This window comes from Hemitrygon akajei, chromosome 5, assembly GCF_048418815.1.
Source record: "Hemitrygon akajei chromosome 5, sHemAka1.3, whole genome shotgun sequence".
Lineage (NCBI taxonomy): Eukaryota > Metazoa > Chordata > Chondrichthyes > Myliobatiformes > Dasyatidae > Hemitrygon > Hemitrygon akajei.
Genome location: NC_133128.1, coordinates 53333408 through 54486840, shown reverse-complemented (window position 1 = coordinate 54486840; position 1153433 = coordinate 53333408). Strand labels below are relative to the sequence as shown.

Below are 1153433 nucleotides of genomic sequence, written 5' to 3'. Positions count from 1 at the left end.
GAAAGCCTAAGAGAGTGGTCCTGCTCCTCCAGGTTTGGGGGTTCAGTTCAGGGCTAACAACTTTGACTGGTAAAACAAAACTATAATGGAAACAGCAATGAAGAATCCTACATCTGAGTGCAATTGTATTCCTCAGTCTTCACCCAGGAATTGCATGACTGACAGTAGTGAGAACTGAGAAGAAGCGACTGACATGATGGAGGAAGCCCAGAACTCCAGCTGAGATGGAGGACCTTCATTGCTGCCCTAAACACCAGCAGTGTAACAGGCAGTAAGTAAGTATGTAAATTTCAAAGTGCTGATAATAGCATGGAAATCACAAGGCAAAATTACCCAAGCTGACTGAGTGCACCCTAAGCATTAGCTCAACTTTATGTTACCTTAACTGGCACCAGTATGATTAGAGGCTACCACTGGCTAAGATCTGCACCTTAAAAGGGAGATGCAGTGTGGTGGAACAACTTCTAATAAGGGTTCCATAGGGGAAATTGAACTGGGTAAAGCAAACAATGACACAATTGAATTAAAAAACAAAAGAAGAACAAATCAAGCAAGGAACTAGTACAATTGAAACACCATTGTGGCTTAAGGATGTGGAACTACATCACAGGAACAGGCGCTTTGGCCCACAATGTCTGTGCTGAACATGATGCCAATTTAAATTAATCCCATCTACTTGTATATCATCTATATTTCTTTATCCCTTCCCTGTTCATATGCTTGTCTGAATACCTCCTAAAATTACTATTATTTCCACTGAATTCCCCAGTAATACTTTGCAGGATTCAACCACTCTCTGTGTAAGAAACTTGCAATGTTGATTTCATTAAAACTTCCCTTGCCCCCACCCCACCCATCTCTCATATGTTTCAGTAACTCAGTCAATGATGCCTTTGAGCTTGGCATGGATACTTGGACGTATCACCTGCACACTGCCATTCAACTACTGAAGTTTGAGTAACCATGGTTCCTAAATGTATTCACCATAAATTGTGAGGATTGCATTAGCTCTGAAGATTAGCTCCACTCCGATTGGGAAGTTTGTTTGAAGGGAGATGCAGCGTTGCAACAAGAAAGACTGGGGCAATGAAGCGGCTTTGTTTCTGCGGCAAACCCGTTTTTTTACTATTAAGGTTTCTATGTCATGTAAAAATTCCTGTGGGCATCCAAGTTGGAGGAGGGTGCTTTATAAACCTTCCCAAAAGATGAAGTCAAAAGCTTTGGTAAGGCCGAAGAAGATCATGTATAGTGGTTGGTGCTGTATTCTGCATTTTACTTGGTGTTTCACATAATGAAGGTCAAGGTCAAGACAGAAAGACATCACAGAAGTATCAAAGACCAATGGCCTCAGTATAATGTGAAGAGTGAGAGGTTTAGAGGGGATCCAAGGAAGAATCGTATTTTTGCCCATTGGCTGTTTGCATTCTGGAACACTTTGCTGAGAAACATTTGGCTGAACACTCAGTCGAGACATAGTAGGTCGTGGACCAAGTGTTGGTAAATGTGATTAGCACAGACAACTATTTGATGGTCAGCATGGATATGGTGAATCAAAGTGCCTGGTTCTATGTTCAATTAATCCATGACAGAATTCATCCTTTGACTCAGGAAGCAGCTCTTCAGTCACTGGGAGGAGGCAGTTGAGGAGAGTCTGGTCATTGTAATCTCTCCAATACATCCACAGTGACTCCCATCTTCACAGTGGCAGATCAAAATGCTCCAAGCTTTCAAAAATCTGCATTAACAGAAGAAATCTTTGCCAAAATTTTCCCAGATAAAATTCAGCTGCTTTTGGTTTTGTTGAGAGTTTTTATTCTGATGGGGCTTTCACAACTTTTAATAGCCACATGAGCCAAGGCTGAATCTCACCTCCACTTTATTAACAAGACATACAAGCCTATGTCAAATTTAAATATTAGGAAATATAATCTAAAAGGTCCTTATTATCACCTCAGGATTGAGCCTCAGATAGTATCCTCCTATCTGTATTAATTAATGCCCTGACTTTCTCTTTAGACAAACTGTACCCAAGAAGTGGATGTATTGGAGATGGCTCCATCTGGTACAGAAACTACCCACGTGACCCTAATCTACACACCACTGATGTTGAAGTCTCCCCTTCTCTGGCAGGGATGTCAGCAGAGCAGCAATAGTATGTGTTTCTGGGAAAAAATGAGGAAGGTGCAGGACATGTGTATTCCAAAAATGAAGAAATACTCAATTGGCAAAATAATACAACAGTAGCCAACGAGGGAAGTCAAAGGTAATGTAAAAACAAAAGAGAGGGCATACAATAAAGCAAAAATTAGTGGGAAGACAGACGTTAGGGAAGTTTTTAAAAACCTACAGAAAGCAACAAAAAGAATCATTAGAAGGGAAAAGATGAAATATGAAAGTAAGCTAGCAAATAATATCAAAGTGGATAGTAAAAGTTTTTACAAGTATGTACAAAATAAAAGAAAGTGGTGAGAGTGGATATAGGACTACTAGAGAATAAGACAGGAGAAATAATAACAGGGAACAAGGAGATGGCAGATGAACTAAATGAGTGTTTTGCATCAGTCTTTACTGTGGAAGACACAAGCAGTGTGCCAGATGTTATAATGTATGAAGAAAAGAAGTGGGTGCAGTTACTATTACAAGGGAGAAGGTGCTCAAAAAGCTGAAAGACCTGAAGGTACGTAAGTCACCTGGACTAGATGAACTGCATCCTAGGGTTCTGAAAGAAGTAGCGTTAGAAATTGTGGTGGCATTAGCATTGATCTTCCAAAAATCATTGGACTCTAGCATGGTGCCAGAGGACTGGAAAATTGCAAATGTTACTCCACTTTTTAAGAAAGGAGGAAGGCAGCAGAAAGGAAATTGTAGGCCAGTTAGCCTGACCTCAGTGGATGGGAAGATGTTAGAGTCAATTGTTAAGGATGAGGTGATGGAGTACCTGGTGACTCAGGACAAGATAGGATAAAGTCAGCATGGTTTCCTTAAGGGAAAATCTTGCTTGATGAACCTGTTGGAATTCTTTGAGGAGATCACAAGTAGGATAGATAAAGGGGATGCAGTGGATGTTGTATATCTGGACTTTCAGAAGGCCTTTGTCAAGGTGCCACACATGAGGCTGCTTACCAAGTTAAGAGCCCATAATATTAAAGGGAAGTTACTAACATGGTTAGAGCTTTGGCTGATTGGGAGGAGGCAGCGCTTTGGAATAAAAGGATCCTTGTCTGGTTGGCTGCCAGTGACTAGAGGGTCGGTGTTGGGACCACTTCTTTTTATGCTGTATATCAATGACTTAGATGATGGAATAGGTGGCGTTGTTGCCAAGTTTGCAGATGATACAAAGATTGGTGGAAGGTCTGGTAGTGTTGAGGAAACAGGTAGGATGCAGAAAGACTTAGACAGATTAGGAGAATGGGCATGAAAATGGCAAATAAAATAGAATGTTGGAAAATGCATGGTCATGCACTTTGGTAGTAGAAATAAATCTGCAGACTATTTTCTAAATGGGGAAAAAAAATCCAAAAATCTGAGATGCAAAGGGACTTGGCAGTCCTTGTGCAGAACACGCTAAAGATAAACTTGCAGGGTGAGTTGGTGGTGAGGAAGGCAAATACAAAGTTAGCATTCATTTCAAGTCTAGAATGCAAGAGCAGGGATGTGATGCTGAGGTTTTATAAGGCACTGGTGAGGCCTCACCTTGAGTATCGTGAACAAGTTTTGGGCTCCTTGTCTTAGAAAAGATGTGCTGACATTTGAGCGAGTCCAGTGGAGGTTCACAAAGGTGACTCCAGGAATTAATAGGTTATCATATGAGGAATGCTTGATGGCTCTGGGTCTGATCTCGCTGGAATTTAGAAGAATGAGGGAGGATCTCATTGAAACCTTTTGGATGTTGAAAGACCTAGACAGAGTTAATGTGCAAAGGATGTTTTCCATGGTGGGAGAGTCTAGGACAAGAGGGCACAGCATCAAGATAGAGGGACGTCCAGTCAAAACAGAGATGTGGAGAAATTTCTTAGCCAGAGGGTGGTGAATTTGTGGAATTTTTCACCACGTGTAGCTGTGGAGGCCAGGTATTTGGGTGTATTTAAGGCAAAGATTGATAGGTTCTTGGTTGGACATGGCATCAAATGTTACAGGGAGAAGGCTGAAAATGGAGTTGAGGAGAAGATAAAAAACAGGATCAGCCATGATTGAATGGTGGAGCAGACTCGATTGGCCAGGTGGCCTAATTTCTGCTCCTATGTCTTATGGTCTTCTCCACCTCACCCAGTTTTGCTCTTACAAGCAAACTGCCTGGCCTCATAATGAAGCTTCCCCTGAGAATCACTTGGATTATGTTGTGAAAGATTTTCAGTAAAACATATCAGGAAATCAACATTTCACATGATTTTCTGCCTAATAGTCTCACTTATCAGAAGATTGTTTAGTGAGGAAAGACAGGAACTTCTGCCTTCATTCTTGATGTGTTCCTGGACAGGTAATGTTAAAGACAAGAGAGATTATTCTTCACCCATAATTGCAAGCCCCACTTACTCACTGCTTTGTTATCAGCAGTGGACTGGCATCACAAGGGATGATGAATTTGTTTCTATCTCTGCATCCTCAGGGAAACTGAGTTTTTTTAAAAAAACAGAACATGCAGTGGTTTGTACTATTTGCAGAACTTTTCTCTAGGCCTACTTACACCTAGAATGAGTGATCCACTGAATTTTTGCATTAAATGAATGTGATTATACTAACTTCTATCTTCAAAAAAAAAAGAAATACATTGTTAAGTTCTTCATTTCTTAGATGATTCTTGCATTCTTTGAAAAATGTATTTGTTCCAACATCTGGTGGTGTTTCTGCTGGGAGACAATTAGAACAATAAATAAACATTTGATCAGCGTTAATATCTGTGCAACTGGATCTACTTTCAGCGTTGATGCACAATTGCTAAGCACATTTAGTTCACCACTCAGCATTGATTGAACGTTGTTACTGAGGCCTTGCACAATTTCTGAATATAATCATACATATACAACTAAGCTGATTATTGCATAATTATTCTACTAAACCAAAACTGAGTTTACCTTATCACCTCCTTTAACAGAACGTTGTGTGTCCAGGTCCTATTGCATGTTTAATCACACCAGATATTTTGGTACAGTGCTGCAAAATCAAAGGTGCAATTTCTAAAATGCGAAAAACAAAGCCCTCTCTCTGCCTGTAATGATTACAGGTGGCCCCCGTTTGTCGAACGTTCGCTTTACGACAGCTCGCTGTTACGAAAGACCTACATTAGTACCTGTTTTCGCTAATGATGCACCATCAATAACTCTCGGAGACTGGAAGTGAATGATAGGCTTTTATTAACAACAAAAAGGGAGCACGACATCTCGGAGACTGAGGGAGGAGCAGTGCCCCAATCGCCTTTATACAGGGGTCTGTGGGAGGAGCCACAGGAGCAGTCAGCAGAGGGGCATGTCCAGACAGGTATACATAGTTTACCACAGCTAACCAAAGAGGATTTTCACTTTTACGAAAAAAAGATGCCCGCTTTATACGTGCGTTTACCCCAAGAAAAACTACCATGACCATGAAGCCTTGTGCGGGCAGTTGTGTGCGCATGCATGTATGTGCGTAGGTGTGTACGTGCCGACTTTTTTTCTCCAAATCGATTTTGGCTCACTGTCTTCCCGATTTTGATAAGTGAAACTACACCATACATACAATATTTCTACTTTATATAGGCTGTATATTTATCATATCATTCCTGCTTTTACTATATGTCTGTGTTATTTTAGGTTTTATGTGTTATTTGGTAGGTTATTTTTTGGTTCTGGAAACACTCAAAAATTTTTCCCATATAAATTAATGGTAATTGCTTCTTAGCTTTACGACATTTCGGCTTACGAACGGTTTCATAGGAATGCTCTCCCTTCGGATCGCAGGGGAAACCTGTATATTTCATTTCAATAGCTTCATTTGCAGAAAGCAAGCAAATTCTTCTCACGCTTGGCCCGAAACTTACCCTGCAAGTAACTCTGAGATCGATCAACTGGAAAGTTACCGCAATGTTACATGACTTAGCTGCATGCAAACTGGTTGTCAAGTGCCTACACTACTTACATTTCAATACTAATCTATTAGTTGCAAACCATTCTTCCATATTCAAGGTATGTAAAAGGCACAATTTAAATTTAAACTCGTTTAATCCCCTAGGAAGTAATAATCACAAAAGGATCTTTTGTTTTATATTTCATTTTTTAGGGTATAGGCAAAGCTTGAATTTTTTCTCATCACTAATCACCCTTGAGAAGGTGGTGATGAGCAACCTTGTTAAGACACTGCTGAAGGATATATTCTGCACATGCAGATTCATGTACAGAGATTTTTTTCCTCTCTAACAGGTCATTTTCTACAGCATTAATTACTTGTTTAATTTCTTCCACAACATTTATAGATCTTTAAAAAATAGTCAATGCAATGTAACTTCTACAATCCCCAACAAATGAAGCATATATTACAGATATAAATACAAGTCACTATTGCCACTTACACTGATGCAATTTGATGTCCTCACTTGCACAAGTCGTTCATAATGTGCTGTGTCATAAGATGTAGGTGATCATGGTCTTGGCACTGTCATGATTGTTCTTGGCAAATTTTTCTACAAACTGGTTTGACATTGCCTTCTTCTGAGCAGATGCCTTTTCAAGATGGGTGACCCCAGCCACTATCTATAGTCTTCAAAGTTTGTCTGCCTGGTGTCAGTCGTCGCATACTAGGACATGTGATATGCACCAGCTGCTCATACGACCATCCACCACCAGCTTTCATGGCTTCACGTGACCCTGATCAGGGGCCTAAGCAGGTGCTACACCTTGCCTAAGGGTGACCTGCAGGCTTGCAGAGGGAGGGAGTGGCTTACACCGCCTTTCCGCCCCGCCACCCTACTTGCACAATACTAAACTGACAAAACCGTATGTATGCTCAGGCTTTGTTTCTGAGAATTTCAATGCTGCAATAATCTAACTTTGATGAAGCTGATGACCCTATATAGTTTGACAAGGTGAGTGAGTTGTCATGATATTAAGAAACACAGGAACACAGAAAGTGACTTTGCCTTGCATTATTTCTGCTTATGACCTGTATAAGGAAATGAATTCAAATATAGCCAGCAGGTATGCAGCAGAAACATGGTGGTCTTTCATTGCCCTTATTATATTAACACAGCCATTCAGGATGGATGCAATGACCTGTTAACAATTATATTGTCTGCAAAACCAAGACACACTTGTCTTGAAAGTGGTGTGCCTTGCAGCCAGATGATTTTGTTTAAATAAAAATCATTCAAGTGTAAATATGCACTTTAGTTAATTCAGGTTCAACCAATATTCAGTGGTTCATTGGCTGAAAGAACCTGGCCCTGTGAATTGATTTTAGTAACACCAATATTTAAAGCTGGCACTTGCATTTGAGATGCCCCTCCTCCTTCCCTTTCTCCCATGATCTACTCTCCTCTCCTATCAGATTCCTTCTTCTCCAGTCCTTTGTTTTTCCACTTATCACCTCCTAGCTTCTTACTTCATCCCCCCTTCCACACCCACCTGGCTTTACCTGTCATCTTCTAGCTTGTTCTCCTTCCACTCCCATCCACCTTTCTATTCTGGCATCTTCCCCCATCCTTTCCAGCCCTGATGAAGGGTCTCAGCCTGAAACATTGATAGTCTATTCACTTCCATAGGTGCTGCCTGACCTGCTGAGTTCCTCCAGCATTTTGTATCTGTTGACTTGCACTTGAAAGCTTTTTGTAAAATTTCCCATTTTTGAGTTCTTAATTATTATTTGATATGATGGTTATGTTTCATCCAGTAACACTTGCTTTCAATAAGAGCTAAGAAAAAAGGAAAATAAAAGAAATCCATTAACATTGAAGAGATTCAAATAATAGCTGTTGGTGAAAAGTTTAGTCCTTAAAATATTTAACCTACTTCGCACTTCACACACTGTATTTGCTACATACAACAGAGGCATTTTGAGTGAGAACATCATGACAAATGCACCAATACACAGACCCCCTTTATAGTCTGGACACTTTGATCCTTTTTTCACCATCAAACTGCATGATCAATCACACTTACTGGCACTCAGACCCATGGACTAATCTAACACAGCTCTGCCCCACTTTCTTAAAGTAGCATACTGAGTTAATCCAAATGGTCAGTGCTTCTGAACATCTGAATTGATTCAATTTACAGATTGGCCCATGTGTAGAAATGAATTAACCATGATTTGTTTGCTGAATGCAAAACACATTCAGTTTTTTTGTATTTTTTTTATGTACAAGATATTTCAAATTCACATAGGAGACTGAAATTTATTTTAATAATGCGCAAAAGGAATACAATCTATGGGTTTGGTGCAAATTTGTTGATTTCAATTTAATTATATCGAGAACTCCAAAAATAAATGAACAGGTCTATACTAATAGTAATAATATAATTTGTGATATTATAAATTGTGATACCAAATTAGTCAGCCATTAAACATCTCACTTGATTATCCTTTCCACTGAAATCAAAGGTCAAAGTGTAAATAGCAATTCAAGATTTCATCACTTATCAAAGTTCAAAATACAGCTTAAGTTTAAATAAGAACTTATGTTTGGCTACAAGCACTATAATTACACCTACTTCTATTGATATTTATTCTTTTGCCTAGATTCATGATGGTTGCAAAGAAATACAGCATCTGTGTAATTTGAGGCAACCTGATCTGCCATGATGGATTGTGTTTCTAACTGATGTAGGGGAGTTGACAGGTTCACTCTGTCTTCACCATAGAGTAAGAAGTGACTAAAACTTGGCTCTGCAGCTGATTCAGTTGTCCGCTTCACTGCCAAATGCTCTAGGGAGAGAACTTTGAAATCCTTCCTCTGTCTTTGGAAAACTGCATACGACTGTCACAAACACTAGCTCATACTTAATAACATCAGCAAAGCTCAATATATCACATTGATCTAAGCCAATGCACCGTTACAGACCAGCTAAGTATGATGAGATACAAATTTGTTGTCAGATCAACATTTTAAATGAAATAACAAATATCTAAGTTTCTCCTCTCAAAGACTAAATATAATATCTTCAAATTTCAAATCTTCCAAAGCTTGCGCAAATTGTCTACCATGTTTGCCTAAAAGTTGTGACTATTTAATATAACATAGTTATACATAGCTTTAGGTGTTTTGATGCTGTGATAAAGTGTTATGTAAATATTAAACAACCTTTAGATGACATTTGGAATTCATCCTTGGGAAATAATTGAGAACTTAAATGTTTTAAAGTGGAGTTCAGGTTAGCAGAGTTTTAACTAGATGTTAAACATCTCAACTAAACCCAACCAAATACTGATACATGCTCACCTCAATCTGCAATTCATCGAATGACTTAAGGTGAATGCAACATCATCTGCCAAGAACAAATTTGGAATTGTAAGTTGGGTGACAAGTCTTTTGCTGTGAAATCGTTGAATACTAAACAAGGAAGCAGTTCACCTTTAAGTAAGTTAACAGGATGGATTGATCATTTTAAAAACAATACCTGAGACAAAAATGGAAACAAGCATAGATTTAAGATGCAGCTCTGCTACAAATGAGTATCAGTGCCAAACACAGATGATGTTTCATTCCCATAATATATTGCTGCCTTCATTCTTTCAAGGAAGCTTTTGAATAGAGAGGACATGGCAATCAGTATCAGGATTGTCATGCTACAGAGAATCAATATCCCACCTAAGATTCATGTCAGTAATGAAGCTCTGTAAAATATGCTATCTTCAATTAACTCTTATCATTTCACCGAGCTTTGACTGATAACAGTGTAAAGATCGGCAAAGCATCTGTCACCTTCAGCAGACTTACTCCATGTGTGTGGAACAAAAATCTGCTAACCCTGAACATAAAGGTCATTCCATTCAGTTTTATCCTTCTTTACAGCAACGCAAGCTTGGTCACGTACACCAGGTAAGAATGAAGATTGACCAGCTGCCACCTTCAAAGTTTCAGTAAAATCCTTGCAGTCCCTTGGGACTAATGATTCACCAACAAGCCAAGAGGGCTATTTAGATAATGCTGAGTTCCTGCAGATTTCCCTGACCGAAGTATGTGTCAGCATAAACCAAAAGTTCCAGTTACTGGTAAACTCATGAATTGTCAGAGGCAGAAATGAAAGCAAGCCTGACCTTGAAGTACAGGTGCAGTCATCTTGGCAAAACAACAGAGAGGTGAGACTGAGACTGACTGACAATCTAGCAAGTGAAGTATGTACCAACCTCCATCTGTCATGTGAAGCACTGGCCACGATGGGGAGGTTTTCCATCCAAGCATCAGCATCTCCTCCATCACAGCCAAAGCTCTATTGACTGACTGCTTGTCTTCTTTCGGCTGTCAAGGCATTGGACACCCATCTTCTTTAACCCAGTGTTTAGCCTAATGGAAACTGAAAAATAACATACTCTACTAAGTATGTCAGAACTTTAATTAATTGCTTAAAATACTGAAAAAAAAATTACAATACAGAGCCAGGACTGTCTTGCAATGGAAATTCAAGATGTCTTAGTCTTGAAAGTTCAAGTGGGATTTTTCAAAAGAGCATACATACATTACCAGCTTGTTCCGTATGGGTGCACAAAGAAGACTAGGGGCGCTGTAGATCTAACTAAAATCTTCTAAATTCTTACTAGAAAATCTATTAAATAGTTATAATAATATTAATTCTACTTTACTTTCTGACATGTTTGTCTACGGTCTTCTCTGCTGCCGCAGTGAAGTCACTCACCAGTTGGAGCAGCAAAACCTAATATTTCATTTGGGTAGCTTCCAATCTGAAGGCATGAACTTCAATTTTTCTAATTTCTTCCCCTCGCCCTTCTCTCTTTCTTCATTCCATATTCTGGCTCTTCTCTTACCCCTTCTCGTCTCCTCACCTGCTATTCACCTCCATCTGATGCCCCTCCTTCTTCGCTTTCTCCCATGGTCCACTCTCCTCTCCGATCAGGTTCCACCTTCTTCAGCCTTTACCTCTTCTACCTATTGCCCACTAGTTTCTCACTTCATCCCCACCTTCCGCCTCACCTAGTTTCACCTATCACTTGACAACTTGTACTCCTTCCCCTCTCCCACCTACTTATTCTGGCTTTTTCCTCCATCCTTTCCAGCATGATGAAGGATCTTGGCCCAAAATGTTGACTGTTTATTCTTCTGCATAGATGCTGCCTGACCTACAGAGTTCCTCCAGCACTTTATGTGTGTTGCTCTGGATTTCCAGCACTTTCAGAATCTCTTATGTTTAAAGGATAACTACTGCTGCCCGAGTGAATAAGGTTCTGTAAGAGAATTGTAATTTCCCTTTGGGTCTACCCAAGGAGGAAGATTCAGGAGAAAAATATATTAGCAGTGAAGGTGGAGTAGCACTATTTTTCTTAATGGTCTACTATTGAGAATTTATTTTGAGCATGAGGCATAAAACAAAAAAACGTAATGGACCTGGCCTTACACAGTTAAAGACCATTGGCATATGTATGCCAGATGCAGAACAGATAGGCCGTAAATCCAGGTTAAGTGAAGGGAATCGGAAAGAGATTTTCAGAAGTGAAGGATGTGCTTATAGTGGCACAGTCAGAACCTACATTGAGAATAAGAGCAAAATGCCCACTTCCGAGTGGACGTCAGGTTTGGGGAGGGGGGATGCTTTCTTATGACCTATTGCTGATGTGGCACCAAAGGTGAAATTAGATTGGGGTTGAAGGTCACAACCACAGGGGGTATTGTGTGAGCTGAGGCAGTTATTGTGATCAGTAAGTTTTTAACTGAAAGAAGATCTGAGGTCATAGAACATAGAATGTGACACACAGTACAAGCCATTCAGCCTGCAATGTTGTGCATTTAACCTACTCAAAGATCAACTTAACCCTTTCAACCTACAGCGCAGGAGGCTGAAAGCAGGCTTTGCCAAAGCGGCTGTTGAGTTTGATGGTTTCCGCATGAAAGGTCCAAACAAGCTGCAACATGCAGAAACTTCACAAGAAAGTGGCTTTCAGCTGTGAAATGCTAATGCGTATGTCTGGTCGCTCCGTATGTTAATGAGCCAACACATGGAGGATCATGAAGGTGTTGGACCAATGGGAAGAAGACTGAGAAAATGAAAATCTGAGGCACAGGACCAGAGTAACAAGAAACCAGACATCAAAATACGAGCAGCAGAGGTCCAAGAACAGAGTGGAAGCCTAGGTGCAGAGGTTCAGGAAGAGAGCTGTGAGAGAGAAGACTATGGAGCCAGATGGGCGGAAGTACGTCCATGAACCAGACCAGCGACCAGAAGCAGAGGAATAGGATGGAGGCAGACTGTAGGCCAAAGAAGCTAAGGAGCAGAGCCTTAGGAACAGTGTGGTGAACTACATATACCTGTCTGGACACGCCCCCCCCCCCACCCCCCCCCCCCGCTGACTGCTCCTGTGGCTCCCCCCCACGGACCCCGGTATAAAGGCGATTGGAGCCTGAGCCCTGGTCTCAGTCTCCAGGATGTAGTGTAGTGGTCAATTGCTGCTTGTTCTTTCTTCCAGTCAATAAAAGCCTATACCTCGCCTCACGTCTCAGAGAGTTATTGATGGTTCATCAAACAGAAAACCAAGAGTAGAGCAGAGGGGTGTTAAAGATCAAAAACAACAACAGAAATTAAGGTGTGATGCCACCAGAAAAGAGGCAAGTATTACCCTGTACTTCACTAACCATTTGGCTTAAACAAAGAGCCAGTGGACTTTAAAAGATGGTAAGTGTGGTTAAGCAAAACAGCGCATAAGCTAACAAGAAAAACATTCTGCTTATTTCATATGGCCCTTTCTCCTGTACTGACTCTCCCATCATGATTCATCTGCTTCACTGTCCTTTTAGAAGTCAAAGACCAGATAAAGATCTAATCCAGAGATTATCACCTTTAAAATATTTCTTCTTAATCTCCTTCCTAACTCCTAAAAGTGCCTGCCTAACCTCATGTCACCGATAAAGAGAATTTCAGGGCATAAATCCTCATGGATCCTATGGCATTGAGGGAAGCAGGGCCACTGCCAGAAAGCTTGTATCTTCTTTAGGCATGTATGAGGTGCCTAAAGACTGGAGAGTGGCTAATGTTGTGCCTGTGTTTATGATGGGCTGCACAGGCTAGCAACATACAGAATTATAATATATCTTATATTTCATTTATAGAATAAGCACTTGCTTTGAAGCATTAAGACAAAGTCTAGAGATTCAAAGTGTATTTACTATTAAGAAATGTATAAATTATACAACTTTGAGATTTGTTTGCTTAACAGGTAGTCGCAAAACAATGAGCCAGAAAAAAAACAATTTAAAAATAAGACCAACCCTCAGTGCCCACAGAGAAGAAAAAAACAAATCATGCAAAAAATAGAAGTGAACAACAACAACAACAACAGACTTCTAAACCAAATTGAGTCCTTTGATCCTCCTTTGATCCAAATCCCTGGAGCAGCTCGGAGTAGGCCCAAATCTTCAGTATTCAGTTCATTCATATTAGCAAGGTAAGTCGCTGCATAGTTTGCAGACGCAAACCACAGCAGCTGGGAGCAGTCTCACATCACAGAAAAAGGAGCACTCAGATCATCTGGGCCAGTGTTTTTAAACTCTCCAAACCTCGCACTAGGAACCAGGCACCACCATGGCGACTCGCTCCAGGCCTAGATTTAGCTGCCAGAGACGCTGTTCTCAACCTTTCCAAATTGGCTCAGTGCTTAGAGCAATCCAGCCTTGCCCGACTCTGAACATCTTGCCTTTCCAGTCTATCTGAGCTGGTGTTTAGATTGTCCAAACAACATATGGTATTGTACCTCGCATTAAGACCTGGGCTTTGCTGAGGTGAATCGATCCGAGCCTAGACCATGCTACCCAGTGATTTGCTTTGGACCTGGATTAAGCTGAAGAATCCGTTCTTGACCTCACCAAATTGGCTCGGTGCTACTGTGATCCACCCTCACACCAGACCAGCATCAGAACTCCTCTATCCCATCTTCTCCCCTGTGAATCATTCACTCTAACCAGCACAGCTCCAACTCCAAGTGCAGTGCACCAGCAGGGCACATCTCTCAATTTTGCTTTTCCCTCACTCACCTCTTCCTTGCTTGCAGTGATAGTTTACCACTATTGACTTTAAAAAAGTGTTACTAATAATGTTTTTAATCAAATTCCTTTGCTTTTGGACCACAAGTAAGCTGTCACACTTCTTCAATAGTGCCACCTTAAGTCAGAAGTGTTTAAAGAAGGAGATGTAGAACTTGCACATAATGGGGGGGGGGGGGGGGGATGCCTTTTTTGGAAAGATAATAGTAATATTTTCATTCATTTACCATCTTTCTATCAGTTTGTTTAATAAAAGCATGCAATTTAATATAATTAGTAAGGAACTAACTAATAGTTAGTTTCAGAACATCTCTCCACTTAAGGAAAGAAGGACAACATGTGTTATCCTTTTTTTAATCACAGTTACCAAGAAGGAGATCCCATTTTGTATACACCAAGGACAACAGTGAGCAGAGAGATTCTAATTTGCTGCTTACTTTACACACCCTCTGGGCACAGAATTATGTCTGTACCAAAAGAGATGATTCATCACAAACAGAAATAAATTATTTCAGGACTAGAAAGGAAAATCAGTGCTGGATTTTAAGTTTATAAACTTCAGTAATTGAAATATTTAGACTCTTCAATTGCTATCGAATGATTGGGATGAGCAAAGATGTTGGTATGCCAGAATTAATCACTTAGATTTTATTCTCATTGCTATGATAATTGCTTTGTAATAGGAGTACTAATGAGATGCACAGATGACCAGTGGTGTGGTGGTATCCACATCAGAGGCGAGAGATCCTGGGTTCAAATCCAGCCAGCTTCTTGCATGCTTTCCATTTTTGCTGGGTGGTCCGACAAGCTAGCAACTCAGCCTGGTGAAACACAGACAAAGAAGAATGCTAAAGAAATAACAAGGTTGCCGCCCAATGCACCACAAGATACAGAAAGGAACAACAAACAATGAGGTGCATGTATAGAATAGGAAACAATTTATGGATGGAAACGAGGAAAGTAAGGACTTAGCAACACACACAAAATGCTGGAGGAACTCAGCAGGCCAGGCAGCATCTATGGAAAAGAGTAACAGTTGACATTTCAGGCTGAGTTCCTCCAGCATTTTGTGTGTGTTGCTTGGATTTCCAGCAGCTGCAGATTTGCTCTTGAACGTAAATACTTAACTTACTCAGAAGCATTGGGAAGTACGTATATCTTACAATTGGAATAAAACAGTTAAACCATGAATAGTGTTTAGTCAGATGCATTAGTCAGAGATTAAAGACTGTGAAGAACATCAAAATAGATGTGATTGTGTTACAATAAGAGGAGCATTGAATCTCAAGATGTTTTGGCAAAAGTAAATGTAGAAGTGTTTATCCAGTCTAATTTTATTGATGAACATGGGGACAGTTAAGGGTAGGTGGAAGTAACAGCTCAGATAAATTGGTGGAGGGAGACACTCGGATTCAACCATGTGCAATGGATCAAGAAAGTTGTAAGAGAAAAGAATGGTGGATCGTGAGTTAACTTTTCTACAGAAGATGAAAGACATATGGCTGTATTAGTGTGCCCATTTTAAAAAGAGTGCTTGGCTTTGTACTGAGAGATACATGATACAAGACGACATGGTGAATTAACTTCTAAGAAGACAATGCCAAGTTTGCCTTGTTGCCTTGTTAAATGTAGGGCTAGAAATGAATGAAGTAGAAAGGCTAACTGCTTTAGTCAGATCTTCTCTGCTGATTAGACAGAAGAGAAATTATTCAGTTGCAATTGTACTAATTGCTTGTAAAACTGTATGAGAGAGTATTTCTCTTTGTGTTTGGGATTGGAAAATCAAGCTTTCAGTTTTCATGAAAAAAATACAAAAGCTGATCTATAAGCTGTGCAGCATTTCAGTAGGTTTCAAAGATATATTTAATGTCAGAGAAATGTATACAATATACATCCTGAAATTCTTTTTCTTTGCAAACATTCATGAAAACAGAGGAGTGTCCCAAAGGATGAATGACAGTTAAATATTAGAACCCCAAAGCCCCCCCAACTCCCCCTCCCATGCATAAACAGCAGCAAAGCAACGATACCCTCCTCCCACCAGCAAAAAAGCATCTGCACCCCCCACCGAGCACTCAATCATGCATCAATAAAGACACAGGCTTGCAGTACCCCAAAGACTACTCATTCGTCAAGTATTCGACATACGACAGGTTCTCTCTCTCTCCCTAATAACGAAAAAAGGAGTGCCCCAGTTTCACAGCAAGAGGGGAGACATAACAAAACAACTTACTGATTTAGGGTGGTAAAAGTCTGTTGCGTCACTTTCTCTCAGCTCTGTGCCCAAAGCACTCGGGTCCCTGGGCTGACAGCTCAATGCTTTCGATTTTCCGTGTACTCCCACAACACAGCAGGCAGCAGCACTGGCTTTGAATCAGCCCATCTCCAGAGCCATGAAGATCTGGCACCCTGAAGGTGCGGTAATCTTCCAGGCTGTGTTCTCGGCGTATCGAAAAGCTGCCAGCTGTGAGGCCCTGAGGGTAGGTCCCATTTCCACAAAGAACCAAAGTAACTCCAGATCTGGATCTTCAAAAGAACCTTGAAAGGGAAGGAAAGAGATATCAAAGATAGAAATAAAGCTGTTTCTGAAGATGCAAGCAAAGGAGTTGCTGTTAGAAGCCATCATCCTCCGAAGTTCAACTCACAAAGTGTGACTTCCAGTATCAGAGGTAGATCCATGTGTTTAAGTTAATTTGAACAAGTAAGTTCATCAAAGGTAAACAGAATTCATTAGAACCCAAATCAGATGGAGGACAACTACTTTGTTGCTAACGGTTTTGCAGATGGACCTTCATACAGGTTTCCCTATTAGACCATAAGACATAGGAGCAGAATTAGGCCATTCAGCCCATTGACTGCACTGCCATTCCACCATGGCCGATCCCAGATCCCACTTAACTTATACACCTGCCTTCTCGCCATATCGTTTGATGCCCTGACCAATTAGGAAACCATCAACTTCCGCTTTAAATATACCCATGGACTTGGCCTCCACTGCAGTCTGTGGAAGAGCATTTGCAGAGTCATTTCTCTCCGACTGAAAAAATTCCTCCTTACCTCTGTTCTAAAAGGTTGTCCCTGAATTTCGAGGCTGTGCCCTCCACATGTGGATTCCTCAACCTGTAATAGCAATGGCACACACTCCTTCTCCCTCACGGGTTTCCGGCACAACGTTAGTGTGTTCCACGGTACCCATTAAGTTCATCTGCCATTTCTTTGTTTCCCCATTACTACCTCACCAGCATCATTTTCCAATGGTTCAATATAAATTCTCACCTCCCTTTTACACTTTACATAACTGAAAAAACTTTCAGTATCAAGCTTTATCTTATTGGCTAGTTTCCCCTCATATTTCATCTTTTCCCTTCCTAAAATTTTTTTAGCTGCCTTTTGTTGGATTTTTAAAACTTCCCAATTATTCAACTTCTCACTCATTTCTGCTACATTAAATGCCCTTTCCTTGGCTTTTATGCAGTCCTTAACTTCTCTTGTCAGCCACGGTTGCCTACCTGCCATTTAAGAACTTTTTCTGTGGGATATATCTATCCTGCATCTTGTGAACTATTCCCAGAAACTTCAGCCATCTTGGCTCCACTATCATCCCTGCCAGTATTCTCCTTCAATCCACCAGGGCAAGCTTCTCTCTCATGCCTCTGTAATTCCCTTTATTCCATTGTGATACTGATAAATATGACTTGTGCTTCTCCCTCTCAAATTGCAGTATGAATTCAATCATATTATGATCATTGCCTTCTAAGGGTTCCTTTACATTAAGCTCTCTAACAAGATCTGGATTATTACACAACAGCAATCTAAGAAAGCTTTTCCCAAGTAGGCTCAAGCATAAGCTGTAATAAAAAGCCACCTCATGGGCATTCAACAAATTTCCTCTCTTGCAATCGGACACCAACCTGATTTTCCCAATCCCCTTGTATATTGAAGTCCCCCATACAATTGTGGCATTACTTTATTAACATCCCTTTGCCAGTTCCTTTTGCAATCTCAATCCCACGTATTGACTACTATTAGTATATGATTCCCATAATCTATATATGATTCCCATAATGTTTTTTTTACCCTTACAGTTTCTTAACTCCACCCACAAAGATTCAACATTCTCTGACTCTATGTCACCTTTTTCTGAAGATGTAATTCCATCTCTTACCAACAGAGCCACACCACCGCCTGTGCCTTTGTGTCCATCCTTGCGATACAAAGTATATCCTTTGATATTAAGCGCCCAACTATGGCCTTCTTCCAGCCACGACTTAGTGATGCCCACAATGTCATACCAACCAATCTCTACTTGCTCCATGAGTTCATCCACCTATTCCGAATGCTATATGTATTTAAATACTGCACCTTCGGTCCTGCATTCATATCTGCTAAACATATTTGTATATGCTTAACAGATACTTCAGCATTAGGCCCTTTACTAATATGTCTGGCATGCACTTTCAGCAGTCCTTCAGCCCAGTGCGACGAGTGGCTGAAGGCCCATGAATTGATGGATTTTAAATGTCTCTAGCTGTGAATTGTTTGCATGTACACCTGAAACAATAAATGATTTTTATTCTTTTAGCTTTCAGATGCCTGCTAACTTACCATCCATTTGCACTGTTCTCTGCTTATAATTTGGTGAAATCCTTCATTGTCATGGATACAGTTAACATAATAATTGTGTCTAAGCATACTCACACTGAATTAGCAGGTGTTGTAAAGCAGTGACTCTACTAGTTGCTCCATTGTATTGTCCAACGATAGTATTGGCCTGTTATGAAGCAGAAGTTGCTGAAATTACATGAAGGTTGTAGTACGTATCAGAAGATGGGTCACTTCTGCCCAACTGTGCTCAAGCAGCAAGATGGGAAAACTCACAGCAGCAGCTACAGCTGCTCCAAAGGAGACTAGCACTCTGGCCTACCAGGTCACATCACTTGAGAGCATCACACTGAGGAAAAGGTGAGAAATGATACAGGGCAACAGAACACTGTGGAAGGAGAATATAACTGAGCACAGTTCAGTGGCTGCAAAGGAGATGTGTAACCCAGAGCCTGGGAAGGGTGCACCACTCACAGGAAGTGTCCAGAGGTGCCAATGTTCTAGTCATCAAATACAGTAAGGCCCCTATCAACAATTACCTCGACCCTACTGACAATTAAAGAAATCAGCAAAAGAAACAATATAACAAATGAAAAAATATGATATGGTTAACACACCACAAAAAAAAAAGAAGAGCGAAACAGACTCCAAAGTGCCAGGATCAAGAGGTTTGCTTCACCCCACCTTTGAGTACGAGAATCAGCTGCACAAACAATAAAATATATTTACCCTGAAAAACTGGGTTCAGTGCTGCGTATAATGCATTCCGGCTCCCAGAAATCATTGAAAAGAAGACATCACAATGCTGGGAAACAGGGAGTACCACAATACTAAATGCACGCCATCTCCTAGAAAATAGGAGGATCAGATTCCTCTCGATCATCGTCTAATCCAGAGTCCACTCCAGTGCTAATGCTTCTTCCTCTGACTCACAAAGGAGCTTCTGTGATCAGTAAGCTTAAGGTAGAAGATGGCCCAGTAACATCCTCGCAGCATGGAGCTACAGTATTAATGATTAACAAATCATTCAGTCCTGTCTCTACACTTTGAAGGTCATGAGTAGACTTTACCAGAATAACTTGTCCTTCATCGAATGCTTTATATGACAGCAAGTAGGAGAGCCTGGACCATTTGTTAACTCTGACATTGTCAATCCATCCCTTAGTTGCAAATAAAACTCCTAGAATCAAAGGCATGCTCACTATGTTGCATGTGGTTCAGTGGGTTTGAATTGGCCCAGACCAGATAAAAGCGTATGCTTGTAGCTGGCAGTATATTAGAACCCATGAAAGAGGGGCTCACCACTCTCACCTGCAAGCAAAGGTGAAGAGGAATGAAACCAATAATTGTTAAAGCAAATTTCAAAATTGGATCCAAGGTGAATGCCACTAAAATTTGTTCCAAAGTTCTAAGTGTATATACCATAGATAGCCTTGAGAGTTGTCTCCTTACAGGCAGCCACAAAACAACAGAACCTGTTAAAAAAGACCATCAAACACCCAAGGTGCAGAAAAAGGACAAATCACACAAACAATAAAAAGTAAACAAATGACACTCAGATCTAAAATTAGAACATAGAACACAGAAAACCTACAGCACAATACAGGCCCTTCAGCCCACAATGCTGTGCCAAACATGTACTTACTTTATAAATTACCTCAGGTTACCCATAGCCCTCTATTTTTCTAAGCTCCATGAACCTACCCAGGAGTCTCTTAAAAGACCCTATTGTATTTGCCAACGTCGCCGGCAGCCCATTCCACACACTCACCACTCTCTGCGTAAAAAACCTACCCCAGACATCTCCTCTGTACCTACTTCCAAGCACCTTAAAACTGTGCCCTCTCATGTTAGCCATTTCAGCCCTGGGAGAAAGCCTCTATCTACACGATCAACACCTCTCATCACCTTGCACATCTCTATCAGGTCACCTCTCATCCTCCGCCGCTCCAAGGAGAAAAGGCTGAGTTCACTCAACCTGTTCTCATAAGGCATGCTCCCCAATCCAGACAACATCCTTGTAAATCTCCTCTGCACCCTTTCTATGGTTTCCACGTCCTTCCTGTAGTGAGGTGACCAGAACTGGGCACAGTACTCCAAGTGGGGTCTGACCAGGGTCTGACCACAGTCCTTTATAGCTGTAACATTACCTCTCAGCTCTTGAACTCAATCCCACAGTTGATGAAGGCCAATGCACCGTATGCCGTCTTAACCACAGAGTCAACCTGCACAGCAGCTTTGAGTGTCCTATGGACTCGGACCCCAAGATCCCTCTGATCCTCCACTCTGCCAAGAGTCTTACCATTAATACTATATTCTGCCATCATATTTGACCTACCAAATTGAACTACCTCACAGTTATCTGGGTTGAACTCCATCTGCTACTTTTCAGCCCAGTTTTGTACGCTATCAATGTCCCACTGTAACATCTGACAGCCCTCCACACTATCCACAACACCTCCAACCTTTGAGTCATCAGCAAATTTACTAACCCATCCCTCCACTTTTTCATCCAGGTCATTTATAAAGATCACGAAGAGAAGAGGTCCCAGAACACATCCCTGAGGCACACCACTGGTCACCGACCTCCATGTAGAATTTGACCCATCTACAACTATTCTTTGCCTTCTGTGGGCAAACCAATTTTGGATCCACGAAGCAAGGTCTCCTTGGATCCCTTGCCTCCTTACTTTCTCAATAAGCCTTGCATGGGGTACCTTATCAAATGCCTTGCTGAAATCCATATAGACTATATCTACTGCTCTACCTTCATCAACGCGTTTAGTCACATCCTCAAAAAATTCATTCAGGCTCATAAGACATGACCTGCCTTTGACAAAGCCATGCTGATTATTCCTAATAATTTTATGCCTCTCCAAATGTTCATAAATCCTTCCTCTCAGGATCTTCTCTATCAACCTACCAACCACTGAAGTAAGACTCACTGGTCTATAATTTCCTGAGCTATCTCTACTCCCTGTCTTGAACAAGGGAACAACATCTGCAACACTCCAATCCTCTGAAACCTCTCCCATCCCCATTCATGATCCAAAGATCATTGCTAGAGGCTCAGCAATTTCCTCCCTTACCTCCACAGTAGACTGGGATACATCTCCTCTGGTCCCTGATGAAAGCTCACAAAAGTGAGTCCAGAGCCATGAAGCCAATTCATCACTGTAGATGGCCCAGGAGCTCGTTAGTTGCAGGCCACAGCCTCAGTTCTACACAGAGACAAGTATGTCTCATGGAGCATCAAGCTGAACAATGGCCTGTCCCTCAACCTCTTCAATCTGATCCGGTGCTTAAACCAGCCAACTATCAGCTCATTCCTCACTCTTGGGCCCTGGCTCTGCTGTTGCGATTTGGCCCCCAGTCCACTCTAGCAATAGCCAAACAATGGCTTGTTCCGCACTCCCAGCCCTGCCACCTCAATACAGTCTGCATGCACCCCGCCCCAACCCTTGAGATTCTAGTTCACACTGCAAAAATATCAGGTTGTACAGGCGGTTCAAAAACACAACTCCAAAAGGAGAGTTCCTGGCTATTGATAGCAGTGATCATTGTCCAGAAGAAGTATGATTAATGGGGAAGTTATAGATTTGTTTGCTGCCAGTAAAATGTTGCTGTATCTCATCAGTGCCACCTCAAACCAGGGCTGGTGATTTACCAGGACCAGGAGACTTGGCATTACAGCTACCTGCCCTTGAGACAGCTGTAATGTCATTAGGATCATCATCCATCTCTTTCTGGAATATCTATTGCCAAGAAGAATGCAAAAGGTGCAGTGGCCTTTGCTTAGGTTCATTCCAAACAGGGCTCTGTGTTTGTATGCATTGTTCTCAGGAACACACACTGGGTCAAACATCAGCTGGTGTTGGAAGATTACCGACTGAACAAAAGATATCCTCAGTGTGCCCATGTGAGGAACGGTTCATGACCAAACGTAAACGATTTTCACTTTCAAGGTCCAGGGCTGTGTACAGAGGACAACACAAAGGCTCAGAGCAGCCTCTACAAAACCTCTACAGTGAAAGAGCCTGCAGTCATTGAAGGTATTACACATTGAGGGCTAAATTTGTGTAAAACCCTTCAGTTTCCTTAAGGAATCTATATAACACATGTCAATTCACAAAACACTAACTATCCTTAATATAATTTTTCCTCAAAGACTTCATTAACAGTCTAAGTGCGGTTGTTTCTATAATGTAAAATGAAGCTGAACAAAATGGCTGGATCAGCCCTGCTTAATAGAAATGCCTTTGTGTCATGCAGAAGCAAAGGAGTCAGCCTAAGCCTTTTCACCCGGCGCATCGCTGTCTTTTATTTTTAGCCTGAGGAATTTGTCTAGCTTGCGGGTTGATGTTAGACCTTGATTGTGTTTTGATGTTTCTGCAGACCTATGATTGAGTCCAATTCTCGGCAGCCAAAACAGACATTTGTCATCCTTATGCAGTCAATTCCTGTGGCACTCTTTCTGCAAGTCACGCAAACCAAAAGCTTCTGTAGAGCATGAGAATGATTCCAACCCACTGTGACCTGCAGAGAGCAGTGTCACATATAATTACCGTTATTTATAAGGATCAGTCAAAGCTTACTGGTATTACCACACCGGTTTTATCGCACTGAAGCATTTAAGTAAATATTTGCACGCGAAGGAGAACTGTTGAGAATTTCTTCGGTAGCAAGTGGTTCCACCACATGAAATATTAAACCGTGAAGTGTCTCTGGTGATGTGGAGTGGCGGATTTTATTCTGATTTGATTATCAGTGATGATTTTTTCATGAGCTGTGACTGTCCTTTTAAATTACTATCAGCACAGAATCTTTCTTCCAGTCACGAAAAAGGCAAACAGGGAGAAATTCACTCATAAGCACATTTATAACCTTGCATTTACCAAGCCTTCCCTGTGCAGAATTCATATCACAGGCCACAAAGGTGCAGATGGTCTGCTTTTATATTAACATGAAGGAGGCCAGAGCCTATTATATATATTGATTGCAAAGGCGTTTCTTAATCTTTGGAAAGATACATGTTAGAGCAGTAGGTTGTTCCATACATAGTATATGTACTTCTGCTTTCAGTTTTGAGAAGTTGTGCCTTTTCATTAAACAGCATATTGTTTGCAAAACAATAGAGGTTTGTGTACATTTACCAGCAAATAACAAAGTAAAACCAGTCATGAGAAAAAAAACGACTCTCTCTTGCCACTCTGTGTAACATTTCCAATGAGCTGCATTACATATCCGAGCAAAAATAACTTGTGTTTTTTCAAAGATGTTCCCTAACTACAGATTCTATCCTACTCCGGCAAATGGTAGAGTTTGAACGAGACTGCACAGTCATGGTGTCATTTTTGATCTGGATATGAGATTTTTGATCACATGTATCCAACATAACAGCACCCAAATTCACATCTGAACATTTCATCTGCTGCTGGAGTCCTTATTACCTTTAGTCCTGCTTATTCCTCCCACCTTTCTCTTTCATAAACTTAAGCTAATCAAAAACTGTAAATACTGTAATTTGTACCTATGCTTGTTAACCTGTGTTGGGTCCTTGCTAAAGAGTGTCTCACTTTAAATAACCCTTTGGTAGTTTTCAAATCCTTCCTCTTCCTAACTTTGTAACCTCCAGATGTTTGACCTTGATTGTGCTTCAATATTTTTGTGAAGACTGGCTTTCCTGCAAGACATTAGTCATCCTCAAATCTGGTCCTTTGCTTAAAAACAACCTTAACTGGTCCACCAGTGGGGGTCAGAGCTCTAGGTGTGTGCAGGGGCCATAGACTTCTGCTCCAGAATTTTCTCCTAATCCCTCTTTATTCTTCCTTTAAGATGCTTCTTAAACCTGACCCGCTTTGACCACCAGTCCTTATAAAGCCATGTATGACAGTGTAAATGTAACATGGTAACACATTCTGACACTATTTAACTTCAAGTTGTTACACAAGAACAAGTAAATGTTATTGCTTTTGTATTGCTATTGTATTCAAGATGATTTTTGATAGTGTAAAGCCATGTTCACTGACAATTGTTACATGTAGAATATGGTTTTGTTTATTGGTGATAAAATTGCCAAATTGTCATCAACTTGAGTATTCATTGTAATTCAAAAAAATTGGAAAGACTTATTAAAAACCATATATTTCAATAATGTCGCTAGACATTAAATCTACTGCTGACTCCAGATAAATTTGAGTAAAGAGATTATAATTTCTTAGTTTCAAATGAAGAAAGTGGGATTCTATATTTAACTATAAGAATCAGAAATTTAAATATGATTTAATGAATTAAGAAGGTGTAGTTCTATTCTTACATTAGAATTATATTTGAATCAGATATACTTTGATCTAAGGTAGGTTGAATAACAGAACTTTGTAAGCATTGTTTAGGTCTAGGATATAAATGTAAAGCATATATAAACATATTTAATTTTTTAAAATAATGAATTTTATTAAATAATGTGCTGCTTTTAAGTTTTGGGGAACAGAGTTCTCATATCTGAATTCGATCATCATGGTAAAACAAGGATGATAGATCTGGATGAAAACTGTACAATAGCTTCAAAAGTATTTTGTAGAATTATAGAAAAAATACAGTACAAAAGGGGACCTTAGGCTCACGATGTCCATGCTGCTTCTTTACAAGAGCAACTGTCTAGTTCCAACAACCAGTCTACACTCCATAAGTCTGCAAATTTTTCTCCACATACTGTGCATTTCTCCCAATCCCTCTTGAAGGCTCAATGGAACCTGCTTCCACCTCATCTGAAGGCAATGTTTTCCCATTTCTAACCACATGCAATGTAAACAAATAATCCTTATATCATTTCTAATTCACTCTCCCATTCACTCCTGGGACTTCTTGTCTTTGACTCCTCAACATGAAAGAATATTAATCATTCTGTCCAGATCTCTCAGCATTTTATATATTTCTGTCAAATCTCCCCTTGGCCTTTTCTTCTCCAAACAAAATAGTCTATCCTTATATTCCTCTCCAATCTATCCTTATAACTGATTTCTCTTGGTCTAGAAACCATTCTTCTAAGTCATTTCTGGACCTTCTCAAATGTTTTTTTTTCATCCTTCCTATGATGTGGCAATCTGGCTGGACGAGTGTTTTACAGTGATTCAGCATGACTTTCATGATTTTATAGACTATTCCTCATTTGATAAAGCTTTTGTGCAAATTATTAACTGTTTTCATAATTTGTCCTTACAATTATAATAACTTGTGCACTCCTGCATTCATGCTAGGACAGCATCCCTTATTCCATATTGCCTCTCCTCATTTTACTAAAGTGCATTAGCTTAGAGTTCCCCACAGTAAATTTCATTTGTAATGTGTCTTTTCATTCCATAAGGCTGTTTATTTCTTGCTCTAATCCAAGGGATTCCCAACCATTTTTAGACCATGGACCCCTATCATTAACCAAGGGGTTTGGGAACCCCAGCTCTAATCTATCACAAATCCCTTCGCAGTTTGAAACAATGACAAGTTTTGTTTCAGCTGCAAATTTAGAAATTCTCAACTGTACTTTCAAGTCTAGGTCATTAATACAAACTATAAAAGCAAAGACCCTGACAATAAACCTGGGGAATGCCATTCAGAACTTCAATCAATCTGGAAAAATTCACAAAAATTTACCAGAATCCTCTATGTCTGTTCCTTACCTAACTTCATACATGTGCCACCAATGTCCCTTTTATGCCATGAAATTCCAATTTGTTAAGCCTATTATGTGGCACTTCATCAAAAGCCTTCTGGAATTCCTTGTACATCACATCAACCGTGTGAGACTCATTAACTCTATTCATTAACTCATAATAAAATTCTATTAAACTGGTTAATTATGATCTCCCCTTAACAAATCTCTGCTGACATGCCTTAATTAATCTATTTCCCTCCAGGTAACTATTAATCCTATTGCAGATCAATACTTCTAAAAGCTTTTTCACTGCTGAGTTTAAAATGATTCTTCAATTAGTAGCATTTGCTACTCTCCAATTATCTGGCATCAATTGCCATATTCCCACCCTTGTTTCCACTCACCTCATAAAAAGAACATTGGAAAATGATTGTCAGTACCCCCCATGGTTACCTTCCAATTTTCTCTCAAAGTCCTAGAATATGTTGCATTAAGTCCTTGTGGAGTGCTAACATTAAATTCAAACATTGTTTTTTTTAAATTTACCAATTTTAGAACAATTTACCAATTGTTATCAATTTTAGTAATTCAATTACATTATCCTTCACCATTACCATGGACACACTTTCTTCCCTGGTGAAGACAGCTGTAAAGTACTCATTTAATAATCCATGTGCAAGTTTTCATTATGTCCTTACAGGTTGTTTTTTTTTCCTTTTTTCAATTTTGCACCTATACAATACTGAATGAATTTTTTTTTTAAATACTGCAGCTGTTTCAAGTTTAAAATAAAAGCTGACAGCACCAGAGACACTCAGCAAGTCAGGCAGTATCTGTGGAAAGAGAAACAGAATTCATCATTCAGATTGAAGACTCTTTGTCCAATCTGAAGCATTAACTCCATACTCCCGTCCACTGATGCTGCCTGACTTCTTGAATTGTTTTCCGCATATTTTGTTGACACTTGTTTAGAACACTTCTGGATTTACATTTATTTTGGCAGCTAATAGTTTTTAATATGCACTCTTTGCCTCTCCTATTTTATTTTTACTTTCCTTAATTCTCTTAGCTCTCACTGGTATTTAGAAGCTAAATTTTAGGACATGCACCCTTTTTTTGTCTTAATCTTCCTTTGCATCTCTTTCACCTTCCAGGGAGCTCAGAATTTGTTTGTTTTTTCTTTGTCCCTGATGGGAGGGTGCATCAACTATACCCAAATAATTTATTTTCTAAAGGTTACTATTATTTTTGTTACATGGAACACAGAACAGAACCTTCAGCTCATGATGTTTAAGCCAATGATTATTATTTTGTATGACTCTTGATTCCTTAAGTCTACTAAGAAATGAGACTCTAAAATTATTTACAAGCTCATTGAACAGCATGAAAATCAAAAATATGGCAAAGCTGGAAATCTCCAACAAAAACAAAATATGCTACAAATACTCAGCAGGTGGCCTGACTTGCAGAGCATTTCCTGCAGTTCTGTTTTGTGTCAGTATAAAATTTGGCCAAAACTGGCTGCAGTGAATTGGATGGAATAAAAAAAAAGCACTCACATTTGAACCATCCCGAGACAATAGAATCAGCTTCCTCCATGAAATCAATCTCTACTATTATAGATTCAAATTAAAGCAATAATTTGGAGACCATCTCTAACTAGCTATGTGCAGCTTCAGAAATTATTCCAGTCTAACACAAAACTAATTGAAGGCAGTGTTTGGAATTTTGAATATGCTAAATTATACGATGAATAAATGCACTTTGGCTGAGGCCTGAAACTGAAGTGCTTTACCTGGATGAGCACATACACAGCTAAGAAAAACAATTGAAAGTTACCTTTGTTCAGACAATGTCATTTGCACAGTCTTCATTTTTCAAAATACCAGTCATAGACAGACAAGCAAAGTGTCCCTTTGCTACATGTCATAATCTTTGGCCATCATTTTTCAGATGCTGTTGACATTCTGAATTCCAACCAGCAATGGTAATGGGCTGGAATCCATCACATCAACAACCAACACTTACTACTGCGCTGCTTCAAGCACAATCAGCAGTGCAATATAGATGGAGTTTAAGATGCTGTATGGAGTTTTAATATGCATCAGTGGGACTAGTGCTGCTTTTCCTAAAGCTCTGAAAGTGCTCTCACATACTAATAATAATCCTCTTCAACATTGCTGGCAGCAAGGTTAGACCAGTCATGATAAACCCAATGCAAGTTTTACAACCATTCATCACATGACAAATATTGTTCAAGTTTGTCCAATCAATAAATAACTTCCTGTAATCACCATAATGCTGACAAATCACTTGGATTCTTTTAAGAAACATTTCCCTGTCAATATATGTTTTATGGAACATGGTGTTTCAAGTCATGAATAACCACGTTTTTTTCCAAACAGTATTTTAAATGCAATGTAATGATAATTATTTTTCTATTTTCTTGATAATTGTTTACTTCAAAAATACTGAATGTGGAATATTTCTCCCTTTTTAGGTGCAAGTGTGACAAGCTAATAAAAAACACTTCATCCAGATGAGAAGCCAATGAGTCTGATGTGAGCAGCAAGGAGAAAGGATATCTTTCTTGAGAGGCAACCGTGATTTGCTCCACTCCAGTTCTCATGGAATCACAGCACAGGAGCAGCCTTTTCAGCCCAGCATGTCCGTCAAGTTCCATCAATACAATCCTACTAATCAGTTCTTGGCCTACTGCCTCCTCTATAATGGGTATTCATGTGGTTATCTGCATACTCCTTAAATATTGTCAGAGTACCCACCTTCAGCACTCACCCAGTCAATGTATTTCAGGTTCCAATCTCTGAGCTAAAATCCCTTGTCACTTAACCTAAACTTACGCTTTCCAGTTGTAGGTAGCTGTGCTGTAGGGAAAAGTTTCCAACTGTCTTTCCTATCTATGCCTTTAAAATCTTGTATATCTCTAACTTGTCACCTCAGCCTCCTCCACTCTAAGGATATTAAAGCCAAGCCTTCAGGATGTTGTCTGGAATGGAACATTTCATTTGTGAGGAGTCCAGCTTCCATCCCAGACAACATCAAGCCGTATCTCCCTTGTACCCTCTCCAGCACAATTGCATTATTTCTATAGATGTGATGTGGTCCTCTAGCTGTAAACTAACAAGTTGAGTTGAACCATAGATTAACTTTATTTGTCACATGCACATTAAAACATCCAAACATACCATAACATACTATAAAATGTGCCGCTTGCATTGGGGATGTGCAGGGGGACAAGCCCACAAGAGTTGCAATCATAGCGTATCCATACCTAAACCATATATCTTTGGAATGTGGAAGGAAACTAGAGCACCTAGAGGAAACACATGCAGTCACAGGGAGAACGATCAGACAGCGGCAGGAAATTGGCGCTGATCTTGCAGCTGCCACACTGTAAAGCATTGTGCAAACCAGTAAGCTACCGTGCCACTCTGTCTCATTGTTTTTATATCCTATTGCCCAGCCAGTGCAGGCAAAACCCCTTATCTGTTCCCACTATGTTGTCTACCTATGCCGCCCCATTCAGGTATCCTTAGCTTTGTATTTTGAGGTCTTCTCTTCCTGAATATTCCATAAAACTTTACTTTCATTGAAATCTGTGAGCTCTAAAGTACTGAGATTTCTTACATCCTTCACATACATGAGGAGTAAAAATCTTTACGTCTCCATCTGAATGTGCAATGTGCAAATTATTGTGATTTGTAATAAATCGTATGTACAGTAAGATATACGACAGCACAGTCAATATAGCTTAGAAATACAGTTGTGTCAGCATGGATTAATCAGTCTGATGGCCTGGTGGAAGAAGCTGGCCTGGAGCCTGTTGGACCTGGTTTTAATGCTGTGGTACCATTTCACTGATGGCAGCAGCTGGAACAGTTTGTGGTTGGGGTAACTCAGGTCCCCAATAACCCTTCAGGCCCTTTTTATGCACCTATTGCTATAAATGTCCTGAATAGTGGGAAGTTCACATCCACAAATGCATTGGCTGTCCGCACCACTCTCTGCAGAGTCCTGCGATTAAGGGAAGAACAGTTCCCATACCAGGCAGTAATGCAGTCAGTCAGGATACTCTCAATTGTGCCCCTGTAGGAAGTCCTTAGGATTTGGGGACTCGTGCCGAATTTCTTCAACCATCTGAGGTGAAAGAGTCACTGTTGTGCTTTTTTCACCACACAGCCAGTACATACAGGCCAGGTGAGGTCCTCGGTGATGTGTATACTGAGGAACTTAAAGCTGTTCGCCCTCTCAACCCCAGATTCATTGATGTCTATAGGGGTGAGCCTGTCTCTGTTCCTCCTGTAGTCCACAACCAGCTCTTTAGTTTTTGCAACATTGGGGGAGAGCTGGCTTTCTTCACACCGCTGTGTCAGGGTGATGACTTCTTCTCTGTAGGCTGCCTCAATTCAGTTGAGATAAGGCCAATCAATGTAGTATCATCAGCAAATTTAATTTGTGGGTGGTGACACAGTCATAGGTATACAGAGAGTAAAGGAAAGGGCTTAGGACACAACCCTGGGGGGGCTCCTGTGCTGAAGAAAAGAGGGACAGAGGCAAGGGAGCCCACTCTGACCACCTACCAGTGATCTGACAGGAAGTCCAGGATCCAGCTACACAAGGCAGGGTGAAGGCCAAGGTCACTGAGCTTCTTGTCAAGCCTGGAGGGAATTATGGTTTTGAATGCTGAACTGTAGGCCAAGAACAGAGTTGTCACATAAGCAACCCTCTTCTCCAGGTGTGTAAGGATGGTTATTATGTCATCTGTCCAGTGTGGGTGGCAGCACACTGCAGTTGTAATCCTTGACCAGCCTCTCAAAGCATTTGCTTATTATTGAGGTGAGTGCGACAGGACACCATTCAGTCAGACATATTACCTTGGTCTTTTTAGGTACAGGAACAATGGTGGATGTTTTGAAGCAGGAGGGCACTATACCCTGGGAGAGGGGAGGTTAATAATGTCTGTAAACACACCAGCTAGTTGTGCCATGCACCTCCTGAGTACTTGCCCTGGGATGCCGTCTAATCCTGCAGCCTTGCGGCAGTCCACGTGTTGGAAACGCCCGCTTACTTCAGTCTCAGAGGTGACCAAGGTGAGGGTCGGACCAGCAGCTCTCTTCTGGGGGCTCAGTGTTGGCGACATCAAACCGAGCGTAAAAAAAAGGAAGACTTATCTCATCTGGGAGAAAAGCAATGATGTTGGCAGCACCACTGCATTTAGCTTTGAAGCCTGCGATGGTATGCACACCTTGACATAAGCTGCATGTGTTGTTGGTGGAGAGCTGTGTTTGGATCTTGACCCTGTATTGTCGTTTCACTGCCTTGATGTATATAATTTAAGAACATGAGGGTATCATAAGTTCTCCTACAGATGAGTCAGGTTTTGCCAATGTAGGTAGTTTTCTGCACTTAGGTGAACAGATGTGTTCCTTCTGCGGAACCTCTGTGTTTTTGAAAGACGTGACCTCAGGATCCTCAAAGTTCAAAGTCAATTTATTATCAAAGTACATATACGTCACCATATACAACTGTGAGATTTATTTTCATGTGGTGTGAGAGGTATTCACTTCTTTGTTGTCGCTTATCTCGGCTTTCTATACAAAGCAGCTGACATTCTTAAGATCAAACAGATTTAAGTAAATTTCCAACTACTATATATTGTTTAACTTCTGATCATAAATGGGAGCCTGTCTTCATCTCTTGAAATTTAATTGGAAAGCAGTAATCAGCTTGAAATTAAAAACACAGCTTTGCAGACAAGCTCAGTTTATAGCACAGATGATATATCTGTGAGAAATAAGATGTATCTCATAGCATCTTGTATTACTGTTCGAGAGTAAAGTATAAGAGAGTGAGTTGTTTAATTTCTGGTGTCTGAAACAGACAAGCTGACTCTAAATTGCTTAGTTCAAGGAAGCTTGCAAATCTGATGGATAGTATTATTTAGCATATCAATCTGATGTATTTAGATTTGGAAGGTTTCATGTATTTGAGGATGCTAGCTTCACAGCATTTTCAGCATTAATTGTGGAACTATGTCTCAAGATGCATTTAAACCATCTCTGTTCAAAGGATATTACATATATGAAGTCACCAAAGTGGAGAAAAAGGGGTATAAATATCGAGAGCAGTTAGGAATTGTCTAAGGAACATCTGGAATCTATGGAAGAAACACAGGCTGGACTAGAATCCATTTCTCTAGCTTCAATTTCTGCGATAGATGACTTGTTCGTCTGCAACATGTTGGCATGACTTTTTGGTTTATATGAACTATACCTGTGTTTAAGAAATCCTTTGTCCTTGGTGTTTTTAGAAATGTTTTGTGTTTTAGAATCATTTGTAATTTGGAACTGTTTAAGACATAATTCCTCTTCAAGTTAAAATGTGTTTTAAGAATGTTTGGATTTAGATGTGTTATCACTGTAAATAAATGAACTGCTTTGTTAGCCGGAAGTATCTTCTCCTTGGCTGCGAGGGAGGACTCACTGCTTGAATAGTGGGCAGCTAAACTGGCCATGGAGAATAAGCAGGGAAGTGAACTAATCTGTTAGTTACAGTACAAACTCCCTTCAGTGAGAGTACTCACATATCGGAGAGGGCTTAAGGTCTTTGAGTTTAGAACTTTGCAGTCAGCAGACCCATTATCATCATAGTCGGTGCCCAATGTACCAGAAGTATTATTTCAGAAAGAATTATTATTTAGTAGTAGCCCAACTCAGAGAGTTCTCGACAAGTGCTCCAACACCCCCACCTAGTACTATGAAATGGTCAACATCCTGATTTCCAGCAGTGGTACTGGTCGATATGATGAATGTGATAACAATATATCAGGAATATGGGATAATGCCCTGACTGTTCCTCAAATAGAACATGATGAATATTTTATTCCTCAAGTCAGAGACTGGAGTGCTGAAGGATCCAGGTTAAACAGGTCAAACCCACACTGTACGATCTGCCAGACTCAGATCATCACAATTTCTACCAGCTACCACCAATGTAGCAATAATTTGTGCTTGCAGACAACAAATTGGCCCCTTTGTAGATAGAAACCAAGCTCCTGGGTGGAGACCACATGCTTATCTGATAGAACCTGGAGACCCATATCTTAATTCCATGCATGGGGATATCACGTACTCCTATCAAGCACACATGAAGCAGCACCCACACCAGTAAACCCAAGAGGTGCTAATGAAGCCTGGAGGGAAGCTGCTTGGGAACATGCACTAGAATTACTAAAAAGATGGACTACAGCCAGCTTATAAAATCAAAGAACAAATGGCAAGTGCAGACTGGGACTTAGTTCATTCTCTAATGTTACCCCTTTATCCCGGTGAAAACCTCCGCACTATGTAAGGAATAGCCCTTAATCAACACCAAATACATTAAGAATTTCAGGTTATTGATAAGATCCTGCACACACCCACGTGGTGGTAGCAGAATTACCATTCCTTCTCACACAAGGCAATGAGGTGCCAGCACAGAGTCCGCCCCTTTTCCCTTTAAAGCAGGGATTCCCAAACTATTTTTATGCTATGGACCCCTACCACTTTCCGAAGGGATCCCCGGACCCCTACCATTAGCCGAGGGATCCATCAACCTCAGGTTGAGAACCCCTGCTTTATAGGCAATGTAGGGAAGATGTAATTAACAAACCAACAAGCTCCCTGGGGTTTGCCTACCTTAGGAAGTGATATTCACCCACAACGTAAATGGCTAGACGCCAGATATAGGTCACAGGATTTTGCTCCATCCTTTTCTTTGTGGAAGAAAGTCTTAGACCAAGATACTCCTTCTGGGACAGAGGGAACATTGGAGGTTCCATCGATATTCTGGAGAAGAGAATGAAACTGAGCACACACCACGAGGCTTGCCTCATCTTTCACCCTCTAAATATACAAAGGGACAAGGCCCATCCCAAGCGTCCACTCCCTCCGCTGCAGCTCAAGGAAAACAAAACGTAAAGAAGGAGAAGGCTAACATTAATGAAATGAAAACTGCACAGACGTATCTTAACAGCAATTCTAATCAAAATGCTCCATCTGGCCAATGGGAAAAGGCATGCCTAATCTTGCCAAGCTCATATTTTTTGGCAAAATTCAACCACACCGTTTCGATGCAGCAATAGCCATTATAACAAATGCTGCAAAGATTGACTTGTAAAAATATATAAATCTTACACAGATCAAGTCAATGTCTTCTGCTTTCATTCCTTCTTGAAAGTAACAGATGGAAGATATGTGATTAACAGTAAAAAGTTGCAGTTCCGTCATAAAGAAGTAAATTTCTTTAAGTGTGACAATTGGCAATCAAGGACATGGTTTAATCCCTGAATTTGGAAATCAAGGGACTAGAGTAGGATATCGAAAGACCATAAAAGCTTTACAATCAACACTAGACATTGAATTAAACTAGAGCTTCCATACCTGCTGATGCTTAATTGTGAATATCATTATAAAACAGATGTAAACAGGAAAAATGCAGAGTCCGTGAAGAAGATGAGGCATTAGAGAAATTGAAATTTCTTCCCTGTACTAAAGGAGCAGTCAGAAGGCCACCCCTGATAAGACAAACAAAACCAACTACACCAAGGTAGGTGTGAAAATTGATTATATAGGCCTATTTCTGGCAACCTACCTTAACAGAAACCTAATAAGTATATTCCTGTGATAATTGATCTCTGTACAGGATACACATGGTTAGTCTCCATCACTTCTTGTAGTGAGACCACAACTGTCTCAGCTCTTCAAAACTCCATATTCCCATATGTTGGCACCTCTGTTTGCATAGGTACTGACCAATGGTCTTCCTTCACTGTTAAAGGCTTTCAAGCCATGTGTGAACTAACAGGCAAACAAATGGAGTACAGCACTCCATTCCAACTGCAATCGAATGGCATGGTCCAGTGAAGGAATCTAGAGATAATAAGAGGCCTGGCAAAACTTGTCTACTCTAAAGGGAAAGTAGGCTTTACTCCTCCTTGAAGTGCAACTTTCCATAAACAAAATGCCAATTGCAAAAATAGGAGTACATGTCGGGAACTACATATACCTGTCTGGACACCCCCCCCCCCCCCCCCGCTGACTGCTCCTGTGGCTCCTCCCACTGACCGTGGTTCCTCTCACGGAACCCGGTATAAAGGCGATTGGGGACACCGCCCCGGCCTCAGTCTCCAGGATGCAGTGTGGTGGTCAATTTCTGCTTTTTCTTTCTTCCAGCCAATAAAAGCCTATATCTCACCTCACGTCTCAAAGAGTTATTGATGGTGCATCAGTACACAAAAATTTTACACCTTATTTCTTAGTGCTCAACTTCCACATAAAAACACCCCTAACTGCTAACTCAGGCCAACCATCACCGACACGTAATACAACTCTCCTCAAGGAATTGAGAGAGTTTACGGGAATTAGGAGAAAGCAAAAGAACTTGACAAGGAAGTTTGGAGACCACAAAAAGAAATTCCATAAAGATAATTCTGACCCTATTTTCCGTCCACAATGGAGACCTCCTTTTCTCATTACTGAGGTTAACAATGATAGAACTGTAGTAATCAAGGCAGGGAGGAGAAATAAGACTGTAAGTAAAACTGTTTCCATACATAATGTCAAATCTACCCCAGCCAGATTTATTCCTGCATTTGAGTGGAACCCTTATATTAGACCAATGCATGGGTCCACCACAGACCCCCTACACCCTGACAAGAATGGTGGGGGGAACAGTGAGATGTATTGAAAGAGAAAACATGTTTAGATCTGCAAAACAGTGAAGCAATTCCTGCTCACTTAAGGAAGATCTCACAGATATATTGCATCCAATGTATATATCCTGAATGTGTTGTCGTTTTCTGAGTAAGCCACACACAAACTCCAGGATGCCCTCACCCCATCCTCCTGCCACCTCACCAGGGAGAGGGTTCCTCTTGTCCTCACCTACTACCCCATCAGTCCAGCACATAATCCCCTGCAACTTCCGGCATGTCCAACGGGATCCCACCACCAAGTACGTCTTTCCCACTTTTCATTTTCCGCAGGGATCCCTCTCTACGCTACTTCCTTGTCCATTCGTCCCTCCTGGCACTTATCCTTGCAAGCAGAACAAGTGCTACACCTGCCCCTACATCTCCTCCCTCAATACCATTCAGGGCCCTAAACAGTACTGCCAGGTGAGGTGAAGCTTCACCTGTGAATCTATTGTAGTCACCTACTGTATCTGGTACTCCTGGTGAGACCTCTTGTATATCAGTGAGACCCGACGTTGATTGAGGGATCACTTCGCCAAGTACCAATACTTCATCCTTCACACAAAGCCGGATCTCCCGGAAGCCATCCATTTCAATTCTACTTCCTATTCCCATTCCGATATGTCACTCCATGGCCTCCTCTACTGCTGTGATGAGCCCACCTACTCAGGTTGGAAGAGCAACACCTTTTGTTCCATTTGGGTAGCCTCCAACCTGATGGCATGACCATTGATTTCTCTAGCTTCCAGTAATTTCAAGTCAAGTCTCATACTAAGTCCCTGACTGGCTTAATGCTCTAGCAGAAACTATAGCTAAGACCTTTCCAACTGTTGCACATTTAGCTTCCGTAACAGTGAATACAGCTTCCAAATGGATTGGCACTGCTTTAAATTGGGTTGAAGATTTTTTTTTGTAATTTTCCAATGGACAATTACCCTCATAACCATTATTTGTGTACTGCTCTTTCCATTGAGACATCAAAATCTACAAGGAAGGAAGTTTGGTGACATATGTTTCTTGTATAACAGCTCCACTCTTTGGACTTGGTTAACTCCCATACCTAATCTGCACTACTATGGGTTATGTCTCATATGTTTACTATGCTACACTGTATACTGCAACAAACTCACCTCTTTACCTATTCCTCTGGTTCGTCCTTCACTCCAGAAGAGTGAAGAGCAGGGACTGCTCTGATTCTTTTATCCTTGCTCCTCTCCTTTCTGTAGTCCTAATCACTAACGGTTAGGGGCATACATGTTTCTCAACTCATCTTGATGGGGGGTTGGGATGTGTCTGTTGTGAATAATTCATCTAATAACACAATCCCATGGAAAGATAAGTAAACAAAATTATTTTTCACTTACCTATTTGGATGTTACATATTTACCTAACATGGATACTTTTTTATATGTATGGTTCTTCAGATTTCATGTAGTGTACTTTCTAAACTGCTAATGATAATATTATACTATCATGGTTTACACCTATGACTTTAAAACCATTTAATTTATTATATTTTTTGTGTTGTATTATAGAATGGTGGAAGACGTACCAGGAGGAGAAAGATAGCCACCCCTGAGGAATGCTATACGCTGATAACCTCTTTAACTATTCCATTGTGAGTTCTTCAGAAATCGAGATGCAATCCTGGGGCCTCCGAGGTCTATAAACCGTTATATTGTTACAAGGTAGAAGTATTTGTATGTGCTTTACTTACCATTTAGGTATAAACATATATTGCACATGTGGTACTCCTACAATGCAACAAGCAGGATCACTGAGCCTAATATTATTGTTATTTGTTTTATATTTAAATGTAACTAGAACAATTTGTGTACTTAGTGGATAAAATCCCATGGTTTGACAGAACAGACCGAGTAGCCTTGCTCAGTTAAAGTTTTCTGCAAAAAAACACAGAAGTTGGGAAAATGTGTCAATTCTCCTCAGTTAGGCCCAATCCTTAACAACGTAAAGGGGGAAATCTGAAAAATTATACCCAGACTTCAGAATCACAAAAATGGGAAGAAACTTGTGTACATGGTATGGATGGTATGAGAGTATTATTGCAGCAGACCAATGTGTGTTCATGGGAGGGACATAACCAACCCCTATGTTTTGACATCTTTTTTCTTCTGGGACCTCAGAACTAAAGATATAGATAGAATCCCAAACAAGAGAACTGTATTCTTCCTTACTCTTGTGAATGTTTCAGTTTTTATGTATATTATTTTATTGTGAAATCATTGGTAATGGGGACAAGCTCCACTACCTAAAAGTGCTCCTCACGGCATGCACCTCAAATAGCCTCTGACAACCGAGTCCAATTCCTGGCCTTCTCGTCTGGCTTAGACTCTAAGTCCAGCGGAACCATTTCTACTAACAGGAGAAGGGGCGAAGGCGAGTCCTGGCGCCTTAAAACTAGTGCTTCGGGTAGATGGAGCTCATCAGCCTGGGAAGACAGTCCATGTAAGAGAGGGAAAACTCTGATTTCAAACCTCCACTGCCTTGCGGCCATACCCACTTATGGGAAAGGCTTCGGGAGTAAACCCTGAGGACAAATCCGGAGCTGGAGTCCCTAAGGCAGTCCGACGTTGCCTTCAACCTCGTTCTGGCAACTCCTGCGACATCACTGGTGCCAACCTGTATCGGCCCTTACCCTTTCCTTGGACAACATCGGTGGTGTGGAGAGGGGAGACTCGCTGCATGGGCAACTGCCAGTCTCCCATACAACCTTGCCCAGGCCTGCACCCTGGAGAGGACACTCCAGCGTCGCCTCACCGTGTCGCTGCTCTAGCACAAGACTGTCCAGGCACAGATCCATGGTCTCACAAGACTCACGGATGCCACAAAAAAATTGATGTAATTCTCTGTGATTAATACATGAGATATCTATGGCTGCTCATGATTTTTTAAATTTTTTATTGTATCTGAAGTCATTTTAAACCTTCGTATATAATGTGTCTCCCTTTGACTTGTGTATTACTTTTATCTCCAAGTAGTTATTGAATTTCAAAAGGAAACATGCTTAAAGAATGTAATTGTAAAAACCTATTTGTTCCAATGTGGCCCCCCAGCATTGCCTTGTAACTGCAGGCCAGGTCTCTGCTGTTTGGTGTCACCCTGTGCAGTGCAGGGCCTGCATGCTTTCAGCTTGGTGCTGCCTCATACCCAGACTCATGGGGCCTCAGTACAATCTGCACCACTGAATGCTGGGTATCAGGGTATGTTACAGCAATAAATTATTATTGAAAGAATTTTAAATGTATACTTTTCGACATCTATTGTAGACATTTAAAAACACAAATACATAAACTAAAGTCCAATAACATCTTTTATAATTAATTTAACTAAACAATAAAATCATATATATGTACACCCAGGAGGCAATCTGCCTTACATTTGAATGGGAACTACCATGCTTATTCTATACCTAATCCAGCATCAGCTGGGGGCTGAATTCCCAGCCTGATTGCTGAGACAATTGTGAAAGATTGCTCTAACCTGCTGTTGTCCTTGAAATATACACCAGGGCAGTACAAGGCAATCACAGCTGACAAGGACTGGGTCAAAGGTTCTGATTCAGATTTAGACTGACATCAATGCTACAAAAGAGGATTTCTGCACAAGTGCCCAGTAATGCTCCAGCCTTCACACAAGCATTAAGGAGGAAGGTCTGATCAGGCTGAGTTGTAGGAAGGTTGTAGAGTCCACATGTAGTATTCCAGGTATTATCCTGCACTGCTCCTGAAACATAAACCAAATCTCCTTTTCCTTTTACTGGACTGATTACACTTGGATTGTTAAGGTATTAAATACAATCAAACTTTAGAGTTCACGCTAAATAACGATCGCTGTTTACTGTAGCTTCAAACTTCATTGAGTTTACAAATTGCTTATCCATTCATTAATCTATCAAAGTTTATGCCAATATAAACCTTCAGCCATCTCTGTATTCTGAGACTTTGTAACTGTGCAGATATTAGATTTAATCCTACAGCTATAGTGCAATGGCATTGACAAATATATTTCCCACAGAAATTCATCTGGGATATTACGATATTAAACTTAAATAAACCATTTGTATATAATGATGTCTTGATTGAGATAGCCTGAAATAGAAAGAAGCTTTTTTGAGTTAAATCAAGTGTTTCTTCATGGACTGAAATTGTTCTGATTTTCTTTTTTTTTCCTTTCATCTCCATGTAATCCCGCATCCTATTTAAGATTCAAATAATTATGTGTAGAACTACTGCTGCCAGTTATGAAGAACACTGCAGTACAAATTCTTTGTGGTAATATATTGGCATTATTCTCAGACATGTTAAAGAACAATGCTGGCATTTTAAAGAAGGTTTAAAATATTAAAAAATATTTTCCAACAACATTCTTCACATAAGGGAAGGGATAAAGGGAGGATAAGTTTACCTAAATTAGCTAAATTTTGCAGATTTGGTTTCCTGTACATTTTATCACTCCAAAAGACAGTAGTCTTTTTTATCTGTACATCAAAGACAGCACTTTAATTGAACCTTACTAATAAATCAATCACGCCAGTCCAGGGCATAACAGTTCCACTGAATTATCTGTGAATGTCAAGCAGACTGGCTGTATTATCTGCACAATTCCAGGCCACTTACTCCTTTCTCTGTTTTTCTTGGAGTCTTAATTAAGGACAAATGATTGATTGATTATGTTTAGAATCTACTCTGGTTGTAATCTATTGGATAAATTATTGAATGTTTCTTCTCACTGTCTAATAGGTTTCAGGTTAACTGCGTAATTGTGCCCAACATCCACCTCAACAAACAAGAGGCAATAAATAATTAATGCATATACAATATTGATGCTTACCATATGTTATACTCTGCTGTAAATACTGGTGTTCCACGGGTTCATATTCATTTCTCTTACTATCATTGTGCAGAAATTCTTTAAAATCCAGCAAAACTCATTCATCCCATAAATAATTTTAAAAAGTTGTGCTCCTTGACACCCACTTTCTGACAACACCATCACTTAGAGTACAACCTGATACACAGCAGAGTCCCTGGCAAACTGCGCAGGACGTGGTGCATGTAGGTGTGACACAATTCCTACAGTATGCACTGCGCATGCAATGGTTGGTGCTGTCTGGTCCAGTGCAGCCAATCCTTTTCTGGAAACAGCCATAAAAGGGATTACGAACAGCATCAAACTTTTAAAATCAATAACCCAGTTATATCTATTGAACAATATTTAACAATAGAACAATCATTATAACTGCTTCCCTGCCTGCTGATTTATTCCAAAAATAAACAAATGTCTAGAAATTCAATACTGAACTTGCTTTTTAGCCGCATTGGCATATTGTCTCTGATATTCACTCCAGGGTGTCCCTATATAACACACTTAGCACAGCTAAATGGGAATGGATTTCCAGATCAAAATAATCCCCATAACTTCTTTGAAGGAAGACTACTAAACATTCAGTGGGGGCACTTCAGAAGGCCATGACGGTTGACCATGAGAAGCTCAGGATGAAAGCATTCGTTTTTCTGGAGCTGATTATTTAGTTTCACTTGAACAGAGTAGCTATATGTTCTTGTAATTTATTTTTTTATTGAAGTTCATCAAACAAACATTTCCATAAGATGTATTTCAGACATTGTACATATATATCATATAATCATATATATCACAAAATCTGCACAAAGTATTTATCTGGGGTATACACTTATAGAAAAGAGTGGAAAGAAAAAACAAGCAAAAGGAAAGAACTATGTACAAGTAGGGAGTGATGTTTTTTACAAGATTCATTGATTTGTGAGAATAAAATCAGGCCTATGAGGCATTATGTAGTTAAACCATTTTTCCCAGTATGAATCAAATTGTTCCAGCTTATGATTAACAGATGCTGTTATCTTCTCCATTTTGTAAATGTCCATTGTAATTTCCATCCATGTATTTAAAGTTGGGCTCTCCTGTGATAATCATTTCCTAGTAAGAGTCTTTTTACCAGCCACCAACAGTATATTCATTAAATATTTATCTCTTTTCAACCATTCTTGAGGTATATATCCTAAATATACTGTCTTACTCTCCAAGGGTAATTCACATTTAAAGATGTCTTGTAGGGCATTGTGTATCCCCCTCCAATAGTTTTTGAAAACAGGGCAGTCCCAAAAAAAATGATAATGATTTGCATTTTGATTTCCACAATTTCTCCAGCAAACAGGGAGGTTACTATCATAAAGGGATTTCTGAGAGGGTGTAATAAAATATCTTATCAAGATTTTCCATCCAAACTCCCTCCATTTCTGTGAATTGGTACACTTCCATTGATATCTCCATATTGTTGTCCATTCTTCCTCAGATATAATTATCCCTCCTTCCTTCTCCCATTTTGTTTTAATGTATGAAGTCGAATGTATTTTAAGATTTGACAACCCCTTATACATGCTTGAAATGATTCTACTACCATTATCTGAATTATATGCTTTTCTAAAGAGCTCTATCAAGCATGTATTTGCTTTGGTTACATTTTTAAGCATCTTATTAACATATTGTCGCATCTGTAAATATCGATAAAAATCTTGTTTTTCTAATAAGTGTTTCTCTTTAAGCATTTCAAAACTGAATAGTGTTCCTTCTTTCATTATCTTGCAAAGAACTGTTATTCCTTTAGCTGTCCAGTCCTTAAATCTAGCATCCAATTTATTTGGTATAAAATCAAAGGCATATGCACACCATTTAAGAACTGCAATATCTCCCTCTAGATTATATTCTCTTATAGTAGTTTTCCATATTTTAAGAGTCAATTTCACCCATGGGCTATCAATAGTATTTATGTACCTTTGCAGGTTGTTATCAGCCAAAATTGCTTGTATGGGGATGGGAAGTACCCGCTCCTCAATGTTTTTCCATTGAGCGTCATTGGAAAGCAGCCAGTGAGTGAGTGGGCCAGTGAAGGAGTGGAGATTTGAGGCTTTGACTCGAAAGGCTTTGGCGAGAAGCGGCTGAGGACGAGCTTCACTCCAAGTGAGGTAAGGCCGGGTAAGTTCCTTTCAAAGGAGAAAGTTTCAAAAGTTGAGGCAAGTATTGGGTAGGTCATGGCAGCTGAGATCGGCCCCGTGGTTTGTTCATCCTGCAGCATGTGGGAAATTAGGGATACTTCCAGTGTCCCTGACGACTATGTGTGCAGGAGGTGTGTCCAACTGCAGTTTCTGGCAGACCGCATTGAGCGTCTGGAGCTGCGATTGGATTCATACTGAAGCATCCACGATGCTGAGAAAGTCGTGAATAGCACATTCAGTGAGTTGGCCACACCACGGGTAAAGGCTACACAGGCGGAAAGGGGAGGGGTGGCCACTAGACAGCGTAGCAGTAGGCAGGTAGTGCAGGAGTCCCCTGGGGTCATCTCCCTCCTAAACAGATATACTGTTTTGGATACTGTTTGGGGAGATGTCTCATCAGGGGAAGGCAGCAGCAGCCGAGTTCATTGTACCATGGGTGGCTCTGCGGCACAGGAGGGAAGGAAAAGGAGTGGGAGAGCTATAGTGATAGGGGATACGATTGTAAGGGGAATAGATAGGCGTTTCTGCGGCCGCAAACAAGACTCCAGGATGGTATGTTGCCTCCCTGGTGCAAGGGTCAAGGATGTCTCTGAGCAGCTGCGGGACATTCTGGAATGGGAGGGTGAACAGCCAGTGGTCATGGTGCACATAGCTACCAACGATATAGGTAAAAAAACAGGATGAGGTCCTACAAGGTGAATTTAGGGAGTTAGGAGATAAACTAAAAAGTAGGACCACAAAGGTAATAATCTCTGGATTACTACCAGTGCCACATGCTAGTCAGAGTAGAAATAGGAGGATATTTCAGGTGAATACGTGGCTTGAAAAATGGTGCAAGGGGGAGGGATTCAAATTTCTGGGGCATTGGAACCAGTTCTGGGGGAGGTGGGACCGGTATAAACAGGGCAGTCTGCACCTGGGCTGGACTGGAACCAATGTCCTAGGGGGAGCGTTTGCTACTGCTGTTCAAGAGGCTTTAGACTAATGTGGCAGGGGGATGGGAACAAGTGCAGAGAGACAGAGGGGTGTAAAATGAGGGTAGAAGCAAAAAGTAGTAAACTGAAAAGTAAAAGTGGCAGGCAGGCAGGCAAATCCAGGGAAAAAAGCAAGAAGAGCCACTTTTCAACATAATTGTATAAGGGCTAAGAGTGTTGTAAAAACAAGCCTGAAGGCTTTGTGTGTCAATGCGAGGAGCATTCATAACAAGGTGGATGAATTGAATGTGCAGATAGTTATTAATGAATATGATATAGTTGGGATCACAGAGACAAGGCTCCAGGGTGACCAAGGATGGTAGCTCAACATCCAGGGATATTCAATATTCAGGAGGGATAGACAGGAAAGAAAAGGAGGTGGGGTAGCATTGCTGGTTAGAGAGGAGATTAATGCAATAGAAAGGAAGGACATTAGCCTGGAGGATGTGGAATCGATATGGGTAGAGCTGCATAACACTAAGGGGCAGAAAATGCTGGTGGGAGTTGTGTACAGGCCACCTAACAGTAGTAGTGAGGTTGGGGATGGCATTAAACAGGAAATTAGAAATGCGTGCAATAAAGGAACAGTAATTATAATGGGTGACTTCAATCTACATATAGATTGGGTGAACCAAATTGGTAAGGGTGCTGAGGAAGAGGATTTCGTGGAATGTATGTGCGATGGTTTTCTGAACCAACATGTCGAGGAACCAACTAGAGAGCAGGCCATTCTAGATTGGGTATTGAGCAATGAGGAAGGGTTAGTTAGCAATCTTGTCGTGTGAGGCCCCTTGGGTAAGAGTGACCATAATATGGTGGAATTCTTCATTAAGATGGAGAGTGACATAGTTAATTCAGAAACAAAGGTTCTGAACTTAAAGAAGGGTAGCTTTGAAGGTATGAAACGTGAATTAGCTAAGATAGACTGGCAAATGATACTTAAAGGGTTGACAGTGGATATGCAATGGCAAGCATTTAAAGATCGCATGGATGAACTACAACAATTGTTCATCCCAGTTTGGCAAAAGAATAAAGCAGGGAAGGTAATGCACCCGTGGCTGACAAGGGAAATTAGGGATAGTGTCAAGTCCAAAGAAGAAACATATAAATTAGCAAAAAAAAGCGGCACACCTGAGGACTGGGAGAAATTCAGAGACCAGCAGAGGAGGACAAAGGACTTAATTAGGAAAGGGGAAAAAGATTATGAGAGAAAACCAGCAGGGAACATAAAAACTGACTGTAAAAGCTTTTATAGATACGTGAAAAGAAAAAGATCGGTCAAGACAAATGTAGGTCCTTTACAGTCAGAAACAGGTGAATTGATCATAGGGAACAAAGACATGGCAGACCAATTGAATAAGTACTTTGGTTCTATCTTCACTAAGGAGGACATAAATAATCTTCCGCAAATAGTAAGGGACCGAGGGTCTAGTGAGATGGAGGAACTGAGGGAAATACATGTTAGTAGGGAAGTGGTGTTAGGTAAATTGAAGGGATTAAAGGCAGATAAATCCCCAGAGCCAGATGGTCTGCATCCCAGAGTGCTTAAGGAAGTAGCCCAAGAAATAGTGGATGCATTAGTGATAATTTTTCAAAACTCTTTAGATTCTGGATTAGTTCCTGAGGATTGGAGGGTGGCTAATGTAACCCCACTTTTTAAAAAAGTAGGGAGAGAGAAACTGGGGAATTATAGACCGGTTAGTCTGACATCGGTGGTGGGGAAAATGCTAGAGTCAGTTATCAAGGATGTGATAACAGCACATTTGGAAAGAGGTGAAATCATCAAACAAAGTCAGCATGGATTTGTGAAAGGAAAATCATGTTTGATGAATCTTATAGAATTTTTTGAAGATGTAACTAGTAGAGTGGATTGGGGAGAGCCAGTGGATGTGGTATATTTAGATTTTCAAAAGGCTTTTGACAAGGTCCCACACAGGAGATTAGTGTGCAAACTTAAAGCACATGGTATTGGGGGCATGGTGTTGATGTGGATAGAGAATTGGTCGGCAGACAGGAAGCAAAGAGTGGGAGTAAACGGGACCTTTTCAGAATGGCAGGCAGTGACTAGTGGGGTACCACAAGGCTCAGTGCTGGGACCCCAGTTGTTTGCAATATATATTAATGATTTAGATGAGGGAATTAAATGCAGCATCTCCAAGTTTGCGGATGACACAAAGCTGGGCGGCGGTGTTAGCTGTGAGGAGGATGCTAAAAGGATGCAGGGTGACTTGGATAGGTTAGGTGAGTGGGCAAATTCATGGCAGATGCAATTTAATGTGGATAAATGTGAGGTTATCCACTTTGGTTGCCAGAACAGGAAAACAGATTATTATCTGAGCGGTGGCCGATTCGGAAAAGGGGAGATGCAACGAGACCTGGGTATCATTGTACACCAGTCATTAAAGGTGGGCATGCAGGTACAGCAGGCGGTGAAAAAGGCAAATGGTATTTTGGCATTCATAACAAAAGGATTTGAGTACAGGAGCAGGGAGGTTCTACTGCAGTTGTACAAGGCCTTGGTGAGACCGCACTTAGAATATTGTGTGCAGTTTTGGTCCCCTAATCTGAGGAAAGACATTCTTGCCATAGAGGGAGTACAGAGAAGGTTCACCAGATTGATTCCTGGGATGGCAGGACTTTCATATGAAGAAAGACTGGATTGACTAGGCTTATACTCACTGGAATTTAGAAGATTGAGGGGGATCTTATCGAAACGTATAAAATTCTAAAGGGATTGGACAGGCTAGATGCAGGAAGATTGTTTCCGATGTTGGGGAAGTCCAGAATGAGGGGTCACAGTTTAAGGATAAAGGGGAAGCCTTTTAGGACCGAGATGAGGAAAAACTTCTTCACACAGAGAGTGGTGAATCTGTGGAATTTTCTGCCACAGGAAACAGTTGAGGCCGGTTCATTGGCTATATTTAAGAGGAAGTTAGATATGGCCCTTGTGGCTAAAGGAATCAGGGGATATGGAGAGAAAGCAGGTACAGGGTTCTGAGTTGGATGATCAGCCATGATCATACTGAATGGTGGTGCAGGCTCGAAGGGTCGAATGGCCTACTCCTGCACCTATTTTCTACGTTTCTATGTTTCTATGTCATATGATGGGTTGCACCAACATATCACAGCTCTCAACTGTGCTGCAAAATAATAATCTCTAAGAAAAGGCAAGCCCCATCCCCCCTTTTCCTTTGCTAATTGCAAAGTTTTGAGACAAACTCTAGGCCTTTTACCCTGCCAAATATACCTTGATAGCATCTTGTTCCATTCATTGAATTGATTTTGATTAATCTCTATTGGTAGGGTCTGAAAGAGATATAACAGTCTGGGCAGTACATTCATTTTAATAGACTCAATCCTTGAACTGAGATTGAAAAGAGGAATCAAGCTCCATCTTGCCACATCTTCCTTAATTTTTTTATATGAAGGCTGATAATTACATTCTGATAATTTTGCCAAATCTTTTGGCATAATGATGCCCAAATATTTGAAAGACTCCGTGTGCCATGCCCAGCGGTATCAACTTTCAATTTCTCTTGGTGGGATATAGTAATATGAAAGTAATTGGGTTTTATCTATGTTAATCTTGTATCCTGATAATTGACCATATTGTTCAAAGGATTGCATTGATTTAGGTAAAGAGTATGTTGGTTGCCCTAGATAGATCAAAATGTCATCTGCATAACAAGCCAATTTATGCTCTGTCCCTCTAATAGTAATTCCCCTGATATCTTCATTTTGTCTGATGTATTGAGCTAATGGTTCCAGATATAACGCGAAGACTAGTGGTGACCATGCACAACCCTGTCTCGTGCCCCTTTCTAGGGTAAGACTATTTGATAAATATCCATTGATTTTAATCCTAGCAGTAGGATTGTCATATAGTGTCTGTATAGGTTTAATAATTGTGTCTTGGAAACCAAATCTATGTAAAACTCAGTAAAGAAAATTCCAATTAACCAAATCAAAAGCTTTTTCAGCATCCATGCTTATCACTATTGCTTCGATTTTATTTTTTTGTATATGATCCTTAATTGAAGTGTCCTTTGTAAATTGTCTTGAATCTGGCGTTGTCATATAAAACCTGTCTGATCATTACGTATCAGTATGGGTAGAAACTCCTCTAATCATTTGGCAATGATGGAGGTAAATAACCTATAATCTACATTAAGAACGGATATTGGTCTAAATGACCCGCATTCCATTTTATCCTTGCCTTCTTTCGGTATAGCTGAGATTATCGCTTCCTTCCAACTGGGTGGCATTTGTGCCTTTTTTAGAGCCCAGTTCAGTGTGGGGAGTAAAACAGGAATTAACTCATTTTTAAATTCTTTGTACCGCTCTGCCGTATACCCATCTGATCCTGGTGACTTGCTTAATTTAAGCCTACTAATTGCAGCTTTTAATTCAACTTCAGTTATGTCAGCAGTCATCCTTCTATTTTGTTCTTCACTTAAAGTGGGTAACTCTAGATAATTCAAGAAGGTGTCAATTTGGGTTATGCTTCCCCCTGGAACTTTGGAATATAGCGTTTTGTAAAACACTTCAAAAGCTTCTTGAATTTCACTTAGCTTATTTTAGTATCATTTTCATTCTTGGGTCCCTAATTCTATGAATTGTATTTTCTGCAATCTTTTTTTTCAGTTTCCACGCCAGTACTTTCATAGATTTCGAACCACTTTCATAATGTTTCTGTTTCAGAAACATTAAGTTTTTCCTGATTTCTTGCGCAGTCAAATTATTTATTTCATTCCTAATTCTTTTAATTTCCCCTAATGTATCCTGTGCCAAATTCAATTTGTATTTTTTCTCTAGTTCCTTCAGCCTATTTTGTAATTCCTCTAATGTTTTATTCCTTATTTTTTTCTTATATGAAGATATTGCTATAATTTTCCCTCTTAAGACCGCCTTCAGAGTATCCCATAAAATGGGAGGTGAAACCTCTCCATTATCATTAAATTCTAAGTAGAGGCCAATTTCTTTTTTAATTTGTTCCTTAAAATACAGATCATTGAGTAGACTTGAATGTAGTTTCCAAATAGTATTCTTTGGTTGTAGGTCAAAATCAACAGATAAATATATAGGTGCATGGTCACTTACATCTATTGTCCCAATTCCACAGGTGTTTATTTTGTCTTTGTCTTTTCCAAATGTTATGAAATAGTCTATTCTTGTATATACAGAATGTGGAGCAGAATAATGAGTGTTATCCCTTCTGTCAGGGAAAAGGTCCCTCCATATATCAATTAAACCAACATCCTCAAAAAGTGTATTAACTTTCTTATGTGAAGATTTTGTTTCATAGGTTTTTCTATTGGAAGAGTTTAAGTTTGGTTGTAATTGTAAATTTAAGTCTGCCCCACATATCAGGAGACCTTTTGTTTCCGTTACCATAATATCAGTAATTTTCTGAAAGAAACCAATATCACTTCCCAGGGGTGCATATATATTCAATAGAGTAACTGAATTGCTGTCTATATTCCCCCTTCCCAGAATATATCTGCCTTCTTTATATCCCATTTCGAATATTTTTTCAAAATTTAGCTTACATGAGATAAAAATAGCAACTCCTCTCCTATGTCCTGATTTATATGAGGAGAAAAAAAGATTAGTGAAGCCCATTCGCTTTAGTTTTTTATACTCATTATCAGTTAAATGAGTTTCCTGTAAATATACTACATGGGCTTGTTCTTTTTTTTCATTTTGGATAAAATTCTCTTACGTTTGATTGGATTTAATAGCCCATTACATTAAAAGAAATGAATTTTACCTTGTCCTTAGCCAGCTGTATTTATCTGTCAATGTATCATTGAAATTAGAATAAAACTTAATCGATCTACTCCCTGAACAAATAAGAACCAAGAAACTCAAAAAATAACAAAAATGGCAACAAACGTGTGATTCCAAGGCTGAGGTCTCTAGTAAATGACCCTGTGTTGAGCTAGAGGAAATGTCTAGCTGTGGGGGATAACCCCTCCTACTTGTGAGTTGAGGGCCCCCATTGCAGTATTCATAAAAGTCAGTGAACAAATCCATTACACAGAAAAGATTTCCCTGTGTATTCCTCCTATATATATACACATACACACGCACATATATATATGTATAAATATATATATAAATATACTGTATATATATATTATATATATATATACAGTAGCTATATGTTCTATGTAGAGCCCTAATGCAAGATAGAGCTGTGCTTCCAGATCCTTGAAACCATCACATGAAAACTCACCTACAGACTAACATTGGTCTATCCCCTTCTCAGTAGACTGGAACTCAAAGTCTCTTCTGTGTCTCCTGCAGGAGAACAATTTTATAATATCACTATCAAAGCCGAACAGAATTGCTCACATTAACATATTTAATGCATCTTTAATACCTGATAATAATTACACTGTCTGGATGAGGAATAGCCCTTTAAACTTCCTTAGTAGGCTAAATCCCCAAAGCCCCACACCCTCCTGCTCACATCCCCTTCTTCTCTCTCTTTCTCCCTCCTTTCCATCCGGGTAGTCCAGAACAGAAAAGGTTAGTAATGAATAGAGAGTCACTGTGTCAGAGAGTGAGAAGGGCAGCATTTAACACCAATAGGCTTGGCCAAAAAACTGCAGTGAATGCACAGTGTAGTGTAGATAGAGATAGTTAATCACTGTTACATCACAGGGAACATAGGTTTTCAAGCCTAACCAGAATAATCTTCAGAAAAACCATAAGGCCATAAGATATCGGAGCAGAATTAGGCCATTTGGCCTATTGAGTTTGCACTGCCATTTTATCATGGCTGATCCATTATTTCTCTCAGTCCCAATCTCCTGCTTTCCTTCCATATCCCTTCATGCCCTTACCAAAAAGAATCTATTAGACTAGATTAGATTCAACTTTATTGTCATTGTGCCAAGTACAGATACAAAGCCAATGAAATGCAGTTAGCATCTAACCAGAAATGCAATGAATTGTTTTATTTACAAACTTCTACCAATCTCTGCCTTAAATAAACACATTGCTTGTGGCAATGAATTTCACAGATTCACTATAGCTAAATAAATTCTTATCTCCATTCTAAAAGGACGATATCCCTATTCTGAGGCAGTGTCCTCTGATCTTAGACTCTCCCACCATAGGAAACATCATCTCCACATCCCCTCTATCAAGGTCTTTCACCATTCAATAGCTTTCAATTAGTTCTCCTCTAATTCTTGTAAATTCTGGTGAATATAGGCCCAGAATCCATATACCAAGCCATTCAATCCTTTCTGTGATACCCCTTTGAACCCTCTCCAGTTTCAGCACATCCTTTCTAAGATAAGGGGACCAAAACTGCACACTATACTCCAAGCAAGGCCTCACTACTGCTTTATAAAGCATTAACATTACATCCTTGTTTTTAAATACTAGTTGTCTTGAAATGAATGCTAACATCAGATTTGCCTTCTGCACCATAGACTCAACCTGCAAATTAACCTTCAGGGAATCATGCACAAGGACTCCCAAGTCACCTTGTGCCTCAAGTTTTTGAATTTCCTCTCCATTTAGAAAGTAGTCAACCCTTTCATTTCTTCTACTAAAGTGCATGACCATACACTTCCCAACACTGTATTCCATCGACCACATATTTGCCCATTCCCCTAATCTCTCTAGGTGCTTCTGTAGCTTCCCTATTTCCTCAGAACTACCTGCCCCTCCACTTATCTTCGTATCATCTACAAACTTTGTAACAAAGTTATCAATTCCATCATTCAAATCATTGTTATAGAATGTAAAAGAAATGGGTCCCAACACAGATCCCTGTAAAACATCACTAGTCACCAGCAGACAACCAAAATGACTTCCTTTATTCTCACTCTTTGCCTCCTGCTAATCAACCACTGCTTCATCTATGATAGAATCTTTCCCGTAATACCATGGGCTCGTAGCTTGTTAAGGAGCCTCATGCGTGTCACCTTAAGACTTCTGAAAATTCAAGTACACAACCTCAACCTATTCTCCTTTGTCTATTCTGCTTATTATTTCTTCAAAGAATTCTAACAGATTTGTCAGGCAAGATTTTCCCTTGAAGAGACCATGATGGCTACGGCCTATTTTATCATGTGCCTTTGAGTAAACCAAAGCCACATCCTTAACATTTGCTTCAACATCTTCCCAACCATTGAGGTCAGACTAACTGGCCTATAATTTCCATTCTTCTGCCTCTCTCCCTTCTTAAAGAGTGAAGTGACTTTTTGCAATTTTCCAGTCTTCTGGAACCATTCCAGAATCTAGTGATTCTTGAAAAATCATTACTAATGCCTCCACAATCTCTTCAGCCACCTCTTTCAGAATCCTGGCTTGTACACCATCTGGTCCAGGTGACTTATCTACCTTCAGATAAGTCACCTTTCCTTTCCTAAAAACCTCCTCTCTGGTTATGGTAACTTAACACACTTCACGACTCCTGAAACCTGAAACTTCTACCATACTACTAGTGTCTTCCACAGTGAAGACTGGTGCAAAATACTTATTCAGTTCATTCTCCATTTTTGTCTCCCATTACTGCCTCTCCAGCATAATTCTCTTGCCTCTCTTTTACACTTTTATGTATCTGAAGAAACTTTTGGTACCCTCTTTAATATTGTTGGCTAGCTTACTTCCGTGTTTCAGCCTTTATCTTCTTAATGCTTTTTTTGGTTGCATTTTGTTGGTATTTGAAGCTTCCAATTTCCTGACTTCCCACTAATTTTTCCTCTATTTTATGCCCTCTCTTCAGCTTTTATATTGGCTTTGACTGCTCATGTTAGCCATGGTTGTGTCATCTTGTCTTCAGAATACTTCTTCCTCTTTGGGATATATATATCCTGTGCCTTCCGAAATGCTTCTAGAAATTCCAAGCGTTGCTGCTCTGGATTCATTCCTGCCAGTGATCTTTTCCAATCTATTCTGGCCAATGCATCTTTCATGCCTCTGTAATTTCCTTTACTCCACTGTAATACTGATATATCTGAATTTTGCTTCTCCTTCTCAAAATTCAGAGTCATTTTAACTATATTACGATCACTAGCCTCTTAGTCCCACTTGTTAGGGCAATAATATCAGTGCCGGACTCCCGAGCAAAGGTTCCCGAGTTAGAATCCAAGTCAGGTTGAGCATCGAGCTAGCAACTCGACCTCGTAAAAACAAGAGTAGCTTGCTACAGAAACACCGTCATGATGGTGCCCCAATAACTCCACTGCCAAGTTATGAGCTATTCTTCTTCTTCTTCTTCTTCTTCTTCTTCTTCTTCTTCTTCTTCTTCTTCTTCTTCTTCTTCTTCTTCTTCTTCTTCTTCTTCTTCTAGCCTCTTAGGGTTCTTTTACCTTAAACTCTCTAATCAATTCTGGTTCATTTCACAACTCTCAATCCCGAATAGCTAATCCTCTAATGTGCTCAAAGATTAACTGCTCTAAAAAGCCATCTCATATGTATTCTTGAAACTCCCCCTCGTTGAATCCGGCACCAACCTAATTTGCCCAATGTGCCTGCATGTTGAAAATGTCCATGACAGTTGTAACATTGCCTTTTCTATTTCCTGTTGTAACTTGTAACCCACATCATTACTACTGTTTGGGGGTCATTTATAACCCCATCAGGATCTTTTTACCCTTGCAGTTCCTTAGCTCTACCCACAATGATTCAACACCTTCCCAACCTATGTCACCTCCTTCTAATGATTTCGTTTCAACTTTACCAACAGAGCCATGCCACTCCTCTCCGTTCCTGCCTTTCTTTCTTTACAAGTTGTGTCCTTGGACATTAAGTTCCTAGCTATATTCTTCTTTCAGCCATGATTTAGTGATCATTTTGCCCTGTCATCAGCCTCTCCTTGCTAGGAGTCTCGCTACACATCGCCTCTGTCTGTAAACCAACTCACATCTTCCTCACTATCACTCTGGTTCCTAGCAATCTTTTTATGTATAATGACAATAAGAATATCTTTAATATCTGAGCACACCATGAGGCCTGACCTTGAGACACAGCTTGAGATTAGTTATTTTCCATGAAGATATTCTGTTGTTAACTCTGTCTATTCAAGAGCAGGAACAATACTTGTGGTAATATCAAGAAAAATAAACAGACTCAAGAAGAAATTTGCATGTGTATAACAATCCTCCCGGTAAAAATTTCAGAATATATTAAGTGTTTTATTGTGTAGTTATTGCTGTAATTACTGCTCAGGAACATCACTAGCTCTATCAAATGTAATTTATATCCATTAGTTGTTCCTTCCTGAGATAAATATTTCATCATTTGACATTTTAATATACTAAAAATATATTTACTTTTATTCTTTAATCATATTCTTGTGATATTTTAGCTGCATATTTAACCACACAACTATGTTTCAATCTTTGACCTGTAAACTTTTTTTTCAAATGTCAGTCAAAAGTTATACTATTACTTTCTGGTTTTGTGCCTGTAAATATTCTTCAATTTTATAGTCTGCTCGATGTCGCCACTATTGTTGAATGCCAGAAATCCCTTGGAGATCACTAAATCTTCCTGGGCAATTTTATTTAGGTCAGTGGCCAGCACTGTTACTTCTACAAAATCTAAGCTGTTAAATTCACTTCAATGATGAGGAGTTCTTTTTGTTTTATCCATGTACGTCATGTGATGTCTTTACTTTAACTGATATATGAGTGAAAGGCATTGGAACTGCAAAGTCAGGGCTGATGCAAGCACTAGTCTTTAATCAGAACTACTTACCCAATACAACGCACACTCGGTAACTTCTGTATAGGCTACCACATGCCAATGACTAATTTCATAGTATTTATCAGGAGAATTTTCATTAGCTTTGCTTTTCCACGCCTGTTACTGATCAATTCAGAGTGAATTACACTAAATTCTGAAAGCCTCAGAGGTGACTTGGATCTGTTTCGTTTTGCCTCCTGCCACAACAGGTCCACAGCAGTTGTTATTTCTCTGGGCCTCACTTTACTCTGCAACATCTGGACAACAAGAAGTCATATGTCAGGCTGCTGCTCTACATTGACTACAACTTGGTGTTGAACATAATCAATCTATCCAAACTCATCATCAAGCTTCAAGACCTGGGCCTCTGTACCTCCCTCTGAAACTGGATACTCAACTTCCTCATCCATAGACCTCAGTCAGTAAGGACTGGTAACATCATCTCCTTCTCGCTGATCATCAACACAGGTACACATCAAAGCAGCGTGCTTAGCCCTCTACTCTACTCTGTACACACATGATCATATAGCTAAGAATAGCTCCAATACCAAATTCAAATTCACCAACAACACTGCTGTTGTTGGGCAAATCACAGGTGGCAATGACTCAAGTTACTTGAGTGAGATTCGACACCTGGTTGAGTGATGCCACAACAACAACCTCTCATAAATAACATCACCAAAACTAAAGAGCTGACTGATGGCTTCAGGAGAGGAAGGAGAGAAAACATGCACCCCTCAGCATTGGAGAATCAGCCAGTGAAGAGAATCAGCAATTTTTAAATTCTTAGGTGTTAACGTATCCGATTACCTGTCCTGGGCTGTGCACATAGATGCAATTATAAGGAAAATGTGCCAGCGTCTTTACTTTCTTAGGAGGTAAAGGAGGATTGGCTTGACGTCAAACCCTCTAACAAACCTCTATAGGTGTACTTTTGACAATATGGTGACTGGATGAGTCATGGTCTAATACAGCAACTTAAATATAGAGAAATATTAAATAGCTGCAGAGCATGGACGCTACCCAATGGATCACAGGCATAACCCTCCTCACTATTGGTGATATTTTTCAGGAGGTGCTACCTCAAGAGGACAACACCTATCATCAATGATCCTCACCATCTGGATCACGCTGTCTTTCTGTAGCTACCATCAGGCAGAAGATAAGAAGTCTGAAGTCCAGCCACTAGGTACAAAAATGACTATTTCCCTTCAACCATTTGGTTCTTGAACCAAACAGCAAACCTTCACCATGACAACAGTTTAGGAACACCATGAACACTCCGATTACTTTGTACTAAAACACTCATTGTGTCTTTTGTTTCAATTGAGTTTTTTTCTGCTTGTAAACATTCCATTAATTCATGTTTAATTCACATTTTCCTTATCGATGCTGCTTATTTTGATAATGATGTGTGCTTGTGATATTGCTGTAAGAAAGGTTTTCATTACATCTGTGCATACATGTATTTGTACATGACAATAAACTTGACTTTGACTTTGAAGTAGGTTACTTTTCACAGTAAATATTAGTATGAAACAGAATATTAAAATCAAATTATGTCAAAAGTGACAAAGTGGATAATGTATGGGATTTTTAATTATAATCTTAAAACTGGCTGAACTTCTTAATATTTTAAATTAATAAAAAGAAATCTTTGAGCTCTAAACATAGGAAAGCTATGGATAATGAACTGGTTCCATTTCTACTGACATCCTGAAGTCAATTTTACCCATAAGTCAGAAAATACACAAAGATCATGCAATGTGGTAATCATACCTACACATTTTAATGAATGGCATCAAAAGCACTTAAATTGATAAGAAACAACAGTCACTAAAAATGAAGAGAGAAAGAACTAATTCAGCCATTCATAGAAATTAAGGTATGTATCTACATCAGACTATTGAATTTAATATTATTATAGGATCTCATTTATATGTAGATGTTCTCCAATAGTCAGGGGTTTTTAACCTGGAGATGGCCTGTAGTCATAAATAAATAGATATCACATTTTTCTAATTATAGTAATGCTTCTTAATGTTACGCATTTAATGTATTATCAAGATATTTCCATGAATTCCCATTGCATCCAATTCTTCCTAAAGGACTAATTTAATTGTGCTCAGCAAATTCGGAGCTAAAATAAAAACAGAAAATACTGGACAGACTAAGACAGGTACTGTGGAAAGAGAAACAGGGTTAAAATTTCAGGTTCAAGACTCATCGATACAGGGATGGAAAGAAAGCAATCTCATTTCAGTCGCATCATAGGCGGGGTAAGGATGGGTAGAACAAAGAAATTGTCAAAGCTAATAGAAAGAGACAGACTGAGATTTGAACCTACCCTTATACTGTGATTTGGTCTCCGTTTTTTTTCCTTCTTCTGTATACTCTGGCCTGCTTGGTATGCCCACAGTCCTGCAGGTTAGCGTCACATCACCTGGACAAAGAAGTACTAAATTTCAACTGGCATGTTAGCTCATACGGTCAAACCCTTTCAGAGAAATACTCTTTGGTGTGCACATTCCTCCCCAACTTCTCTGCAACTAATAACTACACCATTTCCACTTTTCCTCAGACTGATCATCTGTTTCCCATATCAGACCTGCCTGACCTGTGAGAATTTCTAGTATTTTCTTTTTTTTCTATAAGATTTCCATCCAGCATCTGCATTTTTTTCTTTGATAGATTTATATTTAAAATCAAAATTTGCTCCCTTTTCGGTTAAAACAATTTAAGAATAAAAGCGTTGTTATTTTATTTTGAGCGTTTTTTTTTTAACCAAAAGGCACACAGCTTTGTTCATATCACTAAATAATCATAAATGATTATTGTAGTGTTTGCTTAATCACCTTGATTAATGATAATGGATTAACTTATACAGGAAAGCTATCTGCAATGTGCATCTTTATTTTGCGTCAAGAATTCATCAAAGAGCTTTTGCACCTCACTGCCAGAAAATCATTGCCATAGTTAAAACTGATTAAGTGCATGTTAAAAACGTTTGGAAATAATAAGCACAAGCATTTAAAAAACTTAATTTACAATTAAACCTATAATCCCACCTTTACATATCATTTAAGAATGAAAATTTATTTTTAAAACTGGTGGTAAAAATCAGTCTAGATTCTATTAATCTAACACATATGCTCCCCTGAAAATCTGTTTTGATCACTGCTACTCTTGTCAATATTTCTGTTTACAGCATCAATTAATATGGCACAGCTTCAAAACTTAAATAGCTATTATTGTCTAAAATGCTTAACACTGCATGAAAGTTGGCCTTTGTGCAAGTGCATTTGATTAATTCACAACAGTGAAACAATAAAAGCACTGAGAAGATTAAGCTTAAACTAGAACATGAAATAGATTTGATATCTGTTGGTGAAAAACTCTTAAAATGCATTGCAATATATTATGCTTAATGATATATAATACTCCACCTCTGTCTATAAAAGCACTTAAGATATCACTTATCTCATTAATTCTTTTCAAACTATTGCACTGTACACTTTACCTCCTACACACAATGTTTCTCTGCCCCTTCAACAAATATTCATTCCATGAACTCCCTGAAAACTCTGTGACGTCAATTATGGGGTGCTCACACCTGCAGATCGGAGACTTGATAGAGATATTTAAAATTATGAGGGGGATAGATATTGACGTGGATAGGCTTTTTCCATTGAGAGCAGGGGAGATTCAAACAAGAGGACATGAGTTGAGAGTTAGGGGGCAAAAGTTTAGGGGTAACACGAGGGGGAACTTCTTTACTCAGAGGGTGGTAGCTGTGTGGAATGAGCTTCCAGTAGAAGTAGTAGAGGCAGGTTCGATATTGTCATTTAAAGTAAAATTGGATCAGTATATGGACAGGAAAGGAATGGAGGGTTATGGGCTGAGTGAAGGTCGGTGGGACTAGGTGAGAGTAAACGTTCGGCACGGACTAGAAGGGCCGAGATGGCCTGTTTCCGTGCTGTAATTGTTATATGGTTATATGATTGGAAAGGCAACACAAGAAACTACAGTTACTGCAACCTGGAGCAAAACAAAAGTGTGGTTAAAAGGTCAGCGGATCAAGTAGCTTCAGTGGATCGCTGTCTGTGGTCGAAACTCTGCATTAGCACTGAGAGTATAGAAAGAATGCAGCCAGTGTAAAACGGTGAGATGGAGGTGATAGCTGGAACCAGTTGAGGGAAGGTTGATGGGCAGATGGAACCTGGTGGGGGAGGGGATAGCAAAGCTGAACCAAGAGAAAAAAATCCAGGTAGATAATCATCATCTCACCCATATCTGGTTCTGTCTACTGTGCACCAGTTTCTACTTCTACCCTTCCTGTAACCAGCTCAATCTTTCCTTACATCTCCACCTATCACTTATGAGCTTTTGTCTCAACACTGTATCTTCTCTCTCTCCTACCTGGCTCCATCTGCCTATCATCACCCCCTCATCTACCTCTACTCACCCATCCCTCTCACTTATATATATCTTCCCTCTTTTCTCTTGGTCCTGATGTGGGGTCTTGACCCAAAACGTCAAGCATCCCATTGTCTCCGCTGATGCTGCTTGATCCACTGAGTCCCTCCAGCAATTTGTTTTTCTCAACAGAACAGGAAGGTCTTGCTTTTGGTTGTGTTTCTGTGCTAACTGAATTAGTATCTTCCTGGTAACACACTGTAATTGGAAGGAGTTGGAGAATAAAAGCAATAACAACTTGAAGAAATTGTACAGGGTACTGCTGAGGCCACATTGGGGTACTGCATTCAATATTGCTCTCTGCACAGGAGGAATGGTATTCCTTGAGTTGCATGATTGATTCCTGGGAAGTGGAGGATGTGTGAGGTGATACTGAGTACAATAAGCTTTTGTTCACTAGAGTTTCGAGAAGCAGAAGATTAACTCATTGAAACATACAAGATTTTGAAAGGCTTTCACAGAATAGAGACTAAGAACACAATGCTGGAAGAACTCAGCAGATCAGGCAGCATCCTTGAGAAAAGAGTAGCCAACGTTTCGGGCTGAGACCCTTCATCATTATCATCATTCTGTCGTTTTCATGGCTGGCTGAGACTGGGTCGAATCCAGAGCCTGTTATGTGCAGTTTCTGGGTTGAGTCGAGAGCCTGCTGTTCGCAGTTTCTGGATCAAGTTGAGAGTCTGTCGTCCCCTGCTCCCAGGTTCAGTTGAGAGCCTAACGTCTGCAGTTTCTGGGTTGAGTCGAGAGCCCGCTGTCCTAGTCCTTCCAGCTGAGTAGATCAGGCAGTTGGCCGCTACTCTGAGTTGGGTAGTCTGTGTCCTCGTTGTCCAAGTCCTTCCAGCTGAGTAGGTCCGGCCATTTGCCGCTACTCCGAGTTGGGTAATCTGTGTCCTCGTCGTCCTGGTCCTTCATGTCTAGGCTCGTGGTCCATGTCCAAGTCCAAGCTCGTGGTCTGTGTCCAAGTGTAGGTTCCAAGCCGTGGTCTAATTTCTGGCTCCAAGCCGTGTTCCAGTTCCAAACTCCAAGCCTTGTTCCAGTTTTAGGTTCTGTGTTCCACTTCCAGCTTTGTGTTTCAATTCTAGGCTCTGAGTCCAGTTCCAAGTCCAGGCTGAGTCCCTGTTAAGTTCCAAATCCGAGTCGAGGTCCAAGTTCCGAGTTCAAGTCAAGATCCAAGTTCGAGTCAAGTTCCGAGTCCGAGTCATCCGCATCTGAGTCAAGTCCGAGTCCAGGTTTTACCAGTTTGTTCCAACGTTTATGCCCATGTTGACCTTTTTGTCCTCACTCCCTGGCCTTCCTAGTAACTATCAATAAACACTGTTCTGTTTATACTACCCGTGTGTCTGTGTCCTGCACTTGGGTCGGCTCCCAACGCCTCCTCCTTGTAACAATACCAGCACATTTTTGACATGTGGCTGAAAACAAGAGCACCTAGGGAAAATCTGTGCAGTCACAGGGAGAATGGCCAACTCCACACAGACAGCACTCAGGATCAGAATTGAGCCTGGGGTCCCAGAGCTGTGAGTCAGCGGCACTCACCATTATGCCACTCTTGGGTGAGATATTGGAGAACAGCTAGTGCCTGTAGCTGATACAGAAAGGAGGAGTGAACATATTGCAGCAGGAGGTGAAGATGGCAGAGATTAATGAAAATAAACAGGAATTTTGATTTAACTATGCAGTAAGTCTGTTTTATTCCCTGCGACTGTGACATGCAGTATTTAACGTCCAATCAAGGTAAGATTTTTTCATGCCCATTTAGAAATGTAACAGTTTCAAATACGTTCAATCATCACCTGTGTATGAATGTCAAACAATATTAGCCTCTCTTTCCCCTAAATGGAAAACCTCTTTCCCATTTTGATGTGTCATGTTACAGTACAGTCTATTATAAACACAGATGAAAAAAGAAAGAACTACTCTTTGAAAACACAGATAAGGAGGTGGAAATGTCTAAAGCCCCTTTCAGATAATTAATCCCTGATATTTAACTGTTGGAGATTCTTGTTCAGCAGGGGCCTGGCATCTAACTGCCGTCTGTACCCTGTCCAACAGCAACAGTTCTCATGTGTGTCTTCATAATTAATGTTGGCCAGCCAGTGATTCATGGAGACCACACAATCACATAAACCCAGAGGCATCTGAAAAATCAGTGCTGCTAATATGGAGCTAACTGTGTTTCAGACAATCGTAAAGAGCCAGGCATGATCTTCAGAAATCAGAGCTACTAGAATCTGCTCCCTGATTCCCTCTTATTTGGAGCTTCCATTCGTGCTCGAGGTATATATTTTATGGTTAGTATATAACACCGAGCGATCAGAAGAGGAACATTCCACCAAATACTATCTCTCATCTTGTCATTTCCAAGGGTAGCTGCATCACATTTTTTTCTTTGATGTCAAAGGAAACTTCTTTTGCATTGAAGTAGAAATTCCAGATGTATTGGTGCTGCTCTTCTACGGTGAGCCCGCTGCATATATAAAACAGTAAATAGTTTAGTTTTTGGCATTGGCAGTGGACTGATCAATTAGGAGAGAGCGAGAGCTTCGCACACGTCATGAGTTTAAAAAATGGAGCGTTTCGTGGGGATTGGTGCATTAGCAGTGGACCAATTGATTTGTGATTCATTAGCAGGAACAAATAAAAGTAAAGCAGGGTCAAAGGACATGACTTTCACTCCCGGGGTAGCAACGCTCTCCCACTCTTCGTCCCTGTCCAGCCCTTTATGCACACTTCGGGACAAAACACCTGATTCATTGTTCCTGCTTCCCGGCCGGTACTTCAAGCTGGAATCATAGGCAGACAACACTGCCAACCACCAATGGCCTGCGACATCCAATTTCGCCGAGGTCAGGATATAAGTTAGGGGAAAAGCTAGCACAGGTGCCTGGGTCAGCATCTCCTTCAGTGACTGAAAGACCTCTTCACATTTTCACATCCCACCTTGGCCCAACAGGCTCCAAAGGGCTAAGATACTCTTTACTCTCCTCTCCTTTTGTCCTCCTCCCTTTCTCCCCAAGGGAGGCTAACCACACGGAAGCTAATTCACAGGTGACTCACTTTCGCATAGCACTTCACGAACTTCTGATAGTAACCACTGAACCCAAGGAACGAACGCAAAGCGTTCACAGTCTGGGGTCTTGGCCAAGTGGTCACCGCCTCTATTTTAGACGGATCCGTAGCAACTCCATCCCGTGAAACTATGTGCTCAATATAGGTAACAGACGTCTTGCAGAACTGGCACTTGTCTAGGAAAAGTTTTAACCCTTCAGCTTTCAGGCAATCCAGCACCTTCAGCAGCCTCACCATGTTCCTCCAAGTTGGACCTACACACTATAAGGTCATCCAGATACACCAATACCTCAAGCAAGTTCATATTCTCCATGACACACTGGAAGGTTTCAGGGGCTCCCAATATGCCCTGGGGCATCCTTTCACACTAGAAGAATCCCAGTGGACATATAAATGCTGTCTTCTCTTTGTCAGCCTCACTCATGATCTGAGTGAATGCCACTTCTCAAATTCAGTGCACTGAACCACTTCACTCCACTCAGACAGGCTAGTGTGTCTTCAATCCTTGGGACCGTATACTGGTCGTGGACGGTGCACCTGTTCAGATTCCTATAGTCCAAACACATCCATATCCTCTTATTCTTCTTCCTGGCCACTACTATTGGGGACGCTAAGGGGCTTTGGGACTTGGTAATGATCCCAGCTTCCTTCAACTTATGCAAATGCTGCCGAACGCTTCCTACCTCTGCAGGGGCCAGTCGCCGCGACCTCTCTCGGAATGGCGTGTCCTCAGTCACCCTGATAGTGTGACGAGTGCTCTTGGAACAACCCACATCAAGCTCATCAGTGGAAAAGACACCTTCCAGCTTCAACATCTTCTCCATCAACCTCCTTTTCCAACCCACAGGTACCGTGGAGTCCCCAAAATTGAAATACTCAGCGGTCAACTTTCCCCCTTTTTTCAGATAGTTTCTCCCCGGCTTGTCTCACAGGGACACTAGACACTACTGTCATTGGGAAAAGATGCGCCAGGGGCATCGCCTGCTTGAAGGTAAGTCCCTCTTCGTAGTGTTCCTGACAATCACTGCCATCCTGCTCGCCTGTACAACCCACTGCTTCTGCAGTTCAGGCCTCACCAGTACCCCAGCAGGAAGTCCCAACTCCTCCTCGTGGTCTTCCGAAGCGTCCACTGAGGACCCCGCCCTCAGGCAATCCGGGAAATTTGGGGTTTCCCATCACTCTCGCTACTTCCCAGGGCCATAACACAATTGCCTTGGACTGGGTGAACGACATAGTCCCTCATCTAAACTTGTTATCTGGCCCAATGCAGACACGCACTTCCTCAAAAGCAGCTCGAAACACCGGGTGAACGGACAATGTTTTCAGAAAGCTCTCTGCAGCTTTCTGCTTGCATGAGCCTCCTCACTATAGGAGTGTTAGTCCACACCAGAATTGAAACAACGCCCTTCTCAACAGGGTCTGGACAAACTAGCGCTAATGTATCAATTACCACAGCCACTCCCACATCAGCCTCCGAGAACTCCAGCTTCACTGACAAATAACCACGATATGGATAATCACCCGCACTAAGACCCCAGATCTCTAGTTGCGCAGAACAGCGTCAATGGTAAATACATTAAATACTGGTTGTAAAATGAATGGTACCTGTATCAATTATGGTTCTAGCATGAATACCCTCTATCTGTAGCGATACACTGGAGCTTGGCCCCACTAAGTCTTCAGGAATATGTTTTTTTGTTTTAGAGTGTTCCTTGATATATTGCTGGGAATGTGCTCCCCCTGATACGGCAGGCCATCCCCTCACTGGGTCTCTTTTAAGTTTTCCCAACGACTCTCTCTGCTTAAGTACCCAGGGGCTCACTCTCCGAGGGGTTTCCCATCATCCACAAACTCACCTGAAGGGTCTTTCTTCACCACAGTTATAACAGATAATACCGGCCGCTCCCCTTCTCACGTGACACCGGCTGCAAACAGCCCTCCACATAGCCGGTTCCTTAAAGGATCCACCTCCCTATCAACTCCATCATACGGAGGGGGGACACACCCGCTGATAACAACCGGTTCTCAACTCTACCACAATCTCCTCTACCACTCCCCGAGGCAGGCTACCTCTGGTCACTACTGAGGACTGTACCCTGCTGACGGAGGCCTCCTGCGCCTCTGACACATTCTCCTCCTCTTATACCTCTTTGATCAGCTCAACAAACGAGGGAGGGGGGCACATCTTACAAGACAGTCAGAGACCCCAAGCGATCAGGTTCTGGAACTGGGCTCCGTTTGCTCTTTGGTCCATTCTTAACTGATCCACCTCAGCTGTACGAATGTTCCCTCTACACTGCCTCTCTAGCAGAAAGATGTAGGCAGAAACCTTCTTCCCCCTTCTCCAAAACCCTGTCATGAGCGCCATTGGGCTTTCCGTCACACCTAACACCTTTTCTAGTGCTTGCATGTAGGCCGCAGAAGTGGCAAGGGGGTTCTGTGCCTTTACGGCTCTCACTACATCAGTAGCCCGCCCTCTCAAACTCTCAACCAATCGCTGTCGTTTTATGTCATCAGAACACTGCCACTCGTCTAACAACTGAGAGGTCTGCTCCGCCCAAGTCTCATACTCCTCTCCCCCTTTAGAGGTGGGCTTCGTTCCTGAGAATAGGCGGAGCTCACGATAGCTGAAACTTTGAACCTGGGCATTTTTCCATTTATTCACTAGAGAGGTACTAACTCAAAATTCTCACTCTTCACTGGGGGATGGGGACTCAGTAGACATTCCAAATCAGACCACTCCTTGCCCTCGCTCCGCAGAAACGTTCCATGGTCCTTTCGGCAATTTGCTCACTTTGAGTGCACAGGCCTAAATTGATTGCCTGGATATCCTATCCAGGGAGGGGATGTAGCAAAACAATCATTGGTAATTCCCACCCGAGCCCTCACAAAAGGTTGAGAGCACTGAATAAAATGGAATTTACATTTTTCAGCAGAAACGGATGTTAGGAAAGATCTGCAAGGAAAAGCTCCACAGTGCAAAGTTTCCCACACAATACAGCCTTTGAGAGGAAGCCCTCACCTTTGACGAGTCTCGTGGGGCATGGGCATCTGTCAATCCCAGCTAATATCGAGTATGGCCTTTGACCCTGAGGACGCTGCCAGGATTGTCTTTGTTGCATTCCAGCAGGTGGCACAGCGCTGATGATAGATCTTTAGCATCTCTATCTCTTTGTATCATTGCTCTAGGGAGATATTATCATCAACATTTAACAAAATCATTTCCTTCTAATCACTTATTTGAGCATTCCAAAAACAAGTCCATCAAGATCAGTAAAAACAAAAGCCAGGTTCATAACTTGGGTTTAAAATTTTGACCCAAAATACACTTTTTTTTAATATCAGTAACTATTCATTCATCATCATCATCATCATCATCATCATCATCATCATCATGTGCTGTGTCATATGACTTCAGCAACCATGATCGTTTTTCTGCAGAAGTGGTTTGCCACTGCCTTCTTTTGAGCAGTGTCTTTACAAGGGGGGTGACGCCAGCCATCATCAATACTCTTCAGAGAGATTCTGCCTGACAACAGTGTTTGGATAACCAGGACTTGTGAGGTACACCAGCCGCTCATACAACTATCCATCACCTGTTCCCATGGCTTCATGTGACCATGACTGGGGGGGGGGGGCTAAACAGGTGCTACACCTCGCCCAAGGGTGACCTGCAGGTTAGCAGAGGGAAGGAGCACCTTTCACCTCCTTTGGTAGAGACGTATCTCCCCACACCCCCCGCCACCCACTTCTCATTAAGTAGCTTAAATCAAGAGCGGACATCTCCCCTGCAGAATATCTCGCCTGCTGCACACCTCCCTAAAACTCATCCTTCCATCCTACTAAACTCATGCCCACTTCAATGAACAGTGGATGTCAGATTTCTGAATGTGGATTGTTGGTACACATGTCCCCAGCTAAAGTCACAATTTCAGACTACACGACATCCTAGCCTTTGTATGCCAAGTGCTCCCTCGAGCACCGAAAACCCCATCTATCTCCTGACGGTAAATTGCTATCAGACTTTCATCACTGTAGCAGAAGGTACAAACAGATTTATTCCTCTCAGCTCCATAAGACACTGGCTTCTTTTTGAACTGCTGAATCTATGCAGCAAAAGTCAACAGTTCATCAGTCTTTGTAGTCCATTGTGTGGTCCGAGGATTTTTCATCTATTTGTATGACTGCATGCCAACACAGAATGTGAGGGGGTAGGGAGAGGTGAGAGAGAGTGGCAAAGAAATGACATTTTAGAATAATGACATTTTTGTATGCAAGTGGAAGGCTGAAAATGTGAAAGGATTACACTTATTGATCTGTGTCATGCAGTATCTATTTTGTGTTCTGTGTTGTGTTGTACCTGCTAGCTATTCTTACATGGATTTTATTATAAACAATTGTTTAACCTGAATAGAGATGCCTTATCTCTCTGTAATATATGCATAATCTCCTTTTGCTCAGCAGAGCACTTTTTTTTCTTTTTTTTGCTCATGCACTGGGGCTTCTATTTTAAGTGAACAGATGAGAGATTTATTTGTGCCTTAGTTGATTTGTCTCATAACAAAGTTTACAATAATTGATACATGCAATCTTTCATTGAATCTGGCACTAATACAATATGTTGACAATTTGATAACAGACAAAATCGACAAGACATTTTTGAACAACCCTTTGTCAATTAAGGATATCAGGTACAAGATTTACATTCAGTGGCCATTTTATTAGGTATGTTTGTACACCTGCTTATTGGTGCAAATATCTAATGAGCCAATCATGCGGCAGCAACTCAATGTATAAAAGCATGCAGACATGGTCAAGAGGTTCAGTCGTTGCTCAGAACAAACATCAGAATGGGGAAGATATGTCAACTAAGTGACTTTGACTGTGGAATAATTATTGGTGCCAAATGGGTGGTTTGAGTATCTCAGAAACTGCTGATCTCCTGGGATTTTCACCCACCACCACCTCTAGAGTTTTCAGAGAATGGTGCGATAAAGCAAAACCACCCAGTGAGTGGCAGCTCTGTGAGTAAAACCACCTTGTTAATGAGAGCGGTTAGATGAAAACAGCAAGACTGCTTCAAGCTGACAGGGATGTGACAGTAACTCAAAGATCCACGTGTTGCAACAGTGGTGTGAAGAAGAGCATCTCTGAATGCACAACACATGAGATCTTGAAGTGGTTGGGCTACAGTAGCAGAAAACCACAAGCATGCACACAGTGGCCAATTTAATATGTACAGCAAGTACCTAATAAAGTGATGATGTCTGATTGGTGCCAAGGTAGGGAATGAGATTGGACCAGACAAGAGAAAGATGCTGCTAATTGTTATATTGCTAAATAATTGTCATTGTTCTGTTGTTTTATCTCAGAATCAGAAGCAGGTTTAATATTACTGGCATGCTGTAAGTCATGAAATTCATTGATTTGCAGCAGCGGTAAATTGCAATCCATTATAATAAAAAAAACTAAATTACAATAAGAAATACAGGTATATATACATAAATTAAATTAAATAAGTAGTGCAAAAAGAGATCAAAAGAAAATAGTGAGGTAGTATACATGAGTTCATTGTCCATTCAGAAATTTGATGGTGGAGGGTAAGAAGCTGTTCCTAAAAAGCTGAGTGTGTCTTCAAGTTCCTGTACCTCCTCCTTGATGGTAGTGTAACCCTCAGGTTCGGCTGGCATTGTTAGTCTAGGGAAGACATGTGAAATCTCGTTTGTGTGGATGCTGTGTGATAGGTTACCCTATTACAAATCACTAACACGAAATATCAGACAGTACACCATATGCAATTAAGTGATTGAGCTTTATAATTCTTAATTTGACTATATGGTTAGTAAAGAAAACAGAAAGAAAAAAAGGCCCATTTTAATGACAGTCTAATGTGCACGTTGGAGCTCACGGTTTTCCGTCCATTAGTCCTCCATCGATTTCCTCCGAGCATCATTGACTCCCGGACCCTCACTTCAAGTCCACTCCGTCCTGAGGTCTAGGAGCTGTCCTTTTTGAGGCATCGCCTTTTGAAGATATCCTCGCTGCTGGGAACTAGTGCCCATGATGGCGCTGGCTGAATTTACAACTTTCTATAGCTTGTTCAGATCCTTCCTCCATATTAGTCAGTGATGTATGTTCTACACAGTATATCTGTAGAAATTATGAGAGTCTTTGGTGACTCCCGGTCCCACTCTAAGTCTACTCTTTTCTGGCATCTCCTCTCTCCATCTTCAAGAGACTCAGTTCACCTTGGTCTCAGGCACACAACAAGAAAAAAAAACACTCCCCTCATTGGACGGCACACATTCCAAAGCCCTGTAATCTCTGGTCATAACCCAAACACTGCTGCTACAGAGAAACCATAACATTAACCATGAAACCTCTCCCAGGGTATTACACTCTCCCCCCACCAAATTTAGTCATGTCCTCATGACCTTGAGATAATTTTCCAACCCTTCCTGCAATGCCCAAAGTCCAACCCAGGTTTGAAAAGCAGTGACATAGCTCCCCACAGCAGAAGGGGACACACTCTGTTCCCCCAGTGCTACATAGGCCAGTCTATCTGGTGGTCTTCTAATTCTCTGAGACCTCTGTACCCCCTCATCTGCCTCTTCATGTTCCCACACTACTGGGGATGCTTTTGGTCTACCTGGCAAGGCCTCACCTGGTCTATCACTCATGGCCACCTGCAACTCGGACCTCTCTGTCTCTTGGCTAAGCCCTGCTACATCCCTTGCAGGGTCCCGCTGAAACCCAGGCTGTCCACAAATAATCCCCGCCCCCCCCGATTTCACCTGACTCAGCATGAGAAGGGTTAGGAGTCTCTTCCTCAGTCAGTGGGAGTTAGCAAAAGGCAGCATACACCACACCACCATTTCCTCATCGTCCAGATCAGTATCCCACTCAGGGGCAGGGGCCGGCCTAATCTCTCCTGCTGTTGGTTCTGCAGTCAGCCCATGTCACTACAGAGTCCTCTTACTAGATATAGGCTCCATGTCTGGCTCTGGGTCAACCCACAACTCTTGTCACAGAGGCAGAAGATAGTTCCGATGGAGAATCTTGACAGGTCAATTCCCCTCCTCTGGTTTCACCCAGAAAACTGGTACGTTTGGCATCTGACTCTCCACCACATAGAGTGAAGCTGCCCACTGGTCAGCCAACTTATGCTTTCCAGGTAGCCCCAAATTCCTTAAGAGGACTCGGTCTCCCGGCAGAAGTTGGGAGAACCTCACCTTTTGATCATACCTCCTCTTATTCCCTTGATTCTGCTTGGCAGCTGTGACCCCAGCTAATCCATTAGCCTTTTTCAGCTCCCTTCTCATATCAGACACATACTTCAGATAAGTCTGTGGTGGTAAGTCACCCCTGTCAGTCCCAAAACAAAGGTCAATGGGCAATCTCGCCTCGTGCACAAACATCAAATAATATGGCGAGTACCCAGTAGCTTCATTTTATATACAGTTACAGCAGCGGACAAATAACATATTGGAGCAGATGTCTAATATGTTGACTCCACCTGCTCTTCTTGCCGACCTGGTCCCAGGCATGTCCAGCAAACCTCTCAGGCTGGGGATCACCCTGTGGATGACAGGAAGTACTCCTTGACTTATCGACTCCGAGCATGCTCAGTAACTCATGGATGAGCCTACTGTCAAAATCCCATCCCTGATCACTATGTATCCGACGGGGGAAGCCATAATAAATGAAACACTTCTCCCATAACACCTTGGCCACTGTGGACGCCCTCTGCTCCTTGGTAGGAAAAGCCTGCGCATATCTGGTGTGGTGATCAGTGATGATTAAGTCATTCGCCATGTTGCTGGCATCTGGTTCTATTGACTGGAAATCCATACACACCAGGTGTAGGGGCCCTGCACTCTGCAAGTGGGACAAGGGAACTACCCATGTAGGCAGCGTCTTCCCCCGTCTGCATTGAATGCATGACTTACAGCACTCTTTGACCTCCAGCTTCATTTGGGGCCAGTAGAACCGGTCTGTGGGCAATCCACAGGTCTTTTCAATCCTAAAATATCCAGAATCATCATGAAGTGACTTCAATACAATCCTCCGATACTTCTCAGGCAGAACCAGCTGGGAACGCTGAGGTCGGTCTGGAAGTGACGTGATCCAGTATAGGATCTGGTTCCGCAACTCCAACCTGGGTCCTTCTCTCAGTAACGGAGGCACTGCAATGTGTTTTATCTCCTCCCCTGAGCCATGTCTCCCTTTTCGACCACTGACCACATGGTACTAATGCCCGGATCATCTCACTGAGCAGTTGCCGCTTCCCCAGGACACAATTTTGGCAACTGGTTTGTCTTCAGAGCAGCCAGGTTACAGTAAGCTTGTGGAATAGCGACATCAGAAGCTCCCAATTGATCTACTGCTCGATCCTACCCCTGCTTTCCACCTGCCTTCACCGTGATGGCAAACTGACACATGGCTTTCACTCTCAGGGCAGGAATGCAGAAACTCCAACCTGTGCAAGGGATAGTTTTTCTCAGAGGACAACAGACTCTGGCTGACAAGCATAATGGGTCTCAACCCGATGCCCTGATCCTGATACAGGACACCCCCTAAGACCTCTCTGCTGGCATCCATGTGCAGTACATACGGCAATCAGGAGTCTGAGAAAGCTATCAGAGGTGCCTGGGTCAGCAGCTCCTTCAGTAACTGAAAGGCCTCTTCACATTTTGCATCCCACCTCAGTCCAACAGGCTCTGAAGGGCTAAGATACTCTCCACCCTCCTCTCCTTCTGTCCTCCTCCCTTTCTTCCCCAAGGGAGGGTAACCACACAGAAGCTGATTCATGGGTGACTCACTTTCCTGTAGCCCTTCATGAACTTCCAACAGTAATCACAGAACCTGAGGAACGAGAGCAAAGTGCTCACAGTCTGGGGCCTTGACCATGTGGTCAACATCTCTATCTTAGACAGATCTGTATCTACTCCATCGTGTGAGATTATGTGCCCAACATAGCTAACAGTTGTCTTGCAGAACTGGCACTTGTCCAGGGAAAGCTTTAACCCTTCAGCTTTCAGGCATCCCAGCACCTTCAGTAGCATCGCGTCATGTTCCTCCAATGTGGACCCAAACACTATGAGGTCATCCAGATACACCAACACCTCAAGCAAGTTCATATCTCCCACCGTTTTCACCATGACAGACTGGAAGGTCGCAGGAGCTCCTGATGTGCCCTGGGGCATCCTTTCGAACTAGAAGGATCCCAGTGGACATATAAATGTCATCTTCTCTTTGTCAGCCTCACTCATGGGGACCTGGTAATATCCACTCCTCAAGTCCAACACACTGAACCACTTCGGCCCACTCAGACAGGCTAGCGCGTCTTCAATCCTTGGGACCGTATACTGGTCGGGGATGGTACACCTGTTCAGAGTCCTATAGTCCACACACATTCGTACATTTCCACTCTTCTTTTGGGCCGTTACTATTGGGGACACATAGGGGCTTCTGGAATCAGTGATGACCTCAGTCTCCTTCAACTTTCACAAATGCTGCTGAATGTCTTCCGTGTCTGCAGGGACCAATTGCCACAACCTCTCTCTGAATGGGGTGCCCTCAGTCACCTGGATAATGCGACAAGTGCTCTTGGAACAACCCACATCAATGGTTTTGCCTCGTCAGTGGAAAAGACACCTTCCAGCATCAGTACCTTCTCTATCAACCTCCTTTCCCAACCCACAGGTACCGGGGAATCCCTGAAGTTGAATAACTCAGTGGTCAAATGCTCCCCTTTACAGAGGGTTTCTCCCCGGTTTGTCTCACAGGGACACCAGACATTACCGTCCCCGGGAACAGATGCACTAGGGGCATCGCCCGCTTGAAGGTGACCTCCCCCTTTGCAGTGTTCCTGACAATCACTGCCATCCTGCTCGCCTGTACAACCAAGGGCTTCTGCAGCTCAGGCCTCACTAATACCACATCACCAAGTCCTGACTCTTCCTCGTGGTCTTTCGAAGCGTCCGCTAAAAGGGCCTTGCCCTCAGGCCATTCGAGAAATTTGGGGGTTCTCATCACTCTCGCTACTTCCCTGGGCGTAACACAATTGGCTTTGACTGGGTGATCCACACAGTCCCTCGTCTGAATCTGGTGTCCGACCCAATGCAGCCACACACTTCCTCAAAAGCAGCTCGAAACACCAGGTGAACAGACAATGTTCCCAGAAAGCTCTCCCCAGCTTTCTCCTTGCCGGCTCCCATGAGCCTCTTCACAGTAGGAGTGTTGGTCCCCACAAGAATTGTAATGCTGCCTTTCTCAACGGGGTCCAGACAAACCAGCGCTAATGTAGCAAGGACTTCAGCCACTCCTACATCGGCTGCCGTAAACTCCAGCTTCACTGACAAATAACCATCACGTGGATAGTCACCAACACTAAGACCCCAGATCTCCAGTGCACTGATTGGTATCAATGGTAAATGCATCAGATATCATTTGAAAATTGAAAAGTACAGCAACGTGACCTGCGACCTAGTGTCAAGTATGGCTTTAGCATAAGTACCCTCTATCCATAGCGATACACTGGAGCATGGCCCCACTAAGCCTTCAGGAATAGGGTCTTTTGCTTTCGATGGTTTCTTGGCATATTGTTGGGAACGTGTTTCTCCCCTCAAGACATCAGGCTGTTCCCTCACTGGATCTCCTCTAAGTTTCCCAATGTCTCTCTCTGCTTAGGTACCCGGGAGCTCACTCTCTGAGGGTCTTCCCATCTCTCAAACACCCGCCTGAAGTGCCCCTCTTCACTGATAATAACTGGGACATCTCAGTTCTCAACCCTGCCACAGTCTCCTTTACCACACCACCAAGTTGGGCTAGTCATGGTCACTTCACCCTGAGGGGCTACTACCGAGGACGGTACCCAGCTGATGGAGCGCTCCCGTGCCTCTGACACATCCTCCTCCTCCCACACTTCTCTGATCAGCTCAACAAACAAGGGAGGGGGCCGCGTTTTATGAGACAGTTGGAGACCCCAAGCGATCAGGTTCTGGGACTGGGCACCCTTTGCTATTTGGTCCATTCTTAACTGACCACCTCAGCTGCCTGAATGACCCCTCCGCACCGCAAGCAATTTAGCTTCCTCACCAGCCAAAAGATGTAGGCAGAAAGCTTCTCCCTCCTTTCCTGACACATGTTCTGAAACCCCGTCATGAGCTCCATTGGAAATCCTGTCATGTTAAATGCGTTTTCCACAGCTCCCATGTAATCAGCTTCATTTGCTAGGGGACACCGGACTTCACGGCTCTCACAACTTCAGCAGCCCACCTCCTCAAACTCTCAACCAATCTCTGTCGCTAATGTCATCAGAACACTGCCGCTCATCCAGCAACTGAGAGGTCTGCTCTGCCCAAGACTCGTACTCCTTTTCCCCCTCAGAGAATATTCTTAGCTTCCGGTGTGGATCCTCTGCCTCTGCACTGGGCCATTTATTCACCAGAGAGGTAAGGGCTGATGCCAACTCAGAACACTCACTCTTCACTGAGGTCGGGGACTAATTAGACACTCTAAATCAGACCACTCCTTCCCCTCGCTTCTCTGAAACGATAGAACCCTGTCTTAGAAGTCTCCTCCCCCAGCTACAGGAAACTTGACTTGTGATTCGGTCCACTCCGCTGCACTCTCCTCTTCCCTGAAAGTATGGACAGTCCACGGCCACCCCATCACCTGGTTCCACTGCCGTTACATCAGCGCTAGTCTGCAGTAAAACGAGGTCTGTGCCTGCCATTTTATCAAACCTCTGCCCCGCAATTGTAATTTTGCTGACAACTTTAACAGTACTTACAGACGAATTAACAATTCATCCGGAGTATGAGTATCTACCCCACTCAACACGTGTGTAATAGTTACCGGTAACCCCGTGTATGCACACCCCCGCTCCACCCTGGCAGCTTCCATACTAGCACTACCCACCGGTTCAACGCTCAGGGAAATCACACAGCATCCAATGAAATCAATCCTGGTACGATACTCCACAATTGTAACCCTCAGGTTCGGCTGACAGCATTAGTCTAGGGAAGATAGTCTCTTGCCCTGCCAAACATGTGAAATTTTGTTTGTGTGGAGGCTGCGTGATGCGTTACCCTGTTACAATCACTACCATGAAATATCAGACTGTACATCATATGCAATTAAGCTTTATAATTCTTAATTTGACTGAAGGGTTAATAAAGAAAACGAAAAGAAAAAAGGCCCATTTTAATGAAACAGTCTAACGTGCACGTTGGAGCTCACGGTTTTCCGTCCATTAGTCCTCCATCGTCTTCCTCCGAGTGTCATCAACTCCTGGACCCTCTCTTCAAGTCCACTCTGTCTTGCGGTCTACGAGCTCTCTCTTCCTGCATTTTCTCTCTTCATCTCTCGCCGACAAAAGACCACGAATACCTCCTCTCGGGCACACAAGAAAGCAAAAAAACTCCCTTCATTGGACGGCATATATTCCAAAGCCCCTGATATATCTAGTTATAAACCAAACACTGCTGCTACAGAGAAACCATAATGTTAGCAGTGAAACCTTTCCCAGTGCATTACAATGAGAACAGGTCGTGTACAGTGACGGGGTCCTTATTCCCTGGATTCCGCCTTTTTGAGGCATCGCCTTTTGAAGATATCCTCGCTGCTGGGTACGCCAGTGCCCATGATGAAGCTGGCTGAGTTTACAACTTTCTGTAGTTTTTTTCAGATCCTTCCTCCATATCAGACAGTGATGTATGTTCTACACAGAATATCTGTAGAAATTTGTGAGAGTCTTTGGTGACGTACCAAGTCTCCTCAAACACATAATGATATATAACCACGGTCATGCCTTCTTTGTAATCGGATCAATATGTTTTACCCAGCATAGATCTTTCAGAGACTGACACCCAGGAACTTGAAACTGTTCACAGTTTCCACTGCTGATCCCTCAATGAGGATTGGTGTCCGGTCCCTCAACTTCCCCTCCCTGAAGCCCACAATCAGTTCCTTGATCTTACTGAGATTGAGTGGAATACTGTTGTTGCAATACCATTCGCTTTTGTACACCTTCTCATCACCATCTGAAATTCTGCCAACAGTGGTTGTGTTATTAGCAGATTTATAGATGGTGTTTAACCTGTGCCCAGACACATAGTGATGAGTGTAGAGAGAGTAGAGCAGTGGGTTAAGCATGCATCCCTGAGTGGTGCAGCATTGATGGTCAGTGAGGAGATGTTATTTTCGATCTGCATTGACTGTAGTCTCTCAATGAGGAAATCCAAGATCCAGTTCCAAAGGGAGGTATAGACACACAGGTTTTGGAGTTTGTTGATTAAAACTAATGGTATGATGGTGTTGAACATTGAGTTACAATCAATAAAAAGAAGGCTGACGTAGGTATTGGTGTTGTCCAGATGATCTAAGATCAAGTGGACAGCCAGTTCGATTGCACCCGTTGTAGACCTATTGTGGCAATAGTCAAATTGCAGTGGTCCTTGTTTAGGTAGGAGCTGAATCTGGCCATGACTAACCTCTAAAAGCATATCATCACAGTAGATGCGAGTACCACTGGGTGATAGTCATTGAGGAAGCTTACCCTGCTCTTCATGTGCTCTGGCATGATTGTCACCCCTTTAAAGCAGGTGGGAACCTCTGACTACAGCAGTGACATATTGAAGATGGCCTTGAACACTCCCTCCAGTTGCTTGGCACAGGATTCCAGTGCCTATCAGGTACACCATCAAGACCTGACACCTTGCAAGGGTTCACATTTAGCGCCTCTAGCAAAACATGCATTTCCATGCCAAAGTGTGGTGTAACTAAATCTTTATTACATAAAACTAGCATTATATGAAGATAGAGAATGTGCAGAGGGATCAGACAGAAGGTGCTTTGCAGCAGAGACCAACCTGAAATTACTTCCTTTCCACTGTGATCCTACAACAATATGATGATTTGGCAGGAGAGAAGGATGAATGCTTTTTAATTGAAGGAATGAGAGGAAAACCATTGCCTGAAAGATTGGGGTGTGGAAAGTTATAGTTCTATAAATAACTATGGAAATAAACATTGATTTGTCATTGCCCGCAGACACTATTGTGTGAAATCTAGCCCAATATTGAAAAGGCCAAAGAGGAAAAGGAATAAGTGAAAAAGTCTTACAATGGCTGGGAAGGGCAATGGAAAACAATGGCCTAGAGCTCCCATTCATGCCACTTCCTCACTATAATGATCTCAGCATCCATCCAATGATATATATTCACAGAGTCCAATATCATAAAATATCATTTAAAACAACTCACTCTTCTTAAAGGGAAAGTACAGGACGGCTGCAGCTGGTAATCAAAATTATTGAGGCGATGATTAGTGGCTCAGGGCCCAGCATGCATGAGGAAGCTTTGTCATTTTCCAGTGGAGTACAATTGGCTTTGGTGGAGGAGCTGGAACGAAGGACAGATTCCAGAAATCTGGAACAAGCCAGGAACATCTCTAGACACACATAATGCATGAAAATAGCAGCAGCATTAGGTCACCTGGCCTCTCAAGCCTGCCCCACTCCTCAGTATGATCATGTTTGATACTCACTGGCTTCAATACATAATGAGAAGGAAAAGAGAAGATACAGTCATGGAGATCAGTGCTCAGCATCAAGATCCAAGGACCTCAGTGTCCTGTTGCAAGTAATTAAATGGACATCTCACTGCCAAAGTTAATAAGTGAATTTTCAAATGTCATATCCCACCAGCTCCACTACTAGTCTAAGAATCATAGCCATAATGTAATAGAGCATAGAAACAGGCCCTTTGGCCCATCAGGCAGGTCCCATTTGCCCATGTTTGGCCTATATCCCACTAAATCCCTTCTGACCGTGTATTTACCCAAACATCTTTTAAATGTTGTATTGAAGACACACATTATCTCAGACACTGCTCAATGAACACCTCCCCACTGCTCACCTGTCATTAGTATTTATTAACCAGGACTCGTACCTAAAAGTCATATGCTTTGCACACCATCACATTGCTAACCAGGAGGCAAGCATGGCTCCACTTTAACTCAAGGGAAGAAATGGCGATTAAGAATCCATTAAGAGCTCATGGCATCATCAAGACTGGGTATTTAATGGATTCTCTAGTTATGGTAATCACCATCAGTGGGCCGTAAAGTAAGATGACTGTCAGCTCAGTGGGCAGCTTGGTTGACAAGCAGCAGTAACGACTCAGAGGGCATGGCAAAGAAGGTATCCCAAAAGCTAGCTTCTATGCAAGAGCCCAGTAATCAGCGTCTAGACCTCATCATCAGCTTTTTTTCTTCTCACAGCTCAGCAGGCTGCTGGACAACAAAGACATCATTATTGTGGACATGATGACCTGCCTTGACCTGGAAAATGGGAAGTGGAGTGCCTTCTGGTTGTGGTAGACCCTGAAGTCGACAGGAGATGTTCAGCATACAGTGAGAATGCAGCTCATGACTCCACACTCTGCAAATGTGGCAGATGCTTTCCCTCTCCATCTTCCTGTAATTTGTCCTGCTCCTCTCGCCCTTGCAGTAAACGTAAAACTGATGTGAGCAATAATTATCCAACGTATAATCCTCCGTAACTTCCGCCACCTCCTACGTGATCCCACCACCAACCACATCTTCCCCTCCCCCCCCCAGTCTCAGCTTTCCACAGGGATCCCTACGTGACTCCCTTGTCCATTCATCCCCCCCATCCCTCCCCACAGACCTCCCTCTGGGCACTCATCCCTGCAAACGGAAGAAGTGCTACACCTGCCCCCACACTTCTTCCCTCACCACCATCCCAGGCCCCAGACAGTCCTTTCAGGTGAGGCACCACTTCACCTGTGAGTCAACTGGGGTGATATACTGTATCCGGTGCTCCCGATGTGGCCATTTGTACATTGGGGAGACCCGTCGCAGACTGGGAGACCATCTCGCCGAACACCAGCGCTCGGTCCTCCAGCAGTGGCGGGATCTCCCTGTGGCCACACACTTCAATTCCACAGACCACTCCCACTCCGACATGTCTGTCCATGACCTCCTTTACCGTCAAGATGAGGCCATACGCAGGTCGATGGAGCAATACCTTATCTCCCGCCTAGGTAGCCTCCTTCCTGCCGGCATGAACATCCAACTCACTGACCTCCGTTGATACCCCTGCCCCCCACCCTTACCCCCATCCCTATCTATTATTTTAGTCTGGTTCTCTTTCTCTCTCTTTTTCCCCCCTCACTATAATCTCTCCCCCCAGCCCTACCTTTCTTTCTCTTTTATTTCCCATAATTCTCCACCTTCCCCCTAGCCCATTTCCCTCCAGCCTATCACTTCCCAGCTCTCTACTTTATCCCTCCCCCCACTTCTTATCCCCCCTCGACCATCCCATGTTACTTCACTCCTGATGAAGGGTTTCAGCCCAAAACGTCGTCACTACCTCCTCCCATAGATGCTGTCTGGCCTGCTGAGTTCTGCCAGCATTTTGTGTTTTTTATTTATTTCCAGCATCTGCAGATTCACTCATGTGAGCAATAATTGTCTTTTTAAGTCTTCCACTTCTTTAAGAACTTCAAGCTTTCAAAGATGGTGTCATGTGAATAACAGCTCCCTGGGTGGCAACTTGTGTTGTAAATTCCAGAGGCACAGTATAAACCTTAAAATCCTCTTTGAGGTCCTTGTGTTTCAAACGAATAAAACTGTACACATTGCAATAAACTTCAGTGGACTCTACTTTACGTGGGCAATAAGGATCGTCAAGAATAACAATTATCCAAAGTGACAAAGCCATTGAGGATATTGAAACATTATTGCTTTGAAAGGCAGTCCATTCTGGTTACATTAGACAACTCAATACTTAAAGCAATCCATCACGACCTTTCCATCCATATATGGAACAGGCAGAAATCTGAAAAACATCATTAAAGTAGAGAGAGTGAGCACAAAAGTGCTTAGAATGTTGCTATACATCAAAACAAGTAGTCAATCCTATTGGTAGATACAAAGCCAGATAATTCTGGCAAACTTATATATTGATGTCCCATTTAACAAATTAATTTAAAAAAAATCTACAAAACTAATGCATTGCCAGTAATTGTAAAGAAACTATAATTGGAGATCTGGAAAGATAATTACTCATTACATATTTTCCCTAAAAGAATCTGTCATGGGAATGAAAATTCTGCACATTCCTGGATCTTGTGCCATGGAGTGGTTTGTGTCTGAATAAACAGCTTGAAACATCGTTTGTTTATTCTTTCCACAGATGCTGCCTGACCTGTTGAGTTCTTCCACCATTGTGTATGTGTTACTTTGGATTTTCAGCAACTGCAGAACCTCTTGTGTTTATGATGAAAGATAAGAAGTTTTGGACTGATGCCAGGTAGGGGTAGACAGGATTGTGAGAGAGCTGGACATCAAAGGCCTTAGCAGGGTTTGTTGGCCGGCTGTGGTGGCAGCCTGTGGGAGATTTGCACCTCGTTGCAGGAGATAGGAAGTGGAAATCAGAATCTTGCTCTGATGACAGGGAAGTCAGAGGTTGTGGGATTGGAGAAAGTGGGAAATTGGTGAATTAGGAGAAATAGGAGAATTCAGTGAGGCTGCAGTTTGGGGTGCATGATTAGTTAAAGCAATCTGGGAGTCAAGGAGTCAGAATAATTGATGTGAGGCATTTTCCACTGCAAATTTGATTGCATGCTACAATTTAATTGTAACTCACCTCTCTTCCACTAGACTAGTGGAGTTAAAATCAAGGGCAGAGGTCCCTGGGAATACTTCATTCCATCCATTATAAATGAATTTGATGAAAACACAAATGAGATTTGTGGTAGGAATTTTGCCAATGGCATTTACAAAGTTCCAGGTAGGATTTATTTCTGGTAATAAGTATATAAATCTGACCATGAATTTAAACAAAATATACCACAAATACACTGAGTCATTAAAAAATGATTACTTGACTTTTACTGTTAGTTCTCCAGCACTAACAGATATATACTACAATAACAATTAAAGATTGCTTTTAACAAATTAGATTAACAGTTGAGGGAAGGCAATTCTCAATGCCAAGCTTGAATCCAATGGTGTCACGTTCAATTAACTCCTTTGAAAATTAAGTGGAGAGACATCTTATCGCAAAAGAAAAGGACATTTATTAGAACTGATATAGGGATAGATATTTAAAGTTCCTTCAAAGTGCTGTGGCCTCGTATAATGGGTGGGATGTTAATATAAAAGGCTGATTGCATTTGTCTGAAAGTCATTTCTCAACAATTGGAGCAGAGGCATTAACACAATTATCTTAAAAATGTCAGCACCTTCATGAATATAGCGGAAAGAAGAATTTCAGAGAGAAGAGTTAGACTGATGGGATTGCAGGCCAATGATATGTGAATATAACTTAATGAGAATCTGTGACCAAAGGAGATCATGATTCATAATTTAAATAAAAATATCCACAGTAGTTACATTTGGATATTAGAATGAACATTTGCTTGGAGACTGTATTTGTCCTTACTTGAACTTAACTGCTGTCCCCAGGACAATATAAAAAATATGAAAAAACTGCAGATGCTGGAAATCTGAAATAAAAAGAGAAGTGTTGGAATTAGTAAGCTGATCAGACTGCATCTGTAGAATGAGAAAGACACAGATAACCACTTAAATCTGAGATCTTTCATCAGAACCGAGCTGCCGAGTGTTTCCAGCATTTTCTGTTTCTTTTTATTTTCTGACAATGTCTTCATTCACAGCTCATTTGAATAAACAGAAAGAATAGATAAAATGTCTTCCCAGAAGAAAGCTACATCTAAAAAAAATGCTTTCATCTTTTCTTAAAATATTAACCCCTGGTTTGACTATAACGTCACTTATGCTGCAAAATGTCTTTATCTATGTATGACCTTAGACTGTTCTTGGAACTTAGTGTTGTAAAAATTTCTCATGTCTTTTAACAAATGTCCATAGTACAGTGAACTGAATAATAAAATAATAATGAAGATTAGAAGTACCATTGTCATATTATCGTCCATAGCTTTATAAACTAAATTCTCTACAGCCTGATGAGATTATCCCTATCAGCCTTGGATCTTTCTAAGCTGGTGTCTGTTGCTTATATATACAGACCTATATATTTTCCATTCTAATGAGTTTCAGCACTGCAGTTACCTTTAACAGTAGGCAAGACTTCAGCAAGGCCTCACAATGATTCACAAAGAGGGAGCAAGGCTGCCTGTCTCGGTGCTGAGGATAATTCAAGCAGCATATAGCCTGTTCTAAACTGAATCATCCAATTACAAAGGAGATCTGACGGCAACAACCCAGTCATGCACGGTGCAATCCAACAGGTTTTTGGTTTAGAGGGTCTCACTTATCACTGAGTAATGTGCAAATAAAGGTCACTGCAGGTTATGAATAGGTTATGTTTTTACACACATTCATAAATCATAGGTGTTACCATATCAGAAGATTTGTCCTGTGGCCAGCATGTAAGTGCCATCACAAAGAAGGCATGACAGCATCTCTACTTCCTTAGAACTTTGTGCATACTCATCATGTCATCTAAAACATTGACAAGCTCCTAGAGATACACAGTGGAGAGTATCCTGACTGGTTACATCACAGCCTGGTATGGATACACCAATGCCCGAGAACAGAATGGGCTACAAAAGGTGGTGGATAGAGTCTGGTCCATCACAGGCAAAGCCTTTCGTATCATCTACAAGGAGCGCTGCCACTAGAAAGCAGTATCTGTCATCAAGGACTTCCACTATAAAGCAATTCTTCTCACTGCTGCCATATGATACAGGAGACTTGGGTCCCACAAATCCAGGTTTAGGAACAATTATTACCCTTCAACCATCAAGCTCCTGAACCATTGTAAATAACCTCAACTCCAAGCTGATTCTACAATCTATGCAACACACACAAAATGCTGGTGGAACACAGCAGGGCAGGCAGCATCTATAAGGAGAAGCACTGTCGACATTTCAGGCCGAGACCCTTTGTCAGGACCAACAGAAAGGAAAGATAGTAAGAGATTTGAAAGTAGTGGGGGGAGGGGGAAATGCGAAATGATAGGAGAAGACCAGAGGGAGTGAGATGAAGCTAAGAGCTGGAAAGGTGATTGGCAAAAGTGATACAGAGGAGGGAAAGGATCATGGGACGGGAGGCCTCGGGAGAAAGAAAGGTGGGGGGGAAGCACCAGAGGGAGTTAGAGAACAGGCAGAGTGATGGGCAGAGACAGAAAAAAAAACAACTAAATATGTCAGGAATGGGTTAAGAAGGGGAGGAGGGGCATTAACGGAAATTAGAGAAATCAATGTTCATGCCATCAGGTTGGAGGCTACCCAGCCGGTATATAAGGTGCTGTTCCTCCAACCTGAGCTTGGATTCATTGTGACAGTAGAGGAGGCCATGGATAGACATATCAGAATGGAAATGGGACGTGGAATTAAAATGTGTGGCCACTGGGAGATCCTGCTTTCTCTGGTGGACCGAGCGTAAGTGTTCAGCGAAACAGTCTCCTAGTCTGCATCGGGTCTCACCAATATATAAAAGGACACACCGGGAGCACCGGACGTAGTATACCACACCAGCCGACTCACAGGTTAAGTGTCGCCTCACCTGGAAGGACTGTCTGGGGCCCTGAATGGTGGTGAGGGAGGAAGTGTAAGGGCAGGTGTAGCACTTGTTCCGTTTACAAGGATAAGTGCCAGGAGGGAGATCGGTGGGAAGGGATGGGGGGGGGGACACGAGTGGACAAGGGAGTCGCATAGGGAGCGATCCCTGCAGAAAGCAGAAAGAGGTAGGAAGGGAAAGATGTGCTTGGTAGTGGGATCCCGTTGGAGGTGGCAGAAGTTACGGAGAATTATACGTTGGACCTGGAGGCTGGTGGGGTGGTAGGTAAGGACAAGGGGAACCCTATCCCGAGTGGGGTGGCGGGCGGATGGGGTGAGGGCAGATGTGCGGGAAATGGGAAATCTTAGCTTCATCCCACCCCCTTCTCCTATCATTTCACATTTCCCCCTCCCCCCACTACTTACAAATCTCTTACTATCTTTCCTTTCAGTTAGTCCTGACGAAGGGTCTCAGCCCGAAACGTCGACAGTGCTTCTCCTTATAGATGCTGCCTGGCCTGCTGTGATCCACCAACATTTTGTGTGTGTTGCTTGAACTTACAGCATCTGCAGATTTCCTCGTGTTTGCTCTACAATGTATGCACTCACTTCCAAGGACGCTATTATTTATTTACTAATTTATTATGATTTTTATTATTATTAGACTTTTTTGCATTTGCACAGTTTGTTCTCTTTGGCATATTTGTTGTTTGTCAGCCTTTGTTTGTAAGTTTGCATTGATTATGTTGTATGTTTTTGTTCTACTGTGAATACCTGCAAGAAAATGAACTTCATTGTAGTGCATGATGACATATACATACTTCGGTAATAAATTTACCTTGAACATTGAGATTTGAACTTTGAACTAAGTCTGAAAATATGTCCACACATACACAAAATTACCTGTTATGGTATTCATACCTCTGCACAGTACTTAAGGAGAAGCAAATCATTCTAGAGACACTGCTGAGATGGAGGCAATTGGTCCTGATTTACTTTCAAACTTTTTTAAAGATATTACACGTGAAGATTGAATGTTGTTTTTCCTTTTTCTTCTGAAAGGTCTTTGTAGCATTGTATACTCTCATTGTCATTGTAATGTATGGACCTATTTCTTTTAGAGCAATGACACCCCCCCCCCCCCCACCCTTAGCACTACATATTGATCTGTTGTCTACACATGTGCATTTTTCTTTCTGTCTCTCATTGCAATGTGCATACAGCAGTTAAAGCCATCTCCTGTGTGCGTGCTTTTATTTAATCGATATGTAGTTGTGTACAGACACAATAAATTGATGGTGAGTGTGAAAGCGAATGTCAGAGAATATCGCCAACTGCACCGTCAGTTACGGGACAAAACAGCAAGAGTTAAACAGCATGAAAAGGCCATCACAGACGCTAACAAAGGAACACGTGAGTAACAGTGAAAGGCTCGCTGAATTTAAAGTGAAAATAACGTGGCGATGGCTTTGGTCAGGAAAGCTGAAAAATTTGATTTTGCTAATGAATGTTGGGAGTCGTATATCAAGAGGGTTGACTTGTATTGTAACACAAACAATGTAGAGGAGCAAAAGAAAGCCCCTACACTTCTTAGCTGCATGGGCCCAAGAACGTACAGTCTCTAACGCAACTTAGTAAACCTTGCAAAGCCAGCAAGCAAGACGTTTGATGAAACATTGTTACAATTTTACAAAAGCGCTTGAACTCTGAACCGCTAGCAATAGCTGAGAGATTTAGATTTTATGAAAGGAACCAGTCAAAAGGTGAAAGCATTTCTGAATACTTTAGGGATGGTCTTTCTGAAGCATTAAGTAACAGGCATGCACAGTCAAAGCACTCAAAGAAGGTTACTGTCCGAAAGAGACCTAACCTTAGAATGAGCATGGACCATTGCAATATTGTTAGAGACCGCAGCAAAGGATGCAGCAGAACTACAAAAAAGGTTAGAATGTGAAATACACAATATGTCCCTGAATGGTGGAAAAAGCCAAAGATGCTATTGATGTGGCAAATCCTCCCGTGAAGCAAATGACTGTTAGTTCAAAGAAAATGTCTGCAGAAAGTGTCACAGACAAGATCACATAGAGAGAGTGTGCAGGACAAACAAAAATAACAACTCCAAAAAATTTCAAACACAACACTAAGCAAATGCATAAAGTTACCAAATAAAACAGAATCAGACAACAGAGTCTGACAAAGCTGAACTGCCATGCCTAAACTACATAGTATAACTGGATCACAATAGGTGTGTCCGGTATAAAACTGAAAATGGAGCCGGATGCAGGGTCAGCTTTGTCTTAACTCCAGAGGATGACTACAACAAACTGTTTTCTAAGATACCATAAGAGAAGACCTCAGTGATGCTGAAGACTTACACAGGTGGAAAACTGTCTCCCAAAGGCAAACTGAAGGTAAATGTGATGTATGGAGACCAAACATTGCAGTTAGAGCTTTACGTATTGAAAAGTGGAGGGCCAGCACTTTTCGGAGATAAATGGCTGAGAAAAATCAACCAGACTGGCACTCAATCAAAGTTCTCAGTGTGAAATCAACAGGCAACAGCAGCCTGAATGTTAGCACTAACCAGAGACTGGCACAGCAGCTTAATGTAAGTAATGCTGATGAGAAGGTGCTTGAGAAGGCTATTGGTAAGCTCAAAGTCATGAAGGCCAGAATTGAATTGAATGAAGCAACAACACAAAGATTCCATGAAGTGCATCTAATGCCTTATGCTCTACGTCCTAAAGTGGATACTGAACTTCAGAACTGGGGGCGTCTGGAATTTTCTCCATGATGGAGTGGAATTATTGGGTCACACTCATTGACCTGGTGATTAAGAAAGGAAAGGCCTGAGCAGTTTGCATATGTGGGCATTTCAAAGTGAGCATCAACCCAGTACTGTGTACAGTGCAGTATGCCCTGCCGTGAATAGACAATATTTTTGTATCTTTGACAGGCAGGGAGAGGCTTTCAAAGATTGGCTTGTCACAAGCCTATCTGCAAATGAAGATTGAGGAGTCAAACAAGAAGGTCCTCACAATCCACACTCACAAGGGTCTGCTCCTGTATAATTGTCTCGTCTTTGGCGTTGCATCAGCTCCGGTAACGTGGCAAAGAGCAATGGACCAAGTGATCCAAGATGTCCCAGGAACACAATGTTACCCTGATGACATCATCGCAACTGGCAAGGATGATGAAGAGCACCTCCAGAACATTGGTAAAGTGCTCATCAGGCTGAGTGAGCATGGTCTGCACACAAAGAGAGAATAATGTAAGTTTTTCAAGAATGAAGTCTCATATTGTGGACCTGTGAAGATCATGGCTTACACAAGTCACAAGAGAAGACTGAAGCAGTGCTACAGGCACCTAAACTGTAAAATGTGTCATAACTCAGATCATACTTGGGGCTTGTTATCTACTACCACCGGCTTCTCCCAAGACAGGAGCAAAGTGGGAATGGTCAGAAAGATTTGAAAAAGCATTCAAGGAAACAAGTAATAACATCCAATGAACTGCTCACCCATTATGACCCTTCCCTGCCCATCAGACTGGGGTGAAATGCATCCCCTTATAGCATTGGAGCCATTCTGTCACCCAGTATGAAAGATGGATCTAAATGCCTGATTGCATTTGCTTCATGATCACTGACAAGCACAGAACACAGCCACTAGTATGAGGAATAAAGAAGTTCCACCACTTCCTCTACAGTCAAAATTTTATGCTAGTGACAGATCACTAGCCCCTGGTGTCCATTTCCAACCCCAGGAAGGGAACTTCAGTATTGATTGCTACCTGATTACAATGTTGTGCTCTATTGCTTGGAGCCCACTTTTATGACATAGAGTTCAAGGATACCAAACAATATGGCAATTCTGATGGCTTGTCAACTGAAGAAGAAAATTCTTCATACTGTGACCCAACAGAAGTGTTCCACACTACATTGGTGGACCAGCTGCTGGTAACAAATTCCGAAGTACAAAGGGAAACCAGGAAGAACCTGACTGTCAAAAGTCTATGAAATCACCTTGCAAGGATGGTCAGCTCAAGCTAACGCTTTGTTTCCAAGTTCTCAGTGAGATAAGACCAGCTGCTGGTATGTTAAAAACACTGATCTGTGGATCTCTCTAAACTGTGCACCAAAGTGTTAGAAAATCTGCATGAAGGACAGCTCGGTACAGTAAAGATGAAGAGTCTTGCCTGGAGCTATGCGTGGTGGCCGGGAGTAGATAAACGGGTTGAAAACTTGGCTAAGATCTGTTTGGGATTCCAAAAAATTCAAAATACATCCCCACAGGTACCATTACACACATGGGAGTGGCTGTCTTCACCAAGGCAAAGAGTACATATTGACTTTACAGAGCCATCCATCGACTCCATGTTTCTGATTGCTGTGGATGCTCATTTGAAGTAGCCAGAGTTTATACCAATGAAGTCAACCACATCAGCAAAGACTGTTACTACTCTGAGGACTATCTTCACTAGAAATGACTTACCAGAACAAATTGTGAGTGACAACGGACCACAATACACGTCAGAAGATTTCCAACTGTTTGAGAATGAAAATGGCATCGGACATTTCAAGTCAGCTCCTCACCACCCAGCAATGAATGGGATAGCCGAAAGGTTTATCCAAACCTTCAAGAAGTCCATTGAAGTGATGGACAAGGAGGATATTTCTCGACAGACAGGTGGGCAACTTCCTTTTTGCGTATCGGAACTTTGTTCATGTGACAGCAAATCAAATACTTGCAATGCTCTTCATGAGCAGGAACCTGAGATCTCACATAAACCTCCTGAAACCAGATATATGGAGGGAAGTGTAGAATAACCAGTTCAGCCAATTGCCAAGTGAAGCAGCAAGGAGCTTTGAGATTGGACAAGATGTCCTAGCGCATCATTACAGAGAAGACACCTGGCAAAATAGCTACAAATATTGATGTAGCTGATGTACACAGTGGATGTTGGAGATCAGACGTGGAGACATCATGTGGACCAGATAATGGATGCTCAACCAAAGAACACACCTGAGTCGACTATATCCAATAGAATGGACACATTACAGCCACCAGACTTACCACTCAGTGATGACCATGTCACTAACAGCAACGTGACACCAATGAGAATGTTGTCTTTGACAACACACCTGCCAAACCTGGTGCCACTCCACAGGTCCAAGGGCACAATCCTGAAAGAAACACAACACCACCCAAAAGACTGAATCTTTAGAACTGGAATGTTTGTTATGGACTGTTATTGTGAAAGCATGTTTATTTGGAATATGAGTTTATGAAAGGGAAATTGAATGTTTTATACATATAGTTTTATGTTGCATTAATCTAAAGGGGGAGGAAGTGTAATGTACAGATCTATTTCTTTTAGAGCAACGACTCCTCCCCCCACCACTACATATTGATCTGTTGTCTGCGCATGCACTGTTGTCCACACATGCGCAATCATCTTCCTCTCTGTCTCATTGCAATGTGAATACAATGGTTAAAGCCTTCTCCTGCACACATGCTTCTTTTTCATTGATATGGAGTTGTGCACCAACACAATATTCATCCACACAGGCTTGGTTATCATCTGCCAAATCACCAGCAGTTTATAACATCTCAGTTATCAAACAACTGCTTTGTAATGTTGGCGGCCTGCATTGGGGCCCTTTGTGTGCACAAGGCTGGGCACTACATTCTTTATGACGGTAATGACTATTAAAAACTGGAACTTAACACTGCCAATTTTCAATGTTGCTCTTCCCTTGTCAGATCAATCAATTATATCCATTTCAATTTCTATTGTGACGATTTTCCATACCATAGATGTACTACCATCACATGGATCTTTTATGCATGGGGGGGGGCATGATAATGATAAAGATACTTTAAGGAATTATACAGCACAGCATTTGTATGGAATCACAAACACTGCTTTCCAGTAAGGCATTCTAAAGATGACTGGTGTTCGTGGGAGGCTTGAATTGTATTCTCATTGCCTGATGATCAAAGGAAATTAGTTCTCCTGCTCATAGGAGCAAAGCATGTACACATGCCAGTCTTATAAAGTTCTGCAAGCTTATTTAAATATACAAGGGTCCTTAAATCAGACATTAATAACTTGAGGATGGCTGGCAGCTAAAACAAAAGTGCAAGGAAGGAAAAGGCAAAAGCTTGTGTGTGCATCTTTCTTTTTTATTTCATAGTACATGCTTCAGTTATTGTTATCGTTGTATGTATAACAGAATATTATTAACTGCACTATTTTAACATAATTACATTAAACAACTGTCCCACATAATGAATAAGTAGCACTTCATGGCATAGACCGCATTTTATCAGCCAGGGCACTGCTCAAATTAAACTGCTTAGTCATTAACCAGGAAAAGGCATACAATTTAATACCTCTGTCTGTTGTCTGAAGGACAGAAGTTTCAATGCATGCAATTCTATTCATTTGTTATTTGTTGGAAGCTCCATTCGCAAGGTGAGCATTTATTGTCCATCCCTAATTGCCCTTGAGAAGGTAACGGTAACCTGCTTTGTTGAACTGCTGCAGGCTTAATGTTGAAGATGCTCCATAGAAGTGACCTGCCAAATTTAAATCAGCAAATTGGAGCAAAGGTGATTGAATTCTAGTTTTGAAAGGAACTTAACATATACCAGTTAACTTTCTTCATCTAATTAGGGAAGCCAGTGAGTCTGAAAGCTTCTATCAAAGAAGACTTTGTGACTTGCACTGGTGCATCTTGTGCATGATATACCCTGCAGTTGTGTTGTCCTAGTGGAGGGTAAAATGAATCTTTCACTGCAGTTCTGGCGAACGGCGATAGCAGATGTTCCATCTTCTGCCTGCCTTGAGAATGCAAGCATTATCTGAGTCTCCTGCACCCACTGGCTGTTTAATATATATCTCACTATTCACTCCTGGTTGTGGGAGACTGCAGTGTATAGGTCGAGTCCATTGATTAAAGTCCCCAGCCTATAGTGTTAGTTCCTTTCGTGTTTTTTTCAAGTATTTTTCAACATGGAGAAGAATGAATCAATGGTGAGGGAGGGTAAAGGATGATAATCAGAAGGAGGCTATCTTGCCTGTACATGAAATTTAATTCAACATGCAGTCATGTTAAAAAGACCCAGGACAGATTTCCTCTGATTATATGTCATGGTGTATTACTGCTGCAGGGTTTCTTCTATCACGAGGATTCTCCAATGTATCTGTAGGCCACTCTTCCCAATTTAAGTTCAATTGCCTGAATGTTCAGGGAGAATAATTCTGTACTGTCTGGATCTAGTGCCCTATTCCATGATGGGTATTCCATCTACTTATATGGTAAAAAGGTTTTGATGTAGTATTTTGGTGCAGCAATTTCATACAACTAGCATGTCAACTACATTACATTGAGTCTGGAGTTACATATGGGACAAACCAAGTTATTACAGTGGATGAGAGTTTTTACAAAATATATTTTCACATTTACTACAATAATACAAATGTGTTATTGCAGCTATTTAAAATTCCCAGCAAGAATGATTGGATCTGATGATGCTTCTCTGGATACTTTTCACATGAAACACATTGGAGCCATATCATCTTAGTACAGGATGACCAGTCTAATAAATTAACTGGCATACCACCATCCCCTTAATAAAGTATTATCTCAGAATGTATTTTCTGATTGCCGCACTACATTTAACTTGCTTCTAAGGAGAACCTGCATATTATTCCTTTTATCCAGTTTTCAAAGCACCCAATCCGAATTTAAGACCCAATGAAGCTTTCAGGGCATTAAAAAGAAACTGAGTTTGACATTGAATTTTCATCAATATAAGAATGCCAGAAACACTCTGCAGGCCAGGGAGCATCATTCCACAGATGTCACGTCACCCATGTGTCAAGTGTTTGCAGCATTGTCTATTTTTATTTCAGATTTCCAGTGTCTGCAGGTATTTTTTTTAATTTATCTTCTGAATGTTATTAAACTGCTTAAAGAATTACAATAATGAATAACTGACATTCAGATTACATGGCAGAAGTTCTCTTGTTACTTCAGGCAATGCATCATGTAAGTTTTAAACATGCTGCAGAAATTTACACAGTAAGTTAATTTTAACATCTGAGCAATTTACCTTGCCCTGCATCACTAGAATTTCTATTCATGTATGAGAAGCATTTGTCAAACATAATAATCTCATTGAGGCAGGGTCTTGACCTAAAACATCACCTACTGTCAGGCGTACACGTGCAGACTCCTCCCTGTCTCTATCCAGCTAATAGGGGCCAACTTTCTAACTCATTACCTGCAGCCCATTTAAACCCATTTCTCATCCACAGTCCTTGTTCACCGATTGAGCCAGATACTCTTCACCTTCAGCTATTTTGTTGCCTGATGTGTTAGGTATTTGTTCTTTCTTGTCTTGTGGCCCCTAATGGTTTATTATTTTTGCAGTCTAGTATCATTCATTGCTGAATCATCTCTGCTGCTTCATGTTTGGGTCAAGCCTCCTCTACATTTCCTGACACTTTGTCCTTTCCAAGGATGTTGCCTGTTCCAATAAGATAGTAATGCTGTCTTCCAGCATTTTGTCTTTTTGTTCTCGTATCCCCATCTTCTGCACCCTTTTCCCTGCCAAAAGTATTAAATACTACATTACATTTAGGAGCTCATCTATAAGTGTTATCTCTTTCTTTCTTTCTTTACTTTCTTTACTTAACTTTCTTTCTGAATTACAAACTCTTGTTTTCTATTCAAGCTGAATATTTCTACATACTTACATAGAGTCATAGAACACTGCAGCACCGAAACAGGCCCTTTGGCCCATCTAGTCTATGCTGAAACAAAAGTCTATCCAGTTCCATCGACCTGCACATGGATCATAGACCTCCATTCCTCATCCATCCCTGCACCTATCCAAATCATTCCACACTCTCACAACCCTCTGAGGGAAGAATTTTCCCCTCCTGTTCCTCTTAAACATTTCACATTTCACCCTTAACATATAGTTGTACCCAACCTCAGTGGAAACTGCAAAAACACATAAAATGTTGGTGCAACTGAGCAGGCAAGGCAGCAATTATAGAAGAGAGTAAACAGTTGACACTTCTTACTCTGATTCTTCCCTTCCTTTCCAGACCTGAAGAAGGGTCTCAGCCCGAAACGCCAACATTTTTCCATAGATGCTGCCTGTCCTGCTGAGTTCCTCCAGCATGTTGTGTGTATTATTTTGGATCTCCAGCATCTGCAGATATTCTTGTCTCAGTGGAAAAAGCCTGCTTGCATTTACCCTATCTAGACCCCTCATAATTTTGAATACCAAGTCTCCTGTAAATCTTTTTAAGTTCTCAGGAATGAAGTCCTAATGTATCAAACCTTTTCTTATAACCAATGTCCTCATGCCCCAGCAATATCTTTGTAAATTTTCTGTGCACTCTTTCTATTTGTTTACATCATTCCTGTGGGTAGGTGACCAAAAATGCACACAATACAGTTCTCCAAATTAGGCATCAGCAATATCTTATACAATTTCAACAAAACATCCCATCTCTTGTACTCAATACATTGACTTATGAAGGTCAATGTGCCAAAAGCTTTCTTGATGACCCTATGTACCTATGACACCACCTTCAAGGAATTATGGATCAGCTTTTCCAGATGCCTCTGTTCTACCACACTCCACAGTGCCCTATCACTCACTGTGTAAGACCTACGCTGGTTGGTCCACCCAAATTGGAACACCGCACACCTGTCTGCATTAAATTCCAACTAACATCTTTCAGCCCATTTTTCTAGCTGGTCCAGATCTTGCTGAGCTTTGATAGTCTTCCTCACTATCTACTACATCCCAATTTTGGTGTCACCTGCAAATTTGATGATCCGGTTTACCACATTATCATTCAGGTTGTTGATATAGATGACAAATAACAATAGACCCAACATCGATTTCCTGCGACACACTATTAATCAGAGGCCTTCAGTCAGAAAGGCAATCATCTACAACCATTGTCTAGCTTTTTCCACAAAACCAATACTTAATCCAATGTACTAACTCATCTTGAATGCCAAGTGGCTGAACGTTCTTAACCAATCTCCCATGTGGGACCTTGTCAAATGCCTTGCTAAAGTCCATGTAGACAATATCCACTGCCTTGCCTTCATCAGCTTTCTTGGTAACTTCCTTAAAAACTCTATAAGATTGATTAGACACAAATGACCATGCACAAAGTCGAGTTGACTATCCCTAATCAGTCCTTGTCTATCCATGATGCACCATCAATAACTCACTCTGAGACGTAAAAGCGAGGTATCGGCTTTTATTGACTGGAAGAAGGAACAAGCAGTGAGTGACCACCATACTACATCCTGGAGACTGAGAGGCCGGGCTCAGACCTCCATCACCTTTATACAGGGGTCTGTGGGAGGAGCCACAGGAGCAGTCATCAGGGGGTGTGTCAAGACAGGTATATGTAGTTCACCACAATCCAAATAGTTAAACACTCAGATCCTGCTTAATGCTGATGATGGAGCACTAACGGACATGTGTGCCTGATATTTAAAAATTCAAACCTGAAATAGATGATATTTTATGTGCACACAATAATCCGTGAAGTAACAAACATGCAAATAGGCCTAACCTATACATCAGTGGAGCAGTAACACATCGCAGCAGCAATGGAAGGAAGCTGGTGGTGGTTACATCTTAGAGGAGGAACTACGCTGAGCCTTCCTCTAACTTTGACTGCTTCTTCAAGTTGGCGTCGAGATTTGACTGCCTTTTCTTAAGTTTCCTCTCTTGAAGCATTTCTCGGTAGCAGGAAATCATGTCAGGAACACCTCTCTTTGCCGTATTGCTTTGCTCCTAGTCAGGGTCATTATCGATGAACTGTTTAATGAGTTGTGCGATTGTGGTGATGTCAATGCTGAGGAATTTTGTGGTGAGGTTTCTTGTTGGAGTTTCCTCTTCTCCAACCATGTCTTCAGATTAACCCAGGATGTGTTGCCTTGCCAATTCTCAAAGCTCCTCATTATTAATGCTCTCACCATGAGAATACAGTAACACTTCAACATCATCATCATTAACCTCATCTAATCCCACTTCGTTGGCCAATTCAACAATGTTTTGGGTGACTGGTTCTGCCTGAAATACTAGGATGCCGTTGCATGCTTCTGGCCATAGCTTCTTCCACACTCTGTTTATGGAGTTTGAGGTTACTTAATCCCAGGCTGCTCTGATATTGTCTACAGCTTTCATGATGTTGCAGATTTTCCAAAATTGCTTGATGGTTTGTTTGTCTTGACCGTTTGCTTCCTCTACAAGTTGTTTGTATGTGCGACAAAGATAGTAGACTTTAAAATTCCCTATTACTTCTTGGTCCATTGGTTGGAGTAATGAAGTGGTGTTGGGTGGAAGGTAAACCAGTTCTACAGGAATGCAGGTCCAAAGCGTGTCAGGATTCTCAGGGTGACCTGGGGCATTATCAAGTACCAACAATACTTTAGGTTGAATGTCATGCTCCTCACAATACAGCTTCACTGCTGGACAAAAATGTAGGAAACAAACCAATTTTGGAAAACATCGTCACCCAGGATTTCTTGATTGATTTCCAAATCACTGGTAGTCTTGACTTTAAAATGCCTTTCAATGATCGTGGTGTTTCAGAATGGTACATAATCATAGGCTTTAACTTAAAGTCAGCTTTAGCATTACCTCCTAGCAAGAGAGTTAATTGGTCATTTGCAGCCTTGAACCCAGATGCACGTTTCTCTTCTGAGGAGATGAAAATTCTTTTCCAAAATAGGCCCCCTTCATCCACATTTAAGACAAGTCTGGGAGGATCATTGCACTTCATCTATCAAACCAACCTCTGTCGGCTGTGAAGGTCACCAACATATCTTCTTCTTCTTGAAAATGATTGAAGATGCTTCTTGGCTTTTCCATTATTATCAGCTGGCTTAGGGGCATGTTTCACTCCGTTTGGTCATCCACCATACATTTAGTCTATTTTCCATTGTTTCAAGCAAATGACTCCTTGAACGAGTCACCTTCATTGATGGTAACTTTGAGGTCATTATTGGCAAAGCTTCTATCTTGTCTGTAATATTTATAATTGTTCTGATTGTCAATGTAGCCAATGTCAAAGAGGAATCAACATCTACCTGACACTCACCAGCTTCCCTTGCAGTTTCACATCCATGCTAATGCTTTTCCTAGACATCTTAAATAGACTACCCTCACTAGAAATCTCAGAATGTTTTTCAGACATTATGGGTGAAAAAAAAAATGGAATAAATTGGCCAGGGAGCAAGAACGTTTACACACGCGGGGGAGGCAGAGCGTGAACGTGATTGTCTGTGAGTGGCTCAGAGTTGGCTGATTGAATGTTTACTATAGTGGTAGCTATTCTTGAGAAGTTTTATGTATTGGTTGTAATGAATTTTTGTTATTTGTAAAAATTTCTATAAAAAATTGAATAACCATGTTGGAATGAATCAGCACTATGCAGGGTCTGAGTGTATATCTGGTCTCTTAGAATACCTTCCAATAACTTTATCACTACTGATGTCATGTTCACCAGCCTATAATTTCCTGGTTTATTCAGAGCCTTTTTTAAACAACTGAACAACATCAGCTATCCTTCAATCCTCCATATCCTTCTATCCTTTTACCTTACCCATGGCTAAGGCTGTTTTAAACATCTCTGCCAGGCCCCCTTAACTTTCTGCACTAACCTCCCAAATGGTCCGTGGGAACGTATTGTCAGGCCCTGAGCACTTATCCACTCTAATTTGCCTCAAGGCAGCAAAGTTCTCCTGCTCTGTAATCTTTTAAGGTCCATGACCTCACTGCTGCATTTCCTGTTATCTAGAGACTTTGTGTCTGTCTCCCAAGTAAATAGAGATGCAAAAAAAATCAGTTTTAAATCTCCCCTGTCTCTTTCAGCTCCATGCATAGATTACCGATTTGATCTTTCAGAGGGCCAATTTTGTCCTTTGCTATCTTTTTGTTCTTAATATATTTGTGGATCTCCTTCAACTTCTCTGCTAGAGCCATCTCATTTCTTCTTTAAGCCCTCCTGATCTCCTTCTTAAGTGTTCTCTTTTATTTCTTATACACGTCAAGTACTTCATTTTTTTTTACTGTCTGCATATTCCTCCTAAAAACCTTCTTCAACATCTCTCAAAAACTAAGATACCATAAACCTGTTATCCTTGCCTTTTATTCTGACAGGAACTCTGTACTCTCAAAATTTCACTTTTGAAGTCTCCCACTTACTAAGTACACCTTTGCCAGAAAACAACCTATCCCAGTCCACACTTGTCAGATCCTTTCTGATAACATCAAAATTGGCCTTTCTCCAATTTAGAACCTCAACCCAAGGACCAGAACTATCCTTTTCTATGAATATTTTGAAACTAATGGCATTATGATCACTAGATGCAAAGTACTCCCCTATGCAAATTTCTGTCTTCTGCCCTGTCTCATTCCCTAATAGGAGATTTAGTGTAACACTCCCTCAATTTGTGACTTCTATTTACTGATTAAGGAAACTTTCCTGAACACAGTTGACAAAGTCTTTCCTATCCAGCCCTTTTACAGTATGGGAGTCCTAGTGAATATTTGGAAAGTTAAAATCACTTACTTTAACAACCTTATGTTTCTTGCAACAGTCTGCGATTTCTCTACAGATTTATTCCTCTAAATCCCATTGACGGTTGAGTGGTTGATAATATAATCCCATTAATGTGCTCAAACCCTTATTATTCCTCAGTGCAGTTCCACCCATAAATTGTCACTAGACAAACTCCAGTCTATCCTGACTAAGCACTACCATTACATCTTCCCTAGCTAGTAATGCCACCCATCCCCCTTTAATCTCTCCCATTCTATCACAGAACCCTGGAACATTGAGCAGCTAATCCTGTCCCTCCTGCAACCAAGTGTCTCTAATGGCTACAATGCCATAATTCCACCTGCTGATCCATGCCCTAAGCTCATCCAGCTTTCCTACAATACTCCTTGCATTGATATATACACAACTCAGAAGATTAGTCCCATCACACTCGACCTTTTGATTCCTGGCTTTATATGAAGGTTCTTGTTCCCATCCCCCTGCAACTCTAGCTTAAACCTCACCTGTGCAGCATTAGCAAATCTTCCCACTAGGATATTAGTCCTCCTTCAGTTTAGGTGCAAACCGTCATTTCTATACAGATCAAGCCTTCGCTGGAAGAGAGCCCAATGATCCTAAAATCTGAAGCCCTTCCTCTTGCACCATCTCCTTTCTGGGTCCACCAGCATGTGGCATGGGTAGTAATCCTGAAATCACAACTCTGGAGGTCCTGTCGTTTACTTAGCACCTAATTCCCTGAACTCACTTTGCAGGACCTTGTTACCCATCCTACCAATTTCATTGGTATCGATGTGGACCACAACCTTTGGCTGCTTACTCTCCCACTTAAGAATGCTGTGGACTTGATCTGAGATGTCCCTCACCCTGGCAACCGGAAGGTATAAAGTATGCAATAATCTTGTTCCTGCCCACATAACCTCCTTAGTAAATAACTAATCCTCTGTCACTTGAGCTCGCCTCTTCTTCCCCCTTTCCTTCTGAGCCACAGAGCCAGACTCAGTGCCAGAGACCTGATCAGTGTGGTTTCCTCTGCTAGGTCATCGCAACGTCCCGCCCCCCCCCCAGCACTATCCAAGGCAGTATACCTTTTACTGAGGGGAACGGCCACAGGGGTGCTCTACACTGGCTGCCTATCCCCTTTCTCCCTCCTGAAGGTCACCTAGTTACCTATGTCCTGCGCCTTGAGTGTAACTACCTCCCTGTCTGTCCTGTCGATCAACTCCTCAGCCTCTTGAATGTTTTGGTGATGATCCAGTTCCAGCTCCAATTCCTTAACACGGTCTGTTAGAAGCTGCAGCAGGAGGAATTTCTTGCAAGTGTAGTCGTCAGGGACACTGGAGGTCGCCCTGGCTTTCCACATCCCACGAGTGGAGCACTGCAGCATTCTGTCTGGCATCTCCACTGCTCTAAATGTGCAATAAGACAGAAATAAAGAACAAATAATGGAAAAAAGTATACCTATGTCTTTCACCTCTCCTCGCTGAAGCCTCCATGAGCCAAAGCCTCAACTCGCCATTCCAATACTAGCCACTCACACAATGGCCACTCCACTTAAAACTTTTTATTGGTCATTGCTCAGTGTCTAATTATGCGCAATCTAGTGTCTCCTCAAGAACTGTGACACAAAAGTTGTATCAACTGCCCCAGCTCGCTTCTTTTAAACTCTCCCTCTGCGCAATCCAGCATCTCCTCGGGACTGCATTGCGTAAAATGTCAAAACATCAGTTTATTTTCGGCACAGTTCAGCCAAAGTCAGTCAAACCAGCACAGAAGATTGGGGAATGTTGAGCTTAAGTTGCAAAAAAGCAAAACAAATTTCCATGATCTTTTGTGATCACCTAGCAAGTATTGTGCAAAACTCTATCTCTTCTCATCAATTGACCACTCTCTGAAACTGCCAATGTGCCCACTTGCAGTTTGACTAGGGCCAAAAATTTATGCAACAGTACATTTAATAAAAAGGTTTCAAGTATCAAAAAATATTATCTACAAGAAATAAATGATAACACTTCACCCACTAAATAGATGTAAGTAGATTTTCTTCAAATTATTTTCACTTTTTGACATAAAAATGTTTAACTTCTAAAAATGATTACTTTCTCTGATTAACTCAGTTTGAGTTTATTAAATTGCACCATCAGTCAATTAATGCAAATGAAAGAAAATGCCATCTAAAACTCTGCCCATTTATGTTGGTTCATGCATGATTTTACATTTGCAATTATTCAGAAAGGTTTGAGCATTATCTTGAACCATAAAATCAATTTTGAATACAATTTGTGTCTGAATTGCTAATTGTGACCAAGGCAGCAACACATTCCCTAATGTTCTTTCGTAGAGAATCATAGTACTGTTTCTGCAAATATGGCACAGCTGGTCAGTGCATAAAATCGCAGTTACGAAAGCAAATAAAGTAGCTTTGGAATGTATTGTTTACCGAAGTTTCATTTCATAAGAAATTGACATAACACTAACAGCAGATTTAATTGGTATGTGGGAAACAAAAATACAGTACTCAAAATCCTTTATGGCAATGAGGTCAACAAGGCACATTAACATTTAGGGTAAAGATTATTTAAAAGGATAAATGCAAGGGGAAAGTTCATCCTTGTCTGTCAATTAAATCTAACATCAGCAGACTTACAACATGGGTACCCAAACACAGCAGCTGAGGTCTTACAAATATTGGCCACTAGAAACAGAAGACAGATTTTCAATAGTGAGTAGCGCCACTGACCGACAGTCTCAGCAACACCAGGGGTGCTGGCTGAGTGCAATTTGTATGCTCTGTCTGTGACAGCACATGCTTTCCCCACTTGCCCCAGTTTTCACCTGCATCCTGAAGACGTGTGGATGAGTAGATTAGCCTCTGTAAATTGCACCAGTTCGTGGCTGAGTGGTTGTGTCCAGCTGGAACTTAATAGGATGTGGGGAGAATAAACAAATAGGATTAGTGTTAGATTGATAAAGTTAGTATTTCTGTGTTCTATGACTCTATGAAAATGAAAGGTTTTCCAAGGATAGTAAAAGAGCTGCTAGAATCTGTTATTAACCATAAATCATCATAAATTGTGTAATCAATATTAGGACCAAAGTTCATATCAACTGGTCAACAACGTTATAGTGGACAATATACTTTGTTTATTTTGTGCCATCTGTTGTAAGGACACCTGCAGCAAGTCCATGTCTAAAATGGTATCGAATGCTTGACAAGTTCTATCTCATTCTATTCTTTTACTCTTCACTTGTTTTCAGAAGTTTGCTCATATCAGCAGAATGAATCTGTTCTTTTTTCAGAAAAAGTTATTAATCAATAAGATGCTGATAGTGCTGGCAGGACACTTACTGCCATGCTTAATTGCCCTTGAGAAGGTAGTGGTGATGCACCTTCTTGAAATGCTGCAGTCGTTCACATGAAAGCACTTCCACATTTGTTACTGAAGAGTTCCAAGATTTACTGCAATGATGGATTTCTCACATACTTATAATGAAGTGTGATTTGAAGGGAAACTTTCAAGTGGTGCTACCTGCTGTGCATGTCTTTCTTAGGTTAAATATTATAGGTTTGAATGATGCTGAAACAGTAACAGAGGTAGAGTTTGCAATTAATTTTACTGACTGCATGCTCTCCAGCCATGATGCATGTAAGATTAAAATATTCTTCGCAATAGGGCAGGTGCCAGAGGTTTGGAGGATAGCTAATGTTGTTTAAGAAAGGCTCTAATAATAAGTCAAGAATTGATAGGCTGTTGACCTTGACATCAGTAGTGGGTAAGTTATTGGAAGTTCTTTTAAGGAACCAGATATTTAAGTATTTGGATAGACGGAGACTGATTAGGGATAGTCAACATGGTAGGTTGTGTCTAACCAATCCTATAGAGATTTTTTGAGGAAGTTAGCAGGAAAGTCGTTGAAAGCAGGGCAATGAATGCTGCCTACATGGACTTTAGCAGGACTTTTGACAAGGTCCTGCATTGGAAGTTGGTCAAAAAAGTTTTGTTGGCTGGCATTCAGGATGAGGTAGTAAATTGGTTTTGTGGAGAAGTGAAAGAAAGGTAGTAGATGGTTTCCTCTCTGACTGGAGGCCTGTGACGAGTGGTGGGTTGCAGGGATCAGTACTCAGTCAGTTGTTGTTTATCATCTATATCAACAATTTGGGCAATAATGTAGTAAACTGGAACAGCAAATTTGCAGATGACACCAAGATCACGGGTGTAGTGAACAGTAAGGAAAGGTATTAAATCTTGCAGCGGGATATGGACCAGCTGGAGAAATGGTCTGAAAAATGGCAAATGGAATTTAATGCAGCTAAGTGTGAGATGTTGTAATTTGGGAGGGCCTACCAGGGTAGGTCTTACACAGTGATAGTAGGGCATTGACGAGTGTGGTAGAACAAAGGGATCTGGGGATACAGATCCATTATTCCTTGAAAGTGGCAGCACAGATAGAGAGGGTCGTAAGAAAGCTTTTGGCAAATTGGCCTTCACAAAACAAAGTATTGAGCACAGGGGATGGGATATTACATTGCAGTTGTATAAGACATTAGTAAGGCCTAGTTTGGAGTATTGTGTGCAGTTTTGGTCACCTACCCACAGGAAAGATATAGGGTGCCCCAGTAACATAGTGGTTAGCACGACACTATTACAGCTCAGGCCATCGGAGTTCGGGTTTCAGTTCTGGCACTATCTGCAAGGAGCTTCTGTACATCTTCCCTGTGAAACATATTGGTTTTCCCCAGATACTCTGATTTCCTCACACAGTCCAAATACACACTGGGTTAATTAATTAGTCATAGTAAATTGTTCTGTGATTAGGTTAAGGTTAATTGGGGCTGTCAGGAGTTGCTGGTGAGGTGTGGCTCATTGAGCCCGATGGGCCTATTCCATCTGGATCAAGAAATAGATAAATTAAACTGAAAGTGCAGAGAAAATTTACAAGGACGTTATGAGGACTTGAGGACCTGAGTTGTAGGGAAAGGTTGAATAAATTCAGACTTTATTCCCTAGAGTGTTGGAGAACATGGAGAGATTTGATACAAAGGTATAAGGGGTTTTCATAGGACATAGGGCAAATGTAAGAGGGCTTTTTCCACAGAGTTTGGGTGAACCTAAAACGAGAGGTCATGGATTAGAGTGATAGCTTAAAAGTTTAAGAGAAACATGAGGAAAAACTTCCTTCACCCAGAGGGTGGTGGAAGAGTGAAATAAGCTGCTGGTTTAAGAGTGGATGTGGGATTTTCTTCAACTTTTACGAGAAATTTGGATAGCATATGGATGGAAGGGCTTTGGAGGGCTATGGTCCAGGAGCGGGTTGATAGGATTAGGCAGATTAATAGTTCGGTATGGACCAGATAGGAGCTCTAGTGTTCTGTGATTCTATGACTGTAAGATGAAGTAAGTCAATATTTAGTGCAATAGCTGGGTTCCAATCAGACCTGTTACTTGGCCTTGATTGATGCAGGTGCTGCACTCATCCAAGCACATAGTTCACAGTCCTTTGAAAAGAGAAAAACTGCCAGGAATCTGAAATAAAAACAGAACATGCAGAAGGTCAGGCACATCGCTATTGAGAGAGACATAGAGATAATGTTTTAGGATAACAACCTTCCCTGGGGCTAGGAAAAGTTAGAAATCAAACATGTTTTAAGCTGCAGAGAAGAGGAAGTATCAGTGCTTGGCCCTAACGGGTTGCTATCTATGAAGACGATTTGATAAAGAGAAATAAATGTTACATTTCCAAGTTTGCTGATGACCTGCAGGATTGTGGTCAATGAAGAGGTTGTGAACAGACATTTAAGCATATGATCTGAGTGAGAATACAGCAAATGAAAAATAATGTGATGTAACTTGGGTCCACAAAATAGAAGAGCAGGGTGATTTTTAATGGTGACATTAGAAAAAGTTGATGTTCTTTGTCCTTCTACATAAGGAAATGAAAGTGTGCAGATAGAGGGCAAGGAATATTTTGTCATCTTTTGTGAGAGGATTTGATATGAGAAACGGAAATATTTTTCTGCAACTATGCAGGGGCTGGCTGAAATTATTCAAGAGTATTGTGTGTTTTTTTAAAGTTTATTGCAGATTAATCTCAAAGTGTCAGCACTGAAGGGCCATTCAGCCCATTGAATCCATGCAGGCTCTCAGAACAATTCCATCAATCTCATTCCCCCACATTTAAGAAAGGAATTGATACTTGAGAAGAGAAGGCATTTTTGAATGCCAAAGATGTGCACAAGTTAAGTTCACCTCACAATGTAACATTGCTATTTATTCTGGAGTTTGGTTTGTTACCTTATAAATTGTAGACCTTTATCTATTTTGTTTTGAAATTAGGAAAAATTATTTTTCTGGAATACAGACAATCCCTGGGTTACTTAAACATTCAATTCCTGGGCACTGTCCATGATTTGATTCCTAAGTCAAAAGTATCCATTTCTATAACTACCCATATCGTATCACTATAATTCTACATTCACTTGCTATAATTCTTTTATTGCATTAAATAATGACACATAATTCATTTAATGGAATATACCGTACGCAGTTATTAATGAATAGGATAAAACGTTGAAAAATGTTTAAACATATGTGGGTGAATTTGTGTAAAGTTGAATTAACACTTCCGGTCATTTGTAACCCAGGGGGGCCCTGTAATTAGAAATACCTACAGTAGGGAAATTACTAACAATAGACTTGAAATTTTTGTCATTCTTTTTCTATCTTTCATGATAAAATTCTCAAATACCTGTAATTTTCGATTTACCTTTGGAAGCTATCATTGATATTTCTCTGGTAATTAACACAATCCAATAGGGAACAATTTGTTGGTGTATTGCAGATCTGAGTGGGAATTATTTCCCATTCTTAGTATGGAACTCTTAATACTTCAGAATATATTTTGGAATTTGCAGTATGTTTTCAAAAGTTTTCCACTCTTCATAAGTGACAAATGTACAGTTCTATAAATTCCTAAAAGGATTTTTTTTTTGTGGGGAGAATGCACAAATACGCTTTCAAATTTTTAAATTAATGAATTGTTGGCTGTCTTTTACAGTTCGAATAACAAGTTAATTTTCTCCTTAGCAAATGCTTTGGAAACTTCAAGAACTTCTGCATTCAGCAGAGAGCCACAAATGACAAAGGATCACAGCCTTATAGCTACCTACAGCTCAATATATTTGCCACAATGAATTTTAATGACCACATTATGTACTAATTCATGAATTTGATTTTGGGACTACTAGGTTTCCAGCAATAAAAAGCACAATCAAGATTCAGCTGGGAAAAAGAGATAATTTACATAAAATGTAATATTATTTACATAAAATATGGCTGATGTTTCACATTTGTTGAGCAGATCTTTCTTTGCCCATTGTGCTCAGACTACATTGTTCCTTTCAGTGTGGTGTAGATCTTCATAAATAAAGTGACAGAGGCGATTTAAGTTCAACAGAAACTGTTAACGACTCACTACTGTCAACCAAACACAGAGCTTAAAGTGTGGTAACAGCTTCATGTCATTACATCATCATGTCAGACCAGCCTCTTAAAGTGAACCCCAGCTCAATGTTGGTGGTTGTGAATTGTGTCCATGTTTCCACCCCTTACATTACCCCACAGAATTCAACAAAACCAGCTGTGTGGGCCTGCCTGGAGCTCCAACAAACCACCTGGCTTGGATCTTATGTTCCAAGGATGGAGGAACAGCAGGTGCCTCTAGCTTGTCCAGAGGTGTGTTGTCACACTCATGGTCACATCACAGTGCCAGAGGCATGTTAACGGAATCCTCCAACTTTTGGTGGCCAGTTTAAGGCGATTTACCGAAAAACATTCAGGTCTACCCCTCCAATCTATGATAGATGTCTTTTCTCTCTGTTCCAAAATGCAGAATGGGCTATTATAAGGGGGCCTAAGGGGATATTGGTGTGCATCGTGGTGGACAAAAATGAACAAGGCGGAATGTAGGTCAACAGGAACCCAAGAGCGTTGTATGCCATGATGAGAAGTAGAATAGGTAAAGAAATTGAATTTATTGAAGAGGGTGGAATACTGGTGAGTATCAGGAATAAAAACACCTGGCTCTCATAACAGCTGCCCATATACCAAGTCAGCTGCAGACAAATGCAAGTCCTCCTTTGGAACCATTCCGAGCCCCAGCAGGACCCACAGGAGATGACCATGCCAACACTCATAGGTCAGGGAAGCCCTCAGAGCAGCCTTTAAGGAGCAGGGAAATCACTCGCACAGGCTAATGGACTGCAGGTGATATGCTGTGATGTGATGTAGCCTAACACTGAAGTTCTGGGCTGTCACAGCCCAGAGATCTGATGTGAATTGAGGACTGCGGTGAGAGGAAATATTAGACGAGGTGACAAACCGAGCAACCCAGGTGCTGATGAATGTCCGAGCCATGTAGGTGGCCAGTGCCGACGCGAGAGGAACGACCTCTGGCCACCTAGTGGTACAGTCCACCATGGTAAGGAGGTGCATGACACTGTGGGGAGGGGAAGAGGAACGACTCGGTCCACAGTGACATGGTGGGATCTCAAAAGGTGCCAGAGGCACCTGAACATGACGGTTAATTTTTGCCCACTGGCACTCAACACAGACTGCACTCCAATCACGCGTGTCCTTTCTAAGGCCACGTCACACAAACTTCAGTGCATCCTGATGGCCTTCCAGCCTGGATGCAAGAAGCCTGGAATGGAGTTCAAAACAAATTGTCTCCAGTTTGACGGCACGGTGTGACAAGAGCGACCGGTTGAGACATCGCACAAGAAAGAAAATGCAGCTTCCCCGACTTAGTGTCTGCCAACCACAGGCACGTGACTGCTGTTCCGTAAGCCTGGACCTCTGGGTCAGTAGCTTGGTCAACTGTTATACCAGTATAGTCAACCACTATGTGTATGGCCTCAACGGCTAGCAATGAGAAGCAATCAGCCACGGCATTATATTTCTCCTTGAAATGTTGCATATTAGTTGTGAATTCGGATATGCTGACATACAGACCAAGGGTCTGATATTTTGGCCATCACATGCAGAAGGGGTTTATGGTCAATGAATGCTGTGAATTGGCAACCCTCTAGAAGAAAACAAGAAAACAAAAATGGCAGACAGTCAGATAGAGACCGAGAGGCTCACGATCAAATGTGCTGTACTGTATTTCCTTTCTGGGGGATTGTGGTGAACTAGATATACCTGTCTGACTGCTCCTGTGGCTCCTCCCAAGACCCTGCTGACTACCCCTGTGGCTCCTCCCACAGACCCCTGTATAAAGGCGACTGTGGCCTGCTGCTCTCCCTCATTTTCCCCAGGATGTAGTGTTGTTCTTCAGTCAATAAAAGCCGATATCTCACTTCCTAAGTCTCGGCGTGAGTTATTGATGGTGCATCAATTTTATTGACTGAAAGTTACAACATGGAAACCGCTTTACGCCCAGAACGCCTAGACTTGGACCCCCGAGACCCTGGAGCAGCTCTTGCCTTTGAACACTGACTGGTGTGCTTCCAATCGTACTTAGAGGAGGTTCGTGCCACCGACTCGGCTGTTCGGCTCAAACTTCTCTTCTCGAGGGTCGCCCCAAAAGTTTATTCGTTCATCAGGGACATATCCACCTACGAGGAGGCGCTTGCCGCCCTCCGAAGACAGTAAATCCAGTAAATCCAGTTTATGCACGGCACCGCTTGGCCACGCGAAAACAGCGGCCTACGGAGTCGACTGCTGAATTTCTTCGCGAGTTACAGATACTCGCGCGGGCCTGTGACTGCAAAGCGCTCACAGCGGAACAGCATAAGGAACTCTTGGTCCGAGACGCTTTTGTGACTGGGGTTCGGTCAGTGTGTATCCGCCAGCGGCTGCTGGAAAACGCTGATCTTACCTTACGCTCCGCGATAGAGACGGCCGATTCGATAGAGGCTGCGCAGTTGTACGCCGAAGCAGTCCAGCCGAGCGATTCCCCGGTTCCGAGCGAATTCGCCAACGCCGCTGCCAGTCGCGGCATCTCAAACCCCACGAATTCGCCAGGTATGAAACTCTGTTACTTTTGTGGGCTTCGGAAACATGCCCGGGAAAGCTGCCCGGCGCGCGAAGCGACGTGTTCCAGCTGCGGGAAGAAGGGCCATTTCGCCAAGGTCTGTAAATCTAAACCGCGCCCGGGGTCGAGCAGCGCTGCGTCTGAGACCTGGGGGCCGCCATTTTGCATGACCGGATGTGGACAACCATCTTTGCCGGCGTCACCAGGCCCCGCCCCTACCTACCCGTGTGCGACCTGGGAGCCGCCATCTTGCATGCCCGGATGTGAGCGGCCATCTTTGCCGGCGTCACCAGGCCCCGCCCCCGACTCGCCCCGTTCAACGCTGGCTTCCGTGACCCTCGATCAAAGCGCTCCGCACCAGCTCGCAAGGTCGATGATGGACATCCTGGTGGAGGGGCACAGGACTAGCTGCCTGTTTGACACGGGCAGCACTGAGAGTTTTATTGACCCGGCCACAGTGAAACGCTGCGGACTCGTTACACGGCCGGTCCGTCAGAAAATCACCTTGGCTTCAGGGTCGCATTCCACAGACATCCGGGTGGGTTGTGTAGCGACATTGGTGGTGCAGGGCACAGAGTATCGGAACTTTGCGTTCCTGGTCATGCCTCGGCTGTGCGCACCTGTGCTATTGGGGCTGGACTTCCAGAGCCATCTCGAAAGTGTGACTATGGCATATGACGGGCCCCACCCACCACTCACTGTCAGGAATCCTCAGTTTGGTGGGACTTCGCCATATACTCCGTTACCACATGCACATACACCCCGAACCCCGCATCCCGCCCAGCACCATGTCGATAGCTGTGCTGCTGACATTATTTGCAACCTCTCCACCCTCAAGATCCCTCCCCCATCGCTGTTCACCAACCTTACCCCCGACTGTAAACCTGTGGCAACTAAAAGTCGGAGGTACAGTGCGGGGGACAGGGCCTTTATTCATTCAGAGGTGCAGCGGCTGCTCAGGGAGGGGATCATTGAGCCAAGCACGAGCCCATGGCGGTCCCAGGTGCTCGTTGTTCGGACTGGGCAGAAAAGTAGGATGGTTGTGGACTACAGCCAGACCATCAATAGATTCACGCAGCTTGACGCGTACCCCCTACCCCGCATCGCGGATATGGTCAACCAGATAGCTCAGTACAAGGTGTACTCGACAATTGATCTGAAATCCGCTTATCACCAGCTCCCCATCCGCCCAGAGGACCGCCCCTACACCGCCTTCGAGGCGGGTGGCAGGCTCTATCACTTTCTGCGCGTCCCGTTTGGTGTCACAAATGGGGTCTCGGTCTTCCAGAGGGAGATGGACCGGATGGTGGACCAGTACAAACTGACGGCCACATTTCCCTATCTAGATAACATCACCATCTGTGGTCGCGACTGGTCGGACCATGACGCCAACCTCCAACGTTTTTTCCAGGTGGCCGATGCTTTGAACCTCACTTATAACAAGGACAAGTGTGTGTTCAGAACCACACGGCTCGCTATCCTTGGGTATGTCGTGGAGAACGGGGTCATTGGCCCTGACCCCGACCGTATGCGCCCCCTGTTGGAACTCCCTCTTCCCACTACTCTCAAGGCCCTCCGGCGGTGCCTGGGTTTTTTTTCCTATTACGCCCAATGGGTTCCCCATTACGCAGACAAGGCCCGCCCCCTGGTCAAGTCTACCACCTTTCCCCTCTCTGCCGAGGCCCGCGCGGCCTTCAGCTGCATTAAAGGGGACATTGCCAAAGCAACGATGCATGCGGTTGACGAGACCATTCCCTTCCAAGTAGAGAGTGACGCCTCTGACGTCGCGCTGGCTGCTACCCTCAATCAGGAAGGCAGGCCAGTGGCGTTTTTTTCTCGTACCCTTCAAGGCTCTGAACTTCGGCACTCCACGGTGGAGAAAGAAGCCCAAGCCATAGTGGAAGCTATTCGGCACTGGAGGCACTATCTCGCCGGCAGAAGGTTCACCTTGCTGACCGACCAGCGCTCGGTTGCGTTCATGTTCAGCAGCCAACAGCGGGGCAAAATCAAAAATGATAAAATTTTGCGATGGAGAATGGAACTCTCCACCTATACTTACGATATCCTGTATCGGCCTGGCAGGCTCAATGAACCGTCTGATGCCCTATCCCGGGGACCGTGTGCTAGTGCCCAGCTCGACCAGCTGTATGCCCTTCATGCCCAACTTTGCCACCCGGGGGTCACCCGGTTTTATCACTTCATTAAAGCCCGGAACCTGCCGTACTCCCTGGAGGACATCAGGACGATGACCAGGGACTGCCAGATCTGCGCTGAGTGCAAACCGCACTTCTACCGCCCTGACACTGCGCAGCTTGTCAAGGCCACCCGCCCTTTTGAGCGACTGAGTATTGACTTTAAGGGCCCCCTTCCCTCCACCGACCGCAATGTCTACTTTCTCAGTATTATTGACGAGTACTCGCGATTCCCCTTTGCCGTTCCCTGCCCCGACACTACTACCACGTCGGTCATCAAAGTCCTGCGCCAGCTCTTCACACTGTTCGGATATCCCTGCTATGTCCACAGTGATCGAGGGTCCTCCTTTATGAGTGACGAGTTGCGCCGGTTCCTGCTTGCTAGGGGCATAGCTACTAGTCGCACCACGAGTTATAATCCCCGGGGGAATGGCCAGGTGGAGAGGGAGAATGCCACAGTGTGGAAGGCCATACTTTTAGCCCTTAAGTCACAAGGGTTGCCGGTCTCCCGATGGCAGGAGGTCCTCCCTGAGGCACTCCACTCTATCCGCTCCCTGTTGTGTACATCCACTAATGCCACCCCTCACGAACGCTTATTCTCTTTTCCCAGGAAGTCTGTCACTGGGACCACCCTGCCAGTTTGGCTGACGTCCCCGGGGCCAGTGCTGCTGCGTAAACATGCGAGGAGTAATAAGTACTCACCACTGGTCGAGAAGGTTCACCTCCTGCATGCTAATCCCCAGTATGCCTACGTGGTCTTGCCTGATGGGCGGGAGGACACGGTCTCTGTCCGTGACCTGGCGCCCGCCGGGGCAGCAGACCACTACCCCGAGCAGTCCACGGTAACTATGCACCCTGTACCCGAGGTGACTCCGCACGCACCGTGCCCCACACAGACTCCGTATGCGTCTGTTCCAGGGCCCTCGCTCACACGCGAGGGGTCCCTGACACCTCCTGTTGGGACAGAATTAACCCACTCTCCGCCTTCGGAGCACACACCACCTCCGGCACCTGTGCCGTCATCACCTCCGGCTCCTGTGCAATTGCAGCCGGAGCTACGTAGATCGCAGCGAACGATTCGACCACCTGATCGACTTAACCTGTAAATATGCTTGGGAATTTTTTTTAAACAAAGGGGGGGTGAATGTGGTGAACTAGATATACCTGTCTGACTGCTCCTGTGGCTCCTCCCAAGACCCTGCTGACTACCCCTGTGGCTCCTCCCACAGACCCCTGTATAAAGGCGACTGTGGCCTGCTGCTCTCCCTCATTTTCCCCAGGATGTAGTGTTGTTCTTCAGTCAATAAAAGCCGATATCTCACTTCCTAAGTCTCGGCGTGAGTTATTGATGGTGCATCAGGGATGAAGCTGATGTCTGAGAAAGGCGAGCAGTTTCCACACTCCTCTGACTAACTGCTTGTGCGAAGCATCCACAGCACAGTCGAAAGCATCAGGAGTAATGGCTATAGGTCCGCAGGGGAGCTGGTGTGCCAGTTGGAAAGGGCTCATTTGGTGTCATCAAATTCTCTGATCATATTTGCTGACCAGTCAAACACGTGATTAGGGGCATTGCCTTTCAGGGCACATACAAGGGTAGCATAAGTTCAGTGGTGATAGAAATTCACCAAACCTAAAAACTCCTGTCATTTTTCAATAGTGCAGGGCGATGGGAAATCCATAACAGTGGTGACTTTTAATATGGGGGTGGGGTTTGCACCTTCTGTGGAGATGCAATGTCCAAGAAAGTCAAAGGTTGACAACCCAACCTGGCATTTAGCAGGATTAATAATCAGATTTAGGTGTGCTGGTGATAAGTATGACATCCAGGTAAACAAAAAGAGAATCTAAGTCTTTTCATCCAGAGTCCATCAGCCATTAGAAAGTCTGTTCTGCATCCTTCAGCCCAGACTGCATGCACAGAATCTCAGAAGTTAAATGGGGCTATTACAGTAATTTTGGGAATGTCCTCCAAGCACACAGGCACCTGATGGTAGCCCCTAACCAAGTCAGCCTGAGCAAAAATTAAGTTACTGGTTAAACGTACTGAAAAGTCTTGGATCTTTGGGACTGGGTAATGATTGGGACTGGTGACCTTGTTAAGACGTGGGTAACTGCCAGATGCGCTTAGCAACCATGTGGAGCTGTAAAGCCCAGGGGCTATTCGACCTGCATGCAATGTCAAGTCTTTCCATGTTGGCAAACTCAACCCTTGTGGTTGCCAGCTCTTCTGGGTCCAATCTGCATGAGTGGGCATGGACTGGCAAGCCAGTTGGGGAAATGTGGTGCTCGAGCTCATGTTTTGTGACTGTAGTGGAGAATGTGGGCTTGGTGACGTTTGGAAATTCACCAAGCAGTCGCGTGAACTCATAGGCGGCAGTGTATGCGCTGCACAGAGTCATTGTGGGGAACTTACTGGGTGAGCAATGACCACAATCCGTGACATCTACAAGCCAGCAGTACTTAACATCTATCAACTGTCCTTGGACACACAGGAACTCTGCGCCGAGCAAAGTTCTGGTGCATTAGCCAGGACAAAGTCACATGTGTAATGTCGCCCACTGAAGCAGAGCGTCCTCTGCCATGTCCCATAAGTCTGGATCCGGCTGCTGTTGTGGCCTCCAGGGAGGCTTTGTTACTCCTGATCAGTAGGCAATGCTGGCAGCACACTCAGTTGAGCCTACGTGTCACACAGGAAGTGTCATCCTGAAAGGGTGTCTGTAGTGAACTGTAATGAACCCTGGCAGCTGGAACCCTCGGTGTTCACAGACCTCTGATGTCTCTATGCACAAGCACTGTTGAGGTTGCAAGGCAGTCAGCACTTCCTAGCATTCATACCAAAGTGAGATGTGGTAAAAGCACAGACCTGGCATTGTCTGTTTCGGAGTCACGGACATGCATGTGTTGGAGAACCCTGCTAACTGGGTTTATTGAGACAAGGAAAAGAGGAGGAGGAGTTATGTGTCTCTGCCTGGCTGAGTGTAGACTATCAGCCATTTTAGCAAGATCCCTATAGTCCTACACGGGTGATTTAGCAAGGGCTATGCAAACTTGCTCAGGCATTTGCTGCATAAAGAATTCTTTAAAAATAAAACAAGGATGGTGATCTCTCAGGAGAGACAGCATGTGGTCCATTAGCTCTGAAGGCCTAGCCTCCCCCAGGCCAGGCAAAGAGATAGATCAACTGTTTAGCTTGGCCAGACTCTGAAAGTCCAAAAGTCTGTAATAAGTGAGTTTTCACTGTGCCATATTTATCATGTTCAAACAGACTCACCACTTGCACTGCTGTAGAACTACTGAGCAACACTGTTACATAGTAATAATGTCATCCGTGGAGATTTCTCACAGCGTGAATTGGGCCTGGGCTTGTACAAACCAAGTGACGACATTTTGATCCTGAAACTTCGGCAGTTTCAAAGCAACTGCATTGGCCAACATGTTGAATAACTCCGGAATTGTCCTGGAGCATCGGGGTCACCGGTGTAGGTTCTCGTAAATAAAACGGCAGAGGCACTTTAAGTTTAAGGGAAACCGTAACAACTCTTTTACAGTCCACCAAACACAGAATATAAAGCATGGCAAAACCTTCACATCATTATGTCACTATTGCAGACTAGCTTCTTAAAGTGAACCCCAATTCAATTCAATTCAAGTTTAATTGTCATTTAACGATATATGAATACTGATGATCACGTTACTACAGGGTCAAGGTGCAAGGACTCATTATCAACAGTCACAAACAGTAAGCACACACATGCTCACCATCGCATAATAAGAGTCCTGAGGCCCACTTCCTCCCCACAATGCCATAGCTTGATGCATACAAGTCAACAAACCCATCTAGAATATCAGTAAAATACAACGCAGAATATGTATATATATATATCCAGACCTCCCCAACTCACCAATATCTTCTGTCGACTGGTCCCTGACTCCCACTAGGTGATTCTGTGGCCTTAAGGCCCAATCCTTGCCTTGAAGCCTAACTCCCACAAGGTGAATCTGTGGTTGTGCATTTACATGCACATATAAAATATTAGTAAAAGCACAACCAGACTAATATATATGTATATAGTCCAGGCCCCTCAGTCCATTTGAAATCTTCTGTTTCCACAATTGCACTACACCGCCCGTGGTAGAGCATAATGGCTCAGACGCCTCTCCCCGGTGGCTGAAAAGCAACCAACCCCACAGCTTGAGGCCTGAGTCCATTGAGTGCCACTAAAAATCTGCAGCCGGCCACAAAAGAGCTTGGACTGTGAAGCCAACGCTCCAGCAGTCTCGGAAGTTCGGTGTGCTGCAGTGCAGGGCTTCTCTCTGTGCTCACAGATAGCCTTTGACTGTCAGCCAGTATGTTCCTGTCTCCAGCCACCAAAGCTGTCACTGAAATTGAATATCTCTGAATGTCAAAAACATCAGTGAACCTTAGAACTTAAAAATAAAATTTAGAAATTAATTTATGGATGATACAACATAGCATATACAATTAAAATAATTAATCATATTAAACTAATTACTTTAAATCAAATAAATGTATCTGCTACCTATATTTCTCTCTTTCACATGAATGGAACTGTTACTTCTGCACCTTGTTTCAGGTGGTACAGGCTAAGCAAGCAGATTTCCTACTGTGCTGACAAGGTAGTCTGTGGCCATTTGTACAGTCCCTCGGGACTCTATGAGATGTCCACCAGCACAGCACAGGCAGAAGATACCAACACTGGAGTAACTCCGCACCAGCTCAAGGCCTCACGACTCCCATAGGGAATCGTGGTCAAATCCCAGCAGAAGGGCAAGCAAACAATGAAAAAAAATTGCACCCATATGTCTTTCAGCACCTGTATCTCAGTCATACACATATAAATACTGGAGTCAACAGGACCAGTCTTATTGCAACATAAACAAACTATAGTTTGGTGCTTGTTGAGGATAGTATACCTGCTCTAGTTCATTATTCGTATATTGTAAATGTGAATAAAAATACTATGACAGAATAACAATAACTATATCAGACTTTGGCTTTACTGATTATTGTGATTTTGCATAGTGCCTCAGTCACTGATTAATAATATGAAACATAATGTTGCATATGGGCAATACACAGTGTGTTTAAAGAGCTCTTGAAACACAAAAGCTAGTTGTTTATTTAAAATGCAACACTGATGGATGGTGTCAACAAGTGCTCTTGAATATGATGGATATTGTTACCATGGCAACAGCCTGTTACCCATGTAGCATTTAGGTGCTTCAACACATCAATAGCCCTGCAGTTATTTATTAGTATGGATCACCGGCTGCGGCTAAACATCCCAGAGAAATTATTGCTGTGGGAATTTGTTCTGAGTTGTTGGCCAGCGTTATTTCCATGTTTTATTATAACAATTGTTATAATTACAAGAATTGCAAGGTGAAATTACACTGGCGGCATACGCGAAAAGCAGTTTATATTCTAAACCCTGAATTTAGGGTGCTTGATAAAATCAGCAGTTTCATTGTGTACACTTCATCAGACTAAAGATTTTCACATGCATTTATTAAATGGCCATTAAACTTAAACCACTCTGTGACAATGGATTATCTGAGAAGGGAAGCAGACAGCCATTCGGGATTATATACGAACTATGCCACACTAATGGAGAGATTAGTGCAAAGATCGAGGATGAGCTACAGGGATTAGTAGCGGATATTGTAATAATTACCGGATAGTTAAACTAAATGATCTGAAGTTTTGATGACATCTAGTGATTGACATCCTGATGAGGGCTTGTTGTCTAGGCAGAAGCTTTGCCATAATCATACGCAAGCTTAACAGGAACTCACCTTCCACTTTTCGCCATAAATACAATCATGCTCAGTGAGTGCCAAGCTGAATCTAGTTGAATTTAACCAATGAAACTACCACAGTTGTGAAAAGGAGGTCACAAAAAATTTGGGTAGAAATTATTAATAATAATTTAGGGATTGGGCAGGATCGGGAAAGGAATGGCTTGAAAAGCAGGAATACTAGATGCATGCAGAGTAAGTAACAGTGGAATGGCTGAGCCATTCCATTTGTTTCTGAGCTGTAAACTCTATATACTTTGACTTACGCTTTAATTTTCTATTCCTGAGGCACGTTTCCCGATTGCTGAATCGAAAGGTGACATCAGCCATGATTGAATGGCGAAACACACTCGATGAGCCGATCAGCCTCGTTCTGCTCTTCTGTCTTATGGGATTATGGTCAGCAGGGTTGCAGTAACAGTCTAATACAGCCTGTAGAATACAGTCTAATACAATCTAGGATCCCTTCTGGATTTAATCAACGTATGATTCAGAGATGCTACAGTTAGCTGTCCTGTACAATTAACTGGAATAATTTCTTAGAATAGTTTTATAGGGCTAGTAATCAATAGGCACCATGAAAGTACAGACCAGATATTTTATAAGTAGTTAATATCCCTTCAAACACTCAGACCGAGCTTTCATGAGGATGTGGGAAGCTTTCGATGTATAGGACTCATTTTAGATTATTTGGTAATGTCGGCTCACTTTTATAAAGGATCAATGGAATATTACTTATGGACTGCATTATCAATACCTTGCAGTGGAGTTAGTCTCAAGTTTGAGATGCTTACACCTACGTGCACCCTGTGCTTATAGGTGCAAGCCAATGCAATTATGTTTATTTTACCCACTTATTGCTTGGTGCCTATACATTCAGTGGCCACTTTATTAGGTACTGCCTGCAGTAGTAAAGTGGCCATTGAGTGCATGTTTGTGGTCTTCTACTGCTACCGTAGCCCATCCAATTCAAGATTTGATGTGTTGTGCACTCAGAGATACTCTTCTGCACACCGCCGTTGTATCACATGATTATTTGAGTTTCTGTCACCTTCCTGTCAGCATGAACCAGTCTGGCTATTCTCCTCTGACCTCTTTCTGCCACTTGCTGAATGTATTTTCTTGCACCATTCTCTGTAAACCCTAGGGATTGATGTGCGTGAAAAACCCAGGAAATCAGCAGTTTCTGAGATGCTCTAAACACTAACAATAATTCCTTGGTCAAAGTCACAGTGGAAACCATTTCATTTGGCACTTCATTCAATGCTGGAACATCTGGACAGCAAAGATGCATACATCAGGATGCTCCTTATCGACTTCAGCTCAGCATTCAATACCATCATCCCCTCAAAACTAATTAATAACATCTTGGCCTCAATACCTCCTTGTGCAATTGCATCCTTGATTTTCTCATTTACAGACACCAGTCAGTTTGAATTGGCAACAACATCTCCTCCACAATAGACACCAGCACAGGTGCACTACAAGGCTGTGTGCTTAGACCCCTGCTATACTCACTTACACTTATGACTGTGACGCAAAGCACAGGTCCAATGTTTTATTTAAGTTTGCTGACGACACCACTGTCATTGGCTGAATTAAAGGTGGTTGCAAATCAGCATATAGGAGGGAGACTGAAAATGTGGTTGACCAGTGCCACAATAACCACCTCTCACTCAATGTTAGCACACACAAGGATCTGATTATTAACCTCGGGATGAGGAAACCAGAGGTCAATGAGCCATTCCTCATCAGAGGATTAGAGTTGGAGAGGGTCAGCAACTTTAACTTCCTCGGTGTTATCATTTCAGAATCTGTCCTGGGCCCAGTACGCACTGTAAATGCCAGCATGGGGAAAGCACAGCAGTAATTCTACTTCCTTAAAAGTTTGTGAAGAAAACTTCTATAGATATGTGGTGGAGGTTATATTGATTGGTTGCATCTTGGCCAGGAATGGAAACACCAATACCCTTGAGCAGAAAAGCCTCGAAAAAGTAGTGGATACGACTTTGTCCATCTCAGGTAAAGCCCTCCCCACCACTGAGCACATCCATATGAGGCACTGTCACAGGAAAGTGTCATCCATCATCAAGGACTCCCCCTCCCCACCCTACCATCACCCAGGACATGCTCTTTTCCCATTGCTGTCATCAGGAAGAAGGGACGAGCATCAGCAGCCATACCATGGGGTTCAGCAACAGTTAATACTCTTCAACCATCAGGCTCTAGCACCAGGGCGAATAAATTCACTTGCCCCATCACTGATCAGTCCCACAACCAATGGACTCACTTCATTTCAGGATCTCAATATGTATTGTTTATTTATTTATTTATTTATTAATTTTACCCATTATAGTTGCACAGTTTTTGCCTTTCACATTGGTTGTTTGTCTGTCCTGTTGGAGATGGTGTTTCATTGATTCTATTGTGTTTCTTGGATTTGCAGTGTAGGCTCACAAGAAAAAGAATCTTAGGATTGTATGTATGTAGGCCTCCGTTAGTCTTGATAGACCATGGATTTGCACCTTGGAAAGTTTCCAGGGCGCAAGCCTGGGCAAGGTTTTTTTTATGGAAGACCGGCAGTTGCCCAAGCTGCAAGTCTCCCCTCTCCACACCACCGATGTTGTCCAAGGGAACAGCATTAGGACCCATACAGCTTGGCACTGGTGTCATCGCAGAGCAATGTGTGGTTAAGTGCCTTGCTCAAGGACACACACGCAGCCTCAGCTGAAGCTCGAACTAGCGACCTTCAGATCACTAGATGAATGAATTCACTAGATGAATCCCACTTGGCCACGTGCCAGCACTAGGATTGTATATAGTGACATATATGTACTTTGATAATATGATAACGTTTGGTCTGAACAACAGCTGAATCTCTTAACCATGTATGCATGATGATTAGATATTTGCATTAATGAGCAAGTCTACAGTTGTACCTACACTGAGTGTAGATGAGAAGCAAATTTCCATTTTTGACTTGTAAGTGTTTAAATATTAAAACCAAGACCAAGAAACTTGCCCGTTTTGAATGAGCAATCATCATGAGCAAAATATAAATATAGCTCAAGCTTAAGATGGACCAGGCTTCACATGGGAGCTTCTGGGTCAGCCATCTGTCTATTCTCAATCAAGAGTTAAAATTTGTTCTCAAGAATTTTGTAGCTGTAACTTACATCCTTAAAATTAATGTGGCTGAGTTAGAACTACTATTTGAAATGAATGACTCCAGAATCTGTTTGCCTGAACCTTTGAAACACAAGTCTAGAAAGGTCAGGTGAAAGTGCATATTGACACAACTTTGCAGCACAATGTATGTAATCATGCTTTCACCAGTTAAAACTAAAATTGCAGAAACTACTTAAAAGGCACTTCAGACAACAGTAATCATCCCTTTCAAGACATCCGCACTCTGAGTGCTTGTTGATTGCAGGTTTATTATTGAAAAATGCATAATGAGGAAATACAGTGTGCTTGATTTTGGAATTATACTTGCTTGTTCATGTTCAGGTATAGCGTTATTTTATAACAGGATCCAGCACGTATTTTTGTGCAGCGTAACTTCAGTAACCTTGTTGAATGAGTCACAGTTTTTAAAAAATGTGCAAGTTAAAGCTACAAACTGAGATGCTGAAAGCCCAGGCTAATGAGGAGAGAGAGGGCCAGATTTCCTCCCCTTGGTGTTTTGGCCGAGCATGTGAAATGATGTCCTTGGAACAACTTGGCCTCCAGCGAGACTTGAACTCCATTTGGAATTGGCATTTCGTTCAAGCTGGGAGCAGGAGGTTAGACACTGCTTTCACAGTTTAAAGCTTCTTGCTCTGCAAAAATATTGGAAATCTAATCTAATGTCGGTAACACTCAGTGCACCTTCTGTATCAGGAAGCTGGAAAGGTAAAAACCTCTTTCCACGCACAGGAGTTCTGCTGCTCCTTTGAAGACCTTTGATCTGATGGAGCAGCTTCACATCACCTGTGGTTGTATTAGCGGCTGTGATCTGCTAGATGGATTTCCTTTAAAAAATTGTGTGTGAGTTCATACTGTGCTGCTCTGTGGGATTGAGAGTTCTCTTGCCCACTTCTCCAGTTCAGGAAATGCATGTAAATGAAGTGCTATGCTCCAGAAATGAGTGCATCTGGGACATTTGGCAGAAGGAGCTCAGTTCTGTTTACAGCCTTTGTCTTAGAACTAGCGGGGGAGAAAACTGATAAATATAAATCACAAGATCAGTCATCATTGAACTCAGATGGAAAGTCTTTGATGTTAAATATCAATTCTGTTTCTCTCTATACAGGTGCTGTTCGGCCTGCTGAGGATTTCTGCTGCTTTCGGCTTCCTGCAGTATTTTGATAGACTGCAGACTGCAGACTGAGAAACAAACAAAAAATCAGCTGTAAGTTGAGGATTTTCTGTGCAGAGGATTTTCTGCACAGCAGTCTCTAGAGTTTACAGAGGATCGTGCACATAACAAAATACATCTAATAAGTGGCAGGTCTGTGGGAGAAAATGCCTTGTTAACGAGGGAGGTCAAAGGAGAATTAGAAGACTGGGTGAAGCTGAAAGGAAGGCGGCAGTAACTCAAATAACCATGCATTACAACAGTGGTGTGCAGAAGAGCATCTCTGAATGCACACGTTGAACCTTGAAGTGGATGGGCTACAGCAGCAGAAAGCCACAAACATGCATTTAGTGACTACTTTATTACATACAGGAGGTACCTGATAAAGTGGCCACTGAATATATGTAGTAATGATTCACAGTACAAAAGTGCTCGGAAACACATGGTGTAATGTATTTGCTTCAGGAAAATCACTATAAATCACAATAAATAACTACAAAACCAATGGCTATATCTTTTGCTGTAAAGGTCAAGACTGTTAAATTCCCTCCCTCAAGCGCCTAGGTATGTGTGTCTTATTTTAAGTTCTAAATAATTACAACTGGTTGGATGTTTCAGACATACAAATGTGAATTCCTTGATAAAAAACATTATGTAACACAATTTCTCAAGGTTTAAGAGTCATTTAGTAGTCTAGTAGCAGGCACTGTAGGGCCATGTATTTGTGGTCTCTGTGATTCTTGATTGATAACAATGGATTCTGTAAGAGGAGTAACTATTTCTTTTCATTCCTTAAAAGTTCTAAAATTTAAACAAGGCAAGAGTAAGAAACAAACTTCAATTTCCTCCTGAAGCTGTGATTTGTGAATATTTTACATAATTGAAAAATAGAGAGAAATGTTTGCTTTCCTTGTGATGATTGGATCAGAGAGTATAAATAATAAAGAAAGCCAAAAATCATGTTTTTTTACTCAAAGCAAATTATTTCATTGATCATATAATGAATAAAATATTCTAAACCTAGGATGAAAATAAGCTATTGAAATTCTGGCACCAGACAGAGGCAAAGTGAAACAGCTATAAACTATGCCACTCTTGCCTGCCCTGCTAATACCAATAACTCTATTTCCAGATTGAGGATTCCTCTCGTCTTCCCACTTCCAATGTGTCATCCAAAGGTCTACCATTGTTTTCACCTCTGTTGCAAAAAAGCCAGCCTCCCGCTGTCCTAGTAGATATGTTGGAACCAATATAAACACAGAGTTGTGAAATCAATATTTTCACTGTGGTCTGAAACAGCCACCCCAGGCAATGTCATTTCTAATGTGCTACAGTTCAGTTATTCAGGGAATAGGAAGCAGACATCCACATAAAGCATCTATCAGCAATGAATACATCCACAGTGGATCTTAGACCAGACAGCATTTCTGCAGCTTACAAATATGACCAACATAGAATTTGACAACAATGCAGGGGATCACTTTGGATGCACGGACATTCCTAATTCTCACCCAAAGCAAATATTCAGAAGAAAAGGTTAGAAAGGTGACAGTAGAGGGTGCATGGTGCAGCAACAAAGATTATGGGAGGGGAGCTGTTAGCAGGAAGACTCCTGATGCTCCAAGCTCCAGATTCAAGTAGATTTTGACATTTCACTTCATTCACAAAGGTACTCGATTTATGTATTCTGGCATTATTGTCAGATTCTGCCAGGCTAACCCAAATGGCTGAGGGAGCATTAAAAATGTTGGAACTCTTACTTTGTATATGCCAAAGATCTACACCTATTTCAGGTATGAAATCTACACATTGATATTTTGACTTTCATTAATATGGTGGCTGAATGCACTCCAAATGTGAAACCATAAGCACTCTGACCAACTGCCAAACTGGGGGGGGGGGGGGGGGGGGGGTGAGAGGCAGTTTAATGTCCACATAAAGTGTTCTAAAGGGCTTAATTTCTGTGCCACTATATTTTTCATTCTATGGTTCTTGAATAACACATTAAGGACCAACCAAATTAACAATTTAAATTAATGAGATAGAACCACATTAAATCTGCTAAAGAAGTCTCAGTTAATTAACTTACAGGCATCAATAACATTTAAATATGCATTGAAATAATTGTGAAGAATTCCAGAATTAGAATTTTGTCAATGGTGTAGCTAAATATCATAGCAAATTAGAATTGTTCAGTATAAAATCTATAAAGTAGTCTGTCTGTAAAAATTTCAATTTCCATACACAATAGCTGGATTTATATGGAAAACAAAGAAATGCAGGAAATCCCTCAGGATGCCAGGGAGTATCTGTGGAATGGATGGAGGAATTAGGATTTCCATTTTGCTCATTTCTCACAAGAATTCCTTACTCTTGGTGTTTAACCATGCAGATTATGGTATTTCAGGCATCGAGCCCCAAACTTCTAGGAGGCACGTTGTTTCTACAGATTCCATATAATTGTTTTACTGAATAACTTACATTAATGCCTCCCCAAATCTCTATAGGAAGGGAAAAAGATCATTCCTCTCCATCGTGTCTCAACTTCTCATAATTTTTATACATCTCAAGGTATGAATTATAGGAAATCTACAATGAGATGGTTTACATGAGTATTGGAAACATAACTAATAATTTGCACACTTTTTAAAATTTATTCATTTTTGGGAAAAGGACATTGATAGCAAGGCCAGAATTTATTACCCATCCTTAGGTTTGGTTGAGGTAAAGCTGGTGAATCACTTTATTGAACAACTACAGCCCTTCTAGTGAAAGCACTAAAGCTGTGCCACAGCAAAGAGAATTCCAGGGTTCAGAGCTAGCAACAATGAAGGATTCCTAAGTCAAGATGGCTTGTGACTTGGAGTGAAACATCGTATTGTAGTGGATTAAAATCACCGTCCTTTTCCTGATGAAAGGGGTCTCAGCCCAAAGGAACTGTTCAGTCCCCTCCACAGATGTTGCCTGTCTTGCTGGGTTGCAAGTGCTACTCAGGATTTCTAGCATATGCAGCATCTCTTGTGTTTATGCCCATGGGAAAAAAAGAGTACTTAAAAGTGTAGGTCATATGTAGTATTAGCCAGACACAGTGAACAATAAAATAATATGGCATGAGGCAAGTTATGTAGAAAGCTATTTCTGTTAAAAATTGCTATTTTGAAGATAAGAATGATTTGTAATTTGTAATTGGAAAAGATTTCAAATGACATAATATAAACTGCAAACACTTAAGGCAACTGGAGTCAGCATTAGTAGATTGAATTGATGATGTTCTTGTCTCAGTATGTAAGGGGATCCGTGAGAAGTTGTCCGCATCATAACCTGGTATTCATAAAAGAGCAAATAATAAACAAGAAAGGGAAGCTGCAGCAGCTCAGGAGAATAGAACATGTTGAAATTATTTGATCCAAAACACAATTACACCAAATACTAGGAACCATGTTCACTATTTTAAAAAGTCTGAGTAAATAAAAGATTAGAGCAAACTTGAGACAAAGGGATTAGAAAATGATATTTATCAATTTTTTAGTCATACATTTAAAATTAATGCGTGCCCATGTGGTCAACTACACATTCAAGCTTAACAAGCCAACATTTGACAATAGACAATAGACAATAGGTGCAGGAGTAGGCCGTTCAGCCCTTCTAGCTAGCACCGCCATTCACTGTGATCATGGCTGATCATACACAATCAGTACCCCGTTCCTGCCCTCTCCCCATATCCCTTGACCCCACTATCTATAAGAGCTCTATCTAACTCTCTCTTGAATGCATCCAGAGACTTGGCCTCCACTGCCTTCTGGGGCAGAGCATTTCACATATCCACCACTCTTCTGCGTGAAAAAGTTTTTCTGCATCTCTGTTCTAAATGGCCTACCCCTTATTCTTAAACTGTGGCCTCTAGTTCTAGACTCACCCATCAGCGGGAACATGCTTCCTGCCTCCAGTGTGTCCAATCCCTTAATAATCTTATATGTTTCAATCAGATCCCCTCTCATCCTTCTAAATTCCAATGTATACAAGCCCAGTCGCTCCAATCTTTCAACATATGACAGTCCCGCCATTCCGGGACTGTCTTGAATTTGCCTTGAATTCTGGTTGAATGTGTTGTTTATAATATCCTGACAGATTCATAAGTTATTAATATAATGCTTTTTTTTATTTAGAGATAGAGCATGTAATGGGCCCTTCCAGCTCAACTAGCCCACACGAGCCATTAACACCCATGTGACCAACTAACCTATTAATCTGTACATCTTTGGAATGTGGGAGGAAACCAGAGCACCCGGAGGAAACCCAAGGAGACATGGGGTGAAGGCATTACAAACTCCTTCCAGACAATGGTAAAAATTTTACCTAAGTTGCAGGCATTGTAATAGCATTACACTAACCACTATGCTACCACCTTGCTCATGTTTGGAAAAGTAAGGCCTGAGTTGATATCAGTCCTAAGAACAAATGTAATTCTAAATTTCTACCATAGATAGTCTACATAGTACACTTTCCATGTAAAGGACAGTCAAGTTTTGTGCTCCATCAAGTACCAATGAACATCTGCAGGATCTACTTAATTACAGTAATTTGCTCAGTCTTGTGAATTCAAAATTATGAATCCTATAAAGTGGTGGTTTTTGAAAGTATTTTTAAATGAAACATTTTATTATGCAATTATCAATTGATAGCAGTATTGAATGTTTCTTGCACTATGAATCAAATTTATAATGCTTTGCATCTCTGTAAAGAAAATTGTTCCTTCTGCTACAAACTTTGCTTTATATTAACCACTGAGAGAATGAAATCTTTAATGTGAGCCTTGTAAAGTGATTATCCCTTCTCATGGTGAACATTTTTGTCCATTCATTTAAGGTACAAGTCAATCCTATCTCGATGAATAATAGGCATATTTTAACTAGAATCTAAATTCCCATTTACAATTTGACCTTCTATAACTACAGGCCCTATATGTTGATTAAAATTATATAGTTTAGTATTATCTCAATAATCCAGCTAGTAATTTTAAACATCCAATTACCTAGATATCAATCGTAAGTAGATCAAGAACAGACAATGCTATCTGAATTGAGAATCTTATTAAAATAAACCTAAGATTAAAAAAATCCAAGTAGAAGATAAATCTCAAAATATATTATTAAGGGAAAGGGGATTATGGAGGAGCAAGGCAGGCAGACAAGTGAATTCCATTGTTAGAAGCAGTAAGATTTTTAGCAGAAAGCAATAGAAATGCCAGATAGACAAAGATTATGATGCATCAGCAATAATCAACTGTTACAGACATGTGGCAAGATAAAGCAGCCCCAGGTGCTTTGGTCGAGAAAATTAAGTACAAGTATAATGAGTGGGGAAGTAGAAAACAATAGACAATAGACAGTAGGTGCAGGAGTAGGCCATTTGGCCCTTCTAGCCAGCACCACCATTCACTGTGATCATAGCTGATCGTACACAATCAGTACCCTGTTCCTGCCCTCTCCCCATATCCCTTGACCCCACTATCTATAAGAGCTCTATCTAACTCTCTCTTGAATGCATCCAGAGACTTGGCCTCCACTGCCTTCTGGGGCAGAGCATTCCACATACCCACCACTCTCTGGGTGAAAAAGTTTTTCCGCATCTCTGTTCTAAATGGCCTACCCCTTATTCTTAAACTGTGGCCTCTAGTTCTGGACTCACCCATCAGCAGGAACATGCTTCCAGCCTCCAGTGTGTCCAATCCCTCAATAGTCTTATATGTATGTTCGGTACACTGGTATGTTTGGCCCCCAGCTGCAATAAAGCTTTGGATTCTCTCTTCTCTGCTGCTGCAGTTTATGTCATGGGAGTATAGAGAGTGGCTTGGATTTTGGTCTGTGGAAAAGTCATGACTGTGAATGAGGCTTCCAAGAGATGAACAAGATGGTGCTGGTCAAGCAGGTACGGCACCTTTAAGCAGACAAAGGTTCATTGCTGTGGCCAGAAGCGAGGCAGGAGAGGAGGACTGCAAGCCAGGCTGAAATGCAGAGAGATGAGCCCTCTTCTACCCAGTGTCTGGTTAGCAAACGTGCAGTTGCTGGAGAACAAAACTGAGGACCTAAGGGAAAGATTACTGAATCACAAGGAAATGTGGAATTGCTGTGTTCTATGTTTTACCGAGATGTGGCTTATTCTGAGTATGCCAGTCACAGCAGTCAAACCTCAATACACAGGATGGACCAAACTGCTGATTCAGAAAAGGCAAAAGGTGGGGGTATGTGTTTCATGATAAACTCTCTGTGATGCTCTGTTGTGGCAATTTTGTCATAGTTCTCCTGACCTTGAACACCTAACAATCTAATACCAAGCATTCAATTTACCAAGAGAATTCTCTTCCGTGATCCTGACCACAGTTTACATGCCACCAGTGGTCAACTGTAATCAAGCACTTGAGATACCACATGATGCCATCACCAAGCCAGAAACAGTCCGTCTCTACGCATTTCAAATCATAGTCAGCGATTTCAATTAGGCTTGTTTGAAGAAATCCCTGCCCAATTACCATCAGCATATAACCTGTAGTACCAGAGGTCCTAATACATGAGACCACTACTATACGAAGATAATGAATGCCTACTATTCCACGGCCAGATCGCATTTTGGGAAATCTGATCACTTGGTGTCATTCTTCTACTTGAATATAGGCAGAGATTAAAGATCAAGGCTCCAGAGATTAGGGCAACAAAGAGGAGGTCACGTGAGGCCGAGGAGCACTTGCAGGATTGCTTTGAGTTGGTGGACTGGGCCATACTCAAGGACTTCTCTGGGAATCTGAATTAATACACCAGAGTTGCCATGGACTTCATAAGAACAATCATAGACAAGTGTGTTTTCACAAAATCTTTCAGCGTATTCCTCCAACCAGAAACCTTGGATGAAACACGAGATCTGCAATCTGCTGAGGGCCAGATCAGAGGCATCCAAGTCTCGATAATCAAAAAAATTATAAGATGGTCAGGTACGATCTCCGGAAAGCCATCTCATGGACAAAACTTGAATCAATGAAAGATGCTCAATTGCTATGACAGAGCTTGAATGCTATCACCTCTGAAAAGTGAAATCAAGCAATAACAGGGCTTCACTTCCAGATGAACTCAATACCTTCTATGCTCACTTTGACCGGAAGAACCATCACACATTCCCATAGCCCCCAATGACACTGTGATTTCAGTTTGAGTTGACATGAGAGCATCTTTCAGAAGAGTGAAGCCAGGGTGAGTATGCAGCCCAGATGGGGTACCTGGCCAAATACTAAAGACCTGTGCTGATCAACTGGCTGGAGTGTTCACTGAGATCTTTAACCTCTCATTTTGGCAGTCAGAGATATCCACGTGCTTCAAGCAGACTTCAGTTTTACCAGTGCCCAGCAAGAAAGTGGTAACCTGTTTCAATGATTGTTATCCATTAGCATTTACAAAGAACAAAGAACAATACAGCGCAGTACAGGCCATTCGGCCCACAATGTTGTGCCGACCATTACATCCACAACGATGAAGTGTTTTGAGAGTTTAGTGGTGAAACATATCATTTCCTGTCTGAAAAGTGAGTTGGATCACCTGAAATTTGCCTACTGGCACAACAGGTCAACAGCAGTTGCCATTTCATTGGTTTTCACTCAACCCTGCAACATCTGGACAGCAAAGATGCATACATTAACTAGGATGTTCTTTGTTGACTACAGCTCAGCATTCAATACTTCCGTCCCTTTAAATCTAATCAATAATCTTTAAAACTCTGGCCTCAATACTTCCTTGTGCAATTGGATCCTTGAGTTCCTCACTTGCACAGCCCAGCCAGTTTAGATTGGGAACAACATCTGCTCCACAATCTCCATCAGCACAGGCTCAGCACAGCTCCAATGCCATATTGAAATTTGCTGACACCACTGTCGTTCGCCTAATGAAAAGTGATGATGAATCAGCAAACAGGAGGAAGATTGAAAATGTGCCACAGCAACAACACCTTTCTCAATGGCAGCAAGACCAAGGAGCTGACTATTGAATTCAGGAAGAGGAAACCAGAGATCCATGAGCCAATCCTTATTGCATGATCCAAGGTGGAGAGGATCAGCAATTCCTCATTTCAGAGGACCTGTCCAGCGTTCAGCACGCAAATGCAATTACAAAGAAAGCAAGGCAGTGCCTCTGGCATGAAAGTTTGCAAAGTTTGGCATGACATCTAGAACTTTGCCAAACTTCTATAGATGTGTGGTGGAGAGTATATTGATTGATTGCATCACAGCTTAGTATGGAAATACCAATACCTTTGAATGGAAAATGCTATGAACAGTAGTGGATACAGCCTTGTCCATCATGGGTAAAGCCCTTCCCATTTTGAGTAATCTACAGAGGAAAGCAGCTTCCATCATCAGGGACCTCCACTAGACAGGTTATGCTCTCTTCTTGCTGTTGCCACAAGAAGGTGGTATAGGAGCCTTAGGGCACATACCACCAGGTTCAGGAACACTTGTTACCCCTCAATCATCAGGCTCTTGAAGAAGAGGGGATAACTTCACTCAACAGCACTTGCCGCACCACCGAACTATTCCCACAACCTATGGATTCACTTTCAAGCACTCTTTATCTCATGTTCTCAAAATTTATTGCTTATATGCTTATTATTATTATTCCAAACACTGGCACCTCCTGTACTACATCTTGGTATGCCAAAAGGATGTGTCGGTTGTTCTACACACCAGGGTTATGCCGAGTGTGGACTGTAATACGGATCACAGACTGGTCAGACTGGCTATCAAGCCAGCAATAAGACTCTGGGTGGATAAGCTCTTTGGCCTCGGAGATGTGTTCCAGATCAAGCTAAGGGAGAAACTGGACAGCAGAGGCACCCCAAGGGCAGACTCTGACACAGGAAAGAAATGGGAGCTCCTGAAGACTGCCATCTAAGATGCGGCTGTCGAGGTAGTTGGGCATTCCTCATGGAGAAACTGGTTTGATGAAAACAACATTGAAATCCAGAACCTGCTCCAGATGAACCGCTCCTCCCATCAAGTGGTGCTGTCTAGACGCGACGACCAAGCAGCCAGAGCTGCATGCAGCACCCTCCAAGCCAAACTGAGACAGATGCAAAATGATTGGTGGACTACCCTAGCAGAATGAACACAGCACTCTGCAAACACCGGCAACACTTGAGCCTTCTACGAATTGCTGCTGTCTGAAGTGCAGATTCAAGCCTTTCTACACTCAGCCAACGGCTCCCGCCTGCGGACAGACAAGGAAGCCATCATGAGGTGATGGACAGAGCACTAAGAGAGCCTTTTCGGGGATAATCGTCAAGTACAAGAAGCATCCATTGAAATGATCCCCCAGCATGAGGTCAGGCTTAAGCTTGATGGCCGTCAATTCTGAACGAGGTCAACATTGCTATTTGCAAACTAAAATGCCATAAAGCCCCTGGCATTGATGGCATCCCAACGGAAGTGTACAAAATGGGCAGTGGCATTCTCCTGAGCAAACCCACAAACCCGTTCACACTCTGTTGGAAGAAAGGTTCAGTCCCAAATGACCTACGCAACACTGTAATCATCTCCCAGTAAAAGGAGATAGGGGAGAGATCGGATTGCTCAAACTACGAGGAGTTACCCTGCTGTCCACCACCGGGAGAATACTAACCAGTAATTCTCTTGGACAGAACCATCCCTGCCATTGCAGAAGGTAACCTTGCAGAGAGTCATTGTGGATTCAGAGCGAACAGAGGCACATCATAAATGGTACATAATCTTCATTGTACACCAGATACAGGAGACGTGTCATGAACAGAACATGGGACTGTACACGGCGTTCATTGACCTGACCAAGGCCTTTGATACAGTCAGCTGCAACGGTCTCCAGAAGATTCTGTTGAAGCTCGACTGTTGCCCAAAATTCCTCACCATCCTGCAGCAGCTCCATGAAGGCCAAAGATGTCAGATTAAACACACTGGTGACCTGTCTGATCCAGTACCCATCAGTACCGGCATGAAACAAGGCTGTGTTTTGACATCAATGCTCTTTGCCATCTTTTTTAGCATGATATTATGGGAAGCAAAAGAGACCACCCTTGGAAAGCATCTACATTTGGTTCCACACTGATGGAAATATCTTCAACCTCCACTACTTTCTTGCCCAAACAAAAACCATGCAAGAGCCCATTCTCGAGCTACTGTATGTGGATGACTGTGGTCTTCTCATGCAAATAGAGGATGCACTACTGGCTGCAGTCACTCAGTTCACCAAGGCTGCAATGCTCAGTCTGAAGTAAACAATGATCCTCCATCAGAGGCTTCCTCGTGCATTTACAACTCACCTCAGATCACCATTTATGACCATCATCTCACCACGGTTAAGCAGTTCACCTACCTGGGCAGCATCATCTCCAAAGACACTATTGTAGTAAGGGACTTTGACAATCGACTCACCAGAGCTAGCAGTACCTTCAGGTGCCTCCAGAAACGTGTGTGGAAGAACTACCAGCTGTATCTCTCCACTAAAATCCAGGTGTACAGGGCTGCTGTAGTCACCACACAGTTATCTGTCTCCGAAGCCTGGGTCTTGTACCACAAGCAAATCCGGTTGCTCGAGCGCTTCTGTCAGTGCTGCCTCTGCTCCATCATGGGTATCAGCTGGCAGGATCGTGTCTCCAACGGCGAGGTCCTGGGGAAGGTTCAACTTCCAAGCATTGAGTCATCTTTGCTGCTCAGGCAGCTCCACTGGCTTGGCCACATATCTCACATGGGCAACTCCAGGTTACTGAAAGCAGTGCTCTGCGGAGAACTCCCTCAGGGCAAGAGAGATTGTGGTGCTCACACAAGAGGCACGAATATCAACATTATCAGCAGCTCTCTCAGACAAGTATCGAGGTCAACGAGTGGCAGCAACTCGATTGTGACAGAGACCGCTGGGGAAAGCTGATCCACAGAGTAACCAAGAATTCTGATGTATCCAGATGGCAGACTGGTGAAAAGAAGAGGAGATGCAGGAAGGATCCAACTACCCAAGCAAGCGCCCACATCCCAACTGTTCCCGTGTCCCTACTGTTCCAGAGTCTGCAGATCCAGAATTGGCATCAACAGTCACCAACGATCGTGGCATTGCTCCTAAGGACTTTTCTTCCTTCCTGATCTTTGCAAGCAAATCCAGCTATCATCATCATCACCTGTTATTATTATTTATGTTCTTTCTTTTTGCAGTTGCAGTTTGTTGTCTTTTGCACGGTGGTTGTCTGCCCTGTTGGGTGTGATGATTCTATTGTGGTTACTGGATTTACTGACTGTGCCCACAAGAAAATGAACCTCTTGTTTGCAGATTTACTTTCACCTTTGCACACTGTGCGTCGCTGGTGCTCACAATAGGAAACAGTGACAACAAACACTTCCTGAGTTTTTGAGGAAGAGGGTGGAGTGGGTGTAGAATAGATAATAGCCCGCAAAAGGGTGTGGATAGATAATAGCCAGTAAAATTGTAGATTTTAGTGCCTCACTTACAACAGGAGGTGAAACCCTCAGGCAGGAGTAAACAGAATTTCCTGACTACCTTAATGAAAAATTCAGAGAATTCGGTAAGTTCTAAAAAATCCTTTCAGCAGATGGATGATTCGGCACTCATTTCCTGTCCTTTGCTGAGCTGAGGAAGTAATGAAAGGCATCATCCATCAACCACATTGACAGTGAATAGCCTGTCAGGCCACTTCAGAGGAAAAAGTCGACCATGGAGGTGTTGCACATGTTTGTCAGAGGGAACAGCAATGTGACAGACTACTTGCAGCATGGAAGAAGGTCATTTGATCTCTCAAGTTCATTGCAGTTCTATGTAAGTGCCATCCATCCAACTGGTCCCATCTCCTACCTGCAGCTCATAGGCCTACAAATCCTTATCTAGGTCCATTTTAGACACCACTCCACTACTGAAGCTGCTTCACTGCTGCTTCTGCCTATACATTCAACACTCTAGCCGTTCTTACCTCACCGATCTTATCTCCTCATACCTTGATTCTTTCCCATCTCCCCTTGTCCATCTACATCCACGATACCTCACATAGCCCCCTCCAATTTCACAACTTCCAACTTCCTGATCCCCGGTGCCCTGTCTTCACTATTGATGTTCAGTTTTTATAAGCCTCCACCCCTCATCAAGAAAATCTTAAGGTCCTCTGCTTCTTTCTGCAAGAAAGATCCAACCAGTCCCACCCACCAGTACTTTCATCTGCCTTGCTGGTCTTGCTGAACGTAGCAGTGGATCTGTCCTGGATCCAGCATGTAAGTTTCATCAAAAACAGGCACTACAGCACCTTTAGTTTAATCGAGAAAGCAGCACCCATCATCAAAGATCCCCACCACACAGGCCATGGGCAGGTAGTACAGCAGCCTTAGGTCCCACAGCACCAGGTTCAGGAACAGTTATTAACCTACAACCATTAGACTCCTGAACTGGCATGGATTACTTCAATCATCACTGTTCTGAACTGATTCTGGAACCGACAGACTCGTTTTTCAACGACTCCCTACAACTTATGTTTCCAGTATTTTTTTATTTTCCCAGTTTGTCTCCTTTTGTCATTGCTGTTGGTCAGTCTTTGTATGTTTATATATAAACAGTTTTTTCATAAATCCTGTTATATTTATTTTTCCCTTGTAAATGTCTGCAAGAAGATGAATCTCAATGTCAATATGTATTCTGGTAATAAATTTAAGAAATTTACTTAGAATTTTGAACTTTCTAACCAGAAAATCTTCTATTTTGACTCCTCTCACTTCCTACGACTCAAATCTGTAGCCATAGATACCTACACAGGCCTCAGCGACAACTCTTTCTGAAGGCTGCATGGAAAAATCTTTGTTCCAACCCTTCTCTGGTACCACTCCTCAACTCATTCTCTGTTACATCGATGAATGCATTTGTGCTGCTTGTTAATTTTTATTGCTCCTAAATTCCATTCTGCTCTCAAATAGACATGGATCATTTCTGATGCCTCTCTCCTGTTCCTGCATCTCTCTGTCTCCATCTCAGGAGAAAATCCTATCTACCGACATTTACTATAAACCAATTACCTGCCATAGCTTCCTAGACTACACTCCAGAATATCATCCTTCATCATTTCTGCCAGCTGTAATGAGGTCCCAGCACCAGCTGCATCTTTTCCTTCCCAACCCTTTCTGACTTGCGCAAGGACCACTTTCTCTGTGGCTCACTGGTTCGCTCATCCGTACAAACCATCCTTCCCTGATCCTTGGCCCTTTCCTCTGCCCTCACAATAGAGGTAGTATGTTCTTACACCTCCTCTCTCACCACTCTCCAGAGATCCAGGCAGCCTTTACAGATGAGGCGAAGAGTACATGCTCCTCCTCTAACTGTATCTAATGCAATCAGTAATCCTAATGTGGTTTCACCTTTAAATAACATCAAGCACAGGCGAGCCAACCGTGTTTGCTGAGTGTCCCAAGTTCCCACTTGCATGCCATTTTAACTCCCCTTTCCACTTCATCCTGGGCCTTCTGCCCAACACATTCAGCTGGGGTTTGCAATCCAATGGTATGAACATTGAATATTTCATTCTTAAATAATATATTCCTCTGCCATTTATCCTTGCTGCCATCCATCTCCCACCCACAACCCACCTCTAGTCATCTCATTTGAGTCCCATTTCCTATGCTCCATTTTCATTGTCCTCCCCCCATCTGGTTTCATCTTATTCTCTCCATTAGTGGTTCCTAGTGGCAACTTCCTTACTTATCCATTTCCATTTCTGAAAGCCTTTCTGTTCCTGCTTACCCCCCTCCTTGCTGCCTCCATCTTCTCCTCTCCTCCCTCCACCTTGCTACTTCTGAACTGTTTTTAACCGCTACATACCATCCACAGTTTCCCAATTCCACCCCTCTTTCCTCCCCCCCCCCCCCACAGTTCACTTGGCTCCATCTGGGTCCATCAAACACGTACTGGCCACTGTCTCACCACTCCCCTTCTCCTCTTCCCTCTCTGCTTCAATCCAGATGCACAGTTTCGACACAAAATTGGCATTTCCTTTCACCCTTGACCCTGCTTGACCCCTGAGTTCTTCCATCAGATTGCCTACTACTCCACACCCTAACCAGTGCTGGGTAAAAAGATTTCCCATGTCACTTCCACTTCATTTGACAACTGTCTGCATTCTACATACTTTGATTCTTCATCATTTTGCCAAAAAGGGGATAATTTCTTTCTTTCATAATTTTAAATTATGATAATTTTAAATTTCATAATTTTAAATACCTCAGTTAAACCCCTGTTCCAGTCATTTATGATCTTAGTGATTGTCAGTGTAAGCTTGGGAGACTGAATGTCCTCGTTCTAGTCCAAATTTGTATGTCTATAAATAACTCCAGCTTCTCTCATCCTTAGAAGCACCAGACCAGACACACTAGCTCAGTTACAGGTGGACAAGTGACCAGTTTATACCAAATTTCCTTTCTTGACCACTGGTGACCAGTTGGGTTTCCAACAAATGTGAACCAGCATCATTACCTGATTTACTGGATTATTGGTTAAATTGAAAGTGCCTTGGCAGTACTGGAAGTTATGTTCTTATAGGCAACAGAGTGAGTTCCACTTCGGTAAAATAACCCACTAGAAACAAGCCAGCAATCCCCAGGTAATCCTCAAAATCTTTTCCTTCTGCTGGTATGTTGTAAAAAAAAACCACCAGAGGGCACTTTGATGGGAGCAAACATTATGCAATGTTCATAATTCCAAAATATATAATTCTGTAATAGATTGAGTTATCCAAAAAAAAAACCCCTATTGAATAAACAGCCACCCATTATGCTGCCTGGGCAATGGAATATTTAATTGGTAAAGGATGTGTGAATTTGAAGAATACAGTGGGGGATCCACTTCACCTGTCAGATCCAGTGTCAAATACATTGACTAATTCCACAATATACTTCATTGATTTCATACCGAAAATGCATATGCAAAACAAATCAAAATCATCAAAGGATTGTCAGTTCACGGAGTGTAGGAGACATATTGAGTGGCATTTCTTTGTGTCAGCAGCAGTAAGTTTAGACTGTTGTTTGTACAGAGGCAGAGGCAGCAAAAACAGATCTGTATAAACTGGCCTGATTACTATGTAAATGTATGCAGACCATAGTTTTAAAATATACCACAGAGGTGCTTATGCCTGTCAGTTATTGATCAGCAACTTTTTTTATGTCGTATTTCTGAGGCTTAAAATTTAATTTTTTTCTGAAATAAATATGAGGGATGCATAGAAGCAGGACACTGCTTGGATATTGCTTAAACAGGTACGAAGAAAGAGCATTTAAAAAGATTATTGAGGGAAAGCCTACTAGGCTTTTCATGGATTCACTTGTTTACTTTCATACCAGAGTAGAAGCCTCTTTTCAGAAGTATCCAAGCAAAGAAAATATTCCTTAACTCTAAGATCTTCTTTGTTCAGACAAAGAAGGAAATGACAAATCAAATTCAAAATGTTTGAGGAGGACTCTTTCTTCTAAGGGAATCAATTAGGTTTCCTTCACGATCATACAAATGAAAGGTAATGATCAACAGTGTAGCAATCACAATTGACGAATCATGTCCAAAAAAATCCAGCTTTACAATGGAGTTACCTAGCAGCAACAAAAAGCGTAATCATTATACCATCACATTTCCTTCTACCAGCAATAACTTGTATCAACATCTCGGGAAAGTAAATTTGGCTTTACTGAATCCACCAAAAGAAAGAAATGCAGGCTAATGAGGAAGAAAGCATAGATGATTGGCAATAGGATCAAAGTACTAGAGAAAGAAGAACTAAGGTGAGAAAGGGAAAGCTTAGTGGCCACATTGTTAGGTACACCTGCTTGTTAATGCAAATATCAAATCAGCCAATCATGTGGCAGCAACTCAATGCATAAAGGCAAACAGACATGGTCAAGAGGTTCAGTTGTTGTTCAAACCAAACATCAGCATGGGGAAGAAATGTGATCTAAGTAACTGACTGGGAAATTATTGTTGGTTTGAGTACCTCAGAATCTGCTGATCTCCTGGGCTTTTCATGCACAACTGTTCCTAAAGTTTACGGAGGATGGTGCAAAAAATAAAAGAAAGACATCTAGTGAGTAACAGTTCAATGAGTGAAAATGCCTTGTTACAATGGCCAGACTGGTTTATGTTAACAGGAAGGTGACAGTAACTTAAATAACAATGTAGTACAACAATGGTGTGCAGAAGAATATCTCTGAACACACAACACCGAACTTTGTAGTGGATGGACTATAGCACCACAAACATACACTCAGTGGCCACTTTATTATATGCAGGAGGTACTGTGGCGACCCACTTCCTAGCGCACTTGAACCGGCTCACAAATAGCCAGCGCACAGGCACAAAGGCCAGGTCCGCAACAAAGGGAAAAAGCCTGCGGGGGTTTGTGAGTACGTGTCCCTTAGAGCATCCACGCCCGGGGAGGGCGGGATCAGGGAGGCTTTAAAGCAAGGCTGTGAAGTTCGAATAAAATCTTCTTTAACTGCAGTTTACCGACTCCGTGTCGTTATTTTGGCGCTGCATGTAGCACACCGCTACAATTGGTGACCCCGACAGTCCAAACGATATTTGGACCGGAGATGACCAACGCCGCATCTGTTCATGCGGTTTCGTTGAAACTGCCAAGCTTCTGGACGCTGCGACCTCACCTCTGGTTCCAGCAAGCAGAAGCCCAATTCCACGTTCGGCAGATAACCTCAGAGGACACACGTTACTACTACGTTGTGGGCTCCCTCAACTAGGACACAGCGGCCCAGGTTGCAGGAGTTCGTACAGTCTCCCCCGGCGGATGGCAAGTACACGGAATTCAAAGCCCTACTCCTAAGGACTCTCGGACTCTCACGGCGCAAGCGAGCTGCCCGCTTACTGCACCTGGATGGCTTGGGAGACAGACCTCCATCGGCTTTAATGAATGAGATGTTGTCTTTGGCCAGCGGACACACACCCTGCCTCATGTTTGAGCAGGCATTCCTGGAGCAGCTGCCCGAGGACATATGCCTGCTGCTGTCCGACACAGATTTCAGCGACCCCCGGAAGGTGGCAGCCCGGGCGGACTTGCTGTGGAACGCCAAGAAGGTGAGTGGGGCGTCCATCGCACAGATCAACAGGCCACGCTCCCAGCAGCAAACCAGTCCAGGCCCGGCAGCAGAGCCCGCTAACCCAGAGGCAGGGGTGAGGAGACCAACGAACACTGGTGTTTCTACCACCAGCGGTGGGGCACAGAAGCCCACTGTTGTCGCCCGCCCTGCCAGTTCCCGGGAAACTCCAGGGCCAGCCGCTGCTGATGGCTACGGCGGCTGGCCATCGGGATAGACTCCTGTATGTGTGGGACAAGCGGTCGGGACGCCGTTGTTTGGTCGACACCGGTGCCGAGATCAGCATCTTACCTCCGACGAGTTAAGACTTACGACACCTGCAACAGGGCACCGGGTCCCACCCTGAGGGCCGTGAACGGCAGCACAGTGAGGACCTATGGCACCCGGACGGTGCAGCTACAGTTCGGCTCCAGCCGGTTCACGTGGGACTTCACAATGGCCGCCGTAGCCCAACCGCTTCTGGGTGCGGGTTTTTTGCGGTCTCACAGCCTGCTGGTCGACCTGCCGAGGCAGAGGCTGGTCCACGCCGAGACCTTTCAGACGTTCTCTCTGGGAGAAGCCCAGTTGCCAGCCCCACACCTCGGCTCCATCACGCTGTCCGACAACGACTTCACCAGAGTCCTGGCCGATTTCCCATCGGTTCTGGCACCGCAGTCCACGGCAGCCATGCCCCAACACGGCGTACAGCACCACATCCCAGCCCAGGGACCAGCCCTCCACGCCCGTGCTCGGCGGCTTCCCCCGGACAAGCTCCGCCTGGCGAAGGAGGAGTTCAAGAGGATGGAGGAATTGGGGATCATCCGGCGGTCCGACAGCCCATGGGCCTCCCTCCTGAACTTGGTGCCCAAAGCATCAAGGGGCTGGAGACCATGCGGTGACTACCGAAGGCTGAACGAGGCTACAACACCGGACCGCTACCCTGTGCCGCACATTCAGGACTTTGCAGCAAACCTGCACGGCGCACGGATCTTCTCCAAGGTAGACCTCGTCTGGGGATACCATCAAATCCCGATGCATCTGGACGACGTCCCCAAAACGGCTCTCATCACCCCGTTCGGCCTTTTCGAGTTCCTCTGCATGCCGTTCGGCCTGAAGAATGCCGCACAGACGTTCCAGCGGTTAATGGACGCGGTGGGACGCGACCTGGACTTCGCATTCATCTATTTGGACGACATCCTCATAGCCAGCAGCAGTCGTCAGGAGCATCTGTCCCACCTCCGTCAACTCTACGCCCGACTGAGTGAATACGGTCTAACAATCAACCCGGCCAAATGCCAGTTCGGGTTCGACACCATTGACTTCCTGGGCCACAGGATTACTAATGACAGGGCAACCCCTCTGTCCGCTAAGGTAGATGCGGTCCACCATTTCCCCCGACCCACCACGATCAAAGGCCTTCAGGAGTTCGTAGGTATGGTCAATTTCTACCACCGCTTCCTCCCTTCAGCTGCCCGAATCATGCGCCCCCTGTTCGCCCTGCTGTCGGGTCCGGGCAAGGACATTGCCTGGGACGAGGAGTCCGCCGCCGCTTTCATTCAAACGAAGGAAGCCTTGGCGAACGCCGCGATGCTAGTGCACCCCAGAATGGGCGTCCCTACCGCCCTCACAGTGGACGCATCTAACATGGCAGTCGGTGGGGTGCTGGAACAACTCATCGGGGGGCGCTGGCAACCCCTGGCATTTTTCAGCAAACACCTGCGGCCGCCCGAGCTCAAATACAGTGCTTTCGACCGGGAACTGTTGGTGCTATACCTGGCAATCCGGCATTTCAGGTACTTCTTAGAAGGTAGGCACTTCACCGCGTTCACGGACCACAAACCGCTTACCTTTGCGTTCACGAAAGTGTCCAACCCCTGGTTGTCCCGCCAGCAGCGACATCTGTCCTACATTTCTGAATACACGACAGATGTCCGGCACGTCTCGGGTAAGGACAATGTCGTGGCGGACGCTCTCTCTCGCCCTAACATTCATGCCCTTTCCCAAGGGGTAGACTTTAAGGTGCTGGCAGAGGCGCAGCAGGCAAACGAGGAGATCCCGAGTTACAGAACCGCAGTCTCCGGCTTGCAGCTCCAGGACCTCCCCGTAGGCCCAGGTGAGAGGACCCTACTCTGTGACGTCACCACCGGCCAACCCAATCCCGTCGTCCCGGCAAACTGGCGGCGCCGTGTTTTCGACTCCATTCATAACTTAGCGCACCCCTCCATCAGGACAACTGTCCGGCTGGTAGCCAACCGGTTTGTTTGGCACAGACTCCGCAAGCAGGTCAGTGAATGGGCCAGAACGTGCATGCACTGCCAGACGGCCAAGGTGCAGCGGCACACCAAAGTTCTGCCGCAGCAGTTCCACCCCACCCACTGGCGTTCTCGACCACATTCATGTGGATATCGTGGGCCCCCTGCCAGTGTCGTGAGGAGCGCGGCACCTCCTGACTATCGTGGACCGGTTCACAAGATGGCCAGAGGCGATCCCGCTCACAGACACCACCTCCGAATCTTGCGCCCGGGCACTGATCGCCACCTGGGTGTCCCGCTTTGGTGTACCGGCCCACATTACCTCCAACAGAGGCGCCCAGTTCACCTCCAGCCTGTGGTCAGCTATGGCCAGCCTTTTGGGGACACAGCTGCACCACACCACTGCCTACCACCCACAGTCGAACGGACTAGTGGAGCATTTCCACCGTCACCTAAAGTCGGCTCTCATGGCCCACCTGCGAGGAGCTAACTGGGCGGACGAGCTTCCCTGGGTCCTACTCGGCATCCGCACGGCGCCCAAAGACGATCTGCACGCCTCGTTGGCCGAGTTGGTGTACGACGCACCCCTGGTCGTCCCCGGGGAGTTCATACCAGCCCCAAGGGGGCAAGAGAAAGAACCCGCAGCAGTCCTGGGCAGACTATGCGAGAGGCTCGGCAACCTGGCCCCCATACCCACTTCGCAGCATGGGCAGAACCCAACCTGCGTACCCAAAGATCTGCAGAACTGTAAGTTTGTGTTTGTACGACGGGGCGGGCATCGGCCACCGCTGCAACGGCCCTACGAGGGGCCGTTCACGGTGCTCAGGAACAACGGGTCCACGTTCGTGCTGGACGTTGGGGGGAGAGAGGCCCATGTGGACCTGGCACAACCGGTCGAGTTTCCGGCACCGCGGCGCAGAGGCCGACCTCCCAAACAGGGTCCGGCCCAGACTGTGGACATTGGGGGGTGTATCGCCGGTTCTGGGGGGGGGGGGGGGGGTTATGTGGCGACCCACTTCCTAGCGCACTCGAACCGGCTCACAAATAGCCAGCGCGCAGGCACAAAGGCCAGGTCCGCAACAAAGGGAGAAAAGCCTGTGGGGGTTTGTGAGTACGTGTCCCTTAGAGCATCCGCGCCCGGGGAGGGCGGGATGAGGGAGGCTTTAAAGCAAGGCTGTGAAGTTCAAATAAAATCATCTTTAATTGCAGTTTACCGACTCCGTGTTGTTATTTTAGCGCTGCGTGTAGCACACCGCTACAGTACCTAATTAAGTAGCCAGTGAGTGTATATGGTGTATATCATGTTTTATGCAAAACATTTTAAAGTACTTTATACTCAGTATTTAAGTTACAATAAAGAAATACCATCTAACTTGACAACACTAATTGTATTTACTATTTTTAAACTAATTTGAAATTTTGTTTTCAAAATATAATGATCTTACCACAATTCCTTATGTCAGTTGTTTTAATTTCATTTATATTCCACTTTTGAAAGTAATAAACCCAATTTCAGTTTATTGATTGTCTATGTTCAGGAAGGTGTTTCTTAACCTTACATACACTGTAACGAAATAGAGGGACTGTACTATGTGACATATATAACCTTAATGACTGTTAGAAACTCAGGGAGAAATTGGTGAAGATCAAGTTCTTCTCAAGCTGTTTTGTATTTGTCAGTGGTCCAAAGCAAGTAGGCTATCAGGCATCATTTGAACAAATAATACCGTGGCTGTCAAATGGGCATCATGGCAACAAATTCACCCATGCTAAATTCTGGATTATTTCAGGGCCAAACTGACCACTGGTTGGGTGAGTTAAAGCCAAAAGAAGAAAGCCCACATTGGAATAAATGATATCACTGAAGTGTAATGGGAAGTGCCCAGTGCTCTTTTGTTAGGTAGCCTCCAGGACACCTTGTCAGCTGCAGATCCAGTCGGATAAAGCTTTGGACATATTTAACTGAACTGGACAACTGCTGGATGTGTGCAGTAGTTCCCAACACCAGCTGGAATTTTTCAGACTTTATTCCATGACCTCAACGTTCCTTTGAGTTCTTGGGACCTATGGGCTTTGATAGATTGATTACGAGTTTTTTAAATGCTTCAGATTTGACTGGCAACTCTGGAATTTGTGGTGAGGAGAATATAATTCAAACTTCTCTCTGAGCTGTAAAAGGAATGATGATAAAAACCTCGTGGCCAAAGAAATTGCTAACAGTGGGAAATGAAAAGAAATGTAAGAACTCATCCAGATCTAAACAAAGCAAAAACAAAATATGAGACAGACTTTGATTATTGAAAATACAATGGTACTTTGCAGAAGCAAGCCCTTCAGACAGCAATGTCTGTGCCAACCATGGTACCAGTTTGAACTGCACATCTGCCTGCACATTGTCTATATCCCTCAATTCTCTGCCTGCGTGTATGCCATCTAAATACCTTTTAAATATTGTATCTGCTTTTACCACTTCCCCTGGCAGTGAGGTCCTGGCATTTACCAGTTGCTGTATATAAAAAAATGTGCCTTGCTAGCAGTAAATTGGCAACAGCCAAACATTAAGACAATGGCTTGTGTTAATTGGCTTACATCAAGCCAGGCAACGTGGCTAAGTCATTTGCACCCATGGTTTAAATAACTCAGCCATTTTGCCTGGCATGTACAAGGCAATTAACACAGCCAATTGCCTTAACGTTAGGCTTTTGCATATGCAATGTCTTAGTCTGTGGGCCAATTTAACTTCAATTTGCTGCTTGCAATTTACAATAAGGACTGAAGGCTAATTGCAAACTGCCTGAATTTATTTACATTTACAATAGGAACTGAAGCTGCTTCTTGTTAGAATTAATATCTTCTATATTCACATCATTCCAGAACACTTCCTAACACAGGTCTGATGCTCCAGAGAACATGATCCAAGTTTGACGAGCCTTTCCTTACAGCTCACAATCTCAACCTCGGCAACATCATGGTGAACCTCTCCTGCACCCTCCCCAAAGTCTCCACATTTTTCCTGTAATGTGGTTGCCAGAACTGCACACATTGCATGTTTGAACATATAAGCAGCGGAAGTTAATGAATAATACTTTTTGTGTTTCGAAAAGGGAACTGAGTATTGGAGAGGTTGTGGCGACCCACTTACTGCACAGGCGAACCGGCTCACAAATAGCCAGTGCGCGGGGAGAGACTTTGGTAATGCACCTCTGACATCACTTCCGCCCGGAGAGGGCGGGCGCTAGGGATTAAATACCAGCGACGCAAAGTTTGAATAAACTAGTCTCGAAACGACTTACCGACCGCGTGTCGTCTCTAGCTCTGTATGTAGTACATCGCTACATTGGTGACCCCGACGGTCCAAACGGGATTTGGACCAAAGATGACTGACTCTTCATCTGTTCACGCAGTTTCGCTAAAACTGCTGACTTTCTGGACGCTGCGACCACGCGTGTGGTTTAGCCAAGCAGAAGCCCAGTTCCAGATTCGGCAGATATCCTCTGATTCCACACGTTACTACCACGTGATGAGTGCCCTTGACCAGGAGACGGCCGCCCAGGTTGTGGATTTCATACAGTCGCCCCCGGAAGAAGGCAAATATGAAGCATTCAAAGCGCTGCTCATTGGGACCTTTGGCCTCTTACGGCGTGAGCGGGGTGCCCGCCTGCTTCACCTGGACGGTTTGGGAGACAGACTGCCGTCAGCATTGATGAACGAGATGCTGGCCCTGGCTGATGGACACAAGCCCTGCCTCATGTTTGAGCAGGCGTTCCTAGAGCAGCTGCCCGAGGACATACATCTGCTGCTGGCCGACGCAGATTTCAGCGACCCCTGGAAGGTGGCAGCCAGGGCAGACGTCCTGTGGAAAGCCAAGAGGGAGAGCGGTAATCTGTCCGTCGGTCAGATTACCAGGCCACGTGCCCAACAGCAAACCAGACCAGGCAAAGCAGGGGGGCGCACACAACACAGAGGCAGGAGTGAGGAGGACAGTGAACAGTGGTGTTTCTACCACCAGTGGTGGGGCACAGAAGCCCATCATTGTCGCCCGCCCTACAAAGGCCAGAGCCAGGGCCAGCTGCCGCTAATGACTATGGCGGCTGGCCACCAGGACAACCTCTTGTACATCTGGGACAAACAGTCGGGACGCCGCTTCTTGGTCGACACCGGAGCGGAAATCAGCGTCTTACCCCCGACGGGGTATGACACCCGCAACAGGAAGCCAGGACCCACCCTGAGGGCCGCAAACGGCAGCACGATACGGACCTACGGCACCCACACAGTGCAGCTGCAGTTCGGCGCCAGCCAGTTCACGTGGGATTTCACACTGGCCGCCGTGGCCCAACCACTCCTGGGTGCAGACTTCTTGCGAGCTCACAGCCTGCTGGTCGACTTGCAAGGGAAAAGACTGGTACATGCCAAGACTTTCCAGACATTCTCCCTGGGTGAAGCCAAGTTGCTGGCCCCACACCTGGAATCCATCACGCTGTCGGACAACGAATTTACCAGAATCCTGGCTGACTTTCCATTGATTCTGGCACCGCAGTTCACGGCAGCCATGCCCAGACACGGGGTATAGCACCACATTCCGACCCAGGGACCACCCCTCCACGCCCGCGCATGAAGGCTCCCCCCGGAAAAGCTCCGCCTGGCGAAGGAGGAGTTCAAGAGGATGGAGGAATTGGGGATCATACGGAGGTCCGACAGCCCATGGGCCTCCCCCCTGTACATGGTGCCCAAAGCAGCCGGGGGTTGGAGACCATGTGGTGACTACTGCAGGCTGAACGAGGCTACCACTCCAGACCGCTACCCCGTGCCGCACATACACGACTTTGCAGCAAACCTGCACGGGGCAAGAATCTTTTCCAAAGTGGACCTCGTCCGGGGATACCATCAAATCCCGGTGCACCCTGAAGACATCCCCAAAACAGCACTCATCACCCCGTTCGGCCTTTTCGAGTTCCTCTAAATGCCATTCGGCCTGAAGAATGCCGCACAGACGTTCCAGCAGCTAATGGATGCGGTGGGACGCGACCTGGAATTTGCGTTCATCTATTTGGACAACATCCTTATAGCCAGCAGTAGTCGTCAGGAGCATCTGTCCCACCTCCGCCAGCTCTACTCCCGTCTCAGTGATTTCAGCCTCATGATCAACCCGGCCAAATGCCAGTTCGGTCTCAATACTATCGACTTCCTGGGCCACAGGATTACCAAAGATGGGGCAACACCTCTGCCTGTCAAGGCAGACGCGATCCGCCACTTTGCCCGGCCCACCACAGCCAAAGGCCTGCAGGAGTTCGTTGGTATGGTGAACTTCTACCACCGTTTCCTCTCCTCAGCAGCCCGTATCATGCGCCCTTTGTACACCCTGATGTCGGATAAAGGCAAGGACATTACTTGGAACGAGGAGGCCGCGGCCACTTTCGTTAAAGCCAAGGAAGCCTTGGCAGATACCGCGATGCTGGTGCACCCCAGAACAGACGTTCCGACCGCCCTCACGGTGGACGCATCCGACACAGCAGTCGGTGGGGTGCTGGAGCAACTCATCGAGGGGCGCTGGCAACCCCTGGTGTTCTTCAGCAAGCACCTATGACCACCCGAACTCAAGTACAGTGCTTTCAACCGGGAGCTGTTGGCACTGTATCTGGCAATCCGGCATTTCAGGTACTTCTTAGAAGGTGCGTTCACCGTGTTCACGGACCACAAACCGTTGACCTTCGCGTTCACGAAGGTGTCCAATCCCTGGTCGGCTCGCCAGCAGCGACATCTGTCCTACATCTCCGAGTACACGACAGACATCCAGCATGTCTCAGGAAAGGACAACGTCGTGGCGTACACTCTCCAGACCAGCTGTCCAGGCCCTGTCCCTAGGGGTGGTCTATGCAGCACTGGCGGAGGCACAGCAGGCAGACGACGAGATGCCCAGCTACAGGACCGCAGTCTCGGGTTTGCAGCTGCAGGACTTTCTCGTAGGCCCAGGTGATAGGACCCTCCTGTGTGACGTGGCTACCGGCCAACCTCGCCCCATCGTCCTGGCAGCCTGGAGGCGGCGAGTTTTCGACTCCATACACGGTTTGGCGCACCCATCTATCAGGACAATTGTCCGGCTGGTCTCCAGCAAGTTCGCGTGGCATGGACTTCGCAAGCAGGTCAGTGGATGGGCCAGAACATGCGCGCAGTGCCAAACAGCCAAGGTGCAGTGGCACACTAAAGCCCCGCCGCAGCAGTTCGAACCCACCCACCGGAGGTTCGACCACATTCATGTGGATATCGTGGGCCCCTACCAGTGTCCCGAGGAGCGCGATACCTCCTAACGATGGTAGACCGGTTCACGAGGTGGCCAGAGGCGGTCCCGCTCACCGACACATCTGCCGATTCCTGCGCCCGAGCACTGATCGCAACCTGGGTAGCATGCTTCGGGGTACCGGCCCACATTACCTCCGACAGAGGCGCCCAGTTCACCTCCAGCCTGTTGGGAACGCAGCTACACCACACTACTGCCTACCACCCACAGTCGAACGGACTGGTGGAATGCTTCCACCGTCACTTGAAGTCGGCTCTCATGGCCCGCCTGAGAGGACCTAACTGGGTGGACAAGCTTCCTCGGGTCCTGCTTGGAATTTGCACAGCGCCCAAAGAGGATCTGCACACCTCGTCGGCCGAGTTGGTGTACGGCGCACCCCTGGCCGTCCCGGGAGAGTTCATACCAGCCCCAAGGGGGCAAGAGGAAGAATCCGCAGCAGTCCTGGGCAGACTACACAAAAGGCTCGGCAACCTGGCCCCCGTACCGACTTCACAGCACGGACGGACCCCGACCCATGTACCCAAAGACCTGCAAGACTGTAAGTTTGTGTTTGTACGAAGGGGTGGACACCGGGCACCGCTACAGCGGCCGTACGAGGGGCCGTTCAGGGTGATCAACAACAACGGGTCCACGTATGTTCTGGACATTGGGGGGAGAGAGGAGATTTTCACACCGGACCAACTCAAACCAGCCCATGTGGACTTGGCGCAGCCGGTCAAGGTTCAGGCACCGCAGCGCAGAGGCAGCCCTCCCAAACAGAGGCTGATCCAGACTGTGGGCATTGGGGGGTGTATTGCCAGCTCTGTGGGGGGGGGGGGGGTTATGTGGCAACCCACTTTCTGCACAGGCGAACCGGCTCATAAATAGCCAGCGCGCGGGGGGAGACTTTGGTAATGCACCTCTGACGTCATTTCCGCCCGGAGAGGGCGGGCACTAGGGATTAAATGCCAACGCCGCGAAATTTGAATATACTATTCTCGAAATGACTTACCAACTGCGTGTCGTCTCTAGCTCTGTATGTAGTACATCACTACAAGGTAAGGATTAGTAATCTTTAGAAGCTCTTGTGTTTTTGTTGGACTATATTCAGAATAAGTGAAATCTGCACTCCTGATTGGACCCCCAAGGTCATAAAGGAATTAATATTGAGATAAATTAACCAAATCCTTCAGTACCACCTCTCCAAAAAACATATCCCCAATATTGAACCCATTTTCCAAGAATCCCCTCTAGTCCTTAAAAAGTTGCAGTAATAATTAGGCACTAGTTTTGGTGGGAAGCAAACTGGAAAGATTGGGTATGACTTCTCCCTTTCCTTCCCAGTCCTGAAGAAGAGTCTCAACTCAAAATGTTCACTGTTTACTTTTTTCTATAGATGCTGGCAGGCCCATGAGTTCCTCCAGCATTTTGTGTTTGCTGCTTTGGATTTCCAACATCTGCAGCTTTTCTCATGTTTGTATAGCCTCTTGATCTAGTTTGCATTGGACTTTAATGTATATTGCCAATTTTATTTGTAAGAGAAATACAAAGGCATATTGTTATGGAAGGAGCTGCTGCTTGGATTGCTAATTGCTCCGAATCTATGCAAATCTGGTATGATTCACAGAAACATCTGGGCTGTTATTCACACAGTGCCAATACCACATGCAAATATAAATATCCCCAAGTTTTGAACACTACTTATCCTCATTAATCTTCCAATTCTGTCTTAACTGGATACTCATCCAAATCAGTTAATCAATATTAGGTATTAACTTCTTTTGATGTTATTCTGTTGCACACATATTGTTCTTCAGAGAGAAAAGAAACATCTTATCTCCACTCTTGCTTAAGGCATGTTAATTTTGGAGAATTCATACATATGTCCTCTAGCTCTGAGATCAAGGTAAACTTCCTTTCATCTACACTATCCATGTCTGTCAAAATGTTTAAAAACCTAGAATGTCCTACTTTCAATGTCATTTTCATCAGAGGGAATAAATTTAGCGTTTCAGTATTTTATGCAGACACTGCATAAGACATAAGTGCAGAATTACACTTTTTGGCCCATCGAGTCTGCTTCGCCATTCATCATGGTTGGTTTATTGCCCCCTGAACCCCATTCTCATGCCTTTTTCCCCTAACCTTTGCTCCCCTGACTAATTAAGGATCTATCAACCTCCACTTTAAATACACCCAATGACTTCCCCTCTATATCCACCTGTGGCAATGAACTCCACATATTTACTACCCTCTGGCTAAAGAAATTCTTCCTTCTCTCTGTTCTAAATGAACATCCCATTATTCTAAGGATGTGCTCTCTAGCCATAAACTCCACCATTATAGGAAACATCCACTCTACATTCAATCTATCTAGGTCCTTCAATATTCAATAGGTTTCAATGAGATCTCCACTTCTCAACCCCATCCCATTCTTTTAAACTCCAGCAAATTTAGGATACATCCACACTAGACCGGATAATTTTGAAAACGCCGGTTTCACGTAAAAACGATAGGCGTCCACACTATACGTTTTTAAAAATACCTCTGTCCACATTGAAAAGGAGATTTCGGCGAATCTCCTCCTACTGCACATGTGCAGGACACATCTACCGAAAACAAGTGACATGTTTGGTGTTGAATCTCGCTGTGAAAGACGGTGTTGTGTTTGTTCAATTACAAACTAGAAAAACTTAAACGACAGGCAGCTGTTGGCTCTCGCGCAGGAAGATTTTAAAGTAAAAAAAAACAAATACTGAAGCGTATGGAGGCAACCAACAGGGAGTTCACGGACTGTATGACCCGGCTGACGACGAACATTGAAAAACTGACTAAATCTGTTGCATTAATAAAGCACCTTGTTAAATGTATAAAACATGTCTGCATCAGTGTTATCTTGTTTTTCCATACAATGTTACATTAGGCTGTTACACATCTTTTGTCAGAGAAGTACTTGCATAAATAGGTAAACCACCTTCATACGAGCAAGGACAGAAAACAGGGCAAAGTGAGTACAGTATACTTATTTATTCAGTAAGTTATGGGTCAAAGTATTTGGTGAGTACATTTCTAACTCTTCTGGCTTCAGTCTCGTTACTGTCTGTTCTGAAATTGTTAGATTGCGTTCAAGAAAACAATGAAATGGCACGCTGTCGTCTGACAGCATTTTCAGATTTCTCTGGTTACCCCATCCACACTGATCTGCCCAAACAGCATTTTCAAAAATACCCACTCTGGAAAGCGATTCTGAAAAGCTCCGGTTTCGGGGGACGAAAACACCATTTTAGTGTGGACGGAGGGTAAAAACGAAGAGAAAAAGCTTTGGTTACAGATTTATCCAGTGTAGTGTAGACGTAGCCTTAGGCCCAGAGCATTTAACTACTCCTCAAAAGTTAACCCTTTCATTCCCAGGACCATTCTCATGAATCTCCTCTAGACCCTCTCCGATGCCAGCACATATTTTCTTAGATAAGATGCCCAAAACTGCTCTCAATACTCCAAGTGCAGTCTGATCAATGCCTTATAAAGCCTGATCCTTGCTTTTGTATTCTAGTCCTCTCAAAATGAATGCTAATATTGCATTTCCCTTCCTTGCTTCTGACTCAGCCTGCAAGTTAATCTTTAGGAAATCCAGCACGAGAACTCCAAAGTCCCCTTTTACTCTCTTTATTAAATTTGGAAAATAGTCTACACCATTATTTCTTCTACCAAAGCGCATGATCATATACTTCCCTACACTCCCATCTTCCACTTCTTTGCTAATTCTCCCAATTTGACATAGTCCTTCTGCAGATTCCCTATTTATGCCCTCCCTTTTGCTTTTTAGTCTTTTATTTTTGCCTCCCTTCAGAATACTGCTTCATCTTTGGATGTATCTTGCCTGTGCATTTCAAATTGCTCCTAGGGACTCCAGCATTGCTGTGTTGCTAACCCCTGCTAGTGCCCCCTTCCAATCAACTTTGGCCAGCTCCTCTCTCATGCCTCTGTAATTCCCTGTACTGTAATACTGATGCATCTGACTTTATCTTCTCCCTTTCAAATCGCAGAGCGAATTCTAGCAGATTATAAGCACTGTCTCCTAAAGGTTCCTTTACCTTAAGCTCCATGATCAAATCAGGTTCATTACACAACACCCGATCCAGAATTATCTTCTCCTTAGTGGATCCTATCACAAGCTGCTCTAAAAATCCGTGTTGTAGGTATTCTACAAATCCCTTCTTGGTATCCAGCACCAACCAGATTTTCTCAATCTACCTGCACATTGAAACACCCCATGATTATCATAACATTGCTTTTTTTTAATATGCCTTTTCTATCTACCCCACATCCTGGCTACTGTTTGGAAGTCTGTATATAACTCCCATCAGGCTCTCTGCAATTATTACACTTCCGTAAACACTTCCTGAAAGGATGACAATGTTACTTTCAATGATAACTTTTGAAAGAGAATTGGATAAGTACATGTATTTCTTCAGAGTAACACAGAAAGCCCAGAAGAGTGGGATGAATTAGATAGCTCTTTCACGCCCAGGTGTTCACAAGATGGATAGAATGTTTTTCCTCTTTGAGAACCTTATCTCCAGCTCATGAATTCCTGATTTTATTTATATGTTGATCTATATTCATTTTCTGAAGTTCCCTCATTTTCCTGGTGCCCTTCTAAGATAGTTAACCTAAAAGTGTACCCAAAGTGGCACATTTTCATCTATTTAGAAACTCTAATGTGGAGAGCTTTGAAGCAAGAACCAAAGGAGGAGTGGATTGAGACTGAGCAGACAATGCTATTACTTCAGCAAACCTTGCCCATAAATCTGCTGGTAAAATTGAACACAGGGCTGACCAGTGCAAACCTGTGCTGATCAACTGACTGGAGTGTTCACTGAGATCATTAATCTCTTGCTTCAGCAGTCAGAGGCACCCACCTGCTTCAAGCAGGTTCAGGTATACAGGTGCCTAAGAAAAATGTCATAACCTGCCTAATGACTATTGGCCACTAGCACTTACATCACAGTGACTGAGTGTTTTGAAGCATTTCAGCTCCTGCCTGAGAAGAGATTTGGATCCACTCCAATTTGCCTACTGGAGCAACAGGCCCACAGCATAAGTCATCTCATTGGCTCTTCACTCAAGCTTGGAACATGTGGACAGCAAAGATGGATACATCAGGGTGCTCTTTATCGGCTACAGCTCAGCATTCAATACCATTAACCTCTCAAAGCTAATCAATAAGCTCCAAGGTCTTGGCTTCAATACCTCCTTGTGCAATTGGATCCCCAATTTCCACACTTATGGACCCCAGTCAATTCAGATTAGCAACAGCAACTCCTCCACGACTTCCATCAGCACAGGTACACCACAAGGCTGTGTGCTTAGTCCCCTGCTCTGCTCACTTTACACTCAAGGCTGTGTGGCTATGCACAGTTCCAATGCAATATTCAAGTTTGCCGATGACACCATTGTCGTAGACAGTGATGATCAGTATATAGGAGGGAGATTAAAAATCTAGCTGAATGGTACCATTACAATATCATCTTACTCAATGCCAACGAGGCTAATGAGCTGATTATTAATTTCAGAAGAAAAGCAAAGGTCCATGAGCCAGTCCTCATCGGAGGATCAGAGGAGGAGAGCGTCAGCAACTTTAAATTCTGCAGTGTTATTATTTTAGAGGACCTGTCCTGGGCCCAGCACTTAAGTGTAACTACAAAGAAAGCACAATAGTACCTCTACTTCCTTAGGAATTTGAGAAGAAGATTTGTCATAACATCTAAAACTTTGACAAACTTCTATAGATGTGTAGTGGAGAATATCACAGCCTGGTATGGAAGCACCAACGTCCTTAAATGGAAAATCCTGTAAAATGTAGTGGATATGTCATGGGTTTAATCCTCTCTATCACTGAGCACATCTACATGAATCACTGTTGTCAGAAAGCCACATTCATTATCAAGGAGCCCCCGCTGCCCAGGACATGCTCTCTTCTCACTGCTGTCTTCAGCAAGTAGGTACAGGAGCCCAGGACTCAGACCACCAGGTTCAGGAACAGATATTACCCCTCAGCCATCTCAGGCTTTTGATTCACTGAACTTCACTCATCCCATCACTAAACTGCTTCCACAACCGATGAACTCACTTTCAAGGACTTTTTAGCTCATGTTCTCAATATTCAATGCTTATTTAATTTATTTATTTTTGTATATGCACAGTTTGTTGTCTTTTGCACATTGGTTGAATACCCAAGTTGCTGCGGTCATTCATTTATTCTATTATGGTTATAATTCTGTTATAGATTTACTGAGTATGCCTGCAAGAAAATAAATCTCAGGGTTGTATATGGTGACATATATGTACTTTGATAATAAATATACTTTGAATTTTTGAACATTGAACACAGAAGAGACAGAGGGGTGGTATGTAGGAAATATGCACATTATTATTTATATAGTTGACTGATCTCACCTGGACAAACAAAGTTAAAGACGGCGTGCTCCATCTCTTTAGCCTTCAGTGGCCTGGAAACGAGTTCACACATTCATTCTGTACTAACAGCTGCACAAGTAGCTCTTCACACTGCTGCAGGTTAGAAAACATTCACTGAGAACCTTCACTGCTGCCTCTCTCCTTAAGATCAGTTAAATACACGCACAGCTCCATAAACTGTCTTCTAGTCTATTACTAGAATAACCTTTATGCCAGCTTTCCATGACACTTGTCACATATTAAAACAGAAGTTGAAAATGCTGAAAATACTCAGCAGGTCAGGCCACATCTGTAGGAAAAGAAACAAAATCAATATTTCAGGTTGGAGTCCCTACGGTAAAACTGAAAAAGAAACAACAGAAGCTTGTATTTTTTTGTTTTACTTTTTTTCTTCCTTCCTTTATTCACTCTCTCTAGGATTGGAGGACATGCCCAGGCTGAGATCTTGGACATGTCCCCTGATCTGCATTTTGCAAGTCCCACTTTAGTTTGTCTACCATTCTTACTTGTTAGCAGCTCACATTTACTCATTCACCAGAAAATCTTGTTTATAGTTTCTCCCATGGTCAACTTGTTTCTACTCAATCAGAGCCATCTCCTCCCCTCCACCACAGCACCCACCAGCACTCCTACAGCTTCACAAACTTTTGTCTCCTTTTCAATTCGGATGAATGGTGTCTGACATGAAACCGTGACTCCTTTTTCTTCCCTCAAAAGCTACCTGACCCACTGAGTCTCTCCAACATTTTCTGATTTTGCTTCAGATTTCTCACAATACGCAGTTTTTGATTTTCATATTTGGTGTATAGTGTTTTAACTATTAAGTTAATTACAAGGATTTTCCTGTTCTCTGTCATATTTACAGCCCTCTTAAAAATGTAACATGTTTACTTAGTGAGATCTGTAAGTATTTTGTGGGGTACTTCAACTGCAAAGGCTTTTTGGACGTGTCAGAGTAGTTCAGCTTTCCAGAAACATCAATCACCAGCTAAGGAATATCTAGCATCGGTCAGTATTAATATTCTTTGGTCTAACTTCCAAGAGGTCCTTCAAGCAGCAATTGACAAGTATGTCCCTCTAAAATGAGCTCTTCCAGGTTCAACTTACCACGGGTAAACCAGTCCACTCCATAATAAAGCTGGGAAATCCGGTCATAGTGAAGACTGGCAAAAGTTCAAATCCTCGTGCCGACTTATTGATAGAAACATCAGGAAAGCTCACCATCAGAATGTTAATGAGGTAATAGGTGAGAGCTTAAAGAGTGACAACACCAAACCCTTCTGGAGTTTTATTAAATCTACAAGGCAAGAAGTTTTTGGAATTTCTTCTCTCTCATCTGGCGGCCGTGTTGTATTTCTTGCTGCAGACAAAGCACAAGCACTTAACCAGCAGTTTTGCTCTGTGTTTACAAGGGAAAACGTGAATGAACTCCCCACTTTAGACCCCAGCAATATCCCAGGCTTGCCAGATCTCATTCGAACTGTAACAGGGGTTAAGAAGCTTCTTGAGGAATTACAGCCTAAGGAAGCACCAGGACCTGATCAAACACCAGCCATGATTCCGAAGAGTTGTGCTTCTAGTCTAGCTCCCGTTTTGCAAAGGATATTCCAGAAGTCTATTGATTCTGGGACATTACCGGATGATTGGTTGAAAGCGAAAGTCGTTCCAATTTATAAGAAGGGCGAGCATACAAATCCGGGAAATTACAGACCGGTTCCATTCACTTCCATCCCTTGTAAAATTCTTGAGCATATTATTCACCATCACATTATGGACCATCTAGACAAACACAATGTTCTTACTCCTCACCAACATGGATTCCGACAGGGCAGATCTCGTGACACGCAACTTGCAGGGCTGATCAACGACTTAGCAAAGACCCTTGACAACAGAAGCCGAGCAGACTTGAAACTTGACTTCAGCAAGGCATTTGACACTGTCCCCCACCACAGAATGCTACGTAAGCTTGAACATGCAGGCATTGACAACAGCCTTCTACATTGGTTAAACATGTTCCTTACCAACAAACAGCAACGTGTGTTTCTCGAGGGGGCAGAAACCCTGAATCTCCAGTAACATCCGGAGTGCCCCAGGGGACCATGTTGGGACCCTTACTTTCTCTCATTTACATCAATGACTTGCCAAATACAGTCAAATCCAAGGTCAGACTCTTTGCAGATGACTGCATAATCTACAGTGAGATAAAAAATGACCAAGATGCTCAGCTGCTGCAAAAAGATATTGATTCATTATGTCAATAGGAGTCTCAATGGTAAATGTCCTTCAGCTCATCCAAATGTTATGCTCTGCATGTCAGTCACAAAGTTAAACCAATCAACATGACATATAACATGAAAGGAAAGATTCCTGAACCAGTCACCCGCCACCCATATCCTGGTGTTGAGATTAGCAAGAATCTTAACTGGGCATGCCACATCAATCAGATTACAGCCAAAGCAAACAAAATGCTAGGTACCCTGCGAAGAAACCCCCACTCATGTAGGCAATCCGTCAAGGTCATGGCATACAAGACACTCGTCCATCCAAAGCGTGAGTATTGCGCGGCCATATGGGATCCCAACAAGCTAACAATAAGAAGTCCATTGAAAAAATCCAACACCGTGCTGCTCGCTATGTGCTAAACGATTACAGCAAGAAGTCCGGTGTCACCAACATTGTCTCTAAACTTCAATGGGAACCACTTGAAAACCGACGTACTAAATTACAGTTAATCTCCATTTTCAAAGAATTTCACAACAACACTCCATCTGACATCTAAATTCATCACAGGGTCAGTTCAACTCGACAGCAAACTGGACCGTACATACTGGAAACCCCTTCATTCAACAAGATTTGCTCCCAGTACTCCCTCTACCAAAGATCAACAAGAGAGTGGAAACTTCTGCCGCCAGACCTGCGCAGCATTTCTGACATTAATATTTTTAACGATAGACTCAATCAAATCAATTTAGGGGATCTAGTCAAAAAAGCTCACTTTACAATTTAACTCTCACGCCGTTCACACCGACTGCGCGCTGTAACAGCCGCCCGGCAGTGCTTGCGCAGCACCAAACAGAAACCGAATGCTTTTACACCTATTCCATTGGGTCAGGTGCTGTAAAAATGTATCATGACTCTAATAAACACCTGCCATGAAGATGTCCTTGTGTCCTTCCACCGTCTGCCCCTTACATCGACACTGTCAGTTTCAGATGACTAATTATTTAACTCACAATTAATTAGAGGATCTTGCTCTGCAGCCCTCAATAATACATGTCACCATAAGCATGGCTATTGCAGCTTACTATGCGTGAGGAGCTTTGAAACATTTTGAGAGCAATTATAAAATGTTACGCAAATAAAACTCATTACCTGTTCACACCTTCAACCTGATTCCCACACTGGTTTAAATTTACTATAGTACTCCTGTGGTAATTAAATTAATTCATAGCAAGAAAAATACAAGGTGAACTGATGACTTCCTGCCAGATAAACAACATATTAATACGGTACAGACAGAATTGAGTCAGCTATGAAAGCTAACTAGGTTTGTAGTTTGTCTAGTTAGCTGTAATGTTCTGGATGATGCTAAATGTAGTCACTAATAAATATAGAAACAGAGAATTGTTAGAGAGATAAAGGAGGCTAATCAGCCAACTGAGACAGGCTGCTCACTATATTCGTATCAGTTGTATACCCCTGCTCTTTCTCCAGAGCCTTGCAAATTATTCTCTCTTGAGTCCCTAACCAATTCTTTTTTTGAAGACAATGGCAAATTTTGTTTCCACCATCTCTGCAGGGTAGTGAGATGCTGATTAGAACTGCCCTGAGTGGAAAAAAAAATGTTTTCCTCCACTTGCTCCATTTTTCCCAAAATACGTCTCTGGTAACTGAAAATTCTCTGAATGAGAATGTTTATCTCAATTGAACCAGCCATAAGATTTCAAACGCCCTCCAGAGATAACCTGGAGCCCATGTTGGCCAGCAGAAACACAATGGGCTGAATGGCCTCCTTCTAAGCTATACCAAATCTAAATAATAAATGCACCATAATTATGGAGTAAGAACCAGGTAAGTGCTTTTGTACGAAACAAGCAGAAACCTCTCACAGAAATCAATGCATCAAAGAAATCAAGTCAGAGTGGTTAACTCCAATAATCTGGACCAGACGATATTTTATGCTTTGCAAAATTAATACCACCAGTGGGGCTTCCACATTACTGAGAACAGCCATTACTATCATTTAGAGCTTTTATAACAAATGGATGAGCCACATTGGTCAGAATTGTCTGTTCAAATTCCCACTTTCATTTTGGGTCAGAAGGAAATTATGTAACCTGCCTCACTTAAGTTTCTAAGAAGCCATTCCAAACATTCCCATTTGTCACTGAAACTAAAACCAAAGGGAGGTCAAGACGGCAAGGATTAGCAATTAGCTGCAGGAAAGGAACCAATGCATGCTAAATAGACAAATGATGTTGGGTGGGTTAACGCTGACAAAGGACTCCAGGGACCAAACTGGTCTCTAATCTGCAGTAATAGTTTAGATTCAGAATCCCAATGCACAGTCAAATTTACAGATAGTGTTAAAATGGGAGAAGGAAGGAAATCAGACAGGGTAATTGAAACAGAATTAAAGTCTGCAAACAGATTTGGATTTAATACATTGCAAATTGTCTTTTTAGTGCAGTTAAATGATACTATATGTAGATTAAAATAAAAATGGATGTGATAAGCATAAAAGATTATGTAGAACAATTAAAGCGAAGACAAAAAGAGTGACAATTGATTTGGCACTCAGCAGCACGTACTGTAAATAGAAAGTTGAGATACCAGGTGAATTTAATACAGGTTAGTATGAAACCATTCATTGCCTTTGGTGAAGGGAGCTAATTCTGCATTGTTTAGCAAAAAATGTTAGAACCACCCAGGGCTGTGTAAAGAGAGCATAAGAAATTTATCATGAAAACATGCACCAAAATTAGCTACTTTTGCCAGTTTGCACCAGTGCTGTGTGTGCAGGGTTTCATTGTGTGCACCTCACCTGAAGGGTCTTGCAATAATCAGAATGATTTTCCCATCTGAATCAATCAAAGTGAGTAATTTCAGAAGTCCTGTGCAGGAGCTGAAACCATGCTGCATTGACTGATGCTCTGATGGAAAGATGAGAACCGATTCCAACTACTACTGCAAGTTCACTGTACAGCTTAGATAATACTGTACAGGAAGATGGAGCCACAGAGAGGGACCAGGCAGAATCACTATTCCAATCAGGTTCATTATTACTGACATATGTCACAAAATTTGTCATTTTGCAGCAGCAATACAGTACTATACATATAACGTACTATAACTTATAATGAATAAATATATATTAAATATCTGGGATTACCCGGAAGGACAGAAGCAAAAGAGACCGCCAAAATCTGCAGAGGAACGGTGGCAAATTTTCCAAGTTATTTGGAACAGGCTACCAGCCATTTTTCTTATAAAACTGCAAGAAAGAGAATTGATTCAGTTTTAAAGGCAAAGGGAGGTCACACAAATTTAATTTATTTTTTTACTGTTTACTGCTCTTTATAGTAATCCTTTCAATATTTAGAGACTTTTTCATTACTTTTGAAAGCACCTTTGCTTTACAGAATATTTTTACATGTGCATAAGACTTTTGCACAGTATTGTATCTACACATGTACAGTACGTATATACATACATATTCGGCATAACTTATGCATAACCTGATAGATAGCGATGAACATCTTCATACGCTGTTCTTCTATTTACAGCTACTTCCACTGAGGTAGCTATACAGCAATAGCACTTTTGTAGCTGCTGGACCCTTGTAGTCCCATACTCTGTAATAATGGAGCCTATCATTTCCAGGATGATGTTCTGAAATCTTCAGCTGGTTAAATTCACTATCATAAGATGTTTGTTCATTTATGACAAGGCTCTGAGAGGTAATTTTTTGTGTTCTTCTGATACTTGTCAATATTCACAAATCCAATTTTAAAGGAAAGGAATTCCTATAGCACAGCTGAACAATTCATTTCAACAAATGTCATTTCATGGCAAATCCGTCTACAGAGACCAGTTTGGATTTAAGAGTGACTTAATTCGAAATTGCCAGATAAAATTTCTGAACCAGGTATTGATTGTTTCTCAAAGAAAAAAAAAATGTTTAATCAAACAACGATGTTCCCATTGAACTTTCAGGCAGTTACTGCACAAAGAAACCCTCTTTGCCAAAGATAGGGCAAAAATAGAGCAAAAATTAGAGGATGTGGAAGCTTTTAATAAGCCATGGAAAGCAACTAAAGAAGTCATTAAGCAGGAAAAGATGGAATATAAAAGTAAGCTAGCTTATAATATTAAAAAGGATACCAAAGTTTCTCTAAATATATAAACTGTTGAAGAAAGGCAAGAGTGGATATCGGACCAGAAGAAAATAATGCTGGAGAGGTAGTCATGGAAGACAATAAAATGGTGGATGAACTGAATAAGTATTTTGCATCAGTCTTCACTGTGGAAGACACTAGCAGTATACAAGAAGTTCAAGAGTGTCAAACGGGCAGAAGTGTGTGAAGTTGCCATTACGAGAGAAAGGTTTTTGGGAAACTGAATGGTCTGAAGGTAGATAAGTCACCTGGACCAGATGGTATCACCCCAGGGTTCTGAAAGAGATGGCTGAAGAGATCATGGAGGCATTAGTAATGTCTATTACTAGTAATATCTATTGATTCTGGCATGGTTCCGAAGGAATGGAAAATTGCAAATGTCACTCTGCCCTTCAAGAAGGGAGAGAGGTAGAAGAAAGGAAATTATAGGCCAGTTAGTCTGCCCTCAGAGATAGGTAAGATGTTGGGGTGAATTTAAGGATGTAGTTTCAGGGTACTTGGAGGCACATGAAAAAATAGGCCATAGTCAGCATGATTTCCTCAAAGGAAAATCTTGTCCAACAAATCTGTTGGAATTCTTAGAAGAAATAACAAGCAGGATATACAGGGGAGAATCGGTGGATGTTGTGTACTTGGATTTGAGGAAGGCCTTTGACAAGGTGCCACACATGAGGCTGCTTATCAAGTTAATAGCACATGGTATTACAGGAAAGATACTAGCACGGATGGAACATTGGCAGATTGGCAGGAAGCAGAGCGGGAATTAAAGGGAGCCTTTGCAGGTTGGCAGCCGGTGACGAATGGTGTTTCAAAGAGGTCTGTGTTGGGACCACTTCTTTTTATGTTTTATTTCAATGACTTGGATGACGGTATTGATGGCTTTGTTGTAAAGTTTGCAGATGATACAAAAATAGGTGGAGGGACAGGTAGCTTTAAGGAAGAAGAGAAGCTACAGAAGGACTTAGACAGATTAGTAGAAGAAGTGGCAGATGGAAGAGTATGGTCATGTACTTTGATAGAAGAAATAAAAGCATAGCCTAGTTTCTAAATGGAGAGATAATTCAACAATCTGAGGTGCAAAGGGACTTGGGAGTCCTTGTGCAGGTTAATTAATCTCAAGGTTAATTTGCAGGTTGAACCAATGGTAATAAAGGCAGTCATTTCAAGGGGAATAGAATATAAAAGCAAGGATGTAATGTTGAGGCTTTGTAAAGCACTGGTGAGGCCTCACTTGGAATATTGTGAGCAGTTTTGGGCCCCTAATCTAAGAAAGGATGTGCTGACATTGGAGAACACTCAAAGGAGGTTCACAAAAATAATTCTAAAATTGAACGGTTTGTCATATGAAGAGCATTTGATGTCTCTGGGCCTCTACTCAACGGAATTCAGAAGAATGAGAGGTGACCTCATTAAAATTTATCAAGTGTTGAAGTGCTTCAATAGAGTGGATGTGGAGAGGATGTTCCCTTTGGTGGGACAGCCTAGGACAAGGGGGCACAGCCTCAGGATAGAGGGGCATCCATTCAAAACAGAGATGCAGAGAAATTTCTTCTAGAGGGTGGTGAATTTGTAGAATTTGTTGCCATGTGCAGCTGTGGAAGCCAGGTCGTTGGGTGTATTTAAGGCAGAGATTGATAGGTTCTTGATTGGACATGGCATCAAAGATTACAGGGAGAAGACTTGCAAATGTTGAGGAGGAGAAAAAAAAGGATCAGCCATGATTGAATGGCAGAGCAGACTCAATGGGCCAAATAGCCTAATTCTTCTACTCCTATATCTTGTGGTCTTAAGTTCCTTACACAAGGAAGTTTCTCAGGGAAGACTCACCCAGAAAGTCGTGAGACATGGGATCCATGGAAACTTGGCAGCGTGAGGCAGAAGGTGGTAGTAGATAGAGTGTACTCTGCCTGCTGGTCGGTGACCAGTGTTCTGCAAAAACCTGTTCTGGGACACATGCTCTTGTGATTGTTATAAATGACTGGGCTTGAGGAAGGAGAAGTGTGTGTTAGTAAGTCTGCAAATGACACAGTGGTTGGTGATATTCCAAATAACATAGGAAGTTGTTGTACATTACAATGGGACAGAAGGCCGAGCTAGGCTGAGAAGGGGCATACAGAGTTCAATCCAGTAAAGTGTGAAGTGATAGATACACTTTAGAAAATTGAGATTGAAGACAGAACATCAAGTTAATAGCAGCAGTCTTGGCCGCATGGAGGAACAGAGGGATCTTAAAGTCCAAATCCACAGATCCCTCAAAGTTGCTGCGTAGGTTGATAGGGTGGTTAAGAAGGCATATAGGGTGTTGGTTTTGTTACTCTGAAAATTGAGTTCAAGAGCTGCGAGGGAATTTGCAGCCCAATAAAATTCTGGTTAGACCAGACTGACAAGTACTGTGTTCAGTTCTTGTCAAAGGATGTGGAAGTTTTAGAGACCATGCAGTGAAGGTTTACCAGGATGCTGCCTGGATTAATGAACTTGGCTTAAGGGGAAAAGTTGACTGAGTTAGGACTTTTCTCTTTGGAGAAAAGGAGGATGAGAGTTACAGTAACTTGTTAGCGGTGTACAGGATGAAACGAGGTATAGTATTTGTAGAGAGCTAGAGACTTTTTCCCAACATGGCAATGGACATCCTTTTAAGGTATGTGGAGGATGTCAGGGATAGATTTTTTTTAACACAGAGAGTGGTAACTGCCTGGAATTCACCACAGAGGGTAATGGTTAAGGCCAATACATTGGGGATAGCTAAGAGATTCCTAGAGGGGCATATGGATAAATGAAAAATAGAGAGGTTAGCTGTTATGTAGGAGGGATGGGTTATATTGATCATAGAATAGGTTTAGAAAGGCTGGCATAACGTCATGGGCTGAAGTGTCTATACTGTGATTTACTGTTCTGCAGTCTATGTTTAAAGGGAATAAAAATTCTATTGCTTCAATCTGGCATTATTCAACACTGAACCCCCTATACTCACTTATACTCACAAATGCAATATTATACCTGGGTTTATGATACAGGGTCTGTCCTAATATAGTTCACCTCCCATCGGCGGCTAATGTTATGGGCAGTGTGCTAACCAAATTAAGGTTTCTTATAAAATTGCACACACATATAAGTTATAAAAAGGTAAATTGTTTTATAACCGAGGTATCTTGTCATTCTCTCAAATATTAAATTAGTATATGGAAAAGAAGGTCCACTCCACCTCAAAAATTGATGTATAGAATGCAGAACTCCTCAGACTATCTTCTCAATACGTACCCTGAGTTTGGCATATTCACAGGAATATAAATGCTTCTTGAAATTTGTGCAATGTCTTTGACACTTTGATTTTTAAATCCGATAGTCCAGCGATAATTCTTTAATGTGATTTGGTGGGGTTAGAAAATCAAGTTCATGGCCCTGATAAAAGGTGACAGCAAGCATGGTCAAAATATGTGCATAATAAAGGCCTGCATTTTAAAGCTTTCTTTTGCTATTTAAGTCAGTAACAATTTATTTCTGGTTATTTTCTTCTTGAGTGAATTTGCACCAGTTTCAGTCTATATACTCTTCTTTTCCTTAATCTAATTTCCTGTTGCCTGTAACTGCAATAAATTTATTCACAATGAAATTTTCCATCAGTAAACAATATGCCCAACTCTAGCAGGTCCATATTAATACAGCTCAAGGCAATAGCTGCAATAATAACTAGATTTTCTTATTTTTGCTCTTTATTCGAATGACAGGGGGACATTGACAATGGGCACCATGGTAGCATAGCGGTTAGTGTGAGTGTGGTGCTACTACAGCTCAGGTCTTTCTGGAGCTCAGAGTTCAATTCCAGCACCATCTGTAAGGAGTCTCCGTGTGTTCTCCCTGTGGAATGTGTGTGTTTTCCCTGGGTGTTCCAGTTTTCTCCTACAGTCCAACGACGTAGTGGGTAGATTAATTGGTCATTGTAAATGGTCCTGTGATTAGGTTAGGGTGAATCAGGTTTGTTGGGGGTTGCTGGGACGACATGGGCCGAAGGGTTGGAAGGGCATAATCTGCACTGAATTGTGAAATAAGTAAATAAATAATCATTTAGAGGGTTTTATGTCACTTAGGATATTCTTACGGAAATAAGGAGCCAACATAATTATGGAGTTCTGGAGGTAGAGACTAAAAGTGGAGTCTTATGTATCTAGTCAACTGTGATCTTAAGGAGTGCTAGAAGTTCCTGAGAATCTAATAGCCTGCAGCTGTTCCCATTTCTTATTTAAAACTCCCCAGCGTATTTTGAAAATCTAGACAATATGTAGGAGAAGAAACACATTTTTAAGTTGTTCTTCATTAAGTTTACATCATTTCCAAGGTAACATAATTGGTGGAAATGTATTGTACCTAATTCACCACCACTAACTGTGAGCTGGGGTTTCACTTTAAGAGGCTGGTCTGATGTGAAGACATAATTACGTAAAGGGTTTTAAGCACGCTTTTGTGTTCAGGTTTCGGAGTTCAATAAAATGTGTTATGGTTTTCCTTAAACATAAAATGCCTCACTTCATATTATAAAAACCTACACTAGTGACCCCGATGCTCTAGGATGATTCCAGAGTTATTGAACATGTGACTAATGCAGTTACTTTGAACCAGCTGGAGTTTTGGGAGCAAAATGCCTTTGTTTAGTTTGTACAAGGCAAGACCCAATTTACACTGTGAGAAATATCCACCAACAACACCAAATGTTTTTATGTGGTGGCATTGCTTGGAAAGTCCACAACTATGACAGTGGTGAGTCTACTAGAACACCTGCCTGAATGTGAGAAATACCAAACACTGAAGACTCACCTTTTACAGACTTCTGGACTATTGGAGCCTGAGCGCACCAAACAGTTGCTCTCCTTTCCCAGCCTCTGTGATGCTAAGCCATCGGAGCTAATAGACCACAAGCTGGCTCTCCTGGGAAATCACCATCCTTGTTTTATTTTTAAAGAACTCTTCATGCAGCAAGTGCCTGATCAAGTTCAGATAGCCCTCGCTAAAGTACACTTGAAGAACTATAGTGAGCTTGTTAAAGTGACCGATAGTCTACACTCTGCTAAGCAACGATGTGGAATTCCTCCTCCTTTCTCTACCTCAATAAGCCTGGTCAGCAAGGCCTCCAACACAAGGACACCCGCGGCTGTGAAACAGAAAAGGCTGAGCCTGTGTTTTTGCCATGCTTGCTTTGGTACAAACACTAAGAAGTGTTGACCACTTTGCTGCTTCGAACGGTGCCAGCACATCAAGACATCAGAGGACTGTGAACACCATGGGATCTGGATGCCAGGGTCATCTACTGTTCATTACCAACACCCTTTCAGGGCGACACTTCTTGTGTGAGGCAGATGCTCAACTGATATGCTGCCAGCATCGCCTATTCTTGAGAAAACAAACAGCAATGAAATCTCGCTGGAGGCTGCCAAAGGCAGTAGGATCTAGATGTATGGGACATGACAGGTGAAGCTCTCGTGCGGATTTCCTGTGTGCCCAAGGACTATTTTGTAATCATGGGCTTGTGGTTGGCTGACATATGTTTGAGAAAGCTGTGCGATGTCTCAACCGGTCACCGTTGCCCTATAGTGTCTGCAAATTGGAGGTGTACTCTTTTTAACTCCATTCATAGCCTCCTGCATCCAGGCTAGAAGGCCACACAGAAACTAGATACACTAAAGTTTTTGTGGCACGGCCTTAGAAAGGACATGTGTGATCGGGCTGCAGCCTGTGTAAATGCCAGCAGGCAAAATTTAACCATCGTGTCCAGGTACCATTGGCACCTTTTCAGGTCCCTGAGTGACGATTTAACCATATTAATGATCCCCCCTCCCCTTGTTTCATGTACCTCCTTACCATAGTGGACCGTACCACCAGGTGCCCAGAGGTTGTCCCTCTAGCTTCGACGATGGCCGCAGATGTAGCTCAGGCATTCATCAGCACCTGGATTGCTCAGTTGGTCACCCCATCTGATATTTCCTCTGACCGTAATCCCCAATTCATTTCAGACCACAAGGCTGCGATGGCCCAGAATCTCAGCATTAGGCTACATCACACCACGGTGTATCACCTGCAGTCTAAAAGCCTGTGCGAATGGGTTCACCGCTCTCTAAAGGCTGCTCTGAGGGTTTCTCTGAAATATGAGTGTTGACATGATCGTCTCCCGTGGGTCCTGCTGGGGCTCAGAACAGCTCCAAGGGAGAACCTGCAGTTGTCCTTGGCTGAGTTGGTATACAGTCAGCCATTACGAGTGCCAGGTGATTTCACTCCTGATACCATGATGCTTGGTCAGCCTCTCAACAGAACTCCACCCTCCTCAGTAAATCCAATTCCTTTCACCTATTCCTATCTTCCATCATCGCCTGCAGCATGCTTGGGTCCCTGTTGAACTGCATTCCGTCTCGTTCATTTTCGTCTGCCATGATGCACGCCAACACACCTCTGGATGAGCCAGAGGCAGCTTTGTTTCCTCCACCCATGGAACATAGAACCCAACCCGGATGGCCCATCCAAGCTCCAGACAGGCTCACAATACCGGTTTTAGTGAATTCTGGGGTTGGGGGCCTGTGTAGGCCAACTTAATTGATGGAAATGTACCTAATTCATAACCAATAATGTTGAGTTGGGGTTTCACTTTACGAGGCTGGTCTGACGTGATGATGTAATTATGTAAATAGCTTTTAACATGCTTTTATGTTCAGATTTTGGAGTTCAATAAAATCTGTTATGGTTTTCCTTGAACATAAAATGCCTCACTTCATTTTATTTTCAGAAACTTACACTTTAATTATTTAGGGCTTTGCAGTATCAGTTTCTGTTTTCTTGGAGATTAAAACTGATTCATGAAGCATTAGGGCAAAATAAACCACCTAGTTTGTAAGAATTTGCTAAGATTATTTTCTTTAGATTTTTATCAACCTTCTGATGTAGCCAAGTCATTTTATCAACACCGCAACGAGAGATAACCTTTTGACACAAACTGACCAGATATCTGTCCTGAAACTCAGGACACAGATAAGAAAACATTGATTCTGCCTGAAGAATTAATAAATTCTCTCTGTCACAGCCTTTTCTATAATTAGTCGGATATCTTCAGAAGCCATCAGAAAAGCTCACCAATGCCACTGCTTTCTGAGGAGGCTGAAGAGAGCTGGAGTATGCATGTCTACGCTTTCGTCATTCCACAGATGCACAGTAGAGAGCATCCCAACAAGCTGCATCGCTGCATGGTACAGAAACTGCACTGCGGAGGATAGGAACGCCCTACAACAGGTAATCAAAACTGCCCAACGCCTCACTGGCAGCAGCCTATCCAACATCAAGGACATATCTACCAAAACGTGTTGAAATAGGGCCAGTAATGTTACGTAGGACCCATCCCACCCTGTTCATTGAGTGTTTGTCCCACTCACAACAGGGAGGAGGATATGAAGCATCCACACTAGAACTACCTGACTCAAGAACAGTCATAGACCCAAGAAGTAAAGCTGATCAACACTTACACTCATGAACCCAAACCACCACCACTACTTTATCATTTGTTGTCAGTCACATTATCTACAGTGCCTATAAAAAGTATTCACCCCCACTTGGAAGTTTTCATGTTTTATTGTTTTACAACATTGAATCACAGTGGATTTAATTTGACTTTTTTGACACTGAGCAACAGAAAAAGACTTTATCATCTAAAAGTAAAATCAGATCTCTACAAAGTGATTTAGACTAATTGCAAGTACAAAACACTAAATAATTGATTGCATAAGTATTCACCCTCCTTTAAAATGACAAACCAAATCATCACTGGTGCAGCCAATTGGTTTTTGAAGTCACATAATCAGTTAAATGGAGATCTGTTTTTGGAGACCTGTGTGCAGTCAAAGTGTTTCAACTGACTGGAGTAAAAATGTATCTGGAAGGTTCAACAGCTGGTGAGTCAGTACCCTGGCAAAAACTGCACCATGAAGACAAAAATACACTCCAAGCAACTCTGCAAAAACGTTATTGAAAAGCTCAAGTCAGGAGATGGATACAAGAAAATTTCCAAGTCACTGAATATCCCTTGGAGTACAGTTAAGTCAATCACCAAGAAATGAATAGAATATGGCACAGTTGTAAATTTGATAAGAGTAGGCGGTCCTCAAAAATTAACTGACTTTTCAAGAAGGGGACTAGTGAGGGAGGCCACCAAGAGACCGATGACAGCTCTGGAGGAGTTACAAGCTTCAGTGGCTGAGATGGGAGAGACTGTGCATTCAACAACTGTTGCCCGGGTGCTTCACCAGTCGCAGCTTTATGGGAGAGTGGCAAAGAGAAAGCCACTGTTGAAAAAAACTCACATGATGTCTCAGCTAGAGTTTTCCAGAAGTCATCTGAAATACTCTGAAGTCATCTGGAAGAAGGTTCTCTGGTCTGATGAAACCAAAATTGAGCTTTTTGGCCATTAAACTAAATGCTATGTTTGGCATAAGCCAAACATCGCACTTCATCAAAAACACAACATCTCTACCATAAAGCATGGTGGAGGCTGCATCATGCTCTGGGGATGTTTCACTGCAGCAGGCCCTGGAAGGCTTGTGAAGGTAGAGGCTAAAACGAATGCAGCAAAATACAGGGAAATCCTGATGCAGTCTGCAGGAGAACTACGGCTTGCGAGAAGATTTGTTTTCCAGCAAGACATAAAGCTAAAGATACACAGGAATGACTTTAAAAACAACAAAGTTAATGTCCTGGGGTGGTCAAGTCAGAGTCCAGACCTCAATCCAATTGAGAATGTATGGCTGGACATGAAAAGGGCTGTTCATTCACAACCCCCTTGCAGTCTGACAGAGCCGGAGCTGTTTTGTAAAGAAGAATGGGGATAAAAGGCCATGTCCGGAAGTGCAAAGCTGACAGAGACCTGTCCACACAGACTCAAGGCTGTAATTGCTGCCAAAGGTGCATCGACTAAATACTGACTTGAAGGGGGTGAATAGTTCTGCAATCCATCGTTTTGTGTTTTATATTTGTAATTAATTTAGATCACTTTGTAAGGATCTGTTTTCACTTTGACTCTAAAGAGTCTGTTTCTATTGATCAGTGTCAAAGAAAGCCAAATTAAATCCACTTTGATTCAATGTTATAAAACAATAACATTCTAAGGAGGGAAATACTTTTTATACGCACTGTACAGACACTTCTGTGCCTTTGTCACTCTATGGACATAGAATCCATCTATGTATACAAGCTGAATTATGTCATGGAGTCATAGAAGAGTACAGCACGGAAGCAGGCCCTTCTTCCCATCTAGTCAATGCTGAACCATTTGAACTGCCCGCTCCCATCAACCTGCACTGGGACCATAGCCCTCCACACCACTACCATCTATGTACCTGTCAAACTTCTCTTAAATCTTGAAATCAAGCTTTCATGCACTACTTGTGCTAGCAGCTTGTTCCACTTTCTCATGACCTTCTGAAAGAAGTTGCTTCCCCTAATGGTCCTATTAGACTTTACACCTTTCATCCTTAACCCATGATCTCTGGTTGCAGTCCCATCCAACCTCAGTGGAAAAAGTCTGCTTGCATTTACCTTATCTATACACCTCATAATTTTATATACTGCTATCAAATCTCCTCTCAAGCTTCTACATTCCAAACAATAAAGTCCAATCTATTCAAGCTCTTCCAGACCTGGCAACATCCTTGTAAATTTTCTTAGTACTATTTCAACCTTACTTACATCTTTCCTATAGGTAGGTGACCAAAACTGCACACAATACTCCAAATTAGTCTTCTCCAATGTCTTATACAACTTCAGCATAGCATACCATCTTCTATATTCAATAATTTGATTTATCAAGGCCAATGTGCTAAAGGCAATCTTAATGACCCTATCTAACTCTGATGCCAGTTTCAACAAATTATGGACCTGCGTTCCCAGAACCATTTGTTCTCCTAAGCTACTCAGTGGCCTACCATTCACTGTGTAAGACCTATCATTGTTGGTTCTAACAAAGTGCAACACCCCGTACTTGTCTGCAATAAATCCCATCTGCCATTTTTCTGACCATTTTTTCAGCTGGTTCAGATCCAGTTGCAAGCCATGATAGCCGTCCTCGCTGACCACTACATCCCCAATCTTGGCGTCATCTGCAAATTTGCTGATCCAGTTAACCACATTATCACCCAGATCATTGATATAGATGACAAATAACAAAGGACACAGCACTGATCCCTGTTGTACACCACTAGTCACAGGCCTCCAGTCAGAGAAGCAACTGTCTACTACCACTCTCTGGCTTCTCCCACAAAGCCAATGTCTCATCCAATTTAATACCTCGACTTGAATGGTGAGTGATTGAGCCTTCTTGATCAACCTCCAATGCTGGATCTTGTCAAATGCCTTGTAAAACCCATGCAGAGACCATCCACTGCCTTGCCTCCATCAACTTTCCCGGTAACTTTCTTGAAAAACTGTATAAGATTTGTTAGACATGACCTACCATGTACAGAGCCAAGCTGACTAAAATGTCATAATTCCAGGTGTTGATCCAAGCCCTGAGCTCATCTGCCTTTTCTGCAATACTTCTTGCATTGAAATATATGCATACCAGGATATTCATCACACCATGCTCAATCTTTTGTATCCTGACTTTGAGGTTTTATCAACATCTGTCTCTACAAACTTTTCTATCACTCTGGTTCTCCACCCACCCCCTCCCCGTACCTCTAGTTTATATTTATATTATTGTGTTTTTTAAACTTTTTTATTGTTTCTTTTTTTGGCTACATCAGAACCAGAGTAACAATTATTTTGTTCTCCTTTACTGGAAATGATATTAAACAATCTTGAATGTTGAATCTGAATTCCTGAGTTACTGTGCACAAATGTATTTGTAACTGTTGCACAGTCGAGAATCCTTTATTTACTGATGCCTATGACTCACACCAAAATATTGTTTGAAATTCACTACATTATCACAGCCTCCTTCATGATTTGTGAGACCAGACAACATATACAAGTAAAAGTTGGCTATGGGAGCTCAGACACGTCCTCCTCTTTCACTTAGAGTTTGACATGGGTTACTGGTTACTGGTTAACAAAGAAAAACAGGCTCTGCCTGGCTTAGCAACTTTTACAAGAGCAGACTCAATGGGCTGAATAGCCTAATTCTGGTCCAATGTCTTATGTTCTAACTACTGCCCAAAATACAGTGCAGAAGTTACGCATCATTGTTTATGGTACCCGTTTAATGAGAGTACGAGAGATTATCACCGTTTTATTCTGAGCAAACGAGCACAGATGCTGCAACAGAAATCCAAAAATGTTTCGTAACAGAGCAGGTCAGGCAGCATCTAGAGGGAGAGAAAGAGAAAGAGTAAATGTAACCACTGAGCTCTCATCAGAACTGAGGAAAGGATCATTAAAACATTACCTCAGATTTTATCTCCACAGATGTTGCCCGACCAACCAAGTATTACTTTTTCATTTATTGTGTGTTCACTTTCTGTGTAAATTTTTACTTCTTACCATGTTTTGCAAAACTATTTATGGATGGTATGCAAGATGATAACAGCATATTGTGTGTGTTAATATGACTGACCACATACAACCATGGAAAGGCAAGTTTTCAAGGGTAAAGGATTGTATTTATGTCAAGCAGAGGATTGGAAAAGGTAAGAGAGCCTCTGTATTTGTATACAGCATAAGAACAACTGTATTACAAGTGGTTTTCAGTTCACTCAAGATGTAAAGCACTGACCAGAAAGATTAATTAGTGTTTCCTGATGACATAGTGGCACTTTAGTGATTACTTTTTCATCAAATGCAAAGCCCTGTGAAGAGAAAAATTTTCCATTACATCCTTATTACTCTAAGTCCTGTATCATTTGAAGTGAAACTATTATCAGACTTATTAATGCATAATTTCCCCTTTAAGCAAGGCCTGTAAAGCTTTAAACTATAACTTACCTGTCCTTGTGTAAATATCTACTTGTAAATGTGACCAATAACAAGCAGAATATTTCAATTGGATGAATGAAAGGCAATGAACTGATAAATTAGAAAAAAAAAAGAAAAACTGATTTCTTTTAACAAGTCAGACAACTGTATCTATTTCTAACACATTTCAGCTTGTTGTAAAGGTTCTGCATAAAATCCACCAGGTGACATGAACATTATGTTTCCTAGGGTCAACCTTGTTATGGATATTAACACTGAAAGTAAATATTATTATTACAATTCAGTGTATAATAGTGATTGTACTAAAATACTAACCCAATAAATATTGAGTTGTGACAAAGGTGTTCAAAAAAAGATACATCTGTTTTTGAGTGGGTATCCGGGTGACAGTCATTAACATGGGACACCATGGATTTTCTCTGAATGCTCCAGCCTCCTCTCACACCAACATTTTTTTTTGTGTGATAGGTCATGTCTAACCAGTCTTATAGAGTTCTTCAAGGAAGTTACCAGGAAAGTCACTGAAGGCAAGGCAGTGGATGTTGTTTACATGGACTTTACCAAAGCCTTTGACAAAGTCTTGCATGGGACTTGGCCACAAATGCTTAATCACTTGGCATCCAAGATGAGGTGGTAAATTGAATTAGATATTGTCTTCATGGGAGAAGCCAGAGAGCATTAGTAGATCATTGGTTCTCTGACTGGAAGCATGTGCCTAGTGGTGTGCCACAAGGATTGGTGCTGGGCCCATTGTCATTTATCATCTACTCTATATCAACGATTTGGATGATAATGTGGTGAAATAGATCACCAAATTTGTGGATGAAACCAAGACTGGGGATGTAGTAGATAGCAAAGAAGGCAATCAAAACTTGCAGTGAGATCTGGACGAGCTGGAAAAATGGACTGAAAAATAGCAGATACAATTGAATGCAGACAAGTGTGAGGTGTTGGATTTTGGGAGGACAAACCAGCGTAGGACTTATGCAGTGAGCAGTAGGGTACTGAGGAGTGCAGTAGAACAGAGGGATCTGGGAATACCAATCCATAATTCCTTGAAAGTTGTGTCACAGGTAGATAGGATCATAAAGAAAGCTTTTGGCACATTAGCCTTCATAAATCAAAGTACTGAATACAGCTGTTGGGATGTTATGCTGAAGTTATAGATGATATTGCTGAGGCCTAAGTTGGAGTATTGTGTACAGTTTTGTCACGTACCTAGAGGGAAGATCTCAATGAGAATGCAAGTATGCAGAGAAAATTTTCAAGAATGTTGCCAGAACTTGAGGAAATGAAATATAGGAAAAGGTTGAATAGGTTAGGATTTTATTCCCTAGAGCATAGAATGAGCAGAGATTTGATAAAAGTATAAAAAATTATGAGAGGTAGAAATAGGGTAAATCCAAGCAGGTTTTTCCCACTAAGGTTGGATGAACTTATGGATAACATGAGCGGGCACAGTTTTAAGGTGCTTGGAAGTAGATACAGAGGAACACGTACAAACAAGCTTCAGCTTGTTTATACGTGTTGATTTGACCACAGCATCTGCAGTGTAGTTTGTGTTTAGATACAGGGGAAATGTCAGGAGTAAGTGTTTTTACACAGGGAGTGGTGAGTGCATGGACTGGGCTGCTGGCAACGGTGGTGGAGGCGGATATGATAGGATCTTTTAAGAGACTCCTGGATAGGTACATGGAGTTTAGAAAAATAGATGGATATGGGTAACCCTAGGTAATTTCTGAAGTAAGGACATGTTTGGCACAGCATTGTAGGCTGAAGGGCCTATTTTGTGCTGTAGATTTTCTATGTTCTATGAACTAGAATTAGAGGTTATGGGTTAAGGGTGAAGGATGAAATGTTTAAGGGGAACATGAGGGTGGTGGATAGGAGGGATATGGAAGTCTATGATCTGAGTGCAGATTGATGGCACTAGGGAGATGAATAATTCAGCATGTATTACATGAGCCAAAAGGCCTGTTTCTGTGCTGTGGTGTTCTATGACTCTATCCCAAAATATGAGTGGGTTGGAATTTGAATGGCCACTGAAGAGTTTTGGTGGCTGGTAGAATCTGGTAAGTGGATGGTTTTCTGTGTTTGTTGGTTGGTGGAGGAAGGGGGGTGGATTTAGTAGAAACAAATTACAAGGAAAATTAGCAGGTTGTATAGCCTTCTTCTCAAAATATGGAAATATGGTAACTGAGACATCCATGTGTCCTGTTCAAACTGTGGATTTCCAAAATGATCAGAACTATAGGCAATTATGAAAAAATACATACATTATTTATTACCCGTGAACCTGTCATAGACAAAGAACCAAATACAGATTTATCTTAATTAATGTATGAGTTAATACTACTGCAAAATAGGCTTAAGAATGGATTGATTGCATTGATGTAATATTAGGCAATAGGGTCAGTTGTTATACTCAGTAAAATTGAAGATTACAGAAGCAACACTCAAACTTTTGCGAAGGAATGAAGTCCAATATTAGAATGCACACACAAGGACAGTTAAGAGAGAAGTGAGTATGAGAGATTTGCTTTTGTCAGCTTTAATTGATTTTAATGCTCTATACACGTTTATATCCAGTTAACTGGCTAATTTCGATGCATATGATTTCAGGTTCTTTTAACTTTTGTATGAAATGTGTCTCTTAACTTTTCTATGAAGTGTAAATACCTCACATGATTTATATACCTGTTCCCCAAATCTTTTACCAAGTTCATTAAAGTTACAGTTTTTATTTAAAATTGTCAATTTTGACTCATCCAATTGGTAAGGAATTTATTTCAAATTTAACATATTCACCAGATATTTACTTATAATTTAGAAATAGGACTGTTCCCTTTAGAAGTTACATTTCGTGATGCTTATGGATCTTCAGATATTTATTCAAAATTTGTTTCTTTGAGCATTCATAACCTTGCATGCCTAGTTCCAGCTCAGTGATCAGCTCTGCCTCAGTAAATTATGCTGGATTTTTTGAAGTGACTGCCCTTTATAAACATGCTTGGTTTTAGTTGATTCTGATGAAGGGATCTTCCATCTGAAATGTTGCATGTTTTCTCTTCTCACAGATACAGCCAGTTCTGCTCAGAATTACTAGCGTGTTTTGTTTTTTATTTAATTTGTGTTCACGTTATTGTATTATAATCTGTAACTTTGTTTCTGTGGAAAATATTTATGGCTATGAAGTAATGTAGGTTGACAAAGATGTCCAGAAGAACTGCAGCATACATACAAGAATTGAACTCCAAAAATCAATAAGCTGCCACAGATGCAACCTCCTGACAGGTGGCTGGTATCAGCAAAGCCTGCTCAGAGCAGGGTCTTTTTATCTGCTTGTCTGTCTGTCCATGGAACTCCACAATAGCTTCATCTGACCTGGAGAAGATGATGGTGTGGTGGAGAGGAGGTGGGTGAGGGATTGGGGACGATTGGGAGATGCTTGAAATTCAAGGTCAAGGAGCCATGAGTACAGGGGTGCTTGGGGAAGGTAGAGGTTTGAGGGAGGACGGAGTTTAGTTGGGCTTGGGGAGGTTAGAGATTGGGAGTACCGGGAGTGAGTGGAGTTCAGAAAGGAAAAATAGACATTAATTTGCAAGGGTAGGGGAACTAGAGTTCCCATAAATCTTGACTCACTTATTATTCAAAAACCTCCCTCTGAATACGTCCACTGCTGCTCCACATTGGACAGGAAGGCAGCACTGCAGCATGACATAAACGTGTGCTAATTCTAGAAATGTAACATACAGTGGCACTCTGGGGGTGATGCCAACAGCTCACACCAGCATTCCGTGCATCCAACACTACTTATTGTTCTTGTTTTTTAAAATGCGTTCAGAGTGCATGTGTCCAGTAAAATTATGGTGAGATGTTCAAGTTCATTTCTTGTTAATTTTTATCCCGGGTTATACAGTTATTCACATGTGTGTTTGTGTGCCACCTTGAATGTAACTGAGGTGTGTAATAATCACCTCCTCTGTCTGTATGTGACTCAGTTAGTTCTCACCAAACTATTGCGCTCTTTCGGTTGTTGTGCTTGTCACAATAAAAATGGCCATTGAGATAAACCAGCTTTTCTATCTGTCATCATGGACTGAATGCTTAAGACTCTGCAAAAATGAATTCAACAAAAATTTCCATTTGAAAGTTACTTGTCTTATATACTTCTCAAGCCATTAAATACTTGCATTGAAAAGAAATTATTTTTCCTCACCTATTACATTACTAGAGTACAAATTATGACTATGGCTTTTAATTGAAAGTGCAAGTGTTTTTCATGCACACCAGAAACTCATTGCAATGAATATAGAGGAACATTGTGAGTAGCCTGACCTTCTGTCGCAAGAGCCACTACCCAACAAACTCCACTATTACCATGTCGCAGAGAAAAATCTATCACCACTGCCTTTATCAGGATTTTCATGTTAGAATTTGCATGTATTTTCAAATGCTAAAGTAAATCTTTGGATAAAATCATACCAGATATATTTCTATTTTAACCAATATATAATATATATGACATAGATTGTTCCATATTTAGGTTACAGAATATGTTTATGGTATACTCAAAAAAATGATTATGGTTCCAGCTCTGTTCATGTCCAGTGACATAATGGAAGGTTCGCTGGTCTGTTGATGATAATTACATCCCATTTGCATTAATCTTCTTCTGATCTTATTTCAAATGTTGGCAATGATTAATTTTAATAAGCGATATATATTGTAGTCTTGATTAAATATACCGGTAGTATCTCTAGAATTCACAGGAGAGCAAGTTCACTAATGTAGCTAAGGTTAATTTGAAGTATGCAGAATTTGATGGTCGCTAGTATATAGAGCTAGGAATTAAATGTCTCATCTTCCGACTTGTGGATATTGTCACTAATATTGTTCCATTTTACCTTCAATGAAAAAGAGTTGCAGATTTATTCAGCATTTTCAAAGTATCTATAGATAAGATAATGTTGATATGGAAGGACATTTAGGAAATGGATCTCGCCTTTAATGAAGGTGCAAACCAAGCAGCGGCACTTAGCTCACTGGTTACATTCAGTACTTGGTCTTATTTTTCCATTGTTTTGCCACTCCCAGCTTTGTTTCATCCCATGCACAGACTGAATTACAATCCTTCAAGAGCCATAAAAATAAAAATAAATTATTTAAAATTCCATAATCTCTGTTACTAAATTTACAACTGGTTTCAAATAAAATTCTAGGAAAATGCCCCAGGAACTTTACTCATAATACAGAAAGGCCCGAATCCCAGAGGAAGAGTATAATAAGCAAAGGCTGACTTTCACCATACATTAATTCCCGGGTAATATGACAGTCAGGTAAATGACAATTGCTACTATTGCTTTTTGAACAGAGTCTAAGGCAGATCAGTAATAATTGTTTGCTGATAAATGTCCCTCTATATGTGGTGCTATCCACAAACATGATGGGTAAAATGCAGATTGCTTTTCTCTCCAGCTAAAACATTAAAGACCATCTTCCATTGCTTCCTTTATTGCTCTAGCAAGCTAGTAAACTTTGCCCTGACCAGAAGTAATATCAACGAACTTGTCTGCCTTGACAGGTTTTCCTTTTTCCCCATCCTGATGCTTCGCACTGGAAGCTCGCCTGAGAGAAGGGGATAAGAAACCATGTGTCAGCAGCTCACCTGGAAAATCCAACAAATGCAGGAACTTAAAAATGAATGGATAGACAATTATTTTATGCTTAGGAAGAGGTACTAAAAGGGAACCGTGCAGGGCGCACTTCCAGGTCTACAGAAGGCTGTTTTTCATATGAGCACAATATCTTAATGTAGAGCCTTTTAGCACATGTTCACGCAATGTCCAGTAAAGCAGCAGGTTCTCAATCTGCTACACAACCTAGTTAGGCCTGATATATGGAAATAGTGATATTGCCACAGGAATAGGCATCATACTTCTCTAATGCACAATCCAACTTTGTAATGGAGGTGTATAACCAGAAGCCATGATTAGTACAGTTGGCCTCATACTTCATCATCAAAAGGACTGGCCCACATGCAAAGAAAGTAGATATTTGACAGACTGGGACTCATGGGTGCTGCAGGGTTCACTGCTCAGGTCCTATGTTTTGACAACATATATCAGTCATTTGGATGAAGGAACTAAATACCTTTTAATCATGATCAGTACTGAGAGCAAGATATTTAATATTTACTGAACTGTTGTATGGAAGCCTGCACCATTACCCAGAATCAACAATTTAGATCTCATCGTAACAGCAAGGAAAGTTAAATTCAAGTTATTAAATAATTTTTTTTTCAAAAAGAAGAAACATAATAGCGATGCAAAAAATAGCAGAATGTGGTTTTGTTTTTATAAAATTATTGTTGGCTGATGTCCTTCAGGAATGGACATCTGATTCGCCTTTCTGATCTGGCCCACAGATGAGTGTGGACCCATCGGTGAAGTTGAGTGTTAACTTCCCACTGAAGTGGCTTAGGGAGGCAATTAGGGACAAGCAATCAATGATATACATAGCAGGAAGCACTCATATCCCAACAAACAGTTCTGCATGATTTCATTTCTAGACGAAGAAGCCAAGTATCAGATTCTTCAAAGTGGTAACTATTTCCAAATAATATCTTGGCCTTGGCAGTTACAAAATGAGAAGAAATGGTTGTTAAAATATAACGGAGAATGCGGAGGATGGAGGCACTGAGTGTGAATAAATGAAAGAGTGCCAAGCAAAGCCCCATTTGGTAGCTGATGGTGCCTGAAGTGGGTGCAAGGAAAGCTCACTTATATTTCTAGAAGATAGCAGTGCTGCATGCCAGACGGAAGAAAAATATAGGAGCTGGCAAACATAACCAGCATTGGCATGTGCTGCTTCCATGCTTCAGCTTGGTTGCAAGGATCCATACAGCAGATGGTGAAGATCCATAAATAGTCGTGTGCTTCAGTATAACTCTGCTAGCAATCTGCGTAGCTTGCACTCAGTTCTCATCCCCTATTATCAATGTCATCCTTCAAGTCAATGTAGTTTCCAAATGATTTTTTACCTCAACACAGAAAGCAGAAAGTGTGAATAAACAGATCCTTCTCATATTGGTAGGCTGTGACTAGTGGGACACTGCAGGGACCTCAGTAGTCACAGCTGCACAACCTGACCAGGGGTGTGCCTTCACACAGGCCAACATGTAGGCACAACAGATGATTAGAAAGATTAATGGTAGTTTGAATACAGGAGTAAGGAAGCCTTCTGGCAATTATATCAGGCATTGGTGAGGTTACCCCTGGAATACTGTGTACAGTTTTGGTGTCTTTATGTAAGGATGTAATTGACATAGATAAGTTGCAGCAAGTGTTCACTAGATTGCTTTCTCAGATGGTAGGTTTTCAATATGCAGAAAGATTGAGTAAACTGGGACTGTATTCTTTAAAGAGACTGTATTCTTGAGACACATCAATCTGCAGATTATTTGTCATTGTATACTTGGGTTTTAGAAGAATGAAATATCTCATCAAAACTAACAAAATTCTGAATGGCCTTGACATGCTTCATACAAGGACAATCTTTCCCCTGGTTGAGCAGTCTAGAACTGGGGGCATAGATTCAGAATTACATTGGTAGAATGGGTGCTGTTTAGTTCTGAGATGAGGAAGAATTTCTTCACTCAGGGTAGAGGGAACCTTTGGAACCTCTATACTAAAGGGCAGGAAAAGTTAGTTAGTAGAGATTGGTAAATTCTGGAATCAAAGACTATAGGGATAGTTCTGAAAGATAGCGCTGAGGTTGACAAACGTGACCTTAGAGAATGGCGGAACAGGTTTCAAGGGTTGGATGACCTGTTCCTGTTCCTATTTCTGCTGCGCTTATGAAAGTAAGAGTGCATACAAAATCAGGGTACTATTTGCACTTGGCTTCTGTTCAGTATAAAGCGGGGAAAACTAGAAATCAAAAGTTTACCTTAGATAGCCAAACAAAACGAGCACTACTGTATTGGCAGTATTTTTTTATGCTCAGCCTGACTTGCCTCCTGAGGTCAAAACAAATTTTACAAGGAAAATCGCTCCAACTTACATTAAGTCAGCATTTTGGATCACTCTAATATTGCTTGCAAAAGTCATATAAAAATCAATATCTCCAGCGACAAGGCTCATGGAATGGTGTTATCTAGATTCTTAGTGTAGTATCACACTATGGCCATTTCAAAGTGGTGTTTTCTATTGATGAGTTACAGATTCTGTCCAGTACGAGCCTGTAGCCTTCAGGATTGAACTTGCCAGCCAGCTTTCACATACATTTCCTTTAGCAGAAGCAGCACACATTCAGCCGCTGTTTTTATTTGCATCGAATGACTGGACGTTACAATGAAACAAGAAGCTTGGAGACCTTCAAAGTGAGCCAGAGGCTTCTGGAAGTTCTGGTAAAAAGCAGTTTGTGTTCTTCGTGCAAAGGAGATATGAAGACCTTCCAGGACTGTAACCAAGTGCTCCCAGTAGAAAATTGCTAGGGAGATCTCTCTAAGAGCATGTGGGGTTAATCAATGCCTAAACACTGTGGATGTCTGCAGGCTAAGTGCTGTGTCTGTGGGGGTTGGAAAAGTAAATGTAGTCTCCCATCACTGAGTATGGAGTATTTGTGATTTCTCTATTTTCACAGCAAGAAACAAAGTGGGATGTAGGAGGGATCAGCAGCAACATCCTGGAATGACAATGAGATGAGAGTGAATGCGACCCAGACCTTTCGAAGCAATGCAATCGTGGCACAAATGTGGGGTTGTATTTCAGATCTAACATTTCTTGGGACTTTTAAATGGCATGGTCTTAGAAAAAAAACAGGGTTAGAAATATCTGGCCATTCTGTGAGTAATTTAAAACTATTCTGTTCTCTATACTGTAATTGAGATTGCTCTACCATTCAGTATGATTTCAATTGGACAAATTGTGCCAGCAAAAGCACGTCACGGCCAATGTCAGACATTACATGCAGGTGTTTAACATCTCCAGAAATGTGTGCAACATCTGCCAGCTCAATCTTCAGCCACAGTCCACCACTGTTTTGGAATTGTGAGGAGGAAATTCTGGAACCGTAAGTTGCTACTTTAATGATAAATCTGTGTCATTTCTGTAACTGCTCCAGAATGAGCTTAAACACTCTGAGATTTCTTAACACATTACTATTGTTTCCACTGGAATATCTACAAACATTATCTTTGAAAATATTTGGTTTACTTTGGATTTCCAAAGCAAGTTGATTCAAGCCATTTTATAATGATTCATATGCATATTATCCAGTAATTGAAAACACTAACTTTCTATCCCACAACATGTAAGTGACCGTTTGCCCCACCAGAAAGCAATATGGACAGTGACGTATATCGGTTGAGAAATGCACTGGGAAACAAATCTTGAAGATCAGAAAATGTGAAAAAAAGACAGAGTCTGAGGAAAGAGAAAAGCATTATTGTTTTAGGTCAAAGACCTTTTGTAAATACTGGAGACCAAACCTTTTTGAATTGAGCAGGGTCATTAACAGAGACAGTAAGAGGCAAAACAGACTATTAAGATAACACCTAGCCAATCTATCAAGAGCTTAAGTTCAGAAAACTTCAAGAATGAAGTATTGGATGAAATTCTCTGTAAGAGTTATAAGTGATGGTAGAGTTCAGAAAGGGAGGTTTTAAGCAGCTGCCGTTGAGCAAGTTTGGTTATTGGCAGAATCTGCCTAATAGCAATTACATTTTCTGGGAAAAAATTAATTAAAAATGGCACTTTCAATTTATTTCTGCCCTGACATTTTGCAAGAGGAATTGTATTTAATCCTTGAGCATGCTTCCTGAAATTTAGTACAGATATTCTGAACATAACCCTGAAACAAAAGCCATTCAAACATGAAGAAATAAAGGTGTTATAAGCAAACAATACCTTTGCTAAGCATGGATATGGCTTGTCTAATGCATTTGATGCATTAATGCAAATGTAAAGTTTATTGTAACCAGAAGAGGCAGAAGTAAAATATAAATAGGTAAAACACCTCACTTTAGAAACAAGGTTTATTGACCATGTTCCTTCCTCAGGTTGAGTTTTACAACATCCACTAATGATTTAATTTGGTCAAAATAATCTTTTAAAATGCATCCTAATTTTCAAAATTATTCAGTGAACATTCCAAAATACCCATTCTTGTAAATAATATGAAAGTATGGAAATTTATGGCAGAAATGAAGACCATTCAGCCCAATATGTTTCAGACTGCCAAAAAAAGTTCAACTTAGGTCCATCTTACTTCCCAGCTCTTAAGTCCATTTACATACCTTCGACTGTTCATCCTATTACACTTTGAATAGCAAACTATCAATGTTAATGAGAAATATCAATTCCTCCTTTCTTCTGGCATGGGTCCAACCCAACAGTTCTTCCCAGATTAAAGAGTGTTACACAAGTGTCCTATGGCAGGGCTATGCTCATTTTTAGTGTGAATAGCAAGAAGGAATTGAAATAATGCCCTGTACAGAGTTTAATTTTGAGCTGATTCTTTCTATAGCTGTTGCTACAATTCTATAAACATTTGCTTCTTTCTATAGTTAATACAAGAGTCTACAGGGAATGGTGTGTCAGATGCTGAATGTATTTTAGCTGACTTCAAATTTTCTGCACAAACCAGATCCTTCAGGGATTATTACACTAAAAGGGGTTCCCTAGCAATAAAGCACCAATGGGAGCATGAGCTGAGAACTGACAAAGTAGGAAAAACTATGGGAATTTCATGGAAGATTGGGCAAAAGTATACTGAGGAGGACTGCCAAGCCTACCAGGGGGCATCAGAGAACAGATGTCAGAAAGGGTGAAGATGTGACATGTTTGTCTTTCCTCACTGAACTCAGCAAACTGAGGCAGCAGCACCAGTCCTGTTCGAGCAGGACTAAGGCCGCATTGGTAGTGGTTTGCTAGATCAGACTAGCAACTGATTTCTGTGCAACGTCTCACTTCAGACTGGAGTTGCAAAAGTTTTGATACCTCACAATTTGATGTTCGTCACAATGTAAGGGAGGTTACTGAATCACAAACACAAGAATGTCTGCAGGTGCTAGAAATCCAAGCAACACACACAACATGCTGGAGGAACTCAGCAGGCCGGGCAGCATCTATGGACAAGACCGAACAGTTGACATTTTGGGCACAGCCCCTTCATCAGGACTGGAAAAAAAAGATGAGAATTCAGAGCAAGAAGATGGGGGGAGGGGAGGAAGAAGTACAAGGTAGTAGGTGACAGGTGAAACCAGGAGACAGGGAAGGGGGAAGTAAAGAGCTGGGAAGTTAATTGGTGAAAGAGGTAAAAGGCAGGAGGATGGGGAATCTGATAAGAGAGGGTAGAAGACCATGGAAGAAAGGGAAGGTGGAGGAGTACCAGAGGGAGGTGATGGACAAGTAAGGAGATAAAGTGAGAGAGAAGTGGGAATGGGGAATGGTAAAGGAGAGGGGTGTGTTCAGTAACCGTAAGTTCGAGAAATCAATGTTCATGCTATCAGGTTGGAGGCTACCCAGATGGAATATAAGGTGCTGTTCCTCCATCTTGAGTGGGGTCTCATCGCAGCAATAGAGGAGGTTACTAAATGATTGTTTTCAACGGAGCTAACCACTTTTCATTCTTCTTTCCCAGAAATCAGCAATGCAGAGTACGTATAAGGACTGGGGCTCTCAAAGATGCAGGCTGGCACAAACAATATGCAGAGGGCATTGTGGACAGTACTTGTTAACTTTGTCATTAACTTTCAACTTAAAGGAACTCCATACCTTAACCTCCAGTTAATCTGTGATCTTGGGCAGCACATTATGCAGGCCAATGTCTTCATGCTGCTGCAGGTGTCTGGGCCAGGTCTGTGACTCAGTGTGCAACATGTGCATATCACATTCCAACTTATTTCATAGCTCATACCACAGTAGGTAAAAGGAAATGAACATGAAAATAGGATTTATGTCAGCATAGTTTTGTTGGGCCAAGTGACCACTCTCTGTATCATCAGAAAATATAAGAAATTCATCCTGCCTTCTGTGGTCTTTATCTGTCTTCAAGCTCCTCCACAGCATTATGCATTATCCTAGTGGATGCTGGAGGAAGGTTCAGGGTTTTAGTGGAGCAGCAGCAGTTGATTACGAAGGATAATCAGGCGGCTCTGAGCATGATATTCTGATTGCGGATTGTACAATCTGACAGGCAACACCAGGTTTTGGCAAAGTGGATGGACTGGAGATCAGACATACTTTCCCTAATGGGTCAGTATTTGTGATCTGCAAAGCCACGGTCACTCCCTGCAAGAATGCGTTTGTAATACTCAAAATCTATTGGAGGACAGGTTGCTAGACATCTGTAGCAACTGACAAGTCCCATTTGCACAAAGTAATCAACAGCTATGATGCCAACGAGCTGACAGCAGAGTGGGCTTCCATGATGGCACTCAGTTATTTGCTGCTCATCCTGTATTGGAAACTGCACTGTTTGACATCAGCGGCACCAGAAAAATGTGTGAACTGAATTGTCCGCCACTTTCAGACTGAAAGGAAATTTAAGCATAAATCAAAGCAATTCTCCCTGAATCTTCATGAATTTTCTCTGGCAGGGTAGCTACTTCGTTCTCATCTGAGTTCATCAGGGCCCTCAGTCAGGGTAACGTCAATGCATCCTCTCCCTCCTGGGAATAGGCCCACTTGCTCCTTGCCCTGAATTTTGCCACTTATGCCCAGGGACACATCGAATTCAGGTGTTTTCTCTAAGTTGCAGTCCAAGTAATACACATTTCTAGCATCTGAACTGGTGGTTGTGAGTGAGGGAATGCCTTCTGCTCTCTTGTTGTTCATCAGTTGGAGCCAAGCCAGGTGGAGAATTGTGCATCATAGTCCCAGTGCACATTTTCCAATTATGCCACACAGAACACTGCTGGCAATGACTGAAACAATAGCAAAATGGGAATGAAAATTCCACGGAATTTACACAAAAATTACAGTCAATATAAAATTAAAAAGCTGCAAAGTATCTACTATAAGATGAGTAATAATTTACTGCAGAACAATTCCTTGCATGTTTAGCATGGAGATTTCTAGCATCTTTCAACAATTACAAAAAATATGAGCCAGCACCATTAATACAGCAATTGTTTTCAGCATGGACAGCATCCCCTAAAACTAAACCAACAACTTTCAGTACTTCAATTTATACCTTCTAGAAACGAACCACAGTAAGGATGTATGATTAGCACCTGTTTAACTATATAGTGTTGTTTGGTCAATTCAGGTAGCTGTCATGGAAATAGTTAAATCTGCACTGGTGAGAGTTAAGAATACAGTCAATTTACCAAAGCAGCATCAATTCAGAATTATTCTACCTTCTATCTTAAATCTTTGAACATCTAGTAAATCCTCTTGGTATATTGCTTGGCCAAACAAACCAGTTCCCATACTGCTTAAGTGGAAAAATAACCTTCCACTCAATCACATTCTTCATCACTTAACAAATCAGATGAAAAAAAAACTTGTCATATAATCAATTATAATTATATGAAATGTCCATCTACCAATTTGACCAATGATATCATGACATGGCATTGTAGAATTCAGATTAATAATAAAACTCGGCATCTCTAATTTTAAAAGTATATCTAAATAGAGTCCCTGGTGCACATTGAGTGGATTATATAGAGATATGAAAATATTATTAAGTAACTAAACATGGCTCTAACTAAAGACACCTGAGATATTTCCCAGAATTACTGTAAGCAATACCCATATTGTAATTTATCTGATTACACAATGAATAATAATCAATATATCATGGAAAGCAATTGTTAAACCAGTAGTGAGGACAAGTTTTGCTGTTCAGATAACATGATCATTCATAGCATTATCAGATAAAGCCATTTTAATATATATGGGGTCTGACTGGAAAACTTAAGTATTAAACAAAATGAAGGAATTGAGCCAATGAAGAATAAAAAGGCAGGGAAAGGGTTATGGAGCAAGCAGAGTTAATTCTTGCAAAGAAATGCAATTGAAATGGTATTGTTACTCGAATGAATTTTTGTCGATGTGAACTTGACCTTAGCTGTCTTCAATTTTAATTCAGTTATCATTAAAATTTTACTGCAATGATTCATTGGCAGGCTCAGTCAAAATAAAATTTTATAAAGAAACTCCCAATTGATCGAGTAACAGACCCACTCCACGGAGGTCAAAGTCAGTTGATGAGGTTTCCTTGAAAGTATCCCCCAGGTGTCATTAGAGCAGTTGCCCAGATATTCAGGTTCTGCAGTATTATAATTGTACTGTCATGATAGAAACTTCAAGAACATACCTAATTATCTCTTCAGTTGGAGCTGCTATATATGCCAACTGCTGGGAGTCTGCACGCTGGGAGCAGGATTGCCCGCATTGTCAGTTTGCAGCATTCACTTCAAGTGCAAAGAAAAAACTTAGAAGTGAAGAACTTAAAGTGAAGCTTCAGAACATTTGCCACATACGAAACTGATCTGAAAAGCAGCTTAGTTAATTGGCAGCACTAGTGACGCTTCCTTTTTCTGCCACTACCCTCTCAGTCATGGACAATGCAGTGTTGCAGCTAATAGAGCTGCTTCTGCACACTGAACTACAACTGGTTCAATCCTGTCATCAGGTCCTGTCTGTATGAAGTTGGCACATTCTCCCTGTGGTTGTCTGTGGTTCCTCCAGATGCTGTTTTCTCCCAAAATTCAAAGACATGGAGGTTGGTACATTAATCGGTCATTGCAAATTGCCCCTGGTGTGTACTGCAGGTGTGTGGTAGGATCCAGCAGAAGTTAGAGAAAATGTGGGGAATGTAAAACTGGCATGAACGTTGTGTAAGTGGGTGGCTAATGGTCAGTGTGGATTTAATGGGCTGTTTCCATGTTGGATCTCTCTTTAGCTCTATGATTATGGCCCTCTGTTCCAGGCCTAGTAAGAAATGGAAATAAAAGTAACTAGCATTTATAGAACAGAGAAAATAAAAAGGTGCAGCACAAGAACAGGCCATTTAGCTCTCAAAGTTGTGCAGAACCAATTAAATTATTTATCAAATGGCTAACTAATCTCTTCTGCTTACACAATGTCCATATCCTTCTATTTTCCTCACTTTTATGTGTCTTTCTAAATATTTATTTAAAGTCTCTAATGTTTCTGCCTCTACCATCACCCAGGCAGCACATTCCAGGCACCCACCAGTCTGTAAACAACCTCCACTCTGTGTAAAAAGCTCGTCCCTCACAGCTCCTTTGAAATTACTCCCTCTCAACTTAAATGAACACTCTCTGCTATTAGACATTTCAACCCTTGTAAAAAGTTATTGCCCATCTACTCTATCTGTGCCTCTCAAAATCTTATAAACCTCGATTAGATCTCCCCTCAGCCTCCATCGCTCCAGAGAAAATAACCCAACTTTAACCAATGTTATTTTAACCATGTGATTATAGCGCATGCTCTCGACTCAATGGAACATCCTGGTAAACTTCCTCTGTACCTTCTCTAAAGCCTCGACATCCTTCCAATAATGGGGTAACCAGGAATGGATGCAATACTCCAGATGTGGCCTTACCAGAGTTTTATAAAGCTGCAATATAATTTCCTGACTTCTGAACTTAATGCCTTGACTAATAAAGGCAAGCATAGCATATGCCTTATTAACCACCCTATCAACTTGTGTAGCCGCTTACAGGGAGCAATGAACTAGGATGCCAAGATCCCTCTGCTCATTAACATTGTTAAGGATCTTACTCTTAACAACGTACTGTCTACTTGCATTTGATCTATCAAGGTGCAACACTTCACATTTGTCCAGGTTAAGCTCCATCTGTCATTTCTCAGCCCATATCCGCAATTGATCTATATCCTGTTGTATTCTTTTCCAGATCCTCTGCTACTCATTCATCTGCATTATGATCATATTCCTGTCCTGACTATCATGTGGCAATGAAAGTAATCCAGAGATTACTATCTTGGAGGTTCTGCTCTTCAGCCTCTTTTCTAACTCCCTAGATTCACAGTCCAGAACCTCTTCCCCCTTTTTACCATGTCATTAGTGTCAATGTGCACCACGACCTCTAGCTGCTCACTCTTTCCTTCAGAATATTCTGCAGCCTCTCTGAGACATCCTTGATCCGAGCACCTGGGAGGTAACACACCATCCTGGAATTTCTTTCGTGGCCACAGTATCTCCTGTCCACTTCCCTAACTAGTAAGTCTCCTATCACTGTCTCTCCATCTGACTTTACCCTTCCCTGCAGAGGTTCCACTATCTTGGTTGCTACTGCTGTGTCCTGATAAGTTGTTCCCCTACCACTCCTACCCCCAGCACTAGCAGTATCCAAAGAGGTATACTTGTTGCTGAGGGGAATGACCACAAGGAACCCTGCATTGACTGCTTACTCCCCTTACCTCTTCTGGTGGTCACCCATATACTATCTGAAACCCACACTCTGAGTGTGACACCACAATAAAAGTCTCTTCTATGAGGTTTTCAGCCTCCTAGATGGTCTGAATCACATGTTGAGGTGCAAGATACCTATTTGCGTATCATTTAAAATAATTCCAAAATTTCAACACTACTTCTTCACCTGCAGGACAAACAAAAGAAGGAAAATCTCTAGGAATAACATTCAAGTATTCATAGTTTTGATTCTATATAAAAGGATGACACTAAATTATAGATTCAGAGAGCAGATCGATGCATTAGAGGTCCAAATAAAATTCTTCTCCTTTGATCTACAGCAGGTCACCTGACAGCATCTTCAATTGCTTTCTTTCAACTGTGAGTGGACTGCCGGACAATCAGATCACACTGTGAAGAGGAGCAGTGGCTACCTGGGAAATCAGTGACTGATTCGACCAACAGTCTACCTCATTAACCAATGAGATTTAAAGAATAAAAATGACACTAAAAATTAAGAACTGAAAGCAAATCAGAGTCAATTCAAAGGAGAAATAATAAAAGGGGAAGGATGGTTGATTTAAGAAACCAAACGGAATGAGTTTAAATTTTTCCCATTCTGCGTTGGATAAATTTACTAGAAATGTATGAATCTAAAACAAGTCGATTAAAACAGATTTTACTTGTTAAGTAGCGGCCCCTAACTTTTAATGGAAAACTTTATTTCTATTAATGTATAGTTAACATCAAAACAACAATGAAGTTGATGGCAACTAAGGCTAGAGAGTGCCAAATGACAATAAACACAGATTTCACTGCCTTGCTCCACCTCTGGGACAATTCACAAATCATGAACCGTATTTAACATTAAACTCTCTGTACCAATAAATTCACCTCTGTCAGCTGATCTAATCTATCTCCAAAATGGATCTCAATGAATCAAATGCAATAATATTTGGGGACAGTGCACAAATGTGCTTACACTACTAAATGGCGTATTTAGAGGCTTTAACCAAGGATATATTTGTAGCTAGAGTTATGCAGGCAACAAATTATGGGCCTGCATCTCTCCCATAAACAATATCTTAATCTTTCTTAACATTATTATAATTAAACACATCAGCATGATACAACACATTGCTCTGGCATTCAAGCTGCTGATGTGTACAGACACAGTTACCAGCTTAAAATGAACTAGTAATCTCATTATAAAATGTCATATCAGACTTGAGACTAGAAATCAGCTGTAAAGAAGGCAGCATCTAATAACACCTTCCATTTTTCACCCAACGTGCTGCAATGTCAGCAGAGAAACATCTACCTCAGGAGATTTAGGTAGTGAGTTTGAAGAGGGCACAGACATCCAATGAATCACAGCATTAGAAAGAATAAGCAAGTGGTGGTGATACTGGAACAGCAGGAATCTGCTGACTGGAAGGCATTGATACAGGCCTCAAAGGACCAAATCAAATGCTTAAAAAAGACATTGGCCTAGAAATTCTATCATGTAGCCTAATGATTTTTTTTTGAGATTTAGCATAGAATTTTACCTAAAATCCAGTAACATAAGTGTAATCGAATACTGGTGTACTTTCAGATTTTTCTTCTTTATCCTGTAGGCCTTTGACATATGAACAAGCTCCTTTGGGTGTAAGCAGTGGTGTAAAGCAATGCACATGTGTGTTTTGATGTCATCTGCATAAAGTTTTGCATACCATTCTCACAGATGGGAGTGGGCTTTAATAGGAGCTCCATTTAGCAATTGTTAATAAAGATTGACCTTACCCTGGTCCCTGTCTAGAGAGCCAGATGTTTCCATTATCTTCCATGTGGACTTGTAATGCATTTAATACTTCAGTAATCTTTGAGTAATGATTGTAAATATATTGTTTGATTAAGCATGTTTTGTTTGTTTACATAATTCATTATGGGTTATATGTATGAACTATGTGAATGGCATGTGGCATTACACCACTTCGTCAAACGTAAAACGTCAAATGTCTCACTAAAAAAAAGGAGAAAAAAATAATTAGACAAGTATCCTGGCCATTGTGTTTTTCTTTTGATTCTGGAGATACAAAAAAAAAACAGTGGTGATGAGGAAGTTTTAAAAGAAACCCAAGATGACTACAGTACCTACCTGTTGAAGCACAGCGCGTTTTTCTTTGGATAGGGAGAGTGACATTTGAGGTTTTTTTTAAAAAGGCAGAAAAGGGATGAAATTAACAAGCAATGAATACAGCCACAGGTTCATATGCAGTGAGTATCAGGTGATAATAATAATTTATAAAAAGCAGAAATGGTTCACTACATCAGAAAGATAGAAGTGTTCGATTGCACAACAGATAACTGGATGATGTATACTGAATGAATTATTTTGAAACAAATGAAAGAGCCGATCAAAAACAAGTGCCAAATTTGCTGAGTGCAATGGATGGAAAAGCACACACAGTTTGCTTGGAAGTTTATCTGCTCCAACCAAACCAGCCAAAATGGGCTTTCCTGATATAATGAACATAATGCAGGAATTTTTAGAACCAAAGTGCTTTAGATTTCATAAACAGAATCAAAAGGAAGGGGAGCCCATTTCAGTTAACACGGCTAAATAGAAGAACTTGTCCACACATTGTCAGTTCAGTGATGGGTTTAATGAAGCACTGAGAGATCATTTAGTTTGTGGAATCTTACAAAGAAAATTAAAAATTGACTCTAAACTAAAGCACAACTCACATTTAAAAGAGCAATTGAAATCACTGTATCAATGGAAATGGCAGCCAGATACACAATTGAGTTGCAGTCAGGAATGAAAGTGAGCATGAACAAAATCGCAAAGTCTAAACAGAAACTTGCCTAGCTAAATAAATTGTGTTACTGTTGTGGCAGGGTCTCATCAACCAATGCAGGTTTAAAGCTGAAACTTGCAGAAAATACAACAAGGTAGGGCACATACAAAGAGCATATCTGGCAGACAAAAATAATTGGATGCACAGGAAAGAGAAAAAGTTAAAACTTCAAGTTAAAAGTTAAATGTTTCAAAAAGAACATTAATCTGCATGCTGTTGATGAAAATTCTGATAATGATAAGAGTGACAGAGAACAGAGTAGCCTTGAGACTTACAGCATAATAACTAACAAGAGACAAACAATTTGGCTTACACCAGAAGTGAATGGCAAAATATTTAAAATTGGATTGGACTCTAGCTCAGCTGCTTCAGTCATTCCACAAAATTAGTTTGAATGCATTTTCAAAGACACTGAACTGAAGCCTGCAGATATCCAACTAAGAACTTATACTGGACAAAAGATAACTTTTGTGGTAATGACATTCTTAACAATGATATATGACAACCAACAAGCCATAGCGGGCATGTGTATGGTAAAAATAGGAGGACCAGCATTGTGGGTCCATTATTAGCTGAGACAATGACAACTTGATTGGAAATCCATCCATCACCTACCTTCCACATCCCCTGCATTAGACTCAACTGAAAGCGAATTAAGAAAGATGATGCCACAGCAGTGTTCAAGGATGGCATTCGAAAACTTAAACATATCAATGGTAAACTAGTGTTAAATGAAAATACCACACCCAAGTTTTTTACAGCCCATCTGGTTCCTTATACCATCCGTGATAAAATAGCTAGTAAACTAGTTAGCATGGAAGCTGAAGGAATTCTTTTCAAGTTTGAGTGTAGCCCAAGGGCAATACCAGTGGTTCCAGTAACCAAGAAGGATGGGTCTGTCAGGATCTGTGGCATAAATACAGAGATGCCTCTGTTTCTTGGAGGATACAATTACAGGACTAAATTCACAAGAGGACAACTGATTATGGAAACACAGATGGATTGTCCTGTTTACCATTGGAAAAGGAAAAAAATGAAAACTTTACAAAAGGGGACACTGCTATTTACATACTATATTTTTCCTCATGTAAAATTGAAAGTGTCCCCATTATGGCAGGTATAATCCAAAGGGAAACCCAAAAGAGAACCCACATTGTCTCCTTTCTCAGGTCTAGATGGCAACCCAAAACTGCAGGAATGTACAGCTGAAATCCCATTTCCCCACTTTTAATAGTGTCGGGATGAACTTGCCCTTGACAGAGGTTGCTTTATGTGGGGTTTGAAATATTATGTACAATCCAAGCTGAGAGCTAAAGTGTTGGAGGAGCTACATATCCAGGTGTGGTCAAAATGAAAGCATTGGCCCGAAGCTCTGTCTGGTGGACTGGGATAGATCAGCAGATCGAACAGCTTGCCATGAACTGTTTGGGATGCCAACACATCCAGGAGTTGGCAAGAGCAGCACCTCTCCACCCCAGGAAATAGCTGACATTGCCTAGCAGAGGATGCATATGGATTTTGCTGGACCATTCATGCGCATAAATTTCTTGGTAGTTGTGGATACAGTAACAACGTGGCCAGAAGTGTTCCCAATAGCTTCCACTGCAGCCTTGCACGCTGCTGATGTGTTGTGAAAGACTGGTATTCCAGAACACTTTAGTCAGTGACAATGGACAACAATTTGTTGTGGAACAGTTTCAGTCAATCCTGAAAATGAATGGAATAAGACATATTACATCTGCACTATGCCACCCACCTACAAATGGCTTGGTGGAAGGGCTTGTCCAGAGTCTAGAAGCTCCTTGCAATTTGCAATGCAGCACACTCCACAACAAACAACTCACCAGGTACGCTATTCCCTTGCACTCACCCTTAGATCTCCTCAAACCCAAGCTCAGAAGGAGCATGCAGGACAACCAGCTGAGACAAAGTGAGGGCTTCTCAAACAAGGAGTTCTGATGTTTCACTCCTGGACAAACAGCTCTGGCAGGGAACTACAGAGATGATCAAAAGTAGGTACCTGGAAAGATTAAGGACAGAACTTGGACCACTCTCTCAAACAGTGGAGATTGTGTCTGATGTCATCTGAAGATGACACATCGATCAACTGAGGGGAGCAAAGTCAATTTTTAGAGAAGAAAGGTGCCCAGAACTATCTGAACCACTTCCTGCAGTACCAGAGTCAATTCCCACAACTACGATGGAGGAGGCTCTAGAACCTGAGATTGTTTCACAGCCACAAGTCTTACCTGCCAAGCAGAGTGACCATCCCCCCCCCCCCCCCCCACTTCCATCAGGAAAGATGTAATCCCACTAGAGTAAGAATCCTCCACAACAATTAAATCTTTCAGTCTGAATGGGACAACTTAAAATTTATTATGCTGTGGATGACTATATAGTAGTGATTTATATATATATATATATATATATATATATATATAATTACTATAGAGCAACTTGTTACATATTTGAGTTAAGATGCATTCTATATTGAGTTGGTATATAGCTAAGCAAGGAGGAGTGTAGTGTATTTAATATTTCAGTAATATTTGAGTAATATTGTAAATATATTGTTTGATTAAGCATTCTTTGTTTGTTTACAGAATTCATTATGGGTAATGTGTAAGAAGTACGTAAAAATATACATCATTATGTCACATGCAGCCACCTCACTGAAACAAAGGAGAAAAAAAACCTAAGTAGACAAGTATCCTGTCTCCTGTGTTTTTCTTTTGGTTAGTTTCTAGAGTTTCAAAGCATAATAGACCGTCTTTTAAATTATTTCTGTTACGATTGCTTCTATACATTGAGGATGTGTTTCCCAGATTACCACACCAGTCCTAGCCCAAGACAAACATTGGTCTTCTCTCCCAGATACCCAAACCCTCCCAATTGATTTCTAGTGGCATCCACAGCTTGGGTCAGCCACCATGCTCTGAATATATCGCGACTCTCCCACAATTTTCTTTAATCAACCTGTGCCACAATGATCAGAAGGTTTTTTTTAACTAAAGATCTGATGTTGAATTGGAACCTGTTAAACAATGAAATGAATACTGAAGTTAGAATATAGACCAGTCACAATTTCACTGGATCGTATAGAAAAGAGTATGGTCAAAGTTAAGCAAGGCATAAAGGCAGGAGGAGAAGGAAAGGACAAGGCTGATAGGAACAAATGAAAATGTCTAAAGTGCTCTTACAACATCAAGGGTGTGTACTGGTGGGTATAAGTGTACTTTGCATCCACTTTCAAAATTCATTTCCTTTGATTTCAAGGACTAAAATTAATGTGACATGGTCTCATTTTTCTTAATACTACGGTTATGAATTTGCTCACAGTTTTGCAGAATCTTTTAAAAATTAATTATTTAAATACTTTTAAACTGTTTAAAAACATCTCTGATTATCAGGGGCATTATATACAGTAAGCCTTTGAGAATGAAGGGCAGTTCGGGGAGGGCATACAGAATTGTCACCTGAAACATTGATAGCATTTGCAGGTCACTAGACTTCACTCAGTAGCTGTCTTAGCATGCCATTGCAGACCACTGGACCCACACAATATAGGTACAAGAATAGTGCACAAGGCCCATGCAAGCAACAGTCTGGATTGAACATAATCTGCCTCATAACTATCTTGAAGAACATGTCAGTCTGAATAGCCTGCAGTACATACTCAAATTCCAAATTTCAAAAACATTTATGCTTTCATCAAGGCATGTCAAGGGCATGATGGAATATTCTCCCCTTGTCTGGATGAGTGCAACAGTAATAACACTGAGAATATCCTCTCAGTTGCCTGGATAAGTGCACATCAATAACATTCAAACATTTAGCATCATTCAAAATAAAACAACCCACCTAATTAACTCCCCTATCAACCACAGTGAACATTTACCCTATGCACCTAGGCACACTATGGCTGCAGCATGAAGCAGTAGAAATCCAAGAGTCATACAAATCAATCACAAACGAGCAAAAAAAAATCTGCTGAAGGCAGCATCTTTGGGGGCAAAGGAATTGTCAATGTTTCAGGTCAAAACCCTGCATCATAAACCTGCATGATATATCCAATTTAGATGAAAACCAAGTAAACCAAAGTCAACCCATGTGCATACCTTTAGTTCTCACCTTCCAGCTGTCTTTTTCTGCCTAATATTTCAGGCAAGTACTTCTCTAGTGCCTGCACCCAGTCTGGTAGAAGTTTATACTCTTGCACTTAATAAGGTTGCTCACGAGTGACTTTGCTAGCTCCTAGATAAATAAAAAGGATCACCTACAGATTTAAAACATGACAAGCTTAAATAAGTAGTCATGAAGCTACACAGGAGGTTTAAAAGATACAGCTTTCAGTCAAATTTTTTGATGCATTGATTATCTTCATACATTCTATTGGTTTGTATCATATTGGTAATGGGACGCATAAATATCAACAACTTTTAATTGTTTTGCTGACACAAGAATAATGGTATATTATGAATATAATCAAGGTTTTATTTTTTTTTAAAGTCGAACAGGATCAGAACCTGTAAGCACTTCAGAATAAAATGATTGAGTGAGTAAAGATAAATATATTTGCTCAAGAAACAATATCAAAGTACATCCCTCTGTAAGAATTATATCAATGTGAATCAGTGTTAAGATGATAGGAATTGATCAAGGCTGTTTCTGAATCACAGCAACATGAGCCCCAGGCTGTTAAACCATTAGCAACAAAATGAAAATTTAAATAGTACCCTTTCATTGAGAAAAGTTTTGTCCACACATTTAAGGATTGCTTAGCTCCTTATTTCCTTTTCCAAACATAATAATAATAATAATGAATGCTCAGCAGGGAAAATCTCAACAAATCATTAAGGCGCCAATGGAAAGAATACAGAAAAACAAATAAAAGTAAAATAAAGAGTAGGAAGAGAGATTAAAAGATTATTAACAGCCATGATAAGGAACATCTCAAGGTTCATTCAAATAAAATGTCCACAAGGGAAAGAAACCACTTTTTTCTGCATGCAATGAGACATACTGCCGTAGCCATAAAGCGTATCTAAAGATTACACAGAGAAATCTGAAAATACCAGAGCATCAGAAGGACTCCCACGTTAATGTTGATTTACCATCTCACTCTATCTTAAGAAGATTCAAAAGGAAGTACAGTTAGCTAATACAAATCTGCACTAGTCACCTTTTGTAAACCTGCCTTAGTTTTCATTCTCTTTACTGTTGAATAAAGAACTCTTATAAAAGACTGTAATGAATATTGTTTGCTACTGAAATTTTGTAAGCTAAATAAAATAAAATATCTGGACAAGTTCTTCTTAACAAATTTAGAAATAACAAATTGCTTGCTTTCTTTTCAATAAGCTATGACCAGCTATAAAGTGCAACCACAGGCGTAGTTAGTTACAGACAGATCTTCCAAGGGGATTCCTAACATCCCATTCAAAATTTATCCAACCATCTTTCCTGTTTGATTGTCTCAGCATAATCAAAACGATACCACCAAAATGTACAAATGGTGCTTTGTAAAAGGAATGATTGTAATGTAATGCCCTCATAAAATCACAAAGAGCACATTAGTTGTGATGGCATGTCAGTTGTTCTTACAATTATTATTTGGCATATTCTGTATAATAATGATATAATAATCTAAATTATACTGAAGGAGATGTTGATACAACAATGTAAATTTAACACCTTAAAATACCACTGAGGGGCATCATCAGACCTTTTTTGTGTCCCATAATGTACGCAAGAAAAGTGAATGTCTGCTTCCGCCAATGACATTAGAACAGGGATTTAGAATAGCTTCTTAGGGTCAAAGATTAAGGATTGGTGATGATATTATGAATATACAGGGACATTTTATTTTTTTCATAATGCACTCAATATTCCTTTATCATTGACCCACTGAGATTTTTCCACTTCCTATTACAAAATTAATTGGCTCTACCAGGCTCATTAAGTCGTGAAGAAAATAGGCAAGAGCCCAAGTTAACAGTTCCATTTGTCACAATTAACTTACAAGAACACAGAGTAGGAGAACACTGAAAAAAACATAATTTTCTACCTTGAGTAAGAGTCTTTGGGATTCAGTTCATGGTTGAAAAAATATATTGTGGAAGCAATATATTCAGTTTATATTCAGTTTCAGTTTATCTAATCTCCATCTGGGAAATAAAGATGTTATATTTTATTTCATTTATTTATCACATGTATATCAAAACATACAGCGAAATGCGTTCTTTGCACTAATAACCTACACACCGTAAGGATGTGCTAGGGGCAGCTTGCAAGTGTTGCCATCGTAGCACACCCACCATGCTCACAGAACACAAGCAACAACAACAGAACAACTGGAACAAAACAACAACAGCAAATGGAGCCCTCCCACACACTCACACACAGACAGTCCTCCATCCCCAGGACAGGCAGCCTCCTGGCCTCCAGTGGATTTGTGAACTCACAGACAGGATGTCAGAATGAATAAACTGCAGCAAAATGAAATTAACGCTGAGGAAAGTGGTGTGTTACATTTTGTAAGGAAGAATAGATTGGACATCTCACACAGAGGTCAAAGTTCTAAAATGGGTACACGAACATGAAATCTTTGATTGGATGTGCATAGTTCATTAAATCTGACACAGCATGTTGAGAAAGCGGTTGGAAAAACCAGCAAGACCCAGGACTTTACACAATCAGAGTAGAGCACCAAGAGAAAGGAAGTAATGACCTTATGAAACACTGTTCACCCACAAATGTAATGCTGTACCCAGTTTTAGATAGCATGTGCAGTACTTAAGAATTGTAAATGGGAAAGGTAGATACTGTTACTATTGGTCAAGCATAAGGTGAAGAAAATGACTGGCAAAAGAACTAATAGTGACATGAATTAACAGTGTTTTTTAATGTAAAGACTGGTTAAGAAATGGATTACACAGTAATAGAAGTAAAACCAATCTCATATTTAACAGGGAGCTAAATGGAAGGAACTTTCAGGGCAGGGGTGCAAATGTTGTTGCAAAGGTTGTTCTTACACACAGGAAGTTTGGACATGCTGGCCACATAGCTCCTTCCACACTCAAGTGATTTTGTGATTCAGTGATTACATGTAAAGACCTCTTTTATATAAAAAAAGAACTTGCAATGGGCCGTGTTGTGCTGGATGTGCCCAGCACATCCATTTACAAAGGAAGGACATTTACAAAGACAGGTGTGTAAAAAGGGCCTGAAGGATCATTGGGGACCCAAGTCACCCCGACCACAAACTGTTCCAGCTGCTACCATCCGGGAAATGATACGACAGCATAAAAGCAAGGACCAGCAGGCTCCAGGACAGCTTCTTCCACCAGGCCATCAGACTGATTAAGTTATGCTGATACAATTGTATTTCTATGTTATATTGACTGTCCTGTTGTAGATACTATTTATTACAAATTACTATAAATTGCACATTGCACATTTAGATGGAGATGTAACGTAAAGATTTTTACACCTCCTGTATATGAAGGATGTAAGTAATAAAGTCAGTTCAATTCAATTCTCTTCAGTGCAGTCTGTGATGCTTGGAACTGGATGTCCCCACCATTGTCTGCCACTCTTCATCCAAAAGCTGGATTGCCTGGTCAGGCACATTCCAGCCTATCAAACAGGAAATAAGCTGATTCCATTACAATACTTATGTTTTATGTGCTTTAATAATTTTAAAATGATAATTTAATAAATAATAACTATTTATTTACCTCAGTATTTCCATGATGAGTATTTAAGTACATTAATACTAACAGCTCCCCTGTTTGAGAGAGTACCACTGCTGGGAATGGCCAGTTAATATTGCAGGAAATATAGTTTGCTTACTATTTGTTTCTTCATGTACAGTAAATACAATGATGCAACATTACTAATGGTTATCTCATTTGGCCTAGTCAGTATGGACTTATATAACAGCGTAAGGAGAACTTAAAGATTGTAAACATTGTATGTCCCGGAGCATTTGGGCCTCAGGAATATTGAGTCAAATAGAAATAAAGCATTGCCTTCTGAAGGACAAGACACTAAGACAGAGGGATCGTCTGTAAATCAGTAGATTAGATACAGGTACAGTCTGACTGCAATTTCATTGAGCACTTAGAAAACATATGCAGAGCTAGCTTATGCAGCAAAATAAAATGGAAATAAATTTAATGCAGCTCGTGATGTGTCATTGCTCAATTACCCTTTGAGTGGCATACCTCTCATGTCCTCTGTACTCTTAGGTCATAATTTTCCTGCTCTTGCAGCCTTGGCAGTTGCCACTAAATCTCCATATTATTCACTTTTAACATTATCTTGTTGATGCCTTCAAATTATGCCATGCAACACACACAAAAAAGGATCATGGGACAGGAGGCCTAGGAAGAAAGAAAGCGGGAGGGGAGCACCAGAGGGAGATGGAGAACAGGCAAGGAGTGATTGTGAGAGGGGCAGAGAGAGAAAAAAAAGGAGAAAAAAGGGGGGAATAATAAATAAATCATGGATGGGGTAGGAGGGGAGGAGGGGCATTAACGGAAGTCAGAGAAATCAATGTTCATGCCGTCAGGTTGGAGGCTACCCAGATGGAATATCAGGTGTTGTTCCTCCAACCTGAGTGTGGCTTCATCTTGACGGTGCTTCTTCCTATAGATGCTGCATGGCCTGCTGTGTTCCACCAGCATTTTGTGTGTGTTGCTTGAATTTCCAGCATCTCCAGATTTCCTCGTGTTTGCGCTTTTAAATTATGCCATGCCTTTATTTGTAAATGCTGTATCTATTATCACTGGTATTCAAGAAACTGAGAAACTAAGTCTTGCTTTGAGATCTTATAGGACCATTTTTCCACACACAATAGATTTGGGGGTGGGGGGAAGGAATAAATTTTAATGTAGAATTTCTTAAATCATAAATCTTGAAATTCCTCAGTAATCTGTGACATACACTCAGTGACCACTTTATTAGGTACCTCTTGAACCACATAAAGAGGTCACTGAGTGCATGTTTGTGGTCTTCTGCCACTGTAGCACAACCAGTTCAAGGCTGGATGTGTGCAGAGGTGCTCTTCTGCACACCTCTGTTGTAACATGTGGTTATTTGAGTTACTGTTGCCTCCCTGTCAGCTTGATCCAGTTTGGCTATTCTCTTCTGACCTCTCTTATTAACATGACATTTTTTCCCACAAAACTGTTGCTCACTGGATTTGCTTTTTGGCTTTTGTAAACTCTAGAGACTGTTGTGTGTGTGAAAATCCCAGGCAATCAGCAGTTACTCAAACCAATAACCACTGCATGGTCAAAGTCACTTAGATCATATTTCTTCCCCATTCTGATGTCTGGTCTGAACAACAACTGAACCTCCTGACCATGTCTGCATGCATTGACATGCTGCCACATGATTGGCTGATTAGATATTTGGATTAATGAGCAGGTGTACCTAATAAGTAGCCACTGAGTGTAGAACAGTACAGCCCATGAATAGGCCCTTCATTCCATCATATCTGCATCAACCATGCTGCCAACCTAAACTATTCTGTCTTTCTGTACACAGCCCATATTCCCTGCCTGTTCAGGTGTCTGTCAAAATGCCGCTTGCCATTGTGGTCACATATGTTCCCATCTTTCCCCTGGAAGCCACAACTCCCTGTGTTTAAAAAAAAACACTTGCCCTGCAAATCTCCTTCAAATTTACATCCTTTCAATTTAAACCAATGCTCACTAATATTTGAAAGAATATGGACATAAGATTCTGATAATCTACTTATCTATACCACTTATTATTCCATATGCTTTTATCAGATCAACCTCTCAGCCTCCAAGGTTCCAAAGAAAACAATCCAAATTTGTTTAAACTCTCCTTACAGTTAATACACTCCAAAAGCTTGGAAGAATGTATGAGCCAAGACATTCCACGCACAAGGCCATGCTGGCTATCCTAATAAAACATAAACATGAAAAATTCTGCAGATACTGGAAATCGAAAGCAGCACGCACAAAAGGCTGGGAGAATTCAGTAGGTCAGACAGCATCTATGGAAATGAATTATCAGTTGACATTTTGGCCAAAGACTCAACTTCAGGACTGGTAAGAAAGGGTGAATACACCATTATAAAGAGGTGGGGAGAGGGGAAGGAGGAAGATAGAAGGTGATAAATGAAGCCAGGTGGGTAGGAAAGGTAAAGGGATGGAGAGGAAGAAATGTGATAAGGGAGGAGAGTGGACCATAGAAGAAAGGGCAGGAAGAAGGAACCCGAAAGAGGTGATAAGCAAGTGAGAAGAGGTAAGGAGCCAGAGTGGGGAATAGAAGAAGAGGAGGAGGGTTTTTTTTACCAGAAGGAGAGATCAATATTCATGCCATCAGGTTGGAGGCTACCCAGAGGAATATAAGGTGTTGCTCCTTCAGCCTGAAGGTGGTTTCATTTCCAAATGCAAGTAAATCTTGTCCCTAAGAATCTTCTTCAATGATTTCCCTATCACTGATGTAAGGCTCACCAATAAATCATTTTTTGGTTATAGGATGAATGCTGATTTAGAAGTGTTCAGTCATATTCCCATGATGGAAGCTTCACACCATTGCCTCCAATTAGAGAAATGAATAATATACAATGAATTATGTTAAGGCCACAACAATCTCCTCTCTTGCCTCCCTTAGTATCCTGGCATAGCTTCCATCAAGCCTTGGCAACTTATTCACCTTAATATTTTTAAAGACACCCAACATCTCCTCCTTCTTAGCATCAGCACGTGCCCTTCCCTAATCTCTCCATTGCCCATGTCATTTTCCTTATTAAAAATCAATACAAAGTAATCATGAAGAACTTCACCCACTTCCTCAAGCTCCTTGAATTGTATTCATCCAAGCTTCTTGCCAGTGAGACCTTTACAAAGATTTGTTGATAGGAATCTTAATTTGCCACTACTGAGTTATCAAATATAAACTTAAAAATTGGTTGAAATGAATTTGCCCTTTAACCAAAAGTATTCAGCCAGGCAGCTGTGGGTATGATAGACTGCATTAAACTTTCCTTTACTGAATCTTCCTTTTGCATTCAACCCATTTTATTAACTTATTCTTTTATCCTTTAGCATCCTCAAATATTATCTCAAAACTCAGCATCTTTAAAAATTCATTATTATATTCAAGCATGTTTAAAATTGTAGTCATGAGGTTTCTTACACACATGACTTTAATACACTTTGCTTCAATTCAATGAAAAAAAAATCCTTGCTCCATCATCTCACTTGCTAGCATTAATTTGTCAGCCACCAGTTAAATCGATAACAATGATACCAGACCCGTGGTGTTGGAATGTGAAATAAGTTGAAGGAGAGCTGACACTTAATAGATATGACATTTAATAAGTCCAATAAAGAATATCAAAAGAGCTTACAGAAAGCTCAGCTTTAAGCAAAACAACAGAATTTAGCTCAGAGAATGCTGTCCGAGTCCAGCTATATCCGTCGCATGAAAAGAGATATGCAAGAACTCTGAAAGCAGAGAAGAACAACCAGTAGAGTCATTGATTTGACCAGCCGAAGAATATGGTATTTTCTCTAGAATGAAAATATCTTAAGCAGTGTTTTAACGGAAAAAAATCCACTACTTTGAAGTTGTTCAATACAGTAAGGGATGTCAGGAATTTCTTTTTTCATATAAAGTGTAATCAATATGTGAAATAACTTCCAGTTAGAATGATGGAGAAAATCATTTAAGAGACAATTAACTGCTACAATGTGGGGAATTGAGGATTTATCTGCTGAGATGAACTGTGATGAGCCTATTACCTCATTATTTTTGCATTTGCACACAAGAACAAAGAACATGATCTTTGTGTGGAATGGCAAGAATAATGTGTTAAAAGGAAATGCTTTATCTATCTGGCTGTTATTTTGTGGACTTTATGAATCTTGTAATCTCTCTGTGAAATGCATGAACAATGCATTAATAAGCATTGCTTAAGCTTTCTGATTGTTAATTTCTAGAAGTCAATGATGTGTCATTTTTAATTAGTACCACTAGGAATGATTTCTCTGACACAAAAATGTACAATATGTTCTGTATTGATCTACAGCTTGTGTAACAATCAGACATCAAATTAGTTAATTCTGAACTTGCCTAATTGATCTATGAATATAGAAATGAGGTTCAACACTTTCTAATTAATGTATTTTTTCTCAGACCTTTGAAAACTACAAGCAATTGAGACTACCTTTGTGCTATGAAATAACTATGTATTATTCTAATTTATTATTTTGGAAATCAAACATTCTAAGACAAGCAAACCACATCACAAAGTCACAGTTATAATATTTTGTTTGATGTAATGTGACCAAAAACACAATGAAATATGCTTCAATGTAAGTTGATACTTTAACATACCCATGTGTGGAAACACTCAAGTCCAACTGCTTAATCTAACCTGACAAAGACCAGGCAGTTATCAAATCTGCATTACCCACTGAGAATTGATCAAAGAATGCTATCTGCAAAGTATTGCCTTTTTTTTACTATATTACGAAGATTTCTATCTTTGTTACTACATTTTGTTTGTGACCTTTCTAACATAAAACAACAAATACTAAATTATTTACTGTCTCTGGGTGTTGTAATGGAATCAAGATGAACAAAGGGAGTTGTTTCTTAATGTACATTACGTTAACATACTTTACATACCCATCAGAACATTAAGGGTAAAGAATTACATCTTTAAAGGTACAACTGCACTTAAGTTAGCATGTCAAAAGAATATTGTTCCCTCCATGATCATAAAAAATATAGAGACAATAAAAGTGGTCCTTTATTTTTTGGCATGGAACTTCTTGAGGGATCACAGCATCGGTATATGGAAGAGTTGACATCTCCTTCCACAACTGTTGGGAAGCTCAGTATTGCTGTGCTAGTGGCTAGTGAACATGAAACACTTGTACATCTTCACATCCATTCCAAATGTGCTGAAGTTCAAGTGCCAACTTTCTGCAGTTCCCCAAGAATCAGACTGGGAAAATGTGCCTGACAACCAACACTGGGTAACATTGGCCAAGGGTTCAGTAATTCCAATCATTTCACAAACAAAAGAAAATCTGCAGATGCTGGAAATCAAAGTAATGCACACACAATGCTGGAGGAACCCAGAGGGCCAGGCAGCATCTGTGGAAAAGAGTAAACAGTCGGAACTTCGGGCTGAGACACTTCATCAGGGCTGGAAAAAAAGATGAGAAGTCAGATTGATAAGGTGGGTTTTTCATTTAATGGACTACAGTAAATGGATGGTTTTGAGTGAGAGGAGTTAATGTTTTTTTTTGTCACAAACAATGGCTCCAATGAGAGTTGGAAAACAATATCAGAGAAGCTCAACCTCTGTAACAAGGGTAATCTTTGGAGCCTTAGAAATGCTGTGCAATTTATGGAAGATGACATATTAGCAAAATTAACTCCAATTTTATCCTGAATAACTGCTTAACATGGAAAAGCCTGTGGGCAAAGATTCTTCAAGGATGGCAGAAGCTGCTTTGGTGACCGAGAAACCTGAAGGGACTTTCAGATTGACTGCCTTTGAAACTCTCCACTAACCATTTCAAGAGTCGATCAGCCCACAACTCACTGCTGAAGTATTCTCACTTTCTTAACATCATTCTTTGACACAACTATATGATAAATTTTTCAAGCTGCTACTTATCCTAAAATATTGCAAGTTCTATTCCCTTCCCCAGGGTAAACTCAAAGCAGCACGTAAATCTATTCTGACGCTAAAGCATTTCCCCATGGAGAAGGGGGGAAAGGGATGGAATGGTTCCAGAAAATAAAATTTTAGACAAACTGAAATGAACTTGGTGATATCAAACCCACAGACAAGGGTGGTGCTGTTGCAAAACATCAGCTATCTATTTCCCTTCAATTATGCCATCTGACACACTGAATTCCTTCACCTGCTCTTATTTTTCCCCTAAATCTGGCATCAGCTGCCTCTTGTGTCTCTCTGGCTTATGTTCTGTCAGATTATGTTTTATTTCAGGTGACATGATAAAGGACGGTCTAGTGAAACATCACATCAGACTTTTTTATCCCATATCAAGTAGATGAGGATAACTTATTTGTCACTTATTTGTACAGATCAAGACCAAATGTAGTCTTTCCTGCACCTCAATATTCTCAGGAAGTAGCCATGATTTGGTTCCTTAAGGAGGGGTTTGTGGGAATAAGCTTCCACTACCTATTAAATGCTCCCAATGGTGCGTGCCTCATATAGCCTCTGGCAGCCAAGTCCAGCTCCTGGCTTTCACGTGTGGCTTAGTTACTAAGCCCAGTGGAGCCATTTCTGTTGACAGGACAAGAGGCGAAGGCAGATTACTGCTGCCTTAAAACCAGACACTCCAAGCAGATGGGGCTCGTCAGCTGTGGTTGGGAGCTCATCCAGAATAAGGAAAGCTCAGATCGCAAGCCTCTGCTGGCTTGCGGAGAAAACCCTGAGGGAAAATCCGGAGCTGTTGTGTTCAACATTGACTGGCAATTCCTGAGATGCCAATGGTGCAATGGTTTCAACTGCACGGAGAGGAGGAGCCTGCGGCATGGGCAACAGCTTGCTCTCCATGTCGTACCGTCCTGGCTTGCAAACTGGAGTGTGTATCAATAACGTAGACAGCTAGGACACAACATCCATTGTTGACCCCAACCACTGGAGTGCCTCAGCCATGATATATAGTATATAAATGCTATTTATATACATATACTATAAATATACTACATAAAATTATATACTCATTCATTATTTTTTAAAATAAGGAAAGTTTAGACAAACTTCCCTTGGACCTCTGAATATCTTTTCTTTCTCTCTTAATGTCCCAAAACAAATAAGATCCTGATGTTATAGAATCTATTCACTGCAGAAATTTTGAACAATTCATTTTACCCTGAGTCCATATACACCTATCATATACAACTGGCATTGATTATTGTTAATTTTCTGCTCTCTACTGATAATGATTTGGATAATGAACAGTTAAAGAACATGATAAAATATTAACAAATGACACAACATGTATAATTCTGAATTGATTTTATAGTGTGTCTAAATTACAACACATTGCTTGTATTGTTAATTCCAACAACCAATTACAAGGTATACAGAACACTGCTCATATCAACAACAGACACATAGGAATTCACATAGCCTTGTTTTCTTCTTCGAGCATGTGCAAACGAGGTGGAGCAAGATGACAAGGGAAAATAATCCCATTTGGAAATGTCTCTAAAGGCACACTTTTGAAATCCCTTGCCTCACATAGAACTGAACCAGATATCAAAATCAGAATCCGAATAAGGTTCAATATCACCTGCATATGCTGTGAAATTTGTTGTTTTTTGGGAGCAGTACAGTGCAATACATAGTAAATGTAAAAATAAAACTATAAATAACAATAAGAAATATATATTGAAATTAACTTAAATAAGAGCAAAAAAAAAGACCATAATAAAAATAGTGAAGTAGTGTTTGTGGGTTTATTGTCCATTCAGAAATTTATTGGTGAAGGGAATAAGCTGTTCCTGAAATGTTGAGTGTGTGTTCTCAGGTTCCTGTACCTTTTCCTTGATGGTAGCAATGAAAAGAGGGCAAGTCCTGGGTGATGTGGGTTCGTTATGCTTACTTTTTGAGGCATTGCCTTTTGAAGGTGTCCTCGTTGCTGGGGAGGCTAGTGCCCATGATGGAGCTGGCTGAGTTTACAACTTTGTTTACAGTCTCTGGGGTGTTTTGTGCAGTATTACCTATGCCTACTAACCAGTGTAAAGGCTGATTTGTGAATTAAATCCACATACCACCTTTTACCCAAATCTCTTCATGGGTCAGATTTTCTATTGCAGGCCACCTGCTCCTATACTAGTGTATTTTTTTTAAACTCAGCTTCATTCCTGAGCAACTTCCATTGGGAGCCCAAATCCCAGAGCAGTGCAAGAGCTATCTGGATGCAGGCCGCTAGCTTTACTCACAGAACCACTGTGGGACCAATGTTCCCACCCAACACTGTTGGTGTGAATGGATCACTGAATGTCTCTGATCATAGATATTCATAAATGTTCAGTCACATTGCTGTTTTTACACATTTAAAAGCTGATAAGCACACCCAAACACCAAAAATCTAACAAATAAATAATAAAAGCATAATTGTTTAGCATCCTCACAGGAGCCAATGACTTCTTTCATTAGAATAGGAAGTATGGTGCTTGCAGTTAACCCTGCACAGGATTGGGGACAGATAGCCCATCCTGAGAGTTGAAGCTTATAGAAGATTGTACTTCTTTATTGGTCCCATGAAGAGTCCACCAGATCCATACAGGGCAGTCACAGCCAGCTGCAAATGACTTAGGCTGACACCAATAATGAAGAGAGATAGACAGACAGATAGACAAAGAAACAGAGATAGAAGTCTAATATGCTGAAATGATAGGTACAGAAAACAGCAGCTGCTGGAAATCTGACATAAAGGAAGATACAGGGAAAGTTTAGGAGGTAGACGGATATTTACCTAGCATTTTGTTTTACTTCTGTTTTCTAGTAACTGCTATGTTTAGTTTCTCACAATTCTGGCATTTTTTTTCTTTTCTGTTTCTCCCCTCTGTTCTCTCTCCATGAGACAGATCAGCTCCCACTAACAAGTGTCAATCAGTCTGCATTGCCCATTTTATCTAGGTCTACTCCAATCACTGATAGTCTATTTATTCTCTTTGCCCTCCCTGTGTCTGCAACTTAAGGCACATCTGTTGCTTATTTTTTTCTCTAGTTCTGATGAAGGGCCAATGACCAGAAATTGTAACTGTTCCTCTCTCCATATGTGCTGTCTGACCAGGTGACTATTTCCAAAAATAGTCCAAAAATGTAACTATTCTATTTTTTTTAACTTCCTGGCCATAGTACTTATTTTTTCTAATGCTGATGGCCAATCCTAATGCTTTGAGAAAGTCTGTCATGTGGGCAGAGCATAGTTTGCCTTAGCTCTTAGACAGGGAAGGGTGATCAGCTTTCTATCAGTTCTGGCATGTAAGGGACCAGCCTTTCTGAATGTGCTGAGGGTGCATAATAACAGTAATGAGAAGAATATAATAAAGGTTATGTTGTTCTCCATAAATCCTTTATTTAGAAAGTACTCCATTCCAATCATTTGTGGTTAAAATCTGATGTCCTCAGACTTGTCTACATTGAAATCTGATTGAAAATTTGCTTAACTGGTCCATATCTTTTGCAGTTTTACGCATCTATCTAGTTTGTTGACATGATGATCTGTCTTTGTGTCATCAGCCTTCTTGAAACTTTGGTACTTTGGCTTAATATTTGAGTCACGAATAGTGAATAAATGACCTAAAAATAGTTCCTTGCAGGAAACTATTAGTCAAATCCTAAAAGTTACTGTAGATTACCTGTTCAGACAATTTCCTAAAAAAGCTAATAATTTCCCTTCAATTCCATAAACTTCAGCTACCTAACAGACTTTTAATATAGAGTTTATCAATTCCCTCTGGTCCATATGAGCAAAACCATTATCATTCCTCTGGGTAATATCTGTATCTCTTTTTTTAAAAAACTGCACTACATCATCAAGCTTGATCTGTCCTCTGCAGGTGTTCTTAGTTAATGTGAAAATGTTCATGATGTTTAGTCACTTTAAACTGAATTATAGCCTCCACTAGTTTTCCTGACAAGTGTTATGCTAACTGCTTTGCACCTCCCTTATCACGTCTTTCTTAAATGCAACTACAAGAACAGTCTAAAGGAAAAATTTTCAGATTACTGCCTGTATTGTGCAAAGACATCTGCACTGATCTTCCATGTTCTTGGCTTTATCACTTGTATTTCATGGGGTATTTTATACACCAAGCAGGTCAAAACACATGCAAAACAACAGCAACTTGCACAAACTGCAGCTGGAGTTAAGAGTTAATAAATGACCATTGATCATTGAGCTAGATTCTTATACAATGATATGCTTTAAATGGAATAAAATGCCATGACGTAAACTGTAGATTGACAGTGAATAAACTCAAACATCATAGAAACGGGATTTCTGGGGCCCCCCTTGACCATGCTACAATGTCTATCTATTGGCTATTAGCTATTTCCTCAAAAACTCAATCAGATTTGTAAGACATAACCTCCTGTACAAAAACAACATGGCCTCCTTCTAACCAGTGCCTGGCTTTCCAAATGAACACAACTCCTGTCTCTCAGGATCTTCTCCAACTACTTCCCTGCAGATGATATACGGCTCATCAGCTGGTCATTTCCAGGTTCTTGCCCATTGCCCTTTTGAAGTAAGTGACAACCTTAGCTATCCTTTACTTTTTAAGTAATTTATCTGTGGCTAACTGAGATGCAAACCCCTCTGTCAGAGCCCCACCAATGTCTGCCCTTGGTTCTCTTCGCATCCTCTGATAGATCTCATCAGCCCCTGAAGATTTATCCACCATAATGTTTGCCAATGCTTCTAACACTTCTACACTCCAGAATATCAGACTAACCCCTTCTCTTAATTCTTCAGCCTCTATATCTTTCTCCCCAGAGAATACCAATCAGAAGTATTAACTTAATACCTCACTCCTAGCTGCCTGGCCCCACACATATATTACTACTCTGGACTCTCGAGGGATCTACCCTTTCTTAAGCTTTCTTCTTGCTTCTAATGTACTTTTAAAAGATTTTAGAATCCTCATTAATCCTATTTGCCAAAGTCATTTCATGGCCTCTTTCTGCCCTTCTTACTATTTTTACTTTAGTTTTCGCTAACCATGTAAACATCAAAGGCCTCCTTCAATATCAATTTCCTATATTTGGTATATGATTCCATCTCCTCCTTGTTCAATATCCTTTGTTAACTAAAGTTCCCTAAATACAGTATATTATCTTTGCTTTTACCTTTACAGGGACCAGCTGTGTCTGATCCCTTACTATCCTACTTCCCTTGATTGGATGTTGTTTTCACTTCTGGCAACTGCTCCCATTTATCTTCCAGCAGGTTCTGTCTTACACTATTGAAATTTACCTTCCTCTTGTTTAGGGCCCATCCTGAGCACCAACCACATGTTTTTCCATGCCTCCCTTATGCTTACCAGACTATGGCAATTGCTCCCGAAGGATTCCTCCACAGACGCGTCCACCCTTGTTCTGACAAATAAAATTTAGCTAGTTCCCTCCCCACTTCAAAAAAACCTCTTATTTTATGAATTCCACCCATCAAAGCCTCTACCACTAATATCGGAAAACTTAAAATCCCCTATTGCTACAAATTGTATTTTTTATACCATTCTGCCATCTGTCAACATTTCTCTTCTTCCAATTCCTACTGATGATTGGGAAGCCTATAGTATAACTTCAAAGAAGCAATGCCCCTTTCTTATTTCTAAATTCTATCCCTTTAGTTTCACAGGCAATCTGCCTGAGTACTACCATAATGCTCTCTCTGAACAGCGGTTCAACAACCCCATACTTCACGAGGTCAACCTGAAACTTCTATATCCAGAATACGTTGCTGCCAGTCCCAACCTTTTCTGAACCATGTGTCTGCAACAATATCATAATCACAGGTGCTGAAAATGTTTTCAGTTCATCATCTTACCTCCGAGGCTTCTAACATTAAACTAAACGTAATTAAGCTTAGCAGCCTTCTTGTGGTCCTCCTCCTACCTCTGCCTACACTTCCATTTGTTCTGACTCTTCGACTTTCTGCCTGCTAGTCTACATGCTGAACTGTCATTCTAGGTCCTACATCACTACCTCCTTAGCTTAAACCCTCTCAAGCGGCACGAATAAACTTCCCTGCAAGGATAGTGGTCTCCCCCAGTTCAGGTGCAATCCCTCCTTCTTGTGCAGGTCACCTCACCATGAGGAGATCCCAAAGGTTCAAACATCTGATGCCTTCCCTCTGTACCACACGAATGGTATTGTATTTGGCTGCACAGGAATTTAACATCTACTCAGCCACCTACTCCTTTAGTGACCTTCAGCTTACAGGTTTGCAACAGCAAGAAACACTCTTTCTGTGGAGGTTTTCCAGTTTTTATTCTGATGTTCTACATCTGGCCTCTCTCAGTGTGATATGCAAAAGAGAATAAGCCCTGAAGGTTCACATGGCACGATTTGAACATTGGTAGCTGAGAAGATTTTTGGATCAGAAAAGCCTGGTATTTGAGAAGCAAACATTTGAGCTATTCATTCAACAAGAATGCAAAGCTGAAATGCACAGCCAACACTGTTTCTGTATGGCCCTATGTAATACCTAGTGTGTGCCATTTAAGAAATAGGAATTACTCTCTAATTCCATGTTTAATTAAAGTAAGTTCAATTATTTCTCAACGTAAGCTCAATGATAACTATTATTTCAATGAAGAAATTGATTGTTAAAGACACCTCAGCCAACAAATTGTAGTGTATCAGAAAATAATCAAAGTGGTAACACATAGCACGTAAAAGTACACATGATTGAGGTTAGGCCTAAGGGGATAAAAGGGACTAGAAGAGCAATTACGGTCTGAGCAAGGTCAGAAATCAAGTAAGTTCTGGGGGGGGGGGGGTGATCTCAAAAGAGAATTAACAAGCAAGTTAAAGGCTAGTTTGGGGGAGATCAAAGCCTTGGCCAATTTGAGAGGGATTATTAACTTAGCATTCTGAAAAGGAGAATTGTTGCTTGGGAGTCTAATAGCAAAGGTTTGTAGGCACAAGAGACTGGGATGTTGGAATCTGCAGCAACAAACAATCTGCTGGAGGCATTCAGCGGGGTGATCAGCATCTGTGTGTGGAAAGGAATTGTTGATGCTCTGCATTGAAACCCTGCAAGGGAAGTGATGCCGAATTGATGCCACTTTTCCTCCCACAGACGCTTCTCGACCCACCAAGTTCTTTCAGCAGATTGTTTGTAGCTATCACAGGAGTATCAAAGGTATTACCATAGTAGAGTTATAATCCATTGTTGTACTGTGAAGGCTTAATGTAATGCAATTATCATCCAAGCTATCTTGCACTTTATGAAGAAATTGAAAGGGGATTGTGTCTGCAGAGATGCAAAATGCAAACTACAAAGGTTAGGCAGAACATGTACTCAACATGACTATAATCCAAATAACTACCTTCATGTGTGGTTTAATCAACATGTGAGTAGATTATAAATATACAATCACCAAGTGTCACCTGGTGCTGTGGTTCTATCAATCCTGCTATTGCAAAGGATAGGTCTGGCCTATGTATTGGAATGTCCCTTGGTTATAGAATATTATTTAAGACTCTGTCACTATTGCACACTACAGAGTCAAAACCTGTGTAAAAATCTCTTGGATTGTTTGACAGTGGAAATTATGTGCAAGAAAAACTAAAATAATGCTAATATATTGTGAAATGTATGCATAAAGTAAATTTTCTGCCATTTACTGTGAGTGATTATATACGAATACACTGCAGCTTGTATTTGCATACGTTACGAATAAAGCATATCTATTTCAAAGGAAAAACCCAAACTAGCTGCACCCCAGTTCACTCCCCTCCCACTAATCCTCAGCCCCTGTCTTTCCAGGCAGGCCTTTTACTGTTGCTGAACCTCCTTCATTGACCCTCGATACTGACTCCTGTTCTAATTCCTTAGCTAGTGGCGGAAGGATTTCTCTAACCAAAACTTCACAACTCAGACTTGAACTTACCTATTTTCCATTGCACGGGGTGGGGGGTAAGGCCAAATGCAGCAGCAATGTACAGCCAAATGAGTATTAAATTTTCCTGTGGCAGAATACTGACCATTTAGTGAGTCTTTGCTGATGCTATTCAGCTTTTTCACCGTCAGCTCTGCTGGGCCTGTTGCCACTGGACCATTATGTTAGAAATCTGACAAGGATGAAGCAAGGTGTTTCAAACTAAAATAATTTCTGCTGGTGACATTAATCAATTAATTTTTAATGCATTTGGATGACATTGATTTGTTAGCAGTCGTAGTGATGATGTTAATTCATTTAATATATAAGTGCTACATCTGTATTAATGAGGGATGGTGAAATGGGTACACAATGATTAAAATACATTCATAATTTGGCAAAGAATTGAAATACACAACCAGAGTAGTAAAGAGTGACAAGAAATTAAATTATCAAGGAATATTAAAAATACAATTTTACAGGCACATAAATAACAAGAAAATATAGGATCACAGTGAAGTCACTTGATCATCTTATAGGTAATGAAGGTAAAATACCCCTATAGGAGAAAGGAGAAAGGAGAGAGGAGAGAGGAGAGAGAGAGAGAGAGGAGAGAGAGGAGAGAGAAGAGAGGAGAGGAGAGAGGAGAGAGAAGAGAGAAGAGAGAGAAGAGAGAGAAGAGAGAGAAGAGAGAGAGAGAGAGAGAGAGAGAGAGAGAGAGAGAGAGAGAGAGAGAGAGAGAGAGAGAGAGAGAGAGAGAGAGAGAGAGAGAGAGGGAGAAGAAAGCAGCATTGATTTGATTGATTAGGTTCAGGCAGCCTGTTGTAACAAAGCAGAAGTGCCAAATATTGAAACCTGTTTACCCAACAGCAGATACTTAATTTGCATGTGTTAATGATTTATGCTCCAAACTGGATCATGATATTGTTGAGGTATTTTGCATTTGATGTGAATGTAAATATAGCTGTTTATTTGCATTAAGTACCAGACCAAAGAAGGTCAGAAAGGCCATCATTTACCTACAGAGATCAATAAAAATGAGATGACAAGTTTTGTTAGCTTATTCTAAATTGGGTTTGATAACAAGGACAAAACTAATTCACAATTTTCAATAATAGCTGAGAATATCCAAGTGTATGAATGTAATAAAAGTGTTTTTAATTTAATAGGTGAATATTTTACTGTATCAACTTCAAAGGTATATAAAAGTTTAGAAAAAATCTTTTAAAGTTTAGAACATGAAGGGTATAAAGTTTAAACATTAAAACTGCCCATTTAAAATTTTGTTAAAATGTTAGCACTGTTATTTAAGACCATGCAATTTCTCTTAATCAATGGTATCAGGTTAGTACAACGTAATAACTTAAGTGATTTATTGCAAGATTAACTGCAATTGATATTTCTAGTGGCAGCTCACAAATTTCAATGTAGATCTTAGCAACGTCATTTCAAAATAAGATACGAATGTAAAGCATCAAATGCAAATCATAAGTTTGAATCAAGAAAAATGTTGAGGAAAAAGCACACTCAATAATAAGTGTTTGGAATGATCAACAGAGCATAATTTTGGTTAATCAAAGGCTAGGTAGATGAGATGCTGGAAGAAGAATATATTAGCGTTAGAGATCGACATCTTTTTTCGGATGGTTAATTGAAATTAACATACCAAATTGAACACCAGGGAGGTGCAAATAGTTAAACTACATTAAGATCTGCTAAACTGCATGTTGCAAATGATTACATTGTGTACTCTGCCATTTTTGAATTCAGAAAGTCCATATGGGAAACAACACTAGTAGAAAGTTTTCTTTTGGAGGTTAACTATCACAGCAAAAGCTGCTGACAGAATCTTATCAAAAGAAAAAATAGAGTCACACGCATGTAAAATAAGAATAAATAACCTTCATTCAACACAGAAGTCCATATAATCCTGTGCCCTATTTAGACCTACCAGAGGACGAGAATATCCATTGGCACAGGTGCTAATCAATGACTTCAATTACCTTGCTTGTGGCTGTAACTATGACAGCAGCATTAGTTTGGTGGCTTTGGAGTATTCCAATCACAAGAGGTTGATTTCTCTGGCTTTCGACAAGGTACTCTATCCACCTGCATTCGAGAAGTGACAGATGCACTGTTTCGTAAGGCTGGCAGGCTCATCCATTTCCACAAAACCCAAAGAAATAGTTGTGGAGACAGTAAACATAATCCAGTAGAGCCTCCGGTGATCCCTTTAAATTGGTTTCCAGCATTGAATGTACCTTTGATAAAACCTCCCAAGAGAGCTCAAACCATCGACTGCTGCTCTGATAGGTTGTAAAAGATCTATAGATTAGCTCCATCTCATGTTCCTCAACCTCGTTGTGAAACCAGTCCTCCTCAGGTGAAAATGTGGTCAGTGTTTCATACGGTAAATTAAAGGGAAAATAATCCAGTTATTTGAAAAATAACTAATTTTTAACCTTGATTCAAAAACAAACAAGTGAATGTCAGCAGCTAAGTGGAACATCTGCAAATTAATTTACATGAAACTTTCTTATTGCACATTAAGGAACTGACAATGGAAATGGCAGGCCCTAAAGTGGGGTTGGTAAATTGGCATTCAGGATGGAAAAAAAACGTTTTGCTAATTCAGGAATTCAATACACAAAAACATTTAAAATAAAAGTATTTTTAATGGAATACTCTTCCAAAGTTAGGCTCCATGGACATCAGTGTACCAGTTAGGGCCAAAATACGTAACTGTGGAAATGGAATTTAATGGCATGCAGGCCCTGCCTTCTGTGTGTGGCTCCTAAAACTCTGCTTCACTCCCCACTTATCCCAATAAATATTCAAGCCTGATTCTCTTTTATTTTCAGAAGCTGAAATTTTATTAAGCAGAATAATGGCACAGCATGAAAATACTGCACATTAAATCCTATGCTGTAGAACTGCACAAAAGTCAGGGTTACTAACTACTTAGTGGTGAAGATTGAGACTACTTTATGATTGCCAATACATGTTGCCAGAAACTGAAAGACTTTTCCTGAGTAAATCAATGCACTAATCTCTAATAAATTTGTAGATTACAATGAGACATTGATAGGGTACAGAACCGGGAAGAAGAAGTGCCAGGTGGAGTTCAATCCAGATAAGTGTGAAGTGATTCACTTAGAAAGATTGAATTTGAAGGCAGAATACAGGGTTAACAGCAGGATTTTTAAGCAGTGTTGGGGAACAGAAGGAACTTAAGGTCCATGACTGTGGATCCCTCGAAGTTTGCATGTAAATTAATGGCTATGTTAAGAATCCATATGGTGTGCTGGCCATCATTAATAGGGCAATGGAGAGCAGTGAGGTAATGTTGCAGTTCTAAAAAATTCTGGTGAGACCACACTTGGTGTATTGTGCTCAGTTCTGGTCACCTCATTATAGGAAGGTTGTAGAAGCTTTAGCGAAGGTACAGAGGACATTTACCAGGATGTTGCCTGGATTAGAGAGCAGGCCTTGTGAGGAAACGTTGAGTGAGTCAGGGCTTTTCTCTTTGGAGCAAAGGAGGATGAAAGATGACTTGACAGAGGCATTGATTGAGTAATTTATTGGATTAGTTTATTTGGCTTAATCTATTTACTAATTTATTTGGTTTGGCACAAAGGGCCTGTGCCTCTGTTGTAGTGTTTTATGCTCTATGAGTGGACAGCCTGTGCCTTTTTCAGAATTCCCAGGGCAGAAATGGGTAGTATGAGACAGCATAATTTCTAAGATGATTAGGAGAAATATGGGGGGAATTTCAGAAATAGGTTTTTACAAGGAAGTGGTGGGGCATAGAGCATGCTACCATGAGTGGTGATAGAGGTAGATACATTAGGAACATTTTAGAAAAATTTAAGGTTTAAGGAAAAATGGAGGGCTATATGGAAGGGATGCATTAGATTGATCTTGGAGTACATTAAGAGATCAGCATAACATTGTGGGCCAAATGGCCTATACTGTGTTGTAGTGTTCTTTGTTCCAATTTTCATTTTGTCAAAACTAAAAGCCCTATAATTTGTAGTACTTCTGTTGAATGTGCAACATAAATGTAATGAATTCAAAAGTATTGCTAACAGCAAAATCTCAGGATCCCTTCACTTTTCAGATTACAGGACAATATTAGGATCTGTCAGGATCCTAACTTGCATTGATAAACAGATTAGTGTGATTTATTTTAATGTATTTACTTGGTTACAAGAAGTGAATGTCTGTGGTTAGAGGAAATTTTATTAGCCTTCAGATTACATCTGGAGTGTTTTGTGCAGTTTTGCTTTGCCTCACAGAAGGAAGATATTTGCCTTGGACATAATATAAATAGATTTCCTAGTCAGATTCTGAGAAACAGGAGAGATCAAGTTATGTGGACTTACATTCGTTGGATTTCAAAGAATAATAAGCGATCATTTTAATACAGAATTTTGAGAGGTTATTACAAATTAGATGCAGAGAGGTTGTTTCCTTAGGCAAAAGAGCCTAGGAAGATGGGGACATAATAAACTGAGAAGAGGAAAAAGTCTTTCCTCAGGAGGCTTACAAATGCTGAAATTCTTTAATTCTGAGGATTACAGATGCTTCATAGTTACGCATTTACAAAACTGAGATTGAAAGACAGTAAGGAAATCAAAGAGTGTAAAGACGAGGGGAGGATCACCCACAATAATATTGAACGGAACATTAGATCCTCTGGCACGATGGCGCACGACTAGCAGCAACATCTTGCAGACAGCTTACAAAACAAATGGATCGTCTTCTTTTTTGAAATATACTCCTTCTTCTTCAGAACTCCAATTGATTGCAGCCAGTAACTTCCCTTGTAGGAATGTATTTTTTTGGGCCGACTGAATGATTTGGCACTTCTAAGTTCTCCTGGGGCATTCAGTGCGGATGAGCTTCTGTGTCGATTCCTAATGGTGGAATATGAACCTGAGGTTGGCTCCATTACTCCATTACTCCATTACTGATCAAAGCATCAAGCAAGATTAAAATCATTGAGGATGAGGAAGGAAAACGAAAAAGCATTCAGCATCATCTGCCTGTGTTTGACCAGTCTCTCTTGCCACTGTCAGTGGTTAGAAGGGGCAGGATTCTTGGGTCCCACGCTGCTGGATCCAGGAGCAGCTGTTGCCTGAAACCATTGGGCTTCTGGATGGGCTCGCCTCAGCACTGAACATGCTCTGCTGTTTTGGATTTACTTTGGGGTCTCTGCAGATCATGTTCCTTACGTTTTTCACTTATTTCTTTTTACTATTTGTGTGATTTGATTCGGGCTCTTTGGTGCTGAACTGCCTCTGCAGCTGTGGCCTGCAGCCATCGGCACAGCGCTGAGGACTCACTTTGGGAGACACTGCAGTTAATGTTATTTGTTTATGTTTTACTGGTTGCTTGATTTGTCAATTTTGATCCAATGGTCTTGTGTTGGATTTCCTTTAAATGGGTTTTATGGTGTTTCTTAGTTTTATGGCTGCCTGCAAGGTGAATTTCAAGGTTCTATACTGTATACATACCTTGATAATAAATGCACTTTGAACTTTGTGATTGAAGTTCTGCTTCACATTTGCATCCTTATTTCCCATTCCAAGAAATGAATCAAGCCTCCTTCTTGAACTGCACTAAATCAAGCAGGGAGGCAATTTTGAAATTGTTGCTGGGTGGAGTGCTTTTGAATTTCTCATGAATCTCAATTCAGAATGGTGTGTGACTTGACAAGTGGGGGAATTCCATACATTCATATACCTCGTCCTCTGGAGTAATTGCAGATTTGAGAGGTAGCACTAAAGATGACTAGACATACTTTATTTTATAGCTGGCATATATTGCAGCAATGGTAAGCCAGTGGGGAGGAAATGTTTGGGATGGAGACTTAAATGGCAATTTAGTGAACAGCTAAGCTCTGTACAATGTTGTGCTTCTTGTATATTGGAGCTGCACTGATTCCATGTGCTGTACTGAGGCTACAGGGAGTCAGGAAGTGAGCCAAATGTAATACCACTGTTTGAGGAAAGAGATAAAGCAAAAATACTATCAACCAGTTTGCCTTTTGATATATGCAGCAATCCATTATTAAGGAGATCATTCCAGGATATTTAGAAAATCTTAAGACAATTTAGGTTTAATTAATGGTAAATCGTGTTTGACAAATATGCTTGAGTTATTTCAGGATATAATAAATATGGTGGATAGGAGTATGTTTAGATTTGCATAAGGCATTTAGTAAGGTTACTGCAGAAGTTAAGAGCTATGAGGTTGGGAGTAATATTCTATCACGGATAGGGAATTAAGTGAAAACAAAGGGAACAGAGTCAGCATTGGTAATCAGCAACTAATGGGGTGGCAATAGGCATCAGTGCTGGGTCCACAAATAGTTGTAATCTATAGCATGTTAATGACTTGGATAAAGGAAACAAGTGCAGGATTGCTGAAAAGATAAAGGTACGTACAGGATGCAAGGATATGTGTGTGGATATGTGAAGTAAGTGGTTAAGAAAATGGCAAAAAAAATGTAGGAAATAAGAGTTTATTCACTCTAAAAGGAAGACTGAGAAAACAAGTTATTGTTTAGACTACGGTACTGTTACCATACACGGTGGCCTAATTGTTAAGGTAGGTGACACACAACATGTTGGTTTGCAGGTACAGCAGTAATTAGGAAGACATGAAAAATTGATCTTTATTTCAGGGGTTATGAAGCATCAAGGAGCTCTGACACAACTTTAGGTAGCACTCTTGGCAGCTACACTGAAGTCCCACATACAGTTTGTATTTCAGTATTTAAGAAAGAGTACCTTTGCACTGGAGGGAGCATCGAGAAGGTTCGCTAGGTTGATACTTGGGATGAGAAGCATGATGTACGAGCAAAATATTGAACAAGTAGGATCCATACTAATTGGAGTATAGAAGAATGTGAAGTAATTTCACTGAAACTAGAAGACTCTTCACCGGTTTTTCAACATCAGGTCCTTCAAGATCACTGGGTCTGAATTTTTGAATGCTCTGCCTGGCAGTTTGGTGGTATTTTCATCAATAGAACTACTGCTACTCAAGCTGTGGCTCGCCACCATCCTCTTAAGGCAATCAGGATTTGAACAATAAATACTGGCATTGCCAGTGCTGACCACATTCCAAAAGTGAATAGCTGAGGATAGTTGGGCCTGAGAAGCCTCTGCAAAGACTGACCATCAACAAACAAACCATTGTCCTCTGTGCTACATTCAATATGTATGACATCTGCCAGTGGAAGCTTCAATCTTTAATTCCTATTCAATTCAATTTTAGAAAGACTCCTGAATGCAGATCTGCAGCAATTCAGGAGTAAGCACTACACCAGTTTTGTTTTGTATCCATGCTGTCAGGCAATTCTTGTCACAACAGTAAATTAACTGTTGATTTTATAATTGCAATGATCTCAAAAGGGGCAGGATGGATCATCATTGGAAGATGATTGTGAATGCTTCTAGCCCCTTCAAAGGCCACTAGAATCCACATGACATAATAGCCCAAGATCGAACTTTAACGTATTATTGCTGCTGAATGAAATGCATTATTTTCTTTAGTCAATTTTGCAAGTTTGCAGTTGAAAGGCATATCTACCATACATTTCCACAGGATTCAAAAAAGGACAATGACTAGTCTTTGTACAGCACCTCAAAATATCTCTGGGCTTGTTTCAGGAGTATTACAAAATGAAGTTTGACAAAATGGTACACGAGTTGAATTTAAGAGATGACAAAATATTAATCAAATGAATAAGGGTTCAGGACTATCTTAAAGCAGCAAGAAAAGCAGAGATAATGAAGGAGTGAATTTCAGAAATTTGATCACTTAATCACTGGTGAATATATATGGTTGTTTTCTGATCATTTATAAAACTGTGTCACATTAGTGTATTCTTTGCAGCTGTTTTCTTTACTGCAATGACCTACGTTATAAGCATTAGTGCTTGAGGATACATTAACGTCTGGCTCTGTCATAACTGTTTTCAGTCCAGGCAATGAAAGCTCAAAGAAAGCACCGACATGATTCAAAGAACCTAAGTTTTTTGCTTAACTTTTGCTTAATAATGACCATATGGAATCACCACCTGACTATTTGCTTCCCAATAAACTGAGTGATGTCGTACGGACAATGAGGGGAAAAAGGAAGGAGAGCTCAGAGAACAACTAGAGACACAGGTAAAAGAAAACCATCTCTTTTAGAAGGGCAACATTGCTAAACTATACGAACCCAATTTTCAGGCACTTTTATATCAACTTCTCATTGGCAGGGTTGCATCGATTTTATGATACTAACTACCCCTCCTCAAACACTTAAATAAACAACACAGGGGATAAGAGTTTTTTATGTCTTTTTGTGGACTGTAGAACTGTTCAAGGGATCATATCTTGCAGAACTTGATTATAAATAGAAAGTTTTGCTATTTGGTTCCAAATTGTCATTCCATTCAGTGAATTAATCAGCCTTGATTTTCTGATCCTCCAGCATTATAGACATTCTCTTAAATGGGTGTGCCTCACAGTGGCCTTTGTAGGCTATTATAAATTTAACAAATAGATATAATGATGATGGCTAGAAATGAGGGATGGAAATAGATCATGGGTTAGCAGTTTGGGAAAAAGGGAGAGTTTGAGGTAGGCAGGAGGGTATGCAGAAAATGTAGGCCAAGAAGCCACATCAATATATCAAGCCTTTTTATAACAGAGTCAAGGAATGACTATGGGTGATCTAATGGAGTGTTAATCCTCAGGATTTCAGCACAAAAATCAATGACAAACTGCTTAGCTATTTACCTAATAAGTTAATAATAGCTCTCTGTTTCAGGTTAAGTGTAGTTTATGTTAAATAGGAGGTTGGGCAGTTTAAGTTAAATCCTTTCTAAGCATTTCAACATTTCAACCTTCTTTATTTTTAACAAGCAAGATAGCTAATGAATTCATACAACCATCCAAATATTTTAAAGAGGTGTCATTGTAGTGAGGTGACACAACTCTCTTGCAATTAGCAAGTAAGATGGGTGTAAAGGTTCCCTTTCTGCGGCCTGGAAGCACAGGCTCCACCAGGGGGAAGAAAACCTTCCAAATTTGCTTTCCCAGCAGCTGGATCTGTTGCATAAATTATAGGACAACTGAAAATACTGGCACCTAATAACACCAAGGAGTTTAAAGGTCTGGAGCCTCATATTTAAGTCAGTGTGTTTATTTCACATTCACTGTGCTATCTGCCCAACAGAAACCCATTCAGTGTTAAAATTGACCAATGCCTCACAATTGCTTATTAACCTTCTATTTTCAGGAATAGCTCAATGAATCAGATTTTTGGCTGTTAATTATAAATTTAAGAAATTGACTCCATTGAAAATTGGTGAAAGGAACATTACCTATCAAATCATAGACGGTGGGAGCTCTTTTAATGTGGGCTTGAATCAAGGAGAAGTCACATATATAATTATTCCCTTTGTGGGGTTTTGTGAGTTCAATAATGAAATCGCTGAAATGAGGCTTTAAGAGGCTGATAGAAAATTATACCTAAATTGTTTCCAATGTATAAAGGAAAGAGATTTAGATTGATTTAGACTTATCTCAACTGAAGAAACATCTCTTGGAATTACTGTAGATTTGCAATAAGCTTATGTGACAGATACATTTTGTCTCATAGAATTAATGCACAAGTAATCCCAGTTATAAATCACAATTATGCCATTCCGGCAGACACACCAATAATATAATTCAAATTTTAAAAGATGCATTGAACTTTTTAAGCAGTAAACTTATCTGTATTTCCAGTTCCATAATCTGTCTACTTGGGTTCAGCATGGATTTCATAAAGTAGGCTAAATATCAAACATTGAAATAATGTCCCTATTTAATCAATAGTAGCAGAAATTACTTCATTTTTTTCTTAATTAGCTCATTGTTTGGTGCAATGTATTAGGGAAGAACTTTAGCTAATCTTTTGAATTCTGCAGAAGCATGACAAAATGGTGATAATCCTTTGGTTGTGAAAGTCCCTAACTTTTTCAGCAAACTCCTGATGTGTATGGAAGTATCATGAGTTAAGCCGACAACCGGATGCTTTGAACCTTGAATATCCTTTCTTGTGAGCTTCCTGCCAATTCTTGTTGTACTTATAGGTGCTATTCATCTCCACCTGGACCACAGAGACACAGGGGCGGATGGTTGAAATGGGAATTCAGAGACCCATATGTGGTTGGTGGTTTACAGGTACATAGAAAGCTACCATTTGCTTTAGACAATTTATATGGAAACAACATAGTTTCCCCCAAGAAAAATGCACTTCAGGCAGGCAAATTAAGAGGAAAAGAGGCCTGATTTGGGAGTTTCCATATGTAATGCATAAGTCAAAGAAACAAATAATAATTTTCATTTTACTAAACCTGCTATTTTGGGTACACAGATGTTTCAGTGAGTGTTTGTTTAAGTAAAACAGAGATGGTAGATACTAGTGAAGAACAAAAGCTGAGCTTGGATCATACCTCTTTGTATTGCATTGAATTGCTGCTGCTAAGTTAACAAATTTCACGTCACATGCTGGTGATAATAAACCTGATTCTGATTCAGAATCTTTATTCTCCTTTTCTTATCTGTTCTTCAAAGTCTTTGCTTGTGTTATGAGGACTGGCTTCTGAAGTAAAGTAAGAATGCAGAATTACTACTCCTCCTGTATCAACCCCTCCCTCCTCTTTGATGTTTTATCCTGTACAGGCAAGTATTGCATTGTTGAATTTGAAGTTCCAACATGTACTATAAATGTGTTAAAATAGTATCCATAGTCATGAAGGCAGAGAAGTGCTGAGCATGAAATGAATTCTAAGGAACGATGACTGGCAAATTGTGTCCTTTATATTAACATCCATGACTGGTGGCTGAGGACTAGAGTAATGTTATATTCTTAAAAAATATGAACCATATTCCCACCACACTTCCTGCTGTCTTCTAAAGCAGCAGTGTTCTGAGATTAGGTAGGATTCTATTAACATATTTAATTCAGTTCAGTTGCTGATCACCTCTTCCAATCACCAGCCCATTAACAATCCAATCATGTTGGCAACTGGTTAGTCAGGAAAATTAAATAAAATACAAATTGTAATGAGATCCTGACTTTAAATTTAGCAAGACCTCCAGATTTTTTGGTTTTGTTAATTTATTTCTAGACTGTAAAGTGCCATGCATTCCTTATCCCCACTCCCAATGTCACCCCCCCCAACATAACTCATGTGTCCCAGTCACAGAATGGTATAAAGCAAAACGTCATTTTCATCTTATTGCTGGGGAATTGCAATAACCCACGGTCGACTATTGTTGCAGTGTGACAACCAAACAGAACATTTACAAATAAGTGCGATACGCATAGAGAAGAATTAATGTAATATTTTATCCAACTGAAAACACTTCACAAAAAGTTCTGAATTACCCATTTCTTGAGATGTTTTCATTCTATACTGCTGGTAAGATGCGAGGCAGAAGAAGAAAAGTTTATTTGTTCTTCCATTGTATTATGAGTTACATCAGTGAGGCCTACCAACTGAATGTTAAACAGTGCTGGCACACTCTAGCAGTTCTAATTACAACTTCGTTGTGAGGAATAAATTGTTGGAAAACACTCATAGTCTACAACATCCACTGTTGTTGGTGGAATCTCAGATGGTGACGAGGAACCAGTCAGTAGTGAGTTAAATCAGATGGCTCAGCAGTGATGCAACAACAACCTTGTACTCATTGATTGTGGACTTCCGGAAGAGTAAATCAAGAGAACTCGCACCAATCCTCATTGAGGGGTCTGTTGTGGACCAACATATTGATGCCATCATGATGAAGGCACACCATCGGCCATACTTCATTGAGAGTTTGAGGAGATTTGGATTCTAGCATGGAGAGCATTTTGACTGGTTCCAGGTATGGCGGATGCAATGCACTGGATCAGAAGAAGCCGCAGATCTATGTAGACTCAACTAGTTTCTCATGGGTACAATCCTCACTTCCCCCGCCATTGAGGATATTTTTAAAAGGTGGTGCCTCAGGAAGGCATCAATTATTAAAGACCCTCACCATCCATGACATGCACTCTTCTCATTACTACCTCAGGAAAGAGGTACATGAGCCTGAAGACTCAACATCATAGCAACAGCTTCTTCCCCCCTCATCAGATTTTTAAATGGACCATGAAACAATGAGCACTACATCGCTATTCGTCTTTTGCACTTTTTTATTGTAACAAATTGATTTTTTTTAGTGTTTTGCACTGTACTGCTGCTTTAAACAACAAACTTCATGACATGTGTCAGTTGATAATAAATTTGCTTCTGATTCTGGAAATAATTGAAAATTTATTTTGCATGAATCTTAACCAAATGTTTCAAATCCACAGAGGAATTCAAAATAAAATTCACAGTGTAAATAAATAACAAGGTTTGAGAGAAGCAAAAAAATCACCAAAATCTTAAGCAATTATTGGACTGAGATGGGCAAACTGGACTACAAATACATTAGTCAGTTATGTGATATGCTGTTTCGGTATTTTTCCTGTGTCACAGTGATATTCTCTCCTCCTCTACTTTCAGCAGATATGGGCCAGAGGTGGGAAGAAAGCTTGAAAGATGTGCATGATTTAATTTTCCTTCTGACCAACGTCTATTTATGACTGAACCCTGAAAAGAGTGAATGTGAATAATGTGCTCTACTCACTACTGCTGAATATGTGCAATTGGGTTGCCCCGAGAGAAACTGCTGAGTAGGTCTGCTTGCCCTTCCGGTGAATCTGGGGTATTTTGCTGAGGCAGCATTAGTTATATTTTTTTCAGTTTCTTCAAGTGCCTGTTGCAGGTAGTCCTTGAGTTGGAATCACATAGAAGGCTAGTGATCACTGCTGCCCAGTAGACCATATATTTTGTGCCCAGTCTGAGGAATAAATTTTTCAAGTTCCTTTTCCTCATTCAACCAAAAGACTGTACTTGTGCATTGTAGTTGATGGTGAATTTCATTATCAATGTCTGCTTGACTGAACAGAAGTAGTATTACAGCTTATTCCAAAAGGACATTAAATCTTTCCAGTATGAAAATGCTACTCAGCATTCCTCGTTCATGAAGTTATGATACATGTTCTTAATTTTAAATTATTTATTTATTGAGGAGGAACCCATGTGCTAAATTAGTTTGGTAAAACTTATTAAAACAGGGCCCACCCATGTGCTAAATTAGTTTGGCTAAACTTATTAAAACAGGGCCCAGCCAGTTACAAGGATCTGTCAATGTTATATTGGTTAAAGCAGTTTTCTGTAGTACCAGCACTTTAACGCAAGACTATATTTGCCCAGTGGTATTTGAACTAAACCAAAGGAGGGAAAACAACCTTTCACAATATGTTATCCCTTAAAGGTAATTAGTAAGCAAAAAGTTAATGGTGGATTTCACTTCAACTTCAGATAGATCTATAAACTACTTTGCTTGAACACTGGTGATAATCCAGTGACATAAATGCACGATACATAGAAATTAATTCAAAATATATCATAACAACAAAGGAACTTGCATTTCAATACTATAAAAAACATCAAAACAAATCTGAAAAAAAGCATTGCTTTTAGTCATGCTGTCTGTGAAACTGTTAGATTGCATAAGTGCAGACACTCATTTGGTTCAGGGAAGGAAATCTGCTGTCCTTACTGAACCTGCCCTTCACCTTGACTATTAACTACACCCTGTCGCTAATTACCACCCAGTTCTGCCAAATATAAAATTGGATGGAGAATTGGCAATGACTAATTACCAGAGATTTAAACAAATCAGTCATATAAACTCTGTAGTTACATGACAACACAAACCTCCAGACACCCTACAAGCCACAGGTCGGGAAAGCAATGGAAGTGCATCCCCTTGCCTGGACAAACGTAACTATGACAAACTCAACAGTTTTTCAAAAGTTCACAGTAAAATTTGTTATCAGAGTACACATTACCGCATACAACCCTGCGATTCTTTTTCCTGCGGGCATATTTAGCAAATCTATAGAACAGCAACTGTACACAGGATCAATGAACAGAAAACTGTGCAACTGCAAATAGAAGTAGGTAGCAATAAATAAAATAAGCATGAAATAACAAGATAAAGAGTCCTTAAAGTGAGACCATCAGTTGTGAGAACACTGGAAAAAGAATTATGTAGCTATCCACTTTTTTTAAGAGCCCGATGGTTGAGGGGCAGTAACTGCTCTTGGACCTGGTGGTCACAGTCCTGAGATTCTTGTACCTTCCACCTGATGGCAAGAAAAGATCATGGTTTGGGGTGGTGAGGATCTTTGATGATTATTGCTGCTTTTCTATGAGAGCATTTCGTGTAGATGTGCTCAATGGTTGGGAGGGCCGTATGCTAGTTCATCACTACCTTTGATATAGCCCACAACAGTGGTGTCATCAGCAAACTTGTATATGGTGTTGGAGCTGTACTTAGCCACAGAGTAATAGGTGTAAAGTGAGTAGAGCAGGGGTCTAAGTACACATCCCTGCAGTGCTTCTGAGCTGATGGAGGTTGTGGAGGAGATGTTTTTGCCAATCCAAACTGACTGGGGTCTGCAAGTGAGGAAATCCAGGATTGAATTGCACAAGGCGGTATTGAGGTGCAATTCTTGGAGTTTACTGGTTTGTTTTGAGGGGATGATGGTTAAATGCTCAGCTGTAATCGATAAAAAGCATCATGATGTATGCAACTTTGCTGTCAAGATGTTTCAGGGTTGAGTGAAGAGCCAACGAGATGGCATCTACTGAAGACCTATTGATTCGGTTGGTGAATAGGAGCATATCCAAGTTGCCACTCAGACAGGAACTGATATGTTTCAACACCAACCTCTCAAAACATTCCATTTAAGTGCCTCTGGACTATAGTCATTTTGACAGGTTACCTAGCTCTTCTTGGACATTGGTATAATTGAAGCCAGCTTGAAGCAGGTGGGTAACACATACAGCTGGGGTGAAAGGTTGATGATATCTGTGAATACATCAGCCAGTTGGTTGGCTCAGGTATTCAGTATTTGGCCAGGTGCTTTCCTTGGATTCACTCTTTTGAAGGCAGCCCACATGTCATTTTCAGATACTGAGACCAAAGGGTGATCAGGAGACATGGAGATATGCAATGGTTCCTCCCCGTTCTGGTGATCAAAGTGAGCATAGAAGGCATTGAGCTCATCTGGAAGTGATGCTCTCCTGTCCCTTATATCAAAAGATTTAACTTTGTAGGAGGTTACGGCATTCAAACCCTGCCACAGCTGTCGAGGATCCCTCGTTGATTCCAGCCTCATCCGGAATCACCACTTAACCCGAGACATGGATTTCCGGAGATCATAACTGCACCTCTGTTAGCATTCTTGATTTCCAGACTTGAATGCCTCTCAATAGATTCCAGATTTCATTGTTCATCCAGGGCTTCTGACTAGGAAAAACCCTAAATGATTTCACAGGGACACACTCAGTCATAGCTGTTTTAATAAAGTCTGAAATGACCCTGGTGTAGTCATTCAGGTCCTCAGATGAGTTCTTGAACACGGCCCACTCCACTGACTAGGCAATCCTGTAACTGTTCCTCTGCCTCCTGTGACCACCTCTTAGTTGTCTTGATCTCTGGAGCCTTGCTCTTAGGCTCTGTCTGTATGCAAAATGCGGTCTTGGGAAGGAATGATAGGCATTCCTTATGACAGTGTAACAGTTGTTTACCTGACCACTGGCTGATTACACTTTATCACACTCCATCCTGACTTGCAGACTTGTTTGCCTGTAATCCCTACACCAGCTTTCTCTCCCCTTCTCGCTCCGAACCCCATCTGATTGTTCCCCAGTCACACTGTATGCTCTTTCATTAGATGTATTAACTTTGAGCAGGCAAATTGCCACGGTCCATTTACACCCACACTAAAATTTAATTGTCCCTTCAAGATACTCAAACTGGCATTGATATTGATCATAAGTATTCATTAAATCTTTGAATTACTTTTTTTAGACATTAAAAAGGTCTTTAATGATTCATTTTGAATGATTGTAACCTGAACTTTGAATGCTTATACATAAAGATAGAGCTGAGCGATTTCAAGCAGTATCTTCCTTTACTCTTCAGCAGTCCCTTGGGATTGAGAATAACCAGCTGTCAGCCGGGTTCTGTGGATTTTGCAGTGACTGATGAGGAGAGGAAGGTAGGAGTGCATTACAGGCTGAGTGGGTAGGAGGGGATATGCTTCTTCTGCCATTTACACTGCACCTTCAAGTACTTCTGATGAATGGAAGAGAGGTTCTCAGTACCATCCTGAACGCCCCTCCTTCATTCTGAGCAGTCAATGGCCAAGGATTCTCTGGAATCAGAAAAAAAAATGCATCTTTTAAAGGAAGTTTTCAGAGTATTCTTGCATCCCCTCCTTTATTCACCCGGATATCTTTTGCTGTGACAGAGCTTTGAATAAAGTGCCCATCTCGGGAATTTTCTATTGGGCATGTAGGTAACGTGGCTCATCCAACAGAGCTAATTGAATGTAATTAAAGGATTTTGGACAGGGAGAGGATGTTGATATTGGTTTATTTATCCTTCCTGTGGATTTGGAGAATTTGAGTCACAGTTGGAGACCTCTCTCCAGAGCCTTAAGGCTAAGGGTAATCCATGGATCAGAGAGGTTTGGGAGAACAGGGATTACTACTACTCAGTAGGCCATGTTATTATCTTGATTGAGCTCTTGTTCTTCAAACATCCTTTTACTGAAATGCCCAAAGCCTGTGCCAACATATCAGAATCAGATATATTCTCACTGACATATGATGTGTTTGTGGGAGCAGTTCAATGCAAAATCATAACCATCTATAAATTACAAAAACAAATACGTGGTAGGAAAAGAAAGGAATAGAGAGTCAGTGTGTGTGGGCCATTCAGAAATCTGATGGCAGAGGGTAGGAAGTTGTCCCTAAATTATTGAGCATGGGTCTTCCAGTACATTCCTGTACCTCCTTTCTGATAATAGTAATGAGGTGAGTACATATTCTACATGGTGAGGGTCCTTAATGATGAGTGACACCCTCTTGAAGATGTCATCAATGGTGGGGATGGTTGATCAAGCTGCCTGAGTCTATAACCCTCTGCAGCCTCTTGTGATCCTGTGCATTGGAGGCTCCATACCAGGCTATGATGCAACCATGAACACAAGAGATTCTACAGGTGCTGGAAATACAGAGCAACACACATAAAATGCTGTCAGGCAGCATCTATAGAAATTAATAAACAGTCAACATTTCGGCCCAAGACCCTTCATCAGGACTGGAAAGGAAGGGGGAAGAAGCCAGAATAAGAAGGGGGGGGGGGGGGGAGGGAAGAAGTACAACTTAGAAGGAGACAGATACATTTTTGATCCCAAAGGAAATTATAGTGTCATCGAAGTATTACAAGTGATCAGTTATAAACATTAGAAGTAGAAAGAATTAAAAATAAATTACCTCAAACAGCCTAACAGTTACCTCAAACTTCCCTGGCTATAGATTGACTCACTTTAGAGCCGACGGTAAGAATATCCTCATATAGCGCTCTTTGGAGCAACGCAGTTATCTTAGTCTATGACTAAAAGTGCTCTTCCTTCAGCCAAGGGGGCATGCAGAGGGTGAGAAACATTCTCCAGAATGGCCAAGATTTTCTGTAGAGTCCTTTGTTCTACCACAGCCTCCAGTGTGTCCAGTTTGACTCCTATAACAGAGCCACTCTTTCTCATCAGTTTATTGAGCCTGTTGGCATTAACCAAGTTGACGTCATTGCCCCAGCATAGCACTGCATAGAAGATTGTACTGGTGACAACAGACTGGTAGATCATCTGAAGGAGAGGCCTACATACTCCAAAGGACCTCAGTTTCCTCAGGAAGTAGAGGTGACTCTGGCCTCTGGACTCCAGATAGGTGAAGAAAAGTGGGTGAGGAAGGAAGGTGATGTGTAGAAGAGACAAAGGGCTGAAGAAGGAATCTGACAGGAGAGTTCCATGAGGGAAAGTGAAGGAGAAGGGGACTAGGGGGAGGTGTGATAGGTAGCTGAGGAAAAGATGAGAGATGAAGGAAAAGCCAGAGAGAGCTAGATCCTCTGAGATGCTGGTGTCCAGGAACTTGAAGTGCTCATCACATTCATGGTTGTCCCCTCAATGAAGACTGGTATGTGTTCTCCTGATTTCACTTTCAAGTCCACAACCAATTCCTTGGGCTTACTGACATTAAGTGCGAGGTTGCTGAGATTGCATCTGATCATAGGTTTCATCATCAACAACTGTCTTTGCTGAAAGATGGCTCCTAACATATGAGGAATGGGGAGGGTCCACATTTTTCAGGATCTCATTGTGAAACTTTACTGTCAAAGAGATAGCATTGTATAGCAGGGGCAGGTTGGTACAGGGCCTTTGTCTGGTGTATGTTGAATGCAAGGTCTGTTCTCATGAATATAAGTAGACAATAAGTTGGAGTTCAGCACGCAAGTATATGCAATATATACATACTACTTACTACAAACCAATCATTGAGATTCAGGTGACCTTGGTCCTTGAGTGGAAACCACAAAGGCTGACCAATATCTCAATTCTCTGTTAGTTCCAGTCCAGCAAGAAGTTTGTTGGATGTGAAATGCATCATTACACTGAGAAATAGTGAGAAAATTGTTGGGGTGATGACGCTGTTTAACATGAGATTCAGCCTATTGGGTATCTATCGCTTTGGAGTCTAACTTCCATGCCATCATATAGCAATTGTAAAATAGATACAAATTTCTCTGGTTAGCCAGGAAAAAGGAATGCTATGCAGTCCTTCCTGGCTGACAGAGTCAATGCCTTTACTGACATCAAAGAAAGGCATTTTGAATTGGGTGCAGGTACTCCCTGTCATTTTCTTTAGAACTGGTGTACAATAATGATCATGTTGATTGTGCATCTGAATGGCTGAAATCAGCACCACAATTTATGAAGCAGCTTTTCAGCTCCTGAGCAGAACTATTGGTGATGATCCTCATGTTGACTTTCCCTGTGGCAGATAGCAGGGGGTCCCTTCAATAGTACTGCTACCCCTTTGTAATAGATTATGGAGCCAGTGACATACAGCTTTGGTGATCAGCAGAAACATGAAGCTCTATAAGTAACCAAAAGTAACATTAGATCAAAGCTAATAAAAAACATCAACCCCCATAAATTAAGAACATGGAAAAAAAAAGCGGGACAAGACATTTCAAACCCTTGTACCTGGCATTCAATAAAGTCACACTTGACTAACTCCTGCCTTATTCTAATAAATATTTAATCGTGTATTTTAAATGCAGAAATGCTAAATACCACTAAAGCAGAAATGAACATTCAACTTGATATATGACGGTGGGCATAAAGAGCATAATAATTACAACAGCTTTGGAAAACATGGTTCACTCTTGTTGTGTGCATCTATACTCTGTGCTTCCCTTTTGAAAACCTATTTTATACAGCTTCTTTTTTGTTAGATCTTTTTTCTTCTTTTGAAAATGACTTGACAGCATAGATTATTGAAGACTTTTGTAGAAGTGACTATATTCTCAAACATAATGTTTCTCTTCCACTTGCACTAACAATGTGTTAACAATAAGTTTCTTTTGCTACAAGCAAGGGTAACAAAGATTAGTTCTCAAATTCCGGGGTGTCAAGATCTCTGAAGATCTAACCAGGACCCAATCTATTGATGCAGTGGCTATATTTCATTAGGTGTTTGAAGAGGCTTGGTTTGTCAACTTAAACACTCAAAAACTTCTATAGGTGTACTGTGGAGAGCATTCCAATAGGCTGTATCACTCTCTGGTATGGTGAGGTGGGGGTGTGGGGGGGGGGGGTGGGGAGAGAGCTACTGCACAGGACCGAAAGAAGCTACAGAAAGTCATAAAATTAATCAGCTCCATCTTGGGTATTATCCTCTGTGGTATCCAAGACATCTTCAAGGAGCGGTGTCTCAGAAAAGCGAAGTCCATTATTAAGGACCCCCATCACTCAAGGCATGCCCTCTTTTCATTGTTACCATCAGGAAGGAGAACCAGAAGCCTAAAGGTACACATTCAGCGATTCAGGAACAACTTCTTCCCCTCTGCCATACGAATCCCAAATGGACATTGAACCCTTGAACACTATCTCACTTTTTAAAAAAAATATACTTCTGTTCTTGCACAGTTTTTAATCTATATAATATACTGTACGTGTGTGTATATATATTTACTGTAATTCATTTACGTATTTTTTCTATTTATATTTTTCATGTATTGCGTGGTACTGCTACTGCTAAGTTAACACATTTCACAACACATGCCAGTGATAGTAAACCTGATTCTGATTCAATTCACTATGAAACTGTATTTGCCATTAGTTCATGAAATGGCGCCAGTGAGCAGATGCACAGTCAATTGTATACACACTCTCTTGGGACTGGCTGTGAATTGAAAACCCAATACAAGTGTCCGTAGAAAGCAGAACAAGCCCTAAATCAGTGAGCAATTTTGATCATATGCCAGGGTTTCTAATATGGGAAGTCTAATCTCTAGCTGATTCCCCTGCTGAATCACATGTGGTTGCATAGGTGTAAAGCATCAGGAAGGAAGCCTCAGTGCGATTATTAATACAATTCCTCAAGTACATGATATTCTCGAAAGTTCTTTCAAACTAGGCAAGCAACAGGAGGTGTAAAAGGACATTTTGCCGACTTCAAAGCTTCTGTGCAAACCATGACTAGTTGTCCCTGTTATGTTTGTAACATGACTGAAGAAGTGACCAGGTGATACCCATGAAATGGACAAACTCCTAGAAGAGAGGTTTGGAAATGTTCTTTGATCAGAAGATATATCTGTTCTGGGTGCATATAATTATTACCTGTGAAACTCTGTGAGAAGCAATAGGCAAGATACTGTATGCATTCTTCAGTAAGGATATGTTCATTGCCACTCTGCAATGACAACGTTTGAGGACCACCTTCTGAGTGGCTGTGACTATAGCAACATATGTTGATATGCTTTGTTCCTTCCTGAAGACAATATGAATATCTGCCAGTTTGTGGACCATTGAGTGATTTATTTTGTGGCAATAATTTCAGGTCCTTGCTGCTTCAGTTTAAACATTGATTTTTATATTGTCTTGCAAAGGGGAAGAGGAACATATCCTTAAATCATCGCTCTCCAAAACAGTTTAAGTTAATGGACCTGCATATATATGGTAGTTCCGTAATGTGAAAACCATGCATAGTCCTCCAAACATCAGCAAATTTAAATTCTTATACATGTCCCTGGGGCTATCTGTTCCACTGTTCCCTGAATATGCATCTGAGGGCATCTAATACCAATTGATGCAGAGCTAATGAGTTTAAATTTCTTAAAACTAATTACTTTGCATCCTTTGGTCAAATATTAAAAAAGAATTGTTTAGCTGATTGTTTTAGCTATTGAAAATAACACTCAATTCTAATTAGGTGCAAGAGGTTAAAATGCTTTTAATTGCTTCTGATCAATATTAAATTTAAACTAAAGGTTGATAGACTCAGTTTTCTAAAGGTATGAACTGGTCACTCATTAGAACTCCTTGTGCTTGGAGTAGGTTCCAAGGCAAATATATGTCTATGAAGCACAGTCGTAACTGGGCTCAAAAGCCACTAATTCAAATTAGCAGAAGAATACATGGATCCTGCACTCTGTGACTTTCTGAAAAAAACACTGAAGTGAAGTTTGCAGAAGAATCCACATTTGAGATACATCCAGTATGAAAGCAACCAGTAGCCAGTAACCAGCAACATGTATGTAATTAGCTTCACAAGTGTAGACTTTGACTCTGTGTAAATCTGTGGACCACAATGTAGACGACAGCTTTACACTTCTCTCTCTTATATTCTCATTGCCATCTATGGAAATAAAAAATGGGTAAGATCGAATACAGGCTGCTAATTTGCTTTCATCAGTTATACACAGCAGCAGCTGAAAATCTACTCCACTGAGTGAGGTTTACAGTTCTCACCAGCAAATGCTTCCTGAGCTAAGGAGTGAAAACCAATTCATCAATCATAAGCTGGATAGTCCTGGATACACCATGTTTCATCATACCTCAGCCATTCCCAGAAAATAGACCTTGCTTGGTCAAAATTAATAGATTTATTAGCTCGATACAATGTTCTTTTGGTAGCTATAAAGTAATTTTATAACTAAGTGTTTATTAGTTTCCTTTTAGTAAAAAGTGTGCATATACTGTATAATATACTGCACACCTAAGAATGTGCAATTAAGATTGTATCACCATGAAGGAGATCAAATTACATTGCAGGCAATAACGTCAAAACAGCTGGAATTTAATAACCCCTGTGTCTCTGCACTAACCTGATCAGGTACCAGTACAGTGAATAAGTTTCATCTGGAAGTGTTACTCAAATACAAATCCTCTTGCATAAGTAATTGGAAAGGAGGAACAAGAAAATGATTTCAGCAAAAATTTTTAAAGTATGATTTTAAAAATATGAGTTTATAATATAATCCTTGTGCCAGTGTCTGAGTAATATTAATGTACTGTAATAGGAAAAGAAAGTTTAAGCTGAAAATTAATGTAAGTGTGCAGTCCAAAGCTGTGGGAGGAAGATTCCTGGAACAGAGATGATATTTTTGATGACCTCCCTTTCAAAAAGTTATTAGATTTAGGAAAGCATGGCCTTTAGGGAAACAGATGAGTCTTGGATCGGCAAGAAAAGACTGATTTTCAATTTTCAGGCCAAACACATTTTACTGAGGGCACAAGATGCATCAATGGCTATGCCCATCATTCCATTCTTTTTCAAGATAGATAGATTATGGCAGATGCTTATGTACTCCCAACAGACCAGTGCAGATATATTGACACCAGACCAGGAAACAACATTGTGAATCCAAAGATAATTTCTAGTCATTCCAGCATAGCTGTATTGAAGCTAGTTTTTAATCATTCCTGCATTGAAAGATACTTGCTAAAACTGTGATACATTTCATTGTCAGTAATATGGTCTCAAAGCATTCTACAGTGTAAAATGTTGCTGAGAGCAAAATGTACACTGTGGCCCTTTGACATAGATACTAAAGAGGGATTACTTCAGTTTGATGGTGCATTCTCACAAAATTGCAGGCTTCAATGCACATGTAGCAGTTTATAAATTTTGTATTAGGATAGTTAGTTCAAATGGCAGCTACTTATTTTGTCGACCAATTGTTCACATTGAACTCAGTGCTATGGTACATTGGCTTTTTTTTGCTCTGGCATGTCCATTGGGAGTAACATTTATTTAATGCCTGAAGCACAGCTGTAATTATTTTTCCTGATTCAAAAAGAGTGAAACATATGAATGTTTCTGATCATGATGACTGGAATCTATTCATGTAGCCGTGTGATATTGTGATCATAGGAGCCATTTTTTCCTTTGTCAATCTGACACAAGTGTGTTCATTTTATCAATGCACCAAATATTTTAAGTTATAAACATGAGAAAGTCTGCAGATGCTGCAAATCTAAAGCAACGCACACAACATTCTGGAGGAACTCAGCAGGTCAGGTGGCGTCTATGGAAATGGATAGATGGTAGACATTTCAGGCTGAGACACTTCTTAATATTTAAGTTTGTTTAACTGTATAGGAATGAGAAGAAACTACTTCAGAGAAGAATAATTTTTGTACCAGGGACACATTCTTTAGTGTGTTTCACACTTCTGCTATGATTGTTTCTAATCAGAAAGTTACAGTATATGAAAACTGAACTTACTTTATGAATACATTGTCATTGCTTTAGTACAATCTTGAATTATATTGCATTTTTGCATCTTATACTAATTAAATGTCATGGGATTTCTCATTTCTAGATTTGTGATGGTGTACTGCAGAAGAAAGATATTTTACAGAACTTTCTATAAAAGATTTAAGCCTTCAATAGGTAGATCAAGCTCAGCGATGCCATCAACGCTTGCTGCAAATGTTTTCAATAAAATATTCAGTGGTTGAATTTCAAAAGTATTTTAACTTCTTTAAGAAATGCAATCACATAGCAAAAACACAGGAGCTTACTGAGTGCAGGATTAAGTAATATTTGGTACTAAAGTGCAGAAGACGTTAACATTGTAGCCTTAAATGTTCGAAAAAACAATAAACGGTCAACATGAACTTAGTCATCCATTCAATGAAACACCACAGTCAAATATTCATCATTGTTACTTGTCTGTTCCCTTTTTCAATTTGAGAATCTTAGTATTATTTATTACCAGTAGTCATTAATCCGCTGTCAGCTGCTCCAAGTGAAGCTACAGTATAGTTACACAGGCAAATAAAATGAGGGACATGAAGATTAAGTGTAATCATTACAATTGTCTACACAGGATTTATTTTAGTCATTGTCAAGTCAGAATCAAATATATTATTTCTGACTTATAGGTCTGGAAATGTTTTTTAAGCAGTTATATAGTAGAAAGACATAAATATTACTATAAATTACAAAGTAACAAAAATGGAATAACAAATAGTATTCAAAACACCTATGTCAGGATGCGGTTCATCGATTATAGCTCAGAATTTAGTACCATCATTCCCACAATCCTGATTGATAAGTTACAGAACCTGGGCCTCTGTTCCTCCCTCTGCAATTGGATCCTCAGCTTCCTAACTGGAAGACCACAATCTATGTAGATCGGTGATAACATCTCCTCCTCGCTGATGATCAACACTGGTGCACCTCAGGGGTGTGTGCTTTGCCCACTGCTCTACTCTCTCTATACCCATCACTGAGTGGCTAGACATAGCTCAATTACCATCTATAAGTCTGCTGATGATACAACCATTGTTGGTAGAATCTCAGATAGAGACAAGAGGGTGTATAGGAGCGAGATATGCCAACTAGTGGAGTGGTGTCGCAGCACAGCCTTGCACTCAACGCCAGTAAGACAAAAGAGCTGATTGTGGACTTCAAGAAGGGTAAGACGAAGAAACACACACCAATCCTCAGAGAGGGATCAGAAATGGAGAGAGTGAGCAGTTTCAAGTTCCTGGGTGTCAAGATCTCTGAGGACCTAACCTGGTCCCAATATATTGATGTAGTTATAAAGAAGACAAGCCAGCAGCTATACTTAATTAGGAATTTGAAGAGATTTGGCATGTCAACAAATACACTAAAAAATTTCAATAGATGTACCGTGTAGAACATTCCGACAGGCTGCATCACTGTCTGGTATGGAGGGGTTACTGCACAGGACTGAAAGAAGCTGCAGAGGGTTGTAAACCTAGTCAGTTCCATCTTGGGTACTAACCTACAAAGTATCCAGACATCTTCAAGGAGTGGTGTCTCAGAAAGGCAGAGTCCATTATTAAGGACCTCCAGCATCCAGGGCATGCCCTTTTCTCACTGTTACCATCAGGTAGGAGATACAGAAGCCTGAAGGCACACACTCAGCAATTCAAGAAAGCTTTTTCCCCTCTGCCATCTGATTTCTAAATGGACATTGAACCCTTTAACACTACCTCATATTTTTAATATATATTTTTTCATGATTTTTAATCTATTCAATAAACATATACTGTAATTGATTTACTTATTTTTTATTATTATTATTTTCTTCTTCTTCTATAGTATGTATTGCATTGAACTGCTGCTGCTAAGTTACCAAATTTCACGACACATGCTGGTGTTAATAAACCCAATTCTGATCCTGATTCTGTTTCTGATGTGGTGGTAGTGCGGAAGAAGCAGTTCCTAAATTGTTAAGTGTGGATCTTCAGTCTCCTGTACCTGCTCCTCAATGGCAGTTACACCAACAGAGGAGATATAGAGGACACAAGCACATGGCAGAACCTATGTAAGTTCTGCTTTATAGCTTCAGCTACCTCGATTTGTAAATTTTACCAATATGCACTTGTGCACACATCTTGTTTAGGGGGCTAAGTGTCATTGACAGAACTAAATGAAAATTATGATGTTCAACAGTGCTGTTTCATAATGTATGTTTCTAAATTAAGATAGAAACACTTCATAAAAGATTTATCTAATAAATGTTTTGAATGTTAATTTCTGTAAAAGCTATCTTTGCAAAATCTTCCCAATGTTTAATGGCAAAAAACTCGAACAGCCATCACAGAATTTCACCACCATTATATTTCATAATAGTCCCTCACCACTGGAAGTTATCAACAGTCATGGATATTGATCCAGCTGTTTCTTACTGATCCCTGTGATTGAAAGTGTGTGGAGTGCCTCAAGCAGGGTTTCAGCTGCACCAACACCCGGCTAACTACACTCTGTAGACTTACACCAGACATACAGCCACTGGGGGAAGAGATGCAGATAGAACATTGCCAATGATATTCCGTAAAAAGAGCAAGGCAACCAAACTGAAATCTGAATTTCTATTAAATGGAACTAACAATGCAGTTATAGAATTCTTCTGCACAGAACCAGACTCGTTAATCCAGGATGACCATGTTGACTATTGTATTTTCTTTCTGTCTCTATGTTTTTCTGAAAATGTAGCCATGTGTGCCAAATTTGCTATTTGTGCTAAGTGTTAAGTAAGTGCAGTGTTTTGCACCTTGGCCTGGGAGAATGCTGTTGCGTTTGACTATATTCATGTATGGCTTAACTATCATTCAACATGAACACAATCTGCTCCACCTCAGCACCAACGATAAAGTCAGAAGAATGTACTCCACCCACATCCTCCTGAAACACAATAGAAGCAAAGATCGCACCCAGCAAGATGGACAAACAACTAATATGCAAATGACAGACTGTGTAAATATAAAATAAAAAATAATCAATAAGCAATAAATATTGAGAACATGAGATGAAGAGTTCTTGAAAGTGAGTCCAAAGGTTGTGGAACAGTTCAATGATGGGGGTGAGTGGAGTAGAGTGAAATTATCCTCTCTGGTTCAAAAGCCTGATGGTTGAGGGGTAATACCTGTTCCTGAACCTGGTGGTGTGGGTCCTGAGCCTCCTGTACCACCTTCCTGATGGCAGTAATGAGGAGAGAGCGTGGCCTGGATGGTGAGCGTCCTTTATGAAGGACGCTGCTTTCCTGCAACAGCGCTCCTTATAGATGTGCTCAATGGTGGGGAACGGTTTACCCGTGATGGACTGGACCATATCCATTAATTTTGTAAGATTTTTCCATTCATGAGCATTGATGTTTCCATAGCAGGCGGAGGTGCAGCCAGTCAACAAACTCTCCACTACACATCTATAGAAATCTGTCCAAAGTTCAGATAACACACCAAATCTTCACAAACTTCTAAGAAAGCAGGGGCACTGCCATGCTTTGTTTGTAATGGTACTTACTGGCTGGATGCTGGGCAGACCCTGTGAAATGATAACACCAAGGAATTTAAAGTTGCTGACCCTCTCTGCCTCTGATTCCCCCAATGAGGACAGGCTAAGGTCCTCTGGTTTCCTCCTCCTGTAGTCAATAATCAGCTCCTTGATCTTGCTAGCATTGATTTAGAGGTCGTCGTTGTGGCAGCACTCAGCTAGATTTTTAATTTTGTTCCTAAATGTTAATACATTGCCACCTTGGATTTGGCCAATGATAGCGGTATCATCAGCAAACTTAAATATGGCATTGGAGCTGTGCTTAGCTTCACAGTCATAAGCATAAAGGGAGTAGACCAGGGGGCTCAGCACACAGTCTTGTGATGCATCTGTGTTAGTGGAGATTGGGGAGGAGATTTTGTTGCAAGCCTAACTAACAGGGGTCTGCAAGTGAGGAAATCGAGGATCCAATTGCACTAGGAGCCATTAAGGCCTTGAAGTTTATTGATTAGTTTTTAAGAGGATGGAAGTATTGAATGCTGGGTGGTAGTCAATAAAGAGCATCCTAGTGTGTGCAGCTTTGCTGTCCAGATGTTCCAAAACTGAGTGAAGAGACAATGAAATGGCATCTGCTTGGAGTGGATCCAAGTCCTTTTGAGGCAGGAGTTGAAATGTTTCATCACCAACCTCTCAAAGCATTTCATCACAGTGGATGTATGTGCTACTGGAGGATAGTCATTGAGGCAGGTTACTATTTTCTTCATAGGGACCTGTGTAATTGAACCTTGCTTGAAAGAGGTCAGCACCACAGACTGCTGAAGTAAGAGGTTATAGATGTTGAACAAGATCTCAGGGCTGTGGATAGTGCAGCGTAGTGCAAGCTCCACGTCCGCCTGGAGTGGAATGTAGACTACTGTTAAGATAGCCAAAGTGACTTCCTGCGCTAGGCTGTATCATATTTGATTCATAAAATCTCTCCGGCATAAAATCTGCTCGTTTTAAAGTGTGGAGTTCAATCTCCGCTTGAATCTGCGATTCATACAAGTGCAATTTTGAATCTCAAGTCTATATTTCAAAATTATTATTTCAGTTAAAGATATTCTGAGCATTAAAATTTGTATTTTAGAATTCAAAGATGAGTTAAAATACCACCAAAAAAAAACCTGTGGTTCACCAGGAACTTGAAAATCCCTCTGTTCTTTGACATGCATGTGGCTTTGAATTCTGCTGATTATACACTTCATAAAGACAAAATGAAGAGAATGAATCATATGCAGACACTCCTTATTATATTGTACTTTCAGTTTCAATATAGATTATGGCATGGAGTAGTAATAGAATATTAGACCAAGAACACAACGTATTATTAATTCCGGAGGTGATAACACATCGGTTATAAAAACAGAGTAGTTGACAGCATTTGGTTTAGTGTATGACATACAAATCATGCTGTTTAGTGAAAAGAACAAAAGAATTTTCTTAAGGCTTGAAATTAAAAGCCATTAAAAACAGTAATTGTCAAATATGCCAGCAAAATTAAAAGCATCCAAATTTTCTATGCTGTGATAATTATTCTTAAATTGAGTGCATTTAAAGATACGAAGCCCAATGTATTTTTAGTCTATTAAACTTCAGTTTAATAAATTGACAATAGAATATTACAGTTGTGTAATTAAAATGGAAACTTCTGCAAAAGTAATACTATCCATGATCATGAATGCTTAATGTTTAATACTTTCCTCTCTACAACTGCAACCTAACGTGCAGAGCATCTCTAATGTTTTCGGTTGATATTTGCTTAGCATTTCTTCACCATCAAAATGAGTTTAATGCTTTCTTCTGACTTCACTGTATTAAATGACACGTAAAAATAGAAAGACAGCAAAATAAAAGTTGATCAGTTCAGTTTTCATACATGTTACTGCCTTTATGATAGATACAAATAGTTCTAGATAATTCAAGTTTGAAATTTTTGATGAATGCAAGCCATTGCAGAAATATTGCATTAATTCTTAAAACAGGAGGAAAATAATGGATTTGCATTTATGGTTGTTACAGCTTTGAACTGAAGTAACTTATTAGCATAACTGTTGTTGCCGTAAGTTCACAATCAGATTCATTAATCATACAGCACAATATGACAAATGAAAATAAATGTCAGGATTCTGTAAAGCACAAAGAGTTGAGATAGCTCTGTCTAATTCTACACACAAATTGTATAACAATGGAAACAGGAGGATTTGAAAAATAGCAGATGCAACTTCGGTAAGGTCACATCTTAATGTGCAAAAGAAATAACCCTTCTGTCTCATCCATCTTTATGGCGACAAAAACAAAATAATGACCACAAACATTCCTACTGGAGTGTGATTGTGAAGTGTATTAACATGGCAACATCACCAGGATCATGGAACTATGGAATAAGAGAAAGCAATATAATTTACAAGCATTCAGGTGTCATCTGCACTAAAATGGTATGCTCATATGGTATTAAATTTCCTGAATGTAATAATAACAAGGACAAATATACCAACAATTAACCATTTTGAACATATTCCTGAACTAAAAGCAAAACCCTATGAAAATTACAAACAAATAAAGTAAAATTCAGAATAATATTTTTACCACTACTTTTATTCCAGAATACCTACCATGTCAAGGTAAAAATGAATCTGGGCCACTTTCTATACCCACTTAGGGTAGTATGCAATTAGATATAGAGATTCCGGAGAAATTGGTACTAGTAAGTCATTTACTTTCCTTTGATGATATATTGGTACTGTGTAGATTTCTACAAGCACTTACTTTCAGAAAGAAAATCCATTAAGTGACTAGTAATTTTGCTTGATCTGATTCCACCAGAATAAAATGAAAATTGTAGCCTGTTGATAGGGACTACATGAGTACGTATTCTGAGCAAACTCCGTACCCATAGGCCTCAATAACAGAAGGTAGGGGACATGTAAAATAACATGCATGATGAAATCAACAGAGAAAAAAATAAATTCATTCAAACGTGTCATACTGGGAAAGGCAAATAATTTCCCTCTTTCAGAAGTCATAAGATAGAAATTGGTCTTCTCTACATACTTTTTTTGTGCGGGAAACTAATGGAAAACAGCAACAATTTCACAAGGCAATGGCTAGGGTCCCATCCCAATTGCACCAGGCTACTTTCTAGGATTCTGTTTGCTTGCATTGTTGAAGGTATGCTGATAAATAGCTAAAATCATCAGAATGGATAGAGGTAGGCTATTTACATGCCACGGTTTGCACATCCCCGAAAAGTATCCACAGCTCTGGCTGTTCTTGGAAAATGTCATCCATGGAAATGGAATACCAACATCCACTTACCCCCTCAGTACAAAGTTTCATTACCTTTCAATCATATCTCACAACACCCACACTAGCTCAGTCCTGCTAAGCAGTGCCATTTTCTAAGCCTAATTTGTCAGCACATTTGAAAGAATAGCTCAGGCCTAGGCTTCAATTGTTTTCGAATTCTGATCTCATAACATGTCCATCATAAAGGCAACCTACTTCCATCGTAAAAATTCATATAGACCAACAATTTGCCCAGCACTTGTCAGGTTCAGCTGTGTCATTGCTGAGGTTTGACTGTTCCAATATTTTCAGGATTATGTTGCCACTGTCTACCCAAACTATTGCAAAAGATGACAGAAATTCCTATCAGTTGATGCACATCAGAATGTGTTATGAAAATATTATCTACTGAAACCTCAAGTGGAAGGAATATACATGGCTCAAATTCAGAATTTATACCTTAATTAGTTGCCAGTTACTATTATAAAGCTTATGAGAATGATATTACTTGAGCCTCATTCAAGCCTATAAAGGAACACAGATGAAACAGATAAAATTAGAAAACTACCGTTTGCACCCAGTCCATGGACAATATGCGGATGTAAAATACAGAAAGCATAGTTTCACAAGTTCTTCTGTGAAAGATGTGCACTCTATACAGCCTCAAAAATAACAACCTAAGAATTGAAATTGTATGATTCAATATCACCATCCCTGTTATTTTCCTGAGTTAGAGCTGGATCTGTGCCACCTGTATTTATTATCCTCATCAATTGTGCTGTATTGCTAAGAGTCAACTTTGTTCTGTAAATGCTCCTTTGGATTTGTGTATTTGTCCGTTGGGTGCTCGATCTAAGTAGCATTGGTCGAGGGAATGTTACATGTTGTTAATTTTTTTTAGCATAGTATTACCTGCCTTGGGTACTAAGGGTGATCTCCTTAGCCTGGTTCTTTTCTCCTACAAAAACAGGGATACACATGTTAAATACTCATACGTGTAGCATCACATACGTCAAAGCCAGGGAATTATTTATGGAAAGAAAGAAGCATGCATCAACAGAAAGCAAAAGGTTGCAACTGAGGGAGATAAAACTGGGCCCATTAAGTTTCACTTAACGGACAGTTTTTTAAGCTGAGTGAGTACTGTAGGATCATGGGAGAAGCAATAGTTACTGTAACATATAACTCTGTAGTTCTAATTGCATTGCATCTCTTGGTGTGGACATGAACATTTTTCCAGCACTAATTCATCGGCACATTTTTGTTAGCACTGACATAATTGTCAATTTTCTTTGAACTTTGAATATTCTAGCAAGCGTGCCAACTGTCTTCTGCAGTCCCAAGGTTACATTGGTGAACAAAAATTTTTCAAGCCTCAGTTCAAAATTGCATGCTCTGCTTTTGAGCTGACTCAATTTGTTCATTCTTTTGATGTGTTTTTATTCGCTCAATTTTCAACCAGAATTTCAGGGTTCCCATTTCAGTCATCAAAGGCCTCTTGGACTCAGCACACAGGAGTGGATGACCCCATCTAGTGCATAGACAACCTTGAGTTCACATTTACAGTCCAATGCATGTAAAATACAATAATGCTAGTGGTAAACTGCCTTTGTGACACAATAAAGGCTTGCTCATTTCTGCAAACTACAGAGCTATTGATGTATATCCCACAGATTGCTAATGGTAAATAAAGGCATTTTAAAAACAAAACACCATAAAAGGTTGAAAGTGGCTTCAGTATTCAAATTATCATTTACTAAAATAACTGTAATGGGCTCGTAAGCAGCCAGAAAAGAAAATGAGGATGCTTTAGTCACACAAAGAAAGCACAAGAGGAATGTAAAATGATGCATTTAAGTATTAGCATAAAATTAGGCATGATTATTTTGATGGCCAAAACCTTTCTTCTGCTTCATCAATGGCTTAAACTTCATGCCTTATAATAACAATTGTGAAGCAGGGACAGTGTAATATGCAAAGATTATCCAGTCACCAGCTGCTTTAGAATAATTAATGGAAAAGATGTCTTCTCAGTCTTTGCTTAGTAAGATTAAATTATTCCCACAGTGTGCATTCATTCCCTATGGAACTATATGGGATAATTAAAAGAAATCATAAAACCTCCAAGAAAGAAAGCTGCCCATTGAGTGCATACCCAACAGTTTAAGAAAATACAATGCAATGCTAGTCAGCACAGGGTCAAAATTCCAATGGGTACAAATAACGCACAGGGAAACCCAAAACTATTCATGAAAATGAACATAGAAAAATTGGTAGGGATTGACAAGCTAGCATCGTCATTAAGGTTGCATCAGAAGCCTTGTCCCATTTGTCTATCGGAAGGCAAAGAGACAATCCTTCATCGAAGCAATAGCCAGGTCATAGACACAGCTGCAGTGAAGAATTCCAACTTCAGCACGTTCACTAATTCTGCAAATTAAAATCTTATTGATCCCCTCTAACTCTTGAGAATCAAGAACCACTGAACATCACTTGATTCTTTAATGCAAAGTTCTGGCCATGTATTACTTTCATGTCCAGTATTCAGCAAAGCTTGGGGCTTCAAATGAGAAATAAGGTATACTTGCAAACATACATCAAGTGCCATAGGTCAGTGTTGTTATTCTTGCCCCTTGTGTACATAGAGTCATTGCAGTAACTCATATAATTCAGGAAAACATTTCTGTTGCCTTTGAGTCTAGAGAAGAACATGGCACTATACCAGAGTGCCAGCTGTTTAAGTAAGAAATTCAACTTATTTTGATAATGGAAAATAAACACTATGCATAAGAATTTATCCTTAAGCATATTTAAGACAAAATGTTTTAACTGAAAATGAAAGAATATTAATTTTACATTAATGAACACAAAGAGAATTATTGGGAAAAACAATTAATGTGTATTCCAACCAAAGATTATAGATTAGGTTTTACATGCTTAAAGTTTAGAAGAGAAAAATAGGAAAAAATAGAACTTGCCTTGACACATGAAATGAAGTGTTTCCCACAATGAGTATTTCCTTTTTCTCTAAGCTCACCAGGCACACCACAACCAGCAAAATTTTTGGACTGGAATTTTGCTGGTGGCTCAGATGGAAATTGAAATAAACCTCCGACATCCATGCAAGGAAATCCAGGGCTTAATGATAGATTTGGAAGATTGAATCCACCGTCCACTGCAAACTTCAAATTAAGTCTAATAATAGGGCCTGATCTTTCAGCGACTTTGAGCATTATGCTAGGTCCAGGATGCAGATCCCCACTGATTTCAATGGGATTGTAACGGCAGGCAGGGGTGGGTCAAATGTACTGATTCTGCCCAAGAGGCAGGGCTAGCAATGATTTGGACGAATCTGGGATCAGTAGCACTTGAAGAATCAGATGCTAACCATAAAATTGAATTTCCCTTTTCAGTCAAATTTCATCCACCATAATATAACATTAGAAGATTTTTAATTGTAGCAGTGGTAGAAAACTGGCAGCAACTGATTGTCTATCTTCCCTGCACTCTGTTCATTCTCTGTCACTGACAAAACACAAAATCTTACTCCAGACTGTCCTTTGGAACAAACACATCTGTTAGTTTGTGCAGCAGATGCACTATCTCAGAACCCTGAGTCCTGTGACCTCTTTTCCTTGTTAACTTTTTAAAATATATACTTTTGGGTATTTATCTCCTGCAGCAGCCCTTTCAAATTCTTAATGGAAGCTTCATCTTAGCTTTATGTACTTTTCCAAAATTAAGGGGAGTACTTATTACACATCTCTGGTATTCCGTCAGATGGGTCCTTTCACTCTAAACTGTTTCATCCCTTCTAAGACAACATTTTTCATTTTATTATACTCATAGCATCTCTTGCCATTTCACTCATGTTTTTGTCATTTTCTGTTTTTACTTCCATGAAAATAAGTCTCTTCCTAATTAAAGTTTGGAGTAAGTTCACGATAATACATTTAGCAACTGTATAGGAAGCATACAATGTTCCTTTACTAATTATTTTCTATCAAAAGCAATGTATATTGCAACTGCTTTTAAAAAGTTCTGTAATCTATGCAATACTCCTTTTGTTCCAGTGTGGTAAAAGGCCTAACTGGACTCTTGGAGTAATCTATATGTTGTACAATGTCAGCATTTTAAAATATATTTGGCCTACACGTATTAAGGAGTCACCGATTAAATGATTCCTTTTCAATTTCCCATTTAATCAGTTGAAGTTGTTCCCAAGTCTTAAAAGCAGACCTTATTTTTAAAGAAATGATTGGTAAAGCATCTTTGGACAAGCAGTTCAAAATGGTAATGATATCTTAAATAGTCATTGCCTAATGACTGCATAAAAGACCGCTCCAAAGTGCAAAATTTCAAACAATCATAATAATGCATCTATATTATCATGCATAATAATACATCTTGCCATAAATTACATTTAAGCGTTTTAACCACTGTTGACAATGAACTTGATAGGGACAGCTACAGAAACAACAAGATATGTCAGATGTTACTCATTGGTATTTGAAGTCTTGCATTTCATTTATAAAATCCTTGTATTCAAGAGTCATACAGATTTCTGATTATTTTGAAATGTGTAGCCAACTCCAAAGTCTATTTTCCAGTGTATATAAAAAGTAAAACAAAAATCAAAAAGCATTTCTAACTTGCTACTTTTGTCATGATATTCACACGGACAGATTAAAAAAAGCACATTGGTAATCATAGTGTAAAATGAATCTCATTTTCAATAACCGTACAAGGTTGCTTTAATAACTAATAACTGAATATGAAGACAGAAAACTTTCAGTGCAGTAACGTGGTATTTAATTTTATTTGGAAGTTATAATACAAATGCTGTATACTTAAATCTAATCTTTTTCCCCTTTTCACTGACTAAAGAAGATTGGGGATCTGAAATGAAAATGGGTTTCAAGTGTTAAAGAACACCTCACTCCTTGTCCCATAATAATTCTTTAATGTGGACACATTAGCAAAATTAGTAATCAACCATCTTACCTTTGTAACTTCCTACTTCATCTATTTAAAAACAGAAAGACTTAGATACAAAAAAATCAAAGATGCTGCTATTTTGCTTTAAAAATCAGTAAAACAAAAGTACTGTGAAAACTCAACGTCTATAAAGATGAGTGATCAGTTAATATTACAGGCATTTCAGCAATATTTTTTTTGATTTGTAGGTTCTCCTTTATTCTAGCAAACCAAATGAAAGTGTGGTTGTTCAAAGCAAATAACATGGAACAAAATTCCTAAAAGTCCATGAACCAAAGAGTGCATTCTAACTCAGTTTTTATGAACATATAAAACACAAATACTTGATCAGCATTTAAGAAATGATGGCAAAATGAAACAATAGTTGAGAAGAAATAAATCAATGTAGCCAAACCAGAATAAATAAGATCTCAATTTGATTTTTTGTTGGTAAAAGAAAATGATGCTGAGTGATGACATGACTAATTGGAAAGCAGCATCAAGAGCAACATAAGTGCCTTCCTTTAAACCTGGCCAAGAAATGGTTCAAAGTGTAAAGTCTGCAAGAAAGCAAATGAAAGTGTGATGGAAGCGTTAAAAAACAGGATGCTTGATTACTTTGCAAATCAAGTGAAATAAAAGTAGCAATGCATCATCAGAAAGGCATGAATGTGTGAACTTTGCAGTGGGCTTTAGAGCTATTCTGGAATGCAAATTGATGTGCGTAACATAACAATTCACTGCATTTTCAATTTATATTTCATGGCATTAAATTATCAAACAAGCATTTGGAATTTTCATCAGTGAATATTAAATACATTATTTACTTAACAGAACACAGATTGATTGATTAATTAAATAATAAAGGAGGAAATGCCTAGAAATGGACATAAAAATCTAGAGTAACACATACAAAATGCTGGATGAACTCGGAAGGTCAGGCAGCATCTATGGAAGTGAATAGACAATCAACATTTTGGGCTGAGACCCTCCATCAGGACTCGAAAGAAAAGGGGAAGAAGCCAGAATAAGAAGATGGGGGTAGGGAAAGGAGTACAAGCTTGAGGGTAATAGATGAAGCCAGTGTTCAAAGTTTAGAACTAGATTGTCTAAGACTGTTCTCCAGCTGTGAACAGCACAGAAATACATTAACCCTGCTCAGGAATCACTTCCTTGTGAAACAGTACCTACTAGGAAATTGCTTTAGGCATTTCCATACATTTTTATGTTTATCTGCAGTAATGATAATACATCAATCTCTGGTCTAATTACATTGCTGCCACTGTTTTACTGGTGAACAACTCACCATGGCATACATTCTGAAGGTGAAAGCATGTTTCTCATCTGGAGATTTTCACACCTGAAGGACACAACCTGAAGCACCTCCTGCCTGGTTCCTTCTGTGGTGGCCCTAGCAGATCTCCTGGTCTTCTTGATGTCCAGGATATCCTTTTGCAACAGATCTTACATGTTAGGTCCTTGACGTCTGATCTTCTCCCCCTCTCTTTTGCAACTCCTTTCCCTCCTCCATGGCAGTCACAATGCACCTTCAGGAATTTGCACCCTTCTCAGAGAAGTGAGCTGCAAATTGGTAGAAGCTGTAAACAGCTGAGCCTGGTCCTGACAGAAGCGATTCAAGTCTCTGTTTAGCACATCTTTTATGGTTGTGAACTCTCTTAACACAATTACAAAATTCTTTTTAGCCTACTTCACTGTTAGGGTAACCAATTAGACATTAGTACAAAGCAAAGCCCTGGTATAGCACACTAGAAACAGGGAGAGGCCATCAGGCTCCTCAAGTCTATCCTACCATTCAATGCGATCATGACTGATCTTTGCTGCCCACCACTCCTCTTTCATACCAGTCTCCATAATCCTCAATTCCACAAGTATCAATATTCTACAAATAACCACATTCTTTCAATTATCTGTCCATTTCCAGCTTACCTATATCTAATAATATGACCTCCACCTCAATACATGCACAGAATTCCAGAAAATAATGACTGGCCTTTGAGAAATGAGCTCAAAGATAAATTCTTGTTTTGTATCCATTTCCCCTTGTTTTTGACTCTCCCATTAGTGACAGTATCTCAATATCCATCTTGTCAAGCCCCTGAGGCACAGGTGTTTTAAATGTACACAATATATGCAAAGCATTTCATGCATCAAAGATGTTGCAAGCAATGTAAACAACTAATTTTGCACCAATTCCAATTACAGAAGCTGTTGTTTACTTGAGGCAACAAATTATACAAATCAATGCAAACTGCTATTCATCAATTTTGAATTTGAAACACGCCATCAAAGTTTCATTTTTATTCATAAAGTGATCCAAAGTTAATTTGAATGTAATTTAAATTTGAAGCTGATCGGATCAGGTTCACCATAGCAGTTGTGTAAATATTCAGAGTGTCTTCCATTTCGAAGTTGAAGTCTTCACCACCAAACACTCAAATGCCAATTTAAAAAGAGAAAACGTTGAAGATAGCAAGTCTCAGAAAGTATTTGCAGAAAGAGGAAGAATTCATGTATCAGGTAAATAATCTTTCAGTCAGAACTTGAAGGTTGAGAAAACAGAGTTGGAGAGGGGTGTGGGTGAGGAGATATCAAGGAGAGGTCTGAAATAGAGTAATGACCAACATGATAAAGGTGACATAAATGTGCTGATGCTATCAGATATTGTGAAGAATTTGTGTTAATCATAACTGATCTTTCTCTAGGAGTGCAGAGGGAGAGGAAAAAAACAAGAAATGTTAGAAGTACACATTTTTGAATGCAGTAGTTGCTAGAAACATGAAATGAAAGATATGCTGGAAATAGTCACCCAATCGGGAGGCTTATGTGGCAAGAGAGAAACCAAGCTGATTGGGCTATGTTAAATGCCAATAATTTATTGCTCTTAGATTGCTTCCCTGTAAATGGCACTTTTAAGCAGTCATGAGAAATGCTGAAGGATTCATTAGGCATTCATACATGAAATTTGCAGAACATAATTTTGGGGTAAGTGTCCAGATAAAAGCATGATTAACCAGTGATTAAATCTGGCAAAGTGATTTAGTATATTGGTAAATTGCAAGGCTGCATCACACTGATGCTGGATCTGTTCTCCTACTCAATTAGTTCCAGTTCTGGACATATAATTCAATTTGCATCTAGTAAAAACAAGTAAGAGAGAGTGGCTTTATTTGGCAACAATTTCTGGACTACGACGTCACTGAGTGCATTTATTGGCTGATCAAAGCAGCAGTTGGGGACTGGTGTGTGTGAAGGTAAATCCAAAGCAATTGTATCAGTATCAGGCCAGTTTTACTTTTTAGCAGACATATACAGTATGAGCTGCTCAGAATAGTGACTGAAACTCTTCCATCAATATTCCCTCTGCCTTCCACGTCTTTCTCCTTATCCTACATTCATACACCTTCTTTGCTTGCTTTGACTGTCAAAGCATGAAGGAACCTTCACAAACACCTACAGCCCCTGATGACCCTGTGATTTCATTTGAAAGCTGCCTTCAGGAGGGTAAACCCACAGAAAGCATCTGGCCCAGATGGGGTAACCGGCCAAATACTAAAGACCTGTGCTGATCAACTGGTCGAAGTGTTCACTGATATTTTTAACCTCTCGCTTCAGCAGTCTCAGGTACCCATGTGCTTCAAGCAGGCTTCAGTTATATCAGTGCCTAAGAAGAACATAATAACTTGACTCAATGATCATTATCCAATAGCACTTACAGCCATTGTGATGAAGTGCTTTGAGAGGTTGGTGATGAAACAGCTCCTGCTTCAGAAACAACTTGAATCTGCTCCAGTTTACCTACTGACACACCAGGTCCACTACAGATGCCATTTCTTTGGCTCTTCACTTCAACCTTGGACAGGAAAAATACAAATGTCAGATTGCTCTTCAATGACCGTAGCTCAGCATTCAGTGCAATCATCTCCCTCAGAACTAATCAATAAATTTCAAGACCTTGGCCTCAATACCTCCTTCTGCTATTGGATCCTTGGTTTCCTCACTTGCTCCCAGTCGGTTCAGATTGGCAACGACATTTCCTGCACAATTCTCATCAGTACAGCCGCACCACAAGGTTGTGTGCTTAGACCACTGCTCTACTCTACTCAATTTATACTTATAACTGTGAGGCTAGGCACAGCTCCAAAACCAATAATTAATTTTGCTGACAACATCACTGCCATTGGCTGAACCAAACATCACTGCCATTGGCTGAACAAATCAGCATATAGGAAGGAGATTGAAAATCTGGCTGAGTGGTGCCATAACAACAACCTCCCAGTTAATGTTAGCAAGACCAAGGAGCTGATTATTGACTTCAGGAGAAACTAGAAGGTCCATGAGCCAGTCCTCAGCAGGGGTTCAGAGGTGGGGATGTCAGCAACATCAAATTATTCGGTTATCATTTCAGAAGATCCAGCACATAAGGGCCATGACAAAGAAGTAACAGCAGCACCTCTACTTCCTTAGAAGTTTGTAAAGATATGGCACAACTTCAAAAACTTTACCAAATTTCCGTGTCATACATTCAAACTTCCATACACGTATGCTGAAGAGTATATTGACTGGTTGCATATTTCAATAGTCCCATTTAATATCAGAGAATGTACAGTGAAAAAAAAGCATCAATACCCTCCACTCATCCAAATCATATCCAATCAATACCCTCCCTCCAAGCAAGCAATAGCAAAGCCCCCCCCAAAAAAACATAATCTGCTATACAATAAAAACTAATCGTTCACTTGACAATTCAACTTATCACAGCCTCTTCTCTCCCTGATAAAGGGTCAAAGAGGTATCACTCTTTCACTGCAACAAAAATAACCAGCTCGCTGATTTACAGTGTTAAAGTCTGCTGCGTCACTTTTCTCCCCCCCAGAGTTCTCTGACTCGAGAATCAGCAACAAACTCTCCCCCACCAATATGAGGGAGAGGAGAGGAGAGGGAGAGAGGAGAGGGAGAGAGGAGAAAGAGAGAGGAGAAAGAGAGAGGAGAAAGAGAGAGGAGAAAGAGAGAGGAGAAAGAGAGAGGAGAAAGAGAGAGGAGAAAGAGAGAGGAGAAAGAGAGAGGAGAAAGAGAGAGGAGAAAGAGAGAGGAGAAAGAGAGAGGAGAAAGAGAGAGGAGAAAGAGAGAGGAGAAAGAGAGAGGAGAAAGAGAGAGGAGAGAGAGAGGAGAGAGAGAGAGGAGAGAGAGAGAGGAGAGAGAGAGAGGAGAGAGAGAGAGGAGAGAGAGAGAGGAGAGAGAGAGAGGAGAGAGAGAGAGGAGAGAGAGAGAGAGGAGAGAGAGAGAGGAGAGAGAGGAGGAAAGAGAATTCAAAGTACAGAGACCCTGATTGTTGATCTGCTGTTCCAGATGTTCCATTTTCACCTGTGACACTTCATTCGGCGAGACCAGCATAGAATCGGCCCATGCCCACGGTTTCGAAGTCTCGGAACCCCGAAGGCGCATTTGTCTTCCACACCATGTTCTTGAGATATCAAACAACGGCTGGTCAGTGAGGCTCAGGAGTGGATCCCATTGCCATAAAGAATCAAAGTTTGAGTGTAGCTCTAGGTTAGGGTCTTCAACAGAACCTTATCCTCCTTGGAAAGGAGTAAGAGAGACATTAAAGGTAGAAATTAAGTTGTTTCCACAGATGAGCTCGAAGAAGTCGCTGTTGAGTGCCATGGTAGCTCCACCCACTGCATCATGGCCTGGCATGTAAACAGCAATGCCTTTGAATGGAGCATCCTACAAAAAGTAGTAAATATGACCCAGTCCATCATGGGTAAAGCCTTCTCCACCACTGAGCACATCTACACGGAGCACTGTCGCAGGAAAGCGGAATCCATCAACAAGAACCCCCATCATCCAGGCCATGCTCTCTCCTCATTACTGCCATCAGGAAGAAGGAACAGGAGCCCTAGGACCCACACCACCAGGTTCAGGAGCAGTTAGTACCCCTCAACCATCAGGCTCTTAAACCAGATTTGATAACTTCACTCACCCTATCACAGAACTGTTCCCTCAACTGACAGACTCCTTTTCAAGGATTCTTCAAAAATGTTTGCGATATTTGTTGCTTACTTATTATTATAATAATTATTTCTTCTTTTGCATTTGCACATTTTCTTGTATTTACTGTGTATGCCCACAAGAAGATGAAGCTCAGCGTTTTATAAGGTGACATATATGTACTTCAATAATAAATTTACTTCGAACTTTTTAAAAGAGTACTCTTTCATTTTGAATTGCACTGTTTTAGAAAGTCCTGGTAAATATGAATGATTTGATAAACAATAGTTCATTATCTTAAGCAACATGCACAAAATACTGGAGAAACTCAGCAGGTGAGGCAGCATCTAAGTAAATGATTAGATAGTTGACGTTTCAGGCCAAGATCTTTCTTCAGGACTGAGAAGGGGAAAAATGCCAGAATAACAAGGCTGGAGAAGAAGGAATATGATAGGAGAGGAGAGTGGATCATAGGAGAAAGGGAAGAAGGTGGGGCCCAAGAAGAAGTAATAGATAGGTGTGAAGAGGAAAAAATTCAGAGAGAGAAATAGAGGAAGCGGCGGGGGGGGAGGGGAGGAATTTGTTTACCGAAAGGAGAAATTGATATTCATGCCAGGTGGCTACCCAGTTGGAATATAAGGTGTTGCTCCTCCACCCGAGGGTGTCCTCACCTTGGCACAAGAAAAGGCCATGACGCGACATGTCGGAACAGGAATGGGAAGCTGAATTAACATAATAGTGCTTTATCTTTTTCAAACAATAGATTCAATGGACCTGAACACTGATCAAAGACGACAATATGAAAAACTGACTCTGCTAGATTTAATATGCACTCAAGCAGCTTCATATAAACAGCAGGTGTCTCAATATCTTGTGTTTCTGGCTAGTATACTGCATGACATCTGATCATTTAAATTTAAAAGAAGCTTTACTGGCCAAAAGACCCTGGAGAGAGGGATATAGAAAGACTGATTCCAGCAAGCTCCCTACCAACTAGGTAACAACAATGTTGCATAATGCAATTCTTAAAATGACTTAAGTAAATATTAAACACGAGAGATTCTGCAGATTCTGGAAATATAGAGCAACACACACAAAATGCTGAAGGAGCTCAGCAGGCCAGACAGCATCTCTGGAAAAGGAGTACAGTCGACACTTCGGGCCAAGACCCTTCCCAAAAGGCAGAAGGGTCTCGGCCCGAAACATTGACTGTACGAAGGGTCTCAGCCTGAAATGTCAACTGTGGAAGGGTTTTGGCCTTAAACGTCGACTGTACCCTTTTCCGTAGATGCTGCCTGGCCTGCCGAGTTTCTCCAGCATTTTGTGTGTGTTGCTTGGATTTCCAGCATCTGCAGATTTTCTCTTGCTTGTTGGAGGAACTCAGCAGGTTAGGTAGCATTTATGAAAATTAATAAAGAGTCAAAGTTTTGGGCTGAGACCCTTCATCAGGATTAGAAAGGAGGGGAAGGCACCAGAATAAAAGGTGGGGAATGGGAAGGAGGACAAACAAGAAGAAAAGAGTGAACCATGCATGAAAGGGAGAAAAGGGAAAGAGGAGGTGCATCCAGGATGAGATAATAGGCAGATGAAGAGGCCAGAGTGGGGAAGAGAAGAAGAGGGAAGGGCGAGGGGAAAAGAAAAAAAATGAATGAAAAAAACAGGAGAAATCAATATTCATACCATTAGGTTGGAAGCTACCTAGATGTCCTAGGATACACATTATATTGAAAGGATGGGCAGGAAGGCAGAGGGGGTAGCATTGCTCTGTTGGTAAAAACATGAAATCAAATCAATAGAAAGAGGTGACATACGGTTGGAAGGTTTTGCATTATTGGGAATCATTGTGGAGCTAAGGAACTGCAAGGTAAAAAAAAAGACCCTGATGGGAGTTATAAACAGACTCCCAAACAGTAGTAAGGATGTGGCCTACAAGTTACAACAGGAGGCAGAAAATGCATGCCAAAAGGGCAATGTTACAATAGTCATGAGGGCTTTCAATATGTGGATTAAATAGGTAAAATCAAGCTGGTGCTGGATTCCAAGCGGGAGAATTTCTAGAATGCATATGAGATGGCTTTTTAGAGCAGCTTGTAGTTCAACCCACTAGGGGATCAGCTATTCTGCATTAGGTAGTGTGCAATTAACCAGAGTTGAATAGAGAGCTTAAGGTAAAAAAAAACCTTTAGGGCAAATGATCATAATATGACTGAATTCACCCTGAATTTTGAGAAGGAGAAACTAAAGTCTGATGTATCAGTATTACAGTGGAGTAAAGGGAATTACAGAGGCAGCAGAGAAGAGTTGGCCAGAATTGTTTGGAAAAGAACACTGGCAGGGATGACAGCAGAGCATGGATAAAGCAGTGGCAATTGGCAGGAGGCAAAGTGTGGGAATAAAGGGAGTCTTTCCTGGTTGGTTACCAGTGACTAGTGGTGTTTCACAGGGGTCTGTGTTGGGATCGATTCTTTTTAAGTTATATGTTAATGATTTGGATAATGGAATTTATGGGTTTTTTTGCAAAGTTTGCAGATGATACAAAGACAGGTGGAGGGGCAGGTGGTTTTGAAGAATTAGAGAAGCTACAGAAGGACTTAAATAGATGAGAATGGGGAAAAAGTGACAGATAGAATTCAGTGTCAGGAAGTACATAGTCATGCACTTTGGTAGAACAAGGGTTAACTATTTTCTAAATGAACAGAAAATACAAAATTTGAGGTGAAAAGGGACTTGGGAGTGCTTGGGCAGGATTCCCTAAAGATGGATTTGCAGGTTGAGTCTGGTGCAGAGGGCAATTGCATATTAGCATTCATTCTGAAAGGACTCAAATATATAAAAGCAAGGGTATAATGTTGAAACTTTATAAGGCACTATTGAAGCCTCATTGGGGAGTATTGTGAGCAGTTTTGGGCCCCTTATCTTAGAAAGGATGTGCTGAAACTGGAGAGGGTTCAAAGGAGGTTCACAAAAATGATTCCAGGATTGAATGGCTTGTCATATGAAGAGCATTTGATGGCTCTGGGCCTGTATTCACTGGAATTTAGAGGAATGTTGGGGGGAGGTATCTCATTGAAATGTATCGAATGTCGAAAGGCTGAGATAGAGTGGATGTGGACAGGATGTTTCCTACGGTGGGAGAGTAGAGGACCCAGCCTCAGAATAGAGGGGCATCATTTTAGAACAGATTGGGGAGGTATTTCTTTAGCCAGAGAGTGGTGAATCTGTGGAATTCATTGCCACAGGCAGCTGTGGAGGCCAAGTCTTTATGTGGTGATAGATTCTTGTTTAGTCAGGCCATGAAGGGATACAAGGAAAAGGCAGGAGATTGGGTCTGAGAGGAAAGATGGATTAGCTGTGATGAACTGGTGGAACAGACTCAATGGGCCAAATGGCCTAATTCTGCTCCTATATCTTATGGTCTTATCGAATATGAAGTGTTACTCCTCCACCTTAAGAGTGGCCTCATTGTGACAGAAGAGGTGTGACATGCCGAACAGAAATGGGGATAACAATTACAACGACTGTTGGCCACTAGAAAATTACGCTTTTGGCGGATGGAGCAGATGTGCTTGATAAAGCAGTCCCCCAGTTTAAATCAGGACTCAGCAAAGTAGAGGAGGCTGAATCGGGAACACTGGGGCAGGAGCAGGCAGAGACAATGGGCCTCCCTGGACAGTCAGGAATGCAAATATTATATACCTTATTTTAAATAATGAAATAAATTGAAAATGTCACATCCAAATCACGACTTCCCAGGGCCATATCCAAAAAGTCACATCCAACCCAATCAGTGCAGAACCTTGCAGATAAGGCAACCTCTGTACACAGGGAATTTTGTTTTCAGCCCCTCATGCTACTGCCTGTAATACTTGCAAAATTCTAGGCTGAACATACTCTGCCTTTTGTCTTGCATTTCCCTACATATGGTATATCTTCTGCCATCCAACAAGTCTAGTCTGACATTGCGTAGCATTGTAGCAGTGCACATCCATCTTCACCTCTAATTTGTTCATTCATGAGCAAGTTCTTCAGTAACTACCTGCATTTCCATTAAGGAGATAATACAGCAAATGCTGGTAATCTAATATAGAAGTGGAAAATACTGGAAATGCTCAGCCAGTCAGGCAGCATCTGTAGAAAGAGGAGGGTTAATGACCTGAAACATCAGCTCTCTTTCTCCCACCGTTGATGCTTTCTGACCTGATGACTGCTTCCAGCATCATCTCCTTTTTTTATGTTTCATTTCTCATTTCAAGATTCAAAGTACATTTATTATCAATGTATAAATTATACAATTTTGAGATTTGTCTGCTTCCTTGCAGCAAATTGAGAAACCTGAAAGAACCCTATTAAAAAAAACAGACCAACCCCCAATGTGCAGAGAAAGAGAAAAAGAAAACAAATCATGCAAACAATAGAAGCGAGCAACAACAACAACAGCATTCTGAACCAAACTAAGTCCTTAGATCCAAATCTCCAGAGCAACCAGAGTAGGCCCAAAGCCTCAGTTCATCATACTAACACAGCAAATCCCAGTGGATTGTGCCTGCCATACAAAACACTCCATACCTAGGCCACACCAGCCAGCCCAAAGCCATTCTTAACCTCTCCAAATTGGCTCAGCACTTACACCAATCCAACGTCACGATGCATTCTCTTGACTCTTGTTTGGGGGTTTGATGGAAAGGCACAATTCTCTCTCCTTGGGCAACTGTGATGCAATCATGTCTATTTTCCTGTTCTGGTTTATCTGCCACAGCCAGCTCATTATGAAATGTGAACACTTTCCTCCATTGTCTTCACTCTTCAGGTGATCTGCCTGGAAATCCAGCCTGGCTCTCTTTACTTTTTCCATGTGTATCAGCTCTATTGACCCACACAGCTCACTACTTGTGAGCACATGTCCAAGTGCTGTTTCAGTCAGGAAGGATGATGCCCAAAGTTCCATATTCACATTCAGGCACAGAGTCTATATTTCATAGTTCAAGCCAGTGTTTCTAACACTGTGTTTCTGCATTTTCTCACCTTCACACTGTAGTACTGGAGAAAAACCAGCAATTTAAACTAAATAAAATTTTAAAAAAACAGCATTTCCTTTATGTGCCTAATTGGCATTCTGGCAAGTTCTAAAATAACAGTATAAAAACAAGTCAGAGATCTGTTGGTCACATGCTTCACCTCTTAAAAATACCTACCAAAATTATATGTTCATAGTGTAGGCCACATACAGGAAATCCTTAACTTTCACATTTTTAAACTTCTGAGTTGTCATAAATTAGCAGTTGAAACCGTCAATAGTTGCCCAGGTGAGGCTGTTGTGTAGCTACAGCATGACAAATAAACTACTGCAAGCAGCGTCCAGCTTTACACAACATTGACTACCACCCACATCCCAGAATCTTTGCAGCCCTGATATGGCCCTTATAACAGAATGAATATGCCCTCTTCTCCTCCTCCACTACTAACCTTGCTAGCATCTCAGGTGGCATCTTCATTACAGCTGATCCAGATAATCTTGCTGGGAAACAGTAACATTAATTTGTTGTCTTCACGATTGTATGTCAAGTTAAGTTTAGTAATATATCAAATTATTTGTTGCACATTATATATGTATTGGACTAACGTAAAAGGGGGTTTGTAGTTGTTCAAATTCACAGCTTTTTTGCAACACATTTTCTATGAAAGTTTCAGACAACGGGAATTTAAGTTTTGTGAATAATTAGCTCAGTATTTTGTACTTCAATGTTTTATATCCTGCCTGATATCACTTTCCAATAACATCAAAGAAACAAATAAAACTTCAATAGTGCATAAATCCACCCAACATTTTCATCAACTCCATCCATAAGGTTGGGTCATTCCCCAGTCTTCTTTTGTCACTTGTGAAATTTTACCTCATCCTATAAAGTTTTTTTTAAAAATGCAGTTGATATTTTCCATTCCAAGGAAGTTGTTAGATATTTCAAATGCTAACAGGGGTTTTCTCAGCAGATTGTGTCTAATTCACTGAATCTCAAAAACAGTATCAGTTGTTGTCCTGAAAGTGGTGAGTAAGGATGCTATTTTTAAGGCTTCATCATCTTCAACAGCATGCTTGGGTTGCTCTCTCATTACAGAACTGCAGATCAAGAAAAAGAGATTGAGAAGAAATCAGCGTGAAGAATATTGTTCAAAGTGTTCTTGTGGACAACAGACACTGAGCCATCAATTCACCTTTGGATACTTCTGTGGTGGGAGACTGTCAATGAAACGTCTTTCAGATGAACTATCAGACTCAGGTTCAGCCTGCTTCGATAACACTATTTTTAAGACTTAGGGAGTTACCCTCAATGTTGAGGAGTTTATCATGCTATTTCACAAATACAGATATCCTGGTTAAAATCACTTGCATTTCGGAGCTTGCTATACTGCAGCTGACAACCATATTTCCTATATTTCCCATTGACTCAACCTGCAAATTAACCTTTAAGAAAACTTGCACGAAGACTCCCAAGTCTCTTTACGCCTCTGATTTTTTGAATTTTCACTCTGTTTAGAAAATCGTATCTGCTTTTATTCCTTCTATCAAAGCGCTTAACTATACACTTCCTGACACTGTATTCCATTTGCCACTTCTTTGTCCATTCTCCTAATCTGTCTAAGTCCTTCTGCAGACTCCCTGCTTCCTCAGCACTACCTGCCCCTCCACCTATTTATGTATCATCTGCCAGCTTAGTCATCCAAATCATAGACTTACAAAGTAAAAAGAAGAGGTCCCAACATTGACCCCTGTGGAAAACTATTAGTCACCAGCAGTCAATCAGAAAAGGCTTCCCACTCTTTGGCTGCTGCAATCAGCCAATGCATTATCCATGCTCGTTTGTTTTCTGTAATACCACGGGATCTTATCTCATTTAGCAGCCTCATGTATGGCATTTTCTGAAAATGCAAGTACACAACATCCATTGATTCTCCTTTGTCTATCCTGCTTGTAATTTCCTCAAATAATTCTAATCGATTTGTCAGACAAGATTTTCCCTTGAGGAAACCATGTTGACTTTGACCTATTTTATCATGAGCCTCTAAGTACCCCAAAACAACTTCTTTAACAATCAACTTCAACATCGTCCAAAGCACTGAGGTCAGGTTAACCATCCTATAAAGTCCTTTCTTCTGCCTTTCTCTGATCCCAAAGAGATGAGTGACATTTGCTATTTTCCAGTGTGCTGGAACCATGCCAGAATCTAGTGATTCTTGAAAGGTTATTACTGATTTCTCCACAATCTCATCAGCTACCTCTTTCAGAACCATGGGGTGTAGTCCATTTGGTTAAGGTGACTTACCTACCTTTAGACCTTTCAGTTTCCCAAGTATTTTCTCCCTAGTAATAGCAACTGTACTCACTTCTACCCCTGACACTATCAGACTCCCAAAATACTGTTAGTGTCTTCTGCAGTGAAGACTGATGCAAAATACTTGCTCAGTTCATTTGCAATTTATGTGTCCTCCATTACAAACTCTTTAGTCTCATTTTCCAGTGGCCCAATATCTACTCTTACCTCTCTTTTATTTCTTAAACAGTATATCTGAAAATAACTTTTATTATCTTCTTTGATATCACTGGCTAGAATATTACTACTTCTTTGGGATGTATCTATCCTGTGTCTTTCAAATTCCTCCAAGAAACTCCAGCTATTACTGCTACATCTTCTGATCCTATGTCACTTTTCTAAGGAGTTGATTTCATTGTTTTACCAACAGAGCCACTCCATCCTCTCTGCCTGTCCCTGTCCTGTGTATCCTTGGATGTGAAGCTCCCAACTATAATATTCTTTTAACCACAACTCAGTGATGCCCACAATGCCATACCTGCCAATCAAATATAGCACCTTCAGTCCTGTATTTGTCACCCTTCTTGATTTTGTTCCATTTTACACTGCAGCTCATCCCACTGACTGCAATTTTTCCCTGTCAGCTCACTACATATGCCGCTTTTTATAAACACCTACCCCATCCTCAGCCCTGTCACTCAGGTTCCCATTCCCCGGCCAAATTAGATTAAGCCCTCCCCAACAGCTTTAAGACCAAAAGACCAAAAGAGTCGAAGCAGAAGAAAGCCATTCAAGCCCATCGGGTCTGCCCTGTCATTCATCCAATTATTCCAGTAATCCCCACTCCCCTGCTTTCACCCCATACCCCTTGATGCCCTAGCTAATCAAGAACCTATCTATCTCTGCCTTATATACACCCAATGACTTGGCCTCCACAGCTGCTCATGGCAACAAATTCCACAGATTTACCACCCACTGACTAAAGTAATTTCCCTGCATCTCAGTTCTAAGAGGACGTCCTTCAGTCATGCCCTCTTGTCCTAGAATCCCCTACCATGGGAAATAACTTTGCCATATCTAATCTGTTTGGGCCTGAATGTTTCTATGAGATCCTCCCCTCATTCTCCTGAACTCCAGGGAATACAGCCCAAGAGCTGCCAGACATTCCTCATACGGTAACCTTTTCATTCCTGGAATCATTCTCATGAATCTTCTCTGAACCATCTCCAACGTCAGTATATCCTTTCTAAAATAAGGAGCTCAAAACTGCACACAGTACTCCAAGTTTTGTTTAGCAAACCTGCCTGCAAGGATTTTGGTCCCCTTTGGGTTAAGGTGTAACCCATCCCTTTTGTACAGGTTATGCCTTACCCAGAAGAGATCCCAATAATCCAGAAATCTGAAACCTTGCCCCCTGCACCAGTTTCTCAGCTATGCATTCACCTACCAAACCATTCTACTCTTACCCTCACTGACACGTGGCACAGGCAGCAACGCAGAATCTACTGCCCTAGAGATCCTGCTTTTCAGCTATCTAACTAGCTCCCTAAATTCTCTCTTCAGGACTTCTTCACTTTTTTTACCGATGTCATTGGTACCAATATGTACCAATACATCTGGCTGCCCACCCTCCTCCTTTAGAATGTCATAGACGTAACTCAAGATGTCCCTGATCCTGACAACTTGGAAGCTACATACCACCCAGCTGTCACAATCACATCCACAGAATCTCGCATCTACACCTCTAACTATGAAATCCTCCATCACTGATGCAGTCTTCCTTTCCCCCTTGCTGGGGTCTCTCGGAGTACAGTGAGCAGTTTTGGGCTCTTTATTTTTAAAAAAGCATGCCCTGACGTTGGAGAGGGTTCAGAGGAGGTTCACGAGAAAGATTCCTGGAATGAAAAGCTTTTCATATGAGGAGCGATTGATGTCTCTGGGCCTTTACTCACCAGAATTTAGAAGAATGGAGTGGGGGGGGGCAGCTCATTGCAACTTATCAATAAGATACAGTGGATCTGGAGAGGATATTTACTATGTTGGGGGAGTCTAGGACCAAAGGACACAGCCTCAGAATAGACAGGTGTCCATTTAGAACAGAGATGAGGAGGTATTTCTTTAGCTAGAGGGTGGTGAATCTGTGGAATTTGTTGCCACAGGCAGCTGTGGAAGTCAGATAATTGATGTATTTAAGGCAGAGGTTGATAGGTTCTTGATTAGTCAGGGTGTGAAAGGTTATGGGTAGAAGGTAGGAGAATGGGGTTGAGAGGGAAATGGATCAGCCATGATGAATTGGCATGGCCAAGCAGACTTGATGGGCTGAATGGCCCATTTCTGCTCCTACTTCTTATGGTCTTATATTATAACAGTGTACATCTTTCCAAGAAAATCTTTGATTAAACATACAGAGTTTAGGAATGTCTGGAAATATTAATCCAACTCTTTCTTTTTACACTTCAAATTCCTCTACAATGATCTCATTAGACCAACAAGTGGCATTTTGGGCAGAGACTCTTCATCAGGACTCCTGATAATTCTTATAAAGGACTTGGTCCAAAATATCAGCTGTTTATTTCCCTCCATGGATGCTGCATGGAGTTCCTTCAGGACTGTGTATATTGTTCAAAACTTCCAGAGGCTGCAGAATCTCTTAACAAGTCATCACGCATTTTCAGACTAACCTTGAGAATGAGCAGTAAGATGATGATTTTGATTATATTTATTTTCATACTAAGACCACAGATTCACACCTCCAAGGCTATGGTGAACTTCCCTCTATTAACTATCTGTGCACGTACCTTCCCAGTTCTCAGACATCCTCATATTCTGTGAATCACTTCATGCTATTGGTTGATGTATATTACTGAACATAGAAATTGTTCCACATTGGGCTTTTGGTTACCTAACAGCGTTCCATGTCGTCCAAACACTGCTTGTGGAAGATACATACATAACAAGACGTTCAGCTGCAAAGCTCAAAAGGCAGAGACATTACATTTCCCTGTATGACATCCGCTGTATCTGACATTATTTCATCCAACCATAGACTTTTCCAGTTACAGGGGAGCACTGACTCAATGGCTGTACACTACAACAAGGGGTTGAGATGGGAGGGTACTTTGAAGAAGTCAGAAGGCCTTAGGTAAGCTTGGAACAGTGTCTGCAATTCTCTTTTATGTTTTGGGCCAGTAATCCTAGAAAGGTCCCCGTAGGGCTAAGAGTACAGTATGCTCTCTGGGATATTTGTACACAGGAAGAGCAGACATACTTCCAATTCCCAGCAGCAGAAAAGGTGGATGAAGTTTTCTCTGCTAGAATATAGAACTTGGTTGATCTCTCTACTGGAGTTGTGGGCAGCAAATAATAAAATGCAGCAAAAATTGACAAGGATCAACCAGGAATGGTCCAGAGACAAGGATGCCAAGAGTGACAGTGGTCTGAATTCCATAGGCAAAACTCCTGTGAGATGAATTCATGGATTCCACTGAGGTCAAGAACTGCTTGAGTGGTGGCAGCTTAAACCACAGTTTCAGAAATCTAGTTAATAGCTGAGTGAGAAATGACTGTTTTAAACAGATAAAGATATCAGTCTCACTGCAAACAAATTTTGATTGTTTTATTGTTTGCCATTATATGGGAAAGTTTTTCAGGAGAAAGTAAGTATTAGGGAGAAGGAAAATCCCACTAAAATATGGGACTTCCCAAAACTTTCTGTGAAGTTGCTTTACACTAGGTTGAATTGACTTTCAGCAGCACGATGCTGTTTTGTATCAAGCTGTGTTCAAAAATTTCTAGCTCTACTTGTAACTGATCCTCCAGTTAGGCAATGAAGCTCTATGCAGGAGTGAGAAAACAAGCAATATTATCGTGATTGTGCCAGTGCAATTGGAAATTCAGAGACTTCTGAATGACCTTCTCTTCAGTATTCTGCTGCTCATCATCATCTACCATTCACATCAGAGCTGCAAGGTCCTTGGCCAAATTAATGTGTTGGACAAAATTAGAAAATGAAGCAGCAAGCCAAATGTAATTTTTAAATAGAAGGGTACGGAGTTTCCACAGAGGCACAATTGGAAAAAATGTATGCTGGATGTTACCAGTTTCAGTCAAGGTGGTTTTGCACCGATGGTCACACATATTCAATAGAATGAACAAAAAATGCAAAACCTCCACGAATTCAGCACTTATGCTGCATAATCGATTGTAATTGATTTGACACTAATATAGGGCATTTGCCATCACCACACAGATGAATGCAATTGCCAAGAAATGAGCCATTCTTCAACTGCCTGAGATAATACCTTTGGCTTTACTTTTTAATTGCCTTCAATTGACTGCCTTGGTCTGCCCTTGCACATCAGATCGGTGACAATTGAAGCCACACGTGTGTACTCCTCTGCTGCAACTGATTGAATTGAGTTTAATTTAAATTGAATGTAAAGTAATTTAAAGCAATTGCAGCAGCAGGCGGAGAAAGAGACCTGGTTCAAGCTTTGATTCACTGCTAGTCATTGAAGGCACAGGTGATTAACATTGGCTTCACATGACTACAAGTGCCTGCGCAGCAAGGCAGGCACAGCCATGTAGTACACCTCATTCATAAGGAAGACATCATCAGTAATGTTATTGTCAGAGAAGGTCAGTCAGCATTAAATGTGCTGAGGCTGAAGTCTATATGAAGAGAGTTTCAAGGTAATTTTCTCTTGTATCATCTTCCTACATAATCACATAGATCTTCTGCTCACGGAGCTCAGCACTCATCGGCTGCATTACAATTCTATTTCTGTGGTAATACTAATCCTTACATTGCATTATAACTAAATTTCCACTCTCTTCAAATAATAACACCAACATCTACCTCACTTCAGACTATTTTCATAAAATCCCCCTACCTTCATCACTTTTAAATTCAATCATCTAATCTTTCCTGGTTAAACACTTCTTCACCCATTTTATATATTAGCATATTCCAAAGCTCTATCTATAACTCACTTTGCATTAAGTAACTTTTATCCAGTATTTAGTTTTTGCTGCACTATGATGATTCCAACTTCATTGCAGCCTTAAACTCAAATTCTTACAAACTAAATCCTGAGTTTCTTTACTGATACAAAACCCTCCAGCCTTACAAGATATGTTGCAAACTATCTTTTGTGTCTTTTGCTCATTCTCCATTTCCTAAGCACAGCATTGCTGCTTTGGAGTGTTTTTTTTTACTCCTTGATATGGTCCATGCCTCTCCTTAATTCTAAGGCTATTTTTAAAGTCAAAGTTCATTGTTCAAGTGTTCATTTTTACATAAAAATGCAATGGACTTTTGCCAGAATTGGGACCATTCATTTCAGGATTTCACACATGAATACTGAAATCCTGAATATGCTGGCATCTCCTCTGCTGTGGTATAAACTTGGAGAACCTGTTAGTTAGGCCTAGCAAAAGGCCAACAAATCCATTCTTTTGAATGAAGAGGAATAACTGAGGGACGTAAGCATCGGATAAATCATATGTCCTTAAACTATTTACTTTGTCTTTAATTAGAACATAGAACAATACAGCAGGGGAATAGCCTCTTTGGCCCACAATGTTGTGCTGAGCCAATTACTAATCAAACAGCTAATTTCTTTTGCCTATACAAGGTCTATATCCTTCCATTTTCCACACATTCATGTGCCTATCTAAATATCTCTTTAAAGAACCTTCTGTTTCTGCCTCTACCACTACCCCAGGCAGAGCATTCCAGGCACCAATCACTCACTGTGTAATAAAATAAAAACAACAAACAAACATGCCCCCTCATATCTCCCTTGAAATTACCCCTTCTTACCTCAATCCATTCCTTCAGGTATTTGATATTTTAATCCTTGGAGAAAAGTATTGTCTGTCTGTTCTATCTATGCCTCCCAATCTTATAAACATCCCTCGATGAGATCAGATCTCCCCTGAGCCCCAGCTGATGCAGAGAAAACAACTAAAGTTTATACAACCTCTCATTATAGCACATGTCCCCTAATACAAGCAACATCCTGGTTGACTTCTCCTGCACCCTCTGCAAAGTTTTGACATCCATCTATTAGGGCAACCAGGACTGTATGCAATTCCCAGATGCAGCCTAACTAGAGTTTTATAAAGCTGTAACATAACTTCCTGACTTTTGAACTCAATGCCTTGATTAATAAAGGCAAGCATGCCATATGCCTTCTTAACCATTTTCAACTTGTGTAACCACTTTCAGGGAGCAATGAACTAGGACCCCAAGATTCCTCTGCTCATCAACACTTAAGGATTGTGCCCTTAACAGTGTACTTTTTCTTTACATTTGACCTACCAAGGTGCCATACTTCACAGTAGGCTGGGTTAAACTTCATCTGCCATTCCTCTGCCCACGTCTACAACTGATCACTTCCTTAACTGCTCACCCACTGAGAGGTCTGTCACCTGGACAAGCTCATTATCCAACACCAGGTCCTGAACAGCTCCTCCTCTTTTTCGACTATCTACATATTGATTTAAGAAACCCTCCTGTTGAAGCCCATCTAAATCTCTTGCGCTCAGAAGTTCCCAGTTGTATATTAGGAAAGTTGAAGCCCCCATGACAACAATGATTTTGTTTTTGCACCTTTCCTTAATCTGCCTACATATCTGTTCTTCAATGCACAGTGACTATTAGAGTCTGTAAAACAATCCCATTAGAGTGATTGCACCCTTCCTATTTTTTAGTTCTACCTATAAAGACTCAGTAGATGAACCCTCCATTATGTCCCCTGACTACAGCTGTGATATTGTCTGATTAGTCGTGCAACTTCTCTATTCAAACTTCTATCGTATATGCACCATTACTTGTTAATTTATTTGAGGTAATATTACTTTGTGTTATGTGTGTGAGTTATATGTACTGTGTTGTACACCTTAGTCTGGAGGAACATTGTTATGTTTCTGATATACATGTGTACAGATGAATGGCAATAAAATGACCTTGAACCTTGACTATTCCACTTCCTGACATGGTTCCTATACACCTGCCAAACTAGTTTAAATCCTCTTGAATAGCATTAGAAACCATCCCAGCCAGGATATTGGTTTCTCTCCTGTTCAGTTGCAACCCGTCCTTTTAGCACATTCATTTCTACTCCAGAAAAAATTCCAATGCTCCAAGAAACTGACACCCTGCCCCATGTACCAGTTCCTCAGCCACTCATTCATCTGTACTATCACTAGTAGTAATCCAGAGATTACTCCCTTGGAGGTCCTGTTCTTCAGCCAATTTCCCAAATCCCAATACTCTCCATGAAGGATCTCTTCCCCCTTTTTACCTAGTCATTGTTGCCAATGGCACCATGACCTCTAGCTGCTCACCGTTCCCCCTTGAGAATATTCTGCAGTCACTGTGAGACAGCCTTGTCTTAAGTACCTGGGAGGCAACATACCATTGTGGCTTCTCTTTCATGGCCACAGAATCTCCTGTCTGTCCCCCTCGTTATCAAGTCTCCTATCACTATTGCTCTACCTGACTAATCTGCCACTGGTCTACCTGCTCCCCTCCCCTACAGCTGTATCCAAAGGAGTAAATTTGTTGCTGAGGGGAATGGCTATTGGGGGTGGGGTGTGGACCCTGCACTGACTGCTTTCTCCCCTTACTTCCGCTGGTGGTCACCCGTCTACAATATTAAGCCTGCATTCCAGACGTGACCAACTCAATAAAAGTTTCATCATTGAGATTTTCAGTCCCCCGGCTGGTCCGGAGTACAGCCAGCTCCAGTTTTTTGACCTTGTCATTCAGGAACTGATGTTGGATGCACTTCCTGCAGATGCAATCATCAGGGATACTGTTAGGTACCTGAACTCCCACATCTCAAAGGAGGAGCATTCCATCAACTTAACTACCATTCTCTCTACACTTGTATACTTTTGTCTCTAATTTCTTAATTTTAAGTTCTACCATCAATTAAATCAATTAAATAATTCCAAAAAAGAATCAGCACCCTCAGCCTGTGCCTGTTTTTGCCAAAGCCCGTTGAGCCAAAGTCTAACATTGGCCCACTCACAAAATGGCCGCTCCACTTACACCTCACTTCTTCTTATTGGCTCACTCCCATCAAGACCCTTTCTTTTCCAAATGGCTCCCACTTTTCAATGATGTTGCTCTCTCACTCGCTCCTTCAAATTATAACTCACCCCAACAAGAGTTGTCTTTTTACATAGTGTCCGCCTTGCAACAATGTTGCTCTCACTCGCTCCTTCCTTAAAGTTGTTTAAAAATGCAAATTTGTCTTTCTATCTTTTTTTAAATAATCTTTTCTAAAACCTAAAATCCTTTAATTCTCTCATTGACTGCTTGTTGCTTTTGAATATTTCTGACATTTACAATTGGACAAGCCTGTGGAAGTTGTTCAGCTGCTGTCCACATATTTCTTGTTTTTCCTTGGGCTAAGTTTATTCTGGCTTGCTTACTGAAGGCTATATGACCGCCAAGGGCTAGGGAATTTTGGACTGAGATGATGTCAGGAGCTTCTCAACTTAAGTGGATCCAGTAAAGATAAATCAGTAATTGCTTTGGGTCACAAGTGAGTACAGTCAACCCGTTCTTGCTATTTATTTTTGTATTTTACTATCTTAACATTTGTATAATGTGGACAGCTTCTTATTGGGTTAAAATGGTTTCCTTATTTTCAACTATTTCTTTGGGTTCAGAAAATGTTTGGGTCTTATGATAACCTTTGTTCATAGCAATAATATGTAATACTGTTTTACTCACAAAATAAAATCTGAATTAGAATTTCAATTAACAACTGATTGCCACAATTTAATATTGCTAACCGTTTGTGACAACTATTGGAATGTCTAGCCTTCATGACTGGGTAGGATGTATCCCCACACAATTGTACAAACCGACAGCAAACAGCTCAAAAATAGGATCATAATTTCATGAGGAATAGTTCAATTCACCACGATGCACACAGACTGAAAGCCAAGCTTCAGAGCCTGCAGCAGCACTACAATAGCTAAATCCCTTCAGTTATTCTAATCTTCTAATTCCAGATGAAACAACTGAATCTCCCTTACCAGGCTTCTTACAAAAATAGATTTTTCTATTTATATTCATTGGCAATGCAACAAAAGAAGTAAAAACATCTGATAAATGACTCAAAATGTAATATTGTAGAATAGTGCATATTGGGTTAAACATCTACATAAATGTATAAAATTCTCCATTGTGTTATGACCCCAGCCCCCTCCTTTGTGAGAATCGCAAGAGCCCTAGTGAAGGGGGGGTCAATGACCCAAGAGAAGAGAAAGATACGTGCGGTGTCCCTCGTTTAACAGCGAGGCAAAAGCTGGCGACTGTGGTCATTGTCTCGTGGAGACACCTTTGTGAATTGGGAACTGTACTACGTGTATACCCTCAGGGCAACATGGGTGGAGAGACGGAGAGAGATTGCATCATCCCAACCTGATTGACATCTGAGACCCCGTGAGTTCAGATAAAAGAGGGGTTGTAAAGACGGCCCCCGAGATGCACCAGAAGACATGCTAGAAATCCTGCGACAGCGTTTAATAGCGACAGCCGGTGGGGGGGTTCGTGTGTGTCTTTTCCTTGCCTGGGATTGGCGACCTCACCACGGAAGAACGGCTTAGCTACAGGAGAGGCCACAAGTGATCGGCCATTCCCCAACGAGACTCCGACGGATCGAACTCATTAAGGTTGGAAAAACCCGCCGGGTAACTGTCCCATTCAATCTCTATCTCTCTATCTCCAACAAAGTGCACCACCGCGACACCCCAAAAGACGGCAGCTGGTGGAACTGCAGTGACCGCAAGAGACTTTTAGATATACAGCGGACAATATATACTTTACCCCTAGACAACGATAGAGCTTATTTCTTATTGATTATTACTATACCTGCGCTTTAGATTGAGTATTGACGATGTATGTTATCTGAATGTTGGTATTAACCTTACTTTTGTGCCCCTTTATAAATAAAAATGTTTAAAAATGGTACCATCAGACTTCAGCGGACCTCTCTATCTTTGCTGGTAAGTGATCCAGTTACGGGATACGTAACAATTGTCATACTTCATTCACGTCAACCATCACTATGCTAATCCAGTCTAACATTCCCTGGTCTGTAGCCTACTATGCCTTGGTGATACAACTACTTCTCCAGAAGTTTCTTAAATATTGTGAGAATCCCTGCCTCCATTACTTTGTCAGGCAGTGAATTCTGCACCGCCCTTGGGGTGGAAAAAAAAACTTTCTCAGACCCACTCTGAACCTATTACTTTAAATCAATGACCTCTGCCATGGGTTAAAGTCTCTTACTATCTACCCTAATGCCTTTTATAATTTTACACAGCTCTATCAGATTTTGTCTCTGCTCCAAAGAAAACAAACCCACCTTATCTTGTCTCTCTTTATACCCAAACTAATCCAATAAAAAGACTCTCAAGTTACGTGCAAAATTTTGCCAGTAACATTTCATCTAAACTCTGAGCAATGTTTTGATTTTAAAAAACTCTGGTTTTATCCATTGGCATCTAATGAGAAAAGATTACATGATCATAATATAATTAGGTGATAAAATATTATGGAAATGAAGATATCAAAAATGTTAAAATGCAGACTGAACTCAAGACAACAATAGTAATTTCAGTGGATTCTAGCACAGCTGGGCAATAAGTAAAGATTAGTCATTAAAACTGCACAATTCTGGTGCCCTGGCTGAAAATGACCGTATAAAATGGCTGGTGAAGGGAAATGACCAACCTGCCAAATGAAGCTCAGTCAAGCTAAACTCAATGTTGGGCAAACCTCTGCAGGCCAATGGCAATCATAACATGACAAATGTGAAGTAACGTTAGAGGAGGCTGGTCCATGGAGTGTGGCAATACAAACATGGACTGACGAAGTACTACATACATACAGACACATTCATAAAACAGAACCATGTGGATAACATGGGTCCACATTTGACAATAGTAATAACAGAATATTATATTGCAAACAAGAGAAAATCTGTAGATGCTGGAAATCAGAGCAACACACACAAAATGCTGGAGGAAGTCAGCAGATCAGGCAGCATCTATGGTAAAAAATTACTGTCGATGTTTCGGGCCAAAACCTTCCGCCAGTCCTGCTGAAGGGTTTTGGCCCTAAAACATCACTGTACACTGTATTTCAGTATCATCAGATTTGATTTCCAATACATCTTGACCAAACTATACTAAAATATAACTCAGTGTATTTTTATCTAAAGTACATGTACTTTCTGAGTTCACACAATTAACCATTATATTTCCATACACTGTGTAATGCTATCATTTCAATATGACTATTCTCTTCGTTCACTGATTGTGGCAAAGAAAATCAAGAATTTTTCTGTGTGCATAATATATTTAGATGTCTGGTGTCACATACAGCTTCTTTTTGTTCCTTGAATGGAGAACAGCAGGAAACTAACAGTGAATAAATAGATAACTTGCACTTCCACATATCATTAGTAGTTAGACAACTCAGTGAATAAAAAACTTACATTTTTATACTGATTTTCATGATCCAAGATCATTGCAAAACACTTCACCTGGAGAACAGGATTACACCAGCTAAATAGCATAAATAGTGCAATTGGATAAACTATGAGATGATGCATGTTTTGTGATGCTTCTGGAGATAAAGGTTGCTCACAACACAAGGGAAACTCCATTGTTTCTCCTTAACTAATCCAATGAGATCTTTTGTTCCATCTAAAAGCTTCTTATTAATACCATAGCCCATTTAGGGCAGTTTGAGCACGGTAGTGTTCCTTCTGTTCTACATGAGAATAAGTCTAGATTAGATAATGTAGTTTCTGAAGTGGGCTCTAATCAAGAGGCAAGAATGCTTCCAATGAGCCAATAAGCACTAAGTGCACTGTCAGTTTCTGGACAGCTACTTTAGGTAGTTCGAATCACATCTCTGCACTCTCATTCCTCAACTATGTGTGTCTCCTTTAAAATATTACAGAAGAATAACAAACCTACAGTTACACAACATAGCACTGAGACTGGCATAACCTAACGTTGTAACATTATGTACTGAATTAACATAAGGGCATTTTATCCAAGTATGTTCCTTCCAGAGCCCAGTGATACTCTCCTCACTTCTACCTTCAGCTGAGTAACCAAAGGGAAGGGGCAACTTTCATTATGAGCCAGAGCACTCACACCTCCAACATTAAGCAAACGTGGTGAATACATGGAGTGCAAATGCACCAGAGTCTGTAAGCTATGGCTCAAATATAATTTTGTATGCAAATTTAATTCAGCATTGTGCTTGTGCAAGAAATTTTAATCAAGTTCCTCTGAAGAATATAGTAGGTATCAGGTACAGGAAATAGCCACAGCTGACAATCAGGAAGATCATGTTAACTGAACTCCTTAAAAAAATATTACAGCGAAGAAATCCACTTAGCATTGCCTTTTGAGGAATCCAACCAGATGTTCAAGGAGCACAGCTCTCTCTTGCTTAAACGTATTTTCCATTGAACAAAGATTAATTGATTCTCAAAGGCAAGTGCAATATCTGAAGCTATCATGATGCAATAGGGTTGTTGTCTGGTTAGACTGTAAAAGCAGTTCTTACCTAAACAAGCACTGTTAGAAATATCCATGAACTGGAATTTATTTCCAAGGCCTGACTGAAGAGGCGTGTATACATTTGTGTGTACAGTGGCCCACGTTATTGACCTCCTAACCCTGAATGGCTCTTTTCATCTATCAATCTGCCCAAAATATTACAGTTTCCATAAGTTTTCCTCACAAATGTAAAAGAAATGAAAATATAATATAAAAGTATGCACAAAAGAATTTAAGTTCAACCTGGAAGGCTGTTTCAGTTGCATGTGGTCAATAAAGCTCGTTTAAGTAGTCTCCTTGACATGAGTTAATTGATTTCTAGTAGTTTCAATTGCTGCTTGGTTTGTGGAATAGCTTCATAACATGAATGAATAGTACTAGGATAACAATAAGCTTGTTTACCAGTGCGTTGAATCTAAATCTACATCTGTTCTACGGCAGTACACAAATTCATTTTATTACGCATCTGATTTTAGATGTATTAGCATTTACTGTAGCCAAATAAAAGTATATTCACACTTCTAAAACTTTTAATTGTAAATATATAGTAAAATACTTTAATTACTCACAATAAGGACTATTATTTACATCAGAATGGCACCATCTCATTTCAAGCATTATTGTCCTAAATTATAAACTGAATGCAACATATGAGATCCAAGGAATGGTACCAAAACCCAATTCCAAAAGCACATGGCAACAAAATCATGGTAAAGTCTTATATTCTAATAATTATGCATCTTGCAGTTAAGGGTTACTTTTCAATAGCACTGTTATTTTATCAGAACTACTTATAAGACCAATGTCTATTGATAGATTTGTTCAATGCCACTTAGCATTCTTAAAAATTCAAACTGTTTACTTCTAACAGCAGTGCGACCCTTTAAACAGTTTATCAGCTAATTGTGGAGAACAGAAGAAATACACTAATATTGTCAGAGGCAGTTTCTGAAGTTGAAAAACTACAATGGCTAACCAAAAATAAAACAAGTGATAAAATTAGGAGGGGAATAATGGCCAGAAGTACAACTCTGATGAGGTCAGTGAACTTGACTTCCCGAAGGATTATTTTCTTACAGCAAGCAGCCAATATGAAGGCAGCTCATTTGGCAAAGTGAAGGCCCAAGTCACTCAGATTGAGACATTAATGTAGCTGTAGAGAGAAGTTTTGGCAGACAAAATGCACCAATAAAACAAATCTCACAAACCACATAAGGTTACCGCTGAGTTGATGAAGTAAACTACTACCAAAACTCCCTGAAATATTCTTCATCTTCTTCTGAAGCCCATCACCCCAACTGGAGCATAGACCACCAGCAGCAGCTCACTGAAGTCCTTTGTCCTGGGCCAGTGTTTCAAGGAGCACCAGGTGTAGCCCAGCTTCAAAAATCCTTCCTCTCCCAGGGATGAGATATTAGGAGCTTCTGCTGGCATTTCTGTAGCTCTAGGTTTTGACAGAATGGGGTCACTAGCCCCCTGCCCAACCTCCTCCTTTTGCAGCTGGGCTTGGAACCTCCACGGCAGAGTTCCCTGAAATTTTAGATGGAGGAATTCATTAACCTAGGTGCATACTTAATTTTATGAAAATCACTAAAACAAGTAATGGGGAGGCAAACAACATCTTGTTCTATATTAGGTACTAAAGATGTTGATAGATTAGCTTTATTAGAAAGAAAGATCAGCTTTATTTGTCACATTGAAGCATCAAAACGTACAGTGAAATGCCCCATTTGCCTCAACAACAGTTCAATGGTGTGCTGGGGGCAGCCCACAACTGACGCCAGGCTTTAGTTACCAAGATAGCTTGCCCAGAACTCACTAACCCAACCATCTTTGGAATATGCGGTCACAGGGAGACCATTCAAACTCCTAACAGACAGTTGTGGGAATTGAATCCCACTTGCTGGTGCTGTAAACCGCTATATCACGATTATTAACATCAATAAAATTATCAAGATAAAGAAAGTCAAAGAAATGAAAGCAGCATTAAGAAAACAAAACACATTGTAACACATATAAAATACTGGAAGAACTCAGCAGGTCAGGCAGCATTTATGGAAAGGAATAAACCATTGACGTTTTGGGCAGAGACCCTTCATCAGGACTGGAGAGGAAAGGGGAAGAAGCCATAATATGAAGGCAGGGGGAGGGAAAGAAGTACAAGCCCAAAGGTGATAGGCGAAACCTAGTGGGATGTTGCAGAGATGAAGCAACTAAGGAAAGGGCTTGGCATTTTGACAGGAGACAGGATGGGAAGAGGCATAGTCAAGATAGCTGGGAGAGTCAATTAATTTTAAAAGATATTGGTAGATAGTTTCTGATCAGAGATGGAGACAGAGAATTAGAGAAAGGGAAGAGAAGGCTCAAAATTGGACCAAGTGATCTTAAGGGCAGGGTGGAAGTTGGAGACAAAATTGTTGAGATTCACATCGGTGCATGAAGCAGCACCAATACAGTCAGCAATACAGCACAGTAGAGTTGGGGAACATTACTAGCGCAGTCTTGGACCATAGACTGAGTTCTTGTTAAAGGAACTAAGGATACATCATATTTATTTCTGCATGGCGAATGAAAATTCATGTGGTCTAAAACTTCGGAGTAAATTCACCATTCTCACACTGGAGGAAGTAGAGGTTTGGGATTGGCAGTGCAGTGTTGTACCTCATTTTTGATCTGTGCTCTTGGTGAGGAGAGATCCTTGCTGTGAGTGTAGACCAATGAACATTCCCACATAAGAAACTGCAGGATGGCTTGTCAAAGCAGAAGAGGGGCAATGAGTTATGCAGAAAGTCTCACAACATGTTACTGAACTTTTACCGTTTTCTAAGTATTACCAAGAAACGGGCTGCAAATTGCAGAGAAAAATTTAGATTCTACCCCTTTAAAACACAGCTTGTAAAATGTTAAACTTGGACTACTTACTTGAATTACACTAACCTTCCAACATAAGAGCTCAGTAGTGCATTATAGGCTGTATTTTTTTTACAAAGCAATGAAGATTGATAATCATACAGTACATAGATTTGGAGCTAGTGCTTTCCCGGTGTATTTAATGAATAAACTCTTTCTGGGCTGTCAGTCAGGAACAGGTATCAATTTTAACCGTTTCAATAACAAGCTCTGTCATCTTCATTAGGGATGATGCCTGAGCATGTCTAGTTTGGTGGTATTTATACCCCTGACTTCCGTCCCTCCTGGTTGGTTAGTTCTCATACTATCAGGTTCCTGCTCTCTCACCTTGTTTTTACAATCAAATTCCAGTTCCTACTTAGAGTGGGATTTCACCTTTATTAAAATTATTTTCCACTAGTTATATTTCAATGGCTTCCTTCACCAGGTGGTCCCAAAATCCACTGGTATGGCACAGTAGTTTTCCTATGGGCACTGCAAATGCAGTGTTCTGCTATTGCTGATATCCCTGGGTAACTTAAACGGATACACCTCCTGTGCTCCTTGATGCGGGTTTCCACCCACCGTGCTGATATATGCTGCTCCATATTTACAAGGAATCCTGTAAACTTCAGCCGTCCTGAGTCTCGGGTCATCTTTGACCCTCATAAGCTGTGACTTAAGCTTCCTTACAGGTTTGTGAACGGCATTAATCTGGCATTCCTTCAGGATCCTGGCGATCCTTCTAGAAACAGAGGAAATACAGTGAAGACAGGCGGTAGTGATGGGTTCCTCCTTGTTGTTCGGTTTCCTGGTTTTTTTCTTTGGCCTTTTTAAGGGCCTGATTGATTTTCTTCACCTTGTAGCCATTTTGTAGGAACATCATACATTATTATCTTACTTCCTTGTGGAGACTCTCTGGGTTTGAAATAGTTTTTGCACAGTTAATCAAAGTAGAAAGAACTGCTCAGTGTTAAAGGCATGATGGTAGCCGTTATTGTTCAGGTACAAGTCCGTGTGAATGGATTTCCGATAGATGCCAGTTTCGAGACTACCATCCAGTTTCTACTATGTTAGAATGTCTTCTTCCCTATCTCCATTGTAAATTGAATGTTTGAATATATGCTGTTCATCTGGTCATGGAACTGTTGGGATGCCTGAAATCATGAGGCCACACTACAAAGGTGTCACTGACGGTTATGAAGGAGAATTGGGGCGTAAGGGCAATGAACTCAGAGCCGTCTCCTCAAAGTCCTCCATGTAGAAATTGGCAATAGCTTTTGACAAGAGCAATCTACGGCCACTCTGTCCGTTTGTTTGTTGTATAATTGGCCAGACGGGATGCATGGTGGAAACATGCATCAAGGCGCACAGGAGATGTATCTGTTCAGGTTATCTGGGAAAATTGGCAGTAGCAGAACATTGCATTTGTAATGGCCATGGGATTAACTTCGATGGCACAAAACTACAGTGCCACACCAATGGCTTTTGTGACCACCTGCTGAAGGAAGCCATTGAAATAAAACCAAGGAAAAGAATTTTAACAAAGGCAAAAAGACCTCACTCCAAGTACGAACTGGAATTTGATTGTAAACAAGGTGGGACAGTGGAATCCTAATTGGATAAGGACCAACCAATCAGGCGGGACAGAAGATGGGTGTATAAATACCACCAGACTAGACCTGCCCAGGCATCATCCCTGAAGAAGATGACAGAGTTTGTCATTGAAACTTCAGTTAAAATTGATACTAGTACACAGCTGGAGGCCCAAGAAGAGTTTATTCATATAGACATAAATTCATTCAAGTCCATGAAGGTTTACATTCCATAGCAATGCCATTACTATAAAAGTTACAGTGTAGTAAGTAGCATAATGCTGAATATCCACTGTGTAATTCAACAGTTCTTTGGTCTGACACATTTAGTTCATGATTTGTGTTGTTTGACAACATAAGTATCAGTGTAGATCTTGCAAGACAGAGAATGTTTTGATTTCCATGTATATAAGGGGCACCCTGACCAATAGAATCAGAATTATTATCACTGATTTATATGCCATGAACTTTGTTATTTAGACAAAGCAGTACAAAGAATAAAATCACTATAAATGGAAGATATATAGTGCAAGCAAAGAAATAACAGGGTAACACACACAAAAAACCTGGCAGGCTGAGTTCCACCTGCATTTTGTGATGTTGCTTTGGATTTCCAGTATCTGCAGATTTTCTTTTGTTCCTAATAAAGAGGTAGTTTAAATGGGTTTCATGGGCTGTCAGAAATCTGATGTAGTAACAAGAAAATGGAATGTCCCAAATGATGAAGGTCCTTAATGACAGATGCTGCTTCTTGAAGCACAGACTTTTGAAGATATCATTGATGGTGGGAAAGTTTGGGCCCATGATAGAATTGGTGAGTCTCGAACCTACTGTGATCCTGTGCCTTGGAGCCTCCATGCTGTGATTTAACCAGTCAGAATGCTGTCCATAGTGACATAGCAGATCTCCTCAAACTTCTAACATGGTAGAACTACTAGTGTGCCTTCTTCATGATTACATCAATATGATGGTCCCAGGATAGATCATTTGAGGTGTTAATGCCCAGGAACTTGCTGCTCCCTTTTCCCACATCTAATCCCTTATTGAAGTCCAATGTGTGTTCTCCCATCTTTCCCCTGCAGAAGTCCACAATCAATTCCTTGGTTTTGCTGACAAAAAGTGTGAAGTTGTTGCAACACCAATCAGCCAATTGATCTATTTCACTCCTATAAACCCCTTATTACCATCTGAAATATGTCCAACAACAGTGATGTCATTGGCAAATTTATAGATGGCATTGGAGCTGTGCTTCACCAACGGTCATGACTGCAGAGCAGTGGGCCAAACGCATATCCTTAAGGTGTACCTGTATTAATAGTCAGCAACAAGATGGTATTGCCAATCTGCACTGACTACAGGGAGACAGTTACACCCAAGGTTTAGGACACTGGTAAATGAGTGACCTTCAGGAGGGGGAAAGGCAGCTTATGCACAATGCCCCAGTGGTCGTTCCCCTCAACAACGGGTATATCACTTAAGTTACCCTTTGAAGGGATGACATAGCAGAGGAAAACCACAGTGGTCAGGTGTCTGGCTCTGTATCTCAGAGGAGAAAAGAAATGCAGTAGTGATAGGATAAACCATAGTTAGACGAGCAGACAGGAGGTTTTGTTGCCTGTCAGTTGCCGGAGTCAGGGATGTCTCGGATCGGGTCCATAACATTTGAAAGGGGAGAGTGAGCAGCTGAAAGTTATGGTACATACTAGCTGTGGCCCACCAGACCTGAAATATCTCTCAGTTAAGTACTGTCCATGTTACCTACCATGGGAGATTTCTGAATTCATTTTGGTAGTGGTATACATTCCATCTCAGGCCAGTATCAGTCAGGCTTTAGACGATCTGAGCAATGGGATCAACATGCACGAAACAGCACACCCTAATGCCTTCACCATTGTTTTAGACAATAGACAATAGACGCAGAAGTAGACCATTCAGCCCTTTGAGCCTGCACCGTCATTCTGAGATCATGGCTGATCATCTACTATCAATACCCGGTTCTTGCCTTGTCCCCATATCCCTTGATTTCCCTAACCATAAGATACCTATCTAGCTCCTTCTTGAAAGCATCCAGAGAATTGGCCTCCACTGCCTTCTGAGGCAGTGCATTCCAGACCCCCACAACTCTCTGGGAGAAGAAGTTTTTCCTTAACTCTGTCCTAAATGACCTACCCCTTATTCTCAAACCATGCCCTCTGGTACTGGACTCTCCCAGCATCTGGAACATATTTCCTGCCTCTATCTTGTCCAATCCCTTAATAATCTTATATGTTGCAATCAGATCCCCTCTCAATCTCCTTAATCCCAGCGTGTACAAGCCCAGTCTCTCTAACCTCTCTGCGTAAGACATCCCAGGAATTAACCTGGGATTTTAACTAGGCCAGTCTGGAAAAAAGAATCTCTAAGCAATTACCATCAACAGGTCACTTGCAATACCAGAGGAAACAACACAGTAGACCATTGTTACACCACCATCAAGAATGCCTACCGTGCTATTCTACACCCTCACTTCAGGAATTCTGATCACCTGGCTGTACTTCTACTCCCTGAGTATAGGCAGAGACTGAAGACAGCAGCACCAGTAGTGAGGACCAAGAAAGTTTGGACAAGGAAGCACAGGAGCACCTACAAGACTGCTTTGAATCGATCATCTGGACCATATTCAGGGATTCATCTTTGAATCTGGATGAGTATGCTGCAGTTGTTACTGACTTCATTAAAACCTGTGTGGTTGAGTGTGTGCCTAAAAAGATTTGCTGTACATTCCCAAACCAAAAGCCATGGATGAATCAGGAGGTACATCGTTTGCTGAAGGCTAGATCTGTGACATTCAAGGCTGGCGACTCAAGGCTGTACCAGAAAACCAAGTATGATTTGATGAAGAGACAATTTCAAATGAGGTTGGAGGTGACATTGGATGTATGACAACTTTGGCAGGGTTTGCAAGACATTATTCCCAACATAGCGAAACCCAATAGCATGAATGGCAGCAATGCTTCACTACCAGATGAACTCAACGCCTTCTATGCCAGCTTTAAAAGGGAGAATATAACTACATCTGCGAAGATCCCTTCTGCATCCAGTGATCTCTGTCTCAGAGGCTAATGTTAGGCTGTCTTTAAAGAGGGTGAACCCTCGCAAGGTGGAAGGCCTCGATGGGGTACCTGGTGAGCCACTGAAAATTTGTGCTAACTAACTAGCATGATAATTCAAGGACATCTTCAATCTCTCACTGCTATGCAGACAAGTTCCCACTTGCTTCAAAGAGGCAACAATTACACCACTGCTCAAGAAGGATAATGTGAGCTGCCTTAATAACTATATTGCACAGTAGCCCTCACATATACAGCGATGAAATGCTTTGAGAGTTTGGTCCTGACTAGACCGAACTCCTGCCTCAGCAAGAACCCGTGTCTACTGCAATTTGCCTATTGTCACAACAGGTCAATGGCAGACACAATCTGAATGGCTCTTCACAGAGCCTTAGATCACCCGGACAATACAAATATCTATGTCAGAATGCTGTTCATTGACTATAGCTCAGCATTTAACACCATCATTCCCACAATCCTGATTGAGAAGTTACAGAACCTGGGCCTCTTTACCTCTCTCTGCAATTGGATGTTCGACTTCCTAACCAGAAGGCCACAATCTGTGTGGATTGGTGATAATATCTCCTCCTCACTGCCGATCAATACTGGTGCACCTCAGGGATGTGTGCTTAGCCTACTGTTCTACTCTCTCTATGCCCGTGACTGTGTGGCTAGGCATAGCTCAAATACCTTCTGTAAGTTTGCTGATGATACAACCATTGTTGGCAGAATTTCAGATGGAGATGAGAGGGCACACAGAAGTGAGATATGCCAACTAATGGAGTGGTGTTGCAGCAACAATCTTGAACCCAATCAGACAAAAGAGCTGATTGTGGACTTCAGGAAGGGTAAAATGAGGGAACACATACCAATTCTCATAGAGGGATCAGAAGTGGAGAGAGTGAGCAGATTCAAGTTACTGAGTGTCAAGATCTCTGAGGACCTAACCTGGTTCCAACATACCAGTACAGTTATAAAGAAGGCAAGACAGTAACTATACTTCATTAGGAGTTTGAAGAGACTTGGTATATCAACAAAAACACTCAAAAACTTTTATAGATGTACCGTAGAGAGCATTCTGACAAGCTGCATCACTGTCTGATAAGGGGGTGGGCTACTGCACAGGACCAAAATAAGCTGCAGAGGGTCATAAATTCAGTCAGCTTTACCTTGGGTACTAGACTACAAAGTACCCAGGACATCTTCAAGGAGCGGTGTCTCAGAAGGGCAGTGTCCATTATTAAGGACCTCCAGCACTCAGGACATGCCCTTTTCTCACTGTTACCATCAGGTAGGAGGTACAGAAGCCTGAAGGCACACACTCAGCGATTCAGGAACAGCTTCTTCCCCTCTGCTATCCGATTCCTAAAGAGACATTGAACCTGTGAACACTAGCTCACTTTTTTAAAAAAATATTATTTCTGTTTTTTCACGATTTTTAATCTATTCAATTTACGTATACTGTAATTGATTTATTATTATTATTTTTCCTCTTCTATATTATGTATTGCATTGAACTGCTGCTGCTAAGTTAACAAATTTCATGACATATGTCGGTGATGATAAATCTGATTCTGATTCCAGTACCAACAACAGTGGTAGGAAAGTGAAGGAGGGCCTGAAGGGAGAAGATAGGAAGTTTGGTAGAAAGCTGAAAAGCAGGACACCCAGGGTTAGTAACCTCTGGTTTGCTTCCTTTGTCATGTGCCAGTGAAGGCAAGAATAGGATGATTTGGCAGATGAATGCATGACTGAGGAACCAGTACAGGGGGCAGGGATTCAGATTTCTGGATAATTGGGATCTCTTCTGGGGAAAATAGGAGCTTTACAAAATGAATGGGTTACACCTGAACCCGAGGGCCTAATATCCTTCTAGGCAAGTTTGCTGAAGCTGTTGGGGGAGGATTTGAACTACTTTGGCAGGGGGAAGGAACCAGATTGAGAGGGCTGAGCATGAGGCAGTTGGTAAACAACTAAATGCAGTGTGCAGTGAGACTGTGAGGAAGGACAGGCAGATAATAGGGCCAAAATCGAAAACAATCATGAATCCGGGTATTATATTTGAATGCATACAGTATAAGAAAAAAGGTAGATGATCTTGAAGTGCACTTAAAAATTGGTAGGTATGACGTCGTAGACATTTCTAGGTCATGGCTGAAAGAAGATCATAGTTGGGAGCTTAACATCCAAGGTTACACTTTGTGTCAAAAGGATAGTAGGTAGGCAGAGGGGATGGACTGGTTCTGTAGATAGAAAAATGAAGTTAAATCCTTAGAAAGAGGTGACACAAGATCAGAAGATGTAGAATCCTTGTGAGTAGAGTTAAGAAACTGCATAGGTAAAAAGATCCAGATGGGAGTTATATACAAGCCTCCAAACAGTAGCCAGTATGTAGGGTACAAATTACAACAGGAGATAGAAAAGGGATGTTAAAAAAAGGCAATGTTATAGTCATTGGGAATTTCAATATGTAGGTAGATTGGGAAAATCATGTGGATGCTGGATCCAAGAGATGGAATTTGTAGAATGCCTATGAGATGGCTTGTTAGACCAGCTTGTGGTTGAGCCCACTAGGGGAAAGAGGGAGAAATTAAGTTAGATATATCAGTACTGCAGTTGAGTAAAGTGAATTATAGAGGCATAAGAGAGGATTGGAAATGGATACTAGCAGGGTTAATGGCAGAACAGCAACAGCTGGAGTTTCTGGGAGCAATTCAGAAGGCACTTTTTGTATACATCCCAAAGATGAAATAGTATTCTAAGGGAAGGATGAGGCAACTGTGGCTGATAAGAGAAGACAAAGACAGCATTAAATCAAAATAATGTGCATATAAAATAGCAAAAGTTGGTGGGCATTTAGAGGTTGGAAAACTTTTAAAAATCAATTTAAGGCTACTAAAAAGCCATAAGGAGAGAAAAGATTAAATATGACAGTAAGCTAGCCAAAAAAATAAAAGAGGAAACCATTTTTTCTAGATTCAGAAAAAAGTAAAAGAGAAGTGAGAGTGGATATCAGACCACTGAAAAACGATGCTGGGGAGTTAGTAGTGGAGGACAAAGAAACAGTGGACAAACATGTGTTTTGTGTCAGTTTTCACCGTGGACAACACTAGCAGCACTTCAGAAATTCATGAGTGTCAGGGGCAGAAGTGAATGAAGTTTCTATTACTAAAGAGAAGGTACTTGGGAAGCGAAAGCTCTGAAATTTAGCTACTACCCCATCAGCCTTCACATTCAACGCAGCATCCTCCAAAGGAATCCTACAAATCTTTACCTCCATACCCCATGGCCAGCTTTCTGCAGGTACTGCTCCCTCTGTGATTCCCTTGTCTTTTCATTTCGTCCCTCCCAGCAATTATCTCTGCAAACAGCCTGAGTGCTACACCTACCCATGCAGATCCTCCCTCACCTCTAATCAGAGCCCCAGGCAGTCCTTCCAGGTGAGGCAACGGTTCACCTGCGAATCTGCTGGGATCACCTATTATGTCTGGTGCTCCTGATGCTGCCTCCTCTATATTGGCGAGACCCATCATAAATTGGGGATGCTGCCTGGCCTGCTGTGTTCCACCAGCATTTTGTGTGTGTTGTATAAATTGGGGAGTGTTTAGCCGAGCACCTATACACCATGGGCCACAAGACTTACCGGTGGCCGAACATTTAAATTCCCATTCCATTTCCAGTTCTGACATGTTGCTCCATGGCCTCCTCTTGTGCCAAGATGAGACCACCCTCAGGGTAGAGGAGCAACATCTTCTGTTCCGTCTGGGTAGCCTTCAACCTGATGGCATGAATATCAATTTCTTCTTCGGAAAATAATCCCACCCCCAACTCTATTCCCCTCTTTGACCTTTTAAGTCTTCTCACCTACCTATTACTTCCCCCGGGTCACCTCCTCCTTCCCTTTCTTGATATTGTCTACTCTCCTATATCAGATTTCTTCTTCTCCTGCCTTTGACATTTCCCACGCAACTGGCTTCACCTATCACCTTCCAGCCACACTCCTTCCCCTCCCCCCAACTTTTTATTTTGTCATCTTCCACCTTCCTTCTCAGTCCTGAAGAACAGTCTTGGCCCAAACCATCAACTATCTGGTCATTTCCATAGATTCTGCCTGACCTGCTGAGTTCCTCCAGCGATTTGTGTGTGTTTGGATTGAAAGGTCTGAAGGTAGATAAGTCACTTGGATCAGTTGGACTATACCCAATTGTTCTGAAAGAGATGGCTGAAGAGATTGTGGAGGCATTAGCAATGACCTTTCAAAAAAAAAATATCACTAGATTCTGGTATGGTTCCGGAGGACCGGAAAATTGCAATTGTCACTCCACTCTTTAAGAAGGGTGAGAGGTAGAAGAAAGGAAATAATAGGCCAGTTATCCTGAGTAGTTGGGAAGATGTTGGAATCCATTATTAAAACTGAGGCTCCAGGATACTTAGAGGCACATGATAAAATAGGCCAAAGCCAACATCGTTTCCTAAAAGGGAAATCTTGCTTGACAAATCTGTTGGAATTATTTGAGGAAATAACAAACAGGATACAGAAGGAAGAGTCAATGGATGTTGTGTATTTGGATTTGCTGAAGGCCTTTGACAAAGTGCTGTACAGAAGGTTGCTTAACAAGAGCACATCACATTACAGGAAAGATACTAGCATGGATAGAAGATTGGCTGACTGGCAGGAGGCAAAGCGAGGAAATAAAGGGGCTTTTCTGGTTGGCTGCTGGTGACTAGTGGTGATCTGCATGAGTCGGTGTTGGGGTTGTTTCTTTTCACGTTATATGTAAATGCTTTTGATATGGAATTAATGGCTTTGTGGCCAATTTTGCAGGCAATATAAATATAGGTGGAGGGATATGTATTGTTGAGGAATCAGGGAGTCTCAAAATCAGAATTAGGTTTAATATCACAAGCATATAGTATGTCTTGAAATTTGTTGTTCTGTGTCACTATTACATTGTAATACATAATAATAAGAAAGAAATATATAAAAATTATGTAAGTAATACAAAAAGTCTGCAAAAACAGTGAGGTAATGTTTCATAAGTTCATTGTCCATTCGGAAATCTAATGGTGGAGGGGAAGAAGTTCAAAGTTCAAAAGTAAATTTAGTCTCAAAGTACATATACTGTATGTCATCGTATACAACCATGAGATACATTTTTTGCAGGCATAAACAGAAAATCCAAGAGACATAATAGAATCAATGAAAGACCATACCCAATGGGACAAACAACCAGTGTGCAAAAGACAACAAACCATGCAAAGAAAAAGAAATAATAATAAATTAATAAGCAATAAATATCAAGAACATGAGAGGAAGAGTCCTTGAAAGTGAGTCCAAAGGTGGTGGAAACAGTTCAGTGACTGGATGAGTGAAGTTACAGTATCCCCACTGGTACAACAGCCAATGGTTGAGGGAGAATAACTGTTCATGAATGTGGTGGTGTGGTCCTGAGGCTCCTGTACCTTTTTCCTGATGGCAATAGTGAAGAGAGTGCTTGGCCAAGGTGCTGGGGTTCCTTGATGATAGACGCTGCTTTCCCTTGATAGTGCTTCATCTGTATGTGCTCAATGGTGGGCAGAGCTTTACCTGTTATGGACTGGGCCATATCCAATACTTTTTGTAGGATTTTCCGGCTGAAGGGCATTGGTGTTTCCATATCAGGTGTGATTCAACCAGTCAATATACTCTTCACTACACATCTATAGAAGCTTGTCAAAGTTCTAGATGTCATTCTGAATCTTCACAAACTTTTAAGAAGTTCCAAAGTGCTGCTGTGCTTTCTTTGTAATAGCACTTACTGTACATGCTGGGCCCAGGACAGATCCTCTGAAATGATAACACCGGGGAATTTCAAGTTGTGGACCCTGTTCCACCTCTGAAGCCCTGATGAGGACTGGCTCATGGACCTCTTGTTTCCTCCTCCTGAAGTCAATTATCAGCTGCTCCTTGGTCTCACTGACAATGGTTAAGAGGTTTCTGTTGTGGCACCACTCAACCAGATTTTCCATTCTCCCTCCTACATGCCGAATCATCACCAAGGTTGACTCTGCCAGTGACGGTGGTGTCATCAGCAAACTTAAGTATGGAATTGGAGCTGTGCTTAGCCTCACTGTCATGATTATAAAGTGAGTACTTATGGGGGCAGAAGTGAGTGCAGCTGCCTCTACTAGAGAGGAGGCGACTGGAAAGCTGAAAGGTCTGAATGTAGGCAAGTCAACTCAACCATATGGCCAACACCCCAGGGTTCTGAAAGAGGTGCTGAGGTGATTGTGGAGGCATTGGCAATGATCTTTCAAGAATTATTAGTTTCTTGCTTGGTTCCAGAGGACAGGAAAATTGAAAATGGCACTTCACTCTTCAAGAAGGGAGAGAGGCAAAAGAGATGGTAATCATAGGCTAGTTCGTTGGACCTCAGTGGTTGGGAAGAAGGTGAAGTCAATTGTTAAGGATATGGTTTCGGGATACCTGGAGACAAATGATAAAATTGGCCAAACTGAGCATGGTTTCCCAAAGGAAAATCTAGGCTGGCAACCTGTTGGAATTTTTTGAGGAAATAACAAGCAGGATAGACAAAGGAGAATCAGTGGATGTTATGTCCTTGGATTTTCAAAACACCTCTGACAATGTGCTGTACATGAAGCTGCTAAGCAAAATAACAGCCCATAGTATTACAGGAAAGATACTAGTATGGGATAGTGCATTGACTGATTGACAGGAGGCAAAGTGAGGCATTAAAGGGAGATTGGCTGCTGGTGACTAGTGGCATTCCACAGAGATTGGTGTTGGGGCTGCTTTTTTAATGTTGTATGTCAATGATTTGGATGATGGAATTGATGGCTTTGTGGTCATGTTTGCAGATGATATTAAGATAGATGGAGGGACAGACAGTGTTGAGGAAACAGGGAGGCTGCAAAAGGATTTAGTTTTGGAGAATGGGCAAAGAAATGGCAGATGGAATACAGTATCAGGATGTGTATGGTCATGCACTTTAGTAGAAGGAATAAAACTATGACTATTTTCTTAATGTGGAGAAAATTCAAATATCTGAGGTACAAAGGGACTAGGGAGTCCTCATGTAGGATTTCCTAAAGGTTAACTTGCAGGTTGAGTCAGCGGTGAGGAAGACAAGTGCAATTTGGAGAGGACTAGAAAATAAAAACAAGGATGTAATGCTGAAATTTTATAGGGCACTGGTGAGGCCTCACTTGAAGCATTGTGAAGAGTTTGTGGCCCCTTATCCAAGAAAGGATGTGCTGGCATTGAAGAGACTATATTCACTGTAATTTAGAAAAATGGGGGGGGGGGGGGGGGGTGCGGATTTCATTGAAATGTATCGAATGTTGAAAGGCAGAGATAGAGTGGATGTGGAGAGGATGTTTCCTATAGCGGGCAAGTCTAGGAACAGAGGACATAGCCTCTGAATAGAGGAATGTCCACTTAGAAAGAGATGAGGAAGAATTTCTTCAGCCAGGGAGTGGTGAATCTGCGGAATTCTTTGCCACAGCTTGCTGTGGAGGGTATAGAGACCAGTCTTGAAACATTGATCAGTTATGAAGGGGTGATGACTTTGAATACCGAACTGTAGTTGATAAAGTGTATCCTGATGTATGCAAGCATCTTTGCTCTCCAGGTATTCCAGGGCTGTTTCCTATAACTTTGAGTATGTCTTCAGGTTCCTCTACCAGGTAGAGGGGTTACTAAACTAGCATCCACAGACTTCTCAGTTAATGATAGAGTCCATGGCAAAAAAATACATAGGGAACCTTTGCTCTACCACCTCCTGAATGGTAGCTATGAAAGAGGGCATGTTCTTGATCACATGGGTCCTTAATGATGGATGCCATTCTTGAGGCATCACCTTCTGAAGGTGTTGTTGAGGCTGTGGAGGCTAGTGTCCATGTTTCAGCTGACTGAGTTTACAACTTTCATCAGCTTTTTCCAATCCTGTGCAATGACCCCTTCATACCAGGCAGTGATGAACCAGTTAGAATGCTCTCCACGATATACCTGTAAAATTTGCAGGACTCTTTGGTGACATACCAAGTGTTCTCAAACTCCTAATGAAATATAGCCACTGAATTTCTAATTACATCAATATTTCGTACTCAGGATAGGATCTTCAGAGATGTTGACACCCAGGAATCTGAAACTACTCACTAATCTGAAACTATCTTGCTTTCAAGAAGGAGCTAGATAGGTATCTTATGGATAGGGGAATCAAGGGATATGGGGACAAGGCAGGAACCGGGTATTGATAGTAGATGATCAGGCATGATCTCAGAATGGCAGTGCAGGCTCGAAGGGCCGAATGGTCTACTTCTGCACCTATTGTCTACTCACCTTTTCCATTGCTGATCCATTGATTAGGACTGGTGTGTGTTCCATCATCTTCCCCTTCCTGAAGTCCACAATCAATTCCTTCGTCTTACTGATGTTGAGTGCAGGGTTGTTATCTGTTGAAAAACTTAAAACAGGTTGGAAAAAAGGACAAAGATATGGCAGATGGGAATATAGTGTTGAGAAATGTATGGTCATGTACTTTGAAAGAATAAAGGTGTAGACTATTTTCTAAACAATGAGAAAATTCAAAAATCAGAGGTGCAAAGAGACTTGGGAATCCTCATGCACGACTCCCTAAAGGTTAACTTATAGGTTGAGTCGGTGGTAAGGAAAGTAAATGTAATGTTAGCATTCATTTCAAGAGGACAAGAATACAAAAGAATGGATGTTTTGCTGAGGCTTTAAGGCATTGGTCAGACAACACTTGGAGTATTGTAAGCAGTTTTGAATATCTTATCTAAGAAAATAAGTGCTGGCTTTGGAGAGGGTCCAAAGGAGATTCATGAGAAAGATTCCAAGAATGAAAAGGTTAAAGTATGACAAGCATTTGATGGCTCTAAGCCTGTACTCACAGGAGTTTAGAAGAATGAGAGGGATCACATTGAAACTTATTGAATATTGAAAGTCCTAGATAGATGTGGAGAGGATGTTCCCTATAGTGGAGGGAGTCTAGGACCAAAGGGCACAGCCTCAGAATAGAGAGATATCCATTTATTACAGAGATGAGGAGGATTTTTTTTAAGTCAACAAGTGGCAAATTTATGGAATTCATTGCCACAGACAGCCGTGGAATCCTAGTCATTGAGAATATTTAGAGAGGAGGTTGATAGGTTCTTGATTTGTGTCAGGGCAGCAAAAGTTACAGAGCAAAGGCATGAGAATGGGGTTGAGATGAATAATATTTCAGCCATAATAAATATCAGAACAGCTCCAATGGGCTGAATGGCCTAATTCTGCTCCCATGTCTAATAAGTCAAGGAACCAGTTGCAAGAGGAGGTATGGAGGTCCAAGTTTGGAGTTTAGTAATCAATACTGAGGGATTATGCTGTTGAACATCATGCTGTGATTGATAAATGACAGCCTGATGCATACCTTGCTGTTGTCTAGTGGATCCAGTGATGATTGGACAGTCAGTAAGATTGTGTCTGCTGTAGACTTGTTGCAGTGATGGGCAAAGTGCAAGCCTGTTGGCCCTGGCTTTTATGCTGTGGTACCATTTCCCAGATGGTAGCAGCTAGAACAGTTTGAGGTTGGGGTGACTCAGAACCCCAATGATCCTTCAGGCCCTTTTTACACACCTGTCTCTGTAAGTGTCCTGAATAGTGGTAAGTTCACATCTACAGATGCACAGTTTTATCCGCACCTCTCTTTGCAGAGTCCTGCGATTGAGGTAAGTACAGTTCCCATACCAGGCAGTGATGCAGCCAGTCAGGATGCTCTCAATTGTGCCCCTATAGCTGCTCACCCTGCACTCCTTGGGCACCAGTAAGATTGCTGCATTTCTGAAGTAGATGAGAATTTCAGACGTCAGCAGTGAAAGGTTGAAAATTCTACCTGGTATGGAATCCCCAATGCACAGGATTTTTTTTAAAAAAGTGCAGAGGTGTGTAAACTTAGCCAACTACATCATGGGCATTGGGCTCCCCACTATTGAGGGCATCTTCAAATAGTGGTGTCTGAAGTAGCTGGCATCCATCATAAGGACCCTCACCATTCAGAACCTGCCCTGTTCTCATTACTACCATCAGGGAGAAGGTACAGGAGCCTGATAATCCAGACTTAAATGTTTTGGGAACAGCTTCCTCTGCTCCGTCATCAGGTTTCTCGCTATTTTGCTCTTTTTGCACTAGTAAGCTCTTTATATTTCTTATTATAACTTATACTAATTTTTTATACATTACACTACACTGAGAGGTTGGTTCTGGCTAGGATCAACACCTGTCTGAGCAAGAACCTGGACCAACTGCAATTTTCCTACCACCAGTATAGGTCTACAGCAGATCTCTCTGGTTCTCTGCTCAGCCTTGGACCACCCAGACTACAGCAATACCTACCTCAGGCTGCTGTTTATTGATTACAACTCAGCGTTCAACACCATCACACCTTCGTATTACTCAACATGCTTCAAACCCTGGGCCTCTGTATGTCCCTCCGCAACTGGATCCTTGACTCCCTCACCAGGTAGTCACTATTGGGTAACTTCCGCTCCTCACTGGCAATCAACACCGGCACACCTCAAGGATGTGTGCTTAGCCCACTGCTCTACTCTCTGCACCCATGACAGATCAAACACCATCTATAAGTATGCCAATGAACACGACCGTTGTTGGCAGAATCTCAAATGGTGACAATGAGGCATTTAGGAGTGAGATAGATCAGCTGGTTTAGTGGTGTCCTAACAACTCCCACTCAACATCAGTAAGACCAAGGAATTAATGGTGGGTTTCAGGAAAGGGAAGTTGAGGAAACACATGCCACTAATCATTGAGGGGTTAGCCTTGGAATGGGTGAGCAGTATCAAAGTTCTGGGTGTCAATATATCTGAAGATCTATCCTGGGTTCAACACATCAATGCAATTACAAGGAAGGTAGAAGAGCGGCTATATTTCATTCAGTTTGAGAAGATTTGGTATGTCAACAAAAACTCTTGCAAATTTCTACGGGCTTACCATGGAGAGCATTCTAACAGGTTGCATCACTGCCTGGTATGGAGGGACCACTACAAATGATCAGAAAAATCTGCAAAAGACTGAAAACTCAGCCAGCTCCATCAAGGGCACTAGCCTCTCCAAAATTGAGGACACCTTCAAAAGGCAATGATGCCTCAGAAAAGTGTCATTGCTCATTAGGATCCCCAACACCTAGGACATGCTGTCTTCTCATCGCTACTGTCAGGGAGGAGGTACAGGAGCCTGAAAGAAACACATTCGACATTTTAGGAATGGCTTCTTCCCCTCTGCCATCAAATTTCTGAACAGACAACGAACCAACCCATGAACACTACCTCACTTTATTTTTCTCTCTTTTTGCATGATTTACTTAATTTTAATAATATATAATTAAATATCATTAATTTTATATAATATCTATTTTGTATTGTAATTTATAGTTTTTATGTACTGCTGCTGCGAAACAATAAATTTCATGAAATATGTCAGTGATAATAAACCTGATACTGATATGTTCTTGAATGCTTCAGCTAGCTGGCCAACACCTCAAAAGTATCTCACCCAAGGGTCTAAATTCCCAAACCAATAGTCCATTATTATGAATCAAAAGGCTGCACCATTATTTCAAGTATTGTTCCAGATAAGTTCTTGAAATGGCTGTAGGTAGCAATTTCATTTTTCAGCACATATGAACTTAGCACTTATACACTCATTTATGATAAATAATTGGATGCTAGAGTATCAAAATTAAGCAGACTGAAAAACGCGAGGCTCAGAACCCAACCCCAACGTTATGGGTAACCCTTCTTTACAGCTCTAAACTTGTGCTGCATTAGCAGTTAAACCTTCTATGAAAAATTGTGAAAGTCATCATTGTCAAGATGGTTTGGATAAAGAACAGTGCAATGTTAATGTAGCATTTGAACCATTAAATATAAATACATAAGAAGTGAAACAAAAATGGCATTATTAAAGATAAAAAGTGTAATTTTTCAAACAAAAAAAACACTAGAAACACAAAGTAGGCCATATGGCACACATTAAATGCTGAAGGATCTCAGCAAGTCAGGCAGCACCTATGGAAAAATAGTACAGTCAACATCTTGGGCCATACAGCATTGCTTAAATTCTGAATTAACCTTCATGTTAATGTCCTTGTTTGGGCTGAAACTAACATTTCAGGTTAATATCTTTGTTCAGAGCTAGGAAGGATCTTTGACCAGAAACATCAACATGTTTTCCCTTTGAACAGATACTGCCCGACATGCTGTTTCCCGCATTTTTATTTCAGATTTCCAACATATGCAGTTCAGTTTTCATTACTTGTGGTTTGCATTTTTTTTTCAATTTAGTTTCTGAAGACACACACCATTAAGATCAGTTCTTGTTTAAGAGCAAGTCACATCTTAACATGAGAATTGACAGTGGTGTGAAGCTGCTGGCTTTGTTGCAAATGGAGTTCTACACTGGTGTCACGACTGAGGCACATATTGAAGTAGTATGTCAGCAGCTAAAAGCTGACAAACAGAGTTCCTTGTTAGTTTCAGTATATGCTATTATCTTGGGAGTTGTTTGAACAGTCTTTAGAGATTGTTAGGTCTCCTAATGTTAGCTATATATCCTTAGGGAGACACAAATGCAGCAAGGTAATTCAATGTACACTTAGTTTTACTGTGAATGTGCAATGTTTATTGAAGTTTATTACAAAAATCTCCAATTTAGAATGCCAATGGAGGAGTTGCTGTTTGGGATTTGTAATATCAGTAGGTGCACTATCAATGATGGGAAAGTATCAGCTAAGATTAACTTAATTGCATATGGGCCAATTTCCCAAGCACAGTTTCCTCCAGAATAATTATGATCCACATAGTTTAATTATCACTGTGTGGTTTTCACAAAAGTTAGTTGCTAATGCTAATGGATGGAATTTCTAGATATCCCTCGTTTTCAGAGCAGTACAACACTAGATGCAACAAGTGATATTGCTTCTGGTGAAGTCCTCTGCATTTTCAAATCTGAGCAACGATCTGATTAACAGAGCATGGAATCCTTGCAAGCGTGGGTAACAGCATCCCTGGATAATACTAGCTCTGCTGCCGGCTTTCTTGTGCATTAAGATAGAAAGCTTCTTTATCTGGCAGCTGGCAAAGTATTCCCCCAATACAGTTCCAGGAATGACCATTCCCTAACGTTGTGCAAGATCCAATGAATTTTTGCAGATGTAATGCTACATTTTCAGCTCTATGATAGCAGAATTCCATGCTTCAGTACTACACGACCGGAATGTACTGACTTCATCAATGACTAAGAAATTATGTAATGCACGATAATTGGTCCCATGACAATTTTTTGGTTTTGTTCAGCAACAAGGATTCTGATTGCAGAGCACATGTGTAAAACAGGTGCTGACAGACCTCCAAGCTTTGAACCAGAACAGCATGACTTAAAGCAAGATACTATATTTGTAAGAGTTGCACTTTGCTTGCTATTTCTCATGTGATTGACTGAAATTTGTTCCTTGCCATGGTGCTGCTCCCCACCCCCACCTAGTTCTTAGTATCATGCATTTCCACACAAGCAATACTCTTGTTCAGTCGAATACACCATCTTTCTGCTAATGATAAAAGAACTCAAGATGATGCAGCATTACTCCAAGGTGGTAGGGTTTTCAAATGTGCTGGCATTTATAACTGCACATGTATCAGCATCTGGAGGTTTGACAAAGTTACAGAGCTATACAATCCTTTAGCACTGCTTGCCTATGTCAACCAAATTGCCCGCTGCCTGTGTTTGGTCTACATCTCCCTAAAACGCCTCTCCATCTCACTGTCCAAACGTTTTAATATATATTGGATCTGGTGGTCTTGAAGGAACCTAATCACTTAAAATGGAAACCATTCAATTACTGGAATAACAAAGGAGATAAGTAGTATCCATAATATTGTAATCTTTTGACAATACACATTACGTCATTATAAATGAACAATCATAATACAAATGAACCACTAGATGATCTGAGAGTCCTCCAGTGTTCTTCACCTAATTTGTCATTACCTTCTGATATCTGTATACATACCTCTCCTCTTTTGTAGAGAGTCTTGATAATTAGCTGGACAATGTATCATGTACAATTTTACCATTTATTGTGAACTGCGGCTTTAATGACACTAAAAGAAGTTTGGAACCCAGTGATAAAGAACAAAATCAGAAGTGCACATTAGAAAGGCGAAAGAACATTGCTTATTTACAGCATACTGGCCCCAGCTCTGAAAGGTAACATCCACATCTCTTTTTAAACATGCTTAGTTGTTGGCTTTCTCTTGTAGAATACAGGGATATGCAGAAACAGATCATTATTCACCTTGTGAGTGGTCAGGCTTCAGCGAGAACAGGCGGAGGTTCTAAGTAAGTTTCTAGTTTTTCTTTGCCCGCGAGTACATAGCTAGTGCAGTGAGAGTGGGTCTATGGTTAGTGGTATGTCCTTTGTGTGAGATGTGGGAACTCAGGGAGGTCCCCAGTCTCTCTGATAACTACATCCCCAGAAATTGCACAAGCAGCAGTTCCTCAGAGACAATGTGAGGGAACTGCAGCTGCAGCACATACAGGAAATGAGGTGTTAGATGAGAGCTACAGGGAGGTCGCCACCCCCAAGTTGCAGGAGGCAGGTACCTGGATGACTGTCAGGAAGGCAAAAGAGAATAGGCAGGCAGTGCAGAATACCCATTAGCCATTCTCTCAATATTAAGTATACTGCTTTGGATACTGTTGGGGGGGGGGGGGGGAGAGTTGGGGGAGAAAGACCTATGAAAGAGATTTAGGCACTAAGGCTCAGAAGGGAAGCAAGAAAAGGAGTGCAGTAGTGATAAGGGGTTCCACAGTCAGAGAAGCCAGAGAATCTCCTATCTGATGTGAAAGATGGTAAGTCGCCTTCCAGGCGCTAGGTTCAAGGTTGTCTCACATCTGGTCCACAGTATTCTAAAGTGGTGAGCAGCCAGAAGTCATAGTATGTATTGGTACCACAACATAGAAAAAGGGAGGAGGTCCTGAAGAGAGAATATAGGGAGTTAAAGTAAAAGCTGAAAAGCAGGATCTCCAGGGCCGTAATCTCTGTTTTGTTGTCTATGCCACATATGATTGAGGGTAAGAATAGGTCGATTTGATAGATGAATATGTGGCCGAGGATTTGGTGCAGGGGTCAGGCTTTCACATTTCTGCATCATTGGGATCTCTTTTGGGGAAGGTACGACCTGTACATAAAGGACGGGTAACACCTGAACCCAAGGGAGACAAATATCCTTGCAGGTAGGTTTTCTAGAGCTATTGGGGAAGGTTTAAAATAATTTGGTGGGGGACAGGAAGCAGAGTGATAGGGCTGAGGATGGGGCAGTTGGTATACAAGTAGATGCAATGTGTATTGAGACTGTGAGGAAGAACAGGCAGATGATAGGGCAAAATTGCAGTTAGTGGGATGAGTTGCAGTGTGCCATGGGAAGAAAATCGAAGAGGGAGATGAATATAGGACTGAAGGTGTTATACGGAATAGGTAGGTGATCTTGTAGCACATTTAGTGATTGGCAGGTATGATGTTTTGGGCATCACTAAGTCATGGCTGAAAGAAGATCATTGTTGGAAGCTCAACATCCAAGGAAATGCATTGTACTGAAATGTCAGGTAGGAGGGCAAAGGAACCGGGATAACTCTGTTGGCAAATAATGAAATCAAATCCTTAGAAACAGGTGATGAAGAATTGGAAGATTCTTGTGGGTAGCGTTGAAAAACTGCAAGGTTAAAAAGACCCTGTTGGGAAGCCGCTTAACAGTAGCCAGGATATGAGCTATAAATTACAACAGGAGGTAGAACAGGCATGTGAAAAGGGCAATGTTACAATAGTCACGTGGATTTCAATAGGCAGGTAGATTCGGAAAATAGGGTTCTTGCTGGATCCCAAAAGAGAGAATTTGTAGAATGCTTACGAGATGTCTTTTTAGAGTAGCCTGTGATGGGCCCACTAGGGGAAAGGCAATTCTGGATCAGGTCTTGTGTAATGAACCAGATTTGATTAGATAGCTTAAGGTAAAGGAATCCTTACGAGACAGTGATCATAATATGATAGAATTCACCTTACAGTCTGAGAGTGAGAAGCCAAAATCATATGTACCAGTATTACAGTGGAGTAAAAGAAATTACAGAGGCCTGAGAGAGAAGATGGCCAAAGTTTATTGGAAGAGGATACTAGCGGGGATGATGGCAGAACAGTAATGGCTGGAGTTTCTGAAAGCAATTCGGAAGGCATAGGATCGATACATCACTAAGATGAAGTAGTGTTCTAAAGGGAGGATGAGGCTCACAAGTCAAAGGCAGCATAAAAGCAAAAGAGAGGGCATATAATATAGCAAAAATTAATGGGAAATTGGAGGATTTGGGAAGCTTTTAAATACCAACAGAAGGCAATCAAAAAGTCGTAAGGAGAGAAAAGATGAAATATGAAGTTAAGCTGGCAAATAATATCAAAGACGATACTTCATAGATATAAAGAGTAAGTGAGGATATTGGATCTCTGGAAAGTACCGCAGTAAAGATAGTAACTGGGGGACAAATAAATAGCAGACAAACTTAATATATAGCTTGCATCAGTCATCACCATGGAAGACATCAGCAGTATGCCAGAAAATCAAGAGTGTCAGTGGGGCAGAAGTGAGCGTGGTTGTTATTGTTAAGGATAAAGTGTTTTGGAAGGAAAGCTCTGAAGATGGATAAGTCTCCTGGACCAGATGGACCACAATCCAGGGTTCTTAAAATGGTAGCTGAATAGATTGTAGAGGCATTAGTAATGATCCTTCAAGAATCACTAGCTTCTGGAATGGTTCTAGAGGACTGGAAAATTGCAAATGTCACTGCGCTCTTTAAGAGGGAGGCAGAAGAAAAAAAGATTATATGCCAGTTTGCTTGAAATCAGTGGTTGGGAAAATGTTGGTGTCCATTATTAAGGATGAGGCTTCAGGGTTTTCTGGAGGCATATGGATAAAACAGGCCAAAGACTGTATGGTTTCCTTAAGGGAAAACCTTGCCCGACAAATCTGTTGAAATTCTTTGAGGAAATAACAAGCAAGATAGACAAAGGAGAGTCAGTAGACGGTGCTTACTTGGATTTCCAGAAGGCTTTTGATAAGGTGCCACAAATGAGACTGCTTAACGAGACATGGTGGTTTATGTGAAAGATACTAGCTTGTATAGAAGATTAGCTGACTGGCCGGAGGCTAACAGTAGGAATAAAGGGGGGCTTTTATAGTTAGCTGCCTGTGACTAGTGGTGTTCCACAGGGATTAGTGTTGGGTCCACTTGTTTTTACATAAAATGTCAATAACTTGGATGACAGAATTGATGGCTTGTTGGTCAAGTTTGTTGACAATATCAATGTAGGTGGAGGGGCAGGTATTGTTGAGGAAGCAGGGAGCCTGCAGATAGACTTAAACCAATTAGGAGAATGGGCAAGGAACTGACAAAAATAATATAGTGTAGGGAAGTGTATGGGAAGTTTAGGAGAAGGAATAAAGACACAGACTATTTTCTAATTGGAGAGAAGAACCAGAGTTGCAAAGGGACTTGGGAGTCCACATGCAGGATTTCCTAAACGTTAACTTGTAGAGTGAGTCTTGGGTGAGGAAGGCAAATGCAATGTTGGCATTGATTTTGAGAACTAGATTATAAAAGCAAGAATGTAATGTTGAGTCTTAATAAGGCATTGATTATTACAGAGTATTGTTAGCAGTTTTGAACCCTTATCTAAGAAAAGATGTGCTGGCATCAGAGAGGGCCCAGAGGAGAGTCACGAGAATGATTCAGGGAATGAAAGATTTAACGTATGAGGAGTGTTTGATGGCTCTGGACCTGATAGTCACTGGAGTTTAAAACAACGGGGGCGGATACACTGAAACCTAGCAAATATTAAATGGCAAAATAGAGTGGATGTGGAGAGGATGTTTCCAAGAGTGGGGAAGACTAGTACCAGATGGACATCCACTTAGAACAGAGGTGGGAAGAAATTTCTTTATTCAGTGGGTACTGAATCTGTGAAATTCATTGCCACAGACGGCTGTGGAGACCAAGTCAATGGGTATATTTAAAGCATAGGTTGAGAGATTCTTGGTTAGCAGGGTATCAAAGGTTACAGGGAGAAGGCAGGAGAATGAGTTTGAGAGAGATAATAAATGAACCATGATAGAAGGGTGAAGCAGACTTGATAGGCTGAATGGCCTAATTCTGTTCCTGTATCTTTTGGTCTTAAAAAGAGTGTGAAACCATTTAGGTGCTATCAAGAAAATCTCCCAGTATCTATAAAATAATCCTCGTGCAATTAAGCCCAAAGTTTTCTGGTAGCGCGTTAAATACTGGCACTGGCAACGCGTGCTCAAGGTGGTTCTAGCAGGGAACTTCAGAAATGACACCTGCTCCTTGGGTACTCCACAGGTTCCAATGTTCACTCATCTACCAATCAGCAGAATTGTTCTCATTCTACCTTTCAGGCATTATGTTCTGAAAAAGCTCATAAAGTTGACTGAAGAACTCCTGCAGGAGGGCATGTACAGTTTTGGACTCAACTGTTGTTTGATACAAGCCTACCAGTCCCACAACAGCCTCAGCCCTAGACCTCTGACTTTCTATTCTGTACTACACTCCCTCTGGATGTCAATCACTGCCTTTATCTGTATTTGATGCACAGTAAGTTTCTCAATGATTTCAGCTATTTGACCCCCCCCCCCCAGTTCAAATGCATCTGCTTTCATCTGATGGGGGCTTAGCTATGTTCAGGTTCAGCTGAACTCCTGTCCACATGAGTAGATGAGTTGGTAAAAGGTAGGGGAATGAAATTGGATAATCAAATTTGGCACAGTGATGATGATGTGTCATTAATCTGTATTAAAGAAATTGATGGTTATAAGGAACTGGTACAGAAAAGGCCACAGGCTGCCAATGAGGCCTGAGGCTGTCAACCATAATCATATTAAATTATACGGCAGGTTTGAGGGGTTGAGTAGTCTATTTCTGCTTCAATTATTCATTGCATTTCAACTTCATTGCATTTAATTTAATCTGTGCAGCCAACTAGAGTTGCCAAGGTACCCATTTGTTGCTTGCATCAGCTCAGGCCCAATATTGTATGTACCACACAATGCCAGGCTACATTACTTGAAGATTTTCTGTACTTTTTAAAAGGAGATGTATTAGGCTTTGTACAGGTGCTGAGGTCACTAACTGATATTCAGAGGAACAAATGAACCATAGCTCATTGTGAGAGAGCAGAGGTGCCAAGATTTCTGATGCTGCAGTGTTGCTCTACACTGAAGAAATGGGTCCTCAGAATATCTGGTACCTCTTCCTGACATGTACAAACAAACCAGTTGCAAGAAATAATGCAATGAGGTTATAAATCTGAAATGATGCAGAAACAAACAGGAATAGCAGGAGGTGTTTAGCACTTCGAGCCTGCTCCACTAATACGATCACGAATGACCCTCAGTCATAGAATCTTACTGTGCAGATACTTTGCTCCAACTTATCTGCATATAAACTACCCATCTATACTTAATTTCTCCAACTGGAATGCAGACAAGATGCCAATGTCATTTCTGCACGTGCATTAATACACTTTATGTACACAACAGAATTCTAAGCTGCACCTTTCTTGCAGAGAATAGAGCACAGCCTTTAACAAGCAAGATCTGTTTGGTGCAGATGTGTAACTACATATTCAAACCCTGGTGAAAGCAGCACGTCTGCCTCTTATGAAAAGACCAGTATGGTGGCTGCCAGCATGGCTGAAGCCAAAGACACGAGTACTGTATGCTCTATCCTAATCCTCCTTCTCCCATCCCATTTATTCCCTCTTCCTAGGTCTTCTGACTTGAGAAGGTTCCAAAAATGAGTATGCATTTCTTAAGCCATCTTTTTCTCTTCTTGCCCTGATATACAAAAGGCAGCAGACAGAGACAAGGCGGCAGAAAAAATGGAGCTAGAGATTTGATCCTATTCCACATTGGTTCATACTATAGAGAATAGTGCATAGGTAATAGTAGGGACATTCAAACAGTCCCGATGAAGGGGCTCACCCCAAAACATCAACTGTTTATTTCCCTCCACAGATGCTGCCTTACCTGCTGATTTTTCCTGGCATTTTGTGAGTGTTTCTCACGATTTACAGCGTCTGCAAAATCCCTTGTGTGCATATGTGAGGTTTGCCTGTGGCTGAGGCATCAGGAACAAGTGTTCTGGAGAGAGAGTGAGACGGAAGGATAGTCCATAACAGCCAATGGAAATTGGATCTCTAGCAGCAATCATATTGGAAAATTTCACAGTTTACACAACAGTTCAAATGTCACCCTTCCAATCCATGGGTGCTGCCACATAAAGTCATGTAGTTTTCACTTCCACAGCTCTACAAATCACTGTTTATCATTACTTTCAAATTCAGTTAAACAACCAGCAGCTTTGCATTTACAGTACCTGCTTGTAGACTATAATGGTGCTGCCTCTAACGAAGGACTTGAATGCACTGAGCTACTTGAGACTACCAACAAGGCCACCGACAGCCTTTCCATAGAATCCATCCACCAGCCATACTCTGGAGGAATAATCCAGTGGGCACATTCAGACAGGCCCAGGATAATGGGAGAGGCACCAAGATACCAAGAACAGCACAAGGACAATTTGGTTATTTTTGCTTCCACTTTGGCATAACTTCACTTACAAGTTTAAACAGGGTCCTTTTCTTTTTGACTTTGTTATTCCGTACTGTTTTTTTAAAAAAAACAGGAGATGAAATGGGGAATTGGGATTTAAGATCATTGGTACGCCTCATTACCTGTTGACAGGGTGCTCAGCCAGACCCAGGCTGCCTATGTTACAGAACTCTTTTTCCAGAAGCTGAGAATTCCCTCAGGCTCAACAGCCTACCCTCTAGAGATGAAGGAGAACTGGCAGCAGGATTTTAGCTGCATTGATCTTTCGGAATCCTTTAGTTCCTAAATCTGTGTACACATGTTGCAAAGAAGCAAATGTAATTTATCTGTTCGAAAAAAAAAGCAAGGAGTCCACTGCAGTCTCAGATGTTCACAATCCATATCAATGATTAGATCAGGAGATCACAAGTAATACATTCAACTTAACAGAGGATCCATAACTGGGTGGGAATAGAAACAGTCAATACACAGAATGGTTGCAAAAGCACAAGGAGCAGTTAAGTAGTTGGATACAATGGACGAGAATGCAGCCAGTAACAAAATTATTTTCAAGTCAAATCACTTTTATTGTCATTTCAACCATAACTGCTGGTACAGTACATAGTAAAAATGAGACAACGTTTTTCAGGACCATGGTGTTACATGACAGTACAAAAACTAGACTGAACTACGTTAAAAAAAAACAGAGAAAGCTACACTAGACTACAGACCTACACAGGACTGCATAAAGTGCACAAAAACAGTGCAGGCATAACAATAAATAATAAACAGGACAATAGGGCAGTAAGGTGTCAGTCCAGGCTCTGGGAATTGAAGAGTCTGATAGCTTGGGGGAAAAAACTGTTACATAGTCTGGTTGTGAGAGCCCGAATGCTTCGGAGCCTTTTCCCAGATGGCAGGAGGGAGAAGAGATTGTATGAGGGGTGTGTGGGGTCCTTCATAATGCTGCTTCCTTTGCAGATGCAGCGTGTAGTATAAATGTCCATGATGGCGGGAAGAGAGACCCCAATGATCTTCTCAGCTGACCTCACTATCTGCTGAAGGGTCTTGCGATCTGAGGTGGTGCAATTTCCGAACCAGGCAGTGATGCAGCTGCTCAGGATGCTCTCAATACAACCCCTGTACAATGTGATGAGGATGGGGGGGTGGGAGATGGACTTTCCTCAGCCTTCGCAGGAAGTAGAGACACAATAAAAGTGACTTGACTTGACTATTTTCCTTGGTAGAAATTGCAAGATTAATAAGTACCAGTATTCAGGAAGTTTATGTCCCTTCTATGCATCTCACCAATTTAAAATCAAAGGAAGCAACTATTGTGTATTTATAAAGGAGTTAGAATGAGGACACAACCACTGCACAGTTTTGCTAAGATCAAATTTGAAGTACTGTTTATATCTACAGCGTGCTTACCCAAAGGTGGTCATCTATGTCCAGAGAAGATGCAGTGAATAGTCATTTGTTTGATTCCTTGGATTAGAGGACTGCAAAACAAAATTAGTCAACCTATATTCCCTGGTTTCCAAAAAGAGAGAGGCAATTTCATTGAAATACCTAATTTTATTAGAGAGCTTGAGAGAATAAATATTTCTTCTGTTTGTGCTGAGCAGTACACAAAAGTACCAGGGTGAAAAGTCAAGCAATTAAGACCAATGTCTTCCCTCAGGGTTGCAAATCTTTAGATTTCTCTGCTCACTAAGTTGTGAAGATTGAATTAATGAGTATATTTAAGACTGAAATTGATCTTTGAAAAGAAAAGGAATGAAAGGTTATGGACATAGGCCAGGAAAATGGAATTGACCTCTGCAAATTTGAAGAAATTTAAGGCAGAAGAGGTTCTCCTTTTGTCATTCCAATCTAAGGAGATCTCTAGTCAAAGAGCAAGAGAACGCATGCTAATATTGTATATGCAACCCACTGCTCTGCACACACCAGCATATTTAATAGGTGCAGAGCTGCCATGGGCCAGATGCAGTTTATTAGTCACTACTGAACAAACAAGAGGAATCTGTAACACAGTTTCACTCTTTTGGGCAAAGCCAAAATATCAAGTTCCCAACTAATAATGTTCCAAGTTGACTATGCTGCAAGCAATTTGCGTTTATTTCTGGTACACTTGCTTCACCCTTTGAAGAACTGAAAGTGTCTTTTCAATACCAAAAAGCAATATGAAAGTCTATCCAATAAACAGGCTACAGTTCTTCTATTATGGTTGAGAATTTAAGGAAGCATGCATCAAACAGATGAGAAAACTCAGCAATGCAAGTTAAAAAAAAAGTTAAAATGAAATTTTATAAAGTTTGAATAACAGTTAATACCAGTACTTTACAGGTTGCATTCTAATACAGTAGGTAATTTAGCCGAAGTAGGTAATCCGTTCACACTACAGCTCCTCCTGGTTTAAGTGTGCCTATTAGTCTTTTTCTCACTTGTCAATCTTCTCAATCTACAGCATTTTATCTTCAACTTCTAAACCAACTGCTCATCATCTTAGCAAGTTATTACAGTTACAAAGCTTTGCAGAAATCTGAAATTTAATGAGATTCCTAAAATCGTTCTGTTTTTTTAAATTTCTGAAATCCATGGATTCTAAAGGATTTAAATGAGCATATCAGCAACTGATTCCTACATCTTTGGAAAATTGCCATAAGCAAATCCAACTCATATCTGTTGTTGTAGGTCATTGCAAAATTATATGTAGCAGACTGCATATGGTCTTAACAAAGTCATGTTGACAGCAGACAAACCCAAACCAAGGAATAGTTCAATGTGATCTAATTACATGGAAGGCTGAAATTTCCACAAAATAGACAGACAGAAAAATGAAGGCCATGGAGATGGCCATATTCCAAGACATATCTGCACTGACTATAGTTTCCTCTTCTAGCTTAGGTCCACTAGATGGCACAACTACCTCCTTGTATTACCAGTGTACACTGGTTTTAAGGTAGATCCGGTTATTAGCTCCCAAGGTGGTGGATATGATTCCATGAGCATTTAGTGCACATTCAACAAACCCCACAGTTCTCTGCCATCAGTACGTAAGGACCAAAAAATATTGCTGATGCAGCTCATCTTCTAAAGTGCATTTTTGGCAGTATTGTTTAATTATCTTCAAACAATATTGAAGTAATTTAGAAGAGACAGGTGGAAGGAAATGCTGATAGAAGTGAAAGTGCAAAAAAGTCCTAATTAGTCAGACTAACAAGAAAAACAATATAAAATTCTCTATCTTCCATTGAGCATTGGAATGCCAGACCTCACATCTCGTGATAATTATCACTAATTCAAATACCTGCTTCTTACATTGCTTATTGCAATGACATTTAATATATTAACTATTAACCATCTATGGCAGCATGGCAATTGTACTTAGTAATATTGATAATGTGCACTATTGTTGGGCTTGCAATCTGAATATTCATTTTTCATAAGATATGAGTATATGCTCACCTTCGTTTGCATTATTGGCAATATAGTATGGTATTAATTCAGGGATAAACTGTCATTATTTTTGGAATATATAAACTACATTTATCTGCTAAAATTAATCACAATGTATCAACAAGCCTTAATGGCAGAATAACATATGTAATAAGGATTGACAGGGGAACAGACAATGTGAACAGTTCAATCTACACAAATGTGCACTTAAGGAGAACAAAGTCAAGCAAGGTCATCCAATAATGATCAGTGTGGACTATCTCGTCATAGAGAAGGTCAGGGAGATGGCAAGAGGTCAGTGTTGAAATTTTATTTCTTTGGTTGATTTTTTTCTCAATAAAGTTAATCAAACTGAATTTTGGAAGGGCGTGTGCGGACTATTGGTACTATAACACTGTTTCAGCCAAGCAACCAGACACATCACCAAAACCAGAAAATATAATAAAGAGTAATCAACACAGTATTCAGAAGTTTGGTTTTCTAACGGATTAAGGAAAACCCCAAGGCATTCTACAAGTACATGAAGAGCAAAAGGATAAGATGTGAAAGAATAGGACCTATCAAGTGTGACAGTGGGAAAATGTGTATGGAACCGGAGGAAATTGCAGAAGTATTTAATGAATACTTTACTTCAATATTGTAGTGATGACTTGCAGCAGACTGAAAAGCTTGAGATTGTAGATATTAAGAAAGAGGACATGCTGGAGCTTTTGGAAAGCATCAAGTTGGATAGGTCGCTGGAACCAGATGAGATGCACCCCAGGCTACTGTGGGAGGTGAGGAGATTGTTCAGCCTCTGGCGATGATCTTTGCATCATTAATAGGGACGGGAGAGGTTCCGGAGGATTGAAGGGTTGCAAATGTTGTTCCTTTCTTCAAGAAAGGGAGTAAAGATAGCCCAGGAAATTATAGACCAGTGAGTCTTACCTCAGTGGTTGGTCAATTGATGGAGAAGATCCTGAGAGGCAGGACCCATGAGCATTTGGAGAGGTATAATATGATTAGGAATAGTCAGCGTGGCTTTGTCAATGGCAGGTCGTGCCTTACGAGCCTGATTGAATTTTTTGAGGATGTGACTAAACACATTGATGAAGGAAGAGCAGTAGATGTAGTGTATATGGATTTCAGCAAGGCATTTGACAAGGTACCCCATGCAAGGCTTATTGAGAAAGTAAAGAGGCATGGGATCCAAGGGGACATTGCTTTGTGGATCAAGAATTGGCTTGCCCACAGAAGGCAAAAAGTGGTTGTAGACAGGTCATATTCTGCATGGAGGGAGGTCACCAGTTGAGCGCCTCAGGAATCTGTTCTAGGACCTTTACTCTTCGTGATTTTTATAAATGACCTGGATGAGGAAGTGGAGGGATGGGTTAGTAAGTTTGCTGATGACACAAAGGTTGGAGGTGTTGTGGATAGTGTGGAGGTTTGTCAGAAGTTACCGCGGGACATTGATAGGATGCAAAACTGGGCTGAGAAGTGGCAGATGGAGTTCAACACAGATAAGTATGAAGTGGTTCATTTTGGTAGGTCAAATATGATGGCAGAATATATTATTAATGGTAAGACTCTTGGCAGTGTGGAGGATCAGAGTGATCTTTGGGCCCAAAGTAGCTGCACAGTTTGACTCTGTGGTTAAGAAGGCATACGGTGTATTGCCCTTCATCAATCGTGGAATTGAATTTAGGAGCTGAGAGGTAATGTTGCAGCTATATAGGACCCTGGTCAGACCCCACTTGGGAGTACTGTGCTCAGTTTTGATCGCCTCACTACAGGAAGGATGTGGAAGCCATAGAAAGGGTGCAGAGGAGATTTGCAAGGATGTGGCCTGGATTATGAGAATAGGTTGAGTGAACTCGGCCTTTTCTCCTTGGAACAACAGAGGATGAAAGGCGACCTGATAGAGGTGTATAAGATGATGAGAGGCATTGATCATGTGAATAGTCAGAGGCTTTTTCCCAGGGCTGAAATGGTTGCCACAAGAGGACACAGGTTTAAGGTGCTGGGGAGTAGGTACAGAGGAGATGTCAGAGGAAAGTTTTTACTCAGAGAGTGGTGAATGTGTGGAATAGGTTGCCGGCAACAGTGGTGGAGGTGGATACAATAGGGTCTTTTAAGAGAGTTTAAAGAGAGTTTGGATGGGTACATGGAGCTTTAAAAAAGAGGCTATAGGTAAGCCTAGTAATTTCTAAGGTAGGGACATGTTCAGCACAACTTTGTGGGCTGAAGGGCCTGTACTGCGCTGTAGGTTTTCTATGTTTCTACAAATTCAATGAACTTGTTCATGCAATATGAAAAATAAAAAAAGTTGATAAAGGTAATGAAACATATCAACTCCAGCCTGAGAAGTGACTTGGATATGCTCCAATTTGCCCAATGGGGCATTAGGTCCACAGCAGATATAATTTCATTTGCTCTTCACTCCACTCTGAAACATCTAGTTAGCAAAGATACATACCTATACATCGGGATGCTCTTTATCGACTACAGCTCAGCTTTCAATACCATCATTCCCTCAAACGTAATCAATAAGCTCCAAGACCTTGACCTCCATTATAAACTGGATCCTCAGTTTCCTCACTAGCAGACTGGAGTCCATTCAGATTGGAAACATCTACTTCATTATCTCCATCAGCACAAGTGCACCACAAGGCTGTGTGCTTAGTCCCGTGTTCTACTCACTTTATACTTATGATGGTGTGGCTAAGCACAGCTCCAATGCCATTTTCAAGTTTGCTGATGACAAGAAGCTGATTATGGATTTCAAGAGAAGGAAACCAGAGGTCCATGAGCCAGTCCTCATCAGAGGAGGAAAAGGGTCAGCAAATTCCTTGGTGTTATTCTTTTGGAGGACCTGCCCTGGGCCCAGCAGGTAATTGCAATTATCAAGGAAGTACGGCAGTGCCTCTGCTTCCTTAATAATTTGTGAAGGTTCAGCAAAACAGCTAAAACTTTGACAAACTCCTATAGGTGTGTAGTGGAGAATATATTGACTGGCTGTATCACTGCCTAGTCACCAATGCCCTTGAACGGAAAATCCTACCAAAAATGGTGGATCCAGCCCAGTCCATCACATGTAAATCCCTCCCCACAATTACGCACATCTACACAAAATGCTGTTGCAGGAAAGCAGCAACTATTATCAGGAAGCCCTGCCATGCAGGACACACCCTCCTCTCACTGCTGCCATCAGGATGGTGGGACAGGGGCCTCAGAACTCACACCACCAAGTTCAGGAGCATTTATTACCTCTCAACCATCAGGCTCTTGAAGCAACAGGGATATCTTCACTCAACTTCACTTGCCCCATCGTTGAACTGTTCCCACGACCTACAGACTCACTTTCAAGGATTCTTTATCCCATGTTCTCAATATTTATTCCTTATTTATTTATTACATTTATATCTCTTTACTTGTATTTGCACAGTTTGTTGTCCTTTGTACACCAGTTGGTGCAACGTTTCAGTGATTCTTTTCTGGTTATTATTCTATAATGTATTTATTGAGTATGCCCACAAGAAAATAAATATCAGGGTTGTACATAGTGACATATATGTACTTTGATAATAAATTTATTTTGGACTTTTAACATAGCAACTGTAATATCAGGATTTCCAAGAAGATTTTGTAAAAGCACTGCTTAGTGGACAACCGACAAAGAACAAAATATACCGATCAGCATGGTAGCATAGGAGCTATCATAGTGCTCTACAATGCCAATGGGAGGGTTTTGGTTCTCACTGCTGCCTCTATCACTGACACATTTTGTCTTTTGTGTGACTATATTTGCTTGCTCAGCAGAATGTGCTGTGTATGTTTTACACCTTGGCCCTGGACAAACTCTTTCACTCAGCTGTATCCATGTATGGCTAAATGATAATTAAACTTGATCTTGAAGGAGTTTGGACATTCTCCTCATGACCAGAAGGTTTCTCCTGTTTTATCTCACATTTCAAAAACATAAGGGTTAGTAACTTGTTGGCATGCTATGTTGACACCAGAGGCACGATGACACTTGCAGACTGGCCCAAGCACACCCTTGGAATGTGTTGGTCACCGATGCAAACAACACATTTCACTGAATATTTCAATGTACATGTGACAAATAAAGCTAATCTTTAGTAGTGGACTAGCCAAGAGGCAACACTGCACAATAAAATATCAAAAATAGTATGCTTGAATTTTAGATTCAAAGTGAGGGGGAGGAGAATGACTCCAAGACAATATTTTAAACTTAAATAGGGGTAATAATGAAGGCACAAAAACAATGCTTACTAAAATGAACTACCAAATTAGGGGTCAGTCAGACATATACAGTGGCAGGTACTGAAGGAAATCTTAGAACTCAGGATAGATAGAAACCAACAGGAAAAAAAATCCAGGAGGAGCAGGGCCACCGTCCATGGTGAACAAAAAGAGGCAAATATATTACCAAGCCCAGTAAAAAGTAAAGCATATAATTGCATTAAGATGGTTTACATGTCAGAGCATTGATCAGAATGTAAAGTAATGTGATTGAAAGATTACTAAGAAAAATCAGTGTAGAAAATAAAGCCAGTCAAACATAAAATACAGACGATAAGAGTTTCTATAGTTATAAATATCAGAAAGGAAAACAATTAAGAGTTCTAGTCCTACACGAAGCAGGTATTGTATATAGAATTAATAATGGAAAACAAGGAAATGGTAGATGAATACCTTTGCTTCAATCTTCAATCTACACAATACAAGTAATATTTCAGCACAGATACAGGCTTTTCAACTCAATTTCTCCTGTGCAACCAGAGCCAGTCCCATTTTTCTATGTTTAGTCCATATTCCTCCAGCCTTTCTTATCTATGTACCTACACTTATGTCTTCTAATTGTTGTATTTTTACCTGTCTGTCACTTTCTGTAAATCAGAAATTGGAAAGACAGGAGAAATTTTGGAATATTAGTCACCAGGGAAGAAGCCCTGAGCAAATTGTTGGAACTACAAGCTGGAAGATCTCTGATCCTGATGGACCTCATCCTAGCGTCTTAAAAGGAAGAGTTGGTGAAACAGTGGATTTATTAAATTCAATTTTCTAAAACTTCCCATGCAAGCTTTCATTACATTGCAAAAGAACAAACACAATGTTGTAAATGATATAGAGAAAAGATAGAAAACAATAAAACAACAGACCATGTAGCATACCTTTCAACAGAGGGAAAATATTGCAAACTATTATTAATGACTTTATAGCAAAAATTTAGAAAAAAATGAAGGCCATCAAACGATGATGGCATATCTTTGAGAATTAAAAAAAACAGGTTTGACCAATTTACTGAAGTTCTTTCAAGTAACAGTAACATTTGTTAAGGTACTGTTGCTGAAAATAAATCTCAAGATATAAAAGGTAGCATGTTAGTGTGGATTGAAGAATGGCTGGCTGACAGGAAACAGACAGGAGGCATAAATGGGTCTTTTTTGATTGGTGAGATGTACAAACGGTGTGCAGAGATCATTACTGGGGTCTCAACTGGTTACAATTTATATAAATGGCACAGATATATGGTAAATAAGTTTGTTGAAGGCATAAAGGTAGTAAGGAAAGCAAGTTAAGAAATAAGGAGGTCATAAAGGAATACAGATAGGTTAAGTGATTGGGCAAGGATCTGCAAATGGCATATAATTTGGAAAAAGAGAAACTGTCCATTTTGACAGAAAAAATAAAGTGAAAAATGCATTATCCAAATGGTTAGATATTGCAGAGTCCTCATATATAGAGGGAGCTAACTGTCTTAGTACATGTTTTGTAGAAGATTGATACGAAAATATATTAAGTAATTAGCAAAGTTAACAGAAAGTCACATTATACATATCTGGTGAGACCATATTTGAAATGCTATGTACAATAATGATCCTCTAATTTAAAGAAAGATGTTAATATGTTGCAGAGGTTTAAACAACTAACTCCCAAAATGGATCAGTTATCTTATGAGGAAAAGTTGTACCTACTAACAGGGATAATAATTAATATTGTTTCTGTTGCAGGAAAATTTGAGATCATCATCTAAAAAATAAATGAACACTCAGGAAAAAGGTTTTTTTTTCATTGGGTTGTGAGTTTTTGGTAGTCTTTTCTCAAAGGGCAGTTGAAGTAGGATCATTAAATATGTTTAGGTAGTGATGTTTCGAGATGTGTGAGGAGGGAACGGGCAGGGAATGTTAGGGATGAGAGTGTCAAATTTTTGAGGGGACCATTGTCCAACGCAAGGCCAAAGGTACACTGTGTGGTGACTAGCAACAGCGCACAAAGGCCTTTCATATACAATTCATGAAGAGTGGCTAGAATCTGTTTGAATCTAGGAGGGAATTGGTTGGAGGAGGGAATTGGAATGTAACAATGAGAATATAATTGTTAGGGATGGGAATAGTGGCAATAAAGTCTTATAGATGAATTAGCTTTAGTGCCTGATTAATACTTAGTAGTTCCCTAGGCAAGCATGGGCACTTTGGCCAAAAATACATCAGCAACCATGTTACAGCAAAACCATCATCCTCAAACTTCCTTGCATTTCCTTTCCCAACACTCTCTCCCATATGTTGTCTTTTCTGGCATTGGGGGAGATCTCAGAGGAAAACAAAGTAATTCTCCAGAAAACTCTGTAGGGAAGTAAAGCCTTTGCTATTAAAACCTTAGAGGTAAAGCCTATTCTCTAATAAAGATTAAAATTTATTAGTCACAAAAGGAACAAGTTTATTAATGAATTGTTCCCAGTAAGTTCAGCATTTTAAAAGTGAATTTGAGTTTCACGATTTATGAGGACACTGTTTCACAAAATCAATGATAAATTTAGCATTATAACAGTGTTACACCTCAATGCATACCCTCAATATAATCTTAGAACTCTGATGAGCACTATTGATTGGAAGAAACACAGAAAATAGGATGATTCATACATAGCTATTTAAAGGCTAATTAGTCATAATGTTGTGGGTTAAAAATTAGATAAAATACAATGTTCATTCACAGTCAAAATATTTTAAAAATTGTTTCTCCCCCTCCCCAACAGAACGAAAAAACATTTTTAATGTTTAGAATATTCATTTGAAATTAAATTTTTGCTCTTTCTCCCCAACAGAAATATACTTTTCTTTTTAAAAAAATTAGAGGCTAGATTACTTAGAAACCAAGCAAAAAAGAATCTCCCAGAAAGTGAACTGAAAAAAATTCAAATACGCTTTACAATGAATTGTTTTATTTAAATAGGTTAATACATCCTGTCAAATAATGGACAGATTTATTTCATAATATTTTGATTACTAATGTCACTCACTACAATTTAAACCAGTATGAGCTGTCGGTCCAAAACATATTGCACATTGATTCCCTACTGTAACATTGAACTTTCATTTAGATTGCTTCCTCTATGTTCAAATCTACCTCAAAGATACAGAAACATCAATAAAAAAAATTACTGTGCTAAAGAAAGAGATAATATGGGGAGAATAAAAGCAATAACATTAATGGTAACAAAAAATTGCATACAAATTACAACCAGAAATACAATCCATGAGTAGAGATGACATCATAAAAATGAAACTGAACTCATTGCCAATTTAACATCTGGATGCATTGGTAGAACTATTGTATATAATTTCATTTTTATTAAATATAAGCATGCCCGTGGTTATCCTATAACGGTGGCATTTGCTAAGAAATACGAGCAATCCCATACTGATATGACCCCATAATTATCAGGAAGTTCTGAATTCCTACACAAGGGCAGAAGTTATGAACTTGCCTACTGAGCCCACTGCAAATTTCCCGGAGGCACTCCCCGTAGAGTCCAGCAGTGGTGCAGAAACTTATACAGCAATCTCTTCATTCAATCTGTCAGGTTAGGAACACTGAGCTATGGAGAGGAATGGCTGTGAGCAACAATGCAAGTATCATCTAATTCACATTTTGTTTAATCGAGTTTGGTTTTATGATTTTTTTCCTTCAAAGAAAAGTTTGGCTGCACTGAAGTGATTTTCTTTTTCAACTCTATAGTAAATAGATTTTATGACTTAGTTTTAAATTGCTTTTAAATGTCTGTTGGTAAGACTCGAGGGCTTCTCGATACACTGGCTACACTGGACTGCTGATTCAGAGAAGGTAAAAGGTGGGGGGGGGGGGGGTCTGTGACTCATGGTAAACTCTTTGTATTGCTCTGACACAGTGGCCTTGTCGCATTTGTTACCCCAACCTGAAACACCTACTGATTAAATGCCAATCATTCCACTTAGCAAGAGAGTTCACCTCTGAAATGCAGGCCGCAGTTTACATACTGCCAAAGACCAATGCTAAGCAGGCACTCATGGTATTGAGTGTCACAATCAGCAAACAAGGAACAGTCTATCCCGAAACCTTTCCAATCATTGTCGGGGACGTCAATCAAGCTTGCTTGAAGAGCTCTCTGCCTAATTATCATCAACACATCACCTGTTGCACCAGGGCTCCCAACATCATAAGATATAGGAGCAAAATTAGACTATTTGGACCATCAAGTCTGCTCCGCCATTCAATGGTCAACGCTCGACCATTGTTACACTACGATTAGGAATGTCAACTGTTCCATGCTTAGACCACATTTGGGAAATCTGATTACTTGACAGACCTCCTCCTATCTGCATACAGGCAAGAGTCTAAAGAGCAAGACGACAGAGATAAGGATAACAAAGAGGTGGTTGCGGAGGCAGAGAAGCAGCTACCAGATTGCTTCGAGTCAGTGGACTGGGCTGTATTCAAGGACTCAGAGAATACAGCACAGTTGTCACAGACTTTATAAAAACATTTATTGATGAGCAGGTCCCCACAAAAAACATTCAGTCTTTCTCAACCAAAAGCCCTGGATGAACCATGATATATGCAATATGCTGAGGGCCAGATCAGCGACATTCAGGTCTGGCAACCAAGTTAAATTAAATACAAGAGCTCCAGGTACAATCTCAGGAAAATCATCACACATGCAAAGTGGCAAATCCAAACTTGATTCAATGAAGGATGTCCGACAGCTGTGGTGGGGCTTGAATGCTATCACATCCTACAAAGTGAACCCAAGTGACATAGGTGACAACAGGACTTTGCTCTCAGGTGTACTCAATGCCATTTAAGAGTGTGAAGCCACTGAAAGCATCTGGCCCAGAAAGGGTACCAGGCCGAGCACTGAAGACCTGTACTGCTCAATCGGTGGATATCAGGGGAGTGTTCACTGATATGCTTAACCTCTCACTTTGGCAGTCTGAGGTACCCAACTTCTTCAAGCAGGCTTCAATTATACAAGTACCTCAGAAAGGCCTTAAGGCTGTCTACTTTTTTGACAACAGACCTGACCAGTTCCCCTCCACCTCCACCACCCTCCCACTGGTCCTCACCCTCAACAATTTCTCCTTTGGCTCTTCCCACTTTTTCCAGGCTTGAGGGGTAGCTATGGGCACCCACATGGGCTCCAGCTATGCCTGCCTTTTCATTGGCTATGTAGAAAAGTGCATGCTCCAAACCTTCCCCTCTAATGCTCCCCAACCCTTCCTCTGCTACATTGGCACCAGCACTGGCACTATTTCGTGCACCCATGCTGAGCTCATCAATTTCATCAACTTCGCTTCCAACTTCCACCCTGTCCTTAAATTCAGTTGGTCCATTTTTCAGTCCTGAGAATTCAAAATGGTATACCATCCCATCACCTCCATTTAGGGTGCCAAACAATGCTTCCAGGAGAGGCGACAATATGCCTGTGAATCCTCTGGAGTTCCCTTTTGTGTCTGGTGCAACCGATGTGGCCTCCTCTGCATTGATGAGACCCATTTTAAATTGGGAGATCGCTTTGTCGAGCACCTTGGCTCCATCTTCCAAAAGTGGCATTTCCCAGTAAGCAAACATTTTAATTACAATTGCCATTCCTCTTCTGACATGTCAGTCCATGGCCTCCTCCCATGCCATGATGAGTCTGCCTCAAGATGGGGCAGCACCACCTTATATTTCAGTACAAAAATGTTTTCTTCCCCCGCCCCTTTTCATCTGTTCCTCACGCTGGCCTCTTACCTCTTCTCACCTGCATATTACCTCCCCCTAGTGGCCTCTCCCCCTTCTCCTATGGTCCACTCTCCATTCCTATCAGATTCCTTTTTCTGCAGCGCTTCACCTTTCCTACCTGCCTGGCTTCACCGATCACTTTCTGGCTATCCTCCTTCCCCTTTAATTCTGGCATCTTCCCTTTTCCTTTCCAGTCTAAAGAAGGGTCTCAGCCCAAAACATCGACTGTTTATTCATTTCCATGCCTGAGTTGCTGAGTTCCTCCAGCATTTTTACATGTTTCTTCATCTCATGTTCTTGATACTTATTGTTTATTATTATTTTTCTCTTTCCATTTGTACTGTATTGGCAGTTCGTTGTTTTTTTGCACAATGGTTGCATGTCTATCCTGTTGGGTGTGGCCTTTCCTTGATGATTTTTTTGTTTCTTGTGTTTACTGTGATTGTTCACAAGAAAATTAATCCCAGGATTGTAGATGGTAACAGATATGTACTTTGCATATAAATTTACTTTGAACCTTGAATGTCAGCAATGGTTAGAAGCAATTATGCCAGTCAATAGAATAAACATTTAACCAAGCTAAGAGCATGACTTAGTAAATTTGTCAATTACTTTCAGCCATATTGTGGATGAGATTATATTAACATACTTTCGTACCTTAAATTTAAATCAATCCACTCTAAATTAAACATTACCGACCTTATTTGGGTAATTATCTATTTCTGAGCAGCAACCAAGAAATCACTTTCATATTTACCTCCGCTGCCACTCCAAACAGTGAATTCCAGGCACCCACCAATCATATATGTAAAAAGCGTGCCCCACACCTCTTTTGAACTTACTCCCACCCTCATCTTAAATGCCTACCCTCTAGAATTAGACAATTTAACCTTGGTAAAAAGATACTGACTGCCTACTCTATGTCTTTCATAATCTTATAAACCTCTATCAGATCTCCACTTCTAGAGAGAACACAACCCAATTTTTTCCAACCTCTCCTGATGGCACATGCCTTCTAATCAAAGCTGCATCTTGGTAAACCTCTTCTGTTCTCTCTCCAAAGCCTTGACATGCAGCCTTCACAATTCTTCATACAAGGTCTAAATAGAGTTTTATAAAACGGCAACATACCTTCCCAACTCTACAACTCACTTCTTCAACTGATGAAGGCAATCATGTTATATGCTGTCGTTACCACCCTATTAACCTGTGTGGCCATTTTCAGAGATCCATGGCCTTGGACCCCAAAATTTCTCTGCACATTAGCAATGTACTGTCCCTTCACCTTTGAGCTCACAAAGTGGAATATTTCACATCTGACCTGGTAAATTTCATCTACCATTTATCCTCATATCTGCAACTGATCTATATCCTTTATTGATCTTCCATCCACAACACCACCAATCCTCATATCATCTGTAAACTTATTAAAGTACATGCATTATAAACAGTAGACATCCCAAGATGTACCCCTATAGAATACAGGCCTCCAGCCACAACAAATCTTATTGACCACAACCCTCTGTCCTCCATGGGCAAGCCAATTTTGAATCCAAATGGCCATCACACTATAGATCCCAGGCATCTTAATTTTCTCAATGAGCCTCCTGTGAGAGACCTTGTAAGCTACGCATAAAAATCCAATAAATTTATTGTAAAAGGTTTCCACTATCTGCAGTCAGACTACACACAGTAGGAAGACAGTAATGTTTATTGGATGCCAATTATTTCAACTATAGGAATTTCACAATAACATCTAGAGTCAAATACCTTTATCATATCTCCTGTATGTCTATTTAAGAGTTCCTTGAATGCTCCTAATGTATCTGAGTACATCACTACCCAGGGCAGGGCGTGCCGTGCACCCACCACTTTGTATAAAGAACTTATCTCTGACATCCACCCCCTATACCTTCCTCCAATCACCTTAAAATTATGCCCCCTCAAATGAGCCATTTTCATTGACTCAATCAATGACTCTTACCACCTTGTACACCTCTATGAAATCACCTTTCATCTTCCTTCACTGCAAAGAGAAAGTCCTAACTCAATCAACCTATCCTCTTAAGACATGCTCTCTAATCCAGGCAGCATCATGATAAATCTCCTGAATAATGTAACTGGGTCAACTGCATAAACACTAGCATCACAAATGGAGATACACAAGAGAATATACATGGAAGAAGCAACACACCAAAATGCTCCAAGAATTTAGCAGGTCAGGCAGCATTTATGAAGTAAAATGAACAGTTGACATTTTGGGCCAAGACCGTTTGTCAGGACTGGAAAGAAAGAGGTAGAAGCAAGACAAGGTCTGTCATTGGATTTCCAGCAGTGAGTGACCCAAAGATCCTTCCGCCATTTATAATGCACACATTCAATATGTGATGGAATCATCCCTACTTGCCCAAGGGGTGCGATCTAGATAACTCCCATGAAACTTAGTCACAAGCAGGTCAAAGCAGCCTATGTATATCATCTACCATCCCAAACATCCATTTCCATATAACCATGCCCCAAGAGCAGAGTTAGGCCATTCAGCCATTGAGTCTGCTCTGTCATTCAATCATGGTTGACTTAATTTCCTTCTCAACCCCATTCCCCTGTTTCTTCACACCCTTACTGATCAAGAATCTATCAATCTCTGCTTTAAATATCTCAATGACATAGCTTCCATAGCTGTCTGTTGCAATTAATTCCAAATATTCACCACTTTCTGGCTAAGGAAACTCTTTATCTCTGTTCTGTTGTATTCTGTTCTGTGTCCTCCAGTCCTAGACTCTTCTACTATTAGAAACATCCTCCCTACATTCACTTGTCTAGGCTTTCAATATTTGTTAGAGTTCAATAAGATGACCCTTTCATTCTTCTGTAGACCAAGTGCCATCAAACACTCAAATGTTAACCCTTTCATTCCCAGAGTCATTCTTGTAAACCTCTTGTGGACCATCTCCAACGCCAACACATCTTTTCTTAGATAAAGAGCCCAAAAGCCTCACATACTCCAAATGTGGTCAGACCAATGTCTTATAAAGCCTCAGCATTACATCCTTGCTTTTATATTCTAGTCCTCTTAAAATAAATGCTATCACTGCATTTGCTCTCCTTACAATGACTCAATCTACAGGTTAACCATTGGCTCTTATCTGAATTGGCAGCCTCATGTGCAGCACCTTGTCAAAGCCCTTTTGAAAATCCAAGTAAACAATGTCCACTGACTCTCCTTTGTCTATTCTGCCTGTTATTTCCCCAAAGAATTCCAACAGATCTGTCAGGCAAGATTTCTCCTCAAGAAACCATGCTGACTTAAGCCTATTTTATCACGTGCCCCCAAATACCTCAAAACCTCATCCTTAATGATCTTGTCATCCAATGAAGTCAAGCAAACTGATCTATAATTTCCCATCTTTTGTCCGCCTCCCTTTCTAAAGAATGGAGTGACATTTGTGAATTTCCAGTCCTCCAGAACCATTCCAGAATCCAGTGATTTTTGAAAGATCACAACTAACGGCTCCACAATCTTTTCAGCTACCTCTAAGAACCCTGGGGTTTAGTCCATCTGGTCCAGTTGACTTATCTACCTTGAGACTTTGCAGCTTCCCAAGCACCCAAGGATATCCTCAAATAATGGAATACAAAATAAATAACATTAAAGCATGTTGGGGTTGGCACGTACAAGTAACATGCATGTAAGCACCGTTACTTAACTACATGAAAGTAGCTTCAAAGGCACTCATGGAGTTCAATAGCATCCTGGAGAAAATGGGCTACTAACCTTGGTATCCAGTTCCTCCACCACTTTTACAGCCAAACACACAATCTCACTAGGAGGTCAATGATAACAGGTGCTTGTGAATGACACCACTTGAATTTTCCCCTCTACCATCCAAAAGAAAGCACATCACCATTGCCACATCATCAGTGTGTTTATATTCTTGCTCTCTACCTGACAGCACTCGTGGAGTATCTTCGCCTATATTTAAGGAAGCTCGAGAGTAATTACGCATGAGCTTTCAAAATTGTTTTGCCAGCAACACCTATATTAATAACTAAATAAAATTATTGTAATGATTGATCAACAATGATTTACACTTCAAATCTAATCACCTTTTTGCCATATAGGCTTTTTGATTCTAACCTTTTCTTAAAGTTGGATGTAAATCACATAGCATGTAGTTCAATGATGTGATTTATATCCAATTCTTCTCTGGCTCATTGTCCATGAATTTACATTTGAGGGATGCATGTAAGTGTAACTGCATTCTGAAATAAAATGAATTATAAATCTGGCATTTTCTGCGATCCACATGTACACATTTCCATGAGGATTGCCTGATCCCAGTTGCTGCACCCTATTGCCCCAATTAGGATCCACAACTTTTGAGTGCACTGGCAAACAAGTTGCATTCATTAAGACTGTCAATCAATATCTATTTTTCTGCATGCTTCATTTATTCAATGAATAAATTTACTTGCAATCACTGGAGAAACCTGAATAAAATGTAACCAGTTTAGCGCTTCAATGTGAAGAGTATAATATGAAACAATATCTTTGCTAAGAGGTAATATATAATTTCTTTAGGATGCCCTTTTACAACACTATGAGGAGAATAATTCTATTACACTAAAACTCCAATAAATTCTATCTGGTTATTCAGAAACTCAGGACATTCAGCATCTGGTAAAGCAGGCTCGGAGTCCCCTCCTCCCTCTAATACACTGGGTTCCAATTTCTCAAAATCATTTTCAACTCACCTAGCTCCATTTCTGCTGCTCAGTTCAAAGTTACTTGTTTAAATGGAAAGTTTATTATACCACTGTGTTATACAACATCAAAAAAGTAAATATAATCTATTAGTCAGGAATAATACCAGTACTCTGGGAAATCTGTCAATCTGGCATCAAATTCCTGAGCACGCTGAATTAAGAAATTTATTATATTGATAACAAGATGCCTACAAAGCTACTTACATTGGAAGGATGCTAAAAGTTTTACAAACATTGTGCCAAGATCGCTGAATTTTGGATGAGTGGAAAGACTGGCTGAGGTCAGTTTTTTTTTGTGACACCAGAGACAGGAAATATCAGAACCAGATTTAATGTCATCGGAATATGTCATAAAATATTAAATAGTGTTATTAATTAGAGTTGAATAAAATTATGAAGAATGGACAATGAACAGAATAGGTCCATTTCCCTTGGCACAGAAATCAAAAACGAGACCAGGCTAAACAATAGATAGATGAGGGAGAAAAATTAATGCTTTTGACTAAAAGAGCAGCGAGTGTCAGGAACTCTGCTTGTAAAGGCAGTGGAGGTGATAAAACTCATCACAGTTAAAAGGCACCTGAGTGAGCATAATCTGCAAGGCTATGGACCATGCACTGAAGCGTGCAAGCAGCCTAAATAACTTGTTCTGTTTGTTCACTCTGGCTACAATAGGTCCAATGAACACAAGGGATTAGGAGTTAACCATTCAGTTCCTAGTGCCAGTTCAACATTTAGTAAGATTATGTTCAATCTTCTATCTCTGTATCACATTCCTGTACTAATTTCATATTCCTTGATTATCTATTAATTAAAAACTATTAATCTCTGCCTTCAACATACTTAGTAACTGAGCCTCCTAATGCCTTTTACTTTCTCTACCCTCCAGATGAATCTCGATCATGAATGACTGTGCTCTTACTTAGAGATGAATCAATGGTTCCGGACACATCAAGCAGAGGAAGCACTCTTCTAAACTCAACAGGGCATCAGCTCAGACTTCTTGATCTCTCCTTACATGGCCAAGTTGCCAACCCAAGAATCGATTTTGTGAATCTCCACTTTTGTCATAAACAAATTCTTCTAATGATGGGGAGAATGGCCATGTACATAAATATTCCAGATGCCATCTCACTGGAACGCCATACAACCGAAGGGAAATATCTGTCTCTTATGACAAGGGGTTTTCATTTTAAAGGGCTAACATGCCATTATCCTTTAGAGTGGCTTGCTGTACTTGTGTTAAATTACAGTAGCATGTATACAAAAATGCCCAGGTCCCTACATCATTTAAATACTCTACTTTGCAATCTTTTCAACCAAAACAACAACACATTATTTCCATTTAATATTCCATGCCTTTGCCCATTTTCTTCTTCTGTCAATATTTCCCAGAAGACTTTTTGCTTTGCACTGCTCCATCACCAAATAAGCAAACTTGAATAAATTATACTTGACCCCTTCATCCCATCACTGATTGAGATTGTGAAGAGTTGGAAGCCAGCATAGGTCCCCACAGCACCAAAATAAGGAATAATTTATTACTACTCTATTTCTGTTCTTTTATTTACAATTTACCCTCAGTATTATCCCTAGCATATTACCTTCAGGACCACACTCTCCAGAGTTGTCCAATATTCTCTCATGAAACACCTTTTCAAAGGCTTTCTGGAACTCTAAATACAACACAATAACTAGCTGCTTCTCTACTCTGCAATTAACCACCCTGAAAATAAATGCTGACATTTTTCAAACATTATTTCTTTTCCATGAATCTATACTGTCAATTCCTGAATAAAAATTTTCAGCATTTTTCCTACTTTTGTTTTCAGGCTAAATGGAGATGGAATATCAATGATACACTTATTTTTGCTATAAATAGTAAGAATCTTTTTTAAGTTTAAATAACGAATTAAAGGACCAGATTTACAGTACAAAGAGAATAGCTAAATATTGAAATAGTCACTAATAAGAAAGTAATTTCTCTTATTTTACTTGCTAGTAAAAAAATGGTTCTCGAGTCTGAATGATGCCAGACAGATTTTAAATCATGATAACAGTTACCATTTTGTATGATAGATTTTGAAAGGGTGGAAAATGCAATCACTTGGTTCTAGATACTTTGAGAAACCACATTTGCTATTATTCACATAGCCCATTATATCTTGGGAACCATTCAACTGAATTACTATTATGTAACTCCCTGACAAACATCCATTTTACTACCTTATGCTTAACTACCACTCAGCATCGGTGACTGACATAAGCTCATTTAGGCAGTAAGTGAGCTTTTGCCATTCATGAATTAAGGGAGGGGTAATACAATTACATGGCAATTATAATGAAATGATTTCTTTTGTAACGTTTGGCAAGCTCAGCAGACTGGTAACAATTAGTTGATTTTAGTGGGTAGTACCAGAGGAGAGATTTGACTCATTGCTATGCTAATAGTAGTGAAGCAGGCTTCAGAATTTAGATGATGTGATATAAGACAGGTGTCAGGAGGAATACAGTTCAGCTTAATGAGTTCTTAAGGATAGAATCACATTCTCTCCACATTCATACCTGTAATAAAAAGAAAGAAAAAAAGGACAGAAGAAAATACTTGAGTTTCCAATCACAAGTGAAGTCCATTTGGTGGCTCTTCATTGAAAACAATTACACCTTTTGTCACTATTGCAGTTTTTCATGACTGTTGACTTGTGGGATGATTGACATCTCTTGCACAGACACCTGAATGAAATAACCCATGACATTTACTTATCTTTCACTGTCCTGGTTATGATTTCTCCCCCATGAGATATCAAAGGTTAAGTTTATAATAACGATGCAAACTTGAACTTCCACTGGCAGCCTGGTACAGAAACTTCAGTTCCTGGCAAAGGCAAAAAGTCTTAAGGACCTAGGAACATCAACAACAAGGCAACCTTTAAATATCTCAAAATTTCCAAGTCAAACTCCAGTCTATCCAGCTTGACACTTAGTTTTTTGGTTGATAGCTACATTGTTCCACAAAACTTTTGAGTTGCATCATCAGCTATGTGAGATGCAAGTGTAAGCAATATCAAAGTGACTCCATAAAAGTATTACCACACTAATATTGATTCAATGAAAACACCCTTAGATATTCTACTTAGTATCCTAGCTGCCCAGCATACTATTAATGCCCCGCAGACCGCATCCAAAACAGTCTAACTCACACTCTTATTATTGAAAACAACAAATTCCAATTTTTATATCCTTAACAGATGAAAAATTGTAAAATACAAGTTAAAGAAATTAGCTATTGCTAAAATCTTGATGGAAGTTGTGTTAATGAAATTTAAGGAAGAAAGGGGAAGAGGGAGGGGAGGGAGAGACCTTGACATCACGCAGCAGAAGGCGAAGAACAAAATACAAACAGAAAGTGAACAACAAGCAATGTGAGTGCGATGTAAGGAGGTCAGGGAGAAACTGGAGCTCTGACGAATGTTTGAGAGATAAGATGGAGATTTTTAAAAATCCAGATATTTAAATACAGAGAAGAGAAATTTACATCTAACTTGTTGAATGACAAATCAGCGATGACAAAGAAAATGAAGTTTGTGCTGAAGATATGTAATAAGTCCATAGATCTTACCAACTTTTACCTACAAAATGGTAACATGAGTCATGGCAGCACAAAGGAAACATCATCGCATTGAAAACTGGAGGTGAGGCAAAGAAATCTCACAAAGGTACCAATCCACAACAGTGATAAAAATCAATCCAAACTACCAGAACAGTTTCTTAAATTGTTATCTACCACTGACAAACTTAGTCGATTTCACTGGCAAATTAGATTGAACTAAACTATGATATAGACAATGAAGTTTGTTACAATGTTTTGCACATTTGAAAATTAGGAATAATAAAACTTTCCAATATATTTTGTTCAAATAAGCAGATTTTCTTCACTGAGGAAGTTTGTGATCTCTTACACAAAATGTCTTAAATCCAAGAGTCAGAAAACACTGGAAGAACTTATTATTTCAGGTCAATGACCTATCACCAGAAATTCTTCAGCTTCTGTCTGCTTTGCAGTTTCTCAAATCTCAATGAAATCATAAAAAGAAAAATAATTTTAAGAATTTTGAGTCACTTGCAACTATTGTTATTTGTTTACCTCCAAATTAATTACAATTAGATTAATAATTTCTTTCTCATTTACAAACATAAGTGACTGATTGTCATTATAGTCCTTATTAAAAATACCTTGTGCATTAAGTCACCAAAAATATCACTTCATCAACTTATTGAATGCATTAAGTCACCAAAAATATCACTTCATCAACTTATTGAATGCATTAAGTTGCCAATTCCTCCACCTGAGGAGTTTATACTTAATTTTATGTCTGATTGCCTGGTTTTGAATTTAACAATCTGTATCCCTACATTGACACAATCTGTCGCACAAGTTAGAATCTCATGCTCAACATCCCAGAGATAAAGCTACTCTCAATGCCACCAAGAAGATGTTAGTACTTTCCAAATTTCATTATTGTCTTTAATCAATATTGGTCCATATTCCTAATATAGTTAATGTATTCTGCTGAAGGTTAAGAAAGAGATGGAAAGGAGAAATCTGTAAACGTCCTTCAGAATTTCCAGTAATTGCTTCCAAGTGGGAGTTCATCACGAATTCACCCAATTGGCAGCAACCAGCAACAATTCACCTTAAGTACGGCAATCAAACAATCAATAACGATGAAATGGGCGTGGCTTTGACGGGGGGTTCTTGTAACCCACACACTTACCTATAATACCTCATCATCGGCTTTGATTATCCAATATTACGATAATGACGACGCTGCGATTGTGATACCGTATTAACTACTGAGATGCTTTTTAAATTTTTAAATTCCATTTTTTATTAATGATTTAGTGTTGATGTCTACAATGCTTCTAAAAATCTGATATTTCTAAGCATAATATATTTAATACAGGGAATGCTATAACTTGTTAAATGATCTAGCAAAATTGTGTTTTATCTTAAGCACTATTAACTCGCCGTAAATAGAGAGAGTATCCGCTTTCCGATAGGGGCGTACGTCGTCGCATAAAACTCTTAAGAATTAAAAGTGGAACATGAACTTTGACGAATGGGTGAATGTGACAATGAAGTGAACAAATATTTTATGATGCGTGTAACAACAGGGCCAAGAAATACCTTGTTTAAAAGGCAAGCAGCCTTATATCTGAACGTGCCGTCGACCAAACGTTAAAATCAGTTAAAACATTTTATTTAGGTTCTCTCAGAATTCGCCCTGGCGATTTCTTCAACAAATGTCCACCTTGCATGTTTAAAAACTCTCATAATCCGTTCACCTACTTACATGATACCGTGTTAGCTGCTCTTAAAGAGGTGAAATGTTTGCCGATCGTAAATCAAAGACTGCGCGATATAATCATGAGAGTACTGTCCCCTAACGGCAGCTGCCTTCAGAGTTTTTCACGGGCTTGCGCTTCCTCAGGCTCGTTCCATGCCAGCAGAGTACCAGCGTCTCCACAGATAAAGTATAAATCACACACTGGTTTATTCGCAAGATAAAGAGGCAAAGGAGAGTCCAGTTAACGATAAATAGACGCATCCTTAAAACAATTACATCAACCACGAACAGGAGGTATCATATACATCCACGTCATGTTAAATCAAAGATCAATCGGAATGATTAGCAAGAGCCTCATGGCTGATAGGTCAAGTGTCTGAGTTGTTCTCTAGGACACTCATTGTAATTTCCACGGATCCTAGACAGAAAGTATTGCAGTCAAATGATTTACTGTATTTATAACCGAAAATATATATTTACAATATTAATATTAAGGTTATTAATTACAAATGTGCAGAATTAATTTCGTCTATTAATAGAATTGGTGTGATCTTGTGTTATACCTTTGCAGCGTTTTAAAATGTACATATATTTTCATGGCTTGTCCCACCTGTATGTGACTATAGTAATACTCCATCATTGTTTAACGTATTTACATATTAAGAAATATGGTTGTAATTTATATTTTAGTCTGCATGGCTCCTAGTTAAGAAAAGCCTTGAGTTTAAATGTCTTTACTGTCTCACCTTATACAATCTCTGCGATCCCCGGCCCTTGGCCCAAATATCCCCAATGTACATTATTCTATAATTGGAGGTACGACTGCTCTGACGAAGGTTTGGAGACGGAAAACACTAACAGTTCTTTTTCTATGGATGCTGCTCGACGTCCGAGTTTTTCCAGCATTTTCTGCCCTTTTTTTCTGCTTTCCCCCCGCATTTAAGAAACATCCGAAGACTTGGCAAGCAAGCTCTGATCCCCAAGCCTTTGGCTTCCCACCCAATTGCTCACGGTGTCATTTGGTACCACGGAAGGCGTTGGGACATAATGAATATTGTTGCAATGTAGAATATTATTGATTGGTATTTGTCAGATATTCAGAACATAGTTAATCTAATGAAATTGAAGGAGATAAAGTGAGCAAAATGATTATTAATTGTGCTATGATACCACGCAATACAGATCAGATGGTGTAATTTCAAGCAAGGGTGAATGAAGAAGCTTATCATGAAAGAGTTTCCCTTCTCTTTCCATTTATTGTAAACTACACAATTGCACACAAATGAAATTTAGTTGATGAAGCGGTATGTTTGAACGATGAGAATGAAGCTAGTTTAAGAATGGTGTGTGATCTCATACTAGTCACCTTAATCCAATTTATAATTACTCTATCCTTTATAAATTGCCACACGCCTAGAGGATGGTTATTATTTACCAATCAGAACCAAATTTGTGAACCCCGACTGCAAAATTCCGCTTGTGATTAATTTCAATTTGAATATTCCCTTTCCTCTACCCGGCATTATTTAGTTAGACAATTGGTGGTATTTTGTTTTCTGGGGCCGGGGGAGCTGCCTGCTGTATTTTGTACGAGATTGCACTTTCCTGTGCAACTGAACACCCAAAGAGCCGCTCGGGTGACCTCAGACGTGAAATACTTTCCCCGCCCTACTTGGGTTTCCCAGTACGTTTGACCAATTGCGTGGACAAAGTCATCAGTGGTTACTGATTTAAAGCTGCTCGAGACCCCTGCCAAAATACTCTCACTCAACCTTGTAAGAGTTGGGAACAAGCTGTATGTTTTGTTATTTAAGAGCGGGAAGTAGCGTTGAGTAGCTGTTGTTGACACCCTCTGGTGCTCAATGTCAGCTCACTTGACCTGCCAGTGGCTCAGAGGCGCCTGTCCAGCTCTTCCCTCGCCGCCAGCTTTCCCGCTCATCCGCCTGGACACACGTTCTCCCAGGGGCGTTTTATAAAAAGCGCAGCTATGACTATCCTCCAAGGGGCAAGAATGCCAGCGCCCGTCTTTCTGGTTTCTATAACGATGATGTATAAAAAATAGCAAGTTTTATACAGTGTGAGCGGACTGGGCGAGCGAGCTGCTGAAAGTTGGTAATTTGTGGTGCGCTCGCATTTGCTGGAAACAATCCCCACCAAAGCCGGCTTCTTGTACACTCCTTTGTCTGATTATTTTAAATATAATACTTTTCAAACCGGCGAGAGATAATTGGCGTTCGTACTTATATTCTGCAGCTACAAGCCGTCACTATAGAGGGAGGAGGATAATTAGTCCTGAGATTCATGAGGCCAGGCGGGGGTCTCTCCCACTCCCCCTTCCCAACGAATGGGAATTTTCGTGACCACTGTTGAAAGCAAGGGGGGTCTGGCTGTGAAGTGACTGACTACCTGTCCGTCAGCCGAGAGACCAGAGGGATGCTGCTGTGTGCTTGGTGACTGCAATTCCCAGACGATGGCTCCCTCAGTTTGGACGTGAGCGGACGACCGGAGGAGGGCAGCCGCACTAACACGCTTCTCCGGCTATTCCGCTCCTATTATTTTATTATTTTTTTTTTTCAAATTTTTGACAGTCGGAGGGCCTACCTGGTGCCTTCCTGTCTCAGCCAGAGTGAGTTGAGCCGCTTCTCTTGGAGCCGGGACTGAGAAGGGTGTGTTTGAAGGATGATTTTGAGCGTGGGCTTCAGCATCTTCCTGCTTCTCTCTCATCGGGTCCTCGGCGCTGAGAGTCACATTTCCACCGAAGGTAAGAGAGAGCGCCCCGGGGAAAGTGACAGCCACTCAACACCACCTTTAACTTTAGCAACCCCGCCAGTAGCCGCTTCGGCCCGGGGAGCGCCACTCTTGTTGCTGTCATTTGAAGTGGGCGCAGGATTTTATGTTTACAAAATGGCAATGACAGCGGCGTTTAAAAATAAAATGCATATTTTTCCCGGTATCTCAGTAACCCAGCGCAGGAACGGACCCCGCGATGTTGTACAGTATCTGAAATAACACCTTCCATAAGTTGGAGCTAAACTGATGCAAAATGGTAATGAGTTACACTCGGGTTTAATGTTTGTGGAAAATCGTGGGCGCTTAGTTTATAACTGAAAATCGCTCTGTTCAAATAGATCTGTGTTTTAACTTAAACGGCTGGTTGCTGGGTCCATCCTTCTGGTGTTGTTTTAAATATTGCAAAATTTATTTTGTAGCTATTTCCTTTAAAATTAACACATTGATATGTTGTTATTCCAGTTTCTTTTATAAAACAATCTATAATGTGCAATATTGTCCTAATTTATCATATTGCATTGTTCGTAGATCATATAATGTTCAAAGGGAAGCAGTTTTCCTTATATCTTTTCTAAATGGTTTTAAACTATTCTGGAATAATCTCACTTTCACTGTAATAACTTACCAGTTTGAGGGGAGATAATGAAATAAAAGGTAGTAGTAACAGCAAATTTAAACTACAGTTGCCGGCCTTGGTTCCAAAGGCCCAGCCGAAGTACTTTCCGATTCAGTCCTTATCTGATTGAGCCATGATCCGTTTCCCGTAAATATTTCGAGACCAAGATCGACATCCATTGAGATTTTCAGCAGAGATAACCAACAGTGGTATCAAGCAGCTGTTCGTATAAGCCAGGCTTGGGACATGTCATGCCTATACTAAGGACAATCGGGCTCTTTTTAAAGTTTATCATTTGAAAAGGACTGCTGCAAGGTTAAAACAGTGACTGCAGCTGCTTTCAGGAAATAGGTGTACGTCATCATTCGGGTGCTTTTTGCTGGGACAATTGTAATAAAATTGAGAATGGATTCTGCTAAAATTATCTGTAATGTTGATGTCTGATGGGACAATATGTGAACTAAAAGCAAGGTTTGCAACATGTTTATATGCAGTGTTTATATACGTTCGCAAAGAAAACAACTATTCCTCTTCTCTTTTATGAGATAAGCCAATGCATTATTTAATGTCATTAGTGTGCTGCTACATATCAATGTCCTGAAGAAGAGTGGGATTTTGAGAATGCTTTAATATTTGAATCAAAGGGTGCATCCAAGATGCATAGAGCAATACAACCGAGGGAAACAATGCTAACTGCGCAAACTATCTGGAGTTTTTAAGTATTCTGGTGGTGGTAGTTGCTTTTTTGTTTCATGATTTGTTCACTTGGTCAGTATGTAAATCTTTGCTAAATTTATAATTGAGTTATTTAACTCTGCCCATTAAATGCCTTTGGGTATCATTTCCCTTAATAGTTATAATGAGTACTTTTTGAACTATAGTGTCAATTTATAGGGTTGTCAGAATCCTTTCAATTAAAAAAATGTTGCAGTTTTAGTGGTCTGTGGATTTTGTTTTGGAAATTAATCCTTGGAACTAAAACTTCAGTCTGGTTGATTAAACATTTGCAACCATTTTTAATACTTCATCCTGGGAGGTTTTGGTCTCTCTTCCACCCATCAGAAATATTTATCAAGACCTTCACACTGTCAAGAATTCCTCCCATCCATCCAACAATCTCTTTGACCCCCTATCATCAGGCAGGAGGTACCGCAGCTTTAGGATAAAACTATTAGAATGAAAACCAGCTTCTTCCCCCAGGCCATAAAATTACTGAACTCCCGGCCACCGCCCAGGTCTCGTGCATGATGCGCCACTAGCATTATACTGCTTACTTTTTAACTTGTGTCATAAATGTGCCTTAGTATTGGTTAATTGTCATATTCATATGTTGTGCACCTGGGTCTGGAGGAATATTGTTTCCTTTGGCAGTATACATGTGTAGGCTTGAATGACAGTAAATTGAACTTGAACTTGGGAACATTTTGAATTTGTTTTCTCTTTCAACAAAAAGTTAACTTCATAGAGTCAACAAAGGTTCAGGAGGTGTAAAATAAGTTTTAACCTAAACATTCTGCATTCAGACCCTAATGTAAAATAAGTGGTTTTATGGTTTAAAGCAAACATTTTATAATTTCATGGATCATCATTTGATTGCAATAATACAGTATATTCTAAAGACTGGACAGGTGTGATGTGTATAATAATCTGAAAGGGATGAGAAGATGTTGCTTAAGTTGAGCTTGTGGTAAAAGCATTGGTTTTTTTTTCATAAGTTGCTTTAATAGTTCTATTACACAAGCCCAGGATTTACGTAGGAATAGTATAACATATTAAGTCAGCAAATTCATAAGAATAAAATGCATAATTATTATAACCAAATTATATGTAGTATTTGTGGACTTAATTTACATTTTTTTTGTATTTATTTATTATATCCTGTTACAGTTCTCTGTTAAAGTAATGGTGAGGCTGGCAGTGCTTGCAGTTTCATGTAAAAATGGCAAAATAACTTCACATGGGGCACTTGCATGATTAAATTTAAAAGCTGGCGCTACTCTATTCTGTTAAATAGTGCAATATTGACTTGCAAGCTACCAGATATTAAAATGGTGCATAGTTGCCATATTTGTGTTCTAAAGGTGGAAAAAACGGTTCGTGGCTTATCCATTTCAATCCCGTTACCAAGCCCAGTTAATTTACAGTCCTCCAAGAGGACACAGTCTTGTCATGGTTTAGAAGCTTGAGCGCCTCAATGACCTGGAGAACTACATATGCTGGTAGGAGTCAGGGCCTTATACTTTGGCTTTTGGTAGGGTCACCCATACCAAATAGGTCAAAGAGTAGAGGCCGGACTAAGTTGTCCACTGGTCTTGCAGCTTCAGGGGTTTAGCTCAAGGCTAACAATCCTGACTAGTCAAACAAAACTGTTAGAAACAGAAAGAAGGAAAAAAATCCTTCATTGCTGCCCTAAACGTCAGCAGTGTAATGGGCAGTGAGTAAGTATTAATTTACAGTGCTAATTAACAAATAAAATAGTGGTGGCTTGTATTTCATATTTCAACTTTTTCTCAATGAAAATATTCTTTCTCTTTATTTTCTCTGAACCTGATTTAGCAGTAATTCCATGCACTTGTGTTTACGTTTTATTTCCAAACCTTGGGATGTTAATTTCTTAGTCCTTTATTGGATAAAGAAGTCTATAGTTAGTTTTCCGATTCAGTCAGGCTCCAAAAGGCCTTCCCCCCCCCCCCCCCCCCCCCATTGGCAGTGCTGTTCCTAGCTCATATTCTCAGCAACATGCAACATAAACTCTGTATAGTTTCTATACAAGGTCGGGTCTTAAATAGCCAGCTGCAACAAATAGTGGCTCAAGCCGTTAGAAATAAAATTAGTACATTTTCTCATGTTGATGCAGAATATATAGAGTAATTGATAAACTTCAGTCTTAAGGAACACTTTCGTACTTTAATCACAAGTCTTAGAGAAGATGCAGTTTTCATATAGGGTATTCTGCAAACTGGCTTATTCTTAGGAATCACTTTGAATTTGGTCTGTGTTTAATACTTGTGATTAGTTGACTGGCTTAGAATATTAATAGCACAATGTCAATCACCTCTTAGAGACTGGGAAAATATCTTAATCAGTTCAAAATTTAACAAAGTCAAGCTTGGAATTAGAATAGATTCAAATTGGTCACTGAAATATGACATCCAATATTCTCACACCATATCGGAAAGAAAAATCAGCATCTGGCTTTGCTTATTTAATTTTTGAAAGGGTTATGTTATAAAGGCAACTAGATGTGCAATATTTGCTTATTTTACTTGGAATAAAAGTAAAAACTTATTATATACAAAAATCCACTGATTATGGTAGCTTTACATGTGGGATTGTAGAAGCTGGAAAAAATTATTCCGAGGATTTATTTTGATTGATTTAATGGTGATATCTTTAACTTATTGTATGGGTATGAGTACAATGTAAATTCAGAATGCTAATGGAAATACCCAAGCAAAGAAGATTAGTGCCCATAGCAGAGGAGATTCATTGATTTCCCTAAATGTTTTTGATTGTCTCTGTTGCAGCAATCATTTTTTGTTGGGTTTTCAATTTGGGCTTAAATGACTATAATTTACAGGGAATTTGTATAGTTTTAAAACTTTGAGCCTATTAAACTGCTTCACCTAGTGTCTTTAATAATGTAGAAAGAATTAATTCAGTTACTTGGAACAAAAGTTTTCAAAGCATTTTACATGAAAATTTGTTAATTTTGTTGAGTGTGTTTGATTGTAAATATTAAGGAAAGCAGGTTATGTTCACTAATCAGCTTTTGTGCTCGGTGAAATTGGTATCTGAATTTAATCCTAGTTGAAGTAGAAGAGTCAAGTTTATCTTTGAATACTTGCTTGCTTTTTGTGCAATATGTGCATGGAAGCAATCTATTTACTGAATTTAAAGAAAACCTTTGTCTAGCCAGTGAACTTTACAATATCCTTTTTAATGCCTGTAAACTACTTTTTTCTGTGTTCTGTTTGGCTTTTTGCTTACAGTTGTGTTATCAATGCTTCTAAGCTAGGCAGCACTGGGAGCCAGGTATGAGTCCTTTTAATTATTGTTTGACCCTCTGCTGTGCAATTCTGAAAATTCCTAGAGCCTTCATACTGTCCGGCAGAAGGGAAGTTGTTTGCTCTGCATCGTGAAACCTGTTACCCAAAATACTTGCAATTGCAATATCCGATTCCCATATTTTAACTTCATGGTCCTGTAGCAGAATGCATTATTAAATGCCTGTATTCTTCTACTTGTTTCTGTCGTGCAATTTTGAAGGTGGAAATTGTAGCTAATTAGCTTATGGTAGACTCCTGTTTGCTTTCTCAGAGACTGATCAGCATGCCCTATCAGGGGTTTCCCAACCTTTTCTATGCTGTGGACTAAGCAAGGGGTCTGTAGACCCCAGGTTGGGAACCCCTCACCTAGTTCATCTTTGAACCTGTATGAGCCAGGTCACTTCTGAGAAATGAGCCAAAGTGGGAAAGATGGATAGATAAATGCATTTGATATAAAGCATAAACAAATATCTACACTATGCAATTCTCTCTGCTTTGGATTTGTCACATGCACTTTATTTAATATTTAGCTGTTAACAGGTGTAACAGTTCAAAATGGCACATTCTTTAAATGCATCGATGAATGATTCAACTGTCATGATGCAAATTGTTAAGTATTTATTTTATTTTATTAAAATGTGAAAGCAAATGGTGTAGCTGGTAGTTAAAAAGCAGGACATTCCAAACAAAATGGAAAATGGTAGAACTACTAAGTACATTAGGCAGCATCTGTTCAGAGAACATTTAAGTCAATGCTTCATATTGACTTTCTACAACTTGCAATGTTGACTGAATTAATTTCTCTACATTTTTTTTGTTTCTGATATTGATGATAATACAGGTCACTGTTGGCCATCTTGAACTCTATCAGTGCAGAAATGCACCTCGATGTTAGTGAAAGGATTAACATTGATATGACAGTACTGCGGAACTCAACATTTGTAGCACACACTGTGAAGTGATATGTGTGCTCACACTGAGCACATTGTTCATTATTACTTTGTAGGGTACAACCTATAATGTGACAAAAATCTGTGTGCATTTCAGATTTATATTTAGTATCATTTCATAATGTATTTTAGAGACATTTTATTTTCTAGTTTATAATGAAATAAACTACTACAGTTATTGGAAGATTAAACACTAAAATGTAATGGAAGTAGAAAGGTTCATAAAGGTATTTCATATTCAGTTATATTGGTGCAGGATTGCAGCAAATACAGATTGGTTAGATAAGTACAGGAACTCTACAGCAGGCAGACATTTGGAGATTATAATATGGAATAAATTGAACAGAAACGTTCATTTTAAAGAAAAACACAGCCAATATGGATTTATTAGACATGTCATGTCTGACAAATTTAACAAGTGTTTAGTTTGAGGAAAAGCAGTGGGTGTTTAGTAGATGGATTTTCAAATGTTTGAAGTGGAGCATTAGAAGCACTCAGGATGAAAGTTGTTATAAAAGGAAATGCAGGAGCAAGGAAATGAAGTTGAATGGTAAGAGCTGATAAATGTAATTCTGGCTATATATCTATACATTATATAGAATCATTTAATATTGGATTTCTGTATTCTCAGGTACAAAGTGGTATGCAATAGTCCAATCCCAAAATTTGTTCAGAATAGTTCATGTAAAATTATTTAAGGGCAAAGTTAACATAATTATCTTTCAAATACACAGTGTAATCATGAGAAAACACATGTATTCTATGTTGTAAAATTCTTTTAAAGATGTGCTATAAGGTCTATTGCTCTATGGGTGAAATCTTATCCATTTGTATTAATGATTCTTTATCATCTCTAACATTCAGAACCCTCAGTTGAAATGAAGACTGCTGGCACTTAGAAAACATTTAGAAGTCAGGATGAAGCAAAAGCAAAGTAATATTAAAGTGAACAAAATCTTTCATCATTGTTATCATCTCAGTAAAACTTCTACTGTGCATCTTCTATAATATCTTGATGTCCTTCCAAGTTCTGGGAACGAAACAATGCTGAAAGAGCATGCGACAGTCATTTGACTTTGATTGAACTGATATTTTTTAACTAAATTGTGTGGTTTCATTACATAAAGTTCAAAGTAAATTTATTATCAAAGTACACATATGCCACCCTATACTACCCTGAAATTTATTTTCTTGTGGGCATACTCAATAAATCCATGATAAAATTATTGCCATGACAGGATCAAAGAAAAACTGCACCAACTTGGGTGCTCAATCAGTTTGAAAAGAACAACAAGCTTTGCGAATACAAAAAGAAATACATAATACAAAACAAATGAGCAATAAATATTGAGAACATGAAATGAAAAGTTCTTGAAAGTGAGTCGATAGGTTGTGGGGCAAGTGAAGTTGAGTGAAGATATCCCCTTTGGTTCAAGAGCCTGACGTTTAGAGGTAATAACAATTCCTCAACCTGGTGGTGTGAGTTCTGAGGCTCCTGTACCTTCCTGATACCAGCAACGAGAAGAGAGCTTGTCTAGGGTGGAAAGGGCTCCCTGATGATAGATGCTGCTTTTCTGTGACATTGTTTCATGCAGATGTGCTCAATGGTTTGATATCAATCCAAACTAATTATGATATTCAATTCACTGAAATAAGTCAATATATGTTTTCAAAATCTTTGATTAATTTATTGCTCTATAATGTTCATAGTTTAAAATCCTAGTGTATTACATAATGAAGTCAGGGTGTCAAAAGGTATGGGGAGAAGGCAGGGGAGTGGGGATGACCGGAAGAATTGGATCAGCTCATGATTAAATGGCGGAGCAGACTCGATGGTCCGAATGGCCTACTTCTGTTCCAATATCTTATGGTCTAACTTAAACCAGATTTCAACTATTTTCTTTGAGAAAATTTAGAATAGGAAAGGGTTAGTACACCATCTATTCAACATGTTTGTGTTTAAAATTCTAGCATTTGATAATAAATGGAGAAATTGCTTCCACTGGAAAGAGACACTAATTCAGAATATGAGGAAAGAATTTACTGTGTATTACCTGTGAATTCTGGAAGCAGAATAAATTTTGTAAATAAGTGGGTACATAATTAAATTAGAATCTTGCTAGCTCCATGCCCCAGCTTTGAAGTTGTATCTCTGAAAATTGGGGTTTTTTTCTTGTATATATAATTGTCTTTGAATGTTCCAATAGAAACTGCTGCCATCAAATTTCAAATGTAACATTTCATGCAATGATAATTGAATGATGAGATTTTCCCTTATTTCTCCTCTAATTCTTCCACCAGTTAACATGAATTAGAAACTTCTTACCATTTAACTTGCCTGAAGAAGCAGTTTCCCCTATTTGTTCTCTAAAAACCTCAGTTTTGAGGACTCGAGTAGATTTCTACTTGGCCTTTAACCATTCCTCCATCCCAAGCGGAAAAATAAAGTTCTATTTTATTAGCCTCCAAAGCCAATCCAGTTACTCAACCTAAGTATCATCTCAGTAATATACACATATCTTCTCTAAATCCTTCCCAAGAGTGTTATGTTTAGAATTGTACAGAATAACCTAAGGTATGTAAAGTGTAGAATGCTGCTTTTGCTTTTGTATTCAGTATCGTATTTCTTATTAAAGCCAGGTAACTCTCAATTTCTTAACCAGGTGTATTGCCACTTCCAGAGTGTTGTGAATGTTCACCCCCTGGTGGTTTTATTCTTGCACTTCCTTCAAAACAGTCCCTTGTACAGAACTATCATGTCTTATTTAATCATTTAAGGGCACCTTCTGCAAAACTTTGGTAATCAGCTGTATTATCGTTTATCTTTGAAATCTGATGAGAAATAACAAAATGAATGATATAAAAGTTTGTAGAAGTTGTTTTTTTTCTCTCTAAAAATGAAATCCTAAGAAAGTTCTTAAAAATCTCTATTTCAGAAAGCAATTGACAGTGTTAACATTAGGTCACTAGACACGGCATCCTGTAATCAAAGAAATTTGTGGATTATTAGAAATGCTTAAAAGGAAGTAAATGTTGCATGGATCTCGGAGCCAGAATTCTTTGTTTACCGAAATTAAACCGGTATCATGATATTGGATGTTCATTATAGTCCCCTCCTTGTATTCTGTTCCATTGTCCTTAAGTCTTTTGGAGGAGAAGCCAACAGATGACTTGTACTGTAGTGACCTTTTATTTCTAATGATTTAAAAATTAATTTCAGTTACGCAAAGGTTGTTCCACTTGACCTTTCAAAGATATTTTAGTCACAAAGTCGAGCAGCCATTAGCAAATAATTGGAAGATGTGTTCATCTTGATGTATGGTTCGGTGTGGAGTGACTGCTTTCACTGTAAAAAGCTTCAAATAAAAGCAATCATGGTTCCAACTTTATGTGAAAGAAATCATTTACAGGTTAAGGTTGTAACTGACAATATGTGCATTCAGTGCCCTTGAGAAAGTATGGTGAGATGCTGGTTAGAAAGCTGCAGTGATTCTGATGGAGTTGCTCACTCATTTCTAGGATTTGGATCAAACCATAGTGAAAGACTGGTGATTCGATAGAGTTCCTATGCACTAAGAGCATGGGAATTAATCCTTTTTGGTATTAATGTTACCATGCTTGATGGGTATTTTGGGGATGGCCCACATTACTTATGAAGTAGCTCTGTGGATAGGAGTGGATGTTCACCATGGTAGATAGCATACTAATTCAGTTTTTCTCAAGATGGTGCCAAACCTCCTGAGTAGCTGGAGCTGTACTCGCATAGATGATGGAAAAGCCCTGAGGAGATGGGAGATGAATAATGATATCCAGCTTCTAGCCTGTTTTTGTGGCCATAGTCATTATTTGTCTGATCCAGTTTTGCCTCAAAAGTGATCAGAATTGCTAATGTTCAGTGGGATTATTATTACCAAAATAGAGTCTGGAAGCCCAAAATACTTGTACTTCACAAATACTGCAGCACAAGCCCAACGTGAAGATTGCAGAAATCACACAGTTAATGATCTCCATTTGTCCGTGCAGGGTTATCTTTATATAATGGTTCAAAGTCAACAGTCTTTGAAATGTTAAGTAGTATTCCCTTTTCCCTACGTAAACACTAATACTGTCTGAGACTTTAGTCAGTTAGTATGCAGATCATCCACAACAAAATCTAATCTTTCCGCTTATTTAATTGTTTAACTAACTTAGATGTACAACACATGCTTATCCCAGTATAAAGATTAGAGGTTGACAATACATTTCAAATTCACTATTTTTAATTATTTATTTTCAATTTAACTTTGCAAGATTACTGTGGCATTATTATTTTAACACCCGAAAAATACTCTATTTAACTTTTCATTATGTGTTCCATAAAATCTATTTAGGGAAGCATTTGCTGCTTGCACTTGACCTTTTCGGTACATGTCAGAATTGCTGAAAGCAATCCTATTGATGTAGCTAGTCCTATCTATGGGGTTTATAAATGGCTCAGAGATGACTGGAGTAGTGCATCTTCAAGTGAGCACCATAACTGGCTTTTTCCCTGGCCCTTCAATTGGTGTTGTGTTATGTTTTGCAATGCAGAATAATAGTTATTTAAATTGATCATAGTACTAAAGGACATCTGGTTCATCCTGAACCCCAAGTCCAAGAGATTATCATTTTCACCAATGGAATACAAAGGTACAGAAATAAACAGAGAGCTAATGCAAAATAGATAAATTGGACTGTTTTTGGATAAAGAATCGAACAGGAAAATAATTTAAAGATGGGAGTGTATTTCTTAAAAATTAAATATAGGGCAATTTCAAATATTCCCTTTCTGGAACATGGTAGTCGAGACTTGAGGTAGAACTATAAATCACATCATTAATAGAAACCACAAGACATAAAACATGAAACCTAAATGGCTGTAAAGAGATGCACTTGCATTAATGGCATAAATCCAATAATTTCTGACACTTACGAGAAGTTAACTGCTTTTGCATTTGTAAGGCAGAGTAGAAGAACAAAAACTACAATGGCCATTTCTAACTACGTATTCATTCCTCTTCGCACATCTCTTGCCACAGTTTTATTTTTATTACACATTAATTATGATTAATGCTGAGAACCCACAGTTATCTTCCCAGTATCAGCTCAGCCAATGGTGCATTATTATGCCTTCTATTTGAAAATCAAATTGTTTGCAGTTCTTAGCCTCACAGAATTAACAGAAGAAACTTAAATGGAGTATCTGGTCTTGTACCATATCAAGTTGCCAGAGTAAAGGTGCTGGTTTCCAATTCATGCAGCTAACCTTAAGTTTGAAATGCAAGACACAGAAGAAATTGGCTGATAAGAAGCAAAATGGGGTCATTGGATTTTGCATTAAAGTCTCTTGAATTGAGTTTCAGTCCATATGTAATGAATATTTATACACATTCAAAAGCACAAATGCTGGAAGTTGCCATAAAATGGTATTCGATTTGCTTTGAAAATACTATATATGTTTAAATATTCTAGTGCAAATGATATATTTAATTTTATCCCACTGAAGGAGAAACCTGTTGTTTGTCATGCAGACTGCAGTGTTGTTCATGATAAACTAAGCAGCTGAAAAATCATCAATTATTATTTTCAGTGTAAAATGAGCTTTTTCTCCTGGGACTTGAACAGAGACTTGTCATTGTTGTAACCTCCTTAAAGATTAGTGGTTTCAAGGGAAATAAACACTGGGGCATTTGGTTTGCTAAAATCCTATTGTAGGTTGAAACCATTTTATTTATTCCCAACCCCTTTTACAAAAAATTCTGAGGCAGCATTAGGAGCTCAGTCGGGTTTTTAGATTATTAGACGAAAGATGTAAACCTAGACCTTGATGGAGCTCCATTTCACTTCATTGAACACTTATATTCAGGCATTTTGTGCAATTTTTGCTGAATGGATAAGCTTGTAATGAAACTCCTGGGGCCATACAACCAGTATTTGTATCTCAACCAATGGAATATATGGATTGAGGATTATAAGGATGCAATGATGGAAATCAGTGGAATTTAAAATCAAACTGGGTATACAGAGTGTGTGATGAGGAAGAAAAATCAGAATTTTGAAACAGAATCTTACTCTGCCTCAGTCTGAGTTCTTCTCATTTTCAAATAAATTAGAATTTGAATATCTTAAGACTAAAAATAGGCACTTTAATTTACATGCAAGAAGTAGATGTGCTTTAACATGGAGCCTATCACATCGCTTGTATGATGTCCCAAAGTTCTTCACAACCACTGTAGTACTTTACAAATATAGTTGCCATTGTAATCTGTATAATGGTCTGTTAGGCTACATCCACACTAGACCGGATAATTTTGAAAACGCTGGTTTCGAGTAAAAACGATAGGCGTCCACACTATGCGTTTTTGGAAATATCTCCATCCACACTGAAACGGAGATTTTGGCGAATAATCTCCTCCTGCGCATGCGCAGGACACATCTCCTGAAAACAAGTGACATGTTTGGTGTTGAATCTCGCTGTAAAAGTGCACGTTTGTGTAGTTACAGACTAGAAAAACTTAAAACGATGGACAGCTGTTGGCTCTCGCGCAGGAGAACTTAAAAATATTTTTAAAAATACTGGAGCGTACGGCAGCAACCAACCGGGAGTTCAATGACAGATTGACCCAGCTGATGACGAACATTGAAAAACTGACTAACTCTGTTGCATTAATAAAGCACCTTGTTAAATGTATAAAACATGTCTGCATCAGTGTTATCTTGTATTTCCATACAATGTTACATTAGGCTGTTACACATCTATTGTCAGAGAAGTACTTGCATAAATAGGTAAACCACCTTCATACGAGCAAGGACAGAAAACAGGGCAAAGTGAGTACAGTATACTTATTTATTCAGTAAGTTATGGGTCAAAGTATTTGGTGAGTACATTTCTAACTCTTCTGGCTTCAGTCTCTTTGCCGTCTATTCTGAAATTGTTAAGTTGCGTTCAAGAAAACAATGAAATAGCGCGCTGCCGTCTGATAGCATTTTCAGAACTCTCCGGTTACACTGTTCATACTGTTCTGTCCGAGCAGCATTTTCAAAAATAACCCACCTTGGAAAGCGTTTCTGAAAAGCTTCGTTTTCGGGGGGGGGGGGGGGGGGACGACACACGAAAACACCGTTTCAGTGTGGATGGAGGGTAAAAACGAAGAGAAAAGCTTCAGTAACGGATTTATCCAGCGTAGTGTGGATGTGGCCTTAGGTTTTTGAAAAGCAGTGTGATAATGGCCATGTGATCTGTTTCATTAATGTTGATTGAAAGATGAATTTTGGCTCATTCACCTTGGACAACTTCCCCGCTCCTCATCAAAATGTTTTCCTGAGAACTCAGATGGGGCCAAAACATTTGTGTTTATGTCTGTAGAGGGGTATTTGAAATTCCAGCCTTCTGACTTGGATGGGATTGACCACTTTAATCACAGCTGACATGACTGGTGAAAACTACCAGTGCATTTTGTGACCAGAAACATTAAATAGCTTTGCATCTGCAGGAGTGCTTGCGTTAATCCTATTTGATGTGGTTAAGCACCTTCTTCAGAAATTAAGCTTGCGTAGAATCAATTTCACTAGCCATTATTGTTAGATTGTGGATAGTTTTGTTTAGTGGACCGAGGGAGTGGATGGAAGCGGGTGAAACTTGTTCATGATCATTTAGTGTGAGTGAGAAACGAGAAATCCTAGCAGGCAACTGAACACAGTTCTCATCGGGTTTGAATTCTCCTTTGACTGGGATTGAAATCACCTTTGAGGCACAGAACTAGAGCTGTGATGCAGCAATTAAATTGATTCAGATCAAATAAGGGAACAAATTCATTACTGTTTTTTTTAATAATATATCTTAAATTACTTAAGTAGTTACATCATCCTAAGAGAGACATGTAATGCTCTCAGTTAAGTAAAACCTTGTGCTGAACATGGGATTATTTGTTTTGGTTATTTATACATCAGATACAAGCATTTATGTTGATGCCCACATCCATTACCTGACCCTGATTGCTCACAGAATGGTGGCAAGGCGTTACCTAAATTGCTATAATCTGTGGCTGTATTTCATAGTGAGAGAGAGTGTTTCAGATTTTACAGGATAAGGGAGAAGATGTACTTCTAAGTCAAGATGGTGTGTGACTTTGAGGCATTTCTGCTGGTTGAAGTATACAAATACAGCAGATACTTTCAAAAAATGTCATGGCAAGTTCCTCGAGCAGAGATAATTCCCTAGTGACTATATGAGCTGTAAACCAATCATTCTGCTTTGTGTGATATTACAGTTGCTAGTTGAAGTACCTTTGAAACATAATCTTTAATATTGAAAATGCATGAGCCAGTTTGGACAAAGCAAGCTCTCAGAAATTCCAATTGCCAAATAATCAGCTTCTTTGCAAAGTTAACTTGGATAAATATCACATGGAACAACTACCCTGAAGAATGTCCACTCATGCAGCAGAATAGGCAATATTTCACCTTGCTCCTGATACGCTGTGTGGAGAGGGGAATTGCTTAGCGGTCACGGATCAAGTCATTTGCTGCGGAGTACCAGACTCAATTAACTTTCTAGCGAAATGAGCTCTAGGAGGTTGATGCTAGGGGATTTAGTGACAATACTTTTCAACACAATTGCGTGGGGGACGGACGTAATAAATGGCGATTGCTGTATTGTACTTTTTGTGAAGGAAAAGATACCTGGTATTTATCAACTCATTTGTGAATGTTTTTCAGGTGTTACTGGAAATGTGCATAGTTTGTTTTATAGAACAGAATATTCCATTCATAGAAAGAGAAAACAACCTCATCCCTCTCCATGTGGAGATGCTGCAGCAGCAGGGTTGGCCTTAGGAAGCCTGGGTGTGAACTGCTTGATCATTGGATACTTTGTTGTGAATCAGAGGTTGGATATTGGCCAGAGTAAGTAGGAGTGTTATATTTCCTTCCTTAAAGAACATTAGTTTCCAAATATGATTTTCAACAATTCATTAGTTTCATTGTCGCCATTAGTAAACTTGCTTCATATTCCAGTTTTACATTAAATTTCCCAGCTGCTGCACTGCAAATTGAAACTCTTGTTTCCAGATCATTAGACCAAGTCCCTGGTTTACTAGTTCACTAATGTAACCGTTAAGTCCCACTTCTTGCAAGTGACAAATCATCAGTAATAACATTCGGTCATCTTTAAGGTCAACTCGGCAATCTATTTTGTGATTTTATTCTTGCTTGATCATCATGAAATCATATCAACAAAATACTACTTAAAACTTGTGATTTTTGTTTTGTATAATAAAATTGCATAATAAATTTGTGATAGATGAAATCAGTGCTATTATAATGAAAAAATGTTGTTTATAATCTGATAAATTCCATTTAGTGTCATTGTTCGAGATCTGATTCGCAATACTTATGAGTTTAAATATAAATGAACTGAAAGGATGTTTGGTGAATTGATTTCTGCACACAGTGGACATAGTGATTTATTGTTAACAAAACTAGGAAAATGTATTTTTAATACCATGATCAGTCATTGGTCTAAGTTTGTTGGACATGGGTTTGTCCAAAGTTGTATTACATCAAAAACTAATCTTTCTAGGAAATTCAGTGGCTAAGAAACCAGTTAAGTTTTTTGGTCAATGAAAACCAACAACATATGAATTCTAACAACACACACAAAATGCTGATGGAACGCAACAGGCCAGGCAGCATCTATAGGGAGAAGCGGTGTCGACGTTTCAGGACGAAGGGTCTCAGCCCGAAACATCACCAGCGCTTCTCCTTATAGATTCTGCCTGGCCTGCTGTGTTCTACCAGCATTTTGTGTGTGTGTGTTGCTTGAATTTCCAGCATCTGCAGATTTCCTTGTGTTTGCCATATGAATTCTAAAATGCCTTTTATAGATATATATTATATAATCTATATAATATATTATAGATTGTTGGTAAAGTATTGTAGAGAGCAGAATTTATTTAATGACCATCACTGCACATAAGATTAACCTATTTGTCCACTGCCTGTGAGAAATATGGTTAGCTAATTTGCAACCTGACCCTGTTATGCTGATAAATCCAACAGGAGCATACCGATAATATACTTTCTGGAGTTGATTTGTCACTGACAATAATGGGTTCTTTGAGACCTTAATTAAAATTTCACAGGCACTGAAATCCACAAACAGCATTCATTGTAAAGGAAGTACATACAGTCTGGAAGGTTTAGTGCCTTTGAGATGGTCTCTATTATCATTTCCCTGACTTGCCTTGTATGCTCTTGTGTCTTCATTTTGGTTTGGTCTGTTGAAAATCTACTGCCCTGTTGGACCTTACAGAGAGAGGGGGTACTTGTTCAGGTGATCCTCCAGTTTTCTGCATCAACAAATTGGGTGAGTTGATAATGTAATATACAGAATTGCACCTGAGGAAAATCAGTGTTCTAATTACAAAGGGGATGAACAGTTTCTCAGCCTCCATTTTGTTTTTTTTAATTTTTAGTTAATTGTTGACAGATTTTGACATTCTTCTTTTGATTTGACATGATGCACTATGTTTTGTAGATTAGAGATAAAAATCCTACTTTAATATATTTTAAATTTAGAAAATGAGTAAAATGTGAAAATAGGTGTGTGTTGAACACTTTTTCAAGGTACTGTAAATTAGAAGAACAGAAAGGGGAATTCCACAGATAAGTATAGTTTCTGACTGTTGAGTGAACAATATTGTTGCTTTTTGGGAAATTAATGCCTTTTCTAACAGCTAAACCTGATATAATCAATCAGTACCATCAAGGTGATTGAAGCAACATGCCTCTCAGGAGGAGGGCAGAGCCTTTGAAACACTGTCAGGATGGCAGTGAAGGATCTTGATGAAGGGGAAACCCTTCAACAGGGTTCTCTTTATCATGAAAATCCTGATTGAGTGGCAAAGGGCATATCTTGCCTCCAGGATTCCCAGGTAACAGGCACTTTGTTGCCTTCAAGTACGCAGTTGGATGACAGAAGATACTACAGGACTTGCAGGAGAAGGAAATGGGTTCTTTTCTCATTGCTGAGGTTACAACCACACTTCACCCTCTTGTAACAGAAGGACCATATGGTACTGGTGCACATATTCAACTCGTGTGTGCCCTTTACATTGAGAGAATAGGAAGCTGTGGAAATATCAAGGTCCTGTTTACAGTCTGGGCCACCAAGCACCAGGTGAAAGTCAAGCTAAGGGTGGATGCTAATGGAGCCATCATTCAATCTGTGTTTGCTGTCGAAGGCGACTGTGGGCCCAGTGTAGTGCAGTCATCCGGAAGAATTGAGTGGAGGAAGGACTGCAGAGGAAGAAAAGTTGCAATCAGTGCAGACAGGCAGGCCATCCCTACAAATCTTGCCCAAAATGTGCCTATAATCTGTGCTCAGGCAATGAGAAGAAACTGACTCCAACACCTGTCAGGGAAATGCTGATACATCCCTTAATAGTACAGAGGCCCCAGTAGAGACTGACAGCAGAACTCAACAGCGGACATTGACCTTGAGTTTCTAAACCCTAGTTTCCAGTCAGAGACTAGACAACAAACCTGATGGAAGCAGTTAAAGATGCAAAACCCTTTGCACCTTCAGCACCCCTCAAGCAGAGCATAGTCCAGTGCACTTGGACCAGAACAGGCAGCTCAGTATGATCCTGGATTGACTTACTCTTTCTGTCGAAGACAATCACAGTCAGATCCACCTACATCACTTGGTGTTCTTCTCTGATAGCTCTCTCCTTTGAGCCTTCCTCCCCAGCAGGAGGACCAAAAAGCAGACACAGGGACATGGAAGTTGAATGTTAAGCTGCGGACCTCACAGAGCATCAAGGAACTAAAGAAGAATTGCACAGGTTGGAGAACTGTGAAGTCTCTCTTAGACTCTTGGATTCACTGGTGGAAAGCAATCAACGAGAACATCAAGGAGTTCTTCATTCGCAAAGCTTTTCTGAAAGCAAGACAAAGATCAAAAGAAATTCTGCCAACCTTTGTCAAACTTGCAGCAGCTTCTGCAGCTCAGGTGACTGATGTCAAAGAGGAATTCAGAAGAAGAATTGGCAAGCTGCGCTCTTTACCTTGGAATCCTCCAAGATCATCTTCTGATTTGTAGTCCATTTTGTGAAGTAGGATGAGACATGGTCATATTTCTCCTTTCAAAAAGTTCACACTGCAGGTTCTGTGATCCACAGCCTTAAAGAGGAGGATGGCCCAGTAATGTCTTCACTAACAGACATACTGAGGATCTGCAGAACCTATACTGGTCTGTATGACAGTAAGTCCACAGGCAGCACATGCAACCTGTGTTCTATCACAAAGGTGCTTATCCGTATCTAGTAGGAAAGTGTGAACCAACCTCTGAACCTGGGGAACTGACTAGCACAAATAAAACTCCCAGAAGCAAGTTTGCCAGATGAGTTGTACTCAGCTTGGTGGGACTTGATGGGCCCAAACCTGCTGGAAGTGTACAACACTCCGCTTCTGTTTGGCAGTCAGGTTGTAGACTGATCAGCATCTGTGGCCATACTCCATGAAGAAGGGCATCATTACCTTCATCAGCAAGGAGAAGAGTAGAAGATCACCAGGAATTGGAGTCCCACCTCACTGTATGTGTGGACTAAGATACTGTCCAAGGCTGTTGCTGCAGGTCAAGTTTGCTTTGGGACTGGTGAGACACCCAGATCAATCCTGTGCTGTACCTGGCAGGAAAATCTCTAGCCTTGCAGTACTCGGGGATACAATCGCCCTGAGAGGACAGAAGTGTGGATGCCACCTGATCACGTTAGAACAAGAGTAGGCCTTCAGTATGATATCACATATGTACACTCCATGATGGGTGTGCTCTCCAAAATGGGATTTTTGGAGGGAATTAGAAATTAGGTCCATCTGCTGTACACAGACATCCTTTGTGTGGACCAAATCAATGGATGGGAGACCAACAGCTTCCATATCGGAGTCAGGCAGAGTTGCCCACTCCTCCCCTATCTTGTGTGTGTTGCATAGAGCCATTTGCTGAATCCATCAGGAAGGACAAGAACCTAAGAGGGGTGACATTGCCAGGCAGTGGAGGCATGCAAGTTAAACCTCCCTGTCTGTGGGCAATGTTGCCTTATTCTGCTTGGATCTACAGTCAGTTTGTAGATTGATCAGCATCTCTGACCAGTTTGTTCTAGATGGGATCCAAATCAATCACACGAAGAATCAGGCCATGCTCTTTGGTAACTGGCGTAACCAATCTGATGTTCTAATGATGCAAAGTATCTGGTTTGGAAGTTCTGAGCTGTTTAATGAGAGCTAGCTGGTGCATATTGAGAATATAAACCAAAAATAGTCTGTAAATAGCTGGGAAGGATTTGGTTATCAAGTGTGATTATGCTCTCAGGCCTTTGTGCTTGGTGCAGGTATAGCTTGTTCCTTGAATCTTTGCCTTGGTAATTGATGCACCATTAATAACTCACTCTGAGATGTAAGAAGCGAGATATCGGCTTTTATTGACTGGAAGAATGAACAACACTACATCCTGGAGAAATTAGGCCGGGCTCAGGCCTCAATCGCCTTTATACAGGGGTCTGTGGGAGGAGCCACAGGAGCTTTATACAGGGGTCTGTGGGAGGAGCCACAGGAGCAGTCCAGACAGGTATACGTAGTTCACCACAGTAATCACCCAGGATATTTTTTAGTTTACCTGGGCATCCACAATGGAGTGAGTCTGTCAAGTCATGTTGCACAAGTCACTACAGAATTGGGGCAAAAGCATAACTGATGTTGCATCTCAGCCTGGTGACTACCTTCGTGCCTGTGGTGTGTGGACCAAAAGTACGTGGGCACTGAGTGTCACCACGTGCAAAGGTTCTTTTGGTGTTGTGGAAGGAAGGCCTTAATCCATTACTGTGCAGTATCCCAGTCAGCTGGATGTATCCACAGGATCTGTCCTTTGCGGCAGAGTTTTCCCAAGTAAATACCTTTGACCACAAGTTCATCAGGCAGTGGTCTGCTGAATGTACTACAGACACTGCAGGATAGGGACACTATGGACTCAGGGTTTATTCCTGAGCAAAGGTCCAAGTCATCAGCCAGAATGCCTCAAGTACCAAGCAGTACCAAGATCTTCCCATACATACACCCTCTCCCACCCCACCCATGCACACTGTTCTTAAGATGGCTGTAGTGGGGAAGAGATGGTCACCTTCCTCTTTACACTCTGCAATTGCTAGGAGAGTACGGCAAAGCATCATGCCCAGCAGCTGTGTATCAAAGGACTCTAATCTACAGGCTATTCCTCACAATATACATCAAGGCAGATATCAAGTGCAGAGAAGGGATGAAGGGGCCAGTGGAATAAGCGTAAATGAATTGGTGGGAGAGGAAGGTGAGAAGGGATTGCTTAGCAGAAACTAAAGAAATTCATATTGATGCCATCAGGTTGGGGACTACCAAAACGGAATATGAAGTGTTGTTCCTCTAATCTGCATTTAACCTTGTCCTGGCAGTAAAGGAGGCAGTGGAAAGACATGTCACTGTGGGAATGGGAAGTAGAATTAGAAATGGTTGGCCACCAGGCGATTTGGCAGAGGGAGTAGGGAGTAAAGGTGCTCAACAGAGCGATTTCCCACCCCCCCCCCCCCCACCCCCTTGAGTGTGGGATCTAACTGCAACTTTCAGTTCTGCTAGTGGCTTAAACTAGGGGAAGATGGTCTTTGGTCCGGCCAAACTTAAGAAATCTTGTTTGAGTGGATGCTGCACGATGTGTCCCCTGTTATAACTCAGTGCCACAAAATAACAAAAAGTAAACAGTATGCGATTAAACAATTGAGTTTTATAATTCTTAATTTGTCTATATGGTTAGTAAAGAAACAAAAAAAAAGAAAAGGGGCCCATTCTCATGAAATAGTCTAATGCACAACGTTGGAGCTCACAGTTCCATTCATTTGTTCCCCGTCAACTTCCTCCGAGTGCAGCCGACCCTTGGACCCTCACTCCTCCTCGACTCCATCTGACGGTCTACCAACTCTCTTCATTCAGTCTACTTTCCCCATCTCTCCCTGGCAAAAGACAAGGAAATCCCTGCTCCCAGACCCACAAGAAAGAACATCCCGCTAATTGGGTAGCATACATTCCAAAGCCCCCATTATCTCTTGTCATAACCCAAACATTGCTGCTACAGAGAAACCATTACCGTAGCAGTGAAACATTACAGAGAGGCCATTACATTAGCAGTGAAACCTTACAGCGCATTACATAACCAGTGCAGAGGAGGTTGCAGCTGATGCAATAAATGATAGCACCTGTGAAGTGCTGCTTCCTCAGATGCATTAAATGCTAGTTGCAATAAATGATAGCTCATGGGATGTTCACCTGGATGGACTGCTTGGGGCCTTGAATTGTGAGGGAGGAGGTGTTGGGGCAGGAGTAACATATAGCAATAATTCCTAGAGGTGATTGATAGAGAGATATGAGTGGACACGGGAGTCCTGGAGAGAACAGTTCCTACGGAAAGAAGAGAGAGGAGGGGAGGATGTCCCTGTTGGTGGTATCTCATTGGAGATGGTGGAAATTGGAGAGAATGATCTGTTGAATGCAGAGCCTCATGGGGTGGTAGGTGAGGACAAGGGGAACCCTATCCTGTTTATGACAGCTGGAGTGAAATGGGGGAGAGAGGAGATGCAGGCCAGGGCTGCATTGTTAGCAGTGGAATGGAAACCCCGTTCTCTGAAAAGAAGAAAGGACATCCTACCTGTCATGGAATGAAAAGTTACGTCAAGTGCCCCTTGCATATATTTGACGATAAATATCAGTGAACTCAATACACAGCTAAACTACTGATGTTCATTACGGCAATGGGCAATGCTGATAAGATTCGGAGTAGAGACTCATCAAGCAAATGAGAAGACCAGGAACCCAGGGTTAGATCCCAGTCACCCCAGATCAAAATTTTTTCCTGAGTTCACTAAGATTTTTCAAAAATTCTATTTAGACATTTGCAATGGAAACTGTCCAAGTTAAATTGCTTGTCAGATAATTGTGTTCCCTTGTTGAAATGAATGGTGTTTATGGACCAATCAAGGTCACTTCCTTGATAAAATCAAAAGCAAGCTGCAAGGCAGTTTAAGTAGCCTTCTGTCACCCAAGTTCTATGCCAATATAAAGAAACAATCTAAGATTTATCATGTCTTGTCTTGAGTTCCCCTAGGCAAATGGGCTTTTCAAATATATTATCCATGAAAATATAATAAGTGCATCTGGCAATGGCTCCTAAATCAGACCTAGATTTAAGCCTTAAATCTTTTGATTAATGTATGACAAATAAGTAAGAATTATTCATTAAAGGGCATTGAACAAATCTTTCCTTATCTCTATACTTCTGCATTAGTGAATTGATTTTGCCAATAAATTATTCACATGTGAAGTTTTATGATGTGAAAGGAACTCTCCTTTTGGATTGCATCTAATAACACAATGCATTATCTTACAGTAAGGTAATGCAATGCAACACAAGCTAGGTATCATGGATAAAGAACAAGACTGATACATGAACTCAACTAAAATAATAGCTGTATTTTCATGATAAAATGTATATTATTTACAGCCTTTAATACAGCCTAAGGTGTATGTTGGTAGTAATATAGGTAAAGCAGCAAATAATGTTCAAGAATCGGGATTCTATTCAAACTAATGTAGAAAGTTATTGATGGTAGGCTAAAATCAGCATTGTTACAGGAATCACCCCTTATAATAATGATCAGGGAGGCACAGAGAGAATCTGTAATCACTGATTACCTTTATTGTCTCAATGGAAGAACACAGGAACTTACACAACCAAGTACCTGTGTGCACACCTTCTAAATTTTTCCTGATCTTCTATGAACAGTCAAAGAATAGAAGATATAATACCAGTTTAAAAGGAGTTTCTGCTGCTGGCCAAGTGTACCTTGTGGTCCCATTTCGAATCTCCACGTATCCATGAGGCACTTCACATCCACGATACTTGATCCCTTACAGAGTTAACACTGCCAGCGCACTTGAAGTGTCTGCTTTTATATTCATTCCTTACCAATTCAGATGTCACATTTTGATATCATTGGTTGTAGGTCATGTGCCTGACCTTTGAAACCTTTTTATTGGCTCTGCTCCAGGCCAGCATTCATTTATTGCCCTCTTCCCAGCAAGTGCCAATTGTTAATTTATGGCTCTTAGTTCTCAATCAGATAACTTCTTACTTGGAAATGATTCTTAGTTCAGCGAAATACCTGAGGCATCATTCTATCGACTTTAAACACCAATCAAGCCAAGCGACCTCAACTCACAAAATGTCTTTTCATAAAATGGCAGTCTCCATCTCTCCTTCATGGCAAGAACAAAGGTAGTTGGTCTGTCTGTCCACTGTCCTTGATTCAGTCGAATTCTCTGATTTGTAGACTGTAGCTCTTTCTGGCCAATAGCTTCCCCCCACCCCCGATCCAAAAGATATTTATCTTAGGATCACTGACTTGCTCTATTCTATTGACTACTCATTGGTCTGCTGTGAACCCCCAGCAGATGTGTGACACTTGCATTATACAAAGATAAAGGTGCCACTTACTTACTGAATTCATACACTCTGTATACAGATAATCTTCTCTGTATTATAACAGCATCATCCTCTTCCTTTTGCACAACTACGCTCTTCCACCTTCTAGGGTGATGCACATTGAACAATATTAGTGATAGCGTATATAAAATTGATACTACGACAGCATACAATATTATCCTCACACATGGATGTATTTGAACATTTGATCCCCAATTCCAAAACATATCATGCAATGTGTCATTTACTTTCTCAGCATATCTGAATAACTTCTGTATATTTAGTCCATTGATGGATTTCTTCTTTGCCTCCTCCACAACTCGAGTCCAGTCCGCATTCAAATAAGGAATTGGCAGCAACTCAGTATCAGCATAGTCCTATAAGTTTTCTAATCATCACTTTCTCCTGGACTTAATTCTATGGGACTGAATTTTGAGTCAAAGTAGACTTTATTCTGTTGCCTTGTCTTTTGTAGTTGGTAGGCTGCCACATAATTGGCCTCTTTCACTATCTCTACCTATAATTGTATCTGCTTTTCTGACACAATCTCATCTGATTCAGGTTCTCTCAAGTCTAGTCCTAACAACTGCTCCAACCCTCTCAAGTCTCTTCCAGTCATGTTTATCGGAGGTGTAACCCATTGATGATACCACTCTATTCCTCATTATCATGGGTACACAAGGCAAAACTACCTGCCCTGTTGTTCCATGTTGTTGCACTATTTTGGCCATCAATTTTTTCGTCCTTTTCACAATTCCACTGGACTATTTTCTATAGGGTATATGAAATCTTTGCTTGATCCCTAAAAATGCCAAGATACCTTGCGTTATCTGGACAGTAAAATGTGTGTCTTGATCTGATTCTATACTATGAGTTAATCCCCAGTGAGTGAGGACCCTTTCCAGTAAGATTTTTGCAGTGGCTTAATCATGTTTGCCTTAATTGGGAAAACCTCCATCCACTTGAAGTATCTACTGCAACAAAATACTTTACCCTCCTGGGGTGGAAGGCAAAGGTCCAACGTAATATGTTTACAAATTAGCCCAAGGCCCTTCCACTGGTCTGGTATGTCAGATGTCTTCTTTCTTTACATTTCTATCAGGATTATATTGTGTACAAATCAAGCAATTCCTAATATAGTGCTCCACATTGTCCTTAATCCTAAGCCACCAACACCTCCTTTATCTTTTCTAGGGTGCTGTTGGCTCCCTGGTGTCCCCGTAGATCATGGTACAAATAGATCATTTGATTTCTTCCTCCCTCTGGGACAATAAGCTTCCCTTCATACAGGGCTACTCCATCCTTAATATGTACACCCTTCTGCTCTTTGTACGTTTCAGACTCTGCTCTTTCCATTAAATTTTTAAGATTCCATTTCTTTACTATGCTCCTTAATTAAATTCATAGCCTTAACCTGTTGCCCCTTCTGCCTTCCCATCTCCCTGATCTGCGGCTGCCATTCCTACCCATTTAAAGCACCTTGCTTCGCTAACTCATCAGCCTTTTATCCCCCTCAGGGGATCATTTAGACTGGGGTTTCACCTTATAACTCCATATGCTTTCCCTTTTGTCTTCAAATATATACTCCAACAGAGCAGCAGATGGGAGGGGCTTTCTGTCAGCTGAAACGAACCCTTGTACTTCCTAAAGAGGTAAATGTTCCGTAAGTCAATTGCAAATATACATACTACAAGAATGTATAACTATAATTGATTTGTTTATTATTTTTCTTTTCTATATTATGTATTGCATTGAACTGCTGCTGCTAAAAATTACCAAATTTCATGACATATGCTGGTGATAATAAACCTGATTCTAATCTGGGTTGGACACATGCTCAGTGGCTAATCACGTACCACAGCTGCCATTTTTGCTACCTGTGCACTCATAGTGTTGGGTAACTTTAAAGCTATACTTTACCTTTCCTGGCTATCTTCATCCTCTACATATATACTGCATTCAGTTCTCCTCTCACCCATCTGTACTGATAAGGAACCACTACAAACATTTAAAATTGTTTTATTTTCCTTTGGGTTTTCCCTTTGTTTGTGTCTTTGTTCTCTAGTATTGCTTTTTAGTCTCCCTCCACCTCACCCCTTATTATTTTGATACAAATGGTCCCTTGCATCATTTGCTATCATATGCTGAGGCCCATAAGATTCTCCAGTACAATGAAGATTATTTGCAAGGAAAGTAGACTGTTTGATACCCTTTACAGCTACATCTCAACCCTGTGGTGCTAAGGCTGATTGACCAGGTTATTTTAATCTCAACATCTAGTGGTAGCTACTGATAAATGCTGAAATGTTGTTTGGATCAATCCAATGTTTAAATTGAACTTCTACTTGCACTTTGCACAACTAAAAACTGGTTGCTTCAAAACTATTTGTCCAAGGGGTCTCAAATTCAAAATCAGTATGTCAAAAGTCCTGAGCAATGTCTTTTATATTCTGTAAATGGAAGCAATTTTATTAGTAAAGGCAACTTTTAGGTTTGCCCCCCCCCCACACAAAGTTCCAATCTTCCGAAAATGTTAAATTCAAATTCAAAGTTTAACTGTCCACCAAGGCACAATTTCTCTGAATGCCCATTTCCATCAAAAATGTGGGTATCTCATTATCAGAAATAGAGATGCACAAATTTCACTCCCAACCCAGATTACACCTGGGCAATATGGCGTCTGAGTTTCTAAAAATACAAATCCATTTAAAACACAAGCACAACTAAAGAAACACAAACCAAAACCATAGAGAGGACAAACAAAAATCCATGCTTGCACTATATTTCCTTCAGAACCTTCTCCAAGTAACTGCAAAACTTCAAATAATGGTTAATTAACTCCATGAAACTTGCACACATTTTTCAGTGAACCAAGGAAGAGTGAAAAAGTGCTGGTTGGGTACCCCCAACACAATAACACATCTTATGCAACTTTTTAAAGGCCCTCTCTCCTACTCCTCTCTCCTCCCATTTGAGGGAATGTGTTACTCTAAGCCTTTAAAATTTAGAAACGCAGGAAACATGTTCCCGATGCTGGGGGTGTCCAGAACCAGAGGCCACAGTTTAAGAATAAGAGGTAGGCCATTTAGAACGGAGTTGAGGAAAAAAAATTTCAGCCAGATAGTTGTGGATTTGTGGAATTCTCTGCCTCAGAAGGCAATGGAGGCCAATTCTCTGGATGCTTTCAAGAAGGAGTTAGTGCTGTTAAAGATAGTGGGGTCAAGGGATATGGGGAGAGGGCAGGAAATGGGTACTGATTGGGGATGATCAGCCATGATCTTAGTGAATGGCGGTGCTGGCTCGAAGGGTCAAATGGCCTACTCCTGCACCTATTGTCTATTGTCATTCAACATGCACCAATAAACAACATCCAACAAGTTTAGAGCACAAAACCCTCATATTACCCAACATTACAGCATAGTTTGACTCTTCTGTAACTCCAATCTCTGATTTTTGTTCGGAATTAATTTACATGAACTGTCTGCTATACATTTCCGCACATAATGACCCATATGACCACATCTGAAACAACAAATTTGAGTACTGCACTGTCCTAGACAACAGCTTCCCTGATTGGGTGAAGGCACTGTGTTACTTCCCTTCTACAATCTCTCTCCTGGCATCTGTCCTGACCCACATTTCTCCACACAGTTCTCCATGTATTTTCTTGGAGGAAAGACTCTTTAGCTGCCTCTGGAGTATTTCTAAAGTTAAAATCTAGCTCATGCACTTCCTTCGCTCATGCTCTAGTCCATATATGTCAAACTCAAGGCCCGCGAGCCAAATCCGGCCCGCGGTGGAATTATCTTTGGCCCGCGAGATAATATCTAATTACTATTAAAGCTGGCCCCAGTAATCGAAGCAACGGAGGCAACGAAAGCTGCGTTTGCACGCGTCCGACTGCTCCGGCCCGCATGAAGCTGCATTTTGCTCAATCCGGCCCGTGACCTCAAATGAGTTTGACAGAATGTGTCCGGTGTCTGAGATCAAGCAGTTCAAAATTTTTTTAGATTTGTTGGTGCTATGAAACCCTAATATTAAAAACCTGCATGTTATATCCAACCAAAGAACACCTCACAAGTAACCTCTTATTTGGAAAAGATTCCCGGATCAGCAGATTATCTGAGGCATCATTAGCAACATACCTGATAGCCAAAGGTCTCGGGGAATAGAATTAGGTACAGTCAAGATTACTAGAGAGAAAGTGCTTGAGAAGCTAAATGGACTAAGGATAGATAAGTCTCCCAGACCGGATGAAGTGCATCCACGGGTTCTGAAGAAGGTGGCTTTGGAGATTGTGGAGGCATTGGAAATAATCTTCCAGGAGTCAGTAGATTCCGGCATGGTTCCAAAGGACTGGAAGGTTGCAAATGTAGTTCCGTTGTTTAAGAAAGGGGGGAGACAGCAAAAAGAAAATTATAGACCCATTATTCTGACATCGGTAGTTGGAAAATTATTGGAGTCGATCCTCAAGGATGAGATTATGAATTACCTTGAGATGCATGACAAAATAGGCCCAAGCCAGCATGGTTTCATGAAGGGAAGATCCTGCCTCACCAACCTATTGGAATTTTTTGAGGTAATCTCGAATAAGATTGACAAGGGAGAGGCTGTGGATGTTGTGTATTTGGATTTTCAAAAGGCCTTTGATAAGGTGCCGCATAAGAGGCTACTTAATAAGATGAGGGCCCATGGAATTGCAAGAAAGATATTGGAGTGGGTGGAGCATTGACTGATAGGCAGAAAGCAAAGAGTGGGAATACAGGGATCCTATTCTGGTTGGTTGCTGGTTACTAGTGGTGTTCCTCAGGGGTCGGTGTTGGGGCCTCTTCTTCTTACACTGTATATCGATGATTTAGATTATGGATTAAATGGTTTTGTGGCTAAGTTTGCAGATGACACCAAGATAGGTGGAGGAGCAGGAAGTGTTGAAGAAACGGAAAGGTTGCAGAGAGACTTGGTCAATTTAGGAGAGTGGGCAAAGAAATGGCAGATGAGATACAATGTTGAGAAATGTATGGTCGTACATTTTGGAAGAAGAAACAATCAGGCAGATTATTATTTAGATGGGGAGAAAATTCAAAAATCGGAAGTGCAAAGGGACCTGGGGGTCCTAGTGCGGGATACCCTAAAGGTTAACCACCAGGTTGGATCGGCAGTAAGGAAAGCAAATGCTATGTTGGCATTCATTTCAGAAGGAATAGTGTATAAGAGTAAGGAGGTGTTGATGAGGCTCTATGGGGCACTGGTGAGACCCCATTTGGAATACTGTGTGCAGTTTTGGGCCCCCTATCTTACAAAGGATGTGCTGATGTTGGAGAGAGTTCAGAGAAGATTTACGAGGATGATTCCTGGAATGCAGGGACTAACATATGAGGAGCGTTTGTCGGCTCTTGGATTGTGTTCATTAGAGTATAGAAGAATGAGAGGGGATCTCATAGAAATATTTCGAATGTTGAAAGGATTGGGCAGAGTAGATGTGGAAAGGCTATTTCCCTTGGTGGGTGAGTCCAGGACAAGAGGTCACAGTCTTAAAATTAGAGGGTACCCATTTAAAACAGAGATGAGGAGAATTTTTTTTAGCCAGAGGGTCGTGGATTTATGGAATTCGTTGCCACATACAGCTGTGGAGGCCCAATCATTGAGGGTTTTTAAGGAGGAGATTGACAGGTATCTAATTAGTCAGGGTATCAAGGGGTATAGGGAAAAAAGCCGGAAATTGGAACTAGATGGGAGAATAGTTTAGTTCATGGTGGAATGGCGGAGCAGACTCAATGGGCCAAATGGCCTACTTCTGCTCCTTTGTCTTGTGATCTTATGATCTTGTGATTATGTCAACTTTAAAACACTGATCAAGCCAAGTGACTGTAACTCACAAAATAGAGAACACAGTCTCTTCATAAAATGGCTGCCTCCATCTCCTCCGTCATGGCAAGAACAAAGACAGTTGGTCTGTCTGCTTCCACTGTCCTTGATTCATTCAAATTCACTGATTTGTAGACTGTAGTTCTTTCTGGCCAGCAGCATAGATGATACTTTATAGGGAAAAGATTACATCCCTGACAATGCACTACAAGGGAGATGGTTGTAATACTGCATTGATTGCCAGCTTTCTCATTAGCAGGGCTAATTGCTGCAGTGTATTCTATATACTGTATAATGCATTTTGCGGTCATAGCACACCTGTGTAAAGGGTGTCTTTCTGGTGGACATGTGCTCCCAAACAGATCTACAGCCAGTTGTGCTCTATGACCAAAGTGAGATGGGATAGGTTGAAGTTTGCAGTTCTTTGAACAGCTGTTGCTGTAGCCTCCCAGCTGCAGGAATACAGGTGTGATTGTGACCTCCCATGCTGTTAGGAGATTGGATATTTTCCCTTTGCCAGTGCATTTCCCCTTGCATTACAAAGACCCACTGATTGGTTACTTGACTATAAATTACCTTTCAATGTGGGTAACTGCCAAAAGTATGATAGAAATGGGAGTTTATGGACAGAAAGAAAATAAGTTGCAGGCCACAGGACAAATGAGGAGTGGAGGAAATGGACTGATGGGATTTCTCTGCTGTTACAGGCCAAATGGCTTCCCTATATGTCATAATAAATAGGAAAAGATTGTCTGTATAAATAAGCTTTCACATGCTAGCTCTGCTGACTGTGCTCCCTGGGGTTGGGCCTAGAAAAGAATTTGATTAATGAATGGGAAATCTACTGGAATGTAAGAACTATTAATGAAAAGATATTGAACAAATCTTCTTCCTATTCTTCAATTTTCAATGTTAGAGAATTGAACTGGGGATTTATTATTCATGAGGTTTTAAGATGTGAAAGTATGTGATTGTGATTGTCTTCCATTAGCTAGTCCAAAATACAATAAGTTAACTATATTCAATATCTGTCTCTTATCTTATAAATTAAGAAAAAAGTTGAGTGCAACCTACAACCCTCCCCCCATTATCCTGCACTTCCCCAAGTGAAATCTGGAAGTTAAACTTGCTGATCAAGTGCATCCTAAATTTCAAGGCTGTGCGTAGCCCCAATTCTCCTGGAACTTCTCGAATGTTACTGAGCATGCTGGGGCGTGCCAGAGCAACCACCATCATCCAAAAAAACCGAATTCAAAAACCACGCCCTTTGGGATCAATCAGTTAAATAAAGACACTTAATATCATATAAACTCTGTTTGAGGTAGTACTTTGTACATATATAATAAGAATGCATTTGACACTAAATTTTAAGTCAGTAACTTAGTACTTGCTCTGGGGACACAAGACTGCCGATGCTAGAATCAGAAGCAACACAAAGCACTGGAGGAACTCAGCAGGTCAGGCATCATCTACTGAGGTACCTGGGCAGTCAGTGTTTCAGGTGGAGTCCCTTCATCTGTAATTCTATAAAATCTATCAACCCAAAATGCCAACTGTCTATTTCCCTTCATGGATGCTGCCTGACCAGCTGATTTCTCTAGTGCTTTGTTGATACTTGATCTGCTGTCCCAATTTCTTCATACTATAATCTGTACGAAGTATTGTATCATTTGCTAAACTCATGGTGTAAGAATACATAAATACATATGTTACTGAGTCACATTTCAGAAAATCCTAACTAAATGGATGGAAAAAATGGAAAACTTAAACATTCTTCATTCACTCAGAGGTATGGCTTTTAGTTGATGTGAACTCTCGCCTGAGTTTCTGAATGACACTATACTCAAAATACATTCTCCACAAAACAAAGCCATAGGGAGATTACTGAATAAGCAAGGGGAGAGGAACAGTGCAGTAGCCACGTTAAGTCATTGCCTGAATTGTGGAGAAGGCATGCAAAGCATGCACAAGACCAGTTCATAGAAATATGGAGCCAAGACCATGCATCAGTGTATATGAGAAAGTCACTGACTGAGGACATACACAGGACAGGAAAGGCAGCACCAGAGCATGTGAGTGTAACCTCCACAACAATAGAAACAACTAGAACAGCATCAGTAAAACAATAAAACCAATTCCTTACAGTTAAGAATGACTACAGTCAAGATGGCAAGATGAAAGATATAATAGTTTTATGCCTAAACAATATTTGGAACAGAAATTTCTGCAACAAGAACAATATATCACCCAAGTCAAAGTGATGTTAATAGAATAAATAGAGAATGATACTGTTTATTGTTGGCAGACAACTAGTATTTCCTCAGTCACTAGTGCACCACATTTTTAATAAAGTGAATAAATTGTATCATTTGCGAAGCACATGATATGAGTTTGGAAGAATGAATAAGCTTTTATGATCGTGGTCTGCAAATCTAATTAAACTATGATCTTGAAAGCAAGCAAAATATAATAGAAACATTTGTCCTTTCTTCTTTGCACCTATAAAATCCCTACTGAGATGATAAGGCTTATAGATCCTGATCTAGGATCCATAAGGAGTAGTATTTATCCTGCCAAGCTCCATCAGTAACTCCCTGTAAAGTACCTGTTCTGTACCTTTGCACTGTCTTTAGTAGCAGCTTATTCATCTTTATCTTGATTTCTAGAGCTAACATTACTGCAACTCTTTTTATGTCTTGTGCTGCATTTCTGGTAGCTGAAGACATTTTGGTGCCATCCAAAGGACCAGTGTGAATGGCTTTTGGAACACCTCCTTTCCAAAACATTTCCGTGAACCTCCTTTGAATCCTCTCCAATGCCAGCACATCCTCTCTTAGATAAGGGGCCTAAAAACTGGTCAGAATACTCCAAGTGAGGCCTTGCCAGTGCCTGGTAAGGCCTCAGTATTACATCTTTGGTCTTTATATTCTAGTCCTCTTGAAATGAATGCTAACATTGCATTTACGTTCTTCACCAGCAACTCATCCTGTAAGGTAACTTTTCAGGAATCCCACATGAGGACTCCCAAGTCCCACTGCACCCCAGGTATTTGAATCTTCTCCCCATTTAGAACATGCTTTTATTTCTTCTACCAAAATGCATGACCGTACATTTCTTGACACTGTATACCATCTGCCACTTCTTTGTCCATTCTCCTAATCTGTTTGAGTACTTCTGCAGCCTCCCTGCTTCCTCTACACTACCTACCCTTCCAACTATCTTCATTTCATCTGCAACCTTAGCCTCAAAGACATCAATTCTATCATCCTAATCATTGAAATATGATGTAAAAGAAGTGGTCCTGCAGAACACCACTCGTCACTGGCATCCTATCAGTAAAGGCTCCCTTTATTCACACTCTTTGCCTCCTGCCAGCCAGCCAATGCTCTATCCAAGCTAGTGTCTTTCCTCTAATATCATGGGCTGTTATCTTGCTAAGCCTCAGGTGGGGCACCTTGTCAAAGGCTTTTTGAAAATCCAAGTACAAAATACCCACCTATTCTCTTTTGTCTATCCTGCTTGTCATGCCCTCAAAGAATTCCAACAGATTTTTCAGGCAAGAGTTACCCTTAAGGAGATCATGCGACTTTGGCCCATTTTATCATGTGCCTCCAAAGATCCTGAAACCACATCCTTAACAATCGATTCTAACATCTTCCCAACCACTGAGGTCAGGGTTACTGGCCTATAATGTCTTTATTCTACCTCTCTCCCTTCTTGAAGACTGGAGTGACATTTGTAATTTTTCACTTCTCTGGACCCATGCTAGAATCCAGTGATTCTTGAAAGATTATTACGGAAGCCTCCACAACCCCTTCACCGACCTCTTTCAGAACCCTGGGGTGCAGTCCATCTCGTCCAAGCAACTTATCTGTCTCAGACCTTTCAGCTTCCCAAGCAATCTTCTCTCTAGTTTTAGCAGTGACTTCTGCACCTAACCTTCTCAAACTTCTGGTGTACTGTGAGTGTCTTCCACAGTGAGGAATGATGCAAAATGCTTATTCAGTTCATCTCCCATTTCCTTGTTCCTCCATTACTACCTCTGCAGTTTTTCAGTAGTCCAAGATCTACTCTCACCTTTCTTTTACTGTTTATATATCTAAAAAAAATACTTTTGGTATCATCTTTGATATCATTGGCTAGCTTACCTTCACATTTAATCTTTTCTCTCATGGCATCTTTAGTTCTCTCCTATTGATTTTTTAATATAGCTTCCCAGTCTTCTAATTTCCCACTAATTAAGATTTCCCTTTTGCTTTTCTGTTGGCTTTGACTTCCCTTGTCTGACATGGTGGAGTCACCCTACCTCCTCCTTTGGGATATTAAATATCCTGAGCCCTCCAAATTGCTCCCAGAACCTCCAGCCATTGCTGTTCTGCTGCCATCCCTACTGTTGATCCTTCCAGCAACTTCAGCCATCTCCTCTCTCATGCCTCTATATTTCTTTCCCTTTAGTCCACCGTAATACGGATATACATGACTTTAGCTTCTCCATCTTAAATTGCAGGGTGAATTTTAACACTTTATGATTACTGCCTCAAAAGACTCCTTTACTTTAAGCTCCCTAATCAAATCTGTTCCATCACATAACACCCATTTCACAATACCCGATCACCTAGTGGGCTCAACCACAAGTTGCTCTAAAAAGCTAACCCATAGCCTTTCTACAAAATTTCTCTCTTGCGATCTAAAGTCAGCGCCAACCTGAATTTCCCACTCTACCTGCATATTGAAATTCTCCATAACATTGCCCTTTTGACATGCATTTTCTGTCTCCTATTGTTATTTGTAGCCCACATCCTGGCTACTGTTCGGAGGCCTGTATACAACTCCCATCAGGGTCTTTTTACCCTTGCAGTTCCTTAACTCTACCCACAACAATTCTACATCTCCAATCCAATGTCACTTCTTTCTAAGGATTTGATTTCATTTTTTACCAACAGAGCTACGCCACCCCTCTGCCTATCTGCCTGTCCATTTGATGTAACATGTTCCTTCGGCATTAAGCTCCCACCTGAAATGTGCTTTCAACCACAACTCAGTGATGCTCACAACATCTCATTGCCAACCTCTCATTTTGCTAGAAGATCATCTACCTTATTTAATATATCATGCAGAAGGTACTGAAGTATAAGAGTAAGGACAGTTAGGCTAGGTAACAGTTTTCTTCTCCAGGCAGTGAGACTTCTGAACGCCCTGCTGACACCCAGTGCACATCATTTATGACAGCATCAGTAGCATATACTGTTGTTCATATAACTATATGTCACATATGCACTTTATGTCAACTTGTGCACATACATAACAATATTAACAAATAATAAATAATATGTTAATATTATTTTATTGCTGAATGTGATAGGTAGTGCACTGTGTTTTGCACCTTGGTCCCAGAGGAATGTTGTTTCATTTAGCTGTATACATTATGTTTCGTACACACAACCCTGTAAAAGTATCAGGAGCAATAGAACACACCTGTTGCTGTTAACAATCACTATTTTATTAGTAACTATGTAATATAGTAACTTAAACCAGGTAAACTAAGAGTTACCAGTGTTATGCATATACAGAGGTGTAAATAAAGATCTCAAACATATTCAAGCTCAAGTGGCAAGAGTTACAGTCTTACGATGGTATGTAAGAAAGTTCTGTTCAATCCTCAGGTTAATTAATGTGAGATATTTGTAATCCAAAGGCGAATGTTGTGAGAAGGCAATTACGTCCATATTCCACAGATTCCAGGACAGCAATACAAAACAACAATAGCAGTAGGTTTTATCTCCGAATTTGTTCCACTCCACACACGAAGTATCACCGACCTTGATCTTCAACGAATATCCTTGCAACACAAGTGGTACCACACCCAAATTCAGCTACGGGACATCCCAAAGGGGTGGCCACAGGATACTCAAACAGAATCCAAATATGGATTATCACCAACAGTAGCTTATCACAAAGGGGACCGTCTTCCAGGGAAAACAACCACCCAGGCAAGTGTAGACACACCAGTAGATTCCATGAGGTGATAGCCACTTATCCAGTTACATGACATACGAAATAGCTCCAACAGTGATTTGCCACAGGGGTGCATTCTTCAGTGAAATACCACACCCAGACAAGGGTAAACACATGTGGTATTCACAAAGGTTTCACCCTCACCAGAGAACCCACTCCTGTGGATTAACTATGTGATCACACTTTTGTATTCGAATGGAATCAAACTTACCCCTGCAGGCTGCTTGGAGAGAGAGAGAGTCCAAACAGTGATCTCTTCATCACTAGGTTTCTTCTGTTTCAAACCTTCCTCTCCTCTCCTCTCTTCCTGTAACTGCTTCTAGTTGCAGCAATTGTTTGAGTCACTTATCAAAACTCTGAATCTATCTCAACTCATCCCTTTGGGCTACTGAAAGTTTAAACAACGACCGCACTCACTGGTGTCTTTCATTGACCAAAACCATTTCGACTCTGACTCTGTGTCCTTGTATATTCAAAACAAGCTGCAGAAAAAAATGTAAACATTCATCGTCCATCAAATACTCCACCTCTCTCACCATAGTAGCCAAGCAATTTTGTAGTCAGTAGAAATCCAAGTGTCCAAACGTCAGTTTCAGTCTCTCAGCATTTTAAACTGACAGTCCACTGAAAAAATGAACCCTAGGGGTATATAACAATGCGTACAGTTGAATGACAATAAATTTGAACATGAACTTCCTGAAACATTGCATCTGGCATTCCAGTATTGTCTTCAATAAATAATGCTTTGTTTGCAGCTCTACCTCTTTTTATTTGTGAAAGAAATTCACAAGTAGTACAATACTAAGATGATGCAATACTGTTGTGCGGGGGGATAGATCACAGAGAGTGGAGCACACTAAAGAGGATGAGTGATGATTCAACTAACGGGAGAAGTTAAGGACATTTTATACCTCTCACTGCTATGGGCGGAGGTTCCCACTTGCTTCAAAAAAGGCAACAATTATGCCAGTGCCTAAGAAGAATAATGTGAGCTGCCTTAATGACTATCGCCCAGTAGCAATCACATCTACAGTAATGAAATGCTTTGAGAGGTTGGTCATGACTAGACTGAACTCCTGCCTCAGCAAGGACCTGGACCCATTGTAATTTGCCTATCGCCACAATAGGTCAATGGCAGATGCAATCTCAATGGCTCTCCACACAGATTTAGACCACCTGGACATCATAAACACCTACGTCAGGATGCTATTCATTGACAATAGCTCAGCATTTAATACCATCATTCCCACAATCCTGATTGATAAGTTGCAGAACCTGGGCCTCTGTACCTCCTTCTGCAATTGGATCCCTGTCTTCCTAACCAGAAGACCACAATCTGTGCAAATTGGTGATAACATATCCTCCTCGCTGATGGTCAACACTGGTGCACCTCAGGGGTGTGTGCTTAGCCCACTACTCTATTCTCTATATAAACATGACTGTATGGCTAGGCACAGCTCAAATACCATCTATAAATCTGCTGATGATACAATCATTGTTGGTAGAATCTCAAGTGGTGATGAGAGGACGTACAGGAGTGAGATTTGCCAACTAGTGGAGTGGTGCCGCAGCAACAACCTGGCACTCAACATCAGTAAGACAATAGAACTGATTGTGGACTTCAGGAAGGGTAAGATGAAGGAACACGTACCATTCCTCATAGAGGGATCAGAAGTAGAAAGAGTGAGCAGCTTCAAGTTCCTGGGTGTCAAGATCTCTGACGATCTAACCTGGTCTCAACATATCCATGTAGTTATAAAGAAGGCTAGACAGCAGCTATACTTCATTAGGAGTTTGAAGAGATCTGACATGTCAACAAATACACTCAAAAACTTCTACAGATGTACCGTGGAGAGCATTCTGACAGGCTGCATCACTGTCTGGTATGGGGGGTGAGGTGGAGGGGCGACTGCACAGGACCAAAAGAAGCTGCAGAGAATTGTAAATCTAGTCAGCTCCATCTTGGGTACTAGTCTACAAAGTACCCAGAACATCTTCAAGTAGTGGTATCTCAAATGCTGCGTTAAGGGCCTTTAGCACCCAGGACATGCCCTTTTCTCACTTTTACCATCAGGTAGGAGGTACAGAAGCCTGAAGACACACGTTGAGCGATTCAGGAACAGCTTCTTCCCCTCTGCTATCGGATTCCTAAATGGACATTGAACCCTTGGACACTACCTCACTTTTTTTAAATACACAGTATTTTGCACATTTTTAAATCTACTCAATACACTTATGCGGTAATTGATTTACTTATTTACTTATTTTTCTCTCTCTCTTCTATATCATGTATTGCATTGAACTGCTGCCGCTAAGTTAACAAATTTCATGTCGCATGCCAATGATAATAAAACTGATTCTGATTTCGATTGCAGGCAACAGATGAGTTGATAGTAGAATTCGACATGGGCCTTTGCCCTATATATGGGACATGGGTTGAGACATAAAGATGCTCTTAGATGGGATATGAACATGCGTTGAATGGAGGGATATGGACAATGTGCAGACAGAGGAGATCAAAGAGCATGAGCTTAATTACTTTTGTAAAACTTTGTGAGCCTATGGGCCTGTTTCTGTGCTGTACTACTCTATGTTCTAAAAAATATTGTTACAAGTAATTGAGTCACTGACAGATGAAATGCCGGTGAGTCTATTCGTGCTCTGATCTACTGTTGACTGTGCAAGGGCACGGTAAAGTCCTTGAAGGGAACTTGCAATCTAACATCAGAAAGTGTCAGGAGAATTTTGGTACAACAGTTTAATGCCAGGAAGCTAAAAGATAGTAGAGCACGTGGGCATGCCTACAGCATTGAGATGGTGCTTCAGAATGCAGCCAGTTTCTCTAGAGCAGTGATTCTCAACAGTTTTTGGCCACAGCCCCCTTAAGAACACTTGTCAGGTTCCAGGGCCCCCCTTTCACACGGATACAACATGAACAGATAGACAGAAAATCATTTATTATTGAACACCAAGAAAACTTGAATATTCCGACATACTGGACAAAACTTTAAAAAAGACTGTATGAAATGAAACATCTATCAAACGGTGTGTTGGAAAGATATGATAAATAGGAGGGAAACTATTACTGCTTGGGTATTTCATCTGTTCATTTACCAGGGCCCCCATAAACACTTAGGGCTCCCCTTCTCACAGTTTTCAGTTGGTGGCCCCCTTCGAATTTGCCAAGGCCCCCGTTGAGAATGGCTGATCTAGAGCTTACATGAGTAAGAAGATGGGGGTAGGTATTGCAGAACAGCCATGACAAGTGTAAATCCTCAAACATGAAAAAGTACACAACACTAAATCCTTAAAAGAGTAAAGATTGAGTCATGATACAGAAGAAGGAAGGCGATGCCACAGAATGGACCTGCTGGGGTACCAAACATAAGGGAGAGTCAGAGACAATCATAAGAAGATTGATTTTGTACTGTGTACGAGATGTGGGAATTCTGAGAGACCTCCAGTAACCTAGATAACCACGTCTGCACCAGGTGCATCGAGCTGCAGCTCCTGAGAGAACGTATTAAGGAAATGGAGCTGCTGGATGATCTTTGGATCATATGGGAGAATGAGGAGGCTTATAGAAAGGAGCTATAGGAGGGTAGTCTCCCCTAGGTTGCAGGAGACATTTAACTGTTAGGACTGTCAGGAGAAGGAAGGAAACTGCACAGCCAGTGCAGAGTTATCCTGTGGCCATTACTCTCAATATTAAGTATACCAATATAGATACTGTTGAGGGGAGATGATCTACCGGGGGGAGCCACAGTGAATGGGTCTTTGGCACAGAGTTTGGTGCTGTGGCTCAGAAGAGCAGAGGTGCAGAGGATTGCAGTGGTGATATGAAATTCTGCAGTCGAAGGAACAGAGATGAGATTCTGTGGGCGCAATAGAGACCCTGGCTGGTATGTTGCTTCCCAGATGTCAGGGTCAGGGATGTCTTGGATCTGGTCCATGGCATTCTCAAGGGGAGAGCCAATATTAGAACCAATGACATAGGCAGATGAGGTGAGGAGATCCTGAAGAGAGATAAGAGAGATTTAAGGGTGCTAGGTAGAAAGCTGAAAAACAGAACTTCCAGGGTAGTAATCACTGGATTGCTGCCTATGCCCTGCACCAGTGTGGGAAGAACAGAATGATTTGGCAGGTGAATGTTTGGCTGAGGAACTGGTGCACAGACAGTGGTTCAGATTTCTGGATTATTAGGATCTCTTATGGGGAAGGTACAATTTGTACAAACGGGTTACATCTGAACCCAAGGGGGTCCAATATCCTTGCAGGCAGGTTTGCTAGAGTTGTTTGGGAGGGTTTAAACTAATTTGGCAGAGGGATGGGAACCAGAGTGATAGTACTAAAGATGAAGTACAGGTTTACAATCAAAGGCAATGTGTAGTGAGTCTCCTAGCAAAGTGAGGCTGCTGATAGGGCAAAATTTCAATCAATAGGATGAGTTGCAATGTAAAAGGCAAACAAAATCGAAAGGGATGTCTAATGCAGCATTAAAGGTGTTATATTTGAATGCATGCAGTTTATAGAATAAGGTAGAGTGATTTGTAGCACAGTTACATTTTGGCATGTATGATGTTATGGGTATCACTGAATCATGGCTGAAAGAAGATTATAGCTGGGAGCTTAACATCCAAAGATACACAGTGTATCAAAAGAACAGGCAGGAAGGCAGAGGTGGTGGCATGGCTATGTTGGGAACAAAATGAATTCAAATCATTAGAAAGAGGTGGGATAGGGTTAGAAGGTGTTGAATTATTGTGGTTAGAACTAAGGAACTGCAAGGGTAAAAAGACTCTGATAGGAGTTATATACAGACCCCCAAATGGGTCTACAAACTACAATAGGAGATAGAGAATGCATGCCCAAAATGCAATGTTATAATTGTCATGGGTGATTTCAATATACAAGTAGATTTGGAAAATCAGGTTGGGTGTAGATCCCAAGATGGGGAATTTCTAGAAAGCCCATGAAATGGCTTTATAGAGCAATTTGTGGTTGAGCCCATGAGGGGACCAGCATTTCTGGTTTGGGAATAGTCCAATGAACGGGAATTGATTGGAGAGCTTAAGATAAAAGAACACTGAGGGAAAAGTGATCATAGTATGATCGAATTTACCCTGAAGTTTGAGAAACAGAATCTAAAGTCAGATGTATCAGAGTAAAGCGAGTTATAGAAGCATGAGACAGGATTGTTTGGAAAAGAACACTGGCAGGGATGAGGGCAGAGCAGAAATGGATGGAATTTCTGGAAGCAGATTGGAAGGCATAGGATATACATATACATCCCTAAAAGCAAGAATTGTTCCAAGTAACACACACGTATTCTAAAGGCAGGATGACAACCATAGCTAACAAGGAAAGTAAAAGCCAAAGAGAGGAAATATAATAGAGCAGAAATTAGTGAGAACTTAGAACATTGGAAAGCTTTTAAAAAGCAACAGAATGCAACAAAAGATCATTAAGAAGGATATTTAGAAGGCAAACATGAGGAAATCTGCAGATGCTGGAAATTCAAACAGCACACACAAAATGCTGGTGGAATGCAGCAGGCCAGGCAGCATCTATAGGGAGAAGCGCTGTCAGAGTCCTGACGAAGGGTCTCAGCCCAAAACGTCGACAGCGCTTCTCCCTCTAGATGCTGCCTGACTTGCTGCGTTCCACCAGCATTTTGTGTGTGTTGCTTAAGAAGGGTATGGTGGAATACAAAAGGAAGACAGCCGATGATATTAAAAAGGATACCAAGTGTTTCTTCGGATACATAAAGTGTAAAAGAGAGGCAAGAGTGGATATCAGACCACTGGATGACAATGTTGGACAGGTAGTAATAGGGGACAAGGAAATGGCAGATAAACTGAATAAGTATTTTGTCTCCGTGAAAGACACAAGCAGTATGCTGGAAGTTTGGGAGCATCAGGAATTAGAAGTGTGTGAAATTGCCATTACAAGAGAAGCTGGAAGATCTGAAGGTAGATCAGTCACTTGGACAGGATGGTATATACCCTAGGGTTCTGAAAGAGGTGGCTGAAGAGATTCTGGAGGCATTAATAATGATCTATCAAGAATCGATTGCTAAGGATGTGGTTTTAGAGTCCTTGGACGCACATGATAAAATAGGCTGTGGTCAGCATAGTTTCCTCAAGGGAAAACCTTGCCTGACAAATTCTGTTGGAATTTTTTGAAGAAATAACAAGCAAGACAGACAGAGAATTGGTGGATGCTGTGTTCTTGGATTTTCAGAAAACCTTTGACAAGATGCCACACATAAGGCTGCTTAACAAGTTAGGAACCCATGCTGTTGCGGGAAAGATACTAGTGTGGGTAAAGCAGTGGCTGACTTGTAGGAGGAAAAGAGTGGGAATAAAGGGAACTTTTTGTGGCTGGCTGCTGGTGACTAGTGGTGTTCCACAGGAGTCTGTGTTGGGATCGCTTCTTTTTGCGTTATATGTCAATGATCTGAATGATGGAATTGATGGCTTTGTTGCAAAGTTCGTGGACAATACAAAGATAGGTGGAGAGGCAGGTAGTTTTGAGGAGGTAGAGTGGCTAAAGAAGGATGTAAACAGATTACAAAAATGGACAGATTAGGAGAATGGGCAATGGCTTGTTATAAGAAGAGAGTTTGATGGCTCTGGGTCTGTACTCACTGGAATTTAGAAGAATGAGGAGGGATCTCATTGAAACCTATCAAATATTGAAACACAGAGACATAGTGGATGTAGAGGGGATGATTTCTATAGTGGGGGAGTCTAAGACCAGAGAGCACAAACTCAGAATAGAGGGATGTCCATTTCTGAAGAGGAATTTCGTCAGTAAACTGGTGGTGAATCTCTGGATTTCATTGCCACAGATGGCTGCGGAGGCCAAGTTGTTGAGTCTGTTTAAAGGGAGGTTGATAGATTTTTGATAAGTCAGGGTGTGAAAGGTTACAGGGAGAATACAGAAGAATGAGGTTGAGAGAGAGATGGATCAGCCATGGTCAAAAGGTGGAGCAGACTCAATGGGCCGAATAGCTTAGTTCTACTCCAATATCTTATGGTGGTAGGAGGTCAAAAAGATTGTGGGACGGATGGGAGGGGTCCATGGCAATGCCGAGGGCTCCACAAATGCAGTGCTTCCGCTATTTATCTTTGATGAGGTGGGGTGGATAAAGAGACCCTGATGCTCACAATCTGTTGCAGGGTATTGCAGTCTGATGTTGTGCAGTTCCCAGAGCAGACATTGATACAGCCGGTCAGGATACTCTCAATAGAGTAGAATGCTGCAGTAGAAAGGGGGTGCGGAACCTCATTCACCTCCATCTCCTCAGGAAGTGGAGGCGCTGCTGTGCTTTCTTGACTAAGGAAGTGGTATTGATGGTCCAGGTGAGATCATATGTGATATACAGTCCACGAAACTTGGTATTCTTGATCTCCATAGAGGAGCCGTTCACCTCAGTAAAGAGTGGTCAGCCTGCACACACAATCATCTCTTCAGTCTTGTACATGTTCTGATTCAAGTTGTATTCACACCAGTCCAGAAGCCACTCTACCTCCCCTCTGATTTGAATCCTATCACCTCCTGAAAGTAATTCCTGAAAGTACCATTTGCATGTGTATGGCACACCCGTGCATATACCCAAACAAGATGGCAAACCAGGAAAGAGTCCCGGCAATTAGACTGGATACGTGCAAAAGATTTTGAAGTTGGAACAATACCAGTATATAAAGGATTAACCTATGAGGGCTGACTGCATAAACTTGTCTAGTACTCCCTGGAGTGCAGTAGATCTGTGGTGATTTCATTCAAGACAAAGTAAAAATTATTCAATAGAGTAGGTACTGAGGCGTTATTTCAGCTGGCAGAGATATCAGGAACTGTAGACAAAAGACTATCCTCCAATTCTCTTCCAAGAGTCATACCCACATACAACTATATGAAAGTGAGAGCTTGGTCATTTAGAAGTGAAATCTGTAAGCACAAAGCATAGTGGAAATTTAGATTTCTCTCACTCCCCAAAAGGCTATGTAGGTGTTAGATCAATTGAATTTTTTTGCACTAAGGTTAATAGGGACATTAAAGGATTTAAAGCAACATTGGATTACTACAAATAAGTCATAGTACTTTGAAATTTAGAATGTAAATGTAACTTTGAGAAGTAAGCTTCTTGAGAAATATTTCAGTTCAGTTACTTTACCAGTACTGAACCTTTTAGTTTTGGATATGAAGGTTTAAAAGCGAATTTATATGCAGCCAATTTTCAGTATGTGCTGATAGCTGTGAAGAAGCAATACCCCAATAGATTCCATAAAATAAAACTCAGAAGTTATGGCCATTGTTTTTTGAGTTCTCAACAAATTTTGCTCAATCTTTTTTATACTACAATTCTTATCAAATATGGGAACTTGGTAATAGTCCAGACTTTTGATCTAGCTATCATCAAATTATTGATTTTAAATTTAAAATATTCACTCATTAAATTGAATTTTGATTATTGTAACAAAACAAACTCAGTAGGTGCTTTCTGAGAATTAGTCTGATGCAATATTTCTGGTACACAGTTTTGTGAATATTGTGTTTAATTTGTTACCAGATATATTACTGCTTCAGGATTTTTATCAGTGTTCTCACTGTGTTTATTTGGATTTACTTGAGATTCGGCAGTGAAAAGGCAGAAGGATGACTGAAGATAATAAAGATAACTAAATGTTGTGCCTTTCTGCCAGAGTTTTGGAGACTTCACTGAATCATGAGCTTTGAAGAAATTGAGCAAATTTCCTTCTCAGTATTCATTGCAGGGTGAGGTAGAACTTAGTGAAAATGGCATGACAGATATCACCTTGGCATAATGGTAAAAAGAACAACTTAGGTTGCTAGGAAGAATGTGTCTGTGAAAGTGGAACACAAGCTTGGCTCTTTGGCAAGTGATGTGCAACATTGCATTATTCTGTTCTATACTTACTCTGGCTCTCGATCAATCGCCAGTGAATAGACTCTCATAAGGACAATCGGGAGTCATAGAGTCAAGATGAATGGAGACAGTATTTAGCCCAAATGTACATCCTGCTCACAGACAGAGGGAGCTAGAAATTTAAGTGTATCCATGAACAGGAGAAGAGGTAGGGTTAATAAGGTCATCTTTCAAAGACAAATCACGTGGATTGATTCATAGAGGGATATTGAAAAGACGGTTGTAATTCCAAACTTGCACCAAGTATGGACGAGACAACTTGAAAACTCCAGGGGCTGTGTTGCGTTTTTTGTGTGAGATGTGGGAATGCTGGGAGACCTCCAGCCTCCCAGATAACCGCATCTGCACTAGATATACTGAGTGCAGCTCCTCAGAGAAGGTGTTAAGGAACTGGAGCTACATCTCGATGACCTTCAGCTCATATGGGAAACAGAGGAAGTGATAGTTAGGAGCTACAGGAAGGTTGTCAGCCCTAAGTTGCAGGAGCAGGTACAGGGTGACTGTCAGGTGAGGGATTGGACATGGGCAGCCAGTGTAGTGTACCCCTGTGGCCATTCCCCTCAATAATAAGTAGACACAGGAATGTTTGGACCGATGGAGGCACCTGGATGGTATGTTGCTTTCCAGGTGCCAGGGTCAGGGACGTTTTGGATCAGGTCCAGAGCATTCTAAAGGGGAAGAGAGAGCAGCCAGAAGCCTTGGTATGTATTGGCACCAGCAACATAGGTAGGAAAAGGGAGGAGATCCTGAACAAAGAATATAGGGAGCTAGGTAGAATGCTGAATAGCAGGACCTCCTGGGTAGTAATGGCTGGATTGCTGCCTGTCTCATGTGCCAGTGAGGGTAAAAATAGAATGATTTGGCGGACGAATGCGTGGCTGATGTACTGGCGCAGGAGACTGGACTTTTGATTTCTGGCTCATTGGGATCTCTTCTGGGGAAGATATGAACTGTACTAAAGGGATGGGATACACCTGAACCTGCAGAGAACAAATATCCTTGTGGACAGGTTCGCTAGAACTTTTGGGGAGATTTTAAATCAATTTGGCAGGGGATTGAGGAACTGTGTGATCGGGCTGATGCTGGGGCAGTTGGTGTACATACAGAAGCAGTGTGTAATGTGACTGTCAATAAGAACAGGCAGATGATGGAGCAAAATTTCAGGCAGTAGAATGAGTTGCCATGTAACGGGGACATAATCAACAAGAGTGACAAGTACAGGACTGAAGCTGTTGTTATATTTGAGGTTGATAATCCTGTAGCACAGTTAGAGATTGGCAAGAATGACATTGTGGTCTTCTCTGAGTCATGGCTGAAAGGAGATTATAGTTGGGAGCTTAACATCCAAGGATATATGTTGCACCGAAAGGACAGGCAGGTAGGCAGAACGGGTGGTGTGGCTTTGTTGATATAAATTGAAATCAAATCCTTAGGAGGAGGTGACGTAGGATCGGAAGATGTAGAATCATTATGGGTAGAGCTAAGGAACTGCAGGGACAAAAAGACCCTGTTAGGAAATATATATAGGCCTCCGAACAGTAGCCAGGATGTGGGCTACAAGTTACAACAATGGATAAAAAATGCGTGTCAAAAGGGCAAACTTACGATAGTCATGGGGGATTTAAATATGCAGGTAGATTGGGAAAATCGGCTTGGTGCTGATTTTGGATGCCAAGAGAGAGGATTTGTAGAATGCCTACAAGATGGCTTTTTAGAGCAGGTTGTGGTTGTGACCACCAGGGAATCAGGTAATCTGGATTTGGTGTTGTGTAATGAACCGGATTTGATTAGGGGGCTTAAGGTAAATAAACACTTAGGAGTAATGATGATAATATGCTAGAATTCACCCTTCAGTTTGAGAGGGAGAAGCCAAAGGCAGATGCATCAGTACTGAGGTGGAGGCATGTGAGAGCAGAATGCCAGTGTTGATGGGAAGAGGACACTAGCAAGGATGGTGGCAGTGCAGCAATAGCTAGAGTAACCGGAACTATTTGGAAGTTGCAGGATAAATCTATCCCAAAGAAGAATAAGTATTCAAAGGCAGGACGGCACAACCATGGCTGTCAAGGGAAGTCAAAGCCAACATAAAATCAAAAAGAGAGGGCATATAATAGAGCAAAAAATAGTGGGAAACTAGAGGATTGGGAAGCTTTTAAAAACCAACAGAAGACAACTAAAAGTGCCATAACGAGTGAAAAGATTAAAAATGAATGTAAGATAGCCAATAATATCAAAGAAGATAACAAAAGCTTTTTTTTCAGATATTTGCAGAAAAAATGAGAGGCAAGAGTAGATATTGGACTGCTGGAAAGTACTGCTGGAGAGATAGTAATGGGAGGGCAGAAATGGCTGACAAACTGAATAAGTATTTTGCATCAGTCTTCACTGTGGAAGACACTAGCAACATACTGGAAGTTAGAGTGTATCAGGGGGGGCAGAAATGAGTGTAGTTGTTATATCTAGGGAGAAGGTGCTTGGGAAACTGAAAGGTCTGAATGTAGATAAGTTACCCGAACCAATTGAACTGCGCTTGATGGTTCTGAAAAAGGTGGCTGAAAAGAGTGTGGAGGCATTAGTGATGATCCTTCAAGAATCACTAGATTCTGGCATGATTCTGGAAGACTGGAAAATTGCTAATGTCACTCCACTCTTCAGGGCAGGAGGGAGGCAGAGGGAAGGAAATTAGATAGCCCGAATTCGGTGGCTGGGAAGGTGTTGGAGTCGATTGTTAAGGGTGTGGTTTTGGGTACTTTGAGGTATTTGATAAAATGGGCCAAAGTCAGCATGATTTCCTTAAGGAAAAATCTTGCCTGACAAATCTGCGGGAATTCTTTGAGAAAATAACGAGCAGGATAGGTAAAGAAGAATTGGTGGATGTTGTGTACTTGGGTTTTCAAAAGGCCTTTGATAAGGTGCCACACATGAGACTACTTAGCAAGATAAGAGCCCATGGTATTACAGGAAAGTCATTAGTGTGGATGGAGCATTGACATTGACTGATTGCCAGGAGGCAAAGAATGGCAATAAAGGGAGCTTTTTCTGACTGGCTGTTGGTGAATAGTAGTGTTCCACAAGGGTTGGTGTTGAGATCGCTTATTTTTATGTTGTATGTCAATATGTAGATGACAGAATTGTTGGCTTTGTGGGCAAGTTTGTGGATGATATGAAGTCAGGTGATAGGGCAGGTAACGTTGAGGAAGCAGGGAGCTACAGAAAGACTTAAACAGATTAGGAGAATAGACAAAGAAGTGGCAGATGGAATGCAGTACAGGAGAAAATCTGCAGATGCTGGAAATCCGAGCAACAAACACAAATAATGCTGGACGAACTCAGCAGCTGGGCAGCACCTATGGAAAAAAGTACAGTTTGATGTTTCAGGCAGGATGGAACGCAGTGTCAGGAAGTGTATGGTTATGCATGTTGATAGAAGGAATAAAAGCAGATACTATTTTCTAAACGGGGGAAAATTTAAAAATCCTAGGTGTAAAGGGACTTGGGAATCCTCATGAAGAACTCGATGAAAGTTCATTTGCAGACTGAGTCAGTGGTGAGGAAGACAAATGTGATGTTAGCATTCATTTCAAGAGGACTAGTATATAAAAACAAGGATATAATGCTGAGGCTTTATAAGACACTGGTGAGGCCTTACTTGGACTATTGTGAGCTGTTTTGGGTCCCTGATCTAAGAAAGATTGTGCTGACACTGGAGAGGATTCAACAGAGGTTCATGAATATGATTCCTGGAATGAACGACTTATTTTATGAGAAGTGTTTGATGGCCTTTGGGCCTATACTCACTGGAATTTAGAAGAATGATAAGGGGGGATCTCATTGAAACCTTTTGAATGTTGAAAGGCCTAGATAGAGTGGATGTGGAAAGGATGTTTCCTGTAGTGAGGGAGTCTAGGACTAGAGGGCCAACCACAGAATAGAGGGAGATGAGGAGGAATTTCTCTAGCTGGAGGGTGAGAGTCTACGGAATTCATTGCCACAGGCGATGTGGAGGCCAGGTCAGTGAGTGTATTTAAGGCGGAGGTTGATAGATTCTTGAAAAGTCAAGGTATAAATGGTCATAGGGAGGAAGTAGAAAAATGGGGTTGAGAGGGAAATTGACAAGCCATAATGAAATAGTGGAGCAGACTAGATGGGCTGAATGGCCTAATTCTGCTCCAATGTGTTTTGTCTTCAAACTATAAGATAAAAGGGATGCAAAGTAACTAGAGAACATACAAAAAAAAACATGAATGACACTGGAATCTATATACTACTAAAACTCTCATGCTCTGTTTGTCTATTTGTGACCTCCAATTAACCCAAACAGTGCATTACAGCGGCACTATTTTTGGCTAAGTCGACTTAAAATGCGCTAACTTACAGAATGCAGGCAAAGTTCAGGGTTATATATTCGTATAAAATTGCTCACTCGCCAAAATCAACAGCCCCGCTCTCACCTGAGAGCTGATGTCAGCCATGATGGAAACCGCGACGCGACACCATGATGCATGCGCATGGCCAGCCTCAGAGGCAACTCATGATGCTCATGGCAGCAACACCAACTGGAGCATAAGGGCAGGGCAGCTCTATTTCGAGCAGTCACTTTCTGCATATGCAGGATTGGGACAGATCAAACTGCCGCCCATCAATAAGAGCTAATTAAATCTTATTGTAATGATGTACTTTGAAACACCCATCAAACCCTTTGCTGCAGTCAAAGGACAGCGGTGACTATATCACATCCATTTAGGAGAGCGCCAACCACATCATCAAGAATAATCAGCATCCTGGAGGCTTTGGTGTTACTGGTTCATATCTTCTATCCAGCATTAAGGTAAAAAAATATGGTCAGCCTAATTATGCCGCGTGTAAAGAGAAGGGGGGGACATTATGGTCAAGAGATGATGCCGAATGTCGATGGGAAGTGGCATGGAGAGGGAGAGAACAAGAATCGGATGAGGCCAGGGCCGCATGACTGCAGGATCAAAGAGTCAGGACAAAAAGGATGAGAGAAGAAGAGACAGAGGAGGAGAGGTATGCACGTCTCCAGAATGACAACAACTGGCACAGAAGGAGGAGAGAGGAAGAGACGGGGGATGAAAGGACTGCACGTCTCCAGAATGACAACAAGAGGCACAAGGGTAGCAGGTAAACCAGAAATTATGCCATCAAAAGTGTCCTTCCTTAAACGAGGAAGAACTATATTTGCCTTGCGACGTGTCGTTCTTCTTTAATAAACTCAGGTTTCTTCTTCAATTTCCAAAGCCAAGCGATACCAATAGCATTCAGGAAAATTTAATGTTCATTCTGGTCACATCAGACTGCACTACCCTTCTCTCAAAGGGTGCGCCAACGGGTTACCCCGTTGTCTAGTATAACATTAAAAGTATAAATGACTAAACAAGACAGGTTACCTCCTTTTCTGAAACAAGGATGTGGAAGTCAGATATTTTTAATTAAAAGAATCCATTAAAATTCATCCTCCATTTACATGTTGTAAATGTCTGATGTTGTTGTTTATGCCCATAATCTGCTTCTGAAAATCAATTCCATTGCTGAAATTAGAACCAAATTTTGGAGCCTATATCTGGGTACTACCACATGGAATATTTAATACGTGCAACCAAGGATGAAATTCTATCTCAATACTTCCACATGAGGGCAAATAAGACCCAAAGTCATCAATATGAGATAGTCCTCAAAAAATCTAGCAGCGGATTCGAAAGAAATTTGTAAGTGTTAAGAATATAGAACGTAACCCAGGGAGGGATTTTAAGCCAAATTTCTTGGTAACTCTCTCTTTTGTATATTGTATTACATTGTATTAAAATGATGATGCATTCATGAGGGAAGTGGGGAAGTGAGGGCTCTTCTAATGGAGTTAGATGAGAAAGCTCAGGTAGTACTCAGGCATGACCGAGTGCAGTTCTTTATCTGCTGCACACTTTAAGCCAGACAGTATTGTGCTGCAGAACAGCTCAAGATAACAGAACGCAGAGCCATCTCAAGCAAGTGAATAGCTGATGCCATTTTCTTTGTGAGTGTTGATGATGTAGCTGCGGCTATTAATAGGAGTAATTGTCAGATTGCCTCAAGTATTGAATTGAGACCAGATGCTTGCAAACTTCCAGACAGGGCTTTGGCGGAGCGGAACCTTCCTACAATTAATCTTTCATGTATTTTGGAACTCGTACACTCTACCCAGTGCAGTGAGCTTTTGGTAGTCATGAAAAATAACCCATGTTAGATAGGTAAGTAATTGTTATAAATTCCATTGTGGAAGGCAGTGCTTCAGAAAGCTACTGCAAAATTGTAAACGTGCCTCTCCTCAAGCTTTCTCCCCTTATCCAGCTGTCTCCTTGTTCAAAATCAACTCTATTAGCCCAAAATTCTCTCCAGCACCTTTGCTTGATGTGAGCTGTTGGGTCTGAGTCGAAGCCAAATGTTATTGAATGCCAGCCCAGTGGTAGATACATCATATGTTGACACCCAAAGATTGCAATTTGCACTCTCCGTGGCAATGATTCCAGTTAAACAACAATCTAGAAAATGAATCATTCATAAACATTCCTGCACTGATGAGTGGGGCTTGTTAACATCCTGTTCCATTAGCCTGCATTTCGATGAAACCTGAATTAATATCGCTACCAATAAGTTTCACTGCACAATTTTAATGCCCTGCAGTGAATTGGCTTTGGAAATAATGATTATAATTTTTCAATTTAAATCTCGAGATCTTGATTTTTTTTTAAACCAATTTCTGGCTTTTACTTCCAATTTCTGATTGCAATCATAGCAGCCTTCACCTTCTCTTGATTCACTCAAGTGGCTTGTGGAATTATTTTAGTTAATATGAATTCTCTTATAGGCGTCTGCTGAATCCATCTCATACAGGCATGTAATTTTCCTGTCTTATGAACATAATTGCTGTGTGTTAGCTTTTTAAAATGCCGTCCAATTTTTATTATGCAGTTTCACAGAAATCTGATCTTAGTATGAATTCTATCTCAATTAAAGCAACATCGCACTGATATGATCACTTAACTGATACAATCATTCTGCACAAGTCACATTGCTAAGCAGCAGCACAAAGACAAGAAAACTTACAGAAAATTACTAAGTAACTTAAGTGAATTATTAACTTGTTGTCCAAACAAGTTTATCGACCCAAACTGCTCTCTTTAAGGATGCTTATATTTGTACACCAAGATGATGCTGTGATTTCCTTTACATCACCCCATTTTTATTTTAATTGACCTTTAATTATTTAAATACTTACAAATAAGATTTAAGGTTTTGTCATTAATTTTGTCTCTTGTTTACTTTAACTTGTATTTGGCCTATTGTTTTCAACATGCATGTGTTTCTGCAACCGCGTGCAGGATTTCCTTGGTGGGAGTTTTGAAAGTTCTTGCATCAAAGATTCAGAAAATTCTAGAATTCAAAGTGCATTTATTATCAAAGTAAATATACAGTGTACAGCCCTGAGATTCATCCTCCATGGGCAGCCATGAAACAAAGAAACACCATGGAACAACGATTTCAGTAGTGCTCTATGCTTTAATCTGCCATGAGCAACAGGGCCATTCATGAGTTTGTGCTCCGCCATTAGGCTGCACACTCCGCTCTCAGGCTTGCCAACTTTCCCAGAGACATCAAATGCACCAGATTGCCCAGTCAGCCCAAAACACACCACCAAAATGTAAACTATAGGCTCCCATTGCACACAGTTCAGTAGGAGAAGCAGAGCATGTTGAAAAGAAGGAGTAGTTTTGTGAACTGTCTGCTGGATGTCACCATTGGTCATTGCCACCATCAGCTAGATGTACTGACATGCAAAAGCTTTGTTTGTGGCATTTAGTCCAACTATATGCAAAGTTGTCCCACTTTCTGAATCGTGCTTGTTAATGCTCCTTATTCTTGTAATATAAATCTTCCCACCATAATCCGTAACCTTACAACAGAATTTCTCCACACAGATAACTCTGCTCTATCCCAAAAGAAATTACATTGTATTTTACATTAATAATTAACCTAATTTTTATTCCAAGAACATACTGGATTCAAATATGTTCTTAATTCTGTACTCTGCCTATTTTATAATATAGATGTTATACTCGCTGTCCAATTCATTTGGGAGAAGGATTTAAGCTGGACTGCCATGCCTACTGGGTGGAAGGGCCATAAGGTGATGTGGAAAGGATGTCTTCTCTAAGAGCAGTGGTTCCCAAGCTTTTTTGGATTACCGACCTCTAGGCTCCTAGACCACATCCTCAGGAACCACACCTCCCTTCTTTCTGGCCATTACGTAAAAACTATGAAGAATTTTGATTTACGATGCATAGTACTAGAAAGAAGGATCTGAAAATTCAAAGCAGTGAGAAATAATTGCAAAAATTATTGAAATCTAGTTAAAGTTACAAATAAAATTATGTCTTTAATTACACTAAAACAATTTTCAGCAATGATTTTCAAGTGTACATTAATAGTCTAACTATTCACTATTTCATTGCTTTTCGCCTTTCAATGGGATGGATGGGCTTGGTGCAATGATATCAGCTCAACATCAAGTTTATTGTTATTTAACTATATACATGTATATAACATATATAACCATATAATGCATTTAGAAACGAGATGTTTCTTCGAACCAGGATGCAAAGCATAATACACATAGCACATGATAACTTATGAAGGTAAGCATAAAATCTATAGATGAATCACTCATAAATAACAAACTAAAGTACATTAATATTAAATATTGTAAGGTACAGAATAGATTAACCAGTGACACTTCGAATATAATGCGGTAGGGAGTTCAGAAGCCTAATGGCTTGAGGGAAGAAACTTCCAATCCTGATCGTTCATGTTTTTAGAAAGTCATAGAGGATGCTGGATGGATGAGTGGGATCCTTATTAATACTAAGGTCCCTTCATACGATGCGCTCCTGATAAATATCCCTGATGGATGCTAGGGAGACACTATGATCCTCTCAGCTGTTCTCATGATCCATTGTAGGGATTTCTGGTCCGATGCTCAGCTGCTCCCATACCAGATGGAGGTGCAGCTTGTCAGGACACTCTCAGTGGTGCTGCTGTAAAATGCAGTTAAGATGGGGGTGGGGGAGCCATTGCTTTCCTCAATCATCTTAAGAAGTGGAGGTGCAGCTGTGCCTTCCTGGTCAGGGAGGTGATATTGAGGGACTGGGTGAGGTCATCCGTGATGTGAACTCCCAGCAACTTGATGCACAACTCTCTCTACGGAGGAGCCATGTATTCGTAGAGGGGGATGGTTTGTCTGCACCTTCCCAAAGTCCACGATGCCTTCTCCATGTTCAGGCTTAGGTTGTTGCTCTTACACGAATCCACCAGCTGCTCTACTTCCTCTCCATCTCATCCTCATTCTTGATAAGGTCCACTAGCTTGTTGACACGGTTTGAGCTGGATCCTGCGATACAGTCGTGCCCCAGCAATGTGAACAGCAGCAGGCTGAGGACACAGTCCTGGGGAGCGCCAGTGCTTAGTTTAATGGGGCAAGAGGCATTGCTGCCTACACAAACTGACTGTGGCCTTACTGCTAAAAAGTCCAGTATCCAATGCAGAGGGAGGTGTTGAGACCCAGCAAAGACAATTTCCCCACCATTTTCTGGACTAGGATCATGTTGAACACTGAACTGAAGTCTATAAACAACAGTTTGGCTTATGAGACTGCAATTTCCAGCTGGGATAGGAGAGAACAGAGGGCAGAGGCTGTTGCATCATCAGTGGATTGATTTGAGCGATTAGCGAATTGGAAAGGGTCCAGTGTAGTTGGGAGAAAAGCTTTAATGTGCTCAATGACCAGTCACTCAAAGCATTTCATAATGGTTGATGTTAATACACCAGACAATAGTCATTTAGACAGATTACTGTTGCCTTCTTTGATGATGGTTGATGGTTGCCGCCTTGAAAACCAAGGGGACAATGGATTATTCCAGAAAGATGTTGAATATATCTGCCAGCTGGGCTACACAGTCCTTCGGAACCCAACCTGGTCTATTATCCGGCCCCGCAGCTTCGTATGGGTTAACTCTGGCCGGCGTCTTCCTCACCTGAGCTTCAGCCAGATGGAGTGTCTGCTTCCCTGGGTGAAAGGCTGCTACCTTTGCCAGCACTTTGTTCTGTGCATCACACTGGGCGTAGAAGACTTTCAGCTTGTTAGGGTGTGAAGCATCCTGGTCACTGATGTGCAGGGTAGACTGGTAGTCTGTAATCCTCTGAATTCCCTGCCACAATCACCTCATGTCTGTGCTGTTACAGAAGTGGCTGTCAATTCTCTGAGAATGCTCCCATTTTGCCTTCCTGATGGAATGAGAAAGCACAGTTCCTGGTTCCCTTTGAGCTGTTGCATCCTCCGATCTAAAGTCCTCATCACGATCCCTTAGCCTGGCATAGATCTCTGCAGAAGCCATGGCTTCTGATTTGCCCTCACCTGGATGTGTTTCATGATGGTAACATCTTCAGTACACTTCTTTATGTAGCTGGTCACAGAATTCACATATTCCTCAGTGTTAACATGGCTGCTATAGGTAACAACCTCCCTGAACATTCTCCAGTTCATATTATCAAAGCAGTCCTGCAGTGCAGAGATTGCACCCTCAGGTTTTCCCACCTTTAGAACTGGTTTGACCCGTTTGATCACTGGTTTGTATGCTGGAATTAACATCACAGATAAATGGTCCGAGACTCCAAAGTGGGACGAGGAACTGCTTTATAGGCATCTGGTATGTAAACCAGGTCTAGTGTATCTTCACCTCTGATAGCAAAATCAACATTCTGGTGGAATTTAGGCTGGACTGTCTTTAGGTTTACATGGTTAAAATTGCCTGTAGTAATGAAGAGACCATTGGGGTGTTTGGTCTGAAGGTCACTAATGGCACTATGGACCTCACCCAGTGCCTCGCTGGCATTAGTGGGAGGGGGAATATATACATCTAACTACACAATTAGAGTGAACTCCCTCATTATATAAAAAGGTCTGCACTTCACAAAAATGAACTCAATCATTGGAGAACTGTGGTTCTTATTTTTGAAAATACAGATACCGCCACCTCAGGTCTTGCCTAGAATGATTTTTTGAATCTCGGCTTCAGGTCAAAGTTATATTGTAGCAAGATCAGTTCTTGCTCTAGCCTTCCTGTAAATTCCCCATGGCAAGTGTTCAGGAATGGATTTATTCCCCAATCTGGAAACTGGATCAAGAAAAGATCCTGAAATCTCTCTGACATACCTTTATGCAGCTCATCCATGTGAGCACTGTATACTTAGAGATCATTGTCTGGAATTCTGTCTTTCTCTTCAAACTCTGGGAGGAAATTGGAGAAGGTCACGACAGCCAATATTGCATTTAAATAGCGTTAACTTGGACAGAAATATAGAAGCAATTGATTTGACTATGATAAAATTCATTTCATTTCCTTGCAATTGAAGATTGATTTAATTAAACTTTGCAAATAATTCTGACAAATAACTGAAGTCATGCCTAATGTTTCTGAGTTTATTTCTGGATGAAGCATTTGTCTTCAAAGAATTTTATCAGAGTTTCAGAAAGTGTATTGAAGTGTCTCGGGCACTTTTCTTTTGAGAGCCATCTGACATCTGTGTGCAACAGCAAGCATTGAAACTGTTCATCATTCTCAATACAAAGATCTCAAAATAATCAAGAATTGAGAGCATGGGGTTTGATTTTACTTACCGCTGTACTGCTGTGATAACAGCATTTAATGATGTGTGCAGCTGATCACTTAGGTTTTTTTGCAACAAGATGTTGTTTGGGAATTACACAGTGAATGGTAAATATGTTAGGTACAGCTTTTTTCAAGAAAGTAATATCCACCCCCCCCCCCACCACTGGTGGCATCCTGTCATTGATGGTGCCCCATCTGTTGCACAAGCAAAAATGCTGGTGAGCAAAATGTCCTTCTCTTTGAAAAATTGCTCAACAACTTGAAATATTAACTCTCCCTTCATATGTCTCCTTGCCCCCTTGCAAATAACAACCATGCTTTCATCTTTTATGATGTGAGCATAACCAAGAAGCAAAGATTTGTCGCCTGGCAAAGTTAACTCATCCAATTGCAGAGCTAATTTCCTAGCCCTAAGTATGTTGCACAATGTGTCTTCCACATTCTCAGACTTTTTGTCTATTTGTTTTTCAGTAGAATTGTTGGCTGAGCAGAATTGCTTTAATTATTTGGTCTGATGATTTATGCAAAACTGTACTCAGAACCTCCCTTACTGCTGGCAGAATCAGTTTTGCTTCAGTTGTATGGGGCTTTCCAGATTTAGCAGTGAGCAATACAATGTTGTATGAAGCACAGAAACCATTACTGTTTTGTTGTGATGTTCTGGCAGATGTGTTTTGAAGTATTTTTCATTTCTGAAAGTTTTCATGAAGTGACTGAAATAAGCCAAGTACTTATCCAGGCAGCAACCTCCAGCACTGCAATCAATAAAGGGGAAAGTCAAAATAGCTGAGGCAAAACCTGATTCTCTAACTGAAGGTACAGTACATAAAATAGGGCAGTGACATCTCAGTCGGTCCGTGGGCTAGAGAAATGCAGTTAAGACCATTCAAGAGGATGGATTCTGAACTTTGCCCCATTGAATGCCATACCCTAATTCACAGGAAATACGTTACTGTGGGATTGGAGTACAGGAATCATACTAGCTAACTCTGTGCTACAGTAATGAATGGCAGTAATGTGCAGGCTTGGCCCTGAAATAACACAAATTCTTTAGTCCAGATTTCTCATGATATGGCAAAAATAGAAATATCCTATTGCTTTTCAACAACTATAACGCCCTTTGAGCAAAGTCTAAGAGAACGGTGGGTTAGCAAGAGATAATGTGATTATGTGATCATTGTAATCAATTTTATGAGACACTGAAGATCAAATGCATATAATAAGTAATTCATTTCTTAAATTAAGCCAATAATCCCTCAGCTGCCCCCTGCTAATGAATGCCATCCCCATTGCCCCTTTTATCTTTATCCCTCCCATAGAAGCTCCCTCTGCTCCCAGTGGCGTGATATTGTCCACTTTTGGAACTATTGTCTTAGAGCATGGAAGATAGAACATTGGAAGTAAAGCACAGGAACAGGAGGTTTAGCACACAAAGTTATGCTGAACTAATTGAACTAGTAATTAAATACCTAACTGAATCAATCCTTTCTACCGATGCAATGAACACATATCTCTCCATTCTCTGCACTTTCAAGTGTCTATCTAAGAGTTTCTTACTCTATTGTATTTACCTCCACTACCACCCCAGGCATCCACCACTCTCTATGTAAAAAAGAGGAACTTTCTCTGTGCATCTCCTTTCTTGAACTTACTCCCTCTCACCTTAAATGCATGCCCTGTATTTTTCAGTACTTCAACCCTGGTGGGGGGGGGGGGGCGGAGGGGGGGAAGGTCTAGGCTGTTTACTCAATCTATGCCTTTCATTCTCAGGTCACTTTTCACCTTCTACAGTTCCAAAAACAAAATCCAAATTTGTCCAACCTTTCATTCTGGCATAATCCCTTTTATCCAGGCAGCATCAACTCGAAAACCTCTGCATTCTTCCAATAATGGGGTGACCGGAAATGAACGCAATCATCCAGATGTGGTTGAACTAGAGCTTAATAAAGCTGCTCGATTGCTTCCTGACTTGAACTCTAATCAACAATGCAAGCATCCCAGATGCCTTCTTAACCACCCTATTAACCTGTTCAACCATTTACAGGGAGCTATGGACTTTGACCATGATCCCTTTGTACGTCAAAGCACTCTGCCATGAACTCTGTACTGTTCCTTTTGATTTCCCAAAGTGCAACACCTCACACTCGGCCAGAATAAACTCCATCTTACATCATCCACATCTGCAAATGATCTTTGTCAACCTTCTCCACAATAAACAGAACACTGCCGGTTATGGACCTCCAATCAGAATAAGACCACTCCCCTCCACCACTACCTTCTATGGGCAAGCCAATTCTATGTCTAATCAGCCAAGTCACACATCTGGATGAAACTACTATGAGCAACTTTGTCAAACACTTTAATAAAATCCAGGTGGGCAACAAGTCTACCATCTTTGATCACCTTTGCTACCTCTTCAAAACTCTCTTTCAAGTTAGTAAGAAACTACATGCCCCACAGAAAGCCATACTGATTGTCCCTAATTAGGCTGTATTATTCCAAATGTTCATAAATCCTCATCCTAAGGATCCTCTCCAATTGCCTCCTTACCACTGATGTAAGGATCACCAATCTACATTTGCTAAGCTGATTCTCATTTCTGTTCTTCCACAACGGATGAATTTGTGGGAGAGTTTCTGTTGAAATTTGAAAATTAGAAGCTACCCACTTAGGACAAACATGAGGTAGAGTTTTGTTTTCATTTGAGGGTCATACATTTTTGGAACTATGTTTCTCAGGACAGTGGAGAGCGAGTCTTTGAATGTTTTTAGGGCAAAAACTCTTAAAAGTAAGGTCATCCAAAGTATATGGGAATACAAAGTTACTGAAAATGTTATGATGCTATTAACCAGCGGAGCAGTCTCATGGACCAATAATAGGCTGCTTGGCCCCTAAGTCATATACTTGTATGTGACAATATTGTTTTTTAAGAGTTAGAGTCACGTCAGGCTAGTAGATTGCTCCACAGGTAATTATAGAGTGGCTGCCTGCAGCAGTCATTTGACTGCCGTGGCTGGATGTCAAGGATGTGAATGCTGGTTAAAAATATGCCAAGTCTATTGTAGCTCTACTTTGAGATAAACCCTCAACCTACATTGTGATCTGTTCAGATTAGGTCACTAGCACTGTTGAGATATCTGAAGTCTTGTTATTAAGTTCTCTGCCAAAGTAGACTATTATAATACTGCTGACAGTCCAGGGCCAAAGTCAAAGCCTTTGTGATAGACGATACGCTTGAGTTTGGAACTATGCTGGAAGAGACTCTATAGTAGGAAATCCTCTCTGCAGCTACTAAAGTTTGCAGGTACAGCAACTAATCATTAAGTATCACAATGCCTGACTCATTTCTAACTGCCTGCTGCACTCCACACCCAAATTCTTCCTTCTGCAAACCACCATTTCACCATCTTGTGGCTGAATGGAGTTGCAAGAAACTGTAGAATCTAGAATCTGGAGCAAAAAGGAACACTGGAGAAACACAGCAAGTTAGACAAAACCTGTAGAGGGATATAGACAATCAATGTTTTGGGTTAACACCCATTGTCCATTTTACTTCCTTTATGAGCCTGGATGTCACTGCTATGCTTGCACGAATGGATGATGCCGGGTTCTCTGAGAGGCATTTTGTGCTTAACCACTTACTCTCAGGCATTTAGCCTGGCAAAAGAACAATTGGCTAAAGATGGTGATTCCTTTGACATAACTTATACAACAAAGTGTTCTTGAGTCCAGTAGCATTTGATTTGTTTGTACCTGCGTAAGGGAATCTTCAGATGAATAAAAATAAATGAAGCACGCAATGACATTGTGCTAGCCTACTTTTTCTCACTCACTATCAGCAATTTCCTTTTCAATTTGAAATGGATTTGTGTATCAATTTCATTAGGGCAAAAATTGCAGCTGTGCAGTTATTTTCAATATACAAGAAAACTCAGATTTTAGTCAACTGAAATATATTGGCTGCATGGGGAGAATCTCTGCAGCCAGACCTCTCAAAGTGTGAAAGTCATAAATTATGGCCTCTCCCATTGCATGTGATATTTTTAATTATTCCTGGGTTTTTTCCACAGAGAAAATTAAGCTTGAACAGGAATTTGAGATTAGTGCCATCCAAATGACCAGACCAACACCTACTTAACTTGGCAGTGTTTGATGTTTGTTGCTTGCCATATTAACAGGCCATAGGACAAACAGATTGCCTTACTGCAAAACACAGTGGCCTGGGAAGCAATAAATGTATATGTTGATTAGAAAAATTTCTATGTACACCACCTAGGAGCAGCATGCTTCTACTTCATTGCCTGGAAGTTCCAAGTCTGTGGGGAATAGAGAAGAACAGGAGTAAAAGCAACTTGAGATGGATTTTTATCTGTAAAATGAAATGCAACTTGGACCAACTCCAATTTATTATCTTTTCACACTCAACTTGGATTGCTCACAGACGATTTGACAAATTGAACTTCCTTCTGCAAAGCTTCTAGCAGATTAGGAAGTCAATGTTCCTGTAACAATTTTTCTGTGCAGGCAATTGTTTCATTGTACTTCTTGACACTGAGGAATCTGTTTTCAATAAACAAGCATTTGATTGAATTCTACCTTTTAATAGGGGACTGAGAATGACTTTGCCATCAAGTTAGTGCTGTCTCATCTGTACTTAGATAATCCACTGACTTCTGCAGTGAAGAAAAATTCACAGAAGAAACTATAGTTAGAACTAAAAAGTATGGTGAACTAACTACGTAAGATGATCAGCCGCTCTTTCCATTTGATATTGTTGGCATTTACTTCCCTTGGATAAAGGTTATCTCTTGTTTATGAAAATCTGCATTTGAAACTAATATCTTAAAATGAATCTAAAAATAAGTAGGTAGATAGATACTTCATTGATCCCAAAGGAAATTTTAGTGTTGCAGTAGCATTACAAATGCACAGATGTAAATATTAGAAGAGAAATAGAAAAAATAAAAAATAACTTACCACTAAAAGTCTAACAGGAGGGGGTCAGTACTTCCTTAGCTATAGGTTGACTCATTATCGAGCCTAATAGCGAAGGGTAAGAATGACCTCATATTGCACTCTTTGGAGCAGTACAGTTGTCTTAGTCTTTTACTAAGTGCTCATCTGTTCAGCCAAGGTGGCATGCAGAGGGTGAGAAACATTGTCCAAAATTGCCAGGATTTTCTGTAGGGTCCTTTGTTCTACCACAGCCTCTAGTGTGTCAAGTTTGACTCCTATAACAGAGCCAGCCTTTCTAATCAGTTTATTGAACCTGTTGGCATCACCCCTGTTGAAGCCATTGCCCCAGCATACCACTGCATTGAAGATTGTACTGGCAATGACAGACTCGTTGAAGGAGAAGTCCGCATACTCCAAAGGACTTCAGTCTCCTCTGGAAGTAGAGGTGACTCTGGCCCTTCTTGTACACAGCCTCTGTTTGGTGCCTCACTCAAGTCTGATATTCAAGTGCACCCCCAGGTACTTGTAGGTCCTCACCACATCCACGTTCTCACCATCAATAGTAACAGGAGCAGTGCAGGCTTAGTCTTCCTAAAGTCCATCACCATCTCCTTTGTCTTACCAATGTTGAGCTGCAGACAATTCAGTTTGCAGCTTTTGATGACAAAATCCTCAACCAGGGCTATGTATTTGTCCTCCTGTCCTTCATTTATACACCCAACTATTGCTGAGTCATCAGAGAATTTCTGCAGATGACATGACTCAAACTGTTGTATCTAAAGTCCAAGTTATACATGGTAAACAGGATGGGCGCCAGTACAGTCCCCTGTGGGGCCGCTGTGCTGCTTATAGCTATGCCTGACACACAGCTCTGCTGTCGTACATACTATGGTCTGCTAGTCAGGTAGTCCATTATCCAGGATACAACGGAAGTGCCAACTTGATTTTCCCTCAGCGATGAGGGCTGTATGGCCCTCTGCATTTTAATCTAATCTCTGAAAATGAATCTAAAAATAATTAATGATTACAGTATTTTTGTCAAAGGTAATAGTAATCCTGTATTTTTAACAGAAAATTGCAATACTAAATGATAGAACTGATGAATAAATCATAAAATGTCAACATGAAAGAAATCAAGACACCATTTGGATCTGCCTTCAGTTTTGCCACCATCAAGGACCCAAATAGCCCTATCAGCTGAAGCAGTGATTCACCAGTGCTTCTTCCACTCCAGTCCATTATTGCATTTAGTTGTCACAATGTAATCCTCAGAAAATGCAGCTTGCCTGATCACTGTCCAGCATATCTATTCAATCCACAAGGGTAACTTGCAGTTTCTAGTCTCTATCCTGCTTCCACTCAAACCTTTTTGTGTTCAGTCTTCTATATTATTCCAACCATGCCCCAGCATGAGCTAGAAGAACTGTACCTTGTATTCTAATTAGGCATGTGACAGTATTAAGAACTTAATATTATCAATATCAGAAAAGCATTATTATTCTATCCAGAGGTGTGACTGCACCAACCTATTTAGACTTTTAAATTGTTTTTGTAGTATTTTGCTCTCACTTCTATCTTTTATATAAAGTAGTCATTACTCTGACAACTTTGGTATACATTATTTCACAGAAATTCCCTCTGCTCTTTCCATCTTTCTCTTTCTGCAATTTAAAGTGCATTTGCCTTTCTTTTCCAATTCTGCTGAAGGGTCCTTGACCCAAAACATGAACTTTCCTCCCCTGGATGCAACTTGACTATTAATCTCTTCTAGCACTTTGTTTTGGATTTCCTGTATCTCCAGTTCTTTGCATCAAGTAATTTTTAGCATGTCTTTTTTATTCCTAATTGAATATTTTGCTTTAATTTCATTAATTTAATTTAATTTTAATAAATCAAAAAAGCTGAAGATGACCCAGGTAAACATATTATGTAATGTATTGATTTAACGTTGTCCATTCTCAGTGAACAGGCAGTTTATTAGTTAAATTCTAATTGGCCAGAATGTTATTATTCAGTAGCAAAAACTCCTTATTGATATTTTCAGTGAGAGCATTGTAAAGGTATCTTACAATAGTTATCTCTTGTGTGATAAATTTCTAGCATTTTACAAATGGTCGAAAGACATTGCCAAGTTTAAATAAGATTTCTTAAGATTCTAATATGGATTGACTGTAATAATAACAAATATTTTTAAGAGCTTTTAAATGATTTTCATATTAAAATCTTTTTATTCTTTTTTTTACTTATTTCTTTTTACTTAACATGATAATGCTTCTGCTCTGTCTGATCCAGAGAAAAAAGTGTTTTCTATTAAAATTGGAAGAATTTTATTATATTCAAAACTTGTCATATATACCTGTCAGATTATTGTTGCACATACTGTAAAAGTTGTTACTATATTTTATTTAGAGATACAACACAGTAACAATCCTACCAACCTATACGTCTTTGGAATATGGGAGGAAACCAGAGCATCTAGAGGAAACCCATGTTCAAAAATTCAAAGCTCGAAGTCGATTTATTATCAATGTACATATTTGTCACCATATACTACCCTGAGATTCTTTTTCTTGCGGGCATACTCAAAAATCCAAAATAGAATAATAACCATAATAGAATCAATGAAAGACTGAACTAACTTGGGCCCTCAATCAGTGTGCAAAGGACAACAAAATTGTGCAAATACAAAAAAGAAAGAAGAATTAATAATAATAATAATAATAATAATAATAAAAGAAGCAATAGGTATCAAGAACATGACATGAAGAGTCCTTAAAAGTGAGTGTAGGAATATTTCAATGATGGGCCAAGTGAAGCTGAGTGAAGCTATCCCCTTTGGTTCAAGAGCCTGATGGTTGAGGGGTAATAACTGTTCTTGAACCTGGTGGTGTGGGTCTTGAGGTTCCTGTACCTTTTTCCTGATGGCAGGAGTGAGAAGAGAGGATGTCCTGGGTGCTGGGGGTCCCTGATGATGGATTCTGCTTTCCTGCGATAATACTTCATGTAGATGTGCTCAGTGGTGGAGAGGGCTTTACCCATGATGGACTGGGCTGCATTCATTACATTTTGTAGAATTTTCTGTCCAAAGGTATTGATGTTTCCATACCAGGCTGTGATGCAGCAATTCAATATATTTTCTACTCCCCATCTATAGAAGTTTGTCAATGTTTAAGATGTCATGCTAAATCTCCCAAACTCCTAAGTAAGTAGAGACGCTGCTATACTTTCTTTGTTACTGTATTTATGTGCTTGGCCCAGGACAGGTCCTCTGAAATAATAACTCTGAGGAATTTAAAGTTGTTGACCCCCTTCATCTCTGATCATCAGATGACAACTGGCTTATGGACGTTTGGTTTCCTCCTCCTGAAGTCAATAATAGGCTCCTTGGTCTTGCTGACATTGAGTAAGAGGTTGCTGTTAAGGCACCATTCAGCCAGATATTCAACCATGTGGCTACAGGAAAATTGTATGAACTCTTTACAGACACCAACAGGAATTCAACCCAGGTTGCTTGTACTGTAATAGCGTTATGCTAACCACCACATAGCTATGCCTCCACGGAGCAGACTTGATGTGCCAAATGGACTAATTCTGCTCTTACGTCTTATGGTCTTTCGGTTGTGTTGAGAGATAAACATCTTTTTATAAAGTTAACCAGTGTCTTTATTATAAAATCCAGTAGGATGCCTCATATTACATATTGGAAAGGATGTATCTTGAGTCCTGGTACGTCATATGCATCATGAACTCAACTGCATCAAACTATTAATAAACTTAATCAGAAATTAAAAACACAGTGCAGACATTGCAAGATCTAGCCTTCCAACTATAGCGACTGGTGAAGGTCTCCTTATGCCTATGCCTGGTCTGGACCAGAGGCAGAAGGCAGGTCTCTGTATCCTTTTGCACTGAGGCAACATGATTGAGACAGTGAGAAGGCTCCAGACAATGTGGTGAAGAGGTTCTATTCCCAGAATACTACATAAACCAAGGACACACCTCATATTTTGTCAAAATTACTGAGTAATACCAGTTTCTAAGGAAGTGATATAATTTAAGGTAATTTGTTAAAGGAGTTACATTGAAATACTTGAAGTTAATTAAAGCACAAAAATATTTTGTTTTAATTGGACATATAAAATAAATTCCTTTGTTTTGTAATTTGCAGGATTATAATCCACAATGAAGTCCTTGAAATTTCAGAGCCAGTGCCAGATCTGACTGGTGTAATACTGGTGAATCCCAATGAGACAAGGCTCCACTATTGGGCTCCATTTACAATCCAGTGGCAGATGCTGTTGCATCTGACATTCAGTACATACCACACTCTAAGCATGTTACATAAATCCCACACTTACGTTCGGATGGCTGCATTTGAAGTTAGCTACTGGCCACAGACAACAAACTTGACCTTTTGTTTATTATCATTTAGAGACTCTGTGTTTGTTTAAAATGCATTGGGACTTTGAGTTCTATAGTGGTTTTAACCTCCTTCCTTTTGACTAATTGAAGGCATATAGATCTGCCGATCAGCATCTGGCCTCCTTCACCATCTCCGGCACTCATTCCATGAAACGACTATTCTGCCTGAAAGATTTACCCCTCAGATCTCCTTCAGGACTCTGTTCTCTCACTTTAACCTATGCCTTCAAGTTTTAGACAATGACTGCCTATCTGCCTTATCTGTGTCGCTCATTATTTTATATACCTCTATCATTTCACTTCTCATTCTCCTGCACTCTAGGGAAATCAGTTCCAGCCTATTCAGTCTCCACTGATTACTCAACCTCCAATCCAGGCAGTATCCTCGAAAATCTTTTCTGCATTATCTGCAGCTTAATCACTTACTTCCGATAGTATGGTGACAAGAACTGTACACAATATTCCAAGCGTGGCCTAACCAATGTTTTGGACAATTGTAACATGATGACGCAGTTCTTATACTCACTACCTTGGCTGATGAAAGCAAGCATACTATTACATCTTCCTCGGTACATTATTTTCAGTGAACTATTTATCTGTACTCCAATGTCTCTATTCAATAACATTCCCCAAGGTCCTGCCATCTACTGTGTATGTCCTGTCCTGGTTTAACTTTCCAAAATGCATCATGTTGCACTTTCCTACTTTCCTGATCAATCCTCTTGGTCATTATCATCATCATCATCATCATCATGTGCCATGTCATGTGACATGGGTGCTCATGACCTATGACCATGATTGCTCTTGGGAAAATCTACAAAAGTATCTTGCCTTCTGGGCAGTGTCCTTATATGAGGGGTGACTCCAGCCATTATCTATACTCTTTAGAGATTGTCTGCCTGGTGTCAGTGGTCGCATAACCAGGACTTGTGGTTTGCACCAGCTGCTCATTTGACCATCCGCCACTTGCTCTCGTGGCTTCATATGATCCCGATTGGGGGTTAAGCAGGTGCTACACCCTGCCCAAGGGTGACCTGCAAGCTCGTGGAGGGAAGGAGCAGCTTACACCTCCTTTGGAAGAGACGTATCTCCACCCCACCACCCTCAGTCAAATTCCTGATACGTGATTTCCCAGGCACAAAGCAATGCTGAATATCAGTAATCAGTCCTTGCCTTTCCAAATACAAATAAATGCTGTCCCTCAGAATCCCTTACAATAAGTTTGCCACTGCCCTGTAGTTCCCTTTTTCTCTCTCCTTTCTTAAAGGAAAAGCACAACATTAGTTATACACACACACACACACACACACACACACACACACACACACACACACACACACACACACACACACACACACACACACACACACACACACACACACACACACACACACACACACACACACACACACACACACACACACACACACACACACACACACACACACACCAGCAATCTCCTTGTTGCTTCCCTTGACATCTAGGAATACACTTAGTCAGGCCCAGGGGAATTTATTTTATGCATTTAAACACTTCCAACACCTCCTGCTTTGTAATGTTGAAATCCTCCAGGATAGCACTGTTCCCTCGCCTCAACTCACAAGATTCCGTGTCCTTCTCCCTTGTCCTTAGTCCCTACCATATTCTTTATTTGATCTCTGCAATACATCCGGGAAGGATTGATGCTAACTCAATAAAATAAAAGTGATAAATGGTCCTTTGCTGTGCATTGATGCATTCAACCTTGATGAGCAAAATATTCACACAAGGAGGGAATGCTTCTTCTCTCCCTTGCAGTTTCACTATACTTGTAGTTCAGAACAAAACTCAGTCACATAAATAATGATATCGAGTTTTTTTTTCACATGTGCCTTGGGTCTCATTACACGTACAGGGAAAATGTTCTGTTTAAATTCAATTCTGCTGAGATCCTTACAGCAGGTATCTACAAGATAGGATAAAAATAGAGCCATTTTGTCCACATAGCATTTTATATCATTGATGCATTCCATCAGAAGAGTAACTTGGCATTAACCTAATAAGCTGACAAGAAACATATTAAGCCACATTTGTAAATAACTGAGATGAATATCGTGATAACTACATTCAAGGAATCAAATATACAGTTGGAATGTTTCAAGGTTATTATTTTCTTCTTGCAGTATTTCTGATTATGTACCGTAGCGGTGGAGATGATGTTCGAGAGTTTATATTTTCACCAGCTGTATTTACCCTATGGTTAGAATTTTGCGCAGCATTTTAAATAAATGAGGATATATGTTATTAAATTGGACATTGGGGAATTCAATAAAAATGTGGTACGCTATCACGTATCATGGCAAGTTTCTTGGAAATCTGGATAAATGAATGGGTATTACAATTAGCTCCCAGTAATTCACTTGTGTGAGCTTCATTTGGGGAAAATTGCAGTTTGTTTTACAATACATTTTGGTTGCACACCTGCTGTTTGGTGCCTTGCCCAGGAGTGTTTGAATAAATAATGAGTTGCTGCCTGCATGCACGCATTGCAGCTAAGTTCAAGAATCTGATTTTACAGCACATAAAGGTGACCCATTTGGTTGTTGTGCTATTTAGCAAATGTGCTGCTGTTCAACAAAAAGGTGACTATCGTGCATAAAACTGTCATGTTTAATTTATGAAGGTCATAATTTTTTTTCAATGGATAAATTATTAAATACTGTGTCACACTGTGCACACAGCAACTCTTTAATAGATACAAGGCACATAGCACTGAGAAGGAACGTATGCTTCCATAAGCATTTGAACTACTGAAGTCACCTAAATGCTAGGCATCCAACTATGGAAACATAGTAATATGTGCATTTTTGAATCCGAGGTCTGAGCTTTAAGTCCAAAAGGATAAGTGGGTCTCTAAGCATCTATTAACAATGTGCTGTGTCAGTTCCTCGATAACCATTTTCATTCATAATGGAGAGAGACTTGGCCAGATCTATTCATTGTGCATCATTTTTGATCATTTCTGACTGATGTTTTTGTAGAGGGATTGTGTCCAGCCCCTTGGTATGAACATCGAATTCTCCAACTTCTGATAATTCCCTCCCTCTCCCTTCCACCATCCCACTTTCACTCTGCCTCCTCTTCTAGCTGCCTATCACCCCTCTCATGATTCTGCCTTCTTCTACTACCCATAGTGCTTTCCTCTTGCCTTCCTCCTTCACCTCTCTGGCCTATCCCCTCCCTGCTTCCCCTCCCCCAACCCTTGATCTTTCTCTGATTGGTTTTTCACCTGGCACCTTCCACCCTCCCCTCACCTTCTTTATAGGGCCCCGCCCCCTCCTTCTTCAGTCCTGATGAAGGGTCTCAGCCCGAAACGTTGACTGCTCATTTCAACGGATGCTGCCCGACCCGCTGAGTTCATCCAGTTTGTTCGTATGTGTTGTGTACAGATTAAATGCTGCATTGTTTATTGTACAATATTAATGTTTCAAAAGTAGTTCATTGGCACTTAAGTGCTTTGGGATGTTCAGAGCATTGTAAAGGTCCAAATCTTAGTTTTAGGATCTCTAGGCTGGGGAGAACATGTGGATAGGATGGATGACTGACCCACATGTTTTCCCCAAACTTGCTCAACCAGCTTCACCTGTGAGTCAACCCCATGATGATCTATGGCAGAGAAGGCTCATATCAACTTTTCAGTTGGAATGCAATGTAGTCTTAGGCATTCAATGAAATGACAATAAATAAGCAAATCATGCTAATACTGTTGTTTTACTTATTTCCAGTTGTGCTGCTGGACACAACAGCTGCACTTGGAGAACTTGGATGGAAGGCATACCCAGTAAATGGGGTGAGTTGCAAATGATATTCATTTACTTTGTGCTTAGAACTGGCAGGTCATAAATGGCAGCTTAACTAACAAAGAAATCAGACCTTCACATTTGGAATTCTGTCATTGTCATGGCTTGTTTTGCTTTTACAGGTGTTTTTATTATCTATGGAATAAACCTATAACATAATTGCTCAAGAATGAGTATGGTGAATACTCTAATGTCATTAATGATAGAACCTTGGATTAAACCACATTAAAATGTCACAGTGGATGAGGTGATATCAATGTGATCTTTTTTAAACTGATTATTTATCCTTTTGCTAATTAAATTATTGGAGTGCTAAGAAAATCGTAGTGTATGGCTAATGCCATTGTTACCATCATATTTAACTACTTCATTGCTACTGTAGTGGATGTTACATGAAATGCCAATGAAGCCACGAATTCCGCTACATTGCATTTCTGATACATTCCCTCTGAGATCAGTCCAGAAAATGGTCTCATGCAGTATTGTCAAGTAATGATCTGCTAAATCCACGTGGTGCTCTCTTCTAAGTGCAGATTTTCTTTTCCTCGTGGAAGCTTCGGTATGACAGCATGTGAATACAATTTTTAACAGCAATAAATTTGTGAAAAGATGCAGTAAGCACTGTGTAAAAGATTAATCATATTGCAGCAAGTTCTGTACATTCTATCATACCTGACACTTCCTGCCCACTCACTTAATCTATCTGCTCCCCTCGGCAGACTCTGTGTCTTCCTTCTCCACTCAGCTCTGTGATATCGGTAAATTTCTATACGTCATGCACTGCCCTTTTATTTAAGCCATTAAGTCATTTCAACCAGGTGGTGCTTCTACCTAGATTTGATCCTGAGTTTGGATTGTTACGTTCCCCAGTAACCGGGTAATTTACCAGCAAAGATAGATGGGTCCGCTGAAGCCTGATGCTACTATTTTCAAACGTTTTTATTTATAAAGGGGCACAAACGTATGGTTAATACAAAACATTCAGATCGTATATGTCGTCACAACTCAATCTAAAGCACAGGTATAGTAATAGTCAATCAGAAATAAGCTCTATCGTTGTCTAGGGGTAATGTAGATATATATTGTTTACTGGATATCTAAAAGTCTTTTGCGGTCACTGCCGTTCCACCAGCTGCCGTCGCGGTGGTGTCGCGTTGGTGCACTTTTGTTAGAAAGAGAGAGAGAGATGGGATGAAACAGTTACCCGACCGGTTTTCCAACCTGGAGGAGTTTGGTTTGTCGGAGCCTCGTTGGGGGAATGAACGCTCATCTGTGGCCTCCCCTGTAGCTAAGCCGTTCTTCCGTTGTGGGGTCGCCAATCCCAGGCAAGGAAAAGACGTACACGAACCCCACCACCGGCTGTCGCTATCAAAACACTGTCACAGGATCTCTAGCGTGTCTTCTGGTGCGTCTGAGGGGGTCCTCCCCCCCAGCCCCTCCTTTATACTTCCTCACGGGATCACCGGTGTCAATCTCTCTCTCAACCAGCCCACTTTGCCCGAGGGCTTTACACGTGGTCTTCATGAGACAATAGTCAAAGAGTCGCTTTATTCTGCTTCCCGGGGGAACGTGGTCTTCAGCACGTCTCTCTCCCTCTTGGGTCATTTGACCCCCCCCTTGACTAGGGCTCTTGCAATTCTCACAAAGGAGGGGGCTGAGGTCATAACAGGATGCTGTAAGTGTGGAGTTTGTGCAATGTTCCTGTGATGATGTGTTTCTCCTGGATATTCCATTTTCCTCCTACATTCCAAACATATGTCGATGGTAGGCTAATTGTCCACTGTAAAGGGTCCATGAAGAATCAGAGAGAAGTTGATAGGCATGAAAGGGAAAATAGATTATTGAGAAATAAGTGAATAGGATTAAGTTGATTGCTCTGAGAACTGGCATGGACTCAATGGCTGAATAGTCTGCCTTGTCATAAGAAAATATTAAAGTATTAAGATAAATCATACATAGGTGAAGGCCCAGCACTCATCATTTTGCCCTTAACTGGTTATAGACACATTTAACCTTTTTTATTTTTTAATCAAACTTCTCTCCATGCTAATTTATTGTCATCAATCCCACAAACATCTACTTTACCTAGCAAACATGTCTGAAGCTTGACCAAGATGCCTTATGATCATTCAGATTTACTACATCCACTGGTAGCTGTTATCGCCTTGGCTATTTTCATTTTCATAAAAAAGTATTAACTTTTTTAAACACGATTTAAATTTGTTGAAACTGTTTTGAGTATATGTTCCTCACCGAGTTTAGGATTCCTGGGTAGAAGACCTGACTTTCGCTCTTTCCTCTTCCTTTTGGTCTTGCCACCTGCACTTCAAATCAGCATGTTTTAAATCTCTTAAAACGGGGGTCTGTCAACGGAATCAGTACAGAGTTTGGTTAATTTTTGAAGGGAAGATCATTCAGTTCAACGCTGATGAAATATATTAGAGACAGAAGTACGTATTATTAGGCAGAGATAGTCTTTATTTCAGAAATAATTTAGTGAACTCAGTTGTAAGTTAAAATTGTAAATTAATATTATCTTTAGAATTGACAAAAACACTTTTAAAAAAAGACTCTGAACATCAAGACAGACCCAAACCAGTGGATTGACAGCCAGGTAAATCTGTGGATCTGATATAGTTGGCTGAAAGTTTTCTCAGCTGTTCAGTGGACAAGTTTGTAATCATCAACTTGTGTTGATATTGTCTTGCCACCAGGCTGGGTTTTGCTATTCATGGGCAGCCATGGGAGTCCTGGAGCAGATGAACATTAGGAGGGTGCTTGACCACAAGTACAAGTTCCTTATAATGTCCAAGTGCCCATTAGCATTAACTTAATAATGGATTTAAGCAATGTCCTGGCAACTAGCATTAAACTAACCCTATTTTTTTGAAAGTGGTATTGCACATGTTAACTTCAAACCTATTGTGAGCAATGCAGATTCTAAGGAATTTTGGAAGATCATTCATGCATTTATTTCCTCTATAGGCAGCTTTTTCACAGCCTTGTAATGTAGGTCATCTGATCCAAGAGACTTCATCATTTTAATTTCTCCAGGGCATTCACTTTATTAATTCTGATTACTCTAAATTCCTCAGTCTCATCACATTATTTCCCCAATATTTCTGGTATGTTCATTATTTCCTATTGTAACAGCAACTGAAAAATATTAGTTTAATATCTGAGCTTTCCTTATTCGACATTATAATTTCTCCTTCCTCTGCCTCAAAGATCATATTTACTTTTTCTTTTCATTTATATATTTATGAAAGCTCTTAAAGTATTTTATATCTCTTGCTAATTGATTTATTTTTATTATCATATTTATCTATCGCTGGCCATCCTTTGCAGCCTTCTAAAACTGTTAGTACTCTCGGCAACAGTGTAAACCATTTTAATCAAATCTTACCCCTAATCTCTTTAATTAGTCACAGATGGGTTTCTCTTGCAATAGAGACTTTATTTTTCAATAGATTGTTTATCTGCTCAGAGAAAAGACATTAGAGATGGGCAATAACTGAAGTGGTTATACCTCATAAAAGAAAATGATGAAATATTTTAAGTAGTTGTCAGATTGTATCTACTTTAAAATATTTTAATTCAATGTCCTCATCTATTATAATAAATTCTTTCCTCATAACTATATAATACTATTTGAATTAAGTTTGTCACTCATGAAGTCTGTAAAATTATATCATTTTGCAGTCACACTTCCCTAAATTACCACTTGTTAAGATTAACCATAATGTTTACCTTATTAAAATGGCCTAACATAAAAAAGCCTGTTTTCTAGTTGTTACCTGACCTTTGTTCCTGAGGCATATTTGAACGTTTCGTATGTACTCACTCCCCAGACTACTTCTGTTAGTTGATTTGTTAAGGCAATATACTTGGCTTTTACTTTGTGTTCCACTTATTTTTTGGTTCTCAGTGCCCTCTCCAGGAGTGTAGTTATTAATATCATACCTCTAATAGCATTATTGCCTATGTTACCCTTTATGGCATTTTTTTACTGATTATGTTTCCTATTCCGAGCCAAGATTATTGCTTGCTATTGCAGCCATGTAATGTAGATTGGAGAGTTGATGGGCGGTGGGATTGTTGTCTCTTGAAAAGCTCCGATTCTAGTCATCTTGGAGCAGGCAGCACAGTTCTGCTTTATTGCTGAGTGTCGCTGCTGGTGTGCAAGCATTTATGGGCAAGTGTTCTTGACTCCGTAAATGCAATTGGTAACAAACGCAAGTGTTATGTCCAGAATTCTGCACTGATGCACTGCATTTGACTATATTCATTCAATAGCACGAAGTCCTGAGATGAAGAACCTTTAATCATATTCCTTGTATTTTGAAATGGCAGACACATTTGGGAACATGTGGAGAAGTTAGGGAAAAAACAGAACTGGTGCTTCATGCCTTTGTCCCACAAGTTAGCAAGTTCCATGCTGCATGACTTTATGACTCTAAGTTTCTATATGCTGTCTGCAAGAGTACGGATGGCAAATGATACCTTCACCAACATCAGTGTACATACTGTGTTTTTCTGAAGTGTGTAAATTTATAAGTACCTAGCAGTTCAATGTCTGAAGAGCTGACCAAACAGTTGCCTCTCTATCCTAAACTGGGCAGCAGCACTAGTTTGTAAGCAGTAAATAAATTTCTTTGCAGCAACGTTTTCTCCCAGCATTGAATAGGAAGCTCTTGTTTTAAAGTACAGCTAATTGAAATAAATATTAAATTTGCGCCTGGAGCCCTATTGAAAACATTTGAAGTGCAGCTCCACTATTACAGCAGCAATGTAACAATTGCAACTCAAAGATTGCAGTATCAGTTAAACCATGTATTGCTGTTATGTAATCCTGTTCAAATAAATACACAGATCTGATTATAAACTAAAATTAAAGATAAAGTGTCCTATTAAATAAGAATCTGCACAGCTGTATACATCTGTACATGATTGCTTGTTTAGTACATTTGAGGAACGGAGAGATTTAAATAGAATCTAAAGGTAAGTGAATTGTTTAACTCATACAATTAAAGACAAATCAGTAATGACAATGCAAATTAAATCTTTTGTTCTTCAGAGACCCTCATTGAAATCTCTCAAGACTGCTAAATGCAACATCTGTGTTTTCATAAGAGATTTTGTGCATAAACATTCAGCACATCACTGATATTACTTCTAAATCCCATCAGAACATGTTTATCAGACTGTAGTGTGCTAGTAGTGGAGCGAGTGACAGTCTTCACTGCAACATCAGGCTTTCTTGATTTGCCCAAGCAAGCTATAATTTATAATGAAGCTGAATCATTGCTCGAAGATTCTTCTTGATGACTGTTTGAAAATAACATTTGAAAATTAGCAACCCTTTTGTGCTTTCTTTTAGTCACTCGTGCAAAGTTTGTTATTTGATAAATATGTTGTCAGAAAATTGATCTTTCTTACAGATTTTCTTATTGTCATGTCACATCAGATTGTTTAATTCACTGCCAACGTGAACCATGTGACATTTAGTTAAGTGCTGTCAGCCTGCAATTGTTTGAACACACTTTATGCAAGACCATTATAGTCAACAGGGAAAGGATATTTCATCTTATTAACTTGGGCTAGATTTAATCCTCGGTTCCAGTTAATTTCAACTAGGATGTCACAGAAGTGCAACAGTTAGTGCAGCTGTCTTGCAGCCACAGGAACCCAATTTCAATCCTATCCTCAGGCACTGTCAGTGGGAAGTTTGCATGTTTCTCCAGGATAATGTGGAATTCCTCTGGGACCTGAATTTCCTTCCACATCCCAAAAAAATGTTGGCTGGTCATTGAACTACCATAACTTGCCCTTTGGTGTTAGTCCTTGGCAAAAAAGAATCAAAGAGGAGTTGATGGACATGTGTGAGGGAAAATGCATTAATCAGGATTACAGAGAACTAAGAAAGGAGGCAATGGGACGATGGAATTGCTCTTTCGGGAACCAGTGTGCACATGATTGGGCAAATAGCATCCTGTTTTGTTATGATTATAAACATAATTTATCACATTACTTGTTAAGGAGACAGTGATATATTGAAGAGGTAACCCAGTATTTATTAAGTTTAATACATCTTCATGTGAATGATGGTCTTTAAATTTGGGAACCATGTCCAAGGTCTTGAATGGATAGAGAAATCTATTTAATTTTAAAGCATATCTCTTTGTATTCGTCAGTCTAGTTGGGGTATGCCTAGTTAATCTAAATTTATGACCATGCTCTGTATTGAATTGTTAACTGCATGCTTCTCATGATGTACGTAATATCTAATGTGCAAAATGTCACTTAAAAAAGCAACTTAAAAGATCATGGGGATAGAATTACTTAATAATGACCAGAAAAAGTAATTTTTCGACTGCAGTGACTATCATAATTTGATTTTTTTTTCAACCTTTCCTGTTAGTATGCGTAAAATTTAGAACAAAGAGCAGCATGGCACAGTACAGGCCCTTCAGCTCATGATGTATGCCAACCTTTTAACGGACTCCAAAGTCAATTTAACTGTTTCTTCCATATAGCCTTCCTTTTTTTCATCCATATGCCTACCTAAGAGTCTCTTAAACATCCCTAATATATCTGCCTCCACCATTATTCCTGGTAGTGCATTCCATGCATCTACAACTCTGCAAAAAAAAACTATCTCCGGCATCCCCCTGATACTGTCCTTCAAATATGTTATAGTTATACACCCTCATAATAGCCATTTCTGCTCTGGAAAAAGGGTGCTAGCTGTCTACTCTTACCCTTTTATCATCTTAACTACCACCTTAGCCCCCTAACTATGCCTCATATCAGCTTGTACACCTCTATCAAGTCACCTCACATCCTCCTCCTCTCCAAAGACCAAAGTTCTAACTCACTCAACCCATCTTCATAGGATATATAATGTACAAGACTTTCTAGATCAGTTGTGAGTCACCCAGACCTACTGATGATCTACTTACTGAGAATCCAGTTGACTAAGTTGCAGCACAGACATGATGGATAGTCTCCCAGATCTTTAATGGTGAAGAACTAAACTTCACAATATAAATGGAACATCACAGGGTTGCATTGGACGAGGTCTCAAATGTGAACCAGATGTTTTATGGGGGAAACAAAAATTGATAGCTGGCTAAGAATTATCCTGGGGATTCACAACAGAAACCCAAACTCGATACTTTAGCATGTCAAACTTGTTGTTTTAGCTTTACCCTTTCCACAATCCAGGTAGAACAACAATTCATTTGTAATACTTCCAATTTTCTTCATTGTTCACCATGCAATTCATCTAATTTCAACGAAACAAAGTCAGTTTGTATGATTGTTTTGCAGAATTTATCAGTTTGGTCTGAAAGAGCAACCTTGAACTTCCAGAAATATGTTCCTTAGTTTCTCTAACCTATTCTCTCCCATCGCTATCTATCAGGAGTTTGTATGTTCTCCTCATGACCGTGTGAACTTCCTCTGGGTGATATAGTTTTCTCCCACATTCCAAAGACGTACTGGCTGTGGTTAGTGAGCCAATTGCAGTGTATAAGCATCGGCAGAGTGGTGATACTTGTGGTCAGCTCCCAGCATAATCCTTGGACTGTGTTGGTTGTTGTGCAAAATGACACATTTCACTGTATTGTTTCAATGCATATGTGACAAATATACTGTTCAAAAATGTTTCTTCTTCAATCTCAGCTTGCTGCAGTCCTTGGAACTCTTTTTTTTCTTCTCACTGATGTTACTTAATATTTCAGTTTGAATTTGTTCCTTTTTTATTCACTCTTCTGATTGTCAGCGTTTATTTAAATGCTGCTATGTTGACAACAGTTGGCAGCTTAACACAGGTAATTCCTCTTTTTTTTGTCTCGGCCATTCCTTAAGACATAGGAGAAGAATTAAGCAATTTGAACCATTCTATAATGGCTGCTTTCTTTTCCCTCTCAAACACATTCTCTTGTTTTCTCCCCATAGCATTTGATGGCTTTAGTAATTAAGAACCTATCAAACTCCAATTTAAATATTCGCAATGACTTGACCTCCACTGCCAAAAAATTCCTCCACACAGTGGGGAGGGTTGAATGGACAAGTGAATCTTTGAGAGCAATTGCTGTGGAAAGCAGAGAATGGGGGGTAGGTAAAGATCTCTTTTATGGTGGGATCCTGTTGAAGATCATGGAAGTTGTGGAGAATGATGTGCTTGATCCAGAGGCTCGTGGGGCAACAAGTAAAGACAAGAGGAAATCTATTGCTGATAAGCTAATGCGAAGATGGGGTGAGGGTAGATGTCTGGGAAATGGAGGAGATATGGGTGAGGGAAACATCAGTGGTGGAGGAACATCAATGTATGTGTTATTTGGATTTGCAGAATATCTTGTGTTACTGTATTCCATCTGCCTCTTCTTTGCTGATTCTCCTAACCTGTCCAAGTCCTTCTGCAGACTCCCTACTTCCTCAACACTACCTGCCCATCCACTCTTGTTTAGCAGCCTCGCGTGTAGCACTTTGTCAAGATACTTTGGAAAATCCAAGAAAGCATCCACTGACTCTCCTTCCTCTATCTTGCCTGTTATTTCCTCAATGAATTCTAACAGATTTGTTGGACAAGATTTCCTTTTAAAAAATAGTGTTGACCTGATTTTCCTAATCTACCTGCATATTGAAATCTCTCATGATCATCGTAAATTGTCCTTTTATGCCTTTTCTATATTCTGTTGTAATTTGTACCCTGCATCCTGGCTACTGTTCGGAGACCTGAATATAATTCCCATCAGGGTCTTATTAACTCTATCCACAAGGATTCCATCACATGATCCTATGTCACTTCTTTCAAAGGTTTTGATTTCTTTTTTATTTGACCAACAAAGCCTCAGTTCAATGTGTAGCCTTGGATGTTAAGCTCCCAGCTGTGATCTTCTATCATCCACATCACAATGGACACCCACAATGTAATACCTGCTAATTTCTAACTGCACGACAAGATCATTTACCTAACTTCATATACTATGTGCATATAACATCTTCAGTCCTGTTTTCACCATCGTTATTTTTATTTTTGCCTCCATGTTGCCTGAACTTTCAAAACTTTTTGTCATATTGTTTATTTTGGAGACTTCAGTAAACTCTCCTTCAGTCTGTCAAACCTCCTCCCACCCCACTATTTTGTTTAAAACGCTATCTACTTGTTACATGCTACTCACCTCTGCCTCCTTGCTGAAGACTCAGCATTCAGTCTCTTACACTGGCCCACTCACACAATGGCCAATCCAAAATGGCCTCTGGGTCCTTGGCTTCTCTGCACATCAAATTAACACTCTTGTTTTCACTTTTCCAATCTCTGACCTGAATTGTTGGCCTGCTGAGTGGGTGCAACATTTTCAATTTGTTTTGGACTTCAGCATCTGAAGTTTTTGGCTCCAATTACACCATCAGATGTGCATGTGTGATCCCAGCACACATGAAGAATGGCAGAGAAGTTTGCCTGCAGTCCAAGCTAGCATCTGATTGTCAAACAAGTAAACAATCAATAATTATAAACCCTTGATCAATACTCGCAAAGAAGTAGGAGAAAGTCATAAAACTTTCACCTGCTTTTTTGCGAAATGCTTTATCAAAAGACTGCACTTAAAGTGGATGTAATTACAGTAAATGCATTAGCTTGAAAATGATAAAAGTTCCACACACATTTGCTGACTTTTATCCATTTTACACTTTAACAGAGAGTAGAGGTGGAAGGTTAGTTAAAATACTCAATAGAACATTTTATGAAAAAAAAGGTGTAAAATAAATGTAGTTTTAAATAAAAGCAACATGATTAAGAAATGTTATGGGCCGATTCCTTAAAGTGCTAAATTCTCTGAATGTGGCTTTAATATTTGAGTTAGGTAGCTGGGATCAGGAAAGGAGAGGCTGCTTTACAAATACACATTTCAGCAAGGTTCCTCAGAAAGGCGGCATCCGTTATTAAGGACCCCCATCACCCTGGACATGCCCTCCTCTCATTGTTACCATCAGGGAGGGGGTACAGAAGCCTGAAGGCACACACTCAGTGATTCAGGAACAGCTTTTCCCCTTCTGCCAACTGATTTCTAAATGGCCATTGAACCCATGAACACTACCTCACTTTATTTTATTATTTATGTTTTGCACAATTTTGAATTAACTATTTAATATACATATATCTTCTTACTCTAATTGATTTTCTATATTATCATGTATTACATTGTACTACTGTCGCTAAGTTAACAAATTTCATGACAATTGCTGGTGATTTTAAACCTGATCCTGAAAAAGGTTGGAGGGAAAGGTTGTAGCGGTGTGCTACACACAGCGCTGGAATAACGACACGCAGTCGGTGAGTTGCAGTTGCGTAAAAGAATTATTCAAACTTCGCGGCCTCGCTTTTAAGCCTTCCCGTTTCCGCCCTCCCCGGGCGGGAATGCTGTAGGGGGCGCATATTCACAGTCCCTTCCCGCGCGCGGGCTTTTCCCCTTGCTGGTGAAGAAGGCCTGGCGCCCTTTTTGGGGGCCTGCCTCGCTGCCATTTTGTGAGCCAGTTCGAGTGTGCTGGAAAGTGGGTCACCACAAGGTTATATTTTAATAACATAGGTTTTCTCCAATCATAACTGAATAATCACAATATATTTCTACCAATTCCCACATTCCAGCCCCTGCCTTTAATTACAATTGTTCCTTCCAATGACTTAATCCCAACATTATCTGCACAGTAACGTACTGTTAGCTTTACATTATGACCTGTGTTCGATTCCCACCGCTGCCCCAAAGGAGTTTTTACGTTCTCCCTGTGACCCCGTGGGTTTCCTCCAGGTGTTCTAGTTTCCTCCCACAGTTCAAAGGTGTACCAGTTGGAACGTTAATTGGTCATTTTAAGTTGTCCTATGATTAGGCAAGGGTTAAATTAGGGGAAAGCTGGGCCTATTCCACGCTATGGGATGAGGGCATAAGAGGGGTGACGCTGCCAGGCAGTGGAGGGACCCAAGTCAAAACCTCCCTGTACATGGATGACGTCACCGTCTTCTGCTCTGATCCGAGGTCAGTTCGCAGGCTGATCAGCATTTGCGAAAAGTTCGAGCAGGCGTCGGGGGCCAGGGTCAACCGCACGAAGAGCGAAGCCATGCTCTTCGGCAACTGCCCCGACCGATCCAGCATCCCCTTCACCATTAGGTCTGATCACGTGAAGGTGTTGGGGATCTGGTTCGGAAGGGCCGAGGCGTGCAACAGGAACTGGCAGGAGGGGACTGCCAAGGTCAAAAAGAAACTGGGACTGTGGGGAGGGCGTTCCCTATCGATAATGGGCAAGAACCTGGTTATCAGGTGTGAGGTGCTCTCAGGGCTGTTGTACTTGGCACAGATGTGGCCAGTCCCCCGCTCCTTCAGCTCGGAAATCACCCGAGCCGTCTTCAGATTCGTCTGGAGATCCAAGATGGAGCGGGTCAGACAGACCACCATGCACAAGTCCCTGGACAATGGGGGCAAAAATGTCCCCAATGTCACCCTTACCCTGATGGCCAGCTGCGTGTGTGGCTGCATCAGGTTGTGTGTGGATCCCAGGTACGTGGGCACCAAGTACCACTATGTGCCCAGGTTCTACCTGTCACCCTGGCTACAAAGGATGGGTCTGACCCCTTTACCGCACAACACTCCTGTCAGCTGGTCGCTGCCACCATACCTGTCCTTCGTAGAGAAGTTCTTTCAGGTCACCGCCTTTGACCACAGGGCCATCAGGCAGTGGTCAGCACGTAAGGTCCTGCAGGCACTGCAGGAGAAGGACGAGATGGACACAGTGGGGTGGTTCCCTGAGCAGACCGTCCAATTCATCTGGCAAAATGCCTCATTGCCAGACCTCACCAACAGGCACCAAGACCTCGCCTGGTTGGTGGTGAGAGGGGCCCTCCCAGTCTGATCCCCTCTGTACTCCCGGAACATCGTTTCCACACCCCTGTGCCCACGGGAGGACTGCAGTGAGGAGGAGTCGGTGACCCACCTCTTTGCACACTGTGGGTTCTCCAAGAAGGTGTGGAGGAGGATGGAAGGGACAGTGTTGAGGTTCATCCCCAGCAGCTGTGTGACAGAGGACTCTCTGATCTACGGGCTGTTCCCAGGGATGCACACGGAGACCAATATCTGGTGCTGCTGGCAGATCATCAACTCGGTGAAAGACGCTCTTTGGTCAGCCCAAAACTTGATGGTCTACCAGCACACGGAGATGTCCATGGGGGAATGCTGCCAACTGGCACGTTCTCGGCTGCAGGAGTACGTGCTGAGGGATGCACTCAAACTCGGTGCAGCCACCGCAAGGGCTCGGTGGGGAGGGACCACAGTCTAGGGTTCATCTCCCGTGGGAGTTGAGGGGTATGGGGGTGGGGTGTATACCCCTGAACAAGTGTATGTAAATATGAAATAACAGAGTGCCACGTGAGTGGCAAAAGTATGGGAATGTAAAGACTGTAATGGAAACATTTGTAAAGGACTGAGAGTCATTGAATGGTTTATTGTGCATAATTTTATTTTTGAATAAAGTATATTTTGATTCATTTAAAAAAAATCCACGTTATATCTCAATGAATAAACAAATAAACAAATAAATAAATAGATAGATAGATAAAAGGGCTGACTTAGTTCCATATTCCAGATTCCCAATACTTCGGACCTGGGACTGATCTCAATGAGGTAGAGAATTAGGAATATCAATTGAAACTTCACAAAGCTAAGAGTTCAAAACAACCTTTCTAACCAGAAAGAAATGTTTACTCCTCTCCAAAAATTTACAACATAAGCAAAATGGATCAGTTAGCAGGAAGACCTCTGGCAAATAAATCTACAGAGGTTTCAGTTTCTTCACTAGTGTAACGAGACAGAAGGCAGGCAGCAGGTTTTGCAGGCTTTGGCAGGTAGGAAAGAGTAGATTTGTTAGATTATTTCATGATCCAGTTACTGGCCTTGAGCACATTTTTTGCGACAGAAGTTAGTCCTTGGAAACGTGATTCAATATTTACCTATCCATCTCTGGTAATTTAACATCAACAGGGTTTGATATCGTGACAGTAATCTGATAGAGTCATAGAGTAACACAGCATGGAAACAAGCCCTTCAGACTAACTTGTCCAGGACAACTAAGATGTCTATCTTAGAGTCCCATTAGCTCATATCCCTCTGAACTTTTCCTGTCCAAATGTTTTTAAAATGTTGTTATTGTGCTCCCTCAGGCAGCTTGTTCTACGTTTGCACGACCATCTGTGCAAAGTTAGTAGCTCGGGTCCCTTTTAAAACTTCCCCCTCTCAACTTGAACTCGTGCTTTCTAAGTTGTGATTCCTTTTCCCTGGGGAAACATAGTGTGTGTTCAACCTATTTATGCCCTTTACCATTTCATATGGTCATGGAACAGTTACAGCCACAAAACTGAAAAGTTTTATTTTTGAAGCAAACATTAGTTTCACATTTATAATTTATGAAATACATATAGATACCTAATCTCTGAGGTTGCCTATGGTTAGTATGGGTATTGAGAGTGATTAGAGTGTGCAGTTAGTTAATACAAGCTTAGAGACCATCACATTTTCTGGTATTTCTAGTACCTACTTCCTACTTAACTGTACTGGAATGTGATAATGGCAGGTGATTTCCAAGAACTTTTATTTTTGTGAAATGTCTAATATGAAGAATGAAACACCAAAGTGATTTTGTGATGAGACTGGCTTTTCTTATAGAGGAACAATTTCCTGCTTGTAAGCCCTGCTTTACCTGTCAAGATTGAAATGGGAGACACTTGATATTTGATTCAGAGAGCTGTGCATTCAAGGCCTGCTGTGGGACTTGAGCACTTAATCTAGGCTGACACTTTGACAAGACAGAACTCCTTTGGAGACATTAAACTGAAGCTCTGTCTGCTGTAAATCAGCAAAAATGATTCTGTTGTATTTTTCCCAAAATTTGGATCTCCCATCAGTCTCGGAAAATCATCATTCTTCAACATCACTAAAATGTATTAATAGCATAATTAAAAAATAAAGAAAACAAAAACTACTTGAAATATTCAGTAGTTCTTGCATGAAAAGGATAGTTGTTAATGTTCAGGAGAAAAGACAAGTCAGATAATTCAGTAATATTGTGCGGTCTTCTATGCAAAATAAAAAGACTATTATCTTCGCCTACAAAGCAATTAATGCTTCAATTTCTCAGCAGAGCCTCTGTTATTTCCTCCCTTGCTTTTCTCAATAGCATGAGATGTATTTTATCTGATCTGATCTTCTTTCAAAGATACCAATTCCCGTAAATTTCCCCTCAGTAATTTATCATTTCTAAAATGTCACAGTCTTTCTGCTTAACCACACAATTTAGAGCATCCCTTTCTTCTACGAAGATGACCATTCAGCATTCATTTACACCTCAGCCAATATCACTTACCACATGTTAACTTTTTAATCTCCAGTAGACACATTTATTTACCTTTCTGCACTTTTAAAATATCTTCGGCTGTCCTTGATTTTCTTTTTGATATTATACCTTGGATTATCTTTACCACCTGAATTCCATCCCTGAACTTTTTATATTCCTTTCAGCATTCTGGAGTATTGAGCTGTTGTTATCTTACATAAGCTCCATAAGCTCCTTTTTTGCCTTATCCCTAGCTTATATGCTGCTTGACATTGCTGCATTTGGTAGTCCAAAGTCTTATCTTGGTAGTAACATATTTGCTCCGAAAACTTGTCATTTCTGTGGTTGCCTCCAACTGTTCTCAATCCCTTCAGATATTTTCAGTCCTCTCTTGTTATATCCCATCCTAGTAAACTTGGCCTTGCCTGTAATATGCCAAGATCAAAATGCCATTTTGTACTTATAGTTCGCTGAAATTATAGGCATCACTCAAAGATTAATGCTTAATTCAGAATAAGGATGCCATTGTGGTTAAACAATAAATCTCATTGAGTCAGACTAGTCAGACAGGATGAAGAGGTCAATACTCCCCAATGCCATTAGGCTTTACAATTCAACTGCCAGGACTTAAGAACTTTTTTTAAAGCTATTATTAATGCTTTTTGAGTTAGTGATTTAGATGCATATCATATTATTACTGAGTTAAGTATTGTATGTAATGAGTTTTTGCTACAACAAGTGTATGGGACATTGGAAAAAATGTTGAATTTCCCCATGGGGATGAATAAAGTATCTATCTATCTATCTATCTATCTATCTATCTAGTCGACAACAATATACCAAAATCATATCAACTGATGGAGTTCACCCACACCAGTGCTTGGCAGAAGGTTCTGTGGTCACTAAGGACTTTGGATTCTTTTGTGGTTATGTTTCATTGATGGTTCCATGTGTATCTGTCTATTTATGTATTACATTTTGTAAATTGTTCAATTCTCATGTTAGTTATTTCCACCGATTCTTCCAGTTGCACAATTGTATGAGGACATTCATACAAATCATGATCTTTAGAATTCATGCTCCAACCTTGAAATTTCTATGAACAAAATTTCACTAACTCTTTCTGGACAATTAGTCTAGAATGAAGCCTTCATGAATCCTTTGATGCCCTGACCAATCAAGAACATATCAACCTCAGTTTTAAGTATACCCAATGACTTGGCCTCCATAGCTGTCCATGGTAAAGAATCCTCTGGCTAAAGAAATTCCTCCTCATCTCTGTTCTAAATGAATGTTCCTCCATTCTGAGGCTGTGTCCTCTGGTCCTGGAAATCCCCCACTATAGGAAACATTATCACCATATCCACTCTATCTAGGCCTTTCAGTATATGATGTTTCAATGAGATCCTTCCCCCAACTCATTCTTCTGTACTTCAATGAGTACAGGCCTAGAATCACCAAATGCACATTAACCCTTTCATTCCCAGAATCATTCTTATGAATCTCCTCTGGGTCTTTTCTTAGAGAAGGGCCCAAACCTGCTCATAATGGCTCAGGTGCAATGTGATAATGAAACATGGGAGGGGCTCTTAAATTGCAAAGGTATTGTAATCTCCACTTTGCTTTGTATGCCAATGAGTTAACACTTCTTGTTCTGTGTTTAATAAATCCAATATAGTTTGAGGAAACGTGATCAAATCAGAGGAATTAAAGGGCTCATTATAAACTTAGCTATTTTTTGCACTATACTGCTGTACTTTTCTTGGTATGGTATACATGGAATGACAAGGTAAGAGTGGTTCAGCAGAAAACAAAGTGTGATCATGTTTAGTGCTTATGACATGCTGTGATGAAATCAAAGAGAGCTTCTAGGCCAACCTTGGTCAAGTCATGAAAGCAACACCTCCAAGTGATAATCTCATCCTGATGGGTGAATTCAATGCCAGGGAGGGTAATTCCCCCAACAACTGGAAAGGGTAACATCACTATGTTTGAAATCCCAACACCAACTTGACAATCACTAACACCCCATTTAGACGAGCAGTCAAATACAAAGCAACATGGATACAGCCCAGTTTCAAGCAATGGTACTTAATTGCCTACATCATTGGTCACAGATGAGACACTCATGATTTCAAGATCACTAGAGCCATGTGTGGAGCAACGTGCTGGAGTGATCATCGCCAGGTTAGATCCAGCCTATCACTGCACGTTGCCCAACTGCACCAAAGGAAATCCGACAACCTCTTGATAACGACAAGTTGCAGCACCATAAACATCAGGGGCGATGTGCACACTGTCTCGATACACTGGCGTCCCATCGGCCCCTGAATGGGTGTAGCACAGAAGTAGGATGAACACAAGATGCTGGTGATGAAATCAGCAAATCAGTCCTTGGATCAATAAAGAGCTCATTGGGATTGGTTTGAAGAAAATGAAAATATCACCAGGATACTGGAAGGGAAGGCAACATTTCTTGCTTGGCAGAATGATGTTTCTTCTATCTCAAAAACAAACACTTCAAACATCTTGAGAGGCAAGCACAGACTGCACTGTGCAGACTGCGAAGTGAATGTGGGAGAGAAAGGCAGAGAAGATCTACACTGACAACAAAAACTTTAAGATGCTCTTCAATACCATCAAAGCAATCTATAGACCACACAAGCCATGCACCACACCCCGTCTGTCAGCAGTAGGCACAGTGTGCTGCTCAGAGGTAAGGTGCATTAACGACAGGTGGAGAGAGCACTTCAGCAATTTGTTCAACAGCCCCCTACCACAGACCAGGCTGCAAGCACCCAGATCTCCCAGAAACCATTGCTGACAGCCTCAACCTCCTTCCTACAATTGCTCAGGTTAATCAACCATTGCTTACTTAAATTCTGGAAAAGCCTCTGGGAAGGGCAGAATACTTGCCAACATCTTCACGTCAATGGGTCCAGTTGCACTAGGGGACTTCCATGACATTTTGATCAGCATCTGGGAAGATGAGGACATGCCCAATGAATTCGATCATACCTCTTCTCAAGAACAGAGGCAGCAAAACTGACTGCAGTAACTACCAGAGCATGTCCCTGCTGTCAATTGCCAGGAAGATCATGGCCCAATACATTCTCAACCACCCGATTACCACAATATCAGAGAAGAACCTGCCTGAGGCACAGTGTGATTTCTGCCCTGGAAGAAACACCATTGTCAAGTCAAGTCAAGTTTATTGTCATTTCGACCATAAACTGCTGGTACAGTACACAGTAAAAATGAAACAACATTCCTCCAGGACCCTGGTGCTACATGAAACAACACAAAACTGCACTAGACTATGTGAGACAGCACAAGGTGTTACGAATGTGCCACAACTCTGAGGGGCCGAAGGGTACAAAGTAGCCCCCTCCTTTTTGAGAATCGCAAGATCGCTATTAATTCGAGTCTGGGACCCAGGAAATGAGAGAGAATCCTCAAGGTTTTGGAATGTGTCCTGGCCTCAGCGAAAAAAAGCCATGGATAATGGCCATTGTCTCTTGGAGACGGAATTGTGTATTGAGTACTGTACTATTCGTTGAAGCCCTCAGGGGATGACCAGAGTGGGCTGGTTGAGGGATTGCATCATCCCAACCTGATTGACATCTGAGACCCCGTGAGTAAGGATAAAAGAGGGTCTGGGGAACAACCCCTTCAGACGCACCAGGAGAAACGCTAGAAATCCCGTGACAGCGTTTAATAGCGACAGCCGGTGGGGGGCTCATGTGCGTCCTTTTCCCTTGCCAGGGAATTGGCGGGCTCGCCACAGAAGAATGGCTTTAGCTAAAAGAGAGGCCACAAGTGACCGGCCACACCAACGGAACTCTCGAAGGATCGAAATCATAAAAGGAAAAGCCGGCAAGTTTCTAAAAATCTCTCTCGACTCCAACCAAAGGCTGCAGCCTGCATGAACTGAGTGACTTTTATATTTCCATCGGACAATACATTATCCTCTAGACAACGATAGAGCTTACTTCTTATTGATTATTATTATACCCGCACTTTTAGATTTAGTATTGACGAAGTATATTATCTGTATGTTTGCATTGATATTATTTTTGTGTATTTTTACCAATAAATACTGTTAAAAATAGTATCATCAGACTTCAACGGACCTCTCTATCTTTGCTGGTAAGTGACCCAGTTACAGGGTTCGTAACAAATGCTACACTAGACTACGTAAAACAACATAAAAACTGCACTAGACTGCAGAACGGCACCGGACTACATAAAGTACACAGAACAGTGCAGGGCAGTACAATAATTAATAAACAAGACAATAGACACAGTAGAGGACAAATTACAATATAATAATAAATTATGTAGATGTCAGTCTAGACGCTGGGTATTGAGGAGCCTGATGGCTTGGGGGAAGAAACTGTTGCACAGTCAGGTCGTGAGAGCCCGAATGCTTCGGTACCTTTTGCCAGATGGCAGGAGGGAGAAGAGTTTGTGTGAGGGGTGTGTGGGGTCCTTCATAATGCTGTTAGCTTTGTGGGTGCAGTGTGTGGTGTAATTCGCTGTCTCTTGGGTTCAAGAAAAATGTATTGAACAGAACCTGAATCTGTACATTGTCTTTAAAGATTTAACCAAGGCCCCTGACACTGTTAAGAGAAAAGTGCTCTGGACAAACTTCTGAGAGTTGGGATGCCCACGCAAGTTCATCAGTTTTACTCGCCTTTTCCACGATGATATGACTGGCTTTGTCCACTCGACTGGGGAAGCCTCAGAGCCAGTCAATAACACAAATGGTGAAATATATGCAGCTCAGAACATTTGCCCTACCATGCTCAAACAATGGATTCCTGAATTCATCTGGGGTCTTAACAACATTTGTCTCCACAATCTCTCCACAGTCTGTTCTGGCATTCTGGTTCCCATCCCCCTGCAACTCTAGTTTAAGCCACTCCGTGCAGTACTAGCAAACCTTCCCACTCGTCTACTAATCCCCTTTCAGTTTAGGTGCAAGCTGCCTCTTCTGTACAGGTCCCACCTTCCCTGGAAGAGAGCTCAATGATCCAAAGTTCTGAAGCCCTCCCTCCTGTAGCATTTCCTTCGCTACATGTAGGTTGTATGAACTTCCTATTTCCAGCCTCACAAGCATGTGGCAAGGGTAGCCTGAGATCATAACCCTGGAGGTCCTGTCCTTTAAATTTAGCACCTAACTCCCTGAACCCAGTTTGAAAAGCCTCATCCCTCTTCCTACCTCTGTCATTGGTAACTACATGGACCACAACGCTAGCTGCTCACCCTCCCACTTAAGAATGCTGTGGACTTGATCAAAGATGTCCCAGACCTTGTCAACTGAGAGGAATTTTCGTTCTCAGACACAGAAACTCCATTCTGTTCCCCTAACTAACAAATCCCCTTTCACCACAGCTCAACTCTTCTCCCCCTTTCTCCTCTGAGACACAGAGCCAGACTCAATGCCAGAGACATAATCTCTGTGATTTTTCTCTTCTAAGTCACCCCCCACCAAGAGTATCCAAAATATACCTGCTGTTGAGGGGGAATGGCCACAGGGGTAGTCTGCACTGGATGTTTAACCCCTTTCACTCTCTTGACTGTTACCCAGTCTGCTGTGTCCTGCACCTTGTGTATAACTACAATGAGTTCTGTCTTGTCAAAGTGTCAGCCTAGATTAAGTGCTCAAGTCTATAACTACCTCTCTATATGTCCTGTCTATCACCCCCTCAGCCTCCTGAATGATCCGGAGTTCATCCAGTTCCAGCTCCAACTCCTGAATGTGGAGTGTTAGAAGCTGCAGCTGGATGCACTTCTTGGAAGTGAATTCATCAGGGGCACTGGAGGTCTCACTGCCTTCCCACATCCTGTAGGAGGAGCATTCAACTATCCTGCCTGGCATTGCTGCAGCTCTGTGCAATTAAAAGAAGGAAACAATAAATAAACTGGAAAAAAAATCTACCTGCAGCTTTTTGCCTTCTCCCACTCAAGCCTCTCTTCGCTGAAGCTTCTAATCTAATACTGTCCACTCCAACAAAGGCATCTCTGTTTGCCCCTGCCTTATTTTTATTTGCCCTGGCTAATGAAACATAGAAACATAGAAAACCTACAGCGCAATACAGGCCCTTCGGCCCACAAAGTTGCACTGAACATTATAAATTAATGAATCCAGATTTCTAATTGACCGGTATTCAAATACTGGAACGCCCATGAAGTGATGCTTTCTAATGCACTCTTACTGACCTATGGCACATCTCAGTCTCTGATTGGCCGCTGTTCAAATGGCCATTGAAGCCATAATCTTGAACCCATAATTTCGCTGGACTGGACATGATATATGCATGGAGGATTCTAGACTCCCCAAGCAGCTCCCCAAGCCAATTGGCACAGGGAATCAGAAACCATGGTAGACCTCATAACAGGTAAAAAGACTGTGTGAAAACCAGCATTGCTTATAATTGGCTTTACTCCCTGGCTTCTGGGACAAAGGACATGATACAGAACTTGATGTCATGCCTTGACTAAACTTGTTGACTGCAACTGAGAAGATGAGCATCATGCTCACCTGGACATCGCATGACAGAAAAAGAAAACAGCAGCAACAGCCTTGCCTAGGGAATGAGGACAACTCCCTTGTCCCACTGTGAACATCTATGCCGTTGAAGAAATGAGTTCCACAGTCACCTGCAAACACACATCAGATGAGTTTTCATGAAATCACGGGACAGCCAACATGCATAGAGTAGCACTAGTATGTCCTGCAACTGGGTATGCTATGTGCAGGGAGGCACCAGTGCATTCTACAGCATCACAGGCAAAATGCTAGAAGCAAAATCCATGGAAGGAATGGTCAACATTTCAGGCCAAGACTCCTCATCAGGGCTGGAAAGGAAGGAGACAGAAGACAGAGTAAGAAGGTGGGACGAGGGGAAGGAGTACAAGTTAGCAGGTGATGGGGGAAGGTGGAAGCTTGAGTATTTTGCCTGGGTGTAGCTTGCAAAAACCGGTCTGGGGAAGTTTTACAGCTATGTTATCTTGGAATATAGTAGGCACGAATTGGTGCTGGTGCTCTCTGGATTAGTTTCTCATTAAGAGAATTTGTTCATGGACTGTGAATAATTAGACAAAGCTGACAACTTCCTTTGTGACTTTTGCAGGTCCCACACATTCACTTGTAGAATTCGGTCTTTACTACAATGCACACCCTGTACTCTGCTTCCGTGTCCACCTCAACTATCCTGCTGACAATGTCCTTGTCCACTACTTCACAGCCATGTTTACTAGCATCTTGTCTTTTGCTTGATGAAGACAATGTTTACTTGAATCCCCAGTGACTGAGCTTGGGTGGGTCGAACCTGCTCAACCTGTTTCCTATACTTAGGATACTATTTCTTATGATAGTACATTATAATTTGCATTCAGAATTGGCACCTTTGAGGGAAGAGTTTTGAATGTGTATGGATAGTCACTGTATCACTGCGGCAAGTTTGACTGTCGAATAAACTCTTCTCAGACTTCCAGCTTGGTACAGGTATCGACTTTAACCAACATTTCAAAGATAAGCTCTGCCGTCTTCATCAGGGATAATGCCTGGGCATGTCTACTCTAGTGGTATTTATACCCTGTTGTCTGTCCCCCCTGATTGGTTGGTCCTCATCCGATCCAGTTTCCACTGAACCACCTTGTTTACAATAGAATTCCAGTTCTTAATTAGAGTGAGACCTTCATCTTTGTTTTAGTTCAATGGCTTCCTTCATCAGGCAGTTTCAAAAGCCATTGGCACAGCACAGTAGTTTGATGCCTTCAAAGTTCTATGGCCATTGCAAATGCAATGGTCTGCAAATTTGACTGTCCGTCAAAACAGGCTGCCAAAGAACTTTTTATTGAGACCTAGTATGGATCTGCAGAAATGACTTGTACTGATGGTCTGACTGATCTAAGCACATACATTTAGAGAGGTGTTTGCTTCAGCTGCACCCACTGTGGAGATCACAAGCGACTTTTAACCCAAACTTTCTCAGAAACGCGTGCTGAAATAGGGTTAGTTTGAAGATATGGTCATGGGAGTGGAAAGAGGTAGAATGAGCAAAAATGATATTCAATTTATAGTTTATACTTTTTTTCTGCATTAACACTTGAAATGTACTTTAAAGCACAACTTCAGTTTGGAATGATTTGTAAAGAACTTCAGCTAAGCAAAGCCAAAATACATTACTGTCAAATAATAATTAAAGATGTTTCTATACCATTTACTAGTCACTGACACAATGAAAGTTCTGGCAAATTTCAGTTCATTCTGCAACTATTTCAGTAATTGGTCTGTCATAATTGCTTCTTATTGTCTTCTTAAGCTGAAGGAGGCTAAACAATCTAATTGCACATCCTAGTTTTTAATGGTAAAAATATGAAATGCAGCAGATGCACTGAGAACTATTCAGGTAGCTGATCCCTTTGTCTATTCTTGGTATCAGTTACAGTGTATATTTTTGTTAGTGTGCGTCCACAGGTAACAGGCTGGGTTGATCAGACCCGGTCAATCCAAGTGTCCAGGAGATGTAGGATTAAGTGTTCAAGCACAACAAAATAACTTAAGCCTAATTTATTATCATGAAGTAGAGAGCACAAATAAACCACACAAAATCCTACATAGCAAGTCACAAATACTTTCACAAAGGTTTCAGGGCTCACATTTCTTAGTCACACTTGATTGTCGCTGTTGTCACTTCGAATTCCGACTCCCACATGAAACCCCTCTGGGTCCTAATCACCGAACACATTCTTGGTTGAAGTCCAACAAAACTGGGAAAGGCACCCCAGTAAATAAGAGTTTCACAAGTGCAGAGCAACCTCGAGACAGACAAACACCTTGACCTTACATTAACTCAGCCTGGTTTCCATTCAAACAACAGATGTTTTCATTAATACAGTGTTCAGCATATCTTCATCAATCAATGAGACATTTTAATAGTCACTCCCCCTTATCTTGTAGCACATAATATTCCTTTGGACTTACGAAAGGGCATTAAGGTTTACGCACACGAACAATTAGCTTGAATGTGGGCACCAAGAAAGAATCTATCAGCCTAGCTCTCAAAGTGATCAACTGCCATTAACAGACCTACAGTGTTCACTCACTAACAACCATACAGACCCCACATGCTAAGAGTTCAGAATGAGTTAAAATATCATTTCACCCTCTTGACATTCATCCAGTATTTTACAAAATTTAATATGACATGTTCCTGCCCTTGAACGTCTGGTAGGTTAAAGACACATGGAACTCTTCCTTCGGCTTAAAATAAAGAAATCTTTGGATGATTAAAACTAATATTATCATGATTAATAAAATATGAAAAATTATACAGATCCAATGATTAACCTCAACATTTAAATTAATATATATGTCCTCATCCTTAGGGGGTGGTAACAACATCTTGTTGACAATTCGAACAGAATAAGATGTATAAACGCTATGTTGTGATCAGGAGTCAAATTACAATCTCTTGTGCACTTGTTTCACCAAAAAAAAGTCATATGCGGTCAGTTACTCTAGGTTTATAACATTCCCTCACTCTTACAGGCGCCACTTACCACTTATCACATATTGTACATCTTTTCCCAAAACAATGTTTTCACAAATCACAAGGTTATCAGTGGCTTGTCGGGTCTCAATAGAAATCCAGCATCCAACAAACACAAGGCAAGCATTAAAACAGAACAAAGCAACACTCAGGCAGGAACCTTAAAAACAAAAGTGGACAGATCATGGAAATGTTTTGATTCCCTCTTAGTCCATTTACCCCTATCCTCACATACAGGATGGGTCTGTCCTCATACCATCACCTGGTATGTATTTCCTTGTCTGTCAGCTGCAATCTCACCTCCACTGTAGAGGAAGACGGGTCTGTCACAAACACTTTACCCCCCTTGCAGAAATGAATTGGCTCTTTATCAGCACAAACAGTTGTGTCATCAAGAACAAAAGGAATAGATTGTCCCGTCATTAACAAAAAGGGAATATCTCCTTTTAAAGGGCAGTTGTTTGAATTATACAAAGCACTGGGAAGGACAGGTTACCTTATAGATAAGGTGCAGGCAGGAGTAAGTCAATGAATTTGATGTTTTAATGGCCATTCATTCGTTCAATAGCAACTGGCCTGTGGATAATATGAGACATGGAAGACCCATTAGAGCCCACTCTTGTATCCTGGACCCCGAAAAGTGGCAGTGCATACTATTCAAACACGAGGAAATCTGCAGATGCTGGAAATTCAAGCAACACACACAAAATGCTGGTGGAACACAGCAGGCCAGGCAGCATCTATAGGGAGAAGCGCTGTCGACGTTTCGGGCCGAGACCCTTCGTCAGGTGCTACTTATTGCGTGTGACCACCAAAGGTAATAGATACGTATGGCCTCTGGTCTTCCTCTGGGATGCTGGAAGTACAAGTTGCCATAGCAACAGTGGCAGTCCTGGAACCCCAGCCATACCTGTAGGAGATGGGCCAAGTAACCAAATATCCAGCGTCTAATTCATCGAAGTCTGGCTGTATCGGGGGAACGGCCTGCTTTTTTGGATGAATGTTACATTCTGGTGTAAAGGCCCAGTCCCTTTGTCTGGGCTATTGAATACAACCCACCTGGGTCACAATGCTCACGGCATAACGCATAAAGAACAGCATAAAGTACACAGTCATTTTTTTTCCTTATCCAGCCCTGCCTTCAGCAGGAACAGAAACATTTCATTTCTGCTAAGAGGTGCTCTTTGAGGCCGACTGCTAAGGTACAGTTGTTGGCTGCTTTGGGGCATTCCTAGTTCCATTCATCATGCACTCAGATTGCCCCTGCTGCAGCCGAGATTTAAAAGCAGCCTTAACCTGCACTCATCCCCAATTTACATCTGACCTTTCAAGTTGGCCCCATAAACTGCTAGACTCTGCAACAGTCCAACCTTCAACTGGCCCTCACCAAGCCAGCAAGGCACCTCTGCTCCATGAAGGTCCCCATTCCATCATTTGGGTACGTACAGCCTCAGGGCCGATAAAAACATTATTACTATAAATGGAAAATTGTGTGGCCATATCATGGAGGAGTGAACTATCCTCCAAGTGTGATTTCCAGGGACAAGGAGATGCATCCCAATTCAAAGGGCGTGGAATGAGCATGGACGTCGTGTATGACCACTGCCCACAGGGGCGTTCAGTTCCGTCAGACTGACCAGCCCACAATTCAGCCAAGACCTATTGGTCCATCATTAATGATCCTAAGTGAATCAATTCATGCACGTTACAAATAAGTTGAGAGTTTCCTAAATCCTATAGGCGGGTGAGCCAGCTGGGCAAGGATTTGGGCTAAGTTCTGTAACTTGGTGTTAGTGTAGCTACGAATAATGGTCTTGGTAGAGTTAGGGGCAGCCACTGCAGTTTGATTTTGTTCATCAGCGTTCTGGCATTCCTTTTTAACGTTTCCATGTCTGAGGATGTGCGTCTCGATTACATTGTTCGCATCCCCATCCGAATCAACATTATTCCACCTATCCCCATCAGCCATGGTAGTCTATTAAGGCTCGGAGCGTTTAGAATGCTCCTGCCCTGCCCGTGGCATGTCACATAAAACAGTTTTCTGAGACCACAGAGGCCAACTTGCACTGCAGTCACTTGATTTCCTCAGAGAGTTCAACTGTTTTGATACTCAACTGCCACAATGCAGTCATAAGAATCCATCTTACCTGTGGCAGAGAATCCCTCAGAACTGGAAAAGCAATATGCTTGAGGCATTGTAGTTCTACACATGGAAACATAACATTAGACAATTCAGCAAATTTCATCTTCCAACATCTGGGAGGACCCCATTTACTCAGAGTATTAGCCAGCAATCCAAAGCCCTTAGAGTTATCCATCCATCCAGGAACCTGATAAGTCTTGAATACAGTATCATTCAACTTGCTTCTCTACCACCACATTTCCTGGACACCGTTTGCAATGCCAAGGTGTAATGGGCTGGGCTGATCAGACCTAAACTATTTTAGTGTTCAGAAAATGTGGTATTAAGTGTACAAGCACAAAAGTAACTCAAGCCTAATTTATTATCATAAAATTGATAGCACAAATAAACCTACATAGCAAGTCACAAAGATTTCAGAGCTCATGATTCTTAGTCACCACTTGATTGTTGCTGTTGTTGAATTATGACTCTCTCTTGAAATCACCCCTGGGTCCGGGGCATTGATTGTCATTTCTGGTTCTTGGTTGAAGTCCAACAAAATGGGGAAAGGCACCCCAATAAATACAAGTTTCAGAAATGCAGAGCAACCATAAGACAGACAAGCACTTTGATCTTACATTAACTCAACCTGGTTTCTTTCAATTAAGAAGCACATATTCATTAGCACAGTGTTCAGCATAATCCTCATAAACTAATTAGACACTTTAATGGTCACTCCCTGTTATCTTGTAGCAGACTACATTCCTTTGCACTTATGAAAGTTTTAGCGATTATTCCGTCGGAAGCAGGATATATTCCTGCTTCCGCTCAGCGGATGGTAGCCTTTTCAACCTTATTGGCTAGGAAAGCCATTTTACTTAAATGGAAGGACCCTAACTTTCCTACCACCTTTTATTGGCTTTCCTCTATCATGTCCTATTTAAGTCTAGAGAAAATAAGAAGTCAGACATTGGATACATCCTTTAAATTTGAAGAAATCTGGCGACCTTTTATTCAATATTTTCATATGATCTGATTTTTGTACTGATTCTCTTCCAGCTATTTTTTCAGAACCTTGGATTTGATCAGAGAGTCTCTCTTCTCTTGGTTTTTCTCTCAGGATGGACTGCCCAGTCCTTTTTTGTTTAGAATAGTGTTTTTTTCTCTTTTCTTTAATATAAAAATTTCTAATAGTCCTTCCTTTCTTCATAGATTGATAAGAGGAGAATTATACATTCTATATCAAATTTATACTTTGTAGATCAACACTATGTGTGATTCTGATATTGTTTATTTTACCTTCTGTATGTACTGCTGTTGACATATATACCAGAGATATATGGATGGATGGAAGAAAGAAAGAACATTAAGGTTTACACACATAAACAATAAGCTAGACTGCAGACACTGAGAAAGAATCCATCAAACTAACTCTCAGAGTGTCAATTGTCATTAACAGTCCTACAGTGTTAACTCAGTGCTAACAAACATACAGACCCCATATGTTAAGAGTTCAGAAAGAGTTAAGTTGTCATTTCACCCTCCAGACATTCATTCAATGTTTTACAAAATTTAATATGACACACCACACATTAGACGTTTCAATGTCCAAAAATAATATTGCTTTTGAAGCAGGCAAAGCCTCCACACAGCAATTAGGGAGATAAGTGGAATGTTGGCCTTTATTGAAAATATTGCTCTTGTACTCTATCAAAAGTCACAATAGCTATAGAGCAACTGTTTTCTTTTTTTTAAAAAAGTATCTTTTGTTATGGAAGCAATGCAACCGAATTTCACAAGATTAATTCTGAGGATGATGAGAGATTAAGTAGGGCCCAACTCGAGAGTTTGGAAGAATAAAAGATGGTCACATTGAAATGTAAAAAGATGTTTTAGGTCGCCTGTCCTTGTCCATCTTCAGTCACACACACACACACACACACTCTTTTCTAGATAGCGTGATTCTGAAGCCTGCACAAGATCAAGGATCACAGCCCAGTATACCATGAGCTTTGAGCCTGGCTTGACATGGTTAAACACCATTTCCTCAGCTTGTCAAAGACTGGACTGATGTATTGAAGGTGATGATAAAACTCACCCTCTATTATTCTTTTTTTTTGAAGGATATCACTTGACAATGAATGATCAAAAGAAATCGCATCCTTTTCTCTTTATTGCTTTCTTATCATTGCTGCTTACCGGTGCCCATTGCATCACTCCACACATCCACCACACATGGACAAGTCACGTGATCAATGCAAATTGCTGCACCAATGCAAAAGTGACCTAGACACTACTGGATAGCAACTCAACATGTGTATACAAGAGATCTGGATCACGTATTTGGATCCAGATTTTGTATTTCTGTCGGGGAAGAAACTGTACTAGAGGGGCAAGACCTACATAAATCAATGTGATTGAGGGGTATCCTGTTCTATTTGCATATAGAATAAGGGTTACCTTAAATATAGAAGATTCAAATGTCACGCTTGTTATTTCTGAGCAGGTTTAGCCTTAGTGCTCTCCAGAGTAACTGTTGTCAAGCCTGGAAGAAACTTGACATCGTAAAGATAGATATGTAATGTTTCAGGTCTATGACCCTTCGTCAGAACAAATGAAGGGTCCTCAACCTGAAACTGTAACTCTTGATTCTTATTCCATAGATACTATCTCATCTGTGGAATGTTTCCAGCAGTCTCTGTATTTCCAACACCAGCCATTGCAAGATTTGTCTTTCTTTTAACCATGGAAAGGCCAGAGATTTTATTTGGTATTATGAAATGAAACTTTTTAGTGGCATTAGTATTTCTAGTTCATTAATTTATCAATCCGTAGATTTGCATATTTGGCCCACCATAAACTTGCAGAACCTTTCAGTGAAAAATAAAGATGCCGGAAATACTTAGCAGATGAAAAAGCATCTGTGGCGAGACAAGCAGAATTAACATTTCATCAGAACCATTATTATGCCCCTTTATGCATTCTCGGTTTTATATATTGGTTTTAAACACTTGTATTAAGATGAATTACAATGTAAAAAAAACTAACATTGCTTTGGTATTCGGCCTTTCATCTACAATGTGGCATTCTTGAGTGAAATCATTCAAGTGTCACAGCTATTATTTTAAGTACATTTAAGTACATGTGTACTTCTGGTACATTTATCAGAACCATTTATAAAGTGAATTTAGTCTAAAAGTAAATAGAGTGGTCTTAAGTCTTTACTTTTAATTGTCAGATTATAAATCAATCCCTGTATTGCTTCTTGATCTATTCAATTATAAATACACTTAGTGGCCATTTAATTAGGTACCTCTTGAACTTAATTAAGTGACAACAGTGTATGCTTGTGGTCTTCTGCTGCTTTAAGATTGATATGATGTGCATTCAATGAATCTCTTCTGCACATCACTGTTGTAACTCATGGTCATTTGACTTACTGTCACCTTCCTGTCAGCTTGAACCAGTCTGGCCATTCTCCTCTGCCCTCTCTCATTAACAATTCATTCTTCGTCCACATAACTGCCGCTCACTGGACATTTTTTTTTTGCTTTCCGCACCATTCTCTGTAAATTCTAGAAACCGTTGTATATGAAAATCCTGGGAGATCAGCCATTTTGCTCAAACCACACTGTCTAGCATCAACAATCATTCCACAGTCAAAGTCATTTAGATCACATTTCTTCCCCATTCTGATGTTTGGTCTGAACAACGACTGAGGTTTTTGACCATGCTTTTATGCATTGAGTTGCTACCACACGCTTGGCTGATTAAATTCTTGCATTAACAAGCAGTTGTACCTAATAAAGTGGTCACTGACACTATATGTTGAATCACTATCCAATGGATCCTGTTTTCTCTGGCAATTGAGTAAAGTTTTTTATTACTGTCACCTGTGCTGAGGTACAGTGGCAAAATATTCCTCTGCATACTGTTTATACAGATAAATTTGTTATGACAGTGCATCGAGGTACTACAAGGTAAAACAATCACAGTGTAGAATAAAATGTTACATCTGCAGAGAAAGTGCAGTGCAGATAGACAATAAGGTGCAAGGTCATAACAAGCTAGACTGTGAGGTCAAGAGCCTATCTCATCATACTAGGTAATCAATTGATATAATTGTGGGATAGAAGCTGTCCTCGAGCCAGTTTGTATGTGCTTTTAGGCTTTGATATTATCTGCCTGATGGGAGGGGGTAGAGCAGAGAATGCCTGGGATGAGGGTGGCATTTGATTATTCTTGCTGTTTTATGGAGACAAGGAGAAACACAGAATCCATAAAGGACAGGCTGGTTCTTGTGATGTGCTGAGCTGAGTCTACAGCTCTCCGTAGTTACTTGCAGTCATGGGAAGAGTAGTTCCATATCAGGATGGCATGCTTTCTGCGGTGCATCAATAACAATTGGCAAGGGTCAAAGTGGACATTTCAAATATCTTTAGCCTGCTGAGGAAGTAGAGATGCTGTTCAGTTTTCTTGGCCAAGGCATCAATATGGTTGGACTAAGTCAGGCTAAGAACTTGAAATTCTTGGCTCTTTTAACCTTAGCACAGTTGATGTAAATAGAAGTAGGTGGACCACTACCCCACCCCTTTCCTGAAGTCAATGACCAACACTTTTGTTTTGCTGACATTGAGGAAGGATTGTTGTCACCTTACCATGGCATTCTGTCTCTACCTCCTTCCTATACTCTGATGCGTCATTATTTGATTTATAGCCCACTACAGTATCAACTGTGAATTGATAGATGGAGTTGGAGCAGAATCTTGCCATGCAGTTGTGGTGAGCGTATAGGGAGTAGAGTAGGGGACTGAGGATTCAGCCTTGCCAGCCACTAGTCTTAAGGAAAATTGTGGTGGAGATAGTGCTGCCTGTCTTTACAGATTGCAGTCTGTTACTAAGGAGCTATTCCCAGAAAGATCACCTCACAATTTAAATCTGGATAATCACAGATATCAACAAATATTATTAGAAACTATTGGAAGTTCAGGACTCCTAGCAGGGAGAGCCCAAACCTCTTGTGTAGTTAATGGCTGCTATAATGTACTGTTGGGAGTGCAGTGATGAAATGGAAACTTCCAAAACTGTTCATTAGGAAGGCTGGGAGTCCTGTGTGCTGATCTCTGTCCAATGGGACGTTGATATTAATGGAGAAGATTGGCTGGAGAGATATGGGTGACAGCAAGCTAAATTTTCTCTTGGTTTTGATTTGCTTGATTTAAACAGGGCTTTCTGGTGATTTGAATATTTATTAATTTATAAATATTAAAACTTTTAATTTTCATAGTTATTGTTTTTGGAGGTATGCAAATGTTTGACTAATGAATTTTTGATCAATTTAACGGCCTATAAACCTGAAGACAGGATATATTTTCGCCTCAAAGCAACTCAGGGGAGGGGCTTTCTTGTATTGATCACAATGGGCCTTGACAATTAGCTCCGAGGTGGCTTCTTGGAGGAAGATTTTCTCGGGGTTCTGCAGCAGTTATTGAGGCTGAACTTTGATATTTTTCTGGTCTGTAGAAGATTCAAATTATTCTTTTCTCAGTAACCAGAGCTCCCAAGTTATCCAACACCTACGCTGAGTACAGGAAATGATTGTTTGATTATTATGTTTACCTGTGCCAATATAAAAATGAGTAAAATGGTTTAAACTGAACATTTCCAGTTGTGAAATACAGAAGCACAGAGGTGACAAATCTACAACTGATGAGGAAACAGATACTCTGAATGGGTAAACATGTGGACTACAGATCTTTTACAAATTCACTGTCATATCTTTTCAGTTGCATGGCTTTCCATTATAAATTATATTTTAATTTTATTTATGTATCACTTTTACTGAGACAGTTTCACAACTTTGTTAAAATTCTAATGGTTTACAGGTCACTCCTGTATTATGGCCTTTGAGGTAACAGAAATTCAATCTGGTGGAATTAACAAATCACTGTCTAAAAAATTAGGTTAGTGAGTAAAATTCACTCTTGCTGAATCTTGTGGGTAAAAAGCAAATACTTTTTTTCCCCAGTTCTCATTTCTTAATGCATGCATAGATGACTCAGCTCCACCTTTTCTCATAATGCCTGGGTTGCCAGCTTTTGCTTCCCCTCACCTCCCACTCTCATTCTCTTTGTGATGCCCCAGAAGGCTGCATTATAGGTGAGATCCAAACAACTGACACTAATCGAACCAGCAATTGCCACATCTCTGCTGGCAATTTTCAGCAGCTCAGGCAGGACCTATGGAGAGACAGACAGCTAATGCTTTAGAAGATTGATTTTTTTTTCATAATTGCCTTTTAAATGTTTTGAGCAACAAGCTGTGGCCATCAAAACACCTGAGACAGCAGAGTCCTCTGCAGGATTTGGGCCCTGTATAAGTAGGGAATGTAAAGACATAATTTTCAACCAATGAAACTCAATAAAAAGTGCATTGGAATCAAATTCAAAATCAGAATGAATGAAAAGTAAACATCTTAATTGCATGAAAAGGCTTAATTATACCTGGATGCTGAAAAATGAAGCTCATTTAAATGGGGAAATGCTTTTAAGAGGACTTTCTCTAAAGGATGGCTATGATAAATTCTCACTTATTTCAATGGTCCTTATATAAACAAGTTACTAATGAAGCACTATTTGTGAAAAAATAGGACAAATTGGAAGGCAACACAAAGAATGCTGGAGGAACTCAGCAGGTCAGGCAGCATCAATGGAAAGTAGTAAACAATTGATGTTTTGGGCTGAGACACTTCAGGACTAAAATTAGAAAGCACTGCTGGATTTCATTGCTTTATTGTGCATTTTCACAAACACCAATTCAGTCCCAGCTGGATTGGAGAATTCTGTGCAATTTTGGTCATAATGGATTAGGATGGCTTTTGGAAGATGACAAAGATATTTCCTTGGAATTGTTCTGTTGTTTAAGGAATTAGTTTTACTTAGATAGGCTGGGGAAACTGGGAGTGTTCTTGTATTGGAGAAGTTGGAAAGGGAATACTGATGGGTCAATTAAAAATTCAGATATTGTAAAAGAAGCCAAAAGACCTATAACATATTGAGATAAGATGATTGACAAAGGAACTAGAGATGTTGTGATGACCTTTTTTTTTACAATGCAGCATTTGGAAAGCATTGCATAAGAATCATTATATCAATTCAGTAGTAGCAGGAGTCTGTGGTAGCTAGCAAAATGGAATTGGGTGTATAAGAACAAAAAATATACTGCTAAGCTTTTAGTGGAAAACCAAAAAATCAACTTCATAAATTTAGTTCAGAAAACTTTGAGCAAGATGCATGTTTTTTCTGAAAAGGTTTTGCATTTGATTCATCATGTAAAATAAATTTTCTTTGAGAAAAACAGAGAATATTTTTATCATCAAAATATCCAAAATCCTGTTAATTGTGTGTTTGCACGTATACTTTGTAAGGCATATAATGTGATCAAAATTGTATCATCAGAATAATATTGTGCAGTAGAAGATTAATTCATTTATTGAAATATTTCACAAATCCCCATATAGTTTGAAGGCTTTAGCTGTGACTCTTAACTGTTCCCAAACAGAAATGCTAAATTTACATAATGGTGTTGTTTTTGGTAAACATTTTTATTTGATCAGTGTTTAAATGGACTGTGTGAGGCATCCAGGAAGTCTTGTGAGAAACTGTGGGGAAAAGTTAGCATGATTCTTTTTTTCAGAACATACCAACTATGAAGCAAAGAAACAACATTTAAAGACTTTCAGGAGACTCATGTGAATCTATGTGAATTACCCAAATCGCCAGCGCCTTGTATTCCAACAACCTAGGAAGATTCTTTCCATGCATTGCAGAGCTATTGTCTTACTGTTGCTTGAATTTGTATGAAACCAAGTACCGGTATACAGTGTATTGCTGAACCCCGCACACACATCTGATACTGAAACAGATATGGCCGTGTGCAATGCAGAAAAGTACGGGGGTATAAATAATCCTATGATAACAAAGATTTTGAAATGGTTCAGTTTAGATGGTGAGGGCAGTCCTTTTGTTTTGGTTCAATAATTTAGACGTCAGACTGGATATCTGACGAGTGGTTGAGAGAGATGCTTCTTGATTTCGTACATTTTAATTTACAGTTCCCTTTACTGAAGAGCTGTTTGTAGGAATTCAAACAAAAATTCTTTTGTGCCTTAGTGGATCCTGTTAAAAGTTTAGTTTCGCCCACAACTGAGTGGCATTTGCACATTTTTGCCAAAGTAAATGCGTTGCCCGGGTCAGAGCCGGCTGAGAATGCGGACATCTCTGAACTCAGTCAAGTAGTCAGGTTTGAGTTCAGATAAGATGTCAAATGGAGGGAAGTGGACTACTGTGAACAGGTAAGCTGCCAGTGAGCAGAGAGTGGTGATGAGTAGTGAGGTAAATAGCTGCTGAGAGAGATAGAGAAATTAATGAGTGAAGGGTGTTTTGTTTGACCAGGGATTATGTGGTGAGAAGTGGACAGAGTGTTTTGGATTAGGGCCTTGCATGAGCAGATTTGAGGGCAGTGTGTGATAAGTAGCATTGAATATGACCTGCATAGTAGAGAGTGAGTATGGATATGCATGCTGTATTGCAGTTCAGTATGTTCTATAAGGACATCTTTGGTTTAAGGGTGCCCATTAATGGTTGAACTGACAACAACATAAAGTTTCTTCTGCTTTTCCAGGAAGTGCTGGGCTATATTTCAGGGTTGATGCAAAAAGGCCCAGGGAAATGATCATTATTGCATGTTTCTCTGAGATAAACAAATTTTCAATCCATACCTCTGAATTAAACAGCTTTGCACAATCTAATTTCTAGGCAAAGTTGTTTATTGACCAGTTAATGCTTTGAGGCTTAGAATGCTTTGAGGATTCATCAACTTTGTAGCTATAGTAATACACAGGAGGCTAACAAAGTCATTATAGCTTCTATATAAACTCGGCAGTGAATTACTGTAAAGTTATTCCTTGAGTTTGAAGAGACTTGTGACAGGTTCATCTCATTACTATGCCACTAGAAACAGCCAACATTAGGAGGAGGAAAACAAAATCATGAAATTCAGTGTTTACAGGAAGAGAAAACATTTATTTTTCAGGACAATGACTTTTCAGTAGCACTGGGAAAAGTTAGAGAAAATAAATTTTAAATTGCAGAGAAAAGGACTCCTGTTTAAGGTGTGGGAAGGACAAAGAGGAAGAGGATAGGGTGGAGATAAGAAAAGAGTGAATGGTGCTTCTGATGGTTTGCAGGTTTAAAAAGAGTCGTTAAGGCAAATGAGTGGAAAAAAAAGTGTTGTGTTCACGAATAAAATTATGAACTAGGGGAAAGAGAATTGAAGACTGGAAATGGAGTCAACTTGAAACAATGACCCTAACTTTCCAGCTGCTTGTCACTGAGCACACCACACTGATCACTGTCTTTTGCCACAGAGGCACAATGACATTTTCTTGGATTCAATAATAAATTTAACATTTGCAGATGATCATCCATTTTGACCTTATGTATGCAATTTCCAGCTTTGTCTTTCTTCTTCTCTCCTCTTTTGGTGCTTTTATATTTAATGTGATTTCTCCTACTGACACTGCCTGCAGACACCTCTTCTATTATCCTCCTTCAGCCAGCACCACCAGCCCTTGTATCATGATATCTCTCCTGATCTCCAGCCTATAACTGTCTTTTAATTTTGTATTCTCTGCCACTTCTCAATTTTCTCTGCGTCTTGAAGTTTATTTTACTTCTAACTGTTCCCGGTTATGATTAAAAAAATCGAGCCTGCTTATCTCTCCAAAGATGCTGCCTGTACATTGCCACAATTGTTAACTCTTCTTGATTTTTTAAATTCATTTTAACACATATTCCAAGATTAAGGAAATATTGCTCATAAGTTATATTGCTGGATAATTGAAGTGGTCAGTATACTTGTAAAGAAATTACCATTGAAAATCTAAAGCTGGGAATACAATTTCACTTCTGAAAATATCTTTAATGGATTTGGGATAACATAATATTGTGGACAGAATCTTCTCACTAATATAAATGTTGTGTTCTAATAAAATAAATATTCCTGAAAACAAATCAAAAATATTAATTGCAGCTAAGTTTAAAAAGCCTTTTAGTGAAATGTGACTACCATATAGAAAATGAATTATCTAGAATCTAATTGTTATGCAATTATCTTTGCATGCAATTTTATAGAAAACACGCAATATATTTTTACAGGAAAATATCAGAGTTTAACCTCACAACAATTATGTTGTGCTAGCCAATAATTCTGTTACTTGTATGTAGTATGAGTTATGTTAATTGATTACATATTCAAAGTCAAGGCTCATTTACCTCAATATCAATGTTCTTGGGTGTAAAGGAATTGAGCAGATAATAGTTTGTCAAAAACTGCTACAAAAATATTCTTGTCATTTATGTGCTTAACAATCACTTAATATCAAATTTAATGTGAAATATGATAAACTGATACTGTAAAACCTTACTCAAGCATTTAGCTTTAGAAGGGCTAATTTGCAGGCAATTTCAAATGTTTAGAATCAGTTAAAATGTGGGTTAAATATGGACAGAGTTCATTTCAGACTGTAAGAAATATTTTAGGACAAATATTCAGCATGTAGAAAAGTTTTAAAAAAGCAGGAAAATGAAGTCAATCCTAAGTGGAATGGGATAGAGGGAAGAGTGAAACAAAGGAATTCCCACTCTCATATCCATCACATTTCATCAAAAGCTGTCAAAGACTAAAGATGGAACTTGAAATAAGAATAGTTGCAGCAAGTAATATTTTTTTTTGTTCACAGAGGTGTAACTGGGTTATGAAAGAGTTAAGCCGCATTATTAAAGGCTCTTAGCTGTGCATGTAATACTAAGTGGAAGTAAACAAATTATTAAATTATTACTAAAAACACAAAATGCTGGCAGAACTCAGCAGGTCAGACAGCAGCTATAGGAGGAAGTAGTGACGACGTTTCGGACCGAAATCCTTCATCAGGAGTGAAGTAACATGGGATAGTCGAGGGCCGATAAGAAGTGGGGGGAGGGATGAAGTAGAGAGCTGGGAAGTGATAGGCTGAGGGGAAATAGGCTAGGGGGAAGGTGGAGAATTATGGGAAATAAAAGAGAAAGAAAGGTAGTGCTGGGGGGAGATTATAGTGAGGGGGGAAAAAGAGAGAGAAAGAGAACCAGACTAAAATTATAGATAGGGATGGGGGTAAGGGTGGGGGGGCACGGGGATCAACGGAGGTCAGTGAGTTGGATGTTCATGCCAGCAGGAAGGAGGCTACCTAGGCGGGAGATAAGGTATTGCTCCATCAGCCTGCGTGTGGCCTCATCTTGACGGTAGAGGAGGCCATGGACAGACATATCGGAGTGGGAGTTGTCTGTGGAATTGAAGTGTGTGGCCACAGGGAGATCCCGCCACTGCTGGAGGACGGAGCGCCAGTGTTCGGCGAAACCCAATGTATAAATGGCCACATCGGTGCTCCTGATGTGGCCATTTATACATTGGGGAGACCCGCCGCAGACTGGGAGACCGTTTCGCCGAACACCGGCGCTCAGTCCTCCAGCAGTGACGGGATCTCCCTGTGGCCACACACTTCAATTATGCTGTGCATTATGGGTGGTTCTGGGATAAGATAGCGTGACCATTTGGCTGCCATCCCCTTTGCAGGTAAAGGCCAAATGTAAAGTATATTTGAAACTGTTTTCCTTCTGAGTTTAAGAAACATTAGCAAGTCAAATAATCAAGCTGAATACCAAACTAAAAGATAAACTTAAGTAAAGGAGGCCACAGGCTTTGTGCTGGGTGGTAGTGGGGGCTGCAGTCTTTGTGCTACGTTCCCCTCGTATCAAAGCAGATAAGACAATGAGGGAAGTATAGCTTACTCTGGCAGAAAGATAAGATCTTAACAATCAGAATTTTAAGGAAATGTTCAAAAAACTTAGATTGCGGCTTTTTTATGTAACAATACATCCAGGACTCTTACTAAAGTACTCAAAGAAGATCCACAAGCATATCAGACAGACAGACAGACTTTATTGATTCTGAGGGAAATCGGGTTTCGTTACAGCCGCACCAACCAAGAATAGTGTAGAAATATAGCAATATAAAACCATAAATAATTAAATAATAATGTTAATCATGCCAAGTGGAAGTAAGTCCAGGACCAGCCTATTGGCTCAGGGTGTCTGACACTCCGAGGGAGGAGTTGGAAAGTTTGATGGCCACAGGCAGGAATGACTTCCTATGACGCTCAGTGTTACATCTCGGTGGAATGAGTCTCTGGCTGAATGTACTCCTGTGCCTAACCAGTACATTATGGAGTGGATGGGAGTCATTGTCCAAGATAGCATACAACTTGGACAGCATCCTCTTTTCAGACACCACCGTCAGAGAGTCCAGTTCCACCCCCACAACATCACTGGCCTTACAAATGAGTTTGTTGATTCTATTGGTGTCTGCTCCCCTCAGCCTGCTGCCCCAGCACACAACAGCAAACATGATAGCACTGGCAACCACAGCCTCGTAGAACATCCTCAGCATCGTCCGGCAGATGTTAAAGGACCTCAGTCTCCTCAGGAAATAGAGACGGCTCTGACCCTTCTTGTAGACAGCCTCAGTGTTCTTTGACCAGTCCAGTTTATCAATAAAGTATTCAGAATGCTAGAAACTCTAAATAGAGAATGGGAGAAAATAGTTGAGGCAATAACATTATTGATCTGAGGGTTGAGGTCCTGGTAATTCCAAATGTTTGCAACTTTGTTCACTTTGTGTTTCCAGAGCACCATATTCAGCTTGGTCTTGGATGCCGAATGAAAAATAGCTACTGCACTGCAAGCATAGCTCATAAGTTTCATATTTACAAAATCATGTCTTTGTAACTGATTTTATAATCTAAACTCCGTATAGCTAATGCTGCGACCTCACTACTCTGCCTCTCTCTTCGAATGCGATTCTCCTTGTGTTTGCATGAGTTTCCCTCTAGTGCTCCGACCACCTGCACATCATGAAGACATCTAGATAGGTTAAAGGTTCAAAGTACATTTATTATCAAAGTATTTGATAATAAACATACAACCTGGAGGTTTGTCTCCTTACAGGCAGCCACAAAACAAAGAAACCCATTAGAACTCATTAAAAAAGAAGACCGTCAAACTCCCAATGTGCAGAGGAAAACTTTGAGCAAACAATAAAAGTAAGCAAATAACATTCAGAACAAAAGTTCACAAAAGTGAGTTCCCAGCCACAAAACTCATCACAGCCAATCCAGGAGCCTGTTAGTTGCAAGCCACACCCTCAGTTCAGTGCAGAGACGAGTTAACCTCGTGGAGCAGTGAGCTTAAATCCGGCCCGTCCCTCACCTCAAACCCCAGCATGCTGACCTTTTCAATCTGGTCTGCTGCTTAAATTGGCCAAGCAACACTTTCAGACCTGAGCCTCGCTGCTCTGATACCTCTCGGGTCTGGGCCCCACCTACTCAATTCTACCCGTATCCAACCTATCCAATTTGGCTCGGTACTTAAATCAGTCAAGCACTGGCTTGTTCCTCACTCTCAGGCCCAGGACCCACCTCGGCTCTGCCACTTCGAATTGCTCCAAGTAGGCTGCAACAGCCAACATTGACTCATTCCTCACTCTCGGACCCAGACCCCACCAGTTCCATTCGCCCATACACGCCACACGGCAACCATCCTGCACCTTCGAGACTTCAGTTCACAAGGCAAAAACGTCAGGTCATACAGGTGGTTCAAAAGCTCATCTTTGAAAGGGAAGTTACAGGCTGTTGATTGCGGTGGTTGTTTACCAGAAAAACTGTGAGTAATGAAGTAGATAATAGTTGTGTTTGCTGTCAGCTTCACCAGCACCATCTTAAACTGGATTAAAAGGCTGCTATATATTATTTCTTGTATTATAGATAATGAAAGGATCAAAAGCATGAGGATAGGCATGTAGATAGCAGGGAAACAAAAGATGGAATGGGACTGATGGGATGTCTTTGCTGAGAGCTAGCACAGACACACTGGGCTAAATGGCCTTCTTCTATATCATAAGTATTCTGGATGTAACTCATTGAAGAAATTTAACACCTAAAGATGCAGAATGTCTGTGTGACATACTAAATGTAGTTAGCAGTAATAACTCTAATTCTGTGCATACTTTAATTTGCAATTTGTATTTAAAGAAATCAATAAAAGTAATGGGTTACTGTATCATTTTATCATTTTATATATCAATTTACAAAATTATCAAGTAAGTTTACACTGTACATAAGATTGAATTGAAGTTTCTACATAATCGTCAATCAAATTAGCTTTTGATTATAGGAACACAATCAATTTGAACAGAAAGTAGAATTTGAACCATTAAGTTGCATCTAAAATTATTTCATAATTTAGTAAGAGCACTGTTTTACTTCGGTTAACTAAGCTTTGCATCCAAAGCAGTCCCAACCTACGAAATGGTCCAGGAATGTCTGCTTTCTGCTTATACATTCATTCAAGGGAATTCATCATCACAATGAGCCCAGATCCTCAGGCACACACACACTTGTGATGACATGAATTCAACATTAATTACCTGACCAGTCAGTTGAAGCCACCAACCAGATTTGCCCTATTCCTGCAGTAATTAGTTAAAAAGCAAGTCTCGAGGGTACTAAATCAGCCAACTATTCAAGCGATTCACATTGAATTACAGGATAAAAATTTTAATTTTAATCCTTACCAAGATAAGTTTGTTTCTTTCCTCATGGTTTCCAGCCTTGCTCAAGCAGATTTTGTTTCTCCGGCCTTCAACGCTATCTGAGGCCTGCACCTTAAAATCACTTTGGCTTTATTCCAAACAGGATTCACTTACATCAGATTGTACAAGCTTCTTTGCAGACCAGCCAATTTGGTCTCGTTTTCTGAAAGTGTGGTAGGTCAAACGTGTTTGGGAAAATTCAGTTGTCACCAGTTAATTATCTCAAAATGTCAAGCCATTTTGACATATTGATTTTTTAGAATTGAAATAGTGAATCTAGGTAGTTGACTGAAAGCGTTGCACTGAAGGAGGTAAGTATGGCCATCTAAAATGTCCAGGCACTTCAAGTCTGATTTCTGACAACCCAGGAATGATAATACATAACTGAAGGAAGGAATAAAAAGGAACATTATTTCAGTAAGATTTCTTCTTGCTTGAAGCCAGCAGTCCCATTAAACCCAGCCAAATAAAACCAAACAAAGTAATTATTTTCTGTATAAATAGGCATCCGTTAGTCTCATGAGGCCATGGATTTGCACCTTGGAAGGTTTCCAGGGTGCAGGCCTGGGCAAGGTTGTATGGGAGACCGGCAGTTGCCCACGCCACCGATGTTGTCCAAGGGAAGGTACTAGGACCCAAGCAGCTTGGCACCAGTGTTGTCGTAGAGCAATGTGTTGTTAAGTGCCTTGTTCAAGGACACAACGCACTGCCTCAGCTGAGGCTCGAACCAGTAACCTTCAGATCACTAGACCAATGCCTTATCCACTAGGCCACACGCCAGCATTTTCTGTATGCATGTAAGCAATCAGACATGATGTGTGCCATTTACACATTCTCCATGCAGTGGCTGTATGGGTTTCCCCTGGTGCTCTGGTTTCCTCCAGCATGCTGGACTCGTGCTGGTAATTTAATTGGTCTCTGTAAGTTGCTCCTCGTGTAGGTAAATGACAGAAGAATGAAAGATGAGCGGATGTGCATGTAAGTTACAGGAAACTGGGCAGCACGAACTCTTAGGGCCAGAAGGGATTGTTATTGTGCTATATCTCTAACCAAATAAAACATAGGAGGGGCAATTGGAGTGATGGCATTGCAATTCTGGAAACCAGCATTGGTCTCAGTATTCGGTGTTTCACTCAGTCTGAAATCATAAACTGTTAAACCAGAAGTCCAACATAATAATCAAAATATCAAGTGTGGGTTTTTAAATGTACACAAAACTAATCTAAATTCTCTCTTCAAGTTCAAGTTTAATTGTCAATACCCATGAGTACAGCCAGACAAAACAGTGTTACTCTGGGGCCAAGGTACAAAACACAGTAGCAACAGTCACACACAAGGTACATACAGCATTTATAATATAGCAAGCACGTGTAAGATGTCAATAAAATACAGTCATACAAAAAAAGTGGTCCAAGATCCTGAGTCCATGAACGTAGCAGCAGTCTGCTGTCGAACACAGTACAGCCTGTCTTCTGCTGAACAAACACTGGGGCACAGCACCAGCTGCAGCTTGGATGCCACACCACTCCGACTTTGACACCTCTCTTCTGGGCAGCTGTCAGCAGGCAAAACCGCGGCTGCAGGCCTAGTCCTCCTTTCGACCGAGGTCAGGCAGCTCCCCTGCCGTCCGCCAATAAATCAATGAATCAGACTTGCAGCATTCCACATTTTCACTGTCCCACAGAGTCTAGCGAGCACAAGAAAAGCAACTGAAAAAAGATCAAGCTTTCTCTGAAAATAATTATAAATGAACAACTTTTTATTGTCAAGGAACCACTTGCATTCACCTGACGTGTATTGCACCTTCAAAATATCCTGAAACATTTCACAAATAATAAGTGGTCTAGAGCTTCTTGGGGAAATCATGGCCAGCTCTGCAAAACTTCAGCCTTTCTATGCATAATTGGCACCAAGTTCAGAATTCCCACTGCATGTCCCAAGCTTGCTGGTTGCTCTTGGACAGCCTCTGGCTGTACTCCAATGTTAGACTGCAGGAGAGAAGGAACTTTCAGCAGTGATCTGGATAGGGTAAGGCACTTACTTGTTTACTAGTGTTTTCTGGTAGCTTCAAGTATTTTTTGTTTGAATTTAAAACCTACTTTTGTCCCCTGTAGCCGATCTTATTCAGGACATGAATGGGAACTGCTGATCAATGTTCGGTCTGATCTGGAACTATTTGACCAAAGCTCATTCTAACTTGTTATGGGTTCAGCAGATAGGTTTCCCTTCATAATTGCGAGGAAATTATAAGATGTTAGTGCTCAGTATACAAATTGTATTGGAGCGCCTAATATGTGACACTCATACAGGAATTCTGAACTGACAGTGACATGAGAAATGCTGACAAGTGCACACAATTACTGGCATTTCTCAGAAGCAACATTCCATAAATAATAGCTATGTTAACTTGCAATGTGTTGTTTTTTTGTTGATTACGGTGACTTGGGGGAAATATTTGCCAGAATCATGGGAGAAAGTATTACCGGTAATTCTCTGCAAATAATGTCATTCTTACTGAAACTGTCCCACCTGAATGTATCAGCAAAACAGAAGGTTTTGAAGGTTCTGAAACAGGATAGTTGGTATGATGTATGAGCCCCTATTTGCCTTTAAGTGTTATTTAATCAGGATGTTCAAAAACACAAAACAAATCCCAAGACTACTGCCAGATGTATTGGTTGTGACTTTGACAGTCAACAGGGTGCTTCACTGCAGTTTGGCTACCTACTGCTGCTAGAATCTTGCCACTTTGGAAGCAGGCTGTGGCAAGTTTGCATTGCTGAAGTTGTGTATTCTACTGTCAGCAAATACTGTTTTAAAGTTTTGCTTCCAATATGGCTTTCAGGGTTGAATGTGACTCATGAGGCTAATGTGGGAACAGCAGACTCCTACGCAAATGGGCAGGAAATGGCTTATAGAGAGGGCTGGTTGTGAAGTTGTCCACTCCTGCTGCCTGTACAGGGCTTCTGTGTGCCCCTGACGCATGGCTTCGAATTCTGAATGTTCCTTCCCTCCTTTGAGTAGTTATATCCCAGCATTTCCTAGGAGTCAGTAGGAACAGTGTACCTCTTCAAGGAAGCTCCAAGCAGATACTTCCTGAAAATGTCCACCCAAAAAGAGCTCAGAAAAGACTTTCTGGTTCAGGGTTCTGGTGTTTGGTGGGTGAACAACATGATCAGTACAGTGTAAATGAATGTATGGCCTCAGTTTTGCCCAGGGGGAGAATGCTCACATTGGTTCATTTGTCCTTCCAGTGAATTAACAGAATTTTGAAGAGAGAGCATCAGTGATATGTTTTTCAGTGTTCTGATGTGCCTATTGTCGATTATTATGAAAATTATATATTATTTTATTAAATTATTATGAAAACCTCTGCAGGGCTGAAACATAGAAACTAAACCAGTGTGAAGAACGTCTCTTATAGCTAGTATTACAGAATATAACACATCAAATAATGGTTTTACAATAAAAACATTGAATTAACAATTAGTGTAAATAATAAAACTGAATAACCTCTAATTACCTCTCAGTTGTTTTAAGAGGCCAAAGGAAAATTCAGTCTACTCGAAGTCGGTATATTCTACCTGTCCAATTACTAAACTTGCAGCAGGATAATAAGAAACAATTTTCTGATCCACCTTTTTATTTTATGTCTCCTGATTAATTATTCATAGCAGTGAACAAGACTTGCCTGTAAATTACTTGGGAAGTCTACTGGGTGCTTGAATCTTTATTCAGGCATCTCCTCTCCTTTAGACAAGTATGTTAAAATTATTTTAATTTGAGAAAGCTCAACCTGCTTAAAAATATTATCCTGGAAAAGAAAACATTTTGACACATTCCACAGCAAGTGACGTGGGATCATGGGATCAACATTTTGGAAGGGGAAAAGAATAAGCATCTTCTTCAACTTGAATTGCCCTGCAGCCTTTGGGAAACAAGTTTTATTACTTGTATTCTGCTGAAACAACAGTAAACTAAATATCAAAAGCTTAAAGCTCACGGTTCTTAATGCTGAAATCTCAGCCTTAGTTCTTTGCTGTTATTCCAACCAATGAGTGAACGCTGAATCTCTCAACTGGCGATGGCAGGGAGAGGGAAGGTGGTTTGAGGTCACAATGGTCTGAAGGGAACTTTGTACAGTATCTAATATTTTTGATCAAGGTCACTTGTTAAAAGAACCCAGAAATGATGGGGAAAAGGGAGCAAGGACTAAGCACTTTGAGAGTGTTAGCAGCACGAGGGGTGAGTGTGATTGAGAGGTATTGGCCAGCAAAAAAACAAAGGCAAATTAGAGTTAAACTGAAGATATACATATTGCATTAGATACAAGCAGGTTTTGTTTTTCCTCAAAAAATCAACAGTAAGATAGAGAACTTCATCAGATAATGCTTTTAATTACAGTGGATTCCATTTAGTTAGGACACATCGGGACCCAATTATGTGGTGGCGCAATTAGTGGAAGTTTCATGGAAATAGTTAAAATGTTATGAAAAAGACAAGCTACCGTTTAACTAAGTAACAAATTATGCATTTAAATTAAATCAGAACAAACTAGAACACTATCAATATGACTGGAGTATTATAAAACTTGTGTATTGGTTCCTAATATTTATCAATAGAGGAACTCATCCAGTGTACGGTGCCCTGTTCTTTTGATTGACTGTAAATAAACAAAGTCAGCACAGGCACCGAATGGACTGCCTTGATGTTTGCATCCTCCAAATCTTCATTTTCATTGTAACATTTAAGACAATTGTCAGTATTTTCAAATTCTTCATAATTCCAAACATGTTGAAGAAGTGAAATAATTTCATTGTTACTAGGCATTTCTTGTATTTCCAAGCTGGACTGTTTGAAACCACAGTGAGTGAGCAAAGAAATTCAGAATTGTCTTACTGCTTATTTCTTGCCAATTACTAGTGGGAAAAATCACTGCTCTTTGAACACAAACACACGGCAAATGACAATATTTAAAAACTGTTAACTCTTAAAAACTGTTAACTCTAAGCATGGTGTAGTGTCCAACAGCAACACAAAATCACGGGACTGACGCTACTTAGCAACTTTTCAGCAACAGTCTCTGGTCCCAATTTAGCGGCATAGTGTCCCAAATAAATAAAAGGAATAGTTTCTTGATCAATTTTTGTTCTTTAAGACACACAAAATGCTGGTGGAATACAGCAGGCCAGGCACCATCTAAAACGAGAAGCACTGTTGACGTTTCGGGCCGAGATCCTTCGTCAGGACTAACTAAAAGGAGAGATACTAAGAGATTTGAACGTTTCGGGCCGAGACATCGACAGTGCTTCTCCTTATAGATGCTGCCTGGCCTGCTGTGTTCCACCAGCATTTTGTGTGTGTTGTTTGAATTTCCAGCATCTGCAGATTTCCTCGTGTTTGTTCTTTAAGAGTTGTCCCAATTAAGCCGCTGCCTCGATTAACTGATATCCCATTTAACCGGAATCCACTATGCTTTATCACAAAGAAGCATCTCTGGTATATTACTTCTATGCATGATATTTACCATTTCTATTCAATGCTCTGTATAATATCTTTGTTATTGTATAATCTATGTTTGAAATGTTATTTGAATAAGTGCACTAACGCATTGACAGCTTTGCCAAGGTTTTAAGGCTACAAAACAAACTTGTGTTCATTTGAGAATAAAAGACTTGAATTTGCACGGGGACGTACCTTTAAATCCAAAGTGTTTAATTATTTTTGATGTTTAGTCAAAGTTATAACATGGGAAATACAACACCCAATTGTGCAGCGCGAGATCACACAAATGAATCAGAATTAGAATCAGGTTTTTTATTGCTGCCTCATAGAATTGAAATGTGTAGCTTTGCTGCTGCAGTATGTTATAGAGACATAAAATTACTATAAATTACAAAACAAATACAGCACCAAAAGAGGAATAACAAGGTAGTGCTCGTAGGTCATGGACCATTCAGAGATCAGATAGCAGAGAGGAAATGTTACGTTTTGTAACTCCAAAAATTAATCAAAAGGAAATCACAGGGAGACTGGAAGTACACGTACACTTCGTTTTTACTTTCAATGAGGTGCGCACTTGTGGTGTGGTCAAGTAATGACATACACCATTCACGCACTTTATCATATAACCTGTAATAAATTATATAAACAACAAAGAATGCTTAATCAAACAGTATATTTACAATATTGCTCAAATATTACTGACATTAAATACATAACACTCCTGGAAAGGATTCTTAAGGATAGGATCTACGAGCATTTGGAGAAGTACAGTCTACTCATGGATAGTCAACATGGCTTTGTGAAGGGAAGATCGTGCCTCAGGAGTCTGATTGAGTTTTTTGAAGAGGTAACAAAAGAAATTGATGAGGGTAGGGCAGTGGATGTGGTCTACATGGACTTTAGCAAGGCATTTGACAAGGTCCCTCACGAGAGATTCATCCAGAAAGTCATGAGGCATGGGATAAGTGGAACCTTGGCTGTTTGGATAAAAAATTGGCTTAAAGGAAGAAAGCAGAGGGTAGTTGTGGAAGGAAAGTATTCTGCCTGGAGGTCGGTGACTAGTGGAGTGCCGCAGGGATCTGTCCTGGGACCCCTGCTATTTGTGATTTTTATAAATGACCTGGATGTAGAGGCAGAAGGATGGGTGAGTAAGTTTGCAGATGTCACAAAGATTGGAGGAGTTGTGGATGGAGCTGCAGGTTGTCGAAGGTTAAAAGAGGATATAGACAGGCTGCAGAGTTGGGCAGAAAAATGGAAGATGGAGTTCAATCCAGATAAGTGTGAAGTGATGCATTTTGGAAGGACAAACCAGAAGACTGAGTACAGGATTAATGGTCAGTTACTTAAGAACGTGGATGAACAAAGGGACCTTGTGGTTCAAATCCATACATCCCTCAAGGTCGCTGCGCAGGTTGATAGGGTAGTTAAGAAGGCCTATGGCATGCTAGGCTTCATTAACAGGGGGATTGAGTTCAAAAGTAAAGAGGTCATGTTGCAACTGTACAAATTTCTGGTGAGACTGCACTTATAGAGTATTGTGTTCAATTCTGGTCACCTCATTATAGGAAGGATGTGAAAGCTATGGAGAGGGTGCAGAGGAGATTTACCAGGATGTTGCCTGGTTTGGAGAACAAGTAATATGAAGCAAGGTTAGCAGAGCTGGGACTTCTCTCTTTGGAGCGTAGAAGAATGAGAGGGGACTTGATAGAGGTCTACAAGATTATGAGAAGCATAGATAGGGTGGATAGTCAGTACCTGTTTCCCAGGGCACCAATAGCAAACACCAGAGGGCATATGTACAAAATTAAGGGAGGGACGTTTAGGGGAGGCATCAGGGGTAAGTTTTTTACACAGAGGGTAGTGAGTGCCTGGAATGACTTGCCAGGGATGGTGGTGGAGGCTAAAACATTAGGGGTATTTAAGAGCCTCTTGGACAGGCACATGGATGAAAGAAAAATGGAGGGTTATGGGGTAGTGTGGGTTTAGTACTTTTTTTTAAGGATTATACGGGTCGGCACAACATGGAGGGCTGAAGGGCCTGTACTGTGCTGTAATGATCTATGGTTCTATGATCCTCTCTAGCTATAAACTCCAACTCGATATAGAATGCATCTTCACTATGTACATAGGATATTATCCAATGCAACTACTAGATATACTCATCCACAGCATAATAAATGTTGAATTGTCCCATTTTGGCCTTAAGATTTAATCACTGTGGAGGATTTCTTACTTTTGTGGGATAAAGTCTTTTCTGACTAGGGGGAATCACTCTGCTTGGCATGTGTGACTTGTGGCTGTGTAATAATCTCAGGTTCTGGGCCGTACTTGGAAATTGTCGGAGTTGTCTCTGGGACTGCAGATTTTGGTGCTGGCAGCTCTGGACACCTTCCTTCTGGACGTGTTGGAATTTTGAAGAGTGCACGGCAAGCTGCTCGATCTGCTGACTTATCCCAACATGTAGCTCCTCCAACACTTTAGCTCTCAGCTTGAATGGTACACATCTTAATCCTCACAAAAGACAGCCTCCGTCAAATGCAAGTTCATCCCAGCACTGGTAAAAGTGTTCGAACTAGTTTTTTTTTGCATATTCCAACCATTTTGTGTTGCCACATAGACCTGAGGCAGTGGTTTCTGATCTTTTCTGGTTTCGCTTTAGATCATCTCTGCCCTAATAGGGAAACTCTCAATTTGCATTTGGGAGAATATGTAGAGAGGAGTGTTCTCCTTGTTAAATCTTCCAGGCACTTCCTTTTCCAAGGGTATATGAGACAGTCCACCAGTATTTCCATGTCCTCCAAGAAACAGAGCCCATCTCTGTATTCGTGCTGCTGTTGTTAGTGGAGCTGCCTTCTGTAGATTGAAACTGGACATAGTGGTTGAGGGTCGGTAATCAAGATCGATAAATTTTCTCCTATATAAGTACTGGCTGAAATGTTTTACACTTCAAGCTGGATTCCAGGCCTTGCTGTCAACCTGTGTGTAGTGTTTGTCTGCAGCGGTAAGGGAATGTGATGCAAAGGCTACAGGGCATTCACTTCCATCACTTATAACGTGTGACATTACTGTACCTATGCTATAAGGTGAGGCATCACCTCACTTCGGAAAATCGGACCATCAGGCCGTACTCCTCCTCCCGGCTTACAAACAGAAACTGAAGCAGGAGGTCACGGTGTCAAAAGTGGTGTCGCATTGGACAGAGGAAACGGATGAGGTCCTCCATGACTGCTTTGAATCGGTGGACTGGTTAGTATTCAAGGACGCGGCAGCCAACCTCAATAAGTATCCCTCAGCTGTCACGGACTTTATCTGGAAATGCACAGAGGACTGTGTGTCTCGCAAGACGATCCAGGTATTCCCTAACCGGAAACCTTGGATGAATTATGAGGTCCAGGCCCTTTTGAAGGCTAGAGCTGCGGCTTTTAGGTCCATGGATACCAGTCGCTACACGGAATCCAGGCATGAACTCCGGAAAGTCATTAAGGGCACCAAGAGGCAGTATTGAGCCAAGTTGGAAGCCCAGGCTAACCAGAGGGATGCCAGTAAACTATGGCAAGGTCTAAATGAGATCACTGGGCACAAAGAAAAGGCAGGGAATCTCAATAACTGTAGTGCTTCTCTTCCTGACAAACTTAACATATTCTACGCAAGATTCAAACAGAAGAGGAGCATCCCGGCCCCTCTGGATGAACCAGACCTAGTGGCATCAAGATTCATCGTCACCGAGGAAGACTTCAGAAGAGCCTTCCTGAAGATAAATCGTCTTGCATTTTGTGTTGCCACATAGACCTGAGGCAGTGGTTTCTGGTCTTTCCTGGTTTCGCCTTAGATCATCTCTGCCCTAATAGGGAAACTCTCAATTTGCATTTGGGAGAATATGTAGAGAGGAGTGTCCTCTTTTGTAAATTTTCCAGGCACTTCCTTTTCCAAGGGTATATGAGACAGTCCACCAGTCTAAGATCCCCTCGTGTTTTAAGATGGCAACGATAATCCCGGTGCCAAAGAAAAGCAAGGTGGCATTCCTGAATGACTATCAACCTGTGGCTCTGACATCAATTGCTATGAAGTGCTTCGAGCGATTGGTTATGGCACACATCAACTATAACCTACCGGTCAAACCTCGACGCTTTGCAATTCGCCTACCGGAGCAACAGGTCAATGGCAGATACCATCTCTCTGGCACTACATTCCTCCTTAGAACACCTGGAGAATAAAGACGCATATGTAAGGCTCCTTTTCATCGACTACAGCTCTGCCTTTAATACCATCATTCCAAATAAACTGATTCCTAAGCTCCGGAACCTGGGTCTTAGCACTCAGATCTGCAGCTGGATCTTCAACTTCCTCACAGACAGGACCCAGGCTGTAAAGATAGGGGACAAGCTCTCCTCTACAATCACTCTGAGCACCAGTGCCCCACAAGGCTGTGTACTCAACCCCCTGCTGTACTCACTGTACACCCATGATTGTGTAGCCAAGTTTCCATCGATCTCAATATATAAGTTTGCTGATGACACCACAATTGTAGGCCGTATCTTGGGTAATGATGAGTTTGAGTACAGAGAGGAAATTAAGAACCTGGTGGCATGGTGCGAAGACAATAACCTATCCCTCAACGTCAGCAAGACGAAGGAATTGGTTGTTGACTTCAGGAGTAGCGGACCGCACAACCCCATCTACATCGGTGGTGCTCAGGTGGAACAGGTCAAAAGCTTTAAGTTCCTCGAGGTGAATATCACAAATGACCTGACTTGGTCTAACCAAGCAGAGTCCACTGCCAAGAAGGCCCACCAGCACCTTTACTTCCTGAGAAAGCTGAAGAAATTTGGCCTGTCCCCTAAAACCCTCACTAATTTTCATAGATGCACCGTAGAAAGCATTCTTCTAGGGTGCATCACAACCTGGTGTGGAAGTTGTCCTGTCCAAGACCGGAAGAAAGAAGAACATTGTGAACATAGCCCAGCACATCACACAAACCAATCTTCCATCCTTGAACTCATTTTACACCGCACGCTGTCGGAGCAGTGCTGCCAGGATAATCAAGGACACAACCCACCCAGCCAACACACTTTTTGTCCCTCTTCCCTCCGGAAGAAGGTTCAGGAGCATGAAGATTCATACGGCCAGATCTGGGAACAGCTTCTTTCCAACTGTGATAAGACTGCTGAACAGATCCTGACCCGGATCTGGGCCGTACCTTCCAAATATCCGGACCTGTCTTGCACTACCTTACTTTCCCTTTTCTATTTTCTAATTATGATTTATAATTTAAATTTTTAATATATTTAATTCGATTTGTACTTCAGGGAGCGCGAAGCGCAGAATCCAATATTGCTGTGTTGATTGTATGCTCTAGTATCAATTGTTTGGTGACAAAGTAAAGTTTCATTGGACTGTGTGAATCATACTGTGTCAGTTCAGTGTCTGCCGTCATCATTTCCTTTACCTCCTCTTTGATGATAGTAATGAGAAGAGGGCTTTTCCCAAACGGTGACAGTCGCAAGGCTGCAGAACAGGACGGCATCCCAGAGTGAGTACTCAGAGTGTGTGCGGCACAGCTGGCAGGTGTGTTTACAGACATTTTTAATCTCTCCCTCTCCCAGTGTAGAGTGCCCTCCTGCTTCAAAGCATCCACCATTGTCCCTGTACCTAAAAAGACCAAAATAACGTGTCTGACTGAATGGTGTCCTGTCGCACTCACCTCAATAGTAAGCAAATGCTTTGAGAGGCTGATCAAGGACTACATCTGCAACATGCTATCACCCACACTGGACCCCTTACAATTCACCTACCCACACAACCGATTGAGAGATGATGCAATAGCCACAGCTCTACACACCGTCCTTACACATTTGGAGAAGAAGGATGCTTATGTGAGAATGATGTTCTTGAACTACAGTTCAGCATTCAACACCATAATTCCCTCCAGGCTTGAGTAGAAGCTCAGAGACCTTTGCCTTCTCCCTGCCTTGTGTAACTGAATCCTGGACTCACTGTCAGATCGCCGGCAGGTAATAAGAGTGGGCTCCCTCACTTCTGCCCCTCTGACCCTCAACTCAGGTGCCCCTCAAGGTTGTGTCCTAAGCCCCCTCCTTTACTCTCTATATACCCATGACTGTGTCGCCACCCACTGCTCCAACCTGCTAATTAAAATTGCTAATGATACCATATTGATTGGCCTACAGAGAAGAAGTCATCGCCCTGACACAGTGGTGTCAAGAAAACAGCCTCTCCCTCAATGTCACCAAAACAAAGGAGCAGGTTGTGGACTAAGGAGGAATGGAGACAGGCTAATTCCTATTGATATCAATGGATCTGGGGTTGAGAGAGTGAATAGCTTTAAGCTGCTTGACATACACATCACCAAGGATCTCATGTGGTCTGTACATACTGGCTATGTGGTGAGAAAAGCACAGCAGCTCTTCTTTCACCTCATACAGTTGAAGAAGTTTGGTGTGGGCCCCAAAATCTTAAGAACTTTCTACAGGTGCAAAATTGAGAGTATCCTGACTGGCTGCATCACTCCCTGGTATGGGAACTGTACTGCCCCCAGTCGCAGGACTCTGCAGAGAGTGTTGCGGACAGTCCAGCGCATCTGTAGATGTGAACTTCCCACTATTCAGGAGATTTACAAACACAGGTTTTAAAAAAGGCCCAAAGGATCATTGGGGATTTGAGTCACCCCAACCACAAACTGTTCCATCTGCTATCATCTGGGAATCAGTACCACAGCATAAAAGCCAGGACTAACAGGCTCCGGGACAGCTTCTTCCACCAGGCCATCAGACTGATAAATTCATCTGTATTTCTATGTTAGATTGACTGTCCTGTTGTACATACTATTTAATATAAATTACTAAGAATTGCACATTGCACATTTAGACAGAGACGTAACATAAAGATTTTTACTCCTTACGTACATGAAGGATGTAAGTAATAAGGTCAATTCAATTCACTTCTTTAGTAATGGATGCTGCCTTCCTGAATGATGGTGAAGGTTGTGCTGATGATGATGCTGGGTGAAGTCACAACCCTCGGTAGCCTCTTGCGATCTTCCGCATTGTGCAAGCTCAGGAACTTCATGCTGCTCACTCTTTCTTCTGCTGACCTCTCAGTGAGAACTGGTGCATGTTCTCCATGATCTCTCTTCCTGAATCCCACAGTCAATTCCTTTACTTGCTGGCCTTGAATGTGCGGTTGTTGTTGTGACACCACTCAATCCAATGGTGTTTGAGCTGTGCTTTGCCACACAGTTATGAGTGGAGAGAGAGTAAAGCAATGGGCTAATCATGCATTCTTGAGATGCACTTGTGTTGTTTGTCAGTGAGCAAGAGATGTTGTTTCCGATCCACTTTGACTATGGTCTCCCAGTAAGGAAGTTGAGCATCCAGCTGCAAAGGTAAGTACAGAATCCTAGATTTTGAAGATGGATGAATAAACCAAGGGGATGTTGTCTATTGAATTGCAAGATGATTTTTGTTTATTCATCTTCTTTAGTATTTAGTGTCAATAGCAAAGCCAAGATTAATTGTCCATACCTAACTGCCCTGGAAAAGGTGGGGATGACCAGCTTTCTTGGACCATTGTAGTAATTCTGTTAAACATGCTGTTGGGTAGCAAGTACCAGGATTTAGACAGATGAGCCACAAATTTTCAAATCAACATGATTTATGATTTGAAGGAGAAAATGCAGACAGCTCTGCTCCCATGCACCTGATACCCTCATCCTTCTCAATCGTACTGATTGTGCTTGCGAGATGCTGCTGAAATATCGGTCACTGTGCCTTGGTAGTGAATTAAATAAATGCTTGGAGTCATGGATAGGGTACAGTCACACCAACTGCATTGTCTTGTGTGGTGCTAAGTTTCTTGATTGTTGTTGGAATCGCACTCATGCAAGCTGTTGGAGAGTGCTCCATCACACTCTTTCTTGTACCTTTCCTGAAATATTGAGTGTGTGACTTTAAGCTCCCGTACCTCTTTCTTGATGGTAGCAATTAGAAGCGAGCATGTCCTTAATGATGGATGTTGCCTTCAATGTTGCCCTCAATGCTGGGGAGCCAGGTGCCCATGAAGGAGCTGGCTGAGCTTACAACTCTTGCGGCTTTTTCCGATCCTGTGCAGTGACCCCTCCTTACTAGATGATGATGCAACCAGTTAGAGTGCTTTCCACTGTACACTGTAAATTTGCAAGTGTCTTTGGTGACATACCAAGTCCACTCAAACTCTAAATGAAAAATAGCATTGTTCTGCCTTGTTTGTAATTGCATCAATACATTGGGCCCAGGATAGATCTTCAGAGATGTTGACACCCAGGAACTTGAAACTGCTCACCCTTTCCAGCTCTGATCCCTTGATGAGGACTGGTGTGTGTTCCCCCGACTTCCCCTTCCTAAAGTCCACAATCAATTCCTCGGTCTTACTGACATTGATTACAAGGTTGTTGTTGTGACACCACTCTATCAGCTGATTTATCTCTCTCCCGTGCACCTCTTCATCACCATCTGACATTCCGCCAATAATAGTTGCGTTGTCGGCAAATTGATAGACGGCAGTTGAGCTGAGCCTAGCTACACAGTCATTGGTTTAGACAGAGTAGAGCAGCTAGTTAAGTACACCTCCTTGAAGTGCATCAGTGCTAATTGTCAGCAAGGAAAAGATGTTATTTCTGATCTGCACAAACTGTGGTCTCATGGTGAGGAAATTGAAGTAGAATGGAAAACAAAAGCGTTGCTTGTTGACATCTGGAAGGGGAAGGAGGACTAACATGGGCCAGTCTACACTGGGGAAAATCAGTGGTGACGAGAGTCCACAGCTTTAACATATTGGATAACATACCCAGCAGGTAGATCCAATCACAAGGAACACACAGCAACATCTTTGCTTTGTGAAGAGACTATGGTTATTCAGCTTGTCACTGAATTCTGTGACAAATGCACACAGATGCACCATTGATAGCATCCTAACTGGTTGCATCGTGCTCTGGTATGGCAATCTGAATGTGCAGAACTTAAGAAGCTGCAAAGTCGTGAACTCTGCCTAAAACATCATGAGCACATTCCTCCCCACTGTCAGTAGTACCTAGAGGAGGTGATGCCTCAAGAAGGCAACACATGTGATCAAAGATTCTCACGATCCAGGCTGTGTGACATTCTCACAGGTACCTTCAGACAGGAGACACAGAAACCTGAACTCCCATACCAAGATCCCATTCCCCATACCAATGTTCAAGAACATTGCTGACCTCTTCTGCTGATAAAATGTTGTATTTTCTTGAGTCTTATCAAGCATTTAAGGAAATGTCCAGTGGACCTTGGGAACTTGCAACAAATTCGACCATTAAGTAACAACCTACTGTAAATTCTAATTCCCCTTACAGTGACTTTGTAAAAGTAACTGCTTCTTAGGCAATGAATGGACAAATCTACAGAGCCAGTTTTAGGTCTCAGAATAATTGATCATTTCTGAGCAGTTCATGCAAAAGCACAATGTCGATACATGTACATGTCATGCTATTTAAATATATAGGATTTATAGATATAAATGTCATGCTGTGTGTTAAATGCAAATGATTCTAATTTAATTTGTTATTCAAATGTAATTATTGTTTTTGTGATCTTTTTAAACTACAAGGTGATTTTTTAATTGATGTGCAATGCAAGGCATTCTTATTTAGTGTTTAACAAAAATATTGTATGTGTTGTAAAGGATCATTACACTAATATAAAAATTCTACCTTCGGTATTAGAGAACTGTATTAAATTTTGTTGAACAAAAAATTTATAGCTTCACTAACTATTTATAGCTTTTAATTTATTAAATGTCCACCAAAAGTAAATTATAAAATTAACAATTTCAATTGTCTGAAATACAATCAAACTATTTTTTTTCAATTTAAAACAGTTATGGAAAAGTCTGAACCATAATTTTTCAGCCAAATATACCACTCCCGCAGAGCAAAATAATAGCTTGTTTTATTATGGCTAACATGGTATTCTATTAACTCGTGCTTTATATATCATTTAACATATCATGGAGAAACTTTGTAAAATACAAAACAATTTCCAAGGCCATTTCAGTTGTTCGGGTAAGTTTTAGCTGAAATTATCTTTGTAGGATTGTTCATGTTGACAATGGGGAAAAATAGGATTTGTGGTCAATTTGGGCCCATGGGATTGGTTTAGCAGTTGATCTGTATGGGCTAAAATAACTGTCCAGGTGCCTGCCCCTGCCACTTAGCTCAGTTATCTTGGGATGCAGATGTTACTGGTACCAATGCATGCATACATCTCCAAATGAAGAGACAATAGTATTTTGTGATATAATCTGCTCTCAGGAGTATGTCAATGTCAAGGTTAGGTCCTTGTTCCCTTTCTCCATGAAGATTGATCTGTCCTCCACTTTTGCTGCTTTGATGTTACTTTTCAGATTAGGTAGTCACTTTTAGTATGTGGAGTAACTGGTATTCAAGTTGAATTTGACACTATATTGAAACATTGTACTGGGTCTCTACATTATCTCTTGAAAGCATTAGCTTAGACTCTCTATGACGTATTTCATTGATTGTACCTTCACCTTTCCATTTCCCTACTATTTCATTGATTGATAGTTCCATCTCCGCAGCCTATATAGAAATGCAGACATCACACCGCTAACTGTACATGTATATTAATTTGAAAGAATGAATTTAGTGTCCTTTAAGTTAAAATATCACAGTAATGAAAGATATTATTCTGACTTTCATCTTGACTCCATCAACATCTGTTTGGTTAGGTTTGTTACTGAAATGGAGGCCATTACTAATTGTACCTCAAAAAAAATATTAACTTTAAAATACGCATGAGTGAAGTAATGAAAACAAATTCTCTTTAGTGAGAACAGATTTTCACTAATTCTCATCAGTGAGAACTTTTCTAATTATTAGTACCATTTCTCATTACACAAAGCACGCCCTAAAGTTACTAAATTGGCTCAAATATACCAAGGCAGATTGGTAATGTTAAAGAACTGCATGCACACGTGTGCATGAGAACCGTGTGTACCCATATTGTAGTTATGCATGAATGCATTTTCCACACTTGCCTCTTAGAAGCTAGGAACATAGGCTAGAAGGGCTGAATGGCCTACTCCTGCACCTACTGTCTATTGTCTATTCCATGGAGTTCAGCAATAGTAAAGTTCAAAGTATATTTTATTATCAAAGTACATATTTGTCTCATATACAACCCTGAGATTCATATCTTGTGGGCATACTCAATAAATCTATAAAATAATAACCATAACAGAATCAATGAAAGACTACCCAACTAGGGCATTCAGCCATTGTGTAGAAGTCAATAAACTGTAACACAAAAAGAAGAAATCATTAATAATAAATAAGTAAGTGATAAATATCGAGAACGTGAGATAAAGAGTCCTTGAAACTAAGTCCATTGGTTGTGGGAACATTTCAATGATAGGGCAAGTGAAATTATCCCCTTTGTTTCAAGAGCCTAATGGTTGAGGTTAGTAACTGTTCGTGAATCTGCTGGTGTGAGTCCTGAGGCTCTGGTACCTTCTTCCTGATGGCAGCAGCGTGAATGAAGAGAGCATGACCTGGATGGTTGGGGTTCGTGATGATTGGTTCCTGCAACATCATTTCATATAGATGTGCTCAATAGTTGGGAAAGCTTTACCTGTACTGGACTGGGCTGTATCCACTACTTTTTGTAGGATTTTCCATTCAAGGGGATTGGTGTTTGCATACCAGGCTGTGATGCAGCCAGTCAATACACTCTGCACTACGTATCTATAGAAGTATGTCATAGTTTTAGATGTCATGGCAAATCTCCACAAACTCCTAAGTAAGAAGAGGCATTGTCATACTTTCTTTTTAATTGCACTCATGTGCTGGGCCCAGGATAGGTCCTCTGAAATAATAACACCTAGGAATTTAAAGTTGTTAACCCTCTCCATCTCTTATTCTCTCATGAGGACTGGCTCATGGACCTCTGGTTTCCTTCTCCTGAAATCTGTAATCAACTCCTTGGTCTTGCTGACATTGAGTAAGGGTTGTTATGACACCACTCTGCCAGATTTTCAATCTTTCTCCTATATTCTGATTCATCACTCCCTTTGATTTAGCCAACGACAGTGATGTCATCAGCAAACTTGAATATGGTATTGGTGCTGTGCTTAGCACACAGGATATGTGCAAATGAGTAGAGCAGGGACTAAGCACACAGCCTTGTAATGTACCTGTGCTGGTGGAGATTATGGAGGGATGTTGTTCTAATCCAAACAGACTGGGGTCTGTAAGTGAGGAAATCCAGGATCCAATTGCACAAGGAGGTATTCAAGCCAAGGTCTAAGAGCTTATTGATTAGTTTTGAGGGGATGATGGTATTGAATCCTGAGCTGTAGTCGATAAAGAGCATCCTGATGTATGCATCTTTGCTGTCCGGATGTTCCAGGGTTGAGTGAAGAACCAATGAGAGGGCATCTGCTGTGGACCTGTTGCTCCAGTAGGAGTTGATGTGTTTCATTAGCAACCTCTCAAAACACTTCATCACTGTGGATGTAACTGCATCCATTTGGACAGACAAAGCTAAAATAATCCATTTATCTTTAGCTAGCGCTTTAATATCAGAACTATCCAGTTTAGTTTGTAATTGAAAGAGGAGTGTGTATGTCTAAATCAGTTATTTCACCCAAATATCTACTTAGTTCTTTGTTGAAAGACTGCTTTAATATTAGTGGTGTGTGAATGTGCTATTTAGTGCTATGGTACAAAGGTTTGTTGATCGATAAATAGGAATCTAGTTGGATGTTTGCCACGGTATGGCAGCTACCTTTATGGAAAATCAATTACGGGCTGGAGCCCGATCATTGCTACCACATTTTATAATTATAGCTGGAGCTTCTATATAGCAAATGTAAGCAGGAGTATACCATTAAGTTAATGTAACAATATTAGCATTGTTGTGGCTTCATTGCCATTGTGTATTAGCTGAAATGTGAAACCATAAATCCATTATAATGCACATATTGTTTTTATTTCCATATTATTTTAATGATCTGGTTAGATTGTTACCCTGAGTTATTTTCTTTCCTATTTTCCAGACACTTAATTACCATAAGATCATGAGACATAGGAGAAGAATTAGGCATTGAGCCCATCGAGTCTGATCTGCCATTCCATCATGACTGATTTATTATCCCTCTCAACCCCATTTTCCTGCCTTTTTCCCCATAACCTTTGATGCCCTTGCTAATCAAGAACCTATCAGCCTTCACTATAAACGTACCCATTGGCTTGGCCTCCACATCTGTGGCAACAAATTCCACAGATTCACCACTCTCCGGCTTAAAAATTCCTCATCTCTGTTCAAAGGGACATTATTCTTTTCTGAGGCTATGCCCTCTGATCCTAGACTCTTCCACTAAAGAAAAGATCATCTCCATGTCCACTCTATCTAAGGCCTTTCAATATTCAGTAGGTTTCAATAACCCTCCCTCTCATTCTTCTACACTGCAGCAAGTATAGGACTATATCCATCAAATGCTCCTCATATGTTAACACTTTCATTCCCAGGATCATTCACATGAATCCTCTCCAATGCTAGCATATCCTTTTTTAGATAAGCAGCTCACAATACTCCAAGTCTGGTCCTACTAATGCCTTATAAAGCCACTGCATTCTGGTTAATGTGCCCTGTAAGTTTACCAAACATGAGAAAATATGCAGATGCTGGAAAAACACAGGCCTGATAAAGGGTTTCAGCCCAAAACAGTTTATTTTTTTCCATAGATGCTGCCTGGAAACATCCTGCCTAAGTCCCTCCAGCATTTTTTGTGTGTTGTGTAAATTTACCAGCTCTTTTCTTTCTACTCTCCGCCTGCAGAAAATAAACTGCCTTAAACTTGCCCAACACAAAACACTATGTGGAAACAAGCTCTTTTAAAAGATATTTAACACATGAAAGATATTTGTGATCATTACTCTTAATCGTTTGAAGAAGTGTCAAAAATTCCATTAGTTTCAAGATGAACATGGAGAAGGATAGGTCTACTCTTTGGGTTGAGTTTCTGAATTGGAGAAAGGCCGATTTTGATGATATCAGAAAGGATCTGGCAAATGTGGATTGTGACAGGTGATTTTCTGGCAAAGGAGTGCTCAGTAAGTGAGAAGCTTTCAAAAGCAAAATTTTGAGAGTTCAGAGTTTGTATGTTCATGTCAGAATGAAAGGCAAGACTGACAAGTTCAGGAACCTTGACTTTTAAGAGATAATGAGGCCCTGGTTAAGAAGCAGAAGAAAGTGCATAGTAGGCATAAATGGAAGGAACAAATGAGCTATCTGATATTCACCACCATCCTAAGCAAATGATTTACTTGAGGAAAATAAGCAACAGAACTCTTCGAGGAAAGAATTACAGGATGCGTATTGTATACATTTCTCTGTCATTAAATGTACCTATTGAAACATATTGAAATTAGGAGAGCTAAAAGAAGGCATGTGGTTGCTCTCGTAGACAAGTTGAAGGAGAATTCAAAGGGTTTTTATTGACGTATTAAGAGCAAAACAATGGCAAGGGACCAAAGTTGATTTAAAGATTAGAGTGGTCATCTTGGCTTGGAACTGAAAAAGATTCCAAGCCAAGATGACCAAATAGATACTTGACATTTGTCTTTACTAGGGAGATGGACACAGAGTTTATAGAAATGAGGCAAAACAGTAAGAGAAGTCATGGATTGTGTACAGATTACAGAGGAGGAGGTGCTTGCTATCTTAAGGCAAATCAGAGTGGATAAATCCCAGGGCCTGATGAGGTGTTCCCTCAGACCTTGTGGGAGGCAAGTGCAGAGGCTCTAGCAGGGGTATTTAAAATGTTCTTCACTACAGGTGAGCTGCCAGTGGTTCTTTAAGAAAAGCTTTCAGAATAACTGGGACTTCAGTAGTGGGTTGTTATTATTAGAAGATATTCTAAAGAATTAGATATGTATTTAGATAGATAGGAACTGATTGCGGATAGTCAACATGTCTTTGTGCATGGTAGGTTGTGCCTAACCAGTCTTAAGAGTTTTTCAAGAAGGTTATCAGGAAAATTTATGATGGAAAGTCAGTTGATGTTATCTGCATGGACTTTAGGAAGGTTTTTGACAACATCCTGCATGGGAGTTTGGTCTCGAAGGTTCAGTGGCTGGCACTGATAACACTGTAAATTGGATTCAATATTTGCTTTGTGGGAGAAGCCAGAGAGTGGTAGTAGATGGTTGCCTCTGTGACTGGAGACCTGTGACCAGTGGTGTGCCACAGGGATCTTTGCTGTGTCTGTTGTTGATCACCTGGGTGATAATATGGTAAACTGTAACGGAAAAATTGCGGATGTCACCAAGATTGGGGGCAGAGTGGACAGAGAGGAAGGGATCAAAGCTTGCAGCAGGATCTAGACCAGCTGGAAAAATGGGCAAAAAATTAGCCGATGGAATTTAATGCATACAAGTATGAGACATTGTATTTTGTGAGGTAAAGCCACAGTAGGACTTGCACAGTGAACAGTAGGGCACTGAGGAATGTTCTTAAACAGAGGAATCAGGGAATTCAGATCCATCATTTCTTGAAAGTCACATCACAGGTAAATAGGGCCATAAAGAGAGCTTTTGGCACATTGGCCTTTATAAATTAAAGTATTGAGCACAGGAGTTGGGATGTTATGTTGGAGTTAAATAAAACATTGGTGAGGTCTAATTCGGATTGTTATGTGCCATTCTGTTCATGTACCTGCTGGAAAGATATCAATAAGATTGAAAAACTGCAGAGAAAGTTTACAAGAATTTTGCCAGGATTTGAGGACTTGAGTTGTAGGGAAATGTTGAATAGGTTAGGACTTTATTCCCTGGAGTGTAGGAGAATGAGAAGAAATCGGATAGAGGTATATAAAATTATGAGGAGTGTAGATAGGCTAAATGCAAACAGGCTTTTCCCAGTGAGGAGGGGTGCAACTACATCTAGAGATGATGGGTTAATGGTGAAAGGTGGAATGTTTAAGGGGGACATGAAGGGGAACTTCTTCTCTCAGAGAGTGGTGTGAGTGTGGAATGAACTGCCAGTGGAAGTGGTGGATGCGCGTTGGATTTCAGCATTAAAGAGAAGTTTGGATAAGTACATGTATGGGAGGGTAATGGTGAGTTAAGGTCCAGGTGTGGGTTGATTGGACAAGGCAGGGTAATAGTTTCACATAAACTAGATGTGCCAAAGAGCCTGTTTCAATGCTGTAGGACTCTGTGACTCTTTGACACTGTGATGATATTGGGTTCGCTGAGTTCTAAACTCAAATGGAGACCTTAAGTCCTGTCCGATATAAATATCCATGACTACTGTCACCTATCACTGTAGGAATATTATACTGTAACTACCCAATTGTCAAATACTAGTTTACTTTGCTGTTTGTTTTCCATAGTGCGTTTAGCTGCTAATGCCCACTGTTCGAGTGGAGGGTCCCTTCTCCCTACCAAGGAGAAGATACTTCCAGCTAACAACGTAGTTTAAAACATTTATTTACAGTGATAAAAGTTTAAATCCAAACAATACTCTTAAAGCACATTTAAAACTCACAGAGGATTTCTATCATAAATATTTCCAAATTGCAAACCATTTCTAAAACACAAATCATTTCCTTAAACATAAAGCATTTCTCAAACATAAAGGATAAAGCACAAAGTATAAGCATTTCTTAAACCTAAAAGACTAATAATTTCCAAAATACAGGTAGAATTCCTATAACCAAAAAAATATATATATACCATGTTTCTTAATGTTCCTTAGCTCATTCCTAATAAGTCTGAAATGCTGTCTACATTTATACCCCTTTTCTCCACTTGGATGATCTCACACGCATATGAAATTTCCTCAGATATCCTTTCAAGTCTAAAAGCGTCTTTTGGAGACATAGACCTCAGCTTAAAGTTCACACTTTACAAGTAATGCTGTAAAGCTATCTTCTTTGAGTACGTAACACCTTTCAACTATATGCACATCAGTTATTGATACACTAAATGATATTATCCATCTGTTCTGCAAGCTTCTTCGAATAAGCAACTTGAGAGTCAGCTTGTCTGTTTGAAACAACCCATTTTCTTAAATGACACCTTGAGCAATAATAAAGCAGGTGTAGTGAGCTAGCATCTGTTTTCACAGACAGATAGGGAGTATTTTTTAACTTCAAGCTGATTACTGCTTTCTATTTACATTTTTTTAAATGGTCTGACTCCCATTTATGACCATAAGCTAAACAAATTTAGTTACAAGTTTATTTGCAACTGTTTGTGATCTTTCAAATGTAGCTTGCATCATTTAGAAAGCAAATTAGAAAACATGAGAAAGAAACAAATATCCAGAAAATCCATCAGAGACACTAGCTGCTGATCCCGTGGACTATCCTGGCGTACTGCCTTCCCTAAAAAAAACTGGCCTCTCTCTCACTTCAACATTCACTCTGACTTTGCTTTACTTAAATGCAGCAGACTGATACATTCCTGAGCACTTCTTTCTATTGATGGTACAAGTTCAGTATTTCTAATAGAACATTTTTCACATCATTGCAATTTGCGAGAGTTTGTGCTTTCTTTATAGAAAGGTAAGGATGGTCTAACTTATAACATATTATTGCAATGTTATTTACAATATAGACCCAGAAATTGTCAGTGTTGAGCAGCCCTAGTTTAAGATTGACTTACATAGAAGGATCTTATCTTGTGAATATTTTCCAAAGCTAGCATGCTGACGGGGGTTTGGATCATGGTATAGACAAAAGGTGTCTGTCAGCATACTGAACAATCACCCTAGCTTAGTGGGCTGTGCAAACAGTCAAAATACCACAAACATTTTTCATACTTAGAAGATATTTTTTTTAAAATCATTCTTATGAAAGCTATAAAGTTTATAAAAACTTAAACAATTATATAAAAAGAAGCAACAAGCACATTTAAATCCCAGCTGCATTTAAGTAAGTTAAAGTCATTTGAAAATAAATTGTAATTAAGCCAAAACTTAGTTCCTCAAATGATTGGTGACATATTTCCTGGACTAGCACAAATGTCCAATAAGTTTTTTGAATGATTAACTCTCTTCCAGTGAGCTCTTTGTGGGGCTCCTTACGAAGTCCAGCATTGGATTGGAGCTGGGAAAATATTTGTAAACAGCTCCATGAAAATTGTGGACCTCTGTGGTTGCATATATACTTATGGGAACTGCAAATTTGCTGAAACTTACATAACAGCTCCATTTAGATTTAACAATAATTCCCCACAAAATACAAGCCGTGTAGTATTGTGTTATATGACATCTGCCCTTTCAATCCTTGGAATTATTTGGCATGTTGCAGTATTATTTAGGTACAGATGGTTTGTGGAAAAAAAAAATTGATTATTGAATATGTGAAGTCATCGAAAACCAGAAAAGCTTGGGTGAATGTAAGGTCTTGCATGTATAAGTTATATTTATTATAAAAATGTGGCACCAAGGTTAGCTGTTAACAGAATCAAAATCAGTTTTATTATCACTGCCATATGCCATGAAATTTGTTGTTTTTTGGCAACACTACAGTGCAATGCATAAAAATTTGCTGTAAGAAATGGATTTTTAAATCTTAGCTCTCAACAGTTTGTTTGCTATAGTGGCTCTTTATGCCCCTTTTGTAGCATTTACCTTCTAAAATCGGTCATTATTATTAATTCCACCAAGTTGGGAGTTTTAATTTCAGTAAATTCTTCTCCTGCTCTCAGTTGCTGGTCTGCTGACTTGGTGAGTTAGTAGAGGAATAATACTGAAGAGAATGGGATTATTAGAAAGGCAGTGACAAATTTTACATTTTACATAGCACTTCTAAATGAAAAAGAAAAGGATGTCTGATAGAAAGTGCATGGAAGTACAGTGATTAATGAAGCTGTCAGAAATGAACATGTTATCAGAAAAGTTTATATGTGGAGAAATTAGTAAATTATTTCATAGCTTTGGAGGGGAACTTCAGCAGGAAAGACTGTATGCCTGGCTTTATTAATGACTTTGAAATAAGATATTGTATAATATAGAGATGGGGGAGTAAAATTTCTCTGCTATAGCACAAGGGCACTCATAAACATTAGATATGCTTTTAAATGGTTGAAAACAAACACAAGGATTCTATAATCAGTTCCAAGACACATGAAGCAAGTACAACTTGGTAAGAACATAAGTGATCACTGCACAGTAATAGATCAATGGAAGTTTAGATACATGTGGACGTGCAGGAGACATATTAAGTCTAAATGAAATAGGTGAACAACATGGAGAATGGGAACAGAAATTAGTGAGAGAATTCACAGAGAAAAGATATGAATAGGAATATTCCATGTTCACTCCAGGCTACTGAAATATTTAACATAGTTCTTACGTTAAATTAATAAATAGAATTGCAAAATCAAAGAGTGTAAATTCTTAATAAGACTAATCTGGCAGGAATGCCGTCTCCATCTTTAAGTTCAGATTTTCTCTGGCAGTCACTGTAAGACAATCCACTTGCTTATGGCTATCATTGGTGGCCGAACTATACTTCCCGCTTAAGTGCCATGGAGTTCTGATGCAAATGGAAAAGACTTGAACTTGTTGACAGGTGTTTACTAGGATTTTGAAGATGATGTTTTCCTCCCAACCGTTCATGAGTGGCAGAGAATGAATATTTTGCAAGGATATTCCCATTCTATTCAATGCCTGCTCCTTCTCTAATTGACCTGCCAGCAGATTTGTAACTGAAAGATCTAGAGAAATTTACTGGAATGAAAGCCTTAAGTTTGGTACAAGTAGTAACACTGACTAATCTGAGAAGGCGAATACCTCAGAAATGGCTTAGAGGATTCTAATTCTGATTAATCTATTTCTGATTGTGATGGAGAGCCACTACAAACAAAACTGAGAGGAGAGCTAACTGATTAGTTGAGTATAATGCCACACCATTTTAACTGGTTACCAGATCAATTGAGTTTAATGAGTGGAGTGGCTATTCAGAACCTACATTATGATTAGATAACCTGCATTCTTAATTGAGTTTCTATGCTTATTTTTTTACTGTTTAATTATTTTGATTATTTTACCAATTTCTTTTATTTTTTTTTTGCATTTCCTGTATGGCAGAGACTTTCAGAAGCATTCAGTAGTTTTCCAGATATACTGGGCAAGAATCTATTTTCCAGTACTTCTGCATTTGCTTCTTCTGTTCCCACTGTATAATTAGATTCGTATCTAGAATAACCCATCTTGCAGTCTTGCTACCGAGAATTGGGATAAATCTACTCGAGATAACTGAAGGTGTGGGGCAGGTGAATGAAAAGTTGAGGCAAGTTCAGATGTTCAAGAAATTCTGGTCAAACTATGGCCTTTCGGTAGTTAATCATGCCTGGATGTGAATAATCTCATAACCATCAATTACACATAGTGAATACGCAAGTGGGATTTCAGAAATTAGTTTACACTGAGTGGTTTAATAAATTATTTGCAACTTTGTTATTTTCAAGCCAAAGAATGTTGGCATTGTTTCAAACATCATTGCACTGATAAAACCCAAATCAAAATAATCCACATCCAGCTATTTAGTAGTAATACTCATCTGTGCAGTAATTGTGTGCCTTATCCAAAGCTTTTTTTTAATATACCTCCCTGTTCATAATCCTGACTAAGCAAGTGTGGTCGTGTGTTCTGGGCTTTTGATCAAATGAAGTCTTCAAACTGCACGATGGCAGCTGGAAAATGGAAGTGTATGAACTTTAATGAGGAGTTAATCGTAATAACATTCTCATGAAGCTACCTCATCACTGAAATGATCTCCTGCATAGAATGGTTGCACCAGAGAAGGAGAGTATTTGGGTCTCTGTAACCACCCTAGCTATCCAGAAGAACAGCTCTATGGTTCCAAACTCTGGCTCTTGCAATTTACTTCTTCATATGTTTATCCATTTACCTCTTGAAGGACACAGTAAAACCTGCATTCATCAAATTCACAGGCAGTGCTTTCAAGATTCCAGCTACATGCTGTGAAAAAATTATTTCTTTCTGCCACTCTAAATTATCGTTATTTATTTTATAATTGTGACCTCTAATCTTTTTTCCCTTCACCAACAGGAACAATCTCCCACAATCGAGTGGCCAGACCATCATTTTCTAAAATAAAGCAAAGAGTCCCAGTGTCTCTAAACATTCTTGTAACTACCGTAGATGTCGGAATATAAGCCGCTACTTTTTTCCCACATTTTGAACAGCTTTGAACACTGCGGCCTTTACTACGGTGCGGCTAATGCATGATTTTTTTTCATGCCGCCAAAAACATTTTGCCTCGTAACAGTAGACCAATAAAATTGATGAGTAGTTCACAGAGGTCCAATGAAATTGTATGATAAATCAAGCGCACTTTCACAATTAAATTATTGTAAATCAGTCATTTGTACTCACCCTCATCAACATGGAAAACACTCGAAGAAAAGCATTGTGCTGCCTTTATGGCAGTTATTTAGTTTATAATATTTTCGCTTAGTAATTCATTTGTTAGTATTTTCTAGTTAAAGTTAGAAGTGTTTTAACTATATTTGTTTTCTGTACTACATCCCGGGATGCTATGACGTCACATCCGGTTTCGCCGCGTCTTGTGGGAAATACCGGTTTGTGATAAACGGGAAGGTGGGGGGCGAACGGCATTAGACCCGAGCGAAACGCTGCTTTTAAGTTAAAGGCGATCAATAACTTTTCCTGGTAGACTGCAGTATATATTTTTTAGGAGATATTGGAATGTTGTTCGTGCACTGTTCAGTAAAAAAGTATACGCAACGTAATTTGTGTGTTACCGATACGTATGTATATTTAAAAGTAGCCGTGTTAGAGGCACGGTTCGAAAAAAAGCATTTGCAATATGTATTTGCTTATGTTACCATATGGATTTAATTAAAAGTTAAAAAATCCTCACGTGTAGTATCTTTCTGTGTAAATATCTCATATTACAACGTGGGACACCTGCGGCCTAAAATCCGGTGCGGCCTAAAATCCGGTGCGGCTTGTACAAGTACAAAATTGATTTTCTTTCTAAAATTAGAGCCAGCGGCTTTTAATCAGGTGCGCTCTGTAGTGCGAAATCTATGGTAGTTCTGCTGATCATAGGAACTGCCTGGAAAATCTATTCTGAACCCTCTCTAATACCTTCACATTCTTATAATTGGCAACCAAAATTCAGCAAAGTATTTCTGAAGCCCGAACTGCATTTTACAAAGGTTTAGCACAATTTCCTCACTTTATATTCCATGCCACTTTTGACAAATCTCAGAATTGTGTGTGCTTTATTAACTGCCTTCTCCACATACCCTGCTGTGTTTGATGACTTGTGCATCCAAATCCCAGGTCCTTCATTTCATACTCCACTTTTAGGATCTTTATTCTGTATTGCCATTCCTTGTTCTCACCACCTCACATGCATTTCTCAAAATGCCTCATCTCAAATTTCATCTGCCGTGTGCCCACCCATTCTGCCAACTGCTTATATCCGTCTGTAATCTGTCACTTTCCTCTTTGCAAACATGATACTGATTTCACCGGCAAACTTACAAAATTGTGCCTTCCACCCTTGAGCCTAGTTCATTCATATACTGTAGATTGAAACAATCTATTGCCCTGAAATCAGTATTTGGGAAATGACATCATTCACCTTCCTTCAATCCAAAAAAAAACAATCACCATGCTGTCTGCTTCATTATGAACATTTCATGCCACATGCTTCAACTTTGCCGATAAGCCCCATCACAAAAACTTACTGGAATTCATATACGTCATAACAATTTCAATGGCCTCATCAGTTCTGTCTGTTACCTCATCAAAAACCTCTAAGTTGGCTAAAGATGGTTTGCTCTTAATAAATCCACGCTGCCTGCCTTAAATAATCTATTTTTCTCCAGGTCATTACTAATCCTTCCCCAGATCATTTCTAAAAGCGTTCCTATCACCAAAGGTATATATTGGCTCCTTGATGCTTGTTTAATCTTACTCCCTTCTCTTGTAACACAAACAAGAGAAAATTTGCAGATGCTGGAGATCCAAGCAACACGCAAAATGCTGAAGAAACTCAGCAAAAAAGGCAGCACCTGTGGAAAAGAGTAAATAGTCAACATTTCGGGCTGAGACCCTTCATCAGGACTGGAAAAAAAAAGATGAGATGTCAGAGTATGAAGGTGAGGGGAGGGGGATCTCATCTCTGAGAGGATTCTGGGAGACAGAGGCAGTGTGCACGAACCTCGTGGTAAAAAGACTGCAGGATAGGTCACGAGCCGATGTTCAATTTCGTTTTGCTGACCGAAGCTTCCATTGTTCACTGATTGAAGCAACGAGTGAGATTGAAAGATTGAGGTGAATGCAGAAGGTGAGCAATGACTGCCTGCCTTTTGATCGCTGGTGGGAAAGATGTGCTTGGTGGTGGGATCCCGTTGGAGATGATAGAAGTTGTGGAGAATTACTTGCTGGACACGGAGTCTTGTGGGCTGGTAGGTGAGGATGTGAGGAACCCAATCCCTGGTGGGATGGTGGGAGGATGGGGTGAAGGCAGATGTGCGCAAAATGGAAGAGATGAGGGTGAAGGCCACATTTATGGTGGAGGAAAGAAAGCCCCTTTCACTGAAGAAGGATGGCATCTCATTAGTACCTGAATGAAAAGCCTCATCTAGAGAGCAGACACGGCGGAGATGGAGGAACTGAGAGAAGGGGGTGGCATTTTTACAAGTGACAAGGTGGGAAGAGTTATAGTACGGGTAGCCATGAGAATTAATGGGTTCATAAAATATATCAGTAGACAGGCTTTCTCCAGAGATAGACACAGAGAGATTGAGAAAGGGGAGGGAAGAGTCAGAATTGGACCATGTAAATTTGAGGGCAGGATGGAAGTTGGAGGCAATGTTGATGAAGTTGATGAGCTCAGCATGGGTGCAGGAAGCAGCGCCAGTGCAGTCTCCGATGTAGCTTAGGAAGAGTAGGGGAGTGATACTGGTGTAGGCTTGGAACATAGACTCTTCCATGTAGCTGACAAAAAGGCAGGCATGTGAGTGCCCATGGCTACACCTTGTGCTTGAAGGAAGTAGGAAGAGTCAAAGGAGATATTTTTGAGAGTGAGGACTAGTCCCACCAGACTGAGAAAAGTGATGGTGGAGGGGATCTGGTTGGGTATGGTGTCCAGAAAGAAGCTGAGAGTTTTGAGGCTTTCCTGATGGGGAATGGAGGTGTATAGGGACTGGACGTCCATAGTGAAAATGAGACGATCGGGGGCAGGGAACTTGAGATCGTTGAAAGATCACGTGAAGTGTCACGAATAGGTAGGAAGGGACTGAATGAGAGGGATAAAACAGAGTCAAGGTATGCAACCAGGGGAGATTGCTAATCTCCTATCTTCTGATACCATCCCTATGTACAAAGACCATTATGATCAATTGCCTACAATTACATTTCACATTTCTCTCATAATCCAAGGATGAATCTCATCCTATCTAGGCAATTTTTCCAGTACTTACATGCTATCATTTTTTAACACATCTGTCATCTTAATTATTTCATCCTTCAATATGCTTCATCAGAATTGCAAGCACTAATGGATAAAAACACATAATCAAGGAAATTTATGGACTGCCAATTAAGAAGGGATTTAAGACTAACAAAACTTATTTTGCATAAATGAGATCCTGCTCAAAAAATCTAAGGTGTTTTTGTTTCCCTAGTTTGCAATAGAGTGAACCACCCCTGCTGCACCTAAAAATAAATACGCTTCACTGTTCCATGTCAAAGGCCATTGTCACTTAGCTTGTTAAGTAAAGATGCAATATTGTAAACATCCATTTATATAATGGGCAACTCCAAATACTTTCTCCTGGATAGAAGCATTTAAAGGCCCAGATCTGTTACCTAAAAGATAGTAGTACTGGTTTGACATGCCAGTTATTGTCTCTGTAGGTGTGCTGAAGTTTGGGGCTTACAGGTGAAGGAAGGTGCTAATCCTCACTTTCTGGATTATTGTGTCCTCTCACCGCTCCACCACTGAGTATTGTCTTCTGTAAATTTCCCAGCGCTTAGACTGCAAAATCTGCCTGCCGGACCCATGCTGAGCAAACTTGGCACAAGTTCACTGAACCTGTTCATTTGAACAGAATGAATAGGTTGCAGGGAAACGAGCAAATAGAAATGATCTTTTTTTTCAAATAATGATAGTGATTTAAATGTTTTAAGTGTCAATTGTTTTCTTCTGTTTTAAACATATGCTGTATATTTTAATAGCATCGCTAAAGTTATGAATATAAAAAGCTCTCACAGGAAGCCTGTGAATAGAGCTTAACCCACTGTCAAAGTGAATCTAGCGATAGGACTTGCCACCTAAATATTCAGAGAGGGGCCCCAGAAGATAGTGTCCCCGAGGACCTTCTCCAGCTAAGAGCAGATTTTGAGGGCAAGTGAACAATGGGGCTCACTGGTCAGTAGAAGAGCTGGGTTATTGATATTCTAGCATGTTGCTCTTCTCTATATTCCCTGGGAGTCATCATCAATAGTTCAAAAGTTCCACTTAATGTCAGAGAAATACATGCAATACACTTCCTGAAATTCTTGTTCTTCGCAGACTTCCACGAAAACAGAAGTTCCCAGAAGAATAAGTGACAGTAAAGATGTTAGAACTCCAAAGCTCCCCTACTTCCCCCATGTACAAGCAGCCACAAAACAATGACCCTCTCATTCCCACCTACTTCTGCAAAAAAGCAGCAGCACCCTCCACCCAGAAAGCAAGCAATAGCAAAGCCCGCAAGAAAGATCATGATCTGCAGTACAATAAAAATTAATCATTCACCCAAAACTTCAACGTGCCATAGGTTCGTTCTCTCTCTCTCTCTCTCTCTCTCTCTCTCTCTCTCTCTCTCTCTCTCTCTCTCTCTCTCATATAATGCATATAAAGGGAAAAAGAGGTGTCCCCTTTCACAGTGAGAGGGGAGACATAATGGTATTATGGTGATTTACAGTGTTAAAAGTCTGTCACGTTACTTTTTTTCCCGCTTTCTCTGATTGGAGAATCGGCAACAAACTCTCCTTTTCCAATGAGAGAGAGAAAGAGAGAGAGTGATTCACCAAGTACAGAGCCTACAATGGCTGATTTGCTGTACCCAATATTCCATTTTCTCCTGTGACCCTTCGGTCAGCGGCACCAGCTTAGAGTCAGCTCATCCACAGGGCCACGAAACCTCAGAACCCCGAAGGCGCACTTGTCTTCTGGGCCGCGTCTGGGGATTTCAAAAAGTGGCACATTGTGAACCCCTGGATTCATATCTCTGCATTACCTGCGTATTCCTGTGTCTATCTAAAAGCCTCTTAAAACACCCCTAATATATCCGTTTCCACCACTGCCCCAGCAGCCTGTTCTAAACACCGACCACCCTGTGTAAAAAGCAAAATAGCTCACACAGATCCTTTAAACTGTTCATCTCACCATATTTTCATGTCCTCTAGTATTTGACGTTTCTAACCTGGGAAAGAAATTTTGATGTGTCTACCCTATCTATGCTGCTCATAATTTTATAATGTTATTAATACCATCGTTGTCATTGTAGAGGACATACAATCACCAGCTTGGTGAGCAATTGAATGATAAATTCTGTATTTGTGCTGAAAAATAATGAAGATAATAAGTCTTGTGGATTAAAGTGATTTTGCCCTCTGTATAATATTATAATAATTAAAGTATTTTTTCCTGGTTTCATGTCAAGTTGCCATAGTCACAGTTTATTGATGTCACTATTGTTTGTCATTATGGATGCCCTACAGAAAGCACTAACTTGCAGACAGGGTCAAAAGCAAATCGACACAACGGATCCACTGAATCCCTGTGTGCAGGTTTCATCAAGGTCTCTGGTGAATGTCATTCTTTTCCCACCAAAAATAAACTCTGGGCCTATACGTTAATGTTCCTTGGGCTGCCTAATTGAAGCTTCTAATTGTCTGTAATTGATGAATTGTTAGTATTAAATGCGTTGCTGAACTGTAAAATATTTTTGCTGTGGGAAGATTTTCACAAATTGATCTATTATAAATGATATTTAATATAACAAAATAAATGTTTTCTTTCAAGAACCACTAGCTTTATAATATTAGCAGCTGGAAGGTGTCCCAGCCCACCTTATATCTTGGCCAAGCTGCCTTAGCCATCAATTCAGATGCACCCAAACCTTTCCTGCTGTTATATAGAAGTGCAGATTGATGTAAAGCTCAGGACATAATCAGCAAGATCTTCTTTCCTTAGTCATTCTGGAGGTTGACTAATATTGGCCTTTCACATTGCTGGGTACAATATAAGTTTCTCCAGCTAAATGCTAGTTGCCAACAACATGTTAATGTGTTTATAATTATCTTTATTTATTATAGGCATATTTTTCAAGACTTCATCGAAGACCTGTATTAGAAGGACAGAAGTAGGAAAGTTTGCTGATGATTGCATAAAGTTGAATTTCATTGGCAGCACCTCCACAGATGAAGCAAAATCTAGACAACAATCAGCCACGGGCTGGCGTTAATCACGAGAACTGCCAGGCAATGTCCATCTCCAATAAAAGAGCTTCTAATCAACTCTGCTTGACTTTCAGTATTATTACCTCATCAATAAGGCCCCAGTCATGAACATCCTTGGGGATCTCCTTGCCCAGAAATTCAACTGGATCAGCCACACAAAACCGTGACTACGAGAACAGATTAGGATTTGAGTATTCGGCAGTGAGTCACATGGTGTGACTTGCCACTCATCAGCTCACGCCTGATTGTTCTCCAGGTTTTGTCTTACCTGCCGAGGTGCCGCTAATGCGATTGAACTTCATGCAATCATCAGCAGACTTCCCCACTTATGATCTCCTAATGCATGGAAGGTCATAGTTAAAGTCTTAAAATATACGATTATAATAAACAAAGGTGATTACAAATTCATAATCAATCAGGTGTTGAAGCCTGACACCTCATCCTTTCCATTATCCACATGGTATTTCGGTTTGTGTGCTGGAATTCTCACCACTACCCTGGATGAGTCCAGCTCCAGCGACTCTCAGTAATTTGGACACCATCCAGGATAACGCAGCATCTTTGACTGGCAACCTGATTCATCACGCTCTGTGTCCACTCCCTCTATATATTGGCTGCAGTGTGCACCACATATAAAATGCACAGCAGTCATTCACCAAGACTACACTACAATTGCCTTCCAACCCCATGACCAAGAGGAGAAAGCAGTAGGTGCAAAGGGGGCATCGTTACCTTAAAACTTCGCTGCAATCCACCTCCCCGCTCCCCACCACCACCACCACTATCCACCGTCAATGATTAAATATACTATACATCCTTAGGTGTACAGTCTACAAAACCATTCAACCTTTTCTATATTTTTAATATTCCTAGCATTCAGGCAACTAAAAATTACAATGATGACAAATTCAAATAAAATAATGTTTCAAGTAATTAAAGTTGATATTAATTTTTAAATCTGCATACTTTTGTTAGTATTCTGCAAGTAACAAGGGCTGAAATTTATCTTTGCAACTAAAGTCTTAAATAGAGCTAAGAATTGGAAATTTCAACTTTTGTCCATGTGTGGATAATATCTCTCATGAGCAAAAATGTAAGCAGGAATAAGATGGGCTGAAAGGTCCATTTTTGCACCATATAGTTCTATGACTCTCTAAGTGTGAATCCAGTAGGGCTCACATCTTGTAGCATACAGCGTAGATTTGAAGAAGATCCCTGGCACACATAAGATACCCAAAATTCATCTCTAACCAATCATAGACTTGGGTAGCACAAAATCCAATATAAGGGTTGGGGATTTCAGCAAGTTCATGTTGCCACTGCAGGCACAAACAGTGGAGGACTGTGTAGGCCTCTGTTAGTCTTGATAGACCATGGATTTGCACCTTGGAAAGTTTCCAGGGCACAAGCCTGGGCAAGGTTTTTTTTGGAAGATCAGCAGTTGCCCAAGCTGCAAGTCTCCCCTCTCTACGTCCCCAGTGTTGTCCAAGGGAAGGGCATTAGGACCCATACAGCTTGGCACTGGTGTCATCGCAGAGCAATGTGTGGTTAAGTGCCTTGCTCAAGGACACACGCAGCCTCAGCCAAGGCTCAAACTAGCGACCTTCAGATCATTAGACGAATGCCTTAACCACTTGGCCACGCGTAAGTGGAGCACTACTATAAAATCGTCAGCAAAGATGGGCTACCAAGTTTGAAACTAATCCATTCGCACCAGATGCCAGAAGTGGCTGGCAGTTATTAGGGTAACTGCTGAAAATTTTGTTACAGATTTGAATGTATACCATAGGATTTTTAGCTTGTATTCATATTATTTTGTTATTGTGTATTTTCAAGATGGATGCTTATTTGCTTCAAACATTAAAGTAAAGCTTAAAACACCAACTTAAAGAAATTCTCTGAAATAGTTAAGTGCCGCTGATTGCATTTGAAAGTTTCAGTGTTTGGCTAATAGTTCGAAATAGGTTACTGAGAAATGTCAAGTTTATTTCTTTTATTCACCCTTCTATTTAAAGTTTAAAATTCATCACTTCCTTCTTAAACACTTGGAGAGAGATATTTTTAAAGTTTAATTTCAATATAAATAGCTTTAGCAAATAGTAATTGTTTATTATTTTGCGGATTATTTCAAAAGAAATCTTCTATGAGGTAATTTATGAGATTGAGGCTTCGGGAAATAATTTATATGAGCATATGATATTGATTTATTTTTGCAATTTAGGTGGTGGGTAATAGACACAAAATGTGGGAAGAACTGAGCAGGTCAGGCAACATCTCTGGAGGATAATTAACAGTTGACGTTTCGGAGCCATCAGGACTGGAAAGGAAGGGTGAAGAAGTCAGAATAAGGTGGTGTGTGGGAGAAGAAGTAGTACAACCTGGCAGGTACACATGAAGCTGGAAGGTAGGCGGTTGGGGAGGGAAGGATGAAGTGAGAAACTGGAAGGTGATAGGTGAAAAAGGTAAAGGGCTGAAGAAGAAAAATCTGAAAGGAGAGGTCAGTGGACCATGGGAGCAAGGGAAGGAGAGGGGTACCAGAGAGACGAGCAGGTGCAGAGAAGAGATTGGGTAAGAGCGGAGTCAGAATAGGAAATGGAAAAAGAAAGAAAGAGATGGGTGAGCAATTATCAGAAGTTAGAGAAACTGATGTTTATTATGTCAGGTTTGAGGCTACCCAGATGGAATATGAGGTATTTCTCCTCCAAACTGACCGTGGCCTCATCATGGCAGTAGAGGAAGCCATGGTCCGATGTATCAGAATGGGAACGGGAAGTAGAATAAAAATTGGTGGGAAATCCTGTCTATTGTTGTGGACGGAACAAAGGGGGAAGATGTGTTAGTGTTGAGTGTCAGAGTCAGGTGGGTAGAACTATTGTCCTCTTGACATTTGAGAATAATAGTGTATGGAGTGTGTGATTCAGTGCATTATTTATAAGAATTGTCATTCATATACTGTATGCAATGAGCATATGGAAATAATTTTCTAAACAGGTGATCAGGAAAAATGTAATGAGGTAAGAGCTGAAATAACAAATTATAAAGCAGAACCAAGTCCTTCAGCCCACCAAATCTGAACCAGCCACAAAGCACCCACCCACACCAGTACCAGCTTAATCCAGTTTTATTCTTCCTACATTGCCATCAACTCTTCTCAGATTCTACCTCTTATCTACACTCTAGGCAGGTGCAGGTTAATGGAACCAATCAACCTACCAACCCAACATTTTTGAGATGTGGAAGAATCTGGAGTACCAGGAGGAAATCCACATAATTACAGGGAGAATGTGCAAACTCCGCATAAACAGCACTGGATGACAGATATCAAACCCTGATCACTGGAGCAGTGAGACACTAACTCTGCCAGTTACACCACAATGCTAAGCAACATCTTTTGTTTAGTTTGAAGAAGTCTGATACAGGTTGAGTACCCCTTTTCTGAAATGCTTGGGGCCGGAAGTGTTTTGAATTTTGGAATATATAATGAGATAGCTTGGGATCTCCATCATTTCCGACAGAATTTAAGTGCTACCAGTGAGCGGTTTTTGTCCTGCACTTGTTCATCATTGTGGACTTCAGGAAGGTGCAGATGAACGATCCCCCTCTGCAAATACCTGGCTCCTCTGTAAGTGCACCAAGTTCCTGGGAATTCACATCACAGATTACCTCACCTGGTCCCGTAATATCACCTCCCTGAACAAGAAGACACAGCAGCATCTCCACTTCCTAAGGAGATTGAGGAAAACAAGGCTCCCCTCCCCCATCTTAACTGTACTTTACAGCAGCACCATTGAGAGCATCCTGACAAGTTGCATCTCCATCTGGTATGGGAGCAACTGAGCATCGGACCAGGAATTCCTACAGAGCACCATGAGAACAGCTGAGAGGATCATAGTGTCTCCCTACCATCCGTCAGGGATATTTATCAGGAGCGCATCGTATGAAGGGAACTTAATATTAATAAGGATCCCACCCATCCATCCATCATCCTCTGACTTTCAACCGTCAGGCAGGAGACTCCGGTGCATAAAAGCAAGACCGGTCAGGATGGGAAACAGCTTCTTCCCTCAAGCCATTAGGCTTTGGAACTCCTTGCTGCATGGCAAAGTGTCACTGGTTAATCTGTTCTGTACCTTAGAATATTTAATTTATGCACTTTAGTTCTTTTGTTTATGTGCAATGCACGTGTAGATTTCATCTTTACTTTCATAAGTTACTGTGTGTTGTGTGTACTACAGTGCTTCACACCCTTGTTCAGAGAAACATTGTCTTGTTTGATGGTGCACATACAGGTATATAGTTAAATGCCAATAAACTTGACTTGATATTTACTTAACAGTAAAAATTCTAACATACCTTTAGTATATTGAAAATGTAATGTGCGCAGGGTCACAAAAGTGGCACAGCAGCATTGATAGAATACCTGAATCAACTGTTGAACAGCAACAACAACAGCAGGCTCTCAGTCTCCACCTGCAATGCCCTGTTTTGATTAAAAGGTTACAGTACACTGTATTTGTATGTTATTCTTTTTTATGCTTTATGTAAACTATGAAAAAGCAATCAGCATTGCAGACTTGCCCTGGTGCTAGATGTTCCTGATCAGCTCACGCTTCAAAAATTTAATGCAATGCCTTTTCTTAAATTTCTGCAACCAGCCTGATGAATATTCACAATTACCTTCAATTTTCAGTTCATCGTGACAGATCTTTGCTTGTTTCATGATCAACACACTGTTAAGCAGCATATGTTCACTTCAACACTGTCGAAACATGATCAAGATTTACATTTTTCACTTTATGCAGTGTTTTTCTATTTTTCATTAACTTCTGTTCATTACACATGTGAAGTCACTTCTCAGAGCTCTCTGTCGTCTGTAGAGAACTGTGCATTACCTGGGATCCTTTCCAGCATCCCGTGGAATTTTCCATTTGTGATGTCATATTGGCCCGCTAAAAAAATATTTTGGAGGATTTTAGATCTTGGAAGTTCGGATAAGGGGTACTCAACCTGTACTGTTTTTGAATGGAATTTTTTTGCCCAAGGTCAGAAACTAGTAATTTACAGTGCTTATAAAAAGTATTCATCCCCCCCGCGGAAGTTTTCATGTTTTATTGTTTTACAATATTGAATCTCTATGGATTTAATTTGGTTTTTTTTGACACGGATCAACAGAAAAAAAGTCTCTTTCATGGAAAAGTGAAAGCAGATCTCTACAAGGTGATCTAAATTATTAAACAAACATAAAACACAAAATAATTGATTGCATAAGTATTCTCCCCCTTTAATATGACACACCAAATCTTCACAGGTGCAGCCAAATGGTTTTATAAGTCACATAATTGGTTAAATGGAGATCACTGTAGTCAACGTATTTCGACTATATCTGGCAGGTCCAACAACTGGTGAGTCAGTGTCCTGGCAAAAACTACACCATGAAAACAAAAGAACACTCCAAGCAACTCTGCGAAAACGTTATTGAAAAGCACAAGTCAGGAGATGGATACAAGAAAATTCCAAAGTAACTGAATATCCCTTGGAGTGCAGTTTAGTAAATCATCAAGAAAAGGGAAGAATATAACACAGCTGTAAGTTTGCCTAGAGCAAGCTGTCCTCAAAAACTGAGTGACCGTGCAAGAAGGGGACTAGTGAGGGAGGCCACCAAGAGACGTATGACAACTCTGGAGGAGTTACAAGCTTCAGTGGCTGAGATAGGAGAGACAGCACAAACAACAACTGTTGCCCGAGTGTTTTCTCCAGTCGCAGCTTTATGGCAGAGTAATAAAGAGAAAGCCAATCTTGAAAAAAAACCTCCATGAAATCTTGGCTAGAGTTTGCCAGAAGGCATGTAGGAGTCTCTGAAGTCAGCTGGAAGAAGGTTCTATGGTCTGATGAAGCTAACATTGACCTTTATGGCCATCAGACTAAATGCTATGTTTGGCATAAGCCAAACACCGCACATCATCAAAAACGTTCCATCCCTACCATGAAGCATGGTGGTGGTTTCATCATGCTGTGGGGATGCTTCACTAAAGCAGGCCCTGAAAAGCTTGTGAAGGTAGAGGGTAGAATAGATTGCAGCAAAATACAGGGAAATCCTGGAGGAAAACCTGATGTAGTCTGCAAGAGATCTGCGACCTGAGAGAAGATTTGTTTTCCAGCAAACACCAGAGGGCATATGTACAAAATTAAGGGAGGGAAGTTTAGGGGAGGCATCAGGGGTAAGTTTTTTCCACAGAGGGTTGTGAGTGCCTGGAATGACTTGCCAGGGATGGTGGTGGAGACTAAAACGTTAGGGGTATTTAAGAGCCTCTTGGACAGGCACATGGATGAAAGAAAAATGGAGGGTTATGGGGTAGTGTGGGTTTAGTACTTTTTTTTAAGGATTATATGGGACGGCACAACATGGAGGGCTGAAGGGCCTGTACTGTGCTGTAGTGTTCTATGGTTCTATGGTTCTAAGACTATAACCCCAAGCATCAAGCCAAAGCTACACAGGGATCGCTTAAGAGTTAATGTCTTGGAGTGGCCAAGTCAGAGTTCAGATCTCAATCCAATTGAGAATTTATGGCTAGGCTTGAAAAAGGCTGTTCACTCACAATCCCTATGAAATCTAACAGAGCTTTAGCAGTTTTGTAAAGAAGAATGGGGAAAAATTTCAATGTCCAGATGTGCAAAGCTGATAGAGACAGATCCACACAGAGTCAAGGCTGTAATTGCTACCAAAGATGCATCTACTAAATACTGACTCGAGGGGGGGGGGGGGGGGAGTAATTATGCAATCAGTTATTTTGTGTTTAATAATTGTAATAATTTTAGACCACTTTGTAGAAATTTGATTTCACTTTGACACAAGAGTCTTTTCTGTTGATCAGTGTCAAAAAAGCCAAATGACTTCCATTGTGATTTAATGTTGTAAAACGATAAAACATGAAAACTTCTGTTGGGGTGGATACTTTTTATAGTCTTTGTAAATGTGTATTTGTATGTTTATTCCATTAATGCATATGTTTCTATTAGATGAATAAAAGAACAATTAAGTCAAATGTAGCATTAAGGAAAAGCAGATAACTGGTCAAGCCATGAACATATTCTGTTTTCAACTATTTTATAATAGTCTACTTAACTTGAATTTTCATTGTGACTTAAAATGTTAAGAATTCTATTCAGGATAAAATGGAAAGGTTTTATAATTGAGAACTGACTATGAATTAGAACAGGCTTTTAACCTCAATTTTCCAAGTGATAATCATTGAATGTTGATAGGTGTTGGTCTTAAAACTTTGAACCCCCCCCCCCATAAATTTGATCCACAGTAAAAATATCTTTAAAAGCATATCCATATTGAACCCAATGTAAGTTATAAATGGGAACAAATAAAGCATTTGTAATTTTGTTCTGAACTTGCAATGTATTGCATATTTGGTTCAAGTTAAGCGATTTAGTAAAGCAATGACCTCAAAGCAACAGTAGATGATTATGTTAGTAGAAATATAAAAAAGATTTTAAGAACAAGATGTGAAAAATATTTAAACCTTAAAATGCATACAGTTATATGCCCAAGTCAATATGCAGACATTTTCAATTATATTAGTCTATATATTAAAGTACAGAAAGCCATCATATGTGGTTGGTATTTTCTAAATCACCTTCTTCCTTTTGTAATGAGATCCTTTGAAATCACATCAATCTTTTAACTGCTTGATTTGCTTTTAAAATATTGATATTTCTCATTGTTGCTATATTGACTTCGGGCAATGCCTGTCTTTCAGAGGGTGTGGACAGGCATGAAATGACAATAGCAATACCTATTTTTAAATAAATGGAAGTATTATAGAACAGAGGTATGAAATTAAACACTACATGGATCACATTTTGTCTATTTTCATCTGATAAATTATTGTGATCAGAACTGTACTTCAAAAGTATCAAATCTACTGCATGACAGAGTATCTCACTTTTGCATGGAATCTATAAGTGATGATGAGGGTAGAAAATTTTCCATTTAGTGCCATTACTCTATGAAAGTGGTGATGATATTTGTGCTCATGTGTAAGTTAATGCAGAGGCCATGAAGTTTATCTCAGCGATCCATTGCTATTAGTAGCTTTTTTCCATTTTATCTCGATGTGAATGATCTAAAATTGTAGTGTAGTGCAATAGGCAAATTCATTGGCTGTTGCATGACCCATCAATGATCCTCAGGTTTTGGACCTCTTGCTTCAAGTTTCAGGTCAAAAGCTGGTCATCTGCAGCTAGTATAATATTAGTTTTTCAATTTAGCAGTGGGGCTTTGTCACTCATTTATTTTTAAGAAATCACCAGAGAACTGGAGAAAGATTGGCAATCAAGACTTTGATTAGCTGGAATTTGTATTAACTGAGAATAGAAATAGATTTACAATGTCGTCCTTAAGTAAAATGCTGACTAATTACAGCAAAAATAGTTATAACTATTATTAGTTATAACTATGCTTTTTTTGGTAATGATTTGTTCATTTCAATCTTACATAGCCTCGAAATACTGACATTTACTGAAAAGTGTATTTGTTTTGTTGTATATTCATCAATGTAGATTTTGTTTTATAACTGGCCTTATTGCTTGCTCTATCATTAAATGTATTGGCACATCATTCAATGCACAAGAAACATGAGCAGTTTGAAACTTTAGGATACATTTAAGAAATAGTTGAAACATTACCCACATTTCCTCTCCAGGGTTTCAGGTTTGTAATGAAGGTTTGGTTATTTTTGGAGTGAGTGAGCAGTAATATCTTTAGTTAGAGGGTTGTGCTGAATTCAATACAAAGACTGATAGATCTTTGGATACTAATGAAGCTATGGATGGATTGGGCAATAATGACATGATTTTTCTGAATGGTCTAACATCAAGATGGGTCACTTTTGCTTTTCTTTGTGTTATTGCCCCAAGAAATTGCTAATTCTAAAAATAATGAAAATAACAGAGCAGTAGCAAGCAAAATATATTTCTGATATTTGTCCCTTTATAACTTTGCCAAAATTAAATTTGGCTAACATCTGTCTTTTATGTCAATATGTGGAAATAGTTTTTCTGCAATTTGTTGAAGTTGTTACCTGAAACTAGGAGCTCCAACTTCTATTGCAATTGGTTTATAAAAATACCCCTTACACAATGGTTGATGTTAAATATGAGCTTGACATGAGGAAAAGGTATGATTTGAGGTTTTAAACGCTAAGTTTATCTCCACAACTGACACAGTTTTAACAAGAACTGATTGCCTTAGGATTGGGTTGCTCTGGAAAAATTGCATAACATTATCCAAGTTATAAGCATAAATGTCCTGCACACATAAAAGCATTAATTAAACCAGTCCTTTTACAGTGTACTACATTTTAATTTATTTCCTGTTTTTGAGTGCATTATTACAGTATTTGTCAACAAGTGTAATCCAGATTATGCACTAAGTGAACCTGGTAGTAGAAGTAGTTTCGGAATTTGTTGGTATTTCATAAATGAGAATTAACTGCAATTGTATCTGATTATGACAGAACACAGTTCTATATTTGGTTCCATTAAAATGTGCCTCATGCGATAGTAGGGTTTTCGATTATGCAAATACTGACATTTCCATGCACTTACCACTCTCCATGTAAAAAAAGAGATATACCTTTAATATCCCTCCCCCCCCCACATTTTCTTCCCAACACCTTAAAGTTATGCCCCTTGTACTTGTCATTTCCACTCTGTTAAAAAGTCTTTGGCTATCTGCTCAATCTATGCTTCTTATCATCTTGTACACCTCTATCAAGTCACCTTTCATCTTCCTTCTCACCAAAGAGAAAAGCCCTAGCTTTCTAATCCAGGCATCATCCTAGTAAATCTCCTCTTCACCCTCTCTAAAGCTTCCACATCCATTTTTATAATGAGGCAGCCAAAACTGAATATTGATTGCTATTTTTCAGAAAAATGGGTCTAGAAAAATTGTCATTACTGAGTGAGGTTCAAAGTGAAACCCAGTCTATTTCCCCTTCTTCCCCCAGGATATCTCTCAGTCTTGAGGCCTCAGAATCTACACTCACTTAAGATGTCAGCCTTGGTGCTTTGATTTCACCAGCAATGATGTCAATAAGTAAATTGGATCAACCCAGTGTTCTTAGTGGCAAATTTTCCTTACCTTGCTTTGATATACTTTAAGGGCTTGAAGTATTAAATTATAACATTGGGATAAAAAAAATGACTGGACACCAAATTATATATCTGGAAATGTCTGCCTGCCTGCTCACAACTGCAATAAGTGACTACAGATTACTTGGTTTCTTTTCCAGGAATAGCTGGAACTTCTGGGAGAGAAAAGGAAATTTCAAAGGAGAGTAGTCTGAAAGTTTCCAGAATGTGGGTTTTAAGAGCTTTTTGCAAAAGAACAGAAATACAGCAGATGGCAGTTTGTTTTCCGGATAGCTTTCCAGAGAGAAGTATGGTGCTAAATGCTATTGGAAGAAAACAAAATGGAGACAAGACAATAGTATTAATAAAATGATTGGAATACGTGAAATTAACATGCGGCAAAATAAATTATTCAAACTGTGTTTAACAAAGGACGTGGATAGATTGAAAGAGGAACATAATGATATTTTTGAAATAAACGAGCTAGTGTTCCAGGAGTCAGTGAAGGATGGTTTCAGCGTGTGAGAGTGAGAAAGCATTTAGACTGCAAAGTTCTAGAGCAGGTGATGTGCATGAGTAATTCAGAAAGGAAAGCAGCCAAGGTCAAAGTATGCAAAATCAAATGACAGTGGTTACAACGTTTGGTTCAAGGTTCTGATGGTTGAGGAGTAAAGAGATAAAAGTGAAAGATTCAGGTATAAGATGAAGATGGAGAAAACATAGTTGCTGTGACAAACTAGATGTCGAGCCTCCTCAATAGCAGCTTCAATCTGAACACACCAATTAATAGAATGAAATGTCAGAGGCTGAAATAGATAGCTGTAGTTTCATTGAAATTCTTAAGCTAGAGTGTAAAATGTCAGATAATTATTCTTTTAATATATTTTTCCAAGTCTAGTCTATGGATCATGTAAAATTATATGCTCTTCCACCTCGACCTCACTGACATATTACTAAATAGCATTGTTAAAATTAAGGAGAAATTTCTCCTTGGAAGATCACTTTTCTTACAGTGGCATGGAAATCAAAACATCTATAAAATCTGAAGCAAAAATTAGTTTCATATTTCCACTAACTGCAGAAATAGAAAATCCCAGAAATGTTCATTAGTTCAGGCAAGAACCGTCGCGATAGAGACAAAGACACCCCTTTGAAAAATTGAGAAAATCATCTTCCCGCAGATGCGGGCTAACTTGATTGTTTCCAGGATGTTCTCATTTTGTAAAATGCATGATATACCGTGAACAGTTTCCAATATTAGGTGAATAGGTTGCACTGCTCCAAAATAAATATCTGTGGCTCATTAAGTGAGCCATCAGAATTCTAAAACATTGGATTGCAGTGAATATTAGAAAATCATTTGCCATTTTGGTTGAATAATCTGCTGGGAATGTGTGGTACTGAGAGGGATAGAATCTATGCCAAAGGTAGCCTCAGATTTTTCTGTGGAGCCTGCAGATTCACTCCTTATGTCACTGATCCCTGCCATGTATTTGCCTAGACTTCGAATATCCTTTGTTTCATTTTCAGTTCAGTAAATTAAAGTCAATTGGGTTGTTTTAATGCAGGTAAAGTAACCTTGCTAATTAAATGTGTAGCAGAGTACGTTAAAGCCAGACTATAGTTTTAATTAGGTCTGTCAAAAAATCCTTGGGAATCTTTAAAAAAAATCTCTTTTGCTTCTGCAGCTGTGGTCTGCTTTATTTGCCTGTGGCTCTAGCAGTTATGAGTGTCCAGTGTACCAAGGATTTAATTACTAGAAAGGTACTTAGTAGTATTGGCATATAAGGATGGTTCTGTCCTTATCTGTTCCAGAATTTAGGGGCTTCAGGTTACACTGTATAATCTCCAGGCAAGCTAAATAAAATATTGCAAAAATGTGAAAGTAAATTCAATTAAAATATTAACAGTTTGTTCTCTGGTACCACAAAAATGTGTTGAAAATGTGTTATTGTTGTAAGTAATACTACATCATTTTTGTTGTTAAAATTAAAGTGGACTATGTGATAACACAAACTGTGTAGCAAAATTGCTCAGTTAAGAAAAGCCAGTGTGACTGAAAGCACGCACAAGATAACTATTTTTAATCTGCACAACTTCATTTCCTGCTGTACATCTCAAAATTCCCCCAAATTTTAAATGTAAAATCGAACCATGCTAAATAACCTCAAATAATCGACTAACCACATGCAAGAAGGCTGTATTGTCCCAATAGTTACTGTATATATCTACAGTATCTATTCTGAAGTTCTCTGCTTTGTAAATTCATGTTCGCCTGCCAACCTATTTAAATAACTTATTATTCCCTGTAATGTCTTCCACATCACAAAATAACTGCTTGGCCATATTTCCCATCCTCATTAGCCCTTCTCACCATCCCATGTTCTCTCCATTCCCCTTCTCTCTGCCTCTCCTCTGCTCCCAAATTGCAGTTTGACAAGGTTATCAGATGGATCTGTTTCCAGGCAAAGACTTTCTCTGGTTCATTTAATGTGAACGGTGTGCACATATTACAGTATTGAATGTAAGAAAGGTATTTATCGTTAGGTAGTTAGCAGTGACTTTGAATTTACTCTGGTGTCCAAGTTGTCGTTCATAAAGGTCGATTATGCAGGATCGTTGTTTTCAAATCAAAGTCAAATACATTCCACTTAGTGGTGTTACTTTGGTCCCAGACTGGGATTTGTTAGTTCTCCACTCTTATGGAGTTATTAGTTCCTTTCCATCAAAGCAGTTAAGAGACTGTAGTTCTATGTTATAATAGATTTAGGGAATCTGCATTAAATATTTATTCTCCTGTTACAAAGTTAGTAAGTGTACTTTTCTACTTTTTGAATAATATGTATTTTGTAGACATAGCTGAAAGTAGAGCTCATCATTTTCTACATATGTTTCTCTTTTCTGTGTTACAGTGGGATGCTATCCCAGAAATGGACGAACGCAACAGACCCATCCACACGTACCAGGTCTGCAATGTGATGGAACCAAATCAAAATAACTGGCTGCGAACGAACTGGATATCTCGTGAGGCAGCACAGAAAGTGTATGTGGAATTGAAATTCACCCTGAGGGACTGTAACAGCATTCCCTGGGTTCTCGGAACCTGCAAGGAAACATTCAACTTGTATTACATGGAGTCAAATGAATCTCATGGAATTAAATTCAGACAAAGCCAATATACTAAAATTGATACAATTGCAGCTGATGAGAGCTTTACCCAGATGGATCTGGGAGATCGTATACTTAAACTAAACACTGAGATCCGCGAGGTTGGGCCAATAACCAAAAAGGGATTTTACTTGGCCTTCCAAGATATTGGAGCTTGTATTGCTCTCGTTTCTGTGCGGGTGTACTATAAAAAATGCCCATTTACATTTCGCAACTTGGCAATGTTTCCTGATACAATCCCCAGAGTTGATTCTTCATCCCTTGTGGAAGTTCGAGGTGCCTGTGTAAAGAATTCAGAGGAGAAAGATACACCAAAACTCTATTGTGGTGCCGATGGAGACTGGTTGGTTCCTTTGGGAAGGTGTGTCTGCAGTGTTGGCTATGAGGAAGTTGATGAAGCTTGCCACGGTAAGTGAATGAAATAAGTACTTAAGTATTTGAGATGTTCTGCAAATGCTTCTTGAGAGAATTTTTTTATATAAACAATGGGGAAAATAGAGAAAATCAAAAATAGGCATCCCATCACATGACGCCTCAAAAACACAGTGTCAAGTTGGGTCATTGGGTCTGACATTGATTTTATAGAAATAAAACAGTACCAATCAGTTTCTGTACTTTTGCGTTATTCAAAACTAAAGTTTCATGGGACAGTTCTGGAGGGAAAACATAGCAGGGCTGCAAAACAGACAATGGCTTGTAATTTGCAAAAAAAAAAGAAAAGCTATTGAAAGTTTTGATATAAGTTGTTTCAAAAGCTACAGTCAAATCTCCAGTCTAAACGATTACAAAATGGAAGTTTTGTTTGAAATGGGTATGAATAAACTCTCACTATTTAGCTATGGAACATCCTCAGCATCGTCCGGCAGATGTTAAAGGACCTCAGTCTCCTCAGGAAGTAGAAGTTTAGCTATGGAATATCACACAATGTCATACTAACTAGTCTTTATCCATTAGTTTCTGTTTTTTTAAACTTAGAAATGAAATAATTATGAGTACATTATAGAAGACAAAGATAAATATTTTGTCATATTTATTTGCTTATTAAACAATATCCTGTTTAGTTTTGGATTCTTGGCTTGTTAATTAAGACTGGCTGAAACCAAATTTTCAATAAAAATCCCTGTTGCAGTGTGATCCATGAAATTCAAGATTGGGGTGTACAATCACACGTGAGCCCCCTTTCTGATCCAGTGGGAACTAACACAGGGATGTAATCATTTGTGGTATTTATTAGATAGACCAGTTTTCAAATGGGCTCTGTCAAAGATCTGGGAAAAGTCCACTTGTATAGCCTGAGGCAATCAGAAAGGTTGAAGGAAAAACTCTTTTAACGATGAAAAAGAAAGCATTGTACAAATAACGGAGTTGGAAAATAAAGCAAATTACTCTGCGGTGAGGTTTGTATACGATGAGCACTCTGCTGCATTTATGTGTTCACTTTTCATTTGCTAATTGGTTAGGTCAGATGTGTACCAGCACTGGCTGTTCTGTTTTTTATATAAAGAAATTAATATACCTGAGACTTAACAATCACTGGCAAGTGGTCATTTACATGTTTATTAATTTATTGTAATAATTACATCCACACACCCTGCATTTTGATATTTCCAACTTGATACCCCTGAGTATTTTAAGACTTCAATACTGCTCATCAATGCCCCATGATGAGCTTGATTCCAATGGGTATAGATGGAAGTTTAAGGAGAAGCTATATCAGAGAAACACTGATTTTTGATCTTGTTTTTTTAAAAAAATTTAATACAAATTAAATTCAAAACTGCTGTTCGCTTTGACAGCCAAATTTATCCAGAGATTTCAAGGTACTTAAAAAGAGTAAATATTCAACTGAGAGTGGGAAACATATGTACACTATGTCTGCAGTAAGGCCAACAATATTCATTTACATTTTGCCCAGAACCAATATAAAAATTAATTGCTTCACCACCACTAAGGAGTTCTTTTAGATTCTTTGTGGAATGGTCCTCTCGTGTACTTCCGTACCCCAGCATTTCCAATCAGCAGCACAATCTTTGGCTAACGGTCCAGGAAGAGAGACAGCATTTTCATGTCAGCTAGAGTGATCACCTAGTGGCTGTATGCTCCACAGGCTCCTACTTTGATGTTTGCTTGTTTACCTTTGTGTCACAAAATTCTTGCTGAAATTCCCATCTGATTGGAATCAAGCAGCCATAAACAAGTGTTTTCCTTGCTGAATGTAAATCATTTGGACAATCTGATGATTTTAATGGTTGCAAAAAAATTGCCAAGTGGATTATTTTGATAATAAAATGTAAATCATACAATTTTAATTAACAATGGTCATCACTTGGCAGGACACCTGCGAGACAGAGGACAATGCACATACAGTACATACCTTGCATATGTTATCACTGTGTTTTTCTGTCGAGTCAGCCTAATTAATTAGGTGTCAGATGGAAAATATGCATACCCTTAAGGATGTTGTCCTGATCATAATATGCTTGAATTTTTAGCAAAGATCTTTTTGTGATTTAATTTTTTTCAGTTCTGTAAGAATCAATTGCAGCTTATTCTGTAAACAATGTCTACACCTGAACTGTAAGACATAAATAAGAATCAGACTAGCTAAATATCTGAGTATACAAAATAATTTAGAAATAAATCGGAGACACAAGATTCTGCAGATGATGGAAATCTTGAGCAACACACACAAAATGCTGGAAAAACTCAGCAGGTCAGGCAGCATCTATGGAGGGAAATAAACTGTCAAGGTTTCAGGCTGAGACCCTTCATCAGGACTCAGGAAATAAATCACTTTGTCAAGAATTTTTCGATTTATTTTTATAAAAGTTTAAAGCATTGATTTGGACTTGATATTGCCGCAATTTTTCTTGGATCCAGCTGTTACTCAGTTAATGTTTCTAAACCCAGTGCAGCATTTCTCAGCCACTGAAAAGCACCATAGGTGCAATGCAGTCAAGCTATCACTCTCAGTCTACAGCAGGCAGGATGCTATTTACATTGCTCTGCTTCTGCTTTGCCGTAGTGTTAACTGTGCTCTTTTGGAGAGCCAACCATACATCTATCTTGGAGGAAAACCTGAGCAAAGCATATCCTTCCGTACACTCAGAACAATTGGATTATAATTCAATAAACTGCAAGCAATTGATAAATCAGGATCGACACCGTACTGGACCTGTAGCAACATACTACGCAATGTTAAACCAAAGTGATGAGAGGTTATTACCTCTAGGTGAATGATTCCTTTCACCCCAGAGTCAGAGCAGAGCATGGTGAATGTTATGTTGCAGCTGTAGCTGCTGCAAGTGTTTAGTGTATTTTCCTTTAATGCACACCAAAAGAAAAGCCAACATTAGTTTGTGAATAAAATGCTGTGTTTTAGAACAGATAAAGGTGAAGTTAGTGCTGATAAATGCATGGAAAAAGGCTAAGATATTTCAATAATGTTATCAAATATCAATAGATTTTTGCCATAATCTAATTAAAAGACAAGAATGGAAATGTTTCAGAGAAGAAACTTGAAGCATTGGGAGTGCTCCCACAGTAACAAAGGATAGACAGGAGTTTTGAAAATACCATTTTGAGAGAATTTGGTGAAAAATGATTTCTGTCAATGAGTGATGAAGGATTTGGTGACAGTATTAAAATAGAACATTTGATTCCTCAGCAGCATAAAGACATTGATAGGAGGATATTTCAAATGGAACAGTTGGAGCATATTTAGGAAGAATTGGATAAATATCTGAAAGAAGGTACAATATTATGACTATGATACTAAAATTATTTATGCTGACATTTTGTTTGCTCAAGACTAATATTATCACAATGTAATGATTGTGTCCAAGTATATAAGGTAATGCATATTTCCTAACGATCTCCTCTTAATAGTAGATCAACACTGAAATTTATTTAAAGCTATCTTTATTCTGGTGCTGTGGCACAGCTTATTTTCACTCTACAACATTTCACTGAGTTCACCATACTCTTCTGACAGACAGATCTAAAAATACCTTCCCAGTTATTCATCCAGCGTCTCCACTCAGTTTATACTTGTTCATTTGTGATTGCCTTATTGCTGACCAAATACAGACTGCAGTACATAACAGCAAGCTCTGGCACCCTTGCCTCAGCTGCCGAGTCCATGATTGTAGTATTTGGAAATTTTTTTAAGACTTGGTACATCTTCTACTCTTCTCGAATCTGTAGCTTATTCATTTCCTTGGTGTTAGAAAATATGGTTTAGATAAGTATAGCTAAGCATCTAAAAATATAAATGTAGAACTTGTATTATGAATACATTCAATGTAAAACAAATTAGATGTCATGCAATAGGGAATACCATGTCAACTTTTGTGCTAGATCTAGGCCAAATATTTTCAAACATGTAATTAAAATTTTTTGTAACTTCGAAGAAAACATTGTGTCAGCATTAGTTCAGTTTGACTTAGATTAATTCTGTTTGACTTGTTGTAGTGTGTGAGAGACATTGAAATGATGCAAGAACACCTAATGCATTGGGTTTTTAATCTTCATTTACACAAACCATTCTTCAGGCTCTCAATATTTTTTAGTGATGGAATTTTGTCGAAGACATTTTAAAAATGATGTGGATCAAAAGGAATATGAGAATGTCATATAAAAGAATAGTTTTGGTCACAGGGAAAAGGGATTTGCTCAACAATTCAAGATTCATGATATTTCACAACTCCACAATTTTAAAAATTATTTTCACACTATTCTCTGTTAACACTAGAGGTTATTGAGTGTGAAAATCCTAGGAGATCAGCAGTTTCTGAGATACTCAGACCATCCTGCACGGCACCAACAATCATCCCACGGCCAAAGTCACTCATATCATATTTCCTCCCCATTCTGATGTTTGGTCTGAACAACAACTGTTCAGCTGCCGATTGGCGGGTGGGTGATCTGTTAACTTTTTGTGTTTGGTGGGGGGCTTTGCTGCTACTGTTGCTGTTCATTTCTGTGAGTGAGGGGGTCAGGGATTGTTATTGTCACTGTATTTTTCTGTGGGGAGAGGGCGGGGATTTGTTGCTTTTGCTGTTTTTTCTGCAGAGGAGGGGTTGGGGATTTGTTGCTATTGTTGCTGTTCCTGGGGGATTTTGGAGTTTGTGAGTTTTGTTTCATTTTTTTCATGCCGGGGGAGGGGGTGGAGGAGGGAGTTGATGTCTTTTCTTTCACAACTCCCATGGTTTTAATCGATTTCATGGCTACCCAGAGAAGACGAATATCTGAGTTGTATTGTACATGCATATTTAGATAATAAGATGAATCTTTCAAACCTTTCAACTGACCATGTCTGTATGCTTTTATGCAATGAGTTGCTCCCACATCAGAGGCTGATTAGATATTTGCATTAATGAGCGCGTGTACAGGTATGTCTAATAAAGTGGCTACTGTGTGTATATTTAAACGTATAAAATGTCCTTTCTTGAGGCAGACCTCTCTAGCATTGTTTCATTATTATTTATTAAATCCTTATTAAATAATAGATTAAACAAAAAAAATGAGGTTTCTCTGCAAACCACTGAGGCTATGCTATTTTTGCCTTAACCTAGAACCTGTGTTTTCCTTTTAATTTTGAAACTAAGCCAATTGTGATCATTGTATTAACAAAGCATGGTCATAAACACTAGGTTGATTTGTTTTTGAGGAATTTGAATCAATTGAACTGGAAAGAAACATGTTGAAAGCATATGCATTTGGGAGGGTGCTTAAATAAACTGATTTCAAATACCGGTAGATTTAAATCTTTTCCTGCTATATTTGTTACTACTGCAGATCTATTTTAGCCAGCAAGTGATGTTAGTGTGCTTTGTGTAAAGTTATACGTAGTACTACACTCCAGCTATATTATCCTTCTGTGCTATATAACTGTGAAAACCCAGAAATTATGCTTTGATATGAATAAGGTTCTGGCTTTTATGTAATACGACTTTATCCATTATTAGAACTGAGCTTTGACCTCTACAGCTTAGTTTTATTGCAAGATTGATAGATGCCGTGATAAATACCAGGATTGCGCCTTGAGACAAATTTGCTCCTTTGTGTAATACCATCTGTGAATACTAAACATGATTTGAATGGTAATTGCTTGCACTATTTTTAGTTTTAAATTTATTTTTCGTGTAGGCACTAAGCACCCAGTGTTTGCTATTTTCCTTGCATTTTGGATCTCCCCGGTCGTCTCTTAACAAACATATATAAATTGTCCGTGTTGTCAGGCAGTGTACTCTGTGCGTTTGACATCTGACTCTAAGTAGTTGAACTGGGACAAATTTGATTTTTGTTTCCATTCTACCTAAAGTACTTTACCGACTTCTAGGCAGACTGCAACCACAGCAGATTGAAATGAACACAGCATTCACATACCTTGCTGCAAATCGAGTTCAGGTAGAGGTCAGCCATGATCAAATAGAATGACAGAAAAGGCTCAAGGGACTGCAATGCCTACTGCCAATCCAAAGTTCAAAGTAAATTTATTATCAAAGTACACATATGTCACCATATACAACCCCGAGATTCATTTTCTTGCAGGCATGCACAGTAAATACAAGAAACACAATAGAATCAAAGAAAGACTGCATCCAACAGGAAGAACAGAAAAAATAATGTTCAAAGGACAACAAACAGTGCAAATATGAAAGAGGAAAATACAGGTGGCCCCGTTTTCTGAACATTAACTTTATGACTGCTCGCTGTTAAAGACCTACCCTGTTTTTGCTAACCAAAGAGGATTTTCACTTTTATGAAAAAAGGCGCCCGCTTTATATGTGTGTTTACCCCAAGAAAGACTACCATAACCGTGAAGCCTTGTGTGGGCAGTTGTGTGCGCATGTGTGTATGTGCATAGGTGTGTACGTGCACGTACGTGTATGTGCCAATTTTTCTTCTCCAAATCGATTTTCGCTCGCTCTTCCCAATTCTGATAAGTGAAACTACACCATGCATACAATATTTCTACTTTATATAGGCTGTATATTTATCATATAATTCCTGCTTTTACTATATGTTCATGTCATTTTAGGTTTTCTGTGTTATTTGGTGTGATTTGGTCAGTTATTTTTTGGGTCTGGGAACGCTCAAAAAATTTTCCCATATAAATTAATGGTAATTGCTTCTTCGCTTTACGACATTTCGGCTTACAAATGGTTTCATAGGAACACTCTACCTTCGGATAGTGGGGGAAACCTGTAATAATAATAAATATCAAGAACATGAGATGAAGAGTCCCTGAAAGTGATTCCGTAGGTTATGGGATCAGTTCAGTGATGGGGCAAATGAAATTGAGTGACGTTTTCCCCTCTGGTTCAAAAGCCTAATGTTTTAAGGGTAATAACTGTTCCTTAATACTGATGTTGTGGGTCCTGAGGCTCTTGTAGCTTTTTCCTGATGGTTGCAGTGGGGAAATCACATAGCCTGGGTGGAGGGCATCTGTGATGATGGATGCTGCCTTCTTGCAACAGTGCTCGATGTAGATGTGCTCAGTGGTGAGGAAGGTTTGACCTGTGATGGACTGGGCTTTATCTACTATATTTTGTAGGATTTTCATTTCAAGGGCATTGGTGTTTCCATACCAGCCCATGATGCAACCAGTCAATAAACTCTCCACTACACACTTATAAAAGTTGGTCAAAGTTGTACAAACATAGATGTCATACCTAATCTTCAGCAACTCCTAAAGAAGTAGAGGCACTGCCACGCTTTCTTTGTAATTGTAGTGGATCATACGAGAATTATTGGTCCATAGATATCTCAAGAATTGCAAATTTACTTGCAAAATGGTTTCGAGAAAATAACATTGGCAAAAATGAATTGTTTGCACTTTAACTTCCTCCAGACTGATTTTCAAAACTGTTCGAAAATCCGTGTGGAAGAGTACACACAGTGGCCACTTTATTAGATACCTCCTGTACCTTATAAAGTGGCCACTGTAGTCTGCTGCTGCTGTAGCCCTTCCACTTCAAGGTTTGACATGTTGTGCATTCAAAGATGCTTTCCTGCACACTACTGTTGTAATGCCTAGTTATTTGAGATACTGTTGCCTTCCTGTCAGCTTGAACCAGTTTGGCCATTATCTTCTTGACTATTCATTTGTTTGTTCTTTCATCCATCGGGCAATGATGAGAGCCACTGTAGTCATCCATTATTTGTAGAGGGCTGGACTGGTCTGTGGGTATGCAGATGGCTGGAGGGGCCAATCCACACTTGAAACTTACTTTGGCCATGTTGACAAAAGATGGCTGCCCATACAGCCTGAGAGTGGGCAAAAGATGGGTTGGGGTCGCTGTCTCAAGCTTTCCTGGCCAGCCTACATCTCTCTGCTGCAGTTGTCCATTCTGCCTCATTGCATCCTTATGGAGGGGAAGTGCCAAAAAATCTGATGATGGGCTAATGCCAAAGGCCGTTAGTGAAGTTTTCAAGTGTTTTTACAGTGTTTCCTTTGGCCTCCATAGGAATACATTATTTTCTGTAGTTCACTGTAGAGCAGTCTCTTAGGCAGCTGATGGTCTGGCATATGAGCTATGTGGCCTGCCCAGTGTAACTAGGACTGCTTCAGGATGGTGCAGATACTGGACAGGCCTGACTTGGTACCGTAGATTCCGGACTACAGAGCGCACCTGATTAAAAGCCGCTGGCTCTAATTTTAGAAAGAAAATCAATTTTTTACTTGTACAGACCGCACCGGATTTTAGGCCGCACCGGATTTTCGGCCGCAGGTGTCCCACGTTGTAATATGAGATATTTACACAAAAAGATATTACACGTGAGGATTTTTTAACTTTTAATTAAATCCATATGGTAACATAAACAAATACATATTGCAAATGCTTTTTTTCGAACCGTGCCTGTAACGCGGCTACTTTTAAATATACGTTGCGTATACTTTTTTACTGAACAACATTCCAATATCTCCTAACAACTGGTAAAAAATATATATACTGCAGCCTACCAGGAAAAGTTATTGATCGCCTTTAACTTAAAAGCAGCGTTCGCTCAGATCCAATGCCGCTCGCGTAATGCCGCTCGCCCCCCGCCTTCCCGTTTATCGCAAACTGGCATTTTTCCCACAAGACGCGGCGAAACCGGGTGTGACATCATAGCATCCCGCGATGTAGTACAGAAAACAAATATAGTTAAAACACTTCTAACTTTAACTAGAAAATACTAACAAATGAATTACTAAGCGAAAATATTATAAACTAAATAACTGCCATAAAGGCAGCACAATGCTTTTCTTCGAGTGTTTTCCATGTTGATGAGGGTGAGTACAAATGACTGATTTACAATAATTTAATTGTGAAAGTGCGCTTGATTTATCATACAATTTCATTGGACCTCTGTGAACTACTCATCAATTTTATTGGTCTACTGTTACGAGGCAAAATGTTTTTGGCGGCATGAAAAAAATCATGCATTAGCCGCACCGTATTAAAGGCCGCAGAGTTCAAAGCTGTTCAAAATGTGGGAAAAAAGTAGCGGCTTATAATCCGACATCTACGGTAATTACCTCAGTTTCAAGAATTCTATCTTGATACTTAATGTTGAGGAGCTTTCAGCAGCAGACTGTGCAGAAATGGTTCAGTTTCTTGGCATGCTGTTGATACACTGTACATGTTCCGCAGGCATAAAGCAGAAGGGGAAATACTATGCTTCTTTCTACCAGTTGCTTTATCTGCAGACGTGTGCATCTTCTGTTCCATGCATTACTATAAAGTCTATCAAAGGCTACACTTGCTTTGGCGATCTCAGTGACGATATTCTGGGGCAGGGTGCTGCCAAGATGTGAGAACCTGTTCACTGGGTTGAGTCTTTGACTGTAAATTGTGACGTATGATTTTCCTGGATCTGGGTGATACGTTTCCTCAGTCTTGATGTTGATGTAAAGTCCAAAATTGGCACACACACCAGAAAACTTGTTGACACAGCACTGCTTATCAGCTTTTGAACCAGTATTGAGGGCACAGTCATCAGCAAAATGAAAGTCTCTGATGATGCCCATCATAACGTTAATTTTTGTTTGGAGCCTCCTGAGGTTGAACCATTTCCCATCAGTAGGAATCTGATGCAGATGCCTACATCGCCATCTTTGAAGGCATCAATCATTCAGACCTTTCACATTAACAAAGCATTTTTGCCCACAGAACTGCCACTGACTGGATGTTTTTTTTTATTTGTTTTTTGCATCATTCTCTGTAAACTCCAGAGGGTGTTGTCTATGAAAATCCCAGGAGATCAGCAGTTTCTGCAATACTCAAGCCACTCCATCTGGCATTAACAATCGTTCCATGTTCAAAGACACTTTCCTTCCTCGTTCTGTTGTTTGGTCTGAACAACAACAGTTTTGACCAGTCTGAAATTTTGTGCATTGGGTTGATGTCACACCATTGAATGATTAGATATTCGTGTTAAGGAGCAGATGTACAGATATACCTAATAAAGCTGTCAGTGAGTGTACTTTAATCAGATTAACAAAATCGGTTACCAGTCAACTGAAACTAACAAATCCCCGACTTGTGTACAGCAAGTGATCATTTGGGAGACCACCGGAATTCATTTGCCTCAAACCAAAATTCCACAGAGCAGAGCTGCAGGTATCTTCTGCTCTGTGGGAACATGGTTTGAGATCCCATTTCCCACTTGCAAACTCTTTGCATTATAAATAGTTTACATGAATTAAACCCTGTTGTAACCTAGGGAGAACCTGTACAGAACCCTTTGAGGAACCAAAATGACCTTAATGTGCTAATATTTTAATCATCTCATTGTTAGCACTGGTGTGTTTTACAGGATACTGCCTGCTTCTGGACATTATATTTCCTACAATTAGTATTGGGCTCTTATTTACCTAGTTAAGATTTCTTGCTTCTATTTTTAGTGTGTGGTGTGAACGAGCATTTAGAGAGATAAATGAAAACTGCATTGGGTTTGCTTTTGCAATCAAGGGATGATGGTGTATTTGATACCCTATGGCACTGTTCTTTGCAAGTGCTAACATCTCTTCAGTCAAAAGGAAAGAATGAGTACCGTAGATGTCGGATTATAAGCCGCTACTTTTTCCCCACATTTTGAACAGCTTTGAACTCTGCGGCCTTTAATACGGTGCGGCTAATACATGATTTTTTTCATGCCGCCAAAAACATTTTGCCTCGTAACAGTAGACCAATAAAATTGATGAGTAGTTCACAGAGGTCCAATGAAATTGTACGATAAATCAAGCGCACTTTCACAATTAAATTATTGTAAATCAGTCATTTGTACTCACCCTCATCAACATGGAAAACACTCGAAGAAAAGCATTGTGCTGCCTTTATGGCAGTTATTTAGTTTATAATATTTTTGCTTAGTAATTCATTTTCTAGTTAAAGTTAGAAGTGTTTTAACTATATTTGTTTTCTGTACTACATCGCGGGATGCTATGACGTCACACCCGGTTTCGCCGCGTCTTGTGGGAAAATGCCGGTTTGCGATAAACGGGAAGGCGGGGGGCGAGCGGCATTACGCGAGCGGCATTGGATCTGAGCGAACGCTGCTTTTAAGTTAAAGGCGATCAATAACTTTTCCTGGTAGGCTGCAGTATATATATTTTTTACCAGTCGTTAGGAGATATTGGAATGTTGTTCAGTAAAAAAGTATACGCAACGTATATTTAAAAGTAGCCGCGTTACAGGCACGGTTCGAAAAAAAGCATTTGCAATATGTATTTGTTTATGTTACCATATGGATTTAATTAAAAGTTAAAAAATCCTCACGTGTAATATCTTTCTGTGTAAATATCTCATATTACAACGTGGGACACCTGCGGCCGAAAATCCGGTGCGGCCTAAAATCCGGCGCGGCCTGTACAAATAAAAAATTGATTTTCTTTCTAAAATTAGAGCCAGCGGCTTTTAATCAGGTGCGCTCTGTAGACCGGAATCTACGGTACTTCAGGTGAGCTTTCTCATGGTATCTGTGCTTACTCTAGTATTAATCATCCCAGATGTTCAACAATAACGTGTTTTAGACCTGGGATTTAAATAACAAAATATTTATTCTTGTTAATTGAAGAGGTATAAAAGATGAAGAAAATCTTTTTAAGGCAACCTAAGACCAAGAGATCACTTTCTGCCATTTCATTTTGTGAAATGTTCATGGCATTTGAATCTACTACCATTATAGTGGTTTCAGAAATTGCCCTGTTTGAGGTTGTTTTTGAATAGACCCACATTGCATGATATAAAGGACAAAGCTAAGAACAAAGAAGCTTTTCCTCTCCTGGGACCAAGGATGTGCTCTGTGACAGGTGCAAAGCAATGGCAAAAAAAATTGAGGCAAATGACACTGTGTAAAAGAGGGGGAAAAAACCAAAAAGGATCTTAAAAGAAGTATCATGATAAAATAAATTTTATTAGACTACGTACATTTATTGAAAGGTATAACATTATGAGGAAATATTGCACCTTCATGGGAATACTGCTAATACTGCTATGAAAAGACACTGATTATTGAAGGAGGGTTTATGTAGTTTGAGGCTGGGAAATTCTAATCAAACACTCCTTGCTGGTTTCGCATTTTCTGCCTTTAAAAAAATTAAAACTGGTTTTGCTCCACTCTGTAAAGTTTTACTGAAAAATATCATTGATGTTTTGAATGTTATAATGTATTTATTAAATACTATAAAGTATTTGATTAAATCTGGCTATTATTGGAGCCACTGAAATGTGACTTGCATTTTCCCCTGGTTTAATGACAGTCCCACTGACAAGTGGATTGAAAGTGTATTCAGAAAACATTGCATCAATAAAAAAAATCTGAACATCCAATGAACCAAACAGTATCTATTCAAGCATATGATTTACCTCATATTAAAAACATATCAAAACTCTACCCAACTATCAGAAGATAAATAACTCTGCATTTGGCTCCCATTCTATTAAGGGTCAGTCATCATGTTAGGACAGGTACTTCATTATGCATGTCAATGCAATATTATGTGCAGAATATCTACAGTCAACTGTTCCATATTCAAGATCCATGACAAAGCAGATTGATTATTAACAGGTTGTTCTCTCTATTAATAATTACTGAACTGACATTGGAAGATATTTGCAATGAACGGAGATCAGCAGGTGTTTTAAGGCCTATGGAATTGTGCGGAGTTACGTAATGCATTCTCAGCTAGTAATTCTGCTGCCCACATAAATATGCTGGAGCTTTGTTATACAGCTGACTTGGAATGCTTCATCATTTCTTCCCAAGTAACTCTGCACACCATTATGAGAGGAAAGGCTCTTTTTAGAGCATGCTTGATGAGAAGGGACTGAAAAGTTATCCCTTGCCAAAGATAAGACCATAAGGGATGGGTCCATTCAGCCCATCGAGTCTGCTCTGCCATTTCATCATGACCGATCCATTTTGCCTCTCAACTGCATTCTCCTGCCTTTTCCCGTAACCTTTCACGCCCTGACTAATCAAGAGCCTATCAACCTCTGCCTTAAAGACACCCAATAAACTGGCCTCCACAGCTACATGTGGGAATGAATTTCACAGATTCAGAACCCTCTGGCTAAAGAAGTTCCCCATCCTCTACATTTCAAATGGATGTGTGTCTATTTTGTGCCCTCTGGTCCTAGAGTCCCACCCCCCAATATAGGAAACATCCTCTACATATTCACCTTCTCTCGGTCTTTGAATATTCAATGTTTTAATGAGATTTCCAACCCCCACCATTCTTCGAAATTCCGATGAGTACAGGCCCAACACAATCAAATGTTCCTCATATGATAACCCTTTCATTCCCAGAATCATTCTCATGAACCTCTTCTGAACTTTCTCTAATGTCAGCATATCCTTTCTTTGATTAGGGAGCCAAAACTGCACACAATTGTAATGAACTCTTTGGGTGGGCCTGTGTGGGGACCAGAGAGTGTTGAGCTCCAGGGTTTTTAGAGCACCTGAACTGGTTAATTGTTGTTTAATGGTGGTTGTTAATTGTTTAGATTTCCTTATTAAGTTTATTTTGATAGGCTTGGGGATTTTTGTGTAACTTATATTATTTAAGTGGACACTCGATTAGTGCTATCACGGGTCCTAGTTTTGGGAAAGTTTTATCTCGTGATATGCCTCGGCTGAACCTCCAATGTTCTGTTGGAGCTTTTATGTATTAACTCTGATCACTGCCTCTACACTGAAATCTGTCTTTCCTCTGAACTTGGGTTCCGTCATTTTCCATGTACATTGTGCCAGAAGGACCCTGCGAGCTAATGAACCTAGCGACATTTTGATATTTGTCCGTGTGAGATGAGGGTGCCATCAATTCTCAAGTCTTCGTTCTGAGCTTCTTTAGTCTACATTCTAGGCTGCTTCCAAGGTTTATTCGATGTTCCTGAGGTTTATTCTGTCTTGAGTCCCTCAGGCCTGTCTCAACCTCCCCAGGGCTGTCTTGAGTCATACCTGGATCTTGAGTACAGCAGGTCTCCTTGGGCCACACATGTGGGCTGGGAGAATACTGTACCAAGCTCTTCAGCCCTGTGCAGGGAGTCAGTGAGTGTTTGATTCCTAGCTTTTTAGAGCACCTGAAATGGTTAATTGTTGTTTAATGACAGTTGCTAACCATTTAGACTATCTCACTAAGTTTACTTTGATAGGCTTGGGGCATTCGGATTTCGGTGTTACTTGCTTTATATGAGTGGATGCTTGATTGGCACTTATTGGGAGTCCTTGTTTTGAGATTGGTTCATCTCGCAATGTCACTCGTCCGAGCCACTGATGTGCTCTTGGGATTCTTATTTATTATCTCCGATGGCCGTCTCTGCATTTGTAGTCTGTCTGGATCCCCTCATTCTCTGTGTACATCGTGACAACAGTACTCCAAGTGAGACCTCACCAGTGTCTTATAAAGCCTTAGTATTACATCCTTGCTTATATATTCCAGCCCTCTTGAGATGAACCCGTACATTGCATTTGCCTTCCTCACCACTGACTCAGCCTGCAAGTTAACCTGTACACCTCAGAATCTGCCTTTTTAGAAAATATTCTGTGCTTTTGTTCCTGCTACCATACACTTCACAACAATGTATTCCATCTGCCACTTCTTTACCCACTCTCCTTATCTAAGTCCCACTGCAGCCTCCCTGTTTCTTCAGCACTACCTGTCCCTCCATTTATCTTCATATCGTCCGCAAAATTCACCACAAACCCATCAAATCAGTCATCCAAATCATTGACATATAACATGAAAAGAAGCAGTCTTAATACCAACCCCTGTGGAACACCACTGGTCACCAGGAGCTAACCAAAAACATCTTCCTTATTCCCACACTTTTCATCCTGTCAATCAGCCACTTTGTCTATCCTGCTTGTTATTTCCTCAAGGAATACCGACAGATATGTCAGGCATGATTTTCCCAGATGGAAATCCTGCTGACTTCAGCCTATTTATCATGTGCCTTCAAGACCTCGTCCATAACAATTAACTCCAACCTCTAACTGCTCTATAATTTCCTTTCTTCTGCCTCCCTCCCTTCTCGAAGAGTGAAATGAGATTTTCAATTTTCCATTCCTTCGGAACCATGCCAGAATCTAGTGACTCTTGTAAGATCATTACTAATACCTCCACAATCTCTCAGCTACCCTTTTCAGACCCTGGTGTGTAGTCTATCTGGTCCATGTGACTTACCTACCTTCAGCCCTTTCAGCTTCCCAAGCACCTTCTCCCTAGTGACAGCAATTGCACTCACTACTGACTCCTGACAGTCTCGAACTTCCAGCATACTGCTAATACCTTCCCCAATGAACTTGGATGCAAAATACTTATTTAGTTCAGCAGCCATTTCCTTGTCCCCAATTATTACCTCTCCAGTGATAATTTCTCAGCGGTCTGATATCTATTCTCAACTCTCTTTTACTCTTTATGTATCTGAATAAACTTTTTCTATTATTGGCTGGCCTGTTTTTCATCTTTTCCCTCCTTATGGCTTTTTAGTTGCCTTCTGTTGTCTTTTAAAAGCTTTCCAATCTCGACCTTCCCACTATTTTTGCTCTCATTTGCATTTATGACCAGTTGCATCATTTTGCCTTTAGAATATTTCTCCTTCTGTCCTGCACCTTCTGAATTTCTCCCAAAAACTTCAGTAATTACTGTTCTACCGTCATCCCTGCTAGTGTCCCCTTCCAGTCTACTTTGACTAGCTCTTCTCTCATGTCTCTATAATTCACCTTACTCCACTGTAATACTGATACATCTGACTTTAGCTTCTCCCTCTCAAATTGCAGGATGAAGTCAATCATATTATGATCACTGCTTCCTAAGAGCTCCTTTACCTTAATCAAATTTGGTTTATTATGCACCATCCAATCCAGAGTAGCATTTCCCCTAATGGGCTCAACCACAAACTGATCTAAAAAGCCATTTCACAGGCATTCTACAAACTATCTCTCGTAGGATCCACCACCAACCCTGATTTCCCAATCTACCTGCGTATTGAAATCTGCCCACCACTGCCCATCTGCCTACCTGCTCAATAAAATGTGTATCCTTGGATGTTATACTTCCATCTATGGTCTTCTTTCAGCTATTGTGATGCCTACAATGTCATAGCTACTAATCTCTTAACTATGCTACAAGATTATCTACCTTATTCCATATAGTGTGCATTCAAATTTGACACTTCGGTCCTTATTCATCACCCTTTTTGGTGTTCTCATGTTACACTACAAATCATCCCACTTACTACAGTATTCCTTATCATCTACCTGTCCTTGACAGACTTACTGCACACGACATCTACTTGAACAACAACTGCCCTATCCTCAGCCCTATCACTCTGGTTCCCATCCCCTTGCCAAATTAGTATAAATGCTCCCCAACAGCTCTAGCAAACCTGCCTGCAAGGTTATTGGTCCCCCTCAGATTCAAGTGTAACCCATTCCCTTTGTACAGGTCATTGGTCTCCAGAAGGTATCCCAATGATCCAGAAATCTGAATCCCTGCCATCTCCACCAGTTCCTCAGCCATGCATTCATCTTCCAAATCAATCTATTCCTACTCTCACTGGAATATGGCTTAGGCACCAGTCTAGAGCTTACTACTTTGGATGTCCTGCTTTTCAGCTTTCTACCTAAACTACAAATTCTCTGTTCATGACTTCCTCCCTTTTCCTACCAATGCCGTTTTTGCCAATATGTACCAAGACATCAGGCTGCTCAAACTTACTCTGATCGAGGCAACCCTAACCCTGGCACTTGGGAGGCAACATACCATCCAGGTGTCTCCTTCACTTCCACAGAATCTTGTGTACTTCTCTAATTATGGAATTCCCTATCACTACTGCAGTCCTCTTCTCCTCCCTTCCCTTCTGAGCCACAACCCCAGACTCAGTGCCAGACTCCGGGTCACTGCAGCACCCACCCAGGTGAACATCTATAGAGGTACTCCGCACTGGCTACATATTTCCTTTCCCTCTCCTGACAGTCACCCAGGTACCTGCCTCCTTCCACTTTGGAGTGGCTACCTCTCTGTAGCTCCTATCTATCACTTCCTCAGTGTCCTATATGAGATGATGGTCATTGAGCTACAATTCCACCTCATTAACACATTCTCTGAGGAGCTGTAGTTTGTTTCCCCTGGTGCAAGTGTAGTTATCTAGGAGGCTTGAAGTTCCCCAGAATTTCCACATCTTACACAAAGCACACAACACAGCCCATGGAGCATTTCTCACTGCACTACCTATGCACTAACAGACAAAGAATGAAGAAGAAACTTAACTCGCTTGAGCCTGTTGAGCTAAAGCCTCCTCACTCTAACACTGGTCCACTCCAACAATAGCCATTCCACTTGTCCCTATCTTATTTTTATTTGCCCTTGTGAATGCATCACAATTTGATTGGGCCGCCGGATTGAGCAAGAATAGAGAAAAAAATGGACAGATATTAAGAAAGAGCAGGTATTTTTAGTAAAGTACAACGAATAACTTAGTGCTGTCCATAAATATGAGTTAACTTACCAGTAAGCTGTCGTCCAACTTCAGTAGTGCCATCTTAAACCAGACCTATCAAAACATTGTTGATTAGATCAAAGACTTCTATAAAATCCTTCATATCAGAAATCTGAACCTCCCTTATTCTTAATGTAAGCAGTAAAATTATAACACATACATAGAAATAAATTCACAACAATATATACTCAAACTTCACTGACTACAGAACAAAGTTTCAACCTAAAATAATCTACTTTCTTTTACATGACGGCTTTAGAGTGCAATAAATTTAATTAGCCTTGCATGAAATCAGCTGTTATTTTCAAAGGCTGACTGTCCCTCCTCATTAAGGAAGCTGAGAGACAAGTAGTATCCTTCAAGCTTAGCTTTGTTATCCATGATAAAACAGAAAAGTTCCTTACTCTAACATGTACCGAATTATTTTTGCTGCAAGTGCTTTATCCAAATAATATTCAATTGGAAAACTGCTGCTGATTCAGCTAAGGAAGGGCAGTAATAATAATCAACAGACATTTTCCTTGTTTATGTTCTAGATCACAGTATTCGATGTTGATAATTCATAAAACCAAACCTTTCTAAAACTGCACCACTGTGCTTCCAGCATCGATGCTTTTGCGCAGGATATGTTCCATTGAGAGAAGAAGTGAAGAAGATGGAAAGTCCTTTAATCCAACCACTTTGAGTTAAAAATGTACAATTTTAATGTATTGACAAAAAGAGTTTTATGCTCTTGAATCAGAAACTCTTGGAATTCATTCCCATTCTGGAAATAAAATGGTATCATGTATTGTGTGTGTTATGTTGCTTAAGCTAGCACATGAGATATTAAACCAAAGTTCCTTATGCCTTTTCTGTTGGAAAGCTCTCACTGTTCAAGAAGAGCAAATTATATTTGCCCGATATCTTGGTCAGCATTTATTTCCCATCTATGTTTGCAAATCTGTACTTTTTTTTCTCAGCACCATCACAGGATACCAGCTATCAGTATTAGATTAATATCCCACAAAGACTACTTAAAAACAGTTTTACCTCGCAATCTTCCTTGATATCACACAATAGATTCTCACAAAGTACTCAATGAGCCCTAAAATGTGTACATTGCCATGGAAGTAATATCTTTTCATTTTCTCTATGTAATGTATTACAAGAACATAACGTGGGTTTATTTCTCTCTCATGTAGTTTTGTAATAAAATCTATCAAATACAGGATTTTATTCAGGAACATGTTACAATCATCGATGTAGCAGAATTATTGTAGGCATTTTTTACCAAGATGTAAGGACAACTCACAGAAGTACAAACATGTCTTTGCTGATTATCGTGTTTCATTAAAATAATCTTGTTTTGGGAAAATAGTACTTTATTATTTAATAAATTATTACCGGTACTTATATATTTTTATAATTTTCATCAAATGGTTGTGTCTAATTAAACCGTTTAACTGGTTAGTGTCTTGAGCTTCATATCCTGACAGTACATTTGCATTTTATTGCAGATTTGGATTTGACAAGGCAAAACAGAAATCAGGAATACTGTGCATTCCTTAAGCTGTCATCACATAAATATGAGCTCCATATGATGGGCAACATTACTGGCATACCAAGTTCCATGGTTTAAAATATCAAAATTAACATAAGCCAAATAAAATTGTCTAAACACAAATTATAACCTGGGTCTGATTAACCTGCCTGAGGATTAGACCATTTTAACTGATATGATGTCTACTAGATGAAGATTTAAGTTAGCGTGGTGGCTAAATGCTACTAGGGCTGCAAAAGCTCAACATTGCCATGTGAAATCCAAAGTAGTTTTCCTGCTTTTCCCTGAAGCTGGTCCTACAGAGCACCGTGTTTCCCTGGTGAACCGGGAAATGAATACACAACTATGTTTATATATAGTACTGACGAATAGTCTCAGCCTGAAACATCGGCATATTCATCTGCATAGATGTTGCCTGACCTGCTGAGTTCCTCCAGAATTTTGCATGTGTTGCTTTGGATTTCCAGCAACTGCAGAATTTCTTATGTTTATGTTTATATATGTCAGAAAACATTCACTGAAGTCATTAGGTCTTGACTTTTGCATTTCATTATGGGCACAGTAGTTATATTTTGTATGTTAAAATAAACATTATTTTGCCTCACTACAAAATGCCATAATTTATTGAAAGTAAATTTCAAACGATATAAGCAAGATTCTTAAAATTATTTAAGTTAATGCCAGACAACTAATTAAAATATTAATATTGGTGATCATCAAGAAACAATAGAAGAATGATTAGGTTTAATGCTAAACTCAGCAGCAGTTTTGTCTGTCTGATAAAATGAAGTACTGTGCCGTTATTGCATGAATCATGCTTCATCTTACTGAAGCAAGGTAAGTCACCTGGTTGAGTGGTGCTGCATAAACAACCTCTCGCTCAACGTCGGCAAAACTAATAAACTGACTGTTGACTTCAGGCAGGGGAAAGAGGGCAAACGTGCACCGGTCTCCACTGCCAGATTGGCGGCAGCTTTAAATTCCTGGCCGTTAACATATTGGATGAAATGTCTTGAGCCCAGCAATAGATGCAAATATAAGGAAAACACGCCAGCGTCTTTACTTTTTTAGGAGCTTAAGAGGGTTGGCTTCTCCTCCAACCACTCTAACAAACTTCTAGAGATGTACTGTTGAAAGTATTGTGACTGATTACATCATGGTGTGCTACAGCTGTTCAAATGCAGAGGAATGCAAGAAGTTGCAGGTAGTAGTAGAGTCTGCCTGATTCAGCAGGATTTCCTCAAGAAAGTAACATCTATCATCAAAGATTCCCATTATACAGGCCATTCATCTTTTCACAATCACCATTTGGCAGAAGGTACAGAAGCCTGAAAGCCCATGCCAACAGGTTCCATCACCCATTCAGTTCTTGAAGCAACCAGCAAAACTCTAATTACTACAATTTGGCAACATTACAACGACTTTGACCTCCTTACACTAAGATTGACTTTGCTTTTTTTTGTTCTAAATGTGTTTCTTGTAAAAACTGTATATGATTTATGAATAATTAAAATTTTTCTTGTGAATGTTGCTTATTTGATGCTGTGTTGTTGTGATGATGCTGCATTGGAGTTTTAATTATCATTCAACCATTCACATAAGTACATCCAAACAAAACAATGTTCCTCCGGGGCCAAGATGCAAAACACATCACCAACAGCACACAACACATAGCACATAACACAAACAGCACATATGGTTACAATTTCAGAAAAACAGTTTCAAGAAAAAAATATATAGTCCAAGTCCCCAAATGGCATGATTGCAGATTGATGTTAAGTTGTCCTGGTCCAGCAAACGCCAAAGGGCAGCACAAAGCGACAGTGGAGTCAGCACCAGAATGGATTCTGCATGTTTACAGAGGCCTCTGCTCTTTCCCACAGACCCTCCCCTGCGAGACTGCAGCAGGTGATCTTTCAGTGAGGGCCTAGTCCTGGCCATAAGTGAGGCTACACAGCTCCCTGCCATCAGTCTCGCCAATGGAACAGTGAATTGGACTTGCAATATTCTACATTACCAATGTCCAACAGGTCTTTCTATCACAGTAAAAATGTCCAAGGCAATCACTCCCACCACACACCATCTCAACACAACAATGGTGCACAACAAGTCAAAGCAACAATACAACAACGGTATGCAATAAGTTCAGTTCCATTGCTATTGAGCAACTCTGATGGGATAGTCCTGCCGTACTTGATGTATTTAGTATCCATCAGTGACTTGTGATCATAAAAAAGACTTTCAAGACAAACAAATACACCTTTGTTTGGACTGCTGAGTCTGAATGTGTCGCCATCTTTCCAGACTTTAACTTTGTCAACTTTGTAAGTTTGCCTTTATTGCAGGGGGTATGGAGCAGGAAAATTAGTAAGCATTGATTCAGCTTTATAGACATGAATATTGTATTTTTAAGTAATGATAGACTTGTATGGGAGGAAGTACAGTGAAAGTTCACAAAGCTGAATCCTCGGATGAAAGGATAGATATATGAAGAAAGGTTTGACATGTTGGGCCTATATGCACTGGAGTTTTGAAGAAAATGAGATCTTATTGAAATTTATGCTAAAAGGAAGTTTAGCACAATCTAAAACTAGGTGGCATAGTTTCAGTTGCCCAATTTAAACAGCGATATAGAGGAATTCCTTCTCTGAAGGTGCTGAATTTTTGGAATTCTCCACTCCAGGGAGCTGTGGAGGCTTAGTCATTGAATATGAAATTGGCAGACATTTGAACCAAGTGAGTTGAGGTGTCAGGTGAGCGAATGCAGAGAGTGATGTAATGCTAATGTCAGATCAGCCCAATCTGGTTGAATGATAGAGCAGGCTTGATATGCCTATTCCTGTTCCTGTTTCTTAAGCAGGTTGTTATATGCCAAAAGTTGAGCTCTGTTTTGTGCATGTCAATGCACAGGAATGTGATGTTCCTCGTAGCTAGAGGCAAGTACAGATCAGGTCACTGTCACATTTTGTTTGCTGTTACTTGTGCATTACGAGTTTAGAATGATTAATCGCAACTTGTCTTTAAAGGCAATTGGCATAATGTCTGCTTCTCTGATTTTAAAAAAATTCATTTGTTATCAAGCTTGCACTTTTACAAACACAAAGTTGGGACATTTTTTCGATGGTTGTATTAGAAATCCCTGTAAACACCTTGATAAATGGTAAAACAGCACTCTAAGAAATCGAGCTCCCTTTATGCCTTTAATGGAGAAATAGACAATTTTGAAAAGAGACCGTCCGTCCAAGACTTGGGAAAGTTGCAGATAAACTGATACTATTGTAAATTGTATTTGTTCACCTAGATACTTCTTAAATATAATGAGAGTACCTGCCTCCACCACCTTATCAAATACCCTCTGGATGAACAAAAGAATCTTTAGATATATTCTAGGTCTCTAATTCATTACTTTAAGCCTCCGCTCTGATGATTCTGCAACAGACGACTTTAACATTGTTATGAGTGAATTTCTTGCCCCTTAAAGAGATGGCGAGCGTTGCTGTATTGTATAATTTAGCAGTGATTCTGTAGCATGGGCTACATTATTTAAGAATGCCAACACACAAGAAGGCTTAATCTACATTAAAGGTGTTGGCTCTTATAACACTTGATTTAGTGTTTTGTTTTGCTGCTCCCATAATAAAAATAAAATAGTTTTCAGAATGGGCTGCAGCAGATTATTCTAAGTAATGGGCCTTTAATCAAACTAAGCATTGCACAAATTCTACTTTTCCCTTTCTGTGTCTCTGGCACTTAAATAAGGTTAGTCAAAGAAAAGCTGAGCTTTCTATTGGAAGTTACCACCAAAGATAACTGTTTCAAATGTTGATTATGGCAATCACTGAAAATTAAAAAGAAAATAGTTATAGGGTGAAAAATTCTCCATCTTTCTATAATCAATGAATATTCAAACTTAAGTTCCTTTCCATAGCTTGAGGTGGAAATTTGCAGTAGACAAGGCAGTGTGAAGAAGTAAACTGCAGAAGTAAGTTGTATCAGGCACATGAGCCAGGTCCCAACTCCTAGAGTCAGTTGAAGAGCCTAGTACAGCAGTATTTACATTATCTGGAAGTGGATGGCCGAGCTTGGTCCTCCATTTCCCTATTGTCCAGCTGTGTACTTCAATGACTAGTCTAGAGCTGGTGCAGTAAGGAAGCCCTATCATAACAGCCATCAAGTGTGCAAGAGAGTAATCCAGTTATACGTAATGAAAACAGGCCATTCAGCTCAACCAAGGACCATGACTGGACTTGTTCCATTTGCCTGGATTTGGATTTATCCCTCTAAACCTTTCCCATCAATTAACCTGTACATCTGTCTTTTGTGTTATAATTCTACCACCGTGTCTGGCAGCTTGGTCCATAAGAATATCACCCTCTGTAAGCTTCCCTCTCCAGTCCCCCTTAAATCTTTCCCCTTCACTTTAAATTATGCCCTCTGATGTTGGACTCGCCTATCCTGGAACCATGCGCCCTATCTTTGCCCCCATGATTCCATAAAGCTCAAAAACAACGCACCTCAGCCTTCTTTGTTCCAGGGAAACAGTACCAGCCAATCCAGTCTCTCCTCATAACTCAAGCCTTCCATTCCTGGCAGGATTCATACGAATCTTTTCTGGACCCTGTCTGGCTTATTCACATATAGAATGGCAACCAGAACTGCACACAATATTCCAATATGGCCTCCCCAGCAATGAAAGTGCATGCACGGATTCACTGCAGATTATTGAGCTAAACACTGACAACCAGAACCACAATGTCTTTCCCACTAACTCTGTCTCTCCAACAGATGAAAATTTTCAGCATAATATGACTGAAACTGTTCTTAATGGGTCACTGGTTATTTTGCAAGTTAGTTTCAGAGGTAAGAGCTACTTTTAAATGAATGCTGACTAAATCCTTTGTTAATGGGTTTAGTCAGATTGGTTCAGATTAATCAAATCAATCTCTAATTATGTATTCATAAAATCATAGAACACTACAGCACAGAAACAGGCCCTTCAGCCCATATAGTCTGTGGAAAACCATTAATCTGCTAATTCTATTGACCTGCATCAATATCTCTGCTAGGGCCTCTGCATTTTCTGTGCTTGCCTTCCACAGGGTCCAACGGAACATACTGCCAGGCCCTGGGGAATTATCCACCCCAGTTTGCTCAAGACAGCAAACACCTCCTCCTGTGTAATCTGTATAGGGTCCATAACCTTGCTGCTGCAGTTACTCATCAATAGACTGTGTCCATCTCCAAAGTAAATACAGATGCAAAAATTCCATTCAAGATCTCCCCCGTCTCTTTCAGCGCCTCACATGGAATACCACTCCGATTTTCCAGACGACCAGCTGGTTTTCAGTTAAGATCTGCTTGTTCTGATTTGTTAATCCTAGTCACATGTCCAATGTAGAACAAAGGCACCCAGTCAATGTCAGAGTGGGTTCAATGAAGACTGCAACCAGTAAATGACTCCTGTTGATATTCAAGATTCAAGTTTATTTATCACATGAACAAAACATATTAGTGAAAACATATTTGTGCTGACAATCAACACACCCAGGGGTCTCCTGGGGACAGCCAGTAAGTGCATTTCATGTTCTAGCACCAACACCGCATGTCCGCAATACTAGGCAGAACAACACAGGATACAACAAATCTGAACACAACAAACAACAGCAGCAAAACAAGTCCCGTTCCTCCCTCACACTTGTGCACACCTACAGCTCACTAACTCCAAGACAGAAAGTATTCTTTGGCCTCCAGCGGACTGTGATTTGGACTTGGACAGACAGGCCCTGGGCCTTCAACTACCCCAGTGTACTCATGGAGATTTCCAGACCTGGAGCTCTGGCCAATGGGCCTTAACTTCTGGATTTCCGATTTGACTCTTGGGCCTCAATCCCCAGCATTGACCACAGGACCCAACAAAGACCTCAAACTGCAGTCTTGCCATTGATGGGACTCTGAACAGTAGGCCTTCAATTCCAGTTACAATGGCTTAGAACCCAGAGGGTCCCCGGACCACGTTCCTTCTGCCCACACAAAGTTCCATTTTCAGAACCCACCGACAACTCGATCCCGGGTGAGCCAACAGCCTTCATCCATGCTGGTCTGTCAGCCAGACGTCTTTTAATATGGTCTTTTTAAAGGAAAAAGGTGTACATGGTAGGTCAATGGAGAAGTCAAAGGAGCAACCATTGATTGGCAGAGGAGGATCCATTTGCTAACTATATGAGAAACTGGTGTTATCCTCAAAGAAGGAAGCATTAGACTGACTTCCATTTCTACCCACTGTATAAAATGTATACAAACACAATATTCCTACCTTTAAGCCCTCTGTCACTTGAAGAACATTTTCCGTGTTTGACACTCTCAGATCTGCTGGTCATATAATATTGGAAAGAAAAACAATTATCACACCTCTAAATCAGCCATGTTTAGACATATATTTATGATGACATGAAAACTGTAAGTCTCTCTGTGTGTGGTGCTTCTTATCACTGTGCTATTGCATGACGGATGGACCCTGAATTTTAATTTAGTCCTGTTCCTAGGTGCAACCTGAGCTGCATGAGTTATCAAGCTGTTGTGTGTCAAAATGAGTCTTCCAGGGTTGAGGTGGTTCAGCTCACACCCTGGTATGCACCCTGGGAGACATGACCCTGCCTCATTTCAGACAGAATGGGCAGGACTCATGCTGGCTTTCAAGAAACAGCATTATCATTTGGGCTCCAGCCTGCCAGGACACAGCAAAGGGCACGGGCTCTGTGTGGTCACTAAACCACAGCGAATGATTGGAGTTAGATAAGAAATCAGCATTCAGTCTCATTCAGATGCAGGTCTGCTGCATCTCATTGTGCAAGTCAACATTCTAGGCAATCAGTCAGAGAAAGTTCAAGTACTACTTATAGCTGTTGGGCAGAAACCTAAAATGAGCTCCACCAGATAAATCAGTGGCACTTGCCAGCAGTGGTAAAAGCGATTAACACTGAATAGTGATAGATGCTTGTTAGATCAATAGATGCTTTAAATATTGTTTTCTTCATGTTTATTAGGAGTTTTCTATATGAGGCTAATGTAATTAGCTAGTGATTTCCTCTGGACAGAGAGACAGTACACTCTCAGCAGGAATTAGGATTCAACAGAAAATCAGTGTAAAGAATGTTGTTATCCTCCTTGTCAGAGCTGTATTTGGAAAATGTGAAATTAAAGAATGAAGATGTTTTGAAGTGATATATCCAAAAATTTAAATGACAAAATTAAACCACTGAACCTGCTTTATGAGAGATGATGTGGTTGATTAGAGTAAAACTCTGGCTGACAAAGACACAACAAATGCCTTTGCTGCATCATTAACATTATCCGTGGAACATGCCTGTAAGCAAAGCAGAAGAAAAGCTACACTCACAAGCTGAAGCAAGTATTAGCCTCTCACTCAGTACACAAACAATTTACTTGATGAGCAAAATAATGAGACATTAAATAAATATTATAATTCAATAATAAAACTTCGGTGTCAAAAGGATATTTTGAGCTGCTTATGCTGTTTACTTATTGTGGTAGCTCAACTCGTTTCAAACTCTTGAGCTACACAACTTTATTTCATTCTTTTGACCCTAAATATCAGAAATGACATTTTTCATTGCCCAGAGCACCAATCATATCTGAATTTCCATTGCCACTTAACAAAAATCAACATCTTTTATAGGCAACAGACAATTTGAAAATCAGAATCAGGTTTAATATCACTGGCATACATCACGAAATTTATTTTGTGGCAACAGTACATTGCAATGCATATTAATAAAAAATTATAAATTACCATTAGAAGCATATATTAAAATAAATTAAGTAAGTAGCGCAAAAAGAGAGGAAAGCAAAATAGGTGAAGTAGTTTTCATGATTCGTTGTGCATTCAGAAATCAGATGGCGGAGGGGAAGATGCTGTTCCTGAAATGTTGAGTGTGTGTTTTCCAGCTCCTGTATCTCCTCCTTTATGGTAGCAATGAGAAGAGGGCAGGTTCTGGGAGATGGGGTCTTTAATGATGGATGTCAACTTTTGATGGTGTCCTGGGTCCTGGGGAGGCTAGTGCCCATGCAGGAGCTGACTGAGTTCACACCTTTCTGCAGTATTTTCCGGATCCTGTGCACTGGATGATTCACACTAGATGGCAATGCACTGACGCCTCTTTGACGCAGGCAGCAGCACGATCTGAATCAAGTCCAGCTCTTTCAGTTTTCTGCCAACAAACAGCTTGCTGATAGGGTGGACATGCTGTAGTTTAAGTTGTTGATATCCTGGAGGGTCTTGTGATCATTACAGATATGCTTAAAAAAGACAATAACACCTTTGGTTACATTGTGATTGAATGCACCACCATCTTACCTAAAGCAGTCCTGTAAGTGTGCCACCCTTTACTATACCTTCTTGGTCCTCACCACTGATGCTGCAGTCTTTAATGTCTGCCTATGTGTTGGGGGTAGAAGTACAGCCAAGTGGTCAGACATTCCAAAGTGTGGGCATGGGATGGCACAGGAAGCTTCCTTAATGGTGGTATAACACTGGTTCCTCTGGCTCCACAGTGATATGTTGGTGGTAGTTGTTCAGAGACCAACTGCCCCGGTTGAAATCCCTCGCAATAATAGGGAATGCATCAGAATCCGCTGTTCTGTGCCTGCTGATTATGGTGCTCAGTTCCTTCAGTGCCTGCCTGACTTTGGTCTAAGGTGAAATGTACACTGCTACCAGAATGATGATGGAAAACTCTGTCAATGGATAAAATGGATGACATTTGACCACCAGGTGTTCCATTTTGGATGAGCGGAACTCAGACAGAAAGCACCATGTCTATATACCATGATGAGTTAATCATAAAGCATACTCCACACCTCCTCTACTTTTAAAAGAATAAGCTGTCCCCTCTTTGTGGAGAATGGTGAAGCCATCGGGCCGCAGCGCTGTGTCCAAAATGACAGGGGATAGCCATTTTTCCATGAAGCAAAGGATCAGCAGTCACTGATGTTCCTCTGGAACTGCAGTTTGCTCTGTCATCTTCAATTTTATTTTCCAGAGACCAAAAGTTTGTCAGCAGCAGAGTCAGGAGTGGGGGTGTAAGGTCTGTGCATTTAAATCCTACCTGTAGACCAGCATGCCTTCCCCCTGCCACATTTTCTTAAAGGGGAACTGCACCCATGACCTGAGGCTGCAGTCTGGGATCCATCGATTTTATTTTGAGTATTAGTTGAATTTTTAAATGTCTTAAAACTTACTGAAGTACCCATGGCTGTGACTGTGGATTTCGGTTGTAGTAATCCTAAAAGAGAATATTTGATTATTCCTCTTGGAGCAGAACACCAAGAGTCCCTACTTATCTGTGCTAACTTCTCATTCCTTAGGCCTGTTCCACCAGCAGACAGCATGTGAAATAACATTTTAAAAAATGTCAGTAATACTCACCAATGCAGACAGCACCTGCGATTAAAGGAAACAGAGTTAATCTTTCAGGTCCATAACCTTTCATCAGAACTGATAAATTCCAGGCAGCTACACTCTCAGCCTCTGGCCTACTGTTGTGAGAATAGCATTGATGTGGCTAGTTCTGTTGTGCTTCCGGTCCCTAGGTGGGGACTTAGCAAAGGCAATACCATTGAAAATCCGCATTAGGTGGTTGAATAGTCTTTTGTTGGTCACTGGCAAGCACTTTTGTGGTGCTAATGTCACCTTTCAGCCCATGTCTAAAGACTGCCTAAGTATCGTTACATGCTCGTCTGGACTGCTTCACCTGCTGAGGAGTTGTAATTGGAATTGAACAATGGGAGCATCTCCACTTTGACCTTTGACAGTAAGAACAGTTATAGATGAAGCGTTTGAAGATGTTTGGGCCAAGAGCACAGTATTGTGGAAATCCTGCAATGGACTCCTAGACCTAAGATGACAGACCTCCAACACATCTCCCTTTGAGTAGGGAATATGCCAGCTATTGGAGTATTTTTCCATTGATGCACGTTGACCAGATTTAGCAGGGTTCCTTGAAGTCAAGGACAGTCCCTCACATCTCATGTATAGTATATGGATCCTTGGTCGGTTTGATAACATGGTTAATGGCAACTGCCATTATTTTTCAGATGATCAGCAGTCTGAAATTTACCGGACTGGATTTGCCCTGCTTTTTCTGAACAGGATATTACTAGGCTATTTTCCACATTGTTCAACGTTGCAACTGAGATGGAACGGCCAGTTAGTTCTGCTGCACTAATCTTCAATACTACAACAGGGATATTGTCCCGCACCTTTTGCTGTATCCAGTGTTACATAGAAATTTAGAAAAACTACAGCACAATACAGGCCCTTCAGCCCACAAAGCTGTGCTAAACATGTCCTTACCTTAGAAATTACCTAGGGTTACCCATAGCTCTCTATTTTTCTGAGCTCCATGTACCTGTTCAGGAGTCTCTTAAAAGACTCTATCGTATCCACCTCCACCATCGTTGCTGGCAGCCCATTCCACGCACTCACCACTCTCTGCGTAAAAAACTTACCCCTGACATCTCCTCTGTACCTACTTCCAAGCACCTTAAAACTGTGCCTTCTCATGCTAGCCATTTCAGCCCTGGGAAAAAGCCTCTGACTATCCATACAATCGATGCCTCTCATCAGGTCTATCTCTCTATCAGCTCTCTCTACACCTCTATCAGGTCACCTCTCATCCTCCGTTGCTCCAAGGAAAAAAGGCCGAGTTCACTCAGCCTATTCTCATAAGGCATGCTCCCCTGTTCTGTGCTATTTCAAGTCAAGTTTATTGTCATAAGCACAAGCACAGTGAGGTACCGGTACAATGAAAAACTTATTTGTAGCAGCATCACCGGCACGTAGGTTCAGACCACACATAGACCATAAATATACAAACTATACATAATATATAACAGACAGTAAAAAAAAAGACTGTGCAGAACAAGACATCAATGGAAAATGAAAGCACAGAGACAAGCCCACATTAGTGCAAGAGATGGCATTGGTGTTCCATTGCCAGGGTGGGATTAGGTTCACGTTCTTCCTGATATTACTTGAGTGGATTGGAATGACTGGAGGCTGACTTCTATGAGGGAGCCTCTGGAGGAAGGCATAGAAGTGAGGGTACCTCAGGAGGAAGCCAAGCTGAATAATTTACTCCGCCCTTTTCTAGCTGAACATATTGCTATTGCTTCTTATTTTATTTTACCATTTGCACACAGAGCCTCAGCTTTGGTGTGGATGGAGTCTCCTCTTCCCATTAATTGTTTAATTGTCCATTGTCAATCATCAGTAGATGAGAGAAGGGTTTTAATCTTTGTTTTTGTGAGATCACTTGTGTTGCTTTGTGTTGTTGAGCTTGCAGAAAGAATGTGACAGGAGCTCAAAGTTTTAGGGAGTTTTGGTGCTGTCCCAGCATGCTTTTCTGTACTGCCTCTTGAAGTAAGGTCATTCCTCAGTTTGAAATTCATGGTAGGTATTCCCCTTCCTCATGTAGAGTGAGGGGATATGCCATGCCATAAAGTTATAGCTTTTTATGATCTATATTGCTGCTGGCCCTCAGCACCTCTTTGGTGTGAAATTCTGAGCTGCCACTTCTGCCAAGCCTATCCATTTTAGTATCATTGTTGTGTGTTACAGAACATAATGAGTGGTGTTCTCCAATGCAAAGTCTCCGTTTGGACATTTAAGTGGTTATTCCTTCCAATGCTCAAATGGGCAGGGGTTTCTGCCACAGGCAGAGTCGTGTGGACAAGGTCAGGCCAACTTACCCCTCATGATGGTCAGTCACTAACCCCTTCCATCCCAATCTTAGACAGTTCAGTCTGTGGTAGTACAGTCAAAAGACTAGCGATGATGGACAAACTTTCTGTGCTTCTTTCAAGTGCTGTTCAACATGAAGAATGAAGAAGAATGGTGAGTGGTAATGAGATGTACGTTTCCATGTCCATAGTTGAACGAATGCCACAAAACATAATGGCAACACGTATATAATACTCCAAGTATCAGTAAAAGCAGCCTGACATGTATCCTAAGGACAAGTTTCTGGGAATGAAGGTGACCTTGATGTTGAGAGTGGTGCTGGTACTTGTAGAAGTTTGAACTTGATTTCTGAAGTCGAAGAATGAGTGTGATCTTAAGCAACACACACAAAATGCTTGAGGAACTCAAAGGCCAGGCAGCATCTATGGAAATGAATAAACAGTCAATGTCTCGGGCCAAGACCCTTCTACAGGATGGAAGAAAAGGGAGAAGATGCCAGAATAAATAGATGGGAGAAGTGAAGGAGGATAGCTAGAAAGTGATAGGTAAAGCCAAGTGGGTCAGAAAGTGCTGAAGAGAAACCAGATAGGGGATGAGAAAGGAAAAGAGGAGGGGACCCCGGGGAGATGATAGGCAGGTGAAAAGAGGTAAGAGGCCAGAGTGGGGAATAGAAGAAGAGGGGAGAGGGAGGGAAAATTTTTACCAAAAGGAGAAGCAATATTCATGCCATCAGGTTGGAGGCTAGCTAATAGGAATATAAGGTGTTGTTCCTACACCCTGAGGGTGGCCTCATCATGACACAAGGGAAGGCCATGACTGACCTGTCCGAATGGGAATTAAAATGTTTGACCACCGGGAAGTTCCACTTTTGGCGGATGAAACGGAGATGATCAAAAAAGCAGTTCTTCGATTTAAGACAGTTATCACCAACGTAGAGGAGGCCGCATTGGGATCACTGGAAAGATTAGACTAAACCAGCAAAATTTGCAGATGAAGGGCTGCCTCACCTGCAGTGATTGTTTAGGGCTCTGAATGGAGGTGAGGGAGGAGGTGAATGGGCAGGTGTGGCACCATAGCCACTCGCAGAGATGGGTACCATGAGGGAGATTAATGGGGAAGAACAAGGGAATCATGGAGGGGGCAATCCTTACAGAAAGCAGAGTGAGGGGAGAAATAAAGATACATTTGCTGGTCAGGTCCCTTTGCAGATGGCAGACGTTGCAGAGAATGATGAGATGGTTGCGGAGGGCCATAAGGTGGAAGTTAAGGATAAAAGGAGCCCTATCACTGTTTAAGCAGTAGGAAGATGAGGTGAGTATGGATGTTTGAGAAATGAAGGAGATGTGGGTAAGGGCAGCATTAATGGTGTGGACTGTCTTATGGAAGTGTAGCCTATTTAGACATTATTTCTGCAGGAAAATTAGGAAAGAGGGTGAAGAAAGTATCCCTTAGTCCCCTGTTAAATTTGGAATTTCTATTCAATTTGCAAGTCTTAATCAGGAATTTCTGGTTGCTGAATTTTAAACATACTGAAACTATCTGGTGAGACCATTGGGTCTCTGCTTGGGTCCATTTATGTTATGCTTGTTGTACAGACAGTTGTCCAATAATCTGCCTTTGAGTAAGCCATGTAGTCTTCTACTGAGTGAAAAAACATCAGTTGTTACTTTCACCAATGTAGTTGGATGTCTCACTGACAATACATTTTGGGCATATTGTGTTATTTGGTTAAGATCTTCATACCAAGCACCAGGTTATATCAACATCTTGCACCAAGTAGAACGCGGGATGTTAATAACTGGCAGTGTGTCTCTGAGAAAAGTATAGAATTGTTCAAAGCCACAATAACAGAATTTTTACCCATGCATTTATTTTGTTTTTTCAGTGTCAGGCAGATGAGTTTCCAGCCATATTATTTTATTATTACAGAGATTGACTGTTTCTTAAATGATTTTATTTCACTTATTCTTTTTATTTTCAAGTGTTGTTGTGGGAAGAAATTCTCCTGGAGGAATTAACTGAAATGTATGCTTTGCTAGCTGCAGCCTATAGTTCCTAACTGATATTGTATTTTATCTCAGAGCAGTGCTTCAGGTTTGCCTTTGTTGCTGGAATTTTGAGTATATACTGTAATGAACTGACCCATTAACCAACTCTACTGAAGTCTAAAGGGTTCGCTTTTTACAGTGGCTTCATATTTCAGTGTTTGACACTTAGGAAGTTGCTTGCATCTTTCCACTGCCCTTTAATTTCTGGTCGAAATGAATCCAGAGCTACAAGATCGTGAGATCTTGCTCCCATTCTCCTGGCAATACGTGATTCACTTTCATACTCCTGTCTTCACATGCATCATATGTGGCAGTGTGTGTTAATCTGGAAATGAGTGTCTCTCTCATCGGTGATTCTGCGACCGTTGACAGTCAGGCAACTTGTTAGGATATTTCATTGTTCTGGGCTGGATCGTTTCCATCAAAATTCAAGATTTATTTATTAGCAGAAAATGTACAATTTATACAACCTTGAGATTTGCTTGCTCACAAAGCAAGAAACCCAAAAGAACCCAATTAAAGAAAAAAAGAATGAAAATAAAAATAAAAGATCAACACTCAATGTGCAAGAGATAGAGAAAAATAAAAATCATGTTAACAATTAAAACGAGCAATAGCATTCTGAACCAAAATTGAGTCAATAGACAGTAGGTGCAGGAGTAGGCCATTCGGCCCTTCTAGCCAGCACCGCCATTCACTGTGATCATGGCTGATCATACACAATCAGTACCCCTTTCCTGCCCTCTCCCCATATCCCTTGACCCCGCTATCTATAAGAGCTCTATCCAACTCTCTCTTCAAGGCATCCAGAGACTTGGCCTCCACTGCCTTCTGGGGCACGAGTCCTCAGATACAAATCCTGGAACAGCCCAGAGTAGGCCTCAACCCTCACTTCTCAGTTCATCACATTAGTGGGCTGCTAACGAGTCATGAGTAATATGTTATGTGTGTGTTTCTGATGCAAACCAACCACTGAAGGTCGGGTCCGTTTAGTAAAGAATCCAGTAGGTGTTCATTGCCAATGCAATTCTACTTTGAGTGAATTAGATAAATAACTCGAACTGATGTTAGTTTTTTTTACAAAACCATGAATAATTACTGCTGCTTTGTGTGAAAGTATAATAACGATGGTACGTTAATATAAATTGCAACTATTTTTATGAAATGCACTATCAGTAATCACATTGCTCTCTCACATTATATACTTACATAACAGACAACAGCTTATCCTGAATTCCTGTGATGATATTGCAGACTTTCAGTGACAGCAATGTAATGTGCAATGTTCCCCAAATTTCATAATTTTGCCTTCTTGAAATATGTTGTTTAGAAAGTGATGATAACAATGGATTAATGTGTCAGATCTAGGCGACACTTAAATAAATCCATAATTTGCACATCAGTGCATAACGCTTCAAGTAAGAGATATGTAACATTCACTATTTTAATATATTTATCTGTATGTCTTCCATATTAAATATTAAGTGATTTAAAAAAATAAAATTATGATACTGCAGAACTTTTTAAATGAGCTTCAGGGTATTATTTTATCAGGTCACTGCTTAATTTACTGATTTTAATCAGATCCTATCTCCCACACCAGATTTTGTAATTATTACGTTGGGATGTTCATTGTTCAGCAGTATATATTTGACAGCTTTCCCAGTTACTGTAATGGATTATGATAAGTCGAATGAAAATTGTAATAAGTGGCAATGCATCTAAGACAGTCGCAGACTGCTCTGGAAGTGTGTATTCTTTGAGGAATTCTTACTTCAAAGACGTGTCGATCAAAGCTGAATGAAATTCCCATATGATACAGTGAAAGAGCTGTTTCAAAAAAAACCTCCTGAAGATAATAATGTTAAGTGCTCAGCATTTTGGAAACAGTTTAGAATCGCATAGAAAAAAATATGTATGATGGTAAAAGTTTGTAATCAAATTCAGTCTATTGTAAATAATTACTTTATTATGCATATTTAAGATTCTAGACTAGCATTTCAAAGGTATGTTCCTCCTGGATTTAACTATTCATCCAAATTAAGTGTGCACAAAAAGAACCTAGAATGTAAGATTTTCGAATTAGCTTCTTAACATAATTGTGCTTTATATTTAGCTGTGGCCCACAATAGTCTCTTTTAGCTAAACATTTTCTTTTTAATATTGCAAGAGATGGTGAAGGGACTTCCTCACTGAATTAGTTTTTTTTAGACAAAGCTCCCATGTGAAAATATCTGATCACATCGGAATCCTCAGTAATTCTTATTATAACTTTTTCTTTTGTTAAAACACTTGCTCAATAGAAAATTTATTATTTGTCATTTGTTATGAAATAAAAGCCTAAGAAAATAAAAAAATGCTTTAATTTTTACTTTATTATGGAGAAATATGCATTTTTGTCTAATGATCTTTACTGTAAATTAAGGAAATTAAGAGTAAAATAATTTTCTATTTGACATTCCTAAATAACTTACATTCAGAATACCAGTTCCCTTACAGATAAAATGTTGACTATGGCCTCACCTTGGGTGAATTACGTAGTTAATATATTACACCTAACCAACAAAGATACCTAGATGTTGATTGATTCCTTACCAAAATAACTTTTATTATAATAATATAGAGAGGGAAATTGAACCATGTGCTGTTCATCTGGGTGCAGCTATCTTTTGAACTTTTCCTGACACACTCTGCTGATAAGCCAAACCTATACAATGCAATGTAGAACTGAAGCCTTCCACTGGTCGGTGTCTACCGTGGATATTGCGTCCTAGCCAGGCCAGTACAATGTGGAGAACAAGCTGTTGCTCACGTAGCAGGCTATGCAGCTGATGAATCCAAAGGAATGGCAGAGACGATACAGTTTGGTACCAGCAGTGTCGCAGGAACTCAACGTGGGACTTTCTTAGAGGCTCCAGTTCCGCATTTTTCTTTGGGGTTTACTCCAGAAGCCTTCTCCATGAGTGGGTAAAGCCACAAGGCAGTGGAGATCTGAGATCAGAATTTTCTGTCTCGTAGATAAGCTGCCAACCATGGCTGATGAGCCCCATCTGACCAAAGCGAAGGGTTTTAAGGCATCAGTTACCCACCTTTGCCACTTCATCTGTCAGTAGAAATTGTTCTGCCAGGTTTAATAGCTAACACGTGACGGCTAGAAGTTGGATTTGGTTGTCAGAGACTATTTGAGATGGACACCATTGGAAGTATTTAATAGTGTTATATAAAGTATGTGGGTTATAACCAAAGGAGTTGCTTAGCACTTTAGTGCACTTTAGCATTTCAGTGTTTATTAGATATGTCAAAAATCAAACTTACAAAAATTAGTGAAAATAGCAAAAATAAAAATGTCAATATTTACAAAAAGATATCCACCAGAAAACTCAATAATAGCTCAATACTATTTTTGTCCACTGTGAACCCTTGGCAGCCCTGATCTTTCTCTCTTACTGAGAATGATGAGCCCAGGACATACCATTTTTAATTACCCACAAAGTAAACTTAAAGACTACAGATAAATTAGAATATGATGCACCCCACAATATAGTTATTATCATATTCCAAAATACACAGAAGTATCTACCTTAAATAGAGTATACAAAAAACATATACACATTGACACATCTGCATTAGTAATGAAATGGAATATTCTAGCATGTATGGTGGGAAAGGCACCATAAAAACCAACCTGAGTGCAGCAGCTCGGTTTAGGGAATATACCAGGGGAAGACTTTGAACTGTGTACACTTAGAACAACGACACCAGCATGACAAGGCGATGTTTTTCTGTGTGTATGTGTAAGGAATGTGTTTACCGAGTGGTCTCCATCACATAGGTAGTGGCAGTTTATCACCATTACCTCCCCTGGCTATGGCAACCTTAAGAAATAATGTAGAGAAATACGATCAATTACTCAACTCAATATTTCCAGATCACTTTCATTACATTTGCACTAGCTGCCAGACCAGCAGCAGGAACTTTAATCCTTGGGGTCTACCTTCCCTGTCATCAGCATCCTATATCCTTCTTCATCTGTGGCATTTAAATTCCTTTGTCATCAACTTTATTCTCATTGTGTCTGCCTTATCACTATTCCCTTTTTGACTTCCCCCATTTCCCCGTACACTGAGTAGCAGTAAGTTGCTTTAAACATGACCGAAATTCATTGTCCAATTTAGTAAAAAATTGTTAAATAGTACCTAATGGTGGAAGCAAATATTGCCCAGTAAATAAATGGTGTGAATTTTGATTCTGTTTTCAGCAATGAACAGAGTTTTCAAAAAGACATGTTTTGCCATTTTACCTTATAGATTTGTAGATGAAAATGACTGGTGTCTGGTTCGATTTTAAAGTTTGCAGCAAGCTAAATGTAAAGCTATTTTTAAATCACTTCAGAGTTCATGAACTATTTTCCTTTCTTTCTCTTGAGGGTGAGATGTCAGCAAGTAGTGGTCAGTTTATTTATAAACCGCCTGCAATGCAGATTTGCATATCAAAGGTTTGAAGTGATGAAGCAAACCGTCCTGGTTCCATCTGTTTTGCCTCTCATGAGGCCAGGAACAGGAAATGAAACAAAGATCGGGAGATTGCCACAGAGCTACAGTACACTTAACTCCTACCTACTGCATCAAAAAAATTTAAAATTTCAATTTTGATATAACACTCAACGTGCACATACAAATTGAAATGCAACTTAGAGATGTGCACTTCAGGAACAGCTTCTTCCCCTCTGCTGTTTGCTTTCTGAGTGGACAATGAATCCACGTACACTACCTCACTAGTTTTTGCTCTTTTTGCACTATTCAATTTGATTTATATATTATATATACACATAAATACTGCTGCCACAGAATGACAAATTTGCTGATATATGCCGGTGATTGGTCCTGTTTCTGATTCTGATTCTGAATAGCGCTGGAGAAATAAAACTACCATATGCCAGCTGTTGAGGAAGAAGTACATGCTTGAAAATTCTGTAAGGAAAATCATGATAATTTGTTTCAGCCAAATAATTGGATCAACTTGTTTAATATATCTGCAGTGGTCTGTGTAAAATAATGGACCTGAACTTCCAGTTACCAATATTCAGCATTGACCAATATGGTAGGTGCAAACTTGACTTTCTTATGTCAGTGTTGCCTAAAGTCATTCCGTGTCAACATTGCAAGTCCCTGCTTGGTGGCAGAACATTGTGGGACATAATGGTGTCAAATAGGCAGATATAAAAAAGTTATACCATAAAAAAATGAAAAAAAAAGCTCGTCAAACCATGGTCAAGCCATGCTTATGGTTATCAAGAATTTTGGATGTTTCCCAATGTTCAAGAAAATTTGGAATGTCCATAGTCAATGAAACAGGTAAAATATGTTGAATGCTTTTGCATTTCTAAAACACATCTAAACAATTGAATCAATTACAAAAACAAAATTAATTAGAATACTCTTTGTTATTGTATAATTACTTTCATTCCTGACAATAGTTTTATCTTTAATTGGTCTTTTTTTTCCAGAATGTATGTATCATTGGCAAGGCCAGTATTTATTGCCCAGTTCTAACTGGCCTGGTCCGAATGCTAAGTCCTTCAGGTGAGGATAATATTTCAAGGCAATTGTTAAGGAAGTCCGGGATTTAGAAACAGCCAAGATAAAGGAATAGAAATGTATTTCCATGTCAGGAACGTGCGTGATTTGTACAGAATCCTGTTGTGTTGTGTTTCAGATCTTGTTTTCTTCCCTGTCTTTCTTGATGGTGGAGGTAGCAGGTTTGGGAAGTGTTTTGGTGAAGCAGCCTGGGTGAATAATTGCAGTGCATCTTAGATGTGACACGCTGTGCGAGCAATGTGCAACAAGGGAGGTAATGAATGTTTAGGGTGCTGGATAATATATCAATCAAGTGAGTCATTATATTTCCCACTGAGCCAGATTCCTGACCATTGAAATGAATGGACTCTCAGTTTCTGTGTGGCCTCAGTGGAGTCCCCTGAATAGCTGCAGTCGAACTGCAGCAAATTCGTGTTCCATCATTGGAAACCATGAGGAGTTCAGTGCCAAAGTTCAGGACATCCGCACTTCGAAACTTAATGGGAGAGTTGCCAACAATTTCTATTTCACAGCAAGTAAATCCAAGTCCTGATAACACAAAAATATCATTAACTTTTCTTTCCAGGACAAAGGAGATGTCTTCCTTTTTTAAACAAAGGGGCTTCCCTTCGTCCACCATCAACTCTGCTCTCAAACGCATCTCTCTCATTTCCCACACATCTGCCCTCACCCCATCCATCCGCCACCCCACTCGGGATAGGGTTCCCCTTGTCCTTACCTACCACCCCACCAGCCTCCAGGTCCAACATATAATTCTCCGTAACTTCCGCCACCTCCAACGGGACCCCACTACCAAACACATTTTTCCCTCCCCCCCTCTTTCTGCTTTTCACAGGGATCGCTCCCTACGTGACTCCCTTGTCCACTCGTCCCCCCCCCATCCCTTCCCACCGATCTCCCTCCTGGCACTTATCCTTGTAAACGGAACAAGTGCTACACCTGCCCTTACACTTCCTCCCTCACCACCATTCAGGGCCCCAGACAGTCCTTCCAGGTGAGGCGACAATTCACCTGTGAGTTGGCTGGTGTGGTATACTGCGTCCGGTGCTCCCAGTGTGGCCTTTTTATATTGGTGAGACCCGACGCAGACTGGGAGACCATTTCGCGGAACACCTACGCTCGGTCCGCCAGAAAAAGCAGGATCTCCCAGTGGCCACACATTTTAATTCCACGTCCCATTCCCATTCTGATATGTCTATCCATGGCCTCCTCTATTGTCAAAATGAATCCAAACTCAAGTTGGAGGAACAACACCTTATATACCGTCTGGGTAGCCTCCAACCTGATGGCATGAACATTGACTTCTCTAACTTCCGTTAATGCCCCTCCTCCCCTTCTTACCCCATCCCTGACATATTTAGTTGTTTGCCTGTTCTCCATCTCCCTCTGGTGCTCCCCCCCTTTCTTTCTCCTGAGGCCTCCTGTCCCATGATCTTTTCCCTTCTCCAGCTCTGCATCACTTTCGCCAATCACCTTTCCAGCTCTTAGCTTCATCCCACCCCCTCCGGTCTTCTCCTATCATTTCGCATTTCCCCCTCCCCCCACTACTTTCAAATCTCTTACTATCTTTTCTTTCGGTTAGTTCTGACAAAGGGTCTCAGCCCAAAACGTCGACAGTGCTTCTCCCTATAGGTGCTGCCTAGCCTGCTGTGTTCTACCAGCATTTTGTGTGTTGTTGTTGTTTGAATATCATTAACTAATGCTTTATAAAAATATACTTGATGCTAAATTTTAATGTTGGTGTCAGCTTGGTAGTTTCCCCTCAGCCAACAACCTTTATTCACACGGAGACACAAGAGACTATGGATGTTGAAATCTGGAGCAACAAACAATCTGCTGGAGCATCTCAGTGAGTTGAGCAGTTTCTATGTTGGGAAAGGAATTGATGTTTCAGCTCATATCTCTGCATCAGGACAGCACTCAGAACCAAATTTTTGACCCAAAACTTAAATGTTGCTTGACCTATTGATTTCCTCCAGCAAAATTTAACTTGGACCTTTATTCACCTTTAGCTCCTTTTCTGTCAGCATTTCGTTCATTATTTTGTTCAAAAGCTTCAATACCTGGGAAATCATTGTAAACCAAAACAAGATTTAAAAGACAAAATGAGAATTGATTAAGAATACCAACTGCAAAATGAAAGGTGGGGTAATTCACAACCACTGCATGTGATCAGTCCTGTTCTTATTAGCACCTCTCAGGTTTAGCATTTAGTGATTTTCATTTCTCTTTTCAACTTATTTTGCTTGGCATGTGGTAAAGTTCAGCCGAAATGCTAAAGAGTTGTATGAAAAAGTAAACTAGGATTTCTGCTGCTTGGAGTTGCCAACCAAACAGTATGTATGAAAGGTAGCATAAACTGAAAGTTTAAAAATATATAAGCTGTGGAACAGGCAAAATAAAAGAGAAAACATGGCAGATTAGTCAGCATGTGTCGTGTTTTTTCGTGCCTCACAAATGACCAGGAGACGCAGAAGATTCTTCAAGAAGGGTTAAACTTTAATATGCAAATCAAAGCTGAGACAGTCATTGAGCTAGTCGCTGATTGCCCACCAATCCTTTGGACACAACATTTTTTATAGCAATCTCCTGGTCCAGTTGCATTAGCATATGTAATCGATCTATAGTTGCGTATTACACGTACCTCACGTCCCTATTGTTTCTATCAATTGACTTAATCATGTTCTAATCTATATCTTAGCTACTTCTCATGGTCTTCTACATTTTTAGGATATATGCATAGCAAATAGCAAGCTCTTTCTGTAGCTACCTCTCATTAACACACCATTGTCATCTTAAGACTTCAGTCTCCTACCAAATTGGGTACATGCATAGCAAATAGCAAACTCAGAACTGAGCAATGTTCTAATCTACATTTCTTTAGCTACCTCTCATTAACACACCATTGTCTTTTACATTCCTAAGATTTCACTCTACTAAATTGAGTACATGCATAGCAAATAGCAAGCTCAGAACTGACTTCATAGTTTTGGTAAATTTATACTTTTATACTCCAATATATGTGGGGAAAACACAAACATTAATGGCTCAGATTTGATGCTGCTATGGCAAAAACAACAACCTTTGCTATGGTTACAGTTGGTGTCAGTTCCACAGTCTGCATGTGTGTGGATAGGCACACAGATATACAAATGGAGCTAGTGATTCTCTGCTCCTCCACAGTATGTGCAGATCAAATCAGCTCAAAATAATGAAGTGACAACAGCTTCAACAATTGACAACTTTTTGAACTATCTGATTAGCTGCAACTGAGTTTCAATGGAATACTAGGACATAATTGTTGCAGGAAGTCATCTTTTGCACTGAAAAACCATTTTACCTGTGAATTATAATTTGCTCAGTATTTCAAAATTCCCTTTAAAATATTTTTAAAATTATTTCAGCCACTAATCTCCGCATAAGTTCCATTATTTTTATTTTGCTCTCTGTAAAATCAAGTTAAGTACAAAAATCATTTACATCCAGATATGTTGTTTCTGAGATTTCTTTAAAATGTTTCCTCAGCATCTTCCTTGATGAGTTCAATATCGCTGGGCATTGAAGGTTCATGACAACTGATTTGGCAATAAACTTTAATGGTGAAAATCTGAGTCATCTCTTTAGATATGGGCTCTTGCACCTGTTCACCTGAAGTCTTAAGTAATCTATCCTGTCTGTAGATGCAGGTAGACAGTAAGGTCAAAGATGTTCTTTTTTGCTTATTTATTGCTGGCGTTCTTCTTCAAATCACCATTCTGTTGTTATCCAATGGTTCGTGGTGACATTTAGCTCCAAAAATGTCAAAATATGCTGGTGACTCACTGATGTGGGAATCCTGTACCTACAAGTGCAGGCAGCAGTATGGCCAGCCTGTATAAGTCCATAATATATAGGAACAGAATTGGGCCATTCGGCCCATTGAGTTTGCTCCACCATTCCATCGTCACCCTCTCTACCCCATTCTCCTGCCTTCTCCCCATAACCACTGATGCCCTTACTAATCAAGAACCTATCAACCTCCGCTTTAAATATACCTAAGGACTTGTCTTCCATAGCCATCTGTGGAAAAGAATTGCATAGATTCATCTTTCTCTGGCTAAAGAGGGAAAAAGAGAATGGAAAGAGAAAAAGAGAGAAAATTGAGAGAGAAAGATTGAGGTGGGGGAGAGAGAAAGAGAGAGAGAGAAAAAGATGGAGAGAAAGAGGGGAACAGAGAAAGAATCTGTGAGTCCAGACTTGTGGTTCCACAGAACCTTAGCATTCCATGAGAGATTGTGATTAAAAAAAACATAGTTTTTTGAACTTCATGTGATGCACGATAATAGCGCTTGTAATGATGGACAGTGACCAAGCAAACCCATTAGCAATCTCATTAGAGGTCTCTCAGCCAATTATGGCAATGCGTAGTAGGACTACGTTGAGTCCGTCCTCAGTTTTTGATACGAGATAGGGGAGGCATGTTTTCCAAGCATGGAATGGACTCGCCCATTTTTATGTTTCATTATCCCTGTATTTTACAGACATGTCTGATGGTCCAATGTGATAATTTTTGAATTACAATCTTCTGAGTCATTTCACTGCACTAGTGCAACAATGGACACAAAAAGGTCCATCTTTATAATGAAAGCTACTGATCACCGGGTTTTACATGGACTGGTGATCTAAGTTGTCCTAGTCCATTGTGCCTAATCTGTGGCAAATAACTTGCAAATGCAGCAATGGCTCCCCCAAAATTGAAAAGACACTTAACTACATATGACACATAAAAGTGCTGATTATTTTAAATGGCTATTGGAATCTGAAAACAAACAGTAAAGCTTTTGTTGATAAAGACAGTCAGTAGAGAGACCCAGGAGGCAAGTTATTTAGTATCAGAACTTATTATCCAGAAAAGAAGAAGTCCCACAGTTGGTGAAAACCTAACAATGGCAGCATGTAAAATTATAGTGGGTAAAATGCTAGAACAGGACACAGAAAAGAAATTGAAAGGTCTCATGCTCAATGATGATGGCTGGTTCTTCACTTGTGAAGATCAGGAGGGAAGAAGAGTCCTCAGGAGCGATGGCACAATCATTGCCGACTGTAAAAGCCAATTCTAGACCTGTAGACTCTGGAGCAGTAAGAACAGGGGGACAGCTGGGAGATGGGTGCCTGAGAAGTTAGATCCTTCCTGCATCTCCTCTTCTCTTCAACAGTCTATCTTCTGGATTGCTCAGAATTCATCTCTGTGCCATGGCTCAGCGTTCTCCAGCGGTCTCTGTTACAAGCTAGCTAATGCCACTCTTTGACCTTGATATTTGCCTGAGAGAGCTACTGCTCAAGTTGGTCTTTGTATTTCTTGCGTGGGGCACCATAGTCTCTCTTGCCCTGAGAGAATTCTCCATAGAGTAGTGCTTTTGGTAACCTGGAGTTGTCCTTGTGAGACATGTGGTCTGGCCAGTGGAGCTGTCTGAACAGCAAAGTGGCTTCAGTGCTTAGAAGTTGAACCTTCTCCAGGACCTCATTGCTGGAGACACGATCCTGCCAACTGATACCCATGATGGAACAGAGGCAGTGCTGATAGAAGCGATCGAGCAACCAGATTTGCTTGTGCTACAAAACCCAGGCTTCAGAGCCATATAGCAGTTTTGTGACAATGGCAGACCTGTACACCTGGATTTTTGTGGACAGATGCAGCTGGTGGTTCTTCCACATGCATTTCTGGAGGTGCCCGAAGGCACTGCTAGCTCTGGCGAGTCGTTTGTCAACATCCATTACAACTGTAGCATCGTTGGAGATGATGCTGCCTAGGTAGGTGAACTGCTCAACCGTGGTGAGAGGATGGTCATCATTGAAGATCCAAGGTGAGTTGTAAACGCCATGAGGGAGCTTCTGATGGAGGATCATTGTTTTCTTCATACTGACTTTTAACCCGAAAGCCCTTGCAGCCTTGGTGAACTGAATGATTGCAGCCTGTAGCATGTTCTCTGTTTGAATGACAAGAGCACAGTCATCTACATATAGCACTCCGAGAATGGGCTCTTGCATGGTTTTTGTTCGGGTGAGGAAGTGGCCACTCTCAAATAGTACGATAAGATGACGTATTGATGACATGTCAGATAATGCTGAAGAGGTTTGTGTGATAATCTGAAAAACAACAGCCTCACAATCCAGGTTGATGAGTCAACAGATTTCTCCAATAAAAGTCATGTTGTAGCATTTGTAAGGTTTCTAAGGTATGGTGAAATTCAGGAAAACTTTTTCTATTGCAAAGAGCATTCTGAAAAGAGCAAAGACCAAGATATATTTAATATTTTGTCTTCATATGTTGGAGAAAAGGTATGTCTTGGAGGAACTCTGTTGGCATCTGTACTGATGGTGTCCCATCAATGGTTAGCTCCATTAGAGGCTTTGTATCTCTTGCTAAAAAAGAATAAATATCCTGACGTGACAACACATGCTTTCTTCACAGAGAGATGCTGTTGTCAAAGACTCTTGGAAAGAAAATGAAAGGAGTTCCAGATGATGCTACAAAAATGGTTGACTTTATTAACCAAAGGCCAGTTCACTCAAGAATGTTTGAAAAACTGTCTGAAAACCTGGACAAAGAGCACACCAATATCCTGCTACATACAGAAGTCCGGTAGCTTAGCAAAGGAAGAGTTCTCGACAGGGTGTTCAAGCTGAAAGGTGAATTGCAGGAGTACTCTCAAGAAAATAGTCAGCCAGATTTTGCTGAGTGCTTTGAAGATGAAGAATGGCTGCAGAAACTAGCCTACTTAAAACTAGCAGACATTTTTTCATCATATGAACCAGTTAAACAAGTCTCTGCAAGGCCCTGGACAAAATGTTTTGACCGTGACAAAGATTCTTGGATTTCAAAAGAAACTGAATCTTTGGAAAAATCTGTTGCAAAAGGAAATCTTGAAATGTTTCCACTGCTGCTTGGGCTTGAGAGGGAGGAAGGATCAGAAAGTCTTGTGTCTTATTGAAAACCATCTGGAAGATCTGCAGAACATAATTGAACATACTTCTCCCTTTCAACACAAGCGTATAGCTGGATGAGGAACCCTTTCTCTGAATCTTCTGCTCAGGCAGAGAACATGACTTTGAGAGAAAAGGAAGAACTTTGTGAGACGTAGTCTGATTCAGCACTCAAGATGAGATTTACTGACCAGCCCCTGGACAAGTTCTGGGTTTCTGAGGAAGAAGGGTATCCTGCCTTTCATAGGAAAGCAAAGAATATGTTACTGCAATTTTCAACTTCTTCTATGTGTGAGCAAACTTTTTCTTGTTCATCAAGAGCAAGGGTAGAGATCACCTTATTTCAGTTGAGGGTGAAATCTGTGTATGCTTCTCACTTTTGACCCAGAATTGAGTATTTGTGCAAAAAAATAAGCACAGGTTTTACATGCTAGGCCTATATTTGAGCCTGATAATGTCACTTAGTAAGAAAACATTTTTTCAAAGTTGTATAAAATTGTGTGAGGCTATATTTTCATTCAGCTTGCTTTGGCTTATGGTTTTTAGTAACTTTACTATTTAATGTTGTCAATAAATTTCATGTTATAAATAGCATTAATTAAAGTCAATTTACATGCTTTATTTAAAATTAAATCTACTGAGCCTACCTTTAGAAAAATTAAATCCCATTTTGGTTTAGGCCAATTATTTAAAAGAAATTTATTGTATGCCTTATGAGTATTTTAAACTTAAGAAAGGGAAAGAAAGAGATTAATTTCAAGAAAAGTAAGCTAAGCTTAACCACTTGTTTTTCTTAAGAAAGCTTGGCTAAAAATTTATTCTCTACTCAAGAGAGCATTGACAATTATGTTTGGTTTATTATATCTACAACTTACTGATCACACCATGAGCACTAGGTATAATCATTTTTATGCAGGGGTTTGCTGAGACCTGAAAATTAGTTTAAGGGTTCCTCCAGGTCAAAAAGTTTGAGGAAGGCTGGTCTAGACATCAGCATAGTCAATTATTGCTTGAGGGTCTGGACACTGATATGGCCATGCTGCATCGGTAAGTTTAGATACTAGCATCACTGTCCTATGTCTGCGGGCCAGATACAGGTGTGACTCTCCTATGTCTGCAAGTCTAGACAGCGATGTAGCCATTTTGTATCTGAGAGTCAAAATGCCAGTGTAACTGCTGTATGTCTGCCAGGCTAGATGCCTGCATAGCTATTCTGTTACTGAGAGTCTAGACTACAGGATAACCATCCTGCGTTTGACAATCCTGTGCCTGCAATTCTAGATAATGCATTTGAGCAAGTTCAGATTGATATTGGATGCAGCTTGGATGAAGGAGGTGTCCTCTTCATCTGCCTACGCAGCACCTGTCAGCTATTTCAGACTGCCTTACTACACATTTTTAAGACAATGATATATTTGCAATCATTTCAAAGATTTTATATATTAGCCTAACTTTATGAATATATAAAATAAAAACAAATATTTCTCTGCACTTCTATAGTCACGGTGCATAGGAGCTAAACCATGTAGTCAGGCAAGCTTGTGAATTGAAAACTTGCCTTGATACTAAATCACCTGATCTCTATCAGGGTGCTGGTGACGACAATGTAATTAGTTTAATGCCTCTGCATCAGTGAGGAAGACTAACAGCTGGAGTATCATTTGGGACCATAATCCAGCCATCCCCGTTGGCAGTATGATCAGGGCAGGATCAAGCTAAGTTAAGTTGTCATACCATTCCCTCCCCAAACATTTGAAACGCCTGTAGCATCACAGTGTGAATGGCCAGTGAGAAACAAGGGAAGGGAAAAAAGAGTGACAAGAAAAATTAACTATTCCCGACTTTGAAGTGCTGGATCAGTAACAGACAGAGAGGTTTCAATGTCTAGATGGTTAATTGAAACCTTTAGACAGAAGAATTGTCATCAAACAAGTAGGATACCGTGTACTTGCTGGTCCCTGAAGATTGAATGTACTGACTCCTTGGAGAGGTTTCAATGTCTAGATGGTTAATTGAAATCTTTAGACAGAAGAATTGTCATCAAACAAGTAGGATACCATGTACTTGCTGATCCCTGAAGATTGAATGTACTGACTCCTTGGATTGCAACGTGTCCAGTGTGGCATATAAAAGCCTCAACAGTGATCAGGCTTTAGGCAAAAATTTGAACGTCATCAAATTCGCCTTGAAAAACACAATTGGCTCCTCATGTCTTGAAAATGTTTCCAGTTCCACCAACCCCTTTGACCAGAACAGGTTGGAACATCCAAAATCCCTGCCATTTTGCCTAAAATTATAGGAATAGATTAAACAGAATAAATAAAAATGTGCCCTATTGTTGGACCAAAGCATTTCATAGCAATGTCAGTTGTGCATTCTATGTGTCTGCAACAACTAAAATTCTTCCCTATCCAAGTCAATATGTCCAGGATCTGGATATGTCTGTACAGACTGTTATCCTTTAATGCCCCTTCACTGTTGTCCATCTGGCTCTGACAAATCATGGCCACAATATCTCAACATCCTCTATGGTCAATGAATCTCCTATAATAGCTTCCATGCCCACAGCGTTGCCAAAGAGTTTCCCCTAACCTCTCCACACTTCATCTGTTGATAACTAGTTCCAAGATAGTTACATTCCATTGGATGTTGACAACAGCAAACACTCCTGGAAGGAAGAAGACAAAGAAAAGTCAGAGAAATACAAAGAAAATAAGCGGTCTTCTTTTACCAGTTATCAGTAGACAGATAAGGAAATTTCATTGATAAAACAGCCAATGAGGCAGTTTGATTAATGGCCGCAAAGAAAAAAGCTACAAAAAACAGAACCAGCTACAAATACTACAAATTACTAAGAATCCACTGAACATTTACAGACAACAGGTTATTACACAAACATATAAGCAGTCTTAAAGAAAGTTGAACTACAAGAAAATGACTAATACAACAATACTTTTTGACAGTTAATCAAACAATCATCTGCATTGCATCCCATTCCTCAAAGCATTTTGAGTAAGGAATGAAAATGTTTGTGGTAGGATTGGACTCCACTGGTTAAGTTCCAGCAACTGAACGTGTAGCCAATGAGGGGGAAGTGATTAAGTATGGAGATCGATAACAAGCCATTTGGATGAGAACCGATGTACTGAATGGTTTTTATCTTGAAGTAAGTTCAAGTTATAGGGAGGGCAATGCCACAGAGGGATTTACTGACAAGAGTGAACACTTCACAATGTGGATGTTGCTTTATCCTGTAAATAAGCAGTGGAGAGTAATGAATGAGCAGGATTTGGTGCAGTTGGCATATGGGCAGTTGAGTTTCAGAGCAAAGGAGACCAGAAATAGTTGAGGACATAGTTCAAAAGAATTTAAAGTTCAAATAAATTTATTTATTATCAACGTATGTATGTGTCGCCACATACTACCTTCAGATTCATTTTCTTACCGCCATTCACAGTGGAACAAAGAACTAAATAGAATCAATGAAAAACTACACACAAAGACCGATAAAACAACCAATGTGCAAAAGGAAACAAATGGTGGAAATAAAGAAATAGCAGATAAATAATACTGAAAGCATAAGTTTTGGAGTCTTTGGCTATTAGTCCATAGGTTGTGGAATCAGTTTGAAACTGAGGTGATTGAAGTTATCCGTGCTGGTTCAAGAGCCGGATGGTTGGAGAGTAGTAACAGTTCCTGAACCTTGTGATAAGCGACCAAAGGCACCTGTACCTCCTTCCAAATGGCAGCAGCGAGAAGAGAGTTTGGCTGGGATGGTGAGGGTTCTTGATGGTGGATGCTGCTTTCTTGTAGCTGTACTTAATGGTGGGGACCACATTGCCTGTAACGGACTGGACTCTGTAACCATCACCTTTTGTAGGTTTTGTAGGTTGATTGTATTGTATTTAATGTATTTAAGTAAACTACTTAAGAACTTTTTAAAAGCTATTATTAATGCTTTTTGAGAGAGTGATTTTAGATGCATATCATATTTTTACTGAGTTAAGTATTGTATGTAATTAGTTTTGCTACCCAAGTGTATGGGACATTGGAAAAAATGTTGAATTTCCCCATGGGGATGAATAAAGTATCTATCTATCTATCTATCTATCTATCTATCTATCTATCTATCTATCTATCTATCTATCTATCTATCTATCTATCTATCTATCTATCTATCTATCCTGGTGTTCTCATAGCAAGCTGTGATGCAACCAGTCGGGATACTCTCTACAGTTTATCTATGAATGGGAACAGAAGCAAGGATTAGAGTTTTAACTGAAATTGATAAGTATTGAGGTTGTCATGCATGGTTTTACTAGTAATGTGGATATATATTCATGCAATCTAATATAATATCAATGACAGGAATGATAGGAGGGAGAGGAATGAAATGCAGATCCTGTTTTTGATAGATGGCACACTGAATAAACTTCTTGAGGCTTGAGACATAGCTGAGGACAAAATTAAGACTTCAGCTTCATACATGATCATTAAAAAGAGGTTGAAATCTGTAAAACAATACTGTTGGGAGCACAATGTGACTCCACATTACACATTGATGTTGGAAAATTCTGCGTCACTGAATCTAGTTTCCCCAAGTGTATTAAGTTTCTACTCTATGCATGCAGAAACCAGTATTTAGGTCAGGTTCCAAATAAAGATCCTTGTAACTTGGAATGCGCTATCATCCGTGGAAGATTTATTTTTGCTGAAAAGTAATTTAATGAAGTTAATTCATTAGCTGAAGACATAGGATTTGGAGGTGAATGGCGATTGCATTAACCTATTGCTCCTCTCATGTGCACATTGCCTTGTTTCTTCAACCTCATACCCTCTATAATGCCATTGCATTTCATATCACATTCAAAGATTCAAAGTTCAAAGTACATTTATTATCAAAGTATGCATGCAGTATACAATCCTAAGGTTCATCCCACAGGCAGCCATGAAACAAAGAATACCTTGGAACCTGTTGAAAGAATAAATATCAACACTGCCTCTGCCTCCACCCCAACTGTGCGGAAAAAAACCTTACCGTGCAAATGGCAACAAAAAAAGATTGAGAAAGACAAACTGGAAAGTGTCCAACCAGATTCTGTTCAGTCCAGTGTTCGTTATCTGCAGACCACCCGGTTCAAAATCTCCCAAAATGCAACAAAAAAAGGAGCAACCTGAAACGAGAAACACATCGTAACGTGAACTACAGAGTCCGTTCCACAACTCGTGTCAATGAAACCCTGCCCAAGGCCCAGGACTCTGGCACCAACCCCTGACAGCATCAAAGGGGAGGGAAATCATTGAAACATAGGGAGCAGCGATCGAGGGGGGGGGGGAAGAGGGAGGGAGGGGGCACAGAGAGAGAGAGAGAGAGAATAAGAAATTGAAGTTCCTCCAGCATAAAGTGGATAAAGTAAAGAAAGCATAAAGTCCACATCTCTTGACCTTGGGAATCAGCCTCACCATATTCAGTACTTGCTGGCTGCTACTTGTTTAATACCCATATTTAATCATTTTACCATCTAATTGACATTCCCATACTGTTATTTATGTTGCAAACATCTCAGACATTTTGTGGATTGCACGTAATTGAATGGTTGATGCAAGTTTACCAAAGCTCTCATGGCTTCTTCCTCACATCTTATAATATTTTAACAGAAAACCTATATTAATTTTTCTCTTCCTATGTACGTCTACAGTAAACTTACTCTACCATTGTTCTGTTGAATTACTAATCTCCCATTAATATTTATTGTCTGCAGATTTGATCAATTTCTGAATCCAGGTTTATGTTAATTAAAAAGAAAGGAATTCTCAGCCTCAGCCCTGAGGTGTCAAATGAATGAGCTGTCATTGACTGGGAATTCCCTCTCAGATGCTTCCTCTGCTACCATAACTTTCCGGGGAATGCTGTGAAAACATTTAACATCTGAAAATTCTCCTTCTCCCCTCACACATCTGGTGAAGTGATATCTGAGCATTCGAAAAGCTCTGCACAACTGCACCGACCAGCTCCTAAACATTCCCACAATGAATAATCACAGCAATTAGTTAAGTATCAGCTTTACCCGTGGTACTCAAAATTTTCTTTGAAATTCTTTATGCTCCATGTGGTAGAATTTATGACAGCTCACATGGACTGTTATTTCTTCAAAGGTGTTTTTCAGCAGACAAAAATATTCTCTTTCATTGAATCTTATGAATTTATAGCACAGGAGAGGGCCTTTTCTGATAATGATACCTGCTAGTCATTACATTATCACATACAGAAGGCACATTTACTCTCAGTAATTACATCATTAATTTACTTATAAATGTGAGTAAGTCTTACAACTATTTCATTGACTGTCAGATTTGCAATCTTTTCAAAAATGTGTCTCTGTTTTATATCTCCTTCATGATAATATGCAAGCTGTGGTCTCAACCAGTGAGTGTATAACAGACCTGATCTCAGTGCAGTCTCCATCAAGATTCTTCTCACTTTGCTCACCTCCACACGTTTAAGTGGAGCTAATTTACAGGAGCAGTCAGCAGAAGGTGCTCAGCCTATGACACCTCCACTGCAGGACCAAGATCACCCGAGCTTCAGTCATTGTTCTTTCCTCTGCATGCGTTCAGAGGCCATACAGTTTGGTATTGGGGGCGTCAAGTCCATTTGCTGGGAGCACACAGAGGCCCAACATAAATAGCAGCCAGAGAACATCATCTCCCAAACTACTCGCCTACCTGTGCCATGAAGCACCTCTCACTCCCACCAGAGGCAGGGTCTACAAGTCCTAGCCTGAACTCATTAGTAACCTTGTAACCTACAGAACTGGAGAGGATATAAGCTATTCACAATCCCAAGGCAGGGGGGAGGGAGGGAGGGGGGGGGGAGGGGAGAGAGAGAGAGAGAGAGAGAGAGAGAGAGAGAGAGAGAATGAATCACATCGGGAATACAAGACACTGCAGATGCTAGACTCCAGAGCAAAAAAGAAATTGCTGAAGGAACTCAGTGGGTCAGGTAGCATCAGTGGAGTCAAAGGAATGGCTTATGTTTCGGAAGAAGACCCTGCATCAGGATTCAGTGTGTGAAAGGAAAACAGACAGTATAAAGAGGTGAGAGGGAGGACAAAGACACAGGCAGGTAGGTGATAGGTGGAATCTGGTGAGGTGGGGATGATGGGCAAATGGAACCAGATGGGAATGGGGAAGGGGAGGGACAGGCAGTAGACAGAGAGAAACTAGTGGGTGGGAAGTGAAACCAGATAAAGGATCAATGGTAGGCAGTTGGTGTCAAGCAGGGAAGAGAATATATGTGCATGTTATTGATTAGTCCAAGTAATTGATAGCTTTACAAGGGGAAGGAAAGCAAATGTTGAGGTTGCCGATATTACAGGATTATACCGGGAGAATTACTATATGTGGATGGCCCTACTATACTTTTATCATGGGTAAATACAGAAAAGCACATGCTGTCAGACCATTGAATTCACAGTAAAACCATCAAGGAAATCAAAGGTGAGAAATAAATGTACAAAGGAATATTAATACTCAGCCAAAACAGAAAACAGTGACAAACTTTAAACTGCTGCTTCATCCAGAATTTGAGTCCTTTAAGTGGAGACTTAATGATTCAGTGCAGACAGTCTGAATCCATAGTATCACCTCTTGCTGCCTTGATGTGGAAGATGAAAGGTTAAAATAAGTGAACTGAACATCGTGGATTACTATCCATATACACCCATCATATCCTTGAAGTGCCAAAGCAGTTTCTTTGAAGAGGCCTCTGCTTATTTTTCAATAGGCTGGTATTTATATGAATTATTTCTGACACTTTAAGAGATTGAGATGTAGACAACCAGTCCATTGCTGTCTAGAAAAAAAACCTTTGATTTTTTTTTCAGTACATGCCTTTAATAATTGTGAGTATTGACTCAGATAAACTTGCCTGTGGTGTCACTTAATAAATGTACTAAGCCACTTTGATTTCAGAAAGTTTTGTTTAAACCCAGTTACTTAATCAAAGATGCTCCCAAATCTGGCCTAGGCACTATTCTCCAGGCAATGATATATATACTACTTTGCCATCAAAGTGCAACTCTAAAAGATTACCGGTATTTAAAAAATATTGCTTAGCTAGCATTCCAGTGAAATTATACAGAAGTGGAATATTTTTGGGTATGAACCAACAAATTAGGCTCCATTGGAATTTCTTTGCACCTCTTGTGTAATTATCAGATACATTGAAATGATTGATTTTTAAAAAAACTATTGCAATGTCCTCTTGTTCCTCTTAGCCCCCATTATAAAGCGAATCAACATTGCATTGTTTTGATTATATTTAGGGTTAGCTGCTCCAAATGCTTTTTACCAGATGTTTGTTCAGGTTGATTATATTATGTAACCATTCTGCCGAGAATTTAGTGTACACCCTTAATAATTTTGACCCAACAGCAATAGTCTCCAATTATCAATATTTTTTATTCAAATTTAGCTGGAACATCAACTTTGGTATGTGGACCATGTGGACATTGTTAATATTAGATTCAATTCTATTGCATTTAACCCAAGGTGAATACATTTTTACTAAAACATTGACATCCATTTTAACAGCCTCACCCGCCAATACACTATCTAACTTGTCAGCAGGCTTATTTTCTTTAAACTTTCAAAAGTATTAAAACCTCAGTTGACTAAAACCTTTTAAAAGGATTTCATTTTTTGTCCAGGCTAGGCTTGGGCTAAACTTAATAATATCAGACTTATTATTAAGAATCATAAAATACCATTTAAAATGAGTTTCTAAAACATCCTGTCTGCACTCTACAACCCAACATTTGGAGAAAACAAAGGTGATTTATGTCAAGATTGACGGTTTCATCCTATTCTGTAAGCTAACTTGTTATATCAGAATCAGAATCAGGTTTATTATCACCAGCATGTGTCATGAAATTTATTAACTCAGCAGTAGCAGTTCAATGCAATACATAATGTGGAAGAAAAAAAAATAATAATAATAAATAAATAAGTAAATCAATTGCAGTATACATATATTGAATAGATGAAAAATCATGCAAAAAACAGAAATACTGTATATCAATAAAAGTGAGGTAGTGTCCAGGGGTTCAATGTCCATTTAGGAATCGGATGGCAGATGGGAAGAAGCTGTTCCTGAATCGCTGAGTGTGTACCTTCAGGCTTCTACCTGATGGTAACAGTGAGAAAAGAGCATGCCCTGGGTGCTGGAGGTCCTTAATAATGGATGCTGCCTTTCTGAGACACTGCTCCCTAAAGCCGTCCTGCGTACTTTGTAAGCTAGTACCCAAGATGGAGCTGACTAAATTTACAACCTTCTGTAGCTTCTTTCAGTCCTGTGCAATAGCCCCCCCCCCCACCCCCCATACCAGACAGTGTTGCAGCCTGTCAAAATGCTCACCTCGGTACATCTATAGAAGTTTTTGAGTGCATTTGTTGACATACTAAATCTCTTCAAAGTCCTAATGAAGTACAGTCTCTGTCTTGCCTTCTTTATAACTACATTGATATGTTGGGACCAGGTTAGATCCTCAGAGATCTTGACACCCAGGAACTTGAAACTGTTCACTCTCTCCACTTCTGATCCCTCTCTGAGGATTGGTGTGTGTTCCTTCGTCTTAACCTTCCTGAAGCCCACAATCAGCTCTTTCATCTTACTGATGTTGAGTGCCAGGTTGTTACTGCAACATCACTGCATTAGTTGGAATATCTCACTCCTATACGCCCTCTTGTCTCCATCTGAGATTCTACTAACAATGGTTGTATCATCAGCAAATTTATAGATGGTATTTGAGCTATGCCTAGCCACACAGTCATGGGTTAATCGAGAGTATAGCAGTGGGCTAAGCACACACCCCTGAGGTGCACCTGTGTTGATCGTCAATGAGGAGGCGATGTTATCACCAATCCACACAGATTGTGGTCTTCCATTTAGGAAGTCGAGGATCTAATTGTAGAGGGAGGTACAGAGGCCCAGATTCTGCAACTTATCAATCAGGATTGTGGGAATGATGGTATTAAATGCTGAGCTATAGTCGATGAACAGCATCCTGATGTAGTCCAGGTGATCTAAAGCTGTGTGAAGAGCTATTGAGGTTGCAACTGCCATTGACCTCTTGTGGCAATAGGCAAATTGCAATGGGTCCAGGTCCTTGCTGAGGCAGGAGTTCAGTCTAGTCATGACCAACCTCTCAAAGCATTTCATCACTGTAGATGTGAGTGTTACCGGGCAATAATCATTAAGGCAGCTCACATTATTTTTCTTAGGCACTGATATAATTGTTACCTTTTTGAAGCAAGTGGGAACTTCCACCAGTAACAGTGAGAGGTTGAAAATGTCTTTGAGTACTTCTGCTAGTTGGTTGGCACAGGTTTTCAGAGCCTTAGCAAGTAGTCCATCAGGACCTCTGGAGTGTTCCATTTGAAACCCTCTGAAAGTTGAGGACTCCCTCAAAGTCACATAATTTAAAAAAAAACTACAGGCACTGAAAATCTGAAAACAAACCTTAGTAAGTACACAGCACCTGGACGTGAGGGAAGAAATGGAGTTAACACTTCAAAAGATGACGTTTCATCAAAACAAGGAAACGCTGGAAAGAAAGCATGTTTTAAGTTGCACAAGAAGGGAGAGGTTGCAAAAAAAGGGAATGCCAGTGATAGAGTGGAGGCCAAGAAAATCTCAATGACACAAGGAATGCTGGAGCCAGGTGCGAGAGAGGAAGGAAGGTTTGTTAATCACAGCTAATCTGTCCAGACAAGATGTAAATAGGAGGAAATGAATGGGAAAAGAAGAAGAAATGGAACATTTGCCAGAACTATGAGATACAAAGCTTCAGTGGTTGCTGGAAACCTGAGATGAAAGAATGTTGGTAAGATTCAACAGGTCAAGCAGTATTTATGGAGGGAAAGATTTTTTTGTTAAAGATGGTTGGTGGGGAGTAGGGGGACATGGGAAACTGACACAGAAGAGGAGTTGAGGCCTGGGGCAGATCAACAATGACCATAATAAAAGGTAGGGCAGGCCCAAATTTCAGTTGCTAGGCTTCTATTTTATTGAATTCTTTCTTCAGAACTAACATATCTGAAAAACCTGGAATGGCTATATCAGAATTAGCTCACAGTTGTAGTGTTGCTTCTAAAAACCCCTCATTCTTCTCCTTCTGTTTCCATCTCCTCCCTCCATTGCAGTCCCTCTACTACCGTCACCTGCAAATTTAGACAGACACGCGCAGGTATACACACACACACACACACACACACACGTATCTAGGGTGTGTAGGACTTTTGCACTGTGCTGTACTTGTCAATGTGGAGCAGAGAGCGAGTTTGTAACTTTGGCAGGAGCAAAGAATGTTCGGAATAGGCGAGGTTGGAGTGACACGGGAGGGATGTGCGACAGGTGGTCGAGAAAGAGTGCCAGGGGAGCGGGGGATGCTGTGGGTGCAGATACATGCCCAGCTCTGAGCCATTAGGCGAGGTCATTTGATTCCATATGATTGGTTTATTGATCATTGCAGGAAGTCTCTCACGTGTTTTCTGCTCCCTTCCCTCCCTCTTCTCCAAACCAACATTGCCCTCTCTTTGCCCCCGTCCCACTCTCAGACCACAATAGAGACCCGTATTTATTATCACTCACAAATGTCATGAATTTCTTTTGCATCATCAGTTCAGTGCAATACGTAAAATTACTACTGTACTGTGCAAAAGTCTTAGGCACGCTAGCTATAACATGTGTCTCAGACTTCTGCACAGTCCGGTGTCTCGTTCTTTCTTGGTCTCCCACCTTCCCAGAGGCATTCCCTTTGCTTTTCTCCACCCCCTTCTTGACAACTTAAAACACGCTTGATGTCATCCTTTGCCTTGCCATGATGTAAGGTCGCAAACCTGAAACAAAAAGTGTCTGTGTCTCCATGGTTTCTAACTAATCTGTTGGTTATTTCCTGCATGTTCTATTCTTAGGTCCAAAAGTTACACCAGCTTTCCACACCAACTCTGTTATTAATTGCATTAATGAATATTTCCAGATAAAGCATCTCTCATGCAACTAATTTACCCATTAAGATTTGGGACTTTATTCTTCTAACAATTGTGGAGATGTTTGTCTATGTCGTTAAGTCTAGATTTGTAGATTTTTACTCTAACCTGCATGACCAAGTTCCTGAGGAAAGTCAGCATTATCTGGCTGAGCAGAATATTGTATCCTTAGAAATGTCTCATTCCTATAAAATATGATTTAAAAAAATATTTGTGCAATAAAAAAATGGAAATACATTTCTAAAGACCATAAAAGTTTTTATAAATAGAATATACAATTCAGATGCGTCAAATGGAGCAGAACAATAAAAAAAATGGAAACAATATCAAAGGGAATATTCATAGAAACCCAGACTAAACTAAATTACCTCATGAATAACTGCATATCTTTCAGATTGACCTGATGGAAATAAGGTCAGTCTTCCATGAATTGAAGTTTCAAATAACAAGCCAGTATAGATAAATGAAAATGTGTGATTATGATCAGAATGATTGTGGATCCTCAGAAATCTGTTAGCTAGACTTTGAAGCATTTTCATTTTTCTCTCCCTTTTTCTTTAAAGCCATTTACACTTTGCTGAGATACCGATCCCTAGGCACTGCACTATCCTTTTTCCCCTTTCATCACACTTAAGTGTGCTCTTTACTGAGAACCATTAGTGAGGCAGCAGGCTCTCCTCGCCTTCATTTACCACTCAATAGCTAAACGCACTGGACTATGGAGCAAGTCATTTCTGTCTGTTTCTAAATCACTCTTTGAAGTGCTTAATAATACAAAACAAGATAAATATAAAGAAAATTGATACAAACGTCTTGAAAGCTCAGTGGTGAATTCTTATGAAAATATGTAAACTTGATGTTCAATAAAATGTTGACTTCAGCAGCACCTTATTTTACAAGGGCAATGTGATATATATTTTCATTTCTTGTGCACTATTCACAAATGCTGAGTCAAATATGTTTTTGCATTCTCATAAATCTAAGTTTAATACAAAGGAGTATATGGAATATGCACCCATCTGCTTAGTTCTTGTTTTCTATCAATAAACAAAAGAATTAATCCCTAAAGTAAACTTGCACAGATTTATTTAAATCAGTAGAGTCTGTTCCTTTCATTTAAGGCATTTCGTATTTAACTTCGGAAGTCCCAATGGTACATTCACCCAAGACTTACTCCTCCCATGGTACTAACTTCCAGCCTAAGGTTCATGGTGCTGATCATTCACAACAACCTGCTCAGAACCCTGAAAGACTCAACCTTTATTTCCTTCTGCTGCTTCTTTCACCTTCCGTTTCTCTGGTTAGCAGTTGCATTTCTCTGTTTGTTCTTCCTGGCACCTCTCAATAGCTGTGCATAGTCTTTTTTTGGCTTAAGCAGTGGCTGCCTATTTCCCACTTAGCACTTCAAGATGCCAATTAACTCTTAGAATACTTAAGAATATTTTAATTTGTAGCCTGGAAAATAGCTTTAATATTTTCAAATTACTGAACATTCCACTTTTACCATAGCTATATAGTTAGAGCAAATTTATAACCGATTCCCAATCACAATGGTCAAACAATAGTAGGGTCTTTCTCAGTTTAAGGAGGCATGGCTGAGTGGCAGGTAAGAGCTAAAAGCAACACACACAAAATGCGGTGGAACGCAGCAGGCCAGGCAGCATCTATAGGAAGAAGTACAGTCGACGTTTTGGGCTGAAACCCTTCGTCAGGACTAACTGAAAGAAGAGATAGTAAGAGATTTGAAAGTGGGAGGGGGAGAGGGAAATCTGAAATGATAGGAGAAGACTGGAGGGAGTGGGATGAAACTAAGAGGTGGAAAGGTGATTGGCAAAAGTGATACAGAGCTGGAGAAGGGAAAGGATCATGGGACGGGAAGTCTAGGGAGAAAGAAAGGGGGATGGGAGCACCAGAGGGAGATGGAGAACAGGCAAGGAGTAATGGGCAGAGAAAGAAAAAAGGAGAAAAAAAGGGGGGAATAATAAATAAATCAGGGATGGGGTAAGAAGGGGAGGAGGGGAATTAATGGAAGTTAGAGAAATCAATGTTCATGCCATCAGGTTGGAGGCTACCCAGATGGAATATAAGGTGTTGTTCCTCCAACTTGAGTGTGGCTTCATCTTGACAGTAGAGGAGGTCATGGATAGACATATCAGAATGGGAATGGGACGTGGAATTAAAATGTGTGGCCACTGGGAGATCCTGCTTTCTCTGGCAGACAGGGCATAGGTGTTCAGCGAAACAGTCTCCCAGTCTGCGTTGGGTCTCACCAATATATAGAAGGCTGCACCGGGAGCACCAGACACAATATATCACACCAGCTGACTCACAGGTGAAGTGTCGCCTCACCTGGAAGGACTGTCTGGGGCCCTGAATAGTGGTGAGGGAGGAGGTGTAAGGGCAGGTGTAGCACTTGTTCTGCTTACAAGAATAAGTGCCAGGAGGGAGATCGGTGGGAAGGGATGGGGAGGGGACAAATGGACATGGGAGTCGCGTAGGGAGCGATCCCTGCGAAAAGCAGAAAGGTGGGGAGGGAAAGATGTGCTTAGTAGTGGGATCCTGTTGGAGGTGGCGGAAGTTACAGAGAATTATATGTTGGACCCGGAGGCTGGTGGGGTGGTAGGTGTGGACAAGGGGAACCCTATCCCGAGTGGGGTGGCGGGAGGATGGGGTGAGAGCAGATGTGTGTGAAATGGGAGAGATGCGTTTGAGAGCAGAATTGATGGTGGAGGAAGGGAAGCCCCTTTCTTTAAAAAAGGAAGACATCTCTTTCATCCTGGAATGAAAAGCCTCATCCTGAGAGCAGATGCGGTGGAGATGAAGGAATTGCGCAAAGGGGATGGCATTTTTGCAAGAGACAGGGTGGGAAGAGGAGTAGTCCTGGTAGGTGAGAGTCAGTAGGCTTATAGTAGATATCAGTAGATAAGCTGTCTCCAGAGATGGAGACAGAAAGATCAAGAAAGGGAAGGGAGTTGTCAGAAATGGACCAGGTAAATTTGAGAGCAGGGTGAAAGTTGGAGGCAAAGTTAATGAAGTCAACGAGCTCAGCATGCGTGCAGGAGGCAGCGCCAATGCAGTCGTCAATGTAGCGAAGGAAAAGAGGGGGATGGATACCGGTATAGACTTGGAACATGGACTGTTCCACAAAGCCAACAACAAGGCAGGCATAACTGGGTCCCATGTGGGACCCAAAAGGCATGGCTACACCTTTGGTTTGAAGGAACTGGAAGGAGCCAAAGGAGAAATTATTGAGAGTAAGGACTAATTCCGCTAGACGGAGGAGAGTGGTGGTAGAGGGGAACTGGTTAGACCTGGAATCCAAAAAGAAGCAGAGAGCTTTGAGACCTTCCTGGTGGGGGATGGAGGTATATAGGGATTGGACATTTATGGTGAAAATAAGGCGGTAGGAGCCAGGGAACTTAAAATCATTGAAAAAATGCAAAGCGTGAGAAGTGTCACGAACTTAGGTGGGAAAGGATTGAACAAGGGGGTTAAAACAGTGTCAAGGTATGCAGAAATGAGTTCAGTGGGGCAGGAGCAAGCTGAGACAATGGGTCTACCTGGACAGGCAGGTTTGTGGATCTTGGGTAGGAGGTAGAAACAGGAAGTGTGGGGTGTGAGAACAATGAGGTTGGTGGCAGTGGATGGGAGATCCCCAGAGCTGATAAGGTTGGTGATGGTAAGAACTAAGTTTGTTTTTAGTAACAGTTAACTAAAAAGACGTCAACTTAAAACTAATCAAATAAAATAGGGATGTAGGATCTGGTGATATGTTGTAGCTGTGCTATGTGGGAGCTGGTGTACCCCATTGTGGTTCTTGATGACCACACCTGCAGCTAATGTTGGTTGCTCAAGGAACTCAGGCTCAAAGTTCATAACTGGAGTCTGAGCTTCAGACACTGCTGTCAGGAAACGTAAAGGGGGCTTGACTCAAAGGCAGAGCAGCTGAGACGATTTAGCAGCGAGCGATTACTTTAAAAGTAAATTGCAAAATAACAAGTCACACAGGGCCACAGAACAAGAGAGAATAGATGCTTAACACAGCAAGGTGACTGAAGGCGGGGAGCAACTGGTTGATGCTGGCTGTACGAGGACTGTGCCTGAGAGCTGGGTTTAAATGGGCTGCAGGTGATGAGTTAGAAGTGAGTGGCAGGTGACTCCTCCAAGCTGGATGGAGACTGGGAAGATGCTGCATGTGCAGGCCTGAGATGTGAATCGTCAGGGAGGGAGGGAGGGAGGGAGTTAGCTGGGCCCTGTGTTTCAGGAGGCACTCAACCCATTAGATTAACTACTTCAAACTTGGTCTGTGCCCAGGGAGAAGAGGGTGTGACTGTGAGTGAGACAGGTAGGGTATCCAAGAGGTATTGCTGGAGGAGCCTCAGCCCCTAAGCTTGCCCAGCAAGTCTAGATTGTTGCTCTCTGTGAGGATGAGAGTGGGGGCTTTAGGAAGGATGCGCATGGCACTGTGGTTCAGGGAGCCTTTCAAGAGGGGGAGAGAAAATGAATGTAGTTGTAATTGTGGATGGTATATTCAGGTGAATGGACATCATTTAATGTTGCAAGGATCAAGATTCTCAAAGGCTGTGTTGCCTGTCTAGTGCCTAGGTTTGGTTCATCTCATCTGATCTGCAGAGGAATTTGAAGTGGGAGGGGAAAGATCCAATTTTCATGGTCCATGTTGGTACTAACAATCTAGGACCAAGGAAGAGGTTCTGCTAAGGGAATTTAGTAGCTATGGACTAAATTAAAACACAGAGCCAGAAATGTAATAATTAATCTCTGGATTGTTACCTTATTAAACTGTACATGTTTAATAATATAGGAAATTTAATGTGTGGCCTAAATATTGATGTGGGAGAAGTACAGGCACCTGTATAGGGGAAGGAGAGCTGTTCCAATGGGACAGGTTCCATCTGCACCATGCTGGAACCAGGGAGTGGATGTAAAGGGCAATGTTATGGAGGAAGTCCTTATGCATGTAAATTGGGAAAGTTAAGTTAGTGTTTGATCTCAAGTCTCATTGTGAAGATCACTCAGCCCATGGCCCTGTTACAGCCTTGATCGAACGATGGACACAAGGAATGAATCCCAGAGCGTAGCTTGATCGAATATGGCATCTGGACCCCTGGCTAATCTGCAAAAGCAAAATCAGAACAGCACTCTGTTGATCAGGATTGTCCGTGGACATTGCGTCCTAGCTGTCTACACAAGCCAGGACAGTGCAATATAGATAACAAACTGTTCCCGTGCAGAAAGCTCCTGCTGTCCACGCGGCTGATGAGTCCAAAAGACGGGAGACTGATCCAGTTTAGCACCAGTTGTGTCACAGGAGTTGCCAGTCAGTATTTAACTGAGTCCAGCTTGATGTAATGAAGAGATGCACCAGATGCAGAAAGAAAAATCCCCTGCTCATTTGGTTTTAATCTATACTCAGTTGCCACTTTATTAGGTACACCTATACTCCTTGGTGCTAATGAAAATATTTAATCAGCTAATCATGTGGCAGTAACTCCTAACATAAAAGGTTCTGTTGTTGTTCAGTCCAAACATTAGAATGGAGAAGCAATGTAGTCTCAGGGACATTGACCATGGAATGATTGTTGGTGTCAGATGGGGTGGTTTGAGTATCTCAGAAACTGCTTTCACACCCAACAATCTCTAGAGCTTACAGAGAATGATGTGAAAAACAAATCAAATGACATCCAGTGAGTGGCAGTTCTGTAGGTGTAAGTGCCTTGTTAGTGAGAGACGTCAAGAGATTAATGGCCAGACTAGTTCAAGCTGACAGGAGGGCGACAGTAACTCAAGTAACCACACATTTTATAGTGGTGTGCAGAAAAGCATCTCTGAACACACAACACATCAACATTGAAGTGAATGGACTAGAGTAGCAGAAGGCTATAAGAATACACTCAGTGGTCATTTTGTTAGGTACCGGGGGTACTGATTAGAGTGGTCGCTGAGTGTATATTGACAATTTTACTTCCTGAAATAAAATACATCAACAGTTCTAAAAAGTTTTAACTGACTGTTATCTTGAGCACTTTTTATTCTTCGGTCTTTTTTCCAGGTTACGTTGAGAAATGATATCACGTCTACTTGACAGCAGTGCACAATAAATGATCAGCTTTGGTTTGATGGCAATACTTTTGTGTCTCAGTCAGGAGATCATGGATGGAGGTAAAATGCAGTCTGAGCAGAAAACTAAGCTAGTAACTCTGTGCAGTGCTGAAAACAGGCGACATTAGTAATTGTGCCCTTTTACAGTGAGATCTTAAACAAAGGTCTAAGATTTCTTTTTAGGTGGAGATAAGCGCTGGTAGGAACGCTAGTTCCTCTTTGCAAATCCAGGATCAATTTCATTCACCATATACATTCACATGTGTTTGGAATTTGCTGTGGTGTGTTGGCCAAGATACAATATCCAACAAAAGATAACATTCAGCAATTATAAAGTGTAATGAAATATAAAGAAAATAAAGTTAGAGGTTAATGTATGGATAGGAAATAAAATGTATTTACAATGTAAGCAGCTTTTCAAAAAGTGGTTTAAAATGTTTACAGTAAAGTGCACTGAAGGGGGGTAATAGAGGGGGTGTAGGGGGAATTAACAGGACTGAAAAATTGCAAATGTCTTTCCACTCTTTAAGAAAGGAGGAAGGCAAAAGACAGGAAATTGTAGGCCAGTTCACTTGATTTCAGTGGTCGAGAAGATGTTGGAATCCATTATTCAAGATGAGGTTTTGGGTTGTTTGGAGGTGCACAATAAAATAGACTGAAGTTAGCACTTTTTCTTTCAGGGGAAATCTTTCCAACAAATCTGTTGGAATCCTTTGGGGAAATAATAGGCAGGATAGACAATCAGTGGATGTTGTCTACTTGGATTTTCAGAAGGCCTTTGACAAGAAACTGCACACGAGGCTGCTTAACAAGATAAGAGCTCATGGTATTACAGGAAAGATGCTATCATGGATAGAAGATCGGCTGACTGGCAGGAAGCAAGGATTGGGAATGAAAGGTGCCTTATATAATTGTCTGCTGGTGATTAGTGGTGTTCCACAGGGGTCAATGTTGGGACTGCCTCTTTTTACATTATATGCCAATGATTCGGATAACAGATTTGATGACTTTGTGGATGGTACAAAGATAGGTGGAGGGGCAGGTAGTGTTGAGGAAGTAGGAAGTCTGCAGAATGGGTAATGAAGTGGCAGATGAAATACAGTGTTGGGAAGTGAATGGTCATACACTTTGGTAGAAAGAATAAAGGTGTATACTATTTTTTAAATGGGTAGCAAATTCGAAAATCAGAGTTCAAGTCAAGTCACTTTTATTGTCATTTCGACCACAACAGGTGGTACAGTACATAGTAAAAATGAGACAATGTTTTAGCAGGAGCATGGTGTTACATGACACAGTACAAAAACTAGACTGAACTATGTAAAAAACAACACAGAAAAAAAACTACACTAGACTACAGACCTACCTAGGACTGCATAAAGTGCACAAAACAGAACAGGCATTACAATAAATAATAAACAAGACAATAGGGCAGTAAGGTGTCAGTCCAGGCTTTGGGTATTGAGGAGTCTAATAGCTTGGGGGAAGAAACTGTTACGTAGTCTGGTCGTGAGAGCCCGAAAGCTTCGGTGCCTTTTCCCAGACGGCAGAAGGGAGAAGAGTTTGTATGAGGGGTGCGTGGGGTCCTTCATAATGTTGTTTGCTTTGCGGTTGCAGCGTGTAGTGTAAATGTCCATAATGGCGGGAAGAGAGACCCCAATGATCTTCTCAGTTGACCTCATTATCCACTGCAGGGTGTTGCAATCCGAGATGGTGCAACTCTGGAACCAGGCAGTGATGCAGCTGCTCAGGATGCTCTCAATACAACCCCTGTAGAATGTGATGAGGATAGGGGATGGGAGATGAACTTTCCTCAGCCTTCACAGAAAGTAGAGATGCTGCTGGGCTTTCTTTGCTGGACTTGGAAGACCTTGTGCAGGATTCCCTGAAGATTAACTTGTAGGTTGAGGCAGTGGTAAGGAAGGCAAATGCAATGTTAGTATTCACTTCAAAAGGACTAGAATATAAAAGCAAAGATGTAATGTTGAGACTTTAAAGCCAATGGTCACACAACATTTGGAGTTTTGTGAACAGTTTTGGGTGTCTTATCTAAGAAAGGATGTGCTGGCCTTGGGGGGTAGGGCGCGCACAGGCTCCAGAGGAAGTTCATGCTAATGATCCTGGGAATGAAAGAATTAACAGATATGGAGTGTTTGCTTGTTCTGGGCCTGTATTCACTGGAGTTTAGAAGTATGACGAAAACTCTTACTGAAACTTATCAAATATTGAAAATCCTAGGTGGGCCAAGTGGCCTAATTCTGCTGCTACGTCTGATGGTCTTTACAGCAAGTGCATGTCCACCAGTTCAGCTCCTTCAGTCTAAACCATGATGTGATTGAATTAGAGATTAGGGACCCCCCTTGTATCCATGGTTCCTGGTGTCAGTATGGCAGACACAGATGGAATAAGTTTAATGAGGTCTCATAGGACTACTGGAAGCATGAAAGAGCAAACAATAGTCTTCTCAGATTTGATTCAACTGCCTAAATAAATCTAGTGAAAAACAGTAATTTCAATATAGCTTATTGTTTCACAATAAAGTTCTGCAGAAATGGATGAAATTCCCCATATCTGCAATAAAAAGCTGAAGATGGAGAAGATCACATTAGAGGAACCTAGACAGGTAGAAGAGTAGATTAAACAGAAGTGATACACATCTGGGTGCCTTCAGTAAATCACAACATGCCACCTTTCTCCTCTCACCTAGAAAGCACGTATCTCAAATATTCCTGTACTTTGTATCCAGAATACAATTCTTCAGATTAGATATTAAATCCAGCCCCTGAAGTGAATGTAAAATAGGCCACCACACCACTGAAAGAAGAGCAGAGTGTATCTGTCAGTGTCCTGGTCAATTATCCTTTCTTCAGCTTAAGCATAAACAGGACAGTTATCGCATTTATAAGACATTGCTTTGTGAAATCATTCACAGCACAAAGTCATCAACTTGCAAACATAGGCAAATCAATGATGATCTGTGATCTTTTTTAGTCTTTTATTAAAAGTCATTAATAAACCCTAATAATTCCTTAAATTCTAAATGCAAAGATTCCAAATCTTTCCCCCCTTTGAACCATATTGATTCAGCTGCCCATCATAGATCTCTTCCAACTTTGCTGACTTCAGTGGAAATGAAAATCAGCAGAGATGCAGCTGGATCAATAGTGTCTGTTTCACACTATCATTCAAAGTCAAAATTACCCCCATTGTGTCACCTGAAAACTTCTGGATCAAAGTCAACGTTTCACATTTGGCTCGAGATTCTGTCTTCAGCATGAAGTCTGTGAAGTTTTCTCTTGCTGATTAAATACACAGAGCTTATTAATGGTGATTGTTGTTCTTATATAGTTAAAATCATGTTCATTCTTGGCCATCGAATGTGTTATCACTTTTGTGCAACTAATTAATGGCAAAAGTTGCTTTGAATAATTTCATTCAGGATCGTTTATGAACTCGATGCTCACATTTTATTAAGTCATTTCACACAGGGTTTCCCCTTGCCTCTTGCCATATTTAGTAAAGATACCTGCTGGCCATTAATCCAGAGGTAACACTGATATCCACTATGTAGAAGAAAGAACTGTGCTCCCTTGAGTTTCACTGTTCCATATGAATTTTCTTACATGCTGCAGGAGTATCAGACAAAAAATAATGTAGTTGTGCAGTTCCCCTGGAGCAGTGGTTCCCAAACTTGTTTGGGTTACTGCTCCCCTGGCTCCAAGAACACATCCCCAGTGCCCTCCTCCCCCTTTCTGGCCATTACATAAAAACTATAAAGAATTTTGATTTACAATGCACAGTGAAAGAAAATAGGAACTGTAAATTCAAAGCAGTGACAAATACTTGCAAAATAAAATTCAGATTTTTCAAAAATTCAAATAAAGCTACAAATAAAATTATTTTATTTATTTACGAGGGGTGATTGATAAGTTCATGGCCTAGTGTAGAAGGAGTCAATTTTAGAAAACCTAGCATATTTATATTTCACCATAGTTCCCTCCTACATATACACACTTAGTCCAGCGGTCGTGGAGCATACGGATCTTGGACCTCCAGAAAGTGTCCACAGCAGGGGTGATTGATAAGTTTGTGGCCTAAGGTAGAAGGAGATGAGTTATACAGCTCTCGTTACATGCACATGCAGTTAAACTCTTTGAGTGATTATGCAGAAAATTTGAAGTTAATAACTCATCTCCTTCTACCTTAGGCCACAAACTTATCAATTACCCCTCATACATTAAAAACAATTTTCATCAATAATTTTAGAGCATACATGAGTAGTCCAACTATTCTCTACTTTGTTGCTTTTTCACCTTCCAATGGGCTTGCTTGGTGCACAGATTTTCTCAGCATCAGTCTGAATGTCACTCAGAAGGAGTCTCACATCCCCACGTTCACTAAATTGCAGTCTGTTTCATTTCTTTGAAAGAAGCTGGGCAGTTGCACTCCACTAAATATAATATTGGAAAGGCAATAAACCATACCTTCAGTAGTGGAGAATAGTGTTCAGAGATTTCTTTCTTCAACCAAAAGTCTTGACATGACGTTTTAAACCTTGACTTCAGCTCAAAGTTATTTCGTGGCAGGATCGCTTCTTCCTCCATCCTTCCTGTTAATTTCCCATTTCAAGAGTTCAGGAATGGATTTATTACGCAATTTGGAATTTGGATCGAGAGAAGATCCTGAAATCTCTGACATGACTTTATGCAGCTCACCCACATGGGCACAGAATACTTGAAGATCATCATTTGGTATTCATAGCAACACACACAAAATGCTGGAGCCACTCAGCAGGTCAGGCAGTACCTATTGAATTGAATAAACAGTTGAGGGTTTGGGCCAAGACCTTTCTTCAGGACCATTACTTCCTTTCTTTTCCAAATCAGAGAGGCTCAAAAAATGGTAAAGATTATAATGGCCAATATTGCACTTAAATAGGGTTAACTTAGACAGACTGGTTTGAATTTGATAAGATTTACATCATTTCCTTGTAATTGAAGATCGATTTCATTAAACTTTGTGAAAAATTCTGTCAAATAAGCAATGACATGCCTAATATTCCTGAGCTGATTACTGAATAAAGCATTTGAGTCTGCAAAGAATTTTATCACAGTTTCAGAACGTTCATAAAGGCATCCCAGGCATTTTCCTTTTGAGAGCCACCTGACTTCTGTGTGCACCAGCAAGTGTTCCATCTGTTCTTCATTCTCAATACAAAGCTCTCAAAGCCATTGAAAATCGAGAGCATGGGACTTGATCTTATTTATCGCTGTGATAACAGTATTCAGTGTAGCCAATCACTTAGGTTTTTTGCAACAAGGTTGTTGTCTGTGAATTACACAGTGAGTTTTAAATATGTCAGGTACAGATTTTTTCAAGAAAGTAATAACCTCACTGTGGTTATTACAGAGAGCATTCTGACAGGCAGCATCACTGTCTGGTATGGAGGGGCTCCTGTACAGGACCAAAAGAAGCTGCAGAGGGTTATAAATCTAGTCAGCTCCATCTTGGGCTCTAATCTACAAAGTACCCAGGACATCTTTAGGAAGCGGTGTCTCAGAAAGGCAGCGTCCATTATTGAAAGCCTCCAGCATCCAAGGCATGTCCCTTTCTCACTGTTGCCATCAGGTAGGAGATACAGAAGCCTGAAGGCACACACTCAGCGATTCAGGAACAGCTTCTTCTCCTCTGCTATCTGATTCCTGAATGGACTTTGAAGCGTTGGACACCAGCTCACTTTTCTTAATATACAGTATTTCTGTTTTTGCACATTTTTAATAATCTATTCAATGTATGTAATTGATTTACTTGTTTATTTATTATTATGTTTTATTTTATGTATTATTATTGTTTTTTCTCTCTGCTAGATTATGTATTGCATTGAACTGCTACTGCTAAGTTAACAAATTTCAAGTCACATGCTGGTGATAATAAACCTGATTCTGATTCTGGCATCCTGTCATTGATGGTGGCCCATCTGTTGCACAAGCAAGAATATTAGCGAGCTGAATCGGGACTTCTGCAGTTGTATGGGGCTTTCCAGATTTAGCAATGAGCAGTGAAATCTTGTATGAAGCACACAGGAGGAGCAATATCCTTGCTGGTAGGTTTGCTAGCATGGTTTGGGAGAGTTTAAACTAATTTGCAAGGGGGATGGGACCCAGAGCGATAGAGCAGTGAAAGAAGTGCATGGAGTAAAGCCAGATCTAACATATAGAGAGGCTTTGAGGAAAGAGAAGCAGAATAAAGGGTGTAAAGTTAGTAAGGTAGAAGGGCTAAAGTGTGTGTACTTCAATGCAAGAAGCATCAGGAACAAAGGTGATGAACTGAGAGCTTGGATACATACATGGAATTATGATGTAGTGGCCATTATGGAGACTTGGCTGGCACCAGGGCAGGAATGGATTCTCAATATTCCTGGATTTCAGTGCTTTAAAAGGGATGGGGGGGGGGAAGGGAGGAGGGGTGGCATTACTGGTCAGGGATACTATTGCAGCTGCAGAAAGGGTGGGTAATGAGGCAGGATCCTCTTTTCAGTCAGTATGGGTGGAAGTCAGGAACAGGAAGGGAGCAGTTACTCTACTGGGGGTATTCTATAGGCCCCCTGGTAGCAGCAGAGATACTGAGGAGCAGATTGGGAGGCAGAGTTTGGAAAGGTGCAAAAATAACAGGGTTGTTATCATGGGTGACTTTAACTTCCCTAATATTGATTGGCACTTGATTAGTTCCAAGGGTTTAGATGGGGCAGAGTTTGTTAAGTGTGTCCAGGGTGGATTCCTGTCACAGTATGTTGATAAGCCAACTAGGGGGAATGCCATACTAGATCTAGTATTAGGTAACGAACTGGGTCAGGTCACAGATCTGTCAGTGGGTGAGCATCTGGGGGGCAGTGATCACCGCTCCCTGACCTTTAGCATTATCATGGAAAAAGATAGAATCAGAGAGGACAGGAAAATTTTTAATTGGGGAAGGGCAAATTATGAGGCTATAAGGCTAGAACTTGCGGGTGTGAACTGGGATGATGTTTTTGCAGGGAAATGTACTATGGACATGTGGTCGATGTTTAAGGATCTCTTGCAGGATGTTAGGGATAAATTTGTCCCGGTGAGGAAGATAAAGAATGGTAGGGTGAAGGAACCATGGGTGACAAGGGAAGTGGAAAATCTAGTCAGGTGGAAGAAGGCAGCATACATGAGGGTTAGGAAGCAAGGATCAGATGGGTCTATTGAGGAATATAGGGTAGCAAGAAAGGAGCTTAAGAAGGGGCTGAGAAGAGCAAGAAGGGGGCATGAGAAGGCCCTGGTGAGTAGGGTAAAGGAAAACCCCAAAGCATTCTTCAATTATGTGAAGAACAAAAGGATGACGGGAGTGAACGTAGGACCGATTAGAGATAAAAGTGGGAAGATGTGCCTGGAGGCTGTGGAAGTGAGCGAGGTCCTCAATGAATACTTCTCTTCGGTATTCACCACTGAGAGGGAACTTGATGACGGTGAGGACAATATGAGTGAGGTTGATGTTCTGGAGCATGTTGATATTAAGGGAGAGGAGGTGTTGGAGTTGTTAAAATACATTAGGACGGATAAGTCCCTGGGGCCTGATGGAATATTCCCCAGGCTGCTCCACGAGGCAAGGGAAGAGATTGCAGAACCTCTGACTAGGATCTTTATGTCCTCGTTGTCCACAGGAATGGTTCCGGAGGATTGGAGGGAGGCGAATGTTGTCCCCTTGTTCAAAAAAGGTAGTAGGGATAGTCCAGGTAATTATAGACCAGTGAGCCTTATGTGTGTGGTGGGAAAGCTGTTGGAAAAGATTCTTAGAGATAGGATCTATGGGCATTTAGAGAATCATGGTCTGATCAGGGATAGTCAGCATGGCTTTGTGAAGGGCAGATCATGCCTAACAAGCCTGATAGAGTTCTTTGAGGAGGTGACCAGGCATATAGATGAGGGTAGTGCAGTGGATGTGATGTACATGGATTTTAGTAAGGCATTTTACAAGGTTCCACACGGTAGGCTTATTCAGAAAGTCAGAAGGCATGGGATCCAGGAAGTTTGGCCAGGTGGATTCAGAATTGGCTTGCCTGCCGAAGGCAGAGGGTCGTGGTGGAGGGAGTACATTCAGATTGGAGGGTTGTGACTAGTGGTGTCCCACAAGGATCGGTTCTGGGACCTCTACTTTTTGTGATTTTTATTAACGACCTGGATGAGGGGGTAGAAGGGTGGGTTGGCAAGTTTGCAGACGACACAAAGATTGGTGGTGTTGTAGATAGTGTAGAGGATTGTCGAAGATTACAGAGAGACATTGATAGGATGCAGAAGTGGGCTGAGAAGTGGCAGATGGAGTTCAACCCAGAGAAATGTGAGGTGGTACACTTTGGAAGGACAAACTCCAAGGCAGAATACAAAGTAAATGGCAGGATACTTGGTAGTGTGGAGGACCAGAGAGATCTGGGGGTACATGTCGACAGATCCCTGAAAGTTGCCTCACAGGTAGATAGGTTAGTTAAGAAAGCTTATGGGGTGTTAAGATTTCATAAGTCGAGGGATAGTGTTTAAGAGACACGATGTAATGATGCAGCTCTATAAAACTCTAGTTAGGCCACACTTGGAGTACTGTGTCCATTTCTGCTCGCCTCACTGTAGGAAGGATGTGGAAGCATTGGAAAGGGTACAGAGGAGATTTACCAGGATGCTGCCTGGTTTAGAGAGTATGGATTATGATCAGAGATTAAGGGAGCTAGGGCTTTACTCTTTGGAGAGAAGGCGGATGAGTGGAGACATGATAGAGGTGTACAAGATATTAAGAGGAATAGACAGAGTGGACAGCCAGCGCCCCTTCCCCAGGGCACCACTGCTCAGTACAAGAGGACATGGCTTTAAGGTAAGGGGAGGGAAGTTCAAGGGGGATATTAGAGGAAGGTTTTTCACTCAGAGAGTGGTTGGTGCGTGGAATGCACTGCCTGAGTCAGTGGTGGAGGCAGATACACTAGTGAAGTTTAAGAGACTACTAGACAGATATATGGAAGAATTAAAGGTGGGGGGTTATATGGGAGGCAGGGTTTGAGGGTCGGCACAACTAAACTATCAATGTTCTTTTGTAAGTGTTAGCAAACATGTTTTCAAGTGCTTTTTGTTTCTGAAAACTTCCCCAAAGTGACTGGAAGCAAGCTAAATTCTTACTTGCTTTATTAGTGTGTATTCTCTTCAAATGTTCAAGGAACCTGGGTGGTTTTATTGCTTGCATTAAAAAAAAACTTTTTCATATGATAGACACATTGGTTGTTGCAGGTCGCTTGGAACTGGTATAAATCCATATTTCAGATACTCCAAACTTTACTATATACTATCTGCACTTCTTTTTCATTTGATTTGCCTGTGAAATTTTCGTAATGAGTCAATGACCACAGTTAATCACCTAGTATCCAACCTCAAGCTCTGTGATTAATGAAGGGGAAAGTTATGACATCATCACTACTCAGGCAAAACCTGACTCTGACTAAGGATACATAAAGTGGGGCAGTGATTCCTCAGTTGGGCTGTAGGCTAGAGAAATACAGTCAAGACCTTTCAAAAGTGCAGATCCTGAACTTTACACCATTGAATGATGTACCCTAATTCACAGGAATTGCATAATTAGAGTATGGGAATTATACTAGCTAACACTATAGTGAATGCCAATAATGGGTGGGCTGGGCCCGGAACTAACACAATTTTGTCAGTCTAGATTTCTCATGATATAACAAATCTGGAAGTTTCATGTAGTTTTTGAACAACTATAATGCATTTCGAGCAAAGCCTGAGGAGATGGTGGGTTAACAAGAGATGAGGTGATTACTTGATAATTGTAATCAATTTTATGTGGCCCTGAGGATCAAATGTTTATTATAAGTAATTAACTTCTTAAATTAAGCCTGTAACCCCTCAGCTGTCCCCCTTGCTACTGAGTGCCACCCCACCACCTCCTTTACCTTTATCATCCCCTTAGAAACTCCCACCACCTCCAGGGGACTGATATCCCCCACTTTGAGAAACATTGCCCTAGAGGAACGAGCTCCTGGTAGTTGAACGTTTATTGGCTAAATAATTGATTGCACTGCACCCATTTTGTGTGTATTACTTGATTCGATTTCACTGAGAAATTAAATAGAATAGAAAATTGGGGACTCACTGCAATTTAACTTTCCAGTCCATCGTACATCTTTTGTTCTTATGCGTGGCAAGGTTGAAGAAGTCTAGTAACATTCAATAGCAAGAGAGCATTTGTCCGCCTACCTCAGCACATAATTAAGGAGGACTTGTATCAGCAGATCCAGTCCAGTCCTGGGAATGCACTTCCAATATATTTCTTTTAACAAATCCACCTATTCAACTATCTCTCTTATTTGCACTCTTCCTCTTCCAGCCATCTTTCTTCCACTCTCCTTCCCACATAGAAGCCACCTACCAACTCCAAGTTCATCCAGTCTTTTTCCCACCAACCAATCAGATGATGTTCCATGCACTGAGATTGCCCACCCCTCCCTCCACCAATTCCCAAACCTCATTTTGCCCATCTCTCTCTGAAACCACTTCTGACCACGTAAGGGCTTCAGCCCAATGCAACGACCCAGACACCTACTCACCCAGTCTTTTTCACTGATAACATAATCGTCCCCGCTCATGTGGCCCCTGACATAACTAGTTTCCTACGAGTGCAAAGCAAACGGCTTTGATTTTAGAGGGCCTGTTCAATAGCGCATGATGTATTGGGTTTGTGTTCTATTAATTTTCTCAGCTGCAGGCTGTCAGTGAAATCACTTGGTGGGCTGCTGCCTTTCAATTTTTAGGCATGTGTGGTTTCTGTTCAAAAGCCCCAGATGACTTTCCAGGGCTATAGTTTTTGCCTCTGATCCCTTGTTTTCATAGTTATTTAATTATACTTCAGCAGCTTGATTCCATGTGTGAGTTTGTCACAATTTATGAAAATCAAAACAGTTTATAAAGAACATTTAGTACTGTACTTAAATAATAGATAACTCCATGAGCTGGTAATGGTTTTTTATTGTCCATTGTTTGTATTTTGGTCTCTGAGTCTCTGAACGAATCACATTCTGTAAACATACAACCAACCTGCTCTTTAATATACATATAGGTTTTAAATCTAGGTCATCAAACTCATCCTTGTGCTGTGCAATAAATATTTGTATGTGACTACACAAAGACAGCAGAATGTGGTGTAAGTCATTCATTGGATCACTTAGATGTTTAATAGCTAAATTGGTTTTACAACTGAGACAATTTTGCTTTTATGATTTCCAGATATTTAAAGAGATAGAGAAAGGTTGGTTGTATTTGTCACGTGTATGTCGATAAGTCAAAGCAGACAGTGAAAAGCACCATTTATGTCAATGACCAACGCTGTCAGAGAAGGTGCTGGGGGTGGCCGCAGGTGGTGCCATGTTTCCGGTGCCAACATAGCATGTCCACAATTTATTAACCCCGAACTCTAACTATATGAGAGGTAACCTATGCGGTCACGGGAGATTGTGCTAACTTCTTATACACAGAGGCAAGAATTGAACTCTGATTTGACACAGTGTAGCATTGCATTATCACCTACACTACTGTGGCACTCTGAGATACTGAAAACATCTGCTTTTTGGTCTAATAGATCCTAATTCCAAAACATTAACTTCATTTCTTTCTCTGTGACCTGCCGCATACTTCCAGCATTTTACCACACGCACATTTCCTGACATATCTAACTATTATTCAAATATGTGACTACATTACTATGATTGTTGAGATGTGCATTGAGTGCTCTGTGATTATTTATGTATCAGTTTAGGGATTTCTGATGGATCAGAGCATACTTAATGAGGGTTATTTGCTGTATCAGTATGACAAGTCAAATATGACACTACTGAAGGTTGTTGATTGATCAATTTTAATCTATACACTGGAGATGGAAGATTACAACTCTTTCATGAACCCCCTACCATAATTCAAGGGAGATAGTGATAGGAAGGCCGCAAATTAAGATGGAGCCTGCTTTAATGTCTTGCAAATCTTTGTAGAAGATTACAGCACTTCATAAATCAATGACAGAGGGAGTAGCGGGCTATGGGAAAGAATTCCTCATTGCTGAAGGTCATGTATATTTATTTTTATTTATTGAGAAATACAGCACAGTAACGGGTACGTCCAACCCAACAAGCCCACGCCCAGTTAAACCCATGTGATCGATTACCCTGTTAACCCAAAAGTCTTTGGTATGTGGGAGGAAACCAGAGCACCCAGAGGAAACTCACATGTTCATTAGAGACAGCAGCAAAATTGAGTCTGGGTTGCTGTCACCGTAAAAGTGTTACGCTAACCACTGTGCCCTATGTTCTAACCATAGACACTTGATTTCCCCCTGCATCCATTATGTCCAATGAATGCTAGCATCATTGAATGAAAACAAGTTCATTTATTTTTTTTAACTGTCCATACACCCCAAAATGCTGCTCCTGCTCCACTTAATGCCACAAGTTTGGGATTCTAGAAGAGAGCCCTAAATTTGCTGACTGCACCTCATCAGCTATTTATCAACAATAAACTCATTATAATATTTGAATTAAATGTCTGCAAGTATTTTAGGAGATTTAAATTTATTATGTTTGAGTTCTTATTGTTTGATCTTAAAAAGTGTGTGAATGTTTTTAATTATTTCTGGTTTATCAGATTTGACAGCAAGTTAAGCAGCCAACCTGGTGGTGTTGGGTACTGGAGGTAGTGGGTAAAGTGTGTGTCATGTACTCTGGGCAGTAGCATGGTGGGTATTCTTATTCTGGGCACCTGGAACTGTGGCAGCTGGACAGTGTGGCGGTGGGTACAGTGTGCCTCAAGTACTGTGCACAATGGGTACTGCGGGGCAGTGGGAACTGAAGGTGGTGGAAACTGTGGATGGCGGGTACAGTAGATAGTGGGTACTGCGAACAATGGGTATCGTGGACTGTCACCCATCCTGTTTTTTTTTCAATTGTGCCACCTGCAGGGCTATTTCTGCCACCGCACGAGGGCAGAGCAGAATAGCCCTGTAGATGGTGCCGTTGAGTAAAGGGCATTATGTGCGCAGCAAGTTCTAACCCTAGAGCAGCTAGGACCCAGGACAGCACAGCAGTCCTATTATATGCAACAATACAAATGCTTCCCTGGATACATTTGCAGTTGTATAGCTTCCCACTGTTTAGTTATCATATGAGCACCTCTCCTCCCAATCCTATCAATAACTGTGGGAAAGGTTCGGGCACGTGCTTAACAACACATGCCACATCCATCCAACCAGTAAAACTTGATGTCCCATTTTATTTATTCTACTTTGGCTTGTCTGGAGATTTATTGTGCTTCACTCTATTGTGTGGTAATGGCACCAATAACAGAAATGTTAGTATATTCCAAATATTCTATCATTATTCTTACAGCTAAACTGCTCTTTATGGCCTATAGGCAAAGTCTTTCTACTGAATTCTAATAGTTTATTGCCTGTATTTCACTCTTGTCACAAATCCATCAGAATTTTTGGCTGCTAGACAGCGTGCTAAGAATTTGCTCCTTCTGGAGGCATTGAGAAGGCCCCACCAAGAGGGGATGAGGTGGAATGGGATTTGAGCAACAAGTAGATTAGTAGTGTTATTTCTTGAGATTCTGCCTTACTAGTTCTGGGGGTTGTTCTTGAGAGGCTTTTTAAAACTATTCAAATCATTTAATTTTTAAAAAGGAAATATTTGAAATTATCTATCACTAATTAAAAAGTCCTGCAATAAATCAAAATAACTTAAGCATTTACCATTTTCCTGAAACCATGAATCTCTTTCAAATGAATGGGATCTTTGCCCATATGTAGAAGCTCTTCCTTTGGATTCAATAGTGTGTCCAGTGGTAACAAATACACTCAGAAGTGCTGGTGCCTAACCCACAGAATCCTCTCTTTCACCTCACATATGAACATAGAACATCAGAAATAGGAGCAGGAGTAGGCCATCGAGCCTGCTCTGCCATTCAATAAGATCATGGTGGACCTGGCCATGGATTCATCTCCACCTACCTGCTTTTCCCCCATAACTCTTAATTCCCCTACTATGCAGAAGTCTAAGATAGCTAGGGGTTTCCCTTATGCCAATGGAAATACACAGAATGAAAGAAGTAGTTGGTAGGGTTGTTACCACACTAACATTGTACCGCAGGTTACTACATAAATGATAGAGAACTGGAAAAGCATTTGAAAGAGCAATTCCGATAACGCTTGTGGAAAGTGCAGAGAATGGACCTCAAACAGATAGTTAAAGTAGTAATGGCATTGAGGATATAACTGGCAAGTCATCTCCATTGGACTGTACTTTGACTAGAGCACTGTAGAGTGCATTTTGTGTTTTCCTTACAGCTGGTTGTCAAGCATTGGAATCTCATTTTACTTTTCATCCACTGGCATTATTAAAAGCCCTATTTTCATTTCCGCTTGTATGTCTGAGATGAAACTAAGTTTGTAGCGTTTGTTTCTGTCACCTTAGCACCTCAGTTTGATAAGTGTGTATGTGCAATACAGGTGTGTCATGCTGCCAATCAGTCATGGTAATGGGGAACATGTTTAAGGTGAGTTAGGGGCACTGAACAGACAACAGCTGCCCTCTTTAAATTTGAACATGGTAAAATTGCATTGATTTGCACAATTAAAGAATCTTTATGAAACTAAAAATGGGACCCAAGAGAATTAACTGGACCAATGGTGCTGACTTTTTTGAAATCAGCAAAGGACAATGATCCTTTTCAGTTCAGGTTATCGTTCTACTGGTGATCAACACTTTCTTCTTGGCACTAAGAAATTCAAATTCACTGCAGCCACCATCCACTTTTTAAATAATTTCCAAAAAAAAAAATCTTCATTGATATTAAGCACATTGCATTAGTGAATTAGATTAGATCACCCTGCTGAAATCAACCCTGTTCTGGGAATTTGCAAGACGAAGTATTCCAGCACTGGGGATCAGTTGCATTGCCAAGCGTAACCTGAATACAGATTGTGGAAAAGCATATTGAGCAATCTGAAACAAAATTGAAAACGAGATATCAGTAAGTCACATTGAAATGGTCCCACAACAAACAGATCAAATCATATACACAAGAGAGTCTGCAGATGCTGAAAATCCAGAGCAACATGCACAAAATGCTGAAGGATCTCAGCAGGTCAATCAGTAAACAGTTGAGGTTTCAGGCTGAGACCTTTCTTCAGGACTAGAAGGGAAGTGAGAAGACGCCAGAATAAAAAGTTTGTCCTCATTGGGATTTGGGGTTTTTAATTTTGTAAAATGTTTTGAAAAACTAATAAAAAAAGAAGAATAAAAAGTTTGGGGAGGGGATGGGAGACAAGCTAGAGGCAATAGGTGAAGCCAGGTGGGTGAGAAAGGTAAAAGGCTGGAGTGGAAGAAATCTGATAGGTGAGGCAAGTGGATTAGGGGAGAAAGGGAAGAAGGAGGGGCACATGGAGGAGGTGAGAGGCAGATAAGGAGAAGAGGTAAGAGGTCAGTGTGGGAAATAGAAGTAGAGGAAAAGGGGAGGAAAAAATACTGGAAGGAGAAATCTATGTTCATGCCATCATAAATTCTGAGGAAAAAAATTCAGAGACCATTTGAAATATTCCTTTATTTTACTCCTTGAGTGTAAGACATTACAGATCTCATTCTATTTCTTGGCATCATTGCCATCGTAGGCACAGGTGGCCCAGGGACCTGTTCCCATGCTGTAAAGTGAACAGTCTGCCCCTCAATTATCCCCAGTATTTCAATGGGTTAGTCATGCATTGTCATGCTTTTTATGCAGTATTCTGGGAAGCAGTCCAACAATAATTTGACCAAGTTGTGTTTTAATGAATAGAAGTTATTCAATTTTCTTCTGTAACAAATCTATTCAATACATTCTTTTTGTGGGTACTCATGTTTATATTATAACAATACGGACTGAAGCAACTCTAACCTCAAACAATAATTGTTTTTTTTAAACCTAGCAAAATATTGAAAGGTGTACTTTTCTTATAAGTAAGGAAATCACAATGCTATTAATTTGTTGTTTATTGAGATACAGCTCAGAATAGGCCCTTCCAGCCCTTTGAGCCACGCCACCTGCATCCCCCGATTTAACCCTAGACTATTCCCAGAACAGCTTACTTTGACCAATTAATCTACCAACCAGTCTTTGGACTGTGGGAACAAACCAAAGCACCTAGAGGAGACCACACAGTCATGGGGAGAACAAACAAACTCCTTCCAGACAGTGGAGGGAATTGAACCCAGGTCGTTAGCATCGTAAAGCGTTGTGCTAACCATTACACTACCGTGGATGAAATTCACCTTCTGCCAGTTCATACATTATATTTTTCCCTTCAATCTAAGAATAATCCTGTCAAATTTTTTCAGGCAGGATTTCCACCGAATGCCATTGTATTTATTGTTGGGGATAGCAAATTGCTTTGTTAGCTTTTTATTGATTTGTGCTTTACTAAGAATCATTGTAATTTTGCAGAGTTAGAAGCTGTAGCCACACAGGCATGAAACTGACCAAATATAAATCTGAAATGGTTTATCTGGATAGAAGGATTAATTCAGGGAAAATTACAGAATGGATCCAGGAAGTGAGGTTACAAAAGGCCAACAACATTATGAAACTGAACATAATAAAGAGAGAAGACGAGATTGAGTCAGATTTGTTTGCCTGATTGTGGTATCCAAGGTAGGCATTGAAGGGATGTTGCATCCATTACAGTATTGATTTAGTCAGGGACTGAAGGAAAGGGGATCAAGAATTTCTCATTTAGCAGAGTGGTTTGTTTGGCCACAGAAGACAGATAATGCAATCCGATCCTCAGTAGAGCAGATTCAGTTTATAGCATAGTCAAACTTTCATCAGAGCGCAGGCGAATGGGATTAAAACTTTGTTTCAGCTGTTTCAAAATACACAATACATGTGGCAAAATAAAGTGCCACGAGCACTGCTAGATTACTTGTCAAGCATAGAGAAAATCTTTATCTCCTGTTATGTTCATTAACGAACCTTTGAAATTTATTTACAATGAACAAAATTTGTATCAAGAAAAGGCATTCCTAAAATATGTGAGAGCCAATTTGCATCTGTGCCAAGGGAACACTTATCTCCTTGGCACAAAGCAAATGAAAAATAGACAAGGTTGAAATGTGTGCCTTCATGCAGTTTATGTTGCTTAGATACTGCTAACAAATGTTGAAATGAGCAAATGCTGGGAGAGTGATACAGCAAAAAGGCGAAGGGTGCAGAACCACAATGCCCTGTCTCATTGGCTTGAACTTTTGTTGAAAGTTATACAGGGTCATTAGTGACTATTGTGCTTTCTACGCAGCTGACAGAGTCTACCAATGTTTCTTCTTATTTGGCCCTTAAGACAAATACAAGTGGAAAGGTCAGAAGATCCTGAAACTAACAACTATTTCCATTTCTACTGGCCGGGAAGTAAACTTCTTCACCTGCCAGTTCATGCTTCTACAACGGTGGTAAATCAGGTTTATGGTAATACTGACCTAAGCAAATAGATGAGTGCAAGTGAAAGACGTGCACTTCGGAAATACACTGGCTGACAACAATCCGAATGCAACCATTGACCGGAAAGTGAACTGAAGTAGGCCATGTACACGATGTGGCTTCAAGAACAGGTCAGAGGTTAGGAATCCTGCGGTGAGTAACTCACTGATTGAAGACTTCGCTTGTTTGGCTGCCAGTGAGAAGATCTCTCCCAGTCCCTTTCATAATATTTCCTAGGTGCTCAGAGTATCACTCCCACTGTGTGCAGCCCCCAAGGATACTGTTGTGAGGACTAGATGATCACACATCTCTCTGCAGGTTGTGGATTTGTGAAGAGTGTGTGGAGAAAGATGCAAAGGCTTGTGTCACGGCTCATCCCGAGCGCCTGCGTAGCAGAGGACTCTCTGATCTATGAGCTCCTTCCCAGGACACACAGGGAGTCAAACGTTGCCGAAGAATCATCAACTCGGCGAAAGGCGGTCCGCCAGCACGTCGTAGTACCTTCCAGGCCGCAGGAGTACATGCTGAAGGACGCACTGAAGCTTGGTGCTTGGCTCAAGAACTCGGTGAGAGAGGAGCACAGTGTAGGGTTTTCCACTACTGGATAGCGAAGAGCTCGGATGGGTGAGAAGGCCCCTCAGTTATTGTAGCAATCCAGGGTGTCACATGAGTGATAATTGTCCCATTGTTCATAAAATGTAATTTGACAGTACTCCATGCATTGTCTATCAATGTAGGAATGAAAAGGCATTGCAGAGTTTATCCTTGTAAACATTTTAAGATTATGAATAAAGTTTATCTTGAATAAAAAATACACCCCAGAGCCTATCCACCGTCTAGCTAACTCAGATCAGGAGTGTAGTGGAATACTTCTCCCTTTGCCTGGATGTGCACAGCTTCAGCAACACACAGGAAGCTCAACTCCATGCAGGACACAGTAGTATCCAATGGCTGTGGATTCAGAGCGAGTCAATCCACAACCATTCACTCCACCATTGGAACACAGCAGCAGCAGTTTGCAACCGACCAGCAACTTCGACAGCAACCTCCATACCGGTGACCACCACCAGCAAGAAGGACAGGGGCAGTAGAAGCATCGGATCTTCACCATTGGCGGATGCCCCTCCAAGCCACACACCATCTTGACTGGGAAATACTTGGCCGTTTCTTCACCGCACTGACTCTGCCTCTCTAATAACTTGTACCCTACCTTATGGACTGCAATGGCTCACCAAGGCAGTTAGGGATGGGGAATTAAATGCTGGCTCAGCCCGCAAAGCCCATATCTCTGGAACAAATAGATAAAGGGAACGAAAGTAGGCTTCATGATCTTCTTACCATTAACGTAACAGCAAAAACATAAGTACCTTGAAGTCCACCCTCTGTCAGTTGAGTCAAGCAAATAGGCATGCATTGTATTCTGCTTCTGAAATTCAATTCCTGTAAGACTTCACTGCTAATCAGTTGCAGTAAAATAATGCTATTGATTGAATGAAAAATGAATGAAATCATCATGGTTTTAGTAGTTTCCTTTCATTATTTATGTGAACTGGAGCAGCAGTCTTTGATTACCTGACATGTAGAAAGTGACTTTTTTGAGAAGAAATATATTTTTTTAAATTTTGAGTAAATTGATTGATCTGTTTTCAGTGGCATCCTGATTATTTATTTATTTATTTATTTTCAGATTTATAGATATAGCCCAGAATAGGCCCTTACAGACCTTGGTAATCATGGTACTGTAGCGGTGTGCTACACGCAGCGCTAAAATAATGACACGGAGTCAGTAAACTGCAATCAAAGATAATTTTATTCGAACTTCACAGCCTTGCTTTAAAGCCTCCCTCATCCCGCCCTCCCCGGGCGCGGATGCTGTAAGGGACACGAACTCACAAACCCCCGCAGGCTTTTTCCCTTTGTTGCGGACCTGGCCTTTGTGCCTGCGCGCTGGCTATTTGTGAGCCGGTTCGAGTGCGCTGGGAAGTGGGTCGCCACATAACCCCCCCCCCCCCCCCCAGAACCGGCGATACACCCCCCAATGTCCACAGTCTGGGTCGGACTCTGTTTGGGAGGTCGGCCTCTGTGCCACGGTGCCGGAAACTCAACCTGTTGCGCCAGGTCCACATGGGCAGGTTTGAGTTGGTCCACCGTGAAAACCTCCTCTCTCCCCCCAACGTCCAGCACGAACGTGGACCTGTTGTTCCTGAGCACCGTAAATGGCCCCTCGTAGGGCCGTTGCAGCGGTGGCCGATGCCCGCCCCTTCGTACAAACACAAACTTACAGTTCTGCAGGTCTTTGGGTACGCAGGTTGGGTTCTGCCCATGCTGCGAAGTGGGTATGGGGGCCAGGTTGCCGAGCCTCTCACATAGTCTGCCCAGGACTGCTGCGGGTTCTTCCTCTTGCCCCCTTGGGGCTGGTTTGAACTCCCCGGGGACGACCGGGGTGCGCCGTACACCAACTCGGCCGACGAGGCGTGCAGATCGTCTTTGGGCGCCGTGCGGATACCGAGTAGGACCCAGGGAAGCTCGTTCACCCAGTTAGCTCCTCGCAGGCGGGCCATGAGAGCCGACTTTAGGTGATGGTGGAAACACTCCACTAGTCCGTTCGACTGTGGGTGGTAGGTAGTGGTGTGGTGCAGCTGTGTCCCCAAAAGGCTGGCCATAGCAGACCACAGGCTGGAGGTGAACTGGGCGCCTCTGTCGGAGGTAATGTGGGCCGGTACACCAAAGCGGGACACCCAGGTGGCGATCAGTGCCCGGGCGCAAGATTCAGAGGTGGTGTCAGTGAGCGGGACCGCCTCTGGCCATCTTGTGAACCGGTCCACGATAGTCAGGAGGTGCCGCGCTCCGCGTGACTCTGGCAGGGGGCCCACGATATCCACATGAATGTGGTCGAAACGCCGGTGGGTGGGGTGGAACTGCTGCGGCAGAGCTTTGGTGTGCCGCTGCACCTTGGCAGCTTGGCAGTGCATGCACGTCTTGGCCCATTCATTGACCTGCTTGCGGAGTCCGTGCCAAACGAACCGGTTGGCTACCAGCCGGACAGTTGTCCTGATGGAGGGGTGTGCTAAGTTATGAATGGAGTTGAAAATGCGTCGCCGCCAGGCTGCCGGGACGATGAGACGGGGTTGGCCGGTGACGACATCACAGAGTAGGGTCCTCTCACCTGGGCCTACGGGGAGGTCCTGGAGCTGCAAACCGGAGACTGCAGTTCTGTAACTCGGGATCTCCTCGTCTGCCTGCTGCGCCTCTGTCAGCGCCTCAAAGTCTACCCCTTGGGAAAGGGCATGAATGTTAGGGTGAGAGAGCGCGTCTGCCACGACATTGTCCTTTCCCGAGACGTGCCGGACATCCGTCGTGTATTCAGAGATGTAGGACAGATGGCGCTGCTGGCGGGACGACCATTGATCGGACACCTTCGTGAACGTAAAGGTAAGCAGCTTGTGGTCCGTGAACACGGTGAAGGGCCTACCTTCTAAGAAGTACCTGAAATGCCGGATTGCCAGGTATAGCGCCAACAGTTCCCGGTCGAAAGTGCTGTATTTGAGCTCGGGTGGTCGTAGGTGTTTGCTGAAAAACACCAGGGGTTGTCAGCGCCCCTCGATGAGTTGTTCCAGCACCCCACCGACTGCCGTGTTAGATGCGTCCACTGTGAGGGCGGTAGGGACGTCCATTCTGGGGTGCACTAGCATCGCGGCGTTCGCCAAGGCTTCTTTTGTTTGAATGAAAGCGGCGGCGGACTCCTCGTCCCAGGCAATGTCCTTGCTCGGACCCGACAGCAAGGCGAACAGAGGGCGCATGATTCGGACAGCTGAAGGGAGGAAGCGGTGGTAGAAATTGACCATACCTACGAATTCCTGAAGGCCTTTGATCGTGATGGGTCGGGGGAAATGGCGGACCGCATCTACCTTAGCGGGCAGAGGGGTTGCCCCGTCTGTGGTAATCCTGTGGCCCAGGAAGTCAATGGTGTCGAGCCCGAACTGGCATTTGGCCGGGTTGATTGTTAGACCATATTCACTCAGTCGGGCATAGAGTTGACAGAGGTGGGACAGATGCTCCTGACAACTGCTGCTGGCTATGAGGATGTCATCCAAATAGATGAAAGCAAAGTCCAGGTCACGTCCCACCGCGTCCATTAACCGCTGGAACGTCTGTGCGGCATTCTTTAGGCCGAACGGCATGCGGAGGAACTCGAAAAGGCCGAACAGGGTGATGAGAGCCGTTTTGGGGACGTCGTCCAGATGCATCGGGATTTGATGGTATCCTCGGACGAGGTCTACCTTGGAGAAGATCCATGCGCCGTGCAGGTTTGCTGCAAAGTCCTGAATGTGCGGCACAGGGTAGCGGTCCGGTGTGGTAGCCTCATTCAGCCTGCGGTAGTCGCAGCACGGTCTCCAGCCCCCTGTTGCTTTGGGCACCATGTGCAGGGGGGAGGCCCATGGGCTGTCAGACCGCCGGATGATCCCCAATTCCTCCATCCTCTTGAACTCCTCCTTCGCCAGTCAGAGCTTGTCCGGGGGAAGCCGCCGAGCACGGGCGTGGAGGGGTGGTCCCTGGGCCGGGATGTGGTGCTGTACGCCGTGTCAGGGCATGGCTGCCGTGAACTGCGGTGCCAGAACCGATGGGAAATCTGCCAGGACTCTGGTGAAGTCGTTGTCGGACAGCGTGATGGAGCCGAGGTGTGGGGCTGGCAACTGGGCTTCTCCCAGGGAGAACGTCTGAAAGGTCTCGGCGTGGACCAGCCTCTGCCTCGGCAGGTCGACCAGCAGGCTGTGAAACCGCAAAAAATCTGCGCCCAGAAGCGGTTGGGCTACGGCGGCCAGTGTGAAGTCCCACGTGAACCGGCTGGAGGCAAACTGTAGTTGCACTGTACGGGTGCCGTAGGTCCTTACCGTGCTGTCGTTCACGGCCCTCAGGGGGGGACCCAGTGCCCTGTTGCGGGTGTCGTAACTCGTCGGAGGTAAGACGCTGATCTTGGCACCGGTGTCGACCAAAAAACGGCGTCCCGACCTCTTGTCCCACACATACAGGAGTCTATCCCGATGGCCAGCTGCCGTAGCCATCAGCGGCGGCTGGCCCTGGCATTTCCCGGGAACTGGCAGGGCGGGCGACAATGGCGGGCTTCTGCGCCCCACCGCTGGTGGTAGAAACACCAGTGTTCGTTGGGCTCCCCACCCCTGCCTCTGGGGCTAGTGGGCTCTGCTGCCGGGCCTGGTCTGGTCTGCTGCTGGGAGCGTGGCCTGGTGATCTGTGCGATGGACGCCCCACTCACCTTCTTGGCGTTCCACAGCAAGTCCGCCCAGGCTGCCACCTTCCGGGAGTCGCTGAAATCCGCGTCGGACAGCAGCAGGCGTATGTCCTGAAGCAGCTGCTCCAGGAATGCCTGCTCAAACATGAGGCAGGGTGTGTGTCCGCTGGCCAAAGACAACATCTCATTCATTAAAGCCGATGGAGGTCTGTCTCCCAAGCCATCCAGGTGCAGTAAACGGGCAGCCCGCTCGCGCCGTGAGAGTCCGAAAGTCCTTATGAATAGGGCTTTGAATTCCGTGTACTTGCCGTCCGCCGGGGGAGACTGTACGAACTCCGCAACCTGGGCCGCTGTGTCCTGGTCGAGGGAGCTCACCACGTAGTAGTAACGTGTGTCCTCCGAGGTTATCTGCCGAACGTGGAATTGGGCTTCTGCTTGCTGGAACCATAGGTGAGGTCGCAGCGTCCAGAAGCTTGGCAGTTTCAACGAAACCGCATGAACAGATGCGGCGTCGGTCATCTCCGGTCCAAAAATCGTTTGGACCGTAGCGGTGTGCTACACGCAGCGCTAAAATAACAACACGGAGTCAGTAAACTGCAATCAAAGATAATTTTATTCGAACTTCACAGCCTTGCTTTAAAGCCTCCCTCATCCCACCCTCCCCGGGCGCGGATGCTCTAAGGGACACGAACTCACAAACCCCCGCAGGCTTTTTCCCTTTGTTGCGGACCTGGCCTTTGTGCCTGCGCGCTGGCTATTTGTGAGCCGGTTCGAGTGCGCTAGGAAGTGGGTCGCCACAGCACAATCTATAATGACCAACTAGCCTTCAAAAGTGTATGTCTTTGGAATGTGCAAAGAAGCTAGAGCACCTGGAGAAAACACACACATTCCACGGGGAGGCCATAGACTCCTTACAGAGGATGCTGCAATTGACCTCTGACTCTCTGAGCTGTAATAACTTTGCATTAAACACTACGTTACCATGATGATTTATGCTGCTGTTCTGTCTAAGTTTTCTCTATTTCACAAAACTGTGCCTTGCTTCAAACTGCTATTTTGCAACCAAAGTTGTCAGGAGTTGCTTCATAGCATCTGAGCTTAAAGACATTGCAGCAGCTCTTGTGGACATTGAAAAGATGCACGTGGCTCAGTCTTTCAATGTGCACTGTGCCATTTTTAGTTTGTGACTTGCATCCTTTGAGTCAGACTTTCAAAGGGATTGCTGTGTGTTTGCACAATTGTTTGGAGTTAATTTATAGACAACTTGTACCATTTGAACTTCTTGCCTTTCAGACTGCTACCAGTGACATATTTCAACTCTTTGCAAATTCATCAAGATTGCAAGGGGCTTAATGAATAAGGATTATTCATCCTGGGTAGTTGTAAGGACAAATATGATTGTCCTCTTCATACAGGTCCCAGATCCAATGCAGAGGGTACCAAGCTGTGTCACAAACTGCATAAACTTGAAATCCCAAGGAAATGTCTACAAGATGTTAAAGGACAGCACTAAATATAATAAATACCAACCACCATACCATCACCTTGGCATAAACTCCAACCCAGATATACTCTCAAAAGTTCATTCAAAGTATTTTATCTCTTATCCAGAACAGGTGATCTTTGCAGTTTCCACTAAGTGTGGTGAAAATATAATGGCTTAGAGAACTAACTGAGAATCTTAGTTTTTTTAAGTAGCTGTTAAAGGTTGTGTAGAAATCAATAAGATTAATTCAAATTGAAACAACTGTAACTTGATGCTTACCGATTTGATACTAAAGTTTCAACAATAAAGTCAGACCTAATATTCTTGAACTTGACAACTATTCATTTCTCTCCCTAAATTTCACCCCACATCAATGAAATATATGACCACCGATCAATTCTATTTGATTTTACCAGTCTGTGGTATTCAGTCATAGCATTTTCCCCTTGCAGCTGTCATCTGGTTTCTAATGATTCAATTCTAGCAGGGAACAGAAAATCTAGTAGTGACATTAATGTGGAGACAGACAACAGTTCTAAATTTAGATGTATATTTGCTGCAGACTATAGAAAAGTGATTGGAATTTGTCACTAGCAAGGAAAGTAAAACAGAATTGATTTGATATTTCTCCTGTAGCTGGATCTAGAACTCATCTTTGCTTTTAAAACATTAACTCAATATATAAAAAGTTAGATTGATTTCTTGTGTCAAAATTCTTCAGCACTATTTGATGTCCAAATATCCTTCTAGCTTTCCCAGACAGAATAAATGATTTACAGAAACAGGAACAGATTGCTTTAAACAGGCATTGTCTTGGAATAGAGAGTTAGATAAAATGTATTCCATTTAATGAACAGAAATGGAGTGACTTTTTTTCAAGTACTAGAGCACAAGAGTGTAATTTACAAAGATCAAGGACAGACATATAACCCTCGAGTGTCCAGATGCAAAGGCCCGGCTAAATAATAGACTTGTTTAACCAGCAGTGGTCATGTTGTTCCATTGTTCCATAATGTGAACCTTCAATGTTCAGATAGCTTAAGAAGTAACCAAAGAATTCTACACTGGAAAACAAAAAATATAAAAATTGTTTAAATATATAATCCTGGAAATTAAATTTTATAATATGTTTCAATTCCATGTGTTCACAAAACCAATTACCATTTGTGACCAGTAGTTTAAACCCTGCATCACACTAGTTCAAAGATTCCATTATTCAGTCCAGCACACAGAGGACAGCATGATAGTGACATCAATCATTGAACTACACAAATGTTGCACCTTCCTGCCAGACTGGTTCATGCACATGCAATTATCAAACAATGTGGTCCACGAAAAGGATATCTCATCTGAATTACCGAAAGCAGGACCATTCCGGTGCTACTCAAAGGCATCTTTGTCGACTTTGATAATTATTTGGGATTGATTTATTTAGAGGAGATCTCATTGGTGCAGGTGAGCGTGTTTTAAGAGTATCAGTTGAGGGGATGAATTGAAGCCCTTTACTGGGTGTTCGACTGGAACTCGGATATGGGCAGAAAAAAGGAGGGCCTGTATGGAGAAAGGGCAGGAGGAGGGGGAAGGGGGCCTTTGTTCAGGAGGGCAGACTGCCTCAGAAGTCCCACAAGAGCCACACTGACATCACCTGTTCATAGGCTAAAGTGTTTGAATTTATCACCCCTAGCGAACAGGGTTCCATTAACTCACTTCTGCATGGAAGTCAAGATCACAGTTAACCCTGAACTTCATGGTATCCAGTTGTTTGCAGCCAATATCAGCCAGGTGACCCTGTTTGCAATTATTTGCTGCATTCATGATGTCTCCAGACCAAGAGCGGGAAATTACACCTTTCTCTATCAAGCAATGCAGAGGCATGAGTGTGCCCACATTGTGGATTTCCTGTTGACTGGCTGCACACCAATGATGCAAGAATTTATATTTAAACCTGGAGCTATCATTCCAGCCATGTAAGTAGTGTCAAAATATTCTCAATGAAAGCCCCTGTGCAAAAGAGTCTGGAGAATAAAATTACAACAAAAGGGCACAATATGAAGACTGCATCATACTTTACAAAGCGGAACTCCATTGATTGGACAGTTGAGCAGGTAGCCCCAGAGGGTTCTACAGTGGCAGTCTGCCTCTTCATTCTCCCCTGTAACAACAACAGGGGTCTTGCTGCAGGGGAAGTGTAGTGGCACAGAGGAGGAGTAGGAAGAACAATGCAGTGACCCATGATAGGAAGATGCTCTTCTTTGGACTTGCAATTGAGCTATACCTAATGAATTTCAATAAATTTCAGATGATAATCCACTAAATTATCATCTATAAAATGATAGAAATAGAAAGCACAGTCCTCCAGGTTCGGGGGTTCAGCTCAGTGCGAACAACCCTGACTGATAAACCGAAGTTGTAATGGAACAGGAATGAGGAATCCTCCTACACCTGAGTGCGGTTGTGTCCCATGAGTCTCCACCTGGGACTTGCATGGCTGACAGTAGTGAAAACCAAGAGGATGGTACTGACATAACGAAGGAAGCACAGCCAGTGATGGAGGACCTTCATTGTGGCAAAACGGGCAAAAGAGAGAAAGCGCAGAAGCAGGCCCTTTTGGCACTCCTTGCCCATGATGAATGTAATACCTTTTTATGATTGCCTACATTACCTCTTAAATCTTTTTGTATCCAAGTATCTGTCCAAGTAACTTAAACATTGTAATAGTATTGCTATATTGTATGCCTTATGTTTTCCTTTTCTGTAGTCTTTGACTTACCTTGTCAGCCACAATTGCTTAATCCTCCATTTAGAATCCTTCTTTTTGGAATGTATCTGTGTTGTGCCTTCCAAATTGCTCTCAGAAATTCCAGCCGCTGCCACTCTGTTCTCATTCCTGATAGTATCCCCTTCCAATAAACTTTAGCCAGTTACTCTCACATGCCTCTGTAGTTCCCTTTTCTCCATTGTAATAATGACACATCTGATTTTAGCTTCTCCCGGTCAAACTACAGGGTAAATTCTATCATATTATAATCACAGTCTCCTAAGGGTTCCTTTACCTTAAGGTCCATAATCAAATCTGGTTCATTACTCAACACCCAATCAAGAATTGCCTTTTCTCTAGTGGGCTCAGCCACGAGCTGCTCTAGAAAGCAACCTTGTAGACATTCTACAAATTCCTGCTCTTGAGATTCAGCAACAAATTCATTTTTCAATCTACCTGAAAATTGAAACTCCCAATGACTATTGTAACATCATGCTCCTTACATGCCTTTTCTATGTTCCATTCTAATTCATGACCCACATCCTGATTACTGTTGAGAGGCCTGTACATAACTCCCCCAGGATCACTTCACCCTGATAGTTTCTTAACTCTACTCACAAGGATTCTACGTCTTTCAATCCTATGTCACCTCTTTCTAAGGATTTAATTTTTTTTTACCAACAGAGCAACCCCAACCTCTCCAGCTACCTGCCTGTCCTTTTGATATAATACATATCCTTGGATGCTGGGCTTCTAACTATGATCTTATTTCGGCCATGACTCAGTTAAGCCCACAACATTGTACCTGACAAACTCTAATTGCACTACAAGATCATCTACTTATTCCATATACTGCATGCATTCAAATATAACACCTTTGGTGCTGTATTCATCACCCTTTTCATTTTTGCACCTATGTTATCCCTTTCCAAACTACACACTGCATTTATTTGTATATCAACTGCCCTCTCCTCTGCTTTATCACTCTGTTTCCCATCCCCCTGCCAGATTACCTTAGCCCTCCCCCCAACAGCTCTAGCAAACCTGCCAGCAAGGTTATTGATCACCCTCAAGTTCAGGTGTAACCCATCTCCTTTTTGTACAGGTCATACCTTCTTCAGAAGAGGTCACAGTGATCTAGAAATCTGAAATCCTCTTCTCTCTGAGCCACAGAATCAGACTCAGTGCCAGAGACCCAGTTATTGCAGCTTTCCCTTAGTTGGTCATCCCCTTCCCCCAACATATACAACGTGGTATACTTATATTGAGGGGGACAGCCACAGGGGTAATCTGCACTGTCTGCCTATTCCCTTTCACTCTTCTGGCAGTCACCTAGCTACCTGCCTCCTGCAACTCCGAGGTGACTACCCCCCAGTGGCTCCTATCTATCTCCCCCTCATTCTCCTGTATGAGCCATAGATCATCAGACACAGCCTCCGTTCCCTAACACTGTTGGTAAGGAGCTCCAGCTGAATGCACCTTGTGCAGATGTAGTTACCAGGGAGAGTGGAGGTCTCCAGGAGCCCCTATACCTCGCACGAAGAACATAGCGGACCCTGATGCTGGGCCCATTCTCACTGCACTAACTATGTACTAATAGTAGACAAAGAAAGATTAAAAGCTTACTAGAAATTTACCTAGAGCACTTGCCTCTTTTTGTGTAAGCCTTTTGAGCTAAAGCCTGACCATTCCAAAATTGCCCACTCCAACAATGACCACTCCGTTTAAAGCTAACTTTTTCGTATTTGCCTTTGCCAAGTGCCTGATGGATCATATGATTGAAGCCCGGTGAGAAGTCCCAAAAGGCTCTGAGCTCTATTTAAATTTCGCGTGACTGCTCATGATGATTGAAGCCCGCTGAATAGGAAGAGGAATAATGAAGTTTATGAAGCGTTTGTAAATCTGATGTCAGAGAGAACAAAGCTGTTCCTAAAACACTGAGTGTGTGTCTTACGACTCCTCCCTGATGGTAGTATTGTAAAAAGGGCATGCTGTGGACTGACAGGATCCTCAGTGATGGATGCTGCCTTCTCGAATCACTGCCTTTTGAAGATGTCCTTGACGGAAAGGAGGCTTGTGCCTGTGGATAGCTACACCTACAATTTCCTGCAGCCTTTTTTAAGGCAGCATGATAGCATAGTAGTTAGCACAATTGCCATGCAGCACCATTGCTCACTGATCAGGGTTCAATTCCCACTGTTGTCTGTAGGGAGTTAGTACAGTCTCCCCATGAATGTGTGGGTTTCCTACAGATGCTCTGGTTTCCTCCCGCATTCCAGGGACACATGGGTTAAGGTTAGTAACTTGTGGGCATGCTCTGTTGGCACCAGAATCATGGCAACACTTGTGGGCTTCCCACAGCACAATCCTCACTGAACTGATTTGACGCAAACAACGCATAAGCTATAAATTAAGGATTAACTATAATTAAGCATTAAGGACCCCCATCACACACATTGTGCCCTTTTCTCATTACCATCGAGGAGGTACAGGAGCCTGGAGACACAAAATCAACGTTTCTGGTACAGTTTGTTCCATTCCACCATCAGGTTTCTGAATGGACATTGTTGGGCTTGAAATTCTGCCCTGTGTTCGTTTAGGAAGAGAGACAACTAACACCGGAATATTACAAAACGTGGCTTTATTGCAGAATTCGTAACTGGCACAGCGAATCCACGGAGTCGCTGGAGAAGGCGTTCTGTTTTCCCCTTACAATCTGCTCTTATTTATACCCCTTTTCCCCCCAGCACACCCCCCGCTACATATTAGGTAATATCGGGCACTTGTGTCCATCTTATTGGCCCGCAGCCATATGCTCACGAGTTACCTGTTTCTTTTGTTTACTGAATCGCGTGACACTAATAGTATCGGTGTAGCGGGGTCCCCAGTTTCGCTCCCCCCTCCCTCGCATCCCGGCCTCCTAACATTATGTGTGTTACGTGAGCCACTCCTGACCTGTAATGGCAGTCTCGAATTAACCCCAACACTCCCTCCCTTGGCCTCCCAGAGGCCACATCCCCACATCCCTTACAATCTTTTCCGCGGCTGCCGGGATCAGGCAGAGAGGTGAGCGTCCCCCGGCACTCTTTGGCGTGTCCTCCCTATTTGCTTATCCTGATTTGTCCGACCTAGGGTCACAAAATATGGGTAGGGGTTCCCTAAACATCCGCAATTTTTACAAGTAGCATGCAACATTTCAGAAAACTTAATCAATAACAAATTCACAATCCCCCCCTTGCCATGGTCCATTTCAGTCCGTGTCCTCACATAGCGCGTCCGCTTTCCGGGAGGGCCGTGTCCTCCCCTTCCACCGGGAACAAGGGTGCCTGGTACGCCGGTGGAGGTCCATTCTTTCCAGTCAAGGCTCGATCTATAGTCCGGATGACTAGGGTCCTAATACAGGGTATGCAACAACAACCACACGTGATAAAGATAGCAATTTAAATAGACAGTCCTAGAGCCGACTGTCCCAGAAACGCTCCCCACTTGCCAGAGGTCTTATTTAACCAGTAGAAAATGATGCCAGTTATTGTCCCCCTCCCTTCTTACCTTTTAATGCCCTGTTGGAGACCTCGGCGACAGGGTATGGACCATGCCACCGTTTTCCGTTCCAGGTGAGCTTCCCCGGGCCTCGGAGGAACACTTCCACTCCTACCTTGATGGTGTCCGACCCCTGCGGCTGCTCACTGTTAGATTATTGAACTCGCAGAGTTATCAATTTTACCATATTTCTAAAAACTCTCATATACTCTGTTACTCAACACACAAATGTCTGAGTTTTCGGTAACTCGAAATTGAAGTGCTCCATGGCTCCCTAGTACACAGAGAGGATCAAATGTGGGACGGTCGCCTTTCAAAACCTGACCTTCGCGTGGGAGATTTCTCCTCTTAACAACCAGTCTAAGGTAGGCGCCGTCATTATCCCTGTGTACTACGGTGTCCGCAACACTTTTCTCCTCACTCTTGAGACTTTTATGCCCATCGTGGGCGGCGGGTACCCTCACTCAGAAGACTTTTCCACGGGCGGAGAATTTTCCTAAAAACAGATAAGAGTTAGTACTTACCAGTCACGATTCTGCACCGGGAATGATCTCTCCCAGGGTAATTTGGGGTTGGTGAGGATCCGTCAGCAGACAAGATCTAACTCAGTGATTTAACTACCTAGTGGAAGTCTTCGATATAACAGGCACTTCCTGACCTTAGTCGAGCTTGCGGCCACAAGTTGTCTGCCGTCGGACCCGCCAGCCTGTGTTGTCTCTCCCTCCCCACGTCGGGGTCACCAAATGTTGGGCTTGAAATTCTGCCCTGTGTTCGTTTAGGAAGAGAGACAACTAACACCGGAATATTACAAAACGTGGCTTTATTGCAGAATTCGTAACTGGCACAGTGAATCCACGGAGTCGCTGGAGAAGGCGTTCTGTTTTCCCCTTACAATCTGCTCTTATTTATACCCCTTTTCCCCCCAGCACACCCCCCGCTACATATTAGGTAATATCGGGCACTTGTGTCCATCTTATTGGCCCGCAGCCATATGCTCACGAGTTACCTGTTTCTTTTGTTTACTGAATCGCGTGACACTAATAGTATCGGTGTAGCGGGGTCCCCAGTTTCGCTCCCCCCTCCCTCGCATCCCAGCCTCCTAACATAATGTGTGTTACGTGAGCCACTCCTGACCTGTAATGGCAGTCTCGAATTAACCCCAACAACATTGAACCCATAAACACCAGTGATATTAAACCTGATTTAGATCCTGATTCATTTCACTGTGTGTTTTGATGTGCATGCGATAAACAAAGCTAATCCTAATTTTATTTTATCTTATAAATCTTTCAATCCTGTGCATTGGAGCCTCCATACAAGATGGTGACGCAACCAGTTAGGGTGCTTTCCACGGTACATCAGTAGAAATTTGCCCGTATTTGGTGACAGCAAGGCTCAATATCTTAGTGAAGTACAGCCACTTGGTGGACCTCCTTCATAACTGCGTCAATATGTTGGGTCCAAGATAGATGCTCTGAGATGTTGATGCCCAGGAACTTGAAGCTGCTCACCCTTTCCACTGCCGATGCTCAATAAGGACTAGTGTGTGTTTGTCTGACTTCCCCCTTCCTGAATTCCACAATCAATTCCTTGGTCTTGCTGAAGTTAGTGCAATATTGTTTTCATGACTCCACTCAATCAGCCAATCTGTCCAACTCCTGTACTCGTCAAAGGATAGCCGGATTGGAGCTCACAAAGTCACAGGCAACCGGGGTTCTAGAATATTTACTTCTGATTATATGTTTGGAATTAAATAATAACATGCAATTCCAATGCTGCTTGAAATGGTTGACCAGGATTTACCTGTAGTTTTCCACAATGTTATGACGTATTGCATCACTGCGAGAAATTATCTCACTACAACAATAGGCATCCTGATCTCGGTTATTCTGTGGACCACCTACATTCAAGCAAGATATAAAATATTTAAAGAAAACACAACACATTGATTTGGATGCCCTCTGATCAATGTAAAAGAAGCTACTTGAAGAACAGCCAGGCTTTACAGCTGAAACTACTGTTTAAGGAGCTAACATTCAATCTGCAGTCCTTGATCTCACTATCAGTGACCTCTTGTGACTGCTAATTCAATACCACATAAGTTTCTGCTACATTTCCACTGATGGTTAGTCTCAGCTTACTGAACTTGGCTCTAAGCTGCTGCTGCTGATTACTGCCTCATTCTAGTTTATTATCCAATGTTACTGTAGAACATTCACTAAAATTCCATGCTCCAGGATCAAAGGCTTCATCCATTTTTCCTTCAGGTCGCAGGAGCAGGTAAAGTGTCTTGTTTGCAGACTTCCCCAAAAAGTAGTCATTGATTCACTGCATTCATATCTTCATGGTCCTCTGATGCCTCCCTGGTAACTTCCTACAAGCAGTTTTGGACTATAAACCTGGCCCCTTTCCTCAGAGAACATCTGTTTTAGAGGTACATTTTTTCAGCAGATTCCAGAAGTTTTTCCAGTCCTCTCAGGACATTCTCCCAATCCTTCATTAGCAACATTCTCCGGTAAATACTTGTGGTATACCTGCATAGGGTTGCAAAGATGGCAACTGCTGCTCTACATTGTCAGTGTTGATGCCAGCATTACCCAGGAAAAGCCTGTATTATAAACCTGCTTTGTGCTTTGTGAACATACAGAAAGCTGTATTTGGAAATGATCCTGCTTTGTACAGAAAATGTGCCACAGAAGATCAGGAACATTAGGAGTACCTGCACTGCCCAATTACAACAACTCAAAGTGGCAAATCATTCCTAGTGTCTCCATGACAATTTGAGATGGACATTGAGCACCAATCTTTCCAGCCATGTCTATATTCCAAAACAAATAAATTAAAAAGAAATATGTTATCTAAACATATTTAAGACTGATGAATGATTAGTACAAGACTCTCAAGCAAATTCACATAAGGTATTGAACGCTTTTATTAATTGTGAAGTTATTTCAGTAATACTACCACTGTATTTCAGTCATTCTACTGACATACTCATGATAACATTTCAGCATGTTAGTAGCAGGATTTTAGGATTATTTCCCTATGGTTAGTTTTATTTCTTCAGGAAAGCTGTATTTTATCTTAGCATACCTGGCTCTGCAGTAAACATGTCTCCAGCATTATTTTCTTTTGCAACTAGAATACCGTACATCATTATGAACGGCAATATCTGTTTAATAATTTGAACCATGTGTCTTGAAAATCTGAGTTCCAGTTGAAGTATTATAATAATTTACTAACTAAACGAAATTACTAATGTTATCCATTATAATTGAGGTAAATGAACGGCTCAATTTTTCCACCTGATTATTTAACATTTTTCTTATTTATTAAGTTACTATTTTTATATTTCTGATGTTTGTGCTTTAATTCGGCATCAACTTCAAAGGAAATAGCATATGAGTGGTGAAGTAAATATATTGGAGAATTTATCAAAAGTTTCTTTGCTCCACTATGAGTTTTGCATAACTGATATAGTGCTGTCTACCTTACCATTGTAAAACATTGAATATCAGGAAGTTTCTGTGCACAAAAAATACTGTGCATGCTGGAAATTGAAAATCAAATAAAAATATTCAGTAGGTCTTGCAATATCTGTGAAGAAAGAAATAGAGTCAGTAACTATTAATATAAAATATTTAGTGTCCATTCATATGATGTGAATATTCTATTTAAAATGATAGGAGATGCCAAAACATCCAGCTTGCCCCAAACTAACATCTGACATGCACAGTGTTCAGTAAAGTCATGACAAAAATCAGAAGGCATTTGTAAGATGCCTCATAAATGCATATGAGTGTATTATATTGGGGAAGTGTATTGGAGATTGGTTATTATAGTCGGAGAGGAGGAATGAGCACCAGGAAACAAAGTGGGAGGGCATGTTGGCTTGACGTTACGTGGACTCTACCACAGGATATAGATGGGTTGGGTGAGAGAGTAAGTACTTGGCAGATGGAGTTCAATGTGGAAACTGAATCCATGAACTTCAGTAAGAGGAATCTAAAGGCAGACAATTATCTAAATGGAGAAATATTGCAGATGATTGAAGTACAAAGGAATCTAAGTGTTGCACATGTATTAGGAAAAGCTAGCAAGCAGGTGCAACAGGTGGTTGCAATTGCAAAAGTCATATTAGAATTATTGTAAAGGGGCTGCAGTTCAAAAATAAGGAAACTTTGTTATAATTGTACAGGGGAAACTGGGAGGTCACACCAGAAGTACTGGGTACTGTTATAGTTCTTACTTTAGAAAGAGTATACCAGCATCAGAGAGAGTTGGAAAACAATTCACTCTGCTAATCTTTAGGATGAAAATGTTGTTTCATTACAAGAGGCCACTGAAATTAGAATTATATTATTTGGAGTTTAGAAGAATTCAAGGTGATTTTATTAAATATATGTTATCTGATGGGGCCACAACAAGTTACATGTTGAGATGCTTCTGCTAAAAAATAACAACCTTTTTTATGCCATGGAACCTTACCATTAACCAAGAGGTCCATGGACCCCAGGTTGGGAACCCATGTGCTAGAGGGAGAATCTCAAATGAAAAGGTGTGGTTACAGAATTAGGGGTAGTCATTTAAAATTAAGTTGTTCTTCTCAAAGAGGGTGGAAAATCCCTGGAATTTTCTATATTAGAGGGTTGCATTGCCTAGATCAATGGTGATGTTTAAAGAGAAAAAAGTTAAATTTTTTGCAAGATTATGAAACTTAAGCTATAGGGAACTGGCACTGAAGAGGAGATGAGGCCTTGAGCAGATGATCCACAATCATATCGAATGGTAGCAAATCCTGGGCTCTGCTGGTCCGACCATCACACTTTTGAAGCAGTGGTAATGTCAGCACTGCTTTAAAAAAAATCCCTGCTCTTTCAATTTCATTGTAAACTTCTGACACCTCAAATCAAGCTTTTCTCTAAACATATGGGAGATAGAGAACAGAAAGAAGCATCTTATTTGCAGCACATTAGGAGGTTGCTGCCACTTGAGAAATAATCCACCACCTGGTGACTGGGATACAGGAGAAGTAAAATTGAAAAAAAAGAAGAATAAAATCTATAGGATTTTTATCTTCGACTACACATAATTGCAAAACCAGATCTGACGGAAGCAGTGAACAGTGCAAGCCTAATACTTAACTGTACATTGTACCTAACAAACATGAAAAAGTTGCTTTTTTAATTCAGTTATAATTAGCTGAGTAAGTTTATTGAAACACATGAAAACAACAAATAATAAACTGGCAATTTGCACATAAACATCATGAAACAATACAAAGGTTTTAATCCAAATTTCAACCTTAAATGGTTTTAACATAACTGCCCATTGTGACAACTGTAATGACTATTGAAATGTAAGCTTCTGTGCCTGTACAAAATTCTACCAAATGTAATAATCCTTTTCAAGATCAAATTCCACAAGAGTATGGGTATTTACTCTGACTGTGCATGCATGGATACATATTTTTTAAATCTCAGAAGTCAGACAGCATTGCAAGGATGATTAAGATTTGGCAAGGCAGTGGGGAAGGATTCTTATTGAACTGGGAAGCCTACTATTAATTCAGTGGAGTACATTTAAGTGGATTCCAGTTAATTGAGACACATGAGGATAGAATATTTAGGCCCAATGAAGTGGCTGTCCCAATTAATCGAAGTTTTATGGAAATAGTTAATGAGATAAATCACTGTTTAGCCGAGTAACAAATTATGTATTTAAGTGAAATACAGAACAAATTAGAATACTACCAATGCTACTACAGTACTATAAAATGTGTATTAGTTCCTAATAGTTATCAACAGAGGAATTTATCCAGTGTACACTACTTTGTTCTTTTGTTTGACTGTAACTGAACAAAATCAGCACAGACACCTGGTGCAGATAATGGACTGCCTTCATTGCCTTCCTGCATGAAGTAGTGTTGTAATCGAACAGTAAGTTTCCTGGCATCCTGTGTAGTCACAAACTCAAGTTCAGATATGTCATCTTCATCACTTTCCTCATCTTTTTCTTTCCCATCTTGGAGTTTTGATACAATGCTTTCAACAACTGCATCCTCCAAATCTTCATTGTAATATTCAAGATGATCGTCAATACCTTCAAGTTTGTCATAGTGCCTAACTTGTTGAAGTAGTGAAATCTTTTCATTTTCCCCCCCAGCCATATCTGACATCTGTAATCCTGAATGTTTGAAATCACAGTGAGCTGAACAGTTCTGAATTGTTTGTTTATTTCTTGCCAACTATCAGTGATAAACTCTACTGCATGTAAAAGGTTAACCCTTGCACTCACTTCCTTGGCTGATGAAAAAAATGTCAGTGTATTTTCTAGAATTGCTTCAAGAATGTGGTTCACCAACTTCCTGTGGTACAATGTCACTAAATTTTTTTATGATTCCCATATCGACTAGCTGCACCACGGATGTTATATTGACCAGCAGAAACTCCTGCTGGATGCTTCTCAAATATTCTAAATAAGCATGTGTTGCACAATTGTCAGCAAACTTCTATGTTTCTTGATTTCCACTGTGGCTCCATGTCCTAATCACATCAGCCATTTCTTACAAAATTGGAAATCATCCACGTACTCAATTGGTAAACTATCCATGCTTACTTAGCCCTTTAAAACATTGAGGCTTAATGCTTTTCCCAAACACCACTAATTTCTTTTCATCAGTTCCTGACATACTTAAGCAACACAACACTGTTATGCAATCCATTGTTTTCTTTGAACCTGATAGTGTTCCAGGTTTGTAGTAAAGGGAACCGTCCAATGTGGCATGATTTAAAAAAAAAGGCCTGTTTCATGAGCATTTGTCATCTGCACAAGATTTTTGAAGCAAGTCAGGGAGTTTTGTAGATTTCTGCACATACCATATTGACACTATTTTGTTCACTACGTGCTTTCTTGAATTTAATTTATATTTCCATTGAGATAACCAACTATCTGTTGCTTTAAAATCTTCATTATCCAGCTTCTTAGCTAGCTCTTCTGACTTGTTTTTTAACATTGGTCGACTGACATGTACATCTCTTCCAGTTACAATGGAAAGCCATTAATGGGGGACCTCTCCAACAGCTGGATCCTTACCCTTATGCTTTTACATTTGGGATGTTCCCAGTTGACCCTCACGTAATGCTCATCCTTCTCACAGTTTATCTTGCTGATGTATCAATCTACAGTTGAATGCTTTCAGCACTCCAGTTATCCGTCAGCTGGTGTTTGGTGGATGATTTTAATTTGGTCCAGTAGGGTAATTTTTGCAGCTAGTGTCAACTCTTTTTGTGGCATCTTGGCAAAAGTCTGCAATTTTATAAAGTCAAAATAAAAAACAAAATTATCAGAAAATCACTGCTTTTTGAATCAGCGTCCATCAGCCCAAATGGTTAACATACATGCACACACAGGTGTCACTATTTAAAAACTGTTCACTCTAACATGGTGTGGTGTCAATAATCACATGTGCATGTGACTGAAACTGTTTGGCAACAATCTCCTGTCCCAATTAAGCAGCATTATGTCTCAAATAAACGAGGGGAATCCTGGCTATTTTCTCACTTAGTTTTTGTTCTTTCGGTGTTGTCCCAAATAAGCAACTGCCCTGATTAACTGATGGTGCCATTAACTGGAATCCATTTCAATGGGCCTCTGTAACTCTAATAGTAGTTCATATCTACCTGATAATGCAGCATCATCATATTAGAGGCTGGTCACGCTGATGCAAAAGCAGGCTAGTTTATTGAAGGGTAATGACTTAGCCACCGAGAGCCGGCTCTACTTAATAAAATATAATATTTCTGTGACAAAATAAAAGCAGAAGATGCGGACAGCATCCATAAATACAGAACTGATCACATTGATGTCATCAAACTCAACAACTTAGGAACTACAGAATCCTAACACCCATTTGGATAGAAGCCACACAGCAAAGACTGGTGCAATGCTGGCAGTGATATTTTGATGGTTAGTTATTGTTTTCACATTAAGGGAATTAAGGGAAAACAAGAAATAACAGGCCCCATTTTCTATTGGAGAATCCTATATCCTTTAAACCAGTGACTGAATGCTATTCTACCAATGCAACTACGAATGTTCGTGTCTCCTCTTTTACACTGATTCACAAAGGGCCTCCAGTTAACCTGCACAATTTTAAAAACATTATCTCTAAAATAAGTTATGAATGTGTCAGTATTGATAAACTTGGTAATTCAGTTTTGTCACTTGAATTCAATTCCCAATGGCTCTTGTTGATACTCTTAGGACAAATAGGCACATAAAATTATAATCAATGCTATACATTTTGGATAACCTCTTATTTCCTCCTTGGATTATACCTGAGTGGTTGATTTCCAAATTGAGTAAATCACCTTTTACTCTGAGGGCATATGAACTGCAAAATTAATACAGCTTCAATCTGTACACATGGCTTTAGACAAGTTTGAAGTATAGAATGCGAGTGTAAAATAGCATAGCAACGAGCTGAACAGCAGCGATTTTTTGCTTTTTGAATGTCATTCAGAGAAAATGCAGAGTTTGCCTTTGGTGTAGTAAAAACAGAAAATGCTGGGAGTACTGTTGGTCATGTAGTGTTGTGGGGACAGAAACAGAGAGTGGCCAACCTGAAATGTTAAATATTTGTCCCACCACAGAAGCATTCTCTGTTTGGTTTTAGAATGCCCGCATCACCAACATCTTTTTTACATATGTATGTCCAATGCATGAAAGTCAATGGTTATTTAAATTAAAAAACACAAAATGCTGTCAGAACTCAGCAGGCCAGACAGCATCTATGGGAGGAGGTAATAACGACGTTTCAGGCCGAAACCCTTCATCAGGAGTGAAGTAACATGGGATGGTCAAGTCTGGCAAACAGTTCATCTGGCCACTTGTATCCAATACAAATAAACAATAAATAAATGGCTCATCTTGCAAAAGATAACTCAACACCAAAACAATTACATTTTAGAAATGTTGCACACTAGTGGAAAGGCCAAGTCAAGCCATATAGTCTCAGAGGTGCGATCTAATGCGGTGAGATCACGTTTTTGCATTTATGGTGTTGTCATCTGACTCCATTGTTACTTGCTTTCCTCATTGTTACTTGTTACTCCATTATCACTTTCAACTATGTATTTTTATATGGAATTTATTATACTAAAAGCCTATTGGTCAAGCTCAGAGGTAGACTTGTTTGGGATGCCCTGCTAGCATATATGCTTGGCAAGTCCTCTGTAGAAATATTCTTTCTGGAGCAGAAATAGGTCACATATGACTTGACCATAAATAGCCTGGATGGATTTAGTGGTGGGTGGGATGATTGCTATTACACCTGGAAGCAGCAGGAACGACATTTGTCACTTTTCAAAAGATTACCAAAGCAAATGTGCTCACACTTCAGGTTGTAATGTTGTTAAACAACACCTCCAACACCGGGCAGTAAGCCAGGTGGGAAGTGAGAATGGAGGTTTACTCTTGGGGAAGTAAAATGTGGTTTCACATTAGGAAGATTAGTGGGAATGTATGTTTTCTGGTGTTGGACAAGTGGTTGGGGGAGGGTAGATATATCAAAGGTGGAAATGAAGAATGGAAGAACAAATTGAAAGTTAGAGGAACAGGGGAGCTGGTGAAATGCATTTGGGAGTTTGTATGTATAGTTGTAACTAAATTAAAGGAGTGTTATCAGATTCTGTTCCTTTATTTTATAGCTCCTTTTCTATACCCTGCTATATTTTTAAAAATCTTAAGGTTAATGAATACAAACCAATCAATCTAAAAGATACAAAAAAAAGCTGTATTAATTTACAAGTTCTTTTGGTGTCTGCTTCAAGGTAATGAGAATTCCCTGCTGCAGAAGATCAGAGTGCACTAATTAGGTTCTTCTATTCGCAGCTGGGCAAATAAAATGGTAGCTAATCATCAGGTTCTTTAATGAGATTTATAAAGTACTAATATCAAAATTAATGAAAATGAGGAAAATGTGACCATCACATTTGTCATGCTCCTCCTTTCTCTTTTTTTAAACAGCAAAATATTATTATTAACACAAAAACCATGATGGGAAGCAACAGGAGGGCAGAGGATGAGTGATGTGAATAAAATTCACAGTGATTGTGAATAACATTCAAAACAACAGATCCATTCAACTTGATGGAGACATAAAATTAATCATCGTCAACTGCCCCAAACTAGGTGTGAAGAGAGCAATAGTCCTTGGAAATGCAAAGTGGGTAACGGAAGACATCTGGAGAAATAGCCTACCTCAGAAGTGCATTGGTGAAACTCAGTTAAAAGTGCAAGCAATTGAAAAAGTGTTGATTCTGTTACGTACCCCATAACTGGGTCACTTACCAGCAAAGATAGAGAGGTCCGTTGAAGTCTGATGGTACTATTTTTAAAAGTTTTTATTTATAAAGGGGCACAAAAATAAGGTTAATACAAACATTCAGATAATATACGTCGTCAATACTCAATCTAAAGTGTGGGTATAGTAATAATCATCAATAAGAAGTAGCTCTATCGTTTGTCTAGGGGTAATATATTGTCGTTTGGAAATATGAAAGTCACTCAGTTCCTGCAAGCTTCTAGGTTTTGGGGACCGCTGGGTTTTCACTTGTTGGAGAGAGAGAGATTTGTGAGAAAAGAAACTTGCCCGGGTCTTTTGGTGAGGTCGATCCGTTGAGTCGGGGGAGTTGGTTCCCCGTTGTTAGTTCAAGAAAATCGTTTCTGTGATACCCGCCACCGGCTCCCAGGCAAGGGAACCGAACGCACGTGGCTTCCTTCAAATGGCTGCCCGCTATTACGGGATCGCTAGCGTCTCTTCTGGTGCGTCTAAGGGGGCTGTTCCTACAGCCCCTCTTTTATCCTGACTGGCAGGATTGAAGATGTCAATCAGGTTGGTGGATGATGCAATCTCTCCCCGTCACCCAGCCCACTTTGCCCTGAAGGCTGTCACATAGTATAGGATCGCAATCCACAGATGTGTCTCCAAGAAACAATGGCCAATGTCGCGTTATTTTGCATCTCCGGGGAACGAGGTATCCGGCACGTCTCTCTCCCATGTCCTGGCGCCGCCCCCCCCCCCCCCAGTGCTCTTGCAATTCTCGCAAAGGAGGGGGCTGCGGGCATAACAATTCCTAAAAGGGGCCTTTCATGGTAATATGCAAACCACCACTTTGGTTTTTGCTGCTTTCCTCTGACTTCGATCATAGCTACAACTTGGAGGCACACCTGAAAATTTGATGTAAATGCACATATCCCAAAGGCAATTAAAAAACCTATTTTGAGGAGAGTTGCTGTAAGTTATCAGACATTGGTCTGTTTTGGAAAAAGGCCAGATTATCAAGTCAGGAATAATCAAAAGCAAATGACTGCATCTTTAACATACGCTTGTTATAATGTGATCTTGGAAGTTGCATATGTACTAGATGAAGGACTTGAATTGAATGCTTTCCTGAACAATGCAAGTTATTTTGAAATTATTAATGGGTACGTGACAAAATATATGCCACAACTTTTCATCAAAGAGGTTTGCAAGACACTTACTACAGTTACATATACTAAAAAAAATTAGTTACCACAAACAACAAGTTATCCAGAGATAAATGAATATTTAAGGACCCAGTGTTACGTACCCCGTAACTGGGTCACTTACCAGCAAAGATAGAGAAGTCCGTTGAAGTCTGATGGTACTATTTTTAACAGTATTTATTGATAGAAATACACAAAAATAATATCAATGCAAACACACAGATAATATACGTCGTCAATACTAAATCTAAAAGCGCGGGTATAATAATAATCAATAAGAAATAAGCTGTATCGTTGTCTAGGGGATAATGAATTGTCCGATGGAAATATATAGTTCGTTCAGTTCATACAGTCTGCAGCCGTTGGGGACCCTGTGTGGCAATTGTTGGAGAGAGAGAGAGACTGGTTAAAACTTGCCCATTCTGTTTATGATGTCAATCCTTCGAGAGTCGTTGAGAGTTGAGTTCCCTGTTGTTAGCTAAAAACCGTTTTTCCGTGGCAAAGGTCACCGATTCCGGGCAAATGGAAGCAGACGCACATGGCCTTCCACCAGCTTTCGCTATTACGGGATCGCTAGCATTTCTTCTGGTGCGTCTGAGGGGCTGTTCCCACAGACCCTCTTTTTATCCTGACTCACAGGGTCTCAGGTGTCAATCAGGTTGGGGATGATGCAATCCCTCCACCACCCTCCTCCTTGCTTCATTGCCTGGGGCTTTGATTGCATCGTCCAGGATGCAATACACAAGTCCGTCTCCAAGAGACAATAGCCGGTATCAATGGGTCCGCCTTTCGGAGGCCAGGACACATTCTAACCCTTTTGTGGATTCTGCATGTCTTTCTCTCATTTCCTGTGTCCCCTGAACTGACTCAATAGTGATCTTGCGATTCTCACAAAGGAGGGGGCTACCCCCGCACCCTTCGGCCCCTCAGAGCTGTGGTACATTCATAACACCAGTAATCATATAGTTTGATGTGATAATCATGATCTTAACAATAACATAAAAAGGGAAAAATAAACAACAAATTGACTTCAACACATTTAACTGGAAATTTAAGCTTAAAATGTTAATGTTAACTGCAGTATAAACACTTAAACATTAATTTCATTTTTAATGAAGGTAGGTGATTTCATTCAAGTGACTGCGTATGGTACATTAACTAAAGCTGAGATGATACCAGTGTCAGGCATGCAGATGACAGCCCCTGTCCGACGATAGCCTTTATTACACCGGGGATGTTGGCCTAGAAGAGGACAATATCATTGGTTTGCTTATCCTTCTAATAGATTTAGAAAAGTCTTTTTGCACACTATGTCACAGATAGCAAATACCAGACAGACAGAGGAAAAAATTTCAAGGATGCTCTCAAAACCTCCTTGAAAAATATAGTATCGCCACTCGTTCGTCGGTCACGATCTCCCAAAATGAAGAAGGAACATGGTGCAGAGAAACTGAGGACCATGTGCAAATAGTTTCTGATGGTACCAAGTCATCCTTCATGCAAAAGCCCTGAGGTTCAGTAAGTTGCAGAATCTCTTTAGTGATAGAGATGCTTCATCAGGTCAGATCTGCCTGCATCTACATTTCCCATTTTCACACTGCAGGGCACTAACACCAAAACCATGAAAACAAGTGTACTGTTGGAGCCAGTAGCTGGCTGTCAGTAGGATATGTCCCAACAAATAAATCACAATGGCCCAGTAAAGATGTGAAGAATAAAGTCAGCCAAAAGGAATTATTTAAATAAATGTTGTACAAAAGTAGCTTTATAAACGTGTGAAGCACAAGCAAAGAAATGATTGATGGCTGCATTACACGCAGGAAGCTGGATTTCTAGCATCTGTAGATTTTATCTTCTTTGTTATTGATGGCTGCAAAATTAATTGCCAACAGAAATGGTAGATGCAGGCTCAATTGCAACATTTAAATGAAACTTGAATAAGTACATGGATGGGAGGGGTGTTGACGGCTATGGGCAAGATGTGGGCCAATGGGATTAGGTAGAGGAACTGTTCGGCACAGTCAAGATGTACCAAAAGAACACTTTCTGTTCTATAGCACTTTATGACTTAATGACTCTATAATATCTTTCATTATACTAAGAGCAGACAGAACATTAAATAGCAGCTATATTCTTGTATGGCATACACTGGGTGGAAAGATTGTGGAGGATAAACAAATGGATGATGCCTTTAGATGAGCCAGTGAAACAGGTGGTGGAATCTGTAATACCTAAGGTATTGCAAAATCCAAATAAGGAAATCCCACCTGCATCTGGTGAAATTCACCAAGGTAATCCTCAAGACAATGCCGAGGAAATAGCAGTATAATTTTCAACAGTGTCATGGAACCAGTTTTGCCCCTTACACTGGAGAAACACCCATGCAGGGTTGCTATAAAACAAATTCCACTGAATGATTTCAAATTCCTTGGTTAACATCTTACACCACTAGTACATAGAACACCAAGGCTACTTAATAGGCCATTTTCAAAGTTCAAAGTGAATTTATTATCAACCCACAGGGAATTTTCTTGCAGGCATTCACAGTAAGTACTAAAGAACAATAGAATCAATGAAAAACCATACACAACATAAACAGACAAACAAATAAATGAGCAAAAGACAACAAAGTCTGCAGATCAAGTCAGGGGTATTTTCATTTAACTATGTACATGTATACTGCAAACAGGACAATGTTTCTCATGACAAGGGTGTAAGGCACAGTAGTTTAGTACACATAACACACAATGACTTACGAAAGCAAGAATAAAATCTACAGATGAATTTTGCATAAATAAATGAAGTGCATAAGTTAGATATGTTATGAATGTACCACAGCTCTGAGGGGCCGAAGGGTGCGGGACCAGCCCCCTCCTTCCGAAGAATCGCAAGATCGCTATTAATTCGGGTCTTGGACCCAGGAAATGAGAGACAATGCAATGGATTTGACCATTGTTCTTAGAGACACCTGTGTGAATTACAACTCTATAGTACGTGCCAGCTATCAGGGACATGGACACCCTCGGGCAATGTGGGATGGGGATTGGATCACCCTACCTTGATTGACATTTACAAATCTGCCAGTCATGATAAAAAGGAGACTGCAGGAGGCAGTACCCCAGCGACGCACCAGAAGGAGAGACCATCGCTCATCGCTCCCGTGAGGACGGGAAGCTGTTCGGGAGCCATGTGTGATTCAGTTCCCCTAGCTTGGGGAACGAGTGGCTGATAACCCTGAAAAAGACTTCAAAATGACAATGGGGAACCCACGTTCCCGATTCAACGAGTTGAGTCCAAAAGGCTGGCAAGTTTATTTTCTCTCTCCAACACGTGAGACCCCAGCGGTCCCTGAAAAGCTAAAAGCCTGTATGAACTTCCGAGACTTTGATATTTCCATCGGACAATAGTTTTACCCCTAGACAAACAATAGAGCTACTTCTTATTGTTGATTATTACTATACCCGCGCTTTAGATTGAGTATTGACAACGTATATTATCTGAATGTTTGTATTAACCTTACTTTTGTGCCCCTTTATAAATAAAAACGTTTAAAAATAGTACCATCAGATTTCAATGGACCTCTCTCTCTTTGCTGGTAAGTGACCCAGTTACGGGGTTCGTAACAGATATTATAGGGTACAGAACAAATTAACCAGTGAAATTTAAAATGAGATGCGGCAGAGAGTTCGGAAACCTAATGGCCTGAGGGAAAAAACTGTTTCTCATCCTGACCGTTCTTGTTTTTATGCATCAGAGTCTCCTACCTGATCACAGAAAGTCAAAGAGGATGCTGGATGGATTGGTGGGATCCTTGATAATACTAAGGGCCCTGCATATGCAGCATTCCTAAATAATGTCCCCGATGGATGGTTGGGAGACCATGATGATCTTCTCAGCCTATCTCACAATCCTTCGTAGAGAATTCCGGTCTGATGCTCAGTTTTCCCACACCGGATGGAGATGACACTTGTCAGGATGCTCTCAATGGTGCTCCTGTAAAATTCAGCTAAAATGGGGCAAGTAAAGGTGCTTCTTATTCAAGAAGGTGATATTCAGGTAATACAGAAAGTGAAGAAAAGAACAATAAGACCATAAGATATAGATAATGGAGCAGAGTTGGGCCATTTGGCCCATCAAGTCTGCTCCAAATAATAATAAATAAATAAGCAATAAATATCAAGAACATGAGTTATAGTGTTCCTTGAAAGTGAGCCCATCAGTTATGGAATCAGTTTGGTGTTGGGGTGGGAGAAGTTATCCCTTCTGGTTCAAAAGCCTGATGGTTGAAGGGAAATAACTGTTCCTCAGCCTGGTGGTGAGGGTCCTTGATGATGGATGCTACTTTCCTGCGACAGTGCTCCTTGTAGATGTGCTCAGTGGTGGGGATGGCTTTGCCCACAATAGACTGAGCTAGATCCATGACTTTCTGTAGGCTTTTCCACTCAAGGGCACTGGTGTTTCCATACAGGGCCGTGGTGCAACCAGTCAGTATACTCTCCACCAAAATCTATAGATGTTTCTCAAAGTTTTTAATGACCTCCTGAATCTTCGTAAACTTCTATGAAAATGGAGGTGCTGCTGTGCCTTCTTTGTAACTGCAATTACAGTACGTGTTGGACCCAGGACAGATCCTCTGAAATGATAGCGCTGAGGAATTGAAGATTGCTGACTCTCTCCACCTTTGATTCCCTGATGAGGACTGGCTCATGGACCTTTGGTTTCTTCATTGTGTAGTCAATAATCATCTCTGGTTTTGCTGATATTGAGTGACAGGTTGTTATTGTGGCACTATTTATTGAGAGCTTCAGTCTCCCCGCTATATGCTGACTCGTCATCACCTTTGATTCTGCCAAAAAGCAGAGGTGGCATCAGCAAACTTAAATAAGGCGTTAGAGCCGTGCTTAGCCTCACAGTCATAAGTATAAACTGAGTAGAGCAGGGCTCTAATCATGTTAAATATATAAGAGACATTAATCCCAATAGACTTCCACAAACATCATTTCATGGCTTAAACATCTTCAGTTCTGAATGTTACAGAATTGGTGGTGTTCACAAGAAAGTATATTTGATTGATTTTTCTTCAAATTATATTTAAATAAAAATAGTTTCAAAGTTTTAAAAATAACTAGCTCAGCTGAAAATAGTTAAAACAATAAAAAAAAACACCCAGAGAAGGTGATAAGTAGGGAGGGAGAACAGGGAAGGGTTTTCCACAAAGGTTTATTGTGAATCCCAAGCAAGGTACATTTCAGGAATATTATCAAAAAGCTGATAGCTAATGTGCTATATAGTCACTGCATAATGGATTGAAAGAATCCAGACAAACTGAGCTGAGAAGCTGAATAACATTGCTCCTTTTAATAACATATCCTATGTTTGGAATTAGAGGCTATGGAAGCAATGGCCAGACTACCATTAGAGTCATGGAAGGGAGCATTTTGACCGTCATTAAAATCAATGACAACTTAAAAGAAGGCAAAGTTTTGTCTCCTTTCAAGGGCATTTCAGGGCCAGGCTTTCCCTCTGGGCCTTTGCATTCTGATCTGGAAAATACATGCATGTGGTTAACTCGAGAGGTATATCTTATCAGTGAGCCCAGTCCAGCACAATCTCATCCACAGACAAAAACATTCCAAAATGTTCAAATAACTCAAAACAATTCTTAAGATTAAAATTGCAACTCTTTAAAGCGTTTCTCATGTACTTTAATTAGTAAAGGAAATCTCAGATCCATGCTCTGTTTAGCTAAGAATGGGCTTATGTGGCTTCCCTACTGCCAATCTTCAACCTACTCTGTTACTCTGATATCTGAGTGCTAGATTACAATTTTGAGTTGACAGCCTCCAACATTTGTGACTTTATGGAAATACAAATACAAATACAAATGGAAATCCAAAATTCCCTAAAAGTGGCGTCACAGATAGATATGGTAGTAAAGAGAGCTTTTGGTACATTGGCCTTTATAAATCAAAGTATTGAGTATAAGAGTTGGAACGTTATGGTGAGGTTGTATAAGGCATTGGTGAGGCCGAATTTGGAATATTGTGCGCAGTTTTGGTCACCGAATTACAGGAAGGATATTAATAAGTTTGAAAGAGTGTGGAGAAGGTTTACAAGGATGTTGCTGAGACTTGAGAAGCTGAATTACAGAGAAAGGTTGAATAGGTTAGGACTTTATTCCCTGGAGCGTAGAAGAATGAGGGGAGACTTGATAGAGGTATATAAAATTATGATGGGTATAGATAGAGTGGATGCAAGCAGGCTTTTTCCACTGAGGCTAGGGGAGAAAAAAAACCAGAGGACCTGGGTTAAGGGTGAAGGGGGAAAAGTTTAAAGGGAACATTGGGAGGGGCTTCTTCACACAGAGAGTGGTGGGAGTGTGGAATGAGCTGCCAGATGAAGTTGTAAATTCGGGCTCACTTTTAACATTTAAGAAAAACTTGGACAGGTACATGGATGAGAGGTGTATGGAGGGATATCGGCCGGATGCCATATAGGTCCAAGATAGGTGCGTCTATCAAGTCTCCCCTCATTTTTCTACACTCCAGGGAATAAAGTCCTAACCTGTTCAACCTTTCTCTGTAACTCAGTTTCTCAAGTCCTAGCAACATCCTTGTAAACCTTCTCTGCACTCTTTCAAACTTATTAATATCCTTCCTGTAACTCAGTGACCAAAACGGCACACAATACTCCAAATTCGGCCTCACCAATGCCTTATACAGTGGGACTAGGCAGAAAAATGGTTCATCACAGCCAAGAAGGGCCAAAAGGCCTGTTTCTGTGCTGTAATGTTCTATGGAAATCCCTAATTTACTGCATTTTTCCTTGACTAAATCAACCCCCATTAACACTGCAAAATAAAGCATGGGTCCAACTGTTCTTTGGAAGTTTTTTTTATTGAAACCGATTCCATTACCTTTTCAGATTGCACGTTCAAAAGCTCAAATGTAGAAACATATTTCGTCTTATCTCCCCTTTGGTTGTTTTGCAAATTGTTTTACTTCTCCAAACATCAGTGCATTTGCTAGTAAAACTAGATTCTTCCTATCAACAGATCAGATAATTCTGAAGATCATTATATACATCCCTTCACCTTAATCTTGCTAAGAAGGTCAATCTCAGTTTCTAAATTTCTCTCAGGAGCTCCTGGGAGTTATTTTACCCTGAGGAAAACAACTGCAACACTATGCTTGGTGCAATGTTGCTCCTAGGAAATCGTGCAACATTGCTCCTAGGACGATTGTGCAACTGCTACTCCTAATTGCAGCACATTAGCTAGATTAATTGCTGCAAAATGCTCTCTGATGCCCTTAGGTCATGAAAGTTCCCATATTAGCACCAATTGTGTCAGAATCGTTGTTCTTTGAGTCAGATAGTAAATGTAACCTGTCTGCATGTTATTCTGGTTCTTGTAAATATTAAAGATCCTACAGCAATATTTGAAGAAGAGCTGAAAGTTCACCCTGAGCGACTGATGAATGGTTCACCAAAAGAGAATTAACTGGCCATTAATCTTTTTACTGACTGTGTGTGCAGAAGGCTTTCATGCCTGTTTTTGTTGTAGGGAAGAGGCTACACAACATCCATGCCAGGACCACAAGAATCGTAAACAGTTACTCCCCCCCCCCCCCCCCCCCCCAGCCATCAGACTGATCAACACAAACAAGAGAAAGTCTGCAGATGCTGGAAATCCAACCAACGCACACAAAATGCTGGAGGAACTCAGCAGGTCAGGCAACATCTATGAAAAAGAGCAAACAGCTGACATTTCGAGCTGAGACCTTTCGTCACTTCTGAGCTCATTCTTCTAAACTCCAAACAAGTACAGGCCCAGAACCATCAAATGTCCCTCATACATGCTGCCTGACCTGCTGAGTTCCTCCAGCATTTTGTTTGTGAGGCTGATTGACATTTCCATCCATTAACCCACCCCACCCCACTCCCTACCACCACTGCTTGATCATTTCCTATCAGAGTCACCCTTCATAACAGATACTTCTGCACCTAGTGCCTTTTTACATACATACAATCAGTCTATGTATAGAAACTAATCTTAAGTTTTTTTTTACAGACAGACATATTTTATTAATCCCGAGAGAAATTGGGTTTTGTTACCAACCAAGAATAGTGTAGAAATATAGCAATATAAAACCATAAATAATTAAATAATAAGTAAATTATGCCAAGTGGATATAAGTCCAGGACCAGCCTATTGGCTCAGGGTGTCTGACACTCCGAGGGAGGAGTTGTAAAGTTTGATGGCCACAGTCAAGAATGACTTCCTATGACGCTCAGTGTTACATCTCGGTGGAATGAGTCTCTGGCTGAATGTACTCCTGTGCCTAACCAGTACATTATGGAGTGGATGGGAGTCATTGTCCAAGTTGGCATGCAACTTGGACAGCATCCTCTTTTCAGATACCACCGTCAGAGAGTCCAGTTCCACCCCCACAACATCAGTGGCCTTACGAATTAGTTTGTTGATTCTGTTGGTGTCTGCTACCCTCAGCCTGCTGCCCCAGCACACAACAGCAAACATGATAGCACTGGCCACCACAGCCTCGTAGAACATCCTCAGCATTGTCCGGCAGATGTTAAAGGACCTCAGTCTCCTCAGGAAATAGAGATGACTCTGACCCTTCTTGTAGACAGCCTCAGTGTTCTTTGACCAGTCCAGTTTATTGCAAATTCATATCCCCAGGTATTTGTAATCCTCCACCATGTCCACACTGACTCCTTGGATAGAAACAGGGTTCACCGGTGCCTTAGCCCTCTTCAGGTCCACCACCAGCTCCTTAGTCTTTTTCACATTAAGCTGCAGATGATTCTGCTCGCACCATGTGACAAAGTTTCCCACCATAGCCCTGTACTCAGCCTCATCTCCCTTGCTGATGCATCCAACTATGGCAGAGTCATCAGAAAACTTCTGAAGATGGCAAGACTCTGTGCAGTAGTTGAAGTCCGAGGTGTAGATGGTGAAGAGATAGGGAGACAGGACAGTCCCCTGTGGTGCCCCAGTGCTGCTGACCACTCTGTCTGACACACAGTGTTGCAAGCACACATACTGTGGTCTGCCAGTCAGGTTATCAATAATCCATGACACCAGGGAAGCATCCACCTGCATCACTGTCAGCTTCTCACCCAGCAGAGCAGGGTGGATGGTATTGAACGCACTGGAGAAGTCAAAAAACATGACCCTCACAGTGCTCGCCGGCTTGTCCAGGTGAGCGTAGACACGGTTCAGCAGGTAGACAGTGGCATCCTCAACTCCTAGTCGGGGCTGATAGGCGAACTGGAGGGGGTCTAAGTGTGGCCTAACCATAGGCCGGAGCTGCTCTAGAACAAGTCTCTCCAGGGTCTTAATGATGTGGGAGGTCAATGCCACCGGTCTGTAGTCATTGGAGCCACTGGGGCGCGGCATCTTCGGTACAGGAACGAGGCAGGATGTCTTCCACAGCACAGGAACCCTCTGTTTAAATTGTGTTCTTTCTGCTTATTGTGTTTTTTATGCTGCATCATATCCAGAGTAGCAATTATTTTTTTCTCCTTTACACATATGTACTGATGAATGACACCAAACAGTCATGAACCTTGAATATAGATACTGTACTTCAATTCTTCCTGCGTTGTGAGTGACCAAGGTCCTGATAGAGGCTCAACAAGAGCCATTATGATTTGATAGTCACAGCACGTTTAGCTTGATAGCTGTTTAACTCCAAAAAAATCCTTATTTTTGATGTGATTTAATTGATGTATTTAAATGAAGCATGGATTTGAAGTATTTGGACAGGCTACTAGTGTTGGATATTTTTGGAAAAATGAGATCCATTGCTTGTTCAATGTCAAGAGCACTTTTTCAGTCAGTGGGTTTTTGTTGATTAGAACATGTTTTTCAAGCCATGTGCAAAGTTGGATAGGCAGGAAATGACTCCTAAATATATAAACCATGAGATTATAGCTGCTGCACATATGCATAATCCCTGTGTTTAGATCACAGGTGCCTGGCCCCATAGAAATGGGCAAATTGAAATTCCTGCAGACACCCCTGAATCTGTTTTGTGTACAGTATTTCCAAGCTTGCAGCATTTTTGTGTAAAGGAATAAATGAACTCTCTTTCACTGTGATTTCCTGAACTTGCCCCAAGTACTTTAAGGGATTAGAGAGGACTTTACAAGACTAATTTTCTTTGAGTTGGACCACAGAATTAAAAAAAAAATCTGTGATCAGTTTCTGTTCTGTCGCTGGAGATTATAGGCACTGCTCAGAGGAAACGCTGATGGTCTCGATGGCAGGCTGTGTCGTAACTGCTTGATCAGGCTCAAAGCACAATCAGCCTTTTCTTGTCCATCAACTCTTCCATTCATAAGCTCAAAATAATTAATGGAAACATTGCTTTGAAACATTGCTGAGAAATGCAGTTCCTTATTATTTATGACTAGCAGAGTTGACAATTATTTATGGCTAACTGACTTGACAATAATTTATCAGTTTGAGTGTCATTCCACAGCCATGCCTAATGTCTCAAAAGATAGATTTAAACAAATGCCTTTTTCCTTGAGAATAGGTGTCTGGAAGTTGAATGACAATGAAGTTAGCATTTATCCTGCAAGATATGCTGTACCTTTAAGGATGCTTTTTCTTCATAATGACTTTACTTCAGCTCTTTACCAGAGTTTTATATGATAATACAACCTTTACAGTCCTTCACCCATGCTCAGAAAAATGAAGGATGACCATATTGGACAGGATGAAGTTTTCTGTTCTGCTCCAAGTAATGAGTATTGGTTGATAAGATGTAGCACTGGTTTTATGCAAAGAACAGCTCCACTTAAATTACCTCAACAATGCAGCTCAACCTAATCGTAGATGAGTTCCTCCACAACACCAGTCTGACATTTCCATTTCACAAAATCTGTCTTTGCAGCTTCTCCAGAGAAGATTGCTCAATTAGTGCCATATTTGAAGCAGTTTGGAGTTGTAGATTTATTGCTTGCCTCCTGGGAATGATGAGATTGACACTGCCAGCACTTAATGCATTTTTAGAGAAGGAAGCATTTTTTTTGTAGTTGGCAGACTTGATTTGAGCTCCATTTTACAGCAGTTGAGTAAGTTTCCACTTACCCACTATGTAAATATAGTGGTACAAAAAGCGATAGTGCCTGTGTCAGACAAATCATTTTTCAGTGGAAGGGTTTTTGATATAAGCTATGTAGTATATTAAGCGATTATTGCAGTAAGATAGCTCCTGGAATAGCAGCTCCTTAGTGATCTCCCCTACATAAATCTATCCATTATCCTCCTTCCCAATCTCCTTTCTATTTAACCATAAAGCAAAGAAGCAGGCCATTTGGTCCATCACATCTGCTCATGGTTGATTTATTTTCCCTTTCAACCCAATTGTCCCTTTGATGTTGTTAATATCAACTTCTGTTTTAAAAATGACTTGGACTTCATACCTGTCTGTGGCAATGACTTTCAAAGATTCACCACCATCTGGCTAAAAAAATTCCTCCTCCTCCCTGTTCTAAAGGGGCATTATTTTATTCTGAAGCTGTTCACTCTGGTCCTAAACCTTTCCACTGTTGGAGCCATGCTGTCTCCATGCCCACTCTGTCCAGCTATTTCAATATTCCATAGGCTTGAATGAGTTCCCCCCTCATTCTTCTAAACTCTAAGCAAGTACAGTCCCAGAAGTATCAAATGTTCCTCATACATTAACCCTTTATTCCCAGGGTCTATCTCATAAACTTACTCAGGACCTTCTCTAATGCCAGCTATTTCTCAAGTCCTATTTACCCCATATTTGAAATTCAAGGAACAATTTACACTATCAGTACACAGTACATCATCTTTTCCTGAAATATTTTTATTCAGCGTAAATAAAGCCTTCATTGGGTAAAACAGTACCTATATTAACTTACCAATATTCTGGATTCCCTTTGCTATCCGGACTGGATCACACTACTGCTCTAGTCTAAGATCTGACAGTCGTGCCTTTGCTCTGTTCTTTAACCATTTCAAATTTTACAGTAATTGTTTACCTACTGACCCTTAGGACTCTATTAGACACAGGACAGAAATCCATGTTAATTGTGTCACAGAGAGATTTAGCATGAAAAACAGGCCCTTCAGCCCTCTGAGTCTATGTTGACCATTAACCACCCATTTATATTGATCCTGTTTTTCATTATTAACCCCACCCCCATTTTATACTACTGACCTTCATACTAGAGACAATTTACAGTGAGTCATTAACCCAGCAAAATGCAGTGTGATTTTCTATTCTTTGAACTCTTCTGACCCTCACAACTATTTTCCAAGCTGGGATTTGCACTAACCTAAATTCACCATATCTTCTACAGAGCACATAACACAGACTTTAATTCTGGAATCTCTTCTTCCTTAGTATCATCTAGGAGCTGATCATTTGTTCTGAGTGAAGTCATTGAGTACAAAATTAAGAAGCAATTTGAAACAAAGTTGTCTAGAACTTTGAACCATTTCCCATCACTCCAAAAAAGAGTAGTTGCGATGGATAATGGAGAGGTTATTGGTTAAGAGAATTAATTGAAACATTTGGAATCTAGGAAAATCTTGCTGAGGTGCAGATCAACCATGATTTAGTTAAATAGTATGATAGTCTTAAGTGCCTATTTCGATTTTTGCAGCGAGGCCAAGGTGTTTGAAAGGCCTATTCTCACCTGGTTGCTTGACCCCAAGATAATCATCATCATTTGCATCTTCTATCATACATGACTTCCTTCTGGTCCTTTCAATGTGCATCTGCCATTGAAATTCCTTGAGCTCACTTACTTCTTTTTCACATTTGCATGCTTGTCTCGATACAATTTATGAAATTATTGTTTTCCTCATTGCTTTTGCTTCATAATATTCCTTTTCTCCACCATGTACATTCACCTATCTCAGTTCAAAAGCTCCACAATTGCCCCCTTCATCTCATCAAAACTCATTGACCAAGCATTTATCACCTTTCCGAATCTCACCTTTGACCTTGAATTCAGTTTTTATCTGACTTTGTTTTTGAATTATAAAGAAGACAGCTGAGTTAACATTTCAAGTCAATGACTATTCATTGAAACATCAGTCATGGTCCTGAACTGCTATCTCAAGCACTACCAGATGCTTGCTAAGAGTTGAGCATTTTCAGTATTTCCTATTTTATTTCAGATTTTCAGGATGCACAGGATTTGGGAATGCTATTTGATGACTTGCAAATCCCCTGTCAGTTCTGTATGCAATAAAAGCCTTTTAATACAATCATCCACTCTGTTCCAAGCATGTTTCTCTGTAGATGGAGAACTTGGAGGTGAAGCAAAGAACCGCACAATACAAATTAGAATACAAATGAATTTACTAATCTCCTAGATCAGACAGAATGAGAGATTGAGAAACTGGCTGAGAAAGCACAATTCTGAGCATTAAACTAGTGGGCAGCTTCTATTTTGCTTAAATTTTAATTAAAAGGTTAATTACTTCTTAACCAATAGATCTGCAATTAAGATAATTTATTGCAGTTGACATATTATCTCTGATATCAATTATTATGTGAAGTTTGTTGTAACCCTGGCTGTAATTAATCCAAAAAGTGATTTATTTTAGGATTATTTTGATCACTAATCAATTAAGCATTAATAATTTTGATTATTTAAAAGTCTAACTTGTTTTAACATACTGTTGTTTCCTAGTTGAACTTTTTAAAAGTGACATGCTGCATGAAACTGAAATGAGAGAGGAGGTTTAATATGGTATGGTGGAAATCTACCATTTGCATTCCAAACAGGAAGAGGTGGCCAGTATAGCTTCTCTTTTGTTTCAGTTGAGCAATGCAGAAAGTAATCCCTGGAGACCCATCATGCTTAGTTGCCTGTAACAGGCTAATCTGACAGTGATGTACTGTAAAATTAGGGTTCTGATTGGTTACATGCATATTAATATGCCAGCAGGTTTCACAAAAAGTAAACCCTGTCAATTTATGCTTCTCTCTTTACACTGTTGGATTCTAACTGAAATCAAAGCAGATTCCTGCAGAAAGCTATTAAACTCTCTGAATACACACACACACACACACACACACTTCTAGATTATCTGCTCTTACAGTTCCTTACAGTTCAAAGACTTATGCCCTTAATAAATTTGATTTCAATGTATCAGAGGAGAATCTTTTTCCCTATATATCTCTCCCCTCTCCTGCCCCTCTTTTCCCGCTGATGTCCAGAGGAGTTTGCTGTGAAATGAGTACAGCAATACTTCATTGCCTAATAAAGAAACTAGGGGCATCCTGAGGTTAATGAACGGCAAGAGATAAATGCATTTTTCCTATATTTACTGCACAATGACAGTATAATAGAATATTCCCTGCCAACACAACCTCCAATAAGTTCCTTATAAGTGTACTTTGCGATAATGGATTATACAGATTTTTTTTTAATTTTGCAATTCATAAATATTACAAGCAATGTAAAGAGAAAAAAAATTCCAGTGTTCAGTGAACTTGAACTGCTGATATTATATATGATCGTTTTGCTGTTAAGGACTCAGTAATAACATGATTGCTGTTGTAAGATTGCTGGAGAATAGTACCTGACATTTTTGTGTTACATCTTCTGCACTGTTGACATCTTTATACAGAGGTGCCTCCTCTAATCTGCTAAATGTTTGGTGCACAAAGACTGGGGAATAACAATGAAATGGATCTGTATCCATTCATTTAATGATGGAGCAGTTGCAACAAAGAGAAGAATTCTCAGCAATAAAAAGGTCTTAGAACAGATTTTTGTTTAATTCGAGGTTGTAGGAAATAATTAAAGTTGGTAATGACATGTTAATAGCATAATTCTTTAGATCAACGTTGTTGACTTGTAAAAGTTCGAACCTCACATAGTATTTACATGAAGATGACATCCTGAAATTTTCCTAAGTAGTGGTTGGGAATCCAATTCAATGTAACTGTAACGTTCTCGCTCGGGTGTAACGGACCCAAATTAAACATCGAGGTAAACCGGAGTCAATGAAAACAAGGTCACAGTAAGATTAACCATTTACTGTTCACTCTTCACATTAACGTATGGTGAAAACTGTTGATAAAACAATACAAGATTGGTACAGTGTTTGTTTCCTTCTAAATATCACATTTACGTTGTGAATACTTGCAAAGGTAAAACTACAATAACTACATTACATTAAAGTGCAGCATACAGTCAGAATCTAGCTGCTCCATTGACTGCTTTAAATACACTTCAATACAAACTATCCCGACTTTTTAACTAACGAAAACATAAACCTTATCGACCGTCGTTACTTTTAACAGAATCGGCATTAACATTTTAACTCAACATATCGATTATCTAATGACTTACAGCGTTGCTTTCACTGTGTCTTTGGTGCATAGAGAGAAACTTAACTAGCGCTGTGGCGCCACATGTGAGCGACCCCCACCCTTGCGTTTATCCCAAACTGGTATTTTCCCACAAGACGCGGCGAACCCGGATGTGACGTCATCACAGCCGCGATATATTACAAACAAATGAATTTACTTAAACAATCCTAACTTTAACTAAAAAATGCTAACAAATTACAAAGCGAAAATATTATAAACTAAATAACTGCCATAAAGGCAGCACAGTAACGCTTAGAGATGAAAGCTGAACTGTATCCAATGTAACTTCCTCAAGTGAAGTGTTGCTTGGAACTTCAGGATTCTCTAACCTCAGTCCTTCCTGATAGAGTGTGCATTATTGTGTGAAATTCTGGTCATCCCATATTAGGAAGCATGTGGAGGCTTTGGAAAGGGTGTGGAAGAGGCTAACTAAAATGCCAAGGGAATAAGAGTGTATGAGCTGTAAGAACAGATTGGACAAGTTTGGACGTTTGCTCTGGAGCATCAAAGATTGATGTTTATAAGTTTATGAGAAGCATTGATAAGGTAGAAATGCAGTCTTTTTCCCAGGATAGGAATCTCAGCTACAGGAAGGCATGTACTTATGGTGAGAAGTGGAAAGTTTAAAAGAGATATGTAGGGCGATTTTTTTTTACTCTGAGTGATGGATGCCTCGGACAAGCTGCCTGGTATAGAGGTAGAACAAATATGATAATGGTGTTGATGAGATTGTTAAATAGACACATGAATATAGGAAATGGAGGGATGTGGATTAAGTACAGGCAAAAGACAATTAATGTTCAGTGTGCACATCATTGGCTAAGGGATCTCTTCCTGTGTCGTACAACAGTTGTATGATATGTTCTATGACAGTTGTCTATATGGAAATAAATGGCAGCTTTATTCCAATGCTGTCATTCTTTAAAATTTGCTGCAAAGCATACTGGACCTCTAATTAATTCCAAGCAGGTTTTTTTTATCAAAATTATTTGAGTATTCTATGTCTTATATCAGCACAGTCCAGTTAATTGGTTTAATTAATTACAGGCTTGTTTATTCCATTAGCAATAATATTATACTCCATTCAGACATACAGAATGTCTGTATGTGTGACTTAGACTGGGAACATTTATTTCTAAACAAGATAACCACACATCAACATAAAACATGGATTCTGTGGGAAATCCAAACTAAAACCAGAAAATGCTCAAAATAGTCAGCAGTTCAGACATTAACTGTGGAATGAGAAACTCAATTAATATCTTGCATATCAGATGATCTCACAAGTATTGATGTCGGAGCATTAGCAATGTAAAGTTTGAAGTCTGAAGTGGGAATTAATTTGAAAGATAGCATGAGGGAGAAAAACTGCATAGTTTGGATATTTGTGCAAAACTTTGCAAAAGCACAGAACAGATTCAAAACCTATTCTCAGGGGCAATTAGCCTATTATTAACCTCCCATTTTATTCTCTAATAATAATTACTTTTAATGATTATCGATTACTTTGCTTTATATTTCTAATTATGTTTGCATATAGCTATTAGTTGCATCTCTGAATCTCTAATCCACACGGTAATCTCTGCCATTTAGCAGAGGATTCAGTGGAATAGCAGAAGCCTATTATAAAACCCTGGGACAAAATGCTGTTGGCAGAACTATTGATTGCTGTGGTGTACAATAAGAAAATGGTTTATTTTCATTGGGAACAGATGTTTTCAATGAAAATAGAACAGACCTTTGAAGACAATCTAAATAAAATAAATCTGATACAATTAAATTCTGTGGATGTTTGCCACATTTTGAATGTTGACAAAAAGATAGCAAAATATCAGTATTGCCTGAATGTAGTTTGCAATATTCTCCATGTTTTTGACATACTTAAAAAGAGGTCATTCTATCAAATGTCTCTTTGAAAGAGAACATCAAACATAGGAGCAGAATTAGGCCATTCAGGCCATCGAGATTGATCCACAATTCCATCATGGCTGATTTATTATCCCTCTCAAACCCCATTCTCCTGTCTTCTCCCTGTAACCTTTGACACCCGTACTGATCAGGAATCTATCAACCTCCACTTTAAATATATCTAACAACTTGGTAATGAATTCCACAGATTCACCACCCTCTGGCTGAAGAAATTCCTCCTCATCTCTGTTCAAAAGGAATGTCATTGTATTCTGAGGCTGTGCCCTCTGACCCTAGACTCCACTTCTATAGGAAACATCTTCTCTACGCCCACTCAATTTAGGTCTTTCAATATTCAATACATTTCACTGAGAACCCCCCCATTCTTCTAAACCCCAGTGAATACAGGCCCAGGTCCATTAAAATGCTCCTCGTGCATTAACCCTTTCATTCCCAGGATCATTCTCATGAACCTCCTCTGGATCCTCTCCAATGCCAGCACATCCTTTCTTAAATAAGGGGTCCAAAACTGCTTATAACACTCTGAATGCAGTCTGACCAATGCTTTATAAAGACTCAGTTTTATATCCTTTCTTTCATATTCTAGTCCTTTTGAAATAAGTGGTGCTGACATTGCATTTGCCTTCCTTACCACCAACTCAACCTGCATGTTAACTTTTAGGGAACCCTGCATGAGGACTCTCAAATCCTTTTGCACCTCTGATTTCTGAATTAAGCTTCTACTGTCCTGTAGAATATACTTTTCAACTATTAAATCAATTGCCCAATGAGCATTAAAGTTGAATCTGTTCCCATTATTATTTCTTGGAATGTATTTGGAGCATCTGACTTTACAATTTAATTCAGGTTGATCACCGATTTTCCGGCACCCTCGGTTCCTCAGCCTTGCTGGATAAACATTTTTGCCAGATTAAAAAAGTTAACACAATATTAATGGCAAAAATGAACTGTTGAAGCTTAAAAAGGATTATTAATTAAAGAAAAATTAAATGTAAATTTATTAATTACTGTGCTTACAAAGAACGTTGCTTCTCAGTTATCTTTTTAAACATTTCATCCAGGCAAATTTGTTTTGTGTGTTTTGATCCTTCCCTGTGTAATTTTTCTTGCGTCAAATAAAGATTCATTAGCTCTTGTTCAGTCACGAAGGTACGTTTTTCTAACCAACCCTTTGATTAAATCACCCAACAACTCAATTAACTCATTAATAGTAAATCTTTCAGTTTCATCCATTTTGTCATCATCACTGCCATCTTCATCTCTTGCAGTGTTTTTATCAGCATTCGGAACACAGTCTGTCATTTCCAAGTCCATAAGGTGATGCACAACAGACGTTTATAATCATCCACTCATGTATATTTTCATCATTAAGATTACTTGCTGTATCTTTGAAAGCAAGTTCTGTAACACACAAGCAAATCAGGAACAACTACTTTATCCTTTGGTACACAAAATCCTGTAAAACCATCGTCAAGCTTTTCTTCAGGCACATTATCAGACATCAAGGCAGGCCATGACTTATGCCAGCCATTCTTTAGTGGTGAAAGTTCTACCTTCTCCCACCCTCAAGCAATGAACCAAGGATGTCCTTCATGTTAAATTCTTTAACGAATGTCCGTACAGAATTACCAGCATTTACCTCATCTAACAGACTTTTCATGAAAAGTGAGCGATGCTTGGCCTCATAATTTCATCCAAATTAAAACAGGTGCTGAACCATTGGTTTCTGGAAAATCAGTGGTCAACCTGTAAAGCCGTTTTTGTTTACGTCATGTAAATCTCTGAGCGATCAAAACCTTTTCAAATTTTGATCATCTCTACCAAAACTTTCATTAATATTCACTAGTCTAAATGAAAACAATTTCCATTTAGCTCATCTTTCCCTGTATTTAAAATCACAGATATCTAATTCCTTTACAGTAAATTTCCTGGGTCTTCTTATGAGACCAGTGTGCGCTTGTAGCCAAATACACAGCTTGGATTGTTATTCTCAAAGGTCATTGTAAATAGTCCTTATGTTGACACTCCCTATAAAAATTTACTATTCTGTTTACCATGCCTCTATGTAAAAATATATCACTTAATACTTATAAGAGATTTCAAGCAGGTAGCTACTGGATTACATGTTATTTACTAATAAAATGATTTTACATCCAGTGTAATCTGTTCATCTTGGTTTATTTGTCTATTTATTTCCCATATCTGTTGCTTCAGATTTGATTTGTGATCTCTGCTTGATTAGTCATGACAGGTGAAGTGGAATTTGATCAACACAAAGAGGAACAATTTAACCTCCTTTTAAAGTCATACGTTTTGACCTTGAGTAATTCTTATGTGTGATTTGTTTACAATGTCAAAACAATGGTATGTAGAAAAAGAGGAATGTAGAATTGACTGAAGGAGACATTCAATCATTTTTAATACATAGGAGTAATATTAGGCCATTTAGCCTATTGTGCTTGCTCTCGTAGCTGATTTATTTTTCTCTCAACCCCATTCGTTTGCCTTCTCGCAATCACCTTTGATGCTCTTACTAACCTACAATCTATCAACCTCCACTTTTAATATACCCATTCACCAAATAGATTCACCAAACTCTAACCTCATCTCTGTTCTAAAGGAACTTCTTTCTATTCTGAAGCCATGCCCTCAGGTACTAGACTCTCTGACTATTGGAAACATCTTCTCTGCATCCACTCTATCTAGGCCTTCCAATATTCAGTAGATTTCAATGAGATCCCCCTGATTCTTCTAAACTCTAGCCAATAGAGGCCCAAGGCCAGGAAACACTCCTAATATGTTAACCTTTATATTTTATTTTTTCACTCTTTATTGTATTTTTAGTGACCTTTTGTTTTTTTTTAAAGCTCCCCAATCCATTAGCTTCCCGCTTATTTGTGCTATACTCTCTTTTGCTTTGATGCTATCTTTGACTTTTCTTGTCAATAACGGTTGCTTCATCCTCTCTTTAGAATGCTTCTTCTTTGGGATGAACCAATCTTCCAAATTGTTCCAAAAGACTCCAGCCATTGCTGCTCAGGTGTCATCCCTGCTGGAGTCCCCTTCCAATCAACTTCGGCTAGCTCCTCCCTCGTGCCTCTGTGGTTATCTTTACACATCTGTAAAATATATTAAAGATTAACGTTTTTATCACATGTCTATTGCTACTTCAAAATAAGCAGTGAAATGCTTCATTTGTGTCAACGACCAATACAATCCAAGGATGTACTGGGGCAGCCTGCAAGTGTTGCCAAGCTTTCGCGCCAACATAGTATGCCCACAACTTACTAGCCTGTACGCCTTTTGGAATGTGAAAGGAAACCAGAGTACCCGGAGGAAATCCACACCATCACTGGGTGAATGTATGACAGCTGAGATAAATGAACCCAGTTCACCTACACTGTAAAGTGTCTTGCTAACTGCTATGATACTGTACCAATACATCTGATTTTAGCTTTTCCCTCTCAAATTGCAGGGTGAATTCTACAAATTATGATCACTACCTCCTAAGGGTTCCTTTACTCTAAGCTCCCTAATCAAACCTGGTTCATTGCATAACACCCAATCCAGAATTGCCTTTTCCCTAGTGGTCTTGACCGCAAACTGCTTTGAAAATCCCTCTCATATGCATTCTGAAAATTCCTTCCCTTGGGATCCAGCACCAAGTCAAGTTCTCCATTCTACTTGCATATTGAAATCCCCATGACCATTGTAACATTGCCCATTTTACATACCTTTTTTTATCTCCCATTGTAATGTACACCCCACAACCTGGCTACTGTTCGGAGACCTGTATATAACTCTCATTAGGGTCTTTATACCCAAACAGTTTCTTAACTCTACACACAGGTTTCTACATCTGATCCTTAATCACTTCTTCCTATGGATTTGATTTCATTTTTTTAACCAACAAAGCCACCCCACCCCTCTGCCCACTTGCTTGTCCTTTCAATACCATGCCTGTCCTTGGATGTTAAACTCCCAGTTGTGATCCTCTTTCAACATGATTCTTTGATGCTCACAATATCATTCCTGCCAATTTGTAACTGTGCTGCCAGATCATCTACCTTATTTTGTAATGTGTGAGCATTCAAATCTGACACCTTCAATCCTGAACTCACCACTCTTGTTTTCAATTTTCTCACAATGTTGCTTGAAGTTAAAACCTTATCCCTTTCCAAACATCATGTCTTGTTCTTTATTCTGGAGACCGCAATAACCTCTCCTGCACCCTCCTTCCTTTTCACTTCATCTATACTTTTCCATGCTGTTGAGCTCTTAGTTAAGAGCTATTTAGTTAAGTGTCATATCCATAGCTCATTTATGTGATTCCCCAGCAGCATGATCACAGCATGGCTCAGTCGGAGCAAGTCCCACCAGAACATCTTGCTCCTCCACCAACAGTGGTTCCAATGTGCCACTTCTCCCACACCAATCATTCAGCTATGATCTTATTCACCCAGTGCCAATTTACACATGGCTCAGGTAACAATCAGGAGATTATTACCTTTTTGGTTCTCCATTTTTAATATAGTCTCTATCCGCTCAAATTCCCTCAGTAGAAACTATTTCCTTGTTCTTCCTTAATCATTGGTACCTTCGTGCAGTGAGAGGGCTGATCGAGCCTGTAATCTCTTAACACTGGTGACAAATCCAACTGACCTCAGCAAAATTTATATGCTAGAGCTGTTCAGTGAGCTATGCTCTTTATAAGCAAAGTGTTTACTCTGAATACACTTCAAAATCAGCTCATTGGCTGTAAAGAACGTTTAAATGTTCCAAACTTGTCAAAATTACAGTGCAAATAAAAGTTTCTCACGTCGTTTCCAATCCCTGAACGCTTATCTCTAGAACTGCCTAAAATCAGAATGTGGAGGTCTTCAGTATGAAAATAATAGTTTTATACTCTCTAATGTTCCCTATCTTGAACAATTTGGTGATGATTGTAACGAGACTAATAAGATGATTATCTACTTGGGGAAGTACACAAGATCATAGCGAGCAGGTTACCTGGCCCTCAGAGTTGCCCTACTATTCACAATGATTGCGTCTGCTCTACTCCAGGTTTCATCTCTGTTTCCCATAGAGTTCAATTATTGATTTTTTTCAAAAATTACTTTTTCTTCCTCTTCTGCTACCACTCAGGATCCAGCCTCCTCAAACCTCTGGTGTGAAATATTGCTTTGGTACAAGCTGCCAAGGTAGAACTGAGAAACAACATCATCAGTGGTTGGCAGCGACAATACTAAAGCTGTGGATTTTAAATGTGGGCGTGGATGTTTTGCATTTATCTAATTGGCACTTCCTCATTCTGCTTCTCGATAAATGGACAAATTGCTTTAATCAGTGGGAGGGAGCTGCGGTACAGAATCAAACTCATCCAGTCCGTTCTGAGCTGTTTTTTTGCCTAGTCACATTGATCTGTACTCCATACCCCTCCCATCCATGTATTTATCCAAACTTCTCGTAAATATTACAATCAAACCCACATCCACCACATCTGCTGGCAGCTCATTTTACACTCCACCCTCTTATTACTCCTAAGTCTTGTTTTGTACATTCTTTAGTTCAAATTTATCAATCTTAAGTATAATCTTTACAAGGTAAAATTCAATCCATCCGTTTGAGTTCATTTTATTTTTTCTAGTTGTTGAAAGTGAACTGTACTCATTCAAATTCCTTATCAAAAGGAAGAAACTTACTCCAACATAAGGGCTTAAATTTATTATTTTCCTTTACATCTGAAATTAGGGACACATATCTTGAATGAGTTTAAATTTTTTGGCCTTTCAAATATGAGTGTGCTTCCATTCCTTTAGCTACAGGTGAATGCATCATTTCAAATAAGTGTTCATAAGAAAGAAGCCATAGCCTCTCCTCATCAGTCTCTGCCATCCTCCACCCATTCCAACTAGAATTACCTGAAATACCTGGAACTTGTGTGTGCTTCCCAAATACTTGGTGCAGCCACAAATCCATTGTTATCCTTGGCTCTACTGTCTACTCACTTTTAAGAAACTCTCTGTTGTCCTCTTTTATAGAAATGGCTTTCATTTCCCTGACTTTGTTTGCTCCTCGTTCAGTCCAGCATTCTCATGGGCACTTGTATAATCTCTAAAAGCTTTTGTTGTATGAAACGTGCCCTTTAATCTTGCAAGACAAGGTTAAAGTAATATATATTGAAAGCTTTGATCATGCTGTCAATATTCTATAAATATGAAAGCTAAAGGGTTGTAAGAGGAGACATAGCTGATCGAAGAGGAAATTTACTCAGGAAGGCAATACATGGCTACAAGACAAAATGGGTACTTTATATCAATCTTTACCAAGGGAAAAACGCAGATGGAATCTCAACAAAAGAGATACATTTCTGATTCCTGATGCACTAAGAATTGCTAAAGAGGAGGTACTAGAAAGGCTGGCAGCACTTAAATGTAATAAATACCTGGTTTAGATGAGTTGATCAGTGGATGTTGTGTAAAGCAAAGGAGGAAGTAACAGGGGCTTGCCATAATAGATTCAGGTGTGGTACGTGAGGAATGGGAAATTCCAAATGTTACTTCATTATTTCAGGATTAGATCCAGTAAATACGGGCCGATCAGTCTAATCCAAATGATGGAGAAGATCTGATAAACAATGGCCAGGATTAAAATTAGCTTGGAAAAATGTGGATTGATTTGAGAAAGTTAATATGGAAAAGTAAATTAATGTTGTAAGGGATTACATTTTGGTTTGAAGAATGAAAAGATATAAACTAGAAGACAGTATTCTAGTCGGGTATAAGATCACAGAGATTGCCCACTTTTTTATGCCATGGACCAATACCATGGGCCCCAGGTTGGGAATCCCTGATCTAGAGGAATGTGTACAAAGTTTGTTAAAAATATTACTCAAGCTCAGAAATTGATAAAGAATATGCACTATCTTAGATGTTATTAATAGAGGCAGAGGCAAGAAAGTTCAAAAATATCATAGTCAATCTGTATAAATTACTTGTTAATCACATATGGGGAAGTGTGTTTAATTCTATATATTCTTGTGCTAACCTTTAAGAAAGATGTAATAGTTTTAGAGAGCATGCAGAAGAGATTAAAATGATTCCTGGGATGTGAGACTTAAGTAATGTGATTGTACTGTAGAGACTGGGGTTGTTCTCCAGGGAACAGAAATGGCTGCACGTGAAGTTGATAGAGGTTCTTGAAGGTATAGATAAAAGAGGTAGAGAAAAAACTGTTTAGGAGTTAGGAGTTGGGGGCAAAAGTTTAAGGGTAACATGAGGGGGAATTTCTTTACTCAGAGAGTGGTAGCCGTGTGGAATGAGCTTCCAGTAGAAGTGGTAGAGGCAGGTTCGGTATTGTCATTTAAAGTAAAATTGGATAGGTATATGGACAGGAAAGGAATGGAGGGTTATGGGCTGAGTGTGGGCCAGTGGGACTAGGTGAGTGTAAGCGTTCGGCATGGACTAGAAGGGCCGAGATGGCCTGTTTCCGTGCTGTAATTGTTATATGGTTATATAGTTATATGTTTTCATTGGTGGAAGGCTCCAGAACTAGGGAACATGGACTGAAGGTGATTGGCAAAGGAGCCAAATATGAAATAAGGAAACACTTCTTTGTAGATTTAGAAAAGAATTCACAGAGCTATAGGGAGAGAAACTAACTAGTTTCCTCTTAACAGAGGAACCAATATGGACTCAGATTGCTAAATTATCAACTTTCATGCAGTAAGTATTGGTTGCTAATACCTAAATAACTGTGAAATGTATTGTACATCAGTCTGTTGTTTATCGATTGCAGCTTGCTGCTCAATATTATCATCCTCTTAGTTCAAAAGCTTCAAAGCCTGGGCCTCTACATCCCTCTGCAACTGGATCCCCCTCTTCCTCATCAGGGGAGCACAGTCAATGCGGATTGGTAACTACACCTCCTCCTTACTGGCAATCAATGCAGACACACTTCAAAGATGCTCTCTATTCTCTCTATGTTCATGGCTAAATACAGCTCAAAAGCCATTTATAAATTCACAGCCAGCATTAAGATTGTTGGTGAAACCTCAGATGGAGACAAAGAAGCATACAGGATTGAAATAGATTGGCTGGTTGAGAGGTGTATTACCAGCCTTGCACTCTACATTATCAAGACCAGGGAATGGATTGTGGACTTCAGGAAGGGGAAGGTGGGAGAACACACACCAGTCCTCATTGAGGGGTCAACGGTGGAAAGGCTAATCAGCTTTACTTCCTGGATATCAACATCTTTGAGGATGTATCCTGGGCACAACATATCAATGCAATCATGAATAGGATAAGCCAAAAGCTCTACTTCATTAGGAGTTTGAAGAGATTTGTTATTACACTAAAGTCTACAGATATTCTGTAGAGCATATTGTGACTAGTTGCAGCATGGCCTGGTATGGAGTCTCCAGTGGGACCGTGGTTTGGGATCACAGAGTTGTAGACTCCGCATCATGGACCGAACACTCCCAACCATCAAGGAGATTTTCAAGAAGCAGTTCCTCACGAAGGCAGATGCCTAATTAGAGACCCTCACCATCCAGGGCAAACACTCTTCACATTATTACCATTGGCAAAGAGGTACCGATGCCAGAAAACCAACACTCAACAATTTAGAAACAACTATCAGCTTCCTGATTCCCACTATCAGATTTTTGAAGTCAACAGGTGAACGCCATCTCTTTATTCCTTTATTTTGCAGTACTTACAGTATTTATTTTGAAATGTATGCCTTTGCACTGTATTGCTGCCTCAAAACAAACAAATTTCTTATCATATAAGACAGTGACAGTGACATTCCTGATATTTAAATTTGACAAAATAAATGATGAATTAGGGCCAGTCAGACACCCGAGTCTTTATTTTTTTGCATACAGTGTTTCAAAGTTCAGAGTAAATTTATTATCAAATTACATATACGGTATGTCACCCTATACAACCCTGAGATCTGTTTTCTTGCAGGCATTCATTATAGATCCAGTAATTGTAATAGAGTCAATGAAAAACCACACTCAAAAGGGCAGATAACCAGTGTATGAAGAAAAACAAACTGTGCAAATACAAAATTAAAAAAAAATAATAAATAAATACACAAAAAATATCGAGAACATGAGATGAAGAGTCCTTGAAAGTGAGCCTCTAGGTTGCAGGAAGTGTTCAGCATTGGAGTAAGTGAAGCTGAGTGAAATTATCCCTTCTGGTTCAAGAGCCTGAAGGTTGAGAGGTAATAATTGTTCCTGAACCTGGTGGTGTGAGCCCTGAGGCTCCTCTGACTTCTTACTGATGGCAGTGGTGAGATGCGAGCATGACCCTGGGTGGTGGAGGTCCCTGATGATGAATGCTGCTTTCCTGTGACAATGTTCCATATAGATGTGCTGCAAGTACGTTCCTGCATTTTGCCTGTTTCAACAACCCAGAAATTTCCAGCAGCATCTTTTGTTTGAGTTGCTTCTGATGGAAATACAACAATAGATCAGTGAATGCTAAACCATGAAAGCCACACGCCTTAGACCAGGCGTTCCAAACCTTTGTTACGCCATAGACCCCTACCATTAACCGAGTGGTCTGTAGACCACAGGTTGAGCCCCCTACCTTAGATGGAACCATATCATCATCCTACAATCAGATCAGATCAAAGCTTTAAAATTCTGCCAACTCCAATGGTGAATAGTGCCCAGTGTCCTACCATGAGGTTCCATTTCTCAGTCTACCTTCATAATGTGCAAACTCCAGTGTCATAGGTGATGAGTGTGAGTCAGAATGTACCATATGCCTTCATTCATCTCTTGATGCTCACCCTCGATCTGGTCAGCTGGGTGTGCTTGGAGATCTTCAAGAAGAAAGATAAAGGTAATGTTATGGTAAAGGTTTGGGTGTCATATACAAAGTGCATGAAACTTAACCAGAAAAAGCTGTGGATGAAGACACTGGGGTGTGAGGAGGAGGAGGAAAGATGAAATGGATATGCAAATATATTGCATGTAACAACAGATGAGGTTTGTGGTTCAGTTTATTGGGAGATAGAATTTGATATTTAGACTAACTTTAACCTCATGGATGAGATTAAATCTCATGATGTTGGAGATCAACTCCGTACAATAACCTTGTTTGCTATCCCCTCCCACAATTTACTGCCAGCAAAGGGGACTTCTGGACCTTCTTTCAGAACAGTAGCTCTCTTTTACTTACTGCCTCCAGATCCAAATGCTGATATCCAGCTACCCAGTCTAACCTGTGATAAGCCATATTTTCATCATGGTTCAGAAAAGAGTAAAATGTACTATTTAATCATAGGAAGCCTCAAAGCTCCTGCGCTTAAAGTAGTACAGGCATGGGTTTAACATCTAGAAACATAGAAACATAGAAAATAGGTGCAGGAGTAGGCCATTCGGCCCTTCGAGCCTGCACCGCCATTCAGTATGATCATGGCTGATCATCCAACTCAGATCCCTGTACCTGCTTTCTCTCCATACCCCCAATCCCTTTAGCCACCAGGGCCATATCTAACTTCCTCAAGGTAGATCTGCTGGCTAGTATAAGCAGTCATTAGCCACTCACATGATTGGTCCCTCATATGTGTTCAAAGGCAACCAAAAATATGATTGGTGATGGTTGGGCACTGGAATGATATTAAGAAGGCCACAGTCAAACTTTGTGTCTGGGCTCCATGGGTTTGAACTGGAATGAACAAATCACCCATTTTGATCTCTGCACTTTTTTTCTGGCAGTCTCAAAAGCTTGGCATATATTTTTAATTCTAATTTTATATTTAATGATTAATTTATTATGGTCCAATCTTAAGATTGGTATCTATAACTATTACAAGATTTACCCATTGGGAAGGTGCTGGTATTTCTGGGTGATATAATATACTTATTATGCAAATCCACTCCTCTAATCACATGAGCTAACAGTTCAGGACTATAAGCCATATGTCTGTTTATCCCTAAGGACAATGCAGGTAGAATATACATTGCTGAGCCTTACTTTGGTTTTGCTGGTTTGTCCATGAATTTATCACTCTGAAGTTCTTTTTTAATGTTTAATTGCATGTGCTATCATGAAACCATAAATGACTCTTTATTGGATGCACACATATTGCCTATTAATTAAACAGAACGCTGTAATTGAAACAACTCTTACCTACTGATTACAGCATCTTCCTTATAAACAATTTCTAGAGTTAAAATTTTCCCCAAGTCTGCAATTGTAAAATTACCACATACAAGTGTTAATTCTGTATTCCTGGAATATTTATTGTACACAAGCACGGACAAGCTATATGTCATGTGGAAGGAAAATGGACACAATTTGTTTGAGAAATTTATGGTCCAATTATATTTGTGTTGGCCTAGTGCCAGCTCCATTTGTGTAGCCATTGAAATGGAAACTGCTGAGATATTCTAGCCACACTCATTGTTATGGTTGCTGTGGCCAAGCACTGCATGTGTGCACTAAATTGCATTCACAGAGTTTGCTTTTTCAGCATTGTGGATTGCAATTGTACTTATTAAAAGAATCTTGTAGGCTAGTTATCTCTCTTCATTCAGAACAAAATCAAATCACAGGATAAGGACCAATTTTTTTTTCAAATCAAATATAACAGAACTGTGGTAGTTACATTTGGTGCAAAGAGGTGTTTAGAATGAAGGTCTGACCAGTATTGCCTGACCTTTAGATGTTGAAGTAGCCATTGCACACTTTTAGATAGTGTAAGAAAAATAATAGTATGGGATTACTATTCAGTCAGCTAAATATTGACTCTTTGATGTATAACACACAGTATGCCAACCGCAAAGCATCTGTGATGGTTTTCCCTGCAAGGTAATGTTGTTCACGTCAAGGGGCTAAACTGTTTTGAAACAGCCCAGAACAACCAAACTCCAACAGAGATGCCAACCACTAAGTTAATATTATCAAAGCCTCTGAGAGGCAAAACAAACCAGATCTCATTGGGTTCCACTCAAATTGTAATGATGGTAGGTAGTTGTCAACTCATTACCATTGAAAAAAATTATAGCCAGTATTGCCCCAAAAGGGGCTTAAATGACTTAATAGATCTCAGTCAGCACACTACCTTAACTGTTCAGGGAATGACATTCTGCAACTATTATCTGGTCCAGTGGCACATGGAAGGTTTTATTGTAGTGTAGTTCTAACATGGAGCGGAACCATCAAGAGAACATCATGTTTGCAAATATACCCATAAAATGCAGATGGCATTGAATCTTAGTCAAATTATTCACCAAATTTTGCAACCTTTAATGTACAAGTAATCTGAGGAAAAGAATCACATTATATTATTGGAAACACTAATGTCCTCGAGAAGCAAATTCTACAAAAAAGTAGTGGATACAACCTAGAGCATCACAGATAAAGCCCTCCCCACATCTACACGGAGCACAGGAAGGCAGCATTCATCATCAAGGATCCCCACTACACAGGCTACTCTCTCTCATCATTGCTGACATCAGGAAGAAGGTACAGGAGCCTCACACCACCAGGTTCAGGAACAGGCTCTCAAACCAAAGGAGATAACTTCACTCAACCTCACTTGCTGTAACACTGAAATATTGCCACAACCTATGGACTCACTTTCAAGGACGCTTCATCTCATGTTCTCTATATTCATTGCTTATTTATTATTATTTGTATTTAATATTTGCATAATTTGTTGTCCTTTGCACATCAGTTGCTTGTCCATCCTGTTGGGTGCGGTCTTCCATTGATTCTATTGCGTTTCTTGTTTTACTGTGTATGCCCGCAAGAAAAGAATCTCAGGGTTGCATATGGTGATGTTTTTGTACTTTGATAATAAATTTACTTTGGAACTTTGAACTTGCACTATGCAGACAAGGGAAGTCAAACGCAGCGTAAAAGCAAAAGGAGGGTATATAATATAGCAAGAAGTTAGAGGATTGGGAAGCTTTTAAAAATCAATAGAAGGCCAAAAAAAGCCATAAGGTAAGCTAGTCAATAATATAAAGGAGGATTCCAAAAGTTTTCTCAGATAGATAAAGATTAAAAGAGAGCCAAGAGTGAATAACAGACTACTTACTGGTAAATGACTCTGGAGAAGTAATAATGTGGGACAAAGAAAGGATGCACAAATGTATTAAGTATTTTGCTTCACTATGGAAGGCTCTAGCAGTACACCAGAAATTCAAGAGTGATGGGGGTAGACATGAGTGTCGTTGCTATTACTAAGGAGAAGGTGCTTTGGAAGCAGAAAGGTCTGAAATTAGGTAAGTCACCTGGACCAGATGGACTATGTGCCAGAGTTCTGAATGAGGTAACTGAAGAGATTGTGGAGATAATTACCATGATCTTTCTATAATCACTAGATTCTGCAATGGTTCTAGCGGACTGGAAAATTGTAAATGCCACTTCACTCTTTTAGAAGGGAGGCAGGCAGAAAAAAGGAAATTATAGGCTAGTTAGTGGTTGGAAAAATGTTGGAGTATGGAGTATGAGGTTTCAGGTTACTTGGAGGCACATGATGAAATAGGCCGAAGTTAGCATGGTTCCCTTAAGAGGAAGTGTTGCCTGACAAATCCTGTTGGAATTCTTTGAGGAAATAGCAAGCAGGATAGACAAAAGAGAGAAGGTGGAATTTGTTTTCTTGGATTTTCAGAAGGCCTTTGACAAGGAGCTACACATGAGGCTGCTTAACAAGATAGGAGACCATGGTATCACAGTAAAAATACTAGCATGGATAGAAGATTAGTTGACTAGCAGGAGACAAAGAGCTAGAATAAATCTGGATTTTTCTGGTTGGTTGCTGGTGACAAATAGTGTTCCATAGGTGTTGGTATAGGAACTGCTTCTTTTCACATTATATGTTAATGATTTGGATGATGGAATTGATAACTTTGTGGCCAACCTTTGAAGACTATGCAAAGTAGCTGGAGGGGCAGGTGGTATTGAGCAAGCTGAAGGCTGAAGAAGGTCTTAGATTGAGAGAGTTGGCAAATAAGTGGCATATAGAATATAGTGTAGGGAAGTGTATGGTCATACACTTTGATAGAAGGAATAAAGTTGTAGATTATTTTCTAAGTGGAGAGAAAATTCACAAATCAGAGGTGCAAAGGGACTTGGGAGTCCTTGTGCCAGATTCCCTAAAGGTTAACTTGCAGGTTGTGTCAATGGTAAGGAAGGCAAAAGCAATGTTACCATTTATTTCAAGAGGATCAGAATATAAAAGCAAAGATGTAATGCTGAGGCTTTATAAGGCATTGGTCAGACTGCACTTGGAGTATTGTGAGTAGTTTTGAGTCCTTTATCTAAGGAAAGGTGTGCTGGCATTGCAGAGTGTCCAGACAAGGTTCACGAGAATGATTTTTGGAATGAAAGATTTAATGTGAAGTATGAGGAGCATCTGATGGCTCTGGGCCTGTACTCGTTGAAGCTTAGATGAGTTAGGGGGGTGGGGGGGGGGGTGAAATCTCATTGAAGTGCCTAGATAGAGCGGATGTGTAGAGGATGTTTCCTATAGTGAGGCAGTCTAGAACCAGAAGGCACAGCCTCAGAATAGAGAGATGTTCATTTAGAACAGGAATGAGGGGGTATTTCTTTAGCCAGAGAATGGTCAATCTATGGAATTCATTGCCTCAGATGGCTATGGAGGCCAATAGGTTCATGATTAGAAGGATAATAAATAAGGCATGATGGAATGGCAGTGGAAATTCGATTAGCTGAATGACCTAATTCTGCTCTTCAGTCTTATGGCCTAAAAAATTCAGAATTCTAATATAAAAGAAAATTAACTTTTAGTACTAAATTTTAAAACTGCTTGCATCTGGAGTTCTTGAATATTTTGCAACCACTTGAGTGGAAATCCTTGGAAATCATCTTTTACAGAAGCACCCCAAGAAACTCTGTCTGATTTAGACTTTTTAATATATATGCATGATTAGTTTTATAAAGATGCTTTCTTGCATTTTGTGTTTTTAGATGGACTTTCAATTATATTTCACTGCATTTTTACGTGAAGTTCGGCCCTTTGTAAACAATAATAACTGGGTGATTCATTCCAGGTTTTGCTTTACTATTTGTTTTGGGAAATAAATAGAAATATTACTGGTGTGACTTAGGTAGTTTGTTTTACCTTCATTGCATCATGTTATCTACTAACAGTTGTCTTATATACCACCAGTAAACTTTTGATAGAGAACTTGTGAATTCATCCCTTATTCAGTGCATAATATAGAACATAGAACACAACTGCACAGTACAGGCCCTTTACTCCAAGATCAATCTAACCCTTCCCTCCAACATAGCCCTCTGTTTTTCTTTCATCCATGTGCCTATCTAAGAGTTTCTTAAATGTCTCTACCACCACCCTAGGGCATTCCAAGCATTCACTATTCTCTGTGTAAAGAAATTAGCTCTGATGTGTCCCCTATAATTTCATCCAATAATCTTAAAATTATGCCCTCTGATATTAACCATTTCTGTCCTGGGAAAAAGTCTCTGACTATCTACTCAATCTATACTTCTATCATCTTGTACACCTCTATCAAGACATCTCTCACCCTCTTTTTCTTCAAAGAGAAAAACCCTAGCTCACTTAATCTTTTCTCATAAGGCATGCTCTGTATTCCAAGTAGCATCCTAGTAAGTCTCCTCTACACCCTCTCTACAGATTCTGCAACCTTCCTATAATTAGACAACCAGAACTGAGCACAATACTCCAAACAACACTCTCAACATGGTGGAGGAGCTCAGCAGGTCAGGCAGCATCCACTGGCATAGACAAAACAGTTGACCTTTCTGGCCAAGACCCTTCATCAGGACTGAAGGGTGTTGGCCTGAAATGTCAACTGTTTACCCTTTTGAACTCCCAAAGTGAATCCCTTCACAATTTTCTGAGTTAACTAGATCTGGCACTTCTTAACACAGCTCTGCATCCCATCAATGTCCCATTGTAACCTACTACACTATCCACAGCTCCACCAACCTTTGAGTCATCTCCAAACTTACTCACCCACCCTACTACTTCCCCATCATTTATGAAAATCTCAAAGAGCAGGGGTCCCCAAACAGATCCCTACAGAGCCCCACTGGTTACCTACCTCCATCTACTACCATTCCCTGCCTTCAGTGAGTAAGCTGACTCTGAATCTGCATAGCTAAGTTTCCCTGGAACCCATGCCTCCTGACTTTATGAATGAGCATACCACCAGGAACCTTACTAAAATACATAGACACTCAGTGGCCACATTATTAGATACACCTTTTAATATCTAAAAGGTGTATCTTTATTGCCAATATCTAATCAGCCAGTCGTGTGGCAACAACTCAGCATAAAAGCATGCAGACATAATCAAAAGGTTTAATTATTGCCCAGAGCAAACATCAGAATGGGGCAGAAACATGATCTAAGTGACTTTGACCGTGGAATGACTGCTGGTGCCAGAATGGGAAACTGCTGACCTCCTGGGATTTTCAGTTAACAGTCTCTAGACTTTAGGGAGAAGGGTGCAAAAAAACAGAAAGCATCAGGTGAACTGCAGTTCTATGGGCTTTCTTAACGAGAGGGGTCAGAGGAGAGTGGCCAGACTGGTTCAAGCTGACAGGAAGGGTGCAGTAACTCAAATAATCAAAGAAGCTTTAAGAAGAGCAGTGTAAGCTGGTTCAAGGACAATCATCCAGTACGGGGAAGAAATGCTTTGATGCTTTGAGAGGTTGATCATGGCAAAAATCAACGCCTGACTCAGCACCTGGGCTGCAGCAGCAGAAGACCACAAACTTGCACCCACTGGTTGCTTTATGTGGTACAGGAAATACCTAATAAAGTGGCCACTGAGTGTAAAGCACATCCAGTGTTCTCCCCTGATGAGTGGTATTGCACTCATCATCAGTCAGACTAAGGAATTGATTGTGGACTTCAGGAAAGGGGAAGTTGATGGAGCAAACACCAGTCCTCACCAAGGGGTGAGCAGCTTCAAGTTCTTGGGTGTCAACATCTCTGAATATCTGTCCTGGGCCCAACATATTGATGCAATTACAAAGAAGGCATGACAGCAGTTATATTTCATCAGGAGTTTGAGGAGATTTGGTATGACACCAAAGTTTTTTTTTGTAATTTTTTTTAATTGAAGTTCATCAAACAAACATTTCCATAAGATGTATTTAAGACATTGTACATATATATCATATAATCATATATATCACAAATCTCCACAAAGTATTTATCTGAGGTATACACTTACAGAAAAGAGTGGAGAGAAAAAACAAGCAAAGGGAAAGAACTATGTACAAGTAGGGAGTGATCTTTTTTTTAACAACAGATTCATTGATTTGTGAGAATAAAATCAGGCCTGTGAGGCATTATGTAGTTAAACCATTTTTCCCAGTATGAATCAAATTGTTCCAGCTTATGTTCCAGCTGTTATCTTCTCCATTTTGTAAATGTCCATTGTAATTTCCATCCATGTATTTAAAGTTGGGCTCTCCTGTGATAACCATTTTCTAGTAAGAGTCTTTTTACCAGCCACCAACAGTATATTCATTAAATATTTATCTCTTATCAACCATTCTTGAGGTATATATCCAAAATATATGGTCTTACTCTCTAAGGGTATTTCACATTTAAAGGCACCAAAGTTTCTAGTGAATTTCGACAGATGTACTGTCAAGAACATTCTAACTAGTTACATCACTGTCTGGTATGGTGGGGAGGGCTGGATTGGAAAAAGCTGCAGAAAGTTATGAACTCATCCAGCTCCATCATGCACTCTAGGCTCCCCTGCACTGAGGACATCTTTAAAAGGCAATGCCTCGAAAAGGCAGCATCTGTCATTAATGAGACCCTTCACATTACTGCCTTCTTCTCATTGCTACCATCCAGGAGGAGGTACAGGAGCCTGAAGACACACACTCAACACATTAGGACAGCTTCCCACCCTCCCACACCCACCATCAGATTTCTGAATGGACAATGAACCCATGTGCATTAATTCAATTCTCTTCTTGCCCTACTTATTTAATTTTTAAAATTAAATGTATTTCTTATTATAATGTATAGCTTATTTCATTACAATAGCTAGACTGGACTGCCAACACAGATGCCTTGTGCAGGAAGGCACAGAGTCGACTGTACTTCCTTAGAAGGTTGGCGTCATTCAATGTCTGTAGTGAGATGCTGAAGATGTTCTATAGGTCAGTTGTGGAGAGCGCCCTCTTCTTTGTGGTGGCGTGTTGGGGAGGAAGCATTAAGAAGAGGGACGCCTCACGTCTTAATAAGCTGGTAAGGAAGGCGGGCTCTGTCGTGGGCAAAGTACTGGAGAGTTTAACATCGGTAGCTGAGCGAAGGGCGCTGAGTAGGCTACGGTCAATTATGGAAAACTCTGAACATCCTCTACATAGCACCATCCAGAGACAGAGAAGCAGTTTCAGCGACAGGTTACTGTCGATGCAATGCTCCTCAGACAGGATGAAGAGGTCAATACTCCCCAATGCCATTAGGCTTTACAATTCAACCGCCAGGACTTAAGAACTTTTTAAAAGCTATTATTAATGCTTTTTGAGATAGTGATTTAGATGCATATCATATTCTTTACTGAGTTAAGTATTGTATGTAATTAGTTTTGCTACAACAAGTGTATGGGACATTGGAAAAAAGTTGAATTTCCCCATGGGGATGAATAAAGTATCTATCTATCTATCTATCTATCTAATATATTGCATTGTACTGCTGTTGCAAAACAACAGATTTCATGACATATGCCAGTGATATCAAACCTGATTCTGATACCTTCATCAATGAGCTTTGTCACTCCCACAAAGAATTCAGTCAGGCCTCTCAAGAAGCCATGCCAAGTATCCTTAATCAGACTATGCTCTCTAGATCATCATAAATCCTGTCTCAGATAATCTTCTCCAATAATTTGCCCACCACTGAAGTAAGACATATTGGTTTGTAATTCCCAGGGTTATTCCTACTCCCTTTTTATAACAAAGGAATACTATTTTCCACCCTCCAATCCTCTGGTACTGCTCCAGTGGCCAGTGAGGATACAAACATCATCATCAAAAGCGCAGCAATCTCTTCTCTCATTTCCCATCATAACCTGGGCTGCATTCTGTCTGACCCTGGAGACTTACCTATCTTAATGTTTTTAAAAAAAATAGTTTATTGTTTACTTCTATTAAGGTATTTTTAAACAAGTATTTTCTTTGCTCCCTGTTAGCAAGTGCCTGGCAGGACAATAATAGAGAGCCATTTAAAATGGCCATTTACAGGCTGTCTGTCAAATGCTCTGTTCAATTTATGTGACCTCAATTCATGCATGCAGCACTACCAAGTTCAGAAAACTCGGTGTGAGATGAATTACAAAACAACTGACCACTCCAAAGAAGTGTTAGTTTTAAAGTGCTATTTTACCAGCTGTGATCCAACAGTCTAGTTAATAATTAATATTTAAATCAGCAAATTATAATAAATATTTATGAAACTGACAATCTCAATTAAGGTACTTATTTGTTTTCACAGTGCTATTCATTATTAATTAGTTTTGAAGAAGAACGCAATGTTTTAATTTCTATATTTAAACATGTTAATCTGAAGACAAGGTTATGCTCCATTTTCCTATTGTTTAATTTTATCCACATTTTACTTGAAACCCTCTACCTTCTTTTTGGACGTTTGTCAATCATTATTAAGGCATTTCATTATTCCAGTTTAACGCTGTACTAGTTTGGGACTGTCTATTTCTACATCAGTCAAAGTGTGGCTTGTGAAAACCTGTTACTTTCCGCTATATATCCTTCCATATTTGGTACAATAGAAACTTGGCCACTAAACAATGACTAAACCTGTTTGGTTAATTTTATAGATGTAATAAATTTAAGAATTTTCAAATGAAATTAATTGTATTTTCCAGCACCTATTGACTTCTTAACTCGCAATTCTGTTTCACTTTGCCCAATTATAAGATCATCCAATTACAGTTACAAATGAAAATGCATAGATAAACTCCCCCACCGAATAAATAATTTGATTTGCCCACACTAAGCGATGTCTTTTGGGGAATCAAGCAATTCTTTTGCCACATCATGCACCCTTTTACCTACACTGCTATCCCTGAAACAGCTGTATATCACTCCCATTGACCTGCCTGCAGAATCGGTTTTATATCCCATGCTGGGATTCATTTCATTTAATTTACACTGAATCTAAAATGTGTGAAATTGATTTTGAAGCTTGATAAAACTGAAAAATATCTTCATCCCACGATCCACACGCTTACCTTTTAAGTACACACATCCCTTTAATCTGGAATTGATAGCTGGGATCTTGTCCTGGCTGCTCGCACAAGGGAAAAGCTAGCAACTATGCATAATTATTCATAGAGCTGGAACACAAGTTTTGGAGCAGGCAATATGCATATACATAAGGGAAAAGAGTAAAGGAAATTATTGCAGTAGTTCAGGTGACAAACTGCATCTTGGGAAATTGGTTCACTGCACATGCTCAGAATGTGCAGGCTGCAGCTAACACAGTGAATAAACCAGAGATTTTTGGAAAGACTAACAAATGAGACATTAGCAAGGAATACAATAAAATATTTTAGTTGCCTTACCTTGAAATGTGTAGTTAGTTGATTGCTTTTAAATCCAATTTTGGACTGTAGCAGTTGTTCAATAATATAGAGATTGATAAATATTCCAGTTTTAGTAACAAGAAAATGATAATTGTGTTACCTAATGATGTGAGAGGTATGGCTGCAGGTCTGCATTATTTTCCCTTTAGAATTCTCGTTAGTGTGTCAGAGATGCGGGTTCAAGGTAAATCATAACATTGCAACATTAGGCTTCCCCAAGGGAATTTTGAAAAGGTTGTAGTAGGCTGCATGTCCTAGTGAAAACTTCTATCAAGACATTGATTAAAAACAATCATTAATTCCTGAAACATTTTTGTAATGTATTTAGTTTGAGTAGTTTGGATTAATGACAGGAACACAGAAAAGAAAACACAAGTACAAGTTTGTTTTATTCTTATGTTTGTACCATGATGTCAAAGAATTGACTAAAACTTTATTTTCTTTAAAATAGAAATACTAGGATGTGGTAACTTTCAAACGTAACAAAAAGTCACTCTGGCAATCCTTCTTATCTGACAAGTGAAAAGAGCAAATTAGTGGTCGTTGTCTCTCAGCCGCTTGAGTGCTCTGCAACTGCATGATGATATATGAATGTCAGAACAATTTATCAGCAAAGTAGCTTTCGAATGAAACACAGACGGGATCAGTTCCGATGACTGCATATATGCTGCCAACTTAAGCTATTTAGCTTGGCCTTCAGCTGATAGAAAACATCAAAATTCTTTTACAAAATTGGTTGTGTATCATTCTGTTCAATTGACACCAACGATGTGGTAATAGGAGGTCGCTCAAATGCCAGAAACCACAATTACTTTTCAAGTGAGTCGAAGCACTTGTGAAACCATTTCCTTGTGCTGTAAAATATAGTTGCCTTGCAATAGAAACACACCTGAAAATCAGTTGAGTACCTCTTATTAAACAAAATAGAGAAAGCAGAAGGTGTTTCTTGGTGAAAAATGAACAGAGGGATTATATTCAGAAAATGCAGTGCTTTATCTCGAGAACCATATCTGGGCCATTGATCATTTTATGAAAACAGCAAATATCTTCTGCAGCCATTTATTTTTGATTCAAAATGTGCAAGCACATGATTTAAGATATTCCTAGATATTGAAGAGGGTAAATGATGATAATGCAATTCACGCTCAGACCCTAAACGTTGGGATCACAAACTCCTTTAAACTACTGTCCTTCTGCACCCCTTTTTCTGACACATGCCCTCAAATCCACCTTTTTTCCCAGTATCTGCCCCCTCCCCTAACTGGTTTCATCTACCGCTTCTAGTTTGTATTCCTTCCGTTCCACCCAGCTTCTTGTTCTGGCTTCTTCTCCCTTCCTTTCCAATGCTGATGAAGGGTCTCGGTCCAAAACGTCAACAGTTTATTCTTTCCAGAGATGCTGCCTGACCTGCTGAGCTCCTCCAGCATTCTGTGCGTGTTGATCTTTGATCTGGATTTGGCTTGGTATCAAATCTTCTTTAATAATGGCTCCACTGGGAGTACATGAAATGTTAACTATTGTAAATGCTGGCCATCATTTTAAATACAAATGCTGTCTTCCTTCTTTCAGCTTTATTAGCATTAGCTCAGAGAAGTAACGAGTTGCAACCAATGCTCCCTCTAATTTTTAGTAGTCAGTGTACGCAAAAATCTTATTTTGTGCAAATTTTTTCCTGTGACAGAAGTACGTGCACACTGAATGCACACATGCCACAGTTTATGCAGGTTTGCAAAATATTTGACATAAAACTGCACGGAATAACAGCAAAATAACATACATATTTAAGTCAATCAGTTACTTTTTCTTTCTCCTGTCTTTGGCATTTACCCATTTTTTGTAAACTCTTTCTAGATTAATAGAACTTCCATCCAATTGATAGCTTTTGATTCTCATTAACATATCCAAATGACTTTCACCTAAATGGTTCCTCAGCTTGTTTTTGAGTTGATTCATTAGGCTAAAACCTCGCTCACAGTCTGCACTAGATGCAAGAAAGGTTCCACCAATGTCCATCAACTGTGCAAGTCGCAAAACTGTTCATTGTAGATTTTGATCTCCTCTGGGTTTGATCGTTTTCGCTCTTGCTCATCTGCACTCAACCGTAACATGCATAGCACTCCTGTATCGGGTAATGATGGGTTCTGTTGCCTGAGCTTTTGTACACTGTCCAAATGCGATTTACTTGCCAAATGACACTTCAAAAAGTCAAGTTTCCAAATATCATCCCACTTCTTTCCACTAGCAAATTCTCCAGCAACTTTTGCATCACAACAATACAAACAGATAACTCCAGTTTCTGAATTATACATAAATATTTCTTGTGGCTGAACGTTCCTGACCTCATGAGCTTTTGGTGTAGCAGTTTCTACTATTTCGTTAAGCCATTCAACTTTAAACAAATTTGCACTTCTTTTGCGCTTCACACCCTTCGCTTCTTTTGAACTCGACACAGTGAATCAATATTTTTTCAATAAAAACATAGTAAGCTATCTACAGGGTTTGAAGCAGCTCTTTGTAAACATTATGATATGGACACTGTCCACCAAAGATGGCTGCCGCCGTGATGCAGCTGTACGAACCAGAACAGGAAAGGTGAGGTGACGTAAATTAGTGACGTGCATTGTGGTATTTGAAAAACTGACTAACTAGTTAACAGAAAAATTTAGCTAAAAGATTATTTTCAATAAGTATAAATATTAATTACTACATTATTTTAAGTAATTAACCTTTTGTGTGCACATTAATTTCCTTTGTGTGCTGGTTGAAAAACGTGTGTGTGCGCGCACACGTGCACAGTGTAGAGGGAACATAGGTTGCAACTCAGTGTAGAAAGACAAATTGATACTCTCACTATCATGGATAGACTAGGCATACTAGAGTAGTAATCCAAGATGTAAGGATTTATCTGAAATACTCCTTCTCTACTTGTAGTTCCTGGGTGTACCAAGTCCATTTCAGTAGGACAGTACTGAATTAGGAAATTATTCAAACTTCAGTAAAGAAATAGTTAGTCACAGGGATCTGACTGTTTGATGTTCTCATGCCCTGAAGTAATGGGAAAATAGATTGGATTAACTTTCTTCAGGGGTATAATGAGAATAAATGAAGTTCTATTTTACATTGATTATATTTTGTTGGACTGTTAAACATTAAGGATATAAACATAAAGTTTACATAGGCATTCATTGCTTTTTTCCCCTTAAGGAGGGGGATTTAAAGGGGAGATTAAGAGTATGTTCTTTCTGGAATTGAAAATAGTTTATTATTGTCACACGTGCAAAGTTTGTCTTCTATACTGTTCATACAGATCGAATCACTACACAGTGTATTGTGGCAGTACAAGGTAAACCAATAACAGAATGCAGAATAAAGCAGAACAAAAAGGATCTAGTGCTTTCCCGGCATATACAGTGCCTATAAAAGTAATAACCACTGCCCCCCCCCACCCCCATGGAGTTTTCATATTATATTGTTTGACAGCATTGAATCGCAGTGAATTTAATTCGGCTTTTTTTTTACACTGATTAACAGAAAAAGACTCTTCCATGTCAAAGTGAAAAGAGATTCCTACAAAGCCATCTAAATTAATTACAAGTATAACACACAAAATAATTGCATACAGTAAGTATTCACACCCTTTAATATGACACACCAAATCATCACTGTTGTAGCTAATTAGTTTTTGAAGTCACATAATTAGTTAAATGGAGATCACCTGTGTGTAGTCACGGTGTTTCAGTTGATTGTAGTAAAATTACACCTGTATCTGGAAGGTCTAACTGCTGGTGAGTCAGTGTCCTGGCAAATACTACACTGTGAAGACAAAAAAAACTCCAAAAAACTTTGCAAAAAGTTATTGAAAAACACAAGTCAGGAGGTGGATAAGAAAATTTCCAAGTCACTGAATATCCCTTGGGGTACAGTTAAGTCAATCTTCAAGAAATGGAAAGAATATGGCACAGCTGTATATCTGCCTGGAGCAGGCTGTCCTCAAAATCTGAGTGACTGTGCAAGAAGGAGACTAGTGTGGGAGGCCACCGAGAGACCTGTGACAACTCTGGAGGAGTTACAAGCTTCAGAGGCTGAGATGGGAGAGACTGTGCATACAACAACTGTTACTCAGGTGCTTCACTAGTCGTAACTGTATGGGAGAGTGGCAAAGAGAAACCCACTGTTGGGTTAAAAAAAATTCACAAAATCCTGGCTAGAGTTTGCCAGACGGTATGTGGGAGAATCTGAAGTGAGATGGAAGAAGGTTCTATGGTCTGATGAAACCAAAATTGAGTTATTTGGCTATCAGACTAAATGCTGTGTTTGCTGTAAGCCAGACACTGCACATCATCAAAAACACACCACCCCTACCGTGAAGCATGGTGGTGGCTGCATCTTGCTGTGGGGATGCTTCACTGCATCAGGCCCTGGAAGGCTTGTGAAGGTAAGGGGGAAACATGAACAGAGCAAAATACAGGGAAATCCTGGAGAAAGACCTGTTGTAGTCTGCAAGAGAACTGCAAATTGGGAGAAGATTAGTTTTTCATCAAGACAATAACCCCAAGCATAAAGCCAAATCTACACAGTAATGGCTTAAAAACAGTAAAGTTAATGTCCTGGAGTGGTCCAGTCAGAGTCCAGCCCTCAACCCAATTGAAAATTTGAAAAGGGCTGTTCACTTATGATCCCCATGTCAATCAGGCCCTTAAGCAGGCTGACAGAAAGACCAGGAAACCGAACTACAATGATGAACCTGTTGCTACCACTATTCTTCCTTATATTTCCACGGTTTCTGGAAGGATCGCCAGGATCCTGAAGAAGTACCAGATTAATACCATCCACAAACCCACAAGGAAGCTCAAATCACCGCTTATGCTGGTCAAAGATGACCTGGGACTCCAGTCGGATGGCATTTACAGGATTCTCTGTGAAGGCAGTGTAGCGTATATTGGCCCAGACAGTGGAAACCCGCATCAAGGAGCACAGGGTGTGTATCAAGACACTGACCCCAGCAGATGAAGTGTTGCCTCATCTGGAAGGACTGTTTGGGACCCTGGATGGAAGTGAGGGAGGAGGTAAATGGGAAGGTAGAGTACTTTGGGAGATTAGTGAGGAGGGATGAATGGACAAGGGAAATCACAAAAGGAGTGATTCCTGCGGAAAATGGAGGAGGGGAGGTAAAGATACGTTTGATGGTATGATATCTTTGGAGATGGCGGAAGTTGCGGATAATGACATGTTGGATGTGGAGGTTCATGGGGTGGTAGGTAAGGACAAGAGGAGCTTTATCACTGCTAGGGCGGTGGGTAGATAGGGTGAGTGCAGATGTTTGGAAAATGGAGGCAATGCAGGTAAGGGCAGCATCAATGATGGAGGAAGGGAAACCCCTTTCTTTGAAGAAGGAGGACATCTCTGGTGCACCTTCTGTCCGATGGGAGGAGAGGGAATACCTGATGTGAGAGGAGTCTTTGTCGATGCTAGCTGGAGGCAGTGAGAGTGTGTGGAGAGGAGGCTGGTTTGCTTAATGAGCTGAGCTTTGTCCATAAATCTCTGCAGTTGGACATAGTTGACATCTTGATGCAGCTGGATAAGATGGCTTCTTTGATGCAATGATAAAAATCGGTAAGGGTTGATAGGAAAATGCAAGATTTCTTTAGTCTCCTGAGGAAGTAGAAGCACTGGTGAACTTTTGTTTGAGGTTATATTGGTTATGCAGACTCAGGAGCCTTCCCTGCACTGCTCCAGAATATTTATGATTTTAAAGGAACCAACTGATTGACATGCATTCCATCCATGCTGGGTTGAGCATCAAGCTAGCAACTCAGCCTTTTTTATTAAAAAAAAATCAGAATGCTAAGGAAACAACAGAAAATGCTGCCCGATTTGTCACAAGGCATGAAATGGAACAACAACAACGTGATTTTAAAGGAACAAATTATGTGTTTCCAAATCAAAATGGTCTCTGACTCATATGAGGAAGTTAGATCATTTGGATTTATCCTGCATTAAGTGGACAGTGTGTACACCAGCAACTGGGATGATGTTAATGCTACAGCCATTCTGGAACAGGAATGTGAGTTAGCTTCTGGAACATTTGGTTCCTAGGCTCAGTGGTGACAATGTAGTGCTAGGCCATGAGGTAAATTATGGTGGATTACAATTTTCCTACTTGATGACCCAGCATATCTCATGAATTCCACTTCAGAGCCATTGGATCGGTTGAAAATCTGTCCGTTGTCATGGCAGTGGCATCACACCACTCCCCACAAAAGGAGCGTGGTATGCTGCCAGACCTCCATTTGATAAATCCCTTGGTTATTTATTATGCTCCTGGGATTGAATGAGTTAAAAATTTGTGTGAAGGATACTTCTTCCAGAGATCAGTGTCTCCATCACCAACACTCCTATTGAAGCTCATCTATGAGGCATTATAATAATAGTAGAATCTGTTATCCTCCTGGCTTCTGTTCTGACCTGCTGCTCTCGCGGAGACAGATGGTATATGACAGATCATAACACTTCCATAGTAAGTTAAGGAGTGAATGAAGAATGCATTAAGGTGATTTGAAAGGGAATAGATTAAGTGGTACACATGACTTGCTGGAGGGGCCCAGCAGGTCAGGCAGCATCTGTGGATGGGGATAAACTGGCAACGTTCTGGGCCAAGACCTTTCATCAAATTCCTAATGAAGGGTCTCAGCTTGAAACATCAGATATTTATTCCCATCATAGATGCTGCCTGACCTGCTGAACTCTCCCTCACATTGTGTGTATTGTTCTAGATTTCCAGCATCTGCCATACCTCTTGTGTCTAGAATAAGTGGTTCTGTAATTTATTACATAAATAAGTGGCCATGTAACTGATTCATGAATCCTGATGAAAGCTCACAGCCTGAAGCATTGACTGTTTATTTTCCTCCATGGGTACTGCCTGACATGCTGAGGTTCTCCAGCATTTTATGTGTATTGCTCAAGCAGCATCTGTGGAAGCTGGTGGGTCTTTTATATCTGAATTTGCCAATACTTCATCAAAGCTATAAACTATTGAATAAGTTAATTATTCATGTGTTACTGCATTGATATACATGTGAGAAAATCTCACATCATAATCTAATATCATATTAATGATTAATTTATTAATTGCTTTGATGTTTGAAAAATATGCCATTAATGATGTATAAGTGAAATCGTAGCTTTGCAGCTGAATACAAGTTTCTGATATCCATATTGACAAAACACCAGAAATGCCTTCAAAAAGATATTCAAAGTAACAATCGATGCCTCAGACTTCCCTTTAAAATTTTAACCTGAATTTTTCCAGTTCTGCACCCCAAGGAAAAAGAAACATTCTGTGTTCTACTGTGGTTGACGGAAGTTTCATGTTATTTGAATGATATTTGCACCTGTTCAGATTTCCTTCAGAATTAACACTTGTGGATGATAGCTGTGAACAAACAATTATTCAGTAGTTTCTTCAGCTGAAAGTTATAGATGAGTGATCGGCAGATTTTAATCATGCTCCTTCAGCATTTTAGCATATAACAGTGCAGTCATAGATCTGTTAATTCTCTGATAACATTAATCTCACTTGCCACCTTTGCTCACAAAGTCACTGTCTATTTAATTAATATACTGCATTGTCTGCAGCATTTCATCACTTTCCCAGGTCATATGAATCTTTTCAAGTCTTGAATATTCTTTATCATTAGTAAACTGCATGAGACCCTTAATTGGAGTTTTTTTTAAACTCAGAACAAATATACCTGGTTCTGCTTCATTGAGAATCTAACCAATTCAAGTTCTATTGGAGCTGCTAAGAACATGAGTGTATTTATTCTAATGAGAACCATATCCATTACGGATGGATCCATATCCATCCAAGAATGATGAGTCAGCTTACAGAGAGGAGGTGCAGTGGTTAACAGACTGGTGCAGAGTCAACAACCTGTCTCTGAATGTGAACAAAACAAAAGAGATGGTTGTTGACTTCAGGAGGGCACGGAGCAATCACTCTCCACTGAACATCGATGGCTGCTCTGTAGAGATCGTTAAGAGCACCAAATTTCTTGGTGTTCACCTGGTGGAGAATCTCCCCTGGTCCCTCAACACCAGCTCCATAGCAAAGGAAGCCCAGCAGCGTCTCTACTTCCTGCAAAGGCTGAGGATAGTCCATCTCCCACCCCCATCCTCATCACATTCTACAGGGGTTGTATTGAGAGCATCCTGAGCAGCTGCATCACTGCCTGGTTCAGAAATTACACCATCGTGGATCGCAAAACCCTGCAGCAGATAGTGAGGTCAGCTGAGAAGATCATCAGGGTCTCTCTTCCCGTCATTACGGACATTTACACTACACGCTGCATCTGCAAAGCAAACAGCATTATGAAGGACCCCACGCACCCCTCATACAAACTCTTCTCCCTCCTGCCATCTGGGAAAAGTCACTGAAGCATTCAGGCTCTCACGACCAGACTATGTAACAGTTTTTTCCCCCAAGCCATCAGACTCCTCAATACCCAGAGTCTGGACTGACACCAAGTTACTGCCTTCTACTGTGCCTATTGTCTTGTATATTATTTATTGTAATGCCTGCACTGTTCACTTTATGCAGTCCTGGGTAGGTCAGTAGTCTAGTGTAGTTTTTTTCTGTGTTGTTTTTACGTAGTTCAGTGTAGTTTTTGTATTGTTTCATATAGCACCATGGTACTGTCTCATTTTTACTGTGTACTGTACCAGCAGTTATGGTCGAAATGACAATAAAAAGTGACTTGACTTGACTTCCACTCGCAGTTCATTCCACACCATCATCACCCTCTGTGAAGAAGCTCCTCCTATTAAACATTTCACGCTTAACTCATGACCTTTAACCCTTAACCCTTAGTCTAATCCAACCTCAGTGAGGAAAACACCTGCTTGCATTTACCCTATCTATGCCTCTCATTACATGTTCCTAAGTGTTTTCTCATCTGTGAAATGCTTGTACTAGAAATTACGGCAATTTAAAATAATTTATATAAAGGGAGGATGTTATCATTGGCAGATGGTTCAAGGGTTAAGGGCAAAGGTTCTAAATTTGGGGTGCAGGTTACAAGAGAAGTACAAGATAAAGCTTTTGTTTTACACAGACAGTAGTTATGCTATGGAAGATGCCATTTTTAAGGATGGTATAAATGGAAATATAAGATACAACTTTATTTATCCCGAAAGAAATTATTGTTGCAAGGTTGCTCAGTCAGAAATATATACTTCAAAGTACAAAATGTAAACATTGAGGTACGAAAAGATACAAAACGTGCAGGGAAAGTATTAGTGCAAAATGCAGATGTGCAATGAAACCATATACTTGCAACTTAAGGAGGAGTTGTACAGTCTTATAGCCACAGGGAGAAAAGATCTCTCATGACATTCAGTAGTACACCTTGGTGGAATCAGTCTTTTACTAAAGGCGTTCCTCTGTTTGTCCAGTATGTCACCGAGGGGGTGAGAGAGATTGTCAATAATGCTCCGTAGCTTCTGCAGCACCCTCCTCTCAGACACAACCAGGGTATCCAGTTCCATCCCCAGAACAGAACCAGCCTTCTTGACTTTGGCTAGATACAAAAGGAAAATCAATGGGGGTGGGACTGGCCAGTTTGCTGCATCAAGAGCAGTGTATTTTAGAAGGGCCAAATAGACTCTAATATCATTTAGTTCAAATACCACTCAATTAATCATTACTTCAGAAGCTAACTGCTGATGGCTCAGTCTTTGCAGTCAACAGCACATTGAAAGATGTGCTGCTAAATGCAGCTCTAAGAAAGATGACCATGACAGTCTAGGGATCTCAGTGTGTCTGTGTAAGTCAATGTCAGTAACCATTCATGGTGATTCCTGGTATACACCAATTTTGATGCCATAAAGCTGGTTGAGCTATCAACATGTTGAACAGTTGTCAGATAACAAATCAGAAACAGAAGTTCACAACTTTAAAAAAAAAGTATTTTAAACATTTCCCAAAAAATATTAGGGCATGCACACGTTATTAATGTAGAATGAGAAATTGAATACACTTTAAAATAATAAAGAAGCATTTTAGATTGCAATCTGTACATCTAGTAGGGCAGAGAGAAGGCATGTGTTAGTTGTGGTATTGTATCTTGTTGAAAACTTTCTAATCCCTCTTGTAACAAGTTGTAATATTGTTGAGGCACTTTGTGATGGAACAAACAGCTCCTCAAAACCTGAATTTCACATCACTGCGCTGAATTCTCAAGATGCTAGCAAAGATTGTAAAACAGCACCTCCTGTGGAAGAACAGGGAACCATTAAAAGCAATGATGAAAAAAATATTAGGCAATTTATTCATTTAATTCAGAAGTTGCTTTGTTTTCAGGATGGTGACTGCTGACAGTTTTGCCATCATTATAATTGCAAAATCTAGAACATCATATAGCATGATGCATTTTAATCGGCATGATCTAATTTTCCAGCCCAACATAATATGGAACATTTATTACAATCCCAGTGGAACAATGGTTTGAAGTCATGATGTCAGGAGTGCAAAAAATCCATTAAAATGGAAGTGAAAAATAGGACCAAAATTATTAGCAGCAGCAATACCGTATCGGGAGTGTGAATGTTTAAATGCATACATCAAAAGTCTAGCATTAAATTGCTGTAATATTTTATACTGCCTATATATACCTTGTCTTTTAAAAAAAGTATGTGTCCCTTACTTTGCGTTTCTTCTGACGAAGCAAAGACTATAATATGAATAGCGATGGCAGAATTAAAAGAAAGCTATACTCTCTTGGTCACTGATTAAGAATATACCTGACACACTGGCAACCTGGGGCTTCTTTCACCCAGCGCTGTTCCTTTAGACTTTGCGTAGACCAACAACTTTCATGTCCATAGTGTTATGTTCATTTCAGTTCTGTTTATCTGATGGTGTAACCTTTTATCATGATCCAAATACTTCTGAGACTCCACTCCTTCACTCTGCCCCCGGAAAGTATCTACTCACCCCTCAGTAACCTTTATCCAATCATATACCAGGTCTCGCTGACCTTTTACCTTTGACTCATTTTTCTTCCAAAGCCTCCAGATTAGTATACTTACTCCTCATATTTCATCCCCTTATGTCTCATCTTTTCCTAATGCTGCTGCCTTCAGGATTGTAACTCCACCAATCTCTTTGCATATTTGCCACTAGATGTTGGTTTAAGGCCCCAGTCCTTTGCCTCGCCTCACTCCTAATGGTGGAAACCCAGACCTCAGTGCACCAGTGGAGGATTATTTCATAGAGTCACACAGTGCAGGAACAGTTCTCTCAGTCCATTATGTTCACAGAGGTTTCCCAAGAAGCTACATTAAGAGCTACATTAAGAAGCTACTTTAAGCTACACCTACTTTTTCTAAGAGGAACGTGCAGATGTTGCTGATCATCAGACTTCAGTAATAGAAAAGCAAAACTCCTCCTCATGCTGGAACACTTAAATAAAAGCTGGAGAGACTCAGCAGATCAGGCAGAGAGAGAGAAAGAGAAATTAATGGTTCAAATTGATAACATTTCATTGTATCCTGATGAAGGACCATAGACCACAAGTATTGATTTTGTACTTAATTAAGAAGTAGCCAAACCCCCTGAGTTGCTCTATCAACGTGTTTTAATTGGGATAGCAGAGATTTCTGTGTTTCTGCCATTGCAACAGAACCAATATACAGTACATAGGTTCTTTTGAACTGTGATTCAAGGTGTTAACTTTTGTAACATAAAAGGTGCAACTTTAAGGTAACCACAACCTCAAAGGAAATATAAGGGACCATTGGTCTGCTATAAATCTTAGTGACATGGAAAAATTAACTACCCACTGAAAACCAATATGTACAAACACTTTACTCAATTTAGACTGTTGGCAGGAGGCAAAGAATGGGAATAAAGGGGGCCTTTTCTGATAGGTTGTCGGTGACTAGTGGTGTTCTGGAGGGGTCGGTGTTGGGGCTGCTTCTTTATACTTTGTATGTTAATGATTTGCATGACAAAATTGATGGCTTTGTAGTCATATTTGCAGATGATATGAAGATGGGTGGATGGGCAGGCTGTGTTGAGGCAACTGAGTGGCTGCAGAAGTTCTTGGAGAACGGGCAATGAAGTGGCAAATGGAATACAGTGTCTGGAAGTGCGTGGTCGTGCACTTTGATAGAAGGAAAGAAGCATAGAGTATTTTATAAATGAGGAGCAAATTCAAAAATCAGAGGTGCAAAGGGACTTGGGAGACCTTGTGCAAGATTTCTTAAAGGTTAATTTGTGGTGGGGAAGTTAAGTGTAATGTTAGCATTCATTTTGAGAAGACTAAAATATAAAATCAAGGATGTAATGCTGAAGTTTTATAAGGCATTGGTGAGGCTTCACTTGGAATATTGTGAGCAGTTTTGGGCCCCTTATTTAAGAAAGGAAGTGCTGACATTGGAGAGGGTTCAAAGGAAGTTCACAATAATGATTCTGGGAATGAAAGACTTATTGTATGAGGAGCAATTAATGGCTCTGGGCCCTTATTCAATGGATTTTAGAAGAATGAGGGGTGATTTCATTGAAACCTATCAAATGTTGAAAGGCCAGATAGAGTGGATGTGGAGAGGATGTTTCCTATGGTGGGGAGGCTAGGACCACAACCTCAGTATAAAGGGACACCTATTTAGAACAAAGATGAGGATTTTTTTTAAAGCATGGGGTGGTGAATCTGTGGAATTCATTGCTATAGACAGCTGTGGAGGGTAGGTCATTGGGTGTATTTAAAGCTGAGCTCGATAGGTTCCTGATTAGTCAGGGGGTCTAATGTTACAGGGAGAAAGCAGGAGAATGGACTTGAGAGGGAAATGGATGAGCCATGATGAAATGGCAGAGCACGCTATCAATGGGATGAATTAATTCTGCTCCTATGTCTAAAAAGAATTTGGCCTGTCTTGAGTTATGTTCAAGGTTAAAATAATCTGGTGTTGGAGTCAGGTGTTTGCCAAATCGGGTGCTGGCTTAATAATTCTTTCATTTTGTACTTTAGTAAATTTTCCCTGTGTAGACTGGGTAATGTACTAGCTCTGTAACCACTGCACAAATTCGCACATTTCAGAGTGTGGATCCTTACTGGTATGTTGGAAAATGGTCCATTAATATGAATAGTGTTAAAACCTCACTGGTAGCCTGCACGGTAAGGCTTGAAATTTATCTTGGGGTTTAATTTAATGTTTAGGAAAAAATATTTTTTTCTCTAACAAATGAGTTATGGTCCCACAAAGTAAAAGCCTTTTTATTTAAAGTGCACTTTAATTGAATATTCTGAGGATTTCACTATGATTCTGCACTATTTGAATTTAATGAATTTCTGATAGGTAAAGTACGATTATTGTGTGTGAGAAAAGCGCTTACTCTGAAAACTGGAAGGTAATTTCAGAGCATGAGCACAATGAGAAACCAAGTAGGTCTGTGAAAGATATGCAACACAGATAAAATCTCCCTTTCTCTGAAGGTGTACACAGAATATCTTGTGTGACATTCTTCTCTGTTCAACAAATCAGATAATGTCTGCTTTAGCTCTTGTATCTCAAGAGTGCTTAAAGTATGTTTTTACTCTGAATAAGCTACGTACAAAATAGGCTAGTGTTACCATGTACTGTAATAAACAACAAGGTTAGCGCTAAACCCTGAGTAATGTGTCCCCTGCTACTGTTTTACTGTTACCTCACATTCTGTCTGCATCTCTTTATAATTAGCAGTTATTTATCTGGGGATTTACGATGAGCACATTTTACCCCTGAATCAGCACTTATTGTTAAAAAGAAACAGATGTAATGTACCAGATTTAATTTAATATCAACTATTAAAGCCCTCGAGTTTGTAAACCAGCTTCATGGAATATTGCAGAGAAATCTGCTTTCTGCAGCTACTGAGGTGTCAGATTTCCCTGTTCAGAACAGCCTGTGCCTGTGTCTTCATACATATCCCACTTTGAAATTCGTAAAATGGGTTTCTAAATTTATTGTGTTTTGAATCATCCCACCTGGCATGTCTAGTATATTTTTGCATTGATAACGTTTATGTCACTCTTAAAAGTGCACATATCCTGTTCAGTAAATTAAAGAACACAGGAATTTTTAAGGGAATGCAATGATACAGGGATCGAAGGTTGGGAGGTTCACTGACGATCGCACAATATTCAGCACGATTTGCAACTCCTCTAATAATGAAGTAGGTCTCATCCAAATGCAGCTAGATCTAGGCTTATGAGTGGCTTACCCCCTGACCCTCAATGGCATTATCACCACTAAGTCCCCCAGTATCAATGTCCTGGGGGTTACGTTTAGCCAGAAATTAAACAGGAGCGATATACACAAGGTGGTTACAAGAGTACGTCAGAGGCTGGAATTCTGGGGTGAGTAACTCTTAAAAGCGTGGCCGTCATCCGCGAGGTTCAAGTCGAGAGTGTGATGAAGCACTCTCCACGAGCGCAGCTTCAACACCACTCAGGAAGCTTGACACCATACAAAACGTAGCAACCCACTTGACAGGCACCCTCTCCACAACCATTCACTCACATCACAACCAACACACAACTTGTACCATCTGCAGGATATACGGCAGCAACACACCAAACCTCTACCAGCAAGGAGGTCAAGAGCACCATCCACCTGGAAGCTGCCATCCAAGCCACGCATCGTCCTGACTACGTCACCGTTCCTTCACCATCACCCAGTCAAAATCCATGAGTTCTCTTCCAAAAAGCATTATGGGTATACCCTAGTGACGGGAATGCCACTGAATGTTGGGGGTAATAGCTGGATTTTCTCTTGTTGGATTTTCAAGGACTGCTGTGGTTCAAGAGGCAACTTCACCTTCTAGAGAGATGGACAATTAAATGCTGGCTCTGCCTGCAATGCAAATATCCCCTATGTGTATTTTTTAAAAAAAAATGTTTCCATCTCATACTAATCTTACTCACAAATTTTTGTTTTCCTGTTTCAAATACCCATGTCGTTCATCTGAACAACACTTCTGAATTAGTATTGCATATTCTTAATATTCTCTCTCGAACCCAGGACCAAATTTATTAGTGTTGACTTTCGGCCCCTAGTTTTGGCAACAGCTCCGATCCCGCTGTCACTAAAATATAATCGTCTATTCTAAATTTACCTTGTCAGATTGTGCAAATAATTATCAGTTTATCTTTCACTCTTCTCTTTTCTAGAGAGAGAAAAATGTATTATATAGAATTTCCTGCTGGTTTTATCCTTTCAGTTCAATTACCATACTTGCATAAGAACATAAGAAATAGAAGCAAGAATAGGCCATCTGGCCCGTTGAGCCTGCTCCGCCATTCAATAAGATCCTGGCTGATGTGGCCATGGCCACATCTCCACCTACCTGCCTTTTCCCCATAAACATTAATTCCCCTTATAATATTTTATGTACTTTTTACAATACTGCAGAGACCAAACAGAGCTTTGTGTGGCCTGAGAGTGTCTCTCGGCAGGAGAGGGGGTGAGGAGAGGGAATATGAGGGAATTCAGGATGAGGAAAAGAAAAAGAAAAGGGGCAGATGGAAGAAATTACTCCCGGATCCCTCTCCTCCTTCCCATTTTTCCATGGTCCACTGTCCATTTCTATTAAATTGTTTCTTCAGCCTTTTCCTTTTCCACCTATCACCACCAAGCTTCTTACTTCATCTCCCCCCCTCACACCTGTCTCACCCATCACCTGGCTACTTGCACTCCTTTCCCTCCCTCCCCGCACCTTACTAATGTGGCTTCTGCCCCCTTACTTTCCAGTTCTTGAGATGAAGTGTCTCAGCCTGAAACCTGCACTGCTTATTCCCTTCCGTTGATGTTGCCTGGCTTTCTGAGTTCCTCCAACACTTTTATTTTTGAGTGTTGCTCGATAATTTCCAACATCTGCAGAATCTCTTGTCTTCCTTCATTTCCCCCACCTGTCAAATTCACACTTACCCATGGTACTTGTGCAGCAATTGTGATCACAAAGCAACTGCAAACAAGTTGACAAGATTGTACACAATACAGAGGCCGCCACTGGGATTGACATCACATGGATTATTTCAGTTGGATTATCCACATCTCAAGCATTAGCAACCTGTTTTAAAACTTTGAAGGTTAACATTTACAAAGTTTCAATAACATCTAAAGATATGATAGTGTTAACAAATATTTTTAAAATGAAAATGCTTTAAAATTAGGCCATTTAAAAATACAAGCAAACATTTTCAAACGATTAAATAAATTCAAGTAAAAATTGTGAATTATCTGGTTTGCCCGTATTTCTCATTGCCGTTCTGGTCCATTTGACATGATTGCAGTCTTTGATCTTACCCCTGATTGAGCAAGCGGAACTCCCCATGCAACTGCTGAGAAACTGCAGGAAACTGGTGCTCTGTTCATGGGCTCTGCCAGGAATCCACTGTTGGACCACAGTCAGGAATTGTCAGTGAGGAGCTTCAGGATTTCTGCATTCACTCACGCTTGCTTAGGAGCGTGAAGCATCTTAAATGTTATGGCGTTAACCTCAGATCAAACTGTCAACGATTTTCCATCTACTGAAATTGGAGGTCAGTCAGTCAAGGAACTTCGAGTGCAACCTAAAACCACGTCTAATTTTTGAGACTTATTCTGCTTAATTATGTTTCTTTTGAATTGACAGAGGTTGTAATATATTTACTAATATAAAGTTTTTGTTAGGAAGTACACAGAATCTTGAAATTGTTTTTCTTCTGTCAGTCTACAATATCGGCTCATGTAGGCATAAACATTTTACTAGCAAATCTTTACACTATTCAAAGGAAGTTTTGCAATGAAATATAAGACAGAAATATAATTCTGTTTAGAGGTTAAACTTCCACTTTACTGCCTTTGTTTTAGATATCTGTCCTTTTAAGGATATAAGATACAAATAATAAATAAGCTGAGTTCATTCAAAGACTCTTTGTATTTCAGTTGGCTATCAGTTCAATAGTTTGTTTACAGTTAATAGCAAAGCTCAAGGCCATTGTTGCATTGCCCATTTTCTTATTTTGTGGTGTTTACTTCCCAAGCATCAAAGCTGTTCATTTATATTCCTTTTGAAGTATAACTAAAATGTATTAATTTGACAGTTCATGATATAATGGAAATGATGGGAACTTCTCATTAAAGTTAAAGCATGTAACTATTAAAAAATATCATGAACTGTAGATAGATTACTCTAGGAAGGACCGTTCTCATACTGCAGAATTTGGATATGAAAGTTATAGGAGTCAAAAGTTGTTTTTCTTTGACTGCAAAAAAATGTAACTTGGATTCTGAGTAACAATTGAAAATATTAGAACAATTTAAAATAAATTACAGATCAGAGACCCATGCAATATGTTGTATAAACAGCTGCGTATGTAATAGTTAACTTTGCAGTAGAATCTGAGTATTCTCCAGAGCACACAGGAATTTTATGAAGATAATCAAATATGTATGACTTGGCAATATTGTTTGTTGGCATGTTCACGTCAGAGTGATGTTTCCAGTCAATTGAGGGTGCAAGTCAACATGCAGATCCATTAATATTCAAACAGAATCTGCAGATTGTTTTCACTGTAGGGATTTTTGTCTATTTATAGAAAGCTCTGTACTCCTTTTTCATATTTTAGTCTAGTCACATATTTTGAGAAATTTTACAAAAGGAATCTTTGTTTCATATAAGAGTCCCAAAGAAAATGCTTCAAGTATTTTTAAATGCTAATCCATGATTTGATGAAAGCTGCTATTTAAGATGCCTTGAAACTTTTATTCTCTGGGAGCAGACCAATTCTGACAAATACTGGTTTAAATTAAATTTTTTTAATAAGATGTCTACAAATGAATATTCTGAAAGATGAAAGTGGTATTTCCGGAGCATTGAACAGTAATGCATAACAAAGTATTTTAGAACTGAGCATTGCAGAAACAACAGTTAATTATATTTCATTATTTTTTCAAATCACCTAATACATTATTATAAGGAAATATTGTTCACTGCAAAATGTTATTCTTTAACGACACCATCAGTCCTCCTCTTGATGTCTCCCAGAATGTGTGAGTTCTCTGTGATTGTATTGTGTTTTGAGTGATGATGTCATTACTTTGCCATTCGAGGAATACACTTGAGATTCTGTCTTGGATTTGAACTATGAGGACATAATAAAAGGAATAATAATATAAATACTGGATGTTATTTGTTGGCCTTAGTGTTGTTTAGGATTCTGATGTATAAGAAGAATCCAAGAGCTTACATTTTATCATGTTTTAACATCACTTGGCTTTTCTCATCACTTCCCTATCAATGTGTTGATATTTGTCTTTGTGAAAGGAAATCTAGAAGCCAGTTTGTGCGCAGTCACTTTCACAAACTGCAAGTGAACATTTAATCTGCTGTGGCAGACTGGGTTGAGAAGTAAGTGCTAGCAAGGCACTAGGAAAACTATTTGTTTTTGCATTGTAATACGCACAAAATGCTGGACAAAATCAGCAGGTCAAGCAGTACTTTACTTTATTGTCACCAAACGATTGATACTAGAGCGTACAATCATCACAGCGATATTTGATTCTGCACTTTGCGCTCCCTGAAGTACAAATCAAAGTAAATATAATAAAAATTTAAATTATAAATCATAATTAGGAAATAGAAAAGGGAAAGTGAGGTAGTGCAAGTCAGGTCCAGATATTTGGAAGGTATGGCCCATATCCGGGTCAGGATCCGTTCAGCAGTCTTATCACAGTTGGAAAGAAGCTGTTCCCAAATTCTGGCCGTACGAATCTTCAAGCTGCTGAACCTTTTCCCGGAAGGAAGAGGGACGAAAAGTGTGTTGGCTGGGAGGCTCATGTCTTTGATTATCCTGGCAGCACTGCTCCGACAGTATGCGGTGTAAAGTGAATCCAAGGATGGAAGATTGCTTTGTGTGATGTGCTGGGCTATGTTCATGATCTTCTGCAGCTTCTTCCAGTCTTGGGCAGGACAACTTCCATACCAGTTTGTGAGGCACCCTAGAAGAATGCTTTCTACGGTGCATCTATGAAAATTAATGAGGGTTTTAGGGGACAGGCCAAATTTCTTCAGCTTTCTCAGGAAGTAAAGGTGCTGGTGGGCCTTCTTGGCAGTGGACTCTGCTTGGTTAGACCAAGTCAGGTCATTTGTGATATTCATCCCGAAGAATTTAAAGCTTTTGACCTTGTCCACCTGCGCACCACCGATGTAGATGGGGTCGTGCAGTCCGCTACTCCTTCTGAAGTCAACAACCAATTCCTTCGCCTTGCTGATGTTGAGGGATAGGTTATTGTCTTCGCATCATGCCACCAGGTTCTTAATTTCCTCTCTGTACTCAAACTCATCATTACCCAAGATACGGCCTACAATTGTGGTGTCATCAGCAAACTTATATATTGAGATCGATGGAAACTTGGCTACACGATCATGGGTGTACAGTGAGTACAGCAGGGGGCTGAGTACATAGCCTTGTGGGGTACCGGTGCTCAGAGTGATTGTAGAGGAGCGCTCGTCCCCTATTTTTACAGCCTGAGTCCTGTCTTTGAGGAAGTTGAAGATCCAGCTGCAGATCTGAGTGCTAAGACCCAGGTTCCGGAGCTTAGGAATCAGTTTATTTGGAATGATGGTATTAAAGGCAGAGCTGCAGTCAATGAAAAGGAGCCTTACATATGTGTCTTTATTCTCCAGGTGTTCTAATGAGGAATGTAGTGCCAGAGAGATGGCATCTGCCGTTGACCTGTTGCTCCGGTAGGTGAACTGCAAAGCGTCGAGGTTGACCGTTAGGTTATAGTTTATGTATGCCATAACCAATCGCTCGAAGCACTTCATTGCAATTGATGTCAGAGCCACAGGTCGATAGTCATTCAGGCATGCCACCTTGCTTTTCTTCAGCACCAGGATTATCGTTGCCTTCTTAAAACACGAGGGGATCTTAGACTGAAGCAAGGAGCAGTTGAAGATGTCAGCAAGTACTCCAGCTAGCTCGCTTGCACAGACCCGGAGAACCCGTCCCGGGACACCATCTGGGCCCGTCGCCTTCCTTGGATTCATCTTCAGGAAGGCTCTTCTAACGGCATCCTCGGTGACAATGAATCTCGATGCCACCAGGTCCGGTTGATCCAGAGGGGGCGGGACGCTCCTCTTCTGTTCGTATCTTGCCGAGAATACGTTAAGTTCGTCAGGAAGAGAAGCGCTACAGTTATTGATATTCCCAGTCTTTTCTTTGCACCCAGTGATCTCATTTAGACGCTGCCATGGTCTACTGGCATCACTCTGGTTAGCCTGGGCTTCCAACTTGGCTGATATTAACTCTTGGTGCCCTTAATGGCTTTCCGGAGTTCACGCCTAGATTCCATGTAGCGACTGGTATCCCCGGATCTAGAAGCCACAGCTCTAGCCTTCAAAAGGGACTGGACCTCATAATGCATCCAAGGTTTCCGGTTAGGGAATACCCGGATCATCTTGCGAGACACACAGTCCTCAGTGCATTTCCAGATAAAGTCCGTGACAGCTGAGGCATACTCATCGAGGTTAGCTGCCAAGTCCTTGAATACTAACCAGTCCACCAATTCAAAGCAGTCACGGAGGACCTCTTCTGTTTCCTCTGTCCAACGCGACACCACTTTTGACACCGTGACCTCCTGCTTCAGTTTCTGTTTGTAAGCCGGGAGGAGGAGTATCTATGGAGAGAAATAAACAGTGGACATTGTGAGCAGAGACCTTCACCAGCACTAGAAAAGTCTCAGCCCAAATTAGCTACTTTCAAATCCTGATGAACACCATGGCCTGAAAAGGCAACTCTTTAATTTCCCTACACAAATGCTGAGTTCCTTTTTGCATGTAACTCAAGTTTTTCAGCATATGTGGAATATCTTGTGTCTCTTTTTCACATTGTACCCTTGGAGACATTGCTTTTGAACAGGCATTGGGACCTATGGATTGAAATTTCGGCTGAAAGACCAAAAGTGATGAGTCTCAGGAATTCTCTACCCTAAAAAGAAACTTGTGAAGTTTAGGGCACTGGCATATTTAAAGACAAGGTAGATAACTTTTAAAAGGTCAAGAAATTGTGTGTTATGGAGAACTGCCACAGAGAAGAGTTGAAGCTTGGGAAAAAAAATCATTCATAATCAAACTGAAAGGCAGAGCAGGCCTGAGGGATCAGGTCGCTACTCTTTCTTCTATTTTGTCATATTCTTGATGAAAAAGTTCACTGGAGTGTCAGTAACAGACAGACAGACATACTTCATTGATCCAGGGGAAAATTGGGTTTCGTTACAGCCGCACCAACCAAGAATAGTATAGAAATATAGCAATATAAAACCATAAATAATTAAATAATAATCAGTTAATCATGCCAAGTGGAAATAAGTCCAGGACCAGCCTATTGGCTCAGGGTGTCTGACACTCCAAGGGAGGAGTTGTAAAGTTAACTTGTAAAGTCTCCAGAGCAAGGTGCACAGCACAGTACATATAACTCACGCACATACCTGTAACATATAAAGTAACATTATCACAAATAAACTATCAAATAGTAAGGTGCATATATGATACAATTTTAAAAGTAAGTAGTTTAATGTTACCTGCACTTCATATGTGATAAGAGCTGGTTGGTGGCAGGGAGTTGACCCAGGCCCTAGGGGAGAAAGCTAATTCTTGTGCTAATGCTTTACCTCCTGCTTTTATGGTAGGCAGTCAGAGATTGTTGAAAGAATGGGAGGGGTCATGCATCAGTAAATTATTTCACTTAATCAGTAAAATAAAGGTTAATGGCTTTACAATATTTCCATTGTTCACTTCATCTACCTTGATCTTGAAAGCACCAATTGCTTGTTGGGCATAAATTAATTATTCAGTTGTAAAATTTTTGAAAATGTAACACACTTTCAACCTCAAGTGAGGCAGTTTGAGGCCATTATTTGATAATGGCAAACTGAAGCAAATTACAAAATTGAAAAAGAATTTTTTTTTAATGGTTCTGTTATTTTAAAAACTCCTTGTTAATTCTTCCTCTCCTTACTTTAACAGTGCGTTTACTCAATCCTGTTTAAACTTTCCTTCTGAGTCTCATGTTATTAATTCACTGTAATGGCAACTTACATTAAAGAATCATCTGATTTTTTTTTACTGGAGAATTATCAGATATAGTGTAAACTGGAAAACTTGGTGAAGGAGGTGAATATCAGGGACATCTTGCAAGATGAAGTGTCATTGGGGAGAGAATTTCTGAGGCTAGGTCTTGTGTGTTTAACATTTCAGTAATCTTGGTGAACAATTTGTTTGATTAAGCATTCTTTGGTTTTTAAATAATTCATTACAGGTTATAGGTATAAGTAGGTGAAATGCATACGTCATACCATTACCACATGATACCTTAAAGAACAAAGTTAGACACACATTTCAGACTCCCATGTCTTCCTTTTAATTTGATGTTTTGGGGTTACAAAGCATAACATTGGGGACTTGGAACTTCAAAATATGATGGAAAAAATAATCTGGAGATGGGCAGGGGCCTAGTTTGGAGGAGCCTCTTCAACACAGTTGATTAAAGAGATGTCCATTTTCTTGTTATGCTTTGCCATGACATTTTCAATTTGCAATAGGTTCTTTAAAAAACTTAGTCAAACCTGAATAATGCCAACCAAAGTCTAACGTTGTTAGAAACCCTTGCCCAGCAAGTTTCCTCACATTATTTTTGTTTCCTCACAGCCAGTTTCAATTCAAATATGGGCGAAAACAAGGTGTGGAAAATTAAATAATAATAGCTGAACCTGAGCCAAAACCAGAAGAAATCAAGATAACTTTGGAATTATGGCTAAATCAATCAAGATATTTTTTAATGGCCAGTTTCTCTGCAGCACAATGGCATTTTCACGGCAGTTCAATATTTATTTTTGGCTCATACATTTATGTTGTGAGATGACTGCACAGAGCTCAATGAGTGTCTGATTAGAACCCCAAACGGTGCTGTATGATGTAAAATTAATTGCTTCGGTCTCTGCTGAAGCAGATTCCACAGTTCATTTTAAACCTGTTCTGCTGCCACCTGCTCCCTGCTGTTCCATCAAGCACCCGCTGCACACCCTGGGAATGCTGATGAAGGCAAAGGTCAGCCAGTCCACATCGATTTACACAGCCCTTAAATACTTCAGACAGACTGTAACTAGAATCCTTTTACTTGTTAATGTGTGGCGCTGGCAAAGATAGGAATTAAAAATTGAAATTCAGACAAACATATATGAGAGAGAGAGCATTAACGAAGAGGACATGTAGCCAGAAAACTCTACCAACTTGCATTCCATCGCCTTTGAGTGAATTAACACATGAGATTCTTGTTCTTTTCTTCAGCCTTTAGCACAATAAGTAATTGTATTTGATGTTGGCTTTCACAGTATATTTTGATAGACATTTGGGAGGCAATCTACATTTGGGAGGGAAGGACAAGAATTCCATGTGCTAATTCACTCAAAGGTGATGAAATGTAAGTTGGTAGAGTTTCTTGACTATCTGTCCTCTGCATTAATGTTCACGCTCATGTATGTTAGTCTGAATTTCAATTTTTAATTCCTATCATTTCCTATTCTACTTAACAATTAAAAGAAAGAAGTTGGGCCAACAATGGCTCCTGAGCAGAAAGCTATGATGGAAAATTACCTGCTTAACTGGAGGAAAACATATATAATAGCATTTTCTGTTTGGTTTAGTAATTTTCCCCCCCAATGGGAACCCCAAAGCACCTATTCTACAATCTAAACACTCTGTTCAGTCATCCAGAGAAAACCTCATGGTTCGGGCTGATAACATGTGCAGGTGTATAGCAGTGCCAGTACTGAAGGTAGAAAAATATAGTCATTATAGAACATTTCTCCCTGTAAACATTATTTTTATAAGTATATAAAAGTAAGCTGTAAAAGAATTTGTTTTAGCTTGCAGGCAATTAGAGTTCTCTGTCAATCAAAACCAGTTTCCTCTTCAACTGCGGTAATTCCACAACTATGGTCTTTATATCACATAAAAGACCACATTAAGAATACAAAAGTGAAGAAGTTAATAAAAATCAGCAATAAAGTAAGTACACACAGTGGCCACTTCATTAGGTCCACCGGGCACCTGCTTGTTAATGAAATATCTAATCAGCCAATCATGGTGGCTGCAACTGAATGCATAAATGCATACAGACGTGGTGAAGAGGTTCAATTGTTGTTCAGATCAAACTGCAGAATGGGGAAGAAATATGATCTAAGTGACTTTACTGTGGAATGATCGTTGGTGCCAGATGGTCTCAGAAAGTGTCTAGAGTTTACAGAGAATGGTACAAATAAAGTAACAAAGAAAAAACATCCAATCAGTTGTAGTTCTATGTTATAACCACATGTTACAACAGTAGTGTGCAGAAGAGCATCTCTGAATGTACGACACATTGAACCTTAAAGTGGATGCTCTACAGCAGCAAAAAACCATGAATATACACTCATTAGGTACCTAATTTATTGGCCACTAAGGGTATATTTTCAAGTGTGAAATAAGCACGTACACACACACACACACACACACACACACACACACACACACACACACACACACACACACACACACACACACACACACACACACACACACACACACACTTCCCTTTTCTGAATGTAGATATTCAACTATTTTGATTGACTATGGTCTTATGATAAAAAAGTAGGTACCTTGCCGTATACGGTACTATGATAGACTGGGGATTAATTTCTTGAAATTACTTTCAACTAAATTCTGAAGACGTAATTTCTACCTAACAAGGAGTGATGTGCTGATTAAAAGAGTAGCAACCATTTCCTAATTCAGGCTTTAAAAATGATTAATATTTAATCAGTTCACTACCTTTGGCATTTTTCTAGTGCTCATTAAAGGTGCTTTTACCTTTGATTAATGTTTAATCTGTACAATATTCAGATATATTTGTTTTGTGTACCAGAAAATTATTTCCATTTCAATTATTTTTAGTGCAAAGAAGTGTGGCAGTAGAAACATTCATGGCATAAAACCCAAATAATGCTCTTCATGTAAATTATGGAATAAATGATTGGTAGATTACATGGTTAATTTCTGTAGATGAATTGATGGATAGATGTCGAAAAGAGAAATATTTGGAAACATGGCTGTGTGATTTGGTGGAATGGATGGACCATGATATACAACAATCAGACAATAAAACAAAATCACGGCTATTATTCTTACTCACAGAATGTAATTTCATTGTTCCTGTGAAAATGGTTTTCTTAGACCTCTTCATTCTTTTTTTTTATTAATAAAACAACATGACTTCTAGGAATGAAAATATTCAAATAATATAAGCAGAGTATGATTTATTATAGCCCAATACTGCATTTGGTTCCTGTGGTGAGCAGTATTACTTTTCTAGAGCAGAGAGGCTTGAAGAATCCTCAGCATAGTCATCATCATCTGATTCTTGTCTATCAATTCAGAGGCACACAGTAAGTACGGAAATAGAGAGGTGTATGAGAGGGAGGGGAGAATGAACTGCATTGCCCTGTTTTATTTTGATCATCAAAGAATAAGATAAGAAGATATAGGAGCAGAATTGGGCCATTTAGCCATCGAGTCTGCTTTGCCATTTCATCATGGCTAATCCAATTTTCCTCTCGGCCCCAATCTCCTGCCTTCTCCCCATATCCCTTCATATCCTGACCAATCAAAAATCTATCAACCTCTTCCTTAAATATATATTAAGACTTGGCCTCCACATCTATCTGTGGCAAGAAAAAAATTCCCCAGGTGCTTTTACCTTTGATTAAAGTTTAATCTGTACAATACTCAGATATACTTCTTTTGTTTACCAGAGAATTATCCATTTCAATTATTTTTAATGCAAAGAAATGTGACAGTAGAAATATTCATGGAATAAAACCCATTTACTGTTCCATGTAAATTATGGAATAAATGATAGGTAAATTACATGGTTAATTTTTGAATAACACTTGTGCCTCACACAAAAAAATCTTAAGGTTTCATGCTTTCCTCTGCTCAATAAATGCAGTGAAAGACAGTGAAGTTATTTTAACTGGGCTTGCATCAAATTAGACAACACTGGCTAATTTATTTAGTTCAAGGAAGCTTGCAGACCAAACTGATACTATCATTTAGTACATCAAATAGCTGATCTATCAACAGTTGGGTGATTTGCATACTCAGAGTCAGTCCTCATAGCATTAATTTTGGGTGTCTCCAGAAGCTTTTGGACCATCTGTGCAAAGTCACCAAGTAGTTAAAAAAAAAACTGTGTAAATGTTAGAGAGCCGTCTATCAGGCTTGTTAGGAATGATCAAGGAGTGATAGAAAGATTGGATGACTAGAATCCATTCCTCGGCCTTCAGTTTCTGCAATGGACGATCCATTTGTCTCAACTTGTTGGTATGTCTTTTTAGCTCATGGAAATTGTAGCTGTGTTTTGGTGATCCTTTGTATTTTAGAAGTGGTTTGTAATTTTGAAATCTTTTATAAGATAGAAACCCTCTGTGAGTTTTAAATGTGTTGTAAGAATTTACGTGATTTTAAATGTGTATTGCTTGAAATAAATTGAGTGTTTGTTAGTTGGAATTATCTCTTCCTTGGTAGGGAGAGGGGACCCAACGCTCAAATAGCGGATATCGGCAGCTAAACTTGCCACGGAAGATAAATAAGAAAGTGATCTAGCCTTTGAAGAGTAGGTAACTACAGTATAACCTCCCTTTAGTGAGGATGTTGTCAGCGAAATATATCAGATAGGGCTTAAAATCTTTGAGTTCAGTACTTCATGGACAGCAAACCCAATACCATCCGTTTGTCACACAGTTTTTATACCCATAATGTAAGCACAATAAAGTTATGTACAAATGTTTCCTCATTGGGTGGTGAAGATATAGTCTTGCCCCCTTCGTTTTCAGTCTTGATGAAAGGAATTGCAGTGTAAAATTCTCTTACCGACCAGACATGTCACAGCTAATATTTTCTAATTGATTATCATCTGCTTTATGCAAAAGGATACCTAATTCTGGAAGTCAAATAAGAGAGCCTTGTGTTTAGATTGCAGCAACAAAATCAGCAAGAAGCACTTTAATTTATAGACCACCATTAACATGATAAAATGTTCTGAAGTGCTTTACAAGAACATCATCAAACAACTTGACAGTGAACCACTTGGGGAGATATTAGGGCAAGTGATTCAAAGCTCAATCAATGTGGTAAATTTCAAGAAGTATCTTAAGAAAAGAAAGAGAACTGAGAGATAAAGAGAATTAGGAAGAGGGACTTCACTGCATAGGAACTACATAGCTAAGGCTACAGAAGCATTGTGATTAAAACCTACCATGTGTAGGTGACAGTAACGTGGGGAGAACAGTTATGTCAGGAGGAATTAGTGCTGAGGCATTTGACAGGAACAGAGGAAATTAAAAAAGAATAAAAATGAAACACTCTCAAGCGGTGGCTATTGTAATGTAGTAGGAAGGAGATAGTTGAGAGATTCTGTTCCAAAGGACTTGGTATATAGGTTCATGAAATTTAGAAAGCAAAAATACAATTGTGGGAAGCAATTGTAAATGGCAGGTTTGCCATACAGGACCAGCGAGGGACTGAGGGAAAGTTCGTTAAGTTATGAAGTTACACTGCAGTGAACAACCTGAATGTGTAAAATAACCCGATGACACATTAGAAAACCACTTCAAATGTTGAAATCTAAATGAATTTGACTACAGTAGGGAAGAATATGAGGTGAATAATGCTTTTGAAGCTTAGATGATGCCACAGGGAATGTTAAGAGCATTGTGGTATCAGTAAAATAAAGAAGTCTACAACAGAGAAAGTGACTTCAGAAGGCTGAGGACCTAATTCTAGTAGTTCACCTGAGTGTGAGGATTTTATGATTCTAATTTGCCAGCTCAGCACTGAATTGATGATCCTGAGGTAAATTTGGATCAGGACACACAAAAAACTTTCTGTCCACTTTCTTAAACTGGGAGAAACTTCAGGAACAAGATCATTGGCAAAATTTCCATCTACTTTTTATATCATCCCTAAACTCCTAGGAACATGCGTCTTCCAAATCCAGCAGTAAGCTCTATTAATTTCAGAGCTCTGTATTTCACCAGCTAATGTGAATCAATTACAGTGTTGATATTGCAGAAATTGTTAAAAATTCTTATCCCCATCTCTTTAAAAACCCACGGCGTCCAAATTTAAAACAGTGATTTTACCCCAACAAACAAGATAGTTAAGAGAAATGTGGTTTGATCTTTGAAGAAATGTTAAAAATCCTTGCCACTGTGTGTAATGACTTCCTGAAAGCCTAAACAAGAGCAAATGGATAAGATTCCAAATATTGTGTCTTGTACATGTTCCTGACACCTCTGAACATAGGAAGCAAACAATGTCTCTGTCATCCAGATAGTATCTCCCCAAGATCAAGTTCTCTGGTAAGGTGCTAAATCTGAATCCTGCACCAAAATACTGACATTGAGATACCACAATTACCAGGACTTGCACAAAACTTGCTTCAAACTTCCCAGCAAGTAGCAATGGTCCTTGTGGAGGGAAGTTCCCTTCTGATCGTCAACTATCTGACAGACATAAGCATTAAAGAAAATTAAAGACTAAAATAATGCTTGACTTGATAAAGACAAAGTTCCAAAATCTTTGTTTTTGACAAAAAAGAGCAACTTTCTTCTCGAAATCATAGTGCAGCTAAGAACATAAGGAATAGAACCACAAGCGACCATATTGTACCTTGAAGGGGCTCTGTCAATCAGTATGATCGTAGCTGATCAACATCAACTTGCCTGGCAGATCCCTAGATTTTTTAATTCCCATTATGCCCTTAAGACTAATAATAATCTTAGCCATGAATTTATGCAGTGACTAGGACCTACATATGGCCTTCATAATAATCAGAATCAGGTTTATTATCACTCGCATGTGTCGTGAAATTTGTTAACTTAGCAGCCGCAGTTCAAGGAAATGCATAATATAGAAGACAAGTAAAAATAAATAAGTCAATCAATTATAGTATATATATTGAATAGATTAAAAATTATGTAAAAACAGAAATAATATATATTAAAAAAGTGAATTAGTGTTTGTGGGTTCAATGTCCATTTAGGAATTAGATGACAGAGCGGAAGAAGCTGTTCCTGAATCACTGAGTGTGTCCCTTCAGGATTCTGTACCTCCTACCTGATGCTAACAGTGAGAAAAGGGCATGCCCTGGGTGCTGGAGGTCTTTAACAATGGACGTTGCCTTTCTGAGCACAGATCCCTAAAGATGTCCTGGGTACTTTGTAGGCTAGTACCCAAGATGGAGCTGACTAGATTTATAACCCTCTGCAGCTTCTTTCGGTCCTGTGCAGTAGCCCCTCCATACCAGACAGTGATGCAGCCTGTCAGAATGCTCTCCACAGTATATATATATATAAATTCTTGTGTGTTTTTGTTGACATACCAAATCTCTTCAAACTCCTACTGAAGTACATGCACTGTCTTGCCTTCTTTATAGCTGCATCAATATGTTGGGACCAGGTTAGGTCCTCAGAGATTTTGACATCCAGGGAATTGAAACTGTTCATTCTCTCCACTTCTGATCTGTCTATGAGGATTGGTATGTGTTCCTTTGTCTTACCCTTCCTGAAGTCCACAGTCAGCTCTTTCATCTTACTGACATTGAGTGCCAGGTTGTTGCTGCGGCACCACTCACTAGTCGGTATATCTCGCTCCGGAACGCCCTCTCATCTCCGTCTGAAGTTCTACCAACAACGGTTGTATCATCAGCAAATTCATAGATGGTATTTGAGCTATGCCTAGCCACACAGTCATGTGTATGGAGAGTACAGCAGTGGGCTAAACACACACCACTAATGTGTACCAATATTGATCATCAGCAAGGAGCGGATATTATCACCAATCTGTACAGATTGTGGTCTTCCGGTTAGGAAGTTGATGATCCAATTGTTGAGGGAGATACAGATGCCCAGCTTCTGTAACTTATCCATTAGGACTTTGGGAATTGGTGTTAAATGGTGAATTATAGTCGATGATCAGCATCCTGACATAGGTGTTTGTATTGTCCAGGTGGTCCAAGGCCGTGTGAAGAGCCACTGAGATTGCATCTACTGTTGGCCTATTGTGGCGATAGGCAAATTGCAGTGGGTCCAGGTCCTTGCCAAGGCAGGAGTTCAGGAACTAAAGTCCTCTCAGTAGACAATTCCAAAGACTGGCAACTCTAAAGAGTTATCTCCTCATCTGAGGACAAGAAGAAAGATATCTTATTGTAACTATATTTAGTGCCTTAGTGAGACGGCACATAGAGAATTGTTTAAGTTTTGGTTTCCTTACTTAGAAACCGATGTACTTGCCAAAGAAGAAGTACAACAAAGATACAGTGGTCTTTGATAAGGATACATGGAGTCTACAAAGAATGTATTGTGAATTGGTTATCAGTCAGCGGCAGAGTGAGAATAAATGAGTCTTTGCATTTTAGCAGGTTGTGATTAGTGAAAGTAATAGCATCTCAGGTATTCACCATTTATATCTGAGAGGACCAAATGTCAAATTTACAAGCTAGCTGATAATTTAAAACCCAGGACAGCAAATATCCTGCACATAGCCTAATCTACTCAATTGCTTCTCATGCAGCTACTTATCTGACTCATTTCATGAGGACTAGAATATAAAAGCAAAGATGTAAGGCATTCTATCAGACTGCATTTGGAGTATTGTGAGAAGTTTTGTGTCCCAAATCTAAGAATGGATGAGCTGGCCTTGGAGAAAATCCAGTGGAGTTTCATGATCATGATACTGGGAATGAAAGTGTTCACATATGAGCAGTGTGTGATGGCTCTTGACCTGTACTCACTGGAATTTAGAAGAATGAGTGAGGCATCTCATTGATGCTTCTTCTTCTCCCAGAGAGTTGTGGGGGTCTGGAATGCACTGCCTCAGAAGGCAGTGGAGGCCAATTCTCTGGATGCTTTCAAGAAGGAGCTAGATAGGTATCTTATGGATAGGGGAATCAAGGGTTATGGGGACAAGGCAGGAACCGGGTATTGATAGTAGATGATCAGCCATGATCTCAGAATGGCAGTGCAGGCTCAAAGGGCCGAATGGTCTACTTCTGCACCTATTGTCTATTGTCTATTGATACCAACCAAATATTAAATGACCTAGGTAGAGTGAACAAGCAGAAGATGTTGCCAATAGCGGGGTACTCCAGGACCAGCGGATACAACCTCAGAATAGAGGACTGTCCCTGTAGAACCAAGATGAAGAGCAACTTCTTTAGCCAGAGGGTGGTGAATCTGTGGAATTCATTACCACAGGCAGTTGTGGAGACAATTCATTGGATATATTTAAAGCAGAGGTTTATAGGTTCTTGATTCATAAGGGTGTCAAAGTTTATGTGAAGAAGGCAGGAGAATGGGATTGAAAAGGATAATAAGTCACCCATGATGGAATGGTGGAGGAGACTCAAAGAGCCAAATTACCTAATTTTGCTCCTAGGTCTTATGGCCTAATTGCTTTCCGGACTTGCTTATTAGATTTAATAATGTACAAGAGTGCCTAACAGCCTTTGAACATCAACACTTCCCAAACTACCACTATTTAAACAAAGTACTCATTGTTTCTGTTTCGCGTACTGAGGTCAAATAGCTTATATTTCTCCACATACGTTCTACCTGGCATGTTTTCACTCACTCACATCATTTCCTTTGAAGTCTACTTACACCCTCCTCCCTACTGACAATGGTCAGCAAACTTGGAAATATGGTATTTTATTCCTTTAGCCAAATGGTTCATGTAGATTGTGAATAGCTGGAATCCAAGCCACAATCTGTGTGGTATTCAACTAGTCACGGCCTGCTTAACTGCAAATACCTATTCAAATCCAACACTGTTTCTAGCTATTAACCATTCCTCAAGCTATTCTTCATAGAATCCATACTTCCTTATCAAGCCTTCTTTCCAGCTCACTTTCCTGCCTTGATTAGCAGTCTTGGAAATGTTATGTCCTGGCTATTCATCTGTCATGAACTTATGAATGGGTGGAAGTCCAGTACTGACATCTCTGTAGTGTCCTATAGGAACAGCACGCCAAGCTGAAAAAGAGCAGTTTATTCATTTTCTTTCTCTTCTGTTCTTTAAACATTCCTCCAGCCATACAGGCATGTTACTTCAATCTCATGAACTTTTAGTTTACTTTTTATGTCGTACTTTATTAAATGCCTTTTAAAAATCCATGTCCACAGCTTCCATCTTCTACCGTGTTAAGTATTTCCCAAAAGAAACATACTAGATTTCTTAAAAAAGATTTTCCTTTCATAAAACAAAATGAGCTCTTCCTGCTTTTCTGAAAACTCTGTAACAAAATCCTTAATAATGGATCCTGCATTTTCCTGACAACTGAGAATGGATTTAAGGCTGTCTTGGGTGTTTTAAATAAATGTGAGAAGCACCATAGCACATCTGAAGGCATTAAACTTTCCTCCATCATGTAATCTAACCTTCAGAGAGTTGATTTAAATCAAGATTTATAGAGAATGAATTTCACTTACACATCTGCTAATTATGCACCCTGCTTGATTTTTGTCAAATTTTGTAAACAACAAAAGGTGCTTGATCATATTCACCATTGATTTTTGTTTTCTTATGTACAATGATCTTCACTCTCACTTTGCGAGGGAACTCTAGATTGTGTTTCCTGTGTATGTGTGATTTAACGGATGATGCTATATCAAAGAAAGGGATTCAGGTTACTGAGTAATGGACACAATTGTAATGGAAAGAGAGGAAGACAACAATGAACAGGCAGATCATACAGAAGGTGAGTTGTTAAGAAGGTATGTTACGTATTCAGGCAACAATAAATATAGATGAGTTAGGCAAGGGTTTTTATAACAAATAACACGTTTATTAAACACTGAAAACAAACCCCCTCAAAAGTAAACAAACTCAAACATGACCGGAACTCAGCTGCTGGGCAGCTGCTCAAACAGTTCTTAATAGCTTTGCAGTCCCAAACAGTCTTTAAAGCAGTATTGAAAAAAAACAGTTCTTTAAAACGGTATGCCGAAAGAAAACAGTTCTTTAGAGCGGTGTGCCGAAAGTTCAAAAGCTCACAGTCCTTTTAAAAGGAGAGACTTTTTAAGGCGATTTAAATTCTCTTCCACGTCGTTGTCCTTCGATTCCCCGGCGTCGAACTTTCCCACAAAGAATTTTATAAAATATAACGGCTTAAAGGTACTGACCTTTCTTCCCACACTATTCTCAATCCTTTCTGGTCAACCCAGGGATTAACAGCGAGAATAGTCAACGAAATCCTTCGGAATGAGGATCAAACAAGGTCGAACTTTTCCACCTTCGAAAATCGGTTCTCCTCGATTTTTACCTTCCAAACTTTTCTTCACTCTCCACCAGCAAAGAAACCGTTGGCAATGACCTTTTAAACTTTAGGCATTATATAGAACTTCATTTTTAACTAAACTGCGTCATCACATTAAATCACGCAGTGACATGAAGTCATCTTGGCAAATTCCGCCACGAACTGCCCCACCTGACAGGGTGGGTCTTCCTTTTGTACCCTGTAAAAAAAAACCTGTCACATGACCTCTACTGGCGGGAAAATGACATCACTCCACCATCACAAGACCATTACCTCATGTCCAGTATAACTTCAACCCCAGTCACGTGACAAGGGTACCACTGTCACGTGTCACGGGTACGTAACAGGTACAATAAATATACAAAGAATAGATTGAGAATTGGTTATCGGTCAGTGGTAGAAATGGTTGTGGATGGTGAAGCTAATCAGATCACAGCTATTCACAAGTTATACCTAAGGGGACCAATGTTAAATTTATCAAGTTTACTGTTGGTTCAAAACTTGGTGTGATTGTGAGTCGAGAGAAAGGTGCAATGAGACTTCTGAGGAATAGAGAAATTCTGAGTGAATTATGGGCTACAACAGAACTTTGGTGGCACTGGATAATTTCTGGGTTTCAATCAGCTGTAGAAGGGTCAGATGATACTCACAGTCAGTCATCATCTTACCTCTAATGTGAAATAAATTAAAAAGCCCCAAAGTTGACATTTGGGTAATTGGAAAAATTAAGCTACTATATTCACTTATATTGGTCCAGATAGTTTTCCCTCAAAATGTAACAAATGCTCCTTTCATTTTCAGTATAATTAATGGATGTTCATTCTGAAGAGATCAGTCTGAAAGCAAAGCTGAGGTCAAGGACTGATTAGAAATTTGAATGCAGGGCATGTCATCTTTGAAGAGCAAGGTTAATTTGTTCCCAGGATAGGATTGTTCAACCAGATGCTTAGATTAATGATGTTTTAATTTCTGTTCTATGATGTTATGATTGACGTATGGTGTCCTGAAGCTGAAAGTGCAGCACGGAAAATATACTTCTGCAAAAATAGGTAACATATCAGTTAGTATAATGCTATTACAGCTCGGGGCACCAGAGTTTTGAGTTCAATTCCAACATTCTCTGTATATCCTCCCCATGGAATGCACAGATCTCCCCTGGCTCCTTCTGTTTCCTCCCACAGTTCAAAGCCATACCGGATAGGTTAATTGGTCATTGGGAATTGTCCTGTGATCCGGTTAGGCTTAAATCGGGATTGTCAGGGCTCTCTGGGGTAGCTTGGCTCAAATGGCCGAAAGGGCCACACCGTAATCTCTAAATAAAAATAAAATTGCCAAAGCGTTAGACCTATGGTGCTTCTCTTAAAACACATAACAGAAAGGGCTTGGATATTTATAGTGTGTTACGTTACTTTGTAATGCTGAGTAAATTTTTATCACAAAAAGTTTTGGAAGTCTTAAAATCCTAAAACTATAAATTACTGCTATCAAAGCAACTATGTCTCAAATCAAAATAAAGGAATGCTGATGGTAGTAATTTACATAATTTTTCAAATAAAGTGGACTTGATAAGTGTCCTAATCTGAGTCATGAATCATGAAGCTTTTTATTGTGAGCCGAATATGCACTGGCGCAGTGGCAGGTCAGTCTGAGAACAGAATTTTGCAGCCAATTCAATTTTCATTGCATTTTGATTCAGTGTTTTCAAAACTGATTATGCATTTTAAAGGTGTTTTGTTGGGAGATAGAAAGAACATTTAATTCATGTCAAGTGCGGTTCACAGTGAGATGCAGCTGATAGTCATTTTCACCCACAAATGAGATTTTACCCATAGTCTTATTGCCAAATGATCTAATCAATTTATCATATTTATAACATAACCACATATTTTGCACAAATATATTTAGAAACTCTAAAATATATAATGTCTAAAATATTATAAATTATGATTCTGAAATTCTGAATTATTATCAAAATATTGGAATTTGTTTATTAATAGTGAATCTTATTCCATATATACAGAAATGTGTGTAAGTTATCCTACATGTAGTTCTCTAGCAAAGTCAGTCCCATCAAATCTATCAGGAGATATATTGCAGAACACTGAAGCATATATTAATTAATAAATACTATGTATAAGTCAAGTTATACTGTTGTAGTGCCTGTATTGTTGCAAAATATCCAAAGCTGTACATAATTTATTATCAAATAAATTTGAATGCAGATCCACAGATGAGGTGAGACATAGGTGGAACTGAGAAAGAGTATGTATCAGCAGTGGATGATGCACTTTTTTCAGAAAGAGTTGGACTTTAAAGGTTGAATACCTTTCACCTTTGAACAGAGCCTAAGGCCAGCCTTTTTATTTATTTCATAGTTCAAAGGAAATTTTATTATCGAAGTACATAAATGTCACCATAAACAACCCTGAGATTCATTTTCTTATGGGCATACTCAATAAATCCATGATAACCATAACAGAATCAATGAAAGACCACCCAACTTGTGCGTTCAACCTGAGTGCAGAAGACAACAAATTGTTCAAATATCAAAAGATGCAACAACAATAATCAATAAATAAGCAGTAAAGATTGAGAACATGAGATGAAAAGCCCCTGAAGTGAGCCCATGGGCTGAGAGAACATATCAATGATGAGGCAAGTGCAGTTGAATGAAGTTATCCTGTTTGGTTCAAGAGCCTGAATTTCAGAGGTAGAAACCTCTCCTGTCCTGGTGGTGCAAGTCCTGAAGTTCTTGTATCTTCTTTCTGATGGCAACAGCGAGAAGAATGCACGTCCTGGGTGGGTGGGGCACGGTGGTGGTTGCTAATCATGGATGCTGCTTTCCAGTGACAGTGTTTCATGTGGACATAATGGTCGAGAAGGCTTTACCCAGGATGGACTGGGTCATATCCACTACTTTTTGTAAGATTTTCCCTTCAGGGGCATTGGTGTTTCCATACCAGGCTGTGATACAGCCAGTCAAAATACTCTCCACTACTCATCTATTGAAGCTTGACTATGCTTTAGATGTCATGCAGTATCTCCGCAAACTCCTGAGGAAGTAGAGGCACTGCCTGCTTTCTTCATAATTGCACTTACGTACTGGATCTAGGACAGGTTCTCCAAAACAATAACACCTAGGAATTTAAAGTTACTAATCCTCTCCACCTCTAATGAGGACTGGTCCACAGACCTACTGGTTTCCTTCTCCTGAAGTCCATAATCAACTCCTTGGACTTGCTGAACTTGAGTGAGTGGTTTTTGTTATGACACAGGCATAGGGTTTTTGGCATTGAGTCAGCCTCTGTGACTCAGCGGGAAGAGGGAAGAAGAGGCACACTGTAATGATAAGGGATTTGTTAGTGGAACAGAAAGGAGTTTCTGTGGGTGAGAACAAGGTTCTCGGATGGTATGTTGTCTCCTGAATGCCAGGCTCCGGGACTTCTCAGATCAAGTCCTCAACATTCTTAAGTGGGAGGGTGAGCTACCAGAGGTTGTTGTCCTTGTAGGTCCCAATGACATAGGTAGGGCAAGTGACAAGGTTTAGTAAAGTGAGTTCAGGGAGTTAGGAGCTAAGTTAAAGGAAAGGACCTCCAGTGTTATGATCCAAGGATTTATATCCATGCCACATTCTAATAAATCCAGAGCTAGAAATATTATACAATTTAACATGTGGCTAAGGAATTGGTATAGGAGGGAGGGCATAAGATTTTTGGATCTTTGGGCTCTCTTCCAGAGAAGGTGGGACCTGTACAGGGGAGACAGTTTGCAACTCAACTGGAAGGGAATTAATATCCTATTGGGAAGGTTTTGTTAATGCTGCATGGTGGGGTTTAAACTAGAGTTGCACGGGGATGAGAATCAGTGTCCTAGACAGATAGTGGAGAAGTTGTGAAGGCAGGTGTTAGTAAGGCCTCACACAAAGTCAGGAAAGTAAAGGTTGAACAAGGTGCAACTAGTGTCCTTGAGCATTGTAGGAGAGCCGGAGGAGCTGAACACATGGATTAACACCTGGAATTATGACAGAAATAAGAAAGGTATGACCATGTTATGATGGGATATAGTTTGTCAAATGTACTGAGGAAAGTTTCCTTCATCAGTACGTAGATATCCCAATGACAGAGAGTGCGATTTTGGATCTGCTATTAAAGAATGAGACCATGATGGCTGATCCAATTTTTCTCTCAGCCCCAACCTCCCCTTCTCCCTTCATGCCTGGCCAATCAAGAATCTATCAACCTCTGCCTTAAATATACATAAAGACTTGGCTTTCACAGCTGCCTGTGGCAAAGAATTCCATAGATTCACCACTCTCTGGCTAAAGAAATTCCTCCCCATCTCCGTTCTAAAAGGATGCCCCTCTATTCTGTGGATGTGCCCTCTGGTCTTAGACTCTCCTACCATAGGAAACATCCTCTCCACATACACTCTATCAAGGCTTTTGACCAATCAATAGGTTTCAATGAGGTCACTCCTCATTCTTCTGAATTCCAGTGAATACATGCCAAGAGTTATTGAACACTCTTCATATGACAAGCTGTTCAAACCTGGAAATCATTTTTGTGAACCTCCTTTGAACCCTCTCCAGTTTCAGCATGTCCTTTCTAAGATGAAGGGCCCAAAACTGCTCACAATGTTCCAAGTGAGGCCTCACAGGTGTTTCACGAAGTTTCAACATTACATCGTTGCTTTTGTATTCTAGTCCTCTTGAAATAAATGCAAATATTGTATTTGCCTTCCTCACCACAGACGCAACCCGCAAATCAACCTTTAAGGAGTCATGCACAAGGACTCCCAAGTCCCTTTGCCCCTCAGATTTTTGTATTTTCTCTCCATTTAGAAAACGGTCAATCCTCTCATTTCTTCTACCAAAGTGCATGACCATACACTTCCCGATCTATTTACCATCTACCGTTTCTTTGCTCATTCTCCGAATCTGGCCAAGTCCTTCTGTCAGCTCTTTACTTCCTCAAAATTATCTGCCCCTCCACTTATCTTCATATCATCTGCAAACTTTTCAACAAAGCCATCAATTCCATAATCCAAACTATTGACACATAACATAAAAAGAATCAGTCACCGGCAGCAAGCCAGAAAAGGCTCCTTTTATTCCCACTCTTTGCCTCCTGCCAATAGCCACTGCTTTATCTATGCCAGAATCTTTCCAGTAATACCATCAGCCTGTGGCTTGTTAAGCAATCTCATATGTGGCACCTTGTGAAAACCCTTCTGAAAATCTAAGTGGCCAACGTCAACCAATTCTCCCTTGTCTCTCCTACTTGTTATTTAAAAAATTCCAACTGAATCATCAGGCAAGATTTCCCCTCGAGGAAACGATGCTAACTATGGCCTATTTTATCATCTGCCTCCAAGTACCCAAACATCTCATCCTTAATAATCAACTCAAACATCTTCCCAACCACTGAGATCAGACTAACTGGCCTATAGTTTCCTTTCTTCTACCTCTCTCTCATGTTGATGAGTACAGTGACATTTGCAATTTTGTAGTCTTCCAGGACCATTCCAGAATCTAGTGATTCTTGAAAGATCATCAATAATGCCTCTGCAAGCTCTTTAGTCACCTCTTTTAAGAACTCTGGTGTGTACACCATCTGGTCCAGGAGACTTATCTACCTTCAGACCTCTCAATTTCCTAAGAACCTTCTCTCTAGTTACTTCATATACTTCATGCCCCTGGAACTTTCACCATATTGCTAGTGTCTTCCACATTGAAGACTGATGCAAAATACTTCCTCAGTTTGCCCGCCATTTCATTATCCTGCTTGACTACTTCTCCAGCATCGCCTTACAGCAGTCCGATATCCACTTCGGCCTCTCTTTTACAATTGATGTATCTGAAGAAACTTTGGTATCCTCTTTAATGTTGTTGCCTAGCTTACTTTCATATTCCATCTCTTCCTTCTTAATGACTTTTTAGTTGCCTTCTGTTTCTATTTGAAAGCTTCCAATCCTCTAACTTCCCACCAATCTTTGCAGTGTTATATGCCCTCTCTTTTGCTTTTTTGTTGGCTTTAACTTCTCTTGTTAGCCATGGTTATGTCATCTTTCCTTTAGAAAACTTCTTCCTCTTTGGGATTTACAGCATATATCCTGTGCCTTCCGAATTGCTTCCAGAAATTTCTGCTCTGCTGTCATCCCTGCCAGTGTTTTTTTCCCCAATCAGTTCTGGCCAGCTCCTCTCTCATTCCTCTGTAATTCCATTTTCTCCACTGTACATCTGATACATCAGAGAGGGCAAGTGACAGAAGTTTGTGTAGAGGAACACTTTGCATCCAATGAAAAGAAAGCTATTGGTAAAAGTAAAAAAGGTTAGTCTGATCCATGGGTTGAGATTCTAAATTGGAGAAAAGCCATTGTTGATGGTATCAGAAATGATCTGGGAAGTGTGGATTGGGAAAGGTTGTTTTCTGGCAAAGATATACTTGGTAAGTGGGAGGCCTCAAAAGCGAAATTTTGACAGTACAAAGCTTGTATGTGCCTGTCAAAATAAAAGGTGAAGATAGCAAGTGTAGGGAACCTTTGTTTTCAAGAGATATTGAGAACCTGGTTAAGAAAAACAAGTAGGCGCATAGCAGATATAGGCAGTTAGGAAGAAATGAGAGGCTTATGGAGTATCAGTAATGCAAGAGAACACTTAAAAAAACAGGAGGGCTAAAAGAAGTCATGAAGTTGCTCTAGCAGAAAAGGTGAAGGAGAATCCTCAGGGATTCCACTGATACCTGTGTTACGAACCCCGTAACTGGGTCACTTACCAGCAAAGATAGAGAGGTCCGTTGAAGTCTGATGATACTATTTTTTACAGTATTTATTGGTAAAAATACACAAAAATAATATCAATGCAAATATACAGATAATATACGTCATCAATACTAAATCTAAAAGTGCGGGTATAATAATAATCAATAAGAAATAAGCTCTATCGTTGTCTAGGGGATAAATGTATTGTCCGATGGAAATATAAAAGTCACTCAGTTCATGCAGGCTGCAGCCTTGGTTGGAGTCGAGAGAGAGATTTTGAGAAACTTGCCAATTCCTTTTATGATTTCGATCCGTCGGGAGTCCCGTTGGTGTGGCCGTTCACTTGTGGCCTCTCCTTTAGCTAAAGCCGTTATTCCGTGGTGAGGCCGCCAATCCCAGGCAAGGGAAAGACGCACACGAGCCCCCCACCGGCTGTCGCTATTAAACGCTGTCACGGGATTTCTAGCATTTCTCCTGGTGCGTCTAAAGGGGTTGATCCCCAGACCCTCTTTTATCCTTACTCACGGGGTCTCAGTTGTCAATCAGGTTGGGATGATGCAATCCCTCAACCAGCCCACTCTGGTTGTCCCCTGAGGGCTTCAATGAATAGTACAGTACTCAATACACAATTCCGTCTCCAAGAGACAATAGCCGTTATCAGGGGGTTTTTTTCCGCTGAGGCCAGGACACATTCCAAACCTTGAGGATTCTGCATGTCTCTCTCTCATTTCCTGGGTCCCAGACCTGAATTAATAGTGATCTTGCGATTCTCAAAAAGGAGGGGGCGACTTTGTACCCTTCGGCCCCTCAGAGTTGTGGCACATTCGTAACACCCGTATGTTAAGATATGCAAAAGGATTGCAAGGATCAAAATTGGTCCTCTGGAAGATCAGAATAGTAATCAATGACTGGAACCAAAACAGATGGGGGAGATCTTAAATAAATTTCTTGCATCTGTATTTACTCAGGAGATGGACACAGAGTCTATAGAAGTGAGACAAAGCGGCATCAACTTCATGGACCCTATACAGATTACAGAGGAGGAGGTGTTTGTTATCCTGAAACAAATCAGGATGGATAAATCCTCAGGGCATGACAAGGTTTCCCCTTGAACCTTTCGGGAGGCCAGCGCAGAACTTTCCGGGACCCTAGCAGAGATATTAAATCAATCAGCAACAGAAGAGGTACCCAGGGATTGGTGGTTAGTCAATGTTGTTCAACTTTAAAAAAATACTCTAACCATAAACCAGGAAATTATCGGCCGGTGATTCTGACATCAGTTATGGGAACGTTTTTGGAAGTTATTCTAAAGAACCGTATATGTACTTGGATAGACATGGACTGATTAAGATTAGTCAGCATTGCTTCGTGCATAGTAGGTCATGCCTAACCAATCTTTTAGAGTTTTTTGAGAAAGTTGCCAGGAAAGTGGATGAATGCAAGGCAATGGTCTACGTGGACTTTAATAAGGCATTTGACAAAGTCCTGCATGGGAGGTCGATCAAGAAGGTTCAGTTTCTCAGCGTTCAAGTTGAGGTAGTAAATTGGATTAGACATTAGCTTTGTGGGAGAAATCAGAGAGTGGTATTAGAGTGATGTGCCACAGGGATCAGTGCTGGGTCCTTTATTTGTCATCTATATCAATGATCTGGATGATACTGTGATTAACTGGATCAGTAAATCTGCATAAGATTGAAGGTGTAGTGGACAGTGAGGAAGGCTATCATGCCTTGCAGAGGGATCTGCAGCAGCTGGAAAAATAGGCTGAAAAATGGCAGATGGAATTTAATGCAGACAAGTGTGCAGTTTTGCACTTTGGTAGGACCAACCAGGGTAGCTTGCACAGTGTATAGTAGAGCACTGAAGAGTGTGGTCAGAAAAGGGAATACAGGTCCATAATTTGTTGAAAGTGGCGCTATGGGTAGATAGGGTCGTAAAGAAAGTTTTTGGCTCAGTGGCCTTCATAAGTCAATGTGTTGAGTTCAGGAGATAGAATGTTATGCTGAAGTTGTATATGATATTACTGAAGTCTTATTTGCAGTATTATGTGCAGTTTTGGTCACCTACTTATAGGAAAGATGTAAACAAGATTGAAAGTGCATTGAAAATTTACAAGGATGTTGCTGAGTCTGGAGAACCTGAGTTATAAGGAAAGATTCAATAGGTTAGGGCTGTATTCCTTAGAATGTAAAAGATTGAGAGGAGATTTGATAGAGATATACAAAATTATGAGGGATATAGGTAGGATAAATGCAAGCACTTTTCCACTGAGGTTGGGTGAGACCACAACCAAAGGATAAAAGGTGAAAAGTTTAAGGGGAACATGAAGAGAAAGTTTTTCACTCAGAGAGTCGTGCGAATGTGGTATGAGCTACATTGAAGGGAAGTTTGAATAGGTACATGGATGGTGGAGGTATGGAGGGCTATGGTCCCAGTGCAAGTCGATGGGAGAAGGCAGTGTAAATTGTTTTACCATGGACTAGAAGGGCTGAAGGGCCCGTTTCTCTCCTGAACTTCTCTATGACTCTGTGCCGCCACTCTGCCAGATTTTCAATCTCCCTCCTATATGCTGATCATTATCACCTTTGATTTGGGCTACATTAGTGGTGTCATCAGAAAACTTGAATATGATGTATTCAATGTGTGCTTAGCCACACAGTCATAAAGCAAATAGAGCAGGGTACTAAGCACACAGCCTTGTGCTGCACCTGTGCTGATGGAGGAGATGTTGTTAATCCGAATGGACTGGGGTCTGCAAGTGAGGAAATTGAGGATTCAATTACACAAGAGGCATTGAGGCCAAGGTCTTGGACCTTATTGATTAGTTTTGAGGGTATTGAATGTTGAGCTGTAATTGATAAAGTGCATCCTCATGAATGCACCTTTCCTGTCCAGATGTTCCAGAGCTGAGTGAAGAGCCAATCAGATGACATCTGCTGTGGACCTGTTACTCTGATAGGCAAACTGGAGTGGATCGAAGTCACTTCTCAGGCAGGAGTTGATATGTTTCATAACAACCACCATACCCATTGTTTCTTGGTGTGGCAGGGGTCTGCTAAGTATTTGGTTCTAGACATGCAAAGTTGAATAGGATTAAAGCAATGTATGGGAATCTGACCCTTACCATTTTCCACTAACAAGCTCATCCCAGTGGAAAACTCAAATCAGCATACTTTTAAGGGAACCAAAGTGGATTTTAAATCTATTTAAAATTAATAGTTGAATCCAGTTAAATAAATAGCTTTACGTACTACTGTACAATGGTTATATTCATGTTGAATAAAATTTTGGAATTGTTTCTTTGCTCCTTCCTAACAGAAAAAGATTGTTATTGTCATTTTGTTTTATATTAACTTTTATTTAAGTAAAACCTTTAATAGGCTTCTTTGGTTCATTAAATTATAGAAAGAATAATTTGTTCTTTTGCCTATTGGACTGCGAATAGGGAAAATAATTAGTGAATTTTTTAAATTAGTTTCATTTCTTTTAATTGTCATTTGTTCAATTTATGCTGCAAAGAAAAAAGGTCCTTTCATATTTTTGTAGTTTCTTATTAACATTTTTATTGATCTCCTGACATGCTATTAATTGATTTGATCTTCAAAAACAGTCTTTTCACATGTTCTTCACAAGTAATGGTTCAATATGATTGGCATTTTCATTTTACTTATTACTAGACCAAGTTGTATGTTACAATTTTCCTACATTTTTTTCTGTGATATTAAATGTCTGGTTACTTATTTCCAAGGTACATCAATATATTTTTTTCAAGACTGCAGACCAAACGCAGGCCTTGAAAACTTGTATTGCTCAATGCAATATTATGCGGATAAAAAATAGAGTTTTTTGTATAACTGTTAGACTTCCAAAATCCTTTTGTTTGTCTAATTTCTCCATATCCTCACCAGTTGTAACCTGCTCCCACGTCAGTCTCCTCAGCATCACAGATTTAATTCGTATTTTGTTGGCCACTGCACCTTCAGCTGCAGAAGCGCTGAGCTCTGAAATTTCTTTCCTTAATCACATTGCTTTTTGCTGCTTTTATATTGTTATTTGAAGTGCACGTTTTGACTAAACTTTAGGTCATCTCCGTTTTATCTCCTGCTGTAGTTGTCCTTTGTTTGACAATTCTCTGCTAAAGAACTCTAGAGGCATTTTTCATGTTAAAAGCAAAACCTAACCCTTGCCACCCACTCCAAAATCCAGCAGATTAACATTTGTTCCATCTTGTTGGTGGAACACACTGTACATTGCTCTTTTCCCACAGGTCCCAGAAACCCTGCAGAGGGCACTGCAGGCAAATCGCTTTCTAATGACAGCCAATTGCAGGGCAATTTCCCACAGAAAGATAGCGAGTAAGTGTAGTAAATGTCTATGGCTTTTCCTTCATAGTTAATCACTTTATAGAGGTCAAGTCATAGTATTTAATGTAGATTTAAAAGCTTAAACCATAGTGTGGATGATTTACACTTGCCCTGGTGTGGGAAATATAAAATAATTAAGATGTTTCTATTAGGTTTCATTCTAGTGATGTTAAAAAGGTAATATTTTAAACTAAAGACACGATAAAGACTGCAAGTAAAGGTTTTTAACTATTAGGTTAACTATAATGTTTGTCTTAAATGTTCTTTACATGTGGATGCCAGTGGCAATATTAGCAGTTGTCAATCACAGGTTCCCCTTGGGAAAATGGTGGTGGACCGACTATACAAGAAATTTCCAAATGGAAATGCTCCATAACCTAGGAGTAACTGGAGGAAATATTAGTAAACAACAACTTAACATTACAAACAAGAGAAAATTTGCAGATGCTGGATATGTGAGCAACGCAACACAAAATGCTGGAAGAACTCAGCAGGCCAGGCAACATCTATGGAAAAGAGTGCAGTCAATGTTTTGGGCCAAAATGTTGACTGCACTCTTTTCCATAGATGCTGTCTAGCCTGCTGAGTTCCTCCTGCATTTTGTGTGTGTTGCAACAACTTAAGATTATGTCTGCAAGGTTAAGGGAGCTATTTATTTGAACTTTGTCAGTGTTTCCAATAGAAGAGAGTTGAATGATATGCCTTTGGGAAGGTCCAAAAGCTTGATCTTAAGTCATTGCTTCTAGGCTAAAAGTTATTTCCCTCTGAACCGGCAGTTTAAAATTTCTTATTTTGTTACTTTGTTCAATGAAAATGGCATCACATCAAGAGAAAGAACAAGAATGTTTATTATACTCAATCTTAGCGGGGGTAGAGTTTTATTCATCTGGTGTTGACAACATATATTTGAACACTTTTAAATCTTGCTGAGAGTGATAATAGAGTGAGGACCTCTGATATTCTCTGGAAAGTGTGCAATTGAATGATCATGGGAAATATTTTCATAATCATATTTTGAAATGATAATAGGCACTCAGAGGAGGGTATTCTCATAGAACTTTGATAGGCTGAATGCTCCAATGAGTAGTACTTGCATTTCACTTCAATGTAATAACTTCAAAATAGCCATTGCCATGCATGAGTGAAAGCTGCTCTGCGTCTGCCCAACAAGTTAAAGAGGAACAAGCAAGGAAAAATGTAAATTTCAACGTGTGATCTTAAAAATTTAGAAGTGACATTTAAAAAAAAACAGCAGCTAGCATTATTAATTCCCAATGAACTTCAGTAGTTAACTATGGTGAATGGATTGACCATATCTTAAATCAAACTACTTGCTTTAAATTTTCCCATCTATCAGAAAGAAATAAAGATTCATTATCCAGACATGCTTTTGGACTGATCTATACATGAACAACATCCCAAGGAAATAAGCATTTTGATATTATTATGTGTTATAAAATATAAAAGTAGATTCGAGGCTTCTGGCAAAAAAATGATCAATTATTCTAAAAATATTAATTCTTGATTATTATAATCAGCAAAGATAAAATTACATTTACTTAGAGTCTTCTCCTTCCAAATACCACTTTATCCTTGTGAAAAGTGAGATTTACCCCTTCTGGTAAAGTGTTCTGCAGAACATGTGATTTTATATAAAAGGAAATGTGTTCTCATTGTTTCAAACATATTTTACATAAAAGCTATTTTCTTAATGTTAGAACAAAATGATTCTTTAGATTTTCCTTGACCAGCCAAATTCAGACTTCCTAGAAATAATGTCATGAATCAGATATTCCTGACCTTGTATATAACGTCGACCTCTACTTCCAGCTCTCCCCTCCCCCACTCCATGCCCCTAAGATTAATGGGACTGAATTTGTTCCTTCGCTGTATGCACAACTACACAGCTGAGTGAAGTCCGTATTTGAGAAGCAGAGTTCAGTGCAACAGGTTACAATATTATACATTTAATACACCTAACCACAAATGGGTTATTGCTATATGATCTCAGCTGATTATCAATTGCTGGGAAATTTACCCCTGGCCAGTAAAGCAAATTGATGGCTCCACCAATGCATTGCATTCCATCTTCATTACAGGGGATTGAACACTGCTGAGCGGATCATGCATTTACACTACAACGGAGATTAATTTCTTGGCAAACAGATAGGGCAGGGATTGGCACCATCATTTTTCACCCTCAGATGTGCAAGCATACCTCCTCTACCTAATAAGGTAGCCACTGACTGTATGTTCATGGTCTTCTGCTGCTGTAGCCCATCCACTTCAAGGTTTGTTAATTTGATTCTAACGTCACCTAATACTTAAACAGATGCAAGTCGAACAAGATTTCCGGAGGTTAACCTGGTGTAATAATCCTGAATAATAATAGTAATAGTAAAAATAGTGTAATAGTCCCTTTGTTGACCTAATATCGCTGAATGGTTATATTTGATTTTGGGGATCAGCTATCTTTAGTCCAAGGAATGATCATTCTTGATCTCTGTGATTTATTTGTCGTGAGTTTCTTCATTGAAACACTGGACGATTGATATATGGAATGTTAATTGTCTTCACAAAAACTTTTCTCTTCAGCATTTGTGAGAAAAGATGAAATTTATGGTAAAAATGGATTTTAAATGGAATGTCTTCTGGAGAGGATATTTGCTTTGAGAATGCTGTTTTAAAATTGACAGCTTACATGGACTTTAATCCATTGCACTTTTATCCCAAGTGAGACTGTAAATGGATTTCATATAGATGTATTTATAATAAAGCAATCTGAGGAAACCTTTCTTCCAGGATTTTTCACAGCTAATCAGACAGTATGTGTGCTCAAGGAGGTCTTCATTTGAGCATACCAAAAGAGAAATTTTTAAAGATAGACTTCATTTTTTTTAAATTTCAGAGTTATTTCCTTAAATAATATATGAATAAGATTTGTTTGTTCTGTTATCTCAGCAACTAGGTGTGTAAAGGTCCAATTTGCTAATTCAGAAAATGAACTTACATTCATTAGCAAATTGACAAAGAAAGAGAGACTATGGTATGTGCATGAGTAATGTATTCACAAACCTCTGGAATATGACTACTTTAGTGTAAAATTGTTCAAGGTCAACCTTGATTGTAAAAAGGTTTTTTCAAATTCTGTTAAGATTCGTATTTATGTGGAAAATAACTTGCATTGTATAAAATTAGTTTGGATCATGCATGAATTTAAGCATTATCAAGTTTGTGCAATTTTAGAATCTATTAATACTGGTTAAACTAATCACATATTATTCATTAAACTATGTAAATTGCAGAACCTAATTTTACATAAAAAGTTGTCCTGAGTTAGAAGTTTTATTTGATCAAAATAATGAATGATATCCTTAGTTAAGCTTAAAATCTGTCTCTGGTATATTTATGATTGTTTGGATTGGATTTAAAGGGGCAACTTACTAGGAAAATAAAGGCAAGTAATTGCCTTTAAAATTCTAATTGTCTAAGCATGTGAACACCTCCTTCACATCCAAGCCAAATGACAAACTATCATGTGATCTCCTTCAATCTTCAAATTAAAACAGTTTTCTGAATCACTGTTTAAATAAAAATTCTCGTACATTCAATTCAGGAAGTTATAAAGGAAAGAGCAAGGTAATGGAAAAGTCAGTGACACTTATCACCTGGACCATTATAACAAGAAGAAAAGGTTTGAATCTTGGACTAAAAATTTGTTTCAACTGTAGATCATAATTTCGCATTACTTGGAGTAGTTTGTTATATTTTGTGACGAGGCTCTGAATAAATTCAACAAAACCATAAATAGATAAAAGTAAACACCAGGAAGAAAATCAAGTAATTTTACACTCTCATCCATCCAAACTACACTTTATTTTAGGAGAACAGAGTTCCTATAAATGTGATGGTTCCTTTTGTTATAATTCTGGTGTCACTAATTACCTGGCCAAATGGCCGCAAGGTTAATTCTGTAAATTTTACTGAGAATGATATGATGCAATTGATAACTGCTAGTTCAAAGTTTTATATTAAGACTTGAGTACATTTCTTGTCCTCTGTAACTGGCTTTTAATAACTATCTAGTGAAAAATCTGAGAGCTTTGCCAAATGACAACTTGCTTTTTCTCCTCTGTCCCATTGAGAAAAGGACATCTGCTGCCACCTTTCATCCCCAGCACCGATTGGATAGGATTGAGAAGCCACAGAAAGTCTATGGGTGTTAATCAAAGTGCTTCCTACACAGATTTCATTAAGCTGCAGTGCTATTCCCAAAGTGTCAAGATAAAAAATTCTTTTTAAATTTGTTGCTAAGTAGCTCATACCTGCCAATAATAACTGATTGACCAAGATCTCTACATAGTTGACATTAATGAGCATTTGTCAGATCGTCTTTGAAAACAAGCCATTTTATTTAGGTCAGTAGTTATTACAGCTCACTTTGAATTAAGTTGACAGATGACTTTTTTTCCCTTGCTCTCCAATCATCTTTACAACCTTACAAAATGCAGTAACTTTTATGTTCTCCAAGTAGAAGTTAAAGAAATTTGAAAGGTACAAAAAATTGGTTATGTATTGGTTTAGACAGGTTGTTACATTACACATAGCCCTCTTTATAACAGGAGTATTATGTATGACCTACAAAACTGGTGAGGAGATTGAAAGATGGAGGAATCCAAAGAGATTTTGTTTTTGTTCATTATTCTTATTGAAGTACAGCACAGGATAGGCTGTTACTGCCCTTTGAGCTGCACCTCCCAGCAACCCCCCATTTCACCCTAGCCTAATCACGGGGCGAGTTACATAGACCAAATAACCTACTAACCAGTATGCCTTTGGATTGTGAGGGAAACTGGAACACCCAGAAAAAAATCCACGAACTCTATGGGGAGGATGTACAGGCTCCTTACAGGTGACATCAGAATTGTACTCTGAACTTAGATTAGATTAGATACAACTTTATTGTCATTGTGCCGAGTACAGATACAAAGCCAAATGAAATGCAATTAGCATTTAACCAGAAGTGCAAAAGAATAGTGTTATTTACAAAATAACTGCGAACAAAATGTAAGTGCTACAGCACACAAATATAAAAGTACTGAGACAGTACAATATGGGTGCAATACTGTTTAGCACTGTGACGTGGGGTTCAGCAGGGTCACAGCATCAGGGAAGAAGCTCTTCCTGTGCCTGCTGGTGCAGGATCGGAGGCTCCTGAGGCACCTACCGGATGGGAGGAGAGTAAAAAGTCCATGGTTAGGATGAGGTGCATCCTTGATAATGCTTTTCGTCCTGCCCAGGCAGCATTTATGATAGATGTTCTCAATGGTGGCCAATTGGGTGCCGACAATCCGCTGGGCAGTTTTCACCACCCACTGGAGTGCTTTGCGGTCCGATACGGGACAATTGCCATACCACACTGAGATGCATTTGGTGATTATGCTCTCAATGGTACAGCGGTAAAAGTCCGTCAGTATCCTGGGACAGAGGTGAGCTTTCTTGATGCTCTGCAGGAAATAAAGGTGCTGATGCCCTGAGGTGTAACAGTGTTTTGCTAACCACTACCCTATTTCACATGGCAAGTGAAGTAAATTTTGTAAAATCAAATGGAATTGTTCCTTCATTTTTTTGAGTATTCAAGTTGCTTATGCTTTGTTTTCTATTGGTTATGTTTTCTATTCTGTAGCATAAATATAGGCAGTTAACTATGTGCATTTTGTAGAAAACAATGGAAAGTGATGTTGAGGTAAGTATACTAAATGGCAGATGCATTAGGAGATGGGCTTGCTTAGAAAGTAAAGCAAGAAAATACAGTAGAGTAATGGAACATTATTACCATGTGTGACAGTTCACCATGTTTATGCACAAAGACCATGTAAACATAATTTATTATAATGGGGGCAATTTTCTTATATTGTTTGCCCCATTGACATTGGCTAATTGAGTAGCTAACAGTTGCATTTTTATTCATTTAATGTTTAAAAGGACATTTTGATTACCCTATGTTTAGCCAATGGGATTTTCAATCAATCCTGAAATAGCCAGCTTGCTTTTCTCCCAAAACAGATTTGAGGCCACTTATCGGTGCCAATCAGAGTTCCACGTGTGTATTTTCCAATGCTAATTAGCACACCATGTGCCATTCCTTGGTGTAATGGAGTAACATGGAGTTGCAAAAGGGATTTTTGTATAAAATGGCTCTCAGTATATACTACTTATAAGTGTAGACACTGCAAATAGAAGTTTGATCATAATTATTACCTTTAAAAGAGGCTGGTGTTATACTTTCAATCAAAAAGTGTTAGAATAAGTGGCCAAATTTAAGACACGGTTGAATTGAAATTAAAGAAATGTTCGAGTAGATCAAGAGATGGGTATGTACGCATGAGATAGAAATGTACTGCTGGAAAGAGAAAAGAATTAATGTTTCAGGGTGACTCCTTTTATCAGAGCTTAACTTCTATTCTTGCTGTGTACAAGACAGAAGTGATATAAAAAGGCAGATTATATTAAAAATGCAGTGAGATTTTGAAGAGATTGAGAGTAGAGGGAAATGTACTTCTGAAATTGATGGCTAATGATATGCTCTAGAAATCTGAGCAGGGACCTCTTGACTTGTCAATCTATATAAATGTTTTGGACGTAGACTTCAGAAAGCTATTGAAATCTGATATAACAGTAAACAGGCATGGCAAATAGTGAGGATGAATGAAGACGGTGTCAGGAAGGCACACTGGGTGACAGATATATTTCAATCCAAAAGATTTATGAGTTGCTTTTGCAAAAGCTGTGAAAGAATTTAAAGCCTAAATGCCATGGTGGCATGAAGATCCACAACAGAAAGCTGCAGGTCTACATGCACAGATCTGTGAAAGTGGGGCAAAAATGCAATTTAAAAAGAAGCAGTTATGAATCTATTTTTTCTACCTCAGGACATGGCATTTGAGCCAGATATTATTTGTATGATAATTAGAATCTAAAATGAATGTCTGAGGAAACCACTGTCAGAAGAACACGATGAAATAAAATACAAAAAAAAAGTTCACTGAATAATGCAAGGAATGAAGGATACAAAACAGAAGGATGGAGATATATTGCACTGGAGAGTTGGTTTCAGATTGGAGCATATACTGCCACAGCAAAGCTGTTGTCCGCACTTCTCACAATGCTGCAAGAAGCCTAGTGAACCTGATCAGAAATGTCGGATGCCTTACAATGCCACTCAATATTACCTACATGTGAGCACTGTAAATGCACTGGGGTTGAGGTCTTCCTTGTTGTTAGTTGGAGGAGTCAATCCCATCCAGACTCCTGCTGGAGACTCTGTCTTCCCAGGAAGGTGTCACCGTCAACTTTCCACTATTGTTGATTGCTGTCATCAGCTGCAAAAGCCCTTCTAATGTATGAGAGGACTAATAAAACAAAAAAAGTCAAATAAATCAAGAGGGTCCAAGGTAAACAAGCACATATTCAACAGGATCTTTTTTCTAAAGGCCTGCCCTGCTGGTCATGTTAATCTCAATGATAGGGTATCAAACGAACGCTCCTGCCACACCATTGCCAGCATTACCAATGTTCTGGTGCCCCAAGTACTTTTCCTCAAGTATGAAAGGTTAGGAGACAGTCTAATTGACATTAGCTGTGTAGATGACAATTGTAGATGCCGGCATTCTACAGCTGAAAAGAGAAATTGCTGGAAAAGACCTAGGTACCTTGTTGTACAGGTTTAGGAGATAGAAGGTAAAGCCTTACAGCACGGTACAAGCTCTTCCCCCACCAACATAGATCTCCATTTTTTCTATCATCATGTGTCTATCTAAGTATTTCTTAAATGCTCATAATGTATGTGCTTCTACCACCACAAAAGGCATGGTGTTCCATGCACACATCACTCTCCATGTAAAAAAATAATTACTTCTGATATCCCCCTATACTTCCCTTCAATCATCTTAAAATTATACCCCCTCATATTAGCCATTTCTGCTCTGGAAGAAAGTCTCTGACCATCCACTCAATCTATGCCTCTTATCATCTTGAATACCTTGATCAAGTCACTTCTCATCCTCCTTCACTCCAAACTGAAAAGCTCTAACTCGCTTCAATGGTTTTGGGAGGATTAACAATGGAAGAATGTTTTCTGTGTTTAGGAAACTGGTAAGAATTTTACTGTGCTGATAAAAGTTCTGTTTTTATCCTCCCCTTTTATTCAAAAGAACTTTAACTCCAGGTAGCACTTGAAACAGAAGTTATAACCTTCCTGAAGCCCTAGATAAGCATTTTCACAACCTAAACATGACTGTGGCCAAGTGTTGATAAAAAAAGAAAGAGGCAAAAGATCACAGTTTAGCACCAAGTGTATTATGCTTTGAATGCAGATGAAAGTCTTATTCTTGGCTAGTAATGTGCAATATCTCCCCTGCTCTGAAGGAATCTGCCTGTTGAATTAATATAAGAATAAATTGATTTCCTCTACATTTCTGTGTTTGAGCTGTGGGTGCAAGTACACCAGTTTTGATGTCAAATTATTTTGTGATATAGACTTGTACGCAGCAGGAGCTGAGTGAAGACTAACCAAATTGATTTTATTCAGCATGTTTCAAAGGTTTAGAGAAAGGAGACTTTCAAGCCATCAGAAAAGATTCACTGAAACCTCTCAAGCCCTTCACATTTGGTTCAATACTCTTTTGTGTTTGTTTAATGCCTTCTTTCTCATTTCTAAAAATATTAAAAATCAACTCTGTTGGAATGTCTGCTTGTCAAGAGTTTGTATTGGGACATCATAAGCATGGTCAATGTGATTTAGTATCAGTTCATCTTAAAACTGATGGGAAGGAAGTAATGGATACATTATGTCTGAACTGCTGAAACAAGTTCCCAGAGGGTGAAACCCTCGTGGTGGATACAAATTCCTACATTCAGCCCTTACAATTTAGTCAAACAACTCAGCCTGATGTTTCCTTGAATTTTCTAGTTCTGTTCAAAGACAACTCCTGGGACTTAAGTAATTTCACATAATGTCCCATTTAGCCTCATCAGGGATTTCTTTAATATTTTTCATATGAAATTGTTTAAGAATCTGGGTAAAATATAAATAAAATAATTAACCATGGCAATGGTGTTGCATATTGGGATAACTGTATTGTTGTGTAACTGTATATACAAATATTATCGGAAAATTAAAGTCTTCAGTACACTTGGGATCACCTTATTTCAACTGCATTTGTGAGCTTCTGCTTTCAAACTGTTCTTCACGCATATAAACGGAATGACACTGGTGTGTGTAGACATCAAGCGCACTTGTTACTTTACTAATCAATGGACTATTCACTTGGAAAATGAGAAATCATTTGAAGTAGCATGTTTTGACAATGTGCTGATAGAAATTTCAGCATTTCCACGTTCAATTAACATTTCATTCTGAAATCAGTAGGTGCTTATAGGCATGATTGTGGAAATATTATTACACATAACAAGTAATATTACTTTGAATGTGATGTTCTACAGTGTCTTAGTACGATAATAAGTTGAAGAACAAGGTCATGCCTTTCCTGTTTCTCACTGTCTCTTTGCCTTTGCTTTATCTCTTTCTTCACCTTCACCTTTGATTCTGCCATATTCAGAATCTGTTTATTATTTAACTGTCTTCCTTCTTAACTTTCTCACTATGAATGTGAAGTAATGGATGGAGAACCTGCTAACACAAAAAAACGAAATCACTAATGCCAATTATAGTCAAGCAATGAAGTTTTAATTTTGAAGAAATAGGGGAAAAATGTATCGAGAGCATCATCTCAAAAGACTGTTATCAGTAAGGGGCTATTGCTACAGTTACTACTCATAATCAAAATAATGGGATTTAAACAAAGAGGATAGCAGAGAATACTTGATGCCCGTTGAATCCTCCTCCAGAAATGGTCAGCCAACTGGAAAAGTCGAGAAACAGAGTTAGTATTTCAGGTTGATGATAAATGGAAGGTCATTGATCTGAAACATTAATGACTTCCAGTTTAAGATGGCACCAGTGACTACTTACCAGCAGCAAACAAAACAAAGAATACAACTAAATATTTTATTAATGACACCTTTTCTTGTAAAATTCATGGCAAACAAAACAGAGGCAAGCCAAGGTGAGGCTGAGTCGAGGGTCAAAGTGTGCAGTTGCGAAGAGAGATCGAGGCATGTTTAAGGAAAGGTCAGAGTGAGGTCAAGACATATTTGAGGTGAAATCAGAGCGAGCAGAAGAGAGGCAGATTCGAGGACCATCCACCTAATGTGACCACAAGGCTTGATGAATCTAAGTGCCAGACCGATTTGAAAAGGTCAGGTGCGTGCCGAAACCTGGCAGTGGGATCCAGGCCCTGAGAGTATCGATGCAACAGGGCCCGGGTCCTGGTGTGAGGACAATTTTAATGCCTGGGCAGATGGTTTGAAAAGGCAATGTGTCGGATCAAGAGGGTTGGGTGGTTCTGCTCACTGCTCTGCAATGTTTACTCGGCTTTTTGCTGAGCTGAGGCTGTGGCCAACTTCAGCTGCTCCCTACCCAGTTTGTGCTGAATGCTATTTGCTTACTTCTATTGTTTGCATAATTTGTGTTTTTCTCTCTCTCTGCACATCGGGTGTTTGGTCTTTTTTTAATGGGCTCATTTGGGTTTCTTTGTTTTATGGCGGCTTGTAAGGAGACAAATCTGAAGGTTATATAATGTATGCATACTTTGATAATGAATATACGTTAAACTTTGAACTTTGTTTTCCACCAATAAGCCTGATCTATTGATTATTTCCTGCAGTCTGTACTTTATTTCTGATTTCCGGTATCTGCAGCTATTTGCTTTTCAATAAAAATGAATACATACTTTTACCCTCAAAGTCAAGCTACCTTTTAGAATTAAGCATTTTTAATTGACAGCTTGATTCCAGTCAAGTTGCTTCATTAAAACATATGACATGGTTACTTGAAAGTTAATGACTAAAGAAATTATACGCTTATGGATTGGACATACTAGGTTATATAATTCCTTGTTCAGAGTTAATATGCATGATATGAGCATTTATAAGGAGTGCACTAATCAAGAAATGGTGCAGCATATAATATTTGAATGTAGTTCCTATGAGGTGCTAATCGCTAAATTAAAATCTTTGAGACAGATGCAGTTTAACATGGAAAGGTTGTTAGGAAATCAATGCAATTGTATTGTACATAAGTGAGTATTTAGCTTTCTGAAAAACATTCGTCTTTTTGATAGTATTTGATTTAGTGGGGATACTTCCTGTTTCTTTGCTCCACACTCCAACTCAGTAGGTGGCGATAATGCACCTTTAGTTGGTCTGCCAACCATCATTAAACTTTACAAGAAGAAGTAAACGTCTAAAGCATCTTTATCATCATATACTAACATTTAAATATCAATTAGTTGCTGTAAACACATCAGTCCTTTCACCATAATACAGGGTTTGACACCACAATTTAGGTAAGACTAGGATGGCAGTATAAGAGCTAATTGAATCAGAATCAGGTTTAATATCACCAGTATGTGCAAAAATACGTTGCTTTTGTAGTAGCAGCTCATTGCAATACATAATAAAACCTGCAAATCACATTATATATATACATAATAGTTAAATTAAATAAGTAGTGCAAAAATGAAGTGATGAGGTGTTCATGGGTTCAATGTCCATTCAGAAATCGGATGGCAGAGCAGAAGAAGCTGTTCCTGTATCATTGAGGGTGTGCCTTCAGGCTCCTGTATCTCCTTCATGATGATAGCAATGAGAAGAGGGCACATCCTGGGTGTGTGTGTGGGGGGGGGGGGGGGGGGGGAAGGGTCCTTAATGACCGATATCACCTTTTTGAGATAGTTCTCCTTGAAAATTAGCTGGATGCTGAGGAGGCTAGTCTCCATAATGGAGCTGACTGAGTTCACAACTTTCTGCAGTTTCTTTCAATTCTGTGCAGTAGCCACCCCATACCTGACAGTGACCAGACCCATACCAGACCACTAGAGGAGCTGTCAAAACCTATGGAATCAGTTTGGTAGGTAGTTCAAAGAATTGATTAAGGAGGTTGTCCAATGGAGGGTGAATTTGCCATAATGATACCAGGGATGATTGGATATCACTTATGTAAAGGGAATGGAGAAGCTAGGTGTTTTTTTTTCTAAGAGGAGTTGAAGTTAAGAGGAGATTTAATAGAAGTTCAGATTTTTCTAAGGTTTGAATTTGACTTGGAGAAACCATAGCAGGAGGGTTGGAATCCAAAGGATACAGCAAACAGCCAGAAGTAAAATGTGGAGGCTTCTTTCATTGCAGCAATTGTTAAAGGTGAACTTCCTCCCCTCACCACTCATGAGGTCCAAGAGAGAAATTCAATGTCAACTTTCAAAATTAAATTAATTTTAAGAGCTTTTTGCAAAACTTGAGGGCATGATCAAATCTTTTTATACCAATGTAGATGTGATGGATACAAGGCCTGATGCTATAGTTTGCCATTATACAGAACAGAATTTGTAAGGAAGTGCCAGAAATTCAAAATGAAGAAACTGGCATGTCCCCTTAAATGCTAGAAATTTCTGGACTTCTGCAAAAAAGTGGAAGTTACTGGCCGAGTCTGGCAGCAATTTTCCGGCTGTATTTCTAAGTGATTTTTAAAAAAAATGTTTAATTGTTTCATTATTTATTTTTGGCATTCTTGTATGTTTCTGAATGTCAGGGGCATTCAAAAATTCAGCACCTTTGACAGGAGGAAGAGCTGTGCATGTGGTTTACACATTCTCATCGCTCTGAGTATTGATACTGGTTTTAAATTTCCCATTCAACATCTTAGTGACTTGCTTCAGCTGAACTTCTTTTGTTTTGGACTTCCACAAAGGAATGTCTAATTAATTAAACCATTCATGCTTTCACAGATGTTTCAGTCAACTCATCAGCTTTCCTTTGCCAAGATAAAAAAGGCTCATTCTTTTTTAATGGGTATAACCTCCCACTTCTGCTGCCCTTGTCAGTACCTTTATTACCTTATTATAATATACTGACCAGAACTGCACACAGAAGTTCAATCACACTTGAAAATTCAATAAGAGTTCAGTATAACTTCTCGATTTTTCAATTTTATCCCTTTGGAAATAATCCAGAAACTCGTTCTTTTGTACCAAGGCCTCATTGACCTGTGTCTCACCTTGTCCATTTGTACTCCCAAATCCATTTTGTCTCCATCCTGTTTAGACTCGTATTTTTAAAGTAATATATGACCTCATTTTCTTCTTGCCAAAATGTAATAGATTACATGTAACAACTTGAAATTTATTTGGCAGCAAGCTAGGGTTTTGGCGAATTTATTGATATCTTCTTCAAGTTTCTTCCAGACCAGTACGTTGCTAACTACACCTGAGAATTTGCGGGTATATGTGAAAGTTAAATACTCCCCTTCCATTTGCTTGGACTGCTTCCTGTGGTAGTGGTAGCAATTTACACATTCCAGGGTTTTGATTCCACAGTTTGAATTGTTAATAAAGATTATAAACATCAGTGGCTCCAGCACTTTTATTTGTAACCTACTTTCCTCCTCTTGCCACTCTAAAATGGTATCCTTTCCCCTTCTATGTTGCTTCTTTCTCGAAGGCAGCAGCCATTCATTCTGCTACCTGTCCTGACTTCATTAACCTATTGGTGCTTCAGTCAAGCCAGAAAAGGCAGCTAAACATCGTCACCTTCCCCACACTCTCTGCCTTCTGCAGGGATTGCTCCCTTCGTGATTCCCTTGACCACCTGTCCCTCGCTATTAATCACCCTCATGGCACTTAACCCTGGAGGCAGTAGAAATGCTACACCTGCCCATTCACCTCCTTCCCTCACCTCTATTCAGAACCCCATACAGTTCCTCCAGATGAGGCAACACTTGCACTGCAAATCTGTTGCAGTCGCTGACTCTGTTCAGTGCTGTCGGTTTGGCATCCTCTATGTTGCTGAGACCTGATGCATATTGTGGGATTGCTTTGTTGAGCATCTCAACTCCAGCCACAAAAAGTGGAATTTCCTGGCTGCCAGCCATCTCAGTTCCTATCCCCATTCCCATTCAGACATGTCGGTCCATGGCCTCTTCTTTGGCCATGATGAGCCCCCTCTTAGGTTGGAGGAGCAACATCTCATATTCTGTCTGGATAGACTCCAACCTGATGGCATGAACATCAACATCTCCAACTTCCAGTATTTTTCCCCTCCCTGTTCCCTCTTCTTCATCTCCCCACTCTGGTCTCTTATCCCTTTTCCTCAACTGCTTGGCACCTCCACTTGGTGCCCCTCCTCCTTCCCTTCCTCCCAATATCTAGGCTCCTCTCCTGTCAGTTTCCTTCTTCTCCTTACCTGCCCATCACCTCCTTCTGGTGCTCCCGTCGCTTTTCTTTCTTCCATTGCCTTCTGTCCTCTCCTATGAGATTCCCCCTTCTCCAGCCCTGTATCTCTTTCACCAATCAACTTTCTAGCTCTTTACTTCACCCCTCCCCTCCTCCAGATTTCACCTATCATCTTGTGTTTCTTCTTCGATTTTCCTCCTTTCTTACTCTGACTCCTCATTTTTTTTCTCCAATCCTGATGAAGGGTCTCAGCCTGAAACATCGACTAAACTCCTTTCCTTCATTGCTGGCTAGCCTTCTGAGTTCCTCCAGCATTTTGTGTATGATGCTATTTCTCTGCCTAACTACTGTACTTGCTGCAGCTGCCTGATAATCTTTTTGTGATTCATGAACTCAAATCCCAATGAACTATACTTATTTATAATTGCCCTGTATTTGGGTGATGGCCTACATTTTGATTCCTCCTACTGAAGTGCATACCCCCAAATTTTCCCACACTAAACTCCATTTGCAAGTTTTCACCATTCATTCATACTATCTAGACCCTGCTGCAAAGAATAAATATCATCATCACAACATGCACTCCAAACTATTTTCATAGAAGTAGTGAACTTGTATACTTTACATTCAGCTTCCTCATCCAAATCATTAATCTAAATGGAAAATCTTTGACCTCTTTGTTCCTCTTTCACATTGAAACACTCTTTTTAATTGGGATAAATTACTGCTGAGCATTATGAAATATCTGTTTAATTATCTGTTCCTACTCATCTTCTGACCTTTAGCCTATTTTCTGAGATAATTTCAGCACCTTTCCTTCATACTTCTCTAATTGTCCTTATTTAATTGTGGACATCTTCTTTGGACAGTAGGTTGCAATCACTACTCTTCAGGGTATCCTAGATTACAGGATCTCTTTCTAATCTTCCCTTTTTAGAATGGCAAATTCTAAAATCACCTGTTCTTGGGATATATTCTATAATATATTGCGCTAAGATGAAATCCCTGATGGAGTCTACAAATTTCCCTTCCACAATACTCTTGTCAGATTGATTAATCCAATCAATATGCAGATTAAATCACCCATAATTGCAGTTCTCTTCATGAGTACCTTTGATATTGTGCTATGGCTATTTTCCAACTAATAAAAAGGAGTGAACTAAATAACGAAACAAATATTAAAAAAAGCAGACATTGTAAAAATTTCTGTCTTGTAAAGACAATAATGAAAATTATAGACCAAGGTAATAATTTAAATGATTGCCAAAACTGGGAAGGTCATAACAAGGGAGAATTTAAAGAGACAAGAAATGAAGTCAATAAGAAATTGGAAGGTTAAAGAAGAAATTTATATTAAATTTTCAAATAGCATAAAATAATATCTCAAAACATGTTAAGGGATACCCAAGATAAAGTCACAGGAAGGAATATCCAAATGGTAAAAGCTAAACAATTTTATTGCTATGATATTTCCCAGGAAGATGGATCAACTGGATTTGATGAAACTACAATGATAATAAACAGAAGACAACATTAAATAATTTAATCACTACGTATAAAGCCAATTGAATTCGTGCATGATAAATTTTAAAAAGTGAAACTGGGGCAACAATATATTTGCAAGGAATCAGATTTAGAGAGCATGAGTCAGTGAGATATGCCTAGAGAAATAACATGATTATGAATTAAACATTGCAGTGTATGACAAATACAGAAAAAGTAGAATTGCAAAACAGAGAGTTAGAGCAACATGAATTTATTAAATGACAAAGTGGTAGCAGAGAAAGGTAAAGGAGCCATCATTAAGAAGAAACTAAGCTTATAATCTAGGGGAAATATATATATCTTCGATTCTAACACAGAATGGATATGGAAAAAGAGACATAAGCAAATTAGGAAAGTTACTGTCATGTATAATTTCAATATTCTGTCCTTAATTTAAATTGTTTCCTAGCCACTTTCAGTGGCTGGCTAAGTGTTAGCTGTGTTGCTGCCAATTGAATCTCAGGGTGTTTCAGTCAGTATATTAGTTTATTACACCCCCTGAGCAATTGAATTTCCACAGGTCATGCCAATTAAATTATTACTATTTTTATATTGTCTAATCATTAATATTGTGATGAACAAAAGTCAGTTCAGCATATGTAATGCCACTACCTGTGGTAAAATTACCTAATTGCTTCAAGCAGTACTTTCTGTAATGACAGTAAAGATGATTTAAAAACAAGCAATACCTCAGAAAGAGGTGATTTTATTTTGTTAGATACCTGGATGTAAGAGCTCCCTAATTACACTAAGAAAGAAAAAGCAGCACGACATCATGCCCTTATTCTACTGGTTCAAACTAAATATACATAACATTGCAACTCAATGCCACCCAATGGGTGGTACTGTCAGATTTACTAGCACGTGCATATCTGCATCTATTTAGGAATTTTATGTTCTAGAGCTTGGGTTATCAAAATGTTCATAGATCAATGTACAGATAGCAAACACCTCTTGTTGTCAGTTTCTATAGAATTGTTAAATATTTTTAAAATGCCCTGTATTCTGTGCACTTCAAATTAAGATTCACGTTTTATTTCTATCACTAATGCCATTCATTATAAAGGGCAGCAAGGTAGCATATTGGTTAGCGCAAAGCTTGACAGTACTGGCAACCTGGGTTCAGTTTCTACAGCTGCCTGGAAGGAGTCTGTGCAGTCTCCCTGTGCCAAGTGGGTTTCCTCTGGGTGCTCCTGTTTCCTCCCACAGTCCAAAAACGGACCTGTTGGTAGGTTGGTTGCTCATTGTAAATTGTCCCGTGATTAGACTGGCATTAAACTGGGGGAATGCTGGGCACTGTGGCTCGAAGGAATGGAGGGCCCTATTGCACCCTGTATGTCAATAAATAAATAAATACTAGAACAGTGGCAATGCTATTGACAAATTCCAGCTTGACTACCCACTTAATCCCTTATTTGTAGCTAATTTATAACATGTTACTGACCTTTTATTTAAGAGAACATTAAAAGATAGGAACCACTGGGTCTAGATTTGTCAAAGAAATGCTTACAGTTCTGACTCATTCACATAATATTTGGAATAGTCTTAATAGAATTTTGGTAGTTTTTGTATATGTGATTTTTTAATGTTTCCATATGTCAGATATTCAGAAAAGTTGAAGGTATTGACAGTTTAAGCAGTCAGCTAGGTTTAGAGAAGGCTTGACCTCATACCTTTCTACAGTCCCCCAGACTCTCCTGATACAATGTGCTATGAAGGACCTTATTGGCAAGAACTAGGGTGGCTTCTCCAAAGAGGGCCTCACCAAGAGAAGCACACAATCTAAAGCTAGACCTAGTGGGTAGGGCTGCAGCACACAATCGTAACTTTCTACTACAAGGAAATTCTGGACCATGAAGATGCAGACAACAAAGAAATGTCTCCAACCCATTTAGACTTACCCATACAACCTCAGCCCCTCAATGCCATGCCACCTCTTGGGAAAGATGAGGAACAGATGCATTGGCTGAACTAGAGGGGAAATAATCAGATTAATTACAAAGATCTAGCTCTTACAGTATACATTGGTAAGTACAAAATGTGTAGAAGCTGTTCAAATCCAACTATAGTTCTAAAAGTAAGGATGAAGTTCATAATACAAACCATTATAGGAGATGTCCTGACTGATATCAACATCTGGTAACACTTCTGTTCAGTTGTCATTCAATGAAATATGTGCATTTCTAATTGAGCCTAATGTTGCAAATCACCAAGTGAATTATTTATTATTCCTTCAATTTAGAAATTTTACACTGAAAACTTACCTTGAAGGAAAATGCCATGCTTGGAGAAACAACAGATTAATGCCAGTATCTGAAATTGCTGTCAAAGCAATTACTGACAGTTATAAATAATTTAGTAGGAAAATCTCTGCTTTGTGTTGGCCATAATCAGTTTATCTTTCTAGAACAATGTAATGTCTTCATGTAGCCTCTACAATTCCATTAAATTCTTACCACAAAACTACTCTCTCTGTGATTTCCTTGTCCATTTGTCCCTCCCCACTAATCTCCCTCAATGCACTTAACCCTGCAAGTAGCTATACCTGTCCATTCACCTCCTCCCTTACCTCCATTCAGGTCCCCCAACAGTTCTTCCAGGTGAGGCAAACCAGCGAATCTGCTGGAGTCATATGTTGTGTCTGGTATTCCCAAAGAGGCCTTCTCTACATTGCTGAGACCAGTTGTAAATTGGGAGACCACTTCATTGAGCACCTCCGTTTCTATTCTAGAATCAGAAATTCCCAGTGGCAAAACACTTTAATTCCGACTTCCATTCCCATTCCTACATGACAGTCCATGGCCTCCTCTTGTGCCACGGTGAGGCCACCCTGATGATGGAAATGCAACACCTTATCTTCTATTTGGGTAGCCTCCAACCTAATAGCATGAATATTGATTTCTCCTTACAGTAAAAAAAAACACTTTTACATTTTACCTCCTCACATGCCTTCCTTCCCCCGGGCCTCCCTCCTTCTCTTTCTCTATGGTCCACTCTCTTCTCCTTTCAGATTCCTTCTTCTCCAGCCCTTGACCATTCCCGCCCACCTGGCTTCACGTATCACTTTCCAACTAGCCTCCTTCCCCTCACCCCACTTTTTATTCAGGTATCTTCCCCTTTCCTTTTCAGTCCTGAAGAAGGGTCTTGGCCCGAATCATCAATTGTTTATTCATCTCCATAGATGCTGCCTGACCTGCTGAGTTCCTCCAGCATGTTGTGTGTGTTGCTTGGATTTCCACCATCTGCAGACTTTATTGACCAGGACACAATAACAAATTGTAATCTCTCCTGGAGATATCCATTTTGGTTGTTGGGGAATTTCCAAAGATACAGTATTCTGAGTTCAAGGAGATTTAACAAGCCAAAGTGCTGGCAGTCTCTCGAGTGATCTCCCTTTGATAATCTGATTATTATTTGGCATTTGTGCTAACAAGTTCCTATCCACTGCCAATGGATGTCAAATCCACTGTATCCACTCGAAAGAGCATTGCAGCAGAGTGGTTAGCACAATACTTTACAGTGCTGGCTATCAGTGTTCAATTCCCACCACTGTCTGTACCGAGGTTGTATCTTCTCCCCATGAGCGCATGGGTTATGTTTAGCAAGTTGGAGTTATGCTTTTTGGCACCAGAAGCATAGTGTCACTTGCAGCCTGCATCCAGCACACCCTCGGATTGTGTTGGTCAGTAATATTCTTCGTTATCTTTACAATTTTTGGTTCTGGTGGAATCCTGCTTCCTTTCAGACCTGCAAGATGTATTGCCCTCAGCTTGGTTTGTATACCTTTGAAAAAACACAGCTACGGAACTCCAAACCACAGTATGTGCACATACATCCTCCGTGGATTTTGTTTGCAGAATTGGATCTTCCAATTAATTCGAAATCATCCTTTTCAGCTGAAAGGCTTGTGCTTGAATTCACTTAGGTGAATAGATTAGGATATCCTCACTAATACTGAAAATATTTTAAGCAAAAATTATTCCAGTTAACCTGCTGTAACAGCACAGGATAGAAAAAATTTCAGTCTTACAAAGTGTAAAAAATGTGCAGTAAAGGGTTATAATCTGAAGATATATTTTGAGGTGAATTTCAAAGCTGTCTGAGGGAGATTTGCATTGCATTTAGGCTGTCATACTTAATAGCGCTGAATGCTGTCACTGAGTGCAAAGTGGAAAATAGTCCACTCGGAAGCCCTGTTATTACTCCTTGACAGGTACTCATAGAGAAAAATAATTTCATTGTCATGCAGAAAATTACTTTAAACATAATAAATATGTTCTAAAAATACTGTTGAAGTAAATTAGAGCTGAAACAATTCTAATCAAAAATAAAAACAGAGAAGCTTCAGCTTTGTTGCAATTAATTGCTCCACCAGGAGACAGGACAGATTGCTGACATTAATTGTAGTAAAACAATTATGTATAAAATATGATCCCATTTTGTACTCATCCCATCTTTCTCTAAAACATTGCCGCAGATAACAATTTTATCTCCCTTTCCCCATCTCCACCCCAGGGAGACATTTAATTCCAGATACAATGTTTGAATAATTTTGGCAATGAAAAAATTGGGTAAAGTGATTCCAAGAATATTTGATTAAATCTCAATTATGCAATCTATGAATACTTTTGAGTAGGTTTGATGTTAATAATATAGAAGCATTTGATCATAATATGTTTAGTCAAATTTCACCAAAAATACTCATATTAACTATTAATTTTTCCACCTATATTATGATAATGTGGTGATGGGAGTACAACTGCTCTGTCTCATTGGCTTTAAATCAAACATTACCCAGCTTTCAGATCCACCCACAGCGTTGTGTGGCATATTTTCTGCCTTAGCTGAAGCTGTAGGTAAACCATTCAGGACAGCGAAAACAATCGAGCTTGCCACCTTGCCTTTTAAAAATCTTTTCTGTGATTGGCTAAATGATTTCAGTACAGAGTACAAAAAAAACGCTTGGGCGATATTTACCTTGTGGTATAAAGATCTGAAGTATTACAATGGTAAAACATTGGATATTTTAAAGTACTTTAAATAATATGTGAAATAAAAAAGTGATATTTGTTATTCAGAACGTGTTTTATTCATTTGCAGAAAAAGGGCAGAGCTAGCAATGTCAGCAGTTATTGCCTACCTCTTGCTTTCCTACTTTCACAGTGCTGTGTGCTTGGGAATTCCAAGATTTAGATCCAGTGATGATTAAGGAATAGGAATTTACCTGTAAGTCAGGATGGTGTGTGACTTAGAGTGGTAAATGCAGACGGTGGTGTCATCATTGTGCTTGGTGCTCTTGATAGAGATTGTGGGTTTACAAGTACCTAGATGAGTAAGTGTTCAGTACTTGGTAAATGATACGCAATGTAGCCATCATGTGCTAGTGGTGGAGGGAATGAGGGCTTAACCTGGTGGATAAGATGCCTTCCTTGTGGCTTAAAGCTCAAGCAGGACCTTATTCGCTTCCAGAGTTGTATTGAAATTGTAGTGCATGCAGTAGATCCTGCTCCCACTCCTACGCCTTGGAACTGAGCACTATACAAATGGAAACAAGGAAAATCCTGCCAAACATATGAAAGGTGCAAGAGAATTTTATTGAGAACACATAAAAGCAGGAACTGGATGATGATGGAGAATGGGTATAACAGGACTGCCTGGTAGTTCAAAGGGGGCCGGTGTGGTTGTGATGTCCCTTTCCTTGGGTTTTGTTCTATAGAAATCAAGGAAATTGCTTGACCAACTGGTAGTGCTATTCCTCAAGAACACATTCAAAGCTACAAGCAATGCGCCAAAGTATAGTTCAGACCATCGTGTCTACGTTCCCCTCTACAACCTCCTCATATCTAGTGGTGTTCCCTCATCCTAGACTTCCCAAGGAGAAGTCAGATTGTTAGTTGAATTTAATATGAAGATAGATATACATTTAAAAGATCGAGGAGAGTTATGAGGAACTGGCACAGAAGAGGAGGGAAGACTAGCACAGATCTGCAATGATCATATTAAATGGAGTGGCACAGGTGGCCTTCTACTTCTCCTGGTTTCTTGGTTTCAGTGTTCCAGATTTAAGATCCTTCTCCTTTCCCAACTATCTGACTCCTGGAGTCTGCTTAGTACTCCCACCTCAGAGTCCTGAAATTCAATCCCAGAATGTCCAGATGTTAGACTTTATTCCAGGCTCTAGATCCAAAAAACTACTGTGGCTCGAGGAAGAGTTAAATTTACTGAGAATAAAAAACATAGACTGCAAAGTCAGTGCTGTGCAAACCATCTCTTAAAACCAGAGAGAGTGTGTGCTATTATCTCTAACATATACATTAATTGAATGGTAATCATTAATCTTCTATCTATATTGATGCATTTGTAACTCCTTTCAGCTTGCAGACCTGGATTCTACAAAGCCTTTGCTGGAAACATCAAGTGCTCCAAATGTCCTCCACACAGCTTCTCCCATGAAGATGCATCAGAAGTATGTGTATGTGACAAAAATTACTTCAGAGCAGAAAAAGACCCACCCACCATGGCTTGTACAAGTAAGTAAATGCATCCCTTGTTTCATATTCAAGTTTTTTAAATGGCTAAAGAATGAATTTTGCTGCAGCCACATAGCATGCAATATTCTGATCACCACATTATGGGAAGAGTTTTAGTAAACAGAATAGGAGTGTTGAAAAAAGTCTTTGAGTCATATGATACAGAACCAAGCTCTTCGGCAAATTCCTGTCTACCCTGGTCCGAATTAGCAATGCCCTAGCCTTCTACTGTATCTGTTAATGATTCAAGTGTACATATACTGTAGATACTTCTAAAGTGTTGTGAGAGCAGCTACTTCCATCACCATCTTGTGCAGTACATTTCAGATTCCAGTCACCTTCTGGTGAAGAAGTTCACTTTCAGATCCCCTCTAAATTTTATTCCTCACCTTCAGTCTTTGCCCTCTCATTTTAGTTACCTCTGTTATAATGAAAGATTTCCTCCTAAATATCCTATCTAGGCCTCTCATAATTTTGTATACCTCTATCAGTTCCTCTTCAGCCACTTCCAGTCCAAAGAAAACAAACTGACCCTATCTAGTTTCTCCTCATGAGTGAAACACTCCATCTCATGAAACATCCTGGTGAATCTCTTCTGCATTCTCTCTAGTGCAACCGTGTGTGTTGTCCACAACCGTGTCAGCAGGACAATGGAAATTTGGATTTCACTGCCTGAAAGGGAGGCAGTAAGCCTTCTCACACTTGTTTTGAATCATCAGCTGAGATCTTTGATTAGGTTGAAATGCACCAGAAAAGGTAAAGAGGCAATATATTAAGATATTTAATGGCAGAATTATGCTCAACCAAGACTATGTTTCAGCTTTGACTCCATGGTGATTTCTGCAGTTTAGAGTCATAGAGTCATCGAACACCACAGCACCAAAACAGACGCTTCAACCCATCTAGTCCCTTCGACTTGCATCCAGACCATAGCTCTCATTACCACCCTTATTCCATCCAAATTTCTCTCATATGTTAAAATCAACCCCTCGTCCAACATTTGCACTGCTAGTTTGTTCCACACTAACACCACCTTCTGAATGAAGAGGTTCCCCCTCATGCACCCCTTAAATATTTCACCTTTTATCCTTAACCCATGACCACTCGTTGTAGTCTCACCAAACCTCAGTGGAAAAAGCCTGCTTGCATTTATCCTATCTATACCCCTCATAATTTTGTATACCTCTATCAAATCTTCCCTCAATCTTCTATGTCCTAGGGAATAAAATTCTAACCTGTTCAACCTTTCCCTATAACTCAGGTGTTAAGTCCCAGCAACAACCCTATAGATTTTCTCTGCACTCTTTCAAGTTTATTTACATCTTTCCTGCAGGTAGGTGACCAAAACTGCACACAAGACTCCAAATTAGGCCTCACCAATGTCTTATAAAATTTCAACATAACATCCCAATTTCTTTATGCAATGCATTTGTTTATGAAAGCCAAAAGCTTTCCTTATGACCTTATCTACCTGTGATGCCACTTTTGAGGAATCAGGTATTTTCAAATCCCTCTGTTCTACCACACTCCTCAGTGCCATACCATTCACCATGTAAGACCTACCCTGATTGGTACCGCCCACGAAGTGCAACACTTCACACTTGTTTTAATGAAATTCCATATGCTACTTTTCAACCCATTTTTCCAGCTGGTCTGGATCCTGCTGCAAGCTTTGATGGTCTTCCACTATACCCCAATCTTGGTATCACTGCAAATTTGCTGATCCAGTTTACTACAGATCATTGATATAGATGACAAACAACAATGGACCCAGACTCAATCCCTGTGCCACACCACTAGTCACAGACCTCCAGTCAGAGAGGCAAGCATCTACTACCACTCTATGGCTTCTCCCATGAAGCCAATGCCTAATCCAATCTAACACAACACACACAAAATGGTGGAGAAACTGAGCAGGTCAAGCAGCATCTATGGAAAGGAATAAACAGTTGATGTTTCAGGCCAAGACCCTTCATCAGGACTAATCCAATCTACTACTTCATTTTTAATGCCAAATGATTGAACTGTCCTGACTAACCTCTCATGCAGGACCTTGTCAAAGGCCTTAATAAAGTCCATGTAGATACCCCACTGCCTTGCCTTCCTGGTAACTTCCTTGAAAAGCTCTATAAGATTGGTTAGACATGACTTGGCATACACAAAGCCATGTTGACTACACCTAAACAGTCTCTGTCTCTCCAAATACTTATATATCCAGTTCCTTTGAATATCTTCCAATAACTTGCCCACTACTGATGTCAGGTTCACTGGCCTATAATTTCCTGGCTTACTCTTAAAGTCTTTCTTAAACAACAGAACAACATTAGCTGTCCACCAATCCCCCTGTACCTCACCCATAGCTAAGAATGTTTTAAATATCTCTGCTAGGGGCCCTGCAACTTCTCCACTGGCTTCCCACAGAGTCCAAGGGAGCACCTTGTCAGGGTCTGGGGATTTATCCACCCAAGACAGCAAACACCTCCTCCATGTTCTCGCTGCTGCATTTCCTCACATCTATAGACTTTGTGTCTGTCTCCTGAATAAATTCAGATGTAAACAATCCATTTAAGATCTCCCCCATCTCTGTAGGCTCCTGGCATTGACAGCCACTCTGATCTTCCAGAGGACCAATTTTGTCCCTTACTATACTTTTGCTCTTAATATATCTGTAGAAGTCCTTAGGATTCTCCTGTACTTTATCGGATAGAGCAATCTCATGTCTTCTTTTAGCTTTGCTGACTTCCTTCTTCAGTGCTTGCTTGATTTTCTTATACTCCTCAAGTATCTCATTTGTTCATGCCTGTTATGCATCTGTTATGCACCGCCTCTTTTTCTTAAGCAGCTTCTCAATATCTCTCAAAAAACAAGATTCCACCAGCCTGTTATCCTTGCCTTTTATTCTGACAGGAACATATAAACACTACACCCTCAAAATTTCATTTTTGAAGGCCTCCCACTTACCAAGTACACCTTTGCCAGAAAACAACATATCCCAATGCACACCTGCCAGATCCTTTCTGATAACATCAAAATTGGTCTTTCTTCAATTTAGAATCTCAACCCAAGGACGAGACCTATCCTTTTCCATAATTGCCTTGAAACTCGTGGCATTATCACGAGATGCAAAGTGTCCCCCTACACAAACTTCTGTCACCTGTCCTATCTCATTTCCTAATAAGAGATCTAGTATCACATTCCCTCTAGTTGGGAGTTCTATATACTAGTTAAGGAAACTTTCCTGAACACATTTGACAACTGCTTTCTCATCCAGCCCTTTTACAGTATGGGAGACCCAATCAATATGTGGAAAGTTAAAATCACCTGCTATCACAACCTTGTGTTTCTTGTGACAGTCTGCACTCTCCATAAATTTGCTCCCCTAAATCCCATGGACTGTTGGGCGATTTATAATAGAATCTCATTCATATGATCATATCTTTCTTGTTCCTCTGTTCTACCCATAAAACCTCATTAAATGAGCTCTTGGTCTGTCCTGACTGAGCACTGCTGTGACATTTTCCTTAATTAGTAATCCCTCCCATTGTATCACTTCTAAAACAATGGAACCATGAAACATTGAGCTGCCAGTCCTACCCCTCCTGCAACCAAGTTTCACTAATGGCTGAAATGTCATAATTCCAGGTTCTGATCCATGCCCTAAGCTCATCCACCTTTCCTATAATACAATAGTCCTTGCATTGAAATATATGCAGCTCAGAATGTTAGTTCCAACGTGCTCAACCTTTTGATTCCTAACCTTGTATGTAGGCTTAACATCTTTCTCCTCAACCACTCCACTACCTGTTCTGGCACTCTGATTTCCATCCCCTTGCAACTCCAGTTTAACATCCCCCACCTTGCTCCCGTGCAGCACTAGCAAACCTGCTTCTAGGATAGTAAACACCCTCCAGCTCCAGTTCAGGTAAAACCATCACTTCTGTAGATGTCCAAACTTCCCTTGAAAAGAGCCCAATGATGCAAAAATCTGAAGCCCTTCCTTCTGCACCAACTCTATTGCCATGTATTAAACTGTATAAGGCCTCACGAGCACATGGCACAGGTTGCAATCCTGAGATCACAACCATAGAGGTCCTTTTCTTTAACTTAGCGCCGAACTCCCTGAACTCACTTTGCAGGACATCGTCACTTATCCTACCCATGTCATTGGTACCAACGTCGATCATTACCTCTGGCTGCTCACCCTCCCATTTAAGAACGCTGTGGACTCATTCCAAGATGTCCCTGATCCTGGCAGCTGGGAGTCATCTAACCATACGAATATGTTCTTGTCCACGGAACCTCCTTTCTATTGTCCTAACCAATGAATCTCCCAATTGCCTCTACTCCCCACATTCCCAGAGACCTGCTCGCTGTGGCTTCACTCAGTTAGGTTGTTCCTAAACAACAGTATCCAAAGCTGTATACTTATTACTGAAGGGAATGGTCACATACGGTAGGTAGTCTGCTCTGGCTGTTCTATTCCCTTTCCCTCTCCTGACAGTCACCCAAGTACCTGTTTCCTGCAACTTAGGAGTGACTACCTTCCTGCAGCTCCTATCTATCACATCCTCATTCTCCCTATGAGCTGAAAGTCATTGAGCTGCAGCTCCAGTTCCTTAAGGTCTCTGAGGAGCTGCAGTTTGGTGCACTTCATGCAGATGTACTTATCAGGAAGAATAGAGATCTCCCAAAGTTTCCACGTCTCACACAAGGAACGTATCACTAGCTCTGTGTTTTGTTTTGTAAATCCAAATCATAAAAATAAATCAAAATGAAAACAAGGGAGTCCAGAATAATGTATCTCGATTTGTGCTTACTTTAAGAGAGGTGTGCAAGTTTCACATGGTGGCGTTATGACGTATGCTATTCAATTATTTTTACATATAACCCATAATGAGTTATTTAAATGAACAAGAATGCTTAATCAAACGATATACTGCTTAGCTATAAACTCCAACTCAATATAGAATGCATCTCTCTGGATCTTCTTCAATCCCTGCTTCTTTCATGATCCCTTTCACAGTCTCACTCACAGTCCCAATCCCGCTCTTTTTCTTTCTCACGTTCCTTTTCTCATTCACGCCTTTCTATTTCTTTTCCTTTTTATTCTTTCTAGGATATGCAACTAGAACTTGGGAAGGTGCATTTCATTCACTGCAGTATTAATTTATGAATCTTACCATTGCTCCCTTTACGATCTGATCTGTCCTCTTGGTTTCCTCATCCACTACGTCAGCTGTCGAATCCTCTATTCTTGTATCTCTATTGGCTACTTTCTTATTGGCCTTCCATTCATCCAGCTGGGCTTTTATCCTTGAATCTACTTTTGCAAGCATCATTTTGTCTCCCACTTGAAGTTCCTGCAATAACCTTAATGCACACAGAGTAGATTCTGGTTCTTTATACTCACAAACATGGAATGCTTGCAGCTTTCCTTGAGCTCTCTTCAGCTTAAAACCAAGCCACATTTTGCAAGCAACTGGCTGATTAACATATCAGAAGCTTTCTCAGATCTGTTGCTTATGAAAACTGTTGTAGTCGGACCATTGCTCTCAACACTTTCTCGATCCCTCTGAGCTGCATGACCTTCCTTGGTCCAATATTCTTTCCAACCAAAGGCAGCGACACCTGTTTACCTTCTATTGGGTAATGATTCATGTTATATAGCATGGATACAGTTGTGTCATCCACTACCTTTCTTAATTCACATTCAGTTGACTCTTTTACAAGGGATGAGGCACACAAATCGTGGATGGATCTCCAGTCAAATTGTAGCTGTCTCAGCCACTCACGACCCTACAATACTGGTCCTCCTTTATTTACCTCTTACAAGCCCAATGTGGCTTGTTGGTTGTTCTATTTAACTGTTACCAGTATAAGTTCTTAGTTGGATATCTGCGGCTTCAGTTTGATATGTTTAAAATGCCGTTTAAACTCATTTTGTTGAATGTTTGAAACAGCCAAACCAGTGTCCAAATACATTTTATTAATTTGCCGTTCACTTCTGGGGTAAGCATATTGCTTGTCTCTTGTTAGTTTTCACATTGTAAGTTGTAAGGTGAACAAGTCTGGTGTCACTCTCATCATTGTCAGATTTTTCATCAGTAGCGTGCAGATTAGTACTCTTTTTGAAACAGCAACTTCACTTTTTTTTACTTTTCTCTGTGCAGTCTATTTATTTTTGTCTGCCCAGCATGCTTTTTGTATATGACCTGCTTTATTGCATTTTCTGCAAGTTTCTCCTTTAAACCTGCATTGGCTGCTGTATGTCAGCCCCTGCCACAATGGTAACACTATTTGTTCAGCCGGGCCAGTTTCTGTTTAGATGCTGCAATTTTGTTCACAACTCACCTTCATTCCTGACCATAACTCAATTTCATCTCTGCTGTTTCTATTGATACAGCTATTTTAACTGCTCTTGTAAATGTAAGCTGTGTTTAAATTAAAATCCATTTATGAATGCTTTCTTGTATAATTCCACAAACTATATGATTTCTCATTGCACCATTAAGCCCATTACTAAACTAACAATGCTCAGATAATCTCTTCAATTCAGCCACAAATGCTGAAATGGACTCCCCTTCCTTTTGATTTTGCTTATGAGACCTAAATGTATTCAAGAATGGTTTCTGTTCTAAATACTTCTACATTACATTTACGATATCAGCAAAGCACATTGATTCCACTGAGGTTGGGTGGGACTACAACCAGAGGTAATGGGTTAAGGGTAAAAAGTGAGAAGTTTAAGGAGAACATGAGATGAAACTTCATCACTCAGAGAGTGTGGGAATTAGCAGCCAGCACAAGTGGTGCATGCAAGCTCAATTTCAACATTTTAGAGAAGTTTGGATAGGTACATGAGTGGTAGGGATATGGAGGGCTATCGTCCCAGTGCACGTCAGTGGAAGTAAGCAGTTCAAATGGTTTCAGCATGGACTAGTTGGACTGAAGGACCTGTTTCTACGTTGAATTTCTCTATGGCTCCATGGTTTGGCTGGAGCAGTCAAACTCCCAAGTAATACTGCTGAAATATTAAATTCACAACACTCTGGATCCATTTTCTGTGCACTATCTATAAACCAACAGATAAAACAAAACATTCTGGAAACTTACTCAGAACCTCTGTCAGTGCTTACCCAAGCCCGTAGAGTCAAAGCCAGACCACTCTAACACTGGCCCATTCACACAATATCTGCTCCACTTACAACTTCTTTCTCCTTATTGCCTCAAATAAAACTCACTCCCAACAAGACTTGCAGTTTTCAATTGGCTTCTGCCCTGCAAGATATCGCTCTCTCACTTGTTTCATAGCCTTCAATGTCCTCAAAGTCTGGTAGCCACAGCTGTTCTGCAAAGCACAGAGGACCTGCAGCAGTGACGAGACTACAGGCAGTTCCATACAAGGTCCCTTCCCAAACTGCCCTGATAGACTGCTGACAGATGTTCAGAAACATTAAAATATATTTAAGGATGCTTGAAAATTTACAAAATGTTCACAAATCCACATGAAAAATATTACATTTATTTAAAAACACAGGCAGCTTAATTTATATTACTGTTTTAATTGTTAGGTAAAATAAAGTAAAAGTAACAAGCCATTTATTTTCTGAGTGACAGTTGGCAGCCCTATTCACGTGAATACAGCCGAGTTGGATGCAAATTGGAAGACCAAGTATGCAGTGTACCTGGCTTCTTAGGCTTTAATACCATGGATAACCTCAGTGCATTTTGTACCTTCATGTGGCAGCCCACAGTTATGGAAGTGGATCACGTTGGGACATGCATTGGAATTGACTGGAATTTCTGTACACAATTGTACTAGCCACTGGTGCAATAGAGTCATATTATTGATGTTTCAGGATGAGTGCACTGCTGAAAAGGGAGCTTTAACTACCGATCCCTAATGCCCCTGGTAAACTGGTGATGAGCTACTTAAAGCAGTCCTTTTGGTGAGAGTGTACATACTATACTATTGGGTGAAGAGCTGCAGGATTTGGACCTGGTCAAGATGAATGATTGGTGATATGTTTCTACCCAGAATGGGATGTAACATGAGGAATCTGCACTCGGTGATGTTAAAACTGAACCCATGCAGGCTAGTGGAGAATATTCCACCATGCCCTTGTCTTGTGCGAGTAATGTTTCGGGAAGCCATGAGGTGTGCCCCTTGTCATTGTATACCCAGTATTATCCCTGCATAACTGTTTTACCAATTAGAGAGGAGATTGAAGAGAAATATCTTGAGCTCTCATAGTGTAGTGGTTGCAGAAATGGTCATCACACTTAAGTCAGCCGGATGAGTACTTGATTCGCTGTACCTCGCAGGACTGTAGGCCAGCTGCCAAGATTTGGCATTGGGTTGAAAGTATTTTTTGCCATCTATGGACTAGGTAAACAAATGTATTTTTCTTTCATCCATTTCTGCCTATCCAAGGGTCTCTTAAATATCCATTATGTAAACTCCTCCACCATCAGCCCTGGCAGTGTAGTACAACCAATTGCCTCTCTGTGTAAAATAAAAATATACCTCTGTGACAATCCCACTATCTTTTCCTCTAATCACATTGAAATTATTCCTTCCATGTTAGCCATTTCCACCTTGAGAAACAGATGCTGGCTATCTACTCTGGCTATGCCTCTTATTATCAGATATATGTCTCCTTCACTTCAAAGAGAAAAGTCCAAGCTTGCTCAGCCTTTCCCCATACAACATGCTCTCTAATTCAGGCAGCATCCTTGTAAATCTCTTCTGCACCATCTCTAAAGCTTCTTCATCTTTATATTGAGGTAACCAGTACTGAACACAATATTGCAACAGTGGTCTAACCTACTCCTTTTGACTAGATGTTTTACTTCCTTTATTAACCATGGCTTCTTCACCTTTCCTTGCCTCAGTGGGACAAACCTATCCAGAACCCCAGCAATGCTCCCTAAACAACCTTCACATTTCTGTTGTACATTTCCCTGAGTAAATCTGTTCCCAATTTGTGCATGCAAGCTCCTACCTAATAGCATCACTATTCACCCTCCCTAATAACTTTTTCGTGTCATCTGCTCCTATCCCCATCCAAGGCTGTGAACATCAGCAAGTTGTGGGTACCCTCTTGGAAACGTTCACCCTTCAAGAGATATGGCACCTGACTATGTTCATTGCCCAGTACTATATCTAATACGGTCTTTTCTTTAGTCGCCTTGTCCACATATTATGTTAGGAATCCTTCCTGGGCTCACCTATCAAATTGTGCCCATCTGCACCTTTTTGCACTAAGGAGGTGCCAATCAATATCAGGGAAGTTGAAGTTGAAGTTACCTATGACAACAGCCATATTAAATTTGCACATTTCCATTAATCTGCTTCTCAGGGTCTCTTTTGCTATTGGGGTGTTTATAGAGTGATTGTTCCCTTCCTGTTTCAGACTCCCACTCACACTGCCTCAGTGTGATGATACCTCCATAATGTCCTCCCTTTCTGCAACTGTGATACTATATCTGATCTGCATTACCATACCCCACCTCTTTTACCTCTGCCTTTCCCTTTTGAAATATCTAAACCCCAGAACGTCCCAGCCCTTGTGACAGCTAAGTCTCTGCAATGACCACAACATTGTAGTTCCATGTACTGATCCACTCTAAGCTCATCAGCCTTGTTCCTGATGCTTCTTCCATTAAAGCAGGCACATTCCAGCCCATTCAACTGACTGCATTTATGACTTATCCACTGCTATCCTTGCTCACAGCCCCTCTACACATTGTAGCCTCCTTTACACCGACTTCCCCATCCTCTGACCTGTGATTCTGCATCCCATTCCCCTCCCCAACAGCTCTAGAAAACCTGTCTGCAGGGTTTTATATTCACGACTTGGACAGCGAGGAGGCCTCTGTCAGAGTGGGGCCCAAAGAATAGCATATACCTGAATCTGAGATGGGGGCGGGAGTCTGCAGTGTGGGGGAGCGTGCTTGTAGGAGACTTATTTACTGGACATTTAAAATTATGTTATACTGCAAATTAGCAGGGAGGAGGTAAAAGAAAACGACAATTTGGCCCTTAATTCCCAGTGTCTAATCTTCAACTCGTCTGTACTTTGTAAACAGAACATTTTAAATGAAGGAATTAATTATAACAGGTAGCAAAGCTAAAATAATTCTTGCAATGTTTCCCATTGTAGGAGCACATTTGAATTTCAATAACCCTTTGAAAATCAGTCAACCACCAGGCACATCAGGTGCATCTCCTTTGTTTCAGAGAACACTGAAGTAGTCTAATAAATGAATGTTAAGTATGTTTTAAGGATTGCAGAATGAAAGAAATGCCATGCAAAAGCACTTTCCGGATCATGTTTCACCTGATCCATTCCTTGCAGTTTTCCCTGCTCTAGCCTCAGAGCTGCTATAACCTTTTGTGGCCACAAGAATCCTGAGGTGCTGCCGACATCACTGCCTCAGTTGACGTGAGACCGGTGACTCAGGCACAGGCAATGGAAAACAAAGCCCTATCCTCAGACCCTACCCTCCCCCCTTTAGTAATCCTACACAGCTTGAGCTATCTGAATGCTGCTTCACTATTTCCGGATGCCTTTCATAAACAGAAATATGAAAATTTAAATAATTCTGTCATGACGTCTGAGAGTCAAACAGCACAGGAACAGTCTTACCACCTACCAACGCTATGCTGACCATCTGACATCCATTTACACTGATTGTTTTCCCCCAACAATTATTATCAGCTCCCCCTCCCCCAGTCCTATCACTGAACTTGCCTACACGTTGTCAGCAAATGACCAATTGACCTAACAACCTACATATCTTTGGGAGGTGGATGGAAAATGGAGCACCCAGAGGAAACCTATGTAGTCAAGTAGAGAATGTGCAAACTCCACACAGTAAGCACTGGAGTCCGGATTGAACCCAGGTTACAGGAATTGTGAGACAGCAGCTCCACTAGCTGCATCATAGTGCTGCCATAACTAACAATACTTTTTAAAATTTAAATTTAAACAGCTGGTTGTTAATTTAACACATGGATATCACAAATCAGCAAAAAAAAACCAAAAATACTTGAAGTTACCTTTAAGTTGAAAATTAACAAAGTCATTCAAATAACTGTAATTTCACTGAATCCACCAGCGATTGTTGGATATGGAGCTAGGAACTGGCCAGCTATGAAGAATTTCCAGCTCCTAATAGTTCCTGGACTCAAAAGAGAATCAAGTATGAACCAAAGATCCAGCCATATGTACCATTCACTTACCGTGCATTCCCAACGTGCGCACTTTAATGCAGAATCCCAGAAACTAAAGTCTGCAATTAATGAGCAGTTCCCTGGAGACCTTCCAACCTGCTGTCATCCAATCTCAGCCCAATGATTGAAGCAGCCTGTCTACACACTTACATGGGATTAGCAGTTGCAAGGGATGAGTGTGTTAGAACCCTCCTGAGTAATACTTGGTTCTACCTCTCCTACCTGTATGCAGATATTTGTTTCACCGACCAGGGCCCAACATGGGTCACAGCAACATCAACTACCACCTAGTTCCTAATCAATTCCAATTCTATTTTCACAATATCTGACAGAAACTGAAGACCATAAAATATAGTCTTATGGTGAAATAGAGAATAATGAGTGCATGCTTCAATAAATCAAAACAAGATGAAACAAACACTTCAACATTAAGGAGACAGCTTCATGTGCTCCTATCATATAAAATGATCTAAACTCTACTCTCCAGCTTCACTACCTCCATGTGAGTATTCCAAAAGAGCAGCAACTTGAAAAAGGTTACACTTTCCTAACAGATGTACCAAATTGTAAGGAAGTCATCAACTCTATATCTGTCTGTAATTCCTGGGATGCTAATGATTGAATATTTACAATGTTTGAACAATCTATAGTTATCATCAGAATTCTCTCAGATTACAAATGAAATTTGCATCCCTTTCAAAACAAGCTGGGAGTATATTTATGCAAAGCTCCAGTTAAGTGCCATATTTAAATTACTAGTAAGTACTTTTTTGTTAAGTACAGTATTTATTGATTGCACATTAATAACTTGGTCAAATAATGTTTCTTTCATTATTCTGACAAACAATAAAATTGAATTATCTGCTGATACAGGAAGTAATAATATTGGACTGAAATAAGCCAATATGTTAAAATTTCATCCTTGTTTAGGGAACTTTCAGATGACCACTAGCTCTGAGAATATGGCCACAGTGTAAGTGCACACAGGATCTGCTTCAGCATAATGTATAAGTATAGGAAAAAACCTGAAGATTTTAGAACTGTTCTGAAATTGTGAACATGTCGTTGGGTAGAATATAAAAGGTATTGTGCATTGCCTAATTATTTCAATCATTTCAAACGTATTTAGATGTTTTGAATGCTGAGGATCTTCAAGAAGTTGGTAATGTTGATTCTTCAACACCAAAATACACTGCTTTAATCAATACTGTATCTCTGCCCACCTATTAACTCTACAAGGATTAATACAGAGCCAAGGAGAAGCTATTGAAGTTAGCACCAACTCTTCAGCTTGTTCCAACAGTCACTCGGGAACGAGCCAGAAGACATTGTGTAAACACCTGCTGTAAGATCCTTGGAGTTGCACTTGCTTTTTGTAACTGGAGAATCCCAATATCCTCAGGATCCCGTTGACATGAAGTGAAATAGCTTCCGAACAACAACCATTGTCCGTCAGCCCGAGCTGTCAGATACCTTTCAAATATCAAGGGACATTTGGAAGTAAAAAAAAACAAATTTATATAGTATTTATTAATTACAATTCCTTTAATAAGTACGTTAGTTGAAGACATGAATATTAATTAAAATAAAGTCTGTGAAAAATAAGCACTCTGCCGAGCTAACCTTTTCCATGCATGCCAGTGACACCATTCAAATAACAGGACAGTGCTAGATGCATCAGCATTGGCTGACACAGAGTGAAAGAGCCAAATACAAAGTGTATTCAGTCGTTTCAGTTTAGCACCTGATGGCTAACTGCTCCGAGCCCAGTAACGCTGGCTAGTTAGTGTACCGTGGGCAGTTGTAGGAAATACATACTCACAGAGCTAGTGGGTGTTTCTGTACAGAACTGTTAGCCTGCCATCACAGTTATCCACCCCATTCTCTTCTTACTGACTGGGATTTTGTTGCTTTAACAGGCATCAAGACTTAATGAATTAAGATTTAATTAAGATATAGAAAAGTACTTTTGAATTTTCTTTAATTTCCATAAGGTCAAGGAACTGCTGCTTCTTATTTAATTTTCAATAATAGTCCTGCGTCATAGTTGTCCTGTTGTCCTCTATTAATGTTGACTGTAACTGATAAGGTTCCTTCTATGATCTTAAATCTATTTGTCATTTCATGCTTAGATCCCTATTTATTAATGGTATCTTACCGTTATCTGCACATCAGCATTGTCTGTGATTTAGACTTGCCACCTTCTTTTCCTGTGTCAAGCAATCCAATTCCACTGTATAAGCCAGAACAATGCAATCAGGATATATTCATAACTGGCCACTAGTTCGCATAATTCTCGACTGTTACACAATTAGAGTTAATCGGCTCACATTGTTCCAAATTCTAAATCTTGGTAAATGATTCACTGCATGCCATTACAGCTTAAAATTTGCATGAAATCACAGTTTAGCTGGAATAATTTAACAGCAATTAAAAAGCTATTTAATCATTCATCATGCAAGCCAGCATGAGGTACCCCCAGAGTGAAATATGCATGAAGTTCAGCAACGTGAAGATATGGAAAAAAGGATGCAGTGAGACCCTTGTCCAGAATTCCCCACCCTCACTCATTGTTCTGAATAACAAAAGAAAAGAATCGTGTAGCATGATGCAAACATGAAAAATAAGAAGGAACTTTTTCAACCAATATTCCATCTCTTAAAAAACATATTGGAACCTGCAAATAAATCAAATAATACTCTAAGATATCAGTTTGGTCATTCAATTTTAATACATATGATAATACCTCATCGGTTTAAATTTTTAACTAATCTAATTTAAAGTAGGTTTGTTATTTTCAAGGTACAGATGGAAATAATGTTTTATTTATTTTTTTTGGTTTATAATTGATTTCACTACACAGTAATTACATTCAATGTACTTTAGACGTCAGGTACTGCTATCTGTTAACTGTGTCACACGTGTCAATTAACACTTCAGATTTCCCCAAGTGTAGTATAACCTGCAAGCAGTGAAACTGGCAGCCTCTTCCATAGAGAAAATTAAATTATTAGATTTCCTGTAACCACACGAAAAAAAATCTTTACTTATTATTCAGCCATGTGTTGCAAAATTATATGAATGTGGTTGGGTATTCCTTCTCGCGTACACCCAAGCATACTAACAAGGATGCACTGCACTGTGATATCAATTACCATTGCTAATTTTCCCCTTTTAAAACAATTAATTTATATATGTAACTTGTTTCCATGGAATTAGTTTACTTAAATGGAAGGTGGCCAGTTCTCACCAGTTAATATCCATGGTTCTGAGTGGAACTGCTGGCTTTTAGTCATTTAAATAATAGTAATTCCAGGACTTCCGTGCATGGGCCATAGAAAGGGCAATTTTGAACTTACTCCTAGATTCGGAACTGTCTGTTTGCCTTATTGGTGAGCTTCCCATGGACTGCAGTTCCAGAGCCCCGTCCCTCACAGATGCCTCAACTATACTGAAAAATCACTCCTAGGCACATATGCCCTCTCTAGAGTTGATGAGGGGCAAGAGACCCCATTGGTTTCAATGGAAATTGTAAAGCTATGGAACAGGAAGCCAAAGGGAATGCAAGTCTCTTTTTTAATTTCTTTTAACAGTTACGATTTATTTATATGTGTGTGTGTGTGTGTGTGTGTGTGTGTGTGTGTGTGTGTGTGTGTGTGTGTGTGTGTGTGTGTGTGTGTGTGTGTGTGTGTGTGTGTGTGTGTGTGTGTGTGTGTGTGTGTGAATGTTCTTATCTATTTTCTTGTATGTTTACTTTAATTTCAAAAGTTTTAAATTACCAGAATATTTGAAATCTAAAATACACTGAATTGCCCCAACAACAGGCAACACTGGGGATAATGGTTTGCCCATGGTCAACAATTGTAGAAAGCATATTGGAGTTGGGAAATTCCTCGCTGTAGTACCAGAGGACTTCCATCACTCAAGCTTTGCCGCTGGAGTCTGGAGAAATGCCACATACAACAGATCTGTTAGAAAACTAATTGAGTGTTTTTTCTTAAGCATTGTGGTTAACTTCATTTTCAGTTCCAGTCAGTATATCTACATATTCAAATTCAAAATCAAATATTTTATATATACAGCTTAATTCATTTCATGACAATTCTCCAACATCACAGCTTTTAAACAAAGTAAATCTCTTTCAGTAACTTAATAAATTCTTTGCAAAAATAATCAGTTCTTGCAGAAAATCAAATTCAGATTCTTTGAATGAAAATAAACTTATACATCCAACCATATAAAAATCCTCTACGTCTTGAAACATTTCATTGCCGCACTGGGTCTTTGACTTTGGGTGGCTCACCATCTTGTTTCTTGGTTCGTTGGATGAAATAGTTGATCATCCACAGAAAGTCGATTCACAAACTTATAGAGAATAAAACCTGATTAAATCCCTTGGTATGATTAAACAGAACTAATTCCGGGTTACACAGTGGAGATCTTAGACACTTGTCTCTGTCAATATTGTCATTATAGATGCTGCTTGTTTTAGCCATAGCTTCAATAGATCTTTTAATGCTTTGTCCCTCCTCCAGGGGTTTCACCCTGAGGTTTTCAAGTACGTAGAGTAGAGGTACTCTCTACTAATTCCACTTTTACCAGTTTATATCTTTAGTTTCTGATAGTTTGCTATGTTTCTCTCACTTGTCTGTGCCTGCGTCAGACACACCTCGTTGTCGCATAGCTTTTTATCCCCCCACCAAGTTCTCTTTCTTTAAAAAATTTGGTAAACCTTGTGAAAATCCCTCCACAGGTGGAGCCTTCTAACATTACATCTTTGGGTTTAATTAACCTGGGTTACAAACACTTGCGGCAAGGAGATGTTTGTGTATGTTGTGATAAACTTCCACATCCCCTCATGGATCTGTAGTGTTCCTACTAAAGAAACTTGTAACCCTACCATTTTTCCCTCACCAGTCTGTATATTGCTGAAGGAAGATCTCTGGAGTTTGTATTTTTTTTGGAAAAATAAACTGATAGAGGAGAGCTTTCTAGTGAACAGAAATTGTGTAGATTTGCAGTGGAACATAGAAACGTAGAAAACCTACAGCACAATACAGGCCCTTTGGCCCACAAAGCTGTGCAGAACATATCCTTACCTTAGAAATTACCTCAGGTTACCCATTGCTCTCTATTTTTCTAAGCTCCATGTACCTGTCCAGGAGTCTCTTGAAAGACCCTATCGTAACCGCCTCCACCACCATCGCCGGCAGCACTCACCACTCTCTGTGTAAAAAACTTATCCTGACATCTCCTCTGTACCTACTTCCGAACACCTTAAAGCTGTGCCCTCTTGTGCTAGCCATTTCAGCCCTGGGAAAAAGCCTCTGACTATCCACATAATCAGTGCCTCTCATCATCTCATATACTTCTATCAGGTCACCTCTCATCCTCCGTTGCTCCAAGGAAAAATGGCCGAGTTCACTCAACCTATTCTCATAAGGCATGCTCCCCAAGCCAGGCAACATCCTTGTAAATCTCCTCTGTACCCTTTCTATGGTTTCCACATCCTTCCTGTAGTGAGGCGACCAGAACTGAGCACAGTACACCAAGTGGGGTGTGACCAGAGTCCTATATAGCTGCAACATTACCTCTCGGCTCCTAAACTCAATCCCATGATTGATGAAGGCCAATGCACCGTATGCTTTCTTAACCACAGAGTCAACCTGCGCAGCAGCTTTGGGTGTCTTATGGGCTCAGACCCCAAGATCCCTCTGATCCTCCACACTGCCAAGAGTCTTCTCCACCTCACACTTATCTGGGTTTAACTCCATCTGCCACTTGTCAGCCCAGTTTTACATCCTATCGATGTCCCACTGTAACCTCTGACAGCCCTCCACACTATCCACAACACCCCCAACCTTTGTGTCATCAGCAAGTTTACTAACCCATCCCTCCACTTCTTCATTCAGGTCATTTGTAAAAATCATGAAGAGCAGGGGTTCCAGAAGAGATCCCTGAGGCACACCACTGGTGACCAACCTCCATGCAGAATATGACCCATCTACAACCACTCTTTGCCTTCTGTGGACAAGCCAGTTCTGGATCCACAAAACAATGTCTCCTTGGATCCCATGCCTCCTTACTTTCTCAATAAGCCTTGCATGGGATACCTTGTCAAATGCCTTCCTGAAATCCATATACACTACATCTACTGCTCTACCTTCATCAATGTGTTTAGTCACATCCTCAAAAAATTCAATTAGGCTCGTAAGCCACGACCTGACTTTGACAAAGCCACGCTGACTATTCCTAATCATATTATGCCTCTCCAAATGTTCATAAATCCTGCCTCTCATGATCTTCTCCATCAACTTACCGACCAATGAAGTAAAACTCAATTGTCTATAATTTCCTGGGCTATCTCTACTCCCTTTCTTGAATAATGAAACAACATCCACAACCTTCCAATCCTGCGGAACCTCTCCCATCCCCATTGAGGATGCAAAGATCATTGCCAGAGGCTCAGCAATCTCCTCCCTTGCCTCCCACAGTAGCCTGGGTTACACCTCGTCTGGTCCCGATGACTTATCCAACTTGATGTTTTCCAAAAGTTCCAGCACATCCTCTTCCTTAATATCTACATGCTCAAACTTTTCAGTCCACTGTAAGTCATGCCTACAATCGCCAAGATCCTTTTCCATAGTGAATACTGAAGCAAAGTACTCATTAAGTACCTCTGCTATCTCCTCAGTTTCCATACACACACTTTTCCACTGTCATGCTTGTTTGGTCTTATTCTTTCATGTCTTATCCTTTTGCTCTTCACATACTTGTAGAATGCTTTGGGGTTTTCCTTATCCTGTCTGCCAAGGCCTTCTCATGGCCCCTTCTGGCTCTCCTGATTTCATTCTTAAGCTCCTTCCTGCTAGCCTTATAAACTTCTAGTTCACTATCATTATCTAATTTTTTGAACCTTTCATAAGCTCTTCTTTTCTTCTTGACTAGATTTACAACAGCCTTTATATACCACGTTTCCTGTACCATACCATCCTTTCGCTGTCTCATTGGAATGTACCTATGCAGAACTCCACACAAATATCCCCTGAATATTTGCCACATTTCTTCCATACATTTCCCTGAGAACATCTTTTTCCAATTTATGCTTCCAAGTTCTTGCCTGATAGCCTCATATTTCATATTTCCCTTTACACCAATTAAATGCTTTCCTAACTTGAGCTGGACCCTGACAGGTCGACAGACCAGCCAGGCTCCAATTTTGGAGTGCCTTCAGGGACCAATCGATCCATGGGTCATGTTGAAAAAGCCAAGCAAGGCTGGGTACCTGTGGTAGTTTAGCGAATCAACAAGATCGAGATCTGTTCCCTGTGATTGCCTTCCGTAACAAGTTGGAGGAGTTCTTTGGAAAGGTGGATCTTGCCAGTGCCCAGAGGCCGACCATCCAGAGGATTCATATCAATATCCTCCCTCAATCGCTGAGTCAGAACTCACCACCTCTGAACCAAAGAGATGTCCTTGAGGTTCCCGGCTGCCATGGAGACAATAAATGCCTGAAGCTAATGGGTCTGGGACCCTCACATCAAGGAAGCTGGGAGCATTACATGATTAGGGGACGATGCTTGCAGGAAGAATCGGCCTGTCAGAATTTCACCTCCTGCTGATAGGTATCCTCTTTTACTGGACACTTGGGACATGATGTCTGGAAGTGTCCTGGATCACCACAGTAGAAGCAGGAGCTTTCTGAGATGGGCACATGTGCTCTAACTGCATAGGTTTCTCCTTTGTCTGGGTACTGAGTGATGAGGAATGGGTGAAGACAGACAGTGATCCGAAGAGTAGGAAGCTTTAGGCACTCTTTCTCTGCACCACTCAGTTGTTTGACTGTCAATTTAAACATCTGGATTTATCAGGTCATCCAGACTGTCCAACCCATCCTGCATTGTAATCTCATGCCGACTCCATGCATGAAAACACTGATGAAGGATCCCTTGTTACAAGCTATCTTAATCACAAGTGTGCGGAACTTTACTTGAGCAGTCCCTCACTGTCCTCATCACTTGGCACAGGTTCAGGAATTGGTTTGCTTTCTCCTGATGCCTTAATGGAAGATCAAACACTCTCTTGAAGTCAACCATGAATTGTTGGAAGGACTGAGCTGTTGGTGGGGGGGGGGGGGGTCCTGGTTCTCATAAGGCGATGAACAGGCTGAGTTGGGGTCCATCTAAGAGATTCACCATGTAAGCCAATTTATGCGCATCACCACCGACCCAAACTGGCTAGGCTTAGAGAGTCAGCTCATCCTGGGTAATAAAGCTCCTGCAGCCGTCAGGGTCCCCAGAGCATCTGCCTGGCGGAGGAATACTCACTAATGATCTGGAAACTGCGAAGGGAATCCCGGCATTCGTGGCTGAGACCTGTGAGACTGTAACAGGAGAAGATGTAGGAGATCTTGGGAGTGGGACTGCCCTGCCTGAAGCTGCTGCTGAACCGCGGTAGAGAGAGCAGTAATGGCTGCCACATGATTTTGACTGTCTGTGGTAAGTTGCTGAACCATCGCTGTAAGTGCTGTTCAGTCCTGTTCAGACAGGGCTGGCTGCAAATGATTAGCCATTACAGCCAACTCAGACTCCATTGACTTTAACGCCTTCTCCATCTGACCAATGAACTTTGGTTTGGACAGGGCTTGCCATTCTATGAGTAGCTGTTGTACTGTACAAGCCACATCAGCCAAACCAGGCTCTACTGACTTCAGACCCTCTCCTTCTGCCCAGTGAAATTCAGGGCTGAGATCAACTGTTCTCTCTCCATTTGGTCCATTTTAGTTGGTCAAGACTTGCTAACAAAAGTGTGTGGTTAGAGCTCAAGTGCAGAAGAAGAGACACTGAAGCGGATAAACTGTTCACTGACTTTTAATTAGAACTGTGCAGGGAATAGGAAAACAGTTCATGCTAGCCCAACAGGGCCATTCACTAAAACTCTCAAGCTGAAAGCTAACACCAACTCTGTAGCTGGGAAGCAGTAATTTATTACTAAATGAATATGCTCCTTCACAGCATCAGTCAAAACAATACTCTTCTTTCCTAGATCAAGGACGAAGGTAAGAAGGGAGTGTAAATGTTGCTGTGCTTCTGGTCAAGTCTGGAGAAGACTGGAACGGGAGGAAGGGAGTTAAGTACTACCACAATGAAACACTAATCGGCTGGAAAGTACAAACTCTCAAGTGTGATTTCCAACCCTGTTCCACAGCCCTCCTGTAAGGGCACGCAGACCCCATGACAGAGAAATGGTTGTGACAAAGATGTCTACAATTGACAACAATACATTTATTTTGATTGATAACTCTTCTGATAACAAAGGCAAATGCTTACATCTTGCTTTGGTGGGGTAATGATTCATTGAGATTTACAATGATATAGGTTGTTGACTTTTTACACAACTTGTAGAATATGATGGAGGCTTGTTGGTGAAAACATGATGACAGTGATGAAAGAAAGATAAATAATTTTCTGATTATTGTAAGGGAAACTTATCAAAGCAATTGGCACCACAGAGGTGAATAGCAGTTAATTATAATTGGGGTAAATGTAAATGTAAATCATTAAATAAAAACTTGCTCACATTTTAGTGATGCCTATGATTAATAATCAATAAGATTTTGCATAGGAATTTTAAGTAAAAACTATAGCCAGTAAAATTGAGCACATTATAGCTAAATTATTTGATTGTAAGAGTTTTATTTCATCCCAATATAACACTGTTAGTAAGTTTGTGAATGCTTTGGGCTTCTATTTTTCAAATATATATTTTGTTATGGTTCCTCATAAAATCTGAGAAAGAAATTAGGTTTGGGATTTACTGAAATTACTTTTACTACAGAAAGAATAATTGACAAGAAGCAAGGTCAATGTTTTTGTAGAGTATGAATTTGAAGATTTAAAGTAAACAGTTTAAGTTAATTCAATGGGAGGTAAAATTACAATACAGAAAACGTTAAATTTATATCTATTTGATATTTGTGTCAGTTTTGATATATCAATTCTACAAAATTCAGTGAATGTGTTGGTTTCTCACTAAGTGCCTGTCCAAAAACAAAAATTAATAAAAGCACCCATGCTATGTCCAGCTACCTGATCTTAAAAAGAACGTAGAGTCAAAATAAATCCAAAAATAATAATTTAGAGCTATTCATGAATAGAGCGTAAGTGAAATAAAGACTTTTATTGTGCAATTCTTGTTTTTTGAAGGGAAGTTGTGAGAATTGAGGAGACTGTGAAGGATAAAAGGTTACACAAGTTAAATGTGGATAAACCCTAACAAATAGACACAGAACTCACAACTCATGATTAATCCATGCCCACTGGTTGCAAGGCGAGAGGATAGCAGATTTATGCTGCCTGCTCATTTCCAAGATTGTGTTATGTAGCCAAATAGCCCCACACAATTCATTGGCTTCACACGTTGCCGGGGGCAAATATCATACGGTAGCATAGTGGTCAGCACGACGTATTTACAGTGCCAGCGATCTCTGATCAGGGTTCAATTCCTGCTGATGTCTGTACGGAGTTTGTACGCTCTTTCCATGACTGCAGGGTACCCCAGCTGCTCCAGTTTCCTCATACATTCCAAAGACATAGGCCCACAGTTAGGGTTAGGGTTAGTGAGACGAGGGCATGCTATTTTGGTGTTGGAAGTATGGCAACACTTGCATACAGCACTCAGTTCAATCCTCAGACTGTGTTGGTCAATAACACAAAATGCCACATTTCACTGTATCTTACAATGTTTTGAAAAACATGTGACAAACAAAGCTAATGTTTTTTAAACTTTATATCCAAGTCCTATTTAGAACCTTAAAGGGGAACAGATCTAGGGGGCTGCCAATGCCAGGGTTCTCTGAACATAGTGCAGTGGATGACTCACAAAAGCTGACCAAGAAAGCTAGATCGTTGAGCCTGCATGGTGGAAGAATGGGAAGAAGGAGAAATATACTGAATACTCAGGAGATGTTCCAGAATTGTGCTGATGAGGTGGAGGGAAAAGGGGTCATTACAAGGACAGTATCACTGAGCAGTTGAAAGCAGAACAGGAAGATGTGAAATGATCGCACCATAGTCGTCAAGATTAGAAATGTGCACATCTAAGTTGGTTGAGCATGTGAGAGTCTCAGTGCTGGGACTTTGGTTTGCCAGAGGGCTCTGATAGTGGTTGCTCTGTCCTGCCAGTGGATTTAGAGGATTTTGCAGATTTTGGGTGAGTGGCTCTTCCGGGTCTAGAGACTCCAGTTTTCAGACTGGAGATACTCAACAAATCAGGATGCATCAATGGGAAGAGAAACAAAGTTAATGTTTCAGGTTGAAGTCAGAACTGGGAAGGAGAGAAAAGAAACTTATTAAACTTCAGGATGGGTGGTGGAGATGGTACAAGTATGAAAGGGTGACCATGGAGATAAATTGTAAATTCATCTGGTCAGTTAGCGAAGGGGTACAGTTATAAGGTGAAGATATAGACCTAGGATTAGATGTATTGCTGGATACATGCTTGGGATTGAATGACGATAAACTTGAACTTGGAGGCTGAAACATGTACGGGTGGAAGGCGAGGTACTGGATAGTGAAAGGGAAGAGATGAAAGGGCAACCAGTGCAAGGGAAAGTATCGTAAGGATTCTGGTAATTGGTGGGAACAGAGGAATGGACAGGGTGCCTTGAAGGGAACAGTCCTTGCAAAATACTGAAAGGAGAGGAGCGGGGGAGATTTGCCTGGTGTGAAATCTCTTTGAAGGTGGCAGAAATTGTGGAGAATTTTCCGTTGACTGCAGAGTCTGGTGGGATGGATGGTGAGGACCAGGGGAACTACTGTATATCCTTGTTCAGTTGTAGAGGAAATAGGGTGACAGCAGAGGCTAGGAAAACTGATGAGATCTGGTCAAGTGCTTTGTTAACAATGGCAGTGGGGAAGAATGAGGACATTTCAAGCCTGCTTTGCCATTTGATAAGGTCATGGCTGATCTGGCATGGACTCATCTCTACCTACCTGCCTTTTCCCCTACTATGCAAAAGTCTATCCACCCTTGTCTTAAATAGATTTACTGAGATAGCCTCCACTGCTTCATTGAGCAGAGAATTCCACAGATTCACCACTCTCCGGGAAAAGCAATTCCTCCTCATCTGCATCCTAAATCTACTCCCCCAGAACTTGAGGCTATGTCCCCTAGACAACTTTCCAGCCTCTATCTTATCTATCCATTTCATAATTTTAAATGTTTCTATAAGATAAGGTCCTTACTTGAGATAAGGTGCAGCATGGTAGCATAATGGATAGTGTAGCATTTTAGAGCACCAGCCAAAAGGAAGATTGGGGTTCTGTTCCCACCAGTACCTGTAAGGACTTTGTACATTCTCCCATTGACTGCCGATTTCCTCCAGGTGCTCTGGTTTCCTCCCATATTCCAAAAGGTGTACAGGATAGGGTTAGTAAGTTGTAGGCAGGCTATGTTGGCACCGCAAGCAGAGTGACATTTGTGGACTGGTCCCAGCACATCTTGGGGCTGTGTTGGTCGTTGATGCAAATTGATGCATTTCACTGTACGTATCAATGTTTTAATGTACATGTGATAACTAAAGCTAATCTTTTAAAATGGGATTAAGAATGGTGAAGTCAGCTGTGGTAGTCAGTCTGCTTGTAATCAATGTTAATCAATGTCACTTTCATCGTCCTCATGCTTTTGACTCCCATTTAAACTAGAATGATGGGGGTAGGCCCTGATCAATAGAGTGGTCGAGGGCAAATCAGCAGATAAACTGTAGCCAATGAGGGCAAATTAACTCAGCAGGCTAGACAGGTCGAGGATAAAAGGAGAGGAAAGACTAATGGTTTAAACTCAATTTATCAATTCAATTACTTGATAGGTCAAATGGATGAACTCAGAGCATGGACTAACTCTGGAGACTGGGATATCATAGCCGTAATAGAAACATAGCTGAGGAAGGGTGGGGCTGACTGCTGAATATTCCTGGATACTGATACTAAAGGCATAACAAACGTGCAGGAAGAGTTGCCTACTTGATGAAAGAAGCCATAACAATGGTCCTTAGAGAGGATATTCTTGAGCAATCATCCAGTGAGGACACATAGGTGGAACTTTGAAAAGGGTATGGTCACTCTAAATGAATTTTATTATAGGCCCCCTAAAAGTTCTATAAGTTTTGAATTGGAGGAGCAAGTATGTAGAGAGAATACAACTAATTATAAACATAATATGGTAGTATTAGTGGGAATTTTAACATTCATAAAAACAGTTGGGTGAACCATAGTGTGAAAGCCTTGGATGGAATGGAATTTGTGAAATGTATCTAAGAAAGTTTCCTCTATTAATATATAGAAGAATCTATCAGAGAGGGTACAACACTAGACCTCCTGCCTGTAAATGACATAGGGCAAGTGGCAGAAGTGTCTGTTGGCGAGCTCTTTGGGTTCAGTGACCATGGCTCTATTAGTTTTAGAATAGTTATGGAGAAGGATAAGGTTAAGATCCTGAACTGGGACAGAGCAAATTTTGGAGCCATTAGATAGAATCAGGATCACAATCAGAATCAGTGTGTGATACATATCAGAATTCATTGTTATTTGGTGCCAAGCATAAAACAGGACAATACCATAACAGACAACACAATATTAGCCAACTGTTTACAAGACAATAGTGCAAACAGTCATGAGCAATTAGCAGAACATTCACATGCATAAACATCAATAATCAAATTTAAATAAATGTGAACATATGAACAGACTCAATAGTTATCAACTGAACAAGTAGAACAGGAAAGAAAGCCTCCCTTGGAAATTATTGGTCAGGCTGAGTCACTCAAATTCTATTTAATGTATGTTGTGCAGGGGCAGTTAGGGTATTACACTTGATGAGTTTTGTTGAGTTGCATAGCTACAGGAAAGAACTTCGGAGATGACATGTAGTCCAGGTGGTAATGGACTTGTAGCATCTCCCTGATAGCAATTTGGTGAATAGGTGATTGCTAGGGTGGGTGGAATCAGCAGTAATTTTTTCAGCTCTTCTCTTCATTTGAGCAATGAACAGGCCTGTTAACAACAGTAGCTCACAGTCAGTGATCTTTTCCACTAACTGGACCACTCACAACAACCTGGACTTGGAGAAGGAGGAGATGGTGAGAAACCAAATGGTGAGAGAGGTGGTCACAACACTCTCAATGATGGCTGACTGAAAATTCATCAGGGTATGCTCTGAGATGTTAAGTTTCCTAAGCTGGAGTAGGAAGAACAATCTCTGCTTGGTTTTCCTAGCAAAAGGCATAATGTGATTGTCTCACTTCAATGGTAGTCCCCAGGAATTTGAGTGACTCAGCCACAGACACAGCCTGAGCATTCATTTCCAAGGGGAGCAAGTGGGGGTTGTTGGCAGAAGTCAGTCGTCATTTCCACTGTCTTGATGGCATTAAGTTTGGGGACTGATACAGGGCTGTGGGGAGAGCGTGGGGCAACGGGACTAGTTTGGGGATAATTTGATAGTATTAAGCTGATTTGAGCACGCCACACTGCAAGACGATCTCTCTCCCTCTTTGATAGTAGGGTGGTTGAGTTGGTCTCCTGACTTGGTGTGTCTGGGTAGTCTTGTTTTGTCTGGTGGATTTGGAGCTCCTTTCCGGGAAATATGCTAAGATGGTAGCGTGATATTAATAAGCAGCAGCCTCTACAGACTCTGGATTTGGGGATTGCCAAACATTATGTGGATTTTCTGGTGTAGTCTGTTTTGTCGTGTGCTTTTGTGATATCATTCTGCAGGAACGTTGTTTCATTGCAGTTGTGGTTTCTAAATGACAATAAATTGAAATTCAGTTCAATTCAATGTCATTATTAGAGATGAGACCAACTACAGTTATGTCATCCGCTAACTTTAGGAATTTAATGGATTTCACTGTCCAGGTAGAGTCATTTGTATAAAGGGAGAATAGGAAGGGTGAAACATCACAACCCTGGGGAAAGTCTGTGCTTATAGACACTGGTTTGGACAAGAAGGAACCCAGCCTTGTTTACTGCTTCCTTTCTATTAGGAGGTTTGTAATCCACTGACAGATACTGTAAGGTGCAGCTAGCTGGGTTAACATGCTGTGGAGCAAATCCAGAACAATGGTGTTGAAAGCAGACCAAAAATCCATAAACAAGGTCCTCACATAGGTGTTGGGGGAGTCGAAATGTTGAAGAATGTAATGAAGGTACAAGTTAACTGCGTCCTCAACTGAGTGATTTGCTCCATTAGCAAACTGTAGTGGTTCAAGAAGAGGATCAGTAATTGACTTAAAGTAGGCCAACATCAGAAGTTCAAAGGTTTTCATAATTACTGAAGTCAGAGCAACTGACCTATGGTTATTAAGTCTTTCTTGGGAACTGGAACAATTGTAGGAACTTTAAAGCAGTTTGGAAGCCTGCAGGAAGGTGTTAGATATCGCAGTGAAGCGGATCCACACAGTACCTTAGAGTTCCAGGTGAGACACCATCGGGGCCTGCAGCTTTCCTAACGTTCTGCTTTCAAAAGAGTTTGCAAGTGTCTTCTTACTTCACAGAAAGTGTTGGGTGGGATGGAGGGAGGAGGAAAGAGGGGGAGGAGACCAAAGAAGGTGAGTGGGGTTGGGATGAAGGGGGAATGGGTGACATAGCAGTGGTTGTGAAAGAGAGGGGCAGGACCTCAGCATATCAGTATCAGAGGAAGTGAAAACAGATAGATGTTGATTGTCCTTATTAAACTAGCAATGAGACTTATTTAGTTGATTGGCCTGGGTGGGGGAGGGTGAGGCTTGGGAACTCTTCTGTTTAAAGTTCTAATACTTTGCAGGGAGCTCCAGTCTGCCCAGATACTGTTGTTGAAGGATCTTGCTGAGGTTGACGTGGTTGATTGGGTGAGATTGTTTGCAGGGAAAGGAGTGTCTTCCATGTGGGAAGCCTTTCAAGTATGATGTCAAGAGCACAGGGTCTGCATATTCTTGTTAGGGTGAAAGGCAAGGCTGGCAGGTTTAGGAATCCTTGGTTGACAAAAGATATTGAGAGTTTGGTTAATCAAAATATAGAAGTATACACTAAACAACTGGGAACTAATGTATTTCTTAATGAGAGGTGTCGGAGTACACTAAACAACTGGGAATTAATGTATTTCTTAATGAGAGGTGTCGGAGTTCACCTAAGAGAGAGGTTAGGAGGGCAAACAGATGACGTGAGAAGGACTGGCAGGCAAGGAGAGACAAAATCCCAAGATTCTATAGAAGTAGGGAGAGAACTGGAACCCTTAAAGATCAGCATGGCTGTTTGCATATAGAACTAAAAGAAATACTGTACACGCAATTTTTAATAAATGTTCCTCATAATTTTTTTACTGTGGAGAATATAGTGGATGTCAAGGAAAGGGAAGGGGGGAAATGAGTGGTTTTGTATTCAACAGCAATAAGATTAGCAGGGAGAAGGTCTTGGAGGATTTAAAGTGCATTAAGATGGATTAAGCTAGAGAAGAAATTGTGGAGGCTCTCAGAGAGATTTTTGCTTCATCAGTTGTCTCAGGTGAGGTTGTAATGGACTGGAGAGTCGCTAATGTGGTTAGAAAGGGCCTCAACAACAAGCCAAGAAACTCCAGACCAACGAGGCTGACAGTGTGCTGAGTAAGTTACTGGGAGGGATTCAGGGGGATAGGATCTAGCAGCATTTGGAGATACAGGGTTTGATTTGGGAGAGTTAACATGGTTTGTGCATGGGATATTCTGTTTGACAAACTTCCTGTAGTTCTGTATGGAGGTAACCAAGAGGGTAGATGGAGAGGAGGGCAGTTTATGTTGTCAATATTGACGTTAAAAAGACCTTTGACGTGTTCCCTCATGACAGACTAGTCTAGAAGAATAATTCACATGGGATCCAGGGGTAAAGAACAAATTGCTCAGTGGAAGAAGAGGGTAATGATTGAGGGTGGTTTCTCCAATGTTCCATGGCTCAGCAGCCTGTGCTGAGATTTTTGTTGTTTGTTATATAGTTAATTTGGTTGTGAGTGTACAAGATGTGGATAGTAAATTTGTGAATGATACTAAAATAGATGTTGTTGTGGGTTATGAAAAATTACAGGAGGATCTTGATCACCTGGGTATGTGGGCTGAGGACTGGTAAGTGTCTGCCTTTTCTGGAAGTGACTCCATGGATATAGAATGTGACCCGTGTTTTCCTGTACTTTGTCCTGGATCTTGATTTTCAGAGATATATGTTGTGTGGTGACAGCAGCTTAGCAGAGGATATTTGTCTTTTGAATGTTTAGTGTAAAGCCCATTCCCTTGCATGCTTCACTGAAGGCATCAATGATAACATGGAAATCAAAACAAAACCACTGGAAACCTGAAGTGAATACAGAAAAAGCTGGTAACATTTAGCGGGTGAGGCCGCAGCAATAGAAAATGAATCTGTGGAAGCTTCTATGAAGAGTCTTTGATTCACTTAACAATCTCTTGGAGCATAGCTACCAAATGTGTATCATCCTTTCAGGCAGCTATTAGGCAGGAGGTCCAGGAGCCTGAAGTCCCACAAGAGCAACTACTTCCCTTAAACCACTCATTTCTTTTTGAACCAACTGGCAAAACTCTAATCTCTAAGGCCACCTTGTTCTAAAATGGACTTTGTTTTTATTTCTTATAATTTTAAAAATTGAATATGATAAATGATTAATTTATGGTATTTTTTCCTGTGAAAGCTGTTTATACAATGTTATGTACCTGTGATGCTGCTGCAAGTAAGTTTTTCTTTGTAGCTGTGTACACGTGTACTTGTGCAAATGACAATGAACTCGACTTTGACTTTGACACACACACAGTGACAAAAGCATGACAGATGGCAACATTGATTGAACAACACTTTCTTTTACAGGTGTGGAAGGTGCACAATAGGAGGCAATGGGTTGTATTAACAGATAGAAAGGTTTATCTGCATGTTTAACTCCCGTGGAGATGGTAGTGCTGGGCACTGGGAGAAGAGACAAGACTGATAATCCTTTCTCCAGCTGCTTCTCATTCTTCCTCTTTCATATTTAACACCAAGAAGAAGCTCTACAAGCCCACTTTTGTCTTGAGGCAATACGTTTGTGTACAAATCTTTACCAGACTAATCCACTAAATGCCAGACGACTCAGTCTTTATGATTGGAACTCTAACCAAGTACAGATAAATGTTAACAGTTATGAAGAGTAATCCAGCAGCTAACTGCATGTAGTTGATTTACTTAAATGATGCTTTTGTGGAGTTCTTTTTTCCCCCATTTAATGCTTAATTGTCAAGGCTGCAGTTAGGAAGCTGGAAGTGACATTGTTGGAGTCAAATAAGTGTTGAATCCTTCTAGAATTATGATATGCCTGCTCACGGGTGTAAGGTGTGGGCCACGTTAATCACTTTAGAGATTATATCTCATCCCTCTCTCACTGGGAGCATGCAATTACATTATGGAAGCCGTTTTTGTACATTCTGCACAAACAATGGCAGCCAAATTGGTACACAGCAAGACCATGCTTTCAGCAATGAAATGGTTTGGCAGTCAGTCCATTTTTGCTAATGATGAAGAATGTGAATTTGCATTGAATCGAATATTTATAAGTGCTAGGTTAGACACATTGGATTTAGGAAGCTGCAATACATTTGGGGATTTTGGAAAGGAAAGAAATGTGAAAGACAAATTTATTCTTTACAAAAATTGAAAGGATTCTTTGTGGCCAATTTTGTGTTTCAGTTGAATCATTATAGAGCCTAACGCTATCCTTTCTATTCAAATAGAAGTAATCTGTTAAATGCAATATGATTGCTTTATCTTATTGGACATATATTTATGCAGCCAACATGAAGGTCTTCACAAAACTTTCACTTTCCAACCAACTGGCATATTTCAGGGCAGTTTTTTCAGGATTTTAATTCATCTCTGTGGCTGCTAACATATTATGTAGGATAGAAATTAAGTTTAAAGTTAATTTATTATCAGAGTACATGTATGTCACAATATACACACCTGAGATCCATAATCTGGCAGGCATTCACGGTAAATACAAAGAAATGCAAAAAGCACATGCAAAATAATAATAATAAATAAATGAGCAATAAATATCAAGAACATGAGATGAAGAGTCATTGAAAGTGAGTCCATAGATTATAGGAACAGTTCATTGTTGGGGTGAGTGAAGTGAGTGAAGTTATCCCTCTGGTTGAGGGATACCAATTGTTTTGAATCTGGTATGTGGGCGCTGGGGCTCCTGCACCTCCTTCCTGATGACAGCAGTGAGAAGATAGCATGGCTTGAGTGCTGGGAGATCCTTGATGATGGTGCTTTCTTCCAACAGCTCTCCTTGCAGAATTGTGCAATGGTAGGGAGAGCTTTACCTGTGATGGGCTGGGCTGTATCCACTACTTCTTGTAGGCTTTTCCATTCAAGGGCGTTGGTGTTTCCATACTAGCTGTGATGCAACCAGTTAATATACTCGCCACTGCACATCTGCAGAAGTTTGTCAAAGTTTTAGATGACATGCCGAATCTTCGCAAACTTCTAAGAAAGTAGAGGTGCTGCCATGCTTTCTTTGTAATAAAGCAGGAAAGGTCCCTGAAATGATAACACTAAGGAATTTAAAGTTGCTTTCCTCTCCACCGCTAATTCCCAAAGGAAAGCTGGCTCAAGGAGCTCTGGTCTCCTCCGCACAAGTTCGAACTGTTCGGTTTAGAGTTACTTACAGAGCATAGCTTGATACTAATAACCAACACAAACTTGATCAGTAACATTTTAAAATAAGTGCAATATTAATACCTTTTTAGTTATAAATGTATTTTTCAGATTTTCAATGCAGTCATGACCAAAGATCTAAAAATTAAAAAAAATCAACTGATGAAGTTTGTAGAAAAAACAAAAACTTGGAAACACTCAACAAGTCAGACAGCAACAGACCAATGCAAATGGCACCCTTCACGTTTACTGTATGCTCATATTCTCCATTCTTTCTTCAGGACCTGTTCCCAAAACATTCTGAGATCTATGCTTTATGTTCTGCCAATGACCGCTTCCCACAACATTATTAAGGATCTGTCTAATTATAGTGTCATCTGATACGTAATATTTTAATAAGTCAATTTAAGGTAAAAGTTATTGGATTGTCAGAAATCCTAATGGGAGTTCTTTGTGTTATTTTAGTTTTTGATATTAAAGATGGCTATCTCAGTCTAAATATTAAGTTATGGCTTTTAATCATCTCTTATGATGTTTTATTACAGTAGCTAATTTGACACTATTACATAGTAAAGCAATGAAAGATGACAACCAGATCCAGATTGTAATTCTCTAAGAAGGTAAAACAATGCACTGCTTATTTATGAGAACTAGACATTATAGGTTAAGGGTGAAAGGTGAAATATTTAACGGGAACCTGAGAGAAAGCTTCTTCGCTCAGAGGATATGTGAGTGGGGAACGAACTGCCAGTGGAAGTAGTGGGTGTGGTTTGATTTCAATCTTTAAGAGAAATTTGGGAGGAGTAAGGAGGGCTGTGGTCCAGATGCGAGTTGATGGGACGAGGCAAGGTAACAGTTTGGCATGGACTAGAAGGGCTGAAGGGCCAGCTTCTGTACTGTGGTGCTCTATGCTTACATCCATGGATGATGTCAACCTTGACACCCTTGTATTCATGAATTGTGGCACTTCAGTGCAACTTTGAAGCTGTATTGCCAGTTATTTGGACAGTAAGCTCTGGCTGTGCTCATTTTATTCCTTGGTTATTGGGTAGTAATGGTGCAAGGCCTCTTAAAAATAATTTGTTCCCATATAGACAGTGGTCTTCTGGGGTGTTAGACAGAGAAATCTTTTGCATTTTCCTCCATGAATGAGTGTCAACACTTTCAAGATTCTCGCATTCAGACACACAAACATAGAAGAATCACTTTTCACCATTGGTGTCTTGATCCCACTCTGACTTGGGAAGTTGTGGTAAGTCTTCAACATTAATGCCGGGCAGTCACTCAAAGCATGATAGGGGAAGCTTATCAGGAGAGAGTAATGCAGAAAGCATGACAGAAGAAGAATCAAAAGTGCCAGTGGAGCATATCGTAAAGAAATGCACTCAATACCAGTGTACTAAATCAGCAATGTTAACGTATGACAATACTGGTAAGAAATTTAAGTTCCTTTCACCTGAAGGAAGATAGGGTAATTCATGAAAAATCAGTACAACAGCAAAAAGCAATCTATTTTGTATAATAGAGCTTTAAATATACAAAGTGTGTGCGGTGGACATATATTGTGCTCCATATTTTACACAAGTCATTAGGATCTGTAAAGTTCATTGAGTACAGCAGCATAGTGGTCAAGTTATTGGTCTGGTGTTCTGTGCCCTGAATTACTGATCTTGAGCCATGAATTTGAATCCTATAATAACACCTGAAGAATTACATTCAAGGAGTGAGTACAGTATTCCTGGATTAGAAAGCTTACATCAGTAACAATGACCTTCCTCATATGTCTACATTGAGAACAAGCAGCTTGCCACAGGCTGCAAGATCCAGGCTGCTATCTCATTACAATGTTGTATGGATGAAGGCTCAAAGTAATCTTTGCTATTGATATTGATTTATTATTGTCACATGTACCAAGACACAGTGAAAAGCTTGTCTTACATATTATTCATACAGATTGAATCATTACACAGTGCATTGAAGCAGAGCAAGATAAAACAATAACAATGCAGGACAAAGTGGAACAGCCACAGAGAAAGTGTAGTGCAGGTAAACAATAAAGTGTAGGGTCATAACGAGGTAGATTGTGAAGGTAACAGTCCATTTTATCATACAAGAAGTCCATTCGTGTCTGAGAGCAGTAGGTAGAACATTTTTGAGTTGGTGGTATGTACTTTCAGGCTTTTTATCTTCTGCCTGATTGCAAAGGAATGACTGCTTCTTTCAACGGATGCTGCCTGACCTGCTGAGTTCATCCAGCTTTTTTGTACGTTTTGAAGGGGAGGAGAAAGATTGCCCCAGGTGGGCGGGGTCCGGCTGCTTTATTGAGGTGGTGAGAAGTAGAGACAGAATAGGGAAGACTGTCATGTGCTGAACTGCGTCTACAAGTCTGCAGCTTTTTCTCGTCATGTGTCGAGCCACTATGCATTGAGATATAATGCTTCCTATGGTGAAATTTCTTTGGGTGAAATGGGTTTATTTATTTATTCAGTTGTTGAGATACAGCATGGAATAGGCCCTTCCTACCCTTCAAGCCACGCCACCCAGCAACCCCCAATTAATCCTAGACTAATCATCAATTTACAATGACTAATTAACCTACTAACCGGTAGGTCTTTGGACTGTGAGAGGAAAACAGAGCACTCGGAGAAACTCACACGTTCCATGAGGAGGATATGTAGACTCCTTATAGATGAGGTCAGAATTGAACTCAGAATCCTGATACCCTGACCTGTGAAAGCATTGCTCTATCTGCTACGCTACCTTGGCACCCAAGAAGCATTAGAAAGTGGAAATAATTGGATAAGTTTACACCACTGTCCCAGTTTAAAACTCACTTTCCTTATTACTAAGTTGTACTTTGATTATGTGATTTCCTTTATTTTTAGATAAAATTAATTGCAATTTAGAGGTAGTGTTCAGTTTGGTAAAGCATCGAGGGTTTCCTGCAATGTAGCTGAGAGCTGCAAAACTGGGAACAGTATTATGCTGTCACTGGTGGGAGAGATATGCAGTGTGGCAAATTTACACAGACAATTCCCATTATAAATGTCAATTTACAAATTAATGATGTGGAAAGTTGACAACAGGAAGAAGGATTTTATTGACAGGAAATCCTCACAGATGTGATTATTAATATGTTATGAGCTGATATCATGCGACCTTGGCATTGGAGTCAGAGATGAAAATGTGTTCTGCAGATGAAGTGCTGTTAAACTGTAGGGATATATGGATTGACTTACAAAATTGTTCATATTTTAATTCCTACATTTTGTGCAGATTGAGCAGATGCTTCAGAAGATAAGATGGTGGTTTGTGGGACAAAGCAGTGCCGTACGCATTGCAGTGGGAGACCCTGGGAGGAATAATGGAATAATCCTAGGACAAGGCCCAGTGCTCACTTGGGAACTGCTGGCTAAGGCTAAGCAGTTCAAAGGGTAGTTGATTTACCCAGCAGGTCAGGCTGCGTCTGTGGGAGCAGAAACAGGTCTTGTGTTTCAGGTATGGGAAGAGGTCTTCAATCTGAAATGTTAGCTCTGTTTCTCTTCCCACGGATGTGGTCTGGCCTGCTGAGCATTTTTTATTTTTACTTACAGACTTTAAACATCTGCTGCTTTTTCTTTAAATTTCACTTACAGGTAACGGTAGTTGATTTGTTGAATTCTGCATCATAGTAAATGCTGAAAGGGATAGCCAGATGGATGGGGGATTTGATCAACAAGGGTCAGACACTAATCCATCAAGTAATTGCCCAGCTGGAGTAAAATGACGAATCAATGGGGGCAGAGACTGGGCCAAATCTAATTAAGCTAGGCAAAATATTAATCAATATGGACGTGCCCATTCTAATACACCATGTTAAGCCATCAATAGTTTGAGAACCTATTGCTAGAGTTCACATTATAAAATTATTTGGAATTAGAATTATTTTCCTCTGTATTTTCTTTTTAAAGTTTGATTAATAAATAATGACTAAAAATATCAAATGATCATAGATTGAGAAGTCAAAAATTCATGAATTCCAAAAACTTTTGCATTAATAAAGCAAAGTATAAAAATTTTAAGCAATATAAATATCTAAATTTAAATGAACTATACAAAGAAACAGGAATTTGGTTTGTGATCTGAATGGAGGCAAGTTAGCAGAATGAATGTTGTAGATGTTGATCTTGCCAATCTGAGATTCACCTCAAATCGAGCTTTGGATCTCATTAGAACGGAAAGCAGTAAGTGGCAAGCACAAATCTGCTATTTTGATGCATCTCGCTGTTGGGGTTTGAGTAGTTACAAAATGATAACTGTGAATTTAATTTCTCCCCCATGGTGTTAAGTTTTTAACTGAGCATATTGATCTGTACCTATGGAAATTAACCTGAAGCAGGACACAGTTGTCCAGACAGTGTCTGGGCAGACCGAGATGGTGCAGAAAGGCACAGCAAAACCACATCTGATTGTACAATCAGCAGGGAACATCTGCTCAGGTGATTGTCGTTAGAAAAGTGGAAATAGGATTCCACCGTCCTAGAAACTGGATTTCTCACTCTTCTGGTGAGATGAACAAGCGCTGTATATAAAGTTAATGCCCATTCCTACTCCTTAGGAAAATTTGCAAAATTGGTTTAAACCAACTGCTGCTAGCTGTTATTTAGCTGATGGATTCATTTACTAAAGTCGAACCTCAGGAGTTCCCTGGCAGAACTTAGGTGCACAGCCCGATTTTCTGTCCTGTCAGTGGCACCAAGCCCTAGAGAGTTGTGGGCTGATCGACCTTGGTCACAACATGCAGGTCACAAATGATAGTTTAAAAAATCAGACAGTGATCAGTGAAGGGAGCTGAAGTGGAGTTATGTTGCCCACTGATAAGCGAGGCTGGGCAGTGCAGTGGATAGTAGATAAATTGGAGAGTATATACTCATTCATTGCCATCTCGTTCTCAAACCCTATGCAAAGTGTTCAGTATTTATGTGAATCATTAATGAAGGACATAGGCTTCCTCCCTATGATTTCAATTTCTGCCATTACCTGAGGAATTGCGGCTGCATGAACTCTGATGCAATTTGCTCTGTGTGTTAAGTTGGGCAGATCTCTACTGTGGCAAGATAAGTGGTGCCCAGAAATAACCAAGACAATATTCTTTTGGTTATAACATAATCCAAATATGATTTCTAAAGTAATTTGCATATGGTGAAACCTTCTGCTAAAATATCTTTATGTATCAAAGTCATTCTGTGCTACAGCTACCCTCTCATGAATGCAATAGTTTTTTGTAAGTTGAAATGTACAGCATGAGATACAGGGTGGAAATGGCTAATCAGGGCAGAAATGGCTGATACAAGGGGCTTAATATTAAGGTGATGTTAAGGAAAGTACAGGGGGATGTCAGAGATATGTTTTTTTTACACTGAGCATGGTGGGTGTGTGGAGCGTCCTGTCAGGGGTGGTGGTAGACGAAGGGCATTCAAGAAACTCTTAGCTAAGCATGTGGATGATAGCAAGATGGAGGATTATACAAGAGGGTTAGATTTATCTTAAAGTAGATTAAAACGTCAGCACAACATCGTGAGCTGATGGACCTGTACTGTGCTGTAACATTCTATGTATACCTAATGAGCAAATATTGACTTAGGCACAAAAAAATCCCATTTTTAGGCTAATATTTGAGAAAATGTTGTAACAACAAATATATTACAGCAGGAAAGAAGTGTGCACGTGTTAAGTATTTCTATTACCAATTACTGATGTGTAAATTGTACACACCAAGTTTTGTTGATTTATTAGAAGAAAAATTAATGATTTTTAATAAATCTGTACTATTTTCAATCTAATATTCTCTGTTCTATTTTCACGGTTAATTTAGAGGAAAATAAAACAAGTGGACCTAATATTCATGTTCTCTGTAGAATAATGGCCAACAAAAAATTATTATTTATATCTAATAAATATGACTATAATCTCATTTCATTGAGCATAGTGTTTCAACTTTGTTACTTAAAGCCTTCGTAAGAGGAACACTAAAGAACTGTATGATGAGCATTTAATTACTGTACATAGTATTTTAGCAAAAGCTTTCATAATCATTTTTCAGATTACTGGTTTATAAATAAATGTATAATTATAAATATTATTAATCAAATAATGATATAATAATACACTATACTCTCCTTAATTGAACTGGGAGTGAACGAACAGCAGCTATACTTGTAACAGGTGGTATGTTCTAAAAAGCTTGCTTTAGGCAAAAGCAATGATATGGTTAGCTCTACTTCAAATTCTTCTTCTCCCTCAACCTGAACGGGAGAATTTGACACTGATACCAAAGTCCCAGGAAAGCATCTATTAGCAGTTTGCTACAATGTGAGTGTTATATGAGCATGAGTAAATGCACTAAAACTTAATTAATATGTTTATAAATTCATCCATAAATTATTAAAGCATTTCAGGAACAAGACAAAATAATCTCAAAGTTAATTAATACATTTAGAAATTCATCCATAAATTAAGTGCTTAATTTGTTTATTAATTAATACATGTTTACATAAATTTAAAAAGCTTTCCTTAATTTTGAGGTATAATTATGAATTTGTAAATCAAATCAAAAATGAATTATAATACATTTCCAATGTTAAATTAAAATATATTCATGAATAACATTAAAGTGACAAGCTCCAGAGGGAGGTAATGTGGTGCAATAGTAATTCACCTGCAGTGTGTGCACTGCCATTATTTATCGTTGGCAGTTTTCTCAACTAGATTTTGAAAGGTTCATTTATAGGTATGGTTCATTCTGTGCTAGTCCAGTAACTCATCTAAATGGCATTTGTTTCAGTTTGTATGTTGTAAGAGTAATGAGGGTCCGTCTGGATAGCCTCTGGTCTGACGGCATGAATATCAATTTCTCCAACTTCTGGTAATTTCCCGCTCACCCTTCCTGTCTAACCTCCTCATTGCCTCACCTGCCTATCACTTCCTCCTTCCATTTCCCCCACGGCCCACTCTCCTCTCCTACCAAATTCCTTTTTCTCTAGCCCTTTGCCTTTTCTACCTCTTACCGCCAGCTTCTTACTTCATTATCCCTCCCCCACCCACCTGGCTTCAGATGTAGTTTTAGCCTGTACTCCCTCCCCTACCCACCTTCTTATTCTGGCTTCTTCCCCCTCCTTTCCAGTGCTGATGAAAGGTCCTGACCCGAAACTTTGATTAATAATCAATTTCCATAGATGCTGCCTGAATCTGCAGAACGTCTTGTGTTTATAAATGTAAAATAATCTGTCCTGCACAAGTATGACTGACCTATATACTCAGGTCCTTAGTGTTTAGCAGGATTTTGGTTTTGCCTAAACCTATTTCCAGCATACAGCTCCCACAAAGGATGTCAACCCAAGTACAAAATTTAATGGCTGTTGTATTTTCAATCTCTAAGTTCTGGAAAAACAGCCATGCATTTTTTTCACAGAACAATCAGATTTTGCTGACTGTATTTTCCTGAAATCTTCTTATTTAAAGGACCAACACTTAGTCTCCATGGTCACCACCCACAAAAAGCAAGCCACCAGAGGGATTGTTCTTCACAAATATGCCAAGATCTCGCTGACTCTTGAAAACACTATCCTAGACCCTACCATCATTGGAGCACCCATTTATTCAGAAGAATCTCTTCCTCAAGCTAGAAAATTATACTTTGAATATGTCAGTTTAAGTGCTGCTTTTAAATATCACACAGTCTGGGTTGCCCATCCATGCTCACCCCATCTTCCCACCATCCATGCTCACCCCATCTTCCCACCATCCATGCTCACCCCATCTTCCCACCATCCATGCTCACCCCATCTTCCCACCATCCATGTTGACCCCATCTTCCCACCATCCATGCTGACCCCATCTTCCCACCATCCATGCTCACCCCATCTTCCCACCATCCATGCTGACCCCATCTTCCCACCATCCATGCTGACCCCATCTTCCCACCATCCATGCTGATCCCATCTTCCCACCATCCATGCTGACCCCATCTTCCCACCATCCATGCTGACCCCATCTTCCCACCATCCATGCTCACCCCATCTTCCCACCATCCATGTTGACCCCATCTTCCCACCATCCATGCTGATCCCATCTTCCCACCATCCATGCTCAGCACATCTTTCCACTGGCATAACAGGGATAGAGTTCCTCTTGCTCTCACAAACCATCCCATGAGCCTCCACATTCAAAACGTCATTCTCCACAATTTCCACCACCTTCAAAGGGATCCTACACCGAACACATATTTACATTCCATCTTCTCTCTATTTTCTGCTTTCCCCATAGATCATTCCTTCCATAATCCCCTTATCCATTTGTCCCTCCCCACTTATCTTCCTCCTGGTACATAACCCTGCAAATGACAGAAATACTACACCTGCCCATTCGCTTTCTCTCTTACTTCCATTCAGGGCCCCAAATAGTCGTTCCATGTGAGCCAACACCTCACCTGTGAATGTGTTGGGGTTGACTACGTATGCAGTGCTCCCAATGCGGCCTGATCTACATTGGTGAGACCCAATGTAAAGTGGATTACCACTGTTGAGCACCTCCACTCCATCCATCAGAAGCTGAATTTCCCAATGACTGACCATTTTAATTCTAACCCCTATTCACATTCCAACATGTTAGTCCATAGTTTCCTCCACTGCCACGATGAGGCCACATTTAGGATGGAAGAGCAGTACCTTATAGTCAACAACACACACAAAATGCTGGTGGAACACAGCAGGCCAGGCTGCATCTATAGGGAGAAGCGCTGACGACGTTTCGGGCCGAGACCCTTCATCAGGACCTTATAGTCAATCTAGGTAGCCTCCAACCTAATGGCACCCTCATCAATTTCTCCTTTTGGTAATTTTCTTTCCTTTTTTACTTTTCCCTTCTCCATTCCTTCTTTTATTTCCCACTCTGCCCTCTTACTTCTCCTCATCTGCTATTACCTCTTCCTGGGTCCCCTCCTACTTCCCTTTCTCTTAAAATTCACTCTCCTATCAGATTCCTTCTTCTCCAGCTCTTTACCTTTCCCACCCACCTGGCTTCACCTATCACCTTCCAGCTTGTCTTACTTCCCCTCCCCCCACTTCCTTCTTCTGCCTGACCTGTTGAGTTCCTCCAGCATTTTATGTGTGTTGCTCTGGACTTTCAGCATTTGTAGAGAGAATCTCTTATGTTTATAGGTTAATGTGCACCAGGAATGGTTCACATTGCTCCTCTTGACATAGTATACCCAAGAAGCACAATTTGTTTTAAGATCCATTTATTTTCAATTATCATTGCAATTATTATCAGACTAAAACTGATTTCCTGTGCCTTTGCTCAAGATCAAGTTATGTACACAATTTTGGATTACTTGTCCACAGTCACGTCTTCACGTGCTTCAGCACGTACAATCTAATGTGTCAGCCAACAGTGGACAAGTGAACTATTCATTTTCTTCTCAAAGTTCTCCTTTCACTGTTCATAATCATTAAAATAAAACCTATTTCTTTTGTTCTAAGTTTGGAAGCAGCTGTTAGTGTCCACTCTGAATCCGTTCATAGCAGTCTATTAATTTTCTACTCGAATAAACAGATGGTGGCTTCCTTCAGAATCATAACACTTTGTGTTGGCTGGAAAAGTACCCCAGTTTGAAATGCACCATGTAGAGATGATAGAAGAACACAACAGCTTCGCAGGTTATTTTTGTAGTCCTCCAACTGAATGCTCTCCTTTCAATATCTGAAAACCTAGGAGGTTTCTCAAGTGGCCAAGTGGTGTTTCTTGTAATGCGTGAATTCAGTATTAATTAGGTATTCAAGCTACTTTGCACAATCAGTTTTAAAACAAATACATCGGAGAGGACCAGCTGCTTGATCAAGCCCCTGTTTCCATTCTCGCGGCGATTTGGAATGCCACCCTCCCAAACTGGTCCCCAGACTCCAGGCGTATCCCAGCTACAAGTGGTCATGAAATTGACTGGGCAATGCAAAGGGAGTATTTCAGATACATTAGAAAAAATGTATCTTGCCTTCTGCCTTTGTTTGACTATCAAATGAATGTCCAGGAACCTTCAGTTTGAAAATCAGAAGTGTTGCTGAGACTGAAAATCTGAAAGAACAGAAAATGCCCAAAACGTTCAGCAGACCAGGCAGCATCTGTCGAAAGGGAGACACTGTTAACGTGTCAGGCCTGAGTTTTTTTGGGCAGAACCAGGAGGAATCCAGGTCACAGCAGTCAGTGTGTAATCTTGGCCTAAACCAGGAGCTCATCTGGCTCATTTTTGAAGGGATGCAATCCATTAGCACTCTCTGCACGATCTACCAACTTATTCCCTGGACTTATTATCATCTGGGAAAAAGACGTACCTACTGCCCTTGTGAAATTCATATACTGTATATAAGTTCTGATCCTTCATGTGTGAATGGCTGTTCAATTTACATATTGCATTTTGCTGATTCTGATGGATGAAAGCCTCAGAGATATATAACGTTGCAGTGCTATTTATCCATCCTCTCCTAAAGCTTGCTAAAGATAAACTTGCTTTCACTTTTATAGATTTTGTTCTGCTCACTTTTTCAATGACACTTTGAAATGAACTTGCAGCCAGCTTCAGTGAATGGTTACAGTCTTCTCAGGATAGAGGGGTCTAAAACTAAAGGCTGTTGGTTTCAGGTGAGAGAGGAAAGACTTGGGAACCAGAGAGGCAAGGTTTTCACACAAAGGGTCATGGAGCTATGGATCAAACAGCCGGGAGATGCAGCATAAAATGTTAAAATGACATTCCAACAGGTGCATGAATATGAAGTGCTTAGAGGGATATAGGAGAAATACAGGCTAATGGAAGTAGCTTTGGTTGGAATGCGTGAGATGGGCCCAAGGGCCTGTTTCTGTGGGACCTAACTGTACGACTCAGTCTTGTTATTTAACCTGGCTTCTAATACTTTCAGGAAAGTAAAGTTGTCTGTCTTGTTTGCTAATTGTTTGGCTGCAGGAGTTCTATCCTGGCTGTGAAAACATTTGTCTCAGTAATGTTTGAAATCTAACCCTCGATATTTTAGATCCCTTGTAGAACTGCAGGATATGTGTAATTTTGTATTTATTCATTAGGTGCTTCAAAAGTGATATTTATAATGCAAATCAAAGTGTTAGAAAATCTAAAAACCCACGCGTGAGAGCAGTAGCTATTGAAGCAAGCTGTTGAGCAAGAGAAATAACTGTCCCACTAGATATTCACCTACAAGATGGACACTTGTCAAGGTGTGATTAGCAGATTAATTCATGCAGTATTTAGTGTAAGCTTTTGCTTCATCAAAGTTTGCTTTCATTGTAGCTCTTTAACTGAGTGCGAGCTGGAATAAAATCAATTGCAGCAGCTTGCTTCAATGTATCATCTTCTTCACAGATGGAGACGACTCAGCCAGTCAGTCCTGGGCCAGCTAAGGGAATATCCCATTCCACTCCACTTTCCCAGTTTTCCTTCAAAACCTCTCATTAATAGATTTTGCCATCTACTTTGACATATTGCTGCAGGATTTGGGATTAGGCAAAGGTGAAGTCATCCTCCAGATTGGAATTGAGAGCCAGGTGGGAAGGTCAGAGAATAGTCAAGGTGGATTGATACCAGTGTGATCAGGATAGTGGGAAGTAATTGGGGAGATCAACTGTCGGTACCTATCCTTTCAGGTGATGGCATCCAGAGGTCATGGTCAAGTTCAGTGGGCTGGGCTTGTTGCTGGGTAGTGAGAATGGAGTACAAAAGGACCGAAGTAAGACTCTGACTTTAGAAGGTCCCAATCCGACACTGCATGATGATGGCATAATTGTTTCAGCAGTACCTGTCATTTGTCACTCCCAGGCTAACCTGATCTAATTTCCTCAAAGTACTCCAAATGGAGACACCCAGGGAAATGGCATTATTCCATGAGGAACTGACATAGAAATCACATCAAGCATGCAAGGACAACCGCCTGGTTAAATATGCAGAACAATGTAAAACCAGCTATCAGTGGTCATCTCACTCTAGCTGAAGTAAAATTTCAATCACAAAAAAAACTTATTAAGGAGGTATGATGTAATTAAATTTCTAGCCTAATAATTTTAATTCAGTTGGAAGCCCAATTTTACTTCGGAACCTTGAATTCTCTCAGTATGTTGTTTTCTTGTCTGCTGGAGGAAACAGCTGCTTACAGCAAGCAACATTTGCCATTTTTATTGAGCAACCTATAATGGTTTTAGTGTCCATAACGATTAAAGGCAGGCAAACATGAAAAGAACATTGAAAAATTAGAAGAAAGTAATTTCAAAAGACCAGGAGGAAGGAAGAAAGAAAATCAATAAAAATTTCTGAACAAGGAACATAAAGGGCAAATAAAAGGCTTTGGAGAGGAACATCAGTTGCAGGAATGTCATGGTAAGGATATAACGAGTAGGAGATAAAGATGTTAAAATACACACTCACTTCCAAACAGATTATGGAAACATAGATTTTATCAAAAACCTGTGTTTTATTTATAAAGGTAAACATTAGAGATTAAATTCATTACCAGAGTGGAGGCTGAAGAAAGACATGTTAAAGTTTTTAAAATACAGACAATTGCATAAGGAGGGATGATCTCTACTAATCAATGAGGCACTAATGGGAATTCTCAATTTTAATAGTCACATGGAAAATTGATGTTTATACTTTTAATTCAAGTTCCATCTACAGACTGATAAATCAAAGTAGGAAACAACTCAAATACATTAGAAATTAAATAATCGTATACACTAAATGATGTATCTATCTCAGAATTTCAAATTTTTTAAATAAATGAGAAGCAAAAATGACAAGACTACATCCACAGATGCATTTATTCTTGCTATGTAGTATTTGTCTAGCTGCTTTGAAGAGGGAAATGCTAGTGTATGTTTCACAAATGTGATAACCTAGCTAATCATTATTTTTTATTTTACAGGTACAGAAGTGTTTATTTTCTAATACATTTTGAACATACGCGAAGGAGATGAGATGGCATAATATACACAAACACCAAAAAACAGGACTAGTTATCTTAAATAGAAACACAAAGCGCTGGAATTACCCATCCAGTCAGGCAGCCTATATGTAGAGAGAGAGATAATTATATTTGTTTGATGGCCTTTCATCAGAACTGCGGGATTGTCAAAGTGAGGAAGTAACTAATGAGAGGTCATCAACTTGAAACATTAACCCTTTTTCACTTTACATCTACGCTACCATACCTGTTGGGTACTTACAGCATTTTCTGTTACCATTCCAGATTTCCAACATCTGCAGTTCATTTGCTTTTTAATTTACTTTGTATTCACTTTCTTATTTACTGCCGCTTCTCTATGAGTTATGTTCACTCTGAAGAAGCATATCCAGTATCTTCTGCTTTAATTTTCATATAATTTAAATCAATGCATTGTAGAAAGTACCTCCTAGTAACATTTTAGAAAAGATACCATGCACCTATGACTCCTGACCTAGATTATCCACCGACATATACTACAAATCCACAGTATCCTTACAATGTATCCAAATCCACAGTAATATCCTTACAAGTGACTCCCGCAGCTGTCACTTGTAAGCATATCATTCCTTTGTCTCAGTTTCTCTGTCTCTGCTGCATCTGTTCTTAAGAAGAGACCATCCAAGATGTCCTCTCTTTTAAGAAAACAGTGTCCCCCTCCCATCCACTGTTACTGAAGAAGCCCTCACCTGCAACCCCTCTGTTTCCCACATTTCCCCTGCCGTGCAGAACTGGATTAGAGCTCTCCTCGTCCTCACCTATCACTCTATTAGCCTATGCATCCAGCATATCATTCTTTGCAACTTCAATCAGCTACAACGATATTCCACCACCAACGACATCTTTAGTTCCCCTCCACTTTCCACAGAGAGAGTCTCCTTGTGACTCTCTAGTCTGCTTATCAATCCTTTCCCATCCCTTTCCTTCCCCAGCCACTCTCCCCTGTAATGATAAGGGAGAAATTATAGTAACTGGCCCTAACCTCCTCCCTCAATATCATCCAGGGCCCTACAGCCCTTCCAACTGAGACATACTTTCACATACAAATCCCTAGCATTGCTGCTCTGCATCCGTGAGACTGGAATCAAATTGAGCAACTGCTTTGTTGAGCTTCTAGGTTTGGGCAGAGCAATGATGTGGAGGTGGACAAAGATCATCTTGGGGTCAAATGTGTCACCAAGTTTACAGCCAATCTGAATGTAGAAAAGTGCTGCTTGGATACCCAAATAATGCATTTTGAAGGACAAGGTTGCTGATATTTTTCTACCCTGAGTGAAAGGATTATTTTTTCACGTGTGTCATTTCAAGCAAAGTCAAGCGTGAATTTACTTCTTCCTTTGAACTGCATTCTTGTCTTGTCATTTTGTAGTCGGTGGAATTTGTGATCTGCTACTTATTGAATGGATATTTTGTCATATCTTCATGTGATGTTCTACTTTCTACAGCATAGTTTGCATACACAGATCATAGGCTTACACTGCATATTAAACAATTTGATCAAAGTAAGCAGCAACAGAACAGCATGACATTGAATTGGTACCACGAAGCAGTGTTCCTGCACTTTGACATTTATATCAAGGTAGCTAAAAATAAAGTTATTTTTAGCCTCAATTAGTCCTAATTGAAGGAATGTTGTGGTCCCTTGACAAATATCCACAAGGAATTGAACTCCCATAACTCAAGCTCCTTCCATTTTAGGTTCATTAGCATAACAAGGAAAAGCTCTTCATTCTAGTCTGGATTTGAATGATCTCCATAATATAAAAGAAGACAAATGCTTTTGTTAAAAGTTCTGACTGCCTCATTTAAATTCGTCTAAAGGCAGTATCTTAATATATTCTGTTTATCTTTTGCTTGCTGTTACTTCACCTTGACAGTTATGTACTCCCGTCGTATTTCTACCTAACTTCTATCACCTTGCCCTCTATAACCTTTCAGAGGTTTATTTTGCAGGCATGGAAGAAAACAATATATTAAAATTGCTTCAATATTAGTGGGTTCTTTTATCCAAAAATATAGGAATGGTTGTCTAGCAAAACAATCAATGAAATAACGTGGAGCCAAAGGTCTTGACTTTTCAATATAATGTTCCAAGTTAATTACAGGTTTATGATGACAAGGTGCTCCACAGCTTTTATTAGCTATTATTATACAATTGGAGTTCTATACTATCCTCACCCCAGGGACCTCTTGGGTTTTGACTTAAGCTTTATGAAGATGTCCTGAAACTGAAGGGGTGAAGTAGTTTTAATATTCTGCTTTGCTTTTTGTCAGGACCTCCTTCTACCCCTCGTAATGTCATTTTCAACATCAATGACTCATCATTGATCCTGGAGTGGAGTCCCCCCGTTGATACAGGAGGACGAAAGGACCTCACCTACAACGTCATCTGTAAGATGTGTGGCTTAGGCCCTAAGAAATGCTCACTCTGTGGAGGAGGGATGCGCTTCCTGCCTCGAAACACCGGTCTGACAAATACATCTGTGACCGTCGTTGACTTTCTTGCCCACATGAACTACACGTTTGAGATTGAGTCAGTGAATGGTGTCTCCAGTGAGAGTATGGTTCCCAGGCAATTTGCTATTCTCACCATCGTCACTAATCAGGCAGGTAAGTGCTCTCCTGTTATCCCTTCACAGATTTGGTTCCAGTGCTGGTGAGTTTATATTGCTATTGTTGCAGAATTTTATCTCGAAGAAAACATTAACTAACTAAACTTTCATTAGAACTTGAGTGCTTCTCACACCCAATCATCCATTCCTTAAGGAAGGAAATTGAGACTATATGCCAACCCCTGAATTGAAAAGCTTGCATGTTTTCCAGCTGCATAGCCCATGAATAATTGAGTTGCAAATTAAGATTGAAATTGGTTATCGAGACGTATCCACCTCACATGTTTGACATGGTGAAGCTTTAATCCATTGAAAGCAGGGCAGCCAGATCTAATTTTAAATTCTAAGTATTTGGACTCATCTGTTTACATCATTAAGGATAGTTAAAATTCAAAACTTAGATTATTTCTAGGCAGTGAATCCTGACTTCTATTTCCAGAAGCAATTAGATTGTAAATAAAGGAAGTGACCTTTGCAAGTAGTTAACTCATCCTTTTATTCATCATGCTGGTCTATTTCTCCATGATGTCAAATTCCATATCATTTTCCCATGGTGATTGCATTTGTTTTCATCTTTCTGTCACTTTCAGCTTCACTTGGTAAGTAGCCTCCTCTCGTCTGAGTTTTCAAGTGTGGGTTCATACCTCACAGCAGTCGTCAATGCACTTGTGATTTGGCGTAGGCTTGGGAAAGACGGCATATAGTGGGTTATTTCATTCAGATCATACATTAAGCTATAGCTGACTGCAGTATTTCATTGCAGCAGCATCCCGATATCTGCACATGCACAGAAGTTTCTCAGAAGCTTCTGTCAGCAGTTTATCATTGAGCAGCAAAATGCACTAGTCTTCCAACTGGGAACGGGAAATTACAGAGATTTCCCCAATACTTACTGTGGGGAATCTCTGTAATATGAGGTGAAGAATTTGGCCCAAGATGGGTGCTGTATAAATACAGGTTTGTGCTTCTTTCTGACATCCTCCTTTATCCAGGATAATGAAAATTTAGATTCCCAAGAGTAAGTAGAAAAGTTAGATCATTGGAAGTGAGTAACAAGTTTATATTATAAATGAACCACCCTTGTCTTATAATAAATCAGAATAATGAAAACTCAACGATTACTATCCATGATACAGGACTTTTGTCTAAACCCTGGTATCTCTTTTCCTTTTCTATTATTTTTCTGAGGTCTTCCTGTTTTGATTTTAGCGCTCTGAACAATCATGTGCATAAAGTTCAGTAGTTAACGTTGCAAAATGATCTAATATTCATGACTATTTACCTGTATTATTACTCCTGGAATGGTCAGATTTAACATTTTGAGAAATTGGTCTACATGAGGTTTATTTTATCACGTATGTGCTAAATTCAGGTCGAATTCTTACTTGGAACTTACCTTACAAATTGTTGACACAATCAAAACTAGCACCAATTAAAATATGCCAGATTTTTATGCAAATATAGAATGTGCATTTTGTTGACAAGGCCAACATTTAAGGGTCATCTTCAATCACCCTTGAGGTGAATGTGGTGAGCTCTTCCCTTGAACCTTGCATCCATTATACTGAAAGTACTCCACAGTGCTATTAAGTAGTGAGTTCAATGTTTGACTCGATAACTGTGAAGGAATAACGCTGTGTTTGGAAATCAGGATGTTTTGTGATATTAAGGATAATTTATGTACTAGCTATCCTTATCCTTTTGGATGGTAGAAGCTGTAGCTTTGGGTTGTGTTCCAGAAGAAACATGGTGACTTAGCAGTTTGCTCTGCTGCTGCAGTTCCAGCAGCCTGGGTTTGATCCTGATCCTGATCTCAGGCTGTGTAGAATTTGATCATGTGGGTTTACAGCCACGTCCCTAAGATGTTCTGGTTGGCAGTCCTAGTTCTCGCTAGGTTAGGTGAGTGGTAGGTGAACCAGAGGCAGTTGAAGACCATGGAAAACAAGTGGGGGGATAAAAGACTGATAAGATTACTCCTTGAGCCACATAGGAGCTGAATGGGCTGAATGGTCTCATTCTGCGTCTTAAAACTGAAACAAGCCATGCAGCATTGCTACAACGCTGCTCCGTTATTTGCTTCAGGCAAAGTGCAGCATTGGTGGAAGAAGCAAATGTTTAAGAATCAGAATCAGGTTTAATATCGCTGGCATATATTGTGAAATTTATTGTCTTTGCAGCAGCAGTATAATGCAGTGTACGATAATAGAAAAAATGTGAATTTCAGCTAGTGCCCATGATGGAGCTGACTAAGTTTACAACTCTCTGTAGCTTATTTCAGTCCTGTACAGTAGCCCCCCCCCCCCCATACCAAACAGTGATGCAGACAGAATGCTCCCCATGATACATCTGTAGAAATTTGTGAGTGTTTTTGGTGATATACCTCTAACTCCTAGTGAAATATAGCCGCTGTCATGCCTTCTTTGTAGTTGCAATAATATTTTGGATCCAGGACAGATCTTCAGAGATATTGACACCCAGGAACTGGAAATGTTCCTGCGAAGCTATTGGATGAAATCTGAGCAGGTAGTTATCATGGCTCAAACAATGTAAAACATCTTAAGAACTGAGAAGGAAACAGGCTGGAAAGCCAGGATGGCAAATTTCTACAAAGTCGTGACATTGGTCACTTAGTGCAGATTGCCCAGCATTTGATCTTTTCCTTTAAGCAATGTATTATGTGCCCGTTCTGTTAAATTTCTGGTCACTGGTGATCCCTGGGATGTATTTCTGGGGGATTCTGAAATGGTAATTCTATTGAATGTCAGGGGGAGTTGGTTAGACTCTTGTCTTGTAGAAATAATTTTAGGGCTGTGGAAAATGAGCAAGGTATTGGAATTTTGGGGTTTGTTCTACCAGGAGCTGGCATGGACTAGAAGGGCTGAAAGGCATTCTTCTGTGCCATAACATTTCTATGATTCCAAGCTGTACTGAGCAATTTATCTCAATTACCCGAGGTAATCAGGCAAAAATGTCCATGATTTTAACCTAGCAGTGAAATTTATATTATTTATCCTTGATCAGTATTATACTGATGACATTTCCATGGTCCCTGTAGCATATTATGTTTCTGGAGTATTTAATCATGTTCACCTCCACAAGTGTCCTTTTTACTATTAGACCTGATTTTCAACCATTTCCTTAATATTAGCTCAGTAACCTTATCCTGCGTCTGCCATAGAACAGAACAGGAAATCTAACTGCATCTAAAGTGGATTGTTTCATGCGCTATCAGCCTCTTTTTGTACTGTGATAGTAGTTAACATTAACTTGTTTATTTCTGAACTAATACAAACTAATCTGAACTATTGTGTATTGTATAAATAACTTCCTTACAGAAGAAAATTGGGTCCACAGTAGGTGATTTCACTGTTGCTCCAAACTCTAAAAGGCACATATGAAGCTTCTTTCAATTCACGTTGATATTGAGATTACTTATGAACATTGAACAATCTTTCCTTGAATATTTACATATATCTCCACTAAAGCTTTAATATTTTTGTGCACTGTGGCCAATTGCTATTCATCCAAATGTTGATTTTTACAAAAGGACTTGGTGGAACCTCCATAGAATAACTGTCTTTAGTAATGTTTAAAAATGTCCAAAAAAGGAAAAAAACCCTTAATCAAAACAGAATTCCAGCTTGTGACTCAGATACATCACATTTTTATATATTTCCCAACTTACTTAATCAATAAATGAAAATAACTCTTGCTGAAATTGGAAAGACTACACATGGTAAGTTGTGTATACAGGGCTAAAGAAGGATATGCCTACTTTGGAATGCAGTGCATATTAATCAGTTTGATTCCTAAGATGAAGGATGGTATACAATGTAATGATCTTGTATTCAGTGGAGTACTGGAGAATGGAAAATGATTTCACTGATATCATGTTAATCACTTTCAGAAATGTGAGTAAAGACTGGAAGGATGTTCCCTCTGCGGTGAGAGTGTAGGACATCATAGTCAAAGGACAAAATCCTATCTACTTGGAACCGAAATGAAAAAGATCAGTTAGAAGTTTGTGTATCTTTGGAGTTCTCTGCAGTGATATGTGGATGATCAGTTATTGTGTGTACTTAACAACGAAATCGTTAAATTGAGAGAGTGAATGATTTGGGAAATGTGGAGAAAAATGAATGATATCACTGTGTTGTTAACAACTGGAAGGGTAGTCTCAGTGGGATTTGGAGTGGTGCTATAAGCATTCAATGGGGTATTTTCTTTTGAAGAAAAGGCAGAGCTTTGAAAGCTAAACTAGTCTGGAAAGCAAAGAAAGCAGGCCCCCAAAAAAAGCAGTTTTGGGACAAATGTTCAATTTGGAATATAATAGAAAATCAAACAGAAAACAGAGTTAGGGAAGAGATAGGGAGAAGTTAGGAAAGCATATAAGAAAACCTAAGGGAGATTAAAAGAAAAGGTTAAATTATATAATAGTTTAAAAAGGGGATCACAAAGGGCTGGAAATTTGGGCTCATTATGCTTTTTTAGTGTCATGCATCTGAAAATTGATTTCTTTTTCTGGAGACAAATTTGACCTGGACCACTACTCAGCTGAATTGCATCTCTACGGGGAATTCCAGTGGAGATTTTTGCCCTCCTGTGACCACCAGGTAGTAATAACAATCATATTAAAGGTCCATTGCTTACTTGCTCATCTCTCTATGACTATACCCAGTCCAAGCCTCAACCCAATGGGATTTGGAGCAGAAAGGAAATGAGAAAAAATCCTATCTGATTTCCTGAAGCATTTTCTCCAAGTACTAAAGCAGCAGAAAAGTTCATTGGGTTGTTAGGCAGGAGAAAAAATAGTCAGAAAGAAAGCTTGACATCATATAAAAATGGCATGTCACCTGATTCTCATAGAATGCTTCATATCCAGACAAAGAGATCAAGGTTGGACACTATACCAGCTGTGCATTTTCTCAGTCTTTCTTGCAGGTAAATATGATCTGAAGGATTGCACGTCCTGCTCGATGTGGGAGGTTTGTCAAGGACAGTTCTAATTCTCATTTGGAGAAGCATGGGCTGGACAATATTTGTAGTAGCAAAATGACTCCAAAATGATTTGTGGCTCACCAACCTAGCTGAGATCTTTGATGTAGCAAAGAGAGTAGGGCAATAGATCTTGTCAAAATGGATAAAGAAGAAAGTGAGGGTGGTAGTTTTTGTCTTTACAACAGAGAAAGCTGAAAGATAATTGATAAGGGTGTTAAAAGTCTAAAAGTAAATAAAGGAAATTTGTTTTCAAAGATTGAAATGTTGGTTCAAGAGGGCCCATGTTTAAGTCAACATGGAGGAGTGGGAGTGAATGGGACTATTTGGATTGTCCAGAAGAGCCACTACAGATTCAACTCCATTAAAAAATCAATATATGTTGTTTTCCAGACATTTGAAAATATTTTCTTCTAGTATATTCATTAACCTTCCATTAATTAGTCCCTTTAATAACGGTTCTACATAATAAATAGGTATCCATTGATAATTTTCTTTGATCTCCAGAGAGCCAATTGAATTGAGAATGATTAAAGTTCTCCAGGTTTAGTGTTTCTGTGTTTAGTCTGTGACTCAAGTAGTAATTCACCACAATGGACAGTTTGATGGGTTATTAAGTTTGGAAACTGAAAATAAAGTCAAGTCAAGTCAACTTTTATTGTCATTTCGACCATAACTGCTGGTACAGTGCATAGTAAAAATGAGACAACGTTTTTCAGGATCATGGTTAAAAGGCTATTAAGAAATTAATTTTAATTTACACTAATACTCTTTGTAAGGGAATGATAAAAATTTTCAAGGATTCAGATCAATGAAGGAGAAGGAACACTCCAAAGTTGCTGCAGGGTATTTTATTAGAGTATAATAAGTGATAAGGTAAAAGAAACAAAAATATATAAAACACTATGAATAAAACAACGTGTAAAATTATTGATAAAAGAATATGACCTATGTGTTTCTACTAAATGATGCAAAGGATTAACAAAACAAGTCTAAAACAGTACAAAATAATTAATACAGTACAACTTTCATGCCTTCCTGCTGATCTGCTTTTTATACAAGTATATTTTTATGTCAGTCCAATTTATGATGACTGACTTGGAGACAGTTACTATAGATGTCCTTAGCACCAATCGTGATTCCAGTCCAAGGACAAGAAGCACGATGAGCATGCTCACTGTTCACACTTATATAATCAAGAAAACCTGCACTTCTTTTCTAATCTATGCATAACAGTCAGTTACAATTATTTCTTAATGATAGATGTATAGGGAGGATCCTACATACGCACTGAACTCACCTTGCTTTTTTCCAAAAGTCTTATTAGTCAAGACTTTACATTGCCAACTGAAATGATCATCCTTGAAACAGAAAATCAAATTTTCACGTATCTGTAATGGCTTATATCTTTTCTACAAGGTCTCATGGACCTTATGAATCAAGAGCTTATGCTCTACTTATCTATCTAACTATCATGCTTGTTCATTATGAATACTGTGAACAGACAACTCCACTCCAAGTAAAGAGATCTGTTTTTAACCTTCTCCTTACATGCCAACCCTTTTGTTGTCACTTCACTGGATTTGCAGAAAAGTATGAAATTGAGCAATATGGTAGCAGGATTTCAAAGGGGAGGAGATTGTTCTGGAGTTCTAATTTACACATTTTGCCAGAAGGATAACGTAGTTATACCATTAAAGATGTTCAATTAAGCCCCCCATTACAGTTTCCATTCGCCCCACAAAAGTATAAGTCCAAGTCCATTCTCTGGGCCTCATGTCCTTTCTGCATTGATCTCTTTTTCACGTATATGATAAAACCTCTTGTTACAACAGGCTTGCAAAAATGGAACTGTTAGGAATATGTCGATTAGCTATGTCAACAAATACGCTCAAAAAATTTCTATAGTTGTACCATGGAGAGTATTCTGGCACGCTGATTCACTGTTTAGCATGGAGGGGCTACCGCACAGGACCGAAAGAAGCTGCAGAAATTTGTAAATCTAGTCAGCTCTATCTTGGGCACTAGCCTACAAAGTACCCAGGACATCTTTAGGAAGCAATGTCTCAGAAAGGCAGCATCCATTATTAAAGACCTCCAGCACCCAGGGCATGCACTTTTCTCACGTTACCATCAGGCAGGAGATGCAGAAGCCTGAAGGCACACACTCAGCGATTCAAGAAAGCTTCTTCCCCTCTGCCATCAGATTCCTAAATGGACTTTGAAGCTTTGGACATTACCTCACATTTTTAATATACAATATTTCTGTTTATTCACATTTTTAAAATAATCTATTCCATATACGTAATTGATTTACTTGTCTACTTATTATGTTTTATTTTATTTATTATTCTTTTCTCTCTCTGTTAGACTATGTATTGCATTGAACTGCTGCTGCTAAGTTAACAAATTTCACATCACATGCCAGTGATAATAAACCTGATTCTGATTCTGATTACAAACGCATGTCACAGTTTGAGACCTATGGCTTATCTGTACAACAAATAACATCTGCTCTTATTTTCAGCAAGGTATCTTATTAATCCTGTGTACATTTTCCTGAATATAGTCAAATTGGCACTGACTGTCCCTGTATCAAACCCAAAATGTGTTACCCTGCCCAGCAGCATGAATTTCAACCATTTGCAGAGGGTTGATCAAAAACTCAGATCACTGGACAACATAAGTACTAAATTGAAAGATTACACATTCCAAAGGAAGGATTAGTAACATCTGTTGTAATGTGAACAAAGTCACCAGAGAGACACAGCTGGTAGATATGAAGTTGTCTTTTATTTGACAAAAGGAGACTTAGTAGGCATTATATTGAGACACTTTCAGAGGAAGCAGCCTGTTCAACCCAATATTACATGACATTTTATATGCTAAAAATCAAAGGACAATTCTATATTTACAATGTATCTACAGTGCTTCCTTTAAATTATATATAGCTTTCACATCTCCTTCTTCACACCTCACGACCGACACCCAAGTGAATGTTAATCACCACTTGATGAAGGTCTCAGCCTGAAACATCGAGTGTTTACTCTTTTCCATAGATGTCGCTTGGCCTGCTGTATTCATCCAGCATTTGGTCTGTTGCTTGGATTTCCAGCATCTGCAGATGTTCTCCTGTTTGATAATCACTATTGTCCATATTTATAATTCACTGTTGTTCACAGCTCAGGGATCCTATTGTCCAGAGCTGCACTTTAACTTTAATCTACAGTCCATGTTCAGGTCCAAAGACTGGTTGCTGAAGTTAATGCAAACGTTAATATTTTGCTGTACACTCTAAGTCCAGAATATGCTCTAACACCAAGATTAGGTGAAACTATATTCTTCTGAAAATGTAAATTTATTTACATTTGGACATGTTTAGAATTGGATACACTTACTTTTTAAATAATGACGTGCAAAACAATTTTATGGCAAAGCAGATGGCAATCAATTGAAAAAAACATAAGACCATAAGGTACAGGAGCAGAATTAGGCCATTTGGCCCATCAGATCTGCTCCGCCATTGCATCATAGTGGATCCAATTTTCCTCTCAGCCCCAATCTCCTACGTTCTCCCCATATCCCTTCATGCCCTGATCAATCAAGAATCTAATAACTTCTGCTTTAAATATGCATAAAGACTTGGCCTCTACAACTGCCTGTGGCAAAGAATTCCACAGATTCACCACTCGCTGGCTAAGGAAATCCCTCCTCATCTCCATTCTAAAAGAATGCTGTTCTGTTCTGAGGCTGTGTCCTCTGGTCTTAAACTCTCCCATCATAGGAAACATAATCTCCATATCCACTCTATCAAGGCATTTCATGATTCAATAATTTCAATTAGGTCACTCCTCATTCTTCTGAATTCTAGTGAATACAGGCCCAGAGCCACCAAACACTCTTCATATGACACCACTCAATAATGGAATCATTTTTGTGAACCTCCTTTGAACCCTCTCCAGTTTCAGCACATCCTTTCTATGGTAAAGGGCCCAAACCTGCTCACAATACTCCAAGTGAGGCCTTACCAATGCTTTATAAAGTCTCAACATTACATTTTTGCTATTATATTCGAGTCCTCTTAAAATGAATGCTAACATCGCATTTGCCTTCCTCACCACCGACTCAACCTGCAAATTAACCCTTAGGAAATCCTGCACAAGGATGCCCAAGTACCTTTGCACCTCAGTTTTTTTTTGTATTCTCTCTCCATTTAGAAAAAAGTCTATGCTTTTATTTCCTCAACCAAAGTGCATGACCATACACTTCCTGACCAAAAAAGGCTCCCTTTATTCCCACTCTTTGCCTTGCTACTTCCTCAAAATTACCTGCCCCTTCACCTATCTTCATATCATCTATAAACTTTGCAAAATCATTTCCTTCATCCAAATCATAATATAAAAAGCATCAGTCCCAACACAGACCACTGTAGAATACCACTAGTCACCAGCAGCCAACCAGAAAAGGCTCCCTTTATTCCCACTCTTTGCCTCCTACTAATCAGCCGCTGCATTGTCCATGCTAGAATCTGCAATACCATGGGCTCTTAGCTTGTTAAGCAGCCTCATGCGTAGCACTTTGCCAAGGGCCTTCTGAAAATCCAAATACACAACATCAACTGATTCTCCTTTCTCTAGCCTGCTTATCATTTCTCCAAATAGTTCCAACAGATTTGTCAGGCAAGTTTTTCCCTTGAGGAAACCATGCTGACTATGGCCTATTTTATGATGTGCCTCCAAGTTCCCTGAGACCTCATCCTTAATAATCAACGCCAACATCTTTTCAACCACTGAGGTCAGGCTAACTGGCCTATCATTCCCTTTCTTCTGTCTCTTTCCCTTCTTGAAGAGTGGAGTGTCATTTGCAATTTTCCACTTTTCCAGAACCATTCTAGAATCTACTGATTCTTGAAAGATCTTTACCAATGCAATCCCTTCAGCCACCTCTTTCAGAACCCTGGGGTGTACACCATCTGGTTCAGGTGACTTATCTACCTTCAGACCTTTCAGTTTTCCAAGAACCTTCTCTCTAGTAATGGTAACTTCATGGCCCCTGACACCTGAAACTTCCACCATAGTGCCACTGTTTTCCAGAGTGAAGACTGATGCAAAATACATGTTCAGTTCTACCGCCATTTTTTTGCCCTCCCCCATTACTACTCCAGCATCATTTTCCAGTGCTGCAATATAAACTCTCACCTCTCTTTTATATTATGTATCTAAAGCAATGTTTGGAATCTTTTTTAATATTACTGGCTAGGCTACTATTGTATTCCATCTTTAACTTATTAATGATTTTTTAGTTGCCTTCTGTTGGTTTTTAAAAGCTTCCCTCCCCTTTAACTTCCCACTAATTTTTGCTGTATTATATGCTCTCTTTTTGGCTTTTCTGTTGGCCTTGACTTCTCTTGTTAGGCACAGTTGTGTCATCTTGCCTTAAGAATATTACTTTCTACTTGGGATGTATATTTGTCTTACAAATTGCTTCCAGAATTTCCAGCCATTGCTGCTCTGCCATCGTCCCTGTCAGTGATCTTGTGTTCTTTTCCAATCCTCTCTCATGCCTTTGTAATTCCCTTTACTCCACTGTAATACTGATACATCTGACTTCAACTTCTCAAACTTCAGGGTAAATTTGATCATATTATGATCACTTGCCCCACAGGGTTCTTCTACCTTGGACTCTCTAATCAATTCTGATTCATTGAACAACACCCAATCCAGAATAGATTATCTCCTCGTGGGCTCAACCATGAGCTGCTCTAAAAAGTCACCTCGTAGGCACTCTAGAAATCCCCCACCCCCCTGCAACCCAGCACCAACCTGATTTTCCCATTATACCTCCATATTGAAATCCCCCATGACTGTTGTAACATTGCCCTTTTGGCATGCGTTTTCTATCTCCCGTTGTAATTTGTAGACCACGTCATTACTACTGTCTGGGGGTCTGTATACAACTTCCATCGGGGTCTTTTTAACTTTACTGTTCCTTAGCTCTATTCTCAAGGATTCAACACCTGCCAACCTTGTGTCACCTTGTTCTAATGATTTGATTTCATTTTTTACCAACGAAGTAACACCGTCCTCTGCCTTCCTGCCTGTCCTTTCGATGCAAAATGTGCATCCTTGCCCATTAAGCTCCCAGCTATAACCATCTTTCAGCCATGATTCAGTGATACCTGCAACAACCTACCTGCCAATGTACAACTGTGCTACAAGTCCATCTACCTTGTACTGTATACTGAGTTCATTCAAATATACCGTAGCACCTTCAGTCCTGTATTCATCCTTCCCAATTTTGTCTGCTTTTTAGTTTGCAACTCATCCTGTTTTGGCTGCAATTTTTCCATGTCAACAGCCTTTCCTCACTACACATTGCCTCTGTTTGTAAACCAGCTACCTCATCTTCAGCACTATCATCCACCTTTATAACCATATATAACAATCACAGCACGGAAACAGGCCATTCCGGCCCTCCTAGTCCGTGCCGAATTCTTAATCTCACCTAGTCCCACCTACCCGCACTCAGCCCATAACCCTCCACTCCTTTCCTGTCCATATACCTATCCAATTTTACCTTAAATGACACAACTGAACTGGCCTCTACTACTTCTACAGGAAGCTCATTCCACACAGCTATCACTCTCTGAGTAAAGAAATACCCCCTCGTGTTTCCCTTAAACTTTTGCCCCCAACTCTCAAATCATGTCCTCTCGTTTGAATCTCCCCTACTCTCAATGGAAATAGCCTATTCACGTCAACTCTATCTATCCCTCTCAAAATTTTAAATACCTCGATCAAATCCCCCCTCAACCTTCTACGCTCCAATGAATAGAGACCTAACTTGTTCAACCTTTCTCTGTAACTTAAGTGCTGAAACCCAGGTAACATCCTAGTAAATCATCTCTGCACTCTCTCTAATTTATTGATATCTTTCCTATAATTCGGTGACCAGAACTGTACACAATATTCCAAATTTGGCCTTACCAATGCCTTGTACAATTTTAACATTACATCCCAACTTCTGTACTCAATGCTCTGATTTATAAAGGCCAGCGTTCCAAAAGCCTTCTTCACCACCCTATCTACATGAGACTCCAATTCTTTTCTACCATACATCTTGCTTTGAAGTATACCCGCTCAGGACACTGGTCGCACCATGCTCAACCTTTTGATTCCTGACTTTGTCTGAGGTCTTACAAAGATCTGCCTCCAAAACTTCACCAACTGTTCTGGCACTCTGGCTCCCATCCCACTGCAACTCTAGTTTAAACCACACTGTGTAGCACTAACACCTTCCTGTTAGGATACTAGTTCCCCTCCAGTCAGGTGCAAACCATCCCATCAGTACAGATCCCACCTTCCCTGGAGCCCAATGATCCAAAAATAATATGCCCTCCCTCCTACACTAACTCCTTGGCCACGTAATAAACTGTATAATCTTCCTAGTTCTGGCTTCACTAGCACGTGGCATGGGTAGCAATCCCGAGACCACAACCCTGGGGATCCTGCCCTTTAAATTAAGCACCTAAATCCCTGAACACCCTATGCGAGACCTTGTCACTCATCTTACCCATGGCATTGGTACTTACATGGACCACAACTTCTGGCTGTTCACCCTCCCACATAAGAATGCTAAGGACTTGCTCTGAGATATCCTGGACCCTGCCACCTGGGAAGCATCTGGGAATCTTATTTTCGCCCACAGTAAAGAATGAGTTCCTTTGATTGAATAGATCGAAGTGATAAATTATTTGGTTTAAATTTATTAATTTTGCTAATAATCATTTTGAATGACATCCTAAAGCTGTGTATCCATTTTCCATGGTTATCATTAGAATATATGTCCTTGTGCCTTTTAATGCTCTGACTGTCTCCACCACAAACTGGTGATCCTTCAGTTTCTCTGACATTAATCTACCCCAATTCAAATCATTTAGGGTTAAAGTAAATGTACATTTGATTCGATTCAATGGACTTGAGCCCTCGGGTTGAAAGTTCCCGAATTAAGCTCCAAAGTTGGAACTAGGAGCAGTATAGTAGTGTAGCACATAGCATAATGCTACTAAAATGCCTGTAACCTAAGTTCAATTCCCACTGCAGTCTGTAGGGAGTTTGTATGCTCTTCACACAAATGCCTGTGCTCTGGTTTCATCCCACACTCCAAAGACAAGTAGGTTAATTGAACACATGGGTGTATTGGACAGGGCAGTTTCAGTGGGTGGGGAGGGCCTGTTACTTTGCTGTATCTCTAAATAAAAAAAACAGATATGCAAATCTGGCTGGCCGGAGAGACAGTGTTTTATTTTTGCTTCTGAAATTTATCTTATACCCTGCATGTCTGTTTCTGTCACTTAAGTAGGTTTTAAAACAACAGTTAAGAGGCACATTGAGTTATAAATTTCACCAAAGCACGTTGATCACACTCTTAGTGAAATTCTGTGATCTACTGATTGACTACTGATGAGGGGTTTTATGATCAGTTTCTCCAGCTACACTCTGTTTGCTGTCTATAAAACAAATGCAACTGGCATGTACACAGTAACAGATGCTTATTTCAGTATCTATAACGTTTTGATGTCTGCTATCCAATAAAACAGAATTATGCCTGTCGATAGCAATGGAGATTAGAATGTCCATGTTACAATTGTCCAATGCTATGCATCCATTCTTCCTCAGGTATCATAATGGACTTTGTGTTTATAATTCTATTTTCCAGTTCGGAAGGGAAAGCTATTTTGGACATGGTGGAAATGGCCAAAATACACTAAACTGGATTTCAGACGTTAATCATGACAATGTTTATGGAAACAAGGGAGGTTGTTACTCGGAAATAATGAACATCCATTCCATAAAACGTACAGCACAAGAAGACTCACCATATTAGCACTCATCATGATGTCAATCTAACTAATCCCAGCTGCTTGCACATGATCAATATTCCTTTCTTTCCTGTCTTTCAATTGTCTATTTCAATAAAGGCATCTGAAGGATTCCCTTCTCACTCTCAGGCAGAAAGCCACACTGGTGGTCGCTGTCTGACAACAGCTGCAAAAGTACTCCTGATATCAGCAGGCCTTTCTGTTCTAGGACATCATATCACTCTATCTTCCTCTCACCCTCTCATACTCTGTCACTCTTTAAAAGAATTAGAAAAGCAGAAAGACCCCACCACCAGTTGCCCCTGGGAGACACAGTCCCCATGTCTGCTTTGACCACAACACCGATAGGCTACGTAACATCTCCCTCCTTTGGAATGGAGTTTGGATAACCTCTCTTATGCAGCAATTCTTGCACTCTATACATTTTCCATGAACAATATTGGAATTACCAAAAAATTAATTTTGACATAAAAACATTGAGCAATTTGCTTATTTTCACATTAGTATTTTTAGAATATTGTTTTCATAAGTCGCCTGCAGTTTTCTCACTTATGGTAATGAATGTGCCTTAAAAGTTTCATTCACCCCCTTTAACATGAGATCACTGGTGCAGCCAATTGGCTTTAGAAGTCACGTAATTAGATAAATGGAGATCTGTTTTTGCACTTTGTGTGCAGTCAAGATGTTTCAATTGATTGTAGCAAAAATACACCTGTATCTAGAAGGTCCAACTGCTGGTGAGTCAGTATCCTGGCAAAAACTACATGAAGATAAAAGAACACTCCAGGCAACTCTGTGAAAAGGTTATTGAAAAGCACAAGTCAGGAGATGGATACAAGAAAATTTCCGTGTCACTGAATATCCTTTGGAGTACCATTGTCAATCATCAAAAAGTGGAAAGAATATGGCACAGCTGTAAATCTGCCTAGACCAGGCTGTCCTCAAAAACTGAGTGACCGTGCAAGAAGGGGACTAGTGAGGGAGGCCACCAAGAGACCTGTGACAACTCTGGAGGAGTTACAAGCTTCAGTGGCTGAGATGGGAGAGACTGCACATAACAACAACTTTACACAGGTTCTTCAACAGTCACAGCTTTTCTGGGAGAGTGGCAAAGAGAAAGCCACTGTTGAAAAAAACTCACATGATATCTCGGCAAGAGTTTGCCAGAAGGCATGTGGGAGACTCTGAAGTCACCTGGAAGAAGGTTCTATAGTCAGATGAAACTGAAGTTGAGCTTTTTGGTGATCAGACCAAACACTGCACATCATCAAAAGCGCACCATCCCTACCATGAAGCATGGCGATGGCTGCATCATGCTGTGGGAATGCTTCACTGCAGCAGATCCCAGAAAGCTTGTGAAGGTAGAGGGTAAAATAAATTGTAACAAAATACAGGGAAATCCTGGAGGAAAACCTGATGCAGTCTGCAAGTGAACTGTAAATTGGGAGAAGATTTGTTTTCCAGCAAGACAAAGCCAAAGCTACACAGGAGTGGCTTAATAACAACAAAGTTAATGTCCTGGAGTGGCCAAGTCAGAGTCCAGACCTCAATCCAGTTGAGAAATGATGGCTGAACTTGAAAATGGCTGTTCTCTCACGATCCCCATGCAATCTGACAGAGCTTGAGCAGTTTTGTAAAGAAGAATGGGGAAAAATTTCAGAGTCCGATTGTGCAAAGCTGATAGAGAGCTATCCACACAGCCCCTAGTGTGTAATTGCAGCCAAAGGTACAGCGACTAAATACTAACTTGAAGGGGTTGAAAACTTATGCAATCAATTATATTGTGTTTTATATTTGTAATTAATTTGGATCACTTTGTAGAGATCTGTTTTCACTTTGTAGAGATCTGTTTTCACTTTGACATGAAAATGTCTTTTTCTTTTGAGTGTGTCAAAATCAAAGCCAAATTAAATCCATTGTGCTTCAATGTTGAAAAACAATTAAACATGAAAACTTCTGGTGGGTGGTGAATACTTTTTATAGGCGCTGTATATATACTTAATGTAATTCACTTACCGTACTCTTTTTTTTCTTTCTGTATTATCATGTATTGCATTGTACTGCTGATGCTAAGCTAATAAATTTCATGACATATGAGTGATAATAAACCTGATTCTCATCTTGTTAAATCATTATCATAAACTATTCTCTAGGGAGAAGTGTTGCAACTAGTTACAGTTATATAAGTATGAGTGTGTGGTAATGTGCTGCTGATGTCTGTTTGAAGCTGCTCGTCTGCCTTCCACAACAGCTTGGTAGAAGAATGTGGAGAGATCTCATTGAAACCTACCAAATGTTGAAAAGACTAGATAGGGTAGATGTGGATAGGGTATTTCCTATGGTGGGGGTATCCAGAACCAGAGGGTAGTGTCAAAATTGAAGGGTGACCTTTTAGAACAGAGGTAAGGAGGAATGTTATTAGCTGTAGAGCAGTGAATCTGTGGAATGCTCTGCCACACACTGTGGTGGAGGCCAAGTCTGCGGGTATATTTAAGGTGGAAGTTGATCATTTCCTGATCAGTCAGGGCATCAAAAGATATGGCGAGAGGCAGGTGTATGGGGATGAGTGGAATCCGGATCAGTATGATGGAATGGTGGAGCAGACTCGATGGGCCAAATGGCCTAATTCTGCTCCTATGTTTTATGTTCTTATGGTCGTTAGTTATTTTGGTAATCACCCCCCACAAGTTTTATTCTGAAGTTGAGACAAAAACAACTGATCAGCTTTACTTTTGTTTGTGTGCGAACGCGCATTTTGAATTAGTCTGAATCCTCACCTTGTTGCTGCAGATCACTTTGGTTCCGTGATCCAATTAGTGCAGGTTATTCATTTTTTGAAATTTTTAACGTCAAGTAGACATGTTAATACTTTCTAGTTGAAACTAGTAGCTAAATAAATAAAGCATTCTGGAAAATGACAATGAAAGTGACAGCTATACCGACATCTGTCCTTTTTATATGAAGAGTTCTTTTACCCGTTTCAGATTACACTTAAATCCAACGTCTCATTAGTAAAATAGTTCTTCACTGTAATTGTCTCTCCCAACTAGTGTGATTTATTTTTTCTTCTTTGCTGATGACATCAGAAGTACTACTCGGCAAATTTCATGACGTACTGTATGTAAGTGATAAGAAACCTGATTCTGATTGTTTGAGGATGGTGTTGTGAATATGGCCTTCATCTCTTTCAGTGTTGCATGAATCTATCAGCCCTTCTTCATTGTAATTTTTATTTACAATTGATATGAGATGAGCAGTCATAATGAATACAATTAAGAAAAGATATCCCATCCTTGAGAATCAGGAAACCTGTCAGCTATGTTAGACGGCAGGCTTTGTTTCTGAATTCCTTACTTGGTCGCCTGACTTAGTAGTATTGATGGAAGAATGAAGAATGCTGTAAGCCAGAAAGTTGTGGTACATACAGTCCCTATAAAAAGTATTCACACCCCCTCCCCCCCCCAGAAGTTTTCAAGTTGCAATGTTTTACAACATTGAATCACAGTGGATTTATTTTGGCTTTTTTTTTTACACTAATCAACCAAAAAAGACAGCCATGCCAAAGTGAAAACAAATCTCTACAATGTGATCTAAATTAATTACAAATATAAGAAACAAAATGATTGATTGCAGAAGTATTCACCCCCTCTTTAAAATGACAAACCAAATCATCACTGGTGCAGCCAATTAGTTTTTGAAGTCACATAATTAGTTAAATGGAGATCACCTGTGTGCAGTCACAGTGTTTCAGTTGATTGTAGTGAAAATATACCTGTATCTGGAAGGTCCAACTGCTGGTGAGTCAGTATCTCGGCAAAAACTACACCATGAAGACAAAAGAACACTCTAAGCAGCTCTGTGAAAAGGTTACTGAAAAGCACAAGTCAGGAGATGGATACAAGAAAATTTCCAAGTCACTGAATAGCCCTTGGAGTACAGTTCAGTCAATCATCAGGAAATGGAAAGAATATGGCACAGCTGTAAATCTGCCTACAGCAGGCAGTCCTCAAAAACGGAGTGACCGTACAAGAAGGGGACTAGTGAGGGAGGCCACCAAGAGACCTGTGACAATTGGAAGTGCTACAAGCTTCCATTGCTGAGAAAGGAGAGACTGCACATACAACTATTACCCGTGTGCTTCACCAGTTGCAGCTTTATGGGAAAGTGGCAAAGAGAAAGCCACTGTTGAAAAAAAAATCACATGAAATCTCAGCTACAGTTTGCCAGAAGGCATGTGAGAGACTCTGAAGTCAGCTGGAAGAAGGTTCTATGGTCTGATGAAACCAAAATTGAGTTTTTTGGACATTAGACCGAACACTATGTTTGGCATCAAACACAGAACATTTTCAAAAACACACCATCCCTACCATGAAGCATGGTGGTGGCTGCATCATGCTGTGAAGATGCATCACTGTAGGTCCTGGAAGGCTTGTGAAGGAAGAGGGTAAAACGAATGTAGCAAAATACAGGGAAATCCTGATGCAGTCTGCAAGTGAACTGTGACTTGGGAGAAGATTTGTTTCCCAGCAAGACAATGACCCCAGGCATAAAGCCGCAGCTACACAGGAATGGCTTAAAAACAACAAAATTAATGTCCTGCAGTGGACAAGTCAGAGTCCAGACCTCAATCCAATTGAGAATTTGTGGCTGGACTTGAAAACAGATGTTCACTCATGATCCCTGTGCAATCTAGCAGAGCTTGAGTAGTTTTGTAAAGAAGACTGGGGATCAGACACAGCCAGAAGGACCTTAAGTATGGACTTAGCAAAGGTAGAAGAAGACATGAGCAAGTCTTGGTGAGTAAGATTTAGAAAAGCCCCAAGGCATTCTACACATACATTAAGAAAAGGAAGATGAGTAGAGTGAGGGTAGCACCGATAGGGATATAAGAGGAAACATGTGCCTGAAGTTGGAGGAGGTCCAGTACCTAAGCCTCATTACCTCCTTGTGCATAAGCTCCAAACTATGCTGCAATACCTCCTTGTGCAACTTGACCCTCAATTTCCTCACTTGCACACCCCAGTCAGTTTGGATTGGCAAGAACATCTCCACTGTCATTTTTTAGTGCACCACTAGGCTATGTGCTTAGCCCCCTGCTCTACTCGCTTTACGTTTATGACTGTGTGGCTAAACACAGCTCCAATGCCAGATTTAAGTGTGCAGATGACAGTACTGTCATTAGCCAAATCAAAGGTGGTGATGAATCAGCATTCAGGAGGGAGATTGAAAATCTGGCTGAGTGGTGCAACAGTAACAACCATCTAACTCAATATCAGCAAAACCGAAGAGCTGATTATTGACTACAGGAAGAGGAAACTGGAGGTCCATGAGCCAGTCCTCCTCAGGGGATCAGAGGTGGAGAGAGTCAGTGACTTTAAATTACTCAGTTATCATGTCAGAGGACCTGTCCTGGGCCCAGCACATAAGTGCCATAACAAAAAAAGCACGTCAGCACCTCCACTTTCTTAGAAGTTTGCAAAGATTCGGCATGTCACCTAAAGCATTGACAAACTTCTATAGGTGTGCAGCGGAGAGTATAGTGATCATTTGAATGATTGCTTATAATGGAAACACCAATATTCTTAAAACGGAAGATCCTGCAAAAAGTACTGGATATGGCCCAGTCCATCACGAGTAAAGCCTTCCCCACCACTGAGCACATCTAAAGGGGCACTGTCACAAGAAAGCAGTGTCCATCATCAAGGACCCTCACTATTCTGGCCATGCTCTCTTCTCACTGCTATCATCAGGAAAGGGGTACAGGAAGATCCACACCACCAGGTTCAGGGATAGTTAATACCCTTCAACCATCAGTCTCCTAAACCAGAGGGGATAATGCCACCCAGCTTTGCTCACCCCATCACTGAACTCTTCCCATATCTCATGTTCTTAATATTTAATGCTTATTTATTTATTGTCATTACTTTGCTTTTTTTAAAATTTCTTTGTATTTCCCACAAGAAAATGAATCTCATGGTTGTATATGATGACATTTATGTACTTTCGTAATAAATTGGCTTTAACTTTGAGTTAAGGGAGATACATCTGAATATTTTTCTTCTGTATCCACCAGTGAGAGAGACCTTGGCAAATCTGTGGGAACCGGTAGACCCCATTGAGGGACACGGCGACTACATTTGCAGCAAGTGTTTGTTGCTCGAGGAACTCCAGCTTCATATTGATGAGCTGCAGTCCGAGCTTCAGACACTGCGACACATTGGGGAGGGGGAGAGTTACCTGGACTCTGTGTACCAGGAGATAGCCACACCTAATAGATTAACTAATGTAGATTGCAGTCAAGCACAGGATGGTGTGGCTATGAGTGAGGCAAGTAGGGGAATCCAGGAGGTAGGGCTGGAGGAGATGCAGGCCTTGCTCTTGTCCAACAGATTCGAGGCTTTAACTCCCTGTGAGGGCAGGAGCAGGGACTGTGGGGAGGATGAGCAACCTGCCCATAGCACCGTGGAGTGGGGGGCCATTCCAGAGGGGGGAGTCAATAGAAATGTTGTAGTAATAGGGGACAGTATCGTCAGGGGGATAGATAGGGTTCTCTGCAACCGAGAGCGAGAGTCCCGAAAGCTATGTTGCCTGCCTGGTGCCAGGGTTAATGACATCTCTTCTGGGCTGGAGAGAAACTTGCAGTGGGAGGGGGAGGATCCAGTTGTCTTAGTACACGTCGGTACTAATGACATAGATAGGATAAGGAAGAAGGTTCTGTTACAGGAATATGAGCAGCTAGGGGTCAAATTAAAAAACAGAACCTCAAGGGTAATAATCTCTGGATTATTACCTGAGCCACGAGCAAATTTGGCTAGGTTAAATAAAATTAGGGAGTTAAACGCGTGGCTCAAAGACTGGTGTGGGAGAAGTGGGTTTTGCTTCTTGGGACACTGGCACCAGTACTGGGACAGGAGAGAACTGTTCCGGAGGGACGGGCTTCACCTGAACCGGGCTGGGGTTAGTGTCCTGGCGAATCATATAACTAGGGCTGCAGAGAGGTCTTTAAACTAACTAGTGGGGGGGAGGATTCTAGAGAGCAAATAATTAAAAAGACAATGGAGAAGGTAATGGATGTAGGTAAAAGTGGAGGAATAAAAAGACAGAGTGTGTCAGGAGGGGAAAGAATGTACGGAGATAAGCGTAAAGTTGTACAAAAGGAAAAGGTAGGAAATAAGTGTCAAACATATTTGAAAGTCCTTTATTTGAATGCACGTAGTATTAGGAATAAACTTGATGAGTTGACGGTACAAATAATTACGTATGGTTATGATATTGTGGCAATTACGGAAACATGGCTGCAGGGTGACCAGGACTGGGAATTAAACATACAAGGGTATTCGACAATTAGGAGAGACAGGCAAGAAGGAAAAAGAGGTGGGGTGGCTATGTTAATAAAGCAAGAAATCACTGCAATAAAGCGAAATGATATTGGCTCAAAGGATCAGGATAACGAAACAATTTGGGTAGAAATAAGAAATAGTAAAGGGAAAAAAGCAGTGGTGGGAGTAGTCTATAGGCCTCCAAACAGCTGTAACTCAGTTGGTCGGAGCATAAATCAGGAAATAGATGGGGCTTGTAATAAGGGAATAGCTATAATTATGGGGGATTTTAACTTTCATATTGACTGGAATAATCAAGTCGGACACGGCAGCCTTGAAGAAGAGTTTATTGAGTGTATTCGGGATGGGTTCCTTGAACAATACGTTACTGAGCCGACAAGGGGGCAAGCAGTCTTAGATCTGGTCCTGTGTAATGAGACAGGACTAATAAAAAATGTCCTAGTAAAGGATCCCCTTGGAATGAGTGACCATAACATGGTTGAATTCCATATTCTATTAGAGGATGAGAGGGTTGGATCTCAAACAAGCGTACTGAGCTTAAATAAAGGAGACTATGATGGTATGAGAGCGGAATTGCTTAAGATGGATTGGGAAAATAGATTAAAGGGTAGATCGGTACTTGATCAGTGGTGTATATTTAAGGAGTTATTTTACAACTATCAAGAAAAATATATTCCACTGAAGAAAAAAGGGTGTAAAAGAAAAAATAGTTATCCGTGGCTAAGTAAAGAAATAAAGCAAAGTATACGAACAAAAAGAAAGTTATATAAGGTAGCTAAATCTAGTGGGAAGATTGAAGATCGAGAAGCTTTTAAAGATCAGCAGCAAATAACAAAAAGATTGATTAAGAAGGGGAAGATAGATTATGAAAGTAAATTGGCGAAAAACATAAAAGCAGATAGTAAGAGTTTTTATAGTTACATAAAAAGAAAAAGGGTGGCTAAAGTAAATGTTGGTCCCCTAGAAGATGAGACCGGGAAATTAATGGTAGGGGACATGGAGATGGCGGAAACGCTGAACAAATATTTTGTATCAGTTTTTACAGTAGAGGACACTCAAAATATCCCAACACTGGATAAACAGGGGGCTCTAGGGGGAGAGAAGCTAACTACGATTCAAATCACCAAGGAAATACTACTTGATAAATTAATGGGACTGAAGGTGGATAAATCCCCTGGACCGGATGGCTTGCATCCTAGGGTCTTAAGGGAAGTGGCGGTCGGGATTGTGGATGCATTAGTGATAATTTTTCAAAACTCGCTGGACTCGGTAATGGTCCCGGCAGATTGGAAAAATGCTAATGTAACTCCTTTATTTAAAAAGGGCAATAGACAGAAGGCTGGGAATTATAGGCCAGTTAGCCTAACATCTGTGGTTTGCAAAATGTTGGAATCGATAATTAAGGAAACAGTAACAGGGCATTTGGATAAACATAGCTTAATAGGACAAAGTCAGCATGGCTTTACAAAAGGGAAGTCATGTTTGACAAATTTGTTGGAGTTCTTTGAGGACATAACATGTAGGGTAGATAAAAGGGAACCAGTGGATGTGGTGTATTTGGACTTCCAAAAGGCATTTGACAAGGTGCCACACCAAAGTGAAAAATCATGGGATTGGGGATAATATTCTGGCATGGGTGGAGGATTGGCTTTCTAACAGAAAACAGAGAGTTGGGATAAATGGTTTATTCTCAGACTGGCAGTTGGTGACTAGTGGTGTTCCGCAGGGGTCAGTGTTGGGACCCCAACTCTTTACAATCTATATTAATGATTTGGAGAAAGGGACTAAGTGCAACGTATCGAAGTTTGCTGATGACACAAAGATGGGAGGGAGTGTAATGAGTGCGGAGGACATTGAAACCCTGCAGGGGGATATAGATAGGCTGAGTGATTGGGCAGACATTTGGCAGATGAAATATAATACTGACAAGTGTGAGGTCTTGCACTTTGGCAGGAAAAATAATAGAGCAAGTTATTATCTAAATGGAGAGAAACTGGAAAGTGCTTCTGTGCAAAGGGATCTGGGGGTCCTGGTGCTGGAAACACAAAAAGTTAGTATGCAAGTGCAGCAGGTGGTCAAGAAGGCCAATGGAATGCTGGCTTTTATTGCTAGGGGGACAGAGTATAAGAACAGGGAGGTCTTACTGCAGTTGTACCGGGTATTGGTGAGACCACACCTGGAGTACTGCGTGCAGTTCTGGTGTCCATATTTAAGAAAGGACATACTGGCTCTCGAGGCAGTGCAGAGAAGGTTCACTAGGTTAATTCCGGGGATGGGTGGGTTGATGTATGATGAGAGGTTGAGTAGATTGGGACTCTACTCATTGGAGTTCCGAAGAATGAGAGGCGATCTTATTGAAACATCTAAGATTGTGAAGGGGCTTGATCGGGTGGATGCGGGGAGAATGTTCCCAATGATGGGTGAAACTAGGACTAGGGGGCATAATCTTAAAATAAGGGGATGCCATTCCAGGACTGAGATGCGGAGAAATTTCTTCACTCAGAGGGTAGTGGGGCTGTGGAATTTACTGCCCCAGAGAGCTGTGGAAGCTACTACACTCAATAAATTCAAAACGGAGATAGACATTTTCCTGGATAAAAATGGCATTAGGGGATATGGTGAGCGAGCAGGTAAGTGGACATGAGGCTAGGTTTAGATCAGCCGTGTGATCTCCTGGACCAGTTTTCGATAGCCTGGATGGGTTGGAGAAGAATTTTCCAGATTTTTTCTCCTCAATTGGCAACTCGGTTTTTTTCCCCGGGTGATCACATGGGTTTGGGCGGGATGAATAACAAAATAAAATGGGCGGCATGGTGCCCTGTTGGTTGGCACTGTTGCCTTGTGGGATTCGGTGAATACTAGAGTTAAGATTGGATCAGCCATGATCTTGTTGAATGGCGGAGCAGGCTTGAGGGGCCGATTGGCCTACTCCTGCTCCTATCTCTTATGTTCTTATGTTATGTAAATGTGAAGACAGCATAGAGAAGGTTAATACACTGAAATGCATTGACATTGTGAAAGGAGATCTGCTGGAACAGTTGAAAAAATTTGGATAGATAAGTCCCTGGAGCTAGACAGGATATACCCCAGGTTGCTATGGATGCGAGGGAGGAGCTGGTTGCTTCTCTTACGATGATCCTTGTGTCCTCACTAGTCACAGGAGTAGGACCGGAAGATTGGAGGGTTGAAAATATTATTCCTTTGTTCAAGCACAATAATGGGGTTAATTCTGGGAGTTATAGACCAATGCGTTTTACATCTGTGGTGGGTAAAATATTGGAGGGAATTCTTATAGAGAGCATTTACAAGTGTAGCCTCCGCTCCCCCGCCCCCCCCAAACCAGGCTCGTATGCAAACTTGGCTCGTTTGGCAGCTCTTCTAACAGCCATGTGATCCAGCGGTGAGGGGGCCTCCTTTCACAAACAGTATACATCGAGGGTCGGTATGATTTGGGGTTCAAGCAAACAGGAACATTGTGATGTTCCAATTAAATCTCAGTATGAGTGAATGCTGTGTAAATACTGCTCATGCACTATTATTGGTCGTCAAGAAATAACAGATTGTACACTGAATAAAACTATAAAGAAAGTATATTTACAAACTTCAGCTTTATTAAACAGTTAGTAGGAAAGAGAAAGAAAAAAATAAAAAGGCCCATTACAGTTAAACCAGTCCAATGTATTGGAGGTCATCCTGGAGTTGTCTTTACTCACGCACTGGACACAAGGTCTGCAAGAAAGCATACACCACATTCCGAACTTCACTCGAAATCCATCTTGAACAAATGGACTCTCTCTCAGGAATATTGGCCCTTCCTCCTTGGAGCCATTCATCTGCACAAAGCACTTTGTGTAACAGGGTCTCTCCTTCCCATGGCATTCTCAGCCATCTTCCCCCCATCCTTTTCCGCATCTCCTGCCAAAAAGACCCCAAACCAGGCTACTGTCCAACACATATACTCTCTGCCCCGCTCTCTCTGGAAATTTCTCCCAAATCCACTATCCTGATTGGCTGAAGCAACGTTCCTAAGTTGAACAGCAGGGTTTCTTACCTCTAGCTGAAACCAAAACATTCTACCAGCAGGTCACAATGCTTTTGCAAAAACTGCTTAAATGAAATACCTACAGCATAGCAGTAGAAATCTTAACCAGGGCATTACATGGCCATTTGGAGAAGCTTAGGCTAGTTAGGGATAGTCAGCATGGTTTTGTGTTTCATGAGCTTGATTAAAGTTTTGAGGAAGTGAGAATACAAATTGATGAAGGTAGAGCAGTAGATATGGTGTATATGGAGTTTCATAAGGCATTTGAGAAGCTTTCCCAATGTAGGCTTATTCTTAATTTTAGGAGGCATTGGATCCAGGGAAACTTGACTGCCTGGATTCAGAAATGGCTTGTCCACAAAGAACAAAGGTTGGTAATAGATGTGTGTATTTGACCAGGAGGTTGGTGACCAGTTTTGTTCCACAGGCATCTGTTCTGGGATCCCTTCTCTTTGTGACTTTTATAAATGACTTGGATAAGGAAGTGGAAGAGTGGGTTAGTAAGTTTGCAGATGACAGGAAGTTTGGTGGTGTTGTTGCTAATGTAGAAAGTTGTTGTAGGTACCAACAGGACATTTATCCAGAACTGGGCTGAAAAGTGGTAGATGAAGTTCAATCTGGAAAAGTGTGAAGTGATTCACTACAGAAAGTCAAACTTGAAAGCAGAATACAGGGTTACTGGCAGAAGACAAGAATTTTGTGGTTCACGTCCGTAGATCCCTTAAAGTTACCATGCAGGTTGATGGAGTTATAATGAAAGCATATGGTGTGTTGGCCTTCATTAGTGAGGGGATTGAGTTCAAGAACCATGATGTAATGTTTCAGCTCTATGCAGTTCTTGTTGGAACACACTTGGGGTATTCTATTCAGTTTTCATCACCTCATTATAGAAAAGATGTGGAAGCTTTAGTACAGACAGGATTTACCAGAATGCTATCTGGATTAGAGAGTATGTCTTACAAGGATAGGCTGAGTGAGCTAGGGCTTTTCTCTCTGGAGTGAAGGAGGATGAAAGGTGACTTGATAGAGATGTACAAGATGATAATAGTCATAGATAAAGTGGACAACCAGAGACTGTTCTCCGGGGCAAAAAAAAATTGGCTAATATGAAGAGGTATAATTTTCTGGTGATTGGAGGAAACCAGGGGGATGTCAGAAGTAATTTTTACTTAGAGTGGTGGGGGCATAAACACACTGCCGGGGGTGCTGGTAGAGGCAGGTACATTTGGGACATCTAAAAGTTTCTTAGATAGGCACATTGATGAAAAGAAAAATGGAGGGAATTGTTAGATTGATTTAGAATAGGTTGAAAGCTTGGCACAGAATTGTGGGCTGAAGGACCTGTATTGTGCCATACTCTTCTGTGTTCTATGTGCTAATATGGTTCTCTGCAAATCTAGGTCCTGTTTAGTTTCATAGAATGATTCCAATCCTAACTAGAACACTGAACGTTAAAGATGTAGTCCTGAGCAGAACACAAGAACTTCATTGTTTTTTTCTTTTACCTTTTATTATATAAATTTATTCATTTTATTTTTATTAATCTATATCTGTGCAAATTTTTATTGTATACATTGCAATTTTCTCAAAAAAAAGTTAATTGAAGTACTTTCAGGTATTCATTAGATACATCTAAAATACCGAAGATGTGTCAATTGGCTTATGCATAAAATAGCATTGTAAGCATTGTCAGTCACCAGTTAATTGTGATACTTAGTGCTGTTTGACATTCATTACAAACTAAGTACTATGTCAACTGACTTACTTACCTCATAATCAATTCATCAATAAATGTAAATAGAAGTATTTGCCCTAATTTAATCAGTGCAGTGGGAAAATAATTAAAGAGTTTCAAGTCTAAAAAGATTCCTAGCAACATAAGTGACACAGGAACACAAGATAAATACTGATTAAGACAAACACTTTCTCCATCCTTGCAGAATGATATTGCATTAATATTCACAAATGGAACTATCTGGTTCCAGCTTTGAACTTGGCTCCCCACTCAGGCTCTGAATTTGTGTTTTAAAATAATATTCTAAATTTACCAGTCTTGGATCTATTCAGGGACAGGATTTTAAAGGCAATAACCCAGCATAATGCTGGAAAATTCTAATAGGTCTGAACCCAGTTGCTAGACCCCATGTGAAATCCAACAATGGCACAGTGGCACATGATCTTGAAGGTGCATGTGCACGTGGGAGAGATTTACAGTCAGTTGAAATCACCAACAAAGCTCAGTGAGATTTAAGCACACTGACATCGCATTGGTACCTTTACCTGCAGGTAAATTTGTTCAAATTCAATCTCTAAAACCTCTACCTTCTTTAGCAAGCTCCTTAATCCTTCCAGCCAGTGTTAAATCTTTTGCAGCAGATGCCGGACATTTAGACTGAACAAAGAAAGTGAGTGAATTAACAATAGCATTTCCTGGCCTCACAAGGCTCAAATAACCTCCACAGAGAGAAATTCCCATGCGCTCACACTTGCTGCTGTTAGGCACTGGGTTAAGGATGACATTCAGTCATGGACAATCCCTTCTGGAGGACAACCGGTGAGTTTTGGTCATTCTGGCCTTTTTCACCAAGCTAGTGATCTTACATTATTAGTTGATGTCACCCTCAGTAAGGGTTCTAATGAATAAACTGTAGAACATAGAGTCTTATGTTATCAAGTTGTTGGGGATGAACTACGACAGATATCCCTTGCACTTTTCTCCATCAGGAAGTGGATAATGATCTCTGCCTTGCTGCAGCCTTGAAGGTGGCATATGGTGTTGCTGAACTTCCGAAAGTGGGACGAGCCTCACATCTTCATTATAGAATAGCTGTTCTTGGCCTATCATACTCCACTTTCATTTTTACACAGAACTTCTGTGATACTTTAGGCAAGTTTTTACATGCAGTTTTGAACAAATGTTTGCCAGAAACTTTTGAAGAAATTAATTTCAGTTGGGCATATGCAGTGGTGAGCACAAAAACCTAAGAAAGCCAAGACCATATGATACAGGAGCAGAATTAGGCCATGTGGCCCACCAAGTCTGCTCTGCCATTGCATCATAGCCGATTTATTATCCCTCTCAGCCCCATTCTCTCTCTTTCTCCCTGTAACATTTGACATGGTGACGAATCAAGATCCACTTTAAATTTACTGAGTGACTTAGTTTCCACACCCATCTGTGGCAAAGAATTCCACAGATTGATTACAATCTGGCTAAAAACAAAATCCTCCTCATCTCCATTCTAAAAGAGTCCTTATATTCTGAAGTGTGCCCTTTGGTCCTCAACTTACTTACTCTAGGAAACAACCTTCCCTCATCCATTCTATCTAAGCCTTTCAATATTTGATAGGTTTTATTGAGATCCCCCTCATTCTATTAAATTACAGCAACTACAGGCCCAGAGCTCCTGATACATTAACCCTTTCATTCCCAGAATAATTCTCGTAAACTTCCTCTGGACCATCTCCAATGCCAGCACATTTTTTCCCTAGATAAGCGCTCAAAACTGCTCACAATACTCCAAGTGTGGTCTGACCAATGCCTTGTAAAAGTGTCAGCGTTACATAAAGAGGCTCCCTTTGCTCCTACTCTTTCCCTGCTGCCTGTCAGCGAATATTCCATCCATGCTAGTATCTTTCTTGTTACACCATGGCCATTTATCTTGTTTAGCAGACACATGTGCAGCACCTTGTTAAAGGCCTGCTAAAAATCGAAGTAAACAATATCCACTGACTCTCCTTTGTCCATCCTGTTTATTATTTCCTCAAAGGATTTCAATAGATTTGTCAGGCAAGATTTTCCCTCAAGGAAACCATGCTGACTTCACCCTATTTAATTGTATGCTTCCAAGTACCCCAAAACCTTGTTTGTAATAATGGACTCCAACATCGTCCCAAACACTGAAGTCAGGCCAAATAGCATATCATTTTCTGTCTTCTGCCACCCTTCCTTTTTAAAGAGTGGAGTGACATCTGCAAGCTTACAGTCATCTGGAACCATTCTAGAATCTAGGGATTCTTGAAGGGTCATTACTAATGCATCCACAAGCTCTTCATCTACCTCTGTCAGAACATTGGGGTGTAGTCCATCTAGACTAGGTGGTTTATCTTTACTATATAATATGCCCTTTCTATTTCTTTTATGCTGTCTTTGACTTCCCTTGTCAGCCACAGTTCTCTCATCCTCCCTTTAGACCCCAATTGGAGTACTGTGCTCAGTTCTGGTCGCCTCACTACAGGAAGGATGTGGAAACCATAGAAAGGATGCAAAGGATATTTACAAGGATGTTGCCTGGATTGGGAAGCATGCCTTATGAGAACAGGTTGAGTGAACTCAGCCTTTTCTCCTTGGAGTGACGGAGGATAAGAGGTGACCTGATAGAGGTGTACAAGATAATGAGAGGCATTGATCATGTGGATAGTCAGAGGCTTTTTCCTTGGGCTGAAATGGGTAGCACGAGAGGGCACAGTTTTAAGGTGCTTGGAAGCAGATACAGAGGAGATATCAGGGGTAAGGTTTTTACTGAGAGAGTGGAGTGTGTGGAATGGGCTGCCGGTGACAGTAGTGGAGGTGGATACAATAGGGTCTTTTAAGACACTCCTGGATAGGTACATGGAGCTCAGAAAAATAGAGGGCGATGGGTAAGCCTATAGCCAAAGGGCCAAAGGGCTTGTATTGTGCTGTAGGTTTTCTATGTTTAAAACTTCTTCATCTTTAGGATGTATCCATCCTGCATCTTCCATTTGCCTCAGAAACTCCAGCCATTGCTGTTCTGTCATCCCGACTAGTGCCTTATCCCAATCAACTTTTAGGCAGGTTCTTTCATGCCTCTGTAATTCCCTTTACTCCACTGTAATAATGATAGCTTCTCCCTCTCAAACTGCAGAGTGAATTCTATAATATAAAGATTACTGACTCCTAAGGGTTCCTTCACCTTAACCTTGCTAATCAAATTGGCTTCATTTCACAACACCAACAAAGCCACCTCATGCCCTCTGCCTACTTACCTGTCCTTTTGATACAATGTGTTCTTGGAGGTTAAGCTCCTACACATGATTTTCTTTCAGCCACAACTCAATGATGCCCATATCATACCTGCCAATCTCTAAATGCACTACAAGATCATCTACCTTATTTCATATACTGTATGCATTCATATGTAACATTTTCAGTTTATCACCCTTTCAATATTCATTATCCTTTTTTGATTTTGCCCCCCCCGTTACACTTCAACACATCAAATTGCACTGACTGTAATTTTGCCCTATCATCTTCCTGTCTTTCCACATAATTTTACTACACACAGCATCTACTTGTATAACAACTGTCCCATCCTCAACCCTATCATTCCAATTCCCATCATCCTGCCAAATTAGTTTACTGTAAACCATGCCCAAGATCTCTAGCAACGAATGTTTAGAAACCAATACCATATCCATTGGTTTAGTGTAATAAATTATTCAGTACTTTTAATTTTCACTTGCATAATCTTCATTAACCCAGCAGTCTTAAAAAGCATCTGGTCCATGCCATAGACAGAAAACTTAAATAGTAGACTTTTACTGATATAATATACAGGAAAAAAAGTTTTCAGTGAGGGTGAAGGAGAGAGGAGAAACATAAACAATTTTTCAGTGACTTAGTTCATAGAGATACTGCAGGTTAAAGCAGCACCTTACAAACTAACAATATCCTGGGTTTGATCAGACCGAGTTGAGGCCACTAATCATAACCAGGACAGATTATGTGAATGTCCTTGGCCAGTGACCAAGGAAATACCTTTCTGATATTGTAAACCTCATGGAGCATATGTAGATTTTGACACACAGTGAGAACAAATGTTGATTTGACCTCAGTGAAACAACCTTCTAGTATTTTATGTTCAGATTCACATCTGAAAGCACAGAGGCCATTTATACAAAGTATTAAAGCAATAAGTGCCATGAAATTTGATGGTAAAGTTCAAAAGAATTATGAGATTAATATTCAGTTTTTATTTTAAATTTAAAAGAACTTTGCAAGCAGAATTGACAGCAACCGGTGAAAAAATTGACAAAAGTATGCTGTCTGTATTAATTAATTAAATGAGAATGTTTAATACTTTAAGTACACGTATCTTAATGTACATGGCTCTTAATGACACAACATCAGTAAGTTTGCTCTTTGAGTCCATTAAGTTTGATTTTGTCCACATAATTACTTCCACTGACCTTCCAGAATTGAAATGACAGAGAATGATGTTTATAACTATTTTACCACCTGGGCTGTTAATATCACCTTCTCCTTCACCTTTCTGGTAACCAATCTCACTAAGTACTAAAGTAATTTTCAGAATTAATAAGCAAACAGTTGTAGCTGTGCTGTTTTAATTACATAGCATCTATTCTGTAAATAAAATGAAAATTAGATGAGCCTCCCATCAGGAAGCTCTACTAAAATCAGTTTTACAGTTCTAAGTGCAATACATTTGTCAATAAACTGCCTTAATATTGAAGGCCTGCTGCTGCTAACTTTCATAGTCCAGCAGTAGGGAATTGTTTTTAATCATAAATACCAGCAAATTATGAAAACCTCCTTTCAGTTCTCCTCAGGGTTTGCATTATCGGAATGCTACATGAAGAATACAAACCTTTCAGGTCTTACTTTATGAGTACCTTGATGCCTGAAGCAATTGAAGGTTGTGTGCATTTTGAAGCAAGATTATGATAGGTCTTCTTTGGGGAGGGATGAACCTAAAAGTGATTACAAGCGACTATGTGTGCTTTAGAGAAAATTATATGTAGTGATGTTATTCTGAATATTAATTTACATTCATATTATGAAAGTTTTAATTGTTGTAGTTATTAATTCTCTTTCATTGAGGATCTATAATGAATTAAATCAATAATTTAAAAGATAACTAAAATGTTCCTATTTCAGTGCAATGACAAATAAGGTAACAAAAGTCAAGATATTTTATAGAATTACTTAAAAGTACTTCTAGAATACAAATATGGTGCTTTTGTGCTAATTTTAAATAACGATACAAGAACTTGTAATCATGCTATTTGCAAACTACATATTTAAGTTACAATTTAAATTGGAGCTACAATGGCTTCCCTGCTAAGGCCACACTTATAATTACAGATGGGTTTTGAAGCTGTCATTAGGTGTCGATGTGCACATTAAATGACAGATCCTGCTGGTTTCAAAAGGATGATCCTGCCATCACCTCAGGAGAGCAGGCTAAAACTGAAAATGCAGTGATCCATGCAGATGTAACTAGTTAATTTACTTGTCCATTTATTTCAGCTGAATTTAAGTTTCCATGTATTCAAGTTGGGCTTAAAATTACTTTATTTAATACTTGAAAATAACCTTTTTTACATTTTCATGCAATAATTTGAATTAGAACTAAAACCCAGTTGCTTAAAATAAAGTAAAAGCAGAAAATGTAAAAATTGTGGCAACCCACTTTCCAGCGCACTCGAACCGGTTCACAAAACGGTGCGCGCCGGCAGGGAGACCGGCCCCAAAAAGGGCACCAGGCCTACTTCACCAGCAAGGGGAAAAGACCACGCACGGGAAAGGACTGTGAATATGCATTCCCGCCCGGGGAGGGCAGAAACGGGAAGGCCGCGAAGTTTGAATAAAGCTTTAACGCAACTGCAACTCACCGTTTGTGTGTCGTTATTCCAGCGCTGTGTGTAGCACACCGCTACAAAATAATAGTATTAATCTGTTAGAGAAGGGCAAAAACTTCTCCAAACTAATTCAAAAGATACTGTGTTTTGGATTTGTTTCTAATTTGTTATTCTAATTTAGCAATAATTGATAGAGGCAACATTTATTTCCTTGTATCTGGTCAATCAGAGAAGATGTGCTATGTCTTCTCTCTGAACTGTTCTAGTTTTTGAGGAAGATCTTACTGTCATTATAATGGTAATTAGGGAATTTCATACTGCTCATTCAACTCATTGTGACAAAGAATTTGGAAAGGCTCCTGTTCTTCTTATATCCATGGCTTTTTTTTCTTGATAATAGTTATAAGGAATAGAGTTGCCATTTTGAAGTAAATTTAATTTGCATTATGTGGGTAGATCTTATATAATGCAACTAGGGTGAAGAGGTGGTATTAAAAACTATTGAACCCAGTGGCTTGACTGTTAATCAGTCAATCTGCACCTTCCTATATGGCGTTCAGATTCAGGTATTCTTACTTCTGCATTATTTACATAAATAATGTACATTCCATCACTATTTTAACTTGAACCTTATCAGGTTTTTAGAGGAGTGATGTGAAGATTGGGCACAGAGAAGCTGAGCTCTGCATGGTCTTTGAAGTCACAGTGTTAGCGTCGATGGTCCTGTCATCTTTCCAGTCAATATTAACCATCAGTTAAAACTACTTACAAAAAATATACATTAGTTGCAAAAAGATTGTATTTTTTTCAGTTTTATTTTTGTAAATGACAGCTTCTGAAGTGTACTTCTGTGCAGCAAATTATTTGCCATTAGGGCATATTTCGTAAGTAGATCAATGTGCGCTTTGACAGGAAAAAAGAACAACTGCATAAAATATTTTTGGAATGATACTTTTTCTCCAAAGCTTGTTTCATATTCACAATTTGGGAATATTGAAGAGAGCTCCAGCATTCCTTCCTTTTTCAGTTTTCAATTTCTGATTAGGATCCCCCAGGTCAAAGTGAATTCAGGAAGACATTAATCATAAGTCAATCAGCAACAAATTAAGTTTGTGAAAAATCATAATTCTCCTGTAAGCCACTAGAGACAATGTATGAGAAGGAAACACATCCCAATGCTGCTGATTTTTTGCCACAGAATTTCTGATATAATTATTCCTGCAAAATACATTGTGGCAGAATAAATGAGAAGGAACAATGTCTAGAAACTCTAGTACATCCATTGAAATCAGCAGCATGGCACCGATTGTTCCAGGCCTCGTGGTAAAAAAAAATTCAATTACATGTTTGGAGAGAGGTTTCAGGATGTCCAGCAAGCCAAGTGGGCTTGTTCAGCAGCTAGGGCAATTTGTGGTACTGTTAAGGATGTGTTTGAGTGAAGGAGGTGGGAGGATTAATCTTGTTCTGGCACTAGGCAAAAAGAAGAAAATACAATCTTTAAAACATTAAAATCCAAGGAAGAGGATCAATTAGCAATGTCTTTCTTTTCAGGAGCCAATTGTGCAGTCTTACCTACAGGAGTTTATGCCAGGCATGAGGAATACTAGGGTACTTGATCTTTGAATTTTGTGGACAGATTCAGTAGAGTTGGGAGCACACTGTACCAGTGTGTTGCTTTAATTGCTCTTTAAAGGGATGTGCTGGAGACATTGAGATACCTGCAGCTTCAGTGCCGATTGCAGGCTGTTCAGACTGCTCCCAACGTCCACCAAGTCTGCTCCATTTAACAGTGAACATTTTGTCCAGCGTTTATCTGCTGAGATACTCCTTCAGTGTGAGTCTCGGTAGTGATAAATAAGCTCTCAGGTCCATAACTGGAGGCATCATTATAGACAAGGCTGACTACTCAGGGAAAAGTGTAAGCACCGGGGTGGGGAACAATGATATAACCACCAACACAGAGCTCACTCCCTCCGAGGCATCACATCCAATCCAAGACTGCCATCATTGATCGGTGTGGTATTTACTGGGAGGACCTCTCTGCGCAGGCTGGTTATCAGCTTCCTTGTTACAGGGTATTTTTGGGTGATTCATGGTTGCTTCCCAAAGGGTATGCAGGACAATCTCAAGACCAAGAGGTGCAGGTCATCAGGGAAAGTTACTGGGGCAAGTCCCACCTGAGCATTAATAGCCTCATCTCCCAGAAGAGTGGAGGGAGGAACTATTACCTGCATGTAAAACAGGGGTCCCAGTCTCTAAGAGAGATTATTTTCAGCAGTGGCCTACTAAATCTTTAACTCCATGGTTACCATGATGGTTCAGTAGTTAAATGATCAGAGCTGAACTAACGTTCCAAACACCTGAGTTTACGGCAGCAGTGGTATTTAAATTCAGTTAATAACCCATAATTCAAGAAGTTTTTAATTAGTTTTAACAGTAATGATAACGAAAAGAACCTTGCTGATTTATCATGTCCTTCAGGCAGGAAGTCTGCCTTCCTTCTGGCCAGATGAAAGTCTCAATCCAAAAGGTAAATTGTCCATTTCTTTCCAAAGATGCTGCTTATCTTTTCCAGATTTAAGCACCTGCAACCTCTGGTGTCTCCAGTCTGCCACCATTACCCAGCTTGGCTGCTCTGTGACTCCGCACCAACAGAAATGTGTTGAATCTGCCTCCAACAAGCCTTTCTGTTCAGGCATCATGGGAGATGGACTGTAACTTCTGGCCTTGCCAGCAATGAGAAATAAACACCCTTTTAATGAAATGAAAAGCTCCTCACTCTCTTCACACAGATGCTTAGCATGAACACAGCACATCAGTGCCCAGCCAGCTCAGTCCAGATAATGTACAAAGTATCTCACAGCTCACTGTGCATAAACAAAGGCATTGAATAGAACAAACCAATCAATGGGTCCCTAATCCTATGGTCTACGTAGCTTGCTGCAGTAATTACTGAGAGTTATTTTAAAAAACCTGACCTCTACACAGAATATACTTCTTCATATTAGCTGTATTGTTGGAAATATTGACCACATTTGCTGGCTGCTCAGGACTGGTGGCTTGCCTACTGTCAGTAGTACTTGTCATAAACATATTCCTCAGATCAATGGGTGGAAGATGCGCCGAGGAGCTAACATTTCAAACCAATGAAGTCTGATCAGAATCAGGCTTATTATTACTGTCGGTGAATTTGTTCTTATTTTTGGATTGCCACTGCAGTTCAAAAACATAAAAGTTACAACAAGTTACAAAAATAAATAAATAGTGCAAAAAGGGAATAATGAGATAACGTTCATGAGCTCAGATATCTGATGGCAGAGAGGAAGAAGATGTTCCTAAAACATTCCGGAGTGCGGGTCTTCAAGATCCTCTAGCTCCTCCCCGATGGTAGTAATGTGAAGAGGGTATGTCCTGGATGGTGAGGATCTTTAATAATGTATGCGGCTTCCTTGAGGCGCCGCCTCTTGAAAGTCCTCGATAGTGGAGAGAGATACTTCTGTGATGTAACTGGCTGATTCTACAGTCCTGACGAAGGGTCTCGGCCCGAAACGTTGACTGCTCATTTCAACGGATGCTACCCAACCTGCTGAGTTCGTCCAGCTTTTGTACGTGTTGATTCTACAACCTTCTGCAGCCGTTTGCAATCCTGTGCATTGGAGCCTCTGTACCAGGCTGTGATGCTACCAGTCAGAATGATGTCCACCACTTATCTGTAGAAACTTGCGAGAGCCTTTGATGACATATCAAATCTACTCGAACCCCTAATGAAGTACAGGTACTAGCATGCTTCCTTCATGAATGTGTTGGCCACTGCTTTGCTTAAGCCACTGCACTGTTCTACTCTCTCCTCAATGAGAGGGGCCTAATGAGATTTCATTTGAGGTTTGTTTTAAGCTATTGCACCAACGGACTATTTCAAGGTATGCAATGGTGACAACTGATGAACTGTCAGTGGTCTAAACAAGGCATTTCACTTAGCTCTCAATAACTGAATCAATTGTCATGCTTTCCTACACAAGCACTTTCACTAACACTCTAAAACCACAAAAAGCAATTCATTATGTTTCTCTTTCTATAGCTGCATTTCAATCTGCTGAGAGTCTCCAGATTAATCAGTTTTAGAAATAAATGCTGGCCAAGCCGCTGCAAGAAGCTGTGAAATCCCTTGATATTTTGGTGGTATGTTTCTCAGCACAAACATGCTTGCCCAGTAATTTGTGTTTTTTTTTCATTCCCAAGTTGCCTGCAAATGCATTATCTATAAAATACTGAATGATGAAACTCAGTTTCTTGTATTTAGTTCATGGAAACAAGTTTAGTAACTATCTTTACAGATCTATGGCATTTTCATTTTCCAGGAGTCTAAACTATAGGGGTCTTAGAAATACAAGAAGATAATGCCTGTCCTCATAACGTAAAAAAAGACCCTTAAACTGAATTTTCCTATTGCACTAAGTGAGAACATGATATGGTTTTATGCCATATAAGCATTTGGTTGCATTCAAATATTTATAATTAATTCAAAGGTATCAAGATGAAAAAGTTCAAAATAAATATATTATCAAAGTACATATATCTTACAATTTCTTGTATAGCCCTGAGATCCATGTCAAAAGACCTGAAGAGATATAAAATAACATTTTATATTTATATTCCAGGAATCTATACACAGGAGTTTTCAATAGCAATAAGGAAAGTTACACAATTAATTTTCATATTTTAAAGTAAAGTTATTATCAAAGTATGTCAACATATACAACTTTGAGATTTCCACAATAGGTACAAGAAACACAATAGAATCAATGGAAGTCCACACCCAACAGGGTGGACCACTGCAATTTTATTGTTCTTAATTAAATAAAATAATGAAGTCTCAATTACAGTGGCATGCAGAAGTTTGGGCACCCCGGTCAAAATTTCTGTTACTCTGAATAGTTAAGTGAGTAGAAGATGAACTGATCTCCAAAAGTCATAAAGTTAAAGATGAAACATTCTTTTCAACATTTGAAGCAAGATTAGTGTATTATTTTTGTTTTATACAATTTTAGAGTGAAAAAAAGGAAAGGAGCACTATTCAAAAGTTTGGGCACCCCAAGAGATTTGAGCTCTCAAATAACTTTTACCAAGGTCTCAGAACTTAATTAGTATATTAGGGCTATGGCTTGTTCACAATCATCGTTAGGAAAGGCCAGGTGATGCAAATTTCAAAGCTTTATAAATACCCTGACTCCTCAAACCTTGTGCCAACAATCAGCAGCTGCCTAGCACTCTGAAAATTAAAATAAATGATGATGCCCACAAAGCAGGAGAAGGCTATAAGAAGATAGCAAAGCGTTTTCGGGTAGCCATTTCCTCAGTTCATAATGTAATTAAGAAATGGTAGTTAACAGGAATGGTGGAGGTCAAGTTGAGATCTGGAGGACCAAGAAAACTTTCCGAGAGAACTGCTCGTTGGATTGCTAGAAAGGCAAATCAAAACCCCCATTTGACTGCAAAAGACCTTCAGGAAGATTTAGCAGACTCTGGAGTGGTGGTGTACTGTTCTACTGTGCAGCAACACCTGCACAAATACAGTCGGCCCTCCTTATCTGCGAGTTCCGCATCCACAAATTCAACCAACCGCGAATCAAGAAAACCCGGAAGTGCTCTTCCAGCACTTGTTGTTCGAACATGTACAGACTATTTTTCTTGTCATTATTCCCTAAACAATGCAGTATAACAACTATTTACATACATTTACATTGTATTAGGTATTATAAGTAATCTAGAGATGATTTAAAGTATACGGGAGGATGTGCATAGGTTATCATGGATCAGGATAAAAAAAATTGTAAATTCTCTTACTAAATAAGTCGCACAAGTACATCCGGTATTATTTAGCGTCAGTCAAACGTTTGTCTTAGTATATAGTATATATTTTACCTTTCTATGCATATAAAACACTTAAGAATGTTTGTTTCAGCACCGGGCTCGGGAATGGAAGTTCCCGAGTTCGATCCAGTGACAGACCGCTCTCGAGTGTACTCTCCATCGGTGCCAAGTTGATGTGGAGCATCAAAAACTCAAAATCCCAAAATCCAATAATTAAACCACTGCGTTGCTTAGTAATAATTGTAGCTTTCATCGGGCCAGGGCCTTTCTCACTTTATCCTTTAATATTGTTCCGATCGTTGACCGATGCAGCCTAACGCTTTTACAATGACTGATGGTGTTACACCTTTTTCCGATGGCTTTATTATTTCCACTTTATTTTCAATTGTGATCGTGATTATTTTTGTGAACAGAAACACTGCGGATTCAGAGCTCCACTGCCGAGCCCTAATGTCCACCGCACGGAGCCAGATTAAATAAGGTCTGGGGTTCCGCTGGGTCCTAATGTCCACCGCATTGCGACAGGTTGAATAAGTGACTTGAGCATCTGCGTTTTTTGGTATCCGCGAGGGGTCCCAGAACCCGTCCTCACCACAAAATTCAGTGTCAGAAGTTTGCAAAGGAATATCTAAACAAGCCTGATGCATTTTGAAAACAAGTCCTGTGGACTAATGAAGTTAAAATAGAACATTTTGGCCACAATGAGCAAATGTATGTTTGGAGAAAAAAGGGTGCAGAATTTCATGAAAAGAACAACTCTCCAATTGTTAAGCATGGGCGTAGATCGATCATGCTTTGAGCTTGTGTTGCAGCCAGTGACACGGGGAACATTTCACTGGTAGAGGGAAGAATGAATTCAATTAAATACCAGCAAATTCTGGAAGCAAACATCACACCGTCTGTAAAAAGGCTGAAGATGAAAAGAGGATGGCTTCTACAACACGATAATGATCCAAAACACACCTCAAAATCCACAATGGACTACCTCAAGAGGCGCAAGCTGAAGGTTTTGCCATGGCCCTCAGAGTCCCCTGACCTAAATATCATCGAAAATCTGTGGATACACCTCAAGAGATCAGTGCATGCAAGACAGCCCAAAAATCTCACAGAACTAGAAGCCTTTTGCAAGGAAGAATGGGCGAAAATCCCCCAAGTAAGAACTGAAAGACTCTTAGCTGGCTACAGAAAGCGTTTACAAGCTTTGTTACTTACCAAAGGGAGTGTTACTAAGTACTGACCATGGAGGGTGCCCAAACTTTTGCTTTGGGCCTTTTTCCTTTTTTGTTATTTTGAAACTATAAAAGCTGGAAATAAAAATGTAATCTTGCTTAAAATATTAAAGAAATTTGTCATCTTTAACTTTATGCCTTTTGGAAATCAGGTCATCTTTTACTCATATTATATTTTATATTTGATTTAAAATCAATCAAGATTTGCCTTTTTAATGATTTGTATTCCAATTTCGTAAGTCTTATTTTAATTTAGATTATTTTCACTTTATATTTTCCAGTGAAGACTGTTAATCTTTGGGCTTATTTCCAAAGTGCAAACCTAGTAATTTAGATGAAGTTTTGAATGATAACACCTTCCTCTGTGTTAGTTAGACTTCCGTATGCAAACATTATACAGCAAATCCTTTGAAGTTCATTCAGCCTGGTTTTAACTGGATTACAAGCAAAAGGAGGATTTGAAGCTCTCATGAAACTGTTAGTAGTTAAAGTTCGTCAAAATAGTATGCTAAAGTTTTTTATTAACACACAAAATTAGAAAAAATCTTAAAGATCTATGCAAATTTCTACAAGCTTATTTCTGCTAAAACAATGCATGGCATAGCACAAACAGTTGCAATGTGTGCATATTTAATTATTTGCCATTTTCAATCCATAGTTTATGTCATAACTTAGAGTGAAATTCATTTGTCATGGTATTTACTCCAGAAAATACTGTGTTCTCTAATAACTATATCTTAATAACATCGAAGTAACATAATAGATGAAACTTTTGTATTGTCGGTTCAAAAGGTTTACTTTAATTACTTAGCAATGACCTGAATTTCACAATAATTGTTTTAAATAAATGGCAATCTTAGCTAACCTCAGAAAAGCAGGCCACAAAGCTTTTCAGTGGATTACAACATACATGCTTCCTTTAGTTAGACATCATTTTGAATTTGCTTCCTTCAGTGTACCTGTAATACCCAGCAAAAAGCAACCCTGAAACATGTCCCATTGCTCACAGCAAACCACTCAGGGAGTAAATCTATGGAATATAAATTCAATTTAAATCATTTAATTGAAATGCAAGATTCATGCAGGATTCTAGGAGAAGGTTAAATATAGAATGGAATGTACTTTATTAAAAATACACACTTTTAAAAGTCACACAGAGAGACATTAACCCTGTCTCCATCGATGCTCTATGCTGCTGAATATGTCCACCATTTTATGTTTACATTTCTAATTTCCAGCATCTGCGATATTGTGCTTCTAGGAGAATGGGTTCTTAACATAACAAACATCAGGTTCATGATTACTGATGAGTAATAATCTTAAATTAGTCAATGATCTGACAGTAAATGAACATAGAGTTAGTGGGAATTATAGGATGATATCATTAAAATTGACGGAGAGGGAGAATGGTGAGTCACAAATCAAGTTTTAACTTTGTGTAAGGCAAACTCTGAGGCATTGGGCAGTATTTGACCCAAACTAGGGTGGGAAGAATAAACCCATTGATGAATAAGATAATCAGTTAAAGAAATATTTTCCAGAATTCAGGATCGGCACATACTTGCCCAAAGGGCAAGATCCATTTAATTAAATGGACTTGGTCAACAAACTGAATGAAAGATCGCATTGAGTGAAAAATGTAGTTTGCACAAAAATATAGAGAAGTCTCGCAGATTGAGAGATCTCACGAAAGGCAAAGAGTTGTAATCAGGGAGTACATGACATGGATTGTAACAAACATCAAAGATGCTAATTTTCTTAAATATGTTAAGAGAAAGTGAGTGGACAAGTATAAAGTGGGGCAGGTAGTGATAGTCATTAGAAATCAAGAAATGCAGAATTATTAAAAATCCACAGTGGATGCTATTTCTACTATAATTTTTAAAGAAAACCTTTCTACCATCCTACTTCCAGATGAAGCAGTGACTTTTAATTTAGTACCGGTATATATTATTCACATTCACAATGTGATCCTCTCAGCACTGGGAAAACAAAATGCATTATAGAACATAGGTGTTCACTTAACAAGTAAATGCAAGCAAGCGTTCTCTGGTCACCTCTCTCTTCTAATACTTAATCCCACTTCCTCTCCGTCTTTGCCCACCAACAGTATTCCAAAGAAGCTGAGAGTTTGCTTGAGGACCAGCAGCTCATCTCATTGTGCAAATGAGTCTTCAACACAGCATGATTTCAGATAATACACACCTCCAAAATTCTTCTGAAAGTGAGTTTCCTTGAAGTTAAGGGAACATGATTTCAAGCATCAGGTAGAACATGTATGCCTACCATACATTGTGTTGATCAATATTACTCCATAGTGAATTTGCAAGCCACAGAAAAGGAGACAAGCTAGTGGCTTGGTTTGGGAAATGGATGAAACGTAAAGTCTGAGATCGAAGTAAAGGCAGCAAAACATCTGACAAGACTACACCAATGATGACTCCATGGAAGATGTAGTTATAGCTGAAGATATGAAAACACTCATAATTAAGTTTGCTGATGTGATTACATTTGTAGATAAAATATCTGTTGTAAACAGGATTGGAACATTCCAATTGCACATTGAAAGAGTGGGAGTGGGCAAAACTGTGGCAGAATGATTTTAATGGAGGAAAAGATGAGGTCCTCATTAAATCCAGGCAGTATACATTAGTGCATTTTCTAAATGGTGAACAGATAGGATATGCTAATAAGCAGAGAGAGGATATGCATAGAGTGCTAGTGGAAAATTTTAAAAAGAGCAAATGGAATCGCTGCTCTTTACCTTGTATGGACTGATGTACAAAGGGTTAATACAGTGGGCCAGCTACCTGGAACAACTGCCTCAAAGCTCCAGCAAAATGGGCTCATTCTTGATCTCTGGTGCTATCTGTGTAGAGTTTCTGCGTGTTATCCCTCAGGACATGTGGCTTTCCTCTGGATGCTCCAATTTTCTTCCATGTCTCAAAACCACACAGGTTTGTAGAATAATTGGCCAGTGTAAGTTGACCTTTGTGTGTAGGGAAGCAGTAGAGCCCAGGAGGAGCTGATGGAAATAGAATTAATGTTAGTGTAAATAAGTACTTAATAGTTGGCACCAAGACAGCAGTCTGAAGGGCCAAACAGTGATCTAACTCTCTATGAGCCCGTGATTCAAAATACTGGCTGTTTTATACAGAACTTTGATAAACTCCCATCTAAAGTACTATTCCATTCTGGATTCAACAGTTGAGAAACAACCTATTCATCTTTTAGAAGGTGGAAATTCACTGACATGATACTGGAGTTTAAAGAGTTAAGCAATGAAATTAGGTTGCTTAGAGTCTCCAGGTAAACCCTCGAATATTGAAGATAAAAGGGTGGTCTGACTGAGTTGCTTAAAATAATTTAAAAAGTTACAGCAGTTGGGGGTAAATTACTATTTTCCGGAGATTGCCCAAAACAGTGTGCATAATCTGAAGCTCGAATCACATACTAACAGGGTGATATAAGAAAAATACACAACAAGCAAGTAGAAATCTGAAATGTGCTCACCATAATCCACATGAAGCCTGTCCATTTGAAAACAGCAAAAACTAGACTACTGGTTTGTTTTTGACAAAGGTACTTAAAGTATCACAGAACTGCAAGCAAATGCATATCAACCCGTGACCTAATGAATCATTGACCAGACTCAGGCCTTATCCTGTCCCCATGCATTTTGTGGAGCAAATGCTTGGCTCAAGAGAATAGTGAGAAAGATTTCATTTGGGCAATTGGTAAAAATACTTTGATCAGTAGCTAATAAGGATACTCTGCTGATGCTCTTCTTAAATCAGCTTCACTGACATCTACCACTTAGCCAATCTTCATCAGAAATGAACTAATGTGTCCTTTTTTTTTGAATTTGTGGCCATTATGTTCAATCTGCAATAAGTTTTATAACCTAATTTGGCTATTTAGTTTAACTCTGAAGAGAAAATAGCTGACGGTGGCAGATGGAGCTTCCCTGGTGAGGCATAATGGAATCAGGCCAACTGTTAATGAATTAAAGTCAAAGTCTTTCTAAGAGAAACAACACATTAATGAAAGACAAGGAAAATTGGAAACATCCCGCTCATTTGGTCTGTTAAATCTCACAACTCTGTGTGTACTGGCATTGTCACATTATGCACAAGGGTATACACGTAGATCTCCATGGTGCTATAAGTTTGTAATTATGGATATTAAGTAGAGATACACACCCAAGCTTAAACTGGAGGTAAGCCACAATGACCATTTTCAAAGGAAAGTAAAGAGAGAGTTTATTTTATTTGGGGGCTATTCTATTAGTAGAAATAAATGTGCAGACTATTTTCTAAATGGGAAGAAAATACAAAAATCTGAGATGCAAAGGGACTTGGGAGTCCTTGTGCAGAACACCCTAGATGGGATGCTGAGGCTTTATAAGGCACTTGTAAGGCCTCCCTTTGAGTATCGTGAACAGTTTTGGGCTCCTTATCTAAGAAAAAAATGTGATGGCATTGGAGAGGATCCAGCGGCGGTTCATGAGGATGATTCCAGGAATGAAAGAGTTATCATTCCAGGAACATTTGATGCCCTGGGTCTGTATTTGCTGGAATTTAGAAGGATGAGGGGGATCTCTTTGAAACCTTTGGAACATTGAAATGCCTAGACAAAGCAGATGTGGAGAAGTTGTTTCCCATGGTGGGGGAGTCTGGGACAAGCAGGTACAGCCTCAGGATAGAGGAGTGTCCATTTAAAACAGAGATGCGGAGAGAGCCAGAGGGTGGGTGAACTTATAGAGTTTTTTAGCACAGGCAGCTGTAGAGACCAGGTTGTTGGGTGTACTTAATGGATACAGCATCAAAGGTTACAGGGAGAAGGCCATGGAATGGGGTTGAGCAGGGGAAGAAAGGATCAGCCGTGATTGAATGGCGGAGCAGACTCGATGGGCCAAATGCCCAAATTCGGCTCCTATATCTTATGGTTGTGGTCTTAAGGACTTTCATACCTTTTCAGAACACTTCCAAAGTGCTTTACAGGCACTTAATTACTAACAAAGTGAGGTGGCCATTGTAATAGAGAGAAAAGATTGGCTAATACAACAAGGTCTCACAAAGAAGAAAACATTGATTGCAAGATAATCAGATGATTTTAATGATGTTGATTATAGGATGTATTGTATATTGCCCAGCCCACCGGTGGAAGTGAAAATGATGTAAGAAGCTGGGACGTGATAAAGGGTGGAAGTCCTGTTTCCACATATGTTTGATTTTTATTTCTCAGTTAATATTATACATTGCCCCCCGAGGCAGGATATGGAAGTTACCAGGGAAATCTGAGCTGAATATATAATTCACTGATTTCAAGATAGTGGCAGGAAAGACAAGTTTAAACAAAAACACTTGTGTATGTGTATAATATTACTTTATGTATACGGTAAAGCAGATAGCAAAAGAAACTTCAAAAGAAAATGTGCAGCTAGGGGCTTTGGAACTCTAATTATATATGGTATTACTTTATGTATATAGTAAATCAGATAACAAAAGAACTTTCGAAAGTGAATCTAGTTAATTTACTGTTATGAGCTTTGGAACACTAAATATGATTTAATGTTTACTGGTGCCTTTTTTTAAACTTAAGGCAGACGTGGTGCTTGTCACTCTATCTCGTACTTACCATTTCATATCCATAAATCTTCTGGGTCTATACATTGTTCCAAGGACAGAGTCAATTATGGAGCTGATTATGCTGATCCAAGCAAGCTCATTCTTAATGCTACTTTTACTTTCACATTTGTTGTCCAATCTAACAATGCCAGTCGCATTATGAGGCTTCAATCTTTGACAAGGGAATTTTAATCAAAGATGACAAATTAGGACTGCCAGCGGCCACTACCTCTGTCCGCCACAGCTGCCGGAGTTGCACACCTCACCATCAACACAGGTCTGTCCTGGTAGAATTTAAATTAAGTGTGACAAATTAAGCAGGAAGTTAATTACTAGCTCGGGAAAATTAAAATGACACTGATTGGAAAAGGCATTCAACAGCTAATTTCTTCTTTCAAAGGAGAAGTAGAAAGCCTCTGACATCATGTAAAAAGGACAGCGCCAGCATAAACTGGGCAGCTGAAGTAGTGCCCCTGACTGTGTGAAGGTGACTTTCCTCTGAGTTTATTTGCCGACTGAAAACGCCAAATTGGAATAAGCGTTAGGATACTTGTTACCAGACTGAGGGTTATTGCAGGTAATACATATATCTCTGTGACACTGACTGCATATTTAAGTCTTTGTCATTTTCTCTTCGAGTCATATCTCTTGGATGAACAATGGTATTTTAAGTGAATGTGACCTTAAATACCAAGAGAAGCCATAAATCACATGTTCGTCTAATAAGTTCCTCATTTCTTTCCTGTTCAGTCCATCATATATAAATGCACACATAGTTTTCATAAATTTATTGTCCAAGATATGATCCCCTTTTTGATCCCTCACTTACTGATTTAAAGTTTACCGTAACATTTTCAGAAATATTTCAGATATAAGTCAGACCTTTTTTTTCAATTCAAGAAGAATTGTGCAGAATTCTTGCTGTGCTGATGTCCCCCAGTGATTACAGAGAGATAAATTATTTACCATTTTCACAGAGGGATTATGTATTTGAGTTTTAGGTTGTAGTGATAAATCATTATTATGTACAGGAGTACACCATAGAGATAAACGGAGCACACATTGACTGCAAGCTCTGCCCATAACAATACAACTAAATACAGTGGAGCCCCGTTAATTGGACCATCAATAAATCAGTGCTGCCACTTATTTGGGACAACTTTTAAAAAATAAAAACTAATCAAGAAAGTAGCCAGGGTTCCATTCATTTATTGAGGACACTTAATTGGGACAGGAGACTGATGCCTAAGTTTCTAACTAGTTTCAGTTATGTACTGTTAAACACTATACCATGCTTACATTAAACAGTTTTTAAATAGCGTCAGTTGCGTGTGATTATGTTCAAAAAATAAAGACTCTTGTTACTGTTAGTTGACGAGCAGTAAGATATTTCAGAACTGTTTTGCACACTGCAGTTTCAAGCTAGGAGATGCCTGAAACGGCCAGGAGTGAAAATAAAACAATTTCACTATTTTGAAAAGTTAGGAACTATGAAGAATTTGAAGGTATCCACAATCATCTTGAATGTTACAATGAAAATAAAGATTTGAAGGGTGCAATCATCAAGGCAGTCCATTATCTGCACCAGGTGTCTGTGCTGATTTTGTTCATTTATACTCAATCAAAAGAACACAGTCGTGTACACCAGATGAATTCTTCTGTTGATGACTATTAGGAACATACTACAGTTTTATATCACTGTAGTAATATTGTTAGTGTTCTAATTTGTTAAGTACTTCATTTAAATACATAATTCATTACTCAGTTAAACCAGATTTTGTATTTTTTATGTGTTTAACTATTTCCATGAACTTTTGGCTAATTTGGGCAGCTGCTTAATTGGGCCAAAATGTACTGGTCCTGATGTGTCCCAATTAACTGAAATCCACTGTAATAATTTTAGTTTTGCCATATATAATAGTGTTTTTAATAATTATTAATGCCTTTCAAATTAGTCTTTGAATTATTTTATGTTTCTCAGGATCTTCTTCATGATTAGAACACCAGTGCATCATGTACCTTCTAAAAAAAATTTTTGTTATGACCTTTTTATTAAGTTAATTTTGGTGAAAGTTGGCTGTGACCAGTGGTTTTGAAGAGCTCTTGCATTTGTAACTCTCAACCCTTGCAGAGCCACTCCAGAGTCTGTATCACACTCTTGGCACTCTGTATCTGGGCTTCTATCCACTGAAGTCTAACTGCAGAGTCCAATATGGTTAGAAAAATTTGCTTTCCCAAGCTAAAGTGGCCACTGAGTGTATGTTCATGGACTTCTGCTGCTATAGTCCATCCACTTCGAGATTCAATGTGTTGTGCATTCAGAGATACTCTTCTCCACACCACTGCTGGAATGTATGTTTATTTGAGTTACTGTTGCCTTCTTGTCAATTTGAACCAATCTGGCCATAGACTTCTAACATTAACAAGGCATTTTCACCCACAGAACTAGATGTTTTTGTTTTTCACACTATTCTCTAAACTCTAGAGACTGTTGTGCATGAAAATCCCAGGAGATCAGCAGTTCTTAAATACTCAAACCACCCTGTCTGATACCAACAACCATTCCACGGTTAAAATCACTTTGATCACATTTCATTCCCATCCTGATGTTTGGTATGACCATGTTTGTATGGTTTTATGTATTGAGTTGCTGCCATATGATTTGCATTAGTGAGCAGATTTACAGGTGTACCTAATAAAGTGGCCACTGACTATATATCACCTTATGGAAAACGCCAACAAAAGAGTTCCAGGCCAATTAATGTTGGTCCATGTACAGAATAGGTAATATCCAGGCATTGATACAGCAGAACAGTAGATAGAACTGCAACATGGGTGAAGTTACCCATCCCTTCAACCAGCCACTTCGCACTCTTCCATCAGCAGTGGTCCCTTGGAATCAAAGGAGATTTCCATTAGACTAAGTGGGTCTCAGGTAAATGGAGAATATCCTAAAGGCAGGTGCTCAGGAGCAGCTACTGAAGGATCCACACTTCACCACCCCTCCCCCCACCAAATCCTGAGCACCGGTACCCAGAAGCTATCACACGTCAGCTGCTTGTATGCAGACTATCGGCCGGGGTCCTCTAGATATCATGGCCCCGTGCCCAACACCAAACACCAACTCCTCATTATCACAGGGTTTCTGGATCTGATGAAATCTCCCCCCCCATGTTATGTTTAGTGTGGGAACTCCAGCCAGCATTCAGTTCCACACAATCTTGGTGGTTGGTGGAACTGAATGCATACCAGAGCCATTTGCTCTTTGTAGACTTCTTCCATCTTGCAACCATTGGTGCCCTAACCCTTCTCCAGCTGCCCCACTGTTTGCACTGTTCTCCATTAGGAATCTGTCCCTTCACCTTTCCTCCCTGTACCAAGGGTGGCCCTACCAGGAGCATAAGCTCCTGAAGGAATCGCTTTTAGGGATATTAGAACATGGTAGCCTCTCAACTACATGAAAGCAACATTCTTCCACCAAGATCATTGTAGCCACTTCCAAATGTCTCTGCACCATGCATTTGAATGGTGAGGCATCCTGCAAAAAGGTGCTGAATTTGGTACATATCACAGCTCGGGTGGAAGTGGGAACATATACTGCTTTAGGAAAAGTACACCTAATCAGATCCTGACTACTTATCCTGTAGGTGTTTGCTCTGGTACTCCTGGGGGTGGCATGGTAGCATAGTGGTTAGAACAATGTTTTAGAGTACCAGCAGCCCAGGTTCAATTCCTGACACTGTCTGTAAAGAGTTTGTACGTTTCCACCATGAATGCGTGTGTTTCTTCTGGGTGCTTCGGTTTCCTCCCACAGTCCAAATTCGTACCGGTTGGTGGGCTAATTGGTTGTTGGTGTAGGATTAAATCAGCTGGTTGCTGTGTGGCATGGCTCAAAGGGCCAGAACGGCCTACTCCACACTGTGTACCTATCAATCAATAGATTGCTGCGATTGGCAATTAGGACCAATATTACTTATTAATAGCACTTTCAGATAACACAATTAGTGACTATTTTCACTCTATTAGCAAGAACTGACTAATCCCCTGCTCCCCCCAACTTCCCATCCCGTCAGGCCACCCGCCCCCACCGCCAAGTTCCTCTGACAGTTACAGTTGCAGTTAGGCAACTGTGAATAAGATATACATGGTTTGTGTGAGCATCTTCTTGACACAGTAACGTTTATTCGGCCAAGTCAGTCGAACGAAGTGTCGGAGCACCACTGCAATTTCCAGATGGCCATCAGAGACAAAATAATGGGGTGGGAGTGCCCATTTTAAGAGGACATTAGAAGATTAAAAGAATGCAATGTTTTAAGTACAGTCATTGGTACGTAGCAATATACAAAAAGGGCAACTTACCATATGAAAATATGATCAATGGCTGTGTAATTAGATGGAAATCTAAAATAAAAAAAATAAAACGCTGAAACTCTCAGCAGGTCAAGCTAAATCTGTGGAACAAGAAACAAAGTTAATGATTCAGGTCAAAAACCCTTCATTAGAACTGATTCAAGTAAGACCTGAGGTACTCAATTGGGAATTAATTTATTGCTTTTTGAAGCTGCATAGGATGGAAACTGGATGAGCAGGTTCATCATGTACTTACATTTTAAATGTCATTCTAAATATTTTTATACATGGTAGTACACATTGTCCCAGTCATGGTTAAATTTTCATCACCAATGTCGGCTATGTCTGGTGATCAGGGTGAATAATTTGTGATTGATGAAATAACTAAGTAAAAGTCAATTGAAGGACTGGGAGGTAAAGTAAATAGGAAGAGTAATTTTGGGGTGAATCTTCATGTTCAGGTGGAAGGACATTGACCAGTGTCTGATAATTGTCAGGGATTTGTATGAAATTAGGCTAGGTAAATTAGTACAATAAAACTCCAATAATCTATAGTGTCATCGGGACCTTGGTTGCAGTGCAACAGACGTTTTGGCAATTGACCATAAGCAAATAAGATGTTGGAGCAGAATTAGGCCATTTAGCCCATCAAATCTTCTCCGCCATTTCATCATAGCTGATGCATTTCCATTCAACCCCATTCCCCTCTCTTTACCTCATAACCTTTCACACCCTGACTAATCAAGAAACTTATCAACCTCTGCTTTAAATACTCCCTCTGACTAAAGAAATTCCTCTTCATCTCTGTTCTAAATGGACATCCCCATATTCTGAGGCCATGCCCTCTGGACTCCCCCACCATAGGAAACATCTGTTCCACATTCAGTTTATCTAGGCCTTTCAATATTCAATGAATCCCCCCCCCCACCCCATTTTGCTCAATATCAGCCAGTTAAGGACTAGACCCATCCATCACTCCTCAGGTGATAAGCCTTTCATTTCCAGAATCATTTTTGTGAACCTCCTCTGAACTCTCTCCAATGTCAGCACATCCTTTTTTAAATAAGGGCCTGCAAACTGTTCACAGTACTCCAAGTATGACCTTCCCCCAGTGCCTTATTAAGCCTCAGCATTACACCCTTGCTTTTATATTCTGGTCCTTTCAAAATAAATACTAACATTGTATTTGCCCACTACACCATCCACTCAATCAGCAAATAAAATTTCAAGAAATTATGTACAAGGATTCCCAAGTCCCTCTCATCTCATATTTTTGAAGTTTCTCTGTTTAGAAAATACTATACACTTTTATACCTTCTACCTACCAAAGAGCATTACCATACACTTCCCAACACTGTATTCCATTTGCCACTTCTTTGTCCATTCTCCTTGATGAACTAAATCCTTCTGCAGTCTCTCTGCTTCCTCAACACATCCTGCCCCTCTAGCTATATTCATATCATCTGCAAACATGGTCACAAAAGCCATCAATTCTGAAATCCAAATCATTGACACGTAACGTAAAAAGAAATGGTCTCATCACCAACCCCTGTGCAACACCTCTAGCGCTGGCAATCATTCAGAAGAGGCTCCCTTTATTCCCACTCTTTACCTCCTTCCCATCAGCCAATGCTCTATCCATGCTAGTATCATTCCTGTAATACCATGGACTCTTAACTTGTCAAACAGCCTCATGTGTGGCACCTTGTCAAAGACCTTCTGAAAATCCAAGTACACAACATCCACTGATTCTCCTTTGTCTATCCTGCTTGTTATTTTTTCAAAGAATTCCAACAGATTTGTCATGCAAGATTTTTCCTTAAGGTAGCCATGCTGACTACAGCCTATTTTATTGTCTGCCTCCAAGAATCCCAAAACTACATCCTTAACAATTGACTCCAACATCTTCCTGACCACTGAGATCAGGCTAACTGGCCTATAGTTTCCTTTCTTCTGCCCCCTTCACTTCTTGAAGAATGGAGTGACATTTGCAATTTTCCGGTCCTTTGGAACCATTCCAGAATCTAGTGATTCTTGAAGTATCATCACTAATGCCTTCACAGTCTCTTTAGCTACCTCTTTCAGCACCCTAGGGTGTGGTTCATCTGGTCCAGGTGTCTTACCTGCCTTCAAACTTTTCAGTTTCCCAAATACCTTCTGCCTAGTAATAGCAACTGCACTTACTTCTGTCCCCTGACACTCACAAACTCTGACATACTGCTCTTGTCTTCCACAGTGAAGAGTGACTCAAAATACTTATTCATTTCAGCCACCATTTCCTTGTCCCCCATTACTACCTCTCCAGTGTATTTTCCAGCAGTCCAATATCCATCACCTCTCTTAAATATCTGAAAATAAGTTCTGGTATCCTCTTTGATATTGTTGGTTAACTTACCTTCTTATCTCATCTTTTCCCTGTTTAGGCATTTTCAGTTGCCTTCTGTTGGATTTTAAAGCTTCCCAATTCTCAAACTTTCCACTAATATTTCATATATTATTTGTCCTCTGATTTGCTTCCATGTTGGCTTTGACTTCCCTTGTCATCCTGCCTTCAGAATATTTCTTTGGGATGTATCTCTGTGTGCCTTCTGAACTGCTCTGCCATTGTCACTGCTGGTGTCCCCTTCCAATCAATTTTGGCCAGCTCCTCTCTCGTGTCATTGTAATTCCCTTTACTCCACAGTAATAATGATACATCTTCTTCAACTTCTCCTTCTCAAATTGCAGGATGAATTATGTCATATTATGATCACTGCCTCCTAAGGGTTCTTTTACTATAAGCTCCCCAATCAAATGTGGTTCATTACACAACACTCGATTCGGAATAGCTGATTCCCTGATGAGCTCCACCACAAGCTGTCTAAAAAAGTCATCTTGTAGGGATTCTACAAATTCTCTCTCTTAGGTTCTGCAGCAACCTGATTTTCCCAATCTACCTGCAAATTAAAATCACCCATGACTATTGCAACATAGCCCTTTTGGCGTGCAATTTCTGTCTCCCACTGTAGCCTACATCCTGGCTACTGTTCGGAGGCCTGTATATAACTCACATCAGGGCCTTTTTTCCCTTGAAGTTTCTTAACTCTACCCACAAGGATTCTATATCTTTAGATCATGTATCACCTCTTTCTAAGATTTGAATTCATTTTTTACCAACAGAGCCATGCCACCCCCTCTGCACACCTGCCTGTCATTTCAATACAATGCGTATCCTTGTATATTAAGCTCTCAACTATAATCTTCTTTCACCCACTACTCAGTGATGCCCACAACATCATACCTGTCAGTCTCTAACTGCACGAAAAGATCAAAAACCTTATAACATATACTAGGTGCATTCAGATATAACACCTTCAGTCCTGTATCTATCACCTTTTTCAAATTTGCCCCCCTTTTACACTGCAACACACCCATTGACAGCAATTTTGCCCTATCATCTGTCTGCTCTTCCTGACTGTCTCACTACACACTGCCTCTGCTTGTAAACCAATAGCCCTATCACTCTGTTTCCCAACCCCCTGACAAATTTAAACTCTCCCCAACAGCTCTAGCAAACCTGCCTGCAAAGGTATTGGACCCTTATGGGTTTAGGTGTAACTTGTCCATAAAACCATAAGACATAGGATGGCCATTCAGCCCATTGAGTTTGCTCCACCATTCCATCATAGTTGATCCCGGATCCCACTCAACCCCATACACTTGTCTTCTCGCCATATCCTTTGATGCCCTGACTGATCAGGAAACGATCAACCCACGGACTTGGCCTCCACCACATTCCATGGCAGAGCATTCCACAGATTCACGACTGTATGGCTAAAAATATTTCTCCTTAACTCTGTTCTAAAGAATTGCCTCTCAATTTTGAGTCTGTGCCCTCTAGTTCTGGATACCCCCACCATAGGAAACAGCCCCTCTACATTCACCCTGTCTAGTCCTTTCAACGTTCAGTAGGTTTCAATGAGATCGCCCCCCCCCCCCCCACATTCGTCTAAATTCCAGTAAATACAGACCCAAAGCTACCAAAAGCTCCTCATATGGAAACTTCTTCATTCCCAGAATCTCCTTGTGCACCTCTTCTGTATTCTTTCCAATGACAACACATCCTTTCTGAGATATGGGGCCCAAATATGTTGACAATACTCCAAGTGCAGCCTGACCAGTGTCTTATAAAGGCTCAGTATTATCTCCTTGTTTGTATATTCTGTTCCCCCTGAAATAAATGCCAAAATTGCATTTGCCTTCTTTACCACAGAACTGTAAATTACCCTTCTGAGAGTCTTGCACAAGGACTCCCAAGTCCCTCTGCACATCTGATGTTTGAAACTTCTCCCCATTTAGGTAATAATCTGCACTATTGTTCCTTTTACTAAAATGCATTATCATACATTTCCCAACACTATTCCATCTGCCTCTTTTTTGCCCATTCTTCCAATTTGTAAGTCCTGCTGCAATCACATTGCTTCCTCAGCACTACCTACCCCTCCACCTATCTTCGTATCATCTGCAAACTTTGCCACAAAGCCATCAATTCCATTATCCAAACCTGACATACAATGTGAAGAGTAGCGGTCCCAGTACTGACCCCTGAGAAACACCACTAGCCACTGGCAGCCAACTAGAAAAGACCTCTCTTATTCTCAGGATAGAGGGGCGCCCTTTTAAAACAGAGATGCAGAGAAATTTCTTAAGCCAAAGGGTGGTGAATTTGTGGAATTTGTTGCCACATGTGCCTGTGGAGGCCAGGTCATTGGGTGTATTTAAGGCAGAGATTGGTAGGTTGTTGACTGGACATGGCATCAAAGGTTACAAGGAGAAAGCCAGAAACTGGGGTTAAGGAGGGAAAAAAAGGATCAGCCATGATTGAATGGCGGAGCAGACTCGATGAGCCAGATGGCCTAGTTTTGCTCCTATGCATTATGGTCTTATGTACTTTATCTCACTTTTTTTTACATGTTACACCATAATTTAATAAATTTACCAGTAAGATTGAAGGGAGAAGAAAACATCACTCCAGACCCCAGTTTCAGCCACAAACACATCCTGACCCCCAGGCTGCACTCCGGGCCTCTGGAGGAATTTAAGGTGGGGGGTTATATGGTTATATGTGGTTATATCGGAGGCAGGGTTTGAGGGTCAGCACAACATTGTGGGCCGAAGGGCCTGTAATGTGCTGTACTATTCTGTGTTCTATGGATCTGATTGCTGTGGATCTGCAGCTCACATTCTCAGCTAATGAGTGAGTCAGATGCAAAACTAGCAGGATATCTGAACAACTGGGTGCCAGATCATCAGAGTTTTATTCTACTTGCTGAACATACGTCAATATTATTACATATTTAATAATATAGTACAGCACCTTTGTTTACATTTGTAAAATTACATAGCTGTAGCAGTATAATAAAACTGAAAATTCACTGGTGCAGGACATATTCGTAATGATTTTTCTCCGAACAAATACACTCAAAATCTTCTATAGTTGTACTGTGGAGAGCATTCTGACAGGGACTGGCCTACAAAGTACCCAGGATATCTTCAGGGAGTGGTGTCTGAGAAAGGTAGCATCCAGGGCATGCCCCTTTCTCACTGTTACCATCAGGTAGGAGATACGGAAGCCTGAAGGCACACAGTCAGCGATTCAGGAACAGCTTCTGTTTTTGCAGTATTTCTGTTCTTGAACGTTTTAAAAAATCTATTCAATATATGTAATTGATTTACTTGTTTATTTATTATTATTTTTATTTTATTTATTATTATTTTTTTCTCTCTGCTAGGCTATGTATTGCATTGAACTGCTGCTGCTAAGTTAACAAATTTTACGTCACATGCGATAATAAATCTGATTCTGATTCTGGAAAGGCAAGGGTGTTCTGGAACAGAATTGCAATAAAGAACCTATGATGAAATATTTGGCTTGTACTGTTTGTACTTGGGAGAATTTGTTGCTGACTTAAGATGCTAAGCCAGGAAAATTTGTCATCCATTTTTGTAAGACTGTTATTTGCCTAAGTAGCGCAAAAATTATCCAAAATAGCTGAATGTAAGAGAGAAAAAGCTGTTTTTGACAGGAGTTTTGATGACTGTACAATAATATAGCATGGGGGGGGGGTTCTGCCATTCTCAGGCTGTCAAGCTGATAATTATCATTGAAATATGAGACAATGAACAGATAGCATTTTTGTTGATGCCTATATGTGAAATTGAGGTCACTTCAATCTGATTCATATTTTTCAGGAGATACTAATTTAAGTTTAAGGCTTGGCAGAAGACAAACGCATAAAAAGAATTGTGTCTTTGTCTACTTTCCTCTTTACAGACTTTTGATACAGTAGTATGAAATAATTCAGACTAGTGGCTTTATCCTTGAATATAACCTTAGAATATACATTAGTTTTTTGAAAATTGTGAAATTAGGAAGCCACATGTTAGTGGAAATGTATTATTAATAGAATAACTACACATTTGTGTGCCATTCCACAAATTTTCCTCAGCACTGAAGAAGCATTAATACACTGAGTTAAGTCTTGTGTCAATAATATATTTGAAATCTTTTCTTGACAAATAATTACCCCACTTCTAGACTGTAGAAGTTTCTATTCACAGAGCATCAGATAGCTGCTCAGTGTACAAATTATTTATGTGGCTATATGTGATTTTTTAATGCAGGATTTCTCTGTTTATTCCATCTGAACTACAAAAAGAGCATTGATTCTTTTCAGAACCATCAGCAGTCTTTTCACTAGCTGAATGAGTAAATCTTAAAAATGCTGATCGTTTTCTTACAAGAATTTTTACTTGGTGTGTAAATGGATCTTTGCTGTTTATTTATAGTCTTTTCAACTCCTTCCTAGCCCATTGTGTTATACTCTAATTGCTAATAAATGAGTAATTAAGCACTTCAAGACAACAACAGTATTTTCTGCAGGGAATTATAAATGTATTTAGACATACATCAGAGAAATTGGTAGACATTTTAAGAACCTTTTTTTGATGAAAGCAAGAAAGCAATGTGTGTGCAAATATTTTTTCAGGTCAATCAATTATTTGATTTATACTGCAGACTTTTAATTGGTGCAGCTAATACTCACAAGTTGCCATCCTTTTCTCAACTGTCAATTTTATTTGCTAAGATTTTATTGTCAGCCATATAATTGTTTGCAAAGATCTAGAGTCAAGATGGTTTGGGGAAAATTGGTTGTTGTTAGACATCTGCTCAGTATAGGCTTCTTTGACCTCACTACATCTTAGAGGATGGTGAACACCATCCTTTTAATCAGCTACCCAGAGAAATTTATCCCCATCTTACACCTCTCCACGATAGTGTACAAGTATGATATCATCCAGCTGGCCTAGAACAGAAGCAATCTCAGTGAGAAATGTCATCAAACAAAGCTACATCATTGTCCCAATACTCTTCTCAGTGAATTTCAATGCAACATTGCAGTTCACCTCTGATGCACCATCAATAACTCACTCTGAGACGTAGGAAGCGAGGTATCGGCTTTTATTGACTGGAAGAATGAACAACACTACATCCTGGGGAATGAGGCTGGGCAACAGGCCTCAGTCGCCTTTATACAGGGGTCTGTGGGGGGAGCCACAGGAGCAGTCAGCAGGGGTCTGTGGGAGGAGCCACAGGAGCAGTCCAGACAGGTATATGTAGTTCACCACATTCACCCCCCCTTTATTTTAAAAGAGTCCCCAGGTGGCGAAGTTTCTTACAAGTATATTTACAGGTTAAGTCTATCAGGTGGTCGAATCTTTCACTGCGATCTACGTAGCTCCGGCTGCAATTGCACAGGTGCCGGAGGTGGTGATGGCACAGGTGCCAGAGGTGGTGATTGCACTGGAGACGGAGATTGTGCTGGTTCTGGCCCAACTGGAGGTGTCAGGGATCCCTCACGTTTGTGCGAGGCCCCCGGAATAGACGCGTACGAGATGCCCGGTACATGAGTGTCGTGAGGAGTCTGGGTGGGGCACGGTGTGCGCGGTGTCACCTCGGGTACAGGGTTCATAGTTACTGTGGAGTGTACGGGGTAGTAGTCTGCTGCTCCGGCGGGCGCCAGGTCGCGGTCAGAGACCGTGTCCTCCCGCCCATCAGGCAAGACCACGTAGGCATACTGGGGGTTAGCATGCAGGAGGTGAACCCTCTCGACCAGCGGGGAGTATTTATTACTCCTCACATGTTTACGTAGCAGCACTGGCCCCGGGGACGTCAGCCAAACTGGTAGGGTGGTCCCAGTGACAGACTTCCTGGGAAAAGAGAATAGGCGTTCGTGAGGGGTGGCATTGGTGGACGTACACAACAGGGAGCGGATAGAGTGGAGTGCCTCAGGGAGGACCTCCTGCCATCGGGAGACCGGCAACCCTTTTGACTTAAGGGCTACAAGTGTGGCCTTCCACACTGTGGCATTCTCCCTCTCCACCTGTCCATTCCCCCGGGGATTATAACTCGTGGTTCGACTAGTAGCAATGCCCCTAGCTAGCAGGAACCGGCGCAACTCGTCACTCATAAAGGAGGACCCTCTATCACTGTGGATATAGCAGGGATATCCGAACAGAGTGAAGAGCTGGCGCAGGGCTTTTATGACCGACGTGGTAGTAGTGTCGGGGCAGGGAACGGCAAAGGGGAATCGCGAGTACTCGTCAATAATACTGAGAAAATAGACATTGCGGTCGGTGGAGGGAAGGGGCTCTTAAAGTCAACACTCAGTCGCTCAAAAGGGCGGGTGGCCTTGACAAGCTGCGCAGTGTCAGGACGGTAGAAGTGCGGTTTGCACTCAGCGCAGATTTGGCAGTCCCTGGTCATCGTCCTGATGTCCTCCAGGGAGTACGGCAGGTTCCGGGCTTTAACGAAATGGTAAAATCGGGTGACCCCCGGATGGCAAAGATGTGCATGAAGGGCATACAGCTGGTCGAGCTGTGCGCTAGCACACGTTCCCCGGGATAGGGCATCAGAGGGTTCATTGAGTCTGCCAGGCCGGTACAGGATATCATAATTGTAGGTGGAGAGTTCTATTCTCCACCGCAAAATTTTATCATTTTTGATTTTGCCCCGCTGTTGGTTGCTGAACATGAACGCAACCGAGCGCTGGTCGGTCAGCAAGGTGAACCTTTTGCCGGCGAGATAGTGCCTCCAGTGCCTAATAGCTTCCACTATGGCCTGGGCTTCTTTCTCCACCGCGGAGTGCCGAAGTTCAGAGCCTTGAAGGGTACGAGAAAAAAATGCCACTGGTCTGCCTTCCTGATTGAGGGTAGCGGCAAGCACAAAATCGGAGGCGTCACTCTCTACTTGGAAGGGAATGGTCTCGTCCACCGCATGCATCGTTGCTTTGGCAATGTCCCCTTTAATGCAGCTGAAGGCCGCGCAGGCTTCAGCAGAGAGGGGAAAAGTGGTAGACTTGACCAGGGGGTGGGCCTTGTCTGCGTAATGGGGGACCCATTGGGCGTAATAGGAAAAAAAACCCAGGCACCGCCGGAGGGCCTTGAGAGTGGTGGGAAGAGGGAGTTCTAACAGGGGGCGCATACGGTCGGGATCAGGGCCAATGACCCCGTTCTCCACGACATACCCAAGGATAGCGAGTCGGGTGGTTCTGAACACACACTTGTCCCTGTTATAAGTAAGGTTCAAAGCTGCGGCCACTTAGAAAAATCGTTGGAGGTTGGCGTCGTGATCCGACCAGTCGCGACCACAGATGGTGATGTTATCTAGATAGGGAAATGTGGCCTTCAGTTTGTACCGGTCCACCATCCGGTCCATCTCCCTCTGGAAGACTGAGACACCATTGGTGACACCAAATGGGACGCGCAGGAAGTGATAGAGCCTGCCACCCGCCTTGAAGGCGGTATAGGGGCGGTCCTCTGGGCGGATGGGGAGCTGGTGATAAGCGGATTTCAGATCTATGGTCGAGTACACCTTGTAATGAGCTATCTGGTTGACCATATCCGCGATGCGGGGTAGGGGGTACGCGTCAAGCTGCATGAACCTATTGATGGTCTGACTATAGTCCACAACCATCCTATTTTTCTGCCCAGTCCGAACAACAACCACCTGGGACCGCCAAGAGCTTGTGCTTGGCTCAATGATCCCCTCCCTGAGCAGCCGCTGCACCTCTGACTGAATGAAGGCCCTGTCCCCTGCGCTGTACCTCCTGCTTTTAGTCGCCACCGGTTTACAGTCGGGGGTCAGGTTGGTGAACAGCGATGGGGGAGGGATCTTGAGGGTGGAGAGGCTGCAAGTAGTGTCAGTAGCACAGCTATCAGCATGGTGCTGGGCAGGATGTGTGGTTCGGTGTGTATGTGCGTGTGGTAACGGAGTATATGGCGAAGTCCCACCAAACTGAGGATTCCTGACAGTGAGTGGTGGGAGGGGCCCGTCATATGCCATAGTCACACTTTCGAGATGGCTCTGGAAGTCCAGGCCCAATAGCACAGGTGCGCACAGTCGAGGCATGACCAGGAGCGCAAAGTTCCGATATTCTGTGCCCTGCACCACCAATGTCGCTACACAACCCACCCAGATGTCTGTGGAATGCGACCCAGAAGCCAAGGTGATCCTCTGACTTACCGGCCGTGTCATGAGTCCACAGCGTTGCACTGTGGCCGGGTCAATAAAACTCTCAGTGCTGCCTGTGTCAAATAGGCAGCTAGTCCTGTGTCCCTCCACCAGGATGTCCATCATCGACCTTGCGAGCTGGTGCGGAGTGCTTTGGTCGAGGGTTACAGTGGCCAGAGTTGAGCCGTCCTGGTGCCCGGTAAACTCCGGCGAGTCGGGGGCAGGGCATGGTGATGCCGGCAAAGATGACCGCTCACATCCGGGCATGCAAGATGGCGGCCCCCAGGCCTCAGACGCAGCGCTGCTCGACCCTGCGCGCGGTTTAGACTTACAGGCTCTGGCAAAATGGCCCTTTTTCCCGCAGCTGGAGCAGGTCGCTTCGCGAGCTGGACAACTGTTTCGGGAATGTTTCAGGAGCCCACAAAATTAACAAACTTTTCTGCCTGACGAGTTCGGGGAGTTCGTGGAACCGCGACTGGCAGCGGCGTTGGCGAATTCGCTCACGGGAACCGGTGGCGGCGGGGAATCACGCGGCTGGACAGCGTCGGCGTAGAGCAGAGCAGCCTCCAGCGTATCAGCCGTCTCGATCGCTGAGCGTAAGGTCAGATCAGCTTTTTCCAGCAGCCGCTGGCATACATACACTGACCTGATTCCGGTCACAAAGGCGTCTCGGACCAAGAGTTCCGCATGCTGTTCCGCTGTGAGTGTTTTGCAGTCACAAGTCCGCACGAGTGCCTGTAGAGCTCAGAGAAATTCAGCGGTCGACTCCGTAGGCCGCTGTTTGCGCGTGGCCAAGCGATGTCTGGCGTAGACGGCGTTCACCGGCCGCAGGTACTGTCTTTTGAGGGCGTCAAGCGCCCCTTCGTAGGTCAAGAGGTCCCTGATGAATGAATAAACTTTTGGGGCGACTCTGGAGAGGAGAATTCTGTGCTTAACAGTGGGGTCAGTTGCACGAACCTCCTCCAAGTATGATTGGAAGCATGCAAGCCAGAGTTCAAAGGCAAGAGCTGCTTCAGGGTCTTGGGGTCCAAATCCAACCGTTCTGGGCGTAAACGGTTTCCATGCTTTAACTTCCAGTCAATAAAATTGATGCACCATCAATAACTCACTCTGAGACGTAAGAAGCGAGGTATTGGCTTTTATTGACTGGAAGAATGAACAACACTACATCCTGGGGAGTGAGGCTGGGCAACAGGCCTCAGTCGCCTTTATACAGGGGTCTGTGGGAGGAGCCACAGGAGCAGTCCAGACAGGTATATGTAGTTCACCACAACCTCCAACAAACGTTCTGTGAGAACTCCTTCACAACTAACAGGAAATTCTTGAGCTTACTGTGACAACAGTCCAGAACTATGGCTATCTGAATCTCAGTAGATGGTCTGCAGTGTGCTTGTGTTTGGACAGGTTTGGAGACCCAGCTCCAAGATGTCACATTGCTTCACCAATGCTTATGAGAACATGGGCCCTACATTAGACCAAGACCCTCTTCCAAACTGTACTCACTCCACCATGCTCTCCTCCGACAATAAAAGTTTACAGTGCAACATGGAAAAAGTGGAACACTTCCCCCATCTCAGGAGCCACTATCTTCAATGTGTCAGCTCGGCCTTTTGTTGACTAAGGAAAAGGCTACTTGAAGGTCAAGTTATCAGACCAGGCATAAAACTCATGGCCTACCTGGCAGCAATGATTCCTGCCCTCCTATATGCTACTGAGACTTGGAATCCTGCCGTAGACATCACAAGGTACAGAAAAAATATCACCACAAAAACCTCCAAGTTCACTTGGAGGAAAAAGTTAAAAGGTCAAAGGAAATTTATTATTAAAGTACATATATGTCACCATATATAACACTGAATTACAGTACATGCAAGAAACAGAAGAATCAATGAAAGACCACACTCAATGGGAGAACCAATATGCAAAAAAAAGTGTAAATACAAAAAGAAAGAAGAAAAAAATAAGCAGTAAGTATTTGGAAGAGGAGATGAAGAGTCCTGGAAAGTGAATCCATAGATTGTGGGAACAGTTCAGTCGTGGGGCAAGTGAAGTTGAGTGAAGTTATCCCTTTTGGTTCAAGAGCCTGATGATTAAGGGGCAGTAACTTTTCCTGAACCTGGTGGTGTGGGTCTTGAAGCTTCTGTACCTTCTTCTTCATAGCAGCAGTAAGAAGAGAGCATGGTCTGGATGGTGGAGGTCCTTGATGATAGATGCTGCTTTCCTGCAACAGCACCCCATGCCAATGTGCTGCATTTAAGGGCATTGGAGTTTCCATACTGAGTTGTGATGCAACCAGACATCTATACAAATTTTTCAAAGTTTTAGATGACATGCTGAATTTTCCAAAACTTCTAAGAAAGTAGAGGCGCTGCTGTGCTTTTGTTGTGATGGCACTTACGTGTTGGATCCAGAATAGATTCTCTGAAATAATAACACCAACGAATTGTTGAAAAGTTGCTGATTCTCTCCACCTTTGATCCCCTGATGAGGATTGGCTCATGGATCTTCACTTTCCTCCTCCTATAGTCAATAATCTCCTTGGTCTTTCTGACATTGAGTGAGATTTTGTTTTTTTGTGGTACCACTCAGTAAGATTTTCAATCTCCTTCCTATATGCTGATTCATCACGACCTTTGATTCAGCCAACTGCAGTGGTATCATCAGCAAGTTTAAACATGGTATTGGAGCTGTGCTTAGCCTCACAGTCATAAGTATGAAGTGAGTAGGTAAGGGGCACAGCCTTTGCCGAGGGAGATCGTAGAGGAGATGCTGCTGTAAATCTGAACTGACTCGGGTATGCAAGTGAGGAAATTGGAGATCAAAAGTTGCACAAGGAAGTATTGATGTCTTGAATTGAACTGGAATCTTATTGATTATTTTTGAGGGGATGATTGTATTGAATGCTGAGCTATTTTCAATGGAGAGCATCCTGTTGTATACTCCTTCGCTGATCAAGTGTTATGGGATTGAGTGAAAAGCCAATGAAATGGTATCTGCTGTGGACCTGTTGTGTTGGTAGGCAAATTGGAGTGGATCCAAGTCACTTCTCAGGCAGAAAGTGATATGTTTCATCACCAACTTCTCAAAGCACTTCATCACAGTGGATGTAAGTGCTGCCGGACGATAGTCATTGAGGCAGGTTACCATGTTCTTCTGAGCCACCAGTATAATTGGTGCCTGCTTGAAGAAGGTGGATAATTCAGATGACCAAAGCGAGAGGTTAAAAGGTATCAGTAAACATGCCAACCAGTTGATCAGCACAGGCCTTTAGTACTTGGCCAGATACCCAGTCTGGGTCAGAACCTTTCCATGGGTTCATCATCCTGAAGGCTGTTCTCATGTCTAAAAGTTCAATGTCAATCTATTATCAAAGTGCATATACGTCTCCATATACATAGGATAGGCTGCCCAGATTGGGTGTTCAACCAGTGTGCAAAAGACAACAAACTACAAATACAAAAAGAAAGAAATAATAATAATAAATATGTAAGCAATAAATATTGAGAACATGAGATGAAGAGGTTTTGAAAGTGAGTCCATCGGTTCTGGGAGCATTTCAATGATGGAGCAAGTGAAGTTATCCCCTTAGGTTCTAGAACCTAATGGTTGAATGGTAGCAACTGTTCCTGAATCTGGTGGTGTGAATCGTGAAGTTCCTGTACCTTCTTCCCAACAGCAGCAGTGAGAAGAGAGACGGGTTCCCTGATGATGGATGCTGCTTTTATTAAAAAAATACAATATCAGCAATCTCTCTTAAGCCAACACACTGAGCAATCTCTCTTAAGCCAATGCTGAGGACATTGTTAGAATTAATTGTCTACACTGGGCAAACCACTTTGTTTGTCTAACCATCATAAGACTATTTCAGGTGATGTCGTGAGAGGTGGTTACTAAGCAGTGAAAAAGATTCAAGGATGTGCTTAAAGGCTCTTTGAAGAATCGCAACATTCCAGCTAACTCCTGGAAACATCTGGCCCATGGCTATCCAAGCAGAGAGGGAGCATTTGGGATGGTACTGAAAACCTTGAAAGCTCAGTGTAAAATGTGGTGGGAGTGCATGACCTCACAATGCATCCACTTCGTTATCCACATCAGTCCTGCCCCAAGTGTCAGCAATGCCAATACTGGCTGCATCAGTCACCTCAGAAACCACAAAACAAGAATGAGAGCAAATCGCCATCCAACCGAAGGGAGTGTCTAAGAAGAAAATGAAAGTATAATGATGCTCCCTAAAACCCAGTTACTGTGCTGTCCTTGCCTGAAGTAGTTAACTGAGGAAATTCAAGCCATAACTAGTAGTAGTTTAACAATTTGGTGTTTGGATCAGAAAATTTGATGGAAGGTAATAATGCAGCGATTCATTTTAAAAAGCACTCTTACTTAATGCAAGAAGACTCAACATTAAAGAAATATTTGTAAATACTTTAAATTCTTATCAATTCAGCTGGTTTTCCTAGATTCCACTGGGGACCAGTATCTAAGGAGGGTGGATAATTGGCAATATTTAGGAGCCTTTGCATTAAATTGCACATGATTGTCCTGCCATTCGCACAACTGAAAACCGGAATCAATGAATACACACCATTTTAATTAAGTAATAGAAAAATAGGCTGGCATTCTAGATCCCTGTGGACCAGATCATATGTTGGGTTTTGAGCACTGAAGGGACCATGGCTGGTCATCTCCATCACACTGATTGTTGAATTCTGAGGTTACCAGATGCTGTATAGGTTTGATCGTTACCTCATTGCTAGTTGCACATAATGTTTTCCTTGTCTTTCAGTGAGCATTCAACAGAGATCGTAGGTTGCACCCAGAATCTCCAGTCTGTATCAGTAATGGAGGAAGTATGCAATGTGATATCACTGGATGCCCAAATGATGCCAGGAAATCATTAGCCAATTCTCAGCTGAATTTTGTGCAGTTGTATCTGGGCTAGGCTCCTGATGGGCATTCTTTCATCTGGAAATGATTGCCAATGTACTCGGACCCAGATAAAGTTCTTTTAACGCACAGTTTGCATGTGAGAAATGTGTGGAGTTTATCAAAATTTGCGGATGTTTCCAAGACTTTTCAACTTGCATTACTGCTTTGTGACAGGTGATGCTTCTCATGTGACCTTTGAAAGAACTTTGTGAGCAATTTCTTTTATCTCAGCAATTCTTTTTAGTTAGTTAGATATACAGCACAGCAACAGGCCCCTTCAGCCTAATAAATCAGCATCTCCCATTTAGAGCCACGTGACCAATTTACCTGTGAACCCATACATCTTTGGAATGTGGGAGGAAAGTGGAGCACTCAGATGAAATCCACGTGATCAAGGGAAAAACATGAAAACTCCTTACAGACAGGGGTTGGGTGGGGGGGTGATATTGCATCCAGGTTACCGTTGCTGTAATATGCTAATCGTTGAGTTACCGTGCTGTGTTCTCTGTTTCTTCTGTCTGAATGAAATTGATTCTTCCTCGGAGCCTGTAGGTCCATAAAGGAACTGAGAGTAGTCAGAGGAGCACTGGGGCCAAAGCGGCTATCTGTATAGCTGAATCAGAAAGTTTGGCTCAGATACTAAATGCAGACTTTGCATCAGTGTTTACTAAAAAATGAGAACTTTGCCAAATCAGCAGTAAACAAGTAGACTGTCAATTCAGTTAATGAGAATAAAAATAGATAGAGGTGAGGCAGAAAAGATGTTAGTGATTGGAGTAGGTAAATCAAAACCAGAAGGAAACTAGGCTGCTGAAAGAAATAACAACATGAAGTGTAGAAGTGCTGGTAACTATTTATCATTCCTGTACTGGCAGCTCAATATTAGTGATGGGGAAGCCGTTAAAAAGCAATAATTCACAAAAAAACTTATAGACACTTGAACAGGCAAGCCAACATGAAATTTTTAACGGAGAGTTATCAGGAGATATTGGTACATTATTATGGATGTCCTGCCCTGACTGTCATTGTGACTTTCTGGCACCTTCCATTGTCAATGACCTTTGTAACCCTCCAGATGTTTCCAATGATTTAGTACAGTTGAAATATTCTTCACTGACTTCAAAAAATTAACTTAGTTAGAGACAGTTGACTCAGCTTAATTAGGACACATTGGGAACAGTACATTTTGGTCCAATTAAGCAGCTGCCCCTTAACTGAGTAACAAATTATGTATTTAATTAAAATACAAAACAAATTAGAACACTACCAATACCACTACAGTATAATAAAACTTTGAATTAGTTCCTAATAGTTATCAGCAGAGGAATTCATCCAGTGTACGCTGCCGTGTTCCCTTTGATTGTAAGTGAACAGAGCCAGTGCAGATAATGGACTGACTTCAACCAATACTTTCAACGATTCCATCATCCAAATCTTCATTTTCATTGTAACGTTCAAGATGATTGTCAATACCTTCAAATTCTTCATAGTTCCTATCTTGTTGAAGTAGTGAAATCATCTTATTTTCTCTCCTAGCCATTTCTGGCATCTCCAATTCTGAATGTTTCAAACCTCAGTGAGCAAAACAGTTCCAAATTGTCTTACTGATTATTCCTATTATCAGTGACAAGAATCACAATTTTTTTTAACACAAGCGTACACAACTGACACTATTAAAAAACTAAGCACAGTGTATTGTCTAACGGCCAGATAAGTCCATGCGACTGATGCTAGTTGGAAACTGTTTAGCAGCAGCCTCCTGTCCCAGTTAAGCAGTATGTTGTCCAAAATAAACAAAGGGAATCCTGGCTATTTTCTCAATTAATTTGTGTTCTTTTAGAATTGTACCAAATAAGCTGCTGCCCATTTAACCAGAGTCCACTGTATTTAAATCAGTGGAATTAAATAAATTCTGTTTAAAATAAATATAACTGCTCTGAATTAGCTAAAACATAACATGTAATTAAGGAAAAGAAAGAAGGAAGTTCACTTTCGTTTACGGTTTTGGTGAAGATTGGTGACCTCAGCCTGAGGGATCAGATAAGACGTCTATACAGCCACTCAGTTCTGGTAGATCTGGAATTGCCTCTGGATTCAAAGGGCCATTCTAGATCCTCTTCATTTCTGGAACCTCTGACTTATGCCAACATCCTTCACCAAGAAAACTTACTTTTTTTTTCTTTTCACTGCATGTTCTTAGCTATCCCACCACAAACAACAACTATGGTCTTATAACAGTGGAATAGAAGCTCTCCTCGAGCCTGGTGATGCATGATCTCAGGCTTTTTGTATCTTCTGCCTGATGAGTGGGGAGAGGAAAGAGAGAATATCCAAGATGGAAGGGGTCGTTAATTGTGTTGGTTATTTTACCAAGGCAGTGAGAAGTGTAGACAGAGTCCATGGAGGGAAAGTTAGTTTCTATGATGTCCTGAGCTATGCAGTTTCTGGTGCTCTCAGACAAAGCAGTTGGAATACCAAACTGTGGTATAATAAATTTACTTTGAACTTGGGTGTATTTGGATAGGATTGGGAATTGTTGGCCATAATTCAACATTATCCAGCCCAACAGAACAAAAAAGTAACAATTAAATTTACATCAGTTGCATAGAAACACAATTGCCTTATGTTCTTGATTTTTCTTTGATTTGAATACCACTTAGCTTTTAGACTAGGGATCATTTACTTTATTTGCAAGTATAGAAAATAGGTATAGGGCTAAAGGACAATAAATATAGGATTGACTTGAATGTATTTGTTTGGACTTCTTTGCAACGGCAGGGTTATATCTGGACTACTGCTGATTTAGGTTTGATTTCATGACTTGGGAATACCAAACACAAATATGAGAAAGGTGATAAAGTTAATAATGGACTTCAACAGCAATAATCAGGTGGAATAGGTTAACATGTGGCTGATGCATTCAGATGTGGTGATGGAGACAGATCAATGACTGCCTTCAGACGGCCATAAGAGATAATGAAGAAGAATATAACCATAGCAAGATGGTGAAAGGCTCAATACTGGGATTATCAGAATTACTCCTTGGATGAGTCAGTTTAGACTGGCAGAATATTTTAATTCTGAGCAATGTAACTGCAGATTGGCAGGTGTGCTGATCATTGGTTTGTAAAACAAGGCACAGAGTTATATCTGTACTCGTAGGCTACACATAATTGTACATACTTTACCATGGCAACCTTTTGCTTGACATAAAAAAGCTGAAGGAATCTGAATCCAAGTTAAGTGTCTAAGAGTAAAATAGGACTAAGTTATCATTGGACAGTATAAAAGGAAGAAAGTCTATTCAGTATATAGATGATAATTGAGATTTAAAAGGGTAAATAATTCTTCTCCTGTCATATTTGTTGTGAATAGATACCATTAGGCTGAAGGACTGTCTGTTGTACTGCTAAGGAAGTCATCCACTGAGTGGTACAAATTAAATTAATGGACTTGGATTGAAAAAAAATGATTATAATGTAATGAATTGCCAGGGCGAACACTCTGGCATAATCCCATAGGATTCATAAATAATGTAAAATGAACCATGTCATCAAATGTGTACAGTCAAATCTGTTATGTACAATATTTTGGTTGGAGGTTAAAACATCTTGTGTGACTAGGCCCCATGGTGACACAATGTCATTCCCTTGGGAGGAATATAAAGTTATATTGCAAAGTCATATCTTTTATAGTCAACAGCAGATTAGAATATAAATTAAAACATACAGAGATTATGAAGTATTTTCACACCATGAATAAAACCTGTCCTTGGAGGTTTCCATTGGCAAGGCCATTTAAAATATTAATGTCATTTGTTAAGTCTCAGCTAAACCAATAGAATATGAGATTTGGTTTCTTTTCTAAGCAAAATTGAATCTCTTGGAGGATTACATCAACATTATGATAAAATATGGAGAAATAAGTGATAAATGGAGGCACTATTCTCATATTGATTATTGATTTGTATACAGTGCATTGCCAGAGTTTGATGCAAAGATTTGATTCAATGTATTTTGTATATTTTACCACAAGTTTTTAGTACATCTTTAGCAAATGCAGCCAGGCATTTGATTTCCCTGCACCAAAATATTGAGAAATCTTAATATACTCTTGAGATTTCTTCCATTTAAGGGTTGTTGCATAGGAAAGTGTTCATTGCCACTAAAATGAAGCATGACTTTGTGCCAAACATAATTGGGAGCAGCATCCCCTTGGAGAACAGTAAAACTATTTATTCTTCTAGATATTAAATAACCATTAAACAGAAATTATCTAGGTGACTTACATTCTAGGCATTTTAATAATGTGCTATATTATAACCGGAAACACACAATAATCATTCACAAAGTCAGCCAGCAATAATCACTTGCTGCTGTCAAACCAAGTGACAGAGCAACTTTCAACCTTTTCATGAAGTTAATCTAGAAACCAGTCAAAACAATTCCTTTCATTAGTTTTCTTTTTATTTCTTTCAAGAAAAAATGCACTACTGCCTCGCCAACAGAAAATTGCTACCTAATTCTTTGCATTATCTTACCTAGCAATATGGTAAACCCATGGACCAACACGTTCCTCTGCCTTTGTTGCAACAAACTCAAACCATACTTCACCATGTTTTAAATCTGTTTCCCCTAAGAACTTTAGAAGTAAACTGATTTTGAGAAGCTCCATGGAAGAAGGATACTTTAGACCATAAAACCATGAGATATTGAAGCAAAATTAGGCCATTTGACCCATCAAGTCTGTTCTGTCATTTCATCATGGCTGATCCAATATTCCTTCTCAGCCCCAATCTCATGCCTTCTCCTCATATCCTTTCATGCCCTGACTAATCAAGAATCTATCAACCTCTGCCTAAAATATACCCAATCATTTGGCCTCCGCAGCTGCCAGCGGCAACAAATTCCACAAATTCACCACTCGCTGGCTAAAGAGTTTCTCCTCATCTTCGTTCTAAAAGGACACTCATCAATTTTGAGGCTGTGTCACCTGGTCTTTGACTCTCCCACCATAGGAAACATCCTTTCTACATCCATTCTATCGAAGCCTTTCAACATTTGATAGCTTTCAATAATATCACCCCTCATCCGAATTTCACTGAGTAGAGACCCATAGCCATTAAACGCTCCTCATCTAACAAGCCCTTCAGTCCCGGAATAATTTTTGTGAGCCTTCTTTGAACTCTCTCCAACGTTAGCACATCCCTTCTTAGATAAGGGGCCAAAAACTGCTCACAATACTCCAAGTGAGGCCTCACCAGTGCTTTATAAAGCCTCAACATTAAATTTTTCCTTTTATATTCTAATTCTCCTGAAATGAATGCTAACATTGCATTTGTCTTCCTCACCACCAACTCAACCCTCAATTTAACCTTTAGGAAATCCTGCATGACAACTCCCAAGTCCCTTTGCACGTCAGATCTTTTTAACTTTCTTTCCATTTAGAGAATAATCTGCTTCTTTTTTCTTCTACCAAAGTGCATGACCATACACTTCCCAACACTGTATTCCATCTACCACTTCTTTGCCCATTCTCCTAATCTGTCCATGTCCTTCTGTAGCCTCTCCACATCCTCAAAACTACCTGCCCCTCCACCTATCTTCATATCACCTACAAACTTGGCCACAAAGGGAACAATTGTATCATCCAAGTCATTGTCATATAACATAAAAAGAAGTGGTCACAATACAGACCCTTGTGGAATACCACTAGTCTACTACTACTACTATTACTATTTTTACTGGTATAAAGGAAAAGTAATCCAAAAGTTTGGGGCCATGTAACCTATACTGTATCCCTTGCTATATCTGAAATATCAATGGGAGCTGTGTGGTTGAAGTATCAATGTTGGTATTGTCCAATCCTTATGATTTTGAACCCTTCACCTATTCTTTCACAAGAGAACAACCCACAAGTTTTACCACCATTGTGTCTGTGAAGAGTCAACAAAGGTTGAAGAAGTAAATCAGACAGGGAAAGAAGGATTATAGTGCAGGGAGCTAACATATTGAAGCCTGTTTCTGAGGTTTTAAATGTATACATGGTTTGTCACATCCATCTATACTCATTCACTTACCACGTTATGAAGGTTCAGCATGTATTTACTGAGTATGCCCACAAGAAAATGAACCTCAGGGTTGTATATGGTGATATATATGTACTTTGACACTAAATTTACTTTGAACTTTTTTACTATTGCACCTTTGCATTCCTCCCCTAGAAGCAGTGTGAAAAAGTGAAAGGCTTTGCAGGTTAATTTGTGTTTGTTTGATAATTTGTGTTTAATAAGAACACAAATACTGCCTACAGTGTGACTGTATTTGTATTTTTTTCAGTGTAATTGCAAAACAGATTAGTTCCTAGGTTCTTGATCCTGGTGTTTTTATTTTGGACCAAGGAAAATACCTCGACCTTGTCTGTCCTTCTGAAGTCTCTACGCTTGTCGTGTTAATGAAATCACCTTCACTCATTTCCCACCTTGCTCATCCAAACTTTAAAAATTCCCTCTGGCCACTGCTTGGTGTGGCAACCGCTCTGTCCTAGACCACAAGAATCTGCAGAGAACAGCTCAGCACATCACTGAATCCAGCCTCCCCTCCATAGACTCTGTGTACTCTTCAGTAAAGTAGCCAGCATAATCATAGACCCCACCCACCCCGGACATTTTCCCTTCTGCACTGTTCCATCAGGCAGAAATTACAAAAGCCTAAATGCATGTACCACCAGGCTCAAGGACAACTTCTATCCCACTGTTATTAAACTATTGATTGGTTCCCTAGAATGATAAAATAGATACTTAACTTTACAATTACCTCGTTATGACCTTGTGCCTTAATGTCTAGTTGCACAGCACTTGCTCTGTAACTGTAACACTCTGTTCTGCACTCTGTTATTGCTTTAACTTGTATTACCTAAATGCACTGTTGTATTGATTTGATCCATCTGAACAGTATGCAAGGCAATTTTTTCACTGTACCTCAGTACATGTGGCAAGAATGAACCAATTTAACAATTTACCTATTCTCTTCCTGCAGTCAACTTTTACCTATGCAGTCAAATCACCTCTGGTGGTCTACAGAACCATACTTATCGTCATTCACAGAAATAGCATATTCATCCATTAGTCTGAATTTGATTACATCCATACCTACTATTCTATAAGCTCTGCTCAGTCCTGAACCCCATGCGAGCTATGTGTATGTTGATTTCTATTTGTGAACAAGCCATAATTATCTCTAAAGGAAAACTCTAGCTGTAGCTCTCAGCTCCTTTAGTACCTTAACTACCAACTACATTCACAGACTGGCCACTATCTTAGACTACCTAGACTATCATATCTTAGATAGGCTTACAAACCTATATTCTACTATATGTCTATACCTCCTATATTATATCACATTCTCCATTCCAGCAAACCTTCCACTGAAACACTCATCAGTGCCTTATTTTAATGATCTCCCACCTGTCTTAAACACTTGCTAACTTCAACTGGAGAAGCTTATTCAGAACATCGTTGGTCATGTTCTTTATCAAGCAACATTCCATTCGCATTTTCACTCTAATCTTCCTGAATTTTATTCGGTCCCCATTGCCCTACACTTCCAATACAAAATTCTTACCCAGAAACTTAATTCCTTCATCAACTTATTGTTCCTAAGGTTTGTATATCTCAGTCTAATTATTCAGAAGAACAAACAATTTCTGGAATCCTCCCTTCATCTCTCCTCCCTTAACCAAGAACTGGATGATAGTGCTTTTAGCCACTGAAAAAAAAATATATCCCTCTATCTCTCTCTCTCTCTACTCTCTCTCTATCTCTCATATTTTTTCTGTCTCTCTCACTCTCACTCTTTCTCTCTCTCTCTCTCTCTCTCTCATTCACTCACTCACTCTCACTCACTCTCTCATCTCTTTTAAAATCCATATCCCTGATCAATTTTGGTCGCTCCTACTAATACGTTTTACTTTAGCTTGAAACACTTTTCTAAATATAACCACAATATAAATGCAAATAGCTGTCACAAAATTATTTTGAGATGCCTTTGGAAAAAATCAAATAATTACTTTAAAATCTGTAAGCATTGTACATTCAGATGCCCCATGCTAAACTCTAATATCCTTGAATTCCTATTTAATAAAATTAAGATAATTCCACTATTGTGGTTCCACTCTGGTGGATTCAGACAAATGTTATGATTGTTTTCCATTGCTAAATTTACTTAATTGCAAAGGATTAAAATATCGATTTGGTACCTATCACATCTGTGACAGGCAGGAATCCATATTATTCTGTTACACTGTTTTACTTACTGGCATTTCACTTCATTTTCAAAGCGTGGTTGTTTTTTTTTAATCAATTGGTAATTAAATTTCTTAGGCAGATTTTCCACTGATATTGATAAACCTGCCAGTTACTAGAAGCAGTAATACAACCAGGGCTCTCTTTATCTTAATAGAAAGACAATTATGTGGTGCGTAAGAGTTTTACAGTATGTCTTAATGTTTATTCTGTGTAACCATCAAATCAAAATTTATCGACTGAGTGGCATAAAAATAAAATATAACCTCAATGAAATTGTTTTTTTTGATTCTGTGCATTGCTAATATCACTGTTTAACATTTAAGCAATGATACCTTAACTTTGTCTCCATAAAGGTATGTGGCCATGTGGGTCACTGCTGTAGACAATCAGCAAGTCTGGTCATTAGAATTTTTTTTAAATGTCCATGTTATTGTATTAGTAATTTCATTTCAAAGACAACACATTTTAACTGAATATCAATATCTCATTACAACATGAATTAAATAGTTTGACATATTTCAGTGACATATATAATTAGCAGTGGAGGATAACATGCTGTACTTAATACTTCCCATGGTCCGAGAAAGCTAAACAAGAGTGTCAAGGTTTCAGCTGATTTTGCTGGGATCCCAGATGTCAGAGACTGATCTGCAACACCCTGCCTGCTCACCATTATAATTGGACAGGAATACAATGCTATGAGCATGATGTGTGTTTGCAAGCACAGAAAGCACATCATTCAAGCTGACCACCTGTCTTCTGGTAGCAGTAATGATCAGGATATAAGCCAGCCACTCACAATAAGGAAGGTCCCTTTCTACGTGGCTTATGATTCCTCTCTGCACATAAATGTCATTGACTAGGCAGACACCTGTCAAAATAACCCATTGTCTATCCAGGCCATTTTGGAGAGCTCTGGAGTACACCACTGAATGAGTTTCCAGGTTTCTCACTGCATGCTCTATGCTCTATTATTTTGAAGCTTTGAGGAATGAGCCTGTACAACCAGCTGAACAGCAATGGTGGAGAAGTCCAAAAGCAGCACTAATTTCCACAGTGAGATGCTGGATGTCCAGGAACACTTCACCTGAGCCAACGCCTCCCAGCATCCCACAGTTTGTATTACCATCATCTTCAGTACCAGCTTGAAATGGCCTTCCCTCATTAATCTTAGCCTCACCTGAGTATAAGTGTGAATGTCAACAACAGATCTAGTAAACAGATCCCAGAGGATTTGATGCCAAAAAATGGACAACACAGGTGTTTCAAAAGAAGTTATGTTTAACAGTAATAAATTTAATCATAAAGCCAAATTGTTTCAAGACAAAGCTCTGAACCAAAAAGCAATGGTAGAGAACTACCATTGAATTATTAGGTTCTGATTATTTTAAGTAGTAGGTGTCTAATTTCCAGTAATGGTGATAGACTTCTTTCCTTTATTCACACTGTGCCTCATCATACCATTTCGAAAAAAGTCTATCAAACTTAAGTTTCCCCTTTGAATGGCTAATGTTACACAGATCAGTAGGATGAGTTTTCATTTGTTCAGTCTGGTTTAAAAAAGTTAAAAAAGTTAAAAACATTAAAAAAGTGTGCAGTGACCAAAATGTTCCTCCGAACACTGGCTTCTGCTGCAAATTAAGACATTGATTTTAGATTTTGACATTTATAATGCCCTCATTGCTCAAATATCAAACTTGTTTCTCAGTGACATTAAGTTAAAGGTGTCAGTGGATACTCCAGTTTTGATATTTGGCAGCCTCAGGTTATGGCACTTGTACTGGTACTGATTTCTGGCCAACCTAGTTGACAGGATGATCCTAAATCCTACCTGGCTAACAAAATAGCCTCATTTTGTGTATTTTCCTGAACTGAAGTCCCAATGTCATTCAGCACTAATTAAACAGTTTCTTTTGGGGACATAGAAACACAAGTGTACCCCTTCAGGCTGATCCACTGTTCAGTCACATCATGACTGATCTGTGTCTGTCTTCCATTTATTACCTTTGCGCTGTAACTCTTTGTAATTAATATTAAACCTATAATTCTCCACATCGAAGTTTTCAACTTACCAACACTCATAGCCATTTGTTTCACATTTCTATTTGTATGGAAAATTTTTTGCTGATAATGCTCATAAGTCATTATTCTGTAATTCTGCCTTGTCAAAGAAAGTCCACTTGAGTAAATGGTTTATCTGGCTGTACCCTGTTGAATCACCCTATACTTTTAAATACCTCATTCAAAACACCCATTTATTTCCTAAAATCCGAGAAACTTATTTCATAAAATCCAAAAAATCTTTACATTGCAATTCTTTCTAAATTAACGCTTTGAATAATATTGGTGGTGTTGTGCCACACCCTCTTCAAGGCTGACACATATTTCTTCAGATTTGGAGACAAACCTGAACACAGTTTTCCTAACTAACAGAGAAATCAAAACCAAATTTTGTATTCTAGCCTCATTGAATAGAAAAACAGTGATTCAGCAGATTTTTGATTATAATTGTTTTGCACCTGTGTTCTTAGTTTTAAAAAATCATGTAAATCAACATCCAAATCCCCTTATTGTTTCAGAGTCGAGATTTTAACCTTAGAGGAATTATAACATATATAACTATATAATGTGTATAGAAATGAAACAGCAATTTTCAAACCGGGTGTAAGGCACATTAGTACACATAACACACATATTACACACAATAAATTATGTAGGTAAGTATAAAATCTACAGATTAGTCACACAAAATTAATGATCTAAAGTGCATTGATATTAAATATTGTAAGATACAGAAAAGATAAAACAGCGACACTTTGAATACGATGTGGCAGGGAGTTTAGAAGCCTTCGTCCTTGTTTAAAAAACAATGAAGCAAACTCGCTGGCTCTACTCTTTTGAATTACTGCAAAGTTGAAGAGTGATTTTAAGCTTTATTTTTGCTACATTAAGTCAGCCACTTTGGTTGATCTACTGTTTCCGAATAGTGCAATAAATAAGATTATGTTTATGAAGCACTGGCTAATCTCATCTTCCATTAATCTTATTGTACAAGTTTGACTAAAGTCAGCAATGTGAAAATTTAACCACCACAGAGCACAGGGGTTTTTTCCCTCTAGTCTCCTTGCCACTTTAGATACCATAATGAGGAAAATTATAGCTTATTATTTTACTTTATTTCTTCCTCTCCACATGCTTTTTGCTGTCTCCCAACAGAGTCAACCTAACTGGCAGTCAACTTTCTCCCAAATTGTTGCTGATTCTCATTTTTAATCAACTGCCAAGAGATTACACTGGAGTTTCTGAATTTAATTTGTTATTTATTTTCATAATTGTCATTTGGGAAGTGTCTCATCTCCAGTCTGTGTTTCTGCTGATAGGACAATTCACTTCAAGAATTTACAATTGGCTCGGGTTTACACTGAGGTTCATTATTTTCTGAACAGTTGTTGATCCATTTAAAAACAAATAGCTTAACAACTGTTTTAAAGTAGCACACAAATCACTTGTATTAAAACTATTTAATGAGAGATGAAAGCTAAGTATAGAGACTGTTATCATAAGCTATCATGGACTTGGGTTCTGTACTGCTTCTCAGTCCCAAAACAATCCGGTGATTGGTTTTTAATCCACCAGAGTTTGGTGCTGCAATGCAAATAAAAGTGATTAACCCATGCATAATTGCTGTAGTTTATTATACCCCTGTAACTATCAAAGCAAATCATTGCTAAGCACATTAAAACATATAATTTAACAAAAGCATTATGGGACTCAAATTTGCTGCCGAGCAGTTAGCACATCTCCAGTTGTTGCCTTCTTTTCCATCTCGGCTCCCACCCCTACAGAATCTCCAGTGATCAATTGTTCGTTCCTAAATGTACTGATTACATTCAGCCCTCATTCTCCAACCATTCACTCCATTCCACAATATTTTCAACCATCAAACCAGCTATCTTTATATCAAACTGATTGTCATTGTCAAGTTTATTGTCATAGGCATACATACTCAGGGTATGAATGCCATGAAAATTAGCTTTTTCCAGTAGCACAGTACATTATAAGCATGACAAACATAAGTTAACATAAATTTAAATTAACAAAAATTAACATAAATTATGTATAATTACTTAACTAAATGAAGGTGATGACATTAGTGCAAGTTGAGGGAGAGATAAAAAAAATTATAATCTGGGGTAGTGTTAGGACTATGCCAGTTGATTACAAGGAAGATCATTTTTAGGCCCCACTGTAAACATTGCTCATTTTGGCTATGATATTGTTGCTTCCTGCTCATGCTGGCATAAAGTAAATCCTGCTTGGATGCTCTTATACATGAGCCACCTGTCACTAAAGCAACTATTTCTGTTTCCACAACACCCAGCTTGAGACTGAAGCCATTAACCATTCTTATAGGTCACTTGACAATTTTCCCAATGTCTCTTTGACAGCCTTTCACTCCCCACCCTGCAGAATCTCCAGCCTGTCCAATCAGTCCATGTCCTGCCTTATACCAGAACATGTTGTTCATCCCTCTTATGTTTCAGAACCTATATCTGCTCTCTATTTCACAGAGCATTACATTTAAAGTATTTATTATTGTACTCAAATACCCAGCTGACTTCATCCTTCATTAGCTTATGCACACCCATGTCACCTTTAGTATAAATTGCACGGTCAAGTATCAGCCAACTTCTCAACTCTTATCATCAAAAATTGCAGAAGTTATGAGAATTGTTTTTGTTTGATGTGCACTGCTGTTTTTTTCCTAAAAAATGAAATATTGCAATGCTGGTCACAGGAGGAATGCCTTCAGAAAATCGCTGGAAATGGATGCTGTGTCAACTGAAAGAGAAGTTACTATAAACTGGAACACAAAAGTTGTTAAAATTAACAGTGGAGCATAGGGATTACTGAATTAAAAAATAATAATATTTTGCCTAAATTTGACTCATGCTGAGAAATTGATGAATTATTTAACTAATCCAGGCAAACAATCGCTATTAATGAATCCAAGTGGATCTTACATGAGGTGGGAAAGGCCAACAGTGGTGGAAAAGCTGAGGAAGCAACTCCAGTGCCTCTTAAATTTGTAATCTTACCACTTCGTGACTTGAATCACTCATTCTGATTGCTTGTGAATTAAGTTTATCTAATTTCCATCTGTATTGTATTTCCCCACCAGGAAGCCAGTGCTCCTGAATATATTCCACTCATAACTCTGAAATCTGTATTCATAACACCAGTTCCAATATCTGGTCATAAAATGTTTTGGACTGTGCACTATATTTAAATCTCCTGTACCTACACCTCACTTTTGAACTTGGTCTCTTTCTCTTTCTTTTTATACTTTACATAAAATAATGTTCAAAATATGATTGTTTAGCCCAAGGTGCCACCCAGTGGCAGGAATCAAAGCAGGGCTTGAAGTCCAAGTTCAAGTTTATTGTCATTCAACTGTAAACATGTATATCACCAAACAAAACAACATTCCTCTAGACTAAGGTGCAAAACACAGTACATATAACTCACACACATAACACATGAAGTAATATTAACACTAGTAAATTAACAAATAGTAAATTAAATTTACAACACAAGTTAAAAAGTAAACAGTATAATGTTACTGGCACTTCATGTGTGATGAGGCTGGGTGGTGGCAGGGAGTTTAGTAGTCTTACAGCCTAGGGGGAGAAGCTGTTTCCATCCTAACAGTTCTTGTCCTAATCTATGGTACCTCCTGCCTTGAGAGACTTGTTCCCCTCTTTACCAGTAAGACTCTCTTGACATTGGGTTGAGCCTGTCTTCATTGTTCGCTTGCAGAGTGCACAGGCTATATCAGTCCTTGGGCTGTATATTTCCTGGTATAACAGTATGAATAGGAGGGCTTGTGTAGTAACTTTGGGATGTACTGGTCACCTGAAAGCCACCCATATTATTTGCGTCTATTTCATAGAATGCCCAGTCCGACTAGTTAATCTTTGTCAGTAGGCTTCTGGAACTAATTTCAAACCTCTTGAAAGCAGTTCTGGCAGGGCAAAATGTCCCAGCCTAATATCTAGCTTCCAAGGAGGAGTCTTCCTTTACCCAGATTTTGTTTCTGCTATTATGAATAATCTATTTCCAAAATATTATTAGACAACAATGACTTGAGTATCAAGAAAATATGGCTCACACCTCAAATAAAAGAAAGTGAGTGATGCAAACAGATCTTTAACTAAAATCATCTTTCATTAATACCACTTATCCAGTCTTCCTTTTAATCCTGCAGCAATTCAAGGTCACAAAAATGTTTTCAGTTTATGTTGGATTCTGAGGGATTTCCAACATAGACACAATGGATACCCTGCATCTCCTGCTGTGCCATAAGTTACTAAGGTCCCTTCCAATAACAATTTCCTATGTTGAGCCTACTGTTGCTGGGTATAAGATATTCCATTTTAACTGTTAATATCTCTTTGATTAAAAATGAATGCAACTATGAAAGTAGCTCTTTGGAATAATATGTTTCACTGGAAAATATATTCAAAGAGGAAATAATTATTGCAATAAGTCTGCCTTTCAGATATCTAAAACGAGATATTTGGTGTCTGACAAACAGGTGCATGCACAGTTAAGCCTTTAGGTTAATAAATAAAAAACAAACAATGCCAATGCTTAATACCAATTGCTATTTTGCATGAATAGAAACAATTATAATGTTGCTTTTGGGGAAATCCAGCTTTTGGAAACTGTGTTTGTGTTCCATACGGACCTTTGTTGAAATCACCATACTCCTGTGACTGTCACTGTGGAGTGGAAACAAATCAGTCAGGATAAAACTGAACCTGGTATAATCCTCAAATTCTAATTCCTTGAAATGAGCTGATCTTAAGCAAGGGATATCATTTTTTCTGCTGCTGATTGCCTTTACACAAAAATATAATAAACAAAATACAATATTTTCCTATATACAGTGGCATGCAAAAGTTTGGGCACCCCTGGTCAAAATTTCTGTTACTCTGAATAGTTATGTGAGTAGAAGATGAACTGATCTCCAAAAGTCATAAAGTTAAAGATGAATCTGTCTTTTCAACATTTGAAGCAAGATTAGTGTATTACTTTTGTTTTGTACAATCTTAGAGTGAAAAAAAGGAAAGGAGCACTATGCAAAAGTTTGGGCACCCCATGAGATTTGAGCTCTCAGATAACTTTTACCAAGGTCTCAGACCTTAATTAGCTTGTTAGGGCTATGGCTTGTTCACAATCATTGTTAAGAAAGGCCAGGTTATGCAAATTTCAAAGCTTTATAAATACCCTGACTCCTCAAACCTTGTCCCAACAATCAGCAGCCATGGGCTCCTCTAAGCAGCTGCCTAGCACTCTGAAAATTAAAATAAATCCAAGATGGCGGCGCAACACAGCTTGCAGCGGCCACTCCGGAGCTGATTATCTGTTATTTGTGAAGCGGGGTGCTGTGCGCAATCATAATCAGATGAAAAATGGAAGTGGGAGCATGGAGGAACATCTGATAATCTCCAGGAAGACCTTCTTCGTTGCTGCTGCTGCTGTGAGGTCTGGGTCTCTGCTGGGAAGAACAGGCCCCCAGTCCTCGGGGTCGCGTCGCCGATGGCTGTTAGTGGGGGTGTCTTAATACACTCGGCAGAGGATGGTGCTCGGAGAAGCTGTGCTGGAGGGGATGGTCGGAGGCTCGAAGGTTCGACAGACTCGGAGTCCGCTGCGGTCAGGTCGCTTTCAGTGTGTGCTGCGTCTGCGATGCTGGGTTCGACGGAGCTTTCATTGTGTGCTGCGTCTGCGAGGCTGAGTCGGGCGGCGCCTTGGAAGTCCATAGTGGGGGTATTCCCTTCTGCCACCTGCGTGGGATGACGAGTCAATCGGGACCCTGAGGACTTGTGGAAACTGTATGGTGGTTTCTTTTGAACTTATAGTCTTTTAACATCTTGGACTATTTTTACTGTGCCCATGGTCAGTTTTTTTTTTATCAATTATGCTATTGTTTGCACTGTTGTAACTATATATTGTAACTATGTGGTTTTGTGCAGGTCTTGTAGCTTTAGTTTTTGGTCTTGTTTGTCTGGTGGGATTGGAGCTCCTTTCCGGGGAACGCGCTAAGACAGTAGCGCGATATTAATACACAGCAGCCTCTCCAGACTCTGGATTGGGGATTGCCAAACATTATGTGGATTTTCTGGTGTCGTCTGTTTTGTCATGTGTTTTTGTGATATCAATCTGGAGGAACGTTGTCTCATTTTTTAACTGCATTGCATTTGTGGTTTTTAAATGACAATAAACTGAATCTGAATCTGAATCTGAAATGATGCCCACAAAGCAGGAGAAGTCTATGAGAAGATAGCAAAGCGTTTTCAGGTGGCCGTTTCCTCAGTTCGTAATGTCATTAAGAAATGGTAGTTAACAGGAACAGTGGAAGTCAAGTTGAGGTCTGGAAGACCAAGAAAATTTTCCAAGAGAACTGCTCATAGGATTGCTAGAAAGGCAAATCAAAACCCCCATTTGACTGCAAAAGACCTTCAGGAAGATTTAGCAGACTGTGGAGTGGTGGTGCACAGTTCTACTGTGCAGTGAGACCTGCACAAATATGACCTTCATGGAAGAGTCATCAGAAGAAAACCTTTCCTGCATCCTCACCACAAAATTCAGTGACAGAAGTTTGCAAAGGAACATCTAAACAAGCCAGATGCATTTTGGAAACAAGTCCTGTGGACTGATGAAGTTAAAATAGAACTTTCTGGCCGCAATGAGCAAAGGTATGTTTGGAGAAAAAAGGAAAACCTCTCCAACTGTTAAGCACGGGGGTGGATCGATCAGGCTTGTGTTGCAGCCAGTGGCACGGGGAACATTTCACTGGTAGAGGGAAGAATGAATTCAGTTAAATACCAGCAAATTCTGGAAGCAAACATCACACCGTCTGTAAAAAAAAAGCTGAAGATGAAAAGAGGATGGCTTCCACAACAGGATAATGATCCTAAATACACCTCAAAATCCACAATGGACTACTTCTATAGGTTCAAGCTGAAGATTTTGCCATGGCCCTCAGTCCCCTGACCTAAACATCATCAAAAATCGGTGGATAGACCTCAAAAGAGCAGTGCATGCAAGATGGCCCAAGAATCTCACAGAACTTTTGCAAGGAAGAATGGGTGAAAATCCGCCAAACAAGAATTGTAAGACTCTTAGCTGGCTACACAAAGCATTTACAAGCTGTGATACGTGCCAAAGGGGGTGTTACTAAGTACTGACCATGCAGGGTGTCCAAACTTTTGCTTCAAGTCCTTTTCCTTTTTTGTTATTTTGAAACTGTAAAAGATGGAAATAAAAAAGTAACCTTGCTTAAAATATTAAAGAAATGTGTCAACTTTAACTTTATGCCTTTTGGAAATCAGGTCATCTTTTACTTGCTTAGCTATTCACAGTAACAGAAATTTTGACCAGGGGTGCCCAAACTTTTGCATGCCACTGTATTTTACTGTATTTTGAAAGTGTATATCAAATTCCTGGTTTTTACCAAGTTAGTCTTTGGTTCCCAGTGTCACAGATTTAAAATATTATCCGTCATAGCCCTACCCTTTACAATTTTAGTGTTCCAACCCTGGAACACAACCCACAAACTGCAGTGTCTACCTTTTCTATTTTCAGCTTAGAATCGATTCAAGAAACCTGGATACAGAGCCTTGCCTTTGTTCCTCTCAGTCATGTACAAGAGGAGGAAAAATAACACTGGTATATTTCCTCTGCACCAAATACCCCCTGATGTCTGTCCGGCAGATCGTCAGAATGGCCAGGGGCTGGATGGAGCGAATTGTTAAGTTTGGATCACACTGCATACGTACTAACATTAAAGAAATAAAATCCCTCAGTTTGTTAAGATTTCAGTGCAATGCAAAATGACTGCGGTTTATAAAAAATTACCTGTAGAAAAGTCATGCACAGAAGCATGAAGCATTTGTATGTTAGTGTTTCTGAATTAGCTGTTTCTATCTCAATGCATCCAGCAACTGAGTAGCAGTATACTTCATTGTATGCTAGTCCACTTCTCCACTCTGTGTCAGCGTTATAGACTGATATTCAAGCTGATTTCATATAATAGTTGATAATTAAAAGTTTAATTGTATCAGTCTAGTTATCTTCCTTAAAAGATAAAATGCCACGTATCTCAAGCAAATACATAGTCTTTAGATGTTTTTAGAACTGATTTTAACACCTTCCCTTGCCTGCTTTTGGTATACTCAACAGAAAGCTGGCACAGATTACACTAAGGATATTATTTATGGTTAATCGGTACAATTGATTCAATAATTATACTGTACACAATTCTTAAGAATGTTTATTTAATAAATTCTGTGGCTTTATCCTCTTAACTTTGCAAAACGTTAGGTACCAGCTTTCAAGTAATGGGAAAACCTGCCCTCTTCCAAATTAGTGTAATTTTCATATTAAATTAGTCCAAATTAGCATAAACCATTAATATGTTATTCCTAAAGGGGTGCCAATTATTATGTTCTTTAAATTTCATAGAAAATGTATTGAGCTGATAATGAACATATTTAATAGATTATGTCAATAATGACATGAATACATGAAGATTATTCTTCTGTGAATTATCCTGTTAAATTTAGAGTTCCACAGTTAACAGTGTGTTAATTTTATCATTAGCAAGTGTCAATTAAGTGCAAAACTCTCAAAAATAAGAAAATTGCCTTTTTGTGACAGAAAAAGTTATAATAGCAACCACAAACCTATAAGCTAGAAACTGGAGTATGTTCTTGGCAGGTGGGTGCACAAAGTGGGGGCAAAGATAGATAGATAGATACTTTATTCATCCCCATGGGGAAATCCAACTTTTTTTCCAATGTCCCATACACTTGTTGTAGCAAAACTAATTACATACAATACTTAACTCAGTAAAGAATATGATATGCATCTAAATCACTATCTCAAAAAGCATTAATAATAGCTTTTAAAAAGTTCTTAAGTCCTGGCGGTAGAATTGTAAAACCTAATGGCATTGGGGAGTATTGACCTCTTCATCCTGTCTGAGGAGCATTGCATCGATAGTAACCTGTCGCTGAAACTGCTTCTCTGTCTCTGGATGGTGCTATGTAGAGGATGTTCAGAGTTATCCATAATTGACCGTAGCCTACTCAGCGCCCTTCGCTCAGCTACCGATGTTAAACTCTCCAGTACTTTGCCCACGACAGAGCCCGCCTTCCTTACCAGCTTATTAAGACGTGAGGCGTCCCTCTTCTTAATGCTTCCTCCCCAACACGCCACCACAAAGAAGAGGGCGCTCTCCACAACTGACCTATAGAACATCTTCAGCATCTCACTACAGACATTGAATGACGCCAATCTTCTTAGGAAGTACAGTCGACTCTGTGCCTTCCTGCACAAGGCATCTGTGTTGGCAGTCCAGTCTAGCTTCTCGTCTAACTGTACTCCCAGATACTTGTAGGTCTTAACCTGCTCCACACATTCTCCATTAATGATCACTGGCTCCATATGAGGCCTAGATCTCCTAAAGTCCACCACCATCTCCTTGGTCTTGAGAGAAGTCATCTCCAATAAAATACTCAAGCTTAACTGCATCATCTCAGTTCATAGATGCATGCATACATTCAGTGATTATCTTTGAGATACACAAAGTTTTATAGTTATGATCTTAACCTCAACTCCACATTACTGTCTTCCCCTGGTGACCCTTCATTGTCTTGCTTATCAAGAATCCAGCTCCATCTTGATTTAAGTATTCACAGACTGCTTCCACAGCACTCTGAGGAAGAGTTTAAAAGGCTGACCACACTCTGAAAAAGAAAAACACCTCATCACTGTCTTAAATGTATGACCATTTTTTAAACAATGACCCCTATTTCTAGTTCCTCTGATGATAAAACATCTTCTTCACTTTCAAGCTCCTTCACTTTCACTTCCAAGGCCCCTCAGGATATTTATTGTCTGTTTCAGTCAAGTCCCCTCTCACTCTTCAGAATTCCAGTGGCTTCACGCCTCACCTGTCCAAACTTTCCTCAGAAGACAACTGCTCATTCAAGTTCCTTAGAAGTAAGGTCAGTGCCTGTTCTCAATGCACAAACCTAAACTGTTCAGCTACACACAAAAGATGCTCAACGTTTTGGGCTGAGACCGAAGGGAATAAATGTCAACCGTTTATTCCCTTACATAGATTGCTGCCTGACTTGCTGAATTCCTCCTGCATTTTATCTGTATTGCTCAATATTTCTAGTATCTGCAGAATCTCTTGTGTCTATAACTTGTTCAGTTGCATTTATTTATCTTTTTGAAACAAAAGAGTTAAGTTCAGTGTGCAGGAACAGAATCTGGGCTGGCATTACTTTGCTGGGCTGCAAGATGGCTGGAATTTCAGAGATGCTAGATCAGTGGTTATTATCTGAAGAGGAGAAGACAGTCATCTCATAGTCTGATCAACATTCTCCCTTCAGCTATCTTTTCCAACAATATCATCTACTCTGTTAGTGATTTGTGTTCATGGACAGTTTACTGGGAATAAATTGCCTATTATAGTTGCTCATTCAATGACACTGATTGCACTCTACAAGTCATCCATTGATTGGGAAGCACTTTGCAGTAAGTTTGTTATATTAATTAGATGGGTTTTTTTAAACTGTGGTGAGAAACAGCTTGTTATTCAACCTCAACAGAGACCGATCCAAACCTGTCCTCATCTTATTTTCACATGCACTTATTTGCTGTGTGGTCAAATGATAACATTCATGAGCACAGATGATTAAACTTACTAATGTCAATCCATGTAAAGGAAGGGGCTTGAGTCTGGCACAGAATAATAATCAGATGAGTCATGTTCTGAGCCTTTTGTCCCAGCCTTAGACACGTGCCACAGAGCTGAAGGGAAATGGGCTCAAATGGAGCACTGGAGTGAACAACGTGGTGCCATGAAAGTCATACAAAGCTCCAGCATCCATCAGTTTTCATCCATCAGCATCCATCAGTTTTCCTGAATCATCCTTTTCCAATTACTGGAGTTTAATAGTCAAGGAATTCAGCTTGAAATTATGTACTTTTGAATGTCACATTCTGAAGAAAAGTGTTACAGAGAAGTTCAAGTTCAAATTTATTGCCATTTCACCTGTATTAGATTAGATTAGATTCAACTTTATTGTCATTGTGCCGGGTACAGATACAAAACCAATGAAATGCAATTAGGATCTACCACAAATGAAAAGAATAGTGTTATTTACAATTAACTGCGAATAAAAAGTAAGTGCTACAGCACACAAATATAAAAGTACTGAGACAGTACAATATGGGTGCAATACTGCTTAGCGCTGTGATGTGAGGTTCAGCAGGGTCACAGCCTCAGGGAAGAAGCTCTTCCTGAGCCTGCTGGTGTGGGATTGGAGGCTCCTGTATTGCCTACCGGATGAGAGGAGAGTAAAAAGTCCATGGTTAGGGTGAGATGCATCCTCGATAATGCTTGTAGCCCTGCCCAGGCAGCGTTTATGGTAGATGTTCTCAATGGTGGGCAATTGGGTGCTGATAATCCGCAGGGCAGTTTTCACAACCTGCTGGAGTGCTTACATGTATTCCACCAAATGAAACATCTTTCCTGCAGACCAAGATACACACACAGTACATATAACTCACACGTAACACATGAAGTGTGCATAAATGTGCATTTATGGCATAAGTTAGAAAGTAAATGGTTAACACTACTGGCCGTTCATATATGATGAGACTTGGGTGCTGGCAGGGAGTTAAGACATCTCGGCCCGAGTGAGGAAGCTGTTAAAGTATAGGCCTAATGTTAAGAGCTAGGAAATGATGATTTGGAGGCTTCAGTTCAAAATACATCAAGACGGGTAGAGGATTTAAGTAATCTGAAATAAAGAGTTTATATCAGTAATAGTGTCGGTGTTGTGTAAAAACAAACTGCTGGAGGAACTCAGCTGGTCAGACAGCCCGAAGTAAATTCCATCAGATTTGCTAATTTCCTTTAAAGAAAGAAATCTATTGTCCATAACATTGGGCAGTATGTAGAACTAGACCAGTGGTAAAATGTTTGATTATTACTTATCCACAAAATGGCTGAACAAAACACTAAGCTGTCCCACAAGACTATATTTATATAAAACAGAATAAAACCAGATGACCTGAATGGCATCAAACTAGGTACCAGGTTTAGGTACAAAGACTTCATGTACATCTGGTGAAACTCCTCAAAAAGGAGAGATTGGTGAACAGTCTGTATTCAACCTCACACCACCCTTCCAGCTTCCTTCCTTCCCCACTATGATCACCAGTGTGGCTGTACAGTGGTGTATGAAATGGTCTTGGGTCTTCTTCCTCTGGATTCCATGTATTAGTATGGCATTAGAGAAAGGCAGTGTGGTGAACTACATATACCTGTCTGGACACGACCCCCTGCTGACTGCTCCCATGGCTCCTCCCACAGACCCGGTATAAAGGTGATTGGGGCCTGAGCCCTGCCCTCAGTCTCCAGGATGTAGTGTGGTGGTCAATTGCTGCTTGTTCTTTCTTCCAGCCAATAAAAGCCTATATCTCGCCTCACGTCTCAGAGAGTTATTGATGGTGCATCAGGCAGAAATGAAACCAGTGATCACCACAGCAACCCTTCCTCAAAAATTGCAGAACCCAGTCTGTAAGTGAAAAAGTACTAAATGATGGCTATTTTAATTCATCCTGAGGTCTGTGGCTAAACAGTTTAGGTGACAACTGTGTGCTATATTCTGGATACAGCAAAGCAGCATCCCAGCTGAAAATTCAAACTCTGGAATGAGCCACTTTCCTCACAAAGTCTAAAGGCAGCTCCTCAGCACCACCTTAAGGCAATTAGGATGGTCATTACCGCCTGCTTTTGCCACCACTGCCATTATTCTCTCTGCAAGTTAAAAAGAAAAATCTGCGCTTTTATGAATAACAATTTCCTTTTTTTTATTGTTGTTGCAAAAGCAAGCAATCCAGTGTTTGCCATAGCGCGGAGAGAAAAAAGCCAGCAAAGAGAAGACGGGGGGAGAATCAGATGTGTTGATTGGCACAAGGTTATCCTTACAGATGTTGCTAAATGTGCAGAGTGCTACACTGCGTGAAAAGATAGCTGAAATTTCTTCAGCTAACAGTTCCGTGGGCTGGAGCAGAACTAGTACAAAGAGTAAAGTAAATTCGTTATCAAAGTAAATCTCTGTCACCATATACAACACTGAGATTGATTTTTTGCGGGCATACTCAGTAAACCCAAGAGCCGTAATAGAACCAACGTTAGATCACACCCAGCAAGACAAGCAGGCAACCGATGTGCAAAAAGCAAACTAAGCAAGAAAAAAATAATAAAAAATAAAAACGCAATAAATATCAAGAATATGAGATGAAACTAAATCCGTAGGTGGTGGGAACAGTTGAGTGAAGTTACCCCACTGGTTCCAGAGCCTGATGGTAGCGGGGTAATTGTTCCTGAGCTGGTGGGGTGAGTCCTGAGGTTTATGTATCTCCTTCCTGACGGCAGCAGCAAGAATCAGAATCAATATGACCAATGTATGGTGTGACATCTGTTAACTTAGCAGCAGTGCAATGCAACTCATCATCATAAAGAAAAAATAAATCAATTATGGTATATATATTAAATAGTTAAATTAAAAATAGTGCAAAAACAAATAATAAAAAGGTGAGGCAGTGTTCATGGGTTCAATGTCCATTTAGGAATCGATGGCAGAGGGGAAGAAGCTGTTCCTGAATCACTGAGTGTGTGCCTTCAGGCTGCTGTACCTCCTACCTGATGGTAACAGTGAGAAGAGAGCATGTCCTAGGTGCTGGGGGTCCTTATAATAGACGCTGCCTTTCTGAGACACCGCTCCTTGTAGATGTCTTGGATACCACAGAGGATAGTACCCAAGATGGAGCTGACTAACTTTACAACTTTCTGTAGCTCCTTTCGATGCTGTGCAATAGCCCCCCACACCCCTCCCCATACTAGACAGTGATGCAGCCTGTCAGAATGCTATCCATGGTACATCTGTAGAGGTTTTCAAGTGTTTTAGGTGACAAACCAAAACTCCTCAACTCCTAATAAAGTAAAGAGCATGACCTGGCTAGAGGGAGTCCCTGATGATGAATGTTGCTTTTATGCAACAGCACTCCATGTTGATTTGTTGATTGGTGGGGAGAGTTTTACCCATGACAGACTGGGCCGTATCTGCTATTTTTGGTAGGATTTTCCATTCAAGAACATTGGTGTTTCCATACTAGGCTGTGATGTAACCTGTCAATACACTCTCCGCCACACATCTATAGAAGTTTGTTAGAAAGAGTGAAGGGTCCAAGATGGGTGAAGGGATTTTTAGTTTGAAGCCTTCAGAAGACAAAGAGAGATTTGAAAACATGGTTGAGAATTTCATAACAATTTATGCCCTTAGCAGTGCTGACTTATGACAGTTTGTTTGATCCTGGCCTTATGTATCTTCTGTGTAGAGTTTACAATTTTTTCTTTGGACCGAATAGGTTTCTACTAGGGTGCTCCAGTGTTTTTCCATGTCACTAACTGCTGTCCCTGGCTGACACACTGGAGTGGGAAAGGTGTAAAAAGAGATCAGCTGGCAAAGAGGCAAACAGGGCAGTCATTTTCATCAAGGAGAGGCCCACACCAGTTATATCAACAAGGCCTAAACCCACTCTGCTGCTAACTACCAAATCATAGGAGATGAGGGTCAATGTGGGGAGGAAGCTGCAGTTCCCAAGGTGGTGCAAACCACACTTCGACCAGATAACGTACTGTGGTCCACTAAAGACAAGAAAATCGTCTTGGTGGAGTTCAAAGTGCGACGGGAAGAAGGATGTGAGGGGGCTCATCAGAGGAGGGCCCTGAAGTACAAGTCCTTAGTCCTGGAGTGCAGGGTCAAAGGATAGCAGATGTGGCTATTCCCCTCGCAGATTAACTGTAGAGGGTTCCGGCCAAGTGTGGCATGGAGGTTGTTGTCTCCGCCTGGCCTTGATGAAAAGAGTAAGAATCAAGCAGCTTGCAGGATGGGGGAAGAAGCAGAAAGAGCCTCTTGCTGGATATGGAGCTGGCGAGAGGAGTTGAGCTGGAAGTTAGGAGTAGATGGGCAGTGAGCTGGCCACCACTGCTGACCTGCCAACTGGAGAGTGTAGTGGTTAAGGGTTGAAACACTCTCTGAAAGTTGAGCATCACCTGATGACATTTGCTCCTGGCCAAAGGCTACGGTTACCTCATTAGGTAACTGAAGAGAGTACCCCGGTGTATGATGCAAGTTTAGGTTAATTGGCTTCCAGAAATCCTTACTGGGAGTAAGTAAAAATCACAAAAGAAGGCAAATGCATATATAAGTGCTATAGGAACAGGGAAATAGAGAGACAGGAAATAGGACAGATGGGGTTGCTTTCCTGAGATCCAGCATTGACCCAAAGACTCAAATCACCTTCTCTGTTGTAATTAAGGCTGCCGGTCATTCCTGCATTTTTCTTAACTTTAAAATTCTTATCTTTGGTGGTGATGGGAATGGTGTAACTGTCTCATAGTTCCATCAGCCCAGCCTCAATTCCAACTTCCACTGCTGTCTGTATGGAGTTTTCATGACCTCCCTGTTACCCTGGATGGTCCATACTCCTCCCACATCCCTGATTGGTAAGTTAATTAGCCATTATAAATTAACCCCTCGTATTGGCAGCTGGTGTGAAGGTCAAGGGGTTATTAATTAACTTGTGTGAGACAGTGCAGTATATGACAGAGAATTAAGTGGAAGAATAGGAATGATGCAATTGGTCTGATAGTTGCCATTACCTGACGGGCCAAATAGCTCATTTCCATGTTATGATCTGAGGAATAAGTTTCTTGCTTGTTTTTATTTTAAACATGTATAGTGTTTCACATGACCCCAGAGAATACTCAGAGATGTCAGATTTGTCCCCCTGGAAGAGATAAGTGTGGCCTAAATATGTCTAGTGCATCGTTATCAAGTGAGTTTTTAAATTCAGCAGCTTTGTATATGATCTCTTCAACAGAATTTGCCACGATTTTCTATGAATTTAAAATTCTTATCATTTAGACACATTGTTCAGGTAAAATAATGTATGTTTGGTTAGGCTTCATTGTCATTTTACATCAGGTAAATATTAATATTCAGCAGCAATTCCAGCAGATGTATCTGCATATTTTGGATATATGTATATATATATAGATCATTGAATAAATAATTTGAACAATGAATTTTTCTGATAAACAAACTTTGATTGACTTTAATACCCTTTGCTAGTATTCTTTTTCCTTTCTGAACACTTTTTGTACGAGCAGTGTATTCTGATGATATCAGGGGAACTAATTTGGAAGAATTCCTGAGCTTGACAGTATGAGGAAGCTGGACCTGTCATCAGTAATGATTCATTAATTAGTTCAGGGTGCTTTTATCCTTATTTTATCTGATCTCTTACCTGTTATGACTTACTGTTGGTTTCAATAACACTTTTGATTGGTTGCTATTTATATCACCTGTAATCACTATTGAACAGTGATTTGTCTATCATTGTCAAGTTTGACAGCATATATTTCATCTCTAATGCGGGCAATGGCTTTCCCTAGAACTGTAAAATATTATTTTTCCTAGCACCATTATTCCACACATGGGATATTTGAAGGCCAAGTGGCCTAAGGGCTGACCTTTGCTTTGAATATTGTTCGCCCCGTTGGATTCATCTTTCTATAACCTTAGACCTGCCATTGAAAATCAGTTTTTGCCTCTTTGATAGTTGATTGGCACATTTGTAAATTGTTCTTTAGACTAACAATGGTGTAGTTTTCCCAAGTGTTGCCCAGATACACAGCAAATAAATCCACAGCTGCCCTATTCCTGAATGTGGCTCAATGCAGCCTTCCATTCATCAGATGTCTGATCCAGGGGTAGCTGTACACTGCCTCTCCCTGCCTGCTGAGCCCATGTAGATTAAACCTGATACCTGTACAGGATACCATTTAAAATGAATGGAGAAATCAACTGTTGGGTGAAAGGTAAAGGAAGTGTTTTATTTAATTTTATTACCATTTAAATGTAACTGTGTATCTGTTAGTCTTTCACTGATCTTTAAATTATTTTTTTTTACATTTTGAATGTTTGTGTATAGGTAATATGACAGCGTAACAGCACATCGCTTTGCAGTGCCAGCTTTCACAGTTTGCGGTTCAATTCCCACCATTGCTTGTATGGAGTTTGTAAATGCTCCCGATAATTGTGTGGGTTTCCTCCAGGTGCTCCAGTTTCCTCCCACATTCCAAAGACTTACAGTTATAATTAGTGAGTTGTAGACATGAGGTATTGGCACTGGAAGCATCATGACCCTTGTGGGCTGCCCAACACAATCCTCGCTGATTTGATTTGACACACTTCACTCTTGATGACTGAGTGTACATGTGACAATAAAGCTGACTTTATCTTACTTTCGATGACATTGATCATTTCGCATTTAGTGAGCCTGGGGTCCTCACTGTCGGCCAACTCTATTGTGTCAACACAGCCAGTGGTTCCAGGAAAGGAGAGATCCTCCACTTCATTACGTCTTGCTGAGATATGGAAGAAACATTAGGTGCCAGGTGCAGGTGGCCCTTGATAATTGAGCAATGGCAGATCAGGCCCAGTGCTTGAATTGACCACCATGAGAGCTCCAAGTCATCCAAGAAATGGCCCAAGCTCACTTTTACGTCTGCATTGCAGGTGGACACCAGCAAGTAAGACTTCCAAAGCTCTTCCTTCGGAGGACTTACTTTCAGACTCCAGATGACTAACGTTGTACCATTTGCTATTAGAAAGAGACTAATAGTCTTAACAGTCAGGGGCAATGAGGATTGCTCAGCAAAACAGCAGCAGGATTTAACATTTGATTCGATGTTCCATTTTCCACGCTAAATTGAGAAATCCTTAAAACATTTGCTTCACTGCTCCAGATTTCAGCCTTATGTGAAAACACTACAGAGCCACTGGCTGGGGTCCACTGGTGGTTCATCGTGCCATCATAGATCTCAGCATAACTCTCAATTTCCACAGCTTTTTCACCATCTCTTTTTCTACGTAGTTTGCAATAATGTGTCAAACTTATTGCTATAAGCATCTGAATTTGATGTTAACTCTAAGTTGTTCACCTCTGCATGATGATGGGTATTTTTCTAATGGGATGTTAGTGACCAGTTATCAATGCTATATTGAGGGATTTCTTTAGCCAAAGGGAGAAAATTGGGCACCAAGTTGAATCAGTGCTTGTTTTAGAAGTCTGAAATTAGCATGCAACTATGTAATGAGAGCTGGGTCAATTTATTTGTTCTCAGTGTTAGTCTCCTGCCATCTAGCAAAAGATTAGCAGCAAGAAAATGACAAGGGGCATGATAGCCAGGGAATAAGAGACCTGACCATTGAAATATATCACATGCTGTCAAATATTTCTTGTCTCCTTGAAAATGGACTAAATATGCACTTTTACTAAAGACTTAAGCTCTAAGCCACACAAGGACTCTGTTCTTGCCTTGTGAGACCAGCTGCTGTTAAAAATCTGGCTCAGTCGTTTCCCTTAGCTGGCCTAAAGCGATTCAGGCAGCTGGTGCTTGACTGTCACAGGACACCAAATTTAACTTATGTTACAGCAGGCACTAATTTGACAGTGAAAGAAAAATCTAGTCAATGAATAACCCTTCCCCTTCTCAAAAGTCTTGGGTTTGAGGGCAGCCTGTGTCAATATATCACAGGATTTGTGCTGTAACTATACTAAGAACACCATCTTCAATGATCAACATTCCGATAGAACAGTCATTCATCAACATTTGGTGAATTATGCTTTTGACAATCATAAAAGTGATGAATGTGGTGGCTGTTGGTTACTTGAATAATTCATACTGAACAACTGATTGTAATTGTCCCATAAGTTCCCACTGTTCGGGAGCTTTTCTCCACTGCCATGTCTGTACTAAACTGACAGATTTTTGGTTGAAAAAAATTAGTTGTGCAAGCTTGTATACAAATCACTTACACTGTTGCTTCTAGCAATATAAAATATGAATAAAATTTTAACAGATTCAGTAGCAATTAGATTGGAGGATATCCATAAAATATATATTCAATTGAAGTAATAATGACTATTTTTGAAGAGGAGTCTCCTCATGCTCATGTCACTTATCTTTCATTTATATGATGAGGATGGACACATCACTGCTTTCTATGTTTGCTACACCAAAAACAAAATGCATCCCCTTGACAGTTTTGAAATTTTTCTTTGCAATTTTGGACTATAAATTGGACTTTTAATGTATCTTGACTATTTGATGAGATAATTTTTAATCTTGAAATCATCAGTTATTTTAACATTCTTTCCAATTGTTAGTTGTATTACCTGTCATGTCTAATTTTACTGAGAATGACATTGAGCAGTAAGTTCATTGAACTGAACGTTAGTTGGGTTCCTGCTCAATAGCCTTTTAATTTAGTTCTTTAAAATGACCCCTGTTGATAGACAGACTGTATTTGAATAGAAATTGTCAAAAATCTGTATGTTCTCATTTTATAACATGCTGGGACCACTTAGGGAGTTGTTAGAAATTGACTTCTCTGACTTTAAATACTCATTTCCTTCATCCTTTTCCATGCTGGTGGAATTCAAGTGACCTGCTTCCATCATGACACCACTTGATGTTTTTCATTGAGCTCAGGAAGAAACAAAACCTATAAAATATTTTTGACCTCCAATAGTACTGCCTGGGATTTCTTTGGGAGCTCTCCAGTGGGAGAAGTGCCATGTATAGATAAAAGCAGCAGGCAACATGGAACCCAGCATGGAAATTCAGCACACTAATTTATATCATACAGATGGTTGGCAATGCGGTACAATATGTGGGATGTGCTACCCTCTCAGAAGATCTATCTTTTGGATGAGTTATTAAATCAAGGCCCAATTATTCATAATTGGGACATAAACAATCCTGTGCAATACTTCAAAGGATCCTAAGAGAATTATCCATCACTTGGTGGTTCATAGTCAGATAGTGGTTTGAAGTTGAGCCAGGTGGGCCTGGAGTTTCACCTTCAGGTTAGGGAGCCACTGTGCGGGCCTACTAGCAAAGGCATGCAAGAGACAAACAATGCTATCAGTAAGAATAGATGGCTAATGCTTACAGACATAGAAAGCCATAGAAGTTCCCAGAAACACTGGAGTCAAGATGAACTTGCATCTTGTGTGGCAAAAAGGAATTCTGCCACTGAACACCATTTCTGGAGGAGCTATGCTCTCATGGGAGAACCCAGAATTTGCAAACCAATTCAGAATTGTGGTTTGCCCATTTAACATGAAGATGAGGAAGAATTTCTGCTGTCAGGTCATCATAAAGCTTTGGGGTTTCTATCCCAGAGAGCTATGGAAGCTATCAGGTGGACTTCGGGCGATAGCAGATCAAGGGCTATGGGATATGTACACAATGCTGGAAGAATTCAGCAGGTCAGGCAGCATTCGTGAGAAAAGAGTAGCCAACGTTTCGGGCCGAGACCCTTCATCAGGAATGGGGGGGGGGGGGGGGGGGAGAGAGGGCCGAAGCCCAGTAATAGAGATAGGGGAGGGGGTAGGGCCCAGAGGCACCAGGTGGAAAACCAATCAGAGGAAAGATAAAGGGGGGAGGGGGAGGGGATAAGCATGAAAGAACTGTAGAGATAAAGAAGCAGAAAGTTGAAAGGGGAGAGAGGCAGAGAGGGACCTGGGATAGAGGGAGGGGGAGGGGGAGGGAATTACAGGAAATTGGAGAATTCAATGTTCATACCACCAGGCTGGAGGCTACCCAGACGGTAGATGAGGTATTGCTCCTCCAACCTGAGTTTGGCCTCATCATGGCAGTAGAGGAGACCATGTATGGACATATCTAGATGGGAATGAGAGGCAGAGTTGAAGTGGGTGGCAACCGGGAGGTCCTGTCTATTGTGATGGACGGAGCGTAGGTGCTCGATGAAGCGGTCCCCCAACCTGCGTCGGGTCTCACCGATGTAGAGGAGGCCGCACCGGGAGCACCGGATGCAATAGACGACTCCAGCAGACTCACAGGTGAAGTGTTGCCTCACCTGGAAGGACTGTCTGGGGCCCAGAATGGTGGTAAGGGGGGAGGTGTGGGGACAGGTGTAGCATTTGTGCTTGCAGGGATAAGTGCCAGGTGGGAGTTCTGCGAGGAGGGACGTGTGGACCAGGTAGTCGCGGAGGGAACGATCCCTGCAAAAAGCTGAGAGGGGTAGGGAGGGAAAGATGTGCTGGGTGGTGGGGTCCTGTTGAAGGTGGCGGAAGTTGCGGAGGACAATGTGTTAGATCCGGAGGCTGGTGGGGTAAGGGCTAAGGGAATTGGTAAGATGAGGTGAAAGTCAGATCAGCCGTGATCTTATTGCCGAGTGGAAGATCACAAAGAGAGATGGAAACAGTTCCTTGTGGAGCTTACACGGCAGTTTTAAAAAGCAGGTGGAGACAGGGCTGAGGATGTGGCAGTTGGTATAAAAGTAGATGCAGTGTGTAGTGAGACTGGGAGGAATAACAGGCAGATGATAGGGCAAAATTGCAGAGAATTAAGATGAAGTTTAATATGGAGGCAGAATCAAAAAGGTTCATTGAAACAGGGCTGAAGGTGATATATTTGAATGCACACAGTACACAGAATAGGATAGGTGAACGTGTAGTGCTGTTAGATATTGGCAGGTATGTCACTGTGGCCATCACTGATCATGGCTAAAAGAAGGTTATAGTTGGGAGCTTAACATCCAAGGATATACATTGTATCAAAATGACAGCCAGGTAGGCAGAGGGAGTGGGTAACTCTTGGTAAAAAATGATATCAGTTCATAGAAAGAGATGACATAGGACTGGTAGATGTAGAATCTTTGCGGATAAAAAGACCCTGATAGGAATTATATACAAGCCTCCAAACAGGAGCAAAGATGCAGGGGTACAAATTACAATGTGAGTAGAAAAGGCATGTAAGAAGCACAATGTTACAATAGTCTTGGGGATTTTCAATATCCAGGTATATTGGAAAAATCAGATTGTTGCTGGATCCTAAGAGATGGACTTTGTAGAATGCATATAAGATGGCTTTTTAGAGCAGCTTGTGTTTGAGCCCACTAGGGAAAGGGCAATTCTAGATTGGGCATTCTGTAATGAACCAGATTTGATTAGGAAGCCTAAGGCAAAGGACTCCTTAGGAGGCAATGACCATAAAATGATCGAATTTACCTTACAGTTTGAAAGAGAAGATAAAGTCAGATGTGTCAGTGTTACAGTGAAGTAAAGGGAATTACAGAGGCATGAGAGAGGAGTCGTGCAAAGTTGATTGGACAGGGACATCATCAGGGATAATGGCAAAACAAAAATGGCTGGAGTTTCTGGGGGTAATTTGGAAGGCAAAGGATAGATACATGCCAAAGAAGAAGTATTCTAAAGGAAGGATGAGGCAACCATGGCTGGCTAGCAAAGTCAAAGACAGCAGAAAAGTAAAAAAGAGGCCATATAATATAGGAAGTATTAGATATTTTCAACTATACTGTATAAGGTGTAAGAGAAAGTTGAGAGTGAATGTTAAACTGCTGGAAAATAACACAGGAGAGGTAGTAATGGAAGACTAAGAAGTGGTGGACAAACTTAAATATTTTGTGGCAGTCTTCACAGTAAAAGTTGTTAGCAGTATGCTAGAAATTTGAGTGTCAGGAGGCAGTAGTGAGGGTAGCTACTTTACTAAGGAGAAAGTGCTTGGAATGCTGAAAGGTCTGAAGGTAGATCACCTGGACCAAATGGACGACAGCCAGTGTTCTGAAAGAGGTAGCTGAAGAGATTGTGGAGACATTAATAGCAATTTTTCAAGAATCAATAACTCCTGGAATGGTTCCAGAGGAATGAAAAATTGCAAATGTCATTCCATTCTTTAAGAGGGAAGGAGGCAGAGGAAAGGAAATTATAGGCTAGTTAACCTGACTTCAGAAGTTGGAAAGATGTTGGAGTCCACTATTAAGTATGAGATTTCAGGATACTTGGAGTGACATGGTAAAATAGGCCAAAGTAAGGGGGAATCTTGGCTAACAAATCTGTTGGAATAACAGGCAGGATAGACAAATGAGAATTAGTAGATGATGTTTACTTGGATTTTCAGAAAGCCTTTGACAATATGGTACACATGAGATTTCTTAACAAGATAAGTGCCCATGGTGTTACAGAAAAGACAACCAGCATGGACAGAAGATTGGCTACCTGGCAGGTGGCAGAGAGAGGGAATAAGGGGAGCCTTTTCTGACTGCCCGCCGGTGACTAGTGGTGTTCCACTGGAATCGGTGTTAGGAATGCTTCTTTTCAGGTTATATGTCATTCATTTGGATAATGGAATTGATGGCTATGTGGCCAAGTTTGTGGATGATACGAAGATTGGTGGAGGGCAGGTAGTGTTGAGATAGCAGGAATCTGCAAGTGAACTTAGACAGATTAGAAAAATAGGCAAAAAAGTGGCAGGTGTAATATAGTGTAGAGAACGCATGGTCATGCAATTTGGTGGAAGGAATAAAGGCATAGATGATTTTCTAAATGGGAAGATAACTTTAAAAAATCAAAGGTACAAAGGGACTTGGGAATACTTGTGCAGATTCCCTAAAGGTTAACATGCAGGTTTAGTCAGTGGTAAAGAAGGCAAATGCAATGTTAAAATTCATTTCAAGAGGACTAGATTATAAAAGCAAGGATGTAATGCTGAGGCTTTATAAGGCATTTGTCAGACCGTATTTGGAGTATTATGATTAGTTTGGGTCCCTTATCTAAGAGAGGATGTGCTGGCATTGAAGAGGGTCTAGAGGAAGTTCATAAGAATAATTCTGGAAATGAAAGGCTTAACCTATCTGGAGCTTTACTCGCTGTAGTTTAGAAGAATGGGGGGGGGGGGGGAGGGGGATCTCATTGAAACCTATCAAATATTGAAGGGCCTAGATCAATGGTTCCCAAAGTTTCTCAGTTACCACCCTCCCTGGATCTTTAACCACATTCCCAGCATCCATTCTCCCTGTTACATAAAAATTATAAAGGATTTTGATTTACACTGCACAGTGACAGAAAATAGGAACTGCAGATTCAAAGCAGTGACAAATAATTGCAGAATTTATTCAACTCTGTTTAAAGCTATTTCTGTATTTAATAACAGTAAGAACAATTTTCATCAACAATTTTAGGGCATACGAGGGGTGATTGATAAGTTCGTGGCCTAAGGTAGAAGGAGTCAATTTTAGGAAACCTAGCATATTTATTTTTCAACATAGTCCCCTCCTGCATTTACACATTTAGTCCAGCGGTCGTGGAGCATATGGATCTTGGACCTGCAGAAAGTGACCACAGATGGGTGATTGATAAGTTTGTGGCCTAGGGTAGAAGGAGATGAGTTATACAGCTCTTGTTACATGCACATACATTTGAACTCTTTGAGTGATTATGCAGAAAGTTTGAAGTTAACAACTCATCTCCTTCTACCTTAGGCCACGAACATATCAATCGCCCCTCGTATATTAGTAGTCCAACTTCACCATTGTTTTTTCACCTTTCAATGAAACAGATGAGCTTGCTGCAATGATATCAACTTCACTACATCAGGCTGATTCTCACTATTTTGCAGTCGTTTTCATTACTTTGAAAGAAGTTGGTTGACTGTACTGAAACTGCGCTCCACTAAAGTTGATGTTGGAAAGGCAATAAAGAACACCTTGACCTTTGTTCTATAGTGCAAGATAGTGTTCTCAGCAACCAAAAGTCTTTATGATATCTTGAACCTCGTCTACAGCTCAAACTCATTTTGTAACAAGGTCAGTTCTTCCTTCATCCTTCTTGTTAATTCCCCTTTACAAATGATCAGGAATGGACTTACTACCCAATCTGGAATTTGGATCAAGAGAAGATCTGAAAGTCTCTCTGACATAGCATTAGGCAGCTCACCCAGGAGGGCACAATAAAACTGAAGATCTGGTATTCTTTCTTTCTCTTTTAACTCAGAGAAACTTGGAAATTGGCCAATGTTGCAGTCACAAAGGGTTAACTTGGATAGAAATCTGGAAACAACTGATAAGACTCTTATAAGATTCACATCATTTCCTTGCAATTGAAGATTAATTTCATTAAACTTTGTGAATAATTCTATCAAATGCACAATGTCGTCTCTAATATTCTTGAGTTGATTACTGAATGAAGCATTCAAGCCTTCAAAGAATTTTAGCACAGTTCCAAAAAGCACATAAACGCATCTCGAGCAGTTTCCTTTTGAGAGCCATCTGTATGCAACAGCAAGTGTTCAAACTGTATCATTTTCAATGCAAAGCTCTTGAAATAGCCAAGAATTAAGAGCATGGGACTTGATTTTATTGACCGCTGTGATAACAATATTTAATGATGTGTACAGCTGATCACTTTGGTTTTTTGCGACAGGATGTTGCCTGTGAATTACACAGTGAATGGTAAATATGTTAGGCACAGATTTTTCAAGAAAATAATAACCCCACACTGGCATTCTATTATTGATGGTGCCCAATCGGTTGCACAAACAAGAATATTGGTCGGGGAATGTCTTCCTCTTTGAAAAATTGCTCAACAACCCGAAATATTGACTCCCCCTTCATACCTGTGTTTAGTCCCCTTGCAAATAAGAAATCCTGAAACTTGCTTTCATCTTTTATGAAGTGAACAAAACCAAGAAGCAAAGATTCGTTGCTTGTATTTAATAATTTGTGCAGCCGATAACATATGTTTTTTATGACAAGATGTTGTTTGTGAATTACACAGTGAATGGTAAATATGTTAGGTACAGCTTTTTTCAAGAAAGTAATAACCACACAGTAGTGCCCTGTCACTTTTTCACACAACAGACATATTGGCTGCTGTTGGTTGCTTTGTGCTGGTATAAATATAATTTCAGATACTCCACACTGTACTGCCTACACTTCCTTTTTACTTGGTCCTCTTCTGCCACTTTTGTTATGCATTGTCGAGCATGGTCAATTGCCTATTGTTTCAGTTCAACCTCAAACGCTGCTTTCAGTCATGAAGTTATGACATCATGATAGCTCTCTGCCTAAAAGTACACAAAGTGGAGCAGTGATATCCCGGTTGGGACGTGACCTAGAGAAGTGTGATCAAGACCATTTGAAAGGGCAAATTCCGAAATTTACCCATTGAATGCCATACACTAATTTACAGGAATTGCGTTATGGCATAACCAGAGTATGGGAATCATACTAGCTAACTGTACTGCAGTAGTGAATGGCAAGAATGCGCGGGCCAGGCCCAGAAATGACACAGTTTCATCAGTCCAGATTTCTCATGACATGCCAAATACAGAAGTCTAATAAAATGGTGGGTTAGCAAGAGATGAGGTGATTACACGATCAATTATGAAGCACTGAGTCTCAAATGCTTATAATGAGTAATTAATTTCTTAAATTAAACTAGCAACCCTTCAGCTGTCTCCTTACTATTGAGCAGCCCCCTCCCACCATCCTCTTGATCTTTATCGTCCCCTTAGGAATTCCCACCACCCTCAGGAGAGTGATATCGCCCACTTTGGGTACCATTGGCTTTGGTAGAGTGAATGTTTCCTTTACTGGGGGAGTCTAGAGCCAGAAGGAACAGCCTCAGAGTAGAGGATTTCGAACCAAGACGAATAGTAACTTCTTCAGCCAGAGGTCTATGGAGGCCACTTCATCAGCCATATTTAAGATGGAGCTTGGTAGTTTCTTGATTAGTCAAGGTGTCAAAAGCTATGGAGAGAAGGCAGGAGAATGAGGATGAGAGGAATAATGAATCAACCATGATGGTATAGTGGGGCAGACTCAATGGGCTGAATGGCTTAATTCTGCCCCTTAATGACTGGAACTGGAACTTTAAGGGGCTGCATGCACGTATTTATTATATTATAATCAACACATAAAAATCAACATAACAGAGAAGGATTCTTGATTAACAATTTTTGATCCCATTTATTAAAACAGAATTAATCCGATCATTTAAAAGGTTGTACTGGAAATAATTAATACAGTGTATCTCACCAACCTCTCCCCCAGTGTAATGGCAATTCAGATAATGGAAATCTGCTCTCACAAAGTTCACAAATCATTACCAAAACGTTGATTATACCGAATAACATTTTATCTTACAGAATTTATGTGAGAAAAAAAAGCAAATAAATGCCAAATGCAAATGAAACAAGAAATTTTGTCAATTTTTAATAATGCTTTGCATTATAGAAAAATGCAATACAGGTGGTTTTCTTAGGAACACAACCCCTTTGGAGGTATACTGTATATATTCCTAGTATATATTTATGTGGCTTGGAAAATGTTAGAGGGTTTGCGTGATGGTCAAGCATCATGTTCGATAATGACAGTCATTCTTGTGCAGTTCATCTATTACGGACCCGGAGGTGACTGTGGAGTCCAAGGCTTAAATGACAAACATGTTCACAGTGAGTGCAGGGGAACTGTCCTGAGTCATCTGCAGTATTGGCTGCTGCATCTTGCTGTCGTTCCCAGGCAGCCAACAGGTCACTCAGCACCTCTCCTCAAAGTTGTCATGGTGTTTCTTACCATGTCTGGTCTTGTGCGCACCGTTCCAGCTGCTTTGGAGTAAGTCCAGCCTGTGCGAGTTTAGATTTCACACAACCTTTGAACCTCTTGTGAGGCCTGGCTTGGTTTTTCTTGCCCAGAGATAGCATGCCGTACGGTGGGCATTTGGGGGTCCTGAAGTCCTCCATGGGACTGACATGTCCTGTCCATCGAAGCTGCACTTCCAGGATCATAGCCTCAAAGTTTGTGGTCTCTGCTTTGTTGAGCACTTGCATGTTTGTGACTCAGTCCTGCCAGCGGATGCCTAAAATCGACCTCAGGCTATGAATGTGGAAGTGATCTAGCTGGTTGAGCTATTTTCTGCAATCAGTCCATATTTCACAGCCATAAAAGAGACTGCTCACGACAACAGCATTGTACACCTTGAGCTTTGTGAATGGTTGAATGTTGCGTTGGTTCAACATACGTGAATGCAGGCAGCCAAGGTTTTGGCTGGCCTTGCAAATATTAGCATTGATTTCCTTGTCTGGAGAGCCATCACTAGAGATGATGGTGCTGAGATACCTGACCTGATCTACCATATTCGATTTTGTTCCCTTGATGGTGATGGAAGGAGGGCAGTAGCAGATCCAGGAGCAGAATAAAATAGGACTTCCATCTTTACCTGGCTGATGGTGAGGCCAAAGAGATGAGAAGTTTCTGCAAAGTGGTTGACAATGAATTGGAGATCAGACTCTGTGTGGACCATTAGGGCACAGTCATCAGCATAGAGCAGTTCAAGGACAAGCTTCTCAACTATCTTTGACTTAGCATTCAGATGATGCAGGCCAAGGAGTGATCCATCAAGCATGTATTTCAGATACACTCCCTGTTCAAGGCCTCTGTTGGCATGGTTCAGCATCCATGTGAAGAATAGGTTAAAAAGCACAGGGACCAACATACACCCTCGTTTCACACCTTTTTAAATGTTGAATGGCTCTAAAACTTCTCTGTTTTATCAGGACAAGGTCAGTCAAATTGTCATGAAAGAGACAAATTAACTTGACAAATGTACAAGAGCATCCCAGCTTCAACCATACCATCCACAGTGCTTCTCTATTGACCACGTTGAACACTTTGGTTAGATCTATGAAAATGGCATACAAGTTCAAATTTTGTTCTGTGCACTTTTACTGAACCTGACAAACAGCAAAAGCCATGTTGGTGGTGCTGCAACCCAACTGTGGCTCACGGAGAATCGCCTCTCGTATGTTTGTTATTAGGTGGGTGAGAATTACATGGGCTAGAACCTTCCCGGCAATGGACAAGAGAGAGATGCCTTGGTAGTTACCACAGTCAGCTTTGCTTCACTTGTTCTTGAACAGCAAGATGATTTTGGCATCCTTGAAGTCTTTAGGCATGTCTTCTTCTTCCCAGATGTTCATAAGATTGCAGTGGAAGGTTTTGATTACAAATGGATCTGCACACTTGAAGATCTCAGTTGTTATTCTGTCCTTCCCGGGGGATTTTCCAGAGCTGGTTTGAGCAATGGCTTTCTTGACCTCATCCAACGTAGGAGGAAGTTCAAGGATGTCAACAAAAGTTTTCTGCGGGATCTGGTCGACTGAAGGGGGCCTGTTGAGTAGGTTATTGAAGTATTCCTTCCACCTGGCATTGATGCTGTTCTTCTTCCTGAGCCATCTGACAAAACCAGAGGGGTATGCTTGGTGTATGCAGTCCATAGATTGCCTTAATAGCGTTGAAGTACAATTTGGGGTTCTTGGTGTCTTCTGCTTTCTTCTCCTACCACTAATCCTGTGTTCCATGTCAGACAGCCTGTGCCCTGCTCTGGAGTATTTGAAGTGATCTCATTTTAATTTGGAGGCTATGCCGTTCTGCCGTGCTTCTCTGCCAGTATCTTGGCAATGTTCTCATTTTCATTGAACCAGTCTTAAAAAAAGCCTCTTTTTCAATCCAAGAATGGATATGGCTGATTCCATCACCACAGTTTTAGATGAGTCTCATTTTTGTTTGTGCTTCCAGTGAGGGGCACATGGGACAACAGCTTGTCATCAAGGTTGCCTTTGAATTGCTCACGATTTTCAATTTGCTTCAGCTTCCCGATGTTAAAAAACTGTCTGATTACTTTTTGGCTTCTTGTGACGCAGTGGAACAATGTTTAGTGTGAAGACGGATCTGACCAGTCAATGACTGGTCCAGCACTGCGCACTGTGCATCACTCTAGTGACCTTGAAATCACGAATGTCCTGCCTGCAGCTGATGATAAAGTGCCACTGTTTTGACCTGGGGTGCATCCACGTCTTTCATATTTGTTGGTTTTCACGAGGAGTGTGTTCGTGATGGACAGGCCGTTGTCAGCGCAAAAGCTCAGCAATAGCAGTCCAATGCCATGATGTCTTAGTACCCTGTTCCAGTCTATCTGAACTAGTTTCCGACTGTGACGTTAAACTCACCCAACAGGAGAAGTTCATCATCAGGAGGTTTTGCTTTCACAATGGGGTCAAGATCGCTGCAGTAGTTTTCTTTGGGTTTGACTCTGCAGGGCATAATAGGCGCATAAGCATTGATGACAATGACATGGTGAGGGGAAACCGAAGCTTCATTAGTTTGTACAGTCTATGCGTAATTGTACTGGACATTCATCTTACTGACAATTCCTATTCTACCCTTAGCATCTGCTCTGTTTTGTGTTACGGAAACAAAAGCCACACCTGGCAGGGCAGTGGATTTGATTATTGATACAGGTAGCAACAGAAGTTCTGAGTGAAAAGTTTAGGGAGAAGTTTTAATTCTGTTCTCCGGGGATTTCTTGTCCGTAGCAATACGTTCAATTCAATTTGGGAGAATTGTTCAGGGAGATAATGAGAACAGACTGCTTGGCTAATGACAGCTTGTCACTGAATCAATTCGGGACTCTTTTCTGAGCTTTAGTATGAACCAGGAGTGCACAGTACTGTCAACGAGGTGAGAATGAGCAAATGTTTATTTCAAATAACATTGGTATCGTTATACTAAGTGCATGCCTTGAAAATGATCTTTTTTTTTCATTCTACTCTCACAGACGGCATTCTCTGCATATACTAATGTATCTGTTATTCATCGAATTCCTTTATTTATATGTAAATTTGAAATCTCTTTCAGAAATATAATAATTTCACTAAGAAATAGATATAGAAATGAGTTTTTTTTGAATTGTAAAATAGTATTCTGAAAAAGATTTTCATTAGTGAGATGAAGATATTTACTGCCAGGGAGTTAACATGATATGAATCAACGTTAGACAATAAAACAACTGTAAATTGTATGAGTTGAACCTAGCTCTGGATTCCACTGTCAAGTGAGACTTAAAGCATGTCAGCATTCCGGCAATCCATCCTCCAGGAGATTGCTCAGCAATCGGATGCCCGGACCTGAGGGAGTAGCAGTGGCAACTTGAAGTATAAATTGCTTGTCCTTGTCAGTTTGACAGGGCTTGTGTTTCCACCACTGTCACTCCAACAGCGGCCCCACGGTTGCCAACTTCAACTCATGCTAACATCGCACAATCTGAAGTTGAGCCAGGGTTGCTGCTCACTGCTTTTAGAACACTACAGTATGATACTGGCCCTTCGGCCTATGACATTGTGCCGTACTTTTTAAAGGACCCACAAATTAATCTAGACATCCACTTCCACAAAGATTCATCTAAGAATATTTTACATATTTCTAACAACACACACAAAATGCTGGAGGAACTCAGCAAGCCAGGCAGCACCAATGGAGAAAAGTACAGTCGACGTTTCGGGCCGAAACCCTTCGGCAGGACTGGAGAGAAAAAGCTGAGGGCAAGATCTGCCTTGTCAGTTACCCTATTGCTATTGGGGATAGGGGACTATAGAATACTCACTATAGAGTATTTTCAAGGCCTCTTCAAGTTCCTGCTGAAGCCCCTGAGAAAACCCCTGATGGGAAGATGGAAACATGCACAAGAAGACACCAGAGACAGTAAATTCTGGAATCTGTAGCACCAAACTGCAGGGTAATTTGTTGACCCCATAGGTGCTGCTCAACTCACTAAGTTTCTCCAACCATTGGGGCAAAAGAATAAACAAGGTTCTTTGGTCAATCATTGCATCTTTGGTGTGGACTGTGCATTAATTGTTAACTTCTGTCTTTCATGATTTGTGTAGAAGTTACCATGATGATCAGTAATATATGGATGACTCCATAGAAACTGTTACTCATTAGTGGTAGTCACCTTTGGGAGACTGATGAGGAGGTCACTTACAAACCTGCAGCCATGCCGATGGTGAGGGAACCGCAGCGTTGTTGTCATGAGGCAAGGAAGTAAATAGTGAGGCACAACAAAAAGGAAGGTACATTTTCAAACTGCAGCTTCTACCTTCAAAGTTAACAGAAGTCCCAGCAGACAAACTTCAGCCTTGTTTCATGCAATGTTTCCACAACCCAAACCCCCTTTCACCCCCAACAAAATGGCAAACAATTGACAAACCCTTCTTCTGTATCGATGTTCATAAGGTAAATAATGAGGGCAGAGTTTTTAATATGTTTTGTTGGAGGTAAACAACACTCGGTGACCAACAGAAGCTGATGCATTATACGTCAAAAATCAGATGACTTAGTACATATCATTCCTGAAATATGTCCTGATTTAATACATGTTATGTTGCATTCCTAAAAAAGTGGAAAAAATCCATATTAGCAATAAAATATTAAGAACATAAGAAATAGGAGCAGGAGTCGGCCATCTGGCCCATCAAGCCCGCTCCGCCATTCAGTAAGATCATGGCTGATCTGACCACAGACTCATCTCAACCTACCTGCCTTTTCCCCATAACCCTTAATTCCCCGACTATGCAAAAATTTATCCAAACTTGTCTTAAATATATTTATTGAGGTAGCTCCCTCTACTTCATTGGGCAGAGAATTCCACAAATTCACCACTCTTTGGGAAAAGCATTTCCTCCTCATCACCATCCTAAATTTACTCCCCGAATCTTGAGGTTGTGTCTCTAGTTTTAGTCTCGCCTACCAGTGGAAACAACTTTCCTGCCTCTATCTTATCTATCCCTTTCATAATTTTATATGTTTCTATCAAATCTCCTCTCATCCTTCTGAATTCCAGTGAGTGCAGTCCTCAATCTTTCCTCATAGTCTAACCTCCAAATCTCTGGAATCAACCTGGTGAACCTCCTTTACACTGCCTCCAAAGTCAGTATATCCTTCCTCAAGTTAGGAGGCCAGAACTGCACGCAGTACTCCAGGTGCAGCCTCACCAGTATGCTGTGCATTTACAGCATATATTACGTCATATCATCAATATATTCCGATGAATAATGAAGTGCAGTGATATAACTGGTAGAGCTGCTGCCTCTAACTCCACCAAGCTGGGTCCACTACTGACCTCTGCTAAAGTCAGTTTTGACTTTGCACGTTCTCTGTGTAACACTGTGCCCCACTGCCCTCCAACATGGCAAAAATGAAGTGCTGGTAGCTAATTGGCTACTATAAATTGTGTCTAGTGTAGGTGATAAAATCCAGGGGAGAATAAAATAAGTTAGGATAGGACAGGTGTGATATTGAGTACTCGCCTCAGTGGGCTGATGACCCTATTGCTCTGCTGTACTTCTCGATAACTAATCAGTAAGGTCCTGCTCAGTCTGTAATTTCACAGAAATTGTGGATTTTATGTTTGGCCAGAGCCATCAAGTGCTCAGTTCACTGTCTCACACGTTTCAGCACACCCCTCCCAGCAAAGCCACACTCCCATCTCTGTTTCTGTCATGGGCACCAACTCTCTGTGTTCTGGATACCAGAGACAGAAGGGCAGAGGTAGAGAGAAACTGTGGGGAGGCACCAGGGCAGAGTCAGGAGAGAATTGCAAGAAGATTGCAGAAGATTGGTGTTGGTGGCCAAGATCAGTGACTATCCCAGAGCTGGAGGAATGGACTGATTAACCACAGAAGTTTCAAGGCATCAGTCCCCATGTCAGCAACAAGTCATTGCGACCAGCTCCCAGGACTACATTGGGCCAATGTTAGAGCTGTGCCTATGGCAGCCCATGTGGGAATGAGTCAAGAGGATCCATGCTTTGATCTGTCTGTGCTGAATGGCTTCTGGCTCCCTCCCAGCTACATGATGATCGCACACTGAACAACTGCTCATATGTGATGTGACCCAGCGGTGAGTACTCCCACACTTAGCAAAGGACAAGCATTTATTACATCAGTGACCTTATCATCCTGCCATGCTGCCAGCAAATATCTACTAATGTGTAGATAGCATGAATTCCTCTTACAGTCTTGACACCTCTGGCTGGCTTCTTCCCCGGTTATTATGGTCCCTTCCTCCTTTCGGGAGCTCTTGATTCAAGGGTCTCTCAGTGAGTGACCTGTACCCACATGACGCATCACTATGGGCAATGAACAAGTCATCACCGTTAGCGCTCTCTTTTGTATGGCCAACACCTGTACTCGAGAATCAGACCCTTCAGAAAGTTGCCTCATAATTTTGAATGCCAATGTTGTGATGGAGGTCATTGTGTAAACCTCCTCTAATGGTAAGCCCTCCATGTTGAACCATCCGTTCTTATGTTCTCATAATTCAATCTACACACTAATGTCTCCCCAGAATTCAATCTTAAAATGTTTTAAAGTTGCATCCTTTTAATAGAACCCTTAGGCTGACCATCAAACTTTCTTGCAGACTCTGGTGAAACATTCAAATGTTCAATTGAAATATTCCTTCACAGTTTTTACTGTAAGCTGCTCAGGCACCTTGTTAGTTATGTCGCTCACAAATTTGCTACCATGGTGTTTGCTACTTTTTGAAGCAGCATTATCTCAAACTCACCACTGATGTTACATATGTATTATTTATTTATTGCTCTTCAAGTAACAAGGAAAAAGATGCTAAAGCATATCGTGACTGAAGGTGAATTATATCCAACAAACAACAAGTCATAAGACATATCCACATTTAATTTAAACTAAGCATTCCCATATTCCAATGCTCTTGCTGTTCAGATATGCATTCCTATATATATTAATTGATTTGCATGAATAAATTTCACAAGGAGGGGTCGACTGTGCATTGCCATTACCCTAGAGGATTTCTGTAATGAATAAAAAAGATGAGCAAGTTCATTCAATTTCAAAGTATCAAACACCAGTGACTTTAGGAATTTCTTTTGAATTGGAGCAAAAAGATTTAATTTTTATAGATTTATCTACTATTATCATTAAATATTATAATGATACATTTGAATATTCTATAATTGTTTCACTAAAGTGCTCTCACTAAATTGTTTAGCATATCTATAACATTGTAAAGATAAAAGATGTAAGTACTGAGACAGTTAAGCAATTCACATCTAGTGATGTAGCATTTCTATCAATTTCAAATAAAACTGCTGGTATTGCCGTCATTTTGGATTCCAAATATTTGGCAGGAAGACATATTAATTAATAGTATGTATTATTTGCAAATGTCAAAATCACAATATGAACTAAAATCATACTCTCTTGTTGAATTTCTCAAAGCATAAGTGTCAGGTGACACCGACGGTATAATATTATCTCTCATGTGTTTGTTTGAAACTGGAATCTGCTGGGAGTGTAGGTGGGAAATTATGCAGCTCTCTGTACTCTCTGTAAAACACTTTTGGCTTCAGATCAAAATGAAGTCATCCCAACTCATCTGCCAAACTGTCATCAGCCTGTTCATGCCAGGTGTGAAATCTCTCTTTTGGAGGAGCCACCTCCAGAAAAACCTTGAACAATTTCAGCTTTACACCACTAACGTAAGTGTGAAACAAAATTTAATAGTTCTGCCTGCAATGCAAACTCATTAAGTGTCAATTACTTTAACATAACAGGACTGATGAAAAATATTAGAACAGTCTTTGCTGTTAAAATTTAACAAGTCAAGTTCTGGGCATAGGTGTTTGTGTGTAGGATCAAACCTGATCCCTTGTCTTAACACCAGCTTATTTTTATTTTACAGTCATTGTGGAGACTGCCGTGTTGATTCTCCAATGATCCTAAAATGTTAAACAGAAGTTTTAAATACATTTTTGCAACTTATTCAAATTTAGTTTTGCCTTGAGCCAAATGTGCTGTGCTCAGCACACGTGTTCCATTTGCCTCTGGTAGAATGGTTCCATTTATCCTCTGTGGTCACACAGCTCCCGTTACGCCTCCAGCTTTGCTGTGCTGGTCCATCCCCGAGCTGAATCCACCCACATGCTGCATCTTGGTTTCGACAGAGGAAGTTAGGCTCTTGCTCACCGACCACCCTGGAAGCATCCTCACATCTTATATTGACAAAAGGTTTTTCCCACTGTCTCTAAGTGATCAGGAGCAAGTCAAAACTGATTAAATCAAACAATACAGCACAGGAACAGGCCCTTCTGCTCGCGATACTGGGCGAATCCATCAAACCAGTAACTAAATGCCTGACTAATCCCTTCTGACACAATCTCCTTATCCCTCCATTCTCTGCATCATCATATGTCTACCTAATGAGCCTGGTAATGCTACTGTTACAGTTGCCTCCACTATCACCCTGGCAGTGTATTCCGAGCACCCATCTCTCTCTGTGTAAAGAAACTTGCCCCACATATCTCCTCCTCTTTACACCTCTCACCTCAAGTGCCTGTCCATTTAGAAATACATTAAGCTTTTTTTTCCGAATTAAGTATGAGTTCATTGAAAATCACATTCACATCACATACATTGATTAAAACATTAGCCAGAATGAATTACCAAGCAAAAGCTCTAGACTTCAGTCATCTCTGGTTTGTGCAGCCCCTGTCCCCCGTCAGCTTTGTAATGCAACAAGACGCAACAGGACTTAGTGCTATCTAGGAGCAGAGCAGATCAAATGTATTGGTATCTGACCTCCAGTGTGTTTCGTACGTCTAGGCTACTGTGCAGAAAGCACACACGCACTTGATATGAGCTGGCTGTCTCTAGAGATGAATGTGAACTACTTGCCTTCGTGACTTGGTGACCATGCTGAAATTACACTGCACAGTTTAGAAAAATGTGACGTTGAAGTCACTTTATATAAATGGAAACAATGTAGCACAGTAGTACTGTACAATTTATTTTATTCAATGACCTCCATCACTTCTATATTAAGGATCTATGGTAAAACCGCAGAATCGGACACACTGGGGACTTTGACAATACCAGGCGAGCATATTTTCCAGACTATTGGATACCTATTAATACCTCAACATACTTTAAATTCATGTTTTTTTAGACATTATTCAGTAGTACGGGACATTTTCCAGTGAACCAGGTGAATTTAAAAGGAGAACAGGAAATAGAATTTAGTTTAAAGGGAGTTTGGGGATTGGAATGTGAGAAATGGGATTGTGGTGAGTTTAAAGGGAGATGCGGCCCCGGTGATGAACAGTTGCAGGGGAGAAAAGCAAGTTTTAACTAATTTTTTAACTCAAATTAGTCAAGTCAAAGGCATTTAGATTTCTAAGGGATTTAAGTATATTTTTACTATATTAATATCTTTTCAAAAAAGATACTCGTATATTTATTTTTTCAATGTTTTTGAATGATAGATAGATAGATAGATACTTTATTCATCCCCATGGGGAAATTCAACTTTTTTTTTTCCAATGTCCCATACACTTGTAGCAAAACTAATTACATACAATACTTAACTCAGTAATAATATGATATGCATCTAAATCACTATCTCAAAAAGCATTAATAATAGCTTTTAAAAAGTTCTTAAGTCCTGGCGGTTGAATTGTAAAGCCGAATGGCATTGGGGAGTATTGACCTCTTCATCCTGTCTGAGGAGCATTGCATCGATAGCAACCTGTCGCTGAAACTGCTTCTCTGTCTCTGGATGGTGCTATGTAGAGGATGTTCAGAGTTTTCCATAATTGACCGTAGCCTACTCAGCGCCCTTCGCTCAGCTAACGATGTTAAACTCTCCAGCACTTTGCCCACGACAGAGCCCGCCTTCCTTACCAGCTTATTAAGACGTGAGGCGTCCCTCTTCTTAATGCTTCCTCCCCAACACGCCACCACAAAGAAGAGGGCGCTCTCCACAACTGACCTATAGAACATCTTCAGCATCTCACTACAGACATTGAATGACGCCAACCTTCTAAGGAAGTACAGTCGACTCTGTGCCTTCCTGCACAAGGCATCTGTGTTGGCAGATGCTAGAGATCCTAACCCTTTTACAGCAAGTTCAGCCTTGTGTTGTGACTTAATGAGCTGGACAAAGATTGTTGTAAGACATATTATCAGAAGCCACAGCACTATCCAGAGCCTTGCAATTTGAAGTTTGGTTCCAGTTTCTTTGAGAAGGTTCACATCAAGATACTTGCTCAAGCTAAGATCATGTTGCTGTGTTTACTGGATGCCAAACAAAGGTGGCAAGCTGCTCCAAGGAAATTGCATGGCTTCAACTTTACTGCCTATCAGTGCTGAATTCATGCTAATTGCATTGCAATGTTTAAGAAGCCAACTCATCTACACAATTCGTTATGGAAAGTTTAAGCTCGAAAAAATTATGTAATTGTTTGTGACCACTTTCAAGCATTAAATAATGCCTATTTGATATATTATGAAAACAACGAAGATAACATGAGTTAAAGAACGGAAAACATGAGAAATGCAGAGCTGCTCAGGTGACATCTCTGAAGAACAAAATAAAGTTTATGTTTCATTTCATTGAACTTCCTGGCTTGGTTTTCTGTTACTCCAAGTTTCCAAAAGTATTATAATTTTCATTAGCATTAAGAAATCAGTCTTCAGATATCTGCCAATACTGATTAATGCTTTCAAACTATGTACCGTGATATGTAAGTATATAGAGTACATTATAAGGTATGAAGTAAACTATACTGACAATTTTTCAACAAAGTGTTACCGAATGGCAAATGACTAGAATCTATTAATTTGCAAGTTTTATCAATACTGGAACATTGTGCCAAGAGACTTCTTTAGCAAGGAAGCACACTTCCTTAATCTTTTACCCCTGGTCCATTAATAGGGACCTTCAAGGACTATTCTTTGCTTCATTCTCCATTTTTATATCTATGACAGATTGCAATATGTGGTGGCAACATATTTTTGCACCTTAAACTTGTTAAAAGTACTGAGGATTCTGAGCACATTAAGTATCCATCAGTAGGGCAGTGTGCAAATCTTAAAAAAAAACATCTCAAATAATTCATTTGGATTCAAACTGCCAAGATTTGTTAATTATATGATTATTTGCCAAGCAACGTGTTCTTTGCCCTTTTATAATTACATGGTCATGAAACTCCAAAGTTCTTTTCTGTAAACTTGAGCCAAATGCACCTTACTTGTGCATTGCTCAAATTCCCATCATTCTAGAACTTTAATAACTGCTTAGAGGACTGCTTTCAGTACCTTTGTCCTGATTTAATTTACAACAAAAATCTACATATGCTTCTAAAAGAGGATCGTGGAGGTTACATCCTGATATATATTTATGAGGTAAGTAGATCACAGCTGATCTACACTGGCACAGAAGCGAAGTTGAGACCAACATAGATCAACTATGATCATAATAATCGAATGATAGACTTGAGCAGCCAATTGGCCTACCTCTACTCCAATTTTCTTGTGTTCTATCCTAAAACATTTTCCGGCCGATGAAGTATGTGTTAAAATGTAGTCACTGTGGAACTCAGGGAATGTGGTGATCAATTTGCCCCATATAAAGCATTGTGACATTAACAAGACAATTTTACTGGCATTGACTGAAGGATAAATATTGGCCAGAATCCCAGGAATAATTCCCCAATTCCTCGTCAAGAAGGTACTAACAGATCTTTCTCATCTAGTTAAAAGAGAAGTCAGGTTCAGTATAAAATCACAAACAATTGAAAATCTGCTGATACTGGAAACCCAAGCAGCACACACAAAATGCTGGAGGAACTTAGCAGGCCAGGCAGCATCTGATCATTTTTCTCCAGTCTTGCTGAAGGGTCTCGGCCCGAAACGTTGATTGTACTCTTTTCCACAGATGCTGCCTGGCCTACTGAGTTCCTCCAGCATTTTGTGTGTGTTGCTTTAGTATAAAATCCGTGGCTAAAGATGGAATAGTCATCCCTTTGTACTGCACTGGAATGGCACCTTAATTGTTGTTCCTGAGGTTGGGATTGAAACTGCAATCCTCTGATGCGCAGGTAAAAATTATTATATATTATGTACAGTTGATGCTGAATGGGCAAATAATCAACTGACAGCTAGTTTTACCACACACAGGAAGGTCATTTCCATTGAAGTCAGTTGAGAAGAAAATGAGTCTGACCTGTGCCATGTGTGTGATTCTCTATAGCTTCACTCTTTTATGCCAATATTTTTGTCCTCAGACACATCACATTTTGGCTCATGATTCTTTCCTCAATCTTTGATTAGTTAGCAACTGCAATGCAGTAAAGAAAAGGAAAAAAAAATACTGATAGACGGTAGGTTTGGATAGAGAACAAACTGATGTGAGCAGCCTGCAAAGGAGACCTATTATTTCAAAAATGGTAATGGTGAAGGCAGCTATAACAAAAAGCTAGCAATTGACATCAGTGCAGTCTGCAAATGCTATCATTAGTGCAATCACTAAAATTGAAAAGAAAAGTCATATGAATAAAATTATTGCACAAATTATGAAGATTATGGAAGTATCTTGAATTCTTTAGCATACAGTTAACATGATATTTTGTATTTTATTTCTATTACAGCATTTGGAATGCTTACCAAAGTTGTTAATATTTTATCATAGAAAAATAGTAAGTAAATAGACCATTTGACCCTCCTTCCTGCTTCCCCATTAATTTTGATTGTGGTGAACCTTCCATCTCAATGCTACATCTAACTCTCTTTTCAAAACTTTTTGCATCCAGAGTTCTTCTTCCTTCCATGGTAGTGAACTTCACAGGGTCACCGTTCTCCGAGGGAAGAAATTTCTCCTCAGCTCAGTCCTAAAATCCTTTAGGCACAACCACCTTGTTTTAGATGTCCCCAATAGTGAAACATGGTCCCCACATCTTGCCTTTCTAAGTCTGTCAGAGTTTCAGTGAGACCCCTCATATTCTTCTAAACATTAGTGAATCAGAAAGAGAACAGGAACTCTAAACATGCCCTTGTGCTTTGCCCCAATGCTGCAAAAATTATGGGAAAAAAATCACTGAATTGAGCCATCTTCGCACTGAGATATTGCTGTTCTGTTTTCTCCCATTTAAATGCATAAGAAACCTACATGAGCAACCACAAACAGCAGTCTCTTTCCAACTTCACTCTTAAAGACTCCCTCCATGCCAGCCACAAAGATTGTCATTGTGTTACTGGAAGTGGGTGGTCAGGGTGACGTGAAGCCATGGGAACAAGTGGTCGATGCTCGTATGAGCAGCTGGTGCATATCACAAGTCCTGGTTATGTAACCACTGATGCTAGGCTCTGAAGAGTGTAGATAATGGCTGGGGTCACCCATCTTTTAAAGACACTGTCCAGAAGAAGGATATGGCAAACCACTTCTGTAGAAGAATTTGCCAAGAACAATCATGGTCTTGGAAAGACCATGATCCCCCATGTCATGCGACATGGCACATAACAAACAGATGTTAATTGAAAAGTTAGGATTGGCTTTTGAAGCAGAGAAGATCAAAGGGTAGAGATTTTCAAAGTAATAGGTTTCAATGGACAAAAAAGAGAAACTAACTGGATGTTGAATGCACCATATCAAAAGTGATGGAAGCTGGTGACATAAATATTTAAAAGGGATGCGGGATGTGGGTTTAGGCACAACTGCTCTTGCAAGATGCCTGTACAGGGATATCAGGCCAAGGCACGCATCATGCTGGAAAAACTCAGATCAGGCAGCATCTCTGCAAAGGAATAAACAGTCAACTTTTCAGACCGAGATCTTTCATCAGGACCCAAGTAGTTGTTTTCTATGCCAAATAGATAAATGATTGTAAAATAATTTGGCGCTTTCAGGATAGAAGGAAGCAGGAGGAAAGAAATTATGTGCAGAATATTATGGAGTATTCACTGTATCAAAGTTAACACTAATCATTGTTTAGTTTAGGTGTTTGCGGTACGGAACCAAAGTACGGAAAACCTGAAACAGGGATAAGTAGAAATGAAACTTTGGTAAATTCACCACCCAGTTATCACGTCCTAGTCAGTCTCTTGTCCTAGTAAGAGACAAGCACAGCAATAAGGACATGTAATACCTCTCAGCAGTCACATAAATGTTAACACATTCAAGCACACCAACTCATAAACAATAAATCATTTTGGATACCCAGAAATTTCAGCATGATTCTTAAAAATAATAGTACTTCTATTAAGTTAAGAGTAACAATTGCAATACTCCAGATGTGTTAACTGTCTCTGTGCCTTGGGAATTCCTTTGATGTTTCAAGAAAATTATTTTAATCATATGACAATTAACATTGTCTAAAATGTGTGTTAGAGTCTACCCTTTGAGCCTCCATGTCAATAAGGTATAACCTTCTGCAGAACTATAAATTGTAAAAGCTGGTTACCAGCTTTTATGTGCAATGATATCAGAAATGAATCATAGCATTAATGCTCATAGTGTGTTGAAGGTTAATGCTCTTTCTTGAAACAATGCAAAACTACCAAATGTATTCTGACTGAATTTTTTTACGTAATGATTTCTGCATTTGTAATGTGTATGTATTTTATACTATTCATTTTCAGCAAATAGTAAATTGTATTTGGACAGAAGATAATTTAAGAATAATAGAAGCATTTCAGTCCATTATATTGTGTTATCTGGGTATGTTGTTGTAAAATAGGAGCCTGCTTACTTTTAAATGTATTATAACTCAACATAATATTCAATCATACAATTAATAGCAATACACAGTATTTTAAACAGCTGCTTCCTCAATTATTATATTAAAATACATCTCCTGTTCTAACATTTCCAATATTAGGTATCCATTGCATCTTTGTATTTTAATATGTAAATACGAAATTGTAATCCCCTTTCAGTTGTGTGAATATATATTCTCTTCGCAAAGAAAAAATTTGCCCTCACACTTCATTCTCACTGAAACAGTTTAATGTTTCTCCTTCTCAACATTGTGAACACTAATGTTTTGTTCATCTGAATGTTTTTCTTTGCACCTTATCATTCAAAGTGCAGTATATAGTCCAGTCAACAGCAAATCTTTACATTGACATGCTTCCCAATTCTGATTTTTGTTCTTTTGACTAGACGGGCATATTTCATCTTCACCTTCATAAACCCTGATCTTATTCCATTTTCATTTCTAGTTTCATTCTTTTTGAATTGGCACAATCATCACAAAGTTTAGGGAGAAGGTAGGTTATTATAGAGGGATGGTGTCACTGGAAGGGAGAGCCCTGGTAGAATAAAAGGCACTAGTAGAAGTAGAATGACAAATGATATTTGAGGTACCAGTGCAGTGAGACAAGATAGTATAAAGTGCAAATGTTGGAAATTTGAAATAAAACCAGAAAATGATGGAAATACTCCACAAGTCAGACTGATAGTGTTTGTGTCCATCCTATTCAGGGCCTATCCAAAACTGTGATGACTATCTCCTGCTCTCCTGCGCAACTCGAAAGTTTCATCACTATTCCTGCCAATTTCTCCTCAAGGGTCACTTTACCAAGGTCTATTTCTGACTCTATCCTTCCCTTTTTGCCTTTTCTATCTCCAGCTTAAGGAATACATCAGTGATCATGATCCATCACAGCCTCATGGACTCCCAAAGCAATCTTCACTATACCAGCTCGCACCCTGCTTCCTGTGGAGGATGGCATTCCATTCCAGTACTTGTTCCAGCTTCTTCGGATCTGTTCCAATGGCACCATTTTCCACAACAGTTCTTCCCAATATGGTTCTCTTTCTAAACCACCCCAATTTAGTACAAGGCCTTCAACTGCCTTCTCCATTTCTAGCGTTTCTGTATTCACCTCACTCTCTTCCAACCAGAAAAAAAGTTAATGTTCTCTTTTCTTCAGCCTTTCATCTCACCAGCCTTCACATTCAATAGATCCTATCAATTACACCACTTTCAACTTGCTGTTTTTTCTGGGTTCCTCTCCCCTCCCTTCTCAGCTTTCTGAACAAACTGTTCCCTGCTTAACTCTCTGGACCAGTAGTGTTGTGGATAACCAAGAAGGTTGGCTAAAGCCAAAGAAGGATATTGATCAGTTGGAAAGTTGGAAAGGTATTGGAAGATGGAATTTAATCCTGATAAATTCAAAGTGATTCATTTGGAAAGTCAGATGGGGTAAATCTTGTACGGTAATGGCAGTGCATTAAGGAAAATCGCATGAAGGACCCTGCGTTTGAGTCCATAGTTCACTGAAAGAGTCAATACGGGTCAATAGAATGGTGAACAAAGTATTAGGCAAGCTTGCTTCACAAGCCGGGGAACAGGGTATAAAAGTTAAGAAGTATGTTTCAATTTTAAAGGTCACCGGTTTGGCTGGACTTCGAATATCGTGTGCAGTTCTGGTCATTATACTATAAGAATGGTGTTGTGCTGGAGAAAGTGCAGAGGAGATTCACCAAGATGTTGTCTGGATTAGAGGATTTTAGCTGTGGCAGAGGATTGGACAGGCTAAGAGGCTGAGGGATGACTTCAGAAAGGTATATAAAATCATATGACTGTGCTATACTGTTCTGTGTTCTACATACACTTCCACCTTCTTCAACCCTCATTCTCCTTTACATTGTACCATTCTTTCCAACTACAGGAAACTTAATACAGTGGTGCTAGAAAGTTTGTGAACCCTGTAGAATTTTCTCTTTTCCTGCATAATTATGACCTAAAATGTGATCAGATCTTCATGTAAGTCCTAAAAGGAGATAAAGAGAACCCATTTAAATAAATAACACAGAAAAAATTATACTTGTTCATTTTGAGAAAAATGATCCAATATTACATGTATTTGCTGGGAAAAGTATGTGAACCCCCAGCGTAATGCCTTTTACAAAAGTTATTTGGAGTCAGGTGTTCCAAACAAAGATATCAGATTGGAGGTGTGGGATTTAGAGGTGTCCTGCCCTATAAAAAAGACACACAAAGTCAGGCTACTGCCAGAGCCTGCACTTCTCCAAGAAAGATCTGTTGTTTATGTGCACCAGCCTCCAAAACAACTGCTCTCCAAAAAAAAACATTGCTGCACATCTCAAGTTTGCAAAAGATGAGCTGGATGTTCTACAATGCTTTGGGAACTATGTTCTGTGGACAGATAAGACAAAAGCTGAACTTTTTGGCAGAAATGCATATTGCTTTGTTTGGAGGTAAAAGAGCACTGCACACCAAAACCAAAACCTCATCCCTGTTTTGAAGCATGGTGGAAGGAATATCATGGTTTTGGGGCTGGACAGCATGCACTCGTCAAGGGAACAATGAACTCAAAATTGTATCAATACAATTTACAGGGGAATATCAGGGTAACGGTCTGCCACCTGAAGCTTAATGGAAGTTGGGCAATGCAACAAGACAATGATTTGCAAGACAAGAGTAAATCAACAACAGAATGGTTTAAAAAGAAGAAAATTCATGGTTTGGAAAGGCCGAACCAAAGTCCTGAACTTAATCCTATAGAAAGGACCTGAAGCAAGCAGTTCATGCAGAGAAGCCCACCAACATCCCAGAGCTGAAGCAGTTTTGTAAGGAGGGGTGACCTAAAATTCTTCCAAGCCGATGTGCAGGATTGATCAACATTTACCGGAAATGTTTGGTTGAAGTTATTGCTGTATAAGGGTGTCACATCAATTACTAAAGCAAAGGTTCACATAATTTTTCCAACAAATACAGGCACTATTGGATCATTTTTCTCAAAAAAATAAATGAACATGCATAATGTTTTTGTGTTAAATTGGGTTCTCTTTATCTAGTTTTAGGATTTATGTGAAGATCTGATCACATATTAGGTCATATTTATGCAGACATAGAGAAAATTCTGCAGGGTTCACAAACTTTCTGGCACCACTGTATACTTGTGGCCATTACTTCATGTGCTCAAAGTGATGCCCTATAAGAAATCATCTGCTAATCTGTTGATTTTTGCTTCAATCGTAAGCATTTCCTGGGTTGTGTGGATGAATATCCTCAAAAAAGGCAGCTTTAGTTTGGTAATGTGATACATCAGTTTCCTGAGTTCCTGCAGATAAAGCAAGAGTGCAGCAAAGGACAGGGGCTGAAGTCATGTTAAGATGATCTCAGATATACTTGCTGATATCGGCGGTCAGTATGTGGCAATCAAAGCCACTACAGATAAAGCAGGAGCATTCATTGACTATGATGTCATCCCCTCCATCGGCCTGCAGCCGCTCTCCTGCTACTGGAAGTTACGCCGACACCTCTGTGCAAGATTCTTGGACGGCTGCCATGATGCTTCCGTCTTTATCTCCAGTCCATCCTCCTTGATCCCTCACATCTCCAGGCAGACACAGCAGCTGGCTGTTTGGAAACAATTATTAAAACAAGACAATTATAAAGCTCACGAGGAACTCAACAAACGAGTCCCATGAGCTGCAACCAAAGCAGTCTGATGTCTCAAAGTCTCACTCGTCTTGTCATAACCGTTTCAAAGAGGCACCTCAGGATACTCAATGGATCTGAAGTTGCATTCACTGTGCTCCCTCTCCGTCTATGGCATGGTGTTGGTGTGTCATAAAGGATTTACTGGAAACACAAGGAAGAGAGGGTAGTGTCATTCTTAACAAGGATTGGCAATTATGATAGTGATGCAAGTACAAGAAAAGTGATTGTACTTTGCTGCGTCACTATTGGGAAGAATGTTTGGGCATTTCCTTCAGCTCCCAATTCAACCAGTCCTGCAGAGGTCATCAATGCAAGAGATTCTGTAGATGCTGGAAATTCAGAGTAACACACACAAAATGCTGGAGAAACTCAGCAGGTCAGGTAGCACCTATAGAGAGGAGTAAGCAATCAACATTTTGGGGCTGTTGAAGGGTCTCAGCCCAAAACATCGACTGTTTATTACTCTCCATAGACGTTGCCAGACCTACTAAATTCCTCCAGCATTTTGTGTATATTACTTTGCAAAGATCATGTGCTTGCCCTGCCAAACCCTAGCTACTCAATACTAATTTATATCCCACTGCTTCATACACTGAAAGAACACTAACTAAAAGTGATCAAGAATATTGTTTATGCAAGTGCAGATGATTTAAACAATGTTCTTAACATTGTCTGAAGCACTGATGTGCATTCCCTGGTGGACACTTCCTCTTCGTAGAAATCCTATGTGATGTGGCCACTGTGGTTTCAGCAGATGCAGAGGCAGATGTCTCAGGTCCCTGCTGCCTTGGTTAACATGCTGTCTGCCAGTGCTCTCTGAGCTGTGAGAGTTCAGCATTACATTTTTCATCTGCAACGGGAACGGCTCAGGGACCAGCTGCTGAGAGACAAGAGCGAACGGGAGGAACTGACTGAGATGGCTGTGGGGAAAGGTGCAGGGAAGAAGAGTCAGGGAACTGCTTGAATTAATGGTCCCTCTTCTTTGGCCCCTTCCACCACCCAGTCTCTTCCTGCACTTTAAAAAAGCTGCTCTGTACTTTATCACAGACAGTGCATTGCTGATAGATTGTGTGTAATGTACATCCTTTTCAAAGCCCTCTGTAAGCTCTGACAAGCACTTATGTCATTATTAAGTCTGACAATATCTCATGGCTGGCTACTCTTCCTGTGGCAGCAGATATCAAACAAGCGGTCACTGCATCATTCCACTTGTGCTTGAGGTGAATGTCTTTCATCTTTCTGCAACTACACACTATGGCTTTGGGATGTGTGCTAACTCATCGCACCGTTGACAACCTACAAAACACAGACACTGCTTAACCAAACAAACCTTGGGAAGTAGAGTCATAGAACACTACAGCCCATAAACAGGCCCTGTGGCCCATCTAGTCCATGCTGTACTCTTTACATCTCCCCTCAGTTTCCTATACTCCAAAGAATAAAGTCTTGACCTACTCAGCCTTTCCCTATAACTCAGGTCCTCAAGTCCTGGCAACGTCCTTATAAATTTTCTCTGCACTCTTTCAATCTTATTGACTCCCGTAGGTAAGTGACAAAACTGCATACAATACTCCAAATTAGACCTCACCAACATCTTACAAAACATTAACAAATCATCCCAACTTCTGTACTCTATACTTATATTTATGAAGGCCAATGTGCCAAAAGCTTTCTTTATGATTCTACCTAACTGTGACTGTGAACTTTCAAGGAATTATGGATCAGTATTCCCAGACCCCTCTTTTCTACGGTGCTCTTCCATGCCCTACTGCTCACCAGGTAATTCCTACCCTGCTTTGTCCTTCCAAAGTTCAACACCTCACACTTGTCTCTATTAAATTCCATCTGCCATTTTTAGCCCAATTTTCCTGCTGGTCCAGATCCCACTGCAAGATTTAATAGCATTTCTTGCTATCCAGAATGCCCCCAGTCATCCGCAAATTTGTTGATCCAGTTTGCTATATTATCATCCAGATCATTGATATAGATGACAAACAACAATGGACTGAACACCGATCCCTATCGTACACCACTAGTTACGGCCTCTAGTTAAAGTCATAACCATCTACTATCACTCTCTGGCAAAGCCAATGTCTAATCCAATTTACTACCTAATTTTGAATGCCAAGCGACTGAAACTTCTTGTTCAACCTCCCATGTGGGACTTAGTCAAAGGCCTTGGTAGAGTCCGTGTAGGCAACATCTCCTGCCTTACCTTCATCAATTTTCCTGGTAACTTCCGCAAAACACTCTATAAGATTGATTAGACACAACCTACAATGCACAAAGCTATGTTGACTATCCCTAATCAGTCCCTGTCTATCCAAATATTTAAATATCCGGTCGATTAGAATACCTTCCAATAACTTTCCCCCGCTGATGCCAGGCTCATTGGTCTAAAATTTCCTGGTATATTCTTAGAGCCTTTCTTAAATACAGAACAACATTGACTATCCTCCAATCCTCCAGCGCCTCACCTAGATAGATAGATAGATAGATAGATACTTTATTCATCCCCATGGGGAAATTCAACATTTTTTCCAATGTCCCATACACTTGTTGTAGCAAAACTAATTACATACAATACTTAACTCAGTCAAAATATGATATGCATCTAAATCACTCTCTCAAAAAGCATTAATAATAGCTTTTAAAAAGTTCTTAAGTAGTTTACTTAAATACATTAAATACAATCAACCCCGGCACTTTAACATATCTTACTCCTGGCGGTTGAATTGTAAAGCCTAATGGCATTGGGGAGTATTGACCTGTGGGTAAGGACATTTTAAATATCCTTGCTAGGGCCCTGCAATTTCTGCGCTGGCCTCCCACACAGGGTCTGAGGGATTTGGGAAGTACTGAGCCCTCCTCCAACAACTTCCGCCACTGTACTTGAATCCTCAGATCACTCTTGCTCATCTGAGATGAGACACTGACTTAAAAAACCTAACTATCTCTCTGGCAGACTCAATAAGGTCTGAGTAACTGAGCTGGCTAATGGGAGGCATAAGGCCCATGACACCAGACCTCAGAGTGATCTATTGTCATCATGGGTGGAATGAGCTGGAGTTCTGTCACCATGTATCTGTGAAGCTCCTTGTCTGGAGGCCATGGATTCGATCATGTGCATTACCTCCAGGTTTACCTGCTATGCAGGTGTGAGGTGGCTGGAAGGTCCCCTCCCTCATTCTGTCTCTTCCGCAAGAAGAGAGAGAATGTGAGAGAATACTGCTGAATGCTAGGGAGCATCCTTTGGTGCCTGGGAAAAGGGCTGACTTTGCAGACGGAGGAGGCTGTGTGTCAGTGATGGTTGGACAGTATATCGGCAAAAGTAATCTTGGTGTGTGGAAGGAGACGAGAAGACAGATTAAGGGGATGAGGAGGTAGATTCAGGGGGCTTGGTGTAATTTCTATCGTAATATAAGAGAATCGGTTGCTGGGGCCATGAAACTGTAGTGCTGAAACGAGTAACAGGAAGCCACATTGCTGGTCTCCATTTTGTGGTCATCTCCAGCTGTCCCTCTTTGAGAGTAGACGCAAGTCTCTTCTCCCATCAGATTATAAGGTATTCTGTACACCCCTACATTCCAGGCATAAGTTTACTAAGGACTCACTGATCTTCAGGTAGTCTTAGCACACCTGCAGATCTCTTTCTGACTGACATTTGTGGTGCAGCTAATTTGATGTTTTGAATATGCCTTTAAAAGCTGAAGCAAAATTGAATTGTGAATGCAATCACCACTGTTCCCTCGAGGTTGCACGGGTGCATGGCCACGCAGTAACTGAAATGCTCCCGCTCAAATACCCTTTGCTGCCATTTGCAGGAATTTTCTTTCATATAATATATTAATATAATTATGCTAATATAATTTTGAAATCTATGTTAATATAATTGTGAAATACCCTCTGATTAATTATGTGTTAATAAAATAATCCATAAATGTTATAAATAATAATCATACCACAACCTTTCCTTTGAGATATTTCAGAGCTTCAACATGTTTACATTGTCACTGTTTCAGGCTACATCACTGTTACAAATTGTAACAGTAAACGTGGAATGGAAGTCGGTAGTCGATTGTCAGTAAAGCGCTGGCTCACTGAACGCCAACACTGTCCAGTCAAAACATTTTACTTTTGCCATTGAGCCTGTCAGTTGTTTTGATTGCCTGACTTTGTTTACTTGTGTTGTGAGTTGTGGCTTGTGTTTGCTTGATGTGCATAGTATATATAAAAAACTTAAAAGTTTCACGCAGTTTTTAGACCATATAAAAATTTCCTGCTCAGAGCAATGGTTGGTCCATGCAGCTGTGTAAAAAAAAAATTAGAGAGGACATTGGTCATCACCCTGATTACTCAGCTCACTTGTCAGGATAATGGAAATAAATATGTTAATATTGTGGTCCTGCTGAATGTGCTTCACTATTAGTGATGCACAAAATCACAACTATCCAGTGGTAGCACCTTGACTACATTTTATTAGGAAGTTAACGTTTACATTGTCAAGTTTATTGTCATCTAACTACATACATGTATGTAATGTATAAGATCATATAATCTGTATAGAAATGAGACAACGGTTCTTCAATTCATGGTGTAAAGTACAGCAGTACATATAACACAGAATAACTTATGAAGGTAAAGATAAAATCTACAGATGAATCACACATAACTAAATGCATTAATATTAAATATTGTAAGGTCCAGAACAGATTAACTGGTGACATTTGAAATACAATGCAGCAGGGTGTTCAGGAGCCTCATGGCCTTGTGGAAGAAACTGTTTCTCAGCCTGGCCATTCTTGTTTTTATGAATCGTAGTCTCCTGCCCGGTGGTAGGAAGTCAAAGAGGATGCTGGATGGGTGGGCGGGATCCATAACAATACTCCTGAGAAATGTCCCCAATGGATGGTTCTCTCTGCTGATCTCACAGCCCTTTATGGTCTGTATCCTTCTGGCCTGATGCTCAACTGCTCCCATACCAGATGGAGATGCAACTCGTCAGGACGCTCTCAATAGTGCTGCTGTAAAACACAGTTAAGTTGGGGGGAGGTAGCTAAGCTTACCTCAATCTTCTTCGTAAGTGGAGGCACTTCTGTGCCTTCTTGGTCAGAGAGGTGATATTAAAGGACCAGGTGAGGTCATCCGTGATGTGAATTCCCAACACAGACTGACTGTGGCCTTACTGTTATGATGTCCAGTATCCAATTGCAGAGGGAGGTGTTGAGACCCAGGGAGGAGAGTTTCCCCACCAGTTTCTGAGATAAGATAATGTTGAATGCTGAACTGGTCTATAAACAGCAGTCCAGCATACGCGAACCCATTTTCCGGGTAGGACAGGGAAGAGTGAAGGGCAGAGGCAATTGCATTGTCAATGGATCAATTTAATCAGGAACTGCTCCAGAAACAGGGGGAGACAGAGGCCTTTGTATCTTCCAGCATTTAGGTTGGCAGGTTCTGATTAGACGGTGTCATCCTGGCTTTGTGTGTGGTATGTCATGTTTGAGAGATCTTTTAGAGCTCTTTGAAGAGGTAACCAAAGGAGCTTATTAGGGAAGGCAGTGGATGTCATCTGTTTGAACTTTAGCAAGGTCATTGACAAGGTCCTGCATAGTAGCTTGGTCTAGGGGTTAGGTCACATAGAATCCTGAGAGAACTGGTTAAGTGGATTCAAAATTTGCTGGAGATAGGAAGCTGAGGGTGGTGGTTGAAGGTTGTTTCTCAGAATGGAGACCAATGAATAGTGCTGTGCCACAAGTGTCCATTTTAGAACCCTTGTTATTCATCTTTTACATAAATGATTTAGATGTGAATGCACAAGGTTTGATGAGCAAGTTGGCCGATGACATGAAATTAGAAAGTATTGTTGAAAGTGAAGAAGCTTATCGTAGATTAGAAGAGGATCTTGATCAGTTAAACCATCTTTGAAAGTCAAACCAGAGCAGGACTTATGCTATGAATGGTAGGGCACTAGGGTGTATAATGGAACAGAGGAGCCTAGAAGTGTAAATGCATAGTTCATTGAAAGTGGCATCGCAGGTAGACAGGGTTGTGAAAATGGTGTTTAGCACCCTGGCCTTCATCGGTGAGGGCACTGAGTATAGGAGCTGGGACATTATGTTGCAGTTCTCTAAGTCATTGGTTAAGTCTCATTTGGAGTACTGTGTACAGTACTGGTCACCCTCTTATAGGAAAGATGTGGTTAAACTGGAAAGAGAGAAGAAGACTTTCAAGGTTGTTGCCAGGATTAGAGGTCCTGACTCCCGGGAGATGTTGGCCAGGCCAAGTCTTTACTCATTGGAACATAAGGGAATGAGAAGCAACCTTATAGAAGTGTCTAAAGTTATGAGGCATATTTAGGATGGACAGTAATAGTCTTCCCCAGGGTAAGAGAAGCCAATTCTAGGGGCTTAGGGTGAGAGAGGAACATAGACCTTAGAGACAACTTTGTGACACAGAACATGGTGGATATTTGAAATGAGCTGCCAGAGGAAGTAATTGAGTCAGGTGCAGTAGTATCATTTAACAACTTGAATAAGTACATGGAGAGGGGGGGCCTGGAGGGATGGGCGAACGTGGGAAATTGGGACTAGCACGAGCACAATATGGGCTGAAGGGCTTCTTTCCATGTTGCTCTGTGACTGCAAGAGTAACAAAAGAAAGCAGGAGAGGAAAATTCAAATAGAACAGATTGCAGAGAAACAATTGGAGAGAAGCAGATGCAAGTCCAAATATATTATTACAGTGAAACAGAAAAAGAGACAATGTGTCAACCATTATAAACGTGGGTGTAATTGAGAGAGATGGAAAGTAACAGGTTAGGGTGCCAACAGATGTATCAACGGTGAGTCTTTCAACTGATGCTTGCGGATGGAATTAAAAGAACTCAAGGCACCGTTTTACGAAGAGCATTGTCTAAAATGTATCCATTAGGCAACAAAAGATAAAACAATTAACCAATCAACTCTCTGAAATGCAGTCAGCATTTCAGAGACATGCTGACTGCTATTAAACCCTGAAATAAAATTATTCATCAACACGACATAATTTGTATAAGAGTGTTGAAAGTATTCTGTGTTCTGTGTTTGCAGAGGTGATTCCCATCTTCATACCTGAAGAATTCATTTCTAAATCTCCACCCAGTGGAGACTATTTTTATCTACCTGATCTGTTTCCTTGACAATCCGAAAAGCTTCAGTCAAATCAACCCCTTTAAATTCCCAGAAATACAGTCCAATTTGCATAGCTACTCTTGATAACCTTTGGACTTCAGCTATCATTCTGGTAAAACGGTAATGTCTAAAATCTAATATATGTTTCATAAAACAGGATGCTGGGATATGCTTTTAGTCTAACTGGAGCTCCACATAACTTTAAACTTTTTATATTCATGCAGATTAAATGTAAGACCAGCATTCCAAAACACCATTCAACATCCTTCACAATCTATGAACATGGACACCTATACTCTTTGGGCTTCTCTTGCTTCTAGTCTTTACTTCATGATCGTTTAGAATTTCAAAGTGGATTATGTCACATTTGAATGACTTGCAAGGGTTTGGCCTATTTCCATAATGTATTACTATCTATGTAAATTTAACACTGCTTATGGTGCCACATACGTACATCTGCGATATCAATGCACTCAAGTATATGGCTTTAAATCTTATCAAATTAGTTTTCTTACAAGCATATTCCCTGACACACTTTCTTGTGAGAAGGATCAGAATGTGTGAGATCACAAAGCCTGCAGTTTCCAACATAGCTTAAATTGCATTATGAATCAAATAACTAGGGAGAAGGGCTGCATATCAACCACTTAGCACTTCACCTGTTGGGGAATTACCCCAAATTCAAACCAATGAAATATAAATTTTCACAATATTCTTAATCTGATTATTTTTGATGAATACAGATGTTGAATTGGTCCATTGAATATTAATGGTAAAATCTAGATGACTGATTAAGCTCGAATTTTCAAGCTGGTGAATAACTTACAGCAGAAGTTTGATTTTATTATCCCTGGCCAGAACTCATCTATGAGTATTCAACAATATATTGTTTTACCCACTCCAGAAATAACCTTCCAATGAATAAGTGGAATCCTGTTGTTAATTACAAGTATTATTGTCTTACATACTTACAAAGCAACCTAACTTGCCAAATGCATTTTGAGAGCTAGCATTCACCAGTGAAGCCTTGGTCAATGGATTTGGAAATTACCAAATGTAATTTTTTACTGTGATGAATCATCAGTTTCTATTCTCATAGTGTGTGGGAATTAGACTAAGTCTTTGTGTGCTTGCTTTCCAGAGAGAAGGTAAAGGACATTAGGGTCTCATACTACACTCATACAGCTTCAGAAACATGTTTAGTGGCATCATTTTATCATATCAATCTGCAGGTTGTGGGTTTTGCAGCAAAAACATGATTTATCATTTGTCCTTAACCATGCATGAACTGACTAGCTTATTAAGAAGCCATTTCAAAAGGCAGATAAAAGTGACCATATTGCTTTAAGCTTGGAATAATTAATATTGGCCAAACTAAGTAAGGCCATTAGCTTTCTTCATCTGAAGGATAATGGTGAACCAGATAGTTTTGAGTTAAAACTATCAGCACCTATAGGAAGAAGAACAGTCGATGTTTTAGGCCAAGACCCTTCGTCAGGACTAACTGAAATAAGAGATAGTAAGAGATTTGAAAGTGGGAGGGGGAGTGGGAGATCCGAAATGATAGGAGAAGAAAGGAGAAGACAGGAGGGGGATGGATGAAGCTAAGAGCTGGAAAGTTGATTGGCAAAAGGGATACAAGGCTGGAGAAAGGGGAGGATCATGGGATGGGAGGCCTACAGAGAAAGAAAGGGGGAAGGGAGCACCAGAGGGAGATGGAGAGCAGGCAAGGAGTGATAGTGAGAAGGACAGAGAGAGAAAAAAGAGAGGGAAAAAAAAAGAAAAAAGGGGGAAATAATAAATAGAGAGATAGATAAGGGATGAGATAGGTCAGGTGATAGAGGTATGTGTTGGGGAGCACTTTGGGTCCAGTGATCACAATACCATTAGTTTCAATATAATTATGGAGAAGGATAGGACTGGGCCCGGGGTTGAGATTTTTGATTGGAGAAAGGCCTACTTTGAGGAGATGTAAAAGGATTTAGAAGGAGTGGAATGGGACAATTTGTTTTATGGGAAGGATGTAATAGGGAAATGGAGGTCATTTAAAGGTGAAATTTTGAGGGTACAGAATCTTTATGTTCCTGTTAGGTTGAAAGGAAAGGTTAAAAGTTTGAGAGAGCCATGGTTTTCAAGGGATATTGGAAACTTGGCTCAGAAAAAGAGAGAGATCTACAATAAATATAGGCAGCATGGAGTAAATGAGGTGTTCAAGGAATATAAAGAATGTAAAAAGAATCTTAAGAAAGAAATTAGAAAAGCTAAAAGAAGATATGAGGTTGCTTTAGCAAGTAAGGTGAAAATAAATCCAAAGGGTTTCTACATCTATACTAATATCAAAAGGATAGTGAGGGATAAAATCTGTCCCTTAGAGAATCAGAGTGGACAGCTATGTGTGGAGCCAAAAGAGATGGGGGAGATTTTGAACAATTTCTTTGCATTGGTATTCACTAAGGAGAAGGATATTGAATTGTGTAAGGTAAGGGAAACAAGTAGGGTAGTTATGGAAACTATGATGATTAAAGAAGAGGAAGTACTAGAGCTTTTAAAGAATATAAAAGTGGATAAGTCTCCAGGTCATGACAGGATATTCCCTAGGACTTTGAGGGAAGTTAGTGTACAAATAGCAGCGGCTTTGACAGAAATATTTCAAATGTCATTAGAAATGGGGATAGTGCCGGAGGATTGGCATATTGCTCATGTGGTTCCATTGTTTAAAAAGGGTTCTAAGAGTAAACCTAGCAATTATTGGCCTGTAAGTTTGACGTCAGTGGTGGGTAAATTAATGGAAATTATAAATATATACTTTTAGAGTATATATCTCTAATATACACCATTAGAGATGGTATATATAATTAGCTGGATAGACAGGGTCTGATTAGGAACAGTCAACATGGATTTGTGCGTGGAAGGTCATGTTTGACAAATCTTGTTGAATTTTTTGAAGAGGTTACTAGAAAAGTTGACGAGGGTAAAGCAGTGGATGTTGTCTATATGGACTTCAGTAAGGCTTTTGACAAGGTTCCACACAGAAGGTTAGTTAGGAAGCTTCAATTGTTAGGTATTAATATTGAAGAAGTGAAATGGATTCAACAGTGGTTGGATGGGAGATGCCAGAGATTAGTGGTGGATAACTGTTTGTCAGGTTGGAAGCCGGTGACTACTGGTGTGCCTCAGGGATCTGTACTGGGTCCAATGTTGTTTATCATATACATTAATGATCTGGATGATGGGGTGGTAAATTGGATTAGTAAGTATGCAGATGATACTAAGATAGGTGGTGTTGTGGATAATGAAGTAGTTTTCAAAGCTTGCAGAGAGATTTAGGCCAGTTAGAAGAGTGGGCTGAAAGATGGCTGATGGAGTTTAATGCTGATAAGTGTGAGGTGCTACATTTTGGTAGGACTAATCAAAATAGGACATACATGGTAAATGGTAGGGCATTGAGGAATGCAGTAGAACAGAGTGATCAAGGAATAATGGTGCATAGTTCCCTGAAGGTGGAATCTCATGTGGATAGGGTGGTGAAGAAAGCTTTTGGTATGCTGGCCTTTATAAATCAGAGCATTCAGTATAGGAGTTGGGATGTAATGTTAAAATTGTACAAGGCATTGGTGAAGCCAAATTTGGAGTATTGTGAACAGTTCTGGTCACCGAATTATAGGAAAGATGTCAACAAAATAGAGAGAGTACAGAAGAGATTTACTAGAATGTTACCTGGGTTTCAGCACCTAAGTTGCAGAGAAAGGTTGAACAAGTTAGGTCTTTATTCTCTAGAGTGTAGAAGGTTGAGGGGAGACTTGATAGAGGTATTTAAAATTATGAGGGGGATAGATAGAGTTGACGTAGATAGGCTTTTTCCATTGAGAGTAGGGGAGATTCAAACAAGAGGACATGAGTTGAGAGTTAAGGGGCAAAAGTTTAGGGGTAACACGAGGGGGAACTTCTTTACTCAGAGAATGGTAGCTGTGTGGAACGAGCTTCCAGTAGAAGTGGTAGAGGCAGGTTCGATTTTGTCATTAAAAAAAAAATTGGATAGGTATATGTACAGGAAAAGAATGGAGGGTTATGGGCTGAGTGCAGGTCAGTGGGACTAGGTGAGAGTAAGCATTCGGCACGGACTAGAAGGGCCGAGATGGCCTGTTTCCCTGCTGTAATTGTTATATGGTTATATGGGATGGGGTAAGAAGGGGAGGAGGGGCATTAATGGAAGTTAGAGAAATCAACGTTCATGCCATCAGGTTGGAGGCTTCCCAGATAGAATATATGTTGTTCTGCGGGCATCACTGGCTGAAGTAATTTTCCTAGATTTATTTTAAATGATTAGTTAAATTTAAATTCTCCAAGTGCCAAGGTGTAATTTGAATGAAATCTTCTTCAGGCCTATGTGTCTTTCACATAGTACCTCACCTCAGATCATTCACACTCACCACCCCCCACCACCCCAATCTGGACTTGCTTATCACCTTCTCCCCCTCCCCACACCCTTTTATTCTGGTTTCTGCCCTCTTTCTCCCCAGACCGGATGGAGTTTCTCAACCCAAATCATCAACTATTCACTTCCCTCCATAGAAGCTGCCGAACCTGCTGAAAACCTCCAGCATTTTGTGTGTGCAAGTCAACTGTTTATTGGTTAAGCTGCAGTTGAGATTCCCTAGCAACAGCCTACATCAGGTATTATAACTTCCATGAATAGACTACTTCAAAACATTCAGAGCCCAGACTAGAAATTGTCCTGTTCCCAACCTGTGTTGGGACCTGCTTCAGTGGGAATCGACTGGCTTAGCTGACAATGCCTAACAGGTCTGATGGATGCTGTCATTATTAGGTAAATTATCTAATGAAGCCACTTGATTGGTTCGCCATTGTCCTGGCTCTGGCTTTGTGTAGGATGCATACAGCACTTAGATCACACCCTAATTCACACAACAGCCAGTCTCTAAGCGTGTAAAAAATAACAGATAATTTCATTTCTCTGTTATTTTTCACTTTTGTGGGGGACTAAATATGAACAGATTTAAACAGTTACATAATTCTATCTAGTTTATTGTGCCTCTTTCTAAAGAATTTCAGAAAATGTTATACTTTTTGAAGTAAGCTTCACAACTTGTGATTTTTGATGATACTTGGATGAATACTCCAAGAGGCCCTTGTTGGCATCTTTCTCTTCAATGGAACAGCAAGAAGGAAAGAAGTGCATTTGAAATGTTGCATTTGAATATATTTTGGGGGCTTGTTTTAGCTATGGAACTGCTAAATCTAGCAAAGTTCCAAGGGCAGCCCCCTGATAAATCTTCTCTAAGGCCATGTTAATCCTTGTAAACTCATTTAGCTATCACTAAAGCTTTCAAATCCTTTGGCTGGGATCCACAGATCAAGAATTTTTGCAGATATTCCTGAAAATTGTAAATCATTACTGTATTGTGGGACTGCTCAGAATGGAAAAGGAACATTCAGGAAGTCAGTCAAAACCTTGAAAGTATGCAAAGGTCCAGCAAAAACAGTGTTAGGGTTGCATGATCTCCAATAGAACCCATCTACTCACCCATCAGGTATGTCCTGCCCAGTTGTGTCCCACATTGGCCTGATTAGCTTCATAGAATCCAGAGAAATTGGAGAGAAGCAAGCCATCTTTATGCTGTGAAACCACCAAGATGAAGCAAATATTACACAGTGCTCTTTGAAGGTTTCTAATGATGCCTGATTATAAAATCTAACTTTGCAAAGTTCAAAGTTTAGTAAATATTATTAATTATTGTTATTTTAGTGAGCTGACACCCTTCTGTCTTCTGTTGATCAAAAAATATCAATCTAGATAGGAGATTGCTATCTTTATTTCTCAAAGTTAATTAAAATATCAGTGCAAGAAAGGGACATAAAGGCACACACATTGAGTTTTTAAGAGTGTCCACTTAAACAGCTTCATATCTGATCACAGCATTCCTGAACAGATGAAGACCAAAAATTGTACTTTTCCAGAAAACGCTCTGGAAATGATCCACGCTCAAATGGTATAGGTTAATGCTCACTCCCGGAGCCAGATGGCGAATATTACCCTTTAAGTATGTTGACTCTGTGCTATCATCCAAACCAAAATCAATTTACTTGGCAAGTACCATGAAACCTGCCAATGACTTTATCAAAACTTCGAAAGGAACTCTGTTTTCAAACTAAAATGCTAAAGTCTATGAAGAAGTAATGTACAATAAATAGATTTCTGTATTTGGAACAATCCATGTGAACCAGGTGATTTTATACAAAATATTGTCATGAAATTAGTTTTTGAATCATCTTACAAGCTGAACTGTGATTTTGAGAATTTCATTCTTTTCAATGATGTTTCAAAGTGCTTAATGTTAGAGATGCAAAAGTTGACAGTTTCAATTAAGTAACTAGCACATTGTAAATTAAGTCATTTGAGACCATCTGCACATTATTATCTTGAAAAATTATTCATTGATTTCCTTTAGCAAAATAACAAAAAGCTTTCTGCATGTAATAAGGTTTCACTTGCGTTCAATTAACAGTTAGCAGATGGTCTGCACAGCAAATTACAATTTGAATTCAACACTGCAGTTTTCACTCTACATTTTCAGTGCAATATTAAAAAAACAGTGTTTCAGATTTTCTAAACTTAACTTTTACGTTTAGTAACATCGCTCAAAGGGTGGTGTGAGTGTGGAATGAGCTACCAGCAGAAGTTCAATTCCAACATTGAAGAAAAATTTGGATAGGTACAAGATGAGGGGGGGGGGGGGTTTGGAGTGATATGCTCTGGGTGCAGGTAGATGGGACTAGGCAAAAGGACTTGTCAGCATGAATTAATTGGACCTGCTTCTGTGCTGTAGTACTCTACAATTCAATGACTTTGACAAGCTTATCAAAAGTCAAGGATCAGCACAGTGTATTAGATGGCTAAAGGACAGAATGTAGAGATTAAATGAAAACAGAGTTCTCTGCTTGGCAATACTTTGCTTGCAGTCTTTCAGGATCTTGTCATGAGATCACCTTTACGATATAAAGAGCAAAACTTATGTTGTAATTTGTGGATGATCCCTATAGCAACTGCAAAAACAGAACATAGAACTTTCTTTAGTGAACATTGATGGTTCAGAAGAGTGGGTGAAGTTCTCCTGAATGGAAGCCTATGGAAAGATGTGAAGTGGAGCTTTTTGGGAAGAACAGTGAATAGAAAATTATGTAGAAAAATTTCTCATTGGAATGGAAAAACTGGGAAATCTTTCATCACAGCTGTACTGATCCTCAAAAGCAAAAACTGGTTACACTCTAAACATATAGATGAAGAATATACTATATATCACCCTTCATAATTATGTAAAATTTCCATAAACCAACTGGAAGACTTATTAATTTTCTCCATGTTATGGAGTCATAGAAAAGAACAGCACAGAAACAGGCCATTCAGTTCATCTAGTGCATGTGGAGTCATTTAACCTGTCTACTCCCATCAACCTGCACTGGGACCGTAGTCCTCCATACCCCTACCACCCATGTATCTATCCAAATTTCTCTTAAACATTGAAATCGAGCTCACATGCTCCACTTGCACTGGAAGCTCATAAATACTCTCACAACACTCTGAATGAAGAAGTTTCCCCTCATGGTCCCCTTAAACTTTTCATCTTTCACCCTTAACCCATGACCTCTGGTTGTATTCCCACTCAACCTTAGTGGAAAAACCCTGTTTTAATTTGCCCTATCTGTACCGCTCATAATTTTGTATACCACTATCAAATCTCCTCTCAATCTTCTAAGTTCCAAGGAATAAATCCCTAACCTATTCAATCTCTCCTTGTAACTCAGGTCTTCCAAACTCAGCAACATCCTTCTAAATTTTCACTGTACTCTTTCAACTTTGTTTACATCAGAGATGACCTAACGTGCACACAATACTCCAAATTTGGCCTTACCAATGTCTTATACAACTTCAACATAACACTCCATTTCCTGTACTCAATACTTTGATTTAAGAAGGCCAATTTGCCAAAAGCTTTCTTTATGACCCTATCTACCTGTGACAACACTTTCAGTGAATTATGGACCTGTATTCCCAGATCCATTTGTTCTGCCACACTCCTCAGTGCCCTCTTGTTCACCATCCTCCATGGTCCATATCCTTCAATTCACCATTAGTATTGTTTGTTATAAAAATATTCCCCTTAGCAGCTTATCTGACATCGACCCTAACTAAAATCTGGATATGTGGTCTGTGTACATACATCTACTGATGCCTCTGGACACATAATCAGTGATGTTCCTGGAATCCTCAGGTGTTTCGGGTCTTTCAACATCATACACCCTTCTCCAGGTGACCCAGCCGGGGCTGATCAGACCCTAGCTTGTCCAGATGGCTAGCTACACATGACTTCATGGCTCCCCTCTTTTGAGCCACAGCCACCTTGAGGCCCTCTCTGCCGCATCAGTGGTACTGCAGATGGCTCTCCTCTTCCTCTCTCCCTCAATGCCCAAATGGCTGAAGGCTCTGGCTAAAGAACGGGCTGCAAATCCCCTGCATCCAGCCTCCACTGGGAGACCCCTTGCTCTCCATCCAGCCTGAAGGTGTTCTGGAGCCTTTCTTCTCCTCTTCTCTGAACCAAAGTACCTTTACAGATTATGAAGACATTACATGAAATTACAAATCCATGTTTTTAATAATGCACTGTGTAGCCTGGTTTTTAATTATTCTGGTATTATTGTGCTCCTCCATATCTAAATTGGTTTAATAGAGTCAGCAGCAGGATAATATTTCCAAGTAAAATAAGCTCCATCAGTGGGAACACAGGGCTCTAAAGAAGTATTAGCAGTGGTCGTCTGGGATAGAAACCCTGCCAGTAAGTCATAAGGTTGTGAGTAAAAATCCCACAGCGGAAGCTTGAACAGAAAATCTATATTGGCTCTCCACTGCAGAACTTAGAGAAGATGTTAATTTTGTAGATGAAACATCAAAGTGTACATTCTGTTTTATCAACTGAATTTTAAAGATCCCAGGGTAATTTTTGAACAGCATCATGATAGATCTGGGGATAGGCTGAGGTGTGTAGCAGTGGAGATTGTGGTGTCCTACGCGTTAGGGTTAGGGTTACTTTCTGTTACTTTTACTTTCCACTCAAGCAACAGAATTTGCCTTGAAATCAGAATGTGTGGTTTTGCAATGTGATCTCATTTCAATGAACAATTAAGAAGCATAATTGAAAATCAGGCATACATGTGAGTCACACATGCAGATTGCTGGAGGAACTCAACAGGTCAGGCAGCATCTATGGGAATGAATGAACAGTCAATGTTTCTGGCCCTTCTTCAGGATTGAAAAGGATGAGGGAAGAAACCAGAATAAGAAGGTGGGAGAGAGGAGGGAATACAACAGAGGTGGTAGGTGAAGCCAGGTGGGTGGAGAAGAAGGGGTTGCTGGGAGGTGATAGGTAAAAAACATAAAGGGCTAGAGAAGGGAGGATCTAATAGGAAACAAAAGTAGACCATGGGATAAAGAGGAGGAGGAGAGCACCAGGAGGAGGTGATAGCAGGTGAGGAGAAGGGAAGAGTTAAGAGGCGAGCCAGGGTAGGGGATTGAAGAAGAGTTAAGGGGGAGGGGGAGGGAGAAATCGATGTTCATGCCATCAGATTGAAGTCTACCCAGAAGGAATCAGATGTACTCCTTCTTCAAATAAGAGGCTTTCCCTTCATCCACCAGTGATGCTGCCCTCACCCTGATCCCCTCATTTCCTGGACATCCACTTTCCGCCACCTTAAAAGGGATAGAGTTCCTTTCATCCTCACTTACCACCCATGAGCCTCCGAATTCAGCACAGTATTCTCTGCAACTTGCACCATCATTAATGGTACCCTACCACCAAAAACATCTTTACCTCTCCCTCCACCACCTCTCCACTTTCTGCAGGGATCACTCCCCTTGTACATTTGTCCCTCCCCACTAGCCTCCCTCCTGGCACTTATCCCTGTAAGCGGAAGAAGTGCTACAACTTCCCATTCACCTCCTCCCTCACCTTCATTCAACACTTCACCTGTGAACCTGTTGGGGTCATCTACTATATCTGGTGATTCATGACAAGCCTCTCGAAACACTTCATGATGATGGATGTGAGTGCAACGGGACGGTAGTCATTTAGGCAGGACACTGAAGACTTCTTCAGTCTTCAAGGAAACGACCCCCACCCCCTCCCCCACCAGCAAAAAAAGCATCAGCGCCTCCACCAAGCACTTAAATGTGCAGCAAAGCATCAACAAATACACAGGCTTGCAGTACCCCAAAGACTACTCGTTCATCCAGTAATTCGACATACCACAGGCTCTCTCTCTCCCTAATGAGGGTAAAAGAGGTGTCCCTGTTTCACAGCGAGAAGGGAGACATAACAAACAACTCGCTGATTTATAATGTTAAAAGTCTGTTGCGTCGTTTTTTCCTAGCCCTGCGCCCAGAGAATCAGCCCCGGAAAGACTCATGTCTCTGGGCACCCAGCCAGCTGTCAATGTTCCGTGTTCTCCTGCGACACCTCAGTCAGGGGCACTGGCCTTGAATCAGCCCATCTCCAGAGCCACGAAAATCCAGCACTCTGAAGGCACGCTAGTCTTTCAGGCCGTATCCTTGACATATCAAAAAGTGGCCAGTCGTGAGGCCCTGAGAACGGGCCCCGTTCCTGCAAAGAACCAAAGTCAGAGGGTAACTCCAGGTCAGGGTCTTCAAAAGAACTTTGAAAAGGGAAGAAAAGAGATATCAAAGATAGAAATAGAGCTGTTCCGAAGATGCAAGCAAAGGAATCGCCAATAGCACCATTTTAACTTTGCCCTACCCTCTTACCTGTTGTTTTAAATGTTGTTATATGTGCATCAAATTGTGAGGATATGAAAAGTATCTTCAGCACATGCACCATCATAGTGTCAAATGTTTAGGCAGCTTCTAATGAAAATTGGAATCTAATACATAGTTCTCTTAGTCCTTTACATCTAGACAAGCAAAGGTCTCTCTAATAAAGTGCTTTATGCAGCTCAGTTTACCACTTTTCAGGTTTAATACCATTAACTAGAAGTAAACAATTGGCCAATAGCTCTAATTTGGAATGATTGACCTCTTCCACTTATAATAATGTCTGATTTTCAATTCTTTGTGTTAATGTTATCAGTGAGCAACAGAAGAAACACATATTTGGTCTGAGCCTTATCCAGATAAAGGCCTGGTGAACTGCTGACTCTTCATCACACCTTCTGTTGAGGCCTTGTTTTGAAATAAATTACTTAAAAATTTATAGCTTCCATTCAACCTCTATCAGGCATCTGCAGCTTTATTTTTCAGCACCAGATAAGTCCTGACTATGGGTGAATGTATTATTAATTATAGTTACTATATAGTATTAGAAAATATTTCCACAAATAAAAAATGTAACAGTGTCAGCCTCAAAAACAATGGTTTGATAGGTTCTTAGAATGTGCTGCTGTAGCTACTTCAGCAGATTGTGAAAATGATGTGCAATGCATTTGAAGGGAAAGTACCAATTACTAATTAGCATCATTCTTGCTGCATACTTAACTTTATCAACAGACTTAAAAGGATGGAGTGTCTCAAGTACTTTTATTGTACTTCAGTGAGCAACCTATAAATTTCAAACCTGTGGTGAACTACATATACCTGTCTGGACTGCTCCTGTGGCTCCTCCCACAGACCCCTGCTGACTGCTCCTGTGGCTCCTCCCACAGACCCCTGTATAAAGGCGATTGAGGCCTGAGCCCGGCCTCATTCTCCAGGATGTAGTGTTGTTTATTCTTCCAGTCAATAAAAGCTGATATCTCGCTTCTTACGTCTCAGAGTGAGTTATTGATGGTGCATCAAAACCAATGAGTTTATTTTGATGCAGTGAATTTATATTTTCTACGTGTTCTGAACTACTCTTGTGATAAAACTTTTGTAGATGAAAACATAAAAATGCTGGAAATACTCAGAAGGTCAGTCAGGCAGCAAGTAGAAAGAGAAACAGTTAATATTTCACATTGGAGATTTCACCAGAGCAGGATCAGAACAGTCCTCCAGATGTTAGGCCTTCAACCTGAAATGGTAACCAACTGCAGCTTCTCTCTGAGTGTTGCCAGCATTTTCTGTCTTCAGTTCAGATGTCCGACATTTACAGTTTTCTTGGTTACAAAAGCTTTCAAATGACGAATAGGCTTCACTTGTTTCAGAAGGCTAAAGGATGCAAATATCCAGCTAGTCAGATATGAAATTTTGTATATTTTGAACTTGCACTTTGAACTTGTTGTTTATCACAAGTTGTGCTACTGATGAAGTATTTTTATCTTTAATTACCATCGCTGGTAAAGTGTTATATTTTCTTGCAAGTGATTTACATGTTCTGATGTCATAGACAGAATATGGGAAGACAGGAAGGAAGGAGATGTGCTTTAAAAAGTATGTTTTAAAAATCAAAAAACCTGCTGCCCTCTGATCTGCTCCCATTTTAGGTGATAAATAACTAGATTTTAAACACCCTCAAATCTGCCAAAAAAAAATCTGAAACCTGAATCATCTTGCTCAGTTACAAAGATTTCCCAGCGATCTGTTTGTGCATCCCGTCAGTTTCAACATAATGAATTTTAATGGCAGAGGGCAGCAGACTGGTTCAGCAGGTTGTGCTGCTGTCCCACGGCTCCAGTGACCTGAGGACAAGTCAGATCTTTGGTGTACATTCTCCCTGTGACTGTAGGGATTCCTCCAGGCACTCCAGTTCCCTCGCACATCCCAAAGATGAGCTGGTCTGTAGGTTAGATGATCACTATAAATTAGCACTGGTGTAGCTAGGCAGAAGAATCAGGGTAGAGTTAATGGGCATGTGAGGTGAGTAGTTTGGAGGGAAAGGGGATTACTCTGAGAGCTAGTAAATTTGACAGCCTCCTCCTGTGTTATGAAAAAGACATGAAAATACAAACACATGTATTGACAGGAAAATATAGTCAGTAATTGGTTTATTATCTTGGGTACAAGCCTTCATAGTATCCAACACATCTTCAAAGGGTGGTGCAATGTCCATTATTAAGAATTCCCATCACCCAGGACATGCCCTCTTCTCATTGTTACTGTTAAGTAGGAGGTACAGAAGCCTGAAGGCACACACTCAGCGATTCAGGAACAACTTCTTCCCCTCTGCCATCTGATTCCTAAATGGACATTGAACCCATGAACACTAGCTCACTTTGAAAAAATATATATTACTTCTGTCATTGCACATTTAAAAAATCTATTTTATATATATATATATATATATATAAAAGCAGATGCTGGAAATCTGAGCAACATGCACATAATGCTGGAGGAACTCAGCAGGCCACGCAGCATCTCTGGAAAAACAATACATTCAGCAATTTGGATGGGAGAGTGAAGAGTCAGAGGTCATGGTCCATGTAGGCACCAATGACATGGGTAGGACAAGTGATGAGGTTCTGCATAGGGAGTTCAGTGAGAAAGGTGGTAAATTAAAGGGCAGGACCTCCCGGATTATAATCTCAGGACTGCTATCCATGCCACATGCTAGTGAGGCCAGAGCTAGGAAGATTATGCAGTTCAAAATGTGGCTAAGGAGTGGGTATAAGAGGGAGGGCATAAAAATTTTGAATCATTTGGCTCTCTTCCAGGAAAGGTGGGACCTGTATAGTAGGGAAGTTTTACATCTGAACTGGACGGGATTAGTATTTTAGTGGGAAGGTTTGTTAATGCTGTACAGTGGGGTTTAAACTACAGTTGCAGGGAGATAGGAACCAGGGTGCCAGAACAGTTAGTGGAGAGGTTGTGGAGGAAGATGTTGGTAAGACCTCAGACAAAGTCAGGAATCAAAAGATTAAGCATGGTGTGACTAGTGTCCCGAGCTGCATACATTTCAATGCAAGAAGCATCGTAGGAAATGCAAATGAGCTCAGGGCATGGATCCATTGTAGCCATTAGTGAGACTTGGTTGCAGGAGGGACAGGACTGGCAGCTTAATGCTCCAGGGTTCTGTTGTTTTAGATGTGACAGAGCGGAACCGATTGAAGGAGACGGGTGGCATTACTAATCATGGAAAATGTCATGGCGGTGCTCCGTCAGGACAGACTGGAGAACTCAGCTAGTGAAACATTATGGGTGGAACTGAGAAATAAGAAAGGTATGACCATGTTAATGGGGTTATATTACAGACCACCCAACAATCACAGAGATTTAGATAAACAAATTTGCAAAGAGATCTCAGACTGTTATAGTAGGTGATTTTAATTTTCCACATATTGACTAGGAATCTCATACTGTAAAAGGACTAGATGGGATAGAGTTTGTCATATGTGTTCAAGAAAATTCCCTTCATCAGTTCTTAAAAGTCCCAATGAGAGAGCATGCAATACTAGATCTGCTGTTAGGGAATGAGACAGGGCAGGTGACAGAGGTATGTGTAGGGAAACACTTTATATTCGGTGACCATAATGCCATTAGTTTCAAAGTAAATATGTAAAGCAATAGTTCTGGTCCGTGGGTTGAGATTTTAAATTGGAGGAAGGCCAAGGTATCAGAAATGACCTGACAAGTGTGGATTGGGACAGGCTGTTTTCTAGCAAAGCTGCACTTGGAAGTGGGGTGCCTTCAAAAATGAAATTTTGAGAGAACAAAGCTTGTATTTGCCTGTCAGAATAAAAGGTTAAGATAGCAAGTGTAGGGAACCTTGGTTTTCAAGGGATATGGAAGCCCTAGTTAAGAGAAAAAAGGAGGTCCATTGCAGGTATAGAAAGGTAGGAACAAATGAGGTACTTATGAAGTAGAAGAAATGCAAGAGAACACTTAAGAAAGAAATCAGGAGGGCTAAAAGAAGGCATGATATCGCTGTAGCAGACAAGGTGAAGGAGAGTACTGAGGATTTCTACAGGTATGTTGAGAGAAGAAGGGATAAAATTGGTCAGAATGGTAATCCATGTGTGGAGCCCAAACAGATGGGGGAGATCTGAAATGAATTCTTTGCATCTGAATTTACTCAGGAGATGGACACAGAGTCTATAGAAGTGAGGCAAAGCAGCATCAACTTCATGGACCCTGTAGAGATTACAGAGGAGAATATGTTTGCTACCCTGAAACAAATCAGGGTGGATAAACCCCCAGAGCCTGACGTGTTCCCTCGGACCCTATAAGAGGCGTGTAAAAACTGCCGGGACCCTAGCAGAGATACTTAACTCATTCTTAGTGACAAGAGAGGTACCAGGGGATTCAAGGATAGCCAATGTTGTTCTGCTGTTTAAAAAAAAGGCTCTAAACATAAATTAGGAAATTATAGGCCAGTAAGCCTGACATCAGTTGTTGGAAAGTTATTAGAAGGTATTCTGAGGTACTAGGTAGGTAAGTATTTGTAGAAACATGGATAGATTGAGGAGAGTCAGCATGGTTTCATGTGTGGGAGATTAATCTTGCAGAGTTTTTCGAGGAAAGTTCCAGGAAAGTGGATGAAGACAAGGCAGTGTTTGTTGTCTACATGGGCTTTAGTAAGGCATTGGACAAGGTCTCACATGGGACTTTGGCTTTGTGGAAGGAGTCAGAGAGTGATAGTAGACGGTTGCTTCTTTGATTGGAGGCCTGTGACTAGTGGTGTGCCACAGGGCTCAGTGCTGGGATCATTGTTGTTTGGTCATCTATATCAATGATCTGGATGATAATCTGGTTAATTAGATCAGCAAATTTGTGTATGACACCAAGATTGGGGGGTATAGTGGACAGCAAGAAGTGCTATCATGGTTGCAGGAGGATCTGCATAAGCTGAGAAAATGGGCTGAAAAATGGCAGATGGACTTTAATGCAGACAAGTGTGAGGTTTTGCACTTTGGTAGGACCAATCACGGTACGTCTTACACAGTGAACAGGAGGGCACTGAGGAGTGTGAAAGGACAAAGGGATCTGGGAGCACAGGTATATAATTTGTTGGAAGGGTAGTGAGTACCTGGTAGTGAGCTGCTGGATAAAGTGGGCAAGGCAGATACATTTGCAACATTTAAGAAGCATTTGACTTGGTACATAGAGGGGAGGGGCTTGGGGTGGGGTTATGGTCCGAATGCATGCAACTGCCAATAGCAGGGAGGTTGCTGTGTTTGGCATGGACCAGTTCGGTCGAAGGGCCTGTCTTTATGCTTCTTTACTCAATGACTCGATAGCAGTGAACTGATAACGAGAAATGGACTTCATTATGCATAATGATTATGGAGGAGAATAGGTCTAGACCCAGGGTTGAGATTTTTGATTGGAGAAAGGCTAACTTTGAGGAGATGCAAAAGGATTTAGAAGGAGTGGATTGGGCCAATTTGTTTTCTGGGAAGGATGTAATAGAGAAATGGAGGTCATTTAAAGGTGAAATTTTGAGGGTACAGAATCTTTATGTTCCTGTTAGGTTGAAAGGAAAGGTTAAAAGTTTGAGAGAGCCATGGTTTTCAAGGGATATTGGAAACTTGGCTCAGAAAAAGAAAGAGATCTACAATAAATATAGGCAGCATGGAGTAAATGAGATGCTCGAGGAATATAAAGAATGTAAAAAGAATCTTAAGAAAGAAATTAGAAAAGCTAAAAGAAGATATGAGGTTGCTTTGGCAAGTAAGGTGAAAATAAATCCAAAGGGTTTCTACAGTTATATTAATAGCAAAAGGATAGTGAGGGATAAAATTGGTCCCTTGGAGAATTAGAGTGGACAGCTATGTGTGGAGCCAAAAGAGGTGGGGGAGATTTTGAACAAATTCTTTTCTTTGGTATTCACTAAGGAGAAGGATATTGAATTATGTAAGGTAAGGGAAACAAGTAGGGTAGTTATGGAAACTATGATGATTAAAGAAGAGGAAGTACTGGCACTTTTAAAGAATATAAAAGTGGATAAGTCTCTCGGTCCTGACATGATATTCCCTGGGACCTTGAGGGAAGTTAGTGTAGAAATAGCAGGGGCTCTGACAGAAATATCATTTTGAAATATCAAATTCAAATGTCATTAGAAACAGGGATGGTGCCGGAGGATTGGCATATTGCTCATGTGGTTCCATTGTTTAAAAAGGATTCTAAGAGTAAACCTAGCAATTATCGGCCTGTAAGTTTGACATCAATGGTGGATAAATTAATGGAAAGTATTCTTAGAGATGGTATATATAATTATCTGGATAGACAGCATCTGATTAGGAACAGTCAACATGAATTTGTACGTGGAAGGTCATGTTTGACAAATCTTATTGAATTTTTTGAAGAGGTTATTAAGAAAGTTGATAAGGGTAAAGCAGTGGATGTTGTCTATATGGACTTCAGTAAGGCCTTTGACAAGGTTCCACATGGAATGTTAGTTAGGAAGGTTCAATCGTTAGGTACTAATATTGAAGTAGTAAAATGGATTCAACAGTGGTTGGATGGGAGATGCCAGAGAATAGTGGTGGATAACTGTTTGTCAGGTTGGAGGCTGTGCCTCAGGGATCTGTACTGGGTCCAGTGTTGTTTGTCATATACATTAATGATCTGGATGATGAGGTGGTAAATTGGATTAATAAGTATGCAGATGATACTAAGATAGGTGACGTTGTGGATAATGAAGTAGGTTTTCAAAGCTTGCAGAGAGATTTAGGCCAGTTAGAAGAGTGGGCTGAAAGATGGCAGATGGAGTTTAATGCTGATAAGTGTGAGGTGCTACATTTTGGTAGGACTAATCAAAATAGGACATACATGGTAAATGGTAGGGCATTGAGGAATGCAGTAGAACAGAGTGATCTAGGAATAATAGTGCATAGTTCCCTGAAGGTGGAATCTCATGTGGATAGGGTGGTGAAGAAAGCTTTTGGTATGCTGGCCTTTATAAATCAGAGCATTCAGTATAGGAGTTGGGATGTAATGTTAAAATTGTACAAGGCATTGGTGAGGCCAAATTTGGAGTATTGTGTACAGTTCTGGTCACTGAATTATAGGAAAGATGTCAACAAAATAGAGAGAGTACAGAGGAGATTTACTGGAACGTTATCTGGGTTTCAGCACCTGTTACAGAGAAAGGTTGAACAAGTTAGGTCTTTATTCTTTGGAGCGTAGAAGGTTGAGGGGGGACTTGATAGAGGTATTTAAAATTCTGAGAGGGATAGATAGAGTTGACATGGATAGGCTTCCTCCATTGAGAATAGGGGAGATTCAAACAAGAGGACATGATTTGAGAGTTAGGGGGCAAAAGTTTAGGGGTTACACGAGGGTGAACCTCTTTACTCAGAGAGTGGTAGATGTGTGGAACAAGCTTCCAGTAGAAGTGGTAGAGGCAGGTTCAATATTGTCATTTAAAAAAAAATTGGATAGGTATATGGATAAGAAAGGAATGGAGGGTTATGGGCTGAGTGCAGGTCAATGGGACTAGGTGAGAGTAAGCGTTTGGCACAGACTAGAAGGGCTGAGATGGCCTGTTTCCATGCTGTAATTGTTATATGGTCATATGGTTATGTAATTATGTTCAATTATGAAAGCAAGGATTAATTTCCATCATCTCCTATTCTACATTGCACCTATTTCCATAAACCCCTCTACATTAATTCCTTTACATTACCCTCTTTGGTCCAACCGCTACCAATAAAAGCTTCACCATAAATCTGTGTGAAAATTATTAATTCCACAGTATTCAGGATACAAATAGTTTGAAGCAGCCGGAATATTTTAAAGTGCTTAAAATATTTTTAAGTAAAATAATTAAAGTTCACCAAAGTTTCTGTCATGGCACTATCCTGAAGACACAGTTTCACAGCTCTGTCTAATTCAACTGCTGGAGAGAATGAAAGACTACAAATGCCTGACACAGCCATGTGTGGCCTGAGGAGCTGAGCTGAGAGGTACTATTAGACTTGTCTCAGCACATTGCAGTAAGCTTAAATCCCATGCTGACGTTTGTCAGACGCAGCTGACAGGGAGAGGTAAGCTCAAAACACTTCAAGTTCAGGATTAGTAAGTACAGAAATGTGCTCTCCAGGTAATGTCGTTGATACTGCCAATTTTACAGCCATTATGTTCAATTGCTTTTTGCGACATTCAGACACATTCAGTTTTACATGCTGTTGAACATTTTTGCAAAAGTGGATTTTACTGGTAAATGCTCAGTGCACCTTGGAACCTTTGATTGTTACATTTAGGTCATTGCTTGCAATGTTTGGATATTGTCTATGGTCAGGTAGATCAACGCTAAATCATGCCATGATTCTTTTCCTGATAATACAAAGTTCTGATTGAAACCAAATGACCCACGGTGCTTATGCCAGTACTTTAACTAGCTAAATAATTCTAGCCTTTCACACTTTTGACATAGCCCCACTTTTCCTTCCAAGAACTTATTTTATTTCCTTTTGAATTACTGTGGTATTGACTTGCTTTTACCGCCCTTTCAAATTGTAGCTTGTGCAAATAGTGCCCCTCTTATCACTTTTATTGCTTTAGCCAATCAAGTTAGATCTGTGACTTCATAGCACCCGTCACCCCATTACCAGTTCTTCTGCCATTGGAAAGAATTTCCAATGACTTATGCTAATAGAACTATTCTTGGTATTTAATATTGTGGAGAGCATTTGGTCCATAATGACAGGCAAGGATGCTCATTGAACTCAACAACCATTTTCTTGTAATAAACACAAAACAGACCGGGCACCATGACCCGGAGAGTGATTCCAACCCGACTGACACAGACGGGGGAGGTGACCATCACACACCCCGGCTACAGTTAGGGTGACCCACAATACACAAGCGAATAACTGTACATGCCAAGCTAAAATGTAACAACAAATGAACTGGAACTTCCCGTCATAATCCCACAAAAGCATTTTAACACAAGAACAATAAACAGTGCTGGTCATGTGCAGGGGCGGGCTGTCAACCCCCAGAGCGTCACGGTATCTTTGTAAACTCATCTTTAAATAATGTTCCAAGAAGAATAACTCCAACCTCGCTGATCTCTCAACATAACTAAAGACCATCTCTGTGATGCTATCTGTCAAATCTCTTTGACTGACCTGTGCCAGATTAAGGACCCTAAAGCCGGACATTGAAATCGATCTATAGTTAATTTTGTCTGGCATAGACACGATGGGCCGAATCACCTCCTGTGCTTTAAATTTCTATTATTGAATTTTGATGTTCCACAACAAAAAACTGGTCTAAGCCACATGCAACGTAAATGCTGAGACTAGCCACTGTGATGTAGGAAATACGTTATTCAAATCTCTGTGCACCATTACCAATTCACCAAGTCTTAACTTCAAAACTATACCTAGTTTTGTCTAAAGGTGACTGAATTTTCAGATTTAAGAAAGCTTTCACTCGTGTTCTGAAATGATAAACTAAATTTTAAAAGCTTTTTACCTTTATTTGATATGTCAGTACATTTTCAAAAGTTGTTTCCAGCTCTTTTTGATAAGTTTCTTCAAAACCTGAAGAACATATTAAATTAAAAACTGTTGTTGGTGTGTAGAGTGCATTGACCCTGAAAGTGAAGGTTTAAAGATATGTTTAAGTGCTTGCCTTTTCTATCTATAATAACCATACATTATGCTGTTATCTATCATTCGTAATGTGAATATCTCACCCCTATGTAGTGACAGAGTGGGAAACAAGTTGTTTTGATTAATCACTTGAATTTCTACTTTTCTCCAGAACAGCTTTAAATATCTCTGTACCCTACTGAGTAGAATCTTGCAATTAGTGAATCATATTAATCTTACCTGGTAACTAATACTGGAGCATCCAATTTCCAATCAAAAGCCTAGATCTGAACTTTTCTTTTAAAGACTGTCACTAGAAGCTGATTTCCCTTGATTGCTGAGCTTCTCTAGCTGGTATTTCAATAGCATGTGTACTCGCTGTCTGGTGGAGAAGGATGTTTAGAACATCTGTCAGAAACAATCATATCACATCACCTTAGACCTGCTCATTGTAGCATGGGAATGGGCAATAAAATGCTGACCTTCCCAGCACCATACTCATGCTAGATGTATACAGTGGATTCTGGTTAACTGGGGCACATTGGGACCAGTACACCCGCCCCAATTAGCCTAAACCTAAGTTTCATTGAAATATTTGAAGAGGTATTAAAAAAAAAATTCCACTTAACTGAGTAACAGATTATGTATGTAAATGAAATAAACTAGAACACTACCAAAACTACTACAGTACTATAAAACTGTGTTTTTGTTCCTAATGGCTATTGACAGAAGAATTCACTCAGTGTATGCTGCTGTGTTTTTTCAATTGACTGTAAATGAACAAAATCATGCAGACGCCTAATGTAGAGAGTGGACTGCCTTCAAACAGTGCTTTCAAGGGTTGCATCGTCCAAATCATTTTAATTGCAACATTCAAGATAATTATTGATACCTTCAAATTCTTCATGGTTCCTAATTTTCTAAAATAGTGAAGTTGTCTCGTTTTCACTTCCAGGCGATTCTGGCATCTTCAAGCCTGAATACTTGAAACTGCAGTGAGCAAAACAGTTCTGAGCTGTCTTACTATTTATTACTCACTGATTATTAGTAACAAAAATTACTGCTTTTTGAATGCAAACACACAAATTACGCTATTTAAAAACTGATCGCTGTAAGCACAGTGTAGCCACACAACGTCCATGCGACTCACGCTAGTTAGAAAATATTCAGCAACAGTCTCCAGTCGCAATTAAGCAGCATAGTGTCTGAAATAAACAAAAGGAATCCCGGCTATTTTTTAAAATATCTGTTTTTGTTCTTTAAGAGCTGTCCCAAATAAGTGGCTGCCCCAATTAACCAGAAGCAACTGTTTATAATATGTATGTGTAGCATATATAATATCTAAAATACATATGTATAAGAGAGTAGGTAGCATAAATGTTCACCAGGTTTTATTAGAGAGCTTTGTTGTATACTAGGACTATATATCTGCTAATGTATTTCGGAGTGTCACAAATTAACAAAAAGAAGCAGTCTTTCCTATGCTTTCTATAAAGCACTAAAATATAAAAAAGAGCAGCACTAGATTCTTGGTACTATTCGTGACCCACTTGTCAAATGGCCACTTAGATCCATCTATTAAGGAAGATGCAGTGTCAGGGTTATTGATAAAGCATAGCGGGTGATGGAGTTAACAACAGTGGTAACAAGACACTGAGGGCATCCACCTGTGAAATTGGAATAACCACAATAGCATGTTGCATTATAGCACAGTGAGGACTGCTGCTCTACTGAACCAAAAGCCAGAGTTTCACTTGAGTTGGTTTTCCCTATGAATATTTTTACAGAACCTTTTGTCCTTCCAGCTCCCTCTCTGATTGGGTTTCTGAGGAAAGACTGGGCATCTCAGAACAGTATTGGTCTGTCATGGCAGGAACCCGAGCATCCAAATGGAATCATTCTGGACTACGAGATAAAGTACTATGAAAAAGTAAGGAAAAGTATTGGAAATATCACTGTAAAGAATTTCTTGCTCCTGAGATGTTTCACGGCTTAAGAGTGATATGTTCACATTGAAGTTTATAACATTTGAAGAGCAGTGTAATAACTTCTGGCACTGATTTTAAATGAATTAAAGTATCGCCTTCACAGTTTACACTTTAAGTCTTGATTTCTATGAAACAGAAAAAAAGGTTCTGTTGATAATCAGTTGATGTGACTAAATTTCCAAACATTAGTCATTTTATTAATAAACTCAGTATTAAATCACAGCTCAGATATGGACCAGGCTTAGATATCTGCACACTGGAGTGTGTCTGGAAATCATAGCCATGCAGATGCACAATTGTAGGAACCTGACGATATGTAGAAATATTACAGCCCTAATCACACATTCAATGTTTTACATTCCTCAAAGAGCACTGAGATTACAGCACTGATATCCATTCCCTTGTAAATGGTGTTTTCAACTTACAGTCAAATTTGATTTGAGTTGATGGCAGCTCGTTTAGTGAGCTACATGTCACAAATGTATAAAGGCAACCCCCTTCACAACGTTAACAATTAGGATGTCAACGTACATGCATAGAAAAGTTTGAGATGTATCCAGCACACAGGGTACAGGTTAATTTATCATTCCTGACAAGAACATAAAAAGCTACAAAAAATCTCTCAATGTGAAAATAAAATACCTTCTAATTGATTTAAGTAACATTTAAAAATCTTATATTAAGAGCAAGGATATGGGAGTTGAGTGATCAGAGAGTTATGATTGGGAATGATCGGTGTGTCAGGCTGGAGATGATCAGTCAGTGTGGGCTGAGTATCGAGGAAGAGAGTTATCAGGGAGTGAAGGCTGGAGTTGACTGAGGGACTGAAGCAGGGAGTAATCAGGGACATTGTTTTGCTCAGTGGAGAGGTGGATCCGTAGCTTAAGGCCTGATTCATTGGGGAGACATGGTTGAGATTAGCGGGTGGAGCAGGCCAGTATAAAGGAGGATGGGTAGATAACTGAGCCCAGAGTAGTGTGATTAAACCTCACTGGTACAGGAGCAGTCAGTTACCGGCCCTCCCTTGACAACATGGTTTAAATCACCTGACAGAGCCCCAGAGGAAATATTCCAAGCTGACTGATGTCACTTGATCTGTGTCAGGCTGAAAATGGCAATTCATACCGGGAGATGTTCAGTCAAATTTCTGGAGAATGTGAAATAACATAGAAATGATGGCTATTCTGTTTCATCCTGGGAAGAGTCCATTTTCAAACACTTAACACTGAAAGTGAGCAGCAGCTTCCAATGAAATTTCATCCTGCGCCTTCTAACTTAGCACAAGTAACACCACCAGTAATAAATTAACCTAACAGACAAAGAAAGCCACTTTTCACTGCTATATCACCGAATGTTTCAATAGAAACAGAATTCATTATCAGGTTTGTTGTTCTGGCTCACTCATATTGCTATTCACAGCTCTTTCGTTCCATGACGAATATCAACCCAGAAATGAAAATCTAATGATTCGAATCCAAGTTGTGCTGAATTAAAATGGGGATTGCTTCTCAAGATTAGATGTAAAACAAATGACATGTACATAGAGCCGTCTAGATCAGCAATTGCTGGCAGCTCAGACATGTGGAACCCACAAAGGCAGGTCATATTATGACCCTTCCCTGGATGCTGTGGAAATAGCTGCATTAGTGATAGAAGCATCAATCGCCACTGAAATAAAACAAGACCAGCATTAAAAGAAACTGAAAATGTACCTGTCACACTGTTCCATTTGCTTGTATCCAGCACCAAATGCAAAGAAGCAAAATGTAGCATCTGCACTTTATGGTAAGTAGACAGATGAACACTGTCCAGCAATCCTATCTTATAGATGTAAATTTTCATAAATCATCATTTCTGACAAGAAATTCTAACTCTAGCTGTTGCAATCAAGCTACATTATTCCAAATGAATGAATGGCAGTAGCTACGGCAGAGTGAAGTCGAAGTTGTAGTGTAGTCCTAGTTCTCAAGTCATGTCTAAGAAATACAGCTGGCTCACCTGCTCTGTTATTTACCTCATAATGGAGAAAGAATGGAGTTGTCAGAGAACAACTGAAAAGTAAAAACAACTTTCATCATTACAAAATATTTCTGATGTAAAAACAATTAAGCACTAATTTCCTAATGCACACTTTTTTCATCTTTCTTTAAATTTACAAACAAAAAATGTGTTCTTAAGGCAAGCACAATTTTAACACACATGAGTATAGCTATTCATTTTCTAAGGATCAGTAATACTTTCTTTTCTGAAACCATTAAAACAATGACATTGATTGATGTGGACAAGTGCATTATGGATTAGTCGTGATCGGGTTTATCTCATTTCTGACTTAGAGATGAATCTAGCTCACGTTGCTTTCTTCTTCCCCTGTTAAACATATGGGTTTAAATTTTTAAAATCTCCCACGAAGTGAGCTCAAGGATGATGCTCATCTAAGGTACATTGGCAAAGTTTGTTTCAGTAGATAAATACAGAAAACAAAGAAAAGTTCCTTTTGAAAGTTTGCCACACTTTGATACACACTTTTCCCTAAGTTCTTTATATCGACTCTGTGCGTGGAAGTAATGATTGTCGAAAATGGAAAGTAGTTCAGTCCTTTCCCTTATTAACCTTGGTGAACAGGAATTGCAACCAAATAGAAGTTACTCAAGCAATGCAAAAGTATTCATATTTATATTGGTTGGGCAGAGGAAGTGTCAAACTTTTGACCTTTATAATCGGCAGTAGGTGTTGTTTTGACCTTGTTGTAATTTATCCTTACTCTTACACAGGAACATGAACAGCTCAGCTACTCCTCCACAAGGTCCAAATCTCCCAGTGTAGTCATTAACGGACTGAAGCAGGCTACGAAATATGTATTTCAGATCCGTGCCCGAACTGCAGCTGGATATGGCAGATACAGTCAGAAGTTTGAGTTTGAGACCGGAGACGAATGTAGGTTTATTTGTATTGTTGAACATAAATATTTTGTTTAATATTTAATCACCTTGTGACTTATTTGCTTTGATCTATTTAGCAGAGCAATTGCATTTTTTAAAAATAATCTGCAATGGCACAAACCTAAAAACTAAAAATCTTTATCATTTCTTCTTCAGGCTATTAACTTTTATTGAGCACATTTTTCCCACAATATATATAATGAATATATGCCATTTGTTACCCATGTTAAGTACCAAATAGATTGAATTGGAATATTATTTTCCTGATTGTTGTAGTGTGAACAAAGTCACTGGCAGATATGAAGTAGTCTTTTATTCAACACGAGGAGACACAGCAAGCATCATATTCAGACCCTTCTGAAGGAAGAGGTCTGCTAGCCCCAACATTACATGACATTTAATATGCTAAAGATCAAAAGACAGTTCTATATTTACTATGTAGTTAGAGTGCTTCCTTTGAATTACATATAACTTCCACACCTCCTTCTTCGCACCCTCACTCCAGACAAACAAACTGAATGTGAATCTACATTGTCTGGGTTTTTCAATTAACTGCTCTAGAAACCTATTGTCTAGAGCTGCATTCTAAATTTAATCTACATTCCATTTTCAGGTCTAAAGATTGATGGCTGAAGTTATTCTTTTGCTAAACACTGTATGTCCAGAATATGCTCTAACAGTGATCATTTCAAAACCCATAAATTATCGGCAGATTGTTGTCTTTAATTCTGTATCCAAATAAGAGGAAACAATATGTCATATTTTTATGCTCTGGTTTCTAGTTAATATTTCATGGCTAATTCAACTAATCTTTTGGTACATAACTTCTAACTGAATTCAGATCAGTTGAAAATGATAAGCCCACATATATCAGGATACAAGAATAACGTACTTGAAGTGACACAGATTGAATTAAGGAACAATAAAATGGCTTACAATTGTCATATACCATAGGATCATTAATAAGTTTATCAGTCCTTGGTTGGTTGACAAGAACCAAGATACTGCAAACCTGAAATCTGAAATAAAATTAGAAAATGCTGAAATACTCAGCTGTTCAAGCAATATCAGAACTAAATTCTGATGGAAGATCGTCAACGTGTAGCATTATTCCAACATTTTTTATTCACTTTTCTTATTCTGACTAGCTTTGCTTATTTTTAATTCATTGCTTGGTACCTGAGAAGAAGCTTTCTTTATTTTAAAAACACAAAACTCTGCAGATGCTGGGGTCAAAGCAACACTCACAACATGCTGCAGGAACTCAGCAGGTCGGGCAGCAGCCAACTTGCCCCCTCCTTCTTCGGTCCTGACGAAGGGTCTAGGCCCGAAACCTTGACTGTTCATTTCCATGGCTTTCTTTATTTGTTTGTTGTACTCCTAAAATCATATTTTCGGAGAGATGCTAGCAATGGCACTTGACATTCAGAAAACTAAAGGGAGAAATTTTTGCTGCTTATCCGGTTATCTACAATTACCACTCTGGAAGCTGAGCCAAAATGGATCAGTTGATAAGAGAAAAAATTCCCTATGATTGCATTTTCTGTTGTAGGTAAGTGCATCGAGATATGAAAGTTAAACAAAATGCAGAATATTTTATGTGCTACTTGCTAGTCCTCTTAGTTCAGCTAAAAATTGTTTGCTAAAACAATTGATGACTTCATGTAAAGGGTAGTATGCTTTGGGAGACTGTAGTCCAGGAGCTACTGGGCAGGTCAAGCCAGGTGGGTGGGGGGAGGATGATGAAGTAATAAAATGGGAAGTAATAGGTGGAAAAGGTAAAAGGCTAGAGAAGAATAGGAGAGGAGAGTGGACCATGTGAGAAAGAGGTAAGTGAGGAGAAGAGGTAAGAAGACAGAGTGAGAAATTAAAGTATCTAAAGTATCTATCTATCTATCTAAAGAAGAGGGAAGGGGCAGGGGATAGAAAATTACTGGAAGTTGGAAAAATCGATGTTCATTCCATCAGGTTGGAAGCTACCTGGACAGAATATGCAGTGTTGCCTCTCTAACCTGAGAGTGGCTCTTAGCGGTAGAAGAGGAAGCCATGGACCAACATGTCAGACTGAGAATGGAGATAGGAATTAAAATGTTTGGCCACTGGGAAATCCTGCTTTTAGCAGATGGAGTGAAGGTGCTCGACAAAGCAGTCCCCCAATTGTTGGGTGCATTGGAATTACTGGATACAGTAGAAGCCACTAACAGTTTCATAGGTGAAGAGTTGCCTGTCCTGGAAGGACTGTTCAGGCCCTGAATGGAGGTGGGGGAGCAGTGAATGAGACTTCTGCCATTTGCAGGGATGAGTGCTTGGAGGCAGATTCGTGGGGAGTGATGGAAGTACAAGGAAATCATGGAGAAAATAATTCCTGTGGAAAGCAGAGAGTGTGGGGGAAATAAAGATGTGTTTGGTGGTAGGATCCAGGTGAAGATGATGTAAGTTGCAAAGAATGATTTGTTGGATACGGAGGCTAATGTGTGGTTGGTGAGGACAAGAGGAACTTATCCTTGTTAAGTCAATGTCTTAACAAGGATGGGGTGATTGTGAATGTCCGGGAAATGGAGGAGATGTGGGTGAGGGCAGCATCAATGGCGGAGGAAGGGAAACTTGATTCTTTGAAGAAGGAGGACATGTCTGATGTCTAGGAAAGGAAAGCCTCATCCTGGGAACAGATGCAACAGAGATGAAGGAACTGAGAAAAGGGAATAATATTTTCACAGGAGACAGGGTGGGAAGAGCTATTGTCAAGATAGCTGTGGGATGCAATAGGTTTATAAAGGATATCGGTAGACAGTTGGTTTCCACAGATGGAGACAGAGAGATCGAGAAAGTGGAGATAAGTATCAGAAATGGATCAAGTGACTTTAAGAGCAGAGTGGAAGTTGGAGGCAACTGAGAGAATTTTGAACATTTCATTGCTTGTATATTTTCAGTAATGAATATAAAAACAATTTAACATTTCAAAAGGCTTATCTTAATTAAAACAATAATATAATTTCTTTATGAACCAAATTTTATAGAGAATTCTAAAGTGTTTTAAAATTTTCTGTTAATATTATTGTTGACCAGCAGCATTGATTTTGGAGGTTGCCTAAGTGTTACTCCTTTTCAGATAGGGTGTTAATAACAGACCAGACATCCAAAAGAAATCTTCACATAACCAAAATCCTATACATTATGCTTACTGCATTACTTAAACAATTGTGCAGGAGATATACTTTATTTCATTTTTGCCTTAAAATATCCTTTCCTACATAATACTCTTTCTTGATTATTTATAAAACATACTCTGAAAGCACCCACTGTGACAGCTTATTATCAAAAACTTGAAAATGCTGAAATGTGACTTGCATTGCTGTATGTTCTCCAGTACCTGTTACATGTGGATATAATTTTAAATCGCTGCTGTCATGATATGTTGTGGAAAAAAAGGAAGGAAATAAATGAAAGCAAAGCAGAGGACAGTACGCTGGTAATATCTCACAGTTGGCTGGGAGGAACTCAGCGGGTTGAGCAGCACACGTGGGAGGACAGGAGTTGTTGATATCTCAGGCCAAAACCCTGTGTCCGGACCGGGAGTGGAGAGGGAAGACGGCCAACTGGATTCAGATAAGTAAGGAATGTGAGAATGAAAAGCATTAGAGGAGAGGAGAGGCATGAATGACGGTTGGAAGCAGATGGGTGTGAGGTCGGGGTGGGAACCTGTGGGTGAAGTGGATGGATGGCACCAGGAAGGGAAAAGGACAATGATGGACGAAGGGTGGCGAAAGGGGGGCTGGGAAGATGAGGGTGGAACAAAAATGGGAAGACTGAAAGATCAGGAAAGGGGTGGAAGAAAAAGGAATGAAAATGGAAGAAGGGTTTATACTGGTAAATATTGTTGCTTGTAGACCTTTAGTAGCGTAATTATTAGTATATAATATAGAACCAGCAGTGTAAGACTACGTATTTCTCGCTTGTCTGCTCTCAGCCCTTCCTACATCACAGAGATACGGATTCCCCTTTCCTCACTGGCCGCCCATGAGCTTCCATATCCATCTTCAACAGAATCCTACCCCCAGGCATATCATCCCCTCCCCCAACCTCTGCTTTTCCCTTGTCCATTCGTCCCTCCCCACAGATCTCCCTCCTGGCACTTATCCCTGTAACTGTGTTAGACCTGCCCCTACACCTCCTCCCTCACCACCACTCAGGGCCCTAAACAGTACTTCCAGTTGAGGCAACACTTCACCTGTAGAGTTGCCTGGAGACATTTATTATATCCATTGCACCCAGTGTGGCCTCCTCTACATCGGAGAGACCCAGTGCAGATTATGGAACCACTTTGTTGAACTCGTTCGTTCTGTCTGCTGCAACAGGCAGGGTCTTCCAGTGGCTACCCATCTCGATTTGACTTCCATTCCCACACCCTTATGTCTTTCTGTGGCCTCATCTCCTGCCACAGTGAGGCCAACCACAGGCTGGAAGAGCATCACATCATATTTCACCTTGGTAGTCTCCAACCCAATAGCATGAACACTGATGGCCAGTTTGTACTCCTTCCCGTCCCCTCAGTTTCTTAATCTGACTTCTTCCTCCCTCCTTTTCAGTCCTGGTAAACGGTCTTGACCCAAAATGTCAACTGTTGATTGCTCTCCATAGATGCAGCCTGACCAGCTGCGTACCTCCAGCATTTTGCATTTGTTGCTAGAGATTGAACATCGATTTCTCTAACTTTCGGTAACCAATTCTCGCTGTTTTCACCATCCCCTGCACCTTTTTTTGTTTTCTTCCATTCTAGTGGCCCTCTATCCTTATCTCTTCTCCTCCCAATGCTCATGGCCTGCCCTTCGCTTCCTCTAGTTTCCCCACCTCCTTCCTTTTATTCCAAGATCCATTGTCCTTCCTTATCAGATTCCTTCTTCTTCAGCCCTTTATTTCTTCCACCTATCACCTCCCAGCTCACCTCATTTCCCCCTCCCTCATTCATCTACCTCCCCCCCTCCCATGGTTTCACCTATGACCTGCCAGCTTTTACTTATTCTGGCTTCTGACCCCTTTCTTTCCAGTCTTGATGAAGGCTCATGTCCCAAAACACTGACTATCCATTCCCCTCCACAGATGCTGTCTGATCTGTTATTGTGTGTGTGTGCTGTAGCGGAGTTTAGTTGTTTAATAAGGAAATTTTGCTGATTGGAAATCATCTGTGTTTGTTTTTGGCTCCAGATAAATTCAAACATTCTTAGTATTTATAACAATAGATATTAACATCTGCAATAATGTTTTACTTGGTGATGTGTGCCATTTTGTGAATCAACCCTGACTCTGGAATGAAAGAAATGTTTTAAGATATGAATTTTGTGTAAGTTTAGAAATCAAGTGGTCTTTGTAGAAGAACAAGCCAAGCATGATGTGAATCTTTTCAGATATGAGTTAACCAAATTAACACATTGATAAAAGGGGATTTGATCTATTGAGCCTCTTTTTCCATGCACCAAGAGAAAGTAGTCTGAATTGTCCATATCTAATCTGTCGAGGTAAAGTTCTTTACAAAGGATTTTACTGATTCCCAAGTGGCACCAGAGCTGTCCCTTCCAGATCACAGCTTCCAGCTGTTTTGCTTGTTGCTTGGTCTATGGCGCCCATTGTTTGTTTTTATATTTGGCAAACACAAATAAAGCTCTAATGACCTGGTGTTCTCATTTTTCATAGTTTCCTGAATGTTGACCTGCATTATCACAGTAACAATATTATCAAATCGGCATCTGTGGTGAGGACTGTGCCAAGAAAAAAATCAGAAATGCAGGTGTTCCACCAATAAGATATATGTAAATTTTTCAAAAATCTGGTTTAAATTTGCTACCTCAAATACTTTCTTTCAGTACATACTTTCAATAATACCCAACAATCAGCCTGTGCGCCATTTTCTGTTTGGCTGCCCATTTGCACCGTGGTTGGATTCCAGAACGTGCACAGAGGATTAGATTGCACCCATATGGCCTAACCTGGACCCTTGTTCAAAGTGACCTACAGGAAAGGATCTACTATCTCACAGTGTTGCTTGTTTACGTCCAGCAAGTAAACTCTTACTTTCTGGGAGTCGTCACTTATAAATCAGGGCAACATACTAGCTTTGACCTAGAAATACAAGTCTCTGGATGCTTTCTGAGAAAGTTAGACTATCCTCTACTGGTAACATAGATAACCAGTATCCAGTATAAGTTTCCCAGGGAACATGTTGACCTTAATAGAGAATAATAACTGAGAATGCCATTGGCATTCTGAATGTATACTTTAGGTCCCTTGATCAGTCTGAAAGCATTCTGTAATATAGTCTTGCTGGTATCTTGAGGACAGCATGCTGTACAACTTGACCTCACAAAGAAGATACCACACAGTGTAGCTTCTTCTAAAGTGCTCAAGGGAACAACAAAGCTCAATGAAAAAGACAAATTAAGTCAGGACATTCAAATGATTGAAAGACCTTCAAATTTCACCTGATTGACTTGGAAAAATTATATTGAGATTGAATATTACAGCTGCTCCATCTGAAGTGAAATTCAATTCCATCAGAGTCTCACTTCCCTTCTCTTAAGCGGTTTATTTAGAAATATGTATTGCTACTTTTACACAATTGGAAAGGAAAATTTTATATAGTTTGAAGATGTATATTACTCTATTTTATAAATGATTAGAATCACTGTGGGTCCTTTCATAATATTTCACTCCAGATGTTTTCCGCCTCATACTTATTTATTTAAGTTTCTGATAACCCTCCTATCCATTATGTACAACTTGAGTCAACTGAATTGAGACTATGAAGTTGAAAAGCACTGCAGCAAAAAATGATTTCAAGCTGCAACTGCAACTCCTCACTACTGCATAAAAATGCAATGTCAGAACACAAAAAAATACAACAATTTCAGAAGACTACTAGAATCTTAACAAGAATTGTTCACCTCATCTACGAATCACTTGGTTAACTTTCCCAGGACAGCCCAATGCACCTAATACATCAAGGCTGAATGCTTCCCACCTGGTGGTACACAACTTCAGTTCTGGCCTCACAAGCACGGTTACACAAAAACCTCTATGTAATTTTCCCTGCTCGTTGCCTTTTGACACAATAGTGTCTGCTCTGCTCAAAGATGACATAAGAAGCTGCAGTTACTGGAATATGGAGCAGCAGAAAGCACTGGAGAAATTCAGCAGGTTAGGCAGCATCTATGGAGGGCAATGGGCATTAAGGCCTTCATCAGTCCAGATGAAGGGTTGACTATCCATTTCTCTCCATAGGTGCCGCCTGATCTACAGTGTTCCTCCAGCCCTTTTCATATTGCTTAACTCTGTGCAGTCTGAAGATGCCCTGTGTTAGTTTACTTTCTGGTCCTCTATATGAACAACTGAGGCCGTGGATCTCACATGTTTTGCTATAGGTCATGAACCAGTCTTGTTTTGATATAGTTCTAAATATCGTAGTATCTGTCTCCAACACCCAATTTCAGTCTCAGGCCAACCATCTCTTACTACTTGCCAATGTGCTCTTTCGGTTGAAATACACGGCAGTCCCAATTACCACCCCAGCCCTTCTCCTCCCTTGTAGTCCCTACCACCCACTTCCAGAACTTACCAATCATCAAGTCATAGAGAATACAACACAGAAACAGGCCGTTTGCCCCATCTAGTCCATCCACTGCCTACCCTGGTTGATCCTACCGAAGTGCAAAACCTCGCACTTGTCTGCATTAAATTCCATCTGCCACATGCAGCTCATTTTTCCACCTGATGCAAATCCTTCTGCAAGCTATGATAGCCTTCCTCACTGTCTACTACACCCTCAATCTTGGTGTCATACGCAACTTTGCTGATCCAGTTAACCATATTATTATTAAGAGCATTGATATAGATAATAAACAACAAAGGACCTAGAACTGATCCCTGAGGCACACCGCTAGTCACAGGCCTCCCGTCAGAGAGGCAACCATCTGCTACCACTTTCTGGCTTCTCCACAGAGCCAATGTCCAATTCAACCTACCTCATCCTGAATGCCGACCAACTGAACTTCCTTTTTTGTAATTCAAATTTTTATTATTATTTATTCTTATTTTACAAAGCAGCACAGCATATCATAGAGCAGATTCAGTACAGCATATTTACACAGCCGTCCCATGACAGGAAAACATATAAAACTAAGAAACAGAAAAAAACTTCTAATTTAAGTTTAAATTAACATACAACCAAAACTGATCCCACGCATCTTGCACTTTTCCCTCACTGTTAATTCTTCCCAATGTGTTCATGTGATGAAATCGTAACCATTTCCTCAATCCATTCCCTCACAGTGGGACATCAAAATTTGCCTTTTGGCTCCAGCGGATTTTAATTGAGATGCAAGTATTTTATTATTTTTATCTCCAAACATATAAAATTGGCTCTTTAACTTAAGTAGATAACCTTCAATTGGATGAGTTAGTAATAGGTTATATTGTGATTGAAGTTCCACCCTTTTAAAAAATAATATTAGGGGAAGTCGCATAGATATTATCTAAATCTTTAATTTGCTTGGAAATTTTATCTAATTCTGCTTTAGTCTGTTTTTTAAGTTTAGCTGAATAAGAAATAATCTGACCACATAAAAATGCTTTGAATGTATCCCATATAATTAATTTAGGCATACCTCCTATATCACTAAAAAGAAAAAATTCTTTTATCTGGCTTTCAATAAAACTGATAAAATCAGAGTTTTGCAATAAAGTCTGAGACATGCACCATGGTGGATGGGCAAAAATGACATCATCAAATTCAAAGGACTACCTCAAAGGCGCATGATCAGATATAGCAATAGCGTCATTTTCACAGTTTTTAACATTAGGCAAAAGGTGGGGATCAATTATAATATAATCAATCCTCGAATATTTTTTATAAACATGTGAAAGAAGGAATATTCTCTGTTATCAGGGTGTAAATGCCTCCATAATTCGATCAACCCAAGATCAGTCAAAAAGGAGTTAATAACTGACGCAGAATGATTTGGAAGTCACTGATTAGTTGAGCTCTTGTCAATCATAGGATTTAAACAACAGTTAAAATCCCCACATATACTCATTTAAATCTGGCAATAAAGCAAATACTTTTTTTAAAAAAAGGATCATCTAAATTAGGACCATACAAATTAACCAAAATGACCTTTCTATTACAATTTTAACAATTAAAAATCTACCATTAGAATCTGATTCAATATCCTCTTGAGTAATATATTAGATTTAATAATGATAGATACGCCCTTAGTTTTGCTCTGACAAGTAGCATGGAGCTGTATTCCATTCCACCAGTGAAAAAATCTACTTTGATCTCCCGCCCTGATATGCGTCTCCTGAGCAAAAATTATATCAGGTTGGAATCAATTAATAATTTTAAAAATCTTTTTTCGTTTAATAGGATGATTCCAACCACGTACATTCCAACTTATTGTATTAATGCATTTAACTGCCATACTATAATTTTATTCCAATTTACTTTATACATGCGCAGAACACATACCAATACGGGATTATCAAAGATGGCAGCGGTGATGAAGAATACAACCATATAGAAAACATGCATGCTCCTGAAACACCCAGTGGGAAAAAATTCCTAACTCTAAACCCACCCACCCTCCCAAAAGTCCGAAATAAAGGCAAGCGAACTAAGATAGATGCGAAGCCATGGGCCGCTCTGTCGGTCTCGTCTCTCCCTCCTCCCAGCCAGTACACCAAAAAAAATAAAATGACCTTGCAAGAAAGACAGTAACGTCTCAACAAAGGAGAGTGTTTACATTCCATCATGTGTTAAACAGAAAAAGAACCAAAATAATATAATCTCTTAGAGAGAAAAACCAGCACCATCTTAAGTTTAGCTTTAAATCCCTAAGAAAACTTTAAATTTGGTTATAGGACGCTATAATAAAACAGATAAAAAAAGGTTAATAGTATATTTAACTGAACTAAGTTTACAAAAATATTAATTAGCAATACGATAGTAACTAAACCCTCCCAGATATATATATATATATATAAAGAAACCCTATTAGTAGGAAAAAAACTACCAGTTAGTAAGTTAAGAAACAACAAAAAAAACATCAAACCAAATATTAGATAAAAGGAACAAATCCTTTTGTCCTCTTTTCTCAGTCAAATATGTAATTAACCATTTAAACAGTCAAACTTGAACCATAAATCTTCTTTCCAAACAAAAATCCAATAGGATGTAATGATGAGCAGGTTTTCTTATCTTCTTTTATTAATCTGTCAATGAAATATCCAGATAGCCTTCATATATCTTCATATATCTTCTTTTTGAAATGTGAGTAATATACAGATAATCAAACAGCTTTTCAGATAGTTCATTCGGTAGTAACATCAGTGGCAGTGACAGGTATAGCCTAAACAAAATCCAGTGCAGTTTTTGGGTCAAAAAAAATACATGGGGAAGAATTAGCAGGAAAAAATTTCATTTTTGTCGGGTAACTCAAAGAGGGAAATAGTTTCTTATCATATGCTTGTTTAATTACCAAAGCAAATCTTGATCTTTGTTGCATTACTTCTTTCGAATAATCTTCATAAAAATGGAGCTCAGACTCGTTGAATCTGAAAACTCTCTGTTTTCTTGCCTGTCGCATTATTTGATCTTTAATTTCAAAGTGATGAAAACAAACCAAAATGAATCTTGGTTTGTTTGAGTCTCTAAATTTCAAAGTGGGCAGTCTGTGTGCTCTTTCAATAGCAGGCGGCTGTGATAAAATAGTCGGAAATAGATTATGAAAGAGCTTACCAAAGTAAACCGTTAAGTCTTCATTTTCAGCTCCTTCTTGCAATCTCAACAATTCATATGTTGTTTTGGTGAGACCTGGTTTCCAGGTCAATAATCTTATTATGATATTTTTCCAAAAAGGTTGTAGTTTCGGACAGTTTTTGCTTAGTTGACTTCAATTCCTCTTCATGTTTAGTAACTTGAGTTTCCACATCTTTAAGTTTTCCCAGAAATAGCTTCATTTCATTATTATTCTTTTCCAGTTGATCTTTAATTGCTTTATTCCGATCTTGAATTGAATTCAATGTCCAAACGATATCTTCAGCCCATGCTGGCATTTCATTAGATCTTTCCGTCAGCATCTTTCCTTTTCCATTACCTTTGTCAGTAGGTTCATGCGGATTCTTCCCACTTCTCGTAGACATTGACATATTACTCCCCTTCAAAAATCAGCAATTAAAAACTTTAAATTCAAAATTTAAGCTGGGGGGAGAGAGAGAAAACTAAGAGCAGCACAAAATTACTGCTACTCCATCCGCAGACAGAGGTGGTCTCCAATTTGTCATTGTTTACATTCGTTATCATTGTCCTATCACCCAGGAGACAAAGCCGTGGGCACAAGGGCAGTGTAGGACCCGACCTCATTTTTACATTTCCAGCATAAATGATTATCAACAATCCCCATTTTGTAGAGTCTAGTTGGTGTCCAATAATATCTGTGTACTATCTTATACTGAATAAATTTCCCTCTCACTTCCCTAATATGTCTACCCACATTTGATAAAATATTTGACCACTCATTATCTTCAATATCGCTTCCAAGATCTTTCTGCCATACTGCTTTGTGATTGTTACATGGTTCACCCACAGAGTGCTTGAACATTTTATAAAACACTGATGCTTTATGAACTTCCTGTGGTAGTGTAAAATATTCAGTTAAAGGGTTACTTTGTGGGCCATTCCTGAATATGCTACTAACGCAATGTCTTATTTGTAAATACTTCCAGAAATTCCCTTTATCTACAAAGTTATATTTCCTCTGCAAATCCACATACGACATAAAAATCCCATTCTCATAGAGATCACCCACTGTATTTACACCTTTAATCTTCCATTCTTTCCAGTACACCATTCTTTTCCCAATGCTTATCGCAGGCTTATTCCAGAGCAAGGAGTATAACAGATTTAAATGTGACATTTTACAAGCTTTATGAATGGTACTCCACACACTCCTTGAGTGAAATAGTATAGGATTTATATAACCATATAACAATTACAGCACGGAAACAGGCCATCTCGGCCCTTCTCGTCCATGCCGAACGTTTACTCTCACCTAGTCCCACCGACCTGCACTCAGCCCATAACCCTCCATTCCTTTCCTGTCCATATACCTATCCAATTTTACTTTAAATGACAATATCGAACCTGCCACTACCACTTCTACTGGAAGCTCATTCCACACAGCTACCACTCTCTGAGTAAAGAAATTCCCCCTCATGTTACCCCTAAACTTTTTCCCCCAATTAGATTAGATTAGGTTAGATTAAGATTAGTCTTGTTTTCCACATGTTGTGAGAGAATGTTAAGAGGAGAATGTGGTGCAGCCAAGCTCACTTCTATAACTACCCAATCTAAATCAACATCAGACAACACACACAAAATGCTGGTGGAACACAGCAGGCCAGGCAGCATCTATAAGGAGAAGCACTGTTGACGTTTCGGGCCGAGACCCTTCGTCAGGACGAACATCAACATCAGCTCTGTCCCAATGTTTAGCTAACTTGGTCATTTCAAAGGATAATTTATATGCCCTGTCATCTAGTAGACTGAGCCCACCCATGTCCCTGGACAAACACATCTTACTCATTTTAATTCTGGGCTTCTTCTTATCCCATAGAAAGTCACTAATAATTTTGTTGTATTGCTTGTAGATCAAATCTGAAATATTTAAAAGAAGCATCATAGAAAGATAGCTAAACTGAGGTGCTATGACCATTTTAACTACATTGACTTTACCCCAGAGTGACAGTCTCAGTGCCCCCCACTTATCCAGATTATTTCTTATCCTACTCAATAATGGATCATAATTTAAAGTAATTATTTAATCCAAATTCTGACTGAGTTTGATCCCTAGATATTTCATTCCAACTGGCACCCTTCTGAAATTAAACTGAGATACTGAATTTGAATAACACCATTTTGACATTGGCATAGCCTCGGACTGCTCTAATCATGACTGCCAACGGTTCCAAAAAAATGGTAAATAAAAGTGGGGACAAGGGCCACCCTTGGCGTGTACCCGTAAAATGTTGAAAAATGGAGATATGATACCATTTGTAATAACTGCAGTCTTAGGGTTTTTATACAAAATTCTAATCCATGATTTAAAGATAGATCCAAACCCAAAGGATGACAAGGCCGTGGTTAAAAATCTCCACTCAACCCCGTCAAAGGCCGTTTCAGCGTCCAGGGAGATGGCAGTAACTGGGATACTACTTGGGGAGTTCAGCCATGTTAAGTGCAGTAATCTCCTTACATTGTCAGTTGGGGATCTGCCTTTAATGAAGCCAACTTGGTCAGTGTTAATTATAGATGGCAATACTTTCTCTAATCGTGAAGCCAGTATTTTAATCAGTATCTTACAGTCCACATTAATTAAGCTTATAGGCCTATAACTGGAAGGATCTATTGATCCCTGCCTTTTTTTTGGAATCAACAATATTAACACTTCATTAAATGTATTAGGTAAAGATTCCAAATTAAATGCTTCTGAATATATTTTTGTTAGAATAGGAGCCAATATGTCCACAAATTTCTTATAATATTCAATTCAACTGGGAAGCCATCCATACCTGGAGATTTCCCCATTTTCATAGCTGCAATATCCCGTCTGACCTCATCCTCAGTATTTGGGGCATCCAAGGACTCAGCTTGTTGTGGGGATAATGTAGGCAATTTTATGTTAGCAAAAAACTGATTCAGCTCCTCCCGGTTATGATTAAATGATGATGCATATAAATGTCCATAGAACTGTTGAAAGACTTCATTTATTTCTTTAGATGATGACACTAATGTATCCCCTTTCTTAATTACAGGTATAACACTATTTGTATTCTGCTGCTTTAAATATCGTGCCAGCAGCTTACCAGCTTTGTCACCACCTTCGTAGAAACTTGTTTTTAATCTAAATATTGCATATGCTGCTTCTTTGTTATATATGTTATTTAGCTGGAATTTCAAATTGCACAGGTCTTTGTATAAGTCATCGGTATATTGTCTTGATAAGACCTTTTCTAATGTGGTTATTTCTGCCTCCAGATTTTTTATTTGCTCCATACTTTCTTTCTTTCTTTTAGATGCTTGTGCTATTAATTTTCCTCTTATATACACCTTGGATGCCTCCCATACCGAGGACAGCTTTACTGTGCTCCCTACGTTCAATTTAAAAAATGAAGTCAGATCCTCAGCCAGCTTATCACTGAAATCCTCAGCTTTTAACAGCATAATATTCATTCGTCATCTACCCCTCCTTCCCCTTTCAGCATTTAAATCAATTTGAATTTCAACCGGCGCATGGTCTGATAATGGGTCAATTTTACAGTCTATCACCTGTTCAACAATGGAGTTGGATATTAGAAAAAAATCTATTCCTGAGTAGGATTTATGTCGATGAGAGAAAAACGTATATTCTTTTCCGGATGGATTCACCAATCGCCATATATCCACCAGACCGATATCCTCAATAAGTTGATGTAAGACTGCCCTGTCCCTAGGTAAAGGTAATGTCTGAAATTTGCTTTTATCAATAACAGGGTCTATTACTTGGTTAAAGTATCCTGCTAAAATTATTTTTCCTTCCTTGGCACCTAAAATTTCGTTCACCTTGTTAAGTAAGTCTGGGTCTTCCTTATTAGGTGCATATATGTTACAAAGTACCACCTTCACCCCATTAATAAGTGCATCTATTCAAATTATCCTGCCTTCCTTGTCCTTAAATTCTCTAAGCAATACAAAATTAAATTTTGACCAAACACTTTGCTGAGAATTATGCAGTCATGGCACAGAACTGACCTTCAGCCCACCCTGTCCATTGTAATCGTCAAATACCTGCTTACATAAATCCCATTTACCAAACTTGGTTTGTATCCATCTGTGCCTTAAAAATTCAAGTGCTCGTCTAGGTACTACTTAAATATTTTTAGAGTGTCTGCCTCTACCACCCTCTCTGACAATGCTTTCCAAACTCCAATCACGCTCTAGGTGAAAACAATTCTTGCATCTCCTCTTTCCTTAAACCTATGCCTTCTATCCATTGGCACCTTTGCTATGAGGGAAAAGTTTACTACTATCTCCCCTATCTACAGGAAGCCCCTCATAGATTTTAACACCTCTGCTGGGTCCATGACACAGTTTTCTTTCCCCCAAGGAAAGCAAACCCTGCCTGTTTTAGTCTCTACTCAATCAGGGAGACTCTCCATCGCAGGCAACGTCTGACGAATCTCCTCCTTTGGTATGTTTAGATTTGCCCCAAGAGGACAGGTGAGCTTCTGTATATCATTTTGAACAGGCCACACCCAATAAATGACTAAATTTGTTTTATACCATTAAAACAAGTGTCTGCATTTTTGTAGGGTTCACTGAGTCTAATTTGATAATTACCATCTCTAGTAGTTGTGGAAGGTGAGTGAAAGCCAGAGAGAAGTTGTCGCTCATTTGTGTGGTTCAGTATTCTATAATGAACAAAGAGGCAGTTGGTCATCTTGATCTCACAGTTGGTGCTGTAGCTGAACATACCATCCTTACACTATAGAGTGGATGTTTGCTTTCCCCAAAGCAGCAAATATTTTTTCCCCAAAACTAGAAGACCATCTTATTTACCTTGCAGTCCATCTGCTAGAAAAGAACCAACATCAATTACAGCTTCTTGATGTAAAAACCTGGTTGAAAGAATCTTGGACTAAGGTCAAGTTGTGAAGATAATTTGAAGTTCCATTTGAAAGTGGATTAACCTTGTAACTTATAGCACTAGGCCAGAGCTTTGGTACTGCAACACAGATTTCTCAATGCATGGAAGTAGAACATGATCCAACATTAATTTTTACTGATGGAGCTAATTGAATACATATTGCTACGGTGCATTTGGGAGCATCACATTTTAATTATGGATGAACTGAAACAAAAAAGACAGTACTTGAATCCTCCACTCTAGAGAGTTTTCTCATCATAAGTATTACTGACTTCTGGTTTATCAGCCATTTTTCTACATTTAGATACTCTTCTTCATTCTACATTAGTACTCCCACTGCCTTGCTTTAGATTATTAAATTCTGGTAAATCTGTTACTAAAGCTGCTCTCTGTGGGTTTCAAGGCAGAGCAAAAAGAAAGGATTTCTGCCCTCTGGTCATCAGGAGTTCCAAAGTGAGATGAATTCAATTGTTTCACTGACTTAGTTGGCTGTAAGCCCTCAGCATGTAGCTGAACTTTAAAATTAAGAAGAAATTCTTATTGAGAAACCATAAGAAAAATTGATATGGAAATGTCTGGTTACTGTGGCCAAGCTATTCTAACATTGCTCTGTAGCCAAATTGCTACTGACAGTTTCTTCACAGCAACAGAAGCAACAGGTTTTTATTGCCACATGGTCCCCGATACCCTGGAGACTTTGCTGCTGCTTTCCCACAGTTCATAAGGGAGAATTCAGCCTCAGGAGCACAAACTGAAGCCACATCCCCTTAAAAATCCAACAGTCTTTGAAAGCCTACGCCGTTAGAAGGCTGTTTTCCTGTTTCGATTTCCCTTTGATGATCAAACACATTTAGATATAGCTGAAAACAATTTGAATAATTAGGAAGATGAGACCATGAGAAATGAGAGCCAGAGAAAACTATTTAGTTTGATGTGTTTGCTCTAATATTTAATGAAATGATCTTTCACTTCAGTGATGCTTTCCTTGATTTCCCCCCCAGTAACCAAAAATCTATCCTTCCCTACCTTGAAAGATGCAGCACACTCAGACGCAGTAGTGTCTATAGGATCAACCAAAGGTGCTATGGTCTTTTCTTAAACTTTATTTTTTATGATCGCAAGACCCTGCCAGACATTAAGAACAGGTCTACCTGATCAACTAGTTGCTCCTTGGCAGAGAAACTGAATGAGCTGGACTTGGTGTGCAGCCTACAGCAAGTGACCATCTTAGTCACTTTCCTCGTAATCACAAGACCCTGTTGGACATTGGTGGTGTGGACTGCTGCAAGTCCAATTCATTGGGTTATTGGCCAATGGCAGGGCAGCTGCATGGTCTTGGCTGTAGCAAAGACTCGGCCTCAACCACATTGTTGCCTGTTTGCAGCTGTTCAGGTGGTGAGTCAGAGTCAGGCGCTGGTTCCGATCACTTGTATGCATTATGGTATGTTTTCCACTGATAAAAACGTTCATGCTTAGGGGTTCCTTTGCTGTGTATGAAGTTCCTTAACTTCCTATTGCTGTTGTTAACTGTCATCAACATGTCTGTTCACAAGATCACAAGACAAAGGAGCAGAAGTAGGCCATTCGGCCCATTGAGTCTGCTCCGCCACTCCACCATGAGCTAAACTATTCTCCCATCTAGTTCCAACTTCCAGCTTTTTCCCAATACCCCTTGATACCCTGACTAATTAGATACCTGTCAATCTCCTCCTTAAAAACCCTCAATGATTGGGCCTCCACAGCTGTATGTGGCAACGAATTCCATAAATCCACGACCCTCTGGCTAAAAAAATTTCTCCTCAATTCTGTTTTAAATGGGTACCCTCTAATTCTAAGACAGTGACCTCTTGTCCTGGACTCACCCACCAAGGGAAACAGCCTTTCCACATCTACTCAGTCCAACCCTTTCAACATTCGAAATGTTTCTATGAGATCCCCTCTCATTTTTCTATACTCTAATGAACACAATCCAAGAGCCGACAAATGCTCCTCATATGTTCGCCTCTGCATTCCAGAAATAATCCTTGTAAATCTTCTCTGAACTCTCTCCAACATCAGTACATCCCTTCTAAGATAGGGGGCCCAAAAATGCACACAGTATTCCAAATTGGGTCTCACCAGTGCCCCATAGAGCCTCATCAACACCTCCTTACTCTTATACACTATTCCTCTTGAAATAAATGCCAACATAGCATTCGCTTTCCTTACTGCCGATCCAACCTGGTGGTTAACCTTTAGGGTATCCTGCATGAGGACCCCCAAGTCCCTTTGCACTTCCGATTTTTGAATTTTCTCCCATCTAAATAATAACCTGCCCAATTATTTCTTCTTCCAAAATGTACAACCATACATTTCTCAATATTGTATCTCATCTGCCATTTATTTGCCCACTCTCCTAAACTGACCAAGTCTCTCTGCAACCTTTCCGTTTCTTCAACACTTCCTGTTCCTCCACCTATCTTGGTGTCAACCGCAAATTTAGCCACAAAACCATTTAATCCATAATCTAAATCATCGATATACAGTGTAAAAAGAAGCGGCCCCAACACCAACCCCTGCAAAACACCACTAGTAACCAGTAACCAACCAGAATAGGATCTCTTTATTCCCACCCTTTGCTCTCTGCCTATCAGCCAATGTTCCACCCATTCCAATATCTTTCCTGTAATTCCATGGGCTCTTATCTTATTAAGCAGCCTCTTATGCAGCACCTTATCAAAGGCCTTTTGAAAATCCAAATACACAACATCCGGAGGTTGTCTTCCCTAGACTTCCACAGTCAAGGAACCCGGGTGTTTCACTTATATCCACAGTGATGAAGTATTTTGAGAGGCTGATGTTGAAGCATATCAGCTCCTGTCTGAATGGCGACTTGGATCCTCTCCGATTTGCCTACCGAAGCAAAAGGTCTATAGCAGATGCTATCTTGTTGGCTCTTCATACAACCCTGCATACACCAGGATACTCTTTATCAATTACAGCTCAGCATTTAAAACCATCATCCTCTCAAAACTAATCAGTAAACTCCCAAGACCTGGGCCTCAAAACTACCTTGTGCTATTGGATCCTGGATTTCCTCACTTGTAGACCCCAGTCAGTTCGGATTGGCAAAAACATCTCCTCCACAATCTCATCAGCACACAAGCACCACAGGGATGTGTACTTAGCCCCCTGCCCCTGCCCTACTCGCTCTACACCTGTGACTGTGTGGCTAAGTACAGCTCCAACACCATATACAAGTTTGCTGATGACACCACTACTGTACGCTTTACCAAAAGGGGTGATGAATTAGCATACAGGAGGGAGATTGAAAACTTAGCTGAGTGGTGTGATAACAACAACCTCTCACTCAATGTCAATAAGACCAAGGAACCGATAGTAGAGTTCAGGAGAGGGAAACCAGAGGTCCATAGCCAGTGATCATCAGAGGTGGAGAGGGTCAGTAACTTTAAATTCCTGGGTGTCACTGTCTCATAAGACCTGTACTGGACCCATCATATAAATATAATTGTGAAGGAAGTATGACAGCGCCTCTTTTTCTTCAAGAGTTTGTGGAGATTTGGCATGTCATCGAAAACCTTGGCAATCTTCTATAGATGTGTGGTGGAAAGCGTAATGACTGGCTGCATTATGGCCTGGTATGGGACCACTAATGCCTTTGAGTGGAAAATTCTACAAAAGGTAGTGGATTCAGCCGAGTACATCTTGGGTAAAACCCCCCCCAACCATTGAGCACATCTACATGAAACGGTGCTGTAGAAAAGCAGCACTCATCATAAAAGACCCTCACCACCCAGGCTCTCTGTCACTGCTGCAATCAGGCAGAAGGTACAAAAGCCTCAGGTCTCACACCACCAGGTTCAAGAACAGTTACTACCCCTCAACCATCAGGCTCCTGAACAAAAAGGGTGTATCTTCAATCTTTTAAGGACTCTGTTATATTGCTATTTCATGCTCAGTATTTATTACTATTTATTTATATCTGCATGTGTACAGTTTTCTTACAGTTTACAGTTCCTGATGTTTATAGTTTACACTTACTGTTCTATAGATTTGCTAGGTATTCCCACAGAAAAGTAACCTCAGGGTCATGTGGTGACTCTGATAATAAATCTTACTTTGAACTTTGAACATTTTGGGCAGAGACCCTTCTTCAGAACTGGAAAGGCAGAGGGAGAATGCTTTGTCCTGCATCTCCATTCCATCCCCCAGAAGTGGAATTTTCCCGTGGCAAACTATTTTAATTCCTCTTCCTATTCCCATGTCGGTACATGACCATCTCTTGTGCCATGATGAAGCTTCTCTCAGGTGGAGGAGCAACAACTTATATTCAATCTGGGTCTCCTCCAACCCGATGGCACGAACATCGATTTCTCCTTCCTGTATTTTTTTTTCCCCTCACCTTTCCCTTTTTTTCTACTCCCCACTGACCTCTTACCTCTTCCCTACCTGCCTATCACCTCCCCCTGGTGCCCCTCCTCCTTCCTTTTCTCCCATGGTCCACTCTCCTGTCCTATCAGATTCCTTCTTCTCCAGCCCATTATCTTTCCCACCCACCTGGTTTCACTTAGCACCTTCCAGCTATCCTCCTTCCTTCCCCCCCTGCTTTTTATTCTGGTGTCTTCTCCTTCCTTCTCAGTCCTGAAGAAGCGTCTCGGCCTGAAACGTTGACTGCTTATTCACTTCATGAATGCTGCCTGACCTTCTGGTACATTACAACATTTTGTGTGTGTTGATAAGCAGAGGAGGATGAGGGGAAAAAATGAGGAAGACGGAAGTAAGAACACAAAGTGAAAAAGATTTTTATATTTAGGAACACAACAAGTGTTATATCTTGTTCGTAAAGCTGATTGCAGTTTAAGATTCAAGTTTGTAGTTTATAATATGGTTATTTTCAGGCTAACAGACATATGGGTTAAAAATTACAATATCTGTTTCCTGCACTTAACACCAGCAGTATATAACACAATAATACAGATTGTAATTCATTCTTGAAACTGTAAAGTTATATTGAACATGCACTGTAAAATGTTGACACTCAAATACACTATAATTATATTCATTACATTGAAACTAAATTTGAAATTAAGATAATGTCACGTGTATGGAGGTGTTGTGGCTGCTGAGAGAGTAAGAATGTGAGGAAATGAGAATGGGAAAAAAGGTGAAATATGACCTCCAACCCAAGGTTGCTGCCAATTTTACTCGATCAGGTTGTGGCCATGTAAGTGCCCATTTGAAAAAGGCAGGAAATCTTAAAATATCTAACTTATGTTCCAAGAGGCCACTTGATTAGAACTTACTAACTGACAAGTAGGTTTTGCCATGCTCAGGAAACTCAGCAGTGAGATGGAAATAGTAGCAAGTGATTGCAGGAGCAATTCTTCCTACAATTTTGTTCTCTCTTCCCTGTCTCTGCTCCTCAAAACCCTATCTGCTCTTTTCTGATTCCCTGTCCCTGATTGACTCTCTCAATTACCTTCAAGCCCTAATTATGCCCAATTGCCGAAGACCATTTGTAACTGCACCTAGTCACAGACTTCAAAAGGTCTGGACACCGTAAAATTGATAAGGCTCATAATTTTGCCAGAACCATTATGCTCCTTCAAAACATAGCCACAATTACCCTTCCTCTGTCCAATGGAAAATTGATACAGTTATGATTAGTCACTCATGTGACCGAATTCTTAGAATTTGCAACCGTCTTAAATATTTAGAAAATTGTTTTTAATCAGGAGTTTCTGGTAAACTGGTGGCATGTTCGAATGCAGCGGACTTTCAGGGGCCAACCAAAAGTGCATTTTTTAAAATGTTTTTTTGTGATTGTAAGACTATACTGGACTCCAAGAACAACAGCATCACCGGCTGGGGTATTGAAGGAGCCGGCGCATGAGTCAGGGAAGGAGAAGCTGCTGCTTGACTGGATGAAGGAGAAGGGGGTGGTGGGCCAGAGAAGGTTCGGAGGAGCTAACCTGGGTATTGCCTCCTACTCAAAGGCAACAGATTTGGCACACAATTGCAGCATGCAGTGTAACTGCAAGTGACTGTCTTGGATATTTCTCTTGGATATTGATGAGTTGTAGCAAGGTCTAGGCCTCTAGCGGGCTTGCCTGCTGCTGCTGTTGCAATGCAGGTGAGACAATGCTGGAGGTGGTTTAGCATGGAGTCTGGGAGCAGGCCTCTCCCATCAGTGCTGCCCTCCAGTGTTTGACCAGTGGAATGGCAGGCTTGATTGCTGGGAGCTGTGCAGTCAATTTGCATGTTGTTCAGGGACTTGGACTATATATTTGTTTTCTTGCCTAATGATGGATGTGTGTGTGTGTGTGTGTGTGTGTGTGTGTGTGTGTGTGTGTGTGTGTGTGTGTGTGTGTGTGTGTGTGTGTGTGTGTGTGTGTGTGTATTTTTCACTCTGTCGCTATTTTGAATGTATATTATGCACCTTGGCCCTGGAGGAATGCTGTCTGTTCCGACTGTATCCATGTATGGTCTGAATGATAATTAAATTTGATTAGATTTTATTTGAAGCATTTGGGAAGTGGAGCCTATTTCCTTAAGGATGACAGAGATAGAATCAGGATTGCTGCCAGTGCTATGTGATAGTGATGGTAAGAATTGGAGGAGATGGCAGTTGAATGCGTGGCTAAGGAGTTGGTGCAGGGGACAGGGTTTTAGATTTTTGGATCATTGGGATCTCTTCTAGGGAAGGTGGGACCTGTACAGATTATATGGGTTGCACCTGAACTCGAGGGGGAGCAATATCCTTGCAGGTAGGTTTGCTAGCATGGTTCAGGAGGGTTTAAACTAATTTGCAAGGGGGATGGGACCCGGAGTGATAGAGCAGTGGAAGAAGTGCATGGAGTAAAGCCAGATCTAACATATAGAGAGGCTTTGAGGAAAGAGAAGCAGAATAAAGGGTGTAAAGGTAGTAAGGTAGAAGGGCTAAAGTGCGTGTACTTCAATGCAAGAAGCATCAGGAACAAAGGTGATGAACTGAGAGCTTGGATACATACATGGAAATATGATATAGTGGCCATTACAGAGACTTGGCTGGCACCAGGGCAGGAATGGATTCTCAATATTCCTGGATTTCAGTGCTTTAAAAGGGATAGAGAGGGGAGAAAAGGGGAGGAGGGGTGGCATTACTGGTCAGGGATACTATTACAGCTGCAGAAAGGGTGGGTAATGTAGCAAGATCCTCTTTTGAGTCAGTATGGGTGGAGGTCAGGAACAGGAAGGGAGCAGTTACTCTATTGGGAGTATTCTGTAGGCCCCCTGGTAGCAGCAGAGATACCGAGGAGCAGATTGGGAGGCAGATTTTGGAAAGGTGCAAAAATAACAGGGTTGTTATCATGGGTGACTTTAACTTCCCTAATATTGATTGGCACCTGATTAGTTCCAATGGTTTAGATGGGGCAGAGTTTGTTAAGTGTGTCCAGGACGGATTCCTGTCACAGTATGTTGACAGGCCAACTAGGGGGAAATGCCATGCTAGATCTAGTATTAGGTAACGAACCGGGTCAGGTCACAGATCTCTCAGTGGATGAGCATCTGGGAGACAATGACCACCGCTCCCTGGCCTTTAGCATTATCATGGAAAAGGATAGAATCAGAGAGGACAGGAGAATAAGGCTATAAGGCTAGAACTTGCAGTTGTGAGTTGGGATGATGTTTTTGCAGGGAAATGTACTATGGACATGTGGTCGATGTTTAGGGATCCCTTGCAGGATGTTAGGGATAAATCTGTCCCGGTGAGGAAGATAAAGAATGGTAGGGTGAAGGAACCATGGGTGACAAGTGAGGCGGAAAATCTAGTTAGATGGAAGAAGGCAGCATACATGAGGTTTAGGAAGCAAGGATCAGATGGGTCTATTGGAATATAGGGTAGCAAGAAAGGAGCTTAAGAAGGGGCTGAGGAGAGCAAGAAGGGGGCATAAGAAGGCCTTGGCGAGTAAGGTAAAGGAAAACCCCAAAGCATTCTTCAATTATATGAAGAACAAAAGGATGACAGGAGTGAAGGTAGGACCAATTAGAGATAAAAGTGGGAAGATGTGCCTGGAGGCTGTGGAAGTGAGCGAGGTCCTCAATGAATATTTCTCTTCGGTATTCACCACTGAGAGGGAACTTGATGACGGTGAGGACAATATGAGTGAGGTTGATGTTCTGGAGCATGTTGGTATTAAGGGAGAGGAGGTGTTGGAGTTGTTAAAATATATTAGGATGGATAAGTCTGATGGAATATGCCCCAGGCTGCTCCACGAGGCAAGGGAAGAGATTGCTGAGCCTCTGGCTAGCATCTTTATGTCCTCGTTGTCCATGGGAATGGTACCGGAGGATTGGGGGGAGACGAATGTTGTCCCCTTGTTCAAAAAAGGTAGTAGGGATAGTCCAGATAATTATAGACCAGTAAGCCTTATGTCTGTTAGATAGCTATTAGAAAAGATTCTTAGAGATAGGATCTATGGGCATTTAGAGAAACATGGTCTGATCAGGGACAGTCAGCATGGCTTTGTGAAGGGCAGATCATGTCTAACAAATCTGATAGTGTTTTTTGAGGAGGTGACCAGGCATATAGGTGAGGGTAATGCAGTGGATGTGAAATACATGGATTTTAGTAAGGCATTTGACAGGGTTCCACACGGTAGGCTTATTCAGAAAGTCAGAAGGCATGGGATCCAGGGAAGTTTGGCCAGGTGGATTCAGAATTGGCTTGTGTGGGGGTAGAAGGGTGGGTTGGCAAGTTTGCAGACAACACAAAGGTTGGTGGTGTTGTGGATAGTGTAGAGGATTGTCGAAGATTGCAGAGAGAGATTGATAGGATGCAGAAGTGTGCTGAGAAGTGGCAGATGGAGTTCAACCCAGAGAAGTGTGAGGTGGTACACTTTGGAAGGACAAACTCCAAGGCAGAGTACAAAGTAAATGGCAGGATACTTGGTAGTGTGGAAGAGCAGAGGGATCTGGGGGTACATGTCCACAGATCCCTGAAAGTTAAGAAAGCTTATGGGGTGTGAGCTTTCATAAGTCGAGGGATAGAGTTTAAGAGTCACAAGGTAATGATGCAGCTCTATAAAACTCTGGTTAGGCCACACTTGGAGTACTGTGTCCAGTTCTGGTGGCCTCACTATAGGAAGGATGTGGAAGCATTGGAAAGGGTACAGAGGAGATTTACCAGGATACTGCCTGGTTTAGAGAGTATGCATTCTGATCAGAGATTAATGGAGCTCAGGCTTTATTCTTTGGAGAGAAGGAGGATGAGAGGAGACGTGATAGAGGTGTACAAGATGTTAAGAGGAATAGAGTGGACAGCCAGCACCTCTTCCCCAGGGCACCACTGCTCAATACAAGAGGATATGGCTTTAAGGTAAGGGGTGGGAAGTTCAAGGGGGATATTAGAGGGAGGTATTTCTACTCAGAGAGTGGTTGGTGCGTGGAACGCACTGCCTGAGTCAGTAGTGGAGGCAGATACGCTAGTGAAATTTAAGAGACTACTAGACAGCTATATGGAGGAATTTAAGGTGGGGGTTTATATGGGAGGCAGGGTTTGAGGGTCGGCACAACGTTGTGGGCCGAAGGGCCTGTACTGTGCTGTACTATTCTGTGTTCAATGTTCTTTGAAAGGAAATTGGACTGGAAATAATTTGCATGGTTTTGAGGAGTTGGGGAATGAACTGGCAGGATTGCAGTGCAAGGAAACCGCACGGACTCGATGTGTTGAATGGCCTCCTCTCTGCGGCAGTGATTCTGGGTCTGAGTTCTTTAAGGAGGTTTGAAAAGCTACATTTCTGCAATAGTTCAAATTCTTTATTCAGTAAGAGCTGAATGTGTCAAATTAGGTAAACCCCAGGATCAGCGATCAGACTTTGGAGATTTACCTACTCTAAGCCTACCACAACTGAGCCTTGATGATGGAAAGGGAAACTAATGAACATTCTCAACTGACTGAGAGCACTCTGCAGTTAAATAGTCTGGTACCACTGCTGAATCTCATTAAAGAAAATGACACTTTGTTGAGTTACTGAAAGGTGGCTGTGGAACCGAACCATGTTAAAGAGTCAAAGCCATCAAAAAGAAAAGTGGAAAAATGGAAAGTGAAAGAAATCAAGTACTTGTTCCTTGATTTGTTCAAAGCATGCTGCAATATTGATTAACACCATGTATACAAGAACAAGTTGGTGCCAAATGTCAAATGACTTGTTTAACATTTTCTTATATATGGTGCTGTACATTTCCACCTGATTTGCTGAATTTCATCCCATGGATGAAAGAACAATGATGCCCTCACTACCACAACTTGCTTCTTCGTAACTGAATTCATGTTTCAGAGAAATCAAACTACAACCTAACTGCTCACAGATTAGTGACTCACTGGCATTCTTGTTTAGATAGGATAGCAGTTGTATTTTGTTTTATCTCTGCTCTAAGTTTGTTAAGCTTTCCCTAAAAGTGTTGAAAGTATTTCATTGTTTTCACCCTTACTGTGGCATTTGAAACAAACTACATCCTTTTGTTTACCCTAAACTATTATGTTAATCAAAACTAAAGCAATATTAATCATGCAGTTCACGGTGGAGAGAGACAATATATTGCAACATCTTTTTTGCACCCATAGTGAAAGCATCATTTATTTAAATGACAAGATACGTCTGTCACTGCAGCTGTTTGTTAGAGTGGTTGGAAGTATTTTGCCAAGCTCCAGATAAATGTCAAATAGAAAAAAAATCATCAAATATAAAGGTGAATAAAACATCTTGTCTGTTCTGCAGAGCTACGCAGTTACTCCAGTGAAGGAATCTCAGAAATGCCTTTAGTAAGTTTTCTCATCCACGTTAGCCTTCAATTTCCACAGAATGACCTTCAGTAGAGTGATTGCTCATCATCCTGAGTGGTGCTGTAACACTTTCTGGAACATTCAGTGAGATTCAAAGCTCTTTGATCCTGGAGTCCTGGGGAAATTATACATTCATACTGAGAGTCACACCTTATTAAGTATGGAAAGCACAATGATGCTTTTCATATAAATGTTACACCTTAACCTATTCAGTATGTATACCTCAACCAGTCACTATAAATGACTACAAAGAACATTATTGTACACATTGCAGTGTTTAACACAAGTTCACCAATTCAGTAAGTGTGTGTGATGCTAACTCAGTAGTCTGTGAACTGATTAAACATGTTAATGAAATTTATCAAACTAACTAGCATTAAAGCCTAATCAAATATGACTACAACATTTTGGGAAGTCTGCAATTATGATTCAGGAATTGCTGATTAGATAAAATTAATTGAATTTATCCCCAAGTAATTGGTTTTGTTCTTGTTGTTTAAGTGCTGGCTTAAAATTTTAACAAACCTTTTACATCCATTTAGAAAAATGCAGACTGATGTTTTTAACTCCCCCAGGTTATACTTTGACTCCAGGTCAGCCATCATGTTATTTGATGAGCTTAAAAATAATCCAAATTCAATCATTTACACATTTTATGATTATCAATTGGAGGTCTGTGGCTATTGGATTTTTTGTATGATTTATGGGATCTTGTTAAACCACTGAAAATGCCTGTCAAAATCTGTCATGTGCATACTGAGCTTACAGTGGGGCTACATATGTTGAAATTATAGCCAAGCAGCTGACCTCTGAGGAAATTTCTTGTCCATATTGGTTCTGAAAGGGCTGCAGAAGGAAGGGGAAAAGCTTGTACGTCTTTTACAGCATAAGAAATTCCAAACATTTGACTGGAATGCACTGTTGTAAAGCATGAAGTATAGCAGACAAAATATATCCAGCACAGTGACAGTAGTATAAGATTTGTTTTAGTTAAGCAATAACTAGTGCCAGCTGTTAGTTAAACTAGCCGCACCAATTTAAATTTGACAGTGACATCTACGCAAAGTTGCTGGACGATGGGATAGAAATGACATGTTTTCTTCTTCAGACTAAGTAACTACCTCCTTACACAAACAGGCTGATGGGTTGTAACTGTAAGGCAAAGACTGAGAAGGAAGCATTAACTAGAATATTGAATTCAATACCAAACTAAACAAAGGAAGAGAAATAGATAAAGGAAAAGAAAGATTAGATGATGAGCAATAAAAAGAAAAAGAAAAAATGTGAAGAAGATTTTAACCTGAAACTCTATTTTTAAAATCTTCAACAGCATTTAAAACCTGAATGAATGAGATTCCTCGTTTTTAATAGTTAATTTTCCGAGCATTAACATTAACGTGTAAAAATTAACACCAATAATTTTGTTAAGTGTGCTTGATTTACCTTTGGGTAGGAAATATATTTCATGAATGAACGAAAAGGCACAGAGATGTTTACACATCAGCAATTGTAGAGCACCACCTAGCCTGGTAGTGAGTTTTAGATTTCATAGATCAATTCTAATCTGAATTTGATATTTCATTTACACCATTATTTTGACAATTGTTGGCTGTTGGTCAGGAGATCTGGGAATATACAGTATTTGTATTTTTCTCCAGCAAATGTACTCGTGTTTCACTGAAGAATCCTGGGCAGATCTGCTCATTAGCCAACAATTTACATTTGTAAAGGTGCTGACACCAGTGTTAAAAGACTGCCAGGAAAGCCCGGAAAATTATCATCGTCAATCTGAAGGCAACAGTAACGCAGAAAAGACACATTCACCCCACAACTGCTCACTTATGTTCACATTTCCTGCTCTGAAAAAAGTCATTAAGTCTGCCATATTTCAACCCTTTTTAACAACTCTAATTTTCATTGTTTTTTTTTAGTATAGCTATTTATAAAATTAAATCAGCAGCCCACTTTAATATATACAGAATTTCCTTGTCTGGGTCCAATTAAATGCGAACAGTTAAAGCCAATTTCAAAAGTTGCTGTCTTAACAGATATTCTCACTGTGTTATATCATTTGTATAAACCAGATTGTCTGCCACTGGATTCAGTGTTCTGTGTTAACCTATGACTAATAAATGGGTTTTCAGAATCAAAGAAATATAAACTATGTAACATTATTGAAACTGGAACAAATTAGCAGTTCAAAATGCAGCTAATTAATATTATAATTTACAATTATAATTAATGTACACTATTATTTCCTGACATGGTTCATCATTTGAACTAATTGAAGTAATTACATCATAATTAGTGTAGATAAATTAATGTAGCAGGTACCTCGAACATGCCTATAACCCCTGGCACCAAAAAAGGATTGTAGACATGAAAAACCATGTTTATTTGTATTACACAAGTATTAAAAACTCATCTGACGAAAAGACCACTGTGAATGCTAAAAACGTTTGCTCTCTCAATTTTTAAGATTAGACATGTTTTTGTCCTTTGCATTCATGATCCTTTGCTCGTACAATTTATCACCTCAGTGCTTTATTTGCTTGTACTTTACAATAGTAACGACAGTGAAACTTCCAGTATTCTTTGTCATTGCTCCAAAGTCCAGAGAAATTTTGTGAATTTCAAGCATTACTGCTTTCAGTGATAAGGCCCTCCTCATAGGTCCACTACATGGAATCTTTTCAAATTCAGTCCAGAGGAGTTGCTTGAAGTCGCATGAGTTAAAGCTGTTTAAAAACCCTGTACTAAATTTTTTGAAGACAAAGGGAGTTTTCAATAGCTGATTAAACCACAGTTATTACACGCCAGACCATCTGGATGTAAAATAACTAACTCCCTAGTTATTCCCTAGTACAGTAATTCCATGAGATAAATATTTCAAATTAATAATTTAATTTTTTTAAATAAATGTAAATTGGTGTTCATGTGGTTCTAGCTTTCATGTATACTAAAAGAAGTGAAAATGCTTATTTAGCATTTTGTTTGATGCTAAGATATTACTGAAGCTCTGTTTCCCAGTTTGTGAGACTTTAATGTGACTGGCTGCCAGACAGTTAATAACCTGCTGCCCTTTCTACATACTATATTTTTATTAGAGTGTCATGCCACTGTTTTCAGTGCTGTATTTCTCCCATTTCTTTTCTAGCATCTGACATAGCCACAGAACAGGGGCAAGTTTTGGTCATAGCAACCGCTGCAGTTGGAGGATTCACTCTCCTCATCATCCTAACCCTCTTCTTCCTAATCACTGGCAGGTAATGCATATATTCTGCGTCCTTTCTAATAAGGATGTCAGCTTTCTTTAATATCATATCAAGCCAGTACAATCATACTTGGTAGATTGTCCTTTTGTGTGCTGGTGTAAAATACATCGGTAACCTTTTTTAAAATCTCTCGATATTGATTGGTTACTGATACCATCGGAAATTGAAAAGTGATAGTAAACAATGAGTCATGTCAATAATTTACACAACCACACAATCAAAATCTACTTCATTTTAAAAAAGTGCCTTGTCAATTTTGATATTACTTCTGATGTTTTTCATTTTTTTATTTATTAAGAATGTATATTCTTAACAGGTGAAATATATAGTTGAGACTGTTGCTACTTTGATGATATTTTAAGAAATCATGAGTACTAATTTGCTGAGTTTATTTTGAAAATAAGTATTCATCAACAGAACAAGGCCATGCTGTCCCAGTTTACACTCAGTGGCCACTTTATTAGGTACAGGATGTATATAGCCCTGAGTGTATATCTGTGGCCTTCTGCTGCCGTAGCCCATCCACCTCAGGGTTCGACGTGATGTGCATTCAGAGATGCTTTTCTGCACCCCACTGTTGTAACGCATGGTTGTTTGAGTTACTGTCGGCTTCCTGTCAGTTTAAACCAGTCTGGCCATTCTCCTCTGACCTCCCTCAATAACAAGACATTTTCACCCACAGAAATGCCACTCACTGTTGTTTTTTTGTGTTTTGCACCATTCTCTGTAAACTTTACAGACTGTTGTGAAAATCCTAGGAGATCAGCAATTTCTGAAATAAACCACCTTTTCTGGCACCGATAAGATTTCCACAGTCAAAGTCACTTAGATCAATTTCTTCTTCATTCTGATGTTTGGTCTAAAAAACAAATGAACCTCTTGACTATGTCTGGTTGCACTGAGCTGCTGCCACTGGTTAACTGATTAGATTTTTTCATTAATGAGCAGGTATACAAGTATACTTAAAATGAGGCCACTGAGTATAGGTGCCCAAGGTTATTTCCAACTTTCTATCCGATCCATATCCTGCTTTAGACAATCTTCCTCACCATCCACATTACCACCAAGTATCATGCCACATTGCAAACTTACCAATCATTCCTCCTGCTTCCACGTTCAAGTTGTTAACGTATTCACAAATAACCGGAGTCCCAACACAGATCCCTGTGCTATACCACTGGTCATAGATTCCCAGTCAGGAAAACAACCCTCCACCATCCCCACTCTCTGTCTCCTATCCCCCAAGCCAATTTGGATACAACTTGGAATCTATTGTCCAACTTGGAATTATTTAGCTATTCCTGTCACTTATCAATTTGTATTCTATTTTAATACTCAAAAGAAAAACAATATTCCTTCACCTTTATGATTATCTTATATCTGACCAAGATATTTTCATAATCTTCACACTGACCTTCACCTCATATTTTTAATTTAAGAGATTCTAGTTTTTTAACCAATTTTAGGACTATTGTGAATGATTTTGTGTTTTCAGTAATTTCAGTAATCTATTTGAAATTTATGGTATACAATGTTTTTTATCTTATCTACTTGCTATACTACATATCTTCGTGTCTTCTGTTAATTTGGACAGAGGGATCCTTGTCCCATTCATTTAAATACGGTACTGAGATTTTTGTGGGACTCTGTAATTTGTACAATATGAGTAATAGAACTTACTCAGAATCCCAATTCTCTACCTCATTCTCTGTGACCTTCTAACTGGGTCAATAAATTGCCTTCAATGCCACCTGAGGCAAAATTCTTTTATGAAAGATTTCAACGTATTCTCTGTCCACTATATTAGATGTCTCTTCAAAGATTTCAGCCTATTTCATCAGACATAAAATCTCTTTATAAGTCCATGTTGGTTCTCTCTAAACTGTGTTGGTGACCATTTTCAAGATGTTCATTCACTGTTCCCTTGCAGCAGACTATGGTAATTTCCTAACAACAGACACAGGGCTAACCAACCTTTCAGTCCCTGGCTTTCCCTTCCCATCCTTTAGAAAACCCAGGGTGATGTGTACTTCTCTAAGTGAAAGAAACATTCCCCAAACTGAATGAATTTTGAAAGATTAATCATTTCTGAACTATGTTAATATTTAATGATCATAGATTGTATTTCTAATGGTTCATATTTTAGAAACATAGAAAATAGGTTCAGGAGTAGGCCATTCGGCCCTTTGAGCCTGCACCGCCATTCAGTATGATCATGGCTGATCATCCAACTCAGAACCCTGTACCTGTTTTTTCTCCATACCCCCTGATCCCTTTAGCCACAAGGGCCATATCTAACTTCCTCTTAAATATAGCCAATGAACCGGCCTCAACTGTTTCCTGTGGCAGAGAATTCCACAGATTCACAGAGTCATTTTAATTTTACATTTGTGGGAATGAAATGCCAGCATGCTTGGAAAATATCCACTTGAGTTGTGATATTTTTATATGAAAATAAACAGCCAATGTGTAATATTTATAACTGCATGATTGAATCTGTCACATGCAGATGATTTAAAAGTACTTAAAGTAATTGTTTTCACCATTGACTAATAGGGCATGGGATTGTAGTTATAATTCCCTATCCAGTCTATTTCTGGTCTGAGTGATTACGCAAGAGAAAGGTGACTGGTGAACATTCTACTTGGAGGCTAAAAAAAAATTTCCATTAATTTCCAAGAGTGGTCTCATTGTTGACTGGGCTATTCTGATAGCCTTTCTCAAACACCAAGAACTGCAAGGGAGGAACATGAAGAAGAGACACCAGTTCCTGCAGGTTCCATTGCAAGTTGCATAGACCTTGGAAATATATCAGCATTCCTTCATTGTGTAAATCCAGGCACTCCTTCCTAAACAACATTGTGGAAGCACCTTTACCAGAATAACTGGAGTGGTCCAAAACAGTGCCTCATCACACTTGGTTTTATTGAGCATACAAGGACAATAAAATAGGTTCTGTCAGAAATGCTGTCATCCCATACAGTAAAAGAAAAACTGCTTCAAAAGCGCCTTCACAGGTACTTTTATATGTTGTTTTTTAGGAAAAGTCAGGCGGATAGAAAGGTGAATTAAATGAGAAATAGCTCAATGGGAAACTGGAAAGCCTGTGTTGTAGTGAACTTTGCAAATGTGAAAGATTCTGGGTGCATTCCATTGCCTGAGCAGAGCAAGGCAATCTCATGTGGGACAGCGGGAGAGGTTTTATTCCTGGCCTCAGTTCCCCTTGCCTTTATGTAAGTATGATCCCATGGTCCCAGACTAATGGCTCCTCTGATAAATTCCAATACATCTGGCTTGGCTGTGACCTCCACCCTCCAGGCTATTAGGCTCGTGGAGTGGCCTTGTTGATCAGGCTGTTGTGGTTTCTATATCCAAGCATAACATCAGAAGAAATGTGTGGTAATTACACAGTACATAACCAGAAATAGGACAAGAATTTCCAATAAGATGGAGGCATGCTCGGTCACAGCGGCCTCCCCGGATCCAAACAAAGGTGTAATTGTTGGTACTTTACCTCTTTTATACAATTGCAAGACACAGCTGGATATTAAGAACATCAAGTACTGCAGGTCTATGGCATCAGCAAGTTGCTCAGTAGCAGTGGAGGTGGACTTGTAGTGGCTGCAGCCACCCAGAGAGGAAGGCATCAGAGGCGATATACAGTCCAACAAATGGGGCAAATGATTGTCCTGGACATTTGTCCTCTGGTCACAAGACCCTGCTGGACATTGATAATGTAGAATACTGCAGGTCCAGTTCACTAGTTCACCAGAGAGACCAACAGCGAGGGAGCTGCGTGGCCTCCGTTGCTCCACTGACCAGGCCCTCACATGGTGGGGTCGCCTTGTGTAGCCACCCAGGAGAGTGCGACGCTGCCGGCGATGTGGTGCGGTGGTCATCCGTGCTGGGCTGAGGGCTGGCTCCCTCCCATCGGTGCTCACTCTGTGGAAGACAAGCTGGGTTGCATTCATCTGCTGCTGTACTAGAGCATGATGAGGAACTGCTGCGTGCTGGTTCTTGGAGAAACGTGGTTCCAGGGTAATATCCATGCTCCATCGATTCACAGGCCATGACGCTCAGGGACTGGTTATATTATTATTTTGTAAAGGTACTTTTTCTGCTTTTGTAATTATATGTGGTATATGTGCGTTGTGGTGTGTGCTACTATTTGCACTGTATTTTGCCCCTTGGCCCCAGAGGAATGCTGTTTTGTTTGACTGTATTCATGCGCATGGTCAAATGACAATTAAACTTGAACCTGAACTTGAAAAAAACAGGTTTCCCTACTATAAAAACAAATTAACCAAGGTTGCCTCAGTGAGAAACAAAATACCTGAGGACTATGTCTCATGATAGCAAGACTAGGTTAATGTTAAAAGCTTTATTTTTCAAAAAATTGTTTTCATTTAATTTGTTTTGTTCAGCTATCTCCTGACATGATGAAATTTAAATTTTAATTGGCGAAAGTACAACTTTGCATTTCCTTCCTCTATCCTTTTCTCCTTTTCGGATTTCTTATGTCACACTTCTGGAAAATGAACAATTTATTTCCAGTCTCCTGCTGGTGCTCATTTGTAGTCAGGCAATAGATGGTGTGTTATAAAAGGAATTGAAAGAAGTTGTCTGTTTTTTTCCCTTTCTGTGGGGAACTAACTAGCTGTCTTTGGCAGTCCCTGAAGATTCTGAAGTTCAACATTAATGGCAAAAATGTTAAAGAAATTCTTAGACTACCTCCTTCTCTTGCCTTTGATTTTGGCCTTTATAATCAATGTTATTCAAAGAGGAAAACATGGGAATAACATTAGGAAAACATAACATGCTCCAAGTTTGGAAGGTGCCATGCTACAAGTCCAGCCTACAAGTGGCAGGTTGCACGACAGTTTATTCACCAAAAAATATTAACAAATTGGGCTCACTATGTTTTAAATTTGCAGCCGCGGCTGCAGTGGGTGAGGATTTCTATGAAGGTATCTTCATTGTAGAGTGGATATCTTACACATTGTACATTGCTTAGGATGAAGAAGATTTGCTTCCTGAACTCCCTGTGTAACTGAGATTCCACTATTTCAGTAGCCTGTCTTGCACGGTATGTCTTCTGCTTATACTATCAGGCTTGTACTCCAAGGAGAATGCTTCTTAATATGTACAGTACCTGCCTTCGCATCAATGCAGAATCTTCACAATCATCAGAGAGTCTGACATCTCATTGCCTGCAATTTAGGACCTAGAAAAACATGCCTAAATTTATCAACAGCTAAAAGAAATTAACCCGACAGGTAATGAAAGTGTCCTTTAAACACATGGGTGGAAAATCCTTTCTGCTGCTAAATGAACATTCAGCAACTCCTAAATGAGTGTACTGATGCAAAATCAAGGATCCGTATGGATTAGGTTGAAGGTATGGTTGCACTGATTAGGTAGGACATTTGCTGTTTCTAATCTTACTAATGTCTTACTAACCTCAACCTCTGGTCCAGTGATTCACATATTCTACTCAATTTAGCTATAATACTGGTAGTTAATTTTGTTCAGAGAACCCATGGATGAGCTGGTGTGGAAAATGGAAAATTACAGTTCTGATGCAACGTGGGTTATTCTTTGTTTGGAGCATTGTCTGAGCAGCGAGATGGGGGGGGGGGGACTTTCCCGCCCATCTACGGGTAATTGTTTTTTATCTAACTGCAAATAATCTTAAAAGCCTAATGCTGACACTAAGTTCTTTAAAGATTACTTAGAGATACCCAATCCCTTCTGTGTTCAGTGTGTGTGTGTGTGTGTGTGTGTGTGTGTGTATGGGGGGGGGAGGGGTGGGAGAGAGAGAGTCAGAGAGAGAAATACACACACAAGAGTCAGAGAGAGAGAGAAAGAGAGTCACAGAGAGAGAGAGAGAGAGAGAGAGTCTTTGTGATGCCTTGTACTGTGGACCTATGTAAGAATTTGTTACGGCTTTACAGTGAAATTTATTCAAAAGAAATGGGATCATTATAACTTGTGTCATGGTTCCAATTTACAAATAAATCACAATTCTAACAACGCTGATATTAGTTTATTTACAAATAGACTCTTCACATTTCTATGTAGAATATGAATCTATATGAAGACATTCACATAATTAATTGTTTCTAACAACTTAGAGGGTAATTTGTATTTTAAATATTAGCCCGTGCCTGTTAACGTTAATGTACCACAGTAAGTATTTGAAAGGAATTTTTCAAAATCTTAGCCAGTGGATTACAATCTGTTATTTGGGAGATTATTGACATCATATAAGAAACTGACGATGAGGCAAATTGTGACAGCACGTAATAACATCTGAACTCAGGCTGACAATAAAACAAACATTAATGCTACATAGGTGCCGGGCACGAACCAGCTCCAGCAAGAGAAAGGCTGACTACTTTGGCCTGATTCAGTGATATTGTAGAATCCCCACCTTCAACATCCTCTAGGTCATCCTTGACCAGAAACCAATCTGTTCTGGTCACTAAATCCTATGGCTACTGGATCAAATATTCAGTAGCAACAGACCTGCTTTAACTACCCAAAGATCTGCTTGGAATGTCAAGAATGTGAGTGAAAATTCTGCCCTTGCTCAGATGAACGTGACGATCATCCATCGCATCTGACAATGACGGGAAACGTCAGTACGAGAATTTTTAAAGTGGAGAAGCTGTTGCAAAGGGGCAGCTCCACTCTCCCGACGTCAGAAGTCTGGGTCCAGTGCTACGAACAGATGTTACAAACTGGGGTCTTCCTTGGTTGCATCGGATGACTGTGACTTCTTCTGTGCCGTGTCACGCCCTTCGCTCTCTGCAGAGCATTGCAATACTGCCCTCCTGGCCACTGCATCTCATCCGTCTTGTCCAACGGGCATGATAGGTCTGGTATGACGCTATCTCACCGGGATAGGGGCTGCCCTCACCTGGTGTAGCCCATTCATAGAAGCAATGTACCGGAGTATGGCCACAGTTGCATGCGAACAGCTACTTGGAGCCACAGGTGGGAACTGAGTGTCTGGTGGGGACCAGAGGTAGATGTGCTGCCCCAGAATGGACTCGACAAGTCCCCTCACCAAAGGTGCTACCCGTCTCTAGATACTCCATACACCCCTGGATGAATACAGTCCCAAAAGTTCCCCAGAAGCTCAGATATCATCCAGACATTCACTCACTTCATCTCCAGCACATTGTGCACTATCATACAGTTTGCCACAGTTACTCACCAGCCCTTCTTTGTGAAGATCTCTTAAACTTACAGTGTAAAAGATGGGTTATGGGCACCACTAGCTTCAAGCTCCACTGTCACACCCAAGATATTTGCACTGTCTCTTTGAACCTCATCTTGGAACTCCCTACCCCACAAGAGCACCTCCTTTAAATGTAATGCAGAAGCTAAGATTGGGGCTCACCACCTTCTCAGGGTAGTCAGGTGTTGGCAATAAATATGCCATCAAAGCCCATAGCCCTTATCTGAATAAATAAAGAATGTGTCAGAAAGTAGAATGCTGTACATTGGTTCCAGTACAGCATTTGCAGAGATTTTGCATTGGTAGTTACTGGGCTCCTTGTCTATTCAGTTGGGGCAAGTGAGGATCTTATTAGATGCATGCTACATTTCTGCAAGCTCATGAATAAATTATTATTGTGGAACATGTGTAATTATTGTGTGAAATACATTGAGGTATTTTGGCTCGCTAAGACACTACAGAACAAGTATTTTGACTCATAATTGCTCATTTTGATTACCTTCTCTCTCTACAAAACAATAGCGTTGCATTGGTTTCAGTTCACTATTTGTACTTAATAACCAACCACCAGAAACTTCAGTGAGCATAAATTTATTGTTTCTATTCTCCAATGATCCATTGGCTATACTTTACTTTTCTGTGGATCCCATAATAGAAAATGGCAGAAACAGAAATAGTAGAATGCCTCTGGCTTGTAATGGACCCAAAAGTACAGAGAAAGATATTTTAAGCTCTCCATAAAACCACATTACTCATTAATGTTTAGATGTCAAAGTACTGATTAATTGGTAATTACATTACCATTATCTAGAATGATGCTTCACAACTGGGTGATTGTAACTCACATGCACAATAAACAAAGGCCTGCTTGTCGAGATAATGTCCTCTGCTGAGAGTAATCTATATTGTGCATTAGTGCCTCTTGTGTAGCATGCTAGACATTATTAAACAACATCAGTCATTGGCGTTAGATTTTATATGCTTTAGAGCATTTCTATTGAACAAGCCTCTTGCAAAGAAAGCAATCCATCCCTTATTCTTCCCACAGATCTAACTGCAAGTCTGTTGTCCTACAGACACTTCTAACATGTTGCCTAATTTAATATCTGAGTTGCTTTGATAAATACATTGAGGTTGATATGTATTATTTGAACTTCCAAGGCAATTTGTTACATATTTCATTGTTTCCTTCTCTTATATTTGTTAAGGTGTCGCTGGTATATTAAGGCAAAAATGAAATCTGATGAAAAGAGGAGAACACATTTTCAAAATGGTCACAGTAAGTTGAATCTAGCTAAGCATTGGGACAAAATGGAATTGCGGTCTGAGTTTTGACACATTTTCTGATTCATTTTAACATTCAAATCTATTTAAAATCCCTTTCTTCCATGTGATTATACAGGATGCAACACAAGACTGTCCAAACCTAACAGCTCACACCATGCTCCATTCAGTCCTCTGCCCAACTATTTACATACATGAACGTATTGGTTCTATTGTCTAGGGCATCGCAGACCCATAGTTAACTAACAAGGGATAACAAGGCATTAACAACGACTAAACTACAGTCCTGCCAGCAAACCTCTGAGGACCTAACCCTCAGAGTCCCCAATTCCTGTCTATGTGAAGCTTTGCAACAACATTTTTGAAAGTCAACAACACTTAAAGACAGTTATGTAAAGGCCCTTACATAATTAAGAACATTTTAAAATTTTAAACATAAATAAACTATATTATAAATTTTATAGGATATTAACACTATGTAGGATGTTAACAGAAACGGAATCTAATCTTTATTCTAATGTCCAGATTGAGAATTCAAAACAGTGAAGACTCCCAACCCTATGACAGGCTGGGGTGGGAGTCACAGCACATTCTGGGAATCATGGAGTTTAACAACAGGGCAGGGTGACAGATACACCAGTAAATATTACTCTGCTTGGCCTGTATTTATGGTGGAACCAGTAAACAGAGGACATGCTTTTCTGTGACCAAGCAACTAACATTATTCTCAAAATAAATGATTGCAGAACTCCCAGTATCTCATATTATAATGTTGGTGAAGGTGGCCTTTCTTTAATATTTCCAGTAAAGCCACAAACTTGTCCTTATAGAATCTGAAACAAAGCCATCAAATGCTAAAGAAATGAAAGTGTCCCAGAGTTTATCATTGGGGGCCAGAGGAAGTATATTCTTCCTAAATTTGAAGTACCTCCTTTCCTAATTTTGTGTTTAGTTGCATTTTATAAAAGTGCTAAAGCTTCATTTAGATACAAAACAGTAAATGACTAACATATTTTTTGATGTAAATGGACTGTTGGTCCCATTTACAAACCATTCCCTTAGACCATTCCCATTAATCCCATTCTCCAATAACCTGTCCTGACCCACTTATCCATCAGACCCTCCAGCTCAATTCTCATAGCAGCTATCTACACTCATGACAATTCACAGTAGCCAAATGGGATATGGGAAGAAACCAGGGCACCTGGGAGAAAGCTCCTGGGTCACAAAGGGAACATGCAAACTCCTCTTCAATGCCACTATGCTGTGTTACAGGCCCATGTGAACCTATGTGTTTGTAATAGGGAAGGTATGGGGGATCTTAGACATATGCTTTCCAAAACCTTTCATGACCAGGATTTTCATCATGTCATACATTTATTTATAGAAAATGATTGAATAATAGTTACCATGATGATGATGACGATTTAGCAAGAAGCATTTTCCCATTCACTTTTAAATGTCTCCACTCATTCCCTGTGTCTGATGTAGTCCCTGAGAAAAATTGATATTAAAATCAAGACCAGAAGTACATTAGGCATAATTGCACTTAATGAAATTAAATTTGAAATGTGGTGGTGAATTGGTGGAAAACCAAATTTAGGGAAAAGTTATGTTGACATTCCATATTGATCAGATAGATTGGTGATGAAAAGACAAGTGATGGTGAGTGTGCACATAGGGTTATTGTTTTTGCAGGAACATTGACTACTAGGCTGATTGAATGGAACTGACTATTGGTGTACTGTAATTTCAGATGACTTCTGTAGATGTCAGTTGACTCCCTATTAGTTTATCAGCTAATGCAGGAACAGCCTTATAACTGTTACATTAGTATAATGGCTTAAGAAAGTTCAGTTCCAATTGCTATTGATATGTTGTTCTTCACAAATAATTAACATGGAGCAATTGAAACTCCACTCTATGTAATCAAGGCTGTGTGTGGATTAATATGTCATTGAAACAAATCTTTGCACTGGGAACATAATTCCCTGAATTTACATGTTATGTTCACAGAATTTGGTGCTAATGATTCAGTTCTTCAAATTAATTTCCTGAGTGGATGAACTGGAAACAGAGAAAGTCAACTGTAATTAAAAATATTTCAGCCTCTCAATGCTAGAGATTTCAGGAGGGTTCTGAATCAAATAGGAATCTGATAGAGATATCTCTGCCGCTTGCAATATATGTGTTCTATAGTTTTCAGAGAGGATATTGTCAAATTCCAGCAGGATATAATTTCTCTCAGTATTGATTAACATACTGGTAACGGACCAGTCCTGAAACAAATCACAAAATATGGTTCATTAAACTGAAAATTAAAATATTTTGTGTATAACAGAAGTTACCATTGATAGAAATAAAAACAGGGAGAAAGAATACCAATGATATATTAACAGGTTTAATGCAGAAGAGAGGTACTTGATCAGACCTGAAACATTTTGTTTCTCGGCCCACAGATACTATCTGATCTGCAGTGTTTTGAGCATTTACTGTTTTTCTCAGATGTCCAAACATCTGCAAGTTTATTTTTTTATATAGTTGTCTTTTGGAAAATCCATATTTATCTGAATGAATCCAGATTTATTCTTCAAAATTGGCAACAATTCCATATTTGAACAAATACCACTTTTGGCAGCAGCGTTTTGGCAATTCTTTTATTTTAGGTTGAAATCAGAAATTCCTGGAGATGTTCAGCAAGTTGGAGAGCACAGTGCAGGGAGTCATAAGCCCGACAAAAAAAACCAGCCGACCTGCCTCTCTCCATGGGTCCAACCTGAAGTTAACATAAAGTTTGCATTCTTTCATTCTAGCTTTGCCTGCATAAACACTGAGATGCACCATTGACTTGGATCAGGTTAAACCATTGGAAAATATTGAATTTTAATATTAAGGAAAAGCCCTTTCTCATGCTTACACAGGTGACATGCAAAAAAAAATTAGATCAAATAAAACAAACCTAAACCTTAGCAACCTCTTTTCTTTATCAGACCCAAGAAATTTTGACTCAATCTTAGACTGTTCACAGAAAGAGTATCAATGATAGAATCACTTTATTAATGTCATATAGAATAAGTAATGTTCTAAAGAATACCAGAACCTCCAAAAGTTTGAAGCTATTAATGAATTATTTGCTACTCTAAATTATATTTTCATAAATTCATACTGTAATTACAGAGTAGGTGTTACAGTTTTGTTTTCTGTTTCTTAGAAGTCTGATGTATTATTGCAATGTGATAAGCAGAAGGCTGCTGAAGAGTGGATTATTATTCTTTATTATTACTGACGGACCTCATTATGTTCAGGCTTTCAGTTCGCTAATTCTATAAACAGTTCAATGAGGTTCTTGCTGGTGACAATGGCAAACAGCAATTTTGCCACTAGAAACATTATCTGCACTAAGAAAAATGCATTAACTGCTTTTTTGATTGCCTATCTCTTATTGATATTATACAGAGTTCTCAGGATTTTGACTTACTTTGAATAAGTTGAGTTATATTGAAAGGAGTTTTTTTTTACTTTGGCTGAATGACAATTATTTTTTTCAATCTAAAAGAATGCCACTACATTTAGGCAAACATGATGTTCTCAAATACTTAATTTAAAACCCTGTGATGGAAACTATCTGATCCTGTGGATTTGATACTTTTTAAGTGCTATTATTTTCCCTACTAAAGTTAGATTTTTAATATTTATTTTGGTGAGTATTCGTCCCTAATTCAGTGGTTCAGAACTTGCAGTCAGTGGCGAGCTGCTGCAGTTGCTTCAAGAAAGATCAGAACTTACTTTATGAATTCCATTAGTACAACCTTCAGAAGGAAGCTGGCACCAACTATTTCAGTAAGGGCACCGGGTAGTGAGGGAAGCAGCAGGACTAATGCCATCTACAAAGCAGCTGAGAAAACCTTGGCACCTGGTAAGGCCCGGCATGGGAGGCTAGTCCAGAAAGTTCAGCCACTTGGCATTCCAGATGAGATAGTAAACTGTATTCAACCTGGATAGTGGTAATAGATGGTTGCATATCTGACCTGCGACTAGTGGTGTGCTGGAGGGATTGGTGCTGGATCCATTGTTGTTTGAAATCTATATTAATGATTTGGATGACAATGTGGTTAAATGGATCAGCAAATTTGCAATGGACAGTGAAGAAGGCTATCTTCTTCACTCAGAGGTGGTGAGAGTGCGGAACGAGCTACCAGCAGAAGTAGTGGATGCAGGTTTGGTTGCAACATTTAAGAGAAGTTTGGATAAGTATGTTGATGGTAGCATGGAAGACTATGGTCCAGGTGTGGGTCAATGGGACTAGGCAGAATAGCAGCTCAGTGTGGATTAGGTGGGTCAAAGGCCTGTTTCAGTGCTGTAGTACTCTATGTCTTTAAAGGCATGTAGCCTAAAGAAGTTTAAGTACAAGATTTGAAAAAGATTATTGTTCAGTTACTGCAAGTAATTAGTAGAGAGTTAATAAAATGTTATTGGTTATAAATGAAAGCTTTACTTCAGTTTTGAAGACCTGCTCCTTATTGAAGGTTAAACAGCTCAGAGATGTTTACCTGAAATATTTGGGTTGCTTAGTGATGAAAGATTTGAAGGGCTAGACTTGCATTCACAGGAGTGTAGAAGAGCAAAAAAGGAATTGATAGAAGCATAAGATCCTGAGGAGACCTGACAGGATTGATACAGAGTCGATAATTCCTCTTATGGACATCTAGATATAAAGATCACTGTTTAAAAAATGGTCCCAATCCATAATAGATCAAACATTGATCCTCAACTGACTGACCCTTATATCTGTCAACTTATTCAATCCCTAAAGATCCTGGTCTTTAATCCTTGATAGTCTGGACCCTCTGATCCCCAGTGGTCTCAGATCTCTGTATGTCCTGATCCCACATGGTCCTAATCCTCCTTGCTTCAATTCTCCCTATTCTCTGATAAGTGACATACACAACCACCGGTTCCCAGATATTACCCAGCATCCAATTCCCATTGGTCCCAATAATTCAATCATTAATGGTTCCCAATCCCTCTAACCCCCGATGGTTCCAATTCCCAATCATACCAGTCTTCAGATCCTCAATTGTCCTTGCTCAGGGATCCTTCAGTTATTGCCATCCAAACATCCTCCTCCCCCCCAAGGACCTGATTTACATCCACTTATATTATCAATTCCCCCACCACCAAGCTAGTTCACTGTCTGTCCACCCTGATTCCTTGAACCCATTCTTATCATTTTGTTTCCTTTGTTCCCTGAGTCTAAGGCAATCCAAAACCTACAGCAGCAGGCCGAGACTGAAAACTTACTGATGTACTCCACAGTGTAATGTATTTTCAGCATATTACAATTTATGGACAACCTACTTTCAATATTTAGCAATGTTACCTTTGTTGTGTCTCCCACCACATTTATCATGAGACCAAAGACTCAGCTGGACCAGCCACACAAATACCATAGATACAAGAACAGGTCAAACACTGGGTATTCAACTAACTTAATTTCTGACAGCCTAAAGCCTTCTCAGCATCACACTCAGGTTGCTAAATGTATTCCAACACTCAAACCTGTGATCTCAGCCAGCAAGGCAGGCAAAAGCAGCAGCATATATGAACACTCCACGCTACACATCTTCCTGCCTTTGAAATATATCATCAATGCTTCATAGGCACTGGCAGAATCCCAGAGCTCACTACCTGGGACACTGAGGGAGTACCCTTCACCAGAAGAACCACAGCATGTCATGAAAGTGGCTTATCACCACCACGTAAGTACCTGTCAGTAACTTTGGGGCTTTTGCATTTTTGCAGAAATGCAGGTGTATGTTGTCCATTGTAGCAGGAGCTATTAACCATTCTCCAAAAATTCTGGGCCAGTGTTGAAAACTACTTACTAAACATGCAAGATGTCTCTGTGTATTTGCCCATAAGATCATCTTTACAAGGGTCCCATATTTCTTCTAATCATCCTCATTTTCCAAGCAAATGTCCAGAAATGTTTTTGTCAATTTTGATTTTGCATGCAGATTTTAGTACTCTTTAGTCACCTGCCATTTGTCACCGTTTGGCACCTTTCATTTACATCCAGTTACAGTTATCTGTGCCAGGTTCAGCCTTCTTGTATGTATTTTTCCCTTGCTTTCATGTCGTTAATTACCTCATCACCCACGGCTGCTCTCTTTGCTAACAGATTTTGTATCCACTTATGGGTAAAATCCAGTTCTAAATCACACTAAATTACTCTCGATGGCTCTACCACTGATATTTTGTCATTGTATCATTAACACACATGCTGAATTCCTACTCCATCAAAATCCTGAATTATTACAGTTGGCATTTCCTTTCAAAGTATGACGAACACAGAGCGCACTCTTAGGAGAACTCTTTGGGAAATATTTGTTTCATACCAGCATTTATGCACCATCTCTGACAGGAAGTTTGGAATTCCTGAACAAATGAGAAAGACGCAAAGGTGCAGGCTAAGAGACCACCGTGTCTTTTCTCCTCTGTTCCATTCGTGGGCTTCATCTAGAGACCAGAGTTTTTACTTGCTACAGTCTTCAAGTAGCTGTGTTAGGAAGTTTGCCAACTGAACCTAAGCCATTTTAGACCTAGTGCAGAAACAACAAACCCATTCTGTGAATGAGATGAAAGTCTGCTAGAAAGAAGACCAAGTATAATGTAATATACATTTTTTAATAAACGGAGTTTTTTTCTTTGTAATTAGTTTCTGAATAATTGAATAATAGATAGATTTATATTGTGAGCCTATATTATGGAATTTCTATTATGTTATCTCAACTTTGTGAGGGACCAGAGTTGAAAGAGGCTTGATACCAAGTGATAGTCTGAGCAGATTTCTCATCCAGTCTGTAAGCTGCATTATCTTGCAAGATTGCTTTTTTCAATAGAATTTAATGCAAAATAGGACATTTAGCATTTGTGATGTTTTTAGTGCAACTTTGAAGAACAGAATTCTTGCTGTAAAATAATAGTTGTCTGCTTGAGTCTTTTTTTAATAATATAAATCCTGACTAAGTGGAAGTTTTGTTTATGGGTTTCTCCTCTTTTTGTGGGATTCAGCTGATATGCCCTCTGAACAAGATAAATAGTCATGTCTGTCTCTGCTATTACTCCAGACAATCGATTGATATTTCAATAAACAACCTAGAGAACTCCCATGGAAATTATAAGGGGATATAGATCACTCAATGTTCTGAAAATATATAAAGGTCTAACACTAAAGTGCTGTGGCTGTTATTTCATATTCTTGACATGCATATATTATTCTCCATCATAGTAGCCAGAACTATGAACACAATAGAAGAATAATGTGAATAGAAGAAGCTGTCTTGCTCATTACTCCGCTGTGCGTCATCCATTGCTTGTGTATTTATATTCACCAAACAGCTGTTTCCATGATAATTCAGAAGTTGCTGAGCCTTCATCTCCACATGGAGAAGCAAGAAGCTTTTCACAAATTCTCATTAAGTAGATGATTACACGGCATAAATTTCGAGTAATTTCCAAGATATTTGTATGTGCTGATAAAATATTTAGTGAAAAGCCGATACATTGAGACTAAAATCAACCAGTACATCAAAGGAGGATTTCTTTGTCAGGCTGTGTTTACTTTATTCTCACCAATGTAAAATTGTGTTTTAATTCTTTACAGTCAGAGTCCCAGGGATAAGAACATACATTGATCCTGATACTTACGAAGACCCATCTCAAGCAGTGCATGAATTTGCAAAAGAAATTGACCCCTCCAGAATTCGCATAGAGAGAGTGATTGGAGCAGGTAAAAAAATAGAAAATTATTTTTCCTGTTACGGATAATAGAATATTTTGGTCAGCCATGTTGTTCAGAAATATTAGCTTAATAAAACAGGGTCTAAATGAGAACTGGGAAATAAATTTAAACAATTAAAATGCTCATCAGAAATTACTACCTCTGCTGTATTGATGGATGCATTAACGTATTTGCAATGTGGTTAGCATTTCCATTAGTATAGGAGAGAATTTCAGAGAAGCACTTCAACATACCTGACTATTATTTCACAGCATTTGATTGTCTTATTTCTGTTATTTGAGAAATTCTGATGAAGAACCATCCCTAAACAGCCTTATTAATAAAATATACCAAGCAATGAGAACATAAAACTTTATGAATATAACAAAACTTCTCTTTTACTCGATCTATTGTCCAAACCTGTCCTTCAATTTCTCCTCTGAATCCCAAGAACAATTCAGTGGTCTTCTTAGCTAACTGGTTTACAGAATTCCTTCATGTTGGAAAGAAAAGTCCCACTCCTTTGCTTATAATTTACATATCTTTAATTTGGCATGTTAATTCTTGATTCTACGTTTCAGCAATATAACTATTTTTTACTTCTCAATTTCCAGATACCCTCTTAAAGATCTTGGCTTCTCTATTTGGATTTGGATTGGACTTGAGTTTTGCTTATTATTTAAAAGTCAAGCTGCTATCTAATTGATCTACATAAATGTACATAACACCATTACATGGACTAGATAGTTTACATGTTTTTTACCCATTGCTCTAAAAAGGCAAAATGTGGCAAAATCCTCAATTCTTGCAGCACATCGGGAGACATACAGTGCATCCTACCTGTGGTAACTTATTTTGAAAAGCATTCCCTCTATACACCATCGTCCCTCCCCTACAAGCCACAACAATGCTCTTTTATATCATTTCCCTTTAATATTCTTTCATCGCCTTGTGATGATAGATAGATAGATAGATAGATAGATAGTGGATCTGCACCCACAAAATCTCAAAAATAAATTTTATGTGTTATATATAAACAATTAAGTAAAATATTGTGTGACCTCTGTGCTTCAAATCAATCAAAGCATTTTTCAGTTGCTTAGAAATTGCTTGGGGTTTGCTGATTGATTTATAACATTATTGGATTGTATCAAGTCGCCTTAAAAAGATTCTCCACGAGATATATCACCAGCAAATATACTGTAGATAGCAGGAGATTTTGCTATCTGTCAATGATAAATAGATGGATAATTTCAAGATTTTAGAAAACCTATATTATTACTTCATTTTAATCCACTTTTATTTTCCCCAAACAATTCAATAATTTGTTCTTCAATTTAGTCACTTGCACTTCAACATTTTTTTGTCTTGCCAGTGTTTATCCACATATAATCTCTCCCAGCTACAATCCATGATTTTATGGTACAAGAATCTCTTTTTTTCTCTCAGCGCTATCCATTAATGGATACAATTTTAAGAAATAGTCTCCTAATTTGGCATTTTGATTCTTAATATTATTTTGTATGCATCTGTGAAAATAATTCTTTAAGTCTAAAAGTATAAAACTTTCACGGCTGATTTTCACAACTCTTTGCCATCTGTAAGTGTGTTGAGAAATCCACTCCTTTTGCTGTGTAGATATATAAAAATCCTAAGAGGTTCTCATTCACAAATGGTTATTACCTTTTCTTCTGAGTGATCAATTGGGATGTACTGCAATAATCAATACAGAACATAATGCATTCTTCTGCAAAGGTCTGAGTGAAATATCTGTAACAGTCTGTTTCTGGAACTATTTTAATTATACAAAATCAGAACCAGATTTATTATCACTGCCTTATAGTGAAATGACTTAATTTGTGGTAGCAATACAATGCAAAGACATAAAATAACTATAAATTACAAAATAAATAAATAATTTTAAAAACTAAAGGAATGCTGAGGTAGTGTTCATTAGTTCATAGGCCATTCAGAAGTCAGCTGGTGGAGGGAAAAAGCTGTTTCTGAATCAATGAGTGTGGACCCTCAAGCCTCCTACCTGATATAGGAGTGAGAAGAGAGCATGGAAGGTGAGGGTCCTTGCCGATGGATGCCACCTTCTTAATGCACTGTCTCTTAAAGATGTCCACTGTAATTGGGAATGCTGTGCCCATAATAGATTTGGCAAAGTCTGTAACCCTGTGCAGCCTTTTGGCTCCATAATATGCTGTGATTCATCCTGACAGAATGCTCTGCACCATATATTCGTTTAAATTTACAAGAGCCTTTGGAAACACACAAATTTTCAGTTTGCAAAATACAAACTATGCAAAATCACATCAAGACCAGAAAGCAAAAAAACAGAACCCCCGATATGTTTCACTGAAAAATAGGATTTCCAGCAGTGGGTATGAAAATGAACTGAGGTCTTCATACCTTGTCAATAGTAATCATAGTTACTGCATTTTAAATAGTAGTATTTGAAGTTGCTATAATAATGTTAATTACAAACATTTTTACAAAATCATTTAATATCTGGAATAATGCCAAATAACAATATAGTTCTCCAGCCAAACAAATGCATGTTAGCTATAGTCTCCAACGAGTAGAATCACAATGGATTCTCCTGTAGCAAGAAGTCTAATAATTTATTTTGTGTAAAACCATTTAAGATAAATACTTACAATCTGATGCACTTTCCTTTAGACCTGCCTAAATAATGAATGGAAGCCTGACAATTTAGAGCCTTAAAAACTAGGAAAGGCATGTCCTGGAGTAGGGCCCTGGCCAGTCTCACTGTCTGCCCCCCCACACTTTGTCAGGCTATGGAAGACTGAAAGACTTGACCCAAAACCTCAGCAATAACCCAGTGGGATAGAGTGGGCTTAAAGGGAGAACAGGCCCAGGCTTCATGTGCTAAGATCCTGCCTCTAGAATGCTTCTGCAGCTGCTTTTGATTATAAGATCTTTTGACAATTTTTTTGAATGCTACTAGGAGTGATTTTAATTATTGAAATGTATTTAATTAATTCAATAAGGTTTTTTAAAAATTGATATTCAACCTCAAGCAAATAATTCAAAATGTTCCAGGTAAGTAAAATGAAGTAAATGAAGCACGTACTTTGTTTTATTGATCAGGGAAAGCACTTACTTCACTTCCCTCATTCTGCGGGTACAATGATGTCCTCCCTGACAAATGCTGAGGCTGCATTCACATCTGAGCCCCTCGCTGGTACCAGTCTAATTTAGGGTTAATGTTTTTGTCCACCACACCCACCACATCAGTAAAATGGTGCCCACTGATCAAAGACTCACTGTTCATGCACTGGTCTCAGTAAGGGGTCGACTAGTTCAATGCATCACCTCTAACCTTCAGAACATTCCAGATTTCCATAGTGGCCTTTTATGAACTGAAATCCATGATTTTATGAGACCCTAGCAACAAATTAATAATTTTTCCTGTAAGCTCTGTGGCACTCTTATTTTCCAGTTAAGCTGCAGAAACTGGCGAGTGTGAGGTAGTGGTGGTGATGGGGGGGGGGGGGGGGTCGGGGCGGGTGCTGCACAGTCATTTCACAGGATTATGCTGACCTCCACTCTTCACTCTCTTCTTGCTTGCCCTGATGTTAATCTAATTCTTGAGATGAAGAGAAAGCAACATGTAGGAAAGAAGCAAGGCCCTTTGTACCACATACAGACCCAGTGTAATGGTGTTGGCAGGGGTACGGTAGAAAAGCTACAACTGGAATGTGTAATATTTAATATCAAATTCCCTTAAAAGTACCAAATGTGCCATTCGGAGCTTTCCTTTTAAGCCTTGGGCCAACCTTTCTGTACTCTCTCTGAACACCCTCTACCATCTCCCTCTGATCAATGTTGAATCTTTTACCTTTTTTTTAACAACTGCCATAGACCATTCCTTAACATTGGTCCCAGCAATGAACTATTCCTGCTAGACTGGCAATAGACCTGAGGAAAAAAGGATCATTGAACCCAGGGAACTCCAGTAAAATATGTTCTGTTGAGGTCTAGCCATTAAGACTCACTGGTCATCTGACCCACTCCCTGATCCCTACCTCATTTAAGGCTGATGCAAATCATGTCTGCAACCCCCACACCCACCATTCCATCAAAAACAATATAAATCAGTCTGCTTATTCGAAAACTAGTTGAGATTGGCTTTGAAAATAAGGCTAGACAGGTTAAGCTGCCTACACTTCAAAACAGTGATTACCCAAACTAAATCCAGAATGTAAACTCTTTATTTATATTTGGGCTTAGTATTTAAAGCTGCTTCTCTGTGTAAAGATTTTCATGTCTGTTTGTTGACTGATTAAAACTGTCAAGTCAATGGAGTTGAGTTTGTTTCCCAACACATTGGATTCAGTAATGGTGGATTCTGCAGGCAGTTTAGCAATATGAAATGCCATTACTTCAAAAACAGTAGACATTTTGGGGGTTTGTCATAAATGCCATTAGAAGAAAGTTGAGATTTATCAATGTAACAACAATCGTATTTTAACTCTAATGGGAATTAAATTATGCATTAAGGTCAGAAGGAAACACTTAATGTATTTTTAAGGACTGTGCGATGGGAAGAATTAATCTAGTTCGTGTGTTGCAAATAAGCAGGAATGCAGAATGATAGGGCTCCTGTCTGAGGGCATACTAAAGAGGTAGGGTTGCTGCTTGCTAATTTAACAATATCACTGTGGCACCTGTTCTATCCTCATGAATGGATGCAATTTTATGATCAAAGTGTACGTACTAGAGGCTACTTGCTGATCAGTAAATGAAAAATCCGTTAGAACACAAGCTGTTGCTAAAGGCTGGAGGCAGTCAGCTAAATTTGACTTTTATCTTGCTGAGCAGTGACGGTGAATTGCCCAGCCACAAACTAAATGACTAAATGATAGAATTGCCACACAAGTGGGTGATAACCAGCAAAGGAGCAAGTCTCATTTCTTGTGGCAGTGAGTGAAGTTCAGGAGGCCTCATTATTGTCGGAGGGTGAATAGAAGAACACAAGATAAGAGCAGGAGGGAGACCACCAGACTCCTTAAGTCACCCCCGCCACTCAAAATAACCATGGCTAATATCTGTTGGCATCAACCCTCCCCATAACCGTCAATTCTATCTTACAAATGTTCTTCTATTCCCATTTAAAATATATCTGATAAACTAGCCTGCACTGCCTTCTGGGGCAGCGAATTTCAGAGATACACCACTCTTTGAGAAAAGAAAAGAAATTTCTACACACCTAAATTTTAAATGATCGTCTTCTTACATCCACTTTTAGGTAAAACAACCAAAATATGTACAGAATTCCAGGAATTGCCTCCGCAACACCCTGTATTACTGTGACAAATATACCCTGTTGCTGAACTCCAACTCCCGTGCAATAAAGGTCCAAATGCTGATTGCTTTCTTAACCTCTTGTTGGTCCTGTCTGCTAACATTTTGTGATTCATGCACAGTCTCTAAACTTCACTCATTTGTAGTCCCTGTCCAGTCAGATAAGAATCCACCTTTTAATTCCTCTTACTGAGGAGCATGACCTTACACTTCTCCGCTCCATTTCCAGGGTTTTCCTCAGTCACTCTATCTATCTGTATGTTATTGCAGAATCACAAATCCTCATTGCAACCTGACCTCCTGATTTTGTTGCAGCTGCACACTTGGAAACCTGATATGTTGTTCCCTCCTCCAGATCATCAATATAAATGATGAGCAACTGTGGACCAAGGACCGACCCCAGAGCATTCTACTAATTACTGTACCCCCTTCAGCTCGGAAAGAACCCATTTATTCCAACACTTTGTTTCCTGTGTGACGGCCAGCTTTCATAACCATACACTAGTCTCTTATGTGACAACTTGACAAATAGCTTTTAGAAATCTAAATAGACTGTCTACATGACCCCCTATATCAACCTTCCCTCTACTAAGCAAATTTGTCAAGCATGATTTACCTTTCATAAAACCATGATGATTTGGTTTACCTATATTCAGCTTTCCTACATCATTATTTATTTCCGCTGATGATCAACTCCAGAATCTTGTAGCCTGTAGTTCCCCTCCTTCTGTCTTCATCCCTTTATAAAGAAGGGGGTCACATTAGCTGTTTTCCAATCTTGTTGTAACGTTCTGGAAATTTGCAAGTTTTGAAAATGTTTAACCAATGGCCCACTTTCTTTGCAGCAACTACATTTCGAAACTTTAGGTGCAAACCATCAGCTTGCACCACCAAGCGGCAATTTGTCCTCTTTTAGACTTGTGGCTTTCTCTTATGCTTTATCCCTTGTGCCTAGATTTTTACAAGTTCCTCCTTGTTATTTGTAATTAGCCCATCTGCAGGCTTAAGGATACTTGCACACATAAGAGTGGGCATTCGAATAAAGACCACTTTGGCTCCATTTCTGCCCTCTCTCTGTCTGACAATTTAAACATTGTTTCCCTTAGAACACAATCCATTTGGGATCTCCAAATGATAGAAGTGCTGCTGGGAAGCATTTTGTCAGATGTCAGACAGCACTTAACGCTGTATTATCACACCCTAAGATATTAAATTATCATATCAGCATTTATAAAACTCACTAAAATGGTGATCTTTTCTTGAAATCATTGACTGCAGTTTTCACCTCATCTCAGTCCTAAGTGGCCTTTCCTTAATGCAACCGAGCAAAGCAGTAAAGAAAAGCACCACTCTCATGTTCATTTAAATCTACTTACAATGTTATCAGTTAAAGCAGCCAATTAGTGAAATCATAAACAATTATTTAAAGTAAAGGTTCCTGGCAATTGATGCCCAGTCAATACTGTTAAGCAATTTAGCTGGATCAGCGTGTTCTACTCTGCTTTCTAAATGTGTTCCTTTGAAATCAGAGTACGCTGCAAACAAGTGATTATGAAGCATGCCTAATGCTACGGTCCTGCTAGAGATTTCTAGGTGAGCTTTTTCTCAGCATTTTATACATATTGTAAAAAAGCAAACGACCCATGTAAACTTCAAAATTATCAGCTCCTCTTTTGCTAGTTCACTCATAACTAGTTATTCTTCTGTTAAAAATTATGGATTAAAATAAAGACTATTAAGGCAGTCATTGGGGATTCCTTGTGCTACTACTTCTAATGAGCCATGTAGAGTGATTGATTTCAAGTATACAACATACATTCCAATTCTGGAAACCTCTTCTGGAAAGAAAATCACTTGGGCAATAGCGTTAGCACTCAGATCACTTATCTGATTCCCAGAGCTTAATGTTCTTTAGTTCGAGGTTTATTATGGATTGCACACTATTGTTTAAAAATAAAACCTGTGAATCTTTGAGTCTAAACAGCCACTGTGTCATTTGTCCAGTTCTAGTGTTTGCTGATACAATATGCCAGTATACAATAGTGTACATCTCTTTCTTTGGTGCATTGGTTTCTTAATCCATCAGATTTTGGGTTTCAGGACATGCCTAATCTTGAAGCTGATGCACTTTCAAGGAATGCAATCTCAAAGTCAGATCAAACCCACTTTGATGTTTCAATTCCATGGCTATAATTATTCCCTATTTTGTTTGCAATGGAAGACATTTCCTCACAGTCAGGATATTTTATATTGGAGTTAGGGCACCTATTGTCAAAACAGAATATTTCAAGCTACTAATGTGAATGTGTGCAGAATGTAACTTTCTCCTTTTTCACAACTTGGTAGCAGAAATATAATATCAGAAAGGTACCAGTTATCAAATCTCAGTGCTAGTGGCCCACATTCACCACATCACCTTCTGAATACATTCTGTTAATAGCTGGCAGCAAGATCAGGGGCTTGTTTCATTTGTTTCAGTTAAGTTTAACCCCCGTTTCCTGGATTTCAAAGATATTGAGGTAACTCAGACTGCCGTTACTTTGATAAACATGAGATAAGACTCATAGTTTTTCACCTCCACTGTCTTAAGTCTTTACATTGGGACTGAGTGCTGTGGAGACAACCTGCAAGATCCTTTTATCCAGCTCCTGAAACCCCTGACAGATCTCTTCATACTTGTGCATCAGTTAAATTTTGTCTAAACGGAGAGAATTGGTAGAGGCTGTTCATTGGGTAATGGATTTGACCAATCATGGAGAAACTCACTCACAGACTTTACCAACTCTGAGCTTTAGAAACATAGAAACATAGAAAACCTACAGCACAGTACAGGCCTTTCGGCCCACAATGCTGTGCCGAACATGTCCCTACCTTAGAGCTACCTAGGCTTTACCCATAGCCCTCTATTTTTCTAAGCTCCATGTAGCCATCTGGGAGTCTCTTAAAAGACACTATCATTTCTGCCTCCACCACCACCGCCAGTAGCCCATTCCACACACTCACCACTCTCTGCGTAAAAAACTTACCCCTGACATCTCCTCTGTACCTGCTTCCAAGCACCTTAAAGTTATGCCCTTTCGTGCTAGCCATTTCAGCCCTGGGGAAAAGCCTCTGACTATCCACATGATCAGTGCCTCTCATTATCTTGTACACCTCTATCAGGTCACCTCTCATCCTCTGTCGCTCAAAGGAGAAAAGGCCGAGTTCACTCTACCTATTCTCATAAGGCATGCTCCCTAATCCAGGCAACATCCTTCTTAATCTCATCTGCACCCTTTCTATGATTTCCACATCCTAACTTTAAAGTATCCTTATTTTTAAAAAGTCATCTCCTGTCAGTGATGCCTAATGCACTGTACAGTAGTAGCCATGAGTTCTGCTCTATTTCCAAAATGCCATTCCATTGAAGCCAATGAAAATAAATTTCAGAAAAAGAACAAAGTGCTATATTACATAGATATTTCATGATGAAGGATGGATTTCGGAGCAATATCTTTTTTGTATAATAAAACTAGTGGTGGTCAACTATTTATTTGCATTTAGTGAACTCTCACTTTTTATGAGCCGACTTCATTGTGTTTCTGAAGTTAACTAGGAAGTGTGAAGTAATATCAACTTTCATGTAAAATTCTAGGTGATCTTAAAAGTTCTGTGGCGAAGTCACACCGTTTGGTTTCTGCAAGTTTAGTGCACTGGTTTTGATGTAAACCTTATTTCAATCTCTAAAAATTTAGATAACATTTCAACGTTAAAGTAATCGTAATTTAACATTGAATTAATTCCATCAAAAATATGCTTGATAATGTACAAAGATTTCCCACTGCCTAGAATAAATAGAATATATTAGAGCAGACATTGCAAGTCATTAATAATTTTTTATGAGCAAAAAAATTAGCTGCAAATTACACATGCTACAAGTACACATGAGATTTAACATAGCTGGCCTCTCATAGTGGGATAACACATACCTTGATTTATGGAGAAATGTAACCCTGGAGCAAACTGTGCTCAGGCCATCCTATTATGCACCTGAATCCTATCTATTTGCAGATTATAGCAAGAATATCACATCAACGTACTAAAGCTGTTAACTACTTTACACAGAGTATTTTAGACATGCTAATTAAAATGATGACCTCATTAACTCAGGTACACTTGATGATTTTGCAAATGTATTTACCAAGCTTCCTGAGTCACTTATCCTAATGATGTGCATTTTTAGGGGAGTTTGGAGAAGTCTGCAGTGGTCGACTAAAGACACCAGGGAAAAGGGAGATACCCGTGGCTATTAAGACCTTAAAAGGAGGTTACATGGACAGACAACGAAAGGATTTTCTCAGAGAAGCAAGCATCATGGGCCAGTTTGACCACCCAAACATCATTCGTTTGGAGGGAGTCGTTACAAAAAGTATTTCACTTTTCATACATTTCTGAGCATTTCTCCATACTTCAGTGGGTTGAGATGTGACCATGTTTATAAGATGTATCCATAAAAGGTTATGAGGGCTGAGCAAATTATTGGGCCATCTTGGAAGGGCTGTTATGGTGTGTTGGCCTTCCTCAGTCAGGGGACTCAGTTCTAGAGATTAATGAACACAATATTCCAAGTGTGGTCTAAGCAGGGTTCAACAGGCTGTGAGGTAACGTAGAATTATAACTGTCATTATAGGAAGGATGTAGAAGTTTCAGGGAAGGTGCAGAGGAGATTTACCAGGATGCTGGGTGGATTAGGAGGATAGTTTGAGTGGGTTAGGGGTTTTCTCTTTAGAGTGAGGGAAAATGAGAGGCAACTAGATAGAGGTATACATGATGATGAGATATAGATCAGGTACTTTTTCCCAGAGCAGAAATGTCTAATATCAGGTGGTATCATTTTAAAATGATTGGAGGAAAGTATGTGGGGAGGGGGGGGGAAGATGTCAGAGGTAAGTTTTTTTCACATAAAGAGTGGTGGCTGCCAAGGGTTTGATAGAGACAAACACATTAGGAACACTTAAGAGACTCTTAGATAGGCACATGGATGATAGAAAAATGGAGGGCTGTGTATGAGGTAAGGGTTAAAATGATCTTAGAGTAGTTTAAAAGGTCGGCACAGCATCATGGGCCTTAGAGCCTGTACTGGACTGTGCTGTTCTATGTTCCATGTTCTGATTAATCATTTTAACCCAAATACTGGCAGTAGGAAAGAGCTTGGGAAATTGCTTTGTGGGGGGAGAAGGGAGATAAACTGGTAGTTAGCTGCAGTAAGATGATTTTGGGAAGAGGGATTGTATGATTGGCTTGTTAGACCATTAATTTGGAATTGGGTAGGTGAGAAGCAAGTTCGACATTTTAATTTTTATTCAAACCAATGGATCAAGGTTAAAATAACTCTCAGATAAAAATGTTTTTCATGTTTGGAATAATGATCACAACTTGAGTTCTCAATATATCTGGTTTGAGATTATTCAGAAAATGGTAAATTTTAATTTGACTTAATGTGTATGTTATATCTTCATTAATCAGAAAATGTTTCCATAAGATGAATTATCTTCTATTGCAGAGTTTATAACTAATCATTTACCCTTTAAAAATGTCATATTTTATATGGTTTTCTTTGCATGTGTGTCTGCATTAAGAGCACAGTAACTTTCAACAATGTGAAACTGTTTTTTGATTCACATTGGAGTTGAATGAGTTAAACTTGTCCCATGAAAACCCAGTGGAAATTGGTTTGCATTGCGCCATTTTTATTGTGTCAAACAGTGATGCCAATGACCAATTTATCTGTCATGCCATCTCCACACCATCTGCCCAGATGGTCAAGTTCAAGTTTATTGCCATTGAACCATACACATGTATACCGGCAAACGAACAACGTTCCTCTGGACCAAGGTGCACAACACAGTGCATATAACTCGCAGACGACATAGTACATATAATTCACACACAACACGGTACACATAACTCACACACAATGTATAAGGTAAATTGCCACTAATAAATCAACAAATGATAAATAATGTTCCAGAAGACCGACATTTAGCTTAAGGAGCATTTAAAATACAAGTCAAAAAGTAAACAGTATAACACTGCTGGCACTTCATGCGTCATGAGACCTGGGTGGTGACAATGAGTTCGGCCGTCTCATGGCCTGGGGGAAGAAGCTGTTCCTCATCCTCATAGACCTTGGCCTAATGCTATGCTACCTTCTGTCCATGGTAGGTGGTCAAATGGATTATGGCATGGATGGCTGGGATCATTGACAACGCTGAGGGCCCTGTGTAGGCAACGCTCCTGATAAATATCTCAGATGGGTGGAAGAGAGGCACCGATAATCCTCTCAGCAGTTCTTGCAATCGTTTGTAGGGTCTTGAGGTTAGATGCCTTGCAATTCCTGTAGTATTTGGTGATGCACCTGCCCCGGATACTCTCAGTGGCCAGAATTGTTAGAGGGGGGATGGGGAGGGGAGCTAAGGGAGAAGCCTTGTTCGACTCAGTGTCTTCATGAAGTGGAGATGCCACTGCGCATTCTTGACTAACAAGGTGGTGTTGAAGGACCAGGTGAGATCCTCCTTTATGTGCACTTCCAGAGACTTGGTGCTCCTAAATCTCTCCATGGAGGATCTGCCTATGTGCAACGAGGATTAGTCAGCCTGCATCTTCCTCCCAGCCTAGACAATTATCTATTTAGTCTTGTCCATTTTGAAACTCGAGTTCTTGTGCTCGCACCATTCTACAAGCTGCTCTCCCTCCTCTCTGTATGCCATCTTGTTGCCTTTTTTGATGAGGCCATCAGTGAACTTGATGATTCAGTTTGAGCGGAACTTAGCTGTCGAGTCATGCATCAGCAGTGTGAACAGCAACAGGCTGAGTACACATCCCTAAGGGGTGCCGGTGCTCAGCATGGTGGAGATAGAGAAGCTGTTGCCATCACGGACTGACCGGGGTCTTTCTGCCAAGAAGTCCAAGATCCAGTTACAGAGAGATGTGTTGAGACCCAATGAGGGCAGTTTAGCCACCAGCTTCTGAGGGATGATTGTATTAGATGCCAAGCTGAAGTCAATAAACAGCATCCATTTTCCAGGTTCGGTCAGGTTGGAGTGGAGGGCAGAGGATATGGCATCGTCAGTGAACCGATTTGAGTGATAAGTGAACTGCAAAGCGTCCAGTGTAGCAGGAAGATGGGATTTAATGCAATCCATAACTAGCTGCTTAAAGCATTTCATTATTGTTGATGTCAGTGCCAATGGACAGTAGTCATTATGGCAGGTTGCCATCACCCCCTTGGGCACTGTGATAATGGTGGCTGCCTTGAGGCCTACAGGGACAATGGACTGTTCCGCAGAGGTGCTGAAGATGGCTGTCAGAACCTTTGTTTACTGGGCTGCACAGTCCCTCAGTGTCCAATCAGATATATTACCAGGCCCCGCAGTTATATGAACAGTCTGTTCATAAGTGAGTCTCTCATTTTGGATGTCTGTGTTGCTTGCAACTATTAATTAGGATTCTGACAGCTGCTGAAACATCTCTTAAAAGGAACTTGTTTCTTCTGAGGAGGAAAGGCATCAGATCTGTTCGACTCTGGAATCAATGGTTGCCTATAACAAAATCATTTCTTTTCTCTCACTGTAAATATCTTCCAATGGAGGAAGGTCACCAGGATCAACACTCTGATTCCATATTCTTCACAGTCATGAAATGCATTGACAACTTTGGGGCCTGTGGCCTATTGCCAGGCCAGCATCAGTTCTGTTGTTCTTACACCTGAGTTTGTTATCGCATTGTGGAGCATGGAAACTGGCCCCTTAGGGCACCGAATCCATATATATATGTGTCTGCTATATTTTCTTATATTAGTTTTTACCTTTCATTTGTTGTTCTCAATTTCAACAATAAGGGGCCTAAAAGTTGTAATGGACTTGGAAAGAAGACTTGTAGCAGAGCTGTGGAGGGAGGGAGGGTCCTAGGTTTCAGTACCACATTGTGTACAAGACTCTACAAGAGTGGTGTGCAGTAGACTAAATGTTCAAGGTGCAGACATATACTGGGACCTCCGACTGTAGCAGAGATAGGAAAAAGACATTTGAAGTTTGTTGGATATTCAAATGGGCCAGGGAAGTTATTGACCAGCAAGAACAAATTGTAGTGGCAAGAGAATCCAGGGGTGACATGATTGAGCAGATAACCGTGAGAACAAGATCAGTGGGGCTGTGGAGTAGAGAAGAAAGTGAACTCCAACCTGAAAACCTGAGAGGGTTCCCGACAGAGGATGGTGAAGGTCTTCAGTTCACCACCAGTAGCCCATGAAAGGTCAAGCCCTTTAATGATGAAACTGGCCTCAGTCATTTCTGAAGATCACCTTCATTTTTCAAGGTCAACACTGTTCCTGCACCTTCTATGTGTTGTAGTGAATATTCCAAGCATTCTACATTACTCGACATTACTGAGTTTGCTCGTCAGTCTTCGTGTGCTTTTGCATCAAGTTAAGAATCCTGACTGTGCACATCAGGCAACAGGGTTTTACTAACAATTTCATCACGCCGCGTATAAGTACATTGTACTCTGTGATTACATTTCAAGGCAAAAATTTATTTTCCTCTAGTGCTGTTTCACCTCCACATTTCTCCTTTGTGCCTCCTCATTTTCTCACCTTAATTTTGGCCATTGCTTGCTCTTCCCTGACACTTCTAATGACCTTCTGAGACAGTTTATACCGTTCCCCACTTCTCTGTTAGACCACCCTCCCTGCTGTTTGACACAATAGATGTGTGAAATAAAATGGCTGTGCCCCGGAGATCTTAGACAACAGACATCATAATTCAGTGACAAAATTGTGCCAGCATTTTGCCACTCAAATATTGAGCATATTTTAAAAAGTGAAACAGCCTTAAAGGTAGTTTAGTATCCCAATGTTCTCATTAATTGAAAATATTACTTCAGCCTGGTTCTCTCAAGATTCAGTAAACTAATTCCTGGGATAAGGTCCAATGAGAGCACAGTCATTCAGTGCTTAGAAAAATGAGCACTGGTTTCGTTGAAGTGCATGATATTCTGCAGGGGATGTGTAAGGTTGATGCCAAGAGTCTAAATCCCATGGCAGTAAATTCTCGAATTCTCGAAAAAATTCATGAATGTGTCATGATGAGGGGTTGGGCATTTAGCACTGAGATGAGGAGGGTCTCTACTCCAGAGGGTTGTGGATGCTCGGTTTTTGAGTGTGTTCCAAACTGAGATCAATAGATGTTGGAACTCCACTGATTAACGGATATGAGGATTGGCAAAAGTATATCTGGGGTTGAGGATCAGTCACAGTAATGAAGAGTGGAGTAAGCTCAAGAGGCCTTAAGGCCAATTTCCTGTTTCCCATGCTCTGGTTGATATATGTTTTCTGCTTTATAATTTGTAGCCAGTTATTGCTGTTTTTAGAATACAATTAAGTGAAATTAAGATTGACTGGTACAGACTCTGGGTCTGAATTTGACTGTGCCAATGTACTGAAAATTGTGGTTCAAAAGTTTGTTTCTTTTTATATTCAAATCATCAGCAAAACAAGGGAATAGCATGTTCTCTTCCAGATAGTAAAGTGTCTTTTAGGAATGTGCCAATCTGAGCTGGAAGCCAGCATGAGCATTAAGATTTTCTAAGATGTGACATTGATATATTGAGTGCATCAGTCATACATATGCATTAATCTTGAGTATCTTCCTTTGTAATTCTGGCACCAAATGAAGTGATTTCATCCAGAATTATGACAAATCAAACTATTAAACCAAACAGCCCCTACTCATTAATTCATATCATAGCGGGGCTAATTAACACTACAAGTCCTTTTGTTAAAAGAATGAATTAAACATATTAACAGATTATTGAAATGCTTTTCAAAATCATTAATCTAGGATTCAATGCCAATTGGGTGTTTGCCTGTGTTTTCGCTGTTCTTTCATAGCTTGCTTTGTTGCTGCTGTAAAAAAAACTGTCATTTTATGATAACTCTGGGCAGATTGCCTCTACTATGTGCTTAGGTTTGGCTAGACACAAGGCAGAGAAAGGGAAAAAAAACCTCTCTATTATCCAGGGACTTAGCTGTCATTGGGACCCGCACAGATGAGTTTTTGCCACGTTGAAAGCACCCGAAAAAATTTTCACCAGTTTCCAATAGGTCAGTTAATTGGTTGCTAACACTGGACACATGTTTAGCTTCAATATGCGGCCAGGCATCGTTATGAACACACTTAAGAGCTGGCGTGAATTTTAAAATATCAACTTATATTTGTGTTTTAAACAAAAACATGAAAATAGAATTCAGTTGCAGCATTTTCACAGCTGTCTGTTCAGTATTAAATATTCTAACATTCTTAGTTGTGGATTGAATATAAATTGCCAGGGGAGCATTTAGCACGAGAGCAGAATAGTGTTTTTCTCTATCACTCTCATCCTTTAGATTTTTGTAAGTAACATTAAGGGTAGTTACATTTGTTGCATCCATTGAATGCAAATTACTTGCTGCATGCACTTTGTCTCATTATCCCTAAAGCTTATGCATGCATGGTTGAAATAAAGAACCAGTTGTGCATTCATATGAGATGAGACCAATGTTACAATGTGGCCTGTGAGTCCCACAAAGTCCATGAAAACCCAGTGTCGCAGTAAGAATATTGCTAAATGAGACTGATTGACCGGCACCAGATTTTCCAGTATATTTTCCATGGGATAGAAACTTCCAGCTATGCATTTTCCTCATAGTGCTCAATCAAGACAGAGCACATGTAGAGGGCAAAGCACTCTCTGGGTTGAACTTTAGCTGTCTTCAGAAAGACAGAGGAAGAATTCAGAAAAGCAGTCTAAAGCAGACAAATTAATGTTAAAATGTTTGCTCAGAGATTACAAAGTGGATGGTAGTGCTTTTTAAATTTGTGGAAGGTTTAGTTTGTGCCTGCAGTGGATTTAATATATTCCCTTGCTGTCATTACATCTGTTATTAATGCTCAAATGTATGACTGTTCATCACTTCCTAATAATCAGAATAGATACTTCTGCAAGTAAATTTACAATTGCAATAAACTCTCAGTCCTGCACCGAAGCCAAAGTGTATGCACTTCGTTTAATGTATTGATTGTTCCTTTTGCTTTGCTCACAGGCCGGCCCGTAATGATAGTTGTTGAATACATGGAAAATGGATCCCTGGATTCATTTCTGAGGGTGAGGTAGCCAACAGATTCAAGTACAATATAATATTAATGTATAGAATAGATCTGAAATTATTTGTTGCAAACAGATTTTAATTTGGAATTATATGTGGTGTCAAGTGCAGAATAATTTGCATTCCCCAAGATATTCTTCCGTCTATTTTTATTATTGATGTCATGTCAAAAGAAGTTCTGATTTTCAGAGAAGGTTGTTGTGAGTCTTCATGGCTAGTAATGTTACAGTTAATGAACTATAGCCAAGTGGTATTTGAATTAACTTATTGATTTAATACATTCACATGCATATGAGTGTATAGGCCCAACATAGTGATGCTATTACAAAGAAGGCACAACAACAGCTATATTCCATTACGGGTATGAGGAGAATTGTTATGTCACCAAAGACACTCACAAATTCCTACAGATGTACCAGGGAGAGCATCCTAACAGGTTGCATCACCATCTGGTTTGGAGGATTGGAAAAAGCTGCAGAGTATTGTACACATCATAGGTACTATCCACCCCTCCATCCAGGACATCTTCAAAAGGTGATGCTTCAAAAAGGAGACATCCCTCATTAAGGACCCCCTCACACCTAGGGACATGTCCTCTTCTCATTGCTATCATCAAGGAAGTAGTACATGAGCCTGAAGACACACACTTAATATTTCAGGAACAGCTTCTTCCCCTCTATCATCAGATTTCTGAATGGACAATGAATCCATGAACACTTCCTCAGCAATTTTCCCTAGCTCTTTGCACTACTTATCTACCTTTTTTAATATATACTTATTGTAATTTATAATTTTCATTACTATGTATTGCAACGTACTTCTGCCTCAAAACAACAAATTTCATGACACATGCCAGTGCAGTGATATTAAATCTGATTCTGAATACAGCCACAAGTAAAATGAAGGTCTGCCTGGTGTCTCCTGTGTTATGAATGATACCACAAGTCTTTACTACCAGCTGGGAACTTAACTATCAATTCCCCTGTCTTGGAAGACTAGCCTATGTTCCTCACAAGACAATTCATTTTCTTGGTGATCTGGGGAATGTTTCTGATTATGGTTGTTCTGATTCTACTTTCAGTAAAATTTAAGAACAAAATCACAAACACTTCATCCAAACTGTTGCCCCGCTGCAGATTCATTGGTACTCAACAGCCACCGAATGCCTCATTCAGCTAGACTCATCTCCCAGGTTCTGGTGCACACTGCTCCCGGCTTGCTGATCGTTCATATCGTTGTCACAGATATTGAGCATGGCATGCTGGGGTTTTCTCTAGGTACTGCCAATGACAAGGCTCCCTCTTTGAACAGCAAAGTAAACTCGTTGTAGAGTCTGACAGAGAGTGCACTGTCTGTGGCTTTGCAAGGATCTGAGCCTAGATGAAAACTCCCATCACAGTAATAATGTGCCCGTGCAGCCTTCCAAACTGGGCAAAGTGAAAGAAGAAATTATACAAATAATGTGTAGAGAGGATCTGGAAAGTAGGTTTAAGAGGGGAGAAATATAAAGGAGGAAGAGAGTAAACACGAGACAGAGAGAGGGCTGGAAATTATTTTAGCTAGATGAAATGTGAGAAAAAAATGCAATGGATTCAAAAACTACAAACCTCTGAGTTGGGATCATGACAGATATTAGATTTACAAATCTGAACCCTGACCCTAAAACTTTTAATTGGGGTTTCTTTTTCATATTCTTTGTTTATTTATTTTTTTATTTAGAGATACAATGCGGGACAGGCCCCTCCAGCCCTTTGAGCTGCATTGCCTAGCAACCCACCAATTTAACCCTAGCCTAATCATTGGACAATTTACAATGACAAATTACCCTACTAAACCATGCGCACATAGGAAGGGACAAACAGTCTTGCTTAAAGAGGACGCTGGAATTGAACTCTGAGCTTTGATGCCCTGAGCTGTAATAGTATTGCGCTACCATGGTGTCCCAAGAACTTTTCTTCGGACAGTAGAAAAGGCCATTTGGCCCATAAAGTTTCTGACAGCTCTAACCATCCTTATCATCCCCATTTTCCCATTTGTTTCCATGAAGCCTCTTTCACATGCCCTTCAACTATCGCCTAACCCATCCCAGTTCTCCTACCACCTGTCTGCACGGGGCAATTTATATTTATCAAATTAATCTACCAGAGACAGATCGGTAAGCTTTCAGAATGTGTGGCCTGTTTCATATTTTGATACAGCGGTTGACTCCAGATGTATCTACATAGGCAGTTTGCCGCTATGATGGCAAATGTGGCAGCTTGTGAGAGGCAAGAACAATTTAGGGGAGAAGTTCTACAACACTACCTTTGGACAAAGTGGACAATTGTACTTCTTCCAGACCTATCCCCAATTAATCTATGGCCCACCCAATCAGAAACCCTCGCACATACCCCCTTTGACCACACATAAAAATATACCCAGTGTCTCACCCTTCATTCCCACTTCAGCTTGCTGTGAAGCTACCTGGGAAACAAACTGTCAGCCAGACTGACTTCAGCCTGGCAACCTGTCACTAACAAAAGATGCTAGCAAAGGATACGCACTCACACTGTGAAAAGCATTTGACGGGGCGCTTCCACCACCACCACCCCTACAATGAAACTAGTCTGTGCTTATAAGGAACCGCAATTAGCTATATCTTTTCCAAAGCTTGTTCCACCATTATATTAGATATAGGCTAGTCTTCCCTCTGTCCTTTTATTCAACTTTATCTGACTAAAATATAACAGTTCTGAATAATTTAATATTTAGATATGTTTAATTGTATTGTTGCATAAATATTTAAAGAGTATTAAACATTTAGAGTATTATGAAAGATTTTTATCAATTCCAAATCTTTTAAACTGCATTGAGTTAAACTAATTGAAGAGGAGGTTTATAAAATAGCTTAAGGATGCTGTGAAAAATGTAACATTAGGATATGGATCAATAAGTATCAAGATACTTTGGTAAATAAATGTAAAAATTCCATGGCAGAGCATTTACAGGGTTAACAGCAAGAATGGTTTAGGCTGATTTAATGGTGGAAACAAAATGTATTGATGTTATTAGGAAACTTAAGCATTACATTTTATATAGAACCATTATACTTTAAAAAATATATATTGTACAATATATGAAGAACTGGAGCAAAATTATTTCACATTCACTCATGGTGAGAGCTGTAATCTAGCAGCATAAATTCCTTCTGTATTTAATGCGGCTTTCCAAACTCTTGTACTCTTAGAAACATGACGGACATTTCACAGTCATCCAACTGGTGGGCATGCTTCGTGGAATAGCATCTGGCATGAAATACCTGTCTGACATGGGATATGTACACCGAGACTTGGCAGCTCGCAATATACTTGTCAATGGGAACCTTGTCTGCAAAGTGTCAGACTTTGGTCTTTCGAGAGTGCTGGAGGATGACCCTGAAGCTGCATACACAACAACTGTAAGTCAAACATCATCAGTAAGCAATGGTAATCATTTCATTGGGGTTTGAGTGAGAACAGTCTAAGTGCTCATTTATTATAAAGTGCCTTCGACCAAGAGACTTCATGGAATATGACTTAATGTTACTGAATTCTACACCCATACAGATCTTTCATCTATCCACGTGCTGATAGCTCATATTTTTTCTATATTAAGTAGAAATCTCCAGACAGATCTTTCAAATAAGATGTTACACATGTATTCATCAGCAGCAATCAGAAGTACATCAGTCTTCAACTCAGTTCATTTTTGGAGTACATCCAATTCAATAGATATGCCACCTACTCCGGATGCACATGGTTGTACTGTTGTGTATGCGCGATGCAATATCTGTACATCTGCTTCATGCTCTGCCACTCACAGTAATTGTGATGAATAGTGCTGCTCTGATATTTACCCATAGACTGGAACACCAGACAGAGACTGATCAGCAGCAACAGTGCACACTACAGGACCATTTACAATTGCATCAGTGTGCCACCTTCTATCAGATAATGTAACTGCAGGCGCTTCTATCTCAGGACAAATGCTGGCATTTTACAGGATGAAAATTCCAGTGACTGGAATCAAATAAAGTTTAAAAGGTATACAAAATGGTTGCTAAATATCCACATGAAGGATTGACTGCTGCAACTTAGCCACATTTTGATGATGGGTGTAACTTTGAGGGAGTAAATGTACATGCCTTGGACAGGGATTAGAGATTTTCCGGGAACGTCAGTAAAATGAGGTTGGGTTCTGAACCTTTATATCTTGTGTGAAGGAAATAACTATTGGGATATGATACAACACAACTTGCAATAGAGACAGATAGTAGTGGACCAGTGGTGTTCTGTGTACAGAGTCATTGCCTCAGATTACTGTTTCTGATGCTCTCTGCATCCCCAAGCCCTCATAATTGACTAGAGATACTGGACTATGTTATATCACCTGAAGAAATAAAGTTTACATTTACACTTAACACTGGGGCAATTGATTTCTTCTTAAGCGTGAAAAGTAATTCACATGTGCAGGCATGTATGCGTAACTTTGTAATTATAACTTTTAAAAGAAAATTATTCCTGGAATATGACATTGACAGCAAAGCCAGCATCTTTTGACATCCCTGCATACTGCAAAGCACACGGTGAACCAACTTCTTGAGATCTGGCAGCTCCCTTAGTTCATCTGTGTAAAGGAAGTATACTTGTTATACTTGATAGGACATATGTAAAATAACTTCAGTTCAGGGGTAAATGGAACATCTAGTGGCTGTTCTTATGATTTGACCAGCTCATTGCATCTATCATCTAGCACAAATCTTCTGACTTACTGTTCAAGTCCACTGTAAAAGGTCAATTTTGATGTATACTGTGATACCATAATCTCTAAACACATACTGGGCTCTAGGATTGTATCAGTTCAGGCAGTTACATCTTAAGCACAGTTAAACTCCTTTGAGAAATCTTAAAGGAGAAAATTCAGCTAAATCAAAGTGAGATTTGGCAGCCCCATGCTCTGGTTTTTTCCTGAACTTGTTTTTAATCTGGTGAATGAATTACTGCAGTGAAAAGAGTTGCAGTTCTCGGAACTCAGTCACAAAGAAGATATATGATTATTGCCTGGGACTTTATCATGCAAGGAAATGTACACTTTTTTAGACTACATTCCTCATGTAAGATGCTCAGCCCATCTTTAATATTAATAAAAAACACAGTTAACGCATTAGGACTTTTTTCCATCCTTGGCACATTGTCTTAAAATCGAATGCGGTAGACTACAGCTGTACATTCACACTCATGTGCTTCATGTCAACATTTACTAAGTTAGAAATTCTACAGGGGCAAATGTAACATGTTCAATAATATGACAGTCACTGTAGGTGAATCAGGAAGAACAGAAGGTCCATACACTTGAGGGATTTACTTCACCACAACATCTATACTCCATTTATCATAATCAAAAATAGTGAAAATTTTACTATAGCAGTATTTTTATTTTCCTCAAATGCTGATTAGGCAAAACATCATTAATTTTTTATTCCAATGGTCATCTGAGCAATAATGTTGTAATTTGAGAAGAAACATTCATAAATTCTACAGTAAGTGTGATTGTAAGGAAATCACATTTCATTCTATACACAGAAGTCATCGCAGCAGAACTACTCTTTTGCAACATTAAATTTTATGATAAATCAATTAAAATTACTTCATATTTATTTGGCCTTAGGTTAATAAATCTGAGTCAACAGCTATCTATTTTTCTCAAAAATGTTTCTCAGATATTTATTTCTCTGAGAAACCCATTTCCTTGAGAGGAGGTTTACAAGGATGTTGTCGGAATTGGAGGGCGTACCTTATGAGAATAGGTTGAGTGAACTTGGCCTTTTCTCCTTGGAGCGACAGAGGATGAGAGGTGACCTGATAGAGGTGTATAAGATGATGAGAGGCATTGATCGTGTGGATAGCCTGAGGCTTTTTTCCCAGGGCTGAAATGGCCAACATGAGGGGGCATAGTTTTAAGGTGCTTGAAAGCAGGTACAAGGGGGATGTCAGAAGTAAGTGTATCGCACAGAGAGTGGTGGGTGCATGGAATGCACTGCCAGTGACGGAGGTAGAGGTGGATACAATAGCGCCTTTAAGGAGACTCTTAGATAGGTACATGGAGCTTAGAAAAATAGAGAGCTAAGCAGTAGGGAAATTCTAGGCAGTTTCTAGAGTAGGTCGGCATAACATTGTGGGCCAAAGAGCCTGTAACATGCTGTAGATTTCTATGTTCTATGTTCCCAGAAGTGGTTCTTAGCCTTTCCTTATATGTCTAAAATAGTCTCTGAAAACATGCATTGGAGATGTGTTGGGGGAATCCTTGCCACAGCTGCAAGATGGCTGGCTGTTTCATTGGTAGATTGCAGCATGCAGTTTTAGCAATGCTGTTGAGTGGCTCCATGTCTCATCAAGAACCTTAGTTCTATGAATAATAGACACTGAGCTACGTAGACCCTGCTCATCTTATGTTGTGCTGCAGCAAGCGGCTGATTTCAAAGACCATGGCCGTTCATCTTTGTACAGGGAGGGAAATCTCACTTTCTGAGCATCCCTCATGGATATCTTCAAAGTTCAAAGTAAATTTATTCTCACATATACGTTACCATGCCATTTCCTTGTAGGCATTTACAAGAACAAATAAATGCAATAGAATTTATAAATAACTACACATATGCAAAGACCGAAAAAAAAACAAATGTGCAAAAGAAGACAAACTGTGCAATTAGAAAAATACTGAGAATATGAGTTGTAAAGAGTTCTTGGAAGTCAGTCTATAGGTTGCAAAATCAGTTCAGAGTATTGGTCAATAAAGAGGTCAGAAGCCTGATGGTTGTAGGGTACTAACTCTTCCTGAACCTGGTGGTGTTGGATCTGAGGCTTCTATAGCTACTGCATCATGATGAGCGCATGGCCTGGATGGTGGGGGCTTATATGATAGATGCTGCTTTCTTGTGGCAGTGCATCATGTAAATGTTCTCAATATACTCATGTCCTGCTGTGAGACGTTCTTCCTCTCGCTCCTTCTTCGTCCATCTTCCTTTTCCGGTAACTGGTCCCGCTCTCAATGCTGCCAGTACTACTGGCAAAGTTGACCTGTTAGAAATTAACTAGGAACCAAGCGACGGTAACAAGGCAGGGATGATGTGGTAGTGTAGTGGTTAGTACAATACATCACAGTACCAGCGCTCAGTGATCAGGGTTCAATTCCTACCACTGTCTGTAAGAAGTTTGTATGTTCTCCCCATGATGTATCTGTTTCTTCTGGGTGCTCCACTTTCCTCCCACTTTCCAAAGACGTATGGGTTAGAGTTAGTAAGTTTCTGGCATACTATGTTGGCACCAGATGCGTGGTACACTTGCGAACTGCCCCCAGTACATCTTTGTATGTTTTGATGTTTTGATGTACATGTCACAAATAAAGCTGATCTTTAATCTGGTATCATTTCAGGAATGTTAGTGAGCTAGGGTTGGGGAGATTTTCAGAGAAGCAACAGCCCTGCTGCTGGCAACACTACTGGGACTCTCCGCACAAATGCACTGATGGTGAATAGGTTAATTTTAAGCTGCACTTTCCCCTTCATGCCTCTGTAGGGGAAATGCCCGTGAACGTTTCCATAAATGGAAGCAATTACCACGCAGAGAAGCTTGAACATCAGAACAATTAGTAATTGGCACATTACTCCCTCCAGAGATTAGTAACTTTAAAGAACTTAAAAAAATCAAACCCTTATTGAATTACAGCAGAGCCAGTATATATTCATCTGTGAACTTGCAGTAGCACTTGATGATCGATGGTGGGATTTCCTTTCTCCTTCTGTGCCTTTGATCAGACCACATTTTGAATATTGTGAGCAATTTTGAGTCCTTTATCGAAAGAAAGGCATGCCAGGCCTGGTGAGGGTCTAGAGGAGGTTCACGAGAATGATTCCAGAAATGAAAGGTTTAACCTATGGATGTCTCCGGGCCTGTACTGAATGGAATTCAGGAGGATGAAGGGACATCTCACAAAATCCTACCAACATACAGAGACGCAGAAACAATGGACATAGAGAGAATGTTCAAATTAGTAGGAGAGTCTAGAATCCAAAGGCACAGCATCAGGATAAAGGAATGCCCCTTCAAAACTGAGACGAGGAGGAATTTCTTTAGCGAGATGACAGTGGTTCTCTAAAATTGGTTGCCATGGAGGCCAAGTCCCAAGGTGCAATTAAAGCAGAGATACAAGTCCTTAAATGGTAAGGGGATAAGGTTTGTGGGAAGACGGCTGGAGAATATAGGGTTGCAAAAAAAAAATCAGAAATGATTAAATGGCAGAGCAGACTTGATGGACTGAATAGCTTAATTCTGCTCCTCTAGTTTGAGGTCTTAAACCATTGTTCAGCCATATATGTTGAAAGAAAGAAATTAGCTGAAGCCGAAGTGATTAATACTATAATCTGCCCACTCTGCATTGTTCCACTATTGTCCTTGCCAGTTTAGTATATAGTGTGACTAACTGTCAGAGCTTTGCAGTTTGGATATTATTTTTGAACTGTTTAGTGCCCAAGGTAACGTCCAGTAGAACCAAATTTTCCATCAGTAGTTTTTGTACTAGTAAATTGTAAATTAAAACAATTACAAGTTCTATGAAGAAATTTTTATGAAAAAATGGAGTGTAGAATTAAATATCAATGTATGTATAACAACAATATTGCATTCTTTTATTTCACATTTCAGTTTGTGTGATTGTTGTTGTCTGTTTACTTCAGATTTTCTATAAAATTGTACTAAATGCATTATGATAAACAAATTGCTAAATGCTGAAGTTATTTTTAAGTGTTAGTCACTCATTGTTCCTTAGTCTGCACCAAATTTCTCCTATCAAGTGCTGAACATCTTGCTAGGCTTTGTAACAGATGGAAGAAGCAGCAAGTTTACCCTATAGAATACTAGAATATAAAAGTTCACAAGCTTGACAGATCTTAGTGACAGAACTGTCTGATTTAGAAACTAAGGCAAAGACATGGACCTCATATTTGTCTGTTATTGGGCAGGCCTCCTTCCCAGCAATACTCATGGGATTGCAGATCTATTACTCGTGTCTTGCTGTGAAAATCATACATTCATATCTACCACTGGTTGAGTTCAAAGTTCTACGTTTTGATGTGTGAACTCTAATAAGCCTTGTTGGAATCACAGCCAAAATTGAGAATGTTCTCGGGATTATTAGATTTTTGTTCATAGCCAGCTGGTATTGAATTTTGACTTATCACAATGAAGACCAGATGCTCTCCCACTGAGCCACCTGATTTCAGGCATTCACTATTTGAAGGGGTAGATTAGTATATTCGTTAAACCGCAGGAAATTGAATTTTTTCATAAATTTGTTCAACAGTACGTTGTTGAGGAAGTTATATTCAGGGGGTGAGAATGGTGTGTTCCTACCTGAATGCAATACGAAAAGACAAAAGAGCCTGCCTGTTATGGATCTAGGATGAGTTTTGACCTCAAGTAATATTAAGTAAATAACTTTAAAACATTAAAATAATATAAGTAATTTTTAAAAATCCTCATTATCATTAGGCCAGCTCTGATAATTGTAGGATGAGACTGCCCCCCAGTAAGAAAGGCTCTATCAGGAACAGAGTGGAGTTATAGAGAGCTGTTAGCTCATTGCATACAAGAATTGGGTCCTTGAACATCTTGGACTTACTTACTTGGGAGTGGATATAAATTCCAGACAGTGCAATTCATCCCAGTAATTTATTAATTTGGTGGTTATGAGCCTTCATATTTACTTAACTTGCCCACTGCACCCATTGTGCAAAACCTGATCGATCCAATTGCTATACAGGCCCATGACTGGCATAGATCCTACTTCCAAATACACAGGCTGTCCATCAGCACCAGTTCATGACAGCACAGTGACAACTGCAACCCAGGCTGGGAATTGCCACCATAGTGATCATCCTCCTAATGAAGGCATTGCATTTCATTTATCTACAATCCATTTGATAGGTGCCAGGGATCGAATATATCAGATTAATATCAGATGTCTGGGTAGAAATGGTTGCATATTTAAAACTACAGCATCATGCTAATCAGAGGACAGATGGGTTTATCTGCCTGAGCCAAGTTAACATTCTGCTTACTGATGTGTAACTTCATTTCCACTTATTAACTATTGAGTGTTAGGGGTCCAGTCAAAGATCGGATAAGGTTTTTCACAAAGCAACCAAGATCATTGTCCTGTGCTTTCGATTTCTGCCAGAGCTTACTTGTTCACACTTTGAAATATGGAGATAAGCAGTAAGCATATACAAACTAAATACTATTTCAAGAATTTTCTCAAAATGCTTCTTGCATTACTGTTCCAAAATATGGATGTTTGATCTATAAGTGAAGGAGTTCAGTGTGTTGGCAATGGTCAAGTTGGAGGCTGTGGGTCAGCAAGTACTGATACGAAGATCAGCGATCCCCATGGTTAATGAGTAACATCAGCAGAACTGTGCATGAAGGCTAGTGTTTCCCATGCCCCGTCAGCGAGTTCCTCAGGTCTGTGAGACCTGAGATCAGAAGACAATGTGGGTAGGAGGTGCAAGGGCTGGTGAGGTCTGGGTTTGGAGGTCCATGCAAGTCCAGAGTTCAAGGCCCAGATTTCAAAGTCCCATGACTGATGAATCTTAATAGGTAGAAGCCTGAAAACTACAGCATAAAAACAGGCCTTTGGCCCATCTAGTTCATGCTGAACTGTTATTCTGCCTAGTCCCATCAACCTGCACCTGGATCGTAGCCTTCCACACCCTTCCCATCCATGCACCTATCCAAATTTCTCTTAAATGTTAAAAGCAAACCCCCTTCTGGTGACAAGCTTCTGCTGACAGCTCGTTCCAACTCTCACCACCCTCTAAGTGAAGAAATTCCTCCTCATGTTCCCCTTAAGCATTTCACTTTTCACCCTTAAACCTTAACCCTCAAGTTCTAGAGTCACCCAAACTCAGTGGAAAAAGCCTACTTACATTTACAAAAGCCTGTTTGCATTTCACTGTATATTTCAAGGTCAATGCGATAAATAAATGAATCTGAATCTGTATCTTTTCAAAAATAATTACTTCTTGAGAAATTAACTGAACTAGGCCACAGTATTGCTTCTGTCCCTAATTATAGCAAAATATTATTTTGTACTCATGGTGGCAAAAGGGATTTCATTTCTGCCACTCTGTCGCTCTATTCATTCAGATTGATGAATTGTTTTAATTAGTCCAGGCTGCCCCTGATTAGATTCCAAAAATCATTCCAGATGCAGATTGCAATATTGAGAATTTTGGAACAATACTGTTTCATTGCACAGCATGCAACTTTTATAGTTTCCTTTAAACATACGATAGAATAGCATTGCACTATTTATATTCATGTTATGGTTGTCCATGAATGAAATTTATGTAAATATAATAACTAAATAATCAAATCTATTTCTTTTATGTATAAAGTATAAATACCCTGAGGTATTCACAATAGTACTATAGCTGCAGAATAACCCGGGTATATATGCTTATGCAGCATGACCACATTTAAGCACAAAATAATCCTTTTACTCAGCTAAGCATCATTCGTCAGAGTAAAAACTAGTTAGAGCTATAGCAACGAAAACCTGCGTGAGAGAGCTCTGGTGTGATATTTATAACTCCTTTGGTGTCACACTTTGCTTTGCTTTGGGCCTGTTTTATGTAATGGTTGACAAAATGCTATAATGAGCTGTGGGACTGTTTTGATATTTAAGAATTCTTTTTAGGTTTTGTTATATATAACCAAGCCCAAGAGAAGTGACACAGCAAAGATTTTTTTAAACTTTTTTTATCTCTTCCCCCAGCATTAGAAGAAATACTCATCATTATCTGATATGCTAAAAGCAATTTTTGTCAAATCTCTGCTTAAATAAAGAATACGATAGATATGCTCATTAAAAAAAGCTGTTTGCCAGTTCAAATCCAATCACTGAGTAATTCTAAACAGAGACAGTTTTATTGAACTTATACAAAGTAATCAATACCAACCATAATTAACTCTGTGTACTATAGTATGTCAAAAATAGCCAGAAGCTTTAAGATGATGACAAAATAGTTCTAAGCCTACTTGCTTTGGATCTTGATTTTGAGAATTCATGCAGTGAAACTGTCCTTTCACTTCGACAATTGGTTTCAAATCAGTCATGCAGAGAAGATAAAGATCGCCTCTTGCTCAGGAATGTTAAAGGTTAGGAATGAGTTGAGTTTAAGCACTCTCAATTCATCTTCCATTGGGGAGAAATCAACAGGACAAAGCTATTCTAAATTCAGCTCAGTGAATGAAATTGTGTGGGTGTCAGATGCAGGGATTTCTGGGAACATTTGACAAAGTATAGCATAAGAGAGTTCTAATGAAGATCGTGACGGATAGAATTAGGAGAGATGTAGCCACATGGATGGAGAGATGATCAGTGGACAGACACAACATATGCTTCTTACATTGGAAAGACATTATTTAATTGAATACATGCTGGGGGCCACTAATATTAATACTGTTATTAATATCATCCCTAAATAAAACAGATTGAGAAACTTTATTAAAGTGCATTGATTACATTAAATTTTGATCAGGAGTATGAAGAATTATGTACAGGAAGAGGTGATCTGATTTTTTTTATTCTTTAATAGATTTTATTTAGAAGAAAAATGGGGGAATAAAAAACAGAAGAAAATGTGAATTTAGAAATTCATTGCTTTTTTTTTGCTGAGTGTACGTGTTTATTTTGTAGTTGTGCTTTTTAATGTATGTCTGAAATTCCATTGAATGCAACATTGGTTCCATCATGTTGCTGTGTTTTTAGTGGTGTGTTTTCAATGTTTCTTTCTGTGCTACAACAGTGATTGCATTTTAAAAGTGCTTTGCTAGCTTTGAGTTGCTGTCAGACATCCAAAGTTAATGAAAGGTGCATATAAACGCAAGTCTTGCTTTTAGTTAGTCTTTAAATATATATATATATATATATGTTGAGAAACTTACATTTAGAAGCTGCTGTTTGCATTGTAAGACTAAATATAAATTAGTGCAGGAAGCAATGAATGATGAGGATTGGGATTGGGAATCCATAAACAAGAAGCAGCCTGACAATGGAGAGCAAAGGATACACAGCTTTGATCTATGCTGAGGATTTCTACAATATTGTGTGTGTATTCCAGTCATTTGCAGACAGAGGATTGATGCTTATCTTAGCTTTATGATACAGTTGAAGGCTTTTCCAATCAGCATTGCTGCTATCCTGTTCCTCACTCCCCCTTTCCCATCTAAATTTTCTTAATAAATAGACTAAATTGAGGTCCTTTCCTATTAACGGGGCCAATGGCAAATAAGAATGCTTTTGGAAAAATTCAAATTTAAGGCCTGTATTGTCTTCAGCTTCTCATGTGGATATTACTATTGACCTTCTGAAAATCCAGTTTCTTATAATACTATATCACAAAAAAATTAGCCACGTACAGACGTCCCTGGATAATTTTGATATTGGGGATATGGTAGTCATTGTTAACACATGTGCCTTTGGAATTGTTGCACTTTAAAAATATTTGGAAGCTTCTGGTTGAGAGAAAAAATATACACTAAATGGCCACTTTATTAGGTACATCGGTATACCTACTTGTTAATGCAAATTCATAATTAGCCAATTGTGTGGCATCAAGTCAATGCATAAAACATGCAGATATGGTCCTGAAGTCCTCTTGTTGTTCAGGCGAAACATAATATAATTAACTATATTATTGTATTTCATAATTCAATTTATTTTATTTGATTGATCATGCATGAATATGGGATACTGTGATCATAGCAGTGTGATTTATATATAGTGCATTTTGTGCTATCTTATTTTGATTTATAATAAGTATCCTTATGAATTCTGTATTTGTGTATATTAAATTTAATAAAAATATTGGAAAAAGAGAGAAAGGAAGAAACATCAGAATGGGGAAAGAATGTGACCTAAGTGACTTTGACCATGGAATGATTGTTGGTGCCAGATGGGATGGTTCGAGTATCTAAGAAACCGTTGATCCCCTAGGATTTTGATGCACAACAGTATCTAGAGCTAACAGAGAATGGTGCTATAAACAAAAACAATCCAATGAGTGCAAGTTTAGTGGGCAAAAAACCCATCTTGTTAATGAGAGAGGTTAGAGAAAAATAGCCAGACTGGTTCAAGCTGACAGGAGGGCAACAGTAACTCAAATAACCACGAGTTACCACAGTGGTGTGCAGAAGAGTATCTCTAAATGCACAACACATTGAGGCTTGAAGTGGATGGGCTACAGCAGCAGAAGACCACAAACATATGCTCCGCGGCCACTTTATTATGTACAAGAGGTACCTAATAAAATGGCCACTGAGTGTAAATATCATCTGTTGTCAGATGGAGTCCTGTTCAATTGTGCTGCAGTTAAATTTGTGAAAGTAGATTGGGAAAATGGATCAGAATGAATGAAAGAGAAGGAAAATAAACAATAAATGGGAATTGAAGCAGTAGAGAAATCAATGACAATGGTGAGTAGGGATTTGGATTTTATATTCATACCTTCTGTGAGCTAGAATTTCTTTGGGTAACAAATAACAAGTTGGTACATGAAGTCAGTGAATTTCTTTCTGGTTGTGAGCTTCCAATGATCCTGATACGAGAGTACCAAGACCTGCTGAACACCAGCACCTTACGTTCTCTAACTGTTAATTCTCCTCTTTAATAGCATTTGGAGAACTTGTTTTCTGATCCCTCTCAGATATGTGCCAGAACACACTCAGAATTGCTGGATGAACTCAGCAGGCCAGGCAGCATCAATGGAAAAAAGTACAGTCGATGTTTCCGGCCAAAACCCTTTGGCTTGTTTTCTCCTGTTTGTGTTGACAGCATCTGCAGATTTTCTCTTGTTTGTGTACTGAAGGGTTTCAGCCTGAAAAGTTGACTGTACTTTCTTCCATAGATGCTGTCTGGCTTGCTGAGTTCCTCAAGCATTTTGTGTGTGTTGCACAGATTTCCAGCATCTGCAGCATTTTCTCTGGTTTCAGATATGCACCACAATTCTTTTCAGTATTTGACCTTTCTCAGCCTTTTGTCTGCTTGCGTTATTCCCTTGCTGCACAAATTGGATGGACATTCACACAGCATTCTTTACGATGTTCACTCAAGGATTTAGGCGTTTAAAGCTATGTCTCCTTTTCTGAAACTATTGGTCAGCCTTTGTTAGAATTCCAGTTTTGGCACAACCAGTTATTGAAAGTGAAATGAGTAACGTAAGAATTATCAAATCTTGGAAATAGAGCTAGCATGTTCCAAAGCAATTGTCAGACTCCTGCATTCACAAGTGGCAATGATGTGAAGGGAAATTAATGTGAGGATGGTTAACAGTTGGAAGGGACATGCTGTAAAACGTAATTTGAGTAAGTGGTGGGGACCACACTTTAAAGGAGCATATAAAATAAGGCACTTCTAACAGTTAATGTCCCTTGTTACACTGAAGTGTCACTTATTAGAATAGAACTTGACACATACCTATAACCAGAGCAGAGACAAAACTGTTACTGCTAAGTTCAAGGTACAGATTCATTCTGTGCAGTTTGTGGTGTTAGATCTTCCATCATTTCCAAGCCTAGGAGCATATTATTGTCTAGCCAGTGCCCTTAACCATTATATTGGGAAAGTCCCATTCATAGACACATAGAAACATAGAAAACCTACAGCACAATACAGACCCTTCGGCCCACAATGCTGTGCCAAACATGTACTTTCCTTAGAAATTACCTAGGGTTACCCATAGTCCTCTATTTTTCTGAGCTCCATGTACCTATCCAGGAGTCTCTTAAAAGACCCTATTGTATCTGCCTCCACCACTGTTACCGTCAGCCCATTCCATGCACTCACCTCTCCCTGCGTAAAAACCATCACCTCTGTACCTACTTCCAAGCACTTTAAAACTATGCTCTCTCATGTTAGCCATTTCAACCCTGGGAAAAAGCCTCTGACTATCCACATGATCAATGCCTCTCATCATCTTATTTCACTCAACCTATTCTCATAAGGCACGCTCCCCAGTCCAGGCAACATCCTTGTAAATCTCCTCTGAACCCTTTCTATAGTTTCCACATCCTTCCTGTAGTGAGGTGACCAGAACTGTGCACGGTACTCCAAGTGGGGTCTGACCAGGGTCCTATATAGCTGCAACATTACCTCTCGGCTCTTAAACTCAATCCTATGATTGATGAAGGCCAATGCACTGTATGCCTTCTTAACCACAGAGTAAACCTGCACAGTAACTTTGAGTGTCATATGGATTCAGACCCCAAGATCCCTCTGATCCTCCACACTGCCAAGAGTCTTACCATTAATACTATATTCTGCCTTTATATTTGACCTACCAAAATGAACCACTTCACACTCATCAGGATTGAACTCTAACTGCCACTTCTCAGCCCAGTTTTGCATCCTATCAACATCCCGCTGTAACCTCTGACAGTCCTCTCAACTATTCACAACACTTCCAACCTTTGTGTTATCAGCAAATTTACTAACCCATCACTCCACTTCCTCATCCAGGTCATTTATAAAAATCACGAAGAGAAGGGGTCCCAGAAGAGATCTCTGAGGCACACCACTAGAGAATATGATCAGTCTACAACCACTCTTTGCCTTCTGTGAGCAAGCCAATTCTGGATCCACAAAGCAAGGAAGTCCCCTTGGATCCCATGCTTCCTTACTTTCTTAATAAGCCTTGCATGGGATACCTTATCAAATGCCTTGTTGAAATCCAAATACACTACATCTACTGCTCTACCTTCATCAATGTGTTTAGTCACATCCTCAAAAAATTCAACCCAGGCTCGTAAGGCATGACCTGCCCTTGACTAAGCCATGCTGACTATTCCTAATCATATTATGCCTCTCCAAATGTTCATAAATCTGGCCTCTCAGGATCTTTTCCATCAACTTACCAACCACTGAGGTAAGACTCACTGGTCTATAATTTCCTGGGCTATCTGTACTCCCTTTCTTGAATAAGGGAACAACACCTGCAGCCCTCCAAATCTCCGAAACCTCTCCCGTCCCCATTGTTGATGCAAAGATCATTGCAAGAGGCTCAGCAATCTCCTCCCTTGCATTCCACAGTAGCCTGGGGTACATCTTGTCCAATCCCGGTCCGATAACATATTGTTATCCAACTTGATGTTTTCCAAAAGCTCCAGTACATTCTCTTTCTTAATGTCAAGCTTTTCAATCCACTGTAAGTCATCATTACAATCACTAAGATCCTTTTCTGTAGAGAATACTGAAGCAAAGTATTCATTAAGTACTTCTGCAATCTCCTCCGGTTCCATTCACACTTTCCCACTGTCACACTTGATTGGTCCTATTCTTTCACGTCTTATCCTCTTGATCTTCACATACTTGTAGAATGCCTTGGGGGGTTTCCTTAATCCCGCTTGCCAAGGCCTTCTCATGGCCTCTTCTGGCTGTCCTAATTTCATTCTTAAACTCCTCCCTGCTAGCCTTATAATCTTCTAGATCTCTATCATTACTTAGTTTTTTGAACTTTTTGTAAGCTTTTCTTCATGACTAGACTTTCTACGGTCTCTGTACACCACGGTTCCTGTACCCTACCATCCTTTCCCTGTTTCATTCAAATGTATCTCTGCAGAATGCCACGCAAATATCCCTGAACATTTGCCACATTTCTGCCATATATTTCCCTGAGAACATCTGTTCTCAAATTATGCTTCCAAGTTCCTGCCTGATAGATTCATATTTCTCCTTACTCCAATTAAATGCTTTCCTAAATGGTTTGTTCCTATCCCTCTCCAATGCTCTGGCAAAGGAGATAGAATTGTGATCACCTATTCATGCACACCTAGCCTTTTAATGGAGGAGGAAGCAAACTCATTTGCTTATGGACTCCATTTCATTCTTGGACATCTGACTCAAACCTTCATTTTATGTTGATATGGCCATTCATTGCACCCTATACAACCTTTGGAAAGCTGAGAAGTAATATAGAACATTTCATATAAAAAATGTTGTGCCTTTATAACTGCTTAATTTTCAACATCCCTATGCCTGTTAGATCTTTGCCAGTGACTTGGATGCACCTTGCCATACCACCATCATCTGCCTTTCCAAGTACATGCAGGATATTGATTCTATAGATTTACATATCCTGGCAGCATTAGCTTAAATTCAAAAATTTACATAGAGTTTATTGTTTTCCTGGAGTCTTAGTCCTACTAGCTGTGAGAAGACCTCAAGCCTGACTATCAGTAATTCTCATTACCATCCCCAAGGTTGCCAGCAGACCATGGTTAGTCCTGTCTAAACTTTGCTAAGTATCAGACTTTTACAAAACTTTAGATATTGCAAGACCAAGATTTCCCAGAAACTTAATCATTGTAAAAGAAGAATGTGAATTTGTTAGTTTAATATCAAATTAGACAAAGTTATAAGCAGAATAAGAAAGTACCATGTTGAATGTGTCCTGTTTGAAAATAAAGGAATGCCATCATGAAAGAGATGAGGCAAAACCTTTTCTACCAGAAAGTTACTTGGAACTCTTTACCACAAAGTGCGGTGGAAGGAAGTAAATAAATAAATAGTTTTAAGGTTAATTTAGCTATATAACTGATAATCAAAGGGTGGATGATTGCATGGGATCGATAAGAATGCAGAATTTGGACACAACCATATTAAATAGTGGAGATGGCTAGAGGGTTGGAGTAGGCTATTAATTTCATAGTTCATAAGATTATATGCTTGTATCTTATTGCACAGCTAACTCACATGTGGTTGTTTCTTAACACAGGGTGGAAAAATTCCTATTCGATGGACTGCTCCTGAAGCAATAGCCTACAGAAAGTTCTCTTCAGCAAGTGACGTATGGAGTTATGGGATTGTAATGTGGGAAGTCATGTCATATGGGGAAAGACCTTACTGGGAGATGTCCAACCAAGATGTATGTTATTTATATAGTTAATTTTGTTATTAATTGCGTTTAATTTTTAGATTTTAAACTGCATGATATCCATAAATTGTTTTAAGGTAGAAAATTCTTCTGGACCCATACTTTCGCTATGAAACCTTTACAAAAGAGGTCAGGAACAGTAGGAGAGGTGCTTGATTAAATCAGGACAGCATAGAGAGATAAGGAATTAATGCAGGCAAGTGTGATTACTATTGGCAGGCAAGATCCTCGGCATAGATAAAGTGGAATAAAAACCGTGTTACTGTGTTGTGTTACCCTATGACCCTATGTAATTATGAAAATTAATTTAGGCAGAAACTTAAACTATAATATCACTTTGAAAACTTCCTGTGTTAATTGCAGAAGTCTTCAGTAGCTTTAGTGAACATGAAAATTAGTTGTAATGTTGTTCATTCTGTGATGATCCACCCCAATCATATTATCAGTCAGAGAATATGAACTGTATAAAGAAGAGTGGTGAACTGTGATGAGAATGGTAGTAGTACAGTATTTGAGGATATAGATTGGGAGATGGAATGGGCAGGCTACTGGCTGACTGAATATAATGTAAAGTGATTCGAAAGTAGAAATGACAAAATTAAAAGGAGATAGAAATAGAGGGATCTGAAGTTAGAGGTAAATAAATCAGTTGAAGTGACAGTGCAAACGTGCGTACTTTATAAGTAAAGGAATACCATACAAGAATAATAAGGTAACTATTGAAGTTTGTGAGCCTGACTTCAGTTGTAGGGAAGTTACTGGAGGGCATTCTGAGGGACAAGATCTACCATCATTTGGATGGTCAAGTCCTAATCAGGAATAGTCAGCATGATTTTTTGCATGGGATGTCATTGGTTGGTTAATTGACCACTCTAAAATATCATTAGTCTGTTGGTGAATGGTAGAATCTGGAAGGGAATTGATGGAAGGTGCAGAGAACATTAAGAACAGAACCAGTGTAAATAGGTGCCTGCTGGTTGGTACAGATTTGGTGGACTGAGAGGCTGACAAGTCTTCTGGAGCATTTTGAAGAAATATCTAGGGGGATAGATGAAGATAGAACAGTGGATGTTGTCTATATGGACTACAGTAAGGCCCTTGACAAGGTCCAGCATGGCAGGATGATCTGGAAGATTAAATCGCATGAGATTCAGGGGTAGCTAATGGGTGGTCTCAGAAATGGCTCGGTGATGGGAAGCAGGGAGTGATGGTTAAAGGTCAATTCTCTGACTGGAGGCTGGTGACTAGTCAAGTGCCCCAATTTGGATCCCCGTTATTAATTATTTATGTAGATGATTTTGACATGAATATACATGGCACAATTAGCAAGTTTGCTGCTGGTACAGGGTGACACGGTAATGTAATAGTTAGCACAACACTTTACAGCACCAGCGATCACCAATCAAGGTTTGATTCCACCGCTGTTTGTAAGAAGTTTGAACGTTCTTCCTGTGACCGTGTGTGTTTAATTTGGATGTTCCAGTTTCCTCCCACATTCTGGAAATGCATGGTTAGGGTTAGGGTTAGTGAGTTGTGGCATGCTGCATTGGCATCAGAAACATGGCAATACTTGCAGGCTGCCCTCAGCACAATCCTCAGACTACGTTGGTTTTTGAAGCAAACAACTCATTTCACTGTATGTTTTGATATTTCAATGTAAATATGGCAAATAAAGCTAATCTTTAAATCTTTTTCTTTATTAAATTGGAAAATTTAAGATTGTTAATCTTAAAGTCTGTTGTTAGTGAAACAGACTACATTAAATTACAAAGAGGTCTTGATTAGTTGGGGAGACAGACTGAGGAATGGCAAATGGACCTTAATTTAGATGATATTGCACTTTGGACAGTCAAATCAGGATAGGACCTGTAGAGTGAGTGGCAGGGCCCTGACTAGTGTTGTGGAACAGAGGGACCAGGCAGTGCAAGTCCACACTTCACTGAAAGTGGCCACACATGTCGACAGCATGGTGAAGAAGGTGTTGAGCATTCTGGCCTTAATTAATCAGGGCATCGAGTTTAGGAGTAGGAACATTATCTTGTAGTTATACATTGTTAGCAAGGCTGTACTTACAGAGTATTGTGTATGGTTTTGGTCACCCTGTTATTAGGAAGGACAAGCTGGAGAGGGCGCAGAAGAAGATGCTGCCTGCCTGAGTAGTGGAGAGAGATTGACCACACCGGATCTTTATTCCTTGAAATGCAGGAGAATGAGGGGGGTCCTCACAGAAGTTTATAAAAGCATGAGAGGTGTGGATAAGGTGAACTGTCATAGTCTTTCCCCAGGGTCAGAGAGTCCAAAACTAGGGGGAACAGGTACATGATAACAAGGGAATGGCTTAAAACAGACCCCAGAGGTAACTTCTTTACACAGAACTTTGTGCGTACCTGAAATTAGCTGACAATGGAAGTGGGCGAGGCTGTTTAAATAGCAAACATTTAAAGGGTTTTTGGATAGGTAAATGGAGGGAAAGGCTTAAAAAGTTATAGTCCAAACACAGGCAAATGAGTCAAGAAGGAAAGACGCTGTGGTCGCTATGGACCAGTTGGGCCACAGCGCCTGTTTCTGTGCTATTTTGCTCTGTGACTCAGACAGACAGACAGACAGACAGACAGACATACTTTATTGATCCCGAGGGAAACTGGGTTTCGTTACAGTCACACCAACCAAGAATAGTGTAGAAATATAGCAATATAAAACCATAAATAATTAAATAATAATAAGTTAATCATGCCCAGTGGAAATAAGTCTAGGACCAGCCTATTGGCACAGGGCGTCTGACACTCCGAGGGAGGAGGTGTAAGGTTTGATGGCCACAGGCAGGAATGACTTCCTATGATGCTCAGTGTTACATCTCGGTGGAATGAATCTCTGGCTGAATGTACTCCTGTGCCTAACCAGTACATTATGGAGTGGATGGGAGTCATTGTCCAAGATGGCATGCAACTTGGACAGCATCCTCTTTTTAGACACCACCGTCAGAGAGTCCAGTTCCACCCCCACAACATCACTGGCCTTACGAATGACTCTGATTAAACACTGGTTTAACCATTGTTTTGGGTCAGTGTCCAGTTATGGGTGCTGTATTTTAGGAATGATGTGAAGATCTCAAAAAGGATACAGAAGAGATTCAAGCAAATGATTTCAGGAATGAGAGACCTTAGTTATGTGGATAGCTTGGGTTGTTCTCCTTTGAACAGAGGAGGTTGACACAGGATTTGACTGAGATATTTAAAATCACAAAGTGTCTAGTTGGTTGGGAAATATACTGTCCCCATTGGTGGAAGATGAGGAACCAGGCAACATAGAATGAAGGTGACAAGAAACAAAAGTGACATGAGGAATAACTTTTTTGTGCCATCTGTGGTTATAATCTGGAACACACTGCAGGGAAGTAATGAAGGCAGGTTTATTTTCTATGTTCAAAGGAAACTAGGACAAACATTTGAAAAGGAAAGCACATTGCAGAGCTGTGCAGTTCTGTGTTATTACAAAAATAATGTTTGCTGCTCTTACAGCTTGTTTTAAAACATGTAAATTAAATTGCATTTCTGAAGAAGCAAGTATTCAAGTGCTCTTATTTCCTTACAGGTTATTTTATCGATAGAAGAAGGCTATCGTCTTCCTTCGCCAATGGGCTGCCCAGTCACTCTCCATCAGCTCATGCTTCATTGTTGGCAAAAGGAACGTAATCACAGGCCAAAGTTCACCGAAATCGTCAGCTTCCTGGACAAGGTGATTCGTAATCCCAGCAGCCTTCACACCTTAGTGGAAGAAGTACATGGGTGGGTACACTGAAAAGTTTCAAGTATTTCTCAACAGCTTTCAGTAACTGCAATAGTGTAAGTTCGGAGTTGTGCAATATTTCCAGGTCTCTGTATTTGTCACATCAATTTGTAAATTTGCTTTTAAAATATTGCAAATTTAGAACGCCAGAGTCAGGACTGTTTTGAAACTCTCCGCATATGATTGTTGCTCGACAGCTAGAATTATTGATAGAATTAAACAGCACAGGAACAGAACCTTTTGGCCCATCTTGTCTATGATGGCTATGATGGCTATCCACATTGATCCCATTTTACTGAATTGGACCTGCATCCCTCTATGCTTTTCATACCCAAGTACCTATCCAAATGCCTTTTAAACAACATAGTTTTATCTTCTTCCAGCACCTCATCTGGCAGTTTGCTCCTGATAGCCACATTCCTCTTTATATAAAGCTTACCTACAGATCACCTTTAAATTTAACCCCCTCCCTTCTCTCTAATTCTAAAATCCCTTGCTCTGTCTGGCTATGCTGTCTTTGGCCCTCATAACTTTGTAAACCTCTAGAAGGTCACTCCCTCAGACTCCGACTTCCCTTAAGAATAAACTCAGCATAGCCATTCTCGCCTGCCCACTATTCCAGGTAACATCCAGATGAAATTCTTCTGCATTCTCTCCACTGCTACTACTTTCTCTCTGTAGAGCAAACTGAACTGCACACTATATTCCAATTAAGTGGCTGATAACAGAGCAAAACTCCTCTGTGCACCATTTATGCCAGATATGTTTTGAATGGACAGAAAATATTCCAAGAAAGAGGTATCTATAATTTGCATTTTCAATTAAATTATTCAGTTTCACAGAATCTCTTTTTGCAGAAAGATCAATGTTTTTGCTTTTAATTGACAAACCACAAATTCTTGCCTTGCACCTGTGTTTACAAATTAATTCTGTATGATAAATGAGAAAAATACTACCCCTTAGATTTTGTGCTGGTATAGTGGCAGCAATGCTGTATTTTATAACATACCTTACTTTGGCTGTTAATTTAGCTGTACTTACCCAGAGTATTGAGTGAGGTGATTTAGACAAATACAATACTCCACAGATTCTTCAGAGGCACAATTCCAAAATGACCTTGTTATTTTCCCTCTTCCTACAGATCCCTTACTTAATCTGCTTCAAATGCTATTTTCACTTAAAGGATGTAATTTTACTTCCTCAATTATTCCCTGTGGCAAAGCTTTGTGTGCTCTAACAACCCAGAGTCCAACTTCCCAAAGTAATAATCATCCAGACTGTTGTCCACATTTCATTCACCCAGGGAGATAAAAATAATTAATATTGATTATCAGACTGTTGAGAAAGGATTTGGTATTTCCACTGAAATAATTGCCTATGGTGAAAGCTCCATTTTTGAGCTGAGGTAAAACAGCTGCTTTACCCTGTTTTCCTCACCATGTGTTAATGTCACTGCGTTACTTTCACTGAAGTGAAATAGAATTCTTTGAGGGGGAGGGGAAGGGAGGGAGCTGATGGAGACAGAAAATATGTTTCATGTAGAATCACTCAGTGTAGGGAATTGGTGCAGGTATGTATGAATTCCAATGAAGTAGTTACATTAGTTTAAAGAAAAAATGTTTAAAAGGTGGCACTGTGTTGTATGTCTTTTTGTTTGCTCCTTTGATAGGGGCACCATGGCAACCAAAGATCATAAGAAAGAAATTTGTGCTTAGTAGCAGGTACTAAAAGTGCAATGTAAAAAATATGCATCTTGTATTACACTTACAATTTCAACTCAATTTCTAACCAAGTATTTTAAACTAAGTTACCGTAGTCTTACTAGTTAGACGGTAGTCTAAGTTACCGTAAGTCTTCTGCAGCCACATTCCTAACACCAATGAAATACATTGCAAGAATATTTTAGATAAAAATTAAAATATCCTGATTTAATCAAAGCACCACATTTCCTTTTCTGTTGTTCTCTACAATATGCTCTTTTGCAAAAATCCTTTGAATGAGTGGTTAAAGCATGAAATATTGGGACCATCATTCGCACAAGTGCCTGGGTGCCCTGTTCATTTGGCCAGGAGTTCATACCTCCTGGAATTAACCATCATCAGCTCACACTTTTGGCAGAAGCGACACACTCCATTTGCCAGAGATCTGAAATAAAATCAGAAAATGCTGCAAGTATTCAGCAGGTGAGTCAACATCTGTGGGCAAGTCATTGCTTAGAAAGATTCCTGTGAAAAGTTTGGGACCAGAAAAGTAAATAATGCTTCTTCTCCCACAGATGCTACCAGAGTTTGTAAGTATTTCTAGCATGCTGTGTTCCTATTTTGGCTCCTCTTCGGCAATCAAGTGGCACTTCTAGTGATTTACAAGGCAAAATAATTACTATTGAAGGCTGAGGAAATAAGTGCAATGCCTGTCACATGTGATAAGATACAAAAACAGGCAACTGGAGGAACACAGTGGGTTATGCAGCATCTATGGATGGTCATCAATTTGGGTCAAGATCCTTCATCGTCTAAATTGGGAAACTGGTTTATTCTTGTCACATGTACCAAGGTACAGTGAGAAACTTCATTTTGAATGTTATCCATATGGATCATTTCATTACAACAGTGCAAGGCAAACCAATAATAGAATGCAGCATAAAGTGTTACAGTTATAGAGAAATATAGGCTATAGGCTGCATGGCCAATCTGAGATAGATTGTAAGGTCAAGAGTTCGTTTTATCGTGTTAGTGGAATGTTCAATAGTCTTATGACAATGGGATAGAAACTGGCCTTGAACCTGGTGCTGTGTGCTTTCAGGCATTTTTAAAAAATTTCTGCCCAATAGGAAGGGCAAATCTGGAAGGCCTTTAAAGTTTAATAAGCTGAGAAGTTTCACACATAACATGCTGTAGGAACTCAGCAGGTCAGGCAGCATCTATGGAAATGAATAAACAGTCACCGTTTTGGCCCTCATCAGGACTGGAAAGGAAGGGGAAAGATGCCAGCAGAAGGTAGGGGAGGGGAAAGAGAAGAAGGCTAGGCTATCTATCTCCTTCCTGTACTCTGATAGGTGAAGCCAGGTGCATGGGGGAGAGGGAAAGAAGTAAGAAGCTGGGAGGTGAAAAGTGGAGAAGGTAAAGTGGAGAAGAAGGCATCTGCTAGGGAAGGAAAGTGCATCATAGGATAAAGATAAGCAGGAGGGACACCATGGAGAGGTGATAAGCAGGTGAAGAGAAAAGGTAATAGAGCAGCCAAAGTGTGGAAATGAAGAAGAACGAAGGAGGAGGTAGGAGAAAAATTACTGGAAGCTGGAGAAATTGATCTTCATGCCATCAGATTTGAGGCTACCTAGATGGAATATCAGGTGTTGCTCCTCCTGAGAGTGGCCTCATCATGGCTGAAGAGAAGGCCTTGGCCATGCCATCAGGTTGGAGGCTATCTATCACCTCCCAGCTTCTTAATCATCCCCATCCCCACCCACCTGCCTTCACCTATCTCCTTCGAGCTTGTACTCCTTATTCTTATTTTCTTCTTCTTCTTCTTCTTCTTCTTCTTCTTCTTCTTCTTCTTCTTCTTCTTCTTCTTCTTCTTCTTCTTCTTCTTCTTCTTCTTCTTCTTCTGCTTCTTCTTCTTCTTCTTCTTCTTATTATTATTATTATTATTATTCCACATTCTTATTTTGTCATCTTCTGTCTCTTCCTTTCCAGTTCTGATGAAAGGTCTTGGCCCAAAGAGTGTCTGTTTAACCAACCAACACACACAAAATGCTGGAACTCAGCAGGCCAGGCAGCATCTATGGAAAAGAGTTAACCGTTGATGTTTCAGGCCGAGACCCTTCATCAGGACTGGAAAAAAAAAGATGAGAAGTCAGAGGAAGAAGGTGGGGCGAGGGAGGAAGAAGTACAGGGTAGTAGGTGATGGGTGAAACCGTAGGAGAGGTAAGGGTACAGTAAAGGGCTGAGAAGCTGATAGGTGAAAGAGATAAAGGGCTGGAGAAGGGGAATCTGTTAGGAGAGGGTAGAAGACCATGCAAGAAAGGAAAGGGGGTGGGGGGAGCACCAGAGGGAGTTGATGTGCAGGTAAGGAGATGGGGTGAGAGAGGGAAATGGGAATGGGGTGCAATTACCGGAAGTTCGATGTTCAAGTATCGGAAGGTGGGGACACCTGATGTGGTGACGGGAGGATGGGGTGAGGGCAGACGTGCGCAAAATGGAAGAGGTGTGGATGAAACACCATTGATGGTGGAGGAAGAAAGCCCCATAATTTGAAGAAGGAAGACATTTCATTAGTTGTGGAATGAAAAGCCTTATCCGGAGAGCATATACTGTGAAGACAGAGGAACTGAGAGAAGTGGATAGCATTTTTACAAGTGACAGGGTGGAAAGAGGTATAGTCCAGGTAGCTGTGAGAATCAGTGAGTTTGTAAAAGGTATCAGTAGATAAACTGTCTCCAGAAATAGACAGAGCGAGATCAAGAAAGGGAATGGAGGTGTCAGAAATGGACCAGGTAAATTTAAGGGTATCTGTTTATTCATTTCCGTAGATGCTGACAGACCTGCTGAGTCCCCTCCAGTATTTGGTGTGGTTGCTCTGGATTTCCAGCATCTGCAGAATCTGTTGTGTTTATGTGGGGAATGTCCAAAGTAGGTGGGAAGTTTGATTATGTTGGCTGCTTTACTAAGGCAGTGAGAAATGTAGACAGTATTCATGGAGGGGAAGCTAGTTTCTGTGATGTGCTGAGCTGCATCCAGAACTCTCTGCAGTTCTTAGTCAACTTAGACAGGCCAGATGCCACACAAAGCCTATACTCCCTGAGTATAGGCAGAGACTGAAGACTACAGCACCAGTAGTGAGGACCAAGAAGGTATGGACAAGGGAAACACAGGAGCACTCACAGGACTGCTTTGAATCAATGATCTGGACCGTATTCAAGGATTCATCTTCGAATCTGGGTGAGTATGATGCGGTTGTTACCAACTTCATTAAAACCTATGTGGATGAGTGTGTGCCTACAAAAACTTGCTGTACATTCCCAAATCAAAAGCCGTGGATAAAGCAGGAGGTACATTGTCTGCTGAAGGCTAGATCTGTGGCATTCAAAGCTGGCTACCCAGGTCTGTACCAGGAAACCAGGCATGTTTTGTGGAGGGCTACTTCAAGGGCGAAGAGACAATTTCAAATGAGGTTGGAGGTGACATCAAATGTACGACAACTCTGGCAGGGTTTGCAGGACACTACTTTCTACAAAGCAAAACCCAATAGCATGAATGGCAGCGATGTTTCACTACCAGATGAACTCAACGCCTTCAATGCCAGCTTCAAAAGGGAGAATATAACTACAGCTGTGAAGATCTTCACTGCACCCAGTGACCCTGTGATCTCTGCCTCAGAGGCCGATGTTAGGCTGTCTTTAAAGAGGTTGAACCCTCAGAAGGTGGAAAGCCCCAACAAAGTATTTGATAAGGCAATGGAAACTTGCGCCAACCAATTGGCAGGAGTATTCAAGGACATTTTCAACCTCGCAATGCTATGGACAGAAGTTCCCACTTGCTTCAAAAAGGCAACAATATACCAGTGCCTAAGAAGAATAATGTGAGCTGCCTTAATGACTATCACCCAGTAGCACTCACATCAACAGTGAGGAAATGCTTTGAGAGGTTGGTCATGACTAGACTGAGCTCCTGCCTTAGCAAGGAATTGGACCCACCGTATTTTGCCTATCACCACAATAGGTCAACGGCAGACGCAATCTCAATGGCTCTTCACATGGCCTTAGACCACCTGGACAATACAAACACCTATGTCAGGATGCTGTTCATCGATTATAGTTCATTTAACACCATCATTTCCACAATCCTGATTGAAAAATTACAGAACCTGGGCTTCTGTACCTCCCTCTGTGATTGGATCCTCAACTTCCTAACTGGAAGACCACAATCTGTGTGGATTGGTGATGATATCTCCTCCTCGCTGACGATCAACACTGGTGCACCTCAGGGGTATGTGCTTAGCCCACTGCTCTACTTTCTCTATACCCATGATTGTGTGGCTAAGCATAGCACAAATGCCATCTATAAGTTTGCTGATGATACAACCATTGTTGGTAGAATCTCAGAGGGAGGCGAGAGGGCGTACGGGAGCAAGATTACCAACTAGTGGAGTGGTGTTGCAGCAACATCCTTACACTCAACGTCCGTAAGATGAAAGAGCTGATTGTGGACTTCAGGAAGGATAAGACAAAGGAGCACATACCAATCCTCATAGAGGGATCAGAAATGGAGAGATTGAGCAGTTTCAAGTTCCTGGGTATCAAGATCTCTGAGGATCTAACCTGGTCACAACATATTGATGCAGTTATAAAGAAGGCAAGACAGTGACTGTACTTCATTAGAAGTTTGAAGAGATTTGGTATATCAACAAAAACACTCAAAAACTTCTATAGATGTACCATGGAGAGCATTCTGACAGGCTGAGTCCTTGTCTGGTGTGGGGGTGGGGGGGGGGGGGCTACTGCACAGGACCAAAAGAAGCTGTTGTGGATCATAAATTTAGTCGGCTCCATCTTGGGTTCTAGGCTACGAAGTACCCAGGCCATCTTTAAGGAGCAGTGACTCAGAAAGGCAGCATCCATTGTTAAGGACCCCCAGCACCCAGGGCATGCCCTTTTCTCATTATTACCATTTGGTAAGACGTACAGAAGCCTGAAGGCACACACTCAGCAATTCAGGAACAGCTTCTTCCCTTCTGCCATCTGATTCCTAAGTGGGCATTGAACCCATGACCACCACCTCACTTTTTCCAATATATATTATTTCTGATTTTGCACTATTTTTAATCTCCGATATATATATACTGTAATTGATTTATTTATTCTTCCTCTTCTATATTATGTACTGCATTGAACTGCTGCTGCCGTTAACAAATTTCATGTCACGTGCTGATGATAATAAACCTGATTCTGATTCTGATACTGATTCTGAAAGCAGTGATACATCTGGATAAAATGCACATGATAAAAAATTAGTAAGGGTCAAATGGGACATGCCAAATTTTTTTAGCATCCTGAGGAAGCAGAGGCTGGGAGGTGTTTCTTGGCTACATCATTGGACCAGGACAGACTCTTGGTGACATTCACTCTTCAAAACTTGAAGCTTTCAAACTTCTTGACCCACTGATGCAAATAGGTGTGTGTACTGCACCCCCTTTCTGATGTCAATGGCCAGCTCTTTTGTTCTGATGACATTGAAGGGAATATTGTTGACGTGACATGCCACTAGGTTATCTATCTCCTTCCTGTACTCTGATTCTTTGTTATTTGAGGTGCAGACTGCTACAGTGGAATCATCTGCAAACTTGTAGATGAAGTTAAAGACAGACAGACAGACATACTTTATTGATCCCAAAGGAAGTTGGGTTTCGTTACAGTCGCACCAACCAAGAATGGTGTAGAAATATAGCAATATAAAACCATAAATAATAATAAGTAAATTATGCCAAGTGGAAATAAGTCCAGGACCAGCCTATTGGCTCAGGGTGTCTGACACTCTGAGGGAGGAGTTGTAAAGTTTGATGGCCACAGGCAGCAATGACTTTCTATGACACTCAGTGTTGCATCTCAGTGGAATGAGTCTCTGGCTGAACGTACTCCTGTGCCTAACCAGTACATTATGGAGTGGGTGGGAGACATTGTCCAAGATGGCGTGCAACTTGGACAGCATCCTCTTTTCAGACACCACCGTCAGAGAGTCCATTTCCAACCCCACAACATCACTGGCCTTACGAATGAGTTTGTTGATTCTGTTGGTGTCTGCTACCCTCAGCCTGCTGCCCCAGCACACAACAGCAAACATGATAGCACTGGCCACCACAGACTCGTAGAACATCCTCAGCATCGTCCGGCAGATGTTAAAGGGCCTCAGTCTCCTCAGGAAGTAGAGACGGCTCTGACCCTTCTTGTAAACAGCCTCAGTGTTCTTTGACCAGTCCAGTTTATTGTCAATTCATGTCCCCAGGTATTTGTAATCCTCCACCATGTCCACACTGACCCCTTGGATGGAAACAGGGGTCACCGATGCCTTAGCCCTCCTCAGGTCCACCACCAGCTACTTAGTCTTTTTCACATTAAGCAGCAGATGATTCTGCTCGCACCATGTGACAAAGTTTCCCACCTTAGCCCTATACTCTGCCTCATCTTCCTTGCTGATGCATCCAACTATGGCAGAGTCATCAGAAAACTTCTGAAGATGGCAAGACTCTGTGCAGTAGTTGAAGTCCGAGGTGTAGATGGTGAAGAGAAAGGGAGACAGGACAGTCCCCTGTGGAGCTCCAGTGCTACTGACCACTCTGTCTGACACACAGTGTTACAAGCGCACGTACTGGTAATCAATAATCCATGACACCAGGGAAGCATCCACCTGCATCACTGTCAGCTTCTCACCCAGCAGAGCAGGGTGGATGGTGTTGAACGCACTGGAGAAGTCAAAAAACATGACCCTCACAGTGCTCGCCAGCTTGTCCAGGTGGGTGTAGACATGGTTCAGCAGGTAGACGATGGCATCCTCAACTTCTAGTCGGGGCTAGTAGGCAAACTGGAGGGGGTCTAAGTGTGGCCTAACCATAGGCTGGAGCTGCTCTAGAACAAGTCTCTCCAAGGTCTTCATGATGTGGGAGGTCAATGCCACCGGTCTGTAGTCATTGGAGCCACTGGGGCGTGGCATCTTCGGTACAGGGACAAGGCAGCACAGGAACCCTATGGAGACTCAGGCTCAGGTTGAAGACCTGAATAGGTCTTCAGGTTGAAAGCTGAATAGTGCCCTGCAGCTGTGAATATATAGTGAGTAGAGTAGGGGTTGGGGCTCCAGTGTTGAGAATAATTGAGGCTGAGGTTTTGGTGCCTGTCCCTACTGATTGTGTGGTCTGTTGGTCAGCATGTCAAGGATCCAATTGCAACGGGAAATGTTGAGTCCCACCTCTAGGAGTTTGGAGATGAGTTTGCTTGGAATTATGGTATTAAAGACAAGAGCTGTAGTCAAACAATAACTTCACATAGGTAACTCAATTATCTAGATTCTCCAGAGATGAATTATAGATGGCATCCACTGTGGATGTGTTTTGGTGGCAGGCAAATTGCAGTGGATCGGTTTTGTCAGGGAGGCTGGAGTTCACCAGACTCTCAAAGCAATTCATGATTGTGAATGTCCAAGCTACCGGCCAGTAATCATTAAGGCACATTACCTTATTTGTAAACACGAGGAAGTCTGTAGTTGCTGGAGATCCAAAGCACCACACACAAAATGCTGGAGGAACTAACTCAGCAGGTCAGGCCGCGTCTATGATAATGAATAAACAGTTGACGTTTTGGGCCAAGGCATTTCTTCAGGACTGAAAAGGAAGGGGAACATGCCAGAATAAAAAGTTGGTGATGGGGAGGGGAAGGAGGCTAGCTAGAAGGTGATAGGTGAAGCCAGGAGGGTGGGAAAGGTAAAGGGCTGGAGGTAAAGGAATCTGGTTGGAGGGAAGAGTGGACCATAGAAGAAAGTGAAGGAGGAGAGGACCCAGGGGAAGTGATGGACAGGTAAGAAAAGGTCAAAGGCCAAAGTGGGGAAAAGAAGAAGGAGGGGGGCAGAATTTTTTTTAACTGGAAGGAGAAATTGATATTCATGCCATTAAGTTGGAGGCTACCTAAGTGGAATATAAACTGTGGCTCCACCACCCTGAGATGGCCTTATCTTAGCAGAAGAGAAGGCAATAGACCAACATGTCAGAACGGGAATGGGAATCGGAATTAAAATGTTTGGACACCGGGAAGTTCCGCATTTGGCAGATGGAGTGGAGATGCTCGACAAAGCGGTACCCCAATTTATGATGAGCCTCACCAATGTAGAAGAGGGTGCATCAGGAGCACCGGACACAATAGACGACCCCAGCAGATTCACAGGTCAGGTGTTGCCTCACCTGGAAGGACTGTGTGGAGCCGAGGGAGGAGGTGAATGGGCCGTGTAGCATTTAGGGCACTTGCTGAGATAAGTGCCAGGAGCAAGCTTAATGGGGAGGGACAAATGGACAAGGGAATCGCAGAGGGAGTGATCTCTGCAGAAAATGGAGGGGAGGGGAGGTAAAGATAAGTTTAGTGGTAGGATCCCTTTGGAGGTGGTGGAAGTTGCGAAGGATAATGTGTCACCTTAATTGTCTTAGGTACAGGACAATGGTGGTCTTTTTAAAGCAAATCAGAACCTGAGATTGAAGTAGGAAGAGGACAGAAATTTTTGCCAGTACCCTTGCCAGCTGATCTGTGGAGGACCTAAACTACCCGTTTTCTCCCACAGATGAAGGGTCACAACCTGAAATGACAGATGCTGCCTGATCTGCTGAGTTCTCCAGCAGCTCATTTTTTGATCCAGATTTGAGCATCTGCATCTTCTCACATGTTGTAAGAAGCCTCACCACAGTAAACAGTGGATCATTGTATAATTTCGTCTGAAGTACTCAATTTATGAAAATGAAATTGTGCTGCTGAAATGGAAACAATGGATGGAAATGATGTCTACAATTGCATCAGACACATCAAACTCTAGAGTTTTGGCTTCTCAGTTCTATTTTGATAATGTTTTTTGTCTAAAAATACCCCATTTTGTTTTAATCATGCTAATCTTTAAAATCTACCAGTTTGTTGCTTTGCTAACCCCTGTCTCTTCCACTATCCCTATATCTTCCCTATCACCACTGGTCAGTCACTAGATTTGGGTATATTCATCTCCCCTCACCACAAATTAGTGAGAGAACTATCAGCCTCTTGAATCCAATGGTCTAGAATTTTACTTATGTCATTTGGTACTTTTTTATTGCTTTTAAGCTCAGTGGAAGTATCTTTATTAATGTATAATAAAACTTTGTGTAGTAAATAAATTTTAACAAGCAAGGTAACTTTCTACTACTGCTAGGGAAAAATCTCTGCAAAAATACATTTTTTTTCTATTACACTTGATTATCTTTGCAGCCCTATGTGTTTATTAATTGTAATGAAATTATATTTTGGACCAACAGTTATTAATCACCTACTAAATTTATATCAGTAATTTTATATAAAATAAAGCTCAAAGTTGAATCACATCATAAATCTCATAAATTAAAAATACATAAACAAAATCAACAATAAGGCATTTATTGAAAATTACTTGGAAAGATATTGAGAATTTGCATAACCATTTCTTTTATTTGCACATCATTAGTGCTGCTAGATAAAGAAAGATTTGTTTCAGATATGTATTCTTTCCTAGGGTGAGAAAACTGGCATATGCAGCAGATTAGCAAGTGTTCCATTTCCAAAGTTCAGAATGTCTCGCTGAATACCTTTTCTATTGCCAATTTTTGTTGTTTTATTCCGGTAAAGAATATTCATGTGAACCAAGGTCTTCAATTAGAAACAGCAGCAACTGCTCCTCACTGTCCGTCAATTTTACAGTGTAATTGTTAGATTGTGGACCACCTGACAGAGTTTTATGCTTTGGATACTGTGCCTATCAACCACTCAAATGCTGTTAAATGGACCTTGTAAAGTGACCTCTCTCGTCTTCTCGAATGGTTTCCATTCTCACCATTCTCACTTATCTGAATCCAGCTCTGGTAGCACTTTGTGTTCCTGCTTATCTCCCTCCAGCAGCTGTCTCCCATCATCCTCTGACACTTTGTTCCATCTGTCATATTTTTTCTTTTTTCTCTCTCTCACTTTCTCAGCCTCTGTCCGTCATTCATCTGCCACAGTCTTTCAACAACACCCCTTTCACCTCCCCTACCTAGCACAACCTGTCTGCCATCTTACACCCTTCCTCAGTCCATCAATCACCTAGGAATCCTTCCTTGCCAGTCTCCTTCTCATCTCTATTTTGGCCGTCTCATCTTTCCTCTCTCAGACCTGATGCCAGGTTTTAACCCAAAACATTAAAGGTTTCCTTCCTCCCACAGGTGCTGCTCAACCCACAGAATTCCTTCAGCAGACTGTTTGTTGCTAATCAGAGACATTTTCTGTCCCATTTTTGTATCCCAAACATTTCAGTGTGTTTATTCTTTTTGAGCAGATCATGTTCAGATGGTTTGCATTGGAAGTCAGAAGGCTAAGGGCATTCTTCAAAGTTTTGTCCTGGAACTAAGCTCCATCGCCATTTACTAAGGAGTCAATTTAATCATTTTCTGGAAATTAAATGGAGAAAGAAAATATCAAAAGCATAGAACAAGTAGAGTAAGCAGACGGTAATACCTAAAATATAACAAGCATGGGAGTATTAAACTACGATACTCTTGTTTTCTTCTTTATAGAGTCATAGAATGCTACAGCTCAAAAACAAGCCCTTTGGCCCACCTAATCCATGCTGAACTATTAATCTGCCTCGTCCCATTGACCTGCACCTGGACCATAGCCCTCCATATCCCTCTTATACATGTACCTATCCAAATATCTCTTAAGTGTTAAAATCTAACCCAAATCCACCACTTCCTCCGGTAGCTCATTCCACATTCTCACCACCCTCCGGGTGAAGAAGTTCGCCCTTATGTTACTCTTAAACATTTCGTTTTTCACCCTTAACTCATGACCTCTAATTCTAGTCTCACCCAACCTCAGTGGAAAAAGCCTGTTGGCATTTACCCTACCTATACTCTTCATAATTTTGTATGCCTCTATCAAATCTCCCCTAATTCTCCAACACTCTAGAGAATAAAATGCTAACCTATTTAACCTTTCCCTATAACACAGGTCCTGAAGTCCTGGCAACAATCTTGTAAATTTTCTCTGCACTCTTTAAATGTTATTGATATTATTCCTGTAGGTAGGTGACCAGAACTGCACACAATCTCTAAACTGGGCTTCACCAACGTCTTATACAACTTCAACATCAACATCCCAACTCCTCTACTCAATACTTTTCCTAAAAGCTGTGTTTTCAGTGTACACTTACCGAAAATAATTCTGTGAACCAAGTGTCTTGGCCTGAAACTTCAGCTGCTAGCTTGCCCTCCATAGATGCTACCTGACTTGCTGAGTTTGTCTAACATTTTGTATGTATTACTTTTAATAAACCAGTTTACTATTGGTTACAAGAATGTAGGAAATGTAGGTGAGCAAAGAAATTTAGATGTCCAAATGCTGAAAGCACTATAAAGTAGTGAGCTAGCTTTTACAGAATTACAAAACACTGATTTTTACTGCTGGATTTTATATAATATCTTGAATATGAAGGAGCTAAGGTTTTCTGCACAGCTGTGTGCAAATACAGTTACATCTGGAGAAATACATTCATCTCTGGGCACTGTAGCCAAGGAAGAATACATAAACCCTGCGGGAAGTTCAGGACAGATTTGCCCAAGCTGAACTGTTTAAATATTGAAGAGCATTGCGTAGTTTGGGTTTGTTCACAAATATTACATTAATTAATGGCAGACCTGAGAAAATAAAATCCTTTTTTGTTCAGGTGATGAACTGAGGCAGTGAAACAAATGCATATTACAGATACTCAAATCTATTTTGTTGATGCTCCCCTGTGTTAGACTCAATTGAATTCTTGTCAAATGAAACAAAATGCAATATCTTTGGAGATGACCCAAATAATACCAGTGCAGTTGTTGGGAAAAAAAGAATAGAGATGAGGTCTTCTGTTTGCTTTCAATGCAGGTTACCAGAATCACCGGGTGAACTCCCAGAATTCTCTTTCTTTGTCTCAGTGAATGATTGGCTGGACTCAATCAAGATGGATCAATACAAGAACAATTTTATGGCTGCAGGCATCACCACTTTGGATTCTGTCACAAGGATGAGTATTGAGTAAGTGAAACATTAAGCTATGCACTTTTATTGTGTGACAAATCTCACCTAATAAGTACTAGCCATTACATCATTAACCCTTCATATGGTAGGTACAGATCTAAAATCTTTCAATTCGTTTTAGTCATTTGCCAAATACAACATCTGGGAGTCTGTTTTGAATTCATATTGATTAACTTATCAACATTTGACATTGTAGAAACCTTAAAATGAATAACTAGAAATCAAAGATTCAAACACGAGGAAATCTGCAGATGCTGGAAATTCAAACAACAACACACACAAAATGCTGGTAGAACACAGCAGGCTAGGCAGCATCTATAGGGAGAAGCACTGTCAATGTTTCAGACCGAGACCCTTCATCAGTCCTGACGAAGGGTCTCGGCCCGAAACGTCGACAGTGCTTCTCCCTATAGAATCAAAGATTCACCTGGGTTTCTTTTCCACTCTTCCCAAAAACTTAGGTAAAAAATCTTGGAGGAATAGTTATGGAAATGAAGAATCATCAATGAATCTGGTTTTTCTTAAAATAGCTCATAAACTAATATGGGATCACGGACATTATGTCTGAATTTTCCATGCGCCATACAGATGAATGTACAATAATCCCCTTATTATTTACCATTTCAACTTCATATCCATACATTTCCGCTTCCATGAGTGCTTATTATTTTCATTTGTACAAATGCCAAAATATCTCTAACTATTTGTAATTCTTAATAGAGGATTAGATTAAAATGCCAGACAAATTTCATGACACATGCCGGTGATAATAAACCAATTCTGATTCTAAACTCTAAAGCAGACTTAAGTTTGAAGAGATCAGAGCATTCTCAAAATGCAATTTTTTTCAACGTTCAAAGTAAATTTACTATCAAAGTACATGTACAGTGCCTATAAGTATTCACCCACCCCCCCCCCCCATAAGTTTTCAGGTTTTATTGTTTTACAGCATTGAATCGCAATGGATTTAATTTGGCTTTTTGACACTGATCAACAGGAAAAGTCTCTTTTGTGTCAAAGTGAAAACAGATCTCTACAAAGTGATCTAAATGAATTACAAATATAAAACACAAAATAATTTATTGCATAATTATTCACATCCATTTAATAGGACACACCATATCATCACTGGAGCAGCAAATCACTTAATTAGTTAAATAGAGATCTGTTTTTGGAGACCTGTGTGCACTCAAGGTGTTTTAACTGATTGTAGTGAAAATTCACCTGTATTTGGAAGGTTCAACAGCTGGTGAGTCAGTACCCTGGCAAAAACTACACCGTGAAGTCAAAGAAACACTCCAAGCAACTCTGTGAAAAGGTTAGTGAAAAGCACAAGTCAGGAGATGGATACAAGAAAATTTCCAAGTCACTGAATATCCCTTGGAGTACAATTAAGTCAATCACCAAGAAATAGAAGGAATATAACACAGCTGTAAATTTGCCTAGACCAGGCTGTCCTCAAAAACTGAGTGACCGTGCAAGAAGGGGACTAGTGAGGGAGGCCACCAAGAGATCTGTGACAACTCTGGAGGAGTTACAAGCTTCAGTGGCTGAGATGGGAGAGACTGCACATAAAACAACTGTTGATAAAAAAAATCACATGAATTCTCAGCTGGAGTTTTCCAGAAGACATGTGGGAGACTCTGAAGTCAGCTGGAAAAAGGTTCTATGGTCTGATGAAACCAAATTTGAGCTTTTAGGCCATCAGTCCAAACGCTATGTTTGGCATAAGTTAAACACTGCACGTAATCAAAATGCAATTGAGAATTTGTGGCTGGACTTGAAAAGGGCTGTTCACTCACGATGCCCATGCAATTTGACAGAGCCTGAGCAGTTTTGTAAATAAGAATGGGGAAAAATTGCAATGCCCAGATGTGCAAAGCTGATAGAGAGCTATCCACACAGAGTCAAGGCTGTAATTGCTGCCAAAGGTGCATCTACTAAGTACTGACTTGAAGGGGGTGAATACTTATGCAATCAATTATTTTGTGTTTTATATTTGTAATTAATTTAGATCACTTTATAGAGATCTGTTTTTTTGTGGACATAGTAAATCCAAGAAACACAATAGAATCAATGAAAGACCACGCCCAACAGGGCAGATAAATAATCACTGTTCAAAAGACAACAAACTGTGCAAATACAAAAGAAAATAATAATAATAATAATAATAATAAATGAACAATAAGTATCGAGAACATGAGAACATGAGTCCTTGAAAGTGAGTCCACAGATTGTGGAAACAGCTCATTGATGGAGTGAGTGAAGTTGAGTGAAGTTATCCCCTTTAGTTCAAGAGCCTGATGGTTGAGGAGTAATTCATGACCCTAGTGGTGTGGGTCCTGATACTCCTGTACCTTCTTCCTGACGGTAGTGTTGATAAGAGAACATGGCCTGGATGGTAGAGGTCCTTAGTAATAGATGCCACTTTCCTGCAACAGTGCTCTGTGTAGATGTGCTTAATGGTGGGGAGGGCTTCACCCGTGATGGACTGAACCATATCCACTATTTTTCATTCGAGGGCATTAGTGCTTCCATACCTAGCCATGATGCATCCAGTCAATATACCCTCTATCATGCATCTGTAGAAGTTTGTCAAAGTTTTAGATGCCATGCCAAATCTTCACAAAATTCTAAGTAAAGGCTTTCTTTGTAATGGCATTTATATGTTGGACCCAGGACAGATCCTCTGAAATGATGAACCAATCATCAATTTTTATCATGGATGCTAACTAAATAGTAACCTTGTGAGCTGTAACCTTTGTTGATAGTACATGCTGGATCAAAGAAAGGTAATAATTACAGTGTCACTCTTGTTTTTTTTTAATCTCTGTTACATGCTCCCTTTATTCCAGGCTGTCGTGTATGAAAAATGTTTACGCTCATTTCCATTTTCCTCAGCTGTCAGTTGTTTCCTTCTCAGACCAGAAGGCTGAATTGTCTGCTTTCTTGGTCCTGGTTGGCAATAAGCTATTGTACTGTAAATTTCCAATCTTTAGCATATCAGCAGATCTCAGCAGCTTTGCTCTGTTTTATTCCAGTGACGTGAGAAGAATTGGTGTCACATTAATAGGACATCAGAGGCGAATAGTGAGCAGTATACAGACTTTAAGACAGCACATGTTCCACATACAGGAGAAGGGATTTCATGTGTGAATGCTCTTTGAACACCATTGAGTAATGTCTCAGCAATTTCAGTGGGAGAACATTTTATAACTACAATGCCTAGCTTTGTCTATTTCAATATGTTGACAGTTAGCATATTCTTCATTTGGAGAAGTTTTCAATATGAATCTTAATCCTCTACAAGTTTCCATCCTTTAGCTAAAACTTTACAAACCAATTACCCATATAGCTTACAAATATTGCTAATAAAGTGGAGTCTGAGACACACTTATTGCCAATTTTCTCATTGTTATTTAAAGAAGACTTCATGTGTAGATGAATACCCCCTAAAGTAATATTCTAATAGCCATGTGGCTGCAACAGTATTGATACATTTAGAATTATAGTTTGAGAAGCAATCAGTTTTCCATGTTTGTGACTGTTTAGCTGCTGCTATCAAATGTGCAATCAAAAGTTTGACTTTAATATGTTGCTCTTTTTGTAATTTATCAGTACAGATTTTAAAGGTTTGTTTTATCTTTTTGTTTTTGAAATTAACTCTTGGTATGCTAGTATATGGTCAAACTAGGGATCAACTAAACTTGAAGGAATCCAATTTAAAACTTGCTTGCACACTGAACGGGTGAAATGGAATGGATGGTGAGGCTGCACATTCAATTCATTTTTTGTTGATCTTCATACTGAGCACCATTTTTATGTTGTGGGGTTGTATGTTTGTACTGAAAATAATGAACATATAATCACTCGTTTAACATTATCACCAATCTCTTGTCTTGCAATAAAAGTAAGGATTCATCAGTCCTTAATCCCTGATCATTTTGTTGATCAGCCTGTATGGTTTTGAAATGATATCTAGATGTTCAACCATTGAGCCTTCATTTTGTAACATCAGGTGAAAATTAGACTTGTAAAATTGTTTTTCATTGCAGGAATTCACTAAAAAAGTTCTAAGGTATAATTTTAAGACCTAACTTGCTGGCAGAAGGCTGTTAGTTACAATCAGATAAGTGGTTCATCCACTGACTTTGCACGGTGTTGAAATTTAATTTGCTCTTTCAAGAAGGCAGGAAGATTATGAGCTAATTAATTTTTAATATACATAGGTTGAGCCAACAAGGGACTGAGCAAGGATATCTGACCACTAGAGGGCCAAGCTGATAGGCTTTCCTTGACTGAAAAAGGTCCAGCCAAATTCTCCCCTTAGTCATCCTTATACTTTTATCAGGCTGTGAATTTTCTCAAAATCTACTCACCACTCCAGTTTATTTGCCAATGAGCATTTCCGAAGTGCAGCTGTTGGCCTCTTGTAGCCTGACCCTCTGCATCAGCCAAAGAGACCATGCCGGGAGTTGAAATGACACTCCCAAAATGGCTATCACTCTACCCGCCCCCGCCACCACAGCAACCGAAATCCCACTTAAATATTGAAGGGTACTGTCCCCCACAGAAATTGTAGTGGTTGTTGTGAGGCAAGCTTGCTTATCTAATCATTGGCTTCAACCAGTAGCAGAGGGCAGCTACGTTCAAAGCAAGTACATCAAGCCTTGATTGGATTCAAAAACATCATGGAGGACTATTTCATATTACATGGACCTCCCAGGACTTCAAATGAATCCCTCAAATAGTTTAGTGTTGTTACAAAAAGGCTCTAAAATTGGTTTCAACTTCAGAGAAAATATGCAATTAGTAGACATATAATATGGTCATTTGATAATTATGTATTCCAACTTTATAATACCACATGCACAATTTATTCAAATACATCAATACTGACATGATTTAAATTACAAAACAAATTCCACCAATGAGGGTCTTCTGAGGGGCCGAACAAAAGAATAGCTAGATGATAAACGACACTTATCATCTTAACTTCCCTGCATCTTGATGGATTCTGTCAACGTATAGTTGTCCCATTGATGTAAAGTATGCACAATCAATGTAAAAATAAATCCAGTCTTTCTGTTGAAACTTAGCATTTGACAGGAATGAAAGTTTGATAAGGATAAATCTGAAAACTTAAAGGCTACTGGTGAAGATTTTAAACTGGACAAAAGAGCATCCACCTTAAGAACTTCACCAGTAGACTTAACAAAGAGTATAATTTCTGCTAACAAATCTATCAGTCAATAATGATTAGTCTCATGTAGCTTTTGTAGAACTAATAGCTTAAGTGGAAAGCATAATATATTGGTTTACTGGAAAGGAAAGGCTGAGCATGCAGAAAAAAAAAGCAGAAAATGACAGAAATACACAGCACTTTAATCAACATTGATCAAGAAAAAAATTTGGCCTTTCATCAGGGTGTCCTCATTTGCAGGCCCACCTTTCAACCAATGACAGATTTTGTTTTGAGCGTTTAATAGATTCTAGTTAAAAACAAACTAAATATAATAACTGCAAAATAAAATGATTTGCACTGAAACAAAATTAAATTTGTGCTTGATAAGTTGATAAATGATTTTGACAACAGAGAAAGGAACTGTCCCTTGCTCCAAGTAACTGTAATTTTGCAGCTAACACAGTGTAGAGCTTATTTTTATATGGTGAGTTATGACAGTTTTCTATTTCAGACAGCTCGTACCATTATTTAATAAATTTTTGAACAGATGCTGTCCAAGGCATTCAACTTTTAACACCCAGTTCTCAGTTGGATATAAACCCACCCAATTAAATGTAGCCATTGAACATTTGGTATTTTCAGGAAGTGATATTAAATGCCGAGTGTCGATTTCCTAAGTAACAAATGAAAGAGTTGGGAAATACTAGCTTCCAGTTTAAGCACTAGCAACTAATGTTGCTCCTGCTGCTGCCACCCTTTGGAGAGCAAGGGTATAATAAATATCAAAATTGATGCAGGTGTATATTTCTTCTAGTAAGTACGATCAGTGAATTTCTGATAGGAATTCTTCAGAATTACATAAATTGGAATATACAAACCTTTGAAATCAGCAAAATCTTTTTGTTCAAAATTTCTCCCTGGCCATATTGTTTCTTAGCCTTTTTTTAATAATTCTAAATTATTTATTTGGTTTTTGAGTAATGCATTTGACTCGTTTCTTTTTTAACTGTTTCAGGGTTCAGCAATAAATATTAATATAGAATTTTTATATTATTTAATTATTTTTTGAAATCTAGTCACTAAATTCCTACTTTCTCATATTAATGCTGTCTGTGTGTCTCTTAAGAGTTGAGAAGCTTTTAATGTAGTTTGCGAGGGCACAGTGACCTCAGGGCTCTGACATCCAGTGCTATCAATATTGAGCTTGAAGCTTCTCCCTGGGTCTATGTATCTCCCCCCCCCCCCCCCCCCCCCGAGTACTTCAGTTTCTCCTTGTATCCCAGAAACTTGCTGACAGTTTCGCACTGCAAGTTTCCCTAGTGTGAGAGAAAAATTGATGGTGCGAGGGGGACATTATTACAGGAGTGGGATCCTCCAAGTAGAGGCTTTACAATACCCTGTGCGAATGCCAGAAGGCTTCCCTGCTATGGTGTTCCAATCTTTTTCTATATAGAGAATGTACATTTGCCTTCCTAATTGTTTAGAGTAGCTGGATTCCAACTTCCTGTGATGTTTGAGAGCACCTAAATTATAATGATAAATATTACTAGTTAATAATTTAAAAGACTTTACAGGATATTTTATTCTTCCTATTAACCAAAGAAACTCAATTGCCTATATTATTCTCCACCTATTGTTTTCTTCTCCACCCATGTAATCTTCTATATCTTTGCATAGTTTCCCACCCGGCTTTGCATGATCACCAAGCTTAGGTACATTACAATCTGCTCCTTCCCTCTATCATTCACTGGATCATATGTACCAAAAGTCCAGGCACTGATCCTTGTGGCTGCCGCTGGTAACAGCCTGTCAGCCTGAAAATGGCCACTTTGCTTCCACTTTTTAAATGTCTTTACTTTAACCTATGTTGTATCCATCTTAATAAATCCCATGAGCTCCTATCCAATACAACAGCCTTTGACATGGAACATTAACTTTTGAAAATCTGAGTATGTTATTTGTGCTTTATCTACCCTCTTAATATGTAAGCAATAATCTCCTAATAAATCTGCCAAGTAGAATCTTCATTTGATTCTTCTTTGTCAGGTAATATGTTTCTAAGATAGCATTATCATTTCAATAATAATAAACTCCACTGATTTCTGATAACTGCTGCCAGGTTATATATCTATCTATCTATCTATCTATCTATCTATCTATCTATCTATCTCTCTCTCTCTCTCTCTCTCTCTCTCTCTCTCTCCCCCTCTCCCTCTCCCTCTCTCTCTCTCTCTCTCTCTCTCTCTCTCTCTCTCTCTCTCTTTCTTTCTCTCTTTCTCCCTCCCTCTCTCTCTCTCCATATGAATGGTAATGTTACATTTGCTCTTTTGTAACCTAGCATGAGATTTGTGGAGTGTTGCGAATTTGAAGAAATCACAATCAAAGTAGTCATCCTATTTCTGCACCTTCCATTTTTAGGATGTAGGCCATGAAGCTCAGAGAACTGGTAGTTTTCAAATCCATTAATGGCTCCATTACCTCTTATTTACTACTTTACTTTAAGTTATTCATGTCTGTTTGTCCCTTGATTCTCTTTTTTAACTGGAATGTTTTCTATGTTCTCTACTGTGAAGACACAAAATACTTATTTAATACCTCTTTTCATTTCTTTTTTCCCCCACCACAGCTTGTCCTGACCCAGCCACTGGGAGAACTATTCTTATCTTCATTCCTCTTCTTTTTAATTTGCTTAGTGAAATTCTGTAATCCATTTATGTATGTCCTGCTGGTGCAATTTCTCAAGACATCATTGGCATGGAAACAGGCTTTTTAGCCCATCTACTCTAGGCCAACCATCTGATAATTATTTGTACTCTTTCTGCATCTGCCCCATCTTATCCTTCCTGTATACCCTCTAATTCTTCTCCTGCCCCTAGATTCGACCACTTAGCAACCAACCCACATAAAGCTAGGATTAGGAGGAGCACTTAGAGGACACGGTGAGAATGTGAACATTCCACACAGACAGAACCAGAGATCAGCATCATAGCTGAGTCATTGTGGAGCTCGGGAACTGTGAGGCTGCAGCTCTACAAGAGGCATGACTGCACCTCTTCTTTTCCTTTTGTTTAGGAGTGTCATCATCCTTTGCTGCTTGTTTCAGAAACCCTCAAAATGCTTAGACTTGCTGCTGTCCTTTGCGGTATTAGACAGGATCACATTAAAGGCCATCGATTCCAACACCCATCACACATTCACTCCCACCCTTCTTCCCTGGCCCTATCTTCAGTGGGGTAGATTTCACCACTGATTCTTCATAAAAACACTGGCTCTATGTGAGCACAATCTGCCCATTATATCCTAATCCCTATTATTTTAAGCTAATCATATCCATAGACTTACTTAGCCATTGGTGGGAGACCTTTTCCATCAATGGAATCTTCTTTTTGTTAGATCACTTACGGCATGCTTCATTCATGATGGAACCAGCAAAGTTTCAGTCTTTCTAATACTTACAGGGCAATTGGTTTTATATTGATATTTATATGATGCATGGATGGCACTTAATTTAAAATCATATGACCCATTTTAAAATCTGTATTAAGTTGTATGTCACATTTTTATTAAGTGAGCTCTGTTCTGGTTTCAGGCAATTATAGTATATTTATTTCTTGTTAATATCCTGGTCCCCCCCACCCCAGCATCCTCACCACACACATCCCTCAGAGTCTCTGACCTTCATTGAAGTAGATGGTAGATTTACAGGCACTTTCAGCTTTTCAGTGTGGTAAATTATCAGCTGTACTTTCCAAGAAAGGAGTATAGATCAGCTGGTAGATCCCATCAGACTGCAAACCTGAGCATGCCTCACTCTTCTCTGAATAGCCTTTACATACTTTCCTGTTGCTTGACACTTTCACTTTAATAAAATGATTTAAAATAAAATGTAACCATAAAGCCACTGAAAGGAAACCGAAGTAAGTGTAATTATTGCATGAATTAAAAAGAGGAGGCAAAATACTTTTGATATGAAGGATCTGATAGAAGTAAAGCAAATGATAAGAAGTTTCCAAACCCTTTATTTGTTATCCTAACAGTTTTTTTTTAATCTCTTAATTCATTTTAGAAACTGGGTGCCAACTGCAAGGCAGTATTTATTGCCCGTTCCTTTTTGTCCTTTTTGAACCAATTTCTTCATTCACCAAATTCCTTCCAACAAAGATCCTCCCACAGTAACAATGAAGGACAGGACTTCTATATTACAATGTAATACTCTTTCAGACACACTTCAGTCCATAGTGATTGTCTGAAGTGATTCTTACTTTTCTTCCTCCAAAGTAGTTGAGGAGCAATTTACCTTAATCCTGTCGACTGAGTTCCAGTTTAATTTGTGCGTGTAACTGGAGGTAATCCTTAGTGGGAGAAATGGGAGATCACATGCTGAATGAATACAGATAACATTTACGTGCCTGGAGCACTCACCTTCATAGTAGCTTGAAAAGAACTGGCTGCTCATATCTCAACAGTAAACAATTTGTGAATGTCAAAGGCCTGCATAGCAGTGAGGAAATAATTGTTCTTAATTATGTGCACATTTATGTATACTTTACATTACAATTAATTAACTAAGAAAGCAATAGTAATTTGTCAATAATGTAAGGCAGCATATGGCATAGAGGTTATCAAAATGCTTTACAGTGCTAGCGATCAGAAGATGAGGGTCCAATTCCCACCGCTGTCTTAAGGAGTTTGTACAGTACATTCTTCCTGTGATACGTGGGGTTCTTCCAGGTATTCTGGATTCCTCCCACATTCCAAAGACGTACAGGGTACAGGTTAGCGTTAGTAAGTTGTGGGCATGCTATGCTAGCGCCAGAAGCATGATGGCACGTGCAAAACTGCCCCAGCACAGTCGGTCTGTGTTGGTCAGCGACTCAAATGTCTCATTTCACTGAATATTTTGATCTTTCAATGTACATGTGACAAATAAAGCTAATCTTAAGTTTTTATGTGAAGTAAGACAGTATGCTCTAAGGACAACCATGCTCATCAAAAGGATTGATATTTTCCCTTTTATTCTTCAAGTTAGCAATGTCCAGTGGCACACTAATCTTTGATTGATATTTTCAGGCTTTTCTGTGCTGGCTACAGAAGTGATCCCAAGTGTCCAATCTTATGACATTTTATTACCTTCTCAGTCACTTCTACAATTTTTAGAGCAGCAATTTACAGCTTGCCGTCAGTGGCAGCCAGCCACTAATGTAAATGTTGCACAAATATTTGTCAGGCTTCTGTGATTTCTAAAATTGTAGGTTGATCTCTAGTCAACACAGAAATCTTTTCCAAATGTTAACCAAAACAATGCACTTTGTGGACCATCTGCATTTATTCATTAAACAATTCTCAATTAATGTAAATTTTGCACAATGTACCAGCATGCCAAGAGTTAATAGTAATTAGAGTTTCAGCTCTCTAAAGCTGGGAGTGGACAGATAGAATTGTGTTGTCTGAATCTAAATAATTTACTCACACAGAATATGCTGTATGGCAAATATCTGCTGAACAATGATGTAAAGAGATTTTGTACAAAGTACAAGTTACTTATTGCTGTATTTTATTTTTCTATTATTTCTTATTGAAGCATTGAAAGTGTTACAGATTAAAATAGCTCATTTATTAAACTATTTATTAGCAAATTTAAAAAACTGTCCTCTTGTCATTTGGATATCTTGTGTAATAATTATTGCTAATAAAAATGGTTTACCTATATCATCGGCTTTATTAGCAAAGAAAACTCATTAATAATGTTTCGTGTACTTAAAAAATGACATCCATGGATATAGTTTATTGAAGTTTATATTCAATAAACATCAATCACTAACGTGACACCCTACTGCAAGCCTTTGGAAATCTAAATAAATTCCATCTTTATCCCTTACTCTTTCCATGAGCACTTCAAATAATTCAATCAGTTTGATCAAGCTAGATTTTTATTTTTGAAATCCATCCTAACAATTCATTGTCATGTTATAGACAATTGACAATAGGTGCAGAAGTAGACCATTCAGCCCTTCGAGCCTGCACCGCCATTCTGAGATCATGGCTGATCATCTACTATCAATACCCGGCTCCTGCCTTGTCCCCATATCCCTTGATTCCCCTATCCATAAGATACCTATCTAGCTCCTTGAAAGCATCCAGAGAATTGGCCTCCACTGCCTTCTGAGGCAGTGCATTCCACACCCCTACAACTCTCTGGGAGAAGAAGCTTTTCCTTAACTCTGTCCTAAATGACCTACTCCTTATTCTTAAACCATGCTCTCTGGTACTGGACTCTCCCAGCATCTGGAACATATTTCCTGCTTCTGTCTTGTCCAATCCCTTAATAATCTTATTTGATGCAATCAGATCCCCTCTCAATCTCCTTAATTCCAGCGTGTACAAGCCCAGTCTCTCTAACCTCTCTGCGTAAGACAGTCCGGACATCCCAGGAATTAACCTTGTGAATCTACGCTGCACTTCCTCTACAGCCAGGATGTCCTTCCTTAACCCTGGAGACCAAAACTGTACACAATATTCCAGGTGTGGTCTCACCAGGGCCCTGTACAAATGCAAAAGGATTTCCTTGCTCTTGTACTCAATTCCCTTTGTAATAAAGGCCAACATTCCATTAGCCTTCTTCACTGCCTGCTGCACTTGCTCATTCACCTTCAGTGACTGATGAACAAGGACTCCTAGATCTCTTTGTATTTCTCCCTTACCTAACTCTACACCGTTCAGATAATAATCTGCCTTCCTTTTCTTACTCCCAAAGTGGATAACCTCCCACTTATTCACATTAAACGTCATCTGCCAAGTATCTGCCCACTCACCCAGCCTATCCAAGTCACCCTGAATTCTCCTAACATCCTCATCACATGTTCTCTGCTTTGCAGATGTATTTCATGTTTTTCCTTTTGATAAAGATACTGAAGCCTTTGTATTTATATTCTCCTAGACCAACATCCCTGTTGGAAAATTATTACTCTTAGAGCTAGAGCTCAGAACATAAAACAGCACAACACAGGAACACGCCCAATCTCAAACAAGAGAAACTACAGATGCTAGAAATCCAAGCAACACACACAAAATGCTGGAGGAACTCAGCAGGCCAGGCAGCATCTATGGAGAAGAATCAACAATCGCTGTTTCAGGCCAAGACCCTTTATCAGGACCTCATCATCCTGATGAAGGGTCTGGGCCCAAAATATCAACTGTTTACTCTTTTCTGTAGATGTTGCCTGGCCTGCTGAGTCCCTCCAGCATTGTGTGTGTGTTGACAGAAACAAAGCCTTTGGCCTACATCATTGTGCTGAATGAATTAAATTTGTAATCAAATGGCCAACTAAACTAATCCCTTCTGCCCACACAATATACATATCCCTCCATTTCCCTCACATTCATGTGCCTATCTAAACATCTCTTTAAAATCCCTAATATATCTGCCTCTGCCTCTACCACCACCATGGGAAGGGCATTCCAGGCACCCACCACTCTCTGTGTAAATTACCTGCCCCTAACATCTCCTTTGAACACCCCCTCTCACCTTAAATGCATGCCCTTTGATATTAGCAATTTCAAAGCTGGGAAAAAGATACTGTTTACTCTCTCAATGCCCTTATAACTTCATAAATCTCTTTCAGATGCATCGTCTTCCTCTGTAGCTCCAGATAAAACAACCAAAGTTTCCCTGGATTAGAGGGCACATGCCCACCAAAGCCTCGATATCTTTCTTATAATGGGGCGACCACAACTGTATAAACCAGAGAACAGCTGACAGCAGAGGGTTAGTTCCACTTTCAGGTGCACTCTTTCTCAGGATTTACACTAGATGGTAGGTATAGGAAATAGGTCACATCAAATACCTAGTTGAAGGAAAATGTAATGCAAAAATAGTGCAAAAGTAGTAAGAATGTTACATTTTTACTGAGAGCCAGATCTCACTGGGACTGCATATGCACATTTGCCTCAGAATCATTGAGTCATTGAGCAAAACAGCAGGAATACAGGCCCTTCCTTTAGCCAAATGAGTTCACACCAAACATGTTCACTGAAATAGTCCCAATCACCTTTATTTGGCCCATAGCCCTCCATGTACCTATCCAAGTGCCTCTTAAATGATACTGTTGTACCTACCTCAAACACTTCCTCTGGCAGCTCATTCCATATCTTCACCACCCTCCACCCCTCAGGAGTTGCCCCCCAGCTTTCTTTTAAATCTTTCCCCTCTTACTCTAAATTTACCCCCCTCCTAGTTTTGTACTCCTTTACCCTGGGTTAAGGACTGTTAACAATCTACCTCTGGGTTTGCTGAATGTTAGTGATGAGTGGTCTAATACTATATTAGGCTGCCTTGATTTTTTTTCAGAATTTTCTTTTTTAGTAACTGACTTAATCACACTTAATGACTTAAGCCTCATCTGTTTCATAATGACAGACAACAGAGATACCAAAAGGTGAATATTCAGGAAAGCTCTTGTCACACATGGACTTACTTGAAACATTGTCAACAATGGCTGTACCTTTTGACCATCCACTTCATCTATGTCTCTCATAATTTCAAACACTTCTATAAGGCTGCTCCTCATTCTCCTGTGATCCAAGGAATAAAAACCTAGTCTGGCTGTCCTCTTCCTACAACTGTAGATTCGGCAACATCACCTAATTTTTTTCTGCACTCTTGCTCGTCTCGATTGGATGAAGAGAACCATGCTTCTGTATTTCCTCACAATGTAGAAGGAGTCCATCCAGCACCTTCAGAAAGAAAAAAAATTAAAAACACACAGACATAATTAAAAAGACTAAGCTAAAACCTAGAAAGCAAATAAACTTACCTTCTCTTTTGCCGATTAATCCACAGCACTGAAATCTCAACTTGGGTCTCAAATACTATGCTAGATCCAAATTTGTGCAGGCAGTTCTGTAGGTAATTCTTGGGTTTTCCAGTAAGATTGGCCTTTATCATTAGATTCCACTGGAGTACAGTGGTGGAGTGTAGAGACAGATACGCTGCTATCTATCACTCAGCAAATGCCAGACTCACAGTCTGTGTAAGTGCAAGACTTACTTCCATTTGAATTGTTGAATACTCACAATTTGTAAGGCACAAGCAGCAATATTTGACCTAATAATACCTTTCACAATGTCTGGGTGTGGTTTGTTACCAACTTTAGAACATGTTCACTACTGTAATGCTGAGAAATAGACTAACTGTGCGCAGAAAGATTAATAAAAAGCCTACTTCACTGATGCATGAGGAACGAGCGTTGGTTAGGACACTAAAGAACTCTACCTTTCATCTTCAAGTATTGCACTTGGATTTTAAATGTTGACAAGACAGTGTCCCGATTTAACCATTCATCCAAAAGATATATCATTTGCTCAGTACTGATATCCCAGATGAGGTCATGCTTTAGGTCTTCAATATGGGTGTTGAATTCACAACCGTCTGACTGCAAGGTGAGAACCAATTGATAGTTCGTCATTGTAAACCAGCTATCTTACGACACAGTGAATAGTGGTTTCCTGTGAGTGAACAGGCTCCTGTCACATTTTGTTATGACTTATCGGAAGTGGTAAGTGGAGTTTGGGAAAAGAACAGATTGACTGGCTGACCAAATCTGTTCCATGGCTCTATAATTACACTGTCAGACTAGCTGATGTTTTCCATTTTCCCATTTATCTTTTGAAAATGTCTTGAAACATGAAGTTTTTGGGCAGTTGTCACTTTTACAAGAGTAGCAAATGTTATTGAAAATCTTGGAAGTTATTCAGACTGACTTTGATTTGCTAAAAACCCTCAATGGGAGAAATAGTATCAACAGCTCTTTAATTGCCAAACCGATTTTATAACCGTTTTATTAGTTCATTCATTTTCTTTTTCTTAATGTTTACAAAATGCAAGTGGACAAATCTGTCACAATTTTGAAACCTAGAGTTCCATGCCCAATCTGTGATCCTTTAGAGAAGTGAACTGTTCAAGGTTACACGTTATGTCTAAATATTCAAATTAAGACTTTGCATAATATTATTTGTTTTCTACCAACTAATAAAATTATTCTCTGCATTTTAGTGCACAGTACTTAATCTCTACATTAGAATGACATAGAATAGAATTTAATATCAGAGACTTAAACATTTGTTTAAAAGTATTACAAGTAATTTTATACTCTTATGATCTGTTGCTGTTTATAGAACCATTTAATTTGTTCATTGTACACAATCCTGTTCAAATCCCATAGAAGGAATTAGGAAAATTAATTTGTGTTATTTGCATTCCTATTAAAAATAAATTTTGATGCTATGACCCAGGCCCAACACTTTTATTTATGGTTGAGTAAGCATACTAAAATGATCCAAGCAAGCTGTATCTTATTAAAATACTATTTTGTGCCAGTCCATCAGTCTACCTCCAATGCAAACACGAATGTATTCACACACAAGTAAAGAGTTTAAAATGGCTTGGGTGATTTGGACTCTGGTGCAACCATGCATCAAATTAATATTAAATTGACTATAAATGCATATGGTGTGAGCTAACACCATCTGTGTTACATTTGGTTCCACCAGGAAAGATCAAAATAGCGCTCAGTGCTATTCTATGGGATGCCTTTTGTTCAGTCCATGACTCTACCACGGATTTATTGTGCATCTGGGTTCTTAAACGGTCAGTGTTCTTTTTGCATAATTCACAACTGCAGGATTAGAGGAAAAATCTTTGGGTTTTTCTAAATGGAAGGAAGGAGCTCAGAAAATAATATAGCATGTTCTGTTGAGGTATTCCCATATTTTAAAGGAGGATAAAGCAGGCTTCAAAGTTATTTATCATTATTATTTTATGTTTACTCTTCCTGGTATGTAAAGCCTTAATGATGCTTCTCAGCTGTGATTTGTTTGGAGTGAATGGTAGATATGTGACTTTTCCCATCCCACACAAGAACACAGTCAAAAAATACCTCCAAAGACTTCAGTATGTATCGGCTTGGAGATACAGCAGTACATATCATCTGTTCACATACTGATGATTGATGAGTGGTGTGGAGTTCACCAGAGGCCCAGGTTACCAACCTCAGTCAAGAGTTCAACATGCCAGTTGGTAGTGAGACTACATTGCATATTGTACAATCTGTGGGTCACCATGGGTCAATCAAGTCCACATACACACTGAGGGCAAAAGAAGTTCAGCCCTCTCTTCTACAAAACAGTCGATGGTGAGGCAGATAGATCTCTATTAAACAATGTTAAGGAGTCAGGTAAATCCCATTTGATACAGGATCAAGTCAAATGAGCTAAATGATCCATTGTTGTTCTCAGGTTTCCCCACTCCAGTCCATGTCAAATGTTCCGTATAACTTAGCCTTTTGCCTTCATGGTCTCCTTTCACAGAGTGGGTTAAGTTATCCAGAATCTACTCATTTTTCTAATTTCTATTTGCTAAATGTAAAACACTTCTCAGTGTCAAAAGTAAATAGGGAATAAACTTCTCTTTATCCAGTTAAAAGGGGAATGAACTTAAAAATATGCTGTCAGGAAAAAAAATGTACAAATTATTCAGCCACGCATAGACAAAAGCCTCTGTCCGAGGATGCATTTGGGGGAGTGATTCTTAAGATTAGCTTGGTGTTTGGATGTCTGATTTTGAGTCTTCATAATTTAGTCAGTTGGAAAATTTTGTGTCACTTTGAATAATGATGCAAAGTAAACCTTAATAACTCAAAAAATGCTAAAGCTATTAAGAGTTGTTATCTTGCACCAGCATCTTGTAAATGGTTGTTGTGTGCTAACGTTCTGTATCATGTGATACTGAGGCTTGAGGCTTGCTAAGTGCTGAATACATAGAGTGCTTGATAAATCAGTCAACAAGCATCTGTAGCTCTGACAGCCTGTGCACCCAGCTTACACCAGGCTCATTACGGCACTATATTTTATTCAGATTAGAGAACTGCACCCATAATTCATGTGGTGCATCAGAGCAGCAGGCCAAGCTCGGAGTGCCCTGAAGAAGAAAGCACCCCGAGGAAGCTTTGCTCAGAGTTTCATGGCCTTTAGGTTTCAAGGCAGTGGCTTGCTACTAAGAACTATTTGTTTTACTTGCAGCAGTTTCTGAGATTCTTTAGTGTTCTGTTGTCATGTGAATAGATTTATCTGCTTGCATGCTATATGACAATTCAGCTTACAGATAGCCTCAAGCTGGACTGCATCTGGCTCTGCACCTTTCCAAGTATTTCACAATTTTCATGCTATTCTCCTTTGTGATGAGCAATTGTTCTTTGCAACTCCACAACACTGAGTTTAATTACCTTGCTAAAGCTGCACACAATATCCAGTGCAATGCCACCTTGGTCACATTATTTCCCCATTTAATCTCATTCCAGGACCACAGGGCAGAACCTACACTCAGTGAGATCTGTCCTTTCATGAAAGGTGAGTTGAAAGAACCCAAAGGATTAGTGGGCATTTAAACATTCCAAAATGTTCCAATTCCAATCTACAATTCCAAGAGGAAGTGAAGATCCTTTTAGTTAACTTTCCCTCCCTGCCTCAACCTTCCAATTGGATCTAAGATAGGAAATTTCCTTCTCTTCCTTATTTATTATAAAAAGGAACTGGGCAGACTCCTAACTGATGTCAAATATTTATTTCCCTCTGTCTGTAGACCTCACATTCTCATTTCCTTTCTCTTCTCAATCCATTTCATTTTAAATTCAAGTCTTAATTAGTTATCCTACTTACTTTCTCATTTACACCATATATCTCTTTCTTATTTTCTTCCTTCCATCCATGTATTAGTTTTCCTTAACTTTCAATTTATTCATTCTCATGATTACTTTCTCTGAGAATAATGAGATAGCTTCTTATTTATCCACACAATGACTTAATCCTGTACCGAGTTATCACAATATCCTTATTCTCTGAGGTTGTTAAGTTTATAACAGCTAATTAATCTCATGATATTACTAATATTTTTGCTGCTTTCAGATTGAATTCATATCTTCCTCTGTAGAAAAACAAAAGCAATGAGAACGTCTGTATACCTCAACTAAGAGACCAGTTCAAGTACACCAGAAAAGTTATTTACAGAAAAAGTACAATCACTGACCTATTTCATTTAAAATGGTATTCAGGTGCTTAAAGGCTATGGGCAATATAAATCTAAAGGTTTTAACTTTCTGAACCTTCTGATTAAATGTCTTTTTACAATCCCTAATCTGTGCGATCTTCTCAGTTCTACACCAAGTAAATCATTATGGGTGTGTTCCATCTTACATGTTGTTTCTTTTCCTAGTGTGGTAACTAATGCAATATTCCAGGTACCGTATATATTTATAAAGCACCTGAGATGCTCCGAGTCTAACAGGCAGCACACTTATCACATTGCTTCGATTGTTAAGCCGCTGTACACCTTTCAGGCTGGTATACATTCAATCAACTGGCAGCAGTGAAAGCAAACAACCATTCATTATCTTTGATCTAGTTGTTGGGATTCTATCTGCACTTTTGTTCAATTTCAATCAACACGCGAGCTCTCGAAAAGCAATTTTTGAGATTCACATTAGAGCGTATTCAGGGATTACTGACAGAGCATCTCTGCAATCCTCTAACAGGGTAATGAATCAGTGAATCATTTTTATTTCAAAACTAGTCAGTGCCTTGCCTCATTCAGCTGGACAGAAGATTTCACTTTAATATAGCTGAATGTGGTTTGAAACTCTAAAGTCACGAAAACCATTGTTCTTCTTGAGATGGATTCGGAGAGGTGGGGCTGGGGTGCTGGGTGGGGCAGACAGTGTTCCATCAATATCTGAACTTGCCCACTGTGTAATTATGCTTGCAGCAGCACCGTGGGGATCCTTACTACTATGAGAGGCTTGTAATGATTCTGCTTGTAATGATGTTGCTCTATTGCATTGATATAAATAGATGAGAACATTACATCCTGGAGCCATTATAATTACTCTGAAGACAAGGTTTAAATTAAGCTACACTGAACTATCCTAACCAATACTTCCTTTCACATCTTGATGACTGCTCTGCACACGGAAAGATGTGATATGCTCAGGGAGAAATTTATTCTGTGCAGTCATATTGGGAAAAGGCATCAATATATCCTTGCTAGATTTTTTAAGAATAAGTATTCAAACCCTTGATACTTACTGCGTCCAAATTTCCAAAGAGGTGGTGAGGTCAGGAATTTGGGTCATGGCACCATGGAATTTTAACTCGAGAGCAAAAATGCTTTTTTGTATTGATTGATTTGCTACCAGGAAGTCAGCCTAATCGTTAGGTGAGCACAGTGCGAGATGGGTAGCCTTCCCACTTTCTGCACTGGAATTCATGAGGTGATTGTCCACAGTGGGAGTAGAAGGTTCCAATGCTGAACATGAGATCGTGGAGAGCATAGGTGAGTTCGTGATTCCAAGAAGGTCAGAGATTACAAGGAAAATCAGAATAAAGGAAGGGTTCTGGCTGCAGACCAGCTTGAAACCTGACGGAAAATGATTCTTCTCATTGCCAACATGGTGTTAAGAAAGTACTAATAAACACAAGAGATTCTGCCACTGTTGGAAATTGGGACAAACACATAAAAAACACTGGAGGAATTCAGCCATGTAGGCATCGACTATGGATGAAGGGTTTCAGCCCGAAACCTTGTCTGTATGTTCCTCTCCATTGATGCTGCCTGAACTGCTGAGTTCTTCCAGCATTTTGTGCAAGTGTTGTTGACAAAGCATTTACTTCTCTCGTGCAGCAGCCCTTATTGATTTTCAGCTACCGTGGAAAACTGGGAGAGTGAGAGAGAATAGCTGGGGTCTGCAACCTCATTTGAATATGTAATTGAACAACCTATTTCTTGGAAATGAGTCTGTGATCCCCACAAATTCCATTTCCATTTAAAATGAAAGTAGCAGTTTGAGAGAGTTAGGTTAGGTTTGGGACTGTTGAAATTTAACATTCCTTCTGACCTACATCTGCTGGATTTTCCCAGGACAAGTTTAGAATAATTGATAATCTAAAATTTCCAATGGGCCAAAACACTAAAGGTTAATTTCCAAAATGTTTTCTCAGCTGTAAAGTATGGCACTTTTCAAAAACTAGCATTTTTTTTACCTTACTAAATCTCTTGAACACAGGATTTCAAAATTAGACCCATTGCGTCTGAAGTTTATGATAAACTGAGGGCACTTCCATTGCTTGAAGTCTCTGAAGGATAAAATCATTACTTCAGAAGAAATTAAAGCAACTAATTCATCCATAAAGCTAAAGCTGAACATGTTATGGAAACATTGCTAATTACAAACATTCAATCTAATCAATGCTCTGCCTATCCATAATGCAGATAACTTGTCATTTATCTAAATAATCTAATTATAAATTAATTTTACCACTTTATATCAATTCAGTCACTGATCACTGTTAATGTATCATTAGCAATCCAGTTAATGATAAATTACTATGATATTACTAAATCACGATAACCACTATTATTTATTTTAATCATGGAGTCAGAGTTATGCACAGAAGCAGGATCTGTGGCCCCATCTTTACAAATCAAAATGCCTTCCTGATCTGGTCCCATTTGCCTGCATTTGGCCCATGTCCCTCTAAATCTTTCCTAGCTACTAATTTGTCCAAACATCTTTTAACTGTTAAGATTACACCCATCTCTCTCCTATTCTCTGCCCAATTACTCATTTGAACTTTATATGTTTATAGAATTTCTTCAAGTTCAAGTATGCGTGCAGTCCAACTTGTCATTCCGCCAATCAAACTCTGGATGCAGCCCCCAACCAGCAGGGATGCTAAGCTACATCGATTCTGGCTTCTCCTCTCCTAGACTGCTGCAACAGGAAAGTCCACAGCTTGAGGCCTTGCTACAACAGCTCACCCACCCATCTGTCTCATCAAAAAATAAGGGAAACGAGCTTGCAGCATTTTACATTACCAATGTCCAATAGAAACGTCCAAGACATTACTCGCTGTTAGACTGCATACCACCCTCACACACTGACTCTGAGGCCTTCCTGTGGCAGGCAGTAATATGGTCCACACCAAGTCAGCTCCGGCATCTCCTCCGACAATGGGCAGCTCAGTGAAGCAGTAGACCTGCAATACTTGAAGTTTTTAATGTCCAGCATTGTCTTCCAATCATAAAAAAAGACAGTTAAAAAAGACAAAACCACATTTGGTTGGCCCCGAAGAGGCCACTGCGTCTAAGTGTGCTGCCATCTTACCAGAAATCCTAGGGTTTATCTGCCAAGGATACCTTATGCCCCTTCTGGTCTTTCAGATTTTTTTAAAGTACAGTATACTCTTAGATCCCTTCTGTTATTCAAGGGAGTAGCTTGATGCCAGGTACTTAATTATGCTTCTTTTGTTTCTAAACAGTGCCTCAATATCTCTCAGCACACAAAGTTACCTAATCCATTCATCATTACTCTTCACTCTAGCAGGAACATGTTGACTCAGAACTGTCCCTCCTCACTCTTAGAAAATTCCCACTTTCCATACATCCATTAACAGCTTCTTCTAAACAACAGTTCCTGTCTAATGGCATCAAAATTAACTGAGAACCATCCTGCAATAGCTATTTTACAATGCGATTATGATCATAAGTTCCAATGCGCTTCTTCACTGACACTTCCATGCACAACATAATTTCCCAAAAAAAGATCAAATGCTACCGCTCTCTAGTAGAATCATTTAGATATTGCTTGGGGAAACTTTTCTGGGGACACCTCACAAATTCTGTGCCATCTAATTCATTGGTACCATGACAGCTCCTGTCAATATTAGGAAATTCAAATCAGCTTCTATTACAACCCTATTTACCCTCAGATATTTGTTCTTATATTTCTATTTGACTCAGGAATATCCTCTCTAAATATTACCATGCTCTTCTCCTAATCAAAACCACAACTCACCTTTCCTCTTAGCTCCTCTATTATGACAGTAGCATATGCATTCACAGCATTCAGCTGCCAGTCTGGCCCATTCTTCAAACATATACTTGTCATAGCAATAATATCACAATCCCATGTGCCTATCCATGCCCGGAGCTCACCTGCCTTACCTGTCAGGCTTATTGCATTAACATTAATGCAATCACAAGGAAGGCATGCCAGCAGCTCCACTTCATTAAGAGTTTGAGGAGATTTGGTATGTACAAATGTCTATAGGTGTATGGTGGAGAACAATCTGACTGGTTGCATCACAGCCTACTACAGAGGTTCCATGCATAGGATTGCTAGAGTTGTAGACGTACCCATCTCCTTCATAGTTGCAATCCTCCCTGCCATTTAGGACATCTTCAGGAGGCAGTGCCTCAAGATTGTGGCACCATCATTAAGGACCCTCACCATCCAGGACATGTTCTCGTCTCATTGCTGCCACTGGGAAGGAGGTACAGGAGCCTGAAGACCCACATTCAATGACTCAGAAGCAGTTTCTTCCCTACTGCCATCAGGGTGCTGAATGGTTTCTCACTCCATGAACTTCACTTCATTTTACTTTTACATCATTTATTTATTTTGTAATTTAAAGTAATTTTATGCCTTGCACAACACTGCAGCCGGAAAACGTCAGATATCTCATAGATATATCTTAATTAATTAATCTGTTTATTGATTTATTTTTTAGAGATACAGCACGAAATAGGCCCTTCTGGACCCTGAAGTCGCACCACCCAGCAACCCCCGGCAACCTTGATTTAATCTTAATGTAATCACGGGACAATTTACAATGACCGATTAACCTACACAGTACGTCTCTGACAGTGGGAGGAAATGGGACGACCCGGAGAAAACCCACTATTCCATGGAGGGGACGTACAGAGACTCTTTACAGAGGATGCCAAGATTGAACTCTGAACCTCGACACCCCAAGCTATAATAGTGTCATGCTAACCACTATGCCACCATGCCACGGGTAATGGAAGGTTGGAAGTATAAAAGTTACCATAAACTTACCAATACAAAGCAGATTGGTTGGATAAATTTAGACATTAACTAGGCTTTTAAACGTAAAGAGGATGACAAATTCCAATAGGGTCTGATTGAACTATTAAAATATAGTTAAGATTTCATCTAGTGCCATAAAGGATCCTCTTCCCCAAGAGATCAAAAATTATATTCAATATTTCCTTTTAGTAAAACTAAACATGTTTCAGTGCATATCTTCATTGGAGTTAAAGCTAAAGTATTTCTCATGGATATGTTGGGCTGAAATCTTCAATAGTGAATGACCAAAAAGTGTCCTGTGTGCGTCAGTGTGTTTTTGACATCCATGGCTACCCACTGCAGTGCAAGCCAGTAAGTAATGTGTTAGTGAGGTGAGGTACAGGCACATCTCACACCTCCCATTCTACTTCAGCACTGATCATACCAACTAGGGACAGATAGCTGGCTATACTTCATATCAAATCTTTCAGCATAAAATTAGGCTTTTGAATAGGGTTGTTAAACGAGCATGTAGAGATAGTCATTTTTGTAATTAATTTTCAAATGTTTAATTAACACAATGATAGGTGGATAACAGCAACCACTTCCTTCAATTAGTTATCCTTTTTGAAATATATCTAATGACTCTGATCATGAAGGACTTTCGCCTCCCGGTTTTTACACTGCAATGTAAAGGTGTGAAGGTCACACATATACAACCCACATAGAGCTCTTCAGTGGATATCCTCTGTCAAATAATTGGCACAGATATGCTTGCCCCTCCCCCACGTGTTCATTGAAATTGTTTGCTCTTCACTTCAACCTAGTTATTTATTTAAGTATGTTATTTGAAGTATTTAGTTTATCCAAAAGGAAACATCTGGTGTAGGAATATGATTTTGATGTCTCTGAGAAAAGAAGGTCCTCAATGGCATCAGGTAAATCCTTCACATTTATATTTTAACACCGCAATCAGAAACCAATTGGAGTTTGGCAGCTTATTTATGTCTAAATGCTATCTAATTAATAAATTTATTTCACCAATCAGATTTGTATTAGTTGGCTTAGATTACATCAGATAATGGGACTCATTACTAATAGCTACAAATCTACCCCCAATATGGATGGTTTCCTTTCACGTTCAAGTACAAGTTTATTGTCATCTGACTGTGCGTATCTGCAACCAAATGAAACAGTGTTCCTCGGGACTGTGGTGCACCCACAAATCATATATCACATACAACAAAAAAGCAAAATATTACCAAAATATCATTCAAAATGCACGTTGTGCGCGGGCAAGTAAGCAGTAAACAGGTTGCTGTCCTAGTGATGAGACCTCAATGGAGGCAGGGTATTCATTAGTCTCACAGCCTGAAGGAAGAAGCTGTTACCCAGTCTGGCAGTCCTAGTCCTGATGCCCTCTACCTAATATGACGTACTCTAATTTGCCTTGCAAAGAGTGTAAAATGCACTAAACAATCTCTTCAAAACACAGAATTGTTACATGAGAGACGCAGGAGTAAGGGAGTACTGATCTGTGTTACTAGACAGCTCCATTCACATATCTAGGGTAACTGATGTGACCTTCAGCCAGTTTTTCCTTTATAACCTCCTGCTGCTGCTTAACCAACCATGACCTATGAAAATTTCTCTGAACCTAAGCAAAAGAGACCAAAAAGGACACTCAGTAATAAGCCACAGGTAAGCAGACATAATGATTTTATTTTGACCTATAAAAAGTCAAAGAGAAGGGTCATTTACCTATTTTTCTCTCCATACATATTCCCTCACCTGCAATCTATTACCTGCATTGTATCCAGTGCAAGCCACTACTTGCCTCTTCCATTGTGACCTTAGCACACAGGTCTCCTAAATGCTGTACTGACATGTTATGGTTGCCAAAACATATATTTCTTATCCAGCAGAAGACAGTATCTTAACTTTGTCAATCCTGGTCAAACTGTTCATTTCTTTTATGATATTGTTCAGTGGTGTGCGAAATGGAATTCCTGCTTAGACACTGGAAACAACTTGTGAAAAGATTTTTCACTAGGAAAACTTGTCTCACCAAAAGCTTACTCTGATAAAATGATGGCATTTTTCCATGGCTGTTAAAAGAATATGAAAGGCTGAAATAAAAGGAATCAATAGCATATCAATGACCACTTCTGTCATGAGTTTTTTGATACCCAGGCTACAGGAGCTTTGTACACTCACACATCCACCACAAAGTTCAAAGTAAATTTATAATTGAGATACATATATGTCACCATAAACAACCCTGAGATACAATTTTTGCGGGCATACACAATAAATCCATAACAGAGTAATAATCGTAACAGAATCAATGAAAGACCAATCAACTTGGGTGTTCAACCAGTGCATAAAAGACAACAAACTTTGCAAATACAAAAAGACATAATAATAGTAAATAAATAAGCAATAAATATTGAGAACATGAGATGTAGAATCCTTGGAAGTGAGTGTATAGGCTATGGGAGTATTTCAATGATGGGGCAAATAAAATTGAGTGAAGTTATTACCTTTGATTCCAGAGCCTGATGGTTGATGGGAAATAATGTTCCTGAACATGGTGGTGTGAGTCCTGAGGCTTCTGTATTTTCTTCCTGATGGCAGCAGGGAGAAGAGAGCATGATCTAGGTGTTGGGAATCCCTGATGATGGTTGCTCTTTTCCTGTGATAATGCTTCATACTGATGTGCTCAGTAGTGGGGAGGGCTTTGCCCATGATGAACTGTGTTGTATTCACGACTTCTTGTAGGTTTTTACTGTTCTGGAGCATTGGTGCTTCCATACCAGGCTGTGATGCAGCCAGTCAATATACTGTCCACCACACATCTATAGAAGTTTGTCAGTTTTAGATGTCATGTCAAATCTTCGCAAACTCCTAAGAAAGTAGGTGCTGCCGTGCTTTTTTCATAATTGCACTTACATGGTGGGCCCAGGACAGGTCCTCTGAAACAATAATACTAAAGAACTTGAAGTTGCCGACCCTCTCCACCTTGATCCTCAGATGAGGACAGGCTCATGGACCTGTGTTTTCCTTCTGAAATCATTAATAATCAGCTCTTTGGTCTTGCTGACATTGAGGTTGTTGTTATGGCACTCCTCAGCCAGATTTTCAATCTCCCCCTATATGCTGATTCATCATTACCTTTGTTTTAGCCTATGACAGTGATATCGTCAGCAAACCTGAATTTGGCACTGGAGTTGTGCTTAGCCACACAGTAAGTATAAAGTGAGAAGAGCACATAGCCTTGTGATACACCTGCGCTGAGGGCATGTTGTTGCCAATCTGAACTGACTGGTGTCTGCAAGTGAGGAAATTGAGGATCCAATTGCACAGGAGGTATTGAGGCCAAGGTCTTGAAACTTATTGATTAGTTTTGAAGGGATAATGGTACTGAATGTCGAGCTGTAGTCGATAAAGAGTATCCAGATGTATGCATTTTTTCTGTCCAGATGTTTCAGGGTTGAGTGAAGAGCCAATGAAATGGCATCTGCTGTGGACCTGTTGCTCCAGTAGGCAAATGGGAGTGGATCCAAGGCACTTCTTGGGCACAATTTGATGTGTTTCATCACCAACCTCTCTAAACACTTCATCACTCTGGATGTTAGTGCTACTGGTCATTGAGGCAGGTTACCACATTCTTCTTAGGCACCAGTATAATTAAAGTCTGCTTGATTCCTTCAGGTTGTTATAGCCGGGAGTGGGAGTGGGGACAAGTTCCCACCACCTATTAAATGCTTCCAAGGGCAAGCAACTCAAATAGCCTCTGACAACCAGATCTAGCTCCTGGCCTTCACATGTAGCTTAGCTACTAAGCCCAGCAGAATTATTTCTATTGACAGGAGAAGGGGCCTGGGTAGGTTACTGGTGCCTTAAAACCAGTTACTTCGGGAAGTTGGGGCTCATCAGCCATAGTTGGCTGCTCATCTAGGAGAAGGAAAATTCTGATCTTAAACCTCTGCTGCCTTGTGGAAGACTTCTGTAGTAAACCCTGAGGGAAAATTCCTGAGCTGGTGTCCCTAAAGCAGTCCTGCGTTGAGTTCAACACTGACTGGAAACTCTTGTGACAGTGCTGGTACCAAATTGTATCAGTCTTTGCCATTCCTTTGGGTTCATCAGTTGCATAGAGATGGGGAGCTTGCCACATGGGCAACAGCTTGCTCTCCATATTATACTGCACTGACTTGCACATCTAGACAGCTAGGATGTAACATCCATGGTCAACCCTGACTAACAGAGGCCTCAATGAAGCAGGAGAGTACCTCAGACTGCCAAAGCGAGAGGTTAAAGATCTCAGTGAACACTCCAGCCAATTGACCAGCACTGGTCTTTAGTACTTGGCCAGGTACCCCATCTGGGCCGGATGCTTTTCATGGGTTCACCCTCCTGAAGACTGCTCACATGTCGGTCTCAGAGACTGAAATCCCAGGATCATCTGAGGTTGTGGGAGTTTGTGATGATTCCTCCATGTTTTGACAGTCAAAGTGAGCATAGAAGGCATTGAGTTCATTTGGAAGTGAAGCCCTGTTGTTAACTATGTCACTTGATAAGAGGTGATAGTATTCAAGCCCTGCCACCGTCAAGCATCTTTCGTTGATTCAAGCTTAGTCCAGAAATGCCACTTCACCCGTGAGAGTGCTTTCCAGAATCTATTCCTGGACCATTTGTAACTTTCTTGATCACCAAACTTGAATGCCTTTGATCTGGCCCTCAGCAGATTGTGGATCTCATGGTTCATCCAGGGCTTCTGGCTGGGGAAGCTCGGAATGACTTTGTGAGGACACAACCGGCTACAACTATTTTAATAAAGTCCATGACAACCATGGTGTATTCATTCAGATCCACAGATGAGTCCTTGAACGCAGCCCAGTCCACTGACTTGAAGTAATCCTCTAGCCACTCCTCTGGCTCCCACGACCATCTCTTTGTTATTCTAATCTTTGAAGCTTTGTTCTTTAGCCTCTGCCTGTATGCTGGTACAGTCATGTGATCAGATTTACCAAAATGTGGTTTGGTCATTTAATGGTAGGCGTTCTTTATCTTAGTGATGCACCATCAATAACTCACGCCGAGACTTAGGAAGTGAGATATCGGCTTTTATTGACTGAAGAACAACACTACATCCTGGGGAAAATGAGGGAGAGCAGCAGGCCACAGTCGCCTTTATACAGGGGTCTGTGGGAGGAGCCACAGGGGTAGTCAGCAGGGTCTTGGGAGGAGCCACAGGAGCAGTCAGACAGGTATATCTAGTTCACCACATTCACCCCCCCTTTGTTTAAAAAAATTCCCAAGCATATTTACAGGTTAAGTTGATCAGGTGGTCGAATCGTTCGCTGCGATCTACGTAGCTCCGGCTGCAATTGCACAGGAGCCGGAGGTGATGACGGCACAGGTGCCGGAGGTGGTGTGTGCTCCGAAGGCGGAGAGTGGGTTAATTCTGTCCCAACAGGAGGTGTCAGGGACCCCTCGCGTGTGAGCGAGGGCCCTGGAACAGACGCATACGGAGTCTGTGTGGGGCACGGTGCGTGCGGAGTCACCTCGGGTACAGGGTGCATAGTTACCGGGGACTGCTCGGGGTAGTGGTCTGCTGCCCCGGCGGGCGCCAGGTCGCGGACAGAGACCGTGTCCTCCCGCCCATCAGGCAAGACCACGTAGGCATACTGGGGATTAGCATGCAGGAGGTGAACCTTCTCGACCAGTGGTGAGTACTTATTACTCCTCGCATGTTTACGCAGCAGCACTGGCCCCGGGGACGTCAGCCAAACTGGCAGGGTGGTCCCAGTGACAGACTTCCTGGGAAAAGAGAATAAGCGTTCGTGAGGGGTGGCATTAGTGGACGTACACAACAGGGAGCGGATAGAGTGGAGTGCCTCAGGGAGGACCTCCTGCCATCGGGAGACCGGCAACCCTTGTGACTTAAGGGCTAAAAGTATGGCCTTCCACACTGTGGCATTCTCCCTCTCCACCTGGCCATTCCCCCGGGGATTATAACTCGTGGTGCGACTAGTAGCTATGCCCCTAGCAAGCAGGAACCGGCGCAACTCGTCACTCATAAAGGAGGACCCTCTATCACTGTGGACATAGCAGGGATATCCGAACAGTGTGAAGAGCTGGCGCAGGACTTTGATGACCGACGTGGTAGTAGTGTCGGGGCAGGGAACGGCAAAGGGGAATCGCGAGTACTCGTCAATAATACTGAGAAAGTAGACATTGCGGTCGGTGGAGGGAAGGGGGCCCTTAAAGTCAATACTCAGTCGCTCAAAAGGGCGGGTGGCCTTGACAAGCTGCGCAGTGTCAGGACGGTAGAAGTGCGGTTTGCACTCAGCGCAGATCTGGCAGTCCCTGGTCATCGTCCTGATGTCCTCCAGGGAGTACGGCAGGTTCCGGGCTTTAATGAAGTGATAAAACCGGGTGACCCCCGGGTGGCAAAGTTGGGCATGAAGGGCATACAGCTGGTCGAGCTGGGCACTAGCACACGGTCCCCGGGATAGGGCATCAGACGGTTCATTGAGCCTGCCAGGCCGGTACAGAATATCGTAAGTATAGGTGGAGAGTTCTATTCTCCATCGCAAAATTTTATCATTTTTGATTTTGCCCCGCTGTTGGCTGCTGAACATGAACGCAACCGAGCGCTGGTCGGTCAGCAAGGTGAACCTTCTGCCGGCGAGATAGTGCCTCCAGTGCCGAATAGCTTCCACTATGGCTTGGGCTTCTTTCTCCACCGTGGAGTGCCGAAGTTCAGAGCCTTGAAGGGTACGAGAAAAAAACGCCACTGGCCTGCCTTCTTGATTGAGGGTAGCAGCCAGCGCGACGTCAGAGGCGTCACTCTCTACTTGGAAGGGAATGGTCTCGTCTACCGCATGCATCGTTGCTTTGGCAATATCCCCTTTAATGCAGCTGAAGGCCGCGCGGGCCTCGGCAGAGAGGGGAAAGGTGGTAGACTTGACCAGGGGGCGGGCCTTGTCTGTGTAATGGGGAACCCATTGGGCGTAATAGGAAAAAAAACCCAGACACCGCCGGAGGGCCTTGAGAGTAGTGGGAAGAGGGAGTTCTAACAGGGGGCGCATACGGTCGGGGTCGGGGCCAATGACCCCGTTCTCCACGACATACCCAAGGATAGCGAGTCGTGTGGTTCTGAACACACACTTGTCCTTGTTATAAGTGAGGTTCAAAGCATCGGCCACCTGGAAAAAACGTTGGAGGTTGGCGTCATGGTCCGACCAGTCGCGACCACAGATGGTGATGTTATCTAGATAGGGAAATGTGGCCGTCAGTTTGTACTGGTCCACCATCCGGTCCATCTCCCTCTGGAAGACTGAGACCCCATTTGTGACACCAAATGGGACGCGCAGAAAGTGATAGAGCCTGCCACCCGCCTCGAAGGCGGTGTAGGGGCGGTCCTCTGGGCGGATGGGGAGCTGGTGATAAGCGGATTTCAGATCAATTGTCGAGTACACCTTGTACTGAGCTATCTGGTTGACCATATCCGCGATGCGGGGTAGGGGGTACGCGTCAAGCTGCGTGAATCTATTGATGGTCTGGCTGTAGTCCACAACCATCCTATTTTTCTGCCCAGTCCGAACAACGACCACCTGGGACCGCCATGGGCTTGTGCTTGGCTCAATGATCCCCTCCCTGAGCAGCCGCTGCACCTCTGAATGAATAAAGGCCCTGTCCCCCACACTGTACCTCCTACTTTTAGTTGCCACAGGTTTACAGTCGGGGGTCAGGTTGGTGAACAGCGATGGGGGAGGGATCTTGAGGGTGGAGAGGTTGCAAATAGTGTCAGCAGCACAGCTATCGGCATGGTGCTGGGCGGGATGTGGGGTTCGGGGTGTATGTGCGTGTGGTAACGGAGTATATGGCGAAGTCCCACCAAACTGAGGATTCCTGACAGTGAGTGGTGGGTGGGGCCCGTCATATGCCATAGTCACACTTTCGAGATGGCTCTGGAAGTCCAGCCCCAATAGCACAGGTGCGCACAGTCGAGGCATGACCAGGAACGCAAAGTTCCGATATTCTGTGCCCTGCACCACCAATGTCGCTACACAACCCACCCGGATGTCTGTGGAATGCGCCCCTGAAGCCAAGGTGATCTTCTGACGGACCGGCCGTGTAACGAGTCCGCAGCGTTTCACTGTGGCCGGGTCAATAAAACTCTCAGTGCTGCCCGTGTCAAACAGGCAGCTAGTCCTGTGCCCCTCCACCAGGATGTCCATCATCGACCTTGCGAGCTGGTGCGGGGCGCTTTGATCGAGGGTCACGGAAGCCAGCGTTGAACGGGGCGTGTCGGGGGCGGGGCCTGGTGACGCCGGCAAAGATGGCCGCTCACATCCGGGCATGCAAGATGGCGAGGCGGGGGCGGGGCCTGGTGACGCCGGCAAAGATGGCCGCTCACATCCGGGCATGCAAGATGGCGGCTCCCAGGTCGCACACGGGTAGGTAGGGGCGGGGCCAGGTGACGCCGGCAAAGATGGTTGTCCACATCCGGTCATGCAAAATGGCGGCCCCCAGGTCTCAGACGCGGCGCTGCTCGACCCCGGGCGCGGTTTAGATTTACAGACCTTGGCGAAATGGCCCTTCTTCCCGCAGCTGGAACAAGTCGCTTCGCGCGCCGGACAGCTTTTCCGGGCATGTTTCCGAAGCCCACAAAAGTAACAGAGTTTCATACCTGGCGAATTCGTGGGGTTTGAGATACCGCGACTGGCTGCGGCGTTGGCGAATTCGCTCGGAACCGGGGAATCGCGCAGCTGGACTTCTTCGGCGTACAGTTGCGCAGCCTCTATCGAATCGGCCGACTCTATCGCGGAGCGTAAGGTAAGATCAGCTTTTTCCAGCAGCCGCTGGCGGATACACACTGACCGAACCCCAGTCACAAAAGCGTCTCGGACCAAGAGTTCCTTATGCTGTTCCGCTGTGAGCGCTTTGCAGTCACAGTCCCGCGTGAGTATCAGTAACTCGCGAAGAAATTCAGCAGTCGACTCCGTAGGCCGCTGTTTTCGCGTGGCCAAGCGGTGCCGTGCATAAACTGGATTTACTGGCCGCAGGTACTGTCTTCGGAGGGCGGCAAGCGCCTCCTCGTAGGTGGATATGTCCCTGATGAACGAATAAACTTTTGGGGCGACCCTCGAGAAGAGAAGTTTGAGCCGAACAGCCGAGTCGGTGGCACGAACCTCCTCTAAGTACGATTGGAAGCACACCAGCCAGTGGTCAAAGGCAAGAGCTGCTCCAGGGTCTCGGGGGTCCAAGTCTAGGCATTCTGGGCGTAAAGCGGTTTCCATGTTGTAACTTTCAGTCAATAAAATTGATGCACCATCAATAACTCACGCCGAGACTTAGGAAGTGAGATATCGGCTTTTATTGACTGAAGAACAACACTACATCCTGGGGAAAATGAGGGAGAGCAGCAGGCCACAGTCGCCTTTATACAGGGGTCTGTGGGAGGAGCCACAGGGGTAGTCAGCAGGGTCTTGGGAGGAGCCACAGGAGCAGTCAGACAGGTATATCTAGTTCACCACACTTAGTATAGCCGTGGTCTATTGTTTTGTGAACTCCGGTGCTACAGGTTATATGCTGGTGGCAATTAGGCAGAGTTATCTTCAAACAAATCTGATTGAAGACCCCAATTATGATTTGAAATGCCTTGGGATGGCCTGTTTCTTGTTTGGAGATGGCATCATGCCGTATTTGGTGCTTGATTATAGTTGGCTGCTGGTGGTATGTAAACTGTGATCTGGATTATGGAAGAGCACTCCTAGGAGATAGAACAGACTGCAAGGTTGAGAGAACACAAGTTCAACAAAACCACCACATCGGAGCACCACCAAGAGTTTATCATGAAACATATACCTCCACCTTTTGCCTTGTCCAAATCAGCAGTTTGGTCCTTTCTGTGAATCAAGAAGCCTTCAGGTCCGATCGCTGTATCTGGCATGCTGAGATCAAGCCACATCTTCTACAAACATAAAACACAACAATCTTTCATTTCCCCTTGATACAGCAATCATGCCCTTTTCTCCTCAATTTTGTTCTCCAGCGATTGCACATTTCCTAACAAGATGGTGGATAGAGGGTGCCTCATCCCAGTGTGTTTCAGCCTGACTTGGATCTTGCCCCTTTAGCCTTGCTTCGAGCCACGGTGAAGAACCTTCGGCTGCTTAAGGCTGCTTGGTCTGGAAAATATTTCAGGTGATCATGAAATCTGTAGATCATTAAGTTGATTTAAAAGTTCAGAACTTAAAGTGAAACTATTTAGCGTTATTGTACATAGCCCACAGAACGTCGCTGAGGTTCACCAGGCAACATCTTGGTTTCAGGTTGTAGCAAGTTTGGGTACAGTTGTAAGCAATTTGCATCCCAATCAGAACCTGGAAAGAAGAGAGCCAGAGGAGGAGGGCTCACTGAAGTTAGTGCCAGGAGATTTAGTGGAAGAAGCAGTGAGGGGAAGTACTTGCCCAGAGATCAGATCTTGGTGGAGCGATTCAGAAAAGTGGTTTGGGGCCTGTATATGGGGTATTGTAATACCAAAGCCTGGTGAACTTCAAGCACGAGGAAATTCGCTGATGCTGGAAATCCAAGGCAACACACAAAAAATGCTGGAGGAACTCAGCAGGTCAGGCAGCATCTATGGAAAGGAATAAACAGTCGATGTTTAGGGCTGAGACCCTTCATCAGGACTGGAAAAAAAGATGAGAAGTGGAAGTAAGAAGGTAGGGTGGGGAGAAAGAAGTACAAGGTGGTAAGTGATAGATGAAACTGGAAGAGGGGGAGGGGTGAAGAGCTGGGGAGCTGATTGGTGAATGAGATAAAGGACTGGAGGAGGGGGAACCTGATAGGAGAGGGTAAAAGACCACAAAAGAAAGGGAAGGAAGATTTTAACCAGGCCAGTCTGAAAAAAAATCACTCAGCAATTACCATCAACAGATCACTTGCAATACCAGAGGAAGCAACACACTGGACCATTGCTACACCACCATCAACAATGTCTACAGTGCTATTCCACACCCTCACTTCAGGAATTCCGATCACCTAGCTGTACTTCTGCTCAGGACAGCTGCACAGGAGTGCCTTGTGGTAAACTACATATACCTGTCTGGACACGCCCCCTGCTGATTGCTCCTGTGGCTCCTCCCACAGACCCCGGTATAAAGGCAATTGAGGTCTGAGCCCGGCCTCTCTGTCTCCAGGATGTAGTATGGTGGTCAACCACTGCTTGTTCCTTCTTCCAGTCAATAAAAGCCGATATCTCGCCTTTACGTCTCAGAGAGAGTTATTGATGGTGCATCAATCCTGCAGGACTGCTTTGAATCAATGGACTGGACTGTATTCAGGGATTCATCTTCGAACCTGGATGAGTATGCTGCAGTTGTTACCAACTTCATTAAAACCTTTGTGGATGAGTGTGTGTCTACAAAGACTTACTGTACATTCCCAAACCAAAAGACATGTGAAGGCTAGATCTGTGGCATTCAAGTCTGGCAACCCAGGCCTGCACCACAAAACCAAGTATGATTTGTGGAGGGCTATTTCAAGGGTGAAGAGACAATTTCAAACGAGGCTGGCGGGCAATATCAGATGCACAGCAACTCTGGCAGAGTCTGCAAGACATTACTTCCTACAAAGCGAAACCCAATAGTATAAATGGCAGTGATGCTTTGCTACCAGATGAACTCAATGCCTCCTATGCACGCTTTGAAAGGGAGAACACAACTACAGCTGTGAAGATCGCTGCTGCACCTGATGGCCCTGTGATCTCTGTCTCAGAGGCTGATGTTAGACTGTCTTTAAAGAGAGTGAACCCTCACAAGGAGGAAGGTCCCAATGGAGTGCCTGGTAAGGCTCTGAAAACCTGTGCCAACCAACTAGCGGGAGTATTCAAGGACATTTTAAACCTCTCACTGCTAAGGCCAGAAGTTCCCACTTGCTTCAAAAAGGCAACAATTATACCAGTGCCTAAGAAGAATAATGTGAGTTGCCTTAATGACTATCGCCCAGTAGTACTCACATCTACAGTGATGAAATGCTTTGAGAGATTGGTCATGACTAGACTGAACTCCTGCCTCAGCAAGGACCTGGACGCATTGCAATTTGCCTATCGCCACAATAGGTCAACGGCAAGTGCAATCTCAATGGCTCTCCACATGGCTTTAGACCACCTGGACAACACAAACACCTACGTCAGGATGCTGTTCATCGACTACAGCTCAGCATTTAATACCATCATTCCCAAAATTCTGATTGAGAAGTTGCAAAACCTGGGCCTCTGTTCCTCCCTCTGCAATTGGATCATCGACTTCCTAACCAGAAGACCACAGTCTGTGTGGATTGGTGATAACATATCCTCCTCGCTGATGATCAACACTGGTGCACCTCAGGGGTGTGTGCTTAGCCCACTGTTCTACTCTCTATATACACATGACTGTGTGGCTAGGCATAGCTCAAATACCATCCACAAATTTGCTGATGATACAACCATTGTTGGTAGAATCTCAAGTGGTGACGAAAGGGCGTACAGGAGTGAGATATGCCAACTAGTGGAATGGTGCCACAGCAACAACCTGGCACTCAACGTCAGTAAGACGAAAGAGCTGATTGTGGACTTCAGGAAGGATAAGACAAAGGAGCACATACCAATCCTCATAGAGGGATCAGAAGTGGAGAGAGTGAACAGTTTCAAGTTCCTCAGTGTCAAGATCCCTGAGGATCTAACCTAGTCCCAACATATGGACATAGTCATAAAGAAGGCTAGACAGCAACTATACTTTATTAGGAGTTTGAAGAGATTTGGCATGTCAATGAATACACTCAAAAATGTCTATAGTTGTACCAGTGAGAGCATTCTGACAGTCTGCATCACTGTCTGGTATGGAGGGACTACTGCACAGGACCGAAAGAAGCTGCAGAAGCTTGTAAATCCAGTCAGCTCCATCTTGGGCATGAGCCTACAAAGTACCCAGGACATCTTTAGGGAGTGATATCTCAGAAAGGCAGTGTCCATTATAAAGGACCTCCAGCACCCAGGACATGCCCCTTTCACACTATTACCATTAGGTAGGAGATACAGAAGCCTGAAGGCACACACTCAGCGATTCAGGAACAGCTTCTTCCCCTCTGCCATCCGATTCCTAAATGGACATTGAAGCTTTGGACACTACCTCACTTTTTTTAATAGACAGTATTTCTGTTTTTTTCACATTTAAAAAAATCTATTCAATATACATAATTAATTTACTTGTTTATTTATTATTACTATTATTTTTCTCTCTCTGCTAGATTGTGTATTACAATAAACTGCTGCTGCTAAGTTAACAAATTTATCGTCGCATGCCAGTGATAATAAAACCTGATTCTGAGCAGGGGAAAAAGTAGGGATAAAAGTGAGAAGGAAACAGGAATGGGGAATGGTGGGGGGGCAGCTACCAGAAGTTGAAGAAATCAATGTTCATGTTATCAGGTGGAATATATGGTGTTGCTCCTCTAATCTGAGTGTGGCCTCATCGCAGCAGTAAAGAAGGCCAGGGACTGACATGTCAGAATGGGGATGGGAAGCAGAATTGAAATGGATGGCTGCCGGGAAATCCCATTTACATAGAAACATAGAAAATAGGTGCAGGAGTAGGCCTTCGGCCCTTCGAGCCTGCACCACCATTCAGTATGATCATGGCTGATCATCCAACTCAGAACCCTGTACCTGCTTTCTCTCCATACCCCCTGATTCCTTTAGCCACAAGGGCCATATATAATTTCCTCTTAAATATAGCCAATGAACCGGCCTCAACTGTTTCCTGTGGCAGAGAGTTACACAGATTCACCACTCTCTGTGTGAAGAAGTTTTTCCTCATCTCGGTCCTAAAAGGCTTCCCCTTTATCCTTAAACTGTGACCCCTCGTTCTGGACTTCCCCAACATCAGAAACAATCTTCCTGCATCTAGCCTGTCCAATCCCTTTAGAATTTTATATGTTTCAATAAGATCCCCCCTCAATCTTCTAAATTCCAGTGAGTATAAGCCTAGTCGATTCAGTCTTTCTTCATATGAGAGTCCTGCCATCCCAGGAATCAATCTGGTGAACCTTCTTTGTACTCCTTCTATGGCAAGAATGTCTTTCCTCAGATTAGGGGACCAAAACTGCACACAATACTCTAGGTGCGGTCTTACCAAGGCCTTGTACAACTGCAGTAGAACCTCCCTGCTCCTGTACTCAAATCCTTTTGCTATGAATACCAACATACCATTTGCCTTTTTCACCGCCTGCTGTACCTGCATGCCCACCTTCAATAACTGGTGTACAATGACACCCGGGTCTCATTGCACCTCCCCTTTTCCTAATCGGCCACCATTCAGATAATAATCTGTTTTCCTGTTCTTGCAACCAAAGTGGATAACCTCACATTTATCCACATTAAATTGCATCTGCCATGAATTTGCCCACTCACCTAACCTATCCAGGTCACCCTGCATCCTCTTAGCATCCTCCTCACAGCTAACACCGCCACCCGGCTTCGTGTCATCCGCAAACTTGGAGATGCTGCATTTAATTCCTTCGTCTAAATCATTAATATATATTGTAAACAACTGGGGTCCCAGCACTGAGCCTTGCAGTACCCCAGTAGTCACTGCCTGCCATTCTGAAAAGGTCCCGTTTACTCCCACTCTTTGCTTCCTGTCTGCCAACCAATTCTCTATCCACATCAATACCATACCCCCAATACTGTGTGCTTTAAGTTTGCACACTAATCTCCTGTGTGGGACCTTGTCAAAAGCCTTTTGAAAATCTAAATATACCACATCCACTGGCTCTCCCCTATCCACTCTACTAGTTACATCTTCAAAAAATTCTATAAGATTCGTCAGACATGATTTTCTTTTCACAAATCCATGCTAACTTTGTCGATGATTTCACCTCTTTCCAAATGTGCTGTTATCACATCTTTGATAACCGACTCTAGCATTTTCCCCACCACCAATGTCAGACTAACCGGTCTATAATTCCCCGGTTTCTTTCTCCCTCCTTTTTTAAAAAGTGGTGTTACATTAGCCACCCTCCAATCCTCAGGAACTAATCCAGAATCTAAGGAGTTTTGAAAAATTATCACTAATGCATCCACTATTTCTTGGGCTACTTCCTTAAGCACTCTGGGATGCAGACCATCTGGCCCTGGGGATTTATCTGCCTTTAATCCCTTCAATTTACCTAACACCACTTCCCTACTAACACTTTTTCTGGCATAGTGAAGCAGTCTCCCGATCTAGGATCACCCAGAGATCCAGGCCTGTATTCAGAAACTGGAACATTGATGTGAGAGATGTACATAGAGGTAATGGCCATTTGAGCTCTGAGTTAACTCAGGCAGGTTTCAAATGGTTGTAGGAGAGGGCAAGAGATTGACATAATTAAAGCCAAGGAAAGTGAGTAAATGAGTTATCTTTTTTTTATTAAGTGGTCAACATTTATATTGGAATTCCAATGCTGGACAGACAGCTGTTTCAGGAGAACTTCTTCTGTAAACACGATTGTTCTGATGGCTACCAAAAATGGTGGCACCTTGTAACAATGTGAATTACTTTCTCAGACAGGGCTCTGAACGTTATGAAAGAAAAATGTGTTTGTATAGCCACCTCCAGATCCTCAATTAGAGCGGATGGCTTTCTTCTGAAGCAATAAGTAATCTGCTGGAGGAAACCAGCAAAGCAAGCAGCACCTGTGGAGGAAAGGAATTGTCAATGTTTGGAAAGCCTGCAATGTAGGAAATGCAGCCAATCAGTTGTGCACAAACAGCAAAATTATAGAAAGCAAATAATCCACAATTATTAAAACTCTACGGGCACTATATGCCAATCCTACTGCTAGGATTAAAATCAATGGATGTTTATCAAATAGTTTTACCCTAGAAAGGGGTACGAGACAGGGTTGTCACCGCTACTCTTCGCGTTATATCTGAAACCATTAGCTGAATACATCAGACAAAATGAAAATATCAGGGGAATTACTATTAAAGGGACAGAGCATAAATTGGCCTGTTGCACGGATGATATTTTTGATATATCTAGGGCAACCAACATACTCTTTACCTAAATTGATGCAATCCTTTGAACAATATGGTCAATTATCAGGAGACAAGATCAACATAGATAAAACCCAATTACTCTCATATAATTATAGCCCACCAAGAGAAATTGAAAGTAGATATCTCTGGGCATGGCAAACAGAGTCTTTCAAATATTTGGGCATCATTATGCCAAAAAATTTGGCAGAATGCAATTATCCGCCTATATATAAAAAAATTAAGGAAGATATAAAAAGATGGAACCTAATTCCTTTTTTCAGTCTCAGTTCAAGGATTGAACCCATTAAAATGAATATATTGCCCAGACTATTATATTTCTTTCAGACCCTACCAATAGAGATTAAACAAAATCAATTCAATGAATGGAACAAAATGTTATCAAGATATATTTTGTACAGGTCCTAGAGTTTGTCTCAAAACTTTGCAATTAGCCAAGGAAAAGGGGGGATGGGGCCTACCTTCTCTTAGAGATTATTATTTTGCAGCACAGTTGAGAGCTATGATATGTTGGCGCAACCTATCGTATGACGCTAAATGGAAAAACATTGAGGAGAAGATACTTTCCATCCCCATACAGGCAATTTTGGCTGATAACAACCTACAAAGTTACATAAATACTATTGACAACCCATGGGTGAAATGGACTCTTAAAATATGGAAACTATTATAAAAGAATATAAACTAGAGGGAGATATTGCAATTCTCAAATGGTGTGCATATGACTCTGATTTTACGCTGAGTAAACAGGATGCTAGATTTAAGGTCTGGACAGCTAAAGGAATAACAGTTCTTTGCAATATAATGAAGGAAGGAACACTGTTCAGTTTTGAAATGCTTAAAGAGAAACACTTATTAGAAAACCAAGACTTTTATCGGTATTCGCGACAGTATGTTAATAGGAGGGTTAAAAATGTAACCAAGGCAAGTACATGTTTGATAGAGCTATTTAGAAAAGCATATAATTTAGACAATGGTAGTAGAATCATTTCAAGCGTGTATAAGGGTTTGTCAAATCTTAAAACACATTCCACTTCATACATTAAAACAAAATGGGTGAAGGAAGGAGGGATAATTATACAGTCGGCCCTCTTTATCTGTGGATTCTGCATGTGCGGATTCAACCAATCACGAATTAGGAAAACCCGGAAGTTCTCTCTCCAGCACTCGTTGTTTGAGCATGTGCAGACTATTTTTGCTTGTCATTATTCCATAAACAATACAGTATAACAACTATTTACATAGCATTTACATTGTATTAGGTATTATAATTAATCTAGAAATGACTTAAAAGTACAGGCAGTCCCGGGTTATGAATGAGTTCCGTTCCTGAGTCCGTCTTTAAGTCGGATTTGAAGTTGGAACAGGTACATCCGGAATTATTTAGCGTCAGTTAGTCAAAAGTTTTTCTTAGTATATAGTACATATTTTACCTTTCTATGCATATAAAACACTTAAGAAACATATGTATTTCAATAATTAAACCACTGTGTTGCTTAGTAATAATTGTAGCTTTCATCAGGGCAGGGCCTTTCGCATGCTCCATTAAAATTGTTCCAATCGTTGACCGACTGTAGCCTAACGCTTTTCCAATGACCGATGGTGTTTCACCTCTTTCCAATCGCTTTATTAGAACCATAGAACACTACAGCACAGTACAGACCCTTCAGCCCTCTATGTTGTGCCGAACCATATAATCCTTTAAAAAAAGTACTAAATCCACACTACCCCATAATCCTCCATTTTTCTTTCATTCATGTGCCTGTCCAAGAGGCTCTTAAATACCCCTAATGTTTTAGCCTCCACCACCATCCCTGGCAAGTCACTCCAGGCACTCACAACCCTCTGTATAAAACACTTACCCCTGATGTCTCCCCTAAACTTCCCTCCCTTAATTTTAAACCTGTGCCCTCTGGTGTTTGCTATTGATGCCCTGGGAAACAGGTACTGACTATCCACCCTATCTATGCTTCTCATAATCTTGTAGACCTCTATCAAGTCCTCTCTCATTCTTCTATGCTCGAAAGAAAAAAGTCTCAGCTCTGCTAACCTTGCTTCATATGACTTGTTCTCCAATCCAGGCAACATCCTGGTAAATCTCCTCTGCACCCTCTCCATAGCTTCCACATCCTTCCTATAATGAGGTGACCAGAATTGAACACAATACTCCAAGTGCGGTCTCATCAGAAATTTGTAAAGTTGCAACATGACCTCTCTACTCTTGAACTCAATCCCCGTTAATGAAGCCTAGCATCCCGTAGGCCTTCTTAACTACCCTATCAACCTGTGCAGTGACCTTGAGGGATGTATGGATTTGAACCCCGAGGTCCCTTTGTTCATCCACACTCTTAAGTAACTGACCATTAATCCTGTACTCAGTCTTCTGGTTTGTCCTTCCAAAATGCATCACCTCACACTTGTCCGGATTGAACTCCATCTGCCATTTTTCTGCCCAACTCTGCAGCCTGTCTATATCCTCTTGTAACCTTCGACCACCTACAGCTCCATCCACAACTCCTCCAATCTTCGTGTCATCCACAAACTTACCCACGCATCCTTCCATCTCTACATCCAGGTCATTTATAAAAATCACAAATAGCAGGGGTCCCAGGACAGATCCCTATGGCACTCTACTAGTCACCAACCTCCAGGCAGAATACCTTCCTTCCACAACGACCCTCTGCTTTCTTCCTTTAAGCCAATTTTTTATCCAAACAGCCAAGGTTCCACTTATCCCATGCCTAATGACTTTCTGGATGAGTATCTCATGAGGGACCTTGTCAAATGCTTTGCTAAAATCCATGTAGACCACATCCACTGCCCTACCCTCATCAATTTCTTTTATTACCTCTTCAAAAAACTCAATCAGGCTCGTGAGGCACGATCTTCCCTTCACAAAGCCATGTTGACTATCCATGAGTAGACTGTACTTCTCCAAAAGCTCATAGATCCTATCCTTAAGAATCCTTTCCAGGAGTTTGCATACAACCAACGTAAGACTCACCAGTCTATAGTTCCCAGGTTTCTCCCTATTACATATTTTAAACAAGGGAACTACATTTCCCATTCTCCAGTCCTCCGGCACTTCCCCTGCAGCCAAAGCGGATTCAAAGATCATAGTTAATGCTCCTGCGATCTGATCTCTCAATTCCCACAACAACCTGGGGTGTATCATATCTGGCCCTGGGGATTTATCAATCTTAATGTTTTTAATAAGATCCAGCACTTCTTCTTCCTTAATCTCGACATTGTCCAGCACACAGGCCCGCTCTACTTCGACCTCATCCTGATCAAGATCCTTTTCACTTGTGAATACTGAAGCAAAGTATTCACTTAGAACCTCCACAAACTCCTCCGCCTCCAGGAACATGTTGCCCTCTTTATCCTTTAGCGGTCCCACCTTCGTTCTCGTCATCCTCCTATTCTGCACATACGCATAGAACGCCTTGGGGTACTCCTCAATCCTACATGCCAAGGCCTTCTCATGCCCCCTTCGAGCTCTCCTAAGTCATTTCTTTAGCTCCTTCCTGGCTATCCTATATTTCTCATAAGCCCCTCCTACTTCCTGCTTCTTATATCTAACATATGCTTCCTTTTTCCTCTTGACGAGTTGCCTCACATGTTTCGTCAGCCACGGTTCCCTTTTCTTACCATTTTTTCCTTGCCTCAGTGGGACAAACCTATCCTGAACCCAGCTCAAGTGGTCCCTAAACTTCTCCCACGTTACTTCTGTGCTTTCCCCTTTGAACATCTGTTTCCAATTTACTCTCGCTAGTTCCTGCCTCATCCCTTCAAAGTTAGCCCTTCCCCAGTTAAGCACTTTACCATTTCATCTGATTTTATCCCTTTCCATAGCTATGCTGAAGCTAAGGGAGTTGTGGTCACTCTTACCAAAATGCTCCCCCACCAAGAGGTCTGTCACCTGACCAGGTTCATTACCCAGAACTAGATCCAGTATAGCCTCTCTTCTCGTCGGCCAGTCCACATACTGTGTCAGGAATCCTTCTTGAACACACCTGACAAATTCAGCCCCATCTATCCCCCTTGCACTCAGGAGGTACCAGTCAATATGAGGGAAGTTGAAGTCACCTATAACTACTACCCTGTATTTCCATTCTAAAATCTGCCTGCTTATCTGCTCCTCGGTGTCCCGAGGGCTATTTGGGGGCCTATAGACTACTCCCATCACAGTGATTGATCCCTTCCTATTTCTGACTTCCACCCAGACTGACTCCATGGACACTCCTTCTGCAGCGTCCTCCCTTTCTATAGCCATGATACTATCCCTGACCAGTAATGCCACTCCCTCCCCCCTTTTCTACCTCCCATCTTATTCCTTTTAAAACACCTGAACCCCGGGACCTGCATCACCCAATCCTGCCCTTCCTCCAACCAAGTTTCAGAAACAGCCACAACATCATAGTTCCACGTACTAATCCATGCTCTAAGTTCATGCTCCTTGTTCCTAACACTCCTAGCATTGAAATAGACACAATTCAACCTCTTTAACTGGCTACAATTACATTCTGTCCCCTGCCTGTCCTTCTTCATCAACTCAGAACTCCTAGCATCATGCCCTTGTCCTTCTACCTTAATCCCTGCACTCACATTCTGATTCCCACCCCCCCGCCAAACTAGTTTAAACCCTCCCCAACTGCTCTATCAAACCTGCCCACCAGGATGTTAGTCCCCCTGGGATTCAAGTGCAACCTGTCCGTTTTGTACAGGTCACACCTGCCCCAAAAAGGTCCCAATGATCCAGAAATCTGAATCCCTGCCCCCTGCTCCAATCCCTCATCCACACATTTATCCTCCACCTCATTCTATTCCTATTCTCACTGTCACATGGCACAGGCAGTAATCCTGAGATTACTACTTTTGAGGTCCTGCTTCCAACTTCCTTCCTAACTCCTTGTAGTCTTCTTTCAGGACCTCTTCCCTTTTCCTACCTATGTCATTGGTACCAATATGTACCACAACCTCTGGCTGTTCTCCCTCCTATCTCAGGATATCTTGGACGCGATCAGAAAGATCCCAGACCCTGGCACCTGGGAGGCAAACTACCATCCAAGTTTCTTTCCTGCGTCCACAGAGTCACCTATCTGAACCCCTGACTATAGAGTTCCCTATCACTACTGCCTTCCTCTTCCTTTCCCTACCCTTCTGAGCCACAGGGGCCAGACTCTGTGCCAGAGGCACGGCCACTGTCACTTCCCCCAGACAGGCTCTCCCCCCCAACAGTACTCAAACAGGAGTACTTATTGTCAAGGGGTACAGCCACAGGGGTACTCTCTGGTACCTGACTCTTCCCCTTCCCCCTCCTGACTGTGACTCATTCCTCTGTCCCCCATCGCCCTGGAGTGACCACCTGACTATAGAGTTCCCTATCACTACTGCCTTCCTCTTCCTTTCCCTATCCTTCTGAGCTAGAGGGCCAGACTCTGTGCCAGAGGCACGGCCACTGTCACTTCCCCCAGACAGGCTCTCCCCCCCAACAGTACTCAAACAGGAGTACTTATTGTCAAGGGGTACAGCCACAGGGGTACTCTCTAGTACCTGACTCTTCCTCTTCCCTCTCCTGGTCATTGAGCTGCAGCTCCAGTCCCCTAACACGGTCCCTTAGGAGTTGCATCTCGATGCACCGGGTGCAGATGTGGCCGTCCGGGACACCGGGAGACTCCAGGACCTCCCACATCTGACACCGACCACAGAAAACTGGCCTCATATACATACTACCTCCTTTTGCAATCAACAACTGCCTCACCTCGTCCCGTTACCGCCGAAGCCCATGGAGCCAAAGCCCTTTCACTCTGCTGCCCGCTGGATATGGCTGCCCTCTTTTTAAACTGTTCATGCTCAACTGGCTGACGTCACGCGCCTGTGCAGTCTGGCCTCTCTCTTCCCCCGAGACCTCAAAATGTCTTCCTGCTGGAAATCCTTAGGTGCTCTCCGGCTGTCTTCTTGTTCCGAATCCACCTTATTTTCAATCATGATTGTGATTATTTTCGTGAACAGAAACACCGCGTATTCAGAGCTGTGCCGGGTCCGAATGTCCACCGCACTGAACATGTCAAATAAAGTCCGGGGTTCCGCTGGGTCCTAAAGACCACTGCACTGATGCAGGTTAAATAAGGGACTTGAGCATCCACGTTTTTTGGTATCCGCGGGGGGTCTCAGAACCAATCCCCCGCAGATAAGGAGGGCTGACTGTATCTGAGCAAAAATGGAAAATAATATGGAGGTATCAATGGAAGTGTACCAGTTCACAGAAATGGAGGGAGTTTGGATGGAAAAACTTGATAAGATAATTTATTACACCCTCTCAGAAATCCCATTATGATAGTAACCTCCCTGTTTGCTGGAGAAATTGCAGAAATCAAAATGCAAACCATTATCATATTTTCTGGGATTGTCCCGTTATCAAAGACTATTGAAGTGGGATACACAATGCCCGACAAGACATTTTTAAATGTGAAATACCATTAGAAAGTAAGACCATATATTTTGGGTATATACCTCAAGAACGGTTGAAAAGAGATAAATATTTAATGAATATACTGCTGGTGGCTGGTAAAAAGAGTCTTACCAGGAAATGGTTATCACAGGAGAGCCCAACTATAAACACATGGATGGAAATTACAATGGACATTTACAAAATGGAGAAGATAACAGCATCTATTAATCATAAGTTGGAACAATTTGTTTCATACTGGGAAAAATGGTTTAACTACATAATGCCTCATAGGCCTGATTTTATTCTCACAAATCAATGAATCTGTTGTAAAAAAATAGATCACTCCCTACTTGTACATAGTTTTCTCCTTTTGCTTGTTCTTTCTTTCCTCTTTTTTCTATGTCTATACCTCAGATACATATTATGTGGAGATTTGTGATATATATGATTATATGATATATATGTACAATGTCTGAAATACATCTTATGGAAATGTTTGTTTGATGATGAACTTCAATAAAAAATAAATTACAAAGAAAACGAAAATAATCCCTCACTTAGCAATACAACAAGCAGCCAGTAGATTTGACTGACTGGTTTTATTTGCTTTGCTAATTGTACAAAGTTTGCATGATTTTCTTTGCTTTTTATTCACATTCTGTTGATGTCTTCCCTGATTTGGGTCTGGTTCAAATTTTGCCTAATTATCTTATCCATCTAATTAAGCAGCTCTAATGGAAATTTATCTCCTCTTCTGGTCATTAAATCTTAAAGAGGAGGGCAAGTCCAAATGATTGTTTTCCATTCAAGGTATTACACTTCTTAGGAAAGCTTACTCTGAAATGTTTGGAAATCTGTAGAACTGGTAGTACTACAGCTCTATAGGGGAGAATAAACTTTTTTTTCATTATACTTATTGTTTAAAGGGAATAAGGACAAGTATCAGTGGCATAGGATGGTTGATCATAATATTATCATAATTATGTACAGCCACCCAGCTTGATGGAATTGATAGGTTTATTGAGGTTTGTTTATCATTCTTCTTCCTGTGGGGAGAAAATTCAAATTTCAGCTATTGATTCTCTACTGAAAAATTGTTGAAAATCAAGCTGGATTTGTATGGTTAGGGGGCAGAAATGGGCTGGTAAATTGGCTTTTATTGGACTGTAATAAACACACACTGCAAGTGTTTCATCTATTTGTACTTGGCATTGATTTTTAAAGGCAAGTCTTCATGTAAGGTTGAGAATTTCATCATTAAACTCCATGTAAAGACCAGCACACATAGTTGTAACCTGCAAATCTTCCTATTTCTCCAAACACCAGCAATTGTTTCACTTCCAAATAAGTGAATCAGTTTAAAGCAATATATTACACACCTAACAGACAAGTCATTTTTAGCTCCCTTCTCAGCACTTCATTCCTTGGTTTTGGAGCCTCTCTTTCATGCATCACCAAACCTGTCATCTCTAGTTCATTTTGGAGCCTCATTGTTTGCTATAGAAGTAACCATTTCATTTCTTGTACTTTATTTGTTTCTTGCTCAGCTCAGTTTGAGGTTCATACCATGCATCACACCTTCAGAGTACTTTTGTTTGCTGTTAAAGCTTGCTGTTTACATCCCTCTGGCTATGTTATTTTCTTTCCTCATATTTTGATATCATTCTGACTGATGCCTTGTATTGTATTTCAGTAATAGTTCTGTAAAATGTACTCTAACTCTTTCCCTGAGGTATACATTGTGTATTGGTTTGATACTGGTTTCCATTTTCTCTTCGCCTCCTCATGCTTTCTTGAGCTGCTGAAGGAGGAATCTGAAGGATTGTTCCTTTCTACTTTAATACAATTTAGATAATTTGAGAGAATGTCCTCTCAGAGGATAATTGCAGGTCACCACATATACTTGGCCTTTACTGTACTCTCCTCATCCAGGATTTAAATTATTTTCATTCTGCAATATTCCCAGGAAAGGCTATTGTTGCAGGTAGCATGATAAAGCAGTGTCATGTGAACAGTTTTAGCCTAAATATAGATGTGTCCACTTCAGAGTAAATTCAATATTTAATGTGGATGGTGGTACACATGACTGGAGGGAAAGGAGATCTAAAATAAAATTCAGTTGGCATTTTTAGAAGCATCTGATTCAGCTGCTGTTTATGATGTAACAATTGAAACCAAGGATGCAAGAGCAAAACACACAAAAAAAGCATGCAATTGATGTCTGATTGCACTACATTAATACATCAAGTTATAAGACAAATATTTCAGGCTATATCTCCCACTTTACATCACTTTGTCTTAAAGACACATGGAAAGATTGAGATGAGTAAGCCAAAGAGGGAACTATCAATAGGCAAGTTAAAACAGTCTTCCATCACATTCTCAGCCTGAAAACTACATAACAAATTTATTGCATGAATGAATGAAGAGCAAATGAACCTAAAGATGAAGGTAAGATAACATGTCAAAATTCAAGAGAGTTTCTACTTCAGTCCCAGAGCTACCACTCCATAATGTTCTAAATGTGTTGCAGTCTCACAGCTGCCCAAATCTAATAAAATATATTTCAGATATTTTTTCCGGTATGTTGAGATGTGCCATGAAATAAGCTCTAAGGAAGTTCACATATTGGCATCTACAAATTATGCAATATTAATTTCATGATATAATGATAATCTGTAGCAGTTTATTCAGCTACAACAAAGACACATTTGATTAGTTTTAGCATTCATCAATTTGCACTCATGGTTTAGGGTCTATGAGATAAAGCTAAGCAGGTTACCGGTAATTTATTTCAAAGTTAACTTATTGAAAGGTAGGATAATAGTTTGAAAGTAACAGTAGGTGAACCAACTACTTGGGTAGCAGAAGAACAAAATATTGTCTGTCATTCAGCAATGAGAATAATAAAAGCCTCTAAATATTTATTGCATTATGCTGTAATCCAGTTCAGGAAATCTATGTCATGAGAACGAAGGTTTGAACTTTAACCTGATTTCAGAGCTGCTGGTAGGGATGAAAATTGTTAGTAATGACAGCTCATCAAGACACTGGCTCCAGGCTACTGACTTTCTTATTTGGACTGCATGCAACTGATGGTCTCAGGACAGATGAGTTGCCACATAGATACACTGACACTTCAATGATTTGGAACTATTGTTTAAATTGGATCTATGGACTTCCAGAAACACATCTGTGAAAGCAGGGTAAGATCTTAACAACAATTAAGGGAACTGAAGTCAATTGGAAATGGCATGTTCATAATCCTTCTGGTGACAAATTATACACCTCCTGAGATTCAGAGGTGCAATCTACAGTCTCAAGCTCCAGGATGTCAAATAACCATGTGTACCACTTACTTTAAATTAGACGTCAGATGAAGGCAGTGACCTGCGAGAGCAGAAGCTGTGTTGGAGAGAAGAGAGTAGCAGAGAGGCACATGTGGCCATATTGTGGGTAGAGTTAAGAAACTGAAAGGGTAAAAAGACCCTGTTGGAGTTACATATAGACCTACAAACAGAAGCCAGGATGTGAGCTAAAAATTACAGTGGGAGATAGAAGAGGCATATAAAAAGGGTAATGCCACAATGGTCATGGGGAATTTCACTATGCGGGTAGATTGAGATATAAGGTTGGTGCTGGACCCCAAGAAAAGAAATTTGTAGAATGCCAGTGTTTTAACCTTTTAAAGCAGCTTGTGAAAAAATCAATTTGGAATTGGGTGTTATGTAATGAATCAAATATGATTTGGAGGCATAATATGATAGAATTCACACTGGAATTTCAGAGGGAAAAGCTAAAATATTGTATCATATTTACAACAGGGTAAACATAACTACAGAGGCATGAGAGAGGAGCTGGCCAAAGATGACTCTAAGGAGACACCAGCAGGAATGACAGTAGAGCAGCAATGGCTGGAGTTTCTGGGAGTAATTCGGAAGATGCAGGATTGATCCATCCCAAAGAAGCTGAAGCATTCAAAATTGTGGATGAAGTAACAATGACTGACAAGGGAGGTCAAAGACAGCATAAAAGCAAAACAAAAATTAGTGGAATGTTAAAGGATTGAGAACATTTTAAAAACCAACAGAAGGCAACTTAAAAAAAATAAATAAGGAAAGAAAAGAGGAAATATGAAGGTAAGCAAACTAATAATACAAGTGACTATGACAAAATGTTTTTCATATATATAAAGAGTAAAAGAAAAGCAAGACTACTGGAAAATGATGCTGCAAAGATAGTAAAGGAGAAAAAGGAAATTCTGTACAAACTGAATAGGTAATCTGTGTCAATGTTTTCTGTGGAAGACACCAATAGCATGCCAGAAATTCAAAAATATCGGGAAGCAGAAGTGTGTGTAGTCGCTATCGCTAAGGAGAAGGTACTTGGGAAGCTGAAGGACTGAAGTCAACTTGACCAAAAGTCTGATGTCACCTGGACCAGATAGACTACAAATGAGAGTTCTGAAAGAGGTGGCTGAGGAGATTGTGGAGGCATGAGTAGTAATCTTTCAAGAATCACTCGATTCTGGAGTGGTTCTAGAGGACTGGAAAATAGCAGAAGTCACTCCACTTTTTTAAAAGGGAGAGAGGCAAAAAGCAGGAAATTATAGGCTAATTAATGATGTTCGTGGTAGACAAGATATTAAGGATGCAGTTTCAGGGTACTTGGAGGCACCTGATAAAATAAGCCAAACTCAGTATGGTTTCCTTAAGGGGAAATGTTAGCATGGACAGAAGATTGGCTGACTGGCAGAACGCAAGGAGTGGAAATAAAGGGGACCTTTTTAGGTTGGCTGGTGACTAGTGGTGATCTACATAAGTCAGTGTTGGGTCCACTATTTTACACATTATATGTTAATGATCTGAATTTGTGGGAAATACAAGGAGGTGGAAGGGCAGATAGTGTTGAGGAGGCAGAGTGTCTGCAGAAGGATTGGACAGATTAGGAGACTAGGCAAAGAAGTTACAGATGGACTTCAGCAAAGGGAAGTACTTGGTCATCTCTAGTAGAAGGAATAAAGGTGTAGACTATTTTGTAAACAAGGTGAAAATTCAGAAATGCAAGGTGACTTGGCAATCCTAGTGCAAGATTCCCCAAAGGTTAACTTGAAGGTTGAGTCGATAGTAAGGAAGGCAAATGCAAAGTTAGCATTCATTTCAAGAGCACTGGAATATAAAGGAAAGGATGTAATGCTGAGTCTTTATAAGGCATTAATTAGACTGCATGTGGAGTAGTATGAGCAATTTTGTGTCCCATATCAAAGAAAGAATGTGTTGGTATTGGAAAGGGTCCAAAGGAGGGTTGATGAGAATGATCCTGGAAATGACAAGGATAATGTTTGAGGAATGTTTGTTGCCTCTGGGCCTATACTTACTGGTGTTAGAACAATGAGTGGCAATCTCATTGAAATCTACCAAATATTGAAAGAGTGGACATGAAGAGGATGCCTGCAATAGTGGGAGAGTCTCAGAACAGGATGTCTGAGAGTAACAGAAAGTAATGAATCTGTGGAATTCATTGCAACAAACAGCTGTGGAGGTCAAGTCATCAGATGTATTTAAATTGGTAGTTGATAGTGTTGTGTGTTTAATATTCAGTAATATCTGAGAAATATCATAAATATATTACTTGATTGAGCACTCTTTGTTACTTACGTAATTTATTATGGGTTATATGTATAATGTACATGAATGGCATTCATCATTACACCACCACATCATATTTACAAACTTTGCTAAAAAATAAAAACAAAGTTTACATCCATCCCTCAGCCTCCCTTATTTTTCCTTTGATAAGTTTTATGTTTTGGAGTGACAAAACATAACAGCAGCAACAAGTAAGTTTTAAAAGTCAAACCAGAGACAACCACTTACCTGTTGAAATGCAGCACATTCTTTCTTCGCAAGAGGCAGAAAGAGATGTTCAAATAATAAAAACTGCAGAGAGATATTAGTGTTAAAAACACAGCATGTGGTTTCTTCAGAAAAGAAAAAAAGATCGAGTTTAAAGAAAGGCAGAAAATGGAGAAATTCACAGGTTCATAAACAGTGAGTACCGGCTGATAATAATCATAAATAAAAAAAGTAAAAAATGGCTGGCTACGTTGGAAAGATAGACAAATTTAGTTACACAAAAGATAAATGGATATTGCATAGTGAGCGAACTGAGCTATACTTTAAAGCAAATGAAATAGCCCATGAGAAGCGAATGCCAGTTTTGCTGTGTGCTACTGGTATGAGAGCAAATAGTTTGCTTAGAAGTTAGACTGCTCCAACCAAACCATTCGAAATGAGCTTTGTTGATCCCCTGAAAGTAATGAAGAAACATTTAGAACCCAAAGCATTGTTGATTTCATAAGCTGAATCAAAATGAAGCGGAATCCATTTCAGCATAAGTGGCTGAATTGAAGAGATTGTCTGAGCATTATGTTATTAGCTTAATGATGCAGTGAGGGATTGTTTAGTTTGTGGAATCCCTCAAGAAAACATCCAAAAAAGGCTCCAAACTGAAGCACAACTCACATTTAAAATAACAGTCGAAATCACTGCATCAATGGAAATAGCAGAAAGATGCAATTGAGTTGCAGTCAGGAATAAAAGTGAGTGTGAACAAAATTCTAACACCTAAACAGAAACCTGCCTGGCTGAACAAATTGTGTTACAGTTGGCATGCAGTTTAAAGGAGAAACTTGCAGAAAATACAACAAAGTAGGGCACATGCAAAGAGAATTTCAGGCAGACAAAAATAAATGGACTGCACAGGGAAGAGAAAGAGATTAAAAAGTCAAGTTGCAGCTTCAAAGAGAGCACTAATCTGCATGCTGTCAATGAAAAATCTGACAGTAATGAGAGTGGCACAGGGTTGGTAGTCTTGAAGGACAAGCAATATGGTTTACACCAGAAGTGAATGGCAAATTAACTAAAATGGAATGGACTCTGGCTCGGCTGTTTCAGTCATTCATTCTATAAAGTGTTTGAAGGGCATTTCAAAGATACTGAACTGAAGCCTGCAAATATTCACTTAACAATTTATACTGGAAAAAAGATAGATAACTCCTATGGGAATGATGTTGGTAACAGTGAAATACAACAAACAACAAGCCACACTGAACTTACATGTGGTAAAAACATTGTGGTGATGTAATTGACTGAGACCACAACAACTTGATTGGAGATCAATCCACCATTTGCATGCCACATCCCCTGCAATAAAGCCAACTAGAAATGAATTAAGAAAGGTACTGGGTGATGCCAAAGTAGTATTCAAGGATGGCAAAACAGTGTTAAAAGAGAATATCATGCCAAAATTTTACAAAGCCTGTCTGGTTCTTTATACCATACATAATAAAGTAGCAAGTGAGCTAGATAGCATGGAAGCTAGAGAAATTCTTTCCAAGGTTGAATGGAGTCCAAAGACAATGCCAGTTATCCCAGAAGCCAAGAAGAATGGGTCTGTCAGGATCTGTGGTGGTTTTAAAGTCACCATCAACCCAGTACTGAAAGTAGATCAATACCCTCTGCCCAGGATAGGGAATATCTTTGCAAAACTTTCTGGAGTGATACACTTCAGCGAAGTGGACTTAGCTGAGGCCTACCTACAGTTGGAGATGGAAAAAGAGTCCAAAGTGTTTCCCACCATAAGTACTCACAAAAGGCTTTATTGCTACAATTGGCTTATTTTTGGAGTAGCATCTACAGCTGCACTCTGGCAGAAAATTATGGAGCAAGTGCTGCAAGGTTATCCAGGCACTCAGTGTAACATGGATGACATAATTGTTGCTGGTAAGGGTGACATCATTATTACCAGTAAGGATGATGAAGAACATCTCCAAAATCTCAAGACAGTGTTAAAAAGATAAGAAGATTATGGGCTCAGAGCATTACGTAACAAGTGTAAATTCTATAAACCAATCAGCACTTACTGTGGTCACACTATTAACATACAAGGATTACACAAGTGTGCTGAAAAAATTCAAGCAGTGGTGGATGCCCCAAGGACAAAGGATGTGTCACAGTTGTGGTCATTTAAGGATGTGTCAATTACTATAGCAGATTCCTGCCAAGCAGAGGTACTGTGCTTCAGCTGGAGAAATGGTAATGGACAAAGCAGTGTGTGGTGAACTACATATACCTGTCTGGACACGCCCCCCCCCGCTGACCACTGACCGTGGCTCCTCCCACAGACCCCGGTATAAAGGCGATTGAGGCCTGAGCCCTGCCCTCAGTCTCCAGGATGTAGTATGGTGGTCAACTACTGCTTGTTCTTTCTTCCAGTCAATAAAAGCCGATATTTCGCCTCACGTCTCAGAGAGTTATTGATGGTGCATCACAGTGTGAGGTGGCTTTCCAAAAGGTAAAGAAGATGGTGACATCAGACCCTGTACTCACACATTGTGACCCACATCATCCAGTGAAGCTTGCCTGTGATGCACTGCCTTATTGAATGGGTGCAGTCATGTCACATATTATGAGTGATGGAAGTGAACACCCTATAAACTTTGCATTACATTTCCTTACTGATGCAGAGGAAATTTATGTATTTATTTATTTAAAAGTAAATAAATAAAAGCGCAGAATGATTGATGTACAGTATTCTCCCTAATGCAAATCAAAAGACTCCCTTTTACAGCAGATGAACCAAAGGGAAACCAGAAAGGACTCCACACTGTCTCACATCTACATTTTGTTTCTACTCCCCAACATGGTTGGAATGTGCAGCCCAAATTCCAATTTCCCCATTTCTACCAACTCGGGGATGAACATGCCCTTAACAGAGGTAGCCTCTTTTAGGGGATTGAGAGTTGTTGTGCCACCCAAGCTGGGAGCCAAATGGGCCAAAATGCTCCTCTATCTTATAATCATATTCAGCACACAATATTTAAAAGGTCAGTATAAATTTCTCCATGCATTTGTCAGTCAGGGGCTTGAGAGGCTCAAATTGTCACATCAGATGATGATAAGAACAATATTTTCTGCCTGATAGCTCCCACTTCCAGAGGTTGTCAAAGTACCTGCCATTTCAATTCTTAAGCTTGTTCATACCTTCAGGGCATTTTGAAGATAACACATTCAGAGAAAAGAATATAAGATGGATGATTGAAAACTTGTGTCAACTGGCTTATGACACCCGTCATAATGAGCAGTGTAATGGTTTCAGTAGGTTTACCACAGATGTAAGAATGGTTAATTGAACAAATAAAATTAAAACTGCTATGTTAAAGATAGCAAGTAGTGTGAAATGGGGACCCATATTCCATCATCGATACTAGAATGCATGGAGTGTGAACAAATCAAACAAGTTATTGGCATATTAAACATCCATTTTTGTTGTCATGATATATCAGTAAGTTCTTTTCAGTTCGTGATAAACAGGGGCTCCAGAATGGCTGTGGGTGACATAGCTTGCACGTTATTTTAATAACACTAACTTTTGACCTACAGGAAGAATGAGCTGGAGAGCATTGACGAACTTTGGTGGATTTTGAGGAAGATGAAGACAAAGAGGACAGAAGACGTTACTTGCATTGCATATCACAGCTCATACTGCTCAGGCTGTCTCTATTTTTTCAGGTTCCATCATTTCACCCATTCAACAAGCATACTCAAAAGGCCTATTTTTGCATACTAAAAAGCCAATTCCTCCCCACTCCCCACCAACACTTTCCTTCCTGTAATGCCTCTAACCAAGCACCACTTTCACACTGATGAACCATCAATAACTCTCGGAGACAGGAGGCGAATGATAGGCTTTTATTAGCAGCAAAACGGAGCACGGCATCTCGGAGACTGAGGGGGGTGGGGAGCAGTGCCTCCAATCGCCTTTATACAGGGGTCTGTGGGAGGAGCCACAGGAGCAGTCAGCAGAGGGGCATGTCCAGACAGATATACATAGTTTACCACACACACCCAATTCAGTTCCTCCACCATCAAAGGCTACTTCCCATCCACCAAACTAAGATGTATAAGATAAGAAAGAAATACAGCAACGTACCCAGTTCAAAATAGATATCAAAAATTTAACATTTGTAAAACACATTCACAATCTTGTGCACTGGCAAATGTTTACCTTTTTTAAATGGTCCAACCTCTTTAGTTTCTATGGAGTTAGAAGAAAGCTGCTCAGACGCTGTTGGCTGTCATTCTTTGAGTTTTGTGCCCACAAAGCTGCTGCCAAAGACACTTCTGAAGCAACAAAATTGTTTCTGACATATTAGAGAAACCTTTGCTGCAGATCAATGGAGCAATGAGAGGCCAAAGTATATAATCTTTCATCCTATTTAACTTGGCATTCAGAGTTTGCAAGCTATTGTTCAAGACCAGCATCCACTATAACTGCTACACTTGATACACCATGCAGATGGCAGCATTTTCCGAGCAAATGCACCCAGCATTCTGCCACTTGCTGGAGGTGAATTCCTCAAAAAATAAGTTTTTTTAAACTTTATTTAGGGGAAAATGGAATATGGGAGAAGATCATGGTAAAACTACTAGAATATTTCTGATTAATTATGCCTGACACAGGAATGATTGGGGTAAATGGATTCCTTCTAAACATATTAAGTTTATGTATTTTTATGCTTCCAGAAACAGGAATGATGATTTGCTTTGATTATAATTAGAACCACATTTCACATCTGTAAATGTCTATTTAAAATGATAGATACAGCACTAAGAATTACCAAAATTTAACAAAAAACTTTATTACAAGAATAAAATTCTATTTAATAGTTTAGTATAGCAGTTGGAAATTGTCTTTTCTTATTGAAATGATGGCAAAATTCATTAGCAAAATAACTGAATTTATTTATTTCAATTTCTTATATCTAAGTGTATAATCAATATTCAAAAGGAAAGAGTAAATTGAGTCCGAATTAGGTTTCTGATTTTTTTGATATCTGTACATGAACTGTTACAGAAACTAGACTTCTAACTTACCTCTATTTACTTACTTACTATCATTCTCCAGATTTACATGTCATAACTAAAGCCATCTGCCACAGCAATTTTAAAATTGCCTGTCAACTGGTAGCTGCCAATCGTAACACAAGCTTTGTATGTAAAAATGTTTAAGAGTACTGACAGCATCAATGAAATATATAAGGAATTGTAAGAGAAAAAGTCAAATGTTTAATGTGAGGCTTATGTGCAAGGGTGTAATTTGACAAGCATGACAGGACTATCGCCTTTTGCATTTGTTCTGTGTTAAGTGTGCATGACTGTTTATCATGAATTTGGTCAAGTAAACCCGAGTGTAGTTTGTCATTAATTCTTGTGAAATACTGAATTTTTAAAAAAAAAACAGCTTTTGAACCATGTATTGATTTTTGCAGATGAAGATTGAGTATAGATGGTCAATTAATATGATTGAAATTCCTTCATTATGGCACCACTTCTGTGAAATTTAATACATTATTGATACAGAAAACTCTGGAAACAACTTTAAATTTCATAATGCCATTTGCATAATGTGAGGGGGAAGTCAGGGACTGGCAAAGAATGAACTGATTACACTTGGGCATAAATGGATGCAAAGTATTAAAGCAAGGAATTGGTGTTTAATATTTATAAAACACCAGTTAGGTGACAAATGGAACATTGCTTGCACTTCATGTCATTTTTTAGAAAAGATGTAATGATCCTACAGAGGGCACATGAAAGATTTACTAGAATAGTTCTATGAAGATATATTTAAGGTATAAGGTTAGACTGGTAAAGCTGGAGTTGTTCTCCTTAAAACAAAATAGCAAGAGGAGATTTCTGTTCTCTGTTCAGAGATAATTTGATGGAGGTGAGTATAAGTGGGAAGGAGTTTGAACGCATTGCTTATAAGGATGGCAGAACAGTCAGTCAGGTTTTCCAAAGGGTAATTTAATGTGTATTTGAGAAAAAAATAATAATTTACAGGACTGGAGGGGAAGCATTAGGGGAATAGGACTGTTTGGATTGTTTTACAAACTTCTGATCTGCAATCAATGTACTAAGCAGCCTCCTTCTGCGCCTTTGACAAAAGAGTTAAATAAAACAGTTAAGTAAATCAAAATGACTGATATTTTAAGAGACTTTCAAATGTGGAAGAGTTTCAGATTGTAGGATATTAGTAGGCAATTGTTATGACAATGATAGAGAAAGAATAAGGAAACAGTGAATGAAACTTGGGCTTTGAAGTTTGAGAAGCCACCTTTGTAGATAATTGCGCAGAATTAGAATTTAATTTAGAAGTGATATGTATGGGGATTGTTGGTAAGAATAGGAGTACTATACTCGTAGGATAGTCTTTGAGGGAGATTTCTATACTGTACGTGTTAGAAATGAAAAAATATAAAGAAACCATTGATATAGGCTGACAATTCATTCATATTTATATACCATTTGTGAAATTTCTTCGTAAGAATATTTTACTCTGATAAAATGGGATACTGAGTAACTTCAGAGATTTTGGAAAGGAAATCCTATAGAAGAGGAACATTTATTTATCAAGGCCAGGAGAGATTCTATTTAAATGTTTGGCCTTGAAGTGGAAACATGCATGAATAAAAGGTGAAGAATTCAGCTTCCATTCCAGCAGATAATCAGGGCAGTTCTGAGAGAATTCTGCAATGTCAGTGTACCATTTTACAAATAACCTCCAATTCCACTACTAATAGATAGGCGCAATGTCGCCTCTAATTTTCTTTACAGTAGCGCGGACCAACCATTGCTCTGAGCAGGAAATTTTTAGAGGCCTGAAAATTGTGCGACACTTTAAATGTATCTTTTTGTAATATGCATACTACAGGCAGTCCCCGGGTTACATACGAGTTCCGTTCTTGAGTCCGCCTTTAAGTCAGATTTGTACGTAAGTCGGAACAAGTACATCCAGTATTATTTAGCGTCAGTTAGTCAAATGTTTGTCTTAGTATATAGTATATATTTTACCTTTCTATGCATATAAAACACTTAAGAAACGTATGTATTCCAATATTTAAACCATTGTGTTGCTTAGTAATAATTGTAGCTTTCATCGGGGCAGGGCCTTTCACATGCCCCATTATTATCACTTTATCCTTTAAAATTGTTCCGATCGTTGACCGACTGTAGCCTAATGCTTTTCCAATGACCAATGGCGTTTCACCTCTTTCCAAACGCTTTATTATTTCCACTTTATTTTCAATCGCGATCGCTTCCCGTCGATGGAACAGAAACACTGCAGGCAGCAGATCCCAAGCTCCACCGGCTCCCAAGGTCCGCTGGGTCCTAAGGACCACTGCACTGAGCCAGGCTAAATGGGACAAGTAGGGGCTGTGCTGGGTTTGGGTATTTGATCCTCCATAATATTCTGCGTGGGAATTTAAACTGGAGGTTTAAATTCAGTGGGTTTTTTTTACGAGGCCGAGTTGCAAGCTCGACACCAACCCAGCATGGATGGTACGGGAGTCACTGGATTGACAGCAACCCGGCACGGGAGCGGTCTGTCACTGGATCAGTCGGGAACCTCCATTCTCCAGCCTGGCGCTGATCTCACTGCGCCACCAGCCGACCAGAATGGCCGGGGGGTGGGGGGGGGGGGGCGGGGTGGGGTCAGGGTGAATCTTACTAAGAAAAATTTAAGCCAAATACAAAGTTAAGCACTCAACACAGTGTCAACGGCAACGACTTAAAACGGCGGACGGCGTCGTGATCTGACTTAAAATGGCGGACAGCATTCTCCTTCCTCGGTTCGTAAGTACGAGCTGTCTGTAAGTCGGATGTTCGTAACTCAGGGACTACCTGTATAAGTATTTATAATGAAATTTGAAAAATCACATGCTTCTGATTTTATTTTTTAAGTGGAAGGTATAAAGAAATACTGTATAAAAAAAAATCTTTCACATTTCATAAACTTTTTCTTGCCTGTCTTTAATACAAATCCATTGTTGATAACACGGTCCAGTTCAATTTCACATCCGGATAGAAGATAGATCTTAATCCTTATTAGATCATCCAGATGTTCCACTTCTAGTCTGTTTCTTGATTTATATTTGATTGAATTCCTAAGAATGAATCCATATTCACAGTCAGCACAAGAAGCTGGAAATGTTCCAATGATGTCAACAAGAATTGACAGTTCTTCAAATTCTTCATTTCTAAGCACATAGTTCATATCAGAGAACATCTTAATTAAATCAGTCTTAACTTTCCCAGAAACAACACATTTGAAATCATAGTAATATTGAGATATTTTTGAGGCAACGCTTTCATTACATATGCAAGGAAGTTGCAGCTGTGTGGCAGCAAAGACGGTGAGCAGTAGCATTTCAGTTACTGCACAGCTTAGCGGGAACAGTGGGTAGATCATCTAGGATTAACACTTTTAAAAAACGGGCTCATCTGGTGTTCTGACTGTCATCCTTCAATCAAGAATACCAAAATAGATCAACCAGTCTTTTATTCTATTGCTTATTGTCAGACACTGCAATTAAAAATAACACATTATAAGTATTTTTTCAATTACAAATCAATTGCTGATGATGTAAAAAGTAGTAAATAAGTACAAGTTCTTATTTTCTTCTCTTTTCTAGTTTTACATAAAATGATATAATGTGGGAAATATTACATTTATTTTACTAAACATCACCTATTCTATATTCATGTGTATTTGCATCTTCAGTGCGCAACTGGTGTAGAACTAGATGAAACTTTTAAGATCGATAATTGCACTATACATAGTGGTAAACCAAATTCAGAACTTCCCATTGAAAAGAAGCAGAAATCTACAGATCACAAACAAGCGAAAATCTGCAGATGCTAGAAACCCAAGCAACACAAACAAAATGCTGGAGAAACTCAGCAGGCCATACAGCATCTATGGAAATGAGTAACTAGCCAACTTACCGGACTGAGACCCTCTCAGCCCGAAACATCATCTGTTTACTCTTTTCTGTAGATGCTGCCTAGCCTGCTGAGTTCCTGCAGCATTTTGTGTGTGTTGCTCAGAAACCCACAGATGTTCAAAATCTGACAGAAAAAAATTAAAATACTGGTATGCTGTAAGTCAGCAAGTCACAATTCAAATTTCACATTGAAAACCTTTATCAGGACTGGGAAAGATAGAAACAAGTTAATTTTAAGTTCCAAAAAAGTATAGAGGAATGGATAAAACAAATGGAAAATTACTAAATGGGTGAGGCCAGAATTTTCTGGTGAATGGATTAATGAAACAGTAAGAGAGAGTCAAGTGTTCTAAATTAACCTGTTTTAGTATTCTTGGTTGATGGATTACGGTAGACAGAAAACGACAGGAGCACTTGTTTGAGAAGTGTTACTCCTTTTATTATTTCCTTTTCTGTAGATGACAGAAGGGAAGAAGCTGTTCTTAAAAAGTTGAGTGTACTCTTTCAGGCTCCTGTACCTCTTCCTTGTTGGTAGCAACGAGAAGATGGTATGTCCAGGATTTATAGATGGGATTTGAGCTATGCCAAGCCACACAGATATGAGTGTAGAAAGAGTATAGAGCAGCAGACTAAGTACGCATCATTAAGGTGCACCGTGGTGATTTGTCAGTGAGTAGGAGATGACATTTCTGATTTGCAATGTCTATGGTCTCCCAGTGAGGTCAAAAATCCAGTTCCAGAAGAAGGTACAGAAGCCCAGGCTTTGAACTTTGCCAGCTATCAGAAACCAATTTTGTAAAATATAATTAAAATATGATATATTGTTCAGCAAGCATTAAAAAGTCATGATTGCTTAAGGTGACATGAATTTACAGGTATACTTATACATATACTATGCCGATGTAATAAACTAAATAATACTCAAATTTCAGAGTGTTTTATGGAGAGTTGAGGATGCAAAAAATACATTGGGTTCGCATTTGAAATAACCCTCACAATCATCCTGTAACCATCCCATCCTTCTCCAGTCTCCATAATGTTCCTCTTAACTAGTTAGTGTTTGCCCATGTGTACTGTAATATTATTCCTCATTTTTATTTCTGTTCTCAATTCCTTAGCTTGTCTAATGCATCAACTACTTGAATAAGGGAATTAGCAGCACAGAAAGTCAAGCTGTTAATAAAATTGTAACAGCCACTGAAGTTGACAAATGTCTTTTTTTTTAATTTGTCAACTTTGAAATTCAGGTGAAGATTTTAAATTAACTTAGGACCTCTGTTTAAAATTGCATGCAATGAATTATTTTGAATATAGTCAAGGTCTTGACTGCAGGCTTTTTGCACGCAAGATCCCAAAAACACCAAAGATGAAGGACAACCCAATGTTTTTCTATGATCATAATGGCCATACCACAGGGAAATATTCAAAAGGCCCTACAAGATTCTTACATCCACTTGAACTAAATGAACAGATTGGCTTCACAGTTAAATGTCTCATAAACAGAGGGCATCTTGAACATGACAGTATTCCTTCTACATTGCAATTGAATGTGAGATGTCAAGTATACATAATCATACTAAATCTAAAACAACATTTGTAATTTTTCTATTGCCATTAATGATTTAATACTATTTTGAAACTGATTGTTACATTTTTTGCTAACTGAAATAGCTGCAGATGTGAATTATTACTTAATTAGGCATAAATCTGTGACATGCTATGTTAACTTTTGGATATATTAAAATTTCAAAGTTCAAAGGCCCTGTATGGCTGAAGAAATCACATTATGATTTATTAACTAGATGATTAACAAAGGGAAGGGAAGTAATATATTATTACAATTTGAGCACCCTTATACGAAAAGCTTGGGTCGGAATTGTTTCAGGTTTTGGATTTTTTCAGATTTTGGAATATTTGCATGTATACAATGCCTATAAAAGGTATTCTTCCCCCCCCCCCCCCCCGCTTCCCCTTGGAAGTTTTCATGTTTATTGTTTTACAACATTGAATCACAGTGGATTTAGTTTGGCTTTTTTGACAATAATCAACAAAAAAAGACTATTTCGTGTCAAAGTGAAAATAGATCTCTACAAAGTGATCTAAATTAATTACAAATGTAAACACAAAATAATTGATCCATAAGCATCCATAAGCCCCTTTAATATGACACACCAAATCATCATTGGTGCAGCCATATGGTTTTAGAAGTTATGTAATTAGTTAAATGAAGATCTATTTTTTGAGACCTTTGTGCAGTCGAGGTTTTTCAATTGATTGTAGTAAATTAGACCTGAAACTCGAAGGTTCAACTGCTGGTGAGTCAGTATCCTGGCAAAAACTACACCATGAAGATAAAAGAACACTCCAAGCAACTCTGTAAAAAGGTTACTGAAAAGCAAAAGTCAGGAGATGGATACAAGAAAATTTCCAAATCACTGATATCCCTTGGAGTACAGTTAAGTCAATCATCAAGAAATGGAAAGAATATGGCACAACTGTAAATCTGCCTAGAGCAGGCCATCCTCAAAAACAGAGTGACCGTAAAAGAAGGGGACTAGTGAGGGAGGCCACCGAGAGATCTATGACAACTCTGGAGGAGTTACAAGCTTCAGTGACTGAGATGGGAGAGACTGCGCATATGACCACTGTTCTATGGGTGCTTCACCAGTCGCAGCTTTATGGGAGAGTGGCAAAGAGAGAGCCACTATTGGAAAAAACGTGAAATTTCGGCTAGAGTTTGCCAGAAGGCATGTAGGAGTATCTGAAGTCAGCTGGAAGAAGGTTCAAAATTGAATCCAAAATTGAGCTTTTTGGCCATCAGACTAAACACTATGTTTAGTGTAAGCCAAACACCACACATCATTAAAAACACACCATCCCTACTGTGAAGCATGGTGTTGGCTGCATCCTGCTGTGGGGATGCTTCACTGCAGCAGGCCCTGGAAGGCTTGTGAAGGTAGAGGGCAAAATTAATGCAGCAAAATCCAAGGAAATTCTGGAAGAAAACCTGATGCAGTCTGCAAGAGAACTGCAACTTGGGAGATTTGTTCTTCAGCAAGACAATGGCCCCAAGCACCAAGCCAAAGCTATGTGAGAATAGCTTAATAACAAGAAAGTTAATGTCCTGGAGTGGCCAAATCAGAGTCTAGACCTAAATCCAATTGAGAATTTGTGGCTGGACTTGAAAAGGACTGTTCACTCATTATCTCGATGGAATCTGACAGAGCTTAAGCAGTTTTGTAAAGAAGAAATGGTATAAAACTGCCAAAGACAAACAAGATGTAATCAGATATCACTTTCCTGTCAGCTTGAACTAGTCTGGCCATTTTCCTCTGACCTCGCTCATTAACAAGGCATTTTCACCCACAAACAGTGGCTCACTGCATGTTTTTTCTTGGTTCATTTTTCACACCTTTCTCTGAAACCCTAGAGACAGTTATGTGTGAAAATTCCAGAACAGCAGTTACTGAGATACTCAAACCATACCATCTGGCACCAACTATTACTTCACAGCCAAAATGACTTAGATTATATTTATTCCCCATTCTGATATTTAGTCTGAATAACAACTAAACTTCTTGACCATGTCTGCATGTTTTCATGCATTGAGTTGCTGCCACTTGATTGGCTGATTAGATATTTGCATTAGCGAGCAGGTGTACAGGTGTACTTAATAACGTGGCCACTATGTGTACAGTCTTTGAATATACACTGTGCAGCTAAGTCTATTAAATCAGACTAGATGAGAATCTAATAGTACTTCATCACAAGAAACATTTTTTTTGTAATATAGGTCTCACTGAAGCAGAATGTTTTTGAATATGTAGTATTTTCCTCAAAACATTTGAAAATATTAATCTGGAACCACTGTTATTGGAATAAAAAGCAAAATAAATTTGAAAGGTGTGTCATTCAGCTGATATTCAGAGTTGTGTGACCTGTTGCAAGTGTTACAAACCCCGTAACTGGGTCACTCCGTAACTGGTCTCGTTCTCAGCTGCCTTTCTCGACATGCTGCGAGTGGTCGCGCATGCGGGATAGATCTTGGAATCTAGGGGCGGGTCCTCAACACTTACAGGCTGGCTCGTCAGCTCCATGGCCGACCAAACGTCACCACCAGCTAAATCGTTACCCAGAAGGATGTCTACATCAGTTCTCAGAAATTCTGATCGCACCCCTATTTCAACTGGTCCAGATACCAGCTCACAATTCATAACGATCCTATGCAAGGGCACCGCTTCTGTCCCTTTTCCTATGCCTCTCAAAGCTACCTCTCCAGTCTTGCGACCAATATCTAGTACCGTACTGCGAATCAATGACAGCTCAGCTCCCGTGTCTCTCCAGATCCGCACTGGAACCGGTGTGTCTCCCTCTTTCACAGACACAGTTCCTTCTGAAATACATTTCTCAGACCCCTCTCGTACTCGGTCTACCTGGGGCTTTCTCGTTGATTTACTGATCACCACAACACATCCTGTAGGGACTGCTGCTTTCCATTTTCCTGTCTCCTTCCTCGGTGCAAGGCACTTAGATGCAATATGACCCACCTTTCCACAATTAAAACAGGTCAAGCCAGGACCTCTCCTGCCGTCTTGCCTTTCCTCCTCCTTAATTTTACTACTAGCTCCCGGCGGGATCTCTGCCTCAGCTGGCGGGTTTTCTCTACCGTTCCCATGGTCTCTCTGGTAATTCTTATTCAAAGAAAATTTTGTCTTGTGGGTTAGGGCATATTCATCTGCAAACCTAGCAAATTTGGAGATGGACTTATTCAGTTTCTCATTCAAATACACCCGGATATCATCCAAAACACAACCTTTAAATTCCTCAATCAGAATTAACTCCCTGAGACGCCAAAACTCTTCTTCCACCATTTCTGCTGCACGCCAATGATCTAAGAGCACACCCTTTTCATAGGCAAACTCTGCATACGTCTGATTCCACCCTTTCTTTAAATTTCTGAACTTTTGTCTATAGGTCTCAGGTACCAATTCGTAGGTCCGAAGAATGGCCTCCTTTACTTTCTCATAATTCTCAGACTCCTCCTCCTCCATGGACAACGCCGCATATGCCCGTTGTGCCTTCCCTTTTAACACACTTTGTTTCCAAATTAGCCTACAATAAGGACATTTCGAGCTCATCTTCAGTGCAGTTAACAATATTCAATTTTTTTTCACATTAAGCAAGCATTAATAACTTTTGTCAAATTGTAATAAAGCTTCCTGAAATAAAAGGTTAATTTCCTGTGGAATGCAACCTGCAAGAAAAATGTTTGGATCATTTTCTGATATTGGCTTGAATTTCTGATTAGCAGTAAAGTGACAATGTGTATCACTGACCTTGAAGAATGCTGCCTAAAAAGATTTAGTTGGTTTGATAATGTGAATGGCTCTGTCTTCGAACATGACTTGCAACATACTGCCATCTATAGGTGATCAACACGATCCTGTAGCACTGACACCTTCAAATTAACTGAGTAGGCAATGGACTTCAAGCAAGTTTGCAAAATACTTTTATGTTTACACATTTAACAGGAAATAATTAAGGTTAGGAAATATAGGTAATATTATGGTAAAGGTGAAAAATCAAACTGTAAAATATTATTTTTATTACTTTGAGTATAGTATTTACAATTAGAATCGAATCAGGTTTATTACTACTAACATGTATGTCATGAAATTTGTTTTTTTTTGCATTAAATTATAGAATAAATAAATAGTATAAAAAGGGAATAATGAAGTACTGTTTATGGGTTCATGGGCCATTCAGAAATCTGATGGCAAAAGAGATGAAGGTGTTCCTAAACCAATGAGTATGGGTTTTCAGGCTCCTGTACCTCCTCCCTACTCAAAGTAATAAGAGGGCATGAACCAATTGGTGAAGGTCCTTGGTGATAGATACCACATTCTTGAGGCATTACATCTTGAAGATGCCCTTGATGGTGAGCAGGTTTGTGCCTGTGTTGGAGCTGGTTGAGTCTACAGCCTGCTGCAGCCTCTTGCAATCCTGTCCATTGGAGCTTCCTTACCAGCCTGTGATGAAACCAGACAGAATGCTTTCTATTGTACATCTGTAGAAATTTTTCATTGGTGACATACTAAATCTCTTCAAATTTCTAACAAATGTTACGTACCCCGTAACTGGGTGTCTGACCAGCAGAGAAAGAAGAATCCGTTGGAATCTGGTGGTACCAAACTAAAGGTGTTTATTAGTAAACTACACAATACAATATCAAAAATGCAAATATACATATAAAACAAGTTAGCAGTAATAAACCTAAAAGTGTAGGAATAATAATAATAATCAATAATAAACAAGCTCTATCGATGTCTAGGGGTAAATGAATTGTCATAGGAAAGTATAGAGTTCAGTTCATAAATGCTGAAATAGTTATGGTTGTTGTATTGAAATCGTTGGAGAGAGAGAGAGAGCGAGCAAGATGTAACAGCAACAGTTGCGGCAGGCAAACCTTTTTTTTGTGGCTTTCTTAATCCGTCGTGTCGTTGTGGCCATTCAGTTATGACCCCTCTGGTCTTCAGCTAGACCGTTCTTCTGTGGTGGACTCGTCACTCTGGCATGAGTGGACACACACACAAGTCCCCACCGGCCCTGCTGTAACACCGTGAGTTTTACTGACCGATCTCCTGATTCGGTCTCCGAAACTCCCACCTTTCCTGTGGGTTCCCAACACTCAGTCAGTGTCCACTGGTGTGTCTGAAGGGTGTCTCTCCAGACCTGTCTTTTTATCCCCACTCACGGGGTCTCAGCTATCCATTAACTCTGAATGACCATGTCCATTAAATCAGGCCACTCCTACTATCTCCTGTGGAATGTTAACGAGCCAAGTACAGTCCTTGTACTAGAAAGTAAATAATCCAGGAAGAGTCATAATACAGTTAATCAACAGTCTCTCTCCCCCTCTTATCTGTAGCAGATGTTCTTGCCTGGGCTTTATCTCTCTCTCATGAGCAGCATAGCAACAGCAATAGTTCGTGGTTCTCGGGGGGGGGGGGGGAGAATGGTTAACTCTGCACCCCATTGTCCATCAGATCTGTCCATCACTCATAACACAAAGTAGAGTCACTGACATGTCTTCTTTGTGATTCTATCAGTATGTTGGGCCCAGGATAAATTGTTAAATTGTTAAATTGCTTCATTATTGTCACATATACCAAACAAGTGTGAAAAAATTGTCTTGCACACCATTCGTGCAGATCATTGGTTCACACAGTGCATCAGAGTAGTACAAGGTACAATAACAGAGAACAGACTGAAGTGTAACAGTACAGAGAAAATATAGCGTAGGCAGACAATAAGATTGAAAGTCGCAGCAAGGTAGATTGTGAAGCAAGAGTCCATCTTATCACATTACAAAACTGTTCAATAGTCTTAGAACAGCAAGATAAATCTGTCCTTGAGCCTGGGGTGCATGCTTTTGGGATTTTGTATCTTTGATTATGCTGGCTCCTTTACTGAGGCAGTGAGAAGTGCAGAGAGAATCCATGAGTGGAGGCTAGCTTCTGTGCTGTGCTGAGTGTGTCCACAACTCTCTGCAGTTATGGACAGAGCAGTTGTCATACCAAGCTGTGATGCATCTGGATAGGATGGAGCATCTATAAAAATTGGTGGTGGTCAAAGGGGACATGCCAGATTTCTTTAGCCTCTTGAGAAAGTTGAGGCAATGGTGAATTCTATTAGCTGTGTGTCAATTTGATTGGACCGGGGAAACCTACTGAACTTGATACTCTCAAGCCTCTTGACCTCAGTACCGTTGATGTAGACGAGAGCATGTGTATAGCCTCCTTTTGCTGATACTGAGGAAAAGGTTTAGTTATGACATCAGATAATGAATCAGGCTTAGTATCACTGGTATATGTCAAGATGTTTGTTGTTTTGCTACAGCAGTACTGTGCAAAAATATAAAATTACTTTAAGTTGGTAAGGTATTATTGTAAGGCACTGGTAAAGCTGAATTTGGAGTATTGTGCACAGTTCTGGTCACCGAATTATAGGAAAGATGTCAACAAAATAGAGAGAGTACAAAGAAGATTTACTAGGATATTACCTGGGTTTCAGCACCTAAGTTACAGGGATAGGTTGAACAAGTTAGGTCTTTATTCTTTGGAGCGTAAAAGGTTGAGGGGGGACTTGATAGAGGTACTTAAAATTATGAGGGGGATAGATAGAGTTGACGTGGATAGGCTTTTTCCATTGAGAGTAGGGGAGATTCAAACCAGAGGACATGAGTTGAGAGTTAGGGGGCAAAAATTTAAGGGTAATGAGGGGGAATTTCTTTACTCAGAGAGTGGTATCTGTGTGGAACGAGCTTCCAGTAGAAGTGGTAGAGGCAGGTTCGGTATTGTCATTTAAAGTAAAACTGGATAGACATATGGACATGAAAGTAATGGAGGGTTATGGGCTGAGTGCGGGCCAGTGGGACTAGGTGAGAGTAAGCGTTCGGCAGGGACTAGAAGGGCCAAGATGGCCTGTTTTCGTGCTGTAATTGTTATATGGTTATATCTATATAAGTTACAAAATAAATAACTAGTGCCAAGGATGAGAAATAAGTAGTATTCATGGGTTACTGGATCATTCAGAAATCTGTTGGTGGAGAGGAAGAAGCTGTGCTTAAAATGTATGTGTGTCTTCAGGATCCTGTACCTAGTAAGTATGGGGAAGAGGGCATGTCTCGGACAGTGAAGATCTTTAATGATGAATGAAATCTTCTTGAGGTGCCACCTTTTAAAGCTGTCCTTGATGGCGGGAAGGGTTGTGACTGTGATGGAGCTGGCTGTGTCTACAACCCTTTGCAGCCTCTTACAATCCTATGCATTTGCCATTCCATAGCAGACAGTGATGCAACCAGTCAGAATGATCTCCACCACAGATCAGTAGAAATTTGGTCTTTGGTGATTTACCAAATTTCCTCAAACTCCTAATGAATTAGAGTCACTAATGTGCTTTCTTCATGACTGCATCTATGTGTTGAGCCAAGGAAAATTCCTGAGATGTTGACACTCATGAACTTGAAGCTGACCCTTCAATGAGGACTGTCACAAGGCTATCTCCTTCCTCTACTACAATTCATCACTATATGGTCCAGCCCGTTATGGTAGTATCATCTGATAGACCAACTGAAATATTAGAACTTAAAACATAAACCAGTACAGCACAAGAACAGGCTTTTCAGTCCATAATGTTGTGATGAACTAATTAAATAGTAATCAAATACCCAACTAAACTAATTCTACCTATGTGAATGTATTATCAAAGTACATATATGTCACCATATATAACCATGAGATTCATTGTCTTTCAGGTATACTCAATAAATCCAATAGCCATATTAGAATTGATGAAAGCCCACACCAACAGAGTGGACAACCATTGCGCAAAAGACAACAAACTGTGCAAGTACAAAAAGAAAGAGAAAAAAGGGAAATATTAGTAATAAATACCTAAGGAATAAATAACAAGAAATTGAGATGAAGAGTCCTTGAAAGTGAGTCCATAGGTTGTGGGAACAGTTCTGTGATGGGGTAAGTGAAGTTGAGTGAAATTATCCCTTCTGGTTCAGAAGCTTGACGGTTGAGGGGTAATAACTGTCCTGAACCATTGCGAGTCCTGAGGCTCCTGTACCTTTTTCAAGAGGCAGCAGTGAGAAGAGAGCATGACCTGGATGGTGGTGGTCCCTGATGATGGATGCTGCCTTTCCTTCAACAACTCTCCGTGTATGTGTGCTCAATGGACTGGGCTGTATCCACTACTTTTTGTAGGATTTTCCATTCAAGGGCATTGGTGTTTCCATACCAGGATATGATGCAACCAGACAATATACTCTCCACCATACATCTATAGAAGTTAATCAAAGTTATAGATGTAATGCTGAATCTTCTTAAACTTCTAATGAAGAGGTGCTACCATACTTCCTTCATAATTGCACACATTTATATCCTCCCCTAAAAACTAATCAATAAACTTCAAAATCTTGGCCTCAATGCCTCCTTGATTTCCTCACTTGCAGACCCCAGTCAGTTCAGATTGGCAACAATATCTCCTCCACAATCTCCATTACGCAGGTGCACCAGAAGACTGTGTGCTTAGCCCCCTGCTCTACTTGCTTTACACTAATGACTCTGAGTCTAAACACAGCTCCAATGCCATATTTAAGTTTGCTGATGACACCAATGTTGTAGGCTGAATCAAAGGTGATGACGAATCAGCAATTAGGAGCAAGATTGGAAATCTGGCTGAGTGATGCCACAATAGCAACCTTTTACCCAATGTCAACAAGATCCAGGAGCTGATTAGTGACTTCAGGAGAAGGAAAATGGAGGTCCAAGAGCCAGTCCTCTTTGGGGGATCAGAGGTGGAGAGGATGAGCAACTTTAAATTCCTTGGTGTTAAAGATCCTCATCAACAGACCATGCTCTTTTCTTGCTGCTGCCATCAGGTAGAAGGTACAAGTTCCTCAGGTCTCACACCACCAGGTTCAAGAACAGTTACTACCACTTAACCATCAGGCTGTTGAACAAAAAGGGATAATTACACACAATCTATTTCTGGTGTTCCCACAACCAATGGTCTCATGTTAAGAATTCTTTATCTTGTTATTTCATGCTCTCGTTATTTATTGCTGTTTATTTATATTTGCATTTGCACAGTTTGCTGTTCATTGATCCTATTTGCAATTACTGTTCTACAGATTTGCTAAGTATGCCGGCAGAAAAAAGAATTTCAGGGTTTATGTGGTAATATGATAATGAATAATTTTACTCTGATAATAAATTTCACTTTGAACTTTGATTGCCAAGCTGTAGCCGATAAAGAGCATCCTTATGTATACTTCGTTACTGTCTGGATGTTCTAGGGTTGAGTGTAGAGTAGATGAAATTTCATCTGCTGTGGACTTGTTGCACCACCCTCTTTGTTTAAAACTTGCCCCACACACCTTCATTGAATTTAGCCCTTCTAATCTTAAATGCATGTGCTCTGGTGTTAGACATTTCAACCCTGGGTAAAAGATACTGGCTATGTACTCTATGCTTCTCATAATCTTACAAACTGCTATCGGATCTCCTCTCAGTCTCTGTCACTCCACAGAAAACATCACAAGTTTCTGCAACGTCTACTTATAGCACATGCTCTCTAAACCAATCAGCATCCTAATAAAAACCTATTCTGCACCCTTTCCAAAGACTCAACATCCTTCCTATAATGGGGCAACTAGAAATGAATGTAATCCATATCCAGTCTATCCGGAGTTTTATAAAGCCGAAACATAACTACTCACTCTTGAACTTTAATTCAAAGGCAAGCATTCCATATGGCTTCTTTACCACCCTATCAACATGTGTAGCCACTTTCAGGGAATTATAAAGTTAGACCCCAAGATCCTGTTGCTGATCAACACTAACATTAACAATGCACTGTTCCTTTGCATTTGATCTCCTAAACTGCTGCATTTGACCACACTAAAATCCATCTGCCATTTCTCCACCCATATCTACAACTTCTCTGTATCCCACTATATCATTTGCCAGTCTTCTATACTATCCATAAACAAGCAATCTCAGTATCATCTGCAAACTCACTAACCCATCCATCTGTGTTTTCACACAGGTCATTTATATTAAACAGCAAAAATCCCATGATGGCATCCAGGAACTTAAAGCTGTTCGCCCTTTCCACTACTGACACTTCAATAAGGAGTGATCTGTTTTCTCCCAGCTTCCTCTTTCTTGAGGTGAGCTTGAGTTGATTGTCAGTAAGGAGATGTTTTTACCAATCTGCATTGACTGTAGTCCCCCAATAAGGAAGTAAAGGATCCAGTTACAGAGGGAGACATGCAGGCCCAAGTTTTGAAACTTTTTGTTTAATACTGAGGGAATGATGGTGTTGAACGCCATCATTATTATTTTGAAGAAATTATGGCAGACATTATGGCCAGTAATTGAGTAGGTCTGGACTGATTATTTATCTGTAACTGGTGCAATTAAAATATCAGTTACACTGCCATTAACCTGGGTTAAACACTTTCAACGTTTATATTTTGTGAGAATATTAGATGAAATACTGAAATTCACATCAAATCACTTATTATCTGTAAAACCAGATAATTAGCATCATGCAGATGTTTCTGTAAGAACTAAAACCAGCAACAGATACTATACTGGAGAAAGTTATTTCTAACAGCTATCCTCTAGATTTTGCACTTCCCTACAATCTCTCTGCATTATTTGCTCACTCATTGATTAGAATGCACCCATCAGGGTGATAATTCCTCCTCTATTCCTTGGTTCTAACCAAACATGGTCTTTGTTCACTCTGCACCATCCCTTCTTTCTTGCACTGTAACATTCCATTGAATCAAAACTCTTAAATGTTCTTTCTTTCCTATCCCTCCTAAACAATATGTGTGTGTAGAAATGCTAATTACCAGTCCTGCCTCTTTTTGAGCCAAGCATCTGTTATAATCATCAAACCTAATTTGGACATGATCTACTAAGGCACCCTTATGCTTGTACCCCTTGCCTCAAGCCACTTGTTGCATTTTCCTTTCTGAATAGCTCCTCCCTTGCCTTCAGTTCCTGACTAAGGGTCGCAGCCCAAAACGTTGACTGCTTATTTCAACGGATACTGCCTGAGTTCACCCAGCTTGTTTGTACATCTTGATTTGACCACAGCATCTGCAGTGTACTTTGTGTTTACCCAGCCTGCTGAATTTTTCCTCAGGCTTCCAACCTCCTGCCAAACTAGCTTACCACCAAACTCCAATCCCAATCTCACCAAGACACCTTACTGACAGGCACTTACTCTACTTTTGCACCCACGGTCAGGTGGGAAATAAAAATATTAAAAGGCAACATGCAGTTAAACACTGTAAGATGAATGGGAAACGTGTACTTTGGTAAATCTTCCTGCCCATCTCTTCTTGGTTTGAAGCAACGCACACAAAATGCTGGAGGAACTCAGCAGACTGGGCAGAACTGTCTTTGAAGCTCTTTTTTCAAACATTTCTGATTAAGCATAGATAATTTAAATATTTATCACAAAGGCTTAATATCATTGCTGGCTTTCTAATATATCCTCCATACTAGTTAAACCCAGTGAAAACAGCAAAGACTAGGCAATTATTTCTGCAAATTGAAACTGGAATATTTTCATGGCTCCAAACTGGAGTAAAGGTTTATAGAATTACTTTGGTAAACTGAAGCCTAAATGAAACCAGGCTGCAGCATCACCTGTTCAATGAGTTTTGTCTTCCATTAAATTCTACCTGAATATTCCAGTCATTTTTTTGTTATTGTTATTGAAGTAAATTAATAGTTTTAAAAAAGAACAGCCATACAGTAAATACAATGAGCAATGCAATCAGTATTTTAATTTAGTGCACAGAGATTGAGACGGTGGAAATGACATAAATCTCACTGAGCTACCACTTCAATACAGTTAGCATGGGATTTCCAAATTTATGATTATTTGTTGAGTGTTACCCTCATTCACTGGTTTATTACAGCTTTCTACTTTGTTCAGCTCATGTGTCTGATGTCACTCTGAGTGTCATTGACTGATGCAAGATCACTGATCTGAACGGTTTCCTTCTGCAGATACTGTCCCAGCTGCACTTTTCAGGTAGCATGAACTTTTTATTTCTATGTCCTGTTACCCAGAAAAATTTGCCTTTGTTTCATAATTTCTATGATGTGCTGGATTATCACCAAACTACACAGCAAGACATCAGGGGCACAGATGTGTCTCTTAACCTTAATTTGTTTTAGAACAAGTCCTTATAAATAGAGGAAATGGTTTAATGATTCAGCAAAATGTGACCAAGGCAATGCTCAGATATTCATTTCAGCAAGTGCATTTGGGAAGGGAATTAATGCAAAAGGGATCCTGATCTCAAAATTGACAGTACCTTAAATGGGGAAAACAGTATATATATTGCACATGCATGAGTTAATTATGTTATGGATCCAGCAACAATAAATATATGATATTTGCAGGGGGGTTTATAACAAATAGAACATTTATTAAACACTGAAAAACAAACTCCCAAAAGTAAACAAACCACTCACGTAACCGGAAATCAGCTGCTGTGCGGCAGCTTAAACAGTTCTTAAAGCAATGTTGCAAAAACAGTTCTTCAAAGTAGTATTGCAAAAGTTCAAAATGCTTACAGTCCATTTGAGGGAGAGACTTTTTAAGATGATTTAAATTCTCCTTCACGTCGTCTTGCTGCAATTCCCAGTCGAACTACTTTTCCCATGAAGAATTTTACGAAGATGAAATGTAACGGCTTAAAGGCACTGACCTTTCCTTTACAAAACTGTACTCAATCCTTTCTGCTATTCACAGGGATTAACACAAGCACAGTCAACGAATTCCTTCCGAATGAGGATCAAACAAGGTCGAACCTGTTTCACCATCAAAATCGACTTTCCTCGATCTTTTAACTCCCGAACTCCGATCTTCACTCTCCACTAATTCTCAACTAGCAGTATTATAAAGAAACTGCTGGCCATGACCTTTTAAACTTTAGGCATTAGATAAAGCTCCATCTTTCAACCACTGTGTCATAATATTAAATCACGCAGTGGCATGAAGTCAACATGGCAAATCCAGCCACGAACTGCCCCTCCTCACAGGGAGGGGTCCTCCTTTTATACCCTGTAAAAAAAACCTGTCACATGACCTCTACTGGCGGGAAAATGACGTCACTCCACCATCACAAGACCATTACCTCAAGTCCAGTATAGCTTCAACACCTGTCACGTGACAAGTACACCACTGTCACGTGTCACGCGTTCGTAACAATTATGTCAGGGGTCCTACCAATGATGTAGTACTTTAGCCAAGAACACCCCAGAAGGTGGTTTAATTGCAAAAAGCTATTTGCAATCAAATGTTGCAGACTAGCATATTCTAAGGAACATTACGTGCTAAGGGATACACTGAAGCTTGGTACAGCTATTATAAAAGTTGTGTAGGAAAAGGCTACAGTTTAGGGTCCTCCTCCAACTAGACTTTGGATTGTGTGTCAAAACTCTCAAAATTTTGAAGGTGCGTTTGTGCGTTTGCCCTGTTAACATAATTTAATTATCTCAATCTGTTACGTAACCCCATAACCAGGTAACTTACCAGCAAAGATAGCGGGATCAGCTGAGTCGGATGCTACTATTTTCAAACGTTTTATTCAAAAAGGGCACAAGCGTATGGCTAATACAAAACATTCAGATCATATACATCGTCAAAACTCAATCTAAAACACCGGTGTAATAATAATCAATCAGAAATAAGCTCTATAGTTGTCTAGGGGTAATACTGAGTCCAATTGAAATATAAAGAGTCACTCAGAAGTTTGCAGGCTTTTCCCTTTTGGGAACCGCTGGGGTTTTCACGTTGGAGAGAGAGAGATGGTTTAGAAAAGATAAACACTTGCCCGTTGTCTTTACAGAGCAAATCCTTGGAATCAGGGGAGCAGACTTCCCCGTTGTTATTTAAAAGCAGTCTTCCATTGGTTCTAGCCACAGATTCAACATTTGGAATCTAACGCACGTGGCTTCCTTCAAAATGGCTTCCCGCTCCCACGGGAATCGGTATCGTGCTTCCTTGGTGTCTCCTTGGTGCGTCTGAGGGTTGTCCCCCCCTCAGACCCTCCCTTATACTTCTTCACGGGATCGCAGGTGTCAATCAAGTTGCAGGTAATGCGATCTCTCTCTCAACCAGCCCACTTTGCCCGAGGGCTTTTCACGTGGTCTCCATGAGACAATAGTCAATGTCGCCTTTATTCTGCTTCTTGGGAGAACGTGGTCTTCCGCACGTCTCTCTCTCTCCCATTTTCCTGTGTCTATTCAGCACGTCTCTTTCTCTCTTGGGTCAGTTGACCCCCCCTCGACTAAGGCTCTTGCGATTCTCACAAAGGAGGGGGCCGAGGGCATAACAAATCAAATATAATTAAGTGATTGGTGGTAACACTGCAATATGTAGGCAACGCTTGAGTTTTCGCATACTCAGAACTATTATTGACTCTTCACTGAAGAATGACAAGACAAAGGTCCCCTACCAACCTGCCCCACTATACAAAATTGCCCTCCAACATTATAGGTTCAGTGGGATACTGGAAAGCCATTTCTCATGTCCTGTGCTGCACTAGTCAATAAAAACAGAGATTATTGGGAAACCAGGAAGCCTTCAATGCACAAGCGTTGAGAAATGGATATTTGATTATCAGGATGTCAACTCGACAGCAAACTTATTATATACAAGGCAGCAGTGATACTTGCTTTCCCATATACTTCTGCAACCTGGGCTACTTACAGATGGTACCTCAAGGCAGTGAAAGCTAATAAAGTTGTCACCACAAAATTCTTTCAATCCACTGGAAATAAGCAAGCCAATAACTTACACAGAGATCCTAATTACACTCAGAAGGTTTTGTTGTGCTCCATTAGGTGGATCATTTCCAAGATATAACACAGAGTTAGATTACAAGGACAGAGAAAAAGATTCAAGGATGTGTTCAAACCCTCTTCGAAATGTTGCAACATCCTGGACTGACTCCTGGGTATTGCCACTCCATACCGCATAAAATGCAGAAAAAGCATTCAGATGGTATTGAGATATTCTAGGCAATGGCTCAAAAGCACACAGAAAGCTAGTGTAAATGGCAAAAGGAGAGTATCTCCTCACAACTATCTGGTCTCCTACCTCATCAGGCACATCCTGCCCCATTTGTGGAAGTGCCTTGATTGGGTTAATCAGAAACCACAAAATAGGTGCAGAAGCAACTTACGTTTACCTAAGAAGATGACAAATGGTGCAGAATATTACAGCAGATAAATATATTACATCATTGAAAATTTCACAAATAAAGTTCATTTCACATATATTGACCTTGAATAGAAGAACAAGGACTATTGCAAATCTCAACCATGCCCAGAAGTGCTAATGATCTTAAATATAAAGAATGCAAAGGATGTCTTTTCATTATTGATCCACCTTTACAGTGGGGAGGGGCATTTTTTCTGAATTCCTCAAACTGTTCTGTCTATCATCATAAATTTATGCCTTCCCAGTATTAAGTCTAAAGCATTTTTTACAGTTAAATGTGTAACTTAATTGGCAGCACGGTAGTGTAGTGGTTAGCACAATGCTTTACAATACCTGTGACCTGGGTTTAATTCCCACTGTCTGTAAGGAGTTTGTCTGTTCTCCCCATGACTATGTGGGCTTCCTCCCTCGTCCAAAGATGTACTAGTTTGTAGGTTAATTGGTCATTGTAACTTGTCCTGTGATTAAGCTAGGGGTAAATTGGGGGTTGCTGAGCAGTGCAGCTCAAAGTACCGGAAGGGCCTATTCTGCACTGTACCTCAATAATTTACCTCTCAGCTTCCTGTTCCTTCAAACCTTACCAAATCTATCCTCATAACTGAACATCTCCCTCCATAACATCTTCAAACCTCAACTCACTCTCATGAAACTACATTGCTTTATGCAGTGACTAGAACTATGCCTTGTCTGTGGATTGTCACCTTGTTGTGGTGAAGCTTCTGTGGTCCTGAGGTCCCAAGAGCAATGCCATCTGGAGCTATGCTCCTGGTAGGGTCACCCATGGCGGTAAGGTCAAGGGTGAGGTCCCTGACAATCCAACCAAGACCTCAACGGTAGAACAGGTGGACAAAGTTACTTCAAACTCAATGGCTGTGAAGGCGGATGAAGGCTGCAACAAATCCATCAGCTCCAATCGTCGTGGTTTCCATGCCATTGGAATCAGTTGGTTGATTTGTGAATTATCATGTGCTTCTTGGAGTACATCAAGTGCACGTTAAACAAATACACACACAGGCGTCTTCGTTCTGCGGAAACGGAACGAAGACCATCATCCTCAACCTCGAGGGATAGCCATAATGAAAACTATGCACACCACTCTATACCTTTGACCTAACTAATGTTTTGCATAGTCCAAGCACAATAACCCTGTCCTTGTATTCTTTCCTCCAATTGTGTTTGTCAGGAAAATTACTTTATTTACTATAGATAGGTGATAAAGATTTTTTTGGGGTTTTTCCAGTGACATCATCGTCGAGAATGGCAACTTAAGTCACTAGCTCCTCCGGAAAAACATGTATTAAGCACCGTTAACCCATCAAATATAATATTTTTTGAAAAATATTTGAACTGAAAAGAGGGGCAAGAATGGGGAAAAAGAATGGAAATTAAAAAAGTGACACTGCGGACCCTGCAGCCGAGAGGAGTGCAACGAGCGGCTCTCTGACTCGACCGCATGCCAGTGAGGCAGCTGCTGGGCCGTGTTCAGACGAAGTGGCGAATATCTTCGAAATCCTGAAAGAAATAATGGAGGTCCAGAAAGATATAAAGCAGCAGCTCCATGGTATTAAGTCAGAGCTCGCCAGCGTCAATCAAAAAATAGCGATGGCAGAAACTCAAATTGAGAAGGTGGAAGATCGCATTCAAAACGTGGAATGGATACTGAGTAAGACAATAAAAATATTAAATCACCAAGAAGGTAAACTGCTTGACCTGGAAGGAAGATCACGGCGGAAAAATATCAGAATCTACAACGTTCCCAAAGGAGCGGAGGGCTCGTCTATGACGGAGTTTGTCGGAAAGTTACTGCGGGACGCGCTGGATCTTCCCCCGGCTATGAAGCTGGAAGTTGAAAGAGCCCACCGCGCATTAGTCCCAAAACCTACCCAGGATAGAAAGCCACGTTCAATAAGAATTAAATTCCTTCGGTACAGCACCAAGGCGGAGATTCTACGAAGGGCCTGGGGTAAGGAGAGTGTTTTTAGAGGATAAATTAATATATTTTGACCAAGATTACCCCCCCCCCCATGGTCCTCCAGAAATGCAAAGAATACTCCGAAGTAAAGCAAGTACTAAAGCAAAATAAGATTAGATTTCAAACTCCATACCCTGCTAAACTTCAAGTGTTTTATGACAATGGGATGCGGTTGTACCTGACAGTGGAAGAAGCGACTACAGACATGACGGCCAGAGGGTTTCCCGTCAGCATGACCAAAATGAAGGAAAGCCTGGCTGAGGAATTATCCCACTCTGCTTGGGAAATAGTGCAAGAAACGAGAAGGCAGGAGACGGGAGGAGGTTGAGAGAAATATATCAGGAAGAGACTGGGAGTTTCCCAAAGACAGTCCTCACCCCCTTCAGAAGAGCCATAAGGTTTGGCTAACTTTAAAAATGTTGAGAAGCTAAACGGAAGCAAAAGTACACAGTGATATACCTATCTCGAGAAATACTTATTATAATGTGGATTTTATATTACTTAGTTGTTATTCTTTATTCGCTCACTTACTCCTTTTTCCCCCACCAAAATGAGAATATATATATGTGTGCATATATGTGTATGTATGTAATGTGTGTGTATATATATATATATATATATATATATATATATCTATATATTTGTGTGTGTGTGTGTGTGTGTATATATATATATACACAGGGAAATCTTTTCTGTGTAATGGATTTGTTCACTGACTTTTATGAATACTGCAATGGGGGCCCACAACTCACAAGTAGGAGGGGTTATCCCCCACAGCTAGACATTTCCTCTAGCTCAACGCAGGGTCATCTACTAGAGACCTCAGCCTTGGAATCACACGTTCATTACCATTTTTGTTATTATTTGCGTTTCTTGGTTCTTATTTGTTCAGGGAGTAGATCGATTAAGTTTTATTCTAATTTCAATGATACATTGACAGATAAATACAGATGGCTAAGGACAAGGTAAAATTCATTTCTTTTAATGTCAATGGGCTATTAAATCCAATCAAACATAAGAGAATTTTATCCAAAATGAAAAAAGAACAAGCCCATGTAGTATATTTACAGGAAACTCATTTAACTGATAATGAGCATAAAAAACTAAAGAGAATGGGCTTCACTAATCTGTTTTTCTCCTCATATAAATCAGGACATAGGAGAGGAGTTGCTATTCTTATCTCAAGAAAGCTAAATTTTGAAAAAGTATTTGAAATGGGAGATAAAGAGGGCAGATATATTCTGGTAAGGGGAATATAGACGGCAATTCAGTTACTCTATTGAATATATACGCACCCCCGGGGAAGTGATATTGGTTTCTTTCAGAAAATTACTGATATTATGGTAACGGAAACAGGTCTCCTGATATGTGGGGGAGACTTAAATTTACAATTACAACCAAACTTAGACTCTTCCAATAGAAAAACCTATGAAACAAAATCTTTACATAAGAAAGTTAATACACTTTTTGAGGATGTTGGTTTAATTGATATATGGAGTGACCTTTTCCCTGACAGAAGGGATTATACTCATTATTCTGCTCCCCATTCTGTATATACAAGAATAGACTATTTCATAACATTTGGAAAAGACAAAGACAAAATAAACACCTGTGGAATTGAGACAATAGATGAAAGTGACCATGCACCTATATATTTATCTGTTGATTTTGACCTACAACCAAAGAATACTATTTGGAAACTAAATTCAAGTCTACTCAAAGATCCATACTTTAAGGAACAAATTAAAAAAGAAATTGGTCTCTACTTAGAATTTAATGATAACAGAGAGGTTTCACCTCCCATTTTATGGGATACTCTGAAGGCGGTCTTAAGAAGGAAAATTATAGCGATATCTTCATATAAGAAAAAGATAAGGAATAAAACATTAGAGGAATTACAAAATAGGCTGAAGGAACTAGAGAAAAAATACAAATTGAATTTGGCACAGGATACATTAGGGGAAATTAAAAGAATTAGGAATGAAATAAATAACTTGACTATGCAAGAAATCAGGAAAAACTTAATGTTTCTGAAACAGAGACATTATGAAAGTGGATCAAAATCTATGAAAATACTGGCGTGGAAACTGGAAAAAAAAGATAGCAGAAAATACAATTCATAGAATTAGGGACCCAAGAATGAAAATGATAAAAAATAAGCTGTGAAATTCAAGAAGCTTTTGAAGTGTGTTACAAAACTCTATATTCCAAAGTTCCAGGCGGAAGCATAACCCAAATTGACACCTTTTTGAATTCTCTAGAGTTACCCACTTCAAGTGAAGAACAAAATAGAACGATGACTGCTGACATAACTGAAGTTAAATTAAAAGCTGCAACTAGTAGGCTTAAATTAAGCAAGTCACCAGGATCAAATGGGTATACGGCAGAGTGATACAAAGAATTTTAAAATGAGTTCATTCCTGTTTTACTCCCCACACTGAACTGGGCTCTAAAAAAGGCACAAATGCCACCCAGTTGGAAGGAAGCGATAATCTCAGCTATACCAAAAGGATAAAATGGAATGCAGGTCATTTAGACCAATATCCGTTCTTAATGTAGATTATAGGTTATTTACCTCCATCATGGCCAAACGATTAGAGGAGTTTCTACCCATACTGATACATAACGATCAGACGGGTTTTATACAACAACGTCAGAAACAAGACAATATACAAAGGACACTTCACATTATGGAACATATACAAAAAATAAAATCGAAGCAATAGTGATAAGTGCGGACGCTGAAAAAGCATTTGATTCGGTTAATTGGAATTTTCTTTACAGAGTTTTACATAGATTTGGTTTCCAAGACACAATTATTAAAACTATACAGACACTATATGACAATCCTACTGCTAGGATTAAAATCAATGGATATTTATCAAAGTCTTACCCTAGAAAGGGGCACGAGACAGGGTTGTGCATGGTCACCACTACTCTTCACGTTATATCTGGAACCATTAGTTCAATACATCAGACAAAATGAAGATATCAGGGGAATTACTATTAAAGGGACAGAGCATAAATTGGCTTGTTATGCGGATGACATTTTGATCTATCTAGGGCAACCAACATACTCTTTGCCTAAATTGATGCAATCCTTTGAACAATATGGTCAATTATCAGGATACAAGATCAACATAGATAAAACCCAATTACTTTCATATTACTATAGCCCACCAAGAGAAATTGAAAGTTGATACCCCTGGGCATGGCACAGAGTCTTTCAAATATTTGGGCATCATTATGCCAAAAGATTTGGCAAAATTATCAGAATGTAATTATTACCCTTTATATAAAAAAATTAAGGAAGATGTGACAAGATGGAACCTGATTCCTTTTTGCAGTCTCAGTTCAAGGATTGAGTCTATTAAAATGAATATACGGCCCAGACTGTTACATCTCTTTCAAAGATTAATCAGAATCAATTCAATGAATGGAACAAGATGCTATCAAGGTATACTTGGCAGGGTAAAAGGCCTAGAGTTCGTCTCAAAACTTTGCAATTAGCAAAGGAAAAGGGGGGATGGGGCCTACCTTCTCTTAGAGATTATTATTTTGCAGCACAGTTGAGAGCTGTGATATGTTGGTGCAACCCATCATATGACGCTCAATGGAAAAACATTGAGGAGTGGGTACTTCCCATCCCCATACAAGCAATTTTGGCTGATAACAACCTGCAAAGGTACATAAATACTATTGATAACCCATGGGTGAAATTGACTCGTAAAATATGGAACACTACTATAAAATATAATCTAGAGATATTGCAATTCTTAAATGGTGTGCATAGGACTCGGATTTTACACCAAATAAATTGGATGCTAGATTTAAGGACTGAACAGCTAAAGGAATAACAGTTCTTTGCAACATAACGAAAGAAGGAACACTGTTCAGTTTTGAAATGCTTAAAGAAAAACACTAATTAGAAAAACAAGATTTTTATCAGTATTTACAGATGCGACAATATGTTAATAAGACGCTTAAAAATGTAACCAAGGCAAGTACATGCTTGATAGAGCTCTTTAGAAAAGCATATAATTCAGAGAATGGTAGTAGAATCATTTCAAACATGTATAAGAGGTTGTCAAATCTTAAAACACATTCGACTTCATACATTAAAGCAAAATGGGAGGAGGGATAATTGTATCTGAGGAAGAATGGACAACAATATGGAGATATCAATGGAAGTGTACCAGTTCACAGAAATGGAGGGAGTTTGGATGGAAAAACTTGATAATTTATTACACCCTCTCAGAAATCCCTTTATGATAGTAACCTCCCTGTTTGCTGGAGAAATTGTGGAAATCAAAGTGCAAATCATTATATTTTTTGGGACAGCCCTGTTTTCAAAAACTATTGGAGGGGGATACACAATGCCCTACAAGACATCTTTAAATGTGAAATACCCTTGGAGAGTAAGACCATATATTTTGGATATATACCTCAAGAATGGTTGAAAAGAGATAAATATTTAATGAATATCCTGTTGGTGGCTGGTAAAAAGACTCTTACTAGGAAATGATTATCACAGGAGAGCCCAACTTTAAATACATGGATGGAAATTACAATGGACATTTACAAAATGGAGATGATAACAGCGTCTGTTAATCATAAGCTGGAACAATTTGATTCATACTGGGAAAAATGGTTTAACTACATAATGCCTCACAGGCCTGATTTTATTCTCACAAATCAATGAATCTGTTGTAAAAAAAAGATCACTCCCTACCTGTACATAGTTCTTTCCTTTTGCTTGTTTTTTTCTTTCCACTCTTTTCTATAAGTGTATACCCCAGATAAATACTTTGTGGAGATTTGTGATATATATGATTATATGATATTGTTACGTAACCTCGTAACCAGGTAACTTACCAGCAAAGATAGCGGGATCAGCTGAGTCGGATGCTACTATTTTCAAACGTTTTATTCAAAAAGGGGCACAAACGTATGGTTAATACAAAACATTCAGATCATATACATCGTCAAAACTCAATCTAAAACACCGGTGTAATAATAATCAATCAGAAATAAGCTCTATAGTTGTCTAGGGGATAATACTGAGTCCAATTGAAATATAAAGAGTCACTCAGAAGTCTGCAGGCTTTTCCCTTTTGGGGAACTGCTGGGGTTTCATGTTGTGGAGAGAGAGATGGTTGAGAAAGGATAAACACTTGCCCGTTGTCTTTACAGAGCAAATCCTTGGAATCAGGGGAGCAGGCTTCCCCGTTGTTAGTTAAAAGCGGTCTTCCGTTGGTTCCAGCCACAGATTCAAAATTCGGAATCTAACGCACGTGGCTTCCTTCAAAATGGCTTCCCGCTCCCACGGGAATCGGTATCGTGCTTCCTTGGTGTCTCTTTGGTGCGTCTGAGGGTTGTCCACCCCTCAGACCCTCCTTTATACTTCTTCATGGGATCGCAGGTGTCAATCAGGTTGCAGGTGATGCGATCTCTCTCTCAACCAGCCCACTTTGCCCGAGGGCTTTTCACGTGGTCTCCATGAGACAATAGTCAATGTCGCCTTTATTCTGCTTCTCAGGAGAACGCGGTCTTCCGCACGTCTCCCTCTCTCTCTCCCATTTCCTGTGTCTATTCAGCACGTCTCTCCCCCTCTTGGGTCAGTTGACCCCCCCTTGACTAGGGCTCTTGCGATTCTCACAAAGGAGGGGGCCGAGGGCATAACAATATATATGTACAATGTCTGAAATACATCTTATGGAAATGTTTGTTTGATGAACTTCAATTTTAAAAAAATTACAAAAGATTTTTTTGGACATTCTGTGTCTTACAATTAACAGGGATTCATAGTAGAAATATATCATTTCACTTTCAGAATTAAGGAACAAGTATATTTTCATCCCACATTGTTGTATTTTTCATCATTGCTGCCAAAAATCTGAAAGTTCTTAATTGATAGCTGTACTTAATGGAATTGTGAATAAATAGTTGCATTTGGAAATATTAAAAGTCAAGAAATTATGTTTATCTTTATAATATATGTGTTTTAAGCAATGATAGACACAGATTAATTCAAGAGTAAATGAAAATCAAGAACATTATAGATTCTGAAAATCTGAAATATAACAAACAGCAAGTCTCAGAGAATCAGTGGAAACAGAAACGGAGCTAACATTTTAAGTCAGAGCACCTTTATCTAATGGTTCCAATAAATTGTCTCCAACTGTTTTTCTTTCTCCCTGACCTGCTGAGTGTTACCAGCATTCTCTTATGGATTTATAGTTAGCACAGCTTTGTGCAGGAAAGGTTCTGCCTTACAAACCTCAAAGAGATTTTGAAGTGATAACTGAGATTAATGAAAGGAGAACAGCAGATGCTGTTTATATGGATTTTGGTAAAGCATTTGACAAGTTTCTGCATGATAGGGTGTCCAGTATAAGTATCTAAGGTAAACTTCCTAATGGGATCCAAAATTGATCGTGCATTCAGATGCAGATGCTAGTGGTTGAAGAATGCTTTCTCATTGCAAGTCTGGGATTAGTGATGTATTACAGGGATTAGTACAATGACCATGATTGTTTTTGATATATATTAATGACTTGGTTGCATGATTGTAAATTTGCAGATGACACAAAAGTCAGTTTGTGGATAGCTATCAAGGTTGTCTAAGGCTTCAGCTGGGCAGGGTGATGGAATATGGAATCTAATTATGACAAGTACAGTATATAGTGATGCATTTTTGAAAAATCAAAGAGGTAAGACAATGGTAGGGTGCTCATGAATTTTGATGAACAGTGGACCTTAAAAGTCAGGAGTTCAAATCTACAGTTTCCCAAAAGTAGGGAAAGCAAAATTTAGTATGCTTGCTTTCATGAGTCAGAACACTTTAGTCACAAACACTGCTGAAACCACACATCAAGTACGTGAGGCTGTCACTCATTATAGCAATTATGTGATTCCACTAGAGAGTTCTGAGATTTACCAAGTTGCTCCCTGGAAAGAAGTACTTTGGTTATGGATGAAAGCTGGGCTTTCGCTTTCCCCAGATTTTGACATACATTCCCATGGTAAGTATATCAAAATCAAGAGGGCATAGATTTCAAATCAGAACGTTTTAGCGTTTTTTTTTACAGTGATTGGTAACTGGTACTTAATGCCGGAGGAGATGGTGGAATCAAGACACTGTGGCGACCCACTTTCTGCGCAGGCGAACCAGCTCACAAATAGCCAGTGCGCGGGGAGAGACTTTGGTAATGCACCTCTGATGTCATTTCCGCCCGGAGAGGGCGGGCGTTAGAGATTAAATGCCAGCGCTGCGAAGTTTGAATAAACTAGTCTCGAAATAACTTACCGACCGCGTGTCGTCTCTAGCTCTGTATGTAGTACATCGCTACATTGGTGACACCGACGGTCCAAACGGGATTTGGACCAAAGATGACTGACTCTTCATCTGTTCACGCAGTTTCGCTAAAACTGCTGACTTTCTGGACGCTGCGACCACGCGTGTGGTTTAGCCAAGCAGAAGCCCAGTTCCAGGTTCGGCAGATATCCTCTGATTCCACGCGTTACTACCACATGGTGAGCGCCCTTGACCAGGAGATGGCCACCCAGGTTGCGGATTTCATACAGTCGCCCCCGGAAGAAGGCAAATATGAAGCATTCAAAGCGCTGCTCATTGGGACCTTTGGCCTCTCACGGCGTGAGCGGGGTGCCCGCCTGCTTCACCTGGACAGTTTGGGAGGCAGACTGCCATCAACATTGATGAACAAGATGCTGGCCCTGGCTGACGGACACAAGCCCTGCTTCATGTTTGAGCAGGCGTTCCTAGAGCAGCTGCCCGAGGACATACAGCTGCTGCTGGCCGACGCAGATTTCAGCAACCCCCAGAAGATGGCGGCCCGGGCAGACGTGCTGTGGAAAGCCAAGAGGGAGAGCGTGACGTCCATCGGTCAGATTACCAGGCCACATGCCCAACAACAAACCAGACCAGGCCCGGCAGGGGGGCACACACAACACAGAGGCAAGAGTGAGGAGGACAGTGAACAGTGGTGTTTCTACCACCAGCGGTGGGGCACAGAAGCCCACTGTTGTCGCCTGCCCTGCAAGGGCCAGGGCCAACAGCCGCTAATGACTATGGCGGCTGGCCACCAGGACAGCCTCTTGTACATCTGGGACAAACAGTCGGGACGCCGCTTCTTTGTCGACACCAGAGCAGAAATCAGCGTCTTGCCCCCGACGGGGTACGACACCCGCAACAGGAAGCCAGGACCCACCCTGAGGGCCGCAAACGGCAGCACGATATGGACCTATGGCACCCACACAGTGCAGCTGCAGTTCGGCGCCAGCCGGTTCACGTGGGACTTCACACTGGCCGCCGTGGCCCAACCACTCCTGGGGGCGGACTTCTTGTGAGCTCACAGCCTGCTGGTCGACTTGCAAGGGAAAAGACTGGTACATGCCGAGACTTTCCAGACATTCTCCCTGAGTGAAGCCAAGTTGCCAGCCTCACACCTGGACTCCATCACGCTGTCGGACAACGAATTTACCAGAATCCTGGCTGCGTTCCCATCGATTCTGGCACCACAGTTCACGGCAGCCATGCCCAGACACGGGGTACAGCACCACATTCCGACCCAGGGACCACCCCTCCACGCCCGCACATGAAGGCTCCCCCCAGAAAAGCTCCGCCTGGCGAAGGAGGAGTTCAAGAGGATGGAGGAATTGGGGATCGTACGGCGGTCTGACAGCCCATAGGCCTCCCCCCTGCACAAGGTGCCCAAAGCAGCCGGGGGTTGGAGACCATGCGGCGACTACCGCAGACTGAATGAGGCTACAACTCCAGACCGTTACCCCATGCCGCACATACAGGACTTTGCAGCAAACCTGCACGGGGCATGAATCTTGTCCAAAGTAGACCTTGTCCGGGATACCATCAAATCCCCGTGCACCCAGAAGACATCCCCAAAACAGCACTCATCACCCCGTTCGGCCTGTTCGAGTTCCTCCGAATGCCATTCAGCCTGAAGAATGCCACACAGACGTTCCAGTGGCTAATGGATGCGGTGGGACGCGACCTGGACTTTGTGTTCATCTATTTGGACGACATCCTTATAGCCAGCAGTAGTCGTCAGCAGCATCTGTCCCACCTCCGCCAGCTCTACTCCTGCCTGAGTGATTTCGGCCTCACGATCAACCCGGCCAAATGCCAGTTCGGTCTCGATACCATCGACTTCCTGGGCCACAGAATTACCAAAGACGGGGCAACACCTCTGCCCGCCAAGGTAGACGCGATCCGCCACTTTGCCCGGCCCAACACGGTCAAAGGCCTGCAGGAGTTTGTTGGTATGGTGAACTTCTACCACCATTTCCTCCCCTCTGCAGCCCGTATCATGCGCCCTTTGTACACCCTGATGTCGGGTAAAGGTAAGGACATTACTTGGGACGAGGAGGCCGCGGCCGCTTTCGTTAAAGCCAAGGAAGCCTTGGCAGATGCTGCGATGCTGGTGCACCCCAGAACGGACGTTTTGACCGCACTCACGGTGGACGCATCCAACACAGCAGTCGGTGAGGTGCTGGAGCAGCTCATTAAGGGGCGCTGGCAACCCCTGGCATTCTTCAGCAAGCACCTACGACCACCCGAACTCAAGTACAGTGCTTTCGACCGGGAGCTGTTGGCACTGTATCTGGCAATCTGGCATTTCAGGTACTTCTTTGAAGGCAGGCCGTTCACCGTGTTCACGGACCACAAACCGTTGACCTTCGCGTTCACGAAGGTGTCTGATCCCTGGTCAGCTCGCCAGCAGCGACATCTGTCCTACATCTCCGAGTACACGACGGACATCCAACATGTCTCAGGAAAGGACAACGTCGTGGCGGACGCACTCTCCAGACCAGCTGTCCAGGCCCTGTCCCTCGGGGTGGACTATGCAGCACTGACGGAGGCACAGCAGGCAGATGACGAGATGCCCAGCTACAGGACCACAGTCTCGGGTTTGCAGCTGCAGAACTTTCTCATAGGCCCAGGTGATAGGGCCCTCCTGTGCGACGTGGCTACCGGCCAACCTCACCCCATCGTCCCGGCAGCCTGGAGGCAGCGAGTTTTCGACTCCATACACGGTTTGGCGCACCCATCTATCAGGACAACCGTCCGGCTGGTCTCCAGCAAGTTCGCGTGGCACGGACTTCGCAAGCAGGTCAGTGAATGGGTCAGAACGTGCGCGCAGTGCCAAACAGCCCCGCCGCAGCAGTTCGAACCCACCCACCGGAGGTTCGACCACATTCATGTGGATATCGTGGGCCCCCTACCAGTGTCCCGAGGAGCGCAGTACCTCCTAATGATGGTAGACCGGTTCACGAGGTGGCCAGAGGCGGTCCCGCTCACCGACACATCTGCCGATTCCTGCACCCGAGCACTGATCGCAACCTGGGTAGCATGCTTCAGGGTACCGGCCCACATTACCTATGACAGAGGCGCCCAGTTCACCTCCAGCCTGTTGGGAACGCAGCTACACCACACTACTGCCTACCACCCACAGTCGAACGGACTAGTGGAACGCTTCCACTGTCACTTGAAGTCGGCTCTCATGGCCCGCCTGAGAGGACCTAACTGGGTGGACGAGCTTCCCTGGGTCCTGCTTGGAATTCACACAGCGCCCAAAGAGGATCTGCACGCCTCGTCAGCCGAGTTGGTGTACGGCGCACCCCTGGCCATCCCAGGAGAGTTCATACCAGCCCCAAGGGGGCAAGAGGAAGAACCCGCAGCAGTCCTGGGCAGACTACACAAAAGGCTCAGCAACCTGGCCCCCGTGCCGACTTCACAGCACGGACGGACCCTGACCCATGTACCCAAAGACCTGCAGAACTGTAAGTTTGTGTTTGTACAAAGGGGTGGACACCGGGCACCGCTACAGCGGCCGTACGAGGGGCCGTTCAAGGTGCTCAGGAACAACGGGTCCACGTACGTTCTGGACATTGGGGGAGAGAGGAGGTTTTCACGGTGGACCAACTCAAACCAGCCCATGTGGACTTGGCGCAGCCGGTCGAGGTTCAGGCACCGCGGCGCAGAGGCAGCCCTCCCAAACAGAGGCTGATCCAGACTGTGGACATTGGGGGGTGTATCGCCGGTTCTGGGGGGGTGGGGTTATGTGGCGACCCACTTTCTGCGCAGGCGAACCGGCTCACAAATAGGCAGCGCGCGGGGAGAGACTTTGGTGATGCACCTCTGACGTCATTTCCGCCCGGAGAGGGCGGGAACTAGAATTAAAAGACAGCGCCGCGAAGTTTGAATAAACTAGTCTTGAAACGACTTACCGACTACGTGTCGTTTCTAGCTCTGTATGTAGTACATCGCTGCAATACCATTATTTTAGTTGAGACATTTAAAAAGCTTGAGTACAGAATTATATGGACCTAATTTAGGCAAATGGTTGATGTGGTTATGGACTCGAAGGTGCTGCCAACTCTGACTCTCCTGTTTTAACCCAGGCAGGAGCTTGGGGTGGATATTCTGGTCTACAGGATGCAGCTGAAACGAGTGGCCGTGGACAGAGCTGTAGGCGCACACTGATGCAGCTGAGCTGAAACAAACTCCAACGGGTCAGGGACCGAAGGCCATCCGAACAGACACCACAAAGAGACTCCGGTCTCGTCCGCTACAAAGCCACTTGCAAGACCGCCTCCTTATTTATTTCTCTCGATTCCCGACCTGTAACCTTAATACATCTTCTCCTTCCACAAATGCTGCCTAATGTACTGTCTGCTTCTAACGCACCTTACTCCAAATTACCGAGCCCCTAACGTCACATTCACTTCCGGCAAGCACCGGAAGCTCGGCCTGGCAATCCCTCAGGTGTTAAGAGGCTGCTCCTTAGCAACGCGACTTCGGGCTGTAAATAGACATCGGGTAGAGGTGGCTTACGCTAAGCTGAGCGAGGATGTGCGTACTCGCAGACTGGATTCTTTGACTTGCATGCTACTGGTTGCTATTTTATTTTTCACGTCTTTGGAACATGCTACTACTTTCAGTAATGCCAGGATTCCAGCAGATTTAGTCCTCCGGTTCAGGGCGATCAGAGAGGTTGGGCGCCGAAAGGGACTGCAGTTGCTTTGAGGGGAGAGTTGAGCAGAAAAGGACCAGTTGCATACAGACAATCCATTGAAAGAACAGATCTGGTAAGTATTTTATATGCTGATTTCATGATGAAAATGGACAGACCAGTGAAGCACCTTCATCGCTCTGGAGCTAGTTATAAAGTCCACGCTATAAAGCAATAACATTAATTGAAATCATGGCTACCTATTTCATTATTAACAACCAGCTTTTACAACCGCAGCCATTGTTATTTAAATATTTACATCATTATTAAAACTTGTTTTTATATAATTTTCATGAAGTAATATGTCCCAAGATAACAGAAATGTTATTGAGAAAATGTTGGCAGTCCAAAGGACTGATAACCAGAATAGGTATGTTTAGAATGCATTTTAAAAGAAGGGAAGCTTTGATAATTAATTCCATTAGTTAGATGGCTGAAATCATTGGAGCTTGTGAGTGGATCGGTCAAAAACTGCTAATGGGTAAGAGGAGCTCAGACATCCCAGGAAGAACTAAATGAGAAAGTGAGACTAAATGAACTTGAAATCTTGGAGAGGATTTTTAAAACCAAAGTCTTTGTGAACTAAAACTGAAAGGTTGGAGATTCCTCACATTGGCACCGGAGTGGTCATCTCAAAGTTATCAAAATGTATTTAAGTGATTCATTAGTAAATAAGCTGGTGAAAGGATGGAATTGGTGAAGTTACAAAGGAGGATCATGTGATATTGGAAATGGAGGGAATATTGGGATCCTCAAAGAAGTTTTGATATGTCATTGAATGATTGACAAAATAGAGAGACAAAGACAATGGTTTGGGAATAAGTTACTTGCACATTGCAGGAACTAAAGATGATAACCTTAGTGTTCTCAATGTTTAATTAAAATAAATCCTTTTTCATCCAGAGGTGAATGTCAGATAAACATGGGAGAATGTTGTGCCATTCAGTTATAGAGTTGAATGTGGCAAGTGTTGAAATGGAACCTACCAAATTGCACAATGGAGATTTTGGGAGACTTGGATGTAAAGAAATGGCAGGTTTTTTTTGGCTCTTTAAAAATGCGGATGTAGTTTGGGTAGCATTCCATTCCATAGATTCATATACTGAAATCCAGTTTTGCAGTCTAGTGTAGATACTCACTGTACGTCATTGATGGCCATTTGGCCAGAGCTCTTGGAAGTAAAAGCCTATTTGAAAGAAGACTAGATTTTTTCCAGTAAATACAGTGTCTGTCCCTACTGCTTGGAAAACACTTGTTTTGTTAATAATGTCATATGAGAAATCTTACTTTTTTTCCAAAACCAATCATTTCAATTCATTTGTATATTGTACCAAGTTTTTAGAATCCTGTTTACAAATATCAAATTGTTAATGTGATTGAATTTTGTTTGGTAACAGAAACATTTAAATTAATTTAATTATTTATGCTAATTTTGGATTTGGCTGGGGAAAGTGCTCGAAATGGATGGAAGTGAGACTTATTGGATAAGGGGGAAACACCATAAAATTAAACAGAAAAGATTAAAGCAGAAAGCGGGAAAATTGAAGATTGAAGCCAATTCTATGTCAATACTTAACAACAACTCAGGCAAATAGTTAATGCAAAGAAAAATAACAGTAAGAACAGTGACACACACAAAATGCTGGTAGAACACAACTGGCTAGGCAGCATCTATAAGGAGAAGCACTGTCGACGTTTCGGGCCGAGACCCTAGAACAGTGTAAGAACAGTGTGTGTTTGGTGGTAATTCCTTATTTTTGACTCAGCTGGATTTTGAAGATAGAGTGGTATAATGGGCTGTGCTGATCAAACCCATACAATTTGAGTGTCCAGGAGTTGTGGTAATAAGCATACAAGCACAATAAAGTAACTTAAGCCTAATTTATAATCATAAGATAAAAAATAACAAATAAACCACACAAAATATTATGTAGTAAGTCATAATGATTTCGGGGCTCATGATTCTTAGTCACCACTTGATTGTCGCTGTTGTTGGGGGAGCTCTGAATTCTGATTCACTAGTGAAACCACCCCGAGTCCGATTGCATTTTCTAGCCCAGGCGAACTCCAAAGAACCCAGGGAAAGGTGCTCCAATAAGTATGAGTTCCACGCGCGTAGAGAAACTCAGAGACAGAAAAACTCTTTGACCTTTTTTTTCTCATGTCATTAACTCGGTTTGTTTCATTCAAACAATACATATGTTCATTAACACCATGTTCAACGGTGTTCAGTGGTAGACACTTTAATGGTCACTTCTTGTCCACCAATATTTTGGACTTGCAGAAGGGCATTAATTTTGCATATTAAGCCTGTATCCATCAAGCCAATTTGACAGACTCTAAGAAAGAATCCATCAGCCTAGCTGTCAAAGTGACCAACAGACATTCTCATGTTAATGGTGCCTGAGACTAAGAAATAATCCAGCTGCTATCAACAAACATTAGAAATTAACAAATCTACAGTGTTTACCTTGCATAGTGAGCTCACAGAGTTAAATTGTTGTTTTGAACTGATAAGGCATTCATTTAATGGTTTACAAAATTTGATAGAACACAAGTGGTAATTTGTTCATTTTGCATGTGTTTGAAAATTTCCACAGGAAAATCTGCATTTATTTGGTAGCCCAAGAATTTTGATCAAATTCTAGTTCAAAACCAAAAAGAAAGAGATAAGTTTCAAAATAAGAAGTCATTTATAACTTTCTTTTCAAATCTTTTTATTAATTTTTAAGAAAAACATAAGAAAAATATTAGTACAAAACATTTGAGAGTACATAATAGATTAATTAACAATCAAATATGTATTAATCAATACATAGAGTCTCTCAAACTCATAGTATAATGTAAAGGAATTAAGAGAAAAAAAAGAAAACCCCCCCAAAAAAAAACAACTAAAAAAAAAACTAACCAACATGGGCAATCGCATAATGTTAAATACATACAGTAGTGCCAATGACTCCCAACCTCCATCCACACAATTCAGGATAGTAGCAATAAGGTTCAGGATCAGACCATTTAATTCATATGAAAATGTTGAATAAATGGTCTCCAAGTTTCCTCAAATTTAACTGAAGAATCAAAAACCACACTTCTAATTTTTTCTAAACTCAAACAGGAAATAGTTTGAGAAAACCACTGAAATACAGTTGGAGGGTTAATTTCTTTCCAATTCAGTAAAATAGATCTTCTAGCCATTAGTGTAACAAATGCAATCATTCGTTGGGATGAAGCGGATAAACACTTATTATCTATCATTGGTAGACCAAAAATTGCGGTAAAAGGATGTGGTTGGAGATTAATATTTAAGACTCTTGAAATAATATTAAAAATATCTTTCCAATAGTTTTGTAAACAAGGACAAGACCAAAACATATGAGTCAACGAAGCTATATCAGAATGACATCTATCACAGGTTGGATTAACATAAGAATAAAATCGAGCAAGTTTATCTTTAGACATGTGAGCTCTATGTACAACCTTAAATTGTATTAGAGCATGTTTAGCACAGATAGAGGATGAGTTTACCAATAATAAAATTTTTTCCCATTGCTCAATAGATATAGGGCAATGCAGTTCTTCCTGCCATTCCTTCTTAATTTTTTCTGATATATCTGGTTGTACATTCATAATCATATTATAAATGATAGCTACTAAGCCCTTTTGACAAGGATTAAGAGCTAAAATTCTTTCTGTAATATCCAATGGACATTCTTTCGAAAAAGACTTTAGTTCATTATATAAAAAATTTCTAACTTGTAGATATCTAAAAAAATGGGTTTTAGATAAATTATATTTATTAGATAACTGTTCAAAGAACATAATGTTATCATCCAAAAACAGATCACGAAAACATGTTATACCTTTTGTTTTCCATAAAAAAAAGGCTTGATCTATATATGATGGTCGAAAAAAGTAATTAGATGTAATTAGTAAATGTAAAAAAGTAATTAGTAATAACATTTATAACTTGTAGAAATTCATAATTACTTGTGTTATTCAGGTGCTGTCAGCTATAAATCTTTTCAGCTGTTGTGCTTTCTGTTAAGTACCTCAAGAGCATCACGATAGGCATCTGGGTGAAGGCTCATCTCCTTCTAGCATTATGTGTTGCAAGGACTATAATGTGGAGAATAAATCCAGCTGCAAATCTCATTAAAAAATAAAGTACAGGCAGTCCCCGGGTTACAGACGAGATCCGTTCCTAAGTCTGTCTTTAAGTCGAATTTGTACGTAAGTCGAAACAGGTACTTAAGGACAGCGACAGGTTACTATCGATGCAATGCTCCTCAGACAGGATGAAGAGGTCAATACTCCCCAATGCCATTAGGCTTTACAATTCTACCGCCAGGACTTAAGAACTTTTTAAAAGCTATTATTAATGCTTTTTGAGATAGTGATTTAGATGCATATCATATTTTTTACTGAGTTAAGTATTGTATGTAATTAGTTTTGCTACAACAAGTGTATGGGACATTGGAAAAAAAGTTGAATTTCCCCATGGGGATGAATAAAGTATCTATCTATCTATCTATCTATCTTTAGCGTCAGTTAGTCAAATATTTGTTCCAAGCAATAACGTTAGCCTATCCTTCAATGCCTTATGCCCTGGTGCACTTTTTTTTCTCTTTCGAAATGTAAGTCCTTTCAGGCATAAGCCAGTCTCATCTACATTAAATATTTGGTCTGGCAAATAACCTCCCTCCTCAATAATTTCTTTCAGCATTTCAAAAAAATCACTCGCAGCATTTACATCAGCACTTGCTGCTTCACTTTGCACTTTAATATTATGTAAATTTTCCCTCACTTTGAAACGATTGAACCAATCCCTACTCTCAGCAAATTCTTCATCACAGAGTGCAATAGACACGAGATGGGAATTATCAATTCATAATTTTAACTCGTTTACCGTGTCCGTCAATGGAACAGAAACAGAAACACTGCTTTCATCGGGGCAGGGCCTTTCAAATGCTCCATTAAAATTGTTCCGATCGTTGACCAACTGTAGTCTAACGCTTTTCCAATGACCGATAGTGTTTCACCTCTTTCTGATCACTTTATTACTTCCACTTTATTTTCAATCATGATCGTGATTATTTTCGTGAATAGAAATACTGCGGATTCAGAGCTGCGCCAGGTCCTAATGTCCACCGCACTGAGACAGGTTAAATAAGGTCCAGGGTTCTGCTGGGTCCTAAAGACCTCCGTATTGAGACAGGTTAAATAAGGGGCTTGAGTATCCGTGGGGGTCCCGGAACCAATTCCCCCGTGGGTAAGGAGGGCCGGCTGTAACTATTACTGAATCTGGTGGTATGGGACACCAGATCCCTATGCGTCATTACTAATGGCAGCCGTGGGAAGAGAGCATGGCCTGGTGGTGGGTTTCCTTGCTGATGGATCTGCTTGGCAGCACTCCTTCTAGATGTGCTCAGTGGTAGAGAGGTCTTTGCCTGTGATGGACTGGATTGTATCCACCACTTTTTATAGGCTTTTCCATTCCTGGACATTAGTGTTTCAATACCAGGCCATTGTGCAAGAAGTCAGGATATTCTCCACTGTCTGTGTATAGAAGTTTGTCAAAGTTAGGTGACATGCTGATTCTGTACAAACTTCTAAGATAGTAGAGGTGCTGTTGTGCCTTTTTTGTAATGGCACTTGTGTGCTGGTCCCAAGACAGTTCGTCTTCTATGATAAAACTAAGAAATTTAAGATTATTGATCCTCCCCACCTCTGATTCTCCAGTGAGAACTAACCAGTGGACCTCCGGTTTCCCTTTGTTGTAGTCAATAATCAGCTGTTTGGTTTTGCTGATGTTGAGTGAGAGGTTGTTATTGTGATATAATTCAACCAGATGATCATTCTCTCTCCTATATGCCAATTCATCACCACCTTTGATTTGGCCAGCAACAGTGGTGTCATCAGCAAACTTAAATATGGCATTGTAACTGTATTAAGTCATAGGTATAAAACAATAGAGCAAGGGGCTAAGCACACAGCCTTGTGGTGCCCCTGGGCTGATGATGATTGTGGAAGAGATGTTGCCAATCCATACTAACAGACTGCAAATGAGAAAGTCAGGGGTCCAGTTGCACGAAGGGGTCTTGAGGCTTAGTGATTAGTTTTGAGGGAATTTTATTGTTGAATGTTGCAGTTTTCATATCATGCAGTGATACATCTTGTTAGGTTGCTCTCCACTGCACATCTGTAGAATGATGTAATAGATGTGCACAGATGAATATGTATTTATGCAGGTCCTCTGATGAGACCTTGAACATGGCCCAGTCCACCAACTCGAAGCAATTCCATAGCCGGTTCTCTGTCTCCCATGATCATCTCTTTGTTGTCCTTACCTCTGGTGCCTTGTTCTTTCGTCTCTGCGTGTATGCAGATAGGAGGTGATCAGATTTCCAGAAATGCAGTCTATGAATGGAGCAGTAGGCATTCCTAATGTAGTGTAGCAGTGGTCAAGTGTTTTATGTCCCCTGGTGCTGCAGGTGATATGCTGATGGTAATTGGGCAGAGATTTCTTCAAGCAAGCCTGATTGAAGTCCCCTGCGAGGATGAGAAAGGCATCAAACATTCTCAGCTAAAATAGTTAACACTGAAGATACTGTCATTGCAAGTTGGCACAGACAAAATTCCTGGATGGGTATGATTTTTAATGGTTTAAATATATTTTAAATCCATCAAACTGTAGACATTGGAAAGGTGAACTTGAAAATAATCTTATGGCAGAAAAGTTCAGCATCTGTGGAAAGAAAAAGATATTTACAAAAATCAAAAGTTATGGGAGAAAGGCAGGAAAGTTGACTTGAAACAGCCATAATTCCATGATTGGTGGAACATGTTAAAAAGCTGTATTGCTTACTAGTGTTTTTATTTATGATTTTAACATTCAGAGTTAAAAACACTTCATCAGATGTGGAGAAGTGAGGGAAATTAGATTTAAGTTGCTGAGAAGTTGGGGTGGAATGGTTGAGCAAAGGGAATACAATAGATTATGATTAATCAGGGCAGCTGTTTATTTGGGGCTACTCTTCAAGAACAAAAACTAAATCAAGAGAATAGCTGGGATTCCCTTTGTTTATTTGAGAGACTATGCTGCTTAAATGGGACAGGAGACTGTTTCTAACTAGCATCAGTCGTGTACACTTGCATGGCTGTTGGACACTACTTCGTGCTTAAAGCAATCAGTTTTTAAATAGTCAGTTACATGTGTTTGCGTTCAAAAGGCAGTGATTTTGTCATGAAAATAAGGAGCAAGACAATTCAGAACCATTTTGCTCACTGCGGTTTCAGCATTCAAGCTTGGAGATGCCTGAAATGGCCAGGACTGAAAGTGAAATGATTTCACTACTTCAACAAGTTAGGAACTACAAAGGTATCGACAATCATCTTGAACTTTACAATGACAATGAAGATTTGGAGGATGCAATCGTCTAAAACATTGTGTGAAGGCAGTCCATTATCTTGACTAGGTGTCTGCTGATTTTCTTCATTTACAGTCAATCTAAAGAACACGGCAGGTGAATACCTCTGTCAATAACTGTTAGGAACTAATACACAGTTTTATAGTACTGTTGATGAACTGGTAGTGTTATAATTTGTTCTGTATTTCATTTAAATACATAAATTGCTCCTCAGTTAAACAGTAGCTGTCTTTTATTTTTCTTTTAATGATTTCCATGAAACTTCAGTTAATTGGGCCAAAATGTACTGGTCCCAATGTGTCCCAATTAACTGGAATCCACTGTGTCTCAGATAATACTCAGCCAGAATTACCAAGGTTATGCTATTGTTTGTGGAGCTATCTGGTTGAGAAATTGGAGAGAAGTGAGAGAAAAAGCAAACAAAAGTATTACAAACAAAAGTATTACAACCATGAAATGCAGGTCAGATCAGAGCTATTGTTCAAACCTCAGACCAAAAGGAGAATATGTGGCAGATTAGACAATATCTCTGGAGAGAGGGGGGAAAGAAACTAAGTTATTATCTATCAATATATCACTGTCTGATTCTCGCTGTCGTCAATGTCATTGCCCACCATATTCATATTTTCTTACAGCTTTTCTTGTTACAAAAGTGTAGTCATCCAGCAGGTTATGAACCTGTGGCAGATTACCTTACTTTGGGAAAACAACTGTCACCTATTCAATGAATGTGACCAATTCATATTCCACTCTAAATGTTGTTAGTATATAACTGAATGAATCTTGATGGGCTAACTCACTCCTGGACCTCTGTATTGGTAACCTTCCACTGCAAGAAGATGTATAAGATGTGTTTACGCAACAAATTGAAATTGTTATGCATTTTTATATGCCTTTCATTTGGTGTCTGAGTCTTGCTGCTAAACTTGGTAGACTCTAATTTGGTATTCACTGTCAGGGTGCTTAACTTGGATATAGCACTTAGAATTTGCAATGGGCAATTTTGGTATCAAATGACCAATAGCTGGCACTTGATGAGCCCACATATGAGAAGTTCTCAACAGCTTCCAGTAATGTATTTAAGTTCTTTAGCATCAAGCATTACGAGATCAGTTTCAGGAAAACTGAATGCAGAATTTATGTTTCTTATCATCCAGTGAAGAATACCTTGGGTTAAGTGTAAACCTCTACAAAATATATAAAACTGCCTACCAACTTTCATTCTTATCAATAATCGTATTTGCCAACTCAGCTCCAGTGACCTGGGATCAATATTATAGTGGGTGGCATTTGGGTGTCCTCCTTTCTCCTAATTTTCTGGTTTCCTCCTACATTCCAAAATATGTTGGTAAGGTAATTGACTACTTATTTTAAATTGTTCCTAGTGTCAGTCGGTGGCAGTAGAAATAGTTGGGGGGTGGGGGAAGGGTTGCTGTTGGATTTGTAAATAATAAGTTGGAGGGAAACGTGAGGTAAGATAATGGGAATGGTGGTGAATACTTTTAGCGTGAGTTCAGGTGTTTGTGGTATTCGCATGCTTGGCAACTAGCTTGCAGGCGTCGAAGTGACATTCTCAGTGCACAGTTGTTGGTGTTTCTCTGTGGGAGGGTTTGCATTTATATAGGCCCCCATTTGCTTGCCTCAATCCTGATTGGCTACCCGTTCAGTTGACCTTTGAATTCTATTGGCTCAGGTTTCTTTGGCTCTTAGCAGTTCATAGATGTCATCTATTTTGATATGTTTGTTTATGAAGTTATCAGAAGAGAGCCATGCTTCTAAAAATTCTCATGCCTACTTCATGTTGGCCTGCGCCAGAACCTCCAAGGTATCCCAGTTAGTGGTGTTCTTCTTGGTCTTCAAGTACTGAGATCAGCGACAGTGGATCATGCCTCCGTCCCGCCAGTTTGGATTCCTGTAAACAGATTGAGAGTTTGCATCCTGTCTGGCCGACATAGTTCTTGTTGCAGTTTCCACAGGTGATCCTGTACACCTTATTGCTTTTGTCGGTTGTCTTTACTGGTACCTTGCTTCTTGAGACAAGCTGCTTTAAAGTTGCCATTGGTTTGTGACCAGTTGTGATGCCATGAGGTTTGAGCAGTCATTTCTGATATATTCTTGAGCATCACCAAACTTCAGGACTGGGAAGGAAAGCACTTATTAAAAATACTCTGGAACAACAGAATTTCACCCACGGAACTTCATCAGGAGATGCTTACTGTGGTGAACTACATATACCTGTCTGGACTGCTCCTGTGGCTCCTCCCACAGACCCCTGCTGACTGCTTCTGTGGCTCCTCCCACAGACCCCTGTATAAAGCCGATTGAGGCCTGATGCCCGGCCTCATTCTACAGGATGTAGGGTTGTTCATTCTTCCAGTCAATAAAAGCCGATACTTCGCTTCTTATGTCTCAGAGTGAGTTATTGATGGTGCATCACTTACTAAGGAGAGAAATTCAGACTTTACTCAAAGTGCATTGAAACGCACGACCTTGTCCTACATCAAGAATATCTCAGGAACTGCAGGGTGAATTCTATCATATTATGATTGCTGTCTCCTAATGGTTCCTTTACCTTATGCTCCATAATCAAATCTGGTTCATTACACAACACCCATACCAGAATAGCTAATTCCCTAGTAGGGTCAACCACAAGCTGATCTGAAAAGCCATGTCGTAGGCATTCTACAAATTCCATCTCTTGCAATCCAGCACCAACCAGATTATCCCAATCTACCTGCATATTGAAATCCTCTATGATTATTATAACATTGCCTTTTTCTTAATCTCCTGTTGTAATTTGTACCCCACATTTTAGCTACTGTTCGGACGCCTAGATATCACTCCCATCAGGGTCTTTTAAACCTTAAAATTTCTTAACTCTACCCACAAGGATTATACATGTTCCATTTACATCTTCCAATCCTCTGTCACCTATTTCTGAAAAGGGTGCTTTACTGTACCTCTGGGGTATTTACTGTATTCCACTTTTCCCATAATCTGGTGCTGAGTGTGTTACAAGTTCTCTGTTAAGTTCCTTGAAAGTATATCTGTTGTATACAGAAATAACAAATTACAATTTGCTATTTATATACCGTTATTTAAAATTGAAAATCACAAGATCTATCGCAAACTGAAGAAAGTCTGCAGATACTGGAAATCAATGTAATAGCCCTGATGAAGGGTCTCTGCCTGAAACACTGACTGTTTACTCTTTTCTATAGAAGCTGCTTGGCCTGCGGAGTTCCTCTAGCATTTGTATGTATCACAAGATATATACTGTATTCCATTAAAGTATATCTGATTCAATTAGAATTTATTAATGTTTAAAAAATGTCATCACAGGGCATTTGAGCATTTTATCAGCGATGAAGTGTTTTGAGAGCTTAGTGATGAAACATATCAACTCATGCCTGAGAAACAACTTGGATCTGCTCCAGTTTGCCTACTGACACAACAGATCCACAACAGATCCCATTTCATTGACTCTTCACTCAACCATGGAACATTTGGATAACAAAGATGCATACATCAGAATGCTCGACAAGAACTATAGATCAGCATTCAGTACTATCATCCCCTTCAAACTAAACAAGACTTTGGCCTCTGGCTCCTTGTTCAATTGGATTCTCGATTTCCTCACTTGCAGACCCCAGTCAGTTTGGATTGGCAACAACATCTCCTCCACGATCTTCCGCAGCTCAGATGCACCACAAGGTTGTGTGCTTAGTCCCCTGCTCTATTTGCTTTACACTTATGACTGTATGGCTAAGCAAAGCTCCAATACCGTATTTAAGTTTGTTGATGACAGCACTCTCGTAGGCAGAATCAAAGGTGGTTACGAAACAGCATATAGAAGGAAAATTAATTGAAAATGTTGCTGAGTGGTGCCATAACAAAAATCGCTTGCTCATTGTCAGCAAGACCAAGGAGCTGATTATTGATTTCAGGAGGGGAAAACTGGAGATCCATGAGCCAGTCCTCATTGGGATCAGAGGTGGAAAGGGTGAGCAATTTTAAATCCATTGGTGTTATCGTTTCAGAGGACCTGTCCTGGGCCCAGCACATAAGAAACAGCGCCTCTGTTTCCTTAGGAGTTTGTGAAAATTTGGCATAACAACCAAAACTTTGACAAACTTCTATAGATGTGTGGTGGAGAGTATGTTGCCTGGCTGCATCACAGTTTGGCATGGAAACACCAATGCCCTTGAATGGAAAATCCTACAAAAAGTAGTGGATACAGCCCAGTCCATCACAGTTAAAGTCCATTGAGCACATCTACATGGAGTGTTGCCGCAGGAAAGCTGCATTCATCACCTGCACCATGCTCACACTGCTGCCATCAGGAAGAAGGTACATAAGCCCCAAGACTCACACTACCAGGTTCAGGAACAGTTATTACCCCTCAACCGTCAGGCTTCTGAACCGGAGGGGATAATTTTACTGAATTTCATTTGCTCCATCACTGAACTGTTCTTACAGCCTATGGGTTCACTTTCAAGGATTCTTCAACTCGTGTTCTTGATATTTATTGCTTATTTATTATTATTTTATTTTTCTTTTTGTATTTGCCTTGTTTGTTGTCTTTGCACACTGGTTGGCTGCCCTGTTGGTGCAGTCTTTAATTGATTTTATTATGGTTACTGGATTTATTGAGTAAGCCTGCAAGAAAATGAATCTCAGGGTTGTATATGGTGACATATATACTTCGGTAATTTACTTTGAACTTGAACTTTGAGCATTTCAAATGCAAAGGCAAATCTCAAAGGTGGTATTATTTAAAGCACTTGCATAGTAATCCATGATTGTAGTCTGCTCATACTATTTACCCAATTAAACCAGCTTCCATTGCAATGTCAGGCTATTCCTCAGTAATCCATTAAACCATTGTTATGGGACTACAAGCCTACATGTGATCTTTATTTATGTTTATGACTAGAAGCTTATTAGTGAAGTGAATTATTTAAAAATATTATACACTTGAAGAAAGAAGTTGCTTAATTCTGAATCCTGTACATTACATTTTAAAATTTAACTCTTGATATTTTTAACTAGGTCACCTGGAGTCAAGATCATGGGTCTTTTTGACAAACTAGCTGGCTGGCTTGGTTTAAAGAAGAAGGAGGTTCATGTGTTGTGTCTAGGGCTGGATAATAGTGGAAAAACAACTATTATTAATTACTTGAAGCCTTCGAATGTAAGTTCTGTGCTTTCTTGTATGGATTATACAGTAAAATGAAACTAAGTGCACATAAATCTGTATGTAACTTTTCTCTCTAAATTATACACAATTTAACCACTTACTCTTCTGTCTGACAATTCTTATTTCTTTACCTGCTCTTTTTGCACACATTATTCATCTAGATTTCTTACCAGTCTGTCAATTTTCTTGTTTCTTATTTGATTTTATGTTCCTATCTTACATTGATTTCTTTCATTCATTTACCTGAGGAATTTGTGGATAAAAATCCCATTTAAGGGACAATTGCATTATCAAATTGTGGGTTAATGTGCTCTGGACATTTTGCTTAGAGGATTAATATAAGTTAGAAAATGTTAACCATGATACTTTTAATATTATTTCTTCTTCATGTATGTTAAATTAATATTCGAGGGGTGATTGATAAGTTCGTGGCCTAAGGTCGAAGGAGTCAATTTTAGAAAATCTAGCACATTTATTTTTCAACATAGTCCCCTCCTACATTTACACACTTAGTCCAGCGGTCTTGGAGAAAGTTTGGTTAATAACTCATTTCCTTCTACCTTAGGCCATGAACTTATCAATCGCCCATCTGTGAACACTTTCTGGAGGTCCAAGATCCGTATGCTCCACGACCACTGAACTAAGTATGTAAATGTAGGAGGGGGCCATTTTGAAAAATAAATGTGCTAGGATTTCTAAAATTGACTCCTTTTACCTTAGGCCACGAACTTATCAATCACCCCTCGTACAAAGAGGATGATGAACCTGAGACATTCATTAATTTTTCCTAGATAGAATTTAGTTTTCTTTTAATTTCTGAAGTGCTGATTCTCGTTTAATTGCCAGCAGCCCTTTGGTATCGAAGTCTCTTTGTTGTGGCATCCAAGTGGCCAGCCTTGTGTTTGAGCCCAGACAGTAATTCCTTTGTGTGTGCCATCATTGGTTAAACTAAACTTGACATTACCTCCAAGGTGAAATATTGTCTCTTTGGCAGAAGAGTAGTCACCCTTTGACTAGGAGTTCTGGGGGGCTTTTTTGCATTCTAGTTGTCAAGACCAGTAATTAAATGTAGAATATTTTATAATAAACCATGGGACTTAAATTTGAAGAATGATCATTGATTTTAACCTTGGGGAAAAAAAGAATCATTTTCACATATAAAAAAAATCAGCAAAGCACACACAATGGAATCAAGTGATTCTCTATTTAAGTATGCCAAATGAATGTAAAATCTTTTGTTTTTATTTCAATTTTAAATGTTATATTGTCAGAGAAATGGTGTTTTTACCATTTGGGTAGTGTCTTTCCAATTAATAGCGTGTGCTAAATATTTCTTTACACCCACTATAAAATTTCTTTTGATTTACTAATATGGTAAAATACTCTGTGGTATGGCAAATGTGTGAAGAGAAAGACATTGAGATTGTTAGTACCCATTTTGAGGGTTGGAAGCATGCTGGAGCTCTGAAATAACATTATGTCGGAACATTTACATGAAGTCATTAGCATGCTTATACATTTTCCATCTGAAGAAGATTACCAGTAAAATTAAAACAGAGCTGCTATTTTGTAGCTCAGTACTTCTAGCTGCCACTTTCTTTGCAAACTTTAACATAGAACATTGATGTCGACTAGTCAGGAACAGGTTCTTCATCCCAATATGCTGTATGAACTAGTTAAATTAGTGATCCAGGTGCCCATATAAACTAAAATCACTTATCCCTACATGAAGTGCATATCAAGATTGTTTAATGTAATTTACTATACACAAGTATAAAGGAGAAGAAAACAAATGTTACTCCAGATCCCATGCAGAAAAGAAACTCAAAATATAAAGAACGCAATAATAATTTTTTAAAAAATATACAGTAAATACAAACGTTTGTATATATACACAGGCTAGCTTATATACATTTATTGCATGTCCATAAAGTGCACTAGGCCATGTTGAGCAATGAACTGGAATTGATTAGAGAGCTTAAGTTAAAAGAACCCTTGGGGGACAGTGATCATAATATGATAGAATTCAGCCTGACATTTGAGAAGAGAAGTTAAAGTCAGATATATCAGTATTACAGTGGGGTGAAGGGAATTATAGAGGCATGAGAATGAAGCTGGCCAGTGTTGATTGGAAGGGGACACCAACAGGGATGACGGCAGAGAAGCAATGGCTGGAACTTCTGGGAGCAATTTGGAAGGCACTGGATATATACATCCCAAAGAAGAAGTATTCTAAAGGCAGGACGACACAAACATGGCTAAAAAGAAAAGTCAAAGCCAACATAAAAGCCAAAGAGGGGGCATATAATAGAATAAAAATGACTGGGAAGTTTTTAAAAACCAACAATAGCAACTAAAAATGTCATAAAGAAGGAAAAGATGGTATATGAAGGAAAGCTAGCCAATAATATTAAAGGAGGATACCAAAAATTAATTCAGATATATAAAATGTAAAAGGGAGGTGAGAGTAGATGTCAGACTGCTGGAAAATGATGCTGAAGGGGTAGTAATGGGAGACAAAGTAATGGCAGATAAACTGAATAAGTATTTTGCATCAGTCTGGAAGATATTAGCAGTATGCTAGCAGTTTTAAGAGTGTCAGGGCAGAAGTGTGTGAAGTTGCCATTATTCGGGAGAAGGATCTTGAGGAAGCTGAAAGGTCTGAAGATAAATAAATCACCTAGACCTGATAGTATCCGGGTTTTGAAGAATGAGGGGTCACCTAATTGAAACCTATCAAATGTTGAAAGGCCTTGAAAGAGTGGATGCGGAAAGGATGCTTCCTATAGTGGGAGAGTCTAAGACCAGAGGACATTTAGAGCATAGAAAACCTACAGCACAATACAGGCCCTTTGGCTCACAAAGCTGTGCTGAACATGTCCTTGCCTTAGAACTACCTAGGCTTACCCATAGCCCTCTATTTTTCTAAGCTGCGTGTACCTGTCCAGGAGTCTCTTAAAAGACCCTATTGTTTCCGCCTCCACCACTGCTGCCAGCAGCCCATTCCACGCCCATTCCACGCACTCTCCACTCTCTGCATAAAAAAAAAAACAACTTACCCCTGACATCTCCTCTGTACCTACTTCCAAGCACCTTAAAACTATGCCCTCTCGTGCTCGCCATTTCAGCCCAGGAAAAAGCCTTTGACTATCCACATGATCAATGCCTCTCATTATCTTGGTCACCTCTCATCCTCCGTCGCTGTAAGGAGAAAGGGCCACATTCACTCTACCTATTCTCATAAGGCATGCTCCCCAATCCAGACAACATCCTTATAAATCTCCTCAGCACCCTTTCTATGGTTTCCACGTCCTTCCTGTAGTGAGGCGACCAGAACTGAGCACAGTATTCCAAATGGGGTCTCATCAGGGTCCTATAAACCTGCAACATTATCTCTCGGCTCTTAAACTCAATATAATTCCTCAAACTACTGGGAGATGAGTAACTCCTTCAGCCAGAGTGTGGTGAATTTGTCGAATTCATTGCCACAGGTGGCTGTGGAGGCCAAGTTATTCGGTACATTTAAGTTAGAAGTTGATAGATTCATGATTAGTCAGGACTGAGGGTTATGGGGAGAAGGGAGGAGACTGGGGCTGAAAGGGAAAATGGATCAGCCATGATGAAATGGCAGAGCAGACTCTATCACCAAATGGCCTAATTTTGCTCTTTCTTTTATGGTCATGGTCTTATAAGGTGACTGACTGTGTGTACATATGTAATCCTTGTTAGGGGATAAGCTAATGCTGGTGATGCATTGGGCAGTTTTGACTACACTCTGAGAACCTTCATGTCTGCCTCAGTGCCATATGTCAAGGTGCTCTCTAACATGCATTTGTAGAATGACATAGTTATGGATGTGCAAAGTCCAGCTCTCTTCAGCCTCCTCATAAGGCAGAGGCATTGATGAGTATAACGAAGGGACTCCTCATTTCAACGAATGCTGCCCGACCTGCTGAGTTCATCCAGCTTGTTTGTACGTGTTGATGAGTTTTCTTGACTGTGTAGGATGAGTTCTAGGACCATGAGAGGTTGTGTTTGATGTACACTCCCAGCAGTTTGAAACTGCTTGCAGTTTCCACTCCTGTGCCACCAATGTAAAGGGATGTGTGAGGGTGCGAGTTCTTCTGAAGTCAATGACCATCTCCTTTATCTTGTTGACAGTAAGGAAGACGTTTTTTACCCGGCATCAAGCCTTTAGCTTTTCCACTTCCTCTTTGTAAGCTGTCTCATCGTTGTTGGTGATGAACCCCCACCACTGTCATGTCATCGGCGATCTTGACAATGTGATTACTCTGGTGCTTGACCATGCAGTCATGTCTGAGCAGAGTGTAGAGCAATGGGCTCAGCACCAGCTCTGGGGAGCACCCATGTTCAGGATGATGAGGAAGGAGGAGTGGTTGTGCATCTTGATTGTCTGAGGACTGTTCATTAGGAAGTCCAACCCAGTTGCACAGTGGTGTATTTAGACCGAGAAGTAGGAGTTTGTTCACCAAGGTCTTCCATTTCCTTACATTTTCTACATATTCACGTGCCTCTCTAAGAGCTTCTTAAACACCTCTATTGTATTCGCTTCTGCCATCAGCCTTCCACCTACCCACTACTCCGTGTATATTAAAAAAATCTTACTCCACACATCTCTGCCTCTCACCTTAAGTACAGGGCCTCTAATTAAATAAAAAGATACTGGTTGTCCACTCTATGTATACGCTCTGTGTATGAAAGAAAAAGCTTGCCCCACATATCGCCCCCTCTTGCCTTAAATACAGCTAGTGTTGGACATTTCAACCTTGGGGGAGGGGAAATACTGGCTGTTCACTCCATCTATCTCTTTAATAATTTTATTAACTTCCCTCAACCTCAGCTACTCCAGAGAAAACAGACCACATTTGTTCAACTTGTAGCATATACCCTCTAATTCAGGTAACGTCTTGGTAAATCTCTTCTGCACCCTTTGTAAAGTCTCAGCATTCTTTTTGTATTATTAATTGACAAGATTCTGGTATTGTCCATTATTTTATTACCTTTCCCTGATTGCTGTTGATGTAAATTGTCTGCTAGGCCGTTGCAGAGGGCAGTTATGAGTCAATCAATATAATATAAATGTTCACTTAAATATTCGGTAAGTACACCACATTTCATTACCAAAAGGAGATTAGTGAAAAATCTGTATTTTACAACAATCCATGTTGCTGATTATATTGGTTTTAGTTAATTCACAGAATTTAAAATCCTGCAGATATCAGATGCTCATGGCCATGGATACAGTATTAGTTCACATTCACCTTGAAGAGTGAGCAAAAATTATGTAGATTAGGACAAGTTGTTGGAGAAGATGAAAATCCACCTAAAGTTAGCACTCCTTTCTGAACATCAATTAGGGATTATATGTGAAATATGAACATTTAAGTACTAGCACACCCTCTAAACTGATCAATAAACTTCAAGACATAGGCTCTGATATCTCCTTGTGAAACTGGATCCTCAATTTCCTCACTTGCACACTCCCGTCAGTACAGATTGGCATCATCTCCTCCACAATCACAATGAATGCAGGTGCACTATAGATAGGGCTGTGAGCTTAGCCCCCTGCTGTACTCACTTTGAGTACTGTGAGGCTAAGCACAATTCCAATGCCATATTTAAGTTTGCTGACGTCAGCACTGTTGTTGGCCAAATCAAAGATGGTGATGAATCTGTATATAGGAGGGAGATTGAAAATTTGGTTGAGTGGTGACACAACAACTTCTCAATCAATGTCAGCAAAACCAAAAGAGCTGATTATTGATTCAAGGATGAAGAAACTGGGGATCTGTGAGCCAGCCCTCATTAGGGGATCAAAGGCGAAAATTTTGTAACCCTTAAATTTCTTGGAGTTATCATATCAGAGGATCTTTCCTGGGACCAGCACATAAGTGCCATTACAAAAAAGGCACAGCAGCACCTCTACCTTCTTAGAAGTTTGCGTAGATTCAGCATGTCATCTAAATCTTTGACAAACCTCTTCAGGTGCACAGTGGAGGGTATCCTGACTGGTCGCATGATGGCCTGGTATGGAAGCACTAATGCCCAAGAGTAGAAATGCTTACGAAAGGTTATGGGTAGAGCCCAGACCATCACAGGAAAAGCCCTCCCCACCACTGAGCAAACCTAGAAGGGGTGCTGCTACAAGAATGCAAAATCCATCATCAAGGATCCCCCCACTATCCAGGCCATGATCTCTTCCCATTGCTGCCATTAAGAAGGTACAGAAGCCTTGGGTCCCACACCAGCAGGCTCAGGAACAGATATTCCTGAACCTGGTGGCGCAACCAGTTGGAGCATTCTAATTGGATGCATCACTGTCTGGTGTGGAAGAGCCACTGGATAGCATTGTAAAAAGCTGCAGAAAGTAGTAAACTCAGTGAGCTCCACCATTGGCACTATCCTCCCCAGCATCCAGGGCACCTTCAAAAGGCGATGCCTCAGAAAGGTGGCATCCATCATTACGGACCCCTGTTGCCCAGGGAATGTCTTCTTCTCTTCGTTACCATCAAGGAAGAGGTACAGGAGCCTGAAGACACACACTCAATGTTTCAGGAACAGCTTCTTCCTGCTCACTATCCGATTTCTGAGTGGACAATGAACACTACCTCTCTGTTGGGTTTTTTTGCTCTCTTTTTGCACTACTTTTTATACATGTCTCGGTAAGCATGCCCGATAAGGGTACTGGTTGGGAAAAAACAGATGGTAAGCCGCAACAGCACGCCAGTGAGAAGGGGTTTTATTTAGTGCCAGGTGGGGGAGAAGAAGCTCCCCAAAAGTTGTGAAGAAAAAAAGGGTTTACAAATGGACAAATGAAAACAAACGTATAAAAATTTACAAATATACAGAGGCTTTCTCCATGACACATTTTGTCTTTTACTTTCCAAAGTAAAATCCTGTCATCAGCCGTCAAATCCTGTCTCCACACCCCTCAGCAAAGCTAAACTGAGGGTTTTAACTCTGTTTGTGTAAGATGTAGTGTGCCTGCTCCCTGTAACCCAGGCATTATTTTAGGATACCCCAAACTGTCCCTCAGGTCTTTTGGGGCTATTCTGCTGCCTACAAACCTATGTAACAGTGTGAATGAAAATAAATGAAACTGTTTTGAATGTCTGTGTCTAGAATCCTTATTTTTATGAGTTATAAACCAGTGGAGTATGTTAACCAAAGGGATGCTTTGATTAGCCAAGCTAGTGATTGTTTTACTGTTGGAATATGTAAATAGTGAACTCCCAAGATCTACAGAGTGGGAGGGCAAAGTTTGTGAACTACTGGGGAAACTAGACTAGGGACAGAACAAGAAGGAGTGACTAACTGGGCAAGCGGGCAAGGTTAGCAGGAGAATTTGCATTGCTAACCTGGTCTGTCACAACATACTTATTGTGGTTATAGTATTTTATATTATTATTATGTATTGCAATGTGTCAATACTGTAAAAAAAAATTTACAGCATATGCCAGTGGTATTAAATCTGATTCTGATTATTATCCTTCAACCATCAGTGTGGATAACTTCACTCACTGAACTGATTCCACATACTATCGACTCAGTTTCAAGGATTCTACAACTCGTGTTCTCAGTATTAACTATTTATTCATTTATTATTTGTACAATTTGTCTTCTTTTGCATATTGGTTGTTTATCAGTCTTTATTTGTATGTAGTTTTTCATTGATTCTATTGTATTTATTTGTTCTACTGTGAATGCCTGCAAGAAGATGAATCTCAGGTGACATATATACTTTGATAATAAATTCACTTCAAATAAGAATCTCCAATGTGGAACCAGTCTACTGTAGTAAAAATAACTGCAGCATCACAGCCGAGCAAGAACTCTGTTGCCAGTGACCATCAAGGGGACCCTGGCAATGATTTTTTTTATTCTGGTTCCTTCCAGTTGGTCAATCAAGTAGACTTGATTGGTATCACATTCACCACTTTAAGTATTTACTCCCTGCTCACTAGACTACTGTGACAGTGGTATGGACCACCTTGCCAAAGTGTATTCTACTCTATCTACTAAATGCCTCGATCTGTACCAAAATGGAAAAAGGGCAACAACTGCTTTGGAATACCAGCAATTGTAGCTTTTTTAATGCTATTCTGACTTGAAAATTAATTACTATTACTTCTTCATTGCTGGACAAATACCTTGGAATTCCATAGGTAGAAAATTTTAACCTAAATTAAATGCCTTTAAATGCAGATCTAATGTACTGTCACCAGTGGTTGCCATTTTACCTTTTCTCTGCTACTGACCACCATCTTGGCCACAATACAAAATTGAAAGCCACCATAACCTCACTTTATTTATTGGAGCATGCTGAATTACATACTGCAATCAAGTTATGATCTTTATTCATTGCCTTGTGGTTCCCCTCAATATTCCTTTGCCACCCTTTATGCTCCTACCTAGGAAGACTGGGTGATGGCAGATAGCTGGGAAGTTGCAATTGGGAGAGTTTAAGCAAAACTGGGGATGACACCAGCACTAACACTGCTTGAAAAGAAGAATTTGGTCTTTAGCAGGAGTATTGGATAGTATAAAAGAAGAAAGCAATGCAGAATTACATCAGAGTAAACAAAGAGACTACAAAGAATAAAGAGATGGGTTTAGAATGCATCTGAGGGAAATGTGGTGAATATAGTGAACTGTAGGAGTAAAAAACTTAAGTGAAGAGTGGGTTGAAAAACAGATTATCATTGAATATTTCTCATTTATAAAATGTTTGGAAAAGGAGAAGGAAGAAAGGTGATAGATTCTCAATGCTGATTAAGAAAGAAATTGCTATGCTGGAGAGAGGGGATGTCCTTGAGATGATAGATACAAATATACATTTGATTTTGAGGAGCAAGAGAGAGTTTTTGTGCTACTTTGGGTATTTTGCAGGTCATCAAATTGGGAGAAATTACAAATGTGCAGGATATATAGAGGTGTGATTTTGGAGGCTATCATTTATCCCAAATTGATTGGAATAATAAGGGTAAAAAAATTACTGAAATGTTTTCAAAATTTGCTTAATCGGTATATTGTTGGCCCAATAAGGAGTTGGGAAGACCTTGTTAGGTCCATTTCCAGGGAATGAGGTGGACCAAGTTAAGCAGAAAAGTTTAATTGTTAGCTATTCACAATTCACTAAAGCCTTAATTCTGTAATAGGGAAATCAATGGATAAAATTCCAAAGGACTGGATTTGTGTTCACTTGGACAGGCAGCGATTGATTAGGAATCACTTTGTATGGAGGGGAGAGGAGCACAGCCTGATTGCCCACACTTTGGCAAATCAGACAGAGAAGGGGTGGGATAAGGGTTGCTCAGCAGGCATCTTTGATGGTTGTGTAGCAATGGTCAAGGGTATTTGGGCCTCTGGTGTGACAGGAAACATGCTGGTAATATTTTGGGAGTGCACTTTTGAAGACGGTCTGTTTGAAGTAATTGACAATGATAAAGAGGGCATTGGAGTATCCCATTTCATATCTGTTGTCCATGGAGTATAGTTTATTGAGTGTTGGTTTCATGTCCACCTGAGGTGGGATGTAGCCTGCCATCAGGATAGCTGAAGTGATCTCCTGTGGCACACAGTATGAGTAATGCTTTACTGTTTCTTTTAAATTTGAAGTTGAGTGAGCAACTTGCTAGGACTGTAATGTCTGAGCACCATGAGATATTCATTAAGAAGTATATCCTTCCACCTCTAACTTAGCCCAAAGATGCTGAATAGTCCATCTAGTGAATTGAAAGTTCTTCAGGTTGTATGGAGCAGTCAGGTGAAGCAAGTGTAAGCCATACTTCAGTGAGATATAGCACACAGCAGTCTTTCCATTCTCTTTGGTTGCCCAGCCTTGCTCTTAGTTCACTAACATTGTTCTCAATAGCCAGGTGTTAGCTAGTAATGTACTTGGGAGGGGGGGTTGAACTTGACCCCACACTGTTTCAACCTCACCTGCAGTCCAGCCCTCTTACCACGCTTCTGGAGTAATAGACTTCATCTGATCTTTATTAGTAAACAGTTCAAAGTAAATTTATTATAAGACCATAAGATATAGGAGCAGAATTAGGCCTTTTAGCCTATCAAGTCTGCTCCGCCATTTCATCATGACTGATACAATAGATTCACCACTCTCTAGCTAAAAAGATCTCTTCTTGCCTCCATTCTAAAAGGAAGCGCCTCTATTCTGAGGCTGTGTCCTCTGGTCTTAGACTCTCCCACCGTAGGAAATATCCTCTCTACATCATCTCTATCAAGGCTTTTCACAATTATCGAATTCCTCCCCCCCCCCCCCCCCCCTTCATTCTAACCAATTCATACAGGAAGACCACAGAGAGTGTCCTGGCCAGCTGTATCACTTTTTGGTACAGGAATTGCAAGACATCTGACTGAAAGTCCCTACAAAGTATTGCGAGAACTGTTGAGAGCATAATCAGGGTCTCTGTTTCACCTATCAGAGATGTCTACCAAGTATGGCAAGCCCTTAACATTAAGATATGAACTGTTGATATAGAAAACAACTTCTTACAGGTCGTATGACTACCGAACGACTGCCACCACCCAGGTCTCATCACATATGAAGCGCCAGTAGTGTTATACTGTTTACTTTTTAAATTTGTGTCATAAATGCACTTTATTATTTGCTAATTTATTTGTGGTAATATTACTTTGTGTTGTGTGGTGTGAATTATATGTACTGTGTTGTGCACCTTGGTCTGGAGGAATGTGGAGGTATACATGTTGAATGACAATAACTTGAACTTGAAGTATAAAGTGAGTAGAGTATCTGAGTAGAATATGCTATCTGTGGAGCCCAGCGTGCACCTGGGCTGTTGGTGAGTGCAGAAGAGCTGTTGCTGCCAATCCATACTAACTGGAGTCTGCCAATGAGGAAATCGAGGATCCATTTGCACAGGAAAGTACCAAGGCCCAGGTCTTGAAGCTTATTGATGCATTTTGAGGGAATGATACTGTTGAGTACTGACATATGCATCTTCATTGTCCAGGTGTTCCAGGGACTGGGGGTCCACGTCTATAGTTCCTTGGAAGTATGAACATGAGTCAATAGGGTGGTGAAAAAGCATGTCGTACTTGTTTTAGGAGTTCCTATTTTCTTTTGAGGTGACTTTGAGCATATCTTTGAACCTTTTCTGTCCACCTGGTAATCTCTTCTCATTACAATATATGAAAGGGGATCTGCGGCCTGAGTCTGATGTTGGGTTTGCAAGTGATCAAGCTAAAAGAAATATACTGCATGTAACCAGGCTTAACTTTGGGGGTGTTTGCCTGGGAGAAAAGCTCGTGTTAGTTTGCTGACCTTTCCATTGGTTTTGTAGGAGCAGCTTTCTGGGTTTTTTTCCCCAGTGCCATGAAGTGCCAACTGTAGATGATCAAAGTCTTCTTGAAGGATGGTGATCATGCTTGCACAGTAGACCATGAGCGTTATATCATGTTGTTCTTTTCCTCAACTAATGAAAAGTTGTGCCAGTGTGTTGAAGATGAAGGTCAATTTGATCATTGTCTGCTGATATTTGAGAAGTGGTCCACGTACTTCAGGGTCATCTCCTGATGCTTCATCATCAGACAACAATAGTGAGGTCAGGTTTATAGAGGTTCTTAATCTTGCATATGTTAAGGTGGATCCATCTTTTCATTTGTTTAAGACCATAAGATATAGGAGCAGAAGTAAGCCATTCGGTCCATTGGGTCTGCTCCACCATTCAATCATGGGCTTATCCAATTCTTCTAGTCATCATCACTCCCCTGCTTTCGCCCCATACTCTTTGATGCCCTGGCTAATCAAGAACCTATCTATCTCTGCCTTAAATACACCCAGTGACTTGGCCTCCACAGCCACTCGTGGCAACAAATTCCACAGATTTACCGCCCTCTGGCTAAAGTAATTTCTCAACATCTCAGTTCTAAAAGGAAGTCCTTCAATCCTGAAGCCGTGCCCTCTTGTCCTAGAATCCCCTGCCATTGGAAATAACTTTGCCATATCTAATCTGTTAAGGCCTTTTAACATTTGGAATGTTTCTGAGATCCCCCCTCTTTCTCCTGAACTCCAGGGAATACAGCCCAAGAGCTGCCAGATGTTCCTCATAGGACAACTATTTTATTCCTGGAATCATTCTCGTGAATTTCTCTGAACTCTCTCCAATGTCAGTATATCCTTTCTGAAATAAGAAGCCCACAATTGCACACAATAATCCAAATGTGGTCTCACGAGTGCCTTATAGAACCTCAACATCACATCCCTGCTCTTATATTCTACACCTCTAGAAATGAATGCCAACATTACATTTGCCTTCTTCACAACCGACTCAGCCTAGAGGTTAACCTTTAGGGTATCTTGCACAAGGACTCCCAAGTTCCTTTGCATCTCTGTATTTTGAATTCTCTCCCCATGTAAATAATAGTCTGCCCATTTATTTCTTCCACCGAAGTGCATGACCATACATTTTCCCACTACAGGAGGCCCCCATTTTTCGAACATTTGCTTTACAACAGCTCGCTGTTACGAAAGACCTACATTAGTACCTGTTTTCGCTAACCAAAGAGGATTTTCGCTTTTACAAAAAAAAAGACACCCACTTTATACCCCTAGAAAGACTACCATGGCCGTGAAGCCTTGTGTGGGCAGTTGTGTGCGCATGCGTGTATGTGCGGATTTTTTTTCTCTCTAAATCGATTTTGGCTCACTCTGTTCCCGGTTCTGATAAGTGAAACTACACTGTACATACAATATTTCTACTTTATATAGGCTGTATATTTATCCTATCATTCCTGCTTTTACTATATGTTTATGTTATTTTACGTTTTATGTGTTATTTGGTAGGTTATTTTTTGGGTCTGGGAACGCTCAAAAGTTTTTTACCATATAAATTAATGGTAATTGCTTCTTCGCTTTATGACATTTTGGCTTACAAACGGTTTCATAGGAACACTGTACCTTCAGATAGCGGGGGGAACCTCTATTTCATTTGCCACTTCTTTGCCCATTCTCTAAACTATCCAAGTCTCTCTACAGGCTCTGTTTCCTTAACACTACCCGCTCCTCCACCTATCTTTGTATCATCGGCAAATTTAGCCACAAACCCATTAATAATGTAGTCCAAATCATTGGCATACATAGTAAAAAAAACAGCAGTCCCAACACTGACCCCTGTGGAACTCCACTGCTAACCGGCAGGCAGCCAGAATAGGATCCCTTTATTCCCACTCTCTGTTTTCTGCCAACCAACCAATACACTACGCACGTTAGTAACTCTCCTGTAATTCCATGGGCTCTTAACTTGCTAAGCAGTGGCTCCTTGTCAAAAACCTACTGAAAATCCAAGTACACCACGCCTATTGGATTTCCTTTGTCTACCCTGCTTATAACTTCCTCAAAGAATTGCAGTAGGTTAGTCAGGCAGGATTTTCCTTTCAGGAAACCATGCTGGCTTTCGCCTATCTTGTCATGTGCCTCCAGGTACACCGCAATCTCATCTCTAACAATCGATTCAAACAACTTTGCAACCAAGCAAATGAGACAACAATGCTTCAGCTTTCAAATGTGCTTAAATGCTTATATTGTCTACCTACTGCTATTCAACTACAGTGATTTAGGTGATTTTACTTCTGTAGTACGGTTGCTGTAGATTCACCAATTTCCCATTTGTTCTGAAGATTAAGATCTGTACAAAGTTTATTCAAGGTAAGAAAGATTGAAAATGGACGGAGGCAATATCACAGATTGGTTTGATACAGATCTTCATGTTATAACAGCGCTGTTATAGAGCAGTTCATTCAGAATGTGGCTTGTATTCCATCATGAAGCGAAGCATAAGATTATGCTGAATGTTCCTGGACAGAGAAATTTCAGGGTTATGCTCAGACCCCAAAGGTTTCAAAAGGCCATTTATCATAACCGATGCTGCTCCTATGCTTTTCTTGGAGTTTTGCACAATAAAGATCAGATCACCTGTGCCTCTAGGTAGAAATTATCTACACTATAATTTGAGGAGCAAAAATTAAATGATTAGGAGTGTTATGTGCCAGCAGCAATAGACCACAAACTGAGTCAGGGTTTAATGTTAAACAACTATATTTATTAGTATCTACTCAAACTATAGAAAATTAAACAAATTATTCTTCTAAACTGAAGTTAACAGTGTTATGCAAAGCTCCCAAACCGTCAGGCTTAGGGACAGTTCTTAAAGTCTTAAGATAGCAATTTAGAAAGTTCCAGTAATCCACTGAATAGGTGAGAGAACAGAGAGAACAGGTTCCATACTGGGAAAACGAAGTAACAGTCACAGATTTCAGCCAACGAGTTATATTCCAAAATCCACGTAGAGATATCACTAGGTGACAGTCACGGAATATTCTTTAGCACAAGTGGGCACCACATAACACACCCGAATCCATGTAAGCGTTAACAAAAAGTGGTCGCCACAGTGTACTCCAGCAATCCACGTATGGATGTATGGATCGTACAAAGTGACAGTCATGTATCCAATATGCACTGTGTGCCACTCTATCACCCAATCCTTTGGGCATGGGAAAGTATCAAACTTCACCCATAGAGAGAGAGAGAGATCTGTCTCTCTTTCTCTTTCTTTACTCCCCCCTCTCTCTCACTCCCCCCTCTCTCTCACTCCCCCCCTCTCTCTCACTCCCCCTCTCTCTCACTCCCCCCCTCTCTCTCACTCCCCCCCTCTCTCTCACTCCCCCCCCTCTCTCTCACTCCCCCCTCTCTCTCACTCCCCCCCTCTCTCTCACTCCCCCCCTCTCTCTCACTCCCCCCCCTCTCTCTCACTCCCCCCCCTCTCCCCCTCCCTCTCCCTCATGTCCCAGCAGTCTGTCCACATTTTGTTATACTGACATCATACTCCCGCCTCATCCAGGCATTTAAAGTGACGCCCACAGTAAACAAAAACCGTGGTCACATAACACCTCCCTCCCAAGAAGGAAAAGTTTTAACTACAATCTACAATATGTGAAACAATACATATACAATTACCCTATAGCACACTACAGAATAATAAAACATTGCAGGAGCATATACAAATATCAAATTCTATTCCACTATCAAAAGTACATTGCAAGGTTAACACCTAGAAAGACAATCGGCAATTATATTGGCTCTGCCTTTAATGTGAGTTATCATGAGATCATACTCCTGCAAAATCAAACTCCAATTAACAACCTTCTATTTTTGTTTTTCAGCGTACTCAAAAACACCAAAGGATTATTATCTGTATACAGAACAAGTTGTTTCTGAGCTGTACAAACATACACATCAAAGTGCTGCAAAGCCAAAATAAGTGACAATAATTCTTTCTCTATGGTGGAATAATTTCTTTGATGCTCATTAAATTTCTTTGAAAAGTAAGCCATAGGATGGTCAATATCATCATAGTCATCCATTGTAGTAACACCGCTCCTGCAACTTTGTCACTGGCATCTACTGCTATGGAAAATGGCTTTGCAAAGTCAGGTGACCTGAACACAGGTTGGTGACATAAGATGGCCTTCAATTTAACAAATACCTCCTGGCAAGGCTCTGTCCAAACAAATTGTTCACCTTTCTTTAGGATGATAGTCAATGGGAGGGCGATACCAGCAAAGTTCTTACAGAACTTAAGATAATATCTGACCATTCCCAGGAACTTCTAAGAGCTTTCTTACCGGTTGGAATGGGGACCTCAGAAAATGCCTGATCTTCTGCCTGAACAGCAGCCATCCTGCCTTGACCTACAGTATAACCAAGATAGGTCACAGTGGCATGGCCAAATTCACTCTTAGCTAAGTTAACTGTAATATTGGCCTTTGAGAGTCTGTCAAACAGCCTTTCCACTGCAGAGGTATGGGCTTCCTATGTGTCATTCCCTGTGACCAAATCATCAATATAGGCATCTATGTGTTCTAACCCTTGAATTACAAAATTAATCATTCTCTGCAATGTTCCCGGAGCATTCTTCATTCCAAATGGCAGAACATTGTATTTGTGTTGCCCTTAAGGCATTTATTAGCTTTATTACATTTTCACTTTGAATAATTCATTTGTAATTATTTTCTAGTTAAAGTTAAGGTTGATAACTATGTTGCATTTGTTGAAAGTAAATTCATTATCTGTGATGTATTGCGGCATGTGATGATGTCACACCCGGTTTCGCCACGTCTTGTGGGTAAATACAGGTTTGGAGAAACTGGATGGTGGGGGCTCACGTGTGCAGGATCAACGTGAGAAAAGGTCCATTTCTATGTGCTAAGAAACATCATAGAAGCAATGCCGTAAGTTCATATGGCAGTCGATATGTTAAAGTAAAAATGTTAACGCTGATTCTGTTAAAAGAAATGACGGTTGATAAAGTTTATTTTCTTGTGCTATTGAAAGTGTTGCTGGAAAGTTTGTGTTGAAGTGTATTTAAAGTTGTTGATGGCATAGGTAGATTCTGACTGTATGTTGTACTTTAATGAGGCTTTAATGTAATATGACCTGTTGTAGTTTTACTTTTACAAGTATTTATGATGTAAATGCGATGCCAAGAAGGAAACATATACTGTATATATTTTGTATTATTTTATCAACAGTCTTCACCATACATTAATGTGGAAGAGTGAACAGTAAATGGTTAATCTTACTGCGATCCTGTCCTCATTGGCTACAGTTTAACTTGGTGTTTAGTTCAGAGTTTCTACACACTGCATGAGAACACTGCAGTGAAAAGGCGCCATTACCAGGTGTTTCGACAAGTGGTACAACAGACTCGCGATCTTAGTGTCAAGTCGTTGACATCCAGTGCCAAAAGCAGTAGGGTATCAGCAAGGAAGGCTACCCTCACAAGAGCTAAAGCAGGAGCTGCCAAGAAGCAAAACTGAAAATGGAAAAGGCTGCCAGAGAATCGGAAAACCAGAGAAAAGAGGCTGCCAGAGAAGCTGAAAACCAGTTGGCAAAGGTAAGGATAGAAACAGAGTTAGAAGTACTGGCGCTACGCTGAGAAGCTGATGCTGCCATGGTGGAAGCAGAAATGGTAGAAAGCGCTGAAGAAATGCACGTTCTAGATGAAGTAGTAAAATCTACATCAGAAAGGACCAGATTGGAACGCACAAGCGACTATATCCGATCTCAAATGGACTTGAGGATTCATTCTTCCTCTCCATACTTACCTGCTAACGTCCCATTCCATGAGGAGTCACAGGGAAACCCAATGGCATCGCGTCTGTCTGAGGAAGACAATTTACGCTTGCAACCTTGCAACGAACTCAAGAATGAAAGGGCTGACGACAAATACTTCTCGACACCAAACTTACCAGATTTGGTGAGAGAAGAGGCAAAGGCTGGAGTCAGAACAGCAAATCCCATAACGAACATACACACTCAGTCATATGCCCGCCAACGTATTCTCCCGGCCAGCACGCCACTTGTAGCAGAACCCTTGGCACGGTATTTAGCACGACAAGATCTCGTCACTTCAGGACTATACCAGTTTGACGATAAGCCTGAAAGTTACCATGCATGGTACTCCTCATTCGCCAATGCAACCGGTGGAGTCCAGCTCACAGCAACCCAGGGGTTGGATCTTATGACTAAATGGCTGGGAAAGGAATCATGTGAACAGGTGAAATGCATACGTTCAGTGTACGTCAACAACCCAAGCTAGCCTTACGCAAAGCATGGGAGAGACTTCGGAAGTGCTACGCAGCCCCTGAAATTATTGAAACGGCACTATTTCAACGGCTGGAAAATTTTCCTAGGGTGTCAGCCAAGGACCACACTGTTGTCAACTGTTGTCAGCTCGAGCTACACAGAAGTTTGCTGTCAAGGTCAATCAAGCCGTTCATGCTCAAAGATCTGCCTCACTAAGGTATACCCTAAGGGAGCCAAAGACAAGGCTGTCAAATCCTATGTAATTCTGGACGACCAGAGCAACCCTCACTAGTCAGACCAGAGTTCTTAGAGTTGTTCAGCGTAGAGAGTAATCAATTCCCATACTACCTTAGAACTTGCTCAGGCAGCGTAGAAACATATGACAGGAAGGCAGAAGGCTTCCAACTCGAGTTGCTGGATGGTAAAGTTGTCATCTGTCTCCCTCCACTCTCGGAGTGCAATGAGATCTTGAATAACCGCACCAAGATTCCAACGCCAAGAGCAGTGCTACACCAGCCGCATTTCCACCACATTGCCAAGCACATCCCAGAACTGGATCCAAGAGCAGAAATACTCCTGCTACTCGGAAGAGACGTTCTCAGGGTGCACAAGGTCAGGCAGCAGGACAATGGATCACACGATGCCCCCTTCACCCAACGCCTGGATCTGGGCTGGGTGGTGATAGGAGAGGTGTGCCTTGGCAATGTACACAAACCGACAGTTAACGTGCTCAAGACCAACGTGCTAGAGAGTGGCCGCCATTCAATTTTTCGACCGTGCACAAGCTCTATGTGTATCAAGGAAGCACAACAAGGTTTTACAAGTGTAGTAAAGTAACCGAGAAGACACTGGGACAGTCAGTCTTCGCTCAAACTGAGCATGATAATAAACTTGCTCCACCAGCAGTAAAAACTCAAACGAGTGAGACATTTGAGCTGATCGAATCCAAAAGAGACTCGGAAATTCGGCCACAAATACAAACCGGTGTCACCTACCTGGAAGAATCAATACGTACGACTGAATGCTTTCAGCGGTTCTCCACCTTGAATTCCTTAGTGAGAGGATTTGCATTCCTCATCCACATGGCCAGATCCCACAAACACTCATCCCAAAATAGTGAATGCAAGGGATGGCACAAATGTGACTTACCTCGCACTGCGGATGAATTGGCCCAGGCAAAGGACATCATCCTTAAAGCAACTCAAAGAGCAGCTTTTGCAGAGGAGTTTTCAGCCCTCCAAGCTAATAAACCAATACCAAAGGACAGCCCTTTGAGGAAACTCAGCCCGATCCTGAAGAATTATCTCATTTGCATTGGAGGCCGGTTAATACACTCTCACCTTTCAGCTGTAGAAAAGAGCCCAGTAATCCTGCCCAAAGACAGCCACGTGCCCTTACTGCTCATGTGCCATCACCATGAACAGGTAAGGCATCAAGGCCGTCACCTGACAGAGGGAGCAATCAGGGCAGCGGGACTGTGGATCTTGGGAGGCAAAACACTGATCAATTCAATACTCCAGATGTGTAACCTGCCAGAAACTGCGAGGGAAGCTGGAAGTTCAACATATGGCGGACCTCCCACCAGAATGCCGCAAAGCCTGCCCTCCTTTTACATATGTGGAGCTCGATGTATTTGGTCCCTGGACAGTCACCAGATGCACCAGAGGAGGACAAGCAGAGAGCAAGCGGTGGGCCATCATGTTTAGCTGCATGAGTTCAAGAGCAGTACACATTGAGGTCATCGAATCTTTGGAAACATCCAGCTGTGTTAACACTCTCAGGCGCTTCTTTGCACTAAGAGGCCCTGCAAAACAGTTAAGATCTGATTGCAGCACGAACTTTGTTCGAATGTCCAAGGAGCTCGGGATGGATGAAACGGTGCAAAAGTACCTCCGTGAGCAGGGATGCAACTGGGAATTCAATACACCACACGCCTCTCACATAGGAGGCTCTTGGGAGCAGATGATTGACATCGCCAGAAGAATCCTTGATTCAATGTTTCTGCAGCAACGCACCCGACTGACCCACGAAGTACTGTGCACACTAATGACAGAAGTCACAGCCATTATAAATGCGCGACCACTCCTACCTGTGTCTTCCGACACGGAAAGCCCCTTCATACTCTCGCCATCAATGCTCCTTACGCAGAAAGCAGGAGTTCCCTCTCCACCTGGGGATTTCTCAGACAAGGACTTGTACACAAAGCAATGGAGACAGGTTCACGCTCTCGCAGATCAGTTCTGGTCCCATTGGAGCCATGAATATCTACCTTTGTTGCAACACAGACAAAAGTGGACAAAACCTCGCAAAACCCTCAAGTTGGAGATCTAGTCCTGCTCAGGGACAAGCCGATCGCCCACAACTGCTGCCCAATGGCCAGAATCACTGCCACAATCCCTGGCAGGGATGGACATGTCAGGAAGGTTGATTTTAAAAACTTCTGACCAAGGTGATGTGAAAACTCACCAAAGACCAGTTGTGGAAATCATTCTACCTAAACTTCTACCTAAAGACTGATCTAGAGACTAAAGTTCTGTATAATGTTCATAGTGACCTTACAAAGGTCAGGTGGGGAGTGTGTTGCCCTTAAGGCATTTATTTAGCTTTATTACATTATCGCTTTGAATAATTCATTTGTAATTATTTTCTAGTTAAAGCTAAGGTTGATAACTACATTGCAGTTGTTGAAGGTAAATTCATTATCTGTGATGTATCGCAGCATGTGATGATGTCACACCCAGTTTCGCCACGTCTTGTGAGTAAATACCAGTTTAGAGAAACTGGAAGGTGGGGGCTTGCGTGTGCAGGATCAACGTGAGAAAAGTTCCATTTCTACGCACTAAGAAACATCATAGAGGCAATGCCGTAAGTTCATATGACAGTCGATATGTTAAAGTAAAATGTTAACGCTGATTCTGTTAAAAGAAATGACAGTTGATAAAGTTTATTTTCTTGTGCTATTGAAAGGTTGCTGGAAAGTTTGTGTTGAAGTGTATTTAAAGTTGTTGATGGAGTAGGTAGATTCTGACTGTTGTACTTTAATGAGACTTTAATGTAATATGGTTTGTTGTAGTTTTACTTTTACAAGTATTTATGGTGCAAATGTGATGCCAAGAAGGAAACAAATACTGTATATATCTTGTATTATTTTATCAACAGTTTTCACCATACGTTAATGTGGAAGAGTGAATGGTAAACAGTTAATCTTACTGCGATCCTGTCCTCATTGGCTACGGTTTAACTTGGTGTTTAATTCAGAGTTTCTACACACTGCACAAGAACACTACAGTATTCATACAACCCAGAAGGCATTACTAATGCAGAAATTTCTTTACCTCTATCCATTAATGGAACATACCAATACCCTATGAACAGACTGATTTTTGTAAGAAACTTAGTTTTTCCAACCTTATCTACACAATCATCCACTCTAAGGACGGGATAAGCATCTGGTTTTGTTATAGCATTCACCTTTCTGTAATCAGTACAAAACTTGATACTACCATCTGGTTTAGGTACCATAACACAAGGTGAGCTCCAGTCTGAAGTAGAATGCCTAGTAATACCATTTTCCAACATATACTCAACTTCTTGATCAGCAAGTCTACATTTTTCAACATTCCTGTGATACGGATGTTGTTTTATAAGTTTGGCATCACCAGTATCTACATCATGTGAGGCTACTGTTGTCCTTTTCGGAAAATCAGGGAACAACAGATCCTGAAATTTCATGATCAACCGCTTCATCTGCTGCCGCTGCTATGGCTATAAATGAGCCAGTTTCTCATCAAGATTTTCCAAAATAGTTGAATTTGTCAATCTGGCTGAAATAATGTTTGATTTTAAAATGGGCCTCATAAGGTTTAGTCAGTAAATTTCCAGAGAGCTCAGACCAGTCTTTATTTACAACAACTACTACAGCTGAAGTCTGCTTTTCATGATACGGTTAAACGTGTTTATGTGACAAAGCTGCGTTGGCCTTCTGTCTGGTGTTTTAACTACCGTAGATGTCGGATTATAAGCCACTACTTTTTTCCCACATTTTGAACAGCTTTGAACACTGCGGCCTTTACTACGGTGTGGCTAATGCATGATTTTTTTTCATGCCGCCAAAAACATTTTGCCTCGTAACAGTAGACCAATAAAATTGATGAGTAGTTCACAGAGGTCCAATGAAATTGTACGATAAATCAAGCGCACTTTCACAATTAAATTATTGTAAATCAGTCATTTGTACTCACCCTCATCAACATGGAAAACACTCAAAGAAAAGCATTGTGCTGCCTTTATGGCAGTTATTTAGTTTATAATATTTTCGCTTAGTAATTCATTTTCTAGTTAAAGTTAGAAGTGTTTTAACTATATTTGTTTTCTGTACTACATCCCGGGATGCTATGACGTCACATCCGGTTTCGCCGCGTCTTGTGGGAAAAATGCCGTTTGCGATAAACGGGACGACGGGGGGGAGCGGCGGAGCGGCTTTAGACCCGAGCGAAACGCTGCTTTTAAGTTAAAGGCGATCAATAACTTTTCCTGGTAGGCTGCAGTATATATATTTTTTACCAGTCGTTAGGAGATATTGGAATGTTGTTCAGTAAAAAAGTATACGCAACGTATATTTAAAAGTAGCCGCGTTACAGGCACGGTTCGAAAAAAAGCATTTGCAATATGTATTTGTTTATGTTACCATATGGATTTAATTAAAAGTTAAAAAATCCTCACGTGTAATATCTTTCTGTGTAAATATCTCATATTACAACGTGGGACACCTGCGGCCGAAAATCCGGTGCGGCCGAAAATCCGGTGCGGCCTAAAATCCGGTGCGGCCTGTACAAGTACAAAATTGATTTTATTTCTAAAATTAGAGCCAGCGGCTTTTAATCAGGTGCGCTCTGTAGTGCGAAATCTACGGTACATAATCCACATCATTGACCTTAGACATAATTTCATAGGGACATGGAACCTAGCCTGCAGAGGATTTGTTTGCACAGGGAAAAGAACAAGTACCTTATCTCCTGGCTTGAATGATCTAATTCAGTGGTCCCCAACCACCGGGCCGCAAAGCATGTGCTACCGGGCCGCGAGGAAACAATATTGTTTGTCAATATGAGTCAGCTGCACCTTTCCTCATTCCCTGTCACACCCACTGTTGAACTTGAATGCACACGAGGTCATTACGATGACCCTCTCTACCTCTGCTCCTACGATGAGGACTGACTTATAGAGCTCTGGTTTTCTTCTCCTGAAATCAATAATCAGCTGCTTGGTCTTGCTGATATTGCGTATGAGGTTGTTGTTATGGTACCACTCAGCCACATTTTCAATCTCGCTCCTGTTGGCAGCAAACTTAAATGTGGCATTGGAGCTTTGCTTAGCCACACAGTCATAAGTGTAAAGCAAATAGCACAGGGGAATAAGAACACAGCCTTGTATAAATTGATGCAAGATTCATCACTTTACAGTTCCTTTCAAATGCATTCAACAGTCAGGAGTTAGGAAACCCTTAATTGTGGCCCTGGTTGGGAAAGAGTGAATCTGCACCTAACTTCTCATTATAAGCATATTATAGATCAGCTTACTTTTCATAGGTTTATATCAATGTCAGGCATTGTCTATTTTCTGTACTCCTCACAGCTAATGAGTGTAGAGTATATACGTGTCTACTAATTAGGACCTATTATATTGAAGCACAAACAATCCCATTAAAATATTTGCAGCCAAGGATGCCAAATAATGTTATATTGTTTTCACATTTAAATGGGACTTAGAAGAATTCTATTCATCTCATCAAGTTCAACAATCAACAATCCAATTGCCCCTCATATTTCACTGCGACCTATTCTCTGTCTCATACATCCATACGACTTCTCTGTTTGATTTTCATAATAATCACTTACACCATTCCAGTCAAGATGGCGCTGAGCTGCAATGTCCATCAAGGTCATGGCTCAGACTTAGTTGTTTTTTAGGTTTGTGGCGGATGGTTTAGGGGACGGCATGGGGAGTTTAGAAGGTCATGTTAGGGTTCAGGGTCAAGGATGAAGGAGAATGAAGAGTTAGGGGCAGGAGCCAGTGTTAAGTCCAAGTTGGAGTGATCCTGGGGGTTGGGTCAGTAAGCTCTGAAAACAGCAATCCCCAGGTTGAAGGTACATACAGGTGGGAATCATTTGAACCAGAAACATAGAAAACCTACAGCATAATGCAAGCCCTTCAGCCCACAATGCTGGGCTGAACACGTACTTACTCATTACCTAAGGTTACCTCTATTTTTCTAAACTCCATGTACCTATCCAGGAGTCTCTTAAAAGGCATTATTGTATCTGCCTCCACCACCGTCGCCGGCAGCACATTCCACTCACTCACCACTCTCTGCGTTTATATAAAAAAAAATAAAAAATAAAAAATAATTACCCCTGACATCACCTCTGTACCTACTTCCAAGCACCTTAGATAGATAGATAGATACTTTATTCATCCCCATGGGGAAATTCAACTTTTTTCCAATGTCCCATACACTTGTTGTAGCAAAACTAATTACATACAATACTTAACTCAGTAAAAAATAAGATATGCATCTAAATCACTATCTCAAAAAGCTTTAATAATAGCTTTTAAAAAGTTCTTAAGTCCTGGCGGTAGAATTGTAAAGCCTAATGGCATTGGGGAGTATTGACCTCTTCATCCTGTCTGAGGAGCATTGCATCGATAGTAACCTGTCGCTGAAACTGCTTCTCTGTCTCTGGATGGTGCTATGTAGAGGATGTTCAGAGTTATCCATAATTGACCGTAGCCTACTCAGCGCCCTTCGCTCAGCTACCGATGTTAAACTCTCCAGTCCTTTGCCCACGACAGAGCCCGCCTTCCTTACCAGCTTATTAAGACGTGAGGCGTCCCTCTTCTTAATGCTTCCTCCCCAACACGCCACCACAAAGAAGAGGGCGCTCTCCACAACTGACCTATAGAACATCTTCAGCATCTCACTACAGACATTGAATGACGCCAACCTTCTAAGGAAGTACAGTCGACTCTGTGCCTTCCTGCACAAGGCATCTGTGTTGGCAGTCCAGTCTAGCTTCTCGTCTAACTGTACTCCCAGATACTTGTAGGTCTTAACCTGCTCCACACATTCTCCATTAATGATCACTGGCTCCATATGAGGCCTAGATCTCCTAAAGTCCACCACCATCTCCTTGGTCTTGGTGATATTGAGACGCAGGTAGTTTGAGTTGCACCATATCACAAAGTCCTGTATCAGTTTCCTATACTCCTCCTCCTGTCCATTCCTGACACACCCCACTATGGCCGTGTCATCAGCGAACTTCTGCACATGGCAGGACTCCAAGTTATATTGGAAGTCTGATGTGTACAGGGTGAACAGGACCGGAGAGAGTACGGTTCCCTGCGGTGCTCCTGTGCTGCTGACCACCGTGTCAGACCTACAGTCTCCCAACCACACATACTGAGGTCTATCTGTCAAGTAGTCCACTATCCAATCCACCATGTGAGAGTCTACTCCCATCTCTGTTAGTTTGTGCCTTAAGATCTTGGGCTGGATGGTGTTAAAGGCACTAGAGAAGTCAAGGAATGTAATCCTCACAGCACAACTGACCCCATCTAGGTGAGAGAGTGATTTGTGCAGCAAATACGTGATAGCATCCTCCACTCCCACCTTCTCCTTATACGCAAACTGAAGAGGATCCTGGGTGTGCCTGGTTTGTGGCCTCAGATTCTGTATTATCAGCTGCTCCATGGTCTTCATCACGTGCGACGTCAAGGCAACAGGTCTGAAGTCGTTCAACTCCTTTGGTTGTGGTTTCTTCGGTACCGGGACAATACAGGATGTTTTCCACTGTCTGGGTACTCTTCTCTGCTCCAGGCTCATGTTGAAGATGCGCTGTAGTGGTTCTCCCAGCTCAGTCGCACAGGCCCTCAGTAGTCGTGGGGAAACTCCATCCGGTCCAGCCGCCTTGCTGGTACAGATCTTCCTCAGTTGACCTTCCACCTGTGCATCCTGGGCGTAACTCTGTTAAAACTGTGGGTTAAAACTGTGCCCTCTCGTGTTAGACTCAACCCAGATCACCAGGGTCAAAGGTCCATGCAAATCTGGACATCGAGGCCCAAAGTGCTCTGCGGTCGAAGGTCACTGATCATGGGAATCCCAGTTCATCAAGTCCAGGGACAGAGTTACTTACAGGCAGGAATCATAAGAACCAGTGATACCGCTGCAGATTACTGAGGTCAAAGTCCATGGTTGTTGAGAAGTTGAGGCCCAAAGGTCAAACCAATAATTGGTGAATCCTGTGGTCATGGATCTGAAGGTAAAACCCATGATCAGTGAGTCCTGGAGTTGGTACCAAGAGGTTAGCAAAGTCCGGAGGGCAAAGCTGAAGGTTCAAAGGTCGAAGACCAAGTCAGCAAGCCTGGTGGTAGATGCCCAAAGGTCAAATTTGTAAATATGAGCCTGGGACTGAAGGGTACAGTTGAAATTTACCAGAATGATTCCACGGATATATTTTAGGCATGTGGTTATTCTGGAGATGCTGTTTAGAATCATGGCATTGTAAACAATGTAAGAGAGAAACTGTTTCCATTGTGGAAAAGTGAAAAGTTATCTGATAGAATAAACTGTTTGCATTGCAAATAATGGGAGAAGCTCTATTTATCATTGCATATTCCATTATTCCACTATAATATGACATCTACTTCTGTTTTATCGAGGACTGAAGTTTGAGGTGAAACAGAATGACATTTCAAAATTGTCAGGTGCTTCAAGAATAAAAGAATACAGTATCATTGCAATGTCTACCATAATTTGGTTAGAACTGGGCAGGGAGGGGTAGCAGCCCAATCTGAATCTTCTGTGAAGAAGAACCCAAAAAAGCTACAGATAAACCCAATGAAAGACACCCCCAGGGGAGCCCGAGGGGTGGGGGGGGGGAGAATGAGCACCCCAATAGGACGGACCTAATAATGACCAAGGCAAATGGATTGTCAACGATGAGAGAGAGATGCATTTGCAGCAAGGTTTGTAAGAACAAGCGCTTATGCTGGTGAGACAAGGGAGGAGCCCGGCCTGGAGTTACCCCACAGAGCCCAGAATCTCCAAATGCCAGAAGCTTCTGTCCCAAGCAACATAGTTGAACAGCGCCAGATCAAGTGGCCCCCAGCCAGCAACAAGAAAGAGTGGCTCCAGTTCGATGGGGATGTAGCAAGGATCATAGAGTTGACAGCCAAGGGAGATGTTGACAGACGGCTTCAGACAATTACCACCATCATTGTCAGCTTGGACCAAATAGCAACAACTTTACTGAGGGCAGATGTGGTCCTTTCTTCAGTGTCCTTGAAGCAGGTTGCCCTCATCGAGTTGACAGTTCCCTGGGAGGACCGCATTGAGGAGGCAAATGAGCGGAAGCAGGCCTGGTGGAGCAGTGCTAGAGGCAAGGCTGGAAGGCTCACTGCGAGCCCATCGAAGTAGGGTGCAGGGGTTTTGCCGGCCACTCACTCTGCAGAGTCTACACCCTACTTGGCATCACTGAGGCTGGTAAGAGGAAAGCTATCAGGACCATCACAGAGGCTGTTGAGAGAGGCTCCAGATGGCCATGGATCAGGAGGGGTGATCCATGGGCCAATGCTGTTGGGACACAAGCTGGGGTCTGATCAACCCTGGCTGGGTCACCTGGGCAAGGGTGTATGATGTTGAAAGACCCGAAACACCGGACGACCCCAGGTTACATCACTGATGATCTGTCCCAGCGCATCCGCGGAATGTATCTTAGAATCATCCATCTCTTTATCTGGTTAGTTTTTAATTAGTGGACAACAGTAATATAGAAACTACTGCTATTCAATTGAAGAAAACGGAGGAGGGATTGGGTGTTAAATAAATATGTTTTAGGAAAGACCAGAAATATGGTTAATCAGTCAATCAAATCATTTTAGTGGCCTTGGTGCCATTATTACTAAGAATGCTTTTATGGCAAGATATAACCTTGTACTTTGCAAGGTGGCACATTAATTTTTTTTAAATTTCTACCTCTAAAGGATGAGTTGCTAGTTAAGACACAGATAAAACTTAAGCCCTAAATTGTTCTGACACAGCTGTTATTTTAGCATTGATATTAAACAATTTATTTTAAACCAGTTAATATCCCTGCAACATTCATCCACAAATATCCCCATATATTGGGCCTGACAATGATTAATTCTGTTTAGTTTTTTGAACTGTACATGTTTCTGGCAGATTTATCATCTATCCTAATTTATTTATTTCAGAAATGGTGGTGAGCTTTTTCATAGGGATTTCCAAACTTTAGACCTATAACAATGAAGGAATAGTTAAATATTTCTAAATCAGGAAGTTGTGTGATGTGAAAGAGAACAAATGTTGCCTGCCCTTTACCCTTGGCGGTGGAAGTGGCAGGACTGGAAGGTGCTGTTTTATTTACTAGCTTATTGCTGCAAATTTATTTTCTTTTGGAGGCATGCAATGTTCAAGACTGAAGTGGAAATGTTAAAAGCCAAATTTGCATCTAGCTTCAGTTATATGCTAAATATTAGTTTGAAGTAATTATTTTTTGAAACCACATTCTATCTTGCCAGCAGTCAGTTATGCAGAATCTCTGCCAGACTAAGAAATACAGTTGAATAACACTTTTCACATGCTTCAGTTGTTCTGAGGTGCTTTACAGCAAATGAGTATTTTTGAAGTATGTTCACTTGCATTGAAGGGAATCTATTGGTGTGAATGGATTGTAATAAATGAGGCTGGAGAAATGACATTAAATAAGTATTGTAATATTACCCTTTCATGAGGTTCTTTATTCTAGACTGACGTACTTGTTATTTGAAGTACAGCAGACAAAATATTGCAAAATGATGTGGAATTTTAATCTAACCTGTAACAATTCTAGTTGAATATTATTTTCCATTGATCATGTCTTTATTTTACAGGCTCAAGTACAAGACATTGTTCCAACCATTGGATTCAGCATAGAGAATTTCAAGACCTCAGGGTACTATCTGTTGCATGCTTCTCTGTTTGGTTTGGTCAGGTATATGGGGAGCAATTAGAATTATATTTTTATTAGACAAATCATGTCAAATCCTTTGTACTTTTGGAATTCTTTCTTTTGTAAGATTTCAATCATATTCTGGACAATAGGTCCTGTACCATACCTCTCCAGAATAGTTTTAGTACGATTGTTCCATATTAGTTCTTTCTTGCAAATAGCTTTGTTTGAATGTACAGTATATAATGATTAAGATAGGACTCAGCACATCAATATTGCAGGTGGGATTGTCTAATGCCGATTATCTGTGCTTATCCATGAACCCATTTTGATGTAAGGTTACCAAAACTTTCATCTGAACCCAACGGCAGTTTTTTCCCCCAGTTTTAAAGCTTTCTTTATCCAGCTTTGAATGCCATAATCTGCTGCTGCCACCATTCTGGGAATAAACCTATTACCATTGGCTTTTAGAGACCCTCTCCCAGTCAATAGCCCAACACAGAGGTTTGGCATGTGATTTCCCTCATCAGAGCTTTTCACAATATAGTGTTGGTGGTGTGTTACTCCATTGAGTGGAAATTAGTTCTGAATAACCATATTTGGTTGGATTAGAAAGGTTTAGCCACTACTTTTTGGGTTCATTGAGTACATTGATAGACATGATTTCACCATAAGTATCAGGGGTATTAACTAAAGTGCAAAAAAACTATGTGTAACTGTACGTTCAAGCATAATTTCTGCAAATCCCTGAATACAGTAGATATATTTTAAATAAATTATTTTTCAGTCGATGTTGATATTCTTAGTAAATGAACACAGTCAGTCAATTCAGTGTAGTTTGGAAGTTAAATTCATGAGGATTATGCTTTCAGAGCTTAATATGGCACATGCCTAAATTTTTAAAGTTCCTGTATTTATGCTTTAGTTGTACTGGTGGTCAAGAGGAAAGAACAGCAAATCTTAAAATGCATTTCAAACTCAGCTGGAAGTTTTTAAAATTGTTCCAGACCTTTAACTTTTCCACTTATCACCTCCTAGCTTCTTACTTCATCCCCTCTCGCCCACTGTACTCCCCCTTCCCCCTTCCTTTCTAGTTGTAATAAAGGGCCTCAGTTCAAAATATCAACTGTTTACTCTTTTCCATTGACACTGCCTGGCCTGCTGATTTTCTCCCAACATTTTGTGTGTTGCTCTGGATTTCCAGCATCTACAGAATCTCTAGGGTTTAAAATGCAATATTTTTCTCAAGATACTTGTATGTCTGAAATTTATGTAAATTGGAAATGCATCTGGTGAGTGGTGTGAAATGATTAGCTAGCTTACAGCTTTAAAATAATGTATAACTTGATAATAGTTCAAGTTTATTGTCATCTGACTGTGTCTGTAAAAAGCATTCATTCCCTTGGAAGTTTTTTTTCATGTTTTATTGTTTTACAACATTGAATCACAGTGGATTTAATTTGACTTGTGTTGATACTGATCAACAGAAAATGACTTTTTCATGTCAAAGTGAAAACAGAACTCTACAAGGTCATGTACATTAATTAAAAAATAAAACATAGAATAATTGATTGCCTAAGTATTCACCCCCTTTAGTATGAAACACCAAGTCATCACTGACACAGCCAATTGGTTTTAGAAGTCACATTTGGAAGTCCTGTGTGCTATCAAGGAGTTTCAATTGGTTGTAGTAATTGATTCCTGAATCTGGAAGGTCCAACTGCTGGTGAATCAGAATCCTGGCAAAAACTGCACCATGAAGACAAAAGAACACTCCAAGCAACTCTGTGAAAAGGTTATTAAAAAGCACAAGTCAGGAGATAAATGCAAGACAATTTCCAAGTCACTGAATATCTCTTGGAGTACAGTTAAGTCAGTTATCAAGTAATGGAAAGAGTATGGCACAATTATAAATCTGCCTAGAGCAGGCCGTACTCAAAAACTGAGTCACCATACAAGAAGGGGACTAGTGAGGGAGGCTACCAGGAGATCTATAACAACTCCGGACGAGTTACAAGCTTCAGTGACTGAGATGGGAAAGACTATGTGCATACAACTGTTTCCTGGGTGTTTTGCCAGTTGCAGCTTTATGGGAGGGTGGCAAAGAGAAAGCCACTATTGGAAAAAAAACCTCACCTGAAATCTCATCTAGAATTTGCCAGAAGGCATGTGAGAGACTCTGAAGTCACCAGGAAGAAGGTTTTATGGTCTGATGAAGCCAAAATTGATATTTGGTTAAGATAAGCCAACACCATTAATTATCAAAAACATACCATCCCTACTGTGAAGCATGGTGGTGGCTGCATCCTGCTGTGGGGATGCTTCACTGCAGCAGGCCCTGGAAGGCTTGTGAAGGTAGAGGGTAAGATAAATGCAGCAAAATACAGGGAAATCCTGGAGGTAAACCTGACGCAGTCTGCAAGAGAACTGCAACTTGGGAGAAGATTTATTTTTCATCAAGACAATGACCTCAAGCAGAAAGCCAGAGCTACACAGGAATGGCTTAATAACAACAAAGTTAATATCCTAGAGTGGCCAAAGTCAGTGTCCAGGCCACAATTCAAGTGAGAATTTGTGGCTGGACTTGAAAGGGGCTATTCGTTCGTGCTCCCCATGCAATCTGACAAAGCTTGAGCAGTTTTGTAAAGAAGAATGGGGGGGAAATTGTAGTGTCCAAATGTGCAAAGCTGATAGTGACCTATCCACATAGACTCAATGCTGTAATTGCTGCCGAAGTTGCATCCACTAAATCATGCAGTTAATTATTTTGTGTTTAATAATTGTAATAAATTTAGACTAATTAGAAAAAAAATTCACTGTGACAGGAAAGAGTCTTTCCTGTCAAAAAAAGCCAAATTAAATTCACTGTGATTCAATGTGGTAAAACGATAAAACATGAAAACTTCCAAGGGAGGTGAATACTCTTTATAGGCACTGTATATACAAGCAAATGAAGCAATGTTTCTCCAGACCACAGTGCACTCACAAAACATATATCACACACAGCACATAAAGCAGAATATTACCACAAATAATAAAATATAATTCAAAATGCATGTTGGCACAGAACAGATAAACAGTAGACAACTTGCTCTCTTATTGATGAGACCTCAATGATGGCAGGGTATTTGTCAGTCTCACAGCCTGAGGGAAGAGGCTGTACCCAGTCTGGCAGACCTAGTCCTGATGCTCTTGTACTTGCTCCCTGACAGTAGTGGATCATAGAGGTTGTGGAATGAATGGTAGGGATCTTCAAGAATACTTTGGGCCCTTTGTATACAACACTCCCAGTAAATGTCACAAATTGGTGCGAGACCCCAGTGATCCTCTCAGCAGTTTTTACTATCTTCTCTAGGGTCTTGCAGTCTGACGCTTTGCCGCTTCTTCTGTACCAGCCAGATAGGACACTCTCAAAGGTTGTTAGAATGGGGGCAGGTAGCCTTGCATGCCTCAATCTCCTCAGAAAGTGTAGACATTTTTGTGCCTTCTTGACGAATGAAGTTTTGATGGTCTAGGCTGGATCTATTTCAATCTAACAATTCACATGAAGATATCCTAGCTCTTAAGCAAAGTAATAATTGAGTTAAGATCAGCCTCTGAAGCACTTACCCATTAATTTTGTCAATATCAATATCCAGATTTTATATTAGAAGAACAAACTGTCCATTTGTGAAATTTCTGGGTGAATCAGTTTTTGAGATTGTACCATGATGTTAAGTTTGCAGGTATTGTAGCCTTGTTCTTGATACTTTTGTCTTTTATTTTCCACTTCCCTAGCCTATCTTTTACAGTGTTTGATATGTCTGGCCAGGGAAGATACCGGAACTTATGGGAACACTATTATAAGTAAGTGCCGCATACAATAAATCACAATAATATTTGCAAAATTCCTAAAAAGCATTTGATGCCACTGACCTAGCATGTCCTTCTATAATAAATCCACTGTCTTAGAGTCTCAGTTAATTTAATTTTTGTTGGGAACAAACATGCAGTCTAAAACAGAACATTATTTGAGAGTGAGTGAGTGTGTGTGTGCACACACACACGTAATCCGTTTTAAACCCAGCATGAATAGTTTTCCTGTCTAAACTGATTAATTTTATTCAATTTTGAATTGTTAACTTCTTTTACACAGAGCTTAAGGAAATATAGTTCAGTGCTCTTAACAAGTAACATAATGCAAGAAATGAGTTTATTAATCACTTTTATTGGGAAAAAGATAATACTTAGTAATATCTTCAAGCACATGCAGTGTTAGGAAGAGGCAACTGATTTTGCAGGAATTGCTAACAGTTCAGTCACTAAGTCAATAATGGGTCCAGTGCAACATGAAGCTATTGAAAAAAATTGATCTGTTTCAGTCGATATTCGTATCAATCCTCCACTGGGTGTACGGAAGTAGTTTCTATGTATCAAAGGCTCTATGGTTTTTGCAATTTTTTCAGAAAACCAATGGTGTTGTTGTATACATTGTATGTACTATTACACAGTATTGTTTTCATGGTATTATTTGATTTGGTCTATTGCAATATTGTTGACATTGAGTAAATTAAATAAAAACACAAAAATTAATTAAAATTGTGGCTGCACTGTGGGTCAACAGAACTGGAAAAAATGTTGGCAAGAGAACTAATTTTAGTGTTCATATAAATATTACTGGCTATTATATAATGTTTTTGTTGAGGCATTAGATTGGGCTTATATACCAGGGTACAGTTTTTTTTTAAATTCCCTCCCCTTCCCTCTTTTATTCCGCATTCTGTCCTCTTGCCTCTTCTCGCCTGCCAATCATCTACCCCAGGTGCCCTCCCTCTTCCCTTTCTCCTATGATCCACTTTCTTTTCCTATCAGATTCCTTCCTCCCCCAGTCCTTTTCCTTTCCCACCCAACTGGCTTCACCTGTCACCTACTCAGCTTACCAAATATTAAAGGCCTTTTTAAATCTGCCCAAACAAACTGAAAACCTTTTCACTTCAAAAGTAAAAATATCATTAAGTCAAAGCTAGAATTTAAGCTAGGGGAAAAACAGTTATTTTTTTAGGTTAACTTGGACAGAAATTGATCTTGATTATTTTGAATATCATGACTCTTAAAGTGTTGTGTTTAAAGGAGTCAAATAAACTTTGGTTAAAAATTCTGCAATGGTGAAGCATACAGTGCATTGAGTATTGCAAGCAAAGCATTTATGTAACATGATTAAAGTGAAAGCGTATAGTCAGTCTTTGTTGTCTCTTCAGGGAAGGCCAAGCCATCATTTTTGTTATTGATAGCAGTGACAAGTTAAGGATGGTGGTTGCGAAAGAAGAACTTGACACGCTTCTGAATCATCCAGGTAAGATCATTTGACTTTACTTCCATTCTCAACTTACCTGTAAGAAATACTATTGCCCTTTTTTCCTGACGGCTGTTAAAAAAAGAGACAAAACTAAATCTAAACTACTAATGATACGTGCTTTTTAATCACAGTAACCAATATTATTTAACGAAGTGTAAATTCAATATTATCGATCATTTCAATGGTAGAGCACTGAAGCGTCCCAAATATATCCGTGAGTTCAAGATCATCCTGACGGCTAATAATCGTTGCTACTTTAACAATTATCTTTATTAACTTTAATAATTTTACTTTTACAGTAATTATTTAATTGGATTTAGCATTAATTCGCTTTAATGGTAAAGATGCATTTGAATATGACTGATAGAACAAAAGGCCATGAATTTAATTTTGATGTAAAGACTTTCAAAGAAACTTATTAATCTGATCAAAATTGATGTTTGATTTCTCTTTCCTGTTGTTTCTATTTCATATTAAAATTATTTCTTAGTACAAATTATGTTCATTCAAGTACTTCAGAAAGGTTTCCTAAAAAAGACTAAAAAAGAAGCATTAACGTGCAAAATAAAATTTTGTTTTGTATGAAAATGTAGTAAAGGAACTTGAATTTGTATTATTGACAAGACATTACTGTAAATCTCCAGTAATTTTACTGATGGATCATATTTCAGTTTTTAAATTTTTTTTACTAGAAGCTAATAATTTCTTGCAGGAGTACTACAATTCATAAATGACTTCTCTTATTTTTGATCAGTAGCCTTACTAACTCAGCCAAAGTCTCCATTCTAATGTAAAACATACCAGAACATTTGTTATAAAAATGTTAATCTTTAGAAATAGAAACATTTTGACACCACATTGTGCTTAGACTTGAAACATTGGTACAGTAAAATTTAGTTTCATACAGTGATATCGAAATTCAAGAGCAAGCACTGATAATCACACGTGACAACATGATTATTATCCTGTCCTTGAGCATAATTCTGTTAGGACTTTTCATAACATAGTATACTGACTTGTATATTGGATAGATTTTGATTGCTTAGAATGTAGTTGTTGAAAATAGATGCTGTGTTGAGTAACAAAATAATGACTCTTGCCTTCTGATTTTACATGGTTATGACTACCTGTTCATGCATTTGTAGCCAGCATCAAATATTTGCACTCCAGTTGTAAAAGTATTCTTTTCATGTATACTTGTACCCTAAATAGCCTCACATTTTGTCTGATAGTCAGCCGAAATGTCCACATATTCATTGTACGTGCTGGAACAAAATAGTTGTAACTTTACTCATTTTTAATATGCTGTTTTTCCCTTCTTTCAGACATTAAACACAGACGAATACCAATTTTGTTTTTTGCAAATAAGATGGACCTCAGAGATGCTTTGTCATCTGTTAAGGTTTCTCAGATGTTGCGTTTAGAAAACATCAAAGATAAGGCATGGCATATTTGGTAAGTAGAATTACAGTGTGTATATTTATTATGTTTGATTCTCAGTAGAGTGCTACTTCAAACATACCGTGAATAATAATTTTTAAAGAATTGTGTTTCAATTGCATACCCTCCAGTCTATAATTTAAAAAGGCACTTGGTGTTAGATCAAATCATGTTCTCAAGTGCCCCTAAGGATATTTGACATTTAAAGTAAATACCACAATTAAGGGTCAGTCATATTTTTTAAATTGAATCTGTCAATGTAACACAGAATCAATGCTTCGCCACCAGATGTCAGTACAGGATGTAAATCCTGTGCCTCTTAAAATGTATAATAAAATTACCAGGGCTAGAACATGAATTACTTTACCCACTTGCTCATATTGATTCCTTGTAAATTACTCATGAAAGTTCAAATGGACTATAGTTTGTTCTGACAGCTATATAATAGTGAATTAATGGTATTTAAAAAAAATGGTAGTTTCTGTTTTCTTCTAAAAATAAGAATGAAAATATAATAACCTTTACAATATTGTTTTAAAAACCTTTTATCCAAGTGTGCTAATTTTTAAAGTAAGTTTCCAAATCAAACAATTTTTATATACATGCTGTTTGAAAGCCAAATTTCAAATAAACTATGTTCTATAAAAGATTGATATTTTGTCCCATATTCTCAAATATACTGTTCGTATGAAATTTAGATAATTCTGAGGAAAAACTCACTGCAAAGAAATTGCTATCTCAGTAGATACTGTCTTTTTCACTTGCATCTTTATACCAGGGACTAGATCTTAAGATGCTCATTCTTTATTATATCAGCCAAGGAGAGTTCCTCTATGCTAATGTAGCCAATTTGTTTCAGTGCTGTTTACTAATGTAGTATACTGACAAATTGCACACAAACTAAAAACACAGCTCACTTTATTGGACTTGAGGCAGATAACTGGTAAAGTTACTTGGCAATTTTGCACGAGAGAAATGTGAGAATATATTTTTCTTATCCAAAGACAGAGTAACAATAAATTGTTCAGCTTACTTATTGTAAGACTGGCCTTTTAAGAATAAAGTTTAATTTGGGAATCAGACCAATTATTCCTCTCCCCCTTTCTTTTTAATTCCTCCTCCCAATTTGAGAGAGGTGCCAAACCTTGAAAATTTCCCACACTTTCTCAGATCATTAAACAAATTATAAGGGCTCCGTGCAATGTCACGATAGTTATACTCATTAAGGCCAAGTGTTATTCTATCTTTTAAATGAGCTTTGAGCTAAAACTGCAAATTCAGACCCCTCATGCTCTTTGTTCACAAAACTGCATTGTTACTGTTATTTCCAGCACCTTTAGAAAGCGTTGATGCACAGAGGGGTCTCATTTTGTTGCACTGAACTGAGGGATGCTGAATATTGCCACCTCCTGATGATTTGAGCCCATCATTTGAAAAATAATCCAGCCTCTTACCATGAAAATACAATAACTCTTCAGCATCATCATTAACCTCCTCTAATCCCACTTCATTGGCCAATTCAATGATGTTTTGGGTGACTGGTTCTGCCTGAAATACTAGGATGTCATTGCATGCTTCTGGCCATAGCTTCTTCCACACTCTTTCTGGAGTTTGAGGTTACTTAATCCCAGGCTGTTCTGATATTATCTACAGCTTTCATGACATTTTAGGTTTTCCAAAATTGCTTGAGGGTTTGTTTGTCTTAATCTTTTGCTTCCTCTACAAGTTACTTGAATGTGTGACAAAGGTAGTAGCCTATACAATTCCCTATTACTACTTGGTCCATTGGTTGGAGTAATGAAGTGGTGTTGGGTGGAAGGTAAACCAGTTCTATAGGAATGCAGGTCCAAAGCATGTCAGGATTCTCAGGGTGACCTGGGGCATTATCAAGTACCAACAATACTTCAGGTTGAAGGTCACGTTCCTCACAATACCACTTCACTGCCAATTTTGGAAATTTCTTATTTGATTTCCAAATCACTGGTAGATTTGACTTTAAAATGCCTTTCATTGCTTGTGGTGCTTCAGAGTGATACACAATCATAGGCTTTAACTTAAAGTCACCTTTAGCATTTCCTCCTGGCAAGGAAGTTAACCACTTCTTTACAGCCTTGAACCCAGATGCATGTTTCTCTTTTCGGGAGATGAAAGTACAAGAAGGCATTCTATTTCAAAATGGACCCATTTCACCCACATTGAAGACAAGCTTGGGAGAATAATCATCCTTCAGTGTTGCAGGAGAATCCTGGGCTGCCTTGCTGCCTGCACTAGCTGTTTCACCAGAGATATGTATGCTATGGAGGGTACTGCGCTGTTTAAATCTATCAAACCAATCTCTACTGGTTGTGAATGTAACCAATTCATCTTCTTGAATATGATTGAAAATGCTTCTTGCCTTTTCCATTATTACCAGCAGGCTTAGGGGCATGTTTCGTTATGTGTGGGCATTCACTCATATATTTAGTCTATCGTCCATTTTTGTTCAAGCAAATGGCTCCTTCAACAAGTCACCTTCATTGATGATAACTTTGGGGTTATCGTTACAGAAGCTTTTATCTTGTCTGCATTTTTTATAATTCTTCTGATCATCGATGTCACCAAGTTCAAAGAGGCACCAGCGTCAACCTGACGCTCACCAGCTACCAAAAGCCTATCACTTGCAGATTCACATCCATGCTAATCCTTTTCCTAGATATTTTAGATGTTCTACCCTTACTGGAAGTTGCAGGCTGTTTTCCAGACATTAAGGGTGAAAAATATTGAAATAATTGGCAAGGGAGTCAGAATGTTTACACGTGGGGGAGGCAGAGCGTGAACTAATACGTGATTGGCTGTGAGTGGCTCACAGTATAGCGTTCTCATTGCCTGAATGAATGGTTTACTGTAATGATGGCCGCTCTTGAGAAGTTTTATGTGTTGTTTAGAATGAAATTTCGCCATTTTTAAAGGTTTCAATAAAGAATTGAATAACTGCTTTGTAACGTGTCAGCACTATGCGAGGACTAAGTGTAATTGAACAAAGCAAAATCAAAGAAAAACATGAATTTCCTTCATGGGTTCCATTATGTAAAGAAGTAAAATTATGATTTGAGATCTATTTATTCTTTATGTACTTCATTTGCCACAATCTGTATTGATAAAGGATAGAATCTTTGGTTTCTGAGGCACATATCTGCTCTTCTGAAATTAGGATTAGTAAGTGTACACGTCAGGAAACTGCAGTTGTGTTCTTGATTATTTCCTGTCTAATTCAATGTTTTCATGACGTTTGCTCTAGCAATCCAATGAAAAGCTTCCTGGAATACTTTCATAATGCATATCCTGAAACTTGCCTTGAACAACTGTACGTTAGGTGATGTCAGTACTAAATATTTTGTAGTTTGTTTGACTAGTTATGTTTGCATACAGTTAATATACTTCTCATCTGATGGCGATTTTGATTCCTTTTCAGTGCTAGTGATGCGTTAAAAGGAGAAGGACTACAGGAAGGTGTTGATTGGCTCCAAGGTATAAGTTGCAGCTTTACTAGTTTGCTTTTAACTTTTTTCATGTAAAAGCAATATTAAATATCTTGTATTGTAAAATTCAAATATTTATTCCTGTATCTTCCTTATGGTTTTTAGTGGTTTTTTTAGTGTTCTTTATGTTCTCTTCATCTGATCAGTTCACACAGTAAGAAATGTATTAAGATTTTGGCTGTTCCATATAGCTCTTGTCAATAATTCTGTTATGGAGGTTCCTGACAGTATGCACACTAACAATAGAAGCCAAAAGAAACATTAAACCAAAACGACCAAAGTTATGATACAGTTAAAAAATAAGTGTTGATCTTCAGTGGCAATTATTTTTAACACATTTTACAGGATGTGAGTAAACCAGGTGGTTCCAATGGGGCTTCCTATACATTGGTGAGACCTATCATTAATGGGGAGGCTGCTTCGTTGAGTACCTCCGCATCATCTGTGACAAGCGGGACTTCCTAGTGACCAAACATTTTAATTCCAATTCCCATTCCTGTTCCAACATGTTGAAGATGAGGCTGCCGTCTGGGTGGAGGAGCAACACCTTATATCCCGTCTGGGACCCTCCAACCTTTATGGTGAACATTGTTTTCCCCCCCACCCCCATTCCCCACTGACCTTTCACTTCTTGCCTGCCTATTACTTCCTCTGGGTCCCCTCTTCCTTCCCTTTCTCCTATCATGCACTCTCCAACCAGATTCTTTCTTTTCCATCCACCTGGCCTCACATATCTCCTTTCAGCTAGCCTCTTTCCCCTCCCCCCTCACTTTTTTATACAAACATCTTCCCCCTTCCTCCTCAGTCTTGAGGAAGAATTTCAGCCTGAAGCATCAAATGTTTACTTTTTTCCATTGATGCTGCCTGAGATCTCGAGTTCCTCCGGCATTTTGTGTCTGTTGCTCTGGGTTTCTAGCATCTTCAGACTTTCTCATGTTTGTGAGTTATTGACCATGTTTTATTTTCCTCAAGAAGGAGGTTATTCTTGGCAACCTTGAATGTTTTGAATGAAAATGGTTACACAATATTATTAAGTGAGTTTTTACAGGATTTTGACAAGTGACAATTTGCAGTATTTATAGGTCAAGAAGTTGAGTGACTTGTAGAACAACCTGCAAGTGAAGATATTCCCAAGTGCCTCTATTATACTTCCTGGTAATACACATTTGTGAGTTTAAGAAGTGAGTTGGAGCAACTTCCTGGCAGATGGTTTCCCACCAAGGCTATTATGTAATAGTGGTGGAAGGAGTGAATGCTTATTGTGGTGCATGAGCTGCAAATCAAGATGCTGGATGGTATTAACTTTCTTTAGTGTTCTGAGTGTTCTATCACATTCCTAACTTGCTTTGTAAATTATGGAAAGTCTGTGAGATGTCAGAAGCTGAAGCATTCACTGCAGATAAACTGATCTAATATTGTAGTCCACGGTATTTATGTGGCTAGTCATTGGTATTATCCTGCAAATTGTGAATGTCTTTGAACGTCAAGAGTAGGGGGCTAAAGATGTTTGATATAGCCTTGTGGTCATTAATATTACATAAATATTACTTGTCACTTGTCAACATGTATCAGGATATTATTTAAGCCATCCATGCAGGCATGGACTGCATTATAGAAACATAGAAAACCTACAGCACAATACAGGCCCTTCAGCCACAAAGTTGTGCTGAACATGTCCCTACCTCAGAAATTATTAGACTTATAGCCCTCTATTATACTAAGTTCTATGTACCTATCTAAAAGCCTCTTAAAATACCTTATCGTATCCGCCTCCACCACCATTGCCGGCAGCCCATTCCACACATTCACCACTCTGAGTAAAAAAACTTACCCCTGACATCTCCTCTGTACCTACTCCCCACCGACTTAAACCTGTATCCTCTTGTGGCAACCATTTCAGTCCTGGGAAAAAGCCTCTGACTATCCACACAATTAAAATGCCTCTCATCATCTTGTACACCTCTATCAGGTCACCTCTCATCCAACGTCACTCCAAGGAGAAAAGGCCAAGTTCACTCAACCGATTCTCATAGGGCATGCTCCCCAATCTGAGCAACACCCTTGTAAATCTCCTCTGCACCCTTTCTATGGCTTCTACATCCTTCCTGTAGTGAGGCGACCAGAACTGAGCACAGTACTCCAAGTGCAATCTGACCAGGGTCTTATATAGCTGCAACGTTACCTCTCAGCTCCTAAATTCAATTCGATGGTTGATGAAGGCCAATACACCACAAAGTCAACCTGCGCAGTGTCCTATGGACTCGGACCCTAAGATCCCTCTGATCCTCCACACTGCCAAGAATCTTACCATTGATACTATATTCTGCCATCATATTTGACTTATCAAAATGAACCACTTCACACTTATCTGGGTTGAACTCCATCTGCCACTTCTCAGCCCAGTTTTGCATCCTATCAATGTCCTGCTGTAACCTCTGACAGCCCTCCACACTATCCACAACACCTCCAACCTTTGTGTCACCAGCAAACTTACTAACCAATCCCTCCACTTCCTCATCCAGGTCATTTATAAAAATCACGAAGAGTAAGCGTCCCAGTACAGATCCCTGAGGCACTCCACTGGTGACCGACCTCCATGCAGAATATGACCTGTCTACAACCACTCTGACTTCTGTAAGCAAGCCAATTCTGGATCCACAAAGCAATGTCCTCTTGGATCCCATGCCTCCTTACTTTCTCATTTCCCAAAGAATTGCAAATGCAATCATCACCAAACATCTCAACTTTTAGCCTTCCAATACAAGGAAGATCACTAATGAATCAGTTGAAAATAACTGGGCTCTGCACATTGGCCTAGAGATCTGAAGAAACACCTGGAGCTGGGGTGATTGACTTCTGCCATCACAGCCGCTATATTTTGTGTGAGGTATGACTCCAGTCATTGGAGTGCTTTCCCCTTGATGCATTGGCTTCATATTTATTAGAGCTGCTTAATGCCACAAAACAGAAAATACTTGTTGTTTTCACTTTTGCTAATCTAATGAAGGGCCCTTGATATGAAACATTGACTGTTTTGACTGCTTCTCTCCATACTGATTTTTTTTTTTTAGTTGTTTTCGATTTCTGTCATGTGCAGTATTCTTCTTGCTCTAATGTTACATGCTTTTTAATGCTACCCTGACATCATGGAAAACAGTCCTCACCTGTAGAATTCAGCTCTGGTCTATAGATGCACCAAATTTTAATGAGCTTGGGAGCCAAGTGCTAATGGATGAAGCCCAAAGTGTTAATCACGAGCAGGTTATTAGGAAACAAAGTCTATTGAGAGCATAGATGTCCATGCCCTTGATCTGTTTACTTGAATTTCTCTTGCTCTTGTGGACATGGCTAATATCAGATATTTTCCTCATAAGTGGGTGAATGCCAAGTTATGAGTATACTAGTTTAGTTTGGTTAGAGATGTTATTAGTTCTGGAATGCATCTATTTCAATCTACTGTGACGAGAAAATCTACAGATGCTGGAAACCCAAGCAACACACACAAAATGCTGGAGGAACTCAGCAGGCCAGGCAGCATCTATGGAAAAGAGCAAATAATAAATAATAATATGAGAATGGTGATCCAAGATGGCGGCGCGACACAGCTTGCAGCGGCCACTCCGGAACTGATTATCTGTTATTTGTGAAGTGGGGTGCCATGCGCAATCATAATCGATTGAAAACGGACGTGGAAGCACGGAGAAACATCGGGAAATTCCAGGAAGACCTTCCTCGTTGTTACTGCTGCTGTGAGGTCTGGGACTCTGCTGGGAAGAACAGGCCCCGAGTCCTCGGGGTCGCGTTGCCGATGGCCGTTGGCAGGACCATCTTAATACGCTCGGCAGAGGATGGTGCTCGGAGAAGCTGTGCCAGAGGGGATGGTCGTCGGCTTGGAGGTTCGACAGACTCAGGTCGCTTCCGGTGTGTGCTACGTCTGCGAGGCTGGTTTCGACGGAGCTTCCATTGTGTGCTGCGTCTGCGAATCTGAGTCGGGCGGCCCCTTGGAAGTCCATAGCGTGGGTACTCCCTTCTGCCGCCAGTGTGGGATGGCGAGTCTGTCGGGACCCCGGGGTCTTTTGGAAACTGTGGTGATTTCTTTTGAACTTACAGTCCTTTAACATCTATTTTTGCTGTGCCCATAGTCTGTTTTTTATCAATTACGCTATAGTTTGCACTGTTGTAATTATGTGGTTTTGTGCAGGTCTTGTAGCTTTAGTTTTTGGTCTTGTTTTTGTCTGGTGGATTTGGAGCTCCTTTCCAGGGAACACGCTAGACGGTAGCACGATATTAATACGCAGCAGCCTCTCCAGACTCTGGATTGGGGATTGCCAAACGTTACGTGGATTTTCTGGTGTAATCTGTTTTGTCATATGCTTTTGTGATATCATTCTGGGGGAACGTTGTCTCATTTTTTAACTGCATTGCATTTGTGATTTCTAAATGACAATAAACTGAATCTGAAATAGTTGACATTTCAGGATAAGACCTTTCATCAGGTCTAGGGGAAAAAAGATGAGAAGTTAGAGCAGAAGATGGTGGTGGGGGGGGGGGGAGGAGAAGTACTAGGTGTTAGGTGGTAGGTGAAACCCAGAGAGGGGGAAGGGTGAAGTAAAGAGCTGTGAAGTTGATAGGTGAAAGAAATAAAGGGCTGGAGAAGGGAGAATCTTATAGAACACCACAGAAGAAAAGGGAAGGAGAGGAGTACCAGAGGGAGGTGATAAGCAGGTAAAGAGATTAGAAGAGAGAGGGGAATGGAAAAGATGAAGGTGGGAGGAGGTAATTACTGGAAGATTGAGAAATTGATGATAATGCCATCAGGTTGGAGGCTACCCAGACAGAATATAAGGTGTTGCTCCTCCAACCTGAGTGTGTCCTCATTATGGCAGTAGAGGAGACCGTAGTTTGACATGTCGGAATGGGAATGGGAAGTAGAATTGAAATGGGTGGCCAAAGGGAGATCCGGAATTTTCTGGTGGAGCAGTCTCCCAATCTACACTGGGTCTCACGGATATACAGGAAGCCCCACTGATAACACCGGATACAATAGATCACTCCAATAGACTCACAGGTGAAGTGTCATCTCAACTGGAAGGACTGTATGGGAGTGAGGGAAGAGCTTAAGGGCAGGCATGATACTTGTTCTGCTTGCAAGGATAAGTACTGGGGGGGGGGGGTGGGGAGAGGGCTGAATGGTCAAGGGAAATGCATTGGGAGTGATCCCTGCAGGAAGTGGGGTTAGGGAAAGATGTGCTTGATGATGGGATCCCGTTGGAGGTTCTCCAAAATGAATCATAGAAGTCAGCCTAAAACATTGTAATTAACTTTATAGTTATTAATACCCAACATGGAATGACATTTTCAATGTTACAGTATTTTTTAACTATTATAGTGAGATGTCTACATGATTTATAGTGTCATGGGTAATTTTAACATAAACTTTAAAAACTCAAAATAGAATGAAAAGCAATTCCAGGAAATTGCCGCAAAATAAAATACAAATTTTTTTATGTACATGAATTCTGAACTTCATGGTGATAATAATTTCAGCTACAAGTTTTGAATGGAGATACTAGGATTGTTTTCCTTAAATATAAGAAGAATGAAGGTAGAATTGAAAGAGAAATAAAAGATTGTGGGTTTTCATTTGGTAAATCAGGAGAAACTGTTACTATTCATGGTGTATTCAAGGGCCATGAGACAGATCCAAAGGAATGGACCAACAGGACATAAAGTAAAACTATTTTTATGTGGAGATGATGTGATCTGAGACCCATTGCCTGTGTCAGTGATAGAGACAGCCAGTCAGGGCTTTCAGGAGAGAACTGGATATATGCTTATTGAAAGATATTGGAAGGCTCTGCATAAAAATGGATATGGCACAAATTGAATTATTCTTTGCAAAATTAGCATGATTCAGTAGGCAAAATGTTCCTTTTCTATGGTAAGTAATTATGTAATTTAATAATGTATTTAAATCTTAGTTTTGGAAATTTGGATATGAGTAGTATTCAGAATTTTTTATTCATAGGGTAAGCAATGAATGCAGTTTAGCTGAAAGATAACGTAACTGGGAGATGAATGCTCATGTGATATTTTTGTTTCAGTGTAATATATTGTTTATACCATTACTTAATTTTTTTAAGTAGCAGTAAGAATAATTAGGGATACATTTATATTTGTATATCGTGAGAGAGAAACCATTATGTTCAGTGAAATGCATCTACAGCGGATTTGAAAACATCCTTGGAACATAGTGCCTTTACAGAATCCGGCTTCTAAATCAAATGACCTTTCTAAGATAGGAAAGCAGGGAGAGAAATACCTGAAATCAGTTTTTAAGGTGTAATAAAAATGTTTTAAACAAAAAGTACAGAATTTTTCCTGCATCTTTTAAGAAACAAGGAGAAGTATTTTTGCATATCTATAACTCACACAAATTGCTTTTCACTGAAAGATAATCCTGCATTATTCAACAGTAAAATCAGAGTACTGAATTTTAGAAACCATATTTGGGTTAACTGAAAACATGCATGAAAATTCTTTCCATATATTACTTGAGAATACTGATATTAAACCTCATTATCTTCATCATGTGCAGAAATGCCACATGCCGCTAATAATATCAAGGTATAGCAACCTTACTTTAAAACTAGGATTTGGACGTATTAATACAGGTACTATAGTTTCATATGGTTAAACTAAACTTTTCCTAATTTTGTTCTGCTGGATATTCATTTTATGTTTAGTTTCTTTTCTCTCACCCCAAATGATGAATTAAATTATTTGTTTTGACTTTTTCAAGGGGTAGTGGAATTGGATAAATAATCATTTTTAGAAGGAGAAATACACTGACAAATTTGGAGGATGTGTAAAGATGGGAGGGTGGAATAGATTGGAGGTGGCACTAATGATAGATGCGTAAATGGCCTCATGAGTAGAATTGTTCTTTACATAAGGCAATTAATAAAAAGAATTATTGTGTTTGGCATATCAGTTGTTAATTATCCTCACTTTAGTTTTAGATATAGTTCTGCACACATCATTCATTTAGAGCCATATGAACAGCATTTTAAACAAAAAACAGTGTTATTTGACTCCTGCCAAGAGAGATGTAATGGATAAAAGTTGTGTGTGGCAATTTTTACAGTTGAATCCCTTTTCCAACGATCAAGACAATCTTGGAGAAAAGAAAGTTAAATTTGCCAGGTTTATCAATAATTGGAAATCAAGTGGAGCTAAAGAAAACCTAAGATGTCAGCAGTCGCAAATCCAGACAACTGATCTGGCTGAGTTACTGAAGGGCAAATATACAAATATGATTTATTATCAGAATGGTGGGGTCAGCATGTTGGAAAGGGAGAGGAAAGCAAATGGAAGGACAAAGGTATAATAATATTGGACCTAATAAACAGACTGAGAGCCTAATTTTAAAACTGTATTTCCCTCTACCATCATTCCTTCCACTCCTCCCCCCAACCCATCTTTGCAAAGATGTTCCTTTCTAGATCTTATCTGTGCATAAAAACATTGAAACATAGAAAACCTACAGCACAATACAGGGCCTTCGTCCCACAAAGCTGTGCCGAACATGTCCTTGCCTTAGAAATTACCTAGGGTTACCCATTGCCCCCTATTTTTCTAAGCTCCATATACCTATCCAGGAGTCTCTTAAAAGACACTATCGTATCTGCCTCCACCACTATCACCAGAAGCCCATTCCACACACTCACCACTCTCTGTATATAAAAAAAAATTATCCCTGACATCAACTCTGTACCTACTTCCAAGCACCTTAAAACGGTGTCCTTTCATGCTAGCCACTTCAGCCCTGGGAAAAAGCCTCGGACTATCCACACGATCAATGCCTCTCATCATTTTATACACCTCTATCAGATCACCTCTCATCCAACGTCACTCCAAGGAGAAAAGGCTGAGTTCGCTCAATCTATTCTCATAAGGCATGCTCCCCAAATCCAGGCAACATCCTTGTAAATCTTCTCTGCACCTTTTCTATGGTTTCCACATCCTCCCTGTAGTGAGGCAACCAGAACTGAGTGCAGTACTCCAAGTGGGCTCTGACCAGGGTCCTATGTAACTGCAGCATTACCTCTCGGCTCTTAAACTCAATCCTATGATTGATGGAGGCCAATGCACTATATGCTGCCTTAACTACAGAGTCAACCTGCACAGCAGCTTTGAATGTCTAATGAGCTCGGACCCCAAGGTCCCTCTGATCCTCCACACTGCCAAGAGTCTTACCATTAATACTATATTCTGCCGTCATATTTGACCTACCAAAATGAACCACCTCACACTTATCTGGGTTAAACTCCATCTACCACTTCTCAGCCCAGCTTCGCATCCTATCAATGTCCCGCTGTAACCTCTGACATCCCTCCACACTATCCACAACACCCCCAACCTTTGTGTCATCAGCAAATTTACTAACCCATCCCTTCACTTCTTCATCCAGATTTATAAAAATCATGAAGAGTTGGGGTCCCTGAGGCACACCAGTGGTCACTGACGTCCACACTGACATCGACAACCACTCTTCGCCTTCTGTGGGCAAGCTAGTTCTGGATCCACAAAGCAATGTCCCCTTAGATCCCATGCCTCCTTACTTTCTCAATAAGCCTTGCATGGGGTACCTTATCAAATGCCTTGCTGAAATCCATATATACTACATCTACTGCTCTTCCTTCATCAATGTGTTTAGTCACATCCTCAAAAAATTCAATCAGCGTTTTTAAGCTTATGATTGCAATTACTCAAACCTGTTTTATTGGTCAAAATTATTCATTTGCTTTGTGAATGCCTTTTGTGATTTTTTTTTTGTTGCTGTTCAGTCATGGTTTTCTGATCATATATTGTGGCTGCCTGCTGCACTATAGTAGAGTAAAACCTCTACTTCTGAGTAATGTTGATCTTGGCGAACACAAGGAAAGAAAATGAGGAACTCTGCCTTTTTGTGCCACTTCACTAATTTTGGTACCAAGCTAGGACTAGGATGTTATAGCCATTATGGAAATATGCTAAGGGGGCAATATGACTGACAACTGAAATATTCTGGGACAAAAGTGCTTTAGGTGTGATCCAAGTGGAGAAATGCAAGGTGAAGGAGTTACACTTTTGATGCCGTGAATGTCACAGCAGTAGTCTGAGATGAAAGTACTGAAAGACCATCCAGTGAAGCATTGTGTGTGGTGCTGAGAAATAAGGTGGGGGGGGGGGGTGTTCACATTATTGGGATTATACTATAGGCCCCTAAATAACCAATAGGAATGAGAAGAGGAAAATGTGCAGGTAGTTTGTGGAGAGTTGTGAAAATAACAGGGTTGTTAAAGAAAAGAATTTAAACTTTCCTAATATAGACTGGAACTGCCATTCCTCGCAGAATCAAAATCTGGCTTATTATCACTGTGTGACATGAAATTTGTTGTTTTGCAGCAGCAGTACTCTGCAAAAGACATAAAATTTCTACAATTACAAGATAAATAGTGTAAAATAAAAAGGGAATGAAGAGGTAGTTCATGGGCTATTCAGAAATCTGATGGCACAGGGAAGGAAGTTGTTTCTGAATCTTTGGGTATATGGGTTTTCAGGCTCCTATATGACCTTGCTGATGCTTAGAAAGGGTGGAGTTTGTTAAGTGGATTCTGTAAAGTTTACGGGCAAGATATAGAGGGCCTTACTAGGTAGAGAGCAGAGCTTGACCTACTCTTGGGTAATAAGGCAGGGCAGGTGACTGAGATGCCAGTGTGTGAGCATTTTTGGACCAGTGGCCACAATTCTGTTAGTTTCAAAACCGTTATGGAAAGGGACAAAACTAGTCCACAGGTTGGAAGTTCTAAATTAGGACAAGGTGAATTTTGGTGGTATGAGACAGGAGATTGCAAAGGTTAATTGCAATAGGTTGTTTGCACAGGTCCCAAAAGCAAATGGAGGGCTTTTAAAGGTGAGGTGGTAAGAAAAAGGAGTAAGTAGAGAGAGGATAGGGACCCTCGAAGGCCAAAGAGGACATCATTGTCTGGTGCTGCAGTAAATGGGAAAGGTGTTTAATGACTGCTTCTCCTTTGCTTTTACCATAAAGAAAGATGTGAAGACTCAGAAGTAGGAAAAGTAAATGTGGAGGTGTTGAGAATAGGCTGCATTCAGTTGAGAAGGTATTGGATGTCTCTATAGATAAAAAGGTAGACATATCTCCAAGTCCTGACCATGTGCATCTGAGAACAACTGTGGGAGGTTAGAGAAGAAATTGTGGGAACCTTGGCTGAAATATTTGCATCAGTAAAATCTGTAAATGCTTGGCAGTCCAAGCAGCATCTATGGAAATAGAAACAGCACCAATATTTCAACCAAAAAAAAACCCTCACATTATTCGGAGAAAATTCCTTCCACTCGCATCCAACGCCGTGCTAGTCCACAGATTTATTTTTTATTATCATTCCTGTTTATAGTTTCTATTAAAACATGTTCTCAATCTAATCATTTCTAATAAGCTTAAATGATTCAAATTTAATTTTCTCTAGATTTGTTTAGGTGTTGAGAGTTGAACCTTCCAACAATATTCTGATCGGATGTACTCCAAATTACATTAAGTGATTTTTTTTCTCCCTTTTTGCTTCTGTTTAAGAAAACAGAATCATTGTGAATTAACACCAAAATGTTTTGTCCATTAATTCTTAACAGTTGTGTCCCATGTTCTTGCCTTATTCATTTTCTTCTTAAGTATGCCTGGCATCCTCGGGATATTCTTTCCTGCAGCATTGTTCTAGTTTAATATTTGTTTTCTGTGTGTGTTTTGTTTTCTCTGATAATGCAAGATGATTATTTCCATAATTATACGCCGATAAGTTGATCCAAAATTTCTGCAATAATTGGTGTTTTAAGATGTGGATGGCATAGTGACACAGCTGGAAGAGCAACTAGAGAACTGGGCTCAATCCTGACCTCAGGCACTGTTTCTGAGGAGTTTCCACTTTCTCCCTGTGATACACTGATTTTCCTCCTGCATCCCAAAGAATTTCAGGCTAGTAGGTTAATTTATTTTTTTTTTTTAAAAGAAGAAATGATGCCACGGTCGTGTAGTAGAAAGCACAGACTATTACACCTCAGGACACCAGAGTTAAATTCCTGCACCCTCTGTAAGGAGTCTCTATGTCCTCCCCGTGGAATGCGTGGGTTTTCTTCGGGCGCTCCTGTTTCCTTCCACAGTCCAAAGATGTATCCGTTAGGTTAACTGGTCATTGTAAATTGTCCTGTAATTATGTTAGGGTTTATTGAGGTTGTTGGAGAGTTGCTAGGTAGCTCAACTCAAGGAGCCAGAAGGGCCTTCTCCATGCTGTATTGTTAAATAAAGTAAATAGATAAAGATAGGACTTATTCTTAGATATTATACTATTGGTCATAATGGATAATTGCAAATTTTATAATTGAGAAATAAAGCACTGCTGTTCTGTTTGCATCAAGATTGTTGACTTTCTGTTATTATTTTGCCAGATCAAATCAAAGCAATGAAGACGTGAAAAATCAATCTTACACAAAGGCTTCTGGTACGACATGAAGCAGAATGTGACTTGACACAACTCAAGAATTGAATTTGTCCCGGATGCATCTTAGCATGTTGTGGATTAAACTTTAATCTGTCTTTAAAATGTATTCTTAAGAGAGAAAGAATAATGTACATAGTCAAAGTAATAATGTGTACTATTTTTACATATTGTAGATTTTGCTAAGAACCATATTAAGAAATTAAACAATAGGTCTGAAAAGAGTACTTTTTGCTCAAACACTAACAAATGAAAACCCTTTGAGAAATTTACTTCTAATATTTCTGGATTAATCAGAAGTGCCATGTATAAAGAGTATTTATTTGCCTGCTACAACCCAGTCACTAAGATGGAGTAGCCTCATGCAATCACAAGCTGCTTTCTGCCGAACAATAAGGATCATATCATCAGACCTTTCTGTGTGTTGCCTGAGTCCTTGGCAACCACTTTACAACCCACTCTCAGGTTAGTCTGGAATTTGTTTACCAGTGAGCTAATGAGCTTTGAAAAGACTGAACAAAAAAGTGTGATTAATCTAGGACTGGTGTGACTGAATGGTCGATGTTCAACATAGACTTGGTGAGCATGTGGGGCCTGGTGTTTGTTATTTTCTTGTCCCTTTGAGAAGGGAGTCAGTTTAAAACTCTTTATGCAATTAATTTATCCAAAACATCAAAATACTAGAATAAAAATTCTATTGAATTTGCCATGACCTTTGACTAGAAATGTTCAGTAAAATATTTCTACTCCAAGCTTGATCTTTTCTCTGAATGTATAGTTCTATAGAGGATGGTGGAGACAATAGGAATATTGAAGATCTCTTGAGTCTATTTTTTTAGGTCACTCAAACTAAACACACTTTTGTGATTCGCATTGCAACTCCACGAATCTTTAAAGAGTTTATTATTGAATATATTTAGGGAAATAGGAAATCAGATCTAGTAAAGAGCTATGCTTGTAGTTGACCTGAGCTAATCTTGCAAACAAAAAATAAACTAAAGCAAGGTGCATAGTGGTAATTAAACTTTGTTTTAATCATCAGATGTGACTTTTAATAGAGTGAAATGTATGGCACTGTAGATAGCCCATTTATAAATGGGAAAGAAAGCTATGTTGATCATTGATTCAATAGTTAGAGGTGCAAGCAAGGGATTTTGCAGCCATGGATGTGTTTCCAGGATTCTTTGTTACTTTCTTAGTACCAGATTTTAAATATCAGACGTACTGTAGAATATACTGAACAGGAAAGATAAAAATACAGAAATGCAACTGGTTACATGAGCTGAAACAGAGATGAAGCCCTGCAGGCAGATTATCAGGAGCCAGCAAAAAACCAAAATCCTCAAATACATGTGTGTGTGTGTTTCTATGAATGGAACAGGCTACATCATAACTAGTGCCAGTTTAGGGAAGTTTGTGTATGTCATTGGGCAAGATTTTAGCTACTTTATTTTGTAGCTGCGAATAAAGCATAACTGTAAAGCCCTCTTGGCAGTTTCACAATCCTGGTTAGGGTTTTTCAGATGGATTTATAAAACAGATGGATTGCGTGGTTAATGAAACACTAAGCTGTGAAAAGTGGAGAAAGCTCATCTAACAAACAGGACTCATTGTACTGGGTGCGAACTCTAGATATCCAACAGTTAAAATAAAGTTAATTCCTGATTCAACCTTGATTATTGGCCAGCTTGCAGCTTAAACAGTGGAGTTTTTAAAGGCTTCTGGTATCCACTGAAAAAGCTTGTATTAACTGCTTAAAGATCCACGTTTTCAGATTCGTAAAGCCGGTGCTTCCAGGGAGGCTCCATGTTTAGTATGTTACCTATGTTAGAGTACAGTAAAGCCAATAAATCTTTGGCACTTATAGTATTTACTTAGTAGGACTGCATCTATAATGCAAATTACTAATATTGAACTAGTAGAAAGGAACTTGCAATACTAGAGAAAGGGTAGAAGTATGGAAATGACTCTCAAAGAATGCGGAATATACCACCTTGTGCTGCTCATTAAATTCATTAGTGTAGGTGATGGGTTCCTTTGACATTAAAGCTGTTTAGAATTAGTGTACAATCAGCTGTGTGTTTTTTTCCAGCAGTTATATGGTGCAATAGATTATGTGCACATCATTCACAAAGTGCCTTCATGTCAGCCGTGAGTATTCATTAATCATTATTTCACTCCCCTAATGTTAGCTTCACTGTACCCAACTTTTATGCGGGCTTATGCAGGGTTCCAGGATATTAAGCACAATTCATTCTTTCTTCATCAGTCTACCTATGATCAACTCTCATTTCCAAGCTAATAGACTTACTTAAACACAGAGTACCTAACTAAAACAGTCATTTCTATTGAGGAACCTAATTAATGAGGCTCAGGAGAAGTTTAACCAAACCGACCTATCCATTGGGAAGCTACTGGCATTTAGAAGATCTGCATTGACCAATATGATAGTAGCAAGGAAGAAATTACATCAGATGAAAAGTCCAGAACAGCAGCCCACATTCATGCACGAAATGCCCTAATTGCTGTGAAGCTATCTGAGAACGTTTTGACCATATAACAAGGAAAGTAACTCTTTCCTTGACAGTTTCATGAATAACCCTATGTGCCTTATTATCCTCCATTGTCCACCGTTGATCCATAATCTCATCATTCCAAAGCAAACTAAATGACTAATTGTCACCCAAAAACCACATGTTTTGTACCATGCCAACAAATAATTCTTGTGAGTACATGTTGAATATTTTGAGTTCTAATATACCAATGTGCATAGCTTTGTGTAACTTCCAAAATCTTTCCAGAAAGCTGATATGGTGTCTTACCCATTATATCTATTGACATCCGGTGTAGATAGCAGGCAAACACCTAGGTAGAAAGCACCCTATTGATCAATATCACTATTGACAAAGAATGCAGAAAGGAGTACTAAAACATGAAGAGCCTTTGAGAGATGAGGAATAACCTAGACTGAAGATATATCAATTTAAATGCTAAGTATGTAAGTAAAGAATAATATATACTTGTTGCCATAAGAAGTGTAACCATATCTTTCTAAGGTGCCTTGGAAGATCAAGAAGAATAAGATGTAAGGGCAAAGTTCCAGATTCAGAAATTACTCTAACACAGATCGATTCAACATGCTATGACAAAACAAGAATCATTGGAGCATCTTGTTTTAATGTCAAGTGATCAGCTTCCAAGCTGCCAACAAGTATAAGTTTTATATTTATTATAAAAACATTATTATTTTAAAACTTTCCATGTGTTACATAAGAAATAGGAGCAGGAGCAGGGCAACTGGCCTGTTGAACCTGTTTCTTAAGATCATTCCTTAAGATTACGGCTGAATTGGCCATGAACGTGCACTCACCTGCCATTTCCCATAACCTACAATGCAAAAATCTATGTGTATTAAATATATTTAACAAGGTAACTTCTACTGCTTCCCTGGGCCGAGAATTCCACAGATTTACCAATATCTGGGAAAAGCAGTTCCTCCTCATAGAATCATGGAGCACTGCAGTGTAGAAATAGGCCATTTGGACTATATGTTTCATGCTGGTCTGATCTGCTGCTTAATCCCACCTACCTACACCTGGACCATAGCCCTATGTACCCCTCTTATCCATGAGCCTATCCAAATCTCCCTTAAATGTTATATCTGAACTCACACCTACCACTACTGCTAGCAACTCAATTCAAATTCACACCACCACTTAAGTAAAGAAGTTCCCCTTAAATAACTCACCTTTCATCCTAAACCTAGGGCCTCTATTTCTATTCTTACCTAACCTGAGGGGAAAATACATTTACCCTGCATATACCCCTCATAATTTTTAATACATCTATAAAATCTTGTTTCATTCTCCTGTGCTCCAGGAAATAAAGTCCTAACCTATTCAAGTTTTTCCTATAGCTCAGGTCCTCAAGTCCCAGCAGCATATTTGTATTTTTTATGCACTCCTTCACTCTTATTGATGTATTTCTGTATATCATGACCAGAACTGCACATAATACTCCAAATTTGGCCTCTTCAATATCATATACAACTTCAACGTGACATTCTAACTCCTGCACTCAGTGCTTGTTATAAGGTCAATGTGCCAAAAACTCTCTTTATGATCTTATCCACCTGTGATGCTACTTTCAAGGAATTATGTATCTGTATTCCTGGGTCTCTTTTGTTCTACTGCACATCTCTGAGCCCTACCATTCACTTATGTTTATTCTCCCTGGTTGGTTGTCACCACCTCACACTTGGCGGTATTAAATTCCACCTGCCATTGTTACCTAGGTGATTCACAGTATTAGATTTACGTAACATTTACCACTTAAAAAGGCAAATTCTTGCCCATAAAGACTTTACAAAGCATCACTTAGAAGATACTATAAAGATCTGGAAGAGGGTCTTGTAGTCGGATGAGACTTACGTGGAACTTTTTGACCTCAATTCTAAGTGGTACATGTGGCATAAATCTATGTCTGTACATCAGCCAGGTAACACCACCGCTACAGTAACATATATTGCAGGTAGCACCATACTATGGGGATGCTTTTTGGTAGGAGAGACTAGTCATCTGGTCAGGATTGATGGGAAGATGAATGCTGCTAAATACACGAGACTGTGGTTAAAAACCCGCCAGCCTCTGCCAGAGAGTTTAA

At 40.4% G+C, this 1153433-nt stretch overlaps 2 protein-coding genes and 1 long non-coding RNA gene across 7 annotated transcripts; 2 read left to right on the top strand and 1 right to left on the bottom strand.

Annotated features, from left to right (window-relative positions):
- Positions 1–79054: 79054 nt before the first annotated feature.
- LOC140727302 (uncharacterized) lies at positions 79055–102187 on the bottom strand. Its single transcript, XR_012098819.1, has 4 exons — positions 102098–102187; positions 99496–99579; positions 80940–81003; positions 79055–79331 (listed from the first exon to the last, which is right to left on the bottom strand). It is a non-coding gene; the product is annotated as an uncharacterized lncRNA (long non-coding RNA).
- Positions 102188–326226: 224039 nt separating this feature from the next.
- On the top strand, positions 326227–1017433 carry epha6 (eph receptor A6). Of its 5 annotated transcripts, none has more exons than XM_073045584.1 (18): positions 326227–326631; positions 395546–395610; positions 482562–483225; positions 693793–693948; positions 740196–740531; positions 891913–892037; positions 894867–895029; positions 924748–924856; positions 933320–933390; positions 939056–939154; positions 941062–941187; positions 950735–950920; positions 957632–957693; positions 960921–961130; positions 976542–976691; positions 980292–980485; positions 994135–994284; positions 1017089–1017433. In XM_073045584.1, the coding sequence occupies exons 1-18, from the start codon at positions 326550–326552 to the stop codon at positions 1017171–1017173; spliced, it is 3033 nt and encodes a 1010-aa protein (XP_072901685.1). In that variant the 5' UTR covers positions 326227–326549; the 3' UTR covers positions 1017174–1017433. The 5 variants fall into 5 exon arrangements, with proteins under 5 accessions (XP_072901685.1, XP_072901684.1, XP_072901687.1 ...); XM_073045583.1 differs by lacking the exon at positions 1017089–1017433 and adding an exon at positions 997329–998526; XM_073045585.1 differs by lacking the exons at positions 326227–326631; positions 1017089–1017433 and adding exons at positions 326828–326916; positions 997329–998526.
- Positions 1017434–1085359: 67926 nt separating this feature from the next.
- Positions 1085360–1150841, top strand: arl6 (ARF like GTPase 6). Its single transcript, XM_073045582.1, has 8 exons — positions 1085360–1085719; positions 1098123–1098264; positions 1126868–1126929; positions 1130704–1130772; positions 1132164–1132258; positions 1133587–1133716; positions 1137153–1137208; positions 1148722–1150841. The coding sequence occupies exons 2-8, from the start codon at positions 1098142–1098144 to the stop codon at positions 1148745–1148747; spliced, it is 561 nt and encodes a 186-aa protein (XP_072901683.1). The 5' UTR covers positions 1085360–1085719; positions 1098123–1098141; the 3' UTR covers positions 1148748–1150841.
- The last annotated feature ends 2592 nt before the right edge of the window (positions 1150842–1153433 follow it).

Bases quoted from the DNA above. Each gene is read 5' to 3' on its own strand.
- epha6 (XM_073045583.1), top strand. From the start codon at position 326,550: ATGATTTTGAGCGTGGGCTTCAGCATCTTCCTGCTTCTCTCTCATCGG. The intron at 693,949-740,195 runs GTAAGTAAATGC...GCTTTTTGTCAG, and splicing joins ACCCACCATGGCTTGTACAA to GACCTCCTTCTACCCCTCGT. The intron at 892,038-894,866 runs GTAAGGAAAAGT...ACTCTTACACAG, and splicing joins AGATAAAGTACTATGAAAAA to GAACATGAACAGCTCAGCTA.
- arl6 (XM_073045582.1), top strand. From the start codon at position 1,098,142: ATGGGTCTTTTTGACAAACTAGCTGGCTGGCTTGGTTTAAAGAAGAAG. The intron at 1,126,930-1,130,703 runs GTACTATCTGTT...CCACTTCCCTAG, and splicing joins GAGAATTTCAAGACCTCAGG to CCTATCTTTTACAGTGTTTG. The intron at 1,130,773-1,132,163 runs GTAAGTGCCGCA...TTGTCTCTTCAG, and splicing joins TTATGGGAACACTATTATAA to GGAAGGCCAAGCCATCATTT.